General features: G+C 46.5%; 17 protein-coding genes, 6 long non-coding RNA genes, 2 other non-coding genes and 2 pseudogenes across 53 annotated transcripts; 13 read left to right on the top strand and 14 right to left on the bottom strand.

Moving 5' to 3' along the window:
• The first annotated feature begins 124760 nt into the window (after positions 1–124760).
• KCNG1 (potassium voltage-gated channel modifier subfamily G member 1) lies at positions 124761–147282 on the top strand. The gene is made up of 3 exons (XM_010958608.3): positions 124761–125035; positions 136462–137261; positions 141381–147282. Exons 2-3 carry the CDS (start codon positions 136488–136490, stop codon positions 142149–142151), a joined length of 1545 nt encoding a protein of 514 aa, XP_010956910.3. The 5' UTR covers positions 124761–125035; positions 136462–136487; the 3' UTR covers positions 142152–147282.
• A 23941-nt stretch (positions 147283–171223) lies between these two features.
• Positions 171224–171992, top strand: LOC105071969 (kxDL motif-containing protein 1 pseudogene; annotated as a pseudogene).
• A 5851-nt stretch (positions 171993–177843) lies between these two features.
• Positions 177844–181247, bottom strand: MOCS3 (molybdenum cofactor synthesis 3). Its single transcript, XM_045519296.2, has one exon. The coding sequence runs from the start codon at positions 181087–181089 to the stop codon at positions 179722–179724; it is 1368 nt and encodes a 455-aa protein (XP_045375252.1). The 5' UTR covers positions 181090–181247; the 3' UTR covers positions 177844–179721.
• A 99-nt stretch (positions 181248–181346) lies between these two features.
• Positions 181347–200830, top strand: DPM1 (dolichyl-phosphate mannosyltransferase subunit 1, catalytic). Its single transcript, XM_010958610.3, has 9 exons — positions 181347–181573; positions 184050–184149; positions 187210–187243; positions 188831–188907; positions 188992–189017; positions 191088–191183; positions 194270–194338; positions 197709–197823; positions 198840–200830. The coding sequence occupies exons 1-9, from the start codon at positions 181413–181415 to the stop codon at positions 198942–198944; spliced, it is 783 nt and encodes a 260-aa protein (XP_010956912.2). The 5' UTR covers positions 181347–181412; the 3' UTR covers positions 198945–200830.
• Positions 181503–203226, bottom strand: LOC141574063 (uncharacterized). The gene is made up of 3 exons (XR_012500665.1): positions 203008–203226; positions 202260–202334; positions 181503–181712 (listed from the first exon to the last, which is right to left on the bottom strand). It is a non-coding gene; the product is annotated as an uncharacterized LOC141574063 (long non-coding RNA).
• Positions 202831–232545, top strand: ADNP (activity dependent neuroprotector homeobox). Of its 5 annotated transcripts, none has more exons than XM_074347438.1 (4): positions 202831–202955; positions 224284–224396; positions 226237–226329; positions 228114–232545. In XM_074347438.1, exons 2-4 carry the CDS (start codon positions 224289–224291, stop codon positions 231222–231224), a joined length of 3312 nt encoding a protein of 1103 aa, XP_074203539.1. In that variant the 5' UTR covers positions 202831–202955; positions 224284–224288; the 3' UTR covers positions 231225–232545. The 5 variants fall into 5 exon arrangements, with proteins under 5 accessions (XP_074203539.1, XP_074203541.1, XP_045375253.1 ...); XM_045519297.2 differs by lacking the exon at positions 202831–202955 and adding an exon at positions 203226–205144; XM_045519298.2 differs by lacking the exon at positions 202831–202955 and adding an exon at positions 206157–206175.
• A 9590-nt stretch (positions 232546–242135) lies between these two features.
• On the bottom strand, positions 242136–292704 carry BCAS4 (breast carcinoma amplified sequence 4). Of its 2 annotated transcripts, XM_010958612.3 has the most exons (5): positions 292506–292687; positions 282708–282779; positions 274923–275024; positions 267823–267957; positions 242136–242688 (listed from the first exon to the last, which is right to left on the bottom strand). In XM_010958612.3, exons 1-5 carry the CDS (start codon positions 292593–292595, stop codon positions 242566–242568), a joined length of 522 nt encoding a protein of 173 aa, XP_010956914.1. In that variant the 5' UTR covers positions 292596–292687; the 3' UTR covers positions 242136–242565. The 2 variants fall into 2 exon arrangements, with proteins under 2 accessions (XP_010956914.1, XP_074203542.1); XM_074347441.1 differs by lacking the exon at positions 267823–267957 and having other exon boundaries at positions 292506–292704.
• Positions 292705–293501: 797 nt separating this feature from the next.
• Positions 293502–293628, top strand: LOC123617956 (U1 spliceosomal RNA; annotated as a pseudogene).
• Positions 293629–315061: 21433 nt separating this feature from the next.
• On the bottom strand, positions 315062–331878 carry PARD6B (par-6 family cell polarity regulator beta). Its single transcript, XM_074347437.1, has 3 exons — positions 331243–331878; positions 326451–326673; positions 315062–318249 (listed from the first exon to the last, which is right to left on the bottom strand). The coding sequence occupies exons 1-3, from the start codon at positions 331306–331308 to the stop codon at positions 317420–317422; spliced, it is 1119 nt and encodes a 372-aa protein (XP_074203538.1). The 5' UTR covers positions 331309–331878; the 3' UTR covers positions 315062–317419.
• Positions 326708–337073, top strand: LOC141574062 (uncharacterized). Its single transcript, XR_012500664.1, has 4 exons — positions 326708–330855; positions 334281–334370; positions 334674–334730; positions 335943–337073. It is a non-coding gene; the product is annotated as an uncharacterized LOC141574062 (long non-coding RNA).
• Positions 337074–357414: 20341 nt separating this feature from the next.
• On the top strand, positions 357415–425596 carry RIPOR3 (RIPOR family member 3). Of its 9 annotated transcripts, none has more exons than XM_074347435.1 (23): positions 357415–357530; positions 358007–358164; positions 395248–395366; positions 403285–403431; positions 405943–406021; positions 408679–408702; positions 409011–409064; positions 409695–409844; positions 410019–410082; positions 410430–410473; positions 410656–410781; positions 410868–411013; positions 412471–412600; positions 414151–414720; positions 417502–417632; positions 418581–418704; positions 419235–419370; positions 419992–420153; positions 420846–421007; positions 421500–421702; positions 422746–422829; positions 423969–424059; positions 424514–425596. In XM_074347435.1, exons 2-23 carry the CDS (start codon positions 358162–358164, stop codon positions 424615–424617), a joined length of 2853 nt encoding a protein of 950 aa, XP_074203536.1. In that variant the 5' UTR covers positions 357415–357530; positions 358007–358161; the 3' UTR covers positions 424618–425596. The 9 variants fall into 9 exon arrangements, 8 of the variants coding, with proteins under 8 accessions (XP_074203536.1, XP_074203534.1, XP_074203535.1 ...); XM_074347433.1 differs by having other exon boundaries at positions 357451–357530; positions 357843–358164; XM_074347434.1 differs by lacking the exon at positions 357415–357530 and having other exon boundaries at positions 357637–358164; positions 403300–403431.
• Positions 425597–428025: 2429 nt separating this feature from the next.
• PTPN1 (protein tyrosine phosphatase non-receptor type 1) lies at positions 428026–489460 on the bottom strand. Of its 2 annotated transcripts, none has more exons than XM_010958614.3 (10): positions 489239–489460; positions 447565–447655; positions 444597–444697; positions 441645–441743; positions 436431–436568; positions 433821–434030; positions 433143–433304; positions 432530–432753; positions 430001–430175; positions 428026–428750 (listed from the first exon to the last, which is right to left on the bottom strand). In XM_010958614.3, the coding sequence occupies exons 1-10, from the start codon at positions 489299–489301 to the stop codon at positions 428727–428729; spliced, it is 1287 nt and encodes a 428-aa protein (XP_010956916.1). In that variant the 5' UTR covers positions 489302–489460; the 3' UTR covers positions 428026–428726. The 2 variants fall into 2 exon arrangements, with proteins under 2 accessions (XP_010956916.1, XP_074203528.1); XM_074347427.1 differs by having other exon boundaries at positions 447585–447655; positions 489239–489288.
• On the top strand, positions 488641–503206 carry LOC141574061 (uncharacterized). Its single transcript, XR_012500662.1, has 3 exons — positions 488641–489014; positions 497617–497765; positions 501975–503206. It is a non-coding gene; the product is annotated as an uncharacterized LOC141574061 (long non-coding RNA).
• Positions 491450–783652, bottom strand: LOC105071853 (uncharacterized). 4 transcript variants are annotated; one of them, XR_012500660.1, is made up of 7 exons: positions 783392–783652; positions 779490–779571; positions 571593–571775; positions 562160–562225; positions 558403–558657; positions 550106–550218; positions 491450–491582 (listed from the first exon to the last, which is right to left on the bottom strand). It is a non-coding gene; the product is annotated as an uncharacterized LOC105071853 (long non-coding RNA). The 4 variants fall into 4 exon arrangements; XR_012500661.1 differs by lacking the exon at positions 491450–491582 and adding an exon at positions 562832–563088 and having other exon boundaries at positions 546125–550218; XR_012500659.1 differs by lacking the exon at positions 491450–491582 and having other exon boundaries at positions 546125–550218.
• Positions 578190–605764, top strand: LOC123617928 (uncharacterized). 3 transcript variants are annotated; one of them, XR_006726229.2, is made up of 4 exons: positions 578190–578355; positions 592449–592532; positions 596541–596661; positions 600660–605764. It is a non-coding gene; the product is annotated as an uncharacterized LOC123617928 (long non-coding RNA). The 3 variants fall into 3 exon arrangements; XR_006726226.2 differs by lacking the exon at positions 592449–592532 and having other exon boundaries at positions 578192–578355; positions 600660–603546; positions 605499–605764; XR_006726225.2 differs by lacking the exon at positions 592449–592532 and having other exon boundaries at positions 578199–578355.
• Positions 756905–758793, bottom strand: CEBPB (CCAAT enhancer binding protein beta). Its single transcript, XM_045519300.2, has one exon. It carries the CDS (start codon positions 758561–758563, stop codon positions 757523–757525), a length of 1041 nt encoding a protein of 346 aa, XP_045375256.2. The 5' UTR covers positions 758564–758793; the 3' UTR covers positions 756905–757522.
• A 118-nt stretch (positions 783653–783770) lies between the features above and the next one.
• PEDS1 (plasmanylethanolamine desaturase 1) lies at positions 783771–804772 on the top strand. The gene is made up of 6 exons (XM_010958615.3): positions 783771–784005; positions 791104–791223; positions 799334–799425; positions 800080–800224; positions 801078–801290; positions 803322–804772. The coding sequence occupies exons 1-6, from the start codon at positions 783882–783884 to the stop codon at positions 803441–803443; spliced, it is 816 nt and encodes a 271-aa protein (XP_010956917.1). The 5' UTR covers positions 783771–783881; the 3' UTR covers positions 803444–804772.
• Positions 804773–813002: 8230 nt separating this feature from the next.
• Positions 813003–841167, top strand: UBE2V1 (ubiquitin conjugating enzyme E2 V1). Of its 2 annotated transcripts, none has more exons than XM_010958617.3 (4): positions 813003–813109; positions 828470–828618; positions 837994–838119; positions 839634–841167. In XM_010958617.3, exons 1-4 carry the CDS (start codon positions 813088–813090, stop codon positions 839778–839780), a joined length of 444 nt encoding a protein of 147 aa, XP_010956919.1. In that variant the 5' UTR covers positions 813003–813087; the 3' UTR covers positions 839781–841167. The 2 variants fall into 2 exon arrangements, with proteins under 2 accessions (XP_010956919.1, XP_045375257.1); XM_045519301.2 differs by lacking the exon at positions 813003–813109 and adding an exon at positions 828753–828804 and having other exon boundaries at positions 828558–828618.
• On the bottom strand, positions 838653–838725 carry TRNAV-AAC (transfer RNA valine (anticodon AAC)). The gene has a single exon. It is a non-coding gene; the product is annotated as a tRNA-Val (tRNA).
• An 11487-nt stretch (positions 841168–852654) lies between the features above and the next one.
• Positions 852655–887510, bottom strand: LOC141574060 (uncharacterized). The gene is made up of 6 exons (XR_012500658.1): positions 887030–887510; positions 882850–883037; positions 875173–875313; positions 874954–875071; positions 865837–869186; positions 852655–854500 (listed from the first exon to the last, which is right to left on the bottom strand). It is a non-coding gene; the product is annotated as an uncharacterized LOC141574060 (long non-coding RNA).
• Positions 887511–905841: 18331 nt separating this feature from the next.
• SNAI1 (snail family transcriptional repressor 1) lies at positions 905842–913698 on the bottom strand. Its single transcript, XM_010958618.3, has 3 exons — positions 911837–913698; positions 910556–911083; positions 905842–906864 (listed from the first exon to the last, which is right to left on the bottom strand). The coding sequence occupies exons 1-3, from the start codon at positions 911916–911918 to the stop codon at positions 906680–906682; spliced, it is 795 nt and encodes a 264-aa protein (XP_010956920.1). The 5' UTR covers positions 911919–913698; the 3' UTR covers positions 905842–906679.
• Positions 913699–925829: 12131 nt separating this feature from the next.
• RNF114 (ring finger protein 114) lies at positions 925830–938750 on the bottom strand. Its single transcript, XM_010958619.3, has 6 exons — positions 938556–938750; positions 934240–934390; positions 932051–932157; positions 931573–931687; positions 928959–929066; positions 925830–927694 (listed from the first exon to the last, which is right to left on the bottom strand). Exons 1-6 carry the CDS (start codon positions 938693–938695, stop codon positions 927629–927631), a joined length of 687 nt encoding a protein of 228 aa, XP_010956921.1. The 5' UTR covers positions 938696–938750; the 3' UTR covers positions 925830–927628.
• On the bottom strand, positions 929688–929823 carry LOC123617959 (small nucleolar RNA SNORA70). Its single transcript, XR_006726286.1, has one exon. It is a non-coding gene; the product is annotated as a small nucleolar RNA SNORA70 (small nucleolar RNA).
• Positions 938751–946928: 8178 nt separating the features above from the next.
• SPATA2 (spermatogenesis associated 2) lies at positions 946929–957942 on the top strand. Of its 3 annotated transcripts, none has more exons than XM_045519302.2 (3): positions 946929–947594; positions 953183–953630; positions 954563–957942. In XM_045519302.2, exons 2-3 carry the CDS (start codon positions 953295–953297, stop codon positions 955787–955789), a joined length of 1563 nt encoding a protein of 520 aa, XP_045375258.1. In that variant the 5' UTR covers positions 946929–947594; positions 953183–953294; the 3' UTR covers positions 955790–957942. The 3 variants fall into 3 exon arrangements, with proteins under 3 accessions (XP_045375258.1, XP_074203527.1, XP_010956922.1); XM_074347426.1 differs by lacking the exon at positions 946929–947594 and adding an exon at positions 947621–947764; XM_010958620.3 differs by lacking the exon at positions 946929–947594 and adding an exon at positions 947790–948207.
• A 2400-nt stretch (positions 957943–960342) lies between these two features.
• LOC105071859 (interferon lambda-1-like) lies at positions 960343–960918 on the bottom strand. The gene has a single exon (XM_010958621.1). It carries the CDS (start codon positions 960916–960918, stop codon positions 960343–960345), a length of 576 nt encoding a protein of 191 aa, XP_010956923.1.
• A 6404-nt stretch (positions 960919–967322) lies between these two features.
• Positions 967323–1031158, bottom strand: SLC9A8 (solute carrier family 9 member A8). Of its 3 annotated transcripts, none has more exons than XM_010958622.3 (16): positions 1031003–1031158; positions 1028937–1029115; positions 1023631–1023711; positions 1011597–1011655; positions 1007976–1008059; positions 1004129–1004230; positions 1002992–1003026; positions 997921–998064; positions 992580–992718; positions 990995–991100; positions 983658–983774; positions 981376–981458; positions 978654–978765; positions 975251–975471; positions 973141–973287; positions 967323–972125 (listed from the first exon to the last, which is right to left on the bottom strand). In XM_010958622.3, exons 1-16 carry the CDS (start codon positions 1031014–1031016, stop codon positions 972018–972020), a joined length of 1731 nt encoding a protein of 576 aa, XP_010956924.1. In that variant the 5' UTR covers positions 1031017–1031158; the 3' UTR covers positions 967323–972017. The 3 variants fall into 3 exon arrangements, with proteins under 3 accessions (XP_010956924.1, XP_045375260.1, XP_045375262.1); XM_045519304.2 differs by lacking the exon at positions 1031003–1031158 and adding an exon at positions 1030620–1030996; XM_045519306.2 differs by lacking the exons at positions 1004129–1004230; positions 1007976–1008059; positions 1011597–1011655; ... (1 more) ...; positions 1028937–1029115; positions 1031003–1031158 and having other exon boundaries at positions 975251–975736; positions 998751–1004118.
• On the top strand, positions 1031133–1152634 carry B4GALT5 (beta-1,4-galactosyltransferase 5). Of its 5 annotated transcripts, XM_074347424.1 has the most exons (11): positions 1031133–1031278; positions 1033351–1033435; positions 1078101–1078153; positions 1132851–1132985; positions 1141692–1141805; positions 1142781–1142905; positions 1143982–1144098; positions 1144865–1145052; positions 1145787–1145909; positions 1148441–1148542; positions 1149483–1152634. In XM_074347424.1, exons 4-11 carry the CDS (start codon positions 1132868–1132870, stop codon positions 1149628–1149630), a joined length of 1035 nt encoding a protein of 344 aa, XP_074203525.1. In that variant the 5' UTR covers positions 1031133–1031278; positions 1033351–1033435; positions 1078101–1078153; positions 1132851–1132867; the 3' UTR covers positions 1149631–1152634. The 5 variants fall into 5 exon arrangements, with proteins under 5 accessions (XP_074203525.1, XP_074203526.1, XP_045375263.2 ...); XM_074347425.1 differs by lacking the exon at positions 1078101–1078153; XM_045519307.2 differs by lacking the exons at positions 1031133–1031278; positions 1033351–1033435; positions 1078101–1078153 and adding an exon at positions 1078195–1078657.
• Positions 1152635–1153433: the final 799 nt, after the last annotated feature.

The following is a 1153433-nucleotide window of genomic DNA, read 5'->3' as shown; positions in this document are numbered from 1 at the left end:
AAACATGTTATAAGGGGAATTATTGAATCTGCTAGGATGAGAAACCATTAATTTAGTGGAAAATATCTCAAAATAGATCTAGGGTGGGGTGGAGGGGGCGGATGTGGGCTCCTGAGTTACAGGGAGAAAACCCACTGTGAAAAACTAACAGATAGCTTGCAGCCAGAAGGCATTTGAAAATAAAGAAATGGGGAATAGCTAAAAAAAAAAACTTTAGATGTTGAAATGATTTTTGTTCAAAAAAATTAGAAAGAAAAAACTTCCTTCAAAGCCAGCAGACTTGGGTTCTCATCTTCCCCTTCAAAGGAGAGTTAACAATCCCAGGCGGCTTCGGGGGGATTTCAGGGGCCCCCAAGACATAGCCTGGAGGTCTGCTCGGGGTCTCCTCCCTGCCCCCTTCTCCCTGGGCTGGGAAGGAGGAACAAAGGAACAGAACTATTTTTTTCTGTTTCATTATTGAGTCAGGGTAGCCTGGAGGCGACCTCCGTGGGGGTTTGTGGTGAGCTGGGAGCCTGTGGTTCAGGGAGGATATTTAACAGCGAAGCCCATTCAGAGGCTTAGAAATGTTCCTTTTTTTCTTTTGCCTCAGGACTTCTGTCTGAAGAAACAAGGTGTTTTGTTTTAATAAAAAATACACTGAAAACAGAAATGTCTCAATTAATTATCCCCTTATCCAAGACTGTCAAGGAAATCTGAGCACAGGGATGGCTGGGATCAGTGGCTCCCATCTTCCCCCCAATCAGGCAAAGTAGTGAGCTGCAGGTATACAGAGGAGGTACATGCAGGTATATATGCAGGTATATGGAGGAAGGTATACAGAAAAATTAGTGACAACTTAGATATCAGGCAGAAGGATTACAGAGTACTCTTTCAGAATCATTCCTGTGCAGCTTTGCCCAAAGACTGGCTATTTCTCTGGGGCACTGATTTTCAAAATGTGGTCCCTGAATCAAAAGCATCAGCATTGCCTGGGAACTTGTTAGAAATGCAAATGCTTGGGCCCCATCCCAGACCTACTGAGTCAGATACTCCGGGGGAGGGGCCAGCAAGCTGTGTCTTGACGTGTCCTGTGTTGGAACAAGGGGGATTCTGATGAAGGCCAAAGTCTGAGAACCACTGGTCGAGGGAAAATGTAGCTCTGTTTGACTTTCCATTTTTCCTTGATTGAAGCCAAGATTCTGGCTAGATATAAAAGAATAGTTGCTATATGAGTCCTTTATATGAAATTCAAAAACAGGAAAAATGAATCTATGCAGTAGAAATCAGAGGAAGGCTAGCCTCTGGGGAGGTATTATTGATGAGGAAGGGACAGAAGGAGCTTTTGGGGTGGATGCTAAAATGTTCTATATCTCATCTACACAGGTATATACATATATAAATGTCATCAAGCCATGCCCTTAAGATTTACGTACTTAAAAAAATGTTAAAATATAAAGCTCCACAGGTGATTCTGAGGCCCCACTGAGATTGGCAAAAGAGACTTATTTCACCCACGCCAAAAGAAATTTTTATCCTGAATATTGCTAATTAAGAGCTAAAGTGTCCAACAGCTCAGCCTGCCCTGTTTCAAAATCATAATATGCAAAAATACAGCTTTGTAAAATGGGTGAATTAGTTGGCAATTATTTGCTTTGCAGAAGCATTCACTGAGGGGTTCCTTTAAATGGTGGGCTCCCTTAGGTACATTTGAAAAATGGAATCTAAGTTGCAGAAAGGCTATGTATTCACAAATGTTACTAAATGTCAATAGATGCACGAAGTGTTGATGACTTATTGGTTTGCGGGTAGGTGGGTCCAGATGGAAGGAGAGAATTCAACCTTAACAGAAGTCAGGGCTCCACTGAGCAACAGGAAACTGCCGTCTTCAGACGCTCCTGTTGGGAGTATTATTTCATGTGGGGGGAGGGGAAACCCTTAGAGAACAGAGGGCAGGGACCACAGAAAACCCAGGACCCTAAAAATGTAAGGGGTTCAACGTAGGAGGAAGATGGCATAAAGGCAGCACGGTTTAACCTCAACATGCTCTGGGATCACCTGCGATCTTGTTAAAATGCAGACACTGGGCGGGGCCACCTAGTTCCCAAGGAAGGAAAGCCAGTGCTGCCCGACTTTGCGCACCAGACTTAGAGAAGCGTGAGAAACAAGGACAGAAGAGAGAGAACTTACACAGATTCATCCTCACAACCAGGCTCTCAGTGTATGTTATTATTCTCATTCTACAGATAGGGAAACTGAGGCAGAGAACAACGAAGTTGCCCAGCTAGTAGGCAGCCCAAACAGAGGCCTGCCTGACCCTAGTCTTGCTGCCAGCACAGTCAGGGATAGAGCAAGCAGAGCTGGAGCAGACAGGGCCTTCCTACTCCACCCTGTCGCCCCCCCTCCCCAGCCCCTGGCTCTGCAGGTAGACAATTAGCTAGCTTCCAGCCAGCCCTCTGTCTCCAATTACACTCAATTACAATCGGAAAGCTATTCTTGGTGACGAATATAGAAGAGGACGGTAGATACATCCCGTCCCCTCCCTGCCGCCCTCTCCGCCCTTGCTGAGGCTAAAGCTCTGAGCGAATACCAATAGCCACCGGGAACTGGCGGAGACCAGGGGCAGAATTCACCTTGACTGTCCCAGGCCTGACCTTGGTCCCTTTCATTCCCGTCAGTCTTTCCTGTGTTTCCTGATGAAGCTCGGAAAGCTTCCCTTTCCCCTCAAGGCCCACTTTGCAATTACCCAGCAGTGCAATTTTTATGAATGAGCTTTTTTTTTTTTTTAAATAAAAATGATACTTCCAGACAATCCCTCTACCTTCCCTCCAGTGCACACACCAAGTGTCATTTTGAAAGCTGAGTTCCTGGCGGGGTATCAAGTGCTCCCGACTGTGAAGAGAGGTTAGCAAAGCAGCACGATTAAACTCCCAAGACAGAGGAGCCTGGGAAGCCCTGGTGGCCTCCCACTGAGCCTCTCTCTCCCTGAGAAATGGAACCACAGACACAGGGCTGTAAGTGCCTGCTCTACCGATGGTGCTGGGCATCACTGGGGCTCCCGTTCCAAATCCCCATCCTGCATTGAGCATGACTCTGTGCGGACACATCAATTGCTTAACATCATGCTGGAAGTCCTAACCAACCCAATGAGACAGAAAAAGAAATAAAAGTCACGTAGATTGGAAAATGTTCTATTTATACACAACCCAACCATCTATGTAGAAAACCTGATGAAATCAATAAAAAGCTCCTGCAACTAATCAGTGAGTTCAACAAAGTCAATATGCAAAAGTAAATCATAGTCCTATAGGCTATCAGTGAACAACTGGAATTTGAAATTTCAAAAATACTATTTACAATAGCACCTAAGAAATGGAATTTTTATGTATAAATCTAACAAAACATGTGAAGGATCTATATGCCAAAAACTGTAAAGCACTGATGAAAGAAATCAAAGAAGTTCTAAATAAAGGGAGAGACAATATTGTGTTCAGGAGTTGAAAGACTCGGTATTGTTAAGATGCTAATTCACTACAATTTGATGTACAGATTCAATGCAATCCAAATCAAATCCCAGCAAACTCTTTTGTAGATATTGACAAGCTGGTTCCAAAATTTATATGGAAAGGCAAAAGACCTAGAAGAGCCAAAACAATTCTGAAAAAGGAGAATGAAGTTGGAGGAATCTCACTGCTTGGCTTCAAAACTTACTATAAAGCTACAGTAATTAAGGTTATATGGTATTGGTGAAAGGACAGATACATATACCAATGGAAAAGAATAGAGGGCCCAGAAATTGATCCACACAAATATAGTCAACTGATTTTGACAAAGATGCAAAGGCAATTCAACAGAGAAAGGATAGTCTTTTACACAAATTGTGCTGAAACAATTGGATGGACATCCATAGTGAGCCCTTACTATAAGTGAAGCACCATATTAAGCGTTTTCTATGCATAATCATATTTGGTCTGTATAAAACACCATGAACTTAGTATTATTATTTCCAGTGCTTAGATATGGACACTGAGGCTAAGTATTTGCCTGAAGTCATTCAGTTAGTATGTGGCAGAGCCAGATTTCAGTCAAAAAGTCTAGCAGCAGAGACAGAATTCAAAACCAAAGTAGCCATTTGGTTTCCAGCAAGTTAATCTGTCTCTCTGAGACTCAGTTTTCTCATCTATAAAATGGGAATGTTAGTTCTTACTTCAAAGGCTTGATGTACAACTTAAATAAAAGACTCCAGAGTGCCTGGGACATAGTAGGTGTTCAATCAATGTTAGTCCCACCTTCTCCTCACCCCTAATGCCTGTCACTGGGCAAGGCTCCCAGCAGGCTGTCCCTCTGCTTGTGGCTGACATGCTGCTTCCAGAGAAGAAGACGCCTTGTCTGGGTAAATAGCGGTGGCTTCCCTGAACTGTGCCTAGATCAGAATGTGGAGCTGCCTATTCAGAGAAGGGGCTTCAGGGCCGGGTCTGAGGATCCAGAAATGCCCCCAGGCTTGAGTCATCCTCAACTCTTGAAGGAATGACTGACATCTGAAGCCAAGAAGCTATTTATCAGAACGACTCAATACCTCCTCCTTTAGGATGCCTTGAGGTCTTCCCTGTCCAGGACGTCTTCCCCAAGTTAAACCCATACTCATTCATTCACCCCCTTGTTCATTCGTTTGCTAAATATCTGCTTCCTTGGTAATTACACTACACCTGCCATGTTCTAGGTCCTGGGATGCAGAAATAAATCAAAGGCCTTCTCTGCCTTGGAGGAAGTCATGGTCTGGAAGGAACTTTAATGGACACGTGTCATGTTTCCAGCTGCCCAGCTCCTTTTTCATCCCCTTCCCATGTTGGAAGGAATTTCTGCCTTTCAATGGCAGAAGCCAGAGACTCACTCTCCCAGCATCCCTTTCACCCAGGGCATCGTCGTGTGACACAGGCTCCACCAATCAGACAGCATCCTGTGATATGCAATTCAGAAGTGAACACAGTGAACCCAGATGCCCAAAGAATCTGGTTCTGAGAAGGATGTCTGGCTTTTGGAGGCATCAGGGGCTGTGATATTTCAGTGAGATTTTAGCTTTATTCCTGACTACATAGCCTTCAAGCTGTCTCTGGCCCTCGTGGAGAGTCTCTAAACTACCTCATCTCCTTTAATAAATTTTCTATCTATTTAAATGCTAGAGTGGATTCTGTCATTTGCAACTGAAAACTCAGGCTGATAGGGAAGAAAAGACAGTAAAAGAGCCAACTATGAAAGCGTGTGACAGGGGCTGTAAGGAGGTAGGCTATAGATGAAGAAAACAGTCTACCTATGAGGCACTATAGGAGGGCATGATCATGGGGTCCCAGTCCTGGATCAAACACTGGCTCTGCTACTATTTAGCTATGTGATGTTAGCTCAGTTGCTCAACCTCTCTGACCCTTAATTTCCTTTTCTGTGAAATGGGGACAATAATGCCTAACTCAGATGAGGGTTGTGATAACAGAATAACCTTTGTAAAGCAAAGGCTATTAAGCATGGTTGAGACTTATTAAATGGCAATTAAGATCAGCATTGCCATCACCCGGGGCCAGCACTGCTGGGGAAAAGTCAGGGAAGGAGTCTTGGAGGGGAGGGCACGTAAGCTGACAATAAAGAATCTGGGGCAGAGTGTACCCACAAATAACATACCCCCTGAGCTGAATTATCTGGGGAGCAGAATTAAATCTTATCTTAAAAAGCAGAATATGGATCTTGACTGTAATAGGCTGAATAAAAGAAACCAGGTGCAAAAGAGTCTACTCTGCGTGATTCCATTTGTATGAAATTCTAAAACAGGCAAAACCAATCCACAGGGACAGAAAGAGGATCAGGCATTTCTAAGGGCAGGAGCGGAGGCGGGAGGTGGGGGACTGACTCAAGAAGGGCACGAGGACACTTCCTGGAGTGATAAAAAGCTCTGTATCTTGATAGTAATTGTGGTTACATGGGTGTATGCATTTGTCCAAACTCAAACTGTACAGATAAAATGGGTGTATTGTATTGTATTGTATATAAATTATACCCCATAACGTTTATTTTAAAGATGAGTAATATAGGGCATCCAGAGCATAGAAGCACTGAATAAACCCAGAGTCCTTTCTCCTCTGCCCCTTGACAACCCTGCCCAACATCCAGTAGTTACGTATCCATCTCCCCCTTCTCTCCTGACAAATGGATGACTCCAAGCCACACCGTTCCCAACGCATCATTACAGCATATTAACCCGGAGCTATTCAGACAAATTCCTTTCCCTCCCATCCAATTTTGAACTGTCAAGAAAAGACAGATTGGCCAAACATTACCAAACAGAGTTGGAATTTATGGCAAGCAGCTGATTTTTCCTTTCCCCTCTGAGATGACTCAGTGGAAGCTCTCGCCCTCCGTCTGGCTGCCCCCACAGTCTTCGCGACAGCTTCTACCATGGTTCCACCCTCCAAATGCTGTTTGTAGGGTACCTGCTGTGTGCCAGACACTGGAGTCTGGGGATGCTGTGCTGAATAATGGGTGGTCCCTTCCTTCAGAGAATGTAGGGTCTGATGGGGACCCAGAGAAGTTAAAACTGACATTACAGGACAGCGTGGAAGTGCTATGATAGAGGTGGAACAGAGAACTGGAGGAATAGAGAGGAGGCATGGGGGAAAAGAAGAGAAATCAGGAAAGACAGCTGGAGGAGGTGACCCTTGGGATGAGTTTGGAAGGAGGGGTAGGAGCTCCATATATTCTTGATTTTTAATATATGTTAATAACTGGTCTGTACTGAGCTCCAACCGTGAACCAGAGTCTGGGCTCAGTTTTTCACATGTCTTATCTCATTTCAACGATCACAACCACTTTCTCCATCTTCCAGATAAGGAACCTAAGTCTCAGAGTTAAAATGATTTGCTCAAGGTCACCCAGATAAGAATCATACTAATTCAATGAAATACTACACCACCATAAAAAAAAAAATAAAGTAATGCCATTTACAGCAACATGAGTGGACCTGGAGATAGTCCTTCTAAGTGAAGTAACCCAGGAAGAGAAAGAAAAATACCATATGATATCACTTATATGTGAAATCTAAAAAAAAAAAAAGACACGAACATATTTACAAAACAGAAACAGACTCATAGACATAGAAAACAGACTTATGGTGCCAGAGGGGAAAGGGTGTGGGGATGGATAAACTGGGAGTTCGAGATGTGCAGATACTAACTGTTAAATATAAAATAGACAAACAACAAGCTTATACTGTACAGCACAGGGAACTCTATTCAAAATCTTACAGTAACCTATAATGAAAAAGAATATGAAAAGGAATATATGTATGTATATGTATGACTGAAACATTATGCTGTACACCAGAAATTGATACAACATTGTAAACTGACTATACTTCAATAAAAAAAAAATAACAATATATAAAAAAAAGAATCATAGTAATTATAGCTAACAGTCAAACCACTTTCTCTTTGCCAGGCTCTGAATTATTTTACTGTATCCTTTTGACAATTCTACAAAGGAGATTTTATTATTAGAGTCTTTTTATACCTGAAGAAACTGAGGCTCAGAGAGGTTAAGTGCTTTATCCTAGGTCACACAACTAAAAAGCCATAGATCTGGGATACAAACTCCGATAGTTCAGCTCCACAGCATGTGTTCTCAAGCATGACACGCACTGCCAGATGTGCTCCAGGGTCTGAGCTCTCAGCCACGGAAAAAATAGTCTCTTAGGAGGGTGATGTGCACAGTAAACAAAGTAAACTCTGTAAAGGTCTTAGCATGTATCTGCCGCACCACAAGCAGCCTAGGCTATTGGCTGCTATTATTAAGGAAGGATACCCAGGCACTAAAAGTGACCCATCCTTCAACACATTGCTTGCTGAATGTGCCAGGTGCATGGCTGGGGATGCAGGGGTGGAAAAGACAGGGATCCCAGAGCCTACCGAAATTACAGTTCATAAAGTGTGTGCGATCCTATTCAAAATGCTCCCATCTTAAAGGTGAGCCCACACTCACAGCAGGAGATGTGATTGTGTTTACATTATCTCAAGTTAAGTTAAAAAAAAAAAAACTCAGCCAAGAAAAAAGGCTGGGGAAAGAAATGCTCCAAAATGCTAACAGTGGCTGCCTTTGGGTGGCGGGACAATGGCTGAATTTTTTTCCCCTTTATCGCTTTTCTGCCCTTTACAGTTTTCTCTAAGGGAAGAATGTCAAAGGGGTGAGAAGTGGTGATAGTCCCAGGACAAGGACAGCGGCACCTATGAGCATGTCCCGAAGTCTGCCTACGTACCCTCTAGGCCCCCAAAGCCTTGCTACTCGGCCCAGACCTCGGTGGGGCAGAGGGCCCCACTCCCCTCTCCAGCACCTCCCTCTCCAGCATCACGCAGTGCGCCAACACACCCTCCTCATGTTCCAGCCCCACTTCTCCCCTTCCCTCAAGTTTTCTTCCCCTCTTGACATTCAATTTCATCCAGAAAAATAATGAGACAAGGGTTCTAAATTGGAACGAAGAAATGACATTCCTATTCATTATTTAATCTGCTCTCAGACTTGAATGAACACTTCCAGGGGTAATTACAGCAAGACTCCAAATCCATTTCTAGGAAGCAGTCGCCGGCAGCATGCACAGAAGTTAACGATATAATTCAGTATTTATGAAGCAACGGTTCCTGAGAAGGCGCCTGGAAAAAACCTCAGCCAGCAAATATGAAAACTGTTCGCTTGTTTTCAGTGTACACACACACACACACAAACATTCGCTGATTTTAGCCTCACCCCCTAGGGTGTTAGAGACTCAGAGTGGGGAGCAGCCTTCCAACCCAGACCCCGCAAACCAGACAGAGCCCAGGGAATTCACATCTTCATGGATTTGCAAGCAACTCCTGCTCTGAAAGAACTCAACCATATGAGCAAACATTTCCTGATTATCTACACAGCAGGCATGTAGCATGTTTTACAAAAGCCTCAACCATGAAAGAAAAATTGGATAAATTCATCAAAATTAGGACCTTCTGCTCATCAAAAGACCCTATGAAGAAAATAAAAAGGCAAGCCACAAACTGGAAGAAAATAATTCAAAATACACATATCTGACAAAGGACTTAGATATATAATGAACTCTTGCAAAGCAATAAAAAGACAAAAACCCAATAACAAAATGAACAAAAGATTGAAACACACTTCAAAAAGGAAGATATAGAAACAGCGAGTAAAGACGTGAAAAGATGCTCAACATCTTTAGTGATCGGGGAAATGCAAACTAAAGCCACAACGAGATATTATGCAAATCCATTAGAATAGGGCAAGTTAAAAAATCAAACCACCTGATGGTGCCAGGTGCTGGTGGAGGTGTGGAGCAACTGGAGTTCTCACACACTGCTGGTGAAAATGTAAGATGGTAAATCCACTTTGGAAAACAGTTTGGCAGTTTATTACAAAGGTAAATATATGCCTATCATATGACTAAGCAATTCTACTCAAATATTTATTTATGCAAGAAAATAAAAATTAAAAGACTTGCGCATGAATGTTCATAGTGGCTTTACTCATAATAGCCAATAACTGGAAACCACTCAAATGTCAATCAAGTAAATGGTAAGTCATACAATGGAACAGTACTTAGCAATAAAAAGGAATAAACTAATGGTGTTAAGTAATGACATGAAAAACAAAATGCAGAGCTAAAGACACCAGACATAAAAGAGTCCAAACAATGTGATTCTATTTATGGGAAGTTTGAGAACAGGCAAACCTAATATATAATGATAGACAATGAAGCGGAGGTTGCCTGGAGCCGGGTGGGAGTTGGGGGCCGCCTACAAGGGGACACAAAGTGAGCTTTCTGAAGTGATGGAAATGTTCTATACCTTGATTGAAGCAATTATTACACGAGTTTACATTTGTCAGAACCCCTCAAACGGCATGCTTAAAATGTGTGTATTTTATGGTGTGTACATCAAATCCAATTAAGTCGATTAAATTTTAAAAGAAGAGCCATTCTCTCCAGTTTTAAGATTTTATAAATTCCAAGAATCACCCAGCATCCTCCGCTAAGATTACAGAAGCAGCCCGCATACCCAGACCAACGCTTCCCAAGAGCCCCCAAGCCCAAAATCTACACCTCATGACTCTACGAGCACGAATTAGATGCTGACTGTGTGTGCTGTATGTCAGGACGCAAGGCAGGAAAACAGTTACAAGCACAGTTTGGGGGGCAGACCCTGCTTCTAACAACAGTGGTGGCAAAGAACAGAAAGACTATTGGGGACAGCTGGAGGCCCTTGCAGGTAGGTGGTAGCTCTGCCTTCTCCCAGGGGCACATGGCTTCCTGGAAGAGAGATCACATTTCCCAGTTTCCTTGCAGCTCCGGGTGCCTTGTGCCATCCCACTGGCCAAAGGTGGTGAGAAGTGCAGACCTGTGACGCCTCTTCAAGGAGCCTCCTTAAGACATGGTGTTCATACCTCCTTGGCTCCCTTCGTCCTTCCTCTGTCTATGGCTGGAATTTGTGTGCCGCCCTACTGGGTCACGGGGCCACACGCAGAGAGCACCAGGAGGGCATGTAAACACCGACACCGCTGCCAGATCTCCCAGCCCTGGGCAGCTACACCCGGATCGCTGCATGGGAGAAACAAGCATTTCTCTTGCTTGTGTTAAGCAAGTTCTGTCAGCTTCAACCCAAACCCATTCTTCACCGAAATGAGTGTGTCTCAGCAAAGTTGTGCATTTAAAAATCTAGGTTTACAAAGGCATGAAAGGGCTCAACAAGCTGTTTAAGGAATTGGAAGAAGCGCAACATGTCTGGAATGTGGCCTTTGAAAGGGCAAGGAGGGAGCACTGGGGGAGGAAGGCAGCCGGGGAGCTGGGCGGAGACAAGACCCTACAGGCCTGTTAAGAGCTTGAGTCTTGGTCCAAAAGGCCGTGGGAAGCCACCGAGGGGAGGGAAGCCCTGCAGCAGCAGACTAGCTGGGTGTTTTAGACTCATTCTTCCATCTGTTCCAGGGAGAATCAGCGGCAGGGAGCCCACTGTGGTCTCAGCCAGGCTGCCCCTCACCTTCCACGCAGTGTGAAGATAATGGAAGATCTGGTTTGCTGGAGTCTCAAATCCAAATGCCTGTAGAGGCTCCAGTAGAGGAAGCAGGGGCGGGTGTGGAACAAGGCGGGGCTGGGCGGGGCAGGGGGGTGGGCGGTGGGATTAGCAACTGGCGAGCATATAACCTCACCATGAGCGGCAGCCACCCCAGCCCCTGCCCATCCATCAGTTGTTGCTGGGTGGAAAACAGCCCCAGAGTCCCGGAGCTTCTGATTTTTCAGGAGCAGCTCAAATGATGGATTTTTGCAAGGGAACCTAATTTTCTTTTAGGCAGGCAGACCCTGCTAGTGAATATCACAAGCTTGTCCTCAGGCAGAAGCTGTCCTGTTTGCTGCCTCTAAAGCGTCTGATTTTCCCTCTCCCGCTTCCTCTCTCCAGGCCCACCAACAACATTTTAAATGGAAATTCTACAACAGGCGGCACAGGAGCGGGGTTAAGGCAGATAACACTTCCTTTGAGATCAACAACTCCAGGGTTCCAATCAGCTTGCCGGGTGATCTCTGGCCCCTTTTAAACTTTATTCTCGTGTGTTGGATGGACACACGAATTTTAGAAAACACATGCACAGGAGAAAGGGGGATTTCCTTCTGAAATGCTGGGGACCCTCAGAACCTGGGGACAGCGCTCCTGCTCCACTCCAAGCTTGGGCCCCCGCATCGGGGTCTCGCCTCACCGGCGTTGTCTCATCCTGAGATTCCATCTTCACTGAGCGTGGTCATTAGCAGCCCCGCTTCTCTCTCCCCACATGGGTCCGTGAAGGCAGCTGGCCGGAGATGAAAGTTTGTTTTGCTCTGTAGATACTTAATAATCCCTGGCAACTGCCTCTGGGGCCTGCCTGCTCCAGCCCGATGGATAACCCTCTCCTTCCTGACTTATTATGATAAAACTTAGAAGCAAGGACTCCTGGGGGATTTCAATCCAGTTTTGCAGACAGATGATGCGGCGTCCCAGCATTCCAGGTGGATAGACCAGGGAAGGGCGGGGCTCGGCCCACAGAGCAAACCCCGCCCCCCACTGGTTGTGTAAATAAAGTTTTATTGGAACACAGCCACGCCCATTTGCTTCTGTGTCATCTCTGGCTGTTTCCCTGCTGCAAGGGCAGAGCTGAGTAGTTGCAACAGAGACCATCTGGCCTGCAAAGCCTAAAATATTTGTTATCTAGCCCCTCATAGAACAAGTTTTCCCAGGTACAGAGAAAAGAACGGAGCAGGTGTTGAGGGCCTGCTGTGTGTGGAATTACTGTGTCAGGGGCAGCACACACATCTGGTCATTTCATTTTGCAGAGGGAAGATTTATTATCCCCCATTTTATTAAAAAGAGGTTCAGTGACTTGCTCAGGGACCCCACAGGGGATCCTTGCACCTGAGTAGGGTTCAAACTAAGGCCCGCCCCTCCTTCACACGTGGGAGTCTCCATGGAGAAGGAACTACCCCCACAAGAGGGCATTTTGGAAATTCACAGGGGCACTTAGGAGCACCACTGGCATTTAGAGGGTGAGGGCCAAGGAGGCTGACTGCCCTGCCATGCACCGGATACTCCTGCAGGAGAAAGACTTGCCCCATGTCCCTCAGGAAACGTCACCTGTGGTGTCTGAGCCCCAGTATAACACGCCTGCGCTGGGCTCCGTTTGTGGCTGTCACAGGCACACAATGAGTCTCATTTCTCCACAGAATAAAGGTGCCAAAGACGCCCAAATGAATATTCTTTTGACGACTTCATTACGCTTTTCTTAGGCATAGAATATTCACTTAAATACACAATATTATATAAGTAATTTTCCTTTTATTTATTTCTTTTGTATTATGGTGTGGTACTATTTTTTTTAAATATGTGTATATGTAAGTTAGGTTATCTACGAACATTGTTTAGGATGGCAAAGGGGATGTTACAAAATAGTTGTTATCGAAAGAGGGTATTGAGTCTGACAGTTGAAAACATGCCCACATGATGCTTGGATAATTAACACAGTCACATGATACCCTATCACAGACCATCCTGGTCCATCACACCCCATCACGCCCCATCACACTCCATCAGGCTCCATCACACCCCATCATATCCCATCACACCCCATCATGCCCCATCACACCCCATCAGCCTCCATCAATTAACAGCTCCATCGCTTAGCAGTAATGGGGCTGGGAGCAAGATACAGATTCTCTACTCTTGCTCTTCCTCATCTGTAAAATGGAGCTGATAGCGCCTCCCTCAGCCCAGTTTGTGAGTGTAAATGACATCAGGGAGTGAGCTCTTTGGGGGTATCCCAGGGTAACAAAGTGGAGGCAGGAGCCACATTTGCTGATGAACACAACAGGGAAAGGAGCAACACATAAGATGGTCAGGGCTGAATTCCTGGGTGAAGGGAGAGTGAATGTGACGTCAAATTCAATCAGTCTTTTAAGAACTATTTGCTAAGCACCGTATGTACCCTAAGTACAGGGGACCGGGAATGGGAAGAACTTCTGCCCTGTAGAGCTGACGTTTCAATGGGTGGACAGATGATAAGCCAATCAGTAAGATCAATTCAAATTGTGGCCATGTCTCTGAAGAAAATAAACAAAGTGACACCATAGGAAATAAGCTGGAGAGGTGGAGGGGTGGGATATTTTTGACAGAAAGGTTGAGAGGTCTTTCCAAAGGCTGAAGAGTAAATAAGATGTGGGTGTGGGAAGGGATGACACAGAGAATTCTGGGCTGAAGAAACAGCAAGTGCAAAGGTCCTGGGGTGGGAATATGCTACTTTGTTGGGGGCAGTGGTGGTTTGGTGTTGGAGAAGTGAGCAAAGTACAGATGGCACACAGCTTTGAAGGGCATAATGAGGAGCTCGGTTTTATCCTAAGAGCAGTGGGAAAGAAGGAAAGAGTCAAAAGAACTTGGGGTGTTCAGAATGACAGTGAGATTGAGATCTGCCTTCTCTATGAGTACAGAAGTATCTTAGGGAGTGAACTGGGAAATGAGGTGAACTCAGGCCAGGTAATTTCTATTTTACACTACAGAACTACAATACAGACATCACTGTATCTTAGTAGCATGAAGAATGTGGCATTTCAATATTTCTGAGGCAGGATGAATAGGGACAGGGAGAGACCCGAGTCAGGGAGGCGGGGGAGAGGCTTCTATTAGATCAACTATGAATTGATGGAGACCTGGTTGGGGTAGAGGGGGAGGCTGGCAGGCAGGATGGAAGATGAGTGAGGGAGCAAAGCATTAGGACAGAAGTGCATTAAGAAACTGGGAGGAACCGAAGCGGGGGCGGAGGGGGGCTGAGACTTGATTACACAACAGAGGGGAAGGTCCCAGATGCCTGGGGAGGGCGTGGGGGACAGACTCAAACACATCTGGAAACAGAATCTCACATCTCCTTTTGCTAACAAAACACATATACTCACCCATATGCTCAGGAAACATGGGGGCACATTGGGATGAAATAAAGATTTTTTTTTAATCTCTCAATTATTTGAAAGCATCCTTTGGTGACAGGAGAAGGCTGGATGGAAATGTTTATCAATATACTAGGCATTTTCTTTCTCCAAGTAAAACGTTTGACCAAGTAAAATGATGCGAGACGCCTCTGCAGCCTGCATCCCCTCCTCCTCAGGATGCGGAGGGGCGGCTCGGGGGCTCTTTCATGCCTCCTCCTCCCTCCCTTCTCCTCCCATCCTCACGCTCAGCTGACGGCCCTGCTCCCCGTTTAGACCCACCTCCTGCTCCAGCTGCATCTGATTTCTCTGCTCCCCTTTGCAGACAAACACCCTTACAAAGGTGACTCTCCTTGCCACTTCCTCTTCCCCCTCCCCCGTCTCTTGAGCCCACTCCAATCGGGTGCTCTTTCCTGCCGTCTGAGAGGCAGCTTCTGTGAAGGTCATGGTGGCCTCCGTGTCACCAGTCCAGTGGTTAATTCTCACTTCCAGTCCTGCTCCATCAGCACATTGGCACAACTGGATGCCCGACTACTTTGAAATCCTGGCTGCACTTGGCTTGCAGGACAAGCTTCCTCCTCCCCCTGGACCACTCTCTCTCTTCCGACCCCCCTGGCCACTCCTGCTCAATCCCCTTTGCTGGCTCTTTCTTCTGCCTCCAACATCTAAACACTAAGAGGGTTCCAGGGCCAAGTCCTCAGACCTCTTCCCAGGAAATCTCCACCAGCACTAGCTCTCTACATTGCAGCTTCTGCCCCGCAAATGTCTACTTCCAGGCCAGTTCTCCCCTGAATTCCGTTCCCAGAAATCTAACTGCTCCTTGAACATCTCCACTTAGATGTCTAAAAAGACTTCAAAATGAGAATGTCTAAAACCAGGCTCTCAACCTACCTCCTCCTCAGCCTGGATCCTGATGAGTTTCTCATCTCAGAAAATGGCAGCTCCATGGCTCAGGTCAAAACACTTGAAGTCATCCTCCGTTATCCTCAACACCTGCCCACCCCCCCACCCCCCGTCCAAACCCATCACCTCTACCTGCACTATCCAGTCAGAACCTGCCCGCCTCCCCACTGCCCTGCTACATCCTGGCCCCATAAGCATCTCCTGCAGATGCCCCCTGCATAGTCTATTTGTTGAACTATCTTTTTATAACATAAAAAAGATGTCATTCTTTAGCACAAAAGCCTCAAACAGCTTCTCATTCTAAACAAAGCAAAAGCCATCGGCCTCATCAGAGCCAGCACGTCCTTCTCTCTATGGTAGTCCCGTCACCCTCTCCTCCAAGCACTCCTCTCCTCCAACACATCAGACAGTCCCACCTCCGCGCCTTGGTTCTAACTGCTTTCACTTGCAAACATACTACAGTTCCCTTACGTATCATATTTACTGCCCTCCCCACCCCCACCCCAGAAGCTAAGCTGCAGGAGGGCAGGGATCTCTGTTTAGTTCACTGTGGCTACAGTGGTACCTGGCCCATGATAAGTGCTGGTGAGAATCTACCGAATGAATGATGATGACTACACCACCAGCGAGAAAACCAAGACTCAGAACGGCTAAGTGATGCTCATCAGAGCACGTGCTGGGAAGTGAACAAACATTTCCAAAGCCGGATTAATGGGGTGTCTGCTAGCCCCCAGATTCCAAACCTGCTCTGGGTTCTGGTTCAAATGTGCCAGCCCCTCCCAGACTGCCAGAGCAGGCCACCACACCCTTCATAAAGGACATCCATAATCAAACTAGGTAGGATAATCAAACAGGAGCAGAAAGGAACTTGAAGAGAAGAATCAGATTATCAGCTCTGCCGGCTGCCAGGAAGGAGAGCTTCCGCCTCTCCCCTCAATCTTTCAAAAGCTGTGTGTTTTGTTCCACTGGACACTAAGCAGGAGCCCATCAGGGCAAAAGAAACATGATACCATCTTTGCTTGATGAAATAATATTATGCAAAGTTGGGGAGAAGTTTCTAGGGTTCTTCATGAGATTAGGACAATGGATGGATCAGGCCCGGGTGGGCACTGGGTCGAGGTGACTAGAGTTGGCCCTGGGCTTCCCCACAGTCTGGGGAACCGAGGCAGAGAGGAGCACACGTTTGGTTCACAGCACAGGTGGGCAACCACGTGACTCCCGGGCAGACAGGGACCTCCAGTCCTGGGATGGGAATCTGGTGATCCCTAGGACTGTCCCTCTGTCCCATTCAATCAGTCCCACCAAGGTCTTCAAAACACCTTTCAGGCATGAGAAGCCAGGAATTAAATAAAGCCCTTAAGTGGAAAAATTATGCAGTGTTTAAAGTGAATAAGGACAGTCAATGTGAACTGACATGGAAGATGTCAAAGGCATAGTAAAAGTGAAAAGCAAGTTATTAATCTGTACACACAGTATGATCCCACTCTCACCCTTGAAAATGTATGTAAAGCAACGAACTACATATGGCAATCCAAATAAGTCTTGAAATCCAATGTCAAGTGAAAAAGAAACAGAATGAGATTTGTAACAAAATCATCCCTCTAAATTAAAAGCACACTCAAACTATGCTAAATGTTTTACAATATAGATACACCTCCAAGTACATAAATCACACCCATGAGATCCACGGCAGGGGGGGAGGTGGCAGTGAGCAGGGAATGTGCGTGGGGTCAGGACTGAAGTAGGAAACATAAATTTAAAAAATAAAAATGAAGGGGCTTTGCATAGCAAATGATGACAGTCTGTGTGGTTGGTGGAATTTTAGGGGAGCCCCAGTGAGTCGTGCCTTTGCGTTGTGATCCCCGCCCCTTGAGTGCAAGCATGACCTGTGACTTACCTCCAGCCAACAGAAAGTGGCAAAGGTGACGGGAGAGTATCTCCCCTAATTAGAACACATTATACGGCAAAGATGATGGATACCCAACTCCCTGCTGATGATGTGAGATAGAAGATGCCCTCTTAGCAGACTGGAGTGAGAGATTCCCCTGCTGGCTTTTGAAGACATAAGCTGTCACACGGTGACAGCCCCGCCACATGTCATGAGAGGGCCACGCGGCTCTAGGAACTGAGGGTGACCTGTTGACACCAAGAAAATGGCGCTTCGGTCCTATAAACTCAAGGAACTGAGTTCTGCCAGCAGCCATCTGCGTGTGGAAGAGAGCCCCAAGCTCCAGAAAGCCATGTCCCCCTGCGGACGCTGATCGCAGCCTGGGACTCACTGAGCAGAGGGCCCAGAGAAGCTGTGCCAGACTCCTGCCCCTACACAAATTGTGAGCCCGTGAAATTGTCGTAAGTTAAGCTAAACCTGTGGGCACTTGTGACGCAGCAACACGTAACTAGTGTGGCATGCTGTGAAGCGGGGAATACGATTACCGGAACTGCCTGCCCCTGAGGTAAAAGAGTAAATGAAATTAAATGTACATTAGCATCGCATTTAAATTGGCTTCAAATTGGCTTCAGTAATTGAGTTGCTCTGACTTCAGTCTCCTTCCACGGGGCCCGTTTTCCACCCCTTTCATCATCTTGGCCACACCTCCCTGGACTCCTTCCAGTATCCCTGTGTTCTTTCTGGAATGCCTGCCCAAAGCTGGGCTCGGAATTCCAATAAAGGCCTGCGGATGCAGAATACAGGAGCTGTTCCTGGCTTTCCCAGAATCATGCTGACTCACCTCGGGGACAGTCACCAGGACCACCACCCTTCCCTTAAGTCGGGGGATTATGTCTGACCTACACTTCCTTATTCTGCCTCTAGATGGTCTGCATGGGTTTTGTGACAGCTCTTTTCTAGGGGCTTAGGGATATTATTTAAACCATGGAGCATTTACTGAAGACCTACTGTGTGCCAGGAACCGAGCCAGACTCTTCACCTGAATTAACTCATTTAGTCCTTTGAGCCACAACACCATGAGAGGTAATGTCATCTTTGTTTAAGAGATGAAGAAACTGAGGCTCAGAGAGCTGTGCAATGTCTGTAGTCACACAGCCTGGGAGTCACAGGGCCAGAATCTGGACCCACATTTCTCTGACTCCAAAACCCATGTCCTTCCCATGTAGAAACTACTGTTTTTGTTCATAAAAACAGTGTAAGTTAATTTCACTCTGTGTTTTGAACACCATTTTCTCCAGTTGTTCAAAGCCCTTTGAATTCTCTCTTCTAGGACATTAACCCTCCTCGAATATATTATCTAGACGTTTGGTGAGAATAGTCTCAGATCTGTCACCCAGGCTGTCAACAAAGACAGTATGTAGGACAACTCCCAGGGGGAGTTGGAGAGTCATTTACCGTCTGGTTGAGACTCTCAAACCACTTGTTCACTCACCTACGCATCACATTGCAACAGTTACTGACCACTTACTACACTTGTGCTGGATGTGTCAGGAGTTGCCCTCAGCTGAGAATCTCACAGTCAAATTGAGCAGTGCAGCCCAGCTGGAACCACTTGCCCACGGAGCCAATGAAAGTGACAAGGGAAAACACTGACAGTAACATTACAACAACGATGAGCCCTCTGAATATCGTACTAGTACACTACAACTTGCCTATTTGATGCAGTGTTAGACAGTCATTGTTACATATTTTTGTAAACATGGAAAAAATTACCAAATACTGTTAAGGCTATGGTATTATCTATATGGTATGTTTATAGGCAACCCCAATCATAAGACTTAATTAATTCTGGACAATGGTCAAAAGTGAAATTTGAAGGCCAAAATGTCATAGGCAGACCATGAAAATATAAAATAAAATACATAACATAAATAAATGCCTTTATAAACATTAAAAATATAAAACCCAACGTGATGTAAATACTGTGTGGTGGATGAAACTTTGGTGAGATCTTCAGCTGTTTAGGTGGGCTGAACTGAGACCTAATGTATCCGTTAAATAAAATGTAGAGCAAAGACATCTTCCGTTTCAGGCTAAGTTCCCTGAAACACACAGCATTCTTCAGCCTTCCAAAGAACTTCTACTTGGATTTATTACATTCAAAGTCAGTTTCAGCTGTCTCTAAAATTATAATGGCTAGTTTCACAGGCCACAATTTGAGTAGCAAGGTTCTCTATAAGACATAGTCCTTGGCCTTAATACTGTCATAATGACAAGACCACCAGTTATGATGATAATGAGGTTTTCTCTGGTCACGCTTTTAAAATCACAGTATCCCCAACCACTAACCACTAACCCCCTACACAAGGGGCTGTACTGCTTCCCCGTAACACGTAACACCACCCGTCACACCACCATCTCTCAGGGCATCTAAGATGCCTCTTGCTGTGAGACACACCATTAGTTTATGTATCATTAAAAAGGAAAATAAAGGTTACCAATTAAATGACATGATACCTTAACAATACTCCTGAATCCATTACAAAAGTCAGTGACAGCAACCTCTCAATGTTTTAAAACTTTTCATCTTTCCAAGGAGGTTTGGCCACTTCTCTTGCTCGTACTGGTGCTGACGGGCTTGTGGTAAGGGTTCCTTCTATAGTTATTTCAGTAACCAAACACAATACACCTGCACGTTCCTTGCGGAGGGCTGATTAAATATGTGAGTGTTGCTTTACAATTACAAAAATGGAATTATCATGATACTCCGATGATAAACGTTCACTTCACTAACATCAAAAATGCTCTGTGGTTCTAGTCTCATCCCCTTTTGTGCACATAATGGCAATGCTGAAGCCGACAGAGTGTAGTGTTAAGACATTTAAAATAGAAATTAAACTCAACACGTGTGGCTCCAGCCATGCACATAACTCAGCAGAAGTGACAGCTGTATGATTAGCTCTAATGATGTTTACACAGGAACACGCAAAGACAACCACATCGTGGTGACTGCCTCCCCATGAGCACGTGTAGGATGGCAGCTCCATCAGCTGCAAAATGTACCCCACCACCAGATACTAACACGGGGAGGGGCTGCATTTAGAGTTCAAGAAATAAGGCATTTATTTGGCCTGTTTTCATCCACTGCCTCAGCTAGAAGGAAGACTCCTTGAGGGCAGGGATGTTTCTCTTTCCTGCTCTCTGCTCTGTCTTCAGAGCCCAGAACAGAGCCTGAGGTCAACTGATCAATGAGTATTTGCTGAATGAATGGTTCCGTTCTGCCCTGGACTTGGTCGAATGCCAGGACTGCATCTACCCAGGTTGTATTCTGCAGACAATCCGAAACCCACATTTTGCTCCTTATTATGCAAATCTTATCTACAATAATTTGGCACCTAGATACTTCATGAGTCAGGTGTCACAAGCAAAACATAGCAACGAAACTTGAACCTGCCTATAAAACTTGAATTCTTTTCTTAAATGATTCATTTGGACCTCAAACTTAGTCAGCCACCAACATTTGTTGAATGCAATAGGTGTTACATTCAGGATGCTATGCTGGGTTCTCAGGGTACAAAAGGCACAAGGCAGGTCAGAGAGTTTAAGGGTGTTTGTAAAAGGACAAGGACGTGGACTTTCCCTGTTAGTTAAGTGCTGACCCAAGTCAGGACCGATCATACCTATAGATTTTGTTTCGTCTCCAGTCCTGTGCCTTGGAAAAAGGACCCTGCACTTGGTTGAACTTACTGTCACCCCCAGAATGTTCTTAATAATTTTATCTTTGGCCTTAGGATTTGTAAGGAGCCCAATGGGACATGGGCAGAGTAGATGTCGCAGTCTGTGTGCCCCCCACGCCTCGCACAGAGGATTCCAACTGCCCCACAGGCACAAATTGCCCCACAGCTGCTTCATGGTGACTATAGTTAATGGTGTGTTGTGTACTTGAAATTTACTAAGAGAGTCGATCTTAAGTGTTCCCACCAAAAAAAGAAAGAAGGTAACCATGTGAGGTGACAGATGTGTTACTGATTACGGCAATCATTTCACAGTGTATCCATACATCAACCCATCACGCTGCACACTTTAAATATACAGATTCATTTGTCAATGACACCTCAATGAAGCTGAGACAGGCATGCAGGGGACTTGCTTCAGACACAAAAAGAAGGCAGTGACATTTTAAGAAACATCAACAGCCAAGGAACCCTATCATGTCTTTTCTTAATGAATGTGGGGAAATTGTAACGTATTAGCCAACTGTTCACTAAAAACGACATCACCAAAGGAAAGGGAAAGATCAGGACAAACCATTGTTCCTCTTCCTTTCAGTCCTTCCTTACTCATCAGTAAAACAAAAGTAGAGAGTGTTGGTAGGATGTGCACATATCCAGAAGTGAACTAAAAGCAGCTGGGTTAGTTGTGTTCACTCTTCTAGTAAGAAGGAAAAATCCATCCACGCATAAGCTATGAAATACAGATTGTGCAATTTTAGTGATTCCACATACGAGTTAAATGCTTATATTTGCATTCTAAACATTTTGCACGATGTAAAGACAAACAATAAAACCCATGGTAATATCTCAAAATTTAATTTTGCTTTACTTAGAACGATATTCAATAGCAAGTAGGAAGCAATTGTGACAAGTCAAGAAAGAGAGACCATGGGAAAAAGGAACAAGTTTTATATTTTAGTACCTTTAATGCCACTTGTTTCCTGCCTTTTAAACCAGGGCCTTACATTTTTTATTTCACATTGGATCCAGCGAATTATGTAAAATGCTGAGAAAGCGCTGAGTCGGGAGTAGCTGGCACAGGTTGGGGGACCTGTGCTCTTCCAGCATCCCTCTGAGATGCATGACCATGAACCCAGCTCCACTCCTACTGCCTGTGCACCAATCCGCATGCGGGCGGATCCTCTCTAACAAGAGCCTCTCCCGCCGTTGCCATTCTTCTTACAAATTCCTGTAGGCAAATGGGAGCCACTTACAGGGCTCCAGCACTTGGAAGGAACACCTTCCAGTAGGGTACCACCTAGACTAGCCTGCATCCTTTAGATTCCCTGTGCCTGGGCCCTTTACCTGCCTCCTATTCTCAGACGCATCCCTCTAGCAAACTGCTTCACATCTGCACCTTTTAGACAGGGATGGTTCCTGTGCATTTTCCAAAAGTAATAGCTAAAAGCTGCACGGTGATATCTGCCAAGTTCATCGAGGAACCTGCAGAGGACCCATGGGTGTCATACCTTCAGCCGTCTGCGTTTCTATCTACAGCCCCAGTTATATCAGTTGGCTCTCTAGCTAAGAAGCTGTTTGTGGCTTCCCTTCACTGGAAAGACTGAAGAGTCCGGGTCCAGCCTCTTCACGTCCTGGTTTCCTCCGCCCCCTCATTCTCTCACCCAGCACTGCGCAGCAACCGTGTGCTCTGTATTCTTTCTGTCCTTTACAAATCGAGGCTGTGGCCTTTTTAGTCTCATGCTCCCACATTGGTGCTATTATGTTCTGCGCCTTTCTCATTAGCCAGGCTCCCTTCCGCTTCCCCTGGCGTGCCAGTTTGCCCTTGAACTCAGCATCAAGCTCTGGGGTTAGCCAGCGTGGGCATCTTGCTACCCTCCCGCTTGTCTTCCTGCGCACGCAGCCTGGGGACCGCACACCCGCAAGACGCACGCGCGCGCGGGTGCGCGCATGAATGCGGGCACGCGCACGAGGTTTTGTGTCGGCCGCCGCTGTTGCGCACAGAGTGGTTCCCTGGCCCTCTACACACATCGTGTCATTTAACCCTGTGAGAGAAGGAATTATGTCACAGAAGACCCAACGGAGGCACAAAAAAAAAAAAAAGCTAGGAAGTGATGGTTCCTCGTGAGTGACGGGTGCTCAAACCCCGAAGTCCATGCTCTCTACACTGCGCGCCGTTCCGCACGTGGGGAGCAAACACGAATGGCACATCTTCTGTGCCCGGCACACGACCTCATTAACAGCACCACTTCCTGGCCTCCTCAATCATGTGTTCTCCACGGTCTCCTTTTTGTTCTCATTCTTTACCTAGTGACATTTACTAGGTACAGATGGAAGCATTTCTCTCCCTCTGGTTAGGTTTTCCCTTCCACCCTGTGGAACTATATCTGGAGCGAATCATCTCCAGCCCATTCCCAGACATGAGGATCACTCAGGCAGGTCCTCCCACCCCAGGAGGGGTCCCTGGAACTCCAGACCTACTGAGTGGCGACCTCTGGTCATGGGCCCAGGAATCCGCATTTGCATCTGTGACACTGTCATAGCCAGCATATCTGGGAAGCCCTGAATCTTGTACCTTTATTAGTGTTACCTAAGCTTGTGCACAGGAATCACCTGAAATCTTACAGAAAGCAGGTTCTGAGAGACAGAGAAGATGGCGGAGTCTTAGAAGGAAGCTCGCAGGTCACCCTCTCCCACAAATACACCAAGACCCACATCTACAGACCCACTCAGCCAACCAGAGCACCTGTGGAACTCCGACAGAACATCGCCCTCTTCAAAAGATAAAGACGCCAAAAATCTGGTAGGAGAAAAGGAAAAAAGAAAGAACAAAAGGCAAAGCAGCGCGGGACGGGTCCCGTGGGGAGGGAGCGGCAAAGGAGGACTGGCGCTCGCTCGCTGGGTCTCCCCTCTCCAACTGAGGGGCCAGCGGGACGGAGGGGGAGCCTTCGAGGCTCAGATCTGTACAGAGCAGCCCTTGACTAACAGAACTAAGTTAAACAGGCACAGAGCGTCCCCCCGACACCCAGCCTGAGACGCGGGCCGGCAGCCGCGGGCAGGGCCAGGTTGCACAAGCCGGGCGGAGGACGGAAGTGGCTGCACGGAGGCAGCCCCGGGGGAACGCAAGGGGCTGCGCGCTGTGGCTGTGGGTGCACAGGGCAGAACAACCTGGGCCCTCCATAAAACAGCAAGGTTGATGTGCTCTCGGGGGAAGGGTGCACACCCCCCATCTCTGAAAATCCGCGGAAAGTTTTGGGGGAAGAGAGGCGGGGCTCAGGCACAGCCGCCATATCCTCCGCGCTGAGCACTCAGGTGGGGGCGGGGGCGAAACCTGCATCCGCACCGAAGGGCTTAGCAGCCTCAAAGGCCAGACTGAGACTGGCCTGCAGCCCGGGGCAGATAGGATCCTTCCATCCTGGTCCCTCAGAGAACTTGCTCCACAAAGACAAACAGGGAGCTGGGTTTTGGCTCCGAGCAGGGACAAGGCTGTCCCTCGGTCTTCCCCGAGCCCACCCGCGGCACCCCGACCCAGGGCGGCGCGCCGACCCAGGCGGCGCGCGCAGCCGCACAGAGCAGCGGAGCTACCGGCGGCGGCGGCGGCGCAGGTAGAGCGAGAGCGGCCCCCCGCCTTTCCGGCAGTAACACAGCCCCTGACCGAGGTGCTGGGACGGGACACGACCCGCCCTCCTACCCGGCCAGTCTGCAACATCTGACTGCGGCATCCGGAGGGGCAGCGACCCGCCCGCCCACAGCAGAGAGCTGCACCTGACCCAGTGTTAGGAGGAGGCGCGATCTGCTTGCCGACAGGTGCTGGGAGCAGCACAGAAGAGGGCGCCAACGGAGGGCCTCTGAAAACAGCAAGCTGAGCTTCCAAAACAGGACGAAGACAGAAAGACTTCACATTAAAAGCACACAGACTCCAGGAGAACACCGACAACCCCTCCTCTTTTTTTTTTTAAATCTGTTTTTACCTGTTCTATTTTCTATTACTCTCTTAATCTTTACTTCTTAATTCATTTCTATTTCTCTTGGGTTTTGATGTCCTGCTATTGATTAGACACAGGTTTCAAATACATCTATTCATCTCCCCCCCCCCCCCTTTTTTGTAAAGGTTTCAAAAGGACGTCTCAACCCGATTAATACTCTGCTTCAACTCACTCTTCTATTATTCATTATACACTGTTTTCAAACCCTCTTTCTCCCTTCTTTTAAAATTCTTTCTCTCTCTCTATTTTTTTTTCTTTTTTTCCTAAGTTCTATTCCTAAATAGGCATCAGATAGATAAAATCCTTAAGGACCAAAATAAACAACTGATACTCCATAAACCACAGTGCCAAAGAGGTATGAGCAAGGTGAAGAAGCAGAAAAACCTTTCCCAATTAAAAGAACAAGAGAAATCCCCTGAAAGAAAGATCAACGAAATAGACATCGATAGCCTACTAGATCAAGATTTCAAAAAAGGAGTGATCGAATTGCTGAAGGAATTAAAAGAGATAGTGTTTAGAGATATAAAATATGTCAAAAATGAAATTGAAGCTATAAAGAAGAGCCAAGTAGAATGGGTAAACTCATTGACAGAGATGAGGAATGATCTAATAGCTGTGCAAAGCCGACTAGATAATGCAGAGGAACGAATTAGTGATCTAGAAGACAGGGCAATAGAAAGCACCCATTCAGAAGAACTACAAGAGAAGCAAATAAAAAATAATGAAAATAGCATAAGGGACCTATGGGATAATATAAAGCGTCCCAATCTTCGCATAATAGGGGTCCCAGAAGGAGAAGAAAGATCAAAGGGGATTGAAAAGGTTTTTGAAGAAATCATGACTGAAAACTTCCCAAACTTAAAGAAGGAATCAGATATCCAAGTACAGGAAGCTCAGAGGGTCCCAAACAGGAAGAACCCAAATAGACCCACACCAAGACATATCATAATCAAGATGGCCAGAGTCAAGGATAAAGAAATGATTCTAAAGGCAGCAAGAGAAAAGCAAAGAGTAAGTTACAAGGGAACCCCCATAAGGCTCTCAGCTGATTTCTCTACACAAACACTACAGGCCAGAAGGGAGTGGCAAGATATATTCAAAGCCCTGAATGAAAAAAAGATGCAGCCTAGGACTCTTTATCCAGCAAGGCTATCCTTGAGGATAGAAGGAGAAATAAAGAGTTTCACAGACAAAAAAAAAAAAGCTGCAGGAGTTTAGCAACACTAAACCCATGCTAAAAGAAATATTGAAAGGGCTATTCTAAATAGAAAAGCAGCAGGATGCTACAGAAATGAGAAACACACAACTGGAAAGGTGATAACTCATGAATTACAAATAAAGTAAACATGAAATTATAAAAGAAGACATACAAATCACTGAGAGTGGGAGAGGGAGGCAGGGAAATATAGAGTATTTTTTTCTTTCTTTTTAAAATTTTTTTAACAGTAGGATGGGTTTGAGATCATGTTACTATCAGTTCAATAAAAACAGTTACAGTAATGGGTTGATAGATTTACAAAAAAGGGTAACCACAAGCCAAAAATTTACAAAGGAGTCACAAAAATTAAATAAAATCCATGATAATACAAAGGAAAATTACCAAACCACAAAAGGAAGAAGAAAGGAACAAAGAGGATATACCAATTCAACTGCAAAGATAAGTTCAAAATGGCAATGAACACACATCTATCATTAATTACTGTAAATGTTAATGGACTAAATGCTCCAGTCAAAAGACACAGAGTGGCAGACTGGATAATAAAGCAAGAACCTTCAATATGCTGCATACAAGAAACCCACTTTAGGGAGAAGGACACATATAGATTGAGAGTGAAAGGATGGAAAAGGATATTCCATGCAAATGGAAAAGCCAAAAAAGCAGGTGTTGCAGTACTGATTTCAGACAAAATAGACTTTAAAACAAAGGCCGTAAAGAAAGATAAAGAAGGACATTTTATAATGATTACAGGAGTGATACAAGATGAGGATATTACACTCGTTAATATATATGCACCCAATATAGGAGCACCTAAGTACATACAAGAATTACTAACAGAGATAAAGGGGGATATTGATGGGAATACAATCATAGTTGGAGATTTTAACACTGCATTAACATCACTAGACAGATCTTCCAGACAGAAAATAAACAAGGCAACAGAGAAATTAAATACTACAATAGAAAAACTAGATTTGGTGGATATTTTCAGAGCATTACACCCCCCAAAAATAGGATATACATTCTTTTCAAGTGCACATGGAACATTTTCCAGGATCGATCATGTACTTGGGCACAAAAGAAACCTCAACAATTTCAAGAAGATAGAAATTATCTCAAGCATCTTTACTGACCACAATGCCATGAAACTGGAAATCAACAACAGAGAAACAAAGGGGAAAAAAAGGAAAGCATGGAGATTAAACAATAAGTTATTGAAAAAACAATGGATCAATGAGGAAATCAAAGCTGAAATTAAAAAATACCTTGAGACAAATGATAATGAAAGTGCAACCACTCAAAACCTATGGGACACAGCAAAGGCAGTGCTAAGAGGGAAGTTTATAGCGATACAGGCCTTCCTCAAAAAAGAAGAACAATCTCAAATAAACAATTTAACCCACCACCTGAATGAATTAGAAAAAGAAGAACAAAAATCCCCAAAAAGCAGCAGAAGGAAGGAAATAATAAAGATCACAGAGGAATTAAATACAATAGAGATTAACAAGACCATAGAAAAAATCAACCAAACCAAAAGCTGGTTTTTTGAAAAAGTAAATAAAATTGACAAACCTCTGGCCAAACTCACAAAGAAGAAAAAAGAGAGAGCACAAATTAGCAAAATAAGAAAGGAAAATGGAGAAATTACAACAAACAAAATAGAAATACAGAATATCATACGAGAATATTATGAAAAACTATATGGAACCAAACTGGATAACCTAGAGGAGATGGACAAGTTTCTGGAAACATACTGTCCACCAAAACTGAATCAAGAAGAATCTGAACACTTGAACAATCCGATCACTAGAAAGGAAATAGAAATAGCAATTAAAAACCTCCCTACAAATAAAAGTCCAGGACCGGACGGCTTCACCGGGGAATTCTACCAAACATACAAAGAAGAACTCATACCAGTCCTTCTCAAACTCTTCCAGATGATTGAAAAGGAGGGAATACTCCCAAACTCATTCTATGAAGCCACCATCACCCTGATACCAAAACCAGGCAAAGACATTACAAAAAAAGAGAATTATAGGCCAGTATCACTGATGAACATAGATGCCAAAATCCTCACCAAAATTTTAGCAAATAGAATCCAACAACACATAAAAAAGATTATACATCATGACCAAGTGGGGTTCATCCCAGGGACACAAGGCTGGTTCAACATACGCAAATCAATCAGTGTAATACATCACATCAACAAGAGAAAGGACAAAAACCACATGATCATCTCAATCGATGCAGAAAAGGCATTTGATAAAATTCAACACCCATTTATGATAAAAACTCTCGCCAAAGTGGGTATAGAGGGAACATATCTCAACATAATAAAAGCTATATATGACAAACCTACAGCCAGCATAGTACTCAACGGTGAAAAACTCAAAAGCTTCCCACTAAAATCTGGGACAAGACAAGGATGCCCACTATCACCACTCCTATTCAACATAGTCCTGGAAGTCCTAGCCACAGCAGTCAGGCAAGAGAAAGAAATAAAAGGGATCCAAATTGGAAAAGAAGAGGTAAAAGTGTCATTATATGCCGATGACATGTTACTATGTATAGAAAACCCTAAAAGGTCCACACAAAAGCTACTAGAGCTGATTGAAGAATTCAGCAAGGTAGCAGGTTACAAAATTAACGTTCAAAAATCAGTTGCATTTCTTTACACTAACGATAAATCAACAGAAGAAGAAAGTAAAGAAACAATCCTCTTTAAAATAGCACCCAAAGTAATAAAATATCTGGGAATAAATCTAACCAAGGAGGTGAAAGAATTATACACAGAAAACTATAAACCATTGATGAAGGAAATTAAAGAAGACTTTAAAAAATGGAAAGATATTCCATGCTCTTGGATTGGAAGAATCAATATTGTTAAAATGGTCACACTGCCCAAGGCAATCTATAGATTTAATGCAATCCCTATCCAATTACCCAGGACATATTTCACAGAACTAGAACAAATCATAATAAAATTCATATGGAACCATCAAAGACCTAGAATTGCCAAAGCATTACTGAAGAGAAAGAAAGAGGCTGGAGGAATAACTCTCCCAGACTTCAGACAATACTATAGAGCTACAGTCATCAAGACAGCATGGTATTGGTACCAAAACAGACATATAGACCAATGGAACAGAATAGAGAGCCCAGAAATGAACCCACAAACTTTTGGTCAACTCATCTTTGACAAAGGAGGCAAGAATATACATTGGAATAAAGACAGTCTCTTCAGCAAATGGTGTTGGGAAAACTGGACAGCAGCATGAAAACAATGAAGCTAGAACACTCCCTTACACCATATACAAAAATCAACTCAAAATGGATTAAAGACTTAAACATAAGACAAGATACAATAAACCTCCTAGAGGAAAACATAGGCAAAACATTATCTGACATACATTTCAAAAATTTTCTCCTAGAAGAAATAAAAGCAAGAATAAACAAATGGGACCTAATGAAACTTACAAGCTTCTGCACAGCAAAGGAAACCAGAAATAAAACAAGAAGAAAACCTACGGAATGGGAGAAAATTTTTGCAAGTGAAACCGACAAAGGCTTGATCTCCAGAATATATAAGCAGCTCATACGACTCAATAAGAAAAAAATAAACAACCCAATCCAAAAATGGGCAGAAGACCTAAACAAGCAATTCTCCAAGGAAGACATACAAATGATCAAAAAGCACATGAAAAAATGCTCAATATCACTAATTATCAGAGAAATGCAAATCAAAACTACAATGAGGTATCACCTCACACCAGTCAGAATGGCCGTCATTCAAAAATCCACAAATGACAAATGCTGGGGAGGCTGTGGAGAAAGGGGAACCCTCCTACACTGCTGGTGGGAATGCAGTTTGGTGCAGCCACTATGGAAAACAGTGTGGAGATTCCTCAAAAGACTAGGAATAGACTTACCATATGACCCAGGAATCCCACTCCTGGGCTTGTACCCAGAAGGAAGTCTACTTCAGGATGACACCTGCACCCCAATGTTCATAGCAGCACTATTTACAATAGCCAAAACATGGAGACAGCCTAAATGTCCATCAACAGGTGACTGGATAAAGAAGAGGTGGTATATTTATACAATGGAATACTACTCAGCCATAAAAACCGACAACATAATGCCATTTGCAGCAACATGGATGCTCCTGGAGAATGTCATTCTAAGTGAAGTAAGCCAGAAAGAGAAAGAAAAATACCATATGAGATCGCTCATATGTGGAATCTAAAAAACAAAAACAAAAACAAACAAACAAAAACAAAGCGTAAATAAAGGACAGAAATAGACTCACAGACAGAGAATACAGACTTGTGGTTACCAGGGGGGTGGAGGGTGGGAAGGGATAGACTGGGATTTCAAAACTGTAGAATAGACTACACTGTATAGCACAGGGAAATATACACAAAATGTTATGATAACTCACAGAGAAAAAAATGTGACAATGAGTGTGTATATGTCCATGAATAACTGAAAAATTGTGCTGAACACTGGAATTTGACACAACATTGTAAAATGATTATAAATCAATAAAAAATGTTAAAAAAAAAAAAAAAAGAAAGAAAGAAAGCAGGTTCTGATCGGAATCCACACGTCTGGGGCAGGGCCTGAGAGTCTCCAGGTCTAACCATCTCCCAGGTGATGCTGACAGGTCTGCAGGTCTCCAAACCACACGTGGAGTACCAAGCGTCTACGTCAGTGATTCTCAGCCCTGGGTAAACATCAGAGTCACCTGGGGAGCTTTTAGAGCTAAGCTGCCTGGGCCCTGCCCCCAGGAATCATGCGACTGGCCTAGAATCAAATCAGTGCCCCCTCAGGTCAGTGATTTATTGAAGCTGACGTGCACTGGTTTGCAAAAGTCTATTGTCAAGTTTTCAGGAATTTTATGAGCCGGTTGGTAAACGGAGCCACTGTTAACCATTAAATTATATAAACTTCAAATTAAATACATTATATTAAAAGCAAAGATAATAACTACTCAAGACATCACTTTATCATTACTTTATAACACTTAACGACTTCTATGCCCTTGAGGTTACATCTGTTGTACCTGTACAGTGGAAGTACTCTGCCATAGTGTGCTACTGTGTATTTCTTCCCAATGTTCAGTGATATCAGTCGTGGCAGGAATACTTACACTTCTGAAATCTGCAAACGTTACAAAGCAAGCTTCACTTTCCCAGAAAACTCGCTGTTAAACATTTGCCAGTGAACCTGCAGTCCTCCAATACCTGCCTGCACCATAATCCCCTGGGGGGGCTTTGATTAAAAAAAAAAAATACAGACAGCTGGAGACTATTTAAAACTTCCTGAACCAACTCTCTGAGTGTGGGACTTGAATTTTTTTTCCTGGAAATTTTTTTAAACAAGTGACCCAGGTGATTTCTTGCCTACAATGAAGTTACCTTAGAATATCAACTAAGTCTTCCTAATTGGCAAAACTCGAATTGGATGGAGACACTGTTCTCACTGGCACCATTATATTGTTAAGAAATCATTTTCAATGCATTTTGAAAAGACTTTGATTTGGGATCCAGTGAGTCACTGTCCCATCCAACTTCCGGGCAGAGCGCTTCTCCCCCAGACCCCAGTAGAAAGAATCCACAGGAAGCTCAAGGGAGGCCTTGTCCCTTAAGTGTCCTAGTTTCTGAGCCCACACCCCAAAGCATCAGCCTCGGATTTATCCTTGGTAAAGATGGTGTGTTGCCCAGAATTTTCCACGCTCAGATGTCTCGCCAGGCTTAGGTCCAAGTTCAGACCCTTTTGAAATGGTTGGAGAGAATTAAGAGTCAGGAAACCAAATGACTGGGATGTACAGTTCTGCTGAATCACATGATCTAAAGCTTTACTGGAATTTGCCAGTGTTTGTCCATCATGGAATGGGCGAGTGTGGTCCTTGTGGGGACTGATCTTATAGCCTGTCTAGTGAACAATTACTAAGCTTACTATTTCCCTCACCTTAGGTAGGCACTTACATTTAGTTCCTCTGCTTGTTCCTACAGAAACCCTCTAAGTAGGTATTTCTGTCACTATGTTATAAACGATGAAACTTGCCCTAGTGTATGACATTCCTTAAGTTTTCACCTCTAACCATGGGTATTAATTTTCTATCCCTGCGTAACAAATTATCACAAACTTAATGGCTTAAAACAATACAAATTTATGATTTCTCAGTTTCCACCCCTGTGTCTGGAGTCCAGGAAAGGACTGACTGGGTCCTCTGCTCAGGGTCTCCCCAGGCTGAAATCAAAGTGTGGCTGGAGCTGTAATTCTCACCTGAGTTTCTGCCAAAGCCAAACGCCAATTAGAATATTGTTTACTTAGTTTTTCTTTAGGTAAACTCATTTTATAAAAGCTCAGTCTGTCCTAAGCAATAATGTCAATAGGAGTCCGTTTGATGGTCAAGTTCTTTTTTCCTAATGATACATTACAATAAACATCATTATTTTTTAAAAGTTGTAAGGGTTCCATCTAAAATCATCTGTGCACCAGTTGTACCCACAACACACTTTAGAACTTCTCACTGGACCACAACTGGACTTCCTGACACCTCAACCAGCACTAACAGGTCCTTACACTTACAGCTGACTTCTTTTGCTGACCAGCCGCAGCGAAGCTACTGAATCCAGGCTGCCAGACCCAGGCAAGTGCAGGCCTGGAGACAGGGGCATGCTTTTCCATACAGAAGCCTCCATGAATTGGATACACACATCAGCCCCAGAAATGAATTTCCACAGCATGTCCTAGAGTGTTCAGAGATGTTTTGAGAACCTTAAAAAGTATCTTCCAGTACAATATTTCATTCAACCTTCACAAACGGTGAGGTAGCTCCCATCATCCCCACTGTGCAGGTGAGGAAACTGAGATTCAGGGAAGTGATAGGACAGACAAGTGTAAGTGTCGGTCCTCTGATGCATTCAGAGATGTTTTCCAAGGCATCATCACTCTTTCCTACACAACTTACTAGTTTTCCTCTAGTGGCCGTTTTCCTTTCTCTCTTGGTAATAGAGCTCACAGATTTTGTAGCTGAGTACATGGCTACCAGGAATAAAGACTGTATTTCCCAGCTTTCCTTGCAGCTAGGAGTGGCCACCTGACTCAGCACTAGCCAATTGAGATGCGAATGGAAGAGATGTGTGCGACCCCCACAAAGAGTCCTTCAAGAAACTGGGTATATCAGATTTTGCTCTTTCTCCTTCCTATTGACTGGAATGCAGCCACGGTGGCAGGAGCTTCAACAACCCTCTTGGAAAATGAGGTGACCTTGGGAAATGGGGGAAATAGATGCCATGTACAGTGAAGCCACAAGCTAGATGGATCTTCAGTCCCTGGGGACTTTTTGGAACCCAACTGCCCTACCAGCCCTACCTTCCCTCTGGACTGTTACATGAGAGAGAAATGAACCTTTACCTTGTTTAAGCCACTGTTGTGTAGGTCTAAGCTACTCACAGCTGAATCTTTTCATAATAAGCCATAGCAAGGAAGGGAAATGCCAAGGTTTCAATGTCCCCATTTTACAGATCAGGTCCTGTTTTCTTGGAAACACAACACCTGGTCCACAGTGGGGCTGTGGCAGCAAGAGAGGTACTGAGTCAAGGCCCACGGGTGGTCCTCTGTAAATGCTCATCCACTTAGGTGGAGCCTGAACCCAATCTCAGTACCTGCCACCTACAAGCCATCTGGCGCTGCAAATCCATCCCTTCTGACAGCTCCACTTAATGATGTGTTTCCTGTAAGCCAGCTCCTCACCAGCAATTAAAAAAACAAAATCAAAGCAGCCCCACCGAGTATGCCAGGCACTGACAAATATCAGATCAAAGCCAACCAGGCTGGCAAAGCTGACACCTTCTTCCCCGAGCTCTTTGGAGAACGTGGGAAATGGCAGATGACGGTAAGAGAGGGGAATCAAAACCTCGCTGGGGTTGAGGGGAAAATGAGCCCAAGCTAAATAATGCCCACGCGGAGATGGCAGGGAAAGGAGGAGTAGGATTTTGGCAGAAACATACTGGACAAGCACCGAAGGTATTGTTGGGCAGAGGAAAGAAAGAACTGTCATGTCTTACAGCATCTCCAGTGTTGACATAACTCTACTGGGTCTATAATGCTGGTCCAGCCCCTGGAATTCTGCCATGACATTTTCCCACTTCCCAAATTATTATTTCACACATCAATGACAGCTGGAGGTGGAATCCTTCCCAGCGGCAGCTGCCTCCAGCCCTAACTCCCCACTGGATTCTCCCCAAGTGGGATCCGCTGTACTGCCAATATGCAATTTCTGGATTACTGATTTTTACTGCCCCCTTTCCATTAGCTCCAACAAGGGAGACAAGATATTGCTGGCCTAGCGGAAGGAAAAACAATTAATTGAAAGTCAGTATCCAGAAATGGAGAAATAATGGTAACTATGACTAGTGTTTATTTATTGCCTATAATGTGTCAGGCATCGTGCTGGGTGATTTACATCTTTAGTTCAGTAACGATGGCTGATGTTTATGGAGTATCTACTATATACCAGTCGCTATGTGACACATTTTCTCATGTATTAGCTCATTTGATCCTCTCAAAAACCCTACAAGGCAGGTACTGTTCTCATCTTCATGTCTCTGGTAAGCAAATGAGGCATAGCGGTGGGGAGGTTTTGCAAAGTTGCACAGCTAAGAAGTGGCCAAAGCTAGGACTGACCCGACACAAAGCACTTTCTATCACTGGAAGGGTGAAAATCTTGAACAAGCACAGAATAAACAGGAGGCGGAGACTCTAACACATTTTTCATTCCCCCTACCAGCTCAGCTTTATCTTTCTCCACACACTTATCACTATGTCATGACATGTTCATGGTCACATCCTGAATGTCAGTTCCATGAAGGCAGAGTTTTTTTTTTCCTGAGTTCTTCACTGCTGTATCCCCAGCTCCTAGAACAGTGCTGAGCACAGAACCAACGCTCAGATAATATCGGAGAAGGGAAGGAAGAAAGGAGGGAGTGGAGGGAAGGAGGGGATATTCAGTAGCATGGAGCACTGCTCGGAGAAAAAGCTGCTGTGAGCGCCATATCACAGAGGAGAAGAGGGCTAGGAAAGCAGGTTAAGGACTAAGCCATGGGCCCAGGCTTGGGAGCAGTTATAAGAAACAACTCTGAAACAGAATGATTGGAAGCAAAGGCCCACATGACCACATGGAAGATAACAACATTGACAGCTGGCCCTAGTCCAGGGGAGACAAGAGGAAGTGGTGGGGACAACAGCCAACTGGAAAACCATGTCCTCTTCAAAGGGAGTCATGGGAGAGGGGAGAACAGGGTCAATGCCAGCCAATTTTTGCCACATAGGAATACAGCCTTCAAGCCAGATTTCTGTGAAATAGCCCAACTTTTTCTGATAGTATCAAATTCCAAGTTCTTGTCTTTGTTATTCAATGCTGTATGAATAGGAGTACAGCTTGGTTGGAATAACCCTCCCACACATAATTATAAAATCTAAACAACGTACTTTATTTATTTTTAAAATAATTTTTTCATTTGGTTTGTTTTGGAGGGGGAGGTAATTAGGGTTTTAAAATTGTCTTCTTTTTAATTTTTAACAGAAGGACTGGGGATTGAACCCAGGACCTCATGCATGCTAAGCACACACTCTACCTCTGAGCTCTACCCTCCCTGCTAAGCAATGTGCTTTAAAAATAACTACCTGAAGGCTCTGGAGAGCAACCAGAAGTCAAAAATAGAGGAGACTCTACTTTTAAAAATAGGAATTGAATGTGGGAGATTTGCACATTTATGGCTTTTTGCCTGAGGGCACTCACCAATCTTCCAGCAGCTCAGAGTGACAAAAAGCTGTAGCCATGGCTTGAGGTGTCATGGGCAAAAAATAAACAAACAAACAAACAAATAAATAAATAAATCTTTGAAGAAATAAGCCAAAAACTGCCCACATTTGGTGAAAGACATTAACTTACAAGTCCAGGAAGCTCAGCATACCCCAAACAAGATAAATAAACGTGAAAACCACACCTGGGTACATGACAATCACATTCCTGAAATTCAAATATAAAGAGAAAGTCTTGAAAGCAGCCAGAGAAAACCACCATTTTACATACAGAAAAATAATCCTATGAATGATAGCTGCCTTCTCATTAGAAATAATACAGGCCAAAGGAGAATGGAATAACATCTTCACAAGGCAAGAAGGAAAAAATCCATCAACCCACAGTTCTTTGTTAGGGACACTAATTATTCTTCAAATGAAAGCAAAATAAAGACATTTCAAATAAACGGAGACTGAGAGAATTGATCACCAGTAAACCTGTATTATAAGGACTGCCGTAGAAAGAGTTTCATGCTGAAGGGAAATGACACCGAACGGCAACTCACCGCTCCAGCAAGGAATGAAGATCACCGTAAGTGGTATAATGTGCGTCCTGAACAGTCCTGCTGACACTGCCTCATCGAAGACGTGAAAGAGCAGCCAGGTGAGGAAGGCGTCTGTGTGAGATCCTGTCCCGCAAACAGTAAGCAGAGGTTTACCCCTCTCTAACATCTGTGAAAGCAGGGGCTCTCCGAGGACAGGTGGGCGAACTCCAAGAGGGACCTTTCTTCTCCCTTCACTTTCTGATCCCTACGGAAGACCCACCCGGCCAGTCCACAGCCCCTGAGCAGTGGGGGGCGAGGCTGGCTTAGGAGGTTTCACGGGCTCTTACTGCCTCTGTGTCTGCAAGCAGATTGAAAGTCTTTCAAGCCCAAGGCAGTGCACTATGAACAGGGAACCAATAAGACGTAAACTGCTTGTTCTAGAGGAAAAGTCCCGAAGGATTCAGGAGACCTGAGTTGTGGAATCTTCTAGACTCCCTGAGATGGTTCTTCAGCGCCTCCCTAAGTTCAAAGTAAATCAAAAGGGAGAGACTGATTGCCAGAAAAAGGGTGGTCTCAGCCTTGCCTCCCGTGCTGTGCACTGGCAGGTGCAAACCTGCAACTGCTCATTGGAAATGCTTGAGGCTCTTTAAAAAACAAAGAATTATTGTGTAGAAAGGTCCTTCTCTTACACATACTCCACTATTTTCAGGGTGTAAAAATCCAAAGGGAGGCTGGGTTTAAAACACTTAGGATTGGCAAGAAGGTGGAGAAATTGGAACCCTTGTGCTTTGCTGGTGGGAACGTAAAATGGCGCAGCTGCTGTGGAAAACAGTATGGTGGTTCCAACAAAATTTAAAAATAGAATTACCATATGATCCAGCAATCCCACTTCTGGGTATAGACCCAAAAGAATTGAAAGCAAGGATTCAAACATGTATTTGTACACCTATGTTCATAGCAGCACTATTCACAACAGCCAAAAGGCAGAACCAACCCAAATGTCCATCAGCAGATGAATGGATAGACCCAATGTGGCGTATTCATGCAATGGGATATTATTCAGCCTTAAAATGGAGGGAAATTCTGACACAATCTACTTACTACATGGATAAACCTTGAAGACATTATACTAAGTGAAACAAGCCAGACACAAAAGGACAAATAGTCTATGATTCCACTAATATGAGGTACCCAGAGTGGTCAATTTCACAGAGACAGAATGTTGAATACAGGTTACCAGAGGCTGGGGGAGGGGTCAGTGGGTATGGGTGGTTTCCTGGCTACAGAGTTTCAGTTTGGGATGATGACAAGGTTCCAGAGACGGATGGTGGTGAAGGTAGCATACCAGCATGACTGCTCTTAATGCAGTGCACTTACAATGGTTAAAATGGTAAGTTTTATGTTCTGTATATTTTACCATAATAAAAAAAAAACTTAAGAAAAACACTTAGGAGCCCACAGGACACAATGAATTTTTTGGACTGAAATATGCATGGAGGGTGGTCTCCCGTGTCCCAGACCTCAAGGGTAGCGAGACGTCATTCAGAAGCCTTCAGGCAGTAGGAACAGTGACTCTGCCAGGGTCACATGAGGTCATTTCCTTGATCTAGAGCCCCTCCCTCACTCGGGGCGTCTCCAAGCCAGGGTTCCCTTTTGGTGGCTTCCAATGTGCCCCTTCCCTCCCACACTGTCTCCCCAAGACCAGGCACATGTAATAATATTTCTTAATACAGCCACTTACTGGGTGGATTCATTTAATCCTCATGAGCCCATGAGGTGGGTACCATTGCCTTCATCTTACAGATGAGGAAACTGAGGCACAAAAATATTCAGCTGTGTGCCTGAGGTTTTACCAGCAGTTGGAGACAGAGATAGGATGCAAAAACCAACCAGCTGGCCACGGGCCATATTCTTAATCATAACTCCTGTCACCATCCTAAGAGAAGCTGTGCCTCTCACTGAGGAGGGAAGGGCCTGCCAAACCCAGGAGAGGGTTTTGTTGATGATTTGTTTGAGGTCTTTGTGATGTCAGGCCTCGAGCCGCTACAAGGACACCGATGCCAATGGCAGCTCCCTTGTTCTGAACGCTTCCCATGTCCCAGGAACCACCTCTTTCAATCCTCACAATTCTGCCAGGTGGGTAGATATTGCCCATTTCACAGATGAGGACAGTGGGGGCTCTGAGTCATTGGCTAACTTGCGTGAGCTGATTGAAACCCGGGTGTACCTGATTTAGAATCTCTACCCTCAAACCCAGCAATTCTCAGCTGAGGCCTCTTTTGCCCCCCAGGATGCTTGGCAATAACTAGAGTTGTTTTTGGTCGTGTGGACTTAAGGGGAATGCTACCGGCATCTATGAGTAAAGATCAGAGTTGCTGCTAAACATCCTGCCGTGCACAGGATAGCTCCCCACAAGGACCTCTGCAGCTCCGAATGTCAGCGATGCTAGGTTGAGAACCCCGCCCCAACCCTAGGCAATGAGTAAGAGCGGTGCAGGGAATCTCCGGTTTAGGTTTTTAAAAAATGCTCCCAACGTCTTAAAATACATGCCTCGGCACGTCGACTGGCTATCTCTGGGTGGTGGGAACGCTGGTGAGTTTTATTTTCTTCTTTTGGCAAAACTGCATTTTCTAAATTATCTTTGATGAATATGCATTAGTCTTGTAACCAAATGAATTTCAGCTGTTTAAAAAAGCCCACGGGCTCCAAGTCGGAGAACCCTTCTGGGCTGCCATTTCGTCCCCTGAAGCTGAGTTTCAGGAAGATGAGTCAGGGTCGTCTGGCTCTGCCCCTTAGCAGACGCTCAGCCTGAGACTTGGCCTCTTTGAGCCTGTTTCCTTGTCAGTGACATGGAGATGATAACCTCTGGGAAGGTGCCCCAGTGGTCCCTCTGGATGCCCGGCCAGGCCAGGTGCCGGGCGCTGGGAGTTGAGCATTTCACACGCATTCCCTCAGTTAACTCCCCACAAGCTCATGAGATTGGACATTGAGCCTCAGGAAGGAGAAGTGGCTTGCACAGGATGGTGGTAAAACAGAGACTCAAACCAAAACGCTGGGCTCCTGCAGGCCTGTTCTTGATGTCTGCACCACCCCACCTCCTGGCTCCACACCAGCCAGCAAGTTAAGGACTCAAGCGGCAGCAGCTTCTGCTGCTTCTGCTGCTTCTGCTGCTTCTGCTCATGGAGGCACTTGGCCAGCTCCGTGTGCAGCTGGTATCCCGGCACTCCTTGAGCACAGAGGGCTGCGTTGTGTCCATCTTGCTCCATCCTTCAGGCCCAAGGGGATGTGGGACAAACCAGCTCAGTAACCCACCTGGGAATGACGCAGGAAGCTGCCTTCCCTAACCTTCCCAGGCAGGGGATAAAAGCCAGGTTGGGTCAGACCATCAGAGTGGGGTGGGGGGCAGCCGACTGGGAAACAGGAAAAAAGCCAATGTTGAGGCTCCGAGGAGGTCGGGTGCAGCTCCTCTGTCTTCTCTCCGCCTCCACGGTGCTCCTTCCCGTGAAGATGTTACCCTGCCCTCATCAGGCTGAGGGCTGAGCTCAGATGAGCCCTCGAGCACCTGGTGCTCCACCAGATGCTGCCAGGCAGCTCCAGGCTGTGACCTCTCAAAGGCAGGGCGGGCAGAGTTAGTAGATGTTTTAGTATAAGTATGTCCCATGCATACTTATACTTTAAAAATTATTCGTTGTCTATTTGAAGTTCAAATTTTACTGGGCACCCCGTATCTTATGCAGCATCCCTACGTGGAGGACAAGGGCTAAGGACTGCAGCGCTGGCCCTTATCCTGACGACTCTATTTGGACGGGGTCATGGCGACCTCTCTCGTATTTATGCTGGGAGCTGAACCCTCTCTGGCTCAGCCTCTGCATCTTTCCCAAAGGCACACTTGTTTACTTCCTTTTCCTGCCCAGTATCCTCCCTTGGCTCCCCACTAGCCAAAGCCAAAGGCTAAACTCTTTGACCAAGTCTGTTCTCTGCACTGCTGCACCGCCGGGGACCAGACAGCGAAGGGTGCAGGGACCACTGGCAGGGTGAAGAGATGTGCCGTTCCAGGAGACTGGCCCCACTATCTCCAGCCTCGTTGCTCCTTCCTCCCCCCCATCCCTCCCCCTCCCACGCATCCTGCTGGGGCCACACGGAGCGTCTTTCCCCAGGTCTGTCTGGTGACAGAACTGGGATCTGAGTGCTGTCCCGTGCTTCTAACCCCCACGCCCGCCACCCTGATTTCACCGCCCCCTGAAACAAGGGCTTCCATCTAGTAACAAGAGATGTGGCAAACTTCTGCAAACAAAATTCTGTACCAGGCAATCCTCAGTGAGGTGAGGTTGCCCTGCTGTTCCTATTTGTGCTGAGAAGCTAACTCCCCGAGGGAGAGGCAGCCACACAGCTTTCCTCTCTGTCCCCAGAGACAGCCGTGTAGCATCAGGCAGCTGTATTTTGTACCGGAATGCTCTCTAACAAAACTGATTTACCTCCATTCTTTCCACACTTCCCCAGACAAGGACCCAATCAACTGAAATAAAAGTCCATCAGTTGTTTTTTTTTTTTCCATTAACTGTTGGCCAGTGAACCCCTGTGCTGGATGCTGGGCACAGGTAATCAGGACCAGGACACAGCTCATGGCCTAGTGCAGGGGGAGAGTCAAGGAGACAGGAGAATGAACTACTGGGCTGTGATGCACCAGTGGTCTGTGCGCAAGGAGTTACAGGAGCCCACGGATGGCACCCTGTCCCACCTGTAGAAAGCAAAACCTACCATGAGGCATGAAGGATGAGTAGGAATCAGCCAGGAGAAGTGGGGGTGAGGACAGAGAAGAGTATGTGAAAAGGGAAGAAGAAAGTGTAAAGAAAGCCCACCCTGAGGACCAGAAACCTCAGCATCCCTGAAGCAGGGACTGTGCAGCGGGGCGGTCAGGCTGACTCGACCCTGAGGGCAGTGGGACGCCACGGAAGGCAAGTACAGAGACACACTTACTGCCCCCTGCTGATCCAGGGCTCCCCCTCCCTGCCCACATTTCCCAGCCCCTGGCAGCTGGCTGGGGCCACGTCAGGAGGTGGAGAACGAGACACACGTGGTGACTCACAGCTGGGGAGATGCTCTGGTTGTACAGGCTTAGTAGGTATCAAATCAAAGTTGGATCAGAAATATTTAGGTTTGGAGTGAGCATGAGCGTCTGCAATGAGTTCATGGCCGTTGGATTCCAGTCTCCGTTCCACAGGCTGAAATCGCTGTCTTGTACTTTGCGGTCACAGGGTGAATAAGTGGTGGGACCAAAAGAAGACCAAGGGGGCTGGACCATCTCCAAGGCAGCCTCGACTCAGCTCCCAGAGGAGCAGACGGGAGGACCATCAGGGCTTGTGTTCTCACCGTGCCACCACTGGTGGACCGCAGCCCCCTGGTCAGCCCCTCTCCCCTCTGCCTTCTGCACTAGGGTTTTTCTGAGGCTCCTTTGCAGTCTGGGGTGGGATGTACCCTCATCCTGGCCGGTGAGCTGTATGAGCAGGTCTCTCAAAGGTTGCTAGAAAGTGCATCTTCTCAAATCAAAAGACATCAGCTGACAAAGAGCCTCTTGCCCATGACCCAGGTCCCTCCAGAAGAAGGTAAGGACATATGTCTGAAGGTTTGTCACCGTCTCATGACTCTGAGATGACAAGTCTGAGGGCAAAAGGTCAATCTGGAAAGGCCTGGGTCCCTAGTGACACTCCTGTGATATGAGATCCTTCTGTTCTCCAGGCCTCTTGTTACAAGACAAATATTCTCATCCTTTTAGCTCCTGTGATCAGGGTCTTTGCTACCGACAGCCTAACACACCCTCACAAATACGCTTTTCTCCTTCACAAATGCGATCTATCAATAGTGTCAATGGTGATCTCGGCCCAGGAGGATGGGCCCCCCTGATGACTCAAGAAAAAAAAGCCAGTTGTCTCTGTAGACTAATTGTCATATCCACCTTGGACGTGTCCGGAATCTGAGAGACAGAGAAGCTGGAGCTGGCGATTTGCATCTCCTTAGTTCGGGATGTTGGCCTCTGTTCCTGCAGGTCGTGGGCCTTCAAGGTCTGTGTTTAAAACTTCACAGCCCCGTGCCTGGATCTGAGGCTGATCTGATGCCAACTGCTTGTGTGTCTCACATCTCCTTCCAGCAGCCCAGCGTGCAGCCCCACGGCCATCTGTGAAGGGGCTTTACAGGCAGGCTTAATCATTATCGATGCCTTCTGCATCTGTGGGAGGCAGCCAGGCCCATGCCCAGGCCGCCATGGCCTCCTGCATACACATCCCTGTTCCCCCAGCCAATCAGGCCCTCCATCCCTCTCCTTTCTGCCTCAACAGGCAGAACCCTGAGCCCAGCAGCTGACACACCCGTGTTTACTTCATTTGTTCATTATTTTGTCTCACTGCACAAACGCCGATCTTACATTCATAGAAAGTAAGAGTGGAAGGGACTTTAGAGGACAGTGGGCAAGGGCGTTCATTTTATAGATGGGAGACTGAGGCCCAGAGAGGAGGTGGAGATGGCCCGTGCTTATGCTATGACTTAGCGACAAAGCCAGAACTAAAACCCAGGCCCCCCTGGGTACGGAAAAACCTCTTAAACATAGACCAGGCACCAATACCTACATGTACATGCAAGTATTACAATAAAGTAGAAGGGTGTCCCTTCTTGGCTTTGAAATGAGATCACAAAGAGCTTGTGCTCAAGTGACATTAGGCAGAAACCCTACTTAAAGTGCTTGGTTATTTAAAAGGCTTAAGTCCTCACGTAATCGAAAAGTCCGGAGACACACCCACCTGGACCCGGTAAATTAAGACATCTCTCCTCCGGATCCCCCATCTCCTGGCTCTGCTGTCCTCCACGCTGGCTGGTGGGTGGGATCTCCCTACGAGGTGGCAGGACAGCCCTCAGCATCTCCAGGCCCACGCCCAGCCACCTTCACAAGCCCAGAGGGAAGGAAGCGCCCCCAAGAGCCGGGGTGACCCACCTCCGAACAGCTAAGTGCGGCCAGAAGACCCAGCGCTCAGCCCTGCACCCGACCCCCTGAACAAGAGTCAGGAGTGGGCGGGGCCCTCCAAGAGCACCTGGCGCTTCATCAGAAACGTCAGATTCCCACTCAGTAAGGAACGTGCACTGTAGTCCCTTCACTGCCGTGCAGACCCTGGAACAATGACTCCCGCGTGTGAATGAGTGAATGAATGAATGGTGTTTCATAAATGCTTACTGACTGGCTGAACCACTTGTGCTGTGTACTTATGCTATCAGGCCCCGAGGACTTTCCCATCTCTCTTCATATTCCCCCCAGTCGCGTCCCAAGGTCCAAGAAATGGGAGGAACCCGTGAGCAGGAAACGGGGGAAGGCACCTATTTTGATTGTTTCAGGATCAAGAAAGGCCCCTGCCCAAAGCACTCCCCGCTGTGCCAGGAGCTCTTCCCTTAGCAGCACACAGGACCATTGCAGAATAAAGAGCACAGGCTTCTGACTCCACAATCACGGCTCTTTCCACCATCTTTAACACGTGGGACCAGAACCCAAGCACCTGCTCCCACTCGGGGAGCCACACTTCTCACCCAGAGAGGAATCCCACGGAGCACAGCAGAAGAGAGGTTCATGCAACAGGACAGAGAGACTTGTGTAGCCTGATACTGAGTTGCCCCCTTACGACTCTCTTCCTCTCCCTGCTGTGACCTGGGACAAGTGACAAATCTACTCTGAGCATCCCCTCTCTCTCTGTATTGTGACAGGACATAGCATTGGTGCCTTCCTCATAGGCAGCTGTGAACTGAGACAGGGATGGAGGTGACCACCGTCCATCCCCCATTATTTCTGAGGGGGAGCCCATCTCTGAGGTAGTGCAACCCTGATTCACCAGGGAGGTGGCATGTGATCCAAGTCCATCCAATCAGAGTGCCCCATCCGCCCTCCCACAGTGATTGGGCCATGGATGAGCACATGACCTGAAAAGGACCAATCCAACCCCTGCAGGACCTTTATGAAAAGGGGGTGGGGTCAGATCCAACCAAAGCAAGTGGACTGGAAGTGGGGGAGGGGAAGTTTCCCACAAGGAAATTGAGATGCTGTTTCCAGAAGAAGAGGGAATGTGGGCTAGGCTGGCCAAAACAGCAGATGGTCATCACAGACATCAGCAGGAGGTCCCAGGAACTGAGCTGGCATGCTGTCAAGTATCAGACCATCAGTTTCCTGGTGATCCCAAATTACCCAGAGCACTACCTACCACTCAACCCCCAATCTGGAAGGAGGGTCCCGGTCAGAAAGTGATTCAAAGACCCTAAATGAGGCACAGAGGAGTTGAATTCGCTCCTCAGTTTGAATGCGGGACTCGGGTCATTTAAGTTTTATCAGCAACTCACCGCTCTCTTGCTGACACTGTAATTATTTTGTCAGGAAGCTTCTCTAGTGCCAGACTCTGCTTTCCCCCGCAGCCTCCCCGGGGCTTGGTTGTAAACAGAAGGTTGGCTGCAGATGAGCCAGGAGCAGCAGAACTGCAGTGGTGAATCAGGGAAGCAGCTGTGCAGAGACAGCGGGATGAAGCTTGAGTGTCCCTCTCTGCTGGTGCACCTCCATCACCTCCACCACCCGCTCCCCTCCACCAGCACCCGTTGCACATGACTTACTACTGTCTAGGTGTCATCCATCAGCCCCACCACCTGCCAAGCCAACTCAGCACCTGATCCTATCCATTCTCCCTCCTAAATCTTCCTCAGACTCCACCCTTTTCTCACCCACCTTTTTCCCTGTTTCACCGCTGACTGACTGTAGCATCCTTCTCAGTGATCTCTGTACATCCACCCTTGCCATTCAGAAGCCACTGTTAACTCTTCAAGAAGCAAATACGGCCCTCGTATCCCCTTCAATCCCCCATTAACATCTTTCCATTGCTCCCTCTTGCCCTCAGAATAAAGTCCAGGCTCCTTGGCATGGCTTAGAGGAACCTGCATGACTCGGCCACTGTCTAACTCCTTTACTGTCACTCTGTCACAATGAACTTTGGGTTTCTCGGATGTGCTAAGCTCTCTCACCTCTCTGGAGCCCTTACATGCACTGTTTCCTGTGCCTGCAACACGAATCTCCCTTCCTTCACCTGCTTAAGCCCTAGCCAGCCCAGTTCTCAGCAGAGAGACCACCGCCTGCAGAAATGTTAGTCTCCCCACCTGCAGGCTCCCACAGCACCCTGCTCTTTGCCAATCATGAGCAAATTGTAATTCTTTATTTGCTATAAAACACACACACATACACACGCACAGAGTAAGCACTTTATGGGAAGGGAACTTGACTAACTTGTTCACTGTTCCCTCAGCACAGTGCTTGGCACATAAGAGGCACCCCCAAAATTATTTGTTAAATGAAATTACTTTCTCAAATACTTCTTATCCCTAGTTGACACTTTTTCACTTTTTACTGAGGCATAACACACGTATAGAAAAGTGTGCATGTCACCAGTGTACAGACTGGGGTGATTACAAAACAAAGCTGCTGCAAACCTTAGAGCACAGGTTTTTCTGTGAATACAAGCTTTCATTTCACTTGGGTAAATATCTATAATTGAGGTTTGTTGAATTATGGGCTAAGTGTATATTCAGTTCACAGAAAGACTGCCAAACTGTTTTCAAAAGTAGCTTTACCACCTCATAATCTCACCACCAATGTGTGAGAGTTCCGGTTGCTCCACCTTTTTGTCAACACTTGGGACTGTCAGTTTCTCTCATTTAAGCCATTAGAATAAGTGTTCTGTGGTATTTCATTGTGATTTTATTTGCATTTCCCTCATGCAAAACAGGTGGAACATCTTTTCATGTGCTTATTTGCCATCTGTATATCTTCTTAAAGTATCTTTTCAAATCTTTTGAGCTTCAGAGTTCTTATATATTCTGTATGCAAGTCCTTTATCAGATAATTATTTACCAATATTTTCTCCCAGTCTATGACTTGTCTTTTCCTCCTCTTAATAGCATCTTTCAAAGAGCAATGCTCTTAATTTTGATGATTTCCAGTTTATCAATTTGTTCTGCAGTGTGGAAATTTTCTTTGGGCAATAAGCCAAGACAATCACAGATTGATTCCTTTCTGTCAGAGATAACTGCTCTCACTGTTATGTATGACCATATGATATATATTTTCTTTTTCCCCTAATTTTTGAGTTAATTTAAGGCAGAAGGGTAAATCCAGCCCCTGTTCCTTCATCTTGGTTTGAGTAAAAATCTCCACAAGTTTTGATACTTAATCTCTTCATTATCTTTCAGTTGAAAATATTTTCTAATCTCCATTGTAATTTTTTTCTTTGACATGTCAGGTATTTAAAAGTGGATTGCTTACTTGCCAAACATATGGGAGTTTTCTAGTTATCTTTGGATTAATTTCTAGCTTAATTCTACTGTAGTCTGAAAACATGTTTTGTGTGATTTCAGTCCTTTCAAATTTGTTGAGACTTGCCTTATGGCCCAACGTGTGGTCTATTTGGTTAAATGTTCCATGAGCTCTTGACAAGAATGTGCACTCTGCCGTTCTTGGGTGCAATGCTCTCTATATGGCAATGAGGTCAACTTAATAATGTTGATTGAATATTCTAAATCCTTACCTGTTTTTATCTCATTTTTTTCTATCAGTTACTGGTAGAAGCATAATAAAATCACCCAGTATGATTGGGATTTGTCTGTTTCTCCTTTTTGTTTTATTGCCTTTGAGGCTATGTTATCAGATACAAGCAATTTTAGAATTGCCATAGCTTCCTTATGGAATGTATTTTTTTATCATTACGGAATGTCCTTCTTTACCTCTAGTAGTATTTTTACCTTAAAGTATACTTTGTCTGGTATTAGCGAAACTATTCCAGCTTTGTTTTATTTTTTCAGTTATAAAAATTTCATTTGATTCTTTTTTACAGTTTCTTGTCCTCTGCCAAATTTCCTCATCTTGTCATTGAGTGCTCTGAACATTTTAATAATTATTATTTTAAAGTCCCTGTCAGATACCACTGACATGTGAATTTCTGTGGTCCTATCTCTGTTGGCTGTATCTTCTCTTGGTTTTCGTTCTAATCCTGGTTTGTTTGTTTGTTTTTGTATTCTAGCTTATTTTTTGTTGCATGCTAGACATTGTGGGTGGAAAATGTAGAGGGTTTTAACCTCTGCATCATATTTTCTTAGCCTGAATCCTCCCAGGAGGTAGAAGCTGAGACCTTGACCTGTATACAGATAGTTCACTTGGGGTGGTAACCCAAGTGCCCAGGAGTGGGGTTCTGAGTAAATTATAAAGGGAAAGAGAAAAGGCCAATTTATGGGGACATCCTTGAGCTCGTCATTACCTTGGGAGATGGTGACTGATCCTGCCAAGACCATTTAAAAGTATGTAAATGTATCTCAAAAATTTCCTCCTGAAGAATGGAAGGTAGAAGCACTTATTTCCCAGCTCACATCTCTGGTTGATCAAGGGTTACTCTGTGAGTGTTTAAGTCCCTTTCCCTTCCAGGTTGCATGTGCATGAATGAAAGGCAGGTTCCCACAGGCAGAGCACAGGGAACCCCTGGCCTGGGCAGCTGGAGAGACGCAGAGACTGAGGCAGTGTTGTTCAGTGACGCCTGCACAAAGCTGGTTCTGGCAGCTGTGGCTGGAATGAAATACGGGGCGGTAGGATGCGAGGAAGGACAAATAAATGTTCCACTTTCTCTCCAAAAATTTGCTTTTGCTTCTGGCAGACAGCTAGGTAGGAAAAGATCAACTTAATCCTATCAGAGGTTGAGATGACTTAGAGCTGAGCTTCAGTCTTTCTGAGAGAAGAGGATCTGTTTCTGGTTCATCCTTGCAACAAGGAGCAGCTCTCCAGGGCTCTAACTCAAGTCCTAGGCTGTGTAGGGCCCCCCTCCCTTGGCAGGCCCTGAATGCCAACGTTTGTTGCCCTAGCTCTACAGATCTGCCAAAAATACTGCTCAGCCCATCAGCCTCAGCCTCTGCTTCCAAACCAGTAAATGCCTCAAAGGAAAAACTGTTGAAACATCAGGCCCAACGCTGGGAGCTTCTCTTCTTTCTGGGATGGATCTTGGCCCCTCTAATCCTGGCTGCCTTAGCAGCTTTCTAAAGCCTTCAAAGGGATTTTTTTTTTTTTTTTTTTTTTTGGTTTGGGCTTTCCATTCGTCCTCAGCAGGAAGATTGGTCCAAGACAAGCTAGACTGCCATTGCAGAAGCAGGACATCCAGTTGCTCGTGAAAATGGTACGGAGGTGAACATGCACTTTGATGTGTTCAAAACAGCCTTAAAGAGTAGAATCATCTCAAAAGTCAAGTTTGAGCTCTGCATCCATTAAAGGATGGTCTCCTCCTTTGTCACTGCCCCCACTTTGCCAGGATCCCCCTGGCCAGGTCTGGCAAGATGCCTGGCACTTAGCACATACTCAGTAGACGTATTTTGAATGAACAACCTACAAACAGATGACTTTGGATGGGGCTGGGGGGCACCACTTTAAATAGCATTGAACCAGAGAGTGAGCGGCCCCTTCTCTGTCATCCTTCAGGAGAAAGGCTCAGGATGGTGCTCGGATGTCCTTAACAGTCCTCTAACACCTGTCATTTTCCCTTTCAACAAGAGGAGGGCCGATCTAGGGTAAGAGCCTTCTTAGACAACAGTATCTAGCTGGTCTATAATCAAATTACTTCCATTGTAGTTACATCTCCTGCTAAAGCCTATTTATAGAACATGATCTGGGCTTTCTGTTTACAGTAGTGACATGTCTCCTTTTGAGTAAACTCATGTGAGTTTACGTAAACAAAAATATGAAGTTAGCAGTGGCCTGAATCATATGTAAACATGGCAAAACTCACGAAGGTTGTGTGCAAAGAAGTGAAATTTGAGGAACAGTGCACTTAAGGAGCTCTCCTTCATTGGGAACAGAGCGTAATGGAGAATAAAAGCTGTGACATGGGGAATCCAGATCACAAGAGACCCAAAGCCAAGGGCCTGGCCCTCTAGGGCTTATCACCTAACCAGGGAGGAACCAAGGTAAGGGGACCAGATGATCATGCTGCCTGAAGTGCCTCCACTGGGTTGTGTTCCTTTGGGTTACAATGACCCATTTCCCAGTGATCCTATTTCAAATATAAACACTTTTTGAGGAATCAAGCATCCTCACTAGCACCTCTGATGCCTGTCTGCCCCCTAAGACTGAGCATAGACAAGTACGCGCATCAGAACAGGGAGGTGGGGGAAGTGAGAACTTTCATGTGGGTGCCTGGGACTTGAGAGATATAGGAAGAATTTTGGAGAAGGATTCAGGTGCCTTCTTCATAAGCATTCACAAAACATTTTCTTTTCACCCTTGAACCTTCACAAAGGCGGGCCTAATACTCACCAACAATGGGGCAAATCCTCCCACTTCCAGAAGCTTCCTGAGTTCCTGAAATGAAGTCCACTGATTGGATCAGAACAAATTTACTGCAAAAAAATGCAGTCTATTCCACTCCCGTGTATATAGCTGAAAGGAAAAAAAAAAGAAAATACTAATTTGAAAAGATACATGCACCCCAATGTACATAGCAGCACTATATACAATATACAGTGCCCACCTATAGATGATTGGATAAAGAAGAAACACATTATATAATATACACAATGGAATACTACTCAGCCTTAAAAAAGAATGAAATTCTGCCATTTGCAGCAACATGGAGAGACCTAGAGAATATTATGCTTAGTCAAATAAGTCAGAGAGAAAGACAAATACTATATGATAGTGCTTATATGTGGAATCAAAAAATAATGCAAAGGAATATATATGCAAAACAGACTCAGACGTAGAAAACAAACTTATGGTTATCAAATGGGAGAGGGAAGGGGAGGCACAAATTAGGGGTATGGGGTTAACAGACACAAACTGCTATATATATACTATATATAAAACAGGTAAGTAACAAGATATAGCATAGGGAATTATAGCCGTTACCTTGTAATGACCTCTAATGGAGTATAATCTACAAAAATACTGAATCACTATGCTGTACCCCTGAAACTAACATAATATTGTAAATCAACTATACTTCCATTACAAAAAAGCAAGGTCTGCAGAGGCTGCAGCCATGAGGGGGCAGAGAAAGCCAGTGGTCCTGCCTATCACGTTGGCCTGAGATGAGCGACTTTTATTTCCCCCAGACGCACCGTGACAGTTACAGAATCACCCACAGCACCCATACCCAGTTTAATTTCCAATCATGCAGCCTTCACAAATGAGTGATGGGGAGAGAGATTTATCAGGGAAATCTTTTTACTGATGTAGCCACTAAACCTATGGAACATTTTTCTTCTTCAATTTCTGTCTTGCGCTTCCTGCAGAAATAAATAAGAATGAGTTAAGGAGCCTCTCTGGGAAGACAGAAAATAAAATATGCACATTTCAGAACCAGGAAACATCCTGTCGTAAAAGGTGGAGGCTGAAAAGAAAGGAGGAAGACGAGAAACAGCCCAAGAGCCCAGTGTGGTCGGCAAATGTGTTTGGCTTGGAACAAGCAGCGTGGTTAGTTTTTTGGGTTTTTTTTTTTAATGTTTAAAATATGTAAAAACTCAAGAGATTTAAAATAAAAATGCAGCTGTCTGGCTTTTCCTGAAAAATCAGCTCTTGACCACCCTGGAAGGAAAGATGGCAACTACTTGTCAGAGTGAAACAGCCAAGGTACTCGCTCTCCAGTTTGCCTCTGCCCCTCCCAGCCCACCTCTCTCATTATCGCCCCCTACTGAGTGATCAGCTCCCCTTGGGTTGCCCCATATGGTCTGGTCTTAAAATTGAAAGTCCCATGTCCTAGGAACCCATACAGTTCTGGACAAACCAAGACAACTGGCCATCTTAGATACCTGCCTGGTCCCAAGCAACTTGGCAGATAATACTGACATAGTTTGTGTTACATGCTGAGCCTAGTTCTAAGCATTTTAACCAGATTCACTCACTTAATCCTCACAACAATCCTATGAGGCAGGTACTAAGGCACAGACAGCTGAAGTCATACAGACTACCATGAGCTGGGACTTCAGTCCCATTCCCTGAGTGGGGTCTCTGATCCAGGCAAGCCCAGGCCCCTGACTTTAGGCTGATGGAGGAGGAGGAGAGCACAGGACCGGCTTCTTTCCCACTTGTCCTCATGGCTCCCTTTGCAGCAGATGTGCTCCTTGCCCACCCAACAGCTGGTCCCTCCCCTTCTAGCTTTGACTACAGAACCTCAATTTTGTGAAGGCCAAACACGTTCAGGGAAAGCAATGCCCTCCCCCAATCCGAGAGGATGAACCTATGGTCCCCAGCGTGGTCATTTCACTCCCCTTTTCCTGGTTTGATTGACTGAGAGCAGTTCTAAAGAATGAGGCTCAAGAAGAGATAATGGTGAGGTTTTTGTTCCCTGATAAAAGTAGTTACAAGAAGAAGTCTTCCTCCTATTTACTACCTTAATGAGATTGTGTGAAGATGAAATACTTGGAGCTGTGGCAGCTGTTTTGTGACCAAGGGACAAGCCTAAGGATGGAAAGTCAACAGATTCAGGTTGGTGGAACAGGGTAGTCAAGCCATCAAACCACTCATGGAGTGACCCACCTCCAGATTCCTTTATGTGTTGGCCCTGTGAGTTCATTACGCTGTTACCTGCAACTGAATATATCTTAACTAATATACTATGGAACCCTTGAGAACACCTTTGCTTTTCCCATGAAGTCTAGAGCAGCCTGCTCCCTATTTTTCTTCTCTCTGTGCCCTGCCATGACCCTGTATGGATTTCCAAGGTTTAGGGGCACCTCCTAAGCATGGGGCACCCCCAGACCTATCTCACCATGCCAGTCACATTGAAGAAAACAGAGAGAGATCAATTGACTGATAAGCTAAAAGCTCACCATGTAGAAGAGAAGCAATTTAAGAGAAGGAATATATTCCCCATTCATTCAATAAGTAACATGTTGAGTTTCTACTAAAGACCAAGAATTGTCCCATTTATGGTCCCTTTATGTCTCTTCAAAGCACCTCCCCCATCACAGTGTCCTCAGGTCCTGGCTTTGACATTCAGTAGCTCTGTGACTTTAACAAGATGCTTCACCCTTTCGTGCCTCAGTTTCCCCATCTTTAAAATGGAGATAATAACAATAATTCCAACCTCATAAGGTCATTGTGATGATTTAATAAAATGATTGTAATGTTTTCAACGAAGGGCCTGGCACATAGAAATGCTCTATAAATATCTGTGATCATCTCTGTTATGGGGTGGGAAGTGGAGAGAGTGAGAGAAATTTAGGCACTTGTGTTCCCACTTTGCAGGAAAGGAACCTAAAACTTCGAGATTTTTCTCAAGGCACCCAAATAGCAAGCAAATAACTTAATTTGAATTTAAACCCAGATCCGTCCAAATCCAAAACTTATTCTAGAGGAGAATATTACTTTGAAGTAGATAACAAAGACTACGAAAAACCGAGAATTTTTATCCATATTTGGGATCCTAGTGATACAGAAAAGCAAAGCTGCCTTCTGAGTGGCAGGCTAAACGCTTTTAACCGAGACCTCTGATTAAAGACCACTACCCTTTGTGATGAAATAGCTGATCTCAGCGTATCAAGAAAGTTATCGCCAAATGACAAATGGAATTAAATACCCACTCAGCTACTGCCAGATGGTCTCCGAAGCCAGAGAACCACAGGACTTGATTACACTGACGAGAATAGGGCCGTGGGCCCCCGACCGGAGAGGAACAAAATCTACTTTCAAACGATTCTCTGATGACTTCAATTAACCGTGGGCCACATCAGACAGTTAGTTGTATAAGCACAGATCTCTTTGTGGCTTTAATTAAATATCCTCTGGTATAAATGCTGCTTTGAGATTTTCGGAAGGAAAACAGAATGCTCCAGAAATGCAGTTGGAGCTGATGTGTATGTATGATGTACATGTGCATCATGTAACGAGAGTTCAGGTGGGCTCTTGCCCTTCCCCGGAGCATGTGTAAGAGCTCTTTTGTTTGATGGTAATTATATGTAATTATTATTAGCGTCATTCTCATAAAACCCACATTCCTCCTTACTTGGTCTATTCCCATCCATCCTATAAGGGACCCCCCTGGCCCTCACCACCCACCCAATCCAGGTGATGCTTGTTTTCGTGAACACAGTTCTGGAACACAGCCATGTGGGTTCATTTACATATTGCCTACCACTGCTTTCATGTGACACCGCAGAGTTGAGACCTTATGTGGCCACCAAAGCCTAAAAATGTTTGCTGAGCCTTGCAGAGGCTGTAGGGGGAAAACCCCTGAAGGAGACTGTCAGCCATGCTCAGGAGTTTGGACTTCACCCCGAAGGCAGCAGGGAGCCCCTGAAGAGTTTGGAGGAGGCAGCAGAGTGGCTGCTACAACAGATGCTGTCCGTGCCCCACCCCTCCCCGGTCACTCGTTCCACCTGGATGAGGCTGCTTTAGTGCAAACACCTGTGAGCCCACCTGAGCGGTGTTTCTGGCATGGCCAGCCTGTTCTGCCAGCGAGCAGGGCCAGCCCGAAGGGCCCAGGGGTCTTTACCACCTATTTCAAAATAATATGCCCCTCCCCACCAGGCTGCAGCCTTCAACCAACGGCAGACAGAGGTGGTAGACAGAAGCCCCCTGTGCCCTGTGCCACATGCTCCCAGCAGGACTGAGCTCCGGGAGCCCACGTGGTAACTGCCCTGACAGCCAACCCTCTCATGTCCTCCCCCAGGCCCCCACTCCCCACGGTATTAGCAGGGATGGCTGTGCACGCAAACCCTTGTCACAAGGTCTGCTTCAGGTGGGGAACCAAAATGAGACAGCTGATCCCTATTTAAGAACGATCACTCGGGTTGCACCTGGCATGGGATGGGCTGGGAGCCTGGGAACCTGGCTGCTGTTGAAATGACCAGCACTGGCTTCGATGCAGGGCCCAGGATACCTGGGATTCCTTGTCACTGGGCTCAGTGCCTCCCCCACGTCCAATCAAGCACCAAAGCCAGAACACCCCAGTCTCCCTTCTGAAGAGTTCATGAATCCATCTGCTTCTGCCCACCTGCATGGCAGCTCTCTGGACCCTGTCACCGTCACCTCTCACCTGAACAGTGACTCCGTCTCCTCCCTGGCCTCCTGGCCTCTGTCCTTGTTTTCAATACTGCAGCCAGACAGGTCCTGCTTCTCCCCTGCAAGGTCTCCTAGTGGATCCCGCTTTACTCAGAATAGAGTCCAGCAACGTTTTCCTGACCTGCCCCCTCCTCGCTGCTCACCTCCAGCCCCTCCCACTCACTCACTCACCCCCTGCTGCTCCCCAAACACACCAGGCTGACCAGCCCCTGGGGGGCTGTGTGTACACATTTCCTCTCCCTGGGTCAGTCCTCTTCCAGACCCACATCACACGCCCCTCAACTCCTTCAGTGCTGCTCAGAGATCACCTTTTCATCAAGACCGAGCCTGACCACCCTGTTTTAATTGCATGTCCCCCTCCTGACACTCTCAACCCTCCTTCCCTGCTCAGGCTGTCCCCACAGCACTGACACCATCCGACATCACGGGAGCTCTTACCTGCTGGCTCTGCAGCGTGTTTATCACCTCCCACTGGAACGTGAGCTCCACGAGGGCAGGAAATTGAGTCTGTTTTGTTCACCACTGTATCCACAGAGCCCAGCAGAGTCACTGTGTGTGAAAGGACATCAATAAATATTCATGTGAAGGAAAGAAGGGGTGGGGTTGGGCAAGGGAGGACTGTTCCTCCTGCTCCTTAACCAGTAGCATCCAGTGCCGCCAATTCCTCCAGGCCTTGATCCTCTCACCATCTCCAAACAGGCGGGAAGCAGAAAAGAATCAGAGAACAAGCAGCCCCCGGCCTAGGTCTCGGCTCTCACTAGTGTTTCTGGGTGTTACCAGGTAGAGCGAGCACAGGCTGGACTTGTGTTCTCCACCTACCTGCTGAGTGACCTCAGGCAAGTGGCTAAACCTCTCTGGGGCTGAAAAGGAGGGGAGACTAGCTTTTCAGTGTCCTAGGGACCATGTGAGGAGAACCAAGTAACACAGAGGCCAAGTTTGATGTGTCCTTGTTTGAAAGACGAAGAGGAGAAAGATCACTGACAAAGATCTTGTCCCCTTTTCTCTAAAGTCTTCCACCAGAGCAGATAGTTCGGAGAACCGAAGTCTATGGTTTCATCTTAGCTTCTGGATTTAAATGTTAATTCCACCTGCATCAACTTACTAGCAAACGAAGGCTGTTTTTATCACACTTTGAGTCGAGCAAATTGTCATTTTCTTCAGGCAAGCTCACCAAAATGACCAACAGGAAGTTGTACAAATTCAGGGGCGAGAGATCCATTTTGTTCGAATGACAGCAAACCACATTTGAACCCGAGTAAATTTAATTCTCTGCTCCAGCTCAATATTTCCAGCGAAGATTTTGAGAAACAAAATTGGATTTTCGGGGATGGGGATTCCTTTTAACGTGTGCCGCAGCTGGGCAGACTCAACTGGTTGCACCAAAGGTGCTATTTCCCGGACACGCTGAAGAGCTCACAGATCGTATCAGCCCAAGTAGGAAAATGGAGCTGCAGTGCTAGGCAGAAGGGAGATTTTAGCCAAGGTCTTGAAGCACTTTATTCCCAGGGATTCGTGGGAGAAATTATGACCCAGCTCTCAGGAATATAGACTTTTTGAGCTAGAGATTTTAGACATTGCCTAGAGCATCTAGGGTTCTCTAAAAAGTGGACCAGGAGACTTTTTAAGAGTAAGAGAGCCCAGCAATCAGTTACACTGAATCCACCTATGAAGAAAGTGAAGAAAGGTACTCCTTGCTGTCAGTTCTTTCCATTGCACCTACGAGAGTCTGTTCAGTTCTTTAATGCTTCCACTGGAACCATAAGACCTTAGGCTCCATGTCAATAGTTTCCCACTAGAATTTAAAGACAAAACATTGTGTTCCTTTCTTTGTAGACCAAGAAGTCAGCAAGTGCTTTCAGCAAAGGGCCAGAGAGAAAATCATTTAGACTGCCGTCTCTGTTGCCAACTAAACTCTGCTGTTGGAGGGCACAGGCGGCCGTAGGTGGTAAGCAAACAAATGAACAGAGTGGTCCCCATAAATCTTCCTTATGGATGTGGAAATTGGAACTTTTAAAATCATATATCCTTCAGTTTAAAAAAACTGGCTAAATAGCCACCTTTAATACGTATTAATAATTAGTATGTATTAATTATCATTATACTAAACATGATAAAATATATACCATATTGTAAAGCATTAAATAATTATATAATTATAAAATTATTATAACTGATAAATTAGGAACTATGTCTATTATTGTTCATTATGTAATTAAATAACTGATGATGTTTAATTATCTATAAATTGCATATGGGAATGGGTCCCTCAGAAGCAGGCTGCCTGCAGGTTCCGAGCCCCATTACTCCCATTACGTGGGGGCAGGAGCAGAGCACTGGGAAGTGGTGAGATACCCACGTTCACCTTGCCACATCCTTCCAGCACAGCCCGAACAACTCCTGACCATCTTCAAGTCATCCTGAGGGTTTTCCAAGATGACCCTGGCAGCCCTGCTCTCAGCCCCCACGCACCCCTACACCCTCACAGGCCTGACAGCCTGGTCCTTTGCCTCTAAAGACATTCCATTTGTGTTAGTCAAGTAATCCCTTTGCCTTTAAACAATGTTTGTTAAGCACAGGATTCACCCATAATCCCACCACACACAGATGACGATTGTTAATATTTTTCACATATATAGTAATATATACACATATATAAATGTACACATATGTACATCGATACATTCACATCTATACATTTTTCATATATACGCGTATAATCTGTATGCAGATAGACGGTTTTGTTTTTTTACAAAACGGTGACGATACTATGCATGTTATTTTGTAAGCTGGATTTTCTGCCCAGCGGTATAGCTGGAGTATCTTTCCATAGCCACACATAAAGCTGTGCATCAGTTTTATGACTGCCTGGAATTTTGTCAGACAAATATACCAAAATGCTTTTAACTAGTCACCTCGTGTTGGACATTAACACTCTCCAAATATAAACCCTTCAACGCGTCCTTACACATACATCTTTTTATTTCTTAGGTCACGGCCTACGAGGAAAATTGTTGGGGTCACAGGTGATGCCCCTGAAAGCGCTGATGCTAATCCTGGCCCCCCTCCTAGCAGCGTGGGAGTGGGCTCGCCTCCCCCTGCAACCCACATGAGATGGTATCATTTTTTAATCTTGGCCAATCTTTCTGGCCAGGGGAAAAATAATAAAACTGCACCTCGTTTGAATGTGCTTATCTTTTATTACCAGTGAGATTGAATTTCTTCCAGAACATCAGACAGTTCCAATCCATTTTAGGCATCCTTACTTTACTACGGTGTCCCTAAGGGCACAAAATATACCCTGGGTGGGGTCCCAACCAGCACAGCTTTTGGAGGTATCCACCCAGCGGGTGTCTACCTGAGGGGTTAACTGGTCCCACAGGGCGCTGCCCAGCTGCCAGGGCCTGAAAGGATCTCAAGCTCCAGAGGTGGAATTAGACTGGCTGAAAGCTCGTGTGGCCCGGCCAGCCCCAGGTGGCATGTGACATCCCTCCTGCCTGGGCTAACCCCTGTGACAAGCACCTTACCCCTTCTCTCCGCTGGCCCTGAGCAGCCGAGAAGCTCCCTCGCCCCAGGGGGAGGCTGCCTGATGCTAACCCCTACCTGGGGCCTGGGCGGGGCAGGAGGGCAGTGCCTGTGTATAAACGCACATAGTAGGAGCTTGCTTCCCTTCCTGCAGGTTATTTCAAAGCCAGGAGTTAGATAAGATTCCGCATAGCCATCAACTCACTCACAATGCCGCTTAACCTGTTGACATTTTACAAACTCAGCTAATTTGTCTCATTCAAGTGCTCGGTGTGGAGGGTGTAACAAACCAATCCCCACCAATGATGCTGCGATGCCACACGAAGGGGGCATGAGGTGTGGAGACATTAGCTGTTTCCACCTGTCCAGCATCCGTCCCTGCCTCCTTCTCACCTCCATTCTCCCAGCCCAAATCTCTCCGCTTCCTGCTTCCTATGCCCTACCTCCAGCCTCGGGAATAGGCTGGGCTTCCGACCTATCCATTTACCACTCTGTCAGGTGCCAGATAAATGACTTAGCTTCTCAGAGCCTCAGTTTGCTCATCAGTAAAATGGGGGCAATAGCAATACTTCCCTCCCACTGTTGTTATGAAGATTAAATGAGATCATGTTGGTTAACATATTATAAACTACAATATGTAGAGCCAATTTCGTTTTATTTTACAAGAACTGATTGACAGCTGGCTGCATTCCAGCATAACCACTCCTTTGTATATAATACGGTAAAAGGAATTAATGTTATTTTATCCTAAAACATAGAGAAATGCAAATTCTGTATGATAAAACTTAATACTCCAAAGAATTATTTAGCTACAAAAAGTCTCTTCACTACATCCCAGCCCCCCAGGGCACGCTGTCCCTCTGGTAACTTCTATCTTGTATATCTGTGAGTCTGTTTCTCTTTTGTTGTATTTGTTCGTTTATTTTATTTTTTATTTCTTAGCTTCCACATATAAGTGAAAACATACGGTATTTGTCTTCCTCTGACTTAGGTCATTAAGCATAATACCCTCCAGGTCCACCCATGTTCTATGATAAGCATTTCATGATAATCCCATGAGGTCGGTTACTATTATCAACCCCACTATATAGGAGAGGACACTGAGGCATGAGAAAGCTTCATCACTTGCCCAGACTCCTGAGTTACACACCAGGATGCTGCTCTGCTCAAGACGCACACAGCTCTCAAGCCTCTAACTCACTTTGCACAGTTGGCCGAGAGGGACTTAAATCGCTAACAAAGGCAGGCATACACAATAGCCCACTTGAAAGTCTTTAATCAGAGTAGGTGTCTGGGGAAATTGTTTCATTGTTTCTTTCCCCTGCTCTTTAAAATATGTCGCAAGAGCCAGCCTGCTGAAGGTCTGATCTGCTACGCCTCTTAATCAAAGGGCAAGTGCACATTGTCTTGCCCACCACACTACGTACGCGTACGTGGGGGAGAGTGTTCCAGTCACCATGACCCTTGCATTCTTTATCCTCTGGCTCCTGCTTCTCTCTCCACAGCAGGCAGAGAGGCCGATCTACGGGCGGGGGAGACGTAAAGAATACCTGAATTATTTACTATTAAAAGGCACTGAGCTGCCAACTTCCTCTCTGAATAATTTAGCACTGCCATGTACAGTTAGGTACGTGCGATACCGGTAAGTTACACTCACATTAACTCTGTTAAAAGTGGCTTCATTCTAGGTAGTGTGGCAGACTCCCTTGTCTCTGGCATCAGCTACTCCATCCATCCTGAAGTCAGGAACAGCTAATGGTGTTTGCTAGGGGCCCAGAGGGTTCAGAGTCAGGTCCAGCAGGAAACACAGAAGGATTTATGCTTCCCAGGAAAGGTGAGATGAGGGGGTCCCCCCTGCAGGGAGAAAAAGCAGAGCAACACATGCAATGAGGTTTTCGCTGTCTGTTACTGACAGCCTACTGGGTACATCAATAGTCTTTCCCTCAAAATAGAAGACACCAATCCTGCTTTTCCAGAAACCACTACAGTAGGTGGTAGATACGATGCCTCTGTAAGACCATTAGAGAAAAAGCAAAAGAGGGTTCATCCAAGATCTACCATTTAAACCTGGTGATCTCTGGCTCTTTGACATCTCAGAATCTTAGACCCCACATTGTAAAATAAGAGCCACGTGCCTTCCTCACAGCACTGCAGTCAGTGCGGAGTGAGCTCGTGCAGACTCTCGGGCACATACTCATCCATTTACACCTGACACAGCAAAGGCACCAGTAAGTGTTTGGGAAATACATGAAATGAACGCATGAAAAGAAAGGCAGTTGGTGCATGATTGGATGGAAGGAGGGAGAAGTGCCCACGATGGTCGGGACCTGGAGAACAATGGTACTGGGGACCCTGGAAACAACTTCTCCCTCCCTTCCTTCTTACAGGTCCCGGGATCCTCCACTGTCCTGAGCCCTCTGCAGTGCATGAGGGATGCGGAAGTGAATGCAGTGAGTATTTACTGAGCACAGGCTAGGTCCCAGGTACTGTTAAAAGCAAAGAGGAGAGAGCCAATGAACAAAAACCAGACCAAAACACCCATACACTCTAGTATGAAGTCAGAATAACTGTCCTCAAGGAGCTTAGAAAGGGAGATAGGTAAGTAAGCACGTCAGAGCATAGTGTCACACGTGCTGAGAGAGGGCTCCGGGCAGGGAACAAGGACACAAAAAGGAAGACATGCTGAGGGCTGGGGGGGCGGGGTTCAAGAGATGTGACATAAAGGAGTTTGTGTCTAAGGTGAAGTTCAGCTGCACAAATGTCACCCGCACGGTTTAGAGATGCTGAAGGAGGAGAAACTGGCTGATGACAGTTTTCTCAATTAGGGTATAAAAGAGGAGTTTCAAAGATGGGTCTTCACGCTGCCATAATAGATGAATTTCTATGTTAACTCTAGGAGGTAATAAAGATTTTAATTAAACATCGGCCAGGTTACGAAAGGGCAGCCATCATGAAAAAATCATCCAGGTTATTTCTGCTTGAAAATGGCCAGTTTCAAAGATGGTCTTGGAAAATAAATGGGGAAAAGAAGCCTAATAAGATGTAAGACAGTGTCTCGGCCACACTGGACGGGCTCAGCGTGGAAAATTAGGAGACTGGTTTTCCTTCCCCCTCTCTCTGCATCCTCCTCTTGAAGGTACTTATTGTCTTGGCTGCCTGTGAAAAGTCCTTGATGTCAGCCCATTCTTGGAATTCAGGAAGATTTTGTCACTTCTCATGGCCTGGACGGGGAGGACCCAGACGCTGCTGCCATTTTCAACCTGGACCGCCCTGGAGTCGACCCCCCTCGAACCACAGAGACTGAGAATGGACAGCAGGTAGTTCCTCAAAGTAAAAGTGAGGTTCAGTTACCAAAATAAGACGAAGGGCAGACCAGAACCACCGCCATCTAGGATTGGATCCTGAGAGAGTTTATCTCCGGGAAAGACTCTATCTTGGCAGCAGGAGCCTGGGATTCAAAGGGAAGGAGAGTCTCAGCACAGCATGGGGTCTAGAACTTGACCCCTTAGTCAGGTGGCCTTGACCACGTGGGCTTGAAATAGCACATAAAACACTGACCTGCTTAAACTGGCTTTGCCTCCTTAAATAGGTTCCTGATTAGTCAAACCCTGAGTTATCTTACAGAGACAGCACTGCACGTGTGCAAGACGGAACGCATGTCTCCAGGATGACCCGGGAACCAAGAATCTTCAGTCTACGGAACTCAAAGAATAGAAATATTGCCACCTGAACCCTTTACAAAGCAGGAAGTCCTTCAGTGAGAAAAACCTGGCTTCCAGAAGCTCTAGTAGCTTATATGGATTGATTCGAGACTAGCCAATCCACTTCCAAGGTGGAAACTTTATCCCTAAACACTTAAATTTTTGTCCCGAACTCTGGATCCAGGAGACAAATTTGAGCCCTGCCTCTGGTCTCCTGGCTGGTCGACTTTGAGATAGCTCTTTCTTTTCTCAGAAGCCAGTGCCACAGTATTGGCTTCCACGTGCGTCTGGCAGTGAGCCCTTGCTGGCTAACCCTGAGGAGGAACAGGCTGTGGGTATAACGTGGACAGCTGTCTCCCCCAGCACAGTGCCACATTGGGGCCCCGTGGCCAGCCCACTGTGGTGCTCCCCACTAGCGCATATCCCAAGGGCAGGTGCCACCCCCTCCTTGGCTGCTGAGCTGGCCAGTTACCAGGAGAATGGGAAACTCTGGTGGCCAGAGAGACCAAAGGGACTTGCTCCCCTGCATGGTCAGGACCAGCAAGACTTAAAGGCAAGTAGCAACCCAAAGGATGCATCAAAAAACCTGGCCACGGAAGCCACGCACACGGGGGACTGCTGTGTATGCACATGTGAAGCCCAGATACAATCAGAAGCGTGTGGTGAACTGGCAAATTCAGGCTGGAGTAACACTGATGACCGTGACCTGCATTGTCCCAGGAGCCACACTGAGCATCTTTTCCTTGCACCATTTCCTTGAACCCCGACAGCAGCCCCACGAAGTGAGAATCATGATCCATCTTTTACAGATGAAGACATTGAGGTTCAAAGAGATTAATCCACTTGCCCAAAGTCAAACAACCGGAAGTGACAGAGCTGGGGTTTGAACCCGGGTCTTCTGGACCACACAGGTGCTGCTCCGTGCCCTCATTATGTCACCCCTTCCCCAGCTGAACGTTCTGCACACATCCACTGGGGCGGACACTGGACCATCCAGGTTACATAGAAAATGAGGAGTCACCCACAGTCCAGAAGTAGACATCTCAGTGGCGGGGCCCACGTTCAGATCCCGGCTGCACCCGTTTTGAGCTGCTGGCCTTTGGCAAGTCACATCAGTCCCCTCCAAGCTTTTTATCACCTGTCAAAAGGCGACAGTAATCTCCTGGCCACCCCATACCATGCCACATGATAATGTACATGGATGTGTTTGAAAACTATAAACTGCTGCACAGACGTAAACAATCATCATAATACCCTGCAAAGAGGAGGCCCGTTAATGTATTAAATACTTCGGCGGGAGGAGACGGTGTGTTGATACACCACACAGTCTCCGCCAGAACAATGCCATCTGCCTGCAAATATTGTGATGTGGGAAGGAAGAAACCATCTTTATCCAATTATCTTCCTTATAAAGACGTACTGGAGTACAATTCATTCTCTAACTGTTCCATAATATCCTCTTAATTAGTGGTAAAAATAGGCATTTCTTCCCAATGCCTCTGCTATGATATACAAAGCACGGCTTCCCCATTCGGAGTATGCTAATATGCTGGTAATTAAAAGCGTCAAGATTCTGTTTAATGACTATGTTTGGTTTGTTGAGGATAATTGCATCTTCTACCCACTCTTCTGGGTTCCCAGGCAGAATCTAGTGGGGAGTAAATGGTACAAGAGGGACAAGAGGCACCCTTCCCCCTCCACCACTCAGGGCAGTGGTCCCTTCTAGATATGGCTCCTCCAGAAGCCGAGGGCGTATAAACTTGGGAGCTTTCCCTTCCTCCTTCCAGAAAGGGATGTATTTTCATGGAGCGAGTTTGCTCCAGTCCTGTGACTTCGAACTTGACACTTCACTCTCTCCTGTCTCCCCAAGCCCAGCAACCTATGCACTGGAGATTCTACCCAGCCCGGGACAGCTCAGTGTCAGCGTTACTGGCTTTCTTGGTTGGATCGTCCTCTGCTGTGGGCGGCTGTCCTGAGCATCATAGGATGCCTACCAGCATCCCTGGCCTCTATCTACTAAAAGCCAGTAACATCACCCACACCAGTTGTAACAACTGAAAATCTCTCCAAACATTGCCACATCACCCCGAGTTGAGAACCACTGACCTAGTGTACAAAGATTTTAAGAGCAATTTTTAAAACAATTTACAATTCTATTCAGAGAAGATCAATGAATTACGGCACATCCATCTGTGTGAAATTTATGCAGCAGGTGGAAAAAACTAAGTTGGCCCTGTATGAACGGACACAGAACAGTCTTCAAGTGAAAAGGCCAAGAGGCAGAACAGTATGTGTAGTGAGCTAAACTCTGCGTTCACCTTACTGGCATCTTTGCTTATATGTGTGCAGGACATCATTAAAGGGGCACAAGAAGATGTGCTGGAGGTCCCCTCGTGGGAGGGAAATGGGCGAGCTGGACGAGACGTGGGAGGGAGATGCTCCGTATTTACATCCTTCTATGACTTTTGTGCCCTGGGCATGTATTACTTATTTAAAGAGTAAATATAATTTTAAAAATAAACACCTAGCTCATTGTCTGGCTTGAAACAATCTCAATAAATTCTACTTCCGCTCCAGCCTGCCCGCTGTCAAAGTTACTCTCAGAGCCTCAGACAGGATATTTCTTTATCTGTCTCATTCCGTCTCCCTGAACATTATCAGCAAGTCATATCTTGAGAGCAGTTTCCAAGCCCTGCAGACTGACACCCCCTGTGCAAGGAAGGCCACGCGACTCGGGGTTTCAGAGAGAGGAACTGGGCTCCCAGCTTTGGTGATATCAGATTCTGATTCTGAGGTGGCTTCTCAGGTCCTCTGAGACACTTCACAGACCTGGCCGATGCAAAGGTTGAATCATGAAATCCTTATACACAAATGATAAACTGGAGGGAGGGAGTGCTGGATTCTTTGCTTTCTAAAGAGTAATTTAAATGGACCGCCTTCAAACAGTGAGCCCTTGACAGAACAGACCCTCCAGGCATTATGGCCCTGGAATCTGGATTTTAAAAGTGTCCACTTCCTCGCCCAGGTGATTCTTATGCACCTATTTAAAGGGTGGTCTCCAACTTTAAAATCTGAAGATAATAAATGAGAAAGGCTTATACGCCTTGGGCAAGGGGGATCAGAGGGTGCCCTGAATTCTGAAATTAATGGTGCATCAAGAGGAAGCCCTTGGGAAGCAACAGCCAAAAGGAAGGATTACGAGTAAAGAGAAAGAGAGGCCAGTGATACAGAGCAAGACAAACGGGGTACAGCTGAGCAGAGGTCTGTGCTCAGGGCAAGTGGAAAGATGGATAGGCCCATGTGCATGGCAGTGATGCTCTGCGCAGCTGGCTTAGGGGATGTGCCTCCATCAGAGCTACAGCTGAAGAGGTGGCACAGCATGGTGCTTCAGTGCCCAGGTACACCAAGTACCTTCAGTGCCCTGGGCTCACCAAGCTCACCTGCTGTCTTAACACTGGCAAATAGAGTGGAGATTGTTTCCTGGTCTGTAAAATGGGTATAGTATTAGTCCTTTCTTCATAGAGCTCCTGGGTAAATTAGGGTGGTTTTTCACATAAGGCTGCCTAGCTTCTAAATGCTGGTATCAGCCAAGAATGCTCTTGGCTGCCAGAACAGAAAACCTATGACCAAAAACCCAGAGATCGGTTCTTACTGGCAATGGTTCAGCAGCTCAACAACATCAAGACAGAGATCTCTGTGGTTCTTCAGGCAGGACTTCTCAAACTCTAATATGCACACAGGTCACCTGGAGAGCATGTTAAAATGCAGATTTTGATTCCGGAGATCTGGAGTGGAGTCTAAGAGTCTGTATTTCTAACAATCTGGCCCTCAGAGCACACTTTGAGTAACAAGACACTGGCCTTTCTCTCATGGCTACAGAATGGCTGCTCCAGCTCCAGCCATCACATTTGCAGGCAAGGCACAAAGGGGCATGATAGAGGTCTACACCACCCATATCTACTTCTTTTATCTAAGAAAAAGGAAGCTTTCTCGTGAGCCACCAGAACAGACATCCCCATAGTTTTCATCAGTCTAAAATGGGCTGCACAGCCATCCACAGCTTCATAGAAAGATGGAAAAATGAGAAACAAAATTGTTGAAGTTTAAGCCTTAAACCAATCATGATTCACCCAGAGCTGGGCTTGTTGCCACACAGCATAAAATCCATTTTGTTTAGCAAGGAAGGAAAGGATGGAAGTTGGGAAGCAAACAGCATTCCAGCAGCACTCTCCACTGTTTGTTATATGAATAAAGCATTTACCACGAAGGGAACTCCCCCCAGATGGCAGCAGTTTTCTCACCCGCATCTCATCAGTATGTATGGAGCAGACAAGAGGCAGGTTCCTTCCATACTCCCATCATCCATACCCTAAACAACTCCAAGCAGAATAGGGGTGGGGCAGCTCTCCAGGGCCACAGCAGTCTTGTTTCCCTGGAACTGGTCTCCTGAGCTGTGCCGAGTATCCACGCCCGTGGGAACTGACTCACATGGCCCAAGGAAAGCATTTACACTTGTCGATACACAAGCTTCCTGGGACCACGCAGTTACAGAGGTAAACTCCAGAATAAACGACCTGGCTGCCTCCCCTTCTTTGCAGCTCACAGTCACCCAAGGAGGTGGATTTCCAGCTTCACTGGTTGTCCTTGTCCTTGACCCCAGCCTGGGACTCATCAAAAGGCCACGCAGGGCCCCCTCCTTGAAGCTGTTTGAAAGCAGAGGCTGCTGCCTTCTTCTGAGTTCTAGAGGACAGAGACACCCAGCAGTTGAACTTTGTGAATTTAGCTGAGAAGAGGAGGCTCTCTTGGAAGTCTGAGCTGGCTTCCTTTTCCAAGGTCAAAAAGGAGAATGCCCCAGAGAACCCGAAAGCTCTCGAAACCAAACTGCACCTGCCAGCTTCTTATTGGAAGAAACCGGGTGGGAGGTCACTGCCTGTTGAAAACCCTCTGACCTTCCAGGGAGGGTGGCCTGGTTGATTCCTACCTCTCTGTGGCTCGTGGTTTTGGTGGTGTTTGTAACTGAGTTTCCGCCCTGAGCCATGCTGTGTCCTGATCGTCATCCCGAAGTCCATTTTGCAGAGAAAAGCAGGGGACCAGGGAGGTGGGTTCTGCAAGTTCAATCTGCAGTCGTCCAACCGTGTGTAACTTTGTGTTTAGATCTGGTTACCAAGCTATAACCAGTGCTGGAACTTTTTTTTTTTAATTAAAAAAACACCCCTCGGGAGGAAACTGTAGGGCATATAGAAAATTCAACATGATTTCAAGTCCAAAGGCCTGAGTTGAAATCCTGGTTTTTTCCACTGAGCAGTTCTGTGATGAAACTGAGCCAGTTTCTCTGACTTCATCTATTTGGATATTGGTGATGGGGAGAGATGTAATAATAATAACCACTTAAGAGAGTGCTTAGGAGGCACTGTGCTATTGCTGTACAAGCATCAAGTCATTTTGCAACAATTATGATGTAAGTATATATCATTATCATCCTCGTTTTTCAGATGGGAAGTGGGGGCCCAGAGAGATTAAGTAACTTGCCCAAGGTCACACAGCTGATTAAGTGGCAGAGTTATGAGTCTAACCCAGGCACTTTGGCCCTTCTGCCCAAGCTTATTTCCACTCTGCACCAAAGCAGCTCTAAAATGACTTGGATTATCAGGTCTTATTATCCCTACCTTACACAGAAAGATCTGTGACTTGTCCAAAGACACAGAGACTTCCTGCCTTCTGAGCCAAGGGAAGCACAAGAAGGCAGTTCCTCTGTAAACTCCATCCTCTCTCCCTTCCACAGCCCAAGTCCCCACAAAGGCCCCTGTGAGGGAGCCATCCATCCCCCATCCTCAGGGTCCCCAGTCATGCTGAGCGCAGCCCCTGTGGCTGAGGACCGCAGATCCAAAGCACAGGCATCCGTTCATCTCACTGGCAGGAAAACCATTTAAGCATTTTGCTGCTTTCATTTCTGCCAAGCCAAAGGGGCTTTGCAAAGAACCATTTTCCCCCTTTCTTTCTTTTTTTGCATTTAATAATGCATAATTACCTTTCTTCAATCATCCTAGTGGAATATGTGCTTTTCAGTCTAACATTGAGGCTTTTCAAACAATAGGATGGGGAATGGGTGAGCTGAACTTTCAATGTCCAGAAGGAACCTTAAGTGGTCCCCGGACGGGAGAGTAAGCAGAGATGGACATCGTGTTTGTGCTTCTGATTACGGTGTCTCGTGAAAGACTGTGATGAATAAAAAATAGGAGGCAAGGGGCGGGGCAGGGTGTAGACAGATGGAGCCGGGTAACTGCTCGCTTTTCAACTGCTCTGAAGCCACGGGTCTAAGAAGCAGCCTCGATGACCTGAATTAACCCATCCCGGTGGATACGGGGCATTTGATGCCAAACTCAACTGTTCCAGCTGCTCTCGACCAGTGTGCTCATTGCTGTTCAGGCCTTCATTCTAAAATGATGAAAGTATCCATAATCCACAGGAAGAGGGGAAAAACCACACAAAACAAATGCCCCCCAGCGGTCTTCGCCTGCAGGTCTGACGGGGTCTGGCCCAGGTAGCTGAATCTCAAATGAAGGAGGTTTTTTTTTTTAAAAAAAGGGCCCCAATGGGAGATTTATAAAGAGAGAGAAACCTGCCTACACAGTGGAAATTACAAAAACAACAAGATTAATGATATATAAACCCATGTAGGAATTCTGTTCTGGAAGCATCGTATAGTAATGGTGAGGATGAAGTGAGAAAGTGTTCAAACCACACTGCGCATCCCCCCGGCTGCGTGTTAACTATTTCAGCCATCACTGTGCCCCCAGCTAGCTAGGACCAGCGGTTACTGTTTCAGTGTGACACAGCCATTAGAACACATGTAGCATTTATTGATAAATACACTGATAGGAGCATTTTATGAGCTTCCACTTCATTTCTTCTTCCAACAGCCCTGAGAGGTAGTCACTATCATTGTCTCTATTTGGCCAAGGAGGAAACTGAGGCACAGACAGGCACACGCCTGGCCCGGTCGCTCCACCAGAAAGTGGCAGGTTCTTACCCAAGGACTCCGGCTCCAGGGCCCACAGTTTCCGTGCCTGTCAGGACAGCAGGCATTGAACGCTGTGGCTGAAAGCACACACTTCGAAGTCAGACCGACCTGGGTACCAATGCCGGATCTGTGGCTCTTTTTGCCCCTAGAGAATCACAGAATTTTAACCTTTGAAAAACCACCAGAGACCATCTATTTAAACTCCTTGATTTCATAGGTATGGAAATCAGGAGCATAAGAGAAGCCCAGCCTGGGCTCACACAGCTGGACCTCTGATGCCCTGCTCCGGGCTGAACCGGGCCATCGCCATCATATCTGGCTCACCTGTCTGGGAGTTGACCGAGGGGACCATCCCTACCCCCAGTGCGCCCTCCCCCCAAGTGCTATGGTTCTGCAACCTGCCTGCCCCCCGACCTGGCGGAGGGCCTGGGGCGCAGGAGGCTGAGCAGGGCAGAGGACTTCCTGCACATCCCAGCAATCGTGCATCATGCAGGGTCCAAGAAACCTGCCATTATCTATCCAGAGTCTCCCAAATAGCTTCCCTGGACCAAACCCCCACTCTCGGCATGTGGGGTAACTCCAAAAGGCTCCTCCTGGACTCCTGGTTTGATCAATATTGTGCCACCCAGGAGGGAACGTAAAACAGTTACACACAACTCAAAGAAGGCTACTCATCACTTCTTTAAAAGGTTGATCTTTTAGTTTTAAAAACAGTACCCTTTCCTTCCTCTGTAGCCCATGATGTGCAAAGTGTGGTTTAGTAGGAGGCCCTGGCTTTGTGATGATGGCGGGTCCTGTCAAGTCTGTGCCATGCCAGGTATTTTTCCAAGGGCCCAATAAATATATCCGAACCCTCACGGCGCACTTATAGCAAAGATGAACTCCCTCCCACCTCCCGATTTACCGCTGTAGGAACTAAGTCACTTGCCTGAGGTCAAACAGTTAATAAGCTGCAAAGATGGGATTTGAGCCCAGGTAGCCTGGCTCCAGAGCCCAGTGCATAACCACTATACCACACTGACTCTCAGAGCTGTGAACAAATTCACATTTCAGGAAACAGCCCCCAGTTAACCTCACTTCAACAGTGCCCACATCTCCGCCATCCCCCTACACACAGTGCCTACTTCCTCCCAAACTGATTCCCTTTTCCTCCCTGTCTTCATTATTCTATTTGTTTTCCTTATTTTTTTAGAGGAAAAAATTAATTCTGAATGAAACCAAGTTTAGTTGCAAATAAAACTGAATTGTCCACAACTGAAAGCATGTAATTAGAGAATGCTAATCTCTGGGTGGTTTTCCACCCCCACCCCATATTCCCAACCCAAAAATACACTAGCATTTGCAAAAGAGAATTCATCTTTACCTAAAACTATAATTAAGCGGCTGCTGCCGGTTACCGTGGTGACATTAAAAAAAAATCCTCCACTACAGCTCCCCACACTGGATAATACAAACTCGGCAACCAAATAAGTCAACAGGTTGTCCAGGAAACTGTTTCCTTGACAACCAGGAAGATGGAGGGGGACGGAGAGTTGGGGAAATGTCAGGGCAGCAATGTTATATTAAAGCAGAAAAAGCCCCTTTGGCATGGCTGAGTAGTTTCCCCAACTTGTACCAAGCAGCAGAGCAGGGAACAAAAAATGCCTCTTTGTTCCAGGAAGAAGGCAGCTGCGGGGAATGTCAAAACCCACATCTCCCTTTAGCAGCTCACCCACTGGGTGAATTTCCATTTGAGGGCATGGAACATGGGAGACTGGGGCTGCAGACCCTTCTGACTTAGGGAAAAAGCCCCATTCTTTCCCTCACTCATTAAATATGCACTGAGCACCTACTAAGTGCCAGCACCGTCCATACCTCCTGGCTTTAGTCTTGGATGGTCCTCCATGCTTTGGAATCTTGGCCATCTGGGCCAAGAATTCAGGACATGACAAATAAAATGCAGGGCCGTTTTTGGAAATGTTGATGTCTGGGTTTCTCCCCGTGCGTTCACTTTCCTGTCCCCTATTCTAGCAAGACCAGTTCTCTGTTTGCTAGTCGGGGCTGCAGGGCGTAGGGAGGAGGGGGAGTTTGCAGGGGAGTCAAAGCTGGAGGGTCTGCAACACGATCTCACCACTGGCTTTGCTTGTAAAGGACAAATAGCTTGTGGACGGGATTCAGCCGTGTGACCTGCAAAATTAGAAGAGGACACAAGTGCCCCTGAGGAAGGCAAGTGGGTGAGAGAGTGCCGTGTCCTTGGAAAGGAATGGTCACAGGATTTAATCTGACCAAGAGTGGCCGGAAGGAAAGAGCAGGACATGGGATCCGCTGGGCTAACTGTGTGGACAGATGACCACCAGGGCCTGGCCAGGGCTTCAGAGCTATGTAAGGTCCCCAAAGCCTTCTCCATCCTTGGGGGTGGGGGTGGCGCAAGAAGCCCCAAGTACAAGTCAGGTGGGTTTGAAATCAATTTTTAAGAAATAAAGAAATGCTCTATTTCTCGCCTCAAGTGCGTGAACAGAGAACCTGACTTGCTACGTGTAATTCTCATTGCTGAATTTTCCAAACTTGAAAGCTCCTGCGGCTGAATTCCGCAGAGAAGATTAGAAAGAAATAAGGGACCATCTAGACCTGGAAGTCCCAAATCTATTTTCCCTTCCACAAAACTCCTCCACCTCAGGCTGGCCCCACCAAGTGTTTTGCCTTGTTCCCTGTCCAAATGGGCTTTAAATCAAACCGTCCTCCGGCCATAAATGAGAAGGCAAAGCTGTGCTACTAGTCATCACAGGGTGGACAGTAAATTCAGGAGCAGCCTCTTTTCATAGGCCAGCTGACTCTGACAAAGAGGCAAACTGCTCTGAGCGTACAGACCTGCCATCAGCACACGCAGCAGCGGTAAGAACGGCTCGGATCTGCATCGTACTTTCACAACGGGCAGCTCGTCTGCTCTTCACAACTAATCTTGTGTGGCAGATGCCCACTTTACAGATGAGGAAACCGAAGCATGGGAAAGCTGAAGACTTGCCTGGACTGCCCGCAGCCAATTTAGTCACGGTGCCAGGAGCCAAGGCCAGGTCTTCTGATCTCAGCTCTTAACAGCTTTCTCCCTCTGTGCTCACACTTCGCCTTTCCTCTGTGTTAGTTTTGCTCCTGTTTCCCTATTTCTCCTTCCCCTACTATTTTCCTTCTACCTTTATTTTTTCCTTGTCCTCTCAAACACTCCAGTGGTTCTCAGCTGGACATTTGGTGATGTCTGAAGAATTTGGGGTTGTCATGCTGGAAGGAGGTGCTAATGGGTAGAGGCCAAGGAGGCAGTCAACACTTTACAGTACCCAGGACGGCCCCTTGCAACCGAGAATTATCCCACCCCACATGTCAACAGTGCTGAGGGTGAGAAACCTGCTATCCCAGGAAGATAAAAAGATAAAAGGAGTTTATGCACATAAAGCACGTGGAAGAGTGCCTGCCATGCAGTCAGCTATGATTATGTGGGTCAATGTCGTTCACAGCAGTACTGCAACTGGGAAGCCCCGATTACTTACAATAAGGAAGAAGAAACAGCACTTGGAGTATTCCATGCACTTTGGTTCTGAAGTTTATTCACTTACTAAGTCGTCATTGACTTCCTTCCATAGGAAAGGGCCTGCAGCCCACAGAGGACAGAAATGTCTTGTCTTGTGGACAAGGTCAGGTACTGGCCTTAAAGTCTAAATGTACAAACAACCCAGGAAATATTACTCAAGGGCACCAGGGATGAGGGTCCCAGAAGACCTGGCATGAGATGGGCCTTCCACGGGGTCTTTCTCTGGCGGTGGGATCGACTGGAATGTTGCTGAAATTCTTTCTTCCTAAATACCAACAGGACGCACAAAGCATCCAGGAACACAAGCACACCCACAAGGCACTGCTTACAAATCGAAGAATCTCAAGCCTCAAGAATGACCAAAGATAAATTATTTTGCTCAACCACCTTTTTTTACTTTACATCCACTGCCACAGAACAAAGGAAAAGTCTGGAAGGTGAGGAAGATGAACGCAATTTGCATACTTAACAGCCCCAAGGAAGGTGAAGCTAACAGAACCGGGGATTATCAGTGAGAAGTGTAATCGGCAGAGGGGAGGGGGGAGCGAGGGATTGGGCTTCTAAATAACAGTAGCTAAAAATACCCCTGCCACCTGTCATTTACAAATTCAAAGGGACGTGTAGACAATACTACGATCAGACTGCGACGGATACATATTCTACCCCCAGTGATTAGATCCACTGATTTTTAAGTACCAAACAGCTGCCTCCAGGTTTGTCTGCAAAAACCACTCTTTAATTTCTGCTTTTGATTGACACACTAGGGGGTCCCAATCACTGGCTCCTTCATCCCCGGTGCCTAAAATCAGATGATCCTCAAGGAGGGGAAGGAGCTGAAAGGAGGCAGAAGGAATAAGGGAGGGGAGCAAAACCTTCAACAAAAGAGGCTTCTCCTCAGAGGCAGAGAGGGACTAGAGCCCTCCACTTGGCTGCTGTCTGCCCAAGCCAAGAACGATTGGGGATTCAGGGAGATGAGCGTGGGAGGGGCTGACAAGACAATAAAATGAGAATGGCCTGTGGCCCTGGAAATAATTAAATACTCCCCCTTCACATTGGGAGGAAGGGGGAACTCAGCGTCATGAGGTGAGCTTTCTGGGGCCTGGGATGCGAGCAGAATGCTTCTGTTTAAGTCCCACCCCCGCCGACCCCCCACATACCTGTGGGCCCAGCTGGCTGAACGGAGGGTGGTTTCTATGGAAGCCAAGAGATATGTCCAGTGTCTGTGAGTTTCTCTGGGGAGAAGAGGGGGTGTCTGGGTTTTCTTTTCAGGGTGATGGAAATGTTCTAAAATTAGATCATCGTGATGGTTGCACAACTCGGTGAATATGTTAAAAATCTAGCTGTGTACTTTGAAAGGTAACTTTTATGTATGTCAATTAAATTTCAACCAAGCTGCTCTAAAAAAGAAAGAATAGAGAAAATCAGGAAGTTACTGCAAAGAAGTTTTTTCCCCTTTTAAAAAGTAGGGATGGGGTTTAGACCCAAGGACTCTAGAGTGAAATCCTGCCTCTCCTTACTCATAGCTGTTAAGACTTATTCAGCCTCCATGAATCTCAACTGTACTGTCTGTAAAATGGGAATATTGAAAGGGCACTTCCTTTATAGGGCTGCTTTAGGGACTAAGTGAGATGCTGTTCGTAAAAAGCCTGACCCCAGGGGAGTGCTTCGAGCGCTGTGGGACAAGATGAATGAATGATTTTTAAGAGGCTGGATGCTTAGAATGGGCTGGGCAGGAAATACGGGGAGCCCATAACTTTCAGATGATGGGATCGAGTAATCTGGCCCTGGAGTGTGTCCACCCAGACCTTGGCACCATCAGTGGACCAAGAGATGTAGCACAGATAATAATCCCTGCCTTCTGAACCCTCCTACACTGTTGGTGGGAATATAAACTGGTGCAGCCACTACGGAGGACAGTATGGAGGTTCCTCAAAAAACTAAAAATAAACTTACCATATGATCCAGCAATCCCATTCCTGGGCATATATCTAGAGAAAAATAGAATTCAAAAAGACACATGTACCCCAGTATTCACAGCAGCACTATTTACAATAGCCAAGACATGGAAACAATCCAGATGTCCATCGGCAGATGACTGGATAAAGAAGTTGTGGTATATATATATATATACATATATATTTAAATAACGTGATTTGCAGCAACATGGATGGATCTGGAGATTGTCACTCTAAGTGAAGAAAGCCAGAAAGAGAAAGAAAAATACCATATGACATCACTTGTATGTGGAATCTAAAAAAAAGACACAACTGAACTTATTTACAAAACAGAAACAGATTCACAAACATAGAGAACAAACTTATGGTTACCAGAGGGGAAAGGGGGTGGGAAGGGATAAATTGAGAGTTAGAGATTTGCAGATACTAACTGCTATATATAAAACAGAGAAACAACAAATTTCTACTGTATAGCACAGGAAACTCTATTCAATACCTTGTAGTAACCTATAAACAAAAAGAATATGAAAACAAATATATGTATGTATATGTATGACTGAAACTTACGCTGTACACCAGAAATTGACACAACATTGTAAACTGACTATATCTCAATTAAAAAAAGAATGAAAAAAAATCGCTGCCTTTTATTGAGCACTTACGATGTGGGAAACACCTTATATGCATTATCTCGTTTAATCTTTATTTCAACTCAAGGAGACAGGTACTCCCACATCCCCATTTTATAGATGAGGAAATAAGACAGTTCAATTGAGGTGGGAAGCTCCATAAAAAAGACCGGCAGGACCCCAGGGCAGGGCGACTAGTCTCCTGCCAGCACCATCCTGTTCCCTGGCCCAGCGGCTTTATCTCACTCTTTGCCTCTGAAATGGCTTACTTCTAGGAAAGTGGTACTTACCACTAAAATTCTATTGGTTTCCTGAGCTAACTCCTGATTGGTCCATTTGTAGTACTTCATTTGCATGGAGCTCACTCCTGATTGGTTATTTCTCTCCCACCTGATTGGTCCATTTCTACAAAGTTTGTTCCTAATTAGTCAACTTTTGTTATACCTTATTTGCATATGATGTTGCAAAGTGTAAACTGGCAGCCTATAAAAGCCTGTGTAAGCCTACACACGGGGTCCACAGCTTGGAATGTTAACTCCTCTGGGCCCACTGGCGTAATAAACCTGAGTTCTCCAACTCTCCGAGTGCTGCTTGGTCTCTTGCCCGGATCCAGGTTGCTGCCACAACTGAGCTGTAACACAGAGCTGTAATACATTTTTCTGCAACACAATCGCTTAGACAAAGTCACAGAACAAGGGGCAGAGCTGTTTCCAATCCAGGTCACCTGGTACCAAGATGGACCGGGGTGAGCTGGAGCTAGCTCTTATCAGCTTGAGAAGTCAAATTGTTAAATATCCAGGAATACTAATAACTACACAAGAATTTTACAAACAGGTTATAAAATCATTGGTGGCAACCCTGGTAGAAATCAGCCATGATGTGAGTATTTACACCAAGGAGATCTGCAATTGTTACAAATCTGGGCTCTTTCTCCCCCGCCCACAACTTGCCCCAGCCCCATCCACAGCCAGTCTGACATCACATCTTTAACTACCAAACTAGGAGGGTATACTGGGCACTCCCTTCTACATGAAATGATATGAAATCTTTACCTTTTCATGACACTTTAGGGTTCACAATGCTTTTAAATTCATCAAAACCAAACAAACACAACTGTGAAATAAGAATATTTGCATCGATGATGATAAAAACAGGCTCCAAGAGGTGATGAACCCAAGGCCTAAGTGGACCACAGACTTCCTGAGTTCTAACCAAGCCCTTCTATCCTGCAAGGCAGCAGCCCCAGGAGTGCACGGTAGGTAGGGTCTGTTTAAAGCTACCAAGCATCTCCATGGCAATAAGCAGTTGCTGCCCCTGTGGACTTTGGGAAGAAGACACTCACCCACATTCCACAGACTATGAGTCCACAGGCCCCACAGCTCCCCGGCAGAGTGAGCAAAAGCTTTTCACAGTTTCCACATGAAGAATATTGGGAGGTGGAATTTAAGTGGGTGTGGATCTTGGAGCAAGTGAAACTTCCAAGCTAAGTTTGACAGAGCCTGGTGCTTTGCATAAGAGAAACAAAACAAATGTTTGAATGGATGAGGGAACGAGTGAATGAATGGAATAGTCCTGCCTATCCTCTGAGATTTATACATGCAACCTCAAGCTTTCAATCAAGGCTGTGCTGTTGATTAATTTTACCAATATCCCCAATTAAAGGCCTCCCTGCATCCATACTCTTTGCCCCCAACTTTGTTGTCCCTCCCTCTCTGATGCTGGGTTTGGGCATGTGATTGACTTCGACCAGTGGGATATATTAATAAATGTGATGGAAGTAGGGCCTGAAAAGCACATGGGTACTGCCGCTTGTCCTCTGCCATGACTGGGATCCTAGCTCTCTCTTGGATCACTGCCAGCACTGTGACAACATGCCCAAACTGTGGGAATGTGGAGATACGTGGAGTAAGCTGTCAGCCCAGCCAAGGCCATGCTAGACCACCAGCTCCCAGCCGACCTACCTGCTGACCACAGACACATTGGCAGGACCAGCTGAGATCAGCACTGCTGCCTGGCTTACCCTTAAACTCATGAGAAATAATAAAGGGTTGTTGTTAAGTTTAGGGGTGGTTTGTTACACGGCAGTAGCTACCTGATACAGGCTGCCTGCTTTGAGATTCTCCAAAAAGCTCAGAGGTGCCTGCTGCTTTCTCCCCTTCACATCTGCCACTTCATCAGGAATTCTGACAAAATGCTTCACTGTAGTGTCTTCTCATCCAAAGAGTCAGGTACAAGATCATCCCCAGGAAGAACAGAGAAATCTGCCACCAGCTAAATGACCAAAGACTTTACAGAACATCACCACTCCCTCGGGAATACAGTCCCCACAGCTGAGAAAGAGCCTTAAAAAATTCTGAAGGAACAACAGGCTTCATTTCCGTTCCTGCTTTGAAAGATGAGTTTTGTCTGAATCACCGCTGAGCTGTCCTTTCTCTCCCTCTCTCTATTTTGCAGCCCAATTCTCTGCCAGGATGAAGACATCATCGAGCACCTCTGATTTAGATGGTGCTTGGGCCTTACCCTTTGTATGGGATTCCTTTTCCTGCTATGACATTAAAGTCCCAAGAAACATACAGATACACTAGATCAGCACTACTAAGGTCTGGTAGAATCCAAAATATGATTTGCAGACTCTTTCCCGATCGAGGCAAAATGAAGAAACAATCTACAATCTCCCTACTCAGAGTGGAGTCCACAGACCAGCAGCACAGGGATCACCTGGGAGTTCATTACAAACGTAGAATTCCAGGCCCCACCTCAGACCTGCTGTGTTGGAACAATGTGCATTTGAACAAGATGGCCAGGTGAGGCGGCTGTGGATTCAGGTTTGGGACGTGCTGCTCTGCATAAGCACTGGTCCCTGTTTCTCTGTGTGCATCTGGATGTCCCCCGACATCAAGGCCTCTGGAGTGGCCCCATTGGGGGATTTCAACCTAAACATCAGCCTTCGTTCCCGGTATTACAAAGGACACTTTGCCTAACAGAACACAAATTCCTCCAACCTCCCATGCATGTATGTGCACACGTGCACACACACACACGTCCACAACCAGGCTTGTCCAAGTCCCTCACTTGTGAGCCCTACTTGAAAGTTTTCCTTTTCTGAAGCATGAGGCTTTCTGTCTTGAAGGGCCTTTCAAACATCCCAGTAAGACCCAGGGATTCATTCACAAGAAACACTTATTATTGCCTTGAGATTAAAGGTTTCAAACGATTCGCTTCTGGCCCCAACAGGAGAACTCCTTGCCTATAATACACGAGCTTTGTTGGAAGCAATCTCCATGGAAATCATTAACCCAGTTTATTAACAAGGGAAAAAAATCCTAAAGATATTTTAAACCCTTAAATATCTTTGCAAGCTAATGACAATGAAAACAAAGCATATTTAAAATGAAAGAACCCCTATAGCAGAAATGAAATTCCAACTAAAACACTCTCTGAATTTTAACAATCCTATTTTAAGCTCTTAAATTACTGGCCACACACCAACATCCTCCCTGAAATAATCCTCCCTTCAGTCATCTCAGGGAATATCCCCCCCTCCAAAAACACTAGATGAGATTTTACGTACTGCTTCTGCTGACATATGATTTTCTAGAAATCTCTGAACTTTGGGATGAAAAGACAATTGAAAAACAGACCTAGGCTGTGTTTCCAAATGATTTTTTGTCCCCTGTTCACAATAACCTTTTCAAAAAGGAATTAGTGAGGCTGAAGGTAACTTAATTACACAGCTAGCAGCACTGAAATGAAAACCCTGTGCAGTGACAAAGATAAGACTCAGGTTTAGAATGTTTTAGGTAACATGCAAATGTATTCTGACTTTTTTCAACTCCCTTCAGAAGGGGAAAAAAAAATCTTGTTTGAAAGATATTCTCAAGGTGAAGCTAGTAGCAGATTAATTAGAAAAATGACGTGATTGGGAAAGGGAAAACCTAACTGGATCTCTCTCTCTTGTCCAAGCTGAGAAGTGAGCTGTTAAGGTCCAGCCCTCTAATTTCAGAATGTGGTGAAATGGCTCCTCTCTGACAACTTGGAATCACCCACTGGAGTGACTGACTGGGGCCTGGATCATATCTATCCCCCTTTTTTCTAGCTCTGCCTCCTGATTTTCCTTTATAGAAGATTGATGCCCTCTCTCAGTCTGTGGGGGCTGGGAGGTGCTGACCTCACCTCTGACACTACAGGCATGCACCTGACTCAGGCCTGGCCAATCAGCTCATTTCATTTCCCCAGGTCCCCAGTGATTGGTTCAGGGGTGGGCATATGACCTAAGTCAATGCAATTAGAGTCATTGCCAGGGCTTTTCCAGGAACGACTGGAAAAGCAGTACTTTCTTGCCACTGGAGACACTTAACTGCAAGCTGCAGAGGATACAGCTGGAGCTGCTGGAACCTCATGAGGAACGCCTGCCTGAGAATGAAGCCAACACAGTGGAAGGTAGAGCTGAGTGAGGGAAAGCAACTAGGCTTAGTGAGCCCTGGATCCAGCTGAACCTGAAGCCTCCTGAGTACTAAAATATGAGAACTAATATATCTCCTCCCCCCACTTTTTTTGCTTTTCACTTAACCAGTTTTGAGTTAGATTTTTGTCGCTTAAAACCAAAACCACCTATCTGATTCTAGTAAAAATTCCTTAGGGTTTTCACAATAAAGTCAAGAGAAATAGCAAATTCCTACACATGCGTGCGCACGCACACACACACACACACACAATTTCAGGAGATCATGTAGTCTATCCCCTTGTAAATGAAGATGCAAGTGCTCTAAATTATTTTATTTTATTCCATATTCTTAGTAAAGATCTGCAGGCACTAAGACTCTGCAACCTCTTTCCTGACCCCATATTAGAACACACTATGAGATGAAATTTTGAGCTTAAAGATGCAACATACGTCTGTAGGTGGCTTGGGAAATAGTCTTCTGGCTGACAAAAAAAAAAAAAAAAAAAAAAAAACCCACCAACAAAACCAAAAACCTAATATTAGATTTCATGTGCTACCAAGTAAACTTTTTCTCTTATAGAACAAATTGTTTCCATAGAAACGAATGCTTTTCTAGCAACCTAATCCCTATTAGAGTTGCTATAGGAACAGACTGAGAAAATCAGGAAAATGTAGAAAAAAGTAAATGACTGCTCAATGTCTTTTCTTTTCCTGGAAACCCACAGAGGGCAAACGCCTTTTCATTTCTGAATGTCTTGGTACTTTGGGCAGGCTCCGGGAACTCCTGAGAATATAATTCCAACTCTGCTGCATTCTGGTTCCCCAGCAAGGGTTTCATCAAGTCACTGAAACTTAATTCTGAATGTGACAAGTTTTACCAAGAACCACCTTCTAAAGATTGCTTTCAAGGACCAGGGATAGGCAGGAACATGGAATAAGAAGGTACAGGGCTATGGATGTAAAAAATGTGATTATAAGTGACCACCACACATGTGCTACAGACACTGTCTTTTGGAGAGAAGCCCTTCATTTGGGGAAACAGAAGGGCACACGTTTTATGAAAGCTGTGCTGTGCGCAGCAGGACCATGCAGCGTGCTGCCCCGGGTCTTCTAGTGCAAATATCAAGCCCACAGGTGAATGTTTTCCTTTCTTACCTGGACAGTGGGAAGAGAACACAAACATAGCCCCTTGTCTATGACTCAATTTCTGGAATCATCTACTTACAAGTGGGGTATGACATCTGTCTGGCGTTGGGAGAATTCTCTCTCAACTCTCACTAATGACAAAGTCGGTAGACAGGCGTAGAGAGCGATTTGAAGCCAAGACTTGTAATCAGCAAGTAAGAACCACATGGCCTGGGGTGATTCATTTTGTGGCTCTGAACCAGTTGACTTTCCCCCACCTCTAAAATGGGATTAACAAGATCCGTATTTGTATAATAGGAGTCCCAGCTGGTACAGAGTAGAGTTAGCAACACTACTGCACGTGAACCTCCTGTGTCTTCTTCAGAAACCAGACAGATAATGTAAGAGAGTGAAACTGACAGGGTGTGAAAGGCAATAGAGAGCAGCGGGGCCTGCGGCAAAAGCAGACAGCAGCACACTCCTATAAAGGAAGTTCAAATATGTTCAACAGCTTGTCTGCAGGCTAAATTCCCCTTGGATCCTACCAGCTGAAACCTCTACATCTGCACCCACAGAGAACTGTGGGGGCTGGGGCTTGTCCACATGGGGGGTGAACATAGATATACCCTGCCTCTAATGGAACAGAACCTCTCCTGTGGAAACGTGATTGGCGGGGGAGGTGGGGAAGGGATCCGTGGCACCACTAAGAAAGTGTTCAGGAAGAGAAGGGGAAAGTCTGTCACGTCTAACTGGACTACAATGTCTCACGTCCCTCTCTGCCTCTACCCTGGTCCAAGCTATGGTCACCTTTCCCCTGGATGAGGCACACTTTAGTCAGGGTTCTTCAGAGAAACAGAACCAATAGGATACATATACACAGAAACAGAGAGAAAGAGCTCTGTTATGAGCGATTGGCTCACATGATGGTAGGGGCTGAGTCCTGCCATCGGGAGGGCTGGCAGTATACTTCCAATCCAAACCTGAAATCCAAGAAGTAGGGGACCAATGGAGTAAGTCCCCGTTCGAGTCCAAAGGGCCAAAATCCAGGAGCATCATTGCCCAAGGGCAGAGGAGATGGATGTTCCAGCTCAAGCAGAGAGAGCAAATTCGCCCTTCCTCTGCCTTTTTGTTCTGTTCAGGCCCTCAAAGGCTTGGGTGATGCCCACCTGCCTTGGTGAGGGTGATCTCCCTTCTCAGTCTACAACTCAAACGCTGATCTCATCCAGAGACACCCTCGCATACACACTCAGAAATAATGTTTGACCAGCCATCTGGGCATCCCTTTGCCCAGTCAGGTTGACACAAAATTAACCTTCATAAGGCAGTAGTGTCTTCATTCACCTCACTGTTTCCACTCCCACTCTGCTGTGTCCACCCTCAACTCACAGCCAGAGAAATACTTTTAAAACAAAAGCCAAATCACGCCTCTCCTCTGGCCCTTCAGACTACAAACCAAGGTTCTGACTGTCACCTACGGGCCATAAGTGGCTTTGCAGAAATCAAACAGCAGTAAGGCTTAATTTTTCACCTTCTGTCACCTAATGGTGACATCCATCCTGATACTCATGCCTTATCTTGCTTTACCCCCCGACAGAACTGGATGGAGTAGGTACTATTATTCTTCCTGTTTTTCAGATCAGGAAACTGAAGCCTGAGAGGTTAGGTTAACTTGCCTAGATTTGAACCTGGTCCACCCAACTCCAAAGTCTAAGCTCTTAGCTTTCAACCCTAGAAAAGGAGCTATTTTTAGCACATAAAGGCAAACGCCGATGGAGCCATTACCGTTATTAACACAAATAGCTCCGGCTCCTTAAGGAAAAAAGACCTGCTAGATGGTAACAAAGCCGAACAAACACGCTGACCTCCTGGTAGCTCCTTTTTATTTTAATCCACAAGATAAACCCAGCGATGAGCCCCATCTCTGCAGGAAATGTTTTATATCCCATCTTTGAGGACTGGATTTACTCATCCAACTGCACAGAGAAAATAACTCCACTTAGCTTGACAGACTCCACAATGAAAAGTAAATTATTTTTCTGGAAATGACCCTAAAAATAGCACAGAATGGGCCTGCTTATAGATACCAGAGGCAATAAGACTGAATATGTTAGTTTTAAGGGCACAAATGTGTTTTGAAACACGGAGGCTCTTCTGTGGTCTCGAGAAGGAAAAATTGATTTTCCAGAGAGGACAATAAATCACGCAGGGAAACAACTTTGGAATAAAAACAGCGTGAACTTTGAGAGGATGGCAGAGCGTTCAATCCATCTTATGTGACTCCTGCTAAAGGAGCCAAAAAGATGTCTTTCCCCACCTCACCACTCTGTTTATTTCTTTTCATGCCCTCTTACCACAAATTAAAAGACAAGGAAATGTTGATGAAACAAGACCAAAGGTTTGTTTAGCCTTGCAGTTCACTGCCTCCCAGGGAGAAGGAAGCAAATGGCTGGTTTCTGGAAAAGACCTCCAAACTATTACCTTTTAGGTAGCATTTTCTCTCCCAGCCAGGATCTGAGTAGACAACTTATGCCTAAAACAACTGCATTTTGTTTAGTCATTCATCCGCCCAGCATTTATTAAACACCTTCTGAATGCACTGCACTGTTTCAGAAGCCAAAGACCACACCTTTGTAAGCGGAGTTGGCATTCAGTGAGGGCTTGGAACATACACTGAGGAACGAGTGCAGGATGATACTTTCCCAGACGAGAGGTTAAGAATTGGGATGCGGGAGCCAAGCAGCTCCAGGTTCAAATCCTGCCTTCACCACTGACCTGCAGGAAAAAGCTGAGGCAAATTAACCTAAGTCTCAATTTCTTCATCTGTAAAATGGGGATAATAAAAGTACCTTTCTCTTAGAGTAAATGGGAAGATTAAATGAGATGATGCACGTAAAGCATTTAAAACACAGTACATGTTCTCCCAACGTTAGCTGTGTGCTTAATGTCAAGTGCACAGAGAGGGGAAGCACTGGGAAGAAGTTTGGCAGGGTGGGAGATGGCTTATGGGCGGCTCGAATACTCTGCTTCTTGGTCTGGGCACAGGTTACATGAGTATGTTCACTTTATGAAAACCCATTAAGCTATACATTTATGACTTACTCACTTTCTGTGTGTACTTGAATACAAAGTTTACATACAACAACAGAATACCTAATATTCAGTTGAAAATTGTTGGAATTTCGGTCCCATAAACCACCGCCTTATTTCCCCCAAATTTTCTCTAAAGCCTGTTTCATGCAAAAATGTCTGGTGTGAATGGGGTTATTCTGTGGGAAGCGGAGAGAAAGAATGACTGTCCCCTCTGAGTCAACACTGGATGGGGTGGAACAGGGGCAGCAGGAGAAAATTAGCCACAAGGACCATAACCAACCCAACAACAGGAATGAAGGCCTCCAGATACTTCTTGGCAACTGGGGGGCCTAGCATCAAACTTACATTTGCATACAGTGGGGTTTGAGGCCAACTCTAACTAGACCTTAAGGGGTGGGGACACCACAGACACAGACACAACCTGAGTTATGTGGAACACACGCTGGGCTGGCTCAAGGGTGGGGGCGGTGTGATTGACCACACAAGGCACAGACTCAGATTCTAGGTAGACCCTGGGTTGCAATTTACCAAATAGATGACCTTGGGCAAGTCCCATGACCTTCAAGCCTCAGTTTCCCCATCTGTAAAATGGAACATAACAACACCTACCATGCAGGTGAGAATTATGAACATGCCTGACATAAGGGAGAGATGCTGGCAAAATAGCTATTACTATCAAACTGAATTGAATCTGGCAGAAGACAACTCCACGGGAGCACGGAAAGGCTTGAACCTGTTGAAACAACTTTGTTCTTTTCCTATATTTCTGGCAGAAATGTCCACAAGCAAAGACATGACCTTTACGTTGATGGTTCGAACTGTAGAGTAGCTGTTCCCACACACACAGTGCCGCCGTCCTCTCTGAGAAGTTGGCTGGGGACAAGGGGATTTAATAAACCTGGGCCGGGGATGGCAGGGGCTGGAGCGCACCAGGGTGTCTAATGGAAACACAGATATAATTAAGAGGTGGTTCATTTGCAGTAATTATGCACTGGTTGGTTAATTCTTTCAAGATGCTAAACAACCCTTCCCTGGGGCTACAGTAATTGACTCTGTCAACGGCATCACCCGCTGCTGTCTAGAGACTTCTGCTTGGACAACCTGCTGACTCATTTTAACACACACACATGCTCACACTCTTTGCTCCTTAACAGACAGGTCTGAGCATAAGTGCCAGGGTGGAGATTCTGCTTGGGAGGAGTGGGGAGGAAGAGGGGGCTGGGGAAAGACTTGGATGGGAAGAGGTGCTGTCCGCTGGGAGAGCAGCAGAGGGAGAAAGAGGAAGTGAGACAGGCTCCCACGCTGAGGGCTGCCTGCCTGGATTCAAACCTCTCACTGCCTACCAGCTGTGACCTTGACCAACTCTCCGTCTGTGAAATGGGGATAAATACCTTCACTGCGAATGTTGCAAGGAGTCAAAATAACATAATGAACAGTGCCTGGCAGGTAAGGGTGTTTAATACGCACTGGCTATTTCATTTGCAGAGGGAATAGGCTGAGCAGTGATAACATATCTGGGACAGAATCAGAAAAAGTTGCAGCTGGTCCAGGAGAACCAGTACAGGCTTTGCCTGTTGCACTAGGGATCTGCTGTGTGACTTTAGGCAAGGTCCTTAACCTCTCTGTGCTTCAGCTGCTTCTTTGGAAAATCGGAGTAATAATGCAACCCTGAGAGGGTTGTATGAGGAGGAAATGGGACAACAACTCAAGAGCCTCAAGAAATGGTGGGTCCAGGACTCTGCCTACCTTTGATTTTGGCTCTACTTGAAAACTTGCTCTCCAGACACAAGTGGCCAGGAGGCTGCTTCCTGTGGATTTCGCAGGTACCGCAATTAGCCGTTGATTCCCCCAAGGAGTCCCAACCTATTCTGAATGCTTAATCAACTCTACTGATTGCCCTTCCTGCCTCCATTCCAGACTTCTGACCTGGCTCAACCAGTCTTGGAAGCCAGACAGGGGAGCAGAGGCTTGGTCAGGATCAGCCCCCATATCTGCTGGGAGTAGGGGAGATTTCCCCAAATGAGCCCCCTTCCAGCCCCCTGGATGACAACCAGGGTGACAGGGAAGCCCTTTCACTGATCCATGCTGACACTGGCTCCCCTTCCTCGTGCTGCCCCTCATGATGGAGAAAGGTCTCATGCAATGCGGGGAGCCACTGTCCAGCGTTCTGTCCAAGGAGCTGGGGAAAGAAGAGGAATTTGCTTCCAGACGTAACACAATGAGCATTAGTATCCTTCCAGTCCACTACCCTGTCATCCTTCTACTACAACAAATTTCACCATCTCATCCACCTGCCCACAAACAACCAGTAACTTCCAGCGACCTTCAGGGTAAAGCCCCAAACCAAACACAGCTCACAAAGTCTTTTGTACTCTGATCTCTGCCAACTACCTTGGACTAGTTGACATCTATTCCCTGCCCATTCCCCTGACATCTTTCCCCAGACTTGCTGCACAAATTACTCCGTGAACATATTGTGCAATTCCACACCTTCGTGCATTTGCACCTGCTCTTCTCTCTCCTGAAATAGCCACCCTCGTTCTCCAGCTGGAAAATGCCTACTCATCCTTTAGTATGTAGCTCACATCAAGTCCCCGTGTGAAACTTTGCTCACCTCCCCGGCGTCAGCCACTCCCTCTGCATTTCCACTGTGCTTTGTGACTATTCATTCTTACTTTCTTTCAAGATTTATTGAGCCTCTGCCATGTTCCAGGCACAGAGCAAGACCCTGAGGTCAGAGAACAAGAAAAGCCAGCCCCCGTGCCATGGAGCCAAGGTCCAGCTGCTGGAGACTGTCAGAAAAGACAGGTGTACCAAAAAGTCACTAGGGTACGTGGTGATGATGGAAAAGCCTGGCAGGAGGGTCTCAATCTAGTCTAGGGAGCAGCCAGCACCCCCACCCCGAGGAGGTGCTGTTTAAACTAGAATGTACAGAGCGAATAAGCATTAGCCAGAGAAAGAGGAGGAGAAATAGAGCAGATAAAGACCCGAGAGCATGGACTCCCAGGGGGACTCCACACTCCTTAGCCACCACCTCCTTCTCCCCAGGCCTGCCCTGCCCTGCCAGGAGTTCTTCAGGGGTGGAAAGTCCTGCGGTCACTATGACCTATCCACGCCACCCCGCCACTGCCCAGGTTTTAATCAGCTTTCCTGACCTGCAGACAGTGGCCCGGCTCCCTGTACCCATCTGTCAGGCTCTGGGTCAGTCCATGGAGCCAGCAGAACATGGTACCTTCTCTGCCCTCCTCCACCAATGCGTCTGCCTCTCTCCCTGGCTGTCTCCTCAGCATTTATAAACCCAGAAGGTTAAGTTCAGGGATTTTCATTACGTTTGTCCTCTGCTGTATCTCAGCATTTGGGACAGGGTATGGGACATTGCGAGGGCTCAGTATGCATGTTGGAATGAGAGGTAAATCTAGGCACATGTGCATTTTTCTGGGTGGAGGGTTTCATCAGGTTCTCAGAGAGACCTGTGCCCCCAAAGAGATTGTGAACCATTGACTTCGCAGACCACCTAGATCCCTTCCAATTCCAGCTTCCGGGATTCTGCTGACAAGGAAAGAGGACTTCGCTGGAAAGAGAGATGTTCAGTCCAATCCCTAGGAGATGACTGGCCCATTCAAAATGGGACCAACACCACTGACCAGGGGGACCACTGCCACTGAGCAGGGACAGCAGCCCTCCTAGGACTGGGTAACTCCCCAGAGGAACTCAATAAATATCCATCGAATTGAGCCCTGATTTGAACGAATGAACAGACTGTCCACAGAGAATCTGCCATAAACATCTGGATATGATCAGCCTCTCAGAGATCTTGAGGAAAAGAGATTCACCAGTCCCACCACGTGCCCGGCATGGTGCTCGTGGTTCAGGGAGAAAGTTCCTCTTTAGAATCAGTGTAACAGATAGATGGACATGACAATGAGGGGTGAAAGCTCCTTAATCCACGTCTCCATCCTGTAGGAAGTCTGTTTAACCAGCCCAGGCACAAAGCTTGAATTAAACAAACAATGTCACTGGTATTTTAAAACTGACTTGGTGAAGTGATGTATGGCAGATTGTAGACAGAGCTCATCACAGCCTGGGAGGCCCCTGAACGAGAGGGGGTTTGTCAGCTGAAATTTTCAAACCAATAAGATTTATGTCATGGAATCAGATAAACAGACCAAGGTTTGTAAATGTCTGATAAATTTGGAATCACAGAAAATAATGGCCGCTGCACACTCGCCTAGCCCGCTGAGTTTGCGGACCTCTGAATGATTTAGCAAGGAGAGAGATGGTACAGCGTGTCATGGTGTCACTGGGAAGTAGCTAACAGGAGGTATCCCGAAGCTGCTTGCAAGGTCTAACTCAGTTCTAAAGGAACAGCAGAAATGCCACCTCTCCACCCCTCCCTCCACTCTTTGGAAATGCGCTTCTAAACAAACACCTGCTCACGGCCTCAATGGTTCCTGCTAGGTAGCCTCACAGCACCTGCGAAAACAAACGAAGAGGCTCCCACGGCGCAATTCCCACTGTTTCAATTTACTCCTCCAGTTGAGATGCATTCAGAGGAGAAAATTACAACTAAATGTGAATCCGGGTAGTTGCTTTCTGACTCCAGATTCCTCATGCAGTTTTCCTGGGTCAGTTTCACCTCCCCTGACCTCACTGTAGTAAGCTCGTTCTGGGCTGTCAAAGACCCTTGCTTTCCCGTTAGCAGACATATAATACCCTCACTCTTGCAACAGTGCCCAGACTCCTTTTCTGCTGACAGGTACCTTCTAGCAGAGAAAAAGTCTCCTTCAGGGATGGAGGGAGAGAGAAGACCAGCACAGGGTGAGTGTCTCAAGAGACAGCCACATCGGCAGATATGCTCATTTCATAACCACAGTAACCCCACAAGGTAGACAAAATCACTCCTCTTTTTACAGACATGGAAACTGAGGCTCAGCAGAGTGAATTCTTTAACTGAGGTATAAACGCGGTGTCTCACTCTAACACCTGAATCCATTCTCTTTCTCCTTCGCCAGACGTCCTCTTAGGACAGTGATCTGAGCACTGTGTCCTCTGCCAGCCTGCCTTCCTGGGATTAACAGAGCACAGATAAGAATCTTCTATTAGGAATTTAACACCAGCAGCAGACACAACACTACTAGTGGCCAGATAAATGAGTACAGGTGCCAGAGGAAAATGTCTAAATTTGCATTTTATGTTTAGTACGGCTGTTTTACCAAAAACTGGATGGAATTAACACAATTACTTTAACCACCGAAATGAATCCTCCAATATATTTTGAATACATAAATGTATAAATGTTACAAAACGGTAAGCACTACAATGAGCAAAGAGAATATAAGTGGTCCCTATTATACACTTAATACAAGTTATTAGCAGAGAAAATTTAATAAAGTATTATAAAAAAACAGCATAGTCAACATTGAATAAAAATAAAAGCAATTTTAAGCCACTGGAAAATTTTAAAATAAAATATTACTGGATTCTTTAAATGCAATCATTAAAGATAGAAGTGTGTTTCAGTGATGCCACAGTTGAGTCCCAAGCATTTTGTCATGAAAATCATTCAAGTTGTTAAAAAATGTTTTGCCACAAGACTTACAGGAATGGAGAGGAGAGTTAGTTCATCCAAATATTTCCCTCTGACATGTGCATATTCAAATAACTTTGAGATCCTTTGGAATAACTTTAGATTCTTTGGAATAACTTTTTATTGATTGGAGCTTGGAGTTTTAAGGAAATTGTTACCATTCCACCTTCAAGTGCTCTCATGTCTTCATCTACAGTTACAGTATCATTTGATTCAGCTGTTGCTGCAGAGTTACCTGCGTCCATTTCAAACCTGTCATGTTTGTACCCCACTCAAGTGGACAATTTTTATTAGTAGTATCTTTGCAACACAAGCTTTCCTTCGTCAGGTATCTATATTTTCCTTCTCTTGAGGATAATGAAGATGAGAAAGATATTTTCTTAAAAAGTGGTCTTTTGTTCAATCAGAATTTTTAATGCAGCATAAAGCTGTCTTGAAATCTCAAGATGTAAATGATTCAACTTTCAGATGTCTTAAAATACCAAAATAACAGTATTACATTTTTTTACAGACAGTATTTTGGTACTTAAAAATAGCATAGTATACAGGAATACAAAAAAAAAAAAAAATTACTGCATTCATTAGCCCAGTTGCTAGGAAACCCATGAGCAAGCCTAAAGCTAGGGTATAGGTAGGTAAAAGGGTACTTCTTCAAGCAAAATAAGAAAAATCAGAATTAATTTTAACAACAATGGGTAATAAAGAATGCAAGATGATAAGGTGATACTTAATTGTATTGAGGGGTTTGTATTTCTTTAGAACATGCTCTTAATTATATCCTCCACTGAGTAAGTATAAAGACTAATCATTAGAAATAATTAGACAAGCTTGTTATTCTTCTAAATATTATCTTTATTTTCAAACAGCACATTGACATTTTCATTCTCCACAGTTAAATAAAGACTCTGTGGCTGGATCCACCCTCACAGTAAAGACACCATGGATCGGAGACAGCAACTTGAACTGCGAGTATTCTGAAGGGCTTGCCATGTGCATCTTGACCTACATCATATGACAAGTAAAAGAGGACCTAGTTCTTGAAAAAGAGGGAAAAGCTGAAAACGTTTTTAAAAAATTGATCAGACTTCTGCTTATTGCTGAGTAAGCTCCTATTGGAAGGACTTTCCTACAAATAACTACAAGTTCAAGGGGCAGAGGACACAAACTACATAAAGGCACTGGAAAGTCAACCAAAGCAGGCAGATCTGAGAGAGGAGGTGACACGGGAAGAAAGGAACGGCAGGAGGTGGGCCTCCTGACTTGTTATGCTTTTTAGCCTGAGGTCAGGCCAGTCAGTGCTACATGGGAAGCTAAAATGTAGAAAACCCACAATCTTTCTGGCCTGAATAACTGAAAGGCAGAGTTCAAAGCAATTATAGTCACTGGAAAGTGGGGGTGTGGGGAATCCTAAAAGGGAGAGATGCAGAGAGGAAAAATCCCAAGATTACATATATAAACTGCCGAAATCTCCATCTAACCCCTGAATAGCATGGAGAAGACTCCAAGAAGCCTAGATAAGGGGGGGGAGGGGGAATCCTAAAGTATTAGCTGCCACTCAAGAGATAGATTTTACAATTTTAGTTCAACCAAATTTAGTTAGCTGAAAAAACAAAAAACCAACACTCTTTGGAAAAGTAAAACAATCTTCAGTCTCCATGGTATAATATTCACAATGTCCAAGATATAAAATAAAATTACTCATCATACAAAGAAATAAGAAAATGTAGCCCATTCTCAGGAGCAATTACAACTGCTCAAAGATGTAAAGGAAAATACATCATGATGAATAAAAAGATATGAAACCTCAGCAGGAAAAGAAAACGCAAAAAGAAACCAAATAGAAATTCTAGAACTGAAAGTATATGAAATAAAAATCTCAGTGGACAGATTTAATGGCAGAATGGAAATGACAGAGGAAAGAGTTGCTCACCTTGAATACAGGTCAATAGAAATTATCCAATCTGAAGAACAGATGGAAAAAAATGATTTTCTAAAAAAATGAATAGAACTCTGAAACTTTCAGAACAATATTAAGAGATCTAAGAAGATCATTCAGGCAGCCTAGGATCAAAATACCTGGATCCAGGAGAATGGATCTCACAGCCATGTGGGCCCAATGACTAGGACGTTAGTCATGGGTCTGTAGAAAGGAAATACCAAATTCAGGAAATATCAGGAAAAAAGAAACATCAGGTCTTGGCAATAAGTTGAATAAAGACATGCCAAAGAAAAAGAAATCTCAAAATTGACCCTAGAGTTATGAGACTACAAAAGCATGAATTAAAGTGAGGAATTATAACTACATTTTTTTAAAATAAGCAAACTCAAAAGACAACTGAGAAACCAAGAGAATATTTGCAACTAATTTTTCAGCTAATAATGTATTACAGGTATATTATAGAAATATATATACAGACATATTTTTAAAGGGCTGATCTCTCAGTTATACAAAGAACACTTAAAAATAGAGGGAGAAGAAAAGACCAAAAGCCTGTTAGGAAAATTGGCAAAGGACATGAACAGTTAACCAAAAATAAATATAATGAGACTTAAACATAAGAAAGATGCTCAACTTTATTCAATAAAAGAAATGCAAATTTAAGCTCCATGAAATATCATTTTCCCCCTATCAAACTGGCAAATTCAAAAGCTTAACATCGAATTCTGCAGGCGAGACTGTGGGGAAATAGGCACTTCACACGTTGCTGGTAGGAGTGCATAATGGAGCAATCACTAGGGAGGGAAATTTGAGAATATCTAACAAATTTACATGTGCATTTATTCTCTGACCCACCAAATCCCACTCTTAGGAATTTATCCTGCAGATATAACTCCATGAAAATGAAAACATATGCACAAGACCATTCACTACAGCATTATTAGTCATAGCAAAATATAGGAAATAATCTAAATTTAAATGCCAATTGATGGGGGAGTTATTGAATAAAATATGGTACCACTAACAGTGGGATAGTAAGAAACTGTAAAAAAAAAAAAAAAAAAAGAAAAGAAAAGAAAAGAAAAGAATCAGCCTGTGAGCTGATATGGAATTATTTCCAGGATATACTGTCAAGGAAAAAAAAGCAAGTTGCAAAACAGTAGTGGGATGGAGGGGGGGGATGATTTCTGCAAAACAAAGCATGGGAAGAAAAAATCCAGAAATTAATGAAAATTATTTGCTATAGTGTGTAGATGAGAATGGGGTCAAAGCTAGAGATGGCAGGGATATTGCTTTTAGTATAACTCCTTACATAGTTTTGCTTTTGAATCACGTAAGTTAAAAGAAAAAGGGTGGAAAGAAGCAAACTCTGAAATTGAATACAAGCAGGGACAACTCTAACTTAACAGCAAATAAATAATGTAACCCACAGAGAAAATAACTGATTCAGGTAACTTTTAGACATATTCTAACTGGATACCTATAGTGGGTGAGACAAAAAGAACTGCAAAGAAATCCTGAGCTTGATTTAATTGATTTGTGGTAACAGTATAATAATTCTGAAAGTATTCTGTGTGTGTTGTACGATAGATCGAATGGGTAAATATATTAAATATTTTTGAATATTAGGGTTCTCACTATGGGAGGCTGAAGATATAAATACAGAATGAGGGGGAGATGAGGAAAAGTTGGTAGTATCACTATGAACTCATGATGTGAATATATACATATCTTAGCTCTCCACTCAAAAGATCTAGAAGTAATAACACTCCAGTATCAAGAACGCACCCAGATCTCGGCTTCTAAACACCATGCCCCTATTGGAAGGAGAAATGCTTATTCCATTTCTGGGGCAACATTTTGTTGTGTTGCAGGGAAAGGAAGTGCTCAGAATTGATGGAGTCTTGTTGCCAAGTCAAAGAAGCCAGTTGGAAGGGACTCCCACTGGTCAAATCTTGTGGGGAGTCGAAAGAACACAGAAGACCACAGTGATATTGAAAATAAGAAACTAGAAAGTAAAGAGGAGAAACAGGTGGATGAAGCGCTTCTGTACACGAGAGTACCAGGCAATAAATGTAAAATGAATGACAGAATTAGATTGTCACTGACAATATAACTGATTCAGGCAAGGATCATCAGCAGATGCTGAAACCATCGAGGGAAGGCTGTTTGGAACAGAATGGTCACACGGCCTTAACCGTTAATTAGAAAAGGAAGGAAGTACCTTTGCTAGCAGATACCACCTTAAACAGGGCCCAAATGTAGCTTTACCAAGAATGGCTATTGACTCCATGGTGTGCCTCCCAGCAGGACCCAGTGGGAAATGAAAAATGTTCCCTGGGCTTTACCTATGCCAAAAAGTTTATCCTAAATCTAACCATAAGGAAGTAATCAGACGTACCCACGTTACTGGACATTCTAGAAGACAATGGGCTTGTTCTTCAAAAATGCCAATGTCATGATGGACAGAAAGAACAAAGGCTCAGGAGGGGGATGTGGGGAACGTTCTAGATTAAAGAACCCTAAGAGACATGACAACTGAATGCAATGTGTGATCCTTGACTGGCTCCTGGATCAAGAAAGAAAGGGGGAAAAAAAAAAAAACAGCTTCAAAGAATGGTAAGAAGATAATTGGGAAAAGCTGAATACAGACTTTATACTAATAAAATTCTTAGACCAATTATTAAATGTTTGAGCATGATCACGGTATTGTGGTTATGTAGGAGAATGTCCTGGTTCTTAGGAAATGCAGGCTCCTAAGAGATGAAGGGTCTTAATGTCTGCAATCTAATTTCAAACAGTCTGGGAAACAATGAAAACCGTGGTCAAAATGTCAAATGCAAACAACTGGTGAGTCTAAATGAAGGGCACGAGGATGGTTATTATACTATTCTTCTATCTTTTCTGTAGCTTTGAAAAGTTTCAAAACAAAAGTTGGGGGAAATTAAGAACTGGGCACGAAAACACGATCACATGTGCCGATAAAGGGAGCCCTCTTTCAGCAATAGTTATGAACGTGGTTAGAAAAACAACAGGTAAGTTGTTATTGGCTTTGTTGTGAAAAACCGGTTACTCAGTAACACTGTGTAAAACGCCCTGTTCATTTATGTGGGCGATTGGAGAAGCAAGAAAGAAAACAATTTAAAACCAAATGCTGCAGATGAATGAAACTCCAGTGTCTCAACTCAGACAGAAAGTGAAAAATTAAATCTTACTGATGTTTGATTTCTGCAAAGCCACGTGGCAGGACTTTTCAAAGCCCGCGTCTGCAGTTATGTGCACTCACCCTGGTTCTTGAAACATATATGGCACACCCAAAACTTACCCCAGCCGACACAGTTGCCATCTGTGTCTTTAAGATATGCTCAAAGACCAAGGCACAAAATAAAGAGTTTGCTGCTGTTTGTACATACAGATACATTTATGTGCACCAAAGTATTTCTGGAAGGAACTAAAAGAAACTAGTAACTTTTTTCTCCAGGGAGGAAAGCCAAGATGCTGGGCTTACGTTTTATTCTTTTGTCTATTTGAAATTTTTCCATGTAAATGTATTAACTATTCCAATTTTTTTAAAAAAATTAATGGTGAGAAATGGATGAGAGGATGAATGGATGGATAATGGGTGGATAAGCGGGTGTGTCGGTGGAGGGTGAGTGGACGGATGGATGGATGGGTGGACGTAACAATGAGTTTATGCACAACTCCCAGACATTTGCTGCACAATACTTCCCCTCCTCCACGCCCCAATTGCAAGGATGGGCTGCTCCCAGGCTAATCTCTGATTTGAGGATTGCTGACTCTGTGCCCTGCTTGGGTCTTTAGTTTATGAGGCACAGCTTCTCTCAGCCCTGCATCTCTCCTGATTCCAAGTGCTCTCCCCCAGCCCCCTAGCACCCTGAGACACTTTCTTCTAGCCCAGCGCAGTTACATCCCTAGCCAAGAGGAATTCATCTGTCAGCTTCTAGCACCCGTCTATTTTATCTGCAAGGGCAGAACCGAATTGCAACAAATCTCATGGACTGGAATTGCTCAACTTCTAACACGGAGAAGATTTCTGTTCACACCCCTGGGAAGCCTTCCGATGACCTGCCAAGGTCCCACGCTTCCCTGAGGACTGCCTGGTAACATCCTTTCCTCTGTCTCCGAGATAATGTGCTTTTTACAGTGATTTCTCTCACATCAAGCAGCCCCCAGGATCTCATCTCTCTGGCCTCTGTGTGGATAATGTTCCTGGCTGCTTTCCTTTCCAGCAAGGGGCGAGAAGGGCTGTGCAAAGGGCTGAGCCACCTTCTCACTTCCACTGAATGAAGACACATCAACTCCAGGTAGACAATGCCACTTGGAAGGCTGAGTCGCTCAATATGCCAGCTATTGCTCCCCGTCACAGGCCGTGATCCCACGAGAGTTTGCACAGAAACAGCAAGGACCACCACGCCTCAGTCTTTCAGGAATGAAGGAGAGGTGCAGAGGGTCCCGTTGGTGGCCACCCTGACCCTCTTTACCAGGCAGGCATGCATCCCTCCGTGCCATGGATGGGTAACGATTGGCTTCTAACAGCTCCGAGGTGCCCCCTAATCCTGCAATTACCTTCTTGCACAAGGAAGCCCCCACCTCCACCCCAGGAGGCAGCCCAGGATCAACAACTGGCTAACACAGGGTCACAAAGTCTAGCCCCTCGCCTCAAGGTGGGCCCAATTCTGTTCAGTTCACACGCCAGGGCCCCCGTCACCCACCCACCAGTGGGATCAGGCTCAGCCTCACCTGGTTCTCTCTGCCTTGGGGGCTGGCCCTCAATATGTCACAGGCACCGCACTCCCCCCTCAGGCTCTGTCTTCAGGGAGCTCCTCTAAGAGGCCACGTTCTCCTCCACCAGCAGCATCCTTGCTGTTTGCTGAGCTCCCATCATGTACCTGACCCCGGCTGAAGTAAGGAGCATTAAGAGATGGGATGGCTATTAGCCCTGTTTTACAGATGATGACACAAAGGCTGAGAGAGGTGCACCTGCCTGCCTGAAGGCAAACAGCCACTGGTGGTGGAACCAACGCACCTGTCAGGGCCGGAAAGGGGCTAGAGATGCCCGCTGCTCCTGTCACGTTTGGGGAAACGACGAAACATTTGCCAGCCTCCGGCCAGGTGTCCAGACTCCCACTACAGTGCTCCTTCTGTCACGTAACATGTTTTAGCCTCTAAATCAGGCTAATCTCTCTCTTTAAGCATAAAACAAAGCAAAAATCTCATGTTCACACACACACACACACACAAATAAATCAAGTTGGATCTTTCACTTCAAACAACCCAAGACAAGTACAAGTCAGTCTGTAGTTTCCTTATTCCCAAACATGGATTCCATGACCTGGACCCTGGGCCACGGCGCACATTTTAATAACTGATACCAGCAATCGCTACTGCTACTGCCCCTCGTGGAGAACAAGCAGGACTACAAGCTCTGATTTTTAGGGAGGCCCCAGAGCTGGTGATCCTGGGAGGACATCGAGCCTTTCAACTCAGCAGCGCAAGATCCACGCTGTGACCTTAGTGGGTGACGGGCTTGTTCCATCCCACCCTCCCCAACACCCCCCACCCCAACCCCGACTAGCATCAATATTTCGCTAAGATTTTGGGGTTGCTTCGTGGATGCTAGGCACTAGGCCAAGTGCTCTGCCTGCATCTTCCCTTTTAATCCTTCCGATCCCCTGCGTGGTAGGTACTACCGTTGACAGGTCAGAAAACTGAGGCACAGAAAAGTCAGGTAACTGATCCAGGTTCACACAGCTAGAAAACGCCAGGACCCGGGCTGGCACCCGAGGCCACCTGAGTCCAGAGCCCCCACTTTCCACCCTACTTCTGATGCCTGGGCCTTGCCTAGGTTTGGAGTCCCCCTGCAGCCGACCTCAAGGCATTTTCTAACAACAGGGGCCTGGGAAGCCACAGACATGGAGACACCAGAGCGGAGTACTGGGTCCGAGCAGAAATGTGAAACTGAACTGAAACTCTCGGCCTGCAAAGTGTGGCCTTTGCATCCCTGGCAGAAACATGGAGGGGAGATAACAGAGCTGAGGCTGCTGGCAAACCTGTCAGCTATTTCCACACAAACACAAAGAGACTGAAGGGAGAAAGGCTATTTTTTAGTTATTTTTTTCCTTTTTCTGGAAGGCCATTGGTGGATGCTTCTGCCCTTGCTGGCGATAAAGCGTTCCTTTAATTATCAGTTTGGGGCCATGTCCAGAAAGCTGTTTTCCGGCACTATTGTCACAAGGAAATGAAAGGCGTCAGCCTCCCCCGCGGCTCTCATCTGGGGCCACGGGTGGTCGCAGATATGCTGCCGGTGGGGAGAGTGGGCTGAGTGTCATGATGGGGCCCGCTGCAGTGACTGCCCAAACTCAGATAATATCACCCTCATGTCTCTGTGACTGTCACAGAAAACAGTGCCTGCGCTTTTGTGTCAGCCCTGGATTTCTCCTTGCCTTCCCTCTGAACATGCATGCATCCTCAGGAAACCGCGGTGGCAAGGAGAATAAGGGGGTACTTATTTTTCTGCATCTGCCCCTCCGCTTAACTCCTGCGGACACTCCAAGGTCTGGCCAGCATGATCCAGATGTCCCTGGTTCCCAGGCTAGCCATTGCCAGCTGGAATCTGGACATTTGATTCAAGAAGACACAAGCTTTGCCATACCCCATGTCGCCCCCAAAAACCATTAGCAGCTTCCTGTTACCTTCATGAAAAGGACCTCACTCCTGCACCACGCATTTAAGGCCATTATGATCTAGACTCTAGAGGCACAGAGGTGGTGATAAGGAGAGTTGAGCTGAGAAGTAGTATACCAGGAGCTTAGCTGTGTGACCTTGGACAAGTATCTTCACCTCTCTGAGCCTGTCTGTTTTTATATCAGTTATATTTTGCTGCATTTTTTAATTATCCCAAAAGTTAGAGGCTTAAAACAACACACATTTGTTACCTTACAATTTCTAGGGGTCAGGAATTGAGAGGTGGCTCCATTGGGTCCTCTGCAGTCAAGGTGTCAGCTGGGGCTGTGGTCCTATCTGAAGGTTCAACTGGGGAAGGATACACTTCCAAGCTCACTCCTGTGGTGTTTGAAGCATTCAATCATTTGGGAGCTTTCAGAGTAAGAACCTCACTTCCTTGCTGACAGCTGGCAGGAGGTGCCCTCAGCTCCTTGCCGCCTGGGTGTGTCCTGATCACTTCATCAGAGCAGCCACGTAAGAAGAGCCAGAAGAGAGAAAGTGCCAGAAGAGAGTGTTACTGACATGATTAGGTCGTCAAAGAAACCCATCTTTATAACCCCATCACAGCTATGACATCTTACACCTTCTTCTAGATTCTGTTTGTTAGCAGCCAGTCACTAGTAAAGGGGAGAGGATCACACAGAGGCATGAACACCAGAAGGTGGGGATCACTGGGGGCCATGTCAGAAGCCACCTACCCCAGTCTTCTTGCCCCTAAAATGCAGATGATACAGGGTTGTTGAATTACATAATGTATAGGAAGCCCTTAACACAATGTCTGACAGATCGCAAGTACTCAGTAAATGGTTCTCTGACCTTTTCAGATCAGAGTTTCTTGACCTTTTTTTCCATTGCCACTCCCACTCCAAAGATTCTTTTGGACAGTGTTTTCCTAATTGACCCTCTAGTCCTCATGAAATTTAATACCTTAGATATACTGTAGAGGGCTGAGTTCTGGAGGAACATTTATCATTGTAATAGCTAAAATTTTTCACTCCTGGCAAAAACTAATTTTTTTTCCCTGTTGGTGATATCGCCTCTGTGGCAAATACATGCTCTGAATTCACCTCTCTTTTCTCATGCCTCCCTGTAATCACAGCTGTGTGTGTGCACGTGCTCAACCTCCTGCCAGCCACACGGGGCACTGCCTTTCCCCAAGGCCGTGCGCTCTCTTCTATGTGTGTACTTCTGCTCACCAGCTCTCTCTGCCTAGAACACCCTTCTGACCATTACTCACCTGATTAACTCCTGGTCATCTTAAAGGTTCAGCTGAAGAGGCCAGGCAGTCTCTAAGATGCTTCTCGGTGAGTCCCACCTCCTAGTGTTCACATCCTTGTGTAACCTCCTCCCCTTGAGTGTGGGCTGGACCCTCTGACACTTCTAACAAACAGAATATGGCAAAAGTGGTGGACTGCTACTTTTGAAACTAGGTGACAAAAAGACTCTGGTCACTATCTTGCCCTCTGTCACCCTCGCTACCTCACTTGCTCTGTTGGAAGCCAGCTGTCACGTTATAAGATGTCCCATGGAGAGGCTCACGTGACGAGGAACCGAGGGCAGTTCCTGTGGCCCACGAGGAACTGAGTCCTGACCACAGCCATGGGAGGGAGCTCCCTCCCCAGTTGAGCCTTTAGATGAGACCCCACCTTGACAGCAGCCCGTGAAAGATGAGGCGGGGCACCCAACTAAGCCCTGATTTCTGACCCACGAAACTGTGGGCAAACGTTTGCCGTTTTAAGCCACTAGGTTTTGTCACTTGTTACACAGCAACAGATAATGAATAAAATCAGCTCCTTCAGGAAGACTTACCTACCGCTTAGCCAGAGACACACACAGGCAAGCGCACGCTCATTTAAACACACGTGTTCCCACACACATACTCACACATGCACGCCTCCTCAGGCTTTCTCACACACTCACAAACTCCCGTGGACTCCCTCATCTCCATGAATGCCTATGTATTTACACACTCGCTCACATACAACCACGTACACTCACACACCTGTGAGCACGAGGCATCCCTTCTCTGCAATGACTTGTTCTTAGAATTTACCACCTTTTCTTGTCATTGCATCTTTACCTCCCAGTCTTGACCACTGTGAGCCCCCGAAGTCAGGAACTGTTTTAGTTTGCCCGTTTTGGGATCTGATACCTACAGGTGTAATACACTTCAGATAAGTTAATGTTGATCGTCACTCCCCTCTGGAAGTCAGGGTCAGTGACTCACTCTGCTTCTTGAGTTAGCTGCATCTCCTTTCCTCTTTTTCACAAACAGAAAGACTGTCTTTTTAAGAATCCTTTACCATCAGCCTGCCTCCACTGATGACAGGAAATTACTTACCTTCTTTCCTGGAAAACAGCCTGCAGGCTGACTCACAGATGGTAATGAGACAAAGACAAGAAACATTCACCAAGAACCTACTGTGTGCCTAGAAGACTAGGGAAGGAAAAGACAGCCTCCTTGAGAAGGGCATCAACCTTATTGTGCGTTAGGGGCAATGGCAGGTGGTTTATGATGATGTGACAAAGTGAAGAGTTCAGACAGCAACGTAGCAAAAGCAAGAGAAATTCACACCATGAATTTCAAGGCTCTGAAGCCCAACTGCTTCAGCTTGGCACCAGCTCTGCTACTGGACAGCGTGGTAACTTGGAGCAAGCTGCTTCACCTCTCTGTGCCTGTTCTTCCTCTTAAAACGTAAATACAGTTTATGCCACATAGAACTTGTGCAATGATTTTTCAAAGGCAATACATGTGCAGCACCTGAAATTATTATCAAGTTCAGAAAAGAAACATAAGGATGAATGGGAGTAAGCAGGGAAGGCTTCCTGGAAGAGGTGGAACTGAGGTAGGAATAACTAGAGATGGGAATAATTAAGCAGAAACTAGTGAGGGTGATAATTCTGGGAGAAGACACTGTACAACCTGAATGGAAGGATGGCCATTGGGGTGCTGGTATTCACGACTAAAGGAGGGAACTTTTTAAGAGACACAGACGGTAGAGCTTGAGTGTTACTATTGAGACACAGCCTTGGGACAGACAAAGGAAGCTAAAGGCCAGCTCCCCCGGGCTGAGGTGGGAGTGGCTGGTTGTTCTGCCATGTTCTTTGGGGAGTCACTGGGCACAGCTTGAGTGACGGAAGATGAGTGAGATCATACAAGATCATGGGCTTGACACAGGAGACTAAACCCCTAGTCCAGTGAAATTAAACACGTTAGTCAAAACTATCCTCAACCCAACAGCATTGATTTGTTCAGTATCTATCTTAGATAAACATTCCTGAGTGCACATGGAGACATGTCCAAAGATGGCCACTGGAGCGTTGATTATAAAGTGAAGCCAAATGGAATAGAATGCCATATGGCAGCATAAAAAGAATGAAATGAGGAAAACAGTATGGCAGGTCCCCCAACAAATTAAACCCAGATCTGCCATATGACGCAGCAATTGTACTTCCAGGCATATACCCCCAAGAACTGAAAGCAAGGATTCAAACAGATACTTGTACACCCACATTTACAGCAGCATTATTCCCAACAGCCAAAAGGTGGAAGCAACACAAGTGTCCATCAACAGATGAGTAGATAAACAAGATGTGGTCTATCCATACAATGGAATATTATTCAGCCTTAAAGAGGAATGAAATTCAGACACATGCTAATAACATGGATGAACCCTGAAGACATGATGCTAAGGGAAATAAGCCAGACACAAAAGGACTAAGAGCTTTTGATTCCAACCATATGAGGAATTTAGAATAGTCAAATGCATAGAAACAGAGTGGAATGGTGGTTGCCAGGGGCTGGGGGAGGGAGAGTGGGGAATTAGTGTTTAATGGGTATAGAATTTCAGTTCAGGGTGATGAAGACGTTCTGGAGTTGGATGGTGATGATGGTTTGGTTGTGCAACAATATGAATATAACGCCACCAAACTGTGTGCTGAAAAATTGTTAAAATAGCAAATTTTATGTTGTATATATTTTCCTACCACTGTCACTGCAAAAAAGAATGAAATGGATCTGCGGGTATTAACATGTAAATTTACTTTACGAAGGAGATTAGAGAGGAATAAGTAGCGAATGATGTTGTAAATACAGATAAAGGGCCCGGGAACAAGAGGGGCTCTGACACCGGTCATGACCTTGGGGGAAGAGACCACCACTGATGGGCAGGGGTGGGCAGGGGGCCCAGCGAGCCGAGGGGCCGCTCTCTATGGCCAGGAATTAACAGCACAGGCTCTCAAGCCACACCGTGTAGATTCAAATCCCTCTGAGTAACCTTCACCTCTTGATGCCTCGTTTCTTCATCTGTAAAAAAAGGGACTAATACCAGACCTACCACATAAGTTGCTAGGATTGTTAGATGGATTAAAGCATGTAAAGCCCTTGAAGTAGTGCCAGGCACATACTCTCTTAATGAATCTGGCTATTTATTATTATTACTACTACTACTACTACTACTACTACTACTACTACTACTACTACTACTACTACTACTACTACTACTACTACTACTACTACTACTATTATTAGCCTGAGTCCAAGTAGTTGGGAGAAATAAAGACAGGTGTTGCAGGAGATAAGGTTTGCTTGGAACAGGGGCAGGTAACATGGGTCCCCAAACGCCAGGCTTGCAGAGAGAGTCATTCCTCCCGGACACAAAGTCCAGGCAGGTGCTATTTGTGATTCATCTCACAGACCGTTTTCGGCTGTGGGACAGCAGCAATCTCACGGTCGGCGGTCTTCCCCTCCAACCGAATTATTTATTCTCTCTTCACTTTCACTGCATCACCCTTCCAGACGTTCTAATGGTGCTTAATCATGCTCACCCTGCCTTCCCCCAGCCTCCTCAGCAAGACCCCTCGCCTCCCTGAATGTTTAATCCGGATGGGCTTAGTCACTCTGGGAAGCACGGGACCCAGAAAGAGGGGCCAAAATGGAGCTAAATCAACACAGTTACAGGCACTGTGGAGCGAGGATGCTCTCTGCTCTGTGCCCTTGGCTCATGACTGGCAGTGTCACCTGGGGTTTGACTCTTGATGCCTCGTGGCTCAGCCCCAGCTCAGACATGATGCCTCAGGTTCAAATCTCACCTCAGCCCCATGCAAGCCCTTCTGCCACCTGGCAGCTTGCTTCATCTTTCTGGGCGTAATAACAGTGACTACTTCATGGCCATCAGGATGATAAAATGAGCACACTCTCCTCCAGGACCCAGAGCCAGGCCTGCCCAGAGTAAGCACCCCATAAACTCCAGCTACATCCCTGCCAAATTCAGTCATCGGGGGGGAAAACCCCACCAGCAAACCAGTGGTTTCAAGCACAGGACAAATAAAATCGTTAGTGGGGTGAGCTGGTTTCCATTTCTACATTATTCAATATACAGTTGTTCACTTGTTGACTGAAAAAAAATGCACGACCTAAATGTTGAGAATTATGTGTTATCTGGTAGCCTTACTGAGGACTACAGCCCGGGGTAGCAGCCTCTCAGATAGCTCTGAGGGACTGCTCCGAAGAGGTAACGGAGGAGCCAGGATATATAGACATTTTTGCTGAAAAACAAAAATAAAACATGCAATCGAACATCAAAAAATCACTGCTAGTCATAAAACCAGACGCCTCAAGTTAATGACTTTATTGCTTTTCCATGCATGGGAAGATGCAAAAGTCTGGGCTCGAGGAAGATATCTTTTCGATATGCATCTTAACTAGCTGAGGCCAGCATCCCTCTCTCTCCATCCTGAATTCCCCCCTGGGTGCACTGTCAGGGGCGGCTGCAGTGGCTGATGGCTTTATGGCTGCAACATCCTGTTTTGGGAGTAGAGGGGTGATTCGGTTTTTATTTATTTATTTTACTGGCGGTACTGGGGATTGAACCCACAACCTCGTGCATGCTAAGCATGTGCTCTACCACTGAGCTCTACCCTCCCCCTCGCAACAGCCTTTGTTTCCTGAAATGGCAGGTGACATTGTCCACACATTCAGTAACGTACACTGCAGATGGGTATCAGGCCGGAATATCAACAGTGTGAAACCAGAGACTCCGTGCTGCATGGCCCATTAGACAAGGTTTCTCATAAAACTCCAGATTTCAGGCTCCTCTTGGAAAAACAGGCTCCAGCAGTGCCGGGCTGAATTATCTTGCGGCAACAATTAGCTGAATGCTGTCCTCCGACCAGGGGCAAGCCATCTCTAGCTACCCGGAGCCCCCTTGAATCCCAGTCAGATCCTTATCCACGCACATTACTGCCTTTTCCCTGTTGTCATCCCAGTGGGCCACCGCAGGAATCACGACCAGATAGAGAAATGAATCACAAGTGCTTCCTTACCCAGAAAGCGTGGAAACTGGCTGGAAAGACCCTGAGAGGTACACAAATGATAACGTACAGTGTAGCAGGTGGCGAGATGGATCAACAGCAGTGAATAGACAGTCCAGGAGCCTTCCTGCCAGAGGTGCCTATTAAACTCAACTTGGAAGGATGGATAAGATTGAGAGAGGAGTGTCCAAGAGGAAGCAGTGACAAGGACCACAAGGACCACAAGGACCACAAGCACAAGAGCGTGGGCTGTGTGCAGAGAACAGTGTCCACGTTCAGTCGACGGCCACGTGAGAAACACGAGGGGGTCAAGGTTAGGGAGGCAGGTTAGAATCACACTGTGGAGAACCCTGAATGCTTAACTGAGTTCTGACTGTTTTTTTCAAAGGGAAAGAGAGGGTAACACAGTTCAGGACAAGAATCTGAACGTATCGTGAGAAATGTGTTTGGTTCAGGTGAGAGGCAGCATCAGAGAAGCAACTGGAATAATTCAGAAACAAGTTCTGGGGGCCTGAATGTTTGGGGAGCTATATAGACAGATACACCCCCAAATCCCAGGGTAGAGGGAGGGCAGCGGGGGAGGGGGGGTGACCTTTTTGTCAACAATTTGAAAGGTGTTGGAATCTTACACTGAATTTTACAGGAAACTGCAGCATGAAGAGTCTTCCAGAACAAAAAAGAAAAAAAAACAGTTGGTAACGTTGGACATAAACAGGCTGGTTCAGTAACAGTGATTTTTCAGAAAGTCCATAACCTGCAAAAGTTAAGTAAACGTGCACGCTGAATGCAGAGTAAATTCCTGGTGAGAGGGAGTACTGGATTCCTACGTTCACATGTGGTGTCTCGGGGACTGTGACAGAGAAATGTTTCATAAGCCTAATAAGGAGGGGAAAATACTGCTAACCAGAAAGTCACACTGTATTTCATAGTAACTTTCCTCTAAGTATGATGAACTGCCGAGGAATAATTAGGCATAATAATCGTATTATTTATGTCTAACTTCTATATCCAGACCCACTGCACATGTATGAATCTCAGGCGATTCTTAAACTTTAAAACGTTTCCACTAAGTATGATTATTCCCTGCAATGTTTTGCTAAGTGCAGTATAGGTACAACCGTGGTGTGCAAAATGAAATCATAGGTAGCACACAAGTGAGTATTTTGTTTTAATTTAATAACATTAGGGAGTCTCACTGCATTTATATTTTGGCTATTTTTCATACATGTCAATTGATGTTGGTTTTCCATTTATCACAGTGATGATACAATGCTTCTTTTTTTAAAATAAATCCAAATTAACCAAAAGGGGTGCATTGGTTCAAAGAAACACCTTGTCAGGTGCAGCACAGGTATTGTTCTCTGGCAAGGACATGGTAAATGGATATGACAAATACAAGGAATGCAGAAAACTAAAGTTGACAAAATACTGCTTTTAAATAGAAGGGAATTCTGATGAGGTCTAATATACAACTTACTGGGTACTGTTTTCCTCTAATTGTATTTTTTAAATATTTCCTATCATTTCCAGTATCTTAGCATGGCCGCTTCTGATACATATTTGTTGGATAAGTGAATGATTAATTAATAAAAGAATCTCACCGTAAGACCCACAATATCATCCCTGATTAATTCAGTTAATAGTGACAGTAACAAAAGCACTTACAATACATTGAATATTTATTATATTCCAGGCACTTAGGCATCTGTTTTACATATATCATCTCCTCAGATCTCTACAACAACTTTATGCAGTATTTATTCTTCCCTTCGTACACAAGAGTAAGAGAGAGAGTCGCTTGCCCAAGTTGTGGCAAGTATGGTCTAAACTCTAAGGATATTTAACAAGAGGCCTAGAAGTGGATGTCTCCAGGATTTATTCAGTGGCTCACCAAAGTCAAGACATCTCTGTCATTCTCCTGACTTTCCTCATGGTCACAAAATGGCTGCTGTAGCCCTATACACCACATACCCACATGGGTGCTCCAGGCAAGGAAGCTATAGGCGCTGACACTAGACAGCTCTCCTCTCCAGAACACCTCACGAAAGGAGCAATCTCTTTCCCAGAATCCCTCAGCACATTTCCCCTTACATCTCACTGGCCAGAACTGTGTCACATGGCAACCTCTAACTGCAAGAGAAGCAAGACGTATCTAGCACTGGGCTGTGCACAATTGGCTTAGACCTGTCACAGTTCATCTCTGAGGCTGGTGAAAGACTCAGCTCTCTGAAGAGTGAAGTACCTTAGAAGATAACAGAGGGAAGTTACATCCACAACAGCAGGAAGAGAAAGAAAAAGATCCCCAGACTATGAAGTGGTCGGAAGTCAGAAAGCTGGGAAAATAGAGGCCTGTGAACCTCTAAAGCAGGATTTCTCAAGGTCAGCACTACTGGGGGCAGGATTACTCTTTGTTTTGTGGGGAGGAAGCTGCCCTGAGCATTGCAGAGTATTTAGCAGCACATGTTGCCCCTACCCACCAGGTGCCAGTTGTGACGATCAAAAACACCTCCAGAAAAATATCCCTAGCGATTGCGAAGAGGGGAGCAAAACTTTCCCAGCTGAGGACGACCATCCCAGGATGATACAGCACAATCCCAGCCACAGCGAAGATACCTGCACCCCAGCGTGGGTCAGAAGCCAGGGCTTTCCTGCTGCTCTGGCACCGCCAGGGGCACAATATCCCACTCGAATGACTCAATGTTCCCCAGCCAGGCTGTCTACATCCCTCCCACCACCCACCATAGCTCTCCCGTCTGCAAGCGGTCACATGGTTGTTCCCCCTGCCTATGACATTGGCCAAAGCAGCTCTTTCTCAGATGACATGGGCCAGTGCCTGGGACCCAAATTAGGAATCCAGGTGCAGGCAGCATGGCCAGATTGAGGCCTGTGTGAGGACACGTCTGGGCTGGGAACCTCCTGCTGCAGCATTTACGTTTATAATGACACAATGAATTAATGTACGTGTGTACTGGGTGGGGGATGAGAAGGGTGCACTTTCTTTTTGTTGATGATTTTAAAGTGTTGAACTCTTGCACTGAATTTTGTAGGCAGCTGCAGCATTTAGTTTTTTAGAATAAGAAAGAGAAAATTGTTTATAACTTTGAACATATACAGGTTGGTTCAGTAACACTGGTATTTCAGAAAGTCTGCCACCTGCAAAAGTTAAGTAAATGTGCAAGCTGAATGCAGAGTAAATTACTAATTACTGTTGAAAGTCATTATGTTATTGTTATTATTACTAATACTATAAGAACTGATGACGTTATTATTATAATTTCTTATGATGTAATGCTGGAGAGGAAATGTGAGATCCTGCCAGGGGAGCGTTTCCTGATCTCATCCGGGCACACTGGGGTTCACGGGCAGCCTGAGCTACGGGCAGCGGCTTCATGAGGACCTGATGATGCTCTTTGTGGTGCTAAGGGCAGCCAGGAAGATTTTCAGGGTGTGTTGGGGGCCGCTTCAGGTCGTCAGGGAAGTTAGGAGGCTGGCAAGACATTCAGAGGGGTCTCGGGGGCAGGCAAGGTGCACCTGGCCAGACCTATATTGGCCGGGAGGCATAGCCCTGTCAAGGCCACCAGGGCCAGGTCATGGGCATGTGACCTGTGGGCCCCTGTTCGGGAGGGCCCTGTGTGCTTGGGCGAATGCTCTGCTGCTGCCATCTTAAAATTCTTAATATTTTAAAAATAAAAACCCCTCCTTTCCATTTTGCACTAGATCAATAAACGCTAAAGCCAGTCCGGAAGATGACCCACCACAGGGTGACCCAGTCTGGTTCGCTGGCCTCCAGGTGAGGCCTGGTTGTGAGAAAGCAAGGCAGGTAAGCCCCTTAATTTGGGAGGTGACTTTCCTGGATTCATTTTCTGCCTCTGCCTCTCAGTAGCCCTGAGACCTTGGGCCACGACTAAGCTCCGCCCCTCAGTTTTCTCATTTGAGTAAGCAGGGGGGTACCCCAATTCCCTTGCTGGGTTACCCTGAGGAATCCACACGATGATACGGAAGAATACCAAGCACCGCCTCGCTTATACTGCATACACAATAATTGCTAGCACTTCCTGGCGTAACCACAGCTCCCAGGTATCACATACTTCTGTATGTGGCTGGGGGACAGGAGAGAGACAAACGCTAAGTCATGACTTACTCCAGTATTCAGAAATCAGGAGGAAGAGAAGGAGCCAGCAAAGAAGGCTGGGGAAGAGCCGTCGGGGAGGTTTGGTGGGAAGCCAGGATCACCTGAGGTCCCCGAAGCAGAGAAGAATGTAGTTCAAGGACAAGATCACCTGTGTCAAATGCTGCTGAGAGTCTGTGATTCTCTTGAGCAGATGGAGTGTTTCAAAAGACAATGGGCGGGGAAAGAACTGGAGACACAGGTAAGTACAACTCAAGGGTGTCGCTGTCAAGAGAAGGAGGAAACTGGAAGGGTGATTAGAGAGGGCAAGGGATGAAGGCAGAGGGTTCCTTTCAAAATTGAAGGGTGTGGGGAGAGAATACAGGAGCTGGAGGGGAGATAAATGCGGGAATAAAGTCCTCAACAAAAGGGGGTGGGTTCCAGGGCACAAGTGAAGTTGGGTGACGATGCAGGAGGGAGAAAAGGTGGGGTGTGTGGCCACAGGCGCAGGTGTGCTGAGGGCAGTTCTTTCTGATGGCTCCTATTCTCTCAGGAAAGTAAGACGCCACGTTGTCAGCTGAGAGTAAGGAGTGTGCGAGCATATGAAAAATTGAGGATGGAGGGGAAAATGCAAAATAGTAATTAATCCTGAGTAGAAGGCGGATAAACGGATCGAGGAAGTGGGGTGGGACTGGCATTGCTGAGGGTCCACTGAAGGCTTGTATGTGTAAATTTTAAAAGACTCTCAGCACAGCTGTGTGTATGTTGTTTTCATTTTTATTGAAGTACAGTTGATTTACAATGTTTTGTTAGTTTCTGGCGTAGAGCAAAGTGACTTAATTTTATTTATATATTTATTTATATGTGTATATATATAAATACACACACACACATATATACATTCATAAATATTCTCTCTCAGATTCTTTCCATTATACGTTACTGCAAGATATTGACTATAGTTCCCTTTGCTAATACAGTAGGTTCTTGTTGTTCATCAATTTTTTACAGAGTATTGTGTACCTGTTAATTCCAAACTCCTAATTTATCCCTCTCCTTCCTCTTCCCCCTTTGGTAACCACAAGTTTGCTTTCTATGTCTATGAGTCTATTTCTGTTTTATAAAGAAGTTCATCTGTATCATTTTTTTAGATTCCACATATAAGTGATATCATATAATATTTGTCTTTCTCTGTATGATTTGCTAGGTCATCTCTAGGTCCATCTATGTTGCTGCAAATGGCATTATTTTATTCTTTTTATGGCTGAGTAATATTCCTTTCTACATATATATACATCACATCTTCTTTATCCATTCATCTGTCTATAGACATTTAGGTTGCTCCCATGTCTTGGCTATTATAAGTGGTACAGCTGTGTGTCTTTATCCAGGCACTGTTCAGCATGGGTGCAGCTGGGGACGGCTGGATGGAATCAGGATCTGGGTTTTGCTAGAAGAACTCGACCGTGGGGGAGGGACAGGAGAGCTGTGCACACAGAGTACCTGTAACCACAGAGCTGGAATTGAAGACGGGCCTGCTCCTCTTGGTGTTGTTACACCAGAAACTGGGCTTGATTCTCAGCGGCTTATCTCCAAGACACAGAGCAGCGGGATGCGATTTCACTTTTCCTTAGCCATGACTGACGAATCAGTCTTGACCTTTGCACTGGGCTGAACTGTGTCCCCTCAAAAAGACATATTCCAGAGCTAATCCCCAGTGCCTGTGAATGTGACCTTAGTTGGAAATACAGTCTTTGCAGACGTAATCAAGTTAAGATGAGGTCACACTAGATTATAGTGGGCCCTAAGTCTAGCATCAGTATAAAGGAAAAGAGAGAGAGATTTGGACACAGAGGTACAAGAGGGAAGAGGCCATGTGAGGACAGAGGCAGAGACTCAAGCGATGCTCCCACAGGCCAAGGAGCCTCCAGGTGCTGGAAAATGAAGGAAGACCTCTCCCCTCGAGACTCTGGAGGGAGCGTGGCCCTGCTGATACACTGACTTCAGGCTCTGGCCCCCAGAACGACGAGCGAATACATTTCTGTTGTTTTATGCCACCTGGTTTGTGGTACTTTGTTATCACGGCCTCTAGAAACTAATCCGGACTTTGAATAAGGTTACTTATTCCTCAATAAATTTTACAAAGCTTAGGAATTCAAAGGATTTTTCCTGCCTAGCATCTATCTATTCTGAAACCAAAAAATATATATTTTGAGTCCTATTTCTGGATATGTTACCTAATGCTTCGTATGCTCTGGACAGATTACTTAATGACTTGATACTTAGTGTGTTAAATTTCAACATTGTTAAATAAGAAAATTAATTAGGCACCATGAAGCACTCCATCACATCGCCTTTTTAAAGGTGAGATTTCAAACTGCCTTCTCACTTATGTGGTTACATGAATATTGTCTCCTTGTCCCCAAGCCCCCTCTAGAACATGGGCTTCGTGTGGGTAGGGACAGGTCTGTCTGCTTCAAGTTTATACTCCCGGTGTCCAGCACCATAGTACATGGTCTTCTATATATACTGAGAGAGAGAAATGATTAATAACAATGACAACATGGCAATAATTTATCCTCCAGAGTAATACCCAGGAGAACGCTTCCCACAACCTGCACAACATTCAGCCTGCACCCAAAATCAGAGTTCTTAACCTAACTAGACACAATTTTGCTCTCCAGGGATGTTTGCCATTATTTTTTATTGGAGTCATTTTTGTTTGTCATGACCTTCAGGGCGGGTGTTACTTTCACACAGTGGGTAGAGACCAGAGATGCTGCTGAACCCCTGACAATGCACAGGACGGCCCCTCACAACCAGGAACACCCCTGCCCCAAAGGTCAATACAGGCAAACTTTGGAATGTTGTGGGTTCAGTTTCAGATCACAACAATAAAGCAAATAAGGCAATAAAGTGAGTCACACAAATTTTCTGGTTTCCCAGTGCATGTAAAAGTTATGTTTACACTGTCCTGTAGCTTATTAAGTGTGCGATAGCAGTATGCCTAAAAGGGCATTGCATATACCTTAACTGAAAAATACTGTATTGCTAAAAAAAAAAAAAAAAGCTAACCTTCTCCTGAGACCTCAGCGACTTGTGACCTTTTTGCTGGTGGAGGGTCTTGCCTCGATGTTGGTGGCTGCTGACTGATCAGGGCGGTGGTAGCTGAAGGGGTGGCTGCAGCAATTTCTTAAAAGAAGACAACCATGAGGTCTGCCGCACTGATGAGTCTCCTTTCTCTGTAGCGTGCCGCGTTATTTGGTACCATTTTACCCACAGCAGAACTTTCAAAGTTGGAGTCAATCCTCCCCAACTTTGCGGCTGCTTTATCAACTACGTGTATGTCGGATTCGAAATCCTTTGTTGTGATTCCAACAATCTTCACAGCATCTTCACCAAGAGCAGATTCCATCTCAAGAAACCACTTTCTCTGCTCATCCACAAGAAGCAACTTCTCATTCAGGAAAGTTTGATCGTGAGACTGAAGCTGTCCAGTCACGTCTTCAGGCCCCACTTCTCATCCTGGTTCTCTTGCTGTTTCCACATCTGCAGTGACTTCCTCCACTGATATCCTGAACCCCTCAAAGTCATCCGTAAGGGTTGGAATCAGCTTCTTCCAAACTCCTGTTAAAGTCGGTGTTTTGACTTCTTGTTCCTCGTAGCATCTAGAATGGAGAGTCCTTTTTGATTTTCTCTGCCCGGATCTATCAGAAGCCTCACTCTCTGTGGCAGCTACAGTCTGATGAAATGCATTTCTTAAAGAATAAGACTTGAAAGTCAAAATTACTCCTCGATCCATGGGCTGCAGAATGGTTGTTGCGTTAGCAGACAAGAAAACAATATTAATCTGGTCGTGCATCTTCGGAGCTCTTGGAACACCAAGTGCATCGCCAATGAGCAGTAGTATTTTTGAAAGGGATCTCTTTTTCTGAGCAGTAAGCCTCAACAGTGGGCTTAAAATATTCAGTAAACCATGTTGCAAACAGATGTGCAGTCACTCAGGCTTTATTCTTCCATTTCTAGAGCACAGGTAGAGCAGAGTTGGCACCATTCTTAAGGGCCCTAGGATTTTTCAGAATAGTAAATGAGCACTGGCTTCAACTTAAAGTCACCAGCTGCATTTGCCCCGCACAGGAAGGTCAGCCTGTCCTTTCAAGCTTTGAAGCCAGGCATTGACTTCTCCTCTCAAGCTATGGAAGTCCTAGATGGCATCTTCTTCCAACAGAAGGCTGTTCTGCCTACACCGAAAATCTGTTGTTCTGTGTAGCCACCTTCATGAACGATCTCGGCTGGATCTCCCGGGTAACTGGCTGCAGCTCCCACATCAGCACTGGCTGCTTCCTCCTGCACTTTGATGTCCTGGAAATGGCTTCTTTCCTTAAACCTCCTTTACCAACCTCTGCTAGCTACAAATTTTCCTTCTGTAACTTCCTCCCCTCTCTCAGCCTTCATCGAATTGAAGAGAGTTAGGGCCTTGCTCTGGATGAGGCTTTGGCCCAAGGGAAGTTGTGGCTGGTTTGATCTTCTATCCAGACCACTGCAACTCTCTCCCCATCAGCAACCAGGCTGTTGCGCTATTATCATCCGTGTGTTCACTGGAGCAGCACTTTTCATTTCCTTCAAGAACTTTGCCTTCACAGCCTGGCTACCTTTCAGCCTGTCTCAGCTCTTAGCACGCCTTCCTCACGAAGCTTCATCACGTCTAGCTTTTGATTTAAACCGAGGCACAAGCAACTCTTCCTTTCACTTGAACACTCAGAGGCCGTTGCTGGATTATTAATTGGCCTAATTTCAGTGTTGTTGTGTCCCAGGGGAGAGGGAGAGAGATGGGGGAGCGGAGCAGTCAGAACACACGCAGCATCTATCAGTTAAGTGCCTCGTCTTACACGGGGAACGGTCTGTGGTGCCCCAGTACCACAGCAGTAACATCAAAGATGACTGATCACAAATCACCATGACAAATACAACAATAATGAAACAGGCTGAAATACTGCAAGAATTAGCAAAACAGGACACAGAGACACGAAGTGAGCAGATGCTGTTGGAGGAATGGCACCAACAGACTTGCTCGATGCAGGGTTACTACAAACATTCAATTGTTAAAAAAAAAAAAAATCTGTGAAGTGCACTAAGCAGAGCACAGTTAAAACGAGGTCTCCTGTAGCACCCAGGCTAAGAAACCCGGCCTAGAAACACAAGGTATTCAAATTGGAAGAAGCCTCACATATCACAGCACAACTTACTCATTTTACCAAGGCGTAAACGGAGCCCCAGAAAAGAAAGCAACTTGTACAAAGACGCAGAATGAGGGAGTGGCAGAGCTGAGACTAACACTCAGATTGCCTCTGCCCAGGCTACAGTTCAAGCCGCTGGACCACGAGACCTCATCGCTGGAAATGAGGAGAGATTCAATAAGCTGCCAAACAGAGAAAAAGGAGGCCTCTTTCGCCACCCCCAAGAACAGACACGATTATCGTTATCAAAGCCGGGGACTGGCAGCAGGCGGCGGCGGCTGGCTGAGAGCCGCCCTAACCCTGGCGCTTGGTACAATGCCTGTACCCAGCACCGATGCCAAATCCCAGCAATTAGCCGCGTCGTGCCCACCAGCCGACTTCACACCGAGCCAGTGGCCCAGATTTCTAAAGACCCGTGCCCTCTGTAGCTAAACGCCTTGGCAACCACAGCAATGTTCTCTGCTCCCCTTGGAGCGGGGACCACAGGGCTCTGGCCGTGGGGGGTCTCCTACCTGCTGCAGACAGCATGTGAGCCCCGGAACAAAAAAAGATGGAGGGCAGCTTGCCCCACACTCTTCCTGCAGCTCTGTCCACCACCCTGTTGTCCTCCCTCACCCCAGGAGACGTGCTCCATCTGGCTGGAGGGAGGCAGAGAGGAGGAGAAAATATCTGATCACTGCTTGAAGCTTTTATTAGAAGCTGGAATCAAGATCTTGTCTACAGGCCCCCAGCAAAAACCAGGGATCCTGCATACTGATGGGTAACAGAACTGCCCACACCTAGGAGCTTACGAATTTTGCAGATCTTTCCATCAGAAACCAATTCAAGTGACTCAGTGGGGCTGAAAACATCTGTCGTTCCCAGATCCTCACGATGACCAGTAAACCCATTTTGCATCTAGACTTGGAATTCCCGAGTCAACAAAGGCAACGTGCTGGCACAAAATTAAAGCAACCAATTTTGTCCGAGACTCTGCCATTTGCAAAGCACTTCCACATCCAGCACCTCACTGAAACTTCACAACCATCTGGAGAGGGATGCTGAGCAGGCAATTTTAGCTGCATTTAGCAGACGAGTCTCTGGGCTCAGAAGGCACAGTGATTTGTCCAAAGTCACCCCAGTCGGTGGGACAGCTGAAGTTCAAAGTCAGGTCTTGTAATTCTTCACCTTCTCTCCACCACACGTGTACTCATGGAAATGTTGCTGGCCTGATCAAGGTCCAGCCCACTGGGTCACCCCTTGTCCACTGTGACAGCACCAAACCTCTTTAGTAAAACCCTACGGCTCCAAACAAGAGTTTGAAGGCCATTTCCCTCTCCAGATCACCTTCTCCACCCTTCTCCCCCACTTAGAGGCCAAGTACCTGCCTCCATCTTCTGATTGGGCCTGGCCAATGGGGAGCCTCAGCAAGACCAGAGGGAGTGAGGAGAGGATGAGTTCATCAGGCTGCCTGGTCCCTCAACTGAAGGTCATGGGTTCTCGCAAGACAGCTCTCTGACCCCACAGCGCTCCCTCCCCTCGTCCCAGCCAATCAAAATGTGCAGTATGTCAAATGATGATAAAAATTTGCTAAGAAGAAAAAGAAAATGGGATGGAGGATGGAAAGGTCTCGGGGTCAGGATGGGGTGGTTGTAACTGTAAACTGGATGACCAGCAAAGACTTCACCATGAAGGTGATATTTGAGCAAAGATCTAAAAACGAGTAAGTGATTAAGTCTTGCAGATATCTTGGGGAAGAATTTCCAGACCCCTGGTGTGTTGGAGCAAGGGCAGCTGGAGCAGATGAGGAAGGGGTGGCCCAGGGCACGAGCGGGTTGACAGCCCCAGGTGATAGGCTGGACTTAGGAGACTGCAGGTGGGGCGGGAGCCAAAGAGAACAGGGTGAGGGTGATGATAACTGGTAGAAAATGAACACAAGGGCCAGGATGCATGGAGAAAGGATCTGCGACTCAGCTCCACACACTTCCAGAAAGGATGACTGAGGGAGCTGAGTGTTGTCAGCCCCAGACATCACATCATTCCCCAGAGCTGCCCCATTGTTCTCAAACCCTCACTGCTTTACTCTGCCCTGCTTCGTCAATCATCATCTGTCATTACACGTGTATCTGTTTACTCATTGACTGCCTCTCTCAGACACAAGTATTCAAAGTACATGAATACAGAGACCTGACCTGTCAGGGCCGAAGCCAAGTCCCCAAGATCCAGGAGAAGACTTGGCTCATAGCAGGTGCTCAAAAAATGTTTGTTTAAAGATGAATAAATGGGTGGACCAAGGAATGCACAAACTACTGCTACTGTTGAGAGCTCGTTTTTTTTTTCTTTTCCCCAAAAGATTTTTCATTCTAGCCCCTGTGGAAGTAAAGGCGAGAGCTACCACCTTACCACTGAGAAGAGAGTATATCCTTTAAGCACTCAGGGTCTGGGGGTCAGCAAAGCATTTGGCACATAGTAGGTGCTTAATAAATATTCAGTGACTTGACTAAGGAGAGCATGAACCTGGGGACCCCAGTTCTTCCCCAAGCCTATCCCACAACTTCTAAATGCCACCATATATACTATCTTGAAACAGGAGTCTTTATGTTTTCGTTGCCTTCTCGGCCCACCCTTCCCATACAAGACTGCCCCGATAAGTCAGAAGGATCCACATTGTGTGAAAGAGAATTAAAACTGTTTCAGTAGAAAAGAAAGGAGAAATTGATAAGGTGCTTTTTTTTTTTCTTACTTCAAAAGGAATCTCTTGAAAACAAATGGGAGGCCCCAACGGGAATAAAGCATTAGGCGGATGCTGTAATAATGGTATGAAAAGAGAACAGAGAAGTTGCCAGAGATCTTGATCCCAGGGGTGGCTGGAGGGACCGCGACTACACCAGCAGACTGAGGGACCAGACTTGAGGGGACCAAGAATAGGATTTGAGTCAGCATCAAGAGAGCCGCAAAAGCCAAGCCCACCCCTGCAGACCATCCACCACCAAGTAAGTAACCCACTGGGTTGTCCAGAGCCAGACAAGGGCCTCCCACTGGCAGCTGCTCAGAGACCCCCAAGGGTCAGCCAGCGGGATGATGCCCCCTCAAGCCAGGACTCTGCTCAGCGCTGACGGAACTACCGTGGGTCAGCTCTCCTGGCAACAGTCCAACCGAGGTACTTCTAATTTCCAACCGCTCCCACCCTCCTGACATCCCCAAAAGCTGCTGGTAGTCTGAGGATGCTCCTTGACTCATCTGAGACTGGACAGCAAATGCCAAGCCCAGGGCAGAGGTTACACGAGACCTTCACTTCGGTAAGCCTCTGTTTCCTCCTCTGTGACGTAGAGAGTGCGATATTTGACCACCACAAGCAAACATCTGGCAGAGCAAGAGAAGGGGGACTTCTCTCCCCCCTTGAAGTGCTCTCGGCACTGTATTACAGAAGTCCATAACTAGAAACACCCGAACACCCATCAACGGGCCAGACGAGTGGAGAAACAAAATGTGGCATAGTCACACAATGGAACACGATTCAGCAATGAAAAGGAACAAACTATTGATATTTGCAACAACACGCAAAGTTCAAAGTTGAGCACTGAACTTTCTGCTGAGCCAAAGAAGGCAGACCCAAAAGAGTCCACTGGATAAGATTCCACGCACAGGAAATTCCAGGAGACACAAAGCTAATGTGGTGAAAGAACTTGAAACAACGGTTGCCCCTGAGGTTGCAGGGCTAGGAGGGAACTTCTGGGGTCATGGAAGGGCTCTGTACCTTGACAGGTGCAGGAGTTATACAGGTACATGCATTTGTCAAAATGAATCAAACCACACATTAACCATCTTCACATTTCACTGTATGTAAATTACACCATAATTTTTTAAGTGGGTTTTAAAGAACATGGGCTTTGGAGTCAGGCAGACCAAACCCTCGCCTTTTCAACCAAGGAAACCAATAGCTTCTCCTTTGTGGTGAAACCAATTTGAGAAGAATCCTGGAGAACCCAGGCTTCTCCTCGCCTCTGCACACCCAGAACCTTCCACGGGGCGTGGCACTGACACGGAGTTCAGCAGACAGTGTCAGATGAACAAGTTAAAGTGCGGCTAGAGGCACCGTATGACCGCAAAGCACTTTTAGGAATGGGCTTTGTTTCCACAAATAAAATCTTACCTAAAGCAAATGAAAGCGATTTCACAGACATTCAAATTTTCACTGTTTACCAAAAACTGCTTCTTTGCCTAAGGATCATTTGAAGTCCCAGAAAACCACCTGGATAGGTTTATTTCTTCCTTCTAGATAGAGTTACGTGTGCCAGGTGCTTGAGAGAGCATGTCAATAAAACAGACACTAGGCTTGGTCCCTGCCCCCAGGGAGCTTGCATTCTGGGGGAAGGACAATACAAATGTAAATGAAACTCTGATAGGTCATCTGGGGTACCTATCTGAGGATGCAGAAAATAGAGGATGTGAAAGGATGAGATGGGGACAGAGGGGTTCCTTTAAAAGAAGACATCAGAAGCAGCTTCTCTGAGGAGGAAACAACTGAGCTAAAAATGACAGAGGAGGAGCAGCCTCATGAAGGGCTGGCTGTAGAGCCTTCCAGATGGTTGGTGCATAGGGAAGGGATCTCTTGAGGCTTGTCCTTCTGAGATTCCAAAGAGGGTGGCTGGTATAATATAAAAGAGCTGGAGCCTGTCAGCCTTGCTCAGCCACTCACTTGCTGTGCAACCCCCCACAAATCTCTTGCCCTCTCTGGGCTTTGTTTTACTATCTGAACAATGAGAGAAGGTCTGACAACACCGTCTCTTGGAGCCAACTAGGACGCTCCAGGGGCACTTGACAAGACACTTGCAAAGCACACACTGTGTTCTCCAAGGTTTTGGGTCAAGACAAAAGATGGAGGGACAGAGTCCTCCAGCGCAGTGCCCTCTCAGGGAGAGGGGATAAGAGTCAAGGTTCTAAGGCTCTGACAGCTTTGCTGTTGCAAAATGAAGATGTTCTCCTGTCTCCCGTCCCTGTCTACAGGAACAAAACAAGGTGGCAAAAACCCAGGGTACTCCGCTTAGCTGTCGGCTGCCCTCCGACTGGCTGTAGCCTTGGAAATAAATGGTCCCCGTCAGCTCTGAGGGTGAGCTCAGGATTTCAGATGAAAATGAAATAAGAGGGAACGCAGCCCAGAAGCAATGCAAAGTAACGACAAGGGTACGAAAATCTTCCACTGCAGCAAGACGGATGCTGAGGGTGGTGACCTCAGATGTGGGGACACTGGGGGAATGAGCTCATGCCCAGGGGCTGGCAGGTGGGGCCTGCGTTCCTGGGATCTGTGGGCCATCTGAGGGGACCTGGTCCAGGCTGGCAGGGCCACTGCCTTCTTGCCCCACCCCCACCCCGTCCCCCTCCTGCTAAAGCCTGATATTCCTGAGTGTCTCCAGATCAAATGGCCACAGCCACAGGCCGCGGGGCTGGCTAACTCCAACCCTGTGCCAGGGAAAGACAGCCTCAAAGCTGACAGACTCTGAGCAGGAGAGCAGCAGGCTCCAATCCCAGGAAGTGAGACAACACAGAGAAGACAACGATGTAAAAAACCCATCATCTGCCGGCACCTCCAGTCCTGCTAAGCTTGAGGTTCCGGGATAATTCTGCCAGCACCACAATCACAGCTTCTTGTTTCCTGGCTGAGAAGTCACTAACCTGGGTCTCAGGTCCCTTGTCTCTAAAACGGAGGACACAATAGTACTGGCCACACAGGGTTACTGTGAGAATTAAGTGTAAAAATCTGGGAACAGTTTCTGGCACTTTGTGAGTGCTCTCCATAAGTTAGTTTATTTTAATTTTTTAATTATTTTATAGTCATATTAAATATGTCCCTATATGTACTAGTACCATCTAAGTTAATTGATGCTAAGACTCTACCAACTGGGATCATAGTCAACAACCTCCTGACTATCCCCTCCCCCATCTCCCCACAATCTTTAGCAATGACACCCAGCCTCCCTGCGAGCCTTGCTAAGCCTCTGCCAGGGCATAGCGCTCTGATGAGCTGTCTCTCCTCTTAGAGAAAAATAGTTGAAAACAAAGGTTAAAATCTCAAATGCCTATAGGGGCCCAGAAGGAAAAGCAGATGAGTAAAGGGCGCCCCGTGTTAGACATCAAGGAGGAGTGAGGACTGCGGCAAACTAGAGAACCCACATCCCATCTAGAGGAAGAAACTGCTACCAGCTCTAGTCAGTTTCTGCCAGGGAGGAAGGTAGGTTCAGGATTGGCACATCTTTTAGTTTTCAAGGGAATCCAGAAACCCAAATTTTTATGGGAGATCTGATTTTCAAATATTGGCACATAATTCATTCTTTTTAAAACACGGAAGTCCTGGCAAGATACATCTGTTTGCACGCACTGTGTTGCAGGGCAGAGCCCTCCCAGCTGTTCCTGACTGCCAGGCTAGTGCCCTCTCCCTGCAAGAAGCAGAACATTCTGGCCGGCTAAAGCAACCAAGGAACTCGAGACAGATCTTAATTAAGCTCCAAGCGGAGTGCCTATTAGTTGATAAAGGCTTTGGAAGCTGTGAGGCCAAGAAAAACTGAAGAACAAACCACAATCCAGAGGGAGGGAGGAGATGAGGAGTCAGAAGGAACAGAAAGCTCTAACTCAGAGCTCTGCCCGTTCAAGTGTGGATGCAAAACTAACCCTGCAGCACTCCCTTGAGAGGACCTATTAGGAAGGGGACCGTACACTGCTCTGGCTGCTGGCACTTGAGGTAGCACCGGGGTGGGGGTGGGGGGCAGGGTCCTCCCAGGAAAAAGAATGGTGCCCAGAGCGGCCTTAGCTGGAAGCCTCTAACCCACACAGACTTTGCTCCACGTGGATGTGCTCACGTGCAGGATCCTTCACTCGAACAGAAGCTCTTCTAAAGCTGGAAATGTGTCTTTCGTATCCCGAGTGCTTGCTCAGTGCTTGGCAAAGAGAAGGTCTTTAATGAATGTGTGTCGCATGATCCAATGAATGAAACCAAAGAATAAGAAGCAAGACGTCAAAGAATAGGGTGCACGCCCACTCTTCCAGAACTGAACAACTCCCTCGGGGAAAGTGAGCAAAGGCATCAGTGCTCAGTGCACGCCGCAGCCATGCAGATCTGGTCTTTGCACAGAGAGACACCTCATATGGGGTGTCAGGAAAAGGACAGTGACATCCCATGGCAACCAGAGTCAGTGAGGCTTAAAACACCGCAAAGCCCCCAGGAGATGGACACAATGCATGACCTAGCCAAGCTCTAGTGGGAGTCTTGGGTCATTCTAGAACTAATACACAAATTAAAATAAACTAACTTGTCGTTTTCATCCCTTCCCCAGATAGATGGTGAAGGACCAGGGGGGCCTGCCATCCAGTCACGTGGCTAGTCTAGTGGCACAGGCTGGCCCAGAACCCAGGTCTCCTGACTCCCATTCCAGAGCACTCTAGACTAGGAACACGCCTGGGACCTGGGTGAGGCAGGTAGGGCACTCCCCTGGGGTGCAAAATTTAAGGAGGTGCCAAAAAAGCTCAGTCATCAAGATAAATAATGTTGTGAAGCAACATTTTTTTAAGAATCAATATTAGCGCAAAACAAATCCATGATAAGCAAAATAGCAACTTAAAAAAAAAGACTTAAGTTGTACCCTTGCATGCCTCAACCTCCCCCTCTGCACTAGGAGTCCCGAGGTGACAGCTGACTGAGACACGAAGGAACATTTGTGTGGAAATTTATGGGAAGATCCCTCCCGGAAGAGGGAGGCGGCTTGCTTGGGGGTGTCTGAGGCACAGAAGAAAGAGTGCTGGAGGAGGTGACAGGTGAACGTCCCCCCCGTCACCATCCTGACTCTTGAAGTAGTACTTTTCCTACAACAAGCCATGCACCAGGGACACCCCAGTTGGACGCCCTGCCAGGACAGCTAAGGGAGAAGACCCCACCCCCTGCAAGGGCCCCCCCCGCCCCCGTCCTAACTCTAATCAGTTGTCTTGCAAATCTAAGCCTTTCATCTCAAGGGGCAGGATGGATTTAAAAGTTTGGACAGCTCTGGATAACCCTTGGGACCATGGAAAAACAACCCAGAACTTTATGACTTACTGACAGTGGGTTATGAATAGAAAGGAAGGCATATTCTTAAACCGATGACAGTAAATCCCTTTTAAGGGATTTCCTTAGGGCCAGTGACACCACATCTTCCTCCTGCCCCCAAATACTATTAGCAGCTTGTTTTCCGGTGACAGGCTTGGCTTTGAGGTCAGCCAGGCCTGGATTCAGATCCAGCTTTGCCATTTACTGTGTGGCCCAAGAAAATTTACCGAGACCAGAAGTCAGCAGCTCGTGCTTCTGGAAGTACGACGGTAACTTACATGACATGATGGGGGGCTGAAGGGCAAACCACAGACAAAGGGTGAGACACAACCTAGCATCAGCACTCCGCCCATGTGAGGGGTGTCAGTCAGTCTCCCGGTGTTTCCAAAGAAAAAAATGTATGTGAAATTCCCCAAATTTTAAAAGTTGGCCAACTCTTTCAAAATTTTTTTAAAAAATTTTAACCCAGCAGAGCCAAATAAAAGAGCTTGGTGAGCCAGAGCCCGCCAACTGGCCCATTTGGTGCCTCTGACGTCTACACATCACCCAGCAACCTGCCTGGCACCTAGTAGGTGCGCAGCAAACAGACTGTTTCCATCTTTTCAGGAAACTCTCATGGGCATCAGCAACATCCATTTCCACACAACAGCTTGAGAAGGAAGGCTTCTCAGGAGGAAAATGGAGATAAGAAGAGACGAGCTGAAAATCTGGAAGGCTCTAAAGGGAGGGAGGAACTGCAGAGGGAATTCCTTAAAAGGATTTAAAAGAATTTTATTGGACATAGTTTAGCACAAGTCAGGGATAAGATCAGGCAGTGATTTAACTCCTGGACACAGCAAGCGAGTCTGTGTACGTGGGGGGGAGTGGGAGGAATTGTCTCGACTGAGATCTCCACCAGTGTTTCGGGGTCCTCTGTCCACAGGTCACCCTGACATTTGACTCAGGCACACAGTGTTCTGCTACGCCCATCCCCCTGGAACAGCCCCTCCCAGGGGTGCTTATAAGGTCCAGCTGACCCAACACAATAGGAAGCAAGGCTTGAGTCCCACCCCCGTGGATCTGGCAGCAGCTCACATGAACTTTGAAGTCAGACCCGGCGGGGTTGAGTCTCAAGTCTTCAACATCAGCCGTTCTCAGTGTGATGATGGCCAGACCAGCAGCATCAGCAGAGAACTTGTTTGAAGGGCCCCAGTCAATACCCCCTGAAACAGAAATTCAGGAGGTGGGGCCAACCATCTGGGTTTTAAAAAGCCTTCCAGAGAATTCGGATGCCTAAGAAGTTTGAGAACTCCTGCTCTACACCTTTATCTTGTGGTGTTTGTAAAGTCCTGTCTCACAGGGACGATTGAATCTGTCCCATAGAATTGTCCTGAGCATTCCTCCAAAAACCAGCGTAGAAGCATGGTCTGTCTGTGCCAGGCAGTGTGGGAGATGCTGATAGCACATAGTCCCGGCCCTGATGGAGCCTGATGTCTGGTGGCCAGAGAGATAATAAGCAAGGAAAAAGGATACAAATGCTAATTTTCAGAAGGGAGAGGAAGGCAGGGCCTGACCCAGCACAGAGAGCTGTGTTCCTCCAAGTGCACTCCAGGCACCACCTGACCACAAAGCCCACACAGCCAGGCGGACCTCCTTTCCGACACACCCTCCCCAACACCCTCTCTGCTGTCTCTGCTGTTCCTCAAACACACCTCCCTCCCTCCTGCTGCAGGGTCATTGCCTTTGCTGTTCCAGCCACCTGGAAAGCGCTCTTCCCTGATCTTCCAAAGATGGGCTCCCTGTCCTTGTTCAGGGCTGAATGCAAATGTCACCTCCTCTGAGGTCTGTGTAAAGGGCTCTCCCTCAGTCTGCACCCCCAGCGCCCTACTCTGGCTCCTTCCCCGCCCTTCTCACAGGCTCCATTCGGAGGCCTCAGCGGTTTTCCTGGTTCTGCCTCTCTCCCAGCAGAAAGTAAGTTCTTGGGGCCAAGTCCTTGTAGTGGTGGCCTCCACAGCACCAGAGGGCCAACGTCTGTCTGTCGAATGAATGACTCTCTAACCCTATTGCTTTTCATAAGTCCTCTACAGCACAGCGTGGGCGCTCCCAACTCCGGAGCCTGCTCCCCACCCTTAAGGAAAAGGCCACAGGCCGGGCCCCCATCAGGGTTTCTTCCCGACCTTGCTTGGTTCTGTGATGGTAAGAAATGGTGGTAGAGACTGGAAGGAAAAGAGGAAAGGAGGGTGGGAGGCCAGCGACCCTAAAAAGCCGGCTCTGCGGCGGCGCCCTCTCCCGGGCGGTGCCCTCCAACCCAAACCCCAGCAAAAGTGCCACTCCTACCAATTCCGAGGCGAGGCGTCGCTCCCAGCCGGCGGCCTGTGCCGAACGCGGGGACCCCAGAACCCGGTCCGAGTGCCCTGCGTCGATGGGGTGCGGGCACCTGAGCCACCGGGACTCCGGGGCCTGAAGGGAAAGGCGCCTGGTGCTGCACGTGCTGTCCCTAAGAAGTTGACGCTGCAAGGGCTGTGCAGTCCCTGGCCCTCAGTGGCAGGAGGGGCCCAAGGGCAAAGGCGCACTTGGACCTCCGGGAAAAAGCACTGAACTGGGCGCGTGGGCCCCATAATGTCGAAGCGCGTGGCTCGCGAGGCCCCGGGGCAGCGGAGCGTGGGGACTTTACGTGGCATGTTGGAGCGCGGGGCAGTGGCGCCAGGGGTCCGGAACCAGCGGGGCACTTGAAGCGCCAAGGGAAGCACGTGACACGGCGCGCGACCCCAGGAGGCCGGCGCGCGGCGCGTCGCGTGCAGCCCGAGGGCAGCGGAGCACGGGGAGCACGAGGGCGAGGGCGGGCGGGGCAAGGGGGAGAAGGGAGCGGCGGAGGCGCCAGCCGGGGCTCGGCGAGGCGCCCGGCGGTACACTGCGCATTCGAGGTGCCGGGTCCGGCGCTGGGCCGCCCGGACGCCCCGGGCCCGCTCCGCGCGGCTCCCCGCGCCCCCCGCCGCCGCCGCCGCCGCCGCCGCCGCCGCCCGCGCTCCCCGCCCCGCTCGCCGCCCCTCCCTCCGGCCCGCCTCCCGCCCCGCTCCCTCCCTCCTTCCTCGGCGGCGGCGGCGGCGGCGGCGGCGGCTCGGCGCTCCCCGCGCACTCGGAGCCCGGTGGGGACCGGGAGGCAGAGGCAGGTGGCCGCGGGGCCGAGCGCCGGGGCTGAACGGGGCCCGGGGGCCGAAGTTTGCCGGCGGCTCCGGGAGACGGCGCGACCGGCTTCCAGCCCCTGACTGCGACTTCACCGGGACCCGCCGGCAGCCGGGGGACGGGAGCCGCGGCCCGGCCAACTCGGCTGAGGGGACGCCGTGACGCGAACTTGAGGTGGGAACTTGGCGCGCTGCAGCCTCGCCAGGTGCCGCCGGGCGGGCGGACTCTGGCTCCGGGGGGGGAGGGGGAGTTGCACGTGTCCGTGGCCCCGGCTTCCCCGGGGGGACCCCGAAAGCCGACGAGGGCAGCGGCTGAGGCCACCGAGGACCCGGCAGCAGCTGTGGGCTGCGGCGTGGAGTGCGTTCGCCATGGTCACGGTGCCGGTCCAGCTTCTGTGCTTCCCGGGGGTCCCCGGGGTACGAAGTGACAGGGCGGGGGGAGGTCACCTCCTGGCTGTGGCAGACGTTTCTCACGGCCTCTCGGGAGGATCCTGGGAGGAGGGAGTGTTGGGAGGAGGTGGTAGAGGGGCGTCTGTCACTGGTTCATTCACTCCTTAGGCACATGATGGAGCATCCCATCAGTGGGCTTTATTGACTCACTCATTACTGCCACAAACTTTTATTGAGCGCCTACTGTGTGCTAGGCGCTGGGGACTCCGAGAAAGCTCTGTTCACGGAGGGTAAGGTCGCTTCCTCAGCCTTCAGGGCTTCCCTACCCCAAGGGGCTCAGCCTGGATAGACTGGAATCTTTGGGTGAGGAAGGAAAAGAGAGAAGTTCATTCATTCATTCATTCATTCATTCATCCATGGATTGGATAAAGATTGGTTGAGCACCTACTATGTGCAGCTCACCACACCAAGTGCCCAGCGTTCATTATTTCGTTCATTGAACAGTTAGTGAGGCCCTGTGCTGGGGAGAGAATTGTGAAAGAGAGGGATGGGATGGGGGCGGGATAGGATGGAAGCTGGCTTGCAGCTTGGAAAGCAGCCCCCATGTGCATAAGCAGGTCACTGGACAGGTTGCAGAATGGCCTTTCCTCGGTTCATCTACTGCATTCATTCTCAAGGGGAGGGGGGAGGCTGGAATAGGTTGTTAGATAAGAAGAAAAGGTCTTTAGAAAACTCCTTAGGGGTGGGCAATAATGGGGAAGGCGTTGAGAAACACTGATCTTTCTAATGAGGGCAGGCTCCCACCAATGGGGTGTATTAGTTAAGTTGTCCATTCAGCAGGCATTTACTTAAGCTATTCTTAAGCTCAGAAAGGGTGTCTGGCACCAAAGTCACCAAGGTGAATGAGAGAGATGCAGAGACCCCCTTTGCTGACACCTTGAGATCAATGCAGGGAAGGTGAGAGGAGGGAGCAGGAACTGCTCTGATTCATTGTGTGTGTTGGACAGGAGTGGGGGCTGCTCCTGATTCTGTGAATCTAAGCAGAGGTTTAGTCTCTAGGGTGTGTTTGATACCCACACACACATGACTGCAATCAGAGACACTTTGGGGAGCCTCGCCAGAGCAAGGAAAGTTTGGTTCTGCTGGAGATTCGGGCCCAGTGCTGGAGCCAAGGGAGGGGCCAAGGCATGCCAGCTTTCTTGAGTAGACTTCTCAGGACCTGTCAGATCTAAGCCTGACCTGCAAGTTCTCTGTCTTGGAGCTCAGAGGCACCTGCTGAGCAGGGAGGGAGGGAAGGTGTGCTTGAAGACAGGTGAGGATGGCCCCTGGGGGTTGCCCTCATCACTCACGCCCTAAGCCAGCCCATTCCAGTGGAAAGATGTCTGTCTTGGGACACACTCCAAACCCACAGGGGACCGTGAGTGTACTGGAAAAAGACAACCTCGATTATGTACCAAGGATTGATTGAGAACCCAGGCTGGGGGAGTCCTGGACTCTGAATGGGGCAGATCTGGGGGCTAGGGTCCCGTCCCACTGCCATTTTGAATTCTCTGCACCAGACACACAGCTGGGCTCTGGCAAGATGTGAGGGGGTTGCCCCAGGGAACAAAAGAGCAGAGAGATGTGTCCTGGGTGCAGGGCTAAGAGACTCAAGCTGGGACTGAGGAATTAACCTCCAAGACCCCTAAAAGGTGTCTTGACTGGGCTGTCCTTTCTCCACATCCCCTTTCCGAATGTGAGGAAGAGACAAGATTTCCGGTTGCCAAAGATATAGAGATCTGGGAATCTACTCTTGGTTGACTCATTAAACCCAGAGATGGAGCCCCAGGGTGGAAAATGGCGGCTTGGAGAAGCCACTCTAAATAGAATTAATAAAAAGGGAAAGGCAAGTCTAGCTGCAAGCACTCAACCACCATTGGCCACTTCTGTTCTAGAGCAGAAGTCTAACAAAATCAGAGCCTACAGTGAATGCGCTACAGAGAGGAGCTGACTGGTGCCTCAGCTTCTCCCCTGCTCTGTGGGGACTGCCTCACACCTGCCTCCGGGGGCAGGGGGCACAACCCCTCTCTCCCTCCTTCCCCCCTCCCTTCCCGCCCTGCTCAGCACAGTCACTGCAGCCTTAACACTTCCTAAGGAAAAAGAAACGAGGGACTGTTTAAGCAAGTGTCCCCTTCCTGCTCCCCCAGGGTCCTCACTGCTCCCCAAGCCTGTTCTCAAATTGGAGGCTGCAAGGAGGCAAACAGGCTCCCACCCCAAAGCACCTCCTGGTGCAAGGCAAACGTGCACGTGGTGTTATCTTGCCAGGAACAGAGCAGGGAGGCTCCCCAGTCTGCCTCTGTCTTCTTTATGGGGGCGGGGGGGACTCTGGCATGTTCTCTCTTTGGGAGCAGGTGGGGGAAGGAGGAAAGAACCCAGCTCCCAGCAAATATATTTCCCCTTACCCAGTGACTGGCGCCCCAGCTCACAGGAAGGAGGACTGAGGTCCAGCATGGCTGGATTGTAACAAGGGTGTACAGGAGGTAGTCAGGAAAGACAGATTCTGCACCCGGGCACAGCATCTCACAGAGAGCCAGCATGCCAGGACCTGGGCCAGCCTAATGGCTGGATCCGTTTTGATTAACGTTTTAATTGAGGATTAATGTGGCATGACCCGCCTCTGAGTCAGCCCAGCCAGGAGCCCTGGCCCTGACGGATGAAGCTGCACAGACAGGGGAAGGGCTGTATGGAGAGGTGATGGGTCCCCGCGACACTCGCTCCAAGTCAGGGAATGATACAGGTTGGCCAGTGTGGTGGGAGAGAAAGGAGCCAAAGCCCATGGAGCTCAGGAGAGAAATGCCTTTTTTTTCTTCTTAAGAAAGTTGCATTGCACGTGATTAGTTTCCCGCTGCCACATGTTACCACCAGTTTAGTGGCGTAAAGCAACACGAATGTATTACCTTCAGTTTGGGGGAATGGAAGTCCAAATGGGTCTCATCAAGGGGTCGGCAGGGCTGTGTTCCTTCTGGGGGAGCATCCGTTTCTTTGCCTTTTCCTGCATCCTTGGCTTCTGGCTTCACGTCACTCCAACCTCTGCTTCTGTCATCACGTCTGTTTCTCTGACTCTGATCCTCCTGCCTCCTTCTTATATGAATCCTTGTGTTTGAGCCCACCAGACAATCCCAGGTCATCTCCCCATCTCAGAATCCTTGATTTAATCACACCAGCAAAATCTCTTTCGCCGTGGAAGGTAACATATTCATGGGTTAGATTAGAACGTGGATGTCTTTGAGAAACCATTCTACGACCATAGGAGCGTGCCTCGTCAGTGTATGTTACTGATGGGGAAACTGAGGCCCAGCCGAGTGAGTGACGTGGCTTCAATGCCAAGTGAGAGGGAGAGCCAGCACTGAGGTCCAGCCGTCTGGAAGGTGTTGTCTGCTTCACATTCCTCCTCTAAGAAAGGAAATGCAAGGGGAGGGGCGAGCAGGGGAGGTGCCAAGCTTGCTGCACAGAAGCCATTCTAGCAAACAGAGCCCTTCCAACATGCCGGGCACAGCTCCAAGCGCTTAGGAGGCCAGTGCAGTGATGACCCCAGTTCCCAGTTCACAGCTGAGGACATCCAGGCACAGAGAGGTGAAGTTACTTTATTTGCATAAGGCTGCACAGCTAGTAAATGCTGAACCAGGCAGCCTGGTCCAGGGGACCACACCCTCACCCTCGCTGGTGCCTGTCTGCACCACAGGAGAGTTCTTCTGCCCAGAGACCAAAATGGCAATCCGGAACTTGACAAAACCAGGAGTTTTGTTGTTTTCTTAACTCTCTTCTTGTGCAGGTGCACAGTAGGCATAAAGATGTTTCCCCAGCTGCGGGCAATTGCCTGCTTCTCCCCGCTCCCCAAAGACTTTTCAAAAGGTTGTCCAGAGAAAATAGAGACAAGAGACCTAGTCTCTGGCTTGCTGCTGCTGGTGGGCCCCCGCCTCCCCGCCCCCAGGATCCCACGATGCAAGGAGGCATTAAGATGCAGAGTCAAAGAGGTTTGCCTGGAGTCCCACAGACCTCGATGGAGTCTGGCTTCATCACTTATCCAGAGTCAGGAGTTTTCACTTCTCAAAGCCTCAATTGCCTCATCTGTAAAATGGGGGTGTTAATAGTAATACCTGCCTCTTAGGGAAGGACGTGGGCTCGTGCAGTTAAGGCTCTTCCACAGCGCCTGCCACTTAGCGTGTAATTAAGGGAGGCTGGGATGGGTGGTGTCACAGCACTGGGAGTGGTTCGAGCGCTCTCTGCATTCCCCCCTCCCACTCAGAAGAAAGACCGAGAGCTCTGTCCTAAGGGACGGGCATAGGACTGGAAGAGTGAAGTTGAGAGAGGACAGCAGTTTGTTAAAACCCCAGAGAGACCCAAGAGGTGTTTCAGCAGTTGGGATCAGCACATAATAGTTTGTGGGACCCTACATGTCCTTGATGGGATGTGGCCACGGTGATGAGCAATCGGGTGATGGTGATCATACCTGCAACAAACCTCCGTTCACCAGATGCTCAGAACAGGCCACTTACCCCGCTTTAGAGGGAGGAAACAGGCTCAGAAGAGGGCCGGCGACTAGTGGATGCAGATGGTCGTATCAGGCTGAAGGGTTATTAGCAGCAGCAGCAGTGATGGCCAGGCAAGCCTCACTTAGACCTTCTCCCGCCCTGCTCCCCACGCCTGAGTCCTGCCCCCCTAGGCCCTGCACCCTGCCCTCAAAGTCAGATGCTGACACAGAGCAGCCTCCTTGAGGGGCAGGGGGACCTGCCCCTCAGAACTCCTGGTTTAAATGCTCTCTGGAAATGTGTACTCAGCCTCCGTCATAGCTTCTGAACATCACCTCTCTCCCAGGAGAAAGGAGAAGAAATTGCATGGGGAGTGTCAGCAGGTTGGTGGGCTCACGAAGGGGAATTTGATCCAGGCAGGCCCAGTGCAGGTTTTTCCCTCCAAGCAGAGGGTTTCCACTTCTCCAGTGAAGTTCCCCTAGCGTGGAGCCTCCCAGAACCCCAAGGAGATTTAGAAGTTGGGCCGGGGGCTCCCCACCAAAGCCCAGAGCAGCTCCTTCAGCCCCAGGCCGAAGATGGTCTGCAGGCATTCCTGGCCCCCTCCCTCCCCTCTCGCTCACACTTCAGCAGGCTCTAGTTTTCAAACATGCCAGTTCCTGGGGCCCCCCCATAGGGATTCTGATTGAGATGGTCTGGGAAGGAGCCTGGGAATCTGTATCTCTATGGAATCCAGGGAGATTCAGAACCTGGTGGCTTGATTGTTTCCATGCTCTTCTTTTTCTTTTTTTTAAAACCTGGACTAAAACCCAGAGTGGGCTAACCACACTCTGTACTTCCTACCTACCACTCTTCATCACTGGCCTGTGCCAGGCCGTCTTATTCATTGTCCCCTGCATTCCGGTCCCCGAGCTTATTCCCCTTCCCCGCACCCCCCCCAGGCACCCTCCCTGTGGTTGATACAGATCCTTACACGTGCTTGAGTCTTTGTAAAATATGTCATGTTGTGTGTGTGTGTTCATTTACATAAATAGCATAGTGCTATAAACTTCTGTTTCGTTTTCCACTCGGCACCATGCTTCTAAGATCTAAATGTGTTGCTAAACCTACATCTAGTCCGTTGCTTCTAATTCCTGCGCAACCTACAGGAGTCCGCCATCTGCATCTGCCGCAGCTCTCCTGTTCATGTCCCCCCGGGCTGGACACTAGGGGACCTGCTAGCACCAAAGCAACACAGGATGCACGTTCTTGTACCTTGTTCCTCGCTTGGACCTGAGTCTCCAGAAGCAGATCCTGAGTCAAGGATCTAAGTGCCAGTAATATATTATGGACAATGTCTATCACAACCCCTGCAGACCCGGGTCTGGGGAATATAGGAGTGGGGTTCCTGGGTCTTAAGGCACCAATATCCTTCGTTCCCCTCAGTATCCCTGATGGCTTTCCTGGAGGCCAAACCAGACAGCACTCCCTCCAGCATCGGGCTCTAAGGGTCAGACAGTGCTGGGTTCCAGTCCCGCTGGATCAGGTCAAGAAAGGAGTCACCCTTGGCTGATAGAGGGGAATGACAGACCTCCCACCATAGCTAATAATAGCAGAGCAGGCCTGTGGAGGGTCCACTGTGGGGCAGGCATTGGGCCAAGCCCATTACCCATGTCAGCTGCTTTAGTCCTCACCATAACTCAAGGAGATAAGAGCCATTCATATCCCCATTTTATAGACAAGGAAACTGCATCTCAGAGACAGGACAGGACTTGTCCAAAGTCACAGAGTGACTGGCCTTGGACCCTGGTCTCCTGATTTCAGAACCGGGGGCCCTTCTGCTTCTCCAGTGTGGGGTCATCAGTAAGCTGCCCCCCGAGCTGGAGGACAACCAGCTTTTTCTCAGCACCCCCTGTAGCAGATCACCCCTGTAGCAGATCACCACAGACGGAGTGGATTAAACCAACACAAGCTTACTACCTCACACTGCTGGAGAACAGAGGTCTAGCAGGGGGCTCACAGGGCTAAAATAAAGGTGTGGGCAGGCTGTGTTCTTTTCTGGAGGGTCTCGGGGAGAGTCCATTCTTTGCCTGTCTCAGCATCTTGAGGCTGCTGGCTTTCCTTGGCTCGAGGCCCCTTCCATCTTCAAAGCCAGCATTGGCCAGTCGGGCCTTTCTCAGAGCATTGCATCACTCTGGGACACTCTCCTGCCTCTCTCCGCCATCTTTTAGGGACCCTTGTGGTGACATAGGCCCCCAGAGAATCCAGGAAAATCTCCCCACCTCCAAAGAAGCTGAGTAGCAACTTTACTTCCATCTGTAACCTTGATTCCTCCCTGTCACATAATCTAACATATTCACAGGTTCCAAGGATTAGGGTCAGGACATGGACATCTTTTGGTCGGGGTTAGGGTGGGGGGGGGAGGCATTACTCTGCTGACCATACCCCCCAGTAGTGTCTACCTGCACCCCCACTTGGGCCTGGGGTGGAGGGCAGCTTCAGCGGGGAAGTGGGCACTGGGCATGGGGGACACTGGCCTCTGGGCTTCACCACATCTCTGCTAGCCTGACCCTCCTGCCTTCTCCAGCTCAGCCAGGTCAAAGCTACCAGCTAATACCACCGTGTCCCCTCCAACACACGTAATCATCAGGTCAGCTGTGGTGGTCTGACACAATCCATCTGTCCATCCATGTGCGAGGCCCCCATCCCTGCTCTCTTTTTGAGATTTGCCCCCACCCTCTCCTGTCCATCATCCCACCACCTGGAAAGACTGCCTCTAGCTCAAGCCTCATCATGGCGCCACCTATCCGCCAGCTGGGTGAATGGCACCACTGGAATCCTAGCATCCTTGCCTTTCCCCCTCGCCCGCCACACTCCAGTCCTGCAGCAAATCCTATCAGCTCTTCCTCCGAAGTCCATCCTGAATCCACGCAATTCTCCAGACCCCTCCACTGGTCTAAATCTCGATGGTCTCTTTCCAGAATGACTAGAGGGGCTTCCAGCCGGGTCTCCCCAGCCCACTCTGACTCTTCTCCTGAGGATGCCTCACCCACGTAGAATAAACCCCAGCCCCATCTGGCTCGTGCCAACCTCCCCACGCTCATCTTCTCCCACCCTCCCCTCACCCACTCATCCTGGCCACTCGGCCTTCCCTTTGGTCTTTGACCATCCAAGCCCATCCCCAGACTGGGGAGCAAGCTCTTCCCACTCCCTCCACCTGAGACACACTCCCCAAGGTCCTCCCAGGGCTGGCTCTGCCCCAGGGTCCCTTCCTCTGAGAAGCCCTCCTGGGCCTCTCCAGCTAACACTGACCCCCAGTCATTTCCCATCCGTCACCTCGTTCTGTTGCCTTCACAACACTGCCTACAGCGTGAAATGATCTCCCCCAGTAGAAGGTCACGTCCGTGAGGACAGGGACTGGGTCTGTCTCGTCCTCTACTGTGCCTCCAGACCTAGCCCATCCGACACGTGGTAAGTGTTGAATGAATGAATGACAGCTCCCTCAGGACTCCTCCTCTTCCTCATCCCCACCATCACAGCCCCTTTCTCCAATGGCTTCCTTGTCCCCAGCAGACATACAGACCCTCAGAGGCAAAATCACTAAATTCCACCACGCTCTAGAACTGACGGACCTAACACTACAGGGAAAATTAAAAAGATCAGCCTTTTTGTGAGGGTGTCAGGCTAGGTGAAAAGTAGCATTATTTTCCGGAAGCAGGACTCCGGAGCCTGCCTGACCTATGAGCATGCAGAGCCTTCGCCCCACACCTGTCAGACCGGGTAACCCCTAGACCAGAGGCTCGGGAGAAGTGTGCCCATCCTTCGTTTAGTAAACTCCAGCCTCTGGGCCTCCCTCCCCAGGGACCTCTGGCCCCCCGTGTACAAGCAGCCTGAACAAAGCATGCTTTTCCTCTCCTCTCCTTACCAAACAGTCTCCTGAGACAGGAGAACTTTCCAAGCAGGAGGCCGAGGCTTTAACTCACACAGGTCACAAGAGAAATAAATGAGGAGTCGTTAATCCCTCCAGCGGAAAGCAAGGAGGGTTGAAAGGAGAAAATCCTGCAAGGAAAGAGGTGATTACAGGTGGAGGGGGTTCACCAGAGCGCCCCGGGGCTTGCAGGATGAGAGGAGTGTGTCTGCCTCCATCATCGTTCTTGCCAAACAGAATGTCGGATTTTTTTTTTTTTTTTTTGGTTTGGTTTTGTTTTTTTTTTTTTTTATCTCTTGTCTTTGGTGGCAAAGATAAAGCAGCAAAGCTCAAAAGCAGTAGCACTAACATGAAGTGCCTAAAAGCGATCCTTCTCCGAGGGATTCTGGCAGGCTTTGCCTGAGGAGATGAGTTCCAATTTTAGGTGAAGTTAAAAAACACTCTTAAAGCTTTAAAATCAAATCATCTTTCTTCAAACACAGGTGTACCCTAGTTTTCCAAAACCTGATCTGTGAAACTGTAGCTTTCCCCAAAGCTGAACGAGTGGAGGGGTGTTTGCTTTTGTAAAAGAATTTCTGTTAGGAAGGAGCCCCTTTGGAATTTGGAAACCTCTGTGGCTCCTGTTAAACACTGTTTCTCATCCACGCAAGGGTGTGTGTGTGTGTGTGTGCGTGCGTGTGTGTCCCCTGGACACGTCCATAGCACAGATGGACACTCAGGGTTTCCATTTGGAATTGGTAGACTTTGCTGGTACCACCTGCATCCATGGGGGATGGATGGTGAGTTTTTTTTAAAGCAAAGTATTAGAGTCCTTTTCTGTGGATCATCTTAATTCTGGAGAGTTCTGTTGCTGTAGTCTGGGGGTCTCAAACTGAAATGCCTCCAGGAGCCAGAAAGGAAACATACATGAGACCATACATAGAGGGGGGTGTTGGAAAGACACCAAGGCAGGGTGGGAACTGTGGCAGGTTGCAGCAGGCATGCCCAGCCTAAAAGGGGAACTCAGTTCTCAGCTGGAATTTAAGCCAAATTACCAGATCGTCTGATTTCTCAAGATAAATGAATTTTTTCATGAAATTTCTCCATTTTCAGAATCTTCTCCAAGCCGGGCAAAATATTTGTGAACCAAATGCAGCCCACAAACTATTAATGAATAAGCCGTCTCATCCTAGTAGCACAAACCCTTAGCTTTGAGGGTTGGGAAGGAAGAAGTCTGTGTAAGCTGATATTTTGACCTCGGTTTCTCAGAAGTGCCCCCACCGTGTTGGCCTCCCCGACAGGAAATGGACTCATTTGTCGAGCACTTGGCGCTTTTCTGCTGCTGGGCACAGGGACTGAGAGATGAAAAAAGCACTTTCCTCCCCCAGGGAGCCAGCAGTCTCCTGAAGGAGCCTGGCTGGCACACAGACAATTCTGAAACAGGGTGGCAAGTAGAGTGAAGATTTATAGGGGTGGGGATGACTCTTGATTTAGCTGGAAGAGCCAAGGAAGGCTTCCTGGAGGAGTGAGCGTGCCTGCCCAATTCACTCCTGTAGCCTCAGGATGATGTTTGCTGAGATATGAGCAAACACAGCACTGTTGTGATCACTGTGCATTTTTGGGGGCACTGTCTCTTATTTATGGCAAGTGATATCAGTTTTCCACGTATGGAAGGAATGCAAGGTGTCCCTTTGTGTTAAATACTATTAGTAACAGTAGACAGCAAATACTGAGTATCTCCCATGGCCCAGCCACTGCTTATGTACATAATTCAGTGAGTCCTCTCAGTAATCCTATGAAGTAGGTCATGTGGTTATACCTGTATTACAGATGAGGACATTGAAACACATTAAGGTTGAGTAACTTAACCAAGCCACATGGCTCCAAAGTCTGCATGTATAACCACAACACCAGAGCTTCTCTGCCTTGGCACTGTGGACGCCGGGGCCTGAGTCTGGCATGTGCATCATAGCATTTTTGGCAGCAGCTTCATCCCCTGTCTGCTCAATGCCAGTAGCATCTACCAGTCATGACAACCAAAAATGCCTGCAGACATTGCCACATGTCCCCCTGGCTGAGAACTACTGGTCTACACTAAACTGCTTTCAAAACTAAATAAATACCAAAAACGTTAGGCAAACAAAGTGCTAAGTAGATAACAGTACAGATATTGCATGACGGTCCACTAGGTTGTCAGCTCTGTGGGGTCAGGGACCACGTCTGCTTCTGTACATGGCTGTGAACCCCCAGTACTCAGTGCCTGGCCCCTAGTAGCACCCAGTGTATTTCTGTGGTGTGAGGGGTGTGGTGTAAGTGATGTGGAGGAACCGTGACGTTTGGGAGATGCTGAATGACAGTGTTGCTGTCTTCACTCTTCAGTGAATATCTTAGCTCGAGCTGCTGTAACAAAACACCTGGGCTGGGTCACTTCCGCAGCAGGCATTTACTGCTCACAGCCCTGGAGGCGGGGAGTCCGGGATAAGGGTGCCATGTGGTCGGTTCTGATGAGGGCTCTCTTCCTGGCTTGCTGACAGCCACCTTCTCACTGTGCCCTCACGTGGTGGAGAGAGAGCGAGCTCCATGTCTCTTCTGCTCCTTATAAGGGCACTAATGCCACCATGGGGCGCCACCTTCATGACTTCGTGGAAACCCAATCTCCAAAGGCCCCACCTCTTAATAGCATCCCATTGGAGGTTAGGGCTTCCCTCTGTGAATTGGGGGGAATACAATTGAGCCCGTCGCAGCAAATGCCTGCAGAGTCAGCACTGTCCGCTGAGACTCGGGAATCACTGAGGATCTTTCCCCTCTTCTCCCCGCCAGGCCTGAGAGGGATGTGAAGGCCCAAAATGACCCTCTTACCGGGAGACAACTCTGACTACGACTACAGCGCGCTGAGCTGCGCCTCCGACGCCTCCTTCCACCCGGCCTTCTTCCCGCAGAGCCAGTCGCTCAAGGGCGTCTTCTACCGCCGGGCCCAGCGGCTGCGGCCGCAGGACGAGCCCCGCCAGGGCGGCCAGCCCGAGGACCGCAGGCGGCAGATCATCATCAACGTGGGTGGCATCAAGTACTCGCTGCCCTGGACCACGCTGGAGGAGTTCCCGCTGACACGGCTGGGCCAGCTCAAGGCCTGCACCAACTTCGACGACATCCTCAACGTGTGCGATGACTACGACGTCACCTGCAACGAGTTCTTCTTCGACCGCAACCCGGGGGCCTTTGGCACCATCCTGACCTTCCTGCGCGCAGGCAAGCTGCGGCTGCTGCGGGAGATGTGCGCCCTGTCCTTCCAGGAGGAGCTGCTCTACTGGGGCATCGCCGAGGACCACCTGGACGGCTGCTGCAAGCGCCGCTACCTGCAGAAGATCGAGGAGTTCGCGGAGATGGTGGAGCGGGAGGACGAGGAGGACGCGCTGGACAGCGAGGACCCCGACAGCGAGGGCCCGGCGGAGGGCGAGGGCCGCCTGGGCCGCTGCATGCGGAGACTGCGCGACATGGTGGAGAGGCCGCACTCGGGGCTGCCCGGGAAAGTGTTCGCCTGCCTGTCAGTGCTCTTTGTCACCGTCACCGCCGTCAACCTCTCCATCAGCACCTTGCCCAGCCTGAGGGAGGAGGAGGAGCAGGTAAGAGCCCGCAGCTGTGTGCGGGGAGGCTGGCTGCAGCCAGGGAAGGTCTCCGAGGACAGGAACTAAACGGTCTGTGAGATCACTCTCATCCTAGAAGTCCACATCCTTCTCACCTGCACTGCCACCTCCTCCAGGAGGCCTTCCCTGACTGCACTGTCTGAGTAGCATCCTGGTCCCTCCTGACATTGTGTTTACATGGGTGTTGTCCATCTCCACATTCAAACTTGAACGGCAGGCCCATTCAGGTCAGTGCTGTGCCCCACCCTCCCCCCCAACATTGTCCAGCATGGAGGAGGCACTGGGCCACTCTGCTGAATGAATGAGTGAACGGACAATGTGATTCATGATATGACTGGCCCCAAGCATATGACATAAACCAGATACCATCAAAATTAATTTCACTATCCTCCATCCTTTCTCAGCTCAACTTTCCTGATTCCTTTGTATAAAAATATCCCAGAAACATTTTCTGGGTCCTGAATATAATTTTTAATGGTAAGTATGTGTGTGCATTCAAATAGTGAGCAATTTTTTCTGTTAAATGAGAGAATACTGGTAAAGTGGTTCCTTCAGGGCCTTCCAGAGTGTGTGCTCAATTAGCACGCAGTTAGTAGGAGCCAGGAGCTGGGCGGCTGCTCGGCCTGCAGCTTACCTCCTCAGTGAGTCTTCCCACACCCTGGTATGGGAGCTGTTCACACACCCACTTGACAGATGAGAATGCTGAGGCAAAGCAGCTGGCCCAGACCCAGGTCTGACCGAGTCCAAACTCTAGCTTCTTAAACATGGACGTATGGGTCCCATGTGGTAGCCAGGGACCTCATATAGCCCCACAGAAGGGTGTGATTTGTCCACACTGTGCTCCCGCAAATTTTGATTCGGTTGCCAACGTTTAAGAGTCATGTTTTTTTCATTTAAAAATTCAAACTTAACATTTATACAGTCAGGCCCCCAGTCCTGCACGGCAGCTGTTGGTGGGAGCTGAGTCCACGAGATGTGTGTTCCCCGGTTCAGCCTCCTTGTGTATGAGACCCTCCAGCCTTTGAGTTGGGACCCTTTCCCCCAACGTGGGGGATCTGGAAGTCTCAAGACAGGCAGAAAGGTTCAGACAGGTACCAATAGGAGAAATAGGTATGGTGATATGAACTCAACATAAATGTCATGCCAGCCAGCATTTATTGAGCACTGGCTGTGTACCCTGCATGTGCTAAGCACTTTACATGAACTCTCGGATCTAACATTAGAACAGCTCACCACGTGAGGGTTTTTCCACACACATATATTATGGAAAAAGTAGCAATAGTGTTGCATTTATAACTCACAGGGAGTCCCTGCCCCTTTTTAAAAAATACATTGAATTTTTAAAACCAGCATTGAGAAAACAGCACTCAACCAGTAAAATGAACTTTTGAGAAGCATATAGGGTAGTGATGATGGGGGCAGGGCTAGAGCCAGATGGCCTGAATTTGAATCGTACTTCATCTGGCTGTGTATCTGTAGGCAAGTTACTTAACCTCTCTGTGCCTCAGTTTCCCAAAGCATCCAAGGGGCTGTGAACAGGCTCACCGCACAGCGCTGTGAGGATTCGATGAGTGAGTCTACGGAAAGTGAGTGGACAATGCCTGGCAATGTGCAAGCAGGAAGCGCTAACTGTAAGGATGCTACGTGCCTGCCAAACGAAGAGAGGGAAGATGCTTGTCATTTGACACCTGTCTGGAAGTACCTGTATTTAGTGTAGATATCCTCTTAGTGCCAACATATGTCATCCTAATTTTATCAGGAAAATACTGATACAGCCAGTTTTATTCAACTTCTGATACTTGCTTTAAAAAAAAAAATACCCGGCCTTTTTCAGGATTCAGTGAAAATGCCATTCTTTGACTTCATTTGGAAGACCACTGGAATTCACTTTCAGTTGAGCACATAGTTGAATACCTTCTGTATTTAAGCACCAGAGGGCAGACAGGGTGACCAGAATGAGTCTTCCAGCTTCAAGGAGCCTCAAGTCTATTTGGGGGATGGAGAAAAGGACAGTGACACTCCAGTGACTATAAGTATGAGACACAAGCCGAGGGACTCTTGTGAGAGGCCAACCAACTGTGCTGAGGATACCCATAGGGGACGCATTCCAGGAAGGCTTCCCAGAGGAGGGGGCTTCCTGTCCAAGAAGTCTGAGGCCTCAAAACCTCACACATTATTAGTTCATCTTTCCAGCCTCTAATGTATTCCTAGAGAAAAGCTCTTATAGCAGGTCTGGTAGAAGCCAGCTGTGTCAAGGAACCGGCAAGATGCCCCAGGCCAGAACCGTTTCTGCCTTCCCTCTCTGCCAAAGGTCCTCTTGAAGTTGAGGTCCAAATCCACTGGGGACAGTCCACTGTCCAGATATATTGCAGACTAGAGCGACAAGCTGGCAGCCTGTGTGGCAAATGCAGCACACAAAGGTGTTTGAGTGGCCCATAGAGTGTTTTCTTTGTATTGAATTATCAAATCACGTAAAACTCAGGAGATTTCATGTAAAACTGCAGCCTCTCTTGAAAACTTCCAACCACAAGACTGAATTCACCTGGGGCAGCCATCAGGGGGCGCTGAGCAGGAGAACACCGCCTCCACCCCACCTGGCCCACCTCTCCCATTTTTCCCTTTGCCTGCCTGGCCTTGACTCAGCATCCCATCTAAGCACCAGTCTAGGGCTCTTCCATCCATCCTGGTAACAAACATGAATTGATCACCTGCCACGTGCCGGGCTTTTCCAGTCACTGGGTTCCCTAGAGCGAACAGGACACAGGCTGTCCTGCCCTGTAGGGCTACAGTTTTCTGGGGCAGGGGGGCAGGGAGTGGGATGGGGCTGAGATAGACAATAAACATGAAAAATAAGTAACTTATAAAGCGTATTAAAAGATGATGAGCATTATGAACAACCAGAGCAGGATACAGGGAATCAGGTTACTGAACAAAGGAAGAGGGGAGTTTTTAAACAGCAGGTCACACAGGGCCGCCCTGGGAAGGCGACAGGGAAGCAAAGAGCTGGAGGAAGGGAGGGCAGAGTGACGGGATGTCTAGGGGAAGAGGAATCCTGCAGGGAAGCAGAAAGTCAAGGCCGAGCTGGAGGGTGAGCCCAGGGTAATGGAGGGACAGTGAGGAGGCCCCGGGAGCTGGAGCAGGTGAGCTAGGCAGGCAGGGGGTGAGGAAGTGGGAGAGGTGGTGGCCTGGCCAGGTGTTCCCCAGGTGGAGCTTGAGCTACCTCCCTGAGCCATGGAGGATGCTCAGCAAGGAGGGGCAGGATCTGATTCTTGTTCTGAGTCCCTCTGGCTGTGTGTGCAAAAGGGACCAAAGGGACCAGGGCGCCCGGGGAAGAGGTGCCAGTTGCAGAGAGGATGGTGGCTGGATCAAGGTTGGGCCAGTGGACGTAGTGAGAATTAGTTTGATTCTGGAATCATTTTAAATGAAGAGCCAATGGGATTTTGTGAGGATTACATGAGAGGTGTCAGGATGAGGCCAGGTCTGTCCTGAGCAACCAGAAAAATGGGATTGCTGATCACTAAAAAACGAACCCACAGGTGAGTGAGTGTGCAGGCAACCAGGAGTCCAAAAAGACTAGATGGTAAATGTTCTCCAACATACACAAAAAAAATGATAATCATGTGATGTGATAGAGGCATTAGCCAATGCTGTGTGATAATCATGTTGCAATATATAAATGTATCAAATCAACTAGTTGTACACCTAAAATTTGTACACTGTGTTATATGTCAATCACATCTCAATAAAAATTAATGTTAAACAGAAAGAAATCAGGAGCCATTTTGGGGACACAATGAGTTTGAGATACCTATCAGACACCCCCGGAGGCAGCCTGTCTGGGGTGTGGAGTTCAGGGTCGAGGTCTGGGCTGGAGAGAGGTTAGAAGTGGTCAGTGTCAAGATGGTGCTTCAGGCCCTGGACTGGACAGGATCACCCAGGGAGCGAGCATAACTAGAGAGAGAGGACCCATTGCTGCAGGGCAGGGACAGGCTGAGACAGGCATCGTGCCCAGACCACCTTTCACCCAGGTAGCCCAGCACCCCACCCAGGACAGAGCTCCATGCTGACCTCTCCTGTGACCTCTCCCCTCTGTCCCAGGGCCAGTGCTCCCAGATGTGCCACAACATCTTCATCGTGGAGTCCGTGTGCGTAGGCTGGTTCTCCCTCGAGTTCCTCCTACGGCTCATCCAGGCGCCCAGCAAGTTTGCCTTCCTGCGGAGCCCGCTGACGCTGATCGACATGGTGGCCATCCTGCCCTACTACATCACGCTGCTGGTGGACGGCGCCGCCGCGGGCCGCCGCAAGCCCGGCACGGGCAACAGCTACCTGGACAAGGTGGGGCTGGTGCTGCGGGTCCTGCGGGCGCTGCGCATCCTGTATGTCATGCGCCTGGCCCGCCACTCCCTGGGGCTGCAGACGCTGGGGCTCACAGCCCGCCGCTGCACCCGTGAGTTCGGGCTCCTGCTGCTCTTCCTCTGCGTGGCCATCGCCCTCTTTGCCCCGCTCCTCTACGTCATCGAGAACGAGATGGCCGATAGCCCTGAGTTCACCAGCATCCCTGCCTGCTACTGGTGGGCCGTCATCACCATGACAACTGTGGGCTATGGAGACATGGTACCCCGGAGCACGCCCGGCCAGGTGGTGGCGCTCAGCAGCATCCTCAGCGGCATCCTCCTCATGGCCTTCCCTGTGACCTCCATCTTCCACACCTTCTCCCGCTCCTACCTGGAGCTCAAGCAGGAGCAAGAGAGGGTGATGTTCCGGAGGACCCAGTTCCTCATCAAAACCAAGTCGCAGCTGAGCAGCATGTCCCACGACAGTGACATCTTGTTTGGAAGTGCCTCCTCGGACACCAGAGACAACAACTGAGCCCAGACGACACACCCCACCACAACCAGGACGCCCCCCAGCCCTGCCTGCCCTCTGTGGCCTGAAGCCATCGCCATCACTACCGAAGCCTTCAAAGGCACGTGCTGCTTCGGAGCACAGCCCTGGCATAGGAGGGACCAAGCCACACCCCAGGGAGGATGCCCCACCATCCACAGGGGGTCCCTGGTCCTCTGTGCCCAGAAGTGAAGCCCAGCACACAGCCCTGACGGCCCCTCTGCCCGCCCCAGCCCCCATACCTGTTTCCCTCATAAGGAGATGGCTTGTTCTTCCCGCCATGTAAATAACTTGCCCAGCAGAGACTTGCTCCGTGGGGCTGCCTGGAGAGAAAACACAACGGCAGCAGCTGCACGTCTGTCTTGAGTGTGGACCATGTTCAATTAAAGAAAGCTGGTGAAACAGAAAGAAAAAGCCTTCCATGGGGCTCTCTTAGGAGAGGAAACTGCACCTCCCTGCAAGGCCAGCCAGTGTGGGTACCAGAAGTAAAAGGGCCTGTTTCCTTGGGTCCTTCACGCCTGGTGGGGATGGAGGAAAAGAGAGAGGGCAGAGACCTCTGGGGAAATTGCTGCTAAATACTGCAGTCCCTTGTTCTTCTTTCTCTGATTCCTCTCGCCTCTGGGCCTCTCTTTAGCCCTGTCCCGTCTCTCCCATCCGCTGTCCTCTTTTGCACCTTAAGGCCTGTATCTCAAACTTTTCCCCCAAGGCACCCCTAACAGCCAAGTGGACACCAAGTCAGCATTGCTGACTCAAAGGTGAAATCAGTTAACTATATCTTTAAAAAAAAAAAAAAAAAAGAGTAGTGTGGATTTTTTTATTCTACTCCACATTCATTTTAATATTTGGGGAAAAAAATGCTTGAAACCATTTACCATTTACATTCACCTAAATGTAAACCTAGATTACATTAGGTTGATGCTTTGGGAGGGTGGACCACAGTGCCCTGGGCCGTCAGAGAGCACAGTCTGAAGCCCCCAAAGGCCTCCCTGCGCCGCCCAAAGACCTCCAGAGCACACTCCCGACCAGGAGCACCTCCAGACCTCGTGTAGTGTGGGTAAAGTGTGGTAGAGAGGGAACCCCAGGCCAGCCCACCAGATTTACCAGCTCGCAGGGATCAGAACCCCTCTGTGCCAGTCTGGGGAGCTTGCCTCACCCCCACGCCCATCCTCACCCTCAGATACAGCAGCACTGCTTTCTTCTTCATCCCAGCCCCCTGCTGTCTCCGTCCCGGCCCAGGCCCCTCCTCTCAGCCGGCTGCACAAAGCAAGCTGTAAAACAAATCTGACCCCCTCTCGGCCCTGCCTAAGCCCACAGCGGCATCCGTCACACTGAGAATAAAACCCAAACGCCCAGGCCTGGGCCTGCCCCCCTCTCCAGCCCCATCTCCCACCTGTCTCTCTCTTACTCACTCCACGCAGCCACGCTGACCTCCGAACTGCCCTTCTGATGCACCCAGCCCTTCACCGCCCTTCTGATGCACCCAGCCCATTCCCACCCCGGGGCGTCACACAGTCAGATCCGCCTGCCGGAAACACCCTTCCCACAGAACCCAGCGTGGCGGGCTCCTTCCCATCCCCTCGTGACCACCTCTGTATAGAATCCGCTCCAGCACCCCCACCACCGCTCTCTGTCCCAGCTTGTCTTCTCCATCCACTGATGAGCCCTGAAATTGCTTTTATTTCTCTGCTACTGACTCATGGTCCATCTCCTGCCCAAGGAGCTCCGTGCTGTCCTGGCAGGGGCTCAGCCACACAGCTCATGGCTGACTCCCAGCACCTAGCTCAGTGCCTGGCACCCGGTAGGTACTCAAACCTTGGTGGGATGAGTGAAAGAACAAAGGGAAACAAGTAAAAGGACCAGAAGGTAGAAAGGCTTTCGCTTTTAACTTGGGGCACCAGAGATTCCGAGTACCTTTCTCTTTCCATTTCTCTCTGGGGGGAGGCGGGGCCCCCTCTGTACAGGATACACGAGGTGATGCAGAGTGGAAATAGCATCAGAGTCACGAGGGCCTCATTAAAGGCTCCCCTGACACCTGTTTCCAGTGACTCATGCCTGAAAAGTAAGTTCTCTGACTAATTAGCTCTCCGTTCCCCAGTGGGTGTCAGAGCCGTCACGATAATAACACCTTAGATTTATGGAACGCCCTTTTCTCCCCTTCCAAGTGGCTAAGAGAGACAAGAGGCAATTGAAAATGATAAACGGACAGAAATGTGACACACAAAGAAGTTTCTAATGGAGCCTTTAAAACTCAAGGAAGTGGAAGGCAAATACCCTTTGGGGTGGAGGAGGGAGCCCTGAACGGCTGTGCTGGGAGGGGAGCCCTGCCCCACCACACTGAAGGCAGAGGAGGAGCTGAGGTCACTGAGAGTCCAAGTTTATGGCATCTTGTCCAGATTCCAGTCACCGCTTGTTGCCAAGGTAGGGGCCCAGATGTGGGCACCTCTCAAGACCTCCCTTGAGAAGGGAGGGTATAGCTGAGTGGTAGAGCGCATGCTTAGCATGCACGAGGTCCATCTTCAACTTGACCATTGTGGCATTTCCACTGTTTTTTAAGCAATATGAAGTCCGATGCAGAAGCCCAGCTATACATCGGATCACATCAAGGCTGTTCTGATTGAAGTGTGGGGGCACCATTCCTCCCCCTGCACCCGTGGGGCCTCCCCGTTGACCCTGGTACAGGCAGCTGACTCCTCATAGCCCGGGATGGTGAGTGAAAAGCATTGCTCTAGGTGAAACAGCAAAGCAGACCTTTCCCAAGTTTGTTTTATTTTTTAGGGCACGTGGTCATCCCCCTTCTCCGGTGATCTCAGCGCTTCCCTAAGACTTACAGTGGGGGTTTGGGAAGGCCAGAGGGCGCGGTGGAGTGCAGCCACTGAAGAGAGTCAGGGAAGGACTTTCTGAGGAGGTGACATTTAAATGGGGGCCTGGAGGAGGGGGAGGGGGCCCTCCAAGCAGAGGGGACAGCCAGTGCGAAGCCCAGAGCAGGGAAGACCCAGATGTTTCCCCAGCTGTGGAGGGAGCCTGTGGGCTCAGAAGCGTGTCCCCTTGAGGAGCATCCTTCCTCCCAGGGAGAAAATTCAGGTCTGCAAAGTAGACACTCTTTGAGCAAACATTTCCAGAGACCTTGCTCTGAACCAAGCCCTCTCAGAGCAGCTGGGGGCACAAAAAACAAAAGAAACAACAGAACTGGACTCAGTCCCTGCCCCAGAGGTACTGATTACTTAATGGAGAAATAGACATGAGACTAAATATTTCTGCCCACATGGGATGATGGGGGTGCAGGCCCAGGGAGCCGTCGGAGAATCGAGGAAGACATCAGCAAAAGAAAACAAAATGTTCACTCTGATCTGCGTTTGCTAAAATGGCTTCATATATGTTTTCCTCCAGAAAAAATAAACAGTCTTCCTCGTAGCACCAGTTTGCCTAACTCCCTCTCTCTCAAACTGCTCTCCACCCAGTCCTGCTAGCTTATATCGAGGCTCTGACCACTTAACCTCCTCCAGTGGTCCAGCCCTCATCCTCTCCAATGTGGACTGTTGCTGGAGCCTCCTCCTTGGCTTCCCTGCTCTCCTGCCTCCCCTCCCATCTGTCCTCGGCACAGCAGCAGAGGGACCGTCTTGGAACACAAGTCAGATCACACTCATCCTCAGCTCAGAGTGGCCCTCCCCCAACCTGGTGACGTTCCATCCCCCTCGGTCAAAGCCAGAGTCTCTCCCGGCCCCATCTCCCTGACCTGGTCTCTTTGTCTCCTCCTCATCTCTCCTTTCAGCTAGGCCAACCTCTGTATTCAATGAACAGACCGAATACAGTCCCACCACAGGGCCTTTGCACTTGATGTTTCCGCTGCCCGGAAGACTCTTCCCTAAGATATATCCACTTGCTCCCTCTCTTCATTAGGGTCTTTACCCAAATGTCATGTAAACAGAGAGGCCAAATCTGCCCTACTCCCCGCAGCCTGTGTACGGACCACACTCCTAGCGTGCCCCCAGTACATTAACCATGGCTTTTGTTTTCTGTGTTCTGACGCTTTGATATCTGGGGCCTGCAGACCTTGGAGGGACTGTCCCTCCCGGGGACGGCCAGTTCCTAGGGATGGTAAACAACTCACCCACAAGCGTGCTTTTCAAATGCAAGCCAACCCATGCAGACCCCACACCCTCCACACCCACCATCCTCTACCTCCTTCTTCAGACTCTCACACACCAGGCCACTGTCCACCTGCCCTAACCACCCCAGGGCACGTCAGACAAACAGGGACAGCCTAGTGCCCCAGGGCCCCCTGAAATTTTTCAAACTAGCCAAACCTAAGCCTTCTTAGCCTGCCTTACCCACTCCTCCCTCGAAAACCACAATAAAGGCTATTGCTCACAGCCCCCTGTCCCTGACCCGCCCTGGTTCTTCCCCACGTGCCCCCTCCTCGTGGGAGCTGTGAGTATAACTAACTGTCTTTTCAGGGGCAGTTGTCTCCTGATCTGTTGGCCTCGCCACACCTGCATAATAATAAATTCTGTATTTTAAGAGCCCCAGCCCCTTAACCTGCTTCATCCTCCTCTCAGACCTTTATGATCACCTGACACATTATGCGTGTAATGCTCATGGGCTTCCTCTCTCCGCTAGATGGTCAGCTCCATGAGGGCAGGGACCTGCACAGCTGCGGCTCCAGCTACAACAGCACCTGGCAAATTTGCCAAATCAACAGATCTGTGAATCCCTTACTTCTATACAGAGTCCTACAAAATACATACACACATCAGCCCTGTTTGTTCGTAAGACAGTGGCATGACTCTCGTTAAAATCCATTCCTATAAACTGACACCACAATTATGGCAGGTAAATAACCCGCCCCTCCCCCCGCCCTGGTCACTTGGTGACTTCTGCTTAGAAACCACCTCTGCCATGTGAGTTCAGGCTTCCAACCATGTATTTGGTTTTCGTTTTGGCTGGGATCATTTCTAATGTTTAAATACAAAAAGGTGAGCACTGACTTTTTAATATCTTTTTTTTATTGAAGTGTAGTCAGTTTACGATGTTGTATTAATTTCTGGTGTACAGCATAGTGAATCAGTTATATATATGTGTGTATATTCCTTTTCGTGTTCTTTTTCATTACAGGCTGTTATAAGATGTAGAATATAGTGCCCTGTGCTACACAGTAGGACCTTATTGTTTAACATGTATTTCTTAATTAAATGTATGAAAAGGTACTGTGGGCGTTTGTTTGAAAACGTGAAAGAGCCCGAAATATTTCTTTCACTTCATTTTCTGAAAAGAACATGCCACTAACTCAAATGACCTGTAAAAGGCCAAAGAAATAAATTTGTTGTAGTAAGTGTAAAGCCACCAACTGGCCTTGCCTTTAAAAACAGTCGGGGAAAGGAGGAGAGAAAAGAACCGCATCCCTGGTCTGGGGTACTTGGTACCCCTTGGTGTTCTACCTCGTTCATTATTATATATACACAGGGCCACGAAAAGAAGGCCTGAGAATCATTCTGTAAATGACAAGTCCATTTAATAACAACAAGCCCACGGAGGTGGGTACCTGACCCCATTTAGCGAAATCGTTGCTAAGTAGACAGAAGCCTTTCTCCCTAAAGATGATTAAATGGGAAATGCCTCACTTTAGAATCTCAGGGGCCTTTTGGAACAGGCATAAAAATTACTCAGCAGTGAAAGTCAGCCAAGGTTTCCGGGGACAGCTGTGGGGGAAGGGAGAGGACCTGGCAGGAGCCAAGCAACACCTTCATTCTGCACCCTTCAGCCGCTCAGTCTCACCCTACCCGGGGCTGCCGGGCTGTGCTTTGCTTTCAGAGGAGAATAAAGTGGGAGGCCCTGCTGGAAGCACATCCCAAACATGAGGATTTACTTGGAGTGGGCCCTCCAGCCCCTTCCGCACCCCAAGGGCAGAGCCCGCGATTGCCCAGAATTTCAGCACAGGGCCTGGGAAGGTGGCCTCACCTCCGTTCAGGAGACCTAACGTACTTGCCTGCAGGGACTGAGGAAAGATCCAGAAGGGAAACAAGTAACAATCACTCGTGGCTGCAAAGTTGTGATCTGCATTTGGACTTCACAGTGGCCCTGGAGCTGGGGAGCAGACACTGCTGGTTGCCCACGTGAAAGTCGTTCCCCATCCTCCCCACCAGCAGCTTGCCCAGTCCCAGGGTTTACGCCGGCCAAGGTACTTCCATCGCCTTTTGCCGATGAGTCAGCAGAGGTGGGCGCATGACCCAGGCCTGATCAGCGAGACCCCAGAGGAAGTCTGCCCCAGGATGCCGGGGACATTTTCCCTCTGATAAGAGAAAGCTCTTTTCTCCCCTTTCCTCCCTTCTGCCCTGAATGCTGTTGTGTGAGGACCTGGGTAGAAGACGCTATCGGTGTCCTGCCCCGTGCACCCAGCCCCCAGATGCTTGTGATGTCGTAACTCGCAGCAGCCCCCTCTCCAGGGAACCTGGAGATTCCTGTGCAGTTACACCCCTCCCCGACCAAGCCAGCTCACAGCCCCTGTCGAGCTGACACAGGGGTCAAGTCCTCCTCAGCCCCTTGCCTCAAGGTGGAACTTGTTCTGTGATGCTGCTCATGCCTCAAAGCTCCCTGGGGGATCAGGCAGAAGTAAACTCCTGCCAAAACCACATCTTTGCTTACCTTTTCCCCCACCCTGTACCCAGTTCGGCTTTCCTCTTCCTGAGACCACAGCTCAATAAATCACATGCACCTCAGCCCCCATCTCTGCCCCCTGCTTCTAGGGGGCCCAACACCAGACAGCAGGTGCTGAAGCCGGGCAGCGGGACTCATGACCCGGGAACCAGGGAACGGCAAGTTGGAAGAAGGAAACCCAGTGTTCCAAGGAGGGTGGATCTGAAAGATGCAAAGAGCATCGTCAAGCTGCTGAACTCACCCTTCCCCTGGACTTCCGGTTCATGTGCTCCAGCAATGTTTCTGTTATTTTAACTGACTGATACATAGCTGAACTTGAATTAGAAGCCCAGGAAGGGTCCTGTGAAGTTTAGCATCTATCAAGTCACCTTTAATGATAAGAGCATCTTAAAGTTGCATGCAGCACACTAGCCAGCCAGGCACACCAGTCTTCAGAGGGATCAGTCCACAGGTCTCTTAATTTGAAGCACACCAAATAGACACATACGATTACATAAGTGGGACAACCTCAAGTAGCAGGAAGTGTTGCAAGTCCCAGGACAAACAGAAGGAATTTGGGCACTGGAGCTAGAGAATCTTGAGTTTGATTCCCTAACAAGCCACTGCCTTGCTCTGTGTCCCTGGGCAAGTTGCTGGACATCTAGTTCATCCTCTGTGGAAAAAAAAAAAAAAAAAAAGAGCAGCAACACCCACCATACCTGGATGACATGAGGATTAAATGAAATAATAATACAAAACACCAAGAACAGAATCTGGTCCATAGTCGGGGCTCAGTAAATAGTTAATGATTCCCCCAAAACTCAACCAGCAACGATGAAAACGGTCTGATAAATTAATGCCACACACAAGATAATGGAAGTATGCTTTTGCCTGATTTTTTTTTTATAACATTTCAAGGGACTTTTACACATTTCTCATTTGCCTGCACAGCGGCGGCTGCTAATTACAAATGCAAGTTCCTGCTCTGTTCCAACAGACTTGGCAGAACTGCAGTTTGGAGAGCTCTTCATTAGCAGTTAGGGAATGAATGTGGGGGAGCTGCACTGTCGTACAGTTACTCGGGGATCCGGATTTCGCCCCTGCCCTCCTCATCGGCCAGTGTGTATCCCTCTGCTTTGACGCACGGCTCTGACCACTTGAGAAGGTGGACGAGTGGCTTCCACTGTGCTGGGTCCATCGCCTGCCTCCATCACTGACTAGCTGGGTGGCCTTGAGCTGGTTACCTACCTTCTCTGAGCACTGTTCTCATCATCTGGAAAATGGGGATAATGATAACACCTTCCTTCCTTCACAACAAGGGCTGGGGTGGAGGATTGAATGAGATCATGCAGTAAAGTGCCTGGCAAAGAGCAGGTATCTAGGAATTTTTCTTTCCATTTTGTGAACAATTGAAACGGATATTATATCAGACAGAATTACTATGTTTCTAAATAGCAGAAAATCCAACTCAAACTGGCTTAAGGAGGGGGTGGAAGGAATGTGGAAAGGACATTTATAGGCTTACATCACTGAAGAGTCCCAAGGTCACAGCACAGCTCAATGTCATGAGGAGCCTGCTTCTCCCCCACCTCACAGTCTCCACCTTGTCAGCTTCATTCTCACGTTCCTCGTGGTGAACCCTCTGCTGTTCTACCTGGCAGTTCAAGACTCTCCCTTCCTGGTGACAACATGGCTGCAGCAGCCCAGCGCCTTGTGTCTTCTCAAGTTCAAGCCCAACAGGAAAGAGCAAGGTATCACTGCAGTCGTTCCTGCCATCGGTCCTGAGGTTCGCTGCGATTGGTAGCCTGGACAACGTGCCCATCCCCGCGCCCATCAGCGAGGCCATGAGGAGGCCCTGCTCGGACTGGCCGGGTCCTGGAGAAGTGCTCCATCTCCTGAGCTGAAAGCAAATGAGGGATGAAACAGAAGCAGAGCCAGCAGTGTCCCTCTAGTGTCCTCTACTGAGAAGGATGAACATTGCACTCACCACAAAGGAGAGATGCTTAAAAGGAACTCTCCATCATGGCAGAGCAGGTATTGAAGGGTGAATTTGCAGCTGAGAAGCCATGAGTTAGTCATTGGCAAACATCCCAGGCCTGGAGCTGTAGAGGCATCTACCTGGAAGGAGCTGTGATCAGAGAGAAATGCACACCTGCTGCCCAAATGAGGCGGGAACAGGTCATAAATCCCTCACCATCTCTCTTCTGCTGGTACCTCCCCCTGCAAACCCAACCTGAAGCCTGAAGACAAGATGCCCAAAGGATGCTGTCCCTCACAGTCAGCCTCCCAGGGCTAGCAGCTCAGCAGGCACAGTCACTAACCCTGTTTTACAGCCAGGATAAGAAACTGGCCAGAGTTACCGGCACCCAGGCCCCACCATGCTGAACTGCCCAGCCCCAGAGCCATTCTACCGGAGCAGCGGCAAGAGGGAGCAGAGGCAATGGGGGTGCCGTACCAGAGAGTCTTGCTCTTCAAAAAAGCATTCCTGGAAGTTCAAAGGTCAGTGTTGTCCCTGCCAGCAATTTCAACAAACCTGCCTTTACTTGCTCAGGAAACGAAGAGAGAAAAAAAATCTTTATTTTAATCTTCCCAACAGGCTGCCCAGCAAGAGTTCTCGTCTTCCAGGGGACTGCTTTCATTTGCCTACTGACCCGGGCTGCTGTGGAGTGAAAAGTGTGAGAGAAAAAAGGAGGAGGTGGGGGAGAGAATGACACAAAATGCGACCCCACTGCACCCAAGCAGGAGGGACCAAATAATTGGAAAGCCAACCAAATAGACAGTGCCTGTGATGGGTGCTGTCTGTGAGAGGTGTGGGTTCGATTTTAAAGAAACAAACAAAAATACTCAGCAGCTAGTTTTTGCTACAAACCTGGGGCCTGGACAAATCCAGTAGAGAGGGGACTGGGTTGCCTTTGCCTCGGGAAATACAGACGTGCCTTTTGGGTGATTGTAGCCTCTCTCTCCTAATTGTGGTCCAAAGTAGCTGGTTTACAGTGAGCCAGATTGTGTTCTGAACACTTGCTACTCAAATGGTGGTCCGTGGACCAGTGGCACCCGTGTCCCCTGGAAGCCTGCTAGAAATGCAGATTCTCAGGCCCCGCTCAGACCTGTGGAATCAGAGTCTGCATTTCCCTGTGAGCTGCTGCCTCTGCTGCCCTTCGCTGCTACATCCCAGCGCCTACCTTGACCCCTACTCAGTGCACATTTGCCAAGAGGCACAGCCACTCCGGTGAACGGACAGAGTGTAACCAGGACTCATCACACCCAGCTGCCCTAAGATTCTTCCTTAAGCTATCCAGAGGTTCTCAGCCCTGCTCACCCTAGAATCTTCTGGGAGCTTTTAAAAATTACAGCTTCGTGGGCCCAATACCAGAGAGTCTGGCCAAGAGCCACTCAACTGAATCTGAAAGACACTTCTCCCTTCATCTCTAGCCCCAAAATGTCAGCGAATAGGGCAGGGTTGGGAAAACGGAAATGTAAAACCAGCCCTGTAGCCTGCATGTAGAAACTAGGAGCAGAATCAGATAACAGAGGGTGACAGGGCTTGGAGAATACATGACCCGCTCAAAGTGAAGGCACGGTCAGTGGATGGCATTACAGGTGATTCAGAGGGAGCAGCTTCCCCCTTTCTGAGCCTCAGTTTCCTCCTCTGTAAAATGGGTATGCTAATGATAATACTTATCTCTCAGGATAGTCGTGAGGATAAAATAAGTTACTGCATGTAAAGGGTTTGGAATATTGCTTGGCTCATGTTAAACATTCAATTAGTATTGCTGTAATTACTATTATCTGCCAACCACAGCTCATAGCCTGTGGGCTGCCAAAAGTTTGCAGCCTCTGGGCTGCCAGATTTATAGCTAGGGTCTGTAGTGAATTTTGTTTTGTTTTTGTCTTCTGAGCTTCCTTCCAGCTTCAAGGACTCCCCAGCTTTATGGTGCAGAGCCAGCCTCCCACTGTTGGACTCACTTTCCCAGCGTCCCCTGCAGCCAGGGCACAGGAATGTGACAATGATCCTCCAATAGATGCAGCTGCCCAGAGAAGGCCAGGAAGAGGCAGGGACTGCTCAGAATTCCTCCAGGTGCCTGCTCCGTGCCTGGGTGCTGCCTTAGGAGAATCTTTCTAAACAGGTTCAGCCATTAACACCAGCACTTCCATGGCCTCGTTCAAATCCAGGCTCTAACTTTCTAGATGGGTGACCTTGACCTTGATACTATCTGAGACTCAGTATCCTCCTCTACAAAAAAAGGGGTGCTAATAACAGCATCAACCTCAAAAAAACTGTTTTGAAAGTTAAATAAGACAGAACATGTAAGACAGGGGTCATGGGTACCTGCTCAGAACAATGGTTTTCAGTGCATAAAATAAAATGTACAGGATTGCAACGGAAACCTATCAGACTGAAATACAGTTATCAAAATATTCTTTAAAACAAATAGGTGGTTCAGTAATAAGTAAGCTTCTTTATTAATCCATTAATTAATAAGATATAGCAGTGGTTCTAATAATTGCCACAATCTGGAGATACTGAGAAGCATAAACAGTATTTCAAGATCCCTGCAGAAAGTACAATGTCATGTGGAAACATCTGGGATTTTATCAGTGGTGTAGTTGTAGGAAAGGGGGGAAAAAAGCTTTTTCCTGCTACCATTCTAGGTTCTCAGCTGATCAAGAAGAGAAAAGCATAAAAAATGTATTTAATAAAGTTTACTGTGACATTTCCTCCTAAGGAAATGGAGACCCAAAGAAGTGGCTAGGCCTGAGTGCTTATATACTAGGTTGGACGAAGAGTAGTAATCATGAAAAATTAACTAAAAGTCTGGGAAGACTGAAGGAAGGTGAGTTATCTTATCAAGGTCTGTTTGTACAAATTTTTTCTCGACCTTAGCTCCCCGACTCTGGTGATAAGACCGTTCGTTTCCTCCTGGTACAAAGAGGGCGTCTTTCACAGAAGAGTCCGTCTCCTGCTTTCAGGGCAAAAAAAGTGGAGGTCAGAGAGACCTTTTTGCACTTGCTGTTTTTTACGCTCAAAATAACCAATATGACAAAGCAGCACATTTGGAGGTGGCATGTCTTGAATTCCTTCATGTGTCCTGAACTCCATCCTAGGTCACGGGCAGAGCTAACACTCTGGAGGTCTGCTGCTGCACTCACGGTGGGAGAAAATGCTAAGCTTCGGTTAGAGGTTAGTGCAATAAAGATGGACTATTTTTTTCTCATCTGAATGCTAACTGCACCCTCAGGAAAAAACACTTGACTCAAAACAAAGTAAGACAACAGTTAGCTAAACCCTTAGCATCCATTGGTGGCCTCCCCACCTCTCATAAGGTGTAGTTGACCTGAGTGAGTTAAAAAAAAATTGTCAGCTTGGCCACTTATGAGGTGGAGGACGTGGCCGAGGTCCTTAAGCTCTCTGTGCCTAACTTACCCATTCTTAATGAACCCTCAGTTCCAAGGACCTAGAGCATCAGCCTCACCTGGGAGCCTGTAGAAATGCAGACTCTCAGGCCCTACTCAGACCAACCGCATCAAAAGCTGCATTTTCATAAGAGCTCCGGGTTATTGGTGTGCACGGTAAACCTTGAGACGCATCGTCTATGCTTCATGGCTGTGCAACCGCGCTTAAAGAAGCTCGTGCCTGGAGAGAATGCAGAACTGAGCCTGGAACAGATGCCATCTCAGTACGAGAGGAGGGAGGGGAGGGGGCCCACAGGCAGATTCCCCCACCCTCAATAACCTCTTTCTCTTTTTATTGTGGTAAAATACACATAAGATTTACCATTAGTGACATTTAGTTCGTTCACAGTGTTGTGCAACCATTGTTACTGCTATCTGGTTCTGGAACATTTTCATCCCCCCAAACAGAAACCCCGTACTCACTGAGCGGTCACACCCCGTTCCCCCTCCTCCCAGCCCCTGGCAACCACTAATCTGCTTTCTGGCTCCATGGGTTTGCCAGCTCCGGACGTTCCACATAAATGGAATCACGCAATATTTCATCTTTTGCGTCTGGCTTCTTTCACGTGACATAATGTCTTCCTGGTGTAGCCTGTGTCAGTTCTCCGTTCTTTCATGGCCGGGCAATATTCCATTGTGTGGAGAGACCCACTTACTTATCTTTCATCAGCTGATGGACATTAGGGTGGTTTCCACCCTTCGGCTATTGTCGACAGGGCTGCTATGACAGACCAATTTTGAGAGAGTGATTTCCATATTTCCTGGTCACTGACTTCTGAAGAGGGCAGTGTGGTCTGGCTTCAGACCCTGCTTTGCCTCTTACTAATGAGCGACCCCCAGGGCAGTGGCTTAACACCTCAGCATCCTCAGCACGGCCACTTCATAGAGCAGATGATGGTGACACGAGGTGATGGACAGAAAGTCTCCACACACTTGGGCTTCATACCAGTCCAGAGACCAGTAGCAACTTTTTCCAGAGGAGGAAAACTGGTAGCTTGGAGACTGCAGTTAGCCAACAGAAGCATTTTGTTTAGACCACCTGTTGTATTATGTGTCAACATTTTAATACCTGGAGCTTTTACATTAAAAATCTAGATTTCTGGCTTCTCAGCAAGATTTGAACCTCTGGCAGCTACAGACCTGTATTCCCACCAAGCAGCCACTGGTGCAGCTGAGTAACAGCCATCCCCTTTAGATGGGGGTGTGCTGTCCGTTGGCTCAGAGTCCCCACCAACAATAGGCAGACCAGTCACAGCCTGACCTCCAGCCAGAGTGTCTGTCACTGTTCCTTGGGGATGTAATGTTTCTTATAATGGAAAAATGTTTCTCTGTGCTTATGATGCCTACCCAAAGTGGGGAAATGAAAAACATTATGAAAGAGCATGTCTTTCTCACATCCCAGACCTTTTCCACTCATTAATGTTCCCTGCGTGACCCCTGATTCACATAGCAGTAGGAAGGAGGGTGGGAGGAAGGGTTTGCCTGCAAATGAACTTTGAGTTTCCTTGGCCCGTAACAGGTGCTACATAAATATATTTCCCTCCTTTGGAGCTCCCATGCACTCAGCCATATTAATGTATCCGAAGCTGGCATTCCTATACTCTATACTCCTGAACTAGACTCAGGGGGTGATTGGCTCAACCTGAGTTTCTATGGTCTGGAGGCTGCAAAGTGCTGTCTGTTCCTTGTCCTTCACCCCCACCTGCTGGCCCTTCTAAGCACTACAACCTGAAGTCAAGACGGCTCTTCACACTGACCCAGCTTGGAATACCCAGGTCTGTGAAGTTCCATAAAGGAGGTAAGATATCTAAAATACCTAAAATATCTCTGCATCTGGAAATAGTTCTCTCCAAGGCTCCCCTTTCTTTCCCATGTTCTCCTAGGCCCTTCCATACTGGCAGGAGGAAATCATTCAGGGTGTCTCTAACGAGTTCCAAGTCGTGTAGGCATTTGGTGGGCTCTCTCCGCAATAGTTTCATGGTTTCAACCTCAGATTAGAAGTTAGTCCACAAAACCTGGATAATGTAATCATTAGAAAAATACAGTCTTTCCCCCGATCTTCACATGTCTGGCTATTTCTCATTCTTCAGTCCTTAAACTCAAACACTACCCCCTGTGTAGGTTTGCCCTGGCCACCCTTTATAAATAAGCCATCCCGCACCTGCCCACCTGGTTCCTCCGTGTCACATCATAAGGAAGGCTTTTGGAATAAAGTCACTACTCCCTGCCCCAACAACTCCTCTCTCGATTTGCTGACCTGTTGTGCAGTGAGCAGTACGAGCTTGGACTCAGTAACAATTCGACCCTCACTACCACCCTTTGGGACTAGTGTTACTCTTATAAATACTCCTTTTTAATATAAAGACAGTACTTTTCATGGAAGACTGAGATCTTTGCCCCAGCAATTCCACTTCTAGAAAGTTCTTTCACAGAAATAAGTAGGTATATGTACCTAGATGTTCACTGAAGCAGTTTGCAGTAGAAAAAAAAAAAAAAAGACTAGAAACCAGTTAGGGGTCTTTATCCCAGGTTCCACAGACTCCTAGAGTGTCCATGGATAGATACATATTTCCACATAATTCATTTCCCTTGTGTTTCTATGTATTTTAACTTATGCACATAAAAACACTTTTTCTGAGATGTCCATTGACTTTATCAATGGAAACCAAAGGGAAGTATGGTACAAAAAAAGATGAAGAGCCTCTTCATCTAAGGAGACTGGTTGATTCAATTGTAGTACATGCATAGCATAGAACAGTAATCGAGCTGTTTAAAAGAACTAGGTTATCTACACATACCCATCTAGAACACTCTCAAAAGGACACTGTTGAGTGAAAAAAGCACTGCGTGGAAAGGGTGTGTATTATGGTCACACGAGTATTTAAGAGAAGGGTGTTTTTCTGTCACTGCTTGTGCACACACGTACCATCTCGGAAGAAGATGCTAGACAGGACGCTGATAACCATGGATGCTCTAGGCAAGGGAACTGGGGGTCTGAGAGCTGGGGTAGGGAGGATACTTATATTTTACTCTTCATCTTTTTGTACTGTTTGGATTAAAAAAAAACATCTCAAACATCTCTTTTTCAGAAGTTCACATTTGGACAGTGAGGCTTAATAAATCTGAGGCTTAATCCTTGAAGCCACAACATTTAGTAGAGTCTCATTACATTTGTTTGGAAAAGATAAATAAATCAATAAAGATAAAGTGACTATATCCTTCAAAAAAAAAAAAAAAGCCATAGTATGTGAAGTTCATGGTCCGCCCTACTCAAAATCCTCTTCCAGTAAAGGGCCTTTGGAGTGACACCAGGGGACCACAGCTGTCGCAAGGTCGACAGAGAGGCCCTCAGTCTCTGTGCTTCCCCTGGGACACTGTGCTGAGGGGATCCACCACACACACCTTTCTTCCCACTGTCCTTGAACATTTATTTTGTGTTGGAGTAAATATCTAAGTGGCTGGACCTTGAATAAGAAAAAATTATATTCTGTCCACTTTTTTAAAAAAAATTGTAATTGTGGTTTTAAAAAGCCACATACCATAAAATTCACCATCTGAACTGTTTTTATGTGCACAGTTTATTCACATTAAGTATATTCACATTGTTGTGCAACAGATCTTCAGAGCTTTTGCATCTTGCAAAACTCAAGGTCTGTACCCAGTGAAGAACAGCTCCCCAGTTGTGCCCCAGCCCACCCACAGCCCCTGATAACCAGCATTCAACCTTCTGTTCCTATGAGTTTAACTACCCCCAGGTACCTTGTATAAACCTGAAAGCCACAGTGGGACCCAGAGCAAGTCAGGTAGCCTCTGGCTCAGTTTCCTCATCTGTAAAGCAGGGATACTAAGGGGACTTACCTTGTAAGATTGTGTGAATTAAATGAAGCCATGTTTATAAGCACAGGAAGTGACTGATAAAGGATCGCTACTGTTGTGATGGCTGAGATGCATTTATTTTCATGTATGTTAGGGAAAAGATTAAACCAGTACAGCAAACCTGTGACTTCATGGATATAATTGCTTAAATGAGGCTAAAGTATGTTTTCAATTTTTACAAAGTTGATTTAAAGAATGTTCCTTTATTTTAAAAGTACAAGAGTACATAATGATAAAAGATTTTTCCAAGGCAATTTAGCGCCCTCTCCTGGTACTGGAACAGCAGCATCGGGCGGATCCTCTGTGAAACAGAAAATCAGAAAGGCGGAGAATGTCAGCTTTCTTCAGAGACTATTGTTCAATGGTAACGAAGGGTTCAGTGTGGCCCAGGCTGGAGGTGACCCGGGCTCAGTCAGCCACCCTGCACCCACTCCAGGTTCTGTCTCTGGTTCCCCAGTATGGCACTGCCCTAGACCTCCTGATTTTCTTCTGGGAATGTCTGCAGGCTCAAGGCAGTTCAGGGAAAGCCAACCAGGGGGCCTTCCCACTCCAGCAGTGCTCTGAGCCCCATCAGCCAAGACTCATCATAAGGAAGGACTCACCTTTCCTGCCTTTGTGCTCTTTATACGTCATGGCATTTAGTGCTTGGTAGGTCCACAGAGTATGGCCCAAATTTTTCACTGTGCCCTCCCAGTGCCCACATCCTCCACCCCTGAACTTATCCTGTCTCCCCTCTCCCCCACCCCCACCCTCACCTCCAGCCACCCCGGCCTCTGTCCTCAAATGCACAGAGCTGTTTCTTGCCCTAGAGGCTTTGTCCCTGCTGGTTCCCCCCACCCCCACCCCTCACAAGATTTTCACATGGCTTGTTCCTCACCATTAGGTCTCTGCCTGATGGCAGCTCCCAACTGTCCTGCTGACTGCCTCTGGTCCCCCACACGGCTGGCCCTCCAGCTCTCTCCTCCCCCATCCTGTTTCAGTTCCTTCACGACATTCTCAACAGAGCAAGTGTTGTCCTCTTTTCCTTTCTCATTTGTCATTTATTTCTCTCACCAACTGTGAGCTCCTAGAAAACAGGTACCTGTCTGTCTGTCTCACTCAACATCTCCAGCCCCTATTCAGTGTTCAATAAATTGAATGAATGAACAGTATCCTCACTTTACACACAAGGACACTTAGAGAAGAGGAGGGACTGTGTCAGACCATTAGAAGTGTCACTGGAGGTCATGCTTTTGACCTACGCCACACTGCCCAGGTCCAGCCTGGCTCCACCCCAGTCAGGTCAGGCATCCCCAGTGAAAATGCTTTTCCCTTTTGGTGAGGGTCAGGGGTCATTCTGACTCTAGTGACATCACATGGGGGAGATTTAGTCATCAAGCTGGCTCAGGGACCAGCTCCGTGGAGCAATCCTTCAGCCCATGACTCACCCCCACTGACATTTTCAAAGAATGTGTAGACACAGAATCAGTGGAACTTTTAATTCACAGGGAAGAGTAATTGGTTTACTCATTCCCTCGGCCACCAAATTGACAAGTGAACTGCCTCTGAGAGCTGTGGACAAAGGGGGACCCTCATGCATCCTCAAAACAGACACAGCATGCAGATTTCTTTTTAAACAGTCACCAACAATTTCAAACCCTCATTCATAAGATGGTTGCCAGAGTGATTCAATCAATCATTTGACCAAATATTTATTGAGCACTACCATGTTACAGGCACTGGGTTACGGCAGGGAACAAAACAGACGCAAGTCCCTGCCCTTGTAGAGCTGATGTTCAAGTGACAAAGACAGACAGTAAGCAACTAAACAAGGAAACATATAGTCTGTCAAAGGATGACATGCCATGGAGAAGAACAAAGCATGGACGTCCAAGAGAAGAAGCGATTTAAAACTGCATTTAAATTTTTAAATTATTCAATTTAATTAAGGAAATTATGGCCTCCCTGAGAAAGTGACATTTGGGCAAAGCAGAAGCAAAGGCCCTGAGGCACAGGTCCAGTGTGTTGGTGGCACAGCCGTTAGGTGGTGTGGCTGAGGCAGAGTGAGCAGGAGAGAGCATGGGAGACCAGGCCATAGAGGTGACAGGGCAGATGGCATCCCCTGGGCAATGTGGCTTTTACTCTGAGTGAGATGGGAGCTAGGGGAGGCATGTGAGCACAGGTGTCACAGGACACCGCCCAGGTGTTAACAGATTCTCTTTGGATGCTTTGGGAAAACAGATTAAGGAAGGCAAGGTGGGAAAAGAGAGACCAGGGATGAGCTGGTTTAGGCTAGAAGTGATGGTGCTTGGACCAGCGGAGGGAGTGAGAAATGGGCAGATCCTGGGTGTGTTTTGCAGGTAGAGACAACAGGGTTTGACAGCAGGTGGGATGTGGGAATAAGAGAAAGAGAGGAGGCCAGCATGATTACAAGCACCTGGACGGATGGTGCCACATTCAGAGCTAGCAATTCTGCTGTAGGAAGAGGGCGCTTGGGAAGGCAGGTTTAGGAGAAGATTGGTGTAGTTAAACCAAATTCGTCTGGACTCGTGTAGATCAAGATGACCCCAAAACAATAGCTCGCAAAAACCTGAACACCAGTCCAGGGCCAGGCAAATGGCTCAGTTCGAGCAATTTACAAGCAGCAGAGAAAACTGTTGATTGGGGGTTGAGACGCTCCCTCTGAAAGATAAGATGAAACCGGCTGCTGGAGAAGAGAGAAGGATGATTGCCGAGAACAAAAGCCTCCTGCTGGAGGAACGTGGTGCACCTGAGCCCCCTGCCCCCGCCCTCGCACAGAACTCAGGACCCGGGCTCAAGGCCACCTTGGTTCATCAGCTCCTGCTTCTGATACAGTTAAACCTCAAAACCACAAAGGAGGCGCTTTCTAGTCTGCAGCTTCTAATGAACACCCAGCTCCCTTGGGAAAGATCTCAACACAGAAGGAGGTGGCGACAAAAAAGGGCCAAGTCCCTTCAACAGCCCAAAGCATCTCAAAACCTGACAGGCTGTTCTCAGTAGAAACTGTCCTAATGGCAGCTGCCCTGATGGTGCGTCTCTCACCTTGCCTGACGCTCTCGAGCCTCCGAGGTGACTGACAGTCCCATTACCGCCCGAAGACAAACACCTTACGTGGCTCAGATCACCCCCTGCTCCTGGTGACAGCAGGCAGAGTTTCTGGGTAGTTTTAAATAAAACAAGAGGGCCTGGGTTCCAGGGGAAGTGAGAGCTGTCAGCCTGTCCCCACGGCAATCGGGTGATTCGGAATGAATGGCAGCAGCAGATGTGGCCTGAGGACCTGGTGACCTGGGGCCGAGAAGACTAGACAAGATGTAGACACTTTGTCTGGGATCCCAGGATGGGACTAACCAGAAGGTCTGAGGGTGCAGTCAATCCCACTGACAAAGAAAGAGGGTCCCTCTGGGAGAACAAGGATTAAAAAAAATTGACAAGGTAAGCAGAGTCCTAATTTGCAGTGGGGACGGCTGGAGTTGTATTTCTGCAGTGGGTCTTTTGTTTCTGCCTGCCCAGCACCTGTCTTCACTCTGGGCACAGAAACTGGACATTTATTTGGAGAACTGTATTAATCACATCTTTTTTATTATGTATTTTTGATGCTTTGACACCTGGGGGCCTTGCAGACCCTGGAGGGACAGCCCCTCCCAGAGTTAGTCAAGTCCTAGAGGCGTAAACAATTCGCCCTGGAGATGGCTTTTCATATGCAAACCAACCAATTCAGAGCCACACTCCACCATCTCTGCTACTGGCTCTCCCACCTCAGGCCATCATCCACCTGCCCTTGTCACTCCAGGGCCAGGGACCAAGCAACTAGGGACAGCCCCTCTGCCCCAGGGCCCACAGAAATGATTCAGATTAGCCAGTCCTAAGGCTGCTTGCCCTGCGTTGTTCCTTCTCATGGAAACCATAATGAAGGCTCTTGTCCGCGCTTCCACCACCCCCTGACCTTGACCTTGACCAACCCCAGTGCTTCCCCACATGGTTCCCCCGTGGCACACCCCCTCCTCTTGGAATCTGTGGGTATAAAACCATCTTTTCAACGGCAGTCATCTCCTGGTTTGTTGGCCTCACCATTCCTGGACAACAATAAAACCTGCATTTTAAAACAAAACCCACCTGTCCCCCACTTGCAATCCACGGGGCTGGATGGAGCTTACCCTAGCCCTAGCCCAATTCCAGGGGTGGGTGTGTGACCCAGACCTGGCTGATCAGGGTGTCCCATCCCTGCTGGCCATAGTTAAATGTCCGATGAGAGTCAGTCCTGAGATTTTAGTTAGAACGGTTGGGAGAGAGTGGTTCAGAGGATGATGTCTCATCTCTGCTTTGTTTTTTCGGCTCAGTTCTCAGGCTCTCCCCAGGGGGCAGCCCAATAACCCACTTGACTGAACAGCAACGCTAGTCAGCACGGTGGTGTTTTCTCCAGCTACGCTGAGACGCACAGCTGTAGGAGTAGACCAGTAGGCTGGATTTAATGAGGGCTGGGATTTGGCCAGTAGAGTATAGAGCAAGAGGGGTAAGGGTGTGGACTGATGATAGCAATGGACAGTAGACTCTAAAATGGGTTACAGGGAAGTGGACATATAGAGGGGAGTGAGGGAGTGCAGTGAGAAGGCTGTAGGACCATGGATTTGTAGAGCCTGGTGGGTCAAGGCATGGTTAGAATTGAGGAAGGAGTTGAAAGGCTAGGTACAGGATGCACCCAGTCCTGGGGTCCCTGATGCTTATATAATAATATCCTATTATATAATTATATAATATGTATTTTTATATATTATATAATATATAATATAATATGATATAATAATATAGTATTATATATAATTATAAATACTAATTATTATCCTGAGTAGGAAGGAAAGGATCTCAAATAAGAGTCCTACATTTTACAACTTGGCAAAAAAAAAAAAAAGGAACATCTCAAAGGCTCCTCTCAGAGGAAGGAGACATAGGCACGAGTGGATTTTCCCTCTAAATACGAAAAATGGCTAGTGCCAAAAGTAACCTTTTGGTGAGGTATTTCTCCCTATTAAAGGACCAGCCAATTACAGCCCCCCCATCTGTTTTTGTAAATAAAGTGTTATGGCAACACAGTCACGCCCTTTGGTGAACTGAGTATGGTCTGCAGCTGCTTTCACGCTACAGTGGCCGAGTTGAGTAGTTGCAAGGGAGACAGATAGGTCTCACAAAGCCGGAAAAATTTACTTTCTGGCCCTTTATGGACAAGCTTTCTGTTCTGACTGGGCTTATGTTCCCTGGCTGTGACATGTGGCCATCCCACACGACTACCTTGCGTCCCGGTGAAGCTGGTACCAGTGGTACGCTCTGCTGTCTTTGCAACAATGATGCGGGCCAGGATTATACCAGGACGTGGCTGTGGGAGTATGATTTTGCTTGGGGGTGACTCAGGGCTGAAAGTGGCTTTGTTACGGAAATGACAGGCCAGCCAAGAAACAAGCACCACTCGGAGGGTTGGAGTACTCAGATTTATTATGCCGGCGGGCTCAGAGGGGCTTCTGCTCCGAAGCTCTGAGCACCTCCAAGACGTGCACATAAGGTTTTATAGGGTTAATTACAAGTATGGGGTTATTAGCCAATAAGGTTCAAACAACAAAAAGCAAGGAATCAGTACACTGGAGCTTATCAATTTGGAACAGATCACATTACTGACACTTGTTGAGCTTGGATTTACGAGTTAGCCTGTTAGCCCAGTAAACTGACACTAAACTTCAGATTTATGAGTTAGCCCGGCAGAACTTAGACCAGTAAACCGACACTTACCACACTTAGATTTGTGACTTAGCTCGTTAGCCCAGCTGGGCTTTTCCTTCACAGCTTCCTTAGAAGATGCTGTGGACATGGGCTGGTGCTGCCATCCCTTCGTTTCATCTGCCCTCTTTAGCCCTTTAAACAGGGTCCCGGGAGACAAATCCAGCCTCTGAGGTCCTGAAGGAACTGCCCCTGTTCAGAGGGAAACAGCCCAGACTACGGCTGCAGAGGGACCCCCTCTACTCCACCTGGTATCATCACAAGACCCCACCCAGCTGAGTCTGAGCGGAATAAGGACCTAGGGCAGAGGAACCTGAACCCTAAAGGCTTTGGTCTTACAACTCATTAAGGGCAAGTGCCTTTGAGCTCAGCTTGAATTCTTTTCAACTTCACTTTACTTGCCCTTTCAGTTACAAGGACTCTGTGGACGTGAATTTGTCCCAGAGAATCAGAGAAAGACTTTATATTCAAATATGAGGGAATGCACTGTTGGCTTTTATTCTGGGAGTGTATGTAATCTTATTACTGAGCCTCTGATAAGCCATGTTGGATCTCAAAGCTGGATGTAATTTGAGATGGGAAGAGAAATAGTTCGTTCCCAGTGGGGAGTACTGAGCCGGTTTGTGTTGCCTTAAAGAACACGGTTTTCCCAGCGCACTGCTGAGCCACTCGTTCCAGGAGGAGCCACCAGAAGCACTGGCTGATACTGGGTTCCAGAAGGCAGACCCAGGACTGATCTGAAAGACTGTTATCCCCTCATGGGGACAGCCACTCCCGGTTGTCCACCGGCTTAATACTTATGCTTCAGGGTCAAAAGAACCAAAAGTGGGAAGAGGACACCTATTTCCCACACCTGCTGTTTCCTTGGGTCAGCGGTCTTCAACCTAGGCTGTCAGTGGGAATCACCTGGGAGCACAGGGCTGCCAGATGCAACAAATAGAAACACAAGATGCCCCAGGTAACTCTGCATTTCAGATAAACAACAAATACTCTTGTAATGGAAGTAAGCCCCGTACAATCTTTGGAACATACTTGAACTAAAAAAATCTATTTGTTATGTGTCTGAAATACAAAGTTACCTGGACATCCTGTAGTTTATCTGATGACCCCGGGAGAGTGAGCTTTAAAAAAAATAGCAATGCCTGTCCCCATCAATAGTGGCTTCTCTTAAGCCTCACGCACCCTCTCCTCTCACGGGGAGGATGACTGATTTATGCAGCTGGTGAATTGGGGAGAAGGAACAGGGCATATGTCCCTTGGCCCCTTCCCGTCTCTTTTTGAGATTGGTTGTGGGGGGCATGCTCTAGTGAGCAGTAGAGCATCTTTGCCCCTCAGGGTGGGCCTTCGGGCTGGGGCAGTAAGCGCAAGGTGGGGGTGGAGTGGGGTTTGGGGCAAGGATGGCACATTAGCAAGGTTGGCAGAACCTAAGTACAGTCCCTAAGTAGCTTTGTTAGTTATAAACGTAGAATTTTCACCTTCGTTTCCCTAAATCACATGTCTCTATCTCATTTGGTTGTTTTGGGTTTGTTTGTTTTTTTTTTTAATTGAAGTATAGTCAGTTTACAATGTTCTCACTTGGTTTTGAATCTCCTTAGGGAAGAAAAGGATGTTAAGAATTGACCCCCCCCCCACACTCCCCGCTAAGACCCCAACATCTGCCATCTCCTCTTCTCCTCCAGTGCTTGGCTAATTCATATGCAGTATTCATGTTTTAGCTCAAAGGGCCTTTCCTCCAAGATGCTTTCCCCAGACCAAGGCAGATCCCCTGGCTGTTATGTTTACATAAACCCCTCTGCATTTTTTTTCTTTCTGGCCTGTATCAAAGTTGTCATTGGCTGAAGCAGGATTTCTCAACCTGGACACAACTGAAATTTGGGGTCTGATAAATCTTTGCTGTGAGTCTTTCCCGCGCATCATAGGATGTCTAACAGCATCCTCGACCTGTACCCACTAGATACCACCCACCCACTCCCCTGCTCATCCCCAGATGTGACAACCAAAATGTGTCCAGACGTTGCCAAATCTCCCACACATGGTTTAACGTTCTGCTGCCTCCGTCATGAAATTCTTCACAGCGTTTGAACCAGGAGCCCTGCAAACGATGCAGCTGGCTCTGGTTGTGCACCTTAGTTTTTTAGTGCATCTCTCCCACAACAACACGGGCTTTGGGAGCAAAGCGTGGGTGTACCTTGTTCACGGCGGCACCCCCAGTGCTGGCACAGAAAGTGCTCAAAAAGTATTTGAGGAAGACAAGGAGCAAGGAGGGAGCTGGATGGAGGGCCTGCGGCCCCCCGGGGGCTGAGGGACAGAAGGAACTATAACCTCAGCTGACCTGCGTAAGCGCTGGATACAATAGCCTGCCTTCCCGAGGCTGCCGGAACATTCTTCCAAGCTCCTCAGGCGTGTCAAGCAGCAAGGGTGCCCTGTGTGGTCCGTGGGCCTTTCTCTGGGCCCTCCATATGCCGTGTCAGCTGGACGGAGCAGTGAGCCCAGATGTAAGAAGGTGAGGGCCGGGGTGAGAGCCTTCACACTGCATTTCTGAGCCCCACCCAGTCGTGGCAGGCCTTCATTTTGCATTAATTCGGGCCAATTTAGCTTGTGCTCCCATCCGAAAAACTGAGTCGACCTGGCTGCCAATCTTATCGCCATACGAGCTGAGGGCAACAGGCCCTAGTGAAGCGAGTACAGCCAGCACTAGAAAAAGGCTAAGTCTGCTTACAATGGGGGCCCAATTTCAGAGTCAATAGCGAAGGGGGAAATTTCAGACTGCATAGCTTCAGGTTTTACCTTGAAAAACGGAAGTAAAATTTATAAACCTAAGTCTATATTCACAGCAACTTTTTTCATAATGGCCCCAATAGCTCAGATGAATGATTTGGAACCCTGCAGTGCAGTCCACACCATGGACAACACTCAGCAATACAAAGGAACAGACTGTTGACACACACAGGCAACAACTGGGATGGACCTTGTGCCGGTTTCCCAGGACAGCCGTAACCAACTACCATGAGTTTAGTGGCTTAAAAAAGCAGAAATGTGTTCTCATGGTTCTGGAGGCCGGAAATCCGCTACAAGGCGTTGGAAGGCTTGGATCCTTCTGGAAGCTCTGAGGGAGAATCCTCCCACGCCTCTCTGGTGGAAGTCCTTGGCCAGCAGCTCTTGGCTTGCGGCTGCACCACTCCAATCTCTGCCTGTCTTCAAGTAGACGTCCCCTCTGTGGCTCTCTGCACCCCAAGTGTCCGTCTCTTTTCTAAGAACTCCTGTCCTAGGATTGAGGGTCCACCACATGTCCGGGATAACCTTATCCCAAGATCCTTAAATTGATTCCATCTGCAAAGACCCTATTTCCATACAAGGTCCCATTCACAGGTTCTGAGGATCAGGACTTAGATTTACCTTTTTGCGAAACACTATTCAATCCACTACAGAGCTCAAGGGAATTATTTTGACTAACAAGGAGCCAACTGCTAAAGGTTACATACTGTATAATTCCATTTACATAACATTCTTAAAATAATAAAATTATTAGTGGTTGCCGGGGTTAGAGATGGGGAGAGGTGGAGGTGGTAATGAAAGCATGGCTGGAAGGAGCCTTGTAGTGATGGAATAGCTCTGTATCTTGACTGTGGTTCTCTGACTCTACACTTGATGAAACTGCATAGAGCTACACACACACACACACACAAATGCATGTATAACTGGTGAAATTTGAATAAACCGTAGATTGCATTGATGTGATTTCCCTAGTTTTGATATTGTAGCTTTAGTAACGCAAGATAGAAACTTGGGGAACTGGGGGAGGGTATGTGGAGTTCCTGTACGTTATGTTTTTGCAATTTCCTGTGCATCTATAACCACTCCAAAATAAATTTTTTAATTATGTTATTTAATGGAAGTTAGGTTATTGCAAACCATGACCTCATTCTTAGAACAAGGGATAGATCAAGAATTCAAGAATAGATTTTTTTTTTTTTGGCTAAGTTTTCAACAAAAGATTCCCTAGCCCAAGAAACATTCATTTCACTTTCTTGCCCAAATAGAAGGATGATCATTTCTGGAAATATAATTTCTGGAGTATAATTTCTGGACACTTCTGGAAACTACATGAAGGCTCATCGACTTTTCTAAAGAACTCTCTTAATTGTTTTCACATTGTTCTCCTAAAGAAATGCTTCTGGACGCATCATCCAGGGGGATCTTCTCTTTGTTCTCTTTGTCTGCCGAATCCTCATGTAGTGCCTTTCGGCGTTTCAAGTGGTTTTCCAGCATCGTTTTTGTTAGCCACGTGAAACCCCGCATCTCCTATGAGATTTGCAGATCTGCCTCGCTGGGTGGCTGTCATTGGTTGGTCTTTAGCTGACTGTCAGATGTCTCCAGCATCCAGCCTAGAGCAGCAGTGGGCAGGAAGGGGCATTTATTTCTGCCTGGCCATTTCACTTCTGGGAAAGTTAGTGTTAGGACAGCTCCTGCCTTCCTAAGCAAACTTGTGGCTGGGGGGCCCAGACTCGGCGGGGGAGGAGCCCCAGCCGAAGTGTCTTCTGTGTGCTAAGGGCCACAAGAATGAAGTTCCAGAGGGGGAAACGTTTCAGCATCTGGCACGTACAAGGAACTGCAGCACAAAATATAGTGCAGTCCAATCGGATAAAATCCCACATGCACAAAGACAAATACATGCTTTATATTCTTTACGTCTCCTTTTTTAAAAACAAAAACAAGAAATGAAATCCCAAACGTCCCTGGCAGTCTTTCTCCATATGTTTTAGCTGCCAGAGGTGTTTGTTTAAATGCTCCCTGGGGACTTGCTGAGTGTCATGTCCTAGGGAGAGTTTGGGGCAAGGGGAGTACAAGAATCTGAGTGCAAGCCGATGGTTTGGGAGGTGACCCTAGGCATCTCTGGTAAAGGATTGAAGGAGTGAGACAGGGAAGGGGAAAGAAGGGGATATTAATGGGCAGGTTGCCACTGCGGGCAGCCGGAGCTTGAACCCGCTGGGGTCTTCCCTTTGGGAGACTAAACACACCTCAGAATTCTCTCACGCCAGGGGCTAGAAGATGGGGGAATGTATCCACCAGCTCCCAGCCATCATTGGCTGGGAGCTGCTCTCCCAGCATTAACCTGCTGCATTCCTGTTCAGCTCTGCACACAAGCACAACTCAAGGACCACGGTTTTCCATCACCCCTAGAATAAGAACCAGACTCTTTGCCACAGCCCACTATGTCTTGAACGATCTGACCTCTGCCTACCTCTCTCTCCCGGTCTCATTCACTCTGCTCCAACCCTACCTGGCTCCTGTTGGCTCTACCAACTCAGGATGATCTTTCCAGCCTCAGGGCCTTTGCACTGGCCATTCCCACTGCCTGGAATGTTCTTTCCCCAGCTCCCCTTTCAGCCCTCTCACCTTAAATGGCCCCTTACTGGAGGTCTTCTCTGGCCACCACCCCAGCCATTACTCCTTTTCACAGAACCACGTTTTCTGGCTGTGTATCTGATTACACGTCATCTCTCTTCTCCACTAGAACGTGAGTTTGCTTGGACAGGACCAGAGCCTGTCTTGTTCACAGCTGTGTTCCAGGCCCCATCACCTGCCTGTTCCTAATGCCCATCAGCTATTTCCTGAATGAATCAGTTGTGTTTCTCTGCCATGGCCTCAGTGACTTCCCTGTTGCATGTCGTCTCAGGTTCTAGCTCTAACAGCGTAGATGCAAGCAGACTGGAAACGTGAGCCTTTGTGCTGGGTTAGGGTTACCAGGCCTCCAGACCGGGGCAGATATTTCTCTACAGAAGAAATGGGCCCATGAGGATAAAATATAGAGTGGCTGCTGATTAATTAAATGGTCCTAAGAGATTTTCTATAAAACCGTTTCCATTAAATGCTCCAAAGAACTTTTTGCGTCGCTCTTTGGAAGAAGGAGCAAAAATAAAGGCCAACTTCTGAAGGGAGGAATGCTGCCTGCCTTCCTTTTCACTGAAAACAATGAAGAGAAGTGCAACAGTGTGAAAGAGACTAGGGCACCATCCATTAAGCAGCCTATTATTAGCAGGCTAATATGTCAGATTTGTGATCTTAGCCCAATAGATTAATTTTTCAAGGTGGTCAAATTCAATAGACATTCCTTTCTTTCTTTTTTTCTCTTTTTCTTTGGATTTCAGGTGTACATAACTGGATTAATTACAATCATTGGTTTGTGGTATAGTCTTATTATTGGTGGTGCATGATCTGCTTTATTTATTTAGTGAGTTATTTTAAATAATGCACTATTAGCCACAAACACACCACTGAACAAAAGCTAGGACTTTGATGATACTGTGCGTCTGACCGCATTATTCCCCTTTCCCCTCCCTCCTCCCAGCCAAGGTCATTATATCCTGAGTGCTGTGTTCAACTTTCCTTTTTATATCATCTTATTACATGTGGGGGCTTCTAATACGGAAACTGCAAAATTGCCTTGGACCTGGAAAAGTGTTAAGTTCTAAAGCCATTATCTCTGTATATTTGGCTTTCAGAAGTTCAACCAAGGAAAGCCAAGTTCACATGAAATGCTTGTTTTCAAATCAGGAAACTCAAGTGTGAAATTGTACCACAAATATGTATGTACACAGAGAATCTTACATGAAACAGTCTATGCAGCCCATGCATTGAGAATAAGGAATGTGTGTCAGAAATATCTGTGCTTAGCTGATGGTCTAGGCGCCAAGTGCCCTGACTCCAACCGTCAGCTCTGAAAAGAAGACCAAAGTCGGCACTGAACTGAGTCTGACCCCATCAGGATCCAAGCTTCATAGTGGCAATTCATTGCACTCACAATGTCCCACCACGGCTCCAAGTTTCTGATGATGACCAAGACACATAAAATACTTGGGAACAGCTGAAAAATTCATCCAGTCTACAATAGAATCTTTTCTAAAGTGCTCTACAGGGACCAGAGAGCCTGATCTCATTAGTGACAGAAGGATTCCACTTTGAGAACAAGTCTCCCTGCCAACTAAGTTATTTCAGGGAAATCTATTGTTGGTAAAAAAAAAAAAAAAAAAAAAAAAAAAACCAAACAAACATATAAGAGGAACCTATGGACAAGATATAATTACCTTTATCTCAGTTGTTGACGAATTAAATGAAATAATGTAGGTGAGCAAGGGCTCTGTAAATTACATGAAAGAAGTTGAGATAGGAACACCTAGTAGGCAAACACTATATCCTAATTATCTTGTATCCATAGAAGTTGGCCAGTGTCTGAAACATAGTAGGCGTTCAATAAATGTCTGCAGAGTGAATTAATTCAAAACCCTTTTGCCATCCCGGAAGCATGAGCATGGCCGCCAGATGTGCAGGCAACGGGGGAGGAGGAAGAAATGGACCCCCTGGACTCAGCCTCGAGGGTCTTCTGCAGCCGCATCCTGAGCATGGTGGACGCAGACGATGTCAACACCAACATCCTGGCCCAGAAGAGCATGCTGGACCGCTTTGAGAAGACCAGTGAGATGCTGCTGAACTTCAACAACCTGTCGTGTGCCCGCCTGCAGCAGATGAGCGAGCACTTCCTGCACCACACGAGGACCCTGGTGGAGATGAAACGGGACCTGAAGAGCATCTTCTGCAGGATCAGGACACTGAAAGGGAAGCTGGCCAGGCAGCACCCGGAGGCCTTCAGCCACATCCCAGAAGTGTCCCTCCTGAAGGATGAGGATGAAGACCCCATCCCACCTAGCACCACAACAACCCTTGCCACCTCGGAACAGAGCACAGGCTCGTGTGACACCAGCCCCAACACTGTCTCACCCTCCCTCAGCCCCGGCTTCGAGGACCTGTTCCATGTCTGGTCCAGCTCCCCTGCCATCAATGGCTGCAGCCATGCAGATGACGAGGAGACGCTGGGCGAGTAGCCCTGCTCCCAGGAGCTTGGTGGGGTCTCAGGGCAGCGGCAGCACCACTCCCCAGATGTCTGAGGTGGCAGCAGGTAACTCTGCCTTGAGACAGTCAGCTTTGCCACCCTGTTTTGTCATTTGGAGCTCCCTGGGGAACAAGGCTCCCTTGCTGGGGTATGGAATTCCTGGGATCTAGCATTCCCATTCTAAAAGCATCTCTCCTTGACCCCTCTGCCAGGACAGGGAGTCCAGCCCAGCTGGAGTCACTGGGTTGGGCACAAGGGAGCTTTTCCAGAGCCAGGCCTGAGGTCTGCTCTGAACAACACTTAAAGGTTCCCAGAGACCGGAGCCAGATGCCCCCTGCCCCAGCACCCTGGCCAGGACTTCTTCAAGGTGGACAAGCGTTGTCCTGTCTGAGTTCACCCCAGTCCACCGCTCTACCCACTAATTCTGGTCTCCTTGCCCCTTCCTGCAGTGAAAGTATGAAATACTTTCCCCAGTCTCAAGGAGGTTTCTCAGATAGTCGTAGAAGGCTCAAGACAGCTTAGCCAGCCACTCAGCCCTGAGCCTGAGGTAAGGCCCACGTTTCTCTGACCAGAGGTGTGTACCCTGAGGGCCCAGCAGGCCTCTCCTGGGGCCTTCGTGGAGCAAGCTGAGCCACCTTGGAAAACAGAGTTCAGTGGAATATTTTTGTACCTGATGTTTACAGATGCTGTTGGGAAGTTATCAATAAAAAGAGTCTGTTACTAAAAAACAAACAAACAAACAAAAAAAACCTCTTTTGCTAAAGAATACAGATTTTTTTTCCTGTAAGTGGTTTTTCTTTTTTTTTCATTGAAGTACCATCAGTTACCATGTGTCAATTTCTGGGGTACATCACAGTGTCCCAGTCACACGTATACATACATGTGTTCATTTTCATATTTTTTCATTAAAGGTTATCACAAGATATTGAACATGGTTCCCTGTGCTATACAACAGAAACTTTTTAAAATTTATTTTATATATAGTGGCTAACATTTATAAATCTCAAATTCCCAAATTTCTTCCTTCTCGCCCCCTTTCCCAGGTAACCATAAGATTGTTTACTATGTCTGTGAGTCTGTTTCTGTTTTGTAGATGACTTCATGATGTCCTTTTTTTTTTAGATTCCACATATGAGTGATATCACATGGTATTTTTCTTTCTCTTTCTGGCTTACCCTAAGTGGTCTTTCTTAATCATACATATCAATAAGAACACACAGCTCAGTAGAAAAAGTGAGCAAAGAATAAACAGAATTTTTTATTTGAAAAGACCTTTAAACATGAAAAATGGCTCAAACGTATACTAAAAAAATGTAAAATAACGCAGAGTCTAAAACCCATCAGATTGGAAAAGATCTAAAAGTTTGAAAAGACAGCGCTGGCAAGGGTGGTGGGAAGTGGCCTTTCCCAGGCATGTTAGTATACATGAACACAGCCCCTCAGAAAGGGGATTTGGCACTGCTTACTCAAAATTAGAGCAGATACAGTCTTTGACACAATTCCATTTTCAGGAATTCATCCTACAGGTACACTCTGACAGGTAGCCCTAGAACTATGTTGGGGACATAGTAAGCACTTTATCATTACTGTTGGATGTATTTGTATGAAGATATAAATATCAAAACATTCTTTGAAGCACTATTACTAACAGCAAAAGACTGTAAAAATCCTAAACGTCCTTCAGTGGGGGAACTGGTTAAAGAAAACTTAGAGTGTGTGTATGGCATTCTAAATGTTGATTTAAAAGATTGAGGCTGAGCTATGTGAACTGAGAGCAACTGAAACAGCAATATAGACTACTTAAAAAAATACAGGTATGTGTCTTCAAAAGGTATAAGTATCAAAATGCATGTGTAAGGCTGGTTATAAGAGATTACCTCTAGGGAGGGAAATGAAAGGATGAGAGTTAGTAATGGAAAGGAAGACTTGCATTTTCATTTTTAAAAATTTTTTTTGGTTTTTTTTTGGGGGGGTGGTAATCAGGTTTATTTATTTATTTATTCTTGGAGGAGGTACTGGGGATTGAACCCAGGACCTCCTGCATGCTAAGCATGTGCTCTACCACTGAGCTCTACCCTCCTGCCTGCACTTTCTTTATACACTATTTTTTTTTTGCTTTGTTTTTAAACTTTTTATTTTTATATAATTTTGAAGTGCAAAGATAGTAACTCAAATCATGTGTTTTGGGTTCTTTTGTTTGGTTTTTCCTGTTTAAGCCTAAAGACTTTATTCAGCCTCCTGTGGGTTTATTTCAACTGGTAAACAGTTTCAGAATTAAAAAAATTTTTTTGACATTCAAAATTAGGAGATTTCAGAGAAAACTCCAAATGTTCCTATTTTCTTAAAACACTGATAGGTCTGTCAACACTGTACCCACATTCCTGCCTGACAAAGCGAGCCAGCTGTGCAGTAGATTTCAGTGAGCCAGGCACTCACACTTCACCACAACTCTAGCGAGCACCTTTACTCATTTCTCATTTGCTTAGCCCCTGGAGTTTTTGAGTCTGCAAATCCCTTTACGCTCTGGGCAAAATAGATAACTACTGTTCATTACATCAGTAAGAGAAAAGTGATCTAAAAGTCCTATTTTCCTTCACAGATCTCAAGACTACCAAAAGGACATCTATACTTAACAAAAATATCACGAGGCTGGTAGTCCGGTCCCTGCTGTACACAGGTACCTCTTCTATCTCAAGACTTAAGAGCAATTGTACTTTTGGTACTCAGTGGTGTGATTGACGGTGTGTGTGTGTTCCTTAAAAGCCATACCTCTGGCGGAGAGATGGCTTGATTAGGGGAGCAGCAGTGGAGATAGTGAGAAGGAGATGGATTTGAACTGTATTTGATGGAAGAAATTGTTTAGAAGCACAGGCTCCTCAAAAACTGTAGGGGAGGCTAGGAAAGGACTCTGCCATGTTCAGCCCTACCAGCAGGGAGGAAGGTGGGAGTGGGGAGCTTTTGGGTAAACAACCTCGAGTTTACCCAGGGTGACTAAATCAAGACTGTAAGAGCACTGCTTCTCTTGGCTCTTACACATAGCAGGCTGCCTGGGAGTTTTCTCGTACTTGAGAGTCAACTGCTTCAACCCACCTGAACTTTGGTCTGCTAAATTCCAATTCATTTCAGTACTCCCTCATCTGGAAGCACTGGATAAGGAAAATACTAATTAAAAATGCTCAGGGAGGTTATAGCTCAGTGGTAGAGTAGATGCCTAGCATGTATGAGGTCCTGGGTTCAATCCCCAGTTACTGCCATTAAAGTAAATAAACCTAATTATCTCCCCCTACCAAAAAATAAAACATGAAAACAAAAAACAAAATTATGCCCAAAACATCCTCCATCAATGTCACCCTACTCTGGCACCTTTTTAACCAAGGTGCCACCAAGAAGGGAAATTCTAAGCTATAAGCCTTTTTCTTTATCTTCAGCAACCTGTCCAACAAATGGCATTAAAAGTCAGGAACGAAACAGCTGGATAAGTCACAATTTGTTGTCTTTTAAATTCTGAAAAATTGGACTGAAGATTAGAAGCCAGAATCAGTGTCAGTATGTTGGATCTCATAGTAAATTACAGTAAACTGTATGTATCTTATTTATCACCCAAATTCTGGGCTGGTTTAATTAGCTTTTCTCTCACATCTTGAGTGCTTCAGAAATCAAAGGCATGAATTAACCCCTTTTACCATTTTATTTCCAAAAACCCTTCCCACTCCTGCACTATGCTAGTTTTCCTAATATTCCCAACCGACTCCAGAATTATCCTGAATCTTAAAGCAGATGCATGATTTCAAGTGATGAGATTTTACTTTTACCTGGATAGGACTACCTCATGTTACCTATGGAACCCTGAGAAAATAAAACCTATGAAAGTAATCTTCTCCCGGGTAGAGCAAATGGGGCTATGTACCTGCCCTCAGGCTCTGAGGGGACCCTCTGCTGCTGTGGGAGGGAACAGCTAATTAAAAATAAACAAGCTTGAAAAAAAAGTCCTCCCCTCCCATGGGAACACTCTCAGGAGACTCACTGCCCTTGTTTAGCCCCCCTCCCCTTGGCACCATTTCATTTACGAGCTGTGGCCCCTTACATTGAGACTTTCTCACTTTCCCTAATCAGAGTGACTCTGGGTTAACTGGACATTGCCCACATGACACACTGGTGTCAGAGGGCTCCCAAGGATTTCGGTCTAGGGTTCCTTCCCTAGAGAGAGATCTATAAACCAAATGCATCAGTTCGTTTCTACTGCTTCTGAAATACAAGCTTTTCCATTCCATGGTTATCAGGGCAGAGACTTCTTCAAAAATGAAAACATACACAGTTACAAAGCTCTCACTGAGAACACAGCATAGCATACTGCTTAGGGCAGTATGGGTCTTCAGCCAAACCACCTGGGTTTGAATCGCAAATCACCAGGACTGCTCAATTGTTAGTTGTTATTTTACTTAGAATAAAATACTCCTATAACATTCTACCCCCTACATGGTATGTTCCCTGTCTCCCTAAACTTCACCTTGTTCTACTGCCCCCAGTGGTTCACAACCCAACCTGCCTCTTCAGTTTCCTGAGCATGACAAGTTTGTCTTAGGGTCTTCCCACTGTTTTTCTTCCAGTATCGGATGTTCTTCCAGATCTGATTGGCTTCTTTTCCCCATTCAGGTTTGGGGTTTAATGTCAACTTTGCTCTGTAGGTTTCTCCTAATTAATCTACCCAAAATGGCTCCCCCTTCCTCACCCCATTACATCAGTTTCGTTTCTTTTGTGGCATTTATCACTAGTTTACTTGTTGACTTGTCTACTCCTATTTAGGTGTAAATTCCATAGCTGTAGGATATCTCTTATTCATCTTTATCCCAGAGCTGAGAATGGTAACTAGTACAACTTGATGTTTGTTAAATGAAAAGGAAAAAAGTGATCAAGTTCAAATCCCATCTGACTGTAAAAACCCAGCCATAGAAAACAAAATTTCAAAGAATAAAATTCTTCCACTAAGTGGAGAAAAATCCCAGATTATGAGTTCTGCCTCCCTCTTGCAGACATCATAACTCAAATTCCCAGCTACTCTTGTAGCTAGGATGAAGGCACGCGATGGTCTACCTACCAGACACACCCTCGTAAGACTGACTCAGAAAAGACCGATGTAAAGCAACTCTGCTCTCTGCCCCGAGCTGTGGCTGAACTGCTGGGCTTTCTGGAGAGAAGTGGGGCGGGGAGGCTGTGCTGGCAGCTTCCTCTAGTACTCGATGGGGCAGCAGAGCATAGACAGAGTTCTCATGTCAGTTCCGTACATGGTTTGGGGCATTGTTCCTTGGAAGGATAGCTTTTGAGTTTGTCCCCCAAATTTTCAAAAGCACCTCATATCACTTTAATAAGCCCTTTTCCCACTTAACCAGTCAGGGTCAGCTTCTGTTGCCTGTCCCAGTGACAACCAGGTTTGTAGGAATACCAAAACTGCCTAACTTTAGGACATCAGCCTTTACAGTATGAAATAGTTCCTATGTCTGTCCGTTGATGGTTTCCTGGTATGTGTGAGAATCAGCTTTTGTCCCAGGAGTAAAAAGTGAGGCGGAGGCCTGCCATGTTTGTTCTCCTCCCCAGGTCTGTCACTTACTTCCAGCTCTCCTTGGGAGAAACCGTCATAAGGGACCTGTTCCACCTTTATAACAGAGAAAGGCCTATGACACAATAAGCACGCTTATTCAAAAATGAGCTACAAAGTTTGCCAAAAGGCGATGACTACCCTAATTCCCAATTTGATTGTACTATCCTTTTCTAATAAAACGAGAGTATCAGACTGCAAACTAATGACAGATTCTGACCTGCAGAGGGTTTTGTCTGGCTCATAATGCTTTTAAACTTTTTAAAAAATCTGTAGTCAGAGATATAAAGATTCCACATTTACATCTGTGATTTCTGATGATTATGGGGCTGCATACAACACTCAGCTGGACAATAGAGGCCCCCTTTTGACATGGCATGGATTGTTCAATTTGCCACTAACATACAGTCACATACCAAAATGTTGCTTTTAATTTTGTTGTATATGTTGGAAGTGGGGCAGAATAACTACCATTTCATGAAAATGCTGTTTAATAAGAAAATACACACTTAAAAATCTACATTTTATGCTATTATAAAATGCTGGAAGAGATTAAATCAAAATAGCAAAAGCAACTTAAAGGGGAGAGTTGGGAGCTGTTAGGTGGGTGTAAAGTCTCAGTCATGCAGGATGGGGTGTTCTGGAATTTGTTGCCCAGCACGTGCATGTAGCTGAGAGTATTATACACATGGAGACTACTGGGAGGGTGAATTTTATGTCATGTGTTTTTTTGCCACAGTAAAAAAAAAAAAAGTCATTGTATTCACATTAACAGAAGAGATAAGAGCATATAGAAACGCAGAAAAAGCATTTGATGAATTCAATGAAAACTCTTATCAAACTATAAACAGAAACTTATTGAATCTGATAGAGGATATTTATCTACAGTAAAGCAGTAACAAGTAATATTGGTCAAATATACAAAGTTTTTCACCTGAAATCATGAAGGAGAGAAGAATGTTCACTATTGCACTTCAATTCAATATTGCATTTGGCATCCTGGCCAAATGTAGGCTTTACTGTAGTAAAGCCAAAAAAACAAAAACAAAAACAAAAACAAAAACAAAAACAAAAAAAAAAACTGGATAGGGAAAAAAGGACAGGGGAGGGCAGAAAGTTGGGACTTGAACTTGAAGATTCCAACACAAGCCAAACTACAGTGTACAGTTTAGAAATTTTTATGTGTGTATAATGTAAGGTGGACTCTGAAGCTAATAAGAAAAAACCCCAGCAATTTATAAAAGAAACTGACAGACTACAAAGGTGATTTCTATCTTGGTAGACTGCAAATACCTCGCTTGGATATTAATTCAAAATGTTTAATAGAATGACCACTTCCCAGATAATTTAAATGTTTTAACAACATACATTTTAAACACTGATTTCTCTAGGACATAAGTCTATTATCTGAAGAATATCCAAAGAATGTCTTAGTAAACAATAAACTGATCTTAAGTATACCACCTATGATCAATTCAGTGTACCAGAGAAGAGCAAATCTGACTCCACATTAGATACTTTAACCTTTGTATTCTATTGCTTTTGCTACAAGTTAAGAATGTTGCCAGTAGCCTGAAATATACATGACAACCCATTCTCAAGGCTCTGACCTATAAAGGTGTAACATTTTCCCATTCCTATAGAGAGAAGAAGTCTCAGAACAGAGAATAACTTTCGCTTGTTGAAGGTTTACAGGAACATCCTGACCTGACCTACAGGACAGCTGCAAGAACAAAGGATTCCTGACACCAAGAACTTTGCAACAACCAATCATATCCCCTCCCCTTTTAATACAGAAGCCTGAATTCTAACACAAGTAAGACAGTTCTTTGGGAAACTTTTCAGTCTGCTGGCTTTCCAAATTGTCATTATTCCTTGCCCCAACAACTCATCTCTAGACTTACTGGCTTGTCCTGCAGAGAGCAGTATGAGCTTGGATTCTGTAACATCAGTAAATTTACTACACCTTTCCAAGAATTAAATGGACAATTTAAGAGCTCTTTACATGGGAGAGGTAAAAAAAAAAAAAAAAAGGCAGTAAAGCAGGAGAGGCAAATGATCTGCAGTTCAAAACACAAAGTCCTGTGACATTATTTCTCACCTGTTCAGGACACCATCGAAGTGCGGAAAACACAGGACAGTTCTCAGGAACAGTATTATAACTCATTAATAACTACACCATTCAAGAAATTACAACTTAAAAGCCCGTTATAGAAATAAGTTCACGTATTCACAGATACTGCAGAATCCCAGGCTCTCCCATACACTACTGAAGAAAATGCAAAAGACAAACAAAAAACCCATGGCAATCTTTCACTGACTCTATCCCATGTCAAACTCTACCAGCCACCTCAGTACTGTGGAAATGTTCCATCGATTTTGGCAGCCCAGGCCATGAGGCCCCCCACAACATCCTGAACTGTTACAGAGTTTAAGTCTGTCAAGGACTGCAGGATCTTCACGGCTTTCTGGGAGTCATTGCCCAGTTTGCAAATCACATAAATGGGAAGAGAGGCCCCTTCCTGGGTGCCCTGCTTCCCTACCCGGATTGCTTCTCCTAAGAGTTTCAGGCTCTCCACATCCCTCCGTTCCAAATATTTCAAAGGGATGTGCAGGGCGTGAGGCAAACGACAGATGTCCACTTCCACTTGAGGCCTGACATCCAGCAACAGATGGGGTGACCCAGAATCCAGAAGTCGCTTATAGTCGATGACAGAAACTCGCTCCTCCGGGGTCAGCAATTGCAGGGAGCGGCACTTATCTGTGGCTGAGGAGCCACAGAAGTCTTCATAGTCCTGCAGATCAGTCACAGTGGGCCGCTCCCCGCAAGCTGCACAGTCCGGCCTGCGTCTCCGGAGCTGAATACAGCGGAAATGTCCTCTGAGGGCATCGAAGAGTAGCAGGCTGCCACTGTAAGAGGGGCCCAGACCTGCAGCGATCTTCAACACTTCCAACGCCTGCAGGCAGCCCAGGACCCCAGTCACCACACCAAGCACCCCGCCATCCGCGCAGTTGGTCACCGTCTCCGCTGGAGGTGGTTGGGGGAATATGCAGCGATAGCAAGGCCCACTACCATAATGGTAGACTGTGATTTGGCCCTCGAAGCGCAGGGCGCTGGCCGACACCAGAGGCCGGCCGACTAGCACACATGCATCGTTAACCAGGTACCGAGTAGGCACGTTGTCGGAGCAGTCAGCCACCACGTCATAGCGGCGGACGAGATCTAGCGCCGTGGCTGGCGTAAGCGCCTGGGCGTAGGGCACGCACTCCACTGCCGAATTGAGACGGCGCAGTGAGGCGGCTGCCGAAAAGACCTTGGCCTGGCCAGCCAGTGCCTCGCCATGAAGCACTTGGCGGGCCAGGTTGCTCACTTCTACTACGTCATAGTCCACGAGGCCCAGGCGGCCGATGCCGGCTGCCGCCAGGTACTGTGCCAGTGGACAGCCGAGCCCCCCGCAGCCCACGACCAGCACGGACGCGGTCGCCAGGCGCAGCTGTCCCTGCACACCTAGCTCAGGCAGTACGAGCTGCCGGCTATAGCGCAGAATCTCATCGCGGGACAGGGCAGCCTTCGGCGGCAGGGGTGACACCGGAATCAATCGCTCTGACTCCTGCTCCGCCACAAGAGCCGCCGCCAGCCTCTGCTTCAGGGAACTCAGCTCCTCCTCCCGCTGGGCAACTTCTGCCTGCAAGGAAAGCACCTCCTCCCTACCAGCCATGGCACCCTCTTCCGGAAGTTGTCATGAAAGGCACTTCCGCTTCCGGCTTTCCTTCTTCTAGAGACTGGGATAAACTAAGAAACTTTATGGAGCTTGGGAAAAGGTGATTGATAGATATGTATTTCCGAAGCAACCCTCCGATTCAACTTGAATGATACACAACTCCTAACTATTCCCAATGGAACCATGCGGAGGGCCTTAGGAGGACTAGAACTCAGACAGACAGACCATCCCGCTCCTCCCGGCTTTGGTACAGTCCGCCCCGTCCCCCTCCCGCGCCGCACTTACGTCATTCCGCTTCCGGCGTCTCGCGCAGTTCCGCCATGGCCTCCAAGGAAGCAAGTCGTACTTCTCCTAGGTCTCGGCGGGAGCCGGAGGGGCGTACCGCGAGACAGGACAAGTATTCGGTGCTTTTGCCCACCTACAACGAGCGCGAGAACCTACCGCTCATCGTGTGGCTGCTGGTGAAGAGCTTCTCCGAGAGGTAGCGCGCCTGGCCGCCCTCCCCGAGGAATGAGATGAGCTGGCTTCCCCGGCCTGGGTGTCGGCAGTTGGTTGCGCGAGTTGGCCTTGCTTTGCCTCTCTTTTCGGCTCCGGCCGGAATCCTTGGGGAGGAAGCCATCCTGCCAAGAAAGCAGAGGCGGATACTTATGGGGTTCTCGGGTCTTATTCCTTCCCTTGGGCTTTGTGAGACAGTCCTTTATCTTTACTATGCACTCCCCGATACTCCTCCCCCCGCCTTTTTCTTAGAAGAGTTGGACGCCCTTTTACTTCGGGCGAGGCTGACAGCCTGACCTCATTCCTCCCTCTAGGTGGTCAGGATCTGCGGCAGGAGCCGGAGCTCTAAGCGAACACGCTTACTCCCGCCCCCATGTCGAGGGCTTATGTAAGCATGAGATTTGGATTCTGTTGATTAGGGAGCTACTGCTGGACTGGACAACCTTTCCGGACAGGGCAGAAGGGTAGATTTGCTGTTGGATGTTTGATGTGATTGTTAGAAACTGGGAGGTTTTGGAGTTTGAATTTTGAAGTGTTACCCACTTTAAAAAAAACTTCAGAAAATCTTGGCATGAGTACGATGTAACTTGTTTTACAGTTACACCAATGGGATCATGTTGTGTAAATCTTTGAAGATCTTTCCATATCAGCACATACAAGCTTCGCAAATTATTTTGAAAATTAGTAATATCATATGGCTGTGTTATAATTTTTCCAACCGGGTCATATCAGTGAACACAGATTATTTCCACAGTTTTAAAAATTTTTATTTTTTGACTTTACAAATGAGAACGGGGACTTTGTTCAAACACAACGTATTTTCCAGCATTTAGAAAAGTGTGTGACACGTAGTAAGTAGTCCTTAGTTAGATAACTGTTGTAACAAACACAGTCATAGTTTTACTAGGATAGAGTCTTTGTGGTGGAATTGCTGAGTCGACAGAGATGTGCTTAAAATTTATAGTTATTGCCAAATTGCTCTCAAAAGATTATACCGGCTTAGGACTCTCCAGCATTCATCAGAGAGTGCCTGTTTCTCCACGAACCAGCCAGTGTGAGTTTTATTAAACTTACATCGTTGGAAATGCTAATTGGTGGGAAACATTGCTGTTTTAATTATAATTCTTTGAATGAAATAATTATCTTCACTACATGGTTCCTCGAAGTTTTTTAATGCATCTTTTTTCCCTCTTTCTTTAAGTTATATTTTGATTTCTACGGGCTTTTTCCAAATTAGAGAAATTATCGTGTAGCTGATTTTGCTTGAGTTTGTCTTCTGATTATACAGTGTTTTTTGCTCTATTCAATTTTTTTTAATGTAGTGCAGTTTATCTTTCAGTGGTTTCTAGGTGAATATTTTTTAATCAAAATGAAGTATAATGAAGGAAACCACTATTTTATTTTCGGATGCACTCCAATTGTCTAAAGTCAGATCAGCTTGATTCCTTTAAGCTACCTCACCCTCAGGTGGTGTGGGTGCTTTGAAGTAGGAGAGGGGGGTAATTTTACTTATCAGTGACTCTTTGTTTATGAAGTATGTCTCAGCACATCACCTGGAATCAACATCTTAACTTATTTTGGCTTGTAAAAACATGCCCAAATTTAAGGCACTCTGGGAAGCTGAAGTCTTTGTTTATACTGTGTGTGTGTGTGTGTGTGTGTGTCTCTGTCTGTCTGTCTGTCTGTCTGTCTACTCTTAGAGAATAGATAGGCTAGGTTTTGCTTTCAGGTTTGCTGGAGCTGACTTTTTTAAGCCTTTAGTACTGGAATGCGTTTCCTGGTTGATTTCCTTTCAAGTGTTACTTAAAGCTGGACCAAGAGGAAACAGACTGTTGTGTTACGGGGATTTGGCTGTACTTCCTTTTCTTTCCCCTTAAGTTTCCCAATAAAGTTAACTGAAAAATTGTCCTCTTTAAGAGGATGTGGGGGGAGAAATAGTGGTGTAAAAGATTGTCACCATTCTAAAATGGGTTTTTTAAGGGTGCGATTAAATCAGATTGATTCTAATTATATTATTTAAATCTATTTGGATTAAATTAGAAAGAATAATCACCCAGAGCTACTTAGTTGACTTGATGTCTTTAAAATATACTTTTGAAATAATTTTTTGTAACTAAGATTTGATATTAAGGTTGCACAATTCCATTTCCCAAGTGGGTAAATAACATTTCATATGATATCCTATCATAGGATCATAGAATTTTTTTTTTAACTAAAGAGTGTGTTTTCTGTGTGAGAACTTTTTTTAACATCTCACCTAATCCTAGCAACATGCTGAGTTTAGAGGTGGCATACTAAATATCTGACATTTATTTCATTTGGTAATTAAAGTTTTCCTCGGTGATTAATATGACAATACATTTCCACTTATGTTGGGGAATGGATTAGTGATTTTAAAATTATTTTCTAATTTGAGAATACTGTCTCCAAGCAATACAGATTTAATTTTTTTTTTATTTTAGTGGCATCAACTATGAAATTATAATCATAGATGATGGAAGTCCAGATGGAACAAGGGATGTTGCTGAACAGCTGGAGAAGATCTATGGGTCAGACAAAATTGTAAGTCATTTTTCCATCGTATCAGTTCTGTTTATATAGGGGAGAGATGATGAATGAACAATGCGCAAATTCTTCTTTGTCTAGAAACTGGAAAGATAAAGAGGAATGTACAGGTTGGGATTTAGATGCATTTTCATAGTGCTTGAGGTTTTACATATCTTTAATATGATGTGTCAATGGTAAGTTTACAGCAAAATAGCCTTTGGATGAACTTTATGTCTGACTCTGCACATCAGTTTTCTTGAAGGGCAAAATTAAAGCATGATGGTCCTATAATATTCCTTGTCAATTCACTAGGTTGCAATTAGTGTGTCTTGATCTTTCTTGCTTCCTTTCTCTAGGCATTTTCCTACTTTTACTAGTGAATACTACCTGCAGCTAACAGCTTGTAGCTGGGAAAGGTGACTGAGAGCACTTGGCATTTTTATTTTTCTGTAGAACAGTCTTGTGGAAATAGATCGACTTTCTGAGCCTTAAACTTTAGATTTTCCCACTGTACCTTAAAGCCTATTGTTCTTCTACAGGAGTAACTTAGGCAGATGTGGAGTTCATTTTATAATGGCTTCATAATTTTTATTTTTGATCACTGGTTTGGCTTTATAAATAATTTGAGCATACTTGTGAGCTCAGCTTTAGTTAATTCTTGTGTCAGAAGCATAAATTAAGTCCAAATTTAATTAGAAAACATATTCCAGACATTTGGTATTTTGTAATTTGTATAGACCAGAATTTTTCAATCTTAGCATTACTGACATTGGGACCTGATAGGTCCTTGCTATGGGGAACTGTCGTGTATGTTACAGGATATTTTGCAACATCCCTTGACTCTACCAGTGAGATGCAGTAGCAACCCCCTTCCCCAGTGTGGCAACCAGAAAAATCTCTGGATATCATCAGATATCCCTTTGTGGGCAAAATTATCCCCTCCTCCCAATGGAGAGCCATCTGTTATTGGTATAAAGAAGTCTCTTGGAGAACCTTTATTGATATTTGCATTTCAAGGAACGGCAGTTAAGCATCATAAAATATAGTCTCTGGGTCTTGATTAATCCCAATAATGAAATAATTTTCTATGCAGTTGGAGGAGATCTTAGTTGGTGGGAAGTGTTTAAAGGAAATGTGTTACTCTTATATACACAGTAAATCTATTCTGTACTAGAGGTTCTTTCTGTCTGTCTCATAACTATCACACCTTCAATCCAGGTGTACAAGAGGAGGTAAAAACTTAGATTTTCATCCTTCTAGCAGTGGCTTCCAATAATGCTAGATTTTGGCTAACAGTTCCTCAGTTTTTCTTTTAGAAGTTCTGGGCCAATGCCACTGATTCACATTTATTATGTATAGAATACTCTCATTATGCACTTTCATTTAATCTGGGAATATCAACCTGACAATATTTTGAAGACTTTTGTCATAGAACCTCAGCCTTAAGGTGTGACTGATTGATTGATCTTTAGAAATACCTACTGAATTGACCTCGTCAAATTATAAAACAACATGGCCATCAAAGAGTTCCATTTTTCCCATCAATCCAATAAAATTTAAAATAATGAGGGGAAAAAAATAGCATTCACTGTCATGATTTCTGTGGAGTACCAGGGAATTTCCCTATTCATTATTGTATTGCTTTTAGATCATTTAAACTAGAAAATTACTTTTTTTCCCTTAGTAACAAGCTATGCCAGAGATGGCACTTACTTGCATTTTAGTTGACAAATGTATGTTTAGTTGGGGAAAAGGTTGAAGAAAATTTAGGAATCATCTTATAATACCTCAGATGAAATATTCAGCATAGATGCATTGTTAGCTAGCCATTCAAACTGGCTGAAAGGAATATTTCAGAAAAAAGCTAAGGAAGATAACTTGCCACCAAATAACCTTATTCTTTTAACGGCTCCATAGTTATCTATGTAACATGGTTTATGTTTTGAATATTCTGAAAATTATAAATAACAAAATTGTCTTGTTTGGAAAAAATTTTTGGCTGAAAGTAGGGTTATAGAAAATCTAAGATGAACTTTAAAGGATTTGCTTTTGGGGGGCAGATACCAGATGAGGTCAGTATTTTGTCAGTAACTGTCAAGCCCAAAATTGAATAAAACCTGACATATCTTGTTTGATTTTGTTCAGGGAATTGTAATTATTATAGATGATTGATTGTCTAGTTCTCTATATAAGAGCTCATTGAATAGGAATGTATTTTACCATCTTGGTCTTCCCCTAGATCTACAGCAGCTTGCATGTAGTTAAAAAAAAAAAATCTCTCCTGCTTAAATTAAACTGAAAATGCTTTGTATAGAGATTTGCAGTCTGAAGTAAGCTGCTTACATGCTGGCAAGTGCAGAAGGGGGTCAAGAAATGCTTGGTAGTGAGTCTGCCTGAGCCCTGTACCTCAGAAACTTTAGAGTCAAAACCTTGGCATTCTTCTTTTCCAAAAATTTACAGGAAAAAGGAAAAAACTAAACTAAATGAGGGTTTATATATGAAGCAAAAAGTGTAGAAAGACTAATCGACAAACTGTAAGGAAAGATAATTTAATCATACTAGGAATAGAACCCTGAAGTCATATCATTGGGCCAGTAGAGAGTAGGATGAGGTCATCCAAACATAAAGTCAAGATAAGTGGATGGAATGATAACAACATTTAAAGTCACAGAGGGACTTGAGAAAACAAGCATGGCTATCAAATATTCCAAAAGGTATAGAGTAAGTGAGTTAAATCCTCAGTTTTCCTAGGAAGGAATCAATAGATACTGCTTAAAATGATAAATCAAGTAAATAAACATAAAAACATCTTATTTTCTGGTGGGTAGCACCAGGAAACAAAAGTTTTTTGGGGTTTGAGTGAAAGAGTGTCAATTTTCCTTAAAAGCTATTAAATTATTTGATTTGTTGCTGAACTTTTTTTACTTTGGCAAAAAATATTAAATGTACTCTGCTGTAAGTTCTAATAAATACAACTGTATTTATGTTAAAATAAGTGGGCACTTATTAGAGAAGAGTTTTTATTAGTCAGATTTTTGATTATTTGTGTTAAAATGCCATTTTTTATTCTTACAGCTTCTAAGACCACGGGAGAAAAAGTTGGGACTAGGTAAGTAGAACTTCTCAACCCTCATACCTGCTCCTTGCCTGGATAAGATTATCCAGTGTATATTTTCCCAGTTTGGGACAGGGCCAAAATACGGTGACCTCTTGTGATGGTTTTTAATGACCTTAATAACATTCAAATGGTTTAACTTGAGTTGCCTGTATCAGTCAAGGCCCACTTTGGAAAACAGAAACCACTGTAAGTCTTTCAGTATAGGGAATTTAATACAGAGAATCTGGTTACATAGGTGAAGGAGTTGCTGAGAAGCCAAATGAAACAGTGAGGCTACTCAGAGATTAGTAGAAGCTAGAGGTCACTACTACTCATGGGCTAGAGCAACAAAGGAGATGGTGTTTTTTTGAGCCGGGAACCTGGACTGCCCAGAAGAGCTAGGATGATGGAGTCAGGGATACCTGTCAGAAGCGGGAGCCATGGAGGAAATCCAGTCAATGCTGGGAGGCAGAGTAAGAAAGGGAGGACACTTAAACTTTTCCCCTTCTCTCTGCTCGAAATCTTCCTTCCCCCTGTGCCCCCCAAAGCTGTTTGGAAACCAGTTGACAAGAGAACCTGGGAAATATAGTACCCTTGGTATAGAGCAGAGAAGGGATCTAAGGGCAAATGTCTTGGACCAGCACACTGCCTCAGCGTAAGCTTTTGAACATTTCTTTAAGTTGTAAGTTTTTAAAAGGTTTAAAACTTTTTTAAAGAAGGAAGCTTCTTCAGCTTTTAAATGTAAAGAGCTATAGAAAATCACAGATAAGCTTAGTCATTCTGAGATGAAAATCTTGAATGCTTTTATTTTTATTGTTCACAGTTGCTTTATGTTGAAAAGTGGTATAATTTTACTGAAAAATTGGGGGGCATGGAGGAAGCACAGTAGTTAAAAATTGAATATCTGCTGTCCTGAAGACCCTCAGTTTCATGGCATGATCAAATGTTCTGAATATCTGAATCCAGAATGTTCTTTGGGGTTGAAATAATCTTGAACTGCCATGAAAGCCACCAAGAATTACTGACCTGTCAGTGGAAATCTAAAAAGGTGAGGATGGTTACTTCTTAACAAAAGAAGTTAGAAGAGTTCAGCTTTGCTAATAAGATAGTGTAGTGGTTTGGGGCTAGAGAACACAGGGATCCCTGTATCCTGCTCCTGACCAGTGACCCTTAACTGCCAAGTCCCTGAGGAACTTTTAGTTACAAGGGTGGCTGAGTAATTGCTAGCTGCGCCTTTGGCCCCAGATACCAGAACAGGACTCTAGTGTACTAGGCTTACAGTGTAGGAGATCCTCACTGGGTAGCTTTTGTGGGACAAGAGTGATGGGAGGAGCAGAAGCAGGGAGACTGGTTAAGTAGGGATCCAAGTATCAGAAGATGGTGCCCGGGACTAAGGTGAAGTTGGAGACTGAATGAAAGAATGAAATTGAGAAATGTTTTTGATGGAGAATAAACAGCATTTAGTTAATAGTTCAGTATCAACTTTAGAGGACTAATGTATGCTTTTCAGAAATGCTTAGCTATTTCTTCCCCGTTCAGATGTATATCTAAGCATTTCTGGTAATTTTCTTTAATGGATATACATATTTTCATTTTTAGGAACTGCGTATATTCATGGAATGAAACATGCCACAGGAAACTACATAATTATTATGGATGCTGATCTCTCACACCATGTAAGTGGTATATTTGTTTATTAGCTATTTATTATAGTCTTAGCCTGTTTTACTGACCTACTGTTTATTCTTTCTAAATTTCAGCCAAAATTTATTCCTGAATTCATTAGGTAGGTATTTCTAATATTTGAAAGAACTATGATTCAAATCTTTGTCTTGTATCTTATATTGATTCTGGATTTATTTTCATTTTTTATTATTCATTAAAAGTGCACATGGTATTTCAAGTTTCTTTCAAAAGTAAAACCAACATGGATTTGAGATTTGTGAATATTTGTAACTAAATGATGTATTTTAGGAGGCCTGAGGGGACTAATCAGTGGATAATTCCTTTGTTACCTAAATTCTTCTAGACTACTGCAAAAGATGGAAGGCAACTTTCCTGTTAAATGGAATTAAGCCCTGCATCATAAGGGTAAAACACCATGAACAGAGGGGGTTTATTCCAGGAATACCAGAATGATTTGTTAGGAATCCATCCAAATAACTTACTTATCACATTAACAGAGAAAGTAGCGTGATTAAGTCTATAGATGCTAAAAGGTATTTGATAAAATTCACTAGCCATTTTTAATAAACATTTTAATGTAGAATAGAAAGAAACCACTTAAACATAATAAAGACAACTCAGTCCTAACACAAAGGTCTTACTAAATGATAAAATGTGGAATCATTTCCAATAAACTCATCAGTATAGGCATACTAGCTGTCATTAAACTTGGAGATTTTAAGTAATGTTGTAATACAAGAATTTGGTATAAATATTGGTAAAGGATTCAAAATTATATTTATTTGCAGGTGATGTAATTGTGTTTTTAGAAAACCCAAGAGACCATGAAACTTCTCAGAGTAAGAATTTGGAAGCTGTTCTGAATGTACATAAAGCTAAATACACAGAGACAAAGTCAAATCATATCACTCAATTATTCCTATTAACACATGGGGAAAAATCCATATTCCTTTCCAAGCCATTCTGTGCAGTGGCCCCTTCCTCCCATTCTGAGTTCATCTTGTGCCTCTCCCCTTTGTCTGAAGTGCTCTTTCACTGCTCCTTAATGGCCGTTTCTCATCCTTTGATCTCTGCATAGTTACCTCAGGGATACCTTCTCTGTTTATATCTCCAGTACACAAAAGCCCCCTTGACCTGATAAAGCAGTGGAACCAGTTGAGTAGAAAATGGGTGAAAGATACAAACAGGCCATATGTACAAAAATCCAAATGGCTAATAAACCTAAGAGAAGATATTCACCCTGGGATATAGTCAAGAAAATGAAATTAAAATGACCACATGTTACTATTTTACTATCCACTAGTTTTTCAAAATTAAAAATCTATTGAGCAATACATGTAGGTCCAATAAGGTGATAGGAAAAGGACACACTGAAATATTGCTGGAGGAAGTAGACGTTGTTACAGCCTATTTGGAAAGTAATTTCTGGTGATATCTATTAGAATTAAAAATACTCATAAGTTTTGTTTTGGCAATTCTGTTACGTTCCACTTGGGTAGTGTAAGCGCCAGAATACACATCTCTAAGAACATTGTAGCACCATTCATTGTGGTTAGGTTGTTGAGAGTGGGGATGCTCACCATGGAAACAGCATTAGGATAGGTGGGTTCAACATTCTATGGAATGTTTTTGCACCTATTAAGAAGAAAGGGAAAATTCTCTGTTGACCTGTAGAGATATCCATGATTCCATGATGGGTAGTGTTAACTGATAAAAAGAAAGTTGCAAAGTATAGTTTTTTAAATTCCAGTTTTGTAAAAACAGTCAAAAACTCTGGGATGTATATGGCTTTGAGTTACCCTTTTAGTAAACGCAGAGAAAGGTCTGGAGGGTACCAGGCTGTTTAGCATTGTTTACTTCAGGGGGCCAAGAACAGAGAGTCGAGGGGGGATTCGGAAAATTTATCGTTTTATTATGTTTTAGGATGGTTTCACATTGTACGGTCAGCAGATGGTACTATTTTGTAGTTTTAAGAATGAATAAAGGAAAAAAAGAATCAAATTTGAAAACCTTACACTTTGAAATATCTCTCAGTAGTATGGGCTCATCTATTTTCTTGGCATTGTTTTTTCTATGCAAGTCTTAAAAGTTCTGTTTGTGTAGCTCATGGGAATAACTATTAAAGCTCAGTAGTTTTCCTAATTGACAGCTAATTAATTTTTTTCCATAGGAAGCAAAAGGAGGGTAATTTTGACATTGTCTCTGGAACTCGCTACAAAGGCAATGGAGGTGTATATGGCTGGGATTTGAAAAGAAAAATAATCAGGTATATATACGTGCTTATGATTTCTCTCTTTTTGACATAGCTACTAGAAGTATGTTTATAACAGGTATTTGGGGTAAATTACCATGCTGCCTTGCGATTTGTGGGATCAGATTGAAACTGCCAATGAATGTTCCCAGATGGCCTCTCACCTGCAGTTTCCCTGTGATCAGAGTGCTTTACTTTGGGTATTTTTCACTTAGAAACAATCTGCAGAAACCTTTGAGTCTTTGGTAGCAATGGTCTATTTCAGCAAAATTTATTCTACTGGACTTTCAACTTTGATTTAAGTGAACTATTCATCTATACTTTTGGACTAAATAAATAATTCTTTCCATATATAGGTATACATTATTTTTTCCTTAATGGAGGCACTAGGAATCGTCCCCAGGACCTCATGCGTGCCAAGCACACTCTGCTGCTGAGCTGTACCCCTCACCCACCTTCCATATGTATTTTTAATAAGTAGGAATCTTCATGATTTCAGCTTTTACTGAGCAGTATAAGTAGTGGGGCTTTGGAGTCAGACCTGGATTAAAATCCTAACCATGTCATTTAATTACCTGTGTCACCTTGCGTATTTCACCTTTTCTAAGCTTTGTTTTCCTCATGAGAAAATGGGAATAAAACAGACTGTTTCAGGGAGTGGGGAGGATATAGCTCAAGCGCTAGAGCACATGCCTAGCATGCACAAGGTCCTGGGTTCAGTTCCCAGTATCTCCTCTAAAAATAAACAAACAAACAAATCTAATTACCCCCCCCCAAAAAAAAAACTTTCAGTTTTCTGTTGATGATATAATAGGCCATCCCAAAGCTGAGTGACTTAAAACAATTTATTATTTCTTACAATTCTTTTATTTGGCTAGTGGTTCCTCTACTGATGTCCCCCCGGGCTCATTTATGCAGTGTTCTTCAGCTGGAGTGTCAGCTGTGTGGGGAGCTCCAAGATGGCCTCATTTATACATTCAGCACTTGGTGCTGGTTGTTGGTTGGGCCATCTCAGTTCTCCTGCGTGTAGCCACTCACCTGGGAAGCTAGATCAGCTTCCTTACATAGCCTCTTATGAGGGCAGCACCCAGCAGTACCAAGGCCTCTTGAGCTCTAGGCTCTGGGGCTAACCCAGCACTAGCTTTCGGTCAAAGCAAGCCCATCGTCGAGGAGCGGGGAAGTAGAAACCTGTGATGGGAAGACCTGCAGAGCTTTTGACCATTAATCTGTGCCATCTTTTCAAGGTTTAGGAAGATATGTTTTTATCACTAAAGGATCTATGTAGCTTATTGCTTTTTGTGTAACAACATCACTTTATACAAATGTTTACTAGTAGTATTTTTATCACCCACTTCATTCCTGTTGAAGGTTTTGTTAATATCAGTTTTTGCCTCTTAACTGTGAAACCTTGGGCAAGTCATTGAAAACCTGTAAGAGCCTCAGTCTCCAGTGAAATGAAGGGTAAAACAGTAGTTTTCAGTCCTGCTAAACATTGGAGTCATGTAGGCAGAAAATTATCCACAACTTCTCCCTATTTGCCCTTCCTTTCTTGTGCAGTTTACAACTTTTAGTTGGATCATTTAGGTATATTGAATTGTATGTCATTTGTTGTTAATGTCTGCACTGACTTAAGAGTATAAATTCCTGAGAGAGATTGTGGATCACTTGCTCAAGGTCTCATTTGTATGGTCCTGAACCAGAATTTGAACCCAAGTCTGTCTGTCTGACTCTTGATGCATTTTAATTAAAAGACCCCAATTTAAAAATGCATTACCTTGAATAGATGTACACACACACATATACACATATACATATATATATACACACACACATTCAGCATTCCTTTGATTGAACCCATTTTGGGGGTAAAGTATATTGTGGAATTTTTTGTAGCTATTAGAAACAAATTAATTGTTTTTGTTAGCCATTAATCCCAGCTGTTATCTCTCACCAGGTTATTTGTATAAAAATAACCTCTTCTAGGGATGGTTATCCTGACTTTGGAAAGAATCTGTTCTCTCCAGGCTGCTCCCACCCACCCCTAAAAAAAAACAATTTTTTTCCCCTGAATCTGAGTACACTGAAATAGCTGCAGTGTCAAAGTCTCTTTTTCCAAGTGTATTTCACATCTTTTTGAAATGTTAGTAATACCTATTAGTCAGTAATAGTCTGTAATTGATTGATACTTCCTTGTGTTTGAAGCACAAACCCTCAAGTCATTGTTATGGACTGAACGTTTCTGCTAATGTGTTAAAGTACCCTACCCCCAGAGTGTTGGTATTTGGAAGTGGGGTCTTTGGGAGGTAATTAGGTTTAGAGGGGTTCCTTAATGTGGGGGACTCATGGTGGAATTAGTGCCCTTTCAAAAAGAAACCCCAGCTTGGCCTTTCTCTTCCTACCCCCACTCTCTCCACCCCTCCTTGTGAGCACACAGCCAAGAATAGGGTCCTCACAGGGAACCAAGACTGCAGCACCTTGATGATGGACTTTTCAGCCTCTAGAATTGTGGGAATTAAATATCTGTTGGTTAAGCCATGCAGTGTGTGGTTATTTTGTTATAGCAGCCCAAACCGACTAAGACGGACTTGGAATGGAAACTTTGACCAATTTCCAGAGATTGCCAAAAACCAAAACCCTCTCCCACTTGCACCCCTTAAAAAAAAAAAAGCTGCCATTTTTATGCAAATTGACCTGTTGGAGACTGCCATCCCTTGTTGATTAGAATCTGAAAAGAAAACTCCATATCCCTGATAGACCACTTTTGCTGTCTGACAGATGTCTGTGATTCTAAATCTTGATTTAGCAAATATGCAAGTTGAGTTAAACATCTATTATCATTTTAACCTGAAGTCTGGACGAATGATTGCTTTATAGGTCACCTCTAAATGTCACATTCAAAGAATAAAAATCTTTATTTTCTGAAAAATGAATACTATCAGATCTTTCACTGACTAAAAAATCTTTGTTGCACAGAATTAACATTTCTGTGAAATGGTGTTGCATTTATAAAATTAATGTAGCATTTTTAGCACTCTGCTCTTAGATGTATTTCTCTTGTTTATAAATCGTATTTTATAGAGACAATCTGTTTTATTTGACAGCCGTGGGGCCAATTTTATAACTCAGGTTTTGCTGAGACCAGGAGCATCTGATTTAACAGGAAGTTTCAGGTACAATGAAAACTTGTAATTTTATATTTTGTATACTTAACAACTTCTTGCCTAAATTTCTTGCTATTTATAATGTCTTATTTTAAAGAAGTACTTTTCATTTCTACCATTTTTGTTCTGGAACACTAAAAGGCAGACTGAAGTTCCTTAGCTATCAATGATGCTTAAGCATCTTCTTAAGGAAAAATAGTGTACTTTTTTAAAGAGCCTTGAAGACAGGTTAGTGTGCTTGTTAACATTGGTATTAATGTTAGTATTACTGCCGAGCCCCTGGGGGGCCCGGGCCCAGGGTGACCCCTAACTGCTCGTTCAGAACATTGCTGTCACTGGTAACGTGCTCCCAAAACAGCACCTCTTTCAGTAATTGTAGTTTATATGAATATTTATAGCATTGTCCACAGAAAAGCTTAAAATCTTTATTATTTATGTACAGCTTTTTCAGGTACCTTATTCTCCATATTTTTTTAATATAAAGAATATCTTGTTTAATTGGAGCGAAGCCTCCTGCTTGGTCCCTGGGGTTTTTTTGCTTCCAGGTGTATACGTGTGCATAATTTTAGACTTGCTATAGTAGATGAACTGTTGTGTGGCCATGCCAAGTGACTGCCAGATTTTTTATCTCTGAAATTGTAAAATGTCTGTTCATTTACTTTAAGGCCCAGACCCCATGCATTAGTTAGTACTTTATATTACTTGATATTTGCTTCTATCCATTAAATAATGTTGACTCTTCATCCTTCATTAGAACACACTAACACACAAATTAGGAGCTGGCTGTTGAACTAACCTAGTACCTTTAGTGCAGCTGCTAAAAAGCAGTTCAGAGACAGTCAAAAGTGAAGAGAGGAGCCATCACAAATTAGAGGTCAGGTAATGAAAATGAAGCCTCTCTAGAATTAAAATGTAAATTGTTTCAAAACTAGAATTTAATATACAAAGATCCAGAAATACATCCCTTCAGTTCCACACTTGAAGGCGAACGAATTGTGTTATCTGATAAAGATCTCTGACTTCCATGACGCAACAATATGAAGAATAGTGGCCCTCACAGAGTATCTGTGCAGAGGGAGTGGCCACTGTGGACATCACAGGCCATAGGTGTGATGATTCTGAGTAAAAATCCCGGGTAGCTCCGTGGGCTGTGGAGACAGGGGCTTTGCTTTGGGCCTGGTTCCCCTAGTTACTTCGCAACAGGGCCCCTTCACCTTTTGGAAGCTGCATCCTATCCACATCTATGGGGGCAAGGTTTGAGCATCTGTGGTAAGTGAGCAAGGTGGTTGGTCTTACATTCATCCAGTATTTATTGAGTGCCTACTGCGTGCCAAGCATTGAACAAGAGTCAGAGTCTCTGTCCTCATGGATTTACACATCTAATGACATGAGACAACTACATAAAATATATGCAGCATCACGTGGGGATTGTGCTGTGGGAAAGAACACATAGGGACGGTGATGGGGTGGAGGTGCTTCACTGCCACTAAAACCATGTAGAGATTAGAGGATGGAGGATGGCCTGGGAGCTCTGATTTCATGTAGTAAGATCAGTGATTGGGAATATTCTGTGAAAATAACAAAGCAGCCACACGTGAAAGTGAGACTCTGGATTCCACTGTTTTTTAAATAGTTAAAACTCATTGTCTCTTCATAAGAGTAGTGATTTATTAAACACACGCATAAAGTTCAACTTCTCAATAGATTAATTTCATTGTCATTAGATCCCTAGATTTAGGAGGCATGTGCCTTTTACAGAATAAAAGGAATCCCCAAAAGACTGCAGTTTCTGATGTAAAGCCATTTAATCGCAAAGACCACTTGGATCCTAGTTATCCTATTTATTGGCTCATACAGCTTCTTGTATATAATTTTTGATATTAGGCATAGTTTTAAAGATATTGTGGTGAAGGAGATGGGTTAGCAATGAAGAGAAATGTATTACAAAATGACTCTTAAAGGAATAAAGTGACTCTTAAAGGGGAAGAATCCACATCCTAATCCCAGTTTTAGAGGTATCGCTGAAACATCATCCTACCACAGTCATAGTCCTTCCCATAATCCCAGAACACTGCATTAATTTGACATCATTTGGCATACATCTTTATTTAGTGTCTACTGATAAAACTTGAAAACATAAAAAGGTGCCTGAAACACAGTAGATTGCTCAATACATACTTGTTATTGAATGAATGTTACTACCACCAAATTCTCCTTGCTTCAGACTTATTCCATACTTATTCTTCGAATTCTTATGGCAACTGTGTGGGTAGAAGAGGGCATACAGTAATTCCCCTCGGGTTCCTCCAAGGATTGTGCTTTCTGTCATCTTATATCCACTTAAAAGCTTGAAAAACCAAAAGGTGGGGTAACCTTAAAGGAAGCCTGAGGGGAAAAATGTGGGTTCCAGGTATAAAGCCCTCTGGCATTGTAGATCCAGGTGGCCCTAGTTGCCAGAAGAGCAAAGTTATGCTGAACTGCCTCTCCTAGCTTTCTCAGAAACAAAGACAGCAACAAAAAAAAGTTAGAAATTGCTCCCTTCCTACTCACTGAGACTTCTGTTTTTTAACCTCAGTAATTTTGAAAACAGGGAGCTCCTGAAGAAAATGATTGGGTTCACCCACAGGACTTCCCAGCTCCTGTCTCTCTTTGTAAATCTGACGAGCTCTGCCTTTGGCCTGCAATCCATCTGAAGTTAGATGTGCATTCGCCCATCCTGAGTGTCTTACTGTGACCTCTGTTGGTAAAAGCTGATTCCCACCAGCGTGGTCTCAATCCTGTAGTGCCTAGTTCCTGTCTTAACCTAGCTTACCAGGTTTCATCCTGGAAGGACTTAGTTTATTATCCTACTTAGTTTATCCTGAGGAATTTATTTAGTAGATTTCAGGAAATAGAAACTCTTCATAGACATTTTTGAGGAATTACCAGTTAATTACATCTTTCTTGTTATCTAGTTTATATTGTTGCTGCATCATCTGTCAACTCTGCTATTCCAGTATTTGAAATAGTTTCTCCTTTTTCCACTTTAAAAATAAATTTGAGAAAAAATTTTAAACTACCAACAACAGGAGGTTTTGCTTCACATGATTTTACCTTACCATATTTTTATAATTTCTGATAGTATGATAGGAAAATTATTCTCTAAAAGATACTAATAATTCATTTTCAAAATTACTGTAAATTATTTACCGAATATTTTTATGACCCTTCCAGTTCAGGACAAATATATCATAATCATTAACTGGGAGAACTTTTCAGTATGCAAAAGGCTAGTGAAAGTTTTAGATTATACAAATACTAGGGAACTTTTTGAAAGGTCAGGAAACATGTAGGCAAGTGTATTTATCCAGGTGTTCATATATATTTTAATTTCTTATAGGTTATACCGGAAGGAAGTTTTACAGAAATTAATAGAAAAATGTGTTTCTAAAGGCTACGTCTTCCAGATGGAGATGATTGTTCGGGCAAGACAGCTGAATTATACTATTGGTGAGGTATGGTAAATAGTATGTTGTATTCCTCGTAAAGAAACAATAAGGTTTAGGCTTTTTATAATAAAAGGGTTAACTTTCATAAACTACTAAATAAGTGTGGAAGGCTTTCTGGTGTTTAGAATGTCCATGCAAAAGGATGAAAGTTCACATTCCTTTCAAATTAATATATTTGACTTTAAGATTTAAAACATTAACAGAAGGCAGCATTCCCTTTTAAATAAATAAAAGTTAGTGGTATCCTCTTCATCCTTGCCCTTTATTCTGACCACTCCGCATTATGGGATGAGTCAATCTGCTGCTTTTCCCCTTGCCTCAGCCAGCAGCCACTCTACTTAAAAATGAATAATGACTCCTCTCATCTGCCAGTTGCCTCTGAGTAAATGAAAAAGGCAGGAATTAGGGGAGCAGAGGAGGTTTGTTAATATTTACAGCTAGCTAGTAAGCTCTTAGAGAAGACTCTCCTTATTTAACAGACTATCCTTTTTTAACACCGATACTCTGATTCAGAGCAAGAAATAGCTAAGTAGGATGCTACTTCTCTCGTGGATGTTACAAGATTTTTAAAACAGTGACAGCTCAATTTGACGGATTACTGAAAAAAATTGGTGTAAGGCCATTTTACTTTTTGAGTATACTTCCTCCTTGAAGCTTGATTAAAGCAACCCAATATTCAGGATCAATGCTTTTCAAAACAGTTGTAGATTTGGTTCATAGGACCTATTTACAGAAAATAAAATGCATGTATACTTTTTTATTATTTATTTATTTATTTAAATTGAAGTACAGTCAGTTACAGTGTGTCACTCTGTGGTGTACAGCACCATGTCCCAGTCGATTTTTAAAACTTGGGAGGTGCACACAATTACTGTAACAATTCCCTAGTTTTGAATTACCTGGGAGGACTTGCTAACAGAGGACTAATCTTGTTTCCCTTATGTTAGTAATTGTTGTATACCTGCTGTGCTTCCTTTCTACTGGTTTTTGGAGACTGACTTAACGTATATTTTTTTAACTAGGTTCCAATATCATTTGTGGACCGAGTTTATGGTGAATCCAAGTTGGGAGGAAATGAAATAGTCTCTTTCTTGAAAGGATTATTGACACTCTTTGCTACTACATAAAAGAAGGTTATTCATTTACACTTAATCATGTTCATTTCAATTTAAACATAAAAGAAGCCTGGTTGCTGATTTTTCTAAAATGTACTCTTAGATCATAAATCATAAGGTAAGGTAGATTTCATGCAAATCTTTTTTCCAGAGAAACTCCTTTTGTCGAATTAAATTAGAAAAATGAGCAATGTTCTCAGTTTTTATTTATATTTTGCTGTATTAAGACCTATAAATAAATGTATATGGGATTTTTGCATAAAATATTGCTGCTTTCATTAGAGTATGTGAATGCAGGATCCTTACGTGGGAAAGATTTTTGAAATATTCTTTATAAAAACTGGATTCATAGCTCTGGATTCATACCTAATGTCAGAAGTAAGAGAAGTGCTAATTATATTCATTAAATATATATGACTATGAACTGAAAAAGAAATACACACCCCTGCCCGTTTTTTAAAAAGTGTTTCTAAAATTTCTTAAACCAGATAATACATTTAGAGCACAGTTTTAGAGTTTGGTTTTTTTGCAACTGTTGAGTTGGTGAAGCATTTCATCTGTCAGGGCAAGTGTATATAAAATACATATTGTGAATTGGCAACAACTTAACAGCAGTTGATTGCATAGCTGTTTTTTTCTCTTCTGAGCAGTAACAACTTTCAGTAAGAAAAATACTGATGACATTAAGGCATAAAGTTAGCTGCGTGGTAATTTTTAAACATCTTAACTATATAAAGGTTTTTTTTGCTTCAAAATAATTTGTTTTCATATTATTTCAGGAAAGCATACATCTTTACTAATATGACAAAAATCCCTGCCTTATAGCTCTTCTGTTTGTTCAGAAAACTCTTCTGCCAGTTAAAATGCAGGTTATGTTGTTCAATAAAGCCAGCACAAATACTGTTTACCTACCTTCTCTAAGTAGGTATTTCAAAAAAGATCAGTTTCTAACTATAGCATAGCTTTTAGATTATGCGTATCTTTTATTTTTGAGTAAGATACACTTTGAGCAAATAAGCTGACTATCAAGTTGACTTTCCTTTGTAAGTAAAAGGAAGAGGCATCTCTAAGTTACTTAGTGAACAGTGTTACTAGTACTACATTTTCCTGGCTTAATTTGACTGCTAAAGAAATGTAAAGTCTGATATTTCCATTTGCATTTCTAACAGATTCTACCAAAAATGAACACCAGAGTATAAAACCTTTGGTGTCATTTTGACCATTGCCTAGTCTCATAGTTGAATCCAAAGGACACATCACAGTAAGGACCTCTGTTCTGTTCAATGCAGAGCTATACAGCTGACCCAGCACAGACCACCTTCCTGAGGGAAGTGACTTCTCTCATCAAGAACCAGAAAATTCATCGCCACTGATGTAAAATTAGTTTTAAGCTAACGTAATAGAAATACAATACTTTTTTTGAGTGTTTAGATTCTATTATTTTTCATCTAAATCCAAAGTTTAATTTTCATTGTTAACTCTGTGGAGCAGAGATTAAGTACCTCAAAGAATCATGTGTGAAGTATTGCTTTCTCAGACCTCACTACTTTTTGTTGCTTTTTAAATCTTTTTTTGTTCTTATTTCCACAATCATTACAACACTATCACTATTAGCATTTACTGTAAAATACTTGAGCAATGAAAACTTTCACCATTTGGAAGTTATTTGGAAATGAATCTGGACAATTTAGATGCATTTTTTTAGTAAATGTGGTGACTTAAACACTGTAAATTTTTAAAAAATATTTACATGTGAATCCAGCATCCCTTTTTACTTTGTAAATGGGCCAAGGATGAAATCCAGATGTTTCCCCTTGGTATTTGTATTATCATTGTATGAAATCTAAGCTATCTGAGGAAAACTAAACTTAAGATAAAATTATTTTGCTTATTTCGTATTAGTTCTTGTTTGTCTTCTGCAGCATGTAATTAGATTCATCTTTGTTTCTCTAAATCAAATGTTTTGGGTACCCCTTCCCAGCACCACCCTTTTAAAATTTTTCCAGCTATTGTTTTCCCTTGAAATGCTGATTTGACTTTTAAAGATATATTTTAATCACAATTTCAGAAATTAATGGAATACTGTGTTGAATGAAAGAAAACAGCTTGTTATACCTGCTAACTGAAGCCTCAGACATTGAGCTATATGTGACCTCAATTTGTATTTTCAATTGAGTTGGAAATTCTTTTGGGATGTTAGGAATGGTTTGAACTATTTTAACTTGAAAGTTAAGAGAAACAGCAAAAGATAAGTGTATTTACAGAGCACATCTTAATAGGTTTGGTTAATCCTTCACAACTGACATTTATTACTTTCCAGTATGTTTGGCCAGTGATAGACACTCAAATGCACTGAACTATAAAAGGTGGATTCAAGAATGTTGAGAAGATTATGTGTCGGTTGAGGCTGACCTAAATTTACAAAGGTAAACTGTCCACGTGCTATCTTAGGCTGTCCCGATAGTGAGGGCACTAAGAGTGACTGTCGTTGGGACTATAGTCTAAGTGTGGTTTTTAAGGCTCTTATGGAGACCCATTTGGTAGCATCATTTCTCATCCTTCGGCTTCACCAGGCCGATGGCCTCAAAACGCTAGGGATCCCATTTGTTTTCTTAAGGCCAAAGAGAAGAGTCCATCATTGACTTGGAAGAAGGTCCAGCCGCAGGGCAACAGCCGGCATTCTCTAAAACACAGGCTTATCCACTGAATAGCCCACCCCACCAGGAAGGGGTCGAGCATCAGCTCAAGTCGGTGTGTGAAGCACGAGGCCCTCACACCTCACTTAGGGCAGGAGGCTTCAGGCATGACCAGCCAGGTGTTCTAGCCCTTCCCGCTGTTACCCAGCCCTTGAGACCGCGGGCTTCCCTGCACGTGGAGCCGCGGGGCTGTCCGCACGCCCCCTCCCACCAGATGTAGTCCAGGCCCAGCTGGGTCTGCGCAGGGATCCCCAGCACGGCCACCTGACTGAGTGCAGGGTGTGCTGCGGCCCGCTGCTTGTGCCTCCGCCGCCAGCGCTGCGGCCAGAGGAAGGCGCCCGCCCTGCACACGGGCCATGGAAGCGCACTGCGGCCATTATTCGCGGCGCCTCCTAGTGGGTCAATGGCAAATCTTGGTTCTCGCGAGAGCTCCCCCTTAGTGGGGATTATATAATTTCCCTTAGGCAGGGATGGGGTTACTGGTGCCACCCTCCCTCAGAAAAAGTTAGGTGCAAGTACAGGTGGGAGTAAGAGTTGTCTCTGGGGGATATGGGGGACAGGGGTACTGTCCCCCCACTGCCCCCCCCACTTAGCTGGACAATGAGTCCTCTTATGCTAATGATGTACTTACGTCACTTCCGCTCTTTCTCGGCCGCCATTTTGGCTAGGGCAGGTTCGGGGACTCGCTCCGAGGCGCTTGTATTGTCTGCCGAGGGGAGACGCGGGATCAGCCCCCTCCCCCGCCCGTTGCCGCCACCGCCTCCGCCGGCCCGGTCTCCCCTCCGCCGCCCGCCGGGATCTATGAACTGAACTCCCGCCCCCCCCCCCCCCCCGGCCGCCGCCATCTTGTGCCCCCTCCCCCTCCCGCGGGCAGCGCTAAGGGGGATTTTGGCGTCTCCTCAGATACAGCTCCCTCTCTCGGTCCCTGCTGCTGAGGAGCGAGAGGAGCGCGGCCGCCGCCGCCCGCCTGCCCGCGCCGGTGAAGCCGCCTCTCCCACACCCTCCGTCTCCTCCCTCCGCCCCTCCTTTGTCTGCACCGCTCGACGACGCTGCCGCCGCCGCCGCCGCCCGCGCGGGGACTGGAGGGAGCCGCTCGCGCCGCCGCCGCCGCCCGCCGCTCTGCTGCGCCCGCCGCGCCCCCCGGCAGCAGCCGCGGCCGCGGCGCGAGCCGGAGCCCGCCGAGGCCCCCGAGCCGGAGCGCGACGAGGCCCCGGGCGCGCCCTCGCCGCCGCCACCGCCGTGCCGCCGCCATCCGCCCGCCGCCGCCGCCGCCGCCGCCCGGCCCCCGAGCACGCCGGCCCCGCGCGCGCCTCGAGGCCGAGTCAAGGTAAGCCCGGCGGCCGCCGCGCGCGGACCCGCGGCCCGGTCCTGCTTCTGACCCTCGGCCCGCGCGGCTCTGGCCGGCCTGCCCCGCGGGCGCATTGTTGAGCCCTCCGATCGCACACTCTCCTTTGCATACTCTGGTGCTGACGGACCGCCCGCCCAGGCGCGGACCGCTACCCGGGCTCTGCTCCGGGGTTCGGGCACCTCCTCCTGCAGCCCGACCCCCCTTCCCCGCCCCGCGAGCCCGCGGAGGCCAGCAGCCAGCCTGGCCACCCGAGCTTTACCGCTAGTGGCATCTCCCTCCACCCCGTCCCCAGCAAGAACCGAGCTTCTCCCATCCTTGGAATTAATCCCTTCCTCCCGCCCCCCAAACGAGCCCCCCACGCACACCTCAGTCCCTGGGACGAGCCTTCTGTCTGGTCTACCCACCTTTAGCTGGGGGAGGGGGGACAGTTTTGGGGGGCGGGGAGCATGCATAGCACGGAGTGAAAGTCTTTGCCTCCCCTGTGCAATCCTTCCTCCCCAACATGCTAGCTCCCCTCCTGACCTGACCACGGATTCTTCCACCACCCCTTTTTCTCAGTCGCAGCTGCCTGGTCAGCATGACCTCTTAGGTGCATTCTGAGCCTCAACTTTGCAGTATGATGGTAAAAAATGGAAATCCAGAAAGCTGCGAAAGATTTTTTTTCTTTTTTTAGTGCAATGAATGGGGAGTAGTTCTTTGAGCACCCTTTTATTCACCTCTTCTTTTCTCTGGGCTGCCAGCCTGCCTTCCCCTCCCCCCCCCCCAACCTGGATGCCTGTCTGCTGGAAAAGGCGCGATTGCTTCTCTTCCTCTTCTGCCCAAGATCAGGCGCTGAGGTCTAATATTCTTTTTAGCCACACACACGCCCACACTAAGTCCTCTTGATGTTCTTGCATTCCCCAATTCCTCTGGATAGTTCTTGCCATAACCCCATTTCTCAGACAAAGGCTTAGAAGGGAAAAAGAATCAAACTGGTTCCTGTGTTTGCCATTTTAATGCTGTCCATCCCTACACAGCCAGTCCTTTCCCTGATGCTTCTTGTGCCAGTGTCTTGAACCTTCAAAATGAAAAAGAAAAAAATCTCCTGGGTAGCCTGATACAGTTTCTTTATAAATCTGCATTGTTGCTTCTGGTTTATGGCCATGAAGAAAATACCAGCCCCCACCCAAAATGCACCGCAGCCAAGTCGGCTAAAGGCGATGAGTGTTGGAGTCAGTAGGGGGCGCATTCCCTGCACTGGGTAAGGCTGCAGAGGGGGGAAGGGCCCCAGAGCTAGAACAGGATGTGCTTCACAGCGCCTTCTACAGACCATGGGAAAATGGACCCAGCAGGACACTCTTAGTTGGTGAGCTGACAGCAACATGGTGAAGGATTAAATGAGTCAAGAGCAGTGATTTTCTTTTAAAGAATTCACCCTGCATTTTAGAAGTTCTCTCTTTTTACTTTTTCAAAACTGTTGACCCTTAGACAATCCACATTTGTTCTTGAAGAATCACCTTGGCACATCCTTGGTACACAGATTTCCCTTTCTCTGGAATTCTTCCACCTTAAGCTTTGAACTTGTCTCCATATCTTTCCAAGATCAGATGGTAAAGGGGAAAGTTTAAAACCTGAGAGTAACGGATTTGGGGGTATTGCTGATTTACATCCCTTCTTCATGACCCCAATCTTTTCAACTCTTTGAGAGTTAAAAAATCTTTCTTGAGGGATATTAGATTTTAGTGGGGTAGTATTTTCATAAGCATGCAGATGGGTGTCATGATTTGCAAAGCCTTGTTGGTAAACATTAAGCCCGTGTTGAGTTCTTCATTGTCAAACTCAACAGAGTTGATTGTAAAATTTTGTTATTTTCCAGCTTTGGACTTGAAATTGCCATTCATTATCTCAGTAGCCAACTGCCTTTGCAAAAGTGTTGACACCGGTCTTCTGTGAACACCCACCTTCTTAGGGTGTGTTGATTTCTATAGATTTTACTCCTCTTGTTATTTCCATAGGTGTGAGATGCACAATGCGAAACCTAGGCCCCAGCTTTTGCACCATGATGCACAGGGTTGTACTTTTTGTACTGAACTGATAGGTGGCCTAGTGGTTATGCCCTGTACTACCATTTTGAGGATCTGGACTCCGTTCCTGCCTTGCTCTTTGGACCACATTGTCAATTCACACCGGTGGGTATATTCATTTTGGAGGGTGGGAACTTCAGCAACAGGGAAGCCAGAGACTTCTTCCTCCTTGGTCACCACCAAAGCCAACACTTCCAAAATTTCAGCCTAGCCACATTCCTCAAGGAACCGGTTAGAGCTGATTGGTTAGAGCTGGTTGTAGACATGGGTTCTGAACAGAGAAAGAAAGGACTTAAGACTTCCTCAAGAGAAAATTTTAAAGTTGCTAATACTGTTTTAATCATTTGCACTCTGCACTCTTGTATATAAAATGTGTTAAGTATTCAGTTACTGTTACTTTGATGACCCAATCTCAAGAGTTGCTAAGGTTTTAAAAACCTTGAGAATTCTCTGATCAGAACAGGTCTTTCCATAAACACCTACTTGCTACCAAAGATTGACAGTGGTTTTTGATACTCAAGGATACTTTGAAGACTTTGTTGCAAACTTTTTATAAAGATACACCAAGGTAAATTTATGGGAAAATGAATGGGTGGATTCTTTGATACATAGTTAACCAGTTGGTGCTTAGGGGAGAATTTACATTGGACATTTGCTACCAAGTAACATTTTGGTGAGTGAAAAGGAGGCAGCTTGGTTCAGGAATTCCATTAGAGGCTTAACTATGTTGCTTTTACAATTTTTTAGTAATTATAAGAATCAGATATCTAATCTAACTGGTATTTGTAATTTTTAAGTACTGTTTAGTATTTCTTAAACAGTTATAATTTTGACCTGTATGTGGTATTTGATACAGAGCTATACGAGTTTTTAAATGATTTGAATACAACTTCTCATGAGGATATGTTTGAGGTAAAGTTTATAAAGTTGTTTTTGTTTGATTTAGCAAAATTATACATAAAATACAATGTTAACTGATGTCCTTAGTGGTAATAGCCATTTTCCCCCTACAGGAAAACTTGCTGTGAGCTCTTAGAAAGCATATATTCTGCAGTTTCAAAGGTTTCCTGATTTTGGCACTCAAAAAAAAAAAAAAAAAAAAGGTGAAACAATTGGGCCTGAAGGCTGGAATTTAGGTAAATTGTGAGGGTTCATTAAAGTATGATTAAAAAGCCTCAATTAACTGGAGGGTGGGAAATGGGTATCCTGTTTAATTGAACTTTAAGTATAAATTCCCTCTTTGTCTTGGCCCTTGTTGAAAATTTCTTAACACTACCTCACTAGAGGCTGCTATGCTTTGACCTAAGTCTTTGCTTTTTGGTTCTTTCTCTATGGAAAATAGAGATTGGGCTTTGAATCTCTAACGATCCCTGGTCCAGCTGATTCTGAAAGTCATTGGTTTTAATCATACCCAAATGTGAATGTGGATTTGTTTGGCTCAAGTCTCTCTTTTTTTCCTTAAACTAGAGTGCAGGAAAAGTTCTAATATTATTTATGTTAAAAATAAAGTGTCACCATTTTGAACAGACTTTTAAGTGTCAAGTAAGTTTTTGATTACTATTATTTTGATGACCTAATCTCAAGAGTGCTAAGCTTCTAAAAATCTTGAAGATTCTCTGATCAGAACACACCTTTCCATGAACATGTACTTGCTCCCAAATAACCAGTAGACTTTATCAAGTAAAAATGGCTCTTGATTTTCATTTGTAACATAACGTGCATATATTTATTTATTATTTATATTTGATTGCTAAAAACATAATTTAGGTTCACTGTATGTTAAATTGTAACCACTTATATTTATACATCTTGGGAAATATTAAAAATAATTCTTAGTGTTTTGAAAATTTAAGTATTTTGCAGTCTACTGATATTTAAGATAATATATGCATTCTGACTACACATTTAATTGTGAAAATTACAGTTTAATAAGGAAGATAGAGCTATTCTGTTATAAAGGAGCAAGTAGGGGTCAATACTTGGGTAGAGAAGAGATAAGAAAAACTTCAGAATATAAGTAATTTTTTTTTCTTTTGAGAACCATGCATAAATAACAAAATTGCATAAGTTGTAATAGACCTTGGCAGGTTGATTTCATTAATTGGTGGGCAGATGGGTATATACATATAAAATACAGTCCACTTTTTTAGAGTTAAAAATGACAGGTTAAATACAAAGTCCAAATATTGTAGGTTAAGTTTGGGAACAGCACATTTTAGTGCAGGAAAAACAATCAGAATTAAACAGGCTTTTTGAGGTTTTTTTAAATGACCTGTTTAAATCTTGATAAACTTTTTAAAAATGATATGAAAGTACAAAAAATTCTTATTTTGTAAGATTAGAAGCTGATTTGTAGTTTACACCAAGGTGCCCAATTCTGTTTTAATAAGCTAGTTGTTCAACCCAGACTTCCAAAGGACTTTCACTTAAAAGCATGTCGTGAAGTCTGTTGTGTGTTTCAGAATGTAAAACACTTTCCACAGGAGTTTAACTCATTCACTTGCCTAAGAGGCATGAACATTAAGAAAAATGTTTCTTTTTTATATAAATAATGTAATTATAGTTAGATTCACAGAGCTTGATGTGTTATTAGTATCACATAAACTTGCAAAGTTGTTCCTCCCCTACTAGTTTCATAAGAACTTGTGTAGTAAGTCTGGAGCAAATGCCGTATTTTGCTGGTGTGTATGTATCACTGCTGTCCATTTTATGTTGTTGGTTTGGAAACTTGGCATTTGAAACTGGTATGAACCAAAGCCCCACACTAATTAACTGAATTGATATTTTCAATGGAGAAGCTGTTTCATGTTTACATGTTGGCACTTTCCACCTTGATCATTGAGACACTTTGTAAGAGAAGCCACCCATAGTTTGCCCAGCATGAGTGGCCACAGTTCCATGTGACTTCATGATTTTTTTAATGTTTGTTTGCTTGATCCTGTTAATTTGAAAGTGAGGGAAAGGATAATTGTGCTCCGTCAGTCTCTTAGTGTCTTAGAACCCTTTATATCTTTATTTTGGTCATGACCGACCTTTGATGTCTTCCAGTTTAGGGGTCAGCTTAAATGAGAATCTGTATTCTGCTTCACTGGAAGGAGAAGGCTCTCTGCATATTACCAGGCTTCTCAAATTTGGATATGTGTGTGTGTGTGTGTGTGTGTGTGTGTGTGTATCTCAACTTGATTATATGGGGGTGTGGGGGGGGGGTTGTGTGTATATACACACACACATATAAGAAGTTGCAGATAAAATGTGAGACAACTATGTAAAGTGAGTTTTGTTTGAGGAGCTCACATTTCTATTCTAATAAGTGTAAAATGCATTTTTTTCACTATTTCAGTTCTAGGTTCTCTCATCTCCGTGTATGCATTCCTGTCCTCTGCCTTTAGTTCTTTGAGATGCATTCTAAAGCCCCCTTGGTTTTATTGATCCCTGGCTTAGTTCCAAGACAGCAGCTAGAGAAATCCTGATATCTCAAGAATTTTAGCACTGTTCCAGAAATAAAGGTTTGGAAATTAAGAGAAGAGCATAAAAGACTTCTGACAGATTTACCAAGGGAAGAGTGCCCTGAACATATGCCACAGTTTAAGACTGAGTTATGACTCTAAAACATGCACATAGTCTGTAAGAGACTCCTGCATTGTTTGACGAGCCCTTAAAAAGTAAATCCTTCCACATCCTAATTCCCTCTCCAGTTAGGGTACAGATTTGTAATTGACTTACTTAGCTTTGGGTTGTGTTTATGTGTCACTTCTCATATGACTTGGTGCCTTTAATAAGGATGAGCTATAAGCATAAAGGCCCTCTTGCAGGCTTTTATGGTATTATAAAATAATATTGATGGTGTGTCTGTTTTATTTTCTAAGCACTTTATAAACCATTCTCAATTCTCTCAGGACTGTCTTTGTTTCACAAGTGGGGAAATCAAGACACTACCACTTGCAGTGGTGAAGTGAGCCATGGGAGATGTCTGGGCTGGTTCCTAGGTCTCTGTTTGGAACACAGGCTTTTATATTGCTCCTGTGAGCTGTTTGGCTAATAAGGGCTCAAATGAGTGCTTCATAACTTCATAGTGATATTTTGTGCTTGTGTGTCAGCTAACACCCAAGGATCCCAAGTAGGCTCTGCAGTAAAAGAAGCTAACTAGCTTCTTTATGGGTGAAAATTGTGCTGGTGGTAGTTAGTTGAAGTAGCAACTGTATAAAGTTTGGAGTTGCCTGTATAAGGATCTAAAAAAGAAAGTTTGTTTATGGTCCATTGCTTCTCCCAGTGTTTTGGTTTAGGGCAGTCTTGTTCCTTCTCTCCTCTAAGCAGGTACTTTGGCTTAGATAATTGCTGGCTTTTGCTCTTCTGCCTTTTCTGTCTTTTCCTGAACCCTCTATGCTTCTTTTAAGAGCTTGTAGAAACCTGTGCTTCCCTTGAAAATCTATAATAATCTTTCCTTTTCTGATGGGAGCTGGCAGCAGTTGAGAACCCATATGAGTGGCCTCTTTTGAAACTGGTGTATCTGAAGTATTTCTGTCTAGTGGAAATACAGTGGAATTAGTAGAATTTTAAATTGGTATTGTAAGTTGAAGTCAACCATTGAGAATTCTTGCTTTTGTGAAAGAGATGAACTGAGACTGGGTGTGTCCTAATGCAGGGAGTGCTTAGAATCCTGGTTTGTGATCAATTATACTAAAAAAGGACAAGAAAAATATAAATAAAACCTCTGGAAAGTGTAAGGATTGAGCCATCAAGTGATGAAACCTGCTGTAAGAATAATGCTTTTGCCAAGCCTTAGCTCTAGAAGATAGCTTAGAAAAACTTGCAAAGATTATTCAAATAAATTACATGTTCTGTTATTCAGGAATGGTGAGAAAACAACATTTCCCTTTACTATGGGGAAATTATTTTATCTTGGTTCATTTAGATGTGAAGACCAATAGCATGCTTCTGGAATGATTATAAATGGACATATCTGAATGTCCTCTTAGGCCTGCTTGTTAATTAATTGACTTCCCTTTTTCACATTTCTCTTAAGCTAGATTGTCTACCTGTATTGACAGCAAGCAGCCCTAAGCCTATGGAGTTCTTCTGTAGGCAGCGTAGTGTTGGAATCACTCCCCACAGTGTGTCCCTGCTTTGCTGAAATGCCTATTTAAAATGGAGTAAATGGGAAATGCTACCCATCTCACACTCCCTAAGGCTAGATTGAGGTGTTAGAGGCATTCTCAATCATTTTTACTTTTTTAAGCAGTGAGGCATCTTTCCCCTTCCAAGTGAAATTTTGTGTGAACTCTAGTTTGTAAAGTTGATAAAGGGTCAGCTTTCATGTTATCCCTCAAGTGTCATCTTTCCTGCCATCTTTATACATCTTACAGTCTCAGAACACTCAGAGAAGTACGTGCTGAAAATCATTTGTTCCATTAGTGTTCTAGAATTTTGGTGGTCACAGCTAGGATTATTGTCTGAAATCTAAATACTCAAAAAGTAACAGGATAAGCAGCAACCATAACAGTTCCTGCTTGTAAGCACTAGGGTTTTAGTCTGAAAGTCTTCTTAAAAGAGGAGTAAGCCAAATATTATATATAATACATTTTTAATACTCAAAATCTGGATCATACTTAAACATTTCTAAGCCACCTAGGTTTATTTTGGGTACTTGCAAATGTTCTATTGTATAACAATTGTAAGTGCCACAATTTGTAAAGTTAAGAATATGCTAACTCTAACATGAATGTCTCACACAAACATAAAGTATTGTGTAAAAAATACTACTATGTTTAAGTATGAAATCACATTATATTGTGTACAGGAGAAGATGTATGGCAGTCACAGCTCAGGAATAACAATAGTCTGTGCTTTTAAAAATATATCCTGGTATGATCTCATAATTTTCATTGTAAGTAATTGTTCCAGGATCTGATCTGGTTTAAGGTAATAACAATTGCTTTAAGTGTTAATTGGCATCATCTTATTTAATCCTTTTGACATTTGAACAGTGGAATGGTGTCCTTCTGGTTGTACCATATGAAACAGACCTCCAGAGCTTAAGTAACATTTGTAGAGTCACAGAGCAGTTCTAGGATTTAAACACAGATCTATCCAGCTCTAGAGCTGTATTCTTTATCACCCATCATACCGTCTTTTCTAGCCAGGGAAAGCTCTACTGTCTGTGTCACCCTACTTCTTGTTATAGAAGTTTGAAGTTACGAGGATGAAAAATTTTACATGTGGCTGATAGATGTTTTTGTCCATGAAACAGTATAGTCCTACTGGAAAACACAAACTTTGTTGTTGGCTATAGGCTTCTGCTCGAGCTTTTTTTCCCCCTTCCTTTTGCTGTCACTTCGGTATCTTGTTACCTTATACCTAAGGCTCTGGTTAATTTGCAGACCTTTCAGATTAAGTAGGTTGGTCTGGAACGGATATAAGCTCTCTCAGGTGATTCTGACAAGTGGCTAGGCATGGTATCCACTCTTCTACTTTTATTCTATTTCCTCTAGACCTTTTTTAATGGAACCTGCCAAGTAACACCAGGTTAATTCTCTCAGAGTGCCATTAAAATTCTGTCACTGCTCTCCCTCAGTATCTGCAGTATCTCCTCAGTGTCACCAGACATCGCAGCAGACTGGCTTCACACTGGTGGCCTCTGCCCTATCCCGAGCCTGCCTTTACAGCCTTGTCATTACTTGGAAACTTGACATAGCAGCCATTCTGACTCTGCAGTAGTCCCTAAAATTCCTTGCTTTCCCATCTCTGAAACTGCCAGCAAGGTGTTTTTTTGTTTTTTGTTTGTTTGTTTTTGGAGTGAATGCAGATTCTTCACCTAACTTAGTGGCCCCAGTGCGACAGCTACTTCCACCCTCTCCTGACAGCCCCTGCTTCGTCCTTCTTATGAAGCCTTAGAGCATTTAGTTTGTGACACATTGCCTCTTTTCCCGTATACATTTGTGAGGTATCATCTCTGTAAGCCCTTTGTAGGCAGGGACTGTTCATTTCATTCTTCATTTATTGAGTGCCTGCTATGTGCCAGCGGTGGATGAAGATGCTAGAGATAAAGCAGCGGGAAAAAATAGGGCCCTTTTAATGGTCCTTCTTTGCTTTGACTAGTAAGATGGCATCCTTGTCCTCTTTCATATTTTAAGGATTCTGTTTAGCCTGTCAGTTGAGATCAGGAAAATTAATCTCTGCTAAAAAATGATCCATAGTGATTGTAACTTACAGAGTACATAAATACCTCTTTACCAGTTGTATCAATTACAATTTCAGGTCATATTTTACTAAATCTCTTGAGATCACCTGTGATGAGCATTTAAAGTAAATTGAAGCTTTTCAGTCACATTGTGATTATCATTTTGGTGATTGATACTGTGGTAAACCAAGCTAATTTCCCATTAGATTCTTGGTTTGGTATCACCAACATGAAAAAAGCCAAAACTTAAAGTGCTAAAATTACAATTTTCACCATTCTGATACCTTTGAAAAGGCTTCTTATTTTATTTTTCCCAAGACCTCTCCCTTTTACAGTTCTATCCTGTAACTATTTGAAAGAAACCTAAAATTTAATACATAAAAATTCTGTGAAAATCATTTCTGTACTGCTGCTACATGCTCTGGAATCATTTCAATTTTGTGAAACAAAAAAATAACTGAGCTGCTCATTAAAGTTACCCAAGCTGTATTAAACTATTAAGGCAGAGTGAACTGGGGCCTTAACGTTGACAAAGGTGATATATTCCTCTGTTCCTGGCCTCTGGGAGTGGAGCAGATTTGCCAGGAAAGTGAACTCTACTTACTAATTCTTTTTTTTAGGTACTTAACGGTGTGGGAGCCATGAATATATTATTATAGAGTCACTCATTTAATATTGTCCAAAATGGTCTGGAAATTTGTAAAGGCTTTCAAAGTTACTCTGTTGTATCCAGAACTTTCTAGAGGCTCTGTCCTGTTCAAAGGAATCTTAACAGGTGCTTAATATTGATAGTTTTGGCAGAGAGACCCATCAGTGATAAATGCCTCTGATTTTGAACTCAGACTGCCATGCTGATAAAATTACAAGCAGCCTTATCTGGTTCCATATTCACTACTGTTGTCTTAAATTTTCCAGTAGCCACTTTTTTCTTACTTTATTTTTGATTGTGGTAAAATATATATAGTAGTTAATTTATCATGTTAACTAACCACTTTTAAGTATACAGTTCCATAACATTAAGTACACTCACATTGTTGTGCAGCCATTACCACTATCCGTCTCCAGAACTTTTTTCATCTTGCAAAACTGAAACCCTATCTTTGTTAAACAGTAAATCCCCATTCTCCCCTCCACCTCTCCCCCCACCCATCCCTTGGCAGCCACCCTTCTACTTTCTATCTATGAATTTCACTACCCTTAGTATCTTGTTTGAGTGGAATCATGTAATATTTGTCCTTTTGTGACTAGCTTATTTCACTTAGTGTAATATTTTTGAGATTCATCTGTCCCAGTAGCCACATTCTAAAAATAAAAAGTGAAATTAATTTTAATAACTTTTGAATCTAGTACATCATTTCAAGTGGTTTAATTTTGAAAGAGTATTTATGAGATATTTTGTATTTTTTCATACCAAGTCTTGGAAATCCCAAGTATATTTTATGCTTAAAAGCATGTCTTAAATGAGCAAAGGACTTGAATAGACATTTCTACAAAGAAGATGGCCAATAAAACAAGTGTTGGTGAGGATGTGAAGAAATTGGAACACTGCACTGTTGGGAATGTAAAATAGTCACAAAAACACAAATACCTTATGATTCTATTTACGTAAAGTATTGAAAAGTAGTCAGAATCATAGAGGCAAAGTATAATGGTGGTTGCCAGGTACAGATGGGAGGGGGAAAATGAGGAGTTATTGTTTAAAGGGGATAGAATTTCAGTTTTGCGAGGTGGAAAGAGTTCTGGAAACGGGTAGTGTTGATGGTAGCATGGTAATATAAGTCATTAATACCACTGAACTTTACACAAAATGTTTAAGATGGTAAATTTTATGTTGTGTATATTTTACATCAATCAATCTTAAATTTTTAAGCATATTTCAGTTCAGTTCAGAGTAGCCACATTTTAAGTACCTAACAGCCATTTGTGGCTAGTTGTGCCATATTGGAAAGCATGGTTCTTTTTTCTTTTTTTTTTTTTTTTAATTGAAGTACCATCAATTACAGTGTATCAGTTTCTGGTGTACAGCACAATGTCCCAGTCAGGAAATCATAGTTCTTAAAATAAAAATAATTTATAAAATTTTCAAGTAACATTGGTTTTCTTGCTACATGACTAAATGCTAAAATACATAGATTACATTTTTTAAAAATTGTGTGTGTATAAAAATCTGGAAGGATAAATATACCGCAGCATTTACTGTTGTCTTGTAGAATTATTTGTGCTCTTCGCCTTAATTTGTATTTTGTAATCTTGCGCTAGACCTAATTGCTTTTTTTTAACAGCTTGAGATACTCACATGCCATACAGTTTACCCATTTAAAGTGTATAATTCAGTGTTTTCTAGTATATTTACAGTTGTGCAACTATCATCACAATTAATTTTAGAATATTTTCATCACCCCACAAAGAATCCAGTACCCATTAGCAGTCACCCTCTACTTTCTAACTTCTCCAGCCCTAGGCAACTTCAATCTCCTTTCTGTCTCTGAGATTTGCCTGTTATAGACATTTCATATAAATGAAGTCATATAATAAGTGGTCATTTGTGACTGACATTTTTCACTTAGCACAGTATTTTCAGGGGTCATCATGTTGGAACATATATCAGTATTTTATTTTTATGGCTGAATCATTATCCCATTGTATGGATATACCATGTTTTATGTATCCATTTATAGTTGGTGGAGATTTGGGTTATTTTTCCTTTTTGGATATTATGAATACTGCTGAGAACATTCATGTGCACGTTTTTCTGTGGGTGTATGTTTTCATTTCTCAGTTGCTTTTGTAACAAGAATGGTCGGAATTTGAGGTGGGGGAGCCTGAGGGATAATTGAGAGCAGATTAGTCTCCTGCCTACCCCTGCCCTTTAGGAAAAAAAATCACCAAAGCCTCTAGTTTATCCAAGCAGTTTTCAGAAGAACATGCTTTGAGTATTGATAATGGAAAACTACATCAGTTTTTTGAAAAGCTGTTGTTTTATTTAAGGATACTAAGATTGTGGTCTTCATTTTGCAAGATAACACCATTACAATTTGGATAGAAAGATCCCCTTCAGATATGACCATCTAGTGACTGTTGGCATCCATGGTGATGTTAACACTTCAGGGCAAGTGGTCTCACAGCTGCGCTCTTGTTTCAGTTCTTCTCTGGATATGATGAGAACATCTGATCTGAGATGTGTGCATATTCTTAATCTCCCTGTCACCACTTGAGCTGGTTTGGCTGAATCATTTATGGTTATCTTAACCTTGGGTATTGAAGTTCTGGCACTTCCAGATGTATGTATGTAACATAACGTGCTGTTGTTTACTTTTAATTAATGTCAGCAATCAGAGCTTCATCTGCATGAGCAATGGGAAGAACACTGCATCCTAGATCTGGAGATGACCTTGAGACCCAGCTCTGTCACTGACAAGCTCATCTATCACCCTTAGGCTCGTTGCTTCACCTCAGTGGCTGATCTGTAAAATGAGAAGAGTTTAAATTAGGCAAATGCCAGGTTCTTTTCAGTGATTCGAAGTGCTGCTTTTCATGACTGATTTTAATTGACATTTTGATTTGGAATGGGAATCGCAATCTCTTGTCTTTCCTAAGGCCTGTACATTTGTTTTTCATTTTGGAATCATAATGCTCATGCCCCTTCAATTGAGGAGATACTTAAAGATTGTTGATAGTTCTTTTCTAACCAGACATGGATTCAGAATAGAGTATCTTTTTCTCACCAACTAAACCAGCTAATATTGAAAAAGGCAACACACGTGCAAAAAAAGTTGATCGTAGTCGTATTTGTGAAGTGGCTGCCACCAACACAAATGCACCTTGCAGGAGCATTAATTTAAAAGTAATATCCAGAATCAGAGAAGTGTTGTCCCACTTGACTTGATTATGTTACATCTGGAATAATAGTTTATTCAGGCCCCAAAGAGATTGTCACACTGGAGCCCATTCATTGGAGATTGGCTTGTGCAGGAACAGAAGGAATGGTGAAAAGCACTGGGCATGTTTAACGGGGAGAAGAAGGAAAACTTGGGAGGGAAAGAGGACGTCTTTAAAACTTGAAAGGTTGTTAATGTGGCTAAGTAATGAGACTTCTGTAGCTGAACTGAGAGCTATGGGCAGGTTACAGAGCATTGTGAAAAGTAAACTTGTGAACAGAGCTGTCCAGTGTGGGACGAACTGCCTGGTGGGGTTTGTGCTTCCCTCACACAAGTCTTTAAGAGCAAGGTTGTTTGTGGAAGGGATTCGCACATCGTTCATGGCCAAAAGTGGCCGAAAGTATTCCTGTGATAAAAACATTTTTTTACAGGATGCTGTATTTAGGTAAATGCTCATCTTGCCCTGCATAAATACAGTCTATCTGGCAAATAGTTATGAAAACTTAATTATAAGGGATTTAATAATTGATTTGGTTAAAAACTTGGAAAAAAGTTTTTTCTGAAAGTTCTTTTTTCAGTTTTATATTTAACACTTTACTCAATCAATTGGGTTTCTTTTATTAAACTGAAAGAATAGTAAAAATGCAGTTAGTAGTTTAAGAACAGAAGAAAAGAGAAGTTGGTTACATTTCCTGCCTGCTTCCTGGCTTTCTTAACAGTGTTCTTCTGTGATTATCCTAAGCAGCATAATTGATTGATGTTCATTATTCAGATTTAGCTCTTGGTACAAATATGTCTTCATTGGTAAAGTTTCTTTGTCTAAACCTCCAGGGCTTTCCAAATACTCCCCTTTTTAGCCTCAACACTACTGCAGATTTTCTGGTAAGACAGAGAGGAGACTAAACTTTCTTTTCTTACCTCTGTCATGCTGCACAGTTTTATCTGCTAATCCGTAAGAGCATTCTGCCGCTGGCTAGTCAGACAATTGCTTGTTCTCTGGTATCTGGGATTGAGGAAAAGAGGGAAGGGAGGAGACCGAGCTGCCTTTCTGTGAAAAGCCTGTGGCATCTGGAAGGTCTTTTGTCCAGGCTTATAGGAAATTGAAAGATAAGCTGCTTCTGTTCAGGACTGTGTTTTAGAAAAGATTGAGTAGGGTGATTGCTTCCAGACTGAATGCAAGCTCCGGGCTCTCGATGTGCTTGCTCATGAGAGGGCTGTTCTAGAAAGGCTTTCCAAGGTTCATTTTTTAAAAATAGATACATAAACCTTCTTACAACTGGTTTAATTTAAATGTGGGGCTAGTGACATCCTGAAAAGCAAATAAGGTGTCTGTTCATCACTTTGGATCTCAGAATAATCAGGAAAGATAAACAGTTATTGGTTATAAAAAGAAAGTGCTTTACATTGACCACACTTTTACTCAATGAGTGATATTGACAGGCACTGAATATGTTGCTGAGGGGGTAGCAGGAGGAAAAGAGAGTGCAGAAATCTGGGAATGGTGTTTTCTTTCTGCCTAAGTAGTTTTTATCTTAACAGGTCCAAAGTGTTTCCACAGAGACATCACAAAATTTTTTTCTTTAAAGTGCCATCGTGGGTTGCAGTGAAGTAACTGATGCTTTGATTCTCTTTTTGAGAATCTTCTTAAAATGCCTGCACCTCTTAGAAAATAGCAAAACTTAAACCTTCAAATATCTGGCTCTTAAACGCCAGTGTAGATTATAAGAGCTTTATATAAATACTTTACCAGCATTAATTGGGATACTTTAAGTATCAAGGGTCTGAATCTCTTACATATTAATTTGGATTGATGATGTACCAGAAATGAATTTCTTTATATTGTAGTAGTTTCAATGTCTTCCTAATTTTTTATTAACTTAGAAAATATGTTGCCTTTTTTCTTCATGAGTGTCGACTGAAATAAATGGCGCAGTCTAAAAGTTGAGTTACGTTTTATTTGGCTGGAGGACTCTATCCATGATGACAGCCTCTCAGATCGCTCTGAGGGACTGCTCCGAAGAGGTAGGGGAGGAGCTGGGATATATAGGAGCTTTACAACAAAGACCAGGTAGATGGAACAGTAAAAGATTACTTGTTATCTAAAGAAAAACAGACATCTAAAGTTAAAGAATTCGGTGCTTTTCTATGTATGCGAGGAAGCAAACACTTCGATTCATTGAATTCATTCCTTTGACAAGCACCTAGCTATCTATGGCCAGTATCTTGTCCTTATTATTCTGAGTCCCCTCAGAGTGCACCATTGTGAGTGGCTGCAGGGGCTGGGCTGCAGGTTTGTCTTCATTGGGGGCTGATGACTTGATGGCTTCAGCATTCTTTATTTACTGATATGGTTTGCAGTATTTTTCGTTCACATGAGTAATGGCATCATTTCCAACCTGATGCCCTCCTTCATCCCTTACCAGAAAGATGCTTCCAGAGAGACTGTATTTTTCTTAACAGCGTTAATGTAGGAATGTTTAAAAAGAAGAGAGTATAAACTTATGTTCTAATCCTTAGGCTTACTGTGGGCTTCCTATCACCTTATTCTGATCAGACTAACTATATTCAGGGGAAATTTTCGGTGAACTGTTGGAATTCTGCTATAAATAGCCATCAAACTTCCTGCTTTGGTTGATTGTCCACTCGGTCCAGATTCTGTTTCATTAGTCTGCCATCTTGTTGTAAATTTGCATTATGTATGAGCTTAGTTTAGACAAGCAACTATTTCAAAGAGATACTTGGAAACAAAACTTTTCCTTCTTCCTCTTTCCATTAACCTGAGCCTCTCGCTCCACTTTTTATCTTTTTTATATTTCAAGTAAGATTTCTTTAGAAACAAGGGTTTCACTCCTTCAAGGAGACGGGGCGGTGGGGGGGGGGGATTGGAAACCACTATTCAGATTAAGTAACTTATGTTTCAGTTTTACCAGAAAGAAGTATCTGTCTAGCTCAATGCAGTGTTGGACATGTTTTTTTTAATGCAAATTATTGATTTGCATTCACTAGTATAACTGATGCATCAGTTGTCACTCTGATATATGTTCAGATTTCGGTTCCCAAATATTAAAAGGTAGCAGAGTTATGCCTGCAGGTGATAGAAACTAGGACATACCATCATATTTACTTCTGTATTTTCTGGCATGTTAAATTAGCACCATATGTTCTTATTAGGAACTTGAAATATCATAAAAGAATGCACATAAAAATATGAAGAATTTGCATACTTGGAAAATATCACTCTAGATCCATACTCACGGTAGTTTAAAATATAATCTGTAGAAGTTTGATTTGGAGGCTTTTTTCTTTCTCTTTTTCTTTTCCTTTCTCTTTTTCTTTTTTCCTCCTGGCTTGATTATCTGTGCCCTGGTCAAAGGTTTAGGATTGGGTTTTACAGTTTTTTTGTTGTTTTTGTTTTTATTTCCTGATGGCATGGTTATAATAAAGCCTTTCTGCTTTTCCTAAAAACAGGGACTGAATGATGCTGTCCTTGATATGGTGGCTTTGCAGAGGAACCACCATACACAGATAAGCCCCATTGATTATTGGTACCTCAGGTCCTGCAGACCTTGCCTTAAGCCTGCTAAAATAGCCCTGTCATCTGCTGGGTTCCGTCTCCATCTTCCTGACCCAGATGAAACTAAATACAGTACCTGACTACACACAAGCCTTTTGGCAGAGCTGTTTCATAAATGATTATAATTGTGTTTCTCAGTTAACAATCTCTTTGCCTAAATAAAGTTCACAGTCATTGATGTTGTATCATCATCCTTCCCCTTACAGATTCAGCCTACAGATATTTCCTCATGAGATAGGCTCTCTCTGCCTTTATTTACCCGAGTAAAGGAGTGTTTTTGCTTTTGGTATTTGGAAAGGAAAGAGGTACATGTATTTGATCAGTCTTACATGTAATTATATAGTTTTAATTCATCTGTAGCCTCTGGCTACCAATTTCAGATTTTCATTTCTTCCATCTGACTCTTGCTTTCTAAGGAAAGTGCATGAGTAGGATTTTGGCCAGGATTAGTAAAACTTTAATGTTTTGGCCCTAATCAGTAGGTGTGGGTATAATTTGTGAAGACTGATAGGAAGGAATATGGCTGAATCATTCAACAATGAATTTAAATCATTCTCAAAAATTGATGCTTTAAGTCTAGTTCATCAGATGGCATATGCTTAATTTAACCAGAAGCTACTTAACGTCAGTTGTTAATAAAACACTTGGAAATGTTGACTCCATTATTAATGGGTTTGAGCTTTCCCCAAAATCTTCTAGATTTAGAAAATGTTTAATTCTTTCCATACAGTGTTTTTGTTTTTGATTGATGAAACCAAGGTCCAAAGCCTCTTTCAGAATAACTATACCTTCCTGACAAATTCCTATTCTTCCTGCTAGACCCAACTCACAAGTATAATTATTTTGCGTAAAATTCCCCATCTTCCCTCTTACTCACTTCCTTCTCTGTGTCCCACTGCCCAGTGAGTCTACCAGAATTTCTGGTTGCAGAACTGATTGTATGTTCTTGTTTAGGAAAAGTTTGGGGGAGGGGTGCATGAAGGGGGCTGTCTTTCAGGCATAGCTGGATTGAGGACCCTAAACAATGTCAACAGGAGTATTTCCCTTTCTGTCTTTCTATGCTTTTCTCCATGTAGTGGCAGGTCCTGATTATTCTTTTCATCATCACTATCAGCCTTGTTTGGGGCATATGTCCAAGTCTGTATTAATCAGTGTCTGCAGAGACAGAACACACTAATTGGTTAACCTAAGTCATATGTACTCAGCTCTGATGGTGGAAAGGCCTCCTAACTGATAGCACAAGAGTTGTGGCAGGCGTGGTTCCGAGGGGAAGTTGGGGCAGAGAGAAACAAGCATCTTCGTTACTCCAGTGACCCAGTGCCTGCTGTGTACCCTAGAAGTGATGGACTGCTGAAGGGGAGAAACTGTCCTGCTCAACTTTCTATTTTGAGCACATTAATGGGCAAACTGTAGGTGCTTCAAAAATGATCGCTGAACAGTGGTTTCATTCGGTCAGTTGGATATTTCCCCCTTTTCTATGCCATTAACTGAGAAATTTATGGTTTGGCTAAAGGGAGTTCTTCTTGGTATTGGGATAGTGGTGCTGACCTGGTGAGAATGGCCATCCTAATAGCCAAGGAGCCTCTGGAGAAAGGTTTAGCCACTGGGGACAAATCTGGAGAGAAAATAAGACTACCGCTCTGCATTCTTTTTCAGTACTCATCTCTAGACAAATTTTGACATTATTGTAAAGCATCTTCCTCCCTAAGAAAAACGGTTGTAAATTATTTTGTTTTTAGCTTTCTTTCTATTCAAAAGTGCCCTTAATCTCAGGCAGTCAACTTCCTATTTAATCTGTTTCTATCCCTCAGTTATTCACTTGAGGTATTAGGCCCCTTGTCCAGATTTCTAGTTCAAAGGACTTCTGAGAGGTGAGGAGGAAGCCAGAAGGAATTCTTGTGAGTGTTTTTAAACAAGAATCAAATAGATAACATCAATGAATCCTGGAAGCAGCTGTTGATTTGAAGTTGTTTCTTAACAGCAAGCAGTGGGCTGGGGGCGAGGGGGAAACATAGGGCCCTTGAGTTCTTCTTACTATCTATAATAATTCTAACATTAACTGATAGAGTTTGTTGGAGACTTTCAAGGAACCTTGGCTTGTTACAGACATAGAAAAGCTCAAGAAGTATACACAAGAAATGGAGGGTCAGAAGTAAGAGGAAGCCTTCTTTGCTTATTATATTCCTAATACTAGGTACCTGTTTTGTATACCAAGAAAAATATTTTATTTAATAAGCAAAAAGCCAGAAGAATCTAAATGCTTTTGAGGATGCTAACACATATGAATGTGTTATTCTCACTCAGGTGGACAAAATCTTGGAAATGGCCTCCCTGGAGGGTACTTCCACCTGGGGCAGGCGACAGATGATAAACTTCCCCAAGATCATTAGAAATATCAGAATTCTGCTTATGAAGACAATTATAATTTTAACCCAAAATATTCTACATCTTTCTAAGTACGCATTAGCTAGGAGGAACCCAAGTTAATCATAAAACACATAACCATTTTTTGTACAGCATTTTCCAGTAAGCAGTATCACTTACTTTTAAGCCTGTTTAATTCAGCTCACATGAGTAAACTCAAGATTTATTCTATGTATCAAATACCTTTTATGAATTACTAGTTTTTTATAACTAAGCTCCCTTATGAGCTTATTACTTTTTCAGAACTGTAGGTGGGTAAACAGGGTATAGTGAAGCAGTGAGGGTCTTTCGCTTGGAGGTCTTAAAACAACTTAGCTGCGGGCAGATTTTCTATACGAGGGTGTTTTCCTTTATCCTGAGCTGCAGTTTGACTCCCTTGGATATTTTCTGTGTAGAGTGGTGGCGACATTTCCAAATCTGTATTTGTTTTGCTGAGACGTTGAGCTGCTTATCCAGGAGGCAGGGAGAACCAGTAATGGCTGCCTGTTGCCGTCTTTGCTCTGAAGTGAAGGATTAACGTAGGAAGTTCCAAAAGAACTGGATTTTGGCTCATGGAGCATTTATGAAATGAATGGAGAAACAAAATGTCTCTTCTCAGAATTGGGTATCTATGGGCGTTCATTTTTATGCCTAGTCTCTTCAGAATTAGCCTGTGACACTGTATTTCTGAAACATTTTTCTATCAGGTGGTTCTCTCTGAGTGGCCTAGTTTATGGGAACCTAGGAGAGTTTTTTTTAAATCAGTTTATTAAGCAACTGATAAAAAAAATTGTTTAAAAAAATTGTTTTGAACCATGAAAAGGGTTTAGCAATAACGTTTCCACAAGGAATAATGGAGAGTGCAGAGGACACCATAGTCATGCTTCATAGCTAGGAGGAGTTCCAGCTTAAGGATAAGTGTGTTTCAGTGAAATGCATTCCTCTTTTGGCTTTAAGTACACATTGGTACTTCATACGGAATATTTTGAGACTTCTAAGTTCTGGTAACATATCCAGATTTAGGATTTATAGAAGTTGCTGGGAGTTGGGGGGAGGTTGGTAGGCTTTCATTCTCTCTCTCTCTTTTTTTTTTTTATAGTTAATATTGATTTTTGGATTAGAATATAAATGAGGTAACAGATACTACATTTGGATTGGTTTACTTCATGATTGTGGTTTACAAATGGTAGTGATATCATAGATTAACAGCCTTTATTAATTAGAAAACCAGACTTGCATGTACTAAATTTTAATTCCTGGTGCATTGGATTTTGTTTCTGTGTGTTTTTGATTTTTAGAGCTACTTTATGTCCTGCAGAATTTATTTGGATTCTGAAGTCGATGATAAATTCTTACCCTATCTTTTAAGAGACATTTATAGTCACATTGGAAGCCATGCTAATTCTCAACTGCCCAAGTTTTACTAATTTTATTTTCTTAACCTTTGTTTTTAAGGAACTTGGGAAAGTAGACCTAAATTTCTACCTTAATGTATTAGGTCATTTAAGTAATTTTTTCAGTTCCCTCACACACACATACAGGTTTTTCATTTTTCAAAAAGATCCCCTAAAGTCAGTAAGAGTTATTACTTGCTGTGATGCTGAGTCCCCAGCTTTCCCCATCTCAGCATTCATTCTGTGACCATAAGTGAGTGCCTTTGCCCAGGTGTGGTACTGGCTGGCAGGCAAGTTACACAACCATTTGTGTCTTTAGTTTGGGTCATACAGAAGTATAAACTTTAAAGGATACTATAGCAATGTGCAGGGTAGTACCCAGACAACAAAAACTTCTTTTCCCTGGCACTCAAAATTATGTGGTAATGATGCTGAAATGGTGAACGTTTTTCTGTTTTCAGAGATTCAACATCACAAGGAGAAAAAGCACTCAACACTTGATTTTAAAATAATCGGTTGGTATTATTAACCTAATTCTCAACTTTAAATAAGTTCATCACCAAACTAGTTTTTAATCAGAATTGTGCCACATTAAATTCATGTTATCTGTAACATAGAATGTCCTGTTAAAAATAGAAAAGATCAGAGAGCACTTATTTTGCCTGCCTGCGTTAAGTATGCAGAACATGCTAGATAAGTGTATCTACTCACCTTTTTTGTCAGACTGGGCCAGGGTTTGTGATCCTACCATCAGCGGAATTAGTAAATATTACAAGTTGTACATGTTTTGACTTGACTTAAATTTTTTTTTCCAATAGAAACTATGTTCCAACTTCCTGTCAACAATCTTGGCAGTTTAAGAAAAGCCCGGAAAACTGTGAAAAAAATACTTAGTGACATTGGGTTGGAATACTGTAAAGAACACATAGAAGTAAGTAGCATGTCATTTTTTAATTTTCACATGACTCAGCTTCTGATCCATTACTTTGTGTTAGTGGCCAGGATCGTTAATTCTTAGATGTGATTCTGAATTTTAACTGCAGCATTAGCTTTGCCAGAGCTTTCTCAATTAGCCTAACTTGTTCCCTTCTCCCTAAAACGGGCTTTTTCATCTTTGCATCCTGAAGCAAAAGCAGCTACCATTGAGGACGTACCATGTCAGATATTTTTTACTAGGTGCTTTAAAATGATCTCTCAATGCAAATCCTTAAAACAACCCCAGGGGGGGCATAGGAATTCTTATCTCCAGTTTACAGATGAAGAACCAGTAAACAGGTCCACCTCATAGCTAAGCATGTGGCAGGGTCTGTCTGTGGGACTCCAGAGCCTGTTCTCGCTCTGATACGCCTGAATGTTCTGGTTGATCTTCTGATTGCTGAGGCATGGTGATTTGGGTGCTTGTTGTCTTTCCTTGGGATTTGAGCATTTGTTGGCCCTTTTGACCCATCATAGACTATTATCTTCCCCTGTGTAACAGTTTGGACTTCACAAACTGTTTTTCTAGCCTTTTTATTCTGTGTGCTTTATAATAGCCCTGTGGGATAGCCAGTGCAGTGGTCTCCTTTTCCAGATCTCATTACTCCAGTCTTGTGGTTGTTGACCAAAAAGCTCTGATTAAAAAGAAATGTTAAAGCTGTTTTCCCCATTAGCCCTTTAAATTCCAGCTGGCCAGGGACCATAACTACATTGTCCATCTGTGTCTCCTTAGCACCCAGCACAGTGCTGGGCACATAATAGGCACTCAGTAAATGTTTGGATGGAATCGAAAGTTTAAAAAAAAAAAAAAGCAGTTTCCTTCATGCAACAAGTTTTCTTTTCCTGATTCCCACTAATCCTACTCTAGGGGTATGTCATGAAGATGGAAGCTTCTCAAAGGTTTCTTTAGTTATGTTGTCCCTGGTGTGGAAGTTCACTCCACTCGTTCTCCAACCCCTCAAGTCCTGTCAGGTAGATCTGCCTGATGCAGCAGTCCATGTACTTCAATATGCAGTGGGGTAGTCTTCACAAGAATAAACAATGCAAATGTTAGAGGTGCCTTTTCTATCCTGCATTTGATTTGTTTCTCCCATTATTGCATCCACTACGTACTCTGGAATTGATGTGTACTTGATTTTCCCCATACTGAACTGTGAACCTTTTAGGAACAAGAGGAATTTTACCGTAAAACTTTTTATGTTCCTATCTCAGGCTTGGGGAGGTCAAATTTTTACAAAGAGTATAAATTTAAATTTAATATTATACTAGTTGCTTTCTTTGAATAGATTTCCTCCTTTGGGGGTTCAGAAACCCTGAGTTTTCTTCCGAGTCCAATTCCACCCCTCCCAAACCCCATCACGAAAGACTTTTTTTTTTTTTTTTTTTTTTTTTTTGCACAGAACCAGAATATCACATCTGTAGTACTGTAAGTGAACGCTGATATCTTATATACTCCATTCCAGTACTATAACTGATGAGTTACAATACTCTTATGAAGGGTGCTTTGGTATTAATATGTGGCTGAATTTTTTTTTACTTAGTTACAACTTCCAGCCACTTCCCTGAAAACTTGGCTGATCATTTGGGGACTATTTGGTTGATATAAAATATTCAGTGTTACATCGTATGCCTTTCTTTGAATTTACTAAGGGCTTTATCACTCCTAGTTTTAATTCTCTGTGGAGTTGATTTTCCTGTGCATCTGTCCAGTCCTAGTTAAGAAATAGGATTTGTATGTAAACTTGGGCTAGAGTTGATACCATGTTTTTTTGTAAACTTCTTTCACTGTTTTCTAGGACTTTAAACAGTTTGAACCTAATGACTTTTATTTGAAAAACACTACATGGGAGGATGTAGGACTATGGGACCCTTCACTTACAAAAAACCAGGTAAGTTACATGGGAGACTTCCCCAAAAGGCTGCATCCTTCCGTTTTCTGCTCTAAAGCTTTCATAGTGATGCATTATTTAGAGCCAGCATCCTATCGTGAGAAGTGTCAAAATTGATTTCATATTTTCCTAAGAGGTAGGGAAAACTAGGAAGAACTTTTGTTCTTGTCTGTCATTGTACTGAAACTTCAAGTGTAAGGATAGAAAGTTTTGTTACTTAAAGGTTGTGAAGCCCACTGTATACCAGCATTCCCCTCTAGTCCCCCTCCCACCTCCCTGCCAAAAGTATTTGGCTCTCTTCTAATTCTAAAATGTTCCCTCCAGCATCCTATTCACCTAGGGTATCCATCAGTCCTTGTTTTTTCTAGAGAGGGGAAGACACGACTCTTTCTTCCATTACATTTTCTTACTCATCTATGTTGTTATGCAGACTCTATGGGGTGGCCTCAGCTAGCACATGGGGGATGGAATAGGTGGCTCTGTAGGGTGGCAGAGCTTAACTTTTTTGGAGTTAAAAACGATATAGATAGTCCAAGACACCAGCAATGCCAACAAATACCAACAGGTGACAACATAACAAAAATAAAGGGAGTCATAGGTGGTGTCTCCTTTTCTACGAATTATATACCATCCCCTATTTCAGCAGTGATTGTGATTCTGGATTATTGATCTGTTCATCTATCAGAACATACTTGGCAGGGAATCAGTACTTTTAAACTCCACCTCAGAAATTTGATAATATAGTGATCTGGTTCTTTTTTGTTGATACCCCAGGGAAGGGGATTAACCAGCAGTCTTAAAATACGAAAGCTTTCCAGTGGGACACACCATTTAGTTAATTCAGTTTCACAAATACTAAAGGAAAAGTGAAGTATTTCATTTTGGTTCAAACCAGTATCTGAAACAAGGTAAGTTTTTAGGGAAAAGAGCTAACCTCTTGCCAAGTTTGTGTTTCACTTTCTTCAAAGGACCGACTGCACAAGTGTTAATGAGCATGGTTCTGGCAGTTGCTCTTTGATATCAGTATATTCTGCAGTGCTTTACTTTATAGGCTTTTTAACACCTTGCACTCCTCACAGTCTATAGGAAATTTTTATTTAACTTCTTAATTTGAATCAAAGCAGCTATCACTTCATTACTTCTTTTGAAGCTGCTCTTGCTTGAGAAGAAGGAATAGCATGGCTTGTAGAAAAAAGCTGACTTTTCAAATCAGTAATTTTTTTGATCTGCAGTATAATCTGAATACTGCACTCTACTTCGATCAGAGGGGGAAATGTTTGAGATTTTTGAAGTTGTTCCTTTTTTCTATGAAAATTTTTCCATGATGGGGAGGATCAAAGGTGTATTTGTTGCCTTAAGTGCATTGTAACACTCTGGGCCCTGAATTTTACCATATAGTAAATCTGAAGCCCTCAGCAGTTTACTGAGTCATGGAGTGAAGATGATTTCACCTGGCTTATTCATGTCTTTTCTAACTATAAAATGTTTGTCTTTGTCTTTTGTTTATCTTTTCTAAAAACTTGGAGGGAGAACTTAGAATTGAGTTTTTATTTATAACACAGTGTGATACCAAAAAAGTAGTTTAAAACAGCTTTCTCATTTGAGTTTATGGCCCATAAATTTATTTTGCAAAAGGAAAAAAATTATACTCAAATCAATGCAACACAGAGTTTTGGTTCTAAAAATAGCATTATGTCTCTAAAATTGAGACTGGGGAAAAACCTAGAACCTGTTACTGCCTGTCTGAAGTGGCATTCTGATTCCAGTTTTTGTCTTTTCTTTAGGACTATCGGACAAAACCTTTTTGCTGCAGTGCTTGTCCATTTTCTTCAAAATTCTTTTCTGCATACAAAAGTCATTTCCGGAATGTCCATAGTGAAGACTTTGAAAATAGGATTCTCCTTAATTGCCCCTACTGTACCTTCAATGCAGACAAAAAGACTCTGGAAACACACATTAAAATATTTCATGCTCCAAACGCCAGCGCACCAAGTAGCAGCCTCAGCACTTTCAAAGATAAAAGCAAAACTGATGGCCTTAAACCTAAGCAGGCTGACAGTGTAGAGCAAGCTGTTTATTACTGTAAGAAGTGCACTTACCGAGACCCTCTCTATGAAATAGTTAGGAAGCACATTTACAGGGAACATTTTCAACATGTGGCGGCACCTTACATAGCAAAGGCAGGCGAAAAATCACTCAATGGTGCAGTCCCCTTAGGCTCAAATGCCCGGGAAGAGGGTAGTATTCACTGCAAGCGATGCCTTTTCATGCCAAAGTCCTATGAAGCTTTGGTTCAACATGTCATTGAAGACCACGAACGCATAGGCTATCAGGTCACTGCCATGATTGGGCACACAAATGTGGTGGTTCCCCGATCCAAACCCTTGATGCTAATTGCTCCCAAACCTCAAGAGAAGAAAGGCATGGGACTTCAATCAAGAATTGGTTCCCTTGCTTCTGGAAACGTCCGGTCTTTGCCGTCACAGCAGATGGTGAATCGACTCTCAATACCAAAGCCTAACTTAAATTCTACAGGAGTGAACATGATGTCTAATGTTCACCTACAGCAGAACAACTATGGGGTCAAATCTGTAGGCCAGGGCTATGGCGTTGGTCAGTCAATGAGACTGGGTCTCAGTGGCAATGCACCAGTTTCCATCCCTCAACAGTCTCAGTCTGTGAAGCAGTTACTTCCAAGTGGAAACGGAAGATCTTACGGGCTTGGGTCAGAGCAGAGGTCCCAGGCACCAGCAAGATACTCCCTGCAGCCTGCAAATGCCTCTTCTCTCTCATCGAGCCAGTTAAAGTCTCCTTCCCTCTCCCAGTCACAGGCATCCAGAGTATTAGGTCAGTCCAGTTCCAAACCTACTGCAGCTGCCACTGGCCCTCCCCCGCCCAATACTTCTTCAACTCAGAAGTGGAAAATATGTACAATCTGTAATGAGCTTTTTCCTGAAAATGTCTATAGCGTGCACTTCGAAAAAGAACATAAAGCTGAGAAAGTCCCAGCAGTAGCCAACTACATCATGAAAATACACAACTTTACTAGCAAATGCCTCTACTGTAATCGCTATCTGCCCACAGACACTCTGCTCAACCACATGTTAATTCATGGTCTGTCTTGTCCATATTGCCGTTCAACCTTCAATGATGTGGAAAAGATGGCGGCACACATGCGGATGGTTCACATTGATGAAGAGATGGGACCTAAAACAGATTCTACTCTGAGTTTTGATTTGACATTGCAGCAGGGTAGTCACACTAACATCCATCTCCTTGTAACCACATACAACCTGAGGGATGCCCCTGCCGAATCTGTTGCTTACCATGCCCAGAATAACCCTCCAGTCCCCCCAAAGCCACAACCAAAAGTTCAGGAAAAGGCAGATATCCCTGTTAAAAGTTCACCTCAAGCTGCAGTGCCCTATAAAAAAGATGTCGGGAAAACCCTTTGCCCTCTTTGCTTCTCAATCCTGAAAGGACCCATATCTGATGCACTTGCACATCACTTACGAGAGAGGCACCAAGTCATTCAGACGGTTCACCCAGTGGAGAAAAAGCTCACCTACAAATGTATCCACTGCCTTGGTGTGTATACCAGCAATATGACCGCCTCGACGATCACTCTGCATCTAGTTCACTGCAGGGGTGTTGGAAAGACCCAGAATGGCCAAGATAAGACGAATGCACCCTCTCGGCTTAACCAGTCACCAGGCCTGGCACCTGTGAAGCGCACTTATGAGCAAATGGAATTTCCCTTGCTGAAAAAGCGAAAGTTAGATGATGATAGTGATTCACCCAGCTTCTTTGAAGAGAAACCTGAGGAGCCTGTTGTTTTAGCTTTAGACCCCAAGGGTCATGAAGATGATTCCTATGAAGCCAGGAAAAGCTTCCTAACAAAATACTTCAACAAACAACCGTATCCCACCAGGAGAGAGATTGAGAAGCTGGCGGCCAGTTTATGGTTGTGGAAGAGTGACATTGCTTCCCATTTTAGTAACAAGAGGAAGAAGTGTGTCCGAGACTGTGAAAAATACAAGCCTGGTGTGTTACTGGGTTTCAACATGAAAGAATTAAACAAGGTTAAGCATGAGATGGATTTTGATGCTGAGTGGCTATTTGAAAATCATGATGAGAAGGATTCCAGAGTCAATGCTAGTAAAACTGCTGACAAGAAGCTCAACCTTGGGAAGGAAGATGACAGTTCCTCTGACAGTTTTGAAAATTTGGAAGAAGAATCCAATGGAAGTGGTAGCCCTTTTGATCCTGTTTTTGAAGTTGAGCCTAAAATCCCCAATGATAACCCAGAGGAACACATACCGAAGGTAATTTCTGAGGATGCTTTAGAATCTGAGGAGAAGCTAGACCAAAAAGAGGAGGATGGTTCAAAATATGAAACTATTCATTTGACTGAGGAACCAACCAAACTAATGCCTGATGCCTCTGATAGTGAGGTTGACCAAGACGATGTCGTTGAGTGGAAAGATGGTGCTTCTCCGTCTGAGAGCGGCCCTGGTTCCCAACAAGTGTCGGACTTTGAGGACAACCCATGTGAAATGAAACCAGGAACCTGGTCCGATGAGTCTTCCCAGAGTGAAGATGCAAGGAGCAGTAAGCCAGCTGCCAAAAAAAAGGCTACCATGCAAGGTGACAGAGAGCAGTTGAAATGGAAGAATAGTTCCTATGGAAAAGTTGAAGGGTTTTGGTCCAAGGACCAGTCACAGTGGAAGAATGCAACTGAAAATGATGAGCGCTTATCCAACCCACAGATTGAGTGGCAGAATAGCACAATTGACAGTGAGGACGGGGAGCAGTTTGACAACATGACTGATGGAGTAGCTGAGCCCATGCATGGCAGCTTAACCGGAGTTAAACTGAGCAGCCAACAGGCCTGAGTGCCAGGTTCTCCGGAGTCAGTGACAAACGCTGCAGCCTGGAACTCTGTTCTCCTTCAGAATGACTGCAAAGCTGTATTCTGATTGGTACTGCCTTTTGAGTGCTGGATCATCAGGCTGTGGGGACATGTGGCCACTGTGATCCCAGTGGTTATTTCTAAGTCTGTGACACGTGATTGGCTGATCTTGCTTTAGAACGTGCTGTGACAACACAGTAACTAAATGTGAAAAACCAGTAACTTGGTGGCTCATGAACACACAGGAGGAAAAGCAGAGGTTTATTTTATCTGCCTTCTCAGCATTTCTTTCCCTCTGTAAAATGTTTGGTTGGATGTCCTTGGGAAGCGTTCTCGCTTCACATGGTAGTGTAGGGCCAACATACAAGCTACCAGTCCAATGTGTATAGTAGACTTTGGGGAAATCGATTTTTTTCATGTATTCATTCTGAATAGTTGAAATGTATATTTGTACAGTCTTTTAGACCTATTCAAGTGATGCTTATGATATTGTTATTGTGTACCCATCATAGATTTGTTTTTTTGGGGTTTTTTTTGTTTGTTTTTTTAGTGTTGCCCTTGCTGTGTAATAAACGCTGTATCTAGTTGACCTAGCAAAAGCCTGAAACTACCCTAGTGTGGACTTCGGGACAGACTTAGTTTTTGCACATAACCTTGTACAATCTCACAACAGAGGCCAGCCACATAAGATATATATCTGGACTCTCTTGTATTATAGAATTTTTCTTGTTCTGAATATCCATGACATTACAGCTGACAAAAACAAAAACTGGTATTTCAGATGTTTTCTGAAATCTTTTAAGCTAAAATCACATGCAAGAATTGACTTTGCAGCTACTAATTTTGACACCTTTTAGATCTGTATGAAAGTGTGTTGTGTTGAAGCAGCAAACCAAGGAGTGCTGCCTTTTGGATATTTAGTTTTATCTTTAGTTAAACACCACCCTGGTGTCTTCATTTATACCATCTAATATATGACACACTGTTGTAGTATGTATAATTTTGTGGTCTTTATTTCCCTTTGTATTCATTTTACGCATCTAAATAAATTGCTGTATTGTGCTTAATGTAAATATTTGCTTTATTACACATTACAGTCCTCTGTGTCCACTATGTCTTGTGCCAGTTGATGCCGTGGCTCTTCCATCAGAGATGGAGGCCACAGCCGCTGAGGAAACTTGTGGAAGATCAAGATCTGCCACTGGCAGGAGGAATGCTTTCTCTCAAGGCACCTGTTATAAAACCTTTGGTTTTGTTTTGTCTTTTTCCTTTTAAACTGCTAAAATAAACATCCTTGAATTTTTTTCAGTTCCCCTTTTGTTAAGGACCGGAGCCTGCTTATATATGTAAATGTCTCGATGATAAAAGGATGTAAACATAAATTAGCGTTAATTTGCAAGCAGAATCTTAATGCCCTGGTGTTCTTTCTTCTAAATGAAGTAAATGTTAGTTTTCATCTTATAATGGGAGCAAGTGTACTAAACAGGCAACTACTCTGCTTTTGTTAAAACTCTTCGACCATCTTGCTATTAAGAAAAAGGCTTTGGAGATCACGTTTGGAGGGCTTTCAAGCTGCAAGGAGCTGGTATGGTGTGTTTACTGTGCATAGATTCCCAAGAGCAACTTGAACCAAGAGACTGGAAAGTTGTAAGAAGGCAGAATTAGGCCAGCGGTTTTGGCAATTATAACGATGATGAGATACTCCAGTCCATGCAGAGGTCACTGCCTCTCAGGGACATTGGCCTAAAGAGTTCTAAAGTGGTTGGTTTCTATAACTTCTAAGACTTTCTAGAAGATTTCATCTTGTTGATGCTGCTTTACCTGAGGTTTGACCAAACCTACCCCTAAAAGGATAAGTTGTGCATTTGGGGCTGGTGTGGAGCTATTTTAAGTCTGTTTTAGAGGTAGATTGTGAATTCTGTGGACACCAGCTAACATTTAGAATGGGATGTCCCCAAATTAAGATGTTACAAATTACTAAGTTAGAAAACCTGGCATTGAGAAAGTCTGTTTCTCTTACTTGAGAACAGTAATACCAGCTGAAATTAAGCCATCGCATATTTGTTTTGAAATTACCCTTCCTAATTAACAAGTAGGAAGAACTTAGCCTGGGCTTATGAGTCCTACGTGGAGTACTAATGAAACTTGTGCAAAATAATTGGGGGGGGGGGGGCGTTCCTAGTTGGACATTCGAGCAAAGACAGATGAGCGTGCTTCCTTGCTGAGATGGTGGGAGTGGGCCTTGTTGGCATTCAGAAGACTTTAGCCCCCTGAGAACTGGAAATGAGGAAGATCCCCAACTAGAAATGTTGCAGAAGCCCTGGAAGTGTCTCAATAAAAGCCATTTTAAAAGAACGTCGTTGCTACTGTTTGTTTTCGGAATAATATGGAAATAAAAGCTGCCAATCTGCCATCTTCTGATTAGAGAAGGTCTATAACTGTAGACTGAACAATTCTGTAGATTTTAAATAGGAAAAACATACTTCAGAGAACTTTTTGCCCTTCACATTTCCTTGTGGCCATGAGCCACCGAGCCTGGGTAAACACTTAAGATTTCTCTCCCTTTTCAGCACATTGAAACATTTTCTTGTCCTAACTTTGGTTCCCTGTCATTGAGCAGTAAAGGGTCTGCTTCAGACTGTTCTTTGTCCCCTCTTAAGATCTGAGCAGAAAAAGATCTGCCCCCTTTTTTCCCTCTAGTTGTATTGTCTGGTCCAAATGCCTGCCTGTTTGTAAAGACACACACTACTTCAGCGGAGAACAAGATAAGTGCCAGATTTGAAAATCATGTCAAAGACTGGGGGATGCCCCACCTGAAATATTTTCTAGAAGCCATTGGACCTGCTTTTGCCAAGTGAGTATTGCCGTAGAGAGGGATGATTTCCCTACTGTGGACTACAGGCACCTACCCCTCAAAATGGGGCTCCCAGATCATCTCTCGGTGTTTCTATGCCACTGAAGCTTGAGGACCACTTGGAGTGAAGGAAAAATCTGTTTCTTCCCAACGAGATAAGGTAGAACATACTGAATATGTGGATTTCACACAGCAGCCAGTCAGCCTTCTGCCACCGCATAGGTAATGATCTTTTCTACCCATTGTGACCCTGATTTCTAATCTACCCTGTTCATTGGATTGGTACCAATTGCAGGCATGTTTCACCGAAATGTGTAGGAAAATCTCGTTTCTAAACCCCCAGAAGACTGAAAAGAGACTGCTGCATTCCAATGTACCAGTTACTAATTGGCCACCATGACATGGTCTAGAAAAAGACTCAGATAAACTAGACGTCAAGTTAGAAAATAAGGTGTTTTCTTCCAACTACTAATAGAAGTTTAGCTTGAAAATGCATCCAAACTTGAAGCAAAGGAGGGTCACCATTTGGTTAATTCTTTGCATCCTGCTTACTCTGCATTAAATAACTTAACATTCACTGTAACTTAAATCCCAGTGGATTTGCAACTTAGTGTGGGTTGTGTTAAAAAAAAAAAAAATCAGCATTTAAGGCAAAAGTTGTATATATCCGGAAACTCTTAAGTCAAGATTTCAAAAAGCTCCAACTAAGAACACAGGAGGGAAGGGCGATAGTCATTTCCAGGACACATGCTCTAGGACGAATAGAGGGCACAATCTTGGACGCTGTGTGAATGAGCTGTCAGAGGTGTGTGTTCTTCAGCATACATACAATGTGCAACCGTGATGCAAACCAACCCCACCCCCCACCCCAGTGCACCCTAGAAAGGTGTAGAGCCATTTAAAACTGAACTGTTTATTGCAATAAAAACTTTGCTGTACCTTTACTAATGTCTTACCACTAAGTGAAGCAAGATGGATACTCTAAAAAGCAAATTGTTCGCCTTTTGGAAACATAAAGCAAGAGGCTAGAAATAAAAGGGCTCTCCCAATGCATTTGATGTAAGTGCTGTACTGGCGGCCTTCTAGACTAGAGCAGAATATGGCAGCTGTGTACGTGGAGCAGCCATCTGGGAATCTAGAAATTAAAGACCCCTCCTGGGAGACCACTGGCAAAAAGATCACTGTGTGAATTGCCAGTGGCTGCATCTGCTGGAACGGCTCTATGGGCTTCCCCAGGAAGAGGACGCGGAGAGAGGCTTAAACACAGAGTCCTCCGAGGAGGGGACCTCCAGGCCAGGGATGTGATTACACCTTTCCTAGGAGCTCAACACTGTTCCTAAAAATGTCCAGAGCTCAGCACACATCCTGATTGCATATTTACTCAACGAGTAAACATCCGAACATGACAGAAGTGTCCCTGGGACTAGTTGTAGGGCACTAGTTTCCAAGATAATTTGAAAACTCAAAACAACCCTGCCCCAATTCCCTAAACAGCCCCTGCCCCCACAGCACCTCACAAACACACACAAAAAGTCCTGTAAAGGGAGTATCCCCCAGGTTTCAGAACATGAAGTTTCAGAGAAGCCAACTTGCCCCAAAGATTCCAGCTGGCAGCGGGGAGATGCCGACTTGGACCCAGCACATGAGTCCACAGCCCCTGGAATTCCCAGCCCCACCATCCAGCCTTGATCTTGGCTAGAGGCTAGTCTCTTAAGAAAGGCTTTCTTTGCTATGAATGCAAAGACATGTGAGCCCCGGTTTCTAAACCAACACATCATACTTTCCCTGGCACAGTGTTTCCCAAACTACACTCATTCACATTGCCACCTTCGTCATTTTTACCACATCTGCCTGACAGCTGCCTTATGTACTTACAATGTTTCAGCTCCCCTTTACAAAGAAGAAAACCATGTCTCTACAAAAGAGACAACCAGCCTAATTTGCCGTTAATGAATGCATCCATAAAAACAGACAAAACGAAACAATAGACTAAAAATCTGCCACCTGTCCTTGCTTGCTGAGGGCTTTGAGCCTGAGACTTGCTGTTTGTTAAAAAGGAAAATCAGAGGGACTCAGGGCACACTAGAACCAAAGTGAGACTTTTTCCTCGGCCCAGGCAAGACTGGAAGAATTCGTATGTCTCTGTGTGACTTGTTACCCAATGCATGCCAGGTGGCACCAAGACATGGTTCTGGTTCAGAGTGCTTCCAGGGAAGTCTGCCCATCAGTAATTACCCAGCTCACCTTCCCTGGCTTTAGACTGACTCCTTTTTAAATGCAATAGTACACTCACTGGCAGGTTACGAGAGCTCCAACTCGGATCAAGCTTAATAAAGGGGACACCCAGGTAACGGCTGTGCCCCAGTAGGGCGGGTTGCTCAGTTATGTTGGCAAGGGCTCAGGTCCTCTGTCCTTCCTTCCTGCCGCCCACACGGTCACCCTCACCCTAAGCAGGCACCCTGGTGTTTGTAGTCACTTCCCATTCACCTGCTCTGAGAGAAGTTTTCCCCTCCCTCACTACTGAGCAAGAATCCTGAACTTGGACCCAACTGGGCCATTCTAGAACCAGCTTCAATGGCTGGTGGGCTTAGGCCAGATCTCAGTGAGTCACTGTGAGCTAGGATTACCTCGACTGGCTTAAATCAGGCAGCACCAATCTCTGGAGCTGGGTGGAATCAATTCAACCCAAACCAGAAACCAACACAAACCCAGTTCCACCCACTATACTCAGGAGGGTATGAGACGGATGTTGAGGCCTCACACTCTTCAAATGAAGCCTCCTGAAAAAAATCTCTTACCTGCTATTCTTGGAAAGCATGGATTCCCAGTCCCAGCTGCACCTTGAAATCACCTGGGGAGTTTTAACACTTGGAGATGCCGAGGACCCTCCCCCAGAGATGTTGATGCAGCTGGCCTGGGCTGTGGCCCAGCTGATTCCAGTGCACAGTCAAGACTGAGAACCACTAGCTCTAAAGACCAGAGAGCAAGGCTACAGCCTGAGCCTTCCTGATTCATACGTTTGCTACCAGTGGTTTCCTGTGTGAGACCATCTACTCTCCGTCAACACACACCCACCTGCCAGGCAGCCTGAGAATCCACATCTCTCCACCCAGAGATGCAACTTGTATGCAAAAAGCAATTGTATCTGTGCAAGTTAACGCCCTGGTGTCTCCTCGGTTTCCGGGGGAGACATGAGAAGACCAGGGGCCTGCACAGATCACCCTTCCTCCCCACTGGCGTCACTGCCGCAGACATTCCCAGCCCTGGTGCCAACAGAAGAAAAGCACAAACCTCATTGTCGAGGGCGTTCCTCCATGTCTCTTTCCTTTCCTAGGCCTCGGGCGTGGCAGCCCCAGAAGAGCCGTGCTGGCAAAACCGTGAATGTGACATTTATAATGGAGCAGCTCCCTGGGAGATGCAATGAGAAAGTCCTGCTGGTTGAAGGGCTGACCCCCAGCAGTCAGGCTTGGCTGGTTTGGTTCTTTGCAGGAATGCCAGGTTTCACTGCCCACTGCAGTGTCTCCCTGACTCCTTCCTCAAACAGAGCATCATGGGTAGCCAGCAATTCCCACTTGCCGGAAGGCCCAGTAGGCGCAGAGACAAGCCTCAGACCACTGCCACTTCCCCGCTGCTTGCAAGCCTGAAGTGCATCCAGCTGCTGCTTACAGATAAGAATGTTGATGCTTTTGAGTCCACGGTGAGTCCATAGGACTCACAGAGGAACTCCTGGGGCGACTGGAGTCAGAAATGCTTTGAATACTTCCAAACCCAAGGAGAGTTGTGCTCTCGACCAGAAGGCGAAGTGGGATTTTGCTTTAAGATGGGAAGGGAAATGCCTTGATGCCTCCAGGTGCCTTGGTCAACAAATCATCTCAAGACAGTAATCCTGGAAGTAGACACATTTGGGGGTGTCTGCCTAGCTTCTAACCTCTTCTCTGAGCACTCCCCCTTCCACCCCAAGAAAGGGAGCTTTTATCATGAATGGATGTTGGATTTTGTCAAATGCTGTTTTCCTGTATCTACTGAGATGATCATGTGATTTTTTACTTTTATTAATACAAAAGTGTGTTGCATTGATTGATTTTCAGGTGTTAAATGACTCTTGCATTCCTAGGAGAGCGCTCACTTGGCCATGGTGTATAATCCTCTTTATATGTTGCTGGATTCAGTCAGCTAATACTTTGTTAAGGACTTCTGCATCGATATTCATGAAGACTATTGTTCTAGTTTTCTTATGATGTATTTGCCTTGGTATCAGTCACTCCCAAAAGGAGGAGCACTGAAAGCACATACTTCTATAGTGAGGCCCCGCCCCCTGGAACTGGGGCCCAGAGATGCTCGCTGGCCTGCTGGGGGGCGGGGGGCTTTGTCTTGCAGTGACTGCACAGCTGCCACCCTCCACCCCACTGCATGTCTTCACATACCCCGTGTCCTTGGAATAAACTCTCCATGGTCTAGGGACCTTTGGCTCTAAGTGTCTTGAATGCAAACACCCACAGGGCCACGCAGGTAAAGAAATCAGAGAAATAATTCGGACACAAGAGAAACCTGGAGGCACAGCCCCTCTGCAGGGAATCAGCGTTAGCTCCTTGCTGTCTTGCACAAATGAGAGCCCAGTATTGCTAGATATTTTAGTCTATGTAGGGAAGCTGGAAATCCGGTTCTTTACGTGAACGATCCTGACTTTGAGTTGCTGGCAACTGATTTTGATTGAATTTTTGAATAGGTAAACCCCAACATAGCAAAAAGGTATAAACATAAAGTGGAAAGTCCATTTCTCACCCAAAACAGATACTCACTGTTTTCAAATGTTTGTTTCTCCTCCCAGAGAACTTTAATGCTTTTCTTTCTTACACAAATGGTAGCATATCATGTCCTTTTCCCTCCACTTTGGCTTCGGCGATCTCTCCATACTAATTCATAAAGAACTCCTAATCCATTTTTATAACTTTATAGGGTTCCATCCATCCATGCGAGTGTGGGGATACTTTAACTGAACCAATCCCCAGTTGATAAGACACTTAGGTTCTTTCTAATCTTTTGCTATTTCAATGTGCAATGAATAAACTTTTACATTTATTGTTTCTCTTGTGTGTGTATATTGGGAGGCTAGACCCCTCAGAGTGGAACTGGTTCCTAGGGATCCCAGGGGACAGACATTTCCAATTTTGATGGGGACTGCCCATGGACCTCCATGAGAATGGTGTCCCACCACTGATACGTGAGAATGCATGTTTCTTCGAAATTTCACCAACAGTGTCATCAAAAATTTATTTTTGTCAGCATGATGAGTGAAAACTGAATGATTTCAATATTCTTTTCTACTTACAGATTGAGGTTGAGTATCTTTTCATACCTTTAAAATGCTTTTTGCATTTTCTTTTCTGTGAAATGCCTGTTTATATCCTTTTCCCATTTAAAAATTTCCTCTCTTATTTATTTGTAGGCATTTTTATATATTAGGGACATTATCCCTTTGTAATACGAGCTGCAAATATATTTTCCCAGTTAGTCATTTGTCTTTTTGGTCCTTTGTCTTTTGAATTTGCTTAGGATTTTGTTGTTTTGTTTTGAGATTTATTTATTTATTTATTTATTGGTTGAATTTTCTGTTTGTTTTTGCCATGCAGAGGCTTTAAACTTTCAAAATATAATCCAACTTACCTTTTATGACTTCTGGATTTTTTTATGATTCTCCAATGTTTCTGCCTCCTTCTATAAATTCACTTTACACATTTAACTCCTCCTTAATCCATTTGGAATTTTGGAAGTGTTCCTGGTGTACAGAGTGAGGTATGGAACTCACTTTATTTTTTCCAGATGGTTACCCAGCTGTCTCAACATGAAAACAATTTTAAAACAGTTCAGGGCAAACCACATTTCTGCCAGCATGTGGGCCACCGTCTTGAAACCTCTTACTTTGACAGACATGAAGTTCACATCCACGGGGAAAGGAGGGATGGTTGACCAAAGGGCCTTGCTCTTACGAATACTTGCAATGGTCTACGTACTGGCGTCCCTGTCCAACCACAGCCACAAAAGAAAGAAAAAGAGAAAGAAAATGATTATCCGTTTCTAGGTTGCAAAGTGACCCTTGCCATGGGCTTCATGTGGGACCCACTCGAGTCAGCAGTCAAGCTTTCACTGGCTTGCTAGGAGACACATCAGACACTTGCTTTAAAGGGGACGCCCATCAGGTCACTTGGCACCAGGACAGAGCACCAGCAGCTCAAAGGACTGAGGTCAGGAATTCCTGGCAGGCCCTGTGTCCTGGCCTTGCCTCCCCCTAAGTGTCTCCAAGTGTCCCTAAAAGTTCACTGTTTGGCTCTGCAACTCCCGGAAGCTTGGAATGGCCGATTCTAGCCCATTAGTCACCTTTTCCCCATCGATGCTGCCATGCAACCTCACCCCTCCTCACTGACTTGGCAGCGGGGAGGGTGGCGATGTCCCCAAAAGAATCCCAGGACAGCAAAACCAGAGAGGGCAGTTGGGCTCTGGCAGCTCTCACGCTCCTGTGACTTGTTCTTACTGTGAAATTTAAGGGCAGTTCCTAAGCCACTCACTGCTGAGGCTCTTGGATGCCACGAGTCAACTGAGAAACACAGAACAGTCGGCGCTTCCCCTCCTCAGCCCAGTCACCGTCCCAGCCACCCATTCCCAAGAGCCCATCGCCGACAGGGACACAGGTCACCTCGCTTCCTCCTCACAACACCCCAATAGGCAGGTGCCATTATTCTCTGCATCTTACTGGGCTCAGAGAGGGTAAGTGACTAGCCCAGGGTCACACAGCTGAGATGTGCAGGAGATGGTGCCACCCAGGCAGGCTAACCTCGGAGCCTATACACTCTCAGCCACGGTCCTGTGGGCCTCTATTTTGGGACACTTCAGTTGCTGTGGCTTGATCACATGACTTTCCCTTTCCCCTCTCCAGGGCCCTTGGTTCGGGCTCTGGAAAGAGAAAGAAGCCTGGGCGTCTCCAGCGATCAACATATACTCAGCTTTCCGGAAACTGGTGTCATCACCACTTGTCTGAAAAATGAACGTTCCATCGAATCTCTGCTCTCCCTGAGCAGACTGGGGCACAGAGACTATCTAAGCTTCCTTCATTAAAAACAGTCCTGGTCCATACAACCCAGCCGTAAGAATGAAGGATCAGCCTCCCAGGGGCGCCGGGGCAGCCGGCACAAAGCCAGCCCACTGAGTGCACACTGAGTGTTCACGCCTCTCCTCCTCCAGTTACAGAGGACGGATCGCACCCCTGTCGATGCTGCTAGAAGGCAGGATGGTGTTAGCTCGGGCGGGGAGGGGTGGGGGGGCACTGGTTGGAAGGAGCACGAGGGGGCTTCCGGGTGCTGACGCTGCCAGTTTGTGTGTTTCTCCACCTGGGTGAGGGTTAAACAGATGCGTTGTTCAGTGTGTGAAAATTCAGTGAACCCTACACTTAGGGGCACCTTTCTATCTGTAAACTATACATCAATAATTTAAAATAACTTAGAGATATTTTTAAATAAAAATCATGTTTACAAAAATTATCCCCACAGACAAATGCTGGCACTGCTTGAACCAAGGGGTCCATCTTTATCTTTTAATTCCAAAAACTGTCCTAAAATTTGCAAGACTCAACTTTTTTCTTGCTCGCCTACTGCTATCTTGCCTGATTCATGATGTCAGATTTCCCTGAAATCCAAATGCTGGTCTGCAGTGCAGGTGTGTGTGCGTGTGTGTGTGTGTGTGTGTGTGTGTGTGTTCTTGTCTCTGGGAAGGATCCCAGAAACTAGAAATATCCATCACCAAAGCGAGGAATCTAGCATTTCAGGCCAATAGCAGGAAACTCATCTGCATAAGAAGAAATTAAGGCAAACACACCTTAAAAGGCTCCAGAAAATGCTAAAGACCTCTGCATTAGCAGCGGGAATCCGAAGGCCGGAGCTTTACCCTCCCTCCCGTCAGGTGAGGGGCTTTATAAACAGATTCTGAGGATCCGGCTTGATCAGGTGGCAGGAGCACCCTTTGAGGAAACATTTACACCCAGACCACACGTGACCTCTTGCCGCCTTTATTGAGCCGGTTCACAGGGCCAGTGGGCGCTGGGGTTCAGACACACCAGCCAACATGGACGGACCTGGACCCGTGCACCCTGGTGGCACCCCGCAAGCCCTTCCTGATTCCCATGCAAAGCCCTTCAAGGGAAAGGGAAATCTGAGTCTCCACAGCCCATCTCCCGGGGTGACCGCCTCATCCCCGACACCAGGCAGGCCAAACGCTGGTGGAAAAGGCCTTCTCCAGCTCATCTCTGAGGCACTGCCGCCCGTGGGTCCCAACTGCTTCTCCAAACCCCATGGGCCCACATGAAACAAGGGGGAAAATTTAGAAAAGAAATCCACAACAATAAAAAAAAAAAAAAGGAAAAAAAATCGGCCCTGCACCCAGGCTTCCCTTTCTGACACCCCCGATGGCAGGAACGCAGGGCTCACAGACGCCTTTGGCAGCTGGGAGTCCGGGGCGCTGCCTCCCCAGCGTCCACAGGAAAGTAGTCCTCGGTCCTGTACAACGTGGGCAGCTCGTACGTCGGGGCCGCCGGCATCCACCGTTTCTGGAATGACAGAAAACGAGGTGCCCCTTCAGCCATGTGAAGCCACCTGTTCTGAGACCCGGGAACTCCAGATGCAGGAGGAGTCTATCCTTCTGGGAGAGTGGCCCATGTGACCAAAGATCCCGTGATTCTTGGGTGACACGGCCTGTGACAGCCAAAGCCGCCCACCTGACACCGGACGGGGAGCTGGGCCAGCAGTGCTGGGCCCCAGTCCACGACGGGGCACTCAGCTGCTCTGCAGCATCAGAGAGAGCCGGCGGAGCCACGCTCTGAGAGGGGATGACCCGGAGAGCAAGGGGGACCTCAGGCCACCATGTGCGAGGAAAGGGGCACTTACAGCTGCAGCGGGGCAGCCGCTGGGACAGCGGGGTCCAGCTGGTGGTTCTTTGACTGCTCCCACCTGCGCCTCCCGAAGGCTCTGCTACATGCATGTGTTACTGCCTTTTTTTTTTTTTTTAAATTAAACCATTATAAGAAGTACCTACTTATTTCTGGTGTAGATTTTTGTTGCAGGGAGGTTGGGGAGAGGAGATTTTCCATAAAGCAACTCTCCACAAACACTACGGGTTACATGTGCATCTTGGTGACAAGCCACTTTTACAAAGGACCACCTCACCAGTAGTTCTCAAGCACGCCTGCACACGGAACGCCCCAGGGGAGTTATGGAATGCTTATGCCCAGGCCCTACTCCGCGAATCTGATGTCATTGGTCTGGGGTGTGGCCTGGGCATCGGGCTATCTCAAAGTTCTTAGGTGATTCTTGTGTAGAGCCAGGGCTGATCCCAGTGACTGTGACCCGCTCAGAGGAGGGAGTGTCTGCAAGGCTCCCTGGTGGACCCAGCAGAGAGATGGGCAGGAATGCGCAGCTCCAGGGGTGCAGAGGGAGGAGGCCCGTCCCCACCTGGGGTCCCTTTCACTGCCCTCCCCCCACCCCAGCGCCCTCTCTACTGTTTGATCTACAGGCCACCCCTGCCTGCTCTGGCTGAGACCTTGCTGTGCCCCAGACTTCAGTTGCAGTCACAGGTGCCAGGGCAAGGATGTGGGGCTTCAGCCCGTGGTTAATTACAGCTCCCCGCAAGCCCAGCACAACCGCACTGCGCTGCATGTGTACTTCCCCGTCCCCTAGACTTGCTTCCTGCAGCAACACTGTAACCATCCTCCCCATCGTGGAGGTGGGAGACCAACCTCAGGCACATCCTCCCAGCATCCACCCCGTCAACCACTCCCTTACTGCGTGCCTGCGCCCGGCCAGGTCCCGTTTGCACACTGAGGGCACAGTTGTGAACAAGACGCAGCCTCGGTCATCACAGGGCTGCCTGTCTCCCTCAGGTAGACAGAATTCCAAAAAAGAAGCAAATTCAATATAATTACAAAGGAGCCATGGAGAAGAACTCCTAAGAGACTCCTAGCAGCTTTAGATGCAATCGTATCTTTAGTTCCAGCAAGACCTAACACAAGAAATGGTAGCATCTTTCCTGGCGAGGGAGGGGAAACGCCCTTCCTGCATCTGGAAAGCGGGGATGGGGTGTGCCAGGGGAGGTGAGCCGTCTGTCCGCGCCCAGCCAGACAGCACCGTGGATTATTAAAGAGCGGCTGTGTGTGGTGCCGGGAAAAGGAAGCTGCTCACTAGGACCCCACAGGGGCTCAAGAACAAGCCACTACAAACAAGTTTGCTTCCCTTTTCAAAAGGGCCCCCAGCCTGGAAGATGGCAAGAAAGGCCAAGGAGGCTGGTGCAGCTCCACGCTGGCCCTGGACCAAGCCCCTGACAACATCTTGGGGCACGTGGAAAATTTGTGGGATAGTGACTCACAGTTGGCTGGAGATCTGGGCCTGAGGTCAGCCAGGAAGGGGTGGCCTGAGCTGAGCCAGGGGGCTCTGAATGTGGCCTCTTCAGCCCCAAATGCTGCCCTTGGAGAGCAGGTAGGCATGGGCAGGACATGTGCTATTTTGGCCTGTCCAGCCTTCATTTCCCATTCTGCTGTTGGCATCTTGATTGTCCTGTGGGACCACTGGTGCCAGCTCCTGTCAGCGCTGCTCTCTCTACCCCCGTAGCTGAAGGAGGGGTGAGAGGAGGCCCGACCCACCTGAGCTGGGACTGGTCCAGGGGTGAGCAGGTGACCCAAGCTGGTCTAATGAGAAACAGCCTTGGGACTCTTGCTCCTGGGACGGGGCTGCTTCCTGCCCCATTCCCCCTTCCCAAGTTCCTAGGAGGATGGGCCATGAGCCTGAGGGTCACGTCTGTCACCACACTGAGGGGCCTGCCTGAGAATGAAACCAACACAGGGAAGCAGGGTTGGGAGATGAGGCAAGACTGCGTTCTGACAGTGTCATTCAAGCACCTGAATCAGATTTTGCCTGAGGTCAGTGTGACCTCGGGACTTTTCCCGTTTATGAGACCACAGATTCTCTTCTTTGCTTAAGCAGAGTTGACCTGGGTTGTTGTCACTTGCAACCAAGCATCCTGCTTAAAGCAAATAATAAACCCACAGTAGTGCTGGCGAGAGCTTGGAAACCAGCTGAGTCAGCAGGAGAGGGCTGGTGTGTGAGGCTGAAAATAGCCAGATGCCCAGATGTTGTCAGGTGAGTAGGACCTCAATCACAGGCCCCCCAGGAGGCCAGGAAACCCAGCCCTTCCACGCCTGTTTTCCCTTGGATTCTCAGGATGACCTGCAACAAGAGGGGTGGTCTCCATCTCAGAGGTCACAGAAGGCAGGGAACCATAGTGCTGGGGTCCACTCAGGCCTCTCCGGCTGTAAGTCCAGCCCCTGCCCATCACCCCACAGGGCTCTTGCCTGGAACACAAATCCTGGAGAATCTCAGAGGAGGCTCCAGAGAGCTGCACCTCCCACCCCTCGCCTACAGCTGCTACGAGGGTTCTTCCCCAGAGGCGGCCAGGCAGGCGAGGAGGAGTGTCCAACTCCTTGCTCTTGCCCAGCCCAGCTGAATGTCCCACCAGCCGGGGGTAGGAAGGGAAGACAGGGAAACCTGACACCATAGGTCCAGAGCTCTGCCTCACCCCTCTCTCCCACGGCCCGGCCCGCACCAGCCTGGAGGAGGGACGTCTGGAGCTGGAGAGCGGGGCCTGGCGTGCTCTCCAGGTCCACACACCCTCCCACGTCTCCCTCACTTCCACTCCTGACACCCGACTTCTCCAGCCCGCAGCCCACACACCAGACGCACATGTGTGCTTGGTCAGTGTCATGATTTTTAAAAGCTGGAATTAATTGCAAACATGTGAAAAATGAGGACATTTCTCAGGAAAGCCAGGCTGCCTGCTAGCTTCTCTTGGAAAATCAGATAATTTGGAATCTGCGGGCCCACAGCCCCTCGTGGCCCCTGGGGGTTGGGCTGAGCAGTGGGTGCCCCACTGCGGGCCCCAGACCGCATGCCCTTCTGGAACCCACTGCTTCTGGCAGCAGATGCCTCAGAGTTGGCCCCTCGGGCAACCTGCACCACCAAGCAGCTCCTTTTGTGACAGAGACCCAGATGGCTATTGCAGCATGTGGCAAGGTGAAGCCTTGGGCAGCTCGGGTCCGGGGGCCTCTCTTTTGAAACCCCCGAGTCAGATCACTGCTAAAGCCAAGCCCACCCACCCCAGGGTGCCATCCACTCACTCCTGTTCCCAGAAATCCCCCACAGCCCCTCGTAAGTCCTGGCCACCTTGTATCTTCCTCTTGGAAGCCCCAGCTGCATATACCTGGTCCTGGACTGCTTTCTGTTCAGGCCAGGGTCTGCACACTTGTTCTGCAAAGGGCCAGACAGTAAATATTTGCAAGCTACATGGTCTCTGTGACAACTACTCAGCTCTGCCCTTGCAGCACAAAGGCAGTCATGGGCAGCGTGTAAAGTAACGGCATGGCTGTGTGCCAATAAAACTTTATTGGCCAAGATGGGGGCAGGCCAGCTTTGGTCCCAAGGCCATACTTTGCCCCTGAATTAAATCTATCTTCCTAAATAGAACAGGAATAACAAGCCTCTCTCTGTATCTCTCACTCGAGTGGGAATCAGGTAATAGGTCACCTGACACAGGCTGCAGGATTTAGGGCCAACCCCACCTGCTGACTGTCCCCAGGCCCGAGTGCTGTTTGGCCGGCTACTCTTGGGTCATCCCTGCAACTCCAGCCTGTCCTGCTTCACTAAGCACCCTCCACCCCAAGGGAAGCAGGCCACACCACCAGCCCACACATGGGCTGGTTTTTGAGGTTCCAAGTGTGAGTCAACCTCTGGGAGGCTGAGGTCTCAGGCTGACCACGTGTGGAAGCACAGGTAGACAGTGGCTCACCCTCATCCCCCAGGCATCCCAGCCTAAGGGGGCTTGGGAGAGGCCCATCCTACCAGGAAAACAATTACTCCTGTGCCCCAGGCACTCCTTCAGTAGAAGTTGCTAATCCTCTTGAGCCTCACTTTCCTCTCTGTAAAATAAGGATAATGCCATCAACTTCATGCTGGAGATAGTGCAGCCGCCTTGGGACCATGAGGACAAAAGTCATGTACTAAGGATGGCAGAGCAGCAGCCAGGAGAATCAACTGGCCGCTCAGGACTTCTCATCACATAAAGAAAAACCACAAACTCTATTTGGTTAAACCACTTAAGTCCGGTTTCTGATATGCAGCTGAACCCAGCCTGACAGACACATGCTATTACTCTTAACCATCACTCCAGTTAATAGCGAGTTGCCCAAGGTCACACAGATAGTAAATGGGTAGAGCCAGGAGTCAACCCAGGTTGTCTGAATGATGGAATGATCTCCAAAAAAGTGAAAACTTCTAGATCTCAAAATAATGCCAAGGGTAAAAAGGAATTTCAAATAATTGATGTACGCATTGCCCTCTCTAGGAGCTCCAGCCCTCCTTGAGCGGGGGCTGCATGTGGTAACTTGCTTCCCAGAGCAGAGTAGGGAAAGGGGGGAAGTAACTGCCCGGTGGAGAAACCTGGCAAACACTGCCTCGGCCAGAAGGTCAAGGCCAGCATCACCAGTGCTACATCATGTTGACGGCATGTCCCCTGGATCCGATGTGATGAGAAAGGCACTTCACCTCCGCGGTCTCCCTCCCCCAACCCATAACCCCAGTGTAACCACGAGAAGAACATCAGATCAGCCCTAATTGAGGGATGCTGTACAAAACACCTAACCGATAATCCTCAAAACGTCAAGGTCATCAAAAACAGGGAGAGTCAGAGAAGCTGTCATAAACCAGAAGTGGCTAAGGAGACGCGATGACTATATGAAACGGAGCAGAAAAGGACGGTAGGGGAAAACTAGTAAAATCGGAATCACCTGTGGAGTTGGCGTATGAGAGTGGGTCCCCTTAGCTGTGACAATGCACCACAGTAAAACAAGATGTTAACAATACGGAAACTAGGTGAGGGGTATATGGGAACGCTCTGTATTTTCATAGCAACTTGCCTCTAGTTCTCAAGTAAAACATTGTAACGGTGGGGTGGAGCAGACAGAAGAAGCATCTCTGCCTCTCAGCACAAAGCCCCTGCCTTGCTCAATTCAACCACAGTGACCAAGCAGGGAGCACGGGCCCTGCAGCTCATGGCCCTCCTCCCCTCAGCCGCTGAGAGAAGCCTGTGTCCCTACTCCCATTTTCTAGAAAGGGAAACTGAGGCTCAGAGAGACACTTGTCCAAGATCACCTAACTTGGAATTGGCAGAGCTGAATTCAAACCCAGGCCTGCCCTGTCCCAGCACTGAGCCAGGACACACGTGGCCGTGGGGCCGAGAGGGGCCGAGCTCCCGCCCAGGACCTGGGGCGTCCCACCAGCAGCTGCTTTCCAACCTCGGGACCCTCAGGAGTGCCCTCTGCAAGCCTCCTTAGGGATAGCAAACGGTGGCCTTTGGACTGCATCTGGCCTTCACACATGGTGTGTGCAAATTTAAAAGTGAGTTCAAAAGAAATAAAAAAAGTGAGTTGCCTGCCAACATGGAAGAACTAGGAATAGTTTAAACAAATACCGAGTTCCTATTTCCCTTGAACAACACCGCTCACTGGCCTCACTGGGCCCATATTCCTGCGGGGTGCGGCAAGCCGGCCCCTCTAGACAAGGCATGTGATGTCCCGTTTGCCACTGTCCCCGTCTGGCCTGACTCACAGGAGATGCCGAGCCCTGTGGGCATCAGAGCAGCGGCTCCAGGCTCACGTCATGTTGCTCAGACAAGTCTCTGTGGGCTGTGGAGGAGCTGGATGGAAGGCTTTGGGGTGCCCTGGGCCCCACGGGGTGGGAACTGCCAGCCTGGCCACTGCCAAGCCCCGTGGTTGCTGCCCGTTACCGCGGTCCCCCTCGGTGCTCGTTTTGTGGAGGAGAAAGCAGGCTGGGAGAGGACAGGGTAGGTCAGGCGCCCACGGTCACAGAGCCAGTGGAAGGCTAAGCTCGGAGTCAAACGGTCTCTTCTGAGCCGCGGGCACTGGCCCTGCCCCACGCCAGCCGCACGCCCTTCACTCCTGGTCCCGGCCTCACGGCTCAGCCCGGCCTCACAGCGTTCTGCTCCTCAGACCACGCCCGGCTGTCCTGCCTCCAATGTCTGCGTCTGCTCCGGGCCCCCAGACTTCCAGAAGGCTCTGACAGCTGTGAGCAGAGCCCCTCCCATTTCTCCGAAGCAGCCCCAGCCTGTCCAATCCTGCCCAGAGGGCGGGGCTGGCCACCTCAGGGTGTCCGCACCGGAGTGGGCCCCCTTCCCCTCGGAGCCTCCTGCCGGCCCGGCCCCCAGCCCCTGCCAGCCCGCTCCCCACAGCCGCTGTGGTCCTGGGAGGCTACTGAGGCCTTGGTGACAGAAAAGCAGGGCTGGGGGTTCTCAGATCGGGCAGGGGGACCCTAGCAGCAGGGACAAGCTGGTACAATCTCGTTAGAGGCGGTGACCCTGGCAGCAGCTCTAGAAGGTTTCCAGATCCCTGTGGATTCTGCCTTTAGCTGGAGGAAAAGCGTTAACATGGAAACCAGCAGAGGAGGAGCCCCAGAAGTTCGGCCAAGAGACTGGCCCCTAAATCCACACGTGGGGCCTGGGAGGAAAGACCGGACAGCCGGGTAGGTGGAGTCATGTCACGGCCCCTCCAGAACGAAGTCTCTCTGGGGGCCCCAGCTCCTGACCCAGCACCTGAGCTCTCTGACCTTGGCCCCCTGCCCTCCCACCACCGTCTCCAGGAGGGAGCGGAGGGTCTGACCTGGGACCCCTGCCCTCCCACCACAGTCTCCAGGAGGGAGCGGAGGGTCTGACCTGGACTTTGCTTCTCACCACTTGGCCGCTGAGTGTAGCTGCCTGATTACCACGCACTTGAATGTGTATTTTTAACTGGGCACCTGCTACATTCCAGGGACCCAAATCTGCAGAAGTATCACAAAGGCCTTTTACAAATGAGGAGACTGAAGCTTTCAGTGGTCAAGCGACTCCCTGCGGGCCCTCCCACTAACCAGAACCTCTATCAGTCCAGGTTGCCCAAATGGGAAACTGGTTTGGGTACCTGACTCCTCACTTTGCATCCAACCTGTTCCTCAATCCCCTCTGCTGATTCTTCCCCAAACCCTCTCCCCTTTGCCACTGCCACCCTGTCTCCCAGCCTCTGCTCTTGCCCTCAGCTCTATATGGCAGGCTAAGGGAGTGTATTAAAAAAAAGTCTGATCTCCAGTGAGTCCCTCTTTGTACTTAGAATAAAATCTAACTCCTCCATGTGGTCTTCAGAGCCTGTCACCTTGGTCCCCAACGGGCAGCCCTTGGGCCAAACCGAGACCCCAGGCATGTCCCGCTTTGGCTTCCACTGGGCTGAGTTTCTTTACTAATATTGTTGCTTTTGTTTGTTTGGTTGCTTGTTTTCATATTTTTTAATGAAATGGCATTTTTCTTTTTAAAAAAGATTTCAAGCTTCCCTTGAAAAATGTCCAAAGCTCTGCCCACCGAGCAGTGGACTCCCCTTCCCGGGAGAAGTGTGCTCTTACCTTCGTGGTCCCCGGGACATGCCACTCATTTCTGCCAGCTGCCTGCCCCTTGGAGCGGGGTGGGGTGGGGGGTTGATCCCAGATCCACATGATCCAGCCTGACTCTCTAAACTCAAGTCTGTCATCTCCCATCACTCACAACCCTCCAGCCTAGGGCCTTCTCTCTGCTCCCGGACCTCACCGGGGTCTGCCTGTTGGGAGACCTTTGCACCTGCTGTCCTCCACCCCTCCGCCACCAGACTTTTCCACCGGGTCTCATGCTGGTTCCTTCCTTCCTTTAGAGCCTCCTAGGGAACCCCCAGGTTCACCTGTGTCCCCTTCTCTCCTTCGTGGCTGTGCTGTGGCAATGTATCCCACTGACCTCCTTCCTCAGTCACCAGCCCTCTCTCCACCAGGCCGAGTGCCCCCAGGATGGGGACCAAGCCAGTCTGTAGGGTCATAGTCCCCGCAGCAGCCAGAGCCTGGTGCACAGGAGACACTCCAACAACAAGAAATGAAGGACCTTGAATCTGCTCACCACCCGAGGCATAGCAGGAAGGGCCTAGAGGCTGGCCTTTCGCCAAGTCAGGGCCCAGAAGCCCAAGACCAGCGACGAGAACCACTCCTCAGGTGAGGATGCCGGCAGGGGCCCCGCTCTGGAGTCTCTGGGCGGCTCAAGACTGATGACCCTGCCCTGGCCAGGTCTGTGACCCACTGTGGAAGACCTGAGGTCACTTTAAAACTAAAGCACACAGTAAAAGCAATGCACTGCCCTGGATGGGAGCCTGGGACAGAAAACCGATGTGAAAGAAAAAATCTGATGAAGCCCTAAGTCTGGGGTTCAGTGACTAGTACTGGACCAACGTGGGTGTCTTGGTTTTGCCAACAACCATGGTGATGGGATGACAGCAAGTGGGGGAGATGGAGCAAGGGACGCACGGAAACTCTCAGTATTACTGTCTTCACAAGTTTTCTGCAAATCTAAAATTATCCAAAATAGAAAGGTCATTTAAAAATAAGTAATTAAAGCGCATCCCTGGCAGCACGCGCGGAACAACACAGATAATGAGCTGTTAAACAGTGACGATATCAACGTCACCAACAATGATAACTATGGCGGCTAAACCTTCCAGCATCTCCATCGTGGCTCATGACCAGCCCATGTGGAGGACAGGCCTGTCAATCCCGTCTGGCAGACGCGGGGCTGACTCAGCAAGTTTAAGAACTCACTCAAAGCACAGTGTTTGCAAGTGACAGGCAGGGCCGGCCTCGTCCTCGGTCTGATGTTCTGCTGCCACTGTCCTGAAATTCTTATCACATTTGACAAAAAGGGTCCTGGATTATCATTTCGCACTGGGTCCAGCCAGTTCTGTCGTGGGCTGTGGTGACAGAGCTGGATTTGAAACTGGGATCTGTGTTCTCCACCCTGGGCCTTTCTGAGTGAGCTCAGAAAGGTCACTCATGGTCAGCTGGGTGCACGGCGTCGGGCCAGCACTCCTGGCTGAGAAAACATCATGGGGCAAGAGGTGGCCACGGCAGCAGCGGTGGGATTTGCGGGGGAGAGCCGTGGGTGGATTTGGTGGGAGCTGGGACTGCCCCACTCTTGGCACAGAGCGGGGGAAGGAAGATTCTTTTCCAGGCCAAGACAATAAACCCGGTGGCCTCCCTGTCAAACTGAGATTCTTCACATCCAAGAGTCCACACCGACAGCTGGCCCAGCAGTGGGCGACGGTCACTTCAGAGCCGGACGCGTCTCACTCTGATGCTGATTATCAATAGAACCTCCAGAGGCTTTGCTGGCCGACCTCGAAGGTGGTTGACTCCACAAAAGGATGCTGGGAACAGCACCAATCAGCTCTGGGAGGTAGAAAGCAAACACAGGCACAATCGACCGTTGTGTTTGTTGGGGTCCCCAACGTGGGCAGCTGTTCTCCACTAAATAAACGAGCCGTTAGGGCAAACCCAGAGGCGCCCACCAGAGCCAGCAGGTGTTCAGAGGCCGCCCGCCCGTGTCCCTGCCCAGAAAGACTTCACCCAGGACCGAGCAGCCCCCTCCCGGCAGCGGAAGGAATCAGCTTCCAAGGCAAGGCCTGGACTGTCACCAGTGCCCCTTCTCCCCCATTCCAGGCATCCAGTGGCCTCGGGAGCTTCTTCTAAATTTGCCCTTTCCTTAGACACGATGCCCTCACAGCTCCAGTCTGGCCCACGAGTCTCAGCCCTTGGCCTGTGGCCTTGAATGGTCACTGTCACCACATCGATCCCATCCCCACGGCCCCAGAGTCCCAGGCACGGGTCTCACGAAGCCGTTTTGCAAGAACTCACCTCAGGTTGCTGTCCTGATTGGATTAAGACAGTTTATCCATTGGGCCCCCTGAGCATGAAAAAGGATGGTTTCCCAAGTGTGGGAAAGAACATCCGAGCACGAGAGAAATGAATAGGGGCAGAGACAGAGAGCTCGGGGGAAGCAGAGATGAAGGTCATTAGAGATGGAAGCAAATAAATAGGGAAAAAAATATAAAGCAGAGAGAGAGATGGAGCCAGAACCAAGGGTGAGAAGATGCAGAAACCAGACTGGGGGTGGAGGTTCAGAAAGAGGAAATAGAAGAAAGAGGGAAAAGGGTAGAGGGGGAAATGAGAGAGAAAAGGAGAGGGAAGCATTGAGTGGCCCTGAGAGAAAAGTGAGTGGCCAGGAGGCAGGAGGGGGTGGGGGAGGGGTGCGGGGGGTACCAGGAGGGGGCGGGTGGGGGAAACTTTGATGGGAGCTGGGGGGTCGGCCCACAGATTCAAGGCCTCCCAAACCCAAACCCAGTCCATGTGCCTGGCAGAGACACAAAAAACTCCCCACCCTGACCCCACCCTAAACCCCATCCCTTTGTCAAAGAAAGAATAATATTCTGAATGATAAAGCTGTCTCAGAAGACAGGTCAGCCTCTGTTGAATGGGCTCCATCTGGCCTGAGGGACAGTGCTTCGCCCTTTTCTCATTTTACTCAGGACTCCTGGAAACCTCTGGTCTACCCCCTCCACCCCAGGGTGGAGCTCTTGGCTTCATCAGGGTCCAGCCGTTCTAGGCTGCAAAGCCAAAGGTACTGAGGAAGAAAGATCCTGACCCACACCCAGTCCAGCCCTCCAGCCCCACATCAGCCCGCGCCCTCATGGGGACCTCCTTTGTCTGGTTCACGGCTGCATCTCCTGTGCCTAGAACAGTGCCTGGTACACAGGAGATGCTTAATCTCCTGCCTCCCTGGGCCACCTCATTCAGCCTCAGGGCTAGAGCTTTGGGGTCAACGCAGGGTGCCTCCAGCCCTGAACCCCACACTTGTATCTCCAACCAAGGCTCCACCTGCAAACGCATCCAGACAGACTCTTGATTCACACGGCAACTTGGATGAATCCCCGGGGAATTATGCTGAGCAAGAAGAGCCAATCCCGAAAGGTTACACGCTGTATGATTCCATTTATAGAACATTTTTGAAATAGCAAAATTTTAGAAATGAAGGACAGATTTGTGGCTGCCAGGGGCTGGGCGAGGGGTGGGGGAAGAAAGGTGAAGATGGTCATAAAAGGACGTGAGAAATCCCTGTGGGGCTAGGACTGTCAGAGTCTTGACTCTGGTGGAGGAGACAGGAATCTAAATAAACTCAAACTGTACAGAAGAGACACAACTGTATAGAACTCAGCACACACACAAGTGAGTACAGGTCAAACAGGAGATCTGAGTAAGAGCAACAGATTGTATCAAGGTTGACATCCGGGATGCGACATTGTATCACAGTTTTGTAAAACGTTACAATTGGAGAAAACTGAGCAAAGTGTACAAGGGCTCTCTCGGCTACTTCATTCAAAAAGAATTTTTCTTTCTTTTTTTTTTTGGTGGGGGAGGTAGCTAGGCTTATTTATTTAATGGAGGGACTGGGGATTGAACCCAGGACCTCATGCATGCTAGGCATGCACTCTACCACTGAGCTATACCCCCCCACTTCTGTGTTACTCCTTTTAACAGCATGTGAATCTATAGTTGTCTCAATAAACAATTTCAATTAAACACACACACAGAATAGACCATGCTTCCTCACCTCTGCCCTGGCCCCGAGTCCAGGCCACCAGCATCTCTCTCTGGACCATCCCAGCAGCTAGCTCCCACCTCCCCACCTCCCCACCTCCATCCACCCTTGCACTCCCAGCATCTTCCTCCATGTTGCAAAACCCTCCAGGGCAGAGTCCTGGTATGGGCCCCACGACCTGTTCCATCTGCTCTGCCCACCTCCACCTCTGGCTCTAAGACGCTGCCTGCTCAGGCCTCACCAGCTCCCCGAGCTGCCCAGAGTGTACAGGTGTATGCTCCCTTCCCGTCCTCCTCCAGACACCAGCCACCTGGACCTGCTCCATTTCACCTTCTCAGTGAGGCCTTCCCTAACCACCTCCTGTCCCCTGGCACACATCTCCCTGCCCTCCTTCACTTTTCTCTCTCCCCTGGGGCACATTACATAGTACACTAGACCACTGGCTGCTGGAAGGCCAGAACATTCTCTGTCCTCCTTAGGTTCCAAGCATCTGAAACAGCACCTGGCTCATATAGGGGGTGGATGAAAAGTATTTGCTGAATAAATGACTGAACAAATGAATAAACTTAAAGGGGGTGGTGGGTAGAGATTCGGCATCAAAAGAGTTAAGCCCAGCCTGGCCCAGGGGCTGGGGAGGGAAGGGGTAAAGGGTTGCACACGTGGCAGCTCCTGGAGCAGCCAGGAAGGACTTAAGGGGAACAGGGGAGGGAGAGGCGGGTGTGCGCAGCACGGGAGGTGGGGGGTGCTGTCCTCCAGGCACCAGATCCCAAGGTCTCCAGGAGCAAAAGCCCAAGTTATGCAGGGACAGAAGATGAGAAAATACCCCGCAGGTCCGGCCACACTGTCCACCCCCACCGCCACCCCACAGGCTCTCAAGAGAACCAGAAGCAGGGGTTGGGTTCACTTTCTGGGCCTCCCAGGGGCCCAGGGGCCAAGCCTTAGAGGCTTCCCACCATCTGCCCATTCCCTCTGAAGTGGCACAAGCTGCTTATGGGAATGAGGGTGGGAGTGGAGGCAGAGATCACAGAGGACCCCGGATGTGTACCCTTAACATCCCCTCCAAAGGCCCACATGGAGCCACCAGCGCTGAGAGCAGGATCCCTTCCTCCAGCACAGTAAATGATGTCCCATTTCCAAATTCCTCAGATGGCACTGGTCCCTCTGCCTAACTGTGTGATCTTGGCCAAGTTACTTAACCTCTCTGTGCCTTGTTTTTCTCATCTGGACACGGGACTAATAATAGTTTCTATCTCATAGGGTATTTTGCCCAAATAACCGTGAAGTGCTTAGAAAACAGTAAGCGTTCAATGAATGATGACCAATTTCATTATTATTATGGCCCCCTGAATTCACATTCTTCCCAAGTGCTGTCATTAGCTTGTGAACAGCCCAATGGACAATTTTATAACATTGCATTTTTAGTATTAAATGCATTCAGTTTCAAATCATGAACATTTAAACTAAATCACAATTGTGGAGGCCAGTTCTTAGTCCATTGTCGAGTTTTAATTTGCAAGGAGCCTCAAAAATGACCCAGAACACCTTTCAGCCCCTAAGAGGCGTGGCCCCTCATCCATCATGGGGCCAGGCTCCACAAGGGCTCAATAATGCCCACTGGCCAGACAGTGACAGATTATGGGGCCACATTGGGCACAAATGTGCTGGCAACCAGCCCTGCAAGCGGCCTCTTGGCCTGTGGTCTCCGATTTCTCTCCCGGTGATGACCACTGCCATCTGAGTCCCTCCTGCCCATGCCACCCTCAACACACACACTCCTGGGGGCACTGCCAGGAGCCTCTGGAGCCAGGGCCAGGCCAGCAAATAGCTGCCAGACACAGGAGGGAAGGAGGCAATGCTGGGGCCACAATGCTGAGATCCCCAACCCATGTCACCCCCAGCACCTCCCAGCAGGTGTTCAGTGATGTATGTCCCTGAAACAGCCACCTCCCTGCTCCGGCTTCTCACCATTTAAAAGCCAAGATTTCCCCCTCTCTGATTGAATTTCCCAGGTTAATTATTAGGACTCTCCAAGTAACGGGAAATTTGGCCTTGACATTAAGTCTGGCAACGTGACAAGGTGTGATGGTATCAGCCGGTACAGGCACCTGGATGAATTTACTGCTTAATGAGACGTGGTTAATTTTCCCAGCAGAAAGCTGACAACGAATGGAGCCAAGTTCAAGAACTTCCCAGGCTCCTTACGCATCAAAAGGATCACACTTTCTCCAGATGCCCCAGCCCAGCTGCAGGCATCACACAGGTTCCTGCATTAATGAGAAACTCACCTCCCTGCTCATCATGTCGCCCCAGAACCTGCAATCGTCCTCTGCGCAGTCCAGCCTCGCTCAGGATCTCTGTGTGACCCAGTGCCAAGCCAGCGCCACACATCAGGCCGCACTGTCCCCTCCCACAGTCCTCTCCTGGCCTCTCTTCTCCCCTTTTCTGTCATGCACAGGAGTCAGAAGCATGCAGCCCACCTCATAATTATCTGCTAGTAACACCTGCCTCTGAGTTTACTTTCCAGGGTGACTTTGAGCTCGAGCAGGAACCCAGTTTCATTACTTCTTCATCTCTTGGTGCTCAATTCACAACTGTTATTACTAACAGTTTCTACATACCATGTCCACTGCCTGCTACACATGTCCCTGTGCCCCCTACCCCAACCGTGGGCACACTTAGGTCCAATAAGGACACCAGAGCTCCAAGCAGGGCAGTGGGTGTCCTCGGTGCCACCCAACAGAAGACACAGACTGGACTCAGACCTGGTCTGCCCCTCCACTCCCCACAGGGGGTGACCCACTCGGGCCCACAGCCTTTCTCTTTCCATCTGAGGCAGGCGGTCCCAGTGAGCCCGAAGGGGAGCCGGGGAGAGGCAGGGTGGGGGAGGGGCAAAGGGACTGGGGGCATAGCGAGGGTTTGGGGTTGTGTGCGAGACACAAGGAGGCACACAGGCAGAGCCAGAGACCCAGAGACACAGGGAGAGAGGCAGAGACAGGCAGGTGAACGAGTCAAAGGCAGGGGACCAGACAGAGCCCGCCAGGGGCTGAGACCTCCATATAGCAGGAACCATAGTCCAGGCCCCTCCTGTGTCAAATGAACACGAGGCCCGTGGCAGGGAGGAAGTAGGAGAGGTGGGCTCAGGGGGGACCCTGGGGTGCTCACTGTCCCCTCAAGACCCAGCATCACCTGGGATATGTCCTCAAGCCGGGCCTCTGCTGAGAAGCCCCGCTCCTAAGCCACCACCAAGGCCAGAACCACCATGGTCCTGGCGTGAGCAGCGGGGGAGGCTGGCCCAGGTGGGATGGGGGCTTGCGGGAGAGAGAACTGTCCAGTTCAGCCTCCACTGGCAGGATCTGCACAAACTCATGGGGGTGGAACAATCCGCACATCCAAAGGGAGCTTTCTACCAAAAGAACTCCAGCAGCCTCAGGCACCAAGCGCAGGGAGCTTGGGGAGGCAGGCTCTGGGCCACACAGCCGGGGCCACCTCCACCGCTCCCTTTCCCTCCTCCAGCAGACTGGGCAACTGACTCCGCCTCTCCCTGCCTCAGGTGCTCTTTTAGAAAATGGAGCCAGTGACCGCAGCCCACCTCACTACAGCCAGCTGGAACTGAGTGATGAGTGAGGTCAGCCCAGAGCCCTCAACACGGCGTCTGTGGCATGGACGTCCTCATTGCACCTGGATCCCCCTCCTGTGATCTGCAAGCCTCGCACCTGGGACAGGGCCTGGGGCAGAGGAGGTGCCAGATGGAAGTTCCCCGAACAGGGAGGGAAGCACGCACGTCTAAACCCGCAACCTCCTCTCATGAGCTCAGAGCACTGCTCACAGATGGAAGAGTCAAGGTACAGACCTAGGGCTGTCGGGCTCCAGAACCGGTGCTTTCACTTGTTTTTCAGTGTTTTATTCTGGACAATTTCTATATTTATAGGAAATGAGCAAAAGCTGACAAGGGGCTATGATGAGTCCCACGTACCACTGCCGCCTCCTTTTGAAGACTGTCATTCAGCTGGGCCAGTGGTTCCTAACCTGGGGCACCTTGGCCCCCAGGGGACATTCGGCAATTTCTAGACATCTTTTTGGGTGTCGCAATCGAGGGGAGGTGCTACCAGCATCTAGTGGGCGGAGACCAGGGATGCTGTTAAACATCTTGCCGTGCACAGGATGGCCCCCGACAGTGACCTGGCCCCAGATGTCAGCAGTGCTGAGGCTGCGAAACCCTGGTTTGAGTCCATGCTCTCAGCCACCCTGACTCCAAGTGCTGCAGGGGTTTCGTCTACACATTTGTGAAGAAGGGGAAGGGGGGGCTGCATTGTATGGCGAGCAGGGAGGGCAGATTGAGGGTGATGCTTTGGTTAGAAAAGTGGATATTGGGAGCTGCATTTGTTGACACATCACGTAAGACTGAGGAAACATCAAATGTCCAGCTCAGAAAGTATAGGTGCCTGATGAATATCTTTGGAGAGGAAAGACCTCCACCGACCACCTCTGCTGGCAGTACATTCAGGGAGGACCCCTTTTGAGGAGAGAGCCAACGGCCCTCATACCCCAGGTGATGCCTCCCCATCCCCCACCTAGGAGACGCAAATGGCCAGGCTGGCAGGGAAGGACGGGTGCCCCACCCACGTGGTTCACATCCTGAGACCTGCAGGGACCCAGCTGCCATCACACAGGCACTGGAGACGGGGGCTTACCTGGCCAGAGCAAGCTGGCCCGGCAGCCCAGGTAAACCGGTCCCAGTGAACCCCCCAGTGGACCCAGAGCAGCTGCCGAGGTGCTGGGGGCAAAGGCCTGGGAAGGTTTGGAGCCGCAGGACCACAGGCGTGGCCAATGCCGCCAGGATCCATCACTTGCTCGGTGGGTCCGACCCTGCCTGCCCAGCACAACCCCCAGTTCTCCGGGGCAGTCCCTGCTGCTGGGATGCTGGCCCCTCTCTCCCTCCCCCAGTAAAACGGCAGTGAGCCCACCAGACTCTACAGTAGGCACCAATTTACCCTCGATCTTTGCCATGACATAGATGGAGGCCTGGGAGCCAATAGGCCCCCGATATTTCTTTGAGCTGCTCAGATTTGTTTTCAAAATCAACTGATTTCATGTAAAACTCTGCATTCCCCAACCTCTCTTCCTTAAGAAAGGGCAAGGTCAGGCCGCTCTGAGCCTTTGTTCCTGGCTGGAGTCGAGGGCGCCTGCCTCTTCCATTGGCCACCGTCCCCACCAGCCCCTTTCCCTCACCCAGGGCCCCACCTGATCCCAGTGTTTGAAGGTTGACCCCTGGGGCATGAAGAGTATCAGTCAAACAGGTCAACACCAGGCTAAATTAAAATGTTCTAACTTCTTTGGGCCTCAGTTTCTTCATCTGCAAAGTGGGAATGGTAATGAGACAGGCGGGCATGAGGATGAGCCAAGCGAGGCGGGTAGTGCTCGTCTGCGCCGACCCAAAGAAGAGCCCAGAACACTGTCTGCTGGCACCAACATCGTCATGATCACTAGTACTCAGTCAAGGCAAGGCAGTCCCTACCCTTGAGAAACTCTTGGTCTTGGGGAACAACTGGTGAAAACACAAGTGCCTCCCCAAGGTGCTGCGCCAACAGGGGAGTGAACAGAACAGGGGACTGGCGAGCCCAGAGGAACGCTGCCTGGGGGAATCCAAAGGTGGCAACATTCAACTTAGCCTTGAAGTTGAATAAACACTGCCAGGCAGGGAGCGGGAAGGGTTTTCCAGCCAGGGGACCAGCATGTGCAAAGGCCACAGTGTTCACCAGACCCAGGGATGGCAGGGCTGTGCCCAGGGATGCTTACAGGGGTGGCGGTGCTTGGAGACAGTGCATTGAGTGTGTCTCACTGCTGGGGAGAAACTGGGGTGCTCCCATGGAGGCCTCAACAAACAGTGCCCCCAAAATAAAAAAACCCTCCTTGTGGAAAGGAACTTCCTCCCCACTCAGCCTCAAAATCTTATCAAAAACGCAATGCTTAAAAAAACCCAAATCTGATTCCCAAATCAGCCTGCCAGGAGCCCTGTATCCCTCCCCTGCACGCGTGCCACAACATATCTGGAGTCAAACAAATCCGTTAATGTGTGAGCGCTGAGTGACTCCCTGAGAGCCAGTCTGGAGGGGGATCAGCGGGGCTGGGGACCAGGCACCACTCAGCCCTCCATTGCTGCGTTAATATTTGCCATCTGCTCGTGTTGCATTTTTACTGCAAGGGATGACGGGGGCAGAAGGAGAAGGAGAGGCCAGGACTGGGCCGGGGGAAGGCTCCACGGGCTCTCCTCTGCCTTCTTTGTGTCAGTGCCTGGCTGGGTCTCCACAAACGAGATAAAGCCCCAGGCAAGCTGTGCCTCTTTCTGGGAGTCACCCCTCCAGGGGCACTGGGCAGAGGGAGAGGGAGAGGGAGGGGGAGGCGGCCCCCGCCAGGCAGAACCTCCCTCCCTTGCTGGGCTGGGCTGGGAGGGGAGAGGAGGGAGCTGGGGGAGATGAAGGGGGAGGGGAGGAGGCGCCAAGCCTGGCACCGACGACTCCTACAGGCCAGCCCGGGCAGGGCAGCCCCGCCCACAGCCTCCATTACCTCCGGGAAAGCCCACGAGGCGGCCCCAAGCCGCTGGGAAGAGAGGCAGGCTTGGAAGCTTAAGCCAGCTCTCCAGGGCCTGGAAACCAACTCCGGAGAAATCTAGGGGGAGGGGTCTTTCAAGGGCCATGGAAGCCTCAAGAGCATCCTTTGATTCATATTTACTGAACACCTACTATGTGCTCAACACAGGCAGGAAAGGCAAATACCCAAAGGCAGGTAATGACAATGGGTGACTTGGGCCAGATGGTGGCTCAGCAGGAATGCTGCTCAGGGGCCCAGACCTCTGCTTTTCCAAAAGAAGCCAGAGGTGGACATTCTTAAGTGAAATTTGCTTTTTAAAATGCTGGCAACTCATTCACGTTAAATATATACGAATACCAAGCTGGCCAAAGAACATATGCTGGTGGGCAGACTGGACCCAAGGATCTCCAGTTTGCAACCTCCACCATCTAGGCTGTGGTTCCTGCTCTAGGGAAGATCACAGAGGCAGGGGAGAGACACACTGAACAAGGTCAAATCCGGATCAAACCCTGGCTCTGCTGCTTGTGCTGTGTGACCCTGGGCAAGTGACTAGCCCTCCCTGAGCCTCAAGTCCCTTCTTTGTGAACTGGAATGATACCATTTGCCTCTGGGGTTGTTATGGGAGTTGAGACATGGCACAGAAAATCCTTCGTGTACATACTCAGTACAACTACAGTAGTTGGTGCAATGGTAGATGCTCAATAAAACTGCTGGCTGTTACTCGTGCCACTGCTGGGACTGGTGCCAAGAAGTGAAAGGCACCGTGGGCTGTCCACTCCTCTCTGCTCCCAAACGCCTCTGAAGGGGTGGGGTCCGTGGGGTCCAGGCCACCAGCCTAAAATCTGGGCTGGGGAGTGTGCTGGATGTGCAAGAGATTTTTTTCCCAAAACATTTAACATTTAAAAAAATTGGTGGTTGACTTTTAGACATCAGAAGAGTCATATGAAACTCCACATATCCAGCTTTCTCCCCCAAACAGGAAAACCTGGCCATCCTGCGCCCCCATTTCTGCAAGACTGCTTTTGGAAATCTCCGCCCCTCCAGATAAGGCACAGGGTCTGCAATTGGCCACAGTCCCCACCCCTCCCTACTGTTCCCCACCAGGCAGACGGACTCGTTTGTTACCAGATTGCCCCATGGGCCTGCGTAGTATGAACAGGTGGGCTGGACAGGCGCAAGTCCAGGCCAGGCCACAATCCACCCTGGCAGCCTGGCCCCGTGTGGTGTCAGGACTTGGCCCCAAGTGTTTTTGCTATTAGCCAAAGAGCCTTCTTTGGAAAGTACCACACTCTCATCCATCGGAAAATTAATCAAAATGACACCTCGTGAACAAGATGTTTTGGCTCAGCGGAAAACAAATCGTGGTTTACAACAAATTAGCGAGGCTGTTCCGTGCCTCTGGGCACAGACAAGGGGCGGAGGGCCTGGCGTGGTCAGCAGGACACCCGTGGCAGCCACCAGGCCGTAATGGGGCCTGGACCAAGGGGACACAGTGACACCTGCCATGGGCTCCAGCCCTTCCAAGGCCTGTGGCCCTGTGGCTCCAGCTCGATCGCACTTTCACTTCCACAGCTGCCTGAAATGATCTCCAGATGTGAGGGGCCCTCTGCGTGCAGACATGGAGCCGCCTCCTCAGGCAGGGTCTCTGGGACCCAGATATGCGCCAAGAGACATGGATGCCCCAGTTGGAGTCTCTTCCCTCTCTTCCAGTTGACGAAGGCCCTGAGACCCAGTGAGGCGAGGATTCCAGTGAGCCCAAGGTACAGCATGAGATGTTTCCAGGAAATGCACTCCTAACAGCTGAACTCTGAAGCTTGGAGGGCACCCACACGCCCTGCTCCGCTCTCACGGTCAAGTCTAAACAAGACGTCGCTGACCCTGAATGCCAGCCTTAGCTCAGGAGAGAGGCAATTCTCTAAGCAAAGTGAATTTACCAAGGCACTCCCGTGCTACAAACCCCTCCATTGCTCCCCATTACCCTTCACATAGTGCTAAGTTCGTCTGTGTGGCCTGAGACCCCACCCACCCAATCTGGCCCTGTCCTCATCTCCCACACTCTCCCCGGCTCACTCCCCAAGCCGGACTTCCACAATCCCTCCAGCACCAAGCTCAGTCCCACCGCAGAGCCTCTGAGTTTGCAGTCCCCACTGCTGGGAGCACCCTTTCTTCTAACCTCAGATGACACTCACCATGAAGGTCTCGGCGTACCCTTGGTGGCCCTTTCTCGGAGGCCCTCCCTAACTCCCTCAGAGCAAGCCAGGGTCCCCTTTAGAAATGACGGGCTACTGAATTTTTGTAGGATTTGGTTACTGTCTCTATTTTCCCACTGGATCCAAGCTTCCTGAAGTAAAGTTCACAGCTCTGTCCCAAGGCTGTGATCTCCCAATATTGGAGAGGGTTAAGAACAGGAGTTCATATCCTGATGCCCAGCTGTGTGGCCTCAGGTAAGTTACTAAACCTCTCTGTGCCTCAGTTCCTTCACCTGTAAAATAGGGATAAAACTAGCACCTCCCCCAGGGGTTGCTGAGAGTTGAGAACAGTGCCTAGCTGGCTCTGTCACCACTACCAGGATACCTGCTCACCGCTGAGACTGTCCCAAATCATTACTTAAAGGCAGACCTGGAGGAGGATTACAGCTGGCTAACAGAGTGTATGCTTGGCATGAATGAGGTCCTGGGTTCAATCCCCAGTACCACCATTAAAAAATAAAATAAAGGCAAACCTGGCTTTTCAGACCCACCAACGCTCAGAACCTCCCCTCTGAGAGTTCTGGAGTCTTTCTCCTCTCTTCCTTCCCACTGCTTTAATGGAGGAGGCCCTCATCATTTTGCATCAAATCGAAACCAGTTTTCTAGCAAGCGAAACCTTTCATGATCAAGGCCATGTGGGCTGACAGTTAAGCTGTCGAAGGCCTCCGAGGCTAAGAGACTCACCCACGGTCACACAGCTGAAAAACGCCACGGTGAAACAGAGTGACAGTCCTGGGACGCTTTAAGAGTCGATGTAAAAGTGTAAGTGAAAACGCTGACGTAGCGCAGCACGGAACCATGGGCCTTCGCCCTCTGAAAGCAGGTGCGTGAGCACTCACATTGCAGCACAAAATGTGTACGTTTTGGGATCTGGGCGCCGAGGGCTCAGGATACCAGGCCAGCCCTCATTTCAGTCTGGACACTGACTGTGTGATTCTCCAGGAATTCAAGTCAGAGGCAAATGGCCTGCCCTTCAAGGAGAGCTCGTCCCGAGGAGGGACACTTCAGGCCGGCCCAGGCCTCAGCCAGCACCAAGCTGCACAGGCAGGGGCAGGTCTGGGCCTCTGGTTGGGGGGTGGAGTGGGTGGGCTGGGAGACCCAGCCCAGGTGCCCCATGCCCTCCCCACTGCGTCTGCAAAGTGGGGAAGAGGAGAGAGGCAGAATGGAGGCCAGAAGGGGAGATGGGATGGCAGTCAGAGAAAACAAGAACCAACTTTTTCCCCACCTTGCCCGCCCCCCCAGAAACTCCTGTTCTGGCTGGTGGAAGAGGGAGGGTGGAAACAGACCCCCACAGACCCTTCCAGGGGTGAAGCTCCAGGGCTGAAGGCTGCAGGCCTCCCCTCCTAGGCCCCATGAGGGTGTTCCCACCAACCCCCCCGACTCTGGGAGGGCCTGGGGGGCAGCAATGAGTGGCCTATTTCCTTTGGGGGATGGGCTTCCAAGGGAGTGGGGACAGGACCCCTCGGCTCAAGAACCCCTGCCCCACGCCCGCTCCTGGAGATGGAGTGGGGCGAGGGGGGGCAAGGCAGCAGAATCTGGGCTTGTGTGGAGGGGCTTCTCACTGCTGGGGGTGCCTGGTGTGGGCTCCCAGAGGGTGACCACAGTGGTCAATGAAGCAGTGTCCCCCTCGGACGGGCACTGACGGGAACCGACTGCAGACTGAAATCCTGGCTTGGCGGGAAATCCAGATGGAAGAAACAGTGAACCATCCGGGCACTCTGCAAAGACCTCCCAGCCCCTCTGCCCAGATCTCAGCTCCAGGGGTCAGAACCAGGCCCAGAAAGACCCAGCAGGGCCAAGTGGTGCCCAGCGCTGAGCCCGGGCCTCACAGGTTCAAATCCCAGCTCCACCACTGGTGGCAAGCAGTTCAACACTTTGGTGCCTCAGTTTTCTCACCTGTAAAATAGGGGCAGTGACTCAACCTACCTCACAAGGTATGAGGTGCCTGCCGAGTCAGGGCCCTAACACAAGCTGTGATGACCATTATTCTAGAAGCCCCCCACCCCAGCTTGCACCCTGGGTGCAGGTGCGGCCCTGGAGCCCCTTGGGTCTGCACATGTGTGTGTGCACACTTGCTTCCATCGCCTGCTCCAGACAAAGCCCTCCTGGGGCCAAGATCAACATGCTGGGGTTGCTGAATGACTCACCACCCTGGCTGGGACGCGTTTCCTGGAACAAGTCACCGCAGGTAGGCCTGGGGGGCCCCAAGTCTGGTAGAGACAAGGGTGCAGGTCCCAGCAAGCCCGGCCACACCCCAGTGGGATCCTGCAGCAGAAGTGGGTGGGGGAGCCCCACTTCACAGCCTGAGTTCCAACCCCAGCACTGACCTTGGATGCATAAGTCTCCCCTCCAAGCTTTGGTCTCTGCCAATTAAATGGGGACACTAGTGCCAACCACAAGGGGACAATTGTGCAGATTATAGAAAAAGACTATAAAGTGCAGAGACCAAGGACCCACCAGACCCCACTATTAGGAAACTTGTTGACCATGGGCAACTGAAGTCCTCTGTCCTTCCTCCCCCATGGTGCTTCTAAGCCATCAGTAGGCAAAGCACAGTGTGACTGGGGGCTTCTGGTCACCCAGAACAGTCACCATAACTTGAGGGACCATGGAGGCAGCTCCTGACTTCACTGTTCTTGGAAGGCAGTCAGGAGAGATTGCATTTGTTTGGAGAAGGGGGCAATCTGGGAGGGCTTCTCAAAGGAGGGGGCATTTACTTGTACTCTAAAGGATCAATAGGAGTTCCGAGACCATGGGATCTGTGAGGCCATGTCTAGCTGTTTCTGGCCTTAGGCAAGTCACTCACCTGGAGGCAAGCAGGTAAGCAGCGCATGCCTCAGGAAGGTGTGAGAGAAGATGGAGGAGTGGGGTCCTGGCAGGGACTGAAGAGTGATGCCCAGTCAGGCATCCCTGGCCAAACAGAATAAATTCACATGGGGCCAAAGTGGCAAGACTACATACAACTCCTTCTACTTCCTCATCTGCCAGTTGGGAAGAAGGGTCATACTGAGTGCACACGACGGCTGGGAGAGGTGAATGAATCGATGCACATGCAATGCCTCAGCAGTGCCTGGAACACTGTGAACACTCAGTAAATGAGCCTCTGTGATAACACTAAGTGGAGACGTTGAGGCGGGGAGGGGGGCAGGCAGGAGGGACAGAGGAAACAGAGGAGCAGAAGGGGACCCACAGGCAGAGCCCAGGGGACAGTGAGAGACCCTGCTGGGGGGCAGGACAGAGCAGCTGGCTGGACAAGATCTCTTTCCTGGGAAGGCCAAGTCCCAGGAGATAGGTCAACCAGGGCTCCCACCTGATCCTGTCACTCCAGGCTGCATGGCCTCGACAAGCCCCTTCACCATCCTGAACCTCGGTTTCCTGTCTGTAAAATGGGGTGGTAATAACGTACCTTCCTCCAAGGACTGGCGTGAGAATTAGATGCCACATACAACAACACATAAAGCACTGCGAACAGACCTGACATGAACCATTGCTATGATCAAATCCCGTTTAGGGCAGGGTTCCCCAAACTCAGGACTACTGACACAGGGCTAGATAATTCTCTATTGTGGGGGGCTGTCCTGTACACTGCAGGGTGTTTAATAGCATCCTTGGTTTCTACCCACTTGACTCCAGTTGTGACCATCAAAATATCTCCAGGTACTGCCCAAAGCCCCCTGCAGCAGGGAATCAATAGATAGTAAGCTGGAAAGACAGAGGTGTCTTAAACATCGAGGGTCCCCATTGCAGGATCAGTCTGGCCTCAGTATTTCTATCAGTAAAAGTGACACAATTATCCTTTCTTTCTTATGGGGACATAGGGAGGATCCCAGGAAAGCAAGGATGTGGGAGGGAGAGGCTTTTACAGGCTGCAGGCTGGGTTCCCCTCCACCATCCATCCCCCACCCCCCTGGTCTGCTGGAGGCTGACTCCTGCCTTAGGAAGTGGGGCCCTGTCTGAATTCTGGAAGTCACCCTGAGCATGTCCTTAGGGGTGGAAGGACAGGACAGAAGGGCAAGGGCTGTTTTCTACTCACATGGTGCCCCCATATGGACCACAGTGTTCAGCAAACGGCAGGCACTTAATAAACGTGGATGAGCAGGCAGGCAGTCACAGTACTGAGGTCCTCAGCTCGGGGCAAGCGGAGGCGAAGGAGGGAGGGAGGGACTTCGACGCCCCAGCCACCTGGGCCAGCCTTCCACCGGCCAGCCAGACACCACTTCCTGTCTGCAGAAGCCAGCCATGCCCTTGGAACTCCTATTTCCTGAGCCCCTCTCCCCACTCCAGGGTCTGGGGGGGCAGGGAGGTGGGGGGATACTCACGTTCCTGAAGGCAGGGAGCCCCGAGGAGCCCAGCCACTTCCGCAGGGCCTGTGAGAAGGCCCCATGGTCCCGCTCGGCCTGAAGCACATGGGCTTCCAGGAAGGAGACGTGGTGCCCCACCATCTTGACAAAGGCCTGGCGGGAGAGGGGACAGCGGTGATGCTACATCTGCTCAGACTGGGCCGTGCTCCTGGCTGCCCTCCCTCAGTCACTGCCTCAAGCCTCCCTCACACCTGGCCCGGGGTCCTGGCGAGTCCAGGCAGGGCCTGCTTAGCTGGGTGGGCACCTTCAGAAACACTGACATTAACAGTTGACAGCTCCTCATGGCGGCCTGGCTGGGCGCAACCTCTACTCATATTCTCTCACCTTCTCCCCAGAGTGACCCTGTGTTTAGCCTCTATTTTACAGAAGAGGGAAACTGAGGCTCAGAGAGGTTGGACCATCTACCCAGAGTCACACAGCCAGGAAGTGGCGAGAGGGGACTCAGGTCAAACAGCCTTCTTTACGGAAAGTGGACTTTTTAGAAATCGATCTCCTTCATAGCTGATGGATATTGGGGAGTCTTAAACTCAGAAGCCAAGGGGCAGGCAGGTGACAAGCAGATGAAGTAGGCTGAGTGGGGGCTGGGTGAACCAGAATGCCGCGTCCTGGCCCACAGGGCTCACTCAGCTCCCAGCCTCTAGTGCAGAACCTCCAATTTCAAAAGAAAAAAGAAAAGAGAACGCTGGGATCAGCCTCCCTGGACTAGAATCCAGGTTCTACCACTGACGAGTTGCGTGCCTTTCAGCAAGTTACTTCATTTCTATTATCCTCAGTTTTCTTATCTGTAAAATGGGAATAACAATATCAACCTTGCTCAGCAGTTAAGTCCCTGGGGCATATTAAGAGCTTAACAAATGTCAGATAGTATCATTTCAAAAAGAAAAGAAAAAGACATTTAGATTTTATGAAAAATGTCCAGCTTTTAACAATGTTAGCCATTGTTAGCCATAAATCCACAATTTTAAATACTGTGCAGGCCCAGCGAAACTCAGCTCACTTGTTTGTGACTTCTGGTGTGCCAGTGTGTTTGCATGCATATGCGCACGTGTCTGTGTGTGTTCATGCCTGTGTGTTGTGTATGCCTGTGTTTGTATGCACGTCTGTGTGTTGTGTGCATGTTTGTGTGTGTGCGCATATTGCATGCACACCTGGGAGGGCCGCCAAAATTGGTGACTCCAGTGCCATCTCAGACAAGCCCCCTCAGTGGGCCTCCCTTGTTCCAACAGCAAAATGCAAGAGATCTTCTTGCACCAGGAAGAGGAAGGAAACCTCTCAGTGCGGGGCCCCACGAGGGAGCCCGCCTTCACTAGAGGGGAAGTCCTGGTCCCCTGTATCCAGCAAGGCCCACCGCCTTCTAGCCCTGCCCTCGCCCGCTGGCCCACACAGCGCACAGGCCACCTTTCGGTTCCTTGAAGGCGCCAGGCCTCACTCTGCACGGGGCCTCTGCACCAGGTCGCTCCGAGCCGGCGGCATCCTTCTCTGTTCTCGATGGGCTGAACCCTGCTTGTCTCTCAGCCTCCAGCGGCTGTCCCCCCACAGAGAGACCTCCCCCGACCGCCTAATCTAACACAGCCCCTGTGCCAGCGGAGCCAGCAGGTTCCCTGTCTCCTTAGCCCTCCTCTCCCTCTGAACGTCTTGTCTGCTTGTTCACGGTCCGTCTCCCTCTAGAATGTGAGTTCTGAAAGAGCAGGTGCTGAGCCAGGGTGGTTCTCAAGGCCAAGACCAGGGCCTGGTCAGCTGGATGGTGGAGGCATGAATGCACGCACACACGGATGGAGGCGTGCGTGAAAGCGCACACACAGATGCACACACGTGCAATCTACGCATGTACGAGTGAATGAATGCAACCCACGAATACATGAATGAATGAATGCATCCTTAGCAAAAAGACATTAAGGAACCCAAGATGGTGGCATTGTTGAGCTGCTGCCGCCCTGTGGTTCTGGCAGAAGCAGAGCTGAATGGCTCTGAACAAGCCACATCAGGGGTGTGTGTGTGTGCGCGCGCACGCGCATGTGTGTGTATGTTGGAGGGGGATGGGGAGGACAAGGAGCCATGGGCCTGAAACCTTCCCTTGGTCCTGCTTGGCCCCACATCTGGTTGTAAGACAGAAGAAAGTCCTGCAGGCCCTTCCTCCAGCCGATTCCAATTTTACGCTCCCTGCGTTAATGCCAATCTGGTGGGGGGTGTGAGGCGACGCTGAGGAATGCGCGCTCACGAGGTCTGACCCGCCTCCTACTCGCCTGTCAGAGAGGGCAGCCTGGCCAGGCCACAGCCAGGGAGAGGCCGAAACCTGGCCAGGAAACCTGCTTCGGGGAAACGGGGGAGGACACGGACGCGCATCCGCACAGACAGGGGAGCAGAGGGACAGAAAGAGGGCGACAGCTAATTGTGACCATCCCTGGGAGTGTGGGTGACTTCTGTGTAATTTTCTCTACAATGAAAATGAACTACTTTTATTATTAAGGGGAAGGGAAGGAAGGAGGGGGGAAGGGAAGGAAGGAGAGAAGGAAGGAGGGGGGAAGGGAGGGAAGGAGGGAAGGAAGGAGGGAAGGAAGGAGGGAAGGAAGGAGGGAAGGAAGGAGAGAGAAGGGAAAGTCGCATTATTTTAAAATATAACTGAGTTCTGATGCATCTGAACACTTTTGGCAAGTCCCCCGGCTTCAGAGCAGGGCCCAGTCCAGAAAGGGCGCCGGCGTCCAGCACTGAGGAGTCAGGAGCACAGACGTTCACAATCCTAGCTCCACTGCCTCTTAGCTGTGTGATCTTTGGCAAATCACTTCACCTCTCTGTGCCTCAGGCCCTTTCTCTATAAAATAGGACTAATAATGGGACCTTCCTCGTGGGGCTGCTGTGAGGGTGAAGCACCTCAAGTCCTGGGATCGTAGCAGGTGCTCAATAAATGTTCGTTTTTTCCTGGCCTGGGAGGTCACCCCCGTGGTTCCCAAGCCATCCCCCCCCCCCCACCGGCGGGACACACTGATTTGAAAGCAGAATAGTCGTGGGCTCCCAGGAAGCCCCTGACACTTTAGAGCCTGGAGCCCCTGGTCGGCTGGGGGGAGAGCGAGCACACATCCCAGACTCTGCCTCTCTCGGCCTGAGGGCAACAACCAGCCCCCCAGTAATAGCCCGTCCTCACTGCGCACCTAGAAATGCCGGGCACTGGCCTAACACCCTCAGGGCCACACATTCCCAAAGTGCAGAGGAGGAAACTGGCTCTGGGAGGGTGAGGGGGCTGCCCAAGGGGCAGACCTGAGGCCCAGGTGGTCTGTCTCTGGGATCCACCTGCCTCAGTACAACGTCACATCCTGACTGGGCCCTAAGACTTACTGCTCTAAGGTCACACACAGCTTAGTGGGAAATACGCCTTCTCCCATTTGCCTTGAAATCCATGACCCTCTTGGACTAGCTTAGTTTATCTTCCTTTTAATAGAGACCCAGCTACAGAGAAATCTCTCTCTACTTTAAGGAAAGCAACAGCCCAGAGGGTTGATAAGAGGCAAATGCCACTTAGCCTCAAGGTTGGGGAGACTCTAGGGCAGAATGGTGACTGTGGAAGCCCAGAGAGTCATACCCCCCTGAAGAGGGTAGCTGCTGCTCGGCTCCGGCTGCTCCCAAAAGTACGGGGGGATAGCTTGGGGTTGGTCTTCTAATACCTGGCTGCCCAGTACAGTCCTGGATCTTGTTGGCATCTGAGTCTGCAATCCCTATTTAAAACCTATAGCAGTTGCTGGTGGGAGACCAAAATGCAGTCTACACTTTGGAAAATAGTTCGGCCATTCCTAAAAAGAGTTGCCATGTGACTTAGCAATTCCAGACTAGGTATTTACCCAAGAGAAATGAAAACATGTATCTATACAAAAACTTGAACATTAATGTTCATAGCAGCATTATTCATAATAGCCCCAAAGTGGAAACAAACCCAAGTGTCCATCAACTGATGAACAGACAAACAAAATAAGGTATGGCCATCCCTACACGGAATGCTATTCATCCCTAAAAAGGAAAGAACTTCTGGCACACGCTGCAACCTGGATGAACCTTGGAAGCATTATGTAAAGTAAATTAAGCCGGACACCATAGGCCACATATTACACGATCCCATTTATAAATGGAATGTCCAGAAAAGGCAAACTCAGAGTCAGAGAGCAGATTAGTGACGGCCAGTGATGATTGCTAATGGAAATGGAGTTTCTTTTGGGGGTGATGAAAATGTTCTGGAATTAGACAGTGGTGATGACTGTACAACCTCGTCCATGTACTAAAAACCTCTGAATGACACACATCAAAATTAATCATTTTGGACTTTCTTAGGAGTGAAAAAAGAAGTATAGTAACTATCTCCCTTTGATTGGTTCTGTCATTCTAAAAGCAGGCTTCAACCTTCACAACTCGGCCCTGCACCGTCAGCCTCTACCCACCTCCAGTCTCAGGCCTGACCCTGCGCTCTACGCCCACCCACAACTGCCTGAGAGGCCTGGCTCTTTCTGGCCCTAGGGCCTTTGCACAAGCTGTTCCCTCCCAGGCTGACGGCTCCATCTTCCAGGCCTTAGTATGAAGGTCCTGCCCGCAAGAAGCTGTCTCTGTTCTAGGTCTGGTCAGGTCCTTGCTGCTTTGTGGGTGCCTCCTTGTCCAGCGTCCCCTGCAGGCCACCAGCAGGGGACCAGGAGTCCTGCCCCAGCTGTGTTCCCAGCACCCACCTGAGGGCAACCCATAGAGAGTATGCAGCAGATGTCTGTCGAATAAATATTAATGAAATTTGGGTTCAAGAACCTCACAATTGTTACTCTACTTTATAGGGAAACTGAGGCTCAGAATTTGCCGGAGGTCACACACTAGGAAGAGGGCATGTCAGGGTTTGGGCCCAGGGAGCAGGACTCTACACCTAAGGTTTCCAACCAGGGGCAATTTGACAACATCTAGAGACATTTTGGTGTCACAACTCGGGAGAAGGGGGTGAGTGCTACCGGCATCTCATGCGTAGAGGCCAGAGATGTTGCTAAACATCCTATGATGCACAGCCCAGGCCCACCACAGAGAAGTTCAGGCCCAAAGTGCCAATAGCGCTGAGACGGCCTGCTCTCAGGCTCTGGCTCCCAACCCCTGGGCCACCTGGTCTGTTCAGTGGCTTCCTACTCCTCAGGGAAAAGGCCTAGACCACAGGACACCTCTGCCCAATTCCTCCAGCCCTGCTTGGGTCATGGCCCCCTTGTCCCTATAATCTGATCATCCCAGGTCCTTCGGGGTCCTCACCTCCTCCCTCCAACCCCAGAGCCGAGATCCCTCCCACCTCTGAGCTTCTGCCCGAGTCGCCCCCACGCACGCCTCCCGCTCTCCCTCCCGGGGCCTGTAGGCTGCACTCCTCAGTCTACTTCCCTCCAGGGCACTCGCCTCACTTTAAACCACCCTTGGTGACTGGGGTCAGCAGAACAATGCTCCCCCTCAAACACCCACATCCTCATTCCCACAACCTGTGAATACGTTCCCTTCCGTGGCCTATGGTGTCTCTGCAGGTGGGATTAAGGATCTTGAGCTGAGGAGACTGTCCTGGACTGTCCAGGTGGGCCCAGTGTCATCACAGGGACCCTGACAAGATGAAGGGAGGGGTGTCAGGGTGGACAGAGCCTGGAAGCCGCTCTGCTGTGGGCTGTGAAGATGCAGGGAGGGGCCGTGAGCTGACAGAGGCAGGCAGCCTCCAGAAGCCGCGAAAGGCCAGGACACGAATTCCCCCTGGGAGCCTCCAGAGGGAACCAGCCCCGCTGACACATTCTGGACTTCTGACCTCAAGCCCTGTAAGGTGATAAATCCGTGTTGTTTTAAGCCGCTAGGTTTGTGGTGACTGGTTCGAGCCGCCACGGGAGACGACCATGGGAATGCGCTGTGCTTGTCTCTCCCGGCTGGACTGAGGCCACGGACTCTCTCACTGGGAGAGCCCCGCACAGGCGCACAGTAGGCCCTCAGTAAATGTTACTGGGTGTACTGGGCTGAATGCTAAAGAAAAAACGGCTTGAGTGGGGCCAACAGAAGCAAGGCAAGAACGAGGGCTACAAATCTTCACATTTTCTTTCCTCTTTCAAACGTGTGGAATAAAATTCAAATGAATCAGCTATTCCAAGGGCAAAGTTTTAATTAGATTCCTGCCTCATTCTCTGCTGACAAGAATGTTAATTCTCTGCCAGCTCCAGAGCCCACTGCTGCGCTCCCTGCCCCCACAGCTCGGAGGGGCGCACGTCCCCTCTGGCCAGGTGACCGCTATTAAACCCCAGGCTCCTTCCAGGCTCCTGGTCCTTCAGGTGGAGGAGCCAGGAAACCCAGCTTGATTAAGAGCTTGGGCTCCAGTGCATGTGAATTGAAGTCCCAGCTTCATGGAATTAGCTGTGTGACCCCGGGGATGGGGCTCACCTCTCAGAGTTTATGCTCCTGCTCTGGGAAACCGGACAGTGAGGGTGCCGACTTGGCCGTGCAGCAGAGGAAATGAGACGCCATGCATCTCAGCCTGGTGCCCACTCAAGTAAAAGGCGGCTGAAATATGTCGGCAGTGAGGCAACAGGACACGGTGGGGACTCTGGTGAACCGGAGAGCACATGCCTTGTCTGAGGAGCAGCCGCTGCCAGCTCTACCACAACACAGCCCAGGGGGCAAAATGTCCTATTTCTCATTTGGGGTCATTTTCACATTGGGAGTTTATACATGTACAAATTCACTGAATTGTACACTTATGATGTGTGCACATGACGTATTTATACCTTAAAAAATAAACAGATTAAAACATATAAAGAAAAGTGGGCCCAGGATTATGGAAGCTTCTGAATTTCCAAAAGGAGCTTACAATTCAGATTTTTACATAAAGTACCCAGAGTTTTAAATGGGATATGTGTTATTAATTCACATTTGTCATATTTTTAAAATACCATATAGGTCCCTTTTGGCCGCCAACCCCCTCCTTTGGACCTCAGGCCTGACACTGTCAAGGCCAGATCAGCGTCTTGGAAGAGAGGATGAAAGAGGCAGAGCAAGCCCATGGAAGCCACAAAGAAAGCTCATTCTCCTGGACTCACCTCTAGCTGGTCCACTTTGGCGTAGATGCCACGCATTTCCATCACCTTGGCCTTAAGGAGTGGGATGTTTTCCTCCAAGATCTGTGAAGTGTCGCTCCTGATCTGCAAGGCACAAGGCAGTTCATCAGGCCCTCTGCCCTGTCACCACATGCTCCGGCCTGCCCCAGGGTCGGCCAGGCTCTGCAGAGACCCCACTGATGGCTGAGACCCAGAATGACCCAGGGATGACCCAGAGCCCCAGGTGGGGACGACCTCACCACTGTCAGGACCCAAACCCACCTAGGTATTATTTACTGAACCACAAATTAGTTGCTCCCCTCAAACAGGTGACAACACCAGCTCCAAACTAAATATCTGGGGGGCAGGGTTTCCCAGAAGCCACCCCACTGCCTGCATGTCTAAAGCCGAACTCTTCCCGTTCTGGTTCACCTCCCCTGGTCAGGGCACTGCCATCTCCCTGGGCACTGGTTCCAAGCCCGCTGTCCCGAGCTACACTCCCTTCCTGCGCCCTGACCTCATGGTGTCATAGGGCAGCCCTGAGAAGGCAGCATTGGCAACAGGCCACCTGGCCTCAGTCTCAGCCTTGACCTATCTGGGCCTCAGTTTCCTCATCTGTAAAATGGGGATCAGACAAGTGCTTCTCCTGAAAGAATGTTTCAGGGAGTTAAAAAGATCACTTGTGCCTTCATGTGGCCCCCAAGGTGTTTTAGTTTTTAAATTTGACTTAATTTCCAACTTCAAAATTCAAGAGGGGCTCTGAGCAGAAATGGCTGATTCTAGGGCTGGGACAGGGAAAATATAAAAGCCTGGAGCATCTTGTAGTGCCAGAAAGTAAGAAAATGCTAAATAAATAAATAAATAAATAAATAAATAAAATAACAACAACGAAGGATGAGGCATGTCAAAGGAACACAAAAGCCAACTTGAAAAAGCCAAATGGTCAAAACGAGGACAATTTGAATAATAAAACAATGTAACACTGGATTATAACCCCGAGTGTCATGAGCATGACAGGAGCAAGTGACTGAACGGGCTCTAGACGGGGGAGACGGTGATGCCACCCTGACACAAGGCCGCCAACCCTGTGATGCTGTGGGGGTGTCACGTGCCCCTGAGATGCTGTGATCAGAAGGCACTTCACCTCCGGGCATTCTCTCCAGAAACGCGTAACCCCATGTACCCACTAGAAATGCATCACACAAACCCAAATTGAGGGGTCTTCTACAAAACACCAGGCAAATACCCCTCACGACTGCCAGAGACATGAAATGTCAGGAAAGAAGGAAACTGTCACAGACTAGAGGGGCCTAAGGAGACATGACTTAGGGCAACAAGGTTTCTTTGATGGGATCCTGGATCAGACAGAGGACGTTCATGGGAAGCTGGAGAAATCAAAATTGAGTGTGGACTTTGGTGAGTAGCCACGTGCCAATGTTGGTTCCTTAGTTTTGACAAAGGTGCCAAGGGGATGTATGATGTCAGCCACAGGGGAAACTGAATGAGGGGTGTACAGGAACTCTCTGCACTATCTTTGCAAATTTTCTGTAACTCTAAAACTATACCAAAATAAAATACATAAATACAGTTCTAAAATATTTAAGTGATTGAGTACAGACTTATAATTTCTCTTAAAAGTCAGCAGCTTCATCCAAGCTGGGCCCATGTCTCCCCAGGGCACCACAGGCCAGGCTGAGCAGCAGCTGCTCCTCCCCACTGGGGCGTGAGCACTGTGGTTTGCAGTCACCACCCGCCCCTGGTGCCTCACCCATGCCCCCTTCACTCATGCCCATACCCTGCCTGGCTCCCGCAGGCACCTGCATTTGTTCGCTGGGAGAGGGAACAGTGCGCAGTCTCCTCCATGGCTTCCCCCAGGCCAAATTTCTAGAGAAGCCCATCACTCAACAAGGCTAAACTCAGAAGTTGCTGTGATGCAACGAAGAACAGAAATTTGTGGCAAGGTCAGAACACAGTACAGCAGATGCAGAACTTTGCCTTCTGTTAATTTCTAAAGAAACAAATAGGGGAGAACAAGGGAGAATCAGGAGGGACTGGCCTTAGCAACCCACAGGGGTGAAGGGAACACTGTCAAGAGGAGATTCATAGAATGCTCCCCGCCTCCCTCCAAATCCGAAGGAACTGGAGGATCAGAGGGTCTGTGGGCGGAGCCAGAAAGCCCCTCTCTGCAGAGGCTTCTCCTGCCCAGAAGGCAGCCTCCAGGTACCTGGGCGGGGGTGGGGGTGGTAAATGGAAGGTAGTTCTTAGGGTCTGAAACCACCCCCCAAACCTTCCTCTTGGCTCCCCCATGAGCTGGGAACCACAAGGCAAAAATCAGGGTATTTCATGTGGGTCGGGTGAGAAAGGGCAAGGTGCCAACACCCCATGGGCGTTCGTCATGTGCCGGGAACAGACCCTGTGGTGCAGGAACTAATTTATCTTCAACCTCATTTTATAGGTGATGAAACTGAGAAAAACTGAATGAGCTAGCCAAGGTCGCAAAGCTTCAAAGTGGAAGATGGAGGATTCCAATCCAGGTGGGTCTCAGGCCACCCGCTAACACCAGAGGTCAGCAGACACATTTTATTGGGCCGGAGCAGAGCCAGCCTGCATCATGTCTAAAAACCCCCAAAGTATAACTAAGCTAGGTGCCAAGATCTAAAATTCAGTATATTTCCTTTAGGAACCCAGATTTCTGGCTTCTTGTGAAAAATCAGAAGACCCAGCCACACTGAGCCCATGTTCCATGTGGCAATGATCAGCTGGAGCTGGGTGACAGCTGTCCCCTTTGGTTAACCATAGTCCCCACCCCTCCGTAGAGTCTCCCCAACATGGCATCCATGCACCCTGTGCACTTTTACAAGAGATTCTTAGGAAAGTGACACATTGCTTTTCTCACACCCAAACTGCTTTACATCACCACATCACAGGCATCTGAGTTTGTGCTTTTGCATGCTACTGAGAGGAGAAAAAGGTGAGGAATCAATGCTTTCTGAGCCTCAACCAGGATGGACCTCCAGCCAGGGTTATCGGCCTGGGGGCCGGGCAGACCCTTCCCCAGCCTGTTCTCCCTGCTTCCCAGTGCTCGTCCCTGGAGCCCAGAAGTCTGGGCAGTGGACACAGGGTTATCACAGAGCAAAGACTGTCCAGGATGATGCAGGGCCCCCAGGAAGGAGAGCCAAATGCACTTGACCCAAGAACACACTCCGATGCCAAATGCAACCGCTGGGCTGAGGCCAACAGGAAATTTTCTCCATTTATGTGAGTGAGGGAAGAGTCCACTCCCTGCCAGGAGGTGGGCCCGAGGCCACGCGGTGTCTGAGGGCCCAGACAAGCTGCCCAACCCCAGAGGGCACAGAGCTGGAAGGCCTTATGATCCAGTCTCGGTGGATAACCTCATCGGTGGCACAGCCCTCCGTGCTGTGACATTGATGCTGATGGCCTCAGGAGCGACTGTTTATGGGTCACTTAATACATAGCAGGCACTGTGCTAAGCAATTATTTTTAACTGAGTGTAAGTGACACACAGTAGAGAGCCCAGGCCTCAGTGGACAGCTTGATGAGCTGGTACATGTGTTTCCATCTCAGGAACCACCCCCCGGACCACTGTATGGACTGTCCCCTCACCCTGTAAGGCTCCCTCAGGTCTCTTCCCTGTCATGACCACCCTCCCAGAGCTAAACGCTACCTGACTTCCATCACCACGGCCTGGTTCTGCCTTTGTTAGAACTTCACGTGACTGTGCTGCACTCAGGGAGCGTTCCTGTGTCTGCCTTCCCTCCCTCTGCAGCACGTCTGTGAGATTCACACACGTTGTTGTGTACAGATGAAGCTTTTCCATCGCTGTGCACTCTAGGGTGTGACTAAACAACAGAGCGTTCACCCACGTCTACTGCTGAAGGACACCGGGATCGTTTCCTGTCTGGGGCATCATGAACAAAGCTGCCGCAAACATTTGTGTGCGAGTCTCTGTGGATGCTTGCTTTCATTTCTCTTGGGCAATTATCCAGGATTAGAATTGCTGGGATGTAGGTTAAGCGTGTGTTTGGCTTTACAAGAAACTGCCATGGTTCCTGAAGTGGCCGTCCCGTCTGCATCTCCGCTGGCCCATGAGGGAGAGTTTCAGTTGCCCCATATCTCTGCCCACACTTGCTGTTGTCTGTCTTTTTCACTTTGGCCATTCTAGTGGATGTAAAGGGTACCTCCCAGCCTTGTCTGTTCCTCATGATAAGTCTTTGGAGATGGGTACCATCTGCAGTGGATGAAAGACGGCCACAAATTGTCTACACCCCTCCCATGAAGAGGTGGGGATCTATGTCCTCTCCCCTTGGATCTGGGTGGGCTGTGTGGCTGCTTTGAGCAGTAAAATGACAACAGAGATGACACTGGGTCAACTGCCAGACCCAAGCCCCCAGAGACTCCCACTTCCTGTCTTCTGGAATGCTTGCTGTGGGAGGCCAGGCCGCCATGCCATGAAGGAGCCCAAGATGGCCACAAGGAGAGGCTGCAGGAAGGAGAGATGCCAGCCAGTCCCCAGCTCTCCAGCCGGCCCAGCCCAGACAGCAGACAAGTGAGGGAAGGAACTACCTTGGCCATCCCCATCCCGGCAGGTGCCACATAGCTCAGATGAGCTGTGCGCTCTGTGCCCTCTCCTGACCCACATAATAAACTGGTGGTTGTTTTATGCCACTAAGTTTTGGGGTAGTTTAATGCTGCAATAGATAATCAGAACCATTATCTCTGTTTTATGAAGAAAATAAAGGAACAGAGAGGTGAACTGCTGGGCCCAAGGCCCCACACTGGGAAGAGTCAGAGCTTGAAGTGATGGCAAGTAGCCTTATATCTAAGGTCAGAACAGGTCACGAGCACAGGGTGATGAATGCTGGTCACACAGAGTGACCCAGGACAGACTGGCAGAGGAGCTGATATATCAGACTTCTGCTAGAGTCTCATTTCTAAGAGCCTGATTTTATCATAAGTGAAGTGTTCTCTCCGGACTGTGCACCAGGGAGCCTGGCTTCTCTCAGACCTCTAACCTGATCAGTGTTTCCTAAGGCCAAATCAGGGCCCCAGAGACAGTGGTCCATGGTGTAACATCTCTTGCCTCCCAGAGGTCCCCACTGATCCAGAGCTTGGATCAAAAGACAAAAGGAGGTCCCAAGCCAGGGCCAATAGCTGGACAGCTCTCTCTGTGCCATGCAGTCCACGGCACCTGGGCGCAGACACACTGGGGAGGCTAGGCGCCAGCTGTTGGGGCCCAGAGGATTGCCGTAATCTAAATGGTATTAGCACAGAGCCTCACTGGAGCGACTGCAAACTCAAAACGCCTCCAGGGGCCACAAAAGCATCACACTAGGTGCATGCCAGGGCTGATGTAGACAAGCTCATTTGCATATAAATACATAGAAAGCGTCTTCACTTCCATGGAAGAGCACTCTCTTCCATTTCTTAAAACAGGGGACCCTCTCAGTCTGGTTCATATTTGCCTGCCTTCAGTAGGGCCCAAAGTACAGAGAAACGTACTCTAGCACAAAACGCACGCACCTGAGGGATACACCTGGCAGGTGGCCAGGGAGTCAGGCAGGTTCCCGTGTGAAACAGCGGGGAGGCTGACGAGCTGGAGAGCCCGTATGCTCTCCACAGGGGGTGGCCACTGTGCAGCCCTGGTTGATGCTGGCCAGGGGAGAATGAGCACCCAAGGCAGGAGTGGGGCGGGGGACAGATCTTTGCTTTTCCATGAGCAGCCAGAAATCCAGGTTTTTTTTTTTTTTTTTTTTTTTTTTTTGCATGACATTCTATAAATGTCAGCAGCTCATTCCTTTTTTTTTTTTTTTTTCCTAGAAACATCCAATGTGTCTGTAGGCAGGACTGGGCCCGTGGGTCATCTTGTGACCTCAGTATTAAAATCTTTGCATAAATGAATCTCCAGGCTTGGAGTTTGGGGAGGACCTTCTCGATGCTGCCTGCAGTCTTGGGCTTCCTGGCCACACACACACACACACACTTCCCACCATGGGAAGCCTGGACAGTTTTTAAGGCAAGTGGGGCCTGAGCCTCTCTCTGTCTACCCAAGCTGACTCCTGCCCCAAGTGCTCCTCTTGGGTAGATGGATGGAGGAGGAGGATGGGCTGGGACTCGAGAACACAGATGTCCCAGGGTCACCAGGCCATGTCATCTTCCCAATCAGCCCCCTGCCATGGGTCCTCACTGTCATGTTGTGCCTAACATGCCACACCTGCAGGACAGTCCCTCTGCCTGGAAGCCTGCCCTCCCCAGCAGTTAAATTCTTCCTGTTCGTCCTTCAAATCTCAAATGAATCACCACCTATTCTGCAAAGCCTTCCTGATTTCCCAGACAGAACTGAACATCTCTGCTCTTCATTTCTTTCTTTTTTTTTTTTTAAAAGCAAACTGAGTCTTAGGATTATGTACCCAGTTTCTTCTAGAACCTCTTTCCCTTTTCAAAACCTCTGCAGCCCTGCTTTCCACCTGGAGCCCCCCTCGAGGACAATGCTTTGACCCTGGATGATGGGCTGGTACACAGATCGGGCTTTCCGGACAGCCTGGGGGCTCAGGGGGATGGAGACGCATGAATCTCTCTCTGCAGCCTCGGGCTCACCAAGGGACCAGTCAGAGGAGATGCCCGATGCTTGGTGATGAAGAAAGGCGAATTCAGGCTGTTCAAAGTCAGTCTTCTCACCTGGCTCCCGCCTGGACCCACATCTGAACTAAAAAATTGGCTCTCAAGAGAAAAACACACACAGGTCCTTGTGGGATCGTCTGTGTCCTGTTCCCTGCAGTGTCCTGGGGGCTGGCACAGGCAGGTGCTCAGATGTCTGTGGCGTGTACAGGGATAAAGTCATGCCCACTGTGTCGGGCTGCTCTGAAGTGCAATGAGAGGACTGGGAAACACTTTGCACCGTGTCTGTTAGAAGTAGATGTTAAATAAACGTTACTCCCTGGGGCTCTCACAAACGTCTCTCCAGACACTTGGCACAAATCTGCACTGCTCGGTCCAGCTGGGCTTCCTGTGCTCCAAGGAGAGGCAGGGCCTGGTCCCAGTAGGCAGCTCTGTCTACCCTTTGGGCCTCCAGAAGCCACCAACCCTGGTGGCTGGTTTGCCTTTCATAAGCTTGGACCTTCCAGAAAATTCTATCAGGGGCTCCCTGGGGCCCCACACCTGTTTGGTAACAATCCTGGAGACACATGGATCTAGGGAGATTTCTAGACAATCTGGAGTGGAGACCTTGTCTTCCAGACCCAAGGCACCATCTTCCACATTCCTCCCCACCCAGCCAAGAGGATCCGATCCAACAGAACAGGATAGGAGGCCAAAGAAGGGAGAGCAAAAGGCTTCGGGAAGGCACTCCATGCCCAACCCCGCCACAGGCTGGGGCCTGGCCAAGAGGCTCCTCCTAGGCCTCCCAGGTCTGAAGCCATTTCCTGGCCGTCTCCATGTTTGCCTGGCGAACTGCGCAGAGCGAGGAAAGTTAAATATAGTCTTAGCATCCCCGCTGAACGGCTTCCCGCATCGGTGCCCTAGAGTGCCACCTGGTGGCCCACTCCTGGCTCCTCTGTGGAATAAGAACATCTTGGAGGAAGGGCGTCACCAAGATGGCCGCCTCAGGGAGCCTTGGTGTGGAGAGAGGGAGCCTGGCTTCGCCCTCACGGCCGGCCGCTGCCCCACTCCTCCCGCTTCTCAACCACCACCAAGGTGGCTTCCCAGGAGAGCCCAGGAGGGCCCTGCAGCCCGGCCTGGGCCTCAGCCCATGCCTCCCGGGTAGACACTCACCATGTCAGTCAGGCTGCAAAACTCTTCCAGCCTGAGGAGCAACCCCTCGATGGTCTCCTCCACCTCCTTCGCCTGAAAAGAGACAAATCCTGGAGATTAGCAAGTGGTTTCCAGGGAGACAAACGCCCTTCATTTTTTTTTTTTTTTAAGCAAACTAAATCTTAGGATTATCTGCCCAGTTCCCTCCAAACCGACTTTCCCTTTTCCAAACCTCTTGTAGCCTCATTTGAAATGGCGATATATGCTGGTGGCAATCGTGATGCCTGTGGGCACCTCTGTTTAACCTCCCTGGTTGAAGCCGCTGTGGACCAGCCACTCTAGGCAGCTCTTGAAAGAGATGAGGTAAATAAATACTAACAAGAAATAACAAAGCTACCCTTCTCACCCCCATCGTGCAGATGAGGAAACTGAGACTCAGAGAGGTAAGGTAACCTGCTCAGGGTCACACAGCTAACAAGTGTTGGGGCCTGGATTCCCACATCGATTTGAGTCTACAACCTCAAAGTCTGCTCTTACAAACACTGAGAAGTGCCTCCTGAGAAACACCCCAGAGAGAAAAAGCAAACTGTAGAAGATGTAGAATAAAAAACCACCCTGGTGACAGGACCGAGAAATGTGCGAGCTTCGGCAGAGAAAGGTGGGGAGGATTCGTGCCAAACTGCTGGCGCTTAGGGGCTATACTTACACTAAAAACGTATTTGTTGTTTATCTGAAATTCAAATTTGGCTAGGGGTCCTGTAGTTTACCTGGAAAACCCTGTCAATCATGCTTCCGTAGCCCTGGGGCACAGGAACTGGGGACGGTGGTCTGACAAGGGAGCCTCGGATGTTTTAATTATGTGAAGGATCCCAAACTCAAAAGTTACCAAGGCCAGGCTGTCAGGTAAATGAACGAAGCAGGCCACTGAGGCTTGAGGTGACCTGCAGAGTGCCTGCCCAGCTCTAGAGCGGTCACTAGCAGCCAGCAGGCAAGGGAAGCCCAGGGTTGCCAGAACCTTCCATTTTCAAGAGAAGCCAGAAATTCTAACTTTATGGAAAATGGCCCCATTTCTAAATAGTGGAACAAATTTAAAAAAAAAAAATTTTTTTTAATACTCCATGGGTCAAGCAAAACAGAACGTGAAGGGTCTGCCTGCTATAACCACTTGTGTAAAAATGAGTTTGGACCCTTCCCCGGCTCATGCATATATTATTTTCATGACTTATAAAACACCTATTTTTTTTTTTCCTAATTACCAAGCATGTAGGAAGAAAGTCTGCCTGGAACATGGACCACCTTCTCTGGCTTACCAGGCCAAGTTGTTCTGCTCCGGGGAGGGGTTCCTAGACGTTCTGGGCAGACCTGCTACCTGCCCCCGACACCTGAAGGCCGACCTCACCACCCACTTGTTCTGGAGGAATGTTTACACGGTGCAGAAGCGGGCTGCCTGCAGCCCTAGCCGTCGCTACCACAACAAAATAAACGGCTGCACAAAAAAAGGTCTTTCCGGCTGGAGTATAAATAGTACCAAGTTGCAATTTTAAACGCTGGAAACTTCATCTCACAGCTGGGACTATTTCTGTGCCTGACCAGGGGAGGCTTCTCAGGGGAAGGGGACCACAGTGGAGGGAGGACTGGAAACACACAGGAAGGCCCCCTCCTACCCCCCAAAAGTAAAATTGTGGCCAAAATATGTCCTTACTGCACTAAGGGAGAAAGATGTTGCCGAGAGGCCACTGAGGTGGGAGGGGGAGGTTGGTCCTTTCTCCTGATCCAGAGGAAAGCGAGAGAGCTGCGAAGGGGCACAGATGGCTGATGGAGCACAGGTGTAGACAATCTAGACCCCAGTCCGAACCAGCTTAGGAAGACAAAACCCGGCAGAGGGACATGAGGGACCGCGCCCCAGCCGGCTGGGCTACTTCTGTCCCAAGACATACGTGAAGCTCTTTGCTCACAGGAAGAGCCTCTCGACCTATCCTGGCATGTTCACCAAGGAAGTTAGTCCTGAGTTCGAATCTCATCTTCTCCTTGGCTGGCTGTGTAACCTTAACCTAGTGGCTTGACTTGGGCATCTGGTTTGGCTCACCTGTGACAGGAATGGCCACACCCACCTGGCAGAGTTGTTAGGGTAACCTCACATGACAGACGTGGCTGAGTCATTTAACAGAGTGCCGCCACATGGGAGGCACAGATAAATGGTGGCTATATGTATCTCTGTCACTAAATCATAGAAACTATGGTTAAGTGCTCTACATGGATTATCTCACTTGATTCTCACAAGAACTCTACACTGTAGGTGCTACAATTTCCCCCTTTCTATGTATGGATTGAGGAACAGATGACCAGAGAGCTTAAGTCACTTGCCCAAGGTCACGCAGCTAATAAATAGTGAAGCCAAAATTTGACCTCTCTTACTTCAGAAGTTTGTAAACACCAAGATGCTCTTTGGGGAGGGGGGAAATGTGCACCCTTTATTGCTGCCTATCGACGATGGTCTCCCCACCATCAGCTCTTCCTGGTACCCAAGGTGGTGCCCCAAAGCCGTCAGGGAGCAAAGAAAGCATCTGCTGACTGAACAGCTAAGCAAAGAACAAGTCCCAAGATTTTCCCAAAACCACCAGGAAGGGTGAACCACCAGGAAGGGTGAGCCACCTCACTCTGCCCACAAATCATACACAGGACACTTTTCTCTCAAGATAATCCCCTAAGTGGCCTCAGAAATGAGAGTCCTCTAGGCTGCAGCCTACATGCCTTTTTAACCAGCCCCTAAGGAAAATGAGGGCCCTCAACATCCTTTGCAACTCCCAGGACTGAACCTGTCCCACTCCCAGGGCAAGGCAACAAATGACTCACTTTAAGTGATATTCAGGGCATGGCCGGTGGGGATGGCAGGTGGCATTTTTTTATCACACAGGAATCATGGCCTTCACCACCTTCTTCCACAGCCCCTGCTTTCTCCCAAAATGCCAATCCAGCTGCCCGGCTGCGCATGCCAAAAACCCAAACAAACAAACAAACAACCCTATGATGGCCAAACAAATCTTACAGCAGGCTGAAGGAAAAAAAAAAAAAAAAGAGTTCCCAGCCTGGCCCTAGAGAGACCCCTGACCTTGAGGTCTGAGTGTCCAGCGAGGACTGACCAGTCTACACTCGCCCTGACCCTGACTTGTAAGAAGGCTAATGTGGCAACAGCAGCCACAATTTTAACAGCAGGTATCCTTAGACTCAGTAATTCCCCCATGAGGTATTTATCCTCCAGACACATTTGCACCAACGCGAAATGACGTACGTACAGAGATGGATACTCATTGCAACAGACTTGTGACAGCAAAAGCATCCACGTAAACTCAATGCCCATCAATGGAGGGACGGCTACTTCAATTATAGTTCAGACTGACAACGAGACTGTGTTTGGCAGCTAAAAATAATTGGCCAGCTCTCTGTGCACTCATATGGAAAGCTGTCTAAGACATATTGAGTGGAAAAAGTATGATGCAGGAGAGGCGGGTGGAGGGGACACAGGCGCGAACAGCAGCGGCCCCTGCAGAGCAGCAGGGGGCTGCGGACGCCGGCGGGGCGGGGCCTCACCCGTTGACAATGGCCACCGGGAGGGACCTTTGGATTTTGTCACATGTGCATACGTTTAAAATTTTTTAAATGAAACTTCTTTTAAAAGCAAATTTAACTCCAATTCACTTAAAAGAACTCCCAGGCCAAATTTCCAACACAGTTGCATCAAAGAATAAATTCAGACCCCAAGAACAGCTGAAGAGAACCGGGGCCCGTCTGGGTTGTGCGCATAGCAACTATGATTTGCAAACCAAAAATCGGAATCTTTGGTTGGTCTTGCGTCCACAGACGCAGAAAGTTAACACCGGGCTTCCAGGCCCACACGGCCCAGGCCATGTTAGTGAGAGGAAATTCTCAATCTTCAGCGCAAGTGAAGGGCTGAAATCTCCTCTTGCAAACAGCATGCAGAACAATCAGCACGTGTCACACCCACCTTCCCACCTGCTCCAAGAGCCCTAAGGGCAGGCATGCCTCTCACGCAGCCGTATGACCCGGCGCCTGGCACAGTGTCTGCGCCTACTACCCACTCAGTAAACACCTGCAGAACCAGTAGACGAGGCGTCGTACCTCGTGTGCCCAGACCGCTTACTCCAGGCCAGACCCTGAGCCAAGTGCTTCCCGTGGGTCACCTAGTTCACCCCACAGCCGCTGTATGAATGAGGGGACAAGGCAGAGAGGGGCCCACGTGCAGGGCGGAGATCTGAACCTGGGCCGTGTGGCTCCAAAGCCCTGCCTCCCACCACTCAGCCCGACCAGGAGCAGGAGGGGGTAGAGGGTGCACACATCGTAAAGGATGCTGCTTCAACGGATAGAGTCAGTAGCAGGCGCTGTGGACAGAGCAGAGGGAAGGACCGCTGGAAACGGGGCATTTCCGGATGTGGGGCAGGTCCCACTTGCACTGATGGGAGCTGTGTGGTCCCCACCGGGCTGGCCATCAGAATCTCCAGAGGGGTGCTTACCAGTCCAGATCCCCAGGCCTGGGCTGCCCCACGGGTGTCCCTACCTGTCAGCAGTCACAGTGATTCTCCAACAGGCCAGTCACTACACATGCCAGGGCACCCCAGGCTCACAACACTGCTGGAGAGCTTTCAGCCTCCCAGTGCCCAGATGGCACCCCCACCCAAGACATCAGAGTATCCAGGGCTGGGAGCCAGGCATCAGTAATTTCTGAAGATCCCAGCTGAAGCCAATGTTTGGCAAAGTTTGCGAATCATGCTCTGACTTTGGCTATATCCATCCACCCCACCCTAGTCCTAGTGAACAATCTCATTTAATTCCCTAAATAGGTGGGGTTTTTTGCCTTTAAAGATTTTATTTGCACCACGTACAACTCTGTGCATCTTGCTTTTCTCCCCTGGTGTCAGAACGGCGCATTCGGTGCTGACTCAGGTTGCAGCCACGAACCACCCGCTGCACAGAAGCATCGCTATGTGACCAGCCGGGCTGGTGGGCCCTGGGGTCACCTCCAATCGTTGGGAACCTGTTTCCAAGCTTCTTGGTTGGTGCTGAGGGTCAGTCAGCCAGACTGGGAACCTTTAGCCAAGGCTCCAAGCTGACCCACCCCCAAAGCCCAGATGTCCTGTGACAGGAGATTGTTCAGAGCCAGGGACGGGTCCTTCACGGCTGGGCAGTTCTGCAGGGAGAAAGACAGGAGCTTTCTTCTGAGAAACACCGCCCCTCTCCAAGCACCCATCTTGGCCTTGGTTCTCACACCCTGAAGGTTCTGATTCAGGGAGCCTGGCCAGGTGGGTCCACATCCACCTGGATGTCAGCATCTGTGGTTCCTCTGCTGCCACCCTAGCCCCGCCCACACATTCCTGGCCCTGCAGCACCAAGCCGACAAGTCTGACCACATCCTTCTGCTCACACCCAGCTGGCCCCTGCTCACAACTTCTACCCTTGACGCCCTAGAATCAAATTCAGACTCCTCCCCTTGACCCTGGTCTGGCCCTGCCCACCCTCTCCTTGATCATTGAGGTCCACCCACCAGGGCACCTCCTGGCTCCACAGGCCACACACACGCTGCCAGATCTTCAGCTGGCGGTTCCTTCCAATCTTTCCTGTGTCCCTCCTACAGCCCCTCAGATGCCTGCTTCATGGCATTTTTCACCGTTAGCTCCTCTGTTAGATCATCATTAGTCTGCTCATCTCCCCGACGGCAATGCTGGTCCTTGAGGGCAGCTACCGCAGCTGTCTCGCTGGCCCCTCACAAGTGCCCAGCACAGTGCCTGACCCACAGCAGGTCTGTCGTAAAGATCTGAGGAATAAATGAGTACGGAACTACATCCTGAGACTGAGTAGACTGTGCCTTGGCACCCATCCACAGACTTCTAAGCCAAACATCCAAAACCTGAATGCCGAAAGGGGACCAGCAGGTCACAAGGGTGAGACATGTGCTGGGGGCGGGGAGAGAGGGGACAGGTTCCCACAGGCACATGGTTTTTATAGGCTGGACACAATAGAATAGTCTGTGCTTCCAAAAAGAAGCAGCCTCTTCTACATTTTCTGTTTTTGAAACCCAAGGGCATCTTTGGCTAATTTATGTTTTCCTATTTCAGTCCAGACACATGGTTTGGAGAAACAGTTCCTTTTCCTCTTATGACTACAAAAAATTCAAAAGTTCAAGCACAAAGGTAAATGGTAACAATACCAGCTTCAGTATGAGGGAGACAATAAGGAGGAGTGGAGACTGTGGCAAACAGGGGACCACAACTGGGAGACACGGACCTAGGATTACCAGACTGTCCATTATTTTAGATAAACAAGAAACTCAGATTTTTTTCATGAAAATTCTCCATTTAAAAACCCCTAAGTGAATTGAACCAATCACATCAGAGTGCTGGATTCAGCCCCTGGGCCACCAGTTTGCAACCCCTGATCTCATCCACGTGTGGTTAAAAGACCCAGGTGCTTTCTCCGACATTATCCTCTGTGCACTCAAGCAAAGACCCTGGATGTGAGAAAGTGCTGGCTTTCTTACTTCTTTCCATGTGGGCCATGGACCCCACCTGCGGGCCAAACCTGTCCTGTGTCCCAGCACAGGAGCCAAATGGAATTCTCAAAAAGTCTGGTCAGGAATTCAACCTTGGTGGGTATCAGTGCTCAGCCATTTGGGAGGACCCAGAGCTCCCCTCCCTCCTAAATCACAGGGCCACCAAGAGGAAAACATCTCTCTCCCCCTGCCATCTTGAAGCTGCTTCTGGAGAACCTGCCTGAAACTTCCCCCAAAAGAGGAAGTTCAAACCAGAAAAAGAGAGAAAATCACACACAAAAAAGCTGATTGGACAGAAAACCCCAAAGGCACTAGAAATAGTAAAACACTTCCCTGCCAACCAATCTCAACACACCGCCCTCCAGCAGCTCCTGATCGAGACAGTGCAAAGCCCCCACATGTTGTCTGCCCCCTCACAAGCCCCACCTCCCGCTGTTTCCCCTTCTACCTGCTGCTCTACTATCCTGAGGATCACCCTGCTTCATCCCACCCCAGGGCCTTTGCCAGTTCTGGTTCCTCTGCCTCAGATATTTTTTTCCCTCCCTCTCAGCCTGGCCAATTCCTATTCATGCTTCAGAGCTCAGTCTAAAATGATGCTGCCTCAGGGAAGCCCCCCTGACCACTCCCAGACAAAGTTGGGTCCCTCTGCCATTCACCCTCCTGAATCTCTTCCCTTCCCTGTACATTCCCCAGGGGTTATCACACAGTAGGGGTTCAAGGTATTGAATGAAGCAGGGCCACTTCTCTAGGAACCGCAAAACACCCCCTAGGACCAGAGCTGGCTGGTCTGAGACTCCTACAGCTTCATTTAAATGGCAAAAGTGGCCCTAGGACATGGGCTGGTACCAAACCAGGCTTCCCTTTTCCAGCTCATTTGCCCATCTGCAAACAGCTTCAGCACAGGGAACTGCTAATGAATTAAGCTTTAAGTAGAGGCTCCAAATGACTCCACTCTGGCAGTTTTTGCTTCTTTGGGTAAATAAACTTCAGCAAGATCTCTAAGTGGGTTTATTGCCACGTGGAGCTACAGGGAATTCAGCTCTTCATTACAGCCCTTACAAATGAGCATGAGCCAGCCTGTGCCTGAGTTAAAGACAGCCCTGAGTGAGCAAATGAAGTTAATATGTGCAGTTTCTCTGAAAGGCTGTCCTTAATCGAGACAAAATGAAGCTGAGGTTGAGCCACTGAGCACAATGACATCTTGCTGCTGAGAGCAAGGAAGAGAAAGAACGAGAGAGACGCTCAGGTTCCTTAAACCGTTATGTAGGTAGACACCCTAAATGCCCATCCCTGCAGGTATGGTTCATAAATTACAGGACATCCTTTGGATATCACTTACATGGTGAGGGCCTTAGTTTTCACAGCTATAAAATCAACATAACAACATCCTACTCCTGGGTCACCACCAGGATGCAATGACATAACCCAAGAACAGAGAGCAGCATGCTGCTGGCCCATAGTATGAGCTCGGGAAACAGAAGAAACTGCTATGTAATTGCAGGATACTTGGCAGCCAGAGTGATGAAGACCGACGTTCTCCAATACGGAAGCCCACAGCCTCCTGTGACCATTAAGTGCTTAAAATGTGGCTGGTCCACACTGAGGTGTGTTGTAAGTTCAACATTCCAAGCCCAGTTTTGAAAACTTTGTTCAAAGAAAAGAACGTAAAAATTTCATTAAACTTTTTTGCCTTGATGACATGTTCAAATGATATTTTGGATTCACTTATTTTAAATACATTGAAACTTGTACGTCTTAATCTTATAGTGTTGTGTGTTACTTATGTCTCAAACTGAAAAAAATAAACGTACTGAAACTAACTTCATCTGTTTCTTTTTCCTTTTTCTATGTGGCTCCTGGAACATTTGAAATTACATGGACGTCTTACACGGATGGCTCAAATTATATTTCTGCTGGACAGCGTTCTGACCTGGAAACATGTCCACACTATTTTTAAAATTGAGATATAATTCACATACCATAAAACTTACTCTTTTCAAGGGTACAATTCCATGGTTTTCAGTGCATTTCACAAAGTTGTGCAAACATCAGAACTAATTCCAGAACATTTTTGTCACCCTGAAAAGAAGTCCTATACCTTACCATTAACTCATTCCCCATTTGTCCACACTACTTCTTTTTAAAATTTATTTATTTTTAATTTATTTTGGTGGGGGAGGTAATCAGGTTTATTTATTTTACTTTAATGGAGGTGCTGGGAATTGAATCCAGGAGATCATGCGTGCGAGGCACGCTATCACTGAGCTGTACCCTCCCCTACTCCCCGTCCATGCTATTTAGAAGAAAGAAAAGCAAGTGACAGAACAGTATTATATATTGTATCAAGTGGGTTTTTTGGGTAAAAACTAGTATGTATTATTTGTGGTATATATGCAGAGCTATCTTTGTAAATGTATCGTTAATACGTTTGGAATGACGTACACCAAACTGTTCATGGCGGTTCTCTCTGGAAACTAGAAATGGGGTGGGAGAGAAAAAGGAGATGGTGCTTATCCCTTATTTTAAATACTTCTGTCTGTACTGCTTTTGAGATTTAAAAAGAGAATGGGTTGAATTTCTGGCCTTAAATAACTCCTGGTGAACTTGGGTAAATAACTTTTTCACGGCACTGTCAACAGACTGGCTTCAGCTGGAAGATAAAAAGTCTACTTTTAGATCTACTTTTTATTCTATGCTTTTAAAATAGCAAGTACAACCAGAGACGAGGTATTTTCCCTCCTAGCAACAGAAGCGGACCGAGGCCGGAAGCTTCCCGGCACAGACGCAGCCTGCCCGCCTCCTCCCGGCATCTGGCATACAGCTCCGAGCAGAGCAGGCCGAGCATCCGGGCAGGGGCAGGACCGGGGGCCAGCCTCCCTCGGAGCACAGCCTGGCAGAGGGCAGCAGCTCTGAGTGCGCCCCGGACTCGCGTCCCGGCGGATGCTGAAGGGTCTCGGGTGGGGATGGGAGGCGGGGCCCCCGGGGGGCGTGCGGCTGGAGGAGGGAGCGGGCGCGACCTGACGCGCATCTCCGAGTGACGCCAGGCAACCACTTCTCGGCAAAGGAGAGGCCCTTCGGGCCCCCAATGCGGGTTCGGAGCCTTGGGGCTAGGTAAGAAAGGATGCTCCGTGGAAACCGAGGATCCGGGTGCAGGTCCAGCACTCTAGGGGTCCGCATCCGTCCACTCCTCCCCCGGGGCGCGGACCCCCACCCCAACCCCGAGGCCCTCCTCCCCCACTTCTAACTCCGTCCCCTACCTCTGCCCTGGGCTCGGGGGTCAGGAAGAGCGCGAGCTCGCGCGCCCCGCTGCGCACGGGCTCCGGCCGATCTGCATCCACGAGCAGCATCAGGAACGCGGCAAGGTCCAGCTGGCGGAGACTACTCGGGAACCAGTCGCCGCGTCCTGGCCTCGGAGCCCCGCCCCCAGCCGGCTTCAGGCCTGGCGGCCCGCCTGGCGGAGGCGGGGCAGGTGCGCACCCAGTGGCCGCGGGCCGCGCCTCCCAGAGCACGGGACCGAGCGGGCAGCGCCACCCAGTGGCATGCAGTACTCACTGCACCTGACCCCCGCACCACCTGGTAAACCAGAGATTCTTGAACTCGCATTCAGATTGCAATTACCTGGGGTTCTGTTAAAACCGCTGAAGTCCGAGCCACACACAGTCTCTGGGGTTGGGACCTGGGATCGCCATTTTTTGAAGCTCGCCAGGTGATTCTAACATACAGCCAAGTTTGACCACCATCGGTGTAGCCCACCCCTTTTCATTGAAATCCAGGGGAGGAACCGCTCCCACAGCACTATTAGAAGTCCCTGCGGAATTTCAAAAAGCCGGGAACTCAGTCCTCACCCTAGGCCGATTCAGCCAGAATCCTTAGGGGTGGGGCTTGGGCATCAGTAGTTTGTAAAGCTCCCTGGCTGATTCCATCATGCATCCAGGATAGAGAAGCCGTATCTTAGAGGAGCCTTTCACTTAAAGACCAAATCCCCTCCATCCCGCCCCACCCCCACCCCACCCCCTCCCAGGCCTGTCCTGAAGCATCTTGTCTACGCCAGGCGGACAGTCTTGGAAGTTAGGGAAGCCAGGTGGGTTCTCTTCCTCCCAGAGGCAGCTTTTAAATAATAGCTCCCCAGGGAATTCTTAAGTGCACTAAATTTGACCGTCCCACCACCTCCAGGGGACTGGTCTAGATCCTTCAGAGGCTGAAGACGGTGGGGTGCATTCCCCAAAGTAATGCTAATAAGGAAAGCACTGAAAAAGATAACTTGGCAGGAGAGATACCATGATCATGAAGATGAGACTTTTCCATCACAATTTCCCCAACTGTGGGAAACTCGACTGCATAATTTGTGGTAGTGGGGGACTGTGTCAGCGCTTTGCCCTGGGGTCGGGGGAGATAATGAGGTACACGGAAGCCTCGAGTTCTGATTTTTCCTGATTTCTTTTAAAATGTGAAATTCGTTTTCAAAAATCGGTATGGGTTTAGGATTGCAAATATGCAGGATGCCCCTCAGCTCCCTCCTGTTAAATCCAAGTTTACATTTTATCTGAAAACCTTAGGTGGGGGGCCTGAGCACATGTTTAATCTGCCTTTTAGGTAATCCATCACTGTACAGTTCCACTTCCACATCTGCCCACTGCTAATTTCTCGACATCGTCACCCAAACAGGACTTCAGGCCAGAGTCATTTTCTGGAAAATGACTGGGCCTCAGGTGCTTAGGAAAAGGGTTTGATAGGAATTCACTGAACCCGCACTTGGTCATTCATTACTGTCATGGAGGGTCTGATGCTCAGAGTCCTTCCTGTCTCACTCACACACACACACACACACACACACACACACACACACACACACACACACACACACACACACACACACCCAGCTCTTACCCTCACCCCCGCTGGCTGGCTGGGGTCCTCCCTCGGAAAAACCCAAAACTAGCTTCAAAGAGGCCTGAGCATGGCAAACGTCCCCCTGATGGATGAATCTCAAAAACATAACGCTAAGGGGGGAAAAAAAAAAGATAAGTCGCAGAAGGCTCTGTAGGGCACGCTGCCATTAACATAAAGTTTTAAAAACATGCGAAACCGCACTATATACTGTTTATGGCTACAGACATATGGAGTAAGAAGTGCAAAGCTGTGCATGGGAGAGATGCACACCACATCCAGGAAAGCAGTTACTGTGGGGTGGTGGGGGGAAGTTGGGGAGGGGTAGAAGGGTTTCAGTTATATTTGTAACGCTGTATTTCTTCTGCTGGTGTTTGTATAAATAGTATTTAAACTTTTTGATTGTCCAGCATGACTCATTGAAAAAAAAAAACAAACCAAACCAAACCCTGGGATGTTAGCTTACCCAGACGCCCCCCCCCCCTTTCCCTGGAGATGGGGTATCTGGGGAAAAGATCTCTCTTCCAAAGCATCTCAACGATTCACACCCAGGGCCAAGTTGGCTGGGCAACAGTCATTTTGTTTCTAGTCTTTTTTTTCCCCCCTAAATGTAATTATGCCTTAGAAACATTTTGCTTAAAATACAGGTGCCCGGAGCCCTACCCCAGCGTTCTGAATCAGACTCTTTGGGGAGGCGGGAGCTGGGCCTGTGCATTTGTTTTTAAAGCTCTGCCCTTTCTTCTGATGCCCGCCGCAGCCTGGGAATGACCCCTACCCAGGTTTAGCCAGGCGCCCTCGTGGGAGGCCAAATTAATTATTTTAAACAAAGAAGGTTGAATTAAAAAGAAAAAAGTCTCCCCGGCCTCTCAGTGGCGCTTGGGGTGACCCTGGGGCAGGCGGCAGCCTGAGGCCTGGAATGCAGCCCGCCTGGGCCGCACCCTGCCCAAACCAGTTTGAACCAGCTGCGGGGATGGAGCCGTGGCGCGTCCCCGCGAGCTCCCTCTGGCGCCCAAGCCGGGCTCAGAGCGGCTGCTCCGGCCTCGGGCTCGGGCAGGCAGCGGGCCCCCTCCCAGCCTGGGGGTGGGGGTGGGGGTGCCCGTGGGTGCCAGGCCCCGAAGGGCCCCACGAGCCGTAGTAGCCCCCACGCTGGACCCCAAGGTCACACCGCCTTCCATCCCCACCCAATCTGGCTTCACCTCCAGCTACAAAATGGTTGCCTGTCTGTGTCTTTTCAAGGTCACCTCTGCCAGCTCAGGCCTCAGGCACACAAGGTTCTAGATTAACAATGGTTCCCGAGCTCAGCTGCACATTGGAAAGTCCCGGAAACTTTCAGAAAGTGATGCCCAACCCACCCCTCAGAGACTGTGATTTAATTGGTCCTGGGTGTGGCCTCGGTTTGGGGAGGGTTAAAGGATGCCCCAGGTGGTTCTCCTCTCTACAGCTGCAAGGCTTGTGTGTAACTGTAGGCCCCCTGACCTGCAGCAGCCCTTCCTAAGGTCCCTCGGTCTCCTTGGGACCTGAAAGCTTACTCTGTGCAAGGCACTGTTCTAAATTCTTCCCGTAGGGGCCCTCCTTGAGTCTCCACCACACCCTGTGAGGCAGGGAGGCTTTGCTATGACGCCCATTTCAGAGATGAAGAAACTGAGACATGGAGAGGTTGTCACTTGCAGGGATTATAATTAGTAAATGGAAGAGTCAGGATTTGAACTTGGACAATCCGATTCCAGAACCCAAGTCCTTACCTGCTACTCAGGCCATACTGCCTCTGACACGATAACCCTTCTTTTGATCCCGTGGCTGCCGCCCCAGCCGAGCCTGGCCTACTGGGAAAGCTCAAGGCTGCCCTGCTCTGTGCTAGCGCACCCTTTTCACTGCCCTCCCAAAGCACTGTCTAGCCATCTCTCTTCTTGCTCATAATTCCTCAGTGCCCACCAGGTGAAGTTCAAAGACTACATCCCCAGCCCTCCCAATCTGTCTTTTACTCTTTGAACCCTAAGTTGCAAATAGGAGCCCACAGAGCAGGGCCAGGACCTGTATGAGGCAAGAGAGGCTTGGAATACAAACCATTAAGGGGCCTCATGGTCACGGTTGGCCCCCACAGGGATTAAGGGTCTCCTTTCATTGTGTGCCCTGGGGATCTCAGCTGCCTCGCCTGAGTCCTGGCTCTGTCTGGGAGCCTGCTGCTATAGACTGTTTGTGCTGCCCCCTCCCCAATTCATACATTAAAGCCCTAACCCCCCAAGGTGATGGTCTCAGGAGGTGGGACTTTGTGGAGGTGACTAGATCACAAGGGTGGTGCCCTTGTGAATGGGATTAGTGTCCTTCCAGAAGTGACCCAAGAAGATCAGGCTAGGGTGTCAAGTCCACTGGAAGTTCTGCACCCCCCATCACCTTCATAAGGTTAACTCCAAGACAGGGGCTCTGCTGAAAAAAAAAATACTTATTAAAAAAATAAAATTTAAAAAGACCTCTGTCCTTTCCACCGCATGAGGACACAGTGAGATGTGGGCAGCCTGCAACCTGGAAGTGGGCCTTCACCAGAACCTGACCCTGCTGGCACCCTGATCTTGGGCTTAAAACCTCCTGATCTGTGAGAGATCTGTTTATAAGCCACACAGGCGATGGTGTTTAGTTACAGCGGCCCAAACTAAGGCACCTGCAGGCGTGTTTGATTTGAACGCCACCATGTTTAAATATGCATATCATTTAATATGATAGCCTTTTACAGTACAGGTGGCTATTCAGACTTGTGACTTCTCTCGAAGAGAAAGGAAAGATGAGGAAACCGTGGGCCTGCACAGTGGCTCGGCAGTTAAGGAGCTGCCCCAGTTTGCACAGTCCTTCCCACCTGGCCTCAGGCTCTCACTGACTTCTTGGTCCCTGAAGGTGTCTCGGTTCTGCCTCCGAGGTCCCCTGAATCTGCCCGAGGTCTGCCGGGCTTCACACTGACATCCAGTGTTTCCATCTGGGCTGCCCTGGCTGCTCCTGGACCAACCGCCCTGCCTGCCCTCCCCTCAGCCTTCAAGGTCTCTCTTCCGTGGCCCTTTTCCTGACCTCTAAACAGATGTGCCCTTTAGACTTACTTGCTGACACCTTCCGCCTTCTGCTAGGTTGTGAGGCCAGCACCAGACGGAAAAGTCCTGGGGGACACAGAACACGTCTTGGGCATTTTGGGGGGATTTGCCGTAAGAATCCAGCAGCTGCCTTTGCACACAGAAGTCAGTCCTCAATAAACACTAGATTTGTAAATAAAATGTATATCTAAAGTTTGAAGTCACTCTCCAGGTTAGCACCTCTGTTCCCCCACCAGCAAAATAACTTCAAACAGCACCCATCTTGATAGAAACATGGTGAAAACCCAGGCTTTCAGAGCACTTCCTCATCGCTGGTTTGAAACGCTCGCTCTGTGGGAGGAGGAGACAGCACATCCCGCTCTTACCCGGTACCGGGAGGCTCCCCGTGCTCCTCAGGAATCTGATCCGGCTTTCTCAACTCCTTTTCTTTCCACAGCAGAGCTCCACAGAGGATCACACAGCTTTGGAGGCCAGAGGCCAAAGGTCAAGGTTCAAAGTGCTCCCTACAGGTCACCGTTTGGCTTTACATCTCCAGCTGCCCGGTCTTGGGAGGTGAGGGGAGAATCACGTTCAGAGGAAAGAGGGGTTTGTTCCCCTCCAGCTACTGAGACGTGGGTCCATCTGAACAGGCACCGGAGGGAAGAGGCCCCAGGACTTAGGTGATGGCGGCATGAGCTTAGTGCTTTCTGTAAATTCTCATGGCTCTCAAGGCGCTCGCAGCCCCGCTAGGCATCACGGGCCCACCACCCCTTCCTTATACAAGACCTTTGGGGCCAGACGTGTTTCAGGGTCAGAACTCTTTGTTTTAGAATGCTAATGCCCAGCCCATGCGACACCAGAGGTGACAACTCCAGGGCGAGCGCGAGCAGCACCCTGTTATCAAACTCAGTATTTCTCAGCCAAACGTGCGACTCTTCACCCTGAATGAGCTAAGTGAGGTTCTGAAATAAACCTCATGTCGGCTTGGCTCATGCTGGCCGATGCATTTCTGCTGACCTGATGGAGAAAAAAAGCAAATGGTTTTTAGCTTCCTGGGTTTCAAAATTCAAAAAAAGGAGGGGAGGGGAATTGTGGACTTGCTTTTTTGTTTTGCAGCTGGGGAAACTGAGGACTTTTTTTTTTTTTTTTTTTTTTTTTTGCAGCTGAGGAAACGGAGGCTCAGGGAGCTGTGGTCCAGCCCAGGTACATCACTAAGTGGACCTGGGTTTTGAGCCCATGGGCTCTTTCTGTTCTGTCACATTGAGATGGGTCAGAACATGTCAGAAGATGTTAAAAAAAATAGTTCAGCACCCTGGAAAGACAGAGTTCTTAGACTTTCGGAAAGATTTGAATCTGTTTGTTTTCTTGCTTCAGGAACCTATAGCTCTGATCCCTGGGATTCAAAGGCCCTTTTCTGTCTTTGGAGTACATGATGTGACACTGTGTACACAGTAGGCGCTACATAAATGAGGCCCTGCTCTCTGCAAAACCTGCAGGCATGTCAGCAACAAACAACAAGCTGAGCGGGGCCTCTGGTTGTAACAATGGCCAAAAGCAAACACAGTGAAATTTAGCAAAAGAACCAAAGCAGTTACTTCGTTGAGGTTGTGGGAGACCTTGTCTTCGCAGTTCACATGACAAACACAGAATTTTTAAATTGATTTTAACTTACGACAATGAAGTAACACAACTGCTAAAATGCAAATAAGGATGAAGATGCTTTAACTAAAAAATACAGAATGCAGTAGAAAGAGCTAAAAGTGGAATGTCTTCTGGCACCTGGAGGGCCCCTGCTGGGGACAGAGGGTAGCTTTGGGAGAGAGCAATGCCCAGTGACTAACTGCACAGGCCCTAGGGTCAGATGGTCTGGGTTCCAGCCACCTAAAAGCTATGTGACCTTAGTGGAGCTACTTAACTTCTCTGTGCTCGAGTTTCCTCGTCAGTAAAATGAACATCAGTAAAATCAGAAAAGTACAACTTCATAGCATTGCTGAAAAGATTCAACGAGACAATCTATGTAAACTGCTTTAAATGCTGTCTGGCATAGAGTAAATGCTCAATAAATACCACATGATGAGTGGAATATTGACAAACTAGAGTGTTTTCAAGGGAGGACAAAGAAGATGACCAGATAAATAGTACAGCTGATGGTGGCAAGGTATTGATCACCAAGAATGCATTTGAAAATTGTCTGTTGAGACAAAATGAATATAAAGTCTTGTCATGTGAGGACAGTTTGAAGGCGCTGGAGCTGTTTAGCCTGGAGAAGGCTTGGATTATCTAAAGGAAGATCACGCAGAAGGGGTCGGTGCATTCTATGGGGGCTGCTTAAACAAGAACTACAACTGAGCCAGGGATGCCGAAAGCCAGAGAAACCCCACCTGCTTGGCTGGGCAGGCCAGTCATTGCAGACTCCAGAACACCACTCGCATGGACAACAGTGTGAATGGTGCCCCTGGAGTTCTGTGGAATTCTAAAATTCCAGCCCACTGGTGTACACAGAATAATCCCCAAGTATGGGGAGAACCAGAGGATATGATGGGATATCATCCCCATGATGAGGTTAGTTGACTTGGAGTGCATCAAAAGGGCAATTATCTTAAGTGGGCCTGACCTAATCAGACAAGCCCTTAAAGAGGGTTTAGAGGTCGGAGGTGGAAGAAGTCAGGGGAGCACACCCCTGCTGGTCTGGAGGAAAGCAAGCAGCCCTGGGAGACAGGGAACAGCCGATGCCTCTAGGAGCCCAGGGCCTCGTCCTACACCTGCAGGAACTAAACTCTCCCAATGACTGAATGTCTTTGGAATTGGATTCAGACCTGAGCCTCAGACAGCCCCAGCCAGCACTTCCATTGTAGTCTTGTGAGACCCTGAGCCATGGACCCGGGTAGCTGTATCCAGACTCCTGACCCAGAGAAATGGAGATAACAAACGTGTGTTGTTTTAAGCCTCTAAGTTTGTGGGAATTTGTTACGTAGCAAAAGAAAACAAATACACAGGTATTACTAAAGGGAAGTAGACTTCACCTTGAAGTGAAGGGGAAAGTTTCTAAAGGTAAGGTGAACCTGAGTAAACAGATGGGGTCTCCAATGGATGAGACCCCAGGATGGGGCAGTTAAAGCAGAATCAGTCTGCCACCTCCCAGACTGTTCCTGACCCTCAGGGACAGTACAAGTGGGGTTTCTGCTTTGGATAAAAAGTTCACCTCCAGATCACTGCTTCCTAAACTTGAATGTACTTGAATTCACCACATGAATGACGTGTTACCTGGGAATTTTGGTAAAATGCAGATTCTGATTCAGCTGGTCTGTCCACTCACTTGAAACTGCTATTCTTCAAGAAATGTGAATTCAAAGCCAAAAGAATTTCTGATGGTCCCGGAAATATTTTTTTTCAAGAGGTAGTGTGACCTTATGTACACTAGATATGAGCTCCATGAGGACAGAACTTCATCTTCTTGTTCAGTGCTGTGACCCCCCCCATCTGCCACAAAGTCCACGTGGCAGACAGTTGATATAGTTTGGATATGAGGTTTGTGAATCATTTTTTAACAGCTTTATTAAGCTACAGTTCACACACCATACAATTCCTCTGTTTAAAGTATTTAGTCAGTGGTATAGAAGTTTATCTCCAGACTTGTGCAGCCATCACCACAATTCATTTCAGAATGTTTTCATCACCCAGAAGAGAAACCCTACACTCCTTAGCCATCACACCCCAGTCCTCCCATCTCCTTCCGCCCCCGGCCGTGGGCCACCACTAATCTAATTTCTGTCTTTATAGATTTATCTATTCTGAATATTTCATATAAGTGCAGCCATAGATTATGTGATCTTTTGTGCCTGAGTTCTTTCACCATAGTCTTCAAGGTTCATCCATGTTGTGGCACATATCAGTACTTAATTCCGTTTTGTGGCCCCCAAACATTCCACTGTATGTGTGTACCACATTCCTGAGTTGATGGACACACGGGCTGGTTGTGAATCACTCTTTAATGACCACTGATGATTACTGGTTAGTAGACTGTCCCTAGGTTGATGTTTGTTTTCATTCTCACCATTTGCTTATCTGTTGCTGCTCATCAAAAATTCAACATATTAAAAGGGCTTTAAACAGCCTGTCAGACACCAACTTATGAAAGATTTTAAAAGGATGCTATCATTGTGTTGACCAGAATATGGAGAAGTACCTGGGCCACCGAGCAGAATATAAACTCAGAACAACTTTTCGGAAGGGTATCTGGTGATATGTATCACAGATGTTCGAATTTTGCACAAACCTAGATCCAGAAATTCCAATTCTAAGAACTTTCCAAAGAAAATCATCATGATTTTGTGCAAATCCTTGCAGAGCTGAAGTAGTAAAAAATTAGAAAGAGCTTAAGTAGCTAACAATAGCTGATAGAATGTCAGGGAACTTTCATGTACTGCGGACTTCTGTAGCCATAAAAGAGGAATTGTGGAAGAATATTGAATGAATCGAAGTAAATGTTCACAATATATTAATGAAAAAAGCGAGTTTCGTGACTGTACAGTCTGATCTTCTTTTTATAAGAAGGGAAACTCTGCACACACAACGAAGTGCTATCAGTGGCTATTTCCTAGTAATAGTAATTCAGTGATTTTCACTTTCTTCTAAATTTTTTAAATGCCTGCAGTGAACATTTGTTTCTTTAGCAATGAGAGAAATGTTTTATTTTTAAAATAAAAATAAATTAAAACAACTTTTTAAAAGTTATTTGTAACCATGAAATACTGGTGACACTTTTCTAAAAGGAAGCATCCTCTGTTGTCATTATCCTTCTGAAAGTATTATCCCATTAGAAATAGTGAGGAAACTGTTTACTAATTAACTTTGTACCAAGAAAAAAAAAAGGAGGGAGGTTTTTTATTAACCAGTAATAACCCTTTAGAGAATAGAATGGTTAAAATAACTTCCTCATAATAGAACAAAGAACTACACCCAGGAATATCAGAAAATGTGCAGGAGCCTGAAGAAAAAAACTAGAAAACTCTGAAGGAATATAAAAGAAGGAGAAAATAAGTGGTGAGAAGCCATATTCAATGAAGAGAAGAATCCACATCATAAAGCCATTCTCCCCTCAAATAATCCACAGATTTGACAAAATCCCTATCTAGACCTGCAGTGGGGTTTTTCTTTTGAACTTTAGCAGAAGCGCCCCACAACTCATTCACCAGAATAAATATGCAGTGTTTTATTAATGCTAAAACCCACTTTTCTTTCCACATCTTAACATTTTTGAGATCAAGGGGCACCTGAGACATAGTGAATTCATGTATCAAGATTGACCAGCAAGGTTTTGAATAAGAGTAATTGAAATCACAAAGTTATAATAACTGTCCCCTTTATCCCATGACAGAGCAAGTGGAAGGAAATAAGTAAGAATGCAGAAGAATGTAAAGATCAGAACTCTAAAAATATTTTGCTTAAATTTGAAATTTGTAAACCTGGGAACAAGGGACAACGTCCCAGGAAAATATAATTTGGAAAAAGGTGGAAAATCTAAACAGGCTCATTTCCCCAGGAGAAATAGAGAAAGTTATCAACGATCTAGGCCCCAAAATTACCCGGTATGAGTGGTTTCACAAGGGAATCTTATAAAATATTTAAAGAATGAAAAATTCCACTATCATTTAAACTGTTTGAGAGCATATAGAAAGAAAAACTTCTAAATTATCTTCAAAAGTAGGTGTAACACCGATGCCAAAGCCTGATAAAAATTATACAAAAAAGAAAACAAAAAATTCCTCTTGTGAATATTTATGCAAAAATCTTATATTAAGAAGTAGAATCTAGTAGAACATTAAAAAATAATAATATATCATAACCAAATGAGGTTTATTCCAGGAAGACTAGTTCAATGTTAGAAAATCTGTTAAAAGAATTAATCATATTAATAGGTCCACGAGAAAAATCACATGATTTTTTTAATGCAGAAAAGGCACTTAACAAGATTTAGCATTCTTGTTTAAGTAAAACACACTCCAAACACAACACTGTAAATTGACTCTATGTCAATTAATAGAAAACACACTCTAAAGACCCAAACACACACACGCTATAATAGGAATTAATGGATTTCTATAAATTTTTTATTATGGACAATTTCAAACGTAAGTAAATGCATTTTAAACTTAAGTTAAACCCTCCAAAAATTGTTAATTCATGGTCAGGCTTGTTTCGTCTATACCTCCATTCATTTTCTCTCATTTCCAGAAATCGTTTCCTTATATACAAACAACAACCCAACAGGAGATAGAATGGAAGAAAAGACACAAAGTGTAAGACAACATACCTAGGAATGAACCTAACCAGAGAGGAGCAAGACTGACATGACGAAAGCTGTAAACACCCCGGAGGAGAGGAGTCTGTACAAATGCAAATGCTGTCTGGTCTGGGACTGGACAACTCGGGATCACGAAGATGCCAGTCTCCCTAAATTCCCTAATTAGATTTCATGTGACCCCAATGGACATGTCTACAGCTTTTTTGTTTCTGCTTTTAACTAGAAAGTGATTCTGACATTCATATGAAAGAAAATCTAATGAGTGAAAATAGGAAAATCCTGAAAAAAGAAGAACAATGAAGGAGATGTGGTAGGCAGATAAGGACCCCCCAAAGATATCCACATCCTAATTCTCAGAACCTGTGACGATATTACATTACATGACAAGGGGGAATTAAGGTTGCCGATGAAGTGTAGATTGCTAATCAGTTGACGTGGATACAGGGAGATGATCCTGGATTATCTGGTAGGACCAGATAACCACAAGAGTCCTTAGAAGTGGAAGAGAGAGGCAGGGGAGTCAGGGTCAGTTAGAGTCAACCTGCCGTTGCTGGCTTTGAAGATGGAGGAAGAGGCCGCGAGCCAAGGGATGCAGGCAGCCTCCAGAAGCTGGACAAGGCAAGAAAACAGATCCTCCCCTAGAGTCTCCAGAAAGGAACACAGCCCAGCTGACCACCTTGATTTTAGCCCCGTGAGACCCATTTTGAACTTTTGACCTCAAAATGGTAAGATAATAAATCTGTGTTGTTTTAAGCCACCAAATTTGTGGTCATTTGTTAGAGAAGCAATAGGAAATTAATGCAGGAGAATGAGCCTACCAAGTATTAAAGCTTGCTAGAAGTCCTCAACAATTAAAATAGTATGGAAATGACTGAAGAGACAGATGGAACAAAAGAGCAGAACACAAAGTCCAGAGCTAGCGTCAAAGTTGCAAGCCTTCTGTCTATGACAAGCGTGACCTGTGTGAGTCGGAGGAAGACAGCTTACTGTTTATACAGGGCCGGGACGACTAACTAGATGCTCTGGAAGAGGCCGTTAGACCCACAGTTCACAGCTACCTTAGGCTCTTCTGCAAATATATCAAAGATCAAAATGTAAAAAATTAAGGCACAAATATATCAGAAGTAAAGAACAAATAGTTAACTTAACCTCAGAGTGCAAAAGCATCTTTTATTATGACACAAAATTCAGAAGCCATAAAAATAATTTCAGCTATAGAAAAATGAAAAGTTCCCTATGGCAAATGCTACTCTCAGCACATTCCAAAATAATTGAAGGGTCGCAGAAGCGTTTTGTATCTTGAATGTGGTAGTGATTGCATGGGTGTATTATATTTATCAAAATTCATTGAACTATACATTCAAAGTACATTGTGTTAGAATAAGTTATACCTCAATAAAGTTGATTGTTAGGGAAAACAATGTGACAGGCTGGGAAAAGATATTTGCCAATACATATCATAGTCAAAATGTAATTGTCTATAAAGGACTTCTGGAAATAGATAAGAATAACATCAAATGAGCAAAGAATATGCAAAAATAGTCGGAAGAAAAGTTAATTCAAGAAAATTATAATCATATGAAAAGATGTTCGGTCTCCCTCATTATAAGATACATTCCTCAGCCATCAGATGGGTGAAAATTCACAGGATCGGCAAGACTGTTTGCTGGCTGGATTATATAAATTGATGCAGCCCCAAGGAGGACAAACCAGCAGTCTCTATCAAAATCACAAATGCATGTCCTTTTTGGTCAGTAATCCCTCTTCTAAACACCTTACAACTGTACTTCTGCATGTGCAAAATGACTTATGAATACAATTACTGATTGCCATGAGAGCTGCAATAGCAAAAGAATCGATACAAACTAAAGGTCCATCAATGGGGGATTATTTAATATATTGAATTAGTTGTGATTATGAGAGCTGCAAAAGTGAGTGGGGATTAAATGCAATGTGGTATCCTGGATTAGATCCTGGAACAGAAAGAAGATATTAGTGGAAAACTGGTGAAATCCATATAAAATCTAAAGTTCAGTCAATAGTAACATACTGTTATGGACTGAATGTTTGTGTCCCCTGCCACCTCTCCCATTCATATTTTGAAGCCCTAACCCCAATGTGGCTGTATTTGGAGATGGGGCCTCTGAGGAAATAATTAGGGTTAAATAAGGTCTAAGGGTGTGGCCCTGATCCCATAAGATTAGTACCTGTAGTATCCTTATAAGAAGAGGCACCAGAGATCTCTCCCTCCCTCCCTCCCTACCTCCCTTTCTCTTGCACAGAGGAGAAGGCAGCCCTCTTATAAGCCAGGAAGACAGCCCTCTCTAGAAATCAACTATGCCAGCACCTTGATCTTGGACTTCCAGACTCCCAAGCCATGAAAATAATTTTTTGCGTTTAAGCCGCCCAGTTTGTGGTGTTTTGTTATGGCAGCATGAGCCAACAAAGACACATACCAATGTTAATTTCTTATTTTGGCAAAAGTACTCCTGTTATGTAATATGTTAGCATCAGAGGAAGCTGGGTGATGCTGCACTATTGGAGAAACTTTCCTGTAAATCTAAAATAATTTCAAAATTGAAAGTTTGTATTTTAAGAAAGGAATGGAAATAAAATGAATGGGAAGAAATTTGTTTATCTGATAAGGAAAGATTACCAAGATATATCAAAAGAGGAAAGTGAAGGGTAGAAAATGCCATTTTTATATAACAAGATGGGGGACATAATATAGTTTCATATTGTCTGATTTACATCAAAAAACTATGAAGAGATAAGTAAGAATTGAATCATAATTACTACTTGAAGGAAGGAAATAACAGTTGGGTGAATTGGAAACAAAAAAAGGTGGAAGCGTTTTCGCTGTGTACTTTAAAAAACTTTTTTTTGTTGTTTGAGCCACGTGAACTTACTTACCATTTGAACAACTAAATTTTTTAAAAATTAAAGAGCAATTAGATACTAAAATGTATTTTAAAGCTTTAATAATCAAAACAGTATAAAATTGTTTCAAAGCACACAATAGATGAACAAATCAGAATGATATGGCCAAAACAAAACCAGGAACATCTAAGTAATTAGAAAATGATAAAGGTGAAATTTCAATTCAATGAGAAAGTAGTATCTTATTCAATAATTGTGTTAGAAGAATTAATGGATTAATTAATTAAATTTAAAAAAATCACAGATCTCTTCCTTTCGTCTAATGGCCAAATAATTATCAGATGGATTAAATATTTAAATGTAAAAAATTCACAGAAGTAAAGTACTTAGGATAAAATCTGGGTGAACACTTATCTAATTTGAGAGAGAACCTACTAGAGAGAAGAATAAAGGATTTTACTACAGGAAATAAGAAATTCCTGCAGAATAAATACAAAAGCCAATGATAAATGTAGTAAGAAGCAAATGACTAGTTAGGAAGAAATGATAGCCAAAAGGTTGACTTCCTTCATCTATAAAACACTTCTATATATTAAGAAAAGACTGATACCTCAATTTTTAAAATGTTATGCAAAAGACCAAAAATAGAGAAGCTAATAAAAGAAGAAATACAAATAATTTTTAAAAACCCTTTGAACTAACAATCAAAGATATGCAAAGTAAAATAATGAGACGCTTTCTTCCCCTACCAAGTAGAAAAAGGATAAAAAAATAAACCTGGTGTTTTGGAGGGGAAAAAAGACTCACACATACCCCTAGTGAGGTTGTAGATTAGAACAACCTTTCCAGAAGGAAACTGGGTATATTCATGAACTAACACCCTCTCCTTTTCCAAAAAAAAATGTGTATGTGTTGACCTAATGATTCCTTTTCTAGGAATTTATCCTAAGGAACTAACTGAACAAAGAACAAAAAGAGGTATTTACAAAGCTGTTCACCAACAGCACTATTTATAATTGTGAAAAAAATGGAAACAGCTAACAATAGGGAACTGGTTTTACAAAAGGATGTTTCATCCATACAATGAAATACGATGAAGCCATTATAAATGATGCAAAGCTACACTGACAGAGCGAAGACATTCACAATCTATTGTCCTCTGAAGAAAGCAAACTACAGAATAATTTATATGCATGTACAATCCGCTTTCTGTCAAAGTACATATTAGGTAAAATACATTGATATGCATATGCCCTAAAAAACTAAAGAGTGGTTATCTCTGAATAGTAATTTTTTTTTGGGGGGGGTTGAATTTTTATAACTTTTTTTCTAAAATTTCTCATGAAATCATATGTTACTTCAATGGTCACACAGTTTTCTTAGCCAGTCTGGTTTTCATAAGCAACAGTTATCTATACAAATGTATTTTTCTCTTTCCCAGGTATGTCTCTGAAGTTCTGAGTACACTGTAAGGCCCAGAAATGAATATTAAAAAACCTTGCCTCCAACTTGACTTTTGTTGTTGATAAAAACAACATCTAGGAATGAGTACTTCAATAACAAAATGCAAAAACAATTAGTCTTAGGAAGAAAAGAGTAAAAATAATTACAATGTCAATTTGCCAAGGATACGCTGTGGTTCTGAGAAGTCTCAATTGAGAGCAAACTGTTGGGCTGGAAATGAGCATCAACTCCAGAATAAATTATGCATGGCCACTGTTAAATATTTTATCCATCCTTAACTGTTATTTGTCTTTGCAGGGCTAAAAGAGGAAAGACAAAGAAAATACCCACATTGTAAGCATCATTAGGCTCCTCCATCCTAGAAACCGTCGACATCAAAGCACAAACCCTGCCAATGAGGAAAAACTCTAACCATGATTAAAATAACTGATCAACTAGCAGGCTGAACTTGAAATTCACGACTTGATTAAGGAATGTTAAGGTGACCTCACCTTCTGCATCCAGCTTTTCATCCCTCAAAATCATAAACATTTTACTCGGCTTAACATACTGTCTTTAAAATGAACCTTTATGCATTCTTGGAGGCGTCCAGGGAAAAGGGGTTTTGTGTTCCCCCGGTATCCATGAAGTGAGCGGGAAAGGACAGCAAGGATATTTGAGGAGCGGTTGGGAGCTGATGGAGCCCATTCAGCCCTTTGCCATTTGGCCAGCTTCCCAGCCACTCTGCCTCCTCTCCTGGCTCCCTCCCTTTACTGTGTACTTCCTCCCTCTCCCCTGTCTGCGTGGCTGATGGAGGCACATGCCAGCCCCACTGGGCAGGGGCCCTGTGAGCACCAGCCAAAGCCCCCTGGGGGTGGAGGGAGGACACCGAGGCCAGCTCACTAGAAAAGCCCTTGCGGGTTGCAATTGATTTGTAAAGGTTTTATTGCAAAGGTTTTACTGTTGCTTTCCACTGGGGACCGAAAAATTATTACGATAGCCGTTTTGGGGTGAGATGTGTTGGGAATCATTTTTCAAGTATTGTCTGGCATTTTGTGTAGGTAAGTGCCGAAGCATACATCACGTTAACATTAATTTCACATTCTGGCAGACTAGATTTGTGTGTATGTGTGTGTCTGTGTAAATGCATGTACCGGATTTAAAATCAACTAGTCAAAATTGTCTGTATGTGTGTTTTTAAGCCAAGAATCCTTTTCCGCATTTTCTCTGCTTTACCAGGTAAAGAAAGATTCAAACAAATGAAATCTACATTCTTGGTAAATTACCGAGTGTGGGTTGTTGCTCCGGACAGTGACTGATGGGAGATTCTTTCTGACTCCAGATGATTCTGGGGTTAGTCACTGAGCCACTCGAGAAGCAATACTGATCAGAATTGCTGTTCTCATGGCATCATCATCCCGGCATTATTGGGAGGCCCACATTCTCTCCTTCAAGCTTCCTCTACCTGTGCTTGGCAGGTATTTACCAAGTTAATGATTTAGTTTCTGAGTCACTAAGCATACAGATTTTTGCCTGAGTCACCCCGGCACATACCTGAGACAACAGCTGAAGGCCTCTGGGAATGTTGAGGGAAACCTGATTTGCAACTGACTTTTAGATTTAAAGCTAGTACGCACTGGCGGGGCAGAAAGCCTGGGAACAGAACTCTTATGTTCTATAAAAACAGCACCCTGTTTCATCTGAGCGGAACCTGCTCCAGGTCCTGGTGGAACAATGCCATGAATGCTATTTCCCTGTCGTTTCAGGCACTGCTAGGAGACTGGATGGAAAAGGAATGCAGTACTGATACAATCTGTGGGTTGTACTGCTAGTCAAATTCTAGCCTTTTCTCTGTTGGTGGATAAACCAGCACAAAAATCCAACCTGGAGTTTTCACAGGCTTATTTTCTGCACACCACTAATGATCTGTGTGGGGAGTTACTGTATTCGATCAAAACTGCAATTCTGGAAAGTCAGATTATATGAATTTAAGGAAGTGGGATCCCTTGCACAGGCGGCTGGAGACTGAAGCTTCCTTTTGCCAAGGGAGTTAAGAGTACAGTGTACGCAAGCTGAGTAGATGAAGTCTTTCCGTACATCTTTATGGATTTTAGAAGAATTTATAAGCCATGCTCATTAAAGCAGTTCTGCTATGAGTGATGGAGAGAGACAGATGGATGTCAGAACTTCTCAAACTGTCACGTGCACAGGAAGCACCTGGGAAAAGCTTGTTAAAATGCAGATCTTTGGGCCCCACCAGCCAAAGTCTGTTCAGCCTGAGCACCTGCCTTTCTAACACAGGTCCAGGTGCTGCTGACGTTGCTGTCTGGGGACCACACTATGGAGTCACAAGGCTGGAGGGCTGCCTTGGGCTGGTCACTGAATCCCTCTGGGCCTCAGCCATCTTCCTGAGAAGTGGACAGAACAGCTGACATTCACTGAGTGCCTATTAACACTCAGGCATCGTCCTCAACCCTCAGTACACATCACCTGGTTCAGTCCTCACCTTTGAGGAGGTGGTTTCACAGCAAAGGAATGAGAGCCACTGATAGTCCATGGTTCTGAGCTTCTGAGACAGTGGTGGCAAGCTGGCAGCCTGCAGGCCCTGGGCCTGTTTGGTCTGTCTCAGCAGTTGTTTTAAAAATCAGGATGTTTCATGTGAAATTCTGGATTTCTAATATCTTCCTAAAAGTTGGTAATACTGGTTCCACACATACCCAAGCGGCAACAATGCTGTGGTGTGTGTGTGTGTGTGTGTAGCAAGACTCACCAGTCCTGCCCACCTTGCCCCACGCCAGCCCCTGGGACATTACACTTACCCATTGCTCTAAGATCACGATTCTCTCATTTCTCTTTAAAAAAGTAATAAAATTGGAATTTTCTGCCATTTCAGATCAAAGTTTCTGTTGGATTTATGTACTCTTTATATATTAAATTTGTAAATACAATAAAAATAAACAATAATGCCTGAAAGCACAAAACCAAATGTTGTCATTGTTATGAGATTTAAACTTTCCCTTCAAATTCAGAACACTGCCACCAGACCCCAAATTCCGTTTCCGCCTTTACCACTTTCCTTTGCTGGAGGACTGCTCTCTGTCCCTATTTCCCATCTGCATAGCACTTTATGCTTTTAACTCTCTCCTTTATGAAAAACGTATACCCAAATACTCACAAAGCTGCAAGTGGAGCCACTGTGTTCACTTCCCTTCCGCGGGGTCCTTCTTTCATGAGGTGACAGCCCCCTGATTGCCTGATTCTTCTTTGAGGAACCATCCCTCACTGACCCAGCCCAGACGGAAGCACAGCAAGAAATGGAGATTCTAGCCTGTGCTGTAAGATACAGCAGGCACTAGCTCTGCGTGGTTATTTAAATTTAAATAAATTAATTAAAACTACATAGAGCTAAAACTTCAGTTTCTCCGTTGCACGAGTCACATCTCAAATATGCAGTATCCACAGATGGCCTGGTGACTCCCTCTTGGACTGAGCAGAACCAGGACATTCCCCTCACTGCAGAAAGTCCCACCAGCAGCCCTGCTGGGTGATACCTGTGCTGAAGTGCTGGTCCCGGTGGCTCAGCTGCGTGAGCCAGTGCATCTCTTTTTAGCTAAGCAAGCTGAGTCGGGTTTATTCATAATCCAAAGAATCCAGAGGCAGAAGCCTCCAACTAGCGCTCTCAAGAGCATGACCACGCGCAAGATGTTAGTTTTCTTGGGGTGGCTTCCTTCCACTCAGGTCAGTGCCAGAAGAAATAATCACTGGGTCCACAAATGGACTTAAGCAAACGACACTCAAGAATATTCTTGCCATATCACCATTTTCTATTGTTTCTTCAATTAGAAAACAAGACATAGAATAAATGGATGTTGAAAACAGATGCCTTTGTAAGTCCTTGTTAATGTTGGTCAGCATAAGAATACTTAGAATAATGGACAACACATAATAATTGTGTACAATTGTTGTGTACAAGGACAACTTTCCCCCCACTGGAAATGTTTTAACATTAACAATATTGAAGTAAAACGACGAGATGTGCCTCCTGACATGGCACAGTGAGGATGTAATGTCCCGTACACAGTGCTCTTGCCAAAAATGAATAACTTGAATCTAATTATGAGGAAACAGACAAATCCAAATCGAAGGGCAGTCTACGAAGCAATTTACCTTACTTTTTAAAAATGTCAATATTATGAAAGACAAAAGCTGAGGAACTGTTCCAGATTAAAGGAGATGTGATGCCTGAATGATGATCCTGGATTAGCCCCTGGATGGAGGGAAAATTTTCCTGTAAAGGACACTGTGGGGGCAGTTGGTGAGATTCTAGTACGGTTTCTGTGTAATAGGTATTATTGCATCGATGTTAAAGGTTTTGAATTTGAGAGCTGAACTGTGGTTGTCTGAAGGAATGTGTGTCCTTGTACTCAGGGAGATATACGCTTGTTTTTAGGGGCTTAAGGGGTTGTGGTCTCTGCAACCAGTTCTCAAATGTTTCAGGAAAAAGGAGAGAGAAAGAAAGCAGATGTGGGTATAATCTGGGTGAAGGATATATACACTGTGCTTTTCATGCAACTCTTTTTGTTTTAGTTTTGAAATTATTTCAGAACAGAAAAGCAAGCAAGCAATACAGTGCTTTTTTCCCCCTTAGGAAAAAAACACTAGGATTTTCCACGGCAAATTTCTCAAGCGGGAAACAAAGTGCTCTGCAAGTGTTTTTCAAACAGTACAGCCTGGGGGACAGGGCAGAGCTAGTGCTTGGCGAGCATGAGGTCCTGGGTTCAATCCCCAATGCCTCTGTTAAGGGGAACAAACAAACAAACAGACAAAACAAATCAAATCAAAAAACCAAACAGTACATCCTGAAGTTGTCTTGGGATAGCCCAATAAACATCTAAAAAAATGGAATAGAAAATCAGCATTTTTCACATAACAAGTTTCATTTTGTGAAATGTTCCTTATATAGGTATATATTATACACACACACACACACACACACATCTGTGTGCTGGACCACAATGTTCAAGGCACATCTTACAGTGGGGTGCAGTTTTTAAACAATGCTTGAAAGCCACTATGCTGTAGTCTCTTCAATATAGTGACTCACATTATAATTTACCTGAAACACCTAGTTTGTGCCCCCACAAATTAATAGCAAACCCATTCACTCTCAAAAGTGTCCCAATTTGAATTATAAATTATAGTCATTTTTATTTTCAGCCACTTTAGTTTCCTTTTATAACAAATATGCTTAGTGGCCAAAAACATGACTTCAGCCTTTTTTTAGATAAGAACAAATTTACATATTTTCTGTATCATTGAAAAAAAAAGTCTGACTTACCTTTACTTACACTGTATTAAATAACTTCGTTATCCATCCCTTAGAATTACGATGAACTATATAATTATAGTGAACTAGAAAAAAAAGATTTTCTATTACACGGAGAACTTTTCCAAAAGAGAGCTTTTTAAAATGGGAAAACACATAAATACAGCTTGTAAATAAAATTAATTTATAAAATACACATCAAATGTTGTAAAGTAACTGGATAAACACATTAGCTTTTAAACCATTTGCAGCAGCATCAATGGACCTGGAGAATGTCATTCTAAATGAAGCCAGAAACAGAATGAAAAATATCATATGATATCACTTATATATGTAATCTAAAAAAAAAAAAAGACAAACGAACTTGTTTACAAAACAGGAAGACTCACAGACATAGAAAACAAACTTATGGTTACCAGTGGGGAAAGGGGGTGGGAAGGGATAAATTGGGAATTCGAGATTTAGATAAACAAGTTCATACTGTATAGCACAGGGAACTACAGTCCATCTCTTGTGGTAACCTATGATGAAAAAGAATATGAAAACAACTGTAAGTATGTTCCTATATAACTGACGTACTGTGTTGTACACCAGAAACTGACACAACCGTGTAAACTGACTGTACTTCAGTAAAAATATTTTAAAAAAACAATGAAAAAAAATATAATCTACCTAAATCTTGGCAGACTACTACCCACTAAGGGTTTTTAAAATCTAACAGAATAATTTCCTTTCCATTTACCTTGTAATAGCTAGTCAGACGCCCACCTAACTGCAGCACTTGAGTAGCGTGTAATATAACTAGGAAGCACGACTAATTTGTCCTTTACCTTCCAGTTAACAGCCACCATCACCAAATGATAAATTGTCGCAAATAATAACGTCAAGACTTTGTGTCTTTTAAGGGGCTCCCCAATCTGTTAAGAGCTCAGCTGCCAAAGTCACTGACACACACAACTCTTAAAGCTTCGTCACCTACAATTAAACCTTTCAACAACCTAAAAGATGGGAAACTCCGAGCAAATAAAGACCAGTTGCTGCCGACCATTAACTTGCGCACCTGAAGGCGTACAACCAGAACAGGAGGGCTGGCTTTTCTTTGTACGTTTCTATGACTTCTATGATGTTTCCTCAAAATCAAATGTAATTCTTTAGCCAGACTGGAAACTTGAAACAAGGAATTCAAGATACAAACAGCACTGGGGTCATATTTGGGGATGAAAGGGATGTTATAGTTCCACACCGTTGTTTCAGAGGCCCTGAAACCGAGATGAATGCAACCCAATCTATACCAATCGCGGATGTGAAGGGTTCTGTGCACATGATACTGAATTCTTACTCAGAGGACTTTCAATCTGTTTTTAAACTGGGGAAGGAATTAGTTATTATCCTGCACAGTGGTTGGCAGGAGGGTTAATGCAGAGATCAATTCAGCCAATGACAAGGTGACTAATTTGGGATTAGAAATGGCTTAGGAAGAGAGTCTGTTTTATCTCAGGCCTTTTACATTGTTCAGTATAAGCTGAATTCAGTCCACATAGGCAATACCTATACCTAGAGTGGCAATAAAAAGTGTAAGTGAATTTGAATTTCGTAAGATAAACTATCACTTTACAAACTACCTTTGTCTTGCTTCAAATAATCTTAAACAATGTAAGTGATAATTCTGGATGGATACCACGCATAACCTCTTACATTATCAAAATTTAACTGCATTTTAAATGCTATCTTCCAGTCCACAGCCATATGCTCATAGTTGCAGTAAACATGCATAAAATTTGATGCTGGTCTTTTAAAAGATTAAGTTAAGGAAGCCAGGGTCCTGTTATAACTTAGCATTTTCTCCTTACCCATCTTCTATTAAGGGGTGCTTGGTAAATAGTTCTTAGGTGACTTTTCATATATTTGCAAACAAGCAAGTAGCCTTTATACAAGTCTATCTTTATTTGTAAAAAATAATATACAACTAAAGCTAATTTGATTTTTAAAATCAAAGTTCATTTAGTGATAATGTACATTTTATAATAAAACTGTAGTAAAATACTGACATTTGATAGTTTAAACAAAGTATCATTCATGTAAAAATCATGTTGCATGTAAAATTTAATTAGAAAATCCATAGTTCACAAAAGTACATATATTTTGTTGATAGCTCATGAGGACATTATTATAAATTTACTTAAGATAGAGAACAAAATTCACAGTTAGCTTGACATTTAGTACTATAAAACTTTATGCCGAATCCACTGACATTTTTGTTAATAAAGTACACTTGAAATAATTCAGACTACCAATCGACATTTTATTGTATAACCAAGACCTATTGGTTATACAATAAACCTAGTAACCAATTATTTCACCAATAATTTAAATGAGAGATCTGGTTGAAAAGACTGCCGACATATACCCTTAAAAGAATGATTAAAGTAAAAAGCATTAGCAGCTTTGATTTCCATTTTCATGAATACACACAAGACAAATCTGTATTTAACAGTTAAAAGTTGTACAAAAAGTCAAGCCCTGAAGTATTTCTTCCCCTAAGAGAAAGTTCTGATGTTAAAACTTTGCTAAAAAAAAAAGAGAGAGAGAAAGAGAGGTAGTATGTGAAAGTATTTTTACTTAAAATGTTGAACCCCTGCACCGCTTATAATTATAAATGAAATTTAACCTTCTACATATTAACATTTGCCCTTCAAGAGTCAAATATATAAAACTTACAGAATGTTAAACCTGGAATGCCATTAAGAAACAGTGGTTATATAAGTGGAAGAACTTCAATGAATTCAACAAAAAGTACATTGTATTACATAATGTGCAGTTAATAGTTCAGTGATAATATGTTTAGTGGTAATGTGAACAAAATACATGGAAGTATTCTGAGTCAAGTGATCTTCATTTAATCAAGACTTTACTTCTTTATCTATTGTTACCATATAAAGAAAATATCCTTCAAATCGGAGTCATTTGATTCTTCATTGTTTTAATAGCACACAATTGTTATTAAGGTATCCATTCTAGCCCTACCATAAAATTAATCAATAAATAACTCTGAGAGGAATAGTCAAAAGCCACAGGGAACTTATGCAGTCCACGCTATCTTGTCTCTATATACAGCATCCTGTGGTGCCTGTGCACACCACAGATGAAATCAGGAAAGGAATGGAAGTTAGCAGCCTTACTCTTACCTTGTTCTAAGTGGATGCATTGGAAAGTAATAAATAGCCTCATAAAATTAACTGAGATACACTCTACCTGTCAAAGGTGAATACTACGTACTTTTCATAAAGTGTAGGCAGTGTTCCTAGAATCCCATTAAGGAAAACCCCAATTTTTCATATAAAAAGTGCACAAGGTTGTCCTGTGTGTAAAAATCTCTTAATTTGGGTGCATTTTTTTAAAAAACAAAAATAATTCACACTACTCAAATACATTAAAAGAGTATATATAAAAGCAGACCAACAACACACACACACACACAAACAACAAAAGGAATGATTTCAAACGAGATTTGGAATGAGGACAAGAAAAGGTTAAGAGAGAGAGTCTCCCATATTACCAGAGTCAATGGAATTGCCTTTTACAACATAAGTTATACCCAAACGGAATGAGCTGGCAAATATGGAAGCTATACAATGGACAAACACGGGTCTGAACAACGGTTAGAGTTTCTTCATTCAGGAACACAGCTTCAACACTTTACAACATAGGAAGGAACTCCTAAAAACAGTCAGTTGGTTTGATTTCTTAGAAATTAGGGAAAAAAAAGCATTTGAAAAAATTACGTATTATAATTAGCAACAGAGGAACAATATTAAAAAATCAAAATAAAAATGGGGAATGTAGGAGCTGAGGTCCCCGAAGTACCGAAAGATATATTCAGACTTCTTCACATTAGAATTACAAAAATATATAGTTAAAGGAAAAATTAACTGGGCTCTGCACAGCAGGTTAAATATGCAACCACTTCGAACGGAAATGACCCAGTCCTCTCGTGTAGTTCTGGGAATGTGCTCTACTGTCCAGTTCTCTACAGACAAAATAGCAAAAAGCACATAATTTCATTAGCAAAGGCCCCTTTGTTTTAGACTTAGATCCACCTCTGACTCACCAGTTTATATTAATTATCAAACTACTATTTTAATAACATTTTAAGCTTGCAATATTATTTTTTTTCCATGCCTATCCCAGAGCACTGGTTCAGAGGTATATATGCATTAAACTAGCCAAATTTACAAGTCTCCACGGCATTCTCACTCAGAAGACATTCAAACAGCAGTTTCATAGTGTTATGATTGTTCCATCTTCTTCTAAGAGTTTTTGATCTGGAGCACATGTTTCAAATTCTGTATTTGTGCCACTTGCTACGGGTGCTAAGCTCACTTCGTTAGAAGGAATAAAACCATTCTGTCCAGACTCAAAGCTGAGTTCTATTTGTGTTAATGATTCTAGGCTCTCAGTGTTAGGAACAGCTTTAGGGATCTGCTGTGGCACGCCATTGTCTTCAATAATAATGTCATCTTCATCGCTGTCTTCATCCTCTGGCTCAAAGCTTGCTTCGATCTGCTGCGGATAGCCAAGAAGGCTGTTATCAGTAGATTGGCCGGAGCTGCCGGAAGTCCGACTGTTCCTAATGACATTATTCCTCTGGTTTGCTGGTCTCACTGTTATAATTAGGTTGCGGCTGTTTGCAATCATCATGTCTGTTACTTGATCAAGACTCTTCCCTGAAACTTCTATGCCATTAACTTCTAAAACTTCATCATTAACGGCTAATAGTCCTGTGCTTTGGGCCAGACCTCCTGGGACCAGTCTGGATATAAAGATCCCTGGGACCTTCTCTAAGCCGTGAGGTGTTACCCTGACACTGGAACCATCCCGAATGTAGAATCCTAGGGGTTTCTCAGTGCCGTATTTGTAAAGACGGACCCTACGATGTGTTTCTGGGAGAATATCCACGTCTATGATAGAAGACACAGGTCTGAAGTCCTGGGGCATACTAATGACTATATGTGGCTTTTTCCTATGGTTGTCAGGACGCAACACATTGGTTAAAACATTCTTCTTCTTTGTGAGTGTGTCTGTACCAAAGGCACTGTAGTCTGCTTCTTCTGTTTAAAAATAAAATAAAATAATTATAGAAATGTTGTAAAAACACCCATTTACCTACAGCAGAATCTGTACAGAAAGGATAGCTCAAATATATTTAGTACATAAGCAAACCTGTTGAATATTAGCTTATTCTAATCAGATCAAAATGTAGTACAGGCAGAGGAGGATATAGCTCAGTGGCAGAATGCATGCCTAGCATGCACAAGGTCCTGGGTTCAAGCCCCAGTACCTCTAGAGAAATAGATGAATAAACCTAATTACCTCACCCCCCAAAAGATTAATTAAAATAAATTTAAAAAAAATTTTTAATGTAGTACAGTAGTAAGACATGCTATACCAGGAAACAACCACTAGGTGGCCCTCTCAAGCATACACCATAAAACTACCAAAAGTTGAGGTTAAATTTGATAAAGCTCAATGACTTAAACAACATTAAGTATGGCAAATGACATTCTGATAAATCTCACAAGCACATTCTTAAACACCATTTAAAACAAGATATTTACAATGTTTTTTCCCTATGTTGTTTAAAACCCTCCAATTTGCATGTTTATGATATTCGACTCAATGACATGAAATCGGACACTTCTGAAGCTCCAACACCTATATTAGAGGCTGGGCAGACAGTGGACAGGCATATCTCTTTTTACTGTGTTTCGCGAATAGCGTTTTTTAACAAATTGAAGGTTTGTGGCAATCCTGCATGGAGCAAGTGGGCGCCATTTTTCCAAAAGCATTTGCTCACTTCATGTTTTTGGGTTACATTCTGTTAATTCTTGCAACATTTCAAACTTTTAAATTATTACACTTGCTATGATGCTCTTTGATCACTGGTCTTTGAAGTTACTATTGCAAAAGGATTATGACTTGCTGAAGGCTCAGGTGATGGCAAGCCTTTTTTTTTTTTTTTAGCAAAAAAGTACTTCAAAATTGTTACATACTTTTTTTTTGACATACCGATATTGCACACCTAATTTGTGCAAAAATTCTAATGACTGGCTTTATTGCAATATTAGCTTTATTGTGGCAGACAATACAAATTCCAGATCATACAAATGGAGAACAAAACTTAAGTTGCCTGCATATCTATTCATGGGAAGCCTGAACTGAACTGAACCCACAGTATCTCCGAAGTCTGTTTGTTAAACGAAGTAGATAATACACATGAAATGATAATGGAATTAAATGAATGCATATTAAACACAGGAATTTTGTTCTGCAAATACACTCTCCCTCCATTTTCTGGGGGAGTTCTTAATCTTTCATTTTCTCACTTTTGAAAGAGGATGAGGTATAAGAGTTTAAACTTTTTCCTTCAGTGTGAAAAACAATCAAGTGCCAATGACATTTTGTCTCAGTGCTGGTGACAGAGACAACAGGGAACGGTGAGGACTCTAGCAAAGTGCAGTGCTCCTGCCCCACTTAGTGGCACAGCTGCCCTAGCTCCAGGCAGCTTCTCTTTATGGACTATAGCAATTTGTGTGGCCTGTCCAATTTGCCAGAGTCTCTTGGTTTTTTAGGTTTAAAAAAAAAATCCTGTTTTAAAATTGTGACATCTAATTCAGTAACAAAAACCTGTTTGAGCCAAATAACACCTGGCATTCTTCAAGCCAGCAATTTATAATCTCTGATGTAAACTAGGGAAAACAGGACACCAAAAACCAGGTATTTCTTTAATCACACTGCTGGAGGTAGACCATCAACAAACAGCACATCTCATCAGAGAATGAGAAGTAGGAAAGGAAACGGAATTAACTGCAGGCACGAAAGGTAAAATCATGTTTCAAAAATAACTGGAATGGGATAAACTAAAGAGTCTGATTCTCCAAGGATAAACAAGTATTTAATAAATATAAAGGGGCGAAAGTCCACCCCCGTAAGAACTAGTTTAAATTCCTCATCTCAATCACTGCTACAGAAAACAGTAGTATCACCAGACTGTGTTTGCACAGGGCTTCTGACTGCAGTCTCTCGTCCCCTGCCTCTCAGCACCCTCACTGATAAGTATTATCACCTTTACTTTACAGATCAGGAAATTCAGGGTACAAACTATAGTTACAGACAAAAGACTGGACCCAGGTTTTCTTACTAGGCCAGTACCTTACACATTCAGTTCACACAGCAAATGTAAGGTGTCCCTGTTTGTCAGAGTGGAGAACGCAGTATTCTTTTCTCACGCTGCTTGAACACGCTTCAAAACCCAGTTTCCAATAAATGTATAAGACTAGAGATACTTATTTTTTGGCATTCTCCCATCCCCCAACCCTGGGGGATAATTTTGTCTTCATTTACAGAGAAGTGTGTTTCTTACAAAGACAGAAATTTATGATCTGGCTTGGGAAGTAAATCCACTGACCAAAGACTCTTTTTGGTAAAAAATGTGGCCAAAAATCTATCAACAATTGTCTTCTACTGAATGTATTTATTCAAAATTATATATTTGCATTTTACAATCAATTAAGAAAGCCCACACAATTTTCATAAGGGAAATTCCAGACCATACAGAAAACAAAACTAAGTTGCCTACATACCTATTCATGGAAACCTGACCAAAAAACCCCCAAATCTGCATAATTTGGCATCGCATCCAGACTCTGTTTGAATGCTCTCTGCTAAATTCTCAAAAGCAATATGCCCCAGCACAAAGGCACCTTTGTTCTCCCATCTAGCTAATCAGTTTCCAGCCACTGGGAAAAGAAATATTTTGGCAGCCAGCCAGGGTGCAGAGTGTCGGTTTAAAGTGTAAAGGTGAACCTCCACAGGCAACGGGGCTGACGTTCCACCTGAGCATGTCTGTCAAAGTACAGAGCTCAGACTGAGATGGGAAGCTGGAAACCTGGCTCATGGCGAGCTTTCACTTGAGTAAGCTCAGGCTTCCGCAGCAGCATGCAGCGTGGGCTCGTCCGGTGCGACCTCGCCCACCCCGGGCCCGACACTCTCAGCTAGCTGGGGCGCACACGGATCCGTACCTGGAATGCCGCCGAACAGCCAAACTGATGTCTCACTTCCTTACGCACAAAAGCACCTGTGCTTTACTCACAGAGGAAGGGAGCCCTGCAGGCCCTCCCTTTGAACCTCTTACTCTTTAAACATTAATTCTGAAAACCCTGGTTACCTCATTCTTTAGCTCACAGAGTCATACATAAGTCACAGAGTCAGAGGTGAGGGTCCACACATGAGTGCCCAGCACAGATACAAAAAATAAAAGCCTACAGTGAAAAAAATAGCAAACCTGAAAACAAATGAAACAAAGCTTTATATAAATTCTATCAGCAGCCCTGTACAGTAACAAAACAGTAACAGATAAGGTAGAGTCATCAGGAAAGTTCAAGATTATGGCCAATTTGAAGTTCAGTGGGAAGGCAGGGAAGAATGAAATGATTTTTGAAACTCTTCTAATCAAGGGGTGGACAACCTTTTTCTGTAAAGAGTTGTACAGTATATATTTTAAGTATTGCAGGTCATATGGTTTTTGTTGCAAAAACAGCCGCAGGCAATACAGAAAGGAGAGAACATGGCTGTGTTCCATGAAAACTTTATTTATAAAAACAGCCAGCAAGCCTGAGTTTACCAACCTTTGTTTTTATCCAAAATGGTTAAATGAAATAGATGTGGCAACTTTAAAAGGATTAAGCATCACTTAAGGCAATATTCAAATTCTGCAGATCCCTTTACTTCCTAATGTAAGAAAAATCAATCACCAGATATTTAAGAAGCACCTACCACTATGCTCTGTGCTGCAGATCCAGTAAACAGAACAGCTAAAGTGCTTGCTTTCATGGTGTTTACAGACTAGAAGAGACGGCAATTAACAAAGAACCTGGAAGAATTAAATTATTACAAAGGTGCCAAGACCCGGGAAGTATCCTGGGCTGAGGGAGGATGTCAGTGGGAACCTAGCGGGGTCTGCAGGGTAAGGCAAGGCTTCTCCAGGGAAATGAGGTTTCTATTGAGACTGGAAAAGAAACCAGGAGCTAAAGAAACCAGTAGAAGGCAGGGAAGAACTTTCAGGCACAGATACAACAAACACAGAGACAGGGGGAGGATGGAGTAGACAGAGGAGTTCAGAGTTTGAGGCAGTAAGAACAGTGTGGGACAGGGGAGAGGTAGAGGGGCAAGAGGCAGCCAGGGCCCTGCAGACAAACGGGGCCTCCAGCAAAGTGTGGAGGATGACGGACTTCAGCCTAAGGGCAAAGGCGAGAAAACCAAGGGCTTTTGGTTTTTCTATAAAGCTCACCCTGGCTGTAAGCTGGAGAACAGACCTGCAGGGGAAGACAAGAGGCTACTGCAGTAACTTAGGACAGTACCTGGCCTGGAGCAGAGGCAGCAGAGATGGGGAAATATGTTTGAAACCATTAGAAAAACAGTTCTAACAGGCTTGGTGACATTATTATTATTATTATTATTTTTTACAATTTACAATTTATTTAAATGTATATCCCTTAGGCTATTTCTAAAGCAAACCCTGACTGGTTAAAATATAAACCTAAAGTACATCTCCCAGATATCATCCACTGCACAGTAAGGTTCTAAAAGATGATTGAAGTGACTGCCCACTTACAGGTGTCTGGGCCACAAGTCTGCCTCGTAAGGGAGACGATGTTTCAAGCAAGGCCCTTCTGGTGTTTCCAACATACTGTTTTGAATAAACCCAGGTACTTGTCTGATGGCACACTGAAACAGATGGCAGTTTGGCAAGAACTTGTGGTGCAGATGTTCTGATCAGATCTGGCCAGAGGTCCCTGCATATCAACAGGCCTGAGACTTGGCTGATCATCAGGACTGGCTGGGAGGTTTTGTTTTTTTTTTTTTGAAAAATACACATTTCCCTAAATGTATCCCAAACCTACAAGAATGATCTGAGTATTTTTTTTTAAAGGTACGATCTTTAAATATTTTCTGCACAGTAATAACTTAAACGACAAGAGAAGGAGGACTCTACTATGTACCTTCTCTTCTTCCCCCAAATAAATGAGGATACTCTATAAACTCCAGGGGATGGGGGCTGGCAAAAGACCTGGGAATTCTCTCTGAAAACAACTTTTAAGATACCAGGTTTTTTGTTTTGTTTTTGCTTCCACGATAACACCCCTGGAAATACAGTCTGGGGTTTTTCCTCTAACAATAAATTGTTGTAAAACATGACACTTTTCAAGATATGCAGCAACACTACCTCTGAGTTAGGCTATGAAGTGGTTTATGCTTTCAATCATGAGCTTTCACTTTAAAGGAACCTTATTTGGTAGAGTGTGTCAGATTTTTAAAGGTCACATGGTTTTAAAATTTTAAATGGTTTTCCAATTTTTTTTTTTTAATCACTTGGTGCCTTATCAAGTGTCTGGTCTGCCCTGCTGATTACTAAACTGGAATCAAAAGGCAAAGAAAAGAGAAAACGTGTTGTAATTAAGCAGAAAAGTGTAACTATACTTTATGTCATGTTCTGTGTATTAGTTTCCTGAATTTAATGTCCATTAAAGTTTATGTAAAATCAGTGCTCTACTTAAGCATCTGCTGAGCTTCGTTTAAAAGAAAAAATGGATCACCACAAACCACGGGCGCTATGTAACTCTGTGAGACAGACAGTAAGTATACATACTAACTCTGCTTAAACAAGGTAAATTCCACGTCTCCAGAGGGTAATCTGGTAAAGGTGGGAGGGTGGGGGTGATCAGAAGAGAGCCCTCTGAGAAAGTTATCCGAGCTAAGATCCAAAGGATGAGGAAGCAGCCGTGGGACAAGCTGCAGGAAGAGCATCCTTTACAGAAGGAACAGCAAGTACATACAGAAGCACAGACACAGCAAGAAGCCCTGAGAGACAGAAAGAAAACCAGTGTGGCTGCTGTGACGTGGAGGTAGGAGATGAGGAAGATGAGTTGTGGAGTCCAAATCAGGAAGGACTTCACTCTGGATGCAGTGGAGGTCATCAGCAGAGGGCGTTAAGTGGGAATGAATCAACGAACTGACTTTCATTCTTTGCTTAAGCCGTATCTGTATTAAATTTATATTTATATTAACAACAGAAATTTTCTACTGAATGGACTACCTGTTTCTAAATCAAATTCTAAAGGCTACTCATTGTATTGGACATTTACCTCTACAGCATAGAAAACTTTTGTTCACATATAAACATATTTAAAAAGGAAAGAGCAGAAGATAACTACCCTCAAAAGATGTAAGGATTAATCCTATGATCACCTAAGTGTTACAATTCCAGTAACAAAAACATGTGGTGGTATAATCCAATGCCTATAATCTTTCTAACAAAGAGGATAATCCAACAAGTTTGTCAGATGGGCAGCAGTTTAAAAATAGTCATTCTACATTTAAATACACATTCTAAACAGCAATTAGATTGTGATGAAAATTAGAACAAGAAAGCCCTCCTATTCAACAATAATGATTTAAATCATTCTGCTTAAAATGACAAAATCCACTCAAATGTTTTGTCCTCCTCTCTTCTACTGCAGTCAGTCCTTCCTTCTCCAACATTTTACACCCTTACAGCTTTCGAAGAACTATCCCTGGTCTTCATCTCAACTAGCCCTTATGTCCACCCCACAAAATTCTCAACTTTTCTGCAGACTTTCAAGTCTCTGATTAGCTTCTAGATTTCCATCCTAAGCTCCAGTCCACCATTTCTGATTTCCTACCATGACCGTGTTGAAGCTCACCAGCCAGATAAGCTTTTGTGTCCTAAAACCAAACCAATTTTCTAAGTCAATCTCTCTTCCAAATTGTGCCTGTTTTATGGCACTGTCCCAGCCACCAGGCTCAAATCCAGAAAGCTATTTTCTGCTGGCCTCCTCTTCAACTCCATGCCATCCAGAGGGGAGCGCAGTGACTCCCAAACACTGCCTTTTATCTTCCTCACCGTCCTCTTCCCTGCAGGGGCAGCTTCCCAGTGTCTCTACCCCGCCTGGTCCATGCTCTCTCCTCTAAGACTGCTGCTCACTCCAATTCTTCCTGAATAGCCAAATGAATCTTCCTGAAGCAATTCCCTAAACATACCACACCCCTGTTACATATCTGCGAAATCTATCTCCAGGGTCTTTGGGAAAAAGAATGCAAGTGTTTCTAAGTATTTTGTAAGTAGTTGAGTGATACAGACATATGTTACCCTACCCTCCGAAGGTTCTTTTGTTGTTACTTTAGCTCCTCCAAACCCAGAAAAGCAAAGACATACAATCAATGGAATTTCAAAGCCCTGGGAGTGGTCCAATGCTTATCAACTGACTGGAAATAAAGCTTCACCTTCAAGGGTAATCCCTACCCATTCTCTCAAACTGCTTTCTGTGTTGGTTTACAAACACAGGAAGGCTTTAATTATCCTACCAATACTGGGCTTGTTGCTCTCAAGCTGCCTTTCCAAACCTCTTCATTTACCAAAGACAAAGGAACAAACAGCACACATCATTTATTTACACACATCTGCAGACAGACACGCACAAAAGAGGAGGTCACAAAGTAAAAAAAAAAAAAAAAAGTGTTAGGACTCAAAATGCATTTGAATGTTTGCCATATAGAATGGATATTTCACATTTTTTTTTGCAAGACTAACATCAATGTTTACACTCCTCCAAAATAATGACTTGCTCTCTAATTTTCCAGATAATTAACTAATTTTATTTCTGTGAAAAATATCCCAAAAGGAAAGAAACCATTCACCAGAGCCTACTATATGCCAGGACACCGCACTTAACTCATTTAAACTTCTTAGTAATCCTGTAAGATAGTATTTTCATTCAATAGATTAAAAACGTTGAGACCCAGGAAGAATAAATAACTTTCCTTTAAGTACCTATTAAGTAGTAAATACAGCGTTTGAAAGTTAGTTGCCACCAAAAAAGTAGAATGTTTCTCTGACTCCAAAGTCATACTCTTTCTATCACATCTTTCTGAATGGAAAAAACTCCATTCAACAAAGTGAAGATTCAATAAATTCCTAATTTCTATTTTTAAAAAAACCTAAGAGGTTATAAAGTAATTAAAACCACAAATTTTCTAAAGTTCAGTTAGTGACGTGTAAAGATGTTAATTAAACTAACAGTATCACAGATGTCTTAATATGTTGTGAGTTAATACAGTAAGAAGATTCACACAAAATGTCTACTCACTAAGTTTCTGGCAAACTCTGTGTATCTCATCAATGAGGAAAATAACTTCTATTTCTAAAACAATTTTCCTAAACGGTGGTACTTACCCTTTTTTTGTATAAAAATCCTAAGCAGTGGATTGGCCGTTGAAACAGCTTTGTGATAATTATCGTCATTATTTATAGGCAGCAGATCTCCGTGGATGTCTGCGTAGCCGACCAGAACGTCAACATTGGGGATCTTATGAACATGCTGCAGTAATCCATAGAACTCCTCAAACTTTCCAGGTTTTGATCTTTCCAGTGAAAATCGACGAAATTCAGCTCCAAACTATAAGTATAATAAACATATTAATTTTAAAAAAGGTAACAGGACCCAATTTTAAAATGCATGACACAGAAAAATTCACAGGCATAGTATTTCCCCTAATAAAGACGACAGTTCCATTGACACAGTCTATTATCAGAAACCTCATTTATCTGGAGATAAAACAACATAAGAAAGGCACAGGAATGTGTCTTCTCACTGCTGCATCTCTGAAGGGCATTCCCTTTAAGAGATGCAGGCTCAACTTAATCCCTGGGGTTCCCAGGCCTCACTGGGGACTGTCCTGCAGAGTGACTCAGCTCAAACAAACCCTGACTGGAGCCCAGATCCTGACAACAGTATCTCCTCACTCAGGCCATGGATGGGGTCACAAAGCTGTGCCTAAGTCTTTGATTCTGTTACCAAAGCATCTAAGTCTCCTCCCCCATAAAAGTAATTACAACTTCCCAGGAAGTGGCAAGAATTAATAGCAACATATACAAAAAGGACTTTGAGCTTCTTGGCATTAAAGCACAATACAAATAGAGGTACATCATATAAAAGAAGACCTAGAGATAAGAAGTATCTTCCCTATGTCAATGCTAAAATAAAAAGCTTTGTTAATACATTAAATACATGTCCTCCAACTATCCAATTAACGCTGGAGAGTGTTTATGTGCTCGGCACAGGGCTAAGGCTCTAGAGGATGAAAGGCTCAGGCCTGCACCAGAGCTCACCAATTAGTGGGTAAAGAGAATAATTATATGACAGGTATTAAGAGGGATCACACACACAGGGAGGACAACATTATGCCCAATATTTATCTTCACAGTTTTGATTCTCTGGTCTGCTTCCCGACTCCAGAATCACACCTCTGCTCTCCAGATGCCAAATTATTTAAGTGATTCTTATTCAGTGCGAGGACTGCCTTCATCTGGTCCATGATAAACAAGATCTGTGACTTACTATGGGACTAGCATGGTATTTCCTCAAATGCGGAAACCTAAGACAGGTTAGTCAACTTTCCTCGGAAAGTGTCCCGGCCACACAAGTTTGGGGAATACTATGTAACTGTAATCACCCTCTTAGGAATCACTGTGGAGGCCAGATATTAAAGGCTCGGTTAAGTTCTGTGGTTGATTAAAACACTACTTTTTTTTTAAAACAAATGTTTGCCAAATGTGTTTGACCACTGAACTCGTTTTTCCTCTAAATATCTGCCATTGGCAAGAAATAGTAAAGTACCACTAAGACGGCCTTAAGCCGCATGCAGAGGAAATCCTATCAGAATACTCTGAGTAGGTTACAAACGCATCAATTCACTTCCCCAAAGATCCTGTGGGATCTCTGATTCACAACTCTTGCTGTATCTAAGAAGTTCATCTGCCTTGCTTATATCCACACTACTCACTCATTTTAAATTAAAATAAAAACTTACTAAAACCACCTCTTACCTCTAATAAGTAATTAAAAGTTTCCAAAATACATTCCTGAAACATAAACACTAACATTTGTCAAGAAAATAAGGTGACTCACACCCAAAGCTCGCAAAAAGTTTAGTCACACGTTTCAAAGTAAATAAAAACTTGGGAACACCCTTCGTATCAGAGTCAGTCTTATGATGTTATCAAAAGTCATAGTTTCTCCTCCATTTTCTTTATTCTGATATCATAACATCCCATTGCTTTCTGATTCATCCCAGGGTTTATTACTGCCCCTGATACATGAATGGCAGTAACATCTAATAACAGCATTTTAGGGCTTCAATATTTTTGCTAAAGCTTTTGAAAATTCTTTGCTCAACAGTTTTTCTTCTTGCTTAAGTGTTATAATAAGAACAATGGAAAACTGTATGGCTTCACAGTAGATGTGCTCTTTTGCAATGTCAGCAGAAAAAAAAAAAAGAGAGAAATTGTTATGCTTCTTGCAGCAAAACAACAGGGTTAAAAGAACCTTTTACTACATGAAGAAAAATAGTAAAGAGACAAAATTAAGATCCAATCAACAACTATTCACTATGTGAGTCATTTACAACTTTTCCCAGCCTGGTCTAGTTTGTCCTGGACACTCAGAATGTGTATGGACATCCGTCTCCCAGCATCTTTTGGCACATTCTAGAAATGCAACCTTAACTTTAATATTGTTTATCCATGAATAATAATTAGGAAATGTACAGCTCAAAGACTATTTCAAGGTTATTAAGGGACATCACCTTGATTACTGATTAAGAACTTTCCCAACTCTGGAGAAACAAGAGGATAAATCAGTTACCAAAGTCACATGGTAACTGGTACCACAACTTAACTATAGTTATGTTTGCATTATCCACTACTTTATTTGTACCATTTCCCCTTCCATGAGCAAAGATAATAACGTTAACACTGCTTTATGTGCAGAAGAAAAAGAGTTCCGGAGACACGGACTGCACATCACCCAGTTGTGGTTACAATCCCTTAGCGACCAACTTTGTAAAAAGCCGTGGTATCACTAAACCAATGAAAAAGGAAGTATTGTTTCACCATGTCTGTCCAAATATTTTTTAAATGGTGACGATGCCAGGTGTTTTATAAAATTTAATCCATTAAAAATAAATGTATATTTAAAACACCAGGTGTCACAGACGCACTAGAAACGGCACCTACACTGTGTCTATTTGTCAACAGCCAGTACACTAGTAGGACCACACTTCATGAGATGCAGGTTCTCAGTATGCCTTGATTCTATTTAAGAAGTTCACCAGAAGTACAGAACGGCAGGTCTAATATATAAAGAGTAGTATGGGAAAGATTCACAAATCAGCTGACAGGAGAGAAGGGCAGAAAGCCTGAAATTCTAGTCTAAATCCAAGTGCTCAAGGTTTCCCAGTCTGAAAGATAAATTAACATTTGACTATATCAGTGCACCCAGAATCCCTACTCCTTTTTTCCTGATTAAAAAATTAAAGACTTGCTACCAAGATTAAGAACACAAACTGAATTTTAACATTATGCAATATCGTTAAGTGTTTTTCTTCTCTTAATCTCAACGCCCACAAACCCGAACTAGATTTATACCAGAAATACCATGAGAAGATTCAACCACTGGGCACAGAACCATGACCACCACCATAAGAGGAAAAGCTCTACATATTTTGAGTTATCTTAACCCACAGTGCAAGCATGCCACGTCAATTTGCTACGGCAGTCCCACGGAGGACACAGGAAAGAGCATGTTCCTTAAGTTACTATCATTACACTTCTATTCTTATTAAACAGAATGGTTTCTGAAACTAGTGCCCATTCTGATACATAAGTTAGGTTGAAAATAGCATTTTAAAATAATGTGAAAAATGAATGCAGATATTCTTGATGTGATGATCTCAGCTACAGCAACTTACAGAACTTTGCTTATCAACTCTAGATAATAAAAAGCATTCTACCCACAGGCTCCAGAGAGCCTTCTTTACTTGGTTTCACTGAAAATCACTCCTTGATTTTGCATTCTCCCTCCATAGTCTTACATTCAATGATGTCTCATTGTTGTTGAAGTTGATATGCTTTTGCTTTTCTCATATTCTTTCATGCGTTTTGATCTTCCCAACCCTATTTCAGATGTTCTCAGGGCCCAGCCCGTCTCCCATCTCTTGTATTCTATAAAGCCTAAAACTTACACTGCAAAATGGCTTTAAGGTTTTGTCATGAAAGAACAGAGCTTATCAGAGTCATAACCTTTCTGAGCTCTCAGTCTTCTTGGAGAATCAGATTAGATTATCTAAGTTCCTTTGGGCTCTTCAATTCATGAAATGCTTGCTGAAAATGTTTCTGTGGCTGCTGATCACCTTCAAATTCCAGCTCAAACCCCTCTTTGGAAAGCATTCCCTAACTAATCCCTATAGACAATCCTGCTCAGGGAGCCTTGCAATTTAGGAATTCAGTAGATACTGACGTAATTATCAGCAGATTGGCATACTGCTGGTCAAGAGTGAAAACACTTGATGTGAAAAGGTAGCAGGATGGAATGAAAAGAGCAAGTAGACTCAAATTGTCAAGTGCTATTCAAACGAAAGTTGATAGTGTTAATTTTATACATCAAATGCATACCAAAGAGCCAGAAAAATCCCTAGCGTGAGGCAAAGCTAACTTTAAAAGGGCTCTTTAGTTCCCTGGGCTCCCTCCTTCACCACTGGATGCTCCCTTGAATCACTGAAAGGGATAACATTTTGTGACCGTGAGTATTAAAAAAAAAACCCTTGACTCACAGGCCAGCATGCAGAATCCCCCCAAACCTTTTTAGTACTCCGCTGCGCTCAAACGTCTCTCATCCTCGGGTATACTTTGGCTCTTACTCCCATCCTCGGACAGGAATGGTATTTTAGGGGAGATTACGCGCTCCGCTGGTCTTCTTCCTACCTGGGGCAAGAGCAGACCCAACGCCCCCACCCTCGCCCCTTCTCAATAAGTTTATTATCCACTATCTCCTGCCTCCAAATCCCACTATCGCCCCCCCCCCAAGACGGTCCCAGACAGCCGGGCAGATCCCAAGGCCGTCCCTGGCCTCTCGCAGGCCCCGGTCCCCATCTAACCGGCCGCTCCGCCCAGGCCGGGCCCCGCGCACCTTGCTCTTCACCTCCATGGTGCCCAGGCAGCCGCTACCCGTCCCGTGCCTGTTGCTGCGGTTCATCCTGACGCCGAGCTCCGCAGAGGCCTCCTCCAGCCGGACCGCCCCTCGGAGCGCGGGGAGCGAGTGCGCGGCCGGCGGACTCGGTTCGCAGCTGCGGCCCGGGCGCCTCCTCACAAGCACCTGCAGAGGAGCGGCCGCGGTTCGGGTCTCAGCGTAGAGCTCCGCTTGGCTGGCTCCTCACGCGGCAGGACCGAGGGTCGGACTGGCGGCTCAGCGGGCGGGGACGCCGCTCCCTCCTTACGAGCCTCGGCGGCGGCCGCGACGGCAGAGGAGGAGGAGGAGAGGGCGGAGCAGAAGCGACAGGCGCCGCAACCTCGCTCTGGGCCGCCTCCCCAGCGAGCCCGCGCGCGCGCACCCGAGCCGGGCGGGAGCCGCGGCACGTGCGCGCGCTCACCTGCAGCCTCCGTAGAAGGCTCGGCAGCTCGCGCTCCGCCCACACCCAATGGGAAGCGCGCACCTGCGCCCTCAGCGCCAACCAATCGATACACGCCTCGCGCAGCGCGTGGGCGGGACGCCTTCTTGAAAATCCCGCCCACCTCCGTGCGATTGGTCCTGCTCTGCGAGGGAGGGGCGGGATCACCTGAAGCCGTGGGCCTCTTCTCTGGACTGAGCAGGAGAGCGGAAAGCGCATGCGCGGGCCCTGGAGTTTCCGCCCCGGGAAGGCTGGCCGGAAGCGCGAGCGCACCTGGAGACTAGCTACGGCTGGTGGACCATTTGCGCAGGCGCAGGCGCGTGCCTGGTTGCCCGGGACCCGGCGGGAGCTCGCGCTCTGTTGGGGAACGGAGCGCGTGGCCAGGCTGGTTGCAGAGGCACTGTGGGGCTGCCAGGTTTCTGCCGCCCCGCCCCCCCCTTCCACTTTGGGATGCTGCCGCCTGCAACAACGCCCCTCCACCACCCATTTGCGTCGTTTAGGCGTCTGGCTGTAACTCTGATAACAAAATTTAAGTTTTCCCGCGTCTGCCACAGTTACTGGGGTAGAATCTCAGGGCTCTCCTGGCTTAGTTTTGTTGGTAGAGACTGCAGTCCGTCAGGTCCCAAGGGGTCGAGTGGGCGCTGGGAGGGAGGGAAAGTGGGCTGAGGCCCGGGATGGCTCCTCGAAGGTCTGGCTTCCCCGGTACTTCTAGTCTGGCCCTCCAGGACTTTCTTCTTTTCTCCTTTTCTTTTTAATTCCTTTGAAGTTTTCCTCTCCCTCCAGTCATTTCTGGGCTGTTCACTGTGTCCACCAATGACAACCTCCGGGTTGTGTTCGTCCCCCTCCCCCAGTGGAATGACAGAGCCGTGTCCCTGATAACAAAGACTGAATCCTTTTCTCTAAACGCCTCAGAGCCGGGTTTCTCCTCATTGCGACCCTGTTCAGCACTGTCTATGCTGGGGAGGTGAGGAAGAGATCCCTAGTTTCCCCCACCCACCTGCAGAGGGGCTCAGCGTGGCCCTGCTGCTCATCAAAGAGCTGTCGCACCCTTCTGTGAACTGGACCTGGGCCTGCAGGCGAGGTTTCTAACCTGAAACGGCCCAGAAGAGCTGGTTAGGATGCTTCATTACACCTGAATCCTCAGGGCCTTCCTCCCCTTATCTCCTGCCTTAAATCTCTCCTAACACATTGCTCACCTCCTTCCCACGCTTGTGCGAAGTTCCAGTTTCCCCAGCTGTTTTGTGAGTGATCTGCCTCTGCTCCAGAATGAATGCCCTGAGAAGGCGGGGACCTGTCTGCTTTGCTCACTGTTGAGCCTGTACCTGATTTTGAGCAGGTACTCAGATCTGACTGCTGGGTCCTGGAGCTGAGGAGGGTGGTGTCTTCGCACTAATTTTGCCCCACCTGGGTTCAAAGGTGAGAAACCCATCTTTCCCCCGATGGTTTCAGTTTACCAAATGTTCATGGGGAAATTTAAGATTTTTCTGGCCATTTTGAATGGAAGTCCAGATGGAAAGGATACCATCCCAAGCTGAATAATAATAAAGCTGCCTTCTCTACCCCCTGTTCAAAAGCACCTACTCAAGCTAAACTGGAAATGAAGTGTGGTGCTGGGACGGGGCGGTGGAGAGGTTTGGTTTCAAGAGCACTTAAATACTTAAAAGTTATGGAGGCCCTCCAAGTATTTTGTTTTTGTGTGATAAGTCTTTCAACATTCATTGTGTTAAAATTAAAACTGAGAAGTGTTTAAAACACAAGAATACACAAGCACACATTCTAGTAGTCATCAGGGCGATGATACCATCACATGTCCTGTCCCTTCTGGAAAATTCCATCGTATACCTGTGTGACAAGGAGGGTGAGAAGAGCAAGTGACGTCTTAGTATTGTGAAAATAGTTGTGGCGTTGAGAATCTCCTGAAAAGTCCCAGGGACGCCCAGGGATCGCTAGGAGAACACATGCCACCACCTCTAGGGATTACTGTTCTCAGCTGTCACCCTCCTCTCCGCAGTTGCCAGGGCCAAGTGCTGGGTCCCAGTTCTGTGTGAGTGACTGTTGGGTGGTTGAGCTTTATTACTGTTATCGGTACTGATTTATCAAGCCCTTTACAAAAGGAAGTTCGTGGTTGCCAACACACCTGCGTGGGCTCTGCATTCCTGGAGATGTTGTCACATCCTCTCTGGCCTCCCCAGGGTGTGGCATCCCTCTTGGACTTTCCTTTCTAGAAGGAAGGGCCAGGCCTGAGCTTTCTGGATCTCCTAAGCAAAATTTGCTCTGAGGCCTGCGTCATAAGTGCGCCTGGGCTGTGTAAAGAAGGAATGTGGAAAATAGTTTGAATTTGATAAAGGTGTTGTGGAGGAGGGGAGCCCTTTCATTCCGAGCACGCCGTTCCAGGCACAAGTTTGTTCTCAGGGGCTGAAAGCCAGCCTTTCTCCAGAAGCAGAAAGCCCAGAGAAACAGCAGAAACAGGGAAGGGTTTATAGTTCTGTTTCTTTGGTCTGAAGACTGAACCCTAATCTCATTTCTCTCCATCCTTCCTCCCCACCCCCAAATCCTCAAGCTAAAGCTGATCAAGACCTATGTGGAGAAGGAAAAGCTCTGTCCCATGCCTGGGAGAATTAGTACTCAGTGAATTAGGGAGATAAGCAAGGTGAGTGGATGACACAGACTCTATAAATTACAGGTTCACAAAACCATTAGTTAGGGATGATTAACACACCCACACTCTGTCAGATCTCTCCAGCCCCCCTCCACCCTCTGAAAGAAGCTAGTGAGTACCATTTCTGCTTTTTCCTCTCTTTTCAGTGCTTTCTTTCTTTAGTTCTTCTACAACTTAACACAAATGTTGTGTTGGGAATTTACCTTGTGAGGTGGAGAGAGTCTAATTTTCCACGATTCATTTTATTGATTTATGGCTTGCATAATGATACTTTTTTTTCCCCTTTCCTCTTAGGGAAAAAAATCTCTTCGAGGAAAAAAAAAAAAGAGGTGGCAAGAAGTTATAATGATGGTGAGATTTTTTTTTCAAGAGGTTTCTATTGTGGGGAGGGTATAGCTCAGTGGTAGAGTGAATGCTTATCATGCACGAGGTCCTGGGTTCAATCCTCAGTAACTCCACTTAAAGAAAAAAAAAAAAAAAACCTAACTACCTTCCCACCCCCGGCCAAAAAAAGAAATTATAAACTTAAAAAAAAGTTTCTCTTGGTAGCTCTTTTTCTCCTTGATTGCTCAAGTGCCAGTTTTGATGGAGCTGGTTAATAATTTTTTAAGAGAGAGCAGAAGTGTACATTTATGAATCTCAGACTACCCAACAAAGCATTTTAAGCCCTTTAGCAGAGGTGGAATTAAGCCACATGATCTGTTTTCTGGTTAATAGCTTATAACACAGCTCAAGAAACTAATGAATTATCTCCTGTGCCTTTAAGAAACTAAATGCCATTTTAGGTTAAAACACACACACACACACACACACACACACACACACACACACACACACACACACACACCCATCTTCATGGGAGGCAGCATGTGCCAGGCACTATGCACACACCCTACCCTAGAAGAGTTTGCTTTCTGACTGGTCCCCTCTCTGGGACTTAATTTCTCCATCTGTAAATGCAGACACCCGATGAGCTCATCTTCACAATCCCTTCCAGCTCTTAACCTTCTATGGTACCCTGGGGATAAAGGAGATTGATCGTTACTTCAGCATTACCAGGGATGAACTAGAATGAGAAGGGTAATCTTTCCATCAGGCTCAACAGGCAGGCAACAGTCATCAACTAAAATATTCCACTTCCTAGGAGGTGTTGGTGAAGATGCTGGTAACTAACATTTATGAGGGTCTTACCTGGTGCTGGGAACTGTGCTAAGTGCTTTCCCATGAATTATCTTATTTATTTTTAAGTTGTATGAAAGAGCTTTATATTTGGAGGCACTGAGATCTTAACCTTTTTTTGTTTTGAAGTGGTAAGTGTTATTTTGACCCCTTGCTCTGCTCCATGCTGGCTAGGTAACCTTGACTCATTTTGCTTAACTACTCAGAGCCTCAGGTGAGAAACTACCATGAAACTGCTCTGCAAACCATCAGGTTCGGTGAGAACGTTAGTAGCTATTATTTAGCACATAATATTGTCTACCAAAGCCTCTGGTAGAATTTCAAGAACATCTTTGAAATAAAACAGAAATGTGTAATAAACCATTCTTCTTGTTTTTCACACAGGGCGACCTTTTAGTCAACATCTCTTAGAGAGGCAGCCTGGAGTTAAGAAGGTGACCTCCAGATGCCTACATTCAGATCCTGCCTCTGCATTTCCTAGCTGTGTGACCTTGGGCAAGTTCTTAAGCTCTCTGAGCCTCAGTTTTCTCATCTGTAAAATGAGGATAATAAGAGCATTCATTGTCTTCATTCATGTACAAAGCACTTAGGATAGGACCCAGCACAGAGTAAGGACTCCTTAAATGTTACCTATTATTGTCATTGTAGCTGTCTAATTATTTTTATTACCTACTACCATAATAGAATTCATTAGTGTATAATAAGTATTAAGCTTATATTAAGTATTAAACTTTATTAAACTTCAGCTGTATACACAATACGGTCCTTGGCATGGAGATATAGAATAACAATAAAAAAAAAAAGAATGAAGATATGATTTCTACCATCCAGAGCTTCACAGTTCACGCATTCATTGGCTCAGCAAGTCTCCTTAAACATCTACTGAGGATCTGGCAAGGAGACGATGCTTTGTATAGAGTTTGAATAGGATAGAGTTCTTGCCTCCGTGGAACTCACCTCTAGCCGAGAAGTCAGACGACGGAGAAATGTCTTCTGGAAGTGGTGTGTGGGTAGTTCAGAGCGGGGAGGTTTGCTGGAGTTGACCATCCAAGAGTTCACATCTGTCTCCCCGCTGGTTCCAGCTGTGGAACTCTGGACACACAATTTGATCTCTCTAATGAGCACTTTGCGCAGGGTAAAATGAAGATAAGGATACTGTCTACTTTCTTTAAATTAGCAAATACTTATTGAGTGTCTGTTATCTGCCAGGCACTATTCGAGATGGTTAAGGATACAGAGGTAGCGAAGACATGACAAAATCCTTGCCCTCCTGGAACTGACATTCCAGGGGAGGAGAGAGCCAGAAGACACAAGTTAATTAATTACAACAGATAGTGTATCAGTGATAAATGCTCTGGAGAAAAATAAAGCAGAGAAGGGGGATGGGGAGGCTGGGGAGCTTGCGGGTGGGATGCAGTGTGGAAGAAAAAAGAAAATTTCAAATGGCAGGGTGGGGGAGCCTGTCAGGGATGCTAGAGGTGAGAAAGTGATCCTCTTGCTTCTCTGGCTGGTAGAGGGGCCGCGGGCAGGGAAGGGCGGGGGAGCCTTCCAGGGTGTGATGATTAAAGGAGATAAAGCTCGCTCTGTGCCTGGCACACAGCAAGTTCTCAGAAGACACCGGCTGCTATTTTGAGCCATTACTCAGTGCTAAGGCCAAGGTAGGAAAGAGGGGGGTGGGAGCAGAGAAGAGAGAATGACTAAGTCGGCTGGGGCGGGGGTCTGGAGTGTTTCATGGGTGAAATGACTTTGGTTAGAACCAGGGCAGAAGAATGAGTAGGAGTTTGCAGCAGGCACGGGGGTTGGAGGGGAGGGTATAGGGCGGGGGAAGAGGCATTCCAGGGAGAGGGAGCTTCGAAGCAGAGGTGTGGGGGTGGGGAAAGAACATGGTGTGTTCCCCGGCCATTGTGGGTGTGTGCTGGGTGGGGGCCAGCGTGGTGGTGGGGGCTGGAGGCGTAGGTGGGAATCAGATGAGATGGGCCGTAAAGGCCACGGTGGGGAGTTTATACTTTCTCCAGTTGGTGCTGGGAGACTCCTGGAATCTTTAAAACTGGGCAATGAAAGAAACAGATTTGTGTTTTAATAAGATCTCTGGAGGAGGTAGGCACTGAGGGCAGCAAATTAATGAGTCTTGCTGGGACGGGTGTGATTAAATGGCAGAATGAGTGATGTGGCCTGTGGGACTTAGGGAGGAGGCAGGCCATCCATCCATCATTTATTCATTTATTCAGCAGCTCTTTACTGAGGTCCAGCTGTGTGCCAGGCACGGGCTGGATGCTGGGGCTGCTCCGGGGATAAGACCATCTCTTTGCACAAGGGAGACAGATAATAAGCAAGTGGACCCAATTTGGGGGGTTGGGGGCGCACAAACAGGATTGCTTTATGGCCCAGGCAGGAGACTGCAAGGAGGGCAGAGGCCGGGCAGGGACTGCGGAAGAGGGAGCTCCCGCCAGCCTAGCCCGTGTGGCTGCGCAGGAAGCTGGGCTTCATAGTGGTGGGTCTTCTGGTTCTTTAAGAGACGTTGGACGTTTTTATGTGAACCTTCCTGATTTTTAAATGTTGGCAACTGATCAGAGTGTAGTGTGACTGAGGATAAATGGAGTGTGTGTGTGTGTGTGTGTGTGTGTGTGTTCTGCTTAGGATGGGTTGTGGGAAAAGCTCTGAGGAGGTGACATTTAAGTAGAATAAGGTGCTGGCTGGGCAAGAGGGATGAGCACATGCCAAGAATACAGGCAGGGGAAAGGTTGGTGTGTTTGAGGAATGAAGAGGAAGCCATGCAAGAGCGTGAGACCTGAGGGAGAAGAAAGGCTGGAAAGGAGACCGCGGGTGAGAGAGGGGCAGAGTGGGTCATTCAGTGTCTTTCAGGCCATGATGACTTTGGATTCTATTCCAGGTTCACTGAAAAGCCATCTCTGAACTGTTAGAAGTAGTTTTCAGTTCTGTGGCATCTGACTCTAGATCTAGGTTGGGGAGGGGGCGGTGATGCCGAGGAGGAGAGTGGCCAGAACAGTGTGTGTGCTTGCCTCACGATCATCCTTGAGTAGAGGATGGTCAAGGTGAAGGAGAGCGAGGCAGGCAGAGCACTGGAATGAAATCCAAGACCCTGGGAAACCTTGGGAGGTGACATCTGAACAGGGAGGTTGGCCCCATTTTATTTTTGAACGTAGATCTTTGGTCTCTTCTGGATTTTATCTGGTAATCCAGAGCATCCCAAACATGCCTGAGGATAAAAATGATCTTGGGTGATTATGTAGAATGCAGATTCCAAGGCCCCCTTCTGTGATCCTGTCTCTGGAGGTCTGGAATGGGGCCCAGAGAACCTACAACTTTAACCACGGGGATTCTTCCTCTCAGGTAAGTTTGGGAAATGCTGATGCAGGCACTCAGGTGTCACTGCAGGTTTCTGATCCGGGAGACAGGGACTGGTGTTTTAAGATGGGGTTGAGGAAAGAGAGCTTGCAGGCAGGAGGACCAGTGAAGAGGCCTTTGCATCTGTCAGGATGCAAGTCTTGAAGGTCTGGACTTGGTTTGTGTAAGGGCACTGTAGTAGCTTTCTAGGGCTATGATAACAGAGAACCACAAACTGGGTGGCTTAAAGCAAGAGAAATGTATTCTCTCCCAGGTCCGGAGGCTAGAAGTCCAAAATCAAAGCGTCAGCAGGGTCGGCTCCTTGCGGAGGCTCTGAGGGAGAGTCTGTTCCGGGCCCCTCTGCTGGCTTCTGGCCGTGGGCGGTGGTCCCTGGTGGTCCTGGGCGTGCAGGCCCATCGCTCCTGCCTCTGCCTCCTTTCCACCTTTAAGTTAGGTGTTGCCTGAAAGTTGAGGAAGATGGAGAGAGGGCAAAGAGGACAGGATTTGTTGAAAAGCTGCTTACTCGGCACATAATAAATTCTCTCGATGCTGCTCCTGGGAATGCAGAGACATTTGTTGGGGACTTTGGGGATATATAATATATATAATGTCTGTAGAGAGCACATATAATGTCTCTAATGTCTGCAGAAAGCACATTGGAGGCCCCTGCAGGTGGATATTGGGGGAAAGAGGATCATGGCCACAAATGGCTCAGAATAAGACAGCTGCCGGAGGCGGCCATGAATAACAACAGCTGAGACGGCTGAGTATTAAAATATTCAGGTGTGTCAGTGTGTACAAGTCTACTCTCATCTCATTTCCGGTGATCAGCTCATCCTGGTTTGCCCAGGACTTTCCCAGTTTTAACCATGAGGGTCCCTGAAAACCCCTCAGTCCCTGGCAAACCCTATTTCATCTTCACAAATATATATAATTAGTTACTGTTATCACCTTTGCTTTACAGATAAAGGAAACTGAAGAACAGAAAAGTTAAGTAACTTGCCAGGGGTCACACAGATAATTGGCAGTGCTGGTACTCAAATTGTTGGATTCCAGAACCTGCTAGGTTGCCTTTTATAGGGTCAAGGGAATTTCAATGACGGGTTTAAAAATCTTTTCTTCCTTCACGTAATACGTCATTTTATTCGGAAGCAGAGAGCCTGCCTGTGTCCTTCTCCCCTGACCCCGAGACAGTCCTACAGGTGAAAAGTCAGTTAAAGGTCAGGTTGCAAGACTTGTTGCCTTCTACCAGCCTTCCAGAAACCCGATAGCCTCCAGGGGACCTGCCCAAAGCGCCAGCATCTGATCAGAATTCCTCATGGGATTTTTTTCAGGGGGAGGGAGAGTGGTTCACTATGGAGAGAAGTTTCCAAAATGAAAACAAACCAGCAAATAACCCAACTTGTGAACGGAGACCCAGTGACTTAGCCTGATGAAGTTCAACATTAAGGAGAAGAGAACTAAGTCATTTATAGAAATCTTGTTCTCCCTCAGGAGACATTTAAGAACTGAACTTTTTTTTTGTTGTTGTTAATTTAAAGGAATGCCACGTTTATGTAAAATTATACCAATGATGAAAGAACAACAACAAAGCCAGCCAAAGTTGATGCCCACAGTCTTAGGCTCTTGGGAAACACAGAGGAAAACAAGAACAAGGAAGCCAAGAGCGTGAGAATGGGGCGGCCAGGAGCACAGCTGGGGAGCCTGGTTCAAGGCCTGGTGTTTGAAGTCCCCGAGTGGCTGAGCTGAGACGGGGGAACTCGCCCCCTGAGCCTCGCCTCCATAAAGGGGATCCGCAGCAGCTACCTCGGTGGGTGGGGGTGTGTGTGTTAAGAATTCCACCAGATTATGAAGATGTCACTTAACACCATTTCCGGCACATGGTAGGGTGTTGGATAAATGGTACCTGTTACTGCCCAGGACCCTTTTGGGTTCACACTTTGGTCTGTGATGAGAGAGAGCCCCCAGCCGGTGTTTGAAGGCTCACGCCGTGTCAGGCCTGGGCTCAGGCTGCCACACACATTCTGATATTCAATCCTCACGTTAACTCAGGTTCTGTTAGTATTCTTCCATTTGCAGATGTGGAGACTGAGGTGAAGAGGGGAGGATAAATGGTTTGCCTGAAAGATTTACACAGAGATGAGGGGATTAGGTCTATTCTTTTTTCCTCTTTCTTTTTTTTTTTTTTTTAAAAACTCCCCTCTAGGTCTCCTCTGACTCTGCTTTCTATCTACACAACTTTACAGGGAAACTTACCAAAAAAAAGAAGAAGAAGAAGAAGGGAGGGGAGAGGGAGGAGTTGGAGTTCTCGTCATTTTTCTAGTTCCAGGTCTCTTTAAGTATTAAAAAAAAATTTGTTTCAGGAAAGTGCCAGTGGGGAGTTTTTAAAAGGAGCAAGGTGTGCCTGGCAGCCTTCCAGACTGGGGAGTTTTTGCTTATGTTCAGAGGCAAAAATTTCAAGCTCTAGGTGTTCCCCACACAGCTGAAGAGTTTAAGGCGGACTTGACCTTGTGCCCCAGGAATCAACCCGGCCTGCTCCCCAGTTTCATCGCCCCCAGGTGAATGGACCCCAAGGCCTCCATTTAGATCCTTAAAATAGGGTTCTGTGCATGTGGCCTGTGTTTCCTGTTACTTGTTCAGGATGGTAAGGAGATGTTTATCTTAGTCTACTAACCTTGTCCGACTTTTATAGTCATGAACAGTGACTGTTAACTTTTTATTTGTACATGGTCCTCGCTGGTTGGTCAGTTCCATGACGTGGGGGGAGAAGGTCTCCCAGCTCCACCTTTAAAAATCAGGAGGAGTCCATGCTTAGGGATGCTCATCTCGAGTCTGGCCGTGAATCTGAAGTCCTGAGCTGTCATCTCACCCTTTGCACGGCCCTAAATGAGACATCGCCATCCTGGCATTTTGCTTCCTGTGGCTTCCCCCGGTCATCCCTACAGTCCGTTATTCGGTGATGTGCTCATTCAGGCACCAAACTTGGAAAGCCTGCCAGTTTAGACAACTGTCTTCTTGCCAGGAACCCAGTGCTTCTCAAACAGGAGCGCTGAATGACATGTTTTTAAAAAATTTTGCAGTTGGCATAGATGGACACTTTTGTAAAATATGGTAAAAATGAGCTACCAGAAAAAATGAAATTGAAAAACACCGAAGACGTACAGAATAGAAGCTCCAATTTTGAGTGTAGGGGGGTCCACATTCTCAGCAGAATTCAGCAGATCACATTTTCAGTAGATTCAATAGGCCACATTTTCAGTAGAATTGTACTTGAGGGCACAGTCACAATACAGTGTGACAAATGCCTTCATGGGTATGAAAGCCCAAAAGATCAGAACATAAATCATTTTGGACCCAAAGGGTTCAATCATATGTATAATAGATCCTTGAACGTCAGGGTCTCCAGCCTCAATTTCCCCACCTGTCGAATAGTCCACTCCACCAGATTGCTGGGCGTCGCTAAAGCATGAAGGACTAGATGCGCTGGAATTTGAGGAATATTGTGCACATCTCTCGTTTTCAGTCCAAGACCTCAAACTGCGACGATGAGCTCCACGTAGACTTATATACCATTCTGCAAATCAGAATGCTTTAAAATAATTCCTATCATAAAAGTCATGCATTTTGTAGAAGAAAAAGTCTCCTTTCTACTCTTCCTTCTAGGTCTTTCATTACATACACACAAATGTAGCACTGGGTTTAGACCATCCATATATAATCTTGCTTGTTTCACTCAACAGCATGTCATGGTGATACTTCCACTTACTACTTACATACCTTCCTCATGCTTTTTTTCCTGGCAGTGCTGCCTTCCAAGCTGTAGGTACGCCATGCTTTATCTAGGCAGTCTTGCCATGGTGGGCATTTAGGTCATCATTTCTCAGAGTGTTGCAGTGAACATCCTGTGCGTATGTCCTGTGTGCACTGATGTGTGTATTTCTCAAGGATAGATTCCAACGAATCTATCAGTGGGTGTGCACATTTAAAATTAAAATCGTAGGTTCTGCCAAGATAGCGCCCGTCGTCAACAGATTTTAAAGTTGAAAAACGTGCTGTTGAACTCACCCCTCCTTTTGCTGACTGAGAGACTGAAAAGGGGAAGAGCTTGATGGAGGTCATGTGTGACTTCAAGACAGAACAAAGAACACAGCGTCCTGACTCTGTTTCCAGTGAGGTTCCAGGGTTCTTATCAACCTCTAAGAGCCTGATGGCCATTTACCCTGACTGGTATGGGGCCCTGAACAGAATCAGGAATGAAAGCCTTGAATAATTATATTCATGTGAAATTTGAACCTCGTGTGTCTTAAGTCCCTTAAGACAGAGACTGTGACTTGTAGGAGGAACATCAGATTCCCATTTGACCAAATCACCCTTGTCATGTACAGGGACAGCTGAGTATCGTGAGTGAGGTCCAGAACTTGGCCTCCAAGCTTAGCTCTGCTCTGACTTTGTGATTTGGGGCGTGGCTGCTCTGTGCCTCAGTTTCCCTGTCTTGGAAGGAGTAACCCTCTCACAGAGTAATCATGAGAAAAAAAAAATAAGAGAGAGAATAATGTATGGAAAAGGCTTGGGGGGGAGACTCCAGGAAATTGATTTTTTCTGCTGTAAAGTTTAAAAGGATCAGGATTTGTGGTCCAGGCATCCAACAGAGGGCACTGTCTGAGCTGGAAGTGGGATTCTTCTGAACACAGACAGGAGCATTAGTTAAAGGCTCCAGTGGTGCTAATTTATTCCCAGAGTTTAGATTTAATTAAGGTCAGAGTCATTTTTACTTATCACTGGCAAGTTGCTCTGAGGAGGTTATTTAAGGACAATAAGTGGCCACATCCCCAAATTCCATGGACGCTCCCTTCAGTCTAGTCCCTCTCTGAACTCTCCTAAATCTCAGCGTCTGTCTTCGCTTCTCTGTCTTCCGTGTAATCCATCTCTGTTAATGGCATCACTATCTCTCGGGCCATCCAGGACCATAACTTTATTTTGGACGCTCTGTCTCCGTCGCTGCCTACATCCACGTAGCTGCCTGCCTCAAATACCTAACACGCTGGTCCTTCCCCGTTGCCAGGCAGCAGCACCCCCGGGGCAGACCGTGGTGACCTCCTGCCAGAACCAGACACCACATCCAGACGGGTCTGGGAAGCCCCAGTCTGAGCGCTGCAGCCAGAGCCATCTGATCCCCCTCTGGAGCCCAGGCTGGCTGGGGACTCCCCTCCCCCTCCGTTAGCCTAACACTCAGGGCTTTGCGAGGCCTGGCCCCAACCCTCCGCCTTTGTAGGCATGGTGTCACTTAATTCTCAAGATATCATTATATTATTATTCCTTGTTTATGGACGAGGAAATTAAGAGCCAGCAGAATGACTCCCTTAAGGTCACATAGCCAGGAAATGGTGATGCTGGGGTTTGAAGCATCCCTTGAAATGTCAGAAATGGTAGTGGTGCCTGTCTAATTTCTACTTTAAAAAGATGGATAATTATTTTTAAAATTCCCCTTAAAATGTCTGGCAGTGTAGGAGTTCTGCTTGCCCAGTGAATCCAGAAAAAATAAGAGTTGAGCGTGGCTTGGCCCCTTGCTTGGTTTCAGTGACACTTTTTGAGGGTTGTGCAGTCATATGGTACTAAATTGCTTTAATTCTTAGACTACATTGCTTCATTGATACCATAGCGGAACACTGCCATTGTAATCTGACAAATAAATGATGAGCTCATGTAACTGAAAAATCAACATTAAAAAGAAAAATACAGTAATGATTCTCCACACATCTGTACCTTCTTAGCGGTGGAGCAGTGCTTACAAATAAAAACCCGAGATGATCTTGCCTCACCTCTTAGTAACAAGCACAAGAAGTTTTAAAAAGAAATAAACTTTAAAAAACACAAAATGCAAGAATTTCAAGAGAGGTAAGATTCAGTAACAGGTGGCTATTAGGACCCTGGTCCTTTTACTAGAAAATAAGCTTCATGAAGTCAGGTACGTGTCTTTTACAGCCAGGAGACCAGTTCCTGGCACACAGGAGAGCATCTGGAAATGTCTGTTGGATGAATGAATGTCCATGACATGGTTGCACCCAAGATGAAATGTGAATTTCCAAACGTGGTCCCTTTAGGAAGAATTGAACGATGACCGAGATTTTCTGCTCTTTCTCCTTTGTGACACTCTCATCTTGGTCTCCTTTGATCCTTCCAATCCCCTGTGCAGGAAGTAGTATTCCCCCGCTTTTCAGAGGCGGTGGAAGAGGGGAAAAGCTGAGCCCGAAGTCCCGCAGTGAGGGGGAGGGGCCCGGTGGCGTCAGTCTAAATCCAGTTCTTTTCCCACTATCCTCCACTCTCAGCAGGCTGAAGGAGGTCCAGAGATGGGTGACTAAGTTAAGTAAGGTTTAGATTCCTCATTTGTGGGGGTGGAAGTTTTGACTGACACCCATTTCTACTCTGTCCTTGGACCTCTCTCTTCTATGACTCCTCCAGGTGATCTCATCCAGTGCCATGGCTCTAACTACCCGCTACGGGCTGATGGCCCTCATGTGGTTATCTCCTGCCCCACACTGTCCCCACACTGTCCCGTGAACTCCTTGTATATATATTTAGTTGCCTACTTGGCTCCTCCATTATTTATATCTACTTGGCATCTCAAACTAACATGGTCCAAACAGAACTCTTGGGCTCTCCACTCGCCTTCCCATCCATCTCAGCGATGGCAACTCCATCCTTGACCTTGGGTCTTCTAGATGACTATAACTGGCGTTTTCCTTGATGCCTCTGCTTCTCTCACACCTCATATCCAGTTCTAGTATCTTGATCTCCAAAATATACCCAGGATCCAGCTGCTTCTCACCACCTGCATACCTTCCACCCTGAACCAAGTCACCATCATCTCTTGCTTGGACTGTTACAGTAGCCTCCAATCTGGTTTCTCTGTGTCTGCCCTTACCAAGCCAGAAGGATCCCAGAAGTCCTAGGGTCACTTCTGCCCCTCAGTCAGTCTCCCTCTGGTTGTCCCAGATTGCATAAACACGCAGGTGGAAAGCAAGCTAGTAGCTAAGCTGGGCATTTGTCCTCATTCATTTTGCCCCCTTTCAGAAGTCCCATCTCTCTCCAACGAGGTTTGTTTGCACTGGTTCTTAAGTTCTGATCACTGTATCTCATAGCCCTGTCACCTCCCTCCTGCCCCACTTCTTTCCATTTAAAAATATTTCAAGACTTTTTCCAAGGCTGTTAAAAAAAAAACCATAAGGCAAAGATTCAAGTAGATTTTAAAAAATGCATTACATAAAAGAAATGATTATAGCTGAACAATTGGAATCCAAACAGAATGAAACAAAAATTCAGCAAATAGCTATTTGTTTTTGTTACTTATTGCTCAGAGCAAGGCCAGGGAGTTTAAGTGGCAGAAAGAACACACGTCTCCTATTTAATATTAGGCAGCTGTCATCACCCCATTGATAGAGCGTTCACAGGTCACGGTTTCTCTGGCACTGAAATATACACACCCTACCTCCCTATGTATAGGTGTCAGGAGTGTGCTATAGTGGATTACATTTTCCAAACAATGAGCACAATTTCTCCCTTAAGGAAACTTGTTATCGAAAGATTCGAGGGATTGGAATGTGTAATACAAAACAGGCGTGCAGGGAAGAATGAGTTTTATGGCGCAGGAAGAGAAGGAATGACTTTATTGACTATAAAATAAAGTCCACATGCTACAAGTTGGCCTCATCCCACCTTGTACATCACTTTTTTTTTTTCCGAATAGACCTGAGATTAAAAACCACCCAGGCCTTTCGTAGCTGTGGGACTTTAAGGATAAGTTCCTTAGATTTCTTTGAACCTGTCTCCTGTGAAGAGGGGCTAATGTCTCACAGGGAAGTTGTGAGAAACTGGAGGACACACTCTGCTGGCCAGAATGAATGTGGTTTTGGTTGGATGCAGGATAGCTGTATCATGTTAGGCAGAATTATGACCCAGTTATTGTCCCTATTAGGAGATGGAGTACAGTTTAGGGAGATGCATACCGGTGTCAAGTTGACAAGAAGTAGACTCGTGAAGGTAAGCTTGATGGATCAGCCCGATGTACCCATTAGCACTGCGGAATGCCCAGATAGCCGATAAAGCATTATTTCTGGGTGTGACTTTGAGGGTGTTTCTGGAAGAGATCAGCCTATGAATCAGTAGTCTGAGGAAAGATAAAAGATCACCCTCGCCAGTGCTAATGGGGATTCTCCAATCTGTTGAGGCCTGACTAGAACCCTAAGGCAGAGGGAGAGCCAACTTGTCCTCTTTGTTGGAGCTGGAACACCCGTCTTCTCTTGTCCTTGGTCACTGGGACTCCTGGTTCTCCGGCCTTCAAACTTGGATCGAGACTTACACCATCAGTGTCCCTGCTCCTCAGGCCTTCAGACTCAGACCGAATTACACCACCAGCTTTCCTCGTTCTCCAGCTTAAAGGGGACAGGTGGTGGGGCTTCCTGGTCTCCATAAGTGCATAAGCCAATTCCTATAATAAATCTTTTGTATACACATATATCTCTATATAGCCTATTGTTCTGTTTCTCTGGAGAACACTGCCTAATGCATTACCATAATTTTTGTTTCCCTTCTGACTGGGCCAAACAGAAGCCTGTTAAACCTGGGCACTCCTGGCCTCTATACATTTGCTCATGTGATCTCTTCTTCCTCGCTGGCCCTTAGAATCTTTGCCTGCCCTAAACCAACTGCTAAGTCCTGCTCAAATGCTGCCTTTTCCAAAACGTCTTTCTAGATGTCATGAGTCAGAAGCAATTTCTCCCAGGTCTTGTCCCCTCAGGCATGATTTTACCTCTGTGATGGCTCTTCTTGAAAGCGGCTATCGATGGGGTCTTCCAGCATCCCCACAGGTGGCACCCCTCTCGGCTTGCTCAAGCCTGAAACCGGGTGTGGCTCCAGATACCTGGCTGTTCTTCAATCACCTTCAAAGCCGCCCATCGTTGCCCATCTCCAGTCCACTCTCCACAGAGATCTTTCTCAAAGGCAAGCCTATGGGGTCATTGGCATGCCTCAGACCTTCAGTGGCTCCCGTTGGTCTGAGTTTGAAGATAAAACTTCTAACCTGGGGCCACAGTGCCTTGAATGGGGTGACTCTTATCTCCTCAGCTTCATTTTTTTGTTTTGTTTTGAGACATAATTCAAATGCCATAAAAATCCACCCCTTTAAAGTGTATAGTTCAGTGGTTTTTAAAAACTATATTAACAGAGTTGTAGAATTATCACCACTGTTTAATTCCAGAATATTTTCATCGCCCTCCAAGGAAACCCCAGACGCATCAGCAGTCACTTTCCATTACCTTCCCAGCCCCAGCCTCTGGCAACCACCAATCTACTTTCTGTGAACATATATTTTCATTTCTCTTGGGTACATGCCTAGGAGTGGAATTGCTGGTTCAGATAATATTCCATATTTCACCTTTGAGGAACCACCAGACTGTATCATCTCACGTCCCTTCCAGCTGTGTCTGAGGGTTCTGATTTCCCCACATCCTCCTCTAGCCTCATCTTGTACCACACTGCTCCTGGGTCTCCGCACTCTCGCCCCAGACCTCCGGTGAGTTCTGATTCCCTGTCCCACAGCAAAAGGAGGGGTGCGTGATTCTAACCATATCAGATTCAGTGCCTCTTTGTCTGCTCTGACATGAAATTCACAAATAATATAACCTACCTACTCATATATTGAAGACATGCATATTCAATTCTCAAACTATAAAATGAAGGAGAATATGTGAAAAGTAATTTATAATAAAATCATATGTACTGTAATGCTGGAAGTCCTAATGATGTAGCCAGGTGCTTGAACTGAACAGGTGGAAATTCTGTGAAGGTGACAGCGACAAATGGAGGTAGATTGAGGTGTGGGATGTTGGCCACTCACGCTCACTGAGCGGAGTTGCTGCCAGGGCTGTTACTCCAGAAGAGCGACCAATAAGAAATTCCCAAGCAAAGTACAGTTCAGTCTTCTCACAATTTACATGGTCATTGCACTCCAGAAAAATTCAGTATCTATTAAAACCATGCAAAAACCACTCTGTGTTGATATGTAACATAGAGTTGGGTTCTAGGTCAACCTAAACCTGGTGAGAACCACCACCAAATGCTCTTCCCTCGACCTAGAACATTCTTTCCCTCCTCCTTGGCCAGCACTTCGCCTGCTCTTTCAAGTTTCCAGGTGAAAGGCACTTCCTCCAGTAAGCCTTCCTGGGCTCCTCTCGCTGCACTGACTCTCTTCCAGAGCACTCCAGGCTGCTTCTTCACAGCAATTAACACCTTTTGCAATCATACATTTATGTGTTTTCTTTTTATTGACATCCACGTTCCCCACTAGACTCTGACCCCTCGAGGTCTGGGTTTGTGACTTTCCTAACATTGTATTCCCAGTCCTTGACACAGTGCCTGGTACTCAAATATTTGCTGAATGAACACAATAGCGTTCTTGTCTACCTCCTTTGTTGTTCTGGGAGTTCTTAGAAGACCTTATTGTGCCAAATTTATCTGTGTCCCCAGTGCTAAAGATAGTTCTTTCTTTTATGTGGAAAGCAGTGGTCAAATATTTAAGGAGCAAATAAAAGCCAAAGCGCGACTGGGCTCCCAATGTCCTAATGAATGAGCTAAGGACACAGTAAGAGGTGTTTCAGTAAATCCTCCAGAAACTGTGGTCATACTGGGTCACACTGGAATTCTCTTTATAGCTGCGGTTTCAATAGAGAACCTTCGCTTTAACTATGCTCACAACTATGTGAGCTCTAACTGCTGTGTAACAAACCTCCCCAAACCTCAGTGGCTTCCTGTAATGGCAAGCTGATTGTCTTATGATTCTGTGGGTTGGCGATCTGGGTAGTTCTGCTAACATCCCTTGGGCTCATTCGTGTGACCACAGTCATCTGACAACTTGACGGGGGGCTGGAGGGTCCAAGTGGCCAGACTCACACACACAGCAGTGGTCTGGCTGTCAGCTCAGAAGCCCTAGTTCCCATCCACATGGATTTCCATCTTCCAGGAGGCTAGCCCAGGCGTCTTGACAGTGTATTGTTTTGAGGTTCCAAAAAAGTGAAAGCAAAGACAGAGCCAGGTGAAGACCTGGTTCTAAAGCCGGAGGACCATCACTTCCGCCTCAATCTGCTGATCAAAGCAGATCATGTGGGTGGAGAATCACGCAGAATCATGCAGCATCAGCTCCTTGAAGAGGGCAGTGCATCCAGGAGGCACATGCACTGGGACGCTTATTCTAATAATCCACCGCAGCAATCTCTCTAGAGGAGAGCATTCTCTTTTTTAGTTCCTTGTTCTGGAATCCAAAGTGCAGCTCTGGGTCTTTCTTATGGATGTAGTGTCCCCTCCAAACGCGGCATCTCCTTGTCTGGCCTGGAGATGGAGGTGGAGACGGTGGAGGAGATTAGGTTGAATTTGTTCTTTGCCAAATTTTGTTTGGTTTCATTTGGGGAGCCAGGTCTCAGTTTTGCTTTGGTCAAGTCATGATCTCATTTTATTTTCCTGCCATTTGTCTTATTTCTATTCCAACTTAACTGTAATAAAAAGTTGAGTTAACGGAGCATTCTGGCTAGTTCTGCAGATTTTATTACAAAAGGACCTTAGGGTTGAAAACGCCGATTCTTAAGCAAGAGTCCTTGATTTAGAATCCTAGCTCTGCCAACCACTTGCTGTGGGACCTTGGGAAAGTGACTTCACCTTCCTGTGCCTCAGTTTCCTCCTTTTAACCCGGGGATCACGATACCTAGGACATGATGCCTAGGTAGTTGTGAGGATGGAGTGAGGTAGTCACATCACTTAGAGTGGGCCACAGAACATTCACCGTCTCAGGACAGCTGGGAAAGAGCCGAGTCAGGGCATTTGCATGCCGGTCAGGCAGATGGTCTAGGGTTTCTGCCATAGGTGTTTCTCTCGGGGGTGGGGGTGGGAAAGGAGAAGGTGGCTTCACTGAAACAGCAGCTTGTAATCTCTTAGTATATCCATAGAACAACAGGGCCTCCACGTGTGCTTATTCTCGGTCACAAGTGTGTCTCACTGTAGCCCTATTACAGTGAGGTATTTGTGCTTTCAGTATAAATTATAAATATAAACACATGCAGGGCTTGTTTCTCCCCCCAAAGCAGATTCCAACCAGCACGAAACCAGCCAATCCAAATAACTTGGGTGCTTAAGTCCATTGTTTCCAGCAACATGTAAACTGTTGGGTTATAAAGAATTGCTTTGAAGAAGGCGCCCCCATTAGTGCTCCGAACATCAGGGTTCAATTTAGGCTGCACATTTTTGAAGTGTTTACTTGAAATCTGTGGCAAAGAAAGACACGCATTGGGGTCTTTCTTATCAGGGAGAGGGTTCTTATCAAATTGTACAAGATGCGTTTAGTGGATGTTGTTATAAAAACACAAAATAAAGCAACAACCCTGAACTCAAGGAGAAATGCAGAATTCCTCAGCTGGGGAAGTCATTCTGGGAATGCAAAGATCGCTTTCAATGTTGTGTTTGTAAGGAAATGACAGTCACCAAGTGGAGAATGTCAGGTCCTCCGAGAAACCCTGTGGGCACTCACGTGCAGAACACTGTTTACTTAACTGGAGCTGGTTCTGAAAATATTTGACTCTGGAGGGTCCCTAAGGGAGTGTGGAGGGTGCCTGGGATTTTCCTTCAGGTCAGGACTTGGCCTTTGCTAACCTCCCCAACTGATAAGGCTTCCAGATTTCAGGGCAGATTCATTCCTCTGCTGAACCAAGGTTTCTGGCCCTGAGGTAAGGGGGAGAACCTGTCATTTCATTTCAAATGCTCCTCCAGCAACAGAGCCAGTCTCTATCTGATGAATCAGTCCTTGGTCACTGCAGAGCAGGGGTGTCAGGAGTGGGACTCTGGGTCAAGACGGGAGTGGAGGAGAAGCCTGGCAGTGATAGATAAGGATATTTATCTCCAGGAAGAATCCAGAAACTCGATGTTTCCTTCAGTGCTGACGGGCTGATAATGAAGGAGAGTTTGACGCCACTACCTGCAGGAGAGTGACAGAGTTCACCAAGTGGGGTGTTGCCTCCTGTCAAGCTCACTCCCGTGCCTTCCCAAACGGGAGACCCCTTGGCCATCCCAGACTTTGTCCCTCATATCTGCAGGAGGCTCGGGGTTTGCGAAAGTGATGAACTCAAGAGAGGAAAGCCAGGAGTGAGGCCACTGGGTTCCAGTCCGGCTTTTCTATGAAAATTAGACAATGACTTAATTCAGTGATCATTTATTAAGCGCCTGCTCTGCTCTGGGCACTAAGTAGGCAGTGGTGCTCACTACAGTTGTGGTCTTTCCTTTCAGGTGGAGAAGGATGAGAAAACAGACGACCTCGTGGGACAATGATGACGACGATGATGACAACCACATCTGCTTAACAGGAGCTGGCGGTGTGCCAGCCATATATAATTTACATATATAGTATTTCAGGGCTTCTCAAATTTAACGTGCATGTGAATCACTTTGGGATCCTGTGAATAGGCAGAATCTGGTTCAGGAGGTCTGGGTGAAGCTTGGGACTCTATACTAATAAGCTCCCAGGTGATGCCCCATCTGCTGGTCTGTAGACTGTACTTTGAGTAGCGAGGTATTATTTCATCTAATCTACACGGCAGCCCAAGGAGGCACTACAGTTATTCTCATTTTACAGATGAGGAAACAGAGAGGTCAAGTGACTTGTCCAGAGTCATACAGCTGGGAAGGAGAGGAGCCATGGCTGGATGCTGTGTGCTTACACAAATCTGCTTACACAAATCTGCCGTGATGAGGCAGTGAGGATGTCCAGGTGAGGGGCTCCACACCCAGAGTGGGGGCTTGGAGAAAGCTTTGAAAGAATGTGGCTCCTTAGTGGTTCCAGCTGGTTAAGGATTAAGGTATTAACCAGGTGAAAGCTGAGAGGGCAGTGGGAGATGGTCGAGGGGAGAGAGTTCTGCTGGAGGAACCACAGGAGAGAGCTCAGTACATTGGAAGGACAAGGGGGCCAAGCAGGAGAGGGGTAGAGTCCAAGGTTCTGCAGGGCTCTGAAGGCTACCGGTTTGGCCGCCTCCCGGGGCCAGAGAACAGAGGTTCTCTAGAAGTATCATGTAACCTTTCTGTTTACTCCTCCTTCCCTGGTGACACACTTCCCTGAGGCAATCCCTTCATTCTCCAGGTTGGGGGTGTCCCCCTCCCTCACTGTCCCGCCTACCTGGCACTTACTACCTGGGCTAAAATTAGCATCATAGGTTTCTGTTTACATGCCTGCCTCCCACTAGAACATTTCCTCTTTCATCTCTATCCCTGAAATCCCCAGTCTGGCACGTGAGATGATGACACCTGCCCTGCTGACGTCATGAGGATGCTGTAAGGGGTAGAGATGTGGAAACTGTTTGAAAGCAGTAGGAATGCTGTACTACTGGAAGGTGTATGCCTGTGGGGGCTGCAGAGAAGGTTCTGGGGCAACGGGGAGTGAGTGTGGTCACTAAAGGACTTGAGAGGGTCCTCTGGAGTCATTGCAGATTTCCCTGCCAGGATACCTCTTAACCTTGTTTCCCCCAAATGCCAGCAACTCAGCACCACCTTGACAACTCTGGCCACATTCATATACCACCTGGGCTCTTAGGTACTAAATATTTTTCTTTACATTGATATACTTTCTCCCCTAACTTTTTGTTTCAACAAATTTCAAACCTGCAGCAAAATTGAGAGAATAGCCCCCAAAATCCCTGTATGCCCCTCGCCCAGATTCACCAACTGTCCACACTTTGCCACATTTGCTGTCTCTATTTCTCTCCATACATACATTTAAAAAAACAACATGCAACAGCAAATAACAAATGTTGGCGAGGATGTGGAGAAAATGGAATCCTTGTACCCTGTTAGTGGGAATGTAAATTGATGCAGATACTATGGGAAACAGGATGGGGGGTTCTCAAAAAACTAAAAATAGAACTACCGTATGATCTAGCAATCCCAGTCCTGGGTATGTATTCAAAGAAAATGAAAGCACTAGTTTAAAAAGATACATGCATCCCCCACGTTCATAGCAGCACCATTTACAATAGCCAAGATATGGAAGCAACCTAAGTGTCCATCAACAGATGAATGGATAAAGATGTGGTGTATATATACAATGGAATATTATAACAAAAGAATGAAATTCTGCCATTTGCAACAATGTGGATGGACCTAGAGAATATTATGCTTAGTGAAATAAGTCCGAGAAAGATAAATACTCCATGTTATCACTTACATGTGGAATCTAAAAATTAAAACAGATGGATGCATATAGCACAACAGACTCACAGATACAGAAAACAAACTAGTGGTTACCAGTAGGGAGAGGGAAGCGGGGAGGGGCAAAATAAGGGTATGAGATTAAGAAATACAAACTGCTATGTGAAAAAAAAAAGGAAAGCAACCAAGATATGTTGTAGAGCACAGGGAATGTAGCCAGTATTTTATAACAACGTTCAATAGAGTATAATCTATAAAATTGAATCACCATGTTACACACCTGAAACTCATATTGTAAATCAACTATACTTTAATTAAAACAAAAAACAAACCAAAAAAACCCATGGATTTTTTTTTTTCTGGGTCCGTTAAACATATGTAAGTAAACTTTGAATTTTATTTATTTTTCTTCCAGTTTTACAGAGATATAATGGATATATAGCATTGAATAAGTTTAAGGTGACAATATACTGACTTGACTTACATCCATCATGGAATAATCAGCACCATAAGTTCAGTGAGCATCCATCACCTCACATAGATGCGAAATAAAAGAAAAAGAAAAAAAAGGTTTTTTCCTTGTGATGGGGACCTTTCAGATTCACTCTTAACCTTCACAGATATTGTACAACTTTTACATCCCTATTACTTATTCACCTTATAACCTGACATTTGTACCTTTCGGCCATCTTTATTCAGTTCCTCCCTCCAATACCTCTGGTAACCACAAATCTGATCTCTTTTTCTATGAGTTTGTTTGTTTGTTTGTTGAAATACATAATTGACCTACAACACTCTGTTAGTTCCTGGTACATGACATAGTGGTTCGCTATTTCTATACATTACTAAATGATCACCACTAAACTTTCAATCTCAGAATGGTCTGAGATGTACAGCAAAGTTGCCAAGAGGGAACAGAGAACTCTTCTCTACCCTGCACCCGATTTCTAATTGTCCCCCTCCTTGACATCTTACCTCGCTATGGTACGTTTGTTACAATGAATGAACCGGTATTGATATACCATTATTAACTAAACTCTGTTTTATTTGGCTTTTGTTAGTTTTTCCCTTATCTGATGGACTCCCTTTTAAACTTAAAAAATTTAAAAATAGGAAAGTGGAAGTCAATGGAAAACCGTGGTCACTTGCCAAACAGGATTCTAGCTGGATGCTGTTGGCTGCCGGCCGACCTAAGCCTGAGGCCTGTTTCTCTTTGTCCAAGAGGGAGATTAGTAGAGGGTAGACGTGTTAAAGACGGATTAGCACGAAGCTGAGACTCTCTCCCAGGCCAAATGGGCTGGGAAGAGGACTGCCACAGGAGCAAAGTAACTATCCCACTAGGAGTTCCAGGCTGCTCAGTGCCCAGTCTGTGTGTCATCCAAAGTCATCTTGGGCACCGCCCCTAGGGGAGCCCCACTTTAGGAATTGCATGGCCTCACTCAGCCACACCCTCACGTGGCTGGGAACCCCAAGTTTGAGACTGCTGGGCTCCAAACGGGGGACTCCCTTCAGCCCTGGAGGACAAGGTAGAGGGGCTGGTGCCCCCACTGGCTCGGGGCCGTGGAGAATGTCCTTCGTCTTCTCTACAGTAACCCCCTCCCCCCCACCCCCAACCCCCAAATTCCCAAAGCCGGTAGGTGTCTGACAAGTGAACAGAGTGCATTCTGGAGAATTCCATCTCAGCACGTAGGAAGCACCAGGCCCACTTGCCTGTCGTGTCTGTGAGATGTGGCCGTGGGCGCGGCCAGTGAGCAAGAGAGAAACGGCTGCCCTGAAGCTGGGCTCTCTCCCCAGCCCTTTCCTCAGCAGAATGTCTGAACGTGTTCACGTTCATTCCTTTAAAATGTTTCAAAACTGTTTTCATGTTTTATAGGTTGGAGAAGGTGACACTGTTTCCCGAAACCAAGTCATCACTTTCTCATACTTAGCTTTCAAATTTAGATCTGCTGGCTTCACTTCCAGGAGACCTAAGCCCATGACGGAGCAACTCGGACAGCTCGCTGGCTCTCAAGGAACTTCACTCAGTGATAAGTCCCTGTTGGCTCTGGGTCCCGACACTAACTGGAGATGATCAAACTGGAGTGTTTGCAGAATTTCTGGATTCACTCCTCAGGACTGCCATTCAGTTCTCAGCCAATAGATTGCAGAATTCTTTGAGTTTGTCCAAGGAGGCAAACGGATGGATGAAATTTCCTCCGGGTATGGGGTGCCCCTAGTGAAGGAAGCTGGTTGGGCATGGGTGATGGATAAGTCCATTTTCACTTTTCAAAATGAAGCTCCTACAGGTAAGAGCAGCATCCTTAAACCTTTTCTGCCTCCCTCCTTTCCCAGAGGTAATGACTCAGTTTGGTTTATATTCTTACAGACTATTTTCCTGGCTTTATATGTGTTTCCATAGCATTTCATTTTATATGTGTGTAAGAGGGGAGGGTCACACAATCAGGATTATACTGAATGCATCATTCTGACCTTTCTTTTTCACTCAGTAATATGTCTTGGAAACCCATCTCCATTTTTACATACAGACGCAGCCTACCCTTTAAGTCCCTACCTGGGATAGTATGGTTCTTTTCCATTCTATTTAACCATCCATTATTTGGTGGATATTTATTTCCACTGTTTCTTATGATAAGCCCTTTTTTTTTTCCCAGGCAAACCTCTACGTGCACGCCTCCTTAGGGACATGCGTGAGTGATGTTCTGTGGGGCAGCCTATGCTCATTTCTGGTCTTCAAAGGTCTTGCGAAATTATCCTTCAGAGTATGTGTGTGTGTGGCTGTGGGGAGGGGGTCAGTTTCTCTTCTTTGGGGCTGTTTATTCCTGGTTTCTCATCTGCAGTGGCTGCAGGGTGGCAGGGAGCCAAGGGACGGCAGAGAGAAATTCATCTCTAGGTGTTACAGGCTTGGAGGCAGCGCGTGGGGTGGCCGGGGGCGGGGGCAGTGTTCTCCATGGTGGCAGTCAATGGGGGCTTTGTTCCTTGGTCCATCCCTGTGCAGAATCCAAAAGCTGGGACATGACAAGGTGTCAAAAAGAGCAGTGCATCGTGTCTGGACCCCTACCCTTGACTGGGAGACACCTTCAAGTGCATAGGAGTTTTACATACACACATGTAACAGGGGTGGGGGGGTGGGGCAAACCCTGAAATAATTAGGTTGTAAAAAGAGAAAAGGGGCCGTGAAAGAGGCTGACCACTAACTGTGATGATGTAAAGGGAAAAGGCCAAGCTAATTTGCATCCTAGAAGTGGGAGGTACAGAGGGGACAATGGGGCTTGGGGGGAACCAGGACAAGAGGAAGGGATGTGTGTAGGATCGGGGAGGAGGAGGGGGGCAGATGGGAAAGAGGGAAGAAGGGAGGACGAGGAGAAAGAGTGAGGAGGGGGACCCGAAAGTGGCAAGGTAAGAAGAGTGAGGAGAGGGCTGGGGAGGGAGGGGGAGTCTGCGTCCTGTCTGTTTGTGATTAGCACAAACCCTGCGCGGGACGGAGTAAACAGAAACTTCCAGGCGTCCCCACACCCCCCTCTGAGGCAAAGCAGAAATCAGATGCTCCGTGATTAATCGTGGAGAGTTCAGGACACGACCACAAACGCCGTGCGGACTTGAAATTAGCTGCCTTCCCCTGGTCCCCTTGCCAAGATGGGAGTGGGGGGTGGGACGTGAAGGGGTGGGGGCCCCGCCTGCTGGGGGCCAGCATGGAATTCTCCCTGGCAGAGCTCAGAGTGACACTGACGGGCAATCGGCCGCGGCCAGAGCAGCACGCAGCATCCGGGGGGAACGTGGCCGGCCCGGGGGCCCCAGGCGGGCTTCCTGGAGTCCTGGCTCTGCGACCGCCTGCACCCTGACACAGGCCTGATAAGAGCCGCCTGCTTTATCAGAGCCCGGTGGCGCGGTCCGCACGAGAAAGACCCGGGGACCAGCGTGTCCTGAGTCCCACAACGGATGGGAGCCGACGCTTGCTTCAGCAATAGGGAGAGCCGGGCTGCCTGCAGGAGGACGGCGTGACACGGTCCTGAATGTCCAGACCCGCTGGATGGTGAGTGCCAAGCGGCTGCTCGTGCGCAGCCGGTGTGTGGCCCTGACTCTAGAGGGAGGCGAGCTGTGAGGAGGGCAGCACGTCCGTTCTCACATCCAACCTGTAGCTCCCAGAGCCAGAGCAGGGAGGCTGCACTGAGGCAGAGATGAGATCGCAGTATCTTGCTGTGTGGCCCTGGGTGAGTTCTTTCCCCTCCCTGAGCCTCCTTTTGTCCATCCCTAAAGTGGGGTAGCTGAACGAGGTGGACTTTAAGGGGCTTTTACGATGACTGCTATGTTTTGTGGGTCTGCTTTCTCCAGGCACTGTGCCAGGCATTGATGAGGCTTTAGCTCAGAGAATCCCCACCAGCCCCCGAGGGGTAGGGGTTATTATTGCTATCCTCGTTGTACACTGAGCAAATGGAAGCTCAGAGAAATGAAGTGACTTGCCCAAGGTCACACAGCTGGTCGGCGGCAGAGAGGAGAATGGGATCTCGGTTTTCTGATTTTACTTTCGCTAAACTCTCCACCTCCAGGACTAGTTGGGACTTTCGTATACTGTGTTCTCAGATTGATTAGCCAAGGAAGCAGAGGTGAAGGAGAAGGGGGTGTCCGGCAAGCATTACCTGTAGGAGGGAGGCAGAGAGGTCGGACAGATGCAGCAACAGGCCGAGCCCTCCGACTGTCTGGATGGGATGTCAGCAGCCCAGGGCCGGGGTGCACTGTGCGGGATGGGCAGGGGCTCCCGGCTTGAATGGAGAGGGCCTGTGGCCACTTGCTGTATTTGCTGCCCTGTCATAGGAGGCTCCTGGGGCGCAAGAGAAGAGGGTTAATATTAGGCAGGGGTGGAGAGAGCTGGGGGTGGGGAGAGTGGCACATGCCTCTGCTAGGTTTTGTTCCAACTTTATTTTGCCTTTTCAAAAATCTGTTTCGAATCATTCTGGGCCCCCACTGCTCCTCTGGACGAAACAATTGTGAAACATACAGTGCTTTCCACATGCCTCCCCTGGGGGAATCACATATTAAAATCGTAGGTTATTTGCATATGCATCCCTGCAGCTGTGGTGACAGCTGCCAAGAGATAAGATGCAGCTCGTCAGCTAGTGTCTCCCTGGCCCCGACAAGGAGGACACATGTCACATCCAGGGCTGGGAAAGCCATGGCAGGCTTGTGGCAGGTGGGAAGTCCCTTGGGTGCCAGGCATCTGGGCAGAGCTTGAAGTCTTAGCACCCAGATGTGGCCTCTTCTTTTCTCTTCCCTTGGAAAATTCCATCCTGTTGTAGTTTTGAACTGACTCAGGCCTCCTGTTCTTTCTGGGACTGGCCCAGGTCCTCTGCCTTGGGCTTGAGTTGAGAGCTGAGTTGTGGTTTTAGCTCCAGGGAGACCAACTTGTCTCAGGAGACCCGCTTTGTGCCGGGCAAGCCAGGATGGTTGGTCACCCTGTCCAGTTCTCCCCTTGATTTTTTTTTTCTTTCTTTGTAACCTTGAGCAAGACACTCCCCTTCTCTCATCCATAAAACGAAGGGGTTATTTTAGGAAATCTCTAAAATCTCTTTGCAACTCTAAAATGCCATGACTCTGGTTGGAAAGCACTTAAGCTCCAAACACGGGTGAGACACAAGCTTAAAGAATCCCCATGAATCCCCCTGTGCATCAGGGAAGGCGCTGCAGGAGGCTGGAATTAAGACGGGCTGGAAGACGTGGCTGCTGGCATCGAGGACAGTCCTATGGCCCCGCAAGCTTCTGAAAAGCTTCATGAATTGCTCAAACCCGGGCTGGGTCTGCAGCTTAATTTTTGCACAGAGTGATTTAACCCAGATGTGTGCTGGTTACAGAACCCTCACCTATTCGTATCGGAACCTCGGCACCCTCAGGGTCCCCCAATTCTTTCTGGGGAGCTCCAAAGGGATGTCTCACACGTGCTCGCAAACTGGTCTCTTGTCTGACTCGTCCTCTCCTGCTTCCCCTTGCCTCTGCCCCCAAGGCCACTTAGAGAAGCTTCTCTATTGCCGATACCCATCTGGTGGGGCCTAACTCCCTGCCCATAGTGTCCGAGCTGCTCTGGGTTCTGGGCAGAGATGGAGGGAGTGGCTTCCTCCCCAGCCCATGACACTCTCTGCCAGGGGGTCCTGGCACGGTGGTGTGCTAGAGCCAGTTTGTACTGGCTTGCAGAAGCCGAGTGCCAGATTTTCAGGAATTTGGTGAACTCGTTAAACAGAGCCATTATTAAAAATTAAACTTCATAAATTTATAATTGAATAAATTATATTAAAGACAAAGGCCATTAAGTACTCAAAACTCGACTTTCCATTTTTTTAAAGTACATGTTACTATTATCTGTGCTCCTGGGGTTATTCACGTCTGTTGTATCTGTCTGGTGGAAACACCCCGGAACAGTGTGCTATTGTGAATCTCTTTTTTAGTGACTTCAAGTTGGTAGCCTGAAGTTGGCCACGGTGGGAGTAATTACACTGTGGGAATTGGCCAGCAGTAGGCTCAGGGCTTGATTTATTGTTTTGTTGATTGTCTAGATCAACAGACAAAGTGATGTGGACAAAGAAAGGGAGAAAAATTTGATGCAGATGAAACATGAAAGTGTATCTCTCTGCTTGTTGCAATGGGAATAGCACCAAAATATCAAGGAAGTTGCTCACTTCATTGACAAACCAGGGAAGTTCCAACCTGTTCTTTGTTGGATCACTTTTGTCTTAGTCCTTAGAGACAGATATCAGTCAACATTCTGGAAAGAGCTACAGTCACTCATTCACTATAACCATAGTTGGCTACAGATACAAGAGTTGGGGGCAAAAAAATCAACAGAAATGTTCTATGTGAATCAACTGAGTATATGAAATTTACAAAAAAAGAATATTGTACATTTTATGTTTATTTGTAAGTTGTGTACCACACATCTTTTATGTCAATACACTTTATAGTAAACCTGAGTATATATGTGTATGTGTGCATGATGAGTGTGTAAGTGCATATTGTACATGCACGCATGCACACACACTTTTCCCTGGAGAAGCTGGTTGTTAAACCTTTACCAGCACACCACTGGCTCCACGGCATGTATGCTTGTGCCCAGGGTCTCAGGAATCCTGCCATGGTCCATTCTCAGCTCTCACCCAAAGGGATTCACACTCCAGGCACTGGGTCTTAGATACAATCCCTCAACTTCCTCCTCTCGCCTAAAACAAACCAACAGCCAAACCCCTCTCTCCTGCCCTGCGCACCGGAATGGATGCAGACTGGGTGGGGCAGATGTTATCTGCACCAGTTACATCCCAGGCCCCAGCTCAGGCAGTCCAAAGGCCCTGGGCCCTGCATTCGCAGCCCCTGCATTCACGGCTCCCCCTCTCCCGTATTCCAGACTCCCCCCAACACACATTTGTGGGGTGTTTCTGGTGTCCCATCAGGGGCAGCTGCCTGTTAATTTCATCCCATTTTGGGTCCCACTCCTGCCATCCTTGATTTTCATGTACAATTGCATGTTTCTCTAATCGAAACGGCGTCTTGGAACATGGAGGAGGACCAGCTAAGCCAAACCTATAGGAAAGTTCAGACAACTTTCTATTTTTAGAAAGCCTAGGAGCCAGGTGGGCCCTTTCCAGTCTCCCAGGCCGGCAAGCACGAGAGGAAAATATTTCTCATTCCCCAGTTTCGCCTTCTTACAGTCCCGGCCAAGGAGGAGGCCCAGGTGGGGACACTGGCTGCCTAGGAGAAGTGAGGCTGGGGTGGCAGGAAGCGAACCCTACCCACAGCAATTTTAAAATGAATTAAACAGGTTTTTAATATTTTTTTCTCTTTTCTTTTGCATGGTAGGAAGGGCAGCCCTGAGTTTAAATTTCAGTGGGTCCTACTGCAGGTAACCTATTCTTCTAGACTGTTCATTCAGTCGTATACATCATTTTAATTTTCAAGAATGAGGTCATTCTTATATTCTATTCCTCATCTTCCTTTTTTCACTTGATCATATACCCGGGTGTCTTTCCATGTTAGCACGGGATGCCCCTGGCCATTTCTTTCAATGCCTGCACAACAGAAGTCCCTGGAGGTTGTGAGAAGGGATCCATTTCGATAACCACATCTCTACTTTCTCACCAGGTCTCAAACTTTCTTGACTGCAAAACAGATGAGTAAAGGGGGAAGGGTATAGCTCAAGTGGTAGAGCGCATGCTTAGCACGCACAAGGTCCTGGGTTCAATCCCCAGTACCTCCTCTGAAAATAAATAAACCTAGTTACCTCCCCCCCACAAAAAAAACCATGAGTAGAGCCCAGCTGCTTCCACTTTTCAGTAAAAAAGACCTTCTATTGGCTCCACCCTCAACCTGTATCTGGAAGCTGACTGCTTCACATCACCTCCACTGCCCCACCCTGGTCCAAGTGGCTGTCATCTCTCCTCACTGATGTCTCTGCTTTTCCTCCTGCCTCTCCAATGGTCTGGTCTACACCTGTAGCCAGCGAGGTCCTGTTAAAAGGAAACTGGATTCTTCTCCTTATCTGCTCTGGACTCCCTCCTCCCTGTAGTCCTGGCTCCCTCGTCACCCCCTGTAAAAGGCAAAGTCCTAACCATGGCCGCAAAGCCCCACAGAATCTGGATTTCATCTCCCTTCTCTCCCCTTCGCTGCACTTGCTGTTCTCAGCTGTGCTGGGTACAGTACTGCCTCAGGACTTTTGCACTTGCTTTCCCCTCTGCCTGGGACATTCTCCAAACCTCCATGTGGCTCACTCTCTACCACTTATCATCTAATATACTATACATGATTTTTCTTTTAAGAAATATCCTCTACTAGAATATGAGTTTCCTGAAGGCAGGATTCTTATTTTTGGGACGGGGGTCTGTTTTGTTCAGTTCTGTATCCCACGGCAGGCACTCAGTTAAGACTTAGGGAAACATTTGTTTGCTAGGTTGCCAAGGGGTGACAAGGCAGTCAGACTGAATTAGGGTCACCAGGAACCTCTAGCCACACACATTTCATTTATGAATACCACATTTTAAAAGCCTGTGCTAATGAACCCAATGGCCACTCATCTGCATAAGAATGAGCATCTGTGGAATCAGGCATCCTCAGATGTGGCTGTCAGACTCACCCAAGCCCAGGTTCCAGGTGTTTCATGTGGCCCCAGCAGTCACCCTTCTTGTCTGTCTCGGGTGGGCTTGGAGGACCCTGCAAACAACCCCCTCTTTCTTACCTGAGTACAGATGAATCCGGGAGTCAGGCAGATGATGCGATGTGGATTCTGTTACTAGAACGTGGTGGCTGTTACCGTGTTGTCCCTTGAGTTGAATCCCCAACACCACACCCTAGCGCCGCTGGTAGCCCTCCGCTGAGCAGCGTGCCCAGCACTGCCTTCCAAACTCAATCACAGGGGAGAATGAGCAAGGGGAGGGGAAGACCCTGCAGGTGGAGCCAAGAGGAGGTGGGCTTAAGTGGTCCCTCCAAACTATTGGATGCCCCCACCCACCAGAGACCAAATCAGCTTAGACCCAGTTGGCAGCAGCAGGAATGGCCTAACGTCTTTTCTCATTTGCCCGGTGGCCCCCATTAAATCCCTGGTCCCCAAATCCAGGTCCAGAGAGCTTTCAAGTCTTTTAAAAAAAATGGACCTCCAGCAGGATTGAATTAATCACAACCCAGGTAAAAGACACGCCTGTGGCCCCCTTACTGTTTCATCTAAAAGTCTCACTATAGCTATTCGTAAAATAAAACACACCTGCACACCCACTGCTCAAGCCCTGAACGAGACTTCGAAGATTATTTATAACCATGTGCTCCTTCCCACTGTGGTAGCAACTATCTTAAATTTTGTGTTGACCTTTCCCTTGGTTTTTTTAAAAAAAAGTAGTAAGATATCCAGAATATAACATTTACCATGGTAACCATTTTCAAGAATACAATTCAGTGGCATTTAGTACACTCCCAATAGTGTGCGGCCATCACCACCATCCATCACCAGAACTGTTTAATTCTCCCGATTTCCCTTGTTAAAAAAAAAAAGTATTATCACTCACATATTGATGCCAAAATAATATATTATTTACTTTTACTTATTTTTGAACTTTATAAAAAGTTCTGTTGTCTTCTGGCACTTCTATTTTCTTAAAGCATTTTATCACTAAAATGAATCCATATGGCTGCACACTGCTTACTGCTGACCCATTTTCACTGCTGTATACTATTTTGTGATATCCCAGAATTTGTTGTCTATGTCTGTTGGCATTTGGGTTGCTTGTACCTGTCTGTTTCTTTGCTGTGATAAAGAATAGAGCTTTGAGCAATCTTGTCCTAGTACGTTCCTGCTAGTGTGTGTCTCAGATGTGAACCCAGGAGAAGAACTGCTAAGTCAGAGGGAATATGAAATAATCCACTGTTTTCCAATGTGGCTGTACCAGTTCACACTCACCCTCCACCATGTAGCATCTGTCAGATGTCTTACGTTTTGCCACTCAAATGAGTGGAATTTCCCCTGGGTCTCTGTCACCGCCACCACATGGACAGGCCGGGCTGCCATTGACGGTCCCTCCAGGTCTGAGAACACCCCAAAGCCTCAAGTGGGCTGTGGGTTTGTGATGTGCCACAACTTCCTGGTATGGCTGCTTGTGGAGGAGAACCAGGCCCAACAGCTGTGCTGCAGGAAGGAAAATGTGGGGTGGGGATTACAGCCCTTGCCCTGATGGCATCGGCCTCTCTTTCCTCCCCTCCACCAGCCTTTATTTAGTCTGATTCTCACCACGTGTGGGAAATAGTGTGGTGGGGGTAGGGGAAATCTTCACTCCATGACAGGCCCTATTCCACACACTTTACAGTTATTTCTGTTAGTTCATTCAACCTCCAGATCCAGCAGTTGGAGGTGCTCTTATAAACCCCACTTCACAGATCTGGGAACTGAAGAACAGAGAGGTTTAGTAACTTGCCTGTAATCACACAGGTAGTAAATGGCAAAGCTGGGTTTGGATCCAGCTGCTCTGGCTTCTTCTGGAGTTTATGCCCCACCTTGGTAGTGCCTAGCTGTTAAGAGTCACAAACTCTTCAGTCCTACAGACCTAGATTCAAATCCTGGATCCCCTACCCATATGCTGTGTGACTCTGGGCAAATGACTTCACCTCTCTGCATCTCTAAAATGGCAAGAGCTCTCTTTTCCAGAAGCCGTATTCAATGTTTCTTTCTAGGGCCTTATTGTTTCTTGTCGGGCTGGACACCCATTCTGGAAATACCCCTGGAATATGCTCATTGGCTTAAGCAACTGCCCAGGCTCATCCTTGGAGCTGAGGGGGAGTCAATTCCACCCAAACTGGTGTCAGCGAATCAAGGCCCAGGGCGCCCCAAAGCCAACTGCTGTTGTTGGAAGGAGGGAAGCTGTGCAGGGCAACAGGGGTGCACGTGTTCAGGCTGGGCTGGTTTGGCCATTGACCTTGGTGACCATCTTATTGCAAGAAAGGCCAACCTGGCTGTGTGGTCACCGAGACAGGCCACCCCTGGCCTCATCTGTGTGAGGCTCGGGCCGTTGTATACATCACGTCTGGAATACCTATTCTGAAGGGTGATTCCCAGGGATAAAACATGTTTATACGTTTTTGGGGGCGAAAAATTCCATTTCTGTTGCCAGTTAGCTCTGCTTGAGAACAGCTTTTCTCAACATCAACATGTTGGCTGCCCAGGCTCGAGTTCTGTTGATTAGCTCAAAGTGGGGGGAAAAAAGTGCTTTTTCTTTCCTTCCTCCACCCCCGACCATGATAGCCGGCTGTTAGTGATGAAAGGGGTCCTGGGGATCATTTAGTTTTCCTTGTCATGACTCCAGGAAAGGCTATGAAAATCAGCAGCAGCCCTGCTGGCCATAATTGGCTGTAGGGGGAAGTTGGCTACCGCAGCGTCCGAGTGATCAGAATCCGCTTCAGACGAGGGGGGCTCGGTTAAGCCTCTTCTAACTGCACCTGCTCCCCCAGGCCCGGTGCGGGGCGGAAAATGCTGAAGGTTGTCGGCATGTCTCTCTTTCTTCCCAGGTTCCAGGGAGCTCCTGGAGGTGGGACTCTTGGCAAGATGGAGAAGCTGTAAGGCTGTGTGCAGACTGGTTTTGAGCGGGCCTCTGACGCCCACTGCCTGCACCAAATCCCAGCTCCACTGTTCGTAGGCACGAGCCGTGGACCTGGGACTTAAAGCTCGGTGCCTCACTTTCCTCATTTAAAGTGATGGTCACGGTCCCTCCTCCTGGGATTGCTGTAAGGACCAAATGATTGCATACACTTGGAAGAGGCCCTGACCACGTGCAAAGTCCTTCATAAATGTCAGTTTTTATTATTTACTCAGGACCCTCCCACTCTTCCTCCACTGACACTTGAGTCATATGTGGTTGTGCCAAAGTATTTTAACCCAGTCCTCTGTTGATGGATGTGAGATCATTCCAATCTTTTGTGATTGCAAATTATGCTGCATTGAATAACCTGTAGCTTTGTGTACCCAGCCCTCCCCTAAGGTATGTGAACCCTGTGATAACCTTGGCTCTGGATTTTCCTCCCTGGGGCCTGCAGAATAAGGAGAGGTGTGTGGGCAAAGGGCTGGCCCCAGGCTGGCATGCGGACAGGCCTGTAGGGCAGGGCAGGGTCAGGCCCTCCTCAGCCAGGCAGGACAGATTCCTCCTGAGTCCCTCAGGGGAGTGAGGCCTCCAGGTTCCTGGCAAATGCCCAAGGTGGTCTGAAAAGAGAAAAATCTGTGCCACGCAGGTTCTGCCCATCCTTTTCGATCATCTTCCTCCAGGAAGCCCCCTGGGATCTCTGTTGGCTGTCTCTGCATGGATTTAGCACCATGATGTCCAGATCTCCTTTTGGTGGGTGGGAGCACAAAACCTTAAGATGAGGAGTCCAGAGGGTTGGATTTTGGTCCTGACTTCTTAGCCCTCCTACCCACGTAACCCCTGGACCTCCATGTCCTCATCTGTCTGAGCAGAACAATAATAATAATCATAACAACATCTCAGGAACGTCTTGGGAGGTCTCAGTGATGTAACACGTGTGGAGTGTTTGACCCTGTGTCAGGCACAAGAAACACCAGCTCGTGATAGGAATGGCACACTGACGGGAGGGTCTAGGTTCACCTCCCCCGCTGGGCCGTGGGGACTTGCGGGCAGCAGTGGCTGATCTGGAATCAAGTATGAAGGGAGTCCAACAGAACAGAGTGTCCTTGAGCAAGTCGTGCTCCCTCTGGGCTGAGTTTTCTCTCGAACACTGGGGTTCTGATACCTATCTTGTCGTTTGTTGAGAATTAAATGAGGCAAAGCATATATACTTTTCTTTCCCCCTAGCAAATACTCGGTAAATGCTGCTGATTGCTGGCATCATTAATCTTCAGTGTTAACAGTTGCAAATATCCACCCCAGAAACCGTCACAATATTGTGCATGCAGCTGGTACTTAGCATATCAAATGGATTGACTGACAGGGCCAAGCCCACTTGTTATAAAGTGGGGTCTGGGGGAGGCACTGATGGAAAGACCCATTGATCGTGTCGTTGACCCCCTTAGAGAAAATAGAGGAAAACAGGCTAATATGACCTGACCTGGGGTTATGCCATCTGCTGGTGGCTAACTCTGTGGGATGCTAGACCAGGCATTAGCACCCCCACTTTACAGATAAGAAAACTGGGACCCAGAGAGGGGAGAGCCTCACCCCGCACCCACGGCCACCACACAGCACAGCAGGAGCCAACGCACTTCTCCTGACTCTCAGGGCAGTGGGCTTCACCCTGACCCTCAGCCCCGTACAGGAAATAGACGGTGGGGGTAGATACAGTGTCCCTTGTGGCCAGAGCCCTTGTACATTTCTGACATTTTTTCATCTTAGGACAAAGGGTGAAGAAACTCAGATGAACTGTCCCTGTTTCCTTGTGGGCAAACACTCCTGACCTGGGGTGAGGGATCTTTGCTGCTGGATTGGACTGTAAGTGTGGTTTCGCCTGTACTTCCCCCATCCTGGGTACCTGACTGCTTAGCAGCAGTGATGGTAGAAAGTCCAGGTAGGGTAAATCCAGAGATGACCTTAAGAATTACGGGTATCTGATGGGCCAGAGGGGCCCCTGCACCGTGGAGGCTGGCCCTGGAAGCCTGCCCGGTTTGCTGTCGGACCTAGCCTGAACAAGAGACTTCCCTCATATAGCCTTCTTCTGTGTGTCCTCTCCTCTTGGAAGGACACCAGTCACTGGTTTTAGGGCCACCCTAACCCAGTATGACCTCATCTTAGCTAATTACATCTGCAAAGACTATTTTCAAATAAGGTCATATTCTAAGTCTCTGGGTAGACATGACTTTGGTGGGGAACACCATTCAACACACGACCCCACCTACTGGCCATTATGAACACCCTGCCCACCATGTACCTACTATGTGCCGGGTGGTTCTCCGAGCTTCTTTTATTCCTTCCCCTGTTCGGCCCTCTTGGCAGTCTTGTGAAACAGTTCTATGATTATCTGTTTCAGGCCCAGAGAGGTGAACTGGCTTGCCCCAGGTCACACAGCTGGTAAATAGCAAAGCTGGGCTTTAGAACCTTTTCTTTCTGACTCCAAAGCTGGGAAGGTTTGGAGACCCTCTAATCCCACCCCGAGACTTTGGGGTCACGGTATTTTCTGTCCCAAAATCCCAGCCATCAGAGATAGGCTTGCTCCCTGCCCTCACCTCTCTCCAGACACATCTCCCTGAGAGAGCCTATAAAAAGGGTAGGGAGGGAAATCCTGTCTTTACCGTGGTTGTGCTCTGCCTCGGGTCTCTGGTGCCCGGGTCTCCTGTGGGTAGGAAGCTGGCATGTCCCCCGTGCATGTAAGAGCCTTTCAGAGGCAGACATGTCATCCCTGACATCTGGGAACATTTTAGGAGTCTTGACTGGGGGTAAAAAATTGTAAAATGGTCCATTAAGGTGTGATTTATTCGTCATTGAGACGATGCTATTAAATGCTTGCAAAGTGATTCACTCTGTTGGGTCAACAAGCCACGACTTCTCGGCCAGGTCCGGCCACCGCCTTGCAGCGTCGGTGAGGCTGCTTCTTTGATGGTGAGGGGAGGTGGGGGCCTGGTGGGGCTGGACTGGGGCCTAGGGGAGACAAGTGAGCACGCGGCCAGATGACGTACCTTTTGTCATGCCTGTGCCACGGCCGTGGAAAAGAACTTGCTTTGGCTAACGGAAGATGTGTGCAGTTAGGAGTCGGGAAAGAAAAATTGTAATTTCCAACAAATGGGGCTTTGCAGCCAGGAAACAGTTGCTCTGTCAGCACGGAGACGGTGAGGGGGTTGGAGCCCCTGGGGAGATCAGGGTCCCTCCACCCCCTGAAAGACAAAGCCAGCCTGCAGCACTTAGCGAGGGGCGATTGGCAAGGGCTGGTGAGTATTTAGGGGTCAGACGCATCGCAGACTCCTGGGTTCAGATCCTACCTCCTCCTTAGACAGCCCTGCTGTAAGATAGAAACTTCACACAATCTACCCTGGGGGCTTGCAGGGATTCCCTGAGCTAAGGCAGAGAGCGAGTTCTCATTAATGTTAACCACTGCTGTCAGGACCAGGAGCGGTGCGGGGCTGGCTGCATGTGGAGAACAGCCCAGGCCAGGACAAGAGAGAAGCAGCGCCATGGCCTTCGCGCTGCAGCTCTAGGGCCGGGCTCCTCACTGCCCGCTGGACACTGGGCAGGAGCCTTCCGCTAGTACCTGCCCCTCAGGCAACTGGGAGACCAGTGCTGGTGTTGGTTGTCACCCAGCTTGGGTGGCCCACATACACAGCATCTAAGAAGCTGTGGGGTCAGCTGGAATGGGGAGGACCCAGGAGGAGAGCTGGGTAGGTAGTGGGGGGACCATATCTGACACAGGTGAGTTGCCCGTGGGCTGGTGGCATATCCATGCCGTGGACATCAAAGGTCTGATTCACACCCCCAATATAGGGGTGAGGGAAGGACAGACAATGGCCACGTGGCCCCTGTGGCCCTTCTGCTCAGGTGGCTCCAATCCCAGTTGAGCTGGGGGGACAGACATGCATCTCTATGCTCAGTCAGCCTCGGGTGGGGGAGGGGGTGGGGGTGGGAAAGTGTCAGATCTGAGGCCAGCTCTGGTTCAGGGGTGGGGTCACACAGACTTGGGGTGAGGAGCATCGGCCATCATGCTCACACAGGCTCCCAGGTCCTGTGAGGGACCTCCAGGCTGAAAGTCTGCTCTCCTGACCTGGAGTCAGGCATCTGTTACTCAGTAAGACTGAGGCCTGACCCCTCCCCTCTGTCCCCATCGCCCCCTGGTCTGACTGTCCAGCGGCTGGGGCCAGGCTGTGGCAATCGTGCCAGCTGGCTGCCACTCTTACACGAAGGCCAGTTTCTGGAGCTATCAGATGCTGTGGCTGTCAGCTTGTGTATCTCCACGGCGCCAAGCCTGGCTAGCTTTTGGGCAACAGCAGCCCCGGGGGGAACATAACCCCTGAAGGAGGGATGGCAGAACCCAGCAGGAGGGCAGTGGGGGGAGGGCAAGGGATGCTGGGCGCCCTGCTGTAGGCAGCTCTGGGCACATGTCCCTTGGAGCCCAGCATGTGAACCCGGGAGCCCCCGAGTCCATCCTTTTCACTGCTACCCTCCTCCATCCCCTGTCCTCTCTGGGCTGGGAGAAGAGGGGCAGGCAGCTGCCCTCGCTTCCTCTATAGGGGCTCCTCCAGCTGTGGTTAGCAAGCCTGGGGTCCCAGGTGAAGGGAGACCTTCTCTACTTTCTCGACAATTTGGGAAATCTCTATGCCTTTGCTGTGTTCACTGGGAACTAAGGGACTTTTAAAAAATGTTTTCTCACAATGGAGGTTTTTCAGTCTACCTTCTCGTGGCAAAATCTGTCTTAGTGGTGAGGAACTGCGTACTGGTCATGGTCCTGCTCTTCATTCCTCTGTACGAATCCACATCTTCCCCGGGCAGACAGATGTCCGAGGATCAGGAGGCGGAGGGCTGTTTCCCCAGAAAGGCAGAGAGGAAAGCACAGTAATATTTTTCAAACTATTACCTGTGACAGGAACGATCCCACACTGAATTAGTCACGGCTGCGGTGAACGTGCTGCCGGAGACACACGCGGAGCCACGGGGTGTGTAATAGCTGTCTCAGCCAGTTCAGGCCGCGTGACGAGGTACCAGAGACCAGGTGGTCAGAGCCATGGGCACAGCACATCCCTGTCCACAGACTCTGCCACCCAGCAGAGGCCCGGCCTCAGGTTCCCCACCCAGGAAGAAAAAGATCAATCTGTCACCTCTGAAAGGATGGAGCAGACAGTTCTCCAGGGGCTGACCCTGGATGCTGAAAAAGGCACATCTCAAACTAGGGTGGCCAGGGAGAGCAGGTCAGGACCATCCAGGTGGAATGATGCAGGCATCCCAAACACACTCCTCTCTCTTCTCCATCCTCCTTCCTTCCCACCCCTATCTGAGCTGATCTAAATGAGAATGACATGAATACTAATACTCTAACGTCCACTTCCTGTGTCAGCCATGGGGCAAATGTATAACATCGAATTCTCAGAGACAGCCTTACACAGTGAATAGTATTATTACCCCCATTTTACAAAGAGGAAAACTGAGGCTCAGAGAGGTCAAGCAACTTGCCCATGGTGACATAGTGAGAATGTGGCCGGCTTGGATTTGTCCCCAGGTCTGTCTGACTCCAAAGCCTCTGCTATCCTCCCATCGCCGCTGTACCATGCAGGCTCCTGGATGGGGGTTCGGGGGTGGGGGGAAAAGGAATTTGCCCCAGAAAAAATTTTAAGAGCTGGACTCCAGAAACTCCCAGAGCTGTTAGTTCTGTGTCATGCTCCATGCCCTCCTGGCACTGTGAAGGAGCCAGACCCGTGAGCTGAGCTGCGGGGAGGATACATAAAGAACTTAAAGCAGAAACCCAGTTTTGAAATGTTCTAGGACAAGGCAGGGAAGTGTCCTTTGGGATTGGGGTGGAGGTTTCAGTCCATTTAACTGGTGGCAACGGGGGTGGAGGGATGTTAACTTTGCTAGTTGATGATAAATTTTCTCTCCCAAGGGTATTTATGATTTATGCTTATGTTTTTAAACAAAATTCAACCAAGCTAGGCTCAGCGTCCCAGGAAGCTAAGGAGACGGCATTCAGGAAAACTTTGTTTTAGGGGGAATAAAAGGATATTCCAGACAATTTGCCTCCTTTTGGACTCTCCTCATCCAAAGCAGAGGCCATCTTATCACAAAGACCCCTCAGGAGGGGTCTTCCAGGCACCAACATCTGAAGAAATTGGTGTCCTGTCTCTGCATTCTAGGCTTCTTGTCTTGGCCGGATCAAAGGGAAAAAACAAAAACAAACGCCCAGATGTTCCCACTGTCGTATTAGCCAAAGCCTTTTTTCAGTCCCCATTCTGGGGCCTGGCTGGGAAAAAGAATCTGTGCGTTAGGACTCTGAGTTAATGTGATGAAACCCTGATTCATACCGCCTCAAGCAAAAAAGAGAATGTATTGGCTCACATAATTGAAAAGTCTAGGATTAAGCACAGCTTCAGGTATGGCTGGATCCAGTGGGATGGATAGCAGTGGGGAATCTGATATTCAGTGACCTGGCCTGGAGATTTCCTTGACTAAACCAGCCATGGTGGCTGTAAGGATGTGGTGGTCTGAATGGGCCTCGATGCTGTGCACTGAAAAGTGGTAAGGGCTTGTTCATAAGAAACCCTTGCTGCTATTAGAAGAAAAGTCAGATTTAACAGAGATCTTCTTAGGTTCTGTGTGATCCAATGAGCTCTTAAGACTCTGAGCCATTCCCAGCTTCAAGGAACCTTATAGGGCATTTGGGTTGGGCTGGCAAATGTGTGTTGCCAAAATACCATTCTTCCCTGTCCTTCAATTCATGGCAGACACTGATAATGGATCGCAGCCCCCTTTCCTAGGGAGCCTCAGGATCCATCTCAATACTGCATTGGAAGCAATCCGTATCCCCCAGTTGGTATCAGAACAGGAGCCCAAATGATTTGCAATTTCTGTTCTAAGCCGATGGAGACAAGGAAACCAAAGCACTGAGAGTTGGAGTGCTCTGCCCCGTGTCATGCAGGAACTCAGGGAGCAAACCCTCCTGACTCCCGGCCAGCCTCCTTTCCTGTGGGATTCGGCCTGATTTGAGCATTGATTGAGAGGAGGTCTGTCCCTCAGTGGAGATTTCCACTCCAGACAGCTGCTACACGAGGGAGAGAAATGATCCCAGGTCAGAGGAAAGCCAGCAAGCTCGGCTGCAGGCCTGGCTCTTGCTGAGAACACGGCCTGGAGCTGAGTGCAGCGCGGCAGGCGGGGGTGCGGGACAATTCGTGGGGAACCCACCAGTCAAACCATCTGTCCACCCGCAGAGATCTCAGCCAGCTTTATGGCGCCCTACCTTAAACAGAATAACACCCGGTAACGCGCTCTACTAGACACGCATTTTCAGTGGGGAGGATGCTGAAGTTACCCCTCCTGGGGATGGGGGTCAAGGTTGTCTTAGAGCGAGGGAGGAATGGCTGGCAACCAGTCTCAGGAAGCCGCAAAGTGGAGAGTAAGCCCTGACATAGTTATCATTCTCCCGGCTCAGCCTTACCCGATCAGAGGAAGAAAATACATGCCAAACAGCCAGCTGATTATTTGGCTGTCGGAGAGCACTGAGTCCGCTGACGTGCTGACCTCAAGAAGCCTCTTGTGATATACGGGATATGAACTTAATAATTTTAGCGGGCTGACATTGGGCCCGCCATGTGCCTCTCACAAAGCCAAGAGCTTTGCATGCATTATCTTAATTCAAATCCACAAGACAACCCTGAGAAGGAGGTGGGTTTTCCCTATGAACAGACGCTAACTGCAGGCTTGGAGAGAGGGAGATGCGCTGCCCACGGCCACCCTCGAGTGAGAGCAGAGCCGGGCTCTGAGTCAGGCCTGCCTGGCCCTAGTTCTGACTGAGCCGCACTCTGTGTGAAGAGGAACGGAACAGAATACATGAGCCATTTGAGAGCCATTAAGCCTGCTGGCCCAGCAGCAGCATGCCAGGTGCCGGCAGGGTCGTTTCCAGAAAGTGTGCATTGGGAAAATGTCACCAGGGAGGCTGAATAACGTGCATAAATGCCTGTCGTGACTCCCTCATTTAAGCTCGTGGCCCACAGAGAGGTGCAGTTGGTTTGAAAACTTCTGGCCTGGAACAAGCCCCCCATTGTACAGTGAGAACACTGAGGCTCAGGAAGGAGAACTGACTTCCCCCAAGTTGCACGGCCATGAGCAGGGGGGCTAGGACTTGAATCTGTCTCCGGGTCCTGGTTCAGCTGACTCCCCTGGGGGCCCATGAGAAACGGGAGGTACCAAATGGTGGAAGGGCAGTGATGGAGCTTCCGAGAGGAGGGTCCCAGGGGAAACATCTAGCGGTGTTGAGGCTCCCCGCCTACAACACCCCCGGGGGGTGGGCCTGCAGTGATTACAGCAGCGTCTATGACGTCCACCCCCTGGGCTCAAACCCAGGCCCGGGCCCTGGCTCTTAACAAGCACCCAATTTCACTGATGTGGCCAATTATTATTGCTTCTTTATTTCCTTTGGAAATTTACTTTTAATTCGTTTTGGCTTTCCCCATCCTCAGGGGGTCCGGCCCTAATCAAGGCAGCCCTGACTGATGACAGAAGCAGATGCTCCCAGGTAGGCTGGACACACCTACGCCTCCAGTGGGTCTGGCAGAGGCTGGGGGAAGAAGCAAGTTTGTGGCTAATCCTTTTCCTCATCAGCAGTCAGCTCCTTGGAGCCTCTAGGGGGGCTGTTGATTGCGGAACCAGCTGGAAGGGAAATGCGAGGGCAGATGTGGCCACAGCAAAAGGCCTGCCGTCGGCAGAACTTCACTGCAGTGAACTGGGAAAGGTGCCATACCTGGAGCCCAACAGATGCAGGTTCACACCCCAGAACCAGCACTCACCGCACAGCCACTTTGCCTGGATGAGACTCGCTTTACCCCCAGGAGTGCCCCGAGCGCTGGGTCACTGCCTGCTGAGTGAATGCTGTTCATCCCCATTGTCAGCTGAACTCACTGTGGACAACAGCTGTGCTGCGGGGGCCCAAGGGAAATGGAAGACATATTTCTGCCCCTTCTCTCCCAGGCCCCTGACCTGCCCTTCCGCCTCAGGAGTTCCTGGCTTCACCCTTTGTCCAGACCTCCAGAGAGATTCTGATAACAGCAGTTCTGAGGCTGAGAAGGGGTCGTTGTGAGGACAGCGTGTTCCTGCAGCAAAGTCCTAACCTCCTTCCCCCTCCTCCAAGTGCTTCAGACCAGAAAAGGGGAACTTGCCACTTGGGACATAGCTTTGAACCCTAGCTCTCCCAAAGGGCTTCTACCCGCTTTAATGTGGTGTATTTGGGTTCTATGGATCATAAATCAGGTAACAATTCCGGGTAAAAAGGGGATGCCTTGGGAGGTTATAGAGATGTTCCTTTTGGCTATACAAAACAAGCAAGCAAACACCAAAACCCAGAAAGCCTAATAAAACTAATTTGAAGAAAGATTTGTTGGCTTATATGGTGGAAAATTTCCAGCAGTAGGGTGTGTTTCAGGTGAAGTGTGATCCAGCCGCTCAACACTCCAGACTGCCACAGCACCTGTCCCTTTTCCATATACACCTGTATGCAAGTGCCCCCAGAATGGCCATTCCAACTCCAAATATCCATGATCCTTCAACCCAAGTATCTCCACCAAACAAAAATGTCCCTCCCTGTCTCTTCATTTGTATTTTTGAGGGAGGGAGTCGGAGGTCCAGGCTCATGCTTTCAGGCCAAGCACCAGAAATTGTATATTTCTGGCCGGTGAGTGGACCTTCTCTTCTAGGTCCCGTGTCCAATGCTTGTTCGATCATCAATGGCCAGACCACATGGGTCACAGGCTGTGCCAACCCAGGGGAGGTAGGATGTCTGAGAAGGGGTCATGGACCAGTCAGCCACTGTAATACCTTCCCAGTGAAGAGGGGACTCATGGGCTGGGGTCTATGAGTCCCCAAAGACTCTGTGATTCCTCCTGGCCTGAGAGAGACTATCTGAAGACTCTTATTTTGTTCTAATTAGTAATTTTAGGAAAATTGTAAGATTGGTTCTGCTTAGAAGTGTTTTTCTTCCCCCTAGCTATGTCTCATGGCATCACCATGCATCTTCAGAACTGCTTCATCTCCCTCATTGATTTGAGTCCATTAGGGAGGAGAAATCAGTTAGTTCAGGAAATAGTTTTAATCACTGTTCCTGGGAAATCGGTTTGTAATCACAGGCCTACCGTCAATAAGCCCAGGATTAGTCTCAGGTGGCTGTTGGCAGGCAGCTGGGCTGCTTCTCCAAACAAACTCTGCATTATTACTTTCATACCAGGAAAAAGGTTTGATCTTCAAAACAATGCACCTATGTCATTGATTAGGCTGGAAGAACTTGTTTGGCCAAATTTAGAACCCACAAGAAGGTCAGAGAATAAATATAGAACTGAACTCCGAGCCTTGAGCGCCAGCAGCTCCGTCTGGCACTGGGTGCTTGCTAACTCCACCTTCTACCTTGAGTTTGGTCGAATTTTTCCCTCTGACTCTGAGTCCACAGAATTCTTGCAGGATAACGTAGTCTTTCAGGGCACAACCTGGAGTCTAAACCTGTCTCTACTACTTCACAAGCTGTGTGACTCCAGGAATGTTGTCCATTTGTGACTGGTTTCTTTCACTCAGCATAATGTCTTCAGGGTTCATCCATCTTGGAGCGTGTGTCAGAGTTGCTTTCCTTTTTAAAGATGAAGAATATTCTATTGTATGGATAGACTGCATTTTGTTTACCCATTCATCTGTCAGTGGACACTTGGGTTTCGTCCACCTTTTGGCTGCTGTGAACCATGCTGCTATGAACACAGGTGTACAGATATCTGTCCAAGTGCCTGCTCTCACTTCTTACCCAGAATGTGAATAAGATATTTTATGGAGAGCCCTTACTTAGCCTGTGCATAAAATCCGTAATAGAAACATAGTGGGTGAAATTTTAAAAATGCAAATTAAAGAATGAGATGACATTTTTGGCCTGTCAAATTAACAACAACTAAAAGGTAATAATCCTCAATGCAGCTGGGACACAGTGAGATGACTGTGGGTAATCCTTCTGGAAACAACTTGCAGTGCTAAACATGACATATTAAGGTTCTTGGAAGTGTTCATACCATTTGATCCAATAATTCCACTTCTGAGAATTCTTCCTAAAGAACCTCAAATGCAGATCAAGGTTTAACCCTGGAGAAGTTTGTCAAAGCAATCTTTGTAACATTGTGGACACAATCTCTGTTTCTATCCATAGGGAACAGTGAACAGAATAATGCTAGTATAGCCCTGCAACGGACAATTTTGTAGTCATAAAAAATGTTTATGAGAACAGTGAACTGAGAAAACAAAACATGCTCTATTCTTTCACGGAAAAGAAGGTATAAACACTGTATATATTGATCCTATAAAAATAACTACTATTTATTGAGCATGTACTTTGTGCCAGAAACACTGCTAAGTTCCTAAGGAACCTTCTTGTTTACTTCTTGCAACAACCCCAAAAGATGGGCACTATTATTACTCCATTTTACAGATGAGGAAACAGAGGTTCCAAGTGGTGAGGTGACTCTCAGGGTCACAATAGCCAGCAAGTGGCAGAGCTGGGATTCCAACCTAGACCCCTCGGTTCCAGTGAGTAGAGAGGAATGGGAAGAACATGGTGCACTGAGGGAAAGTCGTGGCTCCTTGGAAGAGTAGGAGTGAGTTAGTGACACTTTCTACCAATGCTTGTTGTACTTTCCCCCCACAAACAATGGGTGGGGAGGAAGAGCATATTAGGTATGAGGGGAAGGAAAGAAGCAATTCCCTCTTGCACATAGGCAGCTTTGAAGGTAAAACCACCAGGTCTTCTATTGCATGCCACGAACTCAGTTTGTGTCCTTTTCTTTTTTTTTTTTTTTTTCTGGTTAAAGTAGAGCAGAGTGTCCTGACTGTTTTCTGGCTGATTGCTTAATAATTGTGGACACACACACACACACACACACACACGACAAAAGAGGAGACAAAACCCAGCAGCAGCCAAGACTCTGCTAGATCGATGCAGACTGTTACAGGCACAGCTCTCCAAAAAGCAGAGCTCAGTGAAATAAATATTTTTCCTGTGAGAAGAGGCTTAAGTCGGCGATCTTAACAACCCCCCAATTCATTCCAGATCCTCTCAAGGCGGCTGGCGTCAGTGCATCCATCTTGATGTACTTAGGATCCCTTAGTAACTGCAGTGCCTGTGTGTCTGGCTGGCTCCTCTGGCTCGGCAGTGTGCCGGGGTGCTGGGCAGGAGGGCCAGGAGGAGTCTGGCCCTGGGGAACGTTCTCCACACTGCTCAAGCTCCCCACAACTTCTTGGGGTCCTCAATTTTCTTTTCCTGGTAAACCATCACTATTTAATTTAAACTGGAGGCCTGAGAATTCAAGCTCTTTTCTTGGCAAAGACTTCATTCCTTTGGTCCTAGAGACAGTCTGTGGGAAGAATTTAGAATCAAGGACTGAAAACATGTCCACATGAAGAAGTCTGGGTTATCTCAAAAAATGGAGAGCGTTCAATATCGCTAATTATCAGAAATGCAAATCAAAACTGCAGTGAGGTATCGCCTCACACCGGTCAGAATGGCCATCATTCAAGAGTCTACAAACGATAAACGCTGGAGAGGGTGTGGAGAAAAGGGAACACTGCTGGTGGGAATGTAGTTTGGTGCAGCCATTATGGAAAATGGTGTGGAGAACCCTCAAAAAACTAAAAATAGACTTAACATATGATCCAGCAATCCCACTCCTGGGCATATATCGGGAAGGAACTCTAGTTCGAAAAGACACATGCCCCCCTGGGTTCATAGCAGCACTATATACAATAGCCAAGACATAGAAACAACCTAAATGTCCATCAACAGGTGACTGGATGAAGAAGTTACTGTTTATTTATAAAATAGAATGCTACTCGCCATAGAAAAGAATAAAATAATGCCATTTGCAGCAACATGGATGGACCCAGAGATCGTCATTTTAAGTGAAATAAGCCAGAAAGAGAAAGAAAAATACCATATGATATCACTCATACATGGAATCTAAAAAAAAAGAACTTATTTACAAAACAGAAACAGACTCATAGACATAGAAAACAAACTTATGTTTACCAAGGGGAAAAGGGGGCTGGGAAGGGATAAATTGGGAGTTCAAGATTTGAAGACACTACTGTATATAAAACAGAGAAACGAGTTTTTTTCTGTATAGCAGAGGGAACTATATTCAATGTCTTGTAGTAACCTATAATGAAAAAGAATATATGTATGTATATGTATGACTAAAGCATTGTGAGGTACATCAGAAATTGACAAGACATTGTAAACTGACTATACTGCAATTAAAAAAACAGAAAAAAAAATGAGAGTGTCACTACCCAGGCAAAAATGTACTGATTGATTAATTCATTCACTCACTTGCTCACTCAACAATTATTTATTGGGTCATCTCCTATGGATAGGATTTGATACAAAGCTAGTGCAAGACAGTACAAAGCCACTGGAGATTCAAGATTCATCCATCCATCCGTCCATCCATTCATTCAACATCTATTCGCTGAAGGCCTCCTAGATGCCGGGCACTTTCTGGGGGTGCTGGTAAAATCACTTCTTAGTGCCTGCATTCTAGCTAGGGTGACAGACAGACAAGGAAAATGGAGCATATAGGATATCAGATGGTATTAAATGCTAAGGAGGAAAGTAAAGCGGGGATGGGGGATTAGGAAATGGGGGACAGGGTGCTCTCCCTTAGATGAAGGGTCAGGGAAGGAGGTGTTAAATTAAGTCTCAACTTGCAAGAGATGAGGGAAGATGGTTTAGGAGGCACAGATATTAAATAACAGTGACTCACAGATCACGTGGAAGTTCCTTTTCAATTATCTTTCAGTCCTGATTATGCCAATGAGAAAGTCTCTGTTTGTTAATATGTCTTTGATGCCTCGCTAAGACCTACTAATCTCCCCCCTTGAAAGCACAGAGGCTTAGGAGGCAAGTGTGCCTACCGGCCTTTGAACTTGGCTTTGTGTTCAGTGTGAATAATCTGTGGTTACTGTTCATGTGATCGTTCATGGCAAATGACATTCCTCTTCATTTACAGTGGTGAGAAGCATCCTTCTAAAATATACATTTTCTTTTAGAAAAGTGAGCTGATTTTAAAAGGTATTAAGTAACTTGTAATACAGGTGGTACTCAAATATGGAGAAAATTGTAAAGGTGATAAATGAATGAAATTTGAGACATAATAAAATCAGACATGACCTTTCTCTTCAAGTTGCCCAGAGTCTGGCTCGGGAGGTAAATGTACTCGGTGTGACAGCCTGCCACCAGCAACTCCCTTTAAGGGCCTCTTGGAAGGGGCTGTGTTCCCCGAGGTTCTGATGGGTCGGGGAAGCTGCTCCGAGGGAGAGCTGCTGAGGGCCCCCTGAAGGCAAGGGCAAGTCTGGACCCGCCCAGGGAGGACAAACAGGGCATTCCAGACAGAGGGAATCACAAAGCCCAGGCAGAGGGGGTAGAAAGATGAGGAAAGTCAGCCAGGCAGCATGTTTGTAAGCGAGCAGAGTTGCTGGGGAAGGCAGACCCTCAGGAGACCTCCCGGGACTCATCCTAACACGCATTCCATTCACTGAGCACAGTTTTCCTGCATTTTCGTCTGTGATCTCAGCAGCCTCACAAGCTAGCAATGTGGTCACCGTCCTGTTCTACAGACAGGGGATCATGGGCTCAGGCCAGGTCACCTGAGCAAGGTCATGCAGCTAGTAAGTAGCAGTCAGCACTTTGAAAAAAAAAATCTATTTAAAAAAATTCAGATATAATTCACATACCATAAAACTCACCCTTTTAAAGTGGCTTTTAGCCTTTTCACAAAGTTGTGCAACCATCGCCACCATCTAATTCCAGAATGTTTTCATTGCCCTAGAAAGAGACCCCGTACGTGTTAAGCAGTCACTCCCACTCTCCTCTGCTCCCTGCCCCGGCAACCGCTAATCTAGTTTCTGTCTATGGATTGGACTGTTCTGGACATTTCATATACATGGAATCACATAATATGTGGCCTTTTGTGTCTGGCTTCTTTCACTCAACATAATGTTTTCTAGATTCATCTATATTGTAAACATATCAGTCCTTCATTCCTTTATATGGCTGAATAAGATCGCATTGTATGAATGTACCACATGTTATTTATCCATCAGCTGATGAACGTTTGGGTAGTTTTTACTTCTTGGCTGTTACGAATAATGCTGTTATGAATATTTGTGGGCAGGCTTCATGTGGATGTATGTTATCATTCCTTTGGGGAGAGTCCTGGGAGTGGAATTGCTGGGTCCATGGTAACTCTGGGCTGAACCTTTCGGGGGAACCGCCAAGCTGTCTTCCTAAGCGGCTGCCCTTTCTCGCAGGCCCCCCAGCAGCGTCCGAGGGTTCCGACTTCTCCACGTCCCTGCCAACAGTTGTAACTGTCCGTCTCTTTGTTGACCGCCGTCCTAGTGGGTGTGAAGTGGTATCTCGTTTTGGGTTTGACTGGCGTCCCCAGCAGCCAAGTTTCGTGTAGTTGGAAACTTCTGGTCTTCGCAGCTTAAGCTGCCCCCTCACGTGGCAGGAACAGGAGCGGGAGGATTTATTGAGGCGGGGCCTGGGGGGTGGTGGGCAGGGCTCAGCGGCTGTGGAAGGGGCCACGGGATTTGGTGCCTGAAGACTTTGGGGTGTGATGGCGCCAGCAAGTGCATGGGCCAGATACAGAACAGGGAGACTGGACCCACCTCCCCTCCTGGGTCCAGGGTCAGCCTCTTCCTCACAGGGACAGGCCTCGGCCTCAGGCTTCAGTGAGATGGAGGCGGGCGGAAGCAGCAGAGTCCCTCCTCAGGGAGGCCAGAGCAAAGGGGTCCTTGAGGAGGAAACCCCCCAGGCCGGAGAGGGCTGAGAGCTCTTTGCCAGCTAACAATGTCAGGCACGTGGCACCACCGTCTCCAAAGCTGTGTCTTTCAGGGTCCTGACTCCCAGGACACTGGCTGGGACTCATTCCTGTGCCCTCAGTGTGGGGGGCAGGGCTCTGACCGACACAGGCCCCCCGTTGTTAGCTGTCACCTGACTTCTAGTCATTAATATGCACAATGTTCCTGTTTCTTGAGCATTTACTGTGTGTCCTTACAATGTTCTCAGCTCTGATGCTTTACGCACATTTAATTTCCATCCCCATTCCACAGATGAGCAAACTGAGGTTCCGGGTGGTGAGAGAGGTCGTGCTGGCTCACCACCCCCCACAACACACACACACACACACACACACACACACAGACACACACGCACAGCCGGCGAGCGGGATAGTCAGGCGTTGAACCTCATCTCTACCCACCAGGCTACCCTGGGAGCAGAGATGGTGCAGGAGCTTTCTACTTCCAGGCTGCCTTCCCAGGGGGCGAGTGGGTTTTCTACTGCTATGTAACAAACTGCCAGAAGCCCAGCACCTCAACACAATCACACGTGTGAGCTCCCAGTTCTGGAGGGCAGAGGTCAAGACATTGGTCAGACTGAGTTCCTGTTTGGAGGGTCTGGGGACAAATCCACTTCCAAGAGCAGTCTTCTTAGTGCCGTTCAGCTCCACGTGGTTCTAGGACTGAAGCCCCCACGATCTTACTAGCTGTCAGCTGGGGCCACTTTTAGCTTCAGAGGCCTCCCGTCTTCCTTCCCACGTGGCCCCCCATCTTCAAAGTCAGCAATGGAGACTCCCTCACACCAAACCCTTAAACCTCTTTTGCCCGAAAGAGCCAGTCCTGTTTGAGGGCTCACCCGAATGGGTCAGGCCTGCCCGGGAGTAGCTCCCTTTTGCCATAGAAGGTGACTGAATCACAGGAGTCATACACCATTCACATGTTCCATCCACACTCAAAGGGGAGAGGATTTCATTCAAGGTCAAAGGTCCCCGGGGGTCACCGTATGCTCTGCCTGCCACAGAAGTTCTTAGGTTCTAGCAGTAGTGATGATGACAGCTGCGGCAACACTGGTACGTCTCTTACTTGCTTAGAGCATTGTGATTTTCAGGCTGATTCCACATCTGTAATCCAGTTGGAGCCCAGCAGCCATGCTGAGAGGTACGTGCATTGCCCCCATTTTACCCGGGAGAGAGAGACGAATGCATGGTTAGCATGTCTGGGGCGGGAGCCCAGATCTTCTGACCCCCAGCCAGCCCAGGGCTCTTGGCGCCCACAGCACCTCGCCTGCCATGGAACCCTCAGACCTCATTACTGTCCTTGGAAAGGACGAGGCATCTGTTTCCAGCCAGCCCAGCCCTCAGGGAGCACTTCCCTATAAACTCACCACACTGGGTCATCGAAACTCCAGCTTTTACAGGAACAGCCACTGGGCTAGGTGAAGCCCACCTCATTAGGCAGGAGAACGAGTCAAGGCTGAGGGGGTGCAGAATCAAAACAGCATGTGTGTAGGAGGAACCCCACAGTGGGGGAGGGCATCCGGCCGAGGCCACGGTGCACTGGCTGGAAGCCAGGGGGCCACGCTGTCCAGAGGTCACCACTTCTCTTCATCTCTATGCCCCAGGTACTCTATTCGGGACTCACATGGATGCCCCAGCGGCAGCCCCTGGGTGCCTTCATCTTTCAGGCTTCTGGTAGGGTACCGCTCCCTGGAATATTTAAGCAGGGCCTGAGACCCCAGTGAGAAATCCCTGCCCCCCACCCCCCACACACTATCCCCAGGGAGTCTCCAGGGTCTTAACATTTCTTCTAGGTACTTTTGTGCTGATACGTCAATTCGAAAATTGCTGTCTTTTCTCCCATACTGGATGCTGCGCCAATTCTTTCATTTTTTCCTAAAGTTTCACTGACACAAGGCTGCTGGGGAAGTAGACTTTGGAGATATCTGTTGTGAGCCAGTGCCAAAGAATTGGGCTAATTTTAAGCTGAGGAGGGTCTCCTGGAAGGCTGCTGGACTGGGGCGGGGCGCAGGGAGGGGACTCCACTGAATAGGTCCAGGAAAGCAAACTGGAAATGGCCTGAACCACGGGCCCAGGAACCCAAGCTGGGCTCACAGCAGACATGCAGTCAGGGCCTCCCCAGAGCTAGGATGAATGAAGTCCAGCATGTTCCATCTCCTGTCCTTCTGCTCTGGTTTCCTTTCCCAGGCAGTCCGTGTCTGCTTAGCCTGGCATGCCTCCCGTGCCTCTCCCTGGCTGAGGGGATGGTGGGCTCTGGGTCAATCCCAGCAGGCTGACAGCAGAGTGGGCAAGAAAAAGGAAAACAGGGGGCAGTCAGGAAGAAAAGGTCCACAGAATCTGGGGTAAGGGGAACCCAGGGCTGGCACACTTGGAAGTGAAGTCTGGAATCCCCATCCTAAAATTCCATCGCCTGGAAAATTTCATGTGTTTTGCCCTTCACTCCCCTCCCCCAAAGCCTGCCCCATCTCCAGCTGTCAATCATCACTAGGCATCCTTCGGTGCTTTCTTCCATGGAACCGTCCAGCATCTCTTCCCCCACCCAACCAACGCTTGGAGCCCATCTTAGCACATCCAAAACCTCATTAAACTGCTGGGCTAAACAAAAGTGTTTTTGACCTGTTACGGGTTGGACTGTGTCCCACCCAAAAAATATATTGACGACCTACTCCTTTGTACCTCTGAATGTGACCTTATTTGGAAACGGTCTGTGCAGATGTAATCAAGTTCCAGTGAGGTCATTAGGGTGGGCCTTGATCCAATGGACAGTGTCCTTACAACCAGAGGGAGACGCTTTGTGAAGACAGACACACGGGAGAAAGCCATGTGACACCAGAGGCAGAGACTGGAGTGGTGCAGCTAAAGCCGAGGGACACCAAGGATTGATGGCCACCACCAGAAGCTGGAAGAGGCGAGGAAGGACTCTTTCCTAGAGGCTTTAGAGGGAAATGGCCCCGCTGACACCTTGACTTTGGACTTCTAGCCTCCAGAACTGTAAGACAATACATTTCTGTTGTTTTAAGCCGCCCAGTTTATGGTGCCGTTACAGCAGCCACAGAAACTAATATGCTATCTCCAGTCTCTAACCTTACAGCACAGAGAATGTCCTTTTAATGAGGAGAACAAAAGCACATCCTCGAAACTGTGAATTAGGATAACTGGAAGATCATTTCAGTGGTTTCTATTTTACAGACAAGGAAACTGAGGTTCCAAGTTTGTGACTTGTCCAAGTCACACGGTTAGAAGGAGGCAAAGGCCAGACGAACTTGAGGTTTTTGGCCTCAAGACTTACACTCATCACCCTCCTTTTGAATGTGTGGCCATGTATCTCACAGGGTATTGCAAGATCCCCAAATCCTAGTCCCCAGATGTCACGGGTTCTTTCTTACATGAGCTAAAATCTGAGTACAAGCCTTGTCCTTATGGGAACTACCTGTTCCAGCCGCATTTACTGTAATATGAGCCTCTGTAAAGCGAGCCCTCTTTCCCTGGTGATTTTCATTACAAAATTTGAGCTGCATTCCCACCGAAATCATCTCCCAGTAGGCCCAAGTAAGAATGTTTGGCAAAGAAAGAATTAATTGATAAACAGCTTGTAGTACACTAACTTCAGTGTCTGCCTGGAATGTTTTGCAACACTTTTGGAAACTCCAGGGTTACGATTTCAGCACTATCTGTTTACTTCAGGCTGTTAAGCCACATGCATACTCCGCATACTTGGGAATCCACTGGTTTCACTCTGAACATGTAGCACGGAGACCCTCTCTCACTTTTGGGTGGGCATTTGTAGTGGTTGGTAGAGCAGGACTGCAATACCTGGAGAGACCAGTAGGGGTCTTCTTCCAACAGGAAATAAATTTAAGGCTGAAGCTTCTTGAAGTTCAAGGCTTTGGGTTCTAGAAAGTAAGTGGGTTCTAGAAAGTAAGTGGGTTCTAGAAAGTAAGTCTGTTTCTTTGGGAGGAAATCTATTCTCTTTATAATGTGGGTTAACCAGCTGCATAAAGTCACCTAGTCCTGAGAATGGGCAAGAAAAGATGTGAAAATAATATATTTCCTGCCTTCCTGTCCCCAGGGAGGCACTGGAGCTGAGGCCAGGGTGCCTGGGACAGTCTCTTCCCAATCAGCACCAAGAGGGAAAGGAAACCGCACCTCCGCGCTGTCTAAAGAAAAATCAGCTCAGCAGGCTGGCTTGACTTGTCTCTTGTAAACTGTTTACCTCGGGATGACCAGATGGCTCATCTCTCACTGAACCCTTGGCCATTTCTTGTGCTGTTAACAGCTTCTATTAGCAAACAGTCCTGCTCCAACGGCCCACGTGCTTGCGTATGCAAGAGCCCAGGGGCCTCCTGGCTAGGGGAGCCCCCAGCATTCCAGGAGGTTGACTCAGCACCGCTGGGCCATGCATGACTCCCCATGAGGTGCAGGGGGTAGGTACTTCAGCTGTAAATAAGGTGGGGGACTGCCTCATGAGGTGGAAATAGGATGAACTCTGTCAAGATTTTGCAACTCCCCCACGCTTTTACATGACAAAAGCCAATTGTGATTAAAGTTTGAGGGGTGGGAAAGAGACATAGTGGGGCTCTTGCCTTCCTGGCCAGTGGGGAGGGAGCTCCTGGCATCCCTGTCTGGGTTCCATCTTTAGGTACCACCTCCTTCAGAGCCTTGTGAGTGGGGTGGGGTGCACGGGTGAGATTTTAATCCTGAGTTCCCAGAAGTCCCAAGCCTGGAGTAGGGTATAAAAAAAACGGATGGACAGTTTTAAAAGCTCACTCTGGTTTTCAGGTGGGGGCCAAGGGCAAGTGGAGGTGGGGAGGCCAGTGGAGACGGGAGAGGTGACTGGGGCTTGGTCCTGGGGTGAGGTTGGGGGCAGAAGGAGGGGACAGATTCAGGGTGTCTCTGAGAAGTGCAAAGTGAAATCTCTTGACCAAGGCTGTCTATGAGGGGGGAGATGCCCCTGCGGGCTGTATAGCCTGGCCAGGAAGACAAAATTCTCACCCAGGGAACTAGACTTCAGTGGTCAACAGATTCGAAGTTCCATTTTAGAGGCAGAGAAAGCATGTTCCAAACTCTAAAAAATAAAGGAATGTTGACAGATCCGGTCACACAAATATTTGAAGCTTCGGTTACGCACACATGCACGCACACCATGCACACACGCACACCCCATTAAGTTAAACAAGGTGAAAGGTAAGTGAGGTGGGGAGCCAGGCCCGGTGGAATTGGGAGAGGGAGAGGAGGGTGGGAGATAAAACTGAGAAGAAGGGGAGACAGGTAGGAAGGTTGAATTTGATTTGCATAATAATGACTTGGGTGGGGAAGGGCTGGAGGTGGAAGGATTGTTTCGGAGGCAGATTGGAGGGAGGGCTGGGGAGGGCCAGGAGCAGGGCCACATGAAGACTTTCGTGGCCCCCCTCCCAGCACCTTGGCCTTCCAGGGTCAATTCCTCCATAAAAAATATGAAATCCTATAGTATGTTATGACTGTGTTGGTGTAAAGATAGATGTATTCTATAATAAAAATCATTCTATTAATATATACAAACAATATAATTTTATGATATAATAAAACATTCTCTTTGACCTAAAAGTTCATTTTTCAGTCTTCTGATTTTAAAAGCAATCCTCACATTTTCATGGGGCCTGTGCACTGTGCCCCTGTTCCTGGTGGAGAAGTTGGCCCTGTTTTTCTACAGACAACGGTCGGGAAAAGAATTCTTTCCCAGTCCTCTTGTGGTTTGTAGAGAGACTTCTTGGCTCTGATGTCCAGCTGTGTGCTGGGGAGAGGGTCTGTGTCCCTGGGATTACAGAGAATTCCGGGTGGTTCATCCAGGGCGGAGTGGTTGGCCCACGTGGCTGGCAGAGTGCTGCCGCCTGGGTTTGAATCCAAACTCTGCCTGTGTTGAGCTGCTCCAAACCAGTGTGTGTGTGTGGAGCTGCTCCAAACCTGTGTGTGTGTGTGTGTGTGTGTGTGTGTGAAGGGTTGGGGTAGCAGAGGCCCAATTGGAGCTACGAGCCCAGGGCCCCTTCTGAAGATGTCAGGCTGCCAGGGCCCCCCAAATTCCCACACCCTATTCATGTGAGAAGCCTGAACAATATTTGTGGCCAACCAGATACAGCCTCTATAATACACCACCTCTGACCCATGAGAAGTCGTTCCCAACACCCACCACACTAATTCCTGAGCCCCCTAGTGCGGATCTGACCAGCTGCCTTTAACCCCTGGTTCCCATTGGTCCCGATTCTGCCCACCGGGGGCACAGGTGCAGTCTTGGTTGTCACAGCTGGAGGGCAGAGAGCTCCCGGCATCGATGGGGTGGTGCTAAGTATACAGGGCAACCCCCCTTCCCAGCAAAGACTGATCCTGCTCCACACATCAGTGGTGCTGAGGGAGAGACCCACCCATTTCTGGGGTGAGGATCCTAATTAGGGCCCTCACGTGATACCTCCTCACTCCCAGGATGTGGGTTAGGTGCACACACACTTGAGCCATCCGCAAGCATTATAAAGTAGATTATTGAAGACAGTGCTGCCACTTGCCCCATTTGTACTCCTGGTCCCAAGCAGACCAGGGTTGGGGTGTCTTTGAGAGGGGATCCAGCTGCCTCTCTGGGTGCTTTCCGCAGGCTCAGTTTCATCACACACTACCTCTGGGCAGCCCCAGGCTCTGGCCCCTGGACCCGTACACTCTCCGAGCCCTGTGGCAGCCTCAGGAGGCTCCTTCTCCCAAGAGTTGCTGTCCCTTCCACGTGACCCCCGGCAGACCCGTGATGGAATTGTGTTGATGGTGATCAGGGGCCATTTAAATTAAAATACCCTCTGGATACTTCACAGAAATTCATGAGTCATCTTTACCTCGTAAAACCCCAGTGGAGTTAGCTGCTAGTGTAGATGATATTTGTGAAAAAAAAAATTTTTTTTTTAAGAGGAAAGTTCCTCCTTTGATTCCAAGTTCATCCTGAAAAGCAATTTTCTCTAGGTTGGAAGACACGCAGTCAGCTTGGCAGCCTAACTACTGCACAACTGGGGACAGTTTAGTCAATCTCTCGATTTTCTCCAAGTTAACATTTTGTTTCAAATTATGAAGGAATACATGCCCATTGCAGCACATTCGTAAGGTATTGTTTCAAAAATAAAACAGACCACGCTGTATAGAGTTTACATCTTGCTCTGGTTCACCCAGCACCTTATTTCAAACATTTCCCCATGTCATTATATCTCAAAACTCATATTCTGAATGGCCACGCAAATTTCCTTCATATGGTTTATCTAACCTATCCTCTACACTTGGCCATTTGTGGCCGCACCCCAGTGTTCTTATCTGTGAAATGGACACAAATGTGCTGTGAAGTCCAGTGAGATGGCCTGCCGTCTACTCCTATGGCTGGTCCTTAACAAGCCTATGGGCCTCTAATTGATCCTCTCTCTTGCCTCTGAGCATTTGCACACGCTGTTCCTAACACCTGGCACACTTCCATCCCACCCTCTCTCTCTGCCCAGCCAATACCTCCTCTTCCTTTAGATTTCAACATACAATGTCACTCCCCCAGGGGTCACTCCTCTTGGGCTGGGCGTGGGGTTCTTGCCTGCTCCCTGGGCCTCGGCTTGGCCCCATCACAGTACAGCCTCATCACCTCGTGTCCTAATGCCTGTTTCCCACTGGCCCAGTTCACAGCTGTATGCCCAGTGCCTGCATTCAGTAGGCACTCAATACATGTGTGTTGAGTGAACAAACTGAGTGAGGGAATTCCATAATTCTGAAGAGATGTCCTTCAATCATTCATTTATTTAAGCAATCACCTATTCAAACAACGTTTGCTGAGGGCCTACTACTTGATGGGGCTCTGGGCACAGCAGTGAACAAGACAGAAGTCCCTGCCCCATGGCGCTCATACTCTTGTGAGGGACTCACAACTACCAAGCAAACTGATAAGACCATTTGGGATAGTGATACACTTTCTGAAGGATTTGAAACAGGGTGAGGGGGGAGGCTGCTGTAGCCAGGGCAATCAGGGAGGGCCTCCCTGAGGAGGTGACCTTGGCGCTCAGCCCTGAAGGTTGGGAGGAGGCAGTGTGGAAGACCCAGGGTAAGGGTGTGGCGGTCAAGGGCACAGCCAGTGCAAAGGCCTGGAGGTGGGCTCCAGTGTAGGAGCAGGGGACTGGGGTTTGGCAGGGAGGAGGAGTTTGGATTCTTCTGGCTCTTCCGTTCACCTCTGGGTGATCCGGGTAGTTCATCTGACCACTCTGGGCTGGGTCTGGCCACCGGTAAAATGAGGGAGGTGGACTCCACCTCATACAGACAGTCTGGTTACCAGAGCAGCCTCCTCAGGACGCCCATCCCTCTCGTGCATAAACCCACATTCCTCATCCGGGGCTATTTTGCCATTTCCTTTCATGCTAAACCAAAGGGCTATTTTGGACACTCCTATAAGCAAACTAATCCCTGGCTGGCATTTGAGCGGATATAAAAGAGCCCTAAGTGAGGGACTCAGGCAAAAGCTGTCCAGCCCTGAGAGCCCATGCCGTTAAATTTAGAAGCATTACCTCCAAATGAGGTGAAATTGCAGGTTCCTCTGGCAGGCGGGCAGCTCTGGGCAGCAGTGAGCAGGACAGATTTAGCGGAGCGGTTCCGGTTCCCCCCATCTGCACCTTGGGGAAGAGGCCCGGGACGGTTCTGTCAGTGTCCGGGGAGCAGCTGGCTGGGTGAGGAGCCCCTTCGGCCAGCCTGCCCTCCTCGTGCTCACCAGCTGGGTCCACGCATCAGGTGCTGCCCGGGTGCCAGGCCAGACAGAGGCCGCGAGGGACACGTGGGGAAGAGGCAGTCCTGTCTGCCACCAAAGGTTTGGGACTTGCATGACTTCCGTGCCCCTCTCCTCTGCCCAGGGCCCCAGCGAGGCCCCGGGCAATCTTGCATGCCCCACAGAGTGCTGGCTGCCAGGGGCTGCCCTGAGCCACCAAGTGTCCCTCCCTAGGCACTTTCCAGATCTGCCCACAATCCAGCAGCTAAAGGGTAATGCCAGCGGGGGGAGGGGAGGGAGGAGGGGTCTTGGGGAGGAGCAGGGTCTCCAGTTTCTGTTCTGAGTGGTCAGTGTCCCTGTTGTGTCGATTTAACATTACGAGTATCACCATTGGTCAAAGGTGACAAACATCCGTTGGGACATGTCAGGAGCCCACTGAAGGCTCCTAGGATTCCAGGGGTCTCAGCCCGGCCATCCCATTCCCGGTCCACCAGAGGGGGCACAATTTTGCAGCCACAAGGGTCAACTACAAGGGATCCTCCCTACCAGGGCTCGGCTGGGATGGACACAGGTCCAAAGGGGTCCACAGGGACCTGGGCTCCCACACCCCGAAGCCTGCAGGGGAAGGAGCTTGATTTTTCTAAGCCACCCTCAGGGCTACATTTCTAGCTTGGCAGGCCCTCTTCATGGGACCTGCTTCCATGCTGAGGCCCCTCTTCCCTCCCCACCAGGCTCATGGGAGAGGAGAGAGGGTATGTGTCTTCAGCACAGCCCCGGGGAAGCAGGTGCAGCCTGGCACAAAGTGGCCAGGCTTTGGAGCCCATCATGCCCAGGTTCAAATCTGAGCTCCGGCAGTGCCTACCTGTGTGGCCTTGGATGAGCCATTTCCTCGCCTCTCCGAGCCTCGGTTTCCTTATCTGCAAAATGGGAATGATGATAATAGTATTTGCCTCATATAGTATTGGGAGAATTAAATGAGATTTTAAGCCCTTAGAGCAGGTGGCAGGCAGAGTGCTGGCTACCCAGGGGTCATCCATCAGTGGCCACTGCGTTTGTCAATAATGTTTTATTGGAACTTAGCCAGGCTCATTCATTTGCACTTTGTCTGTGGCTGCTTCTGCTCTAAAACGGCAGAGTTATGTAGTTGTGACAGAGACTATATGGCCTGCAAAGCCCAGAATATTACTCTCCAGTACTTTACAGAGAACATTTGTTAACCCCTGCGTTGGAGTCCGGCACATAGTGGAAATTCTTATCCTTATCCTTATCTTTGTTCTCCCTCTGCCTGAGCCTTGGGCCACACAGCCTGCCGAAGTGGGGGAAGCAGAGTCAGCCTTTCAGTCCTTGTCCTGTGGTCCCATAACTATGTGCTGTGAATCTTCCAAGCCCCAGAGAACACCCCTAGTCCTGCCTGCAGGGAACTCTCCGTCTAGTGGGGGAGACAGACAAGTCATCACCATTCAGTCCAGTGTAACTAGAGGGAGCTGGGGACTGGAGGGAGATCCAGGAAGGCTTCCTGGCAGAGGTGACGTTTGGGCTAGAAGAGGAGGGGGTAGCTAGGAGGCCAGTCACCATGTGGCAGGTCCCTGAGCCAGACTTTTCACCTCTTAGAGCCTCTTTCCTCATATGAAAAGTGGGGTCATTGAACCTCATGGACCTGTCGTGAGTAATAAATCCACAGCCAGGTGCTGGCACACTGCGTAAGTCTGCACTAACATTCCCTTCCTCCATCCTCCTTTCCTAATGCTGGGCAGGAAGATGGTGGGGTTTGTTCTGGCGAACTGTACACACAGAACTATTTAGCAATTGTCTTTCTCTCTTATCCTGAAGGACCTAGGGGAGGCTGAAGGAATGACCCAGAAGGCGTGGGTGGGAGGGTGGTGGAGATGTGGAGGGAGGGAGTTCCGGTCCCAACTCCCTGGGGCTGGCGCCAGAGCCCTGGTCCCAACCACTGACCTTGGGGATCTCCCTGTCCGCTCCCTCCTCGTTCCCTTGCCCAGCTTGCTGTTAAGCAGTTTGAGAAGGTTCTAGTGCCATTCGGAGCTTATGCTGATAGGGGTGGGGGCAGCAGTGTGCTGATAAATGTTTAACAACCAGCAGAAAAAAAACAAAACAAAACCCAAGCCTAATTTGTAACACTTGCCAATTTCCACGCTGTACATAATCCTATCGTGGCTGATTTCAAGCTACCAAAATTGCTGAAAATTTTAACAATCGACTCTTGTGAGCTGGTCCAAACTAGCAGCAGAACAGCACAGGTAGGGGCCGTGGGGGTCCTCCCTGTGGGGCGGGGGCAGACCCCTGGGGTGCAGGATGCCTCCTGACCACCTACCATGAGAAGTGCTGGTGTCAGCATGGGTCACACTCAGGTTCTAAGCCCGGCTCTACTGCTTCCTAGCTGGGTCCCTTGGCTTGGCTTGTTACCTCTCTGAGCCTCAGTCTCCTCATCTATCAGAGTAGGTTTGCAATAGATCCTACGTGTCAGGGGGTTGTGTGTATCTAATAAGAGAATTCACACAGGCATTTAGTGCATGGCTGGCTTAATTACGAGCACTCAGTAAATGATACCTCCACTGCCAGGCTGCCTCACCTTCCCCATCAGGACCCTGTGCTGCTGTTCACGGGTCTGCAGCTCGGGACAGTCCCTGGCACTGGGGCTTGCCACACTGTGGGTGCTCAGCAACGCTCACCAGCTTCCCCCGCCAGGGCTAGATGTCACTCATCAGCTCATCTGCCCCGGCACCTGGGGTCTCAGTCACCCGATGGCACAGAGACAGCCTGCTCTTCCCAGTGTCTGTTTCACTTTGTGTGCTGTCAGCACACTGTTTCTTTGGTCCTTTTCTGGATTTCCATCTTACAGGTGGGATCACCGAGGCCCAGAGCCGATGAGTGGCACAGCTACAGATAGGGTCTGAACCCAGGTCTGGCTTTTTTGTTTCCGGTGCTCACCTATGCACAGCACACGTGGGGCTGTTTGTTGCAGGGGATGTTGGAGGAGAAGGCTTGTGGGGGCTGCACAGATCTGCTGGGGGTTCAGAGTGAGGGTTCTAGAGACCATGGAGGGACCGACTACAAACAAAATGCAGGACTAGACGCTGGGCAGAGGTGACCCCAAAGAGAACATTATTCCATGCAGAGGCCGCAATGTGGGCAAAGGTGTGGAGTCTGGACTCAGCCGCTGGGTGGAGGGACGTGGGAAGGCAGGGGCCTCACCGAGTGGGGATACAAGGGAGTTGGTGGAGAGGAGCTTTCCCAGGGCAGTGAGGTCCCTGGCATCTTTGCACTGGCCCTACCCTGGCTGAGGCGCAAGGTATGAAACTGTAGCAGCAGAGATTTGGGTTAGATATGGAGGAGAACTTTCCAATGGTACTGGAAGACACTGGGCAATACTCCCAAGGGTTATGGTGCATTTTTCCAATCTTGAGGTGGATTGGAAAAAAGAAAAGCCAGCCAGGTTCTAGGCTGGCCTCACTGCAGCCTGACTCAGAGACGGGGCAATGGATTATGGCTTCTGGAAGTCTTTGATGCCTCATGTGAATTGGGCTTCATCACCCCCTGCTCAAAGCCTCCTATGGCTCCCAGTTACCCTCACCCAATTGCAAGGCCGAAGTCCTCCCTAGGGCCACCAAGGCCCCCTGACCTGCACTCTGCTGGCCTCTCCAACCTCACCTGGAGCCACACCCCAATCCACTGAATTTCTTTCTGTTACTGGACTCTACCCTGTCCTCTGCACTTCCAGGCCTTTGCTCATGCTGTTCCCTCTACTTCGGATACCCTTCCCTCCCTCCCCTTCCCCTTCTTCCCTCCTTAGCCTTTCCTTCTCAGCTCTTGGTTGCCTTCTCCATGGTTGGGACAGATCCCCAGTCATTTCACTATGGGCTCCACATGGTAACTGGGGTTCATCAGCCTCCCTGCTGGACCCAGAGCCCTGAGAGGTGGTGGCAAGGACTTTGCCTGTCTCACTCAATGTGTCTCCAGCACCGTGTCTGGCACACAGTGAGTGCTCAGTTTGTAGAGGGGGGTCAGGGTCACTGGCAGAGAGAAGTGGCTGAGGGGAGGGGAGAAGAGCTGATTCAGCAGTTGCTGGCTCCCCCTGTGCGAGGACTCAGCTTTGCTCAGGCATTAAGGACCCAAGTGCAGACAGCGTACAGAGACTTGGGTTTGAATCTTGCTCCTGCCGCTTGCCCCAAGCAGGCTCCCTAAACTAATCAAGCCTCAGTTTTCTCATCTGTGATCTGGGGACAGTACCGGCCACCCATCTCTGGGGGCTGTTGTAAGGTCTTTGGGGGCCATGGTGGAGGGTGGCTGGCCTGCGGTCAGCACTCACCAGGTGGCAGTGTGAGGCTGACTGTCCTGTCCTCCCCCTGCAGGTGACGGCCATGTCGGTGAGGGTGCGGTTCCTGTCCTCCGGGGACACAGGGGCCGTGGGGGTCATGGGCCGGAGCGCCTCCTTTGCAGGCTTCAGCAGTGCCCAGAGCCGGAGGATCACGTAAGTTCTGCCTGAGTCATGGTGGGGAAGGGGGCTTGTTTGAGGGCTACGGGTGGGCGGTGGGGGCGGGCAGGGACAGCCTCCTCCGCTGCCAATGACCCTGAGGCTCGCTCTCATGCCAAGCCTGCAGCCCAGGACAGTGTGTGTGTGAGAGAGTCTTGGTGTTGGGAGAATCCTGTAACTTGCTTCTGATCTGGACAGGTATCATCATGTTCCTGGCAGTTGATCCCAGAATTTGATCTGCCTGAGTTTATCAGGCCCACCTGGCAGATCAGAAAACTGAGGCTCAGAGAGGTGGTGCTGCTCACCCAAGGTCACACAACAAGACTGGTTCAGAGTTAGAACTTAGTCTCCTAGGGGCAGGGCTAGTATGGAATGTTCTTCCTGTTTAACAGAATGAGAAATAGAGCCACCTGTGACCTGGGGCCAATGACTTCACCTGCGTCTGGTTTCCTCATCTGCAAAATGGGAATCACAAATGTCCCACCCTCACAGGCTTGTCATGAAGGCACAATGAGGTGACACCTGGCAAGCAGCTGGCACACGCCTGCACACAGTAGGTGCCTGTGGGAAGTTTCAAAGGATAAGGAGCAGCCTGGTCGACACTGAGTATCTGGGCACAAGCTCATGGCTGCTCTGCTGGGTGTCTCCTCCAGCTGCAGGTGATCCCCAGGAGGAAGGGCCGTCTCTGCCCAGGCCAGCTGGGTCTTGGGCTCCAGACATCCTGTGAGGCCCAAACGTCTGCCAGTCTGAGCAGATGTGGTGGACAGACAGGACCCCCAGCCAGAGCAGGGCACAGAACCTGGTTGATCAGTGAGCCAGTCAACAACCAACTCTCATCCTGGCACTTCCTTGCTCGAAACCTCCAGAGGTTCCCATCCCACTTAAGATACCATCCAGGCCCCTCGAGGCTGGGGTCTGGCCAGCCAGCCTTCTTCTGAACCCTGTGCTTCAGCCACATTGACCTCGCTGCCCTCCAGGCCTGTGCACAGGCTGTGTCCCCCACCGGGAACTCCCCTGACTCCTCTTCACCTAGCTCGCTCCTGCTCAGTTTTCTTCAGGCCTTGGCTTCAATGCCAGGTCCTGGGGAGGACCACAGAGGTCCCAGACAGGCCCTCCTCTCGCTCTTTCCCCAGGGCTCACCAGCTGCACATTAGACACCCCGCCTCCTCCCGCCTTCACCCGTGATGCCTGGCCCCACAGCCAGGGCCTCCCAGCTCACTTACCTTGTCTCTGCGTGGCTCAGTTCCAAGGTTCTGAGGTGTGCCTGGGAGGAGTGGCAACTCAGGGTTGAAATCCTGGAAGCACCCTTAGGAATCCCAAAGTCATTCTACAACTATTTATGGAGTTCTGACTCTGGTCAGACCCTGCCCCGGACTCTGGAGACAGATCAGACCCTGCCTTCCTTTCAGGGCGCAAAACAAGGCAATGATAATCAAGGTGGATCCAGCTGGTGGCAGGTCCTGTGAAGAAATTTTTAAAAACCTGGAGCATGCAGGAGGGCAGCAGGCGGCGGGGGGGAGAAGCCCTCAGTGAGGTAGTGGCGTGGTTAAGCACAGGTGGGAGAGAAGAGGGGGGTTGATCACATGCAGACATGGTGTGGGAGTGGGGAAGCCTTCCAAGAAGAGGCAACAGCACGTGCAAAGGCCCTGAGTTGAGAATGAGCTTTGAGGGACAGAAAGGGGATGTGTGGTCGGCTTGTGGGACAGTGGTGAGAGAGGGAGGGGGACTCTGCGGGGACTTGTGGGCCCCCGTGAAGACATTAGCAGTGTGAACGGACCCACTGGAGAGCTGAAGCAGAGGAAACTAAGGCTCCAAGACAGGAGGAAATTTGGCCAAAGCCCCAAAGGGAGTTAACACCTTGGGCCTCTCCGAGCTTCCAAGTGAAAGTGTGGATGCTAAGGAGGGTATAGCCCACCGGTAGAGCACATGCTTAGCATGCACGAGGCCCTGCGTTCATTCCCCAGTACCTCCACTAAAAAAAGAATTAATAAATAAACCTAATTACCCTCCCACCCCAAAAATGAAAAGAGTGTGGATGCCACTGGGAGGAAGGCACACAGTAGGCGCTCCATGAATGCTGCTGAGAGGGGCTAGTATAACCTGGCCAGAGAGAGATACTGTTTCTCAGCTGAACTATCTCTGCCTCTTCCTGGGCTTCATCGGGGCCCCCATGCCATGGGGTCTGTAATTAGGGCTGCTAAGGACAGCTGTGAATGTCCCCTGGCCAAGGGGGCATCCAGCCCATGTGCCCCCCGAGGCTGAGCGCCTTGGCGTGGAGCTGGGCGTCCCACAGGGCACCTTTCTCATGAGAGGCACTATGAGGACTTTGTCCCTGCGGTCTGGCAGCAGGGGAAGGGTCCACAGACCCTGCAGCCAAAGCCGGCTGCCTGGGCGTGCACTCACACAGGGCCCTGCACTTAAAAATGAACACTCTGCTGTCCATATCTCAAATTCTTTATCAGTTTTGAACAAAGGGTCCTGCCTCATGAAGTCTGTAGCCCGTCCTGCCTACAGCTCTCCTCCTGCCAGGCTTCTGGGGGCCTCTGGACTTCACACATCCCTGGGAAATGTCCCTCTAGGCTCCAGCTGGTAGTTTTGCCCAGTGAGCCAAGGTGGGCCCCCAGCCTCTTGCTGCTGCCCTGAATTCCTGGGGTCACACTCTGGGTGGAAAGAGAACAGAAGGAGCCTGACCTGTGACACCAGGGCTCATTGGTCATCAGCAAGGGTAACAGTCATGTCCTGCAAATCCTGTGTCCTAGTCTGAGAAAGACAACACTGATGTCCTGGACCCCTCCTGGGGCTCCTTGTCCTGCCCCCTGCCAGGGGATTCTGGAGGATGCCTGGCCCGAGCGGGTTCTGAGGTTCCTGGGTGGCACCGTCTGGCCTCAGCCTCCGCAGTCCACCTGTCCAGGCTGAGGAAGAAGCAGCCCATAATGGCAGAGAAGCAGCACATCTATTTTTAACCTCCTGTCTCTGTCTAATTCTCAGGGGTCTGGACCCTGGGCTCTGGGGCTGGACGGTCTGGATTGGGTTTCAAGCCTCACTTTCTGGTCTTATTTCCAGGTAATCCAACCAGGCTGAAACATGGCCACATTGCCAAGGCACTCAGCAGTGGGAGCGGGTCAGGCAAATTAACCTTAGACAAGAGAGCAGGAGAACAGGGCGCCACTTAGTTGTCCCCAACTCTCATCCCTGCCCTGGCATCTGAAACCCCTTTGACTCTGGACAGGGTTTTTTTTTTTTATTGCATAATCAAATAATTCACTTGGGGAAATAATCTGGAGGGGGAATTTTACACTAAGGTGTGAATGACTGCTATAATAAAACCATATGTAATAATATATACTAATATAACATAAGGCCATGTATAATAAAGGTAGGGGATGAAGAAGAGGACCAGGTCCTGACACTGTCTCATTCTGCCCTGACTGACAGGCACAGCTGCTCCTAACCCCTTCCTGCCACTCCTTGGCTAGGCCTCCCCTTCCCCCAACACTGCCTCCCAGGCTGTCAGGCAGGTACCCTCCTGAGCCAGGAGCTGCTGTGATGTCCTCACCGCCTTGGGAATGCCTCTGTTGGGACAGCTGGGAAGTGTAGGTGTGAAAACTAAGCAGAAGTCCTTGATTTTCAAGGAGTGGAGGCTAGAGAAAGAGGTCATAGCAAAGGGCTAGACCCCAGAGGCAGGTGTCAGAGAGATGGGCTAGTACACACAACACACCCTTTGCACACGCCGCATGCTTGTTTGTCATCATCCCTGTGCATCTAGTACCAGCAGACACAGGAGAGAAGGTGAGCTGACACCAAGCTTTAAGTCCTCACCTGAAGCGTGTCCAGCCAGTCCTGTTACTTACCGCTCCGCGCCCATCCCCAGCCCGCCTGCCTCCAGATCCCGCACCTGCAGCAGCCATGCCAGGGCCTCCGATAGCGTTTCCCAGTGACACCAGGTAGAAGGACAGCCTGGTGGCCCCACGTGACGGCTGGGGCCAGTGGGTCGCACGTGCCCAGCGGGAGGCTTGTCTGGCATGCCGGGGAATGTTTAACATTTACTGAGTCCTCCCAGAGCTGGTGTAACATCCGCCCCGGAGGCTGCTCCCTGCCCTGGCAGCTGTGACACCGGGCCAGACATGCAACCTGATTTCGCCATCTGGAGGCTGCACATACATCTCCGTCCCTGGCGGGGCCAGCCCTCAGAGTGGCCACCACACCTGCCCCGCTGAACCTCAGACAGAGCACTGGGCTCAGAGCTGCCCCAGGAGCCAGTGCTGTCAGGCACAGCCGCAGCAGCAAGGGTGAGGAAGTCTCCAGATTGATGGAAGGGGGGCCCAGCTGAGGCTGTGCACCTGCAGGGGAACGTGGGCTCCTGGGTACTGGCAGGTGAGCGGGCTTCCTGCAGCCCCATCTCCAAGCTGCCTGCCCACCTGCTGGGGATGCTAGCCTGTCCGAAACCTGCTCCTCTCGAGGCTGCAGCCCTGCCTGTCCCTGCCCGCCTGGAGATGGCAACCGTATGGAGGGTGTGCTCCAAGAGGTGGGTGATGTGGCCTCAGGGAGGGCTGGGGGAGGGAGCACAGCCCCTTCTTGGGCTTTGCAAAGTGCAAGTATTTATTTGATGTGTACTATATGGATAACGGCAGATGCATGGTGAGCACTACCGAGGTGGCAGCTTTGTGCCCAGAGTTCTGTGCACATTAACTTTACTCAGACATCACCTGATTGGAGGAGCCTTCCCTGTTCAATCTATTTAAATTCATTACCCTGACCCCTTTCCCGCCTTGGCACTAGGTACTATCTGACATACAATTTTAAAAAATTACCTTATTTAACTCCAAACCTTATATGGCATTTACTTTTTGTGGGGCACTGTTCAAAGCCCTTTATGTTTTTTAACTCATATAACCCTTACAGCAACCCTTTCTCTGGCTCCCATTTTATAGATGAGAAAACTGAGGCACAGAGAGATTCAATAATCTACCCAGGATCACACAGTTTGTGAGTGAGGGAGCCGGATAGAGACTCTAGCGTCTGGCTCTGGAATCTGTGCTTGCTGCCACTTCCCCGGGACTCCCCCAGCTGGCATGCCGCCCACGAGGGCAGGGCCTTGGCTACTCTTCCGTCCTTGGCTCCTAGAATGGTGTCTGGTGCACAGTAGGTGTTCAGGAAATAGCTATTGAATGAATGACAACATTGAGGGGCAGGCACACTTATTATCCCCCTTTTACAGGTGAGGAAACTGAGGCTCAAATAGACTACGTGCCTCTGACCTCTCGGGCTAGGATTTGACCATGGGCGGCCGACCTGGGGCTTGTGTCCCATGAGCTGATTTGAGTTCCCAGCTTGGAGAGGCTCTTGAGGGTCCAGGGCGGGGTTCCAGAGCCTTCCTTGGTGCAGCATCCTTGGGACCCAGTTCTCAGTGCCGGGCAAGGCCTGGGATCTGCATTTCCTGCATGTTGGTTTTTAATGCAACTGTGCAAACCTGGTGGGGAACCTTGGGCCCTGGGGCTTGGTCCCCATCAGCAGGGGTGGACAGGACAGCTCTACTGAGTCATTGCAGGTGCCTGTGACAGTGCCTGGAATGTGCAGCATCTGGCTGGGCTAGAAATACAGCCTGGCCACCTGTGCCTGTGGGCCTCTCTGGGACCACGGCGTGGTGATGGCCGGTGGCCCTTCTCCCAGGCCTGGCAAAGGAGCTAGAGCTGTGTCCTGCCTGCCCCCTGCCTGGCTCTCCAGGTCACAATCCTCCCCATCTCCCTGTGGACTGTGAGCCCTCCAGGGTGGGATTCTGGCCCCTTGGCTCCCAGAACAGCTCCTGACTCAGAGAAAGCCCTGCCCTGTGAGTGTTTGAATATATGAATGAGTCCTGTCACCTTGATTTTTAAACCCCAAAGGGCAGCAGACGGTGAAGGGCTCCTAGGGACACTTGGAGCTGGGTTTCCAGCAGGAGGATGCCTCCCAAGTAAAGCAGAGATGGTGAACCCCTGAGAAAGTGGTCCTACTGTGGTCAGAGGTCATGTCAGAAATGCACATTCTCAGGCCCTCCCAGACCTGTCAAACCTGAAACGTTGGTGGGGAGGAGGTCGGGGGAGGTCAGCAATCTGAGTCTAGCAAGTCCTCCAGGTGGTTCTGGGGACCGTGAGAGAATCCTGCACCCTGCTCCGGGATCGGCGGGTAGATCCCAGGCTGAGGCCCTGTGTACATGTGGGTTTGGGCCCCAGCTCTGCTGCCTACATTATCTGGGGCAAGTCATTTATCTTAGCCTCAGTTTCCCTATCTTGCAATGGGGTTAAATATAATACTTGCCTCTTTGGGTGGTTGTGAAAGTCGGTATTTACAAAAAGCTCTCAGCAAGCGCCAGGCCACAGCAGGCACTCGGCGTGCCTTCCGTTACTGTGGCAATGGTCCGCTCCCAGGGCCCTCAGGCGGGACGGTGCTGGTGGAGCCGGCAGCCCAGGAGCTGTGGCCGGAGTTTTGTTTCTCTGCTCTGTAGAGATCTTAGTTGTCATTGCCAAGGTCCTTGAAGCTGGATTTTCCCTGGGACCTGACGTTCCCCATGGTCCCCATCCTAGGGTCCCAAAGGTGGGAAGGGCCCCTTGTCCAGCCTCTCTGGCAGTGTCCCACCTCTGCTTCAGCCAAGCCTTGCCCCGCCGTCCACCCACCCCCATCACACTCGACTCCACTAGCTCCTCCCCTCCGCCCTTGCTCACTCTGTCCCCTGACTTGGAACACCTTTCCTGGGGGTACCTTTTGTCCTGTTCTTTCAGGGTCCAGCCGAGTGCCTTGGGCCCCAGGATCTCCCTTGACATGCTGTTTCTGCTCGTTCAGTTTAGCTCAGTCTTTACTGAGTACTGACTGTTTTCCAGGCTGTGGGTATGGGGAGAGATACAGAGGATGTGATTATTATAATAATGGACATTTAATAAGCATCCACTAAGTGCCCCCATTGTACCAGACGTTTGACCTGGTATCTGACAGAATTCTGAGCACCACCCTCTGACTCAGACTGCTGTTTTCCCATTTTACAGATAGAAAAGTGGAAACCTGGGTAGTGTACTAGTGCAGAAGTGAAGTAGCTTCGACAAAGAAGCCCTCTAAAATAAAAGGGCTTAAATCAAATCAGTTATTCCTCCCTCTTTCTCATAACAGTGTACAGCCAATGAGTGGTCAGGCTGTCCAGGGCCTGTTCCTTCTCTCCTGTTGCTCAGACATCCCTGTGGGGGGCACAGTGCGCATGGTTGAAGCTGGCTCCTCAGTGTACATGAGGAAGATGAGCAGGGAAGGGGGAGAAGTGGGAGAGAAAGGTTCTCTTCCAGCAGAGTGAAATATGTTGACTAACCCAGGCGTGGGACATGGGTTTGCCTCAGAATGCCCATGTGTGCATGTGTGTGTGTGTGTGTACGTGTGTGTGTGTGAATGAATGGTGATCTGCCAGGCCACCTCCTTCCAAAACTCATGCATAAAGAGCAGGGTTGTGGAGATGCCCCAGAGGAAAACTGAGGCACTATTAACAAAGGGAGAGGAATGGATGCCAGGCAGGCAAAGCCAACAGGTGCCCAGCCCCTGGGTACACCACAGGACTATGATTTGGCCTCCCATGCTGCTCTGCCTGCACAGACAGAGCTTGCTGAAGAGCACAGACAGACAGCACTGGCACGCGGGCTGCTATACTATAAGTTAATTTCTCTATATTAAGTTAGTGTTATTCTTTTAATCCTCAAATCCAGGCCCTCATTTTACAGATGAGAAAACTGAGGCCCAGAGAGTCTTGGCAACCTTTCCAAGACCATGCAGCTTGGTGGCAGTGAGGTGGGACTTGGCCAGGTCTCCTGACTGTCTGGGGTTCTGGCCACAGTTCCCAAAGTGCCTGCCCCCGGGAAAGGTTTTATCCAGACCTCTGCTCTGACCCCTCCATCCCTTCTCACAGAAAGTCCGTCCACAGGAACTCAGTGAGACCTCGAATGCCTGCAAAATCCTCCAAGATGTACGGCACACTGCGGAAGGGATCTGTCTGCTTGGACCCCAAGCCACAGCAAGTGAAGAAGATCTTCGAAGCACTGAAGAGAGGCCTCAAGTAAGGATGGGCTATTTGTTGCCTTTGACAAATGCATTCTTTGGCCTCGTCCCCTCTCTGCCTCTTCCTGGGGAATGTGGGTGGGTCTTGTCTGTAAGAGGCCACAGAGGGAGCTCCTACTTATTCATTTAGTCAACAAGCATGTCCTGGGTGCACCCACGTGCTCGGCCCCATCCTTGGGCACTGGGGACGCAGTGAATACAGCAGGAGGACTCTGGTCTCGTGGAGCTCACAGTGTAGAGGGGGAGATGGCAATAAAGAAGTAACGTGATCAGTGCCGTAACTTCCAGTGATGAAGGTGATGAAGAGATCATGTGTGGAAGGCCTGTCATACAGGGTGGTCTGGAGAGACTCTCTGAGGGGGTTCTGATGGTTTCTGAGACCTGAATGGTCTGAGAAGGAGTGGTCTCTGGGGGACAAGGCTCCTGGGCAGAGAGGGAACAGCACAGGCAAAGGCCCTGAGGTAGGAGCTTGAATAACAGCTGGAGGTCAAGGTGGCTGGATTCGAGTGAAGGAGAGACTGACTGATTTACTGAGAAGAGGCCAGAACAGGCAGATTCATTCTCTTATTCCCCATATTTTTTCTGAGGGCTTGTGAAGTGCCAGGCGTAGGGTACAGAAATGAACAAAGCACAATGATCCCTGCCCCATGGAGCTGCCATCCTAGTGGGGGATAGACAGACAATAAAAAGTATAGAAAAGTAGAATACAGAGTATGTCACAGGGTGTGAGTGCTATGGGGAAAAACAAATCAGGGTAGATGGTGTGGGATTGATTTAAAATAAGATGTTCAAGGAAGGTGACATTTGAACAAAAACCTGAAGGAGTACAGGAGTGAGTCCTGCAGATAATGGGAGAAGAGCATTCCAGGCCAAGGGAGCCACACATGCAAAGGCCCTGGGGCAGGAACACGATTGGAACAGCAGCCTCCTTGCAGCTCTCACTGCCTCTGGCCCACCCCTTCTCTATCCTGCCACTCCCTCCTCTGCTCCAGTCTCTTCTGTGGCTCCCTACTGCCCTTGGGAGGGCATGCAGGGAACTTTGTGACCTTCAACCTTTCTAGACTTTCCTTTCATTATTCACTCCCTGTGCCATCTTCTTCGTGTGTTTGTGCCTTGGCTCCTGCTAAACAGCTCTGGGCAGTGGAGAGTCAGGGGAGGCTGCGGCACCGCACGACTCTGGTCCACCGTATGCACTTGCCGAATTGAATCTGTTCCTTCTTCCTGGGAGGCCCTGCCCTGCCCTCTACCTCTTGTGTTCCTGCTCTTCATCCCTCACTAATTAATTAAATAATAATAATAATAATAATAATAATAATAATAATAATAATAATAATAATAATAATAATGAAAGCAGCAGCAGAGCAGCTATGACATGTTTGGTGCCTCATATACATCGGGTCCTTTATGCCCGGAAGAATGCTGTGAGAGAATTTCTGAGCCTCCTTTTCCAGGAGAGGAAACTGAGCCCCCAAAATGGGAAGCAGCTCATCCAGGACCCCAGCCAGGAAGCAGGGAGTGGGGCTCCAGGGCCAGGGCTGCCTGCCCCACTACCCGCTGGGCTCAGTGTGAAAGTTCCCTCCTCCCGGGCTGGGGCCTGGCTCCCCACGCAGGGGGCATCTCTCACCCTCCTCCCACGGTGCACCCAGCGCTGGTGCCGAGTGAGAACGGGGGTTGTGCCCCGAGGGTGGAGGCCTGTCTCCAACATTCTCCTCTCCCAGGACAGTGTGGGGATCCCCACGAGGGCCGCACGAGACTTATCTGGGGTCCGTGGCTCCTTCTTCCTGGGGAGCCCACCCCCTGAGCGAGCTGTGGCCTAGCAGAAGGTGGTACAAGTGGGCCCAGAGAGGGTGAGTCACCTTCCTGGGGTGAACCAGCAAATCTACAACGGAGCAATATGAGGACCCCACCTGGCCTCCAAGTCTAGACCTCGGGGTTTATGTCCAAGTCTCTCTGGCTGGAAAACACAACATGATCAGTCCCCTCTGACCCAGTGTTTTCTGTGCCTTCAGAATGGGTTCGTCAGGCCTCTCTCTGGTCCTTGGTGCTGGGCCTGCCTTTGTCTGTGAGGGAGGCGTGATCTCGCTGACCTCCCCGTGGGCTGGGGAGAAGACAGTGGCCTCTGGAGGCCACTGCCTGGTTTCAGACCTGGGTTCAGCCTCTTCCCTGCTGTGAAACTCTGTGCTGAGTTGCTTGAGGGTCAGTTTGCCCATCTCTGAAATCGGTATAGTAACAGTAGACCCCATTTGTAGAGCTGTTTGGGGATTCGCCTGAGAGATTCCCCATTTTGCACAGCGCTGAGCAGACAGCCCTCAGCGTGTGGGACTCAGAGGCCGAGCCCGAGCGAGCGGGGGCCCAGCTCCAGGGCGCTGGGCTGGCTCTGCGCTCTGAGAACCGCAGCCGCCCTCCGTGCCGGCAACTGCGGTTGCCTCCGGCCCCGAACACTGCTCACCTGCCAGTTTCTTTCCTCCTCTACTGCTTCTCCAACTCCCTTCTCTTGTTCTGCTCACAGGGAGTATCTGTGCGTCCAGCAGGCCGAGCTGGACTACCTGTCAGGACGCCACAAGGACACGCGCAGGAACTCCAGGCTGGTGAGACCCCTCCCAGGCCCTTCCCACCGAGCAGCCTCGGCTGGGGTTCAAAGGCGGACCCTCCTTCACCCCTTGCCTGCATCACGGGTGTGAGTCTCAGTCTCCGAAATCAGAGGCTTGGGGAATGGGCCTTCTTTATTTCGTGATGAATGAACCTGACTTGGACCCTGATGAATTCAACCTCACAGGCTGGTGGCAAGCTGCCCCCGCCGCCCCCACCCCTCACATGGAGCAGCAGTTCACAAATCTTATGGCCACCTCCATCCTCTCTTTAGTTCTAGAAGTAACTTTAAGGTGGGCAGGTGTACAGAGGTGTGTATACGTCAGATGGCCCTATTTTGTAGGTCTTGGCTATCTGGGCCCCATGCATTCGGTGTAGCCTATGTGATGGCAGGAAATTGGGTCAGGCATCGGATCCAGGGTGTGTCACAGTGGCCCCTCACACTGTCCTTTATCAACCCTGCATGCTCCCGCAATGTCCAGCAGCTCTGCAGTTTTTCTGTCTTCCGGGGTGCATCTTTGAGGCTAGCCCAAGACTCACTTGCTCTGGGCTTTGCCATCTCCTGAGAAGAGCCAGATTTAGGGAAAAAACAAACAAAAACAAACCCTGCAAACCCCCAAAAACCAAGGCCAAAAACAAACAAAAGATAGGGTGCCCAGTTAAATTTGATTTTCAGAGAAATAAATCATTTTCAGTACAAGTATGTCCCATGCAATCTTTGGGACATACTTATACTAAAAAAGAAATCTATTTATTGTTTATTGGAAATTTAAATGTAACTGGGTGTCCTGTAATTTACCTGCCTGCCCAGCTAGGACACCGCTGCTCAGGTACCTCCGTCTCTCCAGGGAGGTGCTCTTTCTTTCTGATCTCGGAGAGTCCCTCCCAGCCTCCTCTATCTGGCTGCTGCCTTGTGAAAACCCCTCCTGTCCTTAATGGGATTAGATTTCTGGAAACAGAAAGCAGGAGGCCTGGCTGCCTGTGGCTTCCTCCAGCTTATTCCAGCATCGCTCCTCCAAAGCGCCAAAGCATAGAATAGGCCACCTGATGGGGAGACTGCAAAAACAGGGAGTGGGTAATGAATCTTATCAAAATAGTATCCAGCCACCTCTGTATCCTGGCCCCAGCGGAGAAGACCTCAGAGGTTGGCAGAGAGCAGGGCCCCCAGCCTCACGAGTGTGCTGGCCCACTAGGGGAAGGAAGGGGCTCAGTCACATGCCCTTGGTGGGCAGGCAGGTCAGTGCAGAAACAGAAGGCGCTGCCACGATCCCATCCCCAGTTCCCAGCCCCTCCTAGCACTTGCTGCACGGCCCACCCATCGTGGGTATATCTGTTCTTATGTCCCCGGGTCTCTCTCTCTCAGCAACAAAAGCAACTCTAAGGGAGGTGAGTTCTGTGCAAAGGTCTGTGTGTTTTAGCTGTTCCCATTTCATAGGTGGGCACACTGAGGCAGGGAAGGGGCAGCGACTGCACTAGGGCCTCCTAGGGGGCTGGTGCATGTGGGGTCTGGTTCGCAGCGTCCAAGAAATTGCTGTGTAGTTACTTTTTCTCCTGAAGCCTTGGGAACGTTCCAATTTCTTAATTTCTTATATGGAGTGTTAATTTCATAATCCCACACGTGCATGTCACACAAATGGGAAAAAAGACTCCAGGGGGGTTTAATCCATCTTTTCCTTCTTGCTTGAACCCCCACCCCCTCCAATCTTCTCTGTCCCACCCTGTTTAACCCCTGAGGACAATCTAGTATTTATCATTCCACATTTTTCTCCCCGGTCACATAATCATGTAAATAGACAGACAGTGTGTAGAGAGGGTTTAGGTCAACAGTTGTCTTATAAAAATGAAATCACAACTTACATTCTCTGTCACATCTTGCTTTTTCTCCTTAGTGGATCTCCAACCCATGGAAATTCTTCCAGGCTCAGATACAGTGAGTCTAACCCACATGGGCAAAGCAGGGCCTGTTTTGGAAGTAAAGTTTATATGAACACAGCCACACTCATCACTTATATATTGTCTATGGCTGCTTTCCTGCACCAAGGGACGGAACCATATGGTCTGTAAAGCCTGAAAAATTTACTATTTGATCCTCTATACAAAGATTCACCCACCCCGACAATATATTCCTTTCGCTGGCCACACCATGGCCCCCAGTGGGGATGAACCAGTCTAGATTTGCCGCTTCCTGAAGCCTGAACTCCTGGGAGGTGCCAACTGCCTCTCCCATTCTCAAATTCTCTGGTCACGGCTGAAGTCACTCTTTAAACAATCAAATCACAGTGGTCCTTCTCTTGTTGAGTGTTTACACTGTCCTTTACTCTTCAGAACAACCCTATAGGGTAGGCGCTATGGCCTACCACATTTTATATAGGGCAATGGAGGCTCAGAGAGGTTGAGTAACTTGCCTGGGACACACAGCTGGGAAACACAGCTGGGAAACAGTCAGGCCTAGAGCTGCCTCACCCAAAGCAAATGTATTTAATCATTCTTCCCCCTCCACCTGGACCACAGCTTGCTGACTGCAGGCCTCAGAGGATGAAGTGGCCACTGGCTTTTTGTCCTCTGAACTCAGGTGCCCCTGGGATGTAGCCTCATGGGTCTTGGAGGAGCACTGGAGCCCTGACACCTCCTCCCTCTCTCCTTTCCTTCCCCACAGGCTTTCTATTATGACCTGGACAAGGTGAGTGAAACATCTGTCTGCACTTGGTAAGCAAGCTGGGCGGTGCCTGGGCCCAGCTGGAGAAGAATAACCTCTTTGCTCACATCCCATCCTCCTGGCTGTCCAGAGGAGGAACCCCTGGGCTTCCTCCCCACTTTACAAGTGGGGAAACTGAGGTCCACGATGAGCCTTCCTCAGGGATGCTGAGGCGCTGGCCTGGCTTCTAGCCCAGTTCTCTGTGTTAGGACCTGGAGGACAGTGGCAGGGGGCTGGGGGTTGGGGGGTGGCTCAGGCTACTTTTAAAGCATCTTCTCTTTTTCTGGGAGAAGCAAACACGCTCTGTGGAAAGGCACATTCGGAAGATGGAGTTTCACATCAGCAAGGTCAGCCTGGCTTCTGGGGTGGCCCAGTCTCTCAGCTTGCTGGGCCTCTGCTGGGTTAGCAGGGGAAGATTCTCTGGGTGCCAGGCAGCTAGAGAAACTGCAGGGGCTCAGCCCTGAGGTGGGGATCAGAGGGCTGGGGTTGAGGTTTGGGAATCCTGAGTCCAACCACACCATTGTACAGATAGGAGAGTAGAGGCCCAGAGAGGGACCAGGTTTGGCCCAAGGTCGCACAGCAAGTCCCTCAAGCTTTATATTCTCAAACTCTTCCCAGTAGCCCAGTGGGTGGGCAGAAAAATCACAAATCCACCTCTTCTATTTCCTAATAGAGAAACTGGACAGGGAGAGGGTAAAGGATGTACTCAGCCACCCAGTTCACTAGTTCTGTTGTGCACTAGCTGTGTGCCAGCCGCTGCCGGGTGCTGGGGATACGATGTGGATGAGACAGAGGCAGTTTCCGCACCGGGCCGTGGGCTCCCATTTACCGCGAGCGGGCGCAGCGCTGCCCACAGTGGAGCAGGGTGTGAAATGAGGCCGGGGCTGGGGTCGGGTCAGAGCTCAGGGGTGAGTGACAGGCAGATCGGGGCCCCGCCCCTCGGCGTGGGCAGCGCCCACCGGCCAGTGCCCCCGCAGGTGGACGAGCTCTACGAGGGCTACTGCATCCAGTGCCGCCTGCGCGACGGCGCCTCCAACATGCAGCGGGCCTTCTCCAGGTGCCCGCCGAGCCGCGCCTCCCGAGAGAGCCTGCAGGAGCTGGGCCGCAGCCTGCAGGAGTGCACCGAGGTGGGTGGCAGCGGCGGGGGGAGCGCGGAGAGCGGCGGGCCCAGTCTCGGGGGTTTCCTGGGCCCTGAGGGAGCGTCTCTCTCCGCCCCGGGGCCTCTGTCTGGCAGGATCTGTGCGTCTCCGGTGGCCTAGCCCCGGGACAGGCAGTGAGCCACCTTGTGTGGGGCTTTGCAGGACATGTGGCTCATCGAGGGGGCCCTGGAGGTTCACCTGGGCGAGTTCCACGTCAGGATGAAAGGTAACAGAACAGGGCTGAGAGTGGGTGGGCAGGAGCCAGTTTGGGTGTAGGGTCAGGCTTTCTCCGGGTCCCTGGAGCCTCTGCTGAGGGTGGGGGTCGGTCAGAATCACAGGGGTCCAGGCCCAGCCCTGGTTTCCACTCCTGTGACTTGTGACCTGAGACTTGCAAGTCCAGTTCCCCCTCTGGGTTGAAAGTGTGGACCCAGGCCTGTCCTTTGTCATCATGATGGCTCACCCCTCCCTGAAGCTGATACTCACACTGTGGTTGGGGCTCCCCGTGTGAGGTCCCGTGATCCCCAGGGCAGGGACAGAAGAGAGTGAAGAGATTAGCGAGTCTCTGTGTTCCAGGCTTGGTGGGCTACGCACGCCTCTGTCCCGGAGACCAGTACGAGGTATGGCCACCCTCTGGGATCAGTCCCCAGGACTCCCCACCAGGCCTTTGGGGGTTGGGAGCTGCTAGGAACCAGGGTCCCAGCTGGGTTTCTGTCCCCACCTCCACCTCGCTGGCAGGAGGGCCCCTAGGCAGGCGGTATGGGGGGCAGCTGACTCCTCCCTTCTTGGGTCTGGCCCTCAGGTGCTCATGCGCCTGGGCCGCCAGCGCTGGAAGCTGAGAGGCCGGATCGAGTCGGACGACAGCCAGACCTGGGACGAGGAGGAGAAGGCCTTCATCCCTACCCTGCGCGAGAACTTTGAAATCAAGGTGGGTGGGGTCATGGGCGGGGCCAGGGCACCAGGGGCTCGGCTCAGACACCACCCACAACTCCGCAAACCACCCCCGCCCCCTAGGTGACAGAGCTTCGGGGCCTGAGCTCGCTGGCGGTGGGCGTAGTCACATGTGATATCACCGACTTCTTCACCACCCGACCGCAGGTCATCGTGGTGGACATTACAGAGCTGGGCACCATCAAGCTGCAGCTGGAGGTGCTTTGGAAGTGAGTCGGGGTAGCCGCCTCCCCCCTGCCCCGGGCCTGCTGCCCCGCCCCCAGGTCAGCCCCAAACTCCCACCGAGAGAGAAGAGGAGAGGCCTCGCTGGCTCCCTCTGGTGGCCGGACTGCGCCCTAGCACCCCGCCCAGCAGACCGGCTGGGGCCCAGACCCTCCTCGGCAGTCCTGCCCCCACCTCACCGGCCGCCGCCCTCTGAGTTTTAATTCCCTTCTCACTTTTGAACAAGTGACTGTTAAAGACCTGGGCTGGCCAGGACACTTTAGAGTAGCCACCTGGACTTGGTTCCTGGGAGAAGCCTGCCTCTGCCCAGGAGGACTCACCTTACTGCTCCCACCACCTCATTTCCCGTTGACCCCGCTGATCGCCAGGCATAGGCTGAGCGGTCACCTTGAGTCCCCCCGTGGATGGTCACCACAGCCCCATGGATGGACGACTCTCATGAGAGCAACCCCTGCCCAGCGATCGCTGGTCATTTCCACAGGTTTTGTTCTTGGGTAGCAGAGCTTTTTTTCCCAAATGAAATACTGTGTTTTGAGGGAATTCCTTTCTCCTTATTCCCCAGGGCAGGTGCTGCAGGAGCAAAGGGGCTGAGATGCATGTCCTCTGCTCTGGTGCTTGTTCTGACCAGTTGGGGCCAGTCTCTCCTTTCTCCCTGGGGTGGGGTCCGAGCTGGGGTCACTGGAGCTGCTGTCCTCTTCCCGGTGAGCTGGGTGAATTCAAACAAGTGACACCCCAGCCTCAGTGTCCTCATTTGTCTAGTGAGGCCGAGCACCCCTCTCAAGTGTTCAGGGCAGGGGGCTGCCCAGTGCCATGAAACCCTTGGCCAGCACCAAGTCCAAGGCCCTGGGCGTCCTGCTGGCCCGCAGCTGCCCTGGGCAGGCAGGGAAGGCTTCCAGGAGGTGCCGCTGAGCCTCAGGCCCCCGTGGCTGGGCTGGGCCCATATGCTGCGATCCAGGCCTGTGTGCAAACAAGCAAGCAGGTTTCCATGAGGTAGGGAGGGCTGACCAGACCTCCTGCTCCAAGGGCAGGCTCAGCGAGGGCTGGGCAGGAGTGTCACCCCTGTTATTTCACTGTGGATCTGCAGCCTTCCCTGTGACTGGTGCCCCTCGACTGATGAGGAATCTGAGGGGGGCAGTAACATGGTTTACCCAGAAAATGGCAGAGCTGAGTGTCCACCACTGGTCTCCTGAGCTTCTCAAAGGGCCTCTAAAGGGGGGTGTCATTCACATGTGTGGTGGCCTTTTGCTGCCCCTCGCCATCTGGCTAAGGGCCCCCAGGGCAGTGGGCGTCTGAGAGACGTTTCCAAGAGGGTTGAGAATGTGAAGCTGGAGTCCCTCGGCTGTGCCTGCCCCTCCCTGAGCCTCCACCTCTTAAGTCCCTGGGGCCTGTTTCTGGCCAGCATCCTCCAGCCATTCATGACACCCTGGTCTCTGCTCTCCTCCAGCCCGTTTGACACTGAGAGCTTCCTGGTGTCGCCCAGCCCCGTGGGCAAATTCTCCATGGGCAGCAGGAAGGGCTCCTTGTACAACTGGACACCCCCGAGCACCCCCAGCTTCCGGGAGAGGTACTACGTGGTGAGTCAGCCTCACCCGGCAGGGATGCCGTGGTCACGCTGGGATTGGGGCCAGCACGTGGGGCTGGGCTCAGCAGCCTGGCACCTCTGGATATAGCACGCTTTGGGCTCAGCCTCCCTTGTTTTGGAGTTACCCTGGGTGTTTTATCTGTATTTTTTCTTCATTGCTGCCAGACCCTCCATTCTGGGGCCTCTGGACTTGGTTCTGGGCTTGGCTGGTTCTCCTGGATGCCTGGGATGGGGTTCTCTGGATGGTTCTGCCACTCTAGCCGTGGCCTTGGTCTCCAAACTGTTTTACACTTCAGTATGTTTCCAGTAGGTAACACCTTGACACCGTGTATTGTAAAACACCTCTTTCCTGTGACCTCCTGGGACCTGGGTCCCCTCCTTAGCACAGGCTACTGTTGTCACCTTCCTCCGCATTCCTCCAGAGATACTCTGTGCCGTCTGGGGACAGATGCATCTTTATCCCACAGCGGCGTTTAACATAGTCACATGCTGGAGTCTTCTCTGTTGTTCCCAAGAACACGCCTCGCTCTTTCTTTGCACCATGCAGGCTTCCACATTTTGGCTAAAAAAATCGCACTTTATTTAATAAGATATTGAGGTTGTTTCAGTTCCTTGCTGTTACCAATGACAGGGCAGGAATAACCTGATACACACATCATCTAAGTGTGGTCAAGTATCTTCCCAAAACAGGTGCCCTAGTGAGGGTCCAGAAACAGAGACAAAAACCAGGACATTCTGTCAAGCCCAGAGGGTGATGCTGAGCTGAACCAACCGCCTGCACGCTTATGGCCCTTAGTCAGGGAGGGTGGCTTTAAATGATCCCGGCAGCCTGTGCATTTGGAGGAAACTTCCTTGTCTGGCCATGGTGGTCCCAGTGTACTTTGGTTAAAAAAATCATCTATGGTCAAGAGCATGGGGTCTGGAGCCAGATGGCCCAGGGTTTAAATTCTTTGCCTTTCATCTGCTGTGTGACTTTGGGCAAGTCACTCATCCTCTCTGGACTTCAATTTCTGTATCAGAGAAATGAGAATAACAGCACCGCGCTGATGGGGTTTTGTGAGGGTTAAATGAGTAAATGAGAAGTGCTTTCAGGAATGCCTGGCGAAAGCAGACAGTGCTGTAGGAACATTAACCATTATGATTGGTCTGGTTGGTCAAGGTGCAGCAGAGGGGGTTAGGGTTCATGTCAGCACCCCTGGATTAAGATTCTTGCACTTCAGTCCTCATTCTTGTGGCCTGAGCTTCAGCCGGTGCCCAGCCCCTCTGAAGTCATAACAACGCCACCCTCGGGGAGTTGTGGAGAGGCTCTTAGAACTGGCTGGAGCTGGAAAGGAGTGAGTTGGAGGCTGATGAGGGAGATGGGCCGAGAGGTTCCAGGCTCTTAGCAGCACTTCCGGGCTGCCAGTCATCTCAGTGGCCGTCAGTCATCCTGAGAACGTGGGTGGCAGAGCAAGCAAGCGCCTGTGAGGGGAGGGCCGTCTGGGGGCCTTGCTGCGGTCCCCGGGGCGGCTGCTGAGGCTGGTCCTGCATCCCTCTCTCCAGTCTGTCCTGCAGCAGCCAGCACAGCAGGCCTTGTTGCTGGACCAGCCGAGGGCCACCTCCATCCTCAGCTGCCTGTCTGACGGTGACCTTCGGGGCCCCAGCCTGCGGAGCCAGAGTCAGGAGCTGCCTGAGATGGACTCCTTCAGCTCCGAGGACCCCCGAGACACTGAGACCAGCACGTCAGCGTCCACCTCGGACGCAGGGTTCCTGCCCTTGGCCATCGGCCCCAACACCTCTATTGAAGAGGAGGCCCAGGAGGAACCCCCACCCCTGGGCCTCCTGCCAGAGATGTTCCACCTGGCAGGGGGGGCATTTGTGGAGCAGCCTGGCTGGAGAAATTTCGGAGTGGAAAGCCTGGACCTGCCACAGGGCTCCCCATTCCACGACCACATGATCCCGGGGAGCCAGGAGGGCCACGATGAAGGAGAAACTGAGGATGTGGATGGGCCCCGGGTGCCCCTTGAGAGGCCCCTGCAGGAGGTCCTGGATTTACTGCGGTCCAGAGACCCTGCCCCGCCCCAGCTCCGGGAGCTGGAGTACCAGGTCCTCGGCTTCAGGGACCGGCTGAAGGTATGTCCACTCTTCGCTGGGCAGAAGCCCTGCTTTGCTGATGGTGCAACGACGGGGAGTGGGTTCCTGGGGCGGCCAGCCTGTGACCCGGGTGGGTGATGTCTCCTCTTTGGGCCTCAGTTTGCTCATCTGTCAAGTGGCCCTTATTGGGCTGGGAGCAGGGTAGTAAGAGGAAGTCGGGGCTCAGAGTGGATAACTTACTCCAAGTCTGGCCAGAACCCAGCCCCATCTTGCATCTTCTGACCCTGGCAGGTGGGGCTGCGGCTTGGCATTAAAATCCCAAATTTGGGGTGTTCTCAGGGACAGAGCTGGTATGGAGGAAGGCCCTCACAGCCACACACCCCACACTGAAACTTCTCAACAAGGCCCACGCCAGGGGCTGTTCTTGGGTGGTTCTCAGAAGCAGATGATCATATATATATATATTTTGGCTTACATAACATTAGATGTACGTAAAATAAAATGTGTAAAACCAGCACCTACTGATACATTAATTAATTTATGGAACCACTGTCTTTTGTGCAGGACATACACTGGCACTGAAATAGTTAAACAGCTTTCTCCAAAACTTAGTTTTGGTTGTTTTATCCCTAAGCCCCTCAAGGTTACAATCCAGCACAGGTGGAACAAAGCTCAATTTTTTGTATCTAGTAATCAAGGGTTCACAGTTTATCGCTGCTACTGTGTTTTAAAAGGACCTGCCACAAAATTTCAAGAAAAAAATTTAAGAAATAACATCACCTTTTTTGGATTTCTTCACAGCTTTTTTATGTAGAACCGTTTGAGTCAGCATGCACGCAGCGGTCTGTCACATACCTGTATTTTGAAAAATTATACAAACTTTACCTAAACATCTTAAAAATAAGACCACAAGACAGTAATTTTAAACATCTTTGAGGAACTTTTCTTTTTGGGGGCAAAGCAAGTCAGAACAATAAAAATGATTATAGGCTGTGGTTTTTAATTTGAGTTTTTTCAAGAGAAATTGTACAAACATGTATATGTGTATAAATACACATACTTATATGTGTGTGTATCTGTGAGGATTTAATGAGCATTTAATTTTATGTGTGTATAAATACGCGTGTTTAAACACAAACACACACACACACACACAAACACACACACACACAGAGCTGGTTCTCACAGTCATGGGTTCTGTTTTTGTGAATTCACCCACCTGCTGAAACTTGCTCGTGACATTTCCCAGGTCGTTCCAGGGTGCGTGCAGAGGGGCAAAAATTTGAGTCACCTGATGTTCAGGGTCTCGGCTGAGACTGAAGCAGGCGCCGCTCTTCTTTCTTGTCTCGGCTCACCCTGTACCAAGTGTCCTTTCACGTCCACCTGGTGCTGTGTTGTCCACATTCCTGCGCTGATTTCTGGCGATTTCACGGTTTGAAACAGCCCCCGAGCGCCGAGCTGAGGCGCTGGCTAGCGTTCCTAACGTGCTTTATGGAGAAAATCTGTGTGTGAGCAAAGCTCTGTTCAGGCGTGAGTTAAAATGTTGTTGACCTTGAGTTCAGTGTTAACGACGCAAAGATACAGTCTGTATTAAATAAGATGTCTTTAAACAGACACACGTAAGACAAGGTTTCATCTTGATCGGTTGATGAAAATGTGACCCGAGGCTCACGGCCTCTGCGCTTCTCCGGGGAACAAGGGCTCAGTGTGCAAATTCAGTGGTCACGGCAGCTGTATACACCATAACTACCGGCAGTAACAAGAACTGATTGTGTGTGTGTGTGTGGGTGTGTGTGTGGGTGTGTGCGCGTGCACGTGCACATGGGCACACACATATCTGCAGATACACATTTGTTTTTTCTATCAGGCAAGGAAATCTCTGCAACTAGCCTTATTCTTCTCTTGTTGCTCAAGGTTTTCTCTTTGGGCTCAACTTTGGTCAGCCCAGTTTTGGCTTGCAGGGCGGCATCTGCTCAGGCTGGGTCTTGGGTGCACTTTGTGTGGGACAAGGCCCTGGGGAGCCAGGCGTGGGGATGGGAATCAGCCCCGGAGTCCCCGATTCATCGGGGACCCGCCACCAGGAGGCTGTGATGACCTGACTAGTGGAGAAGCGGTGGCTCCTGCCCTCTCTCCCGCCCCCGCCCCCGTTGGCAAAACCCCCTCCTTCCACGTCTCCCCAGGAGAAGAGACATCTGGAATCCAGAGGCTCAGCTGGAGCTTCTAAGCCTCCTGAAGAGCTGTTTGGCCTGACCCACACCATTTTTTGTTTTTGTTTTTTTTAAGTTTCTTTTTGTGGGAGAAGTCATTGGCTTTATTTATTTAATTATTTTTTTAAATGGAGGTACTGGGGATTGCTAAGCACACACTCTACCGCTTGAGTTATACCCTCCCCCACCCATGCCGTATTTTAAAAATAATTTGGAATTAGTTGTCAATATTTAGAAACTGGACAGCTCCCCATAAAAATCTAGGTTTCCAGCTTTTCTTAGAAAACTGAATGATCTGACAGCCATGGCTCCACACTCCAGGTGGCAGCAGAGCAGATCTCTTGGGGGAGGGCCCTGCTCTCCTGCTCACTCCTGTCACTTGTCCTGTCCCTGGGGGTGTTTGTGACTGGTGAGGTTTTTCAGATCTGTCTCCCTCCAGCTGTTCTGCCAGACCTGTCACAAGCCACTAGGGAGGGACCTTGGAGACGTGCCCCCCTGCCCATCCTTGACTTGGGGGACTGAAGCCCTGCTGAGGGACAGTGACGCTGTGAAGGTCGGTGTGCTGGGCGGGTGAGTGGGCTGCCCTGAGGTCTGGCCATCTGTCCGTCCACAGCCCCGTGGAGCCCGCCAGGAGCACGCCTCCGCCGACAGCCTGATGGAGTGCATCCTGGAGAGTTTCTCCTTCCTCAACGCCCACATCACCCCGCACGAGCTGGCCCTGTTTGGGGACTCCCAGGACCCCCGGTGAGTGTACCCCTCCCAGTGCTGACCCAGTAACCAGCCTCAGAGCCACACTTTTTGCCAGCCTCCTGGCCTGTGTCTCCCATGGCCCAGGCCCTGATGTGCATTTATCCTCTTTATTGTGGTCCCAGCCCCGCCTGGCCCAGAGCAGCTCCTCAGTGACCACTGAGCGAATGAAGATGCCTCAGCCTGGCCCTGAGCCTTCTGCTCTGACCAAGGGGCTTCTTTTTAATCTTAAAAGATAACAACACTGCATGCAGCGCAGCCTCTGCCCTCTATAGAACAGTCGCGCAGTAGTGACCCCGCTCCCTGTTCCCGTTGCACAACCGTCCATCTTCATCTGGGACAACTTCCTTCTCGGTGAAGCAGCCCCCGCCCACTTGAGCCCCTCAAGTGCTTCCCCTGCACCCAGATCTCCGCAGCACAGAAGCGCATAAACAGGCTACACTTCTCTCCTCTCACGATGCCCTGGGGAGGGTGTGCATTTCCACCCAGCATTACGGTGTTACTGCCACCCTCCCAGGGCTCAGGTTCAGCCCCTGCCACAGAGCGGACGTGGTGCTGGGTACACTTGTGTCTTGCTCACCTACCGTGGCCCTGAGCTTGGGATTCCTGTCCCCACTTTACAGATGAGTGAACTGAGGCCAGGGGAGGCAGACTTGTCCAGAGTCACAGAGCTAGGAATTAGTTTGCACCTTAGGCTTCTGCTGCACATCGCACACCCTGGAAGGCTGAGAGGCCCACCCCATCCCAGCACTCGTTTTGAGTTGTTACCACCTTTTGCTGCTTCTCCTTTTCTCTTAGTTTTATCCTCAGTTTAACTCCATCTCCCTGGGACCTGGAATTAGCCTCCCTGATCAGAGCTCTCCAGGGAGGGAGGGCTTCCTCTCCCCTTGGAGGCAGTGGAGCTGCTAACTGAATGGTCACTCAGTTCTTCTCAATTCAACTCAGATCGGACGGGACCCCACCTCCACCGCCATCACTGAAAGCGTCATCCAGGGAGCTCACGGCTGGGGCCCCGGAGCTGGACATGCTGCTTGCGGTTCACCTCCAAATCTGCAAAGCGCTGCTGCAGGTGGGTGAGGAACTGAGGAGGGCCTGAGGGTGGGGGGTGAGGTGGGGTGGAAGGTTCAAGTCGGGGTGAATAGTCATGTGGTCCTTACGCAGCCCAAGCCCTAAGCTGAAGGTGGTGATTGCAACTCTTTCACAGATGCCAGAACTCTAATCACCACTGGCTCAACCAAAAGAAGATTTTTTTGGCTCATAGAATTGGAAAGCCCAGAGATGGGCTTCAGGCCCAGCTGGATCCAGGGTTTCAAATGCCGTCATGACTGGGTTTCTCCCTCTCAGCACCGCTTTCCTGTGTTGGTTGGCTTCACTTCCTGGCAGGCTGGCTCCTAGCGGCAAAGGTGGCTCCTGGCAACTCCAGCCTGCATCCTATTATCTCAGCCACCTTGGTGAAGGAGGAATGGACACCCCAGATGACAGGGAGCTACCACTGGGATAGAAAGGATGGGCACAGGGCAGATGGAAGCCACAGTCACAGTGGCTGACCTCAGAGGGCATGTTATGTGCTAACCTGGAGCATCATGGGCTGCTTCCTAGAAACTGGACTCTCCTAATTTGTCGAGGATGGTCCAGGACTGCCTTCTGGAAGAAGCTGCACAGCAGAAGCAAGTTCTGGAGATGCTTTCTGTGCTTGATTTTGAGAAGGTCAGCAAGGCAACATCTGTTGAAGAGAGTAAGTGTCTGCCTTTCACCCACGGGCTGCTCGTGTGAATGGTGCGAAGTGATGAGGATGAAAGCATGGGGGGGCTCGTCTCCCTTCCCGACACTCGAGGTTAAATGGAGCCCAGGAGGCTCAAGTTGAGGCAGTGGCTGGGCTGGGATCAGACACACACTGCTGGGAGGGAAGGGAGGCCAGGCAGCCTCAGTCAGCTGTGTGACTCTGGGCAAACGAGACACCTCTTGAGCCTCAGCTTCGCCGTCTGTATAATGAGGAGGCCACTGGGTAGGTGTCATGAAGGAATCCCCCAGTCAAGGCACACGGCGTGCACTCAACAGTAGCTGTGACCCCAGTTCTGCCTCTGCCCCCATAGGACTTCCCCTTGTCCACAAGGAGAGGCTGGTGACCACAGCCCCAGGGTTGTTGTGGGAACTGCAGGTGGTGGCCTAGATGAGGTGCTTGCAGCGAAGCTGCTTGTCCTCTGAGTGTCACATCTCAGCGTGGGAAGGGGACTCTGCGGTAGGTCAGGCAGTCCCTCACTCCCTGACCTCTCCGGTCCCAGTGGAAGGGCACCCTGGGCCTCCTCGTTGCCTGCTCCTCCCCACCGCCAGTCAGGTTCTGAGCCCGGGCTTTCAGTCGTCCCACAGGCTTCCCGGAGGAAGGGGTGCCTGAAGGTGTGGAGAGGGTGCACAGAGCCCGGCGGGGTCCTGTCCTGCCCCGGCACAGCGCTGCTGAACCAGCTCAAGAAGACATTCCTGCACAGAGTCGGAGGGAAACACCCAGGGCAACTGGAACTAGGTAACCCCGCCCCGCCTCCCCCGCTGGGTGGAGTCTCCGGGCTCTTCAGTGTTGTCACAGCAGGCCCCACCTTAGCCCCATCTTCATCGCTGCACAAGTCTTCGTGGCATCAAATGGAGGAGTTTCTCAGCTTAACTGCAAGGCACCTCCTTTTCCTGGGGAGGGGGGAGGGGTCTGTGATACCCGAAGCTGGAGACATGAGTGCGCTGGTGTGTTTTTCTGGGGACAGATTCCATAGCTTCCACCAGAATCTTGAAGGGGTTGAGAAGGAACCTTTGTGGCAGGACTTTATCTGCCCCATAAAGGCGGGTGTCTCGAATGTTGGCGGGACCCCTCCCCAGAATGCAGAGCCGTCTCATTTTTCTCTGTTGACAACTGAATGGTGACAGTCATACTCCAGGCAGTGGCTCTGAAACTTCAGCAATTCTAACCACCTGCCTATCCCAGGCCCCAGCTCTGGGATTCACATTCAGGGGCAGGTGGGGCTCAAGGCTGGTGGAAGCCCCGCAAGACCCCCAACTCAGGCCTGTGGCCTCAGCGGGAGCAGGCTTCTCGTGGGCACGGGGCCGCACAGAGACACCCGCCCACGCGCCATCAGAGAGCCTGTGTGCTGACCTGGCCGTGCTCGGCTGAGAGGCGCCGAGGGGGTGAGGTCTCGGTTTCCCCTCACGCCTTTGCCCGTGTGTCCCCAGCCTGCCGCAGGCTCCTGGAGCAGGTGGTCAGCTGCAGCGGGCTGCTGCCCCGAGCCGGGCTCCCCGAGGAACAGACCGTCACCTGGTTCCAGTTTCACAGCTACCTGCAGAGGCAGAGTGTCTCCGACCTGGAGAAGCACTTTGCCCAGCTCAGCAAGGAAGGTAGGCAGGGGCAGGGGGGCAGGCGGCCTCAGAGCAACACAGGAACAACGAAGGAACAGCCATCACGGAGCCCTCTGTCCCAGCTCTGGGAGGCTGGTTTTCCAGAATCACTGCCGCTTTCTTTCCCCTCCAGCTGTTCTTCTGAGAACAGATTTAATTAGATTCCACACTCAGCCCATGTAGAAATGAGCTCCAAGGGCAGGAGGCTTCACAAACCTCAGAGCAGAGACCAGAACTGGATGTGAGGGTGACACTGGGCTGGCTGGAGTCCCTGAAGTGCGGGCTGGGGGTTTATTAACTTTCAGGGTGTATCTGAGTCCCTGCTAGAAAGCCTTCCTAGAGATTCCAGGAGGCTCCTTTGAAACCCATCCAGACTGGGCCTCAGTGATTACATGGGCTTGTCCTGGGATTTGCTTCTCCATGGCTCATGGACGACCTGCAGCCCGGCCACAGTCAGAGGGGCCCTGGGCATCCTTCTTCTGTCTCTTCCAGTAACACTCGTTGAGGAGCTGCAGTGCGTGGGCCGGGCCAAGACAGTCAGGAAGCTACAGGGGAAGCGGCTGGGCCAGCTTCAGCCCCTGCCTCAGACACTGAGGGCCTGGGCGCTGCTCCAGCTGGACGGGACCCCACGGGTGTGCAGGGTGGCCAGCGCTCGCCTGGCCAGCGCAGCCAGGAACAAGAGCTTTCGGGAAAAGGTACGGTGTGGGAGGCGGCAGCCCCCTGGCTGCAGGTGTGTGGGTTGCGGGGAGCTGGAGGGAGGGGGGCTTTCTCTTGGAAAAACACAAAGGAGAGAGGAACTGGAGGGCTGCATTCGCTGCCAGGTATTGATTTAGAGATCATCTGAACAGGAATACAGCCTTCCTCATGCCCTCACCACTGGCAGCACCAGCCCCGGTGAGGGAGCTGGGGTGGCCGGGCATCACCTGAGGAGCCCACAAGACCACATGCCACAAGCTTACCACCTCGTTAACCTCAGTGTTCCTAAAGCACCTCATCTGTGCCGTCTCTGACATGTCACTTGCATGTAGAATGTCTCTTAGAATTCTGAGTCATCCTCATTTACTTTCAATTAATATGTGTGGCTAGATGGTTCATTGTGTTCAGTCCATTTGAAAACCAAGATTGGACTGCTCTGCCTTTTAGGTTCCTGGACCTGGGACTATTCCAGGTTTAGGGTACCAGCCCCTGAGGCGGGAGAAGGGCAACAGCAGGGCCTTACTGTGGTCTCGGGCTCACCCAAGTGCCAGGCACATCCTCGCCCGCCCCCCTCTCATGTTTCCTGTAAGTCCTTACAACAATTTTGCAAAGCAAGTGCCAGCTGCATTTTCCAGCTGAAGTGACGTGGCCATCCACGGTCATGTGGCCAGTGGGGCGGGGTCAGAGCTGTGACTGGAAACGACTGACGGAGGGAAAAGATGCTTTTCCTCTGGCTGGGGCAGCAGCCTTGCCGTGGCCCTCCGTGTGTTCAGTTCTTCTGCTGTTCCTGCTGGACAGTGGGTTGCTCTGATTTAGCATTTTATGTAGACGACAGTTTTGGAATGCCTTTTGTAAACGTTATTAGATGAAGAGTTTTCTTAATTGATTACCCTCAGCCCAGGGACCGGCGTTTCTAGATAAACTGAATACCACAGCCTACAGTCAACACTGCACACGTGCTGTCAGCATTCGGAGGGTGGGCGGTGGGCACCCGGGACTTCGCTCTCACTGGCCCCTCATTCACAGCATCTGTATTTCCTAGGCTTTGCTCTTCTACACCAATGCCCTGACTGAGAACGACACAAAACTCCAGCAAGCCGCATGCATGGCACTAAAACATCTCAGGGTGAGTTTAGCCTGTCCTCACTGCTGATGGAGAGAAGCCCGCTTGTGGTTAATGCTGAAGTTAGTTCATTTCAAAATGACCTTACTGGGACCAAAAAAAGATCCTCACCAGTAAAAAAAAAAAAAAAAAAAAGCACTGTAAAGAGCTCGTGGTAGAGGAGTGGCTGTCAGCTCCACCGGCAGAGCTCCCCCAGTGATAGTGAACATTCGCTCTGGCTCCCTGTGAATAAGCAGGTGGCCCCAGGGATTCACTTCTGAGCTCTTGGACTATATGGTTTAATACCTTCAATTTAAAAATGTCTAAAAGCACAATAAACTTGTTGTAGGGAAAAAAAGTGTACAATACAGAAATGCAAAAGTTACCCATTACCCTAATACTTGAGCATCTTTGTGCATAAGGCTTTCAAAATTTACATAAAATTTACAAGTTTTGAATTACTTCCTTAGGGTAGGTTAAGCGTTACCCCAGGGCCAGAGATGATAAATGTTTTTGAGACCCATTCACACCCCTGAAAGCAGATGTGAGGGGTGCCCATTTTACCTCAACCTCACCTGCATCTGAAACTCTCATTTAAAAAAATCTTTGCCAAGTTGCTAGGTGAAAAATGGTCCAGTAGACTAAATTCACTTACCCATTCATCCTGGAACCAACTGACAGGAAATCTACAAGGACCATCTGGTTATAACTGAATAACCAGGGAGAGGGTGAGGGTGCCCACTAGAGGGAGCTGAAGTGCACTCTGGTCCTGGACCCAGGAAGAGGGCAGCTGCCATCAGCTGTGCCTGACCCAGGGCCCGGGTTACTCCTCTCCTGGTCTAACCTGGAGGGCAGGGTTGGGAGAAGCAGAGGAGGTAGGAAGGTCCAGAGGAAAGAATGCCTTCTCATTTTCAAGATGGGCCTTTCAGAAGGTGTCCATAAAGTTCGGCTAATGATCTAACTTGCTAGAGGGTGTCAGGATGGAAGAGATGAGATGCCTCCAATGGTACTTTGATGAACCTGAGGCCACATGAGGAACCCAGAAGCCTTCAGAGAAAGGGCTGAGGCCCCACAGAACACGCTGGTCCTGCGGGGTTTATAAAAGTGGATACCTGTTACTTAAAATGTCCTCTAATGGACCCCTTTTCTCCTAAACTCAACAGGGCATCGAAAGCATTGAGCAGATCGCCAGCCTATGCCAGTCTGACCTGGAGGCCGTGCGCGCGGCAGCCAGGGAAACCACGCTGTCGTTTGGTAAAGTTCAACATCAAACATCATACAGTGCAGTGGGGTTCCCGGGCCCCCTAGAAAGGCTGTGCTAGAGAGGCCACGGCCAGCACTGGAAAATGAGGCACAGTAGCACATGAGATGGGCACTGTCAGTGACCTGTTTGCACTTGGCCAAAGCAGGTTTCCTTCATAGTTGAAGTGATAAGGAGTGCTTTATTAAGCTCTTAAGCTTCAGTTTACGATCCTTGGGAATGAAAGCCAGATGCGACGCAGGAATAAATTTCAGCAGACTCTGTCTTAGATGTAGAGGGGCAAGGCACCGGGTCCATAAGAGTTGGCCCCCAATACGCCCCGCCCCTGCCCTTTACAGGGGCACTGGAGACCTAGGCGTCTGTAAGTACTAGGCCACCTTGGCTCAGCAGAGTAGAAAACAGAGAGGGAGGGGGACAATCCAGTGACAGATGACCTTAATCTTTCAGGTGAAAAAGGACGTTTAGCTTTTGAGAAGATGGACAAACTTTACTCAGAACAAAGACATGAAGCCTTTGGCCAGGAGGCAGATGTTGAAATCACAGTATTTTAAAAAGCCTTAGCTGATGAGCTCAAATCTGGCATCTGTTTTTGCTGCTGCCCAGCCATGACATGGGGACTGAGCTTTGGGTGGGGGTACGCTGTGCGCTCCCCAAGAAGCATGAGCTGGCCCAAGCTGCTCTGAGTCTCCGGGCCAGTTACAAAGCCAGGGCACAAGTGGGACTTTTGTACAGGGGCAGATGAGCTGACGCACAGCACTTTGAAGACTGCACTTCAGCCGGCTTTTGGCTTCGGGAATCTGTCTTGATCTTCCCCAGGAGGCAGAGCTGGGTCAGTGCCAGCCACAAGGAGGCCAGCATTTCCGGTTCAATAAAGACTGGGACTGACGGGCGGCTCACCATGCTAAGGAGAGAGGAGGTCAAGTCATTTCAATGGCAGCAAGCTGTCACCAAGGCGAGCTGGCAGGGGCGGGAGGCAGAGCCAAGGTTTCTACGATTCAGTCCCTTAACCCGAGCTGCAGCCCACATGTCACAGTGGAGACTGGTGGCAGCCTGCTGACCACCGACCTTTTACTGTGGTTCAAGAGCACAAAGGAAAGGAGGACACGCCATCAGCCAAGAAACCTGGAGTGTCACGTCAGTAAAAGCATTTGCTTTGACCTCACGAAGCAAAATGGAATCCAGTTTTCGAAGGAAGTCAGTTTAGGGCTTATTGAGTAAATTGCTTCAAAAACCATAAGCTGGTTTGAAGAAAGATTTCACTGAACATCATGTTGAAGGAAAGAAAGTTAGTTTCCTGTTTAAGTCTATTAAAAAAAAACTCCAGTGTGTCCTGAGCTTTCTGTGTTAATAATGTAGAGACAAGCCGGGTCTGACGGTGGCCGTTGGCAATGGCACCGAGCAGCTGTAACTTAAACGTGCTCATTTACATTTCCTGTGTATACTTTGTGCTTTTTGGTTTAACTTGGTATTTATTTGCCTTGTCTATATGTTGTTTTCTGAAATTTCAATTAAAATAACTTTTTATTGGTATTTCACTCTACTTGAAAAAAAGTGGAAGGTAGTGGCTGTTTCCCCACATACCCTGAGGGGAGCAGCCGCCCCTCCAGCCTCTCACCGCTCACTCTCCCGGGCAACACTGTGACGTGGGTTCTCACCCAGCAGCAGCAGTAAAGGGGGCGACCTTGGGGCAGTGCCCCCCTTGGACTCTGCACGTGCGCTCTGAAGGCCCCGCAGGCCTCTCCTACAGACAGCAAGCAGCCTGGCTCTTCTCTGCCCTCGGGCCGCATCAGATTTCTGCTCCGAAGTTACAAATTTAGTTATTTTTTCCCACACTGGCATTCCACCTCGTCATGAAAGCTGAGATGCCATTTTTTTGGTATCTGAAACAGAGATTGAAGTGGCTGTGGGTGTGACACCACCATCTGGGCCCCAGTGTCCTCGCTGGGCATTGTGTGGTCACATGACCACAGACAGTCTCTATTTCCCAGTTCCCTGCATCCTGCTGGGAGGCCACAATGTAAGCAGTCTATCCAGCAGCCAGTTTGAGACAGTCATAGAACCTTGACAGATAGAAGGGAATTCTCTGTTCTGTTTTTGCAACATTTTGCAAGTCTGAAATTATTTCAGAAAGAAAAGTCAAAAAAATCACTTTAGGGGAGATTTACTTTTCATTTTGTACAAGAAAGGAAGACCACGAATTTTTTCTATTTCATTGTTATTTCTCCGTCAATTCCACATCAAACGTGACTCAGCCGAGGTGCTGAGATGTGGCCACCGCTGTGTTTGACGGGCAGCTGGCTAAGGGACACGTTCTTAAGGTTTGAGCAGTTCTTCAAACAACTTGTATACATTTATTAAGTTATCCAAGAGCCCTAATACATTCAAAAGGTGAGTTTTGTTGTTGAAGGAAAGGAAACGCGTTGAGGCCTGAAGTATGGAGTAAACGCACCAGGCAGGGAAAGTTCCCCCAGCCCAGAGGCACCCACGACCACAGGAGGCCATCGAGGCCATTGTAATCCCCAGATGTGGAAAAACTATAAACCCTCCTGACTGACAACATCTGTTTCACATCCGCCTGGATGGAAAGAAACAAGAGTTGCACCCCAAATCCGTGTTCTTTAGGAAAAAAAAACTTTTATTGTTGCAACTAAAATGCAAACCCATCATTTATATGGCAAGTTGGAAAACTGTACAGTTTGACAGTTCTGTGAGGTCACAGAAGACCCTGAGATGCGCCCCCCCCACCCCATCATGCATCCACAGACACACACACCTGGAAAGGTATTATACCAAAACACCTCACTTTTTTTGTTTGTTTTTATTTTTGTAAAAATGGTTTATTCTATGGCCATCGTAAAAAATAATGACCTGACAAGTAAATATTGGTTTAAGGCATATAGCAGAGCAGCTCGCTACTTCTCTAACATACGTGTAACAAGATGGAGAGCCATCTGTCTTCCAAGGATAGGTTAAACCATAAACCAGTACATCCATTTGGAAATGCTACTATATATACACACCCAAACTACTACATACACATACAGGACTTACAAAACAGACGAACAAGCCCAACTCAAAACTGCTTACAGCCTGGCACCTCAGCCTTCACACCTCACCAAGGTTCTGCGGGGCGATGCCTCAAATGTTCCCACCACAGACTTTCTCTGCACGAGCTTCTAACACGTGAAAGGCAAAATGTGAAAATGCTGGCAAAAGAGCAGCTCGTGAGCTACAGCTGCCTTTTTTTTTTCTTGTTAAAAAAGCCACTTAACGTGGAGGTTTTAAGTTCCCCTCGCAGGAAGAGTCGTGAGCACCATCAGTCCCCAGGGTTCAAGGGCGGGGCAGACGCCTCTGTCAGCAAGGCCCCCGGACCTGAAGGGCAGCAGGCTGACTCGAAGGGACCGTCGTCCAGGTTGTCTCGAGAAGTGTGGTTTCCAACAGTTGCCTTGGTTCCAAATCACGGTCTGCTCAAGAAGAGTGTGAACCCGGGATAGCGGAGGCTGAGCTCAAAGGTGGGGGGGGGGGGGACGACCCTGCTTGTCTAAACGTCCAGAGCGCGACTATGGCTTCCCATACCCTTGGAATGTCTGAGTTACAGTGGGGCCCAGCTGGACCAGGACAGGCGAGGCCTCACTAGGAAGTCACCAGAGTGTCATGCCAGGAATTAGGCAAATATCTCCTCCTGGAAAACATCACTCCATTGCTGAATGGCGATTATTTCAGCAACGGTCTTAGGAATCACAGCCACGTAATGATCAGATCATGCAAAGGTAACTGGACTTGGACACGGGGCACATTAGTAAGCAGAGATCTAAGTATTTCAAGCACATGGTATTTGGTCGGGACACAGAAAGACCATACATGCATCCTAAAACACACAGGGAGAGTGGTGACTGAGACCAAGGTTCTAGCAGATAACCAGGGGGGGAGTAACCGGGACAAAGTAATCTCACGCCATGTGTCTTAAATATCCAAGTGTTCATTATATATTAGCCCATTGTTCTACAAACATATGCAAACCTCTTCCCACGTTACCCCCAATGTCACGATAGCGACTGCTTAAAACCGTCCTCCTTCCTAGTACTGGTCTGACGCGGTGGGCTCGCAGGCAAAGTCCTACGTTCTCAGCACTACCTGAGGGTTTATTATTGTACTTCTTGATAAAGCCCTTAATGCAAGGCTGACATCAAAAAACTTTAATACATATTGGTTTAAGAAACTGCTAGTGCACTATGGACACCTTTGGGGGAAAAAACTTAAAAAATAAATATGGAGTGGAGAGGCTGACTGCACGCATCTCCGTGCAGGGCTGAGGGGGGGCGTCGGGTGCCAGCCGCGGGGGATGAGCCCAGGGGCCATCGCTGGAGGCTCGCCCCTCTACTGGCTCAGGCTGCCTTCCTCGGAGCCCCCAGCATGGCGCTCTCCTGTGTCCTCCTCAAAAAATGGGACGTGGACCCGGTACTCGAAGGAAGGGGAGGGCAGAAAAGTAAAAGGACGGAGGTAAGACCCACAGCCCGGGGAGGGGAGCCTTAGTGCAGAACAAATGTCCGTTGGGGCACGGCTGGCTACGCTGTCCGGCGGCCCTGACCTACCTCGGCTGCCTGCTAGCTGGGTGCGGGCTCTGCGGGCAGAGGCGGACAGTGGGTGGAGGTGGGTCAGATTATGTGTTGCTGTTGAACAGGAACTGGAATGAAACCAAACATTTTCAGATGAGTCTGGACCCACCCTGCAGAGCTGCACTCATGCCCGACCCCGGCCGCCCGGCCCCCGGCTGCTGTAGCCTCCCGGGAAGGGGGGGTTGATTTTTTTTTCCCCTCCCGCAATAGCTCCCCCTTCCCAAAAATCACCCCTAAGGAAAAAATTGTCTGCATGTTGCTAAACCATCTGATGTACTCAAAGATGGTTGCTTAGAAAGAGGTTAAAAAAAAAAACCAAAACAACCCTGGGAGGCGATTTCCATGACGAGTTTTGAGGCGAATCCTCCCTCTTCTCCTTAACTTTAACAGTGACACGTTCTAATGTGTGGGTTTCTACTGAAATGGTAATTATATTCCAAGTGAAGTGGAAACTGCTCCTTCTGGATCTCAATGGCAGGATGAAAAGCCGGGGGGCCACCCTTCGGTGACCTCTGACCCTGAGGCAGGGGCCCCGAGGAACCCTGCTTCTGGGGATGGAGTGATGAGGGAGGGCCACGTGCAAGGTGGCTGTAACAAGAAGGGATGGATGGAGAGATGAACAATGGGAAACCAGCGGGACACCCTGAGCAAAAGCAGAAACCAGGTTTTATTTTCTAGAGGCGGCCTTTTGTTGTTTTTCTTTTTAAAAAGGGAAAGCTCGCAGGCACTGTCCCAGCTCAGCGTGCGCACAGCTGAGGAAGTGCCTGAGCAAGACAGTGTCCTAAACCTTTAAACCGTCTTCTCCAAAGGAGTTTACATTCATAGAAGTGTGGAGCCTTTCCCTGGGAAATCAAATAAAAATTGTGTATCTGGTTACACCACCTAAGGGTACAACAAAGTTTCATAAGTGCCTAGTCTTTTTTTTTTCCTAGAAATAACAAAAAGCTGCTTTTTATAAAGGTTAAAAACAACAATGTGTTGTAATTCTATTATTTCTTTTTAAAACAAATGAACAAAAAAAAAAAAAAAGAGAGAGAGAGAGAGACGTATTTGGCATTTTCTCTACTTACTCCTGAATAGGTTAAGGCCCTGAGATTAGACTCTTATATTCTTGGGACCACAGGGCTCCTTAAAACCCCAGTGCATCAATCCTCAATTCTCTCGTTAGCCCTTCACAGTTCCAGACTTTAAAAACCTCCGCTTGTTTCTTCTGAGACTGGCTCAGAGCCTTCCGCGGCACTGGATGTTAACGCCAGGCTGGTGGCCAGTGCTTTCTGTACACGTGGTCTCACCAGCACGTCCGTCAGTGAAAACATACCCTGTAGCAGAGGTACGCGCCGGCCGTGAGGACCGTGGCCATGCACATGTTGACCAGGAAGGGCTTCCAGTGAGTCAGCGCCCGGTCCTGCTCCTCCTTGAGCGGTGGTGGCTCCCTCTGGGCAGGATCTGCCCCCACGACCCGCCTTCTGACGACTTCAGTGTCTTGACTCATGCTGAGGAACAAGAGGGGCAGAGCTGGGTTACTTACTCTGGAGAAAATGGCCAGGAGGCGCTCATTACGGGAGGGATTCTAGGAAACAATGAGCTGCATGTAAACAGCCTGGCGATGCTGATGCCAGAAGCCCACCTGTCACCACCTCCTTCCTGGGGCCCTACAGTAGGGCCAAGGAAGGGTTCTGAAGATGCGAGGACTCCTTGGTAATTCGGGATGGATAAGGGTCTGAGGAGAAATACAGCTACTGGTGCAAAGACAGATGCCAACTTTGCCCTGGGGCTGCTGGTAGGATGTTCTGCTTCAGATCAGGTCAGGGCAGGCAATGGGGTAGCCCACAGTCTTCCACTCCCTCCCTGGGGACCCAGCAGACACTGATACCCAGAGGTCTTTGTGGCTGCTGACGTGCAGACATCAAGCATTCCCAGTGCTGACCTGGTGCCTGTCCTGCTGCGGGCCCGAGTCCTCAGCCCCATCCCATCCTGCAGTAAAACAATTTCCCAGGTGTCCTGTGTGCACTCGCCAGAGCAATGCATGGGGATGGCATGCACTGTGTTCCGGACACAGGGTTGTCTCGAGAGGCCAGCAGAGGCTCATGGGCTGGTGAGGAGCCAGGCACTGCCTCTCCCCTCCCCACCTCTCCTAGGCCTTTCCCTTCCCACACTTGCGTCCACTGAGGAAGTCCTGCCTCACATGTGCATCTCCATGGCCTTCCTGCCCCAGCAGCATCCTGTGAGACTGGCAGGACCGTGTGGAGGCACCACCTCCCCAGGAGGTGGGACGCTGCACGAGGCACCTGCTTTCCGGCGCCCGCCCTGTGAGGCCCTGGCTGTAGGGCGGAGGCCTGTGTGCACGTAGGCTGCCACCAGTGCCCAGAGACACTTCCGTTCTTGGTACAACTCCCTTTTCCCCTGGAACTCTCTGGCTTTTAGTTTCCCAAATCCACACTTCCCTGCTCATCACCTTCACCCACAGAGTGTGAAAGGCACCTCTCTCTCCACTGTCTTAATGAAATAGGGCACACGACACAAATCTGACACAAGTCACGGGCCAGCTCCCATCTCTTACCCTCAGCCCTTGGCGAGCCCTCAGTTGGAGCACAGCGGCCCAGCCTGAGAATGTCAACAGTGGCCCTGGGAATCAGGGCACAGCCACCAAGCTGCTGCTCTGGGAGACCCACTGGACAGAACCAGAACCAGTGTTTCTGTGATAAGGACTAGTTACACGAAAGGCCCTGGGGACCCATGTTCATGGGTCAGAAATGGGACCTGGCAACCAGCATTTAGCAAAGTGCCTTGGTGAGATTCTGATGATCAATTGAGCCAGAGGACCCATGGGACACACATCATATGTAACCTGCTCTCTCACCCACAACGGCTCCAACACCTGGTCCCAACGATACACCCTGCTTCCATTCTTTAATAGTTGTAGAATATCCAACACGGGAGAGAGCACATTGTATCTACTCCCAGGATACATAATCAGCTCATCTCTAGTTTTTCACCATTACAAATGCTGCCCCCACGAACACCTCTACCTGTACATCTTTGTACACTTGCTTGAGAACTGCTGCAGGCTGAATTTCTAGATGTAAACAAATGTGGGGTCAAAGGATGCACTAACCTTAAACTGCCCTCCAAAAAAGCAGGCACCAAGCCACTGCCTCCACAGTCTCAGGCTTGGGCTAACTCCCATTCATCCTTCAAGCTTCTGCATGATGCTACCTCCTGCAGGCAGCCTTCCTTGATCACCCAGGGAAGGCTGAGTGTCTCTTCTCTAAGGCTGACCACCATCACATCCCTGTCTGTGGGCCCCCACCACAATCTACTACCCACTTCCCAAAAAGATGGTCTAGAATACAGAGCAGGGGCTACTGTTTCACACACATCAGTAGGTGCTCAGTAATCTGTCAAACTTCAGGCAAGCAAAATAGCAATCAATTCAACCAAGACTACATGAAAAGGTTAAGTTCCCAGAAACCATTCTGGGGGCTGAAGGTACATGGTCAGGCCTAGATATTAATTTTAGGACTAGCCTGAAGTCTTGGGGAGGCGTCTGTCTTCTGTCACTGTCATCACTAGGCAGGAAGACCTGACTCAGCTGCACCAGAGCCCTGATTCCAACAAGCACCACCAGGTGGTGCTACACCCCCACTAAAGTCAGGCACCCAGCCAACCTGTGGCTCCTCCAGCCAGAGGAGGAGCTGTGATGGTCCAGGAGCCCCATTCCCTAAGGACACAGAAGGGCTGTTGGCTAAGAGGAGGCTCTGTCGACGGGTTTCAATGTCAGCATGTATTTCTAGAACAGAAAGTCACTTCCTCTCGCCCCCAGGAAGCCAGGACCTGCTCACGTTACCTTTCCACGCTGCAGGGGACGTTTAAGGGGGTTCTGGTTTCTTCCTTGATGGGGCCATCTTCTTTATCCTCCTCAGGCTCATCCTTTACCCACTGGTGGTTTGGGAAGAATTCCTTGCACTTCCCGTTGTGCGGCTCCAGGATTCGTTTGGGAGGCCGGGGAGGTGGGGGCACGTGCTCAGGAGGGGGCTCCAGGTCCTCATGGGAGAGCTCCTTCCATTGCTCCTTGAAAAATCAGCAAGAGGCAGTCCCATGAAAGTTCGTGTTTGGCTGACTTGTCAGGAAATCTGCTCCCCTTGAAGTGAGCAGAGGTGAGGGCTGGGTGAGGGGCCCTCTTCTCAAGTCTCCAGTCATGTCCTTGGAAGATGAGATCTTTTAAAAATAAAGTCTATCTTCCCTATTAATGCTCCTTACGTGAGCACTTAAAAGGCAGAAATTGAAACACGGTGGAAATGTCCACAACTTTCTAGCTATTTAAACATGAAGGATAGCTGTTTCCTCTGACACGTGATACTGGTTTGAACTTTTACAAGTTTTACAACTAACAGCCTCCTTCTTCAGAGGCCAAAATTTTAAAACCAACACACCTGGATGAAAGCAAAAGCAATGCTGACCTGTACCGAAGAGTCCCCCATGATGTATTTGGCACCTTCGATCACAGCCAGGTAGGAGAAACGGAGCTGGTCTGCCGTCTGGATCAGTCCCATTCGAAACTTCCGCATTTCTAACAGAACTTTCTTGATATCAACAGAAGAAGGGTCTTTCCTCTTGTCCATCTGAAAGCCAGACAGGAGATACACTTCAGTGAGGTCCAGGCGTCAAGCACAACATGGCTTTACACGTTTACAAGCCTGTGCTGGAGGAGTGCGTCAGGTCTTACTCAGGAAAGATCCCAGCGAGGGAGGCGGAGTCTAGAACATGTAGCAAAATCGGGACCATCTGAGCACAGAGAGAAAAACGAGAGGGAAGGGGATTCTTTGGCTCTTCCTGGCCTCCATGTTAAAATTAAGAGCATCTCTTCAAACAAAGCTATTTAGGGTAAAGCTCCTTTCACAGGAGGGAAGCTGTTAAAAAGTGAAAATCAACTAACATAACATTAAACTGACTATACCTGAATAAAAAAAAAATACACACACACACACACACAAAGAAAAACAATTAAAAAAAAGTGAAGATCAAAGCTAGTTTACTGCAGAGACAATAACAGTGAAGCTATAGCCAGGCCAACGTGGAGGTTAAAACGTGCTCCCTTGTGCTCCCTTCTCCTCCCAGGTCTTCAAGGGCCTTCTTACCAGCAAGAGGCAAGTGTCAGCCAGACAGAAGGTCCCCGACCTGCCGATGCCTGCGCTGCAGTGCACCACGATGGGGCCGTGCTCCAGGCTGAGGGACCCCGACTCGCGGACTTTGAAAAGAAAGTTCAGGAAGGAGGCTGGCGATTCGGGGACTCCAAAGTCAGGCCATGTGGTATAGTGGAAATGTAAGATCTCTCGAGTTTCTTGAGACTGAAAGAGAAATATACTCATGATGATTCTAGGAGACTCACCTGTACAGAAATCACTAACTCCAGGTAAGCAGGAAGTGCCTTTCCATCCACCTAACTCTAAGAGCAGTTTTAATTCTCATTTTTTCTTCCCGAATCCATGCACCCAGTCAACAGATATCAGTCCCCGAGGTGCCGGGTCCTGTGCTCAACACTGGACCCCAGGTTGCTCCCGCTTCAACCTCGCCTTTCGGATGGACAGTTCTGCCCACAGAACTCCCAACTCTACCGTTCCTCCCACTTGTGCTGTCTTCGTGGTTTGAATTGATTTCTCCCTGCCCCACAAGTCAAAAGGATGCTGCACTGCCACCCGCAACATTCTTGTCCTCGTCACCTCAGGGTTTCACATGGATGTGGAAATGTAACTGCGTGTGTGGGACACCAGGTCTGGGCCACTCAGGGCTTTACAAGACGGTTTGGATATCTTAGAGGATTGTCATTATACAGAAAAAAAGTAACCAACTTCAAAGACTGGAGGCTGCCACGTGTGGCTCAATATCCAGCTGAGCAGACGGTCCAGGCAGAGGAGGATGACCTGACCGGCTACACGGGCCCCACAAGCTCACCGAGTGCTCACAGCAATCCCTCGAGGCGGGGAGTCCCGTTATTTCCACTTCCCAGACTAGGAGACTGAGACTCAGCAGCCAACCCTCCATTAAGTAGGGAGCAAGTAAGCTTGCCAACTCCAGAGCCCACGTTCAGAGCCTGTCACAGGAACTCTTGAAAGGCATATCCTTGTCCCCAAGAGCTTCTCCCCTGGCCCGATCTGCCCCAGTGGAACAGAAAGAAGAATGGCCTCTGGTGCTGTTTCCAGCTCTGCTCCTTCCTCTGAGCCTATGAGAGTCCACTCCCAGCGGGGGGGTGGGGGGCAGCTGGTCCCCAGCAGCAATGATCAGAACGTAGCTCTCACTGAGGAGGGTGCTCCAGATGTTACTAAGCTAAGAACGCACAGTAACAGGAGACAGGCACAAGGTAGGGCCTGCAGACAGAACCACACCAGCTGCACGGCACCAAGGGCCAAGTAAGCGCCTGGATCACCTGGAGAGCAGCTGAAGGTGAAATGCTGACCAACGATATCTCCCTTCATTTCGCAAAATGTCCATAACATGCCTCCCATGTGCCAGGCACAATGAGGTAAAGACTCAGCCCGTGCCCTCCCAGAGCTCACAGCTTAGTTCTAACAACCTTCCCTGACCCTAGTGTGATGAAAACGTGAAAGGACCCACGATAAGGACCTAACATCGGCAAAGAACGCACAGGTGTCACCCTGCACCAGCTATGATACATGCTGCACCTTTCTGCAGAACTGGAAGAAATCTGCATATGACGTAAGGACAATTCATAGAACCGCACCAAACAATTCCACACCTTCCTCCCTACAAAGTGATCTTATATACTTCAATGGCTTAAAAGAGAAATGCATCTTCTCTTTTTTTTTTTTGGAAAAGAAAAGCACTTAAAAATAGATTTAAAAAACAGTAAAAAAAAAAATATGCCAAAAGCCAGTTCCTTCTTTTAATTCTTAAAAAGGTGTGGGTTATTTCCAGTTTACTCCCTCCCTCACATGCCTGCCCACCTCTTTCTCAAGGAATTCATTCTAGACTTGTGCTTGAACAAATCAGTGTCTGAGAAAAGACTTTTTCAAAACCACGTCTGTTAGAGCAGATTTTCTCAACACTGAACCCCCAAGCTGCTGCATCCACTCTGCCACGCAAACAGCATACACCTCTTCTGCTCTGTCTGACCTCCGTTTCCCCCAACAAGCAGGAGAAATTCTCTCAAGAGTCTAGAAGTCTCTCGTAATGTCAAGCTTGCAAATGCTGAAAAGCATTAAAAAGAAGTCTACCACATAATCCTCCTGGCACATTCCAACACGCTGCCAACATTATTCCTGAAAATCCTCCATCAAACCCTCCATAAATCATGTCCCGAGAGCCCGTGTGGGACTGCGGCTGGGCTGGTGGCTCCAGGGCTGTCACATGAGGGGGGAGCTGGGGACAGACCACACCGCTGTACTCCTCAGGAGCCACACAATCTGAACCTCTTCTCCACTTCATGGTCACCTGTGCTAAGTTCTCCATCTTTCTCCGACTATGAATTGCACACCAGGAGTCGTGGTGACTATAAAGCAGTAAGTTGAAAATTAAGATGTGAATGTGACTCAGGAACAGATCCTTCCTCTCGGAGCAGCCCCACCAGCCCAATTCCAGTTTCCACTGCCCCTGCCTTCACTTCAGACTGTCCATCTGCACTGCCCCCAGGTAGTCCCAGGCCACTTCAACCCCACAGGACCTGCTAACCCAAGTGAAAAGACATCTCAACCAGGAACCATCTGAAGTACTTAAGTGCAGACCATACTCACTGTGAGGTTTTCCAATTCTAGCTGTCGTACTGTGTAATATGACTTAATATCTTCAGAGATCAATGTCAATTTCAAATTTGTGTCTTCAAAGATCATTTCTTTTTCTTCTTTTTGTGGCCAGTACTGTGCACATTTTAACTAGGGGAGAAAATAACACTGAATTATTGGGAGCAACTGACTATTTCCCTACAGGGGTTTGAACCAGCTTTATGATAAGCCAAATACTCAGGGTGTTCTGACTTTGGAAATCACCAATCAATGTAATCTGCCTGCCTCCTGGGGAGGGACCTGTGAAGACCTAGACCAGGGCTAGTTGGGCAGATGGGACCTGCACTTCCAAACCCAGCTGCCCAGTTATCCACATGATGAGGAGTTCAGGGGGTCTGATCTCCCACTGTCACCTGTGAGGGAAGTCAGACTGCGCAAAGGGTCTAGACTCTCACAAACTACTTTTTGCAACCATTTCAAATTTAGTGGCATACTTTGTTTGAGCTAAGTTTCTACACCAGACATTTCTGGTTGCTGAAGACTGTTCTGGACAAAAATAGCTGCCAGGTCTACAAGCCAGAAGGACTGATGTGTGCCTACACAGGGATCCTCAAAGGCGGTATGACTTCCATCAAATGAAATATCAGTGTGTCTACACAGCTCTTTGGGAATTGGTACAAGTTCAAGATACTTGTAATTCCACATTCACTGACCCACTTAATACCTCCTCTGAGGCAAAGGATGATTGTGTCTGAAACACACAGTAGGTGGAAGGACCCCTCCAGGGCCACCCTCTGTCGGAAGAGACTGTTCATGGCCAGGTGACATGTTCACCTGTTCACGACAAGGTGACAAACCTGGGGGAACTGCAGAGAGGAAATGCTGTGGATGTGCCACGGGAACTGAGAAGAGGTAAATGTTTCAGGTCGGCCGAGGTTAAGGGAACGAGAGATCAGAGAAAACCCTGTAGAAGAAGTGGCTTCTGATGGGGCGTGTTCTGAAGAATGACTAGCATTTTCTAGGCAGTGACTGCAAAGCCAGTCTCAGAAGAGCAGTGGGAGACGAGCCTGAGGGAGGACAGGGCTGCAGGAACGCTGGCGGCAGGCCCGGGAACCTGCAGCGTCACCTGGGCCGATGAGGAGCCAGGAGGCTCTCGAAGAGGATGAAGACAGAACCACAAATGCCCATCAGTCCCGCTCTAATGGAAAACCAAAAAACAACAGGAAAAAGGAAAGAAACAAATCAAGAAACACCAGGTTGTGATGCCAACACAGCATCAGACTTTACAGTCTCAAAACAGGAGGCCAACAGGGCTTCCCAAAGAGCCTGGACAGGGGCCTGTTTGGAAGTCTTGGCCACCTTCACCCAGGTGCCCATCTGCCAGCCACTCCGGACAGGGAAACACTAACTGCAGGGTGCAACCCCACACTCAGCCGAAGTGGGTGAGGCAGCTGAGAGCAAGGCTTCAGAAGATGCTTAAAGAATGCATTTACTTCCACACTTCAAGTCATCACACCTGTGCGATGCCTTGAGACCCCAGAAACAAAGAGGCTGCCCTCGTAGGTTCAAAACCACACATGCTGGAAGGGAACTCAACGCAGTGAGCGGACAAAGATTGACGCCAAGCAGCAGAAACAGAGGTTGGCCATTGCTACCAGAGTAGAGGCCAATATTTTCACGTCTCCTGAGCAGTGAAGACGAGTCTTAAATCTCACCTCCACATAGCAAGCACTCACTTTTAAAACTGAACATAAAGCCTTACAAATCTCTGTCATCTGGATAAAGACCAAGACTTTGGAACTAACTGAGGAGCTCTGGCACATAGTAAGTGTCAATCAACCGACACTTATTTAAAAATAGTTCTTAAGTAACTCTAAGGCGTCTACAACGACATGCCATGCTCTGCTCTCTACAGTCATTTCCTGTAGAAATTCTTGTTGTAAACACACAAAATAAAACAAACAAAAATAAGCACAAGATCCCTACTTCCTGTTATCCCATTAAACTGATACACAGTGACCGGAAAAGATTTATTTTATTAGAAAGCAGTCTTTCATCAGGGTTAAAATTGAGGCTTGTCTTGGGTTGGCACCAAAGAGCCACATGGCAGTGACAACGTGCTGGCATCTGTTGTGGCTGTCATTGCCATCGTAAATGCAGATGTGAGAGTCCTTGGGTGCTTCTAGAACAAACAGGCCATCCTGAGGAAACTCCATGAAAAGTCATCTTGGGTGACCCAGTGACGGGTGATTTGACTGAAAGAATGATGAACACTGAGAACTAAAAGCAGAGGGTGAGAGAGACGGGCAAAGCCTAAATAAAGTACATACGATACAAAGCCCAGCATCTGGGGCGTGAAAGCACTTGAAATCCAACGGCATTTTCGGTAGGGAGCTCAGGAGAGAGAGAACGGGTGACGTTTCTGGCTGAATGTGGTCTTGCTTATTACGTCCCCTGCCCAGACAACAAGCCCGGCCCTTACACACATGCACTCTGCGCTGTCATGTCTAAACTCAAGTTTTTAAATTGCACACACAAGAACTCTGGCCATTTGGATGACCTCGGTCTAACACACACAATCATTTTCTGCACAACTGTTTTCCAGGAAGCATGGGGTCCCAAAAGGGTAACAGGCAAGGTTTGCCAAAAATAAGAAGGGGAACATCCTATACTATTTGGTGAAAGAAGGAAATCAGAAAACAAACAAGCATTACATGAGAACACTCTGCAAGCTGGTTTTCACCACGGGCTGTGTGAATTTATAATTAGATTAGTTGAGCAAACAAGACACTGTAATTTCTTGTAATTTCCTCCAGTCAGTCCTTATAGGGGTGATAACATTGATGTCAAACTGCAAATGTTTATTGTGAGGAAACTTTGCTGCTTTCCATGCCAATTTACATGCCCAAATGGCCCAGAGTGAGAATAGCTACAAAGGAAACCAGGGACTAATGTCACATCACCACAGTCAACTACAGTAACAACCAACTAGTCTTCTTCTTTTTTTAATGGCCAACAAAGCAATCAAACAAGAAAGGTGGTCACGGATCTGTGGTCCATCTGCGATGGGACACAGCCAAGAGCCGGGCCCGGTGATGAACACACAGCAGCAGTATCTGGACACCGCTCCTTGTTGGACTGTGACAACAGTAACTAAAGCAGACCATGTGCAAATAGCAAAGAGGTTTTACCTGAACTTTTAGTAATAAACAAATAAAAGGCAAATGCTACCATATTTATGGTTTTTGAATAAATAAGTCTTGATTTAAAATTCTCAACCTTCAATACCACTAGAAAGACTAGTTCTCACCTGGGGGCAATTCTGTCTCCCAGGGGACACTGGACAAGGTCTGGAGACATTTTTGATGGCCTCAACTGGGGGCAGGGGTGCTACTAGCACCCAGTGAGTGGAGGCTAGGGATGCTGCTAAACCCCCTCCGACACACAGGCGGGCCCCGACAACAGAGAGCCATTGGGTCAAACGTCAGTGGTGCTGAGGCTGGAAGACCCTAAGGCTACTCTGAGCTGAGCACCTGCAGCCGCCGCCACGTTTCACTTTCCCTTGCAGAGCACATTAGCTGTGGGAACCTAATGTTTTGTTTCTTTATTCAAAATTGCTGATGAGTGGTGACAGGTGGGGATTCGCCTCACATTTGCAACTTCACGTTTTACTAACCAAGCCACTGCAGAGAAAATTGAAAACCACTTTCACTGAAAACATTTTTTTCTAAGACAAGAAGCATTATTGCATCAGCTGAACACTCAGGTAAGCTCTGTTACTACGGAGCAAATAAATACTTTTAAGAAAAGGAGGCAGAGGCAAAAATACAATTTTAAACACGTGCTGTCATAAGGAGACTCTCTGCTGGAACCAGGGCCGTTTCTTTCTGTGTCGGGGAGGGAGGAGGCTTTGCGGCGAGTGCTTTAGGTTTCCACTGTGAGAGTTTCCTTTGATGCGTTCCTTCTCCAAACTTGTATTTTCCCTTCGGGGCCGTGACTGCGCTTTCTTTGGAGGAATGGCCACTCCGGAGCCTTCACGTTCCCCTGGCAGGCCAGGTCCGAGTCCTGACACAGCCAGGACAGCTGTGAGGGCAGTGCCCCGGGCACACCCAGTTCTCTCCTCCTGGGCCACACGTTGCTATGGGTCTCCACAAACGCCAGCTCACCTCCTCCTGGGGCCTCCACCTGAGGCTGCCGAGCCCGGCTGTGCCGGCAGGAGCGTCAGAGGGAGAGGGAAGACCCAAGGTAGTGAGGCCACAGCAGCTGTGCACCAGGCTGAAGGCCACGCTGTGTGGGAAGGGAGGCAAGGCCACGGGGGACCCGAGGGAAGCACCATGGGATGCCTGGAAGTGGGCTGAGGGAGGGCACTGGGATTCGGCTCATTAGGCCAGAGAACTGGCATGAAACTAAAACAAAAAGAAGTTTGTTCTGGCTGGAGTCTGGACTGGAGGAGGGGAGTGGGGTCCAGGCTAAAGAGGGCCCAACCACACCTGGTCCTGAAGCCACCTTCCGTATATGTTGGGAGGCAGTGCGGGGCCCCAGAGGGTTTCAGCTGGGAAGAAGAGTGGTGAAACTTGGTTTAGGAAGATCAGTCTGGGTGCAGGGTGCAGAAGAGACAGAGGAGAGCGAGTCGAGAGGCGAGGGTGGCCTGAACACCACACACCTCGAGTCCACGCTGCAAAGAACTTGGAAGAGAGGATGACACACATCCTGAAGTGAAGCACAGGAGGACAATGTCCATGTTAAAGAGCAGTGGCCAGGAGCCACGTGTCTGGGGATTCTACAGAGGCGAATCCAGGGTCCAGCTGTTCCCACAGCTCAGTTGAGGGGAGGCACACTTTTACCAGCCAGAAAAGCAGACATGAAGATACAGCAGGAACTTGCCTTTTCTGAATAACACTGCTTACACAGCTCTGTAGCCCAAGCACAGCCGCACAGGCGAGAGGAAAGCAGAACACGCACCACCCCAGACCGACGGCTTGGGGGTGAACAGGTCCCGGGCAATTTGACTTTTTTCCACCTCTCTTTAATTCACCTACTTACCTGACTTGTTTACAATAAACAGGTATTTATATATTGCTTCTTTTTATTTTTCTAATAAAAAGGACCCTATGTAAAAGAAATATAAAAGCAATTCAAGGAAATAAATGCAGACAAAAAAGTCAACCTTATGGACTGGCATCCACACGGACAGTCACGTAAACAGCAGCTAAATCTCTGACTCACCGATCCTTTCTCCATCACTCTGTTGAGCATGACAACGCCCCTGCTTTTCTGCTCCCACACCATCTCCCAGAAGTGACCGCAGGTATTGGGCAAAGGGCCCTGCAAACACACAATTCAGAGAGTGTATGTATTTTACACGTAAACACGCTCCAGTGCAAGCTCCCTGTAGGCGGTTAGTGGACAACAGTGCCCTCAGGCAGCGTGGTGACCATGGCTGGGACAGGGACCCGCCTCTCCCGCCCTAGTGGTAACTGCTATTCTATTTTCTACCACGTGGTGAAAAGGTCATTTCTGCATCCCAGGGCTGGTTCAGAGCCAGAGGAGAGAACGCTGACTCTGGCTTCTGCTGGCCGGCTGAGGGGTGCCACGGAGACACGTGCCTTTGGGCAGGCGGAACACGGGAAACTACCGGGTGCAGGTCAGAGGCAGCGTGGGAAGGGATCAATAGAGATGCTCCTGACGGTCTGAGTCCCAGCTCCAAGCACCTATCACCTATGTGACCTCGGACAAGTCACTTCCCCTCTCCTCGCCTCAGCTTCTCCACCCGCTTCACCGACTAACCACAGCACCTATTCCCAAGGTTGTGAAGATGAACTATATTCGTATACATGTGAAGACCTTACCATAGTACCTGGAACACAGTAAACACCCAATAAAATGTTAGCTATCATTATTACTATCAATAATGCTAACCTGACCAGAGACAGCCTTCCTCCTTGGACCAAGGAACGTAAGAGATGTGGCCACACAAAATGTCAGGCGGGTGGCCCAAGGGGTGTGTTGTCACTGGGGCACTGGTGGGGGGATGCCTGCCAAGCAGCTGCCCTGTCTCACTCTAGCCCTCTTGGCAACGGGCACAGATGTTCACTGGATCGAGGGTATGAATGCTTCGAGTATGTTTCCATTTTTGGTGTCACCCGGAAGAGCCGTGTCACCTATCACCTGCACAACAGAGCATGTCACCTCCTCTGGCCAGCACCACTTCTTTAAGAATGGTTTCCATTCTCACCTATTTTCATTCAAATTTTCCTTATTCTGTAATTACAGCTTTTCCCTTTAAGTCTTACCATACTTTCCTTGGCCACGAGAACCCTCAGTGCCCTCTTGCTTTCTTTCCTGAATTTATCTGAGATGTGCTGCCTGAACCTGACAAATCTGTGCTCCACACAGTTTCAGACAACAGTGGATTCCACCAGGAACCCTTTCCAGGTAACTGACAGGAAACCAGCTCCAGGGGCGGGGGCAGGAATCACGAGGCCCCCTGGCTGGCGGCCTGGACCGTTCATCTTCAGACTTGGGCACAAAGACCCAGGGGCCGGGCCCCCACAGCTGCGGCTCTCATCAGTTATTTCCCTACCTGTCAACATCGCCCAGTTTAGAATGGATCTGAGGGATTAAAAATCAGGTTAAGATCTGAAAGGACACACACCAAATGGAGCCAACACTTGACGATGGATGTGAAGGCTGGCACCTGTGATACTGTTCTCTACACTTCCGTATCTTTGTTTTAAAAAATGAGACTATAGACTTGCATTATCTGCAGAGTGAACAACACTGAAAATAAAAAATGGGCAGGGTTTTCTTGGTTTTGTGGCTTAGAAAATGTTTCTGTTATACTGTCTATGGGTACAACTTTGGGGTCAGGCTGCTTTGATCCCTTTTATAAATCTCAGGGCAAAGGAGACCACATGTATTGAGATACATCCATGGTACAACCTGATAAAACAGCCAGAACTTCAGATGTGCCAAGCAGCTGCTCGGGCACAGGGGCGGACAGAGGGGTAGAAGTTTCTATGATGTCTTCCTAGGCTCCAGTGACTGACTTTATATCCCCTGCCTTTGTTTTGGGCTTCCTGACCCCATACCAAAGTAATGAATGGCTGAAATTAGGAAGTAAGAAACTTGACTTCTTCTAAAAAGAGAAGTTCCCAAGAAGCCACTTTTGCCTCATCCTCTTCCCATCAACTTGCCACCACCAGTCTCCCTCTGGGGACTTACTCATAGGCCCCCAGAGCTGAACACAGCATGGCTGATGCTCCCTACACTGACTGGGGGGCGTCAGGGTGGATTCTGGTCATGCGAGGAGAGGAACTGGGGCAGGACAAAAGAGGCAGTGAAGAGGGGTCACGGGGGATAAGCTCTGCTCCCAAGCAGTCTGTTCACTGCTTTCCAGCCTCACCGTCATTTTAGCCTCCAAATATTAAGCAGAATTATGAGTTCACAATTACCCTATAACCCAAACCATGAGACTGATAAAATGATAATGGGATGAGAAAATGAAAATCATGTTAAAAAAAGAGAGAGAAACCCAGACTAATTAGATAAAGACTTGAGAAAATTAATTAAAAAGAAACTCATTTATCCCCTTTCCCAGATACCAGTCATATACCAGTAAGTGCTTCACAAAAAGGTAAGTTATTAAACCACTTTTATGATTTTTTTCCCCCATAAAGATGCCAAAAGCCAATGGGAATTTCAAGTGATCTTGCATGCTATTCATATAATCTCATCATGCCCTCCCCCACAATCCCAGGCAGAAGGAGGACCGTGCAGAGAATTCTGGTGTATGCTAACCCCCTTAGGTCTCCCTGAGCAACACTGGGTGCCCTGGGGAGAACGCTTATGGACTCAACTCAGGCACAGGCTCTCCTCTGGCCACGGCTCTGCTGCCTCCATCAACAGACCGTAGGCAACTCTGGTATTTTACTGCTGTTTTCTAAAAATCCAGCAACATCATACTTCCCAGAAAAGATTCATGCCTCAACCAAGCTGAATCTCTGAAGGAAGACTTTTCCTTCTTTGTTGCTTTTCTGGGTTGTTTAAAACCTATCTGATCTTCTCAAGGAGGTGGCAGGTTTTATTTGAGGTGAAGATAACAGCACGCTCTGCAACTCTTAAGATGACATCGAGTAAGCCAAAAACATCGAAGAAAAATGTGGATGATCTGTTTACCTGGGTAAGAATGTAACTTCTTTGGGCTTCTTCCATTTTTATCAAACTAGCATTGATGTAGTCATTGTCTTCTTGATGGAGTTTAATCCGACTATGGTCAACTGAAAGACAAACCAGAACTCAGAGGTTAATCCTGGAGGACCCAAGTGTCCGCACAGGCAGCGTGCCCCATGGGGAAAGCGGAAGTGGTGCAGTGGTGGCTCTGAGGGTGTTCACATTGGTTGAGGTCGTGCTGTTTTAACTGAGATTAGTCATCAATACGGGAATGACTAGTATTTTCAGAAAGGTTTTTGGAAGTGTTTGAAACTTAACACTAAACAGCAACAAACTACACCAAAACATAGATTATGTCTTATTTGGGAAATCTGTTTTTAGGTCACATCTTCCTATGATACTACTGTCCCCACAATGTGGAAGGCTGGGGGGAGAGGATGTCAAGAGATCTGTTCCCTGATGCCTAACAGACACTTCTATGGGGTAAAAAATACAGTGGGTTCAATCTCTGAAAGGGAACAAATACACCAAACACTCCCCCTGGTCCCCGAGCTCTAGTTGGCACCATGAGCAAAGCAGGTAAGGTTTATGCCCCCGCCGTGACCTAACCTCTGCCTAATGGTCTGGAGACTAAATGGCCTAAGTACACAGCAGTGTGAAAAGTTGTACCTTGAATTCCTAGATACAAAGTTTTTTTTAAAGTTCAAGTATCAGCTAAATGTCAAGATCAAAGATGCTTAAACGAGAATTGAATTATTAAAAATAAACTCTGACTCCAAAACACTGAAACTATATTAATTGTAACTTTCAGAATAGTTTTTAGAAATAAACTTGAATTTAGAAGGTCTGCCCCAGGTTACTGAAAAAGCATAGTTACTTTTTTCCCCTTTATCATAACTTTGTCACAAAAGCGATGGTTCCTCGAGGGCTACTTTCTGTATCCTGCTAGTGCAGCCAACAAGAACAGGTGGGTATTTTTATTTCTGATACAACACAAGGGATAATGAACTCAGGTGACCATCCATAAACAGTCCTCCCGTTGCCCAGTGGGAAAGGAAGAGTTAATGGGGATCAGTGGTTTGGGGCTTTCTTTGCTAAAGAATTCCAAAGAGACGTTTTTTGAAAATTAGCCACTGTTTAGACTAACGTTTCTCATTGCAGAGGTTTAATATGAACTGAAATACTTGGGTAATACTTAAGTGGGTCTTGGCGATAAAAGACCTCAACAAAAACTATGCCTGGCACTGGTGATTACGTGAGTGGATTCAAACAGCACTGGGAGGTGACCTTGGGCAAACAACTTATCCTCTGAGTGCTGGGCTGTTCACCTGCCTAACGGAAGATACAAGATCACCCTCTACCTTGAAACAGTCTCCCCATTTCCTCCATAACCTGGACAGCAAATTATCTTTTCTACTGCAGAGTGGAGGTAGGGGAGAAAAAGAAAAATATAAGGAGTGCGACAGGGTAGGGGTGAAGAAGTTTGGAAATTACATCTCTGGAACAATATTTTAAATGCTGGGTTTTTTTCTCTGTAAAACTGGTTTATAGGACCATTTAGGTGACCACTGATCAAAAACGTAGAAAAAGAGTATTAAAGACAACATTACTGCCGAATTCAGAGCAAGTACAGCAAAAGCCAGAGCCCAAGGGTACCCTGGCACTGTGTGAAAACTCGAGCACTGATGGCTGCCTCAAGCTCAGAGTGGCTGGCCAGGGCCTCCCGGCAGAATCACCTGAAGAGAGGTTATGATGATTATTTTTAAAATAAAACCTGTGAGATGCCATAGCCTAGATGTCCTAAATAAAGAGTATCTGGCACTGGGGCAAAATACTGTGTCACTGGACCTAGAACTGCGCTCCGGAAGTTCCTGGCGCACATCTTCAGTTAACGACTGAGCCAGACCCTAGGCCAAGCGGCTTATGTTATTTTATTTCATCTTTGCACAAATTCTGAGATCGGTGGGACACTTGTTTGACTGAAGCTATCAGAGGAGAGGGCCACCCAGCTCTGAGGGGCAGGGAGAGACCCTGCACCAGGCAGGGAGGGACCCACGGCAGCAGTCGGAGGCAGTCTGCTCTGTGCAACCAGGTCTGACTTCAATCCCCTTCCAGGGACCTGGGCGCTGCACAGGTCAGGGCAGGAGGCACCGAGAGCCACCACTCAGAGAGCGCAGCCAGCCGTAGCAGGCCCACCTGCACCTCCGATGCTCCTAGCAGAGAACACTGGCCTGGGGGCTGTCGGTGGCTCCAGCCCTCACTGACTGACAGTGGCCACATGGAGGTGAGTCTGTGGCCTGGAGGAGGTGGCAAAGTTCATAGCCTTTACTCAGCTCCAGTTTTTCTTACTTTTGACAAATTCTAACGTATTTAGTTAATTTACTTTCGTGATATCAGTGGATTGAGAGCCAATTACTCAGAAGGCAGAGGAGGCTGCCACAGGCACACTGAGACCTAATGGCAGGAAAGAGCTAGAAAATAATGATGCTGGAGGGGGTGGGGGTGGGGTCAGCCAGCAGAGCCTGCCTGTCTTTGGTTGAGGGGGTGAACCACTCCCACCCCTTCATGCCTCTGCAGGGCGTCATTACACTTGAATACAATGCTTGGGGCCTAATAATACTGTTGCTGACTCATCCAGAAGGGGTTATATTATGCTTGCGATACTCTGCTTCAGCTGGCAGGAAAATGATTCATCATTAAAGTAGTCAAGGCTAAAAAAAGTGCTTTGAACTTAGCTGAATTTTCCAGAAACTGAAACCTTACCCCGTCTACAAGGGCGGAAAAATGAACCATTACTATAAGTCTCTAATGCTTTTATTGTAGGAAACAATCAAGTCATAAACCGTTGCTGCTATCGATTTATCACCAAACTCTGGGGCTACAGGAGTCTGGACTGAGAGGCCGTGCAGCTCAGGAAGAGCCTGAGGAAGAGCCGACGCGATGGAAGCAGGGTAATGGCGATGTGAATACTTACAGGGACTGACATCTCTGTACCTGTTTCGGTTTTTGTTTTTAGGAAGCTTGGCCACTCTACATGGGAAATCACTGGCTTCGTGTCGGATATCCTACAAAAAAAGGATAAAGAGTGCACTCTTGAAATCTCTGGCTTCAGGAATTCATCAAGATAACTGAGCACGGGCCCCATGCCAGGCACTGAGGAAGACCCAGGGCAGAAATGGACATCAAAGGGAGCCAGGCAGTGTGGGGAACGCAAGGTGCTAATTCAGAGGCATGTACAAGGTCATAGGAGGAAAACAGGACAGCAGCAACCACATGCCGGGGGTGGCAGGGGGCTGGAAAGATGCTGAAGAGGACAGGGAGCGGGAGAGGGGGCGTGCGCATCTCTGGAACACCCAGCACAGCTAAGGCGCGGGGGCTGGAGTTCACACTTATGCGGGAACAGCGAGTGGGCGTGGGGCAGGGGGAGGGGGGGCGGAGTTGGGGAGCCGATCTCCGAGAGTCAGGACTGGGAGTTCCATATGTAACCTTCTGTAAAGCTATAGTTATCAAGAGCAGATAAAATGCACTTTTGTGCCAACAAACTATCCAAATGTTTTCCTAGGAGATGATAAACAATTCCCATTATACCAAACTGCCAAAGGAGCAAGTACCAGAAGACCCCATTATATCTATGGCTAGGCTGATCACACACATCTAATTTTCCTCTCCTAAATCACCACTACCATAATCTCACGTAAAAATCTTTTCCTTTAAGTTTGTACTTTACTATTATAAAGATAAGCTTGTACAACAATATGAATGTACTTAATGCACTGAACTGTATACTTAAAAATGATTACAACGGTAAATTTTATGCTATGTATATTTTACTACAACAACAACAACAACAAAAAAAGACAAACCCACAAAGAGAACAGGAGAGCAGACAACAGCAACACAACTTTGGAAGCTGGAAATCACACCGATTAGTAGCTGACAGGCCTGAGAAAGCTCAATGAAAAGCCAGCAGCAGGGAAAGCAGAAGAGAACCATCCAGATTTCCACCACAGAACCCCTCAAAGGCTCAGGAAGTTTGCTTCTTTGGAACGAGGGGTGGGATTTACTGCAGGGGAACTGGATCTCCACCTCCACTCCCCCAGCGCCCACTTCCCTGTTGCGGGGTGACTACTGACTCACACCTCTGCAGAAATATGGAGATTTATTTTCTGGAAAATGTTAAGTCAGGGGATAGAGTGCTCTCTAGATGATCTGAGCAGACAAGAGGAAAGACCAAAAGGTGCCATCACAACGGTATGTGGCTAACAGCCCACCCCTACCTAGGGGCCGAGCCGGGGCCGAGCCAGATCCGTGCTGACAAGCCCCTTACCCCTGCTCCGAACCTGCCTTCTGCCCTGTGAGCTCCTCCTCTTCCTCATGTACAGACTAATGATTACAAGATGTCAGAGGAAAGAAAGCCTCTAATGCAAAAGAGATTTAAAAGAAAAAACAGGGGGGAAAAAAAGCCCCTTGGAGAAAATAAACTGCAGGGACACAAAAGCTTATAATATATATATTTTTAACATACTCAGAAAGATAAGAGCTTAACTGAGGATTCAGAAGATAAAGGTAGAAGAAATCCTTCCAGAAGATAAAGCCTAAATAAATAATAAATTTTAAAAATAGAAAATTAAGTTAAACAAAATACAAGGAAAGAAAACATTAAAAAATAGTTCAAGGAAATCTCCCAGACACACCAAGCACTCATCATAATGATAAAACCAGACCCATACTGACACACACTGATGTGCAATTTCAGAATCCTGTGGACAAAGAGAATATCCTGTAAATTTCCAGGAAGAAAAAAAATAGTTCACTTTCAAAAGATAAGGTGATCAGAATGCCTTCAGACTTTGCAAGAAAAAACCGAAAGCTGGATGGCAATGGGGCAATGCCTTCAAAATTCTGAAGAAAAATGATGTCCAATTTAGAATTCCATATACAGTCCAATAATCATCAAGTAAGAAGGGACAAGAAAAACTTCCACATACGCAAGGTCTCAAAAACTTCACCACCCTGCTCCCTTCTCTCAGCAATCCACTGGAGCATGCCTCCCACCTGAAGGAAGAAATAAACCAAGAGAAAGATGTAAGATACACGGGGCTGGCGGCTGGTTGCAGGGAAGGATCCAACACACGAGCAAAGGCACATGAAATTTCCACAAAATCTGTGATGGAGGCGCTCCCAGTATGACAATTGTGCACCAGCCCAAGGAGGCAAGCAGGCAGATTAGAGCAGAGTGACTCAAGAGATGGACCTGTCAGCAACATGCCTTCATCCACTGCACAGACCACATGAAACCACTAGAGAGAAGTGAGGAGAACACCCGAAGTCCAGAAAAACAGGGACTCCAACTGAGAAGCAAGGAAAAGGAAGTCTCAAGATGGCAGCTGTATGTGGCAGCCTGCAGGACAACAGCCGAAAGGAGGAGGATGTCTACGAGATCAAGACTGAAGCTCAGGAATCACCTGAAACTGCTCTGTCCAATATAGCAGCCACCAGCCTCGTGTGACTACAGAGAGCACTTGAGGTGTGGCCAATCTGAAAAGAGATGTCGTGTTAAGTGTAAAAATACACATCAGACTTTGATGACGTAGTGCTAAAAAAAGAAAATATCTCAAATATTTGAAATATTGACTACTGGTTGAAATAACATTTTGAACACACTGGGTTAAACAAGCTAAACTATTAATTTCATCTGCTTCCTGTTACCTTTTTTACTGTAGCTATTAGAAAAAGCAGAAATATATATATGGGTTGCACTCTATTTCCATTGGATAGCACTGACTGATTTTGTGGGAAGTTTTGAGAGGCTACTAGGTTAGGAAGAATTAGCAACAGGTAGAAAGAAAACTGCAAATGAAAAACACAAGGCAATTATTGACAAAAGGAAAATGTACTAAAAAGGAAACAGTGGAGTACAACACTACGTGTGACTATGTACACAGGCAAATAATGCGAACAATGAATACTGTTTTAACCAAAAACTGTAACATATTGGGAGAATGGGGGAGGGGAAGCAAAGGGGAGAGAAAGAAGGAATAGCTGTTTAAGAAAATGAAATCCTATGCCTTAGTAAAGATCTACATTAATGAATCAAAAGAGAAACATTTTCCTTAGAAATATGGAAATAAACACAAGCTGGAATCAGCCGCTTCAGAAGTTGAAAATGGTCATCCATGAAGAGGAATACTGGGGAACGGGCTGGGGTGTGGGCAGCAAGGAGCTGGATTTTATTGTAAAGCTGTATCACGGTACTATTTACTTCTTAAACCATGTATACATTCAACTTGGACATTAAAAAAAAAGAATGCCTACATTCTGCTACTCTACTTATTAATAACACTACAAAATGGCAAGGAGGAATTTTTGACTTAAGACACCAGGTAATCATTTGAAAGCATGATGATGGATTACAAACCTATTTGGGATTAAACAAGTTAGTCCACAGGAACATTCCCATCACATCATTTATGGATGAGATTAAGCTTTCAGGGAAAAGCTACACGGCACAGAAAAATGACTTAAAGGAATAAAAATCTAGGCTTTAAATTTGTTGTCCTACTTATATTTGGAAGCATTTGTCAGTAAATTCGAATTCTGCCTTGTGAGGTGAAACAATCTGATCAATCCAGCTGGTGTGACTGGATGAAGATGGAAGAAATAATTAACACAGATAAATCACTGAACTAACAAATATTCATCCTGCAGAAATAAGGACCAAAATATCAACAGTGCACAAGTGATTTTATTCAGCCAAAGGATTTATTAATTTTCACTTTTTTGGTAAGGGGGGGAGGGTAAGGAGACACAGCAAAACCTGGAGATTTTAATAAAAATACTGGGAAAATATAAGTTATTCACACAATTCTTAAAAAAAGATTCTAAAATTAAGGTATACTCATGGAGTAAAATACACAGATCTTAAGTGTGTAGTTCAATTAGTTTTTCTCAATCAACTTTAAGGTATAATTTACAAATAATAAAATACACCCAGTTTAAGCATTTCCCTACTTTAGAATGGCATATGGGAAATACACGCATGCTTTGAAGACAAATGTTTACATTTCACTTATTAAAAATGTCAGGATTATAGTCTTAAAAGTAAGGAGTGATAAAGTACTTTTAAAATTAAAGGTACCTACCAATAGTGGTTTAGAAGAAAGTCATACAATTTGCTATACAACTACAGCAAAACAAGTCTTCTGTATTCTGAAACTGTATCAAAGGTGTGCTAACTTTCTAACAGGTGTAGAAAAGACAGATCACTGACTAATGAGCAAGTTTAGGAAGACGTCCACATGCCTAAAGTATCCCTAGAAAATTTTTTATTACTCGGATCAAAGATTACATAATCCACCAAATTATGTAAATTTCCACACAGATAACAAAAAATAAAATAAAGGCCTTAAAGCTGATGATGAGAAGATGAACGCTGGGTAAATTTAGGAGCCAAGCCAAAAAGGAAATAATAAACTTTCCATGAAACAGATTCCCAGAAGTATCCCCTATTAAAAAAAACCCACTGAACATTTCAAGAATCATTCAAAGTGTACCTCAACATTTCAGGGATGGGATCACACTAAATGAGAAATTTTACAGGTGTGAAATTAAATATACCAACAAATAGATAACCTATCCCCCTCCTTCCCCTAGACAGTTCTTCATTGGCTTTTTAAGAGCCTACTTCCTATCCTTAGTGTAGGTTTCAGAAATGTGATAGAATAAAACATCATATGTAATAGATGTAACAGTCATGCTCTCCTAGAGAATAAATCTGATAATGTGCTACCGAAGTGGGGCTCAAGTATGGTCAATGCCTACAGGTTAATGGCTTAAATTACTCTGTGTATCATTTTATATAGGCATTGGGCACCAATGAATCGTCTCTATAGTGAATCATTTTCATGAGAGAAAGAAAGTTCTTCCAAAATTATGATTTAGCTGGGCTAGAAAGCTGGGCTACAAATGCTTGGTAAAGTTTAAACAAAACATCTGAACTGGAAAGCTTATGAGGCAAGGAAGTCAGCAGGGCAGAAACCCGTACCCACCTGAATCATTTCTAACGCTGGTGCTTGATTTCCCATCCTCCCACACCCATGTAACAAGATGACAGATGATCTCCCAGCGAGTACGAAGGCATCATATACTTACAGAGCTCAGGGAACAGAATGAAGTAGGGCACAAAGTGAATCAATTTCTCTATTTATAGGGAAGTTCATTATCCACTATTCAAATACCTCCCAAATGCAATTAAGGAAAAAGTCAAATCTGGGTGAAAAGATGATAATTTTCTTACTTGAGATTCCTCTTTTTGAAAACACATAGGCATAAAAGCAAGTCTAGCCTTGCAGAAATATTTTCATGTTTATAGTCTTCACTTTGTTAAGTTAAACTTCACGATTTTGGTTTTAACACCCCTTTCTCTTCAGTTCCATAACAGGGTGAATGTCCCTTATTGGCTCCACGGTAAAATGCATTATTTCTCTTAAAACATTGGACAAATGATGAGGTGGTCTAGACAGCATTGTGTTAACAGCCGGGAGTCTGCGAGGAAGGGCCCCACTCTCACCTCTCTCACTCCTCTGGGCATAGGCCTAGGCCCGGAGTAGGTCCTCAGCCTAATTCTGCTGATTGAATTAAGGAATAATTCTAAAGGCCCCCAAAGCTCAAAGAGCCCTTAACTCTATACCAATATGCTTCATTTTATGGAACAGAAATGTTTTCAAAAGGGAATACGTTTATGCAAATATCTGATCCAATCCTGCTTTCCAATAATTTCTATTATTATTATTATTATTATTTTTGCTTTGCAACTAGGTCATACAGCCTCCTGACAAGACAGTACCAAAATAGTTACTAAAGCATGGATTCAAAGCAGAAAGGGTTATTGTTAGATGGTTCTGACAGAGACCTGTTTTAAAAGTCTGAAGGAAGAAAGAACTCCAGTGGTACCTTCTATTTGCTAGAACTGCCATCAGCTACAAGATCCCATAGGACCTTCAACCTCTTCTATGCTCCCCGCCTCCCCAATTTACAAACGGCTGCCTAATTTGATTGTTCCAGTCGTTACCTAGTACTTTATGGAAGCTACTGGCTCTCAGAAATAGACAGAGCTACACTGAAGGGAAATGCAGAGGTACAGTAAAGGCAATAATTTAAAATGCAGTAAGTGATCATACAGGGTGTGTATTTCCTGGAACTCTTGCAATAGTCACCACTGAATAGAGAGATATACATAGAAATAGAGGAGGGGGTGGCTGGGCTAAAATTTTACAAACCGAATCTTCAAAGTAACGTGTGTTGAACAATTTTTGTTAATCATAAATCTCACTATAAATGAGAACATAAAATTTCTGTATAACAAAGTATACTCCAAGAAATATACAAATTCTCAGAGTCAGAAGTTCAGTGTCTTTCAAGTTGAAAGAATACTATATTCTTTATCTATAGAAGTTAATATACTTTACTACAAAAACCTTAGGGATATACATACTTTTATTATATTTATCCATTCACATAAACAATATGCAGTAAGTCATATACTCAGTACTGTTAAGTTTTAAGACAAACCACACTGCCTAGACAATAAAGGTAAGGCTTAAAATTTAGCTAACCAATACCAAGCTTGTTTGGTTTAAAATTTAAAATGATTATGTACTGAATAGAAAAAGATGCTGAAAAGTGAACCAAGGACCTAAGAATCTTATGTGATAGCTGAAAGAGAAAGCAAAGAGGGAGGAAGGAACAAAGCTGGTCAGAATTTAAAAGGCAGCAGGATGTACAATAATTATCTGTGCCAGAGCCTGAGGAAGTGTTGGGTCATCTTGTACACTGGTCGGGGGTGAGGTTAAAAGATAATGGAGTTAAAAACCACTACCAGAACAATTATGCACATTTGGAAAAGGACATGGAAAAAAGCATAATCACATTGCTTTACAAATTCCCCACAAATGAGAGGATGAGGGCAGGAATGGGAAGTGTGGGGTGCCCTTCATGAAGTCGGCCAGGGGAACATCTGGTAGAGACAGTGGGACCAATTTCGCTCTCTGATGTACACCCTCTGCTCTGAACACAAAGTGATGGTCAATTACACATAGAGAAAAGTACAAAGTACAGCGAGGCTCAAAAACAGAATGAGAACAAATGAAAATAACAGGTCTCCGACTCAAAATGATCTGCAAGCCCCGTACCAAAAACCAGAAGGTGACTAGTTCTGAAAAAGCATCCAACATGTCAACTAGAGATGTAAAGCTATTCCACATAAAATGTAGGATTAGCCTGTCAAGTACTTTAAAGATAAATATATTTGAGATCAGGAGTAAATAAAGGAATCATGTATAAAAACGATGTTATAGATAAAAACAGGGAGGGATGAGGCCAGAATTAGTAGATGGGAAAGAACAAATGAGAAATCTTGGAAATGAAATTGATAATCACTGGTATTTAAAACAACAATAACACTTAACAGACGAGAGTAAATGCTACAGTGAACACAAAGGACGAGTAAATTGGAAGCTAGTTCAGAGGGCCGCAGCACGGTCTAACAGGAGACACAGGATGCAGAGGCCCCCCCCCCCCCCGAGCACACCCCTGAAAAACAAAGTCAGTACCCAGACACGTTGGGGTTAGGGTACAAAGTTGCGGAATATTAAGGATAAAGACTCTTCAAAGTAAACTGTAATGTTTTTGGAAGCTTGACAGAACTTTAACATTGTCATTTATTTATTTTTAACAACTATAGTTAGATAGCTGAACTGTTAACAAAGAAATACAAAAATTGCGTTTTCAAGTGCTAAAGCAACTGACTTTAAACCTTATTTTTACAATCCTTAAAGTATTGTGTTTTCTCTTTTAATCACTTATGTTTTCTGTTAAATGTCATGAATTTCACCTTGGGCAGAAATCAATAAGCAGAAAATGAATCAGACTTACAGTAATTGATGTCAATGAAACATATTGGAACCAGTGTTTTTTTAAGTGCTGAGAACCGCAAAACCATTCCTGTAAGAGAACAGTCTAAAAAACTGAATCCACTTTCACTTCTGTTCTGTTTACCTTCTGCTTTCCATAAGGACAGATGAAGTGCTCAGGCCCTGGGGTTCTGGCACTGTGCCGAGGACAGTGGTACAGTGACTAAGGACACAAGCAGTTGGCAGACATCTGAAAGTGGAAGGTTTATACCTTCCTTTACAGGGAACCAGGCTGCCAACCATCAGCCTCCTCCCTTCATGGCTAATTTCCCCAAGCTCCGCAGTCACAGGGAGGGTCCTCAGGAACCCACAAGATATTCCTACTCTGAAAAAACTGAGAACCGTATTTGAGAAACTGATGAGACTATGCATAATTTGGAAGTGTGAATGGGAGGAAAACAATGTCAAAACGAAAGTAACTTTGGTGAAGAATTTCTTTAATATTCCAAGAGCAGTATAACATTCTGTTAATATAATCAAGGAAAATTTGCTTTTGCATTATTGTTTCCAACCAAATGAGTTTCTACACACTGTCTAGATGTAAATGTACTTTTCTACACACCATTTGGGCGATTAGGGATGACAAAGGAAGACATGACCATTGCCCAAAAGCATTACGAAGTGAGATTCTTCAGTGAGGCCACAAAAATAAGATGACAATCTGGGGAAAAGAGGAAGCATGTGACCAAACTCTTCTGCCTGGCTTTCCAAAGAACTCTGTGTATGGGGATTAAAGAAGCAAGGTTTGGATTTAATGTTTGAGTCCCTTCAATTCACCCAAATATTTACTGAGCACTGACTATGTGGCAGGCACTAAGGATATGGAAGTGAACAAGAGGCAAAATCCTGCATTGCGGACCTTGTGTTCCAGTGGAAAAGACAGATAAACAGATGCTCGGTTCTGAGCCAGGCACTGCTGCATGTTAACTCACACAAACACACTCATGGCCATTTATCAATCTTACAGAAGATTAACAGTAAACAAAAAGATTAAATCCCTGAGCAAATGGACACTCTACCTACACCCCCTCTCTGCCCTTAACGATCTGATCATTCTCGGAAAGGCAGAATGAGTGGTTCAGAAGCCCCAACTTCTGTCTGCACCTGCATTTCTTTCTGCTTCCTCTTGTGGATTAAATTAAGGGTTCTAGCATTGAAATGTGCCTAAGAACAATTGTGCCAGGCTGTACGCATAAAACCATACATTATGCGTAAATTAACGATAACCTGGTCTATTCACAGATTTCTCAACTTTTTTTAGACCCGAATCCATGAGAGAGACGCAACTCTACTGATACAAAGCTAATTTAAGATGTTGCTGAATAAACAGCCAAGGTCTTAAAAATTTTAGGGCTTCAGGAGAAAACTCTCTTTGGGCCAGTTTGGTAAGAGAGCAATCATTAACAAAAACTAAAACCATCAGTTTAGTAAATGCTTACTATTTACCATGCCAAGATATGTTAGTCTCATCACGAGGTTACAAGAGATAAAAACCCATGTGAGCCCATAGCCTGTGGCTTTCTGTTTTCTCCACTAAGAAGTCATGCAATACTCAGGGTTACTTGAAATTCCCACTTAAGAAAACATATCTGAATGCAGCAAGTGAAAGTAACATATGGGAATGACTGTACAGCCACTCTATTTTTTAAAAGTAACTTATTCATAACATCAGCACTGAAAAATCGTTAACTGGTGGCACATGTCACACCTGCTTATAAGACATCTGGAAAAGTGGCAACATTAGAGCAAGCACTACTGCTACAAGCCACAGGAGCCCTTGTGTTTCGGAGGAAGGTTCACTCTTTGTTTTGTATGTTCTATGGGTTTTGACAAATGTATAATGACATGCATCCTCCACTACAGTACTAAACACAGTATTTGCACTGGCCTAAAATCCCCCTGTGCTCTACCTCGTCATCCTTCCCTCTCTCCCCCCACACCCCTGGCAACCACTGATCCTGTCACTGTTTCCATAGTTTTGCTTTTTCCAGAAATGTCATATAGTTGCTTTGTCTACTTTTTTCTATTAGGTTGCTGTGTTTTTCTTAATGATACGCATGTGGTGTTCTTTATGTATTCTGGGCACTAGTTCTTTGGTGCTCATACACACTGCAAATATCTTTCTCTGTATCAGCTGGCTTTTGCTGTGTATCTAACCATGCCAAAACACAGGGCTGACAAAACCACTTACTTGCTCATGATTCTACAGGTTGGCCATTTGAGCTGGGCTTGGCTGGGATGGCTTATCTCTGTTCCACGTGCTGCTGGCTGGGCTCGCCATATGCATTTGCGATCACTGGTGGCCCAATGGTCTCACTCACAAACCTGATCTTGGATACATGTTGACAAAGGTGATGGCAGTAATCAGGCCACATGTCATTCACCTGGGACAGCCTGGCTTGTTCACACTGTAGCGACTGCAGAATTTTCAAAAGCAGCAAGGGAGGGCAAGGCCCAATGTGCAAGTATAGAGATACTGTGGGTTCAGTTCCAGACCACAACAGAGCAAATATCGCAATAAAGTGAGTCATACGAATTTTTGGTTTCCCAGTGCGTATAAAAGTTATGTTTACACTATACTATAGTCTATTTAGTGTGCAATAGCATTATGTCTGAAAAGAACAATTGTACATACCTTAATTAAAAAACACTTTATTGCTAAAAAATGCTAACCATCACCTATGCCTTCAGTGAGTTGTAATCTTTTTGCAATAGTAACAAAGACTACTGACTACCGATCACTACAAGAAATATAATAATAATGAAGAAGTTTGAAATATTCCAAGAATTACCAATATGTGACATACTGACACAAAGTGAGCAAATGTTGTTGGAAAAATGGTGCCGACAGACTTGCTTAATGCAGCGTTGCCAAAAACCTTTAATTTGTTGGGGGGGGGCACACAGCAAAATGTAGTCAAATGAGGTATCCCGGTTTTTTTAGGCCTCTACTACTGTCACTATTGGCCAAAGCAACTCACGTGGCCAAGCACGAATTGCCAAGTGATTCTCCAATGAGAGTCACAGAGGGGCATGAAGGCAAGGGTGGGAGGATTTGGGGGCCACTCTGTAAACAACCCAAAGTTAATGGTGTCTTTTGATGAACGGACGTTCTTAATGCCAACAGAGTTCAATTTATCCATCTGTCCCTTTATAGTTCTGTGGGGTATCTTGTTTAAAAAACAGTTGCCCATCTCAAATCCATAAATATACTCTCCTACATTAGTTTTGAAAGTTCCACTAAAGAAAAAAAATGCTTTCCATACATTTTCATTTACATCTAGATTATGCCTCAAAATGTTGGAATAAAATATGCAGACACAAGATGACATGTCTGACCCTTCTAACAGCTGTTTTGTGCATGGTAAGCACTGCTTTAACGTGACTAGTAGGCATTCAACGTCTGCTGGATGATGCACAGAGTGATTTGTCTCTGTCCTTTGCCCATTAATCTTGGGAAATATTAATGTTTTTCTTACTCTTCTAAGCTGTAAGCTATTTTCATATTTTAAAGCCATCAATTCTTTGGAAATCACTTTTCCAATTTATTTATTTGTATATTTAACTTCCTCTATACACAAAAATTTTAAGTATGGGAGGATGATCATAAAACTGTCCATACAGAAACAGAGCTGCTACTTGGCAGTATTTTGTGAGTGATTTTTATTTCCTATTGTTTCCCAAATTTTTTTCTACACAGCATATGCACTGTAGAAAAAGTTTAAAAATAGTTTTAGAATTTTAAGTATTCAAATCTATTGACTTTTTCCTCTGCAATTTCCTTTATTGCTTCTAACGGATGAAAGGCTTCTTCCTCAGTATGGTGAAAACACTTCAGAAAAAAATTTAATCTTAATCCATCTGAAGTTTATTTTCCTCCTACAATTTTCAACTATGCCCGTTATACTGCCTTTAAATCTCAAATTATGCTAGGAACAGATGTTCCTTCTGGTTCAGTCAGCTTAACAGTTCCACTATGCTAATCTCTGTATGTTACAGTAGCTTAAATTGTATATTACAGAGAGCTCCTCCTCCCTCTCTCTAAATTCAAGTAGTAACAAAATGCAGCTGCATCTGATAATTCAGATTTCAGAATGAACAACTCACTGTTTTTCAGAGAAAGATGAACCATTACAATGAAGAAGAATGCACGGTAGATTCATCCTTTGCAACTGTTTAGCAAATTAAAGATCAAGGGGAACACAGGAGATTAAAATACAGGGAATTTTAAAAACCCACAATAGTATTTTTATAGTTAAAATGAATACTGTTACTCTGTTCTTCTGTAAGGAAAGAGTGGCCAGGAAGTTTCTGGCACAAAAATTTCCCCCATATTTATCTGGTATGTATTACTATGTGTATAAACTAGTAGTGAAATACAAGAAAAAATTAAAAACATTAAATGATTTCTGTTCACCATGTTCATAAGCAGCTTATTTTTAAAAAAGCATAGTTCTCCATGTCAGACTCCTGACTTTTTATCTTCAGTCAAAGCAAATTTTACTTTATTAAGTATATTTAATTAAAAAGCAACTTTCAGAGTAACTACTTCAAATAATATCCAGCCGAGAATAGCTGTATCTCAACAAATTAAATTAGTCCCTCTTCCCACCCCCTTAACATATTTAGGGAGATGGAACTGTTTACAAGGGCTCTATCCCTTCCTCCTCTTCAGTCATAAGCTTTGGGCAACAGCTGCATATCTTTTTGTCATCTGTCTTCTTAGAACTGGATACATAAAAAAATACATTTTCTTCACAGTGGAAGGAGGCAGTAAAACTTTGCTAATAACATATGATCAATTTTTAGAAGCTTTTGAAGGCTGACGGATGCCAAATCCTTCCTCAAGAGGATCTGCTCAATATCTCAATGCTGCAACTAAAAAACTATATAGGAACCAAAATCCATAGACATATTGCTAGATACAGACCTGGGGTCACCATTATCACATAAATAACTGAAGCTATTGTAGAGTAATATCCTTTAATGATATTATAATAGCTAGACACTCCTCTTCCCAAGGCTCACAAAATGACGACACCTAAGTTGAGTTATCAGGAAAATAAGTCCCTAGGTTCCAATAAATCAAACATTTTGCAAAAATCAGTATTAAATAAAGTTAAACCTAGTGACATTTTCCTGTAACAGCAATGCATAAACTCAAAAAAACTCACCACTAGAATGTTTTCCTACTGTGCTGAAAAGCAATCTTTATAAGATTATTCAGAGCAAACACTGTAAAGTTTCAATGAGATATGTTCATTAGAGAACAGGACAGTTAAAAAGCCACAACTGTAAAAATTCTCTTAAAGGTAATTGGTTTTACCACTAAGTATATTTTTTATAGCAAACTCTTACATAATGATGCCAAAGTCAAGTTTTGCGGATCACCTTCAGAATCAAGACCACAATATATCGTTGTACTTGCAGCCAATTTTTGTCCTTGCACTTCATGTTGTGCCAAGTGTTGATGGGGCAGGTAGTTACGTCATGGTCCCTATCCTCAATGAACTCTCACTCAGTGGGGGAAGACCACCGGTGGCCACAAACAGATGCTGAGTAGAAAGTACTGCTCAGAGGGGAAATCTATTCTACAGGAAGAAGGGAAAGGCATCAAGATGAGCTGATAAAAATGAGAACAGTAAATTCAGGAGTAACTAAAGAGTGGCCACATCTGGTGTAGAGGAAAGAGATCCTCTTGGCACTGCTGACCTGCTGCCTCGCCTTGCAGGCTTTGATTGGCATTCATGGCAGAAATCAATCATACAGCTATGTCCAAGCTGTTTTGCCTAGTCTGTCCTGGCATTGTTGCTTGAAAGGAAACCTTAGCAATGAAGGCTGGAGTGGAGAAAGGATGGCCATTCTCAACTGGAGCATCCCCAGAAACCTGCTACCTGTGTCACTCTCCAAGTCCCTGCCATCACACCACAGGTCAGAGAGGAGGGAGTGGGCCTACACCCAACTATAGTGGCCCATGACCCAGGTCTGTGTGCGCAGACACCTTGGGGTGCACGGGGCAGATGTACCACTTCCGAAACTTGCCTCCGCTCAATATGCCTGGAGAGGCTTTCCAAGAGAGACTGCTGTATGAGCCTCCCCAGCTCAAAGGAGCAGAGACTCCAGGTCTAGCCTGTTCATCAGCATGATTCCTGCAGACAGAGGGCCCTCAATAAGGATTTTTACTGAATGAGTGGGCTAAGCATAAGCAGGTCAGAAAGAACCAAGGTGAGAAATATGAATTTGGAATTAAGAAAACAGAGATAGCATGAGGATGGCAGTGAAAAACAAAATAATATATGCAAGAAGAAAGCACCAGTGACCCAACTAACTTTGGGGACTCTGCTCTCTCTCTGACCTCCTCAACAGAAAGCTCAAGGGTGATTTTCCAGTAATGAGTAATTTCCTGCTATGACACCCAGGGAACGGCTGGGTGTGAGAAACATTTCTTGGAAGGATGCGCCTCTTCCGCTCTACCTCTCCTGCAGGCAGCATGGTTTTCTGATGTGATACACTCCTGCAGAAGGCCACATTCCATCTGAAATGAAATCAAGGCTTCCTACATCGTCTCTACAAACAGGGGGAGGAGCAGGTTGATGGCTGGAACATCAAGAAGGCTTTGACATGGAGCCCTGAAGCCAGCCTGAGGAGGGAGTCCATGCAGCACGAAGCACTCCCAAATCAAGGCCCACCGGGGCCCCCGCCGCTGCGGCAAGAGTCAGGCAGGGATGGCAAGTGCTGTCTTATTAGCTCCTTGGGCCTGGCAGGGCTCGCCACGCTGATTAGCTCCCTAGAGGCCTCCCTCGGAAGGCACTTCCAGGCAGGCGGTACTTCAGCCCAGGGCTGAGGTTGCATCATCAGTTTTCCCTGACACTTCACCTTCCTCTGCAGGCCCAAAGTAGATGTGGCTCTGGTTCCTCTGATCCCTGAATGTTGGATTTTTTAAAAATATTTGTTATGATGCTTAGATTTACTTCAAAATAAATCAGAGCTAAGAGGGGCTAATGGATAGCGGGTGGCGATGAAAGAAGATGAGCCATGAGTTTATAATTATCAAAACTGAGTGACATATACAGGGATTCATTATGCTAATCTATTTCTGTATGTTTGAAAGTTTTCATAAAGGAGTCTTAAAACTCAATTTTTTTAAAGTAGGGGGAATGATATAATTGGATATATGCTTTTGAGAGATTACTCTGGCTTTGTGATTCTGGGAGGGGGCAGCAGCAGCACCATTTTTCACTCTCCCCAAATCCTCCATAAAAATAAACAGAGCAACAGGACAGCAAAACCAACACAGACAACAACTAAAACAAGATCAGGGATAAAGCACCTTTATGACTCTGAAAATACAAGTAAGTCAGGGGCAAGACAGTTATTAAGATCCATGTGGTACCAGCACTTTTGTGTGAGGAAGGAGACTCAAATCCTGATGGCTGAGATCAGGAAACCCCAAGCCACCATCAGGTCTGCCTGGAAGTGTGACAGACCAATCCGTGTGAGCAGCCAAGCTGGAGCAGATTCTGCAGACTCCGGGTCGCAGGCAGTGCCAGGTCGCCCTCCCCAGGTGCTGGGCAGCCCAGTCCCTGCAGACCCTCAAAACTAAACAACGAAATGCTCTTCTCAGACAAAGCCTGCATGGAGGAGAAGCTTCCAGGAGTAGAACAAACTGAGCAAGATACAGACAAAAGGGGCAAAAGAAAGAGAAGGTTGAGATAACAGCTGTAAAATTAGAGTAGGGGAAGCAGATCTTAGAAAGCACAAGACGGTTTTTAAAATCACTTCACAAAGTCAACTGAAGAGGGAGCCTGAGAGCCCTGACCTAGAATATCTGACCCACCCCTTCCTTCCTAAACCTACAGGAAACGTTTTCTTAAAAATGATCAGTAGACAAGAAGAGTTGAGTCCCACACAGCTTTAATTTATGAAAGAGAATAAGGGACAAATAATATTCCTACAGAAAATAAACGGAAGCTAGAAAGACAGCCACAAGGGGGAAACTAATCTAACAAGCTAAAAGAAATTAAGAAAATTGTAGAAGCTATAGAAGGACAACAAATAAGAATGAGAACTCAAGAAACAAGGTAACTGGAAAAAAAGAATGATTTGCAAAGAGAAGTGAAAGAAATCAGGAAAGAATTAAATATATATATATATTTTTTCAGAAATGAAGACAAAACAAGGAGGAACAAGAGAGCAAATAATCATCAGCCAAAAAAAAAAAAAGAAAGAAAGAAATCATGTCACTTGCAGTGACATGGATGGACCTAGGGATGATCACACTAAGTGAAGTCAGTTAGACAGAGAAAGACAAATATCATATGACATCACTTATATATGGAATCTAAAAAAAGACAAATGAACTTATTTAAAAAACAGAAAAAGACTCCAGACATAGAAAACAAACTTTTGGTTACTGGGGGAAAGGGGGTGGGAAGGGATAAATTAGGAGTTCAAGATTTACAGATACTAACTACTATAATAAAATAGATAAATAGTAAATTTATACTGTACAGCATGGGAACTATATTCAATATCTTGTAGTAGCCTATAATGAAAAAGAATATGAAAAATAATATATGTAAAACTGAATCACTATGCTGTACACCAGAAACTGACACATCATTGTGAATCAACTAAACTTCAATTAAACAAAAAAAAAAAGAGAGCACAAATAAATCCATTTAATGCCTTAAAAGATACAGAATAAGGAGTTTCTAAAAAATTCAAGGTGAAATAACCAAATAGAAATTGGTTCCTTGTACTATTATAATTGTTCTGTAAGTTTCAAATTAGATTTAAATTTTATTTAATATAATTTTCATTTACTTTAAAGTAAATTTAGAAAGATTTAAAACTTTTTGAGAGAAAGTAAAAGAAACAGATGATAGCCAAAGAAGATCAAACATACACACGACAGGCTAAGTCTCTGAGAAGGAAATCAAAGCAATGTAAGAAAAGAACTACTGAAAATTCAAATTTAAACTCTGCTGAAATTAAAAAAAGAAAAGGTTTGAAACTATATATTGAAAGAACACATTGATTTGGGGGAACAATGACCCAAAATGGCCAACACCAAGATGTGGTTTAATAAATGATTATTTTTGAAACAAAGGGTTAAAAAAATCCTTTGGGAATCTAGGGAAAAGACCAAGTCACTTTTAAGGGTGAAAAATTGGACCGCCAAACATCCACAGCAATGCTTTATAAAGCTTTATATCAGAAGTCAATGGAATAACATATTTTAATTTCTTAAGGAAATAAAATGTGATCCAAAGATTTTTAAATAGAGAGAAAATGGCCTTCAAATATAAAGGCTACAGACAAAATGCTATGAACATGCATTGTTAATTTATGGAATACTGTTTCTGTAAGCCATTCCTGAGGAATCTAATAGAGAATGAGTGTCAGGCAACCAAAATGACTAGAGGTTTAGTGAAGAACTGATAGTGAGCATTCATATTTACTAGCGGGTCTAAGGAGAAAGGACTGCTGTAAGGGAGACAGTGTACCATACAGAGGAGAGAACAACTACCAAAGGGAGTGTGGGAGGCAGGACAGAGTTATTGAAAAGGAGAATAATCTTGCTAATCAGCTCTGTGGATGCCAAGGGAGACTCCTCAAATATCATCTGAGGATACTTCAAATCAGATCCCGGGGGAGAAAGGAGGGAAGGAGAATAGCTGATTACCTATGAGGGCACTGAAAGCACTGTAAGGGTATATAAAAAAGATATGAGTATAGAAGGAATCATTAGAAACTACCAACATTCTTAAATACTGAAAGACCTAATCATTTATAAAATTCCTCCTCAAAAAAATAAAAACATGTGCAGTGTATACAATACAAAGATATAACGAAAAAACTTAACCAATGTTAACAGTCTAGTAGTGTCTACTCTTCCAAACTTTACTCTAGGCACATGCAAACATAAATAACGAATTCTTCCTACTTGTTTTTACACAGATAGGCTCACACTATACAGATTATTCTATAATATAATCTTTCTATCCAGCCATCTAACCTACTTTTGCTTATTCATGTATCTTTTTTAAACTGGATTTTCTAGGTGTATGAATCACATTGGCAAACAGAATAAATGTCTCTCCCAACTGTTGAGCAATAATTTGATTTTCTTATCTTATTACTTTATCTAGAATGTTCAAAACAATGTTCAATAAAAGCTAGATTAAGTTAAAAATAACTTCAGGATTTTAACAGTTAGGTCTGACAACAGGTTCTCTTGTTTAAGTAGTTCCATCTATTCTTATGTTATTAAATTTTAATTAAGAGTAGCTGAATAAGGCCAGGCAGAACTCAATAGCTATTTTTCCTAATGAGCGCCTAACCTCCTCTGAGAGATCCTATTCTGGACAGAAAGAGCACCCTTCTTTCACTACCCAAACTCTAACCTGACAATCATGCCTAACTAGTTTCCCTTCTCAAGTCCTTTCCATTTGCTTGGATAGAGTCCCTTGGCAGTTACCTCCTGCTTTTAAATTTTTTCAAGCTGACTGTCTGGTCGATGTGCTTTTAGCTAGCCCATGAAACTTGACGGCCAGCATCAATCATCCTGGCTTCTCTCTTCCTCTACTCATGCTTTCTGAGCTCAGTTACTTTAAAACAATTTCCCTTTTACTTTTCATATGTTTATTGTTTCTCTCCTGTTTACTCCAAAGTTGAAAACTGGGGGTATTTTCTGATTATAAAAGTAATATATTTCCACTGAGAAAATTCAAAACCACTGAATTTCTTCAATTTTTTTCAATTTCCAATGAAAACAATACCACACATGAAGATCGTTATGACCACTGAAAATCAACTGACCAAACATGCACCAACCAAATAGTGAATATCTTTTTGGTTATTTGTCCTGCTGAGGGGGAGTCAGTAGATAGTCAAGACCATCTGTTACCCCTTGAGAAGAATATCCACTCAAGATATAAGAGCAAAGATCTCAAAGCCTCCTTTGTTACCTATACTTTCCCTGTATGTTTATTCTTCTACTTACTCTGTTCTGCTTAAATTATAGGCAACTTGACATTTACACCACTGCCAGACCTTTTTCAGACACTGCTGATACTTCGGTCCATTTTGAATGGCACTTAAATGGTTAGAAACCACCCAGAGTATCTTTCAGCAGCCAGTCCAGAAACTATAAGCTGGCTAAACTGTCTATAAACAATCAGTAAGCTGATAAAGTACATTGAGACTGACCGTGCTGTTCTCAATCTATTTATTTCTCTTACAGGTAGCTGCTTTTTAAAACAAGTTTAGGGAAAACACACAGGGCCACGAGAGGGATATATGACAGGTGAGGGGTGCTTTTTGAGGGCAGAAAAGGAAAAAAAACTAGAATTAAATTACATCAAAAATAGCATTACTAATACAAGAATCTACGGAAAACAATGCACACACAAATGAGCACAAGTAAAACTGAGGAAATCTAAATAAGATGGACAAACTGCATCAGTGTCAATATGCTGGTTGTGGTATTTATTGTACTAGAGTTTTGCATAATGTTATGGTGGAGGAAACTGGGCAAGGGGTACAAGGGAGTGCTCTGTATTATTTCTTACAACTGCACATGAATCTACAATTATCTCAATAAAAACATGACTTAAAATATGATTAACAGAATATAGATAAAATGTTCATAGTACTTACATTTTGTAGTGATAAGGATAAAGAAATTTTGTTTGTTTTCTATGGAAATGTATCACTTTAGAATGAAATACAGTATAAATTAGAAAAATAAGGTGGGTAATTAGGTTTATTTATTTTTCAACAGAGGTACTGGGGATTGAATGCAGGATCACATGCATGCTAAGCAGGTACTCTACCACTAAGTTATACCCTCCCCTCTGAAAAATAAGAGTTCTTAGCAATGATTGAAAGGCTATAATCAAGACTTTTCGGTATTTAAAATATGTTTTATAAAATCTCAAGGAACATGAGTAAAGTGAACATAGAACTATTTAACAAGTTATGGGATTCTATGTTAAGACAAATCCCTAATTTAAAAAAAACTGTATAAACAAAGAGGAAGTACTACTCTCTACCAGTGAATAACTAACTTCCGGGAGTCATCTCAGGAGGTGACATATCCTGGAGACCAATGCTTGGGCCACACCTGCCTTCCCTGTGTTCTTGAAAACCGCTAAGCCCCTTCTAACTGCAAGGCTCGCCACCCCCCTCCCATCTCGTAGGCCTCCCTCAAGCATTCCCTGACCCCTTCACACCAGCTTAAAGCCCCTTCTTCAACATTCTCCTTTCACCTTTTATTTTTCTTTCAAGGCACTTCCTCCACAATGAAAATGAATCGTTCGTGTGACTGTTTCCTGTCACCTCTCTCCCATGACTATAAAAGAGAACAGAGGTGTGTGCTCTGGATAAGCCTCACTCCTGAACTTGCCACTGCCTAGCACACTGCCTGGCAGCTGCAGGCACCCAATAAAGTTGTAACGAATTAAGTGCCAGCATAGTTTATAGGAATTTATAGACGACCATCATATTGGTTTATTGGGCAAATTAGGACTCTTCTGGTCAATAATTGTTAGGTGGATTACTCTTAAGCACCGAGTCCTTAATATGGTTTAATTCCACAAACATTTCTGAAGGATTTACAGAGGTACTCTATCTTATATGGCAATTAAATTCTATCATTAGCCATGAAGCAAAAATTGCATGCAATTAAGATTAAAACCTTGGAAAAAATACCTTAAATTGCCCGCATCAAAGCCTTTGATATTTTAAAGCCCAGATCTTAACCTCTTTTGTTTCTTGTTCACTTGTTTGTTCACTTTTGTTTCTTTTTGCCTTTCCCTACAGAGGATATCAAGGTGTGGTCTGATAGGACAATGTGGCATTTAAAGGAATTCCTCTTTTCTTTTCGTGGCAGTGTGTATAATTTAACCAAGTTAAATGTGTGTATGATACAAGTCCACAAAGTGACACTAAGCCAGACACTACAGTATACTAGCTACTGAGGATACAAAGACCTGAAAGATAGGATGCCCTATTTTTAGAGGGTTCACATTCTACCTAAGAAGAAAATAATATATAAGCAGAATAAAAATATTAATTCATATAAAATGTTATTAGGTGTTAAAAAGAAATACCATGCTGCAAAAATGCTATTTGGTATGTGTTCTTTCTAGTGACTTTCTTCCTAGAACCAAATCCTAATTTATCCCTAGAGATGGGAGTCCTCAGGTGGATTAGGACGAAGTTAGTATTCACAGAGGTAACAGAGAAAGCATACTAATAACATTTTCTACCATATCAAAAAAAGGAAACTTAATAGAAAAGTCAGCTCAGGGTTGGGTGTGGGAGGATGAGCTCCAGTGAGGCAGTGCCTCTGAGCTGAAAGGAGGGTGAACGGTGGTGGTTCAGCAGTCAGCAGTGGAAGATACAGCAGCGATCAGGACCCAGTTTGGAATGTGCAGGGGAAGGACTGGGGCTGGGGGGAAACCAACCAGCAGAGCTGGGCCTGGAGAGCTGGGCCAACACCTCTATCCAGATCTGCTTTAAGTACCTGGGTTAGGTGAGGCCAAGCAATCTGGAGACTTTACTCCCAGCAATGGGGAGCCATTGGAATTTTTCAAGTAGGACAGTGACATCACTTCTCGTCCAAAGAAAGAGCTGCTGAAGGTGACCATAAAAGGCAAGAGATGAGGAGGGCCTGAATAGAGGCAAGGGAAGAGGGTGAGAAGAGAAGGAAAGAGGTTCAGACGCACATTTCAAGAATGAGGTTGGAGGACTTGACTTGGCAATCAATTAGATGAAAGGGTGAACGAAAAGTTGAAGGTTACTTTAGGTTTTAAGTTAGTACAACTAAGGATAGATACATATATTACCTTAGAAACATAAGTATCTACTAATTTTATAATTACTCAATGGATTTCATAGTACAAAAAAATGCTTAGTGGTTAAAAAAAATCAAGCTTACAAAACAAGATAAAGCAGCGTTCTACACTACAAAATACATCCTCTAAACAAAAGTTTGAGAAAGTCTAAAGAAAACTAATATAAAAAGAATGCCCTAGAAAATACATAAAATCTTATGGGTATCCCATGTCTGATATATTTTAAAAGAAAGTAATATATTTGCACAGGTAAAAAGAGCTTAAGTGCTTGAGTGATTTTTTTAGCAAAATAATTAGACATTTTCAGAAGAACTGCCAGTAAATTAGACAGAGAAAAATCTAAAGTATCATTTGGATAAAATTTGCTAAAAGCAGAATATGCTGTTGAATATGACAGCTTCTATGGACAGACCACCTCACCCTCCCACCCTGTTATTTAAGGGAATAAAATGCCAGAAACTTCCAACACACTATGCCAGAATGCACTTGTAGAACAATCTGTAGTTCTGGGGAGCAGCCACATTCCACCTCCAGCCTCACCTGACCATATTTTTGTTTACAGTGATGTCAGACTGAGTTGTTCAGAAGCAGCACATCAAACCTTCCCTTCTGGGTGGGCAGGGGGTGCACAGTGTCCCTTTTTGCAGAGAAGTGAAACAGAAGCCATCAAGTCAGACAAAAAGCTGCACATGAACTACCAGGGAGCATCCAGCTCGGCAGCTCTCCACAAGCCAGTTTAAAAGTGCAAACTGCTAAATGGAAACACCCAGGCTGGCTACTTCTATCAGCTAAGTGCCCAATGTCCAAGCATTTCAGCAGTATTGGTTGAGGACCAAAATGAGGTCCAAGTTGAGTGCCAGTGGATTCAGAGAGGAGGATGTGATATTTATGGGAGATGATGGCTCTGGAGGCAAACCCTTTTCTCACGAGGCTGCCAGGACCAGGCCCTACTGGGCCATTCAGATGCTCTCCTGGGTCCCATCTGCTGCCCGTCCTTGCCCTAAAACGTGTACCAGGTGAGGCACAAATCAAGCCATAAGAGACCACAGGGACGACCTACCCACAGGTTTATCCAGTCTCTTGACAGGAGTCATCTTGGACCCTGAAATACTGCCATGGCCAGTTTCACAGGGTTTAAGTAGGAGGTGCACTATTCAGTTTCATGCACTATTGTGAAAAGGTCTTATCTGAAAACGAATCTTAAATAAGAAAAGCAATCAAGGCAGGCAGTGTTAGTTACAAAAGCTATTATTTTTTGCAATGTGATATAAACAGGGGGAATGAAACTGAACTACAGGTACAGTTTATAAAGATTAGTCACCTGCGATTCTGTAATTTCCCAGAGCAAAATTAACGTGATAACTCTGCCACAACATTTAACTTAGAAAACCTCAAAAAGACTATATATTTATTTCAAAAACAGGGGATTCTGATAGAATATCATTTATCATCTGATAGGATAAAGCTCTGGTCAAAGCCCCCCAAAAACGGTAACCAAGGGGTAAAAGGTCAATGCCTGGGGCCCCCAGAAGAAAACAAAAGGGGGTAAGGAAGCGACAGCCAGGCCTAAGCAGAGGATGGGAGCTGTCACTGCTCCCCAGTCCCAGAAATGCCAGCCTAATCTATTGCTCTTGGCTCTAACCTACATCCTGCAACCTTGAATCCTGCCTTTCCTCCAAAATCCATGGGAGTCCATAGTGATCTGGAGATGAGAAAACACACTTCCAGCACCAAGGCTGCATAAGAAGGGTATGTGTTAATATACACCCACACCCACCCCACCCCGTACACTACCCTGGATGGAACCCAGAATGATTTCTACTCATAGAATCACTATTATGTGTAAAATTAAATATTATATATGTAATCATTATCATAAATAAGCATTCTATGGGGAAATCACACATTGTAAGAACACTTTAGGTGTGCTGCAGATTAAATAGAAACCATGGGTAAGCCTGGAACTTAACCAACATTCGTAGCACTGATTCTATAGAAAATATGTTCAGAGTCCCAGACAACTAACTTTCAACCTTTTGAAGCAGACACACTTATGTATCAGGGACTGTCTGTACTTTCATGGTTGGCTACCATTTGACTCTATGCCAGCCGGAAAAGTCCATCTGAGCAGTGTTCCTGTGAACTGACCCAAACAAGAGTTATGGGGACACTCTGGAAAAACTGAGCCTCACAGCCAGGTACTCCATGATCATGCAAGACTGGCCACAGCCTTCCATCCAAAGCCTGTCGACTTAAAAAAAAAAAAGACTAAACAAGATTAAAACAAAAACAAACAAACAAACAAAAACCAAACCCAAAACATATGAACACAAAATGTGGCCGCAGACTGAGCTTGAACTACTTTATAGTCTGTTCTAGTTGATTTTGTGGCTATTTATTAACATCTCTCCCAACTTTTAAGCATAGGCTTGCTTCTATCATCCATCCTCTTCACCTGGCATTGATAGATTGTAGATGTGTTAAATACAGATAGAAAGCAACTACACACAGATGAGAGAGCAGAAGAAGCAGTTTATTGCTAGTTTGCAGCCAGTCCAACGTCACGAGGAACGTAGTGAGAACCCGCAGAGCTTGGTTACCACGTCTACAGCCAACACCACTTGCCCCACATCCTTATAGGGAAGCAGCCCAAGATCCAACATGTCGGTAATTGCTAGTGGTGGCTGTGGCGGCCATGGGGGGAGAGGGTGGTGAGGAGCGGAAGCAAGGAAGGGGAAAACGAGACAGAGAGGATGACTGTGGATGGGGACTCAGTAACATACAGACTACAACACAGGGACCGAATAGGTAGGTCTGAACCCAACACACTAAAATACAAACGCTTACCACTTCCCACACCAGCTTCAACATGTTTTATAAGACTCCTGCCAACACTCCATCTTTAACACTATTTCTACTTTGTTCTCAACTCTTACCTATGAGCTTCAAACTTATGAAAAGGCATTTTTATGCTTAAAAAAAACTCAGCCAACAACACTGAGGATTCAGAAGCCCTGCTCTGAGATGAACAGAACGCAGGCAGGCGAGTGAGCACTGCAGTACAACAGGAAACCTCTATTCTGTTTAAACCCAGTTACCCTGATGAAAGACATTCCTGGGGCTCCACGTCTGGAGGAAAGGACACTGGACCAGGAAGAAAAGAATTCCCTTTGGGTCACAGGTCTGCTCGTGACCACATGCCAGACCTCAGTTCATTTGAGAAACAACCCTTGCCCCAAGTCATTCACCACAATGACTTGTGCTTAAAATAGGTAACAGAAATGTGCTCTGCAAATTGTGAAACTAAGTACCTTTATCTAAATTTGATTACATTCACATAAAAATTTCAGTTTAAAAGACAAACCTTAAAAAACAATCAAATACAACAAGAAGCCAAACCAACCTGAAATATCCCTTCTTCATCACCAGACCAGACATGTCCTTCTGCTCCAAGCTATATATAAAGCCAAGCCTGCCTAGGCAGGAACAAGGCTTCTACATTTATTTTTATTCCTCTCCTCTCTCTTCTCCATTCAAACAATAACACTCATTTCGTAAGAGCCAGAAGATGAGGGCAAAATTGAGATTTACAAATAATAAAATAACCTTTATGGCTTAACCAAGGAGAATACATTAAGAAAAGAGTTAAAAACAAAAACAATGATTTCATTTCACATGCAAATGCTTCACCTGCCCAGAATTTTTTCTTTTCTTTTCTTTTTTCTTTTTTTTTTTTTTTTGCTGGGAACCTTCTGGCAAGATCAAAATCTCAGGAAATTCCAAACAAATGAAAACTCCAAAGGCAAATTACTTAGGAAAAAGGATCTAACTTTAGAGACCCAAGCACGCTCCTCCCATTTTTGTCCAGTTCTTTACTTTTATAGAGGAGCATGGAACCAACCACAAAATCATATGCTAACAAGAGCTCTGCTTCCTGCAAGCTGACAACACTGGCTAGAATAAATGCCTCTATTTCCTGTCAGCCTTGGTCAGTCCCAGCTACCAAACCTAAGGTTTGAACGAGGGAGATTCTCATATGACTGACATCTCTCAAACTTGGCCAGCACGCTGGAACCCAAGAGCTAATCCACTACAGGGAAACTGCCCCTCCAGAGTGGCATGCACTGTGCACAGCAGAGGCAGGACCAGCTGAGGAAGACAAGGACGTGGTACAGACCAGACCCAGTTCCACCAAGTGTACGTGTCTATCTATCTGGGATGAGGCTCATCGAAATGAAGTCCAGCTACGTGCAAGGCACTGTGAGGGAGATGCCAAGAATTACACACAGTTCTCACTAGAAGGGGCTTCTAATTTCAACAGGGGAGGGGTTTATTCCATATACAGAAAATTATAGGGTAACAGGGAAAACAAAGCGTGTGCTAAATCAGTGGTGCGTCAGTAACACATGGTTTGCACAAAATGATGCCTCCCTATGAACCAGCTTCTAATTCACAAACCTAAACAGCTCAGCTCATCTATTTATTCAGAAACTACTTACCAGATACTTTTATATGCCAGGCGCTATACTGGGTACTAAAAGGTAGAAATGACACAAACAAAAGCAGTCCTGCCCCTTTTAAGACTCAACAGGTTACTTGGCAATAGGTGAGTGAACAGGCAATTACAGAACCACAGTCCAGTATAACCGCACAAGGCACTATGGAAGCCGAAACATAGGGGCCATGCGAAGACCTGTAAAAGGCACCTAACTTGGACCTGGGGAAAGGGGAAATCTGAGAAAGCATCTTACAAGGGGACTCCTAAGATGGGACTGGAAGGAAGAACAAGAATTAGTGAGGGAGAATGTTCCAGGCAGAGGAAATATATAAGCAAAGGCTCTGTGAGAGACAGAGAGCCTCACCATTCCAGGACCGAAGAGTGTTTGGAAAGCTGTCCCAGAGTGCAAGACTGTATACAAGCACGCCCTGAACTCAACAGTATTTCCTAGGTGAAAAACTGAGGCAGCCCAGGAAGAACAGAGTCAGATGAAAGGCGCAGCGTGCAGAGCCTTGGGAAGCTTCCCTGGCAGAGGAGCAGCGAAGAAGCCCAGAATGAGTGAGAGCTGGGACTAGCTAGAGAAGGAGATATAAAAGGAAAGAAAAAGAAAAAGAGAGTTATGGAAACTGGGGTTAGAGAATATTCAAGCGGCAAACAGAAGTCGACCATGTTAAATGGTGCTATGATAAGGATGCAGAGAATCCACTGTCTTAGCAACAAGGAAGCTAACGGTGACCTTGTCAGAATTATTTCAGTGGCTTGCTGGGGTGGAGCCTAACTTCCCTGGGTCAAGGAGTGACTGGGAGAGGAACAATGGACAAAGTGACCTATTTATTCAAACATTTCAACTGGAGAAGGAAACTTCAGAGCAGTGGCTAGAGGGGGAGTCACAGGAAGCCTGAAAGTGCTGAAGTGGTTCAAGGAAGATGGTAACACAGAGGGAGGGGTAAGGACGCATACCTAAAAGAATCACTAAACTCTTAGAGCAAGATGCCTCCAGCAGGTAGGATGGGAAGGTATCAAGATCTTGCACAGGTCCAAGGGTTGCCTTAGGAACAAAGGCTCCTTTTTCCTTGTGAGAGAAATTAGGATGACAGGCAAGCTTCAGATCTGACCACCAAGAGCCGAGGGAGACAGACAGGAGGTTAAAGATCAGATTTCTAGTGGCTCAATCTGCAAAACTGGGAGATTTTCTCCAGCAGCACCGAGGAGCCTGGCCCAGGGAGAGAAAGGCAGGCGCTGGCCTGGGCCAGGGCCAGAGCTGGATGGGTATGCTGATGGCAAGACGGGCAAAAGGGCCAGGTGCGAACGTGGGAAAGGCAGCATTGCAAGGGACCGGCCAGCTGCCTACAGAGCAAAGCGAGGACTCGGGTTGGAGAGAAGCAGCTGGAAATCCCGCTGAATGAGTCAACGCAGAGGAGGGGAAATAACTGAGTGAGGGAGCGCTGAGGCACTGGACGCTGTGATCAGAGAGTGGAAGGTCTCAGTCTAATGAGACGTCAAAGACAGAAAAGGTCCCAATGGCCAGGGCCTGCCAACAGGAGGGAGACAGCGGAAGGAGAGGGACACGAAATTTCCCAGAGGCGAGGTGAGGATGTCAGGTGGATGGCCCAAATGAACACCGACGTGGCCCAGGGGTGACCGCAGCTGTGGAACAGAAAACGTGTTGTAAGCCAGGTAAAGGAAGGGGAAAGGGAGGGAGGTGGAGGGGCCCACTTAAAATACAACTAGCATAATATAGGCAAGTAATTAAACAATTCCCCAATATGGCAATTTATTGACTAGGAATGCTTGCTGGAATCCTCTCTACGATACACATGCTGCCCCCTCCCCACACACATAGCTACATCTCCCTTCCAACCACAGTGTTCTCACTTTCTTCAGCAAATTTGAAGACATAATCAGCATAATCAATGATCAGGAGTCTTATCCAGAGTTTGGACTTCTTTTTATAATGCTTTTTTATTCATTTTCATCTTAAAAACAGTTGCTCCCCCACTGCAATATTCTGGCCATTTAACAGCTATGTTTAGTGATTCTGTTGAGAGGCCTGTGAACTACTGTTTTTCTACTCTGCACATCTACTGCTATGGATGCTCTATGGTGTCCACTCAGTGACATGTAAATGACTCCAAAATAAAACCAGAAGAAGGAAAAATAAAAACCAAAACCACACTTCAACATCCTCCCTCACCATTAAATGAAAAATATCTAAACTTCTTTTACTCTACTTTTCATCCATTGACAAAAAAACTCTCCCCTTTCCAAATCTGTAATGAATAGTAACAATTATTCTTTAACAAATCGAATCTAGGACTACTTCATCTTCAGAGCTAGAATTAGAAAAAGAAATAAAGGGACGATGTTTCACAATGTTAATGGTTTGCAGATACCTAATTCCGGCTGCTTCTTCCATAGCAAGTAAAGAGTTTAGTAAGCATATGAATGGAAAATAGGCAGCAATCAGTAAATCATTCAGAATTACTCAAGAAGATAAATTTTTGTGTTTAAGTAATCATAAAGTCTCAGAATTTGTAATCATATCCAAAATGTTAAAATGCCTGAAAATTAAAGCCTACCACTTAGCCATTTAAAAGCAGGATAATTATCAGTAAACTTAAGTTATTTTACAAGGTACTTGACTTGAAAGAATCACTCAAACAAAGCCACCTGTGTATTGAGAACGGCTTATGAACAGACCACATAATGGGATAAGCCAGCCAACATTATTAAAAATATCCTTCAGAATTCACAATGAATAAATGAGACCTTTATTCTCATAGTGTCAGATGAGAAAATCAGGGGGCTAGCCACATATTTTCAATTTATTCTTACTGAGTCAGGCTTATACTTACAGATTCTTAAAAAAAAACTTTAGTTTACATATTAAAATATAATTCTGCCTTTTGTACAGACTGAAGAGTATCTGCATACATAGTTAAATAAGAAAAATGTAACTCTTTATATAAAAGCTACCACTTCATTGCAATGAACACTGTACTACCTGCCTACTGAGCACAATGCACTGTGGTCGGTGCTCTAGGACTGTAACATTGACGATGACACAAACATCATCTTCCCAGAGAAGACGCCGACACAGATGACCTCACTACACAGTGGCATGAGGTCAATGGCATGATGTAGCCTTCACTATGTCACCCTATTAGAAGGGTTTTGAGGCCATTATCACAGTCAAGGTAAGAAGTAAGGGCAGAGGAAATAGAAAAGAAGGGAGAGAAGAAACACATACACGTGTGTGTGTGTGTGTGTGTGTGTGTGTGTGTGTGTGTGTGTGTGTGTGTGTGTGTGTGTGTGTGTGTGTGTATGGAGAGAGAGACACACACAATCCATATGAATTGGGGGGAAGGGATGGGAAGAGGAGGCTTAAGACCAAAGAAGAAAGTTAAATATGCTCCCATGCTTTCAAGCTTAGGTAATGTAACACTTAACATGAACAGGGCAAGGAGGAGTGAACCTGGAGAACATACTGGGCTCCCTCCTGCCTGCCCTTGGAATCTCCACTTAGGTATTAGTTTTATAGACTGTCTTTACCTGACAGCTCCTTTGCTTTTCCTTCTCCCAATTGCCTCTTCCTGAGCGTCTCTAAGCACCCAACCCTACATGAGAGCTCATCACTCTGAACAGGGATGTCTCTTACTCAGCCCCTTTGCTGGCTGGACTACTGAACTTCTTAAGGGTAAGGACTAACGGCATCTTTCTTCCTCACCACCTGGCATAGAGCCTGGCACCGAGTAGCTGCTCATGGACATAAATGAGTGAACAAATGGACTCTGCCTGAAAGGAGCACACAACTTAGAATAGAGGAGGAAATAAAGGGTAGGTGAAGGGCTTCATGGAGAAACGGATCTTCAGTTATTGATTTTAATTTCACATATACAAAAAAATATTAAATGGCTAATGCCATCATGTCACATGAGTTAGGAGTGCTAAAACACTGAGTTGGTTTTGTCCTCCTGAGATTTAGCTTTGGAGGGGAAAAGGTACAAAACTTAGAACAAAGATCTTGATTGTTTTATACTGGTAAAGGATCTTCTTTATCTATTGCTTGTTCTAATTTATCACAGACAACATACCTCTATGGAGTAAGAGATGGTCAACAGGGATCAAAGAAATAGCATCTCTTTCAATATATGAACCTGTAGCTAAACAGGGAGAGAGACCTTTCACACACTTTCTATGTAACCCATATATATTTTTTAAATCATGGCTATCATTTATTTTATCCCTTGAGAAAGAGGATAAGGTAGAGAAACAATCTAATCACTAATACAGATACATAATAAATGGTATCATTCCTAACCAGGTCACAAATCGAGTCATTAAAAACATTACTTCCTAGATTTCTCTGTGTAAGCATATTTGAGCCAGACATTCTCCTTATCAAGTCCTATAGGAACCACCCAATTTAATTTCCAAGCTGGTCATGAAAAATAGTTCGTGGAAATAATTGAACATGGGACAAAAATACAGTCACACTCAGTTGCTTGAGGTGGAAAAAAATGGTGGCAGCTCCCAACTTCCTCAAAATAGAAGGGGCTAAGGATGAAGAGGGAAGGGGGAGGGCAGGAAGGAAAGAAGCATCTGGCTAAGGGTTTTATCCTGAATTTTACCGTCAAGGGCACTCCCTCAGGCATGTCACACCAGCCAAACTCTGACTTCCCCTGCTTTGATTTTATCTAATGATAGTACACCAACTACTTACAAGGCTAAACACCTTTTTAAAATCATCTTAATTCTAATGCTAATAACAAACTCCAGTAAAAAACCCAGTCTGGAGTAGAAGCTAAAAGCTCAAGTGCATCCAAGGGTTGGGTCATTCACTATGAGTGAGGACAGCGGGTCCTGCTATGAGCTGTTGTCAGACTGAAGGACCCACACACACGACGGTCCAGCAGGAGCGGCACCCTCAGCTCACTGCAGAGGCGCGCTCAGACGGCGTGATCTTCAGGTTGTTCACAAATTTGTATTTGTTCACATACAAATCTGGATTTGTATGTGATTTCTCCTGATTCATATAAAATGACAAAAGTTTAAACTCCTCTTTTTTAAAAGCACTGTGTGGACCAAGCAAAATATAACTGAGTGGCCCATTTGTGACATCTAGGTAAGAGGTCAGAAATATGGGTAATGTCACAATCTACAAACTCTCTCTTCTCAAGTCCTAATCAATCGGGAGGCACAGCACAATTCCATCTCTCTTTGCATACTCCCCGCATCACCGAGTACGGCCACAGTGTCGCTGTAAAGCTGGATACAGGACATGGGAGACCTCAGGAGGAGAAGAATGTCGAGGCTCTGGCACTTAATTGTCCTCCTAAAATATTTCCTGCTATTAAAGACCAACTTGTGGTGTGTAATAAATGGTACTGCATGTAAAGCACTTTGTACAGTGCCTGAGGCACATAACAGAATTCAATAACTGTTAACTGTTACTGGGTTTTATTATGAATGAGGGTAGAATGTGGATCAGACTGCGTGTTTCTCCCTTGAATGGGAGATTTCAGTCCAATTACAAAACCCAATAATCCTCTTTAGAAATGAGAAAAATTTCAAAGGACACTGCATTCATCAATGTGGCATTCAGTAAATTTTACAAAAGAATTGGTTTTTGCCCTCACAGGGTGTTTTATTATTTGTAAGGACATAATGGATTTTTAAAGTTTTGATTTGAGTAAACATGAAAGTTTAAAGTTCTGTCTCATGGAACATAGAGGGCTATGAAATCTAGATGAGGAGGACATGAAGCCCCAATTTTTCCAGAAAAGCTGCCCCACTCTTCTGGCTCCTGATGTGACCACACTGTAGAACGTCAGATTCCGGTCCTGCTGTAAGGCTATCTGGTCTCATCAGCACATTTTACAGATCCTTCTTATCAACTCCCTCAAGGTCCCACAACAGTTGAAGACAGACTCAGAACCCAAACCCCGTCCTCTCCTTCCATCACCTCATAAGTCTCTGGGGGGATGTATGTTCAAGGTGGTTGGGGAAGGGTGGGTGGCAGGGCAGCCTGGGACTAAAGCTTTGAAACAAAACTGTTCTGTGGGAAATGAACCAGTACTGGAAACAGACAAAGACCTAGGCTTTAGAGGCAAAACACTCCATCAACCAAAGGGACAGGGTGGGGAAGGTTTCCTATACACAGTCAATCAAAGCCTTGCTTCAGTACATCTCAGGGTCAGTCATACTCCTTTAAAAATCCTCTAATATCAACCATGCCCTTTTAGCCGCTGGCTTGGCACAAGAGTTTTAAGTAAGCCTCTATGAAAGAATCTAATTTACTTGCTGGAAAAGCAGAGCCATCACTAAGCAAAGGAATCAGTGATTTTAAAAGAATGTTACTAGGCTTCAAACTGTCCAACTATTGAGAAAATACTTTTTTGAAATGTAGCCAAGTGTACAATATAGACTGGGGCCTACATTCAAAATGTATCTTTCTAGAAAGCATGTTTTAATGTCAAAGGATATAAAGCAAGCTGTGAACAGGAGACTAAAATTAGCTCAAACCACAAATAACCTAACATACTTATCACTTCCTTATGATCAACCTACAAAAATCAAACACTGAAGGCATTTATAAAACTTAAGGTGTGATGCCAACTTAATCCTTTAACTTCAGCTATATCCTTTCTTTCTTCTAAAATGGACCTGGCATAAACATTACCAAAGAATGACATTTTATTAACTTGAAGGCAAGTACAAGGGAAACCATCAGAGCTAAGTTTTGCCCTGTAAATAAAATAGCATGTGCCGCGCAGTTCTTAAGTGGTTAGAATCGTAACCACCTCCTCAAACTGAAGATAGGAAATTTCAGATGATGGACCACACCCATCTCCAGCTGCAGAGGGCTAAGGACGTACCAGACTCCCACTTCAAACCAAAGCTTGCCTGCATCTCCTCAAGCCAGTTATTTCCTACTTTCAGAAGCAACATCTTCTAGTGAACAAAGTCTGTTGGGAAACACAAAATTTGTTGTCATCAAACAGTGGAACAAGTTGCAAAAGGAAGCTTAGTTGGCAAATATGCGTTGATGAGAAAAGAGTCCTAGTTTGCTAAACTTCAACTAGTTTTACAGTGATTCTCTCTGCATAATGACTACATTTTAGTAAGTTTTCTGGGAAAAGCTCAAGCTTACAAAGGATGGAAACAAGTGGTTAAGTAAAGGTGAGTATAGAACCTACCAACGGCTACTGTGCACTCCTTAATACTATTACTCACTCTCAAAAGAAAAACAAGGAAAAGTGGCAACCTGGGTACTATGGTGAGAAGAGATGGAATAAAATACTGCGAGTGATACGAATATTCCTAGGAAATATTAAGAAAAAGTGTACGTGGCATACAAAGGAATAGTTAAGTATCCTTAGAAATGGTACCATGATAGGTACATAAAGGACCCATTAAAACACAGCACATCATGGGGATGTGGATTCGCAAGGAATGTTCGTGAGAGATGTGGACCAGCTGATCCTCAAGCATGACCAAATCACCCGGTGTACTGCGGATTGCTCCAGAAATGTGGCTTTGTGCCTGTCAACCTGATTGGCTTAACACAACTTCCTGATCTTGCACACTCTGCCTCACCCCTTCCCCCCACCTCCCAGGATGATCCGAAAGACCCCGGCAACGGGGAGGTGGTATCCAGGTAGCAGAGTACAATAACAGCAATGCTCTTAACTCTAAGATGCTGTTAAAAATACAGTTCAAATCATGGTAAAAAACAAAGCAAAACAATGACAAGAACAACAACAAAAAACACAAAACAGAATATCCTCCCTCCAAAAGACCACTTAATATCTTCTTAGAGGCCTCTTCTCTCTGTGCAAAAGTGAGCCACACAAATATTTATGACCCAATGAGGCACACTTCCCCTTTATTCTTTTAGAAGCAAACCAAGCTCTGACTATTTGAATAGTGAAGCAATACAAAAATCTAAGAGATAAATATAACAGCGACAAAAGTTTAATCATCAAGGGAATTTAAAGCTAACTCACCATATTATGCTAAATGCAGCTTGCCTATTTGTTCTCTTGAGTGAAGTTACACTCAGAAGTGATTTCATGCACAGACATCTTTAAGTAACCCCCTGTTTTTAAGAGAACTCCAACAATTTGGAGTAATTACTTGATGTTCACTTTCCTGTAAGTAATTCACAACAGTGTATATTCTCTGAGTAATCAGTACTCATGAGAATAAAAAACTAGCTAAGCTGCTCCTTGGAACTTAGCATGACAATTTTAAATTGAGTCTTCAAAAGGAAGAGATGCACCAATTACGGAGCCATTAGGTAAGGAAAAAAAGTCAAGGGGGAAAATGTTTCATAAGAGAGTAGTGGAGATAAGGGAGCGTTTTCCTTCTCTAATCGCTAACTAATAAATTTTAAACCATGGCTTTGGAAACCTAGTTTTGCTGTGCTCATCTTATCTTTGCAAGTGGTGTCGCCTGCCCACAAAAGCCACAAACACAGCCGAGGATTTTCCTTCTTTGTCTGTAAGAGAAAACATGCCTCACTCAGTCTTCGGGAAGAAAGCTCTGCAAGAAAAAGAGAAAGGAGCCCAGGACACAAGTTCACTTGGGCCCAAAGGTCTACTTCAACAGCAGTTCACCCTCAAGAAGGTTTTGGAATTTCCTGGCACAGTACTAGACCAAGAGGAGTGGGGGATATCTGTATCTTCCAGAGAAAATACAGACCTTAAGTGTCCCTTTGCTAAAAAGGCATGTTGACTGTGAGTCCATGTTATAGAACTTCTCGAAGTACCAACTCAATCTGATTACCATGGAGTATCTGTAAACCTCTACTGTCTTTGTAGAATCATAAGCATTCAGAACTGCAAATCGAATCAGGTCATAAGTTAAAACAAACAAACAAACTGAAAATCATTTATCAGTAGTTATTTCTGTCTGCAGTGTGACTTGCACTGCACCCCTAACATCTAGGAGGGGCTTGACTTTCCTTTGCCTATTTATTTAGGGGGAAAAAAAAATCTTCCATGGGAAATGGTCTCATTTCTAGTCTTCAGACATTCAACATTTATAAACTGTTGGTAAGATACTTGTGATTAAGCCGAGCTGCCTTGAAAAAAGAGAGGTCAGGAGCCAGGAAACGATGCAGCCGCGTCTACACAGTGAAGCATTATTTCTAAAATGCTGGCACCCTAGGGACTTTCTTCTCAAACATGGCAGCTGTGTAAACTGTTGTCCTCTCCAGAAGAAGTTTAGACCAAATGTAGGTTTCTTTCTAAAATTACAACATAAAGGGCAGCTACTCTTCATGTACCTAACTGGGGTTGAATCTTTCGTAAATTCTCAAGAATCAGTTCCTCTATCTTTACAGGAAAAACCACCCAATGCTACTTAGAGAAAAAGTGCAAGCATAACTCATGTCAGTGCCACTCACTTTCCCACCGTGTCAAACCAACCCTACTTATTAAAAATGTTCAATACTTCTTGGGAAAAAAAGACTTAATTCTTTTGAATCTTCAAACTCACAAAACTCCTATACACTTTTGAGCCTAACTGGACCCACCGACACCCAAACACCTTACAAAACTGAGTAACCACTGCAGTGTTTACAAGGATTACCTCAGGAACATTAAATTCTCTCTGTGAGTACATTACAGACTTTTATTACTTGATGTGAATTTACCCATCAGTTAGTCAAGGCCCATTTTTACAAAGGAAGGGACTGAAGCTTCAAGAAAGGAAGGGACCCATTCAGTGTAGTTAATGTTAGAGCTGAGACTAGAGAAAAAGCAAAAGATTAAACTATTCTTTTGGCCAGAAGGGTGGTCTGATCAAAGGCCAAAAATGTTTTCCTTTACCACTTGTACATTAAAAAAAAAAAATCACAGATTTTATAAGGGTTGTTACTTTACACAGAACCCTATTTTTATCCCAATCAAAAAACATTTCACAAACCTACTATAACTACATGCAAAGCCCTTTAAGAAGGCATGTGAGAACAAGTCAAGAGTGATGAGGACAGAGTAATTCAATAGTTCTTAGAGAGACAGATGTATCACCTTCAAGTTTCCTATTAAGTTTGCCTCAGGCCAAGTACAAATTTGCTGTTAAATTTAAAAGTTCCTGTGAAACAAACTGGTGGTATTAACTCCTACTGGGTAAGAACCCAAGCTTTTCTTCCAGCCACCACAGCATGCAACTCCAAATCGCCTCATCAAGCCACAGCTCAAATCATGCTGTTTTCCTGAGAGTGGCCTCTGCTGTTAGTACTAATGTGGGCTAATCCCACTGTGTGTATCATTCCTCCTCCCCCAAACGGGAAGTGGGAACCATGACTTGTTCGTCTTTACAATGTAATGGCCTGGGGCAAAGTGCTGACAATCCATTCAACTCTAACACCTCTTAGGCACTTTGTGCCCAGTGCAGAGGACACCAAAATGAATGAGAAAGATTCAACAGCTGACCTCCATAGCTTGGACTCTAAAGGAGCTGGACCCAGACAAAAAGGAGCAGCTCCCGGGAGAGCAGGACTTTAAAGGAGACGGGTAGAAAGGGGTGTGGACGCACACGGGTGAGAGCACCAAAATCAAGCTCGATGGGGCACACATCTGAGCTGGGAGGCACGAGCCAGAGTGAGCGGGAAAGGCAGCCGAGACAAAGTGCTGAGCCACGTACAGAGGAGTGAAAGATAAGGATGAGTTGGATAACGATGCACCTTCTGGTGTGGTGAGAAGAAAAGGTACAGCGAGGGGATGGCTGGAACCTGGCTGCCACACTAAGGATCTTGGACCTTACAGATAAACGGAAGCACAGAAGTAGTTAAACAGAGCAGGGACAGGCTGAGGTCTGTTTTCAACACAATTACTCCAGTGATAATGTGAAGAATATACACGGTGGGGCGGGGGGAGATGCTGAGAGACTGCTGAGGATTCATGCATTTCTGTAGTGTGAAACTAGAAATGACAGCAGTATTACAGGCAGAATTCGCAAACCTAGACTACTGGGATGGTAGAAAGGCCGCCATGGTGACCAATCAATGAGATGTGGCAGAGGGAGTCGAGGACCATTCCGTAGTCCCCAGCACTCCTGGCTACTCAAAACACGCACACCAAGTGACTGGTACCCAACTACTCTGTCCTGGAAACAATGACCCAGAGAGACTTCCCATTTTCCTGAACACAGGCAGTATAAAGAAACATGCTCAGCCCATTTGTAGTCAGTGTTAATTGGTTATCATGAAGGGATTAACACAAACACTGCAGGAGGGATGCCAGCTTGTACAAAATATATATGTGCTCAGGCAGGCTTATGAAAAAGTACTTGCAATTAAGAGCACAGCATAGGACAAAACTGCCAAAAGGATTCTGCAATCTGAAAGATCAGAAAACAGTTCAAAAAAAGAACGTGAAAAAGAAAAACAAAAGACACAGTTATTTCAGCAGTTTATAGTCTGAAAAACCTCTAGAGGAAATTCTAAAATTTATTTATATTATGAAATTCAGTACACATTAAATTACATTACTCAATACCAGGCATTTTTTATAGGTTTAGGGGAGCTGTTCATGCTTAAATGCAAAATGCAGCAGAGTGGCCATGGAGCCCAATGGTAGGTAACTGGCGACTGAAAATCATTTGCATTACCATTAGCCCCCAGCTGACTTCTCAGAACCATCCGACATGGTTTACTATGTACTTCCAAAAGTACCAGAGTATTCCTATAAATATGCCAGTGATGTCAAACAAATAATGACAGCAAAATAATTCTTCCCTCCACTATTTCTACTTGTGCCCCCAGTTAATCTGAGTCCAGACAATTACAAACATCTTTGCGCCATTTCCAAAGTGGTGATCAGACACCTATATTTAGTTCACCCAAACCAGGGCCACACAAGAACATTTAGATCTAATGGGTCACTCAAGATGACTAGAACTTCCCAGTCTCCCCATGTCATTTCCGTTTGTCTTTTTTTCTTAAGTGAAATGAGTCATAGTGTATAGATCTTTCTCCTCTGCACAAAACACAGTTTTCCTCTGAAGAGAATCATATTTAAATAAAAATTACTGGGAAATTTAAATATTCATCTCGAACTATACCAACATAAGCTGTATAGCAGTAAGGAGTTTTACTGAGCTTCTGTTACAACGCGGTTTTAATCTAGTCAGGCATTAGATCGTATTTCACGATGAAAGCCGCTATAAAAACAAATGTCAATTGGAAGAGTGGCCCCTTTTACAAAGCCTGCCTCTAACATAGAATAAATCTTGCCTTCAAGTCACAAGCTATTGTTGCACTCTCCTTTATCTGAAACAATCAAATCATTCATACTGAAAACTAGTGAACACTGTCAGAGAATCAAAGACTTAGAGATGCGAGAAAGAGCAAAATACCTGACTCAAACCTTAACTACAAATGGAGGGTAGCTTTATCCTATTTTTCATTCATTCAAGCCCTCCCTTCTCTCATTCTTGCTCCAAAACCCAATCCCTTTTCCCTGTCTGTGTTCTCTCTTCTCTTCTGGACACTCCAGGCTTGCTATATATTAATTACTTCCACTTTTCAAACCAGACCTACAATCATTTAAATGATAGAAGACAATTTTTAAAGCCATTTAAACTTGCTATCAAAGTTGACTTTTCATAGACCTCGATGCTTATTAGTATCTACGCTATTTATTAGCGTTAACAATTAAAAACAGATATGCTCATTTTATCAAACTGAGCCAGCAGATATCCTTGCCTGAAACATTTGTTTTCTAAACCATCACATTTCTCAGTGCTCAAAAATCTACTTCATCCTTTGTTCTTTTCCCAATTGTTTCCAAGTTTTTACATCTTTTGTTCTAGTTAGAAGTTAGCATAGTGAGAAATAACTGCAATGCCGTGTTTACAAAATGTTAAGCAAAAATGACATTATTTTTGTGTCATTTGTGACACATTATTTTTGTGAAATCACAACAGACTAAGCAAGCTCAAAATGACTTTGTATAAAGCCGCCCTCATTGTGACATGCTGTAAAATACTGATTTTTTTAACTTCCATTTTCTACCAATCAGAAACACATTTCTTTGAATTCTTGAAAAATAATGGTTTTGGTAAATTGACGCACACTTTGGAAAATTTGCCACTTTAGACTCAAGTGAACACTACATTTTTAAAAATGCCACAGCTGGCCGATAAAGAGCCACTTTCAACGTCAAGAAAGAAAAGAGCTTCTGACTTCAATTTTGTGAAAGAAAAATATCTGTACTATAGAGGTGAGAAAGCCCATAGTGGATAATTCTCTAAAATAAAAGAAACCACCTCCAAGAATGTGGCAATCGGTTCAGAGTCTAGAGAAATCTCAATGTACAGCAATCTCTACTAACTCCTGGGGTCCCAAGGAGGTAGACACACATTAGAACAATGAGGGAAATGAACAGACGACCATGCTCCAAGCTAGTGGCATGCTTAACACAGTTCTAACAATGCTTGGGTGACAGGTCTCCCACTCTGTCCTAAAACCGAAAGGAATCAAATTCAACCAAGAACTTTTTATAATATGAATTTGTTGTTGTCAACTGAGTCAGTTTTGGTATAAAAGATTTTCCCCAGTGCCTCCTGGAGGCCACCCCCACTTGTGATGGGGTACATCATAACCAACTCCAACACTTCAGATCAAGAATTTTTTCATTTAAAACCATTTTAGACTCTACTGTATAAAATTCAATGTAGAAAATGTGCACGTTCTCAAAGTCACTAGTGGAATTCATTCAATTAACTCAGAGAGACTAGATGTGGAATACAGATTTTATATATTGATCAGTCATACTTATACAGATTACAGTGGTTATAAATATTAGTCTATCAGAAACTAATATACATCACAGGGCAAGTAAAAAGAACCCTGTCAAGTAAGCTTGATGCAAATCCACATGAAACCAAGCCTGCCAAAAAAAAAAAGGCTTTTGTTAGTCAAGCATACCAAAGAACTGCTTAAAGCTTTTTTCCTTTTTAAGTGGAGCTCAAAATAGATTTTTAATACTACCAGCTGATGGACCTCACAATTTGCCTTTTGAGCCCATAAACTGAAAACAGAATAATCTGCCTTCTCCCTTTACACAAGTAACATCATCTCTCCATTCTGTACATCACGTATTTAAAATACCCAGTGCGGTTTTGGTTAATCTCCACAACCCCCGCAATGACATTTAATCGGGAGCACATATTTTCTTCCGAGGATTTAACTGCTTGTGAAAGTAAACCTCTCCGCGTTTTCAATCTGATGATGCAGAGATCTGTCAGAAACCCTATCTTCCTAACTTTTAATTTAAGAACCACTATAACCCACAAGGAGACGAGGACTGCAAAGACACTATCATCTCAAACATGACCAAAGAATAAGATGCTCGTCGGCAAAAGATGCTGTTTTTGAGAGGGTAAAAACGTTAACCTTCTCCCTTGCCTGCCTGACACAGGGTAATATTCCGGCCTCAGTAAAGTAGGTACTACGGGACTTCTGGCTGGAAGGCTCTTTGGCCTGATACTCTCAGGGCTTAGCTAACAGAGCAAACGTTTCTTCCTCTAACAGATCTTCTCTGACTCCCTTCTCTGAGGGAGCCCACCTTCCCTGAAGCCGCTCTCTACCCTACTATGTTTTGTTTTCTTCATAGCACTTATCACCATCTGAAATTATCTCTTCATGTGTTTGACTGCCCTATTCGACTCTACGCTCCATGGAGGATAGGATCTTGTCTGTCTTGTTCAGCGAACACTACCTCCTGCGCCTAGGCAGTGCCTAGCACGGAAGAGGCACGCCGATTCAGATCCATTAAATGAATGAACAGGAAGGGGGAAGGGACTGTCATCCTTGGGACTCGACGCACACCGAGACTAGGGGAAAGGAAACGTGAGGGAGGGAGGGGAGAGTAACCCTTTCCCCTAGGGAGACAAAGGAAGAGAGTCTGAGGTGGTCCAGTCTAGAAAAGGAAGTCGTGGGGAGGGAGGTGTTCTAGCAACCCCAGGGGGACAAAGAGTGGACAGGCAGGGGGGCGGGGTCGGGGCGCGAGGGTTCGCGCTGAGAGCAGAGGCGGGCGGCTTCCAAGCTTGAGAGGTCATCCGGGCTGGAGGATGTGAGGTAGGTGGGGGATCAAAGGAGACTATGAGACCGGGGAGAGGGGCAGGCCCACCCCGGGGACAAAGAGAGAGGGAGCCGGCCTCTGCCGCCGTCGGGTCGAATCCTCAAGCAGCAGGGCCGAGATGGAGGGCGGGACCCGGAGGGAGAACGGGGTCTGGGGGTCTGAGCGGAAGGTTCACCAGGCCGAAGAGAACGGCCTGCCGCGCTCCCGGGCGGTCCCGCACCTGGTAAATGGCCGCCCAGCTCCCGGCCTTGTCGATCTGCTCGAACTCCTTTTCCATCTCCATGACGGGCCAGGGCGGCTGCTGCGCCTCCTCCTCGGCCCACTGCGCCTTCTGCCGCTCTAGGCCGCGTCGCGCTCTCCGCCCCGAGTCCCGCTGCAAGCCTCGACTTCTGCCGCTACCGCCGCCCTAGCTGCCGCTGCTTCTTCATGTCAACCCGGCAGCCGGAAGTACGCACCGCGCTGCCACGGGCTCCGCCCCCAAGCAGAAGGACCAATCATCGCTTTGGAATGTCGGCAAGCACTTCCGCGGGGCGGAGCCGGGGGAGGTGCTGGGGGAAGCGGCCTCAGCCCCGCGAGACATCCTGCAGCGTGCGCTCCCTCCTCCCCTCCCCGGCTCCGAACTTGGGCGTGGCGCGCCCCCGTTGCCTAGGCGACCCCCGTGCGCTCCTCCCACGACGCGCGGGTTTGCAAGGCCCCAGCGGATCTTGAATTCAAGTCTCGACGCGGTCCGTTGAGTCACAAAGTGACCTTGAAGCATCTTTCCTGCAGCGCCAGGACCCAGGCCTCAGTGCTCCAAGCTGGAGTATGGGTGAGGGGGTACATACCCCCCTTCCAAGATCCTGCCTCTGGCCAGATTTCCGCCCTTTTTTTCATGAAACTTAGCTCTTCATGGTTCACCTGGCTGCTGGGGAAGGCCCACTTATCTCTGAATGTACTGTCCTTGTCTGAAACTCAAGATTTCTGTTTGGGGTCTCCTATCCTGGGCACTGCAGGAATGAATGGGGTTGGGGGTCTTGGAATGATTTTCAGTATTTCCCAAACTAGCAAGGAAATCCTGCTCAGAGTGGACTCAACGGAGCACAGATTCCATGGTGCGTTAGTGTGTTGGATAATAGCAGATTTCTGGGCTCACTTCCAAAGGATTCGGGTACAGGAATCTATTTTTCACCAGCAACGCCAGCTAATTCTACACCTGTGGTCCTTGAAGCACATATGAGAAGGGCTGGTCAGGTTGCCTTCCTGCAGGTTTACTTTAAGCCAGCCAGCTTTGGGCCTGGCACATTACATGGAGATTGTGAACTCCCTGGGGTCAGAGAACCTACAGGATGGAATCATCTGTGTTCACTGTTCCCATCTCAGCCTCCCCAGAGCAGCTGTGTTGAATTCGAGCTCAGCCCTTGAGTGCTTGTGGCGGGCACTGTGCCTGGCATTCCAAGTGCATTACTCATTTAATCTCTACAACAACCCTAAAATATAGGCACTTTTATCATTTTCATTTTGTAGATGAGGAAACTGAAGTGCAGAGAGGCAAAATTGATTGCCCAGAGTAGCTTTGCATATTGGTATCAAAGCCAGGATTCTAACCCAGTCTCCAGGGGAGTGCTCACTTTGAAGCCAAGCTGCCTGAATCCAAATTCCAGCTCTACTAAATGCTAGCTGTGCAGCCTTGGGCAAATTATGTAACCCCTCTCTGCCTCTGTTCCCTTCTTTGTAAAATGAAGATAATAAATAGGGTGGTGTGAAGATTGAAAGAGTATATATAATGCTTTTAGTATAGTGAGTGGATCAATAAATATGAGCCCTCATTACTATATACTTTCAAATAATAACAGGTAGGAAGTAAATTCTTATTGAACAAATGCAATTGGTTTGATAGACAATATCTTTAGAAACTGAGTATTCCATGGAGGGGGAAATTAACAAAAGATGCCCATTCAGGTGAAAAGTTTGGGAACCTTACACTTGGAAGCTGCCTAATTTAAGTCTTAGCTGTTTAAGTGACTCCAGGTTCGTATATTCTTCCTGCCCTTATTTCTTTGAGTGCAAGTTTCTCTGGAACTCACAGAACTGAGAGCTCCTTGGGGGAAACAGAGAACAGGGCTGGTTCATTCCTCTCCCCATGGGCTGAGCTAAGTAAGTAAATAAATCAGATGCCCATCTGGAGCCCAAGTGGCCCTCAGGCCTGCAGGGAGTGCCACCCAGTGACTGGAGCCGCCTTTGAGTGGGGCCAAAGCTATGCACAGGATCTTGGCGGAGGAGTGTAGGGGGTGGTACAGGAGGCTAGAGCAGGGTCCACGTGTGTTTAGTGGATGTATTAGTTACCTAGGGTGGCTGTAACAAATCAACACAAATTTGGTGGCTTAAAGAAACAGAAATTTATTTCTGAACAGTTCTGGAGGCCAGAAGTCTGAAATCAACATACTGACAGGGCCACACTCCTTCTGAAGTCTCTAGGGGAGAGTCCTTCCTTGCCTCTTCATTCCTCAGTTCGTGGCAGCATAAACCAGTCTCTGCCTCTGTCGTTATACAGTTTTCTTCTCTGTGTCATCCAAGATAAATTACACCTGCAAAGACCCTTTTTCTGAATAAGGTTATATTCCACGTACTGGGGGTTAGGACTTGGACATATATTTTTGAGGGCCCCCCCACTCAACCTCCTAAAGTAGCAGAGGGTAAGACTTTGTCAGAAATACTGGTCCTGAATGAAACCCCTAATTTCAGGTATCAGCTAATCACCATTATATCCATTCACACACCAGCAGGCAGAGAGCCCTTTTAATGTTTGGATCATGAAACTATTCTATGTAAAACTCTCCAATAGTTTCCATCCTTCTTAGAATGAAACCCAAATAAGTCCTAACCCTGGCCCACCTCCCCAACCCCTCTCCTTTTCTTGTTCCTTACCCTAGTCCACTCCTCTAATACATTGAATGAGTTTCTGCCTCAGGACCTTTGCACCAGCTATCCCTGATGCAGGGACACTCTTCCTGCAGATCTTCTCACCCTTCAAGTCTCAGGTCAAATGCCACCTCTGCAGAAGGTTTCTGACCATGGACTCTAAAATAGCCACCAGTCACTCCCTACCAGTGACCTTATTTTTTTGCATCACAGCACCCATCTGTAAAATCCTCCTCTTTATTTATTTATTGGCTTGCTTCCTTCTGCTGCCCCCAACTATAATGTTCCATGAGGGTAGGGACTTTGACTTCTTGTCTGTGTCCTGCTGATATTGGGTTGAGAGGAGGGATCTGAGGCACTGGAATCTTCTGTGGCTCTCTGAGGCTTGACTTTCATCTGTAAAGCTCTGCCGGTTCCCTGCCAAGGTCTGGCCCAGAACCAGCCAGGCCCTGGTATCCCCCAGAGATGTGATGGTGATGATTGGGAATCTTTCAGCGATGACTGGTTAGAAGATAAACAAATGACCATGTGTTATGATAGCTAAAACCATTTCCTGGCAGTCTTGCCTGAAGAATGGTCTCACGTGGTTTCTCAGGCCTTTCCTTCACAGATTTAACTAATGGAGGAAATCAATGACCCATTAAACTTTTAAAAATGTCCTAAAGAGTTGTCAATATAGAAGGATGGCTGTTTACCAAGCCTCCGATGGATCATCAACTCCTAACTTAGCAGTGTCAGCAAATTTCCTGGTAAAAAATCTGTCCTGGTCTTTTTTTCTGGGAGGTAGCACAGTGCTGAGAGCTTGGGATTCAGAGGGAGCCCAAACTAGTCTCTGACGAGATGTCACCTCCTTGGAGAGGCCCCTTCTGATGGCCCTAATAAACAGCTCCCCCAGTCTCTATCCCTTTTCCCTGTCGGCACGTACCAGGCATTTGGGGACGTATTTTCTCCCTACTGTTGGTTAACCACGTGGTATTATGCCACATGTTTATGTGTTATCATCCATCTCGACCACAAAACGTAAACTTCATCAAGACAAGTGACTAAGTCGATTTGGTTCAGTGCTGTCTTCCTGAGCTACAGGTCATTCCCAGTTTGGCCCACAAGTCCTTGGAAGGTTCCAGAAACCTAGATGACAGAGCTTCTTTCTATCTCATAGCATAGGACCTCGAGGGTCCTCAGGGTCATCCAGCTCCCTCTGTCTACCAGTGAGGACACAGCCAGGAGAGGAAGAGGCCCTTCCCGCTGAGATGCTAACATAGTTTGGGTACCTTGACTGGTTGGCTGATTTGGGGTCACCCAAAGACATCCCTGAGATGGAATATCTAACCAGGGGCAAAACCCAGGCCTGCAGCACTGGAAACTGGATGCACAGAGCTTCAGCCTCCAGCCACAGAGAGTGCTAAGTGTGACTTCACATTTTATATATCCCAACAGTCCTGCAAGCCTGGTATAATCCCATTTTGCAGATGAGAAAATGGGGAAAGAGGTAAAATCAATGAACACCCAAATACAGAATGCTGATCTGGGCACAGCAGGTTAGAAGCTTCTAAATCCTGGGTCTGCCACTTACTGGTTTTCAGACCTTGGGCAAGTGGCTTAACCTCTTAGTGTCAGCCTGGATGCTTTCCAGTGAGAAAAACTCAACTGAAAGTAGCTTTCGCAAAATGGGGAATTCACTGGCTCATGAAACTGGGAAGTCCAAAGGTGGCTTGCTTCAGACACTGAGCATCCGAGGGCTCAAACAATATCATCATGACTCGTTCTCACTCCAGCTCTCTTCCTGTTGCCCCCTGTGTTAGCTTTAGTCTCAGACAGGCTTTCCTCCGGTAACTAGGATGGACCCAGCAGCTCCAGGCCCACATCCTGCCAGCTCAGCAACTCCGATGGAAAAAGTGCTTCTTTCCCACTGTGGGCCCAGCACAAGTCCTGGCCTTGAATCACATTGGTCCAATTGAGTCTCACATGTTATCCCTAAGCCAGTCTCTTTGTCCAAGGGAAGTACTGGCAAATGAAGAAACGAGGCCCAGAGAGATCAATTTCTTAACTAAAGTCACACAGCTATAAATATGGAAGTAGGATTTAGATAAAGGCAGTCTGGTTTCAGCATCTGTGTCATAATGCTACACAGTCTCTTCAAGAACTCTCATGAGCTCTAAACAAATAATAATTATAATGAAGACATGATAGTAGTGATAATAATCACCACTTACAACAAAACGGTGAAGCCACTACTGTTATTATCTCCCATTTGAACTGAAACACAGAAAGGTTTAGCAACTTGCCCGTGGTCACACAGCTAAGAAATCCTAGTGGAGCCAGGATTTGAACCCAGTTTAGTTCTAGGTGCTGCCTCCAGTTCTGAAATTCTATTAATACATGTGAGTTCTGCATTGTTTCAGAACTTAGAGGAAGGTCAGCAGCCCAGAAGCTCCTCATTCACATTGTTACTGAGCTCTTCCACATCCTGTGAAGACTCTCCCTGCCTCCCCCACTGCCCCTGAAAATATTTCAGACTTTACTCCAAGCCATTAAAAATAAAAACAGAAATAAATAAATCTAATATGGAGCTGCCTGTCCTAAAGGGTGACTGCCCAGCGTCGAGAGAAGCAGGCACTCAGGGGAACTAGAAGGAATCATGTGAGTTCTGAGAAAGGAGGGTCAGAGGCATGGGGGAAGGTTCGAGCAGGGAAGTTTGACCCAAGCATGGAAACTAGACCTGGACCCACACTTTCAGCAAAGGAGGAGTCTGGGAGGGTTTCCGGAGGCCACTGCAGCTTCTCCCACCCTCCAGTTTGGAGGGGTGGGGGCTGTGGGACACTTTGGTAGCGCACAATGATTCTGGGTGCAGATTCTGCCAACTGGCTGGCTTGGGCTTGTATGCCCCTGGACAGGTTCCTTACCCTCTCTGACGTCAGTTTTCTATCTTTTACATTAAGACGGGGATGTGATGGTTGAATGAGATGGTGTCTGAGCCTCGTCACTAGCTCAGGGCAAGGACTTAATAAATGTAGCTGTTGTTATTGCGATTGTACAGGTTGCTGAGGGGGAAAAGCAGGCTACCATCTGCCCCCAGATATTTTCATAGTATATGTTGCAACATCCTGTTTTACATCTCTGAGTTTTGCTGTGCTGGTGGAGGTGAGCAGGGCCAGCTTGGCTGGGTGTGTTTGTAATCTAAACAGCCACACAGGACCCTGGGCTCAGAAGGGCCCTGTGCTTGGTTTAATTTTCTGCTGCCACCGTCTTCAAATTCTTAATAATTTTTGAACAAGGGGCCCTGCATATTCATTTTGCATAGGGTCTTGCAAATTATATAGCCAATCCTGGAAATGAGACTAGATTTTCAAATTCTTGAAGTAGGTTAGAAGCAGTTTCTGTCTTTGAAAATGGAAATGGTTTCCCCGCTTTACTCTGGGAGGAACCACTGCTCTTGGGGGAAGTCTTAAAACAGTGACATTATTCAGATACAGATCCCCCATGTTGAGTTGTTTATTATTGTTTAGTAATAATAATTACAATTGCTACCTGTATTGGGTGTTAACTCTGGGCCAGGCTCTGTGCTAAGCTAGCACTTTACCTCCATTATCTCTCTACAGCTTCCCAACAACTCTCTGACAGGGCCTGTTATTAACCTCATTTCACAGGTGAGGAAACAGTGGCTATGTAACTTGTCCCCTGTCACAAAGCAGCATGGACATAATGTCTATGAGTTGAGTGGGGTCTGTAGCAGGATGGCCGCCTTTTAGAGAAAAAGAATTAACTTCTCAGCTTACACTTAGTTAGAAGTGTTCCTGAAGTACTTGGGGAAGGTGTGTGTCTTTTTAATCAAGTATTTGCTCCAATAGTTTTCATATTTGAAGATGAAAATGGTCTTCCATTTCAGACCTGACTGTGCAGAGAGAGCGGGGCTGGCCTGAACTTTTCCTCTCCTTGTGCTGGAAGGAGACCTATGGAGAAGACCCACATTGGGACTGACTGAAAGCAGAGGGATCCAGACTCAGGGGAATGTACTTACCTCTCACGGTGCCCTCATCAGGGCCACGGGGAACCACACAGTAGGTGGAGCTTTCCCCTGAAGGAACTGGATAGTCCCACTGCCCATGTCTGGGGTAGGCAAGGAAGAGTAGGGCTCTAAATTCTAGAGAGAAAGGATGAGGAAGCCTCCCTCCATGGGAGGTTGCTTACAGACTTCATTCTTATTGTTAAAAATAAACTTCTGCTCTGTTCAAGCCACCATTAGTGGGACTCTTAGTTATAGCCATTGAATCTATATTCTTATTGACCCAGCCATGTTTTGGGGGCTGTTAAGGAAGAGGGCAGTGTACCACCTCCAGATCAAGATGGTGTTGGGGACAGGAGCAGCATCCCGACACAGGCAGTTAAGAGAAGGCAAACAAGGGCAGTAGAAGTCCTGGGAGAGACAGCTCACTGTGGTTGCTAAGCAGCCAGAGGGATGGTCCATAGGACATGTGAATATCCCCCAGAGATTCTGAGTAATATCCTGCAGAAAGAACCTGATAAAAAAGTTTGGTCTTCTTCGAGTCATGGGTTCCTTGTGTTACTTATATATTAAAGGGGAAGCTGGAAATTTTGGGGACAGCTAGGGTTACAAATAGTGCCCAGAGAATGTTAATTCCCTTCTGAGGCAGATACTTTTGGTTGCCTATTTACCCATCATTCCTTTCCCCCTTTTTTCTTGGCTGACCGAGCCCACCCATTATAACAGAGGCTGAAAAACTGAGCTATACCTTTTCCAAGCCACCTCTGCAGTTAGACATGGACATATAACTCAAGCTCAGCAAATGGGATGCAAGGCAAAGTCTGCCCGGGAGCTTCTGGGAAAGGTTTCTCCCTTTTGGAAGAGAGACACGTGGGAGGAATTGTGCCTCTTCTTCCACAAACTGAGGCTCGGGGAGCACAGACATAGAGAGCACCTGAGTTGTTGGCAAAGTCATCGCGTCACTGAAATGTTCTGGGAACCACCTCAATCTGGACTTCTTTGTAAAGATCACAAACTTTTTTTTAATCATTGAAGCCACTTTGTGTTGGTCTTTTTGTTATTGCAGCCAAAAGCATGCTGATACACTGTCTGCCTTCCATCTCTACCTTCCTCCAGCCCTTTGGGTCTCAAGTTTAGCTTCATTCTTTCCACAAAGCACCAGTGGCTTTGGAAGTCAAGATCTTTCGGAAACCACCTGCATTAGCTTGTCACCACTGTTCTTTTAAATAAGAATCTCCCTCATCAATTTTTACTTCTGCATTTTAGGACCGAGATCTGTATCTGGGTGAGGCGAAAGCAGAACTTCTGCCTTTGTGCAAACCTCTACTTTGGCACAGATCGATCCTCTAGTATTGGTCTTATTAGTCCAGATGTGTGTCTCTCTCAGCTGACCGTGAGCTCCTCCCATGCATGGTCTGTGTAGTATTCATCTTGGTCTATCCCCAGGGTAGCTCAGGACCTGGGCAACAAGAGGTGCTCCCTGAATATTTATTGAATGAATATATGAAAGAGTGAATCATCTAAACCCAATTCTATCACCTCCCTAAACATTTCCCTCCCCACTGCCCTCCAATACTATTCTGGGACAAGACAGTTCTTGCAGAGGTAGAGCCAGGAAGAAGTTAATCCACTTCTCAGTTCCAAAGCAGCTTCTAATTCTTTTCTCCTTAAACTACCTTTAATCCACCCACTGTCAGCCGCAGCTCTGGTTCAGCACTGAGCCGACTCTGACCCAGATCTTCCCCAAACAAAGGAAGAAGGAAGGAGGGACAGAAGGAAGGAAACTGTGTTTGAATTCAAATCATTTCAAGAAATGTGAAAGAACTAAAGAGAGAAGCGATTCAAGGTGAGCACTCCCTCACCTCAGTTGTAAATTGTAGCATTGCAGGTGGGAACTTTTTTTTTCTCAATTTTTGTCTAATCACAAAAGCAATACAGGTTTAATGAAGAAATCTTTAAAAGCACATACGAAAGAGAGAAAACTTACTGCTTTAGTCTCACCGCTTAAGACAGTGACTTACCGCTTTGGTATGTGTGTTTCCACATTTCTTTGGCTGTCTCTGTCTCCTCTCCATCTCCCTCTTCCCCTGTACGTCTTCCCCTCTTGTATCTCTCACTCTCTCTTTCCGGTCTGTCTCTCTCCCTCTCTTTATCAAACTTAAAGGTTTTCAAGTTCTTCACCCTCCAGAGGGGGTCATCCCCTCCTTTAATAAACAATCAGTGAGATCTAATTCCCATCTCATGATGCAGCAGGAAATCAAGTCCCTTCGCCTCCACAACACTTTCTGAGAAATCTGAATACCTTTTCCTTGAACTCTGGTTATCACTTGTCTCTTCTTGCTCTTAATGGTTACTTCAGTCTACTCCAGCCTCCCTTGATCTTCCCGTATCAGCTGGGAACGCTTTTGTCTCTAAGTAACACTTAAGCTGACCACACTTACGCAGATCAGAGAACAAGATGTCTGGGGACAGGTGTGCCCATCATGCTGATGGCCTGCACACATCCCCTCCACCCACGGCGTTCACACCTGCAGCTCTCTGGCTGAAAGCTTTCTCTGGCCACCAGAACGGGCTCAGCTCCCCCGCAGGGTCTGGTCAGAAAGCACATGTCTTCAGAAGCAGCCCTCAACCAATGACAAGTGGAGTTAGTGGATAAGAACCTCAGCTCCTTGCTCCGCAGGTCATGCAACTCAGAGGTCCCCAGCGGGACTGAGCCCCCTGGGCCCAGGCCCACGGTGGCAATCTGCTCCTGAGTGCCCTTCCCTTCCTGTTCCTGCCTCCTTCCCCTACTCCGGGACTGCTGTTCCCCGCCATCTCCTCTCAAATCACTTACTCGAATTCAAGTCCTTGCCTCAGCAGGTGGCTTCTGGAGGAATTCGGCCTAAGACAGCGGACTTTGGCTTTTCCTTCTGTCTAACTGTCTAAAAGGCTGCAAGGAGAAGTGTTGTCTTCGACCAACTGTGACTCCACAAACTTCTGGCATCTTTAAAAGATGATGCCATCCCAACTTCTAGTCCTCAAGATATTGAAAATGTTGAGTTTCCATCCTGGGATCCCCCCTATTACATATGCTTTGCCCCAGGCACTTTACATATACAATAAAATGATGAAAGGGCCCTCGGGGCCCTCTAAGTCACTCAGTCTAAATTCAAAGGTCATCTAGCAGCTGAGGACAGCCACCTCGCTTCAGGGCTCCCTGTGAAACCATTTCAGTGGAATGGCACCCCACTTCAACTCCTACCTGCCCCCCCCAAGCCCTTAGAGCCATGTCTTGCTCGAACTGGGTGATGGAATGGGGAAGGGTGCAGAATGATGAATCGAATTCTAGATTGAAGTTTTTTCAAGTAAATTTTTACTGAAATATAACACCCATGCAGAAAAAAATATATAAGTACACAGTTTAAAGAATTTCCACCAATGGAACACACTCATATAGACAGCATCCAGATCAACATACAGAACTCTACCGGCTTCCCCGGAGAACCGCCTTTGTGCCCTTACTAGTTACATGCCCTCTTCAAGGACTACCACCATCCTGACTCTGAACAGCCTGGATTAGTTATGCCTGGTTTTGAATTTTGCATAAATGGAATCACACAGTGGGTGCTCTTTTGTGTCTGCCTTCTCTGGTCGGCATTATGGCCAGGAGACTCCTCCACGCTGGGTCTAGCTGTGGCTCACTGGTTGAGACTGAGATTTTAATCTGAGGAATTTTGAGTTCTATTTTAAGAGCTGAAAGGAGACAGCTCTGGTAACCAAAAGAGCCTGACAAGTGGTGGGACTGGAAGAGGGAAGGTGGAGGAAGCCCACCCCTTAAGAGCTGCATGACTTTGGGCAAATTGCTGAACTTCTTGTTTCTCTGCGTCTATAACACGGGGTTCCTCCTTCATGAGGTCATTGTGAGGCCTCGGCGAACTAATCTCTGCGAGGTGCTCAGAGCGGCGCCTGGCACGTGGGGAGGGCCGTGAGAGCTGGCTGCTGCCTCTACTATGAATACTCCTTCTACGCTAGTATTTTTAATGTCACCCAGAGGGAAATGGGAAGTTTCAACAGAGAGTATTTGGTAGTAGTAATTATAAAAATAAAACGATTTCATGGTTACACCTCAGCTAGTTGAGACATATCCCTAAACCGGTTAGGCGTGTGCCTCAGGCACAGCGCACACCAGCCCTGAGAAGTGAGTATGATCAGAAGCTCATCTGACGGATGAGGGAGAAGCAGCTCCCTTGGGGTCCCAGAGCAAGCTGGTGATGAAGCCAGGGCCTTTATGACCATTAAATCCTGCCTTTCTCTTTGCCCTTTTACCTACTTCTCATCTCCTAATAAATCTGGCAGTCCTCGGGGTGCACCGGGTAACTCCACTCATCTGCCCTGGGCATGACCCACCCTGTGTGGTACTGCCTTTAGAACTTACCGGAATGTTTTCTGTATTGATTTTCTCATCGACCTGTTCACATGAGGTTCAGTCTTTCTTGCACGCCTCATAAGCAGCACTTTGTGAAACAGCAGGTGAGTCAGCAAACAGGTTCTAAGGTAGCCCCATGGAAGTGGTATGGTGGCTGGAAATGTTGGTTTTTATGGGGCTGAAATTAGTCAGCTGAGGTAACAGAATTCCCCTCCTGCAAATCATGACATTGGTTCTGGCCAATAGGAACAGAAGGGAATTTGTGAGATGGATGCAAGGCACTGTATAGAAATGGAGAGAGAAAGTTCCAGAAGCAAGTTTGAAAAGGACTAGAATCAGCATGCCCCGGGGGATCTTGATTGCATTAGCCGGCAAGTGTCCTCTTCAGCCCTGACAATGTGGCACTTAGGACGCTATGGCTGCAAGTAACAGAGAAGGACAACTCAAATTGGCTTAAGCAGTAAGGGAGTTGGTAGGCAGGGCAACTCTAAAATTGACTCAGAGGTTCAAGGATGTATTTGAGAACCTGGTTCTCTCTCTCTTTCCTCTACCATCTACATAATGGCTTCCACTGAAAGCTGGGTCCTTCTGTGGATGCAAAGTGGTGGCCAGGAGTAATCAGGCTATAAAACTGTTAACATCCAGTAGGGAAGAAAGAGTAGCTTTTCCTGGCTCTCTCTTAAGAGTACGGAAGTGTTGCTGCCAGAAGTGTTGTTGCCAGAAGTGTTGTTGCCAGAAGTCCCCAGGAAATCTCTCCTGGTGTCTCATTGGCTCAACTGGCTTGGGTCTGTTCACCCCAAACCCATCATCAGCAAGAGGTACAGGGGGTGATTTTGGCCCCCAGAGGATATTTGGCAATGCTGGGAGACATCTGAGGGTATCATGACTAGAGGGGTGTTAGTGGCGTCTCATGGGTAGAAATCAGAGATGCAGCTAAATATCCTACAATGCCCAGGACAATGCCTCCCTCCTTCACACACTACAGAAAATTATCTATTCTGGAACATCAACAGTACAAAGGCTGAAAAAACCCTGGTTTAGCCTAATCAGGCTCTCCCTGCACCTGGGATGTAATAGTCTGTGAGGAGTCTCATACAGTGTCCACTGTAAACTTCTTTTCAGAATTTGTTTGTCACTGTTGAGGATTCAAATTTCAGAGAGGGTTTGTTTGGCTTGGCCCAGGTCACTTGGCCACTTATAGGCTAATAGAGTGTGAGGCACTGTGGTTGACCAGAGTTCCCCCACAGAAAGCTTGGGATCCTGGCCCAGGAAGTGGGAAGGGATGTTAAACAAGCAGAAAAAAACAAAAAAGCTCACCTCATCTTCTCTAAGAAACTTAAGCTCTTGATGCTGCTGGAGGGGACAAGTTTCATGCCTTAACTGAAAACCCACAAAACTTTGATGTGCTTCCGCAATGATACTCCCCTCAAAGAAGAAGAGGGAGACAAGCCAGAATGAAGCTGGGGAGGAGGAAAGCATGTAACATCCCAGGACGATATGTGGGAGGAGTTGGCAGAGAAAGAGTCAGGTGCATGTTAACTTGATTTCAAAGATGGCTGTCAAACATTCTTTCCCCTGAGATATGGAGTCTACTCTCCCACCCCCTGGGATCTAGACTGGCCTTGACCTTGTATCTGTTTTGACCAACAGAACATGGTGAAAGTGATGCTGGGCCAGTTCTGGGCCTCCTGACCTGTGTAGCCCTGAGCCACCATGGAATAAATCCAGGCCACTCCAGTGGAAGGACCCTGAGACGTCCAGCCCAAGTCAAGATAACATCAACCCCAGCAGGCATCTGCTTGCCACGGCCTGAGAGAACCCACGTGAGAACCACTCAGCCAAGTCCAGTCAACCCACAGAACTGTGAATGAGAATAATAAACTGTTGTTTTTAAGCCACTAAATTTAGGGGTGATCTGTCATGCATCAGTTGATAGCCAGAACAATATATAAAAATAATATACATGTATAATTAAGATATTTCAATTTTCAGATTCGCTAAGATTTTCATTAAAATATTTTTATTATAAAGGTAATATAAAAGTGCTACCAAAAAACAGAGAAAAGCAACACCACTCCTAGTTACACCAATTTAACCCTAATCACCACTGTTAGCATTCTGGTGTGTATTCTCCCAGTCTTCTGTCCTATGGAAGCTTTTCATACAGCAGTTTGAGAACATCTTTTTTCCCCCTTTACCAATATGTCACTATCAGTATTCTACATTACTATAGAGATTTTGTAACAAGCAAACTATACAGATAACACCATTAACAGCCATTTACAGTAGACAGAATAATGAGCCCCCCAAAGAGGTCCATGCCCTAATCCCCTAAACCTGTGAATGTGTTACTTTATGTGGCAAAAGGGACTCTGCAGGGCTTATTAGGCGAAGGATTTTGAGATGAGGAGAATATCCTGGATTACTCTGGTGGCCCTAGTGTAACCACAAGGGTGCTTATAAAAGGGAGGATCAAAGTCAGAGAGGATGATGTGAGTACGGAAGAAGGGTCCAAGAGAGTGATCAGAAGATGCCATGCTGTTTGCTTTGAAGATGGAGGATGTGCCACAAGCCAAGGAATTTGGCAGGCCCCTAGAAGCTGGAAAAGGCAAGGAAATAGATACCCCGCTGGAGCCTCTAAGAAGGAACACAGCTCTGCCAACACCTGGTTTTTAGCTCCATACAATCCATTTTCGATTTCTGACCTTAGAACTAGAAGACAATAACTTTGTGTTGCTTTAAGCCACTAAGTTTGTGATAATTTGTTACAGCAGCCATAGGAAACTAATACATCACCTTACTTAACACGCAGTGTCTTATTTTGTTCTCACAGCAACCCTATGAGGCAGGTCCTATCACCATCTGCAGTTTAGAAATGAGAAAGCTGGTGCTCAGAGGGATGAAGGGACTTCCTCAGGCCACAGAGCTACTAAATGGCAGAGCCAGGGACATATGCGGGCCCTGCCATTTATGGTTATACTTATAAATACCACTAGCAGAGGGTTTAGTTGGACTTGTGTAAACATACAGACATTGGTCTACGCCTCTGTCATGTTTCCATCTTTTTTTTCATTGTTCCTGTATTAACATTGTGACTTTTGTGGAAGTCCCCACCAGCCATAAGATGAAAACCACAGTTTTGAAATTGCATGGGCCATTGACTCATTGGTCTCTATTGTTATTGGCACTAAAGTGTGTCATTTAAAAAGACAAAATCCCAATTCACTTTCGGGTTTGGACGAACCAGATATGATTTTGAAAGTTGCCTAAATCTTAAATGTTATGTCGATCTCCTGCTTTTGAGACTAAGTTTTAATGCCATTTAAAGAAGCTCTACAAGATCTCTTAAATGGGCCCTAAATGAGTGTATAATCTGAAGACAGCCACAAGTTTGAGCAAACAAGATTCTTTTCTACTCAGCGGAGTTTCCCCCTCTTTCAGCAAGGCTGGTTGACCCATGAGCTAAGCTCACAAAGACTGGTGTGAAATCCAGTAGTTCTCCCCAGAGTGCTTTTGCATTAACCTGTTTGGAGCCATCTTTTTCTTATGTGTGGAAAACAGTCATTCCTCACATCCAACATCAAACGCCTGCATTTCCATAAAGTTCGCCCAGTTGCTTACATGTAAGTGTGGTCCGAATGGTCCTGGATTCTCACTCCCGCTGACACAGTTCCCCCACTGGAGTCAAGATTTGCTTCAGTGTTCTCACCAAGCTTGATTTCCCTCCAAATGTACAATTTATAGTTCTATTGTAAAGTCTTCTGAAATAATTATTTTTCACTTTTTTTATTAAGAGATAATCTATCTATCCCACTCCTGGGTATATATCCAGAGGGAACCTTAATTCAAAAAGATACATGCATCCCAATGTTCATAGCAGCACTATTTACAATAGCCAAGACATGGAAACAAACTAAATGTCCATCAATAGATGACTGGATAAAGAAGCTGTTGTACATTTATACAATGGAATATTACTCAGCCATAAAAATAATAAAAATGCCATTTGCGGCAACATGGATGGACATGGAGATTGGCATTCTAAGTGCAGTAAGCCAGAAAGAGAAAGAAAAATACCATGTGGTATCACTTATATGTGGAATCTTAAAAAAAAAGACAGACAAACTTACTTACAAAACGGAAACAGACTCACAGGCATAGAAAACAAACATGGTTGGGGGGAAAGGGGGTGGGATGGGATAAATTGGGAGTTTGAGATTTGAAGATACTAATATATATAAAATAGATAAACAACAAGTTTATACTGTATAGCACCAGGAACTATAGTCAATATCTTGTAGTAACTTACGGTGAAAAAGAATATGAAAACTAATATATGTATGTTCATGTGTGACTGAAGCATTATGCTGTATATGAAAAATTGATACAACATTGTAAACTGACTATACTTCAATAAAAAAATATATACAAAAAAGACATAATCTATCTACAGTAAGATTTACCCTATTTAGGGTCCAGTTCTGCAAAATTAAACATCCCACAATGCACAAGACAGTCCCCAACAACAAAACAATCCAGCTCAAAGTATCAGTCGTGCTGAGGTTGAGAACCTGTATCACAGCAGTGATCAAGTAATTTCCCCTTATTGGTGCCCTTTACTTCCCCTTGCCCTTCCCACTTCTGCACTCTAAGATCTATACTTCCATTGCCTCCCACATGTATGTGTATTTAGTTGTTTAATGTCTCTTTTCCCTGCTGGCCCTAAGGGGCAAGGATTTTGTCTGTCTTGTTCTCACCATACAGTAATTGCTTAATAAATGTGCTGAATGAATGAACAGTGCAAATGAAAACTATCTTTCATAAAGTATCTTTAAAATTTGAGGACACCAGAAGGCTTCTCTTAACTTCAGTCTTGATAACTTTCTAAACATCATTTGGGAAAAAATAAATGTATGTGTGTGAGAGAGAGAGAGAGAGAGGAGAGAGAGACAGACAGACAGACAGAGACAGACAGAGAACATTGTCTTTGTAGATTAAATCTGAGCTGGAATTCCAGTACTGCCACTTAACTTACATGTTACCAAGAACAAGTCACATTCCCTGTCCAAAACCCCAGTTTTCTCATCTGTAAAATGGGAATTATAAAAACAAGATTAAATGTACTAATGGAGGTCAAATGCCCTGCACTTTGTAAATGCTGGTTTTGTATCTTCTTCTCTCTTTCCTCTGTCTCTTGAGTTTTCTGGCCAGCATTGGTGCCCACGGTCATCCCCTTCAGGCCACCCTGGAGGACTGCCTGCAGCTTGGTGGATGGTTTTGTACATGCCTATGGCTTCCAACTTCCAGCATCTGCATCACTCCCCAGGGCCGATGTGCTCGGCATGTACACAGCAGGTCACCAGGGAAGTGCCCTAGGCAGTATCTTCCACTACTGAGAGATGGGCATTATGGATAAATACCCCAGCTTTCTCACCCCTTCACAGGACAATTCTGAAGTGTACTCTAAAACATCTTCCAGAGGTCCCTACTGGGACTGAGTCCCAGTTGCCCATAAAGGTAACCAACTCATTGACACATTGGAACCACTCCTCCCTTCCCTACCTCATTTTCCCTCATTGTTCTTCCTGAGGTTGTCTCCCAAAGAATCTACTTGCACCTAGGGAGTAGAAGTTGCTGTCTGTGAGCCTCAAATTCTACCATTTGCCCAACTTCATCCACCCAACTTCTAACTGCTAGTATCTTCATCTTTTTGCATGAGTTTGTTTTTTCCTCAGCTGTTGTAGTCAAGCAGGCTAGAAGCGCTGGAGAATTAATGCTCTCTCCCTTCCGCCCAGCAGCCATCAACCCCTGCATAGAAAGCAGTGGTGTATAAGTACCCCAGCTCCCTAGTCCCTCAGGTAGGGTAACTCTGGGACATGTATTCTACAACGGTGAGGTTAAGTTCCAGTTACCTCCGTAGTAACTGTCTTGATAACTTGCTCAATTTTGGTTGTTCTCCCTTCCCTTCCTCACTTTACTCTTTCCTACTGGTGTGTCTGTTGGCTTCCATATAAGTCATTTGTCCTTGAATCTTTGTCTCAGGGTCTGCCTCTGGGGAAACCCAGACTAAGATATCAATTAGATCCACTTGCAGTCTTGCTTTAAATCTTCCCCTAACAACAGAGTGGAACATGCTATTATCCAATTAAACAACAGTTCTGTAATAATTCCATCCGGAACGAAGCAGATGACTCCATTCACTGGGTGGAAGGACCTCATCTTTCCCGTTGGCATTAATAAGCCTCACACCCTACCCTTTGGTACATAATCGCCCCCTGTATTTCACATGAATTCCTTTGTTGTCTTTCACGTAGTTACTGAAACACAGAGGATGCTCTGTTGGTAGCTTTGTAAAGGTCCCTTGGGTCTCCAGCTGGGGGCATCTTTTGCACCTATTTATTTAGTTACTTTCTGGAGATAATCACACCACACACGTTGAATGTAGGCAGGGAACAGTTAGTCTGTCTCAGTACTTCTGTTTGCCGAAAAGAAATCTTGCCGAGAGGCTGATCTGAAATCCCACGGCAACCGGGGCCATGATACTTAATGTTATTTTCTAAATTTTCTTTCTTTTCATACTGGTGAGTACAAAAGGATGTTTGTTAATTTGGGTTTCTCCAGCATCTTTCGCATTCTCTTCTGTACCAAGCACCTTGCGTTTCCATTGGAACCACTCCTTCCACAAGTTCACTGCAGGAGGTTCCCGTGATACTGCCGCCGACAAAAGCACGTGACTCAGCTCCAGCCAATCAGAACAATTGAACTACAATGACCACCATGATTGGTTCAGGAATGAGCATGTGGTACAGATTGGTCCAATCAGAGCTCATCTCAGGATTTGTTCGGTAGCAACTAGGAAGTGGGCCCCCTATGAGCTTAGAGTGGTTGGATCGCTGACAAATGAACCTGGCTTACTGAACATCTCAATTCCACAGGAATTTTAGATGTTAAAAAAATTTTTTTTCCACCAAACACTGCTCCCTATTGTATTATGCTGAATCTCCCTTGAGAGCAGAACCCTCACCAGTATTTTTGAGCAGAGTCTGTAACTTTCCAGTCACGTTTGCTTGGTTTAAAAAGCTCAGCCTAAAATAGTTACAAGGTCTGAGCAAACACCTGATTTAAATCTTTTTTTTTTTTTTAAGGGATTTTTGTTTGTTTTGTTTTGTTTGATGGAGGTACTGGGGATTGAACCTAGGACCTCAATGCATACTAAGCATGCCCTCTAACCACTGAGCTATACCCCCAATCCCTTAAATCTTGTATTGGTCAGGGTATCAGTTCAATGGTGATAATAAAAGCCAAAATAACTGGCTTTAAAAAATAACTTTAATTCTCTCCTGGAACAGTCCCAAAGGTTAACAGTTGATGATGGTGATTCCACCTTATCTGGGATTCAAACTTGTACTACCTCATTGCTTGGCACCCCTAACCTGTGGCTTCCACTCTGTGGTCTAAAAAGGCTGTTTTAGCTCCTACCATATTCCTTCCTGCCAGTGAGAAGAGGAAAGGAGGAGGGAGAGGACCCTTCTGTTCTTTCCCGTGGTATAGTCCGGAAGTTTGTAGTCATGAGCCAGGGATGCAAGCCCTGGTCTCCAGCCTCCTCCTTCTTCCTCCAGTCTTCACTCTGCTCTGTGATATATATGGACAGCATCAAAGGGCTCTCTTGCCCTCTGGCTTCTGATTGGGTTTGACCAATGAGAGACATTGGCAGGAGATGGGAGAAAGGGAACAGAGTGGGTCTGGGTATTTATTCCCCCAGCTCTCCTGTTGGGACCCTGGGCCACTATGTCCCTAGACTGAAGGTCACAGCTCCTTCAGACAGCCTTTTTGTAGGGCTCCCAAGTCTGGCAACCACTTTCGTCTTTGCTATTTTAGGCTTAGGGTGATAACGCCTCCACTCTTACTGTCTAGGGGTTGGAATGCCCCCTCTGTTACTGCAACCTAGTGGTAACACCCCCTCTGTTACTAGCCTTGGGGTGCTGTAGCATCTGTGGGTTCTACACTCTGCCCACACCTTTTTAAACAGTCCATTCATAAAACTCTACTCCTGCTGGGCCCCTGATTGATGTGAATCCACCTAACAGTTGAAGGCAATAGATGTCTTTAGCATCATCCCTATTTTATAGATGAGAAACTGAGGGACAGAGAGAGTTAGTGAGTTGCCTAAAGTCACAGAGCTAGTAAACGGTGGCACCAGTGTTTGAACCAAGGCAGGCCTGCTCCAGAGACCACATTCTTTAACTCTACATGGGCCTTGGCTTCTTGGAAATGTGAGGAGAGAAAGACTATGTTGTGGATTACCCCTCAGGTCATCGTTAACCTGTTGAGGGCCTCAGTTCCTCATATTTTGGGTGAAGGGGTTGGACCAGTCCAAGAGTTACAAACTCAAATGCCCACAAAGGCCAAAAAGTGCCATGTACAAGGGATGTGGACTGGGTCATTGCCACAAAGAAATATGCGTTTCCTGTTTTACTTTTAAGATTTGGCCCTCTTGTCTATCTTTCCTTTACCCACTAGCATAAAGAACTATGAGATAAATCATTTAGAAACTGCACTTGGCTGACAGTAACAGCTACTTGACTGCAACAGTTTAAACAAATTAGAGATTTATTTCTTTCACATAAAATCAGTCTGGAGGTCAGCATTCCAAGGGGCAGGGATGGTAACTCCATCATGTGGTCAGGGATTCCATTTCCTTCCATCTTTAGCAAAGAATGTCTCTCTCCAAGGTCACAAAATAGCTACTTAAGCTCCAGCCATCATGTTTGCATTGCAGAGAAAATGAAGGAGAATGACAGGTACCAAAAAGCTTTCTTGGAAGCCCCACCATCAACTTTCATTTGCGATGCATTGGCCACCCCACCTCAGCACTGTTGAGATTTGGGACTGCACAGTTGTTGTGGGTAGCAGCATCCCTACCTCTGTCCACTAGATGTCACTGGTATTCACCCTCTCTAGTTGTGACAGCTAAAAACATCTCCAGGCATTGCCAAATGTCCTCTGGGGGACAAAATCATTAGGGCACTCTTAGATTCAAGAGAAGCTAAGAAATATGATTTTTAAAGTATATTTCCACCCCCAATAGTGTAGGAAGTTCAATTAGTAAGAAAGAAGTAAAAAATGAGACCTTTGGGTGGCAAATAACAGTCTTTGCTCCAAGAGAACTCTTTCACTTCTTTTTCTACTGAAAGAGAAACAGTGACCTAAGAGGGATGGTACACAGTCTCAGTGTCAGGAGGAATGAGAATGGTGGGGACTTCGGCAAACTGAGGCCCTATCAAAAGGGGGTGCTCTCCAGCTGCTTCCCAGCTTTGTTACCCAAAAGGAATGTGGGACCAGAGTTACTAGAGTTTCTGATTTTTCAAGAAAAGCTGGACATCGAGATTTTAATATGCAATCTCCTACTTGTAAATATTGGCAACTAGTTCAATTTTTATAAACATCTTTATGAGTAATGTTTGACCCACAGGATGCTAGTTTGCAGCACTGATATACAGGATTTTTAAAAAACTTACTTTTAAACATATACAAAAATAGAGAGAAACATATAATAAATACCTTGATCTCCATCTTCAACAATTATCCACGTTTTGCCAATCTCACTTTATTATCTCCCTTCAACTTACTCTTTCTTTGCCAGAGTATTTTAAATCAAATTGCAAGCCTCTTGTCATTTCACCAGTAAATACTTGATAATCACTTAAAAAAAAAGAAGTCACCGTGCTATTATCACACCTACCAAAGTTAACACTGAGAGCTTAGTATGGACCAGATGATTTTTAAAGGTGTGTCCAGCTTTGCCATTCTGCGCTTTATTAACTGATTTTTCTCCTTGTCTCCTGATCAGCCTCCCTCTCTCACCTCTGCCCCCCCTTTTACGCTTATAGACAGACAGACAGATATACAGATATACACACGGAAGCACATAGACAAACAAACACAGGAACGCACACAGACACAAATATACAGACCAACTCATAAAACACCACACACGGACATTCAGCACACAGACACACATACACTCCTTAACCACTTCTTCAAGAAAAAAAACACACATCTTGAATTCAGACCTGCAAGCATTTTAAACTGGCCCGGAACTAGTGCCTGCCCTGTATCCACCTACATCCGGCATCTCCCTCATGCTGACTAATTTTTGACCCTGAACTTGTTCACTCACCCAGGCCTTCTTTTTCTTTTGTGCAAAACAGGGAGAACAATTCCAACTCGACTCCGACAATGATGCGGGAAGGAACGTAATTAAAGGACTGCACACTCCTTGTGCAAGTATGCAAGTGCTTAATAATTACTGCAGCAACAGCAGCAATGATGAGGCAATTAAAAGCCCCAGCGGAAGCAGAGAGTAAACAGAGTCCCAGAAAGTGCTCTGATGGTCTTAACATCTGATTCCAGACAATCTAAGACCCACAGCCCTCCTGTCCCTGGAGCCTCACACTCGACTTCTATTAATACATGAAGATGTTTTGGTGGCCTGGCAAGAGAAGAGGTTCAGAATCTAAACTCCCAGTTCAAGCCATTAAGGGAGAAAGATATTTTGCAGCTTGGTTCCTAAATTAGAAGATGATTTCTGGGTGTTTAAATATCTCCCTTTATCTCTGTAACATTTATACTGCTGCTGACACAGCTCTGGGGCCCGGGTGGGGCCTGGGTCAAGGGGAGGCCGGGTGATGCATTCTTTAGGTGCACCCGAGGAGGAGGTGTCCAGACAGGCCCCTGGTTCCTGCCGGGCTCTGCCAAGGACACTCCCAAAATATCCAGATGCTATTTTGGAGGTTCAGCTTAGTGGCTACCTTGTGTCCCCCCCACAATCTGATTGCACTCTGAGCTTGCTTTTAAACAGATCCTACCTTGCCTTTTGGTCTTCCAGGGAACTTGATTTCTCTTGGGGTCGCTTGAGTAAAATGTATATTAGCTTCTGTACTTCTGACCTCTTCAGGAGAACCAAACTCTCCGATGTTTAAAAAAAAATTTTTTTTTTCTTAATCCCTTGCTGTTTCTTTCCTATGATTGAGTAGAGAGGGCAGCAGCTAAGTGCTTGAGGTAAAAATTTAAGATGCCAGCTTTTAAAATCCAGTTCTTCCTGAGAGGATACAAATTTATGATTCCCAAGGTCAAGTTTCTGGCTTAGAGTCAACGGAAAATGGGGAATTTTTGTTTCCTGTTGTTCTGCTTTTAAAATACATATTGGAGTTTGGCACCTTTTGAAGATAATTTCATTTGCAAAATATTCTAAAGTTGAGAAGTTGCCCTTTTTATTTTTGCAAGGTAAGCAAGATAATAATAATGATGATGATGTAATGATAATAATAGTAACATGAGAGCTGCCTCGATTTGAACATTCACCAGGTGCCCAGAATTGTGCCAAGCTTGTCACTAACATATCTCATTTAACCCTCTCCACAGCCCTATGAAATAGGTACAGTTATTATCCACATGGAAAGGATTCCACCTCTTCCAGGAAGCCCTCCTTGACACCAGCCCCACACCCTCACCCAAGGCTGAGTGCTCTGTCCTTTGAGCCATTGGACTTAGTGTTCCTGCCATGCCCTTTGCAATAACTTGATTCCATGTCTTTGAGAGCGGAGCCCATGTCTTATTCAGCATTTGTATGCTAGGCATATTGTGAAGACTTGTTAAATAAATTGAATAAAGATCTGAGGCAAACTGCCCAATTTTTCTGAGCTTCACTTTTCCCCTCTCTAAAACTGGGTTAGCAACAATAATAACAACAGCTGGTATTTACTGAGTCCTCATGTGGCAGAGGTGACTGGCTACTCTCCCAACATCTATTCCTTACTAGCCAACCCTGATTTTGTTATGGGCAGCAATGTGCCTCCCCTGCAGCTAGGGAAGAAGCAAGCAGAAGTTGTTGTGTGGAGGTGTTAGTTGGCAGGTACACACCTTTTGCTCTTCCTCACTTCCACCTTCTTCCTGCCTATAATATGGACATGATGACTGGCACTCTGGCAACTATTTTGGTCCTTGAGGCAATCTTGAGGATGGTGGAGCAAAAAGATAGAAGTCTAGGGCCCTGATGATTGTCTATTTGTCATTCTAACCCTGGATGCCACACCTCTTGATTTCTTAAGTGTGCACAGGGAAAAGAGGATCGGGGTGGGGGGGGGGAGAGTGAGAGCTCTATCTTGTTTAAGTCACTTATTTGGGCTTTCTGTTTTATATAGCCAAGTCTAATTCTATCTGACAAGACTTGGCCAGGCCCATGTTAAGTGCTTATTATGCACCTCAGTTAATCCTCACAGCAACCCTTTTAGGCAGGCACCATCATTATCACTTCTATTTTATAGATGAGGGAGCAGAGGCTCAAAGGGATTAAGTGACTGGGATTTGAAGTAGGCAGTCTGCCTCCAGAGCCTGGACACATAGCCACTACATTAAGCCACCTGCTTTACTGTGATCTTGTGGAGGGGGTGTGTGGAAGTGCCACAGGCACTGTAAATCACTGGCTACAGAGTTACTGTCTCCCTCACTTACTCATTCACTCATTAATTCATTTATGTAGTCAGCATTTACTGAGAACCAACTCATAGGCTTATGTTAGACTTGGGGGCTATGAAAACAACCAAGACAGTCGTCTGCCCTCCAGGAGCCCCCCCCCAGTGTGAGGTTCTGGTATTACTACTTTCTAGGGGCAAGCAGCGGGCCAGGGTCCCATACATGGTGATGCACTGTACAACCCCAGGGGCATCATCTACACAGACCTTAATATGAAGGGTGCCTCCTAGAGTTGGGCAGTCCACAGTTTGCACAACGGTATGTGGCAGCCCTGCTAGTGACAGAATTGGGATGCAGATTTGGGTCTCCTGTCTCCTACTTGGCTGCCTTTCCATCTGCTCCCTGCAATATCTTAGTTTCTTCCCGGATCCTTTTCACTATTTGCTGATGCTGGTCTCTGTCTTTCATGTTGGAAGTGTCTCTCAATTGTCAGGGGCTCTTGGGACCTCTATTCATATTTGAGAGGGGGGGCACTAAACAACTATTTGGAAGCTCCATGTGTTTCTCTGTAATGTGGCTGGGCAGTGAGCCAGCTTTTTCATTCTAGGACCCAAATGTCACTATCAGTCAGTCTTTTTGCCGAAGAGGTTCACTTCCACTTCTCCATGGAGGACTCTGCAAGGGTCCTGCCCAGGGGTCCTGCTTGAGCCAGGCTGCATGTTTCCTGGAAGCCAAGGTAGGGAAGGGAGCTGGGTCTGACCATTTTGTTTTTAGCTCTTTGCTATATATCCAGCCTCTGCAATCCTCTGATATCCTTAATGCCCATCTCCTCTCTGTCCCAGTGTCTCTAGAAAGCAACCCCCGGACCCCTGTCAAGTTGCGGGGGGTGCAGTTCCCTGGCTACACAGGCTGGCAGAGGGGATTGAGCACCTTCTTATCAGCTTCCAGCCAAAGCCCCTCTGCTCAGCCCCGCCCCGCTCTCCCACCTTCAGAGACATCTGGCTCTATCAAGAAAAAATTTTAAATTGTAGACATGACTTATTGAATAAAATATTTGTTTCATTTTACAGGAGAAAAAAATGAAAAAGGAACTAAAGGAATTTTCAAATTTCAAGTAAAAAAATGTTATACCCCTAAAAACATTAGTTTATTTGGAATTTTTCCCTGAAGTTAAGAAAAATGATTATGAAAATACTAAGATCCTTGGAGCATTTTTTTTTGTTATTTCAGTTTTTAAATGAATATGTTGATTTTTGCTATGATGATGAAGTTAGTCCATTTATTCTTTAACAACATTTTAAAATTGAAGTATAACATACGCATAATGTAGTCGCTAAAATGCTTTTCACATGTGTTCATACCTAGGTAATCACCACCCAGATCTGTGTATAAAACACTTCCACCCCCTCCCCCAAATTCTCCTGTTCCCTCCCCAGTCTGTTCCCTCCCTCCCCCTGACCCGAGGTAACTTCTATAGTGACTTTTATCACTACAGATTAGTTTTGCTGATTCTAGAACCCTATATAAATGGAATTACAAGCATGTACTCCTTGGTGTCTGGTTTCGTTGACTCAGTACAACGTCTGTGAGATTCATTCATGTTGTGCATACCATTACTTCACTCTTTTTCATTATTTTAGCAGATACCTTCTATTTGTCTCTGTCTATCTATCACAATCTATTTATCCACCTGCTGTTGAATAGCCATTTCCAGGTTTTGGCTATTATGAATAAAGCTGCTCCAAACATTCCTGAACATGACTTTCGGTGGACATACATCCCCACTCCTCTTGGGTGGGCATGAGGCCCTAGTTTGGAATCCACAAGGCTCTGTCCTTGTTATTCTGTCTTCGTTGTCTCAGTTCTTACAGGCTCCCTCCACTGCAGTCTCAAGCACCCAACTGCCTATCTGATGTTGCAGTTAGGTCTTTTACCGACCTCTTGACCTTAACATGCCCTACCCTGGAGCACACCCCCATTCCAAGCCATCCCTAGTCCCCTCTCCCTAGTCTTCCCAGCTCAGTCAACACTGTTGCCACCCATGTCGTACCTGAGCCAGAAGTCAGCCTCCAGTCTTTCCTTCGCTTCACTGCCCTTTCTGGTGCCACATCAACCCATGGATTCCAACTTCAGACTTTCTTTTACATCCATCCACTCTTCACCATCTCCACTACCTCCTCCAGGTCCAGCCCACCTCATCTCTCCCTTAGACAACTGTCCAGACTCCTAATTGGTCTCCTTGTTCCATCTTGCTTTCCTCCAGTAATTTCTCCAGTGGCAGCAAGATGCTCTTCAAATGTGAATTGGATCATTTTCTTCTTTCGAATGTCTTCCCACTGCATTTGTATTCAAGACTAGACACTTACATGGTGGTTTACAAGGCTCTGTAGCATCTGGCTACCACCTGTCACATGTCATCTTTCCCAGGCATACTCCTAGTTCTTGGAATTTACCACTTTTTTTTTTTTTTTAACACTAACAGTGTATGACAGTCCCCATTTTCTGGTACCAACATAGTGGATTGTCAAACTGGGATTTTTGTTAATCTGATGGGGGAAGGGATGATATTTCATTTCTCTTATTATGCGTGAAATTGACCGTCTTTTTATGTGCTTTAAAGTCACTTGTCTTTCCTTCTCTGTGAACTTCTTTGCCCATTTCCTACTGAATTGTTCGTTCTTTTCTTATTGATCTGCTGGAACACTCTGTATATTAGGTAAATTAGTCTTTTGTGATTAGCCCAAATTAGCCCAATCTGACTTTCGGTATTTAATTTAGTAAGGTTATTTTTAGCCATAAAGATTGTTTTAAATATTTTTATGTCGTGAAATTTATTTATCTATCATTTTAGGACATTTCAGTTTTGTGTCTTTATTAAAAATGTCTTTTACAATCTGAAGTTATAGAAGACCTTTACCCATTTTGTTTTTACTACATTTGTGGTTTCACTTTCTATCTTTAAATCTATGATCTATTTGGAATTTATCCTGGTTAGGTGTGACGTAGGGATCCAACCTGATTTTTTCCCTCAGTGACTACCTGGTTGCTCCATCTCATCTTGTCTCACTTTAAATGTCGCCTCTTCTCTGACCATCCTACTCGAAGTATTTCCTATCTCAGTCCATTGTCTGTGTCTTTCATAGAACTTACTGCAATCTGTAACTTTAAAAACCTTTGTTTGCTTTTTTGGTCTCTCCCACTAAGATGTCAGCTCCTGGAGGCTGGAACAGCGTCTGTCTTGTTCACTATCACATCCCCAGTAGCTTGCACAGTGCCTTGTACACAGTAGGTGTTTGCGGAGGACAGATGATATTGCTTCTGCCTTCCAGCATCTTTCGTTTCTTCTTCTGTTACTGGCACTTCAATTTTCCTTTGAGCAAAACCACACTTTGGTGACTGCTGGTCCACATAGTTTAGGTAGTGTAGACTCCATCACTGGCTTCAGGACTGGGGCCTGACCAATCTGTGGTCCACCCCCTGGCAACAGTGATTGGCTGAGATGGGCACATGACCTAAACTGAACGAATGAGATACAATCTCAGGACTGATAGGCATTACTGAGAGGGGGACATCCTCATTGGAGATCCCTTCTAGTGTTTTCCTTGGCCTTAGACTTTATGGCAAAAAGGCATCAGCCTTCTCAACAAAAAGAAAAAAAATGAAGTCCTAGCAAGGCAAATTTAATGTCTCTCTTGCTGATCTTGAAAACAAATGAATATTATTTAATTCCTCATCTGGGGTCTTTGGTGATTCACTCAAAGAGAAGCTTTCATTTCTTTCAACCCAACAAATATTTCTTGAGCATTTATAAAGTGTGTAAGGCTTGAGCTGAATTTGGGGGCTGGCCTCAATTTTTAATGCTGACTTTTTTTTTTTTTTTTTGTCAGATAATAGCATGCTTCTAACTTTTTTGAATTAAAGTAACATAATATTAGAGTTTTTAAAATACAAAAAAACGGGGGGGGGGGGGGGCGGAAAGGCCGAATAACCCTTACTGACATTAGAAAAATAAATAATGCAAGTAAAACTTGTATGTGGTTAGAAAAGCGAGGTTATTCAGAAAGGCTCAAAAAAAATGGTGCACAGGTAGAACAAACCGCCCCCCAACATTCAGGGAATTAAAATAATTAACTTTTTTTTTTTTTTGGTCACAGACAAAAAAGTGGCACCAAGTCTATCCTCCTATCAACAGTTTCTTGTGGTTGCTTGTAGAAAACTTTTATACATATACAGGAATACTTAATGTATATGCCAAAATATTGTTTTGCTTTTAATTTACAAAAGTGAATGCCATATGCATCCTGTTCTGCCCCTTCATTTTTCATTTAATAACGTCAGTAGAAAGATGGAGAAGGGATAGGAACACACAGTTCTCAGAAAAGGAAATACAAATAGCTCATAAATATATGAAAGGATGTTCAACCTCCTTTGCAATAAAAAAAATGCAAATTAAAAGTACACAGAGAGAGCATTTCTCATCTATCAGATTGGTGAAAATCCAAAGTCTGATAACACTCTGTGCTGGCAGATCTGCAGGGAAAGGAGCGCTCTTGTACCTTGTTGGTGGAAGTGAATATTGGCACAGTCCTTTCGAGGGCAATTTGACCGTATCTATCAAAGTGACAAATGCATGTACCCTTTGAGACGATGGCTCTAACGTCTGAAAATGAATAACTTCAGATATTCTTGCTCAAGTATAAAATAGCATACTCTTGGGGTCATGTTTCAAATAGAAGTTCATTATCAGAGAAGCTTGGTGAGGGCAGGACCTTGTTGGTCTTGCTCACCTCTGGGTCCCCAGCTCCCAGAACAGTCCCTTGAATGTAGCAGATCCCACAGAGACAGCGCTTACTCAATATCCATTCCCTCTTCTGCCTTTCCCACCCTCTCTTGCAATCAGGTCAGAAGTATGTGTGGCTCAGTAACTTACGGTGAAGAAGAATATGAAAATGAATATATGTATGTGCCTATATGACTGAAGCACTGTGCTGTACACCAGAAATTGACACAACATTGTAAACTGACTATACTTCAATTAAAAAAAAAGAAGTATGTGGCTCATTTCTGCCCAACGGAATATGCAAAAGAGATGGAAGCCACGCCCAGCCTAGCTCTAAAAATAATCCCACGTGCCCTTGGAATTTGTCTCTTTGCCTGTCCTGTCCATCTCCAAGACCCCCTGGTCCAGACAGCACAGCAGCAAGATGCAGAGGGTGCTCAGTCTGCACTGTGCTGCGGACGTACGAAATAAACCTTGGCTGTATTAAGGCACTGCGATCTGGGAGGTGGTTATGCAGCACAGCTTGTTTCATCCCGACCAGAGTGTAGGTGCTCAGTAAACGCTTGTTGAATAAAGTGTATGCTGCAAAAAATGTTCTTGTGCCCGGAGCTGGACAAATGAGAGCAATTTTAGACAAAGTTTTAGCTGCCATGCTGGGTCAAAGAGAATATATTTAACATCTTGGTAGAGAGCAGACAGCGCAAACTGTCCTCCTGGGAGGATGAATTTATACTCCCACCAACAGGCGCAATGATAACTAACACACGAGATCTCGCTCTGTTCCGGGCACCAGGCTGGGTGCTCTGTACGCGTGGAACAAACTCACCCTCGCAACAGCCCTGTGGTGCCAGGTGCTATGCTGTCCTCATCTTTTGGAAAAAGGAAGCTAAGTAACTTGCCCAAGGTCACATAGCTGGTAAGGCGGGGAGTGTTTGTAAAATTATAAGTTCCTAATATCCTACTCCTTCAAGTGAACTGGCCAAAGCGCACCAATCTGTATTTTCAAAAGACTCCCCATACGCTACTGATAGTCAGCCAGGTTTGGGAAGCAGGAGCCTGGGGGACTTAAGCTAAAGGTGCCAAGGAGGGGTTTTGTCAGAGCAGCTGAAATATAGGGGTACCTTGGGCAGGGTATCTTTCTGTATCAAAACACACATCTGTGTCACCATAAAAAACCGCATTTGTTGCCCCTCATGATTTACAACAGGTATAAAAAGTTATAAATATTTATACCCTTGCTCCACCCTGACATGGAAACTCAGGGTCCAGGTCCCAAGGGAGGGCTGGCCAGCATGGGGTCTACATGTCGGGGAGCCCCTTGGACTCGTGAGTGCAGGACGAAGTGTTTAAGACCGAGGGGCGGCTGTCCCACCTCCTGGGGCCCCAGTATTAAAGACAACCAAAAACAGAAACAAAACTTTGGTCCAAAATTTGCAGGAGAAAAGAAATTTAAAAGTTTAAGACTGTTAGGTGAGGACAGTTAGGTGTGAGTGAGGCATCTGGAGTCTTCAGTATTTTTTGAACAGGAATAAACTGATAAAAATGAATCAAAACTGTGTACTTGTGTTTTTTTTTTTTTAAAAAAAGGATTTACTCCATGTATATATTTTATGCAATTTTCCAAGTCAGACTCACTTCTTTAGCGGTGTATTATTTTGAATCTAATTTCATCTGTGGGGTCCAGAGACATAAGAGACAGAAATACAATAAAAGTTTCTCTTCCTCACAGAAGCCTGAGTTGGGGTGGTGACTCTACACGGTGAAGCTGTCAGGGGCTTGGGCCCCAATGCCATCAGCACAGTGGTCCCCTCCCAAAGTCCATCCATATGGCTGACCATCATGTTTGCTTTCCCATGTTCTGTTCACATCCCATTTGCCATCCCTCAGTCCCATGGCCACTCCCTGGTGCAAAAGAGGCTGGGAAATGTCTTTATTCTGAATAGCCATGTGCTTCTACAGAGCTTCTGTCATTATAGGAAAGGGAAAACCAATATTGGGGGACAACTGTCAGGCCCTACCACTAGAGGCATTATTAAAGAGTATAGAATTTAGATTCTGGAACAAAATAGATTACTCATTCCCAGTAACAGCACCACGCCATATGGTTTCCGAATTTCAGCTGACCGTGACTGCCAATTTCAGGAGGCCCCACTTGGCCGGTCCTTGGGGTCTGTGGTATGCCTTATGGCTGTGTCATGCAATAAGCACATGTGGGTCCTCGATCTAATCAACAGTAATAGATTAGAGCCAACAACAAATTTTATTTTAAAATTTCTTCTTGTGTCATTCTCAGTGTTCAAAGAGAGATTAATTAATCTTTTGCTGATTATGTAAGAAGTTACATGTAGAAAATGAAGATTTCTTTTGCCTCCAGACTTCCAATTTCTTTCAGCAGTGTTTTAATGCCATGGATATATTGGTGTCTAGGGACTGCCCAAATCATCTGCTCCTTATTCTTGCTCCCTCTCCGGTATTGACAGAGCTCCCCCTACCTCACCTTCCACCTAAATACAACTTGATTCCAAACACGGTTCCTCATTCATAGAACCCATGCTAAGTCCTGGGCACTCAGCTAGGTGAATAATTTACCTTTCGGGGTTTTCCCACCTGGCAGCCACTTCCTCTTTCTCTGATAACAGCATCACAGTCTTCTTACAGCACACTCTGTCTCACAGTCCACGTGGCCCAGGTGGGACTGAGTCTACTCCTGGACTTAAATAAGGGTACATGACCTAGGAAATCAGTGTATTCCACTCTCCCGGCCACAGTGATTCACAGAGAGACATGCAATCTCAGGTAGCCAGTGAGACTCATGTGATCTGAACTATTAGGAAAGAGAAGTTCTTTATCAGCTGGATGTGAAGACAGTATGATGTCCTGGGCCTAAAACTGCTGGGGTTTACCTCTGCCATCTTTTATTCATGCCTTTATTCAGCAAATACTTACTGAGCACCTACTATGTGCCAGCTAGTGTTCTAGGCATTGGGGCTAAAGCAGTGAAAAAACAGACAAAAACCTTGCCTTCAAGGAGCCAACATTCTAATGGGGGAAAAGACTATAAGCAAATATGTAATATGGCTGGAGGGTAATGGTGACATGGAGCAAGAAAACCAGAAAAGGGGACAGGAGAGCGGAGGGTTGCTATTTTATGTAGGATGGTCTGGGAAGAACTCTTTGAGGAAGCAATATTTAAGCAGAGACCTCAGGGAGTATGGGAACTGCCACGTATTTCTCTTTGGGAAGGGCATTACAGGTGAAGAGAATTTCAAATTCTAAGGCTCTGAGGCAAGAGCATGCTTGCCACTTTTGAAGAAAAACAAAGAAATCAGTGTGGACAGAGCAGAGAGCATGAGAGGGAGTGAAGGTGGAGGTGAGGGGACAGCCTATGACAGGTCTGGAGTCCATGATGAAGATTGAGGACTTTATCCTGAGGGCACAACGTAGCCATCAAAGGGGTTAGAGCAGGGGAGGAACCTGATCAAATCTGCACTTTAGAAAACTCACTCTGGCTACATGGTGGGGAGGTAGACTGGAGAGTTTGAAATGTAAACTGGGGAGTGTCTGGGAGGCTCTGAGATGAGTACCTGCAACCTGGAGTAACAGTTTTCACATTTAAAACTCTGCACCAGTGTTTCCTAAACTTCAGTCATCCAACCACTACCTTCAGTATGTATGTCCCCTGCTGCCTGCACATTTATCTACTTAATATTTTTCTTTAAACAAACACACTCATTTTACCTAAGTGTATTTCTTTTTAAAGGAAAACTTTTATCTCCACTGTATCAGTCATCTCAGGCTGGGTTTCTCTGCAGTAACAACTCACCCCAGAATCTCAGTGGGCTGTCAACAACAAAGGTTTGTTTGTCATTAATATTTCATATTGGTTGCAGGTTGGCTGCAGCTCTAGTCCATATGTTCTCTTTGCTCTGGAATTAAGGCTGAAGAAGCAGCCCAAGCCTGGCCCATCCTCTGCCCAACTCACAGCAGAGAGAAAAGAGCCAGTGGCAGAACCACACGCTGGCTTTCAAAGCTTGTGCTTGGAAGCTTAGCTCACATTCTCTTGGTCAAAGGAAGTCACACAGCCAAGCCTGACATCAGAGAGAGTTACCAGGGAACTGCCAGTAGGAAGGACTGATGAACATTGACAATAACACCATCTACCACATCTACTGTAAATAGAAAACCAGCACCACTTGCCCTCAACAGAAAGTGACCACAAAAAAAGAATACGAAAACATTTAAATTTATAAAATTGTGGCCCAATAATCTTGCCTTCTGAAGGCTCTAAGTCTGAGGCCCACTCTCTTTTTGTTCAAAAGATGGGTAAGAGTTAGAAGGGCATTAAAGACACATTAGTATCAAGCTGTTGCCTCGATGTAATCAGAAGGATTGAAAGAAACTGGAATGTTATTTGATGGTGCAGCCCTGAACCCACTAAAATCTTCCCATGAAGCACTATGGGTACTTGGTCTATACTTTTGGAGACCCTGATTTAGAGTCACTCTTGGGGAGGATGGAAGGAAAACAGAAATTTGAAGGGGCAATGATAATGAGAGCCATGTGCCTGCAGGTGTTTGCTGTATAACACAGAGGCCTGGAGATGATGTCCATAGGCTACAGAGGCTCACCTCTGCCCTACCAGGCAGGCAGCACCATCTCCACTTTACAACTGAGAAAAATGAGATCCAGAGAGGTTCAGCGTCTTGCTCAAGACCGCAGGTGGAGGGGACCAGGAGATGATCCCAGGCTCGCGCCAAACCTGAGGCTAGAAGGTGTAGTTTCAGCCTTGGTCACTTGGTGTCACTCTCTCCAAACCATTGGAAGACTGCCCTGAGGAGTTGGGCGGAGTGCTGGGGACCCGGCAGAGCTACTTGCAAACTAATCCTGAAGAAGGAAAAGGGCCCCTTATCCTGTCCTTCCCTTGGGTGTGCAGAATTCCTGCCTGTCCCCTGTTTTCCCATCGTGCTTAGGATAAGAACTGGATCCCGCACCATGTCCACCCTGAGCTAAGTGCTCTACAGGCATCATCTCACACAAGTCTCCCAGCAGTGCTATGGTCTTCCCATATTATGGACGAGGAAACTGAGGCCAAGAGGGTTGGAACAACATGCTCAACTGATAAGTAGCCCATTCGAACCTATTTTGAGCCCAGGTCTGAGGTGGAAGCTTAGAGTTTTTTATTTTCTATTTTTTAAATTTTATCTTAATTTTTTAATTGAGTTGTGTCAATTTCTGGTGTACAGCGTAATCGTTCAGTCATATGAAGCTTAGAGTTTGGATGCCCAGCAAGTGCACGGTAAAACAATTGCATTAATTCTCACTTTTTCATGGAATGTACTTCCAACTACCCAACCTCAGACTCCATAATGTTCTTGGCAATGAGAATAATTTGGCTATTAAAGGGAGTGTGTGTTTTCTGTTGTTTTTGGTGTAGAGGTTAGTTTTCTTCTGACTACCAAGAAAACATAAAGGGTCTACTTTCAAAGAATTTTTTTAACTATCAAATATTCCTTGACAATTATTTTTAAAAACTAGAAAATCCATCTAAGTAAAAAGAAGAAAATAAAAGTCACTGCAGATTCACATCAGCCACCCAGAGATAAGTGCTGCTGACACTTTGGAGCACATCCTTGTGGGCATTTTTCTCTCTCTCTCTCATCTATCAGTGCATTAAAAATTTTCTTAAAAAATTAATAAGGAAACATATTCACGTGAAAAATCACTGAAAAAATACCAAAAGATGTACAGTGGATATTCTATCTCCAGTCCTTAACCCCTGCCCCCCGGCTCCAAATTTCCAAGCTTCCCTTTCCGGAAGCCATCCTGGTTATTGTTTCCTGGGGATCATTACAGAGATACCCAGAGTGTAGATAAGCAAACATGTACATGGATTCCTGAGGTTGTTTCTCTAAATGGAAGCATTCTACACGCCCTGTTCTGCATTGGTTTTGTTTGGTTTTGTTTTGTTTTTTACTTAACAATGTACCTTGGAGATCTTTCCTGATCGGCACCAGGAGAGCATTCTTCACACATTCCATTGTCTGAATATAATAATTTATCTAACCAGCCCCTGGTGATAGTCATGTAGGTGATTCCAGTCTTTTGCTGCAGCAAACAATGCTGCAATTAGTATTCCTTTCACAGGAGTCTTTCCGTGTAGGGATCTATTTCTGTAGGGATAAATTCTTAGCAGCTGAACTGCCCAGTCACAGGGCAGGTGCATTTTTAAATTTTAACACTTATTGTCTAAATGCTTTCTAAGGTCGTTCCTACCAATTGACATTCAGACCAACAACTTACGTGAGCAATCGTTTCCCCACACTTTAGCCAACTCCAACTATTATCCGGCTCCTCCATCTTTGCCTTGCTGACTGGGGGAAAATGGTGTTCACCATAGTTGTAATCTGCATAGTCTTTCCTTTTATGTCAGGTTGGGAATTTAAAAATATATCTAAAGGCCATTTGTATTTCTCTTCTGGTAGCAAGGCAATCATGTCCTTTGCCTATTTTTCTATTGGATAATCGTCTCTTTTTTCATCTGCAAGAGCTCTTTATATACTAAGGAAGTTAGGTCTTTGTTTCTCACATATATTACAAGTGTATGTATTTTAAAATACAGGTATGTCAAACAAAAATGGGATCCCACTGCGGACAATGTAGTTGAGGCCTGAGATGATTTGGTAATATATTGTGGATCCCATTCCATATCAGTAAATATGCCTTTGCAACAAAATTGTTTATTTAATACTTATTTAAAAGTCACTCTGGGCATACTGGAAGTTCATCAAATGCAAATGGCTATGGATTTAGGTGAATACCAGTGTCAGAGAGAAGGATTATGAAGTATCCAATGAGTGCCATCTCTTTATGTATATTGCTTAATCTAATCCTACCAGCAACAGTGTGAAGTAACATCATCACCATTTTACAGATGAGGAAACTGAAGTCCAGAGGGGTCATAGGATTTGTCCAAGGTCTCCCTTCTGGACTGTGGAAGAGCTGGGATCCAAACCCATGTCATTTTGTCTCCCAAGCTTTGCTACCGACTTTCATTCCCTTAAATCCCCACATCCCCAGCTAGTCTGGATGAAGATGGTCCTGGGGTAAGTCCTCATCTTCCCCATTACCACCCCAGGTTGGGGAGTTTCAGGCAGTTTAAGGATGAGGCCACTGGGAGGCGCTAGGGACACATCCCTTGCCTAACCGGCCACATCCTGAAATGGGACGTTGTGACAGACTGAAATGTCTTTAGACGTTGCCAAATCAAAACATTGCCAAATGGTCCTAGGCTTAGAACCCCTGCTGTGGGCCCACAGAGCCCGGGCAGGTCACACAAAGTGACCGAAGTTACTGCTGCCTGAGGTAAGAATGGCTCACACGCAGAGAGCTTCACATAAAGGAACTTGATCATTAACACTCTGGAAGTGGGGACTGACACCATCTCTGCCTTAGAGATGAGGAAACTGAGGCCCAGAGAGGTTCAGTGACTTGCCGAAGGCCACACAGCCAATATATAGCAGAGCTGGGGCTTGAACCCGGGTTGTCAGGCTCCAGCACCTGTGCCCTTACCCACTGGACTCTGCTGTCTCTCAGGAAAGCATGCATTGTTCAGGCATCAGATCCCAGGAAAAGTCTCTTCTTCCACAAAGAAATACCTTCATTCCAGGTTTTCTTTTTATGTATTCTCATTTCCCAACTTTTGATGGAGAGTCAGGTACAAGAGATTTTTCATTTTCGTTATAATTATACAATGAGAAAACCATCCGCCCAAAGTGCCATGATAAATGGCAGCCGACACCCAGTCTCAACATCGAGGATGCCTTGGGGAGTGGTAGGGACTGTGGTGTCCCAGACGGCTCAGCCCTGTCAGTCCTGGTACACTGTTTCCTGGCATGTGCACTATCCCAGTTTTGCAAGAGAAGCCAGCAATTTAGATTTTTAATGTGAAACTTCATAATGTTTAAATCATGGTAGTTAATTCAAAAAATTAAGAACACTTTTGACAACCAAACAAAACAAACCTGAAGCCTGGTTTGACCTGAGAGCTGCTGTTTTACAGTCTTCCTGAAGGGCACACTCAAGGTTCAGGAACAAGCATTCCTCTTCTTAGTGCCCTCTGCCTTTCACAATCATTTATTTAATTAATTATTTTACATATTCAGCCATGTATTCATTCCATATATGCATTCTACCCACCCACTCATCCATCAGTCCATCCACCCACCCATCTACCCATCCATCCATCCATCCATCCTTTCATTCATGCATTTCAACCATCTACCTACTCAGTCCATCCATCCATCTACCCATCTACTCATCCATCCATCCATCCAACCCCCATTTGTTAGTTCATTTACTCAATCATTGTTGCATAATGATGCCAGGCCCTGAGGACACAATGAAGCCTATGAACCCACCTCTTTCCTCTAGAAACTCACCATTTGGTTTAGTAGAAATGAGAAGGAGGCCAATCACAGACAAGGATAGAGCCAGATGGTGTTAAATTTAGACTGCCATCTACCAGCTAGGCAACTTTGGACAAATCATTAAATTTTTCGAGCCTAAGTTTCCACCTCTGTGAAATGAGCATACCGTACCTACCATAGTGACCTACGGCTTGCTTGCAGGCAGGTTGTCAGGACCAGGTTACGTTAGGTCGTGTACGTGAAGAGGGTCACAAACACGGTGGTGTGATACCTGTGAAGCTACAGGGAAACATGGGGGCTATGGTGTTAGGTGAGGTCGCCACCCCTCCTCTAGGGGTCTGGGGAGGCTTTGGGGAGTGGCAGCACCCATAATGTCCAGCACGCCCTGTGTTGGGAGAGGGCACGCTTTGTCATTATTGGGCACAACATCCCCCTGGTCGGCTGACACCTTCCCCCAACCCAGAGCACACTGGTTTTCCCACTCTTGCTTCACTTCTGAAGGGCAGCTTTTTCTCTGACCACTCCACCCTGCCCCACCCTACCCTAGTTTGTGGGAAAACTGTATGGAACAGAAAGGGCTTGCGGGCTGCCCCTTCTCTAGATTTGTTGTTATTTTTTCTCACTTAAATTGAAGCCATGCTTATTAAAGAAGATTAGAAAAAAAAAACATCAAACAAGAAAGAAGAAAAATTATTCTTTGTCCCATTCTTCTAATGCAACCACACCAAACATTCTGGTTTTTTTTCTTTCTTCTAAGCTAGAGTATTGTGTGTGTGTGTGTGTGTGTGTGTGTGTGTGTGTGTGTGTGTGTGTTTGCATAGTTGTAAATCATACTGCTCTACTACTTAGTGTTGTGTTTTTAAAAACATTTCCATTGTATCACAAGCATTTCTCCCCACTGCTCATCTTCACCAGTGTATTTGAAGGGCTGTATTAATTTATCCAGCAAATGTTAAGTGAGAACCTTGTGGGAGGGAGAGAGACGGATATAATAATACGGAGCACAAATTCTATGCCAGACGCTGCTCTAAGCACTTAAATTAAATCACTTCTTCCTCACAACCATCCTGTGGGGTAGGTGCCATCATAATGCCCACTTTCTAGATGAGAAAACTGCGGCCCAAGGTTATAAGAAGGGGAGCCAACATCTGAATGTAGGCAGGCCAGCCATGGAGCCTGGATTCTGGCCACCTACAGACAGGTGACCCCAATCCAGAATAGTCAGAGCTGAGACAGGGAATGTACAGGCGCACGAGATAGCCCTGAGGGGGATCCCGACCCATCCTGGGCACCAGGGAAGGCTTCCTGGAGGAGGAGGTGACATCTTGGCTAAGGAGGTGGGAGGTAAGGATGCTGTAGGCAGAGGGAGAGCACTATAAGGACCTGAGGCAGGAGCCACCATGGAGTGTTGACAAGCTGGAGTGTTGACAAGCTGACCTAGGTTGGAGAGGTGGGCAGGGCCAGATCACCCAGGGGCCGTGGGCTCTGGGAATTTTGGGGATTCCTGGGGATCCCTGGGGAGTGTTCAGCTGGGATGTGTCATGACTAGGGAGGCCCTCTCCTACTCTAGGCCAGGCAGTGCCCTTGCTCTGGCCCCTACAGCCTGTCTGTCCCTGTCATAGCACCCTGGGAACTCCTTGTCTGTTTGTCACTTTTGTCATTCTAGACTGACAAAAGCTCTGGAAGGTGGGAATGGGGACGAATTATGTTCCCTTCTGTGGCCTGGGACCTAGATCAGTGCCAGGCAGGTAAAATCCCTGGAATGAGAGAACAGTGGACAGCATGTGGTGAGACAGTGTCACAACTGTGCCAATGTGTCTGCTGCAGCCACAGAGACAGGGCCCTTCTGTGGCTCCTCAGGCTTCTCAGGGTACAAGGCCTCTTGAGGTATGTCCGAGTCTTGAGGTTTGCCAGGGCTTTGCTCTAACTTGCCCACAGTGTCCCGTTTGGTTTCGGAGAGGCTCCAGTAAATAAGCCAACACTTGCTTAGCCCTGTCCAGGCTGTTCTTGAAGGTCACAAGGAATTGGTGAAGAGCAGGCCTGCGTGCAGCCGCCTTCCCCCCTCCCCCCTTCCCCAGGCTGTCGGGCCCTAGCACCGATTCACCGTCTTCCGTCCATACAGCCCACTGCTGGAGGTGGGCTGCGGCCCCCACTTCTGCTCGGGCTGAGGGCCTCCAAGGTAACTATTTACTACCCCCTCTCAGCCAAGCCCACTGTCTTATCAGCTCAAACACTTCAGAGTTCAGGCCAAGAAGCCAAAGTCAACTCTGAAAAAGTCTTTCAAAGGCCATAATACAAGCACCGAGGAGGTTATTTGGAGGCGGGTGGAGATGAGGTTGGGGAAGGGTGAGATCTGGGGTTCCTTTAACAGACTCAGAAGGCCTCCAGTGACTTTCTTGGGCCCCAAGATGTTATGTTTGAGGAAAGGCACTGTTCGTAGTAGCAAAAGACTGGGTTTACCCTGTACCCGTCAGCAGGGGAACGGGTAACTCACGACGTGCCATACAGACGCTAAAAAGAGCAAAGCCACTTCATGGGTAGTGAAATGGAAATAGATTGTAAAGCGGGAAAAAAGAAAAAGCAAAGATATAAAGCAGATCTGCATGTAATCAGATCCTTTTTGTGTAAGTAGAAAAGGTGGGGCTATTTATCGTTACATGCCTGTTTATGTGTAGAAAATTTCTGGAATCATCTTCCAGGTATCTGGAAATGTTAGCTGCTTCTGGGTCAAGAATCAGAAGGAGACAGATTCATCATCATGCACTCTTTGTACCTTTTAAATGACTCAATATCATGCTAAAGTAAGATTAAAGAAATAAATAAACTAAACAAGAGTATTAGTGATTTTGTTTCAGGCAGATGGCCAATAGAACAAAAGATGAGGAGGGAAATAGCTACAGAAGGAATAGTGACTTTTACAAGGAATCAGATTATCAAAGGTCTCGCTCAAGAGGAAACCTAAGCCTGTTTAGCAGTGAACCACATTCAAACGAGGCTTTCAGAGTTCTCTTGTGTTTCATAAATCTGGATGCTTAAAATGTGCTTTCAAGACATCATCTCATTGACCCTCTTGAGGATTCTATAAAGTAGAATCAAATCACTGTGTAGATTGATTAATTGATTCAACAAATAGTTACTGTTTGAGATGATGAGGATGTAGCAATGAACAAGACTATCAAGATCCCTGATCTCATGCAGCCTGTAGGTACACAGGGAATCATGAGCAAGTGCCAAGTAAACAACAGCAACACAAGAAAACAAGTATGACAATTTCAGAGAGAGGCACTGGGAAGAAAATGAGACCAGGGAATGTAATCGATGTTGGTTTGTGTGGGGAGTGGTCACTGAGCGGCTCTCTGAGGAGGTGACACTTGGACTGAGACATGAATGAAGAAAATAGGACCAATCCAAGAAAAGCAGGGAGAGGACAGTTCCAGGTAGCAGGAACTAGTAGCCAGTGCAAAGGCCCCGAGGCTACACTAAGCTTTGCTTGTGAGAGGAACAGAATGGCGGCTAGTGTGGCTGGGGCTGAGACAGAGAGCCAAAGACGGTTGGTAGATCCAGTTGGAGAGAGTGGCAGGGTTGATCCTGTGAGCCTTGTGGGCCTGGTAAGGAGTCCAGGTGAAGAAACTGAGGTTCAGGGAAGGTAAGTAATTTGTCCAAGGTGACAGATTTATCAGTGTCAGGATAAAATTCCAAAGATTCAGACCCAGCTTTCCCAACTCTGTATCCAGTCCTCTAAATACTCACATATGTCTACAAATGGCAAACATATAAAACATGTATTTTCATACAGTACAGCCCACATTCTGAAAACACTGGGTTTTTTCAGTTGTTTTTTTGCACAGAAAAGTGCACACATCGTACAGTGAATTCTCACCAAGTGGACAAACTGGTCTAATTAGCATCCAGATGAACGTTCCAGAATGAAACAGAACATTCTAGAAGCCCCCTTCATGTCCCCTCCCAGTCACCCCACCCCCACCTCTAGGTTAACTAACCACTGTCCCGAGTTCTAACCCCATAGCTTAACTTTATTGCTTTTGGACTTTATATAAATGGAATCACACTGTATGGGCTCTTCCCTGTCTGGATTCTTTCACTCAGCATTACGACCGGAAGATTCATGGTGTTTCAGTAGACTTTTACTATGTTACAGCCCAGACCCAGATATCTTGTGTGTCACGGAAAAGCTTCTCTTCTACAAAGAGGGCCACGAGGAAGTAGCTTACACAGAAGCAGTTCAAGGTATGTTGTTCTGTGAAAAAGGCAAGTGCAAAACCATACGTGTAAAGCAATCCGTCTTTTTGCTGGGGGGAAAAAGTTCTCCTTTTAAGTAGAGTCAAAATGATCCTAGAAAATAAGTTAAATTTTCTCTCAACCATGTACGAGGAACTCTTTGTAATTCAAAACAGCCCCTGGATGGAGGGGCTCCCTTGTGTTTAGGGACATGCTGAACAAAAGACAGGCTCTGCCAGCCAGACTCACCTGAACTATTTAGGTCATTTCTCTCCCCCTGCCCCGCCGTCCCCCTTTGGCGCCATGTACATGTACATGGTGAAATCATGCCTGTATCCTGCGATTTAACCCCAGAGTCAAGTGTTTCACAGAGATTCTCCCTGCATGCTGGGGATGACAGGTGGATTTTATTTTTCCTTATTTATTTATTCTGGTTTTTGTAGAAAGTGTAAAAGTTCTCGTGCATTAAACAACAACTGTGGAGCAGCAACAAGCTGACAAAAGGAAGGAATTTCCGTCGGTGGTCAATGGTTTATGTTGCTGCCAGAAGATCAGTGTCAAATGGGACAGGGAAGGGAGCATCGACCCCCATCCTCATGGCCTGAGGTGTGGGACAGGCCCATGGGATCATAAAGGGATGGCCCTGAGGCCAGACAGACTAGGGTCTGAATTCTGACCTTGGCCCTTGATAGCTGTGCGTTTTGGTTACTACTGCTGCACAACAAACATGCCAGAACTGAGTGGCATAAAACAGCCATTCTATTCTTTTGAATTTCTATCTCTTGGATCCTGTGGGTCAGGAATTCGGATAAGGCACAGAGATCTATATTGTCTCTGTTCCATGATGTTGGCAGTCTCAGCCGGGGTGACTGGAAGAATAGGGGGTGACTTGGTGCCTGGGGGGGGGTCACTGGTATCATGTGGAGAGTCTTCACTTGTATGGCTGGCCGCTGGCTCCTCGGCTGGGATGGCAGTAGGACACCCTACATGTGATTTCTCCACGTGGGCGCTTCACTTGGGCTAGTTGGGCTTCCTCACAACACGGCGGCTGGGTTCCCAGAGCAAGCGTTCCAAGAGAGCAAGCTGGAAGCGCGGGGCGTTTTTAGGATCTGGGCTTGGAAGTTACACAGGATCATTTCCACTGTCCTCTGTCGGTTGATGCAATCGTAAAGGTCATGCAAGTTTCAAGGGGAAGGGACAGGAGAGAATGGAGAGACCTTACCACTCAATGGGAGGATTGTCAAAGTCACTTTATAAGAAGAAGAGTCACTTTATATGAGGAGGATGTACAGAACCTAGAACCTCACACATTGGCTGGTAAGATTTTAGAATGGTGTAGAACTTTGGAAAACCATTTGGAAAACCATTTTGGTTCCTCAAAAGGTTATACATAGAGTTTAACCAGCAATTCCATTACTAGGTATCAAGGCACCCAAGAGCAGTGAAGGCATACATCACGCAAAAACAAATGTCCATCAACATAAACAAAATGTGCCAAATCCATTCAATAGAGTATTATTCAGCCATGAAAGGAGTGCAGTAGTTATACAGGCTATGGCATGGATAAACCTCAAAGATATGCTAAGTGGAAGAAGCCAGTCACAGAAAGCATATATTGTATGATTCCATTTATCTGAAACGTCCAGAAGGCGCAAATTGACAAAGACACAAAGTAGATTACTGGTTGCCAGAGTCTGGGAAGGGAGGAATGGGGAGTGACTGCTAATGGGTACAGAGTTTCTTTGGGGGGCGATGACAATTTCTAAATTAGATAGTGGTGATGGTTGCACAACACTGTGAATATAACAAAACCCACTGGATTGCACATTTTAAAAATGTGAATTTTGTGGCATGTGAATTATATCTCAAAAAAGCTGGGGTTTTTTTTTGAAGATAGAGAAAAATCATAAGAGATGGGAGATACTGATGTGAGCCTCTTTAGAAAGTACACTGAGTAAACAGGAGCTCATCTTCCTATGCCTCAGTTTCCTCATCTGTGAAATGGGGCTGTTTAAAAATCAAATGAACACATAAGTCTTTGGGGGATTAAAAGATACAGCCATGAATATGCAGAATATGCATAAGCATGAATATGCATATGCTGAATATGGAAGGACAGTGTGGCTGGATCAGAGTGAATGAAGGAAGTTTCTCATAAGTGCCAGAAAGAGCCAGGTAGGAAACACAGTAAATATGACCAAAATCCAACCTCTTCTCCCATCCCTATGGCCACCATCCTGATCTGGCCACCATCATCTTATGCCCAGACAATGACGGCAGTAGGGTCTCACTGGTCTTCCTGCTTCCATTCCTGTTCCCAGTCCCACTCTCTACACACACACATGCACACAGTGCATTCACCTCACACAGCCAAAGGGAGTCTATCAAAACCTAATTCCAACCATGTCCCTCCTCTGCTCAGAACCCTCCATGTTTCCCACCCCATGTAGAGTAAAAGCCGAAGATCCTACGAGACCCTCCAAGATTTGTACACCTGGCATCTCCCTGACTTCATCTTTCTCCCTCTCCCCTTCACTAACTCCTCTCTATATGCACTGACTGCCTCACTGCTCCTCAGGCACAAAAGGAACAGGCCTGCCTCAGGGCCTTTGCACTTTCTATTCTTTCTGACTGGAGCATTCTTGCCATGGATATCCTCAAGGCTTGCTTCTTCACCTGCTTCAGGCATTTGCTCAAATAACTTTCTCAGTAAGGCCTTCCTTGACCACACCTAACAGTCCCTCTCCACTTTTGCTGCATTATTTTTCTCCATAGAACTTCTCACTATCTGGGATTTTATGTTTTTTTTCCTCCTTTTTTTAATTGATCTTCTGTCTTCCCAACTGGAACATAAGTTCTATGAAGTGAGGAGTATTTTTCTGTTTTTTTCCACAGCTATAACCTCATTGCCTGGCACATAGGAAGTGCTTAATAAATATTGCTTGAGTGAATGAAGTGTAAATGGAAAAAGAAATGAGTGAAGCAGTTTTGCTGGAAGGTAACAGGGAGGGGTGGGGACTGTGGCAAACTGGTAACCTTTGTCCCACCTGAAAGGTACAGCTACCACTTGGCTACCTTACAACCTAAAGTTTCCATGTGGGATTATGGGCCCAATATGGCCAAGCTCCAAATGTTCTAAAGGAAGCCAGAAACTTCTACATTTATGTGAAATGTCTTGATTTTGAAACCATTAAACCATTGCTGATCAAAAATCCCCATCTGTCTACCTAGGTGGGAAGCTGCCATTTGTGACCTCTGACCTAGGTCAAAAATGCTTCCAAATGGGTTTCATTGAACCCCGAATCTCTGGGAAAGCTGACTGGAGTTCCAAGAGTGGGAGCAGAATAAGTAAACTTGGCCTTTAAGTGTTTCTGTGAAACGAATGGCATTTTCTTATTTAGGTTCTTGAGATGATTTTATTTCAGGGTGAGTTCCTTTCTCTTCTCATAACTCTCAATTCCACCCTCACATTTATGCTGGGCCTGGGCATCTTTCCTTCACTCTGGAGCAAAGATCAAAAGTAAATATTGGCAGAACATCGGTTTTACTGTGACCCAGATAAGGAACAGCATAAAACGGAAATAGCGAGATTTTATTGTTCCTCCCACGACTTCCACCCCAACCCGACTCCCTCAATATTTACTTATTAATTTCACGTCATACAAAGTCTTGGTGCTAATTTTGTTGCCAGCCACACAGGGTGGGGCCTGCACAATGCCAGAGGATCCATGCTATAAATAACCCCATGGACAGCGCCCCCTGGAGTTCTGCCATGGTTGCCTACATGCAACCAGGCAATCAACCAGGTTGATTCAGATCATCTCATTCTGCACCGTGGCACAGAAATCCTTTTTGCTTCAGTGAATGTTTTCTGCTTTGTAAAAGCAACACAGGCACATGGAGAAAAATTCAAACAGTATAAGAAGGCTGTGCGGAAAACTGTCTCCCTTCTGCCTTCATCTGATCTTTCCCAGTTCCCGTCTCCAGAAGCACCAACTGTTGTCAGTTTCTTGTGCGTCCTTTTAGCTATATATACAAATCTCTCCCATTTTCTCTCTCTCCAAATATGCAGTATATCACACACACACACCCTCATCCATATATGTAATGTAATCTCCCTGTTTCCTGTGTTTCTCTATCATTTCTTTTTGCATCAATGGTTTATACAAGGCATCAGCAAACTACGGTCCTCAGGACAAATCTATCCTGCTGCCTGTTTTTGTACAGCCTGCAAGCTAAGAATGGTTTTTACATTTTCTTACATTTTAAATGTTTGGAAAAAAACCAAAAGATAATACTTTATGATACATGAAAATTATATGAGATTAAACTCTCAGTGTCCAAAATAAAGTTTTATTAGAACACAGTACTGTCCATGTGTTTATGTGCTTTCTGTGGCTGCCTCTGTTCCCCGACAGCACACTTGAGGACTTGCAATAGGGATTGTATAGCCTGCAAAGCCCGAAGTATTTACTATGTGGCCCTTTACAGAAAATGTTTGTTGACCCCTGGTTTACACTGTACCCATTGTTTGCTTCTTCCACATAACTATACACCCTGGACATCTCTTGATATCAGCACATACAGAGGGTCCCCAACTTAACGATGGTTCAACTTCACAATTATTCAACTTTACAATAGTATGAAAGCGTATGTGTTCAGTAGGAACTATAATTCAGATTTTAAATTTTGGTCTTTTTCCAGGCCAGTGACATGTGGTCCAGTCCTCTCTTGTGATGCTGGGCAGGGCGGTGAGCCACAGCTCCCAGTCAGCACCACGATCACGAGGGCGAACAACCAATACACTTACAACCATCCTGTACTCAGACAAGCATTCTGTTCTTCACCTTCAGCAAAGTATCAATGGATGACATGAGATACTCAACACTCTATTATAAAATAGGCTTTGTGTTGGTTGATTTTGCCCAACTCTAGGCTAATACAAGTGTTCTGAGCACATTTAAGGTAGGCAAGGCTAAGCTATGATGTTTGGTGGGGTTAGGTGTATTACATGCATTTTCAACTTAACAATATTTTCAACTTATGATGGGTTTATTGGGATGTAACCCCAGTGTAAGTCGAGGAAGACCTCATTCTTTTTAACAAAGGCTCTAGCATATTTCATTGTGTCACTGGGCCGTAATTTATTTATCCAGTTCTTAGGATGGACCCCTTGTTTAAAGGGAAAGAGTTCATGCCTTAGGAAAGTTTGAAAATTCCTGACAAGGACAAGAAATCTCAAGTGGTCACTCTGTTTATTATTTATATCTTGTTCTTTCAGAAATAGGATTTGTGGCAGCTTACAACAGGAGGCGCAGACCCAGTAAAACCATAAAACCACTAAGACAGAGGTGAAATACCAGGGAAGGCTTGGAGTCAAGATGCCTGCCCCTCCCTGCTGAGAAAGCCTGGATTATATTTGAGCTCGAGGCTTTATTTGAATCATATTTGCAGATGATGCAAAAATCTTTGTGGATGTTTGTCTTCCTCAAGAGGGAGGTTGAAGGCAGAATGCCTTTGAGAAGCTGGAAAAAAATGCTAAGCAGGGTAGCATAGAACAGAGTTTCCTATCCTTACAATTGCCAAATCTTGAAGTAAATTAAACTATTATTTACTTAATATTTTTCTTTAACTCATATAATTTTTTATTTTAAAAAACCCTTAAATACAGTTGTTTCATCTGCATAAATAATATTAACGAATTCATGGTTCTGATGAGTTAGCAATGTATGTTTTTTTTCAAATGTGTGTAAATATGTAATAAACACTAAATTTTTTTTTAAAGCACAACTTCATGTACCACTACAATAATCTTGCCAACCAGTAGTGGTGCCTGTGTTAAATGTTTAAAAATGCTGAGGTGTCAGACACTGGGGTTGCCAGGCCAACTACCATTTCCCCCTTTCTTTCTGCTGGCAGAACTCTGACTTTGTTCTGCTGGCCATGTGTACTGCCCTGGGAAATAAACCACATTTCATTTAAGGCAACCATGGCTTATTCTCCTGGACCTGTGATTGGTCTAGGGGTGGTCATATGACCCAGTTCTGGCCAAAAGGAAAATCTGCCGGGGGCTTCTGGGAAAAGATTTTCTCTCTGATAAGAAAGAAGCACATGAAGAGAGACCTATTTGTCTCTTTTCTTCCTTTCCTGCTTTGGACATACTTGTGTGAAGAGGTGATGAGTGAGCTGTGGCAGCCATCTTGTGACAATAGGTGACCAGCCTAAGGACAAGGTTCTGACTTGCTACTGAAGGCAAGGAGTCTTGGTCCTTTATGACAAACTTGAGATGCCAAATACACTCTAGGGTCTCCAATCCCCAGAAGTCTTTTAAAAAACAATAAATATTATTATAGTCTGAACTGCTATTGTGGCGCCTCTGAAACTATCCTATTGGATCTAATTGACTTTGTCCTTTAGAGCTGGACTCCAGGATCAGACTTATGGTCATATTCCAGCTCCACCAAATACTCCTAGCTCTGCTACCCTGGGCAAGTGACTTAACTTTTCTAGACCTTAATTTTTCTGTTCATAAAATATAAGCAGTACTACTACTTAGACAATGATTTTTGAGAAAAAATTTAAATTCACCTAAAGCACGCAGAATATGAAAGTGCTGTGAGTATTAGTATCTGTTATTATTTCTTTAGTATTCATATAATCTTCTAAAAATATGGACAGAGACAGGAGGTTGACAGCACCTAACAAGACCACCAGCCTGGCACAAGAAGAGCAGAAAATGATCTGAGTGTCAGAGCTAACCACAAGCTGCAGATGAGTCAGTGCTTCACTGAACACACTCAGTGTAAGCCTGGGGGACTAGACTGCCAGTATGATAGGCAGACTCCTGGCTGTGAACTTTCTGCTCCATGATTTGTGACTCACATTTTCCAGGAGCATAGACTCTACATTTGGTCATCTCATTTTTTTAAAGGATGTGGGAAGCTGTCCTGGGTCCAAAGGCTTGGAGGCAGTGGCCTGGGGCCTCTATTTACGTAAGAGACTGGAAAGATTCAGGGGCAAGGTCATCACTGCCTTATGTTTAATTTACACAGCAGCTGTTGGCCATGTCTATAGCAGCCTAATTGAAAGGAAATAGACCAGGATTTGTAGCATGAGCAGAAGGAGCACTGGACAGTGAGTCAGTAAACTCATGACTCCACCAGGCAACTCGGGGAAGTTTCCTCTCCATTTCTGACCTCAGGATCTCTGGATGTATAGTGGAGCCCCAGAGCAACATATGGTTCTGCAGAAGAGACTGTGATAGATAGAAATGTGTTTGGCTGCAAGTAACTGGAAACCCAAATGACTGCTCAAGTGACTCAAACAAGCAAGGGTTTATTTCCCCCACATAATAAAAAGTTCAGAGGGAGGCAGTTGTCAGTATTGATTTAGTGGCTCAAGAAAATCAGGGCTCTTGCTGGCATCTCTGCAATTCTCTTGGCTTCTCCACCATGGTTCTAGGATGGATGCTTAGTGCTCCTCACAGTAGGAAGAAGGGCAGCGCCATCCACATCTGTCCCCTTTATCCCAAAGTGAAAGCCTTCCCCAAAGCCCTAGAACTCTCTGTCTCTTTCGGCAGAGCTGATTACATGACTGACCAAGTGCCTGACCCAGCTGCAAGGGATGCTGGGAGAGTGAGGGTCTGGTCACCGTCGTGAGCAGTGAGAGGGAGGAGGGAATGGGTGCTGAGTCTGCCAGCCACAGGCTGTCTGGGCAGCAAAGCCCTGATCCTGGCTCCTGAGACCTCGGGCGTTCAGAGTCACTACTGTCCACCCGTGGCCCTCCCAGCTACAGCAGGAGTTATGAAAACAAGACCTGAAGTTGAATCCTGCCTCCAACACCGGCGCTCCGTGGGGCTGTGGGAAAGTCACTTCACGTCTCTGAGACTTCATGTCTCAACAGGACAGACTATAAAATCCAACTCCTGACTGTGACTTTGGGGCTGGCTTGCTGGGTGAGCACCCACTGCAGTCATGCAGCACCCCACACTCTGAAGGGCCCTGCACTTGGTTTAATGCTCTGCTGTTGCCGTTTTGAAGTTCTTAAAATTTCAGAATAAGGGCCCTGTGTTCTCACCTTACACCTGATCCGGCTAATCCTGTAGCGGGTTCTGCACGGTTTGTCAGACCTGTCAGCCCTGCATGAACCGCCTCTTCACTCCACTGTGGCCTCATTTCCTGCTACGTTCTCCCTCCTGCCTCAGTTCCCGCTAGAAGGGCGAGGCCCAGGTGCAGGGGATCCCTGTAGCTGAGGCAGGCCCTGAAGGAGCTGGAAGCTGTCTGTGGACTGTTTTCTCCATGGCTGTCTCCTGGAAGGGGCTCTGGTGACACATCTCCGTATCCAGCACTTTATGTTTGTCTTCAACCATCCATTTACCATCTCTTGGTAACACATTTTGGGGCAAAATTTAGGAATGTTGGCAAATGTGGAAATGAGACAGTGCCATGTAGGGGTGAAAAGCCCAGGTTTTGGAGTCAGCACTTCATCATCTAATTGCTGTGTGATCTTGAGCAAGTCACTTCACCTCTCTGAGCCTCAGTTTGTTTTATGTAAAGCAAGGAGAGCAGTTACTTTACGGTGCTGTTGTGAGGACAAACAAGCTGAGAAAAGACTCAGCACAGGACCTGATATCTATTAATCATTCAGCAAATGGTCATCGTTATTAGAATATCAAAACTCAGAATGAATAATGAATGTCTGTGGAGTGTAAACAAAAACTTGCCTCTTCCCTGAAGCCAGTTCTGGTTTTCTCTCCTTTCAGCTTTCAGAGCACTCTGTATGGATTTCTCATGGTCTGCTTTTGCTACAGCTATTTGTCTTCCAGCCTAGAAATACCTATTTATCTACTTGTCTAGTCCAGGTCTTTTGACTGAAAATGACAGAAACAAACCCAACTCAAAATAGCATAAGAAGAAAATGTGTGCGTGTGTGTATGAATATATTGGTTTATGTAAAGTCTTGAGATGGGTTCAGCTTCAGGAATGGCTGGATCCAGATGTGCACCTGTTATTTAGGAACCACGCTCTTTCTAACTCTCAGCTCTGTTTTCTTCTGTGTCAGTTAGGATCACCCCATGTGGTGACAGTGATTCCCCCACATCCCAGGGTTCCATTCTGCCAGGTCAGCAAGCCAAGTGCACAGAAGCTGACTTTTCTATGTAGTCCCAGCGTAAGTCTGGGGTTGACTCATGTTGGCCTGACTTGGGTCACATGCCCATCCCAGAACCAATCCCTGGGGCTGGGGGATGGAATATGCTCGTTGTGCAAGCCTGATCCACTTACTGCCCTTGTTGGGGAGACAGCCCACTTCCTCCTGAGCCACATGGAGTGATACTTCGGAAGGAATGGGTTCCCCAGAAGATGGGGGGATGGACAGTGGTCAGGTACAAGCAATGGCTGGCTATTGAACACTCCCCTCAACTGTCCTGTTGTCTCTATTCTAAGGCCTCCTTTGGACATTTGTTAAATGAGTGAGTGATTGTACAAATAAACTACTAGAAGAAAAATTCATCTGATTTATCAGGAAGGGTGTGACCTTAGGGAAAATTTTTTGGGGGAGTAAGGCAGCTTCTAATTGCCCATGTCCTGCCTATTTTAATTCTAATCTTTCCGGTTGGCATCATTTCAAACTTCAGAACTTCGATTCTGCCTGCTTCAGTGCAGAGCGAGGCTGCTTCATGGGGCTGTGTCCCACAGCGGGCTCCCGCCCACACAGGCCCGGGCACATGATGGGTGAATCAAGAATGGCTCACTCAGCCCCACAGAAAAGGCATAAGAGGCTCCAGCCCAGGGAGATGATGAGCAGGGTCTGATAAAGGCAGGCGTCACCAGGGCTCTTTCCTCTCCTCATTGGCCGGCTGCAGCAGGTCACACTTTCACCCAATTCTCTTTCTCATCAAGAACCTCTTCATGCCTGAGTCACACACAGGGACTGGCCAGGTGATACCTGGAGCGAGACAGACTCAGGAGCCTAGCAGACTCGGATACCCACGTTCAACCTGAGGGTGTACCTAGGACTCGGCGACAGCCCATTGTGGCCCTGTGAAAATGTGGGAGCAGTGTGGCCAGATCTTCCGATTTTTTTTAAACAGACTCTTTTTCAGCGGTTCACAGCAAAACTGAGTGGGAAGTACAGAGAATTTCCATATCCTCTCCACTCCTACCTTACCCTATTCTGCCTGTTCCAGTGCCTCCCCAAATATCAATATCCCCCACCAGAGTGGTACATTTGTTACAATCAATGAACCTAAAGGAAACATCATTAGGGACCCACCCAGAGCCCAGAGTTTACATTAGGGATCACTCTCAGCACTGTACATTCTGTGGGTTTAGACAAATGCATAATGACATGTATCCACCATTGCAATGTCATATAGAGTAGTTTCACTGCCCTAAAAATCCTCTGTGCTCTGCGGATTCATCCCTCCCTCCCCTCTAGCCCCTGGCAGCTATTAAGCTTTTTAGTGTCTCCATACTTTTGCCTTTTCTAAACCTTTTGATTTTTTATTGCTTTTTCTTGCAATAGCCATGGCTTTGGCTGGATCGCCAGTGTTCACTCTGAATGGTCGATGCCCAGGCCAGTCTGGTTACATGTTTTGAATATCATTCCTGGAAATATCCCTTTCTTTAAATGCTGGTGATAAATTCTAATTTTATGAAAACACCATGCAGGCCAAATCAAACAGGCTGCAGGCTGCATTTGGCTTATGGGCCACCAGTTTGTGACGTCAGACATGGGGATTAAGAAGAGTGAGGCTGGAGTCCAGAAGACCTATTTTTGTTCTGCAGTTCCGAGCTGTGTGACCCTGGGCCAGTCACTTTGTGCTCAGCCCATCTGTCTAGTGAAGGCTTTGAGCATGTGATTATGCAGAGAGGGACCCACCCAGTGCCAATCTCTGAGGTTGGATGTCCAGGCATTTTCACATGTTCCCTCAGATTGAAGTAGGCACAACAAACTGAAACATAGATATATTGCTCTTGCATAATTTAGAAACAATAAAACCATCAAAAATTCCCATAAATATTCAGGCTTTTGGGGTAGAGAGAAGTGAGAGATGGATGGAAGGAGACTTGCTGCCTGCATGGCTGGGCAAAGGGAAAACCAATTTATCTGCATCCCAGAAACCCTGCATTACAGCAACCAACATGACAAGGGCAAATGCTGATACAGGGTTAGGAGCCAGGCTCTGGAGCCAGGCTGCCTGGGGTCTAACCTGGGTTCTGCCGTGTACTAGCTGTGTGACCTTGAGCAAGTAACTTAACCTCTCTGTGCACCAGAGCTTCAGGGGTGCTCTTCTTGTTATGGTCTGTGTGATTGGTGCCCCCTGAGCTGAGCAGTTACAGGGCTGTCTCTGGTGGCCCTGAGGTTCTTGTCTGGGAAATGAGGGTTAAATGAGTTAACACATCCATCATGCATGAAGGGGTGGGTGCCCCGCACAAGGTAATGGCCCCCTAAGCGTCCGCCAAGAGAAGTGTTACTGGCCCTGCTCTGTGCCATGTGCTCTACCTGTATCTAGCACTTCTGTACTGTAATCACCTCATTTTAAAGAAGAGAAAACTGATGCTCAGAGAGGGTCACCCAGCTAACAATAACAGGTAACAGGTAACAACAATAAAAAGCAAAAGTGTAACAAGATTGGAAACATCTAACACTGATTTAGCACTCTTGTCACATGCTGGGCCCATTGCTTTAAGAACATTATTTCAGAGTGGCTCCAAAACCCTTTCCCTGCTCCCCCGACCCTAGCCCTGTCCTAAGAGGGTGTATTTCCCATTGTCCCCAACCTCCACTTAGGACCTGAGAAGGGCTCAGCTCCAGGCAGGCCTGCCAGAGTTGAGTCTAGTTCTCGGGGTTCATGGATGGGTTCCCAGTGGAGCACCCTGGCTCTGTGACCAGAGCCTCACCCTCTCTCCCCCTTTTATCCTTTACACTCACACTCTAATTAGAGAAGACACCTTCCTGTATTTGTAATTAACTGCCTCTTATGAGGCTGCAGGGCATCACGGCTGGAAACACTACTAATTCTAGGATATACTCACAGGATGTAGCCAGGACAGCCTTGACCCAGACTATCTGATCCAAAGTAGTTTCCTCTCTCTCTCATTTGTACCTGCTCTGTTCCTGTGTAGCACTGATCAGTTTTTAAAGATCATGTATTTATTTAACTGCATATTGACTTAAACTAGTAGCAGCAGCTACATTTATGAGCAGACACTACATGCTGGTCCTGCACTTGGCTTGTACAGTCATCTCTCAGTACCCACAGAGGACTGGCTCCAGGATCCCCACGGATACCGAAATTTATGGATGCTCAAGTCCCTTATGTAAAATGGCAGAGTATTTGCACATAACCCACTTTAAAACATCTCTAGATTACTTACAATATCTAATACAATGTAAATGTTATGTTAATAGTTGCCAACACACTGCAAATTCAAGTTTTGTTTTTTGGAACTTTCTGGAATTTTTTTTCCCAGATATTTTCAATCCACGGTTGGTTGAATCTGCAGATGTGGCTGCCGTATAGAGGGCTGACTGTAGTAACCTCCTGGGGGACAGAGAGGTTAAATAATTTCTTCAAGGTCACATAGCTAGTGAGGAAACTGTATTCAATTGCTTATTTTTTTATTTACTTGTCTGAGTGTTTTGTGTTTGTCTCCCCCGCTCATCCATCCATCCATCTATCCATTCATTTATTCAACACGTTTATTTAACAAAAACTATATGCTTGTCTGGGTTCTATCTAAGTCCTGAGGACACAGAAATGATCTTGCTCACTGCTGTGTTCCCAGTGCCTCGCACAATGCCTGGCACATAGTAGGCACTCAGTAAATACTTGTGGATTGAATTAACTGAGGATCCTGTGCTCAGCCTGTGTGACAGCACAAGTCTTTGTATAAACATAGACGTCTCTTTCTGTGCCCCAGGGAGCAGGAAAACCACAATGTTGGCTCTTTGCTAATTCTGCATGCTTTTTCTCTTCACAACTTTGCTGGAGCTGTTCCCTCAGGTAGCCTCTCCTTTCCCATCATTTAGATCAGGGGTTGGTACACTATGGCCTAGAGGCCAAATCTGGTCCATCATTTGGTTTTATAAATAAAGTTTTATTGGAACACATCTGTATCTATTTGTTTAAGCATTATCTATGGCTTCTTTCAATCTACAACAGCAGAAGTGAGTAGTTGTGGCAGAGACCTGTGGAGCCTAAATATTTACTATCAGGCCCTGTACAGAAAAGGTTTGCTGGCCCTTGATCTAGCTGACTTTTCTATATCTTTTAAGGATGAATTGAAATGCCTCCTTCTCCAGGAAGCATTCCATGATCTCCCAGGCTGGTTTAGGGGCCCCTATTATGTGTTAAGTAGCCCCATCTTCCCTCTAAAACAGTGTTTCTCAAATAAATAAATAAATAAATAAATAAATAAATAAATAAATAAATAAACAGTGTTTCTCAACCTTCCCCCACTCCAGGAGCCTTTTATGATACTTTTTTTCCTAACTGCCAACTCCCCTCCCCCCATGAAATTTTAATACACAGATAAACTGTGTATCTATGTACTGCAGCCCTTTGGAGAGCCACAAACCCATGGTAATGTCTGCGAGAATGTATGCGAACATACCTCTTATTGCCTTCTATTCATTCAGTTGAACAGAATGCATTGAGCACCTACTATGTGTTAAGCCCTGCTCTAGGCACAAGAGGATACGTGGTAAATGTAGCAGACACAGTCCCTGCATCTAATCATCTATTTATGGGAATGGTCTCTCACCAGACTCTGAGCAACTTGGAGGCAGGCAGCCAGATAATTCAACTTACAGATGAAAAGTTTTCTAGAGCCTGGCACATAGGAGGCATATAATGGGTTCAACAACTTGTTAACATGAGTGGTTATGGAAATGTGAAGGCACTAGAGGGGGAGGATGATTGTGAAAAATAAAATTGCATTGGAATCAGAGACAAAGACTGTTGGACTTACGATCATGTTTTGGAGATTTTCAATGTGCCTACTGCCAGTCACTCAGTCACTCAACAAACATCAATTCATTGGGTAACCTGGACAGTAGGCCATGGTGGGCACCAATCTTTCCAAGGCTCTGTTATGTAAATGTCACAAACTGCCAGTCCCAACTATGGATGTGTATTTTGATTTTCACAGTGCTAAACATAATTACAGAGAAATTGAGTTGATAGCCAACCCTTAGAAATTGGGAGATTTCATATAAAAATCTGAACTTCTGTCTTCTCTGGAACAAAAGGAAATAATCAGGCAGCCTTAGGCCTGTGTTCCTTGTTAGCAGGAATCAGATGGAGATGAGCAGCAGCTGTGACTTTAGACAAGCTATACGCTCATCAGTTTCCCTCAGTCTCCACCCCTCCCTGCTGTCTGCTTGACCCTGAGACAAGAGTCAGTTGCTGTTTAGCACCATGTGTTTGCCTTTCTCCTGGCTCCCTTCTCTCCTGCCAGGGTCCTCAAAGCTTCTGAGTTTTTGATCCCCAGGAGGGTCATAGTGACCACAGTTAGAGACCTAAGGGCGTGTCTGGGGCAGTGACAACCTTGGCTCTCAGATCCAGCCCCTACCCTTCCTTACTCTGTTCTGCATCACAGGAACTTCATTTCCCCTCTTCCCTGCCCTCTGGCTTCCTCAGGGGTCTGGCCTGTGGGAGACAGCACTGGAGGGGAGGGTAAGACAAAAGCCAGGGTATTTCTCCCCGTCTCTGTGCCTCAGGCATTGGACATGCTCCTCTCGCCTGGCAGACCCTCCCTGGTTCTAGTTCTCATTGGCTGGCTGGCTTCTGGGCTTCAGTGACGCCACTTCATCTTTTGTCCCTCCAGCCACAGGAACAGCTTCCTGCCACTGGATTGCCTTAGCCTCCTGTGGTTTCTCAGCTTCTCCACCTTGTGTAACCAGTCCCCATGTTAAACTCCTTCTGTTGAAGTGTGTGCCTGGAGGCAAATTACTCCTACTCTCTGTGGGACAAAAGGACATTGGGCTCCCTGGTCGCAGAGTCCACTGGTCATGCCACTTGCTGAGCTCTTTAGGGAAGGGACAGCATCTTTGAGTTCTATGGCCCCAACTGGTAGACCTTCCTGGAGGTCCTGGTGAAGCAGAAGGAAAAGGTCCTTCTGGGGTTGCTGGTGACAGACACTTGGGTGACACAGGGCTACAGAGTGGGATCGATACTGCTGTGGCTGCAGAGGAGATGGGATGCTTGAGTGTCTAGCTGGAGCCTTCTTCTGACTACTGGAGGGTAAGGACAGGGAGACAGGGAGATAAAACCTGGCACCTTCCCAGAGTTCGATACAGAACACATTAGGTGACTGGGCCTGGCTTTGGCTCTTGCTAAACTAGAGGAGGAAGGTGGGATGAATGTATATGGGAATATCCATTGTCATATAATGGGGGAGCCCTGTTTCATTCTTTCTTGAACTTAGGGAATTGCAATCCTGGGCTCATCATGATCATATCGGTGGAGGATGATTAAATTATTAAAAACAAAAAGGAACTATACTGAATGTCTTATTCACCTGCTTTTGATGGGCAATGCTGGGAATTCTTCATTTATTGTGTGTGTGTGTGTGTGTGTGTGTGTGTGTGTGTGTGTGTTTCTACACAGCATCCAACTGGCATAGTTTTTAAAATGAGCATCTACAGCGTGATGTAACATGAGGCTCTGTAGGGCAACTCAGTCTTTGGCAATAAACACCTTCCCAGCTCTTTGGTAGCTGTCTGTACTCCCACCAGACTGGCACCTCCAGGGGGCAGCAACATGGCTGCTTTCTTCCCCAGGTACTTGTGAGCCCACCACATAGTAGGTGCAAAAGTATTAAGAAAAGTCTTGGTACACCATACACAAAAATTAATTCAAAATAGATTAAAGGCTTAAATGTACAACCTGAAACCATAAAAATCATAGAAGAAAAAATGGGTGGTAATCTCCTTGACATTGGCCTTGGCAATAATGTTTTGAATTTGACACTAAAAGCAAAGGTAACAATGGTTCATCCATTTTGGAAGGAACGTGACACATAGCATTTCCCATGGATGGAATTCAGCTGGAAAGCTGCTTAACTCTATAGGTAGACCCCAGGCTCAAAGAGGGAGACTTTCTGGTCTACCTAAGTTTTGTATGATGCTCAAAAGAGGGTAGATGAGATTAATGACCTGAGTTGAAGGAGAATTTGGAGTTGGCTGGAGGGATTTCCATTCTGTGTGGCACCTCGATTGGAAAAATAACTCTCAAGTATTCCTTCCACTGAGTCCTTCTTAGATTGAATCTCTTTCAGTTGTTCATGAGGAGAGATTCAGCATTTGCAGTGCCAAAGATATAGAGTGACAGAGAGAAATTCAGAAGCCAGGCGCAAGGCAGTGGGATGGTTAGAACCAGATCAGCTACCCTGTGCCCTCCCCCCTCCAAAATCTCTGCACCATCTTAATGTTCTGAAGAGAAAACCTACAATCACCCCCATTGAAGTAGATTGACAAGATTTGTACCTACCAAGCTTTACACCATGCTGAATTTTTCCCCCTGAATTATATTTTTACATCCCATCCTCATTAGAGATTTTAAGGTGTTGAGTTTTGTCAAATAGAAAGCATGAGACATCAAAAAAATAAAAAATAAAAATAAAAGCAAAGGTAACGTGCAAAAATAAACAAATGGGATGACATCAAACTAAAAACCTTTTGCATAGCAAAAGAAACCGTTAAGAGAATGAAAAGGCAGCCTACTGAATGGGAGAAGATATTTGCAAGTGATATATCTGCTAAGGGGTTAATATCTTAAATATACAAAGAATTCATACAACTCAACTTAAAAAAAAAATCCAATTAAAAAATGGGCAGAGGATCTGAATAGACATTTTCCCAAAGAAGACATGCAGATGGACAGCAGATACATGAAAAGATGCTCAACATCACTAATCATCAGGGAAAGGCAAATCAAAACCACAATGAGATATCACCTCACACCTGTCAGAATGGCTATCATCTAAAATATAACATATAACAAATGTTGGTGAGGATGTGGAGAAAAGGGAAACCCAGTACACTGTTGGTGGGAATGTTAATTGGTGCAGCCACTATGGAAAAGAGTATAGAGGTTCATCAAAAAATTGAAAATAGAACTACTGTATGATCTAGTAATTCCACTTGTTGGTATGTTCCCTCTACATTTACTGCAGCATTATTTATAATGGCCAAAATATGGAAGCAACCTATGTGTCCATCAATGGATGGATAAAGGAGACATGAGATATTACACAATGGAATATTATTCAGCTATAAAAAATGAAATCTTGCCTTTTGTGACAACATGGATGGACCTAGAAGGTATTATGCTAAGTGAATTAAGTGAGACAGAGAATGACAAATACCACTTGATTTCACTTACATGTGAAATCTAAAAAAACAAAACAAATGAACAAACATAATAAAATAGAAATAGAGTCATAGATACAGAGGACAAACTGGAGATTGCAAGAGGGAGGAGCTGGAGGATGAGTGAAATAAGTGAGGGAGACTGAGGTACAAACTTCTAGTTATAAAATAAACAAGTAATGCACAACACAGGAAATACAGTAACATTGTAATACCTTGGTGTGATGACAGATAGTAACTAGACTTATCAGAGTGATCATTTTGTAAAAACAAAACATAAAAACATCGAATCAACATGTTATACACCTGAAACTAATATAATATTGTAAGTCAATTATATTTCAATAAAAATTAAAAAAAATAATAAACCTAAAAAACACTAATTCAAAAAGATATATGCACCCCATGTTCACTGCAGTCTTACATACAATAGTCAAGACATGGAAACAATGTAAGTGTCCACTGACAGATGAATGGATAAAGAAAATGTGGTATTTACACACACACGCGCACACACACACACGCGCGCGCATACACGATTGAATATGATTTTGCCATAAAAAAGAATGAAATCTTGCCACTTTTGACAACTTGGATGGAACTTGAGGGCATTATGCTAAGAGAAATAGCATATAATCTCACTTGTATATGGAATCTAAACAAAAACCACTTAGCTCATTGATATAGAGAACAGATTGGTGGTGGCCAGAGATGCAGGGGGTGGGGGGAAAATGTACAAATTTCCACTTATAAAATAGATAAGTCACAGGGATGTAATGTATAGCATGGCAACTATAGTTAATAATACTGTACTGCATATTTGAAAGTGGCTAAGAAAGTAGACCTTAACATTTCTCATCACAAGAAAAATGTATGTGTAACTAAGGTGACAGATGTTAACTAGACTTACTGTGGTTATCATTTCACAATATACACAAATATCAAATATTTCATTGTATACCTGAAACAAATATAATGTTACATGTCAATTATACATTAATTAAAACAAACAAAAGAGAAAACTCTTGAGTTGTAGTTGGTTTGTTCCCGCACACAGCTCTGGTGTGTCTTCTGGGTTTCACCTCTGGGCATTTGCCTTTTGCTTATCTCTCTGTCTAGGTAGCCCTTCTGCCCCTTTGGCCCAATTAATGTCCCATCCCCATTCACACTCAGCCTCAATGTCACCTCCTCAGGGAAGTCTTCCCTGATTTTCCAGACAAGATTCAGTCCCCCTGTCAACATCCTTACATCACTCATTCACTCATCGTTTTCCTTTACTTAAACATTCAACCACTTATCCAGCAAACAACCACAGAGCATCTACTCTGTTTTAGGATTTGTTCCAGGCCCTGGGGACACAGCCCCTGCTTTCATGGAGCTCACATTTGAGGATCATTCAGTAAACAAGTAAATAGACAAGAAAACTTCAGACTAATATGTGTTATGAAGTAAACAAACAGGGTGATGTGGTAAGAGAGTGACTGATGGGGGATCTCCCTGTGGAGGTGATGTTTGGATCAAGATTTGAATCAAGGAGAAGGAACTGGCCATGGGAAGATCTGGGAAAGTTCTACCAGGGAGCGGAAGCAGCACGTGCAAAGGCCCTGAGGCATGAACATACCCAACACAATTGAGAGACAGCTAGGCCACTGTGTCTGGAGCACAGTGGGGAGAGGTGAGCTCAGGGAGGTAAGGCAGTGGCAGGTTGTGCAGGGCCTTGAGGCCACAATCAGGACTCTGGATGTTGACCTGGGAGCAGATGGCAGCCATCAGAGGGTTTCAACAAGGTTTTGTGTTTCTTCACAGTCTCAACCCTCATCACCATTTGCAATTCTGCTTTTGCATGACTACTGGAGTGGTGTTCAGTTTTAATTGTGAGTTCCCCAAGGGGGCAGCCATGTCCCTTCTGATCCCCAAATAGCAGTGTATCTGACTCATAGTACGTGTAGGTCTCAGGCTGAGTGCCCTCAGAAGCAGACACTGAGACAAGAATTCAAATCATTTGTTTGGGAGGTGATCCCAGGGTAAGAAGGTGGGGACATGAGACAGGGAAGGGAAGGCAGTCAATACAGTGTCCATATATGAGCAGGTGACTGCTGTGGGCAACTGGGGCTCACTCCCACTGCAGAACACTGGACCCAGTGTAGAACATGCCTCCAGAGTATTCCCACCGAGGGGAGAGGAAATGGGCTTTTATCCACCACCTCCAACGTCATTGGTTGAGGGCAGCTGCCAGGGCATGAACTCTTGGGCACTTCCGGCCTGTCCTGCATAGGCTTAATGGGCTCTGGTGGCCAGAGAGAGCCCTCAGCAAAGAGATGCCGATGCTGGTGATTGGAAGCCACTGACAGTGAGCCATGGGGCACAGTCTCTATTTAAGTAAACAAATGATAGCCGACCGGTGAAGGGCTGAGAGAGAAATGCCTCCAAACACATTATTAGCAGGGGCATCACTTCCTCCTGAATTCTCAGTGAATACCCACCTTAGGGGGTTAGCTTTTGCTCCAGTCTCTTGGTTTTCATGTTGCCAGGATGGAAGGTTCTGGAAGCCATCCCTGCCATCCCAGAGGGCTGGAGCTTGCCACATCCTGGGAAACTGGAGAGGAGAAACTTGGATTTTTCTCTAGGAAGCAGTTTCCTCAACAGTCTACAAGCCTTCATCAGCATTCAGCCCTCTCTTACTTGGACAAGCAGCCCTGATGGTGTGGGCCCTGCATTCCAGGAGGCAAAAAAACAAAACAAACAAAAAAACACCCTGCCCTCCTTCCCCCGCCTGGGAAAACTGGACCGCATTGGGATGGCACCGTGCCCTCCGCCCACCACCCGGAAACGGGCCTGGCTGGCAACAGGGCCGGTGGGGAGGAAGGCAGAGCTGTTTGAACATGCCCCTTGCTGCCTTGGAAAGGGTGGGAGACGGCAGGGATGAGCTGCAGAAACGTGATGAGGTTACAGTTTCCCCTTGGTGCAAGTCCTCTCGCCCCATGAATGGGCCTGTGCGGACAGAGAGAGTGAGTGATATAAAGACGCAGTGGGGCAGAGAGACGCCTTTCAGACAAGGAAATCAAAGAGTCCTGCCTATTACCTGGAACTGGGAGACCTCCCACTTGCCCTGGGCGCTAGGTAAGTGGTGGGCATCATCCCATCAGACCAGGGTTCCTCAACCACATCACGGTTGACATTTCAGAATGGAGATTAAATTTTCTACAGTGAGGGGTCCTGTGCATGTAGGATGTTTAGAAGCATCCCTGGCCTCTACACACGAAGAGCCAGGAGCAATTCCCCATTCCCAGTCATGACAGTCAAAAGTATCTCCAGACATTACTAAATATCCTCTAGGGCACAGAATCACCCCTTAAATGAAAACCACTGCATTAGACTCACAAGGACTCACACGAGGGTTTATTTTGTTCCAAGCCCTGTGTTCAGTGATTTACATGTCTCAGTGCACTGAGTCTTCACAACAGACTTATCAGGCTGGGGCTGATACGGAAACCCTGTACTGTCGTGCCCAGGCTGCTAACTTGCTCTCCCCTCCTTACGGTGTCACCCTGGTGTCACGGGGCAACATTCACATTCCAGCCAGTGGGAAATGGAAAGGGGGACTGGTATATCTCTCCCCTTTAAAGTACAACCTACAAGTTGGCCGCATAGCTTAGGATCACATCCCATTGGTCAAAACTGGGTCACATGCCACATCTAACTGCAAGGAAGGCTGGGAAATGTAGTCTTCATAGGGACAGCCTCATGCTCAGCTACAAGTTCATTACTATGGAAGTAGGGGAGGATACTATGGTATGTTCCCTTTCATACACAGGGAAACTAAGGCATAGAGTGGTTAAGTACTACTCCCGGGTCACACGGAGAATAAGGAAATAGAGTAAGAAAATGGATATAAAGTGTAGATGCTCAAAGCCAGCCTTCTTCCTTGCCACACATCCTTTCAGTATCATTCATTGTAATTTATCAGTTCCGAGGGTCTCTTTTAGAGGAGGAGGCTGAAAGTTTTCCTGCACCTTTGGGACTGATGAGTTTCTTTTGGCCCTTGAAGTCCACACCCTTTAGGTAATCCAGGTACAACCCCAAAATAACCCAAATGTTTTTAGAATCATTTCTCTAGTGGAGCAAAGGACTAAGAGCCCCTACTTTTCTCCCTGTGCAGGCTGGAGATGTGTTAAGGCAAGCTGTTAGCCAAAAAGATTCCCCTAAACTGTAAGGAAACTGAGGTCCAGAGAGGGGAAAGGACTTTCTCAAGGCCACACAGCTGGCTCCTGGCAGAGCCAGGACTAGGACCCCAGATGAGGAACCATGGCAAAAAGTCTTTCAGCTTCTAAAACCTGGGAGGCATCACTCCTCCTCCACTTTCTCATTGCCTGTGTGTTTTCTCCCTTTGCTATTTTAATCCCTTAACTGCCGTGTTAGTGAGATTTGTGGAAGAAGCTGAGGTTTACACTTTGGTGACACCATTGTTGTCTTCTCAACAGCCAGACCCTCTCACCTTCAAAAACACAGCCCTGATTTTATTTAGGAGTAGGAGGTGATAGGTCCAGCCCCAGGGGAGGGATTAAGATTGGGCTAAACCAGTCATATTATCCCATTCCTTTTAGCTACAACTCACTTTCCCAGCCTCCCTTGCAGCATGGAACAGACATAAGACCAGTTCTGGTCAATTCAATGTGATGGGAATCCCTCCAAGGAGACTGTTGGAAAGATTTTCTTCCCAGATTAAAAGAACTCAAGGAGAAAGGAGATTCCGCCCTCCTCTAAACACTTTCTCCTGTCTTGCACTTTGTTAAGGATGTGATGCTAAGGGCTGTGGCAACAATCTTGTGACCATGAGGCAAGGCTAATGACAAAAAGCCAACATACAGGATGGCTGATTAGAAAGGTTGAAAGTGGCTAGATACTGGATGATACTGCTGAAATGCTGCCTTGACCCAGAAACCATCTACCTCCAGACTTTTTGCACACTGAAAGAATTAAATGTCTTTACTGTTTAAGCCATGGTTAATGGAGTATTCTGAAATTTGCAGCTGAAAATATTCCTAACTAATATAATTATGCTCAGTCCACCATATTTTGGCCCTGGAGTTTCTACCCCAAATCCCAGATGGTAAAACTATCGCTTATTTTTATGAGTGGCCAACACCCATCTTTGCCTTCTTGGAAGCTGATGGAGAGCAGCCTACTGAATCTGCTTGAGTCCTTGCAGGATGGATGAGGTGTGAAGAAACACACATAATAATTCTTGGGAGACTTTTGACATTAACTCAAAAGGGTACAACATTTGCTTATATTTAGGGGTGTAGATTCTTTAATGTATTATCAACTCTCAAGGTTGCACAGCATTTGGGGAATTTTGGACTTAATAAAAGTGCCCATATCAATTAAAATGCTTGGATGCAGAAGAATCACAATGACTAACAGTTATATGCTGAATCTAGCTTGCCAGGCACTTCAGTAATTAGCACTTCACTTACACTGATTCATTCCTTCTTTACAACCCCATGAGGAGATACTATCTTCCCTCCATTCTCCAGATAGGGAAACCGAGGCACAGAGCTAGTAAGTGACATAACTGGAATGTGACACCAGATAGCTGACTCCGGAGTTCAAGTTCTTAGCTGCCACTCTATAGAGCCAATTAACAGTGGCTTCAGCCATAAGAATATCTGTCATTTACTTTAATTTAGCGTGGGCTTTGCCCTTTGCCATCCTCAGCACGCTGGCTTTTGCCACCTAATTGGCACAGGATGGCGGCTGAGGTCAAGCATCCCCATGTCCCATGGCTGTGTCCAAGGCAAGCAGAGAAGGCAGTGGCATCACTGCCAACCCTCCCTAGTGGGAGAAAAGTCTCCCTGGCGCAGTCATCCTGCAAACTTCCTATTGCGTCTCATTGGTCAGAAGCAGGTCACCTTGGACAAATCACTGGCAGACTGGAATGGATGTGACATGATTAGCTAGACCAATTACACTGCCCCCCTGGGGTGGGGTGCAGTGTGGTTGGCACAAATTGGGGTTGAGCTAGCAAAGAAGAAGGGGGCAGCCAACGGCGTGGATCCCGGCAACTGACATTACTGAGTATGTACAGTGAGGTGGGTTCTGCCTTCAGCTCTTACATATATTATCTCATCAAGTCCTCATGCTGTTATTATCCCTGTTTATGATCAACAATTTGAAGTCCAGAGAACTTAAACTGACTTTCCTTAAATCACCCAGACAGGAGAGGAAGAAGCTGGATTCAAATGCGAGGCCCTTAAGAGACCCGCTCTCAACCCCTCTTGAGGTAGGGTTGCCAGATAAAATAAAGGATGCCCAGTTAAATTAGAATTTCAGATAAAGAAAGAAAATATTTTAGTATAAATATGTCCCAAATATTGCACAGGTCATACTTATACTAAAACAAACAAATGAAAACATTTGTTGTTGATCTGAAGTTCAAATTTAACTAGGCATCCTATATTTTTATTTGCTAAATTTGACAATCCTATTAGGGTTACCATGTAGAAAACCTAATCAGTGGTGTGGGAGCTTAGCCACACTTTGTTTGCATAATAAACACTAAGAAAATTCCATGAGAAATATTCATTTTCCCATTTTTCATGAAACCTGATCCCTCTTGAGTTATGACTTGTTTTCTTCTTTTCTCTAGTGATGTGGGTACAGAGAAAATGTCCCTGCCCTCAGACAAACAACAGTGTATCTATTGTGATAAATGGCAGCTACCATTTAGTCTCAGGGCCAGGGAGGCAGTAGGGAGAGGTGGGGAGTGTGGGGCACGGAGACTCCCTTCGAACACACCCACCCCCAGCTGATTGTTGCCAGGTGGAACGTGGCCCAGCACAGGCCAATCTTCCAATGCTTTAAGGTAGGTAGAAATCTGAGTTTTTATCTAAAATCTCTTGATTTGTGAACATTGGCTCAAATTCTATTAAATGCCACATGGGCCAAAGGAAACATATCTTCAGGCTTGTGAGCAGCCAGGGAAAAACCTCTGCTGTTTAGCTTTGGAAAATGAGGCTGCAACTTCTGTAAGGAGGGGAGCAGAGAAGCTGGGCTTGAGGCAGCCTTGGCAATAAGAGAGCATGCTGAGTTAGGAACTGCAGCTAGAGCTGGGTTCAAATCTCCTCTCTTCCAGGAAACTGCTGTGTGGTGGTGAGTAGGCGGCACAGCTTGTCTGTTTTCCAAACCATTCAGAAGATATAATTGTATCCATCTTACTGTGCAGCTGGGAGGATTCCACTGATGGTGCTGAAGTAGGTAAGGTGATGTAGGTGAGGTGCCTGGCATGTGGGGAGTGTATGCTAATTTCTTTCCCTCCCAGGGAAGGGCTTACACTTAGAAGTTTGATTTACTTCTTCTTCTTATTGTTTATACATTTACACTTATACATTCCCTCGCTCCCTCCCTTCTCTCGTTCCACCTTCCCTACCTCTCTCCCCCTTCTCTTCCTCCTCTTACTTCTTCTTCTTCTTTTTTTTTTTTTTTTTTTAATTAAACCATGTGAAGATTTAGGGCCAGGCATCAGGAGACCTGGGAGTAGGCCCTGGCTCTACTCCAATCTTGAGGTGATACTGGGGGAAGAGTCTCTTCCCCAAAGGGCCTCAGTTTCTCCCTCTGTGAAGTGGGAAGGTCTGATTGGAGATGAGGGCAGGATCATGCAGTTCTGTGGTGCCTTCTCAGGGAGGGATGGTGGCGGGGATGGCGGCCTTGGTGGTGATGGGAGCGGGTGGCTGGGGCAGGAGCTGAGTCAGAGGGCACTCTCAGGGCTGGGAGCAGGAGAATGTACCAGCACATGGTGCCCAGGGACTAGCAAGCCACAGGCAGGCAGCAGCCCATGTCGTCAGGGAGCCTGTAAACACCCTCCAAGGAGAGCTAGGTCCCTGCTTGTCTTGGATCCGAGCACAGGCCCATCCCAGGGATTTGGGGTCAAAGCTCTTAACAGGTCACCCTGCCCAGAACACGGAAACCAGGAGCCCCTCCTCCCGGCTTTCTATCTGACCTCTGCTCCCCTCTCACCCTCCTCCCTCTTGCCAGGTCAGAGTCTGGTGAGTTTCTCGAACATGCAGTTCTCTTCCTGAGCCTCCAGCCCTATGCACAAGTTCTTCCTTCTACCTGGCACATTGCTTCCCTCTTCCCTAAGCCTCCCCAAGACAATGCTTCCTTTTGGTTCAAATTTCAGCTCAAAGTCACCTCCTGTGAAAAGACTCTGCTGGTCCCCAGGCACTCTCAGACCCTCTTGGAGCCCTGCTCCTCTTCTCAAAGCACTCACCGCTACCTGGGAGCTGTGCTGATATGCTTGTATGTTTGCTCAGGCTGTCTGTCCTCCTCCTGAGGGTGGGGACTGGGAGGGTCATTTCTGCTACTACAGTCCATTTGTGGAATGAATGAATGAATGAAGCTCTCCGAAGGATCCCAGGTAAATCTCCCAGGCCCAGGGAGTTCAGCGTCCTCTCAAAGGGATGTCACAGCAGGTCAAGTTGTTCCTCAGCCTCAACTCTTTAGACTCTCCTCACTGTACTTATGAAAAAAATCCCAAATTCCACCCAAGGCCTCATGGTGACCCCAGGATCTAGCCCAGCAGACCTCTCTGACCTCGCCCCCGTCCCAGCTGTGTCCCCAGCCCCATCTCAGCTCCAGCCACACTGGCCTCCTTTCTGTGTTTTCACCACACCAGGCTTGTTCCAGCCTCAGGCATGCATGTTCTGTTCCCCAGAATGCTTGGTCTCAGGCCTTCTCCTAATTTATGTCTCAGCCTTTCACCTCACAGAGGGCTTCCTCCCTCAGGTCACCCTGTTTTGTTCCTTCACAGCATATATCACTATCGGAAATTATTTTATTTATTTTCAAATGTTTGATCCACTTTAAGCAGAGTTCATGGCTGTGCAGAATAAAGACAGCTTTTCCCAGCTTCCCCTGCAGCTAGGTACAGCCATGCAACCAAGTTCTGGCCAACGGGTTGTAATTGGGGGTGTGTTTGGAGTTTCTGGAGTCTTTCTTACAGATTTAGCTGCTGCTTGCTTGCCCTTTACTCATTATCTTTCTTTCTCCATCCTGCCACCTGGAAGGCAGATGAGAAGGCTGGTGCTGTGGCCTCCCTGTTGGCACGTTAGAAGGAGAACCACACCATAGGGATGGCAGAACAGGGAACAGGAAGGAGCCTGGGATACTGAAGGCTTCATGGAATCTCCAAACCAGCCCTGAACTGCCTACATCTGGACTTCATTCACACGAAAGAAAAATAAACTCCCACTTTTTATTGTTGATTTTTTCAAATTAAGCTTATTATATTTTATTATGACTACATTTGTATGTCCTAAGCAGTATAGCCTAGTGAAACATGTCAGCTAGAATATATGCTGGGTCTTTTGATTTTAACATGTGCTCCACTGGGCTTTGTCTACTCTGTCTAGTTTCAGTGCGAGTTACTAGAAGAGCCCTGGGCCACAGAAGGGAGGCCCCTTGCCTCTGGTCACACAGCAGGGAAGGGACAGAGCTGGAGTTTGACCCCAGGGCCCCATATCCTAACCCTCAACCCTCTTTCTCAGTAGCTCCCAGTTTTAGGTGACGCTGGACTCCCCCGGGCTCGGCCAGGACAACAGGCAAACTGATCTACAGCTGTTCTGCCTTATAGGCCATTAGGCCAAGAGGCCCTTTCTTACTTCTCAGGGGTGAAGAGCATGCTGGAATTGTGAGAGAAGACCCTGATTGTGCAGTCTGGTGGGGGTTGAATCCCAGCCCTGCTGCTGGCAAGCTGTGCACCTCAGGGAAGACCCCAGCCTCTCTGAGCCTCAGTTTCACTGTACATTATGCCTCTGAGCAGGTCACGTGCCCTACAGATTCCTTGATGTGCTGTATTTAGAATGTCTGAAAGCTCAAGAATAGAGTGCTCCATCCCACAAAGTGGAAATTTCTAGAGCACAGGTGGTGTCACTGGCATTAAGAGGAGGTGGCTGCTTAGTTCAAACTTTAGGATCAGTTCTGGATTCAAATTCTGGCCCCACACTTAGCAACCGTGTGATCCTGTGCAAGTCACTTCCCTTGTTCCGGCTTTCCTTAGTGTCCTTGAAAGGAAAATGAAGATTCACTCATTCATTCAACACATATGTGCTGAGCACTTCCCAGGCCAGGCCACTTCTAGGTTGCTGGAGATTGGAGGTAAACAGGTCAGACAGTGTTTCTCATGGGGCTGATGACTGAGTGGGGGAGGGGCCAGACAGCAAAGAAACAAACATGTAGCATGTAGCACGACAGTAAGACCCACGAAGCAAAGCAAAGCAGGGAAGAAAGAGATGGTGGGAGGGGTTCTCTGAGGCAGGGTGGTCAGGAAGGCCTCCCAGAGGAGGTGACGTCGGGGGAAGAGACCTGAATGGCATGAGACGCGAGGTTTTAGGGCAGCTAAGCCTGGTCCCTCCCATTACCCTGGGCCTCCTCCAGCTGAATTCTTCCTCAGAGCAGAATCCACGTGGTGGCCAGCTCTGTGTCCCGGGCACCAGCCCAGTGATGACTGAGTGAGCCAGAGACACTGGCTCTCCCCGCCCTCTTCCCCCAGGCGTCCAGTCTATCAGCAAGGCTGCCTCTTCGGACTCCTAAAGTTCTCTTGAATCCATTCACTTCTCATTTCCTGCCTGGACTATTGCAGTAGCCCCCTCCCTGGCCCCCTGCTCCCACCTCACCCTCCTACAGTCTGCCTTCCCCACGCATCTGCATTAGTTTCCCAGGACTGCTGTAGCAAATTACCACAAATTTATTGGCTTAAAACAACGTGAATTTATTTACTTACGGTTCTGGAGGTCAGAAGCCTGAAATCAGTCTCCAGGCAAAAGTCAGGGTGCTGGCAGGGCTGGTTCTTGCTGGAGACTCCCGAGGAGAAGCTGTTTCCTTGCCGTTTTCAACTCCTAGTGATCACCTGCATTCCCAGGCTTGTGGCCCCTTCCTCCATCTTCGACGTGCATTCTTTCAGTCTGTTTCTGTCATTCTCTCTGCCTTCTCCTTTTCCGTAGTCAAATCTCCTTCTGCCTCCATCTTATAAGGACTCCTGTGATTACATTGTGTCCACTTAGATAATCCAGGATAATCTTCTAACCTCAAGATCCTTAACAGCTGCACAGTTCCTTTTGTCATATAAAGTAACATTCGAAGCTTTGGGGGATTAAGATGTGGACATCTTTGGGGAGGGGGGCATTATTCAACTGACTACAGCATCCAAAGGGATCTTATTAGAACCCAAGTCAGTCCTGTTCCTCTTCTGTTTAAAATCGTCACATGGCCCCCAGCTCCCTCAGAGCACATGCAAAGCCCTTACAGTGGCCACACAGTCCTACACAGCTGTGTGCTTGTTACTTCTGTAATCTCCTCTCCAGCCACAAGCCTCCTTGCTGTGCCTCAACACTCCATGCATGCTCCTGCCTCAGGGCCTTTGCACATGCTATTCCCTCTGCCCAGAACCTTTCACCCTGCCTCTTCCTAAAGCTAGTTCCTTGTCATCCTTCAGGTCTTACTTCCTCAGAAAGGCCTTCTTGGACACCACCCTCCCTATAACAGCCCTTCCCTCTCTGCATAGTCTGAACACACTCTGAAATTATCTTGACTGTTTATTTGTTTTTTTGTTTATTTGTTTTTTGTGTATTACCCATGGTCCCCACTAGACTGTCAGCTCCTAAAGCCCCAGTAGGGGCTGGTCTGTCTGGTTCTCTGCTGAATCTCCTGCACCAAGGACAGGGCCTGGTGCCTAGTAGGTGCTCAGAAAATCCTTACTCCATGAATCCCTGTGTGGCCAATCTCCAATGTCCCTCAGTGCTGCTGTGAATAAAATACAAACTCATGTAAAGGCATTCTGACCATCCTAGTGACTTTTTGGCTTGATCTTGATTAAAACACTGTCTTCATGTGTTAAAAAGTGGCATTGTTTACACTAGGCAAGCAAGGACTTAGAGAAGGGCCTGGAAGAGAGGCAGGGGTCTCCCAAGGACAGGAGCCATCAGCAGTGACGGTGGGGTCTTATGGGGAAGAGCAGGGTCATAGAGTGGGTGCTCGGGCAGTGGTGCTCTGTGTGCCTCTACTTTCACATCTGCAAAATGGACACCATGACAGATTTCACCTCCTAGCAAGGCTCTTGGCTTCTGTGCTACTGACATTTGGGGCTGGATTATTCTCTGCTGTGCTCTGTCCTGTGCATTGTGGGATCCTGAATGGGGGCCTCCACCCATTAGATGCCAGTTTCATTTCCCTGGTTGTGACAATCCAAAATGTCCCTAGACGTAGCCTAAAGGCACCCGAGGGGGAAAATGGTCCTGGGCTGAGAATGTCTGCCTCAGAGGATCATCCTGGGGGTTGAAAGAGATGATGTGGGTAAAGCTTCTGGCCCTGAGCCTGGCACTCAGCAGCTGCTCAGGAAATGAGAGCTGCTGTCTGGTCAAGAGGGTGGCTGGGTTGGAATCTTGGCTCTGCCACTCAGCAAGTTAGCAGGTGGCCTTGGGCAAGTGACTCCAGTTCTCTGAGCCTCAGTTTCCTCATCTGTAAAGTAGAATAATAATAGCGCCCACTCTGTTGGGACTGTCAGGGGGATTAAGGACCATGCCCCATACACAGTAACTGCTCACTAAATGAGAACTCTGAGGATAAAGACGAGGATGGTGGAGGCTCCTAGGAACAGTGGGAGCGGGAGAAAGGGCACTTTGCAAGTGCAACCTGGGGTCTCTGGAATGTGTGCCCCTGCATTAATGAGGGACACCCAGTCACAGCTGCCCACACCCGGTAGGGCAGCTGGCTCAGACCCTCAGCTCTGCTGGGCCATTTAATAATTAAGCTGGATAAGGGGTGACAAGGCTGTAAGGCCAGCAGCAAGCAGGGCCTGGCCTTGTTTGGCTTTGGTGACGTGATGGCCCTGGGATCATGGCCTTCTTGAGCCCATAAACAGGGGGTTGGGCCCCGAGATAGGCAAGGCCAGGCCAAGGTCTGTGCCAGTGGCCTTGTGTCCGAGTCATGCCGGGGGTGGGAAGGGGGTGCTGTGGAATGAGGGCTAATTTTCACGGGGTCAGCTCTCACCTCTGTCCTGGCTCTGGGCATCCCGTTTCTCTCTTTCCTTCCCTGCCCAAACCCGTCTTATTGTCAACTCCAATTAACTGAGCACTTACTACCTGCAAAAGCTCTACCAGAGCACTTTATATAGATTGACTCCCACCACCCCCATCATGGAGGGGGTGCTCTGTCCCCTCCCCAGATGAGCAAAGCCTGTGACTTGAGTCCCATTACCCAGGTAAGGAATCAGAGGCTTGGAGCACTGAGTCACCAGCCCACCGGAGCAGGGCCACATCCCAGCCCAGGTCTGGGGTCTCCCGAGCTTACACTTAACCCCATGCCCAGCCCACTTCTCCACCACCTCCTCTGCTCTCTCCTCACTCTCTCTCTGAACAACTTTCTATTGGTGTTTTTCTGTGTCTCCATGCCTCTCATTTTCCACCTCAATTTCCCCTTTTCACGCTCTGTGTGTCTCTCACTCCCTCTCTTGGTTTCCTTCTTTTTGTTTCTGTATTTCTCTTCTCCACCTCGCTGTGTCTCTGTGTCTCTCTCTGTCTCTCTGTCTGTTTCTCTCTCCTTCCTTTTCTCTCCCCCCTCGCCTGTCTCCCTCTGACCGCCCCGCCTCCAGGCCCTGTCTCCCTGCAGCCAGCCCTTGTCTGGACGCCAGCACATTATGTCCCTGGTCAGACCCTGACGTCAGGCGGGGCCTGGCGGGTGGCCACCGGCTGCTGCCGGGCAGACTGAGGGAGTACGCGCTTTCCCGGTCCCCACCGCCCGCCCAGCCCTGCAGCTGGGGCTTCAGTTCTCCCGACCTGGCCTCAGCTGGCTGGAGAGAGGATGGTGGCAATTGGTGGCTGCCTGGCCTGTGAGCCTGGGACTGCAGATCACTCACCTCTCCCTCCCCTTCACCCTGACCCCAGGGCCATAAGAGACACCTCCTGGCCCTGCCTGCTCCCCAAGGCTAGACAATACAGCATGGGGACAAGATGTGGGGCCAAGTCCAGACTGTGTGACCTTGGGCAGGTCACCCAGCCTCTCTGAGCCTCATCTCTGTAAAACGAGGCCATTGAAACACCTGCCTCTCAAGTCTGCAGGGAGGGTCAACTCTAATAGGGGGATTGCAATGTGGGAGAGGTGCCCAGCCTTTCAGCAGGAGCTCAGTGTCACCAAAGGGTCCCATCCAGCAGTCCTTAAGAGGAGATGCCTGGTTGACGCATACTTGGGGGTCATAGCTGGTGTTTGGAGGGTAGCGAAGTGCCATGTGGGCCATGGCCAGGCACGATGAAGGAACACCCCACCCAAAATATAAACAGTGCCCCTGCCGAGAAACTCTGCCCAAGCCCAGTTGGTCTCAGGCCCCATCAGAGCTTGAATAAGTGGTTAAAAAAATGTAATATTTCTTGTTTGGTTTGTTTGGTTTTCTCCCCCTCTGATTTTCAAAGCAATGCAATTTCCTTGAAGGACATTTTGAAGGGCACCTGAGCATCCCGGTTTAAAACAGATTATGGGGTTAGACAAACCTGGGTTAAATCCAGCTGTGTGGCCTCTGGCCAGTGGCTTCACCAACTGAGCCTCAGTTTCCTCATCTGTCAAATGGGGAGATAAATATACACGTGTTAGAGGGTGGTTGTGCGGATTAAGCAAAACAATGCTTACAAAGGACAGTAGCCTTTTTTCTTGTTCTTTTTATTTTTCTAATTTTAAATATAGGAGATACAGAGAAGAAAACAAGAAGGTCACCCAGAGAGAAAAACTCAAAGATTTTTATGGAAATTTGGCTCAGTTAACTTCTTTGTCCTGAGAGTCAACTCTTGTCTGCGTTTTCGTTTTTCATGGAAATAAAACTTGACTTGAAGTTTCATTTAAAAATATCTGCTTATTTTCTTCTTCTTTTTTAATACCTGGGCATTCAATTTAAACCTGGGTTTAAAGGGTATCCAGTGAGCTGCAAGGCTCTCTCCTAACCCCGGCCCTGGCTCCCCTTCCCTGAAGCCAACACAGTTAGCAGTTTCTCATGTGTCCTTCCTTCCTTTCCTGGGGTTAAATCATCTTTGGACACATGAATTCCAAATCCTCTCTTCATTTTGGTTTTGTTTGTGCTTTTTAATTCACTTAAAGCATGACATTATCAAAAAAAAATCAGAACATACAGGCAGTCAAACGAAAGGGGAAGACAAAAAAAGCAGAAGCACCTGACATCGTGCTACTCCTTGGGCATTTGGGAGTACATCCTCACAGGCTGTCTCCATCACCGGATGTCCATGCACACGCTTATAGTCCCAGGGATCTTTTCTTCTTAGCACAGATCAATGCTTGTGATGATGTATTTGTACTTGATGATCAGACAACCTGATCATTATCTGCCTTCCCCACTGTGCAGTGTTTCAGGAGACCGGGAGGGTCAAGCCTGTGTCCCCCACACTCAGCAGAATGCCAACACACAGTAGGCCTGTAATGAGTATTTTCCAAAGTAATGAATGAAGGGGTGAATTCCCAAAAGGGATTATACACTGTATTACACTATCCTGTGACCTATTTTTTCACTTAACAGCTCGGGTACATCTTTCCACATCTCTAGCTAGGCAGCAAATCTCCATTTCTTATGTCTGCACACAGGCACCACAACAAACATCTTTTTGATGCTGGCCAGAAGCTTCTGCCCCTAACTGGGAAATTCTTTTTCAAAAACAGATCTGTTAACGAATTCCATATGAGCCACCCGTGCCCCAGCCCCTCGGCCGTTTACTTTCAACTTGACACTTCACTGGTTTCACGGGCCCATTGTGTTCTGGGACAAGTCAAGATTTACTGTCTGTCCCTGACATCATGTTTTTCCAGGGAAGCTTAAGAGTGAAGAACTCATCTCATCCACCCCCCCACCCCCCGTTTCCGCCAGTTGCCAGTTAAGTAGTCTGTAGATTTGCTGAAGTTGGGAAACTTGGTATAACCCTTGCCTCCCTGGCTGCTTGTTGCAAACAGCACACACCAAGCTCATTCCTACCTCAGGGACTTTGCACTGGCTGTTTCCTCTGCCTGGAATATGCTTCCCTTGGATATTTGCTTGGCTTACCTTCTTCAGGTCTCTGCTTAATGTTCCCTTTTCAGAGAGGACTTCCTCAACAATTTTTCTAAATTAGTTATCTCTAAGTCATTTATCCAGTTTCACATTTCTTCCTAAAACATTTACCTGGTGTCATATTGTATCATATTATATTCTACTATATTAATGTTTGGGGGTTTCCTTATTTATTGTCCATCCTCCTGACTACGCGGGCAGGAATGTGGCTTGTTATCTTTCCTACAGTATCCCCAGCACCTAAGACAAGGTCTGGAGCATTGTGGGCAATTCAATATTGGTTGAATCAATAAATGTTAATTCCAGGATTCCAAGGTTCCTTCCAAGGCCAAGAACTGACTGCCGTTATTCATTCATTTACTCATTCAAGATTTATCTATTGAGCACCTACTGTGTGCCAGGGCATGCTGGGAGTACTATAGTGGGTAAGACAGACAGGCCCTCCTCTTGAGGGATGTGGTCAGTGGTCAGGGAGACACACCTACATGGATAATGACATCCAGGTTGACTTGCTGGCCTCAGATGGTGGAGCAAGAATGGGGCTTGGGTTCTGAAGATGTGGGTTTCCAGCTCTAACTCAGCCCCTGCAGAGCTGGGTAAACTTCAAGGCTGACACAAATAGGAATAATATCCTTGTCAACTTGACTTCTGTGTACTGTTTTTTCATCATAAGTAGAGAAGAAATTAAAAAGTGATGCCAGAAACCTTTTTGTGTTCCTCCCTCAGGCCCAGCCGGGTCTTTGCTTGTGGAGCTAAGCTTTGTCCTACTTTCTGGCTGCCCTACACCTTGCAGCCCCCAACCCCTTCAGGGAAGCACCAACCCTAATAGCCCCAACTCCCCCATGAAGACGACAGAAAATTCTCTTTCCCAGCCTCTCTTGCAGCCTGGTGCAGGCATGGGACTTGGGCTCCACCCGTCAGACCTGCCTGCTAGAGATTAGAAGAGAAGGGCAGGACAGGAGACATGGAGGAGAATGGACAGGCCCTGACGATGCAGTGGGAGGGATCCCTGGGGAAAAAGCAGACTCACTAGGACAGCCCTACCATAAAACCTGGGCCCAATCCTAACCCCATGGCCCACCTGGGATGACAGTTATTAACAGGTATCAAAAATGTTCATGTTCTTTGACCCCCAAATCCCTCTTCTGGAATTCTATACTGAGGGAATAATCTCAAGTAGTGAAAATACACAAAGATGTTCACAACAGAATTGTTTATAGCGTAGTGAGGAGTCAGAAACTACATAAACGCCCAATGACCAGGGAATTGTTCCGTTGATAAGGGGATGATTCCTTAAAGAAGGTTAGAGACGATTCCTCTAGTAAAATATTAGTGCAATACTCAGGGGTAAGTACATCTTTGAGAGGCCGGAAATTCAAATTAAGAGGGGTTGATGTGAAACAGAAATTTGTTTTTTTCTTATATAAAAGAAGCGTGAAGGTGTTAGTCCATGACTAGTAGGTGGCTTCATAAATTCATCAGGGACTTGCATTCCTTTTCTGTGTTTCTACCATGGCCCAAGATAGTCACTCAGTTCTGCCTCCCATCTGCATTCCAGTCAGCGAGGAAGATGAGAAAAAAGAGCTGGCACCCTTTTGCTAAGGACACTACTTGGAAGTTACATCCCATTGGGCAGAACTTGTCACATGGATACACCTAGCTGCAAGAGAGGCGGGGTAATGTAGTTTTTTTTTTTTCCTGGGTGGTCACATGCTCAGCTAAAACTTGGGATTTCTATTACTAAAGAAGAGGGAGAGATCAGAGGATTGGGGAGAAGCAGGGATCTCTGTCACAATAAGCAACAATTAGAAATAATGTCCAAGAAGATTTTGTAATAACATGAAAAAGTCATTGTACAGTTTGGGAAAGGCAAAATTTGAAATTGAATGTACAGTGTGACTTCAACAGTGTAACAAAATTTCAAAACAGAGAAAGCTACTCGGAGGACAAAACTGCTAGAGAGTTGGCCTTTGTGAGCAGTCGAATAAGAAATGTCATTTTTTTTCTTTTTATCTGCATTTTCCAAATGTCAATAATTGAGCAAACTTAACTTCCCAAAAGAAAGAATCCCTGTGCAGATTATAGAATCTACTTGAGCTATAATTCATGGCACACAAGTTCTTTCCTCGACTGTGCCAAGGCAGCCAGATGGAAAAAGAAGAAATGAAATCATCTCTAGTCACAGACAATAAGATTATGAATGGAGAGAAATGCAAGGAACCCACAAAAAGTGACTGGAAAAAGAAGGACCTATTACAGGTTCAAGTCCCATCTGTGCTGAAATGCCAGCTCCATGACCTCTGGCAAACCACCAAACTCCTTGTTTCTGCATCTGTGCAGTGAAAGGGTGAACAGCAGCCACCTCGGGGTGTGACGAGGGCTAAGAGGAAGGACTCCCGCAAAGTGTAAGCAGCAGGGCTCTGCACAGAGCAAGCTCTCCACCAAAGGTTCTCAGAGCTGGGGGTGGGGGGGGTGACTTTGTTCCCCAGGGGACATTTGGCAATGTCTGGACACACTTACAACTGAGGGAGTGGGGAAGCTACTGGTATCTAGCCGGTAGAGACGAAGGATGCTGCTAGCATCCGCTGTTACCATCATTGGGCTTGTTTCCTGGGTTTTGCTGTCAGGAACAGCACGGCAGTGGTCAGCAGGGTTGCACGTCTGTGGATATGTGTATTTCTGCAGGATGTGTTTCTGGGCAGAGAATCACTGCTCTGCGCTTTTATATACTGTAGCCTCCTGAATGCCCCCAAGAGGTCTTCTTCATCTTGTCTCAGGCTCTAAACTAGGAGGCCGGGAACGTGTCTGTACCCAGGGATGCTTTGAGGAGGAGCAGGACGGCCGGGGGCCCCCCGTCCAGTCCAGTGATGACGCGGCTGTGGCTGCTGATACCAGCACCACCCGCACCCTATCTCTCCAGGGCTACTACCCCGCAGGCACTCTGCTTAGCTCACACCTGAAAGCACTGGAGGTCGGCGCTGCCATCACCTCCACGTCAGAGGAAAGGAAACAGGCTCTGAGGCAGCGCGGGAGCCAGATCAGCTGGCCCCACAGCCAGCATGCTCTCCCCAGACCTTGCCGCTCCGGCCTTAGGTGACCTTGGCCTGACTGTGCATCACAGTCACCTGGGGACTGAAAACCCAGATTCTCAGGTGACCCCCCTGGGCTGGTCAAGTCAAGCTTGGTTTTGGAATCAAACAGATCTTGAGTCTTGGTTCCTCCACTTACTGGTTATGTGACCTTTTTTAACCAGTGATTTTACCTCTTGGAGCCTCAGGTTTGTCCTCTGAAAAAAAGAGTAGCATTAGTTACTACCTTAGAGGGTGGCCAGGAGGATTCAGTGAAATCCCCTATGTCACAGGCTGAGCATGGAGCTTGGTACACAGTAAGCACTCATTAAGTGTTGGCTTTTATTTCTACTTTTGGAGCAGGGCTTAGGCTTAGGCGTGTGTGTGTGTGTGTGTGTGTGTGTGTGTGTGTGAGTGTGTGTGTGTGTGTGTGTGTAAGCTCATTATTGATTCTCATGTGCCTGGCTAGTTATCTGTCCATCCAACCATCTATCTATCCATCCAATCATCTATCCATTCATTTATTCAACATATTTATTTAACACAAATTGCGTGCCTGGCTGGGCCTTAGTTCCTGAGCACTCAGAAGTGATCAAGATACAAAGCCTCCCCACAGGAACAAATGAGTAAGTATGTAAAGTCATGCAGCATAAACTGCTGTGAACAGCCTGAGATGGAGCGCCTCTTCCAGACAGGGTGAGAAGCTGGATGTCTTCTGTTTGCCCTTCCAGACCCCCTCTCCACCCTGCACTGTCTCCGGGCAGATCTGTGTGAAGGGCATCAACCTTAGGAGCCCATGCCTTCCCAAGGCAGAGAGAAAACTCACTTCCTTAGTCGCTCTTGCAGCTTGGGTGCAGGCCTGACAGCTGTGTTTGGGAAACAGCAAGGAGGCCTGGGAGGTAGATGCAGGAATTGAGGTTCAGAGAGGGCAAGGGGCTTGTCTGAAACCAAGCAGTGGGGGAGTGGAGGAGGTGGAATTTGAATCCAGGTGTACTGGATTCCTCAACTTGAGCTCTTCGTTGGTTTATGGCCCCCGCTGCGGAAGGGCTGCACTGCACTGAAAGGAAGGAGTGGGAAAGTTGAGAAGTTCAGCTAGTGTCACACACTGAGCCAGACTCAGAGTGTATCAATCATGTACTGTAATCCAGCCCTGGGCTCTGCACTTCATAAGCATGGGCTCACAACAGCCCTACAGAGTAGGATAAGCAAATCTGGGTTCAGAGAGGTCAAGCAACTTGCTTGAGGTCACACAGAAAAGGCATCAGGGTACAAATCCATTCTTTACATCCAAAACCTTTGCTCTTTGGAGTGGACCCTACTTCCACCTGTCAAAGATGCAGCGGCACACATCTGACTCTATGACCACATTCTGAGCTCTCTGGGGTCAGGGTCCACATCTAAAACCTCTTTCTACTTCCAGATGAAACCCAGGGGCACTACATATGGTAAGCCCTCAATAAATAACACGTAAAGAAGGCATGGCCAACTTACAGGGGTTTGCTTGAGAATTTCAGAGGCTCAAAGGCCCTTCCTTCTCACAGTTTTTCCTCCTAAATATCTCTCGTATGAAAACTTTAGCTGAGTCATTCTTTGGCCTCATCTTAGTTCTAAAATGGTGGCTGCTTTGTGTGTGGCGGGGAGTGGGATGGGGGGGCAGGGTGAAAAGCAGTATTTCCCACATTCTGAACCTGGACTGTAGTACTTACCTATCCAGCCTTCCTTCTTTCCATTTATCTACCTGCCATCAATCCACCCATCCACACTTCCATCCACCTGTCCTGTTCACTCTATCCAACCTCCCATTCATTCCTCCACTGATCCATAAATTCAGTCATTATCCATCCATCCACCTATCCTTTATCCACTGATCCATCCACCCACACTTCTATCCACCAGTCCTACTTACTCACTCTATCGAACCTTCCACTCACTACACCATTGATCCATAGATTCAAACATCATTCATCTGTCCATCCATTCATCCTTCCATCTGTCCATTCGTCCATCCAATAAATGCATACCAAGCATCTCCTTTGTGCCAAGCCCTATGCTAGACTTAGAGACACTGGAAGCAAGGATGACTTGGTACTTGATTGTACAGAGCTCCCAGTACAGTGGGAGAGACACATATAATAAATGGTATAGGAAGGGCTCATTCATTCATTTTTTCCACCTGTGTTTCATGCTGCCTCCTCTGTGTCAAGCAGTATTAGACCCTGGAGAACAAAGATAAAGGAGACAAGGTCTTGGGCTCCCATCCTAGTGATCGAGACAGAAGTAAATATGAACCAAGGCAGGAAGCGCTCGTTCAATAATCATTTTGTTCATTCAGTATGTGTTTGCTGACGACTCCCACATGCCGGACCTGGGCTCTAAGGACACCGACATATAAAAGACTTGGAGCACAGTCCAGTGGAGGAAATAGTCCGACAGAGAATTTCAGCAGAGTGTGATATGAGCTGCAGTTAGGGTGAGAGCAAGGGTCCACAGAACCAAGGATGGTGGCCAAGGGAGCTTTCTGGTGGAGGTGGGGCCTGGTCTGAGCCTGAAGGATGAGGTGGGGCCCTCCCCCTCCCCAGGCTCCCCAGGGCCTTCTTTCCTCCCTTCCTGCAGGATAGGAAAGTCAGACTCAGGGGCCCCCAGGTCACCCCCTCCCATCCAGGCATCCCTTTGGAGCCTAGGACTCAAACCCTATCTCAGGACAAGGCTCTGGGCAGCTGGCCGGCTGAACCTTGGAGACTGTCCCACAGTGACCAAGGTCCACTGGTGACATTGAGGTTGTTTGTGCAAATGCACTCCATTTTTCTAGGCAGTCTTGTTCACAGAAAAAACAACCACAACTCTGCTGGCATGACTTATGGTAGGGTGTGGAGGGGGTGGCTGAGAATGTCTACCATGTACGGTGCCCTAGAGAATGGTGACATGGGTGCCCGTGGGAGGGGAGGCAGAAAGCCTGGAGATAGACGGTGGCAGGGCCAGATCACTCAGAGCCTCACAGGCCTTACAAAGGACTCGGGGTTTGATCTGAATGGTAACGGGGAGACGTTGAACTCGATTCAAATGGATTGAAGCATAAGATTCAAAACTTCCAGATGGCTAGTGATTAATTCATTTGCTCATTCATTCATTCAACCAATATTTGAGCACTTACTCTGTTCCAGGCACTGGAGAAACAAGGGTGAACATAACAGACCCAGACTCTGCCTTCCTGGGACTAGAGGGGATCCAGACACTAAATCAAATTATCACACAATGAAACGTAGACAGTGATAAACGCTACCAGGGAAGGCTTCTCCAGGGTGACGCATAAGGAGCTGGTTTAGTACTTTTTCCAGCCAATGTACATCGAGTACCTACTGGGTCAGACACTGTGCTGGGTGCAGAGATGCAGGGTGAGCAAGATAGGCCCAGTCTGTGCCCTCAAGCAGCTGACATTTCGGTGGAGGTGACACTCCAGTAAATGGACATCAACAGCACAGTGAGGTAAATGCAGCTGGGGTTCGGACAGGGGCTGCGGGAGGGCTTCGTGGAGGAAGAGGGTGAGCAGGAGTTAGGTGAGGGATTGTGCCTGGGGTGGGAGAGGGGCAGGGGGAGGGTCTCTGGTGACCTGCTGGGCTCGGGAGGTGGTGGGGAGAGGTGGGAGAAGCTGCTGTAGCCTGAGAGAAGGTCAAGAGCCACTGGAAGGAGACCCAAGGTTGTGGACGCAGGAAGGCAGAAGGTATCTGCAGGCGACCTCAGTCTCTCCATCTTGGTCTGCCCCTCCTCCTTCTGTCTCTCCTTATCTGCCTTTGTCTTTCTCTGTCAGTACCTGACAGTCTCTCAGCTTCTCTCACTGTCTCCCTTTGCCTCTCAGCTTCTCTTTCTCCGTCTCTCTTGTCTGCTCTGATCATCTTCGCGAGATGTCAGTAAGAGACAAGGATACTGGGGAAAAAAAACCCAGGCGGGTGGGCAGGACACGAGGTCAGGAGCACAAGGACAGCTGAGCACAGGGACAGGCGGTGACTGAATGTTCTGTTTTGGAAAGACAGCTCTGGTCAGGGGCGAAGGTGGCTGACCACGAAACTTGATAACCTGGCCAAACTCGGTTCTAGCCAGCCCTCTGGCCAGCAGCGCTGTGACCCCGTGGATGCCGCACAAAATTTTCCTGGAGGGAGGGAGAGACAGGGAAAATGGCCCCTGGGCAGTTTCTCCTCGGGCCAGAGGGACAAACAGGAAGGGATGGAAATAAGGGAACAACGAATTCTCAAGTGAGACCTCAGTGTGGTTTAGAATAGGAAAGCCCTGCTTATCTCGACATGTTTTTTCAAAGGTTTAACAATTTACTAAGCACTTACTGTGTGTTGGCACCAGGCCATGTGTCATTGCTAACCCTCTCAAGAAGAGCATTGTAGTCTAAGACCATGGACTCTGGAGCCAGAATGTCTGAGTTTGAATCCTGGCTTTGCACTAGCTCTGTGACCTTGTTAAGTTACTTAACCCCTTTCATCATGTGTAAAATGGGAAGAAAGTAGCACCTGTCTCATCCACTGGCGGTCAAGATTAATATTGGTTAATATATTGGTTAATTAATATTGGTTAATACAGGTAAAGTGCTTGAAGTAGTGAATGGCACATAATAAGTGCTCAAGAAAAATCTGGGCTATTATAATTTCAGCCTTGTGATGGAGGAGGTAATGCTAAGAAGGCAGAGCAAGTCATTTTTGAATCTCTGCTTCATCACCTCCCAGCTCTGTGACCTTGGCTGAGTCTCATAACATAACTAGATGCCAGTTTTCTTAATGGTTCAGTGAGGATTATCTTAGTACTCACCTCATCAGGTGGTGGAGAGCGTCTATGTTCGTGTAAAGTAGATGGAAAGCATTCACTTCCCAAGCGAAGAAAGTGTCCCTCAAAAGTTCATTTTTCCCCATGCGTCCAGCAGGTCCCAGGTGTCCAGCAGTTCCCACGTCTCCAGGACACCTACGATGTGCTGAGTCCCGCATTCTTCCTGTCCTAGAAGACAGCGGCAGTCAGTTGGAGGTGGAGCGAGGCCCCTTGGCACCCAACATTAGTCCTGACTACAGCCTTCTGGTGCAAGCATTATCAATCCATTTCACAGAAGTGGAAACTAAGGCCTGGAGCGATAAAGAGTCTGCCTGAGGCAAAAAGTTCACAAGGACCTGCTCCTCTGAGCTGCTCTTGATCTGAACTCCAGTGACAACCCCATGCCGTCAGAGGCAACCAAGTCCTCAACTTCTCTCAAACACTCAGCCACACACTTCTGCCTCAGTATCCCCTGAGCAGCACTTGGCTGAGAGCAGGCCTCAAAAATGTTGGTTGTACCAGACAGAATCTACAAGCCCAAAGAGCTATGCTGTCCCTGAATGACCTTTCCCTGTCCTCAGCCTGCTTCCCCATCCTATGCCAACCAGATGGAAGGAAACCCAACATGGTCATCACACCTCTGAGCACTCCCCTCACTACTAGGACAAGAAGCAGGTGACACGCACAGGCAGTGCGGAGGAGGGGACAAAATGGGGTCTAGAGCCCCAGATTCCCGGTTCTCACACCTCAGCTGTGCCACTTTGGACATAGCATTTCCTCTCTCTGAGCCTCAGTCTCCTCATCTGAAGAATGGGCACAATCATCATACTATCTACCCCTTTGGTTGATGTGTAGAATAGAGAGATCCTGGGTACAGCACTAGGCACGGGGCAGGTGCTCAGAAAATGACAACTGTCCCTGCCACATGGGAGGGGTGACTGAAGCCCTCTCCTCTCACCCTAGTCCCTCAAGTGCAGTTCAGCTCTTCATGGTCAATGGTGAGCTTCCCAGGAGATAGTATAGTGGATAAGAGCATGAGCTCTGTTGCTTGCTGGGGTCAAATCCTGCCTCTGTCGCTTGCTAGCTGTGTGATCCTAGACTTAAGTGACAAACTCTCTGGGCCTTAGTTTCTTCATCCATCTCTTTGACTTGTTGTGATGATCAAGTGAGTGCACACCTGTAAAGGCTTGGCTCCTGCCTGGCACATGGTGGGGGTTATAAGAGGTGTTAGCTGCTCTTCAGGGAATTGAGGAGGAGCAGGATCTGATGGCTTCGGCACAATTTACAAGGGTCTTAAGATCAGGGCTGGCATGGAGGAGATGGGGAAGAATATTGATCTGAACTGGAGGGGATTTCAGAAAACAAGGCCTCCATACTGGGGGAAGGCTCCCACATGGCCCTGGGAAGGGCTGCTCCACTTCTGTCCTCCCCTGGGAGCCCAGCATAGTGCATGGGCATCTTCTTAAGGGGGAAGCTCCATCCTTCCAGGTGCTCAGCATGAAACCTTGGTGTTACCCCCGATTTCTTGATTTCTTGATTTCTGCCACATCTGGTCCAGCCCACCTTTAGAACAGACCTAGAATATGAGACCATGGACTTCTCCCCACATCTCCACCTCCAGTGTCCACCCTGGGCCAGGTCACCATCATTTTTTGCCTGAACCATTGCAATCACCTCCTTCCTCATTGCCTCCCTTCCCCTGAGCCCTGACAGTTCATTCTCCACACACAGTTAGGCGATTCTTTCAGAACCCAGGTCAGACCTTGCCGACCTGCTCAGGACCCTCCATGGCTCCCATTTACCCCAGAAAAAGCCTGAGTCTTCCTGTGATGTGCAAGTCTCTGCATGATCTGCCCTCCTCTCTCTGCCTTATGTACTGCCCCTCATTCACACTGCTCTGGCCACACAGGCTTCCTTGTCATCCTCACACATGCCAGGCACAATCCAGCCTCGGGGCCTTTGCACTTGCTGTTTCCTTTGCCGAGAATGTCCTTCCTCCAGATATCCCCATTGCTCAATCTCTCATCTCTTTCAAGTCTGTCTTCAAATATTTGCTCAGCAAGGCCTCCTGTGGCCCTGCCCCTGCATTTAGATCTGTACTCTCTGAGACACTCCATCCTCCTTCCCTGGCTTAATTTTCTCCTTAATACTTTTTGCCATCTGAAACACAATATATTTAATCTACCTATGAATGTGTATCCCCTTGTCCACCCCTAACTCCAAAATGTCAGGAGCAAGTCTTGCACATATGAAGTGGGAGCTGCCTCTTACTTCTTGCTGAGGCCCCAGACACTGTTCCAGAGACTCGGGACCCAGCAAAGCGAAACATTGAGCCCCTGACTTCTTGACATTTTAGCCTCTTGTATCTGAATGCCAGCGCTGCCACGAACTGAGCAGGAAACTTTGAACCAGTGAGTGCATTGCTCCCCAGCCTCAGTTTCCCCATCTGTGAATGGGACAATGATCCCTCCTCCCCAAGGCCATTGAGAGGCTCCACGAGCAAAGGTTTCCAAAGAGCCTGGCACCCAGTGGGCCCTCAATCAGAGCTCGTGCCTCCCCGGTCCAGCCCCACCGCTGGCTGTCCCCCAGGGGACTGTGCTGTGAACGTTATTTTTAACCATGGCTCCAGCGGGCTGGGCAGTGGCTCTGAAGGCCGCGGGAAGACCACAGGGTGAGCAACATCCCAGCTCTCTCGATGCCAGGAGACCGTGGCGTGGAAACATCAGGGGAGGCTGCCCTGTGTTATGCTCTGCCCGGTAACCCTTTATGCGAAATTATGTCATGTCACCCGATGCTGTTTATAAACTTAGCGCTGACCTTTCCCAAGCAGGGCACTGGGGGAGGGGGCTGCAGCCCAGCCTCCCTACTGCTCCACCTCCACCAGGAACTGCTGGTGGCCCCTCCCGTTAGCCCACATTCACACAGAGCAAAGTTGGGGGGCTGGCCTCTGGCCAGACTTTGCCCATTTGTTTCAACACCTCTGAGTGCTCACAGCTGACCAGCCCTGGGGTATTTTTAAACCCTGGCCTGGGCCAACCTCCTTGTCACATTCCGGTCGGGGCTTAGATTTAGTGCATGCCCCAGTTAGGGCAACTGAAGGTTTGGGATTCGTTTGACAACAAACATTTAACCAAATTCCAGAACCTGTGGGCCTACTGTGTGCCGGGCCCTGTAGCAGGAATGGAGGCCCCAGGGGGTCTAACTCACAGAGCCAGTCCTCAAGGTGGCCTCAGTCTGGAGGGGTCACCTTGACAAATGTTAGATTGGAGGCTAAGACTGTAATTACAACTCAAATATCTACAAGACCAGCAGGTTATGTAAATGAATAAAGTGGGCCCTGGGTGAGGCGACAGGGAGGGGTGGGGACTGCGGTGAACTGGCAAGCTCATGCCCTGTCTGAAGTGGGTGGCTGCTCCTTAGCTCTGATCTCTGTCGTCATGAGGGAATCGGGCCCAGTGTGTCCTGAGCTTCTGAATTTTCAAAAGAAGCTGAAAATCCAGGTTTATGTGGAATTTCATGCAAAAATCTCATGACTTTTAAATGTTGGCAACGAATTTTTTTAAATGTTAAAAACATTCTAAGAGCCAAATGAAACCCATTTGTAGGCTGGACTCAGCCCACACAGTCAAGTTGATCAGGGCAAACAGTTTGTGCTTTCTGATGCAAACAGATACATTATAAAATGTTCACCAAATACAGGCTGAGCACCTACCACGGGCTCCTTCTACTACTATTCTAGACCCCAGGGAAACAGCAGGAAATAAGATGGACAATATCCCTGTCCTTCTGTTTCTTATAGTCATTGGTGTGCTGGAGCTGGCTTGTACCGGCTGCAGAATTCTGCAAGCTGATTTCTACACAGCCATCATTAAAAATTAAATTATTTAAACTTACAATTAAATAAACTATAATACAAATAAAGGTAAAACTACTCAAAACTCATCACTTTCCAATTAATTTACTGTTTTCTATGTTCTTGAGGTTGTTGACATCTATTGAATCATACTGCATCAGACACCATGCTACATGGTAGAAACAGTATCTGATGGCATGACACTGAACATCTCTTCTCAACTCCACGTTCAGTGAAGTCATGTTGGGACCTTGAAATCGGCCACGGTAGGAGTATTTACACTACAGAAATTGGCAGATGTAAACATCAGAGCTCGATGATTACCGAGAGCCAGTCGTTAAACATTTAGCAGCAAACTAAATTAAAACAAATATACTGATAATATGTACTACGCAAGATAGTAACAACCGCAAGGAAAATAAAGTAGGTAGAGGAATAGGTGGTGATGGACGGGAGTAGTTCATATGGGTAGGTCATGGAAATCTTCTCTGAGGAGATGATATTTGAGCAGAGACCTGAATGAAGTGAGAGAATGAACCAGACAGCTATCTGGCATAGGAAGGTGCAGGCAACGGTAACAGCAAATTTCTGCCTAGGGATAGGAACAAGCTTTCGAGCTCAGGAACCAGGAGGAGGCAAGTGTGGCAGGAGCAGAGTGAATGATGGAAGAGGGTAAGGATAAGGTTGGGGAGGTGAGCGAAGGCCAGATCATACAAGGTCTTATAGGCCATGGTGAGGAGGAGGATTTTTATTCTAAGAGGGATGGGGAGTCCTAGAAGGTTTTCAGCAGGGATGACATGACTTAATTTATCTTTAAAAAAAAGTTTCCACTACTGTGATGGGTAGAGTGGAGCAAAGCTGGAAGCCAGGAAACTAGGAGGAGACAACTGTCACAGTCCAGGTGGGTGAGGATGGTGGCCACCTGCACCGTGGTGGTGGCTTCAAAGGTGGCAACAAGAACATGGATTTGGGGTGTACTTGGCAATTTGAGTTGACAGGACTTCTGATGGATAAGATGTGTGGGATGAGGCAACAGGGAGTCAAATATGGCTCCTAGGTTTTTTTCCTGAGCACCTGGGTGAGGGGTAACACCATTTACTGAGAGGAGATGACTAGAGGGCAGGGCTGGGATTTTAGGAAGGGAAATGGGAGGTTCTGTTTTGTGACATTTGAGGGGTCTGTGTGACACCCATGTGAAAGTGTTAACTCTCCAGTTGGACATCAGGGTCTTGCCAGTTGGAGCACAAGGTGGTTCTGGAAGCAGTATCTCTCTGTTGCTATGACAACCTGAAGCCTGGGGGACAATACTGTCGAGGGGGCTAAGAGGGGAGTTCTGGGAAAGCCTCCCAGGGGAGGAGTTGTGAAGTATAGGGAAGAACATCTGGCAGGAGGAGAAGGGAGGGACGGCACCCAGGGGGAGGGCACAGCTGGGGCAAAGGCCCGGAAGCAGGAAAAGCACAGCCTTTTGGAGGATGGTGTGGGGTGGGGTGTGGGGGAGAGCAGCCTAGAGAGGCAAGAGGGCTGCTTCCTTCAGCCAAAAGAGTCTGGAGTGCACTTGCACAGGGGTGGGAGCTCCCTGCCCTCCTCTCCTCCACCAGGGCCCCCAGCACCCTGTCCCCAGTGTACACAGCAAAATGCCCCTCCAAGTCAGCCCATGACATCTGCCAACCCAGCCAGTTTTTTGTGGAGATTTTCTGCTGACAAACCAGGAAAACAAAATAACCCTGAGAGGAGGAAGGAAGGTCAAGGGAATCTTCTGGAACCTTTGGTTTCTGGACTTCTATCAAGTGGAAGGGCCAGGAGGTCACTTCCCTGAACTGAGGGATGACCGGGGTGAACACGGCACAGCAGGGACTCGGGTGTTTATGGGACTTTTGTAACCATCCTCTTAGGAAGAGGCGTGGGGAACGTGGGGTGTGGCCCTGCCCTGTCCCCTCTTCAGGTCTGAGTTCAAAGGCAGGTTTTTCTGCCACATATTTGCAGTGTGATTTTGGGCAAGTCTTATCTTCCTGAACCTCAATTTCCTTATTTGTACAAAGGGATAATAGTGGCATCTGTAATAGTGTCACTCATCTGCCTCCTGGAATTGCTGGGGGATGAAATAGATCAATAATTCAGCCCGGTGCCTGGCTTGTGCCAAACTCCCAGTAAATGTCAGCTGTCAATCATTATTTGCGAAGTTATTATTAATTACTGAACACGTACTGTATGCCAGGCTTTGAGCTGTATGCACTATCTCATTTAAGCCTCATTCTTTCTCTGCGAGCGAGGATTATTATTGACTCCATTTTACAGAGATGGAAACTGAGCCTCTGAGAGTTGACATGGCTTTCCCAAGGTAAAACTGTTATGGGGGACACAGCTGGGATTTGAACTTGCATCTGACCTCACAACTCATTCTTGTATTCATTCTGGGTTCTGCCTCCTGTGAATAGAATCAGGCTCCAGAATTTGGGGAAACAGTAATCCACGTGACCCCTCAGTGTCCCTCCACACCAGTGGGGACCCCTGCCTTTCTTGGAGCCAGACAGCTCAGGCTACACCCTGGGCCTGGGGTGTGGACAGGACACAGATGATGGCTGCCCCACGGCAGCAAAGGGCATGGAGAAGCAGAGCCATCTTAGACCAGCCTGTGGCCTTCCTCTTGAATTAGGAGTCTAGCTGGGCACCCGTGTCCCATCAATAAACGTGCCCCAAAATAGCTCTCTGGGCCCAGCCAGGGCAAGAGGACCAGGACGTCCTGTTCCCACCGGCTCTGGCCAGAGAGTGACTGTGTACTTGGCCTTCCCCTTTGGAGGCTGCTGAAAGGGAGGGCGGAGCGCATCCTGCCTGTGGACTCACGGCAATGAGCTGAGCCCCTGGACACAAACACCCTTAACCTGGGACACTGTGATGCTTCCCAAATGCGCCAACAAGGTCAATGGCTTTTATCTTAGTAGACAGCCTTCTGGGAGAGGTTAAGATCTTGGGTGCTGGAGTCTGCCTGGTGTGGATTCAAACTCTAAATTGGCCATTTCCTAGCTGTGTGACATTGGGCAAGTGACTTCTCCTCTCTGAGCCTTGGTTTTCTCACCTGGAAAATGGGGATAAACATTTCATATAGTGGTTGTTGTGCTTCAGTGAGTCTGTGTATACACAGAACAGGCTGTGGACTTTGCAGGTTTATTTATTATCTGTTCCTATCCTTCCCTCAACTCTGCAATGCGAACGCCACCAGGCAGGAATCTTCGTGGTTTACTGATGAACCCCAAGGCCCGTGGGAGGTGCCCATGGCTTTTGTTGAATAAATTGATGAATAAACAAATGAGTAAGTGAATGAATGGAAATGCCAGGCACATAGCAAGTGCTCAAAAATTCTTAGCAATTTTCACTGTCTTAATGTGCCTTTGAAAAAGAGAAACTCAAGGATCAAATGTGACTCACAAACAGGATTGGTCAAGATGCAGAGAAAGTTAAAATGAGTCAAGGGGAAGAAAGAGAAATGCTATACACAAAAGAACAGGAGGGATCTGGAGGGGGCAAAGCAGGGCAGGTGGGCTGAAATTGCTGGAAGCTGGGAAACAGGGGGAGGGTGGACCCTGGTCTGGAGTTCCAAGTCCAGGGTGCTAGAAGCACCTGCCTCTTGGTGTGGCATCCTGGCAGGTAGCAGCTCCTCACCTACCTCCTGGGCCATCCCTGTGAACATGAATGTGGGGGCCCCAGGGCTTCTACATCTGAGGAGCGACCACAAGGGGAAGAAGTGAGTAGGTTGGGCAGCTTATGCCGCAGGCGCCTAATAATTCTAGTAACAACACCACTTCACACTTGGGCAGCCCTGCCCAATGCCAGGCACTGGTCTTTGCATGCGATTTTGTGCTGAATCCACATGACAGCCCTAGGAGATGCTACTACTATCATTATACCCATTTTACAGATGAGGCCACTGAGGCCCGGAGAGGTGGTGTGGGCTGCCCAAGGTCACAAGGACAGTGAGTGGTCAAGCCCCTCCCTACAGCTCTCTGGCCACACAGGACCACGTACAGTTCTCCAAGAACACAGGCTCCTCTCACTCAGGTCCTTCCCCAGCTGTCCCTCACTTGGAGCACTCTGCCCAGTCTTTTTGCTGTGCCAACGTCAGTACTTCCTTGTATGCCCCTCCTCAGGGGAGCCTCCTCTGACCTCCCCCACCCCCAGCTCCCGATGTCTCTAACTGGGCTGTGACAGTTATATATTCACCTGTCCTCAGGATCTTGGGGGCAGTGGAGGCGTTTGCATTTTCTCTGGGGCATGGTACCCAGCATAGAGTGGGCACTGCTGGAAATTGTGGAACAAACACACCCTTGGGTACAGCTGTGAACTAGGAGCTATGACCCTCAGAGCCTTTAGTCTAGGATTGCCCCTGGGGCAGGTGGTGGGTGGAGGGGACACCATGATCACTGAGTCCCAAGCCACACTCTGGGGCCTTCGGTGCTACTCCCTGGCCTATTCATGCACAAAGGCAGCCCTGCCGAGTAGTTAGCACCCAGGACCCAGGGCCCAACAGTGTGGGTTCAAATACCGGCTTAGCTACCAACCTTCCAAGGGACCCTGGGCAAGTGATTTAATCTCCTTGGCCTCAATTTCCTCATCTGAAAAGTGGGGAAAACGATAGGGTTGTTGTGAACATTAAATGAATTTAATATATGGTTACTGCTTAGAATCGTGCCTGGCACATGCCCAATGCTTTATAAGTACTAACAATATTACTATTATTAGGCCAGGTGGGTTATGCCAGGCCATAAGTAAGAAATTTGGACTTTATCCTCGAGGGCTGGGTAGCAGTGGGCAGATTTTTAAACCTGCTCTGAGGTTTCAGCGTGAGGATGATGCTGGAATATCTGGCATCGGGAGCTGTCAGGCTGGGCGCCACTCTTCACCTACGTCATTGACTTACCTCTCACAAACATGCCAGAGGGAGCTCCTCTGTTACCCCTTTTCAGATGGGGAAAACCTGACTCAGCAATCGCAAGTCACCTGCCCAAGGGCACACAGGCAATCAAGTAGCCAAACCAGGGTTCAAACCAGTTATCGGTTTCCCATTGTTATGATAACAAATTATGTCAAATTTAGCGGCTTAAAACAACATACATTTATTATCTTTTGGTTCTGGAGGTCCAAAGTCCAACATAGGTCTCCTAAGACTGAACTCAAACATGGTGTGTTTCCTCTGAGGCTCTATTTCTTCCTATTCCAGCTTCTAGATGCCACCTACATTCCTGGGCTCACATCACTCAGACCTCTGCCTCCAGTATCACGTCTCCTTCTCTGACTCTGATCCTCCTGTCTCCCTCTTATAAGGACCTTTGTGATTACATTGAGCATAGGGATAGTCCAGGTTAATTTTCCCATCTCGAGATTCTTAACTTTATCCTATCCACAAAGTCCCTTTTGCTAGGTAAGGCGACATAACCACAGGTTCGGGGGATTAGGACGCGGACATCTTTGGAGGGGCCATCATTCTACCTACCACAAACCTGGAATCCAGGTCCAGTCCAGCCTCTTTGGCTTTCCCTGAGAGCATCCCAGGCTGCAAGACCAAGAATGTGAGGCCCAGCATGGTGGCCAGGAGCTCGGGTAGCCTGGGTCTCTCGTGGCAAGTCTGGGGACTTCATGCGAGGAGGCCCCAGGGAAGGAGAGCAGGCCCAGGGAAGAGTGAGGTGGGCTGGGCTTGGATGTGGGGACCTAAGGAGCCCAGAACACTACCCCAGCTGATCGGGGAAGTGGGCCTGGGGAGCCAGAGCTGCCAATTTTCCAGAAGAAGCTAGAAATCCTGGTTTTTATGTGAAATTTCCAGTTTTTAAATTTTGGCAAATTATTCAAAATTATGAGGGAATAAACCCTACACACATACGCACACACACCACACTGCATGAGGTCACCCAGAACATATCAAAGGCCAGATAAGACCCAAGGTCTGTGAGTTCCTGACTGTCGGCCTGCCTGGAAGAGGGGGAAAGGTGTGTCCTTGCTGAGGGCAGCAGGAGCCTGAAGGAGCAACCTGGGCCGGATCTGCCAGGTGGGGGAAGCCTGGAAGTGGGTGGACAAGAAGGGGATACTGGCCTCTGAGGAGGTCAAGCAGTAGTGTGAGGTCAGACTGAAGCCAGATCAGTTCAGTCCTAGTCCCAGCTGTGACTCCAGGTAGGCAGGCCGCTGTGTGGCCCTGGACAAGTTACCTGGCCTCTCTGTGCCTTTTTTTTTCTCGTGGAGGTTGACTTTGCTTCACAGGATGTACAGTTTCACACATTCCTCGAACAAATCCTTGGTGTATACCAAGCACTGTTCTGGCCCCAGGGACTCAGCATTGCACAAAGCAGAGCAAGGCCCTGCCTCCAATGGCTGAGGGCGAGCTGTTGCCATGGAATTGCGGCTTACTAAGTGAGAACTCCAGACCAGTCAGTTCCTCTCCCTCCGCTGACCCTTGCTTTAACCACCCTATCCCTAATGCAGCTGTGGCTCATGACTGTTGCTCATTCACTGAGCACCAACTGAATGCTGCGTATTCTATTCTCAAGCTCTAGAGGCCGGTGTTATTATGGCTCCTATTTTACAGGTGGAGGAACTGAAACCAGGACACATAGGTCACTTCGCTAGGAAGGGACTAGGGTGGGACGGAATCTCTGACCCCACAGACTATTCTCTCAGCCCCTCTGCCTTAGCCTTGAGCTACTTATCAGTCCCTGGGGAAGCTCTTCAAGCCATCAGCCAGGGCATCCTTGGAGGTAACATGGAGGAAATGTCCTCTCTTTGTGCTAAACTCTGTCTGGAATTACCTCTTCCCGACTTCAAACAGGCCCCAGTTCCTGACCTTGTTGACTGCATGGCCCTTGGCGCCTTGAGAGATTTCAAACAACTGATCCTCTTTCATCTTTCTGGATTTGAGGTCTGGGCATTTTTCCGTCTCTGCCTGAGGCTGTCCTGGGACTCCCTAAGCCATTTCACAATAACAACGTCCAGTTATTGTGCCTACTATGTGCCAGGCGCTTGATAGGCAGGGCCTCATTTAACTCTTAACAATCCCACGAGGCAAGTGCCAGGGCAGATGAGGAAACCGAGGCTGGATGGGATGAAGTCACTTGCCCAAAGTCACACAACCATGAACGGGATGCGTCCAAAGCCACACTGTGAACCCCTGTGCCACGTGGTTTCTCTCCACCAACTGCTGGGTGGGGACACGTTTCTGCGCTTCACCAAAAACTTCACCCCCCTTCCACCCCATTCATTCTCAATGCCTGGGAGTTTCATTTTCCGTTAGTCCCCAGTGTGAGGGCTCCTTGCTGGGATTGGGGGCTGGGTTCCCAACGTGTTCAGAGGCCTCTTTCCAAGCCCCTTCTCTCATCGCTGGTGTGGGGTTCTACTATGGGGAAGGCTTCCCATATTTCTCCCCTTCAAGGCAAGAAAGGGCTGAAAGGTGGACACTGCGGGCAGGGTGCAGGGGGAGAGGATTTGGGGTCCCAGGGAAAGGCTGGTTAGGAGGGTGGAGCTGCCCGAATCAAATTTGGCTGGTTCTTATCAGCTCCAGAGTGCATGGGGCAGGCAGGGTGGAATCAAAGGAGGCCAGCGCTGTTTGTTTATTCTTTTTCCTCCTTTTTGGCAAAAGGAGATCAAAGCAAATCCTCTGCTCTGCCCAGCTCCTCCTTCCTTTTCTTCCTCTTTCCCTGGCCTCCCTTAGAAGCCTGAGAACTAAAAACCCTAAATTTGAGAGGGAGGGTTTGTTATCACCATCCCATTTCCCTGGCGTGACTCTGCACTGAGTCCTGGGCCAAGTATTTTCAAAAACAACAGCCTGGATTCCTGTAAAGGATGAGTGACAGCTCTTATTATTCGCCTTGGCAGAGGAGGAAACTGAGGCACTGAGAGGGGAAGTCACTCTTCAGAGGTTGCTCAAGATTCTGACTCCTGGGTCCAGGCTCTTAACTAATTCCTCAAGCCACATCTCTCCTCCAAATCTATATTTCCACCAAGAAAAATGACATGAGTGAAAAAGTGTCTAACAGCAGAATCCAACCTCAAAAGTTCCCTGAGTCTCTCTGCTGTGTCTAGTCCTGAGTTCAGGGGTTATAGACTCCAATGATATCAGTGCCCAGGCAAGACACACAGATAATTGAAGGCAGCTGGGCTGGGAGACAGCAGGGAGTGGTGGGGACTGTGGTAAATTGGAAAGCACCCCCCCCCCCTTTCAGCTCAGCACCAGCCCACGGCTGCCTTGGGAAAATAAGAGCCCAGTGTTGCCAGAGTTTTCAGGCAAGCCAGAATTCCAGATGTTTTATGTGAAATCTCTCTATTTTTTTTCATATGGTGGAAGATGAGTACCTATTTTTATTTTAGTGATAAATAAAATAAATCAATAGTGTGTTATGCTGGCATCCTGGATTCAATATTCCATTTTCCCAGTGAGCTGAAGTACCACCTTTGTCATAGTCATTCCCACCCTTCTTCTATTTCATACTTTTCCGTGTAAACTCCAAGATGATTTTATCCAATTAAAAAATCCCGTGGATCACTACTTGAAATTACATTAAGTTTACATATGTTGGCAGAAATGTCACTTGAAGCAATTAAAAATAGTTCTTCCCACCTATTTATTCTCATCTTATTTTATGCCCTTTGGGAAGATATTTTAGTTTCCTTCCAAAGTCTCTTGATTTTTAAATGATGGCAAAATTCCAAGATGTTGGAACTGCGTGGGCTCAGTAACACCTCCTGTGGGCTGCGTTTGGCCTGAGGTCCCCTGTTGCCCCCTGAGATTCAGGGCAGCCTCACCCCAGGGATGGGGGATGCTGATCAAGCTGTCATTCAAAGATAACCCTGTCCCAGGCGGAGAGATCTCCAGCGCCAGGGAACTAGGGCAGGCCAGGCTGAGAAACTCTGGGATGTTCACAGCTTGACCTACCCGTGGAAAGGCAAGGTACCCACTTCCTTCACTCCCAGCCAGATAAGCCTGCGGAGACAACGCTTTCCTGCAGGGGCTCCAGCCAGCTCATTTTTGACCAACATTTAAAATGGCAATTAAAAATAATTCAGATGGTTTGTTTTTTTTTAAAGAAAAAATTTAAAATATAGACGAAAACACAGTCAGTTGGTCAAGGAATATCTACTGAGGCTCAGTAGGGCCAGGCACTGCTTGGGGAGCTGCAGATGGGACACACAGGAACGGGTTCCAGTTTCATGGGTCTGATGCTCTAGTGGGAAACACAGGCGATAAATCCAGAAACAGATGAAATACCGACGTACATTCCAGTGATGACTGGTGCATGAAAAGATGAAATAAGGTGATGGAATAAGGATGGGCCAGAGGACCACCATAGACAGGGGCTTGGAGAGAGCCTCTTGGCGGACGTGACGTTTTGCTAAGCCCTGAGTGATGGAAGAGAGAGTGCCATGGGATCACTGGCCCCTGAGCAATCCTGACACCTAGGAAAACCACTGTGACATTTAGGCATATATCCTGCCAAACTTTTTTGCCTAATTATATTTTTATATTTACATGGCTTTAAGTTTTTTAATTTCTATTTTATTTATTTGCATCTTCTAAAAAACAAAAGCGGCCACATAGTGTTTTGTAGCCACCTTCATTTCCTACTTGAAGCCTCAGTTGCCCCATCTGTAAACCAGAGATGACCTCAGAAGCTACCCACATGAGGGTGAAACAGGTGCATGTGAAGATTACACAAGAAAATGCCCTATGGCACATGACTGATTCAAAGATTAGCCATTATTGGTATTTTTTTTAAAATCACTTTTCAATAGCAGCCCTGAGAGGTGGAGATCATGGTTTCCACATTGCAGGGGAGATTTTAAGGCTGAGATGGGAGCCAGCTGGGGCGAGGGCAGGACATCATTCCCCGGCCCCCAGCCTCTGCACACTGAAACCTCAACCAGATAGCAACCCTTCCTCCCCAGAGAGGAAGTCAAGGCTGAAACCAGGGGCTTCTTTTCGGTTGTTTTTTTCCTCTCTGTGATGTTGTTCATTTTTGTGAACATCGTACATATCTGATGTCACAGGTTTGGGGAAGCCAAACCGCAGGCACAAATACGCCGTGTTATTCTTTGAAGGATTGTGCGGTGAGATAAGGGAAATTGGCGCTGGGGGGATACGGCGTGCAAGGAGGCACGGCTTGTTTTTGCAGAACTAGAAGCGTCAGGTTTTGTTCTCAGGTTCAGAGTCGTCAGCATCTTAGGTGGGAGCTTGGTCACTGGTCACCGTCACCAAGGCCACACTCACAGTGCTGCTCAGAACAGCCAGGCCGCAAGCACAGGGGAAACCCAGAGGCAACACCAGCACCATAGCATCAGCATCTCCTGAGGATGCTGCAGAAAAGGCTGGTGGTGGCGTCAGGGTGCCTGAGGCTGAGGCATGCTGGTCCCTTCCATCTTCTGGTGGATTCTGAGTTAACCCCAAAATGCTGTTTGGTTCTCTTGTGCTTTCTGAGAATGTTATTCAAACATCTGAATTCCCTCTATGACCTAAGTGTCATGAGGCCTGCAAAACCCCACTTCCTGCTTCTGCCCTGGCCCTGTGCAGACGGTTATCCATACGCAGTCAGTGGGATCCCATGAAAACCTCAGTCAGGTCACATCCCTCCACTGCTCAGAACCCTTCTGTGGCTCCTGCTTCACTCAGGTTAAAAGTCAAATCCTTGCTATGGCCTATAAGGCTCTGCCTGCCCTGTCTTCCCCCTCCTCCACCACCCTCGCTCCACCATCTCTCCCACTCATTGCACTGGCCTCCACCGTTCCCCTTTTGGCCTCAGGGTCTTTGCACCTACTGCTCCCTTAATTCTTTCACTGCAATATATTATTAGAGAGGTTGTCTCTGACCCCCAACCAAATCGTGTCTCTTTCCCAAAATAACTATCCCTTCCCCAGATTTATTTTCCTTCATAGCTCTTTGTCACTACCTGACATGGTAGTGGTTGTCAGATATTTATTCTTCTGTTTAGTGTCATTGGACCTAAGTTCCCGGGGAATTTTTGTGTTTCTCTGGTACCTAGAAACTCCCTGGCATGTTGAGTTAGCTCAATTATTTCTTCTTTTGTGTGAATAAATGCAAGAATCTTGGGGCCAACTACTTCAGACCAAAAGGTTTTTAGCGCAAGTCTTCAGGAAAATAAGAATCATAAAGGACTTTAAAGTGGGGACTTCTATGGTCAGTTGGTTTGGGAATGATCACTGAAGCTTCTGGGAGAGGCCACATGCCCTAATTGTGGGGCATGCACCGTGGCAGGAGAGAGGGGCCCTGCTGGACAGTGTTGTGTGGAAATGAGACAACTTGATATCAGCACCTTCCTCATGGGGATGTCTCAGGGATTAAATCAGATGATATTTGTATGAAACTTGGTCCCATGCTTGGCATGTGGTAAGTGCTTAGCAAATGGCCATTATAAGTACCAGCTGTAGCACGAAGGGGAGCATGGAGACAGGAAGATTAGCTGACATCCAGGTTCCTGGATCAAGTGACTGTATGGATGTATATACATGAGATTGAGAATAAAGCAGGAGGAAGTTTGGGGTGTGGTTGACGCCAAGGGTACTAGGGTCAGAGAAGGAAAAAAAAAAAAAGAGTTGAGGGCCGGTAAGATGTCTAAATGAACATGTCCAGTTAGCAGGTAGACTCAGGAGAGAGATAAAGCTTGAAATTACAGATTTGGGAATTATCAGTGCAAAGATGGGGACCGAAGATGTGAGGAGGGTCCTAAGTCAGAGACCATGTACAGAGGGAATAGAGGTGAAGATGGAACCTTAGCAACTCCCAATGTCCCTCTTCTGCTCAGGGCTTCTGTCCTGAGATCTGACTTAGCTACTCAGGCTGGGGAAGGGGCCCCTTCCTTGAGCACATGGACTGATAGCCCCTCAAATAAAAAAGGGTTCTCAGCCAGGGAGAAGAGTTGGCATGGCTATGGTTGGGCAACTGGCAAGGTCCACCACACCTCTATTGTCTAGAAATTTTTTATCCATTCTCTTCTCAATTCACCAAAATCTCATTACCACTCTCACTGCATATATCAGCCATCTATGGCTGCCGTAATGCTGTGTAATAAACCACCCCACAAACCTTTTATTCTCTTAAATACGATGAGAGAGAGGAGAGTGAAGAGAAACCCATAGATGGGACTGAAAAAGAGAAGTCAATGAAGTAGCATAACCAGCAAATAGAGGTGATATCAAAGCCAAGGAATTCTTCACCATTTCCTGCATCCACATCTCTTGACATGTGACCTTGTGGTTTCTCCCAAAAGGGGTGGAGCATATTTCCTCTCCCTTGACTTGAGTTCAGCCATGTGACTTGCTTTCGTCAATAAAATGAGATGAAAGTGACAGAGTGGCATTTGGAGACTAGGCTTTAAGAGTCCTTGCATATTTCCACCTGGCTTTTGTGCTCCTGCCACTACTGTAACTGGCACACCTGGTATGGTCCCTGGGTCCCAGAAGAAGACGAGAGACATGTGGAGCAGAGCAGAGTTACATCAGCCAGGCTAGTCTAAGTCAGCCAACGTCCAGCAGAACAGCAAGCAGGCAGATGGATCCAGCCAAAATCAGCAGAGCCACCCAGCCAAGCCCACACCAGGTTGGCTGACCTGCAGCAACTCCATACCCAAGAAAACACAAGGTTTGGGGATGGTTTGTTACACAGCATTATCACATCTGTAGATAACTGACACACATCATAAGAACAGAAATGAGATCGCAGTGAGTTGAAGAGAGAAGAGGATGGGATTAAAAAAAAGTTCTGGTTAATAGAGGTGTGGCAGACATTGCCCACTGCTCCACCACGGCCACTGTCAACTCTTCCTGTTGGCTAAGAGAACCTTCTCTTGTTTGAGGGGGCATCCACCTATGTACTCAAGAAAGGGGTCATCCTCCCCAGCCTGAGATAAATCAAGTCTCAGGACAGAAGCCCACACACTGCTGATAGCAGAGTAGAAAAAGAGAAAAAAAAATATGTCTTGGATAATGTCTTTGAGTCTTTGTATTTAACGTCCCTTGAGCTACCTATAGCAGATACTGCTTGGTGCCTGCCCAGTACCTACTCTTCCTCTCCTTCTTGTTTACAGAACCCTGATTTTATTGGAATGGCAGTAGGCCAGCTGAAAATACTCACTCTCTTAAACTCCCTCTCAGCGAGGAGTAGCCATGTGATCCAGGTATAAGCAATGAAAATCAAGCAAAAATTGCCAAGTAGGGCTTCCGGGAAAGCTTTCTGAAATGAGACAAACATAATTCTGCTTACCCCTGGCCCATTCTTCCTGTCTGTAACTTGGGTACGAGCTGGAGATGGAATGGCTATCTTGCAACCATGACCAACCATGAAGACAAAAGCCACATGTTCAAGATGGCTGAGCAAAAATCGAGAAAGAACCTGGGCCCCTGGTGGTATCACTGAGTCATCCTACCAGCCCGAGAGGCCTGCCCCTGGATTTAGTTAACAGGAGACAACAGAAACCTGCCAACAGTTAGGTTGTGTTACTTGCAGCTGAATGCATGCCTGACAGAGCCACCCCACTGCCTCTGGGTTTCTGAATATATAAGAAAGTACACTTCCTTAATAATTAAGCCATTTGTGTTGGGTTTTCTGCCCTTGCAGTTGAAAGCATCCTAGTTAGTCTTGAGTTTTGCGGTGAGTTGACTTCTGATAAACTGGGATATGCCTGATCTTGGACTTGAGTGAGATGGGGGGGCAGGCAGGTAGGGGTTACTCTCATTCTTCCTGGAAATTCAGATGGTGAGAATCAGAGGCACTCTGATTTCCTGAGCATCTTTCCACCAGGATCAAAAGGACTAAGGACTCAGGATTTACTTCTGCTTTAGATACCTGTGAAGAGTTCTTACTAATTAAGTTGTTTGCTTGTTTGTTTGTTTGTTTGTTTTTGAAGGAGGAAACTAAGGTTTCAAGGAGGCAAATTTACCACCTACAGCACTCAGTCAAGGCTTAGATCTGTCTGACTCTGGGATCACCTTTTTTCCCCTCCTTTCTGGGCCCCTGTCTTCTCATCAGTAGAATGAGATTACTCAAGATCAAAGCTTTCAAACATTTCATTTCAAAGTAGGCAAAATCCTTTTATAGCTGAACTTTTACTTGTTGTCCAACCTATAAAAAAGATAAAAGAGAAACTGCTCAGAGTGAGAAGGGTCAGGAGGCTTGCAGCCTCCTCCCCAAGCCCCGTGGCCCACTGGCACCTCACTGCAATCCTGGGCTCGTGGGAGGCTTTTAGGAAACACTAGCCTAGATTATCCCAAGGCCTTTGGGAAAATCTCTGAGTCCAAGAGGAGAGTCTCTGATCTTTCAAATATTACTAAAATGTTTCACAGAAGACAGGCATGCACACAGCAAAACAAAACCAAAACCAAAAGCTTTCTAACAGTGCAAAAGGAATGAAAAGTCACCTCCTTCCGATTTCTGACTTGCCATTCCTCCCGGAAAAGACAGGGAGAGTTGTCTCTCCCAGAGATGGTCTGTGCATCTCCCAGTGTATATATGTACACATATTGCCCCCTCTTGCCTTACAACACACACACAAACACAAATTTTAGCATCCTATAATCACTTTTTGCATCTTGTTTTTCTCGGTTAATGTTACATCTTGTCAGTTTTTCCAGATCTACTTAATTCACCTTAGTGGGTGCATGGTATTGGAATACTATTTAATTTATTCAGCTAAAAAGGCCCCTATTCTTGAGTAAGAGGTAAAAACTACTATGTGTAAAATAAATAAGATACAGGGATATATTGTATAGCACAGGCATTATAGCCAATATTCTATAATAACTTTAAATGGAGCATAATCTATAAAAATAATGAATCAATATGTTGCATGGCTGAAACTAATATAATGAATATAATATTTTACATTAACTATACTTTAATTTAAAAAAAAGAAAAGAAAAAACAAAGAAACTGGGATACTAAAAAAAACAAAAAAGGTTCCTATTTTGGACATTCAAGTTGCTTCCAGTCTTTTATCGTGTCAAAGAATCCTGCAATGAAGGTCTTTAGTTCCTTCTATAGGCACCAGGTGTGCTAGTTTAAATGCTTGGTTTGTTCTCTCCCCAATCCCTCTCTCTCTCTTCCTCTCTGCTTTATGCTTTGTTTATTTATTTTTTGCTTATTTGCATTTTCTAATTTTCATTCCATGAACATGTCCCATTTGTGGAATAATTAAAAGGATATGTTTACAGGCTCAGGCCTCAAACTTCAGCCAAGTTAGATAAACAACCCCACGCATAAGCACAATTGAGAAAGGAAAAAAAATTCAGCCTCGGCCTGTTTGGCTGGGAGGTTGCATATCTGGAGAGTCGTGTGCCAAGGCCCAGCCCTGCCTGCTGCAACATGTCCTGGAGTGTAGGGTCTGGGTTCTGGTTTGGGCTGTGTCATTAACTTGCTGGGTGACTCCAGGTAAGTCACTGAGCTTGCACGGGCCGTCAGAAAAGCACTTACTATGTGCGGGGCTCTGAGCTAAGTGTGATACGCTGTCTGGGGAGGTTGGTGTTATTATCCCTACATCTCAGATGAAGAAGAAAAAAAAAACACTCAGGGATATGAAGCACTTGCCAGTCTCCTCTAAGTCAATCAAGGAACCACCATCCATTTGGCCCAGGAGTTGGTCCGGATTCTTCCCCACCTCCCTGTAAATATCAGTTCACCTTCAAGTATGGCCGGCTCAACCTTCAAAATCTGTTTGTCTCTCACTGAATCCTCACCATGCAGCCTTCCAGGCCCTCCATGATCTGCCCCCACCACCTCTCTAACTTCATCTTCCACCCCCACTCTTCCCTGCCTCTCTGGGCCATCACACCAGTTTCACTCCCAACCTCAGGGCCTTTGTACTTGCTCCTCTGCTTGGATTCTTTTCCTTCCCAGCAGGTCTGGGACTAGGTCGAGGCAAGTGAGATGCCCAGGGGGAAAATGTGCAGGAGGCACTCACTCTGAAGTGCTCACCTGTCCCTGAACGAGCCTGAGTGCCCCCTGGGTCACCCACTAACCCTACCCTCATCTGACACTGCTTCCCAGACTTGGGTCTTCTCATCACTGGGGTCTTGGGACATTTAAATGTCCCCCTCCTCAGAGAGACCCCCCCTTGACCATCTTAACTAAGGGTGTTCCCATCACTATCCGACCCACCACGTTGTCTAATTTTCATTTATCTTCACTGCCCTTATTATGCAATTATTTGTTTTTTGCCTATCTCTGCCCACTAGGTTACAAGGTCTGTGAGGGCAGGAACTAATTCTCCAATATTATCCAATGTAGTCTCCGATCTACCCCTAGCACCCAGCACACTGCCAGCATTCAGTTTATAACATACTCAATAAAGATTCGTGGGGTGAATGAATGAATGAATGAACGAGCTGGTCAGAGGCTGAGTCAGGATTCAAACCCAGGTATGCCTGACTCCAAAGTCAGTCATCCCAACCACGACTGAGAAACAACGGCCAGGGCACCCTTGACTGTGGTCTGTGTCACAGCTTGTCCTGATAGGAAGCCTGCGTCCCAAGGACAGGCCGCTTGAGGAAACTTCTAGGTGGGGAGGAGCTTGGCCACAGTCATGGGGGCTGCTGTCAGCCTCAGGCCTTCGTGAGGTCAGCTTTGCCCCACCCACCTCGGTCTAGTTTTTATTTTTAGAGGCGAGTTTTTGGGCACAGCGAGCTTTCCTTAGGAAAAGTCCAGCAAGAGGATGAGGGAGGAGGTTTTGAAATCCGGTGGGAAAGTAGGTCAGGCCGGGTTGCTGGCTGGGGTCCAGACGATAAGGCCTGTGTGGAAGTTTAATAACGTGAGCGGCCGTATCCATGACATAATTCATAACTGAGAGGAAATAGCAATTAAGGGGCAATTGTGCAATGTGGGACAAGCCTCCTTCGCAGCTCATAAAAGCAGGAGAAGGGGGAGGCGACGCTGTCTTTCTGGGGCCACCAGGGGCCAGGCAGGCGGCCCGCGGGAGCTGGGGGCTAAGTTTCCACGTGGGGGGTTTTACACCCATCTTTCCTCTCCCCCTCAGGCCTCAGGGAACTGGAAGGATGTGGAAGGCAGAGACTCCCTTCAGCAAGCACCTACTATGTGCCTGGCTGGGCTCAGAGCTGGGGTGAGAGCTGTAAAGACAGCATTTTGCTGCGGTTGAGAGATCTGGATGCAGCTGCACAATTTTGATGCTGCCTTGTCAAAATGGAAAATCGCTTTGATTATCGAGTGAACTGTACAACAGACACCCTGATCCTTGTTCCATCTCCTCCTCCCCCTACTCCAGTTAGTATGGATTTTCAGTTTCTCTTTTATTCATTCTCTATTGTTTGATCTTCCCATGGGAACTCATGGCTTTTATAATCAGTTACCCCCTCCGCCTCACCCTACATACATTAAATCTGCATTGGCACCTCTTCTCTTCCTTGAACAAGTCAGACATGTGCTCACCCCAGGGCCTTTGCACTTGCTGTGCCCTCTGCCTGGAATGCTCTTCCCCTCTATACTCACATGGCTCACCCCTCTCCTCCTTCATGTCTTCACTCAAATGTCACCTTCCCACTGAAGTCTTAGCTGACCAACAAAGCAGCAAACCCATCTGTTGCTCTCTATCTACCTCTCCTACTTTATTTTTATCCACAGCACTTATGACCAATTAACCCTCTCCATCTGCTGTTCATTTTTTTATTGCCTGCTTGGTCCCATCAGTATGTTAGTATCACCAGCAAAGGAATTTTGTCCATCTTGTTCTTGGCTGCATCCCCAGTGCCGGGAACTGCGCCTGGAACACTGTAGGTGCTCAGGAAATATTGGTGCATGAATGAATGAGTAAATGTTCGCTATTATTATTGGCTGGTAAAAAGGCTGATCATTTGCTAGTTTGGTTGGGGGCCTGCCTCAGAATGCCCCCGGGTCAAGCCCTTCTTGGGTACTGCAGGTGGGATCAGAAGTTGGCAGGCCCAGGTATTGGCAGCTGGCACCTGTTCTGATTGGTCAGTGCTCAGTTTGAAGATCATACCTCCTCTCTCCTCCCTGGGAGCTCCTTGGTCACTTTAGTTAAGATTCTAAATGCACTGACCCACTGACCCCCCACCATCCGTGAACATTCTCACGCAAGAAAGCGAAGCTCTGTATGCAAAAGGAGTTTCTTATAGAACTTTTCATAGTAGTGGGTGTACACACACACACACACTCAGTCAGGGATATACATACACTTCCACACACATTCAGACACATTCTGACCTCAAGATCCAGACTTGGGGACACACTCTTACATATGCATACAGTTAGACACACACACTCACTTTGTCATTTACACACCCAGACGCATGCTCACATGCTCAAGCATGTTTGCACACTCAGCAATAGATCCGGCTCTCCACCCAGCACCCTCACACACAGCACAGATACCTACTCACTCACACCCACACACACTCAGTCCCACACACATGCACACACGTATGCATGCTCATTCACCTTCTTAAAGCCATGCATTCACACACTCACACATCCTTATATACACACACAGTGGACCCCCAGACACTCCAAACCACACCTCCTGGGACATACTGCCCACCCTTCCTGCCGCTCAAGGTCCCAGGGAGCCATTCCTTGGCTGTGTTTTGAGGAGCAGGGACAGACCACATGCCCTGACCCCAGGCCACCCTGGATCACTTCACTCTGACTCCAGACAGTCCCGAAGCTGCTAGCGTTAGCAAACCAGGCCAGGCCAGTTCCGTAAGCAGCGGATGCACGATGCCCACATCAGTCCTGACTGTGCCGCTTCGGGGCACGTCTGCCTGGCTCATCTGTGTCCAGGGCACCCGCCCACTTCCTCCCCATCAGAGGGCGGGGCCAGCCTGCTGACATCAGGCGGTTTCTGGGCCTGCCTGGCACCTAGAACAGAGGAAGGAAGCAATCTGTCCCAGCAGCGGGGGCTGTCCCGAGGAGCCCAGGATGTGCCTGGAGGCTCCGTGACCCTGAGGTCCGCTGAGGCTGAGCTGCCCACCCCTCCACCCACAGGGGCACCATGGCCCAAGGTGGGGCCACAATTCAGGGGACTGGGCTCTCTGAATTAGCCCCCGCGGTTGTGAGCACCTCTCCTTCCATCCCAGAGAATAATGACAACAAAGACTGATATTCACAGAGCACTTACTGTGTGCCAAATACTGTCCTAGCTCCCCATGGATTATCGCAGTAAGCCCTCAACACAGCCCTATTTGGTAGGGTGTTATTATCAATCTGGTTTTACAGATAAAGAAACTGAGGCACAGAGAGGTTAGGGTACTAGCCCAGGGAGCAGGATTTGCCCCCTGGTCTGGCTCCAGACCCCCAGCCTCGGTCACCCCACCCTCTCCCAGCTTCTGTCTGTTGCGCTGTGTTGTGTTATCTGTCTGTTTGTGTGAGCCTCCAATATCCATGGCCTCCACACCTCTCATCTCTCCGAATCCTGGCAACAGTCTCACAAGCAGGGCACCAGTATTAGCCCCACTTACAGACGAGGAAATTGAGGTTTAAATGACCCACTTGAGGCAGACGGCAAGAATGAAGCAGAGCCAGGTTGGAACCTGGGTCTGAGGGCTCTTTCTGCAAAGCCAGGCCATCTCCCTCAGGTGCCAGAGGCCTTCAACAGGACCAGAGGTAGGGAAAAGGGGGCTAACAGGAGCCTTGGTGGCCACAGAACAGACACAGAAATAATAGTACATTTATGACAATGACAATAAACTTTTTTTACCTTTTAAGATAAGCGGGACATAATGAACACAGAAGAAAATTTGCCCAGATGTTCACGGGTTCCATTTGATGAGTTCTGACAAATGAACTCAAGAACCAGCCACCAGGAACACAATACAAACATTTCTATGACCAAGTGCCCTCATGCTCCCTTCTGAACAATCCTCCATAATTTCAGCCCCTGGTAACCATCGGTCTCTGGGCTGTCATCATAGGGCGCACTGTTACACGCTGCAGGTTAGTTTTGTTTCATCTGGAGTTGCAGATAGAGCACATACTCGCACGGTAAGTGCTCTTTCACATCTGGCTCCTCACCCTCAGCCTGGCAGCTGCAGGAGCCACCGTGCCGTTGCCAGAATCAGCAATGGGTTCCTTTATGGCTGAGAAGTGTCCTACTGTGAGAAGGCTCCACGGCTTGCTCATCTGCCTCCAGGGGACCGGGTCCAAGTTTCTGGCTTGAGCTGAGCACCAGCTTTGAGCCAATCACAGTCCCAACCTAGTGTCGTTTGCAGGCACCATGTATATTAATCCCTACCCAAAGTAGTTATCACTGTCCCAGCTCTGGGGCAGGAGGAAATGCTGGATCCAGGTGAGAAACCCGAAGAAATGCAGCTCACAGCGGCCAAGATAGGAGAACAACACCAAGTAAGGGGCAGATGGAGACATGGTGATGACAAGAGGTCCCAGCCATGGGAGCACAGGTGGAAACCGAACTGGAGCCACAGAAGTGATAGCAGTGGCCTGCATTTATTAGGCACCTACTAAAGCAGGAGTCAACCCATTCAGTCCTCCCAACAACCTCTGTTACTGTTTCACGATTTGGAAAACCAAGGCACAAGGAGGATGAGTCCTATCTCCAGGGCCACGTAGCTATGAGGGGTGGAGCTGAATCTGGATTCAGGTGGTCTAGCATTTTGTGCTTCTTTTAACCAGAAGGTACACTGTCTTAGCCCCTCTTCTATTTAGTTGGGGTCACTAGTGGAGCACACTCAGGTCCTGTCTTACCCAGAGGCTTTTCCACTCATGGTCATCTCCCTGCTCAACTGGGAGCTCCCCCAATCTGGTCAGTTTAGTATCAAAGGGCCTGGTGCTAGGAATGCAGGCAGCAGGATGGAAAGTCAAAAGCAAGTCTCTAAAGTCAGTCTTTGAATTCTAGCTGTGCCATTTCTGGCTGTGTGACCTTGGATTGGTCACCTAACCTCTCTGAGCTTCCATTTACTTATGTATAAAAAAAGATGATGACGATGATAGTGATCTCATGAGGATTCAGTGAGTTGGGTGTGGAATTACTAGAACAGATATTTACCTGCATTTTGCTACCTGCCTGGGGCCTCTCAATGCTTAACCCAGCCTCACAGCAACCTTGCAAAGCAAATGCTATCTAATTCCCATTTTACAGGCAAAGAAATTGAGTCTCTAAATACCATCGCCGTGCTAAAACTCTCCAGTTGTCTTACCGGAACTCAGGCTTGAATATCCAGCTGTGACTCCACATGCCCGATTGACAAGTCACCCTCAAGGTAAGAAACTGAACTTCCTAACCTCCCTGCATGACCCCGCTCCTCCTGCGGTCTTCTTCACTTGGGAAAATGCTACCTCTGTCTTTCCAGGGTCCAAGGCCAAAAACCTTAGTAACCTATCAACTCCTCTCTTTCCCTAACCCCCTCTGCCCCCTGCTTTGCATCCATCAGCATCCAGATCTGATTACTGCCCCCTGCCCCCCACTCGCCTCCACAGACCCATCCTGGGGTGAGTCACTAAAGCCCTTGCTTGGATTGTTGCAGTGTCCTCCAAACTATCTCCCCCACTCTGCCATTTCTCCCTACCCAAAGGAGGTCAGATCACGTCTCTCCTCTGATCAACATCCTGCTATGGCTCCCATGTCACCCAGAGTAAAAGACAAGGTCCTGGCAGTGGCCCATAGGTTCTGCATGGTCAGCTCTGCCTTTCCTCTCTGACCACTACCCTCCAGCCACACTGACCTGCTCCCTACTCCTGGAACACATCAAGTGCACTGCAGCCTCAGGGCCTTTGCACTTGCCGTCCCCTCTCTCCCCAGAGATAACTACACAGCTCCTCTTTCACTTCCTTCAGGTCTTTTTTCAGATGTGAATATATCCAGGGGCTTCCCTGACCACCCTGATTAAATGAACAAGCCCCCCTTTATCAGCACTCCTTGGCCCCCTTCTCTCCCATGGCACCCATCTCCAACTGACATGTGGAGTCTTTAATTTTATTAATATTATTATCATTGTTAGTTTTGGATATCTCCACCCACTGTACCCCACAAGAGCACAGTCATTCTGGGGTGCCCACTGCAGCATCGCCAGCACCTCTGTGTCAGGTGCAGAGTGCCTGCTCAATAAATGTTTCCTGAATGCACGAATGGGGATCAGGAGGCATTAACTGACTTCTCCAGGCCACCAGGTTAGGATATGCTGGAGCCCAGCTCCGAACCCAGGGGTCGGAGTCCCAAGCTGGTTCTAGGTCAGCACCTCAGAGATGTCATGATTTTTAAGGCAATATGCCCATCCTTCCCCACCTGCAAGAGAAGGCTGGTGGGGGTTGGGGGGCAAAAGGGAGAGGTCAGGTCGGCTGTGGCCTCCAACCAGTAGGAGATGACTCATCAACCTATGATGACAGGTGACATTCCATCCCCTTCCCCGGGGGACTTTGGCCTGAGATAAAGAGAGCACCCTGCTTCTGGGAAGAGGAGGACAAACAAGTGGGAGAGGCGGCCAGGCCCCTGCCTGAGGGGTTGCATGTCTGGGCTGGAGGGCCACAGGGTCTAGTCATGAAGTGGGGACAGCCCAGACTGACCCCTGGGCCTCCCTGCCGGGTCAGAGACACAGCCTGAGTCCCCTTATCAGGAAAATGGGACTTTCTCTGTGAAATCAGCACCCCAGCCTCTCCCTCAGGCAGTCAGAGGAAAGCCTCTTGGTGCCCCTCCATTCCTCCTTGGCATTTTTGCATGCGTCAGAAGAACCAGCGCCAACAGGCAAACACTTTTTGAAAAGGAACATCAAGGGGTCACAGGCTCCAGCCAGATGGGCTGCATTTGTTTTATATTTTAATTTTAAAAACTCCTAACTTAGTAATACAATATAGTTCTGTTGCAAAAGACTCAAGAAACATACTCCCTATGGTGAGTTAACTGCATCTCTAGGATTGGGTTTGGCTGCAAGTAACAAGTAACAGACTCCAGTGGCTTTGCCGGCTGGAGGCTGCATTTTTCTTGTGTAAAAGGAAATCCAGAGGTAGACTCCTTCAGCTTCTCAGTCTCCCACTTTGGGAGACTCCCTCCTCAGTCTCAAGAGGGCTGCTTCACTGCTTGGCATCCGATGCTCAGCCCAGGCAGGAAGGCAAGGAAGGGGCAAGGTGTAAGCCGAGTCCCTCTCTCAGATCAAAGGCTTGGTGGCTTTTCAGAGCCCCACCTGGTACATCTCAGTGACCAGAACTGGGTCACGTGACCACCCCACTGCACCCAGGTGTCTACAAATGGGGCTGGGTACAAGATGGTTTTATTTGCCCTCCCATTCAAAACTGGGATCCTATTAGTGAGCAGAAGGGTGATGGATGATGGATGATGGTATCTGCCTCAGATTTGCTGGTGCTGTCTGGATAGAAACACATTGTCAATGTAGATTTTCAGCTTGCTTTTTTTCCCCACCCAACAATGGACATTTAGATTTGCCTTATCATTATTTCAATCTGCTGGTTTACTTACCTTATCCTATGTTCATGGATATTTAGCTTCCCTCCCAAAATGTTCACTTTTCTAAACAATGCCTCAGTGAACGTCCTCACTGAGCACTCTTGGTGCCCACTGTCCATTTCTACACACGGTGTAATTGAAACTGCGGGTAGATGGGTGTGTCTGTTTAAAATGTCAGGAAGTGTTCCCAAATCAACACTAGGGCTTTGCCAGTTTACACTCCCTCCAAGCATGTGTGAGAAGACCTGCCTCCCTCACACTCACCAGCCAGGATATTGTCACTTAGTATTTTTTCCCATGTGATGGGGGAAAAATATTATCTGTGTTGTAATTTGCATTTCCCTGAATAGCCCTGAGGTGAAGTCCCTTATTATTTATGTATTCACTATTTGTATTTTCTGATGTGTTCATTTGCCTTTTTAAATTATCTGGCAGTGTTCTCTACTAATTTGTTGTTCATTTTTTTCCTTTCTGATTAGAGTAAGTCCTTTTCCATTTGGGCTACAAATTTTTTTTTTAAAAAATCAATTTTATTGAGGTATAATTTATGCACAATAAACTACATCCATTTAAGGCAGGGTTTCTCAATCTTGGCACTACTGACATTTTGGGTCAGATAAATCTTTGGGGATCATCCCATGCATCGTAGGATGTTTATCAGTATCCTTGTCTCTACCCCTAGATGCCAGTAGCACTGCCCCCAGTCATGACAACCACAGAAGTGTCAGGACATTTCCAAATGTCTCCTGGAGGGCAAAATCGCCCCTAGTTGAGAGCTTCTTATTCAAAGTTAACACTTGATGAGCTGTGATAGATGTGTACACCCAAGAACCTACGACTACCTTCAAGATTTTTGTATTTAGGTTTCAAATATTTCCCCCAGTCCGTGGCTTCGCTTCAGATCCAGCAGCTGCCCCTTTCTGTTGGAAAGCCCTCAGTAGATTCTTTGATTACTCTGAACCTCAGTTTCCCCAGCTGTGAAATGGGGTTAGTAATTCTGACCTGGCAGTGACGTTGTGAGACTTGAAGGCAATAGTGAATGTGGCTGGCATGTTGTCGGTGCTCAACAAAAGCTAGTTCCCCTGTCCTTCCTCACTCTGTATGTATTCATTTAGTCAACAAATACTGCACATCTCCTATGTGCCAGGCCCTGTGCTAGACTCTGGGTATAGTAGAGAACAAGACAGACATGATCCATGTACTCAGTTGGAGGAAACAGAAGAAATGAGCAAACGAACGAATGAAAAAGAACAATGTTCCTGTAATGATACTGATCAGTGCTGGGGAAGTCAATCAGATGGTGTAATGTGGCAGACACTTGCGTGGGTGGTGGCTCTTTTGGAGAATCAGGAGGTACCATCTAGGTGGAGAGAAGAAGGAGAAGCTGGAGCAGCAAGGAAGGGAGATTCAGGCAGAAGGAACAGCAAGTACAAAGGTGGTGAAGCTAGATCCAGCTGGATATCTTGGAGGAACAGCAAGGAGTGAGGGTGGCTGGGACAGAGTGATCAGGGGGAGGGACAGAGGTGAGACTCAAGGTCAGGGAGGAAGGAGATGGGGGCAGACCGCACAGGACCTTGGCCACCATGGATAGAAGTTCTATTCTATCCTAACTTGCTGTGAGAAGCCACTGGACAGTTTTTAGCTGGGGAGAGACATGATTCCTCCATTCACCAAATACTGAGGTCTCACTCTGCACTGTACCCTGCAGATGGTATATTGGATTATAGCTTGCCCACTTCTCCAAGCCTCTGCCTGGTGATAACACTAATCTTAATAACAATAATGACGAATTTTTCTTTACAGGATCCAAGGCCTCAAAGCCCATTCACATCCATTTCCCCACCTGAGTCTTAACCCACCCTGAGAAGCCAACCTGGGCTGCAGGTGCCTATTTCACAGATAAAGAAGCTGAGGTGAAGCCACACAGCTGGAAAGCATCAAGCCAGGACTTGAACGCAAGGTTCTTTCAGCTCAGCCTGCTTCTCTTTGATCCCAGGTCACAGCCCTTAGGGTGGAGGTTCAGGGGAGCATTTTCTCTCTTCCTTCCTAAGACACCCCTTGAAGCCGGGACTCAAGTCTGCAGTGCTCCTATCAGGCCTTTCTCACAGCGAGGCTCCTGGGCTGCCCACAGGGAGGACAGGGAGCCCCAACCCCATCTCTCTCTCAGGAGAGGAGGGAAGGCAAGTGCTCAGAGCTGGGCACAAGGCCAGATAAAGTTGGGGCTGGGCAGGAAGTGCAGTGGGCCCAGGGCCAGGTGGGATTAGGACTCAGGACCTGCCTCACCAGGACCTGTGGGCACCAATGGGCCCTCCTCCTTCTGGCTGGGGACTGTGCCCTGTATCTGAACCAGTCCTTGGGACTCCTCTGCTCCCCCATCAGGTGAGGTCTTACAGCCTCAGACCCAGTGTTTGTTGGGATTCTGCTGGGCCAGGCCAGCCTCAGTGGCCCCTAGTTACCTTCATGGTCTGTGAGCCCCAGGATCTCACGTGTAATAGGTGCCCAGGAAAGGTGTATAAAACTGAACTAGGGCTTGCCTCAGTTTCTCCAGCTTGCACTTCTGGCCTCTGCCCTTAATTTTCACCATATTCATTTGCCACATGCCAGGCTCGCTGCTAGTTGCAGGGGATGCAACAGTGACCATCAAACATGATCCCTGTCCTAAAGGAGCTTGCAGTCTGGCTGGGCTGATGGATGAATAACCAGATAACTGTACTCAGTGCTGAGGATGAGGGTAGGAGAGACTACCAGTGTCCACCAACCTCTATCATCTTTTTCCTCATAATGAGAGAATTTGGGGGTGTTTTCAGGGCACATGCTGCCAAGAGGGAGAGTACAGTTCCCAGCCTCCTTTGCAGTTAAGTATGGTCACATGACTAAGTTCTGGCCAATGGGATGTAAGAAGAAGTGACGCAAAAACACTTCTGGGTCATGTCCCCAGAAGCAATGACACTTCTTCTCTCCCTGCTGTCTGGAATGTAGTTGTGATGGAGGAGCTGGAGCAGCCATTCTGGACTTGACTACAAACTGTGGGATGAAGATAGCAGAGCAACCAGATAGAAGGAACCAGTGTTTCTAGAACAAACTTGCAGAAGTAAACCAACCCACCAACCTTGGACCTTCCACATCTGTGCTAGAATTAAAATTCTATCCCTTTGAGCCACTGTAGGTCTCTGTTATAGCAGCTCAGACGTAGCCTGACTTATACAGAGGAGCAAATATATGTTGTTGAGGGAGTCTCAGTGGCATTTAACCCAGCCTGGTGGGAGTAGGTGTGGAAGACTTCCCAGAGGAGGCAACTTTTAGATAGAGGCTTGACAATGAGAAGGAGGATTTCTCTAGAGAAAGTTTCCAGGCAGAGGTGTAGCATATGAGTAAATCTAGAGGTGAGAGGGGACATGGGGCTTTCAAGACACCTAAAAGAGCTGAGGGTAGTTGGATCATAGACAGCGATGGGGCAGGTGAAAATGGGGCTGGATGGGTGGCAAGATCTACCTCAAAGGGCCTGGAAAAGTCATGTTGAGCCCTCTGAATTTTGCCCTGAGGGCAAAGGGGAGTCATGGAAGGCTTGAGGCAGGAGAGTGAGGTGATTAGATTTGCTCCTTACAAAGATCTCTCTGGCTACACGGTGGGAAATTGATTTATTTTTTTAAAAGCTGAGGCAGTGCTACGTGCCAGGCACTGAGGATTATCAGTGAACAAAACAGATTTGGTTCCTATCCTTATGGAATTTGCAACCTGGTGGAGTGAGACATGAGTCAAATAGCCATGTAAATAAACACGAAGCGTGATAAGGCCAATGCAGGGAGGTATGCAAGGCTGTGAGGCAATATAAAGGGGGGGTGACTTGGGGGAGCCAGAAGAGCTTCCCTGGGAAGGCTGATGGGGGGACAAAAGTGGGAAAGATTCCAGGACAAGGGAACAGCACAGGCATAGGAGCCCAGATGGTAACAGGGAGAACAAGAAGATGGAGAAATCCAGGCAGAGATGGTGAGGAAGAGCAGGGAATCTCAAGGGCCAGCCAGCTTTTGGCTTGAGCAAGGTGAGCAATGACAGAGGAGGAATGAGGATGGGGAGGTAGCTGGAAGTGAAGATCCTGAGTTCAAATATAGTATGTTGGACTTGAGGTTCCTATGAACCTTCCAAGTGGCGATGGTGAGTGTCTGGCGTGCAGAGGGGCTCCCTGACCAATTGTACTTGTGGTCATCCCATGCATGGACTCCCAGGCCAAAGCTCCCCAAACGCTGCCCTTTGGAGCACCTATTGTGTGCCAGGAACTATGCTTGGGATAGACACAGTGATTTCCCTCTCATGTCTTCTTAGCTGGCAGGGTCCAGTTTTGTTGGATCTGCATCTACCTAGGTGCTCAGGGACAGTGGCCATTCCCCTCCCCAGCCTCAGAGTGAGTTATTATGGGTCTAAGCCAACTGTGGTCATTCTCATTTCCATCGTCAGTGACTGGTTTGGAATTAGGCGTGTGCTACAATCTTGGTCAATGGGAAGTCTTCAGGGGGCCTTTTGGGAACAATTGTCTCCCACATAAAAGGGGACACATGGGAGGAGGTGACTTTCTTCTTTATTTGATGTTGTCATATCTGTGTGTGATGCCCGGAGCTGCAGCAGCCATCTTGAAACCATGAGGACAGCCATCAATAAATTGCTGAGATTAGCAGAGCAGGAAGATGCAAAGAATGTGAGTTTTTGTTTATATCTTCATGCCTTCAAGTTAAACAACCATTATTAGATTTCCCCTTTTCTCCATCTTCAGTTATGTGTTCTATTCCTTGTGGCTGAACACATTCTAAGAAAGTGCTTCATATGCATTGTTTTGTTTAATCCTCTCAATAACCTTTTGAGGTTGGTATCACTATTTTAGCCATTTTACAGGTGAAGAAACAGGCTCAGGGCAGGTAAGTGACTTTCCCAAGGTCACAAAGATAGGAAGTTACAGAGCTGGTGTGATTCGAGAGTGCAACTGGGCTAAAGCCACAATCTCCATTTAAAAGTCTCTCCCTTAACACGTTTTTAGTAGGAAACCATAGCTTTGTTCTTATTTTTCCCTGGAAAACTGTTATTATGGCTGGTGGGAAATTTAGAGTGGGCTGCGTTTCTTTGTACACAGTTAATGGCTTTGATTATATGTTTCTGGCTTCTTCATTCTGAGAAAGGCTGCCATTGGTTGTACAATATAATCAAATCATTTCTTATGTAAACAGCCGTCTGGCACAGAGTCAGTGGCAGTTCCATCAGCGGGAAGGTGAAAATGAAACTGTGTTCCCAGCTCCAGAAAGCAATCTGCTATTCAGCAGGAAAAGATCAAGGGTTAATGACACGGAGTTGAGCAAAGGCTGCCGCTGTGGCTCTGAGCATTATCAGGAGGTGGGAACAAAGAATGGTTGTTAAATGGGTTTGTTACAAAAGTTATTTCCTAATGTAATTCATGAAACGCTTGTCAGAACATTAGGCACATCCTTCGAAAGCACAAGAGAACTTAAAAAAAAAGAAGAAAAAGAGAAAGAAAAGAGGCTTCTAAAAGTCAATTATGAAGCACTTAGAAAAGGTTAATGTCCTTAATATACAAAGAGTTCTTGCAAAACAATAGGAAAAGGTAAACACCTTATTATAAAATTTACTATTCACAAATAAAGAAATACAAAAGGCAGGCATATGTATGAAGCAAAATCCACCCTGACAGTAATCAAGGAAATGCAAATAAAAGCTACAATGATGTATCATTTTCCACCTATCAGATTGGCATAGAATGGCAGTGTACATGGTGATGTTCAATGGACAGAGATTTCAAAGCAATCCAGAAATCTAACTTTGGGGCATTTATCCTAAGAATGTAATAAGCCGAGCATTCTCTACGGACAAGGGTGTTCACTGCAGCATTGTTTATCATAGTGAAAACCTGGGGAAAAATCCAGAAATGCCAAACTGCAGAAGATTCATTAAGAAAAAAAAACATAGCAAACGTAATGAAATACTGTTTTAAAAATTAAATAATGTTAAATAAATATTTTAAATTGTATTAAAATGCTAATTAAAATGGCAATATAGAGAGATGCCATGACATGTTATAGAGAAAAAAATTGTTTCACATACATGATCTAATTTGTACTAAGCTGTTTTTGTTGTTGTTATTGGGCCAATTAATTCATTTTATTTTTAATATAACATCGATAAAAAATGTGCATCTTTGTTTACAATTTGTGAATTTTAGCACATTGTCAGGGTTCTTGTAACTGCCAACACAATGAGGATACAGAATAGTCCATCACCCTAAAAAACTGCCTCCTGGACCCCTTTGTAGTCACAACCTTTCCCCTCCCCTAGCCCTGAAAAACACTGCTCTGTTCTCAGTATTATAGTTTTGTCTTTTCCAGAAGGTCACATGAATAAAATTATTCAGTGTGTAATCTCGGACCCATGAATTCTTTTTAAGCAGATTTTTAAATTGTGGTAAAATACACATAACAAAATGATAACCATCTTAACCATTTTAAAGTGTGCAGTTCAGTGGTATTAAATACATTCACATTGTCATGCAGCCATCACCACCATCCATCCCCATAACTCTTTTCATCTTGTAAAAATGAAACTGTACTAATTAAACAATAATTCTCCATTCTCTCCTTTCTGCAGCCCTTGGGAACCACCATCCTACTTTCCGCCTCTATGATTTTGACTACTCTAAGTACCTCATATAGGTGGATCCTGCATTATTTGTCTTTTTGTGTTTGGTTTATTTTACCCAACATAACGTCCTCGAAATTCACCCATGTTAATGTATAGCAGAATTGTCTTCCTTTTTTAAGGCCGAATGCTATTACATTTTATGAATTTGTACTGAGTTGTATGTGCACACTCATGTATATTAAAGACAACAATCTAAAGGATGTTTAACAAAATGGCAGCAGTGTTTATTTCTAAATGTTCAGTAGTAATTTTCACTTTCATTTAAGTTAGTTTCTCGACCTTGGCACCACTGACATTTTGGGCCAGATAATTTTTTGTTTGGGGGCACTATCCTGGGCATTGTAGGATGTTTAGCAGCATTCCTGGTCTCTACCCACCAGATGCCAGTAGCACCCCTGACCCCTCAGTCATAACAACCAAAACTGTATCCAGCCAATGCCACATGTCTCTTGGGGAACAAAACCGCAGTGGGTTGAGAACCACTGTTTTAAAGACTTTTCTGAGTTATTCAAATATTTTAACAACAAGCATGTATTGTTATCATAATCTTAAAAAAAAACACGTTAAAAAATATTCAGCAAAGTCATTTGTGGCTTTGTGAATTGGCTGTGGGTCAGTCAATGGAATTCAAGCAGACAGAAGAGAAATCTGTTATCTTCTTGCCTTTGATACAAGGTTGTGGTGAAATATCTAGACATTTGGCAAAGTTTTCCCTGGATTGGTCTTTGCTCAAAGAACAACTTCTTTATCCCTCCAGATTTTAACATAATTAAACTCCCAGAGTGGATGCTTTGACTCTCTTGGACCCCTCGCACCTCCTTACTCTTCTCTTGGTGACTGCTCCAATTTTGGGGAGTGCCACACTTCTCTCAGGCAGCCCTCCTTTGGAGGGGGGCTGATTTTCCTGCTGACTCCAAACCTAAGCTAATTTTCTAAACCTCACCCTCCAGTTGTAGCTACTGGCTTAAGGACAGACATGTAACCAGTTCAGTCCATTGAGTCTCTAGAGTAACTCAACGCTGTGGGCTTCTCGAAAAGGTGCATTCTAAACACTCTTAGAAGCCACTCAAAGAGACCTTTGCATCTGAATAGATTGAAGCCTGGAACTGCTATACCCATTTTAACACCATGAAGAAAACCAGCTAGAGAGGAAAAAATCAGCACACAGCAGTAGCATTGGGTGAAACACAGAGGAAAAGATTGTAGCCCTGATCAAACCAAGCCTGAAGCTCACACTTCTCTAGGTTTTTTGTTTATGGAAGCCAATAAATCTCCTTTATAGTTAATCCCCTAAGTTTCTATTATTTATAGCCTCAAACTAATACAACCTCCTTTGATGACAAGAACCAATCACCCCCCACACCACCACCAAATTCTACTTCCATGTCATTTCAGCAAATATGTATTAGATACATACTGGATGCCAGGCCCAATGCCTGATCCTGGAAAAGCAAAGATGGCACAATTCCTTCCCTGACAAACATGTGGCTTGGTTGGGTTAGGTGCAGGGGGATGGAGAGAGGACAATAAAGAGGCAATGTGATCTGTGCTGTGACGACAGGGATAGAGGGACACAGTCCAGGCCTGGAGTGGGGAAAGGAAATCCTGACTGAGCCAATCTTGAGGGGAGAATGGAGAGAGGGAGCAGGATGTTTGGACAGAGGGAGCAGCATGTTTGCCAGCCTGGACATTTGAGAGATTGTTTTGGGTTCAGGGCTGGGAACCACCTGAAGAAAGGGAAGAACTGGTGGGGGAGGGAGGCATGACCCCAGGGGACTTCAGCAGACCCCACATAAAGGGGGCCCAGGTGGGGGCTGGGTCCTCAGAGAGGACTCCGCAGCATTGAGCTGAGACCCTTGCCTCCCCATCTCTTGATGCAATCCAGTTGTTGACAGAGAAGGTAGGGAACTGGGAAGGGGGCATCTGTTAAAGCCCAGCTTTTCATTCCACGGTGGAAAAACCCAGGTATCAGTAAAGATGACACTTTATGACTAATATTCTTTCAACAACATTCATTCCACACAAGCACTACTACAGTGGAGGGCAACAATCAACGTGGGCCATGGCCGGGTGGGAGACAGATAATCACCTAATGATTCTAAAAATATAAACTTCAACCATGCTCTGGGATCCTCTGATAGAGGTGTTTGACATTCCAGGGAAGTCAAGGAAGGCTTCCTGAAGGAGGTAGCACTAGAGCTGAGAGCTGACGGGTAAGAACAAGTTAATTCCTTTGGAAAAGCCAGGGAGGAAGGTTCTGAGTGGAGGGAAGAGCTTGTGCAAAGGTCCTGTGTTAGGAAGGCATGTGTAAGGATGAAGGGCTGATACGAACAAGTCCTTTCCTTTACATTGTGCTTTTCATGGGTCCTGGCAACAAGCATTATTGTTATCATACTGTAAGGTAGGTCTTATTACTATTTTATAGATGAGGAAACTGAGGCATAGAGAAGCAAAGTGACCTGCCCAAGGACACACAACCAGGATGCAGTGGAAATGGGGGATGAATTCATGTTTTTAATCCTACCCTGGCATGTCTCTTCTGAGAATCAACCAGGAGAGGATATTTTTCTTTGAGAACTCATCAGTTCTCAAACTGTGGTCCAAGGATCCCTGGGGGGGTACCCAAGACCCTTTCATGAGGCTCACAAGATTATTTGTCTTTTTCATTCTCATTCTCACAGGAGTGTAAAAAGTTTGAATAGTTCATCAATATATATTTAGTTCATCAATATATAGTTCATCAATATATATTTAGATTTCACATTGCAACTACTTTAAGAAACTACCACCGGCAAGTTTCCGAGCAGCATTAAAGAATATTCACAATATTAAAATATTCCCTCCTTTCCAAAGATGTGCCTTCACAAAGCTGAGCTTTTTTTCAGACACTTCAACCAAACAAAAGATCACAACAGATGGAAAGCAGAAGCAGATAATGAGGATCCAGATGTCTTCTATTAGGTTAGCCATTTGAGAGAGTAGCAAAAAATGTAAACAGTGCCACTAATGCCACTTTTCTCACTACATTTTTTTGTTTTGAAATATATAGTTATGTGTTATAAACACATGTTAATTACATTAACATGTACTGGATTTATTATTATTATTATTAAGTGAACAAAATAAATATTTTATAAATGTCTTAGTTCTAATTTCTAATATGAGTATCAGTTGATATAATCCACATAAACAAAAGTTCCCCGGGGGACTTTTCAATAGTTCAATAATTTTTAAAAATTATTTTAAAATCCTGAGACCAAATGTTTGGGAATGCTGGCCTGACTGATAACTCCTCCCTCTTCTTTATGACTCCATGGCCCTGCCTCACCCTGATCCCCGGTTTCCTTCCTGTCTCCTCTGTAAGGCAGCCCTGGGCCAGTCTGCGTTCAGTGCCTCTGGGAAGGGATAGGACATCAAATACTGGGATCCCAGGAGGCTTCCTGGCTTTGGAGTTTCAAAACCAAGGAGAGCAGGAAGAACTCATATCGTGAAAAGGCACCTTATGGAGAGCAAGCCTCCCTCATAAGGAACCAGAGGCAGGGTTCCCGGGTGAAGGTAGAAAGAGAGGCGGCACAGGTGGCCCCCACCCTGGGGTTGAGCCCAAAGAAGCCAGGTAGGAATGGCTTCTTTGGGGTTCTGGAAAGGCAGCCTCCAGTTAGCCCTTGGGAGTGGCCAGGAAACAGCCAAAGGACCCCAAGACACAGGCACTGGGGAGAGACAGGCACAGCTTCTACAGGGCCTTGCAGGTTGGGAACAGCCCATCCCAGACCGTGTCCCTGCTCTCACTCCTGTCCCCAACACCCTGGCCGCACAAAAGACTGAGAACCCAGAGTGGGGAAGTGGTCAGGGGAAAGGTGGGAATCAACCAACAGATGGCTTCTGCCAGATTGCCAGAATGATGACACAAAATGGAAATTAAGTTCAGTTGTAAAAAACTGAGATCCATACAGCTCCAGTGGGTGAACTGGGACTCATACCCATGGCATGTAAAAGCCCCACTTCTGTGGGAATGAGACCTCCTAGCCAGCCTCTTTCTTTGGGCATCAGAGAGTTGGAGTCACTTGTCCAACGGTGCACAGCAGGAAGGGGACCCTGGGATCTGCACTCAAGCCCTGGCTCCAGTCCCCATGCCCTTGACCATCAAGCACTGCTGCTAAGGGAGGTTGTTCATCCCCAAGGCCTGGGCAGCCTCTGCCAGAGTGTGGGGCCCAGAGTCTGAGGCTGGGCCTGGGGTTACATTCCCTGGGATCGGAGGTTTGAACCCCAAGGGCCCTAAGCGGGGCAGAGGGCTGGTCGTCAGTGGAGGGAGGGTGTGAGGGGCTGAGCCAGGTCCTCTTGCGCAGGCCTTGCCCCAGGTGCCTCTCTGCCAGCTGAGTACCTGTGAGGGGCAGGTGAGGCCAGCAGGACAGGTTCTTCAAGGTTCTCTGTCTGAGCTGGTGGCTTCCCACACCCTCGTGTTCTTCCTGGAGAGAAGGATGCAAAGAGGTTCTGGAAACAGGCCCAGAGAGGCCAAGAAATTAACCAGGAGTCATAGAGGGAGCTGTGGGAGAGCCATGGCTACACCTGAGAGAGCCTGGAGGGGAAACAGAGGTCCTGGGGGACAGCCCTGGGGGACAGCCCTGGGTCCCTGCACCTGCCCCCTGGGGAGGGCTCTGGGCCAGGTTTCAGATGGGCCCCTGACCTAAGCTACTTAGTCATTGTCCTTGATAATCCTCCCTCTCATTCAAACTATCATAACTGTCAGTTTTATGCCCTAAATATCTCTCAAATCAGACCACATCCCCTCACGCCACGGCCACTCCCCAAGCCAGGCTACTGTGGCAGTCATTCCCTCTCTGTGCTCCCTGCTTCCACCCCTGCCCACTGACAGCACATGCAGCCACAGGGATCCTAACAGAACCTAAGTCACATCCTGTCCTTCCTCTGCCTACAATCTTCCATGGCTCTCAGCTCACTCAGGAAAAATATAAACTCTTCATTGTGGCCTCAGGCTCCTGTCTTATTGCCACTGTCTACACTGCCACCTGCCCCCTCCAACCTGTGGCTCTAGCTAGATGAAACAATTTGCAATTTCTTAATGCTTCACACTTTGTCCAGAATCACGTCAGATCCTTTCCAGTATCTGTGGCATCTGCACATTATGTGGACTTAGGACATGCTTGTTGAGTGACTAACCAACTCCCAGGATGAATGGGGACAGAGAGACAGAGAAAGAGTGAGACACTGTGAACTGCAGGCTAAGCCCCTGACAGACAGACACTGTGCCTGTCCTTGTGGAGCTGATGTCCCAGCGCAGTAGGGTGGGGATGGTAGGGGGAGGGAGACAAGCAACCTGACAATTACAAGATGGTATCATCAGGTCAGACCTGATGATGGATTTGGATTGTGGGAGCACCTAGAAGACTCCTGATCTGACCTGGGGCTGGGAAGGCTCCTCGTGGGTGGCATCAAAAGGGACCTGAGTACAGAGAAGAGTGAAAGGATGAGGACAGAGGGCTGGCAGGGAGTGTTCCCAAAAGAGAGAACAGTGTGAACAAACACCAAGCCCAGTGATTCCTACCCAGGGGGACTTTGTTCTTCTGGGGAATTCGGCAATGTCTGGAGACATTTTTGGCTGTCACAGCTGGGGAAGGGCGTAGTGGCAGAGGCCAGGGGTGCTGCTTAACACCCTGTAGTGCACACAACATCCCCCACAAGCAAGAATGTTCCCACCCAAGGTTAAGTGACCCTGGCCTAGAGGGTTGCCCTTGGGGGAACAAGAAGTTGAGTCTGGCTGGAACGAGGAAGCAAAGAGAGCTCAGTAAGAGGGAGGCTGGAAAGAGGTTCCGGCAGCAGCAGCCTTATCCAGTGATTTGCATTCAGGGGTTGTGGGGAGAGAGGTCCAACCAAAAAGAGGATTTAGGCAGAGGAGGACTTTGCTCAGATTTGGGGCTCAGAAGTCCACAGTGTGGATTAGACTCTAGGGGTCCCAGGGTGGAATGTGGGAAGGACAGGTGTACTGCCCTAGATTCTAGCAGGATGCCTCTGACTGCACATGGAGAAGGGATTATGGGGTGAGGGCAGAAGCAGGGAGACGGTGGGGAGGGGGTAGCCTGCTGCAGTGGTCCAGGTGAGCAGTGACGGGACCTGGGCCCAGATGGAGGCAGGAAGGTAGGGCAAGTTATTTAGAAGGTATGACACCAGCGTTGATGGGGGATGAGAGGCAGAGTGATGGAGAGCTGCTCAGAAGCTTCTAGAATGTTAAGGGGCCTGGACATGAGTCCCCATGGGTGTTTCTTTTCTCATCATGGCTCTTGAGGGCTGAAAAGAGAGCGTCTCAGGGAAAAGTCTCAAATTTCAAAGCCATTTCTCAGAAGCATGAGTTCCTTCTGTCTGACAGTCCCAGGTTCAAATCCTGCCTCTACCTCCACTCAGCTGTGTGGCCTTGGGTGGGTCCCTCATTGCTCAGAGCCTCAGACCCTTCAGCAGTCAAGCAGACATAACAGAGGCTTCCTCAGAAGGTTGGTATGAATTTTAACATAAGATAATAAGCGGAAAGTCCCTGGCACATAGTTACGACGTCCGATAATTGCTTGTTAACATTATTTTCACAATATTATTATTATTATTATTATTATTATTATTATTATTATTATTATTATTATTATTATTACACAAAAAAGAATTCATTTTGGTTCCCCTCCCCAGCTGGAAGGACTGGTTTAGGCTTCAAATCACCTGGGGATATTAGAGCCAAAACAGGCCCACAAATAGAGCCCAGAGTGAAGCTCTCAGGAGGATAAACCACGGGGATGCTCCTGTCATAATCGACAGTTTGCAAAAAGTTGTGATTTTTGGGACTCTGGCATGGACAGGGGAGGGCTTTGGCGCTGCAGGAGCTGAGCACCATCCCTGCTCCCTCATTTAGATGGCTGTGGGACCTTGGGCAAGTTCCTGAGCCTCTCGGAGCCTCAGTCTTCCCATCTATCCCATCCATCAAATGGGAACTTTCTAACTTCCTGCACAGGTTGCTGGAAAGTGCAATTGCATCCTCTCTGGTCTACTTTTGAGACACAGGAGGTGACAACCTTCTAGGGATGGCATCCTGGCCCCTCTGACAGCTGAGGGCTACTTGGTGCCAGGCATCTGCCACTATTATCCCATAGACTCTCACACTGACCCTCAATTGTCTTCCTCACCGCAGAAGAGGATGCAGAGGCTTGGCCTAAGAGCACGAGGCTATGCCAAGTTAGGTGCCCTCCCAGCCAAGGTGCCCCTTCAGTCCTTAGAGACAGTCACTGGGTTCTGTCCTCCCAAGCCAGGAAGTGGGGCAAGATGGTGGATCCACAGGCATCTGTTGCATGATCAAGTGAGGGTGAAAAACATCATTTGTAATTAAATAGGGGAACCAGGACAGCAGCAACCCCCGATAGCTGGGACGTCTGGGGAAGGGGAGGCTGCCTTCTAGCAGCCTGGAAGATTCTGGCTGGGGAGCAGGTGCACGAAGCCTGCAGAGGCCTGTGTGCCTTCTCCACACGTCCCCAGCTCCACTTCTGCCACCTGCATGCCTTGGGTCTGCCTTCCTCTCTTTGTGCCTTGGCTCCTAGTGAGCATCAAGAGTAGGGCTTGACCAGTTCTGTCCGGTCAGTGCCCACCTCAGGACCTTTGCACTGCAGTTCTCTCTTCCTGAAAGTTGTTTCCTGCACCTAGATCCTCCCTGGAAGGGCCCTTTTCCTCCTTCAGGACACAGCCTAGATGCTTCCTCTTCCTAGACGCCTCTTGACCAGCCTGTCACTGTCCCATCATCTTGTCTTATTTTCTCCATTTCACTCATCGTCTGAAATCATCTTGTTTACCTCTGTGTTGACTCATCTGTTGCCCATCCCTGCACTGGAATGTCAGCACCCAGAAGACAGGGAGTTTGTCGCATCCACTGCTATGCCCACAGTGCCTAGCTCAGTGCCCCGCCACAGTAGGTGCTCGATAAGTATTTGTTAAATAAAGGCCCCCATGTCACTTTGTCCTATTTTACCTCATTCTCTCTATTCTATAGCTCTCTATTTTACAGATGAGAAAGCCCGAGGCAGGTGAAAGGGGGCACATCTTGGCAGGGATGGCCTCCACATATAAAGCACCTACTACATGACAGCCCCTGAGCCCTAGCTCATAATCACACTTCTGGGGCTTTAAGGGCAGGCTGCTGGGTTCAAATCTCAGCTTTTCCACTTTCTGACTGAGTGGATTTAGGCAAGTGACTACCTCTCTGTGCCTCAGTTTCCTTACCTGTAAAAATGGGATGGTTATACTTAACTTCCAGGGTTATTGTTGAAGGGTCAGAAGAGTTAATACATCAAAGTGTTGAGTTACCTAATAAGTGTCAGATACAGTGTTCCATATTTGTTGAATTAAGGGCGTGCAATAATTGTCCCATTTCACAGATGGGGAAATGGAGGCATGGGGTGGTGAAGCTAATTAGGCAGCAGAGCTGGGTATCAAGCCCATGTCTATCCAACTCTGAAGGCGACCCTTGGGCAAAGAAGGTAATGCTGGGGAAAATCCAGGTCTCAAGACTCCCAGGAGATGGAAGACCAATGACTAAAGTCTAGGGACTCTCCTTAGGGGGAGGCAGGCATTGGAGACGATTCCGTCATGGCCCCCAGAGGTTGGCTGTGCCCGACCAGCCCCCATTTCCTGCTGAGAAGCCCCTCTCCACCACTCTCAGTCCATGGGGTCTGAGTGGAGTTGACCCCTCCTCCCCTAGCCTCAAGGATGGTCATGTCAACCTTGTCACAGAACCTGGCCATGGCCACAGGGTTTGGTCCAGAGATGGCCACATAACCGAACCTAAGCCAATGAGAACTGGTCCTGAGACTTTTATGGGATTAGTTGAGAAAGAGCACTCAGGTTTTCTGGGTTTCTGACCTGGTAAGATAGTAGTAGTAGTAGTAGTAGTAGTTGTCGTCGTCGTCGTCGTCGTCGTCATAGTAGTCGTAGTAGTAGTAGTCGTAGTAGTAGTAGTAACAGTAGTAGTAGTGGTGGTGGTGGTAGTAGTAGTAGTAGTAGTAGTAGTAACAGTAGTAGTAACAGTAGTAACAGTAGTAGTAGTAGTAACAGTAGTAGTAGTAACAGTAGTAGTGGTGGTGGTAGTAGTAGTAGTAGTAACATTAGTAGTAGTAGTAACAGTAGTAGCAGCAGCAGCAGCAGCAGCAGCAGCAGCAGCAGCAGCAGCAGCAGCAGCAGTAGTAGTAGTAGTAGTAGTAGTAGTAGTAGTAAACTGGTAGCTAATACATAGAGCATTAGGTGTATTAGGTACTGTTTAGTGCTTCACATACATTAATTAGCTCAATTCATCTTCCAGAAGAGACATGGAAAACTGATGACATCATTCAAGCACCTGGATCCGAAGCAAGCACAGCCCTGGATACTTTTTTTACATGACCCAATAAATTCTCTTTTGCTTAAACCAGTTTGAGTTGGGTTTCTGTCCCTCAGAACCGAGAGAGCCCTGACTAATCCACCTGCCTTCCGGACATTATCTAAGCTTCTATCTCTCCATCATTACTGTAGCTGTGGCGGCACGCCCATTAACTGTTTTATGCCTGTCACTGACTCACAGGTTTCCACTGTAGTTCTTGGTCCATCCTGCCCATGCAGAGGCCACACATCTGCCCCCTTTCCCACGCACCCAGCAGAAGACTGGGTGTGCGCGTGTGTACGTGCAGCCTTGTTCCAGGAAGGAGCTCCATGGGGTTTCCTTGGCCCCGAATCAGACCTCATTATTAGTGTGATGACTGTTAATAAATAGGCCCGGCTCCTGTGCCAGCCGCTGCTTTGCATGCATGGTGATCTCATCCAGCCCTCCCAACACCCCTTCGAGGCATGCATTGTCTTCCCCATTTTAAAGACTAGGAAAATGAGGGTCTGAGAAGCAAGGCCTGAGTCACACAGCTCCTGAGCCTCAGAGTCCACACTCCCCAATTCCACAGCTGTGCCCCTTCCAAGACATGAGGCTCACTGCCCCGCGTATTAGAACTCAAGGTCAACTTAGCTTATAAGACATGTGTTGAATCAATATGTATGGAAAATACACACATGTAGGTGTTATTAAGTGTGGAATCTATATGTGTGTATTACATGTGTAGGCTCTATATGTGTATACAGTATATATGTAGAACTGTGTGAATGTAGAATATATGTGTGTATATGTGCAGACTCTCTATATATGTGTATTTAATGTACAAAAGGGTCTATATGTATGTAGAATATATGATGTGTATATAATAAATGTGTAAAATCTATATGTGTATAGAATATATGAATATGTGTATAATATATAGAAGGGTCTCTATGTATGTAGAATATGTGTGTATATAATATACATGTAAAATTTATATGTATATAGAATATGTGTATATAATATACGGAAAGGACTATATGTATGTAGAATACATATGTGTATATAAGTGTAAAATCTCCATGAATGTAGAATATATGTATATGCGTGTAGAATCTGTACATATATAGAACATGTGTGTGTGCATGTGTGGGTGCAGTCTCCTTGGTTTCACCTGTCCTGTCTCTCTGGGCAGCAGGTAGGTTGTGCAGTGAGAGAAAACAGGGACCACCTCTTCCCACCGCTATCACTATTGTCTTGGCCCAGCCACCATCACCTCCGCTCTGGACTACACAGTCGCCTCCTCCCTGGCTTCCCTGCTTCTGCCTCTTTCCACACCCCACAGTCCTTTCTCTGCCTTGGGCCAGAGACATCCTGTTAGAAACTAGACCAGATCAGGGCTCCATGGCTCCCACCTCAGAGCAAAACCAAAGTCCTCACAAGAGCCCACAAGGCCCTACCTGGTCTGGCCCCTGGTGACCTCTCTGACCTCATCAATCTCCCTCTTTCGGCCCAGCCATAGTGGCCTTGATCATGCCAGGTGCACTCCTGCCTCAGGGCCTTTGCACTCGCAGTTCCTCTGCCTCAGACGTGACTTCTCTCATGTCTCAGCTGAAATGCCACCTCCACAGAGAGGCCTTCCCTGACCACCCTGTCTAAACACCACCCTGATTTGCTCCAGCTGCTCATCTAACTTCGATGTCCTCAAGATTCTCTTCCCATGGCATTCTGTGCTGGGTGTATGGCTCATATCCCATCGCCTGCCTCTCCCACTAGAACTTCAACTGCATGAGTGTGGAGACCGTGCCCCCCCCCCCCCGGCACCCAGCACCGTGCCTGGCCCATAGTAGGGGCTCATCCAGTGGCCCGTGAGTGAAGGAATATTAGCCAGTCACCAACCCAGCCAGGATTCAGGTCAGCCTTTGCCTTGTCTTCTCTACACAGTGCCCTTCTTGACCTTGAGGCCCCCTGTCTTGCCCCCAGAAAAGGTTTAAACTTCCTCCTGGGGGCTCTCAATGTCCTTCCTAACTCCCCAATCCTGGCCTGACTATGGATGGGTTTTATCCCTCCAGGTCCACAGGGTCAGAGAGCGATGTCTCAATAGGCCTCCCAGCCCGGCCTCCTCTTCTAGGGTCACTGCCATCTTTCTTGTGCTCGCAAGGTTTCTGTCTCTTCTTCACTTTACCCACAGGTGAGGCAGGGAGAAGGAAGGGTGCAGGAAAGCAGCCCCCACCCTGCCACACACATGCACCAGCTTCCAGAAACTTCACAGATAGACCTGGCGGAAGATGCTGGGCTTGTTCTGTGGGACTCGAGCTGGTCTTAACCACAGGCTCACCCGGCTCTGTTTCCTTCTCCTTTGGGGCTAGAGGTTAACAAACAAAACCTTCCTCTGCTTGTATTTGATTGTTTATTTTTAAAAGGAGCAAAAAGGGAAGTGTCCGGAGCAACCCCCACTCCAGGGCGTCTCTCTCTGACTGCTGAGCCCCGTGGGGAAATTCTGTCTTCTGGGGCAGTCCCGCCTGCTCTGCGGGAACCAGCGTTCCAGGTAGCTGACTATCCAGGTAGCTGAGGATGACCTCCTTAACCGGGGAACGGAAGAGTGTGGCCTGCGATCAACTCTGACCAGCCCAGGGACTCTAGAAGGCAAACGCTTTTAAATTTTAACAGCTTTATTGAGATATAATTCACGTACCATACAATTCACCCATTTCAAGTGCGCAGTTCAATGGTTTTGAGGACATTCACATTGTGGCGCAACCGTCACCACAATCAATTTTACCTCCCAAAATACCCCCGACCCACTAGCAGTCACTTCCCATTTCCCCTCACCCCAGCCACTGGCAGCTAGTCATCTACTTTCTGTTTCTGTAGATTTGCCTCTTCTGGACATTTAATATAAATGGACTCATACAGTACATGGCCTTTGTGTCTGACTTCTTTCACTTAGCGTATTTCCAAGGTTCATCCACATTATAGCATAAATCAGTAGTTCACTCCTTTTTAAAAAAAATTTTATTGAAGTATAGTCAGTTTAAATGTTGTGTCAATTTCTGGTGTACAGCATAATGTTTTGATTATACATATACATACATACATTCCTTTTCATATTCTTTTTCATTATAGGTTACTACAAGCCATTGAATCTAGTCCATTCATTTTTAGTGATAAATAGTATCCCACTGTATGGCCAAACCATATTCGTTGATCCATTCCTCAGTCGATGGACATTTGGGTTGTTTCCTCTTTTTTGGCTACTATGAAAAATGTTGTCATGAACATTCACATACAAGTTTTTGTGTGACACAGGTTTTCAATTCTCTTGGGGACATAACCCGGAGTGGAATTGCTAGGTCATATAGTAACTCTACATTTAACCTTTCGGGGAAGCACCAGACTGTGGTCCAAAGTGGCTGCACCATTTTTTCAATCCCTCCAGCAGAGGATGAGCGTTCCCATTGTTCCACGTCCTCGCCAACACTTGTTACGGTTTGTCTTTTTGATCACAGCCATCCTAGAAGGTGTGGGAGTGGTAGGCCAATGCTTTTCCTTAATCAGTCAGAAACATTTAAAAATTGATAGAGTTGATATAAAGATCCGGGTTTCTGGCTTCTCTTGAGGACAATGGATTTCTGGCATGACTGGGACGCATTCACCGTGCAAGCTGACTCACCGCCGTCCCTTCAGGTCACCACGGTCCTCATGCAGCCAACCCCCTTGTTGAAAGGACTGCAGGTTCCTCTGGCAGTTAGGTTTGTAATGCTTATCTGAGTCCAACTGAGGTTTGCAAAGACGATAAACCACCATGTAGCCTTTCTGGAATCATCTTCACTCAAGGCAATTAGGAGGTGAACTGCAATTGTATTTTAATTCATATGATTTCGCGCTGATGCACTGTATCCCTGTGATGGTCCTGAAAGGATTCACTGTCCCTATTTCTGGATGAGGAAACTGAGGCTTCCAGAGGAGAGGGGATGTGACCTGCACTGGGTCACACGCTGGTGAAGCTCAGGGCTGGGGTTGGGGTAACTCCACAGCCTTGTGTCTCCCATGATGTCACAAGGTCTTTCGAGGTCCTTCGGTCTTTCTCCTCACATCCTCACATCCTAACTCTGCAGGGGGGAGACCCTGGGTCAAGATTTCTTTCTTAAAAGAATTGCCATATTCTTTCCATCTCAGAGTCTCGTACAGTCCTGACTTAACAGGTACAGGTAGTCTTGTGCTCCCACGTTCAAATCCTCGACTGACAGTATTCACCGGACCCCTGGGCTCCAGAGGGTGGGGACTTTCCCAGTTTGTCCACTTCCAAGTCCCCTATGAAAAGCACCAGCTGATATGCAGTATCTACTATGGAAATATCTGGTTGATGAATGAACAAGCCGATGATAAATTTTAAGGTAGAATTTCCAATTTTTTTCTTCCTAACTTTTTCTTCTACAAAAGTGCTTTGTTAAATGTCTAAATAAAGATGATTGAATTTCCATACCAGGCTGCTTGGGTTCAAATCATGACTCCTTCACTTATTAGCACATTACTCAATCTCTCTGGGCCTTGTTTTCCTCATTTAGAAAATGGGGATAAGCATGGTACCTACCCCAGAGTTAGTCTGTGTAAGCATGGGACGCTGTTAGAACCGGGAGCTGCTATCATCATCATCACCACCACCATCACCATCATCATCATCATCATTTCTGCTTCTATCTGTGAAACAGGCCAGGGGATTCCAGGATGAGGGTGAATGAAGGTGCTATCTCAGGGTGACTCAGGTTCTGGGCTGCAATGTAAAGGGTTCACAGAAAGGGACACAGTGTCCCCTGAGAAATGACAAGGAACCAACTGGTTGGTGAATATGAGAGGAAGTGAGTGAATCGTGGTTAGCATGAGCTGGAAAATGCATGCTTGCCTGAGTTGCTCAATCCATCCACTGATGGCAAGGCCCTCTGATTCCCTGGGGGAGCCAGGTATGGGTCCAGGATGGGGCCAGGAAGGCATTCAGGGCACAATGTGGAGATGTTGGGGAGTCTGACTGGTGAGGCAGGAAGCCCCTGGCCTGAATCCTGGAATTGCTGGAGAACACGGAATGATCCTCATGGCTTCTGGCCCTGAGCTGTGGTGATGCTTCAGGGTCTTTGGAAGGAGGAGGAATGAAGGCTGCCTTGGCTGTTTCTCACTTAATAACAGGGTGTTCTTCAATCTCCCAACTTCCTGAGACCCTTCTCCTTTCATTTTTAAGGAAAAAGGCATTTTTCTCTCAATCTGGGGACTATGGTGGCTCCTCTATACTTTGGAAGATTCTCAGGGGCTCACGCTTTTCCTTGAAACTTCTTGACCTGCTTTGGTTGAATCCTTTATTTCTACCCCAGTTTCACCTCTTGAGGCTGCCAGTTCTGCCCCCACCACCCACACTGGGTCAGCCCGCGTTCCTCTATCCCTCTCTCCAAGTAATAATAACAATGACAAGAATAGTGATAGCTCACATTTGTTGAGCAATTACCATGTGCCTGGCATTGTGGCTGTTACTTTATAGGAAATAACTCATTTAATCCATCCTCATAACACTCTGTGAAATAGGTGGCCCCATTACCATACCCATCTCTCAGACAGGGAAACCAAGGCTCAGAGAGGCAAAGCCTGAAGTCCATGGAGGAACTGGCAGGTGGTCTCCTGAAATTCCTCCTGCCTGAGCCCTGAGGACAACTCCAGGCCACAGAATATGTCTGGCAGCCATCTGAGGACCGGGTGTCCAACACCTCTGACGATAAAGTGCGTCCCTCTGCATTATTTAGGAGGCAGGTGAAAATGTCAAGGGCAATTTGGAAACAATAGCTTATCTGTGGGATCTGGCACATTGGGCCAATGTTCTTGGCTACAGGAATAAAAACTCAATCTAAAGAGGCTTTAAAAATAAGGAAATTATTATCTCATAGACCAGAAGTTTGGAAACGATGGGGAATCAGGGATTGGTTAATTCAGCACCTTAGTGACATAAGCAAGGACCAGGTCCTAGGACTTGGGTTTTGCCCTCCAACTGGTTCTGCTCATTTACTCAAGATGGCTGCCACAGCTCCAAGAATCATGACCTTTGCCTAGTATCGCTAGAGGGATAAGAGTACCCCCTTTTTCCCCTTTAAGAACTTTCATATCTAATTATTTTAAATGTTGGTATGATTGGGAGCGCCACATAATGTTATTTTACAAATGTTCTTTTTTCACTGTAGTGAGAGCATTCAATATGAGATCTATACTTTTAACAAAATTTTAAGTGTACAATAGTGTTAATTATAGACACCATGTTGCAGAGCAGAGCTCTAGAACTTAATTCAGCTTGCATAACTCAGACTTTATATTCGTTGAATAGAAACTCCCCCACTTCCCCCTCCCTCCAGCTCCTGGCCAACCACCATTCTACTCTCTGCTTCTATGAGTTCCATATAATGTGATCCATCAATCCTATTTCTGACAGTCATGCAAAAGAATTGCAATCAAGATCTTGAAGAGGTATCTGCACTCCTTTGTTCATTGCAGCATTATTCACAATAGCCAAAATATGAACAACCTAAATTGTCCATCTATATATGAATGAATAAATAAAATGTGGTGTACACATCCATGGAATATTATTAAACCTTAAAAAAGAGAGGAATCCCACATTATGCTAAGTGAAATAAGCCTCTGTCTCTTTTGAAGATCAAGGAACCCTTCTCCAGAAGCCCCCAGTAGATTTTCCAACATGTATCATCAGCCTGAATTGTTTTTCATGCGCAGCGGAAGTCAGTCACTGGCCAGAGGAAAGGGGCCAGTGTGATTGGCTTAGAGCAATTGAGATCCACCCCTGGGAACCTCCCTGAGTCCATGAGATGGGGGGCTTGGCGGGGGGTAGAGGGATGAGGCGAAGTACCTGAGCAAAATGAGCAAAATGGGGTCTGTTAGGAAGGAGGGGGAATGGCTGAAATGAGGAATAGCTCCTTACAGCTCCCAGCACATCTGCCTTGTATCCTCTGGACACTCTGAACTGTCAGGACTGTTTCCATGCTCTTTTGACCTGATTCTCCCACTTCCTCCTAAATTCCATAAGCTCAACCATGTTCCTCCAGGAAATTACCTTCCTGCTTAACTTAGCTAGATCTAACTCTCACTGAGACACATGAGTTTCCTAAATGATCACAACACTGTTATTACCACATGTTCATTGCTGGCATTTACTGAGCACTTGCTATGTGCAAGGTCCCATGCAAAGCTCTCTACCTCCACCAGGGGCGATTTACCCCACAGGGGACATTTAGCAATGTCTGAAGACACTTGTGCTTGTCACAGCTCGGGGTAGGGGCTGCTATTTGCATCTGGAAGGTAGAGAAGTAAGGGATGATACTAAACTATCCTACAGTGCACAGGACAGCCCCAGCAGCAAAGAAGGAGCTGGTCCCAGGTGCCAGCAGTAGGAAAGCTAAGAAACCCTCTCCCAACCAATTCTGGAGGAAGAACTCTTTATTACAGTAGTTCCAGTCCAGAATGCCCATCACGGCCAGGTCGAAAGCCCATCCCTTACACTACCAAGCAGAGAATGGCTAAGAAGCATTGCGGAGTACCCAGGCCCATGATGAGCCACTGTGGGGCCAGAGGTCCAGTCTTAGCCCTCAGGAGTTTAAGCCTTTTTTACTTCTTTAGGTTATTCTATTTGTCCCCTGCTTTGTTCCAAAAGTTGCTTGAGGCAGCTAGAGCCTGGATCTTTACGCAGGAGAGAGAAAAAAGACAAATGATACATCAGCTCCATGGATAAAGGCAGTTCTTCCTGAGGGAAATTCACCTGGGGCTGGGGAGGGATGGGCAGTGAGAAGAAAGCTCGTGTATTTCTCAGGAATTCTTGTAGCTGCAAGCAATGGAAATCCAACCCAAAGTTGGTTTTAAAAGAGAGAAAAACGTATTAACTCATACAACTGAGAGGTTCAGGGCTGAATCCAGGAGCACTCATGATGTTTTAGGACCCCAGCTGTCCTCAACTCTCACTTCCATGTTGCCCTGTGTTGGCTGTATTTTCAGGCAGTCTTTGCTCTCATGGTGGCACAGAGGCCACAGCTGCTCCAGGCAAAGATCTCACTAACTCAGCCACCTCAAGGCAACATCTTCTCTTCTGTTCCACAGAATTGAGTTCTGTTGGCTTTGACTGGATCATGTGACCATCTGTGAACCAATCGATGTAGCCAGGAGCCTGGGAAGTTTTGATTGGCCAGGACTGGGCCATAAGTCTACCCCTGGGGATGGGGCCGGCTCACCTGATCCACACAGACTGATGGGGTCGTGCACCCCAGGGGAAAATCAGAGCGTATTCTCCAGAAGAAGGAAGACTGGGCACTGGGTTGGCCCAGACCACTGGGAATGCAGCATCTTTAACAGTTTACCCACTGAATCTGACAAGGACCTGCTTTGAACCTGGCATCAAGCCCAGAAATAAATCTGGCACCTTTCAGCCCTCTGGGAAGACAGGAAGATATAAATAAGTGTAATTCAAAGCGCTGTGTGATATGTCCTGGGAGAAAGAAACAAACAAAAGGCCAGAGACGTTACAGGCAAGGCCTTTACACTCATCCCGGAGGTGAGAAAGGGCACTGAGCTGGCAGGAGCAGCTTAGGTAAGGCTGAGGAGGTAGGAAGGGACAGGGTGTGTTTGGGGAACCAAGGGTCATCCGCTTGGTTGGCCATGTGGGGGATGAGGCTGCAGAGGTCAAGGCAGATGGTGCAGAGCTGGGAGAACCCAAATGAGGCTTTTGGACTCTATCCAGGTGGCAGTGGGAAGCCATTGATAGTTCTGGAGCAGAAGCAGAGAGGGTATCTATCTAGAGTTGTGCTTTCTGGAGATGAACAGGTGTGGAAGAGGAAGGGCTGGAGCAGAGAGAGGCTGGGAGGAAAACTGGTTGGCTGTCGTAATTCCTGAGGCAGGTACTTGGCTTTGGAACCAGGACAAAAGCCTTGGGGAGGTGACAGGACATTGCTTTCTTTGTTCATCTGCCCACAAAACACCTCAACTCAGTGCACCCTAAGCTGAGTGCAGCATCTGCCCCCACATCCCCATTACAGAAAATGGTCCCACCAGCCTCCCAGTTACTTGGATCAGAAACCCTGGTATTGTCCTGGACTCCCCTCTTCCATCCGTGACCGCCACAGCTCCCAGGAGGCAACACGATCAGCTCCAACTTTCAAAATACACCCTTAATGCTACTACTTCTCAACACCTCCATGCCCACCACCCTGGATCAGGTTGCTCCTCCCCGGCCCCATCCCCACACTTACTCCTCACCTCCACCCTGACCCAGTGTATTCTCCCCAGAACAGCCAGAGGGATTCTTTAGAAACACAAAGCCCCTTTTGTAACATGAATTAAAAAGGCACTTCCTGCACTGTCCTGTTCAGAGCCTTCCAGTGGGACTTCATCACATTAGAAGGAAATCCAAAATTCCCTGGCCGGGAGGCCCTGCACCAGCTGACACCATGACCCCTTTGACTTCCTCTCCCCCACTCCCTCCTCCCTCCCTCAGCTCCAGCCACATTGGCCTCCTCCCTGTTCTGCAAACAGGCCAAGATATCCCAATGCCTTCTCACTGTCCCCTGGGGTGGCGCACATAATAGGTGCTTAATCAATGTGGGGGTGGTGAATGGAGGACTAGGAGACAGAGGCCTGAACCCATGGGCTGACACCACGGTTATCCAGTTATGTTGGCCAACGAGCACCCCAGCTGGTTCCCGAGAAAGGGACCGTGGCCACCCCGGCCAGCCCCACATCATTTCTACTGACCGGCCCCAGTGCCTACCGCATGCCCCGAGCCGGGGCTGGGAGTCAGGAGAAAGGAGGAAGGAAGTGAGAGGACAGAGGAGACTTGTTCTTTGCCCGGCCTGGTCCCCCTCTTCTTCGGGACACAGGGACACAGGATGCAGGGGAGCCAGAACTGACGACCAGGCAGCAGGGGGCTGGACACAGTGACCTTGTGAGGTCACCACGCCACCCAACTAGTCTCTGAGGTCGAGCCCTCTCCTTTCATTCTTTCTTAGAAAGATGGAAAGATCACGAAGCTGCCTCCTGGACAAACATGCTGGACTTGACAAATATGTGCCCAATGGCTCCTTGTGACACTACTGCCATCAGTGGGACATTTTTGCCAGAGCTGCCAACTGCCACCCCCCCCCCACACCCAGAGAGTTCTGCTTGTTGTTGCCAATAGAGGGACAGGGATCCTGGGAAGTGGGGAGGCAGGGCCCAGTATTTGGGAAAGTCCTGAGGGTGCAGAGACCATTAAAGCTACTGCATAAACCACAGCCGGACGGGGACCTAGAGTCACCGAGTCCTCAGAGGGGCAGGAAACCTCCAGCACGCAGTGCCTGGCAGAGCCAACCTGTCTTTGAACCGTGGAGACTAAAGACAGGAGATGTTGGGCCTGGAGCGGGATCAGCAGATCCAGAAGTGCAGGACAAAGTGCAGAAAAGGGAATGGGACCCCCAATTCCTGGGCGGGCTGATCAGGCTTTTGTACATCCAAATGCCCTGCTCCAAAGCCATTCTCAGGCTAATAACAGCAAATATTCATGTTCCACTTACTACATGTCAGGCCCTGTCCAGCATTTTATATCCATTAGCTGGTTTCATTCATTCAACAAAAATTCACTGAGCACCAACACTATTCCAGATATTAGTAATGGGCAAAACACCCTAAACTTCCTGCTTTTCTGGAAGTGACACTCTAGTGTCATAGGAAATAAATATAACACGTCATGTGTTAGAAGGTGACAAGCGTCTTGGAGAAAAACTAAGTAGACGGGGATCCCGTTATGGGAAGGGTAATCAGTAGCATTACACTTTAAAGGTGAGTATTGTCATTACCCTCATTTTGCAGAGGAGGAGACTGGGGCTCAGAGAGGCTATGTGACTTGCCCAAGGTCACACAGCCATTAAGTGGTAGAGTCCTGGCTCCTGAGAGGATGAGGATGCCAGGTCCTCTGTCTTTAGCATAGGTACCTCCATAGCCTCGGGACAGGAAGGGACCTGGGTAGGGACAGGCAGCCAAGGTGAGGAGGTTGAGAGCCAGCTTTGGCATTGGACCAGCTCCCAAACTTCCAGCTTTGGAAGGCATTTCTCCTCCCTGGCCCTCAGTTTCCACCTCTGCAAAATGGGAAGCTGCAACTGCAACAGCTTGTATGCTTGCCCTGCAATACATTCTCTACCTGCAGCCAGAGGCATCTCCATAAAAAATGGTCAGACCTTGTTACTGCCTGATGCAAACCCTCCATCAGCTCCATCACACTCAGAATGAAGTTCTAAATCCAGGCTCCAGCTTTCAGGTGGGCCTGATGTCCTCTCCCCTTGCTTCCTCTGCTGCAGCCACTCAGTCTTCCTCCCTGCTCCTGTTCGTCCCTCAGCCCAGTCCTGCCTCCCGGCTTGTGTGCCTGCCGTCCCCTCTGCCTGGAACCCCTATCCTCACATATGGGCAACAAGTGGAACTCGGCCCTTACCTCAAAGCCAGGGCTCTGTTGATCCCTTGGTATCAAGACACTCCACAGGCAGACCCAGATGGAGACAGAGACACTGACATGTGCAGACGAGGGCAGGCTCATTCAGCACACTGGAGCACACACCAGGTACACAGAGTGGGAGACACACGTGGAGGCAGATACACAAACAGCCACAGATACGCCCAGGAAGGCACGCCTGGACAGACACAGTAGACACAGAAAGCCACAAGCCTGTTCAAACACACCACCGTGGTGTGCAAGGTGTGGGTGGGCAAACTCAGAGACGATGTCAGACACACGTGCCTCTCTGTACACACACACACACACACACACACACAATCACACACATGCACACATACACGCACACACAGTTCAGCATCACACACACGCATGTGCACACACCTCCCTCAGGCTCCCGGAACGGCCCTGTGCCAAGTGTCCCGGGACAGGGACAGCCTGCAGACAGCCATGGCAGGAAGGTGTCTCGGAGAACAGTGCTCCCTCCCCTACCACCCGCGCAGACACAAGGAGCCATTGTTAGGCTGGCGCACACCACGGGGCAGGCCCTCCTGGAGGCTGTGCCTGCGTGTGGGGGCAGAAGGCTGGTGGCTCACCAGGCCCACCTGCTCTCATCTGCCCACCTGGGACCCTACCTCCTCCAGAGCCTCCTGCCTGGTCCTGCAGACCTGGAAGGGCCTAACCCTCGGCCCACCTCTCCTTCAGGGCTGATTAATTCTCCTCAAGTGGAAGTCAGGTTTATAAGGGGCAGGACTTGGTGATCAAAGCGTGGAATATAGATCCAAACACACATGCTGTGTGACCCTAGGCAAGTCACTTCACCTCTCTGAGCCTTAGTTACCACCTCCAAAAAATGGGATCATGCCACCAGCTACCTCACAGGGTTGGAGGGATGGTAAACAGAGCCAGAACATAAAAAATGCCAAGACAGTGGGTGCAGCTTGAGATCCAGGAGGCCTGGGCTCCAGTGCGAGCCCTGCCACTTCCTTGCCACAAGGCCTTGGGCAGTTGACATCCTGTTTCTCCACTTTGGTCTTCTCACCATGGAAGTAAGGATGATCATCATCCCTCCTGTCAAAGGGTGTCCATTCTGTGAAACCCTCACACACAGCTTGGGGTGGGTCTTGCACACGGTAGGCACTCAATCAATGCTGGCCATGATCATTATCTTACATGGACTGGGGCTTGTTTATTCATTTATCCCTTCCTTTCATTCATTTAACCAATATTTTCTGTGTACCTATGACGTACCAGGAATGGTGCTGAGCACTTCACCTTGAAGCTGCTCCATCCCACTAGGCCACAGTGGGCCCCTGATAGATGTTTGTTGACTGAATGAATGAGAGAAGGCAATTCAGTGACCACTATCATCTCCAAGCACCCCAAGGACACCAGCTCAGAGTGGTCAGGCAGCCTGGGTCAACTTCTTAGGGGCTTGTGATGTCCGGCCAGGGCCTTTCATCTGTAAAATCAAAACATGACTGCTGATCCTGGCTCCAGAAGCCAGGCTGTGGTGAGGGCAAAGCAGGACAGCAAGTGAGCAATTACAGTCCGGGGCTACCCTGCCAGGGGCGCCTTGATCATTCAGGACCTGGTTCTTCTCATCCTTAGGTCTCTGCTCAAATAGAGCCTCCCCCAGGCAGCTGCACCCACGTCCTGATCCCCACTGCCACACTCTGATTAGTTTCATCAGAAAACTCTCTGCACCATCTGCCTTCAGATTAGGCATTAATTGATTTATCCAGTTTACTATCACTCCCTAAGCCGGGTTTCTCAATCCTGGCACTCCTGACTTTTGGGGCCAGATCATTCTTTGCTGTGAAGTGCTGTCCTGCGCACTGCAGGATGATAAGCAGCACCCCTGGCCTCCACCTACTAGATGCCAGCAGCATCCCTCCCTCACCCACATTTGTTGTGACATCACAAATGCCTCAAACATTGCCAAGTGTCCCTGGGGGACAAAACAGTATCCAGCTGAGAACTGCTGGCCGAGATAATGAACTTCAGGAGGGCAGGGATTTTTATCTGTTTGGTTTCCTGCTGTATGTCCCAGTGTATACAGTAAGCATTCAATACATACTTGGAAGTGAATCTTGAACAGATGAATCCCATGAACAGTGCTATTCTCTTTCCTGGAATGCTTTTCCACCCCTTTATCTAGCAAACTCCTACTCATACTTCAAGACCCTACTAGGCAATGTATATGAAGAAAGTGAGCTGAGCAGGGACTGGGGTGAAGAGAAGCATACCTGCTATGTGCTGCTCTGAAAGGGGCACCATGACCCGCTCTAGCCTTCCTATGCCCTGCAGGAATGTGGGCCTAGTATAGCCAGAGATTCCCATATTTCAGGAGAAGCCAGAGAAATAGATTTTATGTAAAATCTCCTGGTATTTCAAATATTGGCAAACGAGTCACATTTTTAAAAATTACATCAGGGGTCAAACCAAACATGCTTGGACTGGATTTGGCCCAAGGGCAGCTGGTCGGCAAGGTCTGCTCTGGGGGGTTTAGTGGATACAGTCACCTTTGAGTATGATAAAGTGTTAGAAGACAGTTCTTCCTGGGGTCTTACTTGCATCCCCTTTGCTGTAGCAGTGTGGGAGGCGGTACTCATATAGCTGATGCAGCTCTGATGGGCAGAGACAAAACCCTCACCACTCGATAAGATTCACAGGCAACTGCTCCACCCACCCTAGATTGGCTGTAGGCTCAGCTCAACCCAGAGTCTGGGGTGCAGGTGTGGGTGGAGGGTCACATCCCAGGGACTGTGAGAGGCCAATCTGTGGCTCAAAAGTTCTCACATGTCAGGCCTAGTGTTGGGGCTGTTCACCTCCAGATTCCCTGGCCTCTCTAAGAAGTAAAAACAGGGAAACCAAGGTGGGGCCAAGCCTCATGCGGACCTTGGCTTGTAGTCTCCTGGGGAGGCTCGGAGGGAGCCAGGAGGCAGACTTCTCTGGAAAGTCCCTCTGATTTGGGAACTGGCTGGGTGCCAGGGAAAGAAGACACTCGGGGTCTCCTAGTCTCTGAGGCTCCAGCCTCATCCAACAGCTCCTCCAGCGTCTGCCCTTTCTGGGACAGAACTTTCCAGAAACAGAAAATTGAGAAAGCCCCTCTCTGCAAACTCTGGGCCCCCTTGATGGGAACTACGGGACTGCAGGGCTAGGGCGTGAACCCCAGTCCCAAGGCCCGATGTTGGCTGGAGACCCTCAAAGCCAGAGCCAACTCCCCCTCTGCCCACAGCTTTCTCAAGTGTCTGAAGGGCCCCACCAGCCATTTCCCTCAGCCAGACCCTAAACCAGCCAGGCCCAGGTCACATCAGGCACTACCACCACTATCCAGGAGGCTGAGAGTCCCTTACACCAGACTTCAAAGCCTCACCCCACTGAGTGAGCTGGGGCAGATCACTTGGGCTCTCTGGCCTTGGTTCTGCATCTATAAAAAGGCATCTGTGTGTTATAGGAAGTCAAGCATGTGGCGCATGTTTGGTGCTGGGAAGAGAGAAAAGGAAGTAACATTTAGTGAGCAAGTACTCTGCTATTCTGAACAATCTATACGCATCACTCTGCATCCTCACCACACAACCCTGCACCTATTCAGTCAACAAACATTTGGTGAGCAGTTGCTACATGCCAGGCTCTGAGAACTTAATGGAGAATAACATATAAATGAACTCTACCCCCTTGGAGCTTGTAGTCTATAGGATGGGGAGTAATAAACTCCCCAAATCATGTTGAAGAGCAGGGAAAAATTAACACAGCCTAGAGGGATAAAGAGTAATGGGGAGCAACTTAAAAGAGGGGGTCAGAGCAGGTCTCGGTGGGGGCATTTAAACAGAGACTGGAATAGGGTGAAGGAAGGTATCTGGAGGAAGGATGTTGCAGGCTGGGGAAACAGCAAGTGCAAAGGCCCTGAGGCAGGGGTGTATTTAGCATTTTGGTAGAACCACAAGGAGTCCAATGTGGCTGGAGGGGAGGGAACAAGAGACAATAGAAGCAGATGAGGTTGTAAGGAGGAACAGAGGGGAGATCATGTAGGGCCTGGTGGGCCACAGGAGGACTGGTTTTTCTGCCAAGTGAGGTGGGAACCATGTGAGGATTCTGAGCAGAGGAGGGTCATGAGCTGAATTAATATTATCATCCCCACATTAGAGATGAGGAAACTGAGGCTCAGAGAGGTGAAATCACTTGCTCAAGTCACACAGCCAGTGAAAAGCACAAGTGAAGCTTGAATCTTTATCCATGTGACTCCCAGAGTCTTTCCATTACCTGACTGCCTCTGGTTCTGGCGTGAGTCAGGAGACCAGATTGGGTGGTGGGGTCGGGGGGAGAAGGGACTTCTTAGAGCTGCTTTTTATAGCCTCCGCCTCTGCCTGACACCGCATCTCCTCCTCCCTCACACCCTCTCCTGCACCCCAGCCGTCCTCCAGCTACCCGGGCCCCGGGTGAGCTCTTAACACTTAAGACCATCCCCTCCCAGGTACAGACTGGCTTTTCAGTGATGGACAAAAGGGGGCATTCAAAATATCCCAGCACTCATCAAAGGGTGATAGGCCAGGACTGAGAGCTTCTGGGTCAGCTGTGGCTCTGCTTCTAATTTGCAGAGTGACCAGGGCAAGTCCCTGGCCTCCAAAGTCATGCTTGCTTCGAGGACAATCACTTTCTTTTTCTTGTAAAAGGAAGGGAAATTGTCAGCCCTTCAGTTTCACTCTGAGCTTTTCGACGTCTTTCCAGTAACTGAAGGAAGAGCAAGGGGCCGGGCCACTGCTCAGAGGCCGCCTGTGGACGCCTTTGGAGGCTGTGGTTGATGCCACCTGGCCCCCCTTGCATCACCCCCTCTCCACCCCTCTCCCGCCTCCTTCAATAATTGTGGTATTTGGTTTCCCTTCAACACCAAATGCAAAACTCTGTTGGAGGGAACGCAGAAAGGAATCTGTGTGAATCTCTGAACTGTGGTTGAATAGAGGTATTCTTAGGCGCCTGCTTGCAAGGGTGATGAACTTTTGGTGCTAAAAGCAGAATTGCTTTTCAGTAAATGTTATTACTCAAAAGGAAGTTGTCACCACTGCCGCCACCTCAAGCCTCTTCCAACTGCAGCACTGTCTGTCAGACCCAAGGCAGGAGGGGGTCTCTGCGTGGCTCCCCGTGACCCTACCAAGCCCCCAAGGGAAGCTCTGGCCATCTCAGCTGGCCCTGGCCAGCTGATGCTGACGTTCAAATGCCCACAGCCTGCCTCAGCATCATATCTCAAGGTACCAGCTGTTTGCTTACTCAGCATTTACGTCTCCAAGCTTGAGTGGTCTTGGCTGTGCAGAGCTGGCGTTGAGGGTAGGGTCAGGGGGCATGAGGAAGAGCTGTCAGGTGACTGTTTTTTTGTGAACTGTTGCCCATCTTGGCAACTCATCTCTCTTAATTTTTGTTTCTTCTTCTCTAAAATGGGGAAGGGGTGATGATACCCCAATATAAAAAGCTAAGCATAGTAGTTGGCCATAGTAGATGCTTAATAAATGGTCAGGTTACTATTAACAGTCAAAATGACACTGAATTTAAATCAGACCAGGGCTCAAATCTCAGCTCCACTCTCTACTAGTCGGATGACCTTAGACAAATTCGTCCACCTCTCTGAACCTCAGCTTTTTCCTATATAAAGTAGGAATAATAACAATACGTATTGTGCAAGATTGTTGGGAGAATTCGATGAGTTGGAACATGTAAGTCATCAGACACACAGTAGGTATGCAGTACACATTACTTCATTCTCTTTGTTGCCTCAGAGAGGCCAGCCCCTGGGCTGTTGTTCCCCTGGAGGAGCCCAGCCACAGGAACCGGCTGTGTCCTTCCTTCACTGAGAAAGGTCCTTGAAAGTATGCACCCAAGTCCAGAGGGCGGATGAAAACCAACCAGACTAACCCCAGTGCAGCCCATTCAGTACACACTTACTGTGAGAAAGGAGTCAAAACAGATCTCAGGATGGCGGGTCACCATCCCAACCTGGAGAGCTAGCGAGGATGCCGTAAGGTTTGTTCCCCCACCTGCCACAGCTCTGACAAGTGGCAATTAATTTACAGAGCAGCACCTGCACAAGAGTGCTGTGCTCAGCTTGTTTCATGAATCATCTCATAGAGTCTCTGCACCAACCCCCCGAGGGTTGCTCATTGCTCCATCACTTGCAGGGGTGGAAACCAAGGCTCCGGGAGGTGAGAGGTCTGGTAGACTGAGATTTGAACTCAGGCTGTTCAATTGTCAAACCACACAACCACCACACTACATCTGCTGTTTGCTATACTGATGGTGAGTCCATGTTACTGGAGATACAATTATATTCAAAAGTGTCTAGGTAGAAAAAAATTGTATCTGTATTCTTTATCAAGTGTCTTTTGAGATTACTGTAGGTTCACAGGCAGGTGTTAGAAATAGAGATCCCATGTACCCTCTGCCCAGTTTCCCCCAAAGATAACATCTTTAAAACTGTAGTACATTAGCCCAACCAGGATGTTGACAGTGATACAGCCAAGATGCAGAACATTTTCATCACCACAAGGATCTGTCATGTTTTTCTTTCATAGCCACACCCATCTCCCACCCGCAACTCGGTCCTTGACCGCTGGCATCCACTAATCTGTTCTCCATTTATACATTGTGTGAGTTCAAGAATATTACATAAATGGAATCATATGGTATGTAGCCCTGAAGGACTGAGTTTTCACTCAGTATAATTCCCTAAAGATTCATCCAAACTCTTGCATGTTATCAATATTGTGATCCTTTTTATGTTGAGTGGTGTTCCAAGATATGGATGCACCAGTTTCTTTAACTGTTCACTATTGATAAGCATCTGGGTTGCTTCCAGGTTTTGCCTATCATGAATCAAACTGCTATGAAGACTTGCATACAGGTTTTTGTGTAAACATAACTTCATTTCTACGTCCAGAAGCACAATCGCTGGTCATATGGTAGTTTTTAAGAAATTGCCTAACTTTGTACCATTTTACATTCCCACTAGGAATGCATGAGTGATCCAGTTTCTCCAATCCTCTCCAGCATTTAGTGTTCTCATAATTTTTCATCTTAGTCATCTGGATGGGTGTGTAGTAATACCTCATTGTGGTCTTACTTTGCATCTCCCTAATGGCTAATGACGTTGAACATCTTTTCATGTGTTTATTTGCATCTGTGTATCCTCCTCCATAAAATGTCTGTTCCTGTCTTTTGTCATTTTCTAATTGGATTTTTTTTCATTGTTGAGTTTTGGAGCTCTTGATACATTCTAGGTGCTAGTCCTTTGTCAGATACACGGTTTGCAAATATTTTCTCCCAGTCTGCAGCTTGTCTTTTCATCCTCTTAACAGGGCGCTTCACAGAGCAAAAAATTTTAATTTTGAAAAGGTACAATTTATGAATTGTGCTTTTTGTGTTCAAAAATAATAATTCTTTGCCTAGCCTTAGAGCCTAAAGATTGATTTTCTCCTACTGTTAAAAAATGTTTTATAGGCTTACGTTTTTAGTCCATGATACAATTAATTTTTGTTATAGAAGTGTGAGGTTTGGGTCAAGGTCAAGGTCAAGGTTTTGTGGAGGTTTGTTTGTTTGTTGTCTCTATGGGTATTCAATTGCTCCAGCACTATTTATTGGAAAAGTTATCTTTCCATTAAATTACTTTTGTGCCTTTGTCAAAAATCATCTGGGTGTATTTGTGGGGGTCTATTTCTGGGTCCATTCTTCTATTCCTTTGATTCTATGTCTAGCCCTCTGCCAGTTCTTTACTGTCTGATTACTGTAGTTGTGCGGTAAATCCCAATATTGGGCAGAATGATTCCTCCCACTTTATAGAACATTGTGTATCATATTTTAATTCCTTGACAAATGAGGTGGCAAATCTCTGTTCCTCAATTTGGTCATTTAAAAAGAGAATACTGAGGCAGAAATGCCAAGGGTCCGCCAAAGATCTCCTCCTCTAAAGTGCGGAGTTGTAATGTAGATAAGTAGCTGTCCAACCGGGGAACTTCATTTTCCAACTGCCTTTACATCTGGGTGGAACCAGGTGACTAGTTCCAGGCAACGGAATGTGGGGGGAAATGTATACGTATGTCACTCCGGGCTGATGGGTACCTTCTCCACCATCTCCTCTCTCTGATGGGATGTTGCTCCCCAGGGTGACTTTGAACACGGTAGAGCCCCCAGCAGCTGGGCTACCTATGCAACTGTGTGAATCATCGCTCCTCCTCCCTGTGGCCATCCCAATGAAGAAAAATATCTGCATTTATAAATGAAATACTATAACACTGTTAAATTTTAAAAGTTAAAATAAAAAATACAACTTATAAAATGCCCATCCATGTACCAGTTAAAGTCATTTCACCTGGCATATCCAGAGTTTGGGAAATATATATCCTAACCTATATTAGAAGTTTGTCCATATTCCTTTTACAGCTAGAAAAACAAAGGCCCAGAGAGGGAAGGGATTTGCCCAAGATCACAGAGCAAATCCAGAGCTGAGCCCAAGTAATACCACTAGTTAAGTCTAACTGATTTCCATGAACCTTTGATTCCTTCTTTTTAAGGAAGAACAAGTCTGAGCATGTGTCATCTGAGACTCCAAGTGGACAATTATAAAAACAAATCATAATTAATAATTCCTTATAAGACAGGTCAGAGAGCTTCCGGGGCAGCGTGGCGCCTCTGAGGGCTGGTTTTGGGGAGAAGTAATTTTAAGACTTCCCGCCTTTCATGGGGGGATGGGAAAGCAATTTAAAATAAGCCTAATAAACACGGCTCATGCATCTCTGACCCATGGAATGAAGCTCTCGCCTCCAGAAGCTGCTTGGGCTTTGTGATGTGGGGTTTGTCTGTGTGCTGAGCTTAAAGAGGAAAAGAAAGACCACGAGGGATTTATGGGGGGAAACAACATCAACAACAATAATTTCTTGCAGAACTGAGTCAGTCAGTTCCTTGTGGTTGCTGAACAAGTGGGTCTAAAGGCATCAGAAAGAGCAACTTTGAAGGAGACAGGAGAGGGGTGGGCATGGGCTCCGGTGTCAGACTCATAGACGCCGGTACAAGCCTACTTTGCCACTAAACAACCATGAGTCCTCAGCCGTCGACTTCAACACTCTGTGCCTCAGTTTCCCGATCTATGAAATGGGAATTATAAAAGTACCTGCCACCTATGGGTATCTGAGATTAAAGCGAGGCAATGCATGCAAAGTTCCTAGCAGAGTGCCTGGCACACAACAGCCCTCAACTCACGCATGCCCTTATTCCGTCATTCCTGGATAAACTACCCTTTCGGACAAAGAATTGAGATAATCATACTCCTGGGTTCCATGGTTCTCCACCTAGGCTTCACATTTTTAAAACATTGGTTCCTGGAACCCACCCCAGAGATCCCACTGCAGCAGTTTGGGGGTGGGGTGGGCACCAGGTTAGCAGGCGGTTCTAGCGGACAGGTTTGAGAACCCCCACCACAGTCTTATTGTGGATCTGGGTAGTAAATGTACATCATACAGTGATAAACCATCGGTCGGCCTTTTCCCCTTTTTTCACTTGGCACTATGTTTTTCAGCTCTAACCAGGTGGCCCCCTGGTTGTCTAGTCCGTTGCTTCTAGTTTCTAACGTCTGCATCCTCCACAGTTCCCTCAGCCCCTCCACCAGCACAGACTCCAGGTTGTCTCCCAACCCTGTCCACCTTCACGTCTGACATTGTGACGAACATTCTCCTGAAACACCCCTGTAGAGGGGAGAATTTCTCTGAGACTCCCTATTATCATTCAAGTTTAACCCAGTGGCTCCAACAACAGAATCTGAATCTCTGGGGTGGGGCCTCAGCCCCTGAAGTTTTCTAAATGCTCTTCAGGTGATTCTGAGGAGGAATAAGGGCTGAGAGCCACTGGCTTACCCAAAAGCTCCATCACTGAAATACCAGGAAAATTCAGGGGAAAAGAAGAAATGTCAGTGAGCTAAAGATGTAATTTCAATCCCTTTGCCCATATATTTACAGAGGGCCCAGAAACCGCCAGGCCCTGGGGATGCAGGAATAATGAGCAGAGTTAGCTTCAGAGCGGCCAAGAGAGTGGAACTTGGGACTTCATGTAACCAATCAGCATGTTCTATATCCCAAGAAGTAGCCCCTGCCCTCAAGTTACTCACTCCCTAGTGGGGCAGGCAGAGGTATAAGGGGGTAATCACAATCCACTGCGAGAGAGGGAAGGCCTTCATGACAGTGGAATAGAAGGACGTGGAGCTCAGCGTCTCTCACAGACACATCAAAAATACAGCTACATGTGGAACAGTTCTCACACAATACCTGCTGAACTTTGGCAGAAGATCTTGTACAAGTGGAGCTATAAGAAAAATATTCACAAAACTGGATAAACAATAAGGTCCTATGGTATAGCATGGGGAACAATACTCAATATCTTGTAATAGCCTATAATGAAAAAGAATATGAAAAGGAATACATGTACAACTGAGTCACTATGCTGTACACCAGAAACTAACACAACACTGTAAATCAACTATACTTCAATTTTTAAAAAATCCACTGTGATAAATGCAAATATTAGAAGTGCACTCAAGGAATGGGGTAAAGTGATTGGCTGATTTAAGAGGATCAGGGAAGTCCTCCCTAGGGAAGTAAAAGATAGGTTTTAAAGGATGAATAGGAGTGTGCTAGAAAAAAATCAGGAACCAGTAAACATTTGTAGCAACTGCTAATGGTGCCCACCCACATGCCCTTGACGCTCACTCTTGCTTACTGCAAATACCTACGAATCTCTGCTCGAGAGCTTTGGTCTGGCTGTGGGCATTACATAGCCAGAAGTTCCAGAAAGTTGATGCCCCTGGAATTTGCCCTCAGCTGACCACTGATGGGAGTTGGAGGATACATGGCCAGTTTCCTCTCCTCTTGGTTGGAATAACCCTGGGGTGCATGTTCTCCACTGGCTCTCTGAGTTCCCCAGTGGGTTGAGATCCAGTTGTCTACAGTGGTGACAGGCTTGATAATCATGTATTTTACTTCCTTCCCTCCCTGTCTCGCTCACCCACCCTGCTGTGGGTGCTTCCTGACATCACCTCCCAAATATACTCCTTGCACTTGAATCCTGTCTCAGGGTCCATTTCTGGAACAACTCAGACCAAGACAGCATTCTCAGTGGAGGAGATAGCACGGGCAAAGGCAGAGGCAGGAAACCACATGGTACGTGCAGAAAACTCCCAACAGCTCTATGCACAGGGTAAAATTTGGAGACTGAAGGCAGGGAAAAGACATGTAGGCCTCAGCTGCCACACCAAGGTCCCAGACCTCTTCCCACGTTCTCTGTTCAAGCTGTGTAAACTGGGCTCCAGAGCAGGCAGGGAACAGAGCTGATTATTCAGATTCCTCAAGGATGTTCTAGTGAAGCTAGAGGGTACTAGATTTTCCAATCACTGCTTCTGTGATCCACTGGCCTTGAGGTTTGTTTGAATAAGATCCCATTCTGACCCAGAAAAAGGCAGGAGGAGACTGGCAAAAAGCCACTGTCTTTGACTGTCAGAGACAGTCCAGCTGGGTAATGGCTGCCCATCAAGCTTGGCTTTCAACCGGGAGGGCTAACTAGTCTCTCTGGGCCTCAGTTTCCTCCTCTGTTCAGTGGGAATCATGAAGGTATCACCTGCATGGGACCATTAAGTGAGGGCCCCTTCTCTCGCCCGTCTGTCCTGGGGCGACGCCGGGGGACAAGGAGAAACACTGTCCCAAGCTGTCAATAGAGAGCTCAGAGCCAACTTCATCTTGTAGCTCCCCCACCCACCTGCAGAAATCAAACTCTCCAGAAAACTCTGGAGTCCACCCAGGTAGGAATAATCTCTGTGCTTTGGCCACAGTGCCCCCCTCACAACCCCATTAAGTCCAGCTCCATGATGGACCACAGGAGCCCCTGGGCCCAGCTTGACAGGTTAAGCCTCAAAATTAAGTTGCAGGAAAGTTAAGTCACTGACTTGCCAGCAACTTCCTGCCCTGGGCTGCAGAGGGGCCAGGCAGGGGAGGAAGAACAAAGGCTTTTGTTTGCCCAGCCTTAGAGGAGGGTGAATAAAATAACTCCTGCCTGATCCTGTGGAAGCCCCCAGAGCTGCGTGATCAGGCTTGGAGCCAAAGGAGGCAAGTCTGAACAGTCAAGTGGGAGACGCAGAGCCCAGAGGTGGGAAATGATATTGGGAGAAATGTCCACCCATCCATTCATCCACCCATCACCCATCTATACATCCATCTGTTACCCATCCATCACCCATCCACTTTCCCACCTAGCCGTCCAGCCATCCCCCAACCATCCATCCATTCCCGCATCCATTCATTCATAACCTATCTAACTATCCATCCATCCATCATCACCCATTCATCCATCTATCCATCCATCCACCCCACAAGCACATATTGAGCATCAGTGGGGGGCCAGGTGATGGGCTGGGCACTGGGGAAACAGTTGTGAATAAAGTCCCTGCCCTAGAGAGGCTGATATTCTAGACAGGAAGATGGACTATAAACAACAATGTAAGTATTTAATATAATGGCAGAAGGTAAAAAATGCTAAGCAGAAAATAAATCGAAATAGGAAGAGTGAATGCAGGGCTACTGTCAATGGAGTGGTCAAGGAAGGCAAAAAAGAAGTGATGGGCCAGATCTGGTAGAAGAACAGTCAGTGCAAAGTCACGAGGCAGGATTGAGACTGGCACGTTAGAGCAACAGTCTAGAGGCCAGTCAAGCCGTGATGAAAAGGGAGGGGTAAAGCTGGAAGGGCCCTGGGAACAGGGAGTCCCAGCTCCAGCTCTGGCTCTGTATAGTCAGGGAATAGTTTGTTTCCCTCTCCAGAACCCTGGAATTTCCATCTATATAATGAAAGCTCAGGTGGAATTGTCCTTTCCCATTTGGGGCTCTGTTATTAAAAAAAAAAAAAAAAAAAGATGGCCTTGCTCTTACCCTGAGAGCTAGAAGAGCAGGGTCTAGACTGCAAGGGTGAAGAACACAGACCCTGGAGTCAGGGTATCTAATCTCTCTGAGCCTCAATGTTCCCAGCCATAAAATGGGAATAATAATACCCCCTCCCCCCAGGGCTCTTACCAGGAGTTGACAGGATGGTGCAGGAAAAACATCTATTCAGGGCACCATCCCTGGCCACTGTTATAATATAGTTATGTAAGACAGTGATGGTAGACTTTGCTGACCCTCCAACTCAGAGGCCAAGAGTAGGAAGCCCTCAGATGTCCCTCTGTAGTGCTGCTGGCCTTGGGTGGCAGGGTGAGGCTGATACAAGCCTGGAGGCTGGGTCTCCAATGGTTGACTCTAATCATAGAGGGATTGCTGGAGGGAAATGCTGATTAAGTCCTTCAAGGAGCTCGGAGGCCTCCACCCTGGACAGGCAGCTCAGCATCGGCACAGAACTCATCTTGGACCAGGCAGCAGAGGCCCCCAGCTGGCTCCACCACACGCAGTGCTGCGGCCTCGAGCTATCCTGCTCCCTTTCTGGGCCTCACTTTCCAAAAGCACTGCTCGGGTTCTCATCCCACCTCATCCAATCCATTTCTGCCTCAGAGCCTTTGCACTTGCAGAACTGGCCACCTGGTATGCTCCTGCTGAAAACCAGCACCTTCTCCTCCTCCTTCAGGACTCAGCTCAAATGCCACCCCAGAGAAGCCTTCTCTGACCAGTCAATCCAACACAACCCCATGCCCCCATTCATTCTTTGTCTCTACACTGGTTTGCGTAGCTTCAGAACACTCTGAAATTATCTGCTAAGTTCTTTGTTTGCTTCTTTATTACTTGACTCCTCCACTATGATGTCAGCTTCACAAGGATAGAGTCTGACCATCTTACCCACTGTATCTCCAGCAACTAGCACATAGCAGGTGCTCAGTCAGTATTTGATGAAGTAATAATGGGAACTTAATGATTCCTTTATTTTTTAAAAAGAAGTTTTCCCACTTAAAAATTAACTTTAATTACATAATTAACACATTATTACACTCTTTAAAATGTTCTTTATTGTTACAGCTTATGGTTAAAATTCCCTCTGACCTCCACCCTGGACACTCCCTGAGGTGGCCATGTAACAGGTTTGGATTGTATCCTTCTAGGCTTACTCCTGTGCACGTACACACATAGAAATGCAAAACACTGCTGTTGATATTGTGTGTGTGCATGCATGCGAGTGTGTGTATGTTTATGTAAATGGTGGATTAGACAGGGCTCCAAGTTGCAAACAACATAAACAACTCTGAGTAATTGGATGGTTAAATCTTCTGTGTCAACTTAGCTGGGCTATTGTGCCCAGCTGTTTAGTCAAACACTAGTCTGAGTGTTGCTGTGAAGGTATTCTGTAGATGTGATTAACATCTACACCCAGTTAGCTTTAACAAAGGGAAGTATCCTTGATAATGTGGATGGGCCAATCAGTTGAAGGCCTTGAGAGTAAAAACTGAGGTTTCCTAGAGAAGGAATTCTGTCTGAAGATTGTAACATAGAAATCTTGCCTGAGTTTGCAGCCTGCCAACCTGTCCTACAAATTTCAGACTTGCCAGCCTCCACAATTGCATGAGCCAATTCCTAAAAGATAGATAGATAGATAGGTAGATAGATAGATAGATAGATAGATAGATAGATAGATAGATAGATAGGCAGACAGACAGATAATCCATTGATTTTGTCTCCCTGAAGAACCCTGGCTGATACAGTAATTTAAACAGAGATGCAATCTATTAAAAGTACTTTGTGGAGAAAGGGAAAATCAATCCAATAGACAAAAAGGGCAAAGATTTGAGCAGGTATCTCGCAAAAGGAGATTCCAAATGACAAATAAACACACAAAGGGGCTTAACATTATTGATCATTAGGGAAATGCAAATTAAAACTACAACAGGATACCACTCTACACCCACTAGGATGGTTAAAATGAAAAAGATGGAAAACACCAAGAATTGATGAGGAGGTAGAACATCCAGAAGAAACTCATACATGGCCAGTAGGAACACAAAATGGTGCAGACACTTCGGAAAACTGGCGATTTCTAACAAAGTGAGGCATACACTTAACCATATGACCTAGCAATAGATCTATACTCAACAGTAATCCAGACAGATGTTCACCAAAAAACGTGCACAAGAATATTCATAGCAGCCTTATTTATAAGTAGCCCCTACCAAGAAAGTACCCACATACCCATCAGTAGGAGAGTGAATGAATGAACTGAGTCACATTCAGACAATAGAATATTCCTCAGCGATGAGAATGAATGATGTGCAATCACATGCAACAACATGGATGGATCCCAAAGACATTAACATTAAAAGATGGAGCCAGACACAAACACATACCATTTGATTCCATTTATGTGAAGGACTGGAAATAGACACACTACCTTTGGCTACCTTCAGGGAAGTCATGACTGGAAGAAGGCACAAAGGGAGCTTCTAGGGGACTGGAATGTTCCATTTCTTGGTGTGGGGCTAGTGACATAGGTGTGCTCACTTATGAAGATTCATCAAATTATCACTTATGACCTGTGCATCTTTCTGTATGTATGCTATACTTGAGTTAAAACTTCAAATTAAAATAGGGAATTTGGGGAGCCCAAGAGGGTTGGAGAACCAGGTTTTAAATTCAGCAGGGATAGTGCTCCAAATTGCACCACAGGACTGGGTCAGGTAAGACATCTCTGCTGCCCCTGGACTATTCCTGCTTCCAAGTCTGGGTAGGTGTGTCTGATTGGTGGACCCTGGATCATGTGACCACCCCTAGCTGCAAGGGAGGCTGAGAAGAGTGAGCAACTAGCAGGTTCAACATCAGTGGTGGAGGTGGGCAAGCTCTGCCTCAAAAGATGAACTGCAAGGTCACTGCAAGGTATTTAATCCTTCCTCAGATGATGCGTATTTAGGTTGTTTCCAATAACCATCTTGGCACTTACTCCTTGTGCCTGATGTTTCTCTAAGGAAGACACCAAACAATGGAATTGCTGAGTTCTAGAAAATATGAATTTTCAGTTTTACTGGATACAGTAAAATTGTCTTCCTGAGAGGCCATTCCAATGCATAGTCCCACCAGCAGAATATGAGTGTGGCTATTTCCCCACAGTTTCCTTTAGATTACATTATCAATATTTTACAATATCAATCTTTAATTTTTGTCAAACAGAGGAGTTGAAAATGTTATCTAATTTTTTTTTTTAGTTTGCATTTGCCTGATTACCAGCAAGGTTAAACATCTTACATGTCTATTTGCCACATGTATTTTGTTCTCTGTAATTTGCCTGTTCCTATCTACTACCCCATTATTCTAATGAGTTGGGGTTTTTTTCTTATTGTTTTGCAGGGATTCTACAGATATTATGAAAATAAATCATTTGTCTACATTTATGTTGCAAATATTTTTACCCAGGTTGTCATTTGCCTTTTAACTTGGGAGTGACCACATGCTGTTCCTTCAGGCTCACAACTTTTCTGAGGGAAATGGACGTTGAGGGGAAGGGGGCGGGGATAAAGAGGAAAGGGGATCTTTCTGACCTTACCCTGTTTTGTTCTCACCACCCCTGAGGACATTTTGTAATATCTCTGCTGGTCATCCTTTCATTTCCTTGTTCTTGTCACCAATAGGAAATAGTATTAGAGCCCCAGTCATAGGACTGCTTAACTTTTACTTTATACATTTTTTTCAAGCCAGAAATTTACAGAACTTGGTGTAGAGAAGAGTAATCTCAGGGCCCTTAGCACTCTCCCTGGGGGGAGTCAGCTAGGCTGAGCACCTCTCCTGGGTGTCATTCATTTATTGACCTTGTGACTAAAGGAATTCAATTAATGCCAGGAGTTTGCAGATTACTTCAGAAGCTGCCACTAGTGGACAAATGGGTAAATGGTGTATAGGGCATGTGTGAGCAAATGGTCTGGAAGTGAAACTCAACAGTGGTTGAAATTATCCTTGCATATCCTTTATATTGTTCATAAAAAGGCAAGAAAACGTGGTTTGGTGAATACAAATACATTTAAAATGCACAAAGTCAGTGATCATCAAACTACAGCACTTGGGTGAAAACTGGCCCTCCACTTGTTTTTGTGAATAAAGTTTTATTGGCACACAGCCACACCTATTTGTTTCATATTATCTATGGCTGCTTTCCAGCTACCACAGCAGAGTTGAGTAGTTGCAACAGAGTATATGGGCCACAAAGTCTAAAACATTTATTATCTGGTACCTTTATAGAAAAAGATAACCAACCCCTGAACTAGGTAATTAAAAAGACATAACAAGTTATAATTTCATAGTATTTTAGATACAGAAAATATAAAAATGAAAAAGATGATTTTTAAAAATGTTTGGCCAATTGTGTGGCTGTATCTTTCTAAGTTAATTTCATAGAAGGTACAATCCACTGCATAACATATAGAGTAGGACTTTGGGTCCAGATGTTTATTCATTTTTTAAAAATTCTGCTGCTTCCTAGCTGAGCAATCTTTGCAAGTTACTTTAGGTCTCGCAACTCCAATTTTCTAATCTGTAATATGGGAATGATAATAGTATCGACCTCATAGGGTTGTGTGAGTATTTACTGAGTAAATACAGGCAAAGAAGATTCTCAGAACTGTGCCTTAGAATACAGTGAGCTCTATATAATTATTTGCTATTTTCATCATCATTGCTGCACACAGACAGATTGATGTCCTGGCTGTGCTACTTCCCAGCTGTGAGGCCTTGAGCACATGACTTCCCCTCCCCAAAGCTCAGTCTCCCCATCCATAAATGGAGTCATAATGGTTTCTATCTCGTGGAGTTGTTGTAAGGGCTGTGCTTTGCACAGCATCTGCCACACAGTAGGCATTCCACACACGGTAGATATTATTGCCACTATTCCTATTTTTCTGACTTCCTTTCTGACCCCAAATCCTCTGCACTGTCGGGAGCTCAGCCCTCCTCCCACTGTGGAAGGCAGGTCATGGCTCTGGACCCGCTGTGTACCAGCACTGACTGTTTCCACCCAGTGGTTGTTTATTTAACTGTCCTCTTAAGTAACTCTCCAGCCATCAAAGGGCTGTTTACAAACCCCACAATTAGCCTTCCTGGAACAACAAATAAACAGAAGCCTAATTAGGCATGTTTCTCCTGGCTCAAGGCATAGTGATCTGAAGGCTTGGACATAGAAGCCATCAATTAAATAAACATTTGTGGGAGGTATGGATGAATGGGTATATAGATGGATAGATGGATGTATAGATGAATGGGTGAGTGGATGGTTGTATGGATAAATGTATAGAATAATGTATGAGTGATGGATAGGTAGATAATGTTTACATTGATGGACAGATAGATGAATGGAAGGACAGATAGAAGGTGGAAGAGACAAATGGATAGGTGCATGAATAGAAGGATAGGTGGATGGAAGTGTGGATGGATGGATGGATGGATGGATGGATGGATGGATGGTGATTGGAAGGGATAGATAGAATAATGGGAGGATGGATGGTTAGATGTTTGGATCATAGATTAGTGAGTGTGTAGGTGAGTAGGTGGATGGATGGGTGGGTGGATGGATGGGTGAGTGGGTGGGTGGATAAGTGAACGGAAGGACTGGTGGGTGGGTGGATGGATGAATGAATGGGTGGGTGGAGGTTAGTAGAATGCTGGAGGGAAAGGGCAATGTGAACAGAAGTTCCAGGCTCGTTCTGGCATCTTGGCCCTGCCCTGTTCTTCATCAAGATGCTGTGTTATCAACTCAGTAGAAGGGACTCCAGCCTTACGGTGTCAGAACAATCCTAGGTTTGAATTCAGCTTCTGCCATATCCTAGATCTGTGACTTTGAGCAAATTATGTTACTCTCTGGGCCTCAGTCTCCTCCTCTGTAAAATGGTTGCCAGTAAATGTCCCCACTTCACAGGGTCTCTGGGGAGGTTAATGGGTTGAATGTCCAGGCTATGGGCATGTTCTGTATGTGTAAATTCCCTTTCAGAAACTAGTGGTGGATTGCCCAGACCCTGCATTCTGCAGAGTCACCTCAGTGGAGGGACCAAAGACCAGCCTGTACCCTGAAGAGAGGAGCCGGTTCCCACTGTGCGGAAGAGGCACTGAGACAGAAATCAGAACTTGGATCGCCTCCCTCCCTCTCTCTGGATTCCAACCTCAGGGGCCTCCACCAGGTCTGGGGGATGAGAATGGTGGCATGACATCCACACTGCCTAGATTCAAATCCCTCTTATCCCACTTCCCAGCTGGCAACCTTGGGCTAGTTACTAACCACTCTGTGTCTTGGGAAAATGAAAGTCCCTACCTCATAAGATTATTGTGTGGATTGAATGAATTAATACAATAAAGTGTTTAGTACAGTGACGGCACATGGTAAGCATGGCTAGTTACTATTATCATTGTATAATGTTGTTGTTGTTGTTGTTGTTGTTATTACCTCCAGGCAGAAGGGCACTGCTAGCCAAGGCACAGCTTGGGCAAAGGCATAGAGAGGAAAATGCCCCAGGAGCAAAGCTGTAGCTTCTCTGGCCAGAGGGAGGTGTGACTTCCAGTGGCAGAGGCTGGGCGGGGTGAAGTGAGTCAGTGTTTGGCCCAGCCAGGCCCTAGCAGCGCTGTTTCCCATCAAGGGGCTGGGCGGGGCGGCTACGGCTCCCTCTGGCTGGGGGTGAGGGTCTGAGTCAGCCCAAGTCAGGTAAGTGGAGGAGGACATGGGACTTTCCCACCTGCACCCTGAAGCCCGAATGAGCTGGGCAGGGCACCTCCCTCAGCGGGTGGGAGGGCAGGCAGAGGCCTCTGCACCAGGTACAGTTGGGCGCTGCCTGCCTCCATGGCTGACCCCGGGCTCCAAGTCTAGAGAGAGGCCTGGGAGCCTCTCCTCTGCCTGAGATCCAGGACCCCAGCCAAGGGCCTTTCCTAGGGAAGGAAGAGAGCTTTGGAGTCCAGTGAGGTCTGGGAAGCTAGGGAAAACCTCCCTGAACAGGGGATATTTGAACCAAGGACTGGAGGAGGAGGGAGGGAATGAGCACTTGGTGGTATCTGGGGAAGAGTGTCCTCACCAAAGGGAACAGCAGGTGCAAAGGTCCAGAGGTGGAGGCCTGGAGTTTTACAGCAACAGGGAGGAGACTGTCATGGCTAGAGCCAAGAAGGGGACATTGAGGATAGATGAGAGCAGAAAGGTGATGGCAGGGGTGGGGAGGTGGGGCAGATCATTCAGGGCCTTGTAGGCCATGGGAGGACTTCAGTTTTTACTCTGAGTGAAGGGGAAGCCCTGGGAAGATTTCAAGCAGGGGAGGGACAGGATCTGATTTAGGCTCTAATGAGGTCTGGCTGTGCGTGGAGAATGGGTTGGGGGTGGGATGTTCAGGATGGAAGCCAGGAAACCTGCAACGGTCTAGGTGAGATGAAGGGGTTGGACAAGGGTGGGGGCAGTAGAGGTGGGGACAGGAGGTAGGATTCTAGGAATTCCTTTGGGCATCAATCAACATGCCCTTCTTGGAGACCTACTGCATGAGCCCTGTGTGGGAACTGTGGATACAGAGATCATGACGGCTGAGTCCTTGCTTACAGTCCAGGAAACAAGAGGCAAATAAATCAATATGATGTGATTGGTGCTCAAAGCCAGGTGTGAATCAAGGGCACCCATTCTGCACCATGCCCTATCCACTGGCTTTTTATGTAGTAACTCAACCTTGTGGGATAAGAACAATCATGAACCTCCATTTTACAGATGAGGAAACTGAGGCCCTCTTGGGGAGGTTAAGCAATGTGTCCAAGAGACTCCTCCCTGCTAATAAGCAACTGGGCTGGGATTCGCCTCCAGGTCTGAAGAGTGCAGGACTGTGCCCACCCGACCGCTCTGGTCACCCGATGGGCCTATGTAATCAGGGAGGGCTTCCCGCAGAGCTGAGACTATGCCTGGGTTCCCAGGGATGGGCAGGATTCAGTCAGTGAGACAGGGGGCATTCCAGGCCTGGGCAAGGCATGAGCCAAGGCCTGGAGGTGAGACCGGTTCTCTTAACCAGTGTCCCCTGAACCTTGTTTAAAAGTCATCTTTAAAGCCATTCATACTTTTTATTAAGTAAATTGATTTTTTTGTTTGTTTGCTTGGTTGGTTTTTTAAAAATAATTTACTGAAGTAAAATCACGTAACATCAAATTAACCATTTTAAAGTGAACAATTCAGTGGCATTTGGTATTCACAATGGTATTCGCAATGTTGTGCAACCACAGCCTCTAACTGTTGCAAAACATTTTCATCACCCCAAAAGGAGACCCCATACCCGGAAAGCAGTTGCTCCCCATTCCCTAGCCCCCAACCCCAGCCCCCTGCAACCACCAATCTGGTCTCTATGGAGTTGTATCTTCTGGATATTTCATAGAAATGGAATTGTACAATAGGTGACCTTCTGTGTCTGAGTTCTTTTGCTTAGCAAAACATTTTGGAGGTTCTCCTCATTGTAGCATGTGTCAGTAAAATAATTTTTAAAGGAAAATTCATATTGTTACCAGAAAGAGAAAAAAGTCATCATTTCTACAGATGGAAAGTAACTTAGTCACCATGCTGTACACCAGAGACTAACACAACATTGCAAATCAACTATATTTCAATTGAAAATAAACAAATAAAATGAATAAATAAACAATGATCACAAAACAATACTATTAAATTCTAGCTGGATTCTGTGGCTGGCTGAAGGAGCCCAGAGGGACATTAGCCTGACATGGGCTCCATTTTGCTTTGAGTGCAGTAGGCTCTGGGCTGAGGCCTACTCTGCCTCACACCCGGGGACAAGCAAGCTTTGGAGAGTTTTAAAGGACTACCAGCACCCACGTGTGGCTTTCTCTGTGGGTTAATCAATCAAAAGTGAAAGAGAACTCCAAAGGCAGCAACGTCCTCCTCAGTGCCACCTGCTATCTAACTAATCTGGGGATGGAGGCTTCTGAGATTCCAGGGTAGACATGGGGAGCATGTGGTCCATGATGGTGAGTCTCCCCAGTGCCTTGACGGGTGGACCAGAGGGAAAGGCCAAAGACGGGGAGCCTGTTGGGAAGCCACTGCCCCAGCACAGACCTAATCTAGAGAATTCCATGTTAATTGATGTCTCCCCTTTTCCTAAATCCTTTCACAGCCATTAGGCAGGACAGGTGACACCTGCGCTAATTTCTGGACTCTATTCTGTTCTCTTGTATTTGCCCACTTCTATGCTAATACTACACTGTTTTAATTTTTATGCCTCTGTCATATATTCTAATGTCCGGACAGACAGATCCTCCCTCTTAGCTCTTCTTTTGCAGACTTGGCTGTTTTCACACACATACTCTTTCACATGACTTAGAATCTACCCTCTTAACAGATAGGCCTAGAGGTGTTAAGTGACAGAGTGACAGGCCCCAAGTCAAAAGGGCTTCAAGCACCATGGTCCATTTCTAAGAGTCCCAGGAACCCAGGGCAGAGTTGGGGTGGGTGTGCTGGGAATAGGGAATGGGGTCTCTGCATCCCCATCCTGGTGGGTCGCCAAGGAGATGCGTCAGTTTGTTAAACGCTTTGAACTCCCTTAAAAATAGCAGTGTTTGCCACATTCACATTTCTCCTGTATACTATTTACTCTTTTTAAGTCAACTCGCTTTTTAAATTTTCATTTAAACTTCATCTTAAAGGAAACACTTGATCTCTGCTTTAAATGAAAAACGAGTATCAAGTGTGAGGCATTTGTTGTAGGTGCCCTGCCCATCTCCCCTCCTGCTTACTCTTCATGAACACAGACCAAATTCCAGCTGCCTACACCTCGCTCCTCTTTACCTGCCGGCTCTGCCCACCTCCGGGAGGCTAGAAGTGCTGGGAATTAACACTCCAGGGAGCCGCCTTCAACCAAGGACTAGCAGGAGCAGGTGTAAACATTCCTCAGCTCCCTGGCCACCCCCACCCCCAGTGAATCACTCAGAGGTGCACCTTCTACACCATTTCTCAGAGGTCCACCACAGAATGAGCCCCAGGTGCCCACAGTGGCTACTTGCTTGATAATACTCTGCATTGGAGGCCCTCCCTTCCTAGTCTCACTTCCCCACACCCCTACCAGTGGTTTCTGGAGTCACCTCCCAAAGAAATGACTTGCCTTTGATTTTCTTAGAGATCTGCTTCTAGGTGAACCCAACCTAAGGCACTTGCTGTAAACTGACGATACTCAGCAAATTATACAGAAGTGAGACAGAGTCAGATATTACTGCCGCTGATGGCTTGGCATTGGGGTCTGGTCTGTATTTCTTAAAAAGAAAGAACAGGTAGTAAAAAGATGATAAAGACATACAGGCCTCAAGCGGAGCCTTGCCTTCCCCACAGCAGAACCAGGAGGAGAGGAAGGGAGCTGAAACAATTCTCTTCATGTGAGTGGATGGGGTGCCATGCAGGGTGCCATGCAGGGTCCCTGCAGCCCACAGAGCTGTCTCCAGTCCCTTCCATGGCCCAGAGTTGGTGAGGTCCTGGGGAACAGATTCCAAAAAGCCAGCTCTGAGGATGGTGGGATGCCCCCCAAGCTGGGCAGAAATCAGCACTGGGCACAGGGGCCAGATGGGGGCCAGGAGGAGGACATGTGGTCCTACCCTGAAGGAGCCCAGAGGGACATTAGTCTGACATGGGCTCCATTTTGCTTTGAGTGCATCTTGAGAAGGGAGACATCATTTATTCTTTCAACAAATGTTTATTAAACACCTACTATGCACTAGGCACTGAGCCACACACTGGGAGGACAGAGAAGAATAGATCAAAATCCCTCATGGTACTGACGCTTTAATGGGAGACACGGACAAGAAACAAGTGAAGATACAAATAAAAGAAAATAAATAGAATGATAGGATAAAAAGTAGAAACTGGGGAGGCTTTTGATAGCACAGCCTGAGAGGGCCTCTGAGGAGGGGGTCATTTAAACTCAGAACTAAGCATGGAGAAGAAGCCAGTCATGCAAAGAGCTAGAGACAGAGGGTCCCAGATAGAAGGAACAGCAAGTGCAAAGGCCCAGGGGTGGGAATGAGCTTGGTGTGTTGGAGGACCGGAAGCAGGCAGCTGTGCTGGAGAGGAGGAGCAGGAGGAAGGGTGGTAGGAGGTCAGGGTGAAGTGGTCACTAGGACCAGGTCAGAGCAAAGAGATGCCTCATAAGTGGGATCAATGAGGACCAGGGAAGGCACCCGTGGGCACTGGATGGGGAACAAGGGGAAGAGCTGAAGGCACAGGGTTTAGGAGGCTTTTTCTCTTGGTGTCTTTTTCAGTGGAAGGGGAGGCCAAGGAGAATGACCTTGGTTTGCATGGTGCCAGCCCAGACTGCAGCGGGGAGGGGCTTTAGGCCACTGTACCTGGGTGAAACTGGCTGATTTCAACCAATCAAATCAGCAAATCTGTCTTTGGAATTTCATAATTGTGACTATTTCTTGAGGTGCTATTTATTGAGAACCTATGCACCAGGCTCTAGGCAATGTGCTCAGAGGCTGCCAGACATATCCCCTTCCCAGGAAAATGCTCAAAGAAACAAAAAATTGCAATACAGTGTGGTGAGTGTGCCAGGGAAGCGTGGACAAAGGAAGGCCATTCAAGTTGGCTTTTGAAGGATACAGAGCTCGTTGGAGACAGACCATCACCAAAAAGGCTGCAACTCTTCTTGTTCATCACTGTGTCCCACCACCTAAGACCGAGCTGCCACACAGTAAGTGCTCAGTCAGTGTTTGCTGACGGAATGAATTGGAGCTGCCCACACTTTGGTCATTCAGGCACCTGCCTTCATGATTTTTGTGCAGTCTGCTTTCCACTATTGCTACTATTGCTTAATATTTTTCTTCGAGTTGACTTACCTTTTTATTTAAATAAATTTGCTTTAAAAGGAAACATTTGATATGATCACTATATTTGAAAAAAAAAAAAGAACACTGGCCACAAATAAAAGATAACCGGGAAAATCACCACAATGAAAACAAAACAATGTTATTAAAGTCTGCCTCTTAAGAGAACAAAAAGACAAGCCATAGACTGGGAGAAAATATTTGCAAATCACATATCTGACAAAGGACAGATTCGTATCCAGAATATATAAAGAACTCTCCAAACCCATTAATAAGAAAAAGATATGATTTTTCAAATGGACAAAAAGTTTGAACAGACACTACACCCCCCCCAAAAAAATAGAGTTAGCAAATAAACACATAAAAAAAATGCTCAACATCGTTAGTCATTAGGGAAAGGTGAATTAATACCACAATGACAAACTAGTGTACACCTATTAGAATGACTACAATTTTTTTAAAAAACTGACAATAGCAAGAGCTGGTGAGGATGGGAAGAAACCAAAACTTTGATGCATTGCCGGTGGGAATGCAAAATGTACAGATACATTGGAAACCAGTTCAGCAGTTTCTGATTAAGTCAGGCATACACTTACATGATCCATACACGATCCAGAAATTCTACTCCTAGAAATTTCCCCAAGATAAATAAAAATTTATGCTTACATTAAAACCTATTTGCAAATGTTTATAGTGGCTTTACGTATAATCACTAAATCTGGAAACAGCCCACATATCCCTCAAATTGTGAATGGGTAAACAATCGGTGTTACATCCATATGATGTAATACTATTCAGCAACAACAAGGAACAACGTACTGATAATACACAATGAAATCAATGCATCTCAGATGCACTATGCTGCACGTAAGAAAGCCATTTTCAAAAGGCAATGCACTGCAGGATTCCACTTATGCGACATTCTGGAAAAGGCGAATTTACAGAAAGAGAAAACAGATCAGAAAGTTCAAAAACAAGTGAAGACGATGTATGGTGATAGAAGTCAAGATAGTAATGCCTGCAGGAAGGGAAGTAACAGAGGAAAAAGAGGGGCTCTGGGGGTGGAGATGTTCTATTTGCTCATTTGGGTGCCAATTACACAGCCATGAAAATTGAAGCTGAATACTTTTTATGCCACAGCTCAACACAAAGTTTTTCAAAAGTCTAGCTAGATAAAACTGTGTCAAAGGTATGATGCCTGAGACCTGGTCTTTTTCACAAAGAGAGATGAGCAAGTATCAGTGTTAGAGATGGGTTGGTACCAAATGGACACTTCCCACGATCTAAAGGAAGGACTGCAAAAGGTTTGCAAAGGGAATAACTCTCATTACGTGACCCAATGCAAGTTGATGCTTTGTGCACCCTATAAAATGAAGTTGGGTGACCCCAGTGGTGCCCATCACCAATTAGGAGAGCACTTGAGTATCTGAGACAGCATGCGGACAGGGCACGGCAGGGATGAGGGCATGGAGGTGTGATGGCTCAGCTCCGAAAGCAGAAGAGCTCACTTTTAGCTGAGCGGTTAAGGAGTAGCTGGATTCAATTTTGCCTTTTTCATCTCTATGTCCCTTGGCACCCAACACGAGTGTGGCACATGGGTAGTCTTCACTAGCTAGTCACCCCTCTAAGCTTTCACACTGGTTGTTCCCTCTGCTGGAGATACTCCCTTTGCCCACTGAGACCACCTGACAAACTCCTAAACTCACCTTGGAGATGATTCTCCTTCTTCTCACTGTTACTTGAATATCCCTTAGAATTGCTGCTTCGGGGTCACTATGCATACTATTTCCTCAGCCTGGAATCTCTTCCCTTCCCCCTTCCCATGGGGTCAGTCAGCACCCATCATGTGCAAGTGATGGGAAGCCAGTTCAAACTGTTTTCAGCCAAAAATGGGAAATGTGGTGGCTCATGAAATTAAAACATCCAAGGGTGTCTAGTTTCAGGTATGGCTGGATCCAGGGGTTCAAACCCTGCCCAGCCCTGCACTGATCTCTCTCAGCAGGTTTTTCCCTTATGATGTCCCTTGATGCTCCAGGCTTTCACTTGCTCACTCTCAATCCAGTGGAAAAACTGCATGTCTTTTCAAAATAATTCCCAGCAACAAAAGTCCCAGGATTGAGTTTCATTGGGCAGGCTTGGTCACATGCTCATCCCTGGGCTAATCACTGGAGCCAGATTTGGTCATGTGTCCACCTTCCAAGACAGGGTCCTGGGGCACCCCAGCCAAACCTCATTGACTGAGATGGGGGAAGAGGAGGTTCTCCAGTAGGAAATTGGAGTGCCATGATCTGCAAACGGGAGACAGATACAATCCCACCTTCTCCTGGCACACTCTAGCTCATCCCAGCACGCAGTGTGGCCTCAGGCCAACTCTTCCCCTCTCTGGGCCTCATGTTCCTCCTCTGAAAAATGGGCAGGAGGCTGTCTGAATTCCAACATTCCAGAATTCCGGGACAGTTTCCAGAACTGGTGGCTGCTCCCTAAACCCCAGGAACGTTCTGGTACTACTGGGGACGGAAGTGGAGCGTCAGCCAGAGCCCTCCCTGGCCCCCTGGCCTGGGAACATGCTTAGAAGATGACAATTGGGCTCCCTTCAGCCGAAATTCCACTCCCGTGGGGGCCTTGCCAAGGAAAACAAGCCCAAGAACTGGGCATTAAAGGTGAGCATATTTGACAAGTTTTAAGATGACAAATTATTTACACAGGTGTGGGAACTGTACCCTCGCACTCTGCTTTCTTTTCTTTCTCTTCCTCCCCTTTCCAAATTCCTTCCCCCAAGGGTGCTGACAGACATGCCAAGGGAGGGGGTGGCTGGTCATGGGGATGTGCCTGGAGTAAGTCCAAAAACCCAAAGCAACAGGGGAGGGGATGGAGCAGCATGAAAGAGGGTGTCTGCACCAAATGGGAGCTTGTCTTCCCTCACCTACCTTCTTGCTCCCAAATTACCTGGGGAGGGATGAGGCAGAGGTCTTGGCAATTTCAAAGCTACCTGAGTCCTTCAAGAGAATAGCGCCCAGTCCATCTTTAGTTGACAAGGAGGCATGAGGGAAAGTACTTGCAAGTGTCACATAGCTAGTTAGTAGCTGACCTTCGAGCTAGCAAGGAAAGAGGTGGAGAAAGCAATCATTTCTTAAGCATCTACTATGTGCCTGACTCTGAGCTGAGGTCTGAGAATATATTGTGAATGAAACAGATTTTTAAAAAACCCTGCCCTGGTGGAGCTGACAAGGAAACAAACAAGGCAAATAATGAGTTACCTTCATAAATACTTTAATACAGAGTGAGAGGTTGGAGTGGGAACAGGGGGACTCTAGGTTGAATAGGTGACATTTGAGCTGAGAATGCTGAGAAGGAGCCAGCCAGGGAGAGATCTGAAGGAAGAACATTTCAAGCAGATGGCACTGCATATGCAAAGGTCCTGAGGTAGGAAGTGGCTTGGGTGTTCAAAGAACAGTGAGGAGGCCATATGGCCAGAGCCAGGAGAGAGAAAGCAGCTGGATCAGAGATTGGCTCTGTGCTTTCTGCTCAGGACATATCCATGAGGTAGGTATGATCATCCCCATTTTACTGAGGAGGAAACTGAGGCCCAGAGAAGGATAGTGACTCGCCCAGGGTTACACACCAGTCAGATCCCAGCCCCTTCCATCTAGTCTCTAGCCATGCTCCTTGCTTCTGAGAGGTGAGAGGGCAGGAACAAGGAGTATCCAGCGCCTGCCAGGTCTCTCACCTGCAGCTCGGCCCTCAGGGGAAGGGGCGTCTCGGGGCAAGCCCTCTGCTTCCTATAGGAAGAAAGTGGAGACTGACTTAGCTGCTGAGTCATGAGGGTACAACAAACTCCCAGGCCACAATGGGACCTGCCTCAGTTTACCTACCTGTAAAAAAAAATGTGTTTAATAACATGTCTGCCTCCAGTACTGACTTCAGAGGGGTGCTATGAGGATTAATTACTGCCGGGCAATTCTGGGAGTCTTGATGAAAGGTGGCAGGAAGTAGGCGCTATTAACTGGGGCAAGTAATTACTCCCAGCCTGAGGGATGAGGAAGAGGGGTCGCACCTGGTTCTGATTCAACCTCAGGCCAGTTTCTTTTTTCCAGATGTGTAGGGGCCTAACATGCCATAAGCATCTGGCTTTGACCACCATTCTGGCCCCAAGACCCCAGGACCAGGCAGAGATAGGGCTGTGAGTGATCAGAAGCCACAAAGGCCAGGGTTGAAATTGCATCTCTGCCCGTCTCCTGGTGGGGAGGCCTCATGAGCAATGCTCTTCCCATCTCAGGGCCTCAGTTTTGTCTGCACAATGGGAGTAAGCACTGGCCTATCTCACATGGACTGTGGCTGTTTCCCACATGTACACAGACACTACAATTTGACCATTTGATCTCTCCAGATGCCTGTTTAGGGCAAAAGTGACTCCCATGCCATCAGCCATCCCGACCTTCGTGACCTGATGGGAAATGGTGAAGGATTTTTCCACAAATAAATGATTTTTAAAACTCTTCGGAATACAGATCAGGCCTCATGTTGCCCGCACCCCTTGGGCCCCAGAACCAAGCTCCAAATATCCTCTGCCCCTGGAAGCCCATTCCTCCCCCCCCCCGGCTGGAGGAGGGGAAGGAGGGACAAATACTGAAGCCAACCCCCTTCTTCTTGCTTTTATTTATTTTTTAGTATTTTTTAAATTGAGGTAATACTGACTTATATAAGTTTCGTGTGTACTATATTATATTTCTACTTCTGTATACTGGACAGTGTGCTCACCACTAAAAATTTATTTTCCACCTGTCACCCTATAGTTGACCCCCTTTACCCATTTCACTGCCCTCCCCCCGGCTGCCCCTTCCCCTCTGGTAACCACTACTCTGTTCTCTGTAGCTACATTTTGTTTTAGTCTGGTTTGGTTCACTCATTTATTTTGTTTTAGTTTGTTTATCAGTTTTTTACATTCCACACAGGAGTGAAATCATATGGTCTTTGTCTTTCTCCGTATGATTTATTTCACTAAGCATAATACCCTCAAGGTCTGCCCACATAGTCGCAAATGGCAAGATTTTTCTATCTTTTTTTTTGGCGCAGTAGTATTCCTCTATATATGTCCCTGTGCGAGGCAGCATCATGCCCATCTCACAGGTGGGGACACTGAGGGTCTGAGTTGTAAGTGCCAAAGCCCTGAGCTAGGAAGAGGCAGGGAGGCTCACACTCAGACCTGACCCAGGCCCTCAGCTTTCCCATGAGGTAACAGGAGTCCCAGCTGAAGCCTCGGCATGGGTGCCTGGCCCTACATGGTGACCCTGGAGATAAGGTTTTTCACATGAGTGGGCAGCTCTTGGGCATGGGCCCCCCAGGTAGGAACAAGCCAGGCCCTGCTAAGTGGTTACCCCTGCAGTACAGGTTGGGCACCAGGCAGCACCATTTTCAGAAAGAGCCCAAGATTCAGGGAGCTGGTCCAGGGGGCCTGTGCCCACCCTGCCAAGTTCACCTTGTATCCTTTTCCCCCACCTCACTCCACGCACTTCCGCCACACTGGCCTTGCTGATCCCCCAACATACTTTGATTCCCATCACTGAGTCTTTGCACCTGCAGTTCCCTCTGCCTGGGGCACCTTTGGGGAACACCTTTGCACGTTGGCGTCTTCTCTTTGTTCAGGTCTCTGTTCAAATGCCATCTCCTCAGAGGAGCCCTTCCAGCGTTTCTCCATCATACCTCCTGCTTTATTTCCTTCAGAGCCCTGATCACTCTCTGAAACGATCTCAAATATTCCCTCACTACAATATAGACTCCATAAGAACAGAGGATTGTTTTTTTCTGTTTTATTTACTGTTGTATCTCCAGGACCCGGTAGAACACAGTGGTGCTCACTGAATATTTGTTGATGTAACAAAGACATTTTCAAAAATAAGAATAATTCATATCATGAGGAGAGGGGTGGGTGTTCCAGGGGACATGTCGTCCAAAGGACTGAATAATTTCTCCAGAGTCTTAAAGAATGTCATCAGGAGCTTTGACATCAAAACAACAATAATGATATTTGTCAGGCGCTAACTGTGCTAAGCCCTGGACACAGATCATCTCACTTAATCCTCGCACTGACCCCATGAGGTCAGTCCTATGATTATCCCCATTCTCCAGATAAGGAAACTGTAGTTTAGAGAGGTGAAGGAACTTGTTACAGGTCATCAGCTACCACCACACCCTACCCCCCAGCTCTCCACAACTTCAAGGTCCCCTAGAGACAACCCCACCCCTTTTAATTCCTGGCGCAGCCTAGAGAGGTTGGGTATCCTGCCTGATGCACCCCCCCCCACACACACACACACACAACTGGTCAGCGGCCCAGAGGAATGATCCTGGCTCCCGGGCAGCCACTCGGCCCATCGGGAGGGAGGGCCGGCTTGGCGATTGTCCTGTCCTGGGGACGCTGGGCAGCCAGGAGTTCCTCTCCCCGGACTTACTGTACATGATTCAGCGCCAGCCCCAGTTGTGAAATCTGGGAATCTTGTGGGCAAGGCCAGGCCCGGGGGATGGCTGTCTGGGAAAGGGAGGCCGGGAAGGGGTTAAGGGGGGCGGTGGGCCCCCCCCAAGGAGGCATGGGGCCAGGCCAGCAGAGAGCACACCATTAGCACTGGGCTGGCCACCGCCTGCGGCCTGTCTCTGACATCACAGCTGCGTCAGCCCAGCTTGCCCCAGCCCCCCACTTCCTTCCCTCCCTCTCCTTCCCTCCCTCTGCTGCATCCCCAACCAGCTCTCCAGCTACATACACTGTCCTCTCCTGAGAAACAGCCAGCCCTCTACCTTCCCTCCTGGGAGGGTGGGGGTGGGCAGAGAGAGGGAGATGACAAACAATACTTTGCATATAGGAGGCACTTCATAAGTGATAGCTGTGATGGGTTTGAGCCAAACCATAATCCCATAACAAGCTAGATAAGGCAGGTAAGAAGTTATCATACTCACTGTAGAGAAGAAGAGACTGAGGGTCCGAGAAGAGAAGGAACTTCCCCAAGATCACCCAGCTGCACAGTCATAATTACTTGAAACATGGGTATTTTTAATTGAAATATATTTGATTAATACTATTGTGCTAGTTTCTGGTGTACAGCATAGTGATTCAGTTATACATATATGTGTATATATTCTTTTTCACATTCTTTTTTTGAAATGTTAGTATGATCCTGTTAATCTTCCTCTGCTTTTCATTAGAAGCACGTGTATCTCTCATCGCCCTATTGGGCTGCAGTGAATGTCCGGAGGCTGGGAATTTCCTTCCTCACCTCATTTGTTTTATTAAATTCAATTAAACCAAATGGGCATTTGTTTGACTAGAGGGACGACAAAAGGGTTTCATAAGACTATTCACAAATCAGTGATGACTTATGGTATTATATTAAATGAATTCTACATTTGAAATCTTATAAAAAGTCAGAATGCATACCCTATTCCTGACATCATTTACACCATTAGGCTCAGTCTTCATGGAAACTCCGTGAGGATGGTAGTGCTATTACCCATCTCACTGAGGCCAGGGAGGCCATATACCTGGCAAACAGTGGTAATTATCATCATCATCATCATCATCATCATCATCATCATCACAACAACAACAACTGACATTGCTTACTCCATGTGCTAAGTGTATTATTTACATCACCTCACTGTCTTCTCTTACCATGCTAGGCGGTGAATACTATTATTCTCTCCATTTCACAGATGAGGAAACTGAGAGGTTAACTCACCCAGATAACACAGCTACTAAGCAGCAGAGTTGGATCTGAACTCAGGCCCTTCTGGCCTCTGTTCCCACCCAGGCACAGAACTGGGGCTGGAGACACAGTGGGTGCTTAGGTAAATCAGGACGACCAAGTTGGAGATGCTCGGGGCTGCCAAGGGATTCCGTCCCCAAGATATTCCTGGCATCAGCTCAGGGCCATCCTGTGTGAGCCTGGCATGGCTGGGAAAAGATGTGCATTCACATCTTCTCCAAGATGCCATCACTCCCATGGTTGCAGCAGCCCCGAAATTCAGACGTCATCATCTGAACTACCTATGAAGAGGTTCATTATTCTCCCCCCTTTACAGAGCAGAAAAAATAAGGCTCAGAGAGGGCATGTGACTTGCTCAAGGTCACAGAGCAGGTATGTGTAGGCTATGGCCCCACTTTTATCCCCTGAACCTGCCCTTGGCTGGCCGAGGCTCTGGAGTATATTTGAGGAGGGAGACAAGGTCTGGCCCTCCCCTGCCCCTCCTTGGGAACAGGGTTCCTCTCTCCTTGCTTTTCTAACTCCTAGCTCAAGTGGGACTGAGCCACACATGAGCTGAGTCACAAAGCAAGGATAAGAAGGGTATTCCTGAAAGAGGGAACAAGAAAGAAAAGAAGGCACAGCTCACAGAGCAGTGGAGAAAGAATGTCTAGTTAGGTTGAGGTGGGGAGAATGAGGGGCTGGAGGTGGGAGCAATGAGGCCAGGTTGGGTAACAGGGGCCCTGAATGTCATGTTAAGGGTTTGGGCTTTCTCCAGGGGCAAAGGGGAGCCATGATGGCTTTGGAGAAGGGAAGGAATATGATCACTAAATAGAGGACTGACTATTGCAGTACCTCCCCTATGTTTTTCCTGCTTTTGTCCTGGCCTCTACAGTCTCTTTTCCATTTGCAGCCAGAGGGAAAACCCAAATCAAACCATGTCCCTCCTCTGCTCAGAACCCTCCACGGCTCCCACCTCATGCAGAGAAAAGGCCAAAGTCCTTACAACAACCCACAAGGTCCTGCTTTTTCTGCTCCCATCCCCTCTCTGCCCTCACCTCCTCCCCCCTCCCTCCCTCTGCTCCAGACACACTGGTCTCTCTCTTGCTGCACCCAACCTCAGGGCCTTTGCACTAAGCGGCTGTTCCCACTGCCTGGAAACCTCTTCCTCCTGACGGCTCCCTCCCTCACCTCCTACAGATTGTTGCTCAGATGTGACCTGCTCAGTGAGGCTGGCCCTGACCCATCTATGTAAACCCCCAGCACGCCCCATCTCCTTTTCCTGCTTTATTTCTCTCTGTAGCACTGGTATTTTCCAATATAATATACTACTTATTTATCTTGTTTATTGTCTGCTCACCCCACAAAAGTGTGAACTCCATGGAGGCAGAGACCTCTGACTGTCTCGTGTCCTGCTGTGTCCCCAGTGCCTGACATACAGGAAGTGCTCAATAAATATTTGTTGAATGAATGAATTCTTTTTTTCCCTCAGAATAATTTGCTGAGGGTTCAGCTGGAACAGAGCTTGTGCCCTTTGCTCAGATAGAGAAGTAACTTGCCCAGGGTCACCCAGCTCACAAGTGGCCTGTCGATCTGACCCCAAAGTCTGTGACTTTTTTTTCTTCATTCCAGGCTGCCTCTTGGGGGTTTAGGCTCACACCAACCACATTACCACTGCTGGGGGTTCCCCTTGGCTCCATATTAAGCTGGAGGCTCAGAGAGGTGAAATGACATGACCAAGGTCACACAGCAACTAAGGGTGTGAATTCAGGTGTTTCTGCCTCAGTGTTTTAGGCATTTTCCACTAAAGCAGTGCTGTCTCTCTCCCCTCCTCCTTTCCTCTTTTCAGCCAATTGTGTTTGCAGCTGAAATATCAGGCCTGCTGCGTGCAGCCTGGACATCCACCACATCCACAGGCCTGGCCCCGCCCGCCACCCTGGCCCAGCTGTGAGCACAGCGCCTGGTCCCACATGCCTCAGGGATGAGCTACAGAGAGTGTGACCAGGCCCAGCTGACACATCTCAGAGCAGATGTGGGTCTGCCTCCCACGAGTCCAGCTGAGCCCAGCCAAGTCTCAGCCCATCCCCCACCCCCCAGGGTGTGGCGCTGGGCCTTGTGGGCAAAGGGAAAGAACAGTGACCCTGAAGAGTTCACGTTAGGCAGAGATTAGGGGGCTCAGGACTGGAACCATGGCCAAGGCCTTGGTGGTTATGGAGGAAAAAGAGACAGTTCTCTGGGGCTGAAAACTCAGTGCCACCAAGTGCCAGGCAGGGATTTTAAGTGAGTGAAGGCAGCCAGAGTAAGATGATAAATAGATATCACTCCTTGGTCTCAGTTTCAGAGAGATACAAGGGAGTGGTGGGGACTGGGGCATGTGCTCTGTCTAAAACTGAGTGTGGCCCCTTGGGAGTGGGGACCCAGTGCAATCAAATATTCAGATCCTCTGATTTTCCAGTGGGAATTAGAAGCATAGGTTTTTATCTACTATCTACAGATTTTTTAATGTTGGCTCTATTCAATTATAAATTCTATGTGGGCCAAACATAGCCCACTTAAGGGCCAGATTTAGTCCCCTGGGCCTCCAGTTTGCAACCTCTGCTTGGCTGACTAGAGCTGCCAGAGAAAGGAGCAGATCACAGCCTGATCCTGAGTCAGTTTCTGAGGGTCGGGCCGGTAGCCAGAACGTAGTGCCAGCAGCTCCGAGGGACTGTGGGAAAGGGTCCTGTCATCTGGTCCCTCTCCACCCCCTCATGGGGATGAGCCTCCCCTGACCACCCGCCTGCTCCAGCTGGCTGTGGGGTGGAAGGGGGCCTGGATGAGGACTGAGGTCTCCTTTCCTACATGGGACATAGCTGTGGATGTATTTGCCAAGCAGATCCCAATTTCACTCTCCTGTCCCCCGTGTCCCTGCAACCCCAGGAATTAGGCAACTCTGTGCCCCAGGTCATCCCCCAAAGCCCTGCCCTCCCCAGCCTGTCGGATCCCAGCCCCACCTGCTGTGCTCCAAACTATATGCTTCCACAAGCATCACTTTGAACCTTTACCACATCCCTTTATGATCAATTTTCAGATGAGTAAACTGAGGCAGAGGGAGGGAAAATGCCTGGCCCAGGGCCCTACAGTAAGTTCAGAGGAGCTGAACTCAGACACAGGCCTCACACCCTGGACCATGGAAGCCTCCCGCATCTCTTCCTGCTAGAACCAGCCCATCCTCCAAGGCTCAGCCCCAGTGCTTCCTCCTGGTTTATTTTAAAAAGCATCCAGGCCCAAGGCCACATGCTAGATACTCATAAATGAACAGATAGGGTTTGTCTTAGGGTTCCCGACAGTGTTTGTTGAATGAATATTTCACCCATTCCCCTGGAATCTAATTTTTTCCAAAGTTGTGGACCCCATCCATATCCAATCTGTCTCAGCCCCAGCATCTCGTTTCTCTGGCTGCATTTCTGCATGCTTCTAAGATGTCTACACCTGTGTGGCCCCCAGGCATCCTCCAGATCAATGCACCCAAAGTGAACTCAGCAGCTTTCCCACAAACTGCTCCTCTGCCACCATTTTCTTCTCACAGAAGGCCCCGACATCTGCCAAATGGCCGAAGCCAGAAGCCTGAGCATCATCCATTATACCTTCCCCTCCATACCCTCAACCCAACTGGTCACCAATGCCAAGGAGTCTTGTCCTTCAAATCCATCTGCCTGTCACCTTTTCCCTGGGTGACTGCACTCTCCTCCTCACTGTTTGCCCTGCATAGGAACTCCCTCTTCCCCAAATCCAGCATTCCACAGCAGCTGGGTGACATTTACTATTTCCCGCAGCTATCAGATGTAGCTCCCCTTCACCTTCAGAAGGTAGTTCAAACACCTTGGCCAGTCTTAAAATCCCACCAGTGATCCCACCCCTTCCCTACACATTCTAGCCAGCCTGAACTCCTCTCACTTTTCCAAAATGTTATGTTCTCTCTCATCTCTGAGGCTTTGCACAGGCTCTTCCCCTCTGCCTGGAATGTTCTTCCCTCTTCACCCCCGTCTCTTGTCTGACTACTCTACAAATGCCCTGCAGGGGTCAGCTTAGGTGTCATGGGCTTCATAAACCTTCCCTGATCCCTAAGCCTGGTTTCGGTACCCCCTGGAGTCCTACAGCCCCTGTGTGGGAGTTAGACTCCAGCTGCAGGAACCAAACCCCCTCCAGTTCTTTTACACAGAAAGGATGGAGTACTGGGAATTGGGCACACACAAAATCACTAGAGGGGCTGGAGGGGCTCCAGAATGACATGGCAGAACTGTCCCGTTGGAGGAGATGCCACTTCAGCCAGTCAGGATGGGGGGGGAACCAGCAGGCCATCACAAGAACTGTTGGCTTTGAGAACACACCACTGTAACAGCCATCCAGAGATAAGGAGGCCACCACCACCACTTCTGGATCCCCAAAACTGGTAACCAGGCATGGTAGGTTGCTACCAGAAAATGCAGTTTGTGACCAAGTTCATCAGCAGAGAGAGCCAAGGCAAAAACCAGATGGCCTCTACTTTTTGAATCTCACAGGATAGCATGTGACTGGCAGAAGCAAAGGAGCATACAGAACCCTAGCTGCAAAGGAGGCTGGGAAATGTGGCTTGTAGATTTCCAGTCTCTGCTTCCTATAGCTAGAAGGAGATATTAACATCCTATAGATAGAAGGAGATGAATGGATGCTGAGTACCAGTGGACCCTAGACGTGATGTCTCAGGATTCCCCACCACAGTGCCAGTCAGCCTGTGTTTACTTGTCTGTCTTTCCTACCAGACTGTGAACACTTTAAGGGACACAACTGTGCTTTAGATACCCCTGGCTCACCAGTATTTATTGAGCATTTACTATGCCCTGAGTACTGGGCTATGTGCTATATATACTTGTTTACATATTTACAAACCAATAGGATAGGGATTATTGCTATAGCCTATTTTATACATGAAGAGAAGACCCAGAGAGGTGAAGTAATTTTCCTAAGGTCACCCAGCCAGTAAATATTATAGACAAGATTAAAAATGGAATCTGTTTGACTTCAAGCCTTAAATGCTTGCCACGACGAAAAGCAGTTTTGTCTTCTCACAGCGACCTTCTCTCAGGCATCCAAAAAAGTCACAGAAATGCTGTGCAATGACCAAATGAATACACAAGTGCCCCCTCCATCGTGACACCCCTTGTCCCCATCTTAGCTGCTTTCATCCCTCTGGGCCTGGGCTCCTGTCCATGGTCAGAGTTCAAGAAATAGAAACTAATTGTGCTGTGCTGGAACTCCTCACTCAGGGTCTGCAGGAGGCTACTAGGCTTGATGTCTTAAAATTGCTGACATTTTGTATCCATGTGTAGTTTTCTGGAGATATGGGTCATAGCTTTCATTAAACTCTCAAGCTCCAAAAATTTGCTAAACTGCTACATCAGGGAGGAATGCAGGGCTCTCTCTGCCATCTTGGCCCCAGTTCAGACCTTATGACATTGTATGCATTCACTTGTGCATCCATCCACTCACCTACCTGTCCATCCACTCTCCCATGCACCCATTCATCCATTTATATTCATACATCTATCCTCCCATCCATCCATCCATTCATCCCTGCACCCATCCATTTTCACATCCACCCATGCATCCATTTTCCACCATTCATCCATCCATCCAACCATCCATCCAACCACTGACCCATCCATATATCCACTTTCTCATCTATCCATCTATTCAACCATCCATCAATCTGCCTATCCATTCACTCATTAAATCGCTATCAATCCATCTACCCATTTATCCCTTTATGTGTTTATTCATCTAGCCATCTATTAATTTGTTCATCATTTCATTTATTAATTTATTTATGAATTTAATTATATGTTTATCCATTCATCCATCAACAATTCAGTTTTCAACCGTGAAGTCATCTATACCATCCATCATTATCCATAATTTATCAACCATCTATTCATTTATCTACAAATTTCTTTATTCATCTTCTATCCATCCATCCATCCACTCATCCATCCACTCAGTTCTTCACTGTTTCATTCATTGATTCATCTATTCTTTCATTTATCTATCTCTTCATCCATTTCATCTGTCCATAAACAGTTCCCTCATACATCCACCCATGTACCCAACCATTAAATCATCCATTCAACTATCCACCCATCCATCAAATCATCACTCATCCTTCCACTCATTAAATTCTCCATCCACTCATTCTGTTCCCTGTACCAGAACCAAGAGATGAATCACAGCTGGTCCCTCCCTTGAGAAGCTCACAGTCTAGTGACGGGAACAGATAGCTACGACTCAAGGTGGAAAATATTAAGAGGTTAAAGGGAACTCCAGGCAGGTGCCTTCACAGGAGGAGACTCAGGTCTATCTGGGGATTCAGAGAAAGTTCCTTGGAAGAGGTGGCATCTAAACCAGGATTCATAAAGACAGGGAAACAATGAATAAGCTCCCTTAGATATCTCAAAGGGTGACTTACAGAATACCCATCCACCTAGATGCTCACTGAGCTTAAGACATTAAAGACTGAAAAGTCCTGCAACAAATGTTAACATTGTTAAACACAGTAATTCTCAAACTCATTGGACCATGGAACTCTTTTCTCCATGTCAATCCTATTAATATCCCAGAGAATCTGTGTCCTTTGGAACCCCATTTGGAAAATGCTAGTCTGGTCCAAACTCCTTATTTCCACAAACAAGAAAACAAGGTTTCAAAAAACAGTCTCTGTCCTCAAAATTGTTTCCATCAGGAGATAAAATGCAATGCACTATATATATACCCAGGACTTCATTTTTTTTTATCCCCAGACTGAGCACAGTGCCTGGCACACGATTGCTGTTCGACAGCATTTGTCAAAGGAATGTTGTTATTGAAAGAATCACTCCAAAATGACCCCCGATTCTTAAGGTCTCCCCATTCCCAGTGACCCCTGTGTGACCTCAGCCAACTTCATAGCTCCAAGACTCAGTTTTTAAGTCTGGGAAATGGCCACTAAAATCATCTCAGCAGGGCTGATGCAAGAAGCATGTGCTTACACTCAGCCTTTGTTGTATGCTCTGTCTCAAGATGTAGCTCTATCCACCCCTGCCACTTTCTCACGCAGGCTAGTTGAGTTTCCAGCCAGTGATGAGACCTTTGGGCCTTACTGGCCTTCACGGCTGAGACTGGTACCTACCTGGAAACTGCCTGAGTAATCGCACAGCATCCCTGCCCAGCCTGATGGGGCATGAACCGGAAATTCCCTATAATATTCGCTAATTAAATGATTCCTCCTCCCTCCTTCTCCTTTTGCCCCAGCCTCCTGCTCTCCCTTACTCAGCTCCTTAAGCGCCTCCAGAAACCTCTGCAAAGGAGTCCAACTGGTTTGGGGAGGGCTGGGCGGCAACCTCCCCTTCCCACCACCCACTTGTCCACGGCCTGCTACTGGAGCCCAGGCCATGCGACCTGCCAGGAGGTGTGGGCTGTTGCAGTTCTAGAACACGGAGCCGGATGCCCATACCAGATAAAGGGGCCACTAAGTGCCTCCTCGGCCCAAGCCCAACCCTTGTGCAATTCAGATCTCTGCTCCACGGAGACAGCCACAGGGATGAGCGGATGTATTTATCTGATGGGGCCACGAGGCCTCCAGATCATTCCAGGGGCTATATTTTCAGTCTTTGGACTCTTCTCTGCCATGCAACCGTGCCTGCTCTTCTCCCACTTGGGCACATCCTCATCCTCCTTCTAGTTGTTCTACATTTATTAGGCACTTTGTGTGTGCCCAGCCCATGCTGGATGCTGGGGACATAAAAATAAATAAGACAAAGTCCGCCCCACTGGAGCTCACAGTCTGATGAGGAAAGGGGCAGATACCTAAAAAAAAAATGGTCGTTAATAACATGGTTGAATCTCAAAATCATTACGCTGAGGGAAAGGAGCCTGACAAAGGAGAATACACTATATGATTCCAGTTACGGAAAATTCTAGAGAATGCAGACTAATCTGCAGCGACAACTAGCTGATCGGCAGTTACCTGGCAATGGGAATATGGGGGTGGGGAGTGGACGGAAAGCATGGATGACAGAAGGACACAAGGAAACCTTTGGAGGTGATGGATATGTTTCACATCCTGGTTGTGCTGGTGGCTTCATGAGTGCATACGTATGTCAAAACTCTTCTAAATGTTCAAAGATGTGACATTTATTCCATGTTTGCGATATACCTCAATGGAGTAGTTTAAGAAGGGGGATAATTGTGAGGCAGTGTGATCACTGCAGGAAAGGAGAAACTCAGGAAGGGCATGGGAGAAGGATTGGGAGGGTAATCAGGGAAGGCTTCCTGGAGAAGGGGACTGTGGAGCAAAGTTTTGAAGATGAAAATGAATTCCATTAGGAAAAAAGAGAAGAGAATGGTGCTAAGTTCCAGATGGTCTGAGTTCAAATCCTGACCCCTCTGCTTACAGGCTATATGGCTTTTAGCAAAAGACTACACTTCTCAGACTCAGCTTCCCCATCTGTAAAATGGACCCCATAAGAGTATTTCTCTCACAGGGCTGGTGGGAGACGTAAAGTATGGAAAGCACTTGGCCTGGCATCCACTGATCACAGTGTCTGCAAAAGCCCTGAGGCAGGAAGGGACAGTAACCTGAATAACAGTGAGGAAGTCCCAGTGGCTTCATCAGAGAGAGAGAGGGAGAGGCCTCAGGGGCAGGACGTCTGGGCCATGGTGAGGGTTGGAGCTGTCTCCTGAGGACTGAGGAGCCAAGGAAGAGATGGAACCAGTGGAGTTTCATCATCAAGCCTTTCCTCTCATCAAGGTCACTCTGATCATTAAAAAAAAAATTAGCTGGGAAACTGAGGCTTGAACAGAGAAGGACTGGACCAAGTTCCTATGGAATCACAGAGCTTAAAGGGAAGTGGTCTCTCATTCATCCAAACCCTTGTCAGCAGATGAAGAACTGTTATCTGGGTCTGCTTGCATGTCTCCAGTGATGGGGAACTCACTATCTAAACTGTTGGGCAGTTCTTCCCATAGGGCTCAATTAAGACAAGCCTCCCAAATTGGCCCTAACTTTTCCCTCTGGCCCTACCCAGACATCAACTACTCTTCTGGCCAGGGTCACACTGAGAGGAGCCCAGTGGACAGGGGGAGAAGTGGGAAGAGATATGAGTTATGACAGAGACTTCCTGGGTGCTGCCACCAGCTCCCTGCCACGAGGCCCTGGGACATACCCTTTCCTTCTCTGGGCTTCAGTTTCCCCATCTGTAAATGGAGATGCTCATTGCTCCACAGTCTCATTCCAGCTCTTAGAAATAGATTTGGCCCTTCTCAGGCGCCTTGTGGGGGCTGGGGCAAGTACGGGGTTCACCAGTCCCGCCCATCCACCCCCATCTAGGGGGCCAGGGTTGACCTCGGGGCAGGCAGGCCAGGCAGGCCTGTCTGGGGATAAAGGCAGGCGCCCCAGGGTACAGCCAGCTTAATAACAGGCTCCAGGATCCAGGGGGTTTGAACCCAGGAGAATAGGTTCAAACACAAATTGAGCAGCCCACGTTCCTGTCTGTAGCTCTGAAAGCCAATGGTTCCCACACTCAGTGGGCCTGGCCTCCACTCTCTTCAAACCCATTCACCCTGGGGGTGCCCTCTTCTGTCTGCTTACCATGTGCCAAGCTTCTCATTGTACTCAGAAAAAGATCCACACTCCTGACCTTTGCCCATGAAGTCTGGCCCTGCCCACACCTGACCTCTCCTCCTACCCTCTCTCCTCAATCACTTCTCTACCCAGGCCTCCCTGATGCTCCACAAACATGCCAAGCTGGTGTTGTTTCCCAGCCTTTGCACTGGCTGTTCCTCCTGCCCAGAACTTTCTTCCTCCAGATCTCACCCTGGTGGTTCATCCTTCAAGTTTCGGCTCCAAGGTCACCTTCTTGGAGAGACCCTCCCTGACCCCATCCTGTTGCTCTCTCTCATCACCGTGCCTTATTTTCCTCCACCAAAGGCTTCATGGAGGTATCTTGTCCCACTGCTTTCGCGGCTGTCTCTCTCTGGGTTTGGAGCCTTAGATGGCAGAGCCTAAGACCGGCCAAGTGCCGGGTCCAATGTCACCAGGCCCAGGCCGGGCACAGCCTGGCACTTGTCTATTAGTGTAGGTTAAATGAACAAGTGAAATGGATGATGGAGGTTTTGCCCACTGTGGGGGCTGTCAATGTTTCATCTACATAGACTCTCTCACCTCCACACAGGTGGGCTGGAAGGATGCCTAGACCTGTATACAGATTGGCTGTGCCCCTGTACATACCTGCATGTGTGCAAACACACACACACACACACACACCACCACCACCCCCAGCACCCCCTGCCTCATCTTCCATACCAGCCCTTGGCACCCAAACTTCTTAATTTTCCTTCTTTCCTCCAGGCTCCAGCTGGCCCTGTGCCAGCTCCTCTCCACTGGCCTGCATGCCCTGGGCACCAGACTCGTAAAGGATGAGGAAGGGCCTGGGGTGGGCTGGCTGGGTGCCATGTGAATGCAGCCCCTGGGGCCCTTGCCTCCCCCTAAGCTGCCAGACACCTGCGTAATGAGTGCCATTACTAGGGACCTGCCAGGCAGGCTCTGGCTCGCCCCAGCCACCCAGGCTGTGAACAATGCTGGGGATGGGGTTCAGGGAACATGGGGGGCAAGAGGGTGGTGGGGATGCCTCTGATCTTCCTGGCCCCAAAGTGGATTTCTGGATCAGCAAAGACAGCCTCCTATCTTCCACACAGACTCCCAAACCTCATGTTCCTATCACAGCCCAAGCTTAGCTCAGAAGGAGACAAAGAAGGAGAAACACTTACTGAGTTACATACTGCATGCCCACTTGGTGCTAAGAGCTGCTGTGTGACTTCCCACTTTAGACAATACCTCATCCATTTACCCGTCATCTGATAGCTTATTGTCCATCTTGCCAACTTGAGTATAAGCATGGGGAACATTTATTGAACACCTACTGTCTACCAGACTCTGTGGTAAACACGTGTTAATTCATATGTCCTTAAAACAGCCCTATGAGGTGGGTACTATAATTATTCCATTTTATAGATAAGGCTCAGAGAGGTAAGGCAACTCACCCAAAGTCACACAGTTGATAAGTGGTAGGCCAGGAGCTAACCCAGGCCATCTGGCTCCAGAGTCCATGTTCTTAACTGCTTGCTAGTCTACACCACCTCTTCTAACACAGCAGGGGATTTGTCACTGCTGTGTCACTGCTACTGCCTGGCACATAGCAGGTGCTCAAAAAATAGTGAATGAATAAATGAGCAAATGAAAGAATGATCTCACTGAGTTCTGACAATATCTTTCCAGGTGATATTTACAGATGAGAAAGCCAAGGCTCAGAGAGGTGAAGTGACTTGCCACAGGCCACACAGTGAAGACATCACAGAACTGAGATGTGAACCTCTGTGTCTTTTGTAAAAGTAGAGGTAGGAGCTCATGTCCATCTGCCCTCCTGCTCCCTTGTGGCCCCGACCCCTCTCCAGGCTGCACCCAGCTCTAGATCTTGAGGCTCAGGAGAATAAACATGTGTCTGTCTTGGTGTCCCTGGGGTCCAGCCTGGGCCTGGCACATAGTAGGCCTTTAGAATGAAATTGCAGCTCCTCCCCTTGGCTCTAAGGCCTCCCAGGATCAGGATCCAGGCAAGAGCACTCCATCACCTCTCCCCTCTCCTGACTCCTGAGCAACGATGAATTTCCCAAACATACCCTACTCTCCCTTAACTCAAGGCCTCTCTACATGCTGTTCTCTCTACCAAGAGCGCTCTTCCAGCACCTCTGCCCCATCCTCAGCTTAGAGGGCGCCTCCTCTGCCAGGAAGCTCACAGCTCTTAGGGCTTTGCAAGGGCTCCCACTTTGCTGACCCGTGGGCTATTTACTCCTCAGCCCATGTTCTGACTTCCCTCTTCTTAGGGGGAGTTGTCCTGAACTGGCTGTCCAACCAGCTCGTTTTCATCCCCACCCTGCCACTGACCTTCTGGGTGAACTTGGTCTGGGCCATAGTTAGCTCATCTGTCAGATGGGTAGAAAAATTAAACCTCACAGTAAGTGAAGGCTTGCTGTCCATCAAATTGGGTCACGTCAGTCCTTTCCCTACTCAAATCTTACCAGTGGCACTCAACCCACAAATCCCCACATGATCTGACCCCTGCTGACATCTCCAACATCATCTCCTTTCACCTTCTTCACTCCCCTCTGGCCACCTGGCCTCCATGCATTTCATGGAACATTCCAAGCCCAAACCCACCCCAGGGCCTTTGCCCTTTCTGTTACCCCACTGGAAATCCCTTCCTCCAGGGTCTGTTCCTTTTCCTTCAGATGTCTTTCCAGGTCACCTCCTCAAAGAAGCCCTCTCTGACCCACACAGCTCCCAAACACCCCTGTTTATTTCTGCCATGGAGCTTCTCCTTGGCTGAAATTATCTTATCTATTCCTGTGTTTGCTCACTGATCTGTCTCCTCCACCAGAATGCAGGCAGACACCTTGTTGGCTGCTGGCTTTCCTGGAGTTTGGTATACAGTAGGTGCTCAAGCAACAGTTATGGAATGACGGCAAGACCATCAAAGTGCTGCCCCATCTCTGCTCACCCCCAGCCCTCAGCCCAAAGTTCAGGGACTGGGAACCAAGAGGCCCCACTCCTGCTGCAGGCGGGTGGCCCTCTGAGCCCCAGAGCCTGTCTGGTTCCCAGCCCCATAAAAACCACAGCCTTCACTTTGCCTTTGGGCAGCAAAGGGTGAAGGAGGCAGATGTGGGGCCCAGGGGCTGACCCCAACCTGGCTTCAGGGACCTTGGTGGGGAGAAGATACAGAATCGGAAGTCAGTGTCCACGAAGTATTTTCTGTGCGGCCAGGTGCTGTTTAAACACCATGGTCCTTACACCTGCTCTACCAAGTCAGGATCACCACAATCACCCTTTACCAGTGAGGAAACTGAGAACTGAGGTGCAGTGCGGTATAGCCACATGCCCCAGGCCCAGCTGCCAGGGAAAGGCACAGTTGGGATTCGAACCCAGCTCCCTATTACACCAAAGCCTGCATGTGCCCTCACCCACTCTGGTCAGTCCACAGATATTACATGAGTGCTAGCAGTGTGCTAGGTGCTGGTTCAGAGCACAGGTCCTGGAGGAAGAGCCCTGAGATCTTAGCAGGGTACCAGCCCCTCTACGCTTCAGTTTCCCCTGCTGTGAAACAGACCCCTTGGCCCTTCCCTTGAAAGGAGATCATCTGACGTCCAGTAGAGCTGCTTGGATTCATTGCTGCCCCACATTACTACATGCCTCTGGTCCTCTCTTTGAGCCTCAATTTCCCCATCTAGCATATGCTACTTCATAGGGTTACTGCGAGACTAGGATGAGACATTTGCCCAGAGCCCAGTACTCACGGTAAGAACTTAGTAAGTGCTCATTGTTATTTATTCCAGGCCTCTGGGCCTCACTTCCCCCGTTTGTAACTTCAGGGGACAGTCCTGATCACCCAAGACCACTTCTAGGTCACTGGGGCAAAGGTCCAGGGGTCCTAGGGTGGTCCCGGCTCGGGAGGAGGTACTGGGGATGGGGGAGGGTGGCAGAGTGGCCAGGATCAGGAAGCTGCAGGAGGCTGGAGTGACTCACCAGCCAGCCAGGCCAGGGGGCTGGGCTGCGGCCCCCCACGCACCCCTCTGGGCCCTGTTTTGGGCCCAAAAGTGCTGTGTCATGCTCTGTCATGTGGCTCCGGGTCATTAATACCCGAGTTCTGGGAAGCTTGGGCCGAGTTCCCGGAAGGGGTCAGCCAGTTCAGTAAACAGATTGGCTGGTTGGTTGTCACAGCTGAGCTGGGCGGGCCTGCAGCTCGGGAGGCAGGAGGTAGGGGCTGGTGGCCAAAGGGGGCACAGGAACTGCCCCTATCTCTGTGCGAGGCTGGTAGCTCCCAGGGCAGGCTCTGCAGATGAAAGGTGAATTTGAGGCTCAGAGAGGGCAAGGCACTTGCCAAAGGTAACACAGCGGGTCCAGGGTTCAAACCCAGATTTCCGGACTCACTATCTAGTGCTCTCAGCATCTCTCTGACTAATGGGCAGGAGGCTCTGCATCCTCCTCACCACTAAATCCTATCCCAGACTGTAAAGCTCATTTGCTGGTGGAAGAGAAAAACAAGTAGAAGGCAATTTAGGGAGGAAGCAGGTTTGGAAGGACATCAAGCTGTCCCCTGTGGTAGGTAGGTTCTCTAATAATAATAATACCTTCTAGCATTTCTAGAGCACCTAGTGTGTGTCCTTAGGCACATAAGTGCTACTTGGGCACTGCTCTAAGTGCCTTACATTAATTCATGCATTTAATATGCAGCCACCTTTATACAAATAATCATAGCCATCATTTTTAAAGCACCTACTAATTGCTAGGCACTGAGCTATGTGATTAATATGTACTACCTCTGAGCCTCACATGCCCCCATCAGGTGGACATTGCCCTCACCCTCATTCATCAGATGAGGAAATAGAGGCCTAAGAAGACAAGCGGTTGTGTCATTTGGTGGAAGAAAAGTGGGCTCCAAAGTCAACTGGACCCAGCGATTCAAACCTTGGCTTTGCCCCTTCTGGCTATATAAACTCACACAAGTGACTCCACCTCTCAGAGCCTCAGTTTACCCCTCAGATAAGTGGGATGATTATGGTTCTTGGATCACAGGGAGCCAGGCCTGGTGAAAGCACATAAGTGTCATTATGGAGCAGTGGTAGAGCATGGTCTTTGGGCTTGAGCAGGTCTAGGTTCCCATCCCACTCTGCCATTTCCTGGCTGTGTGATCTTAGGCATGTTGCTTAACCTCTCTGGGCCTCCATATCCTCTGTAAAATAGGAATCATAATAATACCTCCCTCATTCAATTGACAGGAGAAATGAATGAGCTGATGCCCCAGAAGCCCTCTGTGCAGGGAGGGGCATTCCTTAGACACTCAACACAGGTGACTTCCTCTTTATTTCACATGATATGACTCTGCTGGGATAAGAGGGAAGGGTGCTAGGCCATGGACTGAAGTAAGACACAGCCACAATCCCAGCTGCCCTTCTGCACCCATAAGCAATTTGAACAGAGGAGGTCAGTTCACCATTCTCCTTCACACTCTGGGCCCTCAGGCCTGGTTGTGCCCCTGACCTTTGCTTTTTGGTTCTTACAGTGCCCTCCACTATCACTAGCCCAGCCCCAACCCCCTTAGTCCACACTCTCACCTCATTATTCCCATCTTCACATGTTTGCATGCACGGAGCCCTCTACCTGGCACACCCTCACTTACCCTAACCCATCTACCTGATCAATATATCACTTATTTTTTGCCACATAGATTCAAAACCACCTCCTCCAGGGAGCCTGCCCTGATCCTCCCCTTGAGAGCGAACTCTCCCAGACTCTCTCTAAGCCTCACTTACCCTCTCTTTCATTACACATCAGCTATTTTTGCACATGTCACCTCAAATTTTGGCTGCTGTGAGGTGGAAAATTTGCAAGGGGTATTTGGAAAAAAAAATTGTCTTGCCTCTAAAATACTTAAAGAAACCTGCTAAATAGAAATTAATAAATCTTTTCATTTATACACTCAAACTTCACAATTAAGTATTAAATTTCTAATTCAGTATTTCATGTCGTTAGAAAACAATCTGCAAACCAGAATGTTCCTTGTTGGGCAAACACTCCCTGGTGTACATGGGGATTGCCAAGAACCCAAAGCCAGTGGTAAAATAAACGAGCTGTTCATTGCCAAATAATTTCGGAAGTGAAATTATTAATATTATTAAAATCCTTTTGTGATTTTTCCAGGCCTGCTTTCAGTCCAACCTCTTCGCTAACTTCCCAGCACCACCCCTGCCCTTCTTTATCACGTCTCCTTCTCTTCTTTCCTGGTTCCATCTCCTCTTATCTCCCTCAACCTCAAAAACAGTCTTCCATGTTCCCACCTCCCTAGCCTTGCTCACACTCCCCCACCTCCTGGAATGCCCTCTCCTCTTTTTCTGTTGGAATCTGACCCTTCTTCAGAGCTGAGTCCAAGCTCCACCTCCCTCATGGTGCCCTGTCCCATCCTAACCCAGAAGAATCCACCCATCTCTGGAGCAGCTATACTTCTGACTCTCTATCTGCAAAATGAGAGGGCTAGAGTGGAACAGAGGTGTCAAACTCATGGCCCTCGAGCCAAATCTGGCCTATATATTTATAGATTGGCCCCAATATTTAAAAATCAATCCAGATTTACAGTTTCTCATGAAAAACTGAAGCCCTGGTCTTCCACATGATGACATTGGGTTGAAACTGAGTAGTGCCCATGCTTTAGGTGGGCCTGCCTCTCTCACCAGCCACCTCACCACGTGTGCTGTTTTCCTAGCCCCAGAGGCACCTGAGTTTGCAATCCTTATACTGGAGCGGAAGTCCTGAAGTTTCCATCAGTCTCGGAACCCCTTCTTGAAACCTCTTAGGTGGAATCTCCTGATCTGGTTGAAGTGAGGGACCCCCTGCCCACTTGTCCTTATCCTCACCTGTAGAAGAGACAGTCCTATGTCTGCCATCAAGGTACATCCTCTGGACACTTAAATTCTTCAGACACTTACATTCTTTGAAGCCCAGTTTGAAAAACTCAGCATCACATAGGGCCAGGTTGAGCCCTCTCCCAGACGTACTGAATTGGCATCCAGGAAGAGAAACCTCCTGACGTAGCCCCTCAAACCAACCCCCCAACTCAGTAAAAGCACCTTCACCCACCCCTGCTCAGGCCAACAAGTCCTGCTGACTTTGCCATCGACATAGATCCAGAATTTAACCACTTCTCCCCTCTCCACTCCGTCTCCCATCTTGGAATCCCTACAGTCTGCTCTTCCCATCACAGCCAGAGGGATCCTGTTAGACCAGTAGTTTCCAACTCAATGGTAATTTTTTGTGCCCCAGAGTGTATTTGACAATGTCTGGAGATATTTTTAGTTGTCACGACTGCGTAGGAGAAAGGGGTACTACTCATATCCAGTGGGGAGAGGCCAGAGGTGCTGCTCAGACTCCTACAGTGCACAGGAAAGCTCCCACAACAGAGAACCACCGGGCCCAAATGTTGATAGGGCCAACAGTTAGAAACCCTGTGTTCAAACTTAAGTCTGGCCCTGTCCCTCCTGTGCTCAGAACCCTCCAGGGGCTTCCACCTCACTTGCAATAAAACCCAAATTCCTCCTCCTGCTACCCACAGGGCCCTGGGGGATCTGGACCCTGCTGGCTCATGGATCTTGTCTCCCCGCCACCCCCCAACTGGCTCACTCAGCCAGATTGCTCTCCTTATCTTTCCCCAACAACGCAGGATGTTTCCTACCTCAGGGCGTTTGCATCTGCTGTTTCCAGCTTGTGGAACACTGCCCCAGACATCTGCAGAGCCAACCCCTCATTTCTCTCTGGCCTCCTGTTCCTTCTGTGATGGCCTATATGACATTGGAGCCCCCATACTCCCTGACTCCTCCACTTTGCCGTTTATTTGACTATCTGACATACTCCACCTTTTACTCATTTGTTTCTTGACTGTCTCCCATGCTCAAACATAAGTGCCATGAAGGCAGGGAGTCTGTCCATCTTGTTTGTCCCTTTTGTACACTGCTGTCTCCCCAGTGCTTGGCACATAACAGATGCTCAATAAATAGTTACTGAGTGAGCATGTGACTGGTTCCAGGATTCTAGAACTGCAGGGGCTTTGCTGACTGAGGGCTGGTGACTCCTTTGTCCTGGTGGGAACAGGTCTACAGTTCTAGGACTATAATCTTAAGCATTCACAGAGCCTCCATCCCAGACCGAAGCACTACCAAAGGGTCACCTAGGTCTGCGCTTAGAGAGAGAAAGACTAAAGGGCAAGAGAGAAGGGGAGACAGGGGCTGGGCCAGGTTAGGAGGCCGAAGCCACCGATGGTGGTGATGAGTGATGGTCCCCAGGCTGCCCAGCACTGGAGATCCTGGTCCCCCTCCCAGAACAAGAGCTATGCCTAAACGTGTGGGGGAGGTCACATCTGGGGAACTCAGGCAGGAGCTCAGAAGATAAAGGTGGACAATGTGCTCTAGGAAAAAGCCACTAAAGTGAATTCACCAAGAACCAAGGCCAAGCCTCAGGAAAAAGATCAACCTTAGAGAAATTGGACCCTGCCTTGCAAAGTGGAAAAAAAGTAAAATAAAATAAATTGATTTTCACTTTGACTTAACACAATTATATAATTACACAAATTCTTAGGATGACCAAAGTGAAGTGAGTACTGATATATTTAAACATATTTAAACAAAACTGTATGACAGCACAATGTAATGTCCTTTTGTTGCATGCGACCCACCCAACATAATCATGGAGAGGGTTATTTAGTCTGCACTGCTGCCACCACTGGGCCCTGGTAACTAGGCCCATAACTGGCACACTCAAAGCAGCCTCTAGAAAAGTAGAGGATGCTGTGGCCCCGCCTACCACAGAATGGATTGGTGAGCAGCCGCCCCCCGCCCCCAGTCATTTCCAACGTCCAATTCATGAAACAGGCCTGGATGTGCCTGATTGGTGGACACTGGTCACATGACCACACCCAAGCTTCTGCGGAGCAGACCTCAGTCCCTCCTTTCCCCTGATGGGGTCCTGGCTTCCTTCCCTCCCACCAAGTCCCCACTCCTACAGCCCATTCCACACCCCAGGAAGGGCCAGCCCAGCACCTCCAGTTTTTGAATGACTAAAGAAATATTGTGGCCCATTTTAGAAACAAATAACAAACAAGGAAATATATTTTTACGATTTTTAACAATTAAGGGGCAAAATTTCCCACTACGAAGGTGGTCTCAACTAAATAAGACAAACACTCCATGGAGAAAATACCATGGAAGCAAAATAAAAACAAAAGTAGGTTAGGTGTCCACCAGGCATCAGATGCTGGGAATACAAAAGTGGACAAGGCTGATGTCCTCCTGAGCTCAGTGTCTATGGAAGAAATGACTGAGAGGCTGGTCCCCAGCACTGCAGTGACCAGGGTGCCCAGGGAGCTGTGGGACAGCACACACACACTCACACTCAAGGAATGGCAAGAATGATGAGGTGAGGAAAGGAGACAGTGCTCCAGAAGGAGGGAACTGCTTTGGCAAAGGTGTGGAGGGAGGAGGAACGCTAGCCACAGCTTCTAGAACCTTCCAAACCAGAGGTGTCCACAGAGTTAGGTTCTGTGTGTTGTTTTTCATTTGATTTGTTGGCCAACTTTTAAAAACCAGGACTTTCCACATATGACCTCTCGGATTTCTGGCTTCTCTCGACAAATTGAAAGATCTGGGCCACGTGCCGACTGAGGGGCAGCCATCCCCTGAGAAGGGCCAGTTCTCTCCAGTTCACTGCAGTCACCACCCATCCCACCTCACTCATCACATCGCCTCTTGGCCCCAAGGTGTCTGAGTTTTTGACTCCCTGTTCTAAAGCTTGCTAAGGAGGACGCTGGGGAATCAGAGAGCTTAAACAACTCTCCCAAGGTCACACAGCATGCGAAACAGGGTTACAGCCTGACTCAGGACACCCAGACCTGCTTGGGACATTAAGCACCTCCCCACAGAAGCCCCGCAGACCCCATCTCAGTCCTCCAGGAGCTGATGACCCTGGCCCTGAGCCCCAGAGAATCAGGAGGCCGGGCCAGGGAAGGCCCCGTCCTGTTTAGGTTTTGTGGTCTCGTGAGTAACCGAGTGGAAAAAAACAAGCTTGAAAAGATAACAATTACAACGAAATTAAATCAAATCAGGCCCGTGACTCATTTATGGAGCCGTAAAAACAGAAAACAAAAACAAGCTGGTTCTGGAGGAGGGAGGCCAGGATGAGGAGGGGAGAAGTCAGGGAAGGGAAAAAATAAATCTCCTGGGGCTGTCAATTACCCCAACAATGAGGCAACAATGCCAGGCCCCCGAGGGCCCAGAGATCCCAAACGCCAGTGAGATGACTGGTCGTGTTCTCCCGAACACCCCTGTTAGCTGGGTACCATTGGCATGCCACTCTGCAGACAAGGAAACTGAGGTTCAGAGGACCAAGTGACAAGCCTCAGGTCACACAGCCAGTAAGTGGGAGGCTAAGATCCAAGCTTAGTCCCAAAGCCTGTTTGAGGTTCAGTCTTGCCATCAGGAAAACAGGCTCCTGAGCCCTAGTCCTGTTCCAGGAGACAAAGGAACCAGCATCCGGGGAGCTGCCCTGGATGTTTCAGAGCCCCAAAGGCTAGCCCCCCAATATGGCAGCCCCGGTCTAGCCTCACTTCCCCCTTTTATGCAATAATGGGGTCATGTTAGGCAATGACGAAGGAAGGCCCAGGAGCTCTGTGGGTCTGACCCCAGGGAGCTTCAAAGCATTGCTCTGCCCATTTCCCAGAAGCCTCTACCCCCAGGGATATAAGGGGAGCCAGAGGCAGAATCTGAGGGAGTCTGCCCTGCAGGCCTGCGATTCCCCAGAGGTCGCCCTGACCCAGGGATGAGACTACACCGGCAGCAGAAAGCTGGGCCCGGGAGCTAGGCCGGGCAGAGAAAGCAGGAGTATCGGATGGTGAGGACAGGGTTTGAATGGACCAGGAGGGAAGGAGTCCTGGAAAGCAGCTGCCAAAAATGATACCATTCACTACATTGGGGCATTGCATATTAAGCACTTACTATGGGCAGGGTATGGTGCTAACTACTTTACATTCATTCATTCATTCATTCATCCATTCTACAAATCTTTATTGAGCATCTTCTTGTACCAAGTGCCATGATGGGGTCTGGGAACATAACAATGAGCAAGAGAGACAAAATGAAGCTGCCATCCTGGAGGAGTAGACAGACAAGCAAAACAAAAACAAAAACAAAAACAAAAACAAAAACAAAAACAAAAACCAGAATGCATCAGGAAGTGGTTAGAGCTATGGAGACAAATGAAGTGAGGAAGGGAGTGTCAGGAGTCAGTGAAGGCCTCACTAAGCTATGACATTTGAACAGAGACCTAAAGGAGTGAGAACAAGCCATCTTTGGGAATGGTGTTCCAGGCAGCGGGAACAGCAAGTGCAAAGGTCCTGAGGTGTGAGCATGCCTGGCATGTCTGTGGAACAGCAAGAGGGTCAGTGTGGCAGAGGCAAAGTAAACCCTCCTAAGAGCCAGTGGGGTGGGTACTGCTATTATCTCCTCTTAACAGAAGAGGAAATAGAGGTTCAGAGAGGGGAAGTGACTTGCCCAGAGTCACATAGTCAGGAAATGGCAGCACAAGGAGCAGGGCACAAGTCAGGCATGTGGGGACGGGGGAGTATGTGTGACAAGGCTGCAGGGTCCAATGGTGACTCCCAGAGAGCATGTGTCATCTGCCTTGGTCATAACCATGGAAGTTGTGATTGTGCAGGCGGAGTCCTGCAGGGAGCCTCAGCCCCACCTTCACCCTGCCTCCCATGCCCACTGTGTCTAAGGGGCACTGGGTAGCCAAGAATCCAGGGAATTCATTCAGGCTAAGTTATGAGTGACTGCTAGCAGTCCCTGGCTTATTCCTACCCCTGAGTTGGCCCTTAACCAGGTCATGAAGCAGTTTTGCAGCCTCAGTTTCCCCATTTGTCAAATAATGAGACCATTAGGTGGTCTCCAATAGCAGTTGAGGATTCTTGGGTCCAGAGAGAGACATGGCTTCCTGAGGTCACACAGCCAGGGAGGTAACCAAGCCAGGGTGACCCTGGACTGCTGACTGCTGGCCCAGAGCTCTTCTTCCTCCTGCCTGAGGGATGCTTTATCCTGGAGCTAAGCTGCCTGGGCCTCTTACCCTGCCCTACTGTCTTCACCAATCTCCCCTTCATCCACTACCCTGCACCTGTCATACTGTTCATACTTCCAGGTCTTTGCACATGCTGTCCCCTTCTTGGGAGTACCTTTCCCCTGTGCCACCTCCTCTACCCATAAAGGAAAAATAGAGCAACATCAGAGTATAGAGAAAAACAGTTTAGGAGGTGGAGAATGTTTAAGCTGGTAAGGGCAGGGGGCTCAGAAAAGGCTGCTCCAAGAGGTGACATTTTCGACCTGAAGAGGATGAGAGAGGGAGTCATGGGAATACATGGAGGGTGAGAGTTCCAGGCAGAGGGAGCAGCATGTACAAAGGCCCTGGGGTAGAAAGATCCATCATTTATTAGAGGAACAGCAAGGAGGCCATGGGGCTCGAAGGGAGTAAGCAAGGGGAAAATTGGAAGAAACTAGGTCATCAGAGAGGTAGAGGGTTTCCTGGGGTCAGTGCAGGGAGTGGTGGTCACACAGGGCCCTATGGGCTGTGGGGAGGACTTCAGCTTTTACTCTGAGTAAGGTGGGAGCCATGGGAGGTCTCCAAGCAGGGTAGGGACAGGATCTGACTTAGGTTCTAAGGGGTTCCCTCTGGCTATGTGTGGAGAACAAGACTGTAGAGGGTAAAGTCCCCAGATGGGTGATGCTAGTGGTATGGACCATGGAGGGGCACTGGAGGTAGGGAGATACAAGCTGATTCTGGATGCATTCTGAAGGCAGAGCCAACAGGATGTGGTGAGCGATCAGATACCAGGGCCAGTGAGAACAAAGGGTAGAGGACAACTTCCAGGTTTGGGGGAGTACCTGGAGGATGGAGGAGCAGTTAACTGAGATGGAGGTGGTTTGGGGGAAAGTCAGGAGCTGGGTCATGGCTGGGCTCCTGTCAGTCACCCCAGTGGCACTGAGGAGGGGTGAGTGGAGACTCGGGTCTGGAGTCAGGGAGAGTGTCCAGGTTGGAGAGATGCATTTGGAAATCACAGGGTTTAAATGAGGACAAGAACTGTGTCTTTGGCAACTCTGTCCCCCTCTTCCCATCACCTCAGCACCAGGCTGGCCTTGGGGAGGCCTCAGAGAGTGTCTGGGGGACTCTTGAATAAACCCCTGAGCACATATATTGAGTGCCCACTACACTTAGGGCCATACCAAGCACTTCCTTTCACTGACATTTCATTCTCACAACTTCCTGAAGGGTTAGGTACCACCAGAGCCCATTTATAGAGCCAAGGGTGAAAGAATTAGCCCAAGGTGTCACCTAGCATTGGGGAGATAAATCAGTGAATTAATTAATTCAAAAAGGCTGCTGTAATAGAGGTACGGCAGACAGAGGGCAAGGCAGTCAGGGGAGGGTTACTGCCATTCTCAGCAGCCCCTGATCTTGATGCCAGGCCCTGGGACAGGAAGCCAGAGGTTCCTGAGTTGCCTCCTCCAGGCAGCAGGAATGATTGCCTCTTGGTGATTCTGGGTCCCCTCAGAAAAAGCTGAGGACAAACCTGGAGGTCCCCAAGGTCATCAGGAGGATGGCTAGGAAAAGAGCTTGGGAGAGATGAGAGAGCTACAGTCAAGGACCAGATTGAGGTCTCAAGTCAGGGGAGAGAGACTAAGACTTTAGGGCAGCCTTAGGGGGCAGTGAGACCCCCCACCACTTACAGGGAGCTCTAGGAAGTCTCTCTGTTGCCCATAAGCGCTCTCCCTCTGATGCCTCATGCTCCACCATTCACGGCAACCATGACAGCCAGCGGCCAGCCGACCAGTGGTTGAGATTTGCAAAATACTCCCTTCACCAAAGCCTAGATAGACCTTGCAAGACAACTGAGGCTCACAGCGGGGGTGTGACATTGATTAAGCACCTCTAGGTGTCAGACCACAGATCACTAGAAAGAGAGGAGCTAGACAAGATTCAAACTCAGATCTACCTGACCCTCAGAAACAGTATTCTTCTCACTGCGGGGTTCGACCTGCCCACTCAGCATCCGTGCAGGATGGGAACAAGAGCTGGGAGGGTCCCTAAGGGGCAGGGGAGGAGGAATAAGATTCAGATACCCAACCCTCTGAGAGTCACTGGGCAAAGACTTTAGTTTCTCATCTGTAAAATCAGAGCTATGATCCATTTTTACTCCCAGGGCTGTGATGGGTTAATCCAGAGAAAAAATGGTCCATCCCACACACAGTCCTGGTTTGGAATCCTGGCTCAGGCACTGACCACTGTGTGGCATTAGACATGTGAGTCCCCCTTTCTGAGCCTCATTCTCCCCATCTGTAAAATGAAGATAACTGACTCTGATGGCCTCATTGGCTGCTGGGTCAGATGGAGCAGGGCCTCTGGTACCAAGTACTTGAGGACTCTGGATGCCCCGCTCCCTGGGCCAGGGAAGCAGGGTAAGGACACACTTTCAGAGCTCAGGACTTGTGTTCCCTGATGGTCATTATTCATTTATTCATTCTTTTAACATTTATTGAGCACCTACTGTTTGCCAGGTACTGTGCAGGACACAGGGTACACAGCAATGAAGAAGGCAAACAAAAGTTCCTGCCCCAGTGGAGCTGATGTTCTAGATGGGGAGATAGTCAAGCAACAAGCAAATTAATACAAAAGTACCAGGAGGGAAAAAAGCAACGGGAGAAATAACTCAGGACACGCGGGGAAAAAATGCCTCCCCCTTGAGGAAGGCCAGTTATTGAGTACTTCCTGAGTGCAAAGCACTTCCATCAATTTTATCACACTGAATCTCTTCAGCAATCCCAGGAGATAGATACTCTTATTGTCCCCATTTCCAAGATAAGTAAATAGGCTCAGAGAGGTGAAGTGACTTGCCCAAGGTCACACAGCTATAAAGGGGCAGAGCCAGAATTCAAATGGGCCCTAAAGTCCTAGGGACAAACAGAGGGGTTTAATCCAAGGTAGGATGAGTCAATACCACCCCTGCAAGATACCAGGGCAGGGGCTTGAATGGGGGACAGTCAGGCAGAGAACAAGACTTGCGTCAAGAGGCCTCAGCAGCCAAGTTAAAGACTCAGGAATCTGGGTCCTTGGGCTCCCTGGCAGAGCCCCAGGTCCAGCTCCCGCCACCACAAGGTCCCAGATGGGGTGACAGCCACACCCAGGCTCAGCCTCTGGCCCACGCCGCCTGCTGGGAACACACAGTCCTCAGGACTAGGAGGCTCAAAATAGAAAGCTCAGAACCTGGGTTGGAGCCTGGAATGCCCGGGCAGCAGGCTGGAACTCCTGGACCGGCCTAAGTACTACCTGACCAGGGGCTGGTGGGGCAGCAGAATCATCAGAGTCCACCATTACGGTCTCATTCCCATCTATTATTCTCCTGAAGCAGTTTCCAAGATACTGACTCCAGGATCTGATGAACCTGGGCTCTTCTCCTGGCTTAATCTTGGACTAGCTGTGTGGCCTTGTTCTGGTCACCTACCTCCAGGAACCTTAGTGTCTTTATCTGCCAACAACTCACAGAGTTGTTCATTCAGTCATTCAACAAATGTTTGTTGAGCACCTATTATGTTCCAAGCACTGTGCTGGGCACTGGAGATACAACAGAGAACAAAATAGACAAAAATCTCTGCACTTAATAAATAAAATCCACAGTGTGTCAGGTGATGAGCACCCCAGGTGAACATAAAACAGGGAAGGGGACATGAAATATTACGTGGGAAGGTGAGGTTGGGACAGAGCCTATGAACACTTGGGATAAGAGTGATCCAGACAGAGGGACAGCCAGTGCAAAGGCCCTGAGGCAGCACTGAGGTCCTGAGGTCATTTCAGAGACATGGAGGGGGTGGTTGGTTTCGGTGACTGAGGAAGAGGGCGAGGGAGAGGAGGTCCCTCTGATACCAGGTCTTTGTGAGCCAAGGGAAAAACGAGGTTGATTCTCAGAGCCCTGGGAATACGACTCAGGATCTGAGTAACATGGGTGGATGTTAACAGTTTCACAGGACCCCTCCAGCTGACTGTGGAGACAGAATTTCTGGAGGGCTAGGATGGAGGCTTCTGTGCCAGTGTGGATAAGTGGTGATGGTGGCAGTGGAGGCAGACGGAAGGACTTGGAGGCCCCTCTGGGCCTCAAGGGCCAACAGGAAGTTGGCAGATAAGGAGGCTCAGCCTAAGAGGCTGACTGGTTTGTCCAGCCTGAAGCCTATGACCCCAGCCCCCAGCCTGTACTGGCCAGTGGCAGCCCTAGGGATGGGAAATGTGCCTGGAATGTCAGCCATGAGGCTTGGGCCACACAGTGCCCGTGGGACCTGCCGAGGTAGGGGAGCCAGGCGAGCACCCTGGCCACAGCTCTGCCCACACATGGAATCTCTCAAGCCCACTGACCAGGGTAAGTGGTAATTACAGGCCCTGGAGCAGAGGGGGAGGGGACCCAAGCCAGAGCCTCCCCCACAGCCAACCTCACTTCTATTTACTGAGCACCTATCATGTGCTAGGCCCTCACCACACACCATCCCATCCTGTTGACACCTCAATCCCATGCTGCTGGGACCTCTATGTGACCAGCCTTGTGGATGAGGAAATTGACTTGCCTACAGTTCCAGAGGACAAGACATGAAGGAGCTGAAATTTGCACCCAGGACCCCAAACTTGGCAGTCCTTTGTGGCTGCACTGGCAACAAATTGCTCCAGAGACCAAGGTGAGTCAGAAGGAAGAACACTGGACTGCAAGTCCCCTGGGGCTTTCTCTGGACTCAGCTCAATCATTTGTCAAAGAACTATTCATTCATTCATTTATTTATTCATTCATCCATTCATTCACAAGTGTTTACTGGGCACCTGCTCTGTACAGGCACTGTGCAGGGGGCTGGGTGTACAGCAATGAACATTACAGACAAAACTACCTCCCTGAGTGATGGTGACATTCCTGTGGAAGAAGACAGGCAAGAAACGGGATAAACATGCAGGGTAAACTTCTAGGAAAAGCTATAAGTTCTAGGAAGAAAATAAAACAGTATGAGGTGACAGAAATGAGGGGCTAGCCAGGGAGGGCCTCTCTGAGGAGTGACTTTGGAGCTGAGGCCTGACTCCAGAGAAGAAACCACCATGGGGAGAACTGAAGGAAGAGGATTCTCCAGTCCAGAGGGAAGAGCGAGTGCAAAGGCCCTGAGGCAGCAGCCTAGTTGGCATGTCTGTAGCACAGAGAGGAGGTCAGTGTGGCTACAGCTGAGCAGAAAATGGGAGAGAGAGGGTGGGCTGGGATGCGAGGAGGGAGTGGAGTTAGAGAGGGCTGGGAGGTGGCAGGGGGTGGGGGCGATCCCCCAGAGCACTGTGGGATGCTGGAAGGACTTTCGCTTCTGCTCTGAGTGCAGTGGAAGCCATGGAGGGTTCTGAGCAGAGGAGGGACAGGACCTGTCTTGGGTTCTAAGGGAATCCCTACAGCTTAGGAGACAAAAGTGGAGGCAGGAAGACCAACGAGGAGGCAACTTCAAAGGTCCCAACAGGAGAAGGCAGTGCTGGACCAGGGTTGGCAGTGGAGATGGACTCTTAGACATTTGGACAAGCTCACTGGTGGACTAGCCTTCGGGGTGGGAGAGGAAAATCTAGGTCTGGGGCCTGGGCAGCCAGGCGGCTGGGGTTGCCATCACTGCAGCAAGGTAGACCCCAGGTTTGTGGTGGGGACAGAGGGGTTCTTCCAGACATGAGACCTCCCGCAGGGTAAAAGAGGGGCACCTAGTCCCCTACACCCCTGCCTCAAGAACAGAATCAGGGAAGAGATCCCATGGACAGATGGCCCTGGAAACTGTGACCCCAGGAATGAGATGCTGTCTCCCTGGTGATAGCCCGGCAGATACATCCCCCTTGACCTACCCAATCTCTCACCCAACAGTGAGCGAACTCACTGTTCTTTGCTGTGCCTTAAACATTCCGCCAGGCTCCTTGGAATTCCAGAAAGCAGCAAGCAGAGAATGGAACAACGTTGTCTGTCCTTCCCACCTATCTGCCCCCTCTGCCAGCCAAAAAGGGCTGAGGAGGACTCACAGCCAGATCTTCTTCCACACCTCTGTCCACGCTGTTCCCTGTTTCCTCTTCCCTTGCCTACCTCGCCACCTGGCTCCTACTCATCCCACCCCAGAAGCCTTCAGAGATGGCACCCAGCATCACCTGTGGGCCCTGCAGCTGGGAACTCTGCTTTGGTCCCCATCACCTCACAATCCCCCATCCATCTTGTCATCACTTGGTTCCCCAGTCCTAAGTTCCCGTTTCATAGATGGAGGAACTGAGGTTCTGAGAGAGGGGGCAGGTTCCCAAGGTCACAGGCAAGGTCAAAGGCACTGCCAGGATTCAAACTCATATCTGTCTGATTCTAGAGCTCTTAACTTCTGAGTGGTACAGCTGCTGGCTTAAGTGGGCACAGGTGGCCCAAGACAAGGATTTGGGTACAAGTCGTACATTTGGGAGGAGATCCTGGAAACATCAGTAGAGAGTGAGGAAGTGAAACAAGGAAGGGGAGTAGGTCACCTCCGTGGGAACCTGTAGAAGAAGGAGTAGAACATGTCTTAGCATTGCTCCAGCCCAGGGCAAGGAAGCCTGGGTATTTACACACGAGTTCCCACCTCTGTTGGTGAGGGTCTCACAATTCTGCCCCACATTCCTGCAGCCAGAGGAAGCCCTCAGGCAAAGAGATTCAGGATAGGGGCCACAAGTGTGACCTCCAAGGTGGGCACTGTGACGGCTTGGTACTGTGGCCATCCCAGAAGTGTCTTCTGGTCCTCTCTCTCCCCTACACTGCCTACCCTGGCACTGCCCCATAATTTCTGACCAACAAACATAAGCCTGAGAAACCAGAACAGGTACAGGTGGGAAAACTGAGGCCCACAGAGGCCACCCACCTGCCATGGGCTGCCCAGGTAGAGAGTGGCCAAATGTACCTCCCTTCTGGGTCTCCCGACTTCCAGAACAGTGCTGGCCCCAGGATACAATGACCTTTAGTGGGATGCAGCTGAGCTGCCTGACCGTGGGCAAGTCCTTCTACCTCCCACAGCCTCAGTTTCCTCATCTGAAAAAAGAGATCATTAAAAAACAAAAAAACTACCTCACAAGGTTACTAGACAGCCATTATGGAAAACAGTATGGAGATTCCTCAAAAACTAAAATTAGACTTACCATTTGATCCAGCAATCCTACTTGTTCAAAAAGATACATGCACCTCAATGTTCATAGCAGCACTATTTACAATAGCCAAGACATGGAAGCAACCTAAATGTCCATCAACAGATGACTAGATAAAGAAAATGTCATATATATATATACACATACATACACACACACACTACTCAGCCATAAAAAAGAATGAAATAATGCCATTTACAGCAACATGGATGGACCTAGAAATCATCAAAGTGAAGTAAGCCAGAAAGAGAAAGAAAAATACCCTAAGATATCACTTATATGTGGAATCTTAAAAAAAAAAAAAAGACACAAATGAACTTATTTACAAAATAAAAACAGACTTATCAGACAGAAAATAAACATGGTTTACCAGGGGGAAAGAGGGTGGGAAAGGATAAATTGGGAATTCAAGATTTGCAGATACTAATATATATATAAAACAGATAAACAAGTTTCTACTGTACAGCACAGGGAACTATATTCAACATCTTGCAGTAACCTATAATGAAAAAGAATATGAAAAGGAATATATGCATGTATATATATGACTAACACATGCTGTACACCAGAAATTGATACATTGTAAACTGACTATACTACAATAAAAAAGGGGGGGGGACACTAGATATAAAGGGCTCAAAACAGCACATGCAAGCTGTAGTAGGTGCTTATATAAATATTTGCAGTTCAATGAGATGGTGCCTGTGTCATAGGCACTCAACAAACGGAAGCCATTATTTTTACAGCTGTCATGATTGCTTGGGACCCTCTCCATAATGGCCCAAGCCCAGGCCTGCTCTGTTGGGACAAGATGTTGTCTGAGTGGCCTCCCCAAATTTCCTGGGTCCCCCAGCCTCTTGCTCAAGGCTGCCTGAGCTTTGGGGAAACAGAGGAGGAGGAAGGGGTGGGGGCTAGGCCAGTCCTGCTAGCAGTAACTGCTGCAGTGACCCTGCCCGAGAGGCCCCCACTTACCCATCCACCCATCCGCCAGAGCCGTCTGCCCATTCCATGCAGGGGACGCCTCATCTTGCACAAGACAGGAAGTGGGAGGCCCGGGGAGGCGGCGGGTGACGCCAGGACCCCGTGTCCACCCGGCTGCAGACAGGATGGGCAGGGGAGGCCCCAGCCAGGCTTCCTGTGTGCTGAGTACACTGGGCAGAAAGCAGAAGTGGGGTCCAGGGTCACAGGGAGATCCGGAGAGCATCTTCCTCTCCCAAACCCAACTGTTCCGCCTGCCCTCCTGACTCAGGGGCCCCGAGTTCAAATCCCAGCTCTGCCATCTCCCAGCTGCACGACTTTGGACAACGCAAATCTGAGTGCCTGTTTCCAGCCCCTGTGAGGTATTGTAGTCGTCATCTCCATTACACAGACAAGGAAATCAAGTCCATAGGGTGTTTTCAAACAGCATCTATTAGACTTGAAGATTTAGGGACACAATGGGAGACAGCCAACTTGAGGACCTACTACATGCTGGAGACACAAAGATGAGGCCAACATGACTGCATCCTCCACCCTGGCATTGATTAGTAATGCCTCCAAAACAGGCATTACTTATCAATCATGATTCTCCCTCCTAGGAACCCGGCTGCAGCCTCGGAACCCTGCTTAACACAGCTCTCCAGCCGCTGCCAATCTAAGCACCTGATGCCTGAATAAGTAAAGAGAGTGTGTCTGCTGCCCCATTTCAGCAACAGTTTGGATCAGAGGAAAACTTTCCCAAGAAAGAGACTGCCTTCTGGCAAGCTATCTTAGGGTACTTCTCTATAATCAGGGACCCTTGAACACATCTACCCCGTCTGTCCAGACTCCCAAGGTCCTCTCTGGAATAGTATAGTGGCGGGGGGGACACAGGCAAAATCTGGACACTGGGGGAGACAGTAACAGAGCAACTGGGGCTAGGCTTGCCCTTGGAGAGGAGGGGTTAAGATCCAGGGCAGGGCAGGGAGGGAGCCAGGAGGAGGAAAGACCATATCACCAGCATGCTGTGGGCTCTACCAGCAGTGCTAGGGAAAGTCCAGTGACCCAGAGCCCTGGGGTGGATTGTGTAAAAAGGAAAAATGAAACTAAATGCAGAGCCCTGGGCCTCCTGCCAGCCCTGGCCATCTAGCCCTGTATTCACTGCCATCACCCTGATCCAAGTCACCATCGCTCGCCTGGACATCCGCAGTTGTTTCCAACCTGGTCTCCCTGCTTCACCCTTGTCCCCTACACAACCTTCCACATGGCAGCTGGAGGGATCAAAAACATAACCTCAACCAAGTCACTCCTCTGCTTCAACCCTCCAGTGACTGGCCAGCACATTTAGGATAAAATCCAGATGCCCAACCCTGGCCTCCAAGCTCTGGACATCTGGCCCCTTCCCCTTCCCATACCATCTCTGACTTCTCTCCCCATCACTCATGCTCCCCAGGAACACCAGCTTCTTTCTATTCCTTAAATAAGCCAACCTGATTCCCTACCCTAGGCTTTTGCCCTAGCTGTTCCCTCCACCTGTAATGCTGTTTCCCCTTATTTTCCCAGTAGCTGCATCTCATCAGCCAGGTCTCAATAAATGTCACCTCCTCCCACAGTCCCCTGTCACCCTCTACCACACCCCTTCAGTTATGTTTTTGTAGCAAGTATCCATGTCTGGAAGTATCTACTTATTTGTTTATTTGTCTGTCCATCTCCCTCACCAGACACCAGCTTCACAAGGACAAGCATTGTGCCCACCCTGGTCACTGCTGTGTCCCTAGTACCTGGCACACAGTAGGTGCTCAATATTCATTTGTTGAAATAGACTGAGAAGAAAAAGCATAAATCACCTAAGGGGTTCTCAAATGGGATCTTCCAAGTCTCCATTCATTGTCCCTCCCTGAGAGTGACAGATTGGTCACCCTTAAGTGCCAGCCCCTAGATAGTACACAGTGCTGTAGAGAATTCTGATTTCAGTGGGAAGATGATCAATTAGTGATGTCTGCCACAGACCAGGAAGGGTGGTGGGGCACCTGTAGGCACTTGTGTCTCATTTATTGCTGTCTCTCCAATATTCAGGACAATGCCTGGAAAACAGTGCTCAATAAATATCTGTTGAATGTCAAATACATGGGTTCTTTGTTTAATTGGCTTTTTTTTTCAGGAAGAAAAACACCTTTAACTCATTTAACCAACAACTGCTGGCCAGCCAGTCAGCGAGGCCCCACTATGTGCCAACCCTCAGAATAGTCAGGGGAGAGGTTCTGATCGTTTATTTACAGAAGAGGAAGCCAAGGTGACAGATTTGATTGAGGCCACTCAGCTGAATTCAGCTGATCCCAAAGTTCTCCAAGAACCTAGTCTTACAGCCTTCGGAGAGAGAGGGAGACCTCCCTCCAGCCCCTGCCCTCCCCCAGGGCATCCCTAGTCCCCTCCGTAGGGTACAGGGGATGAGGAGAGGCCGACTTTGCTTCCCTTTTGGGACATGTCACAGGACTGTGGTTAAACGGAAGCAGGGCCCCTGCCCATCCCGGGCGCGGACCTCCATGGGCCCCACCCTCCCCATTCCCAGCCCAGACTCTTCCCAGCTGACCATAGGGTGTCTGTTCCCTGTTCCTCTTTTCTCTGGGTAGGAGGAAGTGGGTGGGGCCATGAGATGATCCAGAGACTCAGTTTCCTCATCTGGCAAGTGGGCTCAACCCCTGGCAACTTCAGGAGTTGGTCTGTGATGGAGATTCAACAAGAGAATTCATGAAAGATGCTGAGCCAGGGCACGATAGGTAGTCAGATAGGAAAGTAGAGGTGGGCAGAGGTGTCTGATGATACGGTCTCCCTGCTCAGACCCTCCCAAGGCTCTCTACTGCCCTCAGCGTAAGACTAGGCTACTGTCCCCATGGAGTCGTTCCAGCCCAGCCTTCAGCTTCCTCACTCCCCACCCACCCCTCACCTCACAGCTCTAGCTACAAGGTCTCTTAGATTCACTTACTCATTCTGCTCTGTCCCACCACAGGGCCTCTGCACATTCTATACTCACTTGCTAGAACATTTGTCCCTACCTTTCCCAACTACTTGGCCTCTGCTTACTCTCCAGCTCTCAGTTCTCTTCCAGCTTCCTGACCTCCCCAACCATGTCAACTCTCCTGCCCCATTATAGGCCCTCAAATCACCTCATACTTGTCAGTCACAAGTAGACATTTCTGGGGGTGGTTTGGTTAATATCTATCTCCTACACTGGGCTATGAGCTCCATATGGGTAGAAGGCGCTTCATTAATATTTGTTGAATGAATGAGTGATAGATGCAGAATGAATGGAGCAACAGGCAAGTCACACCCTCCAGACCCCCTCTCCTACATCCTGCTCTGGCCTTCAGCCCAGCCCCACCCCTGCCCTGCCCAGACCCCCTCTCCAAAATGGCTGCTTCTGCCAGCCCCCAGCTGGTCCCCAAAGCACTGCCTCCCTCATCTCTTAGAGCCTTCCTTTCCTGGATGGAAACCAAAGGGATGGACCTCAATCACGGGCTTTCAGACTGCCTTCCCCTGAGCCTGGTATTCTAAAGATGAGCCTTGGGATCACCTTGAAGAAGACGTCAAGGCCAGGAGACCCCTAATCCCAGACATCAACCAGAACAGACCCCCCCCCCAACCCCTGCATTACTTATGTTATATTCAGGGCAGTCACAACTTAGGCACTTGAATAGGAATTCAACTACACATGCTCAGCAAAAAATAAAAATGTCTCAGAAAGAAAACAACTGTTCGCCTGGTGGACACGCTGGGAGGGGGAGATGTGGGTTAGCAGTTCCCCCGTAGTCTTAGTCTGCTCAAATGCAGCCCTGCTCCCACACTGCAGCCCCCAGACACAAGCCAGGCCTTCCCATGGGTGGAACCCAACGCTGGGGGGATGGCAGGCTGAATTTATGGAGACGGTACATCCGCCTTGGTTGGGGAGGGCTGTGTCCTTCCTGTGGAATCCCCAAGGGGAACTTGGCCGTGGCCGATTTCCACCTTATGGGCCAGATTTAGAGCTTGCCCTTGGGTGATGTGGGACACCGCACTGGGATCTTCTTTTGAACAATGGGCACCACAGCTTGGAAAAAAGAAGAAAAAAATGAAAACCATCAGACAAGATGTTCCCAAAGGGAGCGCTGAGTGTGGACTGAAAATTCCTGAATTCCATTCCTGTCGAGTGTCACCTCCCAGATTCCCGAAGGCTTCATGATGTGGCTGGGCTCTGTTGCCCTTTGCTTTGGGCAAGATGGAGGCTCAGAGATCCTCTCCCCACCTCCTGGGGCCCTCCCCCACCGCCCAAAGGTCCAGGCAGTGCTCCTGGGTTGGGAGGGGCGCATTAACCCTCAGCCAAGGGTTACCTTGGCACCCAGACAATGTCCCCACCAGCTGCATCCCTGGGAGGAGCTGCCAAGAGTGTCGCCAGACGTGGTGTTTTATAAACCTACTGTGTGCCAGGCCCTATGTGAATAAGACATAGTTCCCGCTTCTAGAGCTCACCTTCAGGGTGGGTTCAGGGTGAGCACAAAACACTGAACAAATAAATAAATAGAGAGAGAGGATGACAAGTGCTCAGCAGGAAAATAAATCAGGGCTGGGGACCGAGAATGACAGAGGGACTACTGCAGGAGGTGGCCTGGGAGGCCTCTCTGAGGAGCAGAGCCCTGAGTAAGAAGAGGTCACAGAAAGATCCAGAAGCACAGTTACAGGCAGAGTGAATGACACGGGCAAAGGTGGGAAAACCTTGGTGTGTTGTTTAAGAAGGAGCTGCAGTCACTGTGGCCAGAGGGGAGGCAGGAGAGAAGGGGCAGGGGCAGGGCAGGGCAGCTGCAGGGGCCAATCCTGCAGGGCCTGTGGGGCAGGGAAGGAGGTGGGGGCCCCGGGTGGGCTTCAAGCAGGACAGTGGGTCAGCTGACTGAAGTGCTACCAGGATCCCTTTGGTGATAGTGGCAGCAGGGAGGCAGGAATGAGGAGAATGGACCAGATGAAGGCAGAGGAGGGGAGAAACAGGTCAGATTCTGGATACAGTCAGGAGGTAAAGCCAATGGAATTTGTTGACAGGCTGGATGTGGGGTTAGAAAGAGTGGAGTTGAAAATAACTCCAGGGTCTGAGGCCTGATCCCCTGGGTTGGTGGCAGTGCCATTTTCTGAGCAAAGGAAGACACAGGGTTAAGTGACACCCACATCTCTGATTTGGGAAACTGAGCAAGACAGAGACCCTGGAGCAGGAAGATGCTGAGCTCAGGCAGTCCCTGTGGCCTGTAGGACACCAGTGGACACACTGACAGGAACAGGGAACCCTTGTAAAGGGCAACGGACCCTGTGCAGCTGAGCTTGCCGGGCCTGGGGTCAGATGAAGGCAAGAGGCCTCTATCCCAACTCAAGGGCCATTTGTGAGGCCTGAGAAAAAGCAGGCAGGGAGAAAGAGGGGATCCAGAGAAACCAGCCTCTGGAGGCCTAGAGAGACAGTGCTCAAGGAGTGAGGAGTGGCCCAGGGGGCCAAACACTGCCAAGAGGACAAGCCGGAGAAGTCCCGGCAAATCCAGGCCCACCTGTGCAGCTTAGAGGTGGGATATCAGTGAAACTGAAACTGGTGGCTGGCCCAGATGAGTCCCCATCACCTTCAGAGCCCATATCTCTCTTGGGCAGCTGGAGAGGCTATGTCCAAATTGGTCTAAGTAAGCCATGGGAATTCCTTTCTCATTTGAAGGAGATATGTAACTCCATTGTCACATGGGACACCAGGGGATGTCTACTGGGATATTTAGGAAATATTCTCCTGCTTGATAAAAGAGTGAGATTCTTGATGAGAAAGATCCCTTTCCTGCCCACCCACTTCCGTTTCTGGTTAGGATGTGGTCATATTGGACATGATGTCTGGTGCCACAGCAGCCACTATGGCCCATGAGGAAAAGAGAAGTGAAAAGAAGTCAACCTAGAGCCTAGCTAACTGATCCTGGAACGGCCCCACATCCGGACTCTTGTTGTAAAATTTAATTAAATGTCTTCAATGTTCCAGGCATGGAAGATGGCCTAACTGGGATAAGAGAAAAATAGGAAGGAACTCTGAGATGGGAGAAAATAGACAGGGGGAGGGATGAGAGGGCCTTAAAAGGGTTTTTAGAGAGGATTTCATTTGAGGCACCAAACTCTTGGAGAAAAACAAAGTAGCCTTGCAGACACTTAAAAACTCTCACCCAGAAGTCTCGGATGCCATAGATAGACACACCTAATACAACAGATAGTGAAACTGAGGCCCAGGGAACTCAGCAGCTGCCCAAAGCCACACAGCAAAGAAATGCTGGCTCATTCACCCAGCCGTGCTGATTGCTTTCCATGTTATGTCCTCATCTGCCAGAGGGATAAGAACAGCAGGTGTCCATCTGAGATGTCATGAGTCTCAAAAATCCGTGCACACTCAACAAAGTGGCAGAGAGATAGTGAGTGCTCAGAAACATCCAGGCACAGGGCCTGGGTACCTGGCAGGCTCAGTAAGTGTGAGTTACTATTTCTGCAAACAGGAGGTGCTCCACAAAGGGTTTTCTCATTCATTGAGCAACTACTCTATACCAGGCACACGTTTAATCCAAAGCACGTGTTAACTTGCTTAATCCCCACAACAGTCCAGAAAGCTTCATTTGCTCCCCAACTTGTAGCTTCTCTGACCCCATGTTCGGTGAATCACCCTCAGTGAGCCCTAATTCCTCTCCATGTCCCCACTGCCACCACACTGAGTTCCCTCCACCTCTGCTTGCATGCCTCCTGGGACAGGCAGCTCACTCTCTGAGGGCCTCACTTTCCAAAGTTCTTCGTCCCTGTGTGGCCCTAGGTAAGGGCTGAGGGCCTCTCTGGGCCTCACTTTCCATATGTGAAAAAGAGCATTAATCACAGTCCCACCTCCTAGGTTGGTTGTGAAGACCCAGGAAGGCCCTTGGCACAGCGCCTGGCATGTAGTAGCACTCAATCATCATGAAGTATGGTTATTAGCCATTATTGGCTCCCTCTGCTGAAGCCCTGGGTCTGTCCTGAGTTTGGGCACTGAGGCACCTGGAGTGACCCTAGGTCCTGATCCAGGAGCCAGAGGAAGGGGAGGGAGCGCTAAGTTTCCTGGGCCCGCCTGCTGCCTCACCTTGCGGCCCCTGGCTCCAGCTCACACCCCACCCAGGGCCACCACCGTCTCTGAGGACCTATTGTTCCTGTCTGGCTCAGCTCCAGGGCCCTGGCCCTGCCCAGGATCCCACATCCCTCTCAGATCCCCCACCACCCCCGGGACTCAGGCTCTCCTACGGGGCCCAAATGAGGATGCCAGATGTGGCAGCAACTCAGCCATGGGAGCACGAGTTCAAATCCCAGCTCTGCCATTTCCCAGCTGTGGGACCTTAGGCACTCCACCTCTCTCAGCTTGTTTCCTCATTTGTTAAATGAGGCAGGATCTTACAGAGCTGTAGTGAGGATTCTGTGAATCTCTGGATGGCAGAGTGCCCAGCATGGAGTGAGCCTCAGAGAACATTAGTCCCACTTCCTCTGCTCCCCGCAAGCCTAGAAGACAGAGCCAGACAGAGCAAATGCAGGGGCAAGGAGAGGGCAACTGGCTCTGAAGCCAGGGTGCCAGAGCCATGAGCAGAGCACTGGATAAGGAGTCCAAAGCCAGGATTCTGGCTCCAATCCTGCTGTGTGACCCTTGGGCAGACTGTGGACATCTCTGGGCCCCAGAATGAAGGCAAGAAGAGGCTGAGATACTCTCTCTCCAGGAAGCAAAGGAGGGGGCGGAGCCAAGTTTTCTTTTCATTTTTTTATTTTCAGCACAAAAGGCTTGAAAGAAAACCAGCTGCAGAAACAGAGAATCCTATTGTGAAGGCACCCAAGACTCCCAGGCAGGCGGAAGAGGCAATGTCTTGGCTGTTGGGCTGTATAAATAGAGGCCAGGGTATTGGCCAGAGACACTAACAGGCAGAGAACAGCGACCCCTCCCTCAGAGTGCCAGCCTGGGTGGCTGGGACCCTCCTTCTGGCATCTCTGGCTCAGCCACTATCTCTGCTTCCAGGTATGGCCAGGCATTTTGCCACTCAGAGCCTCAATTTCCTCATCTGCAAAGTGGGTACAGTAACAGCACTTCCCTTCTAGGTAGTAGTAGGCTGTAACAGACTCAGGACAGTCTTGGGTTGGATACTGACTCTGCTGCTCACTGGCTGTGTGACTTGGGGTAAGCCACTTTAACCTCTCTGTGCCTCAGTTCCCCCATCTGTGAGATGGAAACAAGAATAGTACTAACCTGCTGGGAAGATGAACTGAAATGACTCAGCATGGAGCCTGGAGCATAGTAAATAATAACAATTTTTATTATTTTCTTCTTCTTCTTATTGTCTCATGAGCTCAACCTGCTAAGTCCTCATCCTCAAAAAGCCTTCTTTCCTCTGAGTACCAGTTCATCTCAGCAATTCTGTCATGTAATTCTTGAGTGCCTACTGTGTGCCAGTCTTGGCAAAGCTAACATTCCAGAAGAAAGATGTTAAACGCAGGATTCATGTGTAAAGGACTTGGCACAAAATAGATGCTCAGTGATGTTGTTCACCCAACACCTGCCCCCATGGCTACTCTGTGCTGGGTTCTTGTTGGACTCTAGGGATGCAGCTTTCATGGGGGTCCCAGTCAAAGGGTCCAGGTGGTTAGTGGGAGATTGACATGTGGAAGAGGCAAGATTCTGTGATGGAGGAAGCCCATGTGGCCATGGGAGCCAGAGGAAGTCAGGGTGGGCTTCCTGGAGGAAGTAGTTATTAATAAAAATAACATCTATTGGGTATTAGCTTCATGTAGCACATAGTGTGGAACAGCTAGGCACTGTTCTCTTCACACTAGCTCTCTGAGGAAGGTTTTCTTCTATCAGTAAAGGTCTGAGACTAGAGAGGCCCAGTGGCCTGCCTGAAGTCACACAGCAAAGATGTGATGAAGCAGAAATTCAAACCCTGCAGTCTAACTCAGTCAGTGCACTGCTCCCCAGACAGTCTCTCCAGCCTCCAGACCTTTGACCTGGCTCTTCCTTCTGCCCACACCACACTCTCATCATCTCCCCTGGAGAAATCACACCAAATACAACCTCCTCTGAAGCCCCCCTGCACTCCCTACAGGTCCTCTGAAGGCCCAGCCCTTTATAATCAGAAAGGAGGTGGTGGGTGAGGGACAGAGTGTCTCTGGTACAAACTCCTTAAAGGCAGAGCCTGGCCCTTATTCATTCTGGTAAAAAGGAAGGAAGAGGATGGGCATTTTCTGACTCCTCACTGCGTGCCCACTCAATTTTCATAACTCAGTAAGGTCAGCATTGGGGTTATCCCCATTTTCCAGAAGAGAAAACAGAGCTGTGGAAGCGAGGAGGCCTGTGTGATTCCAGACACTGCACCATCTCACCCCACTCTGCCCCCGGGGGGCTCCAAAGTGTCTCCGAGCCTCAGTTTGCACATTTATGACAAGGGGGCTGCAAGGAGAAGCGAGGCACCAACAGACTTGCTCACCTGGGGCCCGGCCGGCCAGAAGCACTCTGCAGGCTGGCAGAGATGATTACTGCTCTTATTATTACTATTACAACGACACGCCCCTCAGACTAGGAACCCCTGTACCTGCCGACCTTCCTGTAATGAAACCCTCCTGCCAAGGCCTCAGTCAGGGGCCCTGATCATTCATTTAATTATAATCTTTGGAGAAAAGCAAACACCCCCACAAGCTACTGGGGGAGCTGCCTGTGTGACTGCAGCCTGTCGGGGGTAACCTGACGCCCCTCGGCTGACTGGCCCCTAGGCCTTTGTCTGAGTCCTGGCCAGATTCCTCTCCTATTTTTCTAACCCCAAACCCTGGCTGGCATGAACTCAATGCTCTGCATTGTCCTGGGACCAGGCCCCCCAGGCTCCCAGGGCTGGGCCTCATCCTTCCTCCCTCTGTGGATCCGGCCCCCAGGAGGCATCTCAGGGGAAATCAGAAACCCAGCAGGGGCCACTGGAGTGCCCAGTGCACACAGGCTTCTTATGTGTCACTTCACCAACCTTCACAACATCCCTACATGGAGGGGCTTACACTGTGCCCATTTTCCAGATAGAGAGACTGAGCCCTGGAGAGTAGACTCATCCCCCAAATTGATACAGGTAAGTGGCAGAGCCCAGGACAGGCTGAATCAGGACCCTTTCCCAGGATGGACCCTGGGCACCATGGAACCTCAGCTGGAGCCAAGCATCAGGAGGCTTCTGGGGACATTACATCCTGTCATCAGGAAGCTCTTCCTGGGAACTCCACAGAGTAGCCAGATGACACCTGAACCACGGGGGAGAGGATGTCATGACTAAGCTGGGATTTTCCCAAAAACTGCTCCAAATTCAAGTCCAGCTCTGGGCCCTGTATTGCACAAAGACTTGCTCCTCGCCAAACTTTGCTTTGCTGAGCTGTAAATGAGGTGAGGAGATGATTCGGGCTATCAGTTGTATGAAACACTTAGCAGGTGGTAAGTGCTCAATTAACAGGCACTTAAAAACCAGAGCTTGAAAATGACAAAGGTTACCAGCAGGCACATAGAAGCTGCAAAAAGGGAACTAAGATAGTGTGAGGATCCCCCCGAACCATTTCACCCACATCCCAGGGGCCAGAACTGACAACAGAGCAACAGCAGGGGTTACCACGGACTCAAGCCAACCACTGGCAGGGAGGGAGGCTGTAAACCAATGCTCTCTTTTGTTCCCTCCAGACCCCTGCCTTCCCTGCCTTAATCTGTGCCTGAGGAGCTGACCTGTGTGAATGCCACCAACCCGCTCTCAGCTTGCTGTGGGGTTTGCTGGATGGAGGCACAGCCAGAGATATGAAGGCCAGAGGAGAGTGGGGACAGCTCCCTCCCTGATGGGTCCCCAGGCTGGAGCTGTCCTTCCTGAAGATCTCAGCTCAGGCCAGAGGGCCTCTCTGTGCCGCCCATCCTTGCAAACATCAGCTCCCAACTAAGGCCAGCCCCACTCTGCACCTCACTTTCCTCACTAATTCCCTTAATCCTGCCCACACCTTTGAAAAGAGTCCCTTTATTAAACTCTCCCCAGCGTGCTCCATTTAGAGGGATCTGTTTCCTGCCAGACCCTGATTGTTACAGATCTGAAATAAATATGGCAAAATGCTAAGATATGATGAAGCCGAGTGATGGGGACCAGGGGCTCATTATACAATCTCTTACAACATTCTAGGTGGTTGAAATATTTTCTAAAGAAAGAATGAGAGAGAGAAAGCAAGCTCAGCAGCTGGGAGGCCCAGCCCATCCGGGATCCTGGGTGCACACCCTGAGGTCAGTGGAGGTCATAGGGTCCACACTCACCCACTTCTCTCTCCGTCTGGGCCCCTTCCCACTTTCCCCTTGACTTGCACCTCCCTGCAGGAAATGGGAATCACATGGGGGGATCACTGAAGACGGCCCCCAAGCAGGACCACTGCACCCCTCACACCCCTCACAAGGAAGGGTCTGGCTTCTACCCATGGGTCTCAACAAGAGAATGGGCAGCACTAAGGAAATCTGGCTCCAATGGAACTGTGCAGTTGGTAGGGGTAAGAAGTAGGGGCGTGGGGGACACTCTGTAGAACACACTCTTAGGAATACCCTCTTCCCTTCCAGCCTCAAGTTCTCTATCTCACCAGGCCCCATCTAACTCTTTTTGCAGAGAACAGTTTTGGGGGCTTTTTGTTTTTGTTTTTATTTCAAGATCAACATGTACAATGACTGTAACTTGTCACATATGTCTACATGGAATTATTTTGTGTGCACTGTTTTGGTTTGGCATCTGGCCTTTCTTTTTTGCTTTTCCTTTTTCTGCAAAAACCTTCTCTCTCCCCATGTTGACAGTTGAGAATGGGTTCTTACATATTTTTCTGTAAGCAAGAAAATCCTATGCAGACTCTGCCTGGACAAGGGATTTCTTTACCTGGCATTTCTTTGACAAATCAGGCTCACATTGTACACCCTTTTCAGCATCTTGCTTTTCTCTTTCAAGAATACCCACTCAAAACAAGAACTTGTGCTAGAGTGTTCACAGCAGCGTTATTCATAATTACCAAAAGGTAAAAACACCTAAATGTCCATCAACAGATGAATGGGTAAACACAATGCGGTGTATCCACACAATAGAACATGATTTGGCCATAAAAGGAATGAAGTACTGATATATGCCACATGAACCTCGAAAATATTATGCTAATTGAAAGCCAGACACAAAAGGTCATGCACTGTATGATTCCATTTATATGAAATATCCAGAACAGATAAACCCATAGAGACAGAAAGCAGATTAATGGTTGCCAGGGGCTGGGAGGAGGCTGGGATGAGGAGTGACTTGTTTAATAGGGTCTCCTTTGGGGGTGATGAAAATGTTTTGGAACTACATAGAGGTGATGGTTGCACAACACAGTGAATGTACTAAATGTCACTGAATTGTACACTATTAAATGGTTAATTAACTACTTCATGATTAATTGAAATGATTACTTTAGTATTTTGTGAATTTCATCTTTTTTTTTTAACTATAAAAAATGTGAGGGGGCTGGGTACAGCTCAGTGGTAGAGCACATGCTTAGCATGCACAAGATCCAGGGTTCAATCCCCAGTCCCTCCATTAGAAAAAAAAAAAGAATGTATATATCCCTCCTTTTTAGAACAAAGGTAGAACATTAATACACTGTATTTTCCCTTGAATATTTTTAGTTAAAAATAAACCCTACAAAAAAAATACCTGTGTAATTAAGAATGTTTAAAAACAAACAGAAAAGATTAACCATACAAGGCACCTGGGAAAACTATGAGCCATTCTTTTTAACTACAAGTAGTCCACAGTGTGGCCAGACCAGACTGGAGTCACCCATTTCTCCAAAATGATGAATGATGAATTTTTATTTTGGTTATTTCCCTCCTCCTTTTTTTTTTTTTACACACAGGATTTCTTTCATCCTTACTCCAAGTCTAAGTTTTCTCTTATTTTTCAAGTGAGAAGATTGAGGCCCAGAAAGAAGAAAGCCAGGAAGTGACTGAGCCAGAACTCCAAACTAGGCCTGACTGACCCCAGAGTCACATAGTCCTGGGCCCACTCCTTGCTGAAGACACAGCAGGGAGCAATACTGACCAGAGGACCTGCTCTGGGGGAGCTGGCATTCTAGTCACGGAGACAGACGGGAAACAAGATGAAGCAGTAACTTGTGTGGCCTATTCCCAGGTTTCCAGGTTATAGGGAGAAATAAAGGAGAGAAGGAAACAAGGGATGGTGGGGAGGTTAAAATTTTAAATAGGGCAGTCAGGGAAGGTTTCACTGGGCAGTGGCATTTGGGCAAAGACCTAAAGGAGGGGAGGGAGGGAGCGAGCCTTATGTTGTGGCTTTCATTCACTTGGAGGAACAGTGTTCAGAGCAGAAGGAACAGAAAGTGCAATGATCTGGAGGCAGGGAGCTACGAGGAGCTGGGTGTTGCTGGGGCATGAGGGAAAGAGGTAATGTCAGGCAACAGAGGGCTTGGAGCCCAACTGAGGAGGCTGGGCTTTATTCTGAGAGTTATAGGGAGTTATAGAAGAGTTTTTAGCAAGGCAGATTGGAGGTTGGATTTGGGTTATGAAAAGCTCCCTCTGGCTTCTCCAGGTGAGGCAGAGGGAGCCGGAAAGCATGCCAATGGTGGCGCAGGATGCGAGGGGTTGTGGTGGAAATGGAGATGGAGAAAAGCTGTCTAGTGCTGCCAGGGGCTGGGAAGAGCCCCCGCCGACCTCACCTCTAACTATGCACCCTTGAATTTAATCCCCCTTGGAGGAAGCCAGCTCCCAACCTCCCCAGAGAAAGTGCCAAGAGAGGAAGGAGAACTTTGCTGACTCATGGGCCTGGGCCTCCCAACTTCCCTCTTGGGTGGGGGGGGGGGGTAAATCTAAGCCCAAATGATGGGATGGGAAGCCCTGTGGGGGCTGAGAGCAAATAAATAAAGTAATTACAACTGTGCTAAGTGATGGAAAGTGGTTAACAAGGTGACCCAGCTTGTGGAGGTGTCATCAGGGAGGGCTTCCTGGAGGAGGTGGTGTTTGAGCCAGAATCAGAACAAGTAGGAGTTTAACTAGGCCAAAGAAGGAAGAGCATCCCAAACAGAACAGCACCTGCCAAGGCCCTGAGACTGAAGGCAGCCTAGTGAATTCAAGTTTCTGAAAGGCGGTGTGGCTGGGTAAAAAGAGCCCTATGTGCTAAGCCCAGGGAACACGCCCAGCTTGGCACCACACGTGGTGAGCTCCTGGCAAAGGATTGCTCCTGCTGTCGGGGAAGTTGTGTTGGTGAAGATCCCCCACCCATAAACTTCTCCAAGTGTCACCATAAGCCAACATAATGATAAGCAGATTTGGAAGAGAAGTAAAGGGAGTCCCAGAAATTGTCACTCTCTTTTGGATAGGCAAGGAAAATGGGACCAGAGAGCAGAGAGGTTATCAACTTTGACAAGTCACACCACGAGAAGGTTGCTGAGAGCTTCCATGCCAAGCACCAGCCTCCCTGCCTCCCTCCCTGCTCCTCGCAGGACCACAGGACAAACTAAGTTTGTCACACTTAGAGGAGGCTCCTCGGTGGGACAGACAGCAGCAGGAGAACCAACTGTGGGGCCCAGAGCAGAAGCAGGGCGCCCAGGGAAGAGGTGACCACAATGGTCAGTTTGGGAGATGAGGGGGTGGACCGGGTAGCATCCGGGAAGGTGGGGAGATGGAGAGGAGCCCTCAAGCTCTGTTCTGGAGACAGTGAGAGGACTGCAGGTGGGAGCAGGGCCCTATTTTAAGCACTCTGTGAACCTCCTTTCTGACACAATGAACTGCTCTCCCAACCTGTATTACTAACTCTAGAGAATTCACACGTTCTCAGTGGCCCTGAAACAAGACCTCCCGTATTTGGGTGCTTCTTTCTGCTGATGAGGTTGCAGATAGAAAAGAAAAGGGGGAGCGGGAAGAAGGAAGAGGCATCTGCCCTTGTCACAGACACACATATACCCACCCTACACACTCGCCTTCCAGAAACCCTCAGAATGATGGGGTAGAAGAAAGACACTCCCCTGGAGGAGTTAGCTGAGGTTCTGGTTGTAACCATGTTGAGATACATAGGTGTATCCCATCAACACGTGGTTCACCTTAAATTTACACAATGTATATATCAATTATATCTCAATGAAGCTGGAAAAAGAAAAGAAGAAGAAGAAGAAAGGCACTCCACTGTGGGACAAGGGCTCAAGGGTCCATTGCCTCTTTAGGAAACTTCAGAAGTTAAGTGATTCATTCCTACCAGAAATGAGAAGAAGAAATGATAATAATAGCAGTCACTGTTCCTGCATACCAACATGCCTAGGGCTTCCCAGATATTATTTCTATTTTTATAAACTGTCATTGTGTATTTGGATTACAAAATTAAGAGACTCATTGTAAAAAAAAAAAGAGAGAGAGAGAGAGAAAGGAGGAGGGGAAGGAGAGGGGAAGTCAGGGAGGAGAGGAATTCTTACATTATGGAAATATGTAACTCACTCTCCTCCAGTCATACTGGCCTTCTCACTGCCCGTCAACCACTCCAGGCGTGTGCCTGCTCCAGGGCCTTTGCACTTGCTATTCCCTCTGCCTGGAATGCTCTTACGTCAGAGAGCCAGCCACATGGTTCACTCCCTCCCTGTTCACAAAGAAGCCTTCCCTGACCAAGCAGCAGCACCTCCAGGACTTAGTGCTTTATTGTCTGTGGGCTAGACGGAGCTAGGCTGGAATGCCAGCTCCATGATAGCAGGGACTTTTGTCTGTTTTGTTCATGGCTATATCCTCTGTGTTCTGAACAATTCCTGGCACACAGTAGGTGTTCAGTAAACATTTGTTGTACAGGTGAGTGAGTAAGTGGATGACTGTGTCTGTGAATAAAATGTCTTTTTCCTCAGCCAGACCAGGAAGAGGAGTTCTCTGAGGGTAGCAACTGGGTCTCTCACATGTGTCTGGCACACAGTAGGCATTTGTGGAATGAACAGGTGGATAGTGGGGTCATTAGGAAATGAGAGGTGCAAAGCAAGGAAAACAAAGGAGGAAACCAAGGGAGAAAAGGAGATATTTATCCAGGTTCCCTAAGAGCCTATCCTGTTCTAAGCCCACCCCATGCGTTAGCTCACTTCATCATCAAAACCACCTCATGAAGTAGGTTTTATTTTAAGTCCATTCTCCAGATGAGTCAACTGAGGTTGAGTGAGAAGAAACATTTTTTTTCCCCAGGCCCTACGGCCAGGAAAAGGCAGGGCTGGCACTGAAAATCAGTCTTGTCTGCCCTCAAAGCCAGGGTCCCAAGCTGAGTGCGTTTGGCAAGTTCATGCTGTCAACAATGGCCAAGCACCTACTGTGTGCCAGGCATGGGGCTAAACCAGTTGGTGGAAATGTGAGCTCAGGGCTGTCCAGCTTTCAACATTTGTGAGAGGCTGGGTGTTGACATTTCCCATGAAATATCTTGCTCTTCAATGCTAGCTACCAAATCAAAATTTTAGAAAACACTGTGCAGGTTAAAAAAAACACATCTGAGGGCCACTAGTTTGAGACCCTTGGTGTATGCTTGGGATTTCAGGGAACATGGATATCACTGAGGGTTGGGCAGGCAGAGAAGGCTTCTTGGAGGAGGTGGAATGAGGCTGGTCTGGGGCCTGAGGAGGGTAGAGCCAGCCTAAGAGGAGAGAGCTTACATGAGTAAAAGCAGGAGGGAACCTGGGCTGCCCTCAGGCCACGCTGCGGGTCAGGGCAGGCTGCTATCCAAGACTCCCCACTGAAGATGCCCAGCAGGTCAGACCAGACTGACACCAGGAACACCTGGGGGTCAGAGCACCAAGGCTGCCCACCCCCTCCCTCCACCCATGCTTCCTTTCCAACTTCCTTTGGCCCTCTGGGATCTGTGCTGCCTAAGACATGTTTCCCAGAAGACTCTGTAAATCCCTGCAAATTTCCCATGGGACCAGTTGGAGGGAGATACTGAGAATGGCCCAGCAGGGTGGCTGAGTGGACACGCCTGAGCTCTTTCATGCATTGGTCATTAGAGACAACAGAGTCTCAGACAGAAAATGTCTAAGATCCAAAATATTGTATTGGCTTCAAAGGAAATCATGACATTTAGGTTAAATGTCTTTGAAATATAATATTATATTAACCAGTCAAATGTAAGGCAACATTTCTTTTTTTTTTTTTTTTAGTTTCATATAAATTCTATTTAATGCAAGATGTAGATGCATTTTAATGCCTGACACGACTGAGGCAGGGTTTGACACTAACATCACCACTTACCAGATGGGAGACTTTGAGCAAGGTACTTAGCTTTTCTGCGCCTCTATTACCAAATCAGTAAAATGGGGTTGAGGGGACTAACCAGGGTCTGGGGCTGTCATGCAGCTTAAAGTAGATAATGCTTGTTAAACACTTAAACACTTAGAAAGTACTTAGCAAATAATAAGCACACAGTAAGTGGTAGTGATAATTATGGTTATCAATATAGTGACACACCACTAATTCAAATCACATTATAAAACATAATGGATTCTGGAGAGATCAGTATGAACTCATGTTTAGCAAAATACAGATATAGATGGTTGCAGTTAGAAATATTTATAGATATGTACATATTCATAGGTTAGTAAATACACATACATACACACATAAATTTCCTTTTTCTGTCAGCTGAGAAGGACTAAAAGAAATACCACCCCACTAGCAATGGGCATGCCTGACACCCAGATACTGGTTTCTAACACCATTCTCCAATAAAAGGGACCAGGGCTCCATGGAGAAATGGCTGATTCTAAGACTGGGACAAGAAATATACAGGATGAGCCTGGAGCATCTTGTAGTACCAGAAGTAAGGAAATGAGCAAAGAGAGAAGGAAAAAACTACATCGATAGGGGTACATCAGGGGGCAAGGCAGCCAAGCCAAAGAGCTCCCAATGGTCAAAGCTGCAATAATTTGAGCAACAAAATTAACGACTTTTGGATTATAACCCAACATATAAATAAAATAAATAGCCATGAGTCCATACTGATGGATTGAACAGATAAATAAACAAGGGAGAACAGACAACTCTCCTGAACAAAACCAACTCTAAATCATTTGCACAGCAGAGCACAAATGCCTGACCCTTAGGTGGGGGATCCACAGAGTGACTTCCTTCCAAAGAGGAATATAGAAAGAGGGGAAAAGAGTAACTTCAGAGTGGAGAAACCTGACAACACTGCCTGAGCCAGGTGATTGAGGTCAACATTGACAGTGGTAAATCTTGTTGACACTCTTGATGTGATATGATAGAAATGGCACTCTACCTCTGAGAGCTTCCTCCTCAAAACCCATGACCCTAGTCTAACCATGACAAAGATGTCAGACAAATTCTTCCAGTAGAGGAGCAGACTACAAAAACCTGACCAGCATTCCTCAAAACTGTCAGGGTCACCAAAACCAAGGAAAATCTGAGAAATTGTCACAGCCAAGAGGAGCCTAAAAAGACATGACCACTAAATGTGATGTGGAATCCTAAATGGGATCCTGGAACCAAAAAAAGGTATTAGGCAAAAACGTTAAAAATATGAATAAATTATGGACTTTAGTTAATAGTAACGCATCAACACTGGGGCATTAACTATAATAAATGTACTATATTAATGTTAAAGTGTTAATCATAGGAGAAGCTGGGTGTAGGATGCTGTCTTTTCCATTTTTCTGTAACTCTATAACTGTTCCAAAAAATAAAGTCTATTCTTAAAAACTAGATTCTGTTTCCAATATGCTTTCTTCCACATTCACAGGTCAGGGAATGATTCTTTCCAAACCCTCGGCTGATGCGTCTTTGACATCAGAAGCTTTATCGTCCTGAACCCATTCTGTGAGTTCCAGACCTAACGTTTCCAGATCATGGCCTGTTGATCTCCATGTGAAACCTTTTCTGTTTGGAAATTGTGTCTTGAGCCAAAGGATCCATTCTCCTGACACTGGAGAAGTTTTTCAGTTAATTCACCCAGTAGATGCCTGTGGTTTACCTCAACATCTAGCAATTGTCATTATAGGGTTAAACCCTCAGGAATCGTTAGTAACTCTGAGTTAAACTGCTTTCTCCCTTCCCTTTTTCCAATTCTTTGACCTTGAGAGGCAGCCCTGTGGCCCTCTTTCCATCTGAGAAGTGGTCTGACGGCTCCACACAGGACATCCTCCATGACAGAGAATGATCTGGTTCAAACGCCAGTAGAGCTGCTGAAGAAAACTCTGCGGTAGAGTACGGGTGGGCCCCAAACTTCTGGACCCCTGCTCCAAGTCTCCTCCCCCGCCCCAAGGGCAGCTGACACTGTCTGGCAGGAAAGAACAAGGGGAAGCACATGGCAAGACACCCATTTCTCAGAAAGTCTGGGTTGAAAGTCAGGGGGCCTGGGTTCAAGTCCTGCATCTGCCTCTGACTCATAGTGTCACCTTTGGCCACTCACTTCCCCTTGTCTGGACCTCAGGTTCCTCATGGAGGAGTCAGTGGGTTGGACCAGCTGATCTCCCAAGCCTTCCCCCTTTGGCACAGCACTGTTGAAATCAGGGCAGGTTATACTGTTTCCCTCCCCAGCCCACCTCACTCTCCCACTAAGCACCAAAGATGAGACTATGGCCACATTCGCAACTAGCAAACTCACATTCACATCGAACAGATTGCAAGGACCTGTTACCTTTGTATTTCTTTAAAAAAGCAAAGCTACAGGGGAGGAGTGTGCAGGTGCTTTTCTTTAAGGTGCCAGAACCAAACAGCCCAAGGTCTGGATTGGAAGTGAATCATGATGAGTTTGCACTTTGTATATTGTAGTCACATATAACTTTGGCCTTTGTTTATAATAATCACCGTAGGAATGAAATGCAAATTCCTCACCCCTACCTTCAAGGCCTTGAAGGACTCACCCCCTCCCTTTCTCTTCAACCCTCTCCCTCTCACTCACTCTGTTCCCACCACAGTGGCTGCCCTCCTGTTCTTTGAACCCCCTAACTTGTTCCAACCTCAGGGCCTTTGCTTCTGCTGTTCCCTTCATCATCGACACCATCCCTTCAGGTTACAGCAGCTTCTCAGGGAAGCACTCTCCAGCCACCCCATTTAAAGAAGCCCCTGGTCACTCTCCATCACACCTCTCTGCTTTATTGCCTCCTGAGACTTTACCGTGGTCTGAAATGATGCTGTTTGTTTATTTGTGTATGTCCAAAGGTGGGAATTTTCTCTGTTCTGTTCTGTTCTGTGATGCGACCCTAAACTGCCCAGGGCCTGACACGTAGTAGGGTCTCAGTAAATACTGGTGAAATGATGAGGGAATGAAACTGGAATAATAGAAATCCTCAGCAGTAAAGTATGCAGCCAGAATAGCTGGCATTTAGTGAGCACCTACTAGGTGCCAGCCACCGTGCTATTGTTTTATCCCTGGGGTAGGTGGTTTTATGGTCTCCATTTTACAGATGAGAAGACCAAAATATCCAGGGCTTCAAGAGCCTCAAAGAGCTGGCCTTGTACTGAGTCTGAGGCCTCCAGTGTTTGGGCTCCATCCACCTCACTAGGCTCTCCTGTGAGGGAGACCCAGGAAGGGGAGCTGAACTGAGCCCTGCCCCACCCCTCACAAGCACCCCTTGTCTAAGGCAGAGCCTCCTGAGCACCTCCCTATCCCCACCACCTGGTGGAGCCCCTGGGACCAGGATGGGAGGCAGGTGTGCGGGCAGCCTGGCCTTGTGCCAGTCAGTGCCAGGAACCGGCTTGGGGAACAGAGTCTGGACCAGTCCAGGGGCAGGTGATGTGGGCCACTTGCCTCGAGTGAGCTCCTGGTGTTCACTGGGGCTCAGAGGGCGGCACCCTAGAGACTCAGATGACCTACCTGTCTTTCCCTGGGAGTAGAGCTAACATCTGGGGCTCTAACCTAAAGTGGGCAGTGAAGAGGGCAGGTAAACAATAGCCAAAGGCAGCCCGTAAATCCCTAGTGCAGATCCCTCCTTGAACCCTTGGTAGCTGTGTGTCCTTGGGCAGGTCTCTTAACCTCTCTGGACCTCCATCTTTGGCAGGTGGGTTGGTGCTGCTGATTCAAATGGAGGCTCACTGTATTCAAGGTCTGCACCAAGAACAGAGAGGAGAGAGAAGATGGTGGGGAGACGGGAGGACAGGTTCCCCCATGGGTCAAGGAAGTCCCCCAATCCACCTCCTACCCTCAGAGGAGGTGCCTGCTCAGCCAGGCCTGGAACAGTGAGTGGGAGTTTGGCACAGAGAAGTAGAAAGAAGGGCGCTCCAGGCAGAAGGCACAGCCTGGGCAGACAGCAGGCGTTCTGCCTGGTGAGCCTCTTTCCTCCCCTTAGGTCTCAGCTGGAATACCACCTCCTCAGAGGGGCGCTCCTCTCCTGCTCGCTCAGTGGGAGGAAGCCCCCACCCCCTGCCCTCCATCAAAGCAGCTTATTTTCCTCCTTGCACTTGGGACAATCTTACTCGTTTGTTTATTATTTGTCTCCCCTGCCAAGTTCTCCCAGGGCAGGGACATTGTCTGTTCTGCTGGCTGCTCTGTCCCAGAGTCTAGCACTAGACCTGGCACACAGCAGATGCCCAATTATGTGCACTGAGCACAATCTGAACAAGTTAGTCCCCGCTCTGTGCCTCAGTTTCCTCATCTGTGAAATTAGCGCCTTAATAACACCCATTTCACAGAGTTGTAAGCATTAAATGAGTTAGTATTTGAAGAGTCTTTAGAGCAGATCCTGGCCCATAGTAGGTGCTCTGCATATGTGCGTAAGTTAAAAACACAATAAAAGCCTCAAGAGAATACAGACACATAGGTCAGAAAGTCATATCGTAGATCACCAAGTTGCACAATCTTACATGCTACGATTTATGTTTACGTTTCCTTCCCTGTTTTACTTTTTCCCATATTTTTATTGTGACAAATTTCAAACCCATAAGAAGTTTAAAAAATAAACAAAACGGTGCAATGAACACCTCAATTCACCAGTCATTGACCTTTGGCTTCGTGTGCTTTCCCTCACGAAGGAACAAGAACAATGAATATTTATACTTGTATTTTCTTGTATTACTTTTTCTTTCTGACCTGTCTGGGAGCCAGTCGAAGACAGCAAGATAATTTACCCCTAAATTCTTCAGTTGCTATGTTTGTTTTTTTTTTATCTCTAGCTCAGTGGATGTATGAATTCTCTGGAACCAACTGTAAACGCCTCCCTGATCTTATAAATCTGTAATTCTACAAATCTGCTAATCCATGACTCCTTGAACCTGGAAATATTTGGTTCTAGAAACCATCATCTGCTGATTCTCAGAGTCCACACATGTTTGAGGTTCTACCTCTCGCTCATGTGGGTTTCCCGGAGTCCTGTCCCTGTGGTTCAGGAAATCTGCAAGGCGTTTGGTGCCTCTGAGCCCAGATTCCCACTTCCCAGAAGCCAATGCCTGGGACTGAGCAAGGGGAAAACCCAGCCAGCCCCAGCTCCCGATACAATGCCAAGCCCCAAGGGTGCCAAGAGGCATAGGGGCCTAGGTCACAGGCCCAAGGGTGAGACCCTGGACTGGCTGCACCCAATGGCCCTGCAGGGCCTCGCCAGGATGCCCAGGCCCTCCTCAGGCCAGCGTGTGAGGGGCAGATGGGCGGCCCCCTCCCCCGCCCAGCTCATGGAGCAATCCTCTGAGTCACCCCCACCTCATGACTCGTCTGCCCGCCACCACTGAGGCCTGTAATTAGCCTCCTCTGAGGCTGGGTCTTATCGGCCCATCAGGGCAGACCGGAGAGGGGGATGCCCTGGAGGTCCCCCACAGACGCGACCCGTCCTGGGGCATGGTGACAGGCCATCCGAGCATGCTTCTGCTGTCAGTGACAGCCAGCCCTGGGCCCAGAGGTTCATTTTGGCTCCCAGAATTCCCACTATCCATTCCCCAAAACTCTGCCCTGAGTTCCACCATTCAAGCCATTTTCCTGCTAAAATGTAAACTGATCACTCAATTTCATAGTGAATTTTTCAAAGCCCAGCTAGAGAACCAGCTCTGCTAGACACCCAGGGGTTCAAGGAAGACCCATTGGAGATCCACCTGTGGCCGTGGCTGTTGGGCAGGCCTTGCAGCGGGTGCTGGAGAAAAGAGGAAAGAAAAGATGTCTCCTTACCTCCTCCCCTTGTGGACTGACACCACTCTGGAGGGCGTTACTGTGGTGCCCATTCTACAGATGAAGAGACTGAGATCCAGAGACGCGTCAGATCAACACCCATCCTCTGGGGTGTTGCATCGGGGACTGTGCTGACATTGAGGGAGTGGATAGGGGCCTTTTCCAGGGAAGAGGGATCCCTCCACCAGCAGAGAAGACAGGGAGGGAACTCGAGCTGCCATCAAACACCCTGAGCTCAAATCATGGCTGAAACCCCTTGTACCTCCGTTTCCCCAATTGTCAACTGCAGATAAAAACAACAACCTAATATGGTTGCTGTGAGAATTAAATCTGGTGCATGGTGAGATGCCTCCCAAAGGAACACAGTGAGCTCTTTTCTTCCTCCTCTTGATATTGGCAGATCTCTCCTCACCTAGGTTGATGGGAGGCAGGGAGGCCAAGGTGTGTCTCAACCTGGGGAGGCTGACTCTGTGCCCCCACCACCTCACCCCTACACACAGGCTCCCAGGAAGCTGTAGCTGATCCCCAGGCTGCCCCCTACTCGATGGGGTCCCTAGGATAAGCACCCCCAACTCCACACTTGCAAAGACACACACAGGCACATCTCAAGGCCTGTAGCAGGGCTGGTTGCTTTGCAATTATTAATAATTTCCTCTCTTCATCCCTCCCCCAGACCTGCTCAACCAGTCTCCCCACAGGCAGCTGAGCTGGCCTGACATTTGAACCGACTATTATTCTCTCACTTCTGGGAGAAGCGAGAGGAAACGTGGGACCTGTGTCTCGATCCTGGGGGTGGGGGAGCAACCAGGCCATCCACAGGTTCCCCCTCAGTCCCAATGCCCTGTGTACAGCATTCAAGCTCCTCAGGGCAATGGGCTAGTTGCCCCTTTCCTAAAGACCAGGTAAGACAGAGAGATTAAGCCCCTGCCAAGGGGCAGACTGGAAAATCCTCTTGAACAGGGGGTAGGAGTGTGGGGTGCTTAAGAGACAAACCCAGGGACTGGATTCATGTCCTGGCTCTGCCTTTCGCTTGCTCTGTGGCCTTAGACAAGTCACTTGCCCTTTCTGGGCCTCCATTTTCTCATCTGCAAAATAGGGTGATGAATCCCCACATTGCAGGGTCAGTGGGATTTAATAAGCTCCAGGCCCAGTGCCCACCAGGGGCATACAAATGGTTCTCTGGGGCAAGGTCCGTTCACATTCACAGAGTCTGCTCACAGCCCAGGGGGGCTGGGCCAAAGTGTGACAACAGAAACAGAGCCCCGAGGCCTGAGGGCACCAAGACCTCGAGGTCCAGGTCCATCTCTAGTCACATCCAAAATCCACCAGTGCGGACAGGTCAGGGTACGAGCCCCCAACCCCAGTCGCTCCCTTGCCCAATTATTTGCACTCGCGGCTTCTTCCTGACAGCTAGGCAGCGCCTGCAGCACTCAGCACACAAGATCAGACCCAGAAAGGTCTGGTACTGCTCAACGCATCCACGCTGCCCGGAGGAACAGAGGGTGGCTCAGGACAGTGAGCTCTGGGGCCGTGAGGAACCACTGAAGGCCTCTGAGCAGGGGCAGGACCTGAGCTAGGAAGGTCAGTAGGTTAGGGTCGAACATTCAGGGACTCATCTGCTATCCCTCTTACCCTCATGGAATATTAGAACAGCCAAGAATACAAGCTGCTGGGTTCAAATCCAAACTCTAATACCTATAGCTGTGTGGCGATGAGCAAGTTACCATGCTCTGCACCTCAGTTTCTTTCTGTAAAATAGGGGTGATAATAGCCTAGAAGTGTGGGGGTTTTAATGTAGCAATGACTTATGAAGCACTGAGCACAGTACCTGGCACATAGGTGCTCAATAGATGGAAGCTGGTAGTCATTTCTGGATCTAGCAAGTAGTTTCACTCAATGCTGTTCCCTCTGCCTGGAAGGCCCATCTCCATGTCTCATAAGAACTCCTATGCATCCCTTAAGGACCCACCTAAATAGTCCCTCCTCTAAGAAGCCATCCCTAACCACCCCCCACACACACACACACAGGAAGTCCTCTCCTCTCTGGGCTCCCTGGCTCCATACATGGGTGCCTCCTCCCACAGCCTGGCCACACTACAGGTAGATGAGTTGATACCTGGGGGGTTCACCGTCAGATCACCAGTGCCTGGCATGAAGGGATATGAGTGGAGGGTGTTCTTTCTCTCTCTCCCCCTCTCTTTCTCTCATTTACTTCTTTTATGATTTCAACCAAAATTAAACTCAAAAAGCCCCACAGACATGGGAAAATCGTATAGTTTCCAGGCAAACTTCGAAAAAATTTCTCAGGCCACTGCCAGAGCAAAGGACAGTAAACATCCCAAAATGTTAAATTCAAGATTGAGAAGACTTTTAACCAAATGCGTTATAGATTAGTGAAAAAAAAAAATGAAATACCATGTGGCAAGGTAAGAAGAATGGAGCAGACCTGTGTGTACCGATCTGGAACAGTGTCCAAGATAAGTTGTCAAAACAAAAATAGAGTGAGGGGCAGAATGGATTATGAAATATACTGGCTACCATTTGTGTGGGTATATGGAAGAGAGGAAAGGACAATTTACATATTTGTTTGTGTGTACATAAAATTAGCTCTGGGGAAAAGAAATCGGTAAATAGTGGATACTTCTTGGGGGAGGAAGTTGGAGACTAGGGGTCAAGAGGGATAGAGACTTACTTTTCACTCCATATCCTTTTGTAGTTTTTGGAGCTTGCACCTTTGTTCACAGTAGCTATCCAAAAATAAGCACATGAACAAAGTTTAGGACTTTGGAAGACATATACTCCAGCACCAGCCCCCATCTGGTGCAGGAACACTCCTCAGCAACCATGACAGGCTACCCTCCCTTGAATGCTCCAAGTGATGGGGAGCTCAGTAACTCACCAGCTATCTAATCTATCCTGGGGTAGCTTGGAAGGATGGGTTTGGGCTCAATAAAAGAAGGCAGAAATGTGCCTCTGGGCTGCAAATAGATGCCTCTCTCTTGCCCCTGAAAGCAGCCATAAATGTGAGTTCCTGACTAGGGACCTGCTTTGAGGGCCTGCCTATCCTGAGGCCCAGGCGGGAGGTAGGCAGGGTAGCAGGGTGTGCTCTACTGTGACTCAGGCCCCACGGGCGCCCAGGGCACAGACAGCTTCCCAGGACACAGGACTGTGACTCAGGGCCACCCAGCAGGGACAACCCAGGTGGCAGCTGGCGAGCCACCAGCACACCCGCACCCTTTACAGCCTTGAACCCCAGCAAGGCCTCTGTCTCAGGCACGCACCACCTGGCTCACCACTGCCCCTTTGGCAGAGGATGGGATGGGGAGATTAAGGCTCTGGTGCCAGGCAGCCTGGGTTTAAATCCTGCCTCTGCCACTCTCTGGCTTGAGCCTCAGTTTCTCCATCTGTACAGCAGATAGCCACACTGCCCTGCCTCCTCACAGAGCTACTACAAAGATGCTCTGAATTCATCAGGATCACAGAATCCACACTCAGTGAATGTCAGCCATTACTACAGTGGAGTCCCAGCCTCATGTGGGGGTCACTGACACCAGAGCCTTGCAGGGAAGCCTGGGTACCCCCAGTTCACCCTGCATGGCCTGGTGAGCAGGCCGGGAAGGAGCAGGCCTCTAGGGGCATCTGGCTTCAAAAGTTCTACCAGGCGACCCTGAGGGAGTCCTAGATCCCGTGACAAATTATCGGTTCTACAAGGCAGAGGCTTTCCTCTGTTTCGTTAGCTGTGTCCCATGCCTGGAATAGTACCTGGCACATAGTCAGAGTGGGCTTCGTTGGCGTGTGACCCAGGCCATCACATGGGGCCCCGCACTCAGAAGTTTCCATGCTTGGTTTAGTGCTGGCACCATCTTGAAATTCTTAATTTTGAATGGGGGCACTGCGTTTAGTTTTGCACAGGGCCCCAAAAGTTCTATAACCAGCCCTGTCCACAGTTGACACCCCATATGGACTTCTGAGTGAATGAATGGCCAAGTGAATGCTGCCATCACTTGTGGCATCACTCTCTCTTTTTACCCTGAGAGTCATGGATTCCAAGCTTCCTTTTACAGATCGGGAAAATAAGGCTCATGCAGGTGAAGAGATGCATCCAAAACCACCCAGAACTAGAACCCAGGCCTGTCAGGCCCTAAAGCCCCAGTGCCCATGGCCTCCTCAAGGACAGCAGAGTGGTTTCTTTGTGACAGGGGAGGCCCCAGCCTCGTGGATCTCAGGGCAGCCAGGCCAAGTGGCAAACCCTGCCCTCCCAGTCAGTCCCTGAGCTGCTCTGCTTCCCTTCTCTCAGCTGGGGAAACTGAGGCCCAGCTCAGGGTAGGAGCTGGCCCAGTTTGGCAAGGGTGCCTACCCGGGAGGCGGCCTGGCCAGGTGCCTGCTCAGGGGGTGGGGACCTCTGTGAATTGCTCCTCAGTCCCCGCCGACCACAAGCGGGTTGGGTGAAAGGCGGCTGCTCTCCGCCCGCTTCCCCGCCAACGTGGGCCCAAACAATGGGCCTTTGTGCCTAGTGTGGGCGGGTTGTCAAGGTGCGCAGCCCTGGCCCTGAGCCCTGGCCTCAGCCTCAACACGGGCAAAGGGGCCGGGCCAGGGGGTCTGCGGGGGCCGGGAAATCCAGCAGACAAGGAAGCGAGGCCTCCTTGAGACAATTACAGCAGAGGAAATCAAGGCACAGAGAAGGTGCACCAGGCACCCGGGGCCACACAGCATATGGGCCTCAGAGGCAGGTTGGCAACCTGGGATACCAGCCTTCCTCTTGCTGTGGCCTGAGTGTCCTCACTCTGCAGCAAGGGGCTTAGATAGCCCTGCTGCTGGAACCTGCCTTCAGTGGGCTGGCAGAGCCAGAATCCCCCTTCTTCTCTCTTCTTACTGCCCCCATGTTCCCTTTCCAAAGGGGCTCAGCCAGAAGTGACAACCCTCCCCTCCTCATCTCTGGCAGTCTCCCCACGTTACATCAGCCACAGCATTGCTAGGAAAGTGTTGCCCCCTCACAGGGCCCCACCCTAACCACTCTTTCTCCTTTTAAGATCATGTGTCTGACCACCTGACAGGAAACCACCTGGTCAGGTAGGCACTGCCATGAGCCCTATTTTACAGGAGAAAATGGAGACTCTAAGAAGGGGCTGGGCTCACCCAAGGTCACCCACCCAGGATGCAGCAGTAGTATGTTGTTAGATTCCAAATATTTCTGATGACCTTCGGGAGGAAGATGGGGGCAAAAGAGCAGGCCCTGCCCTCTCAACGCCCACCATCTAGTGGGAAAGGCAGAAGTCAACAACAACAACAGCAGCAGCAGTAATAGTAAGTATTTATGAGTTACTGAACATTTAATAAGTACTTTATGTATGGAAACACATTTCTTTATAGCAAAATCACTGGGAGGCAGGTATTATTCTCCCATTTTACAGATGAGGAAACTGAAGCTCAGATGAGGCAACTTGCCCAAACTTAACCAGCTAATAAATGGATCCAAATCCTGCTGAGTCCACTGAATGGCTCTGCTCACTCAACCCTTGCCAGGCAGGGAGAATGATCCCAAATGAGGAAACTGAGGCTCTGAGCAGCAAAGTGACATGCCCAAGATCACATAGCCAGAAAGTGGGAGAAGGGATTCAACCCTAGGCTCCTGGCTCCCAGAATCCAAGTCTTGTTTCCTTCCTCCTCCACCTCAACCAAGTTCCCTAAATGTCCCTCAAAATCATCTTCACCAGCAGCCCCTCATCCTCATCTTCCACTTGAATGAATGCAACAGCCCCTCCACCCCCATCCTCATTGGCCTCACCCAACACATAACAGATGCTTATGGAAATCCAGAAAGAGAATCCTAGTCAGGAATAAGCTAAACATCCATGTGCCAGAGCTTGGAGGAGAGCGCTATGGTCTGTTCACAGGACAGATCCTACATTGAGAATAAATAGATGCACTCGAGCTGCTATACCAACGGGGAAGGATCTTGAGAACAGAACATTGAGTGGAAAAAAGCAAGTTGCAGAAGCAAAAGTACAAGTGACACCATCTGTAGAATCACACCCACAACCAAAACAGCACCCCAGATCTCTCGGGGATGTGTGTGTGTGTGTGTGTGTGTGTGTGTGTGTGTATGGTGTGTATAAAGGCATAAAGATGTGGTACAACCACTTTGGGAAACTGGCCATAGCTACAAAAACGAAGTATGTGCATATCCCATCATCCAACAATCTCCCTCTTGAACATATACTGAAAGAAATGTGTTCTTATGTCCGTGAAAAGATATATACGAGAATGTTCATAGCAGCACTATTCAAAATACCGGAAACTGGAAATAATGTCCATCTCCCTATACAGTAGGGTGATTAAATAAACTGTGGTCTATTTAAACAGTGGACTACTACACAGCAGTGAAAAGAAATGAGCCACTGACACAAACACAGATAGATCTCAAAGGTTGAGTGAAAGTGCCAGATACGAGAGAGCACACACAGAATGATTCCATTTATATGAAGTTCAAGAATAGCAAAACCAAAGGCTCAGAATGGTCTGTGACTTGATCTGGGTGGTGCTCCCGTGGGCCATCAAGTTGTACAATTAAGCTCTGCACATTGTGCTGGGGGTACTTTATATCTCCTTCAAACAAACAACAGAAGGACAAAGATATGTGTGGAATCATGAACACCAAATCCGGGTCTGCAGTAACTTCTAGGAGAGATACAATTGGGATGGGACATATGGAGGGTATCACTTATATTGGGCTGTTTTCTTCTTAAGCTGAGTGATGGCTACATGGAAACTTATTTTACTAGCCTTTAAGCCTTTCTGAATGTCAAAAATATATTGAATATCTTGAAAACCAAACCAAAACAAAACAAACAAACCAAAACATTTCCTCGGCTTTTCCTGCTCCAGAACACACAATGACTCCCCACTGCCTACAAGCTGAGGCCCACCCTCCTCTTGCATGCCATTCAAGGTCTCATCCTGGGCCTCAACCTGTCTTTCCAGCCTCCTCTCTCACCCCTCCCCACCAGCCAAGCTGGTCTCCTCACTCTTCCCCTAACACGCCTTAAACATTCCCATCTCCACGCCTTTCCTCCCACCTGGAATGCCCTCCCCATTCCTGTCTACTTGCTCTGTGCCAGGCATTATGCCGAGTGCTTTAAGCTATTAACTCCTGAAATCAGGGGCTGAGGCATGAAGAGACTGGAGCATTGTTTTCAGCCCAAAATAATCACCATTGTCACCCTCCAAAGCAACCCCAAATAATCCAAACACAAAAAGTGGTCCTGCTGTGCCACAGGTTCAAGACAAATTCTCCCACCCCTCATTTCCTGAGTCCCTCCAATATAAAAATTCTGGCCCACCACTGGATTTAACCTTCACTCATCCTTAAGGCTTGTGTCTTTACCATTCTCATTTTACATAGGGGGAATCTAAGGCTCAGAGAGGGCAAGTGACTTGTTTAAAACATTCAGCAAAGGCTGTCTTGCTCCTGAGATCTTTTCCTCCTCTGAAAGCTTCCAATCAAGATCAGCCCTCAAGCTTCTTCCTGCCTCAGGGCCTTTGCACTTGCTATTCCCACTCCTGCAATGATATTCCTATGCTCAGCTCTTTATCCTTCTGGTCTCTGAATTCAGGTCAGAGTACCCTTCCCAGATCCCTACTCTCATCCCCAGTGTAAAGTAGCCTCACCCCTATCTTTATCACATAACCATTCTAGTCACATAACTTAGCACTATCTAAAATTGTTCCACATATTCACTCATTCACTTCTCCATTACCTGCCACATGCACAGCCCCGAGGATACAAGCACCGTGAGGAAGGACTTTTATCTGTCTCATTCATTGTTGTGTACCAGAGGCTGGCATAGTAGGTGCTCAGTAAATGAGCCAGAAGAACACAAACCACTGACTGATTATGCCTCCCCGGGATCACACAGTGAGGATATGACAGAGAAGGAATTCAGTGACCATCCAAAGCCAGAATCTTTTCCCTTCATCTTCAGTTCTACCTGGACCAAGGATGCAGTAGGTCCAAAGAAGCAGGAAAGAAAGGTGACGATGGACCAAGCTGTGAGGCCTGGCAGGCCCCCACCACAACCCACCGAGCAGGTTGAAAGGGCCCCACATCCCACTGAAAACATACATTTTTGTTGTTGTTGTACATATGTGAGTTTGTGTAATGGTATGATTTTGCCGTTTATTATTGTTAATTTTTAGTGTGCAGTTTCCTCTTTGCATTTTAGCCCCATTGTCTCAGGTTCTTAGCATTTTCATAGATGCTTATAAAGCTCGTATGGCCCCACAAGTTAGAGATAAAAACAGAGTCAGAGAGAGACACCAACAGATGGGGAGTAAGAGACAGAAACAGAAGGAGAGACACTGAGGCAGAACAGAGAGAAACAGGTGGTCACAGAGAGATGAGGACAGAGACAGAGAGGATGGTGATGACAGAGACAGAGAGGGGAGATCAAAAGACAAAGAGATCTGTCTCCTACATCTCCTTAAACAATACACACCTCAATGAAAATGACAATATTGAGCACTTATTATGTGCAAGCACATGCTAGACACTTCTATTTGAATTATCATGTTGGAGTCTCACAACCACCCTATGAGGTGAGTATTGCTCTCACTCCTAGTCTACCGATGAGGAAACTGAGGCATAGAGAGGTCATCCAGCTCACTTCCAGTAGCAAGCCAGCAGATGGTGAAGCCAGGTTTAGCCTCAAGACTGCCCCAGACCCAAGGCTGAACCATTTCCTCCAGCAATGGGTCTTGGGGTCTCAGGATTTGTTTTAGGGCAGCTCCTCTCAAAACCAGCCTAATTCAGGTCCTGATTCGACAGGGCTGGGGCGGGGCCCAAGACTGCATTTCTAACAGCCTCTCAGGCAGCCCCTATGGTATAAGTCCCAGACCACGTTCTAGCAGTGAGAGGTTAGAGGACTCTGTTACTCTGAGGATCCGATGGGCAGCCACTCTGACCATCATGCATCCCACAGGCCCAGGAGCTACCCAGGCCCCTTTGGGTCCATTTTCTCTTCTCAGCACTTCCTGTTGATCTGCTGTCAGATTCTTGGGAATTCCCCGTAAGCTGACCGCTCCCATACACAAAGACAGCAGCACAAAGATATTCATTGTGGCATTGTTTATGAGAAAGACAAATTGGGACTACCTAAATGGTCACCAATCAAGGACTATTAAACACACCGGGATTCATGCAGTCATTGAAAATGGTGGCAGAGCAAAACTCAAAATATACATGACATCTGACCTGCAATTCCACCTCTAGGAATACATCCTACAGACTAGCACATGGGCACAAAGATGTTTGCACAAGGTTATCTTTCGCAATTTGTAATGGCGAAAGCCTACAAGCACCTCCATATTCACGAATAAGGAACTGGTTCTTTAAATAGTACGTTTCTACAAGGGACTACCACACAGCCTTAAATAAAAAAGAAGGGCAGTCTTTATGCACCTATATGGACCATCCCAAAGATGTACTGCTCCATAAAAATAACAAGGCATAGAAACAATGTGTACAGTCTTCTAACATCTGTAGGTAAACACAAAGAGAGAAAATATGTTTCTGTTTGTGCATAGAACCCTCCTGGGAAGCAAAACAAGAAAATATCTCAGTGAGGAACTGAGGAATCAGGGGCAGGAAGGAGACAGACTTTTTGCTGTACACGTCTTGTACCTTTGGTATTTGGTACCATATGAATGTATTATCTATTGACAAAAATTAATAAATGTTTTTTTAAAAGTTTAAACAATAGAAGAATGCTACATTGGGGGATGTGAGAAAGTGCTTATGATGAATTCTTGAGGGGGTAAAGGAGGTGATCCAATTTATACAATATATAATGTTCACATACATCCATGCATGTAGGTATAGAGAGAAATGTCTGGAGGGGCTGTCACCAACCTGTTAACAACCAGAGTCACTGCTATTTATGCACTAGATACATTAATTCATTTAATCCTCACAACAACGGTGGGGGGAGGTGGGCAGACTGACATTGTCCTCATTTCATAGATGCGGAGATTGATGCCCAAGAGGTGAGGTCTCCTGGCAAAGGTCCCACAGCCAGGTGGAGGCAGAGCAGGATTAGAACCACAACCATCAGGCTCAGGATCCTCTCAATTCAAATTGGGTCATTTTTACTTTTTGCTTTGAATTTTTTAGCCTTGTTGGAAGTTAGAACAATGAACTCATTTATCTGTCTGTCTGTCTGCCTGTCTCTCCCTCTCTCTCTCCTGTCCTACCTCCCTCTCCTTTTAAACAAAGCTTTTAAGAAAAGTCTCTCAGGACATCTACGTCCCCACGTCAGCAGCCCCCTCCCCTGGTACTCACGTTCCCCTTCGAGACTTGCCCCAGAGCCCCAGGTATGGAGAACCATGAGGGCAGTTTTTAAAAAGAGTACATTATGTATCGAGCCAGGGCAGAGAGAATGTTGTAAATAAAAGGACAAAGAGACACTATCAAACGCAGGGCCTGATCCTTGATTAAAGTCGAGACAAGAAAAATTTAAATACACACACATAGCTATGGAGGACATTTTGGAGCAATCTCAGTAATTTGGACACACACTGAATATTAGGTAATATGACTGAATCAATGCTAAATTTCTTGGATGTGATAATGGCATCAGGGTTGTCTCTGAGAATGCCCTTGTTCTTCAGAGGTGCTTGCTGAAGTTAGGGTGAAGGGTCAGGATGTCTGCAACTTACAAGGAGTTCAGCAAAAATCATGCAGAGGGAGAGAAAGAGAGAGACCAAGAATGTGTGTGCATGGGGCCAAGTGTTGACAGTTGGGGAATCTGGGTGAAGGTACTACAGTGGTTCACTGTAAGGTTTTTGCACTTTTCTGTAAGTTTCAACATTTTCAAAATAAAAAGTTGGGGGAGCTCAGTGGTTGTCAGTGGCTGGTGATACCGAGAGGGACTGACTGCAAAGGGGTAGCAGGGAACTTTCTGGAGTGATGGAAATCTATATCTTGATGTATATCTTGATCGTGGTGGTGTTTATGAAACTGTGTAAGTTTGTCAAAATTCACAGACCTGTACACCAAAAAAAAAAAAGAGTAAGTTTTATTGTACATAAATTGTACTTCCAAAAAGGTGACTTTAAAAAACAAAAGTTGGGAAAGACAAAGAGGCATCAGGGCCCCAACTCACAGGGGCTCTGGAAACACAGCAGGTGCTGCCTTGAGCCAGCCTTGCCTGAGCCTGTTCGACTGTGGACCCCAAGGGTTCAGCAATGCAGGGACTGGCCCTCCAGGTCCTGGGACCTGCAGCCCAGCCTCAGGGAGTGTCCAGGCACCAGCTAGGAGCTTCCTCCCGAGCCTCCTTGGCCTGAGTGCAGGGCTTAGTCTCCCCAGGGCCAGCAAAGACATACTGAATAACGTCTTTGTGTGTCCTGGAGAAAGCAAGTCTGGGCGACCCTCACAAGGTGTTCTCAGCCTCAGTGGAGACAGAGGGTCAGCAGGAATGACCACCTCATTATCACTCGGTCCACCTTACCACCACCAGGTACAGCCCAAGCTACAGGGGCCCAGAGGAGGGAAGCAACTTGCCCAAAGTCACACAACAAGTCAGACAGCTGTGTCTGGGATGGATCATTCCTAAACCAAAGCTTTGAGTGTGAGATCGTTACATTCAACGACCCCCATTTCTCATATTGGAAGACTGAGGCCCAAGACTGTGTCAGAGCACAGATTAGCAATGTCTTGGGAATCCCCAGACCCTGTTGCTGTGGTCCTATTTGGCGTGGTACTAACAGGCTTCTAGGGTAGCTGGGGGTGGGAGGTTACCACTGTGAGCCTCCAGTACTGACCACCATCCTCTGTTATCCCCACTGTCCCCTACCTAGCTTCCTCTGCTCCAACCTGATGGGAGCAAAGGGAGGACAGGGAGGAGGTGGGGGTCCCACGCCCACCCCTCAACGCCCCAGGGAGCACCCACATGGCAAAGAGCCACGGATTCTGCCCAGCCCACGAAACTCACCTCACCCAGAACCTGTTTCAACTCCTCCAGCTCTCCTTGGCAGCTGTGGAGGCCTCATTAAGTGATGCCAGCGCCTCCCACACACCATTTGAAGAAGGGGAGGGGGCACACACCAACAATGGAGCCCTATAGCACCTTCCCCAGAGACCCCGGGCCCATAGCGGGCAGAGGCAGCGCAGTGCCCTGCCAGGCTGGGCCTGGAAAGCAAGGGCCTTGCTGTAAGATGGCCAGGCCACCTTCTCCCCAGGCAGGCCTGTGTGGGTTCCTCAGAGTTGTTTAACCTCCTTAATTAAATAGCAGTGATTAAGAGGCCACCTTGGAAGGCCCCCAGGGCTTTAAGGAAGGCTGGGGGCTGGGAACTGGGGGAAGGGCCCCCCAGCCATGGCAGGCTCAGAGATTCCCCGCTAAGCAGAACAGAGAAAAGGCCCTCATCCCACACCAGAGAACTGGGGGCAAAACAGCCCATCCTCCCCACATTGGCTGTGTGATGCTGGGAAAGTGGCCTCACCTCTCTGTGCCTCGGTTTCCACCAGGAGGAAGGGCAGGGTGGTGGCGAGACTTGATTAATGACTGTTTGTGAAAAGGTCCCAGAGATGCTGCTGATAACAGGCCTGACTATTATTCTGGGAAGGCATCGAGGAGTGTCTGAGCCCATAATTACCGAAAGGATGAAAACAGTAAGGAACGAGGAGGCCTCGCCCAGCCCTGCCCGCTGCCCCCAACGTCTGCCCTCCTTCCCTCGGAGGGCCCCTTCCCAGGACAGGGGGACCCAGGGAAAAGAGGTCTCGGACCCTGGCCTAGGTCCTAAGACTTCTGTTCCTCTTCTTAACACTGGGATTATTAAACTGTGTCTATCCATTCCTTCACTCATTCATTCATTCCATAAATGTTTACTGAGCACCTACTATATACTAGGCAGTATAGCAGCAAACAAAATAGACATGGTCCCTGCCCATCAGAGCTCAGTCCACTAGAGGAGGTAAACGATAAACAAATAAGAAAATTCTATCATGGGAGCAGGATATTACTTTAAGGTGATGTGATAGGGAACAACTGGCAGAGACCTGAGCTCAAGTGCTCAGGGAGGGCTTCTCTGAGAAGGTGACCCTAGAGTTGAGAACTGAAGGATGGATGGAGCTGCCGTGGGAAGAGTGTTCCAAGCAGAGGGAAGTGCATGTGTAAAGGTCCTGGGGTGAGAAACAGTGTGTTGGAGGAGGCGGGAGCAGGGACCAAGAAGGGGAGAGTTGTGGGAGGTGAGGTAAGAGAGGCCGGTGGGGTCAGGAGTAGATCAGGCAGGGTCTGATGCAGGGATGAGCCTGGACTGCATCCTCAGGACAGTGGGCAAACACGGGAGAATTTTAAGCAGGGAGGGACCAGGGTGAGATTCCCTCCCCTGTCCAGTGTTCAGGGCCTGCTCAGTTCACATAAGCTGTGAAATTAAAATCCAAGTGGCTGAAGACTTTGATGATGACTACCTTGCCTGTGTTCAAGTAGAACACTTTCCTACTTGAGATTCAAATCTTGGCCCTACCATTTCCTGGCTCTGTGTCCTTGGGCCTCAGTTTCATCTCCTGTGAAACAAAGATAACAGATTCTTCCTTTGAAATGGACAGGCACTCCCAACTCAAATGGCAATGATGGTTTAAATCCCCATAAACTCACAGAGCAAGAATTTCCTGAGCACCTATTATGTGGCGTGGAAACCTGCAGAATGGATCGGCCATGAAAATTTTGAAGTGGATGCCCAGATATTCCTAAGGGCTCTGGAGCATCAGTGCCTGAGCTGAGACCCCCAGATCTGCCCCCTTAGAAGCTGTATGCCTTGGGCAAATGTCTTAGCCTCTCTGAGCCTCAATTTCCTCATCTACAAAATAGGGTTAACAGTAATACCTACCTCATGAGGTTGTTGGAAGGATTAAATTAGTTAATATACATAAGGCAAATAGATAAGGCCTGGTCCAAAGAAAGTGCTTAATTACTGGTCACTTTTTATTATCCATTTCCTAAATTCTTTCTTTAAGCTCTCCACCTGTTTGCCCCCCACCAACACCCTAATGCTGGATTGCTTATCTCAGTCACTGCCCAACAGGTCCAGTCTTTCTTCTGGACTGTTTCCTCCCAGCAACCGAAGGGATCCTTTAAATCATATTTCTCCTCCGCTCAATGCTGCAGCAGCTCCCCACTTTCCCCAGGCTAGAGTCTCCACAAGGAGACTGTGCGTGGCCCCAGCCACCCACACCCTCCCATCCTGTCCCCCAGCCTGATCGACTTCCAAGTCTCTGAGTGTCCCATCCATCCTGCTTCTGGCCCTTTGCACATGCTCTCTTTGCCTGGAATGTGCTCCCTCCCAAAATTCTGCCAGAGCTAACTCTTCTTCCTGTGGGAAATCCTCTGGGGCTCCCTAGAGCTGCCACATGCTGCTCACTTAGCACCTAGTGCTTCCCCCATCACAGCGCCTGTTGAAGGGTCATGTCAGAGTCACCAGCTAGACTGGGAGCATGTTGAGGGCAGGAATGAGGTCTGCGGGATCTCTCTGCTGCAAGGCCTGGAGGGTGTCAGGGGAGGGGGAGTGGTAAATGGAGTAAGTGTTTAAGGTGAGCTGAGGTGGATGACTTGAGTCAAGTCGAGCTGAGTGGAGTTAAATCGAGCTTAGATGAAGTAAGTTGAGGAGGTGAGGTGAAGCTGAGCTGAGTTGAGCATTAAATTGAGCAGGATTGACTTGAGTGAACTGCAGTGGATGGAACTGAGGTGAGTTGAGGTAAATTAAACTGAGTTGAACTGAGATAAACGGAACTGAGTTGAGATGAGGTGAGTTCAGTTAGGATGAGTTGAGTTAAATCAAATTGAAGTGAGTTTTAAACTGAACTGAGTTATACTCAATTGAGGTACACAGAGCTGATGTATATATACTGAGTTAAAATGAGCTGAGAAGAGTTGAGATGAATTAAACTGGTGAGTTTAACTGAATTGAAATGAGTTGAGTTTGGTTGAGTTGAGGAGTTGAGTCAAATCAAGTTTAGGTGATCTGTTTAACTTGGTTAAACCAAAGTTTCTCAACTCTTTTTTTTTTTTTTTTTTTTTTTTGGCTACCTCCTAAGGAGTATTTTTAGACATTTTTTCCTGATTGCCTCCCCATGAAGTTTTGATGCCACAGTTATACTACATACCTTTTGTTTTGTTTTGTTTTTATATCTGTGCTTTTCACCCCACAAGAATAAATTTCCACCCTCTTGGGAGCAATATCACCCCCACCACACTCACTGCACTGCCCTGGGGATGTGTAAGTTAGGCTGAGCTAAAGTGAATGGAATTTTGCCTCTTCAAAGGGGATCTGTCTTGTCTTCCTGGAGGTAGGGTCTCTGACAAAGGCTGAGACCCCTGCAAGGCTGAGGCAGAGGACAGGTCAACTTCAGTTCCAATTCCCCTTCCACCCTGCACAGTTCCCTTCAGCCCATCTCCTCACCTGGGTAAAAGAAGGGAAAACAAGCACACAGGCCCTGAAGCAGGTGTGAGCTTGGCGTGTTGAGTTTAGCTGAGGGAGGCCCATGTAACTGGAGAAGTGAGGAAGAGACAGATGGGAGGAAGTGAGATCCTTGTGGGACATGGAGAGGAGTCTGGGTTTTGTCTTAAGAGCAATGGGGAGCCATGGAGAATTCTGAGCAGGGGAGGGACCTGCATGGAACCAGAGCCTCTGAATGGGAACAGAATGGACTCCCCACAGGTCTAGGATGATATGTCTGATTGGCTGAGCCAAGTCACATGTCTATGTGCTAGCTGCAATGGAGGCTGGAAACCTAGTCTCATACTCTCAGCATCAAATTCTTCAAACATCAGAAGGAGATTCAGATTCTAGACAGTTGAAAAGAATGGCCCAAAATGCCAATAGTAACAAAAGTAAATAATGAATAGTGTGGTGAGGCTGGTCAAGTGGGAGGAGAAAGGCCCAAGCTGGGCCTGGCAGGGGCAGCCCCCATCCCAAGACCCCAAGCCAGCCTCCATATATACAAAACCACTCCCCAGTCCCCATCCTGGGACAGGGGCCCTGATTACACATTGCTGGATCCCAGAACCCTGGGCCAAGAGTTGCTGCTTTCACTGCTTTTTTTTTTTAACCATTAAAAGGCTGTCCCCTGTTTGTACAAATAAACCTGAGACAGGATCTGTTAGTCAAAAAAAAAAGGCTGTCCCATTAGCACCCATAAGGGACCCAGTGGGACATACCCCCAGCAATACACACACACAGTGACAAACCCCCTTACAGAAAGACAGGCTCTAGAGCCAAGCAGACCGAGGTTTCAGCTCCCTAAGCCGCAGGTTTCTCACTGCGAAAGTGGTAGAAACATCCCCACCTCACAAGGGAAGGAAGTCATCTCCCACTAGGATGTCAGGGTGGCCTCACACAGGGCATCAGACACACAAAAATCCTGATTTCATTCCCATTGACCACGCAGCAACTATGTGCCAGGCATCAGACTGGACACCTTATACCTACAGTCCTAATCCCCTCGTAAGCCACAGAGGCAGAGCCGGGACTCAGACCCAGGGCTGCCTGACACTCCACCCCTGCTGTCACATATTGAGCACTAGCTGTATGCCTGGCCCTGCTCTACACACTTTCTGCATCATCTCATTTAGTCCTCACTACACTCTGTTAGGGGGTTGCTATGATTATTATCTCATTTTCCAAATGGGAAACTGAGGCTCGGAGAAAGATGTGAACTTGACCACATTCACACAATGGGAAAAGGGCAGAGCTGAGATTCAAGCCCAGCGAGTTGACTCCAGCACCCAGCCCTTCACTTCCCCTCTGCATACCTGGCTCAAGACACACCTCCTCCACGAAGCGTCTCCAAGCCCATCCCACCCCTGCCATCCCTGCCCCCATCACTGCACACCCCTACCACTCAGTTTGGCTTTTCCACATAGTTGTTTGCCATGGGCTGTGAGCACCATTTTTCCTAGAAGTTTTCCTCTGACATCGCCTGCCCCTCTGGCTCCCCACCATCCTGGCCCCCCACAGGGTTCCCTGGACCAACCAGAGCCCCACCTGCCCCGTAATGATTAATTAAACCCCCAACTGTGACCTGCATTCTTGGTCCAAGTCTCGCGCCTAGTGACCTCAGCCGGGCGTGGTGAGGGTGGGAAGGATGGGGAAGCAGTGGAGACATTCTGTGGGATGATGGGGTCTCCCCCCTCTGCCCGCCTCTCCCTGAGAGGAGCTTTGGCAATCAGAGAAGGCAGTGTGGGTTTACCAAGAAAAGGAGGAAGAAAATGCCAGCAGAAGTCAAAAAGCTCATGGCATGGGTGAATCAACACAAAGTGGGCGGGTGGGGGCCTGTAGACCTAGGAGGCGGTTAACAGCCCAGGATGGGGGCCAAAGGCAGAAGGACCTCAGCAGAGAGAGAAGGGGTACACATGTTGTGAGCATCTGTGTGTGGCTGTTACCCACTCAGATCTCCCCAACCCCACCCAGCAGCCCTGCAACGCAAATATCCACATCCCCATTTAAAGTAGCAAGACAATAAAGATCAGAAAATTAAAGTTACTTGCCCCAGGTCACACAGCATCTAAGTGGTGGAGTTGGGATTCAATCAAAGTCTATGGCTCAGAAAAAGGGTTAAAAGCAAAAGCCTTTACAGTCAGATCTGCATTGCAGTGTGGGCTTCCTGGCTTGTAACCATGTACCCTTGGGCATGTCAGCTCTTCTCTGCATCTCAGCTCCTCTATCTGCACAATGGACATAGCAACATGCCAACCTCATAAATCGTCAAGTGGCGTCTATGAGCCAGCACAGAGTTTGTCTCCAATCAGAGAGAGGTATTGTGGGGCTGGTGGTGTGGGCCCTATTTGAATTTCTGGGGAGCTCAGTTCCTTACAGAAGTGATTTTCCAGCCATAAAACTTCTTATTTTGAACTAAATAAAACCTGGCTTTTCCTGGGACCATCCTAGGCTGGCTGTGAAGGCCTCCCTATCTTCCACTCCTCCTCTGACAAATGAAAAGAGACCACTGACCTTGTGGAAAGAGCTAGGTCACTTGACATTTATTGGCCTCCTACTGTGTGCCAAGCATAGGTCTTGGCATTGGAGACACAGAAGTAAACAAGATCAGCAAAGTTTCTGATATCATGAGGCTGATATTCTATGGAGAGGAGACAGACATGAACCATATGAGTCCTTAAGAAACATAACCACTAGGTAATTATTTATTGGGGAAATCTAAATACCAGAAGCATCCAAACAACAGAGTATGTTCAGAACTTATTTTCTTATCATCTAATTTTTAACAAACATCATTGTGTGAATCAGATAATGTTCCTTCTTGGTTCAAAATTCTTCTGTGGTTCCCACCATCTTCAGGATTAAGTCTAGATGTCTTAATACAGCCAGTAGGGCACCATGTGCTCTGGCCCCTGTGGACCTCTCTAATCTCACCCCCTTGCCCACTCCACTCAAGCCACACTGGCTTCCTTACTATTCCTCAAACATGCCGAGCTCTTTCAGTTCTCAGAGCTGTGGCACATGCTGTTCCCTCCACCTGAAGCTCTTCCTTTCACTCTCCAACTGGTCAACTCTTCCTCAAGACAGTTGCCACCCTGCGCCCCAAGGAGACACATCTGGACTCTGTCTTGCCTATCAGTTTGGCTCACTTGGCCTCCTTCCCCTTGCCCCTACGAAAATCCACGCAAAATGGAAAGAAAAACAGCCAGGAAAGAGGGTGAGTCATTTGTTTACAGGCTTATTAATTACTAAGCTCAAAAACTTGATTTCCATTCTTCCTTTTTTTCCCCTCTCTGCCCTTTGAGAATGTTTGGAATCCACATTGTTTCCCAACGCAAAAGTATGTCAAGTTTATTTTTAGCAAACGCACATGATGGCTGGGACTGTTATTCATCCCCCCACGTCAATGGAGAGCCATCCACAGAGTATGCGGTCTGCTTAATGTTCTTCAGATGTGGCTCCTGGGAGAACAGCAGGTCTGCAATAGCCTTGGTGGCTTTGGGGTCAGTGGGATCCAAGGTGGGTCCAAGTCTGAGGGACTATGAAGGTTCCAGGCTGCAGTTTCTCCTCCTGACCACTGGTGGCGCTGTGGGGGTGGGAGGAGTAATTTCTCCCAAGCTGGCTGAGTGAGTGCCTTTTTCCTGGACTAGCAAGTGGGGAACTTGGGTATTCCAGTGACTTGTCCCTCTACTTCTTGCCTTTTGAAGGGTTGTGGGAGAACTTTGGGTTCAATCAGGACGGGAAAGTCCTCCTGTTCTGTCTAGCTGATACTACTGTGCCTTGTCTGCTCACTTCCCCATCTCCCACCCCCACTCCTACCCCCAACCCCTGTCCTCAGAGCCTGGTCACCCCTCCCACTCTCTGAGAGCCCAGGTTGGAAGTAGGGGCAGCCTTGCTGTGGGAACTCTTCCAAGGGCTTCCTTCCAAGATGACTGCTTCCAGTCCCTGTCACGGGATGGAGCCCAGCAGCTATGGGAAACCTACTTCTGGCTACCTCAAGGGGATAAGAAAGGACCTGTCTCCAACAGACTCTGTTACCCAGCAATAAAGATAATAGTATGGCCGTGGAGCAGAAGACGGTCACCCCACTAGACGGCGGGACGATATCTATCATGGTCTCTCCGTGTCTCCAGCGCCTGGCATACAGTGGATGCTCAGTAAAGATTTACTAAATGATTGTGACCTGAGTTCCAGGCTTACTGTGCAATATCAGTTAAGTCACTTAGTTTTTCTGAGCCTCAGTGTCCCATCTTGCCAATGGGTAACTGACCTTAACCCTAGAGCAGGGTTGCAAACTCAGCTGCCTACAGGAGCCAGGTAGGGCCATAAAAGTGAAATGGGTTGGGGGCAGCTGTGGCCATGGAGTGTGGCTGTGGGGACACTCAGCTCCAGAACACAGCAGTTACGACCTCAGAGTTCTTGGATCTTCTCATTTCTTAAGAGATGCCAGAAATCTGCATGTTTGTGTGCAATGTCCTAATTTTTCAGTGTTGGCAATTTGTTTTGACTTTCAGCAAAAGCAACACACAGCCAAACCCAACACACCTCGAGGCTGACCCGGCCTAAAGGCTGCCAGTTTGAGTCCTTGGTGGTTAGCGTTTGTCACTCACTAGGCCTTGAACAGGCCTGTCACGCCCAAGCCTGGGACAGGGAGTTGGGATGAAGGCGGCACAAGCCTCACTCCGTGTGGGAGTAGCTATTATCCCAGCTTATGGGAGGGCCGGGCCGGACTTGTCGGTGCTGGGGCTGTGGGCATTGCCTGCAGAGCTCTGCCTTCCACTTAATTAAGGAAGCCGATAATAATCTAGGTGGAGCATGGAGATAGGTAGAGAATGAGTTAGCAAACTATGGCCGGTTGATTGTATCTATTGTAAAAAGCCCAGATATAATATCAGATTAGTACACTTTGTGTGCCTATTAAAACACCGCGTCATTATGGGATGTGTTATAATTAAGGCCCCAGCGGGCCCCCTTCTGTCTCTGATTTGCAGGTCCAGGCACAGCATCTCCTCTTAACTCCTTCCTGGCCACAACTGGCCCTGCCAATGGGGCTTGTGAAGCAAATTGTGATCAGCCAGGCACTGACACGTCCCACAGGGTGCCAGACCCCATGATGGGCACCGGGGGACAGTAGTGGAACCAAGGCAGATGAGGTTCTGTCCTCAGAGAGCTCAGAGTCTGAGGGGAGGAGGGCTGATAATACATATGGACACAAACAAAACAAGTCAAGTTCATGGTGAGTGCTGTCAGGGAGCTAGGTAGAGGCCCTGGGTGGGAGCTGTGCAGTCAGGGAGGCCATTTGACAAGGTGGCCAGAGAAGCCCCCTACAAATGCAAGCTTGAAGGAGAATGAAATGTGCTCTTGGCACCATGCTCAAGCTATTGGCCAGAGAAAGGAGGGCTGGTGAGGTTTGCTGAGGCATAATGTGGGCTGCTGTGGCCCCTCCTGCTCACCCATTCCCTGATTCAGCAAACCTTTGGGAGCACCTACTGTGTGCCAGGCCTGGGCTGAGTGCCAGGGAAGCATTGTGAACAAAACAGACAATACTCCCTGCCCTAAGGAAGGTGATATTCTAAGGAAGGAGATAGCCATTGAACAAATAAACAAATAAATAATATGATGGCGAGTCAGGAAGAAAGATGAAAGGGCTGGAGGTGACAGTGGAGGTGACACTTTAGCAGAGTAACTAGGGAAGGCTTCCCTGAGGCGATGACATTGAGATGAGATGAACTGAGGGATCCAGCTGGGTGACAGAGCTGAGGGAAGAGCATTCCCAGCAGAGGGAACAGCAAGTGCAAAGGCCCTGGGGTTAGATCATGCCTGATGTGTTGCAGGGATAGCAAGGAGACCACTGGGCTGGCAAAGTGTGCAAGGGAGAAAAAATGGTGGAGATGAGATCAGAAAGGCAACGGGGCCAGGTGAGGCTGGGCCTTGTGGGCCTTGTAAGGTCTTTGGCTTGTGCTCTAAGATATGAGCCATGGGGGTTCTAAGCAGAGGGAAAAGATCTGACTTAGGATCCACCTAGATCTAACAGGATCCCTTTGGTGGTGTGTGGAGAATGGCGAGACCAGCAACGAGGCGCTTTGAATCCAGGTGTGGAAGTGGAGGGGAAAAGCTGGTTGGGTTCTGGATGTATTCTAAAGGTAGAGCTAACAGGATTTCCTGACCAATTATTGGATGTGGGGCAAGAGATGAATCAAGTGACCCCCAAGGTTTGAGCCTGAGCATCCAGAGGATGGAGCTGCCATTTCCTGAGAGTGGAGGACTATGGGTGGGCCCAGTGCCTGTGTCTGTCCTCTGCCCACTCCTCGAAAGCCCCCTGCTGACCCCAACCCCAGCCTCTGCTGGGTCAGAGCCAGGGAAGGAGAGAGTGTGGAGTTGGCCTCACCCAGGCCTCCAGGCAGGAAAGGGGCACCCAGGGCCTGGCCACAGGATGACACAACACTTAATAATTTTGCCGCTGAGTTTTGCAATGGGCACCCTTTATCGACTGGTAAAGGGAGTGGGATTTTGCAACCACCCTAACGGGTGATAGTGGCTAATGCCAGGCCAGAGGGATATCAGGCCAGCCCACGGGCATCTCCTTGAACCACAAAGATTGAGTCTCCAACAGGCCATCCAGGGCTGAGCCATCACAGTGGTATGGAAGGCCAGTGGTGAGCTCTGGCCTCAGACCCCACTGGGTTCAAATCTCAGCTCCTCCACTTGGCTGGAGACCTTGGGCAAGTCACTTCCCCTCTCTGGACCTCAGCTCTTCCTCTGAAAAAAGGGGATTAATTAAAGGAATCATTTTTTAATTACTTTAAAACTGTTCCCCAACCTATCATTTAACATTTATTGGACACTTAACTGTGTATCCATCATCTCATTTAATCCTCATGTTCTTTAAATCCTTTAAACTGTGATTTTCCTATTTTATAATTGGGTAAACTGAGGCTGAGAGAGAGAAGGTGACTGCCCCCACATCACCCAGCCTGCCAGATGTGGAGCAGGAACTCAGACCGAGGCCTGTCTGATTCCAAACCCCAACTCTGTGGTTACGAAGTTGCTGCAGTTCTCTGAAGCTGTTTACAAGATGAATGGAATTAAGCAGTGCCTCCCTCAAAGGGTTGATGTCTGCATTTGGGGAGCCCTCATAACACAGTAGCCATTATTATGATTAGCAGAATTTTTGTTACTGGCTAGCGCTACCTAGCAGCCAGCATACCCCTCTTCCCTGCCCCTCGCAGCACAGACAGGACACAGGCTTTAAAATCACAGCCCAGACCCCTCCTGCCTTCCCACTGTGGGCACATCTCCCCCGTCCACTGAGGCAACAATTTCTGCCACCACTCCAGGCCATTTATAGGCCAAAGGAGACCAGTGGGTCAATGGTAATCCCAGTGTGTTGGGCCCTCAGGACAGTCCTGTGAAAGAGGGTCATTTATTCCATCTGGCACAAGGCTCTGGCTGGGACACAACATGGCCAGGATATCAAGCCAAAGAGAAGGGGATGAGGACTTTGCTCCCACCGTGATGGAGCCTCTAACTGCTCAAGGTGCTGATGCAAAAGCCTTCCTGGCAAAGTCTTTCTCTCTGTTTCTCTCCTCTTCTTTATCTCCCAGCCTCTGTCTTTCCCTCTGTAGCTCTCTTGGTCTCTCCCTCAGTGTGTCTGTCTCTTCCCAATGCCTCTCTGTCTCTCCCTTAGTGTCTCTCCATCTCTCCCTTGTGTCTTTCTGTCCCTTGGTATCTCTGGCCCAGGCTGCCTCTTACCACCTCCTCTCCATTACTGGCTCTAAATATTTACTGAGGTGAAGGTGTCTGGCCGCCTAGTTTATTTGAAACGCTCGCCCAGCCCTACCTTTCCTCCCACAGCCACCACCCAAGGGTTCCCCAAGGAAGGAGGGCAGGTGAGGGATCCACAGCCTCAAGGATGCTTGAAATGCCCGCAGTTCAGAGGTCCACAGCTTGAGGCCAGACCTAGCCCTAGCTGGACTCCCTCTCACTGTGCAAGGACAGATTCTGCCCATGGCACCTGGGGTGAATGCTGATTGGCTCAAGCCAAACATGGCCCTCTTTGACCTCTTGCAGTAAATGGCTGAGGCTATACATGGAATGCATCTGTGGCCAGTGAGATGAGGAAGTCGCCAAGGGACTTCTGGGAATAGATTCTTCATTCTTAAGTGGACACATGAAGGCCTTTTCCTGCCTCAGCCATGGCTATGTGAGGAAGAGATGGCAGGCACTTTGGCAGCCATCATGGAGCTATGAGGAGCTAGGCTGGAAAGAGATGGCAGGACCACGAGGTGGGAAGAACATGAGGCCTCAATGATGTCCAGCACCCCCACCCTAACCTCCAACACCTCCAACACCTCCAACTCACCAAACCATTGTTCACTGTCATTCAACAAATATTTATTGTGCACCTACTGAGTGTCAAGCCCTGTCACGGGTACTGGGAATGCAGCAGGAAACAGTTGACATGATTCCTGCCGTGCATTCTGGAGTAGGGAACAGACCTCAATCGAATAATCATCTAAGCAACTGTAAACAATATGGCCATAATGAGGGCTGCAAGGAGGGATCCATGAGATGAGACCAGAAAGGGGGATCAAGGAAGGCACTCTTGCAGAGTGAATGAGAGGGAGAGTGGCAGGAGATTGGGAGAGAAGGGTCAGCCATGGTGTGGCACCTGCAGGTTGTGATTAGGAGTTTAATCCTTATTCTGAGGGCAGTGAGGATCATGGGAGACAACTGAGCAAGGGAACTGGAGGGTGATCCAGCTTAGGTTTTTTTAAGGCTTCGTCTGGCAGCACATGGAGGATAGACATAGGGGTGAAACTGGGAGCAGACCATTTAGAGGCTGTTGTAATCATCCAGGTGAATCACCCAAGCCTGTGAATGGTGCTGGGGTAGGAAACACGGAGAGGTGGGGACAGGGTAAGGCAAGACTTTAGGAGGTGATAATAATGGCAGTTATCGATTGCTTCCTATGAGTCAGGGACTGTTCCAAGCACTTCACAGAGAGTATCTTATTAAAGCACATCTCTGTGAAGTAGAAATTCATTATCCCTAATTCACAATGAGGAAACAAAAGTATGGTGGGATCAATGCTCTAGAAATGCCTCAAACCCTCTCTTGCCGGCACTTTCTGCCCTGCCACAATGGGCCCGAGGGCACTTGGAAACCTCAGGCATCCAGGGTACCTCTGGGCTGATCAGTCACCCTGGACTCTCCCCCACCCCCAGTTTCTCATTTCACTCTCCTTGAAAAGTCATTGTTATTACTACATCCAAGGTCTCCCAGCCACAGACCCCATGTCCACCCAGTTCCTTGCTCTCTCCTATGGGGCAGGACCCCATCCCCTGTCACTTGGCAACCCAGAGAGATGTAGGGACTTGCTGGAGGTCACCTAACACATCCTTGGCACAGGTGCCTGCAGCTGAGGTTAGGCCACCAAGGCCTGTGCTGTTATCTGCAGCCGCAGGCAAGAGGCCCAGTGGGACACCTGGGGCCCCTGATATGATGGCCTATGGTCCCAGCCCCCACAATTTCAGGCAGGCCATGCACTGCCTAGAGATAATCAAGACTGGATTCTGGCCAGTGATTCATTACAACATCACAGCCAGGGTGGCCCCATGGCTCTGAAGACTCAGAGGCATGATCTTCTGAGGCTGGGACCAGAGGAGTCAGAGTGGATGATGCAGGGAGTCCTGGGAGTCAGCAAGGTCCCTTCCTAGGAGGAATCCACACAGCAAAAATAGTCCAGGCCACTTCTTGATGGTCAATTGACTGACTTATGGAGCACCTGCCTTGTGTCAGGTCCTGTGGGACATGGTGGTGACCAAGCAGATCTGGTGCCTGTCTTCAGGAAGCTGACACTTGCGTGAAGGAAGCAGGCCTCAAATAAGGAGTCTCGTTAAGAGAAAGGAGAGTGCTGAGTGCTAGGAAGGAGAGGTGCAGGGAAGGCCTCCCAAGTGAGGTGACTTTCAACTGAGGCCTGATGGATGCATAGGGGAGAGCTCTGGGAAGAAATGGAAGAAGAGCATGCCAGGAGGGGATGCTGCACATGCAAAGGTCCTGAAGTAAGCCAAGCATGAACTGTTCAAGGGTAAGGAGGGTAGAAAGGGAGGGCCAGAGTGATGAGGTAGGAACAAGAACAGATCAGCAGGCATCCCTAGGCCAAGGTGAGGAGCTCCAATTTTAGCTTACAGGCCATCGGTAGCCATGGAAGGCTTTAAGCAGGGGTTAGGGTAGATGTGATCAGACTGGAGTCCAGTGGGTCTGCTATACAGGATGGCCTGGAGGGACTTGAGGAACTGCAGGTTCTAAGACCGAGGATCCAGGCCCCCTCTGTCTTCCTCCTTCCAATATTCAGGGCTCTGGCAGCGAGTAGGCAGAGGCCAGCTAGGCCAATCCCAAGCATCCCATGGCCCCCTGGCTGCCTGCCCCAACCTGGACCTCCTAGGGAACATTCCAGGCAGTGATTATCTCAGTTCTGAGCACTAATTAGCCCAGTTTCACCTCAGACCTTCCCAGCCCTGCTCTGAGAGGGCCTCCTGGGGAGTCAGCCTCCAGGTACAAGGTCCCAAGGGAGTGCTGGAGGGGCAAGAAGTAAGGGGCCCTAAGCTGGTTCTAGGAATACTCAGAACTGCAGCTGCAACCTAGAGGTGTGGAAACTGCCCTGCTGGGGATGACTCCAGCACCGTCTGTCCCTGCCCTACACCCTCCCTCCCCCAAACACACTTGTACCTTGGCCAGCCCCAGGCACCTGACCAGAGCAGCCAGCCCCCACCCCCACCCAGAGAGCTCCACTGTCTCTTTCCTCCCCACTCTGGTTCTTTGCCTCTCTCAGCCTGCATCTGGCTGTGTGTGTGTGTGTGTGTGTCTGTCTGTCTGTCTTTCGTCTCTCTGCATCTCTCTGTCTCTGTATCTGTCTATCCCTATCTCTTTCTCTCTCTCTCTCATTGAATCTCTCCAGCTCTCTGTCTCTCTTTCCCTCTCTGTCTCTCCCAATCTCCCTGTATCCTTGCCGCCCAACCCCAGCTCAATGCCCAATCATTCTCCCCTTCTCCCAGGTCTCCAGCCTGAAGCATGAGTTGGGGGTGTTCTTCTGGCCCCAGCCCCTCAGAGGCGTGGGGTCGGGGTGAGTGACCCTGAGAGCTTCCAGGCAGAAAAGTGAGGATGGTGCCTGCACAAACTGGTCCAACCCTGCCGGTTTTTCCAGCTCAGCCCCACCCTGGACTGGGCTACCCCCTCCCCAGAGACCCACCCTCCCTGGACCAAGTGGGGCTGCTAGAAGGTGAAGCCTGACCAGGAACATCCTGGAAAACAGAAGCAGAAGCAGAAGCAAGATCAAGTTGCCTGGGTTCTCTAGGCAGCCCAGGCCAGAGTTGGAAATTTACACTCCTCTTAACACACAGGGAAACTAAGGCTCAGAGAGCGCTTAGGGTCACATAGCTAATTAGGGTCAAAATTTGAACCCAGGACTCAGGAAGGGATTCAGACATAATCTAGGGTTTCCCTCTAGCTCCTGGTCCCCTAGTTTCCTTCCTCAGAGGCCACCCTGGTCCCAGTTTTTTGTGTTTCCTTCCAGAATCGTCCATGCATATCCGTATTTCTCTTCTTTTATGAATGTTTTAACGCAAGTAGTGAGACAATAGGCACTGTTCTGCACCTGCTCTTTCACTGAACCATATCTTGGAGATCTTGTCTTATCAAAGACTTCTCCCTTATTTCTAATGCCTGCTGGGTCTTCTAGGGAGTTGTCCAGCCCCAATGGGCTTACCTGGCCCCACTGATGGACAACCTGGTTGTCTCCAGTCTTTTTGTGTATGTGTGTGTGTATATATATATATATAATGTCACAGCAACCCCCACCCCCCAATACACACACACGTGCATACACACACGCTCACACACACACTGGGCTGCTAACCTGTAGGATCCAGTTTTCTTGGAAGGTGGCAGTGAGTCTTACCTAGGAATGAGCCCAGAGTCATGGAGTAGACCTTGTTAAAATCATAGATCTCTGGGCCTGCTCTAATGCACCTAAAGTGGAAGCCTTGGCAGAGGGAATCTGCATTTTTAGCAAACACTCACCCAGAGAGGATAGATTTACAGAGTGGGGGTGCTGTGGCAAGTGACGGACCGTCTAGCTGGGTTTTCCAGCTGTGCTGCCAGCTTGCAAGGTGGGGGGATACACCTCAACATCTCCCTTTTGTTCTGTTCATGTGAGTCTCCGGAAAAAGTCTGGGAGGAATCAAAAGGGCTCTACACAGTGAAATATAAGCAATATGAAGCTTTAAAAAAAAAAAACAATAAACAGGGAAGCAGAGGGAAAGAGAGGCAGGTCAAGCCCAAGACTCCTGGTACTGATACGCAGCCAGGCTGAACTTGAACCCCGGTCTCCTAACTCTCAGGCCAGGATTTTTCTGTTGCATTCCACACTACCCTGGTTCAGTCTCCTATCAGCTAGCTATCGCTAATCCGCCCACTCACCCATCCCTCCTCCCACCCTCCCGCCCATCCCTCCTCCACCTGTTCATTGCTCACAGCATCACCCGGTCTACCCGTACCATCCAGGTCCATCCATCCATCCATCTCTGTTCACAGACACAACCACTCATCCTCCATTCTCCATTCTCTATCCAGGATTCAGAGAACCTGCTAAGCACTGGGAGCCCAGCATCAGCATGACAGACATGTTCCTGCCCTAGGATCTCAGCACCTATGGGAGAGAATGAACATAGACAGATAATCATAGACATACAGACCCCAAATAGTGTCCTGGCGGTAAACACATACATGAGGGGAGCAAGTGGAGGGTCAGGGAAAGCCTCTTTGGGTGAGGACCCTCTCCTCTAAGAATTAACGAGTAGACATGAACTTGGGGAAACATAAGGGAAGGAAAGGCATTTGTTAAAGAGGGAACAGCATTGGGAAAGAGTAGAAGGAGAAACAGCAAGTTGGAAAGATGGGGGACAGTCAGACAGGAGGGAAGGTGAGGGTGAAGAGAGGGTTAAGGTGTAGGTACGGGCAGGGACACACTGGCCATAGTGAGGATGAGTGTGATTGGAGCCCCAGCTATGGAGGGTGGGGAAGTGGGGTGTTGAGAGGATCAGAGGGGCCAGGGTAGGAGTCACAGAGCAGAGACTACCAAGCCAGGAATTGGGCTCCCAGGAAACTCATACAAGAGAGGTACTGGGAAGCTGGGAAGCCCCACTCAGGATCAAGACTGCTTTTTGCCTCTCCCTCCTGCCCATCCTGTCAGAACACTCTCCCTGGTGCCCCCACCAGCTCCCAGCTCCCTACCAGCCCTGGCCTGGCCACCTCCTCCGACTCACCTGCCAATTCTGCCCCAATGCAGGGAGGGTCTTCCCCCACCCCAACCCCCAGATCATCAGGGGCACCAAGCCTTTCACTGAGGGTCCCCTCAGGCATCACCCAGTCCTCCAGGAACCCCATTAAAGGTAGCAGGTCACATCATTCAAAGCCTCCACATAGTCTCTGCAGTAACCCAATGTTGTTTGATTGCCTACTGGGTACCAGACCCTGGGTTCAGCACTGCCCACCAGTTCTTTCATTTTCTCTCTCTGGCTGCCACCACCCCATAACCCGGGGAGGAAGAAATCAAATCATATCCTCCTCTGCTCAGAACCCCACCTCCCCAGGACCACATCCACACACCTCTTCTATGTCTCTCCACTTACTCACGGGAGTCCCCCTAACACTGGCCTCCCTGCTGCTCCTTGAACAGAGGAAACATAATCCCACCTCAGGGCCTTTGCACTTGCTGTTCCTTATTCCCCGGATATCGCCATGGCTCTCTCCCACCTCTTTCAGGTCTTTGCTTAAATATCACCTTCTCTCACTGAGGCCTTCCCTGACCTCTGTATTAAATGCAACATCATGCACGTGTTTGTGCACACACATATGCACACACACCAGCACTCCTTCTCTCCTCCTCCTTCTCTACTATCTCCACAGCATTCACCATCTGACAGGTTGTATCCCCCACCATAAGGACGCAAACTCCATGAAGACAGGGTTTGGGGCTGTCACATTTTCTGCTGTATTCCTAGGCTTAGCCCAGTGCCTGGCACACAGCAGGTGCCCATTCCTGGAGCACATCGTCGACAGTCTTCCATGTGCCAGGCTGGAGGTCGCAGATACAGCAGAGAACAAACTGGAAACATTGTGGAAAGTGGCATCAGACACGCTGGGTCCAGGACCTCATGCAGCCACTTCCCAGTTGTGGGACCTCAGCAAAATACCAGAGCCTGAGGTGTAGCTGATCCCACAGACCAGTGCCCCTACTCCTACCTGCCATCAGCACCATCCCACTGGCTGCTTCTAAGGACACTGTGACATCCACAATGTCAATATTCTTCTCTGGAAAATGCTGGGCTCAGTTACTGCTGATACTGTATGGTCTGTACTTTCACAGGTTTCACAAGAGACTCCAGTTAACCAAAACCCACCTCCTTGGAACCCTCAGTGATGCAGAACTGGGTTTCATTGCTGTTTGTCTGTTTTCTTTGCTTCCATTCATTCATTTACCAGCCTTCTACTTACTGGGCACCAAGCATGTGGATATCATGGAGTATCAGGAATGCCACACTGACAGGCAGGACTGACACCCAGGGACCCGGAAACAAGAAGAGAGATGGGCTAGAAAACAGGGAAGGGGGTGTGAAGCCAGAAAAAGACATGCTCACTGAGTGGCCTTTGGGGGGTGGAGTTGGCAAAAATCTATCATCTCTTCCAAACCCAGGTTATACTCCATAAAAAGTTTGCATTTTAAAAAGTATAACGGAAAAAAAAAAGAAAGGAAAGAAGGAAAAGACACATTGGCACAGATTAAAGTAATGCATAGACAAAGTCTGGAAGTCTGTACCCCCAAATCAAAAAACCACTCTAGGAGGGTGAGGCAGGGACTGGTCCTGGGGCAGGTGGTCCAAGATCAATTTCAGTCTCATCAGAAATGTCTTCATGTTTTAAGAGAATGGATGCATGTATTACTAGCACCATTTGAAATCAAAATTCAATTGTAAAAAAGGTTTAAAAAAAGGCCTGTCAGAGAATCGAAGAGCAGCTTGTATCCACTGAACACCTACTGTGTGCTCCAGGGGCACACGGTTAGGCCCACCAAGTCTTTATCTCCCCAAGTTTCACCTTAGCTCAGCCACTAATGGGAAGTGGGAACCAAAAGACTAGGGTCCTCTCTTGTCTCCCTGTGGCCTTGCACAAAGTGATTCTTCCCACTTCCCAGGTAAGGAAACTGAGGTCAGCAAGGTTAGTGATGGGAACATCTACACTCAAAGAATGTTCCTGAACATATAAGAAGAAACCCAAGTGAAAGTGCTTGGTGATCTCACTGGATGCCACAGTTCTGCCCAGACCAGCTACACAAAAACACAGAGCCCCTCAATCTGAAATCATTAAGAACCTCAAAATGCAACAGTAGAGCATTAAACCAAGCACGGGACCCTTCTGAGCACAGGGCCCTGTGCACCTGCCCAGGCTGCAGGCCCACGAAGCCCTGGTCTTGCCTCAGCATACCAAGAGCTTTTTCAAAAGCCAGAGTGGGAATTAAGCGAGTCTTCTGAGTAAACTTCGGGAAGTCTGAAGCCTCCTTTCTCCAAAACTTTCCATTCCACGCCAACTGTCTTAACATGCTGGTGTCTATAAGGCCTAAGGGCAACATGGGCTCCCCACTTCCCACAAGGAGCAGTAATAACAACAACAGTAGCAGGTACTATTATTGAGTTCTTAGTATGTGCAGGCATTGTGCCGAGATTTGCACACAACTCCTCTAGTCTGCTTATCAATGTTATTAGGTAGATGCTCTCATGGACAGGCTCTGGAAGTGGAAACTGAGGCACAAAGTGGGGAGTTGCTCAGCCCAACTTGCATAACCAGATCAGGGTAGAGCTGGGATTCGCACCCAAGCCTGTGGAGCTCCAGAGCCCACATGCTGGCCCAGGAAGGAAGGCAAAGGCCAGCGGGAGGCGGGCTGAGATTGGCAGGGCTGCCCCAGGCCAGGGAGCGAGGCTCCAGGGATGGGAGCTTCGGGCAGGGCTGCCCTCTGTCCCACTGCCTCCCCTCCCCACTTGGAGCCCTAAGCTCTGGGCTGGAATGGCCTTTGCCAGGCAGTGGTTTCATCATCCCCTGTCAGGCCCTGGGGAGCCTCTGGGAGCCCAGCAGGGCTGCCCAGTCCAGTGAGTCCAGGCCAGAGCACTGGGTAAGGAGCACACTCTGGGGTCACCCGGACCCAGGTTCAAATCCTGCCTCTGCTACCCACCAGCTGTGTGACCTCAGGCAAAGTAATCCCCCTCTCTGAGCTCTTGTGTCCTTTCTGGTTTTTACTTTTGAACCTCAGGTATGAAGGGCCAAGTTATCTGAGCTGACATCTCAATTTATGACATTGTCATCATTGTCCTCGCAAGGCTCCTCTCCAGGTTCATTTATTTATTCCCTTTAACTCCACTCCTCACTCCCTGCCCACCTCATTCTCCTATTTTCGATGTGTATCTTTAATTTTTTTTTATTATTTTACTTTGATCTTGATTATGTAGGATATAGTGCAGAAAGGGAACTATCTCAACAAATTTTTATCTCAGTGTTTTTTTCTATATGTATAAATCTATGTGATCACCATCCAGGTCAAGATATAGAACTTTTGCAACAGCACAGAAGGCTCTCCCATGTCCTTTACTAGGCGATAACTCCTCCACCTATAAAGAACCACTATTGTGACTTCTAGATTTGTCTGACCTGTTCTTGAACTTCACATCAGAGGAATCACACAAAATGTGGTCTTTTGTGTCTGGCTTCTTTCCCACTGTATAATGCTTTTAAGATCCATCCATAGACTATAACTCAAAAAAAAAATTTTTTTTTAAATCCATCATTTAAAAAAATAGTTTACTCCATGAATGAATCAATAGTTTACTCCATGTTACTGCTGAATAGTATTCCATTTATAGATGTACTACAATTTGTTGATCTTCTCACTTGCTGAAAGACATCTGAGTTGTTGCCAGCTTGGAGCTATTATAAATAAAACTGCTGTGAATATGCTTACAGGTCTTTTTGTGGACAAATATTTTCATTCCTCTTGGGTATACTGAAGATCAGATGTTTTGATTTGTTTTTTAATTTATTATATTGTAATTTTTGAACTTACAGAAACAATTGCAAGAATTACAGGGACTCCAGGATATCCTTCACCCAGATCATTTATATTTCACCCCACTTACTTCATCATTTCCCCTCTATTTATATTTCTCTCTCATCCTGAAATATTTGAGAGCCAGATGCAGACATGATATCCTTTTATCCCTAAACCCCTCACCATTACATACACAGTACTATTATCAAATTCAGGACACTTAACTGATGCAGCACCACTATTGAATTCACACACTATATTCACTATTAAGTAATTGTCCCCATAAAGATCTTTATGACTTTTTTCTGGTCCAGGATCATACCTAGCTTCCCTCAGTTGTATGTAGGCTCTTCCAACAGTTCCTCAGCCTCTCCTGGATCTTCTTCTGCTTTTGAGGGTGACAGGCTAGCTATTTTGCAGAGTGTCCTGCACTTTGAACTTGTCTGATGCTTCCATAATAGAAGTAATAGAAGAAATGCTGATTTCTTCCTGTGTGTCCTGTCAGGTGACACACAATTGTGATTTGTCCCATTGTTGGAAAATAGGGGTAATAAAAGCTCCCACCTCTTAGAGCTGTTATAAGGATTAAATGAGATGCAACCTAAGGCCTGCTTTTGTAATTATTATCTCCCCTGCATTTGGAGGGAGGGCCAGGCCTGGGGTAGAAGAACAAACATAGGGATGTCCCCACCCAGACCTGTCTCTCCTGGGCCCTAATCCTCATTCTGCCTCCTAGAACTTGCAACCATGATGCACAGAAAGACAGGAACACACAGGAGACCAGAATTCTAGTAAGACCAGGCTGGAGGCCCCTCTGTGCTGGCTCAGCCTGGTCCCCTGAGTGATGGAGATCCAAGGCCCTGAGAGTGCAGAGGGCTGCCCCAGTGTCACACACTAAGGCACTCAGCTTGTAGGGGCTCAGCCCAGCTGCTGCACCCTCCACACCAGGGTTTTTCAACCCAGGGTGATTTTGCCCCCCAAGGGACAGTTGGCAATGTCCAAAAATACTTGGGGCTCTGCTGCCTGAGTCTGTTTTTCTCTGAGTCCACAAGTGTTCAGATCAGTGCTATTGGAGAAGGTTTGAGGATGTCACAACCTCTGGGGAGCTAGGGGGTGGGAGCTTACAGGGGTGTCAGAAGCCATGGCCTGGATATGCAGGAAGCAGGGGATCTTAAACTACGCCTGCCAGACAGACTGCTGGGTGGGGGTGGTTACACCCTGAGATCATATCATCATTTCTGGGCTCTGATTTTAGACTCTGAGGTTCCAGGTGGTTCTAGTTCTGGGCAGAGAGAGACAACAAACGCTGGCATGTAGCAGACTCTTAGTAAATTATTTGTTAGAAAAATGAATTGTGATAATAATTGATATTTATTGAACATTTACTATGTGCCAGGCATTGCTCTAAGCATTTTGTTTGTGTCATCTCAATTAATCTCACCACACCTATGAGATAGGTAATATAATTGCCATCCTTGTTTTGCAGAAGAGAAAACTGAGGCACAGAGAAGTTGTCACTTGCCCAAAGTCACAAGCTGTTAGGAGGGACATGAATGAATGAAGGAAGGAATGAATGAAATAAATACCAGTCCCCATCTAAATTAGCATTTTCCCTTCAAACATTACTTAATCAAAACTCTGGTTACAACTCTTCTTGGGGCACAACAACCCCAATTCAACCCCCCTAACTCCCTGGTCCTTTCCAGGTCAGCCCTCTCTCTGCCTTTAAGGGACAGTGTCCCCAAACCTGAGCCTGATGTAGAGACTTCTGCCATAAAGGTCTGGGGACTCTAATTGATTGGGACACATTTGTTTATCACAAACTTATTTTGCACCAAGCCCCACACTGCACAAGTCAGGAATATAAGAGACCCATTGCACAGATGAGAAAACTGAGGCTTAGAAGGGGGAGTTCATTTATTCGAGGTCAAACATCTAAATGACAAACATCTAGTGACCCACACCCATCTGACTCGTGAGCCCCACAGGGAAATAGTGAAGGGAAAAAGGTCAATGAAGGATAACTGTCTGACACTGGCAGGGGACCACGAAGAGTCAACCTCACAGTCTCCCCAAATGCCATCTCAGTTTCCAGACAACCTAACCTGCACATTCAATGACATCATTATAGTGTTTGTGGCTATGGGGACTTGGAGGTCACATCAGCGTCCATCATCAGGGGAACAGTACATTAAAGCGTGGCATGTACATCAGAGGAGCATTATGCATCAGAGTAAAAGGCAATGAATTAGAAGGACACAGAGCAAGATGAAGACACCTCTCAAACATAGTCTTCAAGGAAAGTATTGGATATGGTTGTCCACTGTAATACTGTCTGAGCTAGAAAAAGGCTGGAAACAAATTAAATGTCCATCAAAAGGAGAATGGTTAAATGATTATGGTACATTCATGTAATGAAATGCTGTGTGATCATTAAAAAGATTGAGGCAGCTCTATAGTATTGATATGAGCAACCTCCAAGATACACTGCTGAATGGAAAAAACATAGTACGTACCTTTCTGGAAAGTGCCGCAATGTTATCACACAGACTACCTGAAACAAGAAAAACTACTGGGAATTCAGTGACCTCTGGGAAAGGGAACTGAGAGCATGAGGGCTGAAGTGGGAGGGAGAACAACTTTTCACTGCAAACCCTTTCATAACTTTTGTAAAACAATGAGCATATATTATATATTCAAATTAAATAAAAATTAAAATGCATAGAGGAAATTTGAACTGAAATTATTCACAAGAAAGATGACACTGTGTGAGGGCCAGAGCAGGGTAAGGAAGGCATCCAACTGGGGAGGAGGGTGTGTGTGTGGAGAGACAGGAAATTGGTTGCATACAGCGGACTGTCCAATAAGTAAATATATTGAGGATAACGGAAGCCAATTTTCTCACTGCTGGAAAAGAAAGTTGCAAATATAGAAAGATAGAAAATTAGAATAAATATGCTGGACTAGAATGAGAGTTATCAGTTGTAAACTCATAGTTCTCTAAACAGATGGTAGATGGCTAGATAGATAGATAGATAGATAGATAAAGAATATTGATGCAAATGTATATCTATGTCTATACACATATATATACACATACAGCTAGGAGTAGGGACACCCCAGTAGCAATGAGCACACTTCCTACCAAGATGTTGGCTTCTAAATACCTCCTCTACAAAAAGGAGCCAGGACTCCTTGGATAAATGGTTGATTCCAGGGCTGGAGCAGAGAAAGCACTAGCTGAGCCTGGAATAATTCATGCCAGAAGGTAAGGAAGGTGCTCAAAGAATAACAGTGACATGTCAAAAGGGCAAAGAAGCTAACAAAAATAAATTAATCATTGAAAGTTTGATGAGAAGCAGGATATTTACATAGCCTCAAAGTACCTCCCCTCAAACTGTTATTAATTGCGAAGGGGAAAAAAGTGACTTTACAGATGTGAATTCTGGCAGATACCTCTTCAATCCAGAAATCAAAGTGAATACCACTATTCTCAACACAAGGAAAAAAAAAACTTTGTAACTATGTGAGGTGTTGGATGTTAACTAAACTTATTGTGGTAATCATTTCACAATATCTACTTATATCAAATCATTCTGTTGTCCACTTTAAATTTATACAATGTTATATGTCAATTATATCTCAATAGAACTGGAGGGTGGGGAGCAAACACCATCAACAATAGGACAAAGAGAAGAACACACCATCACTCTTGCAATTTATCTGCATGATCTGAAGATGCAAGACCTGAAATTTACCACAGGAAACAACAGACAAACCCAAGGTGAGGGATATGCTACAAAATAGCTGGACTGTCATCCTCAAAAGTGTCAAGGTCATGAAACTCAGGCAAAGACTGAAGAGCTGTTTAGATTAAAGGAGACTAAAAAGACATGATAACTAAATGCAGCATGTGATTCTGAACTGGATCCTTTCACTGACCACTATTAGGGCAACTGGTGAGACTTGAATGGGTCTGAGTAGATAGCATAATGTATCATGTTAATTTCCTGATTTTGATGGTTACAGCAGTTATATATAAAATGTCCTGTTTGTAGGAACTATATATCTAAGTACCAGGAGGTGATCAGGCAACAGGTCAGCCACTGATTCCCAAATAATTTGGGGTGGGGAGGGGAGGAATGTTCCTTGTACCATGTTTGTAACTTTTCTATAAATTTGAGATCTTTTTCAAAATAAAAAGTGCTATAGACTGAATGTTTATGTTCTCCAAAATCCACGTGTGGAAATAACCCAATACAAGGGTATTTGGAGGTAGGGTCTTTGGGAGGTGATTAGGTCCCATTAGGAATGAGACTGGTGCCCTTACAAAAGAGACCCCATAGAGCTCCCTTGCCCCTACTGCCATGTGAGGACACAGCACCTACGAATCAGGAAGCAGGACCGCACCAGCGCCCAAATCTGCCAGCAACTTGATCTTGAACTTCTCAGCATCCAGAACTGTGAGGGATACGTTTTGGTTATTTATAAGCCATCCAGCCTGTGGTATGCTGTTATGGCAAACGAACTGACCGAGACAGAAAGTTTTTTTTAAAACAGGAAAAAAAAAAGTAAGAAATGGAAAAAAATCTAAGATTGAATGTGATTAACAGGAATTAACACACATACTCATAGCATTTCCTATGACTCAGCAAGGCACCCCTAGGCATATACCCAACTGATATATGTACATATGTTCACCAAAAGACATGTACTCTATAATGTTCATCACAGCCCAGTTCTAAAGAGATGAAAGCTGGAAACAACCTAAACGTCCCTTAGCAATAGAATGGGTAAATACATCATGATATAGCCACGCAGTGGAATTAAGTATCAAAAAGGGACAAACCCTGATACACACAGCAATTTGGATCAACATTACAGTTACAATACTGAATAAAAGAAGTCATACACAAAAGGATGCATACTGTGTGATTCCATTTATATAAAGTGAAGAAACAGGCAAAATTAATGTTTTGTATTAGAAATGAGGGTAATGATTACCCTTAGGTGGCGGGGGGATGGCGACTAGAAGGTGCTTCTGGGGCTCTGGAATGGTCTGTTTTTGGATCTGGATGCTGGTTACAGGCATGGGTCCACACAGGGAAAATCCAATGAGCTGTATATCTATGTTGTATTACTTTCGTGTGTGTGTACATTTCACTAGGAAAAAAAGACACAAACCAATGAGATGAATATAGGACAGACATCAGCCACATTGGGGTGGGAGCTTTGAGAAGCAGGTGGAATGGATTGGAGAGCCAGGATGACGGTGGAAAATAAAACAAAATGCAATGCAGACCCTGAAAGGACGGATGGCAATCTTCTCCGAGGAACTGGGAAGTGTGATTAGCTAGTGCTTTACACCTGAGTTGCAAGACTAACAGAAAGAAACGGTCCCCATTATCCCTGCCCCTCACCAACCCCCAAGAGCATCAGCAAGGTAAGCCTGATGACTGGCCCCAGTTGGCGTGACAAGACTGAGGCCAGGCTTGAGTAAAGCAGCCCAGGCAGCCCCAACTCCTACCCCAGTTTTTCTCCACAGCCTACTGACCCCCACCCACCAGTTTCTCTGAGGAGCCTTCCGCCTCCCTGGCCACCTCCAATCCATTAGGGCTCCAGGGCTGGGGCCGGTGAGGCAGGGATCTGGTGACAGCTATAAATATAAAGGCTCACCCACCCAGCTCCCTGGCCTACAGACTCACCTCACAGAGATCCCAGCTGGGTTGGCCCTAGGCAGGCTGGCCAAGGTGCCTCCCAGCCCTGGCAGGCCAAGGGCTCGGTGGAGCAGGTGGTGGCAGTGGCAGCATGGGGCAGAGGGGTTATTTGGGGTGGTGCGGGGTATCTGGTCCCAGCGCAGCTGCCAACACACTCTGTGAGCTACAACAGGGGCTGATCCTCTCTGTTTCCAAACTGAGGGTCTCCTTGGTGGATCATATATGGAGGGTGGGAGCAGGATTTGGGCTCACTAGGGTTAGCAGAAGAGATTCCGTCTATTCCAAGGGCCTGATTCAATCCTATCCTAACAGACACTGAGATTTCAGAGTCTCAGAGGAGACACGTGAGAACAGGCAGAAAACTTTCATGACAGAATGTCTTCATGCATTACTTCTGTAATTAAAATGAATTAAAAGAAATCCTTCCACCATATCTGATGGAAATTATTCTTCCTAAGCAAAGAGCAAGCTCCTCGTTCTGAGTTCATGTGCAACAGTGTCAGTAGAACATTCTCAGACAAGGAAGCACTGGGGCATCACTAAAAAATACAGGTCATAAAACAGCTCACACAGGTTGATTCCGTTTTGGCAAATGTATCAGTTAGAAATAGATTCAGCTGCCAGTAACAGGAAGCCAAAATGACAGAGACCTCAATAAGCAGAGATTTATTTTTCTACCATGTAAACAAATCCAGAGCAAGGCAGACAAGGACTGGTGTGGCTGTTCCACCACCATCAAGAACCCAATGTCTTTTATCTCTTGATTTCACCACTCTCAGTGGCTTCCATGCTTCAATGTTTGCCTCATGTTCAAGATGGCCCCAGAAGCTCCAGCCACTTCATCTGAATTCCAGGCAGGAAATATAAAGAAGCAGGGGGATGAGTGTGATTGCAGAGGGGGTAAGCAAAAGGGAATTTATCTCACAGCTGAGTCAGCCCATTTTAAAGAGCTTTCCTGGAAACCTCACCTATAATCTCTGTTTATATATTATTGGTCATCGATCGCTGTAAGAGAAGCTGGGATGTGTAGCACTTGCCACCTGCCCCAGCTATAGGGGGTCCCATTGCTAAGGAAGAAAGGGGGATGGTGTGTGAATATCAAATAGGCAACGTTAGCTACAATGAAGAAAAAATACACGTGGAACAAAAATTCTGGAAAGAAATAACTGCTGCACACAGAGGTCTCTCTCTACGATCACCCTGCATGAATTAATCTGTCAAATCTTTACAAAACATTATAAGGAATTTTAGTCTCTTCTTGTTACAGATAAGAAAACTGAGACCCAGTGAGATACAGTCACACACCCCAAATCACACAGCCAGGAAGTGGTGACCTCAGGACATTTAGAATACAGGCAGCTAAATGCCAGCATCTGGGCTCTTAACCCTACAAGATAGTAATGATGTTATTAATTATGATGATGAAGGCTTACTGTGTGCCAGCACTGCTCTAACTATGTTACATGGATTAACTCATTTAATCCTCACAACAACTTTATGAGGCAGATACTATTATTATTCCATTTTATAAACAAGGAAACTAAGGCACAGAGAGGTAAAGTGACTTGCCCAAGGCCACGCTGTGAAAGTTAACCAGGGTTTATTTCTGGGTAGTAGAATTATGGGTGCTTTTTATTCCTTTCTTTTATTGATACTCTGTATTCTCCAACCTTCCCACCATGATCAGGTACTACTTAGGAAATCAAATAAAAAGAAGACACCCTTCCTGGGGTCAAGCGTCCTACCTTCCCCATAATAGCCTAATACCATACCCGGAGGCCTCAGGGAGGCCTAGCCCCGCCTCCCTCTCCAGCCTCCCCTCTCTCCCTCCTCAGTGCCCTCTCCCCTACAGTCACTGCTTCCCAAAGAACTCTCCCTCTCTTGGCTCCCAGCCTTTGCTCCTCCCGTACCCCACTCCTGGCATGCCCTTCCCCTCATTCCTGCCTGTGGCTCCAGGCCCTGGGTCAGAGGCTCCTCACCCACAAGATCTCCTGGGCCCAGGCAAGCAGCTTCCCTGCCCCCTTCACCCATTGCACTTTGCCTAATCCTGAGGCCGAGGGGCCTGTGTCATCCCATCGACAAACTTAAGGGCTTTCCGGGTGCCAAGCCCTGGCAGGAACACCCAATCATCCATCCTCAAAACAACCTCTCTGAGCCTCACCCTGGCCTCCACAGCCTTGCATGAAGGACCCTGCCACCATCTGTCCCCCTCTCCCCACTCCACCCCTGGCTGCCTCTACTCTAGCCACACTGCTCCTCACTCTTTCCGTGATATACTGAGCTTGGTCCTATGTCAGAGCCTTTGCACCTGCTGCTTCTTCTGCCTGGAATGCTCTCTAAATACTCTCCCCAGTCACCCTCTACCACTTCCCCAAAGCCTTTATCATAGTCCGACATTAGCCTGCTAATCCGTCATCTGAAGCCCAGACCCAAACTGGTCAATCATCTTGCCCAATGTCACCAAGCAAGTAAGGGACAAAGCTCAGAGCTTTTTTTCCCTGCATCTTACTCAAAGATGGGTCAAAGGGTGCAAAATCGAGGTTTGCTCATCTGTTCTCCCATGTACAGTAACTAGTAGACAGAAAAGTGGCTTAGCCTGGGTCTCAGACAGACCTGGATTCAGATCCCAATTTTTCTTCTTTCTGGGCAAGTGAGGTCCCTTCTCAGAGTCTCAGGTCTCCACTCTGAAACAGGACTCCTACCTCTTGGCCTCAGAGGGCACCTGGAAGGGACTCGAACTCTGACAGCCTGGAGCCCCAGAAGCCCCTAATTTCCCAGCCCACCCTGGCCCCCCTCACTTCCCTGCCCATGGCCACAACCAATACAAGGTTGAAAACTCCCAAGGAGTGGGGTCTGGCCACATGGCCGGCTAGCTGGGGCCACTGGGACTCCATCACAAGTCACCAAGTAGGTGAAAGGCTGAGAAAGGACTAAGGGGGTGGGAGCAGGACAGAAAAACAGAACAGATGAGAGGTCTCGGGGGCAGGAGGCAGGAGGAGAAGGTCTCACCCTGGTCACTTATCAGCCATTGGGCCAGTGTCTTCGCCTCTCTGTGCCTCAGTTTTCCCAACTAGGGAAGAGGGAATGATACATGGCATCCACGTCATTGGATTCTCGCAAGGATAAAAGGCACATAAGGTACACATGACGCCTGGTGTAGAGTGAGTGCTCAGGAAGCTGATGCTCTTCCCTCCTCACAACTCACCTGGCTCAGGCCTCTGCTCAGATGCCATCTCCTAGAAGAGGCCTTCCCAGACCTCCCCACCACTCCCTGCCCTACTTTCCTTGCCTCAGAGCCCTCACCCCCACCTGTCATTATCTTGTTCCAGTTACTAGATATTTACTGTCTGTGTCTCCCCATAAACTGTCACCTCCATCTTGGTCACATGTCCCCAACACCTAGCATAGGGCCTGGCACACAACAGGTTATCAATAAATGTTTGTTAAATAAATGAAAAAAAAACTGGACAAATAAACAATCTCAGAAACAAAAACAAAAAAGTCCCAGGGAGGTCTGAACAGGACTTTAGGGGAGGAGGACATTCTTTAGGTGTTCAGATGGGGAAGTTCCCCTCCTCTTTCCTACCCCAACTTCTACCATTCTTAGCTGTGCAACCTTGAACAGGCCACTTACCCTCTCTGAGCCCGCTTGCTTGGGAGGAAAATGCCAATAACGAAAGCCATGGCCTCCAAGACACCGATGAGCCAGCACACCCTGAGCACAGGGCCCATCACCCAGCAGTGTCTACAGCTTTCATTTCTGACACCCACTTTTCTCCTTGGTAAAGTCACCAGGTTGTGAGGCAATTGCCTAAGATTATGAGGTGTAAATGTGTTCTGTCAACTCTCCTGTCCTGAGCAAACAACAGGTTAGGGGTCCCAGCTAGCCTCAGTGGTCAACCCCACTAAATGGGCCTGTGGTTAACATGACCAGCTTTCCCAGGCAGATGGAAGAAACCAGCAAATCCATCTGTGCCAAGGTCTTGGAGTGCTGTTTGCACATCGTAAGCACTGAACTTGCATCCACTATTATTCTTATTCCTTGAGGCATGTCCCTGGCCTCCTCATGCTTCACCCCATCCTGCTCTCTTTCTTGTTTCCCAGCTTTTGAATGGACTAGTCCCTCCACTCTACAAGACTTTAGACCTCCTAGCCTAGTGGAGCCATAGGGTGGGTGTTCCCCCAATCTATGACGTTTCCCCAAGTCCTTTGGGCACATTTCTGTCCACAGTGCTCCCACACTAGGCCACACAGGCCACCATCAGAGCCCTCAACCTGTTTACCTATTTCTCCCAGACCTCTTCAGCAGTAGTTAGATGGGTTCAAGTTCAAGTCCCCTTAATGTCACTTCCAAACTGAAACCGTCAGCAAGTCACTTAACTCTGGCACGTGGGGTGCCTGAGCTGGGGGTGGGGCAAGGAGTCCTCCAGGCGGGGGCTCAGAATTTGGGAGAGGGGCTGGGATTACCAACCAGGCTCTCAGCCCCAAGCTCTCCCCAGAGACTTGGGGGTCGGACTTAGCTTTCTAACTGGTTCCACTCTTGTCCTACCTGAGCACTAACCCCACTGTTTTGGGCCTCAGTTTACTTTTGAAAACAGGTGTTAACAACTTCCCTGGGTGCTTACGTAGATTACAGCAGGGTGGGAGTGTGTGAAGAGCTGCACTCAACACTGGCTCTGCTACGTCGTTCAGGAAAGGGAAGCCTGGGGTCACTCTTTGGCCAGGTTGCTCCCCTCTCTCCTTTGTGTCCTCGTGATGCAAAAATGGGTGAGGGGCAGCCACTAGCCAACCTTCGATGACCAGAAGGAGAGTGAGGATTGAAGAGGTCCGTTCCTAAATTGCAACACCCCCTCCCCACCCAAAGACTGAGCTACCTCGTTCCCAGGATCCAGCCCCCAAGGCCCTGCCCTTCAGCAGGTAAAACCCAGAGGGAGTTGAGCCGATATGCTGTCGCTGGTACTGGGCTGACTCTGAGACTCCAGGTTCCCATCAGCCACCCGGCCACTCCAGGCGAGAAGACCTATCCAGGGCCAGACCAGAGGCCCAGAGCCAAAGTGAGGTTATTTCTGCCCAGTGCTCTGTACAGCCCTCAGGCCACAAACGGGAGACACTAGTGTTAGGGAGGTGGTGTTTGCCTTGATCCTCAGCTACATAATGGTGGGGGCTGAGTGTCTCTATCCCCCACATCCTGGGGTCCCACAGGGAAAGAACATCCAGGCCCCCAAAAGGAAAGGGAGGGAAAAACATTCCCCATTCTCAAGCCACAGTAACAGCAGCTGCTCCCAAAATCCCAGGCCACACCATGCCCTCAACAAACTAATCTATGAGGCTCCCCCTTCCAACCTCCACCCATGAATTCCTAGGGCAGGCGGACCCCCAAGCCAATTTCTCACGTTTAGGGATGTGACAGCCAAAAGTCTGCTCCACGGCTCTAAAAACAAGCCTTCTAATAGTACCAGCCTCTCCAGAAGTTGTTGTGAGGTTTAAATGAGATGGGGCAGGTCCAGGGTTTACTGGACACCAGCCCCTGGCAAGTGCTGGCCACACTCACGCTGTACTAAAGACTCAAGTGCCAAATGCCAGGAGCCTCTCAGTGAAAAATAATAACAAGAGCAAACGCTTATATAACACCTCCTGCGTGCCAGGCACCGTGGGACGCTGTACGTGTATCCACTAACCCCTCCGTCTACATCCTCAGCTCTCAGGAATGCCGTCCAGGGCTAGAGTGGGGGTGGAGGTGCAGTGCAGAGAGGCGGGTGGGTATCAGGGGGCAGGGAAGCAGAAGCCTTGCCAGGGGCCATTTCTTTCCCAGGGAATCAGGGACTGCAGCTTGGGCTCAGCCACCTTGAGCAAGCAGGTGAGATTGGGCCTCAGTGTCCACAACTGGGCAAAGAGGACAAGTGGTACATCTCCCACCCCTAGGGAAAGGAGTAGAAGTATAGGAACCCTTCCCTCCGCCTCCCCACCTAGCCCAGATTCTCCCCTCTCGCTGGCCAGGGGCACACAGACACAAGCCCGCCCACACACCCAAGCTATTCTCTTAAAAATACATATACACACACATACTATTTTTTAAACAACCTGCCCCACTGCATTTACCAAAAGAATCTGCCCTGACTTGGGCTCAGCAGGACCAAGACCTGCACCCACTCCTCTTTCAGAGTCACAGGCCTGCTGATTGGGTATCCAAGCATTGTGCAGAAGTCACAGCCCTCCACGCCCCTCTAAACCCAAGTCTGGCACTCAGGACCAGCCAGAGGCCCTGGACCCCCTCCCCAAACAGGTTTCCCAGCCACTCCTCCCCAACACCCGGGGCACTGAGTCACCCTGAAAGCCTGACCCAGCACTCCTCTGCCCCTCCCCCACCCCTGGCCTGGTACCCCCATCTCCAAGCACAGGCCCTGGGGGGGAGTAGCAGAAGAGAAAAAGCAGCTGCAACACCCCCACTCAACCAACTAAAAAGCCAAAAATTGTAACAGCTCACACACACACCCCCCCAACCCTACACACACCAGAAAAGCAAATATAAAATCATAAATCCAAAATAAAGGGAAAAAAAATCAAAAGCCAACTACTGCCCCCAAAAGGCTTTTTAACCATTTTCAAAAAAAAAAAAAGTTTATTAAAAGTGTTCTTAATGCTTGAAACGGAAAAGGTTCCCAAATATACAGATGCCTCTTTTCTCATAGAAATAGATTATTTTTTTATAATACAAAAAAGACCAAAAAAACCAACAACAAAAACAAAAACAACAGCAACAGCAACAACCCCGTAGGAACATCTTTAAGCGATTACTCAGGGCCCGGCTGACAGTTACACGTGGGTTGCGTCAGTCCCGTGTACACACACGTTCAGCCATGTTTAAACCGATTGCATCAACTTCGAAACCGGCCCGCCCGCCGGCGCCTGGAGAGGGGGGGCAGAAGAGGCAGAGTTTATCATTCATCTGTACACATAGACGTTTCTTCTTTAAATAACACCACGGGCGGGCGGCCCATCTGTATGTGCGGTTGGTTTGGACAAAAATATAGATATATATAATAAAATATTAAAATTACCGACGAGCTCCCCGCGCTGCCAAGTGCCCCAGTGCCAAAGTTTTGCCGGCGCCACCAGGGGCGGGGGCGGGAGCGCGGGCGCTTCCCGGAGTCTCAGCGGCCGCGGCGCGCCCGGCAGCGCAGAGGCCGGCCGGCAGGGGGACGCGCGCGGGGGCCGCGCTAGCAGTGGCCGGAGGAGGCAAGCAGGGGCTCGGGCAGCTGCTTGAACAAGTTCCGCAGGGTGCTGAGCTCGCGCGACAGCTGCTCCACCTTCTTCTGGAGCCGCTCGTTCTCGGCCGTGAGCTCCAGGACCTTGTGCTGCGTCTCCAGGTTGCGCATCTTGGCCTTGTCGCGGCTCTTGCGCACCGCGATGTTGTTGCGCTCGCGCCGGATCTTGTACTCGTCGCTATGCTTGTCCACGGTCTTCTTGGCCTTGCTCTTGACCTGCGAGGGCGCCGGCGTCGCCCCCGCGTAGCAGGCGGCCGGGGGCGGCTTAGAGTCGGCGGGGCTCGGCGTGCCGGGCGGGCTGGACGACGAGGACGTGGACAGGCTCCCGCTGCTGCCGCTCGGCACCGCCTGGTAGCCGAGGTAGGCGCGCAGCGCGTACGGGAAGCCAGCCGCCATGCCTGCGGCGCCGCCGCCCGGCGCTCCGGCCTCCTCCTTCCGCTTGCAGTCCGCGGGCTCGAAGCCCGGCTCCGCCTTGAGCTCAGCCGGCTGCGGCGGCGGCGGCGGGGGCGGCGGGTGTAGGGGCGCGAAGCAGCCGGGGTGCAGCGCGCCCTTGGCGGCCCCCAGACGCCCCAGGCTCACGTAGCCGTATTCGGCTGCCTTCTTGCAGTTCTTGCCCCCGTAGTCGTCGGAGAAGAGGTCGGAGAGGAAGTCGTGGTGCTGCCCGGAGGAGGCGGGCGTGGGGGCGGGCGCGGGCGGAGCCGCCTCGAAGGTGTCCGTGGCCGTGGCTGGCGCCGGGGCCTGCGGCGCGCCCAGCGGCTCCAGGTACGGGCTGAAGTCGATGGCGCGCTCGTGGTCACCGATGCTACCCAGCTCGCCGGCGGGGGGGCGCGGCCCGGGTCTGGCTACGGGGGGCGCCGCAGGGGCCGCCTTGCCGCCGTACGCAGCAGCCAAGCAGTCCGCCTCGTAGTAGAAGTTGGCCACTTCCATGGATTTAAAAGCAGGCGGCGGCGGCAGGGGGAGACATGCTGGGTCCCAGGCCACCAGGCGTTGCATGAACGCGGGTGCCCGGGGAGGGGGCCTGGGGCTGCCCGCTCCGGCCGGCCCGCAGGTGGCGCGGCCTCCCGACTCCGAACTGTCGCTGCTGTGTTGCTGCTGCTGCTGCTGCTGCTACTGCCGCTGGGGTGGCCGCTACTAGTGCGGGGGCTGGCGGCTGGACCCTCTAGTGGGTCCCCTTCCCGGTCCCGTGCGCGGCTCTGACTCGCTAAAGTTTCTCCTGAGCCCGGTTATTTATAAAGGCGGGCCATGGCAACGGCGGCGTCACGCCTGACGTCCGCCCCACCCCTCCTCGGGCACGCAGAGGACACGCTGTGGCCGCCCAAGACCCCCAGGAGGGCGGCAGTGGGGCACAGTGACCAGACTAGAAACCCAGAGCGCGCCCTTGGGGGTCCCCTGGCCCGGGGGTGAGGGGGCGGCTTCACGCCCCTTGCCTACCCCCACCCGTCGGCCCCGGGATTGGGAACAAGGAGGTGCGAACCCGCCCCCGGACCGCCCCCTCCGGGCTGGAGGCTGTACTAGAAGGGAGGAGGGGATCCTGGGAGGGGGCAACGCGATCGCCTTCCCCTACCCCAAACACGGCCGCGGCCCGCCCCCTGCTGGAGGAGGCAATGGCTTCAGGATCCTGCAGCACCCAGTCCCGACGCCCCACGGAAGGGACGCGCCCCAGGCGGGATCCTGGAGACCCCAACCCCCAGCTCTGGCTAGCAGAGAGGTGACCCACCTCCACACTCCACGACCCTTCCCTGGGCCCGTCCCCGCCCCTAAATTTGCCCTTATCCCCAGCTCTTGGAAGGAGGGGATTTCACACCTGCGGTGACTTCACCTCTTAAGTAAGAAAAGTCGGGGGTGCTTGGGGAGTGCAGGTCAGTAGCGAGCTCTCTGGGGCCTCTGCGGGGGTCGGCCGCGCCCCTCCTCCAGCCCCGCCCTCTGCACCTGCCCGCCCCCTCAGACCACACCCGGGTCTTCACCAGCCCCACCCCACCTCAACCTGGGGCGGTGCGGGTGCTGGGCTCTGACCCACTGTGTGACCTTGGGGGAGTCACTTCACTTATCCAAGCTTAAGTGCGTGCAGATGTCTTTACTGTTATTATTAGTTATATTACTCTCTCCACCACAGACTCCCAAACATAAAGCTTTCTGCTCTGGGACACGCATCAGAAAGAAGGGCTTCCTCCCAGGGTACAAAGAGGCCCAGATTGGTGACATGGCCTAATGTCCCCAACTATTCTAAAAAGAAAAGCCCTTGTCCAGGCACCTGCAGACCTATTTGTCAACATAAGGCCAAAACATCTGTTTCTGAGGCTGGTGGGCCGAGTTCCAGCCATGCAAGAGAAAAAAGGGACTTCCCCTATTTTCACCAGGTCCTTACTGTGCACTGAGGGTGGGCCTGGACCAAGAGTTTGCTTTTTCACCCTGCCAGGAGGATGCCCTTGTTGCCCCTGGTTCACAGATGGGGAAACAAGATGGGCCACCTAGATCTGAACAGAGGCCTGAGAGGCCTTCCCTGTCCCCTGCCGTGGGCTCCAGCAGCCCCTTGCCCTCTCTGGCACCATTCCTGGGTCATTTGGGCAGCTCCTTGGACCCACCCCTCTGCCACTCCCGGTGCAGGCCATCCAGGCAGGAGCTCCCATTCTGCCTGGTACTGACCCCCGGCCCACTGCCCCCAGCCCTGGCCCTGGCGGGCAGGCGGGCATTGCTCAACCTTCAGTGTTATCTGGTGAGCTGGGGTGACCTCCGCCCCGGAGAGCTGGAGAAATGACATATCTGAGCGCCCTTGGCGGGGGGGGGGGGGGGGGGGCAGGGAGGGACAGGATGAAACACTGGCCCAGCCTGCTGGCTTTCTGAGGCTTCCCAGCAGCCTCTGGGCTGGGGAGGGATCCAAGGCCCCAGGGCCATCCATCCAGGCCTCCCAAGCTGCAAAATGGGACACTCAGGGCTGAGCTTGAGGGCCACTGCCTCCAAGAGGCCCTCCCTGCCCCACCTGCTGGTGAACTTCCTTCCCAGCCCTTATCTCCAGTCACCATTATCCTAGTTGTCTTGTCTACCTCAGTCCCCCTCCAGACTGCCCCCTCCATGAGCACTGGCCCTCAAATATGGGAACCCCTGGGCCAGGCATGCTCAAAATTTACCAGTGAATGAATGCATTTGCTACCCCCTCTGGACCTAGAACCAGACATCCCCCTGCTTCATTTCCTTCACCGTTCGTATTACAATCAACACTACCCCTTATCCATTTTGATTTCTGTCCCTACTGCCCCCTACCATTGTCAGCCTCACCAGGGCAGGGATTTTTGTTTTGTTCATAGCTGTTTCCCAGTGCCTAAATCAGTGCCAGCACACAGCAGGTGCTCAATAGAGAAAGCTGAGGAGAAGGTGAGGTTCCCCTTCCCCCACTATTAGCTGGGCTGTGTGACCTCGGACAAGATGGCTCCCCTCTCTGAGCCTCAGCAACCCCCCTTCAGGGTTCTGGGGAGATGCAGTGAGACTTGGGGGAGTCTGCAGCTAATTGGAGGATTTGCTGTGGGTCCTCAAGCCAATCTTTCACACTCTCTGAACCACACTTTAAGCTCTTTGCACATATTAACTCATTTAATCCTCTGGAAAATTTGTAGGAAGGAGGTTCTATTATTATCTCTTCTTTACAAATGAGGAAACTGAGGCCCAGCAGAGACAAGTGTGCCTGTTCAAGGCCACATTCAAGGGGTGGGAAGGATTAAAATCTTTCAGCCTGAACTTTGGGTTCATAATAAATCATAATAGGTCTGGTGATGTGAACCCCATTTTCTGAATGGAAAAGCTGAGGCCCAGAGAAGGGTGGTTAGGGTCACACAGTGAGTCAAGGTACAACCCAGACCCTAGGGACTAGCCCCCAAGTACCAGACTCAGCCCCATCAGGGTCTTGCCTTTCTGTCCTCACCCACCAAATACTGAGCCTTTTGCTTCTGCCCTGCCCTGGATTCCCCATTCTGGCCTGACGGTGAAATCAGTGGCAGTTCCCATCCTAGTGCCACCCCAGGTGTCCTGCAGGGAGGCTGCGTGCACAGGTGACGTAAGCCCTTGTTTTTACAAGGTTCGTTGCTCAACAGGCCCTGCCTGCTGCCCCACCATTAATGCTCAGCCTTTCCTCAAGGAGGGGGATGATGTGAGCTGAACCACTATGGCCCAGAGGCCTGGAGCACGCCCCAGTGGCCCTGCAGGCAGCGAGGGCCCAGAAACCAGGATCCACCTGACACCACCCACAATGACCTCTCCTAGTTACTGTCTGGCGTAGGTGTTTGTAGGAACCGCGGTGGGGGGGGGGGGGGGGAAGGGTCTGAAACTGGCAGCCAGCAGCCAAATCCAACCCACAGATGTGTTTGGCTTGACCCCATGGTGTTTTGCTTTGGATTTTTTGTCTGTTTTGTTTTTTAAATGAATTTATTGCCAACATTTAAAAACCAAGACACTTCACATCAAAATTCAAATTTCCAGCTTCTCTTTTAAAACTGGAAGCTGTGGGCTGGGACCACATGGCTACAAGTGGTGAGCAGAAGCCAGGCAGGGATTGTGGAGGAACAGACACTTTTCTACCCAGATACACTCCCTCCTCTGTCCCCAGGCTGCTTCCAGAAATCCTTTTCCCAGTGTCTGCAGCTTTTCCTTAGCCCCATTTCCAGGAGGAGAAAACTGAGGTGACTTGCCCAAGAAGGGTCCCATTATTGCTTCTTTGACAGAGAGTGGTAAAGGTGTTTGCAGAGGGGCTTAGAAATCAGCCAGCAGGTCAAAAAATACGACTGAAGAGGGAACCATCAGAGAGATTGTCACTAGTGGATATGGAGTTGGGGGACTGTGGGATTGGATTTTTGTTTCTGCCCTGTACCCTCCTGGCTGTGGCACCCTGGGGTCCCCTCTAGATCTCAGTCTCTGATGTATTAAATGGTGGTAATATATCCCTTCTCTCTTGGGTGTTCTGGGCCTGCTGTTCCCCCTCACACTGGCCTGCCTCGACACATGGGAGCGAATTACCTCCCCTTGGCCTCACAAAGGGCCTGAACACAGCGAGTCATGAAAACCTCACAAAGCAGGCAGATGGGAAACAAGCCCAGAGTGGGTTACAGCTTCCCCCAACCCCCCAAATCACAGTGAACTGGTAGAAGAGCCGGACCTAAAGGCTAGATTCCCCTGATTCCTATCTTCGAGATTTTTCCCACCACACGTCTTCTTTGAGCCCTCACTTTCTCCATCTACCAAATGGGGCCTAGATTAGATCCCTAAGAGCTGCCAGGTCCAGTGTCCTGGGATCCAAAATTTTGGAGTCCTGGGAGACCCTGAGCTGACTAGTGAAACTTGCCTGGGTATATGCTGCCACCACGTGGCCAGCTCTGGGAATGCAGGAGTGATTTAAATGAAGCTTTTTGACTGAGGGAGGACCTACTGGATACTTTGCTTACGGGATACAGAGGTCAGCACCATGGATATAATAGATGCTCACAGGACATGAGCAAGCCACCACTGAAAGAAATACAAATGTCCAGCAAACAGACAAAAGGTACTCATTTTCATGTTGTCATTCATCAATTTTTTTTTCATCTACTATGGTTCATGCCCTAGAGATATATTTATGAACAAGACAGAAGCGATTGCTGTTCTCATGAAGCTGATATTCCCCTTGGGGAGGACAAACAATAAACAAAATGAAAGAATAAAGTATAGAATGTGTTAGATTCTGGTAAGCACCATGGAGAAAAATACAGCATAGAGGGGGATAGGGAGTGCCGGGAAATCGATTTTAACCTTAGATTAAAGTGGTCAGGGGAGGCCTCATTGAGGTGACAGGTGAGCAAAAACATGAGAGCAATGAGGGAGTGGGCCATGCAGATAGCAGCAGGGGGAACAGCAAGTGCAAAGGCCCTGAGGTAGGAGCCTGCCTGGCCCATGTAGTTGCTGTGGGTGGAGTACAGGGAAAGTAGCAGGAAATGATCTCCTAGAGATGTGGGAGCCATACTGCACAAGGTTTTGTGGGCCACTGTAAAGACTGCCTTCATTCTGGGTTAGTGGGAGCCATGGAGACTTTTTAGCAGAGGGACAGGATCTGACTTAGGTTCTAAAGGAATCCCTCTGGAGGCCTATGAAGGATGGATTGTACTGGAGGTAAGAGCAGAGGAGGGAGCCCAGGGAGGAGGTAACTGCAGTTGTGCAGGCAGATGCCTGTGGACTCCACCAGGCCATGGAGGTGGTGAGAAGTGGACAGATTCTGAACCTATTTTAAAGGTAGAAGCTTCAGAATCTGCTGATAAATCCAGCTGTAGAACAACCACACAGTGGACCACTCCACAGCCATTTAAAGGGACAAGCAATATGACACCAAAAACACTAGAAACAAACAGAAAAAAGTAGATACATCTGACACATCAAAGTTAAAAACTCCTGGACATCAAAGGATAAAATCAACAGAGTGGAAAGGCAGCCTACGGAATTCAAGAAAAATATTTGCAAGTCATATATCTGATAAGAGGTTACTATCCAGAGTATATAAAGAACTTCTACAACTCAACAACAAGAACAACAAAAACAATTAAAAATAGGCAAAAGACTTAGACATTTCCTCAAAGAAGATATATGAATAGCGAATAAACACATGGAAAGATGCTCAGCATCGCTAATCATTAGGAAAACGCAAAATCAAAACCACAATGAGCGACCACTTCACATGCACTGTGATGGCTACTGTCAAGAGAAACAGAAAATAACATGTGTTGGTGAAAATATAAGGAAACTGGAACCCTTGTGCACTGTTGACTTGAATGTAAAATGGTACAGCCACTGTGGGAAACAGTATGGGAGTTCCTCAAAAAATTAAAAATAGAATTACCATATGATCCACCAATTCCACTTCTAGGTATACACCCAAAAGAATTAAAAGCAGGGTTTTAGAGATATATTTGTACACCCATGTTCATGGCAGCATTATTCACAATAGCCAAAAGATGGAAGCAACCCAAGTGTCCGTTGATGTATGAAGGGGTAAACAAAATGGGGTCTGTACATACTAAGGATATTATTCAGCCTTTAAAAGGAAGGAAATTCTGACACATGCTACAGCATGGATGAACCTTGAGGTTCTAAGTGAAATAAGCCAGACACAAAAGGATAAACACTGTCTGCTTAGACTTATATGAGGTACCGAGAGCAGTCAAACTCACAGAGACAGAAAATAGAATGGTGGTTGCCAGGGGCTGGGGAGACAGGAAGGGGGAGTTGTTTAATGGGTACAGAATTTCAGTCTGAGAAGATGACAAAGTCCTGGAGTTGGATGATGGTGAAGGTTGCACAACAGTGTGAATGTACTTAATCCCACTGAATCGTAGTAAAGATGGTAAATTTTATAGAGTTACCATATGATCCAGCAATCCCACTTTTGGATGTATATCCGGAAAAGACAAAGACTCTAATTCAAAAAGATACATGCACCCCCAATGTTCATAGCAGCATTATTTATAATAGCCAAGACATGGAAATAACCCAAGTGCCCATCAACAGACGACTGGCTTAAGAATATATGGTATACATATATACAACAGAATATTACTCAGCCATAAAAAAGAATGAAATAATGCCATTTGCAGCAACATGGATGGACATAGAGAATATTATACTAAGAGAAGTGAGGCAGAGAAAGACAAATACTATACACCTACATGCGGAATCTAAAAAAATAATACAAATAAATCTATATAAAACAGAAACAGACTCATAGACGTAGAAGACAAACTTGTAGTTACCAAAGAGGAAACAGAGTAGGGGGAGGAATAAAGTAAGAGTACGGGATTAACAAATACAAACTATTATACATGAAATAGATAAGCAATAAGGGTTTACTATATAGCACAGGGAACCATATTCGATATCTTGTAATAATCTATAATGGAAAATAACATACATATAACTGAATCATTTTGCTGTACTCCTGAAACTAACACAATATTGTAATTGTATTCACAATCAATATAATTGTAAATCAAGTATTTTTTTAAGACAGTAAATTTATGTTATGTGAATTTTACACTTTTTTTTTTTTAAGACAAGGTCGCTATCCCTACGTCAGCATGGAGAGATGCCCCATGGCACTGTGAGGTGAAAGAAGGATGTAGCAGAGCAGTTTCCCAGTAGAGTCACGTTTGTCTTGAAAATTTTTGCCATTAGCTTTAAAAGAACTAATTTTGAATTCTACATAGTGTTGATGAAAGTTTCGGGGGAAAAAGCATGCTTACATACTTTTAGTGACTTTGCAAAGTGGTCCGACCTCTAGCTGTATTTGGGGCATAGCTATCAAAATGGGAAACGTCACTGGGCCCAGAAATGCTGGGCATTTATACTACAGAAACACTCACACCTGCACCAATGGACACTGTAATAGCAACCCTTGTGATATAACATCTGTGGCTGCCATTTTCTGGAAATACTCTGCAGCTACTAAAAAAGAATGAGGCAGCTCCCCAGGAAAGGATCTAGACAAGCACTGTCCCAGAGAGCTTTCTGGGATTATGGGAATATTCTACATCTGTGCTGCGCCATATGGGAGCTTCCAGCCACGTGTGGCCACTGAGCCCTTGAGATGTGGCTAGTGTGACTGAGGAAATGATTTTTTTATTTTATTCCATTTCAATTAAATTTAAGTAGCCTCCTCTGGCTAGTGACTACTGTATTGAACTGCACATGTCTAGAATCATCTCCAAGGAGTATCCCTAAGAGAAAAAGGCGAAGTGCAAGCCAGGATGTGAGGTGTGCAAAGACCTACATAAATAAGGGAAGACGTGGAAATGTACTCATGTGTTTGTACTGGGGTGTAGTCTCCCACTGGAAGGCCCATAAGAAATAGGCAACAGTGTAGGGCCCGGGGTGATGTGAATATTGTATAACAATGCACCTCAAAACTTAGTGGCTTCAAACAAACCCCATTTGTTTGCTCCCGATCCTGCAGGTCAGGAATTTGGACAGGTCACAGAGGGGTAGCTTGTCTCTTGCTCCAGGCCTGGCTGCTGGCTGGAACATCCGAGGGGACTTCATTCCCGTGTGTGGCAGTTCAGCTAGAATGGCAAGAATGGCCAAAGCATGTGTCTGCCAGTTAGTTCTTGGTTCTCCATTATGCAATTTCTCCCTGCACACATGGCCTCTTCAAGTGGCCTCTGCACGTGCTGTTATTGTTGTGTGGCTTTCTCCGTGGCCCCTGCATGTGGCCACGCTGTCTCTGCTGGTGTTCTCTCCAGGTGGCCTCTCCTGGCGGTCTCCCCACCACCGTAGCCATACTCCTTACCCAGCAGCTGGCTTCTCAAACAGCACGGACGTGAAAGCTGCTATGCCTTCTTAGACTTAAGCCCCTAACTGGCACATCACCATTTCTGTCTCCTTCTGCTGGTCAGCCCAGATGCCAGGGCAGGGGACTACACAAGAGCATGTGGTTCACTGGGAGCCCCTAAAGTAAGTCTATCACGGGAGGAGGGCTGGGGTCTTGAGGTGGGAGGTGGGAGGAAGACCCACTTTAAAATGTTGACTTTGGATATCTATTACCGTATTATTATTTGTTTGAGTTTAGAAAGCCATTCATGGCATGGTCCTGCCTCCACATCTTTGCTTCTGCTGTTCCCTCTGCCTGTAACACCCTTCCGCCACCAGCTGAGAAATGCCCTGAAAAACTTTCCCTGAACACCCAAGTTAGATTACTTACTCTCTGCTTCCTCTGTGCTCCCTAGACCGTGTGCCTCTAGGAACTTATTCTGCCCCTACTGGACTTACTTTTGTGTAATTTCCCTCTCCTGGGGCCCATCAAGGTCAGCCCAACCTAGGTCATCTCTGCGTGCGCGCACACACACACACACACACACACACCACACACACAGAGGGAGAGAAATTATTCAAGTGCTGAGTAGGTGCTCAGTGATTTGGGGGCACAATCCAGGAAAATACACACTTTTCCTGATCCACAATCTCCCCACCCAGCCAAGCCCAGTGCTGGCACCTCTGGTTGCATTGTCTAGAATCACCACCAGGTGGCGATGGAGCCCAGCCTCCAACCTGCGCAGCTGCTCTCTGAGCTGAGAAAGCAGGTGTAGGTGGTGAACTTGAGACGTCAGAGACCCCAGGGCCAGCTTTGAAGAGAAATTTCCCGTCCTCATGGCTCATCCCCCTCCTCTTCAACTTCACCGTTTGCTCCCCCATCAAGCAAACTGACTTTAATCATAGAAATGCCAACCATTCATAGGTGCAAAAACCTGACTGGATCATCTTGTGCCAAGTGAAAGGCACCAGACACAAAAGAACATGTCCTGTGTGATTCCACTTCTGTGAAGCTCTAGAACGAGCAACAATATTCTGTGATGGAAAATATCAGAACAGTGGTTGCCTCAAGCTGGGGGTGGGCAGGGTTGAGTGGGAAAGTACGAGGGCACTTTTGGGGCGATGGTAAATGTTCTGTATTAGTTTCCCAGGGCTGTCATAACAAAGCACCACAACCTAGGTGGCTCAAAACAACATACATTTATTCTCCAACAGCTCTGGAAGCTAGAAGTCTGAAATCAAGGCCATGCTCCCTCTGAAATCTCTCGAGAAGAACCCCTCCTTGCTTCTTCCTGCTGGTGGTTGCCAGCAATCTGTAGTATTTCTTGGCTTGGAGCTGCATCACTCCAGCCTCTGCCTCTGCCTTCAGGTGGACTTCTTCCCCGTAGGTATGTTGCATCCAAATCTCCTTTCTCTTACGTAAAAGACACCAGTCAATGGATTTAGAGCCCATCCTAATTCAGTATGAGCTCATCTTCACCTGGTTATACCTGCAAGACCCTATCTCCAAATAAGGCCACACCCACAAGTACCAAGGGTTAGGATTTGAAGGTATCTTTTGGAAGGACACAATTCAGCCCACTTCGTGTTCTGTATCTTGGAAAGTGTTTGGATAACACAGGTAGACGCACTTGTCAAAAATAATCTAAAATACACCTAAGATTTGTGCATTTCGCCGAATGTCAGTTTCACAGACAGAGAAACAAATATTGAACTCTAGCTCCTGGTGTGCATGCTGAAGTGTTTAGGGGTGAGGTGAACTGCTGTCTGCAAATTACTTTGCCATTTTGTTGCCCTATCTCTTTGGTCTCCTTTAATTGAGAACAGTTCCTCAATCTGTCTTTTTTAAAAAGTCATGATCTTGACACTTTTGCAAAGGACAGACCAGTTATTTTATAGAAAGTCCTTCCTGTGGCTCTGTCTGAAGTTTCCTCGTGGTTGGACCCAGGCTGTGCACCTTTGTCAGGAACCACCCAAGTGGTGGTGTGTCCTTCTCAGAACTGCCCACCAGGGGGCGCCTCAGAGCCGTTTGTTCCATTACTGGTGATGTTAATATTGATCCCTCGGTCGAGTGTGTCAGGTTTCACCACTCAAGTTACTGTATTTTCTCTTTGTAACAAGTATCTTATGGGGAGATATTTTTACACTACTTAAATAGCCTGTTATTCTGCCAACTTTCACTAATTTTTCACAATTTCACTAATTTGAACTTCCATTTGTGATGCTTGCCTAAATCAATCAATCTATTGCCATGTAATAAATGATCCCCAAACTTAGCAATTTAAAATAATCATTCCTTTTCTCACTTTTTGTGAGTCAGGAATTCCTCAGTATGACTGGAAGGTTCTGCCTTAGAATCTCTCAGAAGGTTGCAATCAAGACGTTGGTGGTGCTACAATGATCTAAAAGCCCAGCTGGGGCTGGAGCATCAACGTCCAGTAGAAAGAATGTGGGCCATAAATGGGAACCACATGTTTAATGTTTAATCTTCTAGTAGCTGCAGTTTATAAAGTAGAAAAAGATACATGTGGAATTCAGTTTCGTAATAAAATTTATCAAATCCAGTATATCTAAAATCTTCTCATTTCAACATGTTCTCAATATCAAAAATTATTCATAAGATACTTGACATTTTTTTCATGTTGTCTTTGAAATTCAATGTGTGTTTAACACAGCACATTCCAATTTGGACCAGCCGCACTGCAGGTGCTTAACAGCCCTACGTGGCTAGCAGGTATCACAGCTGACAGTTCAGTACTGAAGGATCTACGTCCAAGATGCCGCTCTTACATGGCTGTTGTGGGCGGGCTCAGCTCCCCAGCACGTGGCCTCTTTACAGGGCTGATTAGTGTCTCCGTGACATGGAACTGTCTTCCCCCAGAGAGAGTGATCTGAGAGAGGGAGAGAGCAAGGGTAGATAGAGCACAATGCTTTTTATTACCTAGTTTGGGGACGCAGCATCCCTTCTGCCACATTCTATTTATCAGAATCAAATCACCAAGGTCAGCCCCTACTCCAAAGGAAGTGAATTCGATTCCACTTCTTGAACAGTGTCAAAGATTTGGTGGCTGTATCTTAAAATCACCATACCCCTATTTTTTCGCTTATTCATTTATATCCATATGAACTCGTGGATTTTATTTTATTTCATGGGTTATAAATCCATTACTACCATTATTTATCGCGTTGCTCAAATTGGCCCTTTCAGCTGGCTCCTGTGTCATTTTACCATGTCCCCATCATTCTTGGAGCGTGTCCTTATTTTCTGGCATAACAAGATGTTCCAGGCTCAATTTCTACTTTTCTTGCCCCAGCCCTGGTTCCTTTCAGTAGAGAAAATCTGGGTGCTGCCCACCTTTTTTTTTTTTAATTGACGTGTAGTTGATTTACAATATTGTGTTAGTTTCCAGTGTACAGCATAGTGAGATTCAGTTATACACACATATTCTTTTTCATATTCTTCTCCACTATAGGTTATTATGTCCAACTTTAATTTTTACCAGTCCAATAGCTGTAAAGAGATGGCTCCTAGTTGTTTCCTTTTGCATTTCCTATAACTAGTGAGTCTGAGCCTTCTTCCCAAGCTTGTGGTTTTTCTCTTCTGTAAATTTCTCTTCGCATCCGTTGCCCTTTTTCCACTGGAGTTGCTGTCTTTTCTGTTGTTGCTTATTTGCAGGAGTGTGAGTGAAAGTATACAATATTTTTCCTTTTGAGACTGGTTTATTCCCCTTAGTGTAACGTTTTCAAGCTCCGTCCATGCTGTTGTATGTGTAGAAACTTCGTTCCTTGTTCAGAGTAATATCCTACCCTATGTATATGCCACATTTGGGGTATCCATTCACCCTTCAATGGATGTTTGGGTTGTTTTCACCTTTTGGCTGTTGTGAAGATGCTGCCATGCACAGGGGTGTACAAGTATCTATTTGAGTCCCTGTTTTCCATTGTTTTGTGTATTTAGCTAGAAGTGAAATTGGGGACCATATGGTAATTCTATGTTTAACTATTTGAGGAACTGCCAAACTGTTTTCCTTATCAGCTGCACCATTTTGTATTCCCTACAGCAATGCACTGGGGTTCCAATTTCTCCACATCCTCACCAATACCTGTTATTTTCTGTTGCATGTGTATGTGTGTGCATGTGTATTTTTAATAACAGCCATCCTAATGGCTGTGAAGTGGTAACTTGTTATGCTTTTGATTTGCATTTTCCTAATGATTAATGATATTGAGCATCTTTTCACGTGCTTTTTGGCCATTTGAAAATCTTCCTTGGAGAAATGCCTATTCAAGTCGTCTGCCCATTTTTGAATTGGGTTTTTTATGCTTGTGCTTTTGTAATTTGTTGTAAGATGTCCTTCCTCACCTCTAGGTATAAAGATACTTCCTGACTTTTCTCCTACTAATTTTGGGGGTGAGGGTATGACCTTTTGTGGTACAAAATATATAACATAATATTTATCATTTTAACCATTTGTAATTAAGTGGTTTTATGGAATTTGTACAATTCGGTGGTGTTATATTCACAATGCCTTACACCCATCACCACTATCTATATCCAAAAGTTTGCATCATCCCCAGTATAAACTCAGTACCCATTAAAGAGTAACTCCCCATCCCGCCTCCCTCTAGCTTCTGATAACCACCATTCTACTTTCTGTCTCTATGAATTTGCCTATTCTAGGTACCTCATAAGTGGAATCACAATATTTGTCCTTCTGTGTCTGGCTTATTTCACTCAGCATAAAGTTTTCAAGGTCCATCCATATTGTAGCCTGTGTCAGAATTTCATTCCTTTTCATGGCTGAATAGTATTCCATTGCATATATGTAACTTCTACTAATTTTATAATTTTGCACTCCATGTTAAGACTTTAATGTACCTAGAATCCACCTTTGTTTTCAGTTTGAATTAAAGATCCAGTTTTATTTGGGGCCACTTTCCCAGCACCATCTTCTGAACAATCTCTCATTTCCCCACTGGGCAATGAGGCTGCCTTTATTGTGTCTCTGGTTCTCATATACCTACAGACCGCTCCACTGTCACCGCTCTGCCTTGTCAGTCTGTTTCTCCTTGCACCAGCACCCTCGCTGTTTTTTAATACAATAGCATATGTCTTTTGGCTGCTGATGGGTAAGTCTCCTCTTTACTATTCTTTTGTAAGGTTCTGGCTAAGTTCTTTTCCTGCCACATCTCATCAAATCCTCAAAACAGCCCAGTGTCGATGGGTACATTCCGCATCCCCACATGACAGGTGAGGAAACTGAGGCCTCAGGGAGGGAAAGTGACTTGATGAAGTTGACAGAGCTGACAAATGACAGAAGTAGAACGAAACAAGGCTTATCTGACTCTAGGGCCACCCTTTGAGCCCCAGCACCCAGCTGCCTCTCTCATCTATAGTCTGCCGGGTTCTTATCTGTAAGAAGTGGGTAAGGGCTGGAAAGGCCTGCTGGGCTGGCCACTTGCCAGTCTGCTTTCATGTCAAGAAAGGAAACCACTCATATCAGGAAAGGAAACCACTGAGTATTTAAACAGACTTTCCAGCAAGGAATGGGTTACAAAGATGATAGAGGAGCCCAGAAGCCAACCAAGGGACTGTGAAGAAACTCAGAATTAGCAGCAGCAGAAAGCCATTGCCTCTGACGGACAGAGGGAGGAGGTATCGTTACAGTAGCCCAGGGCCTGTGGTCACTCAGCAAAGCTGGAAACACAGCGACTGTCCCGCAGGAGCTGGAGCCATGGAAGAGACTCGGCTGTTGATGGAGATGCAGCCCGAGGTGTAAGGAGAGAAGGAAAAATACTCTGGCTTCTCCCTTCCTCAAGCTTCCCATCTCCCACCAGGACCTCCTATTGGCCAATGGGAGGTCAGCTGACCTGGAGCCTGGGAAATGCAGCCTGCAGAGGTCAGCCCCTCTGTAACGCAGAGCAGAACAGGGGAAGGGCAGATCAGCGATCTGGGGGCAAAAAGGACCAGTCCCTCCCCAACAGGCCCTCTCTTCCTGGTCCCAGTGCCCACGAGGCAGTCCCCACCATGGTTCTAGCCTTGGTTTCTGGGATCTAGTGATACCACACCCTGCTTCTGTCCCTCTAGCCTCCACTAAAGCTCATCGTGTGGTGCCTCATCCTGCCCTTTTGGCATCTCGGCTCTTCCATCATCTGTATAGGCAATTTCCTGTGTTCCATTCCTTCTGTTTGTAATGACTAAAATGGTCTCCGTTTTCCAAAACTGGACCTTTGCTGACACAACAGTGATGCCATAATTCACAGAATGGCCACAGTGGTCCATGCTAAGTTTGTGGATTGACTGATTAACGAACCAGAGAGGAGGGCAGAAATTAAGTGGGCTGAGTTCCCAAGGTGGGGCCAAGCCCAGGCCCGGTGTGGGCCAGGCTGCAGAGTAACCACAGCAATCCCAAGGCCGCGGGGTCCACAGAGATGCCAAGGTTCACAAGTCAGGCTGCGAGGCTCCGTGTGGCTCTGGGCCAAGGAAATCAGCCTCTGTCAAGGACCTCCCGTATGCCTGTCTGTATTCACACATCATCCTGCATTAGTTTGCTCAGGCTGTCATAACAAAGAACCACAGACTGGGTGGTTTCAACCACAGAAATTTATTGTCTCACAGTCCTGGAGACTAGAAGTCTGAGATTAAGGTGTCCACAGGGTTGGTTTCTTCCAATACCTCTCTCCTTGACTCGTAGATGGCTGCCTTCTCCCTGTGTCCTCATCCTCGTCCCTTGTGCATCTGTGCCCTGATCCCCTCTTCTCATAAGGACACCAGTCATGTTGGATTAGGACCCATCCTGATGACCTCACTGTAACTTAGTCATCTCTTTAAAGACCTCAACTCCAAATACAGTCACATTTTGAGATGCCTGAGGGCCAAGACTTCAACATATGAATGGGAGTGAGGGGGCACATTTCGGCCCTTGATGACTCCCAATCTCACACGGTGGGCATTATCAGTCCTGTTTTCCAAATGAAGAAATGGAGGCCCAGACAGTGATTTCCCTAAGGCCACCCAGAGCTGGGTCAGCTCAGGTCCAAGACGTTTCGCCTGCCAAGCCCCAGGGAACAATCTCTCACTTCCTGTGAATGCCTCAGACCCTGGAAAATGGATTCCAATCTTCCCTTCAACTCCTTTCCTCTGTGCCATAAGACAGCAGTCCACCACATACGGAGCATTTATAAGGAATCAGGCTTGGTGGGTGGGTATAGCTCAGTGGCAGAGCACATGCTTAGCATGCACAAGGTCCTGGGTTTAACCCCCACCACCTCCATTTTTAAAAATTATGGAAAAACAAATTATGGACCAGGCTCTTCCACTGGCATTTTGTATGTCCTCTCTATACACAGATGCACTGCCTTCAAGCTTCTGCTCAAACCTCCCCAGAGATGCTCCCCCAGAGCACCTTATTTGTAATAATGCCTCCACCCACACAGATCCACACCCTGCCTTATTTTCCTTTACAGCGTTATCAATACCTGAAAGTATCCTATATGTGTGTTTATTTTTTATAGTCTTCCCCCAACTAGACTCTATGAGGGCAGGACCCAGGTCTTGGTGTATTTTAGTGCCTGGATGACATTCATCATAGGTCCTTAATGTTGGCTCAATAAGGAATCAAATTAAAGAACTCTCTCATCATATCCTCACCAGGCATCTGTACGGTAGGCCCTAGGATCCTCATTTCATTGAAGAAACTAAGGCTTAGAGAAAGTCCCAAATCTGCCCAAGCTCACCCAGTTAGTAGGTAGTGAAGCTGGAATTTGAACCCAGGCCAACCTCCTAGCCCTGCCTTTGTTTCTAAATCTCTCCCTGCTCTGTGGCCTCCCAAATTACCTTCACAGCTACCCTGAAACTCTAGTTCTGGAAATTCCCAACTCCTCACTGAGCTGAGCTGCAGTATCATTTTTGCCAGCAGGTGTCACTTAGAGAATTCCTCAAGGCCCCAGTCGGAGGTCCAGCACTCCAGAGCATGAACCTGCCAGAGTTTATTTAATCACCTTTAAGGATACTTTCCAGTTTTGGGTCCACAAGCCAATCTGCAGCTGCATCCTTGAAACTGTGTTCATGGGCTATGAGGTGAAAATTTCTCTGAGAATGGATTCCTAGAAACGGAATTGCACAGATCAATGAAGAACTTTAAGTTATGTAGATTCCACAAACTTGCTAAGACTGGATTACAACCAAGGAATGTGAGGCACAGAGAGGGCATGTGGGTTCTCCAGGGGCACACAGTAAGCTAATACAAGGTCCAGGTTTGAGTCTGTCTCCACTGGCCATGAATTTTTCCAGTGCACTTGGAAGGTGCTTCCACCTAGGCTCAAATGCCGTCTTTGTGCATTTTTACGTTTGTGGCCTGGATCTGACTACTCTTTTCATCTTTTCAATCATCCATTTGTTCATTTAACAAATGAGTTGGTGAAATACAGGCTCAATGCTGCAAGAATGACTCAAATAATAAATGTCTTCCAGACAAGAAAATAGTTTCTTTTCCCCTTTCACATCAATCTGAATGAAAGCAGTCCAGAGTTGGATGGTAACTTTATGGTATCAGGGATCCAGACTCTTTCTATCTTATAACTCTTCTATCTTCAAACAGCAGTTTCCATCTCATGGTCTAAGATGGCTGCTCTAGCACTGCCATCACATCTACACTCCTGCCAGTTGGAAGTTTTAAAAAAGAAAGTAAAGGTCAGCCTCTTTAAGGGCACAAACCAGAATATTTTGTGCCACTTCCACTCTCATTCTATTGGCTGGAATTAGTCACATGTCCTACACTGATGCAAGAGAGGCTGGGAACAATAGTCACTAGCTAACATACCTGTGCAACCACCACGTTGTCTTCTAAAACTCAGGATTCTATTACTAATGAATATATTGTCCATTCTCTGCCACCTATACATTTTCTGAGTACCTACCATGTATGGGAGAAGGTGTAACAAACTGGAAATAGCACAGGCTTTGGAAGTTGACTCGTCTTGAGTTTGAATCTCAACTTTGCCTTTCCTAGCCATGCATCATGACCTCTCTGGGCCTCAGTTTTCTCATTTATAAAATGGAGACATTTATAAAATGGAGAACAAGTGTGCTCATCCCACATGGGGGGCTTGTGAGAGTCATGATAGAGAATCAGCACTGAACTGGTGTGCAGTTAGCACTAAGGAAATGGCAGCTGCATCAAACTCCAATGTGTATTTTGTGCTTACAGCACATCTCAGTGCAGACAAGCCACATTTCAAGTGCTCAGTAGCCACTTGTACTGTACTAGACAGCACAGGTCTAAATCATCAAATGATATATGTTTTAAAAGAAAGAAAGGAAAGAAATGACAGCTGCTTTTAAAATGAGCCAGACCCTGAGCCAGACTCCCAGGGGCCAGAGGTGACTCAGCAGAGGCCCTGCCCTTGATTCCAGTGGAAAGACATTCCAGGGCAGCCTCCTGTCAATAAAAGCCCAGAGACATGTCCACGCATAATCCCAGTGCATCAATCATGCATGAGTCAGAGCTGTTATGCCCATAAGTCATAAAGCAGCAGCTGGTCCCAGGATTCCTGGCGTCCTTCCAAGCCCATCTCCCTAACCCCATCTTCCAGAGGAGCAGAGTCGAAGGAAGAGCTGTGAGCACAGCATGACTACACTGTTTTATCAGTTTCCTCCTAACGGGGCTTGGGGGCTGGTTCCAGTTTGGAGCGATCATAAATAGACTTGGCCAGGCCTCCCTATGCCTATAGGAGTGGGGTTTTTCAGGGTAGCTGGGGATAAAGAACTGCTGGGGTGAATTGTAGATCCACAGGGTGCTCCAATTGCAACAGAGGAAGGCATCTCTCCCCAATTTACTTATAGACCACAGTTTCTCAACCTTAGCACCACTGATATTTTGGACTAGAGAATTCTCTGTAGCAGGAGCTGTTCTGTGCATGGTAGAATGTTTGACAGCATCCCTGGCCTCTACACACAAGATGCCAGTAGCATATCACCACCCTCAGCTGCGATAACGAAAAAGCCTCCAGACATCACCAAATGTTCCCTAGGGGTCACAGTCATCCCCAGTTGAGAATCACTGGTCTCAGTGTACAGAGCCTGCAAGTAGGATTTCTAAGCACAGATTCTTTAAGCAGATTTGTGGATGTTACTGATTTTCTCCTCTTTGGGCAGGGTGAATGTCCTATCTCTTTGGAAGGGGTCCATGACCTTGGTAGTCGCTAGTTTAAGAATAAGGATTTCAGGTCGTTATTGGAATAACAATGGGATTTGAATATGTACAATAAGAATGATATTATAACATTGTATCAGCTTTAAATTTCCTGATTTTGAAAACTATACAGTGGTCTTGTAAGAGACTGTCCTTGTTCTTAGAAGATGCACACTAAAGTAATTAGAAGTAAAAAAAAAAAAATTATGTCTGTAACTGCCTCTCAAATGGTTCCGAAAAATTACAAAAACAGAGAAGGAATGATAAGACAAGTGTAGCAAAGTGTTGACAATGGAGGGCTCTAAGTGAAGGAGATATGGAAGTTTACTGTACTATTCTTGCAACTTTTCTGTAAATTTGAAATTATTTTTTAGACATTCTTGTTTTAAGAGGGTTTTTTAAATCACCTATGTTTTATTCTAGTTTTTAAAACATGGTTTCAATCTGTTGAAACCCGCTCCCAGAAAAAGGATGCATGCCTGTGCCCAGAATCCAGGCCCCATTCAGGTTACAGTCCCAAGAATATCCCAGAAAAGGTTCTCTTTGCGTTTATTTGCATCTGTCAAATGCCCAGAAAGGAATTCCACCCAACATTAACAGGGGTCAGTAATAGCCCCTACAGGGCCCCAGTTTTGTTCAGATGGCCACGCCTCCTCCAGGTAGCCCAGGTGCCTCAAGGAAGTGACCCCCATCTCCAGATCCTTGGAAAGGCTGACGGGTCTAGAGGGGATCTTATCTCCCTTGCCAGTGACTGGTCCAGCAATAGGCATGTGATGCAAGGGAACCCATGAGAAACAAGGAGGCTCCAGGCTGATTTTTTATTTGTTTAAATGAATAAAATGCAAGGAAGTGATTTATAAGATATCCAACCCTGGGACTCTTGGATACTGCCCCAAGAACACCATGGAAAGAAGCCAGTCTAGCCTTCTGGAAGATGAGAGGCCCCAGTCAACAAGCAGCACCCACTGCTGGACGTATGAATGAGGTCACTGTGGACCTTCCAGCACAGCTGGAAGCTGAATGACGCTGCATGAGTGAGACCAGGTGAAACCAGCAGTGGAACCATCAGCCAATCCACGGAGCTGTAAGCAGTCATAAATCAAAACGGTTGTTTTAAGCAACTGTTTGGAGGAATGATGTGAAGATTTAATGAGGCTATAACAGGACCTGGTACACAGAAAGCGCTCAGTAGATGCCGGTCATTATTGCTGACCACGTATTACTGCCCCAAACCCATGGTGATCACTCCCTCCTGTCTCTCCATCTAATGAAGCACTCCCTATCATCCTCCACCCATCTCTCCATCCTGCTTCATGTCTCCACACCATCTGTCCCGGCCTAACGTTAGATTGTTTTTTTACCTATTTATTATCGGTCCCTCTTGCAACTGGGACGGCAGGGACCACTACTCTATGGCCAGCATTTTACACAGCATCTGGCCCACAGCAGGTCTCAGTAAAGATTTGGTGAATAAATGAATGGGGCAGTCCAGCTCAACATGACTTGCAGCAAGTCATGGGGGATCCATCCCCCAACGCTGTGGCTGACACCTTGGGGCATGTCCATGTCAGGCAGCTTTGCAGCCTGAGTCTCAACTCTAGGAGGAGCCAGAGAACAGAGAATTGAAGGAGAAGGGACCAGCCACCTGACTCTGGGGAGAGCGCACACCAGAAAGTAGGTACATTTGGGGAAAGGTTTGGCAGGATGACAGTGGGAGATGTCAGGAGATGAGGCTGGAGAGTCAGCAGGGCCTTAACTGTCAGCTAAGGATGTGGATCTCACCCTACCACGTTCACAGTCAAGTGTAACAAACAGGGGAGATAACAAACATTTCTGCAGGTTCTCCTGCCTGCCAGGTACTGCAACTGTCACTGTGCTCACTGTGAACCTGACAACGAGACTAAGAAGCATCATTCTTTCCATTTCTGGAAGGAAAATAGACCCACATTGGCTCAGAAACACAGCTGTGAGACTCCAAGCATCAAAGGTCAGGCTCCTTCCACTGCCCATCGCTGCCCTTGGCCGTCACCCCCATTTTAGTGTGTAATTCCGCCTCCTCCTTTCTGTCTTTCCTCTGGTTTGACAAGCAAAATCACATGTCATTCTCTACACCAGAAAAACTTGAAGCCCGCTTGACGTCTCTACTTGACATCCCACATGTAGCAGACCCAAAACAGAACTCCTGACCTCCCGCTCCCCAAACCTGCTCCCATCTTGTTCTTCCCCAGCTCAGTCAACGGCACCTCCATCCTTCCAGTGGTTCAGGCCAGAAACCTGGGAGCCATCCTCGACTTCTCTTTCCCTCACCCCACATTCCATCAAACATTAAGTCCTGGCTGCTCCACCTTAAAAATGCATCCGAAATCCACCATCTCTCCCACCTCCGCAGTCACCGTGGCCTGACCATCCGCTCCTACCTGGACAACTGCAGTCACCTCCCTCTGGTCTCCTGCCGCTGCACAGTCTCTGAGTCCGTCTCCCACACGTAGCCCAGGGATCCTATTAAAATGCAAAGTCAAGGTCACTGTACAATCCTTTATCAGAATTGCCCAATAGAACTTTCTGCGGTGGTAGAAATGTTCTATATCTGCACTGTCTAATTCATTGGCCATCAGCCACATATGACTGTTGAATACTTGAAATGTGCTTAGTAACTGAAGGACTGAAATTTTAGTTTTACTTATCAGCCACACTTTATTGGCAAGGCTGTGGGAAACAGGTACTCTTGAACACAGCTGATGGGAGTATAAATTAGTATATGATTCCAATGGCAATATCTACCTACCTACCTACTGATAGGTTTGTCTGTATCTACAAAAATAACAAAGTAGTTAACGCTTTTTTTTTTAAGTATAATCAGTTTACAATGTTCAGTGTCAGTTTACAGTATCAGTTTCCGGTGTACAGCATAATGTTTCAGTCATCCATATATACACATATACTCCTTTTGATATTTTTTCATTATAGGTTACTACAAGATATTGAATATAGTTCCCTGTGCTATACAGTACAAGCTTGTTGTTTATCTACTTTATATATAGTAGTTAGTATCTGCAAATTTCAAATTCCCAATTTACCCCTTCCCATCCCCCTTCCCCCATAAGATTGTTTCCTCTGTGAATCTGTTTGTTTTCGTAAATAAGTTCATTCGGGTCTTCTTTTTTTTGATTCCACGTATAAGTGATATCATATGGTATTTTTCTTTCTCTTTCTGGCTTACTTCACATAGAATGATGATCTCCAGACCCATCTACATTGCTGCAAATGGCATTATTTTTATTTTTATGGCTGAGTAGTATTCCATTGTATATATATACCACAACTGCTTTATCCAGTCATCTGTCAATGCACATTTAGGTTGTTTCCAAGTCCTGGCTATTGTAAATAGTGCTGCTATGAACACTGGGGTGCATGTATCTTTTCAAGTTGGAGTTCCCTCCGGGTATATGCCCAGGAGTGGGATTGCTAGAGCATATGGTAAGTCTATTTGTAGTTTTTTAAGGAATCTCCATACTGTTTTCTGTAATGGCTACACCAAACTACATCCCCACCAACAGTGTAGGAGGGTTCTTTTTTCTTCACATCCTCTCCAGCAGTGATTGGTTCTGGACTTTTTAATGATGGTCATTCAACACAGTTAACAGTTGTCACAGTAATTTCACATCAATAGTGTGTCCAGTAGTATAACATCTAAAGATAGGAAATAACCCAAGTGCCCATCAATAAACAAGTAGTTAAATGAATTATGGTCCAGTCACACAGTGGAATACAATGAAGTTATATTAAAAAAAAAAAAAAAAGAATGAGGAAATATGACCCCTAAAGCACAAAGAAAAAATTAAATTCTACTTCATCAAAAGTAAAAGGATTTTTTTGTGCATCAAAGGACACTATCAAGAAAGCGAAAAGACAACTGACAGAATGAGAAAATATTCGAAATCTATATATCTGATAAGGGTCTAGTGTCCAGAATATAACAAGAACTTTTACAATTCAACAACAAAAAGAAAACCCAATTTTCAAATGGGCAAAGGATTTAAATAGACATTTCTCCAAAAATATGTACATGTGGCCAATAAGCACATGAAAGGTGCTAAACATCGTGAGTCGTTATGGAAATGTAAATCAAAACCACAATGAGATACCAGTTCACATCCATGAGGATGGTTACAACTGAAAACGCAAAATAACAAATGTTGGTGAGGATGTGGAACAGTTGGAACGCTCATACATTGCTGGTGGGGATGTAAAATGGTGCAGCTGCCATGGAATAGTTTGGCAGTTCCTTAAAAAGTTAAACAAAGTTACCATTTGACCTAGCAATTCCATTTCTAGATATATATCCAAGAAAAATGAAAACATATGTCCACACAAAAAGTTGTACAGGAGTGTTGATAGCAGCATTATTTATAACTGCCAAAAGTGGAAACAACACAAACTCCATCAATTGAATGTGTAAACAAAATGAAGACTATCCATACAATGGAATGGTAATTCTCACAGAAAAGGAATGAAGTTCTACAACACAGATGTATCTTGAAAACATGCAAAGTGAAAGAAGTGAGACCAAAAAAGGCTATGTCTTGTATGATTCCATTATATGAATACATATATAGATATATTTTCTTTAGAAGCATGTGAATGTCCTATATATTAAAAATAAATTTTAAAAATATACATAAATCAGGTCATGTAATTCCTCTATTCAAAACCCTAGATAGAAGAGACTTCCCAGATCATTTTTAGGAAAAACCAAAGACCCTCTAAATCCTTTCAAGACCCTGCTTTATCTGCCCCTCTCCCTTCCTCTCTGACCTCTCCTCCTCCCACCTCCCCACCCCCACCTAGTTCCCATCTCACTGGTCTCCTTGTTGTTCTTGGACATGGCAAGCATGTTTTTGCCTCAGGACCTTTGCACTCACTGTTCCCTTGGCTTGGAACAATTTGCCCCAGATGCTGGCATAGCTTGCTCCATCCACTTTAGGTCTTGGCTCAAGTGTCACTTTCTTGAACAGGCCTTCCCTTACCCTCACCCCCACCTCCCAAGAGACTCTGTCACGTTCCCTGCTGCTTCCCTATAACAGCCTGGGCCAGGTCGGTGCTTAATGTTATGTTAACATGTTGAGAGAATGAATGAAAAATGAACTCAGATCGTCACTAGGGGATCTCCCAGACATTAGCAGTAACCAGCCATCCCAACCTGCTTGGAGATTTGGGACACTTGCAGACACCTTGGGAGGGTGTTTCCCTGAAATCTGAGATCCAACTCCCACAAAGGCAAGCTGCCTTAAGCATCCAGATTGAAAATCAAACTGTATAAGTTAATAAAAACACAAGGCCAATTTTGCCAGAATTCACTAGGATTTGGGCTGCAACCTGTCTATACCATGGAAGCAGACTTTTCTTTTCTGGGAGGACGTATAGAAGGAAACAGGGAAGGAGCATGGGCCTGGCTGGGGATAGTGGCCACCCAGGGTGGGAACACCCAGGAAACACACCTGGGGTGGCTGGCTGGCTTTCCCTAGTAGCTGAGAAATCCAGGGCTTAACCTTTAGAGAACCAGGAGAGGATAGAGCCTCCAAAAGGCATTCTAGAAGGGATCTTACCTCCCTTCCCTGCTCCCCTTAGGCACCTCTTGGGCCCTTCCCTGGCCTCTATAACGGCTCCCATTTGGTGGCACCTTATGGAATTCAAGTGAGCAATTATTGTGTACTTTGTAGTCAGTTAGGCCTGTCATTTACTTGCTGAGGTCGTAAAGTCATTTGAGCCCTATTTAATTTGGTAAGCATTTCCTGAGATTCTATCATGTGCCCTACACTTTTCCAGAATTGGGGGTTCGGCTGTGAATCGAGCAATTCCCGCCCCTCAGGAGCTTACTTTCTGGCGGAGGAGACATAACTGTAAGTTCACTGCCTATGACAAGCACTGTGAAGACAAAACAGGGTGATGTCACAGTGACTGGAGGAGGGGGCAACTCAGTAGCGTAGTCAGGAGAGGCCTCTGAGGAGGCAACATAATTGGTTATTAAGAGTAAAAACAAAATGCCGCCGTCTAGCTCTTGGCCCGGAGCCTCACAAATTAAGCGCTCACCAAATCTTTTAGTGACTTATTAGCTTACTGTCCTCTCCCTCAGGAAGGCAGGAGCTCCTGAGGGTCAGTCAGGTTCGATGTTTCTCGTCGCCGAGAGCATAACACAAGCTGGCATACAGTAGGTGTGTGCACGGTCCTCGTAACACCTCTACATGTGGTAGGACTCGAGAAGCCAGCCTACTATTCAAAGTGCCCAACAAGCGCTGCCTCCCCGGCCCCGGCCAGGCACCTTCCACTCCAGTTCCGCGCACACAGCAGGCTCTTGACTGTGTGTGCTGAAGAAACGCCCGCTTCTGAGTCCGCCGGCGAAGAACTTCGGCCCATTGCACAGGTCGGTAAACCGAGCCGGAGGTGGGCGTCGACACAGCCCGCGTTCCCCTGTGGTTGGCGCCGAGGCCAAGGCCGTGGCCGGAGGCAGAGCGGATCCTGCCGGGCAGAGACTCGCCGCCGCCCCACGCTTCCCCGCCCAGCTGCGCCAGCTGCGGTCCTGCCTCCCGCGCGCCGCGGTTGGCTGCAGCTCGGAGGCCGCTGATTGGCCGGCGCGGCCTCGGCGCGGGTTCCGATTGGCTATGACGCTCGGCCGGGCGAGGCCCCCGCCGGCGCCGCAGCCGCGCCCGGCGCTGGGCGGTCATTGGGCGGCGTGATCTCGCCGCGGTTCCGCGGCCCTGCCGCTGCCGCCGCCGCTAGCAGAACGCACCCGGCGGGCAGGGCGAGTGGCCATGGCGGGCGCCGAGAACGATCCGGGCCAGCAGCCGGAGCTCGACGAGGATGAGGCAGCGTATTGCCGGCGCTGGGGCGCGCAGCATGCTGGGGCCCGCGAGCTGGCCGCGCTCTACTCGCCAGGTAGGACCTCCGGGGCCCCCTCCAGGCTCCCCTCCGGGCCTGCAGTCACCAGCCTAGGCAGCAGACAGAGACCCTGGATCCCCCATATCGGAACCCCAGCCTCAGGCCCAGATGCAGAACTCCAGCCGCGGCTTCTAACTTGCAAATAGCTCCCCTAACTCCCGGGACCCCACCCCAGTGCCCCTTCCAAGCTCAAGCCAGAATCCCTGCCCCGGAGCTTTCTGGATGCAAAGACAGTCCTCAGATCAAGGAACTGCCATATCAGCTCCTCCGGCAACAGACAGCTCCCATCGCACCGCCAGGTCTGGATCCTAGCCTAGGGTACCCGTGGCTGCAAAGAGCTCCTCTAAACGTAGGGACCTCCCACTCCAGGACGCAGTCCAAGCTGCAGGCAGCCCCGTAGCCACATGCAGTGCCCTCGGCTCCTTAAAAGTCACACCCTATCCCAGGTTCCCCAGGTCTGTAATTCATACTCTAGGGCCCCATCTGCTCCCAGCCAGGGCCCTGGGCTGCAAACAGTGACCTCACCCCCAAATCTGGGCAATCAGGCCCCCTGGTCTGGGAACCCCGACTCAGGGGCTCCCAGCTATCGCGTGCCCCAACGCCCTTCCTCCAGAGCCTCATCCTAGATTAAAAGCTTCAGTGCCTACAGACCACCATCCCCTTCCTGCTCCCCAACTCCAACATTAACTCTCACCCTGTATTTTGGAATCCCAGGATCCCAGGTGGTGAGGGCTCTGCAAATCCTCCAGTTTAAGCGTCTCTCATATACAAGCCTCAACTCCAGCCTTTTCCCCTCCTCCATGTATGTATATTAGCCCCTTCCATTAGGACTTAGGGGTCCCCAGACCAGACCATAACTTAGAGACCCTTACTCTAGTTCTACCGCCAGACCAAGGTTCCTGGCTTCTTCCTGCTGTGCCTACCCTTTATGCTTCGGCAAGCACCAGCCCCTACCCCCTTCTCTGACTTCCACTTGAGCCTGAAGAATCTCACTGCCAGGCCCTGAGAGGGACAAGTATCCCCAGAGGTTAAGGAAGTGCTTTTGAGAACTCCAGAGTCAGGTGACTGGGAGGCCCCTCTGCCTGGGTGTCGCCATCACATCAAGCTTTGTTTGTCAAACATTCTGACATCTCTCCGTTTGCCAGGAGGCAGCAGCCATGTACAGCCCTTGCCTGGGGTGGGTGGGAATGGGTCCACTACCACCTTTGGCTTCCTGCCCAGACTGGCCTGGGTTTGCATACCATCTCTGCCATAACTGTCTGTGTGACCTTGGGCCATTTGCTTTCTTGTTGAGTCCTAGGTCCCCAGAGGCCTTTCTGGACTTGCAATTCCCTGCTCTGGGTGTGATTTTTTTTGTACCTGCCTTGTGCACCTGTCTCATTCTGCCGTGGTTTTTTCAGCCTGTTCCCCAGACACCCAGCTTCTGGACTTAAAATCTCCTGTGCTCCCTGGGGCAGGCTGGACTTGGTGTCCTGACTCTGCTTCTTAGCTGTGTAACCTGGGATAAGCCACTTTCCCTCTCTGAGGCTTAATTTCCTCACCTCTAAAATGGGGACAAGATAAAGTTTATCTGTTTTTTAATGTCCGTTGAGAAAAGGAAATGAAATTATTTACCTTGGCTCGGTGTCTGGCATATAACAGGCAATCCCTGTTATTAACCCAATATCTGATCTTGGGTCTTGGGTAAGCTGCCTCACCTCTCTGGTCCTCAGACTCACCACTTGGGAATCAAGGGTAAGGATTCAGAGGCCTCCTCCTTTGGTGTCCAGCTCTGCCCACTTGAGGAAACTCTGCCTGCTTTCAACCAAATCATACCTAGGCCTTCTGAGCCTCCCCAACCATCTTCCATCTCCTCTATTCCATCATGATTGCATCTTTGCTTAGTTTCCCTAAGTGCCGCTCACTCTCTGAAGAACAGCCACACAGTCTCCTGGTGCCACAAACCTACAGCCAAGCCTCACTCCTCCTGCCCTGGTGTTGGAAGTGGGAGAGAAGAGAGAAGAAACTGGTTTATCCAGGTTCCATAGGCCTCCCTCTGCCTGCCTCTGTCCCTTCCCAGTGTGACTTTGGAGAAGAACCTTGACCTCTCTGGGCCTTACCTAGAAAATGAGGGGTTAGACTCAGTACACATTGAGCACCCTTGTCCCAGTCCTTGTTCCAGTCCCTGGGGGCAAAGCGATGCACAAAACAGGAAAATGAAGCTGGCATTTTAGTTAGCCCAGTAGCTAAGGGAAATATCTTACTTGCCCAATGGTGGCAAGCGTTATGGAACAAATAATTGGCAGAAAGGGGGGAAGTGAAATGCTGGGGACAATGACATTTTAAAGAGGGGGCAGTTAAGGCCTCACTGAGCAGGTGACATTTGAACAGAGACCAGAAGGGAGGGAGGCATGAAGATATTTGAGGAAGACCTGGTCCAGACCAGGGACACAACAAGTGCAAAGGCTCTGAGGTGGGAGCAAGCCTGGAGTATTTGCAGACCACCAGGGAGGCCTGTGGGCTGGAGCACAGTGAGCCAGGGGAGAGTAGGAAAAGTTTCTAGGCTCCAGGACTGACTTCTTGAGATTCCTGGGGCTAGAGATGGGTTGGCACTGTGACAGTCAGCAGCAATAATAGGACAGTTGACATGTTTGACCTTTATTGAGCACTGTGTACTGGGCATTACCTTCGTTCGCTCTCTTTTCATCCTCACTACAGTTGTCTTGGGTGCACCCTGATACTAACTCCGTGTGACAGACCCCGTAGCCACCTCAGAGCTCCGCCCCCACGTGTGCTCTTCCTGCTGCTTGTCCTGCCTGAGATTAGGCTTCCACCTGCCCCCACTGGAGGGGAGGGTCAGCAAGGCCAGGGACTGCATCTCTTTGGCTTGCCTGCAGTGCCTGCACCCTGTCATTTCTGAGGCTTTGCAAAAGCGGTGACCTGCCTGCCCACGATCACACAGTTAGCAGGACCAGAACCAGAACACTGGTCGAGGGCATTCTAGGTTCCATGTTCTGAATCTTCACTCTGGAAGTGAGCCAGCCCAGGGTGGGTGTGCGGGAGGGGCGCCAGTGCTCCAGGTCAGTGGGGCAGCATGTGTGCAGGGCCAGCCGTAGAGACGGTGGGCCTAGTGTCGGTTGAGAGCTGTGAGTCATCTGATCGGGGCAGCTTGGGGTGAAGCAGCCAGAGCCTGAACCTGTGGGCCTCGGGTGTCTGGCCAAGGAGTTAGGGCCTTGGTCTGGGAACCGTGGGTCCCAGGAGCCATAGAGGGTCCACATTTGGGTTTCTCAGCACAACCCCACCCTCTGCCTGGCCTCTTGGCAGGCCTTCCCCACCCTCATGGTCAAGCCCAGAGGTGAGGCAAGTGTCCGGCTTCCCAACAGGTGCCTGAAATCTGGCTATGTGTCCCCCACCTCTCAGGTGCCTCAGCTCCGGGGGTGGATCCTGAGGGGTCACTAAGGCCAGCTGTTCACCCGCGCTGGCTCACTACAGGTGCCCCTGCCCTGTGGAACACAGGGACTCTTAGTGTGGGGTCAGGGGAAAGGTGGAAGGTGTCAGGAGTGCTGGGTGGGAGTCCTGGCGTATAGTCCCAAAGCTAAGCCTAGGTTCTGTCCCCTAAACAGGCCTCCCTGAGGCTCCTTCCCGACCAGGCCTAGTCCCTGCCACACTCCTGGCCCTGCTTTCTCTATGTCTCCCTCAATCTTGTTCTTTTTCCATTTCTTTGTCTCTCCTTCTCTCTGGTCATACTTGTTCCCTTCTTCCTCTTTGTCCATCTTTCCTTCTCTCTGTTTCTCCTCTCTGATTCTGTGTCTCTGATTCCTGTTCTGTCTCATCTCTGTCTCTCTGTCCCTCGCTGGTCCCTGCCTTCTCCCTACCTCCTGTCCCCCCATCTCCCCAAGGCCGAGGGTCTCCTAGTGGCCCAGAGCCACCAGGAGTGCAGGTTATCTAGGGCTTGTCAAACCTGATGCCAAGCCTTTGGCGGCAGCCTGCCCCCAGGAAAGCAGAGGTGGCCTCCCCTGCACCTCCCAGTCCTGCACAGCCACCACAAGCCCAGCCCCCTCCCCCGGCCAACAGGCAGGCACTGCTGTAACTCAGCCCAGACCATGGACCCTGGCCAGGCCAGGACTGGCTCAGGGAAACAAGGCTCAGTGCTCTGCCAGAGGTGGCCCAAGCTCTTCTGTCCTGAGCAGAGTCCTTCCCCTCCCTGGGTTCTCAGTCTGCCCATCTGTGAAGTGACACCATTTAGAACACCTGACCATGCAGGCCCTCCCAGGCTGACTGTCCATGCTGTGTCTTTGAGCAAGTCACTTCATCTCTCCACACCTGGTTTCTCCCTCTGAAGGATAAGTGGTCCTCAGCCCATGGCATGTGGCAAGGGCAGGTTGCCATCATCCCTGTCACTGTACCTAGCAGATAATAGGTGCTCCATGAAGGCCACTTTTTATTATAGATATGTTTTTCATGGGTCATAGTTGAAGCACTTGATCTGCAGAAGGGTCCAGCTTCCAGAGGCCAAAGAGAGTTTAGATGGGAAAATATTCAGATTTCAGGACATTCTCCACGGCATGGGGAGAGAGTTGGGCTATCTTTGGAATCGTAACAGTCTAGAACATCTAGGCTAGCATGTCCTAAGTCGAGCCTAGGCTCCAAACCCAGCTCTTCATTTACCCACTGAGCCTTATTTTCCTTGTCTAGGAAATGGGATCACACAGTTCCTCCCTGGAGAGACTAGACTTGAATGAGGGACTATGCTTCAGGCTCGAAAACTCGGATGGTTGCAGGAACCTGACCAGGACTGCCACCAAGGGAACTCATCCAGTATGAGGCCGCAGGGAGGAAGGAGGACTGGGTTTTAAGTGTAGCCAATTTTTTTTTTTAACTAAGAGCAAAATATGCCAGAGGGAGCAGGTCTGCAACCTCTTTGATGTGGGCTGCACCCTGGACCCCAGCCCATAAAAGGCCTCAGTGGATGTTAGCAGCCGTTATTTCTACTTGATTACATTGCTGTCCCTGTAGATCTCTGAGCCCCAGTCCTGGCCACAGACAGGAACCACGAAAGGGAAAGCCCTTCTGGTCTTGGTCACGGTGACCCCGGGTGGGACAACTGGGATGACAGGGCCTGTGGCCCCAGGGAAATAACCCCTGACTGCGAGGCGGGAAGTTAGGGGCTTCTGGGTCCGCTGCTGAGCAATGCTGTTGGGATCCTAGCCCTTTGTGGGCCTCAGTGACCCTGGGCATGTCCCTTCCCCACTCTGAGCCTTGGTCTTTTCCCCTGGCAGCTGTTCTGATTCTGGCTCAGGGTGCGGTCTGTTGCTATGTGGCCTGGACAAGGCCTTTTCTCTCTGCAAGCCTGTTTCCCTACCAGGAACAATGGGAAGCCTTAAATTACCTTCCCACAGTGCTTCTGGAAGGGGTGCCCAGAGACATAGCCTGGCAGTTTTTCTTTACAGTCATGGTTGGAAATTTATTCATTCCACAAGCATTTACTGAGCACTAACTGTGTGCCAAGGCCCTAGTGAGCAAGCCAAGCGTGGTCCCAGGCCTCCTGAGTTCACATTTAGGTAGGGGAAGATGGATGTTATATAGGCAGTAACGTCCCTCGTGATGGGCCCCATGTTGGGGGAGGCCAAGGGTCAAAGGAGGCATCATGGATGGCTTTCTGGAGGTAGAGATTCCAGATCAAGATTTGCAAGAGCAGGAGGGGAAGGTGTAGCTCAAATGGTAGAGCGCATGCCTAGCATGCATGAGGTCCTGGGTTCAATCCCCAGTACCTCCACTAAAAATATACATATATGATAATAATAAATAAATAGACCTAATGACCACCCCCTCATAAAAAAAAAAAAAAGAATTTGCAAGAGCAGATTTGCCCTTGGGACCAGCTGTCTGGGAAAGCAGTGTTCCCAGAAGCCCTGTCACCCTTGCAGTGTTTTTATTTCCTTTTGCTTTTTTAAATTTTAATTTACAACTATGAAAAAAGATTTTTGCTGGAGTAGTACATTCACAGATTTTAAATTCAAAAGAGAATGTTTGACTATAGAGTTTTTCTTTTTTTATGTAAATGACTGTTGTTTGGCATTTTTCCATTTGCACTTGCCAGTTTGTCCTGGATGTCCCTCCACAGCCACATATGAACAGTCACCCAGGCTCTTTCCCTGGCTCCAGAGACGCCATGAACCAAATTAATTTGTCTGATTCCCCTAGCAGTGGACACTATGGTTATTTTCAATGTTTTGACTCCTCAAACAAAGCTTCAGTGAGTGACTCAGCTTGTCCGAGCTCACGTGCTATTAAAAATATGTGCCAGCGCTTAAAGAGAAGATTTCACACCCACATCCTGATTTCTGGCTTCTTTTGAGAATTTGAGGCTCTGGTCTCCCTGGGCCCACACTCCCACCTGGCAGTAGTCAGCCAGTTAGTGGCTACTGCTCTGGGAAGGGCACAATGCTGTGGTGTCCTGCTGTCCCCACCCCGCCCACCTCACTCCTTCATAGCACCTGCCTGGCCCCGGGAGACTTCAAGAGTTTGAGATCCCTCACCTGCACAGCCTCTTCTTCCCTGTGGCAGGAGCCCTAGAAGGTATAACCAAGGCCTGTTTCTCCCTGCTTGATATAAGTTGGATGGGATCTGGAATCTCTGGAACTAAAAGCTCTTTGTAGCCTCTGCCTCCAAATAATTATCTACAAAAGGGGACAGGTGATGGGATGAAGACGATTTAAAAAAGAAGCTCATTAAATTCATTAAGGTGTCTCCAGAGAGAGCCCGAAGGGGCCCAGGAGACCAGCATTCTGGTCCTGTCTGCCAAAGAATTGGCTTGTGCAAGACCAGCTTCATGGGCATGTGGCCTGTGCACAGGGGCCTGCGTTCAGAAGGGCCCCACGCTTGGTTTAATGCAACCGGCCCTGAGCGTCTGACCTTGGGAGGGCCCTTCCCCTTCTCCAGGCCTCAGTGACATCTGTGAAATGGTCAGGCAGTCTCTAAGTTCAGCCTGTGGGGAGCACCTTAGACTCATGGAATACAGTTGAAGAGTCCCCATGGGCCCAGCTCTGCCTGGCTCTGATCCTCTACCTTTTGCCACCTGCCCCACACTCAACCTCCTGCCTCCTCTCTCTGCAGGCAAGCGCTTCCAGGAGTGGTGCTGTGTGGTCCTGTGCTTCAGCCTCATCGTTCACAACATGGTCCACCTCCTACTGCTGGCCCGCTGGGAGCACATGCCCCTCGTAATGCTGGGTGTCGGTGAGTGCCCGCAAGCCCTTGCTGCCTGCCTCGGTTTCCCCCAGGGGCCAGGGACCTACCTAGTGTCTGCACCACTCTGATGGCGACTTACACACGTGCCTCTGTGCGCACGAGTTGGGTACAGGCTGTGGGAACCCTGCCTCCCATCTCACTCAGTGGCACCTGTGTCCTTCCTGTCACTTATGCCAAAAACCTGGGCCATCATCCTCAGTTTTTCTCTTTCTCTCACATTCCACATCCAAACTGCAAATACTCTTGGCTCTTTTTTCAAAATGCATCCAGAATTCATCACTCTCCACCTCCACTACGCTCACCCTAGTCCAGCACCATCCTCTCCTGCCTGGACGATGGCAGAAGCCTCCTCCCTGGTCTCCACCTTTGCCCCCTGCTGTCCATTATCCACAGGCAACTGGGAGGATCCCATTAAGTCCTCTTTGGGGTCACACCACTCGTGTGATCTCCCCTGCATACTTAGAATAAAACGCAACTCCTCCACACAGCCTGGCCCCAGCTCCTCCTTGCATCATTTCCCTCCTCTCCTCTGGCTTACCCTGCTCCGACCACACTGGCCACCTCACTGGCCACCTCACTGTGCCTCATCTGTGCTCTGTCAGATACACTCCTACCTCAGGGCCTTGGCACATGCTTTCCCTGTGCCTCAAACTCTCTTCCCACAGCCACCTGCATGCTTCACTCCCTCATCCAGGTCACCTCCTCAGGGAGGCTCTCCCTCAAAAATAGCAACCCTGACATCCCCTATCCCTCACCCCACTCTGTTATACATTCTGTTTCTTTCTTTATTATCTGTCTCCCTTCACTCAGATGTCAGCTCCCTGAGAGTAGAGATTTTTGTCTGTTCACTGTTTTGTCCCTAGCCCCAAGCACAAAGCCTCACACAGTAGGTGCTGGATAAATATTGAATCTGAATGAATGAATGAATGAATGAATAAGGAAGCTGCAGCATGGTAGTGCCTACCAAGCGTTTCCCATCAGTCAGCTCTCACCCATCCACAGCAGGGAGGTGATGTGCAGTTGTCATCATTTTCCAGGTGAGGAAACCGAGGCTCAGAGAAGGGACTGGCCAAAGTCACATGTCAGACCAGAAAGCACTCCAAGGTCCTGGGATGACTCAGTTTCCTTCCTCTCCACACTCTGCCCCTCTTCTCTTCCCTCTGCCTCAGGCTCTCATGCCCTCCCTGGCCTTGGGCTCCCAAGCAGGGCAGCTGTGCCCTTGGCTGCCTGGCCTGCCCTAAGTGTTCAGCTTCCACAATCTCATTAAAAGCATTCTGGTGGCCTAAGCCAATAGTACTCAGGCCAGCTAATTGAGCCATCTGAGTCTGGGGTGGGGGTGGGCATTTGCTGGGGGGCCTTTGCTAGGGGGTGGGACCAGCTGGAGGGGAGGGGACGGAGTTTAACCCATCCAGTGCTGGGGAGCCGAGGCCCCGCCCACAGGAGCCATACTCACCTCCTCTGCCCAGGGGTGAGAGGGACCTGCACCTCCAGCCTCTGCCTCGGGCAGGGGTATAGACAGTGTGAGCCCCAGTGCCCCATCTCAGAGTGGTTACAGGCAGGACCTTACAGACCTGAGTTCAAGTCCCAGCTTCACCACTTCCTGGCTGTGTGGCCTTGGGCAAGTATCATCGTATCTCTGAGCCTCATCTGCCATATCTGTAAAGTGAGACTGCTCTCAGTCCCCTCCTGGGACCATTGCAAGGGCAAATGCAGGTGTGTGTAACTGCTGAGAGGGCCAGTGACTAAATAGAGGTGAGGAGGGGACACCGCCTAACATTCCACTCACCAGGGCTCAGACCTCCCGCCTCAGTGGTCAGTTTAACAATGGATATTTCCCGAGCCTACCATGTGCCAAGCCCCATGCTGGGCTCTTTTAACTCTTGGTGGCAACTTAGTGAGGAGATTCTGATCACCATCCTCTGAGAGGCCAGGTGACTTGCCCATTGGCCCTCACCCAGGCAGCAGCAGAGTCTGGAACTGCATATCCAGAACTGCCCGACTACTGAACCATGGACTCCCTGACAAGGGTATCCAGTTGGCACTGGGAAGAGAGGGTGTTCTAGGCAGTGGGCCCAGTTTGGGCAAAGGATCAGCAGCACCAGAACCCAGTGTGTGTTGTGCGAGCCAGGACGGGTTGGGGAGCCCGGGCAGGTCACCACTTCCCTTCCCTGTTTGGGACCAGAGCTTCCTGCCTTGTGCCGAGCAGATCTCTCACCTACGTGTGGCACCAGCTCTTCTATCCCACACCTTTGCCTCTGGGCTGATAAGAGCAGACAATCCCCTGATAATGGTGTTTGCACAGTTCCTAATCGATTTAAGTAGCTGCCCTGATTTGTGTGTTGACTCGCAGAAAGTAAGGGCACCATGCCAGCCTCCAGAGCCCACCCCAGCCTAGTGCTGTCTCCCCAGAGGTTCTGGTGCCCCTGGCAGGCCCCAGAAATGACGGGAGCCAGAAGCCATGAAAAGGTGCCTAGTTAATAAACACAAACAGATGATGCAATATTGGGAAGCAAAATCAAGATAAGGGAATTGGCAGAGAAGGCTTCTGAAAAAGTGACATTTGCACAGAGACCTGAAGGAAGTGAGGGAGAGGGACAGACAGCTATCTCTGGGCCGGTCCTTCTAGGCTGAGGGAACAGCAAATGCTAAGGCCTTGAGACTGGTGTGTGCCCTTAGCATTTGGAGGATATAGAGGAAGCCAGTGTGGCTGGAAAAAATTGGCCGAAGAAAAAGTAGTTGGTGGCAGTTCAGAGACGCAGTGGGGGCAGGTGTAGGTCCTTGAAGGCTGTGGTCTGGACTTGGAGTTTTATTCTACAGGCCGTGAGAAGCCATTGGTGGCTTTCCCACTGGGAGCTGACGTCATCTGATGCTGCAGGGAGGCAGATGAGGGCAGGGAGGGCCAGAGAGGAGGTGAAGATGGTGGCCCAGACCCAGTAGGACAGTGGACGTGGTGAAAAGCCTTCAAATTCTGGGTGAGCTGTGAGAGGTGAGCTGCCGAGATGGAGGCAGGGGCAGAGAGAGCAGCGACTCCCAGGCTTTTGGCCTGAGTGATGGAAGGAGCAAGGTTGGGAAGAGGTTGGAGGAGCTCACTTGAGGGAGGATGCTTGAGCTGCCTCCCTGAGGACCAAGGGGAGGTGTGGAGCAGGAAATCGGAGATCTGGGTCTGGAGTTGGGAAGGCAGCTGGAGCTTGAAATCTGTGCGTCCTGGGAGTAGAGACAGTGTTTGAAGCCCAGACGCTGGCGGAGGACCCCTCACCCAAGGGACTGAGTGTGAGTAGAGAAGAGGCCCAAGGCCTCCACTGCTTCCAGGATGGGAAGAGGAGGAAGAGCCAGCCAAAGAGGCAGGTGGGGAACCCAGAGTGGTTGCAGAGGCTGAGAGGAGAATGTGTTTCCATAAGACGTGGGGTCAACTAGGAGCAGTCACGTGCAGACCAGCAAGACAGGGCAGTGACGGGCCACCGTGGAGTCATTAGAAACCTTGACAAAGACAGTGAATGAGTAACAGGTGAATGGCCCTGGGAGCCCTGAGCTGTTTGTTGCACTTGTGGAAAGTAGAGGAAAGTGTGGGGGCTTGTGAGCTGGGGCTTTAAGGAGTGAGTAGGAGTTTTCTGGCCAACAGAGGGGACAGTGTTCCAGGCTGGTGAATGGAAAGGTCAGCAATGAGGTCAGCAGTCACAGGGCCTTAGGTGATGGCCATCCCCTGGGTCAGGTGCAGGAGTCTCCATGGGATTTGAGCTAGAAGGTGGTAAAGACAGCATTTGGCCTCAGGAAGGTATGGACCAGCCCTCAGCAGTGTCTACTCCTGCCTCAGCCACTCTGTCTCCACACCAGGCCTTGAGGTAGGCACGGGCCAGGAAGTCCCAGCTGGATGACCTATGGGGAAATGGAGGCCCCAAGGGGCCCAGAGGCTGTATAAAGTCACCTGGTGAGTCATCCACCATCTCCCACCCATTCCCGGTTTCCTGCAGACAGTGTGGTAACCAGGCCCAAGCTGCCCACCCCCAGGGTGAGCCAGCCACAAGCACTGGGACAAAGAAGCTTCTGTGTGCTCGCCTCTGCCACCCCACCCCCATTAAGGAGGCCACGGGCCGCAGGCCTGGAGTCCAGCAGGCCTGGAGTCGCTGCTCTAGAACCAGCTCCCTTGGCCCATAGAGGCCAGAGGAGCAAAGAGCCATTTCCTCCCTGAGGGAGGGGGAGGGCTACTTCTCTCCAAAATAATTCCTGACATCTGCCTAAAGCCCACGCCCCTCCCTGCTTGGCAGCCTGAAAAGGCCAGGGGCTGGTCATTTGAGGGGTGACATGGCTGAGGCTCAGAGAGGGGAGTAATATTTAAACTAACTAACTAACTACATTTGAGGAACACTTACTATGTATGTCCCAAGGACCTGCATTTATTGACCCATTGTATCAACTGACTGTAGTTAAGTCAGGTAAGTACTATTCATATCCCCATTTCCCAGACCTGGATGTGAAGGCACAGCGTCACCATGAACAGCCCTCACCGTGGTCACGGTGGCCAGCAGCCCGCACTGCCCCAGCCACTTTCTACCCTGGGCAGTCCTTACCCTCCCGGTCTCACTTCCTCCTCCAGAAAGTGGCATGTGGTGGGGCCTCTCACAACAGATGTGAAGTGAAATAATATACATTTTTTAAAAACAGACTTTATTTTTTAGAACAGTTATAGATTTATAGAAAACAGTAAGATAGTGCAGAGAGTTCCCATATACCCCCCGCCCCCGATTTCCCCTATTATTAACATCTTATATTAGTATCATGCCTTTGTTACAGTCCACGCACCAGCATGGATACATTATTATATTACATATACATAGTTTATTCAGATGTCCTTAGTTTTTACCAAATGTCCTTTTTCTGTTCCAGGATCCCATCCAGGATTCCAAATCACATTTAGTTGTCATGTCCTTCAGGCCTCTTGGCTGTGACAGTTTCTCAGATTTTCCTTGTATTCAGTGGTCTTGACAGTTTTGGGGACAGTTTTGCTGGTATTCTGTGAGATGCCCTCTACTGGAATTTGTCTAGTGTTTTTTTTAGTTACATGTCTTGGGGAGGAAGAGGTCAGAAGTCAAGTGCCATTTCCATCAAGTATAGCAGGGGTATGTGCTGTCATCATGACTTAGCACTATGATGTTGACCTTGACCCCCTGGCCAAAGTGGTATTTGTCGGGTTTCTCCACTATAAAGTTACTGTCCTCCCCCTTTCCATACTGTATTCTCTTTGGAAGGAAGTCACTGTGGACAGCCCATATTTAAGGTATGGGGAGTTTTACTCCTCGATAATGCACTTTTTAACACCTTTAACAAAGCACCCAGCACACAGGAAGCACTCCAGTGCTAACGTGATCACCAATATTGTTTTTGTAATGTTTTTTATTATCATTGTTATCATCTGTAAGGATTAAATGCTTAGGACGATTAAGGAGATAAGATGTGTAACCAGCTTAGGACTGGCCTTGGTATAGTTTAGGGATTAAGAGAGATAAAACATTTAAGGTGCAGGCACAGGGCCTGGTAGCTATAAGTGCTCAATAAATATCAAGTAAAAATAAGTAAGTAGCCAACATCTTTACCCAGAGAAGATGAGGGCTTATGTCTCTACACAGGCTTGTAAATGAATGATCACAGGAGCCTGAGTCGTAACAGCCCCAGCCTATTAACAGCCTAGTTGTCCAACAGTGAAACAGATCAGTGTACTGTGGTACATCCAGACAATGGAATACTACTTGCCAATTAAAAGGACAAACTCCTGATAAACAACTGTCACATGGGTGACTCTAGAAGCATTATGCCACTGAAGGACGCTAGACCCCAAAAAGCAAGAATCCATTTGTGTGAAGTTCTAGAATCAGCAAAACCAACCTATAATTATGGGAAGCAGATATAATTTTGGGAAGTTGTGGGATCGGGGTGGTGGTTCAACTTCTCTGAGCCGTGCTCCTCATCCTAGGAGTGGGGAAAATAAATGAGGCCATCTCAGATGGTGACAAGTACTGTGAAAGTAATAAAGCAGGGAGATGTGACCAAGAGCATCTGCCTGGGAGGATGGCTTTAGTCAGGGGTGTTGGGTGACATTTGCCTGAGTTAGAAGGCTGAGGAGGAGCCAGCCACTCAGGGATCTTCAGCGGGGAGTTGGGGAGTGAGGTGTCAGGTAAAGGAACAGCAAGTGCAAAAGCCCTAGGCTTCTGTCTCCCTAGTCTTCCCCGGTCCTTTCCTCAGCCCAGGTTCACTCTCGCAGCACTGTCACTAAGGAACACAAATGCCCAGCCCCAGGCAAGGCCCTGTATACACGGACCTTTGAGCCCTGCTGAGCCTTGACCTCTTCCCAGCCCAGCCACCCATGCGGTGTCAGCCCCTTTCCCGATCTGTCCTTTGGCCTTTGCCTGTCTCCACCAGCCCACCCACCCCTGTCACCAGGAACTTGTAGGTGCCTGTGTGCAGCTGTAAGTCCCTGCCCCCACCATCTGTCCCATGTTTGGCATATGTAGGGGGGCTGCTCCAGGACCTCTGGAAAGCCTTTATTCATGGTTTAGCACCAGGTGCCAGAACTGCACGTTCAGTGACCCCACACACACACACACTCTTCCCCTCTCCTGGTGAGTCCTGCTCTCCAGGGAGGCATCTAGAGGCTTTTCTCAGCCTCCACAGTGCCCCAGGGCCCTGGTCAGCTGTCATCAAGGGGCTCAGGGCCCCTACAAAACTTGAAGAGCCCTTACATGGCCCAGTTGGACCTTGGACAGCCAGTTCACACTGAGAAACTAAATCTGGGGAGGGGGAGCGTTTGCCTCAAGTCACATAACCCAGTGGACTAATTTGTTTTCTGCATTTGTTTGCAGCTTCCCCGCCTCGTTGCCCCAGTAGACATGAGCTCAATGTCTGACTCTAGAGCTTGGGACACAGTAGGTCCTCACAGAATGTTGCTTGATAGACTAAATGACTGAATAACAATAACAACAACAATAATATGTGTTGGGGACTCACTATGTGGCAAGCATTGTACTTAGTGCTTTCCACTGATGAATTCAGCAAATGTTTACCCAACCATATTATGTGCTAGGAACTGGGATGCAGCCATATACAAAAGACTAAAATCCCTAATTTTGTAGAGCTGACATTCTTGTGGGGGAGACAGTAAATAAAAATGAAGTCCAGGATGATAGGTGCTTGGAGAAGAAGACAGGAGGTAGGAAACACTGGAAGACGCAAGTGGTTACAATTTTAGATCAGGTGTCCCCAGAGGACCTTTGAGGTAAAGATCTGAAGGAAGTGAGGGAGTGAGCTGTATTAACATCTTGGGAAAGAATGTTCCAGGCACAGTGAACTGCAAAAGCTGAGACCCAGAGGTGTGTAAGGGTGTGCAAGGGAAAGAGAATAAATGTTTTTTAGTCACCATCATTCTCATCCATCTAGAAGAAACTGGGGCACAGAGAGGTTAAGTAACATGCCCAGTGTCACACAGCTAGTAAGTGGCAGCTGGAATTTTGAGGCCAGATGTAGCAGCACTTAACCTCTGTATTCCACTGAACCCTCAAGTGAGCGAATAGTTTGGGGGACTTTGAGGGCATCCCACTCCAGTTCTGAACAAATTCAGAACAAAGACAAGGAAAAGGCTGATGGAGGCCAAATTATCACATTTATTGTTGATAAAAACTAGGCTGTCTGGACCTAAGGTATTTCCTGATACCAAACCCCAGGAGGACATTTCCATCCACTGGCAGCACTGGAGCAGGGTGGGCCTCCCTGTGTGGTTCAGAGAGAAGGGGAGAGGCAGCCCCTCATAGGGAAAGGTTGGGCTGATCTGAGCATGCCCGGTTTATTCTCTCCAGACTCACCAAGCGAATGAAGGCTTGCATCTCCCGCAGGGAAGAGCAAGTAAAGGGCCAGATTGAGGCCAGGAATGTTGTACCTGAGACTCCATTCACAGAGAAGAAAGTGTCCCAAGTAGAGAAGGGACACCCTCTCCCCTAACAGATGAGTGAGTGAGCAAGCAAGCGAGTGAATGGCTTCCTGATTTGGGGTGAGGAGTGGGCGGGGATGTCCCTGTTGTCACCCCACTCCTGGCTCACCCTCCTCTTGCCCACAGTTGCAGGGGCGCTCATTGCTGACTTCTTGTCCGGCCTGGTGCACTGGGGAGCTGACACCTGGGGCTCCGTGGAGCTGCCCATCGTGGGGAAGGTGCGTATGTAGACCCATCCCCGAAGCCCAGCCTGTCTCCTCCAGGAGGGGGTCAGGTGGTCTGACCTCAGGTGAGTCCCATTTCCTCTCTGAGCCTCTGCTTCCCTGTCTGAAAGATGGAAACCATCATTCCAGCTGGCTCTCCATGCTTCTCCTCCAGGACTGGAACAAGAATCCCCTGGGATCTTTCTGGAAGCAAAAGCATCAGGCTTGGGACAGTCAGAGAACTTTGATGTGTGTCCACCTTCTTGGAACCCCTTGAATCTGGGGGCCACACCGTGTCTTGTTCTTCTTTGCCTGCCCTGCTGCACCTCACTGTTCATTTGTTTGAACTGAACTTTATTTTGTGTCATTCAGACTTTTTTGGTTGGGATAGAAAGTCCAGTACAAACTTAACCAAAGAAAGGTACTGATTCGTGTACTGAAAGTTTTAGAAGTGGAGCCAAATTAAGGCCTGGCTGGGTCCAGTAGGCTGGACAGACCATATAGTCCTTCTCCATGCCTGTGTCTGCCTTCCTCTCTGCAGTTCCGCTCTCATGTAGGCTTTCCCCGGGTAGGGTGGCCAAGGTGGCTTTGCTGCCGAGACTTCCATCCTCCCAGCTCAGTGCTGAGTGCTCAGATTTATCCCCCTTCCCGTCCCCCTACCCCACCCAGGCTTTCATCCGACCATTCCGGGAGCATCACATCGACCCAACAGCCATTACGAGGCACGACTTCATTGAGACCAATGGGGACAACTGCCTGGTGACACTGCTGCCATTGTTAAACATGGCCTACAAGTTCTGTACCCAGAGCCCAGGTAAGCATGCCAGCTGGTGGTCGGCCTCCAGGGCGACTCTGGGGCCGGGCACACACACACACACCCCTCCCGTGGGCCTCCTGTGGGTGCGGTGGTGCCCTGCCCATATCCTCTTCCCCATCGGGTGCACCCTTCCCCCGGATGCTGTGAGGGCACTCCCAGCTGCTCCTTCTGAGAACTGCCTGTCTTTCCTCTTGGAATAAGCCTCAAGGTGGTGACAAGAAAAGCGTACAGAAGACCAGCCCCCTTGCCTCTGAGTTGGACCAGCTCTGTGGAGTCATTGACGTTTCAGACAACCCCTCTTTCCACAATGAGGCTGAGACAAGACTCCTCCCACCCCATTTTTGCTTCACTCTTCCCCTGCCCAGTCCTGCTTTCCTCACTCCCTCAAATGTTTCTCCAAAAGAGAGGATCCCCCCATCAGATAAATCACTGGCACGTAAATCCTCATCTCAGGCTCTACTTCAGGGGAACCTGGACAAAGACTTATTCCCATTTTATTGATAAGGAAATTGAGACTCTAAAAGGCAGAGTTGCTGACCCAAGTTCAAATAGTCAAAAAACGTCAGAGCAGGGATCTGGACCCAGCTCTGCCTCACTCTAGAGCCCACATTCTTAACTACTGCTTATGCTTGATTCCATGATCTGCCCACTGAGCAGAAGGGGAGACTGAGGCCCAGAGGGGAGTCTGAGCTTGCCTGAGGCCATACAGGGGGTTGGAAAGAGACCTGGGTGCTGTTCTGGGAAGGGAGCTGCCCAGAGGTGAGTGGTGAGGTCCATGCTGGTGGTGGGCCCCACCCTGTGTGACTGCTGTCTGGGGCCTATGAGTACCCACCCTCTCCCCACCCTGCAGAAGCCCTGGAGCAGCTGTATCCCTGGGAATGCTTCGTCTTCTGCCTGATTATCTTCAGCACCTTCACCAACCAGATCCACAAGTGGTCACACACATACTTTGGGTTGCCACGCTGGGTCACCCTCCTGCAGGACTGGCATGTCATCCTGCCTCGTAAACACCATCGCATCCACCACGTCTCACCCCACGAGACATACTTCTGCATCACCACAGGTGCGACTACAGGATAGTATGGAATAGGCGCCGCCACTCTGTAGCTCGATCCTTAGGTTCAGAAGGGCAGAGGTCACAGTGAAAGGTCATGCAGGCCTTACCCTGCAGGAGCGTTCTCTTAGAACACGTTTCTTGAGCCCCTACTATGTGCCAGGCACTTGGTAATGAGGACACAGCAGTAAACAAGATAAACACACAAACACATACCTCCTCCATAGAGTTGTGATTCCAACCACCTCCATCCAGCAAATATTTACTACCTGCTATGTGCCAAGCACTGTTCTGGGCTTAGGACACAGCATTGAACAAAACAGGCAAAAATCCGTGTCTTCATAGCATTCACATTCTAACAGGGGATGTTCCAGACTGAAAAAATAAGTACTACATCTGATGGTGTTAACTACTATGGAGGAAAATAACGCAGTGGGTAGGAGAAGGAAATGGGAGGGGCTTCACCCTTACGGTGGTCAGGGAAGGTCTCACTGAGAAGGTGACATCTGAACTAAGGGAAAAAGTCATGCAAATCTAGAGGAAAAACACTCCAGGCAGAAGCGGCAGTATGTGCAAAGGCCCTGAGACAAACACACATGCCTGGTTGATTTGAGGAGCAGCAAGGAGTAGTGAGGGGTGTGAGGGATAGAATGTTAGGAGAGATGAAAAAGTCCAGGTGTGAGAAGTGTCATGGGGGGAAACAAAGCAGGATGAAGGGCAGAGACTCACTAGGGGAGGGAGGTGCAGCTGTTTATATAAGGAGGTCAGAAATCTGAAAAAAGTTTGGGTGTGGTCCTGCAGATAAATAGGGACAGATCAGTCCAGGCAGAGGGAACAGCAAGTACAAAGGCCCTGAGGCAGGAACATGCCTGTTGTGAGCAAGGAATAGTAAGGAGGCCTATATGCCATAGGTAGTTAATGGGCCAGTGCCAAAGGGGTGAAGTAAGGTGAGCAGGTTTTCTGGGGCCAGCTGGGTGTCTTTTTAAGGTTAAGTATACCGCAGATGCCATCAAGTCAGGCCAACTTGGGTTAAACTATCAGTTCCTCCACATGTGCCTTTCAGAGGTTCACAGCCTCCCTGAATATCATTTTTCTTATCCACAAGATGGGGCTACAGCCACCTCCTTCATGTACCAGCCTCCCAGGGCTGCAGTGTGAATGGTGAGATGGCAGATGCAAAGTGCTTGGCACATAGTAGGTACTTGATAAGCTACAGCTACTGGTTTGGGGGTTCAGGGTTTTTTTGTTTGGTTGGTTTTTCCTTTCTGGAAGCAGAACTGAGAGCCACAAAAAGTATTTTTTGTACATCCTAAAGTCAGGCTTTTTAGAGGCAGGTGGAGGGGTTAGAATTTAGGCTGTTTAGTAGATCACTTAAATGGTCAGCCAGGACTGGGATCAATCTTGGTTTAGCCATGTACTAACTGAGAAACTCCCCTCCAAGCCTCAGTCTTCTCACGTTGAAAATGATACTAATAATAGTACCTACCTCATGGTTCAGGTGAGAGGCTGTGATACAGATTAAATAAGATTATGAGCAATATTCATTGAGCACCTACTTTGTGCCAGGCATTCTAGGCACTGGGATCAACAGTGAAAGAACATGGGGTTTTGCTTTGAAACTGACATTCTAGTTGAGAGCTGGGGAGAGAAACTAACACAAAACAGGGAAATGGTGAATTAACGAGAATAGTTACAGGTTATCATAAAGGCTGTAAAGAAATTTAAAAAGGGTGGCGTGACAGGTCTGAAGTACTGCTTAGGCAGTAATCAGAGAAGGCTTCCTGGAAAAGGTGGCATTAGAGTCATTTGATAAGAAACACTGCCTCCGTGCCTGGCATGTACTAAGCACTCAATAGGAAAGTGAGTGAGGGGATGAAGGCATGTCTGCATAGCCCCAAAGATCAAGCCCACTGGTGGTAAGCACCTGTCCCCAGACTCCTTGGTCAGTCCTTGTCCCCTCCCCTCTGCAAACTTACTCCCAGTTCTTCTGCTGTCCCATATAACCCCTCCCCACACCCCGCTGCCCTATTTCCATTGCAGGCTGGCTCAACTACCCTCTGGAGAAGATAGGTTTCTGGCGACGCCTAGAGGACATTATCCAGGGCCTGACTGGTGAGAAGCCTCGGGCAGATGACATGAAATGGGCACAGAAGATCAAATAACTCCTCCGAGCTGCCACCTCATTGCCAACCTTCCCCAGCTCCCCAAAACTGAAGCCATCTGCCAAATTCCAGCCTCCTTGTGCTGGCCCCTTCAGGTGGAGAGGACACCTCCTGGGCTGGGCCCAGGCACCCCCAGCCCACCCCTTGTGACACAATACTTGAGCCACTGATTTTTCATTTCCTTTTTTTCATTTTCTTTCCTTGGCCCCTCCCCAGCCACCTGAGCTGCTCTGCCAAGCCTGACTCTGCAAAAAAAAAAAAAACAGGAGCCCCGCCCTCCTAGCCATCCCTTGGGTTGAGGAGAAGCTCACCCACTCTGCACACTCCTACTGCCCCTTTTCCCCCTGGGGAGCCCTTCAGCATAGCTGGTATTGGGGCCACTGAGTCGTCTTATCTGTTTCTCTTTGTCTGCCCCCAGTGGTCTTAGGAGCCCCCAGGCACACCTAAGTGTCCCTGGAGCATTACCCTGCCATGGCCCTGCAAACTGACCCTGAAGGCCTGGACGGGTAGACAGCCCCAGTCACAACTTCAGCCTAGCTTGTCCACCAAGGATGGCAAACTACAGCAAGGGTCTGGGGGCAGTGGCCAGAAGAGACCAGAATTTCCTGCCCAGTCTGGACCCCCGTCCTCCCCCACCCATCCCCCATTTGCCCACGTGATTCAGCCAGAGCTGACATTTCTAATCAAAGGGCACAGCCTCTGCAAAGGGTCTTGGTCATCTGGAAGGGGACAGTGTTCCCCCTGGCCAGAGGTATGTCAGAGAAGGAAGAGTGGGGCTTTTTTGTTTGGGTTTTTTTTTTTAAAGGTGCTTGCTTGTTTAATGTAAATAATAGAAAGCCTTAATATCTTTTCTGTAACATGGAGTAATATTTTAATGTCATGTTTTGGATGTACATAATATATTTATAACAAAGCAGCAAGAGTCTACTTAACCTTGGCTGCCTCGTGTTTCCTGGTTGGCTGGGGGAGGGGAAGTAAGGAGCCTGGAGGATGAGACCCCACCCCTACCCCATTCCCAGCTCCCACACAACCCTGGGCTCAGGATGGGAGCTTTGTCACCTAAGACAGTGGATTAATGTTGACATCTCCAAATGCTTTTGTAGAGGACCCACAATTTTATAAGGAATGATCTTCATGCAGGAGATCATGGTGATAGAGTAATGAAGGCTGATCCCTATTGGTGAATTCCTTCAGAAAATGTTTATTAGCAACTGGTATGTGCCAGGCTCTGGCCTGGACACTGGGACACAGAAATGAACAAACAAACAAGGACTTACCCTGGTGAAGTGGACCTCCTGGGGAGAGAGACAATAAACACAAATAAATGCACATGGACATTCAGATGGTGATTTGTAAAGAAAATCAAACAGCTTGGAACTGTATCAGAAAAGTAGGGTGGGGCTGCTTTGGCAGGGTGGTCATGGAGGGCTTCTCTGAGGAGGTGACATTTAGGCTGAGATCTAGAGGAGATGGAGCCAGGCGGAGAAAGAACTAGGGCAGAAGTCCTCCTGGTTGGACAAGTACAAAGGCCCTGAGGTAGGAACAAGCCTGGGGTTTTTAAGAGATAGGCTGGAGTGGACTGGAGTGAGCAGAGGAAAAGTAGATGAGGTTTGAACTTGTTACGTGGAACCTCACAGATGGAGGCAAGTGGGGAGACTAGACATTTTAAATAAATTAGTTTCTTGTTCATTTATTCATTGAACAAATAATTATAAGGCACCTCCTATGTGCCAGGCACTGGGATTCAGTGGTGGTCATGACAAGCATTACAATCAGTATTACAATCTAGTCTGGGCTAGACAGTTTCTACAGTATTAGCCAGAAAAAGACAAAAAGCCTGCTGGGGATAGAGAAGTGACAAAAGACTTTAGAGCAGTCACAGATAAAGTATGTATTTTAATGTAAACCCTAACTTCATTTTCCTTAAAATTTGCCCAACGCTAGACTTGTGATTTGTGGTTGTCTGAGGAAACCAAAAAATGAAGGGATATTAGAATTCATCAACTCTAAGTGACAGAAACTAACTTATGCAAAAATTAATAGCCAAAGTAATCTTATTAGCTCATATAACTGAAAAGTTCAGAGGTGTTTCTGACTTAAGATTTGGCAGGACCCAAGAGCTCACATGACTCATCAGAACTTGGTCTCTGTCTAGTTGTTTCACTCTTGAGTTGAGACTTGACATTGGACCAGCCCAGAATCTCTGTAGAAAAAGTCTCCCTTCTCAGTAGATGCAGCAGAAGCCCCAGGGCAGTCTCTTATTGGCCTGGATGGGTCATGTGCCTACCCTGAACCAACCATCTTGGGGTTGAGGAAGGGTGGTGAAGTGTTCTGATTGGCCAGGGCTGAGATGTCCACCTGAAGTTGCAGGAGTAGAATCAACACCTTCCAAACTACTGAATGAGAGGAGGAAGAGATGGTTCCCAAAACAAAAATTAAGGTATTACCAAAAGAAGTCTACAGCCGGTGGAGCAGACAGCCAAACCTTTCAGAGGAACCAGATGAGCAGCCTTGGGGCTACAGGGGTTGCTTTCCTGTTCCCAGCCCCTACTAGGGGTATTTTCCAGGCCCTACCAACATGTTAGTTCCCCAGAAGCCAGCAAGAAAAAACAGCTTGAATCCACAGAAGTGAAATGACTCACCCAAGGTCACACAGCTATTAAGGCAGAGCCAGGCTTCACACTCAGACTGTCTCCCTGCCTCCTGAATCCCAAGGGCTGGAAAAATAACTTCTCAAACCAGAGAGAGGGGGGAAGAGAGTATAGCTCAGTCCTGGGTTCAATCCCTGGTACCTCCACTAAATACAATAAACCTAATTACTTCCCCTCCAAAAGTAATAAAAACCTGCTTTGTGTCAAGTCTGGGAGTGTTCCAAAAAGTGCCTATTGAGGGCCAGGCAGTGGGAAACGCTAATACCTACTGAACACTTACCACGTGCCAGACTGTGGAGAGCTCTGTGCATGGGTCCCATCCAGCAGTCCCTGCAGCTCTGAGAGGTGAGTACACTTAGCCTCATTTGCAGATGAGGAAACTGAGGCATGGAGGTCAAATAACATACCAAGTGTCACATAGCTGGTAGGTGGCGTGTCTGGAATCAGAGCCCTTGCAGCTTTCACACTTGTATGCAGCCCCAGTGGAGGGAGGGAGGTGAGGAGGCAGGTGTCGGATGAGAAACATCTCCTGTCTCCAATGAGAAAGCAGCAACATAGTAGGATGAGAAACCGCAGCTAATGTTGAGGACTGAGATGCCCTGGAGACGTCAGGCCCCAAACGGCAGCTGCTACTCACATCAACCAATTAAAGAGGGGCCAGATATCCAGATTTTTCAAATGCTGGCTCTGATTTTTAAACATCATGAACAAAATAAAACAGGTGTATAGGCCGACGTCCGCCCACAACTTCCCACAGGAGCGGGGATGGCCTGCTTTTAGGTGGATTTATGCTGCTGTCTGGTGGTGGGGTGGGGTAGGCAGCAGTGCAGAGCAATAGGTGGGTTTCCACTTCCACGAGGATATGTCATACTCCCCTTCTATGCTGACTTCTCCTTAGAGGGGTCCTGGGCAGGGCGCCTGCCCCCAACTTTAACCCAAACCCCTTTGATAAATCTAAACATTTCTAGCTACCCTTTTAAACATTATTTTGTAATAGATAATGTATCCATAAAGTAAAGGAAAATAAACAATACAGGGGAAAGCTGACTGGGACCAGTGAGCCAAATCCAGCCTGCCTGTTTTTCTATGGCCCCCATGAGCAGTTTTTTCTTTTTTGGTTTTTGTTTTGATGGTTAGGGGAAGAAAGAGTATTTCCTAACACATGACATTCAACCATCAGCGTTAGTCGTGTTTTATTGAAACACAGCCTCGCCCAGTTATTTGCATATTGTCTGTGGCTGCTTTTGCAATACAGCAGCAGAGTCAAGGGACCAAATGGCTTACAAGACCTAAAATATTTACTATCTGGCCCTTCACAGAAAAAATTTATTAACTCCTGGTCTAGAGTGAAGAGTAAATTGCTCCCCACTCATGTTCCCCCAAGCCCTCAGTTCTTCTCCCCAGAGGCCATCACTTCCACAAGACACTTGCAAGTCCCTGATGAAGGCACAGAGGCATATCTGTCCCTGCTCTTTTCACACAACAGGTAGAATATTACATACACAGTTCTGAGACAGTGTTATATCAATGCTTCCTTATTCCGTTTTACAGCTGTATAGCATTCCGACTTTAGGATGGATCTTTCTTTTATAACTCACTGAACATTGAGGTCATTTTCAGTTCAGGGTAGTACAAACTGCATCAGAGAACTTAAGCCTTTACTCATAGGGGCCAGCAGCCCTGAGGGGTCAATTCCCAAGAATCGAATTGCTGGGTCAGGGGTGTCTGTGTGTTACATTTGATAGCTCATGCCAAAATTGCCTTCCACCAAGGCCATGCCCATTTAAACTCTCAGAACTTTTGAGAGTGCCAGTTTCCCCCACTCTTGCCAACACAGAGTGTTATCGAGTGTTTTGTTCTTTGCCAATCTGATAGGTGGTTTTAATTTGCGTTTCTCTTACTGTATTTCATTGAATCTAAGATACCATTGATTGCAGGATGCATCCTGATTTCAGAGATGTTTGAACGTAAAAATTTGCATCTTAGAATCACTGAAATACAATACGTTGAATGAGACTGGGTATCTTATCCCATTTCCTTACTCAGTACATGGTCCTTTTCCTATTTTTCTTGGGAGACAGGACAGTAGTGGTTAAGAGCTTGGGGTTCAAATCACAGCTCTGCCACTTACAAGCATGTGACTTTGGGCAAGTTAATTAATCTTTCTGTGTCTCAGTCTCCTCATCAGTAAGATGAGTACCTATCTCATAGGGTAGTTGTGAAGATTAAATGAATTAATATATGAAAAACCCTATGTTCCTGGAACATACTAAATGCTCCACTAATGTTTGCTATGGTTATCATCTTTCCTTTGGGATCTTTTTTCTTAATGAGTTGCAAGGGCTCTTTATAAATTATGGAAATGACATCCTTTTCGTTTCCACCTACCCCAAACCCCTGGTTTTTATTCCTTTTTCCTTGACCACAAAAGTAGCAAATGATACAAAATTCAGACATTACAGTTATAAATTGTATAGGAAGAAGCCAATGGAAATGACCCAGATGTCCATCAGTATAGGAGTAAACGAATTGTACCATTACCCACTACCCACACAGCCCCATCACTTTTTGGCTGTGTATTTTAGCAACTACATCAAACATTAAATCTCTTAATGCTATACTTCAGACACACTCCAGGGGGACATAACTCCCTGTATGTGCCATGAAGTGCCACTAGCAAATGTGTCACACACCCCATCCACCACAGACCCCTTCCAGGGATTCCCTGTCTTTTGGGTGCCTGTGACCCTTCCTGTCAACACTTCATCCCCTTTACTTTCTGTAGTTGGTATTATAAAAGCTGTAGCATGAGGTTGGGGTTTTTTCTTAACTATAAACTGGAAATACAAACATAAAACTGTAGAACGTCATCCACAACCTTGCTACTCAAAGTGTGGTCTGTGCATTGGCATCAGCACCACCAAGAGGCTGTTAGAAATGCAGACTCTCAGCACTCCTCACCCCCACAGAATAGAATCTGCATTTAAACAAGATTCCTAGTGATTTACGTGCACACTAGAGTTTGAGAAGTATTGCTCTAAAAAAATTATACTGTAGGTCTTGTAAAGTATATTGCATTTTTTAGATTTTAAATATACTTTTTCAAATTATTCTTGCCTTTCACCTCCCAGAAAGTCCAAAACTGCCTGGATGTTTTCCCACATTTTTGAGAACGGTGTGTTTGAGTGAATGCTATGGAGCAGTCCAAATCCATATATCTCTTTCCTGGCACACTATGCCAGCTTATTCAGCTGCAGATAACAAAAAATTACCTTTAAGAGCAGCTTAAGCAATAAAGATACTTATTACAGAATACTCAGCCATAAAAAGATTGAAATAATGCCATTTGCGGCAACATGGATGGACCCAGAGATTATCATACTAAGTGAAGTAAGTCAGAGAAAGACAAATATCATATGATATTACTTACATGTGGAATATTAAAAAATGATACAAATGAATTTATTTACAAAACAGAAACAGACTCACCTACATATAAAACAAACTTTTGGTTACCAAGGGGGAAAAGTGGAGGGAGGGATAAATTAGGAGTTTGGGATTTGCAGATACTACTATATATAAAAAGGTCCTACTGTATAGCACAGGGAATTATATTCAATAGCTTGTATACTATTGTATAGTAACCTATACTGAAAAGGAATATGAAAAAGAATATTTATAAGTGAATCACTATGTTGTACACCAGAAAATAACACAACATTGTAAATCAACTATACTTCAATAAAAGAAAAAAAAAGATACTTATTATCTCATGTCTCAAGAAGCCCAACACACCACCTCTCTGGACTCCTCACCTGCAGTCTTGCTGCCGCCCAATTCAATTTTCTCCAGGTAGCCAGGCTGCACTTTGTAAAAATGCAAACCCGTCCACGTTTTGCTTAAAACCTCCCAGGCTCCAGCCCCTTCACCACAGAGGAAACAGCAAGTACCCCAGAGTTAAAAGAACTAGATTCCAAACCTGACTTACTCCTTTCTTGTTTTGAAACCCTGGGAAAGCCATCTTACTCCTCCGAGCCTCAGTGTCCACATCTGACAAATGGAGATAACAGCTACTTTGCAAGGGTCTTTGAGAGCATCAGCATTGTCAAAACAATAATGGCAGCAGCAGCTAATACTTATACAGCCCTCGCTCTGTGCCAAGACTTTTTCTGAATTCTTTAGTTCTACTAGTCATTTAAATCTTCCCACCAATCCAATAAAACAGGACTCTCCTTCCGCATCACCTGAAGCTACCAGCTCAAGCGCAGAGAGGGGACGCGGGGCAGGAGCCAGAGGAATTCTGTACTGGCTGTGACCTCTGGGGAGAGGCGGAGCCTCTCTGAGAGAGAGCTTCAGAGCGGGGAGAACTACAACTCCCAGCAGGCTCCGCGACGCCTCTGGACTATAATAACCAGCCTGTCCTGGGTTGTCGCGTTGATCCCAGTCCTCCGGCGAAGCGCGCAGCCCAGGAATTCGCTTTATTGTCAATTTTACTGCCAGAAATCCCCAAAGAGAACCAAGGAATCTATGCAAGTAAACATTTGTGAGCATTGTAGATAAGAGGCTTGTGTTTTCATCCTCACTCCTCCACCTGTTAGCTCCAAGTCTTTTTTTTCTCATCTCTAAAATGGGGATATTCCTAGGAGTTGTCTCATTGAGTTTGAGGCTTAAAAGCTGGATATGATGGCTTGGTAAATGCCTGCTCGTCTAGTGTCCCCTCCTCCCTTGGTATCAAAGCCTTTGTCAATGCATTTTATCTCCACAGCAACCCTATGAGGTTGATACTATCACACACATACACACCCTTTTCAAAAGGGAAAACTGATGCCAGGAAGGTTCAAGTTTCTTGCATGAAGTCATACGGCAAAATGAGTGGTGAAGGAGGACTCGAACCCAGAAAGTTTCACTCCAGAGGTGAATTCACCTTAGGAGCCCAACTTCTTCCCTCTTGCTACCTGACATTTTGCAGTGACCCAAAGTCCACGGCAAATAATTTCTGTGCTCTTCAAGGTAAACTTGAATCACATGTTACGCAGAATAGGATCAAGATGCTTGCGTGTGTCCAGGGCCAGGAAGAAGTTGCATGTGGCACTTGGAAAGCTGAATTTCACCTGGTTGGAGAAATCTGGGAAAGCTTCCCTGAGGGAGATCTGAGAACTGGAGTGGGTACAGCAAAGGCCCTGAGGAAGGAGAGGACGTGTGTTCCAGAGGACTTGAAAAGGACCAGTGTAGCTGAAAAGGTACAGCAAGTCTCAGAGGTTCGGGTAGTGCCAGGGTCAGGGGACAGTGAGGTGCCCCAGTGCACCCCTTGAGTGGTGGTGCAAGCGCGGAGTCAGGATCTGAGAGTGAAAGCCTCTGTAAATTTAGCCGCATCCTAGTCCTGGCTGTAGGTTCAGGGCCTTGTGGGCAGGATGGCTAACGATTCTGGTTTGCCCTACCTACAGAGTCCTGATTCTGCCTGTTGTCTCAGAAAGATTATACAAGGCCCCCTTTCAATCTGATGATTGTCGCTGTTGGATAATAATTCTGTGGCCACTCAACTTGTAGAGTCTGTATTTTTATCCAATGGGAATGGACAGCCACTGGAAGTTTTAGCTGGAGGGTGTCTTGAGCAGACTCTGGCTGACATGTGGAGAATGGAATACGGGGGCTGCTGGGGTCATCCAAGTGGAAGACAAGGGGAGCCTAGGAGAAGTGGATGGAGTAGAGAGATGCTTGGGAGACATTACTGTCAGAACAAGGTGATGAGTTGGATGCACTAGGTGAGGGCTTCCAGCTCTCTTGTTCCTCTACTGAAAGTCATGATCCTTTCTATGCTAGTGTTTAGCTGTGTCACCTTGAGGCAATTCTTTGACCTCTCTCAGCCTCAGTTTCCACATCCATATAAGGGCTTCTCAGACCATTAGAAGAGGAGGAGTCACTTCTTGGATTTAACATTTGCAGATATATGTCCCCAGGGCCTTTGCACATGCTGTTCCCGCTACCTCCTTCTCATCATTCAGGTCTCTGTTGAAATGAGACTACCTTAGGAGGCCCTCTCTGACCACCCCTTCCCTGGTTTACTCTTTCATAGTTATGTTCTTCCTTATTTGTTTACTTGCATTCTATCTTTGACAAGAATGTAAGCCTATGAGAAAAGGGACTTGCTTCTTCAAGGATGATCCATCCCCAGCACCTGTCACAGAGTCTGGCACATAGTAGCTGCTTGGAAAATATCTGATTGAATGAATGGATTGAGTGAATAAGTGAACAAATGAATGAGTGAATGCTTTCCCTACCACCGTAATGCCCCCAAATCATTTAGCTGCACATCACCAAAGCCTCCTCCTGCCTGGGAGCATTGATCTTGGAAGCAGTACATCTGGCCTGGGTTCAAATTCTGACTCAGCCACTTTACAGCTGAGTTTAGATAAATCGTTTAACCTCTCTCGGCTTCATTTTTCACTTTAATCTCGACCTGGCAGAAATGTTGTGGGGATCCAACTAGATAGGAAAATGCCTGAGTGAAAAACGCTGTTTTTTAAAAATACATTATAAATCTGCATCTATTTATTTATTTTTTTAATTGAAGTATAGTTGATTTACAATATTGTGTTAGTTTCAGGTGTCTATCATAGTGATTCAGTTTTGTTGTTGTTTTTTTTTTTTTTCAAATTACATTCCATTATAGGTTATTACAATAGGAGCTTTTTTTAAAGCTTTCCTTTCTTTTTCTTTCACAGTCACACCCTTCCAAGTCTTATCACCCTTGTCCTTCTCACCAAACACCTCAATACCTCCCTTGCACCCAAGTCTGGAGGGCCTTGCAGGTTGCTGGGCCCTCACGCAAGCAAATATTTCCTCTCTAAAACTGCAGAAAAAAAACCTTCCCGACAACGGGTCGCGCGGTCCGCGGAGCGGGCGTCAGCGCGTGCGCGCACGCATGCGCAGAAAGGCCCGGGGAACGGGCGGGGGGTGAAGAAGGGGCCGGCCTTTGAGCGACAGCGACGCAAGATGGCAGCCACCACGGGCTCGGGTGAGCAGGGGCGCCGGGCCCAGCCGGCCGAAGGGGCAGGGGCTTGGGTCGGGGGCCGGGGACCCGCAAAGGCCCTTGCTGCGGGGCCAGAGCCTCTGCACTGCCTCTGTCCGCTGAGCTTCGTGGCGGCGACCCGGGCGGCTTGAGTGGGGAGGAGGAGCAGGCGGTGGCCGGAAGCACGGGCGGGGGCCTGACGGGCCTGTGGGCGGCGCGGCGAGGCCCAGAGGCTCCCCCGGGCGGCATGAGGGCCCCGCTGAGAGGAAGGGCCGGGCCCTGCGGCGCTGCTGAGCTGCCCGAGCGGGCGAGGGGCGAGCCCAGAGACATTCCCGAGGAGACTGGGGCTGATGGTTCTGTGGGGGAGATCGAGGGGTCCCCTAGAGGAAAAGGAGGCGCCCCAACACAGATGGAAGTCCTTTATTGGGTGCTGGGTGTCCGGGCGAGGGGAGGAGCCTTGGGATGTCCGTTTGGCGGGGACTTAAGAGAAGCCCCTCAGGATGGATGGAAGAAGGAAGATGGGATCCTGGGGGATGACTGAGAGAATTCCCCATTGATTAAGGGAACAGCTCCAGCGTTAGTTTTGGAAATGGGATTAGCTGAGGAAATTTCTATGTTAATTAGAAAGGGGGAGTCTGGGGGTGGCTGCTTTTGGAGGGGATTAGGGGCATCTCCACAGGATACATGAGAAGGGGAAAAAGATTTCTCAGATTCCAGAGGGATTTTATTGGAGCAGCCGATAGTGAAATGACCCCGTCGTTACCAGGCCCGTGTTGAGGAGATAGATGTTAGTTGTAGGAGGCAAGCTCTGAGTAGGGCAGTTGGTGGAAGCTTGCGATATAGGGTGTAGAACAGATGTATTGGGAGCCCTGGAGGTGTCTGTTTGGGGGACAGCTGAGGGAAGCCCCATGCAGCGGATGACTGTGGAAAGGTCAGGTTTCAGAAATGTTTCTCTTCAAGAAGAAAAATCTCCTTTATTGGGTGATGGAAGCATACACTAGGAGTGTCTTTTTTGGAGACTGTCATTCCCTTCCACTCTTTTGGATATTTGTAACAGATATGTGGGTTCAGCTCAGAAGTTCCCCATTGGCTGGATGGTCATGGGGAAAGGAGCAAATAAAATGGAAACCCTTGGGTGACTGGAGAAGAAGGCTGAGCAAACCCCCACTCCTCTGGGATGGGCAAGAGAGAATCAGAGGGCTACACTTCGGGCCAGGGGGAGTTCTTCTAGTCTCTGGTAGGTTAAGGGAAGCAACATTTCTTTTGAGACTGGATTCCCTGTTCTGTGCTCCTAAGATGTGCCAGAGGATCCAATCCTGAAGGGTCTGTTTTAGAGTTAACACTTGCAGTTGGTCATCAGGGGGTGAACACAGATGGCCTTCTGGAGGAAGCAAGGTGAGGATTGGCAGGGAAAGTCCCCCAAAGGACTGATGAGGCAAGAGAGTCTGATCCTGAAGTGCGGAGTATCTCCCTTTTGGTGAGGAAGTTGTTCCCTGAGGTGCTTGGCAGTAAAGTTGGCCAATGAAGTCCTCCCAGATGAGGTGACAACGGGTAGCCTCTGATGGAGGAAGCAAACAGGCCCACCCGCCGGGGTACTGAAATCCTCTGGCTATTTAAGGCCACAGCAACAGCTCTGTTAGGAGAGGGTTGGTGACCTAAAGTGAACAGGGTGAGAAGAGTCTCCAGGATGCTGCTCCTCTAGTATCCCAAGGAGCCATCTTTGATTGTTAGAGTGGGAATAGAAGGAACTGGAAGTAGGAGCTCTGACTGAAGTCACCTACCACAAGCTGCCTTGTACACTCAGAGCAATGGGGTCTTGCTGGAGGACAGAGGAAACCACACATCCTTTTCCTAGATTTTGTTTCTAATTGGAGCAGTGCTGAGTCAATTCAGTTACCAAGAGACTGCCACAGACATTCTCAGCAGAGAGAGGCTGAGTCAGGCCAGACTGCTGTGGGAAACCTCTTCAGTGGAGTAACCCCCCTGCCAGGTTGCCATGAACTGGGGGGTACAATGTGCCCATAGCAGCCAGTGTTATGGTAGTATTGCAACTCAGCCATGTTGGCAATCACTTGAGATTGGCTACCTATAATCTGGTTTAACAGCTACTTAATTCTAACTTCTTGAGGCCTTGCCAACTGAAGAGTGCTTCATAGATGCCATGGTGGCCAGATAAACATCATCAGCTGCTGTCTAGTGGCATACAAGAGCATTTGGCATGGTTTAGAGAACGTGGAACTGGTTTTGAGTTGCCCTAAATGGGCTTCCTAGAACTCCTTGTCTGTTTATTCAACAGGTATTTATTAAGGGTTGCTGTGTCCCGTTGTGAACAGTGAACAAGATGGACATAGCCCCTGTCCTGGAGGAGCTTCTATTTGAGGCAGGAAGAAGTCCATTAAAAGAGAAAATAATTAAGAAGATTTGAGATAACAGTAAATGCTTTGAAGGAAATTGTGTGATGTGATAGAGTCTGGAGAGGGGGTCAGGGAAGACTTCTCCAAGAGGGAGCATTTGGACTGAGACAAACGATGGAAGGAGCCAACCATGCAGTGTGCGTCACAGGTGGGGGCTGGGAGGGGTGGTGGAGTGAGTACAAAGGCCGTGTGGCAGGATCGAGCTTGGCATGTTGAAAGAACAAAATAAAAGCCTTGGTGTGCAAAGGAGGCTTGTTAAATAAATGAGTTAGAGAGGTACTGCTTTACATTTTACTCATTGTGGAGGGAAGCCATTGAACAAGTACCTGGTCTAAAGTAGGCATTCAGTTAAGTATTTGTTGAATGAATGAATGAATGAATGAGAGTCTTAAAAAGAGGGGAATGACAAAACCTGACCTGTGCTCCCAGGCAGTGAGAGGCATGCAGAGTGCTAAGTGTGGAAGCAGAAAGATCTTATTTGGGTTAAACTAAAATGAGTGTACAGGCCTTTCTGCTTTCTAACCCTGGGAAGTCTTTCAGGTGTGGTCAGGGGCCCTGAGGCCTTCCTTAGTCAGGTTTAGAATAAGCCTCTTGATTAGTCTGTGCCCTGGTTGCCAGGAAACAGCTTTGAAGCCTTTGAGTTCCTGTAAGGGCTGAACTTAGTTTTTTGTGGTCACTGCTTTCAACACTTGGTGACAACACCTTCCCACCTCCCTTAGTTCTGCAATGTGTGATTTGTGCATAGATCTTGGAGGGTGAAGTGTGGAAAGCCCACCAGAATCCTCAGGTTGCCCATGCTCTGACAGGTGACTTCCTCCTGCCTTGGCCGGGACTGCAGGATCTTAAATAGTAACCCTTGACTGCCAGGTCTTTCCTCTCACCCAGCATCCCACAGGCTTCCCTGACAGTTAACCCGAAATTGAGTGCCAGAAGAGTAAGCCTTTTACATTTTAAATTTTCATGCGTTGGGAGTGCTGTATACACACACACACTCCACTTATGAACATTTAACCAAATGGGCAGTGGACGTTACGTAGTCTTCCATTCCACTCAAAGATGGAGCTGGAGCTGGGAGGCGAGAACCTGTAGTCTTAGCTGGTCTCGTTCCCGTAGGTCTCCCTTTGTGAGTGTCCTACTGTGCCAGCTGTAGCTAAGTGCCTCTTATACAACATGAGCCCTGCATTGGAGAGAACTTCTTCTTGTATGCTCAGCTGAAGAAACAGCAGTCTGCTCCAGTGATGGAGGGGAAACTCTGTTGGGCCAGTACAACCTCTTGCTCCTCTTAGGGATTGCCAAGGTTAATTTTGATGGTCATGATTTTCCCCTTCATGACATCTATAAAACCACCCTCTTCCTCCCACCATATTCTTTTCCTCTCTCTCCCTCTCTGTCTCACCTGAAGGGTAGGCAGCTCTACAGTAGTTTGATAAAAGCAGAGTAGAAAATGTAAAGTAAGAAATCTTCTTTAATTCTGAAAGGTCCCAGGGAAGTACAGAGCAGCACATCTGGTGAAGCAGAGATGTTAACACTATTACCTTTATATTATGTATAGTGCTTAAGAGTTCTCCAAGTATTTTGACTTACCTGTTATGACATCTCATCCAACTCTTCATAACCTGGTGAGCTAACCAGGGGAGGCATTGGCCCCACAGTATTCCTGAGGGACATTGGTGGCTGGCTGAGGAATGGTGACACTCAGATTAGAGCCCAGGAGTTTTTGACTCCAGTTCCCTCCGCAACGTGCTCCAGTACCTTAGGAAGGGAATGGAAGGGCATGGATTTGGGCACATGCTCTTTCTCAGCCTTGGCATGTTTAATCTTGGTGAGAGAACAGGCTTTAATGAGAAGCTTCTGCCACCTGTAGCAGGAACTCTTTACAGGAGCCCTGGCCACTTTTTATCCCATTCTGGGTAGTGTGCTACCACTCTTTTACGAGAGTGAAGTCATTTCTAAGGAAGCTCTTGCTTATACCTTATACTCATAACTTGCACTCATTGGGCTTAGTCTCCCTTCATAGCATGTACAAAGTAAGTTATTGTCTTCATTTACGTGCGACCCCTTCAGACTTCTTTTCAAGCTGCGCTTCTTGGGCTTACTATATGCTAGATGCTGTATTAAATACATCATCTTGTTTCTGACAGCAGCTCTTTGAAGCAGGTATCTGTTATAAGGCTGGGGAAACTGAGGCCCAAAGAGGAGAAATGACTTGCCTGAGGCTAAGAGCCAGTGACTTGCAAACCAGGGTACAGAACCAGCACAGTTCTGCTTCAGGACATATGCTCTGGGCCATATTACCATTTTTCCAGCCCCCATTGCCTGTTCTCCAGCTAGGCATCTCAAGTTCCTTCAGCCATTGGCAGGTCTGTTGACATTCCTGCCTTGGCAGATTAGTCCTTTTGTGGGTAGCTAGTAATGATTGCCAGGTAGGAGTCTTTCTTCATAGTAACATTCACCCCGTCACAAGTCCAGTAGGTGTAACCCCAAAATAGATGCTAAATCCTCCTTCTCTCCATCTCCATTCTTGTCATTCTTGTCCTACCAGAACTGTCTTTCTCTTGCCTAGAAGGCTGAGAAAGACAGTTCCATTCTCCATAGAAGAGGCAGAACGATCTCTTACAGACAGAAAACAGAAACTGCCACTCCCCTGCAGACAGCCTTTCCCACTGCACTTAGAATAAAATCCATCTCTTTTCTGTGACCCACGAGGCCTTCTGTGGTCTTGGCCTTACCTACCCCAGACCTCCTGTAATATGCACCTCTGCTCTTGCTCTGCCTGCTTCTTCTTCAGGCCTCAGCTCTCCAGAAAGGCCATCCCTGCCCCTACCCCTTTCAGTATAGTCTTCTCACTCATTATCACATCCCTGTTCTGTTCTCCACTAAAGTGCTTAACCTTGTCTGAAGGTTTCTTGTTTGTTTTCTTGCATATTTTCTGTACCTTTCCAGTAGGGCAGAATTCTGTCTTGTTCTCTGCTATGTCCCTAGCACCCAGCATAGTTGCTGACATATAGAAGATGCTCAATAAATATTGACTGTTGGAATGAATTCATCCAGGGTCTCATCTTAATGTAGCCAAATATATAAATTTGACATATTTGGAGAAACAATGTATCTGATAGAGCAGAAGCAAAAGTGCCTGTTCAGCCTTTCAAAAAGGAAAGCTCCTGTCCTGATTAGTTGATATTTATAGAGGGACTTGAGCAGAGAATTAACTCTGTCCTCTCCTTCCCTATCTGTCCTGACACACTTACCATATCTTATTCTTTGACTCCATCCCCGTCAGAGAAAATTTGATCTTTGGCCTTAGTCATTCTAGCAGCAGAGAAATACAGGGTCTTGCATTTTGTCACCAGCTGTTTGTTGTCACATTGTCTGGACTGTAAAGAATAATGGATTGCCACTGTTTCTTCCCCCTAGCAGTGATTCTCAAGCTAGTGTGCATCAGAACCTGGAGGGCCCGTTAGATTGCTAGGCTCCACCCTCAGTTTCAGATTTGATAGTTCTGTGGTGTAGTTAGTATTCTGGTGTGTGGCCTGAGAATTTACATTTCTAGCAAGTTCCCAGGTGATGTGCAGGCTGCAGTTCTGGGGACCATACCTGGAGAAGCACTGCTATAGAGAAGGAGAGAAGAAATATGCTCTTCTGGGCAGGCACTAACTAGGCAGCCAGACTGCACTTGCCAGTCAGTTGCTCAGACATAAGAGTTAACTGCCCCTAACTGTCTATCCACTTTTCAAGAACACTGAATCAGATGTATCACCTTCTAGGCCTCCTTATTTTCCAGAACGGTAGCAGCACCAGACTCCCAGCTTAGTTCAATGTCTTCCCTGAATGGGCAACCAAAACAGTTTCAACTAGCAGCTTTCTTTCCAGGAAAACCTGTGAGGCTCTGCCATTTTAAATCAGGACCCAGGCCAGGCCAGGGTTTTCAAAGATTGGCATATTATGATAGCTGCTGCTTTGTGGCCATGATTTTCCCAAAAAGATGTTTTAAAGGGCTTCAAAATCCCTTTGTACCACAAATATTTTCGTATGTTGCTGTGTTTCAAATTACTGCATTAAATGCTTTACTGTGACGTGGTGTAAAACCCTATCAAATATTCATGTTTTTTCAACTTGGTTGTCGTATTTTCTTTGTAATATCCTACAGCTGCTGGCTTTTCAGTTTATATTTAGCTAAGAGAATAACTGGCTGACTTTTGATACTGACACAGATCCAGGAAAAATTCTTCTGGAAAGAAGAATTCTGAAGTAGCAGGAACAAATGTTTTCTTTTTAAAAATCTTGGATTTCTGTGATATTTTAGCACCTTGGTGAAATTATCTTAACATTTTCATAGTTAACTTTTTAATAGTTACAGTTTATTAAGATTAACAAGAGTCCATTTTTATATCCTCTGGATTGTCACTTGAAGCTGTTTCTCCAGCTGTCTTTTGGGTGTCAGGTTCACACAGAAATTTTAGGAATCTTAAAATGTAGGTTGATTCAGTGGATTAAAGTGCCATAGGAAGAAAACATGTTAGAGTATTACTGAGTTTTTCTGATCTATTATGGTTTCTGACATATGTGGATTTAATTTTTTAATGCATTCACTGAAATCTTTTGTTCAAATTAATGTATCATGACTTTGAGCTTATTCTCTCCATTTGGGATGGGATGAAATTCTCACTGTGACTGCTACACTCGTAAGGTCTACAGGATCGCTGAATTCCACCAATATTTAGATTTACGTCACTGGAGTAGCCCCTGAGGTTCTAAAGCAAGGGTGTGGTCAGGTCATTTGGAGCTAAATGCTCTTGCTTTGTAGATAATATTAATGTATTAATTTTGTATACAGTTTCTAAATGGCTTGTAATATCAGTAATATTCTCATATATATTTTATGAAACAAAGTTTAATTTGTAGTGAAGAATCCTTGTGTGGTTTGAGCAAAAAAACCAGTTGTCCCTCATTAAAAACAAAAAAAGTAAGTTTCCCTAAAAGTCTCAATCACATTTCATTTAAAAATAAAACTACTTATCAAATCTTAATTATCTCAAAATAAAAACCTTAGGTGTCTCAGTTATATGGTATCACTGTCCAATATTTTGGCCACAATAGACTATATTAGAGTTTACAGTAGGAAAGGAAGAGATACTGCTTTTTCTTCAATCAGGAAACATTTATCAAGTATTATTACTTGCCAGGCAGCACACCAGATTCTGGAGAGGTAGGACTGAATGAGTCACAACTGCAACTTGAGAAGCTTCAAGAGTGAGTCAGACAAAAAAAGAAAATGAAATTTAAAGAAGAAGAAAATGTACAGCGGAGACATTATGTGAAGGTGAAGGAACATTGTGGCGGGGAGGATCCTGAGAGGACCTCTGCAGACCGCCCCGCTCCTAATTGAGGATAAGTGTTTCTTCTTAAAATCATCACATTCAGAATGTAATGTATAACTTTCCTTGGGCTATTTAAAATCCATGCTAAGCCCCTTTGATAATCTTTATAATATTAGAGTCCCTTTTAATAGTGCTGTGAATGTTTCCCTGCTGTATTTCCAGAAATAAACCAGAGTTAGAATTTTGAGCATTATTCATTCTGAAAAAATATCCCTAGCTAACACCCAGCCACCCATTCATTCATTCAGCAAGTATTTGAGTGCATGCTCTGGCAAAGCCCTCTTTTAGGTGTTGGAAATTCAGCAGTGAACAAAATAGATGAAGTTTTACTCTCATGGAGCTTGTGTTCAGATGGGAGAACAGACAGTAAACAGCTAATGAAGTGAACATGAATACTGTACATTTAAAATGTCAAGTGGTAATGATGCTGTGAAGAAAAATAAAGCAAGATAAAGGAATGGGAAGTTAGACCTTAGGTGAAGAATAAGGGAGCCAGCCAGCCATTCCCAGCTCTAGGACAGAAAATTCCTGGGTGAGGAAACAGCAAGTGTGAAGGCAAAAAATCAGGTTGCATTTTCAAGAACTTCAGGAAGGCTGGTATGGCTGAAGGAGGGTGAGGGAAGGAGGGTGAGGGAGCAAGGGAAAGGGTGGCAGGAAATGATTGGGGAAGCACGTGGTGCTCTGTACTGAGGTAAGGAGTTTGGATGCTAGTTGTAAGGGGAAGCCAGTGGAGGGCTTTGAGAAGGGGAGTGATGGGAGCTAACTTATCTTTAAAAGGCTCGCTCTGGAGAATAGACGGTAGGTGGAAACCAGGTAAGACCAAGAAACTGGTCAGGAATCTGAGGCGGCATGGACTACAGTGATCACAGTGGGGATGGTGAAAATAATCATATTTGGGATATATTTGGAAATGGGTTGGATGTGGGGTGTAAGGAAAAGATAAGAATTCTTATCATGACTCCCAAGATTTCTAGCCAGAGAAACCTGTGCCATATACTGAGATTGAGGAGTGGGTAGTTTCTGTTTTTTGAAGAGTGCAGGGGAGTTTTGTTTGGGGTGGTTTTAACTGTGTTTGGAGGTCAGGAAGGTGAGGCCAATCAGACAGTGAAGTGGGGACAGAACCTGAGGCTGAGGAAAGAAAGAGTTAAAGGAGGGTGCTACCGAGAGTTCCAAGAACTTGGGGTGGTGGCTGAGAATTGACCATATGAGGGATGTGGCTAGAGGGTGCTGCTTGGTGTCCCTGACAAAAGCAGTTTTGGTGAGTGACTACGTGAAAAAGCCTGATTAGAGTAGGTGTGAGTAGGGTGAAGAACTACAGACAAGGAGTCTAGACAGCCCTTGAAGGTTTTTTGCTAAAAAGCAACAAAGAAATGAGATGGTAGCTAAGAGGAGATACGGGATCAAGTAAGGGATTTTTATTTTTTATTTTATGATGGATATACAGTGTGCTGATGAAGGTGATTACTACTCTGTGTCAGGTATTTCGCAAAGTGCTTTACAAGTTTCACTTCATTTATTCTCCCTCATTGACACTTGAGAGGGCAGGGAGTGTTGGGATCGTGGTTTTGGTGAGGTTCAATGTAACTTGCAGTCACACAGCTAGATTACTGGAAAGTTGTGGAGTAAGGACTTGGTCCTAGGTCTGTGCTCTCAATCCTCTGCTAAAAAATTATAGAATTTTCTCTACAGTGTACTCTGATTCTTATTTGTGGAAGATAACCAAGCCATTACTCCGACCAGCCTTTTTAAAATAGAGTGGTCAGCCAGGTATCCTTACATTCTTGATTCTGCTTCCGTGTCATCGAAAGATCATTTATGTGAGTGCACACACCCAGGGAAGTGTGGTTGACTTTATCTTTCATAAAATGGAATGTGCATACCTTTTTATCCTTTGCTCAATTTTTTGATTTTTTAGCAAATATTTATCCAAAGCCTACCAGGTAAAGGCCACATGTTTGTGTGTGTGTGTGTGTGTGTGTTTCTGAAAATGGGAACCATCACCACAGTTGTGCAAAGTAGTATGTGCTGCCTTAAGTCTCTTAGCATTCCTTATTTCCCACCTTTCTCAGCCTATAAGAAGTTCAGTAATGTGTTGTGTCGTCACATCATTTGCTATAAGCAAATGCTTCTGGCTTTGTATCCTGAGATGTTAGTAGTAATACATCCTAACCTGGCCTCTAATCCTTCAGCCTAGCCTGAACATTACCCAGTAGATTTGCCTTATCTCTTGTCCTGTTGCAGCTCCCCACTAATTAGCCTTAGGATAAAGTCCAGTCCCTCTAAGTAGCATGCACCTCTTTAGCTTTCATCAAATTCAGAGGGGTCTGTGACCCCCCCCCAAAGATTAAGAATCATTGTCCTCTGATTATATTTCTCTCATACGTTTTGATACTGTTTTGTTTTATTGAACTTTGTATACAGTGTATATCTTGTTTCCAGGGTGAGACTTATACTCTGATTGGGAGGCTCCTGGTTTTTTTTTCATAGCACCTATAAGGTCTAACATGGTGTTGAGTAAATGTTTGATAATCATTATACTGAAAGGAGATGTGTGTACATATTTGTTACTGACAAATCTGCGGGTAGGGAAGTTTTGACAACCAGGTAAAGAGCTTAGCTAACTTTTTAAAAAACTGCAGTCCTGAAATGTGTGGATTTTTGCTTGTAAATGTGAGAGGAGCTCAATTTTTTACACATGAAACATGGTGAACCCTACCTAGATGGTTCCTTACCAGATAGAGTTCAGTATACCAGCTAATCGGGTGCTAATCAGTCACTTCTGTTTAAATATCAGAAAAAGCTAAGTGAATCACTGCACAATTTGTAAATTTTTGCAGTTCCTGATTTTTGCTGGCTGTTATTATTCCCCATACTTCACTTTTAATCAATTTTGAGTGAAAATAGAAGTTTATAGCTTAGGAAAAAAATGAATTAAAATATAAGTCCTCTTTAAAAGCTATCCACTTTGTGGACTTCTATTCTTCAAGATTTAGTTACATAAAGATGAACAGTGTGCTTAACTGTCAGATGCCAGATTAGCGCGTTTATCAATCTTTTCTTACCCTCTGACAGAAGAAAGGGTTTAAAATATCCTCTGAGCTAAACCTAGGGTGTTAGGGCGCAAACGGATTTTTGAGAACAATTAAGTGACCTCAAATGTTGTAAAATGATGGTCCATAGCACAATCTGACCCACAGACATTTGGTCAGAGCAAAGGATTGACTGTTCCCTTTAGGCAGGATGTGTATTCTCCAGCTCACCTCGGTTCTTAACACTCCCTGTTGTTGTTGTTGTTGTTGTTGTTGTTGTTGTTTTATTGAGTTATAGTCAGTTTACAATGTTGTGTCAATTTCTGGTGTAACTACCTGTTGTTTTGAACCAGACATTAAAGACATTTGCAGAGCCATACCACTCTCCTCACTGTGTTCTTCGGAACATACGTTATCTTAAAATGTAATGGTTTGTTGTGGCTAGTCTTAAATGAATGAAATATTTTTATAATTTGTCAGTTTTAATTTCTAATTTGGTAAATATCAGTAGCTATCTCCCACAATAAACAAATCTCTTTGACATCTTCAGTAATTTTTAAAAGTGTAAAAGGGTCTTGAGATCAAAAAAAGCTGAGAACTGCTGGTCAAATGGAATAAATGCTTATTGTCATTAATCAGTACATAGTACAACTATTCTGATAGTTATATGTATGTTCCAACTCTTGCTTGGAATATTTCTAGACTGCCCAACAGATATGGCCAATCCAAAGTTTTTCACTTAATTAAGCTGTTTTGATGCCTGTTTTATAGTTGAATCAAATTGAATCATCCTATATGGTCAGTATAGAAGTAACAACAAAAAGCTGATTTTGTCTTCTGTGGTGCTCAGTTACTATTCTAAATACTAACCTAAAGTAAGTTTAACTGACTCATTTTTTGTTGTTCAGTTGTATATATGGGCTTTGCACACTTTGTTTTTAAGTAATTGAATGTCTAATCCAATGGAAATACCTGTTGGAAGTACAGGATTCATTTCTAATATATTTTCCCTACTTCACAATTAAAAAAATCAAACATCAGAAAAATGTAACTTGAATTCACTCCCTGTTTTGAAACTAATACCAATGAGCTTGTGATATTTGGATTAAGATTTCTTAAGCAGACCTGTTTGTTAGATGAAGAGGGAACATTTCCAGCCATAAGGATGTTCTTTGCTAAGGTCTACAAAAGCAACAGTTACACCAGGAGTAATTAATCCAGCCTGGCTTAAAGATCACTCTCTCTCTCTCTCTCTCTCTCTCTCTCACACACACACACACACACACACACACACACAATGTTTTTATGAAATAGAGGTCACACGTGTAACTTCATTCAACAAGAAGGGCTCAGCCATGGGAGCTGTTGTTCATTTGACTTGAACAAGTTTTGGTAACAATAAAAAACATGGACCACTTAAAAGTTAGTCACTTAAGGAATACAATTAAGTGAGATCCCCACTCTCAGAGAATCCTTGATCCTTTAATCAGGTGTCATATAACGGAAGCCCTGAGAAGGTGAGAGTATGACTGATGTAACTTACCTGGGGGAAGAGGGTTCCAGGCAGAAGGAAAGAGTTTTGTTGATCAAATAACACAAGATCATGGTTTAAAAAAAAAAGTCAAAACATAGAAAGGGGGTTGGAATCACCCATAATCTTTGCACCCAGAGATAACTGCTATTACCATCTTAATCTCTATCCTTTCCAAGTTTCTTAAGATGTCACTTAGCATCTGTATTAGTTCACTAGGGTTGCCATAACAAAATCCCACAGCCTGGGTGGCTTAAACAATCAAAGTTTATTTGCTCGGAGTTCTGGAGGCTAGAAGTCCAAGATCAAGGTATCAGCAAGTTTGGTTTCTTTTGAGACCTCTCCTGTTGGCTTGCAAGTGGCTGCCTTCTCGCCATGTCCTCACGTGGTCTTTACTCCATGCATGTTTGCACCTGTGCTGTCTCCTTTGTACGTCTGAGTTTCCTCTTTATAAGGACACCAGTCAGATTGGATTAGGGCCCACCCTGATGGCCTCATTTTAATGTAATCATCTCTGCAAAGGCTCTGTTTCTAAATACAGTCACATTCTGAGATGCTGGGAGTTAGGACTTCAAGATGTGAACTTGAGGGGGTACAACTCAGCCCATTACACCTTCTTGAACAGGTACCTCAGATATTGGTCAGTCTTCCTATCAGTATGATTCTGTGCTCTTTGGATATTCATTTTTATTAGTTCAGACTTATAAATTAACCAATAGTAACAGCAATAGTAATTCACAGTGGGTTTTTTTTTTCTTCCTCTAAGCCACATTAGTTAGGATTATTAAAGATTTAGATTTAACTCTTTCTGAATGAAAGGCATTGTATTATCTGGCTTTTTGCTTATAATGTCACAAACATCCTTCAATTTTTTGTTTGCTGGAGGAGACTCAGTCCAGTATAGCTGAATAATACAGTTGGCCATTCTGTGGATAAAAAATGCCAGTGTTTTCCAAATGGACCATTCAGGAATGCTTTCAGGTTTTTTTCTGTTTCCTTTCAAGTACCATCTGTACTATTTAATATTATTTTTCAATCAGCTGACTTTTTTGCTTATATTTATTTTAAAAAGAAACTTTTACCATCATTGTAAGTGGAAAATTAGTATAATATTACTTGCCGTAAGTAAGTTGTTCTTAAAAATAAATACATGACCGTAAAATGAAGTGTTTACTCATGTACCACCTAAAATCATCTAATGCACCACTAACAACTCCATCCTTCTAGTTGCTTAGATGAAATGCCTGGGAGCCATAGTTGACTTCTCTTTCACCGGCAGCTTGACAGCAAATCTTACCAGCTTAGACCTCTAAAATTATGCTGCTTCTCACCACCTTCACTGCTGTCACCATGGTCCGAGCCAGTATGCTCTTTTGCTTGAGTAATTGCAGTAGCCTCGTAGCTTTTTTTGCCCTAGCTGCTTTTACTGTATTCTTCACACAGCAGGCAGGGGGATCTTACTAAAAACTAGTCAGATCCTGTCATTCTTCTGTTCAGGACTCCAGTAGCTTTTTGTGTCACTCAGTAATAGCTGGTGTCCCCAAATTGCCTACTGTACTTTGATCTCACTGACTTGGTTTTAACCAAATTAACATCTTTGCTGTTCTTTGACACTCTGGACAAGATCCTGCTTCAGAGCCTTTGCACTTGCTGTTTCCTCTGCTTGGAAGATGCTCCCTTCAGCAACCATAAGTTATGCTCCCCCTTCTTCACATCTTTAGTCATAACATTTGTTTGCAATAGAGCTTTGCTTGATCACCCTATTTAAAATTGTAACTTCCCCCACCATTGCTCTACTTCAGAACACCACCATCTGTCATACTACGTAATTTGCATAATTTGTATATGTTTCCTGCTAGAATGTAAGCCCTATGAGGGCAGGTATTTTTGGTTTGTTCACTGCTTATCTCCCAGTGCCTGGAAAAGTACCTGACATAAAGTAGATGCTCAGGTATTTATTCCAGTTGAATTAATATTAGCATGTGTCCTACACTTTGGGAAATAATGAGGATATTCTGGGAACACCTCTCAGTCTTGAGTCTCTCCACTTGGTCTTTCTTCATAGTCATATGTTAAGTGCTGCTTGGCTCCCAGAGTCTGGCCAGCTGGGGGCTCAGTGTTTAACTTGCCTGGATCCTTGGTGTTTTCCAGAGGAAACAGTCTAAATGCTGGGAGAAGAGGGGAGTGGGGGGAGAAGTAGACAGGACCGATTGGGAGAGCAACGTTCCTATCTGGCCCCAGTACCTAGATTCTTCTGAAAGACACCCAGAAACGGTGCAAGCCTCTCCCTGAACTTGGGGTATAGTGGCATAAACCTGTGAGCTGTGTTTGTGTGCTGGCTTCCATGAGCTACTTGCCAGGCTGTGGGGTCTTTGGGAACAAGTAAAGTAGAAAACTGGTTGCCTTCTTTTAGCTTTTTCACAAGTTGAGAGAAGCTATGGCTTAAATACTTAAAGATTTTCATCCTTGCCACCTTCCGTTGATTCTGAGTTGATCAAGAGGACACTGTTGTTACGTGATACAGCAGGGGCGTCTGTTCCTCCTAAGGAACTTTGGGAGTCAGTCCAATAAATGAGCACGCTCTTAGCCTCAGAAATGTGTAGTAAGAACAAAACAAAAGAAATAGCCTCTTTTCTTCCAAGGCACTTTTGTTAGTACTTGGTATTGATGGTTTTCATCACTAGTGGGCCCAAATGAATCAACATTTCGACATGTAAACCCTTTATGAAGTTTGTCAAAACTGTGGGGATGGGGGTGGGGTGTCTTCCTAGGTTTGGTCATCTGGGCCTGGTTTAGTCGCCACTTCACCTGTGACAAACCATGTGTCCTTCCTTCTGGTTGTGCTGGTCAATACAGATAGCTTTGAAAGCAGTAAGCTTGAGGTATGACAGCTTTCAGCAGTTTTTTGCATGTAAGCATCTTTATTCTCAGGTAGTGATAATGAGCAGCTAGCTCTAGGCTTACAAGTTTCCCTGGAGTTGCTAGTATCTTGAATTTCTTTCCATTTATTTTAGGAGTAAAAGTCCCTCGCAATTTCCGACTGTTGGAAGAACTCGAAGAAGGCCAGAAAGGAGTAGGAGATGGCACAGTTAGCTGGGGTCTAGAAGATGACGAAGACATGACACTTACAAGATGGACAGGGATGATAATTGGGCCTCCAAGAGTAAGCGTCGAGCTACGGCTATAAATGTCAATGTCTTAAATTACTGTGCCTCCTTTTAAAAAGTATTAGCCTTATCATGGAAAAAGCTCACCATTGGTATATTTTCTGAAATGTGGCTATTCTTTTTTGACCAGTTTCAGTTTATGTATTTGAACCTCTTCTGATGCTGTTTAATCCCTCTAAATGGTAAGCAAAAACCTGTTTAGACTCATAGTGTGAATTTACATGACAATGTAGACAGTGAGGTTTGAGGTAATTATACCCTCAGATGTAGTTTAGAACAAACTCTTGGGCTCATCAAATAACAAGACCAACATTCCTGAAGACAAAATGTCCAGATGAACTTTGGAAAGCCTTCATGGTTGTGGTTTTTATTCATTGTTTCCCAGTCTGGCCATGCATCTGTATCCTAATTCATTGAGCCATTTGTCAAGGGGTTATTGCCTGCCTGGTTTGCTCTGGTCTGTTCTAGGCACTGTTAGGCCAAGAGGCCTTTGCAAAGAAGACGAAGACAATGGGGATGAGGAATGTGACCTCTCTTTTAGAGCTTCATGATTTGTGAGAGTTCCCAGTCTTCATAACGCCAGCTAACCTTTTTTTATGGCATGTAGTAGACCCCCCGGAAATGCCACTTAAGTCTCACAAAAACCTGTTGTTAGGTGCTGCTGTTGTGTAGTTGCATTCCATCTTACAGATGAGGAGACAGACTCAAAGAAGTAAAATTACTCTCACAGTCACACAGCTGATAATTCCAAACCTGATCTGACTCCGAAAGCCTTTGCTCTTAACCATATGTTGTATTGTCTCCTTGCTGTTTATATTTTGAGTTTTCATCCGTTCACATTATAGAGTTATCTAGAGTGTTAAGTAGTAATTTGATGTTAGGAGTGAAGAGAAAGATTCCAATAATGTGACGCTTGTTTCAGACAAGTAGAGATTCTGCCTGAATGTAGTGGGACCCCTCCTGTGTCTGCTTGTGGTTAAGGATGATGATGTTCATTCATTGTTTTCACCTTGTACAAGGCTCTGCACTAGCTCTGTGGAAGATAGACACGTGGGGTGTGGCCCCGGCTGAAACAAGGAAGAGTGTGGTGCTCGCTGTTGGACAATCTAATGTTCATCTTAGACTGTCATAAACACTCATGCTGAATCACTGGCTTTACCATTTAATGTTACTTTTTGAGTCATTTTTGTGACCCTATAGATTTATTTTGGGTTTTTCAAAAAAATACTCAGTCTGTTTTTAATTCATTTCTTGATCTTTTGTTAATCTCTGAAAACCAGGATTTTCTAAATCTGTTGAATATTGGGAAAAACCTGATCTAGAAAGCTTGTTTCTTCATGGAGATCATTTCTTGCTGTCTCTGAAAGTCCATTGTATAGTGCTGGCTTCCTTCACTTCATTTCTTCTCTTCCTAAGGATAACTTAGGTTTTTTGAGGATGAAAACTATTGTTCCCTCCTCCTTACTCTTCAGAGCACCTAGAAATGACTCAGAATAGGGTAGTTGTTCAATAGATTTGTTAATTAACAGACTGATTTTCAGATTCTAACAAATTAGGAATGAACCAGTGTACAACATTGGGAATAAACTAGACACCACTGAATTATACACTTAAATAAATGAATAAATAAAATGAACCACTGGGTTCTGTTGAAAATATTCCATTCTACCTAAAACACCTAAGATTACCTTGAGTTTTAGTTTACCTCTTTCCAAAGGGGGCTGACTTTTAATGAGTAGCTACAGTATATAAGGTATGTATGCTTTCCATACATCCTTTTTTAAAAAATTGAGATATAATTAACAAATTATAGAGTTTACTTACCATAGAATATACTTTTAAAATGTACAGTTCAGTACTTATTAAGAATTGTGCAACTATCACTAATTTCAGAACACTTTCATTACCCCAAAAAGAAACCCCGTACCCATCAGCTGTCACTCCCATTCTGCACCCCACTCCCTCACCCCTCACCATTGACAATCACTAATTTACTTTCTATATCTATGAATTTGCCTGTTTTGGACTTTCATATAGTTGAAATCAATACGTGTGGTCTTTTGCAACTAGCTTCTACTTAACAATGTTTTCAAGATTCATCCACATTATAGCACTTAATCAGTAGTTCATTACTTTTTATGGCTGAATAATATTTTTACATTTGGATATACCATACTTTATTTAGCCATTAATTAGTTGATGGATATTTGGACTTTTCTACTTTTTGCCTATTATAATACTTGTATGAACATTTGTGCCCAGGTTTTTATGTGGATAAAAGCTTTCAGTTCTCTCAAGTATACATAGGAGTGGAATTATTGGATTGCACAATAACTCTGTTTAACATTTTAAAGAACTGCCAAACTGTTTTCCAAAGTGGCTGTACCGTTTTATACTCCCACCAGCAATGCACAAGGTTGTCAATTTATTGCCCTGCTCCCCAAAGTTAAAAGCAAAGTCATAAAAGGAACTGTTTGCTTCTGGGTGCTCCCCGTAACCAGTCTGTTTTACAGTTTGTGCTATGCATCTGGAATATCAACATAAATATTAAGGCATCTAAGGAGAATACTGAGTATCTCATCTCCCTATTATATTTTTGTTATTGTATTACTCAGAAGAAAATCATCCACCAATATTTACAAGGCATATACCATATGATCCAGCAATTCTACTAGGAATTTACTCAGCTCTTCTTGAATGTGTTGTTCTAAAGCCTATATGTACAAAATTATTTTATACATATAGTGTTTTCAATAGTATTAAAATATTGGGAAGCACCTCAGTGTCTTTCAGTAGGCAGAGACAGAAATTGCCCTGGTCGAGAAGCACTTATACCCCTGGGGTTCTCCAAGATAGTGTTTTTATGTGTGAGCTAGAGCCTGGGTGTGTGTTTATACACATACTAATCTAAAAGTACTGTATGCATGCTTAATAACAAACAGGATTTCAGGAGTGTGTGAAGTAAAAGGAAAGCGATCCTTTCCCCATTTCATTATACTCCCCACAGAATGAAAACTGGTCAGTTGGTGTATGGTATGTTTCTACTGGCATTTGCTTTGGATACACAAACATAAATATGTATCCTTTTTAATAAAAATGAGACCTTGCTATGCTTAACGTTTTGCAACTTTATTTTTTTCCCATAACAGATGGTAGACATCTTTTCATATCAGTGCATATTGACCTCTTTTTAAAAAGTTTTAAGTTACATGTCTGATAAATGAATTCATGTTCTCATAAATTTTTTTAAACAGTACAGAGTATGCAGAGTAGGTTGACTTTGTTCCCCTTACTTCTTTGTGTCAGTCAGGAAAAGAGAAATCATACTAGATATTTCAACAGAGAGAATTTAGTATAGGGAGTTGATCAAATAGATGTTCAACTGAAAAAAGCAAAAAGGGCACGCTGTGGGAACACAAAGATAACACAGAAAACAGTAACCACTGCTTGGAGGCTGGGAGGCTGTGGGGGAGGCTGAGCCCATCAGAACCTAACACTTGAAAGACAGGTACCCTCTGCTGCTAATCCCTGTGGGGGCCAGCAAAGGTGGTTGAAGAAGCACTGAAAGACCAGAAGCTGGAGACTAGACAGAAAGCAGATGGGAAGGAGCAAGTACCTCCTTTCTCCTTTTTATTTTCTGTTAAGATTGTGTGGTTAACTCAGCAAAATGGTCTTTAAGTTTGTAGATATTCAGGTGGCACTAGGATTGAATTAGAGAAATGAATAATTAATATCGCCTTCAGATGGGTCCCATGGCTCACTCAGAAGGATATGCTGACTGGTGGAAAGAGTTTTTGTACAGAGGAAAATTGTTTTGTCACTGTCTGGAGGGGTGTGTGCAGCTGCTGGTTACTAAGCTCCAAACCCACCTTTCCCTGCTCTGCTTTGGATACTGGGCTGGCACTCTGCAAACTACATTTTTCCTTTGTCAGTTGGTTTCCTGTTAGGTTCCACCAGTCAGGACACAGGAGAGAGCCTGAAAGGCAGAGAGAAGAGACTTGTTTCTTCCTGTTTGCCTCTTGGTTTGCCTGTGCTGTTGTGGGAATCGCCCTTTATCCTGGCATCAGCAGTGGGTTCCAGCTTTCAGCTTTTGGGGGCACCCCCAGCATCAGCCTCACAGCACATCCTCCTCAGAGATCTGGGTTCAATTCTGGAGCCTTCTTCCGCTAAGCCTCTAGATCTGATCAACTCTAGCTTTGTTCCTTTGTTCCCCCAGTCTCAAGGGAGAATAAAGGGAAGCAGCCTGAGCTAACACAAGGGTGATACCTGCTCCCTGCAGTTATTACCTCTGTGTTAGTTCAGGTTCCTCTTTTAAAGCTTTTTGCAGTCCAGTGATACTTGTTCAACTGATTCCTTATATTAAATTCTCTGTTAAAATACCTCATGTGGTGACTTTTTTCCCCAGCTTTTCCCTAACTTCCCAATCACCAGTTTCCTCCCTATATTAACTATGAGCAGTAGTTTGGTGCATGTCCTCTCACACCTCTTCCTCTGCATCTACTAATCTGTCCATGTCCTGGGCTCCTGAGATCTTCTCGGTCTCTGCCTATCTCCCTTCTTTCTAATACAGCGTGTACCCACATTGTACATTAAACATACTTTTTAGATAACTACTTAGGATTTGCACCGAGTAGCAGTTGACTAGTTCACCTAATGTCACCTTTTTGTATATATTAATTTAGATTTTGTGCTTTTCTTTGTGTATTTTTGGAGCCAATCCCTTTTTTCTTTTCTCATATCTCATACATCTTAAAAATACATTCTAAAAGGATGAAATTTTGCCATTTGCAACAACATGGATGGACCTGGAGAATATTGTGCTTAGTGAAATTAGTTAGAGAAAGAAAAATACTGTATGTTACCACTTATATGTGGAATCTAAAAAATAAAATAAATGAATAAATGTAACAAAACAGAAGCAGACTCACAGATACAGAGCACAAACTAGTGGTTACCTGGTGGGATAGGGAAGGGGGAAGAGGCAAAATAGGAGTAAGGGGCTAAGAGGTACAAACTACTATGTATAAAATAAATAAGCTACAAGGATATATTGTGTAGCACAGGGAATGTAGCCAGTATTTTATAATAACTTTTAAGTGGAGTATAATCTACAAAAATATTGAACCGTTATGTTGTACACCTGAAACTAATATAATATTGTAAATCAACTACACTTCAATATAAATAAACATTCATTCATTTTATAGTACTTTCATTTTTGTTGAAAAATTGCAAAGGTGGTGTAGAAAGTTTCCGTATACACTCCCCCGCACCAGTTTCCCCTATATTTAAACATATTAGCATACAGTACATTTGTCAGGACCAGTGAACCAATATTGGTGCATTATTATTAACTAAAGTCCATTATTTATTCAGATGTTCTTAGTTTTTAACCTTATGTCTACTTTCTGTTCCAGAGTCCTATCCAAGTTACCACATATTTTATCATCATGTCCTGGGCTTCTTGTGTCTAACAGTTTCAGATTTTTCTTGGTTTTGTTGCCTATGAGTCTTGAGGAATACTGGTCAAGTATTTTGTAGAATGGCTCCCTGTTGGAATTCCTATGATGTTTCCTCATGTCTAGTATGGGATTATCTCACATACATATTTTAGGCCCAGGAAAAGTTTATAATCTCTAGGCTCTGGGTGTGTAGTGACTGATAGATGAAAAAGCCTGTGTGCACATACATACACCCAGAGTTGGAGAGAGGTGTCTGTCTGCTTTTAGAGGTTGTACATAATTTGCAACTTGCTGGCTATACCTTTGGCTATACCTTGACAGCCTTTACATGTATATGTGCATGCGTGTGTGGGTGTGTGCGTGTGTATGTCTGGGCCTCAGCCTTCAAAAAGGCTACAGAAGATCCAATTATATGAATATGCTTTACTGGGTTAGTCAGTCCTTTGCAGGTGGACATTTGGGTTGCCTGCAGTAGCAAAAATAACTCAACAGCGCTTCACGTTTTTGTGCAAGTATGAGTCCATCTGTAGAAAATTCCTAGAAATAGTCTTGCTGATCTGAGCATGACTGTTTCACATGTTGATAAGCACTGCCAAATTGCCCCGTGAAGGTCAAACCATATCATTAGTTCTGTGATCAAATAATGAATCCTAAGAGCAGTGTTCCTCGGAGAGACAGAATGTTCCAGCAGTTCTCCCTCAGGCACATTTCCTTTCTTCAAGGAAACTTAGCATATCCCTGGAGCACTCATAAACAAAACGGAAGAAAAACAGAACCTTGTTTTCTTTAAAAGTCTTACTTGGACTTTTTGATGATTCTTCAGGTGTCTCTGCTCACTTGACTTGAGGCAGTTTTTATTGTGTTCCAGTGAAATTGAACATCAGTGGTCAGAAATTTAATATTTCTCTTTCTAAGAAGTTAGTCATAGCATGGATTTTTTAAAATGGACTTCTTTCAGAAGTGTCAAGGGTAAGGTCAAGATTTAATCTATGTAATAATCAGAATCCTATTGCTAAGCTGCCCACCATCTTAAACATATTGACACTATTGCTAATAGAATGGTCAGTGACCTCTTACCAACACTGATAAGCCACAAAACATGCCAGCAGCTGAATAAATTTGTGCATCAGAGCCTCCAAAAGGTGATATCAAATATTTCAAACGACTTTGTGATTTTGGTATTTACCACGAGCCCCTAGGGACTTTTTTTGTGTAAGAAATTTTGTCTTTGAATTGTGTGACAGAACCATTGGGCATGAATGCAGAATACACCGAGAGATGAATTTGGGATCCATGCAGTCAGCAGGTGTTGCGGAAAAATGTGTTACAGCTCGGTGTTATAGCTCGGTGTTACAGCTCAGTTGTGACAGCAACCTGGATCCCAGCAAGAGACCAAGCAGCACTCAGAGAGTTGGAGAACTCAGGTTTATTATGCCAGCAGGCCCAGAGGAGTTAACACTCCAAGCTTTGGACCCTGTCTGTAGGTTTACACAGGCCTTTATAGGCTGCCAGTTTGACACTGCAACATCATATGAAAATAAAGTATAACAGAAGTTGACCAACCAGGAACAAGCTTTGTAGAAATGGACCAATTAGGAGTGAGAGAAGTAACCAGTCAGGAGTGAGGGGAATGGGCCAATCAGGAGTGAGGGGAATGGACCAATCAGGAGTGAGGGGAATAGCCAATCAGAAGTGAGCTCAGGGAACCAATAGAATTTTAGGGTAACTAAGCCATTTCAGAGGCAAAAAGTGACAGCTCCTGGGCCAGGGAACCGGATGGTGCCAGCACGAGAGTAGTGGCCCTGCTTGGGGGTCCTGCTGGTCTTTTTATGGGGCTTCCCGCCTCACAGGTACTTGCTGAGTGTGATGTTGCTGGTGGAGACTGCTAGGTGCTGAGGCTAGACCTTTTATCCTACTTTCCATAAAGCTGTGTGGAAACCATGCCCGTGTGCTTCCTGCCTGTTATGTTTACTGAATTTTTTTTCCTCTAATGAAACTCCTTAATTGCAACAAGGTGTTTGTTTTATGAAGGCTTGAAGAGCAACATTCATTCATTCAGCAAACATCTGAGTACCAGTTCTGTTGAGGCCCCTGCCTCCTTGCTGAGTTTCAGTGAGGGACGTCTTGAGTTTTAGTGAGGGATGTCTGAGACTGGGCCTTAGTCTTCAGATGAGGGATCAGGAAGACTCTGAGAGGAAAGTGCACTTGAGCTGAAGAGCTGAGGATGCAAAGGTATCAGGGCCTTGAGACAGAAACTGGTGTGTTTGAAGAGTAAAAAGAAGCAGGCCAGAGGGGTTGGACGAGGAAGGAGAAGAATAAAAGGAGAGGGAGGCAAGGGTGCACAGGGGCCGATCCAGGAACTTGGCTTCCTTTCTCAGGTCACCAGGAAGCCATTGGAGGGGTTAAGCCACAGGGACAGATTCCAGTTTTAAAAGGTCAGCCAGACTGCTGTGTGGGGAGCAGATGGTAGAGGAGCGAGAGAGAAGGCAGAGACTTGGGGTGATTCAGATGAGGTATGGTGGTAGAAGAAGGTGGGATAAAAGCTAAGACCTTTTGATGATTGGAAGGTAAGGGGTGAGGGAACAGGGAATCATGGCTGACTGCTAAGTTTTTGCTTTAACTGCTAGGTGATGGAGCTACTTATGAGGGGAGAGGGAAGGATGAGCAAGCTGAGGGTGGGTGGAAATCCAGAATTGAGTTTTGATTTTGTTATAGTTTGGGGTACCTGTTAGGTGGATATGAAAGGTTTCTAACGGTGTATTATGACTGCCTTCTGAATATTAAAATATATGTTTCAGTTTTTAAATAGGGACTGGCCACTGTGTAGACATATTTTCAAGGATTTAAATCACATCTTCTTTAGTTTATACCCCCTCCAAAAACCACTAGGTGTCGCTGTTCACACAGGAGCCATTTCTTGTACTACACGTGCAGAGGAAGGGACACTGGTGCCTAAGAGGGAAACCCAAAGGAGGGTGGTCCTGCCCTTGAAGGGGCCGGTCTAATGGGGAGACGTCACCCTTTGGTGTGTTCTTCAGATACACAAGTGGTAATAATGCAGCTTCACATAAGACAGAAGCTATGGACTAGCCTTTTATATGGTGTTTGAACTGGGTGTTAAAGTTGTGAGGTAGTTCAGGTTGGGGTAGAGCACTCTAGGCAGAAGGAACAGCCTGGCAAAGGCAGACAGTCGGCTGCTAGTTGGATGGAAGTTAAAGGGAAGAAGTTCATTGGCATGGGGGATCGGACTTTTCCATTGATTCTCAACAGAGGCACAGTTGGTGTTTGAAGGACTATTGTTTCCTATGCAGGCCTGGCACCCTTGGCTCCCCCACTCCCCCACTAGATACCAGTCATTCTCTCAGGTCATCATAAAGACAGCAGGGAGAGGTGGTACAAACGGTTGAGATCCCTTGCACAGAGCACAACCCCAAAGTGATGGTGAAGTAGGGAAGCATCTGGTCCCCCACCCCCAACCTCATACTGAATTTTGAAGTTCTCTAAACTGTTTTGTGCTTTGTACACAGTGGTATTTAATGCATTGGCTGATCATCCTAGTATGAGTAGACATTTAGTTTGGCTTCCCAGAATAAAGAATGCCTCTTACACATCATTCCCCAGAGTGTAGAGAAATAACCACGAAAATAGTTTCCTCTGATTGGACTTAATACTGCTAACTTAAAACTTCAGTGATACCAGCTTAAATTTTCTATCTTTTTATTCCCCTGAGGCCGGAATTCATACACACTAATGTAGAGACTAGTTACTGCTAACTTATCAAATGACAGTTGACTTTGTAATGGAAGCAGATGCACCAATTCTCAGTCGGGAATAAAGGGGTTTCAGAAGTTCTCCCTTTTTGAATTCTTTGTTTGTAATTGCCTGACATCTCTACCCTTTTTTTTCCAGACAATTTATGAAAACCGAATATACAGCCTTAAAATAGAATGTGGACCCAAATACCCAGAAGCACCCCCCTTTGTAAGATTTGTAACAAAAATTAATATGAATGGAGTTAATAGTTCTAATGGAGTGGTAAGTTGTTTTTTCTGCCCCTGCTTGTTCCTCAGGGTTGAGAAATACCTTGTACTTTAATATTAGGGCACTTTGGGCCTTATTCCATATGTTCCTTTTTTATTTGATGATAAGATGTAGTACGAACATGTACAGATTTGGGGCGAGAGTCTGTTTCCCAGTTGTGTTTAACCATCAGTCATATGGCACTTACCCTGGCCTCTATTACTCAGCACTGTGCTGGTCACTTTGAGATAAGAGCTTAAAGAGCTTATTCCGTCCTCCTGATATACTCCATGAGGTAGAGGTGAGGAAACTGAGGCACAGAAGTAAAAGATCTTGCCCAAGATCACACTTTTACCTCATGGCCTTACTTGTGGACCACTGGTACATAGTATTTTTTTCCTTTATTGGCCTTCTTCGTCCTTTCTTCCTTTCTTTCTTCCTTCCTTCCTTCCTTCCTTCCTTTCTTTTTTAATTATTTATTTTCTTAAGCTGTTTTTTGGGTGGAGGGAGGTAATTAGGTTTATTGTTTATTTAGTTAGTTATTTTAATGGAGGTACTGGGAATTGAACCCAGGACCTTGTGCATGTTAAGCACACACTCTACCACTGATCTATACCCTCCTCCCCACCTGGCCTTGCTTTTTTAACTTTATTTTACCTCTGTTTTCACTACCATAAATGGAAACCAGTCTCACTTGTAAGGAGGCAGTAATGGCAACAATAAAGATTACAAAAACAAAGCAGAGTTAATAAATTCTTCCTCCATATGTTGCTTGCCAAAGGCTTTTGAGCCTCTGAAGCCTGCTGTCTTATTCAAAGGGGAGATGGGCAAGTATGAAAGGGTGCTACACATTAGTGTCACACGAGCTAGTAATAATAAGCCTTCTGTTTTGAGGTACTCAGAAGACTTGAAAGAAAATTGAGAAGAGATGAGCCTTGTTACTATGTTCAGTGTTTTAGTGTTGTCTCTGAGTTCCACCTGAAGTCCTAAACCCAGGACTCAACTCACACTTTGGGAAATATCTTTTGGGAAATGCCGCACTAACTTGAGAGGGCGTGACTCTGAGGCAGGCCCCTGTCACTGGCGCCTGGGTCCAGGCCACCCATCGCCTGTGCTCTCCCTACTGCCCTGCACATCTTCATCGTCTGCCACCTGGACGTAGAGTCCAGAAAGGACAGGCCCTGAGGAGGGGCAGCAGCTGGGCCAGGAGCAGGTCAGGCCCTTATTCTAAAGCCAGTTGGGTTGAGTCTCACCAAATGTCAGGGCCATTTCTCTAAAGGTGACTTGACTTAGCCATAATTTCGTTCTCCCAAACAGTGGGGGTTTGGGACACAAAAAGAAGAAAACAGACTGACTGGAGGGAGGGAATCCTGTGGGTATTCTGCATGTCAGAAACCATTGTGTGAACAGCATGTTCAACTTGAAAAATGCATTTTACTCATGTTTCTGCTATAGCTCAACTCCAGCATACAGCTCTTCTTTTGTTTGAGAGCCTCACAGTAATTTGTTTTTTATTTGCTTTTTTGTAGGTGGACCCAAGAGCCATATCAGTGCTAGCAAAATGGCAGAATTCATATAGCATCAAAGTCGTCCTGCAGGAGCTTCGGCGCCTCATGATGTCTAAAGAAAACATGAAACTCCCTCAGCCACCTGAAGGACAGTGTTACAGCAATTAATCACAGAGAAACCACAGGCCCTCCCCTTCCCCTCATTCGATTTAAGCAGTCTTCATTTTCCACAGTAGTAAATTTTCTAGATACGTCTTGTAGACCTCAAAGTACTGGAAAGGAAGCTCCCATTCAAAGGCAGTTTATCTTAAGATACTGTAAATGATACTAATTTTTTGTCCATTTGAAATATATAAGTTGTGCTATAACAAATCATCCTGTCAAGTGTAACCACTGTCCACATAGTTGAACTTCTGGGATCAAGAAAGTATATTTAAATTGATTCCCATCATAACCGGTGGGGCACATCTAACTCAACTGTGAAAAGACACATCACACAATCACCTTGCTGCTGATTACATGGCCTGGGGTCTCTGCCTTCTCCCCCTCCCCCTGCTTCCCTCCCTCCCTGCAACAGCCCTCCAGCTTGGGGTGGCTTCTTAGAGTAGATGTGAAGGTTTCAGGTCACAGCCTGTGGGACTACTGCTGGGTGTATGGGGGCGCTTTGCACCCCTAGTTTCTTTAAGTCTTAAATGATGCCCCCCTTCCAAGCCATCATCCTTTCCCACTCTCCACTACCACCCTTGGCCGAAGCATAGATTGTAACCCCCTCTGCTCCCCTCTGAAATTGGCCTTTGGTGAGGAATTCAGGGCTTTCCCCATATCTTCTCCCCCCACCTTAATCGAGGGGTGCTGCTTTTCCTTCCTCTTCAAGTCCCTTTTTGCACCGTCACCACCCAACACATTCTTTCCATGACACTTCCTTGCTTTGGCCAGAAGCCATCAGGTAAGGTTGGAAAGAGTCTCTGACCTCCCTCATTTAGTTTTGGAACCACATTTATTTACTCTCCACCAGCCTGGGAAACACATATTGGGTCCTCGGCCCTGCCCCCCTCTGCTGTCATCATCAGCTGATGCTTTTTTTTAGCTCAGGTTTTGATAAGGTGACAAGAGCAGTCACCAGGGCTGCTCAGACCTGCCAGCTCTCAAAGTCCTTGGTGGTAAAACGTGGAGAAAGGCCACAGAAGACACCTGTGAGCACACACAATCCCTGAGAATGAATTGTTTTCTTTTCCTGTAATTGCTTTTGCTTTTAAAAATTGAAGAAGTTTAAAACAGGGCTCTCATTTGGTCATCCTTGCAGTCCATTTGGGTCTAGTTTGGAATCTGACAACTGGAACAAAAAGAACCTTGAATTCGGTGCATACTTTGGTTTTGGTGCTGCTGCTTCTCACGGTCCTCAGCAGGGATTAAGAACGAACTCGGTGTGCACGGCAGATCCCCAAAATTGGCAGGCTTGACCTCCTGGCAAATTGCTGCGTTTTTCCACTTTTCCGTTCAGGACCACTAAATGCTGAGATGTGGATGCATACCGAAATAAAAGCAATTCATTGTATTCTAAGGTTTTTTTTTTTTAATTTAGCATTTGTGTAAAACCACCTTTTGAAGCAGCAACTATCAAGTCTGAAAAGCAATTGATGTTTCCATTAATCTTTTTCTGGGGAAAACCTTAGTTCTAAGGATTTAACATCCTGTAAGTAAAGTTTAACATAACAGTATTCCATAAGCAGCCTTTTTATTGTCAGACCATTGCCTGATTTTAATATAATAAAAAAGAAGTGTGCGTTAATATTTAAGAAACTGTGCTCTTCTTCCTCTTGGCATATAATTTCCTCAGGAACAATTTAAAGTCTTCGATTCTTTGGGATTCAGTTTGACCTCCTAAAGGAGGGGTCAGCAAGCTTTTTCTACAGTGGGCCCTAGTTAGTAAATATTTAGGCTTTGTTGGCCAAGAGGCAAAATCAAGGAAATTATGTAAGTATATAACAGAAAAAAAAAAAACTTCCACAGTTTTTTTAATTGATGAAATTAAAAACATAATAGAGTACAGTTTTTTTGTAAGTTACAGATCTGAGAAGAGTGGAATGCTTTTTTGGAGCCGGGGATAACATTTTACTTAATTGGGATTCAAAGTTAGTAACCACTGTTGCCAAATCAATTGCAAGTGTTCCATCTATAAAAATTGTTCTTCATTTGAGGAGCCATACAGAAACAGGCAGTGGGTCAGATTTGGCCCATGGAGCAGTTTGCCAACCCCTGTCCTAAAAGATTGAGTTAAAGGGTGTGGGGAGTGGAAGTCTTTCCTTTGATTTAAGTAGCTCTGTGGGACTCTAGCTGTTTAAAATCTCCACTAGTGCCTACTTATTGGCTGGATTTAGTATGTTGCAAGGAAAAGCAAATAGAATTTTCCCATGAATTTCTGGTGTTTGAAACAAGAATTTTGATCTGATGACTGACAATTTTTCTCCCAGTTACTGTGTGAGGAGTGGAAACACGTCTGCTGTTTTTGCTTGGGATTTGAACTTCTGCTATGATCCCAACCACCAACAGGCACGATCTTGGTGTCCTATTGCAGGAGTCAGGCCATTCCTTGTGGCTGTTGGGGCCAGCTCAGGTGTCAGAACCTGGCTGCATGGAGGGAGTCCAGTTGTTCCTAACAGGCCACCCTTCAGAAAGCACTGCCTGAATTTCTGCCGAATGGGCCTTATGAGTCAGTCCTCTGCTGCCTTTCAAGTTCCCCTGAAAGGGGATCAGGCCAGGGACGATTTGTGGGCTCTTCACCCTCAGCCAATTCTCTCAAGGGAGAGAGAAGATGGGATATTCTAAAAGTATTTCAAAATACTGCTGGAAAGCCCCAAGGCATATTCAGGGCTAAATCTAAAAGTGGCAGGTGTTCTGTGCGGTGACCTCCAGAGAGGAAACGAGGCCTGTCTAAAACCCTAGACTCCACCTCCTACCTTCTCAGTGGGCTACAGGGAACTGGGCCTGGAGATTCGGGAACTCAGCTGGAACCTTGTGTGACTATAGTCTGAATCTGTGATCTGTAGTTATGTCCCACTGTGATTTGCTCTTCATTGTCGCTCATGGTTTTCAGGTGGTCTTAAGTTCATGGCCTAAACTTAGGGCAGAGAAGCACTCGTCTGAGGTGCAGAGAGCACGTCTTTGGCCAAGTGGTCTCTGATCCCCGGCTCCTGCCAGATCTGCTCTTGAGAGAAGCTGCTTCCACTGTTAGTTTTCACTGTGTAGACGTGCAGGGATGCAGGGAGGTCTTCAGAGCGACCTGACGAGGGTGAGGAGGAAGCACCAGCGAGGGGTCTTCTCTGCCCGGTGACCTCTGACCACAACCTTGGAGTGAGGGCAGGGCCCTTGAGCTGCCTCTGCTGAGAAAGTTCCTGGGCCCTTCGGGTGGAGGCACCACTGACGCACTGCTGCCCGTAGTGTGATGCAGCAACGTGGATGATGTCAAATGAACGGCTCCTCTGGCTTCCCGCCGGGCCCTGCTCGGCCTCTTGCCCTTCCCCCGCACGGCGAGTGGACACTCAGTCATGTTCCCTGTGCATGTTCCACATCGTTCCCTCATCACAGAACCCCAGGAAGGACTCGGGACGTGGCATCAGGGATTTCAGCACAGGAGAAAATTCCAAGGAAGGGCAGCTTGTGAAAGAATCTCTTCTTTCCATCTGAGAGAGAGAAGATGCCGGGGATGGCCGTAGGGACTGCACATAGCTCTGAGCCACAGGGCTGACAGCTAGACGTACCTCAGAGGCTTTCCCAGGATTACATGAAGTCACCTGCTGTTTTTTAGATCTATTGGCACATTGGCTGGAGGTGGTGTCGGAAGAGGAGAGGTCTTAGTGCTAGAGCCGGTCTTGCTGCCGGCCCTGTCACTGAGAAGGCACTGGCCACATCTTTGGGGTCCCGGTGTGTGTCTGATGAAGGTGCCACTCAGTGCTGAGACGTGGGCTCAGTGAATGCCGGAGCTGTTTTTAATTGAACTATAGTTGATTTGCAATATTATATTAGTTTCAGGTGTACGCTTTCTGATGCAGATTTTTATGTGAAATCTACCAACAGTCTGTCAAACTGACAAACTTTTTTCATTCCCCATGTAGAACAAAGTGCCATCGCAGCTTGCAGGCCTCAGTTGAAGCCTCTGAACGTAAAGCTCTGTCACCAGCTGTACCTTGTTCTTCCAAGATTGTCATCATAGTGGCCTTTGACATCTGGGAGGCCTGCAGTCCTGGAAGCTCTGCCCAGGGATGTGCAGTGGGTCCTCAGAGTGTGGGCAACACCACCTGTGGCACAGGTGGAAGGCGCCAGGTAACAGAGTTGCCACAGAATCCACGGGAAACAGATCTACATTTCAGTGAGTCTGAGATGCTGTCCGCTATGAGATGCACCATTATTTTATGTACTATCAAGAAAAAAAACACTGCCGATTATGAAGGTAAAACGCTACTGATTGTAAGGAATGTCCCAGGTCCAGAAATGTTAGGATGTGAAAGTGTCCATTTTAGAGTTGGCGAGAAGTAGGTTACCTTGTCAGCTGTGATGAGGACCCCGGCAGTGAAGGACGGAGACCACCTCACATCCCCTGCTAAAAAAGTTAACCTGGCCCTTACACTACGATGGGAAATCTGACCTGGACACCTCGTTTTTCTTTTTACTAAATAGAGACTTCACGAACCTAGAAAGTACTTCAAGCAGTAGAAAGGGAATAGAATGGAAGATGAAGCTCCCTCCCGCTTCTGAGCCAGCCTCTCAAGGCAAGGCTCCATGTGTTGTGGGCCCCTCTGAGGTCGAGTACGCATGTGCAAGCCATGCCTCCCTCCCCTCGCTCCTTCCCACCCACGCCCCTAACAGTCAGGTCTCACATAGCTGGGAACGTGGCCTTCACTTTGCTCTTCCCTTGGACATTTTTCTCCCTAACAGGACTTCTCAAGTTCCCTGCCGAGCAGCTCCTGGAGAACCACCCTGTAGTTCTGAACAGCTGCTAAGCAGACAGTACACAGTGTGCCACCCCCAGTGACCAGGCCCTTACTGCTGACGCCGAGGTCATCTCTGACATTTTGCTGCTGTTCACCAGGCTTGGGGAGTGTGTGTGTGCCTACATCCGTGGAGTAAAGTCCCAGAAGTGGACTTCCCTGTCCAAGGATGGGCATTTTAAATTTTGTCATTTTCAAGTTGCCTCCCAAAGAAGTATTAGCTTACTCTCCCACCAACACCATAGGACAGGGTCCCTCCCCTCCCTTTCTCTGTGATCATAACTCCTTTGCCTGCCCATCTTTGAGCTGAGCATGCTATGTCATACTTTCACTTGCATTTTCTTATGGGCGAGGCTGAGTGTCTTTTCTCAAGTTGGAAAGCATTTTTTTCCCTCTCAATTGTGTCATCTTTGTTACTTTTTCCTACTGATTTCTAAGTGTGCCGCACATGAAGGAGTTTTTGCTGTCTGAGACGGTCGTTTGAAGCATAAACAAGTGGCTCTTGTGTGGCTTGGCAGGGTTGGCCTGTGAGTGGCCACCTTCACCAGCCACCATGGCCCCTGTGGTACAAGCAGCTCAGATTGGAAACTTCCCTGTGGTCACCTGGGGACGTTTTCAGTCCCTCCTCGAAACCTGTCCACCCCCGAGTCCTGTGGATGAGGACAGGCATGCGGCAGGAGAGTGGTTTCCTGACACCACCCAGAGCTGGCTGGGTGGCGCTGGTGTGTGCTCTGATGCACACCTTGGCAGTGCTTTGAAAAGCGCAGACCTCGTGCCCACCAGCAGGCTCGCTAAGTTGATACTTGCTTCCAAAAGCCAGTTCTCAGGTCCACTGCCACCTTCTCGGCCCAAGTCACCGTCACCTCTCTGGGCTCTCAACCCTGCCTCCATCTCCTACAGGCACTTTCCCACACATAGTGAAATCGGCAACCTCATCCCCATCTCTTCCCTCAGCTTGGAAGGGTCTTCCCTCTCCTCTCTGTGTGGCTGACATCCCATCACCCCCAGTGCAACGATGTGCAACTCCCGAGAGTCACTCTGCCCCATCTAAACTAGCCGCCCTCCAGTCCCTCTGTCCACATCACCAGACTGTGTTTTGTTCCTGGCAATTACTAGTATCTATCAAGCTAAGTTGTTCCTTAGTTGGCTTAGTTGTTCCTCTTTCCCTCACTGGAGTGGGCCTCATGCAGCTGCCTCATCTGCCACGGGCAGTGGTGAGGGAAGGTTCCCAGTGGCCTGTGAGGCCTCCCGCTGCCTGCGCCATGTACTCACTAAACGATGGATAGACAGTGGGGTAATTAATTGGGTGGACTGATGGACTGGCTAAGGAGTCTGGCAGTTCCAGGTGTGAATGGGTGAGAGGATGGAAGGACAGGCACGAGTGAGCGAGCGGAGGAGAGATCTTCACGTAAACTAGCCGGCGGGACCCCCGCGCAGGACCACAGCGGGTGCGCGGATGCCGGCTCCTCCGCACCAGCTGTGCGTGGCAGGTTCCTTAACCTCTCTGTATCCACTTCACAAGTTTGCTCTAAGACTTCCATGAGGTTTTAGGTGTGGTGAGATTCTCACAGTCCTCGGAACACAGCAAACACTTAGTAAACGTTAGTTAGCTACTGTTAAATCAAAACCACCGCATTCCACGGAAGAGAAACTCCCCAGGTCTCCGGAAGCCCGGGGGTTCCGGGTTCCGGCTCAGAGCTGCGCGCCCGCTATGGGCCGGCAGAGGGAGCTCGCGTGCCGCGGAGCGCTGCGCAGGCCCTGACCCCCAGGGCTGCGGTGGAGTAGGGGACAGATGTGGCCTCTGAACAGAGAGGGACCACTTCTGAGCTGGGCTCTCAGACCTCTGGGTGTGTGCATTTGGCGCAGGGGGACCCTGGCAGAGACCCGAGGAGGGAGGTGCACCACTCCCCCACCCCATGCCTGGAGGACCTCTGCCGGTGGGACCCTGGCTACCAGCAGTTTTTACTGAGAATGAGCTAAGGCCCAGAAGGGGTCCCCAAGGTCACACAGCCCAGGTGTTCGTGGTTATTATGGTGGCAGTGGATTAAAGGCTTTTTTATTTTAATCACCAGTTACCACTTCTGAGCTACCTTTTAACCCTCCCTTGGAGGAAGGCATTTTGAGAAAAAACCATGTCCTCCCTTTCTTCACCGGCCCACCCAGTCGCCCTTCTTCAGCCCTCAGTTTACAGGTCACCTCCTCCATCTGGGTTAGGAGCCAAACCCCATCCCTGAGCTTTCCCAGTGGAGCTTTCATTAATTGGGTCATTCATTCATTCATTCATTCAAAAAACATCTATTGAGTGCTTTCTGTGGGCTGACCTCTGTGCTGAAGTCACAGCAAGGGACAAAACAAAAAACCCTGCCTCTGAGCTGACATTGGAATAGGGCAGACCGAATGACAAAGTGAATTCACAATGTCATTTCAAAGCATTAAGCACATACTCGAAATACCCAAGTAAAGGAACAGGATGGAAGGGCAGGGCTGGGCAGGGAGGGCTTTGCTGAAGAGGTGACTCCAAATGTGCAGAGGACCTGCTGTGCCCAGAACCTGTCAGGGTGAAGTTCCAGGTGAAGGGAATTGCAAGAGCAAGGGCCCTGGGGTGGGAATGTTCAGGTCACACGGTCACAGTAGAAGTCCGCAGTGCCTGGCCCATAGTAGGAGATGTGCTGTGCCAGGCCCTGTTCTGGGCACTGGGGAGGCGACATCTGATGTATGAATGAATGAATGAATGAATGAATGAATGAATGAATGAACAGACCCAAAGTTTGCCAGAGTCCAGCTGCTTTTGTTCCAGTTTCATTAGCTTGACCCCAGGCCTCTCCCACACACACTCTGGCCTCATCTACGGGCTGGCTGGGGATGATTTTCCAGTCCCATCTCTGGCTGGAAGGGCCCCTGCACAGCCTCAGATACACCCCCGCCCCAAACTTGCCTGATCCCACCTTTTTCTATGGCCTAGAAACTGGCCCAGAGTCCACGTAGCTTGTCCAAGGGCTTACGGTTGGGGGGTAGGGTGGTGTGGGCAGGCGATTCCAGGGACATTAGGCCTTTCCTCAGAAGAAGGCAGGGTCTGGGGCTACAGGAGCCGACACCCCACCCTCCTTTGTCCTTTGAGATTTTTCCCAAAGGATGGCCAGGTAGGCACATTCAGTCACAAATAGCACACAGAGGGAGGATACTCCTGTCTGTCTGACTCTTCATTCAGCAAATATTGTGAGGTCCTCCTCTGTGCCAGGCACTGGGTGCAGAAATGGACAGGACAGAAAAGTCTCTGCCATCATTCCAGGCATGGGAGACAGAGAGGAAAGAAATAATGGATAAACAAGAGAATTTCACAACTGGATCAGAGCAATAAAAACAGTACAGTGGGCTGATGTGACAGAGGAGAAAGGATGGGGTCTGCTTTACCTGGGGGGTCAGAGAAAACCTCTAAGTAGGTGACATCTGAGCTGAGTGCTCACTGGAGAAAGAATTGGCAGAGGGAACCGCAGTTGCAAATGTCCTGAGGCAGGCATGAGCTTGGTGGGATAAAGGAACAGCAAGGAGATCAGTGTGGCTGGATCAGAGTGTGTGATGGTGTTGGTGGAGAAGTGAGGAGGATGGGATGGAGGCAGATCCCTCAGGCCCCTGAGGACCACTGTGTTGGGAAGAATGACAGACCTCCTCGTGGGGTGATGTGGGGGTTAAATGAGACAGTACAGGAAAGTGCCTGAGACAAAATGTGAGCTATTATTATTACTATTTTTATCAATCACTGTCATTCACCCCAGATCTGGGCCTGGGGACCATCCTAGGAATGGTCATCAGGTCTTTCAGAGTCTATCTGTGGCTCGTAGCATAGTGGTCCCCTCTGTTGGCCCAGTTGCCTGGACAGTAATGAACACTGCCTGCCATGAGGTGGTGGCTTATCTAGCTCCAGGGTCCCTGGAGTGGCCTCCCCTCCCCAGGAGCTGTGCCCTGGCTGCCATGCCCCAGCCATTCACAGTTTGGGGGCATGTTCCCCACCTTGGTCTGAATCCTAGCTCTCCTGGGTCACCCTGACTTGATGATTTGTCCTCTCTGAGCCTCAGACAGGACCACCCTCCACCTGCCCAGGCCAGCCTTGCCCCCACCCCCACCCCCTCATCCCCCGCAGTGGCTCCAGTGCTCAAGCCGTGGGTTCTTTGGAATGTGATTATTTTGCTTCCCAGATAATTCAGGCCAGAAGACCGGGCTGGCCACTTCCGGCCACACTGTTCTCACTGCCTTCCTAACCCTTCACTTCACAAACTTGACACTGTGGTCAGAGGCCTAAAGCCAGACTCAGGAGCCCTTGTGCCTCCCCCTCTTGCCCTGGCCCCTGATCAGTGCCCAGCTCTAGGAATCTGACTGTTAACCCCCAGGACCCTCAGCTGTCTCTTTCCCACAAATCCCAACTGAGAACATGCTTACCCAGCCCCACAAATCCCAACTGAGAACATGCTTACCCAGCCGTGGAGTCGAGGGAGTATTCACTCTACAGTTTACAGGGTAATTCCAAACCATAGAGATCCTTGGAGTTTCCCAGTTACCCCAGGTACGCATCAGCATCCACCCCTCCATATTCAGCCATTCAACAAGTATTTAGTGAGCACCTACTGTGTGCTAGGCACTGCCCTAGGCCCAGGGGATACATCAGGGAACAAAACAGGCAGAAATACCTCCCTTCATGAAATTGACATTCGGGGGTGGTAATGATGGATGGAGAAGGGAGAAACAATTAACAAGTGAATGTTCAAGTATGTAGACTATTGGTTGGTGATAAATGCTATGGAGGAAACTAAAGCCGGGTGGAGGGTACTGGTGATAAGAGTAGGGCAGGGGACAGGGTATAGCTCAGTGGCAGAGTGCATGACTAGCATGCAAGAGGCCCTGGGTTCAATCCCTAGCACCTCCATTAAAAATAAATTTTAAGAAACCCAACTATCTCCCCCACAACAAATAAACAAAACAAAGAGTAGGGCAGGGAAGCCCTGATATTTGAGAAGGTGGCATTTGAATACAGATTTGAAGAAGGTAAGGAAGTAAATCATGTAGACACCTGGAGGGACAAGAATCTGGTAGAGGAAACAGCCTGTGCAAAGGCCCTGAGGCAGGAGTGTGCCTCATTTGTTAGAGAAACAGCCAGGAGGCTCATGTGACTGGAACAGAGTGAGTGAAGGGGAGGAGGGAGAGGATCAGGTGCAGGAGACAAGGGACAAACAGATCATGCAGGTCCTTGTAAAGATGCACCTCTCCTCTGAGGGAGATAGGAGCTGTGCAGAGGAGGAACGGATGTGACTCAGGTTTTCAGAGTCCCTCTAGCAGCAGGCCATGGGGGTAAGGGTGGAAGCAGGGGACCAGTGAAGAGACCAAGATAGACCCGGAGGTGGGGAGATGGGAAGGAGAGGATGGAGCAGCCCCAGGCATTCCCAGGAGAGCAGATAAGAAGTGGGTGGATGCTGGACACTGTATGTCATTGATTTGAGGATGCATGTTTTTTCACATCATACATCTCTCAGATCATTTTCCATGGCCTCTTAGATTCAGGGAAATACGGAATGTTCAGACAATGGAGTCCATGGAACTCACTCACAGAGGTAGATATGGGGTGTAAGAAGAGGAGAGGAGCAGGGGGATCCCCAGTTCTGGTCTGAGCCCAGGAATTGGCCTTTTCCTGTCCCAGGGTAGGCTCCAGAGGAGCCAGTTTGTGGTGAGCCATCCAGTGCCGGATGTGAGTGTTACACTGTGATGCCTACGAGACTCCCAGAAGGAGGGACCAAGGGGGCCAGAAGGTCCAGAGCTGAACAGAGAGCTGGGACAGGACACACACTGGGGCTAGGGCATGGAAATGGAGTTTAAGGCCCGAGTCTGAGCTCCCCAGGGGCACCATCGGTGGAAAGAGAAAGGGAGGCTCATATAACCTTCCGCTGCTCATGGCTTTCAAATTAGGAAGAGGTCCCCTTCCTGCAGGGGTAGCCCACCTGGGCAGGAGACCTGGGAGTCACTGGCTCTCCACCTTTCCTCATGGGCATAGCCTTGCACCAGGCACAGAACACAGCCAGAACTGGACTCCACCTTCTACTCAGCCCTCTCCTGCATGGCCTTTGGGTCTTCTCATGTTAACAGGATAAAATTGAGGCCCAGAAAGGCTGAGTGACTGGCCCAAGATCACACAGCTCTAAGCCACAAAGTGAGATTCAACTCTGACCAGTATGGCCTCCAACCAGTCACACTGCCTTTATACCCCCGACCCAACCACAAAGACTACCAGCTACTTGACCTGCCTAGCAAGGTCAATTCACAGCACTGATTAAATAAATTAAAGTGCCTGAGTACATCACATCCACAATCTCACTTCCCCTCTCCATCATCCTGCAATGTTGTTGGCGCTCTCATTTTACAGACAAGGACGCTGAGGCTGAGAGAGGTTAAAACACTAGCTTAAGGTAATCCACTAGAGCTGGAATCTGAACCCAGGAGTATCTGGGTCCAGAGCTCTCCCTCTGTGCCCCCTGGGCGGACACTGAGGTGACCCAGGGACTAAGAATAACCATCAAGGCTTAACAAGCTTCTTCTGCTAGCTGGGCACATTCATGGAAATCTTCCCCCAGCCCTAGAGGCAGCAACTACTTATCAAACCCATTTTATGGAAGAAGAAGTTGAGGCTTAAATGATTGTCTGAGGGAGTCCACTGGCCCCTGCAGCTCCTCGTGCCTCCACTGACATTATCCTTCTCAAAGACCCTGAGGTGGTAGGAGCAGCCGGTGATGCTGGATGGCTTTGGGCCATTTGCTGGCCCCTGAGCCTCCGTCCCCTCAGCCTGACCACAGGCCATGACCCAGAGACCCGAGCTCCCCTCCAGCCCCACCCCAAGAACCCAGCCCCGGGAGGGACACTTGAATGCCTCTACTCACTCCCAGATCCATTAGGCTGATGTCCTGTGACAGCTTAACCCAAGGCCAGTGCTTCCTGCGCAGTTATAGCTATATGGCCCTCAAGCCTGGCAGAGCAGGGATCCTGGGGGACCCTGAGCCAGGCCCAGGGAGGCAGACCCCTACTGGCCAGCCAGGGCCAAATCTTCATGGGCTATGTGTGGTAGTTTCCTTACCCACCACAGCTCTGTTCAGATAAATCACAAAACCGGCCCCCCTGGCCAGACACTTGGTATGGCCAAGCACCTTCCTGGCCTGAGTTCCTGGAAGCCTGCCCAGCCTTGGTGTAGGGGGAAGGGGTGGGAAGGGACCTTGAGGCTCAGGGATGCCATTGGCCTAAGACACACAGCTGGTAAGTGGCTGATGGGGGCTTGAAGAGGGTCTGAGCAACTCAGGATTATCTGCTCCGTAGCTGGGCTGCAAATCAGTTGCAGCTGCTGCAGTCCTGACCCCTGGGGGGGCCCTGAGATGGGTGCAGGGGTCCTTGAATCTGAGCAGCATCCAAGAATACCGTGTGTTTGTATGTATGTGTGTGTGTGAATGTAGGAAGAAAATCTAGAAGGAAACACTCCATTTTGATATCCTCAGTTCAGCAAATTCCCAACCAGAAGTAGCTCCCTCCCTGAGACACTAGGCAAAGTCTGGAGATATTTTGGTTGTCACACTGCATAGATGCTCCTGGCATCTGACGAGTAAAGACCAGGGGTGCTGCTAACCATCCTACAGTGCGCAGGGCCGTCCCCACAGCCAGAGTGACTAGTCCACAACACTGGTGGTACCAAGATAAAGAAACCCTGGTCTCACCTGTGCGAACATACTGTAGAGCTGTGTCTTTCTTCCCTGTAGCCTTTCACATTTCCTAAAGGGAAGTGACTAAGAGTATGTACTGTGCAGCCAGGACTGGGGTTTACATCCCATCTTACCAGCTGTGTGCCCCAGGCAAGTGTCCTCCCCTCCCTGATCACCAGCTGCGGCCTAGGGGGCTCACGATGCCCGCCTTCAGGGCTGAGGGAAGATACAGTGAAATGATGTCTATGAAGGGGCTGGCTCAGTAGACCCTCAATTTGTGTTGTTGGGAAAAATAATAGTAACTTGCCAGCACGTCACATAAAGTCACTTAGGTCACCCTCATCCAATCCATTGAGGGAGGGATTGTTTTTATTCTCTATTTGGCAGATGATGAAATTGAGGCACAGAGAGGTTAAGCAACTTGCTTGACATCACACAGTAAGTGGCAGAGGAGGGACTGGAACCCTCGCTTCAGAGCCCAAACCCCCACCCTCCAACCACTGGGCCTCTCACTGCCTCTAACATCAGGTAAAGGGGTTTTTCCAGTTGAGTTTTCCCAATTATCTTCTCTAAAACTTGGGATGAGTCTTTGTTGGAATTCAGATCATTGCTAAAATGACAGGTGCCCCTTGTAGCCAGCCACTACTCTCCTGCCCGGTCCTGCTTTATGGTGGTTCCCAAGAGAAGAGCCAAGACCACTGGGAATTTCATGCCCCCTTCTGCCCTGAGCTGACTTCAAAACCCTCTGTGTCATGAGCCTCGCTTTGATTTCAGGCATTTTATGGACATGAAATCCAAGCCTTGGTCTTTCTAAAGATATGGAGCTCCTTGGGGGTAGGGTGGCCTTGTGGGGCCATGGGGGAGCGGCTGGGCTTTGGGGCAGGGGTTGGGCTTTGCAAGGATCTGAGGAAAAGTCTAATCTCCCTTTAGGATTGGGGGCTGTGTCCTGGGAGAGTGGGCCCATGGCCCACACCGCTTGGTGAGCACCGGTGGGTCAGGTAGGTGCTCTAGCAGCCTGGGACAGGGGTTTCCTCTCACCCACTCTTCACAACAGCTTCCACGAACCGGGCAACTTTCCCCCAGTTACAGATGGGGAAACTAAGGCTCAGGTAGGGGCAGCCAGTCATCTATCACTCAGCCCAGAGTTGGGTTTCAGGCTCTTTTCCCCTGCAGCCCACTGCCTCTTGGCCTCCAGAGGCCACAGTGAGAGGGACTAAGGGCAGACAGGTGGAGAACTTCCCTCCCAATGTCCTGGGCTCTGGGCTCTAACTGAAGGGACCTTGGGTGGACGTTCTGAGGAGTGTCCATGACGTGGGGACAAGCACTGGATGCAGGGTCTCTGGAAGGCATCAGCAGCGGGAGGTGAGGCCCCGGGACTTCAGCCCTGGGTTCCAAGCTGCCTGCGGACCTGGCTTTCTGGGGTTGGGGGTTGACGCCTCAGAACCTGATTTTCTTGTCACATCAGCCAAATGACTTCAACAGCCCCTCATGCCCACCCCCTTACTGGCCGGACCTCCTCCAGCTCCCTTACCCCGCAGTCCACGCAAACCCAATCCCCTGGCCACACATGACTGGCCCTGGACTGCCCACCGGAGCCGAGCTGCTTGGTTCATCCCTTCGTTCACCTGATCGTCCATACAGGTGGAACCTGTCTGCATTTCCTGGGCTTGCTGCAACAAATTGCTGTTAACTTGGTGGCTTGAAACAGGAGAAATGTATTCTGCCGCAGTTCTGGTGAATTCCAAAATCGAGGTGTCAGCAGGGCCATGCCCTTCTAAAGGCTTCAGGAAAGAATCCTTCCCTGCTGTTCCAGCTCCTGGGGGCTCCCAGTGTTCCTGGGCATTCCTTGGCTTGTAGAGACAGCCCTCCAGTCTCTGCCTCCATCTTCACATGGCCTGTGTGTCAGTGTCCTCTTCTCATAAGGACACCAGCTGTTGGATTCATGCCCCACCCCCACCGAGTCTAGTATGAGCTCATCTTAAGATACTTAACTAATGTCATCTGCAAAGATACTGTTTCCAAATATGGTCACATTCTGAGCTTCCAGGTGGACATGGATTTTGGGGGGACACTATTAAACTCACTATGAGCACCTACAGTGTGCTCTAGGCCTTGGGGACAGAGTGGTGAACCAGACAGGGTGGGCTCAGCCCTCACGGAGTTACAGTACAGAGGTGGGCTGGAGAGAGACAGAAATGGATAATGTTAGAAATGATGCTGCAATAAACTCCACCAAGAAACGCTGGACTTGGGACATGGACAGCAAGACGGGGAGACTTTGGCTGCGCTGGAGCCAGACCATCAGCACCCACCCCACCCCCCAGCCAACTGGCTGCCTGTCCCAGGTCTGTGCAGTGACTTCCTCCCCACTCCGAGTCCCCCGGACATGTCCCGGGGCCTCAGCTCAGAACTCACCTCCTCCTAGAAGCCTCCCCTGACCCCACAGTTGCGCCCTCTGGGTTCCCAAGGGCCCCTGAACTTTCTTCCAGCATTGGTTGGTGGTAGGGTTTTTTGTTTTGTTTTTTTTTTAACTTGGGAAATCTTCAAGTCTATTTATTTACAGAAAGAATGTTTTCTGTAGAAAAAATAATTAAATCTTTGATAGAAAAATTCAGTGTGGAGGTGGGTATAGCTCAGTGGTAGAGCTCATGCTTAGCATGCATGAGATCCTGAGTTCAATCCCCAGGACCTCCACTAACAAAAAGAAAAAGAAAAAGAAAAATACATTAACTTTCTCCCCTCTGTAAGTCCACTGGCTGGAAATTACCTTCCTTGGCAGGTAGATGCACTCAGCGTAGTCAATGGTACACAGTAGATGCTCCATAATGTTTGAATACACAAGTGGCCAGTGTTAGGCCCTGGAGACCATGAGATGATTAAGTCACCACCTCTGACCCCCAGGAATTCACTGAGGTACAACCCTGTGCTGCCCCGTTAGAGCGGGGCATTCAGTTGTGTTTCATGATGCTGGCGAGTTGCCTGTGGGGGTCCCCTCCATCTTTGCTGCTGTCACTGGTGAGGGGAGCCCTTGGTGCAATCAGGGCGGGACCTTGGATGAGGTGGGCCCAAAAGTTGGTGGGACAGCGGCTGGGAGAGGTCCAGGCCAGGCTGTAGGGATGTGGGAAATTCCAGCCCGTGGCCTCAGGGAATTTCCTCTGGGCCTCCACTCCGGTGGCCATCTTTCAGCATCTGAGCCTTCTGTCCACAGCCCCTGCCCAGGCATCAGGACCTGGCCTGGTAGGGTGCACTGGTTGATCCATTAGCATTTACTGAGCACCTATTGTGTGCCAGGGGCTGCATTACATGTGCGCTTGTGAATAAGACCAGCCCTGTACCTCCCCCAGGGAGCTTGTGTTCCAGGTGGGGTGACAGTCGCAGACAAATCAGTAAGACGTGGGGGCCAGAAAGAGAAGGCAGAAGGGTTCAGGGAGTGGCAGATATTAAATAGAGAGGAAAGGGCAGCCTCCTGGAGGAGGTGACATTTGACAGAGTCAGAAGGGGAGAAGAAATGTTAAATGCCTGGGAAAGAACATTTGGGGAAAGCAGAGGAAAGGTGTGAGGTTGCCTTCAGGTTCAAGGGAGAGGGAGGAGCTGGTGTGGCTGGAGCCAAAGGCAAGAGGGCAGGAGGGAGTGGAGGCAACAGAGCATGTCCCATGGGGCCTCGTGGCCACAGTGAGGACTCTGGCTCTTCTCTGGTTGAGGTGGGAGCACAGGACAGACGTGTCTGAGTCTAACACGGGTTCCTCAGTCTCAGCACTCTGAACATTGGGGCTGGATCATTCTCTGGGGGCTGTCCTGGGCATTGTAGGATGTTCAGTAGCAGCCTGGCCTCCACCCTCTAGACACAAGTAACACACCCCTCTGCCAGTTGTAATGCCAAAATGTCCCCCAGACATTGCCACATGTTCCCTGGGGTTGGGGGGGAAATCACTCTGTTAACCTGAAAGGAGAGACTGGGAGCGAGGCAGGAAGCGAGGAGACCAGCGAGGAGGAGTGTGCGATGGTCCAGCCAGAGATGTGGTGGGTGGTGGGTGGTGGGGAGAAGCAGTTGGTTCTGAATCTAGTTTGCAGCAGGAACAGACAGGAGGTGCTGACAGGTTGAATGAGGGAAGGAGAAGGGTCGAGAAGACTGGGGGTTTCTGGCCAGAGCCACTGGGTCTAGGGACCATGGAGGGGGAAGCCATGTGATCTGTGTGGGGTGGGAGGTGCACAGAGAGTGGAGCTGGGTCTGGACATATGGGTCCTGGGAGTCACTGGGCTGTGGGCCTTGGAGCAGGAATAAAACACCAGACATCACTGAGCCAGGCAAAGTCTGTGGCAAGCTCTCCTGTGCAGCTGAATCCAGGACTTTCACAGCTTGCCACAGCCTCCCCTTATGAAGCATCTTTTGTTGGGCCACCTGTACCCATGTGATCTCATTTGATTTTCACAATGGTTTTTCAAGGCTGGCGCCCTTGGAAGCTCCAGTTAGGATGAGGTTTCAGGGGCCCAGAGAGGCTGAGTGACTTGCCTAAGGTCACACAGCAAGTTCAGCCTGGGGAATGAGAGGAAGCCAGCTCGCCCCAGGGCCCCAAATCTGGTCTGTGTCCAGCCCCTGGTGGTGGGCTAGGTGGGAATGAGAGCAGGGTTTGAGGGGAGGGAAGCTTTATTTTCTAACTTCGCAATTTTCTGAAGTTTCTGCAATGAACACGTTTCTGTTTTGCATTCAGAGAGAAATACAACCAAGAAAGGGGGTTTGGGGCTTGTTTTTTAGGAGTATGAATCTGAATCTGTCACAGATTCACCCCACAGAACAGCTGACTGGCTCTGGATCTCAGTTTTCTTGTCAGCAGCATTGCTGGTGGGCTGACACAAGGAAACAAACTTCAGGGAGGGCAAATTAGTGTGGCTCTCAGAAGACTAAATGTGCCTCCTCTGAGATTCTTCTAAGAGCTGATCATCTAAAAAATACTTGACAAAAAAAAAAAAAAAAAAAGAAAGAAAAGAAAATACTTGCCTAAGTCCCCAGAGACACATACGGGGGTGGAGTCCACCTCAGTGTGGTCTGAGGTAGTCAACAACCTAAATGTTCATCAAGGGGAGCCTAGAGAGTCAGCTGAGGTGGCTTTGCAGGGTGGAATACTATGCAGCTGCAAAAAAGAACGAGGATGCAGGGAGGGCCCAGGATGTAATGTTAAGTGAAAACAGCCTGGCACTTCACAATGTATATCTTGACACTATTTGTAAAACAAAATGAAAAAAGGAAAGAGAATAGATGTGGATTTGTTTGTGAATGCTCAGACAATCCCTAGAAAGTACTAGAAGACACTCCACAGGGGCAGGGCTGCGGGTCAGAAGCAGGAAGAAGTCTTGACTTTTTTCCTTCTTTTTCTTCAGTTATTATTATTTATGAATACGAAATAATTCAGCCCAATAAAGAATAACATCCCCACCACACAACCCAAGAGAGAAAATACGGAGCAAACCAAGGCCCCGTGACCCCTCCCAGTTACTTGCCTCCCCACTCGCAGGAACCACCATTCTGAACCTGCAGTTTATCCTTCCCACGAGCGTGTTCACTTTGCTACTCACTTAGAACCCCTTGACTTTTACTGAGTGTTGTGCTTTTTTTTCCCTGTGTGGGCTATCTTTCCCCCTCAGGGATGTAGAAAATTCATTTAGAAGAAGTTTTTTTTGCATTGTCACTCCTCCAGATTGTTTCTGGAGCAATCGGTTTCCTGGAACAGGGGGCTGCACCCCTTGCCTGGGCCCCCAGAGGCCCTGAGGAGAGCAGAGAAGCTGGGCGGTGGAGCAGATGAAGTCCTGGGCACAGCGGCACAGACTCACTTGCCGGGCTTCTGCAGGCCCGGGGCGTGGAGCCAGCAGGCTGGAGCCAGGCGGCCTCCCGGGCCTCCTCACAGCCGCTTTTGATAAAGCCCCTCTGTGCACAGGGTGGGGGGGCCCGGCCGGCTGGAGCCAGCTCACATCTGGAGGCCAGCACAGGCCCGGGGCAGCCGGCGCGGCTGACAGCGGCGCCACCCAGAGCCGCACGCCCGGCACTGGGTAAACAGCCCCGCGCCCACCCAGAGGCTCACCTTTCGCCCACAAGGCTGCCTTTCTTCTCGGACCCGGGCCGAGGCCACCACGAACATTCCTCCCAGCACAGGGCAGAACAGGCCTCTGACCTCGAGGTTGGGCTGAAATCTGAATCCAGGCACCAGTGATGGAGAGGAGGGCCGTGGAAAAGCACCTACTATGTGCTGGGCACTGAACTCATTTCAAGCTCACTGCTGTTCTGGGAGAGGGTACATGTGGTTAAGAGTGTGTGCTCTGGAGCTAGAAGACCTGGGTTCAAATCCCAGCTCCAGCTGTGTGACCTCAGGCAAGGCACTCAACCTCTCTGAGCCTCTGTTTCCTGATCTATAAAATGACAGTTGTAATACTCCCTCCCCCAGTGGGTTATGTGAATATTTAAAGAAGTTATTGTAAGTAAATTGCTCAGAAGAGTGCCTGGCTTATAAGTGCCCGATATTATGACCCATTCAACAAAGTCAATCATTCAACAAAGCTGTATGAGGGTTAAGATGGTGAAAAACAAGGGTTCAGCCTTCAGGAAGCTTTGTTTCTGCTTAGCTGAACAGGGAAACCCCTCAGAGCAGATGGCTCCTGCCTTGTCCTACAGCCTGCTCCCCTAGGACGAGGCTACTGCCTAGTCACCCAAGGGACATTCAGGGCCAGCCTAGGCTCCAGCCTGCAGTGGGAGTAGATGGTCAGGCCAGGGGTCCACACCCCTTTCCCTGGGGATCACAGCCCAGTACCAGCCTGGGGGCAGTAGACCTCTGTCCTCACCTCCTGTCCAAGAGTTTGGTATGTGGGGGCAGGAGAAGCAGCCAGGCCTTCTGACTTTGGACCAGGTGAAGCCACTCCAGTGCATACCCAGCTCTGCCTTTTCCTGGCAGTGGGGCCCTCACCACGTTCTGCTACCTCCATGAACCCCGTGACTTCATTTGCAGGGACAAGGGGGAGAGGACAGCAGCACAGCTACCTCCTAACCCTCCATTTCCTCATCAGCCAGAGGGGCAACAGCACAGGTACCAGTCATGCCATGGAGCTGGGGAGACTCCATGAGAAAGGCCACAGAAAGGGCACAGCGTCTGGCACATAGGAAAAAATCTGAGTGGAAGTCAGGGCGGCTTCCTGGAGGAGGCCATTGTGTTCTCGGGGGCTGGCGGGCGGGGGGAGAAGCAGGAATTAAAGGAGCCTCAGGTAGAGAGAGAAGGGGCAGGGGGACTGAGCTTCTGCCACATACACAGCCTGGACACCAGAACCAGTCATTGTTCCAGCAATCCAACAAGATCTGTGCTCCAGCCATCCCCATTTTACAGATGAAACTGAGGCCCGGAGAGCAAAAACCATTTATTCCCTCAGGGACTAAAAGCCAGAGTCAGAATTTGAACCCAGGAAGCCATAATGTCTCCCTTTCTCCTTCTTCCCTTCCTTCTTTCTTTCCTTGGATCTTTACTGCATCCCCACTGTGTGCTGGATTCACAGAGACAATCAAACCCAGTGTCATCCTCATATCTCTGTCAAACACCAACCTGGAACCATCCCTTGACCCTTCTGGGCCTCGGTTTCTCTCCTCTGAGCAATGGGTTCAAACTCTACAGCCCCTTCTGGCCCAGTGTCCCTGACTCAGGGCAGCAGGGATGAGCGGCAGCTGAGGCCGGCTGGCGGGGGCCTCCCTTCCCCAGTGAGGCAGGGTGGGGGTCCTCCACCTGCTGCTACCCCCTAGTCCCCCGTGAACCTGCTCGCCAGGCTGGAGCCAGCCGCCATCTGGAGCGACGGGCTGTTTATGGAGCCAGGCGGCGGCGGCCCTGGCCCTGACCCGGCCAATCTGGAAGCGATTAGCAGCCCGGGCTGGGGAGCATTTGGAGTTCTCATCAGTGGGTCGGGACCACCCCCCCACAACGCCCACACCCCACACCACCCGGAGCCAAGGCAGCTCTGGGGGTCCCTGAGGAGCCCCCTTTCTTGCAGGGCACTCCAGCTCGGACCTGCTCCAAGGCCTAAAGCTCTGAAAACCAGCAATGGCGAGACTGGGCCACACACAGGCCAGGATGCGGGGGTGGGTGGGGAGATCTGGGGCCTTCCTGGAGGAAACCTCGTGCAGAATTGCTTTCTGGCATGTTTGGTTTCGAATATACATACAAGTGCACAGAGGAAACACACACACACACACACACAAAACTCAAACAGCATGGAGGGTGTAAAAAGCATAAAGTGAAAAGTCAGTGTCCCTCCCTTCCTCTCCCAGGTCCCCACTCTCCCCACTGCACAAATTCAGTGTTTTCAGTGCTGCGGATCTCTGTCTTAGATGGTGTGAGCCTCTACATACATATCTTTCTAGTTATTCTTGCCTTTTCCTACAACTGGCAGCCGACTTTATATCCTGTCTTGCCTCTTCCTTTTTTCTCCTTTGGATGAATCCATATTTCTACCACGACTACCACTAATAATCATAATGTTAATAATAATATTAGCAGCAGCAAAGGTTTCTAGAGGTCTTACTATGTGCTGGGCACAGGTCTAAATGCTTTACATGGATTAATTAATGACTCAGAAGGGTGAAGTGATCCTATTAGGAAGCTGTATCATTCTTATCATCTCCATTTTGTAGATGGGGACACTGAGGCACAGAATGGCAAGGTGCCTGCCTGGTGCCACACAGCAGTGACTGGCAGAGCTGGGATTCAGGCCCAGGCTGTCGGGCTTCCAGGTCTGTGCTCTGAACCTCTGCACCATCCAGCCTCTCCCAAGGCTCCGAAATATTCTGCTGTCTGGATGGACCCCGGTGGATTTGACGAGGCCTCAGGTGATGCACCACCGGGCTATTTCCATCTTGGGCTGGTGCCAAATGTGCTGAGAACACCCTGGTGTATTTCATGCCACATGGAGTTGGGGAGTGGTCCATTCTCAGAACGGCCTGGCCAGTCACAGGGGTGAGCAGTCCGAGGGGTGAGGCCACTGCCCAACTGTCCTCTGTGGTGGATGGAGGTGATGCTGACTCCTGATCCAGTCCCCTGGGAGAAGGGAGGAAGCCTCAGCTGCCACGTCCTGGGCCTGTTTCCAGGGAAACCCAGGCCTGGCCCAGCACACCCAGGATTTTAGCTTCTCGGTCTGCACTAAGCCTGCCCTCCCATTCTCCTCTGTTGTGTGGACAAGACTCCAGTCTCTCCTCTGGTCTTTGCCCCTCCAGCCTCACCGGCCAGTCCCAGGTCCGTGCCGCAACTAGAGCAAAGCTTCTAAAACCTAAATCAAGTCAGACCTCTCCCAGCTCAACCCCCATCTCCCTCAGGATAAAGTCTAACCCCCTTCCCTCCTTTACCCTCCCCTTCATCCAGTCCAAGCCACAAGCAGGTCCCCAAACTGCCATGCCCGCTGCAACCCCAGGCCTTTGCACGGGCCAGTCCCTGCGTCTGGAGCACCCTCCCCTGCATCTGGCTACCTTCTCCTCATCTTTCCAGTCTGAGCTCACAACCTTCCCCAAACTCCCAGACTGAGGTAGGCAGGTGCCTCCTCTGGTCCCTCCTGCCTGGGTCACCATGAATCTTAGCTTGAATCACATGGTTTTCTGATGACCATCTCCCCTGACAGAATATCAGCTCCAGGAAGATAGAGATTTTTGCCTGATTCATTTTGGTAGCCCTGGAGCCTAGAGCAGAGTCTGGAGCTTCAGTAGGTGCTCAAAAAAATTAGTCGAATCTGTGAAGGTGTGAATGAATGAATGAATGAGTCAGCAGGGAGCCCGGATCTGTTGGCACATGGCTGTCCTGAGGTGGGTGGGGTCCAGGCCTAGCCCTCGGGGAGGGGTGGGGTGCAGCTGGGAGAGGAGGAAACGAGGAAGGATTTATAAAGCACCTGTGGTACATCAGGCACTCACTCTCAGGAATGAGATTTCCTTTGGCCTGCAAGACCCATCATACAGATGAGGAAACTGAACCCATTTCACTCACTCTACAAATCCAGCTTTCAGTCTCTAGACTTTGGGCTGGGGGCAGGGTGACAGCAGGGGACAAGCCAAACACTGACTCTGGTTTTTCGGAGCTGATGGGAAAGTGGAACAGAATGAACCAGAATGAGTGCCTGGTCATCTGAGCAACACCACTCCACCACCAGCCGCTGGTGTGAACCATAGCACCACCCCGAATGACCTTGACCCAAGCGATGGCTCTCCATCCCCGCTTCTGGGTGTTCAATGAAAATAAGCACCATGACCAGCACTGGCGTCGTGCTTACTGCGGGCCTTCATCTGAGCACTTTGCACAGTGCTTGTCTGCTCTCACCCTCCTAGAGGGGAAAGTTATCACTCCATCTTACAGATGAGGAAACTGAGGCCCAGAGAGGGTAAATGATTTGCCCAAGGCCATACAGAGGTAGACCCAGGAAGGTAACACTGTGAAATCACGCACATGGTCACGGACACCAAATTCAGGATGAAGTCACCTTTAGAGGGAAGGTGGGGGAAGCACTGGGGTCCCCCACGTCTCTGCATGTTTCATTTCTTTCTTGGAGGTGGGAATATAGATGCTCAGCCATCATTTCTGAACTCTTTTTGCAAGTGAAAAACCGTCCACAGCAGCACGTAGCCACGCAGCCACATCACGTAGCATGACTAACAGTGGACACGGGGCTGACCTTTGACCCAGCTCTGTCTGACTCGGAGCTGAAACCAGCCTGGGTGAGGGGGCTGCTCCTGGCCCCCCCTTAGCCTCTGTGCCCTCCCGGCTCTCAGTGACGCAGCTGTGGTGGCATTTGGCAACCCGGACTGCCCGCAGTTACGACAGCCTCAGCATCTGCCAGCTGGGGGCGGGGGAGCCAGGGACCTGCCCCTGCCTCTGCCAGTTGACCCCTCCTCCCAGCAGCCCCTTTCCCGGCTCTGCCTTTCCCCACAGTCTGTTCACCAGCAGGCAACACAGCTGTTTGCAGTGACCAGAAAGTAGCGCCTTGAGGGCAGGAGTCCTGTAAGTGTCCCACTCTCTCCCCAGAACTTGCTAAACGAACAAATAAAATACTAGGTAATGAATTGCAACCCTTCCCTTCCTCCCTCCCTTTCTCTCTTCTTTCCTTCCTTCTTGCCTTCTTTATTGAGCACCTACTATGTGCCTGGCTCTATACTCAGCAATGGGGTCACCACAGTGAATGAAGCAGGCAAAGATCCCTGTTCTTGCAGAGCTGATGGTCTAGAGAGGACGCTAGTCGCCAACACAGTCATCCTGCAAAGAGCAGAACCACAGCTGGAGAAAGGGCAGGGGCGAAAGGCTCCGGGTGCCGTGTGCACCTGCAGCAGGGCGGCTAGACCTCTGGGTGGGGGCGTGTCTTCCAGAGGAGGTGACCCTGCAGCGCCTCATTGGGCAACTACTAAGTGCCAGGTCAGGGGACAAAGCCTGCACCTCCTTGGGAGGCTCAGAGAGCCCTGGGAGTGAGTAGAACACACGTTATACAAGAGGAAACCCTGGGGCGCTGACCCTGCCCTCCCAGCCTGGAATGGTCCCTGAGGAAGTGACGCCCTGAATGCAGCCGGATCAGCAGTGGCTGACAAAGGCGAGTAAGAATATTCCCTTCCCGGCAGGGGCACCAGCAGGAAGGCTGCCACACCCCTGGGAAGTTGGTGGCTCTGCACGGGATGCCCCGCTCTGGCCTTGCTTTCTCCTTTTGTGAAAAGGGAGCAGTGTCCCCACCCCCCTATACAAGAAGGGATGCTGGAAGATTCTCTGGGAGCCTTTTAGGGGCTGAGCAAGGCACTTGATTTAAATCCTGCAGGGTGAGTTGGTTTTTCCCCATCTTCCCCAGGAGGCTGTGAGCTCCGTGGGAGAGAGCCCAGCACAGCATGCCCACAGTAGGTGCTCAGAGCTCGTCTGTGGATTAAGTAGCCAGTGAGTCTCAGTTTCCTCATCTGTGTGATGGGGTAATGCTGGTGTGGCCACAGCGAAGGAATGAATCGCTCTTTACAGTTTGTGCTGCCTCCTCTCCCCAGCTCCTGGGGTTGGGTCAGGCCTCTGTGAACCCCCTAGAGTCCTCGAAAGTGACCCTCTCTGGGGGCTGGGGGAGACAGAGATAAGCGAGTAGACTGAGCAGCTCTCTAACTCCAGACTTTCAGGCAGGATCCTGAGGTGCCCAGACGGAAATGACAAGCTGCCTCATTTACAATTGAAGGAAAATGAGGTACAACGACAAAAATAATAAAATCGAATGCTTACTGAGCACTTACTCTGAGCCAGGCGCTGTGCTAAGCCCTTTGCCCCAAGTTATTTCATTTAATCCTTCCAACAATCATCTCTGTAGGAAGCTAATACTATGACCCCTATTTTACAAGTGGGGAAATGAAGATTTGAGGGGATGAGTCAAACCCTTGTCACCTGTTAGTGGGGGATCTGGGATGGCATGCAGATCTGGCCCCAGAACCCAGAATCTGGCCCTTCCTGTGCTGAGGTGGGGGTGGGAGACAAGTGATGAGGGACACCTGGGAGAGACTGAAGACAAGCCCTTATCTGGGGGCCAAGGGCAGTGGAATAAATAATTGCAAGAGTGAGGGATGGGCATGTGTTCCATGTTCGTCCTGCCCTGAATGGCCCAGGGCAGTATGGAGAAGCCCCAATCTCCAGCCCAAAGAGCAAGCTAGAATTTACTCTGCTTCATTCATTCATTCATTCATTCAATCACTTAGTGAACAGAATACAGAATGACACAAGAGCAAACATATCCCTATAAATATAAATGTAAATGGGTCGATGGGTCTATTAAAAAACCAAGAGTTCATCTATTCATGGGACAAATATTTATTAAATTGCCTAAACTATTTTAGGTTCTGTTTTAGATTCTAATACTAAGACCTAAAAATAAAATTTCTGTTAAAGAAGGGAGAATATTGGGAATAGGTGATCCAGGGAGAGAGAGAGAGACCTGTAGGTACAAAAGCCGTGAGGCTGCGGCGAGTTGGAGAATGGAGGAGCAGAAAGGGGGCTGGTGTGGCTGCAGAATAGCATTAGTGAGCGAGCATGCTGGGGGTGAGGCGGACGAGATGGTCAGGCACCAGAGAGCAGAAACGGGGCAGAAGCAGCGCCCAGGAGGGCCCAGATGCAGATAAGCCAGGTTCTGCTGACATAGAGCTGTGGGTCAGCGACCGCACCTCACTCTCCCAGCAACCCCAGCTGGACTCTTGACTTTCCCAACAGGGACCTTGTGCCCCCTCAGTGGAGCCAAGGTGACCTAGAACAGCATCCCCTCTGGGAAGAAGACTGACTGTGAATTAAAGGCCTACTGGGTGCCAGGTTTTGCCATTAGGTCATTTAGGACTCTGCTTAATTAGTTCATTAAATCCTGCCACCGGGTTGGCTTTCTCTCCATCTTGCAGAAGAGAAAAGTGAGCCTCAGAGAGGCAGAGTGACCTGCCTGAAGCCACATAGCCAGAGAATGGCAGGCCTGGGGTTTGAACTCAGAGTGTCTGACACTACAACGTGCCTTCTTGGCACAGCATACCTGCCTCCCAGGAAAGAGCAGTGGAGAGGCCTCAGCTGGCTGTGTCTTCCCGTGGGTCCTCTGACCCACGCCTCAGTTCCCCATCTGGAAAGCCCCACGCCAGATCGGTGTCAAGACTTCGATGACTCCCTGTCTCCCAGCAGCGGAGTTCCCAAAGTGCTGAGTTGGCATTTCTGGTTCCACCCTCATGATGACTCTGTTTGACAGAGGAGGAAACTGAGGCTCAGAGTAGGAAGTGACTCTCCAAGATCATGGCCTCGGGCTCTCCTGAAGGCCTGACTTTCGATGAGTCTGTTCATTGAGTGGTAAGAATAGGGACCCCCCTAAGGATCAGAGACTTTGGGGTAGGGTGGGAGACAGGAGCAAAGACACAAGGACAATAAGGGAGAGGAGGCCTGGAACCCAGGACACCAGCTCCCAGCCTTTGCCCTGCACTGCATCCTGGGGAAGCTGGAGGCCTGGCCCCTGGGTCCAGATTATTTCCTGAGAATGGGGAAGGGCCACAGGAAGTCTCCCCGCATGTCTCCACTCAGGTCCTGCCCAAACAAACAGGAAATGCCACACAGTCCCCCCACCCCGACCCCAGGGCCGTGGGAAAGCTTTGCCTGGGATTCCAGTGCTTCCAGCCCTAGCCCAGCCTCAGTGGGGATCTAGACCCTAACAGGGCCTGCATGACCTTGGGCAAGGTCCTTCCCCTTTTGGCACCTCAGTCTCCCCTTCTGTAGTCCCAGAGTTCTGCCACCTCCCAGCTGTGTGACCTCAGGCAGGTGGCTGCACCCCTCTGAAGCCCAGCTCCCTCTTCTGTAAAATGAGACAGTGCACACAGAGTGTGCTCCATCCACTGAGCCAGTATCACCCCAGGCAAGGGCGTGACGAGGAAGGCTGGCCTTTGGAGAGATCGCTGTGGCCCTCTGGGAGGGATGTCTTGGCTTCCTTAGACTCAGGACCACACTGGGTACCTCTGTGCACCTCACTTTCCCAATCTGCTAAAGAGGCAGAGCCATAACATGGGCCGAATTGCAGGGATTGAATGTCAGGAGAAGGGACCACAGGGGTGGGTTTCAGGCCACAGGAGAAGGTAGAACAAAGCAGATTCAAGAGAGGTAAGGATGCTGGCTTTGGGGGACTGGAGAATGTGGTCCCCTGGTTATTTACTTCTCTTTCCCAGTGAGAAAGGACAGCCAGAACAGGGGAGGATGAGACAGGTGGACAGGGCTGGACCCCATCTCTTGGGAGCTTGCAGAGCACTTACAACGGACAGGATGGGAAGAGAAACAGGCCTGGGGCAGGGGTGAAGGTGGCTCTGTTCCCTCCTCCCGGTCCTTCCAGGCAGGAAGTAGATGCTCCCAGGTGCCAGGCCTTGGATGGGTAGTTCTTACTCCTTCCCAGACCCTGGCTCCAGACCCCAGCCCAAAGCTTTCTCAGTAAGCTGTGACTCCACCGAGGTGGTTGAAACTGGCAGCTTGGAGAGGCACAGCCACTTGCCTTGCTCACATAGCAGAGCTGCCACTTCATCCTCCCTAGAGACAGCGGGAGTCCTAGCTGTGAACAGGAAGGAGGCCACCTGCCAGTTCCATGCTAGGGGGCAACCTGAGCTCCAGACCTGAAGAGACTTGGGGAAACTAAGGCACCAGGGAGGGTCCTCTGGCTTTGAGGTACCACATGTCTAAAGGACATCTGTATTTGGGCCTCTCCATCTTCAGGGCCAAGCATGTCATGGGGCAGAAGTTGGGGGGTGTGCTCATGGGAAATGGGCTCAAGTTCCCTCATTCTGTCTTACAACCAACACCAAGTTACTGCATTTTTCAGAAACTGTTTTTTTGTTTGTTTGGTATAAAGTATAATAGAAGGTGTAGTAAAGGTGAGACATACAGAATATGAAGCCAGCACCCAGAGCATAGATCAGTAAAATGGGGCTATTGTAGCTATTATTGTTACAGATCTGTTACTTAATCCCTTTGAGCCTTGGTTTCCCCATCTGTAAAATGGGTTTAACAGTCCCTACAGTTTCTATAGAAAGTCCCATTAAGGACTCCAAGAGTTATTCCATTGAAAGCACTTACTCTGTGCCTGGCTCTTTTCTTCCACTTCTGTTCCAACATTCCAGTGCCTGTTACACAGTAGGAGCTCAATATCACTTAGCTGTATTATTATTACTATTATTGCCCTGACTCCAGCTATCTGAGATCTTAGGCAACTCACCAACTTCCTGCCTTGCTCAACTTCATTTTCTTCCTCCGTAGAATTGAAATAACAATAGTGCCTGCCTCCCAGAGCTGAGAGAGGATCCATCCATGCATTCCACAAACACTTATTAACTGTTTTTGTTTGTTTGTTTGTTTGTTTAAGGAACTGGGGATACAGCTGGGAACAAAACAGAAAAACAAGAAAACAAAAAAACCCTGCCCTCATGGAGAAGACATGCTCACAGGGGAGACAGGCGCCGTGAATCAGTATTTTATACAGTGTGTTAGAGGCTGGTAAGAGCAGAGAAAGGCAACCTGAGCACGGATTTTGGTAGTTTGACGTGGTGAGGCTGCATGGAGAGTGACTGGGAGGGGTGGAGAGGGTTGAGCGAGGCCACGTTGGGTCTGTGGGCTGCAGGAGGGCTGGGGTGGCAGGGGCTTTCTGTGTGGGGTGGGCGCCCTGGAGGGTTCTGAGCAGAGGAAGGATGTGGTATGACTCAGGTTCTGTGGCCGAGAGAATGTACTCTAGGGGGATAAGGGGAATGCAGGGAGCCCCAGGGGAGGTCACTGCAGTAGTCCAGGCAGGAGAGGAGGGGGCTGGACCAGGAGGGCAACAGGGGAGGTGGGAGACATGGTAGAATCCTGGGTCCATTTTCACTCTCAACTCTTCCTCAGGTGGATTTTTATCCCTCTTTGGCAGCTGAGGAAACAGAGAGCTGGTGAGAATCCCAAGATTCCAGAGCCAGGCCAGGCCCCAGGAGGCCCTGAGGCCTGGGAAGTGCTGCTTCACACAGGGCCTTGGGCCGTGGCCCAGACACACTGGAAATCCTTGCCTCTGGGGACTCTCCTTGACCAGACCTGCCCAGAAGCAGCAGTTAAGGGGCGCAGACCCTCACCTTCTGCTCCGCAAATCTCAGTCCTGCTTCCTGGGACACTGCTTCTCCAGGAGGATGCCTGAGGATCGTTACTGTTATTAGATAAGCAAGAAATGATCATGATAAATTACCTGAATAAACTCCATGCTCTAGGATACTGAAGTAGATATTATCATTAGCCCCACTGGAAAGTTGAGGACAGTGTTGGGAGGTGGGTCACTGCCTGAGCTCACACAGAGGCAGGACGGGGACTTGAACTTGCAAATCTGCGATTCCAGAAGCTGAGCTCCTGTCAAAAATGTAGAATGAAGTGGGAGGGAGGGTACAGCTCAGTGGTAGAGCCAAGTACCTCCATTAAAAATAAAGAAATAAACCTAATTACTCCCCCCCCAAATAAATGAATACAAATAAAATAATAAATAAAATTTTTTTAAAGTGTGGAATGAAACAGGCTGTCCAGAGGTTCCATTTCCATTCAGCCCACCTTGCAACGTAAGTGGGGAAACTAAGGCCCGGATGGGCTCAGGGACCTGCTCAGAGCCGCACAGAGACCCTGAGGCCAGTTCAAGAGGCTAGGAGGCTGCTTCCCACGAGCTGGGAGGCTCTGGGCCCTGCAGGAAGTGGCCAGGGCTAGGACAGGCCCGCTGCTTTGATCAGCTTTATGAGCCATGGCTGTTTATGGAGGCCCAGGCCCCCACCCTCTGCCACCTGGGACTGGGTCTCGTCACCGGCACTCGGGATATTAGCAGTCCCTGGAGAGTCTGCCAGCTGGGGTCTTGGCCCCATTTCCTCCAGCCTGGCCCTTGCCCTGCCCCTTGGCCTCTGCCCCTGGGAACAGGGCAGGAGGGTCCCTTCAGGCCAGATCTCCTCACAGAGGGGCCTCCTGGCTGTTCCTCTGCAGATGCAAAGGGAGCTCGGTCCTCAGAGCCTCTGCCCTTGCGGTGCCTGCTGCCAGGAGCCCACCCCTCAACATCTCCCGTGCTCCTCCTCCATGTCACCTCCTTAGAGAGGCCTCCTGGACCTCCCCGTCTAAAGCAGCTCCCACTCCCATCACCCTCTAACACAGCCTTAATTTAATTCTTCATCGCCTATACTGCTGTCTGGAATCTTCTCACTCATTCCTTCTCCTGTGGATTTCTGCCTTCTCCCCAGACAGGGACCACATCTGTCCCATCACTCCTGTGTCCCCAGCACCTAGCAGGGCTCTGGCATACAGTAGGTGCCCAGTAACTGTTTCATGGGTGAAAGAATCAAACTCTTTTAGAGCCGTGAGTTGTGGGCAGCTTGAGGCCCAAAGCATTTCTCAGAGCCCCCCCCCACCCCTAACCCCTCACTTGTGCCTGGAAAATTCATGGGCACAGACGCTGCACGCAGAGGGGAGTTTCAGCCCCGCTTTATGGATGAATACACAGAGGCTCAGAGAAGTGACATGACCTGCCCAGTATCCCCAGCCTGAAGGAGCAGGGCTGGGATTCTATGCCGGGTCCCCCTCCCCCAGCTCCTTCTCCCCCCCAAACCCCTTCTTGGTCCCTTCTACCTTCCACCTCCCCATCCTCCCATCCCCCCTCTATCCACCTCACCCTGAGCCTGGCTCACGTCTGTGATGATTCCTGACAAAAGAAGCAGAGAACAGGTGTCGGACCAGCCAGGCCGGTTCTGGGGCATGCATGGGGGCACTCCCCTCCCCACCCCATCCCAGAGTAATGCGGAGGATGACAGTGGACACCTGCTCCCACACCTGCCCCTGCTTTCTCACACTCATTCAGGCCCTTCAAGCCCCCCAACACCCACAAGGCCACAATGGATGGTTTGTCCTCAGAGACCCCAGGATGCCCACTCCCCACCCCCTGGGCTCCCTGCCTGTGCTTTGTGACCTGGGGCACGTGTGCCCCTGCTCTGGCCTGGGGAGGGAGCAGCAAGCAGGAGTTTTCCAACCTTTTGCGCACTGGCAGGCAGCCTCCCCACTCACCCTGGCCAGCTGGGGAACCCCAGGGTGCAGAGGAGGGGGCGGGGGAGTGGGCGGGGCATATGGGCACCTGCTGGGGGCAGGCTGGTTCTGGTTTTCGCAGAGTTTGGTTGGCTTCTTAGCAATCCTGGATGCAGTGTGTGATCATCTCTTATTCTAGCTGGGGCAGTGGAGGCCCAGACTCAGAGAGGGCAGGGCACTTGCCCAAAGTCACACAGCAAACAAGACTGGAACCCAAGTGTTTGTGTATTTCCTGTTCTTCCGACTTCTCCCTCCTTGGGCCAACAATGTCACTACAGCCTTGGCTGGAAACCTACTATGCATTAGGCATTTAGCCAGGTCTAAATTCATTCAAAAACACTTGTTCAGTGATATGGATTTGTCAGGCACTGTGCTGGGTGTGGAGATAGAGCAGAATGAGACAGACACGCCGGCCCTCAAGGAGTTGACCTTCAGTGGGAAGACAGAGAATTAATAAGCATGGGAAGAAACCGACCTGATTATTCAGACATGACAAAGGTGATGAGATGGAAGAGACTTCAGAGTGAGGTCGTGCTGCATGGTGCCCTGAGGAGGGAAGGTTGGGGCAAAAACCTAGACGAGAAGAAACAGCCAAGCGAAGAGAAGAAAGGGGGTCCCAGGGAGCTGGACCCACAAATGCCAAGGCCCTGAGGTGGGGGAGTGCCTGGTGTATTTGAGGCACAACGAGCAGAGTGAGGGGCAGAGTAGCAGGAGGGGGATGTCTGAGAGATGAGGTGTCACCCAGGGCCTGGGAGACAGAGGAGGGGAGAAGGTGTGTTCACTACGCAAAACCAGATGGGCCTCCGTTTTCTCATCTGAAAACTGGGTTGAGCAGCTCTTGCAGTTACAGAAAGACGATAGGCCTTTAAAGAGGTTGCAGCCTGCCATTCCTGCAACTGTGGGGTCATCAGACCCCCTCTTGCTCTGAGGGGACCCTTCTTGTGCCTCTTCCTCCCCAGCTGAAGAAGGGTCAGGCAGAGGAAAGAGTCTGGAGCTACAGGAACTGGGTTCTGGGATCTTGGGGGAGCTTGGTTTTCTCATCTGTAAAATGGGCACAGCCCTGCTCCCCGCCTCCCAGGGAGGGTGGCCAGGTTTCAGAGGATGGGTTTAGCACTCAGCAGGTGCGCTGTTTAACAGGGTTCTGATCTCCTTCCTTAGGGGTGGGGTGGGGCACTGCTTAACTCAGTGGAAGCTCAAACCTGCTAGGGCTGCACCTGTGAGCTCAGGCCCTGTCCTGCTCCTAGCTGGAACGTTCTTAGCCCTGGTCCAAGCCCAGAGAGCTAGCCCCTCCACCTGCCTGATGGGGTGAACTGCCAGGTCTGGGACCATAAGAATGGTCACCTCTGTGATTGAGAGCCAGTGGGAGGTGGGAGGCTCCAGGGCCAGTCACTGCCCACACAGACACAGCCCTGGGTAATCCCAGATTCTCAGCATCCAGCCCATCACACAGATGAGGAAATGGGCTCAGCAAAGCAACTTGCAGGACTCAGAAACAGGGCTTGTGTAATTTATTCAACAAATATTTATGAGCACCTACTATATGCCAGGCCAAAATAAATGAGCAGGGGTTGGACAAGCTCCCCTTTTGTTGACTTCACAGCCCTGTGGGAGAGAGAAACATTGAACCCTTCAAGAGCTTGCAGAAATGCCTGGGTATGAACCCCAAGTTGTCACTTGTCAGCTGTGTGACCTTGGGCAAATGACTTAACCTCTCTGTGCCTGTTTCCTCACGCATAAAATGGGAGATAATAATAACACATACCTCATAGAGTTGTTCACAGGTCTTATCATAAAGAAAATGCACTCTAAAGCTATTGTTTTCTGTACTTCCATTTTGTAAAAATTTATTGAGTGCCTACTGTGTACCAGGCTCTGGTCTGGGAGCTAGGGACACAGAAGTGACCAAGATGACATAGTCACAACCTTGTGGGAGTCAAGTGTGAGCTCAGGTGTCTGACTCCCAGGCAGCCAAAGAGCTGCTTCCAGCCCCACCGCCTCCTCCAGGAAGCCTTCCACAATGACCCTGGCCTTCTGGGACCTGCCTCATTCTGGGATTCTGTAGGCCAACTCTGACACCAGCCCCTCCACCCACTGGTGCCCAGAGCCATTCGTCCAGAGCTGGCGCCTGTCTCAGGATGGAGGGGAGGGAGGGCCTAAGCACTGGCAGGATGTTTTATCCATTAAGGCCCTGACAGACGCCAGGAGACGGGTGGGGTGGAGGTGGTGGTGAGAAATGACTTTTGCAGGCAGGACAGTGCCTCCCCTGTTGTCCTGGTCTGGCTGTGCCTGGGCAGTCCCAGCCCTCTACCATGTGTGCCCTCCCCTAGGTCTGTCCATGGGGAAACTGAACACAGAGAGGCCTGGGACTTCTCTAGGGCACCTAGCAAGCTCCCAGCCTCTGGCCTCAGCCAACAGGCAGAGATAAACTGCAGGCCCTCAGACCAAGCCAGCCCACAGAGAGACAGAGGAGTCATTTCGGCTCTCACAGGGTCTGAAACAACTGGAATTCCTTGCCCCAGATTTCCATCAAAATCCAGACTTCCCGTTTCCCATGGCAATGGGCCTGCTCTCCTACGTGACAATGAATCCTGTCCACCACAGTCCCCACCAAGCTCTACTGTCTTACCCTTTGCTCATTTAAGTACCTGCCTGTGCACTCATGTGTCTATGTGTGCATGTGTGTCTGACACTTCACACGTGCTTGTCCCTACATACTCGTGCCTGTCTGTGCCCATGTGCCTACCCTGGAGCATGCACTTATCCCTCCTCACATGTGTCTGTCATCTGCGCACACAGGAGAGCACGCTGGCTCATCCCAGGCTCTGGCGTGAGCTAAGTGCATGTAGTTGCCCCCACCACGCGTGTGCACTAACTCAAGTCTACCTTGGGGTCCAAGGAGACCAGAGATCCCCGTGGGCTCCCTCGTTGCTCAAGCACCCCAACTCCCAGGCCTGTGAATATCCACTCTCCCCAACCCCTCCACATCCTCCGCGGGGGCTTCTGACCCCACAGGGGCTCTGCAAGGCCTAGAAGCGGTAGGGGGCTGAGCCCTGACCTTTGTTGTGCACCCGAGGCCTCCTCCTGTGGCTCCGGGGCTCCACGGGCGACGTGGAGGGATGGGCTTGTCGGGGGGACTCAGCCTCCTGCCCAGGGGGTCAGATTCACCCCTTCCACCCCGACCTGTCTGTCGTGACGTGGGGCGTTGCTGCTGCTCTGGAGACTGCCTGCAGGGAGGGTCCTGCCCATGGCCTTGCATCCGCAGGTACCCAGATCATTTGATGATCACAGGAACACAGACTCTCCCACTACACTCACACGTACACACCCCCCCAAATACACAGCAGACACAATACTCAACACACACCTGACACCTGACAATATGACACACATGGACCTGCACATATACAATCACACAAAATCCCAGACACGCAACACACACACTGCACGCACCCATAGGCGCCTATGAACACAGAAGCCCAAACAGCCCCAAGTCAGACACACAACACAGATGCACAGATGGACACACACAAATACACAGAAACAACACCACACATGGACACACACCCCAGGCACCCACATCACAGACACAGACTCACATAGGCACCTGCCATTTCAGCCCACCCCAGCCAACCCACACTTCCACCAGCACCATGGGGAGCTCTGTCCCTCCTGTTCCCTCCTGCCTGACATCTGCCTCCTCCAGGAAGCCTCCCTGGACAGTACCCAGCATGCACATCTGACATCACCCCACATCCTTCCTTGCCCTCCACTCCTCCAGTATTGGATACCTAGGCTATGCTGGTAATAATTTATCAATTAAAAATTTTTTTCACACCTAACAACAGGATTAACTGGACACTAAGTCCCCTCTCTCCACATCTGATGACCAGCCCCAGTGGCATGCATGCAGAAGGCAGGGCTAGAACCAAGCACCAGAGGGCAAAGCCTGGTTCTGCCCATCCTGTGCCTCAGTTCCCCAGCTGTGAAACGGAGATAGTGAGAGTTGCTATAAGAACGACTGAGCTGATTCCTGTAAAGGCTCAGAAAGCGACGGGCTCTCGGTACTCACTGCTATTGTTGGAGTGGGTGTTCCTTCCCTCTCCAGAGGCAGCCAGTGCTTCCAGCTTTTTCATCCCAGCTCTCTGGGATCCTCCACCAGGGCTTCCCCTGTTGGACTTCTGAGCTCCCTGTGGGTGGGGATTGTGTCTATCTCACTCCTTCTTCCAGCTCAGTAAATGCGAGTAGAATGAATGAATACATGAAGGAAGGAATGAAGGAAGGAATGAACCTGTCCCGGGCCCCATTGCAGCTGGTCCAGCTCCGGAAGGCAAAGGGAAGATGATTTGGCAAGATCAGGCCCCAAACAGCAAAGGCTTAGACCAGAATACTGGCAGACACATCTCAGATGGTGGGGTTTTCTGCTAAAAATCTGTTGGGAAAGGCAAAAATATTTTTAGAAATCCTTAAATTGCTTGAAAGGCACAGAAGTCTTGTTCTCCCCACATCTCTCCTATTGCCCCTCTTGGTTATCCGCTCCAGCAACACTGGCCTCCTGGCTGTTCGTGGAACATATCAGGCACATTCCTGCCTCAGGGCCTTTGCATTTGCTGTTCCCTCAGCCTGGAATGCTCTTCTTGACCCTCAGATAGCTGTGGGGCTCTCTCCCTCACCTCCTTCAGGTCTCTACTCAAACATTACCTTCTCAGTGAGGCCAGTCCTGACCCCACTCCTGACCCCACTCCATCCCACTGCCCAAAGTAGCCTCTTTCAGCTCTATTTTATGATCTGTCTTTTGGCTGTCACTCTTCTCCACTGCTCTCACCTCTACCTGATGCTGTTCTTTTGTTTGTTGCTATGAACTCCCTAGGGCAGGATCTTGCTTTATTCAAGGTTGTAACTCTAGCACCTAGAACACTGCCTGGCACATAGTAAGTTTTCAATAAATATCTGTTGCATGACTAAATAAACAAAAGCAATAGAATAGGAAGGAATGCAAGGCCCTGGAACAGACTGGAACACATAGTAGAACGGAAACAATGCAATGAAATGAACACACTACGCCATGACAACCCAACATAGGGCAGTCAGCATGACCTTCAAGGCCTCAACGGAATGGATGGAAGAGCCAGGAACCCCCTCCTAAAACTATTATCCAGACCCCAGTGGGAATCTTCGGGGGCAGGTGGCTGAGAGCTGCATTTGGACTGGAGGTCTTACCTCACTGCCTCCCCTCAGCTATCCTGCTCCAAGAGCTTTTCCGCCCACTCAGTCCCTGTTCCTGTCCAGCTGGACAGGTCAGGGGTGGTTTCTGGTCTGGGCACCAGGGTACTGGCTCCTGTCTGGGGTGATTCCTGCTGACTCACTGGCCATGGCTCTGGACAGGATCCCATGGACTTGATTGTGCTGGGGGCGGGGGACCACGGCCAGAGAGATGAGACACTTAGTCCATGTGCGTGTGTCTGGCAGAGGGTGGGGGTTTAGGCTGGCCACAGGCTGCTTCTCCCGTCACTGGTGGTTTCTGCTTCATCTCTCACCCCTGCAAGGCTCTGAGAGGGCCCAGCACCCTCCGTCAGCCACGTCCCAGACCGGACCAAGGTCCTGGTTAGTCTCCTGATTATGAGAGAGGAGAGAAGACTTAGGGGAGCCCCTCCCCAAAGAAGGCCCTCACGGGAGAAGGCTGAGCCATGAGAAGCTGCCCCAGCCCAACACAGATTCAAGCCTAAACTTGGAAGCCCCAATTCACTTGTGGGTTGGGGTCCTGGTCCAAGGCTTGGGCCTCATGTCAGAGCAGGGGTGATGTAGGGGGACCCTGCTTGTCTGCCTGGAGGGTTGGAAGGTCCTGATTCCAACCTAAGCATTTTCCTGGTGCCTCCCTCTCCCTGGCCCTCTCCCCAATCCATCTTTGAGACAGGTCAGTTCTCCCCCTAAATCTAATTGGAATCTGACCATATCTCACCACCTCTGTTGCCTCTCTGCTCAGGACCCTCTAGCAGTTCCCATCTCACTCACAGCAAAAGCCAAATCCTCACCAAGGCCTGCTTATCTGCCCATCCCATTCCCTCACTGACCTCAGCCCACCTCATCTACTCTGCTCCAGCCACACTGGCCTCCTTGCTGCTCCATGATCATGCCAGTTATGTTCCTGTCCCAGGACCTTTGCACTTGTTCTCTGTGCCTGAAACTTTCCCCAGATACTCACATGGCCCCCTCCCTTACTTCCTTCAAATCTTTGCAGCATCACTTTCTGAGAGACACCTTCCTTCACCATCCCCTACCCAACGTGAAGACACTCCCTCTGGTGTCCTGACTCCACCACCTGGGGTGGATTCTTCCCTCCTGACCCTTACCATGGCACATTGTACTACATATTCACTGGCCTACCTCCCTTGATAGAATGACAGCCCTGTGAGGGCAGGGAGGTTGTCTGCTCTGTTCATTATTATATCTCACATGCTCAGAGCAGGGCCTGGCCCACAGTAGGTGCTCAGTATATTTGGGCAGATGAATGAATGGATGAGCTAGAGAAATTGGGAGGGGGGGTAGGAAGAGCACACTTTAAAGCTCAGGTGGTCAGGGAGAGCCTCTCTGAGGAGGTGACATTTAAACGAAACCTGGGTTTGAGAAAGAGCCAGTCCCTTGAAGTGTTTGAGGCAGAGGAAATAGCAAGTGCAAAGGTCCTGAGGCTGGAACCTGATGTACAAACCCAAACTCAAGAATAGACAGGTCATGAAGCTGAGTGTAGTATGTGTGTCTGTTGGGGGATAGGAGGGTAGGAAACTGGGGATTGAGTTTGTCACCTGTAACCCAGGGGGTGCAAGGATCCCATTTGGACACCCCAGGATCCTCATGTCTGACTTGCTCCTAACAGATGGTTTTTCTCTGTTCTGCCCATCAAGGGCCACAACTGGGATCTCAGCTCTCCGCCCACTCCCCAGACTCCCCTCCCCTCCCTCGCCTCCACCCACCTCCCTGCTTTCCCATGGTGCTGGCAGCAATGGGAAGCTGTGACTCAGGAGTCTGGCGGGATAGGGGCCTCCCTCCCCCAGCGTCCGTCCGGGCAGGCGGCAGGGCAGGAGCCAGCCTTGGCCGACACCAAGGGCCCTCCCGCCTGACGTCCGACCAGGCTCAGGCCCGGGGTGTCCTCCCCTCCGCAGGGCAGACACTCCACGTGGATTCTTCCCGGCAGCAGCAGCGGGAAAGGGCAGCAGCCCCAATCATGCAACCCTCCCGACTGCATGTGGGGGTCATCCCACTTTTCAGGGGAGGAAACTGAGGTTCAGAGGGCAGTTACACTTGCCCAGGTCACAAAGCAGAACTGGCGCCCCGGGGATGCAGTGCTGGCAGTGGCGGCGTCCAGTTGGCAAGTCTCGAGCAGGAGGCTGGGTGGAGCCAAGCCTTGGCCAATGTGGACAGACCACACACTTCCCCAGACACCTCTCAGGCGGAAGGGACCCTGGGCTGCAGACCTGGCCTTAGATCCCAACGCCCCCCAGCACCAGAACTGGGCTTTCCCTTTGCTCATAACCCCCCAACCCATACACACGCACCAAGAAACAGCCAGGCCAAGAGTCCAGGAAGGAAAAGACCCTGCAAACGGGACACTGAGCACTTCCTGGGGTCCCTTGACCCCCCCCATTTCCTGATCATGAACCTCCCACCCATCAGCCAGTGACCTCAGCCCAACATGGTCACTTAATTTTGCAGAAAACGAAACGTTCTTCCCGGCCTTCCCTGAGGAAGGCTTCTTCCAGTTCCTTACTGTCTGGGTTTAAAACCCAGCTTAACTATGTCTTAGTTATTCAACCCTGGGTACCTCTCTGGGCCTCAGTTTCCCCATCTGTCCAGTGGAGTTTAGGATAGTTGTTTTTTGTGCATAATGAGTCAGTCCATACAGCGAGCGCTCAGTAAATGTTCCTGTGATTCTCTGTGTTTGCAAGCCTGGGTCTGTGCCGAGTTCAGCAAAGAGGCTTGGGGACCCCCAGCCCAGTACCCGCATACCCGCATTGAAAGCTCGTCTGTGAAACTTAGTCACCCTTTCCCTCCCGTTAGAGTTACGTGTCCAGGTTAGATTTGTATTCTCTGGCGTCCACATAACAAGCCGTAGTTATTATTTCTGGCCTAAGATGCAGTGTGGTTCTGGGGAAGTAATGGACCCAGGCTACGTTCTCTTCTGATGAGGTGGTGTCCGAGCATTTTTGGAAAACGGTGCACTATTTTCCCATCTGAAACATTCAGTGTCGGCACAGACATGGGACTTCAAGGTGGGTGCCATATCCACCTCTGGGCTGCCCAGCCCTTCCAGCCCTGGGGCCTGTTGCCCTTCAAACCCCTCTGGAGAGAAGATTCTGGGAGTCCCTGACTCCCTTCTGCCCTCAGCCCCACTCAGCCCAACAGCATGGATCTCAGGGCTGGAGAATCCTCTTGCCCTTGTGTCAGAAAAGACGGGAAGAACGGCAATATTCACAATGGTAACAGCAGCGGCAGGCCTCTTGTTTCGTCCTTATAACTGCCCTTGGAGGGAGTTTCTCTCCTTAGCACCACTGAATGGGGACATGGAGGCCCAGAGAGGTGAACCAACTTGCACAAAAACACACAGCCAGGAAGACACAAGGCACTAGAATCCAAGCAAGTATGATAGAAAGACGCTGCCTTTTGCCGCTTTCCTTGGCTTCCTCTGTAGATGGACCAAAGACATCCCTGTTCTCACTCGCCCTCTCTCTCCCGTTTCAGCTTGGGTTCAAGGTGGTTTGGAATCCAAGGGGCCCAACTTCATCACTTCTTATCAGGGCAATCTTGGCTCACAAATTCCACTTTCTGAGCCTCAGTTTCCTTATCTGCAGAATGGGGGCAATGCCCAGACTCTCTCATTAGATTATTGGGAAAATTCCCCAGAGCCATGGACACTTTAAAAAGTGCTTAGCTGGCAGTTCCTCAATAAATTAAACATAGAATTACCGTATAAGCCAGCAATTCCACCCCTAGGTAAATACTCAAAAGAATTAAAAATACGTTCAAGCAAAAACTTGTACACAAACACTCATAGTAACAGTATTCACAATAGACTAAAAGTGGAAATATGTTCACCAGCTGATGAATAAATAAATAAAATGTGGTATATCCATATAGTAGACTATTATTCAGCAATAAAAAGGAATCAAGGACTAATACATGCTACAACACGAATGAACATGTGAAAGAGGCCAGACACAAAAGGCTGCATGTTGTATGAGTAAATTCATATGAAATATCCAGAGAAGGCAAAACCATAGAGACAGAAAGTAGGTTAGCGGTTTCCAGAGGCTGGGGGTGGGGGGTGGGGAGTGATTGTTTCATGGGTACGGAGTTTCCTTTTGGAATGATGGAAATGTTCTGGAACTAGATAGTGGTGATGATTGCACAACATTGTGAATGTACTAAATGCCACTGAACTGCATGCTTTAAAATGGTTAAAATGGTAAATTTTATGTGTCTTTTACCACACACATACACACACACAAAGTGCTTAGCTCAGTGCCTGGCATACAGCAAGCATCCAATGAAAGTTAGTCATGATTATTATCTTAATTCAAAAAAATCTGGTTGTACTCAGGACTTAGGTTCCAGAGTTGGCTTGTGAAGCTTAAATCAAGTCAAGGCTGCAATCCACAAAACACAGGACCTGTTTTCCCTGTCATCCATCAATGGCACCCATGCGCAGGTCTCCTATGGCCACATTTTCTGTGCCACGTGGCAGCCAATAGGTAACTCAGGGTAACTCTGCCCAGCTGACATTGCAATTATGGGAAAAGAAAGAAAATACCCCCCTGTACACCCAATAAACAGAAAGTATGATGCCACATAGTGGTGAGTGTTAAGAGGAAGAATGAAAAGGGGGCTAGTGTAGCCAGGGTCATCAAAGAAGACTCCTTGGAGGAGGTGACTCAGGGAGCCAAGAGAATAACTAACTGTGACCTGCTCAGCCCTGCATGATTCACCCCCAACCTCCTCAGCCCTACCAGGCTCCCCCTGGTTCACTGCATTCCAGCAACACCTCCTCTCACAGTCACCCAGCTTGCTTTGTTCCCAGGGCCTTTGCACTTGCTGATCACTTTGCCAGGAACACTTTCTCCATATCTATCCCAGACCAGCTGCTTCTCACTATATGGGTCTCTCAAATGTCACCTCCTCAAGGAGGCCCTCCTGGACTGCTCTGTCTCAGGAGGCCCCCAGCAGTCACCTTCCATCACCTCTCCCCTACTTTATTTCCATCCTAGTTCTTTTTCCACCTGAAATTATGTTCTTATGTATCTATTATCTGTCTCTCCCATTACACCATCAGTTCCATGACAGCAAGGCTTTTTCTGTGTCTTGTTTTCTGGTGTATCCCCTTATGCCCCATGCCTAGAACAGTGCCTGGCACATAACAGGTGCTCAAGAAATACTTGTGGAAGCGAAATGCAAATAAATGAATGACAGAATGTGTGAGAGAGTGAATGAATGAATGCCCCTTTGCAGAAAGAATGGGGCTCAGCTCAGAAAAGTGTCAAGACTTCCCCAAGGGCATGCAGGGGGACTCCCATGGCCCTGTCTTGGCCCAGACCTCACCCCCGGCATCAGCCAGGCCCTGCTTGTTGATGAACGGCCATGCCTGGGGTAGTGGTGACCACAACCCCATCTGTCTCCCTCTCTCTGGATGCCCACTCTGCCCACACAGCTCCCCAGCGACCTGGCTGGGACAGCCTCCAGTCCTGGGTGACCCACAGGGACTTCCCCCAATAGGTGAAGTCTGGGGCAGGAAGAAAGTGCTAGGCAGTTGCCAGGCTGGCCCTGTGTTCCTGAAATTGCCATCCAGGAAGTGAGGAGGGGATGAGAGACTCAGTGGGGCTCTGCTGAAGGCCCCCACCTGGCCCGTGAGGCCCTCTGGCCCTTAGTCAGGACAGCTGACCCGAGTGATCCTGGGCAAGTGAACATACTTCTCTGAGCCTCTAGTTCCTTGTGGGTAAACCTGGGTGGTAATTCTTGCCCCAGAGGGCTGTGGGAGACAGAAACAGGGCAGTGTGAGCAAAGTGCCCCAAGAAGAGCCTGCCGAAGAGCCTGCCAAAGTGCTGCATGGGATATACTTACACTAAGAGATATTGCATGGGATATACTTATACTAAAAATTATTTGTTGTCTATCTGAAATTCAGGTTTAACTGGACATCCTAGGCTTTTTGCTGTTGTTATGGATCTTGTTTTCATTTGTGCTAAATCTGGCAACCTTAGCCCAGAATGAAATGTGTCCAACAATGTTCACTGAATGAATGAATGGAGGTAAAATATATTAGCCAAAAGCATAAAATAGATGAGCCGAATGAGTGAGTGAAAGCCCTGTTGTACAGACATTATTATCATGATTGTCACTGTTTTTTCTCACTTATGGTTCAAAAGTTCCTGCCTCTGAGAACATTCCTGCTTCTGTCTCAGGCTCAAGCTGTCGGGGGAAGTTGGGGCTTGCAGAACATAGTGACTCACCCAAGGCCCTCAAGGCCCGTCACCTCTAAGGCTGGGCCGTCCGCACCCCCAGACAGCTCCAGTCCTCCATACGATAGTAAAACTCACCCCTGCCTGGCAAGCATGACCCTGCTGAATCTCAGAGCAGCACCACCAGGCTGGGACAGCTGCCCTCCCAAGGTGCCGATGAGGAAGCTGAGGCTCAGAGAGGCGATGTGACCCGTCCAAGATGACCATAGCACCTCCTGGACGCTGATCCTAGTCCTGAGGCAGAGCCTGGGGCCCAAGAGCCGCAGCTGGCAGAGCTCCAGGCTCAGCTAGCACTGCGAGTCCCACGGCCCCACGCCTGCCCTCCCAGCCGCTGCTGAACAAGGACGCAACGAGGAATTACTCAGCCCGGACTTAACTTCTTGAAGGAAATTCCTCCCCCTGGCCGCCTTCCCACAAATCCCCAGCTCCACAGCCGGGAACTGCCTCCCCCCGAGCCTGCTCACCTCTTGGCAGCACCAGCAGATGTGGAAACCCAGGCTGGGCTCTGAGCTGGCAGACAGTGGGTGGCGGGCAGGTCTTGTGCCAGACACATTCCGCCAACGCAGCCAATTCTGCATTTCATTCAGTCATTCAACAAACATCTATGGAGGGTCTATTCCGGGCCAGGCACTGGGCCCCTTTCTTGTGTTGGCTATGGGGAAAAGTGGGTCAGATGATGAGTGTTTAAAAAGCCCAACACACAGCAAGCACTCATGTATTTATCCCTCTCCCCTGAGCACCTACTGTTTGCTTGGCACCAGCCAGAGCCCTATGTGGCTTGTAAGGGAGACAGGATTACATCAGGAAACCAGAATGAAAAAGAGACCAGGAAGCTGATCAAAGCAGCTAATGCCATGGAGCATGTACCACAGAGCTAGGTGTCCTGACATCATCTTGTGTGACCCCTGTAACAACCCTAAGTGGTAGGACTGTTACTATCCCTACTCAAAGCAGGGCGAGAGGACCAAGGCTCCCTACAAGGATTAGCACTTGCTTTAATATCTCACTCATTTAGGGAGAATGAGCAATTACAGAGTACCTATTAATTGAGTCAACTCCCTCCAATGGGTGATCATTTATTCATTCAACAAACATTTAGTGAGACTTGCCATGTGCCAGGCAATGGGGACACAGCAGTGAATAACATAAAGCTAAAACTTTACACTGGTAAGAGCATAGGGTCTGGAGCCAGATGCCTAGATTTAAGTCCCAGCTCTGCCACCTACCAGCTGTGTGAACTTGAGCAAGTAACTTGACCACTCTGAGCCTCAGTTTCATTTTCTGAAAAGTTAACAAGAATAACAGTATTCACCTCATGGGGTTGTGAACACATTTCTCCATGCAAAGGGCTGAGCACAGAGCCTGGTATACACTAACAGCTCAGCACATACTGAGTCTTTTCTCAGATGAGTAAACCAGAGAAGTTGTGGCACCTGCTTAGAGTGAAAAATTAGCTGAGGTAGAACTTGAATCCAAACAGCCGAAGGGCTGAGATGGCCCCTACTTCAGGGCCCCAGCTCAGTTCACGCCCGTTCAGAGGAGTCCAGGTCCCTGCCCGCTGCCCCACTCCCGGCACAACTTTCAACCTTGATCTTCAAGGCCCTCCAAGGACTCCCTTTTGCAGTGTCCCATGAATCACCTGCATCTGAATCTGCACGGAGTGTCCATCTCCACCGGCCCCATCCCCAGTGTGCAAACATGCCTGTGTCTATGCAGGGTCCTGGGGTCTGCATTTTAATAAGTGTCGCTGGTGCTTGATGTACTGGGGTCTAACGTAGCCAGCTAGGCCTGGAGCAGGGCTGAGATGGAAGTCATCCAGGCAAGGGTGAGAGCAGGACCCAGGTGCGAGGTGGGCTGGAGTAAGCGGTGTTTTATTTCTGACAGGAAGGAGAGGGTGGGGAGGAAGAGAGAGGAAGAAGGAAAGAAAGAAGAAAAGAAAGAAAAAAGGGAAGGAATGGAAAGAAAGAGAAAAGGAAAGAATTCTTGTCTGGCCAAGCTTGCCGAAACTGAGTTTGGGGCCAGACCACAGGCCTCTCATTTCTCCCCTGATTTTTCTGCCAGAGGCAGGAAACATTCTCCCTTGGGATGATCAGAAATAGCTGAGTTCAAAAACTAGGCTGGGTGAGAGAATTCCAGGCTAGGGGGAGGGATTTACACCAAAGGGCTCCGTGGAGTCTAGAGGTTCAGGGCACAGTCGCTGGCGCCAGTCGGCCTGGGTTCAAATCCCTGTTCTGCCCCTGCCTGGCTGTGCAACCCTGGATTTGGCCTCAGTTTCTCACCCACAAAGCAGGAACCATAAGGGTACCAGGCATGGCTGCATCTAGGTATTCACATTTCATCCTCAGTACGTGCTTTCTCTCCATTTTTCCTGGCTCCACTCTCATCCAAGCTCCCTGCTCACTGAAGCAAGATGAACTCCACCCTCCAGGATTCCACCCAACCAGCAACCCCAATAGAAAGTGCTTTGTTCCTTACGGGCCAGCTAAAAATCCCAGGCCTGCCCCTCATTAGTTGAGAGGATGCAGTGCTCTGATTGGTCAGGGCTGGGTCACATGCTCCACCCAGGAAGACACTGGCTCCACACAAAATCTCTGCACTGAGGATCAGAGGAGAGGAGTGGGTGTTGGTTAGAAACCAACCACAGACCTCCCCTAGAGGGGCACATAAGGGATAAGAATTCCAGAGAAGAAGGACTTAACACATGTTGTTGAGTACCCAGCATGTACCACTTTGGTTACAAGATCCTCTTAAGCTTCCTTCTTCAGAAAATATCCCTTTGGGGAGGCTTGGAGAGGTGAACAGACTGGGCCAAGGCTACCCAGAGCCGCCTCAGGTCCTGAGCCCTTCCCTGCCCACCTGCCCCTCTCCCATTTCAACCTCCAGGAGAGGAAAGATAACATGGATGACTTATAGGATTTAAGATGAACAGCCCCATCCATTTCCTCATCTCTGAGCCTGTCTTCCTGTCCCTCCCCACACCTTCTGGAGGGAAGGGTAATCACCTGAGGCCCTAAGAGGTTCAGCTCCTTGCCCAAAGTCACACAGCAGGGAGGGGGGAGCCAGGGTCTGGAGCTGGTGCTGCCTGAGTGCACTCCAGGCCTGGAGGCAAAACTGTCCCATGGGGGCCACGGCATGGTGGAGGAAGCCAGGCCTCTCAAAGGTGGCCTGGGTTTAACCCCAGCTCTGCCCGTAACTCTTGTGTGACCCCAGGTGGGGTGAGCCCCTTGGTTTTCTGGGTCTCACCTGCAAAATGGCCCTAAGCCCCTGGGGTTTGTCAAGCTGATGCTCACAGCTAGCAGTTACTGGAAAGCCGTGTGACACGACTCTGGGGACCCAAGCCTGGCTTAGGCAGTATGGGGCTGGCTGCTGTGGAGAGCTCTTCACCCAGATTAATCTTTGTGACCACTGGAGGGAGGGAGGTGTTGTTATTATTACCTCCATTTTTACAGGAGAGAAACTAAGGCATAGAGAGATGTGACTTGCCCGAGGTCACACAGCCAAAAAAAAAAAGCAGAGGGGGACTTGAACCCATGCCAGTCTGGTTCCAGAGCCCCTCTTAACCATCATCCAGTGCCCTGCACACAGTAAAGACTAGCTGCCATTACTGTTAGTGTTGATGTTACTGTTGGTATCTGCCCAGCTTTCTGGAGTTAGGGGTCCTACCCTGACTTGGGAAATAAGGATAGGCCCAAACTTCCCAGTATCCAATCCCGAATGGCCACCCTCTTGTGACCCTGCTGGGAAACTGAAGCACAGAGCGGGTTTGTAAGGTGCCCAAGGTTGCACAGCGCTAGGGTCAGCTACAGCTTCTTGAGGCAGCATTCCCGCCCAGCCAGCATCTCCTGGACCACCCCCCCATCACTCACACACACACACACACACACACACACACACACACACACACACACACACTCACACACACTCCCCCGTGGGGCAGGGGCTGCCTCCCCCCGCCTCCCCAGCCTCCCCGGCTCCACGCTGGCTGCGGGACATTTGTTACTGTGTCAGTTCCAGCTCCCACCCTGATGGGGGGCCGGCAGGCAGGGGGCTTCCTGGCGGCTCTGGGAGGGAGGAATGCGCCCCCGCCCCCAGCCCCATATGGCCTCCATCCCGGCCCATCTGCTTCCCATTGCCTGACGCGGCCACTGCGGGGCCGCCGGGGCCCGCCCGCAGGGGTGTGAAGTTTATGTGGCCGGGCCTGGAGCCGGCGGTGACAGGGCCACACACGCTCACGCAGACACACACCGGACACCCCCCACCAGCCCTGATGTGGGCATGCACACACAATCCACCCTTCTATCCACCCCCGAATACACACACGTTCTCACACTCACACGGACTAACAGCAAAGACCCCCAACCTGAAGGCGCTAGAGACCTCCAGCTCCCACACAAACCCACACCAGAGCCCCCAGCGAACCCTGACACACACACAACAGCCCACTCCCAGAGCAGCCCAGGCCCTCCAAAATACTCACTCAAATACACACACAGACACACGCAATCACTGTACATACACCCCCTATCCGCTGACACGCACAAACCCAAACCCTCCCCAGTGTGCCCCCCTCACACACACACACTCACATCTGCACACACACCCCTGACATGACCCAGCTGACACCAACACAAAACAGTGACTTACACACAGGCTCAGTTCCAGAGAGGCCACCAGGCAGAGAATGGCCACTCCCCTCTCTCAGAGTCCCTTTCCGCCCTCGCATGTCCCAAACCTGGGAGGTGCTATGAGGGCCCTAGACTCCTGTGCTGGGCATCTGACACTTATTGTCCTCCCCCTATCCTCCTTCCCTCCTAGCGGCCAAGAGCAGGAGGCCCAGGAGACCTGGCCCCCAGCACTCACCGCCGGGGGTCTCCCAGAGCCCGCCAAATTCAGACCCAGACCCGGGGGACTCTGCATCCAGTGCCTTCTCTAGGACACCTGAGGCTGTCCCCACCCAATTCACCTGTTTCCTGGGCACCTGTCGGACCATCCCCAGAGAGACCTCATCACTCACCACCACCTCCAGGGCCCCACGGTGGAATTCAGGGACCCATGAACTTGGACTGGGAAGGAAAGGTACCTCTTGACTTTCACTAACCAACTGAAATTTGGCATTTCCTTACAGGTGGATGTGGGAAATGAACCTCATCAGGAGTCATTTCCACATCCCTCTACAGTGTCACAGAAATAGCCTTTTATCCTCTTTTTGACTTTAAAATTACCATACTTATTAGGCCCGCCGCCCGATCTTGTCATTAAATTTGTTAACAAAGAAGCGCTGCTGTCACCATATCAAACATTTGACTATTAAATATTTTAATTAATCTAGTTCAAAATAGTTTTCTTTTAATCCTACATACTTTATAAATTTAAATCTAAATTTATAAACATAAAAGGAGCCCACGGCACGAAAGCAGCTAAGAGCCCAGGAATTGTATTATTTCACATTTTTACTATTAGTATATCTTTTTATGGTAAGGACCACAGTGAGTTTGGGTACTTGCCCAGTATCACACAGCTTCAAATGGCTGAGCCGGGATTTGAACCCAGGCAGGCTGGCTCACCTTGAGCTCTATGCTATCCTGTCTTTGGAAACCCAGGTCCATGCCCCACGCCCAGGAAGAAGATCCCAGGGTCTAGGAGGTCCCATCATACACCACCCAGTCTGGGGACCCTGGGAACATCCCAGCCAGCCCAGGGCAGATCCAGCCGGCTGCTCCAGCCAGAAGGGAGCCTAGCTGCCTTTACAATGTGTGAGATTTCTCACCAGTGGCAATGACAGGCAGAGCAGGCTCCCAACTCCCAGGCCCAACTGCCCTGCTGGGGCTGCTGCAGCAAGTTGAAAATGAGATACCCTTTGCAGGGCCCCAGGAGGAGGGAACAGCCAGTGGGCCCTGGAGCCCTCTGTCCCCTGTCCCTCTATTCACCTGACCCTCAGTCTGCCTGCCTGTAGTCCAGGAAACCTATCCGCTCCAAGCCAGAAACAGTCACCAGAAAGAAAGAGGAGGCCTTCTTTGTCCTCCACTGCCTGGCTCTGTCCATTCATTCATTCCTCAGTCATTTATTGAACCCCTACTGTGTGCCAGCCTGGGAGCAGAGACTATAGCTGTGAACAAAAAACCCATTTCCTTGTGGAGCTCAGGGGCAAATGGAGAACTCACGAAAAACACATAAAGAAAAAGGTATATGATATAATAACGAAACATGAATCAGGGCCGGGGCAAAGAGAAAGGCCTGGAGTCGGGGTATGTTTAGCTAGTGGTCTGGGAAGGACTTGCTAAGGATGTGACCTCTGAGTAGAGACCTGGAGGAAGTGGAGGTAAGAGCTGTGGTGATGCCCAGGGTAAGGAACCATGCTCCAGGTGGAAGGAGGAGGAAATGAAAGACCCCGCAATCTGGCTGCCCCAAGCTCTGCTTTGTGGTTTCTTTGAGTCTAAGTCTGAAATTGGGCCTTTGGGAACTTGCACTCTCTCCAGTTCCCCCATCCTGGGGTCACCTGCTTCCCCTCCTCCATTCATCCTCCCATTCCTCCCTCCCTCCCTCTCTCTCCTCCCACCCCAAGGGCCCAGGGTGTTAATTACATAGGCACCTGTGTGACTATTTGTTTTCCTCTTTCAAGAGAATCCCTTGGTCACCCCTACTGGAGTGGAAGCCCAGGAGTCCAGAGGCTGGGGATCCTGTTCTTGCCCTTCCCCCAGCACCCAGCACAGTGCCTGGCTGATGCCCATTTGACAGATGAGAAGACAGGTTCAGAGCGGCATCCTGGCTGACTCAAGCCTCCCCACCGCAGCGCTGGGGCTGGGCAGTCGGCTCCAGGTCCTGGGCCCCTAACCTTCATGTGATGGCCTCTTCTTCAGGGACTGCCCTGATTCCAAGCCTGGCTCGGGTCTCACCAGTCAGTGGAGAACAGCCCCCAAGTCCAAATGTGCTGCGGTCTCTTGACTATCTCAGCCTCAACTTGTGGCTGATGAAATCATAATGTTAATAGTATCCATAAATTACTAGCTTCATCTAGGGCTTCCCATGGGCTGGACACCATTGCATGTATCAACTCACTGAATCCTCCCTCCCACCCTGGGAGGACAGGACCCATTTTATGGAGGAGGATGTCGAGGCACAGAGCAGCAAGACGCCTGGAAAAGAGTAACAGCCAAGGCGGAAACGGAAACGTACAGAGCCGAGCGGCATGCGCGCCAGGTTCCCTCCACCTGCAGGCCATGGCCACGGGCGGCGCGGGCCCGGCGGGGCGGGCCCGGGAATGCGCGGGGGCGGAGAGCGCCCGCAGAGCCCGGCTCACGTTTCCGGCCCGGCCCGGCCCGGCCGCCCCCGCCGCCCCCTCGCTGCCGCCGCTGCTGGCGGCCCCCTCATTAAGGCGCCTTGCCTTCCACCTCCGAATTTTCCACGCAGGGTTAGCCTGGCGACGCGCTGTCTGCGGGCCCCATAAAGGCCGCCGTGTGCTGCATTCGTCTCGCTGGGGGCCGGCGGGGGAGGGGGCCGCGGCCTGGAGGGGCGCCCGGCGGCTGGCGAGGGCGGGGGCTGCACCGCGGGGGCCTCGCCTGCTCCTTGCAGAATGGGCCCCCTTCCCGGGACGCAGCCTCGAGAATTCCACATTCATAAACATCCATTAAAAAAAACCAAACACCAACAACAAAAAACCCAGCCGGCATTTATGGAGCACTACTAACAGGACCAAGGGAGCTTCAGAACCAGCACGTCCCAGGAGATCCTCCTAGCAAACTCAAGGTGGAAAGGCTTCGCTGAGCCCGTTTTGCAGGAGAGAAAACCAACCCCAGGGAGTTGAAATGAACTGTCCACGGTCGCACAGGAGGGTGTGGTGCCATAATGAATCTGAGCACAGCTCAGCCTTTTCTATGGAGCACCTACTATGTGCCAGGCACTGTTCTACAGATTGGGATATGGCAGTGAACAAAACACAAAATAAAAACTCCCTATCCTCCGGTGGCTGACATTCCAGTGGGGGAGCCAGACATTGGCAAATAAACACCTAAAATGAAGTGTCAGATGGTGCTGAGTGGTGTGGGGAAAAATAAAGCAGGAGGAGGGTTGGGGAGTAAAGGTGATGGGGAGGGGTTCTGTGAGAGGGGTGGGGAGTGCACGAAATGGCTCATAATAAGACGGTCAGGAAGGGTGGCCCCTTCTAATGGAAGGGTGTTCCAGGCAGGAGAAACCGCATGTGCAAAGGCCCTGAGGCAGAAGTATGCTTAGCCAGCATTTCTTAATCATTTTCTATAGGTTTCTCTCATGTGTTATTTTTTCCCCTTCCTTTCAACCATGATGCCAGTCCAGGAATCTAAGTAATTCCCTTTTTCTAGCTAAAGAAATTGAGGCTCAGAGAGGTTAAGAGGCCTACCCAAGTTCCCTCAGCTGGTCAGTGGCCAAACTAGGATTTGAATCAGGGTCTCTTGCACTCATAATGACGTGGTACACTGATGTGATATGGGCAAAGCCAGCTCTAGTTCCCCATCTTTTAACACAGGGACTGAACAGGGCGATTAGGGGAGGGACAGAAGGGAGGAAGAATTGCAGAACAATGTCTGCCCTGCACCCATTAGTGGTAGGATTCCCCCTGGCAGCTCATCTCCATGTGAAGATGCATGCAATAAATGATACCTAGATTGTCTCAGGAAGGCATTGTTTGGATGAGTTTGAGCCCCCTGTGCCTGGTGCTTACAGCATCCTGCAACTTGCAAGGGAATTCAGAGAATGGGAGCTTTGGGTTTCTCAACCATGTCTGCATCTGAAGGGAGAAGGGTCACACCTGGCTCCTCCCATAAAGAATCCTCCAGTCCTGACTTCCCAAACTACATGTCAGTCTTACCCAATTTCTCACTCTCCTCTCCAAGCAACTCAGAACCAAGAAGCAACTCTTCACCAGGGACCCTGGTCTATTTTACGTTCTCCCCCAGTGACACCAGCCTCATCTCCATCATCACCTTCACCGCACAACTTCCCTTTTCCTCCCCATATCTGCCAGGATGGCCATCAGAGTCAGTTTGCTCTACCTGAATTTCCCCAAGACATTCTTCAGAGTCACAACAATATACCATATATATATGTATATTTCATTCCCATCACCTAGGAATTCACCACCAGTTCTCCGAGAATCATCCATGTCACCTCCAGCCATTCCCAGCTTTGAGCGAGAGTCAGCCCATCACCCACAAGTAACACCTACTAATCCACAGACCGTACCAGGTTCCTTCCCATCTCTTCACCCCCAGCCTTCCGAGAGCCTCCTGTATCACCCAGCCACCCTCCAGCCATCCCCAGGTTTCAGCCCACCACACAGGAAACCCGTCAGCTCATGCAACTCAGGGAGTTACTCCCTCTGCTTCCGCATCTATACGCTGTGACTCCCAGACATCCTCCGTGTTCCACGCTCTTCTCCCTTCACACTCGGACACACCCAGGGCCTCAGGGCCACTCTCCATTATTGACCTTTTACTCCAAGATGTGGCCAAGGTTTGGCCCAATATGAACCAGTGTTTTGCCTGTTTCTCCATGACCCTGTCACAGTCACACCTCCACCTGCAGAGGGACCCGCCCTCACACACACCCCTGTCCTTCTGCTTGCTGTAGTCACATACTTGCTCAAAGAGGAGACACATGTAATGGCCTGCATCGCCACCCTGGCCTTTGTCGTCCCTCTGCTGAGCAGCAGGACCCTCCTGCCTGCTGATGTCCTGGCTTCCAGGGTCCATGCCAGTGTGATCCTCCAGCTTGCCTGTGTCCTTGTGGGCGACACGGCAGACGACAGCGACCACATGTCTTCCTAGTGTACCTGCGTCATGGCTGCAGTGATCCCTTCGCTTAGACATGACCCATTGGTAGAAAACAAGACCATTATTTCCATCCCCCTCTTCCTCCCTTCCTACCACCTCTCTGCCTCCCCATGTCTCTCAACAATTTTAAACCACCTTTCCCTCCCCTTTGGCTTCCCGCTGTCTGGCCGCTGCCCCCTCGTCTGTACTCTGCCCTCTCCCTGCCTTTGCCTCTATCTGACGTCATCCATCATCACTGCTCTTGTTCTTCCTCTCCTGGGGCCAGGCTTTCCTCTGTGTTTTCCCGGAAAAGGAGCTCTCTATTTGTGCCCCTCTCTCTGTCCTCCCTTCCTCTCTCCCTCTGTGTCTGTATCTCCTCTCTGCTCTTCCTTCCGGTCCCAGCCGCTCACCAAACACACTGTCTCCATTCGTCTTTCTCTGAGTCCCCTGTCTTGGGTTCATATCTCTCTTTTCTCTTTTCTCACTTTCTAGCATCTCTCTTTCATCATTTTTCTCCTGTCTACCCTCCCCCCTCCATCCTTCCAAGGCCCCCTCTCTCTTACCCGTTCTCGCTCCCTCCATCTCTTTCTCTTTAATCCTCTCCCCCATTTATCGCTCACCTACCCTAGACTCCAGATCCTCCAGTCCCGGGTTCTTCTGAGCCCCCTTCTCTGAGTCGCACCCCTGGTTCTTTCCATTAAGCTCGTCATCTTATTTCCTTCCTCCACCCCATGACCCTGCTCTGTCTCCAGACCCATACATATCTTTATGCCCGTTATCCCAAATTTATACTCACCCTGGTCCTCCATCCACCCATCTTTGGCCTTTATCCAGGCCCACCCTTATTTCCATCTCTGCATCAGCTCTTTTCCCGTGAGCTTCGTCCCCCTTGTGACCCAGTCGTCCCACCCTGCCTCAGCCCTGGAGGGTCCTTCCCCGCTGTGTTCTCTGGCTCCCAGCCCTGCTCAGACCTCTACTAATTCCATGTCTACTGCCACCTCCCCTTTTGGCTCTCTGTCCCTGAGCCAGACTTCTGCCCTGTCCCCTTATCTCGTCAGCCCCATCTGTCATACCAGCTACATGGCTCTCCCCTAACCCCCATGTATAAATTTTGGCTCAATGCTAAAATTCCTGAGGGTTAAAATCTCTGTTTTCTGGACACTGACTGAAGCGGAGTATCACCACCATGGAATGCATATGAAAGAGAGGAGGGAATGTAAAAATTTTAAAGTATCAGTCCATTTTATTATTCCTCTGATTAGTAGTCAGTTTTAACGTCTGAGCTCACTGGGAAGATCAGATTCTCTCACGCTCTCGACTGCCTGGGGACCCTTCCTGGTACCCGGCTCTCCACGCTGAAGAGATGGCTCCTCTCAGCAGACACGTTGAAGGAGATCGCTAGCTCTCTGGGTCCAGGGCCAGTGAATTCCCAGACGCACTTTTTAGTAATATGTTTGCAAGATGGAGCTTCTACCCAGGATTCTTGATTTGGGCAAATTTAAAACGTCCTTCTTTTTCAGCTTCTGAAGTAGTTGCATGAATAGCAATAACTGTACCTAGTTGCTTGTGCAGCATTGTAGCCTGAAGACAGGAAATAGTATAGAAAGTATGTATCTAAAGCCCTTCCAGGCCGTCCACGGTTTTGAAGTTTGATTGGCGAGGACAGAGGACATTGTGGGTTACTCATTTTTCTCTAAATCTTTCTTCATTTTCTAAATACGCCCAAATAAGATTTTTTCCTAAAAGACTCAGGGACCTAGAGGAAATGAAATAACTGAAAAATATTACGTTCTTAAAGGTTATGTTCTTATTATGCATTTTATTATTTGTTATGAAAGCTAGCAAACCACATAATGGTACAAGTATTAGAATTAATTCTACTGCCCTGTTACTCGCTGCCATTTATTAATTTATAATCATTTGCTCAAGAAAAAAAATAATGTTTCATCAAAAGTTATTGCTTTGGCGGTGGGTATAGGTCAGTGATAGAGCAGGTACTTAGCATGCACAAGGTCCTGGGTTCAATCCCCAGTACCTCCATTAAAAAAAAAACAACTAATTACCCCCCAAAATTTTTTTTAAAAATCTGAGATTCCATTAAATTTGTCTGACTTTCATTTTAAAAATAAAATAATAATAACACCTAACTTTTTTCAGCCTTTACCCATGCCAAGTGTTTTACCTGCATCCGTATATTCAACCCTCATATGAAGCATTTTATAGATGGGGAAACTGGGACAGAGACGGAAGTCCCGTGCCCCAGGTCATGCAGCCAGGGAGTGGCAGAGCTGAGATTTGAACCCCAGCACTTGCACTCTAAACCACATCTAGGCGCTACTGTGATGAAAATGTTAACGATAAAACCACCAGCCAGTGTTTCCAGCATATGTTACATGTGAAAACTCTCTTTGGTCTATCTGTAAACATGTCTGATAGAGAACTTGTACCCAGAATATATAAAGAACTCTCAAGATTTGATAATAAGAAAAGAAGCCATTTTAAAAAATGGACAAAAGATTTGAGTATTATATATCTTCACTAATTAAGATATGTGGATTGTTAATAAGTGCATGGAAAGAGATTCAACATCGTTAGTCATTATGGAAATGCAAACTAAAACCACAGTGAGAAGCCGCTAAACATCCAATAGAATGGCGAAAATCTAAAAGACTGGCGGTACCAAGAGTTGATGAGAATGTGGAGGAACTAGAACGCTCATGCCCTGCTGGTCAGGAGGCAAAATGCTGCAGCCACTTTGGAAAGAAATCAGTTTGATGATTTCTTTTTTTTATTATTATTCTTATTTTAATTTTTTAGAAATCTTCTGAGAGGGAGGTAATTAGGTTTAGCTATTTATTACTTCTGGTGGCGGTACTGGGGACTGAATATGGGACCTCGTGCATGCTAGGCCTGTGCTCTACCACTGAGCTGTACTCTCCGCCCGATGGTTTCCTAAAAAGTTAAGCACATACTCATCTCACAGCCCAGCAATCACACTCCTATATATTTACCCAAGAGAAATGGAAACATATGCCCACACAAAGACTTGGGCATGAATATTTGTAGCAGTTTCATTTGTAATCCAGCCCCTAGGTCTTTTCCATAGAGGCCACCAAACACAGATGCTAACACATGTCTGTACTCATGCTTGGACCATTCTAGAAGGGCCTCTACCTAAAGCAATTCTTCCTCGCCTCTTGAGCCCAAACTTTTTAATTTTTATTTTTCTGGAAAGACTTTTCGAGAACATAAGATTAGATAAGGACTATGCAGTCAGAAAGGTCTAAGTTCGAATCCCTACTCAGCCATCATCACCTGAGGGGCACCTCCGGTAAATGCCTCCTCCCCCTGGGATTCGAGTCTCCTCATCTGTAAAATAGAGATGTGATAGTAACAGTGTTTGCATCTCCCAGGGGCTGTTGTGATAACCTTCATTCCTGGGCTCTAGAACCAGTTGCTCCACCTTGGTCAAGATCCCCAAGAGCCTCTGCCCTTCCACAGGCCTGGGTAAAGAGGGGGGGAGGGAGGGAGGGAGGGAGAGAACTCAGCCCTCCCTTGCTCCAAACTCCTCTCTGGCTCCCTAGTACCATACTCTCCACCAAGGTCATTCACAACCTCCTTTAATTAATTCAGCACACATTTATTGAGTGTCTGCTATGTGCCAGGTGCTGTACCAGATGCTGTTCCTGCCCTCTCAGTGCTGCTGTCTGGTGGGGAAAGCTCACTGAGGAGGGTGGTGGGTCCCAGGGAAGGTATGTAGAGTGTAGGGGCTGTCCATTTGGTGGCTAGTGTGAGGCATCGGAGGTCAGGACTCAGGACTGAGACCTGGGCTGTAAACAGAGTTTAAGAGGAGGCTCCAGTGGAGATGGCTAGGAGAAGGTCTAGAGAAAAGAGAATTCTAAAGAATTCCTGCGTCTTCTCTACAGTGGGCCCAGTTTTGCCAGTTGGCACCACTATCCACCACCCTTCTTTTCCAGCCATGAGCGCTGGAAGTCCTCCTCTGGCTCGTCTCCCCATTGAATCACTCTCCGACCCCAGCCAGCCCACGCACAAACACATCTCCTGCCCGTTCTTCCTCTGGCTGACTCTCTAGACGGAAGCCGTGGCCTGCAGGTGCCTCCTCTCCTGTCTCCCACTTCCTTTCAGCCCCCTCAGTCTATTTCCCACACACAGCCAGAGGGAAGTTGCTCCTCTGCATAAAATCCCCTGGCAGCTTCCCATAGCTTAGAATAAAATTCAAACACCTGGCCCACAATGCCCCACGGGTCGGCCTCTGCCCACCTCTCCTACCCCCCTCCCATCTATCTCCCCTCCAGCTACATTGACCTCCTTGCCACATCATGAACACATCAAGCGCATGCCCACCTCAGGGCCTTTGCTCTTGCTGTTCCCTCTACTTGCAACTTCCTCTATCCACTCAAGTTCTCTTTGCCTGGCTCACTCCTACTCCTTCGCCATCTCCAGGAAGGTTCCCTAAATACCCACTCCCCACCCCTGACTAAGCTGTGCCCTCCTTCTACTCTCCCATGGCACCCTGAATGCTTTCCAGGCAACATCACTCCCCTCCCTGCACTGTCAGCCCCCTGAGAACAGACACTTGCCTATCTGTTCTCTGGCACATCACGAGTGCCTGGAACAGGGCCTGGCACACAGTAACGGCTTGGTGCACAGGTGCTGAGTGCACACAGGACTGAGCGCAGACCTTCTGCAGACCTCCCTCTGCTCAGAGAAGAGACCCAGGTGGCAGAGTGAGGGCTGAAGCCCACTGAGGGCACCCCAGCCAGTCCTTCCCAAGGCAGTGGGCCCTGCCAGCAGAAACCACTCTGGCCTTGAGGCAGTGCAGACCTCGGTTCAAATCCTGTTGTCTAAACAGAGTTACTACATGACTCCTTTGTTTCTCAAAAGAATAACTTATCAAAACGTGTACTTTATATATGGCAGTTTATTGTATGTCAATTAATCTTGAGAAAACTTCTACACATACATACATAGACACTCATGTACTAAAATGGCTAAAATAACCAATAAAAACTGATAATAACAAAATGCTGGCAAGGATGTAGTACAGCTTGAACTCTCCCATAGATCGCTGTGGGCCACACCAAACCTGTCCAGGAATGTTCATAGAAGACGTCTTCTTTATAGCCGAAAAGTGGAACAACCAACATGTTAATCAACTGATGAATGGATAAATAAAATGTGGTCTATCCATCAATAACATATTACTGGGCCATACAAAGAATGAAGTACTGACACATAATACAACGTGGATGAACCGCAAAATCCTATGCAAGTGAAAGAAACCAGTCACAAAATCACACACGCTGATTTGTATCATCCATTTAGATGACATGTCCAGAATCGGCCAATCCAGAGACAGAAGAGATTAGTGGTTGCCAGGGACCAGGGGAGGAGGAAATGAGGAGTGGCTGCTAATAGACACGGGGTTTCTTTTTCCGGTGATGAAATGTTCTGGAATTAGATAGTGGGGATGGTTGCATAACTTTGTGCATGTACTAAAAAACCACTGAACTGTCCCCTTTAAATGGATAAATTGCATGGGATGTGAATTAAATCTCAATAAAGCCGTTTTGAAAAGAAAGTCCTGGTGCCACCTCACAGCCGTGTGTCCTTGCAAAAGTCTCTGGCACTTTCTGAGCCCAGGTTCTGCCTCTCTTGCTCTCAACTCGCAGCCAGTAAACAGCCCTGCACAGTAACGATCCACACTCTTGGTGAATAATGCCCCCGTCGGAACTGGAGGATGGGCTGACCCTAGACACAAAGGCCAAGGATCAATTCAGCCCACGAGCAGTGCTCGGTGTTGGGGAGTCACCAAATGGCACGCAGATATCACCCCACAGCCCTAGAGAAAGCAGCAGGGTAGCCATGATCGTCAAGTGCGACTTCCTTCCCCCGGGGACGTTGCCAAGTCTTGAACGTCGTTCTTTAGTGTGTGGGTGTGTGTGTTTCTGTTTAGAAAGAAAAACACATGCTCATTATAGAAAATTCTGAGATCCGTGAATTAAAGAGAATTAAAACCCCAGCAACCCCACCATCCAGACAGAACAACCATTGGCCCCCGCAGGGCACGCACATTTCTCTCTGTGAAGGCAAAGATGATAAAGACGGAGGAACATTTTTGCACAAATGAGACCATTTGAATTTTTTTCAGGCTGATCTGTGAGCTGCTTCGTTCACCTGTCAGCACATGTGGGCTCCTTTTCAAGTCACCTTGTGAGCTTCTAGTCTATCCGTGAAAAGATTGATTGATTGATTGATTGATTGTAAAGCACAGGAGGGAAGCAATGATGACTCAACAGTGGAAAAGGTAACAATTATACAAAATGAAATGCCCTTCTCTCTTCACCAGCACCTCAACCTACCCCAGAGAAAACCCTTTTGAACTGGGGGTACACATCTGTGGGTACAGATCCTTCTTTTTTCTCTCCTTTCTGTCAACAAATACGCAGTGAGGACTAACCACTCATACCTTCATTCATTTAATCATTCAAGAAATATTTGAAGTGCTTTCCATGGGCCAGACATTCCTTTGTCTTTGTTCATGTGCTGCCTACACGATATATATTCTAAAGATCGTATCCACATTGATAGTAGCTACCAAGTTCTCAGAACACGCAAGGACCCCAGTTTACATACCCAGGCCCCTTGTGCTGGGGCATTTTAGTTGTTTACGGTGTTCTGTTCTTCTGAAATTGCTGGGCGGAATGTGTTTATGTACTTTTCATTTTATGATTGGGTCAAATGTTGAACATGTTTGTGCAAAGTCAGGGCTTGAGAGGGCAGGGACTCCTCCAGGGTCATAGAGTGAGGCACTGGTGGCACTCAGACCCACAAGGCAAGAACGAGTTTCTTAGGAAACCCCCTGCCCAGCCCCAGGTCATTTCCCTAAGGTCAAAATGGGTTTCCTTGGGGGACTACCTCTCCAGACACTCCATGGGTAACACATGGGGTCCTTTCTCCTTGCTGTCACCTTTTCAGCCCCACTAGTGTTTATTTCAGGCCACAGCACCAGCTAAATATATTTGGGTTTGGGAGCATGAGTTCCCCTCACCTGAGGCCCTTCCGGCCTGTACCCACAGAGGGGTGATAATACAAGGCTTCATGGAGAGTCTTCCAGCTCCCCTAGGCCCTGCTACCTGGCTGCTCAAGGTTCCAGGATACACAGGACTCCAGATCCTGGGAGTCAGAAGGCCAACTCAGGCCCTCAGACTTCAGTAAGGGCCAGGAGACATGAAAGCACCAGAAACATTAGGAGGGTCCTCTGTGTGACCTAGGGAAAATTCTCTACTCTTTTGGAGCCTCCATTCCTCTATCTGTAAAATGGGCCTAATAATAGCAATATTTACAGAGGCTTTACTCTATGCCAGGCCTGAGGCCAAGCAATTTATAAGTATTCTTTCATTTCACTTGCACAATAACCCCCAAAAGGAAGGGCTGCTCTTCAGATGAGGAAATGGATGCAGAGAGGTTGAGCAACTGGCTCTAGGCCACACAGCAGGTAGGTCATGGAAGAGACTATGAATTTAGGCAGTCTGGCTCCAGAACCTTACACCTGTATGGCCTAGGGTTATTGTAAGGATTAAATCAGGTAATCGGTGCAAAACAGATAGTGAACCGTCATGACATATTTACCATTATTATTATCGTTGTTATTATTATTTGCCTGACTGGTTGCTCTTTGCCTCACTGAGTCTTTATTTCCCTCAGTTGCCGAAAAATCCAGGCAGGGCATCGTCCTTGCCTCCTCACTCCCTCTTCATGTCCCTGGGCCTCCAAGCTTCCCAAATACCTCTCCATTACACCCTTCTCTCTGCCTCATCTGCCACCGAGAGGGCAGGGGGTCCCTGATGCTGGTTTTGCACCCCACACAGTGGCCCCTGGCTCCGTCTATTCCCCCACACCTCTCACACTGCAACTCCTGAGATCAGGGGCCGGCAGAGCTTTTGCCTAAAGATCTCTCTTCTAGGAACCACAGAGGCAAAAATTTGACTCCCCAGATCTCCTCCTAAGGGTCCCCTCCTCCAGGCCAGTTTCCCAACTCTCCCTCAGGGTTTGTTGGGTGAATAATAAAAAGTACCCAGATCCATTCTGGGCCCTGAGAGAGACTGGCCACACCCTTGGCTGTAGCCACCTGTAGGGGGTTAAATTGTGTTCCCCATCAAAAAGATATGTTCAAGTCCCAACCTCCAGAACCTGTAAATGTGACCTTATTTGGAAATAAGGCTCTTTGTAGATGTAATCAAACTAAGATGAGGTCATACTGGATTAGGGTGGGCTCTAAATGCAATGACTGGTGTCCTTATAAGAAGTGGAGCCTGCACGCACTCAGAAACAAAGACACAGAGGAGGCCACGTGAAGATGGAAGCAGAGATCAAAGCAATGCAGCCACAAGCCAAGGAGCGCCAAGATTTCCAGGAGCCACGAGAAGCTGGAAGAGGCAAGGAAGGCTTCTCCCTCTAGAGCCTTTGGAAGGAGCAGGGTCCAGCTGACACTTGATTTTGGACTTCTAGCCTCCAGAACTGTGAGAGAATAAATTTCTGTTGTTTTAAGACACCTAATTTGCGATATTTTTTGTGGCAGCCACAGGAAACTAACCTGTCACCCAGCTGAGGGCCCCCAGAGTGGGTCCAAGGCCCAGGGTACAGAGGGAAGTCTGGCCAAACAAGCTCTTGCCAGGTGGGTGGTCCTGCGCTCATGGAGCTCCTAATCTAGAAATTTCTGGTCCTCAGGGACTTTACAGGATACCCCCACCCCACCAGATACCGCTGGGGACGGAACTCTCCTTTCCCAGTCTGACCCCACCCCTCTATCTACACACACCTCTGGCTGCCCACCTGGCTGAAGAAGGATGTGTGGAGTTTCTAAAAGACTATTTAAAGGGTTAAAACAGGCCCCACTATGCGAGAGAGTCTAGGCAGTCAAGTGTAGTGGATAGAGTCCCAGATCCTGTTCTACTTCAATTTAAAAAGTTTTAATTACACCCACTCCAAAGGCAGAGAGAACAAAATGACAACAGTAATAAAAGAACTCAAGGTTTGAATCCCAGCTCTGCCACTTGCTGTGTGACTCTGGACAAATTACTTAACCTCTCTGGGTCTTGGTTTCCTCTGTTTTGAGTCAGTTGTGAAGGTTTAATGAGTTACTCTATGTGAGGCACTCAGCACAGGGCCTGGCACATAAAGAGTGGTGACCATGTTGTATTTCCTTGGGACACATATACATTCATTCATCATTCATTCAGCAAAGTTTTACTGAGTGTGTGCCTCGTATGAGAGAGAAATGAGGCACCAGGAGATCAGACAGTGAATGAAGCAGAAAAAATTTCCACCTGAGTGGAACTGACGTTCTCGTGGGGGAGACAGTCCACGGAAAAACTGTGGATTGTGAAATAAATGGATTGTCTGGTGGTGACAAGTGCTATGGAGAGAAAAAAAGGAAGGAAAAAAATGAAGGAAAAAAAAAAACAGGGGAGGGGGCTGGAACGTGAAGGGGAGAGGGATGGTGGGGAAGAACAGCCATGTGTTTTCTCTGGGGGCTGAGTCTTCCCAGCAGAGGAACAGCAAGTGCAAAGGCCCTGAGGTGGTAGAGGGCCCCTTATGGCTGGAATGAGTGAGAAGGAGCGGGGAGAGAATGAGGCAGAGGTGATGGGGCCAGATCACGTAGGCCCCTGTGGGCTGAGGTGAGGGCTTTGGCTTTTCCTGTGAGTGAGATTGGAGCCACATGTGCATGTAAATATATATTTATTTATTTAATGTAGAAAGATGCAAACTAAGCGCTTCAGCATGTCATGTTGGGGACAGTAAAGGCATCAGAATGGGATGTGTTGATCACACATCACTTGAGCCTCACATCTAATCTTTTCATTTTTTTTAATGAAAGAATAAATCCTGTAACATTTGTGAAATTGACAATTTGAAAGCAAAAAAGAGCAAGGGGGACCCAGACCCCTGCTGGCCAGAGTACCTCCAGCCCAGCTCAAGGGACATCCATGAGTAAGCCACTGGATTACTAATGGTGCTCAGATGTGCCCAGAGGTGGCCCTGGCCTGGCCTGGACACTTGCACAGACGTTGGTGTTACAGCCGGTTTATTTCCTGGACTCGTTTTAAAGAAAAACCCAGGGGAGGAGCTAATGGCCGGGTTGCCACTCCCTAGTCAATCTCTCCCAACCCCTCGGCTCTGAGCTGCTGCCCAGACAGAGGAGGGATAATTCTTCCTGTCAGTAGAAAGCCAACCAGTAAAAATAGAAGGAATGATGGAGCTAGAAAATCACCATTTGGCAACCACCATGGTAATAATTGATTTAGGCAGAAATCACCAACGAGGGCTAAAACTTGCGGGTGGAAGTTTGAGGAGTAACGGGATATTCACATGGTCCTGGAATGTCTCCCCACAAGATATGGATTAAGTACAAGAGGGGAAAAAGAGGAACTTTATCCAGGCGAAACCTGGCAGACACCTCCTTAACCAAGTGGTCAAAGTTGACGTCACTAGTAACGGGACAAACTGGTGTATGTGCCCCGCGATACCTTGCACTGAGAAAGAAACAGCCACTTCCTTGGTTCTGCCAAAAGGGCACAACCCAGATTTAATCATGAGGAAGCAGAAGGAAAGTCCAAATTGGGGGACATTCTATAAAATACCTGGCCTGAACTCTTCAAAAATGTCAGACTCATCGAAGACTAAGAAAGGAGCTATTTCAGAATTAAAGAGACAGGACAAGTAAATGTGTAATGTATGATCTGGGTCTTTCCCCACCCCCACCCACAAAAGTGCTGTGGAGGACATCACTGGGACAGCTGGAGAAATTAATTATGACTGTGGATGAAGTAATAGCATTGCCCCAGTGCTAAATTTCCTGATTTTGATCACTGAACTGTGGTCATATGAAAGAATGTTCTTGTCTTTAAGAAATACATGCTTAAATATTTAGTGATAAGGGGGTGTCATGTCTACAAGTTCCTTTTTAAAAAAATTGTATTTATTTGCTTACTTATTTTTAATGGAGGTATTGGAGATTGAACCCAGCACCTCAGCCATGCTAAGCAAACGCTCTACCACTGGGCTATGTCCTCCCCCCCTACAACTTACTTTCAAAGGGTTCTGGGGGGAAAAAAAAGTGGGTATGTATACGTGTATTTATGGGGAGAGAAAATACAAACATGGTAAAACGTTATTTTGAAGAATCAGAATGAGAGATTCCAGTTTATCATAGTTTTCTTGCAACTTTTCTGTCAGGTTGAAATTATTTCAAAAGAAAAAAGTTTTAAGAAACCAAAAGAATTTGTCTCCCTGCTCTCTCCCTCTGGTCTCCATCCACCCAATTCCACTGCTGGGCCCCCCTAGAGGTGGCTTTTATTGTTTTACTGTAAGTCCTTCCAGCATTTCTGTATGCAAATACAAACAAAAACGAATAACGTGCTCCCTTCCACTCTTCTTCCCACAAAAAAGGAGCATGTTCTGCATGTTACTGTTTCCACTTAGCTAACATGCCTCAGTGTGGGCTGTTTCACTTCAGAGCTAGGGACCATTCTCATTCTTCTATCCCCACCTCTAACCCCACCATTGGGTCCAACATCTCCTTTAATAACCCCAAGTAGCTCTCACCCACCAGTGCCCAGGCCCACTAGCTTCTTAAATCCGGTCCACCCCACCAGGCCTCCACCCCTTTGGGCCAGGCCAGAATGTCATCCCTCTCGCCTTGGGCGGTTCACTGGCTCCCAGCTCTAGTTTCTTTCCTCCTCGGACTCCATTCTCCACCGGGATCCGGGAAATCAGTTGTTAGTAGAGCAGGCCTTATGGCTCCCCTGCTTAATTAAATGAGCCCCCGGTGGCCGCCGCTCTGGGCTTGCTCTGCTGGATCTGGGCTGGCTCCCCCACCGCACCCCGTCTCCCCAGCCCCTCCGCCACCCTAGTCTTTCTCCACCCCGGGCAAGCTCCTTCGGGCCTCAAAGACTTTATACTTGCTGCTCCCTTCCAAGACTGGAACTCTCTCCTCCTTCAGGTCTCCTCCGGAATGTCAGCTCTTCCGAGGGCTCTGGGCTCTCCATCGGAGGGAGCCCCACCCCATCGCTCTCCAGCACAGGCTCTTTTTCATTCCATCTGGGCCCATCACTGTAGGAAAGCGGTTTGTTTATTTAATCATTTGTTTGTTTTCTGTCTCCCCCACCAGAACGTAAGTTCCCTAAGTGCAAGGACTGTGCATCTGTTCAGGGCTGTAACCCTGGGGCCTAGAACAGGGCCTGGCACACGCGGCGCTCATCCAAACCAATGGAATGAACATTCCTTTACAGTCTCCGGGGAGGAAGGCACGATCATCACCCCATTTTAGAGGCAGAAACAGGGAGTCTGAGAAGGGGAAAGCCTTGTTCCAGGCCCTGCCAGCCAGGGAGCCTGACTCCCAGGACGAGGAGAGCCTGGTGCACCCATACTGAATGCCGGCTAGGGGTTTCCATGCGGCCCGTCCCTCCTGGAGTGTGTGAAATCACTTATTCATTCACCATCAAAGTCAGCACCTACCATGGGTGGACGTAAATGATGCCCAGGGCCGAGGGACACAGTAGGCCTTCAGCAAATTGATGCCCAACCCCCGCCCCCAACTCCCTAACTTCCCTTCAGGGAGGCCAGCTACAATTTGGCGATTGTTAGAGAACTCTTTTTTTTTTTTTTTTTTTTTTTGGGAGAGGAAAGCTGCAAGTCATTAAGGGCTGCTCCCGGCCTGCGGGTCACCATTTCCTGTTTAGAAGAAAGAATCATCTCTCCTTTGGAACATGACGCTCCCCCACCCCCGGCCTGACTCTGGGGCTCTGGGACGCCTGCGAGGCCCGCTCGGCTCCCCGCAGGAAACTGGCACCTTCAGCACCTTTTGTGCTCAAAAAGGACACTCATTTTCTCCTGGCCCCAGGAGGGCCCCAGAGGTGAGGTCAGCATGACAGCCAGCCGGGAGTGAATTATCTCAGCCCAGGACGCAAGCTGACCGTCTTCCCGTCCTGTCCTAGAGCAGGAAGCAGAATGACCCCTACCCTTTGGCCTGGCTTCTCACCCTCCCGGCTCCAGCCAGCCAATTTCCTTGCATCAAAGGCCATTTGGTACCCAGTGGCCAGACAGAGGTGTGGGTCTGACAGGGAGGCCGGAGCAGGATCCAGAGCCCTTGGCAACAGGAAAGACGTCCTCTGTCCCTTTCTTGATCACTGCGTTCCACCCTCTCATCTGGGAGAAACAGCCACTCCCTCCCCAAAGACCTGCAGTCCTGGGGAAAGCCCCACAGCCTGCCCCGCTGATAAGACCCAGGGAGCCAGCTTCTCAGCCCCTGGGCCTGGTCAGCTTCAAAACAGGAGAACAAGAGAGCGAGCGAGGGCCACAGTGTAGCACCTTAGTAACCTGCATACACACCCCTCCTGCTCACTGATCCACAAGTGTTTCCCAACCTCCACATCAGATGGGACATCGGGCTCCAGAGAAAACCCATTCCCACAAACAAGGTCCCTGACAAACCCGGAAGTCCAAAGCCACGTGGTATTTAGGAGGCCGAGATTTAAGGCTGCGACGGAAGTATCTGGGGTCCACAAATCCCTGCCTCCTCTTCCCTTCCTAAAGGCCCTTTAAAATAGACACTCCACTATAAAACCAAGCAGATTTTTTTATATATAAATTAACCGCTTTATTGAATATCAATAAACCGTACATATAACTATACAAAATGCTTCCTTAGTACAAAATGTTGCTTGCAATATAAATACCAGTGTACCTTTAAAAATGTAAACATCTTCCTCCTGGGCCCACCTGTCGGGCCCCGAAAATAGTTCCGGGAGATACATCGGTGGGGACGAAACGCCCCACTCGGGCCCCCGACAAGTGAAGGCAATTACTCACAGTCCCTTTTGAGATGTTGTTAAATTGCCCGTGAAACAGGTGCCACCATGACAAACAGGAGGCTGAAATAGCTGCCCCGGTCCTGGGGCATCCTGGGGTCTAGACGCTGTCTTGGTGTCAGTGACCACCCCTACGGGCCCTGTGGGCGCACCTGGGGGTGGACGATTGCATAGTCAGTCACACCTCCTGGAGGGGTGGCCTGAGGGTTCCTGGGGGGGAGGCTGGGGTCCCCTGAGTTGAGGGGTAGTTTCTTATCAGTCTGCCGGCTTTTGTCCTGGAGCTCAAAGCAGCTGTATCCAAACAGCTTTGGATACACAAACCCACACAGAAAGGCCAGCTCCGGAATGCTTGGGAGCGGCGACTGCCAGGAGGGGTCTCTGCTGCCGGCCACCCTCCCATCAGCCGTCCACAGAAAGGCCTCTCTCAGAGCCCAGCGAGACACCCAGAGCGGACAACTGGAAACTGGTCCTCAGAGTCCTTTGTGGCCCAACACAGCCAGAGGGTGGAGCTCAGAAGGGGATTCTGTGGCAGTGAGAAGGATGCAGGGTAACTTCCTTCTGGAGCTGGGGGAGGCCGCAGTTGGGGGAGGGCCTTGAGAGTCAGAAGGAGCCTTGAAGAGTCAGCGGGGGCCCCCGGAGCAGCCCGACTCTTGGTGCTTGTGGAGCAGGGACATTCGGGAGAAGGTTCTGGAGCACGTCTTGCACTGGTACTTCTTGACATCCGAGTGGGTCTGGAGATGGGCCCGCAGGTTGGAGCGGTCGGCGAAGGCACGGCTGCAGTGGGAGCAGGAGAAGGGCTTCTCGCCTGGGAAGAGAAGTCAGGAGGGAGCTGAGTGAGACTTAGTCACTTGGGTGAAGAGCTGAAGTTTACTGAAACACCACTCCCCAACTCCCAGCCTTTAGAACCCAGCTCACACCAACCTTGAAGGACTCCCATAACCCAGGAAAGCCAGGCCATATAGTGTCCAAAGGCCTACATTTGACAGGGAGCCCTACTGTTTCCCACTGTGTGGCCTTGGGCAAGTCATCTGGCTTCTCTGAACCTCCACTTGCTCATCTGTATAAAGGAGCTATTCATCTCCCACTCACAGGGGTTGGTAATTGAGAGAAGGTAGAATAAAATGCTCTTCCTGCTATGTCGGTAATGATGACAACTGTGTCTGCTGAACACTTACTTGTGCTGGGGACAGTGATAAGCAGCTTACACTCATCTCATTTAATCCCACCTTTGTCCTCAGTTTAGAGATGGTGAAAGTGAGGCACAGGGCAGCTGAGTAGCACATGCAAGGTCACCCAGCAAGAGCCAAGCAGCACCCCTGATTGTAACTAATACAAACTGCCTCTCAGTAAAGGGGGCTGTAGGAAGCCTTCCTTATAACACCGCGGAGTTACCTGCCCTGGGGACAAAGCTCAAGAGCCAGGCTTAAAGCCCAACCCCAACCCCAAGCAGGTTAGGCCCTTCCTTTACCAAACTTCCCAGTCAATGCTGATCACACTCAGGGTAGTTTCAAGTCTATCTGTCCCCTAATCAGACTGAGTCCCATAAGGCAGGACCCTCCCCCACCTTGTATCCATTCTAAGCCTCCAATCCAAGGCCTTGGGACCCCCAAGAGGCTACAGAAACCTTTTACCTTGTGACATTTAAAACCGCTCCCCACCTGCGGCCCTCATGACACCTGCCTGGTCAGGCTGATTGGGAAAGAGTCTTGCACAAGGGGCTGGATATACAGTAAGAGCTCAATAAGTGCTTGTACAACAATAAGTCTTTTTGGAGTTTTTAGGCCTCAGAGGAGCCTGACCCCTCAGTCACCACCAGAATACACCATTCACTAACTTCATAATCCGTGCCCCAACCCACGTCCCAGTTAAAAGAATACAGCTCACATTTCAAAAACATCAAACGCCGTGCTGTGTTTCTTTCCTGGGGGTGAAGCTTTTCCCAAATAGTTATAATAGTAATTCATTAAACAAATATGAATCAAGCTCTTACGGCATGCCAGGCACTAGTCTATCATACTGAATATTCTCCAAAAAATACATCCTCCTAGCCTCTCACTCCCAGCCTTTTATGCCCATAGGCCATGGCCCACCTGTTAAATCCCACGGCTGGAATTAAGAGATGGGAATGAATGAATTCCTGTAGACTACTAGGTGCCTGGGGCACTGAGCACGGGAGGGCGGGGTCCAGAAGTCGGATGCCTGAGGCCGACTGTGGAACCACGTTCAGGGGCTCAGTCTCCTGGGGCAGGTATACAAGGAAACAGGCCACCAGCAGAGCAGCGGGGACCTAGCCAGAGGACCTGGGAAGGGATGCCTGAGTAACTTGCTCTGCCATTGTTGAACTGCCTCTGCATACCAGGCCTAAAGGGTTTGATGACTGCATTTGACAAGGTCCAAGTGAAGTCCTTCCTCCTTCATACACTCCCTTGTGAGCTCAGGGCCTACAGTACGCAGATCTGGAAAAGGGAATGGAGTCCTGTATTCCCCACTTCCTCTCACCGCCTTAGCCAGGTGAAGGAGCCCTGGCTCCAGCCTATGAGCTGTCACTTGGGAAAATGACTTCCTTCTCTGTGCCACCTGTAAGATGAGGGTTCTGATGGCATCTCCCTCCTAGGGCTGTTGGTGACACAGGTGAAGGAAGCCCTGAGCTTGGTGCCTCCCACACAGCAAGTGCTTGATGTTAGGTCTGATTAGCCCATCAGACACAAACCTGAACAAAGGGGCAGGCCTGATGGGATGTGATGGGTGGAGGTTTCTGTGGCCGTGGGGCGGCCCAGATTCCCCCCACCCCACCCTTTATGGTGCTCCTGGCGAGTGTGAAATCGGCACCAGGCCGGCGGGGACAAAGGCTGCCGAGGGGGGCACTGTACATGTGATACTCCCTGGATTAAAGGGGCCTGACACACTGTGGGCCAGCAGCTGCGGCCTGAACAGGTGCTGGGCACCGCTGCCCCATGCACCTGCTCCACCCCCCAGCCCCCACCCCCTGGGCCCACCATTAAGGCACACAATGGGAGTCAATGAGGATGGCGATGGTGCATTTCAACAGGCTTTTTGTGTCTGAGCCATGCCTTTACATTAAAATAATGTCTGAAAGGGAGGGGAGAGAAGGTGGGGGGCCCAGGGGACCTTCCAAATAGACTCCTCCCAAATAGAGCCCCCATCAGCTGGGCAGGCACCCAGGACAGAGGTCAGGCAGTTTGGACCTTTACATGTTAAAATCAGGGCTATTTGTGCACCAAATAAGAGACACGGGTAATAACAGTCTGCAAGCTATGGAGGATGCCCAGGTCCCTCGGTAGGAGTAATAATGATGCCAGTAGTGCCTGCAAAATGCCAAGCTTCACAAACCACCCCACTGACCGTCACAGCGCAGAGGTCAGCCACCGGGTCAGGAAATGCCAGAACTGAGTCTCCAGCCTGGCCAGCCTGACCCCAAAACCAACAATCATGACCCTTGAACCTTCTCCCTCAACAGTCACTCTCCAAAGAGCAGCCCAAGCAGGGTGGCGTCCACCATTCTCATTATGAAAAGGTGGAGTGGTTACCTTTTCCCCACTTCCAGAAAGTTAAAGGATAAAAGAAGCCCCATTTCACAATTTTCTACACATTTAGTATTAGGTTTTTGAAACATCAGGACATAATTGTGTTTTCTGCCAGCAAAAGTCTTCCTGGGTTTGCATGATAGGATTAAGTTTATCTACTCCACTGTGGGGGTGGGGTGGGGAGAGCAGATCTGAGAACCATCATGATAATAATTATAAAGTGATTAAAGGGCCACTGAATCTAGATAGCCCCCTATAAAATGCTATCACAACCCACTCTACATGATTATGTTATCATAATCAGAGAGGCTCAGAGAGGTTAAATCATTTACTCAAAGACACATTTGTTCTAGAAGCAGAACGAATACCAACTATTGTTTTTGTGCGTACTTATCATGTACCAAGCACTGTCCCAGCTGCTTTCTGTCCGCTTTCCTTCATTTAACCCCACACAAAAACCCCACAAGGTGTTGTTCTGCTCATTTTACACGAGGATACTGAGGCTCAGAGAGGTGAACCATCAGCCCAAGGTTTGTGGGAGATCCCAAAGCAGGATTTGGAGCCAGGTGGGGAGTCTGACTACATCCTGTCTGGCTAGGGTGGGGGTGGGCTGGGGGAGGGTGGAGCAGGGTGGGCCCCTTCACACCTGGTCCCAACAGCAAGGTGTTGGTTACACCTTTCCCATATCCAGCTCCAACCCATTTGGCTGAGGAACTGAGCCTGCTGAGGGACTTGTAAAGTTATCTACTCAGCCCATCTGCTTAGCTGATGAATGAACGAATGTTTCTACCATCTCAGAGAGCCAGGCCCCTGAACTGCTGTGCTAGCAGTCAGGAGACTGGGGGCCTCAGTTTTCACAATCTGAAAATAACAGCAAACCCAGTCTCACAGGAGCTGGTAGAAAAAGCAGCAGGACAGTGAGAGGGGCAGCCAGCCCACGGGGGTACTCACCAGTGTGGGTCCGGACGTGGCCCTGCAGCAGCCAGGGCCTGGAGAAGGCCTTCCCGCAGGTGCCACAGACACAGGGCAGAGTGTGGCTTCTAATGTGCATCTTGAGGGCACCCAGGCTGATGTACTCCTTGTTGCAGTATTTGCAGTTGAAGGCCTTGCGAGACTGGGGGTCCTTGGCCACAGACAGCCCAGTCAGCTGCTTGGGCAACTGGCCCAGGCCTGGGAAGGCAATGTAACCCTCGGCCTCCAGGGAAGAGGCTGAGGTGGAAGAGAAGGACGAAGGAGCCGGTGAGGGTGGGCTGGGGGGCTGGGAGCCTTTCCCACTGTCCTCGTCAGACAGGGAGGTCAGCTCGACAGCCTTGGGGATCTCCTGGGACAGAAGAGAGGCCCAGCCAATTGGCTGGGCTTGGGGTGCCAGGAGAGAGTCCCAGATGAGCGTGGGCAGTGAGGCTGTGGGATTGAGGACCTCGGGAGGCGGGATGGCTGCCAGCAGGTGGGCCTGGTCATAAGGCTGCTGGAAGGTAAACTCTGGGGGAGACAGAGAAAAGGAGAAGGTCAGGCATTAAATCATTCAGTCAGTTAGCAAACCTTAGCCTGATGTGGGCTCGGAGCTGAGTGGGGCTGGCACTCAGTGTTTCTTAGATGAATAAAAGAATCATGACTAGGACACACAGGTTCCTGCCCTGGCAGAGCCCCCTCCTCACCCAAGTCACCTGATTCTTCCACCTCAACCTCCAGATCTTACAGGAAGGATCCCCCTTCCCCAGCTCCAACTCAAAGGGGTCACTGCCAGGTTCCCTTCCTCCTGAGTTACCCAAGCCGCCAGCCTGACGCAAGACCCCCAGGACCCTGGCCCTAATCTCCCCAAGTGCCGAAGCACCACCCCTGTCCCAGCTCCCTGTCTCATAGTCTCATACACATCTCTTCTCTCAACCCCTCCCTCAAATCCTCTGGACTCCGGACTCTTTCCAGCCCCTGGCGGTCGTCCAGACACAAGCCTCCTCCTCTCAATTCTATACTCTCGGGGCTCCTCCGCCTCTCGGAGGCCAAGAAGTCCCCTCAGTCCAAGACCACTGCCATCTAAAAGCCCTCCCCCAACCTCCCAGATCCACCTGCCCCGGACTATTCACCCCTCCCCACATTTCCCTAAGCCATGTCCTTTGACTCGACTCTGGCCCGTCGATTTTGTCCTCAAGTCCCCCTCTCCTCAAGTTTCCCTCACGCTGCCCCCTCGCCTGCCTCCCGCAAACTCCCCCAGAGTCCGGCACCCCGTCCACTCACCTGGAGAAGAGTCGTGTAGCTCGCTGTAGTTGGGTCTCCGGCGAGAACAGGCGGACTTCCTGACGAGGAAAGAGCGCGGCATGTTGGCTGGAGCAGCAGGAGGGTCGCCGGGTCGTGCTGGAATGGCAAAGCCCTCCAAACCCGAGGCCGTGCAGCTGCGCTATGAGTGGAGCCGGGGAGCCAGCTCGCTTAAATAATTCGTCTCCAATGGGGCGGGGCCTGTAGAGACCGCGCCCCTTTGTCACCTCCGATCCAATCGAGGCGCACCTTCCCTGGAGGCCACGCCCCAAGCAGGTGCGCCGGGGGCTGGCGGGGCTCGCGCCGCGTGGCGCTGGAAGCCGGGCGGGGCCGCTCCGAAGCCGGGTCTCTGGCGCTGCAGGGATCGCCCCGCGGCGAGCTGCCGGAGGCGGGGCACAGGGAACCCCGAGCTAGGCGGGACCCCCTTCGGGACCCGAGCGCCCGCCAGCTCAGCGAGGCATGGTCTCCCGCCTCTGGCGCCCCCTGGCGCCGCGCGCCGCGGGTCTGGGCACCTGATGTTCCGAAACCTCCTCCGCCTTGGGTTTGAGAAGGAGACGGAAATTTTCTCCGCCCGGAGGGTGCCTTGTAAAGAGAGTGGGATTGACAAAGAACAATACACAGTTCAGTGGAGGGAGCGAGGCAATGGACACCTTTACGTGGCTGCTTGTCCAGGGCCACAGCCTTTTTGCAAAGCAATCTGGCATCGTCTGGAAAAGTGCCTTCGTTCCCTAAATTAGCAGATGTTTACTGAGTGCCCACTAACGTGCCAGGCACTGTTCTCGGAGCTGGGGATACAGCCCTGAACAAAACACTCGGATTTCTACCCAAGGATAGCTCACTGGAGGAGACAGAAGAAGCAAACAGACAATTAGAATGCAAAGGGAAGTGTGCTTTGATGGGGGAAAAAGACTGGGCACTGTGACAGTCAAGAGGCGGGTCACTTGACAGGGGGTTGGGGGCAACTTCCCAAAGGAAGTGAATTAATACCGAGGGGAAAGGCCTGAGGTAAGAATCAGTAACTATTTCAGAGCCATTGAGAGCAGCTCCCAGGGATGGGGGTGGGGTGGGCAGGGCCGAGGGGTCAGATTTGCTGGGCCTCCAGGGCCTGGAGGAGTTTGGACTTTGCCTCAAGGGCACTGGGGAGCCAAGGAAGAATTTTCAGCTGAGGAGAAACCTGTTTAGAGTTCAGTTGAGAAAGATTACTCTGGGCAGGTGAGAGAAAGGAGTAGGGAAGGGTGAGGCTGAGGTGGTCTCCTCGCTTGTCTGGAGTCATCAATCCTGTGTCTAAATGTCCTAATGCTGGGCTCCATGGGAGGCATTGACTGATCCAATGTGGGGAGGGTACAGGGGAGGGACAGCTGTACCCTCACCCCCACCCCAGCTCTCTTTGAGGGCCATGCCAGGCTTGGGGTGGGGGTGGGGAACAGAACTAAATCCACAGATTCGGCCCAATTTGTTTCCACCTGTGAAGCAAGGACTATGAAAACCTGTTTTAAGTCCCTCCACTCACCACCTAGAATGAGGGCAGGGAAAGTCATCTGTTTGGGTCATTAGGTGCTGGGGATAACAACTGTGAACAAAACAATCATCCTTACCCTGTTCTAACTGGTGAGTGGAGAGTGACGTGGGGGAGACAGGTCATATGCAATCATTAAAAAGTATATACTCCCTCCTACATCCATTTAGTTCAAATCATGATTTTCCACAGGCATCCAGAAGGAGGAGTTAAGGCTGTGTCCCTCTTCTCAAAACCTCCCATGTTCCTATCTCACCCAGAGTAAAAGCCAAAGTCTTCACCATGGCTCTCTGTCCTGTTGATCTGACCTCTGCTGATCTTGTCTTAAGCCACTCTTCCCCCTCCCCTTGCCTAATGATTCCCCCCTTCTTTCTGTTCCTCCACATCCCAGCCCTTGCCCACCACAGGGCCTTGGCACCTGCCATTCATCCTCCCTGCCCCGTAAATCTCTCTTCCTCCAGGTCTTCATCTGGTTGGCTCCTTTCCAGTCTAACTTTGCCAACTGCTCAGCCTCATTAGTAATGAGAGAAACACAAATCAAAACTACAAATAAGATATCATTTCACATCCATCAGAAAGATAAAAAGTTAAAAGCTGGTCAATATCAAGTCTTGAGGATGTGACGGCAGCAGGACTTTTGTTCCATACTGGTGAGAATGTCATAGCTACAAGCCACTTTGGAAAAGTTTGGCATCAGCTAATAACAGGTGACTCTCCTCCTGGCAATTCTATTCCCAGGTCAACTGCATCCCGGAGATTCTCAGCCATGCGGCAGATTAGATTCCCTTAGGAAACAATTTAGCCTGGGCCCCACCCCCACAGAGGTCCTGATTTGATTAGTCTGGGTGGGACCCTATGGTATTAGCATTTTTAAAAAGTCCCCAGGTGATTCTAGTGAGCAGCCAAAGTTGAGAACTGCTGCCCATACCTAATCCCAGAAGAAATAAGAGAATATTCATTGCACTTTCGTTCCTAACAGAAAAGAAAAAGAAAAGAAAACCAAAACAACAACAACAAACTGGAAACAACCCGAATGTTTATCAACAGTAGAATGAATTAATAAACTGTGGTACCAACCCATAATGGAATACTATAAAGCAATAAAACAAACTACAACTCCATGCAACAACAGGGTTAAATCTCAAAAACAATGTTAAGCAAAAAGGACCAACTCAAACAAATGCATATAGTTAGTTAGATTTACGTAAGATTCAAAAGCAGGCAAACTATTGTCTATTTATTGTCTGGGAATGTATATGGAGGTGGTAAAACTATAAAGAAAAGCAAGGAAATGTTTAATACAAAATTCTGGAGAGTGGTTAGCTGGGGGAGGAGGGGCTTCTAGAGATCTTGGTAATGTTCTATTTCTTTATTATTAGTCTTTAAACTGTAAGTAGACAATTTAAACACTTTTGGTAAGAATGACATATTGTAACACAAGTCACCTCCTCAAGGGAAGCTTCCCTGATGATGCTGAAGTAGACCCTACCCCACCCACAACATCACTTTTTATTCCATTACCCAATTCAATTTTCTTCAAAGCACTTAGCAGAAGCTCAGTCAAGCACTTGGTGAGTGACTGATTACTGGCTCTTCCTTCTCCTGGGTCACCCAGGGCGAGTTACCCAGCCTCTCTGGGCCTCATTTTCCTCAGCTATAAAGGGTGGGTGTCCTGTCTCCTGGAGATGCTGGGATGGTAGAGTCCAGAGGCTGCTCGTACTCCAAACACCATTGCCTGGGCCTCCGGCGTTCCATTTCCCTTGGGTTGGCCCGGCACCTGCGCCCTGGAGGACGTGTAAAGTGGGGGAGGGGCCCTTCTCAGATCTGGGCAGTATCTTCCCTTCTGATTGAATTGTCCCGGCGGTTTCTCATCCTGGCTCGTCCTCACGTCCCTCCCTCCAGGAGGCGGCGGAGACAGCGAGCTGGGAGGGGGCTTTGGGCGAGGCCCCTGGGCCCGAGCCAACTCCCGGAGGTGCGGTCCAGGCCGTCTTGCAGGTGAAGGCGAGACGACACTTTTGATGCTGTGGTGTCAGGTCCTCCCGGAAATGGACGGGCTCTGCAGCTGAGAGGCAGCGGACTGCCCAGCCAGACCCTCCCTCCCTGCCCTACACCCCACGCCCCACGCCCCGGGGCGCGGCCCTGCGGCGCCCTCTGCTGGCTGTCGCGCGGGGCTAGCTACACATGCCTTTAATGGGGACGAAAACTCGTACTGCTGCCTTGGAAAGAGGTTTAAGACTATCTAATGTGGCCAGAAAAGGCCTCTGAGAGGAAGATAAATTTGAATAAAGGTCCGCATTTTCCACGGGTGTCCATCTCCCACTCCAAGTAAAAACAATAACTAAATATATGATTTATAATCCAATCAACCAAAAAAGAAAGCTTCCCTCTATCCCAAATCTCCATTTCCCTCTCCAAAGGCAACTATTTTTACCAGTGTCTTGTATGACTGTCCAGAGGTGGTCTTTATAGAGACAAGGAGATAGATACATATGTATATGTTAATATGTACACCCCTTCTTTACACAACACAAATGGGAGCCTACCTGCTAGCCTACTTGCTTTTTCCTCCCAAGTAACCCTACTGCGTGTCTTGAAAATTGTTCCATATCGTTACATGTAGCTCCCTTCATCTGTTGTGGGACTGCAGACCTTTTCATTGTATGGATTATACCATAAACACATAATTTATCTAGCAAGGGGACTTATGATAGACATTTAAGTTAGAGTACAATTTTTTGTTGCTACAAACAAGTTGGTAATTTCAGTGAATGTCTTGAACATACATCCTTGCACTCCAGGTCAAAGGTATGTTATTTAAAATGTTAATATATTTAAAATATTGATATATTTGTCCAAATGTCCTCTAACAAGGTTAAACTAAATTATACTTTCACCAGCAGGGAGGTGATGGTCCCTTCTCAAAATCTGGTGGAGGCAGGGTATTGTCAAACTTTTATCTTTTCTCATCTGATAAGGGAAAGTGAGATCTCCTAGTCACAATTTGCATTTACATGAGCTGGGTGGAGCATTTTTTACGTACTCCAAAGTCATTTCTTCTCTGTGTCCTGAACTATTCCAGTGTGTCTGTCCTTTGGTCACTGAATTGATGAACTTCCTAATTGCTAAAACTTCTTGTATATTAGGCTAACTGGCCCCTATAGATTAGATCATTAATCGGTGAGTGGATCAATCAGACTCAGGGAGTTAATCTCGACTGGGAAGAAGACATTGTCTTTAGAAAGTTCAATGGATTAAGGCTCAACCTCCACCCTTATCCTTCATTTAAAAAACAAAACCTCAAGTGTCTCCCATTTGCCTGAACACAAACAGTGATTCAGCCTTGGGCTGACCCAGAAGGCCCTCTGTGAAGGAATCAAAGTCATCATCCCAGGATACGAATGGCTTTCAAGTTTCTGGGTCCAAGTCCATTGGGTGTAGCCCAGAGTTGGGCCTCAAGAAAAGATGGCTAAGCCCTTTTTGTTCCCATTGGCTGAACACCTGCTGTGTGCCAGGCTCTGTGAAGAGGTGCCCCTCTAGCATCCCAGAGTGGTACTTCACGCTCCTGCACTGGAGCCAAGGCCACATGAGGACCAGTTAATTCATTACAGTGCAGTCAGATTAGCCACCTGTCAAAAAAGAGAAAGCTCTATATGTAATGGACATGGAACATATCGACATTAAGCAGTAAAAAGCAAGGTGCCGAACACCATGCACAATGTGACACCGTTAGCATATCAAGAGGCAGAAATATACAGGTATTTCTGAGAGACACAGAAACTACCTTTGGAGGGAGACACTAGAAGCTGCTCACGGGGGATTGTCCCTTAGGAGAGAATCTGGGTGGCAGTGGGGCAGGAGTTGGAGGGAGGTTCCTTACCACATGCCCTTTCCTATGTCTTGAATTTTTTTAATCATTTGCAAGTATTAACCTCATTAATTTTTAATTGGGTAGCAGAGGCTGTCCATCATAGAGGACTTATTAAATATATAACTGTCCAATCAACAGACGATTTTGCAGCTGTTGAAATGTCAAATCCCGTCTGTGTGCATATAAACCCTCCACTGCCCCCATTTCTCTCATAGGAAAAAGCAAACTATTCATGATGCCAGGAGGTTCTCCAGGGTCAGGGACCCTTGTGGGCCCCTCTGAGCTCACCTCCCTCACAAGGCCCTAGCCACAATGGACCACACCAGGCATGCTCCGGCCTGAGCCACTCTGTACGTGATGTTCCCTTTCTGTGTAGTATCTTCCCCCTAGGCGGCCACCAGGCTCACCCCCTCACCTCAGGGAGGCCTGCTCTGGCATCACTTCATCCCCCCCCACCCTCTCACACTCCTTATCTTCCCTCCTTCTTTGACTTCTCTCCCCACTATTCAACACATATCAGGCAGAGCATGTATTTTACTTATTTTGCTGATTGCCCTTCAGACCGGAGGTTGGCAAACTATAGCCCCCAGGCCAAAGCCAACCTGGGTTTGTTTTTGTTTGGCCCTTGAGCTAACACAGCTTTTACAGATGAACATTAGCAACCCATTTGAGGAAAGGGGGCTCTACCTGGGCAGGAAATATCTGTCTAGTTCACTGCTGTGACCTAAGCCAGGTTTATAGACCCTGGTTTACAGTAGGTGCTCAGTATATATTAGCTGAACGGATGAATGAACTGATATACCTTTAAGTGAAAAAAATTCATGTGAACAGAGTATCTCATAGGCCGCCTTGTGTGCAGACGTTAATAAATAATATCCGCCACGGGGGCCCAGACTGTGAAATCAGCCCCAAGAATCTGGTCACTTCCGGGAAGGGAAGCAGACAGAGGTGGGAAGGAGACTTCTTTTTCTCCAAAACTTTTTTTTTTGGAAGGGTATGAATGTTTTATCTCAGATGCATGTGTCACCAATTCAAATAAAATACTTTTTCATGAAAAAAAAAAAACCTGACCACAGAACCCAGGCAAATATTGACAGCTGCTGAGACATGGTTTCTTTGTCTATTGAATGGGAGTAGTAAGTCGGGTGATCAAGCGTTCTGGTTTGCCCAGGACTGAGGGAGTTCTGGGACAATCCCAGACAACCAGGGTGAGGTGATTATCCTGGTTAAAGGCAATTGGCCAAGGTCTTGAGGGTGGTGGGTGGATGTGCGTGGGATGAGTGGGGTCCTGGTGCTAGACCTCTCCACAACTGCAGGGCTGACATGCGCACCTGGAGGTCCACTGATGCTCCAGGCCTGACACAGGTCCTTAGGATCTCGCTAAGGTGCAGAATGCATCTTGCCCAGCGGATCTCCATGCACTTGCCACAGGGGCTCATATCCATTATCTTCCAGACTATCTCCCACTAATTTGCCTTGGCAGACTCACCCCTTGGACCAGACTGATACAGCCCTGTTATCTCCACCTTCCTGGCAGAAGACTGAATCTGCTTCCAGGAAAAGCCCCAGGGCCTCCCCTCTCCCCACCTGCATCCCTGGACCACTGAGTGTGGGAGATATGGCCAAGGGGAAAATGAGAACAAACCATTTCCTTAAGTGAAAGTTGGCTTAGTTTCAGACTCAAAATAAAATCCAAACCCTGCTCTTGGCCCACAAGACACTACATAACCTGGGGCTCACCTCCTCTACTCTTCGCCTTGTTCACCTTCTCCAGCCTCGCTGGCCTTCCTGCTTCCTCTTCACAACAGGTTCTTTTCCAGAGCAGGGTCTCTGCCCTTGCTGTTCCCTCTGCCCAGAACACCCTTCCCCAGGTCTTCCCAGAGCTGTTCTCAGTTCAAACATCACCTCAGACATGCTAATGTTATCTCCCTTTCCTGTTGCTGCCATATTGGCCCACTGACTCCCACAGCAAGCCCTGAGTGGTAGGCAAGATTATTAGCCCCATTTTACAGATAGGGAAACTGAGGCTCAGAGATGTGACATGCTAACATGCCCAAGTCACAGCGAGCAATGTAATGTTCCTGGCCTAGTGGGTTAGGATATTATAATAAACAAGTCAGACACAAATAAGCCCCTATAACCGAGGAGTTCACAGGTGAGGGAGGACGAGTGTTAGCAGGCAATTTGCCAGCTCCAAGGGACCTGGTGAGTCAGAGGCATGAGACCCAGACTGACTCTGGGCTGAGGTCACAAGGTTGGGCAGAAGAGGGGGAAGTGAGAGGACATTCCAGGCAGCAGTGACCACTAACCACCATGATTATGAAGTGAAAGTTCTGGATGGCAGAGGCTCCAGGACCCAGAGAGTCCCAGGCCCCTCAGAGTTTTTGAGATTGCCAGTCTTTTTAAAAATTATAAATCTTCAAATGGAGTTTAGAAAATTGTGGGTTTTTTAAAAATATTTTTATTTAATACATTAACACTTGAAGGGAAAAAAAAAACACAAATTATAGCAGAGACCAAAGCTGGGGTCCTGCCTAGCCCTACAACAGGTGGTGTGACCCTGGAAAAGTCCTTCCTTTCCACTACTACCACCCAGGTCAGGAGCTAGAACCTGGACAGGCCACCTCAGAAAGTCCTCCTTGCACGCACGTGTACACACATACACGCACATATACACACTCTATCTTGACTTCACCTTGCTGTTCTCACTGGTCTTGGAGATAGTGTCAACAGATAAAATATAGATATCCAATTAAACTAGAATTTCAGATAAACAACAAATAAGCTTTAGTATAAGGCTGCATGGAACAGACTCATTCTTTGTCTGAAATTCAAATTTACCTGGACCTCCTTGCTAAATCTGGCAGCCCTACCTCGAGACTGGCTCCTACCAGCACTCAGAGCAACAATCTATACCAGCCCCTGGTTGATGGGCAATGAGGTTGCTTCTCATCTTTTGCTTCCTGGGAACAATAGCCCCATGAAAATCCTTGCACAAAGGACACTGACCTCATCTACAATTGTATCTGTAGGGTGTGTCCTTAAAAGACGCTTACTCACTTCTCTGCCGGGATTCCTGTGGCCAGGCTGTCGGAGCCTCTGTGCCTCAGATCAGTTCCCGCGCCGTCTTCCTGGAGAGCAGCAACCCTCCTCTGGCTCTCCCTCCACCTTGCTCTCTTCCTCCTCGTCTCTCTCCTGTCTCTTTCTGACTCTGTCTCTTTCTCTCTCTCTCAATGACTCTCCTCGGGTATATCTCTCTGTCTCCCCAGACAGCCTGTTCGCCTCTATAAAAGAGTTCCCTCTCCTTTGTTTCACCAGACTTGCATGTGGTTTGCCATAGTTGCAAGTCCCAAGTTGCAATTCTTTGCTGTTCCTGAATAAACTCGTTTTGCTGGTAAAATAACTGGCTGGATTATTGTTTTAGGTTAACAGAGTCAAACCGGAAACAACCTAAATAACCATTGATAAAGTATGGTCCATCCTCACCAGGAGTATCATGCAGTCATTAAAGGTAACACAGTGACAGGAAAGATGTTGACAGATCACGGAGTGAAAAACAGAGGTTATGGGCGAGAAGTAAAGCATTCGCCCATTTTAAATTTCAACCAAAAATATGGTGACCCAAAGACATTGAAGTATTCCACTTTGGGCAGAAATGGTTGCTGGTTGTCTGTGGAGACAGATGAGGAGTGGTTTCTAATTTCTTGCTCTCTTTTTTTAAAGGCAGTACTGGGGATTGAACCCAGGACCTCATGTATGCTAAGCATTACATGAAGTCTATTACCCTCCCACCTTCCACTTTCTCTTTTATATTTTTCTGCTCTACCTGTCTTTGGTTATTTTTCAAATAAGCATTATAATTTTTAACACTGTACATATTTGCTTTTTCGTATCATATTTATTATCAATATTTATACATGAACATACACTATTTTTTTTCTGAACCATTTGAGAGTAAATTGGAGACATCACATCCTTTTAAACTTTTCGTGCATCTCTACTAAGAACAAGGACATTCTCTTATGTAACTGTGGTGTGATTGTCAAAATCAGGAAATCTAACATTGATAAAATACTATTATTTGTTCCACAATCCATATTCAAATGTCAGCGACTGGCCCATTAACATCGTTTAGGGCAACTCCCACCCCGTCAAGGATCCAACCAGGCTCACGCAGCACTGCGATAGGTTGAATGCCCCCTGAGTCTCCTTTAATCTGACCCTGACATTTTGGAAAAGTTCAGGTTGTTCGGGTTGTTTTTTAGAATGTCCCTCAATTTGGACAACTTGCCTGATGTTTCCTCACAGTTATACTCAGGTTAAACATTTTTCTACGGGGAATCTCAGAAGTTGTGTTGTGTCCTCAGCGCATCCCTTCAAGTCACCCATGGTTTGACCCATTATCGGTGATACTAATTCTGATCACTTGGTAAAGAAGGTGTCTGGTAGATCTGTCTACTACAAATTTACCAATTTTCCCTTTGTAAAAATAATTTGTGGGGCAATCATCTGAGACCAAATAAGTAGTCTAGATGATTTTTATAATCAGAAAAGGTTATCACTAAAGTCTTCCAACCAGTAAGAACTGAGCTGGTCCACCTGACTCTAACAGTCAACCGAGTAGCTGAGTAGCTGCCTCACCCCAGCTACAACAGATCTGTTGTAACACTATCCCATCTTACATAAGGATTTCCTGCACTAGCCTGAGGATGCATTTTACCTGAGGCTCTTTTTAAAAGATACAGATTCCCAGGCCCCACCCACACCTGCCAATCAGAATCTCCAAGGGCAGGGCCTGATGACACATTTTGCCTGCCAGGTAATTCATGTCTTCAGGGCAAATTTGGGAAATACTTCACTTAATAGTAGTATTTAGTCATCAAACATCCACAGCTGCTAGCTTCTCTGCTGAGGCTGGGCACTGGGTGCTCCGGAATGGAGGGGACAAACAGTGGTGGCATTGGTAGCTCACATTCATTAAGCACTTATTTTGTGCCAGGCCCTGTTCTAATGCTTGATGTGGATTATTTCACTAGATTTCCCACAACTCTGTGAGGAAGACACGATTATTAGCCCCATTTTACGGATGAGGAAACCAAGGCACAAAGATTAGAGTAAGCTGTCTAATGTCACATAGATGCTGGGGACTGTGCACTGTGTCCCAGACCAAGCGTCCACCCACACCTTTGTGCTGTAACACCAAGTCCTTCGTGTTCCGGCTCGGGCTAATTACTCACCCTCTCTGGCCTCCACTCCATCACCTGTGTAATGGAAACGCGGTCAGCACCCCTCCTGCAGGGATGGTTAAGAGGATTCAATGGGACTGACTTTCCTGGAGTATCCTGAATGCCTGGCTTTGGTCACCTTTCAGCTAAAGGAGGCAGGATTAAGTCAAAATTATCTGAGGGTGGGCACTGCGTCAGGAGCCCAGGATGAGAATGATTATCGTCACTGTGGTTATTCCTGTATTCATAGCACCCAGCTGACACTGTAAGGCACATTCAGCAGACACCACAGAAGGCCAGGGGATAATGAGAGGAATGAAGGCAAGAGAGCATCCAGGGACCACATCAAAGGCCTGGGCAGGTCCCCAGCTGGCAGCAGCCACCTTACCTGCCCACCTGATCTTGATCCTCTGCCAGGCAAGTCCCAGGCCCTGTGCTTCCGGCCTGGGGACCCACCTCCCCACAGTGATGGACAGCGGGGCCAGCTTCTCTCAGGCTCTTCTTACCACAGTACCAGGCCCCTAATTCTGGGCTGGAAGGGTTACCACAGAAAGGTACCATTGTAAAAGGGCTCCCTTTAGTCCCATTTCAATTCTAGGAATATGTATTATCGAGTCTACTTGGGCAAATTAAACTTCGGTGCAATATTTGGCACATACTTATACTAAAAAGTTATTCGTTGCTTGCTTGAAATTCACATGTGACTGGAGTCCTGTGTTTTATCTGACAACCCCAATACTGAGCAGTGGAGTTACCAAAGTAAACAAGAATCCTAACCTCAGGGAATTTATAATCTAGTTAGGGGTATGTGTACTTGAGTTCAGTGAGTGACCTGAGGAGTACTAGAAGTTTCTATAGGAACATCATATGTGAAATTGTGATCCAGACATCCAAACTGCAATCGGGAGGCAAATATGGGTGAAGGGACAGCGAATATTTCTGAGAGAAGGCTGGGGAGTGATCACTTGAGGTGTAGAAAGGCAGGCGTGTGTGGCTGAAGCACAAAGAGTGTGGAAGCGAATGTTAGGAATTGAGACTGGAGAGATAGGTAGTGGGCAGGGCCCACAGGTCTGGAGGGACATGGCAAAATGTTGGGGCTTATCTAAGGGTAACTGAAGGCTTTGGAGGGTTTTAAAGGATATGATCCGTCTGGCTGTTTGGTGGAGGATGGATTGGGTGTCGGCCAGAAGGCACTGTAAAGAGGACAGAAGGAAAGTTATGGCAGTAATTCAGGTGACATGATGGTGGAATTTGGGGTGCAGGTGGCAGTAGGATGGTGAGAAAACATAGTATGTTACGCTGGAGGTAAAATCAATACAATTTGGTTACACAGAGTGTTAAGGTAGACAGAGGTGTTAAAGAGATGCTCAGATTAGTTCTTGAGCAACTGCACAAGTGTTACCACCTGTGGGGAAAGGTGTGCATGGTAGGAGGGCAGAGGATGAGTTCAGTTCTGAGGCATGCAGCACTTAAGATGCCCTTAAGTCATGCGGATAGACAGGCCTATGAGGAAGCTAGTTCTTTGAGCCTGGAGCTCCAGAGAGCTGTCTGGTCTCGAACTGTGGATCTGGGCCTATGAGCACACGGATGGTAATGAAAGCCAAGGGAGGAGTGGTGAGTGGGTGAGTCTGCACAGGGAGAGGGTGTAGGGTGAGTTGAAGGAGCCTAGGGCAAGGCCTTGAAGAATTCCAACAGCGAAGGGAAGGGAACTAGGTGGACGTGGCTGCCAAGGAAATAGGAAAGGAATACGGTGGAGAAACAGGAAGAGAAACCACAATGATGTTGCAGGAGGAAAGCCAACAGAAGCACCTGTTTCCAACAGGAGGCATGGTCAAAGGACTAAATATGCTGAAGACGGAGCAGGAAGACTAGTATATCTGCTGGGCTTAGTGACATGCCTTGTTTTGTCTTTGGTGACAAGATCAGTTCTGGTGCTGAGGGGTGAGGTGCAAACGGCAGGCTGGAGTAGTTTGAGAAGTAAAGTTGGGAAATAAAAGAAATGGAGGCAGTGAGAATAACCAACTCAAGATGTTTGGCTATGAACTTGCAGGAGAGATACAGGCCAGTTTAGACGGCGGGAGAAATCTAATCATGCTCAGATGCTGTTTGGGAAGAGCCAGTAGTAGGGGACACCGAAGTCACAGGAGAGGGAGGGAGAAGGCACAGGTGGAGAAAGGATAAAAAGTCTAGATGCTGATACAAGCCCTTACTATGAGCACTTATCAGTTTGTAATTTATATCAGATAAGTGTGTGAATCCCCAGCGGCTAGCACAATGCTGCCACATCATAGGTGCTTAGGAAACACCATATATGTCTGAATATAAGGAAACTGTCCATCTTCCCAATAAGGAAATTTTTAAAGTTTTTTGGCCAAACTGAATATGAGAGCTTTTACCACTGAAGATGAAATACTCAAATGCATAGTTATTTTTAATTACTTATATTTAAAATACAGAAATATTTTGTCTAGTCATACATTTTAAGATAGTTTGACCTATGACCTACATCCATCTTTGACATCAGAGTAACTGACATCCTCGGGTAACTTTAGTTATTCGAGCGTCCCAGGCACATCCTAGTTCTATGTGAGCTGCTTGAGAGGGGGCACCCTCTGTATCTGTGCATGATGCTAGAACCTGAAGCCTTATCCCAAGTCCAAGGTACCCATTCCTACAACATCCCTGATTCCCCCACAACTGCTCCTATTGGAGCCTTCCCTTCAATTCAGAAGGGCACCCCCACAACCCAGCCGTTCAAGCCCCAAACGCTGGTATCATTCTTGACTCCTCTCTAGCTTTCACACCTCATCCTCAAAAATTACATGACCGAATCAGACAACTCCAGTAGCCCCGTCACCGCTGCACGGTCCCAAGCTGCCACTGTCTCCTGCCTAGAACCTGCAGCAGCCACCTCCCTGGTCCCTGCTTCCCCTTTCCCAACTATAGTCCCTTCTCCACATGCAAAAGGGTCCTATTTAAATAAGAAAGGGGAGTATTTTCCAGATGTCTCACAGCCAGTAGCAGAGTCTGGAACTGAAACATGCCCAAGACCTCAGATCTTTACGTGTAGAACCCTCTACTACGATGTCTCGGGGTTGCTGCTAAGTCATCTGAAGCTTTGTTTCCTGGAACACGGCCACTTCTTGCCTCAGTGGAGCTCCCAACTGGGGTGGGGGCACCAATCTCCAGAGAGGACAGGCCTGGTGAGGATAGCTGATAAAGTGTCAGAGCTGAGATCAGAGCCAGATGGGACTCACTCATGACAGATAAGAAGTTCCTTAGAAAGAGTAACAATCTTCTAGAGGCTCTCCAGGTCCAGGATTCAGCAAGTGGTGGTTAATGAAAGTAGGCATTACAGCTTACCAGTTGGATAAATTATGAAATTTATTTATATTTCACTTTTTAAAAGCCAGAACATAACAAATGTCACTTTCTGGAAAGTCATCTCATTAGAAATACATGAAGTGCACTTAATACAAGGAAATCAGTTTCTTGGTACCACCAGTGAGACCACTATCGTTGGTTCGCTCAAATGAAGGTTTTATCCAATTTCCCTCTAAACTTAGACCAAGAAGATCTCAACTCAGGGAGGTCTGAGTGAACTTTTCCCAGAAATTACAGTGGAGAAGCTGACCATAACATTTGGGCCCTCCCAAGCAACAGCACATTAGAAAAAATTACTCTGCCCTGAAAGGGCCCTGTCTCTGCTGGTTTCTAGGTGACTGCAACTCTCAAGGAGCGGCCCACGGCAGCAGCGCACAGGCCCAAAGGCCCCTGCCATTTGCAACCTTGGCCACTGACCAGAAAAAAATTTCCATATTCAGAAAAGACGTTTGATAGGAGAAAACAAATCTAAACCCAGATGCCTTCTGGTCAATCAGAGGTTCTCCGCCTACAGATTAGACTGACAGCCCTTAGCCTTGTATTTATAAATATTTGTGAAAAATGTTGAACCTCAAGCTTCTTGATCTGTTATCAAAGCAAGTTTCCAGGAGACAGTTTCTACTACCAATTGCTTGCAGGAGGTGTGCTGTGCCTTTTGAATAGCATGTCTTGTTGAAGAGACAGCAGGCAGTGATACCAAATTTCCCATAACCTCTCTGCTTTAGAAGGCAGGTCTTCACACACCAATTTACGTGTTGAAACCAGTTTTATAAGGAAACCATTCATGACAGAAAAGCAACACTCAGTTTAATCTAAGTTACCAAGTAAAAGATGAAAGAACTAGTATCCACTGGAACCCGCAAACGTCTTCCTTCTTATTCATATGAGGACTCCTTTTCATGCTTCAAAAACAAGAATGTAAGCAGGTTCCCAAATAGAGAGGCAAACATGACTGCATCATTTGAAAATACCTCATCAATTTGAAAATCAGAACCAAAAAGTGACAGCCCTCCTACCTCACTTAGCTGACTCGCCTTCCCACTTATAGATAAATGGAGTTTAACTTTCCTATCCTAGAAACACTTATTTTCACTAAAAATATATGGTTATACCTTATTCTAAAAAGGCACCATGCAGGCATTTAAGACTGAACCAGTTAATCCTAAGGGTGGTAGGAATGGTAGGAAAATTTCACTAATCAAAACTTTCAGCATCAGATCATGTTAAGCTCAGAATATTCACCCTGAAAGGACTTGTAAGTGTCTCCCATGAGGTAACTCCAGCTCTGGTAGCTGCTGCCAAGGACCAACTAACAGAAACTTCAAGAGCACAGGAGGAATCCCATCACTGATCAAATGCATTACTGCCAGAGCTCACACACCTCAGGGACAAGGAGGAGATGCATGTCTCATTTGTGCTATTCATGACCCAGAGAAGCCCTGGCTGGCTCGGAGGACCTGAGAGATGAACACTGGACAGGAGGATCAAGTGTGAAACAGGGACAGGAGAAGCCAGGTTCCCTTCTGAAAGAGGAGGAAGAAGCTCCAGGAAGTGGCTAAGGAACAATGAAAGACCAGACATGTGACAAACAGTGAACAGCAGGGGAAGAGCCCAAAGGAAAGGAAGGCTCTGACCGGGGCCCAGTCCCCCTGTCAGAAGTGACCCTGTCCTAATGCCATGGCTGCCTTCCAGGTCTGTTGTACATTTTAAGTGGATGAGTCACATGTTTCACGCTTAACACATAATGGAGGCTCTGGAGCGTGAGTGACAGCAGGGACTGCTCACTGGTCGATGATGGAGCGCTGCAGAACCTGGTTCATCATGTCTTCCTCATCAACGTCGTAATCCTGCGGGCAAAGTACGGACGCTCAGCAACCGTGTGCAACAGCAAAGACTCACTTTCAGCAGAAGCAGAACGTCTGAGTGACGGGCGCCGGAGAGGGCTGCCAGAGGCCAGTTCCCAGCTCCGCAGTTTGTTGCGTGACTCTGGGCAAATTGCTTGACCCCTCTGTGCCTGTGCTGCCTCATCCTGAGGATGAACATAATGGCGGCTCCCTCAGACAGGGTGGTGAGGACCAGAGAGCACCTGAACAGAGCCTGGCACAGACCAAGTGCTCAGACTTGGGAGGCCCTATAGTGAGACCAGCCTTTCCGACTCAGTGACGCAGAGGTATCTACCTGGGCTTTACTTGGGAATCGTATTCATCTTTAACAAAACAACAGTTATTTTGAAGTCTGAGTTTCAGACACCCTATTGGGCCAAGAACAAATACTCTTTATGACAACTTAGGGAAGAGCCATGCTTTCCTTCTTGGGCCCTGAAATACCACCAGTAAGACTGAGTACTGCTCTAAAATCCTAATTTGACAACTACATATGTAAATAAAAGGTTTAAACAGCTAGCCAGATTTTTCTGTCACTATAATGCCAAAATAGTGTGTCCCTCAAAACCACTCGGCTCTAGGGAAAGGATGTAAATCTGATGATCACATTGGCTAGTTGATGTATTTTGTCTGCCTGAAATACTTAAAAAAAAAAAAAAATATGGGCTGCTCCATGTGAAATTCTGCCTTTCCAGCTCCTTAGGGTTGAGGTGGGGGAGGAGACTGGCAATACTGTGCCTGTATTTCCACACAACAATCAGCTGGAGCTCATGGCAGCATAACCGGAGTCATACACCATCCGGGTGGCAATTCCTTATGAGAATCACTTCCGTTACTTGCCTGGTCACCGTGAGCACCTGAGCTTAAGGATCCCAAACCAGGCTCTATATCAGGTAGAAACTACACATACCGAAAGAAAGTGGACAAAAATTTTGGAAAAGATAAAATAAAAGCAAGCATTCACTATGTCTCAGTCTAGATGACCGGCTAGTTCATCTTAACATGCTGATTGCCATGTCACCCAAATCTGGGTGACAGCTGTTTCCTCAGGGTCACCCGATCCACAGTGGGCGATCAACATGTTAAATATCACACAGCTGTCATTTCAGGGAGCCCTTCATGTCAGTGACAAAACTCACCAAGGGGGCCCACAGTTCTCAGGTCAGAGAAGGGAGAGGGCTGCACTATGCCCCCAGGGCAGGAATCAGAGCCCAGACTCGAGACTCACCACAAAAGTGTCATAAGAAAACTGGTGCCGGCGCTGGATGTGCTCTATGAAGTTGGCGCTGCGGTAGTTGGGATCTCCCCATGGCATCGAGGCACATATTGGACAAACCTTTCAACAGAGAAGCATAGTCTTAGGCACCTGATGTCTGAGCTGACATTAGCCCTCTGTGGAACACATCAGAGCACATTCACAACCCAGAAAACACTATCAGTCTTCTACTCAAGTCACATGACAGGCGGGGTGGTGGGGGGGCGGTAAAGGCTTAAGCTATGATACCACCCATTTCTGATCCCCTACTGAGGTCAGAACAACATGTCAGTCCAGTAGGGCCTAGACTCTGGTTTTCCAACCCAGCACACAAAACAATCCAAAAGCACAAAGAAAATCAAGGAAATGACAGACGAGCAATGTCCTAAGGAAGTAAAACACAGCCTTATGTATTGTTTTAACAAAGTAAATGCTGTGATGAGGGGGCTCAGGCTGAAAAGTCTTCACAGAAGAGGCTGATTTAGGATTTGAAGAGTAGGAGGCCAGGGAAATTGAACTTGGCCCCTGCGTAGGGCCTCAATCACATGCTCCTGTTCTGTAGCTTGGTGTGGATAGACATGATGACTTGGCCAATGTGGACCCTGGCCACGGTGCCCTGGGCTTTCCAAAGGCACCCCGTACACCTTTCTGGAGCCTAGGCTGTGGACAGCCTGAGGCCAAACATGAATGTCCTCCGGAAATGGCTGTCTCCAAGGTCCCTTAGGGCAACTCATACAAGCAACAGGCTGCACACACTACCGAGAAGAAAGCTGTTTGCAGCCACTGCACACTAGGCCCTCATGCAGAAAAAGAGCACAGTTGGCTTAGTTGGCTGTAGTCTAAAACTTTATTTTATAGACACACATAAAGTCTATGGCAGCCGCTTAAAATTCATTATAGAAAACTTCAGACCTATAGGAAAGTAGATAGATAATAGTTTGATGAACCATCCTTTAACCCCAACCCCTAGATTTAAGTCTGACATACTTACTTCAGCAATAAATAAAGCATTTAAAAATAAGACACAACAATTCACCCTTTACTATTTCAGTACAGTACAACAGGGGTTTCCCTTTACAAATACAATACCATTATCCCACCCATTGATGAACAAGAATTTTTTAGCACTTAACATCCAGTCCTTAATCAAATTTTCTGACTTTGTCTGGAACTAACCTTGACATTTATCAACAAAGGACCAGTTAACTCATGGTACAGACAAGTAATGGAAAAATGAAGTTCAACTGTAGTTCAAAAAGAGTCAGATCCGGGGGGAGGGTATAGCTGAAGTGGTAGAGCACATGCTTAGCATGCATGAGGTCCTGGGTTCAATCCTCGGTACCTCCTCTAAAAATAAATAAATAGACCTAATTACCTCCCCCTACAAATAAATAAACAAACAAATAAATAAAACAAAGAGTCAGATCTACATGTACTGATGTTGAACAGATGCCAACAACACTGCTTACAGTGTGTAGAATGTGCTGTCATTTGCATTAAAAGGGGGACAAAAAAGGAGGACATAAATGAATCATACATTCAAAAACCAGAAGTGTCTCTGGATGCCATGATTCTGTATTTTCCATACACACTGTTGAGCACTACTCAATATGCCAATCAGCACTCAACAGAGGCCAACTCTGATGCTGGGGAGAGAATTGGTTTAGGAGCCAGGACACTGCGTTCCAGTACTGGTTCTGCACTAAGCAGCTCTACAACGTGGGTAACCACTCAGCATGGGTGGCACACCGGTTTCCTCACTTACTCACTTCTAGAAGTGAGTGCAGGGGAGATGGTGGTAGGAAATGAATTAGAGTATCTCTACCATTTGACTTAACATACATTTTAGTTTTCATAATTTCCAAAAGAGCTGAGCTTATCTGGCTAAGTTTAAAATGGAAAATAGGTTGGGGGAGAGGGTAGGTGGTAGGTGTTTGTGTGTCTCTGCTCACTTGCTCTTTCAGTTAGTAACTAAGAACCATAACTAAGACATCTTAAAGATGCAGCTGAAAATGTGGACCAAATCTAAACTTTCTTTTTTAAAAAAGAAACTACACGTCAGCCTTGATATTTAAATTAAATGTCAAAGAAACTGATAAGCACTTCCCCAATAATTTTATCTAAATTTTCTTTCTCCACAACTACGAAGAAGCTACTCAAAAGGAAAGTGGCAGCTTTATGGAAAAACTTGGCAGACACCAAGGGATTCAAGTTAATTCCATCAACAATGGGAACAACAGACATCACATGACCCCCTAACATGCACCTGGAGGACGGAGCATCCCTGTATCTAATCACGAAGAAACAGACAAACTCAAATTGAAGGATATTCTACAAAACAACTGGCCTGTCCTCTTCAAAAATGTCAAGGGCATGAAAGACAAACTGAGGACTAAAGAGACATGACAACTAAAGGTAACACACAGATCTACGATTTGGGGACAGGAGGAAATTGTCATGAAGGACATTACAATTGTTAACATTTAAACATAAATTCCAGATTAGATATTGACTTTTTTCCCCCATAAAAACTAAACCAAAACAAAACCCCACAAAACAAAACAAAAAAACTCAGAGTTACTCTTACCACAGATTTGGTGTCCGTGCTATGGGATAACTTGCAGTGTTCCACAAGTCCTTCTTGATCAAAATTCTTCTCAGGACAGTAAGGACAAGGAAAAGTATAACGGTTTGGGACGTTCCTGGAGATAAAAGACAGGAAAAAAGAAGAAACTTCTCTGTGAGTACCTTTCTACACAATCTGAACCACTGTACTCTCCAGAAAGGAGCAAAGTTCACTAAATGTGTTATGTCAGGGATTTTGATGATCACTTCCGCATCAGGGGAAATGTTCTGAAAATAACAGCACAGCTAATATTTGATGTGAATAGCAAAGTCCTCTCTCCAAAACAAAAACTTACATATGCTTTAGACAGCTGCCTATATACAACTACTACACCTCCACTTTTCAAAACTCATACAACTAAACTCTTGAACATGCAAAGTGTCCAATGTCTTTGTAGCAAAAGATGACTTCCACCTAAGAGAGTGATAGAGTCATTTACCTTGGCTGAAGGGACGCATCCTTGGTGGTGGCCTTCACACCTTCCATGATGTAATTCTGGTATTTAGAACAGGTAGCCACATGCGCCCGGATCTTGGATAGGAGGAACTTAGAGAGGAAGAATCAGAGCCCACAAGTTAGTCAGGTTCTTGTACCCAGTCGAACATATCCCCAAAGCAAAGGCAAGATGAAAACTAGGCTTATACCACCCTGGCAAACAATCTCACCAGACTCCTGGCTATGCTGATGGGGCTGAAACTCTGACTTTTGCACAGTTTCTGTTAACACTAAAGGCTGACATTTTACTTGCCCAAACCAAGACATCCGCTTTCACTCTAAAATCATTCTCCTACACGTTTGCTTTATTCATGATGTGCTCTCTGCTCAGAGATACTTCAAACCCAGTGAAGTGTTTAAAGTTTTCCACACTAGCACTTAAACTAGCCTCCTTACAGCAAGCCAAGAACCACATTCCATTATATGCAACAGAGAAAAATAATCATTAAAGTAAAAGGGATAAAGGCTAGTAATCCTAGTTAAATATTAATATCCTATCACTAGACTGTGATAAGTAAGCTTAAAAAACAAACAAACAAAAAACTCCAAAATCTGAATCCTACTTCTCTTATAAAATCTAGTCTTTGCAAGATGGAAAGACAAAAGAAAACCTAGAGAAGAGTGCGTCATCATAGGTGTTCTAAAAAGAAAGGAAAAGTGTAAGGAATGAAGGAAAAGGAGGTAAAGGGAAGATAAACATTTTTGGAGGCATAATACACCTGGAGGTATAATACCACAATCACTCATCTTTAAAATGAAGAAAATCAAAAGCATACAGAAATTAAAAAAACCCACCATGCATACACAAAGAAAGATGAAGGTTAACAGGACATTTCAATATTTTGAGTTTCAAATCAAAAGAAACTGCAAGGGAAAAAATGGCTCAGCATTTCAGCTCCAGCTTCCCATGATGGTTCTTTCTGTCAAATCCCCAGCTAAAGAACTTCATTCAAGCTGCCAACCAAAGAGCTCCTAATTAAAAGGGATGGAAAACAGCCCTACTCAGACCTGCAGCCACTGTGATCCCCTAGTGTTAAATCACTCTGAAAGGAAGGACTGGTAAGGTATATCCATTCTATGGCCATCCATACTAAAGCAGTGAAGTATGAAACTGATAAGCAAGGCTGTCCAATAAGTGAAAAAAATTGTAGGAATATACATTACATCATGATCCTATTTTGTGAAAATCCTACATCTGTATTTGTAAAAACCCCACAGTTGTGTTCATCAAAGGGCAGAAAAATGTTTTGCAGCCTTCTAAACCGCATGATTTTTAAAGAGAGAATCTCTGCAGTGGAGAACAAGCCTACATTAGTTTATATTTTTGTACTGTCTGGAATTAATAACATCATAATGACTTTAAAATCAATGCTGGGTATATCTCTGAAAATAAGACAAGAGAATTTCTCCCTTGCAGTTATAATAAATGTGAAAATAAATATTCTTGACTATAATATGGTCACACAAAAGAGCATGGAGCATTTCAATGTTAGATATTGCTATTATAATCAAATGATTTCATAGTGACCTTTGCATCACAATTCCTCCTTACCTAGTGCTAAAAAGCTGAACAAGTTTTCTATCCATAATAATATGGATTTTAAAACTTCCCCTCAAACTCACTGCAGCAGATAACTTTTTTTAAGGCACTAATTTCATTTTTATTTTAAAAAATTATGTATCATTCTGTCACTATAGTCTAATTTAAATTGTGCATGCTGCTTTGGGAAAATGAGTCTTTTACAGGATAAAACTGGGATAATTGATTTTCTATGGCTTTCAAAGCTAAACTATGTAATACACTAAACCAATTCTTTTTTTTTGGTGGGGGAGGTAATTAGGTTTATTTATTCTTAGAGGAGGTACTGGGGATTGAACCCAGGACCTCATGCATGCTAAGCATGCACTCTACCACTTGAGCTATACCCCACCCCCCCAAACCAATTCTTAAACACACACAACCAGTAAGGTTACCAAAATGAAACAGCACAGCCACTGCCACAGATAACCAGCATGCACCAGTGCTGTTAGTCACCTAGACATGCTCTAACTTCAGAAACAGCGTGGCAACAGATCTCCATTTTACCCATCTTTTCATAGAAAGATACTGACTTCTGTTTTACTTCCACATACATTTTTACGGCAGCCATGGCAAGAAGTCTCTGTGCTCTCAATCTGCCGCTCGAGCTCCACGGCTCGGACGCCAGGTGCCAGAGTGCTGCGACACACCCCACAGACAGGCTTCTTCGGCTTCAGACATTCCTGCAGGCATGCAGAGCAAAAGCTAGAACAAGACACACAGAGAACCTGCGTCATGCATCATGGAGACAAGACAACAAAAATGGATAAACTTTTAAAACATCATCAATGAATAATGGATTAAAAACACTTGTTTCCTACTCTTGATATGAATACTGAGTCCTTCTAGGCCAGAAAAATGTGGGGGTGGGGGAGTTCCTTGCAAAGAACACACGTATCAAACAACAGAAATAAAGGCAAACTACCATGACACATGGCGGAAGGCGTTATGGTGCAGTCTTCAAATCTTAGTCCCTGCCACTAAGGGATCTTGGCAGAGTTTTCTGAACTTCGGTTTCTCCTCTGTGAAATGGAGATCACAGTACCTACCTCTAGGATTGTTGGGAGGATGGAATATGTATAGCAGACTCTTAGCATATAGGAAATGCATCACAAACAAGCAATCATCAGAGGTGAATGCAAAGCACTATGGGAACACAAAGTCAAGAGCAAACAGTTGAGACCCAAGGAGGACAGGGCTGGTAAGACTTCAGAGACAGCATCCACGAATAGCCTTAAAAGACAGTTCAGTGGTAAAGGAGGGGAAGAACAGTCCAGGCCCTTAAACGCAGACTTTTATTTCCTTAGATGCATTATGAGTGTTTAACACTTTTCCTCATAAGCAGTAGGGACCCAGGTGTTTAAAGCAAAGTATCAACAAGACCAAATCCAAGTTTTAAAAAAATAATTCTGGGGCTATCATGGTTAATAGAATTGTTGGTTTAAAAAACGGGTTTTTTGGGGGGGAGTAATCAGGTTTATCTATTATTTTTTCTAATTTAACAGAGATACTGGGGATCAAACCATGACCTCCCATGCTAAGCATGTGCTCTACCACTGAACTCTCCCCTCCCTCCTAAGAATGTTTTTAGATGAGGAAAGATGAGACTTGAAGCAGAAACCGAACAGATGGCTAAAGGCAAGAGACTGTGAAGGCCTGACTGAGGCAATAAAGAATTCAGGAAATGATTCAGGGGTAGAATCAATAAGACTCGGTAATTTACTGAATTTGGACAAGAACAGAAGGGAAGTCAAAGATGACCAACTTTCTGGCAGGTGGTGATGCTGAGATAAGGCACACAGAAAGAATGAATAATAAGGCATGAACATACCCTGGCTACATACTCAACCTGACAGATTTAAGGCAGGATAACAAAATCTGCCTGAAAGAACTCAGGATATATAATTCAAGGTAGTCTGCATATTTGGTAATTTTTTACTGTCTCTAAAAATTTTCTTCCTTTTTGACATTTAGCTAGATGTTAAAGCTGCTAGGCAAAATTCAAGACCAGGCTGGGAGAAGGTGACAGAGGGGTCTACTGATTTACCGGGCTGGGAGAAGGTGACAGAGGGGTCTACTGATCCACCACCGAGAGCACAGGCAAAGTGGTGAATGAAAGTCCCTGTCCTCATGATGCTCAAATTCTGGAGTAGAGGAAAACACAAATGTTAATTTCAGATAGTGATTAAGTATATGAAGGAAATAAAACAAGACAAAGAGATGAGCTGCAGGGGTGAATCACAGAAAGCTTCTCTAAGGAGGTACAGCTGAACTGAGACCTAAAATTATGGAGAGCCACAAAGACCTGGATGAAAAGAGTTCCACAGAGATGACACCAAGTGCAAAGGGGAATCCAAAAAGTAAAAAGGAAGGCCTCTGGTCATGATGTGGTAACCATGGAGAAAGGATAAGCGATGAGGTTAAGGAGGCAGACAGGGCTGTATGGCCATCACTTGTACTTCTTCTCAAAGGCAGGTGACAAGAGTAACCCAAGAGAGCACAGAGGGTCCCAGAGAGCATAATGAAATCAGGCCCAGCTAGCAGATAAAAGCGGCTCAAAGCCTCTCTTCAAGCACACACTGAGATACAGCTCATATATCAACGTTCCCAAGCCACTTTGTGCCTGAGTCACACCCAACAAATGATCGTGCTTTTAAATGGCCTTGTATCTTGGACTAGCTTTTAGTTTCTTTTTTCCTACTTAAGGGCCTTTTTGTAGTTCAGCCTTACAGATGCTCCACCCTTCTGTTACAGTGCTACTTAGAAAGTCCTGTCTCTTGGGCACCCAGTCACCTGCCCTTCTCCATTTTCCATTAGGTTGGAAAGGGATGTAAAATTCAGGGCCTGAAATAAAGTTTTATAAAAACTCAATGCCCTGCACAGCCAGAGCTGCAGTGATGTTTGTTTCCAAGCACAAAAGTTAGCAAAAATCAACTAGGCAGAGCAAAAAGCACTTGGCTAGAGTTAAGGGAGACTTGGCTGCCCTCACAGAGGTGCAGCCATCTGTCTTCAATCAGCACTGAACTGATGAATACATAGAGCTAGTATGGCAAGTATAGAAAAGAGCCAACATTTGAATCCCAGTACTGCCCCTTGACCTCTGACCTAGAAAAGGTTCATATGGCTGAAGGAAAACTCCAAATTTGCTGCTCTTCAATTGGTAAAGTTGTGCTGGGTCAATCCTTTTAATAAATGTTAACTAAATGAAATCCACTGAATTAATCCAAATTGGGTAAATAAAATAATGAGGGCTGATCCAAGGAAAAGAGGACTCAATGAGAAAGCTACTTAGACTCCATTTCAGCTCTCACAAAGTTTGTTTTCACCACTAATTTCTTAGTTCATCAGTGCATCACCTGATCACTCCTCCACCCCCACACACAGGTTTGATCCCTATAATGCCTTCCTACTGCACAATGAGTTTTTACAACAGTTTGAACACTTATTAGTACTTATTTATCATCAATTCTCTGGACTGTGAACTCTGAGGGCAGAATCACCTTGTTTCTTACTATGCTCCCAAATCTGGCACATAGTGGGCATATAAATATTTCAGCCAGTTGAATTTAAGACTGGAAGATAGTTGCTCAGACACTATATTGGGCACTCAGGACACAAAAAGGAGCAAATCAGATATGGTCACTGCTCTCATGATCCTTAAGTTTTGCTCTGTGCAAGGAAGGAGGAGGTCACAGGAGAAGCAGGTAGGTAATTTACATGGGGATGGTGATAAAGGAGTTAGTGGGGTAGTGGATAGGCAGGTGCAGATGGGGCAGGAAGAGTTCCAGGCTAACTGAACTTCAAGCAGGAACAGCCTGAAGCTAGAGACTCATGAAGCTTCAAGAAGCAAAAAGCAGTCAGCATGGCTGGGGTGCCATTGCCAGGTGCCAACCATTCTCTGGCCTGACAAACACCTGCAGACCATCTGGGAAGAGTAAGATAATAGTGAGCCTGCCCTAAGTGAGCCTCGGTGGCTTCACCTGCAAACTGGCTGCCAACCTTCCTCCCCTGCAGTATTGCTGCATCAATAAGAATGCCCCTGAGGACCAGCAGGGGCCTATTGTGCCTACTGACCAATAGAGGGATCCTAAGACTAATACCAAGGTGCCCACGATAAGCATTGAGGGAGGCCAACTTCCAGCATTAACAGCCAGGTGGCCACAATTTCTACAATTCCTTCAACTTAGGCTGTCTCTGTATCTGTTGGAACAAGGCTTAAATTCAAATCCTGCCAACCTCAAAGCACCTACCCCAGAGCCTGTACTGGACATTTCCACACGCATCTCCCTTAGTCATCAAAATCAGTCTATATGCAACATGGAGGCTTAATTTCAAATACAAAACCTCGGACACAAGTAGGAATGCTGCCCACTCCCCACCCTTCTCACAGTTAAGGGCAGACTGGTCAGATCTACATCAAGACTTCCCTTTTGTTCTTGTCTAGTTCAGCGTTTCTCCAACTTTGGTGCACATTAGAATTACTTGGCAGGGCTGGACACATGACGCCATACATAGTACACTTCCGGGGCCATGTACAGACTATTCAGGGGAAAGTGTGGCTCTCCAAGGGCAGGCTTTAGACCCTACCTCACCCACAGCAACATGCGACTCTACCATCACGCGTGGGAAGGAGCCTGGCAGGGCCGCCTGTAACACAGCAGGCACTCAACAGAAAAGCGGAATACTGGGGAGTGAGCAGGGAAGAAGAGAAGAGCACCTCGCCAACTCCTACGGGCCTTCAGGAGCCCTAAGAGCTGGGGGCCCGGCGGAGAGAGGCCGGTCCTCTCGCTCCCACCCCAAGACCCTCCCTGCTGCGGCCTTGCTCCTCGACTCCATTTTCCTCACGACCAGGCTCCGGTTCATCACTTACACGTGTCCGCAGGGCACCTGCACCGGCTTTTCGTACACCTCTAAGCACACGGGACACGTAAAACGGCTCAGGGGGTCGGCCTCCGCCGCAGGCCCCGCCAGCTGCGAACCTCCCTCACGGTCCTTCAGTTGCGCCGCCATCTTGCTGCCGCCGAGGGCAGCGCAACGGCGGCCGAGAAGGGGGAGCTCGAGGGGGCGGGGCTCGCGGCCAGTCGGGGCGGGGCGAGGGCGGTGGGGGGTCGGGGCGTGGCTTATGGAATGTGCGTTAGGCTGGAGGCGGGGTTAGTGGGTGGGCCACGCCTCCTGGCCCCTTTAAGCGGAGGGAGGGAAGGAAGGAGGGAATCTGGAAAATGCGGAGGCCAGATCCAGGGACTGGTACAACTGGAACGAGGTTTGTGCGTCAGCCACTCCTTCCCAAATTTAAATCGTTATTACAATTACTTAATAGTTACTTATGCACTATCACTTAATATTTCTCCTCAACTCGAGTTGCTCTTTCTTTAAAACTTAAGCAAACAAATTTTAAAGGGAGATCTGATATCACTCCTGGGCTACAAATAGAAAATCAATGTCACTTATTTCTACAGAGCACTGTAAAAATACAGTGGAAACAAAACCATCTTATTAATTCATGTTGGGTACTGTTGACCCTGGAAAGGGAGGTTAGCCATGGTTAGAGAGGTGTTGAAGACAGGTTGTCACCACACTGAGACTTCCTAGTGAAAACGGAAGTAATGGGAGGCCTATCTCCCTAGTGAGTCAGATTATTTAATACTGTGTTCACACGCCTCCTGGCGATGGGTTCAAACTCTAGCTCTGTATAAGATGAAGATGCTGAGGCTTGAAGAGATACACTAACCCTCAGTCTTGAAAGAAAGGAGCAGGCCTAGCACCCAGATGTTTTGAATCCCAACTTTCTCCACTTTCCACTGCACCAGATTGGCTCCTGTACTTGCCCATTTAACAAAAGTTACATCTTTGTAAAAGGCAGGCTTAGTTGAGACAACATTGTAAACTAACTATACTTCAATAAAAAAACATATATACAATAAAAAATAAATAAAAAAATAAAAGGCAGGCTCGGCTAACAAGTCTGCGAGGTTTTCTTAGCCAGAAAAGTCAATGAGCAATTAAACTCCATCCTGAAAGGCCATAAAGGCCTCACAGTGAGGAGTCTGCACAGGACAAATAAATCCTGTTTGCTAAACCAGCTTAATTGAATGCAAATGGATGCCTCGTTTGTCCCATTCCCAGTCCTCTGGGTGGATTTTGCTTGGCCTGCTGGCAGCAGGAGGATTATTTTTAGGTAGCCTTGTGGGTATCTTTTCACCAATGGATAACTTGGCGTGTAGGCAGCAGTGCAAGAGGGCCAGTGCTTACACTTGCCCATTTTTTTTTCCTGGTCCTATGCCAGGCTCCAGAGCATCTGATCTCTTCCCAGCCAAAAGTGCCCTGTCTCCCCTCCAGGCATGGGGGTGCCCTAGCAGGGGCAGAGATATGTTGTGGGTATTTATAAACCTTTATGTTGGCCTTGGAATTGGACTTGGACTTGGCGGCTGCCAACTTCTGTGCTGAGGGCAGGGAAGGTGGTGAGGGCAGGAAAGTCCCAGACCTGGGCTTCAAATCCACTGAGTTCCTCCAGTTTGGGGTCTTGAACTTTCCAAGAGATTATACACTGAGTCACAGAGACAAGAGGACAGGATTGAAATAATGAAATAATGTGTGAATGTGTGTGTGTGTGTGTGTGTGTGTGTGTGTGAATACATATATATATTTCCCCCTTAACAGAGGCACTGGAGGTTGAACCCAGGACCTCGTGCATGCCAAGCACATGCTCTACCACTGAGCTTACAACCCCCACCACCCTGAAATAATTTATTAATGGTGAATTGTTTCAGTGCTTATTATTCTAAGCACTTCACATGAATGCATTCTTACAGCAACCATGACTTAGATTCTATTATTATTCACATTTTACAACTATGCAAATCGAACCACAGAGAGATTAAATTACCTTCTAACACAGATGGAAAATGAGAGTCAGGATTGAACTCATACAGTTTGGCTTTGGCACCAGTGTATTTGGTACCAAGTGGCAGTGGTTCTCAAACTAATGTGCATCAGATTTACCTAGAGGGCTTCTTACAACACGAATTTCTGGGCCAACCCCCAGAGTCACTGATTCAGCAGGTCAGTAAATCTAGGGTGTGGCCTGAGGATTTGTATGTCTAACATTTTTTCCAGGTGAAGCTGCTGCTGCTGGAGTGGGGGCTGTGCTTTGAGAACCACTAGCCTACCTTATCTACACCCACCCTCCCCCATCACTGCTGAGACTAGACTAAAGGTGCTCCATCCCTTCCTGTTGCTCCCAGGCATTCTCAGTGAAAATGTCCTCACTCTCCCTTTCTTAGCTTGCAACTCTTTTGCTAGCCCTCCCTCATCCCCTCACTCCTACTTGCTGTTTTTCAACAACAATCAGCCTAATAATGTGTCAAATGAGTGACCCCTTCTCCTCCCATTTTCCCTTAATGTTCTTGAGGAGAATGTTTCCCACAATAGCCTCTTCCTCTCCTTTAGTTTTTGACAGTCTCTCTCAGATTGCCCACATCATCTAAGATCTTCTTGGGGTTCTGATGTGAGCCTGGAGTAGGGAAGGGATCCTACTCAAAGGCTTCACAAACTTGATTTTTACTGCCAAGGGAAACTCCTTCCATCCCTGTGGGCCTAATGTGTGCTGGGCCCTGGTGCTCCAGGGATGTGGTGTGAAGGAGAAAGACATGGTCTCTAATAAGCAGTGAGGTAGGCAGGTAACAGATGCTTTTAAAAAATTATTCAACTGAAAAAAAAGTATTCAACTAAATAATGATTATAAGGAAAATCAATAAAAATTAAAAAAAAAAAAAAGAAATTTTAAAGAAAGGGAAAAATCACAGGGAGATCTGTTCCAGGGTGAGGTGACCAAGTCACACCAGGCCCACACTATTCAACCACAGAAACTGTGAGATAATCAATTTATGTGCTTAGGCTGCTAAGTTTGTGTAACAGCAACAGATAACTAATACAACCTCTCTCCTGGTGATTTGCCTATAATTATCCAAGTGACAAGAGCACATGAACTTTGATTTATCTTTTCTATTTTTAGGACTTTATCCCATAGACCTGTGTCATCTAGTACAGTGGCTATTTAAATTGGAAAATTTGAGTTAAAAAACAACCTAAAAATTCCCCAGTCTCACTGCCCATATTTCTAGTGCTCAATAGCCCATGTAGCTAGTGGCTACATCTTGGACACAGCAGATATGGAACATTTCCATTGTCACAGACAGTTCTGTGGACGGCGCTGCTACAGGCCTACTCACATGTGAGACAGATATGTATACACCACACAGATGTCCAGGACAGCACTGATCACAGTAGCAAAGTGAGTAAATAAATACAGTAGATAAAATTACTGGTATGTTCATTCCACAAGGAGAGAGACTTTTGTGTATTTTGTTTACTTCTGTATATTCAGCTTTTAAAACAGTACCTGGTGTGTGGTAGGTAACTCCATAAGTATTTGTTAAATGAATATATAGCTGATATAGAAAGATCTTTGAAATATATTTTTAATTAAAATAACAAGATACTGAGTAATTCAACTATGTGTATATGTTAGCATATGATGAATAGATGTCTCTGGAAGTTAGGGTGACCAACTGTCCCAGTTTGCCTGAAGCTGAGGGGTTTCCCCGGATGAGAGGCTTTCAGTGCTAAAGCCGGGAAAGTCCCTGTCACAGCAGGATGATTGATCACCCTGGGATTCCTGGGACTCTAGTACCAATGGCTATTATCAGGAAGAGAAACTGAGGGCTTGGGGCCTAGGGTCTGGGCCTGGAGCAAGACTTACTTCTTTTCCTACTGTATTGCCTAAACGTTTCTATCAAGTTCATGCATTACTCTTTAAGTGAAAAGTAAACAATGGTGCATCAGGCCCTGTGGGAGAATAGTTGAGATGAATTAGACATGACCCCAGCCCTCAAATCAAGTAACCCTCAGAGCCCTATCTCGCGGCCTCAGGTCACATGTAGGATTTATTACTGTTCTAATCTAAAGTAGGCAGAATTTACACCATTATACATTACTACATTTATGAATCTATGGGCAGATAATTTCATCCCGATTTCAGCCAGTTCTTCAAGATTGCCAAACTGTTAACAAGGAGCCAGGAGGAATTCCCACCTCTGCCACTAGGAGGCATGAGAGTATCTCATAGACTCACCTGGCCTAAGAAGGTGAACACAGCCTCCCTTGTTCTCCCCAGCTCCTTAGACTTTACTGCCCCTACCCCTTATGGCTGACTGTACTTAGCATGGAAGTGAAAAACAAAAAGGACATAGTCTCAGATTGCAAGGAGTTTTAACATGAGTGACACCTGGCATGTAAATATCCATTTAACCAATAACTTTATTTTTTAAGTGATTTACAATGTTAGTTTCAGGTGTATAGCAAAGTGATATAGTTATACGTATACATATATATATATATATATATATATATATATATATATATATATATATATATATATATTTTTTTTTTTTTTCAGATTCTTTTCCATTATAGCTTATTATAAGAAATTGATATAGTTCCCTGTGCTATACAGTAGGTCCTTGTTATTTACCTATTTCATATATAGTAATGTGTATTTGTTAATCCCAAACTCTTAATTTATCCCTCCCCACCTCCTTTCCCCTTTGGTAACTGTAGTTTGTTTTCTATGTCTGTGTGTCTATTTCTAGTTTGTAAATAAAATTTGTATTTTTTTAGAGTCCACATATAAATTATATCATATGATATTTGTCTTTCTCTCTTCACTTAATATGATAATCTCTAGGTCCACCCACGTTGCTGCAAATGGCATTATTTCATTTTTTTTTATAACTGAGTAACATTCCATTTTATGCATGTGTGTGTGTGTGTGTGTATCTATCTCACATCTTCTTTATCCGTTCATCTGTTGATGGACATTTAGGTTGTTTCCATGTCTTGGCTATTGTAAATAGTGCTGCCATGAACATTGGGTCCACGTGGTTTTTCAAATTAACCAGTAATGTCTATATGTCAGGTATCCTCATAGGTATTAGGGGTACAGCAGTGAATGATTTGGATATAAACAGGAAAAACATACGGGGACAACCACATAAATATCCTAGTTCCAGAAAACTGAAGTTCATCAGTTGCTCCACCAGCTCATTGCTTTTGCACAGCATTTTACTGTTTATGTTATATTAAGGGTCAGCCATGTAATGAAGTAAAAACAATGCTGATCTAGTAAAATTTGACAAGAACTATAATTGAATGGATATTATTAAGACTGAGGTGGGAGGGTATAGCTTAGTGGTAGAGCACGTGCTTAGCATGCACAAAGTCCTGGGTTCAATCCCCAATACCTCTATTAAAAAATAAATAAATACATAAACCTAATTACCTACCCTCTAACAACACACAAAAGATAAAATAAAAAAATAAGAAAATAAAGAAATAAACCTAATTACCCCCACCCCCAAAAATGACTGAAATAGGGTTTAAATCCACCATCAGCAGCAATAAACTGCACTCCATGTATATATTTGTGACTTGGGACATTGGCTAATGATAGAATGAAGTCATCACAATTAGCACTTTTTCATTTGCTTATTGGCCATTCGTATGTTTTCCTTTGGAAAGTTATCTATTCAAGTCTTTTGTTCATTTTTTATTGCGTTGCCTTTTTTGTTTAGTTGTAGGAGTTCTTTTTTATAAAGGTATCCCAAAGTCTTAGTGCCATTTTGAGCTTTAAATACTTTAAAGCTATCTAAAGCATAATGTTTAAAACTGCATCAATTTTTTGGACACCCTGTAAATTCTGGGTACAAATCCTTTATTAGGCATATGCAGTTGAGTTTCAATTTCCAGTCTTTACTTTTGATTGCTTTCTTCTCTCCAGCTGGAAGGAAAACTGAACATCCTTACATGTCCAACTCACTCAAAGCCCAGTGCAAATGCCACCTCCTCCTTGAAGCTGTCCCCAGTTTGCCCTCTCTGATGTCACTTCTCCATTCTTTCAGCTCTCTATCCCTCTTGTAACATTTGCCACTTCTATCTTGAATTACTGGTTTTTAGCTCATCCTACTCGTCATTTTTTAAATATTCTCTTTCTGATAAGGAGAATGTATGCTCCTTGAGGGCAGGGGCTGTGTCTGTCTTGCTTGTTTCTGTCTATGCCCCTTAAATCTAATACAAAACTTGGCACATTGTAGGCATTCAATGAAAATTTCAATCAGAAACAAATACTGTTGAACTCCCTAATGCATGTGGGGTAGTGTAGTATGGCAGGTAGCAGTGACATAATTGTGAGAAAAAGAGATACACTGGTTTTACCCTCGCAGAGCTGACTTCTAGGGGAGAAAGACAACAGTAAAAATCATATAATATGTATTTGAATGATTAAAAAAACAAATGATCTACATTTTTACTGTCCTCAGTTGACTTCATACATATGTATATATATATATGCACCCTCAGAAAATATATAGTATTGGTTGATGTTTTTCTTCCATTCAGGGTATGTCTCTCTTTTTCCCTTCCAAAGTATGTCTTGCAGAATTATGTAGGTTTACATCATCCTTTTAAAGTGATACATGGTAGTCATTAGTCTGGCTATACCATTCCCCTATTGATGGACATTTAGAATGTTTCTGGGTTTCATTTTTGTAAACAAACAATGACCCAACAGGTCTCTTTGCGCACTTATGCTTTTTCTCTGGTAGAGTCCAAGAAATCAAATTGCTGGGTCATAGGGTTGCTTTTCTTTCTCATTTTGTTCTATACATGTCTGTGTCATCTGAATTCATGTGTTACTTTTGGGATTAAAAAAAAAACACTAAAAAATAGAAAGAAGTAGGTAGATTGTTCATGTTGTTGGCTCTTAGAAAGTAGAGGTGCCTAATCATTGTCACATGACTGTTATATAATCTGCTAATCATTATGTAATAAAATCTGAAAAGGACACTCCCATGATTCCACATCAGCAAGCAGAGAAATCTCAGACCTTCAGCCCTGTCTAAAAAATGAGAAACATGACTCTCTTCAGAGACTAGATTTTTTTCTGCTATGAAATGTCACCGAGAATCACTGACCAGGGTTTCCTACTGGTAAAGCCTTCTTAAAAATCTGTTTTCTTTTTGGCTGTCACAAAACCACAGAGCTGGAAGGGACTTAATAGCAGTCTCATGCAGTCTTGTAACAGTTTCCAAAGGACAGTTTTCAGTTGTTGTAATGGCAGAGAGGTTGGGTGGGACAGTTTTTCTCAGCTGGAATTCCTGTAAACATCATCACTTTACAGGTGATTAAGAGAGGAGCTTAAACATGAACTGATAAAGGCTGATGTACACAAGGACCTTAAGTGGTGCTCAGACAGCAACAGATAAATATAGTAATCGCTGCTGTTTGAATAGCAGGTTGCTGGATCTCCAAATGCTCCCCCACGTATTATGTCATTGACTCCTGAGACAAGACCCACTGACTTCAGCCAGGGACACCAACACTGAGAGAAAAAAATCCTGCAATCAAGCAACATTTGTTAAGCACCTCCTGGTCAGACATGTGCAGAGCTCATGGGAAACACAGATAAATAAGGAGCTCCAGGTCTTGTGTCAGGTTTAAACATATATATATATAGTCCACTGTGGTAAGAGCTGAGACAAAATTATGAAAGATAGTGTTGTACGGAACCAGAGGAAGGCGGCGAAAATCCACCTTTGCATGGAGAAATCACGGAAAGCTTCAGAAAGGATGTGAGGACTGAGCCGGGGCTGGAAGCCAAGAAAGCAAGGAAGTGGAGAGGTGAAGGGAAGAACATTCACGCTGAGGGAACAGTGTATAGAGGCACAGAGGCTAGAAGAGTAGAAGAGCATGGTAAGTGCAGAGAACCAAAACCATGTTGGAGAAAGAGAACTTGGCACGGAGTGGGCTCTGAGCCTTCAATAATTGTCTGGGGTAAGTTAGAGAGATAGAATGAATGGTTCAATTGCAAATATGTTCAACAAAGTCTTGTGTATGTGTTAGGCACTTTTCAAGCACTAGGGATTCAGTGAGTGGAGAACCACAAAAGCCAAGTTCACAGTCAAACTGGTGGGTGGAAGACAAATCAGTGAAGTGAAGTGACAAGCTACCAGGATTGACGCCAGTGTAGTCTACGTTGCCACTGTTGGGTAAAAAGTCATAAGGCAAGAAGGCAAAGTGTTAGCTTCCATTTAGGGATGTTTAGGGCACAGAGAAGTCATTTCCTTTGACTTAATCAGATTTAAAAAACAAAGTGTTAAATAAGATCATCACTGTAAGTCAACTACTGTAATAAGTGGTTTCCATACTCATTTAAATTCTCACATGAACCCCAGGAGGCAGTACTATTATTACTGCATTTTACAGGTGAAAAAGCTGAGGCTCAGAGAGGTTAAGTAACTAGCTGAAAGTCACGCAGCTAGTAAGTGGCAAAAGCAAAGCTGGGGCCCCCAATCTTAAAGACAGTCTGTAACATCAACTGTCCTCTCAAGGCTAAATTCAGCCTCACGTGATACTGGGCATCTCAGGCGCTCTTTTTAAGCCTCGATATTTCCACCTGAAAAATGGGGGATCCAACTATCACCTCCTGCTCAGGAACAGTCTGGAGCTCAGCTAGTGGATCCTCTCGACAAGTGGCAAGTCCGGGAGGCGGGGGTGAGGGGGCATTCAATCTGTTCTTGCAGCTCCGAGCTTTCACCATCCAGCTCCGAATCGGTTCCCATGACAACCTAGCTAGCCGCCATCCTGGGGCCGGCGGCGTGCGTCACTTCCGGCCCGTTCTATTTCCGGGTCCTAGCTCAGGCCGCCACAGCAGCTCTTTAGGCTCCGAAGAGGGATTCCGCAGCTTCTCTGCTCGCTCTTTTGCCTCCCGCTTCTTCCTCCGCCGCCAGCGGACATCAGCTTCTCCCCGACCCAGCGCGCAGCCGCGGCCCGGCCTCCCGTTGGAGCCGCCTCTGAGGTACGTCACTTCCTGGCCGAGTGTTTCCGGGTCGCTGCGGCCCCGGGTTACTGGTCTCGGTCCCCTGCAGCCGGCCGGAGCGGCGGGAGCCTAGCCCGGCCCGGCTCCGGCGGCGGCCGCGGCTTCTTCTTGCTCCCCTTGGCCGAGGCGTCCTCGGTGGCACTGCCGGGGTGAGTCCAGGGCGGCCGCGGGCGGAAACGGCCTCCGGGGCTTCCCCGGGTGGAGGGGGCGCCGGGTTCGGCGAGGCTTGGCCGGCCCGAAAGAGGGGTGGCCTAGCGGCCGGGGCGGGCGACTGGCTGGCCCGCCTTTTCAGCGCCCCGGGGGCCTAGCTTGTCCTCAGGATACCCAGTTTCCCAGGGGCTGCCTCGCAGACTCTTGGGACTGGCCATGGGTAGCTCAGGGCAGCTCAGGAGGAACACCCTCTCTTCGGCAACTAACACAGCAGGACACCCGATTCCACCGTGAGGCAGATGCCGCGCAGTGGTCCCCAGCCTAGGCTCTGGCGGCAGACCGGGGTTTGTACTCACTATGTGACCTTGGACAAGTCGCTTCATCTGAGCTTCAGTTGCCTAATTAGTGAGATGGCGAGTGAACCTACCTGCTCGAAACCATGGTGAGGATGAGATAATGCATGTGAAGCACGGTCTTTGGCATACAACAGGTATCCAATAGACGAAAGCTGCTGTTAATTCATTTACAGACCCGTAGGGAGGGCCCGAGTTTGGGACAGGTGTTTTTCACAACTGATGTGGCCCTCAGGGGCTCTAGGAATTACCAGCTGGGAATAGCAGCCGCCAGCTTCTGTTCCCTGCAGGGAGGAGAACTTGCTTCCTTTAGAGCCCCTCTGAGAGTGGCAGCTGCCACAAGGGAAGCCCAATTTCAGCACCAATGAGGATATTTTCAGAGGTTTGGAAGCTCTCTCAATTTCTGTGTAATCAGGTTGGGGTGTGGGGACCCTCTGGCGTTTCACAGATTGCCTGGGATGTGTCTCAGGGGCCTCGGGTTTGGAATGATTGCAAAGGAGTGGGATGCAGAGGTGGAGGGGTTGAACTGCGCTCTCCTTGCTGCTGTTTGGAGGCTGAGGGAACTCTGAGCCGCCTGAAGCTAGACCAGGAATCTGTAAACCTGTGGACTGGGGCAATGCTGGGCCCAAAATAGCTTCTGCCTGTGCAGGGAGGGGGCGCCTTCAAATGCTGCTTGGGGAATGTTTCTGCTTGAATGGGCCAGCTGAGGTAAAGCCAAGCTTCATGCTTTGCTACCCAGAATCATTTCAGTTTTGTTCCGTGGGGTTTTAAACAAATACAGCTTTTTTTTTTGAGATGTTAAAAATAATAATAATAATTAAAAAGCCATCACTTCCCGGGCTGCAGTATCTCTCTCTTCATTGATTTGCTTTTCAAAGGGGGCCCAGATTGTAGGTGCAGGAAGTGCTGACCAGGCCTGTTGGCTCTAGGCACCCGCCTGACTCTGGAAGGATGTTCAGAGTGCCTTTTTTTTTTTTTTTTTTTTTTTTGTCCGCCAGACTGGCATGTCTTGGCGTTCCAATCCTTGGGTTGCTTGGAGAAATTAACGGCTTCTGTCACTGTGTTGTCTTAGTCTCCTGTAACCATGCTGTTTTTTGCAGAGAGTGTGTTTTTTGTTGTTCTTGCAGAGTGCTAGGAATAAATTGCTAGCTCTATGCTCAGAAGAGACACCAGCTATGGCCGGCTACAATGCAGCCTGTATTCTCAGAAAATGAATTCAGGAGGGATGATGTCAGCTGCTTTACCACTGGCCGGTCTCTGGCCAGCCTCTCTTCTTGGCCCTTGAGCTTACATCATAAAGAGATTTGTGACTCTTCCAGCCCTGTTCAGTGTGAGAAGATGTGAATTTTGCTACTGCGTGAATTTTTGGAACTCAGCTCTGCTCGCCCTGCCATAGGGCATTCTAACTTAGCCCAGCCCTTTCAAGAGCTGTCCAGCAGCAGGACAGCTTTGCCTAAAAGCAGTGCAGCTCAGAGCTTGAGTCAGGGTTTTGGCATCAGGACTAGGTTCAGATCTCAGAGCCTTTTCTTCCTAGCCTTGCAACTTAGGGCGAACGGCTTGGCCTCTCTGAGCCTCAGGTTTTTTCTTCATTAACATTGGGATTGTGGTGTGGATTTCATTGATTGTCGTGGAGCACTTAGAAGAGGGCCTTTATGTGCTAATTCCTCAGTGAATGGTGCTAACGGTAATAGTAAGTGAGCGAGCTAAATGAGAAAAAGCACAGGCTTCAGGGCCGGCCAACCCAAGTTCAAATTCCAGCTCTGATCCTTTCAGGCTCTGTTGGGCAGGTTGTTTAATGGCTGAGTGTTGGTTTGTTTCCTCATAGAATTGTTGCAGTGATTAAACTGGACGAAGCGATGAAAGTGGAAAGCTTGATGCTTACCATATAGGAGGACCTCAGGCATTATTAGTTTTTTTTCTCTCCTTTCCTTAATTATCTGTTCACAGTCATTTTTTTTTTCCACCTATTTCCTCACCTACCTAGGTGGGTTCAAGATTCTTCTTAGGTGGGTTCCCTATCCTTGACTTTAGGACTTTGAATACCAGCTGGGTTATTTGGATCCTTTTCTCTTGTTTATTGTTTGCTAGCCACACACAAGGGTGTGGACTATGGTGTGATTACAGAGCAGCAGATGCTGAGCTTGAGGGTGGCTGACTTTAAAAAAAAAAAAATCAGTCTCTATGGGCTTAAGTCTGACTTCCTTGGAGAAAAATCATAGCAGCGTTTAGGAGGCTTGATGTCCCTCTGTTTAAATTGTTCTCAGATGTACTGAAAAGCAGTCCCTGGGGCCAGAGGCTGGATGGAAGCTTCTTTTAGATAAATAAAAATGGTAAATGCATATGGGCTTTTGTTAGCAAGGACAGCTGTGTCTTCTCTCAGGTTGCAATACAGTTTTATTTTTTAAGAGAACGAACATACTTTGATATCAGGCAATAAGCCCTTTCAACTAGAATTCAGGGTAGAGCTATTTCTTCTCAACTGCTGTCCCCTACCCACCCTACATTTTCCCCACTGCACCCAGTCTAGGGCCTGGCACATGGTAGCTGCTGCGTAAATACTTGTTGAGCTCAGGAATCATGGGAGTGGTGGGAGGAACACAGGTTTCAAGTCATAAGGCCCAATTTTTACTAACCTTGATCTACTTACACCAGGTTGGTTCCTTCTCGCTCCAGCTGTTCTCCCCGAATTCTGGGGAGAGCAAAAGAGAAACTAAAGCATCATGAATGTTCAATGCTTTGCATCATTTGTTTCACCTGTTTTATGAAACACCTACTATGTGCCAGACTCTGCATTAGGCATCATGGTGAACAAAACAGACATGGTCCTTGCCTTTGGGGATTTTACTGGGTACTGGGGGGAGACAAAGAGGAAGCTAGTAAATGAATAAAATTGATAATTTCAAATGGTGATTACCACAGGATAATGGGATAATGAGGGCTGGGGCAGGTGGGATTTACTGAGCCAGGCTTGTCAGGGAGGGCCTCAGAGGGATGACATTTGAGCCGAGGCCTGAATGATGAGAGCCAGCCTTGAGAAGAATCAGAATTACCAGGAGGAACAACATGTGCAAAGGTCCTGAGACAGAAATGAGCTTGGTGCGTTTGAGGAGCAGACAGAAGGGTCCATGTGGGTGGACCTTAGAGGGAAGGGAAAGACTGCCCTGAGGACCACAGAGAGCCTTTGACCTTGGTCAGAAAGTAGAATTTGATCCTAAATGGATTTGTTTGTCTTGTGTGTTCCTCAGGTTTATTTGTTCTATTTGTTCCTTGGGCTTTCTTGGCAGGGCAGTCGGTGGGAGAAGGTGGCCTCTCTGTGTCCCTAATTCTCCTGTGTGTATTACCCTTCTTTCACCCCTTGGTTAAGACCCCCGAGTGTCTCCCAAAAACTATGGAGAAGCCAGAGGAGTGGCTTCTTGAGACTTGGGTGATTTTATTGACTTCTGGATAGTGGCCAGGCACGTAGGCCTTTAGGACTTCCTGAGCTGAACTCATATCTGCTAAAGGACTCTACAGCAGATCCATCCCATCCCACTGCAGCTTCTTTCTCGGTCCCTCACCATCTCCCACAGCCAGCAGGACCCTCCTTCTCTCAGACAGTGGACATTTATGAAGCACCTGCCATGCCCTGGCACTGTGCTTGGATTACCTTACTGAGTCATTCGGTCACAACTGCTTCATGGAGCTTGTGGCCAGGAAAGGCAGGACAGGCGAGTGTGAAAGTGCACATCCAACCCCCAGTCAGAGATATTTGCCTCCACTCTGATCTTACCTCCTTGAGGATGCTTGGCATCTTGGGGAGTATAGCGTCTTCAGACACCAGAAATGTCTGCTCATGTGTATCAAGGGCTTACTTTGAGCTGGCACTCTGAAGAGCTTTCTATACTGACTGCTTGTAATCCTTCCACCAACTATGGACTATAAGTACTATTGTTAACCCCCTTTTTCAGATGAGAAAACTGAGGCCCAGGTTGAGTAATTTGCTCAAGTAACCCATGGAAGCAGATCCAGGGTTCACACCCATGCAGTCCAGCTTCGGAATCTGTAGCCCCCATGCTGTGTTGCCTCCCCTGGCCCTGGCATAGCCCTTGATGAATCCAGATTTGCTCCCAGAGTTGTGGTACCAAGAATATTGTTAGATCTGTACATGTTCTATTAGCAAGTGGCCAAGGAGACAGCAAGCGTTTATAAATCCTGTGTGTCCCAGCTCAGAATGTTCTATCCTCTCCCAACAGGAGCCTGTGAAAAACAAAGGTGAATAAAAGCACTCTCCAGGGGTCAGCAGCTGGAGTGGTCTCTTTAAAATTGCAGAGATGATCATGTCCCTCTCCCCCTTGCTTTGAACTCTTCAGGGGCTTCATGTGGTTCTTTGAGTGAAATGTACAATTCTTTGAGACCTTGGGGTCGAGATCCTTCTTATGCCGGCGGCTTCATCTCCTGTCACCCTCTCCTCTCTCTGCTTCAGCCTCACTAGCCTTCTTTCTGTTCACATGCCAAGTTCCTTCCGGCCTCAGGAAAGCAGGTGGTTAAGGGCATGGACTTTGTAGCCAGCCTGCCTGGTCTCTGATCTCAGCTCTGTTTCTTAATAGTCCTGTAACTTTGGGCAAATTCCTTAACATCTCTATGCCTCAGTGTTCACAACTGTCTCCTGGAGTTGTTTAAGAAGGCAGAATGAGTTAGTACATGTAAGTACCCGGCACATAGTAAGTGCTGCTAGTGTTAGCTCAGGGCCTTCCTCCCTGCCGACGCCTCATCCTTTGGGTCTGACCGTCACTTTCTCAGGGGCTTTTTTAAATCTCTCCCATCCCCACAAAACCAGGTTAGGTGCCTCTAATCATATTTTTCATTTATGAGCTCAACAAAGTCAAGGACCTTATCTGTCCTATTTCCACTCCAACTTTGCATGGTGTATGTAGTCAGTTAACATGTTGAATGAGCAGAAAGGGACCAGGGCTGGTGGTGCCCAGTGTCGATCAGGCCAGTTGTTTTCTGCTTGGCCTCAGCAGCCACAAGCTGGTATGAGGACCACTTCGAGGAATGATGTGTTTCTTGTTCTTCCACTTCCAGAGCATTCCACTGGGCCAGGCAGGTGACATGTCAGTGCTTTTAGCGATGTCCCTGCCTCTAGCCCAGAAGCCATGGAGGAGATAAGGTAGCCCCCGTCCCTGGACCAGATTGGATGGGAAAGCCCAGTTCAATGGATACAAAATATAAGGATGACTTATTTCGGAAGTACGTGCAGTTCCATGAGGGCAAAGTGGACACCACCCCCAGCAAGCAGCAGCCTGGCAGTGATGAGTCCCTGCGGGTGGCAGCCTCGACCCTGCTCAGCCTGCACAAGGTGGATCCCCTTTATCGATTCCGGCTGATCCAGTTCTATGAGGTAGTGGAGCGCTCCCTGAGCTCGCTGAGCTCCTCCAGCCTGCGGGCCCTGCACTGCGCCTTCAGCATGCTCGAAACGGTGGGCGTCAACCTCTTCCTCTACCCGTGGAAGAAGGAATTCAGAAGCATCAAGGTAAGGTTTAGGGACGGGCCCTCCACGTTGGTCTCCCTTCTTGCCCCTTCCAGTCCATCTTGAGAGGGTTTGTGCCAACCTGATCATATCCGTCCTTTGCCTGCAGACCCTCCCAGATTCCCCGCTTCTTTTGAGAGAAAAACCGGAATTACCCCTGTGGCTCCCCACCTGGCCTCTTGGCCTTGTGTCATCTCTTAACTGGGTCCCCAACCCTGAAACTGTGAGGTTGGGAAGGTGGGAACAGCCGCTTCTGAAGGACATTGAAGCCCAGGGCAGAGGGCAGGAATTTACTCCAAGGCGGCTGGGAGTCAGGCAGTGCCAGGATCAGGGTGACATTGGAAAAGAATCCTCCTGGCTGTTGTGGGGGATTGTCTGGGGAGGGGCAAGAGTCAGGCGGGGAGACCATTAGGAGGCTGTGCAGGTGCCCAGGCAAGAGGAGAAAGACAGAGAGGAGGGGGGAAGATGAATTAAAAAGGGTTCTGAATCATTCTGGAGGCAGGGGAGACTCAGGAGTGTTTCCACCAAGTCAGGCTTTTACATCTAACATATTCTTCACACCTTTGTAGAAATGCCAGAAAAGAATATTCTCATTGTTCATGGGGCCTTCCACCTCTCATCCGATCCCCTTTCCCTACCCATGTGTGCCCTGTTCCTCACGGAGCAGAGCTGCTGCCCCCCATATAGAAAGCCAGTGGCTTTGTTCCCTACGCTGAAGGAAGGAGCAATGTGTCGTTTCCCTTGCCCCTGTGCGCTGAGCCGTTGCTAAGCATTACCCTCCGCCTTCCGTAGGGAGATGCTGTCGAGATCATCCCCTTCCCTTCCTGCTCCCTGTGGTCCAGTTCATTCATGATGGACTGCCCTCTGATGTAGGCTTCGTTGTGTGTCTCAGAGAGAAAAACCCACCTCTCTTTTTCTACCCCCCTTCCTTCTAGACCTACACAGGTCCCTTTGTTTATTACGTCAAGTCGACATTGCAGGAAGAGGACATTCGAGCCATCCTGAATTACATGGGCTATGTGCCTGAGCTAGGGGCTGCATACAAGCTCAGAGAGCTGGTGGAAACCCTCCAGGTGAAGATGGTCTCCTTTGAACTCTTTCTGGCCAAGGTAGAGTGTGAGCAGATGCTGGAAATCCACTCCCAAGTCAAGGACAAGGGCTACTCTGAGCTGGACGTGGTGAGCGAGCGCAGGAGCAGTGCAGAGGATGTGCGTGGCTGCTCGGACGCCCTGCGGCGGCGGGCCGAGGGCCGGGAGCACCTGACGGCCTCCATGGCCCGCGTGGTGCTCCAGAAGTCGGCCAGCGAACGGGCAGCCAAGGACTACTACAAGCCCCGAGTGACCAAGCCTTCTAGGTCTGTGGACACCTACGACAGCTACTGGGAGAGCCGGAAGCCGCCCCTGAAGGCCTCACTGAGCCTGCGGAAGGAGCCTGTGGCAGCAGACTTGGGGGATGACCTCAAGGACGAGATCATCCGACCATCTCCCTCGCTCCTGACCATGTCCAGCTCCCCGCACAGCAGCCCAGATGACCTGCCACCCCCCTCTCCCAACAATGGCCTTGGCTTGCTGCGTGGCACGTACTTCTCCACTCAGGATGATGTGGATCTGTACACAGACTCGGAACCAAGGGCCACGTACCGGAGGCAGGACGCCCTGCGGCCAGATGTCTGGGTGGTCAGAAACGACGCCCACCCCCTCTACCACAAGCGCTCGCCCCCCGCCAAAGAGTCCGCCCTCTCCAAGTGCCAAAAGTGCGGTCTGTCCTGCAGCTCCTCCCTCTGCCAGCGCTGCGACAGCCTGCTCGCCTGCTCCCCGGCCTCCAAGCCCAGCGCCTTCCCCAGCAAGGCCTCTGCCCATGATAGCCTGGCCCATGGATCATCTCTGCGGGAGAAGTACACAGGCCAGACTCAGGGCCTCGACCGGCCGCTGCACCTCCACTCGAAATCCAAGCCCTCCAGCACAGTCACCTCCCGCTGTGGCTTCTGTAATCGTCCAGGTGCCACCAACACCTGCACCCAGTGTTCTAAAGTCTCCTGCGACACCTGCCTCAGCGCCTACCATTATGACCCCTGCTGCAAAAAGAGTGAACTGCACAAGTTCATGCCCAACAACCAGCTGAACTACAAGTCCACCCAGTTCTCCCATCTCGTGTACAGATAGACTCGACCTCGCACCTCCCTGCTACAAGGGCTACACCACTAAGCTTTCTGGTTTCACGGGGAAGACGTGTTAATGCATTGATCTCAGAAGCAGAGACCTACACTTGACCATGTAGTTGTGGGGAGATCACGGGGCCGACTGTACCACATGGGAGTCCCCTTAGCGACTCAGATGTTTCATATGTTTCATCTGATAGCTGCTGTGTCGCCTGGCAAGGGAGAGGGTGGCACTTCCGTTCAGATTCATTTTTGCTAATCTCTCCACTGCTTGTTCTGTTTCGTTGTTTTTGTTTTTTAAGGAAGATTTCTGTCTCTGGGACTCTTGCCCATGACACTCCCATGGCAAAGCCAACTTGGACTGGGAAGGGCCCTCCAGGTCCCCTCCAAATGCCCACCTGGAGCGGCGAGCTCGAGGCCTGTTGGCTTGTGAAATGAGCCCTCCTGCCACACTGGGCCTCGTCCACTGGCTCATCCCTCAGCCACCCCTTCCCTAACACGAGGATCCCCGCTTGCACCCCCTGCCTGACTTCTCTGCTCTCTAGATGTCAAAGGTCAACTGAATCCAGGATTTGTTTAATGTCATCCTGTTGCCACCACAGCTCAGTTCAGCCGTGAGGTTTGCGAACTTTGCTCCAGCGCTTTGAAGTGTGGACCTTCTACAGTGGGACTGACATCCCCCATTTCTGTTGTTTGCACATGCCCCTCTTACTGTACTGTAAATAGATATATTTGAGATTTATTTTTAAATAAATATTCGACTTGCCGTGTGTTTCAAAGTGGTTAAAACATTAATGATGTAGCTATTTATAAAATGCCCTGGGTTCTTTAGTCTTCCAAGGGAGGGGCTCATGCCCTTCCCTGTCGTATCCTCCACTCACCACAGCCCGAGGGTAGAGCGGAGGGTGTGGGGGCAGAGGAGGAACCGAGAGATGTCCCTGAGTTGGTGGAGAGCCACTGTCTTCCCTACAATAAATCTCTAAACACCTACCTCCAGTGCGCACTTAGGGGGTTAGTCTGGGCCGAGAGCTCCGTGCACCTGCAGACTGTGACAACCTACTGGCCATTCAGGAACCTCACCCTGTGGATCTGCAGCCTTGTCTTTGCCACTTGCTGAGCATGAACCTTGCACTCCAGACTTCTTGAGTCTCGTTTCAGAAGGAAAATCATTTGGGATTCCCACCACCCCTCCATCTCAGTCATCGTCTCTTCACCGGTTTCCAGGACTCCTCTGCAACATTTGCAACCTTTTTGCACTAAAAGTGGGCAGTAGCCGTCGTGTGCCCATCAGACACATGTCTCTGGATATTCTCAGCCGAGCCTCAGCGCTTCCAAACCTGAAGGCCCCTTAAACTCCTCCTGTGAATTACCTGCCCCGGATTTTCCTTTTGGGGGTGCAGAGCGGAGCTGGGGCAAGAATTTGAAAATAAAATCGCTTCCTTGTGAACTAATAATATATTTTAGCCATAAGTGTTTGTGATGTACAGAATGTTACCGGAATTTACATGCAATGGGTTTTCTGGTAGAAGGAGGTATTCAGCTCTTGAGCAAATTTAAATCTGGCTGAATCCTGAGGCCACTGTGAATTTGCTGATGTTCTTCCAACTCAGTTAAGTGATTTTAAGGTTTTCAAAATCTTTGGCTCTTTTTTGAAATATATCTAGTAGATCACATATAGATATTCAATGTATAGATAAAGCTGAATTTCAACCAACTTTATTACTAAGACCAGCCCATTCTGGGGCATTCACCTTTGATGTTCTTCCTTTTCACATTTCAGAAGTGTCAATGCTTGTCCCAGTCCTGAGTTTTCTAGTTTTCCACTTTCAGATCGCTCTAGCACTACACTAACTCTTTTAACCAACCGTGATGCCACGTAACTTACACAGCAGACAAAAGCAGGAGTAACTAATTTGTCCTAGGAGAGAAAGTCCAGTGTGTGTATCATCACGGAAGTACTGTGTTCGTGGACTGGAAAAGGAAATGCTGTGACCATGTTCCTTCTTGGTTTGTATCTTATTGTGTGAGGTTGCTGTGATTGAGATTCTTAAATATATGTTAATTTAAAAATGCAGATGTTTGCATTTGATTTCTACCAAGAATTGAAATGTTGAGAGATGATTTAAAAAATAATAATAAAGTGTCTTCCATTGTTAAGTGAAGTGTTTGGGGTCCTATGTCCCCCCTCCTGCTGCTTTGAAGTTTGGGTTACTTGGGTTCTTGGTTGTTTATGTATTTATTTATTTTTATGCTCAAGCCAAATTTAGTTCCTTAGTGACAGGGCTCACATTTTCTCCATGAAACTGACAAATATTAATAGCCAGCATTTGAGTGCTTATACTGTGAGCCAGGCACTTCATATGCTGAGACTTTACATTCATGATCTCATATAATGGTTTCAACCGTGCTGTAAGATAACATAAATCCTGTTATGATCTCCATCTATAAGATGGGGAAACTGAGGTATACAGAGGTGTTCAGCCATGTTTCCCAGGAGTGGGACTGCCAACCCCAGGAGACATGATTGTTGGTGGTGACTGACAGGCATTAAATAACGAAGGACCTTGTGAAAAAGATTAATTCCATTTAAAATTTTTTCAATTCATTTAAATTCCTCAAGGAGGATCCTGGTTAGTTTAATGCTAGCTTGTCTCTAACAAAGAGAAAGCAGGCATCAGGCTTAGAGCCTTTGGTAAAATCTTAGCTAGGTTTTCAGTTACCTTCTTCTAGAGGAGGCCACACTGCTCTTCCATCTACAGCAACGACAGGAGATTTCTTTAAAAATCAATTTAAGGTTTTCTTAAAAATGGGGGTTCCTTAAATTAATATAACATTGTAAGTCAACCATACTTCAATAAGTAAGAGTTGACTTAAAAGCAAAATACATGGCAAAAATCTTAAGGGTGATACAAGAGCAGCTGTGGTTCGGGACATCCTGTCTTGATGCACTGTCAGGTGTCTGTGCTCTCCGTGCTGACCACTCTGCTGGGTTGGGGGAAGAGGGAAGAGACTGGACAGTGTTCTCCATCTCGTGCACTGGCTAAACAAATATCCAGGCCTTGGGCCAGACGAAGGTCCAGGTGCTGGGTTTGGTTTTAGTGACAGCATAGGAAAGGCACGGCCATCCTGGATGCCAGGGACAGCAGCTTCCTAGAGATGAACACCCAGCCTGGAAGAACAAAGAAAGCCAGACGCTGACTCCTGTATCCAAAGCGGAGCAGAGACTTAGAGCAGATTGCTTAATTTGTATATGTAAATGACAAGCATATTTAAACATTGTCAGGCCCACCAGCTGTACAACATTAGCCTTGCTGCCAGCTCTGAGCACTGATCTGTGGTACCCTACGCACGTGATTACCAAGCTCAGAGGGATGAGAGCTGTGGCAGACACTGCCAGTGGAACTCCGATCTCCGCGCACCCCTTCTCCCTTGCTAATAGCAACCCTGAATATTAGACATGGCCATGCAGAATAAGGACTACCTTTCCCAGCCTCTCCTGCATCCAGGCATGGTCATGTTGGCTACGTCTGCTCCTTGGGATAGAAAAGTGCTATATGTGTCTTCTAAGACATGTCCTTCAAAGAAAGGAGCTTGTCCTTCCTACCCTGGCTGTGCTGGCTGGAATGGAGAAGCCATGTGAGACCCGAGGAGGCCAAATGAAGATGAGGGTGGGGCAGTGGCTGGAAAGGGCTGCCTCACCTACATTCAGTTTTATATGAGAGAAATAAACTATCATCTTGCTTAAACCACATTTTTTCCATTTTCTCAGTTTAGAAAACTTTTTATTTACAAAAGAAACGAGACAGTATAATGACCCCTTTGTGTACACGGAACCCAGCTTCAGCAGTTCCACAGTTAACTTCTGGCCAAACTGATTTTTTTCTCTACTTGTCCATCCACTCTCCCCACTCCTAACTTACTCTGCAGCAAATTCCAGACATCTGTTTCATTTGTGGATATTTCGGTATGTCTATCTTGTAAGACAAGGACTTTCAAAACGATATCACATCTACATTTTTATAGCAATTCCTTAATAGCAACAAATATCCAGTCAATGTTCCCACATCCAGCTGTCTTATAAATCCATAGTTTTAAAACTGTTTGTTTGCATCAGGGCCCAAATAAGGCCTCCACATTGCATTTGGCAGATAGATCTTTAAATCACCTTTACCCTAAAGGCTGTGTCTATAGAGTACAGGGGCCCTGTTTTTCTTTTTCTCTTTTTTCCCCCTTGAACTGTGTTTGTTGAAGACGTCAGACTGTTCGTCCTTTAGAGTTTGCCGGAGTCTGTTTTGCTGATTGCAGTCCTTGCTGTTGTTTAACCTGTTCCTCTGTTCTCTCAACCTCCTGAAAATTGGTAGTTGGTTCTTTTTTTTCCCCAATTCCTTACTGTTTATTTACACATTTTGTACAAAAGTCAAAAAATAAACCTTTCTTATGGGTATGAGTCAGGGCCGCAGTTCCATAAATAAGGGGTGAGAGGAAATAAGTTAAGGCAGGGCTGGGGCTTGGTGCATAAATAAGGTCCGGGCCCAGGCGGGGTGAGGGTCCAGGTTCTCAGGTGGGCAGGTCTCCACTGGCAACACTTCTCAGGTCCCTTACAAGGAGGCGGAAGAGGTTGAACGTGACTGAGGCCTCAAGGCAGCCTTGGGACTCCTTCCTTGTGGCCTCCTGCAGCCGGTGCAGCCAGTGGTGGAGGCGGCCCGAGGGCCTGGGTCCTGCTGTGGGCTGAGCTGGGACACAAGCCTGGAGCTTGGAGTGGATGTGGCGCAGCGTGCGAAGCGGCTGGTCCAGGACGACCCCCAGGGACGAGTCCGCCGCAGCCCCCAGGACCCTCAGCGTCAGGTCTAGCTCAGCCTCCAAGGCCACAGGACGCTCCCACACCTGCAGCTGCGTCAGGTCCCTGGTCCTGGGGAAGAGGCGCGAGCTGCAGCTCCAGTTCTTCAGCAAGAGCGACTCTTCCAAGGCATCCTTGGCTTTCTTGAAGCCCTCCAGCTCCCGTGGCGACAGAGGTTGGAACCAGCCCATGTGGCAGCCCTTCTCAGTCATGGTGGGCTTGGAAGTGGGGACAGGGCCTGCTCTGGCCAAGGCCAGCATCGCGGTCACCAATACCAGGACCCAAGCTGCAGCCATGGCTAAATCCCAACTGCTTCTCTGGCTCCATGGCTCTGCTTTTAGCTGGGCTCACTGGGCAATCCCAGCTGATGTGTGTAAAGTGAAAAGGCAAATGGAAATAGAAATTTCCACCTCACCGTCAAAGGCTGAGTGGGCGGGGTCAGTCGCTGAACCAGGTGAGCCTGGACCTGTGCCAGGAAGGAAAAAGAAACTGAAATCCAGCCACAGGAGAGAACTTTCTTTCCGAGAAGTCCCCTGTGCCTGGAGAATCTCCAGTTGAGGACCCCTGGGGGCAGCCTTCCGCTCGCTGACTCTGGGGAGCCCCTGATTGAGGCCGAGGCAGGTGGCGGGATGGGACACTCGCCGATGAACTCTCACAGTGGGGCCGGGACCTGAGGGGTGTGGGGAGCTGCCTGAGTGGCAGAGAAGGGGCATCCCTTGAACATGAAGTTTTAAAATTTGCTGTGGTCCCCTTTTCTACTTTTTGTTACCTGTGCTTTTGCTATTATATCCAAGAAATTATTGCCAAGTTCAGTGTCATAAGACTTTTCTCTCTGTTTTGTTCTAGGAGTTTTATAGTTTTAGGTCTTCCATTTGGACCTTTAATCCATTGTAAGTTTTGTATATGGTGTAGAGTGAGGGTCTAACTTCATTCTTTTGCATTTGGATATCCAGTTTTCTCAGTACCATTTGTAGAGACTGTCCTTTCCCCACTGGGTGGCCTTGGCATCTTTGTTGATCACTTGACCATATACATGAGGGTTTATTTCTGGTCTCTCTATTCTATTCCATTGGCTTATATGTCTATCCTTATGCCAGTACCACACTATTTTGATTACTGTAGCTTTGTATGTAACGGTGTTTCGAAATCACATTAAGTGTGAGGTCTCTGACATTCTTCTGTTTCCAAGATTGTTTTGGTTATTCAGGGTCCCTTCAGATCCCATATAAATTTTAGGATTGTTTTTCTTTTGTGCAAAAATGCTGTTGGGATTTTGATGGGGATTACATTGAATCAGTAGATTGCTTTGGGTAGTATGGACATTTTACCAATGTTAAATCTTCCAACTCATGAACACAGTATGTCCTTCCATTAATTTGTGCCTTCTGGAATCTCTTTCAGCAGTGCTTTGTAGTTTTTAGTGTACAAGTCTTTCACCTCCTTAGTTAAGTTTACTCCTAAATATTTTATTCTTTTTGATGCTATTGTAAGTGGAATTGTTTTTGTAATTTCCTATTCAGGTTGTTCATTGTTCATGTATAGAAATGCAGCTGATTTTTGTGTGTTGATTTTATATCCTACAGCTTGGCTGAACTCATTTATTAGTTCTGACAGGTGTGTGTGTGTGTGTGTGTGTGTGTGTGTGTGTGTGTGTGTGTGTGTGTGTGAGATCTTTAGGGTTTTCTGCATATACGATCATTTCATCTGAAAACAGATAAAATTTTACTTCTTTCTTTCCAATTTGGATGCCTTTTATTTATGTATTTTTTTTTCTTGCCTAATTGTTTAGTAGGACTTCAGTACCATGTTTAACAGAAGGGGCAGCAGTGGGCATCCTTGCCTTGTTCCTGATCTAAGAGGAAAAGCTCTCAGTCTTTCACCACTGAGTATGATGTTAGCTGTGGCGCATATATTTTCATATGTGGTCTGTATTATGTTGAGATAGTTTCCTTCTATTCTTAGTTTGAGTGTTTTTATCATGAAAGTGTGTTGAATTTTGTCAGATGCTTTTTCTGCATTAGTGGAGATGATCATTTAGTTTTTGTCCTTCGTTCTGTTAATGTGGTGTATCACATGGTAGTTGACTTTTGAGGCTTGCTCAGATGTGGGTTAGATTTTTTTTCTTGATAAGAATGCGTCATAGATGTTGTGTTCTTTCATCAGGAGGCACATTATGTCCAGTTCTTTCCCTCTGGGATATTAACAGCTATTAAGGCTGTTTGTTACTTAGTGCTTGGATCCATTATTTCATTGGAGCCTGCAAAATGGAGATGTTCCAATTCTAGTCTTCCTTGTTTGGCAACTGGAATACTTCTATAAAAAGAACATTTCTGTGGTGATGTGAATCTATACCTGTGACAAAATTACATAGAACTAAATGCACACACACAGGACAGCATAACATCAACGTAATCTGAACAAAGTCCATGGATTGTACCAATGTCAGTTTCCTGGTTGTGATACTGATCTATAGCTGCGCAAGATGTTACCCCTGGGGGACACTGGCTACAGGGTACACGGGACCTTTCTGTACTTCTTTTACAACTTCCTATAAATCTATGATTTTAAAAAAGTTAAAGAGAAGAAACGTCCATCATCTACTATTTAACTACCAATGGTATAGTTTGAGAAAAGTGGGATAAATGCTCACTTCTTTCCTTTTATCTTTACTTAGAACAGTGAGTTGATGCCTTAGAATCCCCCAACAGTGACTGATTTTTTTAAAGGATTATTATGAACTCATTGATTTCAGTGTATTTTAAATATTTCAATCCATCGCATTATTATTGTTATTGATGCGCAAATTCCCATCTTTGGCCAGTAGGACCCTCTTGAAGCTGGCTTCTGAGTCCTACCGACCTAACCCTGGAATCTCTGATTGCTTCCTCACTGTCTGGTATGACAAGGAACTCCACATTCATCTTGTACGTTTCCTGCCCAAGTCCTGGAATCTGATGTTTCTCCAAAGAGCCCTGGGTCCTTTTACTGCGAAATGACATTTGGAGACCACGGTCTGAGAGATAGGGGTGGTCACTGCCACTGGGTTCGTTATTGTTTCTAGGTCTTTTCAATGGGCAGTGCTAGGAACAGGTTTACATCTTAAAAACAAACAAACAAATACATTGTAAGTTCATACTTAAATGCTTTACATTAAGATTCAGGACCACAGGATTTTTACTCAGCCTCATTTCTATTTTATTCCTGTCCTGAGAATCCTGGTTCTCAAGGAGTCCAGGGAAGCCACTATTAATTTTGATTTTGTCACCACGACTAGACCTGATCCTGATTTGAGGGAGTCACCTGGGACGGCCCCTGGAGAGTGTCTGTTCCTCACCACAGAGCTGAGAAAAGGATAGAGGCTCAGAAGACCTGAGGAGCTTTTGAGGTTTGCACATACGACTAACTCCTGGTTGCCCACGGTTCTGTTAGGAAGTGAAACCTCAGGGATACCCATGAAGCCAGGGTGGATGTAATGCAGTTCAAATGCAGTTCCTCACCCTCCTTCCCCTACCCCGAGGAGCCCCTGGCCCTGGGGTTGACTTTTCCAGCCTTTCTTCACCCTTTGCTATGCTTGGCCACATCCCTAAGCACCACAGCATTGTTTTGCCAGGTTTTATATGTACTTATACTTACTCACCTGCAGTTTGCTTTCCCCGCCTCCTCTCAACATTTTGAGATTTATCCATGTTGATTCGTTACTCTAGTTTCATCCATCCATCCATCCATCCATCCATCCATCCCTCCGTCCGTTCTTACTGCTGTGTAGTGTTCCTCACATTACTGTGCCACCATTTACCCATCCTCCTAGTGGGAAACAATTTGCTTGTCTTCAATAATTTGCTATTACAGTTATTATTGTAGGTGTCTCCTGAGTACGCATGAGTACGTAAGAATTTCTTCAGGGCAGGGGTGGGCAAACTTTTCTGTAAATAGGCCGATAGTATTTTCAGCTCTGGGGACCAAGAAGTGAAAAAAAAGTGTGTGTGTGTGTGTGTGTGTGTGTATTTATATATACACATAAAATGTAGGTACTTATATAATAAAAAGAGAAAACAATTTTCCATGAATTTTTTATTAAAAAATTTAAAACTTTATTTATGGACAGTGAACTCTGCATTTCATATAATTTTCACATGTCATGAAATATTATTCTTCTTTTGAAATTTTTTCAACCATTTGAACACATTGAGAAGCGCCCTCAACTCTCCGGTAGTAAGTAGAGCAGGAGGCAGGCTGTGCTTGGCTCTCAGGCAGTAGTTTGCCCCTCCTCGCTCTCTTGGACATGAACCAAGGGAGGACTTACTAGGTTGAAGGGCCACAGGCGTCTTTAAGCTTACTAGGCACCGCCAGATGCTCTTCAAAGCGAGTCTATCAATTTGGGCTCTCGTTGCCCCAGTGCTCCTGACAGCCCAGCCCAGCCCTCCACTTAATGCATTGCGCCTCTAGTTCTGGGGTCATCTGTAATCACATTCTAAAAAATGAAGATAACATGCTGTGTGTTCCTTATTATTGAATAGACGTTCTTTGTGAAAGAAATAGAAAATATATACAGACGAGTGTTAATAGTTACCCATTACCCTTCCGCTCAGAGAGGACCAGTTCTCTCAAACTTGGCACCTATCCTTCCAGGTTTCTTCCCTACATACACACACATCATTTATGTAATTTTATTTAGTTTTTAGAGGCTGATGCTATATATATGGTTTTGGAATCTGCTTGTCTGACTTCGTGATGTTCTATCAGTAGGATTATTTTATTTGTGGGTAACATAAAACCCAACTAGAATGGCACGAACTGCAGGAACATGTATTGGCTCCCACAGTAGCTCCGGAGGGAGGTCAGTTCCCGGACTGGTTCATTCATTGTTTCGACAGTGTCGTTAAGAACTCAGGGGCCTTCCATCTTTCTGCTCAGCCCATTGGTGAGGTCTTCCCTTGTCTCCGAATCGCCGCGGGTCTAAGCACTGCATTCTCACATAATGGGAGGCAAAGGCCAGACAATGGGAAGAGGGTGCTTCCCTTCTATGAATGAATTTTTGAGTGTGAGGAAACAGTCCTGGAAATTCCCCAAGATGTTGCTTCATTCTCCTGCCGGAACTGAGTCACAGGCCTGTTCTTCGATATTATCAGGGGAGAAGAGGAGAGGAGTTGACCAGAAATGGCCTCATCGTCCCTCTGCTCCCCTGGGGACCAAGTGGGGGCCATGGGGCCTTCAACTTTGTGTGACCCTCCCCTGCAGCTTTCTGGCTTCTAAGGAAAATACTTCCTCCTTGGCTTGCTCCTCTTTATCCAGAGTGCTTTTTCTAGGAATTGAGTAGGTTGAGATGTGACTGAAAATACCCAGCTCCCCCAGCGGCAGGTGCCACTCGGGCTCTGCTCTGCTTTACTACCAGGGCTCCATTTTGTCCAGGCTGACACTCTGCTCCATTTCCCAGCCTCCCATGCGGCCTGGGAAGAGTCTGCTTTGTATCAGCCAGAGGCCCCATCACTGCAGTGCCACCTGTCATCACACTGGCTCGGTTTCACTATGGTGGAGACATCCTTTTCTGACCCCAGGTCCTGTCAGAGGGGGAAGGGAGCTGAGAGCCACGTGTGCCTCCCACTAGTCCTGCTCCCCAACCTGGTTCTCTTCCTGATGCCAGGAGGCATTTTTTGGGGGGTGTGCGGTTTGCAGCCAGGTATAGGAAGGGTCCAGGGTGTGACTTTCTCCCCGTGCCGCCCCTTCCTCCTTTGGCTGGGGTGGGGGATGCAGGAGGTCCAGTTCTGACCTTCCTGTGGGAAGTAGCCTGGGATCAGGACGGGATCTCCCACCTGGTTTTGCTTTATATCATGTGTATTTTTTGCTTATACCTGTTACTGTAAGCAGCTTCGGATGCCTTTTGGAAGCACAAGAGGGTACAGAGGCTGAAGACTTCACACAGATAGTGCCACCACCTCCCATCAGAGGCTCCCGCGGCTGGGCGGGTTCAGAGCCTGGTTTCAGTCAGGCAAAGGCCCACCAGGGGCTGGTCTGCGATCCCAAGCGGCAGGAGAGTGGCTGGCCAGCGAGCCCTGGGGAAGGTGGGTCCCCCTCACCTGTGAGAAAAAGCAGCCGTGGTCTGGCTGGAGGCTGGGCCTGAGCTGAGCCCCCCCGTTTGGTCTCAGGTCCTCCTCACTAAGGGACTGTATGCTTAGGCTATTCAAGATGGCTGCTCTTTTGCTCTGTACCCGCCCCCCCCACCCGCTCCACCAGGCCCTGCTTCACTCACATGACTATCCAATCTTCTTAATCATAGGGCTTAATTAGTCCCTGGTAACTGATGAGCCCAGCTGATGTCAATCCCCCCCATAGGTAGTAGCCTTCTCCTGGGAGTAGCGAAGACTGCCGCTTTGTGGTGTTTGCCGCACGCGGAGGGGTGTCGCTCTGGGGCCCTTTGTGTAAGACCCCACCACCACCACCGCCACTGAGGTCTCTGTTGCTGTCTCTGCGCTCTTTCTTCAGTCTCAAGGCTGGGCAGCTACAAGGCTTGCAGGTCTACGGGGTACAGCCCAACAGGGACAGAGAGGCAGGAATCGCGCCCCAAAGCCCATGCTCCTGCCTCCTGACCACTGCGTTTTGCCGGGCATCTGGCCAGAGGAGACGGGCAGGTGGTGACAGCCAAGTCTAGGGGTTTGTGGCCCATGCGTTTGCAAAGCCACAGAACACAAACACAGAAACTGGCTCTGATTCAGCAGCATTCATTTTTATTTCTAAATAAGTATCCAGTGACATTACTGTTTTCCAACCATTGTTGAATTCTTGAAAGGGACCTGTCGGACAGGGCAGAGGCTCCGGCCTAGCAGCTACAGGTCCCTCCACCTCTGCCCCACCTTCCTCTCCCAACCCGAAGCCCCCCAGGAAGAGCAGCAAATCATTTCTCAGGAACCAGGACCTAACAAACGCCTCTCACCGCTTACTTGGGGAGGACAAGAGAACAAGCCTGACCTTCCCAATGGTCCTTAAGTCAGAAAGCAATGCTTGCAAAAGCCTTCATGTTTACAAAGAAAATTACTCAAAACAACAAGGTTCTGAGTAACCTTGGGAACAAATCAAGCTTTGCAGGAGCTGTATTGGAGAAAGCATTAAAGCCTTTGGTAGCCATGAACCTCGCAGTGGCCCGGCGAGCAAGGAGCCTTCCCTGGCCTGTGCCTGGGCGGCTCCTCAGAGCAGGGCCGGGATCCGAGAGCTGGGCACCAGGAACGCGCCGATGCAGCTCTTCCGCGTGGCTGACAGGCTCCTTGGACAGTGGCCCACAGTGCTGACAGGTGACCTTTCTCTTCTGACCACCAAACTGCACACTCCCCGTCCAGTCACTCGGCCTCAGGGTCCCGCAGCTGCGCTCACAGGTACTGAGCTCCCGCGTCCTGAGGTCAGGACACTCACGCAGAGCAGCTGGGAGAAGACCAGCTCCTGGGTAGGGAAGGCCACGGATGTTTTTCCCTCTGGGATTAGAGACTGTGTCGGCTGGGGTGGGAAAGCGTGAAAAAGTGGGGTGGGCCGGGGGAAATTAAAAGCCTTCCTTTCATAACATGGCCAGAGACAGTGGAAGTCCCTGGATATCAAACTCCGTCCTGAGAGGTGGCAGGAGACTACAGGGAAGGAAGGGGCTGCTTATTCTAAGCCTTCTTGACCGTGGTGTTTTCATTGAAAACATATTGCCTGGGGCTTTGGAGACTGGGCTCCTGTTAGAACAACCTCTTCATGATCCTGGCTGCTGTAACAATAGCATTTCAGATTTGGTTTCCTATCCACTATGCAGTAGGAGAAACACACGCCTGCATTCTGGAGGGAATGGGGAAGTGGCAGAGGATCTTTATTTATTTATTTTTTTTAATTTAAAGTCCTAATCCATGGCAGATCATTGCTGTTGAGAGATCCCTTCTCACACTAGAACCAGATCAGTTCTAAGACCAGACCTACTCTAAGCCACACCTGCACCCTGAGCAGAAGCCGGCCACCATCCTGCCCCTCCCTCCCTCTCCCCACCAGAGCAGAAGGGGGATCCTGGCTGTGGCTACCCCGCTGAGGACTCTGCCAAATGTGTGGACCTGAGGCCTCATGAGGCCAAGTCTTGCTGATGGCACCTCTGACATGGGCTTTAAGAAGGCTCCCCACTCACCAATCTTTCTACTTCTCATTGCTCACAAAGGAATCTACAGGCAAATCAGGGCCTCCCGAGGCTGATTTGGAGTCCAGGGGCTGCTAACACTCTGGGCCAGGCCCTGGCCCTTGGCCTCACGTCAGCCAGGGCCCAGCCAGTATTCCTACTGTGAACAGAGATGGCTGGCCTTGGGGAGGGCAGGCTGCCTTCGGTCAGCCCCTGGGCTGAGTGAGCACCAGGCTATGGACCTAAGCCACCTTCCACCAAGCCCAAACTTGATCTCTGGGGAACTGGGAGAAGCTGGCTCCTCTCCCTGTAAGCCCTCACACCCCAAGCCTCAGGGTACAATCGATTCCAGGAGTCCTGCCACCACAGGGCGGCAGAAAGCATGTGATTTATTCCAAGAAGTTCAAAATCCTAGGGCCTACTGTGGAGGGGCTGCCAGGGGAGCCTTGGGGTGTGAGGCTTACTGCTACATGACTCCCCAGCTCCCCAAGACAGCATGTCTTCAGAGTTCACTGGCTAACCTGCCAGCTTTCCCAAAGGCAGTCACTGGCTTAGCCTTCACCTCCCTCTAAAGTATAACCTTCTCTACGTGCTGTGGTTCTCCTGTCCTAAGGCCTAGATCTAAAAGGAAATAAGTATGTGGGAAGTTATAGTTATGCTGGATATATATTTTTTTATCTTCTAGGCATTTATTGCCCCAAACAATAGAATTATTTAGGAATGCTGAAGGTAGCAGTAGTTTGATTCTCAGGCAAAGACATCTGAAAAAAGTCCACCAGAAACATATTTCTCGATGGGCTTTTGCCCGTTACAAAGCTGAACAGACATACTGCTGAGGAACATGAGTTACTCCCCCACCCCGTCCCCAGGGGGAAATGCCCTCCCAGGCTGCTAAACCCTCACTTGGCCAGCAGGGGGCAGAAGAGGCTCACAAGAGATCCAGGCCAGGGCTGGTTCTCCCCACACCACCTCCACAGCCAAGACTTCGGGACCTTCCACCAAGTCCCCTACATGCTTCTCTACTTAGTGTCATTTTCAAGTCTCAGCTAAGAGTGGGAAGCCAGGTGGGACCTGGTGACAAAGGGCAATTTGAACCGAGAAGATCCTGTCTTCGTTAATCTATGAACTCACAATTTTTTTTTTTTCCGGGCATGCTATTGAATTGACAGTGCAACTTATACCTCAATGATGAGACTCTGAATTTCAGGGGGAAAGTAAGTTACTTATGAGTTGGGGAATGAGAGAACAATCTGGTCTCTGATCCCTGCCTCCCACCTCCCTGCCCATGTCTGGACAAAGGTCCCCTCTCTTTGACCTCTTCTCTTACTTTTCCACTAAAAAGAAACAGGAAATGATGGAGACCAGAATTATGGACGGCATTCATCTTCCAGTGGGGATATTAGGTGAAGTAAAATAATCCTGTTGGCTCAAATTATAGGGTTAAGATAGGAGATTACAAAAAGAAAAATGATCATATTTTACCACTATCAAGTACAAATTTACTTTTCATGCATGAAAAAGAAACTGTGCTTCCTGCCTGACTGGCTTTACACTTACACTTCTGGGGAAAGGGAAGGGGTTAGGGCAGGGGCCTGGCCTCCTGCGCTGGGCGCATGGGTCCTGGAGGGTCCTGGGGTCAGTCCTTCCTGACATCCAGAGTCACGCTGCCTGAGGCAGAAGAGATTGAAATGCTTGCTGCCAGCCCAAGCTGGCCCCTTGTGTCCCCAACAGAGAACCAAGGACATGAACATGATGAATTAAACCACCCCAGAGGGTGCTGAGTCCCAAGGCTCCAGCTGGGACGCTGAGGCGCATGTGGGAACTGCCAGTGATGAGCAAAGGCAAGCGAGCAGGAGCCTTGTTACAGGGCTGGTGAGAGGTGGATGCGGGAGCTGGTACTCTCATTTCATCTGGACATGACCTTGAGATGGCCCAGGGCCAGGACCACGGGACCGGGGCAGGGTGTGTGTTTGTATGGAGAGTGTGTGCAAGCCCTCTGTGAGCAAGCCCTAGGGTAGCAGTGGCTGCTTGGAGATTGCAGGTGAGACTCAGAGGCATCTGGCTCGCTGGAGTCACGGGGACGAGTTGCATGGGAGGACCAGGGGGCACTGCTGCTCTGGCACCTGCTCAGGTGCTTTGGTGAGCTGAGACCCTGGCACAGGGGACAAATAGGACCCAAGATGGTGGAGAACTGGGAGAGGGAAAAAAATGCTGATGAGCAGTGAAGGTGCAGCAGATAAATGGTGGGCAGATCCCACGAAGTCCGGGAAAAGGGGCCTCTGAGCAAGCAAGGGCCATCAAGTAAGGTCAGGGAGGTGACTGCTAGGCTCTCACTCCTTTGTAAAAGTGCATGAATTTAAACTGAATTCAAGACAGCAGCAGCTGGCCAGCATAAATCCTGTACCTCCAGATTTTCCCTCTAGAGGGCGCTCTGACCCCACAGGATAGGCTCGCTTAGCCCCCCAAACCCAGGGATGCAGCTTCCAACAGGGCTCTAGAGAGGGGCCTGTGCCCTCTGCTCTGCTGGGTGCCAGTGTAAACATTCACAATATTCCCAGAGAAGGGCAGTGGCTGCCTGCCACCCAGGGAGACAGCCTGTGAGGTACCAATCAGAGGTAAAGAAGAAAAAGGTCACTCAGTTTTTCTTTCTCAGAGAGTGTAAGCAACATTGTAAAGGGGAGTGTGAGGCTCTCAACATTCCCGCGCCTGCCACTTAGATGAGAACTGCTGCTGCTGAGGCCAGGGGCACCTTGATGAACACAGGGAAACAGCGGCTGGTTCCTCACCCTGATGGTACCGCCCCCCATCCAGCAGGGAAGGGCTCCTGTGATGAAGGCAGTGGCCGGAATGGCAGACACTGCACACCGGCGCTCCGCAGGGCCCCTGCACGGCGGGCCCAGAGCAAGATTCCTCCTTGCAGGCACCCTGGCTGGACAGACTGTCCCCTCAGCTGCAGAAGCAGAAGGAAACATTTACCTGCACAGGTGGTCCCTCCAATCTGCAGGCGGGGAAGCCACCCTGAGAGCAGAGGTCTGGCTCAGTGAGGAGTGGGGAGAGGACACTTCGGGAGCAGCCAGATGGCTCCAAAGGCCTAGGAAATCCTGGGTTAAGACGGCCAGTCTTGGCTTCACCTGCTTCCATTCCCCTTGAAGAGCTGCCAGATGCACCCTCCTCAGGGGCCCTGGCTGGGTGTCTGTCCTGGGAGCCATGGGGAGGCCGGACGGCAGTGCTGCGGCCCCACCTGCCCAGAAGCCACGGCGTCCTGCTTGGTCACAGCAGCTCCTGCTCGTCGTCCTCGGAGCCTGAGGGGCCCTGGCGTACCTCCTCATACCACTTGTTGGTGAGGGTTTTCATCTGGATGCGCCCATGGTGGAGGTCCTGGGGCAGGAGACACACCAAGCCCTTGTCAGTGGTCAGGGTCAGGGTCAGGGTCAGGGTCTGGGTCAGGGAGGGAGGGAGAGCCGTTCTGTACCTTGTCAGGGGAGAAGGGGGACAGGGTGCAAGGCCACACGCAATTTCAAAATTCCTAGTGACCGAGTACAAGTTGGGGTTTTTCTTTTTGTGTGTGTGTAGTAGGGGGGGATAAAGGGCAGTGTCACTCAGAAACAAGGAGCAGGAGGCAGGATGGCATGATGTTAAAAAACATGGCAGAATCAGACACATTTGGGCTCTGCTCCCAGCTTTGCTACGTTATCGTTTTATGTGACCTCAGAGGGTTACATCACCCTCCAGGCCTCAGTCTCCCTGGCTGTCAAGTGAGGTGACAGCTGCGTCTACTGCACGGGTTGTTGGGAGAATGAAAGGAAGCGATCACAGAAAACATGTGGCACAGCGCCGGGCACGCAGTACGAACTCACATGCTGACAGTGATCGTGACTGGGAAGGAGGGAAAATGGGGCTCAGCACCAAAGAGGGGGGCAGCGGCTGTGAGAACCCCACCCCAACCCTGCATGAGGCAGGATGCCGGTTTTAGCAAAGCAGACCCAAGCTGGCTCCTGTGAGAGTGTGTCACTGTCACCCAGAGGCCAGTGGTGCCCGGCCTGAGCCTTGAGCCCTGAGCCACTGCCTGAGGGCCCTGGCATGACTGAAATTCCTCAGCTCAGATTTGGTAGCTGATCAATGTCCCAAGTCTATCATCCAGGAAAACCAAACTGCGTGAACAAGTCTATTATTAAACTAGCACTAAATATGGCAGCAAAGGAAAAACAGCAGATGCTGACTTCCACAAGCATATCCAGCCCTTGGGCTGGGGAAGGAGAGAAGGCTGAGTGGGAAGAGGCGGCCTGGCTGGGCCCCCACCCAACATGGCACGTGGCCCTTCCCTGCCCACCCGGCTCTAGGCCACTGCAGGTCCTGAGGGAGGAAGGCAAGGGACCCCTGGCCCATGTCCCACCTCCTGGGTCAGCCTCCGCGTGAAGAAGGGGTTCAGGTACTTGGCGTCCAGCCACAGGAAGCCTTTCAGGTCCTGCCGCTTGATGTAGTGGGCTTCGTACTCCTCCTCCGTGAGCTCGGACAGGTGCTCTGACTCGATGGTGTTGCCCTGTGGGGGGAGGGAAGGCAGCCGAGGGATCCTCAGCTGACACCTTTCTGAAAGCCCCCATGCCACCCAGCCCACCTCACAGCCCTTCACCTCAGCCACGAGTGTCCCCAACCCAAACTGCAGCAGCAGGGGGCTTCCTGGGAGCCCAAAGGGAGGCAGGAAGGTGTGTAAGAACATGATGGATATGCAGGAAAATCAGAATTGTGAGTAAGTCAGAAGTTCTGGGCATGAGCTGCGGCTGTGAGCGCTCCAGGTGGCTCTTGTGTGCGGCCAGGACTGGGAACTATTCTAGGCTGAGCTGAACAAGGGCAGCTTTTGCTATTTTTCTGCCTGCGGTGGCCCATTCTGGGTGAATTTGCTGGTCAAGTGGATGTGGGGGGAGAGAACAATCCTGGCAGGATCTGGAGAGGAAGGACTACCCACCCGCTGCAGGGGCGGGTTTTGCACCCCCCACCCGAGTAGGTGTAGGAGGGGTGAGGGCTGGGGAGGGCATTTCCCAGCTGTGGAGCAGTGGTTCTCAAAGTCTAGTTTGAATCAGAATCACCTGGAATTTGTGACATAAAATGCTGGGCCCATCAGGCCCACCTACAATTCCCTATTCAGCACGCCTGGGATGGGGCCCAGGAATCTGCATTTCTAACAAGTTCCCAAAGATGGCTACTGGTCTAGGAACCCCACCTGGAGGATGCTACAAGAGTGTGGTGGTTAAGTCTGTGTGACCTCAGCTCTGTGATTTGATCTCTCTGTGCCTCAGTGTGCTCATCTGCAAAATGGAAAATGAGACCACCTTCCTGAACTTATCAGGGCGACCTGAGCCAGTCCAAGGAAGCACGCAAGCACCACAGAAAACATTCCCTAAAAGGCAGCTGTTCCCTCTCCAAGCAAACCTCCTGGTTCTCCCAGAGCAGGGCTTTGCCACAGGAGGGCTGCAGGATCAGCAGCAGCAGCTCTGGTTAGAAATGCAGATTCTTCGAGCTCCACCCAGACCTGTGAGGCCCCAGCGCTCCACTGATTCTGACACCCACTAAAAGGTCTGAGAACCTTGACTCGAGCTTTTGTTGAAAACAAAGCTGGTGGATGGGGGTGGGAGGAGCAGGGCTACTGAGAGTGAGGAAAGTTCTGTGAGCAGCCCAGTCTGAGGTCATGTGAAGGCTCCCCGGCAGCGGCACAACCCGGGCCTGAGAGGCCCCGGCAGAGACTGGAGGCCAAGATCCAGACCTGGACGTTCCAGTGTGGGAAGAGGGCCACATCCCCTTTCCCCATTTTCTGGTTGAGGATTTCTATGCCTTCCATGACTGGTTAAAGGTACTGATGGCCTTGACTAAGGGAACCAGAAAAAGATGCATTTCGGGAAAAGTGTGCAGTGCGGGAAGGCAGGATGGGAGGCCAGGGCGGAGAGCCTGGCTCAGCACACGGGGCCCGAGGGCGAACGTGGGGCAGGGAAGGCACGACCACAGCTGACCCAGGGCTTGGAGGAGGCAGAGGTGGGCGGGGGCAGGGGCCTCAGGCTTGCTGCGGCTGGCCCGGGCCCCTCCAGTCCTACACCACGCTCTCATCTGTCCTCCATGGAGTGCACTCTCCGCCCGCTCTCAGAGCCTCCTCAGGCCCCTGCAGGAGGACTTCCGCAGATGCCGGGGAATGACGCGATTTGGAAACCTTCTAGTCCTGGGCCTGATGGGCTGGTATGGTTACTGGCAGGGGAGGAACCTTCCTGGGAGGGTCTGGTACGGGTCCATGTTCCCACTCCAAGGCCTCAGTGGCTTCACGAGGCTGGCACACAACCCGCACCAAAGAGCGATGCTTCAGAACTTGAATCCAACCTCCCGCTCAGTTTGGGGAACTGGTGTGTGTGTGGGTGCGTGAGCACAGGAGCTGAGCATCCCCAAGTGGTATCTCATTTCCCCGTTTCCTGACTGTGAGCGGGGACCCACACCCTGCCTCCACCTGGCCCACCGGCACTGACCATCTTCTCGGTCTTGCTGAGGTTGACGTCCTTCTTGCTCCTGCGGCGTGCCTTGGCATCCTCGATGTCCATGAGGCGGATGAGTGGCATGGTGCTGCCGCCCAGCAGCAGGATGGTGAAGAGCACGATGATGATTGTGGTGGTGCCGATGAGCTGCCGCTTCTCCATGGGCTCCAGGTCCAGGTGCAGGCTCAGGGCGTAGGGGATGGCCCCCCGCAGCCCTGGGGGGCACAGCGAAGGGAGTCAGAGGAGACCGAGGGAGGAGGGAGGAGGCAGCGCTGGTGCTGACTTGGTTCTCGGGGATCTGGGCATGGCCGGCATCATGGCCGGTCAACATTCTAACAGACCCCCCTGGAGAATGCAAACTCATCCTGTGAGGCTCGGGGATACAAGGAAAGCAGGCACAGAGTGGGGCGCCCAGCAGAAGCTCACCTCGTTCCCACTTCACAGCGCGCTGAGCAGACCTGATGGGGTGACCTGTCCAGGCTGTGAAGCACCAGGTGTGTGCATGTGAGGATTTCTCATGCCCAAGGCTCACGTTTTAGAAACACGACAGCTGGTGCAGACCAAGCCCTCCCCGTGTGTGCCTGGCCCTGTGCTATGTGCTCTGTGGGCACAATCTCACCTGCTCTGCATGGGAGGCCCACAGAGCCGGTCCTGTTAGTCTCCACAGTAACAGATGCGGGGCCGAGACTGAGACAAGGAGGTGTCCTCCCAGGGTCACACAGCTTCACCCGCAACAGCACAGAATGAGATTTGCCCAATTCCTGTTGTATCTGAAGACACGGCCCCTGGGTAGCTCCTGGCAGCTCTGACGGGCTGGGGGCTGCTCTGGTGGTGGCCAGCAGCACAGGGAGCTGCATCAGGGCCTCTCCCACACTCCCCGTTTTGGTCCCCTGGGAGGCTGCTGGCTGGACAGAGGGGCATGGGCTGAGCTGGGAAACAGCACGTTCTCTGAAAATCTTCCCGACTTGTCTGGTGCCAGAGAGAGGGGAACAGGAGCTCCAAGAGCAAGAGGGAGGAGAGACACCAAACAAGGATTTGTGCGATGGGGAGGGCCCGAAGAAGCAGGGGGCAGGCAAAGCATAAGTGACAGGATCTGACCCAGACATGGAGGCAGACACATCACAGCATGATGGGGGTGACTGTGGCAGCAGCCTAGACCCCACATGAGGGCACAGCGGGGACAGGGGAAGGGAGTGGAATTAAGAGAGACTCAGGAGTGATAGCAACAGGTCAAGGGGCAAGTGGGAGGTGGGGTGACCAGGGAGGGATGGGTCCAGAGGATGCCCAGGTCCTAGGGGCCGTGCTGTGCAGTGGTCTGCGCATGGTGGGGAGTGGTCAGAAGCCTGGGTTCTGACACTGGGTTCGCCCCCTGGCCCCCGTTTTCTCCGGGGCCTCCCAGGCTGGGGCGAGTGACTCAATTCAATCTCTCATGCGGAAGTGGAAACAGCCTGCCTTGCTGGTGGCCCGAAGATGAAATGCCTTGGCACAGAACAGCATGTGCACTCAGCAAACACTTAGTAAGAGTTGGCCACGCCCCTGCTATAATACACATGATTGTCTTCTGTGGAAGAGGGATGCTGGCAAGCAAGCAGGTTGGGCAGGAAGGTAAGTTCAGTCCTAGACAGTGAACCCACAATGTCTCCACGACATCCAAGGAGGATTCAGACACAGGAGTCTGGATCTCAGGGGAAAGGTTTGGGTTAGAGGAAACAGCTTTGGGAGGGTGGGAACTAGATGGAAGTTGAGGCCACAGGACAGGTGAGCTTGTGAGAGGTGAAGTGGGTCTGGGGCTGAGTCCTGAGGAAGCCAACATTTGAGGTGCCAGTAAAGGAAGAGGGGGAGCCAGGCAGGAGCCTGAAAAGACCCCAAAAGGGAAGGATGGAAACCAGAGCATGGCCTGGAGGAGGCCAAGGAAAGAGAGGAAGAGGGTATCTCTCTAGTCAGAAGGCAGGTGGGTTGGAGGAAGGAGCCCAGAGCCAAGGAGATGCGGGGGACGAGGGCTGACCGCTGCCCACCAGGTATGGCTGCAGGAGGTCGCTGGGGACTCAGGCAAGGCCAAGTCCAGCCCTGTGAACAGATGATGAAGTGGGGAAAATGGACAAGAACAGCCCACTCAAGAGGTCTGGCCATGATGGGAAGAGATGGGGAAGTAGCTGGAAGGGATGTAGGGTAGGGATTTTGGTTGAAGCTGGGTTTTTGCTGGAAGGAGAGAATCTTCAACTATTGAAATGATGATGGAGGAGCCAGTGGAGGCAGGTTGAGGAACCAGGGAAGAGATGGGGGGAATCAGTGGAGAGAGGCCTGGGACAGCCTGGCAGAGAACACCTGGAATCAAGAGCTCTCACTGAAAAACAGCCCCTCTTCCCCACAGAGGTCTCTTACCATGCCCCCCACCCCCGAAGAGCTCACATAACTTTGTAAAATGTCTGATACATTTCTTAGATTTTTTTGAGATTTTCAAGACCTTGGATCAATTACTTTACAATTTTTTTTCCTCACTGGCAAAAAACTTTCTCTCATTATACATACTTACATACCTACCTCTCTCTCTCTCACACATATGTATATAGGTATATATTTTAAACAAGGCCTTTTGAAAAACGAGAGAGATCTGTGAGAAACGTACAGGTACGCTGTTGGATAGAAAACAGCTGACAAAGCATGTTTCTATATCTCAACCCAGAGGAAATATTTTAATTATAATATTTAAATAAGAAAACACAAAGAACTGGATGTATTGCTGAAAAATAAATTTATGACATGTCTATGGATAAATTTAATAAGATGTCTATGGGTCCCGCAACACTGTAAACCAACTATACCTCAAATATGTATATATAAAAAGATGTCTATGGGTCCAGTTTTTTAGGAGCCAAAGATTTATGAAATCATCTCTATCCTTTAAAAAGTGGAGGAATATGAGATTGAACAGCAACTGAACTTAGTGACTGAATGAAAAAAAAATCCTAATCTATCTGCAGTACAAAAAAAGTTTAAACATTAACCATTTAATTTTGAGCCCCTTGTTACTTCAGCCTAGAAAGGGCTGCTGTCTGTCCAGGAAGGAGAGGGGAGGGGAGGAGGGCAAATCCTGGCTCTGCCTCCCGTGGCCACTCGCTCCCAAGTGCGTCCTTTGTCCATGGGCCTGAACGTCCCCATCTGCAGAACAGACACGCACGGCGCATCTCACAGTGCTGTGGGGAGGGCTACTGCCTGGCAAGGGCCTCGCCCGCGGCCTGGATTACAGCAGACGCCCTTAAATGGGCACTTGTATCGTCGGGGGTTTGAGGCACACTCGTTTCCAAAGGCTCCAGCAGATAGTCACACGATCTCTCTGCAAGGCGTGTGCCTTTACAACAGGTATTTCCCCCAACAATTCATTCAAGATTGGACTTACCACTGAACCACATGATGAACATCATCTTCGGTGTGATTTTATGATCACGGAAGAAATTCAGAAGGTAGGAAAGAGGGAAAATGTTCACGGCTCGGCCAAACAGTACAAGCACCTGTTAATAGCAATAAACTAAGTCTTATATGGAAACCACTGGTTTTTCAAGCTGAAGTGTGTGGACGTTCACACAGACCCGGTAACGCCCATTATAAAGGCAGCATCCCCTCGCCATCAAAGGCACGAACAACACAATGCTAGGCAGAGACCGAGGAGGGGTGTGTTGCCAGAGACACCAGTTTCTACATGTCTGGGAAACGATAAAGCTTTGTACATTCATGTTTCCATCGTCAGAGAGAGAGGACTAACAAGGTATCAATGACGGCTTTAGTAATGCCAAGAGACGTTGCAGAAGTGTCCGGAGATTAATTTAAGGGCAATCTGGCTCCTCCAAAGGTGCTCCACCATGGGACAGGCCTGCACTAATCACTCCCAATGGGCTAGCTCTGGAGGGACAGACAAGGTGTTCCTGCGTCTCCCTCAGGGGCCCCACTCCTCAGGGAAAGGGCGGAAGACTGAGACAGGCCTACCTATGACCGTAAATGCTGCTCCCTGAGCAAAACAAATGTTTAGGTAGGTTCTGCCTAGCCAGTTGCTTGCTTTTGGTTCCCAGCCATCTCCAAAGACATATTGGTCTTAACGAAATACAGCTTTACGTAAAGTTTAAATCTTATCTAAGTGGATTCTTGAAACTACTTATTAATTTACTTCCATGCTTCATCCTGGTTCTCATCATAACTTACTTGACTAGAATAAGACATGGGCATTCTGAGGCTCTACGGTAATTTTTTAACCAGCATGAACTGAGTGTGTGTTGGACTGTGTACCTTGGACGGTCAAGTTAACAATAATTGCTCCCAATCATCTAACATTTGTATGCCAGACAATGCTCTAAGCATTTCATATGCATTATCTTGTTAAATTTAGATCCTTCCAAAAGTCTTATGAAGTAGGTGTTACTGTCTACGTTTATGAGACAAGGAAACTGAGACAGGGAGAGGTTAAGTACTAAGTAACCGGTCCAAGCTGACCCAGGCAGGAAGTGATGGAGCCAAGTCCTAAACCTGGTTCAGCCCCCAAAGCCCATGCCCTTGACCACTGAGTGAGTCTAAGTCATCCACCTGAATAGCACAGGCCACCTCCAGGACTGGCAGAGCCAGCCTGACTCGGTGCTCAGGGGAAACTGAGTTACCAGCCCTGGCATCCTCCCCTTTTTCTTTTCCTCCCAGAGCATGGCTGAGACAGTCACCTCCCTGCTTCACCCACTGAAATCCAATCTTCCATTTCTACAGTTGTGTTTTAGTTTGACCAAATGTGGGCCCTTTTACCCAGTGACCACACTAAAGGCTGTTATACGTTCTGTAAAAGACTTTTGCTGCTGTTCTCTTGTCTTGAAACCTGAGTTTGGAGAACAGATAACAGACAAAAGCAATGAGCTTGTGCCGACCAAGGCAGAAGCACCAGGCTGCAAGGAGAAGCATCATTTTCCTTGGGGTTCCTTATCTTGTCTGTCACAGTTTCTCCATATGCCAGAAAGGTAGGCCTCACTGGTCTGCTCATGATAGGTGACAGTGATTTAAAAAAAAAAAAAAAGTCTGTCTCTCAATAGCTGTGTTTTATTAAGTGGAATTGGTAATAAATGTTAACTCAAGATGAATTACGATAACTCAAGAACAAGGTAGGCTTCTTAAGTGCCTTAAATTAACAGAGGATCTAAAAAGATAACAAAGAGATCAAATTAAGAGTGGGAGTACGAATCAGCAGGAGGACCTGCCGGAGATGGATTCACACTGAGGAGAACACAGGAGGGGCCTGGGAACACCAGGCCACATGCCCAAATGTTACAGACCATTCACGTCACTTTGAACAGATGCCTGAGAGAGTTGGACCTTTCTTTTAAATGCTAAACATTTCTTTTTTCTCCCACTCCATTCCCCAATCCATTCACAAGACCTGATTTTACTGCAAATGATTCAACTTCTATTTTCCTTTTTTAAAGGTATATTTTAATTTGTCTCCTACTGCCACCGTCCTGTCCAATTATAACACTTTCCTCCCAACCTCTTAATGGTAAGAATCACCTGGGATGATTCCTCTGGATGAATCTCCAGAGGAGGTAAGGGCCATATAATCTCTACTTTGAACAAGTATCCAAGGTCATACTTAATAAATGGACACATCTGAAGAAAACCACAGTAAGAATCAGGTATATTCATTATAATTATCCAGAAAAAGTAGAAAAGAAAAAGAAATCATCCCCAGTTCTACAACCACTGTGAACATTTAGCTGTACTTCCTTACATAGCCTCTTTTTCCTATGCATACTGTTTTTACATGGTTATGTTCAATTACACGTTGGATTCTGAAATCTGCTTTTACCACCTAACATAAAAATCTGGTCATTTTTTAAAAAGACTACAACAATTCAAGGCCGTTTAAAATTAAAAACCAAGCAAAAATTCTTTTCTGGGGATATTTATTCATTCAATTCCATCCCTCTCTGTAACTGCATGTTTACAATTTTAACAAAAGAAACTTTAAACAGAAGGTTGTCTATGTAGCTGTTGACTTTGACAAGTTAACAGTTACAAAAATGAATCCGGAATATGTGGTTATTGATCTACAAATAAGTAATTAAATAAAAAAAAAAAACAAGGAAAATACTTACTATGCACCAGATGACAAAGGAAATTTCAAACTTGTGGGGGAAACTAAAAATGGACAGGCCAAGAAATGCAAACACACACGTTTCTGAAACAAACCAAAGAATGAATTACTCAGCCTCAACTACTTTCTTCCAATATAGCACGGAATCATTATACAAGCAAGCATTCAGAAGTAAATCAGAATCCAGTATAACACTTTGCTTATTTTCTGGAAGATCTTGCAACTAGTACCTCGGTCAGACTTGTACTTTGATTCTCTCATTTTTTTCTATCACACAAGCAGCATGTGCTTGCTGTTCAGAATCTCCTAATTTAATGAACCAGCTGTCAAATACCCATGCAAATAAATACTCTCCCTCCCAGGGACGTTGATAAATATATGAATCTGTCCATTTGCTGAACACTGTGATTAGCAAGGATCCCAACTGCGGCCTAAGTGGCAAAAACTCAGAGCAAATGACTGCAGATGTCATGTGACTAGTGTGAAAGGGCCCTTTGTTAACTTCCTTGCCAGAGCGGTCAAAGCCAAATGATTGACTTCATATATTTAATGCTGCCACAAAGTTTAGAAGACGGCTTACACCCTGCAGGATTTGCAGGAAGAGATACATTTCCTCCTCTTGGCTCCACTCCACCAGGCAAAAAGAGCCTGATATTCACTCTGGCTGCACAAGCAGTCGCTTGTGTATCCTAAGAAAAAGCACCTTATAAACTGCTAGCACTAGGCTCTCTGCTTAGACTGTGATATCCCCCAGAACAGCCTTATGGCCAGGGAGACAAAGACTCTATTTTAAAACAGTTAAGTATCATAAAACAGCAGGGCTGTTTTAAAACATTTCAGCACTGTTTTTTCCTTCAAATGTCTATCCTTTTAGACCAAGCCATCAAGCTGGACAGTATACTCACCTTTCTCCCCTTGAATGTTTTTGTTATCAAACATTTTTGTCTTCTTTCTAAATCAGCTCATTTAGAACTCATTCAGATCTACGTTATGCTTTTCCCTGGCAGCGTACATACTAGTACATGACTAAGTCATGGTTAATTTAACGACTCCTTGATGGATATTGAGACCGTTTCTATGTCTGATGTTGCAAAAGCTACAGCAAATATCCTGTGCGTAATAGCATGTGCCTTTTAAATTCAGACTGATGCGGCAAATGACTCTCCAGAAAAGACAGCATCTGTGTCCATGCCCACCAACAGGGCCTGTGCTCCACACACTCACATGAAAAGTGGGGAACCATCAAACTTAAAATCTCATGGGTACAAAATGGAATTTGATGGCTGCTTTGCTTCTCATTTCTTTACTGTGGGAGTCAGAGTCTTCAGCCACGGCTTTCTGAGAGGGGTGCTGTGGAAACAGTACCCACTGGACCAGGAAGAGACAGACCAGCTTCCAGACTCACTTCTTAGCCATGGGACTGTGTGCAAGTCATTTGCCCTTCCGGCACCTGAGCCTCCTTGTCTGTGGAATGATGTCCCTGCACAGCCTGCCCCTGACTCCCAGTACATGACAGCGTGGAATGAGTGCTTCGAAGTGAGACAGTCCATCCAAAAATGCCAGGGGGAGCTGATGACGACAGGCAGGGCACAGCCACGTGGAGACCAGTGTAAAGGGACAGTGTGAGAGCGGTTCTTTTACCCCCAGGTATAAACAAGGAGGAGGTACATGGGTTCATCAGAGTGTGATGCTTAACTGAAACTGCTTAAAAGAAAAAGCCATCACGATGTGGCCCAGCCCAACTATGACACCTCTAACACGTCCTTCAAGATGCTCTTGTGAACAAAGGGTCTGCGGACAAGCTTGGGAAATACTGTAACTCCATCCTTCTCTTAGAAACTCACCATGCACGTTAGCTGAAGCCTTACAGTTTAGAAACTTGTTAAACTTTATTTGTCCCAGGATTTCCCAAACTCTTTTTTGACTATGGAGTCTTTTTTCACCTAACTCACATAAATATCGGTTCCAAGGAACACATTTTTGGAAATATCACTATAATATATTACAAATACATGAGTCCCAAATGTTCATAATTAGTAGTTCTCAATATTTTTGGTCTTAAAATTATAGGCATCAACATTCCATTTGTTAGGTATTTGGTTTACTTTCTGGAATGTGAAAGCCAGAGTAACAAGCGAAAGATAAGGGAGTGCAGTATCCGGCTCTGAGGAATTCTGCTGCCTCTTCTGCCAGGGAAAATCTCAACGGACTCCTAGTACAGGGCAAGGAAGAACAGCTAGCTCCGGGCAGGCCCGCGCGGGGCTACACAGAGGCAGAACTTACCGCACAAGAAGGCCACGGTCCGGAGGGTTTGCTGCATGAGGATCTGGGTGACGGGGGACAGGTTATGGTGTGTGTAGTGAGACATCACGATGCCTGAGAACAGGATGGCCATGATGCCTGGAGAGGGACAAAGGGGCAAAGCGCACAGACGTGAACAGAGCAGAAAAGCCCCTGCCGTGCGACATACAAATAACGCCTCACATTTCCCACAAGTCCCTGGGGCCTATACTGTTAGGTGTTTTAAGAAAAAGGAGAGGAAAATAATACCTGAGGCTGCAGAGAAATGCTAAGGGCCCTTGTCTCTGGCAGCTTCATTACTGGCTCGGTGACCTTGGGCCAAGTTTCTTCCCCTCTCCAAGCCTCAGCTTTCTCATCTGTACAATGGGACTAACAGTACTGGCTCATGGAACTGTTAGGAGGGTAATGAAGGTAAATCATGTAAAATGCCCATCACAGGACCAGGGCAGGACAGGTGTGAGCCATCACTGTCATCCATGGACATAAGGAGGGCAGGTGAACCACTCTTGGGTCAGAAAGGGAACTTAAGAACTTGGGTATGGAGAACAGATGGATTTTGATTTACTTTTTTGTACTTTAATTTTGAATTTTCCCATAATCACTATGAAATATGAAAAGAGATGTGTTGTTTAAAAAAGGTGATGTGTCTTTTCTGTAAAACTCCCTACAAGAGAGTCTACAACTTCTGTTGCATACATGGGATTTGAGTCTCAGCTTCTGTCCACTGCCCCTAATCCCTGCTGAAGCGAGTTACATGGGTTGCCTCTCAGTGTCTCCCTGGCTGGGCAGCAGCAAAGACGTCTTTATTTCATGTAAGGAAGCTGAGACTTTTACAAAGTCACTAAACAAGCTGCCAAGATACATGAATTCCAACTCAAACTTTATAAGCAAAATTTTAACTCACTTCTGCCATTTTGTAGAAACAGATCACTGGCTAACTCCAATAAAAGAGTGAAAATCACAGAACTGCACTGGAGATGTTTCAACTGCTAAGCTTGCTGTATAAACAGTACCTTACAAAATACAGGAAAACCCTATTCTTTGCGGTGCCCAACAGGCATTTGTTAGCCAGAGAGACAGCAGTAGCTGGAACATTTTATCTCCTAGTACTCTTAGGAAACAGCAAATTCTTTTGTTATTTCATTTTTCCTATAAAGGAGGCTAGACAAGGAAATCCCAGCAACACTGCCCATGAGCCACATCTGACAAGCTCGGAGAAGGAAAAGGAGGGCAGGAGACTCCTTTACTTGCTACTTTAGGGCAGGGAGAAGACTCTGAAAGTCAAGAGTTGTTCTGAGCCTCTGCTCTGCTAGATAAGCACAACAAGACCTCAGGCTGTTCCCTCAATTCACCTGCTCCCCTCAGTCAGTTTCTGCAAGTGACCACTTGGAGAGCTTCTCCTTCCTGACTCTGTAACAAAACCACCAATGCCACAGGCATGAGGTGAAACGGAAGGGAGAGACCAGAACCTGGGTCTGGACCTTGACCCCAACCATGGAGACTGGGGGAGGAGGACACAGCACAGACACACTCCGTTCGTATGGGATTGATCTTAAGGCTCTCCCTTCTGTGCAGTCCAATGCTAGACGGCTGGCTTCTGGGCTTTCAAAGGGCTTTGTTTCACCAGCCTGCTTCACTGCAAAGCTGAGACTTTGAAATTCTGACCCTGAAGGAAAAGTCAACTCCAGGGGAGCCTTCCAGGAGCTGCCTTCCACCCACACAAAGAGGTTGTCATAGCCCGCGGGAGTCCCGGCACTAAATAACCACTCTAGAAGGCTCTGGGAAGTCAGATCTGACAGTGAAAGGTGGAAGTTCCCCTGGGACTGAACATCAGGAGAGCCCACTGCCAGCGCCTCAAGGGAGCTTTCCTGCCACCTTGGCCTGTCCTGCCTCAGCGCTCTTCAACAAGGAGACAGGCTCAGGACAGAAGCAGTTTGGCTGGCTGGTTTAGCCAGGGGTCGGAAACCCAAACTCCTCAGGGGCCAGACAATAAAAATAAAGATAAAAATGATCAGTGGATGGGTGGCACATGGACAAAGAAGGCACCAGCCCAACTACAAAGGGCTGATGGCAGCCCTGTGGATAAGGACCTAGTGCTGACCACTCTTCCTTCTGTTTTTTGAGAGATGCCAGAAATGTTTCTTATGGGAAATCTTCCAGCTTTTAATGACAACAACTAATTAGAATGTTTAAGAATTTTCTGAACAGATAAACAAACCCCATCTGGGGGCTGAATTTGGACTATATAAAAACCCTCTGGCCCTCTGGCAAATGAAAGAGTGAACCTTTATGCCAGTCTGGTCTGGGGTCAGGGCATCTCTTAAGTTCCAGGGACTGAAGGAAAGAATCAGGGTCATCAGTGGGTGCAAAAGCCCCAGGGACAGCCCAAGTGTCTGCCTTACGTGCCCTCCCTAAGCCAAGGTGACATCTCCACCACCCAGACCACCCTCATCCACTGCAGCTGCCACCGGCACAGGCTGCAAAAACAGTGAAGGGGGAAATGGTGCCAAAAGGCTCATGCCTGGAGATAAAATGTCTGGATATTTGAAACATGCCCTGTAAGAAAGAATCCTGACACATTTACTTCTTTTAGAAGGCAAAATCATTTAAGGAAGCGGATGACAGTGCAACGAACTGGTCAGCCTCTTAGAGGGAGAAGGGAGGGAGGGAGAAGGGAGGAAATCCACTTCTAGTCTCAGTTAAATCCATTGTTTCAAATGCAATTAAGAAACAGAGTAGAGGGATTCAAGTCCAAAAGGCAGAAGCTGAAAGTATCATGTACAATTTCTACCACTTGCAATTTACTGTGGGTACAACAGGAGGCACTTCTGAAAGGCTGAGTCAAACCACAGTCAGTTTTTTCTGTGAATTGCCCAACAATAAACATATTTTGCTATAAAACATCCAGACTCAGGGGTAAAGAGTAAAACAAGAGACTCTATTCACACCGCCTGCCCACAGGTAACTACCATTAACCGTTCGACGTGCAGCTTGCCAGCGCTCTTACTACGCCATTACAAAGTTCATACTATCTTTTAAAAAGTAGTAACAGGACTGTATTATAGATTATGGCACATATTTCTGGCACAGAGATTTTTGAAAACTCCTCTAACACTCGTATTTGTATGTATAACACAATCCTAACTCCTTCCAGGCCTACAGCACCCTGCAGGGCGGGGGCTGTGCCCCTTGGTCCCAGCCACACTTGTCTCCCTGCTCTTCCTGGAGTGTGCCAAGTCCCCTCAGGCCTACCTGAGACCCTGAGTACCTGCTGTTCAGCTGCCGATCACTCAGTCCCCAGATCCTCCCCTGGCCGGCTCCTTCTCACCACACAAGTCAGCCCCAGTGCCACCCCTTCCAGGACACCTTCCTGACCCACTATCTCATGATGCTTCTGCCCCCAGGGCTACTCTATCACATTTTTCTGATTTCTTTTTTTAACCTCATTTCTCACTACCTGAAATTATCGTATGTGTTTGCTTACTTTTTTTTTTTTTATCTTTCTTTTGCAGAAAAACACCTGATCTTGTCGTGTTTACTATAAGCTCTGATACCAAGGAGAGTTCTTGGCATAGCGTAGTATTCACTGAATGGATGAATGAATGGTTTTTCTTTCTTAAAACTTAACAATGTATCTTGGAGCTCTTTCCATGGCAGTACAAATTGGTCAAATTCATTCTTTAAGTGGCTGCATAGTATTTCATACGAAATATGGAGTCAAATGTACACAATCTTTCCCACTACTGATAACCATTTAGTTACTTCCAATTTTTCTCTCATAGGCAGTGCTGCAAAGGAATTCCTTGGATACACACCTGTGCACATGAGTGTTGTATAACACATCCCATCTTTGGCCAACATCTTCCCAACATTTTACATAAAGTGTTATGTCCTGATCAATCTTACAAATTTATCCTTCAACCGCCAAAGTTCCATTCTCTGTGACTCACCCTGACAGAGAGTCGCTCTACCCAAGTCCCCTCCTTCAGCCTAGAGTTGGCCGAACTGGCAAGGGTGGAATCTGTTCATCTTTGAATTTTTAGAGCCAGAGGGCAAAGTGGCCCTCAAACTTGCTTGAATGAATGACAGTACTAGTTAGCGCTGACGGAACTAGAACAAAGACTCTGAGAATAGCTAATGCTTACTGAGTAATGATTAGGGCGATTATTCAATTTGCTGTTAAAACCAGGACACTTCTGAGGATAAAAGGGGGTGTTATTAATTTATCGTGTTGGAACAAAAGGGGAGAACTGGGAGTGTCAGGGCTGACCAGGATGCATGGTCACCCTGACATGATGCACACTGATGCCTCTGCCAGGACTCTCACCTGCATCTTCACCACAAGCCTCAGGGGTGCTTTTCTTATGTCTACTTCACACAAGGAAGTGGATGCTCAGAGTGGCTGAGTCTGCTGTCTGAGGTGACAGGGTTAATGAGAGACGGAGTTTGGATGCAAACCCAGGTCTGTCTGGTGTCCTTAACCACTGTGATCTAAACATATAAATTTAGGCAAATGATTCCTAGGTAAAGTGTCCTGCTCAGTGGTCCTGGTAACCACTCACTCAGTCCTTTGTGACCGTCAGGAAAAGCAGAGCACAAAGAGGAAGGAGAGGCCAGCACTGTCACCTTTCCCGTTCGTTCTCCTGCAGTACGAAGCTATCCTACCTGCCTCTGAGAACGCTGTGTGACAAACAGCCCCAGGGCAGAGGTAGATGAGTGTGTTCTTGGCTTGTGTGTGCTCTCTTTGGCCCCATTAGCGTGTACAGCAGAGGTCCCTAAGAAAACAAAACCTCTACAAACAGAAAACATGGCCTCTCTGAGGAAAAGACAAGAAAAACACTCCCTTGTTTTAATCACAAATTTCAAACGGAGGATGCATGAAATATGTGTCTTTGCCAACAGGTACTCAGTGTTCCTCTCAAAGGGGTGGAGAACAATTTAGAAAAACAGAGGTAAAAATAGCTAGGCTAGAGCCAAATGACTCATAGGTAATGTTTATGCGAGTGCCCAAACTCAGGAAACGTAAGAGAGGGAATGGGATAGCAGATACCGTGATAAAATGATCCAAGAGAACTTGGATTAAAAACAAACAAGACCCTGAGGTTTACAAAGTTCTCCAGTGAAAATGGCCAGAGTCCTCTCTGCTTCCTCCTTGGCAAGACCTGCTCACAGAGAACCCATGTGTGGCTCCAGATAGTGACCTGTGGGAAGGAGGATTCTGTCCAACGGAGTCATCAGAAACTGCCGGGACTTCCCCTTTGCCCGTGAAGAAATAATTGCTACGAAAAGTGCCGTCCTGCCATAAACAACTAGCAAACCTGATAAAAGATACGAGGCAAAACTGTTCTCTGATGTTGAGCAGGAGGCAGGGTAGGGCTTGATTTCTGTCAGAAAGGCAACAAGGTGGCTACCCCAGCCCCAGCCCAGCTTACTGGGTGGATGGAGTTTCCAGGCTGAGGGAAGGGAACCCCAAACTAAGTCCAGCAGTTTCAGTCTTGCTGGGAAGAGGAGCCAGATGAGAGAAGGCGGAGGCCAAAGCAGCCAGAATACCTGAGAGGAGGCACCGCCCAGAGGGCAAGCTCTGGGGAGCCACACCCGGGTCTTCTAGAATCTTGGGCCAATATCACTCTGCACTCGAGTGGGGCGAGATTCCGAGAGGCTGGGGAAAGAACTTTAAAAGGAGTAGGCTGAATAATTGCTTAAGTGGACACAGAGCTGGGAATAGTTTGTGCTCCCACCAGGCAGAGTGGAATAATCTCATAATCTGTGAGACATGAGGTACAGCCCTTAGAAGGGCAAGGCCTTCATTCCTAGGACTACTCTGGACCTGCCCTGACAAAGTTTAAAAGCAGACCTCAAAAGGATTAACCTCATTCCAAGAAACTTAGATACATGCCAGAAGAAAGTTCTCTCTGAAGGAACACAATAAAATCCAGTATTCAACAATGCAATAAAGTTCACAATGACTGGCATCCAATCAAAAATGAGTAGGCAAGCTAAGAGTAGGAAAATGTGAGTTATAAACAGAAGAAAATTAATTGACAGAAACAGACCCAGAATTGACTCAGATGATGGAATAGCAAACAAGGACATTAAAACAGCTTTAATAAATATGCTCCATATGCTCAAGAATGTAGAGATAATCATGGACACGATATGGAGAGAAATGGAAGATATAAAAATGACTCAAAGAGAACTTCTGTAGATGAAAAATCCAGTATCTGAAATGAAAAATACACTGGATGGGATTAACAGGAGACTGAGCATAGCCAAAGAAGAGACTATCATAAAAAAGAATTTTTTCTTTTTAAAGGCAAAGGATATTGTAATTGGAGTCCCAACAGGAGAGCAGAAAGGAACAGAAAAAATATTTCAAGACATGAAAAATTTATCAAATTTGATGAAAGCTATAAACTTGCATAAACTATAAACCCAAAAAACTCAAGGAATCCCAAGAATAATATAAAGAGAACCGAGGCACATCAAAATCAAATTGAGACACACCTATCAAAATGGCTGAAGTTTTTAAAATTAAAATAAGTGTTGGTGAGGATATGAAGCATCTGGAACTCCCTCATACATTCTGGCGGTGATGCAAAATTGTCCTGGCGTTTCGTGAAACACTTGGCAGTTTCTGATAAAGTAAAATATATACCTACCATGTGACCCAGCAACCTTACTCCCAAGATAAATGAAAATATGCACAAATATTCCTAGAGAAAATCTGGAAAAGTCCAAATGTCTTTCAAATGGTGAATGGAAAAAATGGGCTCAATTTGCTGTTTATACCGGTTTATACTAGTGATACACAGTAAAATCATGGTGTGTCTCAAGAATATTACTATAATTGAAAGAAATGAGTCACAAAAGACTACATACTACATGATTTCCTTTCTATGACATTTATATTCTGGAAAAGGCAGAACTATAGTGAAAGAACGCAGTGGGTGCCAGAGCCCAGGGCCCAGGGATAGGCAGAGGGATTGACTGCCCTTGGCAGTCTGACCGCATCCTCTGAGTGAAAGCTCTTTGGACGGCTTGTTTTGAGAAACAGGCAACACTGGGAAAGATACTTTAATCTCTGCTACAGGATGGTGCATAAAGAGCAAATGTGACGGAGACAACATTGAGCTCCTGGATCCAGCCAGGTCTAAGTCCAGATGTGTCCCTAGAGAGCCAGTAAACCCCTCTTACTGCTTAAGCTCTTCTGAGTTGTAACTGTCTCTTGTGATTGAGAGTGACCCAAATTACATAACCTCTTTCACCGGGCAGGACAGTGCACCGTCAACCCCAGCATTTCAATGCTCTCTGTCACTTACCCGAGAGTGAGATTCCTTCTGCGAGCCCATAAGGAAGATAAGCAAAAATGATCATCATGCCAAACTCCAAGGAAGGCGTTTTCCTCAAGTCAATATGCTTTAGCACGTGAATGACAATTGTCAAGGAGAAATAATCAAAGGACAGTTGACAGTGAGCTAGAGAAGTCACAGAACTGCTGCCTTCCAAATATAAATGAAAGGTAAACAAACAATGGACACAAAGATTTGGGAACATTCCAAGGTAAACAGTGAAAATTTATCATTATGGATTTTTTTCTTTGTAGGGAGACTCTTATTTGAAGAAAGGGAATCTGACAAAAGACGGAGAGATATAAATTCCTGAGACAAATGGTAGGAGAAAATTAAAATCACCCTAAGTCAATTCATTTGGAAATGCCGACTTGGATGGCTGAGAGCTGGGGGTGGGGACAAAGTTGCAGACACACTGAGGACAGGCCACACTGCCAGGTTCCTTCCAGGGCCACGTCCCTCTTCCACTTCTCTGATGACATTAGATGAGATCACTAATGGGGCTTCTAGAACCCTGGGGTTCAATGAAGGACCTTCTTTCTGATTTTTGGACATTTATAAACTTACATTCCTGTGAAAGGAGAGTCTTCCACATACTCAAACGTTGTTCACATGCCTATGCTGGAGCTCACAGCACTACTTACTGGGCTTCGTTACAGTAGATGCCTTGGTCCCCCCCATATTTAAAAGAAAGAGATAAATATAAAGGAAAATACTGATCTGGTAAAAGTTTTCTTTTCCATTCTGTTTATTGGTACAATATGAGAAGTTGTCAGCCAACTCAGTAGAGCCTTTAGACTTCTGGACAAAGGAGTCGAGGGGAAAATTCACAACAGGATGGCAGACAAACATGCCTGTCTCAGGCAACAGAGGCTTTTCTGGCCATCTGTGAGACAAACTGCTGATGCAGGAGGGCCAGGTGGCCATCTCCCCAAGACGCACACAGGCTTAGGCTCACACAGAAATGATCTGATGCCTGTTCCTATTTTAAACATGATGAATTTTCTACAGCAATAAAGGTGTCAACGGCCTTAACAAGACTCTTTGCTCCTCTGGCTGGAAAAGCTTATGGGTTGTTAAGCAACAAAATCAGCGCAGACAACTTAGATGGAGCTCACTTTGAAAGTCTCTTTTCCGGTCCTTCCAGATAAATAGTGTCAGTGGGGTAGAGATTTTCTTGATTTGATATTTTCAAAGGAAATTAATTTCCAATTTTCTGAATGTGAAACGTGAGACAGTGGAAAATGAAACTCATCTGAAAGTGGTCAGCATACTCTGGGAACCGAGAAGCCCTCAAAATCAGAGCTGGTATCCAATAGTTTACATGTTTTTCGGGCTTTGAAAAGTGACATCCTAGATTTCACATGTTAAATTTTAAAATCTTCGAGCTTAAATTAAAGTGTTCCTGAAACCAAAACTAAGCATAAAAATCCTCCTTCAAATATGACTTTAGACTAAAATGGGCTCCCTTAAGGAACTGGAGAAAATGACGTGAGATGGATGTAATTAAGAATAATCTTCTCAGCCACGCGTTTTCATCATATTAAAAGGATATTAATGCAGAGATTAAGCCAGTGAGAGTGCCGAGTGCTGCTGAGCCAAAGAACATTTTGAGGAAGTAGCCAAGGGCTTGTAAAAATGTTTGCCACCCACTGACATCTGATACATTTTTCCTTGTTAAACCTTCAGCTGTGCTAGGAAGCAAAAGAAAAACAGAAAGAAATTAAAATATGATAGACAAAGTTTTAGAAATTAACGTAGAACTCAAAACTTACTTCATGCTTATTCTCTTTCATTCATTCCAACATGCAAACCACTAGTCAAACATTTATTTGTTCACCTACTTTGTTCCAGGCACCCTGTTAGTTTCTGGGGCTTCAGAGATGAGAACAAGTCCCTGCCCTTAGGGGGCTCTATAGTCTAATGAGGGAGAAAAACAAGACTGGAACAAGGACCGTCTCGAGAAACCCCTGTGTAGAAACAGGGTGAGCATCTCACTCAGATGGGTAGTGGGCAAGGAAGGTTCTTCATGCCGTATGGGCTGGGTTTAGACTTAGGATAAAGAAGAGTTAACCAGGTGAAGAAATGAGGGGAAGCACCCAAGGCAGAGGGAGCAGCGTGCGTGGAGGCAGGGAGCCCAGGACCACAAGAAGCACGGCCTAGGAGCATTCAGTCACGCAGATCACTGTGGGTAAAACGGGAACACGGCGTTGGGGGAGGGGCTGGTGGGGAGGACGTGCCAGGAGGTAAGGCGGGAGCAGCAGGCAGTGCCAGGACCTGTGCGAGGCTTTGGATGAACTAAGCCAAGGAGTTGGTATTTCATCCTGAAGGCCCTGGGGAATCACGGGGAAAGTTTTCAATGTGGGGTGAGGGTGGGGGACTGGGGATCCTGTGAGATAAAACCTAAAGTCAAGGCTGTGGCATGAAGTCTGAGTAGAATGGAGTACCCTAAAGAAGAAATATCAGTGGGTAAGGCCGAGTAGGGGGGATTTGGGAGGCATCAGGAGGGAGGAAGAATTGAAAAAACTTCCCTTTCACAGTTAACAGAACAAAGTAAAATGCCAGCAGCCATTAAGCCATTAAACTCAATTGTTGCTTTTATCCCTGAAGGTAAAACCATTATAATAGAATTCTTCTCATTAAACATCCTCCCAGCAGAGTCCACCCTCTCTCAGATCCATCCACTTCTCTCCCTCCCTCGGCTACTATCCTCATCCCAGGGCTTCTGCTTCATGGGTCTCTCTCTTTACATCCTGGTCTTCCTAGGAGCACCCATTCTCCACTCAGTGGCCTGAATGATCCCCTTAAAATGCACATCTGACCAGGTTACTCCCCTGTTCAAAGCCTGTCGACGATTTCCTGCTGCTTTTAGGAAGAAGCTCAGTCTTCTAAGCAGGACCTGACTCCTCCCCACCATACCTCTAGAGCCCATCTCCTCATTCATGTTGGGTCCCACTGCCACTGTCACCACCCTGTAGGGCATCTGTCAGCCTTCCTGGGCTCTAGCTGATTCCGGGTTTGTTCCTCAGGGACACCTGCTTCCACACAGGCCAGCCCATTTACAGGCTCTCTTGGTGCCTGACTTCTCCACAGCATGCGAAACTCATGAATCATTCCACGAGGACCAAGCCTGTGTCCATCTTGTTCACTGCCATATGTTCAGAGCCCAGCACACAAAAGGTACTTAACAAATTTTTGTTGAATCAGTAAACAAAACAAGGAATTGTTAATGGTAATATTCAGCTTCAATAATCAGCGTTTCATGAATTGGTATAATTTTAAAGCAGGATAAAAGAGTGGCTTGGTGAGGAAACCTCAGCCTTTCATGGTGATTCACAGCACAATATAACATCATAAAGGTTCTGAGAAGTCCTGCAAAAAAGAAAACTAACTTTTTTTCACACAAAAATTTTCCAAACTCACCCAAATGCACAAGCTTCCCCATTCTCTTTCTTTGCCAGCAGATCACAAGTGAACATCCCATCTTGGGAAATGCTGGGAGCCAACAGGGTTCTTACTGGGAAAGTGCTCTTGAAGGCTAAGGTCACCTATAGCTCCCAAATAGGTCTGTGAACCACATGCGTAGCGTCCTGCCCCCTCCCCATTTCATTACCACAGCAGAACACTGGTTAGGAACACTGCTTTCTTTTTATGCAAAGGAGGCTAAGGCCCAAAGAGAGTGGCTAGCTGGGTGAGGTCACACCAACGATTAACAGCAGACCCAGGGCTCAGGTCAATGGTTTCTGAACTCAAGATAAATGAAGGTAGAATCTGGACTCTTTCTGGCCTGGTAATTTTTGTACATTGTATTTTTTCAGGTCATGTTCCTCACAACTTATAGAATAAAAGACAATGTTGTTCAGGATCCATTTCATGACCTTTCAATGCAGCTAGAGAGAACAAAAGGTTTCCTCTACAGCAATTGTTACAAGAATAATTGTCATAGTAACAATTCAAAGCTAAAAATAATTTAATTAAAATTAATGAAGAAACAGAAGATACTTAGTTTTCTGATACTTATAAAAGTGAAAACACATGAATGACTGAAAAACTGTGCTGAACACTGGAATTTGACACATTGTAAAATGATTATAAATCAATAAAAAATGTTAAAAAAAAAGTGAAAACATTTAAACAGGGGTAATCCATTCACATATTCAGTTACAAAAATAAATGTGTCATTGGATCACTTAGAAAATGGTCATTTATGAAGTATAGCCTTAAAAACAAGATGCGATTCTACCTTGTAACCAAGGAAAGCTGATGACAGCTCCCTCCCGTCCTATAAACCAAGGCAGGCCAGCCATGCCCTCTCTCTCTCTCCATCTCCCTCTTCTACCTGAAAATGCCTACCTGGCTCCCAGATAACTGATCTGAGAAGCCTTTCTCAAAATCCTTCACAGTGGTAGCTAAGGCATGCATGCACTGTGTTCACTTTTCTATGAGCATCTTTCTTCCATCTTGGACCATGTTCATCAAATTCAACTGGTCTCTGAGCAGGTCTGGCACACACACCAAATGCTGAGTGGACGACCAACCTTTAGCATGTCTGGGGAGTCAGTGAGACTGGACGTGGCTTAGGTCAGTCACACCTACCCCAGTCTGTGTACCAGCTGCAGTGGAAGTGGAGGCTGGAAACCACATATGCATGTGGTCCACAGATCCAATTTGGGGAACTGTCATCATAGGTGATCTTGGCCTTCAAAAGCACTTTTCCAGGAAGATTCTCTGGCTACTTACAATGACTCCATCATTTCTCATTTTAAAAAGAAATTATCTCCTAACCTTTGGTTTTTCTGCAGCAAAGAGACCTGGAAAAGCTTAGAAAAGATCCTATTTCTGACAGATTAAAGCAAAAAATATATTAGAGACAAAACAGATGAGTTTCGCTCCTAATGTATAAAAATAATTTGTGAAGTCACCTCTGATTCAGGCAAAATTCTTTGTCACAAATGTTCAATACATGTAACCAGGACACAAGATAAAAGTAAAAACCAGAAAGCTAAGAAGCTTTCAAAGTTGATCTTCAGAAAAAATACTGCCGTCAAAAATTTTTAAAGGTCTTACATCATGATATAGATAATTTCCAAATAAAGCTATAGAAATTTTTGCCAAGAGAAATGTGAAAAAGCCAACAATGGGGAACTGATTAAATAGATCATAGTAAATCTATACATGGAATACTCTGTAAGTAGTAAAATGATGTTATGGAAGATTATTTTTTCAATAAAATAATCTGTTCAATGGAAAACTTACAATATAGTATATATCTATCTAAATTAAAAATCCTTCCTCCATCCCTCCTTTCCTTTCTCTGAGTTTTCTAAATTTCATATGAAGAATACAGGTATTACTTCAGGATACACACACACACACACACACACACACAGACACACCCATACATACACATACACATACTATATATATATTTGTTTTGTTTAAGGTCTGCTGAGTACTTATTTCAAATACACAACATTTGGTAAGTTCTTCCTGCAAAAGTAGGGCAAAATCAGAACAAACATATGAAATAATAATTAAGGGACAGGAGCAGAAGAGGAAAGAAGGGATCTCAGCTTAACTGGTGGCAGATGCTTTTTCACATAGAATCCTATTTAACTATTCAATCCTCAAATCCAATCCTAGGCTGAGACATTATCACCATCACTTTACTGATGAGAAACCTGTAGCTCAAAGAGGTGAAGGAGCTGACCCAGGGTACCACAGCTGTAAGGGGCCATCACTGGGATGTGAACCTAGCTCAGCTTGACTCCCAAGCATGGGCTCTTTCCATTATAAAACATTCTTTTGTTTCAACATAAGAATTCTGAATGTAGTCTACAGCAAGGCTTTTAAGAAAATGCTGACTACCACAGAGTGGTTATGCTTTGCAAGAAATCCCACAACAAAGGAGACAAGTCCAAATTAAATGGAAATTCTACTTTTTTTTTTTTTTTAATGGAGGTACTGGGGATTGAACCAGGACCTCGTGTATGCTAAGCAAGAGCTCTACCACTAAGCTATACCCCTCAACCCCGGACATTTTATTCTTTAACAGAACACAGATTGGCCCCTAAATTTCTCTTAGCTTGTCTCTGATACACTGTCGAGGGCTCTTTTCTTCAATGGCTTTGTCTGTGACTTCTCTGTTTTTTGGTAAAACTGCTTGGGTCTCTTGCCCATACATACTAATGATCACCACAAAACGCGGAGTGCAAGGAAACAGCCCTGTGGCAGATGAACGCATTTGAAATGATCTTAGATTCATCTCCTTTTCCCAATGACTTCTTGACATTTTATGATTAAAATTTAATTTCTCAGATCCTATCAATAAGGGCAATGATACTAACGAACATTTGAAAAAGATCTGTAGTTTCCAAAGGAGCTTTCACATAACAGCACCTTAGGGTACCTGTTAGTACCACGACCTTATCCTACAGCTGCAAAAAGGAAGGTGACGTGCGTCAGCTCCCAAGTGGGAGAGAAGGGCCTCTGTCAGCCACTTTTGTCTGGAACAATGCTGCCCGAACACTGATCCCTCAACTGGCTGTGCCATTATCACCTGGAGAACTTATTAAAAACCTAGGTTTTAGGACTCACCCCAGACCTCCTGAATCAGAAGCCCTGAGGATGGGGCCTGGGAGTATCACATTTAATAAGCACCCCTGGTGATGCTGATGAGAAGTTGGGCTCAAAAGCACTGTTAAAAGTAGGTCCTAAAAGGTGGACTCTCCTCTAAACACCCTGGGCCTTGACAGTATTCCTGGGACATGTCAAAGCTTGTCAGGACAGAAAGAGAAACAGTGAACCCAACACCCAAAGGACAAGAAATTGTACACGCAGCTGCATCCTCTCATACAAGGACCTTCAGTCCTGTCACTTGAAGAAAGCACACTTACTTGGTCAGGACAATGGAGACTGCGTCGTTGAGAATGCTCTCCCCAAAAACCAGCATGTTGAGCACTGGGTCCACATGAAGTGCATTGAAAATAGCAATAGTAGCCACTGGATCCACAGCAGAAATTAGGGAGCCAAACGCAAAACTGCCAAGAAGAGAAAAGGGAGGGGTAATTCTGTAACACTTAACATTTGGTCCACACAGGAAAATATTATCGTCAAAGGCTACACTTAGTAATAACGTTAACAGTACACGCTGTAGCTGAAGTAACTACAGAAAATGGTGCCTTCTTTTCCACTTATAATATCTGCTAATTGACACTGTGGTGGAGCAGTGAAAGGCCCACTCTACTGGGAGTGGTTAGGAATGGCCTGGCTTTCCGCTGGAAGTACTAAGGCTTTATTTCGACCAATGATGGTGGGAAGATTTTTGCTTAAATATATAACAGACCTCTTGGCCTTCTTGGGCAGAGCAGCTAGAACCATGATGGCTTGGAGGGCCTCCCTCAAATGGCCCAAGTGCTCCCGGGTCTCACCTCTGCTTTGCCCCCGGCCACCAGGCCACCAAAATGCCATCTGTGAACAATCCCAGCCTCCATTCAGATTTGCAACATCTAAAAAGTGCCAAAGTCAGCAGCAAATCCAGCATGCTTCAGGGGACGGGTGGCTTGGGTGGCAGACACCAACACCAATGCTGGCTCCCACCAGGCCAGAGGCTCTCACCAATAGTGCCCATGAAGGTCTAACTACCTCTAACATATACCCACTAATTGCCTAGTATGTTTCAGGCACTGAGGCTAATAATAACGGCAAACATTTATGTGGCACTTACCACATCCCAGGCACTGTTCTAAGCACTTTATGTACAGCAACTCAATAATCCACACAGCAACCACAGGAAATAGTACTAGTATTTCTCTGATTACACAGGAGAAAACTGAGGGACTATGAGGTTAAGGAACTCATTCAAGGTCAGAAAGAAATTCTAAGCCAGGATCTAAACACAGGTCATCTGCCTCAGAGCCGGTGTTCTTAACCTCTACTCTGGATACAGCAAAACTCAGAGACTAAGACCAATTTAGAAAATGGCAAGTGTTCCAACGGGAGTCAGGGCGATGGGAGAGAGTAACATGGCAGGGTGGTGTGGGGGGATGGGGTGGGGAGCGCTTAGACTGGGTGGTCAGCAAAGGCCTCTGTGAAGAGATGACACTTACTTAAACAAGGACCTACATGCAAGAAGCAAGCAGGCCAAGCCAAGACCTGGGGGAATTGACAAGAGCAAGCTACCTCTGAGGTGGAGCAAGCTTGGATGCCTGAGAGACAAAACAGGGAACGTGGCAGTAGCAGGTGATGGTGAGTGGCCGGAGACGTTAGAGGCCAGACACGTTAGAGGCTGGGAGGGACACTAGGAGGGAGGCAGTGCCGGATCACCTCGCAAGGCCTTGTGGGCTGCCTCAGGAGCCTGGATGATTATTCTTTCAGCCCGTGTGTCTTTTTCCCCTTAGAGTTCTTGCAAGCCCTCAATTCCTTCAACGGCTGTGCCTGGAACGGCTTTCCTTCCAGCTCAGCAGAACGGCTAGGTCTGCCCCCTACCATAACACAAGGCAAAACACGGAGCCCCAAGGGGACAGCCTGGGTAGAGACGTAAGTCAGAGACTGTCCACCCTCACCAAGCTTGCAGTCTGGGAATGAAGAGGAGCTCCTTGGCCTGGACCAGAGTGTGCTCTGTCCACTGAACATCACCAGCAGGCACCCATAATCATTTGACTCGGGCTCAGGGAGGGGAGTGCTGGCGGGATGGGATGCCTGGCTGCCTTGCAAGTTACAGTTCTCATCATAAATCAATAATCTGGCATTCTGGTTTCCATGGCAGCTCCCTGTGGGTTTGATTACTGTGAATTCATGGAGGAGAGTCTGCTTACTTCAAGGACAGCCTCCAGGTTCCAAGCTGAGGAGCAGGCCCCAAAAGATATCTCAGTTCAAACTTCAGGTCTCAGAATTTCCCTGTCCTCACAGAGACTGTCATGTGTATGATGAGCTGTGACTTGACCTGCCTCTCGCCTCGCTGTGAGTGCCAGGGGTGGGTGCTGTGTTTTAGTCATGAGTGTATTCCCAGGATGTGTACTGAGCATGGCCCAGAGATATCTGCGGAAGGCAGGCAGGCAGGCAGGCAGGTGAGAGAGAGGGAAGGAAAGGTAACTCAACCCACAGCTGCCGGCCAGGGAGGCCCTGACTTGTTAGCAGCTGGCCTTGAGACCCTCGCTCTGCAACCAGACATAGGGATTCTTGTTTCTCTGCCCCTTCTTTTATTCCTACTCTGATCACCCACAGCAACATAACAGGGGCCTTGAAGGAAGAGGAGTGTCTAAAGAGTGTATCCCCAAGCGAGGGTGGGGGCCTGGGGGCCTGTGATGAATTGTGCACTGAGTGCTGATTTTATGAGGCTCAGCTGGCCCCTCCCTCTGTTCCCCAATAAGTGCAGAGTGGACAGCACCCAGCACTCCCATTTTCCTGTGAAGCTGCATCTTCTTCACTCTCCATCCATGTAGTTGTGTGGGGCCCTAGGAGTAGGTGGGAGACCGAAGCTTGGTCAGAGGGCCATTGCCAGGCATTTCACCAGGTCGCTGGGAATTAAGTTGGCCTTTTCAGTAGAGATGGCTGAAGTGAGGGTGACAGTGAGCTCAGAGCCATCGTGCTGCCACGTAGGGTGAGAGCACCCAGGGATGACACCGTCCAGAGAAGAGCTGAGCTAACAGTGAGAGGAGAGAGTCCTGACACTGTGGGCCCCCAAGGCTGTCATGCCAGAAATTGTCATGTCAATTGGAAATTGAAGAGCAGGAACTAGAAGATGGACTGATGAATGGACAGAGGGATGGACAGATGGAAAGATCTGTGTTAAAGCAAATCTAGTGAAACAGTCACTGTAGAATCTAAGCGGTCATGTGGGTGTCCACTGTACAGTGCTTCACTTTTTCTGTGTGTTTGAAATTTTCATAATAAAAAGTTGGACAAAATGCTTTGTCTAAATCATATAATACATTTAGCTTTGGTAGAGAATCTAAATTGGGGCACAGTATTTCTGACAGTGAACACAGGAAGTCTGAAATAGGAACTGCCTGAATCATGGAGAGGCCTGAATCTAAGTGGTCATTTAATCTTGCCATCAGCTGCTCCACTTCATGCCTTACCAACCAGCCTTCTAAAAGGCCAGAAGCTAGAAGTTCAACTTAAAATGTGTTTTCTTTATTTCATCCTCTCAAAAGATAGCAAATTCAACCAAATAAAAAGAAAACAGAGACAGGAAGCTAATTCAGGGTGTGTCCATGAGTGAGCAAGCTCTCCAGCATAACACCAATGAAGTGAAATCTTCTGTGGAACAAAGTTATTTTTCTATTTTCTATAGTGCAGAGGTCTTTGGTCCGTGAGTCTCATGTTTGACCTGCATGGTGTTTTGAAAAATTTGGATTAATCTGTCAACATTTCAAAACAGGAAAATTCCTTATTAAAATCTAGAAACTTGGCCTGTTTTGAAAAAAAAAATTAAGTACCTGGTAATCCTGACCTCATATTCTCATGTGGTAATTACTTGGTGGAGCTGAGAAGTGGCTGTCCCCTTCAGACAGGGTGGGTTCTCTGGTTCACCACCGTCACCACCCCTAGACACGCACCTGGCCAGCTTCACTTCTGTTAGGGGCTTTGCCTGGCCCTGCAGCCATGTGGGTTTGTGACTGCTGGTTAATTTCCCCCAGAGAACCCGTTCCCTCCCATGCTATGGGATAGCCATTTTCTAGGAAGAAAGGAAATGTCTGCACACACAGAGAGAAGCTCTACTTGACTCTTATTCTGCATGTCTAAGGGCCATTTCCTTTACTCCTTTCCTCCTGAACATCCTCACCATCGGTTCAATTCAATTGCACAAGGGTTTATCTAGCATTTTTTGTATCTCTAACCAGTTGCCCCAAAACAGGTTGAAGGATTGAATGCTGTGACAACTTCCTTTACACATACTGGATTTTGAGCATTTCTTTTCTGTTGCAAAATACCTACAAAATGCAGGGCATCAATTCTGCTTTACTTCTGATCCTTGTGGAACAGGAATGTGACTTTTGCTACTTGTTTATATATCAAGACTATCTTACAACAAAAGCTTTGAAATTCATGTCCCTGGGGAGAAAATGAGATTGGATTTGATGTTATCAGAAGCACATTTCTCACGAAAAGGGCCCCAAGATTCTAATCTCCAAGTTGCTACTAATGGCTGTAAGCTCTGGTTGGCCCAATGGAAGGGACCCAGGGCTGAGCACTGGGTCCCACTTTCTAGCTCCCCAGCCCTGCCACAGACAGGACAGAACCAAACGCTCCTGGGAGAGAAGCACAGATCAAGGCTGCACACCCACTGGACTTCGCAAGGAGGGGAAACCAGGCTGCACTCCGTGTGTGCACTTTTTTAGCACTAGATGTGGTATCTTCCAAGAGACAGCTGTCTAGGTTGCTTCTTGCTAAGCTGATTATGGAAATTCCTAGACTGGGCTCCCAGACAGCAGCTCGGACTGCCCCACGGAGTGGCTTCAGACCGAGGAGGATATCCACAACGGAGCCCTGGCCCTGCCTGCTCCTCCCACCCCAACCCCACCCCCTTGGTGGGAATCCCAGAGTAAAGATTCACACCTCACTCCATCTCTGTTCTATCAAGAAAACAACTTTTCCTTATGGCCGTCGAAAAGCCTTAGAAATGACCTGAAGATGATTCTTAATGATAAGAGGACAATGGTGCAGCATGTGGTGTGTGTGTGGAGGGGGCAGTAACTAACCGGAGTTATTCCCTCCAAAGCTGAAAGTATACGAATCGTATCAATCAGCAACCCTCTGACTGGAGATCTTCAGAATTCCTGAATATAGTTTTGATTCACTTCAGAGACAAAAATTTATTCAGAATAGATTCTACAGCAGAAATCATCAGCAAAACAAAAAGAGAGACAGAATAGAGAAGTACCACACCCAGGAATCAATGTAGAGAAAACTTTCTCCAGTCTGAAAGGTAGCCACATGGGTGTTACAGTATGAAAGATTTACCTGTCTGTCATGTTGAGTTTAGAGATTACATCAGCCTGTAAAATAAAACACACAAACACACAGACACAAAAAAACCCCCTGGAGAACAGCCAAGAAGATTGAAATGTCCATTAGTGCTTTATTACAAACTAATAAGGACATTAATCTTCAGTCCCCAAACCACTTGAAAAATAAAGAAGACTCCAAAGTTTTAGTTTAAGCATGCATTTGACTGTCATACAACAAAAGTATGAAAAAGAATGTTACATTTGTCAGGTCAAATTAACAAGTTTTCTTTTCTAAAATTTATTCCCATTTGATGCTAGAAGCTGAGCACTGAAGAAGGTTGCATGACAGACAGATTTATTCTGGTGCCGTTGAGGCAGCAGTGAAGGTGAAAATGAGATGGAATGGGCTTTAACTGATTGCTACTGAAAGAAGCAAACACGTCTGACACACATAAAAGAAATCTGCCAGCCACCCCAAGGCCTGAATCTCAAATTTTGTTTGTGGAACTGGGGCAGACAAACTTTCAGCAACTGACCATATTGGAAAAGAACTGTGGCATGCATAGACATGCATAACGCAGAGCTACAGATACTACCTTCCTAGGTAGGTCTGCTTTAAATTAATTCAAATTAATTTGAACTCAAAAGCACAAAACACTCAATTGCTGACACTGGGAATTGTTTTAGCAATAGTGGAAAATCCAGGGGAAATAATTCTACAGGAGGACAGTTTAGAATTGAGTGAACATGTTCAGAATCATCTTTGATTTTTAAAATGAAAATTTTTATTAAGAAAATAGAGTTTAACCTTGATTTAGTCTCATAACATAATTGATACTGTTACAATTTGAAGATCTTGATGGTATATATTCTGCTTTCTTTTTAGGTATTCCAAGTTAAAATAATATTGGTTTGAAAATAAGATCAAATACTTTTGGGATTATGAAAAAGATTCACTCAATCCCAGACACCAAGCTTCTGGAAGACTTCGAAATAGCTTTAGCATGCCTTTACTGTGCCTCATTTGAGTTTGGATTTCTTTCCAGAGGAGCATTTACCTTGATGGTGAAACCCAGGCCCCATGAGGTGTCCCTACCCCTACCTCTCTGCACGAGCAAGGTTTTCAGCTTTTCAAAGGTGTTTTTCTTACCTGACCCAGAAAATAAATTCCTCCACCTACTACAAAAGCAGAAATTGCTGTACCAAAAACAGCAAATAGGGTGATGGAACCGATATTTTGAAAGAAGTTACCCTGTTTGAAAGAGCAGAAATGTGACAAATGATTAGAAAAGCTGGTCCAGTCAGTGAAGGCATGGACCCCACACCTGGCCATCCTCACAGGCTTGATTCTCTGTAAAGGGCACCATCCCCCATCTCAGCTGGCCAGCTGGAAAGCTCGGAGCCTCCCCTTGCCCCCACAGCTAATGCAGAGCCAGGTCCTGTGACTTCTGCCTGCCCCACAGCACTCACAGTCCCTGCTTCTCTCCTTCGCCATCTCCACTGCCCTCACCAAAGCTGCCATCATCTCTCCCCTAGGCCATTGCAATAGCTTCTAGCAAGTCTCAACCACTCCTGGCCCTTGCCCTCTGCTCTCCAAGGGCTTCCAGAATCATCTTTGCAAAAGATAAATCTAGTTTGCTGCCTTCACTCTGACCCCGACTTCCACTAAAAATGCAGCTAAAACCCAACCAAAGCCTGGATGCTTCAACCCCTGTGAAGGCCTCTAACCTCCCCTTTGTTCTCTGGGTTCCCAACACGCTGGTAGCTTTTGGTTCTTCAAATGCATTGTGTTCACTGGCCTTGGACCACTCTTCCTTCCCCTTTGCTTGGTGAACTTTAATCATCCTAAGATCTCAGGACATTTTGATTCTTCCTGAGGGAAGCCTTCTATGATCCCTTAGTCAAGTCAGATCCTATTCTGTGCTCTCAATGCACAATGACTCTATACTGGTTGCACTTGCCATGGCTGAAATCTGACACTTATTTATGTACTATTTGATATCTGTCTTTCCCACTAGGCTGCAGGCTCAACAGGGGCAATGTCCACATCTGCTTTTGTACAACACAGTCCCTGGCATGATGCCTGTCAGATGGAAGATGACAAATGAATAGGTACTAAAGGGATTAATTGTGTTTCATGTTTGATCAAAGTCCAAAGTTTATATAATTATAATTTTTCCATTAATTAAGAAAAAGTACATTACTACAAAGAATGTCAAGATAACAGGTTATACCACCAGAAACTCCTTTTTGCTGTCTATGTCTTTTAAACAATTTAATTCCACTCCACTAGTATCATCATTAAACATAACAGATAAAATATATTCTCATCTACACTTTACAGCACTTAAGAGAAAATATTCGAGTCTAAGCAGCATGGTGACATCTTTCAAATTTCCATAAAATTAAGAAAATTAAGCTATTTATTAGAATCCTTGGACTCTGCTTGGGAACAACACCAGGGAACCTTGATGATCCATGATTGTGGGCCTGGACGTAGACCATCTTTTCACTCAGAAATTGTCAAATTATAGACAACAGGAACCGATACTTTAAAGCTCACTTCAAAAGACTGTCGTGGCTCAACACTGACAGCCCACTAAGCCTCTCTCCTTCAGGAAGTTTCTTTGCTTCATTTGTTACAATTTTGACTTAGCTGCCCATAATCTGACATTCAATTCCTTTGTTTGGCTTATCAATCTTTTGTATACAAAGAACTGTGAAATAACTCAAGGCAAACACAATGATTTGGTTTTCTCCTAAACAAAAGGCTTTCACCTATGAGTTTTTCTTTGCAAAGAGCTGCTTTCTTTTGTTATTTAAAAATAGATTACACAAGGTGGGAAGGGTATAGCTCAGTGGTAGAGTGTGTGCTTAGCATGCACGAGGTCCTGGGTCCAATCTCCAGTACCTCCATTAAAAGTAAATAAATTAATTAAATAAAAAACCCCAATTACCTCCCCCAACCAAAAAAAAAAAAAAGACACAATAAAATAATAAAAATAGATTTCACAAAATCGGGATCTGTTTATAGGGATCTAATTCTGGTATAATTTACATAGTTGGTTAATATTAATCTGTATATTGAAAATTTATCCAAATCAAGTAACTCCTCTATAAAACTTCCTTTACTACATAAAGCAAATTTCTCTGCTTCTCTCTGGCAGAATTAATGTTCTATTCTTCATATGATATTAATATTTACAGAACCAAATAGCTGCCTACCTAATGCATATCAACTGGTGATAATCTTACTGAAATTTTTATTCTAAGTCCAAATCTACATCAGCAAATGCAGCAATATTAAAATAAAACATTCAAAGTCAACTTCCTATCTTCTCTGGGGAAGGGCAGGCGGTGGGCAGAAGTCTCTGAGTTCCCATTTCCAGCTCACTCTGGTCACTTTCACATAAATTGTCGTATTTTCTGCTGGAAAGCCAACTTCAAAAAAATTTTCTTTTAAGAAACTACTATTTTCCTCAAATTTTGAATAAGTTTATTTCCTCTCCCTCTAAAAAATTAGAAAATAAGACCTTTACAAGCTCTAATATAATAATCAAAGTGTCATGGTTTAAAGTTAAATCATTTTCCTCAGTATTGTTTTGTTGAAGTATTTTCATAATCTGTTTACAATTCTTTTAAGATTCGTTCACAAAATGAAAGAGTGAAAAGACACTGACCTTCAATTCCTTCTTGCTTTTCTTTTTAACAATTATCTGATGTCAGTGATCAGGTTTACAAGATGTGAGATTTATTTTTTTTACGTTAAGCTTTCTTTTCACTTTTTCTTTTGATTGATGCACAATAAAATAACTTTAAAAATCTGGACTGAACATCTTAGAATAACTTTGCTTTAATATCTAGGTAGAAAATTAAAGACTTGATTTGTATGTTTTTTGTTTTTACCAAAACTCTCATGACAAATGCTTTGCATCCATTCTTTCATCTAATGTAAATCTCAAAGCAACCTAGGAGGTAGGGTTTTAGAGATCTTTGTGTTTTTTGTTTCTAATTTCTACTCTACTCAAAAGGAACCTATAGGGGGCAGCGCATGACTAGACCTAGGTCCCTCTGGCTCCAAAATCCATGCCCTCTCCTCCCTCCAAGGATAGGCCAAACCTTAGTCCTTCTAACCTTCATAGTTTTTTAAAATCACATTTACAAAATAACTGTTGTATTACTAATATTTTACGTTGAATCACTTTTTCATTTTGAAACTTAAATACAGTTATATTTAAAGAAAACTCATAGACAAGGAAAAGACTCAGGTATATACAAACTGACTTAAAAGTGAGAAGCTCTTGCCCAGGCAGAAAGAGCCCGAGTGCAAGCTGGGGGACAGAGAGCAGAAATGCCAGAGCAGAGAACCGGGCCGGGGCCAGTGATGCCACTCTCCAGGGTCGGGGAGCCAAGAATGGGTGGAGCAACTGTGGGAGTAGGTGAATGGGCCAGAAGGAGCTGGAAGACTAGTGGGGAAGATGGGGTTCCAGTCTGGTGAGGAGAAGCTGGGCCAGGGAGAGGGTGGGAAGAAATGGGAGACCTGGGGTTAAAGGGGTTATCAGCTTGGAGTTGAGGACCAGGGCAGGGCACTAAGAGGGGAGACACTGAAGGATGGATGGGCCAAGGATGGCCTGATATGGTGAGCTGAGAATCAGCAGGCCTGGGGCACCTGTCCCTGTCATCCCAGGATCTGTCCTCTTAACATGTGCTAGTCTGTGTCCAAGAGGAGTCAGTGTAAATCTGTGTACCATTAAAATCACTTCGGCCGTCTCTTCCTAGGCAAAGTACCCCTCTATGGAAAACACTAGTTTAATAAGCCGCACTGCCTGAAATCATGAAAGCAGCCCACTGACCACAAGTCAGGTAGAATAGTCCGCACACCCCAGGGTGTTCACACAGACCCACCACTACTAATTAACACCCAAGCTTTTAAGGAACTTGCCTTATAAATGTGGGAAGCCACCCAGACCAAAAGCACTAATGTGTCTGAGTCTTACCTTGTGTAATGAATATCCTGACTCAAATATAATAGGTGGAAGCAAGAGGAGGAAAAACATATTTGGACGAAACATTTCTTCTTCCTGTAAATATAAAATGGGTATTTTCAGAGGCATGGACTTTGTGTAATTAAGAAATAAATCTAGACAAGAAACTTATGGTTACCAAAGAAGAAAAGGGAAGGAGAGGGATAAATTAGGAGTTTGGGATTAGCAGATATAAATTACTAAATATAAACTAGATAAACAACAAGGTCCTACTGTATACCACAGGGAACTACATTCAATATCTTGTAATAACCTATAACGGAAAAGAATATATATATGTATAACTGAATCACTATGCTGTACATCAGAAACTAACACAACACTGTAAATCAACTAAACTTCAATTAAAAAAAAAAGACAATTAAAAAAAAGAAAGAAATCCATCAATGAAGAGCCAAAGTAATTGCTCTCTTAGAACCTGGTCCAGTATGTAAATATTTAAATCACTACCTGATAATACAACCAAACAGGAGGAACAAAAACAAACAAACAAAAACCTCAAAACAAAACCTGCATTTAAAAATGTAGGACAAGTGGTTTTAAAAGCTGACCAGCAAAAGAAATAGCGGAATAAACTGCTTCCAAACACACAGCAGTATGCTTTTTACTCTTTACTAAGGAAAGAAAATTAATTTTAACAAAGAAAACATTTCAATTCAAATAAAACACTTTCAAAAACAGTCCACAAATTGGACTCCTCCAGGAAAAAGGAAAACCTGAAATAATCCACTTGGAGAAAGAGTAAACCCTACATATGTTTAAAACAGTCCTGCCTTTTCTCTGCCGGTCATAGACAACCATGCTATTTTCCTAAATCTGACTGTGATGAAACAGTCCTCACTTGGTGTCCATGCAACTTGGGACGTGGCTCTAAAGCAAGCCCCTTGCCATGCTTTCAGATTCAAATATTAAGTACCACTATGAAAGGTATTTTTAGAATACAGCCATCTTGGGGGGATGAATAATAATTTCATCTTCTATATTAACATAGCTCTCTAACTGCTGGTCAAGTGGGGGAAAATACATACTTGTTCCCAAACCCAAAATGACTACATGTAATACACAGTCTACTTAATCCTGCAAAATCAGGCCCTTTTCATATGAAAATTTCCATGCCACAATCTTGACAGTCTGATATCCTGTCAAAATCCCTATTCAAAGGAATGACAAATGTACTCTTACAAATGTACGGCTGTTACCATAAAGACTAAAATAACATTCAAAAAGGCTCAAAATAGAAGCAAATGATGACTTCTGAAAATGCCTTATTAAGTCTTAAAATAACTGCCTGTGTAACAAGCTCATGACTCAGACTGGGGCCATGTGAAAAGAAATGGGCCGATCTCCCCGTTTTGTGGAGCAATCTTATTTGCAGGATCTGTGCAGCGGGACCACTGCACAGACTCTTTTGGAGCTCCAGAAACCAAACTTCCCCTGGGAAAAAGGGGAGCCCACCAGCAGTGGGTTCACAGTGTCCTCCATCCCCAGTTTATGTCCACCTGGAACCTCAGAATGCAACCTGATTTGGAAAGAGGGTCTTTACAGATGGAATTAAGGTTAGAATCCAGCTGAGATTGTACTGGATTAGGGTGGGCCCTAAACCCAATGAAAGGGTCCTTATAAGAGACAGAAAAAGACACACATTAAAGAAATATACTAAGCATATGAGGACACAGGTAGAAGGCAGGCCTGGCAGGACAGTTTAGAAACAGAACTACATGAAAAAAAACCCACCAAACTCCTTCACTGTTTTTCTTATATCCTGTTGCTTCCTGTAGCCCTGGGTTTCCAAGCAGGTGTCTTGCTTGCTGCTTTGGCTTCCCACAAACACCAGTTCCTCCAGAAAAGCCTGCCCCAAATGTCTTAGCTTAGAAGCCTTGCCCTTTCCTCAGGCCAAGCACTGGCTGCCTGGATGGTTCTTCATGTACTTAATTACATTCACCACCCAGCTTTGGTTCACTCCTCTATAATATTAAATAAAACTTGAAAATTAACACCCGTTGAAAAATAAATTTAGTCATATTGAAGCATATAAAACTAAAAGTGAAGGATAACCTTTCCTCCTTCTACTCAGAGCAGAGATCACCAACTCACAGGCTTCCCGGGGCTGCACAGCACTCCCCCCGGGGGAGCCCATGCGCTCAGTGCCTCAGATCTCCGCTGGCTGGAATGTGGGCCTGGTGTTTTTCAAGAGAAGCTGAAAGTTCAAACTTCTATGTGAAATTCTTAGAATTTTATGCAGATTAATAGTATTTTAAAATAAAACTAATGATTTTTTGTTTTAAAATCAATTACAACTTTGATCAACTGATTTTTAAATCAAACAAAATGTGTCAGCAGATGGTCTTTACACACCAGGCTATAATCCAGTCTGACAGTAGAGAAAGGGTTTACAGTCTGCGCTCTCTACCCTAGAATGAGCCACTGTGAGGGTGGTTACATCCACCCAGCTGCAGGAAGGCAGGGGTGTCACACACATGTGCTCCAGTGGAGCCTGCCCAGTCCCTTCCCCCACTGAGGGGAGTCCTGTAAATACTCTGAGCTCAATATATATTCTGAGAATTCATTTAATACATATAATATATCTTGAGTATTATTTGTAACAGTTTCAAACTGTGTTTTAGGGCAGACTACGAGGCTTGTTTTGCAAATTTTATACTCCACAGTTCCACACGTAAATTAAATCTCACACCTAGGAGCCGCATCAAAGTAGGAGGGGCTCAAATGTGATCCATTTTTAACCATATGATTCTCTTAATATTTTGAAATGGACCTTACTTCCCTCTGTAAAATCAGTTTTGTTACACACTTGTTAAGCTCCCTACTCAATGTGGATGCTCAAAGTTTAAGCTGAAACTTGAGTTTCAATTAGTCCTTGTACCACAAGATGATGCTCCAGCTCTAATAACCACTGTGTAAACATAAGGGTGTGAACATCCAAGAATTGAGGACAGCATGGTGTGGTGGAGAAAGTATAGAACAAACAGGAGTAGAGGGCCTAGACACAAGACCCAGCTCAACCACTTTCTAGCTCTGTGATGCCGGGTATGTCCCAACCTCTCCAAGGTCACTTTCTTCATCAGGAAAAACAGGGATCATAACTACCTCCATGGTCGTCATGAGGATAACAGAAGCTACAGCATATAAGGCATTCTGTAAGGTCTACAGTGCTGGACAGATATGTTTTATTATCCTCAGCTGTCATAATGGAATTAGGAGCAATAAACATTGCTACTGTTTAATGCTAATTAGAGCATTTCTCCCCTATACAGCAGGTTAGTGTAAGACTATAAAAATGCAAATACACACAAAACATGGCATTGAATGCTTCTATGTTAACTTGAAACAGTGTGATTCATGCTTTTTCAAAAAATTCAGATTAAAAAAATTTTAAAACACCCTCACTTATAAGGATATAAACCCTCAACCTAACAGAATCTTAAAAAAATTAATGAGACAATATGTACTTCAAATAATATTTAAAAAACCCTACCATAACCACCAGTGATACTAAAATTAAGAACCAATAAAAACTGTAATTATGTTAAAAAATGAACAGTTAGATAAACCTACCTTCCAATTTGCCAGTTTTTTAAACTCTATAATTTTTATAACTGCTCCCATGAGAATACCTAGAAGAGAAAATGTAAAGTTTAACAAAACTTTAAGATTTGAGAAAGATTACTCAGGCTTATTATTCTAAAGGTACTGATTCTTATTGCATCTCTGAATGGTTTTTATGGATTTCTGCAAGTTTTATGTCTAAAAACATAATATTGGAAACCTGTGTAGAGTTTTATGAGCCACATGAGTTTCTCACTTGCATATCAGGCAAACATACTCTAATGAAGTCTACTATTACTAGGAGGCAGGTGGAGGGAGAAAAAGCTTTAGAAAAAAAGACCCAGGGATGCTTTTCCTGGCATGGAAGATTTACTATCTGTCATTTTTGCTACAGCCACTCACTGTCAATGTGAAATGGCAGAAAGCTTCCAAGCTAAGGTTGCCCTGTACTGCTTATTCCTACCACTTTCAGAAAGGAATCCAAGATCACTTTCTCAGACTCAGACGGCAGCTCTATGTATTTAGTCATGATAAAGCCCCAGTGCTGAAAATAACCTAAAGTAAAAATTCCGTGAGATTCCTGGAACAAAACAGATCATCTAAGTTCAGGCATGTTTCCACAAAGCTGACAGGCTCATTACTCTCTCATAAAGAACCTACCAAAAATAATTCTCAAAGAAGCATCACGGGTCCAATTTATGATTGCTCTGTTACTCACCAGATAAATGATTCTTAGCCGTGTGGGCTCATCAGAATCACCATGGGAACTTTTTATAAAAGAAAGACACCTGAGCAGAACTCCAGACCCGCTAAATCACAATCTCTGCTAAGGCTGAAGACCACTGTCACAGACGTGTGGAGACAAAGACTTCCCTCTCCCCTGTAGGGGAAGGAGCTTTTCCCCATCAACAACAGAAAGCCAAATAAACACACCTTACGGGGTGGGGTGAGGAGAAAATTTCAGAACACATAAGTTTATTAGGAAAAGAAGCTGCACCAGCACTAACTGCTGTGGGGACAAAGGGGTTTGAGGTGAAGAGAGGAGGTAAGTGATTTTAACTTTATGAACCTCCATTATTTGCACTGTTATATATTAGCAAAACAACAATAAAACTAGTTTGATAAAGAGGAAAAAAGAACAAGACAAAATAGATCTGAGCTACAAAGGGAGTCGATGATCATAGTTTCAGAACAGTAATTGTGCATTCACTTGCCACGTGGCATGAAAGCACTGATTCTAACTCCTCGCCAGTTGGCGTTTCCTACTTGCTTCTTTTTTCTCATCTTTTCAAATTGTGTACACATGTTAAGGAGTTTTCATACAAATTTTTATGAACCAAATAGTTCATGAATACTTTGTAACATATTATTAATAAGACAAAAGTCCCTTTTGATGAGATCCTGCCCCCACTCCCATCTTAGTTTTCTCTTTTCCTGCCCCAAGGTAACCAACAACCTTGATACATTTGGGGAATATTCTACCAGACCCTCTCCACCCTCTCACCTATTTATATTAACCATACGTACTAAGGTGTGTGTGTATGTACACACATGACATATCTCTGTGTATTTGTACAAAGTTTATGGTCCTATAATGTATCTTTCTACTATTTGCTATTTTGCTCAGAGTTAAGATCAGGGGTTACTACATACAGATCTGCCTCATACCTTTTTAACAGCTCTACAGCATAGCATAAAGATGCAGCAGATTAAATAGATATTTCTCCAAAGAAGATATACAAATGGCCAATAAGCACAAGAAAAGATGCTCAACATCATTAGTCATTAGGGAAATGCAAATCAAAACCACGAGATACCAGTTCACACCCACCAATATGGCTATAATTTTTTAAAAATGGAAAATAAGTGTTGGCAAGGATATAGAGAAACTGGAACCCTCATATGTTGCTGGTGGAAATGTGAAATGGCACAAAGGTTGTGGAAAAGTGTGGCAATTCCTCAAAAAGTGAAACAGAGTCACCATACAACCCATCAATTCCATCCAAGAGAACAGAAAACATGTTCACATAGAAACTTGTACGGACATTCATAACAGCAGTATTAGCCCAAAGGTGGAAACAACCCAAATGTCCATCAATTGATGAATGGATAAAACAAATGTGATATATCCACACAATGGAATATTATCTGGCAATAAAAAGGAATGAAGTACTCCTATATGCTGCAGTGTGGTTAAATCTTGAAACATGCTAAGTGAAAGAAGCCAGACACAAAAGACATCTTTTATGATCCATTTATATGAAATATTCAGAACAGGCAAATCTAGAGAGACAGAAATGGTTGCAGAGGTCTGGGGAGGAGAGTTTCGGGGGTGACAGCTAAACAGTATGGGTTTTTTTTTTTTGGTGGTGATGAAATGTTCTAAAATTGATTGTTGTGGTGGTTGTACAACTCTTTGAATACACTAAATCACTGAACTGTACATTTAAAATGGGTAACTTGTATGGTTATGTGAATTATATCTCAATAAAAAGTTACCCCTGCCTCCAAAAGCCAGATTGTATGGGTTCCATTTATCCAAAATGTCCAGAACAGACAAATCTAGAGGCAGAATGTAAGGTTAGTGGTTGCCAGGTGAAAGGGGAAGGGGAAAATGGGAGTGACTACTAATGAGTAGAGGCTTTCTTTACGAGGTGATAAAAATGCTCTAAAATTAGACAGTGGTTGCACAACCCTGTGATATACTAAAACTCACTGAATTGTACACTTTAAAATTATAAAGTTTACACTATGTGAATTATATTTAAAATTTTTTTAAATCAGAATTTTTTTTACTGTTCCCCCAAAGAAGGCTGTCTCCAACTGCTGTTAACAGCCACAATGAACATGCTTGTATGTGCCTCTTTGTGTAAAAATATTTCCCTAGGGCAGATCCAGAGACAACGAATGAATATTTTTATCTCCAAAAATGTCGCCAAACTGTCCTCTGAACTGGCTGTGGCGATTTACACCACTGCACCAAAGCATCCTTAGCAACCCTGGAAAATCATCGGACTCTAACACTTCTGCCAATATGATGGGCAAGAAACTGTACTAAAGTTTCGATCTGCATTTGCAGTCAATCTGCAGTCAGTAATCATTCCTGATTACTAGGGAAGTTGAATTTTTTTTCATGATTTCAGATTTCACTTTTAAAGGTCCTTTTTTTCTGTGCTACGAAAACCTCAACTTTCTTTTTCCCTTGTAAATGTATACCAAACTTTAATACCACCATTAACACTTTTACAACTACACATGAAGCAGTCACATTTGAGAATCAGTGATTATTCTCCTGTCTAAGCTTGTTTCTGTATTATTATTTGTGAAGCACTGGAATGCTTTGTAAAATACAATGTGATATTATTATTATTACTATTATTATTATAACTTGAGTAATCCTTTTGAAATGTCCAAGGACTGAACTATGGTGTAACATGAAGTTGGCAAACTACTCCTTGACCTTTCGAGATTGAGGTTCAAAGTTTAGGTCAAATTAATCCACTATATAGGAGAAATTAATTTATACCACACAGGCTGGAAATAATACCCTAGGCACAATTTTGTATATTCCTATCAGTGAAAAGAATTTGAGCATGCACCTTCAAGTTACAAACTTTTCATTATTATTATTATTATTATTATTATTATTATTATTATTATTATTATTATTATTAAAAGTGGTACTATATTAATGTGTTTTAAAATATAACAAAAAATAGAGATTGTGAAAGAGATTCAAATTAAATAGAAACATTAAGTTGTAATATTTACTTTTACTCCCTATGAATCTTTGTGCACACACCTCATTATGGACACTCCTGGATTAATTCAAAACACTGGGAGCAACTCGTAATTATTTGTTGTGCCCCTTCTCCCAGGATTTGTCACTTTAAATTATTCTTAATGCTCGAGAGAATGCTGCAGGTAGGAAGGCTCAGAGGGGTTACACAGCTTTTCTGACAGCTCAAGGCGAGCAAGCGACAGTGCACTGCTGGCTCCCGGGTGCCTTCCACCACCTCTTGATGTTGAGACCCAGGGAGCCTGCACTGCTGCAGTCCTTCTGCACTGCTGCTTCCGACTGCTAACACTCCTCTTTCTCCCAGAGTGTACTGCTGGTCTACCATTATCACTGTAAAATACGAGTCTCTCTGAAAATTAACATTGCAGGAAAATGCTTAAAAAGTATTCAGTATAACAATCAGGTTACAAAAACAGTATGTAGAACATGATCCTAGTTCCCGTAAAAGAAAAAACATATGCACACACATTTATTTGCATTGTGTTAAAAAGAAACACACAAACACATGGACTGTGTGGTGTCAGGCACTGTGCTAATGTATACAATATATCTTATTCAGCTCATTCTCTCAATTACCCTACAAGATAATAAGCCATAATAATATAAATAATGATAATATTAATAGCAGCAGCTAACAGCTATTAATTACTTAGCAGGTAGGCATTATACTAAGTGACTTCCATGCATTACTCTGTTTAATATTTCCAATTCTACAAAGTGAAGGCATTGTCACCTGCATTTTACAGATAAGGACCTAGCCTAATGACCAGCATCACTGAACTGGTAAATAGCATGTCCAAGATTGTTTTTAAAATGAATTACTTTATTTTTACTTAATTATGTAACAGATGCCTATGGTACAAAATTTAAAAGGTACAAGAGAGTACGCAGTGCAAACTTGCCTCCCTCCCCTCCTTGTTTCCTTTTCTCCTTCCCAGAGGCTACCAGTGTTATCAGTTTCTTGGTTATAAGGTACATCTATTTCTGCTGAGTGTCTCTACATTTAAAATCACATATATTCAATATTTTGTAATAACCTTTAGTGAAAAAGAATTTGAAAATGAATATATGTATATATATGCATGACAGGGACATTATGCTGTATACCAGAAACTGACACATTGTAACTGACTATACTTCAATAAAAATTAAAAAGTAAAATAAATAAAATCATATATATATACATATGCATGTACATATATAATAATTTTAAAGACAAATGGTAGTAGTGTTTACACTATTCTGATATATGTATTTTTAACTTACCACTATCTCTTAGAAACTATTCCGTATCAATACATAAAAGAGCTTCCCCACACTTTTTGTTTTGTTTTGTTAACAGCTGCAGTGTATTCCCCTAGGAATGGACACTCAGGTGTTTTCCAGGCTTTTGCTATCACTGCCATTCCCGTCTGAATAAATTCATCATTGCACATGTGTGAGGGGATCCATCGGCAAAACTCCCAAAAGAGGGGTTGCTGGGTCAAGGGTACAGGTATTTTTAATTTTGTAAAGAGCTTATCAGCTGCCTTCTGTGGCAGACGCTGTGAGGCTCACCCAGTCCCCTTGACTGGGCCCATCTGTGTGAGCTGCTGTGCGTGTTGGCTGCTAAGTGCTCACAGCCGTCCCCTTCTTTAGACAACTGCCCTTAGCTGCCAAGACGCTCATCATGGAAGTTATGCCCGCCCAACACCAGCTCATAGCCAATGACTAACCGATGGGGCTACAGAAGTCCAGCCCCCTTGCTTTAAGGAGAGATAGACACTGTTGTGAGTTCTTGCCCCAGCGACCTCCTACCGAGACCACACTAGACTTATCCTGAAATCACACCCACCGTTTGCCTCTTTCTCTTTCTCTATTCTGGTTTACTCCCTTCCTTATAGATTTATTCCTCAAGGCACTCTTCAATAAATAAAATGTCCTGAAACCCCTGTCTCAGACTCTGCTTTTGGGGAGCTAACCAAAGACCACTGGTTCCAGGAGTGGAGTGGTCATAAGGAAGCAAACTCGAAGGATGGGGTTCTGAAGTTGGATCACTCAGCAATTGCCTGGCAAGGAGGACCCCAGCTCTGGAGGTAAAATACTGATAATCCCTCACCTGGGGTAGCGGTGTCATTGCTAAGACTTTCACTCGTGGGGACTGGGTCAGGACACTGGTGGGGGAGGCAGTGGCCCATGCAGTATCTCTGGTGTTAGAGAGGTTATGGGAGAAATAATTATAAGTGGAATTGCGCTTGTTGCTGAGTGCCATTCATGCTCTGAAAAGAGAAAACAGAAGGCCCAATCACCAACTTAAAGCAAAGGGTGCAAGTCAGAGGGCCCTCTGGACGGCCCTGAAACAGACCCTCACTCCTGGAGCTGAGGCTCAGGCACAGGTCTCACCCGCAGGAGTGGTGGATCTTCAGACAAAGTTCAGTCAACTCAAGACAGATCTCCTGTGCCTTCCCCTATCAGGGTCCTGATAAGGAAGAGGTGGGACTCAGACGCAGGATGAGGTGTCATGTACGTGAGCACATTTCACCTTCAGGTTCCCAGGTCTGCAGAAGTGGGCCCCCTCCCTGTTGGAATAGAGCTCCCAAGTGACTTCAGATTACATGGAATTAGGGAAGTGCCTTATGTTAACTCCTGCTTTCTGTCATAATATTGCCCCAAGGACACATGGCCATTCCACAGGACAACACACTGGTCCACTGCTGACGTCACACTAATCTGGTATGAAAAGCATGATGGGGCGAGTCTGAGTCTTGGTAAGACACAAGTGCTTCAGAGGATAGAAAGTCGCCGGGACCTGCCCGTCTGGGAAGCTTGCAGGGATCAGGCAGTCTGAAGCACGCCAAGACATTCCCTCCAAGTGAAGGACAAGGCCTGCGCTGTCCACCCTGATGAAGAAGCACAGCGCTTGGTAGGTCTTCTCCAGGTTTTGGAGGCAATATATGCCACCCTTGAGAAAACTACTTCCACCCATTTATTGGTTTGTGGGAGGCTGATGGTTCTGAGTGAGGTCCAGAAGAAAGGTCCAGCTGCAGTTCAAGCTCTATGCTATAATAAGGTAGTTCTGAAAATCCAGTCCTCGATGCTGCTTCCTATACTAAAATAGATACTCCAAAAATAGTATTCGAAAAGAAAGAAGACCTGCTAGGAAGATGTGAATCAGTTCCTCAAAGGTGTCTGTCTGTCTGTCTTCTGGGGAAATGCTGCTTGTATATTTTGCTTTTAAAGTAGCTTACTTTTTCAGTGGAATGTTATTCCTTTCTAATCCACTTAGAACATTTATGGGGTGAAAGAAGAAATTTATAGAAATCAGCCCAAATAAAGCAAGTTTCAGAATGCAATTCTTTAACAGCCTTCTTTTAAAATTTAGCCTACCTCATTATACTGGCATTATCTAGAAGATTAAAGTATGAAATACAACTTAGAGATGATAAAGTGCTGAGCCAAGAGAACAGGACCGTAACACTAGGAGAGTCAAAGCAAGACTCAAGGCAAAAGCATGCATTATCACACACACAGCACACATTTAGCTAATGGCCGCAAAAGAGCAACAAGACGTTCCAATAATAAATTGTCACCTCTGATCGATGTTTCTAGAAACACAGAAGCTAAAAGTCTGTGCTAGCACTCTTCCTTGGAATGCAACAGCCTGGAAAATCCTTAGAGTCTAATGTGATCATTTTGTCAATTTGACAACCAATTTTGGCCTCTGCCTCTAAGACAGCTACTCAGTGCCAACAACGGAACGCTTGTTTCTTCTCTAATAAAAATCAAAGCACCTAAGATCCAGGGAGAGTTACTCATGTGACATCTTAAGCTGCATCAACACTGGACTCTTAACAGTCTAGAAAGTAATGAAAGCTGTTACAGAGTTAGGATTCTCCCTTAAATTCTCCTTAAAAACAAACAAACAATTTTTTAGAACTTTAGCACAATTAGAATATAATTACTGTATCTTTTTCCTAGAATTACCTTTAGTCAATAACTCAGGAACTGAGTGATTTTTTTCATCATCTTCCACTCAAAACCCGCCTTGAAAAAAAAACAGCTCTATTCTTTAAAAACAACAACAAATTACAATCCTTTAGTCAAAACAAGGAGTTAACACAACTAAAAGCACAAACACAGTTAAGGTTATGACAAAGGAGCACATTTGTGTATCTTATGGACTCAATGATTCAATCAAATCTGGTTACAAGTTAAAACACAGTTTTTCTAACTACCAGCTGTATTCAGGCTAAACCTTGGCACTTGGTAGTCAAACTTTCATTGGTAATCCCATTCTGGACTTTCCTGACTCTACAATAAAGTGTACAGACTTTACATACTTGATGTATGACTAGTCCTGTTTTTGCTATCTACAGTAGAGGACAGTGAGCAGTATATTTTATTTTCATTCCTTATAAATTTCAGCACAAAATGTATAAATAGTAAATCAGTACTATGTGGGCAATAAAAATAAATGTGAACTTTACTAATACCTGGAAAGAATAGTAAAAAGGAAAGAACACAAAAAATGATATAAATTCAAACCAAGTCAAGGAATCTAATCAACACGTGTCTACCCATGGTTTGGAAACGAATGAAGCAAGACAAAAAGCTGGTTGTCAATGAAAAGGATTTTTCTTTTTCTGTGTAGCTGTTTAAGTGTGCAAAAAATTTTATTTTATTTTTTTTAAAAAGGCCCAAACTACAGAATTCCGTTAAGTACAAAAAGTATCTGAAAGCTCTGAACAAGAGCCAAGGGAATATCTTTAGAACTTCTTGTTGATACTATGTTTTTATGAAGAATTTAAAGTATTGAAATTCATTTGAAAATAAAATAGAAGGGGGAAATGTGCTTTTAGAGAGTAGACAGTCCTTTTGTATACCAATAATTTCTTAGGAACTCTGAATGCTTAACTAGCACACAAAAGGCCAGTAATATCCCTAAATGACTGCAGGCTAATAAGGAACTTCTGGCTGGAAGAAGCAGGCTAGGAAGGCTTATCCCTGAGAGAATGAAAACCCCATTTTCTCTGGCAGCTCCATCTAGATTCTTTTTTGGCACAAAAGTTGGAAATTCTTGAAACGGTGGCTATCTCAATATTTTGTTACACTTTGCTCCAGTAGGAGAAAAAAGTTTTCCTTCAATTTACATAGCTTTATGAAATACAGAACTATTTTGATAGCTTTGTCAGCATTTCTAAATTCTAACCAAATGTCCTCTAATATAATAAAAACTTTCTGGACCCCAGCACTCCCCATAGAAGTGCTCTTAGCATTCCAATCACCTGAGTTAGCAAGTAAGTACTAAAAAGCAAGACTTACTTTCCATTACTCCTCCCAAGACCTGGCTGTACAGGCTAGAGTTATTTGTGCAACATCAGCGAAAAAATTAACCTTGTGGACAGAGAGCTTTGGCTGACCCCCAGCACTGCTCCACTCCACGTCCAGCTCTGGGATGAGGTGGGGCATTTGGTCAGTTCATCCTATAACTTCTAGTGGAACCAGGGAGAAGAGGAGGCCACCTTTCCCATTGTGACTTCTACCGTAAGGATAGTAAGCCTGAAGTTGTAAAGGCTTACCAAGTGGAGAGAGCCTGCCTGAGAGTGAAGCCAAAAAAAAGGGAAGCATGGTTGAGAAATGGAGAAAAACTGAGTCCGAGAGACTTGATCCAGCTGAGTCTGAAGCTAGCACCACCTTATAGCTTTCTTGGTTCCATGAGCCAATGGATGTGCAACTCCACCCTCACCCTGCAATTTGTTTTCTTTTAATCATTTTGAATTGATTTTGGAAAAAGTCCCATATCAGTTATTTTTAGCTGCAAGTAAAAGAACACCTGACTACAAGTGGCTTAAACATAGATGTTTATTATCTCATAAAACAGGCAGCTCTGAGATAGGTAGTTCCAGGCTATCAATCCAACAAAGCAATGGTGCAGCAAGAATCCGGGCTTCCCATCTGTGCCCTTAGCAAGCCTTAGCATCCTGGCTTTTGTCTTTGAGCCACAGTGACTCCAAGATGGCTATCAGTGCTCCAAGCATCATATCCCCATACAACAGCATCAAGAGAAGGGGCAATTTCTCTTTCTATCAGAGGGGAAAACATTTCCCAAAACTCACCACCCCAGCACATTTCCTCTTAGTCTCACTGGCCAGAACTAGGTTTCACACTGCCTTGCTGCCTCCACTCCTCTCAAATCATCACTGGTAAAAGCGAGTGCAATTATCATGATAGTGAAGACTAGTCTTGACTTGGAGGGGCCCACCTTCCTTGAGTGCACTGTGGCAAGACACTGGATCAAAACTAGGATTCTGTTTTCAAGGAAGAAAGGGGAAACGGCTCTTGGGGAGGCGCCCAACAATGCCTGCTGTAGGTCCTAACACAAGCACTGGTAATTATTGACCTGCAGTTACTCAAACATTCAAGAGACAGAGAGGAACTTGATATTCCCAACCAAATGTGAGAACCATCATTTTAATTTCCACGTGCGCAATACCTAAATATACACCAACTATAGTTCTTACTCTTTTAAAAATTTTTTTCTTATTTTTTATTGAAGTGTAGTCAATTTACAATGTTAGTTTCAGGTGTACAGCAAAGCAATTCAGTCATACATATACATACATTTTTTTTTTTCAGATTCTTTTCCATTACAGCTCATCACAGCAAATTGAATAGTTCCCTGTGCTTATAGTTTTTATTCTTAAGAAACTGTGTCAGCTGACCACAAAACTATGACTTCCTTGGAGTGGTTTTTTTAAGTCTTTACTGAATGCCCCAGAATAGCAGGTGTCAGCTATACAGGTTATTTGCAACATGCCTAATATCAGGAAAGAAATGTTAATGAATGATCCTCCTATTCTTAGAGCCCTAAAGCTATCCTGTTAGCTAAGTTCGTTAGAATCTGCCAGGATGTGCAGCTGAAGAGCCTGCTCAATGGAGAACAGGAATTCTTTGAATAAAACTGGTTTCCAGCTCTTCACTGAAGATCAGTACTATCCAGTGGTGCCTCTTCCTTAAATTATGGCATCATCTAGGGGTTCTGGGGCTTAAATGAGATGGCAGTGTGAAAGCTCACAGGCCGGACCCTGGCACTCAGCAGTACAGTGAAGTCCCGGGAAGATACAGGAGGGGTTGAACCCAAGTAACAGGTGTTGATGAGGGAAGGAGAACGAGCAGAGCTAACCTGAACCACTGCTATATTGTGGAAGAATTGCTAAATATGCTAAACCAGATCTCCAAGGCAGAGAAAATTAACTTACAAAGCATCAGTGGTGATAAGAAAAAATTCAATTTTATCAGTATGCAAGTGGAAACTAGCAACTACAATATTCTAAGCTGAGGAAAGCTTAGCTGACCTTAATAAAACCTTATTCACCATGCCTTAAGCACCCCTACCCACATTTTAGTCTTCATTTTAATACTTACTTAGAAGTAAAGTCCCTGCTTTTTCCTTCATTAACCACTTCAATGAACTTGCATGTGAGCTCACTTGTTATTACACTGAGTCACATACTCTAAATAGAGGCTAATTATCTTAATAGTTAATTGCCACAGGAAACAAAAGAGAAATGTAAGTGAAGTAGAATGGAATGCTCTCTCAAGACTTTATAGTTGACTCTGACATTAAAGTGAGCCATTTCTCTGTCCTAAACTGCAAAGCGAGAGTCTCTTCCGGCTGTAAAATTCAGGGATTCTACGAATTACGTGTCAATTACTTGCCTTAGTTGAGTGTCAGCACAGCTTAGTAGACCTTAGAATGACAATGTGAATGGTCATTTCCAAAGCCAATCTAAACCATTGTTATATTGGAAAAGAACTTCTAAATATACTAAACCAGATCTACAGGGCAAAAAAAAAATTAACTTATAAAACATATATGACTTACTATGTAAAATTAACTTATAAAGCAGTGATAAGGGAAAATTAAGTATCAGCAGTAGGCAAGTGGAAACTCGTAAAAGTAACTACAATATAACAATCTGATGAAAGCCTTGGATGTACTCTGAAGGTAGTTCTAGAAGAAGAAAGGGCTTTCAGGCTGGATAGAAGGGCTTCCATGGGAACTTCAGGAGGTCATCACCCCACTCGGAGCTCCCATGATTTCATCTGTAAAATGGGATCATAACCCCCTCATGGCAGCTTGCAGTGAAGATGAAATGAGCTCAGGTATGTACCACAATCTCTTGTGCTTCCTGGTCCTTTGGAGGCACTCAAAAAATGGTATTGTTACTGCTTTTTATTATAGGATCACCAATGAGCACTTACCTAAAGAAACAACAGCAACACTCTCTGGCAAGAAATGTAATCTGTATCGGATCAGTAAATGCACCAATATGATGCAGATAGCTGTGGGAAAAAAAAAGACATTGTTAAAACAGCCAACTTTGAATGACAAAAACCAAGTTCAAGGCAACGGTTACTGCTGGGAAGTTGCCAAGGAAATGGACAACAGGCAATGATACAGTAACCCCAGCTGTATTTTTCAATTTCCTATTTCTTAACCTGGATGCATGGTGTTTATTACATTTTCTCCATACTTCTTGACAAGCCTGAACTATTTCGTCTTCTGGCTACTGAAAGAGAAACAGACATCTACCCTTTTTGTAAGCTGTTAAACCTTATACAACCATTTAAAATTATTCAAATTTCCCTGATTCTGAGAAATGATTCTCAACTTTTTTGAAGTAATCATCAACTGGAAAACTCTAAATGGTGAGGAAGAAGTAAATGACATTAATCACTTTGGTGCAAATATAATTGCAAGAATATATGTTGACATGAAGTATTTTGCCACCATGTTATTCTCTTTTAACACAGAAGGGAGTGTGGGTGTTTTACAAAAAAGACAAAGTTAATGCTTTGGTTTGGTGATAAGAACATTCAAGACCTAAAGATGGTGTGTGCCTGCTCCCCAGCTGGGTACTGGGGCTCCCACTGGTTGAGGGCTCCCCATAAGCCGGGCACTGCACTGAGTACTTTCCAAACACTATCTCATTTGACCCTCAACACCCCCTCTCAATCAGCTGTTATCACCACTGTCTCCTTTGATTAAAGATGAGAAAACTGAGGCTTAGAGAGTCATGTCACTAGCAGGCACTGCAGGGTTGAGTTTGATTCCAAGCCTGTGCCCTTAATCCTGAGCACCCACCACCTCCCTCCTGGTGGCCCTCATTCCTCAACCACCAAAATAAGAATAACGTCTGACTTTCCTCACAGAGGTGCTGACGTCAAAGAAAAGAAAAGAGACAAAAGGATGTAAAATGATGTGAAAGAAGTAAGTATTTCTGGACTTGAAAAAATCATACTTCCACAAAAGTAATTCCTAAATTTAATTTCAAGGCCCAAATGTTAGTGTGCTTATCTTTTTCTTTTATTAGGCACCTAGGTGGTCTACCATCTCATCAGTCAAAGTATTATCTCGATAGGACTAAAAATAAATGCGTTCTTTTTTTTTTTTTTTTTTTGGTAAAAGGAAATGTTTAAACAATCTGCATGGCTGTTAACTGGCCACCCTCAGAGCCCACACTGACAAATTAGATTATCTTTAGTCCCACCAAAAAGCACCAGGTGGCCAGAGAAAGGAAACAGCTGTAAATATAGAAACTTTGTCCTCCTTTCATTCTGTGCATTAAACTATCAATCTGTGCTGTTATTTTATTATAAATATTTAGCCTAGTTGGAAAAATCCTACATTAAATACTAAGAGCAAGAAAAAAGTTTCAATGCATAAGCACAACATGTGACCAATGAGCATGATACCGTCTAAAAAGGCAGGCATATGAGCACATGAGTAGACTGAAAATAGATCTAGGGAGCTGAATCAGTTTCTGATCTTTCCCTGCACCAAGTTGGATGAAAAAACTAAAAAGTTTGTTCTCATAAACCAATCAACTATTTGCAGCTTTAAGAGCAAAACAGAGAAGAAGAAAAAAAATCAACTGACCACACACAAAAAAAGAGCAAAAGAGGAAACTATCAACAGAGAAAGCTACATATAAGGATAATCAATGCGAGGGAATGGTCTTTGACTATAAAAAGATCTGCAAAGACAACCCACAGAATGGGAGAAAATATTTGTAAATCATGTGTCTGATGAGGGTCTAGTGTCCAGAATATATGAAGAACTCTTACAACTCAACAACAAAAAGACAACACAATTTTTAAATGGGCAAAAGACTAAACAGACATTTCTTTAAAGAAGACATGCAAATGGCCAATAAGCACATGAAAAGATGCTCATCCTCATTAATTAGAAAAATAGAAAGGAAAACTGTGAGATGCAACTTCACACCCCCTAGGATGGCCATAATTAAAGAACAAAACAAAACAGAAAATAACAACTGTTGGCAAGGACGCACAGAAACTGGAACCCTTGTGCACTGCTAGTGGGAAAGTAAAATGGTGCAGACTCTGGAAGTTTGGCAGTTCCTAAGTTACACATAGATTAACCATTTAACCTAGCAGTTCCACTCCTAAGTGTGTATCCAAGAGAAATAAAAACATACCCTGACATAAAAACCTGTACAAAAATGTTCACAGCAGCACTGTTCACAATAGTCAAAAGGTAGAAACAACCGATGCCCATCAACTGATGAACGGATAAACATAATGTGGAATATTATTCAGCCATAAAAAGGAAGGGAATCCTGACACATGCTACAACATGGATGAATCTTGAAGACATTGTGGTAAGTGAAAGAAGCCAGACATAAAAGGCCACATGTTGTATGGTTCCCTTTGTATGAAATATTCTGAGTAGGCAAATTCTAGAGAAAGCAGAACTGTGTTTGCCAGACTGGGGGGAAGGAGAATGGGGAGTGACTAATTTTAAATGGGAGCTGGATTTCCTTTCAGGGTGATAAAAATGTTCTGGAACTAAATAATGGTGATGGTTGCATAACATTGTGAATGTGCTTAATGCCACTAAATTATACACTTTAAAATGGTAAATTTTATGTTTATTTTACCACATACAAATCCTTTTTCTCAAAAAAAAGGATGAGGTAGATACAGAAAGCACTAACATGAAAAGATCTCCAAGACATTCCGGGAAATGAAAAGGCAAGTTATAGGACTCCACTTACATTAAAACAAACTCCAAACTATATGTGCGTGTTCTTGTGTATGTGCTTATGAATGGACGTACGTATATACACATACAATTTCATATTTTCAAGTACACTTGGAAAAAAACAGAGCAAGAAGGGACAAAACTTCCGTGTGGTATGGAGGGTATGGATACCACAAGTTAATATGTTTCCAATTTTCCATGTCTGAAGATACAATTATGGAAGATATACTGAAACAGAGACATGTCAATTTTAACAACTCCAATACATTTAATGGCCCATAAAAAGTATGTGTCAAATAATGCTGTTAACTCTAGGGTTAAAGTCAATAACTAGGATCACCATTGTTTCTGTGGAGTCGAAGATCAGGAAGGGTTAAGTGTAAGTCAACCGATTTCAAGCTTCTAAAAGTCAAAAGTAACTAGAGTTTTGGCTTTCCTACCACATAAAAATTACAATTCCATTTGACTGGACTAAAAGAGTAAACAAAAGTGGTATATCCATTTCAGGTTAGGAGTTTCTAAAGTCTAAGATAATCTATGAACTACTTCCCTCAATTTACTAAAGTTTATGTATTTAATGAGTTAGAAAATTACCTATTAAACAACCACTGTTTTTCTTTGTCAGATTTATATTATTTGGACATCTAATCAAGAGTAAATACACAATATACATAATAATTTGTTGACAATAATACAACAGCGAAAAATGCCTTCAAATTTACTTAGAAAGCATTCCATTCTGCTAGTGCATGCTGACCTACACATAAAAAGTGGTGATAATCAACTCTTCTACTGTCAAGAGTCTGATTAGGTGAAAATGGAACCCACCCGACATCACTGTGACTCTAGAGTCTAGGATTACGATCTGTTTGAAGAGAAGACAATCCAAGAGAAAAATGCAGCACTACAAAACTCAGCTCAGCCTTTTTTGGCCTCAAAGAGGTATTAACACTGGGCAGGATTTTGCCTGGATTAAAAACTACAATATAAAAAAATCTGTTTTGTGGTCTCTGGCACAGGCTAATAGTAGATGTTCCATACCCTGAAAATTACTTTGAATGTCTTAACTTTATCCTTTTCACCCTCCTGTGAAAAAAGTGATTACAAAACAAAAGTTTTTCTCCAGGCCTGCCTTTTATATTCTCTAACATATCATGCTGACAACAATGTAAGCAGACAACCACTACTCCTTCAGGATTAAGGGTTCAGGTACTAAAGATTTCTTGATCAAGAAAAGAACTGCTTTTCTTCATTGTATTCAACTACCATAACAAAAGGAAAAAAGAAAAAAAAGAAAACACAAAACAGAAATCCTTGATTGTGGAAGTAATCCCCTGGAAATAGAATTCAATTACACCTACAGAGTAAAAAGTTACTTGGGCATATTAAATCTAAATAGACATTGTACACTTGTGGTTTGTGTTCTTTTTCAGTATCCAACTCAAAAGTTATAAAAAATCTATGAGAGTCAAGGATGAGTCCTGGGATTTTAAATAAAATTATCTTATTAAAATTATTTAATTAACAGAATAGATATTAAGTGTGAAAGAAGTTACACTTTTCCTTAAAAAACAGTCCTAATAGACATCAGAGAAATACTCTACACCTTTCAATCCAGTTGTATCTTCCACTCTTCTGAAAAGATCTAATTAGAAAAATGACTCAGTAACATCAAAGAGGAGCAGAAATGTAAATATGCCAACTTCACTTTTTAAACAAGAGTCTGGAGGGTTAAATTGAGCTATTTCTTCCTTAGCTGATCCAAAGTGATAGTGCAGTTTCAACTGGATTTTTTTGGTCTAAAACAGTTGTCTGTTGTCCATAGCCTTTGGGATGCAACTAAGTTATTGCCTTTTATCTAAACTTCCCTCTGGCAACCTGAGTATTAGTCTCCCCAAAACCAGGTTTGTCAGTCACTTAACTTCTCTTGGCCTAAATTTCTTCACCTGTGAAATGAGGAGGTTGAATAAAATGAGTTTTTAAGTCTGAGAGAGTGAATCCATTTAAAGAAGAAAATTACATAAGTAAATAACAGCACAGGTGGTACAGATATGGCAAAAGTCATGATGCTCGCTGTGCTTCCGTTTGACACCCGCCCCGGCCCCGACTCACCCGCAGCCACCACTACCTGCACGCGCACACTCATGAGCAGAGTTCGAAATACAATAAACTAGATGTTCAAGGTTTTTTCTAGGTCAAAAATTCTATAACTCTTTCTTTCAAAGGACATTTAAAATATTACATAAAGGGCTCTTCAGAATTGCTAAGCTCACTGATTTCATAAAGAGAAAGGATCACCCTGTTAGGATGTCAGAAACTAACTGATCATTGCCCCTCAGCGTTTGAAGTGAAAACCAAATGGGAGGAAGACTTCACAAAGTCAACAGTGGTTGACGTGGGGTTAACCATACAGACAGTGCACACGACACTCAATGGCAGAAGGGGGTGGTTTCCACATGCATTCACCTAGGACATGCATTCACCTAGGACACGCATTCACCTAGGACGAGGAGGCTGAAGAATATGGTCATGCCGCTTGACTGCTCCTCCTGCTGAGCCTGCTCCCCGGTCTGCACTGGGAGGATGGGCTTCGCAGGGGTGGGGAGCACCAGTTTCGTAGTGACAACCAGAGTGGTGTGAAGGGTGACATTGAAACCTTCATGAGTTGTATTGGGGAACCTGTTGGAGGACATAAAAAGCAGCAGAATTACATAAAGGAAAAATGGCCCTGAAATATCAACACAAACCAGAAAGAGAACCCGGCACAGAGCTTCATGTGATTCACACGTCTTGCAACCAACAGGCAAGTCTCAAAGAAAATTATTAGGAAAATTCCTGCCTGCCCCAGCACCAGGGTACCAGTGACCTCAGGTGCTCTGAACACAGCCACATACAGGACAGAAACAAAGGGAAATCAGGGCCAGTGTAGAAACAAAATGCTGCCTGCTCTTTGGTGGCTTAATGAGGGATTTAAACAGAGGCAAACTGGAGTCTCATCACATTCCAAGGTCCAACACTATTTACTTAGCACCTTTATTTCTCCAGTTTACATTCTTTTACTTGGATTGTATCTGCAAGTTACAATGAACGAAGAAGCCAGATGAATTTGGCCAATTGTTGACCCGGTGGGAAAGCCCTACCCTACTTTACAAAATCCTTCCCTGATTTCAAAAGTCCCAAATGTAATCTCTTGTGTAGTAATACTCCCACTCCACCCTATGGCTGTGTTCCTCACAGCTATCCCCTCACATTGTGTTGGGATAGTAAATTGGTGCCATATTGACATAATAATCATTGTAATAGTGATAACAGCTAATGTTTTTTGAGTACCCCTTCATTCTGCAGACTAGGTAACATACAGCCTCTCATTTAATAGGCATAACAACCCTGGGGTGGGCATTACTACTTCCACTTTTTAACTCTTGGACAGATTCCACAACGGCCAATATCTCAGTTAGCCAGTGGCAGAATAAAACTTTGAGACCAAACTTAAAATCACTGGGTCATATCACCTTTTTTGCTTTGTACTGCTGAGGCCCAGTTTAGTGTCTGGGACAGAGGAGATGCTCATTAAGTAAGCTGACTAAATGAAACAATGACCAGGTCAAAAGACATATATGAAAAGTTGTCAAATGAAGGAGTCAAATTTCAACCACGGGGTTGGTTCCTTGTTAATTTTTACATATTTATTCTACAAACATAGATAGGGCATCCATAACATGCAACAGACTGCCTGGCAGGTATAAAGATGGACTAAGAGTGGTCCTTTTCCAGAAGGACCTGGAGGACAGAGACACAGCCCCCTTTCATCTTATCTTGTACAGGTAGCCCCTTGCTCTCTACACTACAGCCATCCCGCCTTTCTCAACCTCAAAAAGGCACTAAGCTCTTTCCTGCTTCTGGCCTTTTTGCACTTGCTGTTTCCTCTCCTGTCCGTCCTTCTGGTCATTAAGGTTTCATATGGCACATCACTTCTTTCTAGAAGCCTCCCCCACCCTAACACCATTCTGTTTCCTTCTGAGCACTGAAATCATCCTGTTAATGCTTTTCTTTTCCCACTAGAATGGAAGCTCCCTGAGCGGCTCCTGGTCGGTCTCTTACACTACTGTGTGACCAAGGCCTGAAATAGAGTAGATGGCCAACAGTCAATAAGTAAACGAAACTCAGTGAAGGAAACAGATACCGAAAATGATCGTTACAATGGAGGAGATGACTGGCTATGTAGAGGGTAAGGGTGGGGGACTTCCTGGAGGAGGCGGCGGAACGCTCCGTAATCAGCAGATGACCGAAAACTGGGAAAGTGAAATCTGGGGTTGCGGTTTCCGCAAAACGGCTTTCGAGACCTACGCTGGGCGGCCGATCCCTAGCCTGAGGGTCCAACCTCGAGGAGGCTGCAGGGCCTAGGCCCGTCCCTCCCGCCCTCCTCGCAGGCGCCAGCATGGTCGGTCCTGGCCAACCGGCACAAGGAGCTCCGCCTTCTGGGGCCGGAGGGCGGTCTGAGGTGCTCGCAGTCACCCGATGGGCCCCAGCCCTGCCGCCTCCGCCGCCCGGGAAAAGCCCACTCACTCCTCTTCCGCCATCTTCTCCCTTTTCCTGCGGAGCCTGCGAGACCACCGAGTTCGGAGCCGCGGGGCTAGCAGGGCCCGCTTTTGCTTCCGGCTTCCGCTGGAGGCGCGGGCCGGCTGAAGAGCAGGAGAGGGGCGGGATCTCGGCTGCGCGAGGGCGGCACTTCTGTCCCTTCGTCTCTATGGCCCGAAGGTGGGAGGAGACGCGTGGGAGGACCCTCGGGAACTTTCAGGATGCGTGTCAGTCCTGCGTCTCTTGACCTTCTGGCTCTACGAGGTTCTGGCTTTTCCTTTCTACGGGGTAGAGATAGTTTTGGGGAAACTCCTGTGAGGTTACAGTGACTCACCCTGAGAGCACTCATTCGGCCCAGTGTCCAGGACCATATTATGCTAAAATTGGGAAGGAAGCTTCCAGATTAGGCTGTGCAGACGGACCCGAGGGGTATACTTCCCCAGTCTCAGTTTTCCTCAGCTGTAAAGAAGACTAGCCACCTGAGTTTTGAAGAATTGTGCAGTATTATATCTGTAAACATTTACTGAGTTCTGACTGTATGCCTATGTTAAAATAGGTGATGATTATCTAGGAGTGGTTTATTCAGTCATTTGTTCATTGTGTCAGCGCATACTAATCAGTTGTCTGTATGTGCTTAGCAGTGGTCTGTGGAGTTGGGGATACAGGAAGGAACAAGGTGAGGTTGGAGGGGTAGGAAGGACCCCATCAGGAGGGCTGGTACCCTATTGTGAGGCCTTTGGATTTGACCCCACCTCTGCTACTGCCCTTCCTGGTTGAAACCATAGTATCTGGACAGCTGTGATGGCTGCCTAAACTCTCTCCGTCTCTGCCATTGTTCTTGAAGCTTTTCCACACAGCGGCCCCAGTGATCCTTTGAAACTCCAGTTAACTCCACTACTCAAAACCTACCCTGGCTTCCAATCTCAATCAGAGGGTAAAAGTGCTTAGAGAACCTGTAGGACTCAACCCTGCTCTCTCTACCCTCTGAGATCAATCCCTTCTCCTCCTCCTGCACATTTTCCACTGTGGTCACAGTGGCTTCTTCAGGGTGCATGAAACACACTGGGAACACTTCCACCTCTGTTCTTGCTGAGCCCTTATTCTAGAATATTTGGCTCCTAGGTTGCCCCTTGGCTCCCACCTTTCCCATTTTCCGACTTTTTGTGTACCTTCACCTTGTCCATTATGCCTTCCCTGACCACCCTGTCTAAAATCTGAGCCCTCTCCCCCTCTCAGTATTATTTTTCTCCCTAACACTGTTGTTAAGGAAATGACAGGCCAGCCAAGAAACAAGCACCACTCGGAGGGTTGGAGTACTCAGATTTATTACGCCGGCGGTCTCAGAGGGGCTTCTGCTCCGAAGCTCTGAGCACCTCCAAGACGTGTGCATGAGGTTTTATAGGGTTAATTACAAGCTTGGGGTATTTGGCCAATAGGCATGGAACAGCTTTAGCAGCATCATTATCACAAAAGTAGAGGCACGGAGGCAGCAAACCAACATTTCAAGGCCAGATATGTCTCTTTGAAAATCCAGCTGGCTAGCAAAAAAAAAAAAAAAAAAAAAAAAATGAACAGGGAGTCAGCAAACCAACACTAATTAACTTAGATTTACGAGTTAGCCCAGCAAAACTCAAATCAGTAATCCGACACTTGTTACACTTAGGCTTGTGAGTTAGCTTGTTAGCCCAGCCTGGCTTTTCCTTCACACTGTAACTCCATAATATATGTTTTACTTACGTATCCATTTATTGTTCTTCACCCTCCATGAGAAGGTAAACTTCTGAATGCAGAGGTTTTTGTTTTGTTCTGTTTTATCTCCAGTGCCTAGAACAGTTCTTGGCACATAGTAGGTACTCAAGAATAAATGATCATTGAATAAAAGAAGTTAGTTAACTCTAAAAGTGTTAGGAAACAGAAGGGTTTTGAAAAGAGGAGTGCTATGGAGAGGGGCGTGGGGAGCAGGGGCAAGGATGGAGGCTCTCAGATCAACTAGGAGGCCTTTGCAGAAATCTAGCCAGAAGCTAATGGCAGTTTGGATTAAGGTGATACCATGGACATGGCAGGAATGTCTGGGTACTGAAGGCAGGTTTTGCTGATAAACTGTGGCAAGTAAAAGAAAGAGAGGAGTCAAGGATGATGTCAAGGTCTTGGCCCTTGAGGAACTGGGTGGAGAAGACATCTGGCTCAAAGTCAGAATTCTCTGCCACACCAAGACCTCTTAAGGCTGTTGCCAGAGCTAACTGAGAGAATGGGCGTAGGATTAGCCCAAGTTTATTGTCCTTCCTATGGGTGTGGTGCTGCGCTATTGTTTCCTTGATTCCTGACATTTCTTTCAGGTAGATTCTATCACCAGCCGTAAACTGAAGCCCAGAGAAGCTGCCTGAAGTCACACAGCTGGCAAATACTGAGGCTGGGAGGCAGGTACAGTCTTTGTTTTTAACCAGTATACCCCTTGTTGCTCTTCTCTGCCTCAGAAACGGGACTAACAGCCTACTTTCCTCCCTTAGCGTGGAGCCTAGCAGGAAAGAACTGGCCCATAAAAGACTGAGAACTGGGTTCTCTCTGAGCTACATTTATTAACTGAGAGCTTGAAGTTGTCACTCTTCTTCCAGCCCCAGAAAACCACACCTGGCAGGACTTGGGCCTCCATGGACTGGAGGTCAGCTTCCTTGCATCAGGCCACAGCCAGTCAGGATGAAAGTAGGACCCTGAGTTCATTGAGGGCCGCCCCATTCTATTTGCCATTCCGCCACTGCCCTTGCCACAGATCCTGCTGGCAGGGCCAAATCTGTGCTTTATGGCTGTCATGGACCTGCTGCCAACCAGGAGGCAGTAGAACACCTGCTCTCGGGACTGTGGGCCAATTCCAGGCCCTTCTCACCTATTCCTGGGAACGAATCTAAAATCCCCGGTCATTGCCCTCTAGGAAGGCAAATAAAGCCGTTCAGCATGCAGTTCCTGGGTTCCTGTGCTATGCCAGGCCGAGAAGGGTCTGGCACAGGGCATGCAGGCTCTGGTGCCAGGCAGTCCTGGCTCCCTACACCAACCTGGCCCTGTGGGCTCTGTGACCCAGGGGCACCACAGCACTCTCAGAACCTCAGGACCCCATCAGAATTTTTAACAGAGCTCCTCTTTGGGAGGCTGTTAAAACATTAGAAAGCCTTGGTTCTCTGTTTTCTCTGCCCTCTTACCCCCAATCTTCCCCTTTCTTGCAACTCAGGCAGTTCTCAACTTAAATGTCACCTCCTCAGGGAGGCCCTCCCTGACCACTCAGGGGTCGGCAAACTTTTTCTGTAAAAAGCCAGACAGTAAGTATTTTAGGCTTGTGGGCACTCTGATCAGTGGCAACAACTCAACTCTGCCGTTGCTGTGGGAAAGCAGCCACAGACGATTTAAATAGGCATGGCTGTGTTCCAGTAAGACTGTGGGTATTGAAATTTGAGTTTCTTATGATGTTCACATGTCGTGAAATATTCTTTTTATTTATTTATCATCCACTTAAAATGTGGAAACCATTCTTAGTTCGCGGGCCACAGAAAAACAGGTGTCAGGCTGGATTTGGAGTCTTCCAGGTCTAGTCTTTTTTTTTTTTTTTTAGTGGAAGTTCTGGGAATTGAACCCAGGATCCAGTGCTTGCTAAGTTTACACATGCTCTACCACTGAGCTATTTTTACTCTCCCCAACTCCTGGTCTAGTCTTAAATATAAGTGTTTCTGAGACATTTATAGCTATCATATTTTTTCCATTCTTCCCTGTCTCCCTCCTTTCCTTCCTTCCTGAGTTTATCATCTATTTCTCCTTCTAGGACATTAGTTCCATGAAAGCAGAGAACTTTCTCTCTCTCTCCTGTCTTCTGTCCTTTATCTCTTCTAACATTTCTTAAACACCTACTCTGTTCCAGGCATTGTTTCAAGTGCATTACGCTCAGTAATTTATTTAATCCTTATAAAAACCCTATTAAGTACTCTAATTAGCTCAATGTCACACATCTGGAAACTTGAGGTCTTGTTCATCATTCTGTTGCCAGAGTTTAGAAAATGCTGAAGCTGCCAACAAAACAGAGGTACCAGTGAAAACTTTTATACAAATTTGGTATTTCACATTTTTAAAAAAAGGGAATCAAAGTGGTTACCACCAGGTGGTTATCAGTCAAGTTTCAATCAGAGAAGCAAAACCAATAGGAGATATTTATTAAGGGATTTATTGCAAAGAATTTTTCTGAAACAAGGCGGATAGATATATTATCTTACAATTCTATGGAATGTCATAGGGCTAAACTCAAGGTGTCAGCAGGGCTGCATTCCTTCTGGAGGCTCTACAGGAGAATGTATTTCCTTGCCTTTCCAGCTGCTAGAGGCTGCCTATGTTCCTGCCTTGTGGTAGCACCCTGTATCTTCAAATGGCATCTCTCCAATCTGTGCTTTGGTCATTAAATCATCTGACCCTGATCTCCTGCCTTCTTCTTTCCTTTGTAAGGAGCCTTGTGATTACATTGAGGCCACCCAGATAATCCAGAAGGATCTCCCCATCTCCAGGTCAACTGATTGGCAACCTTAATACCCACTTGTCATATGACATAATATATTCACAGGGTCCAGGGATTAGCATGTGACCATCTTTGGGAGGCATTGTTCTGCGTACCACACCATGAGAAAAATAAGTTCTGTGTTGGCTTTCCCTGTATTTTTTGTTCTAAGTAGTATTGTTTCATATTGATTTACACGTAGGGGAGAGTTGGGTGTAATTTTTTAAAGCCTGTTGACATTAATGTTTTAATCTTGCCCTGGCCACTTAGGTAATAAGCACTAGAATTACTAGGCAGAAGTGAAAAAGTTGACTGTGTAGAATTCGGTAGAGTCTGGTGCAGCAGATATACCTGAGAGTTTGTGGAAAAAATACAGAATCTAGTCCTATCACAGACCTACTGGATCTTGGACATGGGGCCTGGGAGTCTGAATTTCTTCTTAGCTCTCCTTCACCCTTACCAGACTTTGCTGGTGCCTGCTCTTAACATCTTGGAAGCTCCTACTGCTGCCTTAGGGCTTCCTCCCAGCCCAACATAAGCCAGCTGTGCTAGCGAGTTAATGCTCCCAGAACAGCTCTCAACCAATGACTGGCTAGAGAGGGATAAATACCCCCATTCTTTTGCCCCTTTGGTGGGACAAGTCTGAGGTCACATTCTAAATCGTTTCCCAGAACCCCTGGGGGGGGGGGTTAAGCTCCAGCTGCTCACAATGGTGACCCACTTGAGCACACACACACACACACACACACACACGCACACAAAGTCAGCCCTTCATATCCTTGTGTGCTACATCCTTGGATTTAACCAGAAAGTCCCAAAAAGCAAAACTTGAGTTTTTTGTGCACTGGCAAGTATTTATGCAGCATTTACATTGTATTAGGTATTAAAGTAATCTAGAGATGATTTGAAGTATACCAGAGAAGGTGCTTGGATATATACAAATACTACACCATTTTATATAAGGGGCTTGAGCACCTATGGATTTTAGTATCCATGGGGAATCTTGGAACGAGTTCCCCCGAGGATACCAAGGGGGGACTCTGTGTGTGTGTGTGTGTGTGTGTGTGTGTATTTATGTATTTATTCTTGGATGATATAAACATTCAGGACTATAACTTTGCTTTTAAAACCTGCTGTGAGGATGTGTCATGAATTTTGGCCCTTAATGCTGTCATTCTAGTTTCTTCTTTGGAACAAGACTTACTTCAGGAGTATTTTAGAATTTCCTACTTATTGAGTGTTAATGTAACTTTTGTTAATCGTTTCTAATTTTATTATATTTTTACCACGTAATATATACCAAAAATTTTCTACTTTTATGTTTTTACAGAGATTTACTTCATTGTCTAATTCATGAATAATTTTTGAGAAGTACAGGCAGAGGTGGAAAAGTTAATTTTTTTGTTTTGAGAGTAAGAATATTGATGTTTACATAGTAACCCTTATAACTTATGTTATTTAAATTCCACATACACTTTTACTTGTTTTTTGATTGTAGAAGTCTTTGAATGCATAGAAATGAAAGAATATCTTTAATTAATATTAACATTCTGTATAGTAGGCAATGCCAAAAATAACTTTCTTCCTAATTATATTTTAATAAAAAATACATACCTTAAAATACAGTTTATAAATGAAACTCTCAACAGGTTAACAATTACATTGATTTCAGAGTCCTGAAATTAAGACTGTTTATGCTCTCCACAGATTTTGAGATATAACATATATATATTTAATTGAGATATAATTGACAGACAACATACCTGTATCTATTTCTCTGTGTGGCTTCAAACAATAGAAGTATATTCTCTCCCAGTTCTGGAGGCCAGAAGTCTGAGATCGAAGTGTCAGCAGGGCCACGCTCCTTCCAGAAGCACTAGGGGAGAATCCATCCCTTGTCTCTTCCAGCCCTTGGTGTCTGTTGGCTTGTGGCTGCATCTCTTTCTGCTCCGTCTTCACACAGGCTTCTACTCCATGTTTCTGATCTCCCTCTGCCTCACTCTTATAAGGACACTTGTGATAGCACTTAGGACCCACGTGAGTAATCCAGAGTTATCTCCTCATCTCAAGAGCCTTAACTTAATCACAACTGCAAAGACCCTTTTTAACAAATAAAGTAACATTCACAGGTTCCAAGAATTTAATGTGGATATCTTTTGGGGGCTGTTTTGGGGCCTTCATGCTGAGACACCCTATTCCTGTCCTTTGCCACGTCTGCAGGGCTGGCCCCATCTCTCACATCTAGGGGCCAGGAAAGTCATGTGTTGTGGTCTTTCCCAGGCCATTCCATTCCTGATAGGAGACTGGAAGAGTCTTCTTCAGAAAATCTGACTAGACTCAGAGGAGTCACCTAAAGGTGTTTTAACATCAGGGGGTCCCCAACAAGTGGCTGAGCTCAGTGTTGACAGCCCACTTCCCAACGTACACCTTGATCACCTTCTTTATTCCCTAGTCTTAAATATGAGCAGAAAATCAAGAAATAGCAGACATCTGAGGATATTCTTTTAAATGAAAAATTGAGACCAAAACAAATAGATAAAAGTAATTAGAAAAAAACAGATAATATGGGAGGAAGAAAAAAACTTAGAAAAAAACCCAAAAGAACTTTTCAGAGAGCTACCCAGAAGCAAGAAGAAGATGCTATTAAAAATAGGAGTATTTTGAAAACAAAGATGGCCTCTTAGAAATTAAAAGCAGAGATTTTTAGAAGTTAATAAAAGGAATGGAAGATAATGTGAGGGTTTGTCTCAGAAAGTAGGACAAAAAGACAAAGATGAAAAATAGGAGAGAAAAAAATCAGTTGTTTAGGGGACCAGGCTGAAAAATCCCACATTTGAAAAACAGGCATTTTATTGAGAAAGAAGAGGAACAGAGGGGGAAAAATCATCGATAAAATAATTCAGAAAAATTCTCCAGAACTGAAGGACATGTCTCCAGATTGAAAGAGTTTACTGAGTGCCCAGCACACTGGATAAAAATAGGTCCATAGCAAGGAACGTCATTGTGAAATTTCAAAATACCAAGAACAAACTTGAAAAGAAAGAAGGGGAAATAGGTCACATTTAAAGCAGCAAGAGCAGAATAACTTTGGACTTCTCCACCAAAATGTGGAAGCAAGAAGGCAGAAGATTAATGCCTTTGAAATTCTGAGGGAAAATGATTTCCAACCTAAAATTCTATACCCAGCCAAATAATCATCAAGGGAGCCGACAGAATAAAACGTTTTTCAGATATGAAAAGTTGAAAAAGTTCTTTTTCCCACATACCCTTTCTCAGGGAGTTACTGGAGGCTGTGCTACACCCCAAAGTTGTGGGGAGGGTGGCTAGACAAGGAAGAAGACAGAGGACCCAGGAAACAGAAACCCAGCACAGGGGAGAAACAGACAGAACCCCCAGATGATGGTGAAGGGAGATCCCAGGATGACAGCTGTGCACCAGAATGGGTAACCAGTCCAGATTCCAATAAGTCTGCAGGTTTCAGAGAGATTTAAGAACCTCTGATGCATTGGAAGGTGTTGAGAGGATACTTGGAACACTGGCGAAGAGTTTGGAATTGAACTGATAACAAACATTGAGAAAAATATGTCAGCTTGGGGTGGAAGCAGGGAACAAGATAATTATTAACTGGAAAAAAAAAGAGATGCTGTTCAGGAAAGCAAAGGATGTCATAGTTTACCACGGAGCTCAGCAGTGAATGGCATTGGTGTAGTCACAATTATGTAAATAGGAAATATTGATCTCACCAAATTACCATGTACCTACCATGAGAGGACAGGGGAGTGGGAAGGATATGTGCATGAGCTGGGGCCAAGTGTAGGGAAGGAAAGGGAGCAGAAGTCTCGTGTCCTAGATTAGGAAAGCAGATTATTCTGAAAAATGAAGAATTTAGAAGTGGCAATGGAAACATGTTATTTAGAGACATGGAATTTATAAACAAATCAGCTAAAAGTAGTCAGTCGTTGTGCCTTTGAGGAGGGGGAAATGGGAGGAGGAAGTGAAGTGGGGACTTCTGTTTTTAGAAAATCAGACTCTCCAGTACATGTGCATGTACACCCTTGGTACATATTAAATCTAAAACCAAAAAATAAGACAGGACAGGCATAACACATAGTAAAATGCTGTTTGAGTAATGATTGTGGTCTCTGTATTGTGGATCATGGGTAATTTTTTCCCTTTTTCTTATTTGTTACTATTTGAATAATTTTTGTCTGTGAATGCTAATGGCAAGAAATGAGGAAAAATATGAGATCTTTTTCAAAGGGAGAAAGAAAAAAGGTCCGCCCAGGGGCAGTCTGGAAACTATAGTGTTTCCATCTGTCACCAGGTCTCAAAGTGGAGACAGTGAAAAGGATACAAAGCTGAAGGCGGGTGGGGGGAAGGAAGAACTAACAGAGCTTGGTGTATCATAGAATAGAAAGGTGGGGCAGTGTCACAGACAGAAATATCAAATAACCATGGCCTTGACTTCCTGTTTTTAAATAAATATGACAAGCTGGCATATTTCTAGTTTATGGAAGATGACTGGCAGTTACTGAATGTTCCTAGCCACGGTGCAGTGTGAAAGGGCTTTACTTAACATTTGTGCTGCTTCTCTTACTCACCTGCTATTTACTTCACATGGCAGTCCAAGCGGTCCTTTTTAAGGATTCATCAGATCATGTTACTCTTTTGCTCAAAACCATTCCATGGCTTCTCATTTTGCTGTGAGCAAAACCCAGAGTCCTGTTAGTTATCCACGATGCCCAGTTTGGTCTGCTGCCTGCCCCTGCAGGGGTCTCTGACCTTTTCTTGTACCTTTCCCACTGCATCCCAGCTCAGTGGGCTCCAGCTCATTGAATGTGTTGAACTCATCCTCACGTCAGGACCTTTGCACATGCTGATCGTTCATCTACCATCTTCTAGATATTTATACAGCACCTCCTAGCCATAATTCATGTCCCATCACAAATGTCACTTCCTCAGAGGGACCTTCGGGAACCACTCTGCCTACTTGTCCCAACCAGTTACTATCTCTTCCAACATTTGACTTTCTTGTATTCAATGCATATATGACCATGTGAAATTATCCTGTTTCTTTCTCTTTTTAAAATGTTTTAAAATTATTATTGAGATGTAATTCACATAACATAAATTTCACCATTCAAAGCATACAATTCAATGGATTTTAACATATTTATTATGTTGATCAATCATCATCATGCATTCCCAAATGTTTCCATCACCCCAGCAAGAAACCTTGTACCCCTGCCCCCATCCCCTGGCAGTAGAAACTAATCTACTTTCTTTCTCCATGGATTAACCATTCTTAACATTTCATATAAATGGAAGCATATGTGTGGCATTTTGTGTCTGGCTTCTTTCACTTAGCATAATATTCTTTCTTTTAAAAATTTACTTTGATATTATCTGTCATCCCCTTTAGACACTCAGAAGCTCTAATACCTAGAATAGTGCCAGCATAAGTCATTAAATATGGATTAAGCACCTAGTATGTGCTATGCACACAGTACCACAAAAAACCTTCTCCACTAACTCTCCACTAACAAACTCTAACCTTTATTTTCTCCTAAGTGTTCTTCAAGTCACCCCTCGTATTCCCCCAAGGAGGGTGGTGGGCTAAGTGTTAGTGGGCTGATATGGGGAAGTCTCCCCTTTCTTGGCCCAGCAGACATGATCCAACTCTCTCTAGAAAGGGACACCCTACACCAGCACAGGGGCCCCAACCAACATTGCAACAAAAGTAAAGTCCCAGTTCATCACCTGTTTCTAAGGGGTTTCTGTGTCCCTTTGATTCTTATTCAAGACAAATCTGTGGGACAGGTAAGATATTCACTTTAAATTAGAAGTGGAAGGGACCATGGGACAAGGAATACAGGAGGTGTCTAGTTGCAGAGAGAATAGCCTCCACTACCAACAAGGAAATCAGGACCTCAGTCCTTCAGCCACAAGGAACTGAATTCTGCCAATGACCTAAATGAGCCTGGAAGTAGACTCTTCCCAAAGCCTCCAGATGAGGACACAGACAGGCTGCATCTTGACTTCAGCCTGTAAGACCCTGAGCATGGAACACAGGAGAGCCTGCATGAACTTAGGACCTAATAACTCTTAGCTGGTTGTGGTTTAAAAGAGAAAAAGGAAGATACTCACCTGCTGCCTGTGGTCCCTGCTGAAGTCAGGCTTGCTTTGAGGACCGCAGGGCTGGATGGCTTACTTTGGCCAGGGGTTGACTGAAGAGCCCGTTAGAATAGAAGTTAAGAAACCAGACACTGGAGCCAAATTTCCAGGGTCCAAACCCCAGCACTTCCACTTACTACCTATGTCATCTTGGGCAAGTTACCCTCCTGGTGCCTCAGTTTCCCCAGTATACATTTCAGAATTTTATTTTTAGATTAAATGAGCTAATATTCATGAAGTCTTAGAACCATGCTGGGTACATAAGTACTTTATGGATGTTTCTCAAATAAAAGTACCCCCCCTCCAGATAATATATGTGTGCTAATGGGGTGACTGCTCCCAAGTGGTACTGAGCCCCTTTATTGCCTCTCCTGGGTTAGAAATTCTTGTGGTGGTGACATCTAAGCACAGTTTTCTTAGCTCATTTAAAGACCAAAAGGAATATTCCTCTTTGTTTCCTAGTAGGGGAAAAGTAATTAATTCTAATTATCCATTAATAGAAGAGTAAATGCAGGCATTGAAAATGATGGCTCATATCTGTGGATATTGACTTAGGAAGGGGCCTGTGCTCTGCCTTGGCAATGTAGTATAGTGGTTAAGGTTATGGGCCTTGAAGCCAGACTGCCTGTGTCTGAATCCCACCTTGGCTGCCTATAGCAGTGTGACATTGGCTAAATCACTTAACCTGTCTGAGTCTGTTTCCCCATCTGTAAGCTAGAGTTAATAATAGTGCTTATCACACAGAACTGTTGTTAGGATAAAATGAATTAACAGACAGGAGCAACTAGCATAAGCATTGTAAGTACTCAATAAACCTTAGCTATTACTGTTGAATAAAAAAATAGCACAAGTAGACTTAGAGTTTAAACAGATTTCTATGCATTGAAAAAAACTGAGATAATATATAAAGTGCTCTAAAATTATAACTGTTTTCACTTTCTTCTTTATTGCTTTCTAACATTGTCTGGAAAAAATTTAATAATAATAAGCCAATACTACTTTTGGAACCAGAAAAAAAATTTAATTCCATTTGGCTGGAATGGGGGAGGAGGGCACCCTCCACTGTGGAGGCAATCGAGTTATTTGCCTGTCCTCACCTTTGTGTGTTTGAGGACTGTTTTTGCCTGGGAAACTCTTGCTAGAACACGAAGTCACTCTTGTTTGCTTAAGTTCTCTCTCTGTGAATCAGCCTGTTAAAGGCTGGGTGGGTTCTCCTCCCCTCTGCTTGGCCCTGTGTCGCAGGGGAGAAGGTCCTGACTCATGCATCTGCTGGTTTGTTTGGCCATTTATTTCACCCACAGTCGTTCAACAGGGTTGGGGAAACAAACATGGTCTATCCAATAGGCGGAATTCCATACATTCGTCTCAGAGATCAAGGCAGATTCATATTTACTACCTTGGAAAGATGTTTGTGACCACAGCACTCAGTGAAAACAAACATACCAACTACAGAATGTTATTTTTTCGGTAGATACAGAATACTTGTTCAAGGCACTGGGGACACAGCAGTGGTGAGCAGAGGAAAACCACTACCCTTGTAGAGCTGCAACTCTAGAAGAAGAGAAAGAGCACAAGGAAACAAAATAGGTTAATTTAGGTAATATGAAAATTGCTATGATGCAGGAGGGTAGAATGGAGTCAGTGCTACAGAGATGGGGTGGTCATGGAAGGCCTCTCTAAGGAAGTGGGGCTTGAACTGAAAATACACAGTGTGATTTCACTTTTGTAAAAAATATTTCTCCATGTGTGTATTTGTCTGTGTATTATAAGCCTAGAGAAAAAGTCTGGAGAGATACTTAACAGACTGTTTTGCACTTTTTAATTCCAGATGTTTCTGGAATCCTATTCTATGCATTGGCCTGGGCAAAATTCTCGGGACACTAAGCTGATTCAGGCAGGCATGGTCCTGCCCTCAGAGGACTACCTGCTTTTCTGATTCCCCACATTAGCCAGACTGGGCTAGACTTTGAAATTATTGCAAGTAACAGAACCTCAAACAAGTTTAAAGGAGAATTTGTTTGCTGACATAGGGAAAGTCCAGTGTTATAACTGGTTCAGGTATGGCTATATCCAGGAGCTCATCAGTATCAATAGGCCTCTGCCTCGCTTCACCTTTCATCTCTGCTTTCCCTTCTGTTGGCTTCACTCTCAGGCAGGCTTTTCCCATTAGGTGACCAAGATGTCTCTAGCAGCTCCCAACTTCTGTCCTCACAGCTCAGCAATCCTAGAGAGAAAGGAGTACCCTTTGCCCTGGCAACATCTGCAGAAATCTGGAGCTGCCTGTCATTGGTCCAGTTTAGATCACATGCTCTCCCTGAGCCGATCACATTGGTTTGAGGGATGCAGGAATTCAGGTGAGGAGGATAATGTATCCACTCTTGGAGCCAGAAGGGAGAGTCTCCCTCACCTGGACCACATCTACTGAGGAGGGGAAAAGACCACCCAAATTGCTATCAGAGAAGCCAAAAGAATGCATTATCAGCACAGATTGAGCATTAACTATTTGCCACACAGTAATGACACGGGATGGGAACACGTAACATTTCCATTTTACAGAGTAGATTTGAAGCTCAGCAGCTTTTATAAGGCCACACAGCTAAGAAGTGGAGGAACTGGTGTTTAGTCAAAGTCTGTCTGATGCCAAAGGCCCCAAATGATGATGATGATAATTATAGTAATAAAACTGCTACTTGTTGAGCACTGACTGTGTGCTAAGTTTTGCAAGCACAATCTCATTTCATCCCCCCAAGCCCCGCAACTCTTCGAGGCAGGTGTAGTGGACAGTGTAGTTGACTCCTTAACATCTATTGCAGCCCAGCCCGATTAGTGTGAGCCAGTCATGGGAATTGCATCCCCTTGCCAGAGATTGGTTTGGAAATGGGCATGTGACCCATGTCTGGCCAATGAGAAGTGAGGAGACGTTTGCCAGAGGCTTCTTGTAAAGTTCTTCCTCACTCTTTCAGGAGAGGGTCTATAAGTGACCTTGTTTTCCTACTGGACATGAAAGAGAATGCCTGTAGCCCTGATAGCTCTTGTGTCACATGGAGAACCAGCCTTAGGAGGAAAGCAACACTGTGGACAGCCAAACAGAGACGGAAAAAACCTGGGTCCTTGATAATATCACTAGGTTGCTAGAACTACCTCTGTCCTACAGTTGGCTTGACCTGGAAGCCCTAGGGGAGGCAGGATAGTCTATTCTGGTTAAGCCAGTTTGACTTTTTTTATTAGCTCTTCTCTTGCAAAAGGCCTTCTAATGAACTTAGTATGGATTTTTAAATCTTTATTTCACAGAGAGGGAAACTGAAGCTCAGAGAGATCAAGATCACACAGCAAGCCAGGCTTTAATCCAGGGTTCGTCTGATTCCAGGCTCATCGTGCAGTTCTGTCTCCACACAGTGGTAGCCTTCCTTCTGCTAGATAATTTTTAAGCACCATGACGCCAACTCTTCGTAACTACCCTTGAAATAGTGCCTTTATTATCCCATTTTGCAGAAACATCCATAAGGGAGGGGAGGTGGTTTAGCAGAGGGGCTTTTGGATCTGAGGCTTTCCTTTCAGGTTTGATTCACAGCCAAGCAGACAATGGTCAGGTGGAAGGGGATGGGGGTGGGCTTGGGGAGTAAGGAAATCCTGAAGGTTGCAAAATGCTGGGATCCTATTTCGACCCTGCTGAAGTGTTGAGCCAGGAGGATTGAGAAATATCGCCTTAGAAACTCATTTGTCTTTTCTCAGGATTGGCTCTTACCTAATTTTACATTTGAGTTAAAAAAGTTCATGTAGGGAATACATCACCATTTTAGGAAAAAATTGGAAATATAGGCACATAATAGAATAACATAATTTAAAAATCTTGCCAGTACTCCAGCTGTATAATTGTTGGCAATTATGCTCAATTCCTTCATGCCTCCATTTCCTCTACACGGAGTAGTCAGGAAAGCCTTTCTGAGGAGGTAGCATTTGAGCTGAGGCAAGAAGGATGAGATGGAGCCACCATGGGAAGAGTGTTCCAGGCAGAGGAAATAGCATGCACAAAGGCCCTGAGGTGGGAGTGAAGTTGAATGACTGAAGGGATAGGAGAATGGCCGGTTGGGTTCATGAGAACAAGGGAGCGGGGAGTCAAAGGAGATTAAGTCAGGAGGGTAGGCTAGAATCAGATCACAGACAGGGAAATGGGTTTGGGGACAGGGAGCTTCTCCCATGCCCAGCACACAGCTGATTGGCCAGTAATCCAAGCAGAAGTTTTATTTTATTTTATTAAAAAGATTTTTTGTGTATATGTATTTATTGAAGTATAGTCCATTTACAATGTTGTGTCAATTTCTGGTGTACAGCAAGCAGAAGTTTTACTAATTAGCATCAGGCTTCCAGGAGGAAGCACAGGTAAGAGATGTTGCCAGTTAGTCCAGTGCATTTTTACCAGGCGTCCACTCTGTGCCAGGTTCTCCCTGGAGTTCTGCCTTCGAGGAGGATATGCTTTGAAGATCAGAAATTCAGGGGCAGCCAAATCTATAAAGAGGCATTTTTTCAAAAAGGACACCTAACTAGCCAACAAATGGATGGAAAGATCCTCAAGGTCCCGCCAAAGCAGACAATGCAGGTTAAGACACTTAAAGACATTTCACAGTTGTGGACTGGCAACAATTTGAAAATCAAAAAACATCCGATTATGGAAGAGTGGTTAACAGCTCAGGCTCTGAAAGCAGCCTCTCTGGTTCATGCCATGCTCTGCCATTTCTAGCTGTGTAATTTGACCTACTTACTTCACCTCTCCATGCCTGCATTTCTCTGTCTGTCAAATGGGGACGACAGTTCTCTTTAAGTCAAAGTTTCTTGGGAGGATTACATGAGCTATTTCATGTTAAATGCTGAGCAAGGTGCTTGGCACATAGTGCCCCATGTGATGGTGGTTTTATTATTGGTGATAAAGTGGGAAACAGGAACTCCCATACACTACTGTTTGGCATTGGACATGCACACACCCTGTGACCAGCAACCCCACTTCCAGGTGTCCACCCTAAAGAAGCTCTCACACTTGTAGGGATGGGTGTGGTAGCTTCACCCATAATAGGCTATAAGTGGAATTGACAGGGTAGGTGTCAGTGGGTGGGTGGGTAAGTAAACTGTGACATATCCCCATAAAGGAATGCCAGTGAGCAGTAAAAATGAATAAACTAGATCTGAATAGGTCTTAAAAATATAACGTCAAATGAAAAAAGAAACTTGCGGAAGTAAACTCTTAGTATGATAGCATTTATGTAAACATTAACAAAAATGTTGGTTGAATGAATGAATGAATGAGTGATGATCTCTTAGGAACCTCCTTGTTCCCACTGCTTTTATCCCCAAGTAGTAATGTCACAGGCCCTAAATGGTTACCTTTCTTTCAAAGGTCAGGGACAGGAAGATGACATGGAATGTCTTATCACTGGCAGGCCATGTAGATGAAAGGGAGTCCTAGGGAGGAACTGGGGCCGTCTCCTAGGGCTGGCAGGGGAGCTGGCCGGAGCCTCAGAATGACTGGACTCGAGGAAAGGACGATGTGTGGGAGAGAGGGAGCAGGCAGGGTGGATCAATGAGCTGTCCCAGCGCCATCCAGGGGGCGGTTCTCCTGTTGGGGCCCACCAGAGGTCAGTGCATGCACTGCTTTTCAGCCAAAAAGCATGTTAGAAAGAGTATGAGGCAAATATTTTCTAAGAAGGCTCCCATAAGTCATTGGTTAAGGGCTGCTCCTAGTGGGTGGGTAAACCCCCCAGCGTTCTCCATCTGTGCTAACGCACGTTGGGGAGAAAGCCCTCGGACGGAGAGCACAGGGGCTGGGAATTGGAAGCCATAAGGTCGCTGAGTATTGAAACGGTGATTGCCAAGGGAATGTGGGCAGAGGATCAGCATCATCTGCTACAGTGACTTCAGCCAAAACAACATAAAACAAAAACACCCATATTAACTCATGGAGAATAACGTGGCCAGGGATATGCTGGCTTCACGTGCAGCTAAATTCAGCAAGGTCATAACTTTTCAGGACTCAGTCTCTCTTACTCTCTCAGTAGTGGCCACCTTTGAGCTTCATGCTCTCTTCATACTGGACTGGCACAGCAGAAAGAAAATAATGCTTTCCCAACAACTCCAGCAAAAACCCAAGGGCTGACTCTTCAGTCCACTTGGGGCGCACGCCCATCCCTGAACATGCCTAGCCCTGTGGGCAGAGAGATGAGGTGTTGATTGGCTGCTTTAAGACATTTGGCCTCCCGTGGAGTCAAGGATGGAATTAGCCCCATATGCCTCATATGAAAGAGGAGTATAGAAGGGGGCTCCCAGGGAAATCAGAGTGCTGTTATCAGAGGATGGGGAATTGGATACCGAGTAGGTAGAGCCAGGAGGACAGATGTAGTGCAGATTCCCCACGTGTAGATGACAGCCAGCACCCAAATAGGGGAAAGGACTTGCCCAAGGTCATTTAGTTAGACAGCTTCCTGTCTTAACCCAGCATCTTTCCATCAGGACACAGTGGCCTCTTAATAAACAGTTGGTTTAACCAAAGCAAACCTTTTAGTGTCCTCCTGTCCTAGCCTCTTTTCTCAGTCTATGATATATGTGACTCTAACACATATCTTCCTGCTTTTGTTAAGTAAATATTTAAAACCCCATATCCAAGGCAGAGAAACTGAGAGTTTAAAAAAATGGTGTAATTCAGGGGTTGGCAAGCTCTTTCTGTAAAGGGTCAAATAGTAAATACTTTAGACTTTGCTGGCCACTTCAGGCCTCTATTACCTATTCCTCTCCTGCTTCTTCTCTTTCTCTTCTCTACCTCTTCTTCCTCATTTTTTCAGCCCTTTAAAAATATAAAAACCATTTGCAGCTGCTAGGGCCAACATGTCACAGTCTGCCAATCCCTGGTGTAATGGAAGAACTTAAAACTTGATATCCCAGAGGGTGGGCTCTGGTGCTGATCCAGAGTAAATCCCTTTGTCTCTGAGCCTCAGCCCCTCAACCATAAAGGAGAGACCATACTCTGTCTCCCTTGAGGCTGATCTGAGAAGTAAAGATTATGAATATAAGGAACTAGATATTAGAGTATGAACTACAGACCCAGAATAACCACAACTTAGCAAAGGAAAAGTTACTGTTTTTGTCATTGAGATAAAATACACATAACAAAAAATTCACCATTTTAACCACTTAAAAATGTATAATGCAGTGAAGAGAGCAGTTTTTTTTTTTTTTTAATTCTTTGAAACAAAATCTTGGAACTGAGTGGATGTGAGTGCTCCAGGGCCAGGATGGCACAGCTCCGTGGAGTGGGAGCCCAGGCTCCTTCCACCTTGTTGCTCCTCTATCCCTAGAGAGGCGTCCTTGTCCAGTGGTCCCAGATGGCTCCCCAACACCATGCCTGTCATTTCACCCAGTTGGAAGGGAACAGTGAAGGGAAGAACATTGCCCACTCCTTGTGAAGGGCAGAACTCAGAAGTGGGTCTGGGAGATTACTAGGAGAAGAGCTTTCCATTGACTATAACTTCATCGCATGATTTCACCTCACTGCAAAGAAGCCTGGGATATATGGTAAAGCTGTGGGAAGCTCTGTATCCAGCTAAAAATCAGGTGTTCTCTTACTAGGAAAGAGGAGGCAGGAACTGATACTGGGGGCATAATTCATAATCTTTGCCCAAAGCCTCTGGCTCAGAGAAGCTCCACAAAAGATAACTGCTATTGTTGTTGTCTCTTCTTTGAAAAACCCAGTAGGTATATTTGAAAGATGCACAAAAATACTGGATACTGATACCACCCTGCATTGAACTTTGGAATCAATACGGTAGGGTATAGGTCTTTATTTCCATGCTTTCATAGGCTGTGTGACCTTGGAGAAGTTATTTAACTTCTCTGAATCCTGCTTTCATCATCTGTCAAAAAGGGATAAAGACATATTGTTCATGCAGGGGCTGGGAAAATCGATAAACATAAAGCTCAAGCACAATGTTCAGCCCAAAGAGGGTGCTCAATAAATGGTCGTTTATTGATAAGAAACGTGTAAGATAGGTAAGAACATGAGCTTGGAGATCAGACAGACCTGGGTTCAAATGCAGACTCTTCTACTTACTGGCTGGGCAAACAGTTTAACTGCTCTGCCTCAGTCCCCTTATCTGTGAAATGGGAGCGATAACAGTTCCAGCCCACTGGGTGGGTTTCAAGCGCCAAGAAATTGCTGGCACATTGAAACCAGCAGCAAAGTGAGTTATTATTAGGTCCTCTTTGGCACATTGAGCTTGTGGAGGAGGAGGCAGGATCAAAAGGCTGTTGCTGCAAACAATGTTGTGCAAAGAAGTCGTACGTGAAAGAATTGATGCTGTATGAAGCTATTACATAAAGCTCAAAAACAGGCAAAAATAATCATTGGTGTTGGAAATCAGTGTAATGGTTACCATTCAGGATGGCAATAGAGGCTGGAAGGGTGCTTCTAGGGGACTGGGAGTGATCTGTTCTTTGGTCTGGGGGCTATTTACCCTAGTGTGTTGCCTTTGTGAAAATTCATTGAGTTGTCACTTGTATTTGCACTTTCATATATGTATGTTACACTTCAGTAAAAAGTTTCCTCCAAAAAATATTTGTGGTCTATAAGAAGCCGGCAGTGGCTGGGGGGCCAAGGGGCACAGGTAGGGGGCATCCTTCCTTCCCAGCCACCACACTTTCTGTTTGGCTCGAGGTACAGTCAACTTCCCCTCTAAATGCTCAGCTTGGCGTCTACCCCCACAGCCTCTGGCCACGAAGTTCCCCTTCTCTCTGTGATGTGGCCTGATTACCACATCCGGGTCCAGTCTGGTGCCAGCCAGCCTGACTGCCCATGTTATCAGCTCCTGGACTGTGGAAGAGACTTGTTTAGACAGGGGAACTTCAATAAGTCACCGGAAACAGCAGCCTCATTTCATTGATCGTACAAGTGGTATTAGAGCTGCTCATTCTTTAGTTCATTAATCCAGACACTTTTGGGGCACCCACTATGTATGTAGCTCTAGATAAGGTTTGTGGTTGGTACAAAGATCTATTGATGCAATAAATATTAGTTGATCACCTACCAAGCACTGTGCTAGGTACTGGGGAGGCCTCTATATAGAAAACAGACGTGGTCCCTGCTTTCCTGGAGCTGACTAATTAGTGGACGGAGATAAGCAATAAACAAATAAAAGATACAATATATTAGATGATAATGAATTCTATGGAGAAGAAGTAAACAGAGGTGGGGATACAGAGTTTAAGACGTAAGGGGGGAGTGTAAATATTTGGGGGGGAGTAGGTAATTAGGTTTATTTATTTATTTTTAGAAGAGGCACTGGGGATTGAACCCAGCACCCTGAGCATGCTAAGCATGTACTCTACCACTTGAGCTATATCCTACCCCCAACAGGGAATATAATTTTTAACGGAGTGTTCAGGGAATGCCTCCCTGAGAAGGTGACATTTAAGCAAAGACTTGAAGGAGAAGGAGTGGACCTTGTGAGGATGTGAGGAAAGAACATTCCAGCCAGAGAGGAGACTGAGGGGCTGAAGTCAGAGAAGTTGGAGGGAACAAGATCCCTCAGGGTCTTGGGGACCAGGGTAAGGATTTTGACTTTTATAGTTACATAAAATAATACCCTGTTCTTAGGAAAGATATGCTGAAATATTAAGGGGTAAATGGGGCATGATGTATGTAATCTATTCTCAAATGGTTCTGAAAAATAAATATTAGTAAGGAATAATACAGTCACATGATGAGAAGATGATAAAACAAACATGGAAAAATATTAAAAAATTGGTGAACCTGGGTAAAGGGCATACTGGAATTCTCTAAATTATTCGTGTAACATTTCTATAAATTTGAAACTATCTTGCAACCTGTAATTGTGGTTGCATCTAGGGTAGAGAAAGGAACCAGGAGGAAGGGAGACTCACTTTTTACCCTTCTGTGTTTTCTGGAAGTATTACCTGGTCAAATAAATAAAGTGAAAAAGAACTAAAGTTCATTTATTAGACACATATTCTAGGCCCTGTGTGAAACCACTTACATGCTCTGGGCGCTTCTCATTGATTCCTCTCAGCTATGCCCTTGCAGGGAGGAAGAAACTTAGGCTGGAAATAGGGAGGTGACTCACCCAAGGCAGAGACCACAACCAGGAATTAACCCAGGTCAGTCTCATCTCAGAGTCCTCAAAATCAGTTAGACAGGATCTTTGCCTTTAAGGAGAGGAGGTTTCTCAAAACCTTCTTCATTGTTTGAAGGAGAGGAGGAAAAAAAAAACACTTTTGGCTCTTAATGTGTGGGTGTGTGTTGTCCATTGTGAAGATTAATTAATGACCAATTAGTCATTCAACAAACATTTATAGAAAATCTTTATTGGGCTCAAAGGCAGATTTACCATGACTTACTAGCACTGGGACATATTAGAAATTCTACGGTGTTTCAGGGTGAGTAAGGGGCAGCCATGGACAATTGGGAAGCAGTTCTGTATAAACTGCCTAAAGAGATTTCAGAAGAAAGTGTCTTGACTCTCCATGTGTTCAATAATTTGAGATGAGTTATTTATTTCTTTGTCAATGAATACTTTCTTACCTATTTCATATTTATAGTTTGTATTCTTCTTCTAAAATTGCATGAACTTCACATAACCAGTAAGAGTCAAAGAGGGTGCTCACAGTCAGCTGGGGTTGAACAGTTACAACACAGTGACAGATGCTCTGCTGGGGGAAGTAGAGGTACCATAAATGACCCTGATCTGGTCACTCAGAAGTCCCCAGGCCATCGTCCTCCCTTTCTTCGTAGTTGCACCCAAACTCCTATTTGGCCAGCAATTGGTATTTTTATTATCTGCTTTCTTGCTGTCCCCAGAGTGACATGGGTAACTGGCGATGGCTGTATAGTATGTGTGTGATAGTATCAGATAATATAATGAATGTTTGTTGTGTGCTAGGCACCCCCAAGTCTGAATTTACTGAATTCATCTCATTTAAGCCTCAGAACAGTCCTATGAGGGACATACTATTATTATCTCCATTTTGCAGATGAAGACATTAAGGCATGGAAAGGGTAAGTACTTTGCCAAGGTCACAGAACTGGCATATGAAGGAAGCAGAAATCAAACTTGGGCAGTGGACTGACAGTCCCCCAATACTCTGGACATCTGCAACTCATAGAATCCCAATTTTCCTTCGGGGACCCACCCATCCCCACTTCAGACTATGTGGTTTGGGTGAAGCTGACTATACCTCTTGGCTCTAGGGTGGGTCATGTCACCCTATTCTGGCCCATCAGAGCAACAAATTATCCTGGACACAATGACTAGTTCAAAAGTGACCCCAGCCAAGCCAATGAAAACCCTCCCTCAAACCTTTATTAAAACTATGCGGAAAAAAGTACTTCCCAGGGTGGCTGGGATGGTAAGAGCAAAGCAGCGTAGAGCTGCTGAGGCCATCTTTGTCACCTGCTTGAAAAGAAAGGCAATTCAGACAAATCTGTGCATGACAAAGCCCCACTAACATTGCTTGAGCTCCTGGATCCAGCCATACCTGGAGTGCCTGTGGGCTTTTCCATTTTGTGAGCTAATATATTCTGTCCCCCCAGCCTCCTTCCCACCTTTTGTTGGCTCAGGCTAGTTAAGCACATAGTGGGAGTAGATTTCAAACATTGGTCGTGGTCATGATCACAGGCCCATCCCCTTGCTTTTTTCTTTCTTTTTTTTTTTTTTTTGGTCTTACTTTTTTCTTCACATCTTTATTGAGATATAATTCACATACCATGTAATTCACCTATTTAAAGAGTACAATTCAATGAGTTTTCATATATTCAAAGCCATGCAGCCATCTCCACAACTTTAGAGCGTTTTCATCACCCTAAAAAGAAATCTCATTCCCATTATAGGTCACTCCCCATTGCCCTCCAGTCCCCTGACCCGACCCCAGCCCTAGGTAACCACTAAGCTAATTTCTTTTTCCATACGTCTGCCTGTTCTGGGCATTTTATAGAAATGAGATCATATGGTATGTACTCCTTTGGGTCTTTCACTTAGCATGTTTTCAGTTAGCATGTTTTCACCTAGCATGTTTTCAGAGTTCATCCATGTCGTAGCATGTACCACTAGTTCATTCCTTTTTATATGCTGAGTAAGATTCCATTGTTAAGGGTATACCACATTTTACTTATCATCAGTTGTTGAACATTTGAGTTGTTTCCACTTTTGTCTATAGTAAATAATGCTGCTGTGAACCTATGTGTACACGTTTTTGTGTGAACATATGTTTTCCATTCTCGGGTATATTCCTGGGAGTGGAATTGCAGGGCGATATGGTAATGCCATGTTTAACCTTTTGAGGCACTGCCAAACTGTTTTCCAAAGTGGCTGCACTATTTTATATTCCCACCAGCACTGTATGAGCCCCCTTTCCCCACCTTTTTTGATGTGTAACTCTGACCATGTTGTTTCAGTTCTCTGGGCCTCAGTCTTCCATATTTGAAATGGGGATGCACCATTGTGAGGATTAAAAAGAGATTATGCATATGAGATTTAGGGCAAATCTCTTAAATTTTGGGCGTCAGTTCTGATCTGTGGAATAAGGATAGCAAAAATACTTCCTTCATTGGGTTCTTATGAGAAGGAGAGGAGACTCAGCTACTAGACAGGACACACTCTATGAAAGGTGGCTATAGACCTGCTTACTTAAAGTGTGATTCTTTCCAATTGAGCAAAACTCACCTTGCTTTGCACTGGGCTGTATCATGTGTATTAATGCTCCCTTGATTTTTAAGTTGTTTTTCCTTTGCCTGCAGAAACTCTGGAAGATTTGTGGTCTAATCTGTGATGATCAGCTGACATTTAGGAACCCACACAGTGGGTCAGTGGGGTGACAAGATCTGCTGATGAATGACACATTCCCTGAGATAGAGAAACTGTACCAAGCTTGAAAAAGTAGAGTGTGAAAACCCCATGACTGAGTCACATCCCCGAGTGGGATGAGGGTAGGGAGGTGGGGGAGGATTGGGTGGATAAAATCACAGTTCCCTCGAGGCATCCCGCCTTTCTCTCTGACCTCATCACTTCCTCTCCCTGCTCCTGCAGTAACCGTCAGTCAGAGTAAATCACTCGCATTTTCTGGAACAAGCAGTGCGCTCCAGACCTTTGAACGTGCTGTTCCCTCTACCAGGAGCACCCTATCTGCTCCTTTTCTGCCTGCCACCTGGCATAGTCCAGTTCATCCTTGAATTTTCAGGTTGGAGGTCAATCTCTCCAGGAAGCTTTCTGCAGTGGGGCTCTTTCATCTTGCCTATGCGATGTTTATTTCCTCTGGATCAGCAAGCAGCATCTCAGTTTTCCTTTGGGGGACCACTCCCTACCCTACTCTTATCCACGGGGCTCAGATATGGGCCCCTGGCTCCATGGGTGAGCCTGGCCAATGAGCAGGTCCCATTACCCTGGCCACAGTGATTGGCTCCTGGATGGGCATGTCATTCCTGCGAGGCCAGTGAAACTCATTCCCAGGAGTTTCGTTGGAATTGTTGGGAAAGAGGATCTCCCTTCCCCCGGGGTTGCCAGTTACAAGAATAAAGCAAGCTTGGAGTTGCTGCTGGCTGTCTTTGCCTGTTTGAAAGTAAATCCAAAACAGAGGAAAGCAGAGGTGAAGGATGGGAAGAGAAAAAGAGAGAGATGAAAGAAAAGAGAGAGATTTTTTTTTTGGACATTATTTAAGCTTCTGGATCCAGTCATGCTTGAAGGCAGTTTTACATCATGATTTCTTATAACTCAGGGAGTCACCCTCTCCCACTTTATTTATTTCACAAGTTTGGTGGACGTTCTTTCACTTACAACATAAATACATCTGAGTAATACTCCCCGATCCCATATGCACCCTGAGCTGGGATGGGTACCTTTTTTGGGCCCTCACACAGCTCCCTTTTCTCCATTTTCACTGCAGTTATTAGGTTTATTATAATGATCTCTTTATTCGGTTGTATCCCCCATGAGACTCAAGGAGCAGTTGTACCTTGTTTACTGTGGCCATTCCCAGCACATAATAGCACCTCAGTAGATTAAATTTTTATTCCCCTTTTTAAAAATTACAGACTAATTCATGATATATGCACATATACACAAAACGGTTCTATAATTTTCTATAGGTCTGTATAGAAATGCACAAAAAAGTTTGAAAAGATACCACCCATGCATCATAGTGTAAGTTACCTTGCATCGTGGTGGTCACTAGGAGCATGTCCTTATGCATCACTCGTTATTAAAACTTAATTTAAAACAAAGCTTGACAAACAAATGCAGCACATGCTCTTTGTAATAACGAATTTAAACAATTCAAAAGTGTATAGTTAAAAGTGAGCATTACCTTGCCCCTCCCTGAAAATGTTTATTGAATGAAAGAATAAATGTCATAACTATAGATAGTTGATAAATGAATGATTAAGTAAGAAAACAGTTCCGTCCAGAGAGACCTCAATTCAAGGTGACCTCCTCCACCCTCCCCACCCCCCAGCAGGCCAGCTGGTTTCCCTGAAAGTCTGGGCCTTGGGCCAAGGTTTTATTTCTTTCTGGATTGGGCCCCTGTCTAGGAGTCCTTTTCCCCTGAAGACTCATAAAATGACTCATGGAGTTTTTTGTGGACAGAGTCCCCTAGGACCAGAGGGTCACTTCCTGTTCTTTAAGCAGGTGGGTTCTGAATAGACTAGACAGCCCAGGTACTGGGATGATGGAGGACTTGAGAGGGGGCGCTCCTGTATGGCTGTGAGGCCAGTGGCTGAGAGCTGTTCCCCAGGAAACAGCTCCCAGTAGACAATCAGTCAGTCTGCTGGCCCAGACAGTGGGCCCAAGGTCCAGTCCTGCCAATTAACTTGTGTGGACCTCTCCCATCCATAAGATGAGGGCGGTATGTGGAGACGTGGTGGTTGTCTGTCCAGCAGCCGTCCTGCGCCTTCTCTCTTGCTCACAGAACCTTGATGGCTGGTGGGGTGGGGATCAGATTGCCATTTGTTTACGGGGAGGGTTGGGTCTCTCCCCCTCCCCAGTGTTTCTGTATCCAAGTGAGTGTGCACACACGTGTGTCTTCGTGCTCACATGCATACACACAAATCCTACATGATCCAAGCAAATCATATTAATGCCCTAACATCCACTTGCCAGTAATGGATTTAGCATGTAGTTACACTCTTCTCACTTTCTTTGTGGTTTTGGGACATGTCACTTTATTTCTTTATGCCTCAGTTTCTTCTTTAAAATGGACAGAGTTCTTACATTCCAATGTTTGCTGTGGGTCTTAAAAATCACCCAGCCAAAGGGCCCAACATCCAGCAAGAAGAATTAGAATAGCAGTTCTTAGATAAACACTGGTGGCTTAATTTTCTATTTGAGGACTTCTTTGTTTTTTTCATAGGTGACAATTACTTTATTAACTCTATTTGCTAGTCCCACTAGGAATATGTATGAATTATCTCGTTAAAAGCACATTTTGCTCAATAAGCAAGGTCATCTCAAAACACTGGGGGTGCATGTGAAGAAAAAGCTCTAAGGACAGAGGATGTGGGCTGTGAAATATGGAAATTTGCTGGTGTCTGGAAATTGCTCATGTCTGGAAAGCCATCCTGTGGGAAATACAGAACTGCTGATCCCTTCCGTACAGGTCCAAATGCGGTGGGGATGGAGGTGGGGGCCTCTGTGAACAAGAATTTTATCAGGTGAAGAATTTGGGAATCACTGGTTTTGGAGATGAATTCTAATCCCTGATTTTGCCGTTTACCATCTGCAAAATTCATCCTACTTCCATAAGCCCTGGCTTCCTCATCTGTAAAATGATGATGATATTACCAACCTCAGTGGCTTCTAGTGTAAGTTAACAATGGCTCCCAACCAGAGGCGATTTTGTCCCCCAGGGAACATGTGACAATGTGTAGAGACATTTTTGGTTGTCGTAACTGGGGAGAAAGGAGGATGCTACTGGCATCTAGTGGGTAGAGGCCCAGGGACGCTGCTTAGCATCCTGCCGTGCACAGTGCAGCCTCTGCTAGAGAGAATTACCTGGTCTCAAGTGTCAACAGTGCTGAGGCTGAGAAGCTTCAGGTTAAATGTATTAATGTGCCATGTGCTCTACAGAGAGTGGCGGCCAAGGAGACTTTTTAAATTGCCTTAGAACAAACAAAGCTTCCCACAACATAAAGGCCTTCCCCAGTCCAGGAAAATTGGGTTAAGTGTGGGGTGTGGAGAAGATTGGAGAGCCAGAGAGACTGAGTTTCATTTTTAGAAAAGCATTTTTTTTCCCCACACATAGACTATTTTAATTATAGTAAAATTAGAAATTGCACACATGCACAAAAAAGGGAAAAAAACCCATCATAATTCTTGCACCATTGATGAGGATGATATTAATAAGATAATAACAGCTAACATTTATGGAATGGTGATCATGTGCCAGGCACTGTGAGAAACAATTCATATTCATTACCTCACTTAATCCCAGCTCTGATGCTCGAGTGAGTTACTTAGCCTCTCCATGCTTTAGTGTGCTCATCTGCCTAGTGGGGAGATAGGATAGTATCAACCACATGGGGTTGTTCAGTGGATTCAATGACGTTAACCCATGTGAAGTGCTTGAAACACTGCCTGGCTCAAATAAGTGAGCAGTAAATATTAGCTATTATTTTTATTACAAGTCCTCATTCTTTTATCCACAGTTCTGAAATTAAAAAAAATACAACTGCCCAACCAGCACATGAAAAGATGCTCAACATCACTAACTGTTAGAGAAATACAAATCAAAACTACAATGAGATATCACCTCATACGAGTCAGAATGGCCATCATTAAAATGTCCTCAGAAGATAAATGCTGGAAACGGTGTTGGGGAAAAGGAACCCTCCTACACTGTTGGTGGGAAAATAGTTCGGTGCAGCTACTAAGAGGACAGTATGGAGATTCCTCGAAAAACTAAAAGTAGACTTGCCGTATGATCCAGCAACCCCATTCCTGGGCATATTTCCAGAGAAAACCCTAACTCAAAAAGACATATGCACCCCAGTGTTCCCAGCAGCACTATGTACAATAGCCAAGACATGGAAACAACCCAAATGTCCATCAACACATGACTGGATAAAGAAGCTGTGGTATATGTATACAATGGAATACTACTCAGCCATAAAAAATAAAACAATGCCATTTGCAGCAACGTGGATTGACCTAGAGATCATCATTCTAAGTGAAGAAAGTCAAAAAGAGAAAGGAAAATACCATATGATATTGCTTATATGTGGAATCTTAAAAAAAAAGGACACAAATAAACTTTTCTACAAAACAGAAACATGCTCACAGATGTAGAGAATAAACTTACGGTTACCAGAGGTTAAAGGGGGTGGGAAGGGATAAATTGGGAATTTGAAATTTGTACCTCTTGGGGAGTGATGGAAATGTTAGCTATCTTGACTGTGGTGGTGGTTTCATTGCTGTACACATCTATCAAAATTCATCAAATTGTACATTTGAAATATGTGTGGTTTACTGTACAGAACCATACCACAGTAAAGGTGTTAAAAAAAAAAAAAGATTTAAAAAAAAAAGCTGTGAAAACCAACAGTTTCCCAAAAGTCTGGTGCCAAAACTCATCTGGGAACACACCCTGACTGGATCTGAGGTTATCTACATACAATCTTGCTGAACCCCCTTATTGTGAATATTTTTGTGTCTCATATCAATGTGTTTGATTATGGGATGCTATTAAATGTATGGCTTATAAACCACATTACTTTTATGACGTTTCTAAATTTTGAAACACTGATTTCTGATAAGAAATTGTAGACATGTGCTATCAATCCTCATGACAACTCTGTGAGGTGGATACTATTAATATCCTCATTTTATAGATGAAGAAACTGAAGGTCAGACTCATTATGTGCTTTGCCCCACCCACCTAGCTAGGAGGTGAAAGAATGAGGATTGAACCCAGGCAGATTCCAGAGCTTCTGTTTGGAAAAAAATTTTTATATAAAATAATTTCCTTTACTGCAGGACTCTCCGGAGGCTTTAATCTGCTAACATGCTCTGTAAATCTCCAGGAGGGGGGCTATAGAATGCAGCATTCCCCAGACTCGTGGACTGGATGTCAAAGTCATTTTTTCATAGGGGGTCTCCTAGTGTTAACACTGAGAACCAGCGAGTCCCTTTGGAAGAGATGAGGAACCTGGACTGACCAAGCGGATAAAGGGGCCAAACCAAGTGCACACGGGCAGGCAGGGGAATCTGTGGCAGCTTCCACCCTGTCACCAATTGACTGTGTGACCTTGAAAAAATCCCACTTCCTGACTTGTAAAACAGATGACAAAACCATCTTGAGGTCCCTCAGCCCCGCCCAGTCTTTGAAGAAGAGGAGGCAGGCTAATTCATTTGAAGTAGACATTCGAAAGAACATCAAGAGGGTGCCAGTTTCCTGGAAATCCTTTGAAACAGCAGGCTGGGCTGGCTGAGCCGCTCAAGTGGCAGGAAAGCAGGCGGAAGAAATTCGAAACATCCCTTGAGCTCCACAATGCTGAGTCCTGCACATCACCTTCCAGCCCTTTAGTAACCAAATTTGTCAATTTTAATTTTTTTTTGCTGTCCTCACAGCCTCTCTGAGATTATTTCAGCTAGGACCAGGGTTGCCAGATTAAATGTATTTATTTCATGCATTTAAAAGAAATGTAAAACACAACTGTTCCACTGGCTTTTGAAGTTTTATTTTCTAGTTTTTGTAATGGTGACAGCTGACCCAAGACAAACAAAATTCAAGCAGAATGAAAATATCCAGAAAAGGTAAGTCTCCCTCTCATCCTCTTCCCATTACCTCCTGGCCCCCTCCCTAGAGGCATTCACCATTACCAGTTTTACATATCTCCTTCCAGGTGAACTTGGGACATACATAACAAGCATGTATTGTTGTATCTGTTGGGATGTTTTGGGCTGCAAGTACAAAACACCCAGCCTACAAACATGATTTACTTACAAGATGCCTCGATGTAGAACAGTTTTAAAGTTGGTTCATTTAAGGGAGCAATGATATAATCAATGGATATAATCAAGGATCCAGGTTCTTTCTCTCTTTCTGCTTCAGCCTTCTTGACAGTGTGACCTCTGGCCCTGCACCTTTGTGTCTCAATACTGGGTGAGTCAAGAGTGTGGGTGTCAGGAATGTTCTGGAAGCCATTCCTATGCCAGGACAGCAGGCAGTACTTTCACAATGCACAGAAGAGATTGTGAGCTCCATGATCACATCCACTGAACCTCAGCTGAATATATTCCCCAATATATTCTCTTTAGTTGATCCCCTCAGTGCCCACAGTTCCCCAATGCCACCTGATGCCAGGGCAGGGAATTTCAGGGAATTGGAGAGACAGCGGTCTTGGTGATTATAGTTAAAATTCCTTACCTTTGCAGATATTACAGAATCGCATGGTCCTGTGGACACATTGAAAGGGCTGTGCAATTGAGGAGCCCTGAACTTTTTCTTCATTCTCTTCATGGTAGAGCTATCTCTAGATTTAAGGGAAGTCAGATAGTGCTGGATGATGGATTGGATGTAAAAAGTGAGTAAAAGGCAGAAGTTGAGAGTGATTTTATAGAGCTTCTTGGCTTGAGAAACCAGGTGTTTAGTAAGGGAGAAATAAATTTTGGAGGGTTGGAAGTCAAAAGTTCAATTTTGACCATGTTATGTTTGAGATTTGTATTAGACGTCAATAAGTAACAGTTGGACCCTTGAGACAGGCGTTTATTGTCTCCAGACTTCTTGATAAGTAAATCATACATTTGTAGGTTATTATTTTGTACTTGCAGCCCAAAGCATCCCAACAGATACAACATATGCATATACATATAAGTATGTGCATATAAATATATCATGTACATCTAAATATATATACATCTGTCTATCTACCTACCTATAATTTACCTGGAAGGTGCTATATGAACCTAGTAATGATGCATGCTTCTGGGGATAGGGAGTCTGGGAGCAGTGGGATAGGCATGGGAGAGAGACTGAGAGACTTACTTTTCCTGGATACTTATATTCTGCTTGAACAAGGTAATGGAGGCTCAGATGTAACTTGCCTAAGGTCTCACAGCAAGTGGGTGACAGAGCTGCCATTTGAAATGAGCTTGGCCTGGCCCGAGTCCAAGCTCCTTCTGTTCTAACAGACTCACTCCTAATGGAAAGGGAAGTGAGTTCCTCCAGGACACATGCTGGTCTTCTCCCCTGCCTCTCCCAGAGCTGGCTCCTCTGTCTGACTGTGGTATCTCCTGTGGCTGAACATCAATAACTGCCTGAAAGGATTCCTGTCTGAGGCTGGGAAAGGCTGTGTGCCCTCTTCTCCCCTCTGTTATGGAAACCACAAGGCCTGTGGCTACAGATGCAAGTGAAAATAATCCTGGAAGGCCCCAGACCTTCCCCAAGTGGATGCATTTCTCCTGCCTTCCTTTACTTAAGGATTAAAGCTGCTTGGGATTCTGGCAGAAGAAGTCTAACATCAGTTCCACAACTGCTTAATCTTCTCCTTGCCTCAGTTTCCTCATCTGCAAAATGACATTAAAAATAGTAGTTATCTCACAGGATTGTTGTAAGGGTTTAATGACTCAGCAGATGTAAATTGCTTGGTTTTCTGTCTACCTGGCTCACCGTTAGTCTACCTGCATCACTCCTGTCTCACACTGAATAAGGATTATAGTTAGCACTATTTTATACTATTATCATGATTATTGTCTCCTGCAGGTGTTCTCATGGCTCCCTGGTGGGATCTGGCTCTCTTGGTCCCTCCTCCTACAAGGCCTTAGCACATGCTGTTCCCTGTGCCTGGAATGCTTTTCCCTTCCCTCTTTGCCTAATTAATAGCTATTTGTCCTTCAGATCCTCCAATATTTGACCATAACCTTCATGAGGGCAGGATTATTTTTGCCCTCCACTGTGGTCCCAACACCCAGCACACCCATATTTGGCATACAGTTAGCATTCATTAAATATTTGTTCAGAAAGTAAGTGAATGACTAAATGAATAAATGAGCTAAGTGATTGGTTAATGCTAATTCATTCAACAAATACTCTGTAAATGAGGAAAAAAATAAGTACCTACCTCATTGTATCGTTGTAAGAATTAAAAACGTTATACATTTAAAATGTCTAGAGTGATGCCTCATGGTAACACTGAATAAGGATTATAGTTAGCACTATTTTATGCTATTACCATGGTTATTATTTCCTGCGGGTACTCTCATGGCTTCCTGGTGGGATCTGGCTCTCTTGGTCCTGCTCTGATTAGATGCTCCCCTGGGTCCCTGCAGAGCTTTACCTTGACAGCTGGGTCCACTTTTCCATCCAAGCAGCTTCATCCATTCCCCAGAGGCAAGGATTGGTCCTGTCCTAAGGAAACATTCCTGCCTTCCGGCACATCTTCTGCCAACTCAGCATCAGTCCCTTTTTAGATCACCTTATCTGGCTACAGAGCATCAGGGTCACATTATGTGGTGCCTGCCCAGTCCATGGTGACCCCTCTCTTTGAAACAGGTGTGGACACCCCAGGAAGCCATACTTACAACTAGTCGACCCTGCCTTCTGGCCAGAGTTGACTGGATAAAGATGGGCACTTGCTTAGATGAGCCAATCAGATCCTCGCTGATTGGGATTATGACCTAGTGATTTTTGTTGCTGAAAAGAAGAGGTTGTGCACTCAGGTGCTTTGAGGCAACCATGTTTGGTCATGGGCTTAGGGAAGAAGAGGAGAGAGAGAGAAAAGAGAAGCAGAGGTGAAGGAATCTATGGGCAGAGTGATAAAGGGACATAGAATATGACTGCCACAATTCCTGGTGGTTTTTTGGATGCTAGTTTCAGAAATGTCTGAAGCCACTGCCCTTATGTTTGATATGATAACAGTGGTTCTCACATGAGGGTAGCTGGGTGATGTAGTGTATACCTATTATCTTAGTTTTTCAGATCTTGATTCCCTCTTCTTCAGAAACAGCACCTTGATTTTCTACCTCTCTTTTACTTTCTGTCCATGGTGTTCAGCAAAGCTGATTCCGTCTTCACCTGGCTCTAATCTTGCACAATCACAACAGTTTATCCCCTCAGGATGATAAGTGATTGGTTTATAAATGGACACATGACCCAGTTAGAACCAATGGGGCTCCATTCTGGGACATTCTGTTAACCCATTAACAGCAGTAAGAAGACAGAATCTCTTGACCTTGCAGTTGCTGAAAGGGCTGGAGCCACTGGTGCCACCTTGTTCCCAGGAGGAGAGGCTCACTGCTGAGATGGAGGGAATGTACCTGGGGCATCATTTTAGTCTTAGAACCAGCTGTGCTTGAACTCATCCTGGTCTTTTCAATGAAGTGGGCCAAATAACTTCCCTTTTTGCTTAAACTAATTTTAGTTGGTTTCTTCTGTCATTTACAAACAAAATGCTCCTCACTGATACTCCTCACAGTAAGCTCCTTCTTTTCACTTGATCTAGTTTGAGTGGGTTCTGTTACTTATGATCTAAAGATGTTGGACTAGGATTAGGATTGAGCCTCTGTTCTGATGGCCTTGCTTCCACTCTGTTCCCAATGACTGTAGATTCCAGGGTTTTGGCCATGGTTCCTTTTCCAGACTTTCTCTTTTGAGGATCTGCCTGGCAAAAGGAAAGGTGGGAACTCCCATTCATCAAGTGTTTACAATTTTAATTGTGTCTATGAGGAAGGGATTATAATCAGCCACAAGCAAGGCGAGAATCCATGAAGGCAGGGCTGTACAGATGAGGAAACAGACTCACACGGGTCAAGTGACTTGCCCCAAATTAACCCCGTAGTAAATAGGTGATCTGGGATTTGAACCTGAACTATATAACTTCAAAACCTGGCCTTTAACCATCATCTGTACTGCTCAGCAACAAGAACACACCCATGCACAACCACCTGCCAAAATGATGTGCGTGGTAAAGCTCCATGTTTGTGCTCTTTGCTCTGCAAATCCCAGGTCAAAGTTTTATTTCAAGAACTAAAGATGTACTTCACAACACAGAGAGTTAAAACTGGTGAGAAACTAAATGTCCACAAATGGGGATTTGATCAAGTATGATATAATAAATTGGCTAGGAAAAGCTATATTTATATATATATATATTACAGGGTTATGGTTAAGGTCATAGGCTCTGGAATCAGACTGTCTTGAGTTCAAATCCTAACTCTGCTGTTTACTCTGTTAGGCTCTTAGTCAATTTACTTGACCACTATGAGCTTCACTTTCTTCTTCTGTAAAATGTGTATAATAATAGTCCCCACCACAGAGCATTCCCAGGAAAGACTAAATGAGTTACAACAGAGAGTACCTAGAAATATCTCTGAGTGTTAGTAATTGTGGGTTCCGGAACTGGATTCTCTGGGTGAGAGTTCTAGCCCTGCTGTTTACTTAATCTCTGTTCTTTCCTCATCTGTAAAAAGGGCCTAAGAATAGGATTATTGTGGTCAGTGAACACATATATACAAGTAAAATGCTTTGGACAAGCCCTGGCTTATAGCAAGGACTTAATAAATGTTAGCTGTAAGGTGGGGCAGGGTCATGGTTCTTCCTCAAGGGATATGCATAACAATCTGATACACATCTCTGAGTACTTCTACAGAAACTAAGGCCCCCACCCAGGTGGGGGACGGTTAAGTTCAGGCTGAGCACAAGCACGTGGACCCCAAACTGGTTGGAACAGAAGGCTGATGATTGAGATCTCTGAACACCACCCTGTTACCTCACCAGCAACCAATCAGAGGAAGGTCACACACTCTTCAGACCTCCCGTCAAATTTTGCCTATAAAGTCTCCTCCCCCAGAACCATCGGGGAGTTCAGGTCTTTTTGAGCATGAGCCATCCATTCTCCTTGCATGGCACTTGCAGTAAACCTTTCTCTGCTCCAAAGGAAAAAAAAATTTTTTCTAAATAAATGTTAGCTATTATTATTTTACCTCCTAATGTCTTACAGGGTCATCTGTATCTACTTTTTACAAGTTCTGTGTGTTCTCCTCAATATGATGATTGCTAATGTTCTGAAGCACTTAAATATGTGCTAGATACTGTGTTGAACTGTGTGCTGAGCCCACTGCCTGTTTGTTTTCCTAGATGGATGATTCATATGTTGTTTCTCCAGTGACAGACTGATAGTTGAATATAAATTAAACACCAAAGCCAGGTCCTTTGGGTGGACCTGTTTTTGTACACTCCTCAAGCTAAGACTTTTTAAAAACATTTTTAAATGGTTTAAAAAAATCAAGAGCTGAATATATACAAGATCTTGTGGTAGCTCACAGTGAAAAAAAATGTGACTGTGAATATATGTATGTTCATGTATAACTGAAAAATTGTGCTCTACACTGGAATTTGATACAACATTGTAAAATGACTATAACTCAATAAAAAAAAAGTTAAAAAAATCAAGAGCTGAGCAATATTTTGTGTCACATGAAAATTATATGAAATTCAAATTTCAGAGTACAAAAATAAAATGTTATTGGCACACAGCCATACCCATTTGTTTTCTTCTTGCCTGTGGCTGCTTGGCCTCCAACAGCAGTTGAGCAGTTAGCTGTGGAGGGACTGTGCGGCCCTCAGAGCTCAAGATATTTACTAAAATGGCTTTTACATAGAAGGTCTGTGGGACCTCTGTCTTATCTGAGTCTTACAATGTTTTATCTCCTTTGTACTAATACCATTTTAATCTTCTATCCCATTTTTATTCCCTTTCTACTAAGGAGAAGAATGAGAGGCTATGTCATGTTAGGCAGCAGGAAAAGCCACCTTGGGACCCAGGTGTCCTGGCTTCTGACCGCTGGGCTGGAGCCCTCCTCCTCAGCTGCGCCTGAGGCTCGCCCTGGGGATCCCCCAGCCTATGGCTCAGCAGCCTGGATACAGCAGAAGCTGGTCCAGTGTGAGAGACTGCAGTGTCTCCTCAGATGGCCTCATGGGGCACCTCGCCAGGCCCTTTTTTCTCTGGAGCCCGGCCCAGCTCACACAGGCCGCTCTGTGAGACTGTGGGCAGGAGGCCTCTCTCGCCAGCAGTGTTCAGTTACCCCAGTGACATTCAATTGTTCCTAAGAGAGGAGGCCCATTTTTGGCAGCTCCTAGACCTGGATTCCAGGAAGCTCTGCCTGACTCCTTTTCTGTTTGTTTCCAATCAGCAAGTCGGCCTGTATCACTTTCCACCAGGTTGCGTAAGTCCGCCTGCCGCTCTCACTCTCTCTCTTGCTGTCACCTTTATACCACTCTGAGCTCACTGCCGGTCAGGGAGGAAGACCTGGGACCTATAAGGGGCGGGGAAAAGTTGCAGAATGTGTCATCAGGAGTTTTTTGCTACCCAGATAGACCCAAATGGCAGCTTGGCCCAGCCCCAAAGTTTCCACAGATGTGTCTTACCCTAGACCGAGGAATCCAGGCTCTCAGCCCTGAAAAGAGATCCCTAGGATGGCAGTTCAGCCCTGCAGGTGGACCCATGTCTGTGCATACACTGCTTATAGGCCCTTTACTCTCTGCCAGGTAGTTTCGCAGAAGCTTAGAAAATTGATGTTGAACATGTAACTCTGGAGGCAACTGTCTGAGTTCAAATTCTGGCTCTGCCACTGACTGGCTCTGTGACTTTGGGCAAATTACTGCACATCTCTGTGCCTCAGTTTCTGTTTCTGTACTATGGAGATAATAATAAAACTTCCTGTATTAGACTAATAAGAATTGAATCATTTAATACACGTAAAGGGCTTAGTACAATGTCTGGAACATAATAAAGACTCAATCAATGCAAGTGATTATTACTATAATTATAACTATTATTATTGATACTCACCAGAGAAAAGGTCATAGTTGTACCCAAGGAGATATGAACAGTAATACTCATTGCAGCACTGTTTTTAATAGTGGCAGATTGAAAGCCATCTAAATATCTCTCAATAGAGAATGGCTAAACAAATTATGGTACATCCACACTGTGGATTTCTGTGTAGCAGTTAAAAAGAAAGGGGCAAATCTATCTGGCATGATACGAAAAGACTTGCAAAATACAATGTTTCAATGACAAAAAGGAAGAAGCAGAAGGATACACAGACATGAGTGTAAAACACAAAAACGCAAAACAGTCTGTGAATAACATACATATGTAAATGCCCAGGAAAAATGTCTGGGACAGCACTGTCATGGCTGTCACTAGGCACATGAAGCTGTTTACATCTAAATGTAAATTCATTAAAATTAAGTAAAAATTTTAAATTCAGTTCCTCAGTGGCATCAGCCATACTTCAAGTGCTTAATAGCCACATGTCGCTAGTGGCTAGTGTACTGGACAGTGCAGATATAGGCTAGCTCCATCATTGCAGAACATGCTATTGGATGGTGCTCGTCTAGATGGGTGAAAAAGCCAAACTGCTAGTAGCAGTGACCTTGGCATGGAGGGAGCAAGGTTGCAGAGGATCATTTATTCTTTTAACAGATGTTTATTGAGCACTTGCTCTGTGCCCAGCACTGTCCTCACAGTGGAACCACAGCTGTGAGTAGAACAGACGAACTTCTGTACTCTGGGAGTTTTCATTCCAGTGGGTGGTATTTCAAGTGGAAACGGGTGCTTTGGTGAAAAATACAGCAGGCACGTGGATAAAGAATGCTGGCAGATGGCACAGGGTGATCATTAAAGACATTTTCAACATTTACCTGCATTTTTTTTAAATGAGGAGACTGCCTTCCTTGTGTAATTAAACATTTGTAAAAGGAAACAAAAGTATCTTAGTCCTGGGCAGAGGAAACCTGGATTGCTGCCCAGGTTCTGACCCGAACCCTTGCATCCTGTGCCTGATGTAATGGCTTAAGCTTTCTGGTCCCCCATTTATTTATCTTGATGTGCGTTAGGAAAGGGCTCTGAGGCCCTGCCAGCCCCACTATCCTGTGGTTGGATGTTTCTGTGAGTCTCTTCACCTGTCCAGGAAGTCCACGGATCATTGGAGTCCTTTGGAAGTGTTAACATGCAGTGACTCTGCAGGAATGTTGCAAGACTCATAGCAAACCAAGGGGGAGGAGGGTGGGGGGGGAAGGGGATGAAGAGGAGGAGAAGGAGAAGAAGGAAGAGAGAAGTGGGAGGAGGGAGAGAGAAGGAAGTGGGGAGACCTCTCTCCAAGGCTTGATGTTCCAGCAAGCTTTGCCTGAAGGCTGCCTCTGCACCCAGGTTAAATCAACCTGGAGTTCTTAGTACAGTAGTGCAGACAGACACTTTGTAATAATGATAGCTAATGTTTATTGAGCCCTGACCAAGCTCCAGGCACCCTCTATGTGGATTAATTTATTTAATCCTAATGACAACTCTATGGAGGTTGGTACAATTTATCAATCCCATTTTACAGATGAAAAAACTGAGGTTTCAACAAACTAAATAAAAGTTTAGTTTTGGAAGGTCTGGGTTTCAAACCAGAGGCCAGCCTCCAGAGCCCTGGGTCTTAACCACGATGCTTCAGCCCCTGTTGCTTATGGTGAACTGGAACATGAAACAGAAGAAGTAAAGGCGTGTGCTTGTTGAATGCAGTCCATGCATGTGTTCTGTAGGCATAGACCAAGTGGGGATTAATTCTGATTGAGGATGTTAAGTTTTCTTGCTTCTGCCCTTGCCAGCCACTCCCCAAAAGCCAGAGAAATCCTAAATCAGACGCTGTCAGTCTGCTTAAAAATTCCCATGTCTCCCACCTTATTCAGAGTAAAAGCCGTACTATGATCAACAAGGCCTTCTGTGATCGCCCCCCGACCCACACTACCTCTGATCTCGGTCCGCCTGCTCCCCTCACCCCACTCCAGCCACAGGGGCCTCCTCCTTGCCTGTCCCTCCCCTGGGCTCTTGTGTGAGCTGTAAGCTCTCAAGGAACCTTCCTGGTGGAGGTGAGGTCTGAGCTGAACCTGGCAGGGTATGGAGGTGTATATTAGCCTCAGAGAGTGGGAAGAGGAGGGGAGGTTTTCAGGGAAAAGAGTGTGTTTGTGTGTGTGTGAGAGAGAGAGAGGGAGGGAGGGAGGGAGGGAGAAAGAGAGAGAGGGAGAGAGAGAGAAGGGCAGGGAGAGAGAGAGAGAGAGGGAGAGAGAAACTGAGTGGAAAACAGTGAGGGGGAATGGGAGAGGTGGGCAGGGACTAGTTCATGCAGGTCCTGGCAAACGTAAGACAGTATTTGGATTTTCTCCTGAGGGCAATGAGGAGCTATGGAGGAGTTTGAGCAAAGGAAAGACACATCTGAATTTGCTTTTCCCCAGCTCGCTCAGTCCTTCCTGGGGGCACTTTGTTGCTCAGGACTTGCCATCTGGTTTGGCTACAGGTGACCTTCACTGTTCACCTCCATCAGTAACTCAAACAATATATGTATATATTTTAAAATTATGTCTTTTTCCTTTAGGAATATGTTTATGTGGGTGTTTATTTTTATTTTATTTTAAAATTTTTTAGAGAAGTTTTAGGTTTATAACAAACTTGAAGGGGAGATACAGAGATTTCCATATACCGCATAACCCCACAACATGCCCATTGTCAACACCACTCACCAGAATAGAACATTTTTTTTTTTAACCAAGGATAAACCTACATAGACACAGCATAATCACCCAAAATCTACAGTTTACCTTAGGCTTGTGCATTCACTTATGGGTTTGCAGAAATTTGTAATGACATATATCCATCATTATAATACCATAAAGAGTATTTTCACTGCTCTAAAAATCCTCTGTGCTCTGCCTGTTCATCTTCTCCCCTGGTGCCATCCCTGGCAGCTGCTGATCCTTATCTTGTCTCCATAGTTTTGCCTTTTCTGGAAATGTTATATAATTGGGGTCATACAGCATGCAGCCCTTTCAGATTGGTTTCTTTCTTTTAGTAATATACATTTAGGGGTTCTACTTTTGGGCTCTCATGACTAGTGCTGCTATGACCATTCATGTACAAGTTTTTGTGTGGACACGTATTTTTCAGTTCTTTTGGGTATATACCTCAGAGTGAAACTTCTGGGTTATGTGGTAACTGTGTTTAACTGTTTGAGGAACTACTTGATTTTTTTCCAAGGTGGCTGCGCTAGTTTGCATTCCCACCAGCAGTGCGTGATGGTTCCATTTTTTTCATACCTCTGTATATCTTCTGTGTTTTGAGTCACACAACTATATGACCATATATAGAGAACGAGTTGAAGAAAGGTGAGGATAGGGTGACCAGAGGGAGTGAGAGAGGAAGGCTGGTACCTGATCCTCCAGGGCCATAGGCCTCAGTGCGGTATTGAATTTTGTTGAGATTTCAGGGGGCAGCTCTTGGAGGCTTTTATGCTAGGAAGAAGCATGAACTGATTTGTGTGTGTGTGTGTATGTGTGCACTTTCATTGTTTCAACATTTATTCCCTAAATGGGTAATGATTCATAAGTTTCCCTCTCCCTGCAGCAGGTAACTACTGTTTTATTTTCGTGTATGTTCATTTAGAGTTTCCTTTTGAATACATATGCAAATACAAGCAGTCTTGTTTTCCCACTGTTATTATACAAGGTAGATATTGTCACACTTATTTTTTCACATAACCATGTATTTTAGAGACTTTTCCATATCAGTATATAGAGAGTTTCATCATTCTTTTTTTTCTTTTCTTTTCTATTTTACTGCTGCATAGTATTCTGTCACTGGACAGATCACAATTTATTTTGCCAGTGTCCCGTTAATGGACAATGAGGTTGGTTTTGATTTTTTTTATTATTACAACCCATGTTTTTAACAAATAATTCTATACAAATGTCATCTCACACATATGCAGGATTATTTGTAGGACACATTCCCAGAAATGAACTTGCTGGATCAAAAATGCATATGCATTTATCATTTTGATAGATTTTGCCAAATTACCCTTTAGAGAGGTTGGGCCAACTTATACCCCACCAGGAATTATGAAGGTTCCTGTTGCCTCAAACTCTCATCACTCAGTGTGTTATCAAGCTTCTAGAACCTTGCCAATGTGAGATGGAACATAGTGGTTCCTGTAGTTTTAATTTGCATTTTTTAGAAAGAGAGAGGCCACGCAGCTTTTCATATGTTTTAACAGCCATTTGAATTTCCTTTTCTGGGAACTGTCTATTGACATCTTTTTTTTTTTCTACTAGGCTTTGTCCATTTTTCATATCTGTTTCTGAGAGTTCTTCTTATGCAAAGGAGAGTAGCTCTTTGTGGGATGAACTGCAAGAATTTTTCCCTGGTTTGTCATTTGTGTTTTGACTTTGCATATGATGGGTTTTTTCTTCCTCTCTCTTTTTGTCATAAGTGGGGTTTTTTTGTTGTTGTTTTAACGTAGTCAAATTTATCAGTCTTTTCTTTTAGGACTTCTGGACTTTGAATCATAGTTGGAAACCCCTCTTTCATAGTTTCTTTTAGTATTTATAGTATCACTGTTTATATGTTTTTTAAATTCAGTCAAATGTTATTTTTCTGTATGTCTCATTTTATAGCTTGCTGTTTTCTCACATTATTGATACATAGAGAAGCTTTACTTCATTCATTTTAACTGCTGCATAGTATGCTATCATGTGACTAATAAAAGCACATTTTATTCGTGATCCTCTAACAATGGAATTTAGGTTGCTTGTCATTTTTCACTGTGACATCCAATGCTGCAGTGAACATGCTTGTATATATCTTCTTATGCTCACTTGCCAGAATTTCTTTGGAGCACAGAGCTAGAAGTAAAATTTCTGCCAATCTCTGGATGTAAAACAGTATGTGATTCTGATTATAGTTTGCATTTCCCTGATTAATCTGAGACTGAGCATCTTTTCATATGTTTATGGGACCTTTGGGTTACCTCTTCTCACAGAAATCCTTTTTCATTGGGATGATTGATTGTCTCCCCCCCCTTATTTATCTATGAATTCTTTATAAATTCTGGGTATAATCCCTTTGTTATATTGGTTGTATCTTCTCCCGGTTTGTCACTTGTCTTTTCCTCTTTGTCATAGAGGAATATTCAATTTTGATGTAGTCCAATAGATTAATCTTTTCCTTTATAGTCTGTGCTTTTTGTGCCTGGTTTAGGAAATCCCTTTGTCTCCAAGGTCATAAAGATACTTTTCTATATGTCCCGTTAATCACTTTAGAGTGTGAAGAAAAAAAAATTTTTTGAAATCTAAACGATGCCAAAGGAGACTGAGATGCTTTCTTTCATGTTTGCTGAAATGGGGTTTGGCTTAAGAAAATGGAGAAACAGAGCTTTAACCTCTGCCTGTCCTGTAGATTCTAGTTCAGGGCAAGACGACCTTTGCTGTCACATGGTTGATTGATTACGGCCAGGCTCTGGGATGTTAAGACCCTAGAGTCAGATTTTCTCTCAATGCCTTTGATCAACACTCCTCATGCCTGCCTGTGACCCTAGAGCTTAGCTGCGGCCACAGCTCCTCCCTCTGGCCCCCATTACTCTGCTCAAAGTAGTGCTACTGGCTCAGAGGATGGGAGGAGGAGAAGCCGACACAGCTGTTTTTCCTTCCTGAGCCCATGACAATATCTGGTTGTTCCAGACACCTGCCACAACATAATGTCCTTGGCTAATTGGCTTTCCCTGTTGCTGACATGGGCGGCCTTTCCTCCAATCAGTGGGTGATATTTGGAGCCCTGTCCATCTCTTGGGAGTTGGGATATTTTCTCACCCCAGCAGAGCCCAGCTTTGGAATGTCAGCGTTCTGCTCAGGAGCTGGGCTGGCAGGGGCAGCAGGTGGCTTGGAAATGAGAGTCCTCTGACCTTCCCACGGGAACTTTCCAGCAACTTCTCCGTGTAGAGCCATTTTAGGATCTTCCTAGGCCTCTGGCATTGTTACTTTTTAAAGACCCATCCACATCCCATTAAGCATAACAAAATGCATCCCCATGGCCTAGTAGATACAATTAGATGTAATCATGTGAGTTCAGAGGCGGATGACTAGTGGACCTAACATTATATTTTGTAGACATTTTAATTAAGCATTGATTAATTTCAATTTTTGCAGCTTCCTTTTTATATTCTGGAGTCAGTATTGGTCTCAAACATATTTATGTGCACTTGAAATATTAAGACTCTGGGCTCTGGCCTATGCTGTCCATTGATAAAACTGCCTGGCCCCCAGCTTTCCTTCATAAGACCAGATTTGCCAAGCCCACTACAGCCCACAGAATTCCCAAGCACTTACCAAGCACTCTCCTTTGTATTAAATCATGAACTGCTTCCAAATCTTCCTCTTGTATGTAATATTGAGGGACATTTGCAGAGATTCTTAGTCTTCTCAGCAGAATCAAGGAGTGTTTGCTGGACTTCCTTCATCTGGGTAAAATCCCGGACTGTGTCCTGAACCCTCTCCTACATATAAAATCATGAGATATTTGCAGAATACCATCTTGTGTGTACAATCTTGGCCGTTTGCATGACCCTCCTACTCTGTGTGAAATCAAGGAATATTTACAGAACACCCTTTTATCTGTAACATCATTAACTGCACACAGAGTTTCCTATGTTTGGTGTCATAGAATCTTTACAGAGCACCCTTGTTCCAGGTAGAATCGGAAATGAACACCCTCCTCCAAGTGGAATCATTAATTATTTGCAGACCCCTCTCCAGGATCACCAACTGTTTGAAAAATACATTGGAAAATCAAGGAAGATTTACATAGCTCTTTTCTATCTGTAGAATCATGTAATAGTTGCAAAGTTTCTTCCTAGGTATAAAATCATAAATGTTTACAGAGCACTCCCTGCATATAGAATTTTAAGGCATTTGAACAATTTTTCCTTCCTGTATATAGAATTGAGGAATATCTTCATGTATACAGATCACAGAATGTTTGCAGAGCCCCCCCTTTGTGGCTTGAACCTTGGACTGTTTGCAGAACACCCACCTCTTTATAGAAAGTTTGCAGAACCTCTTTGCTTATCATTTTGCAGTGTCTACAGTTCTTCCTCATCTGTATAGACTCAAGGAATGTTAGCTGAACCCATTTCTTCTGTGTAGAATCATGGAATGTTACTAAGCAGCCTCTTCTGTATAGAACTTGAAATGTTTACATCCCTGCTTACATGTTGAAGAGAAGTAAGAGATGTAAAGGGTCATGAACAGGTCACGGACAGGTCACGGACGGTCTTGAAGGTCAAATGAAGATTAGACTTTCTTCTATAAGCTATAGAGTGCCACCGAAGTTTTTTAAATTAGAATAGTGACACGATGAATGAAAATTATGTTCCAGGAATCTTAATATAGTGAAGGGAGTAAGTGGGGTAAACTGAAGGGTGGTGGATTAAAAAATAATTTTTCAAAACAAATTAAAAATTAACGTACTGATTGATTTTACTAAGTGCAATGATCTGTAGCAAACACTTTAATAAAATAGACTCATTCTCCCGGGGTATTCAACTACACCTCATAGTCCAAATCTGGCCCACTGCTTGAAAATAAAATTTTATTGGTACACAGCCACATGTCTGTGGATGCTTTTTTTTTTTTTGTCTGTGGATGCTTTTGTGCTACCATAGAATTAAGTGGTTTTGAGTGAGACTGTATGGCCTGCAAAATAAAAAGTATTTGCTATTCAGCCCTTTACAAAAGAAGTTTGCTTACCCGTGCTCTAGCAAGAAAAGAAATACCCTGAAATTTTTTTAATGATTGGTTTTTTGGGAGTATTTTTTGGTTTTCTCACAGCAGACTCAGTTGAATTTATAAACAGTTTTATTCATTCATTCATTTAACTAATATTTACTAAAGATCTACTATGTACCAGGCCCTGATTTAGGCACAGAGGGTGCAAAGATGAAAAAAAAGGCATTTTCTTGCCCTCAAGGAAATGTGTAATCTAGCCATAACTGTCACATAATTTATAAGAAACCAGCTGTGTGACCTTGAGCAGGTTCCTTAATCCTCCTAGACTTCAGTTTCCTCATCTGTGAATAAGGGTGGTGCTAGTACCAACCTCAAGGATTATTGTAAGGATTAAGTAAATTTCTATTTATAAAGTTCTTAGAACAGTGCCTGACGCAGAGTAAGTGTGCTTGTTTTATTATGTACTTATAGGCGAGCATACCCACATGTACATATGTACGTATAAAACAGTGTGATTTGTGCTCTAATAGAGGTGTGTAGGGTTATTCTACTTAGGAGAATTTTATCAGTCAGGACTTAGTTCAGAAAGTAGAAACCACTCCAGGTATTTTAATCAAAAAAGGATTTGATGGTGGGGGGATAAATTGGGAGTTTGGGATTAGCAGATAAAAACTACTATATACAGAACAGATAAACAAATAGGTCCTACTGTATAGCACAGGGAACTATATTCAGTAACTTGTAATAACCTATAATGAAAAATAATATATATGTATAACTGAATCACTATGCAGTATGCCAGAAACTAACACAACATTGTAAATCAACTATATTGCAATTTGAAAAAAAAAAAGGATTTGATACAAGATTTAAGTGCCTGCAAAATCACCAGGAGGGCTGGAAGAGTGATCAGGGTGACCATTTTGTACTTTTGATTTTAAGTTTCTGGCATTAAAAAAAAGCTTGGTGTGCTCCACAGATGTCTGTTGCTTTTGCCTACCCAGCGTCTATTCCATTGGAGTAATTGCACCTTGGTTTCCCCTTGGAGAGCCATCCTTTCCCACTATTAGACATGTGATTATATGATGCTCAGCTTGCCTCCTGGCTGCAGGGGAAGGCATGTGACTAGGTCTAGCCAATCAGTACACTTCATCTCCTTAGTCACAGTAATTGGTTTAGGGCTGGCTATGTGACTGAAACCAGGTCAATGAAACTGATTATAAAACTCTTTTTTGGCAGGTGATTCTGTAGCTGTGGGAACCACGCGGTCAGGGGGAGCAGGTGAATCTGATGAAACCAACCCAAAGGAAAGCGGAATTAATATATGGAGAGAAATTGAATGCTGATGATATTACATGAGCTCCTGGGTCCAGCTATGCCTGAAGCCATGTAACGCTGCTTCAAGACATTATAGTCATTTAGTGCAATAAATTCCCTTTTTGTTTAAGCCAGTTTGAGCTGAAAGTCCTGACTAACACATTATGTCAAGAGAGTAGTTTACTAGTATGAGAGCCACTATACTAGAGAGTTTATGGCAGCATTATTCATAGCAGCCTCCAACTAGAAACTACCCAAATGCCTGATAACAGTTAACTGGCTAATCAACTGTGGTATATTCACACAATGGAATGCTATTCAGCAATTAAAGTGAATGACTTGCAGCCTCACTCATCAATATGATTGAATCTTACAAACATAATGCTGAACAAAAGAAGTCAGACATAACAGAACATACACTGTGATTCTATTTGTATAAAATGAGTGCCAGTGATGTTCTTTTTCTTGATCTGAGTGCTTGTTAAATGGGTATATTCAGTTTTAAAAATTCAGTGAGCTGTACACTTGTGATAGGTGTCTGCTTCTGTATGTATGTTATACTTCAGTTAAAAACAAAACAAAACAGAAAAACCTCAGCAGAAAAACTAACGAGTAAAAAGAATGGAAGGCCAGGACTGGATAGGTTCAGAGCTCAAATTATGTCATCAGGATTCAACTTCTCTTTGTTGCTTATGCCAACTTCTCTCCATATTGTGGCTTGGTCCCCAGGCTCCACAAGCTGATAAAATGGCTGCCATTGCTTCAGCCTCAGAACCTTTCATATTTATGTCTAGCATGAAAGAGAAAGTTGGCTTCTCCAAAAGCACAAATTTAAGTGTCTGGGAGTTGTCTCATTGGTTCTGACTCGTCCACCCAACTTTGAAACAATTACTATTACCAGAGGAATACAGTGTTTTTCTGACTGACCAAGGCTGGTTCACATAACAAGTCTAGAGGCAGAAATGGAGTCAGCAACCCCAGAGAAACCCACAGACTGAAAGCAAGAAGAGAAGGAAATTGGAGCTGTAGCAGAAATGAATGGATGTTAATGGCTAAAAAAGTTCAATAAATGCCTGGTACCTAGACTTCTTCTCTCAGCATTTCTAAAAATGCCCAGCACCTAGTTTGGTACTTGATATAAATACCTGTTGAATGAGAGAATCACTTCTATCAGTTAATACTCCTCAGGAGCAACCCTGTCATACCCTGTCATACCAGAATGTCATATAGACATTCTGCCATAGATGTTCATTGTGGCAGTGTTTGTATTGGACCACCATCCTTTATCCATACCCCTTGACATACATACTTTCATACCTTTACATACATACATACTTTCTTGTCTGGGATGGAAAAGACAGTGTCAGAATTTAGAAAAGGGATATAAATCAGCCTTTTGACTGCAAAGCCATAGTCCTCCATAGAGCCATTGCTGTTGGAGGACTTTTGCTAACTTTTGATACCAGTTCCTCATATCTTACTTTCTTTTTTCAGAGGAGCTTCGTGGCAGAGGAACAGAGCCTGGGGAAAATCTCATCATAGCAACTGTAAGTGAGGCAGGAAGTCATGGGAACTGTCAGCCACCGCTGCAGGGAGTGTAAATTGGCACACCCACTTTGGAGAACACTTGGAAATAGTCAGTTAAGCAGCTGTGCATATCCTACTACTCAGCAAATGCATTCTTGTATGTATGTGCTCTGGAGAAGCTCTTGCCCTGATGCGCAGGATACACACAGGAGGGCACTGTTATAGTTACCATCGCTACATAACAAACCACCCCAGACTTGGTGACGTAAACAGTAAACATTTTATCATGCTCATGGTTTGGAAAGGTCACGGTGGGGACTGCTTGTCTGAGGCTTCAGATGGGAGATCGAGGATGACTGGACAGCTAGGGGCTGGACTGTCTAAAGGTTTTCTCGCTTATCTGTCTGGGGATTGGTGCTGGTTGTCAGCTAGGACGTCTGCTGCGGTCTTGACCAGAGCACCTGTGTATGGCCTCTTCCTGTGGCGTGGACTTCCTCACAGAGTGGTGGCTAATGGCTCCAAAGGTGGGTGTTCCAATCAACAAATCAGAAGTTGCATTTTCTCAGAAGTTTTGCATGGTCATTTCCACTTCTTTTTATTGGCTGTAAGTGATTCACAATCCCACCCAGATTCAAAGGAAGGGGAATTAAAGAATGTCCAGAAGAGCATGGGGATGGGAAATCTTTGTAAATGACATTCTGCCATAGATGTTCATTGTGGCAGTGTTTGTATTGGACCACCATCCCTTATCCATACCCCTTGGGACCAGATATGTTTGAAATTTAGAAAATATCAGAATTTTGAAAGGTAGTATGGTATATGAATATTTATGAATATATGAATATTTATAGAACACCCCTTGAGAGGAATGGGTCACCCTGTAAGCAAAAATCTAAATATTTCCTCACTGGAACATATGAATATTCATGTCAAGTGCAATAAAGATTACAGATAGCCTTCTGTCTATTGAGGTCAAGTTTTGCCACTAAAGAAATTCAGGTCAGGTCAGGTCAAGTCTCGCTGACAAATAAATTATGAGAAAACGTTTAGGTTTTAGATGTTTTAGATTTTGAATTGTGGCTAAGGTTCTATGGACCAGTAATAGAAAAAAATTAGAAACAACCTAAATAGACATCATCAAGAAATGAATAAACTCCAGGTACATGTTTCATTGTGGCTGTGTCTTATAAAAATAATGTTAGAAAGCAAGTTGCAGAAGAGTATATTTGTGATCAGTTAGGATAAGCCAGACTACGCTGTAGTACAACAAACAGCCTCTGTATCTCAGAGGCTTAAAACAAAGTTTTATTTCTTGCTTATGCAAAATGTTCATCACTGGCCTGATGGAGTTGGAGGACTTTTCTCTTCACTCTGGAACTCAGCAAGCGGGGCAGCTGCTCTGTGGAATATTGATGGTCACTGTGGTAGCAGGACAAGAGGGACACATGGGCTCTTAAAGCTACTGGCAGGAAGTGATGTCTGTGATTTCTGCTCTGAGCCTCAGTTTCTCCTGAAAGGGCTGATTAATTACTACTGGCTGGAGGTTACTGGGGTGAACCTCACAGTCAATGCTCGGTCAACAGGTGTTCCTGGCACTGGAAGTACTCAATGCCAAGGCTCGTGGGGCCTGGAAAGCAGTTATGGACATGTCAGCGATCTTTATCTGCTCACTGCCTCTGGGAGTTTGAACTGAGATAGTCATTGCTCTGTAATGTTATCACACTGCTGGAGATTAGTGTTTATGGATTGTGCAACGGCTTCCTCAGGGCAGGTGCCTGGAACAGTAGAGTTTGAGGAGGTGGAGAGGGCATGGTGTTATTTCTAACTTACTTTAGGCTCTGGATCCTTTGTGTGTTTGATTTGGGCAAGCCGGTAATAGAGTGTTGGCAAGTACACAAGGCCCAACTCGTCCTCTTCTGGGATTTCTCCAGGAACCGCCCTTTGTTTAGACCACTCCTCCCCTCTAAAACCTTCAAGGGCTCCCTATGGCCCCCAGGGAAAAGTGTAAGAATAGGACAGATCCCACTGATTGAGCACCTGCTACATGCCAGACACTTTACAGACAGTATCTCAAATCCTCATGGCAACCTCAGGAAGAAGGAACTCTATGACCCTCATTTTACAGATGTGGAAATGGAGGCTCAGAGAGGTATAATGACTTCCCAAGGTCACAGAGCAAGGGTAAGGAAGAGGCAGGACTGGTTGGTCACAAGATCTTTCTGACTCTGGGGCCCCTACTGACCCACAAGTTTAGGGCCTCCCTGGTCTCATCCTGCCCCTTTTCCTTTTACTTGGAGTGACCAGCTACTCCAGGAAGGCTGGCCTCCTCTCACTGCCCCTGGAGCAAGCATGTCTCAATTCCCTTTCAAGGGCCATCTAGAATCTCACAGGACACCTCCCCAAACTGTTGATCACATGAGTCCCACCCTGATTGCATTGTATCATAGTTACTCACTTTCCTGTCCGTCCTTCCCTGGGCTGTTCTTCCTTCCACTTAAGTCACCTCTGCATCTGCCATGCCCAGCTGTGCTCAGTGCACACCTGCTATCTGTTCAGCATTCCTTCAACAATTACTGAGCACCTTCTGGGTGGCAGGCACTGTGCTAGATGAAAGGATACAGCAGAGAATGAAACAAAATCCTTGATCTCATGGAGCTTATGTTCCGATATGGAAGACAGAAAAGGAACAAATAAACACATTCATGTATAATATGATGTCAAGGATGAAAAGCACAATGAAGGAAAATAAACCTGAGTAAGGGGATAGAGAGTTCTGGGGTGAGGAGGAGGAAGATATTTTAGAGAAAAATCTCTTGAAGGAGATAACATACGAACAGAGACCAGAATGATGTGAGCTTGTTTGACTGAGAGACTGAAGAGTGAATGAATGAATGAATGAATGCTTGAGTGAGTTGGAAACCTAACTTGGAGATGAAAGGCAGTACGGAGGACAGAATTTGACATCTTCTTTTTACCCTGCCGTCAAAGAAAAAAAAAAAAAACAAACCCCAATCAATGCCTTGCTCTTTCATGTGGGACATGAGTCGAGACAAGTCATCAGTATATAGTCCAGAAGTGGGAAGGCCTCCCTGTTTCTTTTCACAGGGGAATTCTTTGCCCACCTAGGCTAGGGGAGAGGTGGATGGTGAAGGAATCCAACTGTGGAGGACATTTGTTATTTTGAGCCAGTTCTATCTCTCCCATCCCCTTCCTAATTGGAGCCCATTTTGGGTCAACCAGAGGAGCCAGACCCTCTTTTTTCCCCTGTCCCAGTGGGGTTAGAGGTACACATGTCCCTGAGATCCTTCCACCTCACAGCACTCTGAGGAGGTCAGTCTCAGGAGTGTCATTTACAGATGTGGAATGATGGAGTGAGGGGTTCCAAAAGATGCATCCAAGACCAGTTGGGGACCATCTTGGCTTTGTTCACAAGGGCAGAGGCACTTTTCCACGGCTTCCAGAGTACCCAAGTACCTACCTCTCTGCCTCCTTGGCAGAGCCACACTTTCTGCTCTGCTATTCAAAGGGGACTTCCTCAACTCTTGGCCCTAGGCGCTCCCTCTCTTCCTCTGAGCCAGCAGCCCACAGATGGTATCGAGGTGTGGTTTTGATTTGCATTCTTCAGAAGACAAATAAACGCAAGCATCTTTCCATGTGCTTATTGGCCAGTTGGATCTCTTCTATGAAATGCCTGTTGAAATCTTTTTTTATTCCTTGTGGCTTGTCAGTCTTTATCAATCTTCCTGTGTGTGTATGTGTGTGCGCGCGTGTGTGCGTGCACGCATGCGTGCGTTTTAAACAATATTCTGGATGTGAGTTCTTTATCAGCCGCATATTTCTATTTCTTTTCCTCCTATGCAACCTATTCTTTCCCTTACTAGTGTCTTCGGATGAAGAGAAATTCTTATTTCAATGTAGCACAACTTATCAAAATTTTCCTTTTTGGTTGGTGTTTGTGTCCTATTTGATGAATCTTTGCTTATGCCAAGGACAGGAAGATGCTCTTCTGTTTTTGTCTAAAAGCTTTTTTGTTTTATTGTTCATATTTAGATTTACAATCCATCTTGGATTGATTTTGTAGATAGTATGAAGTAGGATTGATGAGTCTTTTTTTTTTTTTTTTTTGGAAATCCAATTGACCTAACACCAGTTCAGCTGGACAAAACATTGCATGGTGGTATATGGTTGTTCACTGTACCATTCTTTCAACTTCCCAATAGGTTTAAAAGTGTTTTAGATATAATGTTGGGGGAGGGGTGATGGAAAAAGAAAGGTAGCGGGACTATTGTAGATAAACAAATACTATAGGTATAATTCCAAATGCAATGTGTGAAGCCTGATTAGATACTGTTTAAAAAAAAAAAAAAGGTATAAAAGACATTCTTTAAACCAAAGGGGAAATTTGAGAATGGACTGGATGTTACAGGACATTATAGTGTGATTATTCATTTTCTTAGGTGTGATAACATTATTGTGGTTGTGTAGGAGAATGTTCTTTTTCTTAGGATTTCTGTGGAAGTATTTGAAGCATGAAGTACCAATAAGGCAGCAACTAACTTTTGAATATTTCAGAAAAAATCTATACATATGAATATATAGATAAATCTGGAAAAATAGCAATCTAGGAGAGTGTACACGTGCTCCTGGCACTAGTCTTCCAAATTTTCTGTATGTTTGAAAATATTTTCTAAAGACAGGGGTGGGGAGGTGCCCTTGTGTGGTCCAAACAAAAGTAGTTGCAAATCAGATTATTCCAGCTAGTTTGAGATTTCTGGTCTAGGGCCGCACCTCTGCTATCTCACTCTACATCACATTCCTGTGGGGTAGGCAACACTGGACCCATTTCACAGGTAATAAATAAAAGCTAGAGGGTTAAAGTGACTTGCTCAAGGTCACAAAGCCAATTGAGACCAAGCTAGGATTTGAACTCATATCTGTCTGAGTCAAAATTATTTGCTTTTCTTTTTTGTTAAGACTCTTCTCTCCCATCCGATTTCCCAGGGGGGCTGGTCAGCTGAGAACCCATGTGCATGTACTACTTGAATCCTCACAGCAACCTGATGCAGTTGTTACTAATAATATCCACTATTTTACTGAGAGACAGAGAGGTTAGGTAATTTGCCTAAGGTCACTCAGCTAAGAATGGTACAGACATTTGTCAAGGATCCAGGACAGTCGGGCTCTAGAACCCTTATCTGAAGTCACAGAAACACTGTAAAAAGTATGAATCACTTTAGGAATCAAAGCAGGATTATTGTTGGTTCTCACAGAATCCCTGCAAAGTCCTTTCTTCTTTTGCCTGCTTTGGCATTCCAAGGGGACACTTGCCTCCCCAATTCAGCTGGCAACTTCTTGAAGCTGGGCCTGGTTCTACTGGCCTTTGCCAAGAGTCTCTAGCTACTGCTCACTGCCTTCAGAGGTCTTCTAGCCTGGGGCATTGCTTTGGATATGGTGCTACAGTATACTATAAAGTTGGATACCAGTTTGTCTTCAGGATGGGAATTAGGGGCCAAATGGAATGCTGAGGCACTCATAACCTGGTCAACGGTCTGCCTTGGAAGACAGGTCATTTTTGATTTAAGCCCTGAACTGCATCTCTGTCTAAGAGCCTCAGTTTCCTCATTTGTGTGATAGGAATAATAAGAGTGCATATCTTAGGCTGCTGGGGTGATTCAATGAGATAAGTAAGTCCCAGTGTCTCTCAAGGGCAAGTCTTCTCACTGATAACTGTAAATGTTATGCTCCTTATGATTCTTTGTCGTGTGGATCCTGCCCAGATCTGTGCCCTCATCCCATAGGCTCTCTCTGCCCCACTGGATTTCGTCCATGCTGACCTTGAGTCAACCTGGGGTCAAATCAGGCTTTTAAACCTCAGGGACTTTGCATCTGCTGTTCACCCTTTTACATCTCAGCTCATGTCACCCCTCAGTGAGGCCTTCCCTGACCATGGTGGCCTGCCTCCCAACATATTCTCTTCTTTTGTTGTGTTCATATCACTTATCAGTACCTGACATTATGAACTGATTTCTTTTTCTCCTCCCATTTGTATGTTAAGTTCAAGAAGACAGAATTTTGTCTGTTTTGTTCTCTGTAGCATCCCCAGCGCCAAGAACGATGTCTGGCATAAGTCTGGCTTTCAATAAATGGTGAACTGAATGAATGAATGAACGAACGAATGAACGAACGAACGAAAGAATGAATGAAGGTGTATACCGAACCCCCATACCTACAATCCCTGCTCTTCTGGGTGACCAGCCGCGTCAGATATTGCAAATGGTCCCTTGACTCCCAGGTTGGGGGCGCCCATGCCTGAAGCCGACGGGCACTTGAGTGAGGCTCCCCGAAAGCCGGGGCGGCGGCCGTGCCAGGAGAGGGGCTGTCGCCTTTTGGCGACATTCCCTGCGGGCTATCGTGCCACCGCGCGGGCCAAACAGGGGGGTCGGGCGACAAGCGCGCGCGCAGGTCTTTTGCGACGGTGCCCGGCGGCGCTAGCCCCGCCTCCTCCCCGCCCCCGCGGCCCGCCCCGCCCCCGCCCCCGCCGCTGCGCTCGCTCAGGGCCGCTCAGGCCCCCGCCCGCTTCATGTGGCCCAGCCCGCGGCGGCGGGCGGCTGGGAGCAGCGAGGCGACGGAGAGCGGCGGCCGGCGAGGCCCGGGAGGTGGTGGCCAAGGCCCAGGCGGCGGCGGCGGCGGCCCGGGAAGCGGCGGACCGGGAGCGGCGGGAGCAGGCCTGGCCCGGCCCTCGAGCGGCCGCCTGGCTGCAGCATGCGCGTCCGCCGGGGGCTGCTGCGGCTGCCGCGCCGCTCGCTGCTCGCCGCGCTCTTCTTCTTCTCGCTCTCGTCCTCGCTGCTCTACTTCGTCTATGTGGCGCCCGGCATAGGTAGGAAGGGAGACTGGGACCCCGGGGGGATGCCGCTCTGGCCTTGAGGGGCCGCGGGAACCCCCGCCCTGCCCTGAGGGGACCCGGGCTCTCGGAAGACCCTCGGCTGGGAGGCGACCCTGAGCCTGGCCCTCAGAAGACTACGGGCACCCCGGCCCGACCCTCGGGAGACCCCACACCTGGCCCTCGGGAGACACCAGGACATTCCCGCCCTCTGCACCCCGACGGGCTCCGGCACCCCCTCCCCCCTGCCAGCCTCCCTCCCACTCCCTGCCCTCCTTTAACCCTATCCCCGCGCGAACCTGACGGTGCCTTCATACACACATACACGCGCGCCCACACCCTCATCGTGCCGAGACGCCCCCTTTCTCGCCTTCGCCTCCCTAGAACCCCACTTCCCGCTCCTTGGCTCGAAAACTCCCTTTCCCCCTCCCCGGGGTCTTCTCCGGCCCCGGTTCCCGGCATTCCACGGACCCCGAACCTCCGCGGCCCGCCCTCCCCTCCTCGCGGAGCCCCTGTGCCCGAGTCTCAAGGCGTCCCACCTTCCTGGTTTCCATCCATCCTTCCTCTCCCTCCTACCCGGTGACTCTACCGTTTCCTGCTCTCCCTCCCTCTCCTTTCTTCCCTCCACTTTCCCTTGTTACATCCACCTCCAGGTCCTCCTTCCCAACACACACATTCTCCTCCGCCAAGTGGCCAGATCCTTTTCCTAGCGGGGTGGCACCCTCCTCCCCCCGCATGGAGATCCACCCCCCATTCAATCTACTAACCCCTGAGCGTCCCACGCCTCCTCTCCATCCCCTCCCTCTGCCCCGCCTACCCCCAAGGGCACACCCTTGTCTTCTCTGCTCCCTTACCTCCTATGCTTCCCGGAATCCTCACCCCCGCTCAGGTCCTCAGCCACAGTTTCCTCTCGAATGAATACTTGGGGAAGGGGTGCTGTCTGGGCTCTTCCTTTTTTCCCTTTCTTTCCCTTCTGCTTCCTCCTAGCCTTGAGAATAGAAGGTGGCCCTCCAGTATCCTTTGGTACCTGCTCTGAGGCCAGAGGGGACATTTAAATTGGCCCTAGAGGAGGAGATATGACAAAGGACCTTGGGGAAATGGTGCAGGTGGGAAGGGAGAGTATTGGGAAAAGATAGAATGGGTACTCACCCTCAAAGGCATGTCCTTTAAAGAAAATAAAGACAGAGAAACTGAACCCTGCCTAAGGATAGACTGTCTTAAGACCACATAGCAGACATTTAGGACATGAAGAAAGAGATTAGAAGGAAATACAGTATGAGGGTTAAGGTCAGAGGACATTGAGGTCAGACTTGGATTCTAATCCTCGCCCTGTATGACCTTGAGCAAGTTACTAAGCCTCAGCTTTTCTCTTCTGTAAAATGGGGGTACTCACCCTAACTTCATAGGGTTTTAAGGATGGAAGTAGATAGACTCCCTTTTAAAGCACTTGCCACTGTATCTGATGCTTAGAGAGAGTTCAGGGGAAAAAAGCAGTTATTATATGTAGCTTTAGAGAAAGAAGGGAGTAGATGGAAGGTTTAAGGAATCTATTTGCCTGACTTGGCATCACCATGAGGCCCTAGAGAAAACCTCAGTTGAGGGTCAAAAATGATCAGAGGATGCTGTTGGGGGTGGGGCAATGAGAGTAAATTCTGCTATAAAAAGTCTGGATTATTTGGATGTTAGGTAAGAGTTCATGGTTTAACTCTAGGGAAATACCCTTTAGGGTTACAGTGACTAGGCCGTTCTCTGTTGGCCTGTCAACACTGAACTTGCTGAACAGAGAAATTTCCAGATAGAGCAGGAGATTCTCTTTTGACTTTTTTTTTTTTTTTAAGAGCATGTTTCATTTGATGGTTGATATTGATGGTTTGTGCTGTAAACTAGATCTAGGAAGACAGAAACAGGTAACATCAGTTTACAGAGTGTCTTAGTAAAAGCATCCCTCTAGGAAGTTACTGTGTGTGGCCTGATGGATCGGATGAGGAGATAGGAATTTTGGCAGAATAAGAACAGGTGAGTAATTAGTGGAATTAATTGAGAAAAGAGTTAATTAGCATATTGTATATCAGACACTAATAAAAATGGGTGTGAAATGATGAATTTGAGCCTAGAGGCAGTCTTGGAGCCATAACCCTTTTTGTGAAAGTGACAGATTTTTTCCGGTGTGGGTGCATAAATCAGCCATATCTAAATGGAAAAATATATCCCAGTGGGATGGTAATCACTCTTTTGATTAGAAAGATTAGAAGCCAGATTCTACAACAGAAATGGAACTTATCAACTTAATTAAAATTCCTCAACGGTAGATTTTTAGGTCAGTGGAACCCCAGTGTAAAGCAGTGGATCCTACCACACTTAGATTTCTATATCACTGATAGCTGAAAAAGATGCAAAGCACTTAAATATTCATTAGTTTCTCCTTAAATATAAGTCTTCTAAAGGGCAGACCTACTTAGGATTCAAATTCTGTTGGTTAGAAAGGGGAACGGTGGAAAGGATGTGGAGTGGTTTTAGGGTTCTCGAAAGCACGAGTACATTATCTTGGCTTTCCTGTTAACAAACTTAGTTTTTTAAATGATCAGCTTTAGATAGAGGGTGGCAAATCTTTTCAAAAGGTGAAGGCAGTCTAGAGAAATACAAGGTTTTATATGCCTTGGGATATGAAGCCCTTATTTGAGACAATTATTAAAATGAGCACAGAAAATAATATTAGGTTGAATCATGTGAAATTTCCATTTTTGCAGATCAAAAACAGTTGTATGTCAGCAGTTTGATATAGCTCAACCTAACACATTTTCAAATGATGACAATTCTGTTTTCTGGCATAATGGAAAGTGTCAGACTTGTATTTCCTTCCAGCTTTAATTTTTTCTAGTCCTGCTTTTGATTTGCTTTGTATACCCTATGGCCACATTTTGCTCAAGGGCTAAAGAGAAATCGTCAATCTAAGAGTGTGCTACAACTATATTCAGAAATAAGTAGACTTGAATTTGAGATATGAGAAAAATCATGTTAGTTATAATTTTTTAAAGTTGCCCATGTGTAATATAGCCCAGCCACAATTTCAGCCTAACCATTGTTAGTATTTTTGAGATCTAATGCCAGCTCTTAATATTAGTGACCCATAGTCTAAGAACAAAGGAAAATTTCCCTAGACTTGAGAGTCATCTAAAGTGGAGGTAGTGGTACCATTTGACTTAGAAAATTGGATATGAGGAATATTACTAAATATGAATATAATGTGTTTGTAACAAATACAAAGTTACTTTCATGTCACCATCCCAATCCAGTTAAGTAATTTAAAAATATGGCTTCATTGACCATTATGTTTTTGTTATTAAATCAGAAGTAGTGTTTTATATTAGTAGTTTAAAAGTAGAAATGAAAAGGATGGGTAGAAAGTGCCAGGGATGTGGTGGATTTGAAAAAGGAAGAGGAAAGTGACAGAGTGATAAAAATGCAGGCATGCCTCTTCTCTGTAGCCCTCTCTCCCCTACAGCCCGAGTGATTTCTCGTTTATTTAATCACTTGTTTTACCTGCACTGTTGAAATATCCCTATTCCTTTCAGGGTTCTGAAGAAAACTTTGAACTTATTTATGGCCCTTTAACTTAAAAAAAAACAAAAAAACTCAGAGCTCGGAGTACTTCCATATTCCAGCATGACCATGTCTTTTAGAAGATAAGAGAAAATGAAGTATTTACAGACGTACTTTGAAGTGCTGAATTTAAAAATCTTAATAAGTTTATGGTGCTTTCGCAAGAGAAGGTTGTATAGAGGTTACTGACCTTTGCAAATTGTTTAGTTACTGATTTTGAGAGAGATGCCTGTGCATGGTTAGAGGCAATAGTCTATAAACTGATGAAATTTTATTGAAGTTTCACTATTTAAACTAATTTTTCTTTGGTCCTTTGCTTATTGAGGAAAGGAAATGGAGAATGCTTTTTCCCTTTGGCCTGCTTAGTTCTAAGAAGTTTGATTTATAGCTGGCTTTTGGAAGGCAGGAGTCAGTAATTCCAATCCCACCTGATTTGACCAAATGACCTTGAGCAAGTCACTTGATTCTCTGATCTTATACTTGGCCAGAAAACAAAGCTGTTTGAAAAACTGAACTGCATCGTAACCAAACTTTCAGTGAGAAGGTTTTATGTATAGAAAGTTGATAATTCATTCACCTTCTATACAAATTTTGGACCTAAGATTTTAGATAAGATACATGTTTTGTGTAATCAAATGCAACTTTTTCTAATAACACCGGGAGAATTTCAGATTCCCCATCTGTTAAGTGTAGTAGAAAAATAGCCTTTTTGTTGTTGTTGATCCCCACAGGAAAATGTCCTCTAAACGCTTCAGTGAAGTTGGTTCCTGAGTTTTTCTGGAATGAAATACGTATTGTAAATGTGGGTTATTTTATTTTAGAAAATTAAAAAACTTCACCCTGTTAAAGGCCCCCCCACCAATGTGTGCCTGTGCACTCACTCAAATGTTTCCTTTGAGTATTATATCATGTCAGTCTTCATAGAAGGAAACCGTATTTAGAGAACAGGTTGAAGTTATAAAACCGAATGGCACCACTTTTGACCAGGACTTTGGTGATATTTTACGACCTTTCTGCAGAATTTGGTTCTGTTGGAAACAAGTCTTGGGTTTGGAGTTGAAGCCTTTTTTTTTTTTTTTTTTTTGAGATAAAATTTTACTTTATTGTTAAGCATTAATACAATTTGGAAGTTTCAGATTGTTCAAAGCTAGACAAATGTACTGGATTGTGGGCATTTTATGTTATTTGCAAATTAAATGATTAATCACTAATAATTCAAACAGTAAATCCCTCTCTTTTTTTGTATCAATAATAAACATGCCTAGTGCTTTCTTCTGTTTTGCTTTGATAAACAGTTCTGGCCTGACTTTTGGGGTACCATTTCTCTGAAGGGTTCCTTTTAATCTCTCTAATTTGTAGCCTAGGAATACTTAAACCCTCCAGAAAGCATTTAGCTTGTATCCTCAGCAACACTCACAGCATTTGGCTATATTAAGTGAAGTTAGCCAAGCTTTAAAGCCACCCAAAGCCTTCCTTCGTTAAATTCACAAGAAAGGAGTTTAACCACACTCTGTCTAATTTAAAAGATGTTGACAGCTCACCAGCAGTTCTGAGTGCAAGAGAAAATTTTCAAAACTGGAGTTGAAGTCTTTTAAACAGTGAAAATATGCTAGTCTTGGACAATCTTTGGAAGCAGCCGTTCAGACAGTATCAGTTACCATTCCAGGCCATCGATACTCTAGCCAGTAGATGATTATATTCCAACCTTGACATTTCCCCGCCCTGAGCTCGACAGGCCAGTGGGAGCAGAGTGTACCATCGCCAGGTAGGAGGTTCCTCTTGTGTTGCCATGCTTCTTTAGAGCTCTTTAAGAGAACAGAAATTACAAAGCCATAGAAGCCACAGTGCTACTGACTGACTGGTTTCCCTAATTTTGCAGCTTTTTAAATTGTGGAGGGTATGTTGGGCACATCCAACCGTGGAAAGCAGGCAGAACTTTAGCCAGCAAGAAATAGGGAATGTGATGCTGTGGAGGCCTGTGAAAGAACCAGGGAAAACTGGTGGTTAACCCTGGTCAAGAAAAAAGTTAATCAGAAGCGAATAGATTGGGTGTTGGCTTAAAAGAAGTTAATGGAGTTAACATGAGAGGAGGCAGGCCTGTGTGCACTATTAGTGAAAGGGCAGATATTCTTTAGTTTCTAGTACTAGCTAAGTAAAGGTATGCCTTCCCTTGTACACTGGGTGTATTTTTGTAGAAAGTTGTGAGGAAATTAAAGGAATTTTACATCTAGGGGTCAATAATAATCCAGTATTTGAGTGTCTTCCTATCATGTGCAGCTATGGGAGTATTTGAATTCTAGACTTTTGACTGCTTTTTTCATTTTATAGTTCATCATATAAGCTGAGGTTGAGTCATTAACTTGCCCAAAGTTGAGAATTGTAAGATATTCCTGAGGCACATATAGTATGACTGAAAAGACAAGATTAATCACAAGAAATAACTAGATTGTACTGTGTAGCACAGGGAAATATATACAGGATCTTGTGGTGGCTCACAGCAGAAGAGAATGTGACAATGAATGTATGTATGTTCATGTATAACTGAAAAATTGTGCTCTACACTGGAATTTGACACAATATTGTAAAATATCTATAACTCAATAAAAAATGTTAAACTTAAAAAAAAAGAAATAACTAGAGAAAAATAGAAAATAGTATATAATCAGTTTCTGAATTGTCTGGTACTGGCCCTTAATGAGATGGAGGTTCAGACACAGGCATTCATTCCTTTATTCAACAAATAGTTTTTTTTGAGTGCCTCCTCTTGTCAGATACTCCTTGGGTATCGGGCAGTCTAGAAATGAGCAAGGCAGAACATTTCTGCCATCCTGGTGCTTTCATTCTAGTGAGAGATGTTTGCTTTTTGTGGTGCTTTTAGTGTAATAGGGAGACAGCTAATATACAAGATAATTTCAGATAGTGGTAGGAGTGACTGAGGGTCTTTTTTTTAATTTTAATTTTAATTTTTTAAAATTGAAGTATAGTCAGTTACAATGTCGATTTCTGGTGTACAGTGCAATATGCTAGTCATGCATATATATACATATATTCATTTTCATGTTCTTTTTCATTAAAGGTTATTACAAGATATTGAATATAGTTCCCTGTGCTATACAGAAGAAATTTGTGTTTTTTTAATCTATTTTTATATATAGTGGCTAACCTTTGTAAATCTCAAACTCCCCAATTTATTCCTTCCCACCCCGTTTCCCCTGGTAACCATAAGATTGTTTATTATGTCTGCGAATCTGTTTCTGTTTTATAGATGAGTTCATTAGTGTCTTCTTTTTTTCTTTTTGTAGATTCCACATATGAGTGATATCATATAGTATTTTTCTTTCTCTTTCTGGCTTACTTCACTTAGAATGTCCATCCATGTTGCTGCAAATGGCATTATTTTATTCTTTCTATGGCTTAGTAGCATTCCATTATATAAATATACCACAGCTTTCTTTATCCAGTCATCTGTCAATGGACATTTAGGTTGCTTCCGTGTCTTGGCTATTGTATATGGTGCTGCTTTGAACATTGGGGTGCATGTGTCTTTTTGAATTAGAGTTCTTAGGGTCTATTTTAGATTGAGTGGTTAGGGAAAGCCTCGTTGAAGAGGTGATATTTGACTTGAAGAGGTAGAACCAGTCACTCACAGGCCTGGAGGTGGGGATGGTGATGGAGGAGCATCAAGCATATGTAAAGGCCCCGAGGCAGAATTGAGCTTGAGTGAGGGTTGACTGGATTCTTGTAAGTGGTGGGAAGTGGTAGGGAATGAGTTTAGAAAGAAGGTAGGGGTTAGGCTATGTAGGACCCTGTAAGCCGTGGTATGGACTATAGGGTAAGAGTGAACATTAGCTCAGAAATTAGCCAAACCTGGGTTTGAAGCAACTTTGGCTAAGTGGGCCAACTATTTTCAATTTTCTTATCTGCCCAGTAGAGGATACCATCTTTCTCAGAGTTGTTGTGAGCATTGAGCAGAATATGCACATAAGAGGGTTTGGCACAGAGCTTGACACAAAGCTCCATGTTTATAGTTATTATTTATAACCATAGGAGATGTCCTCTTGGCCTAATGCTAGTACTAAACTCCAGAGGAGAATTGGGCTTCAATCTGACTTTACCAATAACTCAGTGGAAACCTTTACTTCAGTTTTCTCATCTGTAAACAGAGGAAATGGACCATAATACAGATTTCAGGGTCCCTTTCAATCCCAAGTTATAGGATTCTGAGCAAGTGTGAGTTGAACCTTGAAGTAGAATAATGAGCTGTCAAGTAAGGACACCCCATTTAAAGAAATTCAGCTCCCCTGTTCACTTAGTTTCCCACCTTGAATGAAATACTGACCCACGGATTCTGTGGTGCTGCTGGAATGGTGAAGTGCTTGTGTGTCTTCGTCAGACTTCACAGTTTCATGCTGTAGGGTGAGTGGAGAAGTGCAGACTGCGCAGCACTATTGTTTGAGGACATCTACCCTGAAAATAAGACTTAGAATGTCTGCACTGAAGTCTGTCTTTGAAATCATTGTGACAAAGAAAGGGAAAAAAAAAAAAAAAGAAATTTGTGGTGTTGTCTTGGTCAAAGGGAAAAAAACTAAAAGAATTTTATGAGAATATCTTTGGGATGTTAAGACTTTTTTTTCCCCCTTTTTTCCCCTTCCGTCTTCATCCCCACCTCGCCCCCACCTCTTTTTCTCCTCTGAGTAATCCTTTTAAGTTTTAATCTGCTAAATCAATCTTTTCTTCTAGCTTCACACTTTTGCTTTTAAGCATAAAATAGAGCTCTGGACTCATTAGCTTCTGCCCCATCTTCAATCCTCTAGGTAATTGGATGTTAAATGAAAATGAATATTACATTTTGACCCAGTAATTCTTTTTATGTTGTGGTTTATACCAAAGAATGTTCATAGCTCCTGCTGATCCCATGAATCCAGTGTTTTCCCAGACGTAGGAATCACATTGAATAATTTAAAGTGCTGTCTTCTCAAATTCCACCCCCCCACCCCTTTTGTTAGTTTGAGTGAGTATTATTAGACTATAAATATTGTTCCACCTCCTTCCAGGTTACAGATACCCAGGTACTTTGCAGTGACTGGAAGGGAAGCTGGTCATTGTTTCTGAGGTACCTTAGTTACTGTCATCAATTACGAACGGTTCTCTGAGGCAATTAGTGGCCTAATTATGATGATGAAAAATGTGGAGTATTAGGTACAAGAAAGTGTAGATGGTAGGAAAGCTCAGTGTTGTGTTTTAAAAACTTAGTCTGAGGTATGCTAGTGGGCACAGCTCTTTATTATTTTTATTAGAGAGCTGTAAAACACTTAACTAATGGTAAAGAGGGAACTTCTCTGCACCCTCCAGGTGGTCCTAAGAGTATGATTAATAGATATTTAAATCTTTTGCTTAATTCTCATGTATTGAACAACCATACACCTGGAAAAATGGAAAAACAGTAGTAGCTTTTTCTTCATAGAACTGCTAATCACCCCATTTTGAGGTGTTCTGCTTTTAGGCACTAAGCCTAAATTATACTCATGCTTGTGATGTCTGTGTTTTCTGATTGGTAGACTCTTGGCTTGTGAAGGTCAGAAAATAGTATTTTCCTGAATGCTGTGTTGTGGTAATGTTTGTGTTGTTAAAAAAAAAAATCCTTTATTCCAATTCAGAAAAATGAAAAAAATTGCAAGTTAGGGTAGTTAAAACAGGTGGATCAGAGATGATAGTACACTGACTTTAGGATTCTTGGTACACTTATTATGAATCTGTATATTTTAAATAAAACTGTTTAATCTTTTAACTTTTAAAGAAAAACTCATTTTTATCCATATTCTTATAATCTATAGAGTAACAATAGGGAAGTTTTCTAGGTTGTAATGTCCTCATACCTAGGCTAGTGCCTAGCACATTGTACGTGCTTAAATATTTAATGAAATGAATGAAGAAACTGTTGTGTGGTCACGCTAGCTTCTTCATTGTTGGACTGCATTTAATCTAGGGGGAAGGATTGTTTTTTTCTGGTAATCCTGACTTTGAATTCATTTTGAGCCAAAACTACTTTGTTTTTTTTTTCCTTGCTATTTCTTGTGGTAAAATACTTTTAACAGAAAGTTTGCCATGTATTTTAGCAAATTTAAGTGTGCAATTCAGTGGCATTGATTACATTCACAATGGTGTGCAGCCATCACCACTATTTCCAAAAATTTCCGTTGCCCCAAACAGAAATTCTCTTCCCTTTAAGCAATAACTCCCCATCCCTCCTCCCTACTCCCCAACCTCTAATCTACTTTCTCGTCTCTGTGAGTTGGACTGCTCTGGGTACCTGATATAAGTGGAATCATACAATATTTATCCTTTTGTATCTGCCTTATTTTACTTAGCATGTTTCCAAGGTTCATTCATATCATAGCATGTGTCAGAACTGCATTCTTTTTATGGATTAAGAATAGTCCATTGTATGTATGTACATTTTGTTTCCTGTTTATGAACAGTTGAATTGTTTCCTCCTTTTGGCTATTGTAAAATAATGCTGCTGTGAATGTTGGCATATAAGTATCTTTAAGTGCCTGTTTTAAATTCTTGGGTATTTACCTGGGAGTGGAATTGCCGGGTCATATAGTAATTCTATTTAATTTTTTGAGGAACTGCCAGACTTTTCCACAGTAGCTGCACCATTTAACATTCCCATCAGGAATGAATGAGGGTTCCAATTTCTCCACATCCTTGCAGCCAACACTTCTTTTCTGTTCGTGTGTGTGTATGTGTGTGTGTGTGTGTGTATATATATATATTTTTTAAGTATAGGCATGCTGGTAGGTGTGAAATGGTGGCTCATTGTGGTTTTGGTTTGCATTTCCTTAACGACTAATGATGTTGAGCGTATTTTCATGTGTTTGTTAGCTATTTGTGTATCTTGTTTAGAGAGAGGTCTGTTCAGGTTCCTTTGCCCTTTTTAAATTAGATTGTCTGTTGTTAAGAGATCTTCATATTTTTTTGAATATTAAACCATGATCAGATATACGATTTGCAGATATTTTCTCCCATCCTGTGGGTTGTCTTTTCACTCTCTTGGTGGTGTCCTTGATGTGCAGAAGTTTAATTTTAATGAGGTTCAACTTATCTATATTTTTCTTTCGTTTGCACTTTTAAAAAAAAGTGCTACTTGGTAAGTATTATGACTTGACTTTTGCTCCTTAGGTTGTCCCCATTCCTTTTACTCCCTGTGAAGGGTCTTTGTAAATTACTGATTGGCATATCTTACACAAGCTACTATTGATCGAATTTTTGATAAAGCAGGAGTCAAGGTTTTTTGGTTTATCTTGCTCTTACTTGTTTGATATTGGTTTCTGATTTCTGTTTCTTGGGCTTTAAAATGATTACTCTGTTTACCAAACTTGACATCCCCTGCAGATTCCCTTAAATATTTCAAGTGTTTGAAGAATCCTGTGACTCTTCTGATGTAAGAGGGGGTGCTATCCAATCTTGTTGATGTCTTTTGTTTGTTGATTATTTTGTTCAGTAGGGCTGAAATATAACTGAAATTTAAATGTTTTCTGCTTCTAATTACAGTTCTCTGAAAGTCCATGTGAGACAGGGCCAGATGTTGGGACACCAAATTTTTGGTGTTGGGGACAATAATTTACTGATAAACATATGATATAGAAGAGAAATTTAGAAAATATTGTAGATTGGTGAACATAGTCCATGAAACAGTGGGCTCATTTTTTTACCCCCTACAGAAATGAAAAGATATGATAATTTTGAAGATAGGGAAAAGTAAATTTTACTTGGCATTTTGTTGGCCTCAAATTTCCATTAACTAGCACCTTTTACATTTTGCTGTTTAATAAGTGGTGGTACTTGGAATGAAGACCCAGATGCATGATTTTGAGTTTGATATTAAGTATGTTTTTTTAAAATTCTGATACTTTGAATATTGATAATTCTTCATTCACCAGAACATTCTGTTTCCCCAGTCCATGGCACAGGCACAGGATGGCAGGTGGTGGTGAGAAACAGGCTGCTAGGATGGTCCCTGGCTGACTAGGAGGTGTGTGACGTGAACACGGGTTTTTTTTTTTCCCCTTGTTTCCTTTATAACATTATCAGAAAATAAAGAGAATGCTAAAGAATGAGGAAATAGAAAAGTCTAACCTGCTGGACTCCTGAAACTCTGACATGGTGAAATTTGGCAGTTTGATTATTTTTTTCCCCCTGGTATCAGCTGAATTTCAGATGTACTTATCTAAATGTGAGTGATGAGGGTAGTGATTAAAGACAGGTGAGTACTTAGAAAATTTTTATTTTGGGGCCTTGTGATAAAAGAAAAAAATTTACAAACTTGGCTTTGCGTTTGCCTGATTTGGCTTCTTCCTCAGAGCTAACTCTATTAACTTAATCTTTATGTGTCAAACCCTACAGAGTGCCAGATTTGAGGGTACAGTGACGAATGAAGCAGACACCACCATAGCTCTGTTACTTTTTACGTCTTTAGCAAGGGAGTTGGGCTTCATTTTAGAAAGAAATTTTCAGAATTTTTAGTGACTTTATGTTTCTGGATGGGTGTGTTTGAGAATCAGTTCAATTGGTGTTAACATTCCTTAATTGCCAGGAATAGTAGTGAATATATTTTAATTGTAGACATTAAATTTAATTTTTTTTTAATGGAAGTACTGGGGATTGAACCCAGGACCTCCTGCATGCTAAGCATGCACTCTACCACTGAGCTATACCCACACCCCCTTAATTGTGGACATTTAAGACATCGGAAAAAACTTACAGGAATTCTTGAAGAGACATTTAGTTTGTTACCCCACTGGGCCCATTGGTTGTGCCTGTTCTTGGTGTTTATATTTACATGGAATGTAACTGACACCTGAACAGAGTCATGGTGATGCTGGGGAGCAATGACCTGAAGTTTCTTAGTAACACAGATTCTCTCTGGACCAGTGGAGGAAGGATGCATTTATATGCTGAAGCCTCTTCCCTTCCACCTGGAGGAGCGTCACACTTCGAATAGTCTGGCACTAAGCAGGTGCTTAGGGAGAATTTGTTAGACAGGATCAGTCTGTCTCCTGCCCTTCAGTGGCTTTTCATTGCTTTTAGGATAAAGTTCAGACTCCTTATTGTAGCTTCTAAGAACTTGCATGATCTGGCCTCTGCCTCCCTCTCCAGCTTCATTTATGCCACTCCTCTCCCTTCCTTCCAGCCACATGGACCTCCCCACCTGGTTTCCAGCATGGATGAGGCTCTTTCCTTAAGCTTTTCATTGACTAACTCAAATACCCATCCTCAGACCTCCAATTCAGTGGTAAACATGAACATCATCTTTTTTTTGTTCATTGTTGTATCCCTGCCTAGAATGCTGTTTTGGCACACTGATGGTGCTCAATACATATTTATTTGTTAAGTCAATGAAGTAAAGTAGATAGATCTGAGGTCCTGAAAAGTACAAGTAGCCAATTCCTTGCTCATTTAGGTATGTTGAAAGTTGCTGTGCTATTAATATTAAGACTTTAAGGTGAAGCACTAAAAAGGATCAAAGAAAAATGCAATGAATTTGTAAAAATATTAATTATAATTGAAAGTATGATTCATAGCACTGTTCAAATTCATTATGCCCAATGCAGTCAAATGTTTAGTTTTGTGGGGGGCCTGATTTGCGGGCAGATAACAAGTAGTTTTAAGTTTTGCCCATTTAAGATTCAACATGGGTTTTAACCCTTTTAAGTGCTTTGTATCTTACATGTGTGTGCTAATGCTTGTATATGTGTGATAAATTGCAAATCACAAATGTAGTAATGGTTTGTCTTGTACCTAAACTTGAAATCTAGATGAAAAAAACTGATAAACGGAAAACACTCTGTCCTGATTTAAGAAGCAGTGGATATGATAGTTCTTATATATTGCTAGGAACATTGTTTCTAATTTTAAATTAGAAAAATATTTAGGTTGATGGTTTTGGTGTTTTCAAATTTATGATAAAAACTATATCTTTATGTCTTTTTTTGTTTTGTTTTTCCTTTAAAAATATTCTTTTTAGTTATAAAATGTAATGGGGATAAGAAAGATACATGAGTAGCAACATAACTTATAAGTAGCCAAAAAACCATTTTGATGTCATAATTTTACATAACATAATAATTTGCTAATGTGATATCTTGATTTAGATACTTCTGGCTCACTTTTTTGCAAATCCATTTATTGGGTCATCAAGTGTTATACTTTTATATACCTTTGTGTCTTGAATATGCTTGTCAATCTTAAAGAGGTAGTTTTTGCCTGGAAAATGAGAAATTGTTTTATATTTTACTTCTTCCAAGGAGTGATGAGGAAGAAACACTCTCTGAAATTGGAAGTTCATATGGATGGTATAGAAAATAAGTCTGTTATTAATAAACAACTGGTTATTTGTGCTCCACGCTATTGGATGGAAGGTGGAAATAACCTTGCCTCTGTTGCTAAGATTATTTTTGAGCTGAATAGTGCTAGGTTGGGACCCATTGGTTGCTTTGTCGGGGAGGGACAACTGGAATCCTTCATTGTGAGCGTGCGCGCGCGTGTGTGTGTGTGTGCGCGCGCGTGTGTGTGTGTGTGTGTTAGAGAGAGGAAGGGAAATGTTTGATTGGGTATTGGCTTGATTTTTCTGTTTCATTGTTGACTTGGCATGCCTGGCTTTTTCATTCTGGTTTTTTAAAGTAGTCAGAAATCTTAAGATATGTGTGAATTAGATTTCCATTTATTTGAATTTCATTTGGCACTAGGGGAAATAACTTTAGGTAAGAGCTACTTTTTGGGTTGGCTTTATGTTAAAGATAATTTTTTTCCTTAATTATTTTATTATAGAAAATTTCAAACATATGCAAAAGTAGTGTGAATAGTATAATGGACTCCCATGAACAAAGGTAATTTTTGATGGGACCTTTATATTTACGAAAAATATGAATGTGAAAGGGCCCAATGACTGCCTCTCCCCCCCAAACAAAACAGAAGCACAGGTTTAGGCTAATTAATGGCCTGAATTTTTAAAGCCTTTGGATAGTTGGATTTTATTTTTGTTCAGATGTCTTGCCGATCCAGTTACCTAAATGAGTGTTTCCTAATATGTAAAAAGGGAAGACAGAAAGTACAGGCTTATTGTGAGGATAAAAGGAGAGAGGATTTGTCAGATGTTTGCATGGCTTGGTACCAGTTAGGTCCTCAACAGGTTAATGACTTTGCTCTTTGACAGTTCCTCAGTCACAGTGCTCACCTAGGGTAGAGAGAGGAGGGGACATGCCAATGAACTGTCTGGTAGAGAGCTGCTTATAGCAAAGTTTCCAGAGGACTTATTTTTTCTATTATCCAATCCATCATTTGAACCCTCAAAATTTAAAGCTGGAAGAACAAGGGTCAGATGTTTGCCAGCGGTAAACCTTCGCATACTGCGGTGGTACCTCGAGGGCTCCTCTGTGCTTGAGGAGCAGGTGCTGTGCTAAGGATGCCGAGGTCTCGGGGGTGCCCTGGGAGCAGACGATTACTGCTCACTTGTGTTCTGGTTCTCTCGGCCTTTTTTTCTGAGAATATATTGGTGAGTTCTGTAGTTAAGTATGTCAGCTTTGACCAAAGCCAAGTGCAAAGCTTACAAGGGAAAGAATGGTAGGCATACCTCTTTTAGTACTTCTTGTGTTGGCACAGATTTTGTGGTTTGTGTTTAGTATCATTCCCCAGTACCCACAAATGAACACCACGGCCGATTTAATTTTAGTATTATTAGTTCTATTAATTTGTTAGTTTTATGATTCAAATAGTAAAACAGTCTGCCTAGATTGAAACTGTAGTCAGAATGTGTCAATTTCTGGTATACAGCACAATGTCCCAGTCATGTGTATGTATACACATATTCATTTTCATATTCTTTTTCATTAAAGGTTATCACAAGATATTGAATATAGTTCCCTGTGCTATAAAGAAGAAATTTGGTTTTCACCTATTTTTTTTTAATATATAGTAGTTAATATTTGCAAATCTCAAACTCCTAAATTTATCCCTTCTCATCCCCTTTCCTCTGGTAACCATAAGATTATTTACTATGTTTGCAAATCTGTTTCTGTTTTGTAAATGAGTTGATTAGTGTCTTCTTTTTTCTTTTTTCAGATTCCACATATAGAGTGATATCATATGGTATTTTTCTTTCTCTTTCTGGCTTATTTCACTTAGAATGATGATCTTCAGGTCCATCCATGTTGCTGCAATTGGCATTATTTTATTCCTTTTTATGGCTGAGTAGTATTCTGTTGTATATTTGCTTCCATGTCTTGGCTGTTGTATATAGAGCTGCTATGAACATTGGGATGCATATGTCTCTTTGATTCAGAGTTCCCTCTGGATATATGCCCAGGAGTGGGATTGCTGAATTGTATGGTTATTAGTCTATTAGTTTTTTCAGGAATCTCCATGCTGTTTTCCATAATGGCTGCAGCAAACTACATTCTCAACAACAATGTAGGAGGGTTCCCTTTTCTCTACACCTCTCCAGCATTTACTGTTTGTGGACTTTTTAATGATGGCCGTTCTGTCTGTGTGAAGTGATACCTCATTGTAGTTTTGATATGCATTTCTCTGATAATTAGCGATATTGAGCATTTTTTCATGTGCTTTTTGGCCATTTGTATATCTTACTGGAGAATTGCTTGTTTAGGTCTTGTTTAGGCCCATTTTGGGATTGAGTTTTTGTTGTTGTTGTTGTTGTTATTAAGTTCTATGAGATTTCTGTGTTTTTCAAATGTAGCAGTGTGACAAGGTTTTCCCTCTAAATCTGTAGTTAAAGGAATTAAAATATGTAAAGTTAATTTGTGTGGCCTTCTCTAGGCTGACCTGGGCTTTCCTAGCCCTTTGGAAGATCCCACTTGGAAGCATTAGACGAAACGAAAACTCAGGACATTCCTTTGCCTCTGAGTTGTTGGAAACAATGAAGTTGAAACCAAATGTAGTATTTTCTTTTTCCACTCTGTTTTCTCTCCATACCTATATGTACAGAAGAGAGCCACTGTTGATGTTATGCAATTTATTCTTTTCTGTAAAGGTGATATGTATTAAATACAATTAGTTCTGCTACCACATGACTTAAACTTTCCTAAAAATGCCATGCTATACAAAATTGTTGAATACAAATCATAGAGCTTATGGGGGAAAAATGGGATTAGGCACACAACACTTAAAACTTAAATTAGTGACATAAAAAAAAAGGAATTTAATGAACACAGTCCAGTTTTACACATGTTAAATGGTTAAGAAACACCTTAAGTAGGGCACTTCACTTTGAAAAAAGACCTGAAGTTTGCTTGTGGAAGTGGGCATCAAAAGGATTGCAACTTGTGAGTTGTTGTGAAGTAGAGGAAGGAGATTTGTACTGAAATATGAAATAGTACTGGATGTCATCACATCCAAATGTATATGGGATACCCACCTGGTGAACTGAGGTCCCTGGTAGATGCTTGAGGTGTGTGTGTGCATAGGTGTGTCTGTTCAGCTAGGTATGGTTTTCTGGGTGTCCCTCGTGGGCAAAACTGCACATAAGCAAACACAAAATTCCAGTTATGCTCAGATTGTTCTCAAATATGTCAGTTGTGTTGGAACAAATATGTACTTTGAAAATAGATGTTACAGGGGAACTGACTGTAAGACAGAATGTGATGAAATTGTGTAAATACGTGAAACTTTTAAAAAATGATTGTAAAAATGTTTTGAAATCTCAAGCCTATGGAAGAGTTGCAAATATTGCACAGTTCCTTTTTTTCGAGCCATTTGGTGACATGATGCCCCATCACCCCCAAATATTAGAATGTGTTTTTCAACAAAGAAGGCTATTCCACCCAAGGACAATCCAGCCATTAAAGTTAGCATTGTTACTTTACCTTTATGGCTGTCTAATCCTCTGACCCCCATTCACATTTTGCCAGTTGCCCCAGTAATGCCCTTTATATCGAAAGGATCCAGTTGCGAATCTCCCACTGTGTTTGTAGTTGTCTTTAGTCTACTTCAGGAAAATCTGGAAAAGTTCCTCAGTTCCTCCTTGAATTTCATGACCTTGACACTTTTGAGAATAACAGGCCAGCTCTTTTGTAGCATGTCCTTCACTTTGGGTTTGATGTTTCCTTATGGTGAGATTCAGGCTATGCATCTTTGGCAGCAAAATCATAGAAGTGATGTTACGTCCTTCTGATGCATCCTCTCTGGTGACATAGGATTGTGATTTGCCCTATTGCTATTGATGTTTGCTCTGATCACTTGACTGAGGAGGTATCTGTCCAGTATTCCTACCATAATGTAACTCTTTTCCCTTTTATAATCAGTACGTATTTTGTGGGGAGGTGCTTTATGTAAATATCTTGTTCTTCATCAGACTTTTCAGTGTATTTTCTGTTTATTTATTAGTATAAACCCATGCTTTTTAATTTTAAAAATTTATTATCAGCATGGTCTTGTGGTTTTAATCTGTTTACTGTCATTATTTACATTCATGTTCAATTGTCCTGATTAGGCCAGTGGGAACCCCTTTGCCCTAGCGTCTGTCCTTTTGATATGTCCCTGTCAGTTTTGAATGTTTTCTTACTTTCTGAAACAACAGGATGCTCTAGGCACATTTTATACTTTCTTTATCCCAGACCTGGAATCAGCTATTTCTCCAAAAAGCGCTGATTCTTTTTAGTATTAAGAAGCCAAGATCCTGGTGCTGGATGCACACATTGCTCTTGGAGTGTTGTGACTTCTGGACTTTCTCATCAATGTGTAGAGCTTTGGAATATATACATATACACACACCCACACACTACATATTTATTTCTATGTGTGTGTGTGTGTGTATATATATATATATATAATATGTGTGTGTGTGTGTGTATATATATAAAATATATTTAAAAAATGATGAGTTCACACCAATACCTACAATTTGAATCCAGCACCTAAAGGTTTGTTCTAGTTTTTTCCCTTTCCGTGTTTGTAACTCCTTTCCCTGACGATGAGAATCCTAATTCCCATTTTCCTTATTAAATTTACTTATTTGATCAATCTGTTGTATGTAACCATGCTGCTCTGTCTTCAGTCCCTGTTTGGACATCCTTCTCACCCCAAACATAGTTCATTTCTCTTTGCTGGGCTGCCTTCCCTCTTCATCCCACTTGGGTTCCCACAGCCTGTACTAGGCTACTCCCTCCTCCCTTTGTTTATCCTCCTCTTTGAGTCTGGAACCCCACCCCAGCATCCCCTGTCCCCTACTGAATGCTTTTCTCACCTTTCCTGGCTCTGACACTCCATGCAGGGCAGCCCCCCTCATCCTGCTGTCCTCAGATGTACCTTTGTGTTTCCCCTGTCTACCGTGACACAGGCGCCTACCTGGCTTGTCTCCACCTAATGGCTTCCTTTAGGACTGATTTTTTTCAGAAGAAAGAAAAGGGAAACGGGAAGGGGCTGTATAAAACTTCTTGATAAGTAAATTCACATTTTGGAGGAAAAAATTATTTGCTCTGACCATGTCACGTAGTTTTGCATTCAGAAAATACAGTCACCATACCTGTCTGAAATTCTTTTTAGACTATTTTCTGTGTCTCTTGATGCACAGAATGCTCTTTTTTAAAACAAAAGTATAGCCAGTTACAATGTGCCAATCTCTGGTGTACAGCACAATGTCCCAGTCATACATATACACACGTATATTCATTTTCATATGCTTTCTCATTAAGGGTATCACAAGATATTAAATATACTTCCCACACAGGATGCTCTTGAGTTCTTCCTGTAGACCCTACATTTTTAGCTAAGCAGAGGGTGACATAAGTGACATTTAGCCCACATAGTTGTGATGAGTCTTCTCTCCCTATTCAGTCTTTGTTATAACTTCGGTAGGGACTGTGGTGTTTGAGAAACTGTTTCCGGGAAGTGACTGTAGCTGTGCTAGTTTGCATTTCGGCTCCCCTTCTTCGAGCTCAGCAGGCTGTCTTCCTCTGTCTCCAACTTGACGGTGTCAGCAGGTGCGGCTTCCATTAGTTGAGCCTTGATAGAAGTGTTCTGTATATATTTTTTACCCTATTAATTAGCACCCTAGCTCTGTGAGATGTAAGTGTTTTAGAGATGAGGAAACCAAGGCTTGGAAAAGTTAAATTATTTGTTCAAGGCCATAGAACTTGTCTTGAGCCCAAGCCTGCTTTTTCTCTGGAGCCTGTGCTCATGAATGAGTCTATGCTGCCTCTGTGGTATTAAGATACACTTGATTATATTGAGGTTTTCAGTTCCCATTTTTTATTCCTTTTGATTTAAGAGGAAGTATAAACTCTTGAACATTATAGTTGGAAGAAGAAAAATAAATGCTATTAGCGTGTGGAAACACTGACACTAAAATAACTGTATTACTGGAATAGACCCAAAGAAGTGGTAGGTGTGAAGCATAGCTCTTTTTTTTTTTTTTTTTTTTGGTTGGAGGTAAGGCAAAGAGAGGTTTGTGTATGACTAGAGCATACTCAACATACCTGTTGTTTTTATACTGCAGACTACAGTGAATAAGTTAAAAAAAAAAACTGGCAGGTAAGAATACACCAAAAATAGTGAGAAAGCATAATTGTAAGGGGCATAGGTTTAAACCAGTTGAATTACTGTCTGCTGTCCTTACAGACATGGGGTAATTGGGATGTCAGGGAGGTTTGCTGCGAGAGAACCAGGTTGTATGCATCTCTGGGGTGAGCAGAAAGGATAAAACAGGTACAAAGGGCATTGTAGCTCTGTAGTCAGTGTGCGATGGGGATTGTTACGGATCAGTTACTGCTAGGATTTTTGTTTTGTTTTGTTTTTTAGTAGTTTTTACTTTGAATTGTAAAAGTAATACATTCAATGCTTAAATCTGAAAAATACAGCAAAGCATAAAGAAATTAAAGATAGCCTAAAATCTCAACCCAAAGATAATTCACTGTTCACATTTTGGTGCTCTTTCTCTCTTTTTCTTTCTTTCTTCCTTCCTTCCTCCTTCCTTTTTTGTATGTGTGTAGTTTTTAAAAAACATAGTAGAGCTCACATTGTATGAACAGCTTTATATACTAACTTTAAATGTTAAAACAATCTAGAGGCAAAGTGGCTGTCACATTTTCAGTCCCATAAGAAAGTCTGGACCTTACCACATAAGAAGAACCATAGAAGAACGTTCTTTGGTGTATGTTTTATATTAGTAGTAATATCTAAAGCAGGCTGATTGTGCTGTACCTTTGTTTTTATCAGAATGACTCATATTTCCCCATGTATAGGAAATCTCAGAAATGAAAATAATAATAATTAATCCTCAAGGAAGTTTTGCCCGGTTCAACAGGCACCATTTGATCACTTAATCTACAGTACTTATCTGCTATCTGTTAAATAATATTCTAAGACCAAAGTACAGGCATAATCTGCTAATTTATGTGAAATTAACTGGTTGCTAGATAAAGCCAGGTAACTATAGTTCACAGCAGAGAGAGAACCTTTTCTTACCAAGAAAGATTCAGTTTGGCCATATGCAGAAAGGAAAGCCAAATATTCAAGGAACATAAATTATAGATAAAACGGAAGTGTGAGGGTGAGGATTCTTCCCTAGACTGCTTTGTGCTTCCATGAATTTATTAAAGTAGAATTTCAGAAAACAAGATTAGTTGTTAAGTAATGGTTCCGTATGTTGGGCATACCAATCAGTATGCCTTCTTTGGGGCTAAATATTATCACATTGAAAAAGACTGTCAGTCAATTAGCTATCATGGATACCACTTTAAATGGTTTATAGGAATTTAAAGATGTCACTTTTTCCCCTACTTTACATGTATAGGTGCTTAAATTTAGCTTTGGGAATGTGCTTTCATTTAATATTTTATAATTAAAATGCTTGTCCTTTTTAAATAAAAAAGATTGACTCTACACTAGAGACTTGGACATGTTTAAGACGCAGTTCTGAAAAATAGTGGGTTAAATGGAACACTTGTTTTGAGAGGGGGAAGTGGGCATGGGGATTGACTAGGAAGAGGCTTGAGGAAACTTTCAGGGGTGATGGTAATGTTTCATATCTTGATAGGAATTTGGGTTACATAGGTGTATGCATTCATCAAAACTCAGCAAATACACACTTGTTCATTTTATGAAATTTTACACTAAGGAAAATTTATGCAGGTACTGATCTCTTAATAATGATGTATATGTTCAGGTATTTACAGGGCAGTATACTAGTCTTTGCAGTTTGCTTGGAAATGTGTGAAAAAATAAGAGGAACGGATGGGTGGATGTATTTGTGATAAGAAAGTTAAGAGCAGAATCAAGATGGTGAGTATATGGGTGTTCACTGTAAAATTCTTTCAACTTGCTGTATGTTTGAAATTTTTCACAATAAAATACTGGTTTAAAATGTTTTAAATTAGTATCTTTAAGGTTTTAGTTACCATAGGGCAGAAATGGAGCCATTCGAATCTGACCACTGCTTTGATCATTTTAACTTTGAGACTGAGAGAGAGAGAGCTAAGAATTGTTGGATTCTTTATGTGTACTATGTTAAGGATATCATCGTGTCTTTTTCACTGGGTCTAAAGATTACTTTTCTGATTATTGTACTGTCCGAGAAGTGACCGAGTAACATAAGCCCTGTGTAATTGTCAAGGGTAGCACCCGTGTTCACTTCTACATGCACTTTATAGTGGATGCATAAACACTGCTTTGCCAAGACACTAAGGCTAGCACTCAATACAAACCTGTATTTTTCTAATTCTCCTCCCCTACTCCCCAAACTTCAGTCTGGATGTTTTCTGTTGTCCTGACGTCTAGTTCATAAATTCTCCTTTTTTTTTTTTGGTGTGTCTAATCCAATATTAAACCCATCTATTAAGTTCTTAATTTATCAGTGCTAGAATTTTTATTTGATACTTTTTTTATAGATTCCAGTTTTATGTTGAAATTCTTCATTTTTTTCTCCTCATCTTTTTGCTTAATTTCCCCCCTCCATTTTCTCAAATGTAGTTATTTTTAAAGCCCATGTGTAGTGACTCCAATGTCTGTATCACCTGTGCATCTCTTCCTGTTGTCTGATTCTTCTTTTGATATTCAGTCATCTGGTGTCCTGTCTCTTAGCATGCCTGGTAATTTTGATTGAAAACTGGATATTGTGTAGAAAAAATTGTATCGGCCCTAGATGGTTTTATGCTTTTCTAGAGAGTGCTCACTTCATTTACTAGGCAAATAGGATGGGAACTGATCCCATTTATCCTATCGGGGATTGAGCTAACTAAAGCTAGGGTGTGGTTTTGGTAAGGTTCCATTTACTTCTACTTTGCCTGAACTCTCGGGGAGTAGCCCTGCTGAAGTTCTAGCTGAGAACCTGGGCTGTTTACCATGGCCCTTCTCCCGTGGTGTGTCCTGAACTTTAATCTTAGTCTCCTTAGCATATGGGATGGACGAAAACTCTGCTGTGCTCCTCAAAGGTTTTCTGCTTCATGTCTTAGCCTTCTGACCTGTGCAGCTTTGGGATTCTACAAATCTCTTAAGGGGAAAACTGGCTCAATTCTTTTCATTAGGATCCTGGCCCTGTAAGTCTGTTTTTGTTTCTTCAGACCTGAGATACTGCCAAAAGCTCTCCTGGTTTCTCTGCCTCTTGGTGGTGCCTCCAGATCTATACCCAGACTGTTAGTCTGTTTCCTCTGCTTTGTTCTTGGTACCCAGAGTCGGCAAATACTCAGAGGGACAAACCAACTGCAGTATGTTGGCTCACTCCCAAGGGGCTCTCCCTTCTCCAGGATTTTGTCTCCTCAAGTCCTGGTTGTCTTAGCAGCTCTCCAAAGTCTTCAGACTTTTTTTTTTTTTTTTTTTTTTTTGACTTTTTGTTTAAGTTGTTCTCTGAGGAGTCCCTAGTCTACAGCAAGCTACTCGGTAATAGTCAGAAGCAGACACTACTTTATATAAATCTTGGTCATGTGTTTTTTCCTTATGTTGTAGGAAAGGCAGTATTTGTCTTTGCTCCATTTATCAAGGGAGACATGTTCAGTTCAAAGGGAACTGAAAAGAGATACCTGTTTATTAATCCTAAAGTGAACCAACCATTAATAAACTTATTTATACATTACTGTTTTGCTTTTTGCCTAACAACATTAATGGGTAATTTGAAAGTACGGATTAGCACAAACAAGTCATTTGTCTACGGCAGAGTTTCTCAGTCCTGGCACTAGTGATATATTGGTTGGTTAATTCTTTGTTGCTGGGGGCTGTCCTGTGCAGTGTGGAAAGTTTAGCAGCATCCCTGGCCTTTTCCCCACTAGATCTTATAGCATCACCCCTCCCCTCACTGTGACAACCAAAAATGTCCCCAGATATTGCCAAATGTCCTCTGGGAGCAAAGTCACCGCTGGTTGAGAGCCACTGGTCTAAGAAGAAGGATTAGTTTTCCTAATTTGATGTATTACCAGAGAAGTGCAATTGAATTTTGAGTTACTCAAGTTATTGTCTTTCACCATTGGACTATTTTCCAGCTTCATTCTTGCCTGATCATTTGATAGTAGACACTGGGGCTCTAAAAGGGTTATAAGAATAAATGGATTTTTCCATCATTATCCTGCCTGCTGTGAATTGGGAGCTTAGGCCACTTGTTCTAGGGTTGAGAAGACAGACTCTTAATCTCCAGGTGGTGGTAACTGGTCCAGCCCGTGTGGGGTGTCTCCTTGGGCTTGTGCAGAGTAGTACCTTCACCATCCGTTTTCACCGTGATCTGACACATGTACAGGCTAAGCTGACAGGAGCAAATTAACACAGAAAAGTCCACTCGGAATGTAAATAACCATTTGGAGTTTAAGGGAGAAAGGACCTAAAGAGATGAGAATTAGGGTTAAAACCAAGGATTAAAAGTGAGAACGACAGCTTAGAAGAAAAAACGATTTGGAGTAGACAATTCTGAACGGCATCACGACACCGTCAAATATGATTTAAGCTGTTTGCTACTCTTTCTCTTACTCTGCAGACATTTTCCTGTTTTCCAAATCATTCTGTTTTGGTGCCAAGTCTCTTATTAATAATGCAGTGGCTTTTTTATGGTACTCCCTTCCCATCGTGCCTCTCAGGTGCTGAGTCAGAGAAGACTGTTAAAGCAGCAGCTCGGCACCGGGGAAGAGGAGAAATCCCGCTGCAGTGTTCCAGTGCTGCCATTTTTCTTGCACACGTATCTTGTAGCAGCTTTTCACCTTAATTGCTCTAGAGCTTCAATTCAGAGGATGCTTTTTCCTGACTCTTAAAAGCTTTAAAAAACTGTCCAGAAATGTCTGTGACCAAGGTTTTTGAGAACTCTTAAAAGTGGGTCTGACAAAGGAAAAAAACATTGGTCTGAATGTTAGTGTGAATTGCATTCAGTTTCTGGCACAATAGCTGTTATTTCCCCACTGTTGTCTGGATGTGTCTTCTGAGTTCCTTTATTTATATTTTCTAAAATTTAAAATGATATTATCCTGTTACCCTTATTATAGGCAGCTGCCAGGAGTCAAACAGATATGAGAGAATGGGACAAGTAATTAATTGCTCAGTGAGCACTAGCGTCCAGGCTTGACGCCAATATTTTTCTCCTACCTTTGCCAGCCCATAGCCTTCTGAATGGCCACTCAGAGTCTGACCTTTGAAAGTTCAGCCGCTGCTGCCCCTGCTGCTTTCAGATGCAGGTCTGTCTGGACCACAGAGTTTTATTCTAGTTGGTTAGGAAGTAACTGTGTTGCGATGGGAAGTAACTGTGTTGCGATGGGCTGTGGAAAAAAAGCAGAATTGTTGAGGCCATTGGGTTTGTAGTTGAGGGGATACGCAGCACACCTGCTGAAGCACCTGTTGGATGGAGGTGTTATGAGGTCTGTGATGAGCATTGTAGCCTCTTACTCATGTCAGCCTTTAAACCATGACACATCTTAAACTTGCTGAATCAGTTTATTGGTGTGGTGTAGTACGTTTAAGTACTTACATCAGGATTTTCCCAGAGGGACAGTCCTCATTGTTGTCATGGGCTTTAAAGGTAACTTAGAAGTTATTTACCTCTCTTCACAATCACAATAACAATATGGATAAGAAGAGTGATTGTATGGGAACTCTTTGTAATATTGTCACAATTTTTCTGTAAATCTAAAGTTATTTTAAAATAAAGGGCTTATGAAAATAATAACTGACTTACTGAAGGCCCACTCTGTTCTAATCACTAACTTTTGGGTCTGATATTTATTTCCAACTCTCCTAAGACTGTAAGAAGTTCAGTCTTAAGCTTAAGGCTTCACAGCTGAGCAGGGTCCAAACTTAGGCCTAGGTGGTTCTCCTTCAAAATTGATACATTTAACCACCAAACTATCTGGCAATCAATTCACAGTTTGAAGATGAAAGGAGAACCGGAAGACACCTGATAGCCAAACATAACACATTAGTGTGTAGATAGTTTGCAGCTTCTCATCTGAACCTTAACTGTTTGTGAGATTGAAACAGTTTATTTCTAACATAACTACTTCATTAATCATTTGAGTAGAGAATTTTTATCTGCTGTATACAAGCTTATTTCTATATCATATCTCTTTATCTTAATTTTTCTCTTACAAAGAAATATAAAGTTATATAAAATTCAAACCTTAACAGAAATATATAATCTTAAAAAATAAAAAATCCTACATAATCCCTCTTACTCCTCTAAGTAACCACTATTTAATCAGCCTGGTGCGTGTTCTTCGAAGCTTTTTTCTAAACATAAACTAATGTATTGTAAGTTTCTGAGTCATTTCAGGTATACTAACGTTCTTAAATATCAAAAATTGTATTTGTTAAGCCCTCTGCCTATAGGGCTGGGTTGTTACTTGACAAATTCAAAACCTGGTGTTCTTACAGTTTGTTCTTTCAGGTTTCCTTGGTATTCTTGATAGTGGGGCAAAAAATTTACTAGCATTCTTCCATCTTTGAACTTTCTTGCATGATACATTTTTATTCTTTTAAATATTCCTTGTGAAAATGAGGGTTGCCAATTTTGTTAGTATAGGGTTGGTTTTTTTTGTTTTTGTTTTTTGCAAACATACAATTTTTAAAAATCTACTTCATCAAAACAGTTTTTTTCTTTAGTTCTGGTCATTTCAGCTAAGAAGGTGGAATGAAAGCCATATCAATGGGATATTGTAATAGAATAATGGGAAATGTATAAATTAAGATGTCAACTTTTGAAGATTAAAAATGAAGTTCAGTAGGCTATGAGTAAATAGGAGATTTATAGGTTGAAACAGGTTTCAAATTGTGGACACATATGGCATTTATTACTTAATTGAAACTCAAGAAAGACTGGTGTTTGACTTTTTAATTGAGAAATTTAATTTTGGAAGTATTTGGAATGTGTTATAAGCCAAAATTGTGTTTTCAGATTCTTTTTAAGCACAGATCCTAATTTTCCTTATTTCTTTTTGTTAATCATTTGATCCCCCCCCCCCCAATGATTAGAATAGAAATCATGAATTTGGCCTTAGGCTCACTCACTATACCACGCATACTCTTTCAACTATACTTGACAAATATTTATTGGGCTGCTGCTGTATGCCAGGCACTGTTCTAGGCACAAGGGTACATGAACAAAACATGCAAAAATCTTTGCCCTCATAGAGCTAATATTCTAATATGTAGGGGTCAAATCAAACAAAAAAGAAAATTATGTATCATATTAGGTGATTAGTGCTATGGAGAAAGATAAACAGAGAAAGGAAAAATTGTGGATATGTGGGGGGTTTTTTGGGTGGGGGCAGGGGTTGAAATTTGAAGTATAGTGTGGTTAGGGAAGGTCTCCCTGAAGTGACAACTGAATAAAGACACTCAGGGGTTGCACAAGCTAGCGTTGCAGTTACCTGGACAAGAGCATCCCTGCGAAAAAAGAGCTGCGTGGGCAGTGGCCTCATAGTGTGAGCTTGCCCAGGGTACCTGCGGGATGGTCAGGAGGCTGCTGTGGTTAGAGCAGAGTGAGTGAGGCAGGGAGTAGAGATGCTGTCAGAGGGGTGAGGATGAGGTGCAAATCAATGAGAGCAGGAGTGAGCTGACTTTATAAAGGGCCAGCTGTGGATGTTTTAGACCACGTAACCTCTGTAGTAACGACTCAGCTCTGCCTGGAAACAGCCATAGACAATACATAAACCGTGGGTGTGGCAGTGTTCCAATAATACTTTGTTTACAAGAACAGGCAGTGGGCAGGGTTTGGTCGCCAACGTTTGCTGACTCCTGATTTAGAGCCTTGTAGGCCATTGTCCAGAGTTTTACTTTTACTCTGAGTGAGATGAGAATTCTTTGGAGAGTTTTGAATAGAGAGGAGTGAGATCATTTGACTTCTGTTTTAAAAGGACGCTGCTGGCTGCCTGCCTGTACAGGGGCGAAGGTGAAAGGGTAGAGTTACCATCAACCAGGACAGGACGACTACAGGTAGAGCAGGTTCTTGGGCAGAAAGGACAGTGGTTTGTCTCTGGACCAGTTAAGTTTGGGAGGACTGTTGGACATCCAGGTGGAGATGTGGAGGATGCAGTTGCTATACAGACTGGGTGTTCAGCGAGGGGTCCAGGCTGGACTTAGAAGCCTGGGAGTCTTCAGCTGCATACAGTCTGTAAAGTCATGAGACCCAGATAAGAGACCCAGAGCTTTGTCTCTACTGTTTTGACGCTGTGGGAGTGTTAATTCTTTTGACTCCTAAAAGAATTTTAATCACAGAGCCTTTATGCTCATTGGGTTAGGTTTATTATTTACCTATTACTTATAATCTTATTAAGTTATAATTCTAGTTTTTACATACAGCTTTTTTATTGTGGTAAAATATGCGTAACATAAAATTTACCATTGCAACCATTTTTAAGTGTACAGTCTAGTGGCATTAAGTAAGTACTTTCACAATGTTGTGCAGCCATCATCACTGTCCATATCCAGAACTTTTGCATCATCCCAAATGGAAACTCTGCACTCATTTAACAACAATTCCCCAGTTCTTTCTTCTGGCCTTTGGTCATCATATTTCTGCTTTCTCTTTCTATGAATCTGCCTACTCTAGATACTGCATATAAGTGGAATCATACGTTTGTGCTTCTGTGTCTGCCCTATTTGACTTAGCATAATGTTTTCAAGGTTCATCCATGTTATAGCATGTGTTGGTTTTATTACTTTTTTAAACTTCTTTGGATAATTATTATAACCTCTTGTATTGACTCTTCTAAGAGGAGTTCTTTGCTACAGAGTGGTCTTGATAACTCAGTCTTGTATTCCAAAATATTCATGGTCTCTGTGTTTGGAAAGCTTTAAGAGTTTGTGGAAATGCCTCTTCAGCCCATGCAGCCCTCTTCTTGTTTGTGCAACTGGTAAGATAATGATGATGATACTGAGTAGCTGGATGATTTACTCTCTGGACAACATGATTTGATGGATTTTCTGATATTACATGGCTTGTTTAATCAAAGGATAAGCTTGTCTCATTTGAATAGATAGAAAACCTGAAAAAGCGGCAGCTTAAAAGTAGCAGTCAAGTTGGCAATAATAGATTTTTTCTGGAAATGGGCTGAGAGGTTTGAGGGGAGTGTGATTTTACAGCTGGCTCGTTTGACAAATTGCTGAGCTTAGGGGCAAGTCCTATAACATTTGCCTCTCCCTTCAAAGCAATTATAGTGTGATTTGCCGTATCTCCTAAATAACCTCTTCAGTCTTTGCTTGATAACAGCAGTGTTTATGGCAGTGAGTGCATTGAGGGAAAATGTGGCTCTCCTTTGGGGTTCGGGGGTCAAGTCAGCCACAAGTTCAGTGACACGTGAATAAGGTGATGTTTGTTTAACCAACATTCAGTCTCATAGGCAAGGCTCAGTGATGTTCTTGCCTGTGATAGCAGAGAACGATGAAAGACAGAATGAAAATTAATTTTCAGCTTCACTTTGGGACTGGCAATTGTAAAAACAACAACAAAAATCCCCTTTGTTTAGTTTTTTAAAAAATTGAGAAGAAAATTGGAGGCAAAAAGTCTTTTTCAAGACACAGTCCCCCATTTAGTCATTACCAGTGGACCTTTCAGGTCATTTCCCATAACTCACTGAGCCATCCCCCCAGTGCTGGAAACAGTCAGCTGTGATGAGAGCTGAAAAGGAAGATCAAAGTACCCATTGTTCTCTCCTTTTGAATCGTGGTTGGCTTTGGGTCCTGGCCCTAGTTTTAAAATTTTTTCTTTTTTCTTTTTTTATATCATATAGTGGGCAAGGGATGAAATTAACGTTATCTGGGAGGTTGGAGGGGACTTTGCTTTGGGCTCCAGGAGCCCTGAGAACTTTTCATTTTACGGAGTAAAATGGAATTAGGAGGAACAGCAACAACAGTGTCTGCTGAAGTGTGTATGGAGGCCAAGGATCTCCAAGGTCTTAGTAGTAAGCTTAGCGGGAGCTTTTGAGCCAGATCAAAGCAATGATTGTCTCTCATGTTTTTCTGTAAAATGGAAATAATAATACTTATGTCATCAAAATTAAATGAAACCACTTATCTCTTAATTTTCTTCTTGATCAAGGCTTGTGCAAAGAGGAAGTTGGAGAGGAGGGTGTCTGTCTCACTTCGCCCTCCCAAAGACATGGTGAAGCTCCTGGATGGCTTCCAGGGCTCAACGATTATGTGTCTTATCAAGCACTCATTGGTGGGCAATATTTAAGACCTTATGGCCAGCTGATTATAAATCTTGCCCTTCAGAGGCAGTGCCTGCCCTACCAGTGGGTGTATCCACTTAAGGACTCGTGGCTGGTGTCTAGCTTGTGGCTACAATAGGAAGTCATCTGCATTCTTTGAACAGTAGGTGAATAAACTCAGGAAAGGGCCTAAACTCATACAGCCAAATTACTATCCCCCTGTCCTGGGCTATAAATAATGCTACAACATGCATTCAATCCTGTTTGGGTTTCAGGGTTGGTTCTGCTTTTCTATCTTGGTTCCTTTGGGCTGTCTCTGGGAAATTAGTAACCAAGTTGACCTTCATCTTCTAATTTAGCCTGGGAGCCCTAGGCTGTATCTGATTGGCATCTCAGGAGGGGTAAGATTTAGGCTTTCTTCCAATGCCATCTGATTCTCTACTTTGCCATTCTCCTCTGATTTGAAGAAATAAAAATTTTTACTCTGTGTCCATAAGGTGGAAAATATTGTTTAGAGCACATGCTTACATATGACTTCAAAGATATTTCACCTATTACGTTAGCCAAATCCATACGTAATTTTGGAGGGTGTTACTGCTATTTTGTGTTGCGTTGCATTCTAGTTCTATTCAATTTTTACTTTATCCATTCAGCTGCATAATTTAAAAAATGGTGATTTCAACCCTTTGCAGACAGTTCCACTCCAGAAATCAGATATAGATCAAATAGAATAAAAAAAAGCCTGACTAACATAATCACCAATTGTTTGCACCTTGCATTTGGGGTCAGAGATCAGTGTGTTTATGGTCTAAATGGTGTGAAAGGGGATTAAAAAAATAAAAGTAATAATACACTTTAGCCAATGTTGAAGTTGTCTGTGGATTAAAGATTAGCGCTGTCCTGGAAATGCTGCTTTGGGGAAACTGAAGTGGAATTGTGGTGCTGAGGGAGGAAGAGGGGGTGGAAGGAGATTGTGAACCTCACTCAGTGTCTATGGTGTGATCTTAGGGCCAGACTTTTGGGAGGGAGGTTACTTTAAGGCTTCTCATACTCAAGATGAACTTGTACTTGAGTTCAGTGTGGATCATCTTTGCACGATAGGTGGTGTGATTGTGGTCATCTTTGAAGACCTGCCCGTTCCCTTTCTAGCCCATGCTCACCAACTTTGATCATAAAGTTGTGGTGCTTTCTGGTTAATACTTAAGGTTCTTCTGAAAAACCTCAGAAATACCCGAGGGAACAAAGAAGTCACCAAAACTGTAGCACCTAAATGGGCACACACACCTCATAGGGTGGTATTTGAATGCCCTCATCCTCATAATGAGAATGATGAGGAACACGGAAGTAATTCTCTGCTTCTCAAGATGACTCCTCTTCATTACTCACCAGAAAGCAGCAGGTACTAGTCATCTTAAGCAGAGGGTATGAATGCCATTCAACTGTATTCTTTTTTTTAAAAAAATTATTTATTTATTTTTATTTTGGTGGGGGAGGTAATTAGGTTTTTATTTATTTATTTGATGGAGGTACTGGGGATTGAACCCAGGGCCTTGTGCATGCTAAGCATGTGCTCTACTACTGAGCTATATCCTCCCCCCAACCTTATTCTTTTAAAGAGTGAAAACTATTGTTGTGTAGTTTTTTCTCTCTCCCTCTAGATGGACCAGCCCAGGCATTCACTGTCCTCTGTCCGGTTGTGCCTCACCTCCCCTCAGCCACATTCCTACTAGTTTCCCATGGGTGCCCGTTCTAGTCCTGGTACCAGGAAGCCTGCACAGACTTCACAGCCACCACACAACTGCAAGTGCAGAAGGTGTTACCCAAAAGAGCAGCGGGACTTTTTAAAGAAGGAGGAGATAATTGGCAGGTACATTTGCACTCAATCTTGAAGGGACTCAGTTCATCCTTTTTTTTAAACAAGGTTGGTACAGTCTTCAATCAATAGCTTAACTTCATCTCTGCTATTACCACTCCCAGCATAAATTATTTAGCACAAACACAGACATAATCTCATAAAATTACTTGGTATTTAGTGTCCTGCTGTGAGCATCATTTTCTTGTGTTGTGCTCTGACCACAAATTAGCAAAAGACACTTCAGGAAAATCTTTCTGTGGATCCACTTAGAGGGGGTCATGTAGGTAGAAGGTTATAGTTGGTGCTACCTGATTTTTCTTTTATTCTTACATAGTTCACAGCTTTCTTAGAACACTTATTTTTTAATTCACTTTTAACCTGATAATATTTTAATCCCTTAAAAATTTTCCAGTTACCCCATCAGTGGATGGAGTCATTTTATGAGCAGGGATCCAGAAAGTGCCAGTCTTTGGGGAGCTGGAGATGGGGTCAGGGGAGAGACAGTATTGAAACTCTAGCAAGACTCAGGGCGTGTTGTTGTTCTCAAGAATTATGTTTGTTTTAGGTGGCCTCAGTGACCCTACTCTAAAGATGAAGTCACTCACCCCTTTAATGATTTGCCAGATTGTTGAAGTAAAGTCTAGACCTGAAAATTTTGGTACTTTTTTTTTTTTTTTTACAGTGATCTAATTGTGAAAAAAGCACAGATGGCCACTGACAGTTTACAAATGTTAGGCATTTTCTGATTTTAAAAATAACTGTGAGAAAGGAAAAACCAAGGTGAGAAGAGAAACTGAAAATCAAATAGCCATATTAAGTTTTGGGTCATCAGATAGCAAAAAAAAAAACAAAACAAAATATGGGCAATACTAAATTTGCTCAGGTAGTTATTTATCATAGCTCAGGCTTTGCCTCCCGGTACGCGGAACCCCTTGTGCATTCATCGCAATAGGTTATTGGTCAGAGGCATCTGTTGACAAGCCCGCAGAGTCATAAGCAACTTCAAATGTCTGGAGAGTTGAGTTGTTGGGCGTGGTGGGAAATGTTAATTGGCTTCTGCTAGGATTCTTATCCCTTGATAAACTTACCCCCTCTAGAAGTCTTGTTAATATTTAAAAATAAAGTGCTAAATCTATTACAAAGGACCATAATTTAATTTCTGTGGCATTTCAGTGCTGTATGGTTGCCAGCAGAGGGTCAGCATCACGAGGTCTTTGGGCGTCCTGAGTTTTAACCTCTGCAGCATTTTTGATTGTGGGGTGTGCAGAGCTGGGAATTGGCTTTTGTCTGAAAGTAAGGCCAATCTCAGGAATTAGTCTTTTTCTTTTGTTGAACCTGCACATGTAATTGAAGAGAGCCCAGACTAGCCAGCCTTAGGAATGCTGCGTGTAAAGGGAGACAGAAGCACAGCTGGGTTTGGTCTTGGCTGGAATCTTTTCCCCTCCCTTCCCTTTTCATCCCCAGCTTGTGCTTTTGTTTGTGATAGTTGATTTTTCCTGGGAAGTTTTCCTTGTCTTCATCTTGGGTTTTGTGTCTTTAAGATCCTGGCAGTAGGAGCAGTATTGTCTGAGTTCCCAAGAATTGCTGATGTCTATTGTGGCTGGAACTGGGGAGTAGCAAGATCTGAAATAGCAGACAGGGGCCAGGTTTTGTGGACTCTTGTAAGTCATGCTAAGCATGAGGAGTCTGAACTTAACCTTGAAGACAGTGGAGAGCCATTCAAAGATTAAGTGAGGGAGCAACAGGAAGATTTATTTATAATTTCTCTTCAGCTTTCCTGAGTTTATTTTGGTTCCAAAAACAAATTGGGGGAGGGGGCATAGACCCTCCACTGAATGCTTTAACTTCTTGTGTGACCATCACTAGGGTATTTACTCCCTGTAGGATAATTTTGGACCCATTTACAGGATTCTTAATTTAGTATTAGTATACTTTAATTTAGATTTAGTTGGCAATTTGGATACATCCAAAATCAAGTTTCTCCCCCAACTTTTTATTATGAAAAAATTCAAACATTCAGAAAAGATAAAAGAATAACACAGTGAACACATTACCCTCCCTCTAAAGCCAGCAATTACTACCATTTTGCTTTATTTATTTTAACTCTGGCTTTTTTTTTTCTTTTTTCCTCTGAGCCATGTAAAATTAAATTGTAGATAGACACCAAGATATTTAACTCTAAGTACATCTACAGGCATCTCTTAAAAAAAATAAGGGTATTCTCCTGTATAACCACAATACTTACTGCAACTAACAAAATTAATAGTACTTTCATAACATAGTCTAATATCCAGTCCTTATTAAAATTTCCCCAGTGGTGCTCAGAATGTTATTTATAGCTGCCCTCCTCTCAAATCATACATTATATTATTACATTCGATTATGTTTTTTTGATGTCTTAGTCTATAGCTGCTCCCTCCCCCCCGCCACCCCTAGCCCCATTATAGTAATTTTTTGAAGCAACCAGGCCAATTGTTTTGCACAATGCCTGGTGTCAATTTGATATGTTCCTTAATCCCCTGTCTTTTTGTAAACCAGAATGTCTAAAATCCTGATTAGATATAGGTTAAAAGTTTTTGGCAGGAATACTCTTGAAGGTAAATATTACCTTGTTTTAATATTAGCGATGCCCAGTTTGATCCCCTGGTCAAGGGTGCCTGTCTGATATCTCCATTGTAAATGTGCATTTTCCCCTTTGCAATCAAGTAATCTGTGGGAAAAATTTGTTTTTAATGTTCCAGAGTAGTCTTACAAATTTTGTGGACTTGGTGGGCCTTGCATTGCTGTAACATGTGAGCATCACTTAGCTAAAGAAAGAAAAGTTAACATCTGATCATTCTGGATCAAGGGAAAGACAAAGCGGTATAGATGACAAAGTGAGTGGCTCAGAAGACCCCTTTCTAGGACCACAGTTTGATGTTAAAGACAAGCCATCTGGTCTGGAGGAAGGGTTTTACACCCACAGGGTGTTAAGGGAAGGTCTCGTTTTCTTGAGTGTTTATGCCTCAGAGTCCAAGACATTTTCAAGTGTGTTCTTTGTTTTTGTTTTGTTTTGTTTGCCTTTCTATAGAGATTATGGCTCTTATTTCATGTGTTTGACAGTTTGGGTGCTAATTTCAGCTAGAATGATGCCTTCTGGAAACACTTAAATTCCCGAGGAGTAGATAACCCTATTAGTCTGCTGCAATCTTCCAGGCTAAAAATAATATGATTATCATATATTATCCCCATACGACATGGAGAATAATCTCCTTTCCAAAAGAGGATCAAGAAGGAGACCAAAGAGCTGTCTTTAAAAAAATATTTTGGATTCGTAGGCTGCATAGAGAAAGCTTGCTTGGTGAAGTTACAGCTAGAAGCACCAGAAGTTTTAGGATAACTATGAATCATTTGAGGGTAGGAGAAGGTGGAATAATGGTTTGAGATTGAGGAAATTATTTGGGTCTGGAGCAGAAGAGAGTGAGGAGTCCTTAAGAAGGCAAAAGCTTGGTTGTGTTTTTGTGCCCCCCACCCCCAATATAAAACATGTATGATCATTGTTTAAAAAAAAAAAAAAAAGAAAAGAAAAAACAAGACCATGTCCTAAGACAGCATTTCTAAAGTCTGTTCCTAGATATTAAAGAGGTGCTGTGTGAAAAGGCATTCTCAGCAACTCTGGAAACTTTGAAATTCTGGATCAATTCAAACAGATTTGGTTACTGCAAGAATTTTCACTGTTGGAACAGAGAATCTCTTCATCATACGAAGGTTTTTCTGACAGTCACAGAAATGCTGCCTTGTCACAGCAAAGAAAGTGCAGACCACCCATAATTCTACTAAGCCGAAATGACACTGTGGAAATCCTGATGTACAGTTTCTCAAACTGTTTGATGTATTTTCCTCTGTATCTTCTTCTTTAACACAGACGTGATGTACTGACTATGCTGTTATACAATGTGATTTCTTGTCATGAAATAAAGATTATTCAGTCTTCTGTGATATGACTTTGCTACAGTTTAGTCCCCTAATCCTTTTGTTGCTCGTTTAGGTAGGTTTGTGTTTTGCTTTTATAAATACTTTGCTTTTATAAATGAGAGAAACATCCTTGAACGTACTTCCTATTTATCAAGTTATTTCTTTAGGATGAATACTTAAAAGTGGGAACTGTTGGTTGTGAAGAGTATGAACATTTCACTTTGACATAGCATTGTCACCTGGTTGTCTTCTATGGGTTATACCAATTTATGTTCCCTTCAACAAGGTAGAAGATACCTTTTGCCCCACATCCTCCCCAGCGTTCATTATTATCAGTCTTTTGAATCATTTAGACAAGCAACTTTTTTAAAAAACATTTTTTATTGAGTTATAGTCATTTTACAATGTTGTGTCAAATTCCAGTGTAGAGCACAATTTTTCAGTTATACGTGAACATACATATATTCATTGTCACAATTTTTTGCTGTGAGCTACCACAAAATCTTGTATATATTTCCCTGTGCTATACAGTATAATCTTGTTTATCTATTCTACATATGCCTGTTAGTATCTACAAATTTTGAACTCCCAGTCTGTCTCTTCCCACCCACCTTAGACAAGCAACTTTTAGCTTCATCATAAAATCTTACTTATTTGCAAAGTGATAGAAGAAACTTAGTTGTAGGAGGTTAGTATCTCAGAGTTGGAAAAAAAATCAACTCTTTGCTATAGAATTGCATTCTTTTAAATCATGAAGGTGCAATTTTTCAGCATGGTAAGAGAGGAAATAGAATTAGGAGCCCTGCTATGACCTGTGTTCGCTCGAGATGGCTCCAGTGTGATCTCCTGACTAGTGTGCACGGACAAGGGGGCGGCTCTGGGAATGTGCTTCCCCATCATTCCGGCTCCACTCCCAGCTGTATCACGAAGAGGGTTAAAGCGCCATTGTTCTGGAAAGGAAGGCCAACAGTGTAAGGGTAGCCAAGCCCTAATGCCCTATGGAAAGGGAGGAAAGAGAAGGCAGACAAATGTAAATCTGAGGTCTATGTAAGTCAGTGTTTCCCAGATGAAGAGAAGCAGTGAGTTTATAATTATGGGATTTTGAGCTGAAAGAGATTTTGCAGTCTAGTGATTCTCAAGATCCAAAGGGAAGAGAGAAGAATCAGAATTTACAGGGGTTTATGTGATTTGTAAAAGCACGTCCCATGTTATATAGTTTTATGTTTTGAAGGCATTCAATGTAAATATAAACTAACATTTTTATTTGCAGAAGATCTCCTGTGTCTATCAGTGATGGGGGTCAGGCTTGATTGAAAAGACTGAGAAAACCATATCCAGTTCGATAATGTCATCACACAGATGGAGTGGCTGAAGTCCAGAGAGGACCACAGAGCCCGCCAGGGACAGGACAGAACCAGTGTTGTTGGCCCCCTCAGTCCAAGAACTTCCCGTCTACCTCTTTCCCTTAGAATACGAGGGGTTTCTTCTTCCCGCCATGTCTGTCGTCTGTGCAGTGTCCATATACTCTACTCGCAAGAGAGAAAGCTAGAACACCTTGTCTCTGCGTAAATTCTTGGTTTCTGTAGACATTTCTGGTTCTAAGAAGCTCTTCTGGGTGTCAAGGTAGGGAGGATATGGGGAGAACGTGGCAGCTGTTACTGTAGTCTTTCTAGAACAGCATGAAGATGTGGAGATAATTCAAGTCTGGCAGCTGCACACTCTATACACCCACCCATCCATCCCTCTCCCATGAGCCTGACAAGCAAAGAACGGAATTGTGAATGTCTTGTTTATTAATGTATATTGTCACGTTAGATAAATTAAGTCTGGCTGGAGGAATCCTTTATCTTTTTTTCCTTATTCTATGTTAAAAAAAAAACTGTTGTAGACAAAATTGGAAAAACAGAAGAAGGGAAAAAGTCAATTCATATCTGTTACCCCCTAACACCTAAGCATATTGGTAAATTTGTTTCTAGCCACTTTTTGCTTTATGCATTTGCTTATTCTTCAGTAATTGCCATAATGTAACAGAACTTTTTTTCATTGTTGAGTGTGATAGTCTATGCTAGGTGTTCTACATTTATTCTGTTTAAAAGATTTCATAACTTTTACTTTTAAAGCTGTGTTAAGATTGTACCAGGTGTATATATCACGGTTAACTTACCTATTTTTTAAATTGTTGCTTTTGAGCTGTTTTCCAACCTTTTGTTTTTAGGAATAATTTAGTTAAAAACCTTGTGCATAGAATGTCCTCATATTTAGGATAATTTCCTTGAAATTGCTGGATCAGACGGTATGAGTATTTTCATGGCTCTTTGTTGAATTTGCAAATAGTTTTCCCTAAGGGTGATACCATTTTACACTTAGACCAGCAAAATTAGTCATGTCAGTTTCACTATACTGTTTTCTGGCTTATAGACTCTTGTGTGGTTGCAGAAAAACCAGTCTACTTCTAACTTGAGAAAACAAGGCACCTCATACTGTGTGCTGAGCTGTAATTCATTAATTTAGTAAATAGCTCCAAGTGTCTCATTATTTCTCAGATGTTGTAGATGAAAAAAAGAGTAAGTCTGTACTTGTAGGGAGTTTACAGCCTGCTGGAAGAGAGATGTTCACATTTATAGGGGTCCCTGTAGGAGTTTATGTGTCAGATGGGAAAGAGCCAAGACAGTTCTAATCTTGGCGGGGATGGGTGATATTAGGAAAAGACATGAAAAGAGCCGTTAAAGCTTAGTATGAGCAGGTGTGACCAGAGGGCATTCACACAGAGGAGAGGTGTCAGCAGCTGCAGGAGGGACTGAGAGGGGAAGACATTAGGCCCAAGAGGAAGGCAGAGCCTTTGTCTAGAGCCAGCCAGAGCCAGCCCCAGAGAGCTATGTTTCTGGTGGTGTCTCTGGCACAGTCCCATCAGTGACATCTCTACACCCTCTGCACCTTCACCCCTAGGGCAGGGCCAGGGTAGTTGCAGGCATTCAATGTGAACAGTGCCAGGAAAGTAATTTACAGTTGTCTCTGACTCATTGCTAGATTGGGCGTCCTTATTTGCTGAGTCCCTCTTGTGGGTGTATATTTCTGGACATTGTTAATTGATCATGCTGTTAGGAATTTTGGGGGAAGCAAAGCTGAAGCTTAGATCATAGGCTACTCAGCTAGCTAGTATCTATTTAGGCAGCATTTTCATTTCTAATCTCATGTACAGTTTAATAATTTAACAGATAATAGACTAACAGGTCAGTGGAAATGTTTACAGGGTATTTCAAAGCTGTTAATTTTTACCACTTGGTTTTTTTTTTTTTTAATAGCTGAGAATAATAACTAGAGAGGGTGGAAAACAAAGCCTGTGTTTGACTTGGTGTTTTTTTCTGCCTCAGGTAGGAAGGACTGGGAAAGCAAAAGATTCATCAAATAAAATGTTTTCCCCCAAAATAATTTTTGGGATTCCTTACGCTTAATGTCTCCCGCCACTGGCCCCCCACCAGTTTTCTTTCAATAACTTTTTGTGTGAAAATTGTCACACAGTTGCTCCAGAACATTAGCTGTGCTGAAGAATGTAAATTTATTGTCAAAAGATTCTTTGTATCTTAAAAAAAAAAAACCCAAACAGCTTTCTTTTCTTTCTTAAGTGTGTCACTGTGTCCATACAACCTTGGACCTTCATATCTCTCTGTGTAGTGTGAATATCCAACATTTTAAGTAGATCTGAAATGAAAAATTTAAGATTCATACTAGACCTTCAAACTTACAAAATTTTAATAAAACTTAATAAAATTTTAAGAATGTACCATACTGTGATCATGGCACCCACTGCTAAAGTGGAATATTGGAAGCCAATCATATATGAGATTTTGATGGTAAAGATCCAGATACAAGGAATCAGTGAGCAGAGTGTGGCGATAACAGCGGTGGATTCATGGGGCTTCTGGGCATCGAGACCCCGGGAGACCATAGAACATATTTGTTAGAAACCTGGACTGTGAAGACAGAGATCTGTTGGGAAATCTTGGCTCCACATAGTCAAGTTACTTACCCAGACCTCAGTCCCCTCATCTGTAAAACAAGGGTTATAACCCACCTCTCGGTATATTGTGAGGATGAAATGAGACAACACATACAGGTATTTAGAAAGGCACTGACACACAGGGACTCGGAAAACGTATTGCTTTTTACAGGAATGTATCTCTTTATAAGCAGAATAAGTGGATTCATTCTTTACAGAACACCTATCATGCAGAGCAGTGAACACGGGAAATCTCTAATTTGGGGAGTAGAGATCAACTATTTTTCAGGTTCTGGTTTTTCTCAGAAAGTATTGGTCACAAAGGCTGTGCACATCTTGCAGATATTCTGCCATGGCAAAAGTCAGACTTCTGCATTCCTATGACACATTCTTTGTTTCCCCTTGTTTTTTTGTATCTTTTGTGTGAGTCATATATGGGAGCAGGAAGAGAGAGTGAGCAACCTTCTTGTTTTCTTCTATTTATGTCTTTTCTGCTTCTGTTCGCCTTATATTCTCCCCCTTTCCCCATCCTTTATTTTGTTTTGGAAGCATGTGAATATGAATGGGGTATAGTCCTTGGTGGTGGATTTGTTGCATTGTTTTCCTGGAATGCACTTGACCCTGTCAGAAATCACACGTGTGCCTTGTAAGAGGTGTTCAGAACAGAGATGCCAGATGCGAGTCACCTAGACTGATTGGTCCACCTTTCCTCCCCACCTCTTACCCATCCAACAAGCTCTCCCCGGCTGTGGTTAGTTTCAGTAGCACCAGCTTTATATCCTGACGTCTTCACTCCCATCTGCTTGCTCCAGGATTTGACAGACAGGGTATTCCTCCTGCTGCTTCATGTAGAGGAAATGCAGCCTTCGGTGAGATTTGGCACCCAACTTGTAGTAACCAAATGGGATCCAGCATGCAGCACCTTATTTAATTCATCCATAGAAGTGCCTCCCTTTAAGGAACTTGGGTCTGGATACTAAAAAGCTCAGTCCTTTCTTTATCTGGAGCTGTGATTTTGAACAGGGATGGATTTACTTGTTTTGACCGATACCTATTAGTTGGCCCACCCGAAATCTGATTCTGGACCATTTATTCAGTGTCAAGCCCCTAAGTGTAGCACAGAAAGCCCTTTGTGGTCTTGCCTCCGCCTCACGTTTTTGCCATGCATACCCTTCATTCCAGCCACGCCCAACTGCTTTTAGTTCCTCAGATGTATTTTCTCCCTTTGTGCCTTTTTGTCTTCATTGGTGCTCTTCCCTTTCCTAGTTCAGGGCTCGTCTTTCAAGACCATCTCCTAGAGTCACCCCTTGAGAGTATTTTCTCATCCCCGCTCACAGTGTGAGCTATAACCACTCTCCTGTGCTCCCTTACAGACAGCGCTAGTTACAGTTTCCCTGTCTGGCTCCTCCACTAAAGGTGATGGCAAGGGCGGTGTGTTATTTACAATGATCATTTTATCCACAGAATGGAGGGCAGTTCCTGGCACTTAACAGGTAAATAATGAATGTTTATCTAGTTCACCTTTCCCATGTTTCTTTCTATAAAAATGTGAGTGTGTATAAAATGGCACCTTATTTCTTAAATAGTCGGCGTAACACCTACTGACACGCTATTATTGCTCTTTTTCCAGTTAACAATATATCCTGGAAATCAGTTCATAGATGTTCCTCATTCTCTCTCTCTTTTTTTTTATAAATGTTAATTGAGCATAGCATGCATATTAAAATGTGCACAAATAGGTAAACAACTTGATGACTTTTTCCAAAATGAATATACGTATATAACCAGTACCCAGGTCAAGAAATAAAAGACTGTCAGAAGCCCCCTACCAATACTCCTCCTCCATCCCAAGGATACCTACTCCTTGACTTCTGACACTGTGGATCAGTTGTGGCTGTCTTGGGGCCCTGTGCACATAGAATTATGCCATCTGTACTCTTTGGTGTCTTTGTTCCATACGATGTATGAGAGACTCATCCATGTGGTTACATGTATTTGTAGTTTGTTTATTCTGGTTGCTGTATAGTGTTCCAAGATTCAAATAGGCTACAGATTTTCAGTCATTTCTACTAAAGATAGATTTTGGGTCCTTTCCAATTTGGGGCTATTTTGAATGATTCTTCATTCTTTGGTATAGCCTCACAGTACTCCATCCATGTGAATGTACAGCAATTTATTCAACCAGTCTCCTTTGCGTGGACATTTAGTTTTTCTTCCCCAGTGCTTTCCTATTACAAATAATGTTGCACAAGATTTTGAATAAACTTGTGTGTTGTATTAAGGAACATTTAAAAAAAAAAAACCCAAGAAACCAAACAACTTGGTGAGGAGTGAGAGTACCAGAGAACACGTTTAGGGAAAAGCGAATCTATTTGGTAGCTCTGCTCAGTTGGTAGAAAGGAATTGCTGAACTTTTCTTAGGAACAGGTTAGTGCAGTGACACTGGTTAACTCAACACTTTGGATTCCTCCTGTAAAGGAGTAGGGGCTAATACAAGAGAAAGGATTGAAATCTCATATCCACACCTTCTTGGGCACAGCTGAGTTCAGAAGGCTCAACCGTTCTTTGTCCCAACTTAGATACTCATTTTTTCATATTATTTATTGTGCATCTTCTGTGTTGCAGACACACTGTTCTAGCCGGGAGGGGCGTAGCTCCTTGCCCTCATGGAGTTCACATTCTTGTCAATTGACAGGACAGACAAGAATAGGTGTATAGTGTGTTAAATAGAAAAATAAAGAAGGGAAGGCAATTGGGGGTGTGCACACACGCACGTACGTGTTTGTGGGTTGGGGTTAAGACAGAATTTCAAGAGTAGTCAGGAAAAGAATGGCTTTCTTTTTCCACTTCTTAATTCTCTTTTAGCTTAACAAGCCAGATGTAACAAACGTTAAGGAGACACACGTTTAGGATAAAAAACATTATGAACTTATTATGTATATAGAGTCTTGTCATCGTCTTTTCCTCTTGGGTTCATTGTGTCAAATTATTTTGCTCCTAATCTGGAGTGTCACATTTCATTATCTTGTGAGGAATTTTGTATGAGTCAGAGTCATTTATCCATGTGTGTGTGCAAGTGGAAATTCATAAGAATTTGTAAGGATATGGAGGCTGGCTGGAATTCTGATGGAGAGGAGTCTGTCTTCCTGTTAGGAGACCCAGTGCTTTGCTCCTGGAAATTCTCCAGTTAAAGCCATGGCCCAAGGCTGCTTACATTGGCATCTGGATGGAAATTTCCAATTATGTAGACCTGGATGGAGCTTATTTTTCTCAACTGGGTTATGATCATAAGAGATACCTCAGTCTAGATAGAAAGGAATTGCTAGGGGGCTGGATAATTATTACAGTTTCTCTTGAAAGTGTAAAGTAAGCCTGAATTTGTAGTAAATGTTATTTTAGCATTTATCACACTGCATTACACCTTCTTGTTCCATTGTGCCTGTGCTTTGTTCTGTGTTGTTCTGCTCATCCGTGGCCCCCAGCAGCCGAGTCCTGTGTGTAGGAAGCACCCAGGAAAGGAGGTGCTCAGTAGGTACTTGACACAATGGAGGATTTAACAACCATGCACCAATTTAAATGTGTTTTTAAGCTGTGATTCAGCCACAGTTGATCAGGACCATATTATTGGAAAGTACCGTTTTTCAAAGTAATGCTCATCAAAATGTTACGGAACACCTAACCTCACCTTTGTTTTTGACTTCACTAACCATATGACCTTGGGTAAGTGACTTCCGGAGGACTTGACGTCCTTATCTCAAATAAGAAATCAAGATGATATCTACTTCACAAAGATGTGAATTTTAAATGAGATCATTTAGGTTGAAAGCGTGTGTGCATATGTACACTTCCTACGTTAGGCCAGAGCCCTGGGCTAAATTTAGTAATAAGACTTTTAATAGGGATACTAACTAACTGCATGAGCACAGAACAGGAGAAGGGTAGCTTATAGCAGCTAAAAAGATTGAGGATTTGCCTCTAGCAAGCTTAACATGAATCAATAATATGGTGTGACTGATGTTTACCAGTAACACTCAGCAGTTATCCATTATCTACCATGCACGCAATGGAAGTTTTAAATTCTGTTAATAAAAATATCTTAAAGAGAATTTCCCATAGCGAATTCTGCAGAGAATCACTTGATGCTACGAGTTATATTATGTGGGGGGAAGGGAGCTGGTTTGGGAAATGGCAGATTAGATAATTGAACATCTCTTTTGAAGGATTTCTTTGGCCTTGAGTTATTGTGCATCTCCAAGAGGGGGGGTCAAGCTGACAACACTTTGGTAGCAGATGGAATTGGGCTGCTGGTAGTTCTGCTTGTTTCTGGGCCCAGCAGACTGCACCGGGACCACTGTCAGCATGGGCACCACTCTTTGTCAAGTGTAGACTACAGGACTGGTATCCAGAGGACAGCAGCCAGGATGGGGAGGGAAGTGGTGGTGATACCAAGGGAGGGGCACACAAAGGAAGTGGGGCTGTCTAGCCTGGGGGTGCGGGGAAAGTTAGTTGGGGTAGAGGTGAGGCTGGAGGGAGGTTGAAAATGCCCGTCTTCAATATCTGAAGTGTGGGAAAGGAATTTGACTGTTCTGTCAAGGGGCAGAATCAGGACTAGTGGGTAAAAGGAACTGGAAAACATTTTCAACCCAACCCAAAGTAGAATTTTCTTGGAAGATGGCTGTGTTTCACATACTGACTCTGTGTTCTTGGAAGGCATAGGTTTTGGGTGGTGGTAGACGCGGAGGTATTGAAAAGTATTCCTTAAAATCCCATCCAAACCCAAGTCTATGAATTTGTGATTATTTTCTTATTTGGGGCAAAATTTATTTCCTCAGCCTTTTATTTTTTCAGCCTTGTGCTAATTCCTGTGGATAACTAGAAAAATCATCAATAATATGTGGTTTGTGTAAATTTGTTAGTTGAGTAACAAGACTAACACGAGACAGTTGTTAGCAAACTAAGACAAGGTGTAAACAACAGGCAAATTTTCGACAGTCTTCAACAACAGTACCACAGAAATACGAGAAGGGGAACCCTGGAGAAATATATAAACTAGGGTTTGAAGGATTAATGAGATTTGCATGGCCGAAAGGAGAGCAGAAGCCCTGCAGATCAGCAAAAGCCCAGGGATGAAGGCAAGAGAAAGAGCATTGCGGATAAATCTGTAATTAAGGGAGATCCATCTGGCAGCTTTGTGCAGGAGATAAAGATTTGAGAGCTGTCTCCTTAAAAGTAATAATTTAAGCCACGTGAATGCTTGAAATCTCTGAGAAATACGTTATGGCTAGAACATGGATGAGCGACTTCTTAAGCTTAAGTGGTTAAAGTGAAGGTACATCTGGTTCCTGTCCATCCCTCACTGACCTTGGTGAAGCTCGGTGGAGAAACTGAAGCCTAGAAGTTGACTCTAATTTGGGTAGTAGTATTTGCCTCTTAGGATATGAGGATTAAGTGAGATAGAAAGAATTATGTAAGTAAGTACTCAATGAATGTTACTCACTGTTTTTTATTATGTAGCTGAAGTTCCCTGGAGCAGTGGCTCTGGAAATGTGGTCCTCAGACCAGCCACACTGATATCACCATGAGCTTGTTCCAAGTGCAAATTCATAGGCCTCACTCAGATTTACTGAGTCAGAACGTCTGGGGATGGAGCCTAGAAGCAGGCTTCAAAAAGCTCTCCAAGTGATGGGCTGGGAAAAGTTTGAGAGCTGCCCTAGAGGAATCTTACAGTTGGGAGCTAAGAAAGGGAGAGGCTTTAAAAGAGGAGCTAACAAGAGTGTGCTTTGCAGTGTAGAAGATAAAAAGCTCTGAGAAGATGAAATTTGGGGGAAAGGAGGTAGTGTGTTTTTTGCAATGCCTAACTGATAGCTTAGCACACAGTGTTCAATGAATACTTGTTTTTATATTATTGAAAACAACTAGTGTAGTAATAAGTTGGGGATGGAAGGAAGATTTCAAGGGAGTTGTATATAGTATGTATAATACACATAATATGTAGCCTAAGTGATTAAAAAGTTACAGAACCACATTAGAAACATGATACTGGATGAAATTTAAATCTCAGGTTTCACAGGTGTTCATGGGCTGCCTGTCTGTTGTGACTGGGCACCATGCTTTCTGCTGTAAATAGAAAATGAGATGCTACTCTTGTTTTCAGAAGCTTCACAGCATCACACTTTTTTAAGGATTTGAAGCTTTTTTGTGTTTTTTTTGTGGGTTTTTTTTTATTTTTTGGTAACTTTTTCTAACTACAGAGAATAAGCACTGTATCTGATGCCAGAAGTTAAGCATGTGGTCGTCTTCCATTTGCTTCCAGGCCTAATTTGAGACTGCTCCCTCATTTCTGAGAGCATTCTGAACACTGACTTCTTTTGTTTATTATTTTGTAGCTCTGGATATACCTTAGAGATTATTTGAAGTCTTTTGAAAGATTTTATGTTCCTGTTTAATGTGAGCCACCTGGGATTTTCCACATTGAGAGTGATTTTGTCCCTGTCCCCACTCCCATCACCAGAACAGGCACCAAACACCATAGCTTGAAAATAAAGTAAATTAACTTCTAAGCTTCATCCATTTAATCGTTATTTACTGCCCATTACGTGCAGGACACTGTGATAATTATGATGAAACAGTGTTCACAAAATGTCTTGCTGAAGAGCCAGGACCGCCCAAGGCCGTGTGTATTGAGTCTGGAGGAGTGGCCCAGACTCTCTGTTTTGCATACCTGCCTGGGGCCTGTTTGGAAGTCAGCCAAGTGTTCAGATGATCCCTGGCACATGCCAGAGTTTAGACTTATAAATATGCCATCCCTGTAAGACATCCCCCTTTCACAGTGGTGAGGGGAACATGAGTAAATTTAGAATGGCTGGTTAAGAAGCTATGTTTTAAACTGTAAGATTTCTTGAAAATAGATGGTATTTGAGATTTCAGTACAGGAAATATATTTGCTTATATTTGAGATCCTGTAATGTCATGTTGTAGAGAGATTTCAAGAAAACCCAAGGGGAGCTCACTCTCCAAAGATGATGAAGATTAGGCAGTTAATCTGAATAATCACTTAAGAATGTTTGTTGTTTTGCTTTGTTTTTATTGAGATATAACTGGCATGTAACATTCTCTTAGTTTCTGGTGTACAACATAATGATTCGATATTTATATGTATTTGAAGGGAATGTGTTTTAACTGACACTTGGACCAAGCCACCTGCTCCTTTCCCATTGCTTTGAACTTTGGGGCTGAGGTGGGTGGGTAGTGAGGAGTACTGATATTCTTTCATTATCTTATTTTTCTCTCCAAATATTGCAAAGAAAAGTAGCAGGAGCCTTAGTCCGCCACTTTGAAAAGATAGCCAGGACCAGACCTACATCTAAGGCAGTGGTTTCCTTTTTCTGAGGATAGCCGTTGAGTATTGCAAATGTGAACTTAAAGAGAGCAGAGATCTTTTTCATGATGTCTTAATTGATCCATAAAGATCTTTCCAGTCATCACAGTCCTACAATACAGATTAGGTGTTTGAAGACCTGGTGGAATATGATTTTTTTAATTTACAGTTTTTCTAAAACTGCTAAATATGGACAGAAATTCCCGCAAACCCAACTTAGCTGCTCAAGGAACATTGGTCCCCTGAAAACTTAAAACCTTGTGTGGAAAATAGAGTTATGGTATTTGTAGGGTTTTAGAGCTGAAAGAGGTTTGAAAAAGAAAAAAAAAGAAAGAAACCCAAAGTGATGTGGGTTTTTTGTGTGTTTTGTTTGAACGATTGCCTTTGAATTCACCTCTTTTTCCCCTCCCCTCCTGTTTTCTGCAGTGAATACCTACCTCTTCATGATGCAAGCTCAAGGCATTCTGATCCGGGACAACATGAGAACAATAGGCGCTCAGGTGTACGAGCAGGTGGTTCGGAGTGCTTATGCCAAGAGGAATAGCAGCGTAAATGACTCAGGTATATTTTTAGTAAAGAGGTGATCTGCTCAGAATGTCTCCTCCCAGGAGAGGTAAATTTGGTTCGAATAATTATCTTTGATGAAAAAAAAAAAAAAGTGCATTGTAAAAGAGGGGAATAAATTTTACATTATTAAAAGAAGCTCTTGCAAAATGAATCTTTGTTCATTTTGCTGACCGTAAGTTAAGGCCATTTTCACCCATAATGCTTTTCTGAGAGCGGGAGGTAAGGACTACTGCTTTTTTCCTTATAGTTGTCCTCGGTAGGCAGATCTAAGCACGTATTTTTTAGGACATCAGCAAAACAGAAGCAACAAAGGCTGTTTCTGGAAATAATTTGATTTCAAAAAATGTATCCATACATCCAACGAGGGAAAACAGAGCTTGGTTGGACTGGCTTACACTTATTTTATGGCTGAACGTTACGAGATTTGTTTTATTTTTTGCATTGCCCGTGGTAGCGGTGTGGTGTGTCGACGGTGTTTTCAAAGCTAATTTGGCCCTAGTCGTCACATGGGAAGTTGCTCCATCTCTGTTCTTCCTCTGGACACTACTCGAACTTGTTCAGCCCAGTAGGACTTGTTCATCTCATTGTTTATAAATGCTTTAGTTGAAACTTAACAGATTTCTATTTCATAATTGTCATGTAATCTGGGGCAATTTCCACAAATTATAAAAGTGACTTCTGGAAGAAAAATCGAATAGATCACCTGATTCACCTTCCCCCGTCAGGCGCGGTTTTCATCCTGTGGGTTAATTCCAGCTACGTGCCTGAGTTTGGTGGTCAGACTCATTTAGCTTTGAAGAAAGCTTTTCAGACTGTTCAGCTTAAACAGTAATGATGGACCCAAGAGTGAACATTTCTGCCTCAGTCTTTGGAACTTTTACCTCTAGCTTTTATTATCATACAAGCACTAATTATACAAAGAGGGAAAAAGAACACAGAGGTTAGATGGCTTGTATTGTAAGAACTTGTTCCCAGATCATCGTTTTGACTTTAACTATTTTTATGAAAGGCTATATACATAGCAAGTTCCTCACCTTTGAGAGAAAGCTGTCTTTTTATGTCTCCCTTTTTAACGGTTCCGAAAATTGAACATAGGAAGTATTTCCAGTTGGTTAAATGGGACTGTTGTGGGCTTCTCCAGTCTCTGGCTAGGGATGGTTTTTATTTAGAAAATAGAGTCTGAGATTTCATTTTGCTAAGTATTTATGATTTGCCACTTATTTCTCTAACTAAGGACTTTAACTGAGGACTAATGTGCTTTCCCTGTGTCTTCTTACTGATTTCACTCAAGCCTAGTATTATAAAATATGTATATTTTCAAAGATATTCTTTCCTCCTAATCAGTCCTCTTTTTCTCCAGTAAGTTCAAAGGTTTTCCAGAACTCACTGTAGAGTGTGTAGCTGCTCTGCAAATGTTGCAAATGAGAATTATTGGTGCTTGGGATAATAATAATAATAATAATAATAACAATAACAACAACAACAACAACAACAACAACAACAATCTGTGGTGCTTGGGATCTCAAGAGGAAGCATTGCCTCTGAAAGGGAAGCTAAATCCTGAGAACCGGCCACGTCCTAATTTGTCAGTCTGCCGTGTGGGCCAACTTAGCAGCAACCAAGGACTACAGTTAGCAAACTGATAAGCTCTGGTACTTCCTTTCTTCTTGTTCGCAAAGAGCAAGTGATCAACTTTTTAGAGCTTTTCAGCCAAATTGTGGTCTCACAGGACAAACTGCCTGAGCTCTGCACCATACCTGGAAGAGGAATCCCTGGCATTCCGGAAGTCAAGGGAGAAAGCTGAGCACATTTTTGTTTTCTAATTCATCACATGTAACATTTGGTTTTGCAGATGACCCCACACTTGTTGTCTCACTTGGCTCCGTCATGGCTCCGTTGGATAGGCTGGCTTTTGTTACTTCCATTTTTCACATGTACAAGTAATCTTGGGGGTGTTGGAGTGGCTAGTCATGTGGCTTTTCCTCAGTCCTACACTAAACCTGTGTCTAGTTGTGTGATGGAACTAGAGAGTCCTTTGACTGCCATTCGGAGCCCTTTCCCCTGTATCACTCTGGATAAAGAAACATGTGTGGTCTAAGTGTTTGTGCCTCCCCAAGGCCAGATGATGCTGGGGCTTCTCTCTGGGCAGTTGGTGAGGTGGCCTGTTTTCTCTCAGAGTTAGAGGGCGCATAGCTGGTCTCTATCCCCACATCTGCTGGTCTTGCAACACAGGATCACACTAATTCCCTGAAAGCTGAACAGAGAGCAGGTTGCACCCTTGGAAGGAATATCAGGGGACCCATTATTATTTGAATTTGTGTGTGTTTATTCTCAAATTATCAGACACTAAAATAGTCTTCCCAGCATCGCTGTGGTTGGAATAATCATCCATTTTGCGTTTAGTGTATGTATTTTCCTGGTAAATTGGAAGTTTGTGCCATTAGGGCCTATCTTACAGTATGCTGGACACTGCTTGTGTGTGGAATCCTCAAAGAACTCAGAAAGATAGCTACCATGTCCCCACTTTAGGAATGAAGGGGTCAAAGCACGTAGGATTTACAGGACTTGATGCAGCAGTGGGGTTGGGATCTGCTAACCTCTGATTCCCAAGGTAACCTCATTACCTTGTACACTACCTTGCACATAGGAGGCACTGAGTGAATGATCTTTGAGTGCGTGAGTAGATAGATTGAACAAGAAAACACATTTTAAGTGTTGTAACCTAATTCCGAGATTACCAGCTTGATTGGCTTCTATGTTACTGGCACCTCCTTGGTGAGTAAGTGTTAAAGAAGCAGCATCATTTCATTGGAAGCTATCCAGTAGAAACCAACTATTTTTATTCATTTCAAAGTAGTTTTCTGCTTAGCACAGAGAGAGTATTTGGATCCTGAAGCTGCTGACATAGCCAGGCGACCATCACATCTAACCTGGCCACCCCCACCGGGAGCACTGTGGGTTTGGTAAGAGTAGCCTGGACTGAGGTAGTCCGTGAGCTGTGTTGCCTAACCCTGGAAAAAGTGCCATGGCACACACCCACATTCAGAGGTTTTTGTGAGGCCAAGTGTAGCTAAAAAGCTTGGTATGTTGTTTAAGTAATTCTAGCTTGCTTTATCCTTGAAAGCTAAAATGGTCTAGTAAGAGTATGCTTTGGGGGATCAGGACTGTGAGCCTGGAAATAAGCCTGAAATAATGACCTGGAGAAGCTTCTTGTCACTGAAAGCTGTTGATATGTGAGACTGTGAGTCCTGCAGAATTCACGGTGAGCAGGTGGGGGGAGGCACTCAAAACAGTATTGCCATCAGAAGAGAATTCTCTGGGTTCATCCAGTCCAGCCACATAGTTTTATAGATGAGGTGAGTGGTTGGGTGGCCTGACATTTCTCATCTTAAACACGAATTTCCAGGGGCCATTCTACCTAGTCATTTTAACCACAGGGAGATTTCTTACCTCTGTCCACATGTACACATGCACATAGACCTCCCCACACTGATGGCCCCAGTCCCCTTCTGGTTATACACTCAGAGAAATGTTCTGTTGCCCACATCCTTTGAAATAGGGCTGTTGTTGTAGACAGAACAAGAAGTCATTGCTGGTACGCTTTGTACTATATTCAGTGAGGTAGATATTCTTAACCTTTTTCCCTCTGATTTTTAGGTGCTCAGTCCCTGGTTGTCTTTATGTCTGCTCTCCCAGCAGGTAGTTATTCATAAGCATGCTCTTTTTTTCTTTCTCTCTCTCTCTCTCTTTTTTTTTTTTTTGTAGGGGGAGGTAATTAGGTTTATTTATTTAATTTTTTTTTAAATTAAGATACTGGGAATTGACCCCATGCTAAGCATGCACTCTACCACTTGAGTTACACCCTACCCTCTAAACATGCTAACTCTTGAAGAATGCCAGTTCTTTATATTTTACAAATACTTGTCCTGATGACATCTTTCTAGTATATATAAATTTCTCCTTTTTTTCTAACAGAGAGGCAGGTGTTTGGGTTTTTCTCAAATGGGAGGGGAAAGTGGTGATTATTCCTGAAATCTGTTGGTCAGCACTTCTTAGTCCCCCCTCAGCTGGATTTGGTGATACAAGGGAGAAAGCAGAGTTTTGCCACTGCCACACACTGGGGCAACCATGTCAACCTGAGTGCACGTTGGACTCCCCTGGGGAGCTTTGCAAAATACCAATGCCTGCACCCCACCCCTAGAGGTTCTTACTTTGTAGCCTGGGCATTAGGATTTTTAAAAGCTTCCTAGATGATTCTAACATGTGGCCAAGGCTGCTGAACCACTGGTGTAACGCAGTTGACTGAGCCGGCCGCATGAACCTGTAGGTAGGAAGGATGTCTGTTGTGTTTCCCACATGGCAGATGTAAAAGCAGCTGCCCTCTTTGTCCGTCTACCTCCCTTGCTGGGAGAACACATCCTGATTTGTAATAGATTAGATTTCAATTAGAAAGTAAAACCGTAGCCTTGGAAATCCAGCAAGCTGGTTTTTTGCTCAGCAGTTCCCTCACTCAGCAGGGTCATGCTTCAGAAGAGTAGGAAGTTGGTGTTTGGGACCCCCGAGGAGAGTGCAGTGCAGCTCGCCCATGTCTCAGCAGCTGGAGCAGAGCTGGGAGCCCGCAGCAGCCAGGCACAGCTGTTACCAGGTCGTGAGCAGTTTATCTCCTCTGCCTCTTCCACTTTGAAAGGCTCCTACTGCTAGCGAGGAAGTAGATTTCAAGTTTTTATGTAAAGAATTTAAAATTAGAAATAAAGAAATTAGGGTCTGGAGGGTGGTTCTCCCAAGGTGTAGGGCAAGGTTATGGAGGACTTTCACTCAGGAGTTGTGATTTTGAGGTTTTCTTTCTTTTTTTTTTTAATGACTATTAATTTGGTAATCAGAAGGGAAAAATAAGCGGTGTTTATTTCATGCTGCCACCAGGCTTATTATCTGAATCAGTGTTGGAAGGAAGTGGAAAGGAATTTATCTGTGTCTTCAGACAAACCCCCAAAGTAGGATCATTAAGGTTAGAAAAGTGTCTTGTCTCCTCTCCCAGACATTTTTTTTTACTTGTTTCCTGTTTAGCTTGTAGCTCTAAAGTTTGGTTCTGTCATTGCCTAGAATTATTATTGTTTTTGTTGATTTGCTTATGAAAATGCTTATTATAATGCCTCTGGGGATTTCTTTGCCTTCTAGGCAAATGTAGTTACTGTGATGCTGTTTCTAACCAGCTTCTCTCTCCACATGTGCATGTCGCAAACATACATGTTTCCTAGTACACATGAAAACTACTAATTTTCTTTCTTAAGGAGAATCATTTTATGTACCAAAAAATACATATATCTGTATAATTAAGGAGCAAAATCAGAATCATCAAGAGTAATGATTAGTTTTGGAGGTTCTTGACATAGCTTTTTGAAGTGCTAATATCTTCAGAAGAGGCTCAACTTGGGTTAGATAGGTTTGCATTTGTGAACTAAGGACTTTGGGCAAAACTTCTGTGTAAATGTAGTTTTACCTTTAGTGTTAATGCTGACATGGTTTATGTCTTTATATGAATGCAGGCTTACTGGTTTTCAGGAAAGCTACAACTAAAAAGGACAGAAAGCATTCTGTTCCTTTCCTCCCTGTTAAGATATTTAAAATTCTCTTCAAGTCGCCTGTCATTGAGTTTTGTCCTCTGAGTACCTTCTAGAATAGACAGCCATGCATCTATATAAAAGGATTCACTGTATTAGCCATTTGATGCTTGGAAACCCTCTCGTAGTGCTTTAAAAAAAAAAAATTGAGTAGAAGATTCTAGAATTCCAGGGTGCAGAGTGAATTTGAATAGGAAGTTTTAATTTTCATAGAATCAGCATGAATCCAAAAGGACTGGTGAAAGAGATTTTAATACTCTGAAAAAACAGTGCAGTGTAATGGAAAGATACTAGCCCAGAGTTTAGCTGGGTCTCTGTCATGCACTAGCCAAGTCTCCTTGTACGAGCTGTGTAGACGGTGCCTCACTTTCTTTATCTGTAAAAAGGTAAAGAGGTTGGACAGCTCCCTTCATAGAATCCCCGAGGAATAAAAGACACCTGCTTCACACTCTTAAAACTAAAACGATAGTAAAGAGGTGTGTGTGTGTGTGTGATTAATGATATAAACCCTTAAAAATGAAGAGAACAAAGAGGGAGGGTAATAATAGCTCAGTGGTAGAGCACGTGCTTAGCATGCATGAGGTCCTAGGTTCAATCCCCAGTACCCCTATTAAAAAAAAGTTAAAAAAACAAAACAAAACAAAACAAAACCTAAAGAGGGTAAGAAAGGAGACCACAGTAGAAAATTGTGGACATTGGGAAGCAGATGGACTAGTGATAAAGGACTTAACAGACCCAAGAAAACTGACTGCTAATTTGACAGCAGGGAAAACCAACAATCACCCCAGTTTGTAGCCCAAAATCCCTCAGAAGCTCAGGAATTAGCAATATCAAATATTTTTGAAGATATGAGTAAAGATGGCAACTGAGATAAAGGTTGATTGAAAACTATTTAAAAAGCAGTCAGATGCCCAGATTCCTTTCCCTGTCTTGGCAAAATACTGGAGGCTTAATAACTTCCAGAGATGGTAAAACAGAGGGTCACTCAACTGGGGACACCTGGCTTGGTTTAGGGTGCCCCAGCCTTTCCTCCTCCTCAATTTTAGGATGCTTGCAGCAAAGACTGTACCATTCTGGCAAGAGATTAAAACAGACTTCTCTGGGGAACCAGACTGGAGCAAGAGGAAAGACCCAAAGATATTGACACTGGAGGTTTCCAAACCAAACTTCTGGCCAGAACACCCTACAATGAAGAACCTCTGTCCAAACCCTTCCAGTTAGCTGATTAGTGCCTCCCTCTTAAATATTAGCAGATGGCCAAGGATCACTGTGCTAGAGATCAAAACAAACAAGAAGCAGCAAGTTAGAAGAAACAGACTTCTGGGAGGAGGGAACTTAACTATCACATATGTTCTCAAGGGTAAGAGAAGAAGGATTCCAAGCATGAAACCAGATATTATAAAAAATGAACATAGGGAAAATCAAAGGGAGTCTTTGAAACAAAAAATATAATAGCAGTCATGATAATTAAAAGAAGGGCTGGGAAAAACTGAGGGAACATCAGGGAAGAGAGAGCAGAAAAATGGCAAGATGGGAAGTCAGAAAAGAGAGAAAATTATAGGACTGGGAGGTCCAACATCTAAATCATGTTTTGGTTTCCCAGAAAAAGAGCACAGAATACCGAAGGGAAGAGGTCATCAGCACAATAGTACCTCCTCCCCATCCCAAAAGTCTAGAAGAGGAGGACATGAATTTCCAGACTTTAAAGACTCACCAAATATTCAACACAGTGCGTGAAAATTGAGCCTCAGCACGGCACACCAATGTGAAATTTCCCACACAAAGAGAATATTCTTTACGCTTCCAGAAAGAATTTCTGTCACCGTTAACAAAGATCAGGAATTGGAAAGGCTTCAAACTTAACAGGCACAGGGGAATCTAGGAGGCAGTGGGATAGCACTACAGTTCTAGAGAAAAGTTATTTCCAGCCTAGAATTCTGTAAAACTAACCAATGTGTGTGTTAACTGAGGAGGAATAAAAGCAATCAGATATACAGGGTTTCAAAGTCACTTTCCCATTCCCCCTTCTCAGGAATCCACTGGACACGTGTGTTCTACCAAGTGAGGAAAAAGGGAGAAATTGAACTTAGGAAAAATGAGGTTCACTGCTGTAGGGAAATGGAGGGACTCTCCAGGCCTCCAAGGAGTTGGGGGTGGGGGGGAGTGTCCAAGAACAGCGTGTGTCCATCAGGCTCAGAGGAAAGCCCGTCCCCATCGGAGCGGGACGGGAGGTGCTGGGCCGTGGGGAAGATGAAGCTGAGGAAAGACCTGATGCCTGTGACTCTTAAGGGGAAATGAGGTCACACGGGGCCTGGTGTTGAACTGTCACTACTCCACATAGAACTAGGCAAACAGGAAAACAAGACAGTCACTGTAGGGAAAAAAAATATGCAGGAAAGGAAGAGTCATAACTTCCCATATTTTTCAGTACTTACTGAATTGTCATAATGTAAAATACTGAAGATTATCCTAACTGCAGTTATCATGTTTGACTATCGGGAGGCTGGAAGATGGAAAGGGTATGTGTGTGGTGGGGGTGAGGGAGGAGGGAGTGAAATCGTCATGCCTCATAGTGAGAGGTCAGCAAATAGACCTAAAACAGAATCATCAAGATTGACTTGTACCAGCTCTGCCTGCCAATCCACTGTTACCTTACATTAAACATTATGCTCAAAAAAAAAAGGCTGATGGAAGTAAATATGAAGGTATTTGGCTAAAAGAAGTGAAAACTGTTCCTTTAGAGAAAGACAGGAGGCGCTGTTTTTTCCATTACCTTGTAGGGTTATTTGTTGTAAACTGCATATAAAGCTATAGTAGCAGGAAGAATACAAACACTGGTTAAAATAGTGTCATACGAAATTGACACAACCTTGTAAACTGACTATACCTCAATACAAATTTTTTTTAAAAAAGTATCACCTGGTTAACATTTTTATTGATGGGTTCAAATTTTAGCTACAGGAAAGAGCTAGGCCAGCATCCTGCCTCCACAAAAGATATCTGAGAAAAACAGTTCGGCATCTAAGAACTGCAGAAGTGATGACGTACCGATCTGAGCTGCCTTTTTTCCTTACGTCTCTAGATTATCCTCTTGACTTGAATCACAGCGAAACCTTCCTACAAACCACGACTTTTCTTCCTGAAGACTTCACGTACTTTGCAAACCATACCTGCCCCGAAAGGCTCCCTTCCATGAGTGAGTAGAACTCTTGCTTATCTTCCTCTGCTTTTAAAACTATTGTGTCCTTTTATTTGAATAAAATAAATGGGAGGATGTTCTTGATCACTGTGTCCACTTACACAGTGATTATAAACATCTCCCGGCCCTTGAAAACAGGGATTATGAAAGATACTTGTGCCCTGGCTCTTCTTTCAGCCCTTCCCCAGGGTTGCCTGTGTTCTTGGTGCCATTTTTGACCACATTTTTCACTCTTTACTATGCACATGCCCCTCCTGTGTAACTTGGGGTCTGTTAGGATGTCCTAGAGAAAGTGTGGCCAGTCAGCTTTGTTAGTATAAATCTCACACTGATTATAACTTGTTTGACATGAGGGAAGTTATTTTCCTAACAAAGTGCTGGTTAAAAAAAAATTCTGGGATCTTTTCTTTCTCTTTCTCTTCTTTCCCTCCCCTCCCCTTTCCATTCCTTTCCTGCCTGGAGTCTCATATGTAATCTAAAGCAATGGCACTGCACTGTTATGCCGTTTCTGTACTTTGGGGCTCCTTGGATGGTTCCTCTTCTTGACTTGAGTCAGAAATGTTGAGTGTTCTTAGTTTGGACGTGACTAGTTGGGGTCACTGATCAGTGAATTGGGACAGTGTGTCTCTACTTGCCTCAGGAGCACATGGAGTTGGCCCCAGGCTCAGCTCCTTTCCTCCTTCCTCCTTGAGATGTTCAGCTGCTGTTGTACTTAAGTCTTAATTTCTTTCTACACCCTTGGCAGAAGCAGAACTCTGAAGTCTTAATTTCTTGATTCGCTGCTTTGCCCAGTAATAGTGACGAACTGAAACGCCATGAGTTGGAAAGCGGAGGAAGGGGCCCCCACCCCTGATAAAAACACAACCTGCTGAAAAACCATTGAACTGCTTCCGAGATGAAAACCCTGAACATAGGAGAAAGAATCTACATTTTCTGGCCTCTTAATTAGTATTTTTCTCCCTCTCTGTTCAGAGGGCCCAATAGACATAAACATGAGTGAAATTGGAATGGATGCCATCCATGAAATGTTCTCTAAAGACCCAGCCATCAAGCTCGGAGGTCACTGGAAGCCATCTGATTGCTTGCCTCGATGGAAGGTAGGGGGCGAGGCCAGACCCCAAGTGCTGGGGAGCCTACCTGGGACTTGCCATCATCTGAATCACCCTGGGTTTCACCATGACATTTTGTAATTTGCACCCTACTTACTACTTAATGCAAAGAATATGCATTTGATGGGAACATTTTGGAATGGGTTTCCCCAAGGACTCTTCTGCAGCCACAGACGTTCTCATTGTTCTGGTGACTGAGCAGGACCCTTTCTCTTCCTTTACAGGAATTTTGGCTAGTCAGAGTGGGCAGGGGGTGGTAGGTCTCTTGTGACACATTTGCAGAAGCCATCTTCACAAATTCAGTGTTTCGTGCCTTATTTGGCATTGTTGCCACGAGTTCAGTGGAATAAAAAGTGGAATTGGCCCCAGGCTCAGCAGCTTTCCTCCTTCCTCCTTGAGACGTTCAGCTGCTGTTGTACCTAGCCTGACACTGAGAATTGTTCAGTATTTTTCTGTGTGACTGTAGCCAGGAGACATCAGTAGTGTGGCTCAGTCAAGGTTATAACACTGGCTTAAGTCCATTCTTTCAACAAGTATTTAGTGAAGTGCTTGTTCTGTGCCAGCCCTGTGAGCTGCTGTGGTACAGCAATGATCAAAGCATATCTGGAACAGCTTAGTGTTTCCAACTTACCACTGGGATGTAAAACCAATTTAATGACCAGCATTAAAAAATATGTGTGTGTGTGCACGCGCGTGTGTGTAAATGCATTGCACGTTTTAAGGGGAAGTTCTGTTTTGCAAAGTGTGTTTTAGTTATGTGTTTCTTTCTCTATGGATATATTTGTGTACTGGGTCACAGTGTAGAATGTTTGTCTTCCTCTGGGCTGTGGTCTTGAATTCATCCTCAGGCCCTCTGTGTACATGGTGTGGTGCATGTAAGAACGAGGTCCACTTACTTCCAAGGGTGGACTTGCCAACACAAGTCTTCATTTTGAGAAGCTGAGGACAAGGCAGCTCCCAGAACTCCCCAAGAGCTGGTCCCTGATTCTGCAGGAGTGCCTTACCATAAAGCGACAGTTGAGGGGACTAACAAGGTGGCCTCTTTTGCTGTGACCCCCCTGCAGGTGGCCATCCTCATCCCTTTCCGGAACCGGCACGAGCATCTCCCAGTCCTGCTCCGACACCTGATTCCCATGCTTCAGCGCCAGCGCCTGCGGTTTGCATTTTATGTGGTGGAGCAAGTGAGTGGTCCTTTCTTCCCTGTTCTTTCTTCTGAGACAGCAGTTTGGAATGCTTCAAGCTAATCTATTTTCGATGTAAAGAGCCAGGAAAACTGAAATCTCATGATTGAGGCCCCGTGCAACGGGGAGGGGAGCAGAGAGCGATCTGTGCCCCTGGTTTGAGATGTTGCTCAGTTTCAGCAGATTTGAGTGCCGGGTGGAACCTTGTTTACCCTTGAGCAAAGGCCTCTTGTGTACTGGTTTTGCTAGAGCCGCTTTGGGTGGTGTCTTTAGGCTCCAAACCCAGGAAATTCCCCTTAAGATCAGGAGCCACAGGTAGAAAATGGCAGTGTTGTTCTTCCTTCCGTTTATGGGCCTGGGAATTCTTCTAAATGCTGTTGTGTGGCTGACTGTCTGCCTTTACAGCGGCCCTGGGAGAGAGGAGCTTTGGTCTGTCATTATCGCCCCTTTTTTTTCTGAGGCAATCAAGACCAGAAGCCAAGTGATTGTGAGTCATTGATAAGCCAGGCTGGGCCCACCTTGCTTCTGGCTCAGTGAGCTCTCAATAAACTCCTTCAGGCAGGCTGAGATGGCGAAGACTGTGCTCCAAGAGTCCTTTTAAACATAAAGTTCTGGGGCGAGGAGGGTGTAACTCAGTGTTAGAGTGTATGCTTGGCAAGCACAGGGTCCTGAGTTCAATCCCCAGTATTGCCACCTAAAAATAAACAAACAAATAAACCAACCTAATTACCCCCACCCCCAATAAATAAAGTTCTGCTTGTTTTAGGTTGGCACCCACCCCTTTAATCGAGCCATGCTATTTAACGTCGGTTTTCAAGAAGCAATGAAGGACTTGGACTGGGACTGTCTTATTTTTCATGACGTGGATCATATACCAGAAAGTGATCGTAACTATTACGGATGTGGACAGATGCCAAGGCACTTTGCAACTAAACTGGATAAATATATGTATCTGTGAGTATCATTTCCTGTTGAAGAGGTTAACTCTAAAAGGATGGTGAGAGATGCAGAGATGGCAAAATCCAATTAGCACCAGCCTGAATGTCAGTCAACTGATGAGTGCACAAACAACGTGTGGTATATCCACACTGTGGAGTAAATACTGTTTGGCAATAAAAAAGAATGAAGTACAGATATGTGTGACAACATGGATGAACTTTGAAAACATTATGTCCAGTGAAAAAAGTAGCTACAAAAGACCACATACTGTATGATTCCATTTATATGAAATGTCCAGAATCGGCAAATCTGTAGAGACAGAAAGGAGACTAGTGGTTGCACAGGGTTGAGGGGAGAAGGAAGAAATGAGCAGTGACTGCTAATGGTGGGTGCAAGGCTTCTTTCAGGGGGTTGACGAAATTAACTAAAATTCATTGTGTTCATAGTTGCACAACTCCCTGAATATACTAAAACCATTGCATTATATACTTTAAATGGGTGAATTATGTGGTATGTCAATTCTGTCTCAATAAAGCTGTTATAAAAAAAAAAAAAGCAATTAGAAAGAAGTTCAATTAGCTACTCAGGTTGATGCATCTCAGCCCGAGGAAGCAATCTCAGATGGTTCAGGGCAGTAGCACAGAAAGTATTGTTTTACTTAAGACTCAGTTCTTCAGTGAGATGGCCTGTTCTGGGGGAAAAACCACCCTTTAATGCACAGATCATTGATGCTGTACATCTCCTTTTAGGCTTCCTTACACTGAGTTCTTTGGCGGAGTGAGCGGCTTAACAGTGGAACAGTTTCGGAAAATCAATGGCTTTCCTAATGCTTTCTGGGGTTGGGGTGGAGAAGATGACGACCTGTGGAACAGGTACTACCCTTCTTCTGGTGTCTCCTAGAAATGCTAGACTCTCCAGACCAGCACTGTCTAATAGGAATATGATGCATTAAGCCATGTATGTGATTTTCAGTGTTCTAGCAGCCACATTTAAAAAAAAAAAGGTGAAATCAATTTATTATATTAGATGTAATCATTAAAGTATTTTTATTATCACAGTATATCCAAAATAATCTCAACATAATCAGTATAAACCATTTCAGCATGTAATCAGTATAAAATGTTAATGAGATATTTTGCATTCATTTTTTTCTTACTAGATCTTAAAAAAAAAAAAAAATCTGGTGTGTGTTTTACACTCATACAGTACATTTCACTGAAACCTCCCCAAACCAGAGGGCAGATGTTAGTTATGTGTGCACGGATTTATCCATGCCCTCAGATGAGGCTTGTGTTATACATGTTGGTGAGAACAATGCTGTGTGTGAGTAGCGTCAACTAGCATTTTTAACACAGTAAAGAAACAAAATAACCGAAAGAGTTTCTACCTTGTATCCACTTTCTAGCTCAGCTTTTAAAAAAAAGAAAAGATGTGTTTGTTGTCAATACGAAATAATACTTGCTGGTAGAAATTCAGACAATACAAAGGTATATAAAGCAAAGGGTATGTCTTAACCCCTGCTGTTACCCTGTTTCCTTCCCAGGAAGTAGCCATTTGAACAAGCTGTTTCTTTCTATTTACTTCTTTCTATTCATACATAAACAACCCAGACACATCCCCTCCATGTTAATAAAGAAGAGAGGCACTTCATTGTTTTTAACAGTGCATGGTACTTCTTTATGTAGTTAGACAATAATTTATTTTAATCCTCTCCTGTCAATGAACATTGTTTAATTTTGAACATCTTTTGTTCACATGTGCAAATATTTCTTTAGATTAAATTCCTAGCTGTGGAAGTGCAGAGTCAAGAAGTAAATGCACTTTAAAATTTTGATAGTTATTGCCAAATTTTCCCCCAGGAAAGATTACAAAAAGATTCCAACCAACAGTTCATTAATGTACACATTTTCTTACACCACCACTAACATTGGATATAAACAGCCTTTTGAAATTTTGCCACACTTCAGCCCTTCAGTAGCTACATGTAGCTTGTGGCTACGGTTAGGCAAAGCACCTCCAGATAATTCTTTCTCAATCTGATAAGGTAAAAATGGCATCTCATCCTTTTAATTTGGGTTTCTTAGGAACCTAGTGATGAAGAACAGCTTTTCCATACATTTAACTGGTTTGACTGGTTTTGAATCTATTTGTGCTCTCCCACAACATCTGTCATGGTTCTCACTTTACTCTCCCTAGCTCAGCAAGGAGTCCCTTGGTGCAGGAACTTGTGGCTGGTTTTCCCCAGCACCCTGCACAATTCCAGGCATACAGTAGGCATTCCATGTATATATTTATCAAATGAGAGTGAGAACATATCTTCACACAGTCAGCCCTCCATATCCACGGGTTCTGAACTGAAGGATTCACTCAACTATGGCTCAAAAAAATAAATAAATAAATGAAAATTCTAGAAAGTCCCAAAAAACAAAACTTGAATTTGCCACACACTGGCAGCTGTTTACATAGCATTGTATTAGGAATTATAAGTAATCTAGAGATGATTTTAAGGTATCCTAGAGGATGTGTGTAGGTTAAGTAGAAAGTATGCATTTTACTTAAGGGACTTGAGCATCCACAGATTTTGGTATCTGCCAGGTGGGTGCTGGAACCAGACCCCACAACCTGGAGACTGAGGGATGTCTGTGTAACAAAATGAGAGTATAATTTGGAGTCAAGGAAGATGTTGAAATAATATTCCCCCTACAGTTTTAAAATAAAGAAATGATCACAAATTCCACATAAATAAGCCTGCCACCATGTATTAGTATTTCTTGGAGCCCCATCAAGTTTCCAGTAAACCCAGCTTGGAAGTCTTATCTTTCTCATATTAAGAATAAATATCCTGAACACTTTCTTTAAATTCTCCTTCCCTCATAGAGACTTTTCATAAATTGTGAAGTTTTACATCTAGATCAGAGGATGTCATATAAGTTAATTCATCTCTGTGGTGAGGGGGGAGGCGCTTGGAGACATAAGTTCTCCCTAATTAGGGAGAACACATGGTGACTGGCTTTGCTGACTCGCTCTGTAGTAGGATGTGGAAGAGGAAGTGGTACCCACCAGTGAGAACGTGTTTTTGCTAGGACCCCAAACAGGCCAGCCCAAAGGGAGCGTGTGTACTCATCTGCGTGGGATGCACACGGGTCACTGAGACCCTACATCAGACCTCAGGCATTCTGAGTTTCTTTTTGAATTTTGAATTTTTTTCTCTTTTTCAAAACTTTTTTGTATTGTAGACTTCTTTTTTAAAACCCTGAACTTTTCCAGAGGGTAGGCGATTTGAATATTTAGCTGCAGAAGAGATTCTGTTTTCCAGCTTGGGGTTCCTCAGTTCGGCATAGGTTTGTTCACCTACAGGACTTGGTCGTTTTACCTAAAAGCTCATTCTCTTCGTCTTGGACAGAGTACAGAATGCAGGCTATTCTGTGAGCCGGCCGGAAGGGGACACTGGGAAGTACAAGTCCATTCCTTATCACCATCGAGGAGAAGTGCAATTTCTTGGAAGGTTAGTGCACTTGTTTATCCCTCATACAAATATCCTCTATACTTTGCGTTTCCAGGTGTCCCACAGCATTACAGCCCCTGGTTTTGCTCCCCACCTCTCCCCTCCCCAAGGTCTTGTTCAGACAGCTGTTTTAGAGTTCCTACCTATATCTGAATTTAACTGGGCGGTGGGAGTTTGGGGGCGAAATCAAACTATTGGTGAAAATTTTGATAGTAAGATCTTGGAAGGGAACCACTCTTTCTACACCTGAAGCTTTGTAGTCTCCTCTGTTGCCTTCAGGGATTTGGGAAAAGATCCACTTGGGTCAAGGTCTCTGTGTAACTCCCAGTCACCTGACAAAGAGTTGGCGCCGTCTCTGCAAGCTCTGGTTCTGAGAGGGTGTCCCTGAGCATCTGTTGGTATGGTTGCAGCTGCTTTATTACCCTCTGCACCTTCAATCAATCGGGCCGACTGGGGCGTGTGGCAGGAGCGTGCTCTGCATTCTCACCAGTGGCTCTGTCTTTTGCTCATTGCGGGAAGGGCGGTTCCCTAGACAGCCGATCTGACTGCGTGAACTCTGTTTTCATGGGCATAAGAGGGCACTGAATGCAGACTCTGAACTTTCTCATCTGATGTATTTTATAGCTTACTTTCCACTTCCCCACTCTGTGGTCTTGGGCACGCCAGTTAATATCACAAGCCTTGGTTTCCTTGTTTGCTAAGGGGCAGGTGCATTACATGAAATAGTGTGGTGAGTAATGCACCTGGCACGAAACAGGAGGTGTTTCTAGTTCTAATGATGACGTTTAGCCTGGAGGCGCTGAACCGCCAGTCGCCCTCCACAGGGCGCAGAAGCACCGCCTTGGGTCATGCCCCCTCCTGTGGTCTCCCCAGCTCCGTCTCCGTTCTAGGGAGCTTGGACCCTCGCTCAGAGCCACCATTCTTTTTTCTGCTTAAACAGGTATGCTCTGCTGAGGAAATCCAAAGAGCGGCAAGGACTGGACGGCCTCAACAACTTGAACTACTTTGCAAACATCACGTACGACGCCTTGTATAAAAACATCACTGTCAACTTGACACCCGAGCTGGCTCAGGTGACCGAGTACTGAGGGGAGGAGGAAATACATGTTTGCTTCACCCGCCGCCACCAAGAAAGCAGCCTGACGACACGTCTCAGGGCTCCGCAGAGGAAGAGAACAGAAATCCAGTGACTAATGAAGGATCACAGGGTTCAAGGGAAAAATGTGAACAGAGTACACGCACAAAACGCCTTCACCATTTGGACCCGCTGGGGTTGAGGGACTCAGCCCAGGAACTGACTTTCTCTTTTCACAAGACAGACGTCTGTCCTGCTGCTCTCCTGCCCGTCTCCTACCCCCGCGTCCCACCTCGGCCACAATCTCCAGGACCAGAGCTGTGACCTGCCACGGTCCTGCTGCCGAGCCTCTTCCTGCGAATGGCTGCTGGAGCCTCCTGGCCTTCAGAGCAAGGAGGCCAACCCACCACCGGGCAGCTGTGTTTTAGGAAGAGAAAATGAAACTCCACACACCATTCTTCTACATCTCTGGTGGTCTCTTTGGTTTCATTTAAAAACAAAACAAAACAAAACAATAAATTACCTGCTTTGGGTGGGGACTGAGGGTGGAGGGGAGGGGCTGGGGAAGATAAATAGACATGTAACAATCACTTCTTGAAGAAGTATCATTGTAAATAAGCCGTGTAAAATGCCTTTTTAAAATTTAATTTTATAGCTGGCTCTAATTCAAACCGAGGATTTGTACGTTAAATCACATATTTGTTTGACAGATGCAGGAACTCAGCTAAAATGGAAGAAAATCATGTCCCAAATTGCTGTCACTTTGGGAGGGAGTGGATATAGAGCATGTCACAAAAGAACGAAATGGTCCAGTCTTTGTCACTGGTAGCTAACTTCTTCCCCTCCCGTCCCTGTTTCCAAAATTCTTGCTCCTGGCTTTGGCTCTGGATTCTCTCTTCCTTGCTGGGCACGTGCACCCTCATCCCGGTCTTTTGCCGAACAGGAAGCTAATGTGTTAGAACACCGCTCTCCTGCTCAAAGCAAACCCTTCAGGTGGGCCCACCGTGCACAGCCGCTGGATCTCTGGGCTTTGTCTGTCCCTTCATCGTCGTAAAGAGAGAGTGTGGATGTTGGATTTTCCCTCCTTCCCTCCCTCCCTCCCTCTTGTGGAACTTGGCCACGGTTCCTGAAGTCTGTGCCTAAATTACCAACCAATTTCAGTGATTCCTCTGAATATTTCCCCTTTTTTTTTTTTTTTTTTTTTGGTTTCTGGAAAGATTCTTTGTCAACATTATGAACTGGTACATAGAATAATGAGCAACTGAATTACGAAGAATTCAGCCATGGAGCATGGGACCCTTATGTATCATGGGCCAGCTGAGATCCAGGTTAGACCAAATGAAAGCTTTGGAATTAGACTAACAAAGCTGCCCAATGCAAGAGCCCAGGTGCTCTGTTCACACCCCCATGTGCTTTTTGAAGTCAGATTCTGAATTGCATTTGAATCTGTGCCTCTGTTTTCCCCTGAGCCAAACCCCTCAACTCAGTCCCCTTTCGGCTTCTGTAGAATTCTGAAAAATGCCAGTTTCCCCCCTTCCTTTTCCATAGAGCGTATTTATATATTGTGATTAGGAGTGCTTTCTGAAGAGTACTTCATATTTTTTTTAATTGCCTTGTTTGCCTTCAACTTCCTTGATTTTCATGGTTTACATGGACGTGAGTGTAGGGGCGGTATTCCTGTACATACACGCGGGTTGGGGTTCTTTCCGTTGCATGTGTTGGTTCCACGGACATATGATCCCCACAAGCTGTGGGAGTGATTGGCCAGGCCTTGTTTTTTGTTGTGTTTTTGTCCTTTTGAAGAGTAGAGTGCTATTTAGAAAATGCATTGCAAAGCTCTTATCGGCTCATATGAGAGGGCGGACTCCAGTCCTTGAATACGCTGGTAAGTTGTATCATAACGTTTTAAAAAGAGTTTTGAGCATTTCATGCTTTAAAAGCCCTTCATGAGGGAACACGACACACAAGTTCTTTCTGGCTTTCCTTTGCCACATGGTGCATAGAGCAATAAAGATTTCTTTCCCCCTTTCCTCCGCACACTCCCAGGCCTGCGTGTGGGCCTTGCCTCCTCTCTGAGGGCTGTGAGCTGCTTTTCAATGTGACAAAACTATGATGTCATTTGGAAGAATTTGCCAGGACAGACTAATTCTTGGTCAAGGATGACGTGTGTATACTCAGCAGGGTTGTAAAATGATCTTGTTTGAAGCTTTTCATTAACATATTTACCACCAAGAACAAAATGTCAGCAAAAGGCTGACACCTGATTTGAAAAAGAAAATGCTGATTTGAGGACAAAAAGAAAAGTCTCTGTCCACCGCTCGAAGTGGGGTCACTTAAATCACCTTGCAATCATGTGTGAGACTGTTTTATCCGTGTGAAATCTCTCACTGTGCACGTCAGTCATTTATCAACGGAGCTGGGTATCATGTGGGGAAACGTAAAAGCCGAAAACACAGCCAGGTCTGTGTGCTGTTAATATCGTAAAATTCTCATGTTAAAAAAAACAAAAACAATAAGAACCACGTGTGACCTTGTGCATATTTTGGCAGCTGAAATTCTTTAAGGCTACCGATGGATGACCCCTTAAATCAGTCTTGTCTTTGCTGGGTGCAGGGAAAAGTTTCTCCTTTCATGCTGTTTTTTTGCCCGGGGGGGGGGGCAGTTATCTGCAAAAATAGTCATTTCGACATTAGAGGGACTCTTGTGAGAGCTCCTCTACCGCAGACGTTAATAGCTAAGCGCCAGCCACGCGTACTGATTGTATCCACTCACCGTTGACGATGGCATTGAACGTAGCTAGCTTATTTCCATCACTACGGTTTTTTGAGCTTGCTCTTATGTTTTCAGAGGTGCCAGGGGTACATTTTTGCACTGAAATCTAAAGATGTTTTAAAAACACTTTTCACAAAAAAAAAATAGTCCTTTGTCATTACATTATTTACTCATGTGTTTGTACATTTTTGTATGTTAATTTATGAATGATTTTTTCAGTAAAAAATACATATTCAAGAACTAAACGTCGGTGGTCGTCTCTCTTTGTCTGGGACAGTTTGGCTTCCACTTTGCTGGGCTGACCTCAGCGTGGTCCTGAGAGGAACAGTGACCGCCTGTCCCCGCAGTCAGAACAGTTGAGTGAAAAACGCTGCTGATTTGAACCCCACAGAGCTACCGGGCATCCCCCTACGCTTGGGTCTTCTTTGAATAATTGGCCCAGGTGATGCCCATCAAGTCGAGTAAGACACTTGGGCAGGGCCGGGCAGTGAAGGTGGATGGCGTTTGCCTCCAGTCCTCCGGGGCCAGTCCAGAGTTTGCCATCTGCCTGATTCCACTTGGAGATTATAATCATGGCTTCTTCTTGTTGAATGCTCACCACTCACATTGCTCTGTGCGCAGGTACTGGGGATATGATGAGTGAAATGAGAGAGGGCCAGTGGCCTGATAAAGCTTATGGTCCTTTTCTCCAGCACTCCCAGACGGGGGTATGATTTCAAATTACAACCCCTATACGCTCTGTAAAGGAGAGAACCACAGGCCATGAGTGCCTGGTAGGGAAGGCATCCCTGAGGGGCGGTGGGGAAGCTGAGGGGAGATGAACAGGGAGCTGCAGGGACAGAAAGCCAGTAATGAGGGAGTGGGGAGGCAGAGGGGTGCACGGGGCACTGTGATGCTGGGGAGATGCACGGAGCCAGACCATGCAATGCAGGGCTCTGTGGGTCAAGATAAGAGTTTGGGTTTTATCTTTAGAGCAATGGGTTCTAGAGTTTCCAGGAGGTATGTCTGTGTATGATGGGATTAGGAAGTAATTTGAGTAGCTGT

The sequence above is a fragment of the Camelus bactrianus genome, chromosome 19, assembly GCF_048773025.1.
Source record: "Camelus bactrianus isolate YW-2024 breed Bactrian camel chromosome 19, ASM4877302v1, whole genome shotgun sequence".
Taxonomy (NCBI): Eukaryota; Metazoa; Chordata; class Mammalia; order Artiodactyla; family Camelidae; genus Camelus; species Camelus bactrianus.
Note: the sequence above shows the minus strand (reverse complement) of the source record. Positions and strands in the feature narration are given on the sequence as shown.

Coding starts and splice junctions, on each gene's coding strand:
- KCNG1 (XM_010958608.3), top strand. CDS start 136,488: ATGACCCTCTTACCGGGAGACAACTCTGACTACGACTACAGCGCGCTG. Junction 137,262..141,380: donor TGAGGGAGGAGGAGGAGCAG/GTAAGAGCCCGC, acceptor CCTCTGTCCCAG/GGCCAGTGCTCCCAGATGTG.
- MOCS3 (XM_045519296.2), bottom strand. CDS start 181,089: ATGGCTGGTAGGGAGGAGGTGCTTTCCTTGCAGGCAGAAGTTGCCCAG.
- DPM1 (XM_010958610.3), top strand. CDS start 181,413: ATGGCCTCCAAGGAAGCAAGTCGTACTTCTCCTAGGTCTCGGCGGGAG. Junction 188,908..188,991: donor ATGCTGATCTCTCACACCAT/GTAAGTGGTATA, acceptor TCTAAATTTCAG/CCAAAATTTATTCCTGAATT. Junction 189,018..191,087: donor TTTATTCCTGAATTCATTAG/GTAGGTATTTCT, acceptor TTTTTTCCATAG/GAAGCAAAAGGAGGGTAATT.
- ADNP (XM_010958611.3), top strand. CDS start 223,902: ATGGTGAACGTTTTTCTGTTTTCAGAGATTCAACATCACAAGGAGAAA. Junction 223,981..224,283: donor ACTTGATTTTAAAATAATCG/GTTGGTATTATT, acceptor TTTTTCCAATAG/AAACTATGTTCCAACTTCCT. Junction 226,330..228,113: donor CTTCACTTACAAAAAACCAG/GTAAGTTACATG, acceptor TCTTTTCTTTAG/GACTATCGGACAAAACCTTT.
- BCAS4 (XM_010958612.3), bottom strand. CDS start 292,595: ATGCTGCTCGTGGATGCAGATCGGCCGGAGCCCGTGCGCAGCGGGGCG. Junction 282,780..292,505: donor CCCCCGAGCCCAGGGCAGAG/GTAGGGGACGGA, acceptor GTCTCTTTTCAG/GCGAAGGAGGTGGAGGAGAC. Junction 242,689..267,822: donor GGCTCCCTGCCTTCAGGAAC/GTGAGTATCCCC, acceptor CTGTCATTCCAG/AAACGGTGGATGCCGGCGGC.
- PARD6B (XM_074347437.1), bottom strand. CDS start 331,308: ATGAACCGCAGCAACAGGCACGGGACGGGTAGCGGCTGCCTGGGCACC. Junction 326,674..331,242: donor CCATGGAGGTGAAGAGCAAG/GTGCGCGGGGCC, acceptor TTATACTTATAG/TTTGGAGCTGAATTTCGTCG. Junction 318,250..326,450: donor GATTTTTATACAAAAAAAGG/GTAAGTACCACC, acceptor ATTTTTAAACAG/AAGAAGCAGACTACAGTGCC.
- RIPOR3 (XM_074347428.1), top strand. CDS start 390,659: ATGCCGTTAAATTTAGAAGCATTACCTCCAAATGAGGTGAAATTGCAG. Junction 418,705..419,234: donor TCTGCAAAGCGCTGCTGCAG/GTGGGTGAGGAA, acceptor GCTGCTTCCTAG/AAACTGGACTCTCCTAATTT. Junction 424,060..424,513: donor GGAAACCACGCTGTCGTTTG/GTAAAGTTCAAC, acceptor TTAATCTTTCAG/GTGAAAAAGGACGTTTAGCT.
- PTPN1 (XM_010958614.3), bottom strand. CDS start 489,301: ATGGAGATGGAAAAGGAGTTCGAGCAGATCGACAAGGCCGGGAGCTGG. Junction 436,569..441,644: donor GAGTGATGGAGAAAGGATCG/GTGAGTCAGAGA, acceptor TTTCTCCCCTAG/TTAAAATGTGCACAGTACTG. Junction 430,176..432,529: donor GTCCCCTGCAGCGTGGAAAG/GTAACGTGAGCA, acceptor CTTGTTCCTCAG/CATGAGTCAAGACACTGAAG.
- CEBPB (XM_045519300.2), bottom strand. CDS start 758,563: ATGCAACGCCTGGTGGCCTGGGACCCAGCATGTCTCCCCCTGCCGCCG.
- PEDS1 (XM_010958615.3), top strand. CDS start 783,882: ATGGCGGGCGCCGAGAACGATCCGGGCCAGCAGCCGGAGCTCGACGAG. Junction 784,006..791,103: donor GGCCGCGCTCTACTCGCCAG/GTAGGACCTCCG, acceptor CTCTCTCTGCAG/GCAAGCGCTTCCAGGAGTGG. Junction 791,224..799,333: donor CCTCGTAATGCTGGGTGTCG/GTGAGTGCCCGC, acceptor TCTTGCCCACAG/TTGCAGGGGCGCTCATTGCT.
- UBE2V1 (XM_010958617.3), top strand. CDS start 813,088: ATGGCAGCCACCACGGGCTCGG. Junction 828,619..837,993: donor TGATAATTGGGCCTCCAAGA/GTAAGCGTCGAG, acceptor TTTTTTTTCCAG/ACAATTTATGAAAACCGAAT. Junction 838,120..839,633: donor TTAATAGTTCTAATGGAGTG/GTAAGTTGTTTT, acceptor GCTTTTTTGTAG/GTGGACCCAAGAGCCATATC.
- SNAI1 (XM_010958618.3), bottom strand. CDS start 911,918: ATGCCGCGCTCTTTCCTCGTCAGGAAGTCCGCCTGTTCTCGCCGGAGA. Junction 911,084..911,836: donor GCTACACGACTCTTCTCCAG/GTGAGTGGACGG, acceptor TGTCTCCCCCAG/AGTTTACCTTCCAGCAGCCT. Junction 906,865..910,555: donor CCACGTCCGGACCCACACTG/GTGAGTACCCCC, acceptor TTCTCTTCCCAG/GCGAGAAGCCCTTCTCCTGC.
- RNF114 (XM_010958619.3), bottom strand. CDS start 938,695: ATGGCGGCGCAACTGAAGGACCGTGAGGGAGGTTCGCAGCTGGCGGGG. Junction 934,391..938,555: donor CAGGTGCCCTGCGGACACGT/GTAAGTGATGAA, acceptor GTCTTGTTCTAG/CTTTTGCTCTGCATGCCTGC. Junction 931,688..932,050: donor GATGCGTCCCTTCAGCCAAG/GTAAATGACTCT, acceptor TTTTATCTCCAG/GAACGTCCCAAACCGTTATA.
- SPATA2 (XM_045519302.2), top strand. CDS start 953,295: ATGGGAAAGCCCAGTTCAATGGATACAAAATATAAGGATGACTTATTT. Junction 953,631..954,562: donor AGGAATTCAGAAGCATCAAG/GTAAGGTTTAGG, acceptor CCTTCCTTCTAG/ACCTACACAGGTCCCTTTGT.
- LOC105071859 (XM_010958621.1), bottom strand. CDS start 960,918: ATGGCTGCAGCTTGGGTCCTGGTATTGGTGACCGCGATGCTGGCCTTG.
- SLC9A8 (XM_045519304.2), bottom strand. CDS start 1,030,876: ATGCTGGCGCCTGCGAGGAGGGCGGGAGGGACGGGCCTAGGCCCTGCA. Junction 1,003,027..1,004,128: donor GAATTTATTTTCTGGGTCAG/GTAAGAAAAACA, acceptor TTTATTTTACAG/GCTGATGTAATCTCTAAACT. Junction 978,766..981,375: donor CCTTTGTCATCTGGTGCATA/GTAAGTATTTTC, acceptor TGCTATTAACAG/GTGCTTGTACTGTTTGGCCG.
- B4GALT5 (XM_045519307.2), top strand. CDS start 1,078,297: ATGTGCTCTGGAGAAGCTCTTGCCCTGATGCGCAGGATACACACAGGA. Junction 1,078,658..1,132,850: donor GGTGGCTAATGGCTCCAAAG/GTGGGTGTTCCA, acceptor TGTTTTCTGCAG/TGAATACCTACCTCTTCATG. Junction 1,145,910..1,148,440: donor GATGACGACCTGTGGAACAG/GTACTACCCTTC, acceptor CGTCTTGGACAG/AGTACAGAATGCAGGCTATT.